This window comes from Lissotriton helveticus, chromosome 5_1 (assembly GCF_964261635.1).
Source record: "Lissotriton helveticus chromosome 5_1, aLisHel1.1, whole genome shotgun sequence".
Taxonomy (NCBI): Eukaryota; Metazoa; Chordata; class Amphibia; order Caudata; family Salamandridae; genus Lissotriton; species Lissotriton helveticus.
Genome location: NC_136065.1, coordinates 1,137,518,502 through 1,138,562,648, shown reverse-complemented (window position 1 = coordinate 1,138,562,648; position 1,044,147 = coordinate 1,137,518,502). Strand labels below are relative to the sequence as shown.

Here is a 1,044,147-nt window from a genome sequence, read left to right as displayed (position 1 = left end):
TAAGACACCAGGTCAAAGGTCAGGAGGGGGCGGGAGAGAGGGAGAAGCCGCCTGAAGTGAGTCAGCGAAAACATTACACAGCAGCACATGACCTTACACTAAAAGATGAAACACGGTAGTGTCCCCTAAATGAAAGGCAATTATGCCTTTCCCGATAAAGTCCCGTTTTAGTTGAAAGGAGGAGAGCCTCATTGTGGACGTTAAGGTGAAAACAGAGACTGAAAAAGAGTTCAGCAGAAAGAATTTTTGAGAGTGCGGTTCACAGGCAGGTGTTTTCGGGAAGCAAATTAACCCATTTTCTTGGCCCCCTCTAGTTCACGACGAGCTGAAGAGAGAGAGAGAGAAACAAGACGGAGGGCATTGCTGTGGGGAGGGGGGAGGAGAAATGCGACACAGCAGCACTTCACACGGCAGGCCGGCCGTGAAACTGAAAGCACGGCTGGCCGGCCGTGAAAGCCTTTGATGCTGCAGGGGGTGGCGGGCAGGGGAGGGGGCGGAGCGGGTAAAAAAAAAAACAAGACGGAGGGAAAGGCAGATAAGGGGAGGGGGGAGGAGAAATGCGACACGGCGGCTGGGGAGGGGGCGGAGCGGAGCGGGGAGAGGGTGTGAAAACAGCAGGGGCCTGGAGTGCGGCTGAGGGAACTGATGTGCACGAGCTTTTAAGCTCAATGCACATGCGCATTGAGCTTAAAAGTCACGGGCACTGCAAGGAATCGCCACGATTCCTTGCTTGTTAGTTAAACGTTGTTTAAGCCGCAATAGGCTCGCAAGCTCGATGCGCATCGACAGGCGAGACCTAAAAAGGGCAAGGGAATCCAACTCACTAAGGAACCTGGGTGGGTAAATTATTGTGCACCTTATTATCTATATTGGTTCTATTATTCCACAGGAACCACTGTTTCTGACAATAACACAAGACAGCAATAGCACACTGTTGCTTCATCCATTGCCGCCAGGTAATGGGGCCGCATGGCTACACGCATGCGCGTCAGAAGCCTCGCCCCTGTCTTCTTGTCAGCATACGCCTGATACAGACGGACCAAACCCGCGTCTGCTCGTCATGTTACCTCTATGACGCAGCCCCCAGGCAATTTTGTTTGGGACACCGGCTACTTAACAATGGGGGTACTTTTACCTGGCGGTGATGTATCCGCTACCACCAGGTCCCGAGCTGGTCAAACAAATGAAACACCAGCTTCAATTATACACAACGTCCAGGCAGCGCGCCTGGACACCAGATCTTGGGCAACCTAATTACGGACTAGGTGCCACTCATTAACCCATTTAAGTAATTGATCAGTTCCTATAAAAACAGCAGGCCTTCGCTCATTCCACCACCAGCGGGGAAGAGAAGAGGACGCCTTTAGGAGAATGGCGAGGGAGGCAGTCAGAGTGTGCATGGGTGTATGCTTGAGAAACCAGAGGCTTCACATGTCTGAGCCTCAGGTCAGAGTAAGTGGACATAGTGCATTTGCAATCATTTACCTCCCAATATTTTATTTTACTCTAACCTTAGAGTGTGACTACAGGGGTCCCCCCTTCCCCCTTCTTATGGGGCAACTTAATCCCTGACTTGGGGTAAGAACGTGAGCTGGTCTCAGAGAACTTGAGTAGTTCAAATGTGTATGTGCGCCCCGCTTGCAGTGAGACGTGTTCCACATCCACATTCGTAATTGTATTAATATGCATGATGTATTTGATATATCTGATTCTTTAAACATGCTTGAGCATCAGCCACTTTGACACAATGTTAACCTTTATTTTACAGGTATCAAGAAATCCCAACTTTAGGTAGAGGTTGACATAGGTCACTCTACAAGGTGGTAGTATCTTAACCAGAAGAGTTTAGATAGGAGCCCTAGCTATTTTTTCCTGATGAAAGCCACGGACCCTCCAGGCCAATATGGCAGAAACATGTTGACGACACTGGTGTGGATGGAGTATTAGCTCCCCATATCCCCACTCTTGATTTTTATTATCAAGTAAGCGCCTAATAAATACATGTATTTTGGTGTTTACATTGGTTTTTAACCTTTCACTTTATCACTTTATCACAGGCCCACACTTAGATTTTAGAAGTGCCTCCCTGTCTCCAGCTGTAAGCTCGCTCTCTACCAAACGAAGTTTCTAGAGAGCGCGGACTACAAATGATAAAGCATGACACCTGGTGGTGTGTGAGGACAGTCCTTCACAGTTTTTTAGATACCCAGCACCCCCACTTAATCAAATGTATTGTGCTGGCCTTTGTGTATAGAATCGGAGATGTATTCAGGGTGGCTTCTTTTGTGTGTGCATCTTACGTTTGGAGGCCGGCTCACTGAACACTCCATAGCCTCTAGTTCCCTCCCCTAGCAAGCTCTAGGGTTCTGTATGTGTATGTAATATCGCCCACTCACAAATTTGCCATGGCTGGATAAGGTTATAGGAAAATGTGTAGACATCAATGTATTGCTAACAGTGATTTTATTAATCTGCTAACCCAATAGCAGTCAGGGTTCTGTAGTCTGCTGTTTAGAGTCAGCCTCTCTGAAGATCCTGGAACACATTCACCTTATGTCGGATGTTCGTGCATCTTGTCTCCTGATCCATTTACACCGGTTTGCTGATTTAGACATGGTTAACCATTAGAGGCTACTTGAGATTCTGAATTCACGCATGGACATAAGTGTTTTTTTGTCCATCTTTATCAACTGTAAACAGTTGTTCAGGCTAGAGAGTTTCACTTTAAAACGCACCCCCAGTTACATGTGGTGTTCCCCAGGACTCGGTACTTACTGTTCAGTATAGATGTGGAGCTACTCAGTCTTCATGGAAGGGGCAGTTTTGGCCACTCGTTAATAAATGGATAACATATAGATCTACATGAAGATCCTGGCAGGACATAATGAGTAAAAAATTGCCTCTTAGAGCTCCAAAACTGGATTGTTGTCTAATCTATCATGGCCAAGTGGAAACAATTAAATTCATCAGGATTTGTTGTCCACAAGACTGGACGTTCAATCCAGATTGTGACCTACATAGATGTGGCTTGTCCCCCTCTCTTTCCAAGGAAGGCAAATCTTTGGACTAGTAGTTGGCTTCATATCTGTCTGTGACAGCACAGATGGAGCATGTTGCATACAAAGCCGAAGTTGTATTGCACTCTATATAAACTCAAATAATGTTTTCTTCCAAATGATTTCCACCTCACTGTCCTGGTTGTATCCAGAATTGACAATGGATATGCATTAATGGTTGATGCTCCAACTTACTCGCTTACCCCTATCAAATCTGTGCTTCATTCTGCTGCACTGTTTCTTTCATGTAAAAAAAAAAAAAAAAAAAAAAAAAAAAAAAAAAATTGGCCACATCTCTCCTGTCATTAGAGAACCACACTAGCTTCCTCTTGATGCATGGGTTTACATTTAATGTAGCCTGTGTCATTAATAAAAAAACTATGGGGCATATTATCAAGACAGGCGATAAAATTGTCGCCGCTTTAGAGGCAGAAAACTGCAGCTAAAACGGCGATAATAGGCTTGATAATATGCTCAATGGAATTCCAATGGAAGCCCATGTTAGATGTGAAGGGCATCTAACCTGAGCTTTAATTGGAATAGCATAGAGCATATTATGACGCCCATTATCGCCCTTTTAGCGGCACTTTTCTGCCGCTGAAGCGGCGATAATTTTATCGCCTGTCTTGATAATATGCCCCTATAAGTTTCAGACCTATATTGTATGGTCCTGCAAAACATGTCAGACTTTATGGTGGGAGTGAGGAAAGCATGGGGACATCATCCCGGGGCCCTTGGATGATTAAGACTGGATCAAGGCCGTTGCCGCCCCCCGGCATGCAGTGATTGTGTCTCGGATTCGCCTGATCCAACTCAAATTGCTGCATCGCACGTACCTCACCTGAGCTCAGCTGTTCAAGATAGGTCTGATCCCATTAAGCAATTGTTTAAGATACGACTACCCCAAGGGAGACTTAATGCATATATTCTGGCAATGCCCTACCCTCTATATCTTTTGGTAACCGGTACTGGTAAGCCTGGATGGGATATTGCGCTGTAAAATTCCTTGGGACCCCAAGCTAACCTTACTACGCTTCACAGAGGGCACCGAGGGGAATAGATAACAAAGGGCACTGCTTTGGTTAGGCTTAGTGATTGCTAAACGAGATAGAGCGCAGGGATGGAAAGCCACGAAAGCCTGTCTTTCGCAAAATGGGCTAAGGGCACGCACCACTTCATGGGCCTCGAACGTTCAATCTATCTGGTGTGGCGGTGCCCCCAAAATTTGGAGGGGATAGGTGGGCGTTGGAAGCATCACAGTAGAACTGTGCCCACTGCAACTCTGGTCCATGAGCGGAGAACCACACTCCCGCAGAGGAGAAGTAGAGTAAATAACTGGAGATCGAACCACGCTGGATCTCTTGCATGGGAACATGCTGTTATAATTCTTATGTATGTTTTGACATGACGTAGTAATATATGTTCCAAGGTGTGTTGTCATAACTTTGTACGATCTGCTCTGTGTACTGCACCAAATGTGGTAACGGTTTGGTTAGAACAGTTTAAGGGAAATTTACTAACAATTTGCGAAGGCATACCCATTGCAATCGCTCAAAGTGGTGTGTTGTGATTTACTTTCCAACACAAGATTTGCATTGAATAGTTGCGAAACACAATGTAAATTCTGCTGTGTGCTACTTTGAGCCAAGAGTGCGTTCCATTGGTGGTAAATGGACAGCTTTTAAGTGTGCCAAGTCTGGGGGAAAGGAAAACAGTGACAGCTAATTTTTTCTTCTCCCAGCGGAGCAGGAACCTATATGTTTAGAACCAAAAAGACTGCAAATTAAGCTTTCAGCGGCCTAACTCTGGCACTCTGTAGCTCGTTTCTAGGACTCTTCACATGTGCAGAATCCTTATTCTAGGTACCTTTTATTGTCTTGGACCTACCCACTGACAAGGCTCTCACTGTTCCCGCTCCTTTTCGGCATCTTCTGCTTTCCCTCTACTTCCACATCTCTTTTAATACTGGATCTCATTTTTCCCCTCTCCTTCGTTCCCCCGTTGCACTCCACACCATACACTTTATTTATAGCACAAAAAAGATCCCGAAGGATATCGGAGCGCTTTACATTAGGATGGAAGGAAGGACATGAATGCAAAATCGGTATCAAGTAGGAGTAAAAAAAACAGGATTGATTGCAGATACCAGGACAATTGCACCATGGAGGGTAATACAATAAACGGGTATAAGCGGGCAACTTATGAACAGTACCACATGTTAAAAGTCCAGTATGCAGCAATTAAACAATACAGTATGCTAGACATGTTTACGTGACGCTCATCCTACCATTGCTATGGCTTCAAATTTACAGTTAGGTTCACTACCTCTGCACCCTGGTTTCGAGGCTCCATCACAGATCACAGTCTAGTGTGGTCTGTGAGCTAAGGGAAGTAGGCAGCAGTGTTCAGATATGATTTGTTGATTATTAGAATTGTTACTGTTCTTTATTGTGTGTGGCTGGAGAGCTAGCCAAGAGGTTTATGTACCGAGACATACAGAGGGGCATTGCCCGAAAGAATACTGATCCCAACTGGTACCACCAGCACTTATTTGGAGGTTGAATAAGAAGACCACTTCAAGGCAATCCAAACCAGAACACTTTGACAGGAAGCATAGCCCTGGCTTAAACAGGACACAGAAAAGGAGGGAATAAGGACATACTAAAGGCAGAGATCCACACTTACAGCATGAGGAGTTTAGCACATACAGCCAATGTGATGCAAGTTCAGGGACCCGAAGCATGACAACTAGTAACATAAGGGCAGGGCCATAAGAGAGAACGCCAAGAAACAAAATTTTACACCAGACTCTGCAGTATGATGAGGACACTTTTCATCACCCTCCTCCCTTCCGAAGGGGCCTTGGAAATTGGTTGATGTCAAACCAAATTTAATTAGTTACATCCTGTTTATTTGTATGTTCTGGTTCCTTTGAATGGATTGAAAGCATCTCTCCGAGTTCTATTGTACAGTATGCTGACACCTTTGTTTATTGTTACAACAATGTAGAAATACATGTATATCTTTGCTGATTGTCCCATGTTGCTAAAGGGTGGAGGTGCAGCCTGTTTTCTACTGCTAAGAATTTTGCCATATTTTTTGACATTTCAAAAAAAAAAACAAGATAGGAACAACAACATTAATTATAACTAAACTAGCCACATTCTTGTAAATCAGCAATCAATCAGTTGATAGGAAAGGAACAGGCCAGTGTAACATAAAGGTTGTATGATGGCAAAATAACAGCACAGCAGCAGAAGACATCCCAACCCCCCATATCACACCCAGCCACAGTCCAGAGCCTGTGATTAGAATAATTATTGAATGAACCAGAGAGATCTAGTGCACCTGGGAAACAAACATTGGCAAAGCCAATAGGCTTTGCCTATGCAAGAGCTATTGGCTTTGCCAATATGTTTAAGCAATGTTTGCTGTTCAGCATGGGCTAAAAGTTAGTTGGGTAAAGGAAAGTGCTGTGGAGTGTCATAACGTGGAGTAGAATGGACTGATGTTTAGTAGAGTGGAGTGGACTAGCGTAGAGTGTTGTGGAGTGTCATAGAGTGGAAGGGCATATAGTTGAGTGGCATAGAGTCGAGTACAGTGTCAAAGTTGAGTGGAGTGGCATAGTGTGCCGTGGAGTAGCATAGAGGGTGTTGAGTAGAGTGTTGTAGAGTAGAGTGGCGTAGATTGTCATAAAGTGCAGTGGCGTGAAATGGCGTGGAGTACTGTGTCATAGAACAGAGTGCAGTAAAGTGGCATAGAGGGAGTTGCATACAGCATCGTTGAGTTGTGTTGAAGAAAGGCATAGAGTTTAGCAGAATGGAGTAGAGTGTCAGTGGGGCACAGTTTAAATGAGTAGAGCATCAGAGCGGAGTATCATGGAGTGGAGCATCGTAGAGTGAAATTTAGTAGAGAGGCCTAGAGTGAAGTTCTGTAAAGTACAGTGGTGCAGAGTAAATTGACATAAAGTGCATTGGTTTTGAGTAAAGTGGTGTAGAATGCCGTGACATAGAGTAGCATAGAGTGCAGTGGCATTGAGTATAGCAGTGCGGAGTAGATTGCAGTAGTCTAGAGTGCAATGTTGTACAGTGGAGTGGCGTAGAGTGGAGTGGCGTGGCGTAGAATGGAGTGGCATAGAGTGGCGTGGTCCAGGGAAGAGTGGCGTAGTGCAGGGTAAAGAGCAGAGGTGTAGAGTGCAGTGTCATAGAATGCAGTGGTGAGGAGTGGCATAGAATTGAAGTGGAGGCATAGAGTGCAGTCATGCAGAATAGAGTGTCAGAGTGCAGGGTCGTACAGTGTAGAGTGGTGCAGAGAGCAGTAACAAGTACAGTGGTGCTGAGTAGAATGGAGTGATGTAGAGTGCATTGACGTAGAGTGAAATGGTGTAGAGTGACATAGCGTGCAGTGGCATAGAGTAGAATGTTGTAGAGTATAGTGCCATAAAATATAGTGGTACAAAGTAGTTTGCGCAGTAGCATAGGGTGCATTGGTTTTGAGTAAAGTGGTGTATAGTGCAGTTGTTGTACAGTGGCACAGCCTAGACTGCTGAGGCATAGAGTGCAGTGGCATTAAATGGATTGTTTCAGAGTCGAGGAGTGATGGAGGGTACAGTATAGTGGTGCAGAGTAAAGCGCAGTGGCATAGAGTAGAGTGCTGCAGTGTTGATTAAAGTGGCATGGATTGGTGCCAAGTGGAGTAGAGTGTCATATTGTTCAGTGAGACAGAGTAGCTCATTGCAGAGTAGAGTGCAGTGGTGTGAGTGGAGTGGTGTAGGGTGGAGTGGTGTAGGGTAGAGTGAAGTGGAGTGGTACAGAGTAGTGGCATAGAGTGCAGTGTTGCAGAGTGGACTAGAATCGAGTGGTGTAGAGTGCAGTGGTGCATAGTAGGGTGGGGTAGAGTGCACTGGCATAGAGTATAGTGGTGCAGAGTAGAGAGGCATAGAGTGCAGTGGTGCACAGTAGATTAGAGCAGGGGCGGTCTCTCCATTAGGGCTGTGGGCCTGTTCCCCTCTGAAATTCCTACACATTCTATTGTATCTCTAAATAAATCAGTGTATTTAAGGCTGGGCTGGGCTGTTTTTTTCAGGCTGCCTCCCCCTCCTTGCTCTGAAGCAGCAGAGGTAAGCCAGGCTGTAAATCAACTTTTGGAACTTTGATGCACAACGCAGGGCTTTCTGTTGTAAAGCCCTTCATTGCCATTGTGGTCTAGGGTTGTATGCACTCTGTAGGCCAGTGACGCAATCAGCGTCATGGTTTCAGACTTCGGAGACTTCATCCCTGTGTGTCTTCAGACGTTCTTCATTCAAAGGCGTACATCCCACCCTTTCGTCTTAGGTGAGAATGGATACAAGCACATCTGATCTAGTGCTGTGTTCTCGGTAATGGTAAGTGTTTGCAAGCTAAAGTTGACTCCCCCACTTTGACAACCCAGGCCCTGACTGCATGGACCACCAGAGACGCAGATGAAAGACTCCGTCCACTTATAGAGCTAAAGACAAAGTGGATCGGAGTACACACACCACGTCCGACTTGTAAGCTTAAGACAGAGCTGAACGGATGTACACCAAACACACGCACAAATGAGAAACCCCGTCCACCCCTAAACTGATGAGAGCGGTATGAAGCTCTCAAATGGCCAGAAAGACGCGGACGAACACAAAACACAAAGAGTGCCGTCCGACTCGTAAACTGAAGACGGAGCGGAACGAGCACTAACGGAATAGACACACAAAGACTGTACTCACGAACACAATCAGACAATGCCAGGTGAAGGTGATGGAGGCAGGAACCAAGAGAGGTCGGAAACAGAACCAGCAGTAGAGCGCGGGCAAGACACCCGCCCCTCGGGGAAGGGAGAGGGAATACCAGGGAAAAGTGGTTTAGACAGCAGGACGCCACGAATCTACCGTCAACCAAATGGTCAGGGAACAATGTCAGGAACTCGAGCAGGCAGGGAATCAGAATCCTAAACTCCGGTAGCTTCACAAAAGCATGAAGAGCATAACGCTGAGTAAAGGGGCGTGGTCACGATACAATCAGTAAGCCAAGCGGGGATTCACGCGAGAGACGTCCTTTTCAGTTCGTTAGGGATCGTCTCCAAATTACAAAACAGGGCACAACAGAACACACGGAGCTCTATTAGGGGCTGAATAGAAACATGCAATTCTTTATGGAACAAAATGCTGAACACTCGTCATAAAGGGTCAGTGAATCCGACCACCCCTGACAGTTCTCCCCCCCAAAAGCCTCCCTCCGGGGCATGGTTTAGATGGATATAATCTGTGGAATTTTCTCACTAGTCTGGGAGCATGAACATTTTCTGCAGGTTCCCAAGTCCTGTCTTCAGGAGGGTAACCTGCCCAATCCACTAAGTATTGTAGCTTCCCTCTCTGTCTCCTAGAATCCAGGATTTGGTGTACTTCGAATTCTTCTTCTCTCTCTATCTCTACAGGAGGAGGAGGTTTTTCGGGTTTCAGTGGTGGTATGTATTTCTTAAGTAAGGAGCAATGAAAAACAGGATGAATCTTTAAGTGTGAGGGTAATTGCAATTTTAGAGTAACTGGAGTTATGACCTTGCTGATGGGATATGGACCTATGAAACTGGGTTGTAATTTCTTGGATCCTGGAAATCTGAGATTTTTGGTAGATAACCAAACCTTTTCCCCTATCTCATAATGTGGTTCTGCTCGACGATGCTTATCTGCCTGGTGTTTCATATTTTCTTTGGCTTTATTTAATTCTTGAATGGCACTTTCCCAAACAGCCTTTAAATGTTGATGATGTTCTTTTAAGGCAGGGATATTGTCAAGGTCATTTGGAAAGGGGATGGGGAGAAACCCTGGATGTTGTGCGTAATTAAAAAAGAAAGGGAAGACCCCTAGAGAGGAGTGTGTTGCATTATTGTATGCAAATTCTGCCAATGGGAGAGCCTTCACCCAAGTAGTAGACAGACTGGTCAGTAGACAACGTAAATATTGCTCTAAAGTCAGATTTGTTCTCTCAGTCTGCCCATCTGTTTGGGGGTGATAGGCCGTGGACAGTCTGTGATCCATTTGTAACACGGAACACACCCCTTGCCAAAACTTGGAAACGAATTGAGGGCCTCTGTCCGATACAATAACAGCTGGGACGCCATGTAATCGGATGACCTGAGCTAGGAAGATCTGTACTAACTCTTGGGAAGATGGTATCTTCTTTAAAGAGAGAAAATGGGACATTTTAGACAACATGTCCACCACTACCAGTATTGTATTATACCCTTGACTACTGGGGAGCTCTGTTATAAAATCCCTACTTATAATATGCCACGGTTTAGGAGGAGCAGGTATCACCTTTAACAATCCCGTGGGAGCACAATGGGAAGCTTTTTGTCTGGCACAGATAGAACAAGCTCTGACAAAGGTAGTTATTTCTTTATTCATGTTGTCCCACCGAAACCATCTTTGACATAAACTAGCAGTCTTGGCATTCCCTGGATGTCCGGCTAACACACTGTTATGACACCATTCTAACACTTGGGTTTGCAAGGAGGGAATGGGTATGTACATCCTATTATCATGGTAATATAACCCCTCTTTGATAGAATTCAAAGGATTCTTCTTCCATTCTTCCTCAGGGATAAGAGCATATTGTTCCCTTAATAGCTCCAAAAATGTTTTGGTATTGTGGTCTTCTGCTCCAATGATCTTATATTCAGGAATGATAGGGGTCACTTTTTCTTTGATCCGCATGAGGGCTGTTTATTCGTGATAGAGCGTCAGCTTTGCCATGTTGTGCTGAGGGTCTATAGGTGATAACAAAATCGTATTCACTGAAGAATGACACCCAACGCATCTGTCTTGGCGTGAGAGCTTTAGCAGACTTAAAGAATTACAGATTTCGGTGATCGGAAAAAATAGTGATGACATGTGGGGATCCCAACAGGTAATGCCTCCATTCTTGAAAGGACAGCTTGATGGCTAGCAACTCTCTTTCGCCTATGGTGTAGTTTTGTTCTGCAGGAAGTAGGGTCTTCGAAAAATAAGCAACGGGATGTAATTGCCCAGTACCTTGATCTCTCTGAGATAATACAGCTGCTACAGCTGACTGAGAAGCATCAGCTTCCAGAAAAAAAGGTAGAGTATTATCGGCATGACGAATTATTGGAGCAGACATAAATTTGTCTTTTAGAATACAGAAAGCTTTTTCAGCTTCTTCCGTCCATGAAAACTTGGTACCTTTCTTGAGTAATTTCGTGATAGGAGTGATGGTATCAGAGAAGTGGTCAATAAATCTCCTATAAAAATTTGCAAACCCCAGAAAGGATTGCACCTCTCTGATCGTAGTTGGACTTGGCCAATCCACTAGGGCTGCGGTTCCCAAACTGTGCGCCGCAGCACCCCGGTGCGCCGTAACGAGGAGCCAGGGGCGCCACGACCACAATGGGAAAAAGTGAAGCAGCCTCCGCCAAAACACATCCCACCTGCAAAAACCGGGGACATGGCGTACGTATATGCGTATGTGCGTTTTACAGGCATCGGAGGTAGTCTCCATTACTGGCATACGATTGCCATACGCAGCTCTGGCCATTACAGGGGAGTTTACTTGCGTCGTCTTCTGTGCCCACCGTCCTCTGAAGACCGCCGTCTTCTGTGCCCGCTGTCCTCTGCAGCTTGCAGTCTTGCCACTTAAGGTAAGTTAAAAGGGCAGTTGGTGTTCATTTGTAATGTGCTCCGTTTTGACAAAAAACACCCATACTTTTTGCTTGTGCGGCCCCAAGTATGTAATTTAGAGATGGAGGGCATCTTGCACACTTCCCTGGTGTTAGCATTTGTTTGTGTTTTACACAGGCGTGTTTTCTGGGTTCAGTGTTGTCATTTGTCTGTGCGTCTTTGCTGCGGTGAATGTGACGAGGTCACTTGATTCATTTTACCTGTTTTATCATGCTTCATGGTGTTTTGCCCAGGATAATAAAACGCATATGCTGATTTGTAAAGCTTCCCTTCTCACAATCACTGGCACAAAGCCTTTCTAAATTTGTGTCTCAGTGTCTTAGAATTTCAAATGAGCAAATTTGTAATCTTTTCTTCAATCCTGAACTTTGTGCCTCTTGATAACAGCTGTGCTCCCTCACGTTCTGGGCAGTATGAGGATGCTGTCCGTTTAATTATGTTGCTTGATATTCAGTCCATAACAACCTGATAAATGCCGTCAGCTGAGGCTGTCTCCTTACAGAAAGTGTAAGGGACAATGTCTAGAAGTCTACCCAGATGCTTCTATAACAAATGACAATAGGTACGGCTAATAACTCTATTGACAAGTAAACGTTTTTTACCGTTTTCATGTACCCATGCCTGGCGCTCAGGCCGCAAGTCAGATAAGGGCCAATAACCTGCATTGTGAGTAAGTCAGCTAAGATCATGTTTTACATTAGCTGTGTCTTTCTGTCTCCGCTGAAGTCTGAAGCCTGTGGTTTCAGACCCAGATCTTGGTTACAATTTGCCTTTATTTGTTATATGCTGGTCTCGGCTGTGTCTGGTTCAGCTTCCAGCATTTGTTCATTAGCTCTGTTCATGTACTTGGAACTCAGGGTCTGTCTGCTTTACTCTCCAAACTGAGGGCAGAAGCTCTGTATTTGATTATGTGATTTTTATGTGTTAGGATCCCCAGGTCTCTCTATTCCCAGTCTTATAAACTTTGCTTTTCAAGAACAAAGGGATCTCTCTGCCCTGTTAATTTGAAGGGTTTGTAATTAAACCCTTACATTGGTTCTAATTTAAGGAAAACAACAGGAAGTACTCCCGAGGTCGGGCTTACATCCTCCCCCACCTACCCACCGGTAAAAAAAATGGTAGGGAGCCATGGCCAACTGCCAATTATGTCAAGGGAGCCACGGGTCCAAAAGGTTTGGGAACCACTGCACTCGGGCTTTAGTCTTTTTCGGATCCATGTGTACTCCTTGGGGTGAGATTACAAAACCCAAAAAATCAATGGTATCGGTGTGAAAAGTGCTTTTGTCTAGCTTGGCAAATAAAGAATACTCTTGTAGTTTCTTTAATACTCTCTTCACATGTATCACATGTTCTTCCTCGGTTTGTGAGTAAATCAAAATATCATTGATGTAAACGATGACGAAGACATCAAGAAATTCTCGCATGACTTCATTGATAAAATATTGGAACGCAGCTGGAGCGTTACATAATCTGAAGGGCATGACACAGTACTCGTATAATCCAAATCTAGTACGAAATGCAGTTTTCCACTCATCCCCCTCTTTGATCCGGATAAGATGGTACGCTCCTCGCAAGTCTATTTTGGTGAAGATTTTTGCACCTCGCACTTGGTTGAGAAGGACCAGAATGAGTGGCAGTGGATATTTGTTTTTCACTGTTATTTTGTTCAAGGCCCGATAGTCCAGGCACGCTCTCAAGCCTCCCTCACGTTTGGGAATAAAGAATAAAGGCGAGGACACAGGGGAGGTTGAATGTCTGATAAAACCTTTTTGCAGCATTTCTTCAAGATATTTCTTCAAGTATTCCATTTCGGCCGACGTCAGAGCATATATCCTACTACTGGGAAGCTCGGCCCCTGGTAGCAAATCGATACGACAATCGTAACTACGATGTTGGGGTAATTTAGTAGCTTCTTGTTCATTGAATGCAGAGTCGAACTCGGAATAGATATCTGGTATTACCGATGTGGCTGCCACTGAGTGGACGGTACAACATAAAGGGTGTAGGCTGTCACTGGCTTCTTGATAACAGTGCATCATACAGTATTGAGATTTTAGCGTCACTGTCCGTTCTATCCAATCGATCTGAGGGTTATGGGCTTGTAACCATGGAACTCCTAAGATTGCTCCAAAGTTAGGAGTGTCAATCAAATCAAAAGTTATTTGTTCGGAATGCCCATTGCCACATACCAAGAGAAGGGGAGGTGTCTGATGAATAATCAAACCAGAAGACAGTTCGGAACCATCTACTGACTTAACTGGTTCTGGCCGACTTTTGTTCATGAAAGGGATACTCATTTTATGAGCTAACTGTAGATCAAGAAAATTTCCTGTTGCTCCTGAGTCTAAGAGTATAGACATGTTATGTCTGTCTTGATTTGAAATTATGAGGGTTACATTTAAAAAGACAATGTTTCACTGGTCTGCTTAAGGTTTTGTTCGATTTTGAGATCTGAGGAGATGATGAACTTGAAGAATCGATCTCATTATTCTTCAAGTTTTTTAGTTTTCCTGAATACTAGCAATCTTTTTAGGAGGAACTGAAGGCCGAATGGGGCATTCTCTTGCAAAATGCCCACCTTTTCCACAGTATAGGCATAGGTTATTCTTATGTCTCCTTGACTTTTCTTCCTCTGAAATAGGGCCTCTCACACCACCAATTTGCATGGGTTCGGGCATATCCTTAGATTCTTGTTTGTCGGTTCTCTGTACCACCAATTTGGGAAATCCTACTCGAGCTTTCTCTCCTCTTCTTTCTTGTAAACGATGATTGAATTTCACAGTGAGCTCAATAAAAGAAGGACAATCCTCAGGGGGATTAACAATTTGAGACAATATATCCTTTAATTCATCAGATAAACCTCTATAAAACAATGATGTCCTTTTGTCTTCAGGCCAATAGGTTTCTGCCAGTGGTCTATTAAATTGCGTGATATATGTGAGGAGATCTTTGGACCCCTGTTTTAAGTTAAGAATGGCGTTGTCACTAGCCTGCATGTATGTATGTATGTATGTTTGGCAAAGAGACTTCTCAACTTTTCCTGAAAATTATTGTAATTATACAACAAGGGATCATTAGTTTCTACAAGGGGTACTGCCCATTCGGCTGCATTTCTGGCTCGATATGAAATGACAAATGCTACCTTTGCAGCATCATCCGGGAAAGCAGCCGCTTTGCACATAAACTGGAGGTGGCATTGAGTCATGAAACTATTGAACTTAGCACTATCCCCTGTGAATCCTTCTGGCATAGCTAATGGGACTGGACTAGGTGTATGGACTGTAACCTGAACAGGAGTTACCGCACTTGCGTCACCAGAAGTGACACTTGAAGAAAAGGTTGGAGCAGAAAAATGGGCTGGCTGAATATAGTTCCTCCTTCCCTTGGGAATTGCACCCAACCCTCCAGTTACCCCTGACTCTTGTGATTTTAATTGGGTTACTTCAGCCTGTTACTTTCTGTTTTCTGCACGTAACTGAGCTACTTCCTGTTGTAATCCAGCTAACACTACAGATAGGTCTTCAATTGTAGGGGTTTGCCTAGATAGGCGGGATGCCTGGTCGGAAGGGCTGAGGGTTGTATCTATATTCATCTTCGCTCGGGTGGAATATATTTTCGTGGGCTTCGCTCTCTGTCAAGGTTCCCCCCCGATGGGGAGGAGACAAGTTCCACAGGAGCGAAGATGAAAGTCCCCCACACTTCCAATTAGCAACGACCAGAGTGGGGTTAAAACACACTCAATGCCGACTGCTCCCAAAAAGTGTGAGGGGAAAATCCAAGGAGTATACCAACTCTCCGCCAGCTGGACGTTTGTAGCTGCAGTCTCGAAGGCGGGAGAAAGTTGCAACAAACATACAATACGTCTATACTTTAAACATAACCTCCAGGATTAATAAACATGTGTTCAACATGAAGTTCCACTTACCCCATGATCGTGAGCGTCAGGTCTTGAGTGAGTAGACACAAGGGTAGCTCTGGAGAGGTCAAGTGCCAAGTGGAACAGGAGGGGCACCTGGCTAACAACAACAGACATGAAAGGCTCACTCACAACCAGGGGACGTCTTCCCAGCTATGCTAAAAAAACACAGCGCGGTAAGAACACGAAGTAGTAAAAAATTCACACAGTCCTGCTCATAAACTGAAGACAGAGCAGGGCTGGACCACCAGAGACGCAGATGACAGACTCCGTCCACTTATAGAGCTAAAGACAAAGTGGATCGGAGTACACACACCACGTCCGACTCGTAAGCTTAAGACAGAGTGGAACGGGTGTACACCAAACACACGCACAAATGAGAAACCCCGTCCGCTCCTAAACTGATGACAGAGCGGTACGAAGCTCTCAAATGGCCAGAAAGACGCGGATAAACACAAAACACAAGGAGTGCCGTCCGACTCATAAACTGAAGACGGAGCGGAACGAGCACTAACGGAACAGACACACAAAGACTGTACTCACAAACACAATCAGACAATGCCAGGTGAAGGTGATAGAGGCAGGAACCAAGAGAGGTCGGAAACAGAACCAGCAGTAGAGCGCGGGCAAGACACCCCGCCCCTCGGGGAAGGGAGAGGGAATACCGGGGAAAAGAGGTTTAGACAGCAAGATGCCACGAATCTACCGTCAACCAAATGGTCAGGGAACAATGTCAGGAACTCGAGCAGGCAGGGAATCAGAAACCTAAACTCTGGTATCTTCACAAAATCATGAAGAGCATAACGCTGAGTAAAGGGGCGGGGTCACGATACAATCAGTAAGCCAAGTGGGGATTCACGGGAAAGACGTCCTTTTCAGTTCATTAGGGATCGTCTTCAAATTACAAAACAGGGCACAACAGAACACACGGAGCTCTATTAGGGGCTGTACAGAAACATGCAATTTTTTATGAAATGGAACAAAATGCTGAACATTCGTCATAAAGGGTCAGTGAATCCGACCACCCCTGACAGACTGGTTGCAGCCAGCAGCTGTGGGTGCTTCCCAAAGCCTGGTGGTTAGAGCATTTTTTTCCAAAGTTAAACCTGCATGCAGTGAAAGACAGTGGGCAAGCATACATTTTAAAGTGCAAAAGTTGCCACGCTGTACAATCTACACATTACATGAATCACTCAACATATTAATGCAGTAAGCTCTGGGGCAGTTTTTAATGTGATTAATATTTCAAGCTATACTTTCCAGCTGTTTTATAAGCCTTGCTTTATCACTACATTACATATTAACGCTTACGGAAACGTGGTTAGGCGACAACTCCTCCCCCGACATTATAGCTGCCCTCCCAAGCAGCTACGATATGATCTGGCACAACCGTCCTGATAATGCCCGAGGCGATGGAGTAGCAATTATTTTTAAACAACATCTAACAGCGGTTAAAATTTTAGCAGAAACAATAAATTCAGCTGATACACTCGGCGTAAAATTCACCCTGAACAACTCATGTCTCATTGTCCTTGCTGTTTACCGTCCACCACATTGCACTTCAGTGTTTAATGAACTCTTTTCCCCTATGGTATCGGATATTTGTACACGTTACAAAAGAGTCCTGGTGACAGGAGACTTTAATGTCCATTGGGATAGCATAGACAAAGATCTTTTAACCCGTCAGCTACAGACTTCTATGACCTCATTGGGTCTAGAACAACTTGTGGAAGCCCCAACACATATTAAGTCATACCCTTGATTTAATCTGGACCTCTGTCTCAGAGGTAGCCCTCACGAGTATCGAACCCTGTATTTGGTCTGATCATTACCTACTTCGGTGTGATATTCCTTTGGACACCGTTCTGGTTAAACCATCTTTCAAAACCAAAAAAGTGCGTTCTTGGAAAAATGTCGATTCAAAAACCTTAACAGAGGTCCTCCCCAAACATACTCAATCTTTGAACCCCGATGGTGACCTAGACCAGGACTACAATTCTATAGTGGTAAGCCTGAAACAAGCTATCGATCAGATAGCTCCGGAAAAGGTGCAGAAAATAAAGGATGTTGGGAAAACGGCCCCGTGGTTTACCCCGCTCCTGAGAGATCATAAAAGAAAATTTCGCCATCTTGAAAGAGGTTGGAGGAAGACAAAAGATAGCACAGATCGCGAACGCTATAAAACATCGTTGAATGTTTATAAAAAACGTATAATATCAGCAAAAGGGGATTACTTTGAAGCCCGTATAAACAATGCAGCCAACGTACAGAAAGAGACTTTTAAAATTCTAAAAGAACTGAGCAAGAAAGAGGAAAAGGTGGAAATAATGATAGACTGTAATACCTTTCAAGGGTATTTCTTCGAGAAAGTGGCAACTATTCTGTCTGACATTAAGAAGAACAGTCTTAATACCTTCCCTGTACCTCAGGTCTCCCTAGCTCCTCCAAATTCTACCATCACTAGGTTCCCAGCAATCGATTCCATAACTCTTGGTCAGCTCATGAACACAACTAAGTCAGGTTCCCCTGCAGACCCCTGTCCCCCCGGAATTTTCCGTCTGGCGCTTCCTGTACTAGAGGATCATATTATCTGCCTCTTAAACAACTCGCTAGACACAGGCCTTTTACCAGCTAGTTTTAAGGAGGCCTGTGTTAAGCCCTTGTTAAAAAAAACGGGGGCGGACCCGGCCTGCCTGAAAAACTATAGGCCAATATCCCAGCTGCCTTTTCTGTCCAAAATTTTGGAACAACATGTGCTAAAGGCCCTGTCCTCATTCCTGGAGTCACATCATCTTCTCCAGGAGCGTCAGGCAGGGTTTCGTGCACATCACAGCACCGAGTTAGTAATGCTCTCGGTGCTGGACGAGCTTAGAGGCATGGCTGACAGTAAGAAACCAAGTGCCCTGATACTTTTAGATCTTTCAGCGGCATTTGATACTGTCAGCCATGCCTTGCTTTTGGACAGACTGGCGGCATTCGGGATAGAGGACGTGGCCTTTCATTGGCTGAAATCTTTTCTGTCAGGGAGGACCCAGAGAATTCAATTAGTGGACTGTATATCAGAAGTGGGTGTTCTTGAGTGTGGAGTCCCGCAGGGGTCGGCACTATCACCACTTCTTTTTAACCTCTACCTACAACCACTGATAGATTCCCTGGTAAACATGGGCTGCAGAGTTTTTAACTATGCTGACGATACCCAGCTGTTGCTGAGTATAGATAATACGGCATCGGCTCAGACCAAGGCCCAGAACATACTCAGGTTTACTGTGAGCTGGATGACATCAAATCTGCTCAAAATAAACCCTGAAAAGACGGAGGTCCTGGTAGTATCTACTACCAGCTCGCCTTGGAGCGACCTGTTCTGGCCCAAAGAACTTGGCCTCACCCCAAAACCATGCCCCAATGTAAAGAGGCTTGGTATAAAAATTGATCATGAGCTGACAATGGCTAGCCAAGTGTCCTCTGTTGTCGGAACCTGCACTAATTTGATCAGGCAACTGCGTAAGCTAGTTCCCATACTTTCCTTGAATATGCTCCGAACCATTGTTTCGGCAACAATAATTTCGAGAATTGATTATGGAAATGCGCTATACCTAGGTCTGCCAAAAAACCTGATCAACCGCCTGCAGGTTGTTCTGAACGATGCAGCACGGCTAATCTTCAGATCACCCAGACAGACCCATGCTTCCCCATTGTTACATAGATTGCACTCGCTCGCTGTAAAGCAAAGGGTGGAATTTAAAAGTCTATGCATCGCCCATAAGGCAATCCATGGGAACGTGCCTGCCTACATAAAAGAACGACTTAACATCTATAAGCCGACAAGGGTACTGAGATCTTCCAACTCCCAATTGTTGTCGTGCCCGCGTTTTAAAATGGCTACAAAGGGTGGCAGATCCTTTTCGGTTCAAGTACCACAGATGTGGAATAAATTGCCGGAGCCTCTTCGCAGAGAAACCAATCGCCTCCCTTTTAGGAAATCTTTGAAAACGCTCTTATTTAGGGAAGCCTGCTGTACCATCTAGGCCGGTGTTATGCTGGTACTTTTCTGCCCATTTACTCATTTCTTATTGTATTTGTCATAAGCGCCTAGAGACCTGCCCGTGATTTGGCGCTATATAAGACCCAAATAACAATAACAATAACATTAATTTGCTTTGAAATGTACCATTTGGCAATTTATTTTCATTTCTTTCTCGGGAGAGGGCTCACCCTGGACCCCAAGTATGTCCATTAAACCTGTTCACGTTGCTCGCTAATAAATGTCCACCACTTTCAAATGTCATAGCCGCCACGGGATTAGAGTGGTGTACAGTGCAGTAAAGTGATAGAATGCAGTGGCGTGGAGTGGCATGGAGTTCAGTAGCAGAGAGTGTAGTGGTGCAGAGTAGAGTGTTGTAGAGTCCAAAAGTTTAGAGTGGTGCAGAGTATACTGCAGTGGCATAGAGTTAAGTGGTGCAGAGTAGAGTGGTATAGAGTAGATTGGCAAAGAGGTTAGTGGCAGAGAGTGCAGTGCTTCTTAGTAGAGTGTCAAAGAATGCAGTGGTAGAACAGAGTACATTGGTGTAGAGTGCAGAGTAAAGTGACAGAGTGCAATGGTGTACAGTATATGGGCGCGGAGTGCAGTGGTATAGAATATAGTGACGTAGTGTGAAGTGCAATAGAGTGGCGTAGACTGCAGTGGCATAGAGTAGATTGTTTTAGAATAGAGTGAAGTGACTTAGAGTGCACTGGTATAGAGTAGATTAGAGTGGCTAAGAGTGGTTTGGCGTTGATTACAGTGGCATAGAGAACAGTGTTTCACATTGGAGTGACGTAGAGAGAAGTGGTGCAGAGTGAAGTGCCATAGAGTGCATTGGCATAGAGTAGAGTGTGTGGTGCAGTGGCCAGGGTGCCTGACTCCGGACCACAGGGTGCACGGTTCGATCCCCGGCAGCAGGTCAGCCCAGCACCATGTGACTGGGCAATAAGTAGCTTAATCGTCCCGAGGGCCTCTCGCGCCGGGAAACCAAATTGGAGGTAGCTGTGCACTTTACAAATTCAAGGTTATTATTATTATTATTATATCATTATTAGAGTGGAGTAGTGGCGTAGAGTGGTGCAGAGAGAAGTGACACAGAGTACAGTTGTGCAAAGTAGAACAGAGTGGCATAGAGTGCAGTTACATAGAGCTCAATGGTGTAGAGTGATGTAGTGTGCAGTGGCATAGTAGAATTGTGTAGAGTATAGCAACATAAACTGCAGTGGTGCAGAATAGTTGGTGTAGGTACAGTGGCGTAGAGTGCGTTGGGTTTGAGTAAAGTGGTGCAGAGTGAACTGATGTACACTGCAGTGGTTTAGAGTAACGTGGCGTAGCGTACAGTGCAGTGCGTTCTGTACCGTTGATTGGAGTGGCACTGAGTGGTGTAGAGTGCAGTGGTATTGAGTAGATTGTTTCAGACGAGCGGTGCAGGGTAGAGTGGCGCGCATAGAGTGGCTCAGCATTGCATGGAATGGCATAGAGTGGTATAAAGTGCAGAGGCATATAGTAGATTGTTTTAGAGTAGAGTGAAAAGCTTGGAGTGTTGCAAGGTAGATTAGAGTGGTATACAATGCATTGGTTTAGAGTGCATTGGTGTAAAGTGCAGTGTTATTGAGGGGAGTTGTGCAGATTGAATTGGCATGACTGGAGTGATGTAGAGTACAGTGGTGCATGATAGAGTGCTCTAGCATAGGGTAGAGTATTGCAGTGGTGCACAGTTGATTAGAGTACAGTAAGTAAAGTGGCATAGAGTTCAGTAGCAGAGAGTACATAGTAGAGTTTCGTAGAGTGCAGTGGATTCGAGTAGAGTGGGATGGAATGCAGTGGTGTAGAGTGCAGTGGCATACAGTGGTGCAGAGTAAAATGGCATAGTGCAATGGTGTAGAGTATAGTGGTGTACAGTGCAGTGGTTCAGAGTAGATTGGCATAAAGTGCTGTGGTTTAGAGTGTATTGGTCTTGCATAAAGTAGTGTAGAGTGCAATGGCATGCAGTGCAGTAGTGTGAAGTGGCGTAGAGTGGAAAAGAGTGGTGCAGTGTAGATTGTTTCAGAGTAGAGTGAAGTGGCGCAGAGTAGAGTGTCATGTTGTGCAGAGTAGATTACAGTGGCTTTGAGTGGATTGTTGTAGAGTTAAGTGGCATAGAGTGGAGTGAAGCAGAGTTCAGTGGTGTAGAGTGGCACAAAGTAGAGTGGCAGAGTGCAGTGTTGAAGAGCATACTGTCGTAGAGGGCAGTAGTGTATAATAGAATGGAGTGCTTTGGCGTAGAGTGCAGTGGAGCAGAGTTCATTATCATAAAGCGCAGTGGCGTAGAGTGGTGCAGAGTAGAACAGAGTGTTGTAGAGTGCAGTGACGCAGAATGAAATAGAGGACTAGAATGGCATAGAGTGCAGTGACAGAGTACAGTGGCGTAAAATGCATTGGTTTTGAGTAAAGTGCTGTGGAATGCACTGGGAGAGTAGAGTGGCGCTGAGTGTAGTGATAGAGTAGATTGCTTCAGAGTAGAGTGGCATAGTTGGTTTTGGCATAGTGTGCACTGGCGTACAGTAGAGTGGTATAGAGTAGAGTGCACTGACATAGAGTCTTGCAGAGTAGATTGACAGGGAGTCGAGTGGTGTGGAATGGTGTAAAGTGCAGTGGTGCATAGTAGAGTAGTGTGGGGAAGAGTGCATTGGCATAGAGTGGTGTTGAGTGGAGTGGTGCAGAGTGGAGTGGTGCAGAGTGGAGTGGTGCAGAGAAGAGTGCAGTGATACTGTGTGGAGTGGTTAAGAGTAGAGTGCAGTGAAGTGGAGTGGTGCAGAGTAGAGTGATGTGGAGTTGAGTGGGACAACGTGGAGTATGGATGGTGATCAATGGGCGGAATGCATATCTAGGTCAACTTTTTGAAAGTCCCCAAGATGTCTTTTGCAAACTAGACAGCTGTGCTGTTTAGTAGGCTGCGACCTAAAAAGGCAGGACAGGATCATTCAGACCTGATAAACCTTGACCGATGCATTGTAAGCAGGACTTTAAATGGACTGGGTCCTGTCACATTCTAGACCCCCGTAATCATAAAAACGAATTTGAACCGGGTCCATATCGGGCTCTGTATTCATGCCCTTAACTTTTCTGTCAATAGACTATTTTATTTCACAACATTAACCATAAAAACCCTTAAGGTATTCCATGTCAGCAACGTAATCCCCGTTGCCGTTTCACAAAATGTATTTTATCCTGGATTCCCTATGAGTATTTGCCTTTTTTTACGTTATTTTTCTGTAGTTTTTTCTTCATGTAACATATGACTCTTTTATATTGTTTACTATTAATTGAGTTGCTCCTAGGGCCCAGATTTACTAATGCTTTTCAACTAGGTTTGCGCTACTTTTGTAGCACAAAACCTGGCGCAAAGTGTTAGGGTGGAATTTACTATTTAGGATTTGCATTGGATAGTATGCCAAACTAACACAAAGTTGCACCGTGCTTTACTTTACGTTACGTTACTTTGTGTCAAGGGGACATTCCATGGTTGGCTCACGGGCACTTCCAAGCAATCACTCATGGGTTTTGATGCGAAGCCCCAGCTACAAACATTAGTAGACAAGGATTTGCTCACAAAATCGTGTGCATCTTCAAAGTAGGAGTAATGAGGAGACATGTTTTAATTTCACCTTATTTATCCAACTTTGAATGTGTGCTGCAAGGCCTACTGTCAATTCAAAAACCCTATTTCCTACACCTATCTTTTCTAGTTCAATCCGTTGGACTTCCATAGGATACAGTTTATCTGGATGACATGACCTCTTTTTAAATGTCTCAATCTTTTGTGTCTTTTGGGCACTCTGTCAGCGGCAAGAAACCTTTTATTTTTTTTATTTTTTTTATTATAAAATGTATATCTTACAGCCAATAAAGAACAACAGCAGTTGTATCGTGTCATGAATAATTGCATGAATACCTTGTACAGCATTACACAATTTAGCAAAGTGAGCACGTACCAAGGCACACAAGTAAGTAGTTGTATAGAGGTGTAAAGAAATCACAGAACTCAATAGAGGATCCAATTAGCTGCGACTTCTATTTTAGAACTGTCTGGTTAAAAAAAGCATCCTGGGGTGCCCTGTCTTTCTTTTAGTTTGCCGACTTACTAACTAGATATGTTTTCAGGGACGCCCAATTTTCCTATCACGAAGCTATGGGTAATAGTTCATTATACGTTTCTGCAGGAGTACGACAAGCGACAATATTTGTCATCTATTTTGCCATGGTAGGGTCCTTATCTCTGCATCAATGCATGGTTTCCCCGGGAAACGGCCTTTACAACGAAGCCGTTTCCACGTAATCTTTAACCACGCATGCAGTACAACGCATGCGTGGTTACCACTAATGCCTTTACCACGCATGCCTTTACTACGATGTTTGTAGTAAAGGCATATGTGGTAAAGGTAAAAAAAATAAAGGGGGGGGCTTGGGAGGGTCTCCCCCCCAAATAAAACAACTCACCATAAGTCACGTCGGCATCATAGTCGTTTAAGAGAAATCGGGGGAAAAAATGCCGTTTTCTCTTAACGACGTATGACGTCACCACGCTAACAGTCGAGGAAATGTTTATGCGTGGTAAACGAATTCCGTTGTAACGCATGCGTGGTAAAGGCATGCGTTGCAACGGAATTCGTTGTATCATCATATATTCGGTTTCCCCAACATTTATGCTACACCTACACATATCCGTTCACTCGTTGGTACCTTTTTAACATAACCCAACAATGCCAATATTGGGTCTGCTTACAGGGGAGCCTCGCCATGTCATTTAAAGATTAAAAAAGCCCCCCACCCCAGTATTCACTCATCATTAGGCAGCCCCACGCTAAATTGAAAAAATCCACCCCAGAAGCGTGATATCTTAAACATTGTGCCTTTTTATATGCACCAAATCTCACCAGTGAGACCGGTGTATAGTACATTTGGTGTAAAAACGTATAGTGAGCTAGTTCGTGCCTGCCATTAATAGATACCTCCTTAGTATGTTCACAGCAGTAAGCCCATTGTTCGTCTGATCTATAAGTTCCCAGGTACATGACCATTGTGTCCTTGTCCAGTTAGGTTCAGATAGCACGTCCTCCATCACTGCACGATACATTAGGATGATCAGCTTCCAAGAAACCTATCTTGTCCACTTTGAGTAGATGGGTACAAGCAACCATATTTGATTACGTTCCACTCCGCTCAAGGATACAAGGCCACCCTACCAGGTACCTTGAAATTAATAACGAGTGTATCAATATCATAATATAATGCAGGGTATGACATTGCATTGAGCACCTTTCACAATATAAAGAATTTCTAAACTCAGCACTGTAGGACACGGGGATGTTGAGCACAAACTTATGTGTCAAGGGCATCTCTCAGGCTCCAAAGGATCTCTCAGAGGCAGTTTGTTGGCCACATGCCTCGCACAGCATCAAAAGCACACCATACCATTGAAGATCATACAATGGCAGAGAATTTTGTGGAACCACTTGAGGTTTCAAGAGGAGTGATCAGAAAGACAATGTAGGGATTACACCACTTCACATCAATGGCACCGGTCTGATAACCCCCTCCCCGCCCCCAAGCCAGTTCAGAGACCAGACACACTAACGAAGAGTGACTATTTCCAAGCTAGCAATGGCTGAATGTTTTTTTCTCTTGTATACATTAGTAAAATGAAGAAAAAGAAAAATGTTACTTACCCTTTAAGCATCTGTTTGTAGCGTGCAGTGCTGTATCTTCACATGCTGTGCTTACTCCGGACATCTTGTGTTGGTTTCGGATATTTACAACTTGTTCTAATTCTAGGACGTTTTTCGAGTCACAAGGTAAAGTGAGTACTCCCTTAGTAGGGAATGCATATGGGCATTGACTCCAAAGTTAGATTATATTCCATACAGTGGGTGAGAGTGGTATGAACTGGAGGGTAAAGATTGTGCGATGCACATGTACACTGCATGAAAGATGAAGAAGAAATGTAAGGTTCGATCCCGATGATACACGTGTGGGATCGGCATAGTCAAACAACACTGGGTACGTAAAACACTGTGCAGCATGTTAAATACACTTGAACAGGGCATTCAGGACTTGGAAAAACAATACATGCATGACTACAACCCACTCACCCTGCGGGAACTAGGACCCAGGCATCAGTATTTGTAGAAAATATAGAACAGGTCAAACACCTACAAAAACATGCTAGGGCATACAGAGAGGCTAAAAAGACTAGGTTGAACCCTCAGGCTGGGACGGAAAATTCCTCCGCATGGTAATGGACGTGCACCCCTGCCCTGACTGCACAACTGTACTGATGTCTGGCTCCCTAATGCAGAATTTTGTTGTCAAAGGTAAAGACGGATCATACGTGTGTGCCATGATGTAGGGCTGTCTCACAGACTGAGGTCTTGTTGGACTGGGAGAGGTGCCTAAAGCACTACTCTCATAGTAGTGAAAGGCTACTGTGTTAGCTGACCCTATTTCCGTGGGTCACGAGACTTTGGCCTTCCTTCCTGACTTGTCTCTGGAGGCTTTTAACAAACTAAGCCTTAAGATCAAATCAGGTTCTCCCCTGGATCCGCTGAAGCCAGCCCTCATTAGTTTGCTCTCTCCACTGTGCCGTGGCCCGATATTGTCCCTTATTAACTTGTCTCTGTCAACCGGAATAGTCCCTTCCTCTTGGAAGCAGGCGGTGGTCACCCCAGTTCTGAAAAAGGCCAATTTAGATCCGCTCCTGCCTGAGAACTATCGCCCCATATCTCTTTTGCCCTGGACTGCTAAAGTCACCGAGGCTCATGTTAATTCCATTCTATCTGACCATCTTGCCCGTAATCAGATTCTGGACTCTAGTCAAAATGGCTTCCGTCCTGGACACAGTACCGAGACCGCCTTGCTCCACATTATCGAGCATTTACGCCTGGTGCTTGACTCCGGGCGTACGGCAGCGCTCCTTTTATTAGATCTGAGCGCTGCCTTCGATACTGTGTCCCACTGCATATTGACTCAACGCCTTGAGGAAGCCGGAGTCACGGGAAGCGCTCTTCAGTGGTTTCGATCTTTTCTATCAGATCGAACCTTCAAAGTGGCTATACCACCTTGCCAGTCCACTATCCATCCCTTGGATCTGGGAGTCCCACAGGGCTCCTCGTTGAGTCCCACTCTGTTCAACTTATATGTGAAACCGCTAGCGGTGGTCGTCAAACAGTGGGGTCTGACAATGACCTCATATGCTGACGACACACAGCTAGCGTTGACACTGAGTGGAGACCCTGATGTAGAGGCTCCCAGATTCCGAGCTGGACTCGTAGCAGTAGCCAACTGGCTTCGTACCAATTGTCTACAATTGAATGCTACTAAGACTGAAGTGATGGTCCTAGGAAAACATGCTGAGCTATGGGGAGATCAGTGGTGGCCACCAGAACTGGGTGTTACTCCCATACCAGCTACAGAGGTGAAAAATTTAGGGATCTGGCTGGATCCGGCGCTCACCTTCATTGGGCATACGAAGAAGGTTGCAGCCACATGCTACGGTTTACTGCGAGGCATAAGGCCGGTCCTTAAATATTTTGACCCCCCTACCCGGCAGCTCGTAGTCCAAGCCTCTATACTATCTCGGCTGGACTATGGAAGTGCGCTGATGCTAGGGGTTAACCAGGCCGAGGTAGCCAGACTCCAGAGGGTGCAAAATGCTGCGGCGCGGGCCATTGTTGGTCTTCCCAAATACTGCTCTGTCTCCGGCACTATCTCTTCTCTCCATTGGTTGCCGGTTAGACAGAGGATTAAGTTTAAAGCACTCTGTCTGGCTTTTAAAATTTTGAAACTTTCCTCCCCACCGGCTCTGATTAATTTACTGACTCCTTACATTCCTCTGAGATCTCTTAGATCTGAGGCCTTGCATCTGGCGATTTGCCCTCGGTTCAAACTTAGCCGAATGGGTGGTCGCTCTTTTCGGGTGTTGGCTGCGGGACTATGGAACTCGCTTCCAGTGCATGCCCGAGCCTTGAATGACTTGTCCATTTTTAGGCGTACTATTAAAACGTTCCTGTTCTCCGCTTCTGAATAGTTTTCTTTTATTCCGCATGTTATGTTACAGTACCTGTCTGAGCGCCTGGACGCCCCTTTGCTGGGGTATCAGCGCGCTATAAAAATATAAATAACATAACATAACATTTACCAGGAGTTAAGCAGCAGGAGTGTGGTGGTGGCAGAAGCATACAATATAGTGAACAATAGGAGTGAACAGGTCCTTTTTACTTGTGTCACTGGCGTGAGCCTTACAAGCTCACTCATTTAAAGATCCCCTGGTATTTGCCTAACTCACCCCCGGCCTACATCAGTTAGGTGTTGAGTGCTGCACAGCACATGAGTGGTGTACCTGCACTGGGTGTCTGTGTGCCTGGGAAGGGTACAAAACATGGATAATGCAGTGCTGTGCAATGCATGTATGTATGTTATATGCATGTCCTGGGTGTATGTGTGCGTGAGTGGTACAATACATGGAGGGTGTAGTGCTGGGCAGTATGTGCAGATTGGATACATATGTATGCTTGTAAAGGGTACAATACATGGCTGACTCTGGGATCCATTCTGGGAGACGTGGGACTGCGTAGTGAAGCATGAGGAAAGGAGGAAGAGGAATCCACCCTAGACAGATTGGTGTATTGCTGCATTCCTGTAAGCTGGGTGGGACACACTGGAGAAGGGAAAGCCAGGTACCCTGGTACACTTTAAAGGGTGCTTTTTGATTCAGAGAACGCTTACTAGGAAGGGGCCTGGACACATTCCAGGAAGGAGACAGCGTTGATAAAAGAATCATAAAACATAGAGCTGAGGCCCTGGGCTAACCTTTTGATAAACATCACTGTGGCTGACATTCAGGTGTAAACTCCAGTAACTACTACGGCCTGTGTTCTGAGGCTATGAGCTTTAGAGACACTAACTGTGACAGACTGCTTTCTGGAGGAAGAGAGGGCAGAGAAGTGGGCACTTCAAAAGGAGGCAGAGCCACAACAAACTAAAAAGACTCAAACTCTAAATCACATTTGGTGTTTGGCAATAGACTGTAAGATGGGGAGCTTGTGACCCCAAAAATGGTCAACTGTCAAGCCGCCAGTTGTGCTGGGTGAGAAGCTCTGCAAGACTTCCTCCTGAGACCAGAACTGGGGCACAGGCCTGCTACTCTCCCAGCTGGTTGAGGGGACATCACCCACGGAATCCAAGACCACCTGACCTGGAGTAGTAGCACCTGCCTTTTTGCCAAGACCAGTGTGCCCTATGAGGTAGAGGAGAGCGTCTGAGGGAGTGAGGTAAAGTGGGGAATCCTGTTGATTGGACTCCCTTTGCGAGGTGTGATTAGACGCTGCTGCACTGAATGGACTGTTGGCCGTCTGCAGGAAAAGGCCACTGTAAAGTGAGCCATGGACATTGTTTGTGCTGAATGGGTCGTCACACGTTTACAGTGAGGAGTAAGTGACCCTGTATGCGAGGAGGTGCTGCAGCAAAGTCAACTGTGATCACCGCTGTGCTTATTGGGCCGGAGTCCAGTGAGGGGATCAGAAACCCCGCATGCCAGAAGGAACTGCTGTGGATAGATTGCCATGTGGAGTGGCCTGTAGCCCTTCCACAGTGCAGAGCTGATGACCCCATATGCCAGGAGGTGAAGCCATGAAGGAATCTGCTGTGCTGCTCGGGTCCGAGCCTGGGTGCAGTAGAGAAATGGTGACCCCATATCCCAGAGGGGGTGTCCGGAACCAGCAAGAGGTGTGCCCTGATCAGGATTGGCTGAGGAGTGAGGCAGCTGCCCCCTACACCTACACCTGGGAGCAGGATCAGCATCAGGACCTTCAAACTGTTTCCCCCCACCCAGGGATGGACCAAAGACTAACCTTGCCAGGAGGAGCTGCAAAGAACTTCTCGTCAGTGCAGTTGTTTGTGAGGAACTGAAGGACAGCCAAGCGCAGCCTGCATGGGCCCTATGTAGTGAACTCACCTGGGCAAGCTGTTGCTGCTCCAGTGCCCACTGAAGGAGGGGGGTTGCCAGGAACTCTGGTCGCTGTGTCTCTGTGGTGTGGGTAAAACTGATTTTGGGCCAGTCGGCCCTGAGGGAACGTGCTTGCTAGATAGCGCTCAAGTGCTGAACACTCTAATACAGTCAGAGTGGACTCTTGAGACTTCAACTTCTATAGGGCTTACCATGGATGTTGCCTATAGTGAATTGGGAATAACCACCATTGCTAGAGCAAGGAGGGAGTGGGACACAGGGACCTTTCTATGAAACACTATAGCTCGAACTCAGGAGGACTGAGTAGTTGTTTATGCATCTCATATATCCCTTTGTGTTATTAGTTGTGAAAATAAAATACTTCTCTTTTTTCACAACAGTGAGTATTTGCCTGGACAATAATGTATTGCTGCTGCACGTATTTTGAGTTGTGAGCCTGTGTTCACCCCCCTCGAAATCCACCTCCCCCTGAGGAGCTTTAAACTGCTCAAACTATGCTATTCCGGTGAGTCAAATGTTGAAGAGGTACTTGGCCCAGTTGCTCAAGATCATTAGAATTGCAAAAAGAACAATTGATGGACAGAATGCAGAATACTGTCATACATTCACCCCAGTACAGAGATCTGGGCCTAAATCCATCGTTTTTTTGCTCACCCTGCTATTCCAGTTTGGACCCAGCCATATGCAAATCAGTCTTGACCCTGCACCCAATGGGAACAGTCCAGCCTGAACTGCCAGGCCAGGTCCTCCCTGGACTGGAAACAAGCATCCTAGTCTAGATGTACCAAAGTGTACCTAGCATGTGAGTAGGTGCGAAAGAGCTAATAAGCCTAGGAGCCAAGAATCCCGCAAGGATTTAGTCAAACCCCATTACCTGAATAATGAGAGTGTGGGATCTCGTCTTGGTCTCTAGTTGGACACCCCGCAAGGGATGTTTAGACCACTGTCAGCTGGAGTGACTGCATGCAGGAGCCTCAGCGTCTCTGGTCAGTGTGTCGGCCTTAAAGTCTTGGTTCCCTTCAACTATTGATAGCATGAGGTGCTGTATTTATAAAGTCCTTGTATGTGTGTTAGCCATTGTTTAGTATGAGGATGACGTATGGGATTAAACCTTGTGCGTAGATAGGAGAGGTGAAGTATACCCCCTGGGTAGTGTCCTCATAAATTATTCATATGTGCTAAGGATGACATCTTAGCATTATTGATTGGCAAAAACCCTCCCTCTGCATGGAACTAGGTGAATGGTTTAGTCCATAAAAGGCGTCAATCTTTATAAGCCGTTGTCCCTATAAGGCGTGCTGTCCTTATAAGGCTCATTCCTATGAAATGAAGGGGAGAAGATGTAGGGAAAGAGTACGATGTTCCCTGGACCTATATTAGGGTACCGATATGAAATATAACACTGTTTTCATTGGGTGCAGGGTCAAGACTGATTTGCATATGGCTGGGTCCAAACTGGAATGGCATGGTGAGCAAAAGAATTATAGATTTAGGCCCATATCTCTGTACTGGGGTGAATGTATGACATTGTTCTGCATTCTGTCCATCAATTGTTCTTTTTGCATTTGTCACCCAGAGTGGGACGGGTATGCCCAGACGTGGGTCCCGTGCTCTCCATGCCACAGGAGTCAAGCTATCCTGGATGATGAGGACTGAAAGCCCAAAACAGGTCCTAGGATGCTTGTTTCCAGTCCAGGGAGGACATGGCCTGGCAGTTCGGGCTGGACTGTTCCCATTTGGTGCAGGGTCAAGACTGATTTGCATATGGCTGGATCCAAACTGGAATGGCGAGCAAAAAAACAATGGATTTAGGCCCAGATCTCTGTACTGGGGTGAATGTATGACAGTGTTCTGTATTCTGTCCATCAATTGTTCTTTTTGCAAGATCATTAGAAGGCTGGGCCCTTGGACATTAGGTTTAGAAGGCTTCAGTCTCCCACGCCTGGGCCCAGTAACTCCTGCTTGCCCCTCTGAAAAGAGTTCTGACACCTTGCATTGCATCACATCTGGCAGTTAACATGACTGCATCTTCCTCCTCTTAGACAATGTTTGGTCAGGGCCCCCAGATGGCAGTCAAGTTGGTTGCAAGCACACAGCTGGCAAGAGATGGGCTGCACAAGGCATTAGTTTGTCCTATAGTGTACTCCCCCCGCCCAATCCATAACACACTTTCCAATTTCCATTTTCACTTCCATGAGAATAGCTTGCTTGAAAATACAGAACTGGGGAGTTTGATTGATGGGTGATATATTCCCTAATTAGCTATTTCTATAGTGCCCTCACAATGCAAGTTGGCCGGGATACCTCCATGTCATACAAGGTTACGCATCTCAGAATTCGGGCCCTCTGTAAAAATCAATATCCAATATTCCCACAAAAACCAATCACCTCGCAATTGCATTGACAGTAAATGTGCAATCGCCAATGCGCTTGATATTTAGTCTATACTCCACTATTCAAACAGAGGCCCCAGGGGTGATCTCAGGGGCTAGGGAAAAATGGGTGGCAAACCTGAGAAGCCGGGTCTCAGACAAGACTGGTCATAATGCTATAGCCAATTAGGGACTTTATCCTCCTAACAGCAATTTGTGTCTTCTACATTTTAACATCCTTCACCAGTCATACATGACGTCAACAAGCTATTCAAAATATACTTAAGGGACAAATCAATGTGTGTCTGATTCAAAGCACAAGATGCTGATTTTATTCATTTGGGGCAATATTTATGACCCGGTTTGCGTTGCGTTTGCACCACACAAAGTAGTACATGCGCGACGCCCCACCATAAGTAAGATTTATGAAGCCATACAACCACTTTGCGTCACTGAGTGGCTTCCTCAATCTGGAGTGAAGAAACACAAATCAAATCTCTGTGTTGCCTTACTCTGCCCTAGGAAGGCGTTCCATGGGCATTGCGTGAGTGTTCCCACGCAACCCCCATGGATTTTGACGCATTCCCAGATTTACCAGGACTGGTAAACCTGGGAATGAGCCAAAAAGATATGCCTTCCCAGGAGAGACGTAACAAGGAAAAATATTTTTATTTCTCCTCATTACTTACTCTTTCTATGTGCTGATAGAGAAACATGCCTCTCAGGATTGTTTTTGTGCAGGAAGGTGCCCGTTCCTGCACAAAAACAATCCTGCAGGCAACAGTGGCATAATGTAAAGGTGTCTGTATTGGTGCTAAGCTGCCAAAAGGGCGCTAGCGCAGGAGAAAAGGCTGGAATGCACCATATCGACCAAAATACTGCACATTATTGCCCTTTCCGTGTCGTGCAGTGCACCCCAGCAAGGTAACTTGTGCTGAACTGTGTGATAAGTTTGTAAATTTACCCCGTAATGTGGCACTGCTCACTTGACTACTCTACTGGCGTGGGTTTTTCAGACCCTCTCTGACATGATAGGTGTGACACTTGAGTCCCCTCCAAGACTGTCTTTGCTAGACTGCACCAGAACTGTACCACACTATTGTTGATAGCATTAGTGCTAGCCAAGAGACAAGTGGCCTGTGTATGGGGAAACGACCCCCCCCACACACTCAAAGCATGGTTTCTTGATTTGTTACACTGTAATGAACAGAAACATACTATTCTACAATTCCACAGGCAAACCAACCCTAAGATATATGGAGGCCTCTGCAGGCATACCTATTATCGCATGCTGTTCTTCCCTAATGGAGTTGGGATAGGTGGGGCAATCCTACATACTTTTGATTGTAAAGTCCATCTCCAAATGTAAGTGTACAGTATCGGGTATTGAACTATTTTAACCAAATAGGCCTGAGTCTTGTACTGTATATGACAGACTTAACAGACTGTACATTAGCCAGAGATATGTACATCTTTTATACCATTGATAAAATATATCTGTCACTGCAGCAGTACACGTAGGAAACTAGCATAATAATATCACTCAATTTCGCTTACATGTACACGGTTTTGTTTGTATATTTTTTTCCTATCTGTACAAGACAAAAATGATTAGTGAATAAAATTAAACAACAAACAATAAAAATTACAACAAACATATCTGTAGTACGATTGCAAAACACTTTAGGTCTCAGCTTGACAATGCCAAAACAAACCCAAAAATACTATTTGAAATCATCAAACAAGTTAACCACTCAACCAACCAACAATCTGCTCCCACGATCTCACTCCCTAGTGATGAGGATTTCTCGGCACACTTTATTGAAAAGTCAAGAAAGATTGAACATTAACGGCAACTCACTTCACAAATTGCATTATTGGACTCAACCCACTACATCGTCAGGGCAAACCTCAGAGAGTGTCCCTACCTCTTGCTCCGTAGGTTTTACTACAAAAACAATGCATTGTGGAACACCTTCACACTGCCAGACGATGTTGAGCTACTAAGAACTATAACTTCATTAAAACCTTTGAATCATTTCAACAATCCTTTGCCTGCCAAATTCTTCAAAGAGCTTAGTGTTCCGATTCTCCCACTCTGGTCCATGATTATCCATAAATCGCTCATCAGGGTAGGATAGGATTCTTGATAGTCTAAAGATAGGACAAGTCACACCCATTCCAAAAAAGACTAATGTAGACTTATCTGATCCCAACAGCTTTCGACCAATTTCCAATATCATGACTCTAGCCAAACTTCTTGAGACATTTGTGCACATATAACTATGCAATCACCTCGAAAAGTTTCAGCTCATTGACCAATAGCAATCAGGTTTTAGAACAGGTCATAGTACTGAAACAGCTCTAATTCATATTGTTGACCACGCTTTGAGACTACTTGAACAGAATGAACCGTGCCTACTTATTCTTCTTTATCTGTCCTCGGGGTTTGATACAGTCAAACACGAAAACGGGATTGATCTTGAAAATAAGGATGGAGTTATCGAGCTCTGCCTTAAATTAGCTTGCCTTATTCCTACATAATAGAACGCAAAGAATAAAAGTTAACCATTCCTTTTCTAACAGTACCCCAGCCTCAAATTGGAGTACCTCAAGGTTCCACGCTTTTCAACTTGTTCATGGAACCCCTCACCAAAATTATGAACTGTTCAAACATACAATGAATGAAATGAGAAAAGATTTGTAAAGCGCATGGCTGCCCGGGAGCGTCCCAGCGCTGGAGTGCAGAGGAGATCTGAGGGGAGCTAGGGAGGGTGACAGATGATATTATGAATCTTGTGGGAACAGGTGTGTCTTCAGGAGTTTACGAAACTTCAAGTAGGTCGGTTCGGAGCGAAGACTAATCGGCAGGGAGTTCCAGAGGGTTGCAGCGGCGACTGAAAAACGCCGCCCTCCAGTTCGGGCCTTCCTAACCCTTTGAATAGTGGCCAGGTTACCCTGGGAGGAGCGCAGGGTCCTGGTGGTTTTGTAGGGATAGAGCATTTTCCCAAAGATAGGGGGCCCTTTGCCCTGAAGGGATCTATGGGTGGTACACAGAGCCTTAAATGTAATCCTTTCCCGGACAGGCAACCAGTGAAGGGCTTTAATTGCTGGTTAGGCCGATGTTCTCCGGGAAGTACCTGTAAGCAGCCTGGCCGCTGAGTTTTGGATACGCTGAAGGATATTGATGTTAGATTCTGGAGCAGCCATAAAGAGGGCATTGCTGTAGTCCAATCTAGATAAGATAAGACCCTGGATGAGCAACTTTCTCGATTGTGTCGGGAGTAGGGGGAGAATCTTACGGGCTGAACGGAGTAAGCCCACACAGGTGCCAGCAGTCTTCTTGGCCTGTGTCTTAAAAGAGAGGTCTTGCTCCAGCCATACCCCTAGGCTTTTGAGTTCTTTCTTAGGTGGAGGGATATCCCCTAGGCACATGGGCCAGATGGAGGAGGGAAGGGATGTCATTGGCTGGCCCAGAAGCATGAGTTCTGTCTTTGTGCCATTTAATTTAAGTCGAGAATCGCACATCCATGTGTAGATTTCTGAGAGACAGTTATGCAGGTTTTTTTAATTATCCTTTTCCAGGGAGAGCGAGACAACCAATTGGGTGTCGTCAGCGTATGTGACGATTTTAATCCCAAAGGGAGTGACAACATCCTCCAGGGGGGCCATATAAATGTCAAATAAAGTAGGGCTCAATGAGGAGCCCTGCGGCACCCCACACTGGAGGGAGAAGGGCTTGGAGCGTGCATTCCCTTCCCAAACCTGGAAGGTTCTGTTCATCAGAAAGGATGTAAGCCACCGAAATGCGGTGCCTCTTACCCCTAAGTTAACAAGGCGCTGGACTAAGATCTTATGGTCCACAGTATCGAATGCTGCGCTTAGATCCAGGAGGATCAGCAAAGCCGATCCTCCCGAATCCAAGATGCACCTTGCTTCCTCGACCACTGTTAAGAGAGTGGTCTCAGTCCCCTGGCCAGGGCGAAACCCGGTTTGAGAGGTGCGAAGCAACCTGTTGGTTTCTAAAAAAGCAGAGAGTTGTTGATTTGCAGTTTTCTCTGCGATCTTGCTAAGCCCGGGCAACAGAGAAATAGGTCGGAGGTTTGCGAAGTCCTGGGGGTCAAGTTCTGGTTTCTTTAGTAGTACCTTTACCACTGCCTGTTTCCAGCCACATGTACACCGATGAAACTCAACTGTATATGAAAATTGCCTAACCGGAAGACATCAAAACTCTGAAGAGTGTACTTCTGAAAACTAACTAACAATGGTTAGCTCACAATCACCTTATTCTTGATATTCTCAAGACGGAATACATGCTCATTGCCCCCCACAACCACTCGCCACACATTCAAGTCTGGCTCAAACAACTTATGGTGCTTAACTCCGATCCGCCTGTTGTTGACTCCACAAGATCTTTAGGCATAACTCTGGACAAATAGCTGAATATGCAAGAACACATCAGTGCAACAACTATGGGAGCCAACCACCATCTCAGCACACTTTGGAAAATCAAGCCGTTCCTGCCTCCTGAGGACTTGCAGGTAGCAGTCCAATCATTAGTTATCTCCCACCTGAAATATGAAATTGTGAGCCTGGCTGGGTTACCCCACACTAGACTGGCCCCCTTAAGGGCCACTCTGAACCCTGCTGCCAGACTCCTCACAGGTTCAAGAAAACATGATCACATCACACCTGACCTAACACAGCTCAATTGACTTTCGCTCGAAGCTTGGATTCGGTACAAGATTGCCTGCTTGACGCACAAGGCTCGCCATTATACCACCCCCTTTTACCTGCCAAAAAACCTCAAAGATTCTGGTCTGAATCGGGCCCTAGGAAGCTCTAACACTCTCCTGCTAAAACCTCACAAATTCAAAAAAGAAAATAACCTAAAACCTCTCCTTCTTTGGTCGTTCCCCGAGAATATGAAACGCCCTTCCTCTCAAAATCAGATCTAACGCCTTGACCTCCTCATTCAAGAAACAAGTCAAGGGGTTACTCCTGAATAACCAGTTGCAACAATTGACCTGAAAGCACCATAACTAACTTTTATTTCTTGGTGACAACATGGGTCTCTCATTCAATGATGCAATTGTTGTTCTTTTACATGTACCACGTTTGGTTTTCTCTTTTTGTCCCTGTGCTTGTTACTTACTTTATGTTTAGTATGTACGTTTCTACCTGGAAATCTTATCTGCCTCTTTGTACAGCACTCTGATACCCTCACGGGTCATGTTCATGCTATATCAAACTTTTCAAATAAAATAAATAAAAGGATTAGTTAAAAATATATTTATATATATATATATATATATATATATATATATATATATATATATATATATATATATATTATACATACAGATGGGTCCGAAGAGGTGGGTTGGTGCTTGCGAATCTAGAGCACAACACTGTACAAACAGATGACTACAAGGTAGGTTAAATTTTTAGTTTATTGCATATGCTGCACATAGACATGCGCTGCATAAACTGTAAAGCAGAACTTCCTGATATCGTGCGGATGGCGTAGATATCTGGTATAGGACCATTTCGCCAGCCTTTGCTTCTTATTCTAACAATTACATCTCCACAATAATGTTTAGTAAATGTGTGAGCAGTTGACTAAATAGAAGCTTTACATATTGTTGTATAGTGTTTTAGGACCCTAGTGTAATTTTCCCGTTTCATGCCCTTATATAGGTATAAAATACCGTATCCTTATATAGGCATAGAAATCATAACTATATTAAGACATAGCTTAAGTAGTCCTAATACGGCTTGGCTACTTCCACTAGTTCCGAAAATCTACAACGATTTCTTGGAAAAACATGCCTTCAGCAGTCAGGGACTTCCCCCTGCATGAATATTGATTTATCCAAGAACCCATGGAGTTTTCAAAGAACTAAGTCTTTGATGACGTTATTATGTCCAACCTTATGTCAAACTCGGCACCTTCAAGGTATAAATATGCCCACACTTGCCCAGGCAAACACATGGTGGTTTGGAGCACTTCGACTATTTACTTGCCCGACGAGCCCTGCTACAGCAAGTGCCGAAGGAAGCCGACCCTCCAGCACACGCACTGAGAGAGATGCTGTCTTTTCTCTTGCCGAGAAATCCAGCTCCAGTGTTTCCAAGCTACCCTTGCGGGTTGTTGGGAAATAGAGTCCTGAGAGAGAGATACCAGACCTCCTACATTCTAAAACTAAGGTACGGAGCTGATAATATCCTTAGAGAATTCTTAGATTAAATTCTTGGCAAAAGAATACTGAAACTAGGCTACACCTCACTTACTTCTTCCCTTGTACTAGACCTAGGTTAGGTACACCGGGGTAGGTGTATTTTAGAAGCACCAGTTGAGTACTTTTTGTCTTTATTTATTAATGTATGTTTTCTATATATTTTATGGCTTAGAAACCATATCATGCTTTTACAGTCTTATTTTATAATACTCTTCGTACTGTACACATTGTACTTTACAACCAGTATTACGATTGTAGCAGTTCATTTCTCCTGCATGAGACAGAAGACTGTTCAATAAATACTTTTTATTGAAAACGCCCATCTCTCTATTTCTCTGCACCTCTGGTGAAACGAAGCATGCACGATTGACTGAGTGAAATAACTATTGTTTCCGCGACTCTAGAGATATATTTCTTATTCTTGGGAAACAAAGTTGTCATGTTTATACGGTTATCAGGAACTAATCCCTTCTTGTGTATTCGAGAAAGTTTCTAGTGATCTCTGAGCTAGCTGGCACTCACAATTAAGTCTAGTATATTCGGTAGAGACCTAGTCGACTTCAGTCCTACGTCTACACTACAGGATACACAATTCCAATGCGCAGAGCCTATTGGGAATATAGGAACTACACTACAATATGTCTGCTAATAGGATGTTACCTAAGAAGGCAATAGGTGCTGTCTTCTTTCCTTTAGAGATGTTACAGGAGAGCTCTTTTTGCCTTGTTGTAACAAGTTTGTATACTGAGAATCTATGTTGTTTACAGTACTGTAGTGGGCAAACCGTTTTCACTTGGTAGTGTAGCAAGTCAGTGTAGTTGTCTACGAGATTACCTTAGGATGTTCATACAAGCTTGGAGTAAACATAAGTCCCCAAATTCTAAGATCTCAGGTGCCAGATCGCGAAATTCAGCTGTTTGGGATATGAAAGTTTGATGTGACCTTGGGCACTGGTGAGGAGGTAGATCCTGTTGGGGAGCTTCTTGTGTTGCTGGACCTTTCTGCTTCACCCAGATAGGGGCCACTAGTATGAGGTTTGTGAAGTTTCTTGCAACTTCAGTACCACTTGTGGAAGGAGTGGGATAGGCAGAAAAGCGTAGGCAACTATTCCTGCCCAATTGATAAATAGAGCTGGGCCCAAGGAATGTGGGTACCACAAGGCCAGATTCGGGCATTTTGCATTCTCTGGGGTTGCAAAGAAATCCATGTCAGGAGTGCCCCAGTGATAGAAATATCATGGTAGGATCTGTGAGTTGAGTTCCCATTCGTGGACTTGATGATGCGTCAGGCTTAACAGGTCCGCAAAGTCATTGCCCACCCTGGGTAAGTATTCTGCCAATAGGTGAAAATGGGGGTGAATTGCCCAATGCAAAATTGTGTGTTCTGGGAGACAGAGGGAGCTAATGGTACCCCTGTTTAAATAGGCAGTACATGGCAGTCTTGATGAGGACTACTTTGTTGCAAATAAGTAGCAGGGAGGCTTATAGAGCAGGTTGGACTGTCAAAAGCTCCAAGTGGTTGATATTGTGAGCTTGCTGGGCTGAAGTCCATAAACCCTTGAATTGTGATTGCAATAAGCTTCCACCCAGCTTGGGAGGCGTCTGTGGTATTGATCATCAGCAAAATAGTCCTGAAAAGTCTTGCCTTGCAACACAATCTTGCTGTTCCACCACTGCAGACAGCGATGAGCGCTGGCGTTTCCAACACTAGATCGTCCATGTGACCTTCCGCTTGTGACCACTGTGCTGCTAGGCACTGTTGTAGGGGATGCATGGGCAGCCAGGTGTGTGGAACAATTGTGATATGAAGCCATCATGCCTTACAGGCACATTATGGCTCACACTGTGAGGCAATATTGTGGCTGAAAAAGAGGTACACGCTCTCCAAAGGCTGCAACTCTTCATGGACTGGGGTAAGCTCGGCCTACGACTGAGTTTGGAAGCACCTAAGAAAGGGTTGTATCTGGAGTAGTTGTAGCCAAGATCTGATCACATTTATGGTAAATCCCAGATGTGGAGACGTGGCATGGTCACCTAGCTCTGGTTTAAGCTGTTGGCGGCTTGGGCTCTTGCTTAGCCAGTCAAGGTAGGGACCTACATAAATTGCTCTTCTCCTTAGGTGTGCTGAGACTACCAGCAGGTACTTGGTAAAGACCCTTGGGGAATTAGTGACCCCGAATGGTAGTATTTTGAACTGCCACTTGTCATGAGCCACAGGGAGTGTCTGTGGACAGTGTGGATGGGGATGTGGAAGAAGGCTTCCTTGAGATGTAGCTCTGCCATGCAGTTGCCTTGTTGGAGTAGAGGTATTACACCATGGTGTTACCATGTGAAAGTGCTCTGACGGGATGGATCAGTTAAGTGGTCCGAGGTCCAGGATCAGTCTGAGTGAAACGTTCTTTTTGGGTATGAGGACGTAGAGAGTAAAGTCCATTGCCCCATTCAATAGTGCCCTTTTGAAGGAGCACTTGAAAGTCTTACTGTAGCAGACACGGTTGGTTGCTGCTTAGTGTGTTTGAGAGGAATTGCTAGGAGTTCAAAGCAATATCCATGCAGAATTATGCCTAGTACACAATGTCTGTCGTGATGTCCTGCCAGCAGGCTAGTAAATCTCTAAGTTTGCCCCCAACCGTTGTTAGATGATCAGGGGATGGTGACGGGAGTCACCGTTAGTGCAGGCTCCTTTTCCAGTGCCTCTTTTACCCTCTACCACTGTGGTTGGTGTTTCTATACGCCCCTCTAGAATATCGTTTTAGTGACTGTTGATGGTTTTCTGTTGCTTCCTCAGGTGGCTTTAACCTGAACTATACTGATGTCTACGAAAGGAGACCCTTGGGAGCGGCTTTTTGATGAGCCTTTGCTTTGTCCATCTATTTTTTCTTTTAACTTCTCCAATATTTGTTTACTTTGTGGTCCGAAGAGGTGTTCGGCATCGAACAGCAAGTTTTGCAAATGTTGAACTTCTGGCTTAAAGCCAGAGTGAACTTGACTTAAAGCTAGAGACCTGCAGCCAGGCATGTCGTCTTATCAGAACACTTATATTAATACCCCTTGTTGCAGTCTCAGAGGTGTCGAGGACACAAATGATAGTGGTGTTGGAAATTGTCTTCCCTTCTGCTACAAGTTTCTCACCCTTTTTCCTAAACTGTTATAGGAGATGTTTGAGGAGATTCTGTACCTCATTCCAGTGTGCCCTGTTGCATCTGGAAAGAAAACCAACAGAATTGGCAATTCTCCAATGCGTTGCTGCTTGGACTGCTATCCTCTTGCCTGCAGCATCTATCCTTTTGCTCTCATCTGGAGGGGGAGCGTCTCGTATCCCCTGTGCATTTGTACATTGTATGGACTGATAATGAATCTGGTGGCATGTGTCCTGGCTGTAAGAAAGATCATTGGTTGAAGCTTCATATTTGTTGGGTGACCATTCTATCCTTAATGGGCTCTTTATAGGTCTCTGTTGATTCACCATTGGAAGAACTGGACAGTGTGCAGTGTTCTAGTTTAAGCGAGGATGGCATCATCTTCCTCAAGGACATCCATGCCCACCTTGTGGTAGGGAGCAGCCCTTTGGAGGTTGTTTCATCTGGCAGGGATGGCTTAACTAGATACACATTGGGGTTTAGATCACTTGGTGGATCAATAATGTACTCTTGCCAAGGGTCTTCTGTTAAGCCACACTCATATGGTGCCTCATAGGGCTCTAGAGGATAGCTTGGGCTGTCCCCCTACCTAGGTGAAGACAGAGGTGACAGCTCTAGAGAGGGCATAGGTGATGGAGAAATTGATGGTGGTGTAAATGGTGGACAAAGAGGTAGAGGTGCATGAGGAGGAACAGGGTGTGTGGATGAGGTGGGGCTGGTAACTATATACTTGCATTTTCTTTGCTTTCGGGGTGGTGAAGGATCCAAAGCAATCTCCTCTTCTTTTTCTAGGTAGAATGTCCGTCAACTTTTTCCCAGAGCCTTGGTATCTATACTCTCTGTTTCTGGCTGAATAAACAAACATTTCCGCCTGGTATCAAGTTCATAGATTGTTCAAAACCGTTGTAGACCAAGCTCTTTTTGGTACTCTGAGTCGAAAGTTCTTTTGACGTCGTAGTTGATTGGGCTCCCGCAGTTGAGACATGTTTTTATGTAGAACCTGGCATCAAAGTTTATTTTGAAGACAGGCTTGGTTTAGGCATCGCTACAGTCTTTTGTTTCAGAGCTGATGCTGAAATGCCTTATGGCCTCAAAGACTTGTGAGGAAGTTTCAGACTGGACGGCTGGCTCAGTGCTGACCATGGCTCGAGGCAGTGGTGGTCTGGCTGAGTGTCTCTGAGGCCCAGGTCTAGAGGCCTGCCCTTTACGGTGGAAGCGGTAGCACGCAGCTTGAGGTAATTGAGCTGGCTCAAGATGAACCTTAATGGACACGGTACTCTAAATCAATGCCTTTGATGTTGTGTGGACAACTCCAAACTCTTCCTGCTGTTCTTCTAAGACTCCGGTGAGAACTCTGCCTTGCCATTCGTAGACAGCAGAGTAATCTTTAGTTCCTGTGGCCCAGCCTGGCTCTCCTGCTGTTCCTCGATGTCCTGCCTGGTTACTGGTGCAGCATTCTATGGGCCACCTGTACTCCCGCTGGTGCAGAAGGGTCTTTTTGGACCGAAAGGTCAGGCAGGCCGAACACGGTGTTGTCGTGTTCATGGGAGAGTCGGAGATTGCAAACATGATGTTGATGAGCCCAAGGGTATTTGGAGTGGGTCAAGGTTAATACTGAAACAACATCCTTTCCCTCACTCTTAATAGATTATCATCGAGAAAGGAGGAGCCAATAGCTCCGGAAAGTGCTCCAAACCCTGTTAGCTACTGTGTGTTGTAGGCATCTGATACTGCGATTTGCGCAAAAATTGGTTCAGTTGTCAAAGTGTTTTCTGAGGTTACAGGGGTCGAAAAGGTGCAAAGAAACGGCCCAAACAACTGCACGGTTTGCACCCAACACGGAGCCCCTCAATAGATGCCTGTACCCGATGGCGGAAAAAAAACAATTTAACAATGGAGTCAATGGCCATTTCAATGGAAGGGAGGAGTCACTATACCTAATGACTGGGAAGACTTCTTTGAAGAAAAACAAGATGCAAATGTGTAATCCCAGTACTAGATGGCAGAAGTATGTAGTGCATGTGTATCTATATAAACACATGCTATAAATGCACATTTCCACAAAGTAAAAATTAGCATGAGGGAAAAAACAAATCTGTGTGCTTCCCCATCTGCAACATTTCTGCCAGAATGCATACTTAAAGAAAACTAAAGGAAACAAGCATTTGCAATGCATAAGGTCTCGCATTAGGAAAGTTTGAGCTATTGGTATTGTAAATGACACATTTTTTATATATGTGTTGGTTTTGAAAATAGCAAAAATAATAGCTTTGTCATTTACAATGCCAATAGTTATAACTTGTGACACCTATAGCATTTGTAATGCAATATGTGTTGTATTCACGTGACTTAGATGTATTGATATTACAAATAACAATGGCTTTGAATTTTTTTAATAATTAATACTTAAATAAAAGTTATTGTAATTTATAATAGCGATAGCTTAAACTTTTGTAAATAACTTTTGTGAAGAATATGTTCAGTGTATTTTATTGTGACGAAAATCCAAGAACAGAAGTGAAATACTAACCTCTTTTTGTGACATTTGTAATAAAGCTTGAAACATTGAGAGATCATATTTGCCCCAGTTGTTGTTGAATGGTTGCACAGATTGATGCTGTGGTGGCGCTGAGTGATGTTGTGGTGGCGACTAGTGATGCTGTGGCATTCAATGATCCTGTGGTACCGCATAGTGATGTTGTTGTGCCCCTTAGTGATGCTGTGGTGGTGCTGAGTGATGCTGTGGTGATGCGATAGATAGAGTGAGTGGGATAGATAGATAGAGTGAGGGCGATAGATAGAGGGAGGGCGATAGATAGGAGTGAGGGCGATAGATAGCTAGACAGATAGATAGAGTGATGGCGATCAGTATCTAAATAAATAGATAGAATGAGGGCGATAGATAGATAGATAGATAGAGTGAGGGCGATAGGTAGATAGATAGATAGAGTGAGGGCGATAGATAGATAGCGTGAGGGCGATAGATAGATAGAGTGAGGGCAATAGATAGAGTGAGGGTGTTAGATAGAGTGAGGGTGTTAGATAGAGTGAGGGTGTTCGATAGAGTGAGGGTGTTCGATAGAGTGAGGGTGTTCGATAGAGTGAGGGTGTTCGATAGAGTGAGGGTGTTAGATAGAGTGAGGGTGTTAGATAGAGTGAGGGTGTTAGATAGAGTGAGGGTGTTAGATAGAGTGAGGGTGTTAGATAGATCGATAGATAGATAGATAGATAGATAGAGGGAGATGGATAGAGTGAGGGAGATGGATAGAGTGAGGGCGATAGATAGAGTGAGGCCGATAGATAGAGTGAGGCCGATAGATAGAGTGAGGCCGATAGATAGAGTGAGGCCGATAGATAGAGTGAGGGCGATAGATAGAGTGAGGGCGATAGATTGATAGATTGATAGATTGATAGATAGAGTGAGGGCGATTAGATAGATAGAGTGAGGGCGATTAGATAGATAGAGTTAGGGCGATACATAGATAGATAGATAGAGTTAGGGCGATACATAGATAGATAGAGTTAGGGCGATAGATAGATAGAGTGAGGGCGATAGATAGAGTGAGGGCGATAGATAGAGTGAGGGCGATAGATAGAGTGAGGGCGATAGATAGAGTGAGGGCGATAGAGTGAAGGCGATTAGATAGATAGAGTGAGGCCGATCGATAGAGTGAGGGCGATAGATAGACAGATAGAGTGAGGGCGATAGATAGATAGACAGATAGAGTGAGGGCGATAGACAGATAGAGTGAGGGCGATAGACAGATAGATAGATAGTTGTGTGTGGTTGTGGTTGTGTGTGCGTGGTTGTGTGTGTGTGGTGTGTGTTATGCTTTGTTTTGCTATGTTTTGTTATGCTATGCTATGTTTTGTTGTGTTTGGTATGCTATGCTATGTTTTACTAGGCTATGATATGTTTTGTTTTGTTATGCTATGTTTTGTTTTGTTATGCTGTGTTTGTTAAGCTATGCTATGTTTTGTTATGTTATGCTATGTTTTGTTGTGTTTTGTTAAGCTATGCTATGCTTGGTTAGGCTATGCTATGCTTGGTTAGGCTATGCTATGCTTGGTTAGGCTATGCTCTATGCTTGGTTAGGCTATGCTCTATGCTTGGTTAGGCTATGCTCTATGCTTGGTTAGGCTATGCTCTATGCTTGGTTAGGCTATGCTCTATGCTTGGTTAGGCTATGCTCTATGCTTGGTTAGGTTATGCTCTATGCTTGGTTAGGTTATGCTCAATGCTTGGTTAGGTTATGCTCAATGCTTGGTTAGGTTAGGTTATGCGCTATGCTTGGTTAGGTTAGGTTATGCGCTATGCTTGGTTAGGTTAGGTTATGCGCTATGCTTGGTTAGGTTAGGTTATGCGCTATGCTTGGTTAGGTTAGCTTATGCGCTATGCGCTATGTTATGCGCTATGTTATGCGCTATGTTATGGGCTATGTGCTATGTTATGCACTATGTTATGCGCTATGTTATGCGCTATGTTATGCGCTATGTTATGCGCTATGCGCTATGTTATGCGCTATGTTATGTGATATGCGCTATGCGCTATGTTATGTGATATGCGCTATGCGCTATGTTATGCGCTATGCGATATGCGCTATGCGCTATGTTATGCGCTGTGTTATGCGCTATGTTATGCGCTATGTTACGCGCTATGTTACGCGCTATGTTACGCGCTATGTTACGCGCTGTTATGCGCTGTTATGCGCTATGCTATGCGCTATGTTATGCGCTATGTTATGCGCTATGTTATGCGCTATGTCATGCGCTATGTCATGCGCTATGCGTTGTTATGCGCTATGTTGTGCGCTGTGTTATGCGCTGTTATGCGCTATGCTATGCGCTATGCGCTATGTTATGCGCTATGTTATGCGCTATGTTATGCGCTGTGTTATGCGCTGTTATGCGCTATGCTATGCGCTATGCGTTGTTATGCGCTATGTTATGCGCTATGTTATGCGCTATGTTTTGCGCTATGTTTTGCGCTATGTTATGCGCTATGTTATGCGCTATGTTATGCGCTATGTTATGCGCTATGTTATGCGCTATGTTATGCGCTATGCGCTATGTTATGCGCTATGTTATGCGCTATGCGTTGTTATGCGCTAGGTTGTGCGCTATGTTATGCGCTATGTTATGCGCTGTGTTATGCGCTGTTATGTGCTATGCTATGCGCTATGTTATGCGCTATGTTATGCGCTATGCGTTGTTATGCGCTAGGTTGTGCGCTATGTTATGCGCTGTGTTATGCGCTATGTTACGCGCTGTGTTATGCGCTGTTATGTGCTATGCTATGCGCTATGTTATGCGCTATGTTATGCGCTATGCGTTGTTATGCGCTATGTTGTGCGCTATGTTATGCGCTATGTTATGCGCTATGTTATGCGCTGTGTTATGCGCTGTGTTATGCGCTGTTATGCGCTATGTTATGCGCTATGCGCTATGTTATGCGCTATGTTATGCGCTATGCGTTGTTATGCGCTAGGTTGTGCGCTATGTTATGCGCTATGTTATGCGCTGTGTTATGCGCTGTTATGTGCTATGCTATGCGCTATGTTATGCGCTATGTTATGCGCTATGTTATGCGCTATGCGTTGTTATGCGCTAGGTTATGCGCTATGTTATGCGCTGTGTTATGCGCTATGTTATGCGCTATGTTATGCGCTATGTTATGCGCTATGTTATGCGCTATGTTATGCGCTATGTTACGCGCTGTGTTATGCTATGCGCTATGTTATGCGCTATGTTATGCGCTATGCGTTGTTATGCGCTATGTTGTGCGCTATGTTATGCGCTATGTTATGCGCTGTTATGCGCTATGTTATGCGCTGTGTTATGCGCTGTGTTATGCGCTGTTATGCGCTATGTTATGCGCTATGCGCTATGTTATGCGCTATGTTATGCGCTATGTTATGCGCTGTGTTATGCGCTGTGTTATGCGCTGTGTTATGCGCTGTGTTATGCGCTATGCGCTATGTTATGCGCTATGTTATGCGCTATGTTATGCGCTGTGTTATGCGCTGTGTTATGCGCTATGTTATGCGCTGTGTTATGCGCTGTGTTATGCGCTGTGTTATGCGCTATGTTATGCGCTATGTTATGCGCTATGCGCTGCGCTATGTTATGCGCTATGCTATGCGCTATGCGCTATGTTATGCGCTATGTTGTGCGCTATGCGCTATGTTATGCGCTATGCTATGCGCTATGTTATGCGCTATGCGCCATGTTATGCGCTATGCAATGCGCTATGCGCTATGTTAGGCGCTATGCGCTATGTTATGCGCTAGGCGCTATGTTATGCGATATGTTATGCGCTATGTTATGCGCTGTGTTATGCGCTGTTATGCGCTATGTTGTGCGCTATGTTATGCGATATGTTATGCGCTATGTTATGCGCTATGTTATGCGCTATGTTATGCGCTATGTTATGCGCTATGCTATGCGCTATGTTATGCGCTATGCGCTATGTTATGCGCTATGTTGTGCGCTATGCGCTATGTTATGCGTTATGCTATGCGCTATGTTATGCGCTATGCGCCATGTTATGCGCTATGCAATGCGCTATGCGCTATGCTATGCGCTGTTAGGCGCTATGCGCTATGTTATGCGCTAGGCGCTATGTTATGCGCTATGTGTTGCGCTATGTGTTGCGCTATGTTATGCGCTATGCGCTATGTTATGCGCTATGTTGTGCGCTATGCGCTATGTTATGCGCTATGCTATGCGCTATGTTATGCGCTATGCGCCATGTTATGCGCTATGCAATGCGCTATGCGCTATGCTATGCGCTATGTTAGGCGCTATGCGCTATGCTATGCGCTATGTTAGGCGCTATGCGCTATGTTATGCGCTATGCGCTGTTATGCGCTATGTTATGCGCCATGCACTATGTTATGCGCTATGTGTTGCGCTATGTTATGCGCTATGTGTTGCGCTATGTTATGCGCTATGTTATGTGCTATGCGCTATGTTATGCGCTATGTTATGCGCTATGTTATGCACTATGCAATGCGCTATGCGCTATGTTATGCGCTATGCGCTATGTTATGCGCTATGCGCTATGTTATGCGCTATGCACTATGTTATGCGCTATGCACTATGTTATGCGCTATGTTATGCGCTGTTATGCGCTATGTGTTGCGCTATGTGTTGCGCTATGTTATGCGCTATGTTATGCGCTATGCGCTATGCTATGCGCTATGTTATCGCTATGCGCTGCGCTATGCGCTGCGCTATGTTATGCGCTATGTTATGCGCTATGTTATGCGCTATGCTATGCGCTATGCTATGCGCTATGTTATGCGCTATGCTATGTGCTATGCTATGTGCTATGTTATGCGCTATGCTATGCGCTATGCTATGCGCTATGTTATGCGCTATGTTATCCGCTATGCTGTGCGCTATGCTATGCGCTATGTTATGCGCTATGCTATGCGCTATGTTATGCGCTATGCTATGCGCTATGTTATGCGCTATGTTATGCGCTATGCGCAATGTTATGCGCAATGTTATGCGCTATGTTATGCGCTATGCTATGCGCTATGCTATGCGCTATGTTACGCGCTATGTTACACGCAATGTTACACGCAATGTTACGCGCAATGTTACGCGCTATGTTATGGGCTATGTTATGCGCTATGTTATGTGCTATGCGCTGCGCTATGTTATGCGCTGTTATGCGTTATGTTATGCGCTATGCGCTATGTTATGCGCAATGCGCTATGTTATGCGCTATGCGTTGTTATGCGCTATGTTGTGCGATATGTTATGCGCTATGTTATGCGCTATGTTATGAGCTATGTTATGCGCTATGCGCTATGTTATGCGCTATGTTGTGCGCTATGCGCTATGTTATGCGCTGTTATGCGCTATGTTATGCGCTATGTTATGTGCTATGTTATGTGCTATGTTATGCGCTATGTTATGCGCTGTGTTATGCGCTGTGTTATGCGCTATGTTATGCGCTATGTTACGCGCTGTGCTATGCGCTATCTTATGCGCTATGTTATGTGCTATGTTATGCGCTATGTTATGCACTATGTTATGCGCTATGTTGTGTGCTGTGTTATGCGCTGTTATGCGCTATGCTATGCGCTATGCGCTATGTTATGCGCTATGTTATGCGCTATGTTATGCGCTATGTTATGCACTATGTTATGCGCTATGTTATGCGCTATGTTATGCGCTATGCTATGCGCTATGTTATGCGCTATGTTATGCGCTATGTTATGCGCTATGCTATGCGCTATGTTATGCGCTATGCGCTATGTTATGCGCTATGTTGTGCGCTATGCGCTATGTTATGCGTTATGCTATGCGCTATGTTATGCGGTATGCGCCATGTTATGCGCTATGCAATGCGCTATGCGCTATGCTATGCGCTGTTAGGCGCTATGCGCTATGTTATGCGCTAGGCGCTATGTTATGCGCTATGTTATGCGCTATGTGTTGCGCTATGTTATGCGCTATGTGTTGCGCTATGTGTTGCGCTATGTTATGCGCTATGCGCTATGTTATGCGCTATGTTGTGCGCTATGCGCTATGTTATGCGCTATGCTATGCGCTATGTTATGCGCTATGCGCCATGTTATGCGCTATGCAATGCGCTATGCGCTATGCTATGCGCTATGTTAGGCGCTATGCGCTATGCTATGCGCTATGTTAGGCGCTATGCGCTATGTTATGCGCTATGCGCTGTTATGCGCTATGTTATGCGCTATGCACTATGTTATGCGCTATGTGTTGCGCTATGTTATGCGCTATGTGATGCGCTATGTTATGCGCTATGTTATGTGCTATGCGCTATGTTATGCGCTATGTTATGCGCTATGTTATGCACTATGCAATGCGCTATGCGCTATGTTATGCGCTATGCGCTATGTTATGCGCTATGCGCTATGTTATGCGCTATGCACTATGTTATGCGCTATGCACTATGTTATGCGCTATGTTATGCGCTGTTATGCGCTATGTGTTGCGCTATGTGTTGCGCTATGTTATGCGCTATGTTATGCGCTATGCGCTATGCTATGCGCTATGTTATCGCTATGCGCTGCGCTATGCGCTGCGCTATGTTATGCGCTATGTTATGCGCTATGTTATGCGCTATGCTATGCGCTATGCTATGCGCTATGTTATGCGCTATGCTATGTGCTATGCTATGTGCTATGTTATGCGCTATGCTATGCGCTATGCTATGCGCTATGTTATGCGCTATGTTATCCGCTATGCTGTGCGCTATGCTATGCGCTATGTTATGCGCTATGCTATGCGCTATGTTATGCGCTATGCTATGCGCTATGTTATGCGCTATGTTATGCGCTATGCGCAATGTTATGCGCAATGTTATGCGCTATGTTATGCGCTATGCTATGCGCTATGCTATGCGCTATGTTACGCGCTATGTTACACGCAATGTTACACGCAATGTTACGCGCAATGTTACGCGCTATGTTATGGGCTATGTTATGCGCTATGTTATGTGCTATGCGCTGCGCTATGTTATGCGCTGTTATGCGTTATGTTATGCGCTATGCGCTATGTTATGCGCAATGTGCTATGTTATGCGCTATGTTATGCGCTGTGTTATGCGCTGTGTTATGCGCTATGTTATGCGCTATGTTACGCGCTGTGCTATGCGCTATCTTATGCGCTATGTTATGTGCTATGTTATGCGCTATGTTATGCACTATGTTATGCGCTATGTTGTGTGCTGTGTTATGCGCTGTTATGCGCTATGCTATGCGCTATGCGCTATGTTATGCGCTATGTTATGCGCTATGTTATGGGCTATGTTATGGGCTATGTTATGCGCTATGTTATGCGCTATGTTATGCGCTATGTTATGCACTATGTTATGCGCTATGTTATGCGCTATGTTATGCGCTATGCTATGCGCTATGTTATGCGCTATGTTATGCGCTATGTTATGCGCTATGCTATGCGCTATGTTATGCGCTATGCGCTATGTTATGCGCTATGTTGTGCGCTATGCGCTATGTTATGCGTTATGCTATGCGCTATGTTATGCGCTATGCGCCATGTTATGCGCTATGCAATGCGCTATGCGCTATGCTATGCGCTGTTAGGCGCTATGCGCTATGTTATGCGCTAGGCGCTATGTTATGCGCTATGTTATGCGCTATGTGTTGCGCTATGTTATGCGCTATGTGTTGCGCTATGTGTTGCGCTATGTTATGCGCTATGCGCTATGTTATGCGCTATGTTGTGCGCTATGCGCTATGTTATGCGCTATGCTATGCGCTATGTTATGCGCTATGCGCCATGTTATGCGCTATGCAATGCGCTATGCGCTATGCTATGCGCTATGTTAGGCGCTATGCGCTATGCTATGCGCTATGTTAGGCGCTATGCGCTATGTTATGCGCTATGCGCTGTTATGCGCTATGTTATGCGCTATGCACTATGTTATGCGCTATGTGTTGCGCTATGTTATGCGCTATGTGTTGCGCTATGTTATGCGCTATGTTATGTGCTATGCGCTATGTTATGCGCTATGTTATGCGCTATGTTATGCACTATGCAATGCGCTATGCGCTATGTTATGCGCTATGTTATGCGCTATGCGCTATGTTATGCGCTATGCACTATGTTATGCGCTATGCACTATGTTATGCGCTATGCACTATGTTATGCGCTATGTTATGCGCTGTTATGCGCTATGTGTTGCGCTATGTGTTGCGCTATGTTATGCGCTATGTTATGCGCTATGCGCTATGCTATGCGCTATGTTATCGCTATGCGCTGCGCTATGCGCTGCGCTATGTTATGCGCTATGTTATGCGCTATGTTATGCGCTATGCTATGCGCTATGCTATGCGCTATGTTATGCGCTATGCTATGTGCTATGCTATGTGCTATGTTATGCGCTATGCTATGCGCTATGCTATGCGCTATGTTATGCGCTATGTTATCCGCTATGCTGTGCGCTATGCTATGCGCTATGTTATGCGCTATGCTATGCGCTATGTTATGCGCTATGCTATGCGCTATGTTATGCGCTATGTTATGCGCTATGCGCAATGTTATGCGCAATGTTATGCGCTATGTTATGCGCTATGCTATGCGCTATGCTATGCGCTATGTTACGCGCTATGTTACACGCAATGTTACACGCAATGTTACGCGCAATGTTACGCGCTATGTTATGGGCTATGTTATGCGCTATGTTATGTGCTATGCGCTGCGCTATGTTATGCGCTGTTATGCGTTATGTTATGCGCTATGCGCTATGTTATGCGCAATGCGCTATGTTATGCGCTATGCGTTGTTATGCGCTATGTTGTGCGATATGTTATGCGCTATGTTATGCGCTATGTTATGAGCTATGTTATGCGCTATGCGCTATGTTATGCGCTATGTTGTGCGCTATGCGCTATGTTATGCGCTGTTATGCGCTATGTTATGCGCTATGTTATGTGCTATGTTATGTGCTATGTTATGCGCTATGTTATGCGCTGTGTTATGCGCTGTGTTATGCGCTATGTTATGCGCTATGTTACGCGCTGTGCTATGCGCTATCTTATGCGCTATGTTATGTGCTATGTTATGCGCTATGTTATGCACTATGTTATGCGCTATGTTGTGTGCTGTGTTATGCGCTGTTATGCGCTATGCTATGCGCTATGCGCTATGTTATGCGCTATGTTATGCGCTATGTTATGGGCTATGTTATGCGCTATGTTATGCGCTATGTTATGCGCTATGTTATGCACTATGTTATGCGCTATGCGTTGTTATGCGCTATGTTGTGCGCTGTGTTATGCGCTGTTATGCGCTATGCTATGCGCTATGCGCTATGTTATGCGCTATGTTATGGGCTATGTTATGCGCTATGTTATGCGCTATGTTATGCGCTGTGTTATGCGCTGTGTTATGCGCTATGCGTTGTTATGCGCTATGTTATGCGCTATGTTATGTGCTATGTTATGCGCTATGCGCTATGTTATGCGCTATGTTATGCGCTATGCGCTATGTTATGCGCTATGTTATGCACTATGTTATGCGCTATGTTATGCGCTATGTTATGCGCTGTGTTATGCGCTGTGTTATGCGCTGTGTTATGCGCTGTGTTATGCACTGTGTTATGCGCTATGTTATGCGCTATGTTATGCGCTATGTTATGCGCTATGTTATGCGCTATGTTATGCGCTATGTTATGCGCTATGTTATGCGCTATGCGCTATGTTGTGCGCTATGCGCTATGTTGTGCGCTATGCTATGCGCTATGTTATGTGCTATGCGCCATGTTATGCGCTATGCAATGCGCTATGCTATGCGCTATGTTATGCGCTATGCGCTATGTTATGCGCTATGCGCTATGTTATGCGCTATGCACTATGTTATGCGGTATGCGCTATGTGTTGCGCTATGTTATGCGCTATGTGTTGCGCTATGTGTTGCTCTATGTTATGCGCTATGTTATGCGCTATGTGCTATGTTATGCGCTATGCGCTATGCGCTATGCGATGCGCTATGTTATGCGCTATGTTATGCGCTATGCGCTATGTTATGCGCTATGCAATGCGCTATGCGCTATGCTATGCGCTATGTTATGCGCTATGTTATGCGCTATGTTATGCGCTATGTTATGCGCTATGTTATGCGCTATGTTATGCGCTATGCGCTATGTTATGCGCTATGCTATGCGCTATGTTATGCGCTATGCGCTGCGCTATGTTATGCGCTATGTTATGCGCTATGTTATGCGCTATGCTATGCGCTATGCTATGCGCTATGCGCTATGTTATGCGCTATGTTATGGGCTATGTTATGCGCTATGCTATGTGCTATGTTATGCGCTATTTTATGCGCTATGCTATGCGCTATGTTATGCGCTATGTTATGCGCTATGCTGTGCGCTATGCTATGCGCTATGTTATGCGCTATGCTATGCGCTATGCGCTATGTTATGCGCTATGCTATGCGCTATGTTATGCGCTATGTTATGCGCTATGTTATGCGCTATGCGCAATGTTATGCGCAATGTTATGCGCTATCTTATGGGCTATGTTATGCGCAATGTTATGCGCAATGTTATGCGCAATGTTATGCGCAATGTTATGCGCAATGTTATGCGCTTTGTTATGCGCTATGTTATGCGCTATGTTATGCGCTATGTTATGCGCTATGTTATGCGCTATGTTATGCGCAATGTTATGCGCTATGTTATGCGCTATGCTATGCGCTATGCTATGCGCTATGCTATGCGCTATGCTATGCGCTATGTTATGCGCTATGCTATGCGCTATGTTATGCGCTATGTTATGCGTTATGCTATGCGCTATGTTATGCGCTATGCGCTATGCGCTATGTTATGCGCTATGTTATGCGCTATGTTATGCGCTATGCGCTATGTTATGCGCTATGTTATGCGCTGCGCTATGTTATGCGCTATGTTATGCGCTATGTTATGCGCAATGTTATGCGCAATGTTATGCGCAATGTTATGCGCAATGTTATGCGCTTTGTTATGCGCTATGTTATGCGCTATGTTATGCGCTATGTTATGCGCTATGTTATGCGCTATGTTATGCGCTATGTTATGCGCTATGTTATGCGCTATGTTATGCGCTATGCTATGCGCTATGTTATGCGCTATGCTATGCGTTATGCTATGCGCTGTTATGCGCTATGTTATGCGCTATGTTATGCGCTATGTTATGCGCTATGTTATGCGTTATGCTATGCGCTGTTATGCGCTATGCGCTATGCGCTATGTTATGCGCTATGTTATGCGCTATGCGCTATGTTATGCGCTATGTTATGCGCTGCGCTATGTTATGCGCTATGTTATGCGCTATGTTATGCGCTATGTTATGCGCTATGTTATGCGCTATGTTATGCACTATGTTATGCGCTGTGTTATGCGCTGTGTTATGCGCTGTGTTATGCGCTATGTTATGCGCTATGTTATGCGCTATGTTATGCGCTATGTTATGCGCTATGTTATGCGCTATGTTATGCGCTATATTATGCGCTGTTATGCGCTATGTTATGCGCTATGTTATGCGCTATGCGCTATGTTATGCGCTATGTTATGCGCTATGTTATGCGCTATGTTATGCGCTATGTTATGCGCTATGCGCTATGTTATGCGCTATGTTGTGCGCTATGCGCTATGTTGTGCGCTATGCTATGCGCTATGTTATGCGCTATGCGCCATGTTATGCGCTATGCAATGCGCTATGCGCTATGCTATGCGCTATGTTATGCGCTATGCGCTATGTTATGCGCTATGTTATGCGCTATGTTATGCGCTATGTGTTGCGCTATGTTATGCGCTATGTGCTATGTTATGCGCTATGCGCTATGTTATGCGCTATGTTATGCGCTATGAGCTATGTTATGCGCTATGCAATGCGCTATGCGCTATGTGCTATGCTATGCGCTATGTTATGCGCTGTGCGCTATGTTATGCGCTATGTTATGCGCTATGCGCTATGTTATGCGCTATGCGCTATGCTATGCGCTATGTTATGCGCTATGCGCTGCGCTATGTTATGCGATATGTTATGCGCTATGTTATGCGCTATGCTATGCGCTATGCTATGCGCTATGCGCTATGTTATGCGCTATGTTATGGGCTATGTTATGCGCTATGCTATGTGCTATGTTATGCGCTATTTTATGCGCTATGCTATGCGCTATGTTATGCGCTATGTTATGCGCTATGCTGTGCGCTATGCTATGCGCTATGTTATGCGCTATGCTATGCGCTATGCGCTATGTTATGCGCTATGTTATGCGCTATGTTATGCGTTATGCGCTATGCGCAATGTTATGCGCTATGCTATGCGCTATGCTATGCGCTATGCTATGCGCTATGCTATGCGCTATCTTATGGGCTATGTTATGCGCAATGTTATGCGCAATGTTATGCGCAATGTTATGCGCAATGTTATGCGCAATGTTATGCGCTTTGTTATGCGCTATGTTATGCGCTATGTTATGCGCTATGTTATGCGCTATGTTATGCGCTATGTTATGCGCTATGTTATGCGCAATGTTATGCGCTATGCTATGCGCTATGCTATGCGCTATGCTATGCGCTATGTTATGCGCTATGCTATGCGCTATGTTATGCGCTATGTTATGCGTTATGCTATGCGCTATGTTATGCGCTATGCGCTATGTTATGCGCTATGTTATGCGCTATGTTATGCGCTATGCGCTATGTTATGCGCTATGTTATGCGCTGCGCTATGTTATGCGCTATGTTATGCGCTATGTTATGCGCAATGTTATGCGCAATGTTATGCGCAATGTTATGCGCAATGTTATGCGCAATGTTATGCGCAATGTTATGCGCAATGTTATGCGCAATGTTATGCGCTATGTTATGCGCTATGTTATGCGCTATGTTATGCGCTATGTTATGCGCTATGTTATGCGCTATGCTATGCGCTATGTTATGCGCTATGTTATGCGTTATGCTATGCGCTGTTATGCGCTATGCGCTATGCGCTATGTTATGCGCTATGTTATGCGCTATGTTATGCGCTATGTTATGCGCTATGCGCTATGTTATGCGCTATGTTATGCGCTATGTTATGCGCTATGTTATGCGCTATGTTATGCGCTATGTTATGCGCTATGTTATGCGCTATGTTATGCGCTATGTTATGCGCTATGTTATGCGCTGTGTTATGTGCTGTGTTATGCGCTGTGTTATGCGCTGTGTTATGCGCTATGTTATGCGCTATGTTATGCGCTATGTTATGCGCTATGTTATGCGCTATGTTATGCGCTATGTTATGCGCTGTTATGCGCTATGTTATGCGCTATGTTATGCGCTATGCGCTATGTTATGCGCTATGTTATGCGCTATGTTATGCGCTATGTTATGCGCTATGCGCTATGTTATGCGCTATGCGCTATGTTGTGCGCTATGCGCTATGTTGTGCGCTATGCTATGCGCTATGTTATGCGCTATGCGCCATGTTATGCGCTATGCAATGCGCTATGCGCTATGCTATGCGCTATGTTATGCGCTATGCGCTATGTTATGCGCTATGTTATGCGCTATGTTATGCGCTATGTGTTGCGCTATGTTATGCGCTATGTGCTATGTTATGCGCTATGTTATGCGCTATGTTATGCGCTATGCGCTATGTTATGCGCTATGCAATGCGCTATGCGCTATGTGCTATGCTATGCGCTATGTTATGCGCTGTGCGCTATGTTATGCGCTATGTTATGCGCTATGCGCTATGTTATGCACTATGTTATGCGCTATGTTATGCGCTATGTGTTGCGCTATGTTATGCGCTATGTTATGCGCTATGCGCTATGTGTTGCGCTATGTGTTGCGCTATGCGCTGTTATGCGCTATTTTATGCGCTATGCGTTATGCTATGCGCTATGCTATGCGCTATGTTATGCGCTATGCGCTATGCGCTGCGCTATGTTATGCGCTATGTTATGCGCTATGCTATGCGCTATGCTATGCGCTATGTTATGCGCTATGTTATGCGCTATGTTATGGGCTATGTTATGCGCTATGCTATGTGCTATGCTATGTGCTATGTTATGCGCTATTTTATGCGCTATGCTATGCGCTATGTTATGCGCTATGTTATGCGCTATGCTGTGCGCTATGCTATGCGCTATGTTATGCGCTATGCTATGCGCTATGCGCTATGTTATGCGCTATGTTATGCGCTATGCGCAATGTTATGCGCAATGCTATGCGCTATGCTATGCGCAATGTTATGCGCTATGCTATGCGCAATGTTATGCGCTATCTTATGGGCTATGTTATGCGCAATGTTATGCGCAATGTTATGCGCAATGTTATGCGCAATGTTATGCGCAATGTTATGCGCTATGTTATGCGCTATGTTATGCGCTATGTTATGCGCTATGTTATGCGCTATGTTATGCGCTATGTTATGCGCTATGCGCTATGCTATGCGCTATGCTATGCGCTATGTTATGCGCTATGCGCTATGCTATGCGCTATGCTATGCGCTATGTTATGCGCTATGCGCTATGTTATGCGCTATGTTATGCGCTATGCGCTATGTTATGCGCTGCGCTATGTTATGCGCTGCGCTATGTTATGCGCTGCGCTATGTTATGCGCTGCGCTATGTTATGCGCTGCGCTATGTTATGCGCTATGTTATGCGCTATGTTATGCGCTATGTTATGCGCTATGCTATGCGCTATGTTATGTGCTATGCGCTATGTTATGCGCTATGCTATGCGCTATGTGTTGCGCTATGTTATGCGCTATGTGTTGCGCTATGTTATGTGCTATGTTATGCGCTATGTTATGCGCTATCTAATGCGCTATGTTATGCGCTATGTTATGCGCTATGCTATGCGCTATGCTATGCGCTATGCTATGCGCTATGCTATGTGCTATGCGCTATGTTATGCGCTATGTGCTATGTTATGCGCTATGTTATGGGCTATGTTATGCGCTATGCTATGTGCTATGCGCTATGTTATGCGCTATGCTATGTGCTATGTTATGCGCTATGTTATGCGCTATGTTATGCGCTATATTATGCGCTATGTTATGCGCTATGCTATGCGTTATGCGCTATGTTATGCGCTATGTTATGCGCTATGTTATGCGCTATGCTATGCGCTATGCTATGCGCTATGCTATGCGCTATGTTATGTGCTATGCGCTATGTTATGCGCTATGCTATGCGCTATGTGTTGCGCTATGTTATGCGCTATGTGTTGCGCTATGTGTTGCGCTATGTGTTGCGCTATGTTATGCGCTATGTTATGCGCTATGTGCTATGTTATGCGCTATGCGCTATGTTATGCGCTATGCGCTATGTTATGCGCTATGCAATGCGCTATGCGCTATGCTATGCGCTATGTTATGCGCTGTGCGCTATGTTATGCGCTATGTTATGCGCTATGCGCTATGTTATGCGCTATGTGTTGCGCTATGTTATGCGCTATGTTATGCGCTATGCGCTATGTGTTGCGCTATGTTATGCGCTATGTGTTGCGCTATGCGCTATGTTATGCGCTATGTTATGCGCTATGCGCTATGCTATGCGCTGTTATGCGCTATGCGCTATGCGCTGCGCTATGTTATGCGCTATGTTATGCGCTATGTTATGCGCTATGCTATGCGCTATGCTATGCGCTATGTTATGCGCTATGTTATGCGCTATGTTATGGGCTATGTTATGCGCTATGCTATGTGCTATGCTATGTGCTATGTTATGCGCTATTTTATGCGCTATGCTATGCGCTATGTTATGCGCTATGTTATGCGCTATGCTGTGCGCTATGCTATGCGCTATGTTATGCGCTATGCTATGCGCTATGCGCTATGTTATGCGCTATGTTATGCGCTATGCGCAATGTTATGCGCAATGCTATGCGCTATGCTATGCGCAATGTTATGCGCTATGCTATGCGCAATGTTATGCGCTATCTTATGGGCTATGTTATGCGCAATGTTATGCGCAATGTTATGCGCAATGTTATGCGCAATGTTATGCGCTTTGTTATGCGCTATGTTATGCGCTATGTTATGCGCTATGTTATGCGCTATGTTATGCGCTATGTTATGCGCTATGTTATGCGCTATGTTATGCGCTATGCGCTATGCTATGCGCTATGTTATGCGCTATGTTATGCGTTATGCTATGCGCTATGTTATGCGCTATGTTATGCGCTATGCGCTATGTTATGCGCTATGTTATGCGCTGCGCTATGTTATGCGCTATGTTATGCGCTATGTTATGCGCTATGTTATGCGCTATGTTATGCGCTATGTTATGTGCTATGTTATGCGCTATGTAATGCGCTATGTTATGCGCTATGTTATGCGCTATGTTATGCGCTATGCTATGCGCTATGCTATGCGCTATGCTATGTGCTATGCGCTATGTTATGCGCTATGTGCTATGTTATGCGCTATGTTATGGGCTATGTTATGCGCTATGCTATGTGCTATGTTATGCGCTATGCGCTATGTTATGCGCTATGCTATGCGCTATGTTATGCGCTATGTTATGCGCTATGTTATGCGCTATGTTATGCGCTATGCTATGCGTTATGCGCTATGTTATGCGCTATGTTATGCGCTATGTTATGCGCTATGCTATGCGCTATGCTATGCGCTATGCTATGCGCTATGTTATGTGCTATGCGCTATGTTATGCGCTATGCTATGCGCTATGTTATGCGCTGTTATGCGCTATGCGCTGTTATGCGCTATGTTATGCGCTATGTTATGCGCTATGTTCTGCACTATGCGCTATGTTATGCGCTATGTTATGCGCAATGTTGCGCTATGTTATGCTGTGTTTTGCTATCCTATGCTTTGCTGTGTTTTGCTATCCTATGCTTTGCTGTGTTTTGCTATCCTATGCTTTGCTGTGTTTTGCTATCCTATGCTTTGCTGTGTTTTGCTATCCTATGCTTTGCTGTGTTTTGCTATCCTATGCTTTGCTGTGTTTTGTTATGCTATGTTTTGTTGTTTTACTATGATATGCTATGTTTTGCTATGCTATGTTTTGTTTTGCTATCCTATGCTTTGTTTTGCTATGTTTTCTTATGTTCTGCTGTTTTGTTCTGCTGTTTTGTTGTGTTATGTTATGCTATGCTATGTTTTGTTTTGTTATGCTATTCTATGTTTTGCTATGCTATACTATTCTATGTTTTGCTATTCTATGTTTTGTTTTAAGTTATGTTATGCTATGTTTTGCTATGCTATCCTATGCTTTGTTTTGCTATGTTTTGTTATGTTCTGCTGTTTTGTTCTGCTGTTTTGTTGTGTTATGTTATGCTATGCTATGGTTTGTTTTGTTTTACTATGCTATGTTTTGTTTTGCTATTCTTTGTTATGTTATGCTATGTTTTGTTATGCTATTCTATGTTATGCTATGGTTTGTTTTGTTATGTTATTCTATGTTTTGCTGTGTTATGCTATGTTTTGTTATGTTCTGCTGTTTTGTTATGCTATGTTTTGTTATGCTATGATTTGTTATGCTATGATTTTATATGCTAAGTTTTGTTATGCTATGTTTTGTTATGCTATGTTTTGTTGTGTTATGTTATGCTATGTTTTGTTGTTTTACTATGATATGCTATGTTTTGCTATGCTGTTTTGTTTTGCTATCATATGCTTTGTTTTGCTATGTTTTGTTATGTTCTGCTGTTTTGTTCTGCTGTTTTGTTGTGTTATGTTATGCTATGCTATGTTTTGTTTTGTTTTACTATGCTATGTTTTGTTTTGCTATTCTTTGTTATGTTATGCTATGGTTTGTTTTGTTTTACTATGCTATGTTTTGCTATTCTTTGTTATGTTATGCTATGGTTTGTTTTGTTATGCTATTCTATGTTTTGCTGTGTTATGCTGTGTTTTGTTATGCTATGTTTTGTTATGCTATGTTTTGTTATGCTATGTTTTGTTCTGCTATGTTATGCTATGTTTTGTTGTTTTACTATGATATGCTTTGTTTTGCTATGCTTTGTTTTGTTATGCTATGGTGTTTTGTTGTGTTTTGTTATGCTTTGTTGTGTTTTGCTATGCTATGTTTTGTTGTGTTTTGCTATCCTATGCTTTGTTTTGTTATGCTGTGCTTTTGCTATCCTATGCTTTTGTTTGTTATGCTATGCTATGCTGTGTTTCGTTATGCTATGCTATGTTTTGTTATGCTATGCTGGTAAGGGTATGTGAGGGTGTGTGTGTGAGTGTGTGTGAGGGTGAGTGAAGGGGGTGAGGGTGTGTGAGGGTGAGGGTGTGTGAGGGTGAGAGGGTGAGGGGGTGTGAGGGTGAGGGGGTGTGAGGGTGTGTGAGGGTGAGGGGGTGTGAGGGTGAGGGTGTGAGAGTGTGTGAGGGTGTGTGAGGGTGAGTGAGGGTGTGTGAGGGTGGGTGAGGGTGTGTGAGGGGTGTGAGGGGTGTGAGGGTGAGAGTGTGTGAGGGTGAGAGTGTGAGGGTGAGTGTGTGAGGGTGAGAGTGTGTGAGGGTGAGAGTGTGTGAGGGTGAGGGGGTGTGAGGGTGAGGGGTGTGAGGGTGAGGGGTGTGAGGGGGTGTGAGGGTGAGGCAGTGTGAGGGTGAGGGGGTGTGAGGGTGAGGGGGTGAATGAGGGTGAGGGGATGTGAAGGTGAGGGGGTGTGAGGGTGAGAGGGTGTGAGGGTGAGAGGGTGTGTGAGGGTGAGAGGGTGAGTGAGGGTGAGAGGGTGAGTGAGGGTGAGGGTGTGTGAGGGTGAGGGTGTGTGAGTGAGGGGGTGTGAGGGTGAGGAGGTGTGTGAGGGGTCAGGGGGTGTGAGGGGGTGAGGGCGAGTGAGGGGGTGAGGGCATGAGGGTGAGTGTCTCCAATGAATGTCGCTGCTTCGCCTTCTTTGAAAATGTTCAGTGCTGCAAATAGAGCATGCCGCCCTAATTATCACAGCATGAGGCCCCAAAGTGATAATAATCACAGCATGCAGAGAGGCGCCCCATGCTGCTGGAGCACTCAACTGTGCATTAATTATAGTTGAGTGCTCCAGCAGCCTGAGGCACCTGTTGACATGCTGTGATAAGTGGGTCTCATGCTGTGATAATTGTTGCGGCGCCTGAGGAAGTGGAGACTCCTGCTGGGATAATTGGTCTTGTGGGCCTCGGGAAGTAGAGTTTCATGCTGGGATAATTGGTCTGGTGGCGCTTGCGGTGCCTGACGTCCAACAAACGTGCACAAGCTGCTCAACCTTGAAGCGCGTTCACAGACCTGGGTCGGTTCGTGCCCAGGTCTGTATCGGGCTCGTTCACAGCTGTTACTCCCTTGACAGGGATGAAGGCGGCTATAAGTCTCGTTGGCGGCAGCGCTTCGCGCTGCAACGCCAGCGAGACCTAAAAAGCTGTGGAAATAAACCCTACTTGTCAAAAGATTAAAGATTTTTTTTTTCTGTCAAAACTTGTGAAAACGAGGTTTTACTTCGATTTCTTAAAAAAAAATGCAAAAGGTCACAGGACTGTGGTATTTTGTACTAAGGCAAAAAAAAGAGGAACTGCCACTGTGCCGCATGCTGAGATTGAAGATGCCAATGTGTAGCAGTATAGTGATAGAGCACTTGATCTCTCTGCTAGGTACCATTGAGAACATTTCGTAAGGCTGCTGGATGCTTTTCAGCCTCTTCTTAGAACTGGGGATTTTAATATTTTCATTGTATTTCAAAAAATATTCTAAAGCAAATTGCCTTTTGATAGACATGCATCGTTTGACTTATTTGGAGAGTGTTGTTGCTCTCTGTTTAAATGTTGCACAGTCCCACAGAACTTTTAAATATATTATGTTTTTTAGATCTAAGATGGCCGCAAGGAGGGACTGATTGGGACAAGCTCCGGACCAAGGGATCACTTTCAGTGCAAATCCCGTCCGGAGCGACCCCACCGAATCCCCACCCGGTTCTAGACATTAACCGGCACTGAACGTCCAGCTGAACGAGAGAATCTGATCGAGACATTCCATCTGCCGGGACGCCCTTCCCGTCAATGAGGACCAGGCTCACTGGCACCATAGACCCTCGTCTCCCGGAACCTCGCCCCGCTCCCCCACCCACAGCAGCAACCCTCCGGCAGTGAGCTGTCCCTTTCTCTTACCGGAGTGGCGAAAGGTGACGAGGCTTTCAGTGGCGGCTTTGCCGGAAGTCGGAGCTCGGAACATCGGGAGCAGTGCCGGGCCGTGACATGAGGAACGGGATAGCAGCGGAGGCTGAGGGTCGCCTGTTCACGACAATATATCCGGTGAGTGACTAGCTTGCCCACGAAGGGCAGGGGGCCCCGCGCCGGTCTCGACGCTCCTTTCCCCCGGAGCTGCCTGTCCCAAGATGGCCGCCAGCTCTACAAAAACAAGACTTCCTCAGAAGCGAGGGACTCACTTGGCAAATAAAGGCCCTCCGCCATCGTAGCCGGGGGAATAAAAAATAAAAATAAAATAAAAATAAAAGCAACGACTAACAAGGACGCCTCACCCAATCCCTAAACACAAGCAACATCCACTGTGTTCACGCTAAGGACCGCCTGACCCTAAGATGGCCGCCACTCGAGACACCAAATAGAAAAGGAAATCAGACTTGATTGAAGTCAACTCATCCTCAACTGCAATTCCTTGCAAAGGGGCAGAGGAGGCCCCTATTTACAACGTCTACCTCCCATTTAACTTAGCGATTTAAATTAATTTAAGGAACCAATTTCCCCTAGCGAAGGGACTCTGGAAACCACTATTTACAACATCTATCATTCAAGTATTCTGTTGATCACCCACCTTTGGGTAACTACAAATCTGCTGGACAATTATGGAGGCCCCTATTTACAACGTCTACCTCCCATTTAACTTGGCGAACTAAATTTATTTAAGGAACCAATTTCACCTAACGAAGGGACTCTGGAAACCCTATTTACAACATCTATCATTCAAGCATTCTGTTGATCACCCACCTTTGGGTAACTACAAATCTGCTAGACAATTTAAGTAGTTTCCTTTCTCTAAGCACTCCATTGCGCAAGCACGACGCCTAGACCCAAGGAGACAAACGCAGATCTTCAGGGACACCATCCCCTGCCCCCCATAACAGTTCAGCTCCCTCGCCCCTACCGAGAGCGGCCTGACCCCCTCAGGTCCGCCTCCTAGTCTTCGCATATTCCGGTACTGGACTAATAAAGAGCTTCTCCCAACCTACTACCACACCTGGGCCCTCGCTATGCCAGCTCGAAGCCACATACAGAAGAGACATACGCGGATCCGCTGAAGCACTAGACTCTGCCACTCACGTAAGCTCCAGCTCTCTCCACCCCTGCCAGGGCTGCCGGGCGTCTACCCGGCCGCCACACCTGACCTAGGAAGGTGCATTGTGGGCCCCAGACCAAACTCCCTCTCTTCCGAATCTAAAACTCAATCCTCCCCCATTGTTAACGCCGCTCTCAGTCCCCCAGCGGCCACACCCCCCCCCCAGCTCTACCACAATGCCTCCGTCCTTGCGCCTAGACATACACCCCAGCCCAGCACTCAATCATTTATCGCCTCTTGGACGGAATACCTACGCCATTACCTTCCCACACAGCATCTCCTTCAAAGCCAAAAAACGCCTCAAACAGAATTTAATTAGACAACACCCTGAAACCCTTATCGTGGACACCTACCACTGCTCAACGAGAGGGCTGAGAAAAACAGACTTCATTTTCCATACCACCCGACCAGACGCTTCGGTCTCCACCTTTAACTCACTCCTCCCAGTCTCCAAAACCACCTTATCAGAACACAACCGGAAACTAACGATCTCCCCCCTGAACCAACAGTCCCTGACCGGAGACATCTCCATCTCCATCTTCAAGAATGGCACCATTCTAATCCAGGCGAAAGATGACAACCTCGAATTCTTCGACTCCCTCCTTAACACTCTTAAGACGGCCATGGCTCTCTACCCATTACATCCACGCCCCACCACCCCCTTTGACCCTCGCCAAACTTCTATCCCACAGAGCATGCCCCATTCACCCCAACAATCCCCTCCCCTCGCTCTTAATCACGCCAACAACCATCCGTCCCTCCGAGCCCCACCCCCTCTATCCCACAGCCCCAAACGCCCGCCCCCCTCTCCCAAACATCCAGAACCCCCCCACCCCCCTCTCACCTACATCCCCAAACGTCCTCCCCCTTCTCCCAAACTTCAAGAACTCCCCCACCCCCCTACCCCTCCGACCTCCCTCCCCCCTCACCACGTCTCCCTCACCCCCACAGGTTCTCAGTCCCCTCCCCTTAGAGCTCCCAGTCCCCCCTCCGTCTATGAGTCACATCGCCCTGCGCGATCCCCCACTCCCACTGCTCACGCCATCCCCCGTAGTGAAGACATCCACCTCCCCCAAAGAGACCGCAACCTCCCTCCCTCCCTACCCCCCGCCCATCCGAACTCGAAACACCAATCAGTTCCTCCCATCCCGACTACTCCCCCCTAATAGTAACTCGCCCAGCAGCCCCTCCCACCACCCAGCCCTTGACCAAAAGTTCACGAAAGCTAACTCCGTGCCTCCCTCTCCCATCTCACTTCCTAACAGTATCTCACCCCAAACCCGCTCTCCCTCACTAGTCCTCCCACAATCGAACTCCAACCTGGACCCGGTCCCCCTGTCACAGACCCCCCCATTCGACGTCCTGCTCCACGACCTCTCCCACGCCAAACCCAACTTCACCCACTCGCCCCCCTACTCCCCAGCACCTAAACTGACACAACGCCTGGACTTTCTAGAAGCCCAGATCGCGACTCTGATCTCTGGCCTGAAAGAAACCCTATCCTCCCTAGAGAAACTCCAGCCTCCCTCCCAGAACGTTCCTTCTCCTCACCTCCAGCCGCCTCCCGCCAAGACTGACTCTCATACCCACACTGGGTCCAAGCCCCCCACAGGCTCCCAGCCTCTTCTCTCCAATCCCAGGACTGAGGCTCGAATCGACAGTCCTAGAAGAACGGCTCCCTCCCTTTCGCCACAGGAAGTGACCTCCCTCATCGCCTCCTATGAAACCCCGCCTAATCAGCCAGCTCAAACAATTCCCTCTGACCACCCTCCCTTCTCCTCAATTCAAGTCATCACTGGAGTGGGAAGGGACCCGTCCCGCCGTAAAGCTGCCAGACCACCACCCTATCTCTCCTCCTTACCAAGAGCTACCTCTGTCAATCATATCTCACAGGATGACTCCCAAATAAATTGTATGCTCATCAATTGCAGATCCGCCGTCAAACATGCAACAGAAATAGCCGAAACCATCCTCTCCCATGACCTGGACGTAGCCTTCATCACTGAAACATGGCTAAACACTCTATCCAGCCCCATCCTGGACACGCTGGTGCCGCCCGGTTTCTCAATTATACACAAAGACAGGCCCATTCACAAAGGTGGCGGAATAGCTATCATCCATAAAAGCGACCTCTCCATCACTGAATCTCCTTCCGTCATTTACAACTCCTTTGAATCCCTCTCGGTCAACATCAATTCTCCTCACCACCCTTCACTCCAATGCCTTCTCCTCTACCATCCCCCGGGCAACACTTCCGAATTTGGCGCTCAGCTGACGGATCTGATCACGCAAACCGCTCTCAACAGTGATTTCAGAATAATTCTGGGCGACCTCAACCTAAGATGGAATGTATCAAAAAACCTGCTCATTCAATCCCTCACCACCCTTATTCATGACCATGACATGACCCAGCACTGCACAGAGGAAACCCACCACAGAGGAGCAACCCTGGATGCTATCATCGCAGATAGAAAGACAATTCAATTGACCACATCATCCCAGTAGACTGGTCAGACCATCACGCCATCCTCTTTCATATCAATCACCCGGCGCTTTCCGTCCCTTCCACTCAAACCTCCCCCAAGTGGACCAGAAACTTATCGAGAGTACCTCTTGACAAACTAGAAAAGGGCCTCAGCTCACTCCTCCCGAACTCGACAGAACCCCTTTCAACCACAGAACTCACCTCGCTCTACCATTCCAATTTGGAGCTCGTCTTAGACCAGCCGGCACCGAGGAAACTAAAAAAACAAAGAAACATCCCCTCCAGATCCTGGTTCTCCACTGACATTAACGATGAAAGAAGACACCTAAGATACTTGGAAAGATCCTGGAGGTCCAACCCCTCCTCACGCAACCGGGACCAGCTCAAGGCAGCCCGCAAAAGCTACTACAACCATATCAAGAACAAAAAGTCGTCCTTCTTCTGTGCGGCCCTTGATAATGCCAAAACCGCCCCAAAGAACTTTTCAACATCATCAAGAACCAAATCTCCATTCCGGTAACAAGAGACATGGTGGCGTCCAAATCCCAATGTGACGACTTTGCCAGCTTCTTCAACGAAAAAATTGCCAAAATTGACCGTTCTCTCGGCACGTTGACCTCATACCACCCCGCTTCAACTTCCCATTTAACCAACAATCACATCCACTCGCTGGTCCTCCTTCCAACCTATCCAGGTTGAATTGATAAGTAATCTCATAGCCACCGCCAAACCCTCAACCCACTCCCTTGATCAGCTTCCCCCGAGAGTGACCAAAGACTTGAAGCTCACTCTAGTCCCTATCTGGGCCAAGATCATCAACAGCTCTCTGAGCGAGGGCTCCATCCCGGACTGCCTTAAAATAGGTCAAGTCACGCCTCTACTAAAAAAAACGGGCCTTGACCCACAGGATATGAACAACTTCAGACCAGTCTCGAACATTCCACTATTATCCAAAATCTTGGAAAGATGTGTGCTGTCGCAACTATCCCAGCACTTAGAGAACACGAAGCTTCTCGACCCATATCAATCAGGGTTCAGAAAAGCTGCAGTACTGAAACCGCAATCCTTAACGTCCTGGACGATCTTCACATGTCGCTCGACTCCAACCAATGCAGCCTTCTCATCCTCTTAGACCTATCGGCTGCATTTGACACAGTTGATCATGCCCTACTAATCAATGTCCTAAAGGAGAGAGCAGGCCTCGAAAAGACTGTCCTAAAATGGTTCTCCTCCTTTCTCAACAACCGCACACAAAGAATCAAAAATAAAAGCTGTGAATCAGACATTCTTCCCATCAGCAGAGGAGTCCCTCAAGGGTCAGTACTCTCTCCTCAACTCTTCAACATCTTCATGGAGCCCCTCACCTCAATTCTAAGGAAAGCTAACATCCCCTTCCACCTTTATGCGGACGACACGCAACTCTATCTGGAAACCACATCGATCTCGGACATCCACAGACTGAACCACACACTTACCGAAGTTCAGCTCTGGCTCTCTTCCAACCACCTCAAACTCAATGAGGAAAAAACTGAAGTGCTCCTCATCTCTAACAAAGAAGAAAACCCCCAAATTCTTGAATGGCTCAAAGCCTTAAACGCCCTGAATGTTCCTCTTGTTCCATCGAACTCCATAAAATCCCTAGGGATCACCCTTGACCCCAAACTGGATATGAAAGAACACGTCTCAAAAACTGCCAAAAGTGCCTTCCTGAACCTGAAATTGCTCTACAAACTTAAACCATTTCTCCCCACAAAAGACTTGAAACTGGCCACGCAAGCTTTGGTTCTCTCCAGAATTGACTACGGCATTGCCACTCTGACTGGAACAGCCAAATCGTACCTGCGACCTCTACCCTAAATGCCGCTGCAAGAATGATCACAGGAACAAAGAAATATGAACACATCACCCCAGCTCTTAAGGATCTGAAGTGGCTCCCTATTGACCAACGAGCTAGCTTCCGCACAGCTTGCCTCACACATAAAGCCCTGCATACGGGCAAACCGGAATACCTGGCCAACAAGCTCAAAAGGGCCGGTCAGTCTAGAAACCTCAGAAGCTCCAACACGCTCCTACTCATTCCTTTGAAATCCCAGACACTTTCAACATCTAGCAAATCCTTTGCGGGCAATGCTCCCAAGATATGGAACTCCATCCCCCCCACACATCAGAATGACCGCATCCTTCCCGAAATTCAAGAAGCTACTCAAAGTCCTCTTCCTCGAGCGTTCCGGAACCAACTAGAACTCAACCTAGACTTTATAGTTCCATGTTCTCGTTCACCCCAGAGCTGATTGACTTGCCTACGACTCTCCGCCCTGTTTCCCGCCTGGCTGCTATTGTACACACTGTACTCACTCCTGTGCTCATTGCCTTGTTTTTTTTGCCCGCATTGTCTGTCTAAACGCCTTTACTCTTGCTGTGAAGCGCTCTGATACCCTCGGGTCCAGCTAGCGCTATACAAAACTTTAATAAATAAATAAATAAATATTAATACCGATGGCAATCTCTTCATAAATCGAAACATTATAATTAATTTGAGATGGAGTGACCCTACCAAGTAGGTTACAAAATGATTCATTGAGAAAATTCTGTTCAACGCATGTTAGCTATGGGACAAGTAGCAGGCCCTTACCCAGAAACATGTGATGGGTTCAAACAGTACACAGAAACATTAAAGTTAAGAATACTGCAATAAAGAACAAGCTACTTACCTTCTGTAGCCCTTTTTCTGGAGGATATAGTATCTGCCTGTGGATTCCTCACCTTTTGAATCTACCCATGAGCAGCATTCCACAGAAACTTTTCTCCATAGCTCCCCCACGTCGACAAAGACGTCATAATGCTGCAGCTCCATACATGACTCCGCGTGACCTCATCAGAGCCATAAGAAGACCTAGTCGGCGTCCTGACATCAGTTCCCTTTTTTCCATGACATTGACGTGTAACATTTTCTTCCAGGCTCTCCATTTTCTAGGAACATTTCTTCAATTCAGTTGCTCCAACTTTGTTGCCATTAAAAATGTCTCCATCGAGGAAGTCGCACTTGAAACCGTGTAGGGAATGCAGTGGTTAGATGTCCATCACTGACCGGCATGAAGACTGTCTCTGGTGTCTGTCGTAAGGCCATGTCTTTGAAGCCTGCTCGTCGTGTCCCCAGATGAATCAGAAGGCATTGAAATAAAGGGAAGCAAAGTTGCTCATGGCAAAAGCTAAGAAGCAGAAGAGAGGTCGTTGGCGGTCTCAAACTCGTTCAGAGTCATCTTCACCACACACTTTGAGATGCAGCGCCATGGGTCTCAGAGTCATTCTTTTAAAGGTGGCTCCCCGGATCCTCCAGAACCTCCTATGCATAGAGAAGAGTTATTGCAGACTCCATCTCAGAGGATGTTTCCAGCTTCCTCTCTGGCTCAGAGGCCTATGGAATGCTGAAATTTGTGGAATGCTGCTAATGGGGTATATTCAAAACGTGAGGAATCCACAGACAGATGTATCCATCGGAAATTCCGAATTTGAAACTGGCAGAATTTTTGAAGGAAAACTATACAAAACGGTTCAAAACATGATAAGGGACCTGGCGATACAATTTTTTAAAATCTTAAGGCAAAAGGTAGACGACACCTTAGTTGTATTTTCACCGCTAAAAGGTTTTACCCTTGGACATATTGTTTTTCTGAAAGTTAAATACTCACTGGGGGGGATGGCAAGATGCTAAATCTGTTGATTGTCGCTCAAAGTCTGATATGCTATCCTTGATTCCCCTCTGCTTCAGTTTTGAGACCAAACATCTGTGAGCGAGATGATCGTGTATTTTGTAGCCCTTGATGTTGCTTTGCCACTGGATGAATTTGGCAACTCAGGTCTTGGTCTTTTTCGGTTCTCAAATTTCTCTAACTGGACAAGCCAGGAGGGTGTAGCGGATGAGGGCTCCACAGGATCCAATGAATTTTTTCAGTTGCCTTGCAGTACTTTCTAACTTCAGTGAAAAAGGTCACAGCAGGTTCAATTGGCCATATAATAGGTAAGGGGGAGCTTTTGTGTCTTGTTCCGATCATTCAGAGGCCAACAAAATATATAAACTACCATTTTTTTAAAGAAATTCATTACCTATCTTAGCGTTTCCAGGATACCAGGTAAGACTCATAGGCTCCATGTCTCTTCAGGCAAAGCTATCACAGGATCTAGTTTAGTCCACTCCTAACAAAGCAGCTGGTTCTCCTACACAGGGGAGATTTTCTTCATCCTTTTGCATCCCTAAGGAAATATAGGAGAACCATCCCACATACCGTCAGAGAGCACTTTACTTTATTGGGTTCATGTGAACAGCCGGTGACACCTCAAGCTTCATCACAAGTAAATCTAACACAATTTCTCCTTCTGACATTTCTTTTAGTTACAGGAATGTTCTGAGAAGGGGGTGGAGTGTATTTTTATCCAGTGCACTAAACATTAATTTGCAACATTCCCTGGGCTAATCTCTGATGAATTCCCACCATTCCCCCCCCCAATTTTTCACCACTTCCTGTCTTATCTTCATAGCTTGCCACTAGCCTTTACTCAAAATAACAAACTTCAGAGTCCCCTCTCAGGCGCTCCAAGTTCTTTCCTAGCTCCACCCCTAAGAAAAGGAGGAAACACCCCCTCTTACTGATCTGAGAACAATTTTCCCTTCTGCCGAAAACAGAGGGGAAAGACTTCTGACACTTGAGCTGCTTTATGGCATCTGAGCTCATGTTACAAACAAGGCTTTTGCTCAGGTCCTCCGAGATCCAATATGTTCTTTCGTTCTTCATCTGTGTCATGCTCACTCTGCATATGATTAACTAACAAAGTAATATTTATTTTTAAACAAACATGGGGCTTGGCGGCGAGGATACTCCATCGCAACAGCGACAGTGTATCCTCTCACTCAAACTCATGGTCCACCCGCCCGATTTAAATGTGTGAGGACTGAAAGTATGTAATCGACGTAGCCTACTTTGGCCTAGCCGGTGACATAGCACTCAGATGGACCGATGGAGTATGGCCAATCAGAGGCTAGCCATCCAACTGCCTGCCTAATTAGAGTGGGCTATCAGATGGCTTATCTGCTGTACGTCACCACCAACTAGTGTTGAGGGACAGTTAAATGTGTTTTTTTAAATGACCGTTGCAGAATGGGAGTCATTCGTTTTTCATTTTTCAAAAATAAACTCACTTTTTGGAGTTTGTTTTAGAAAAAATAAAATCTGTTCAAAAGTTAGAATGGCCACTGTCTTGTTTCACGGACCTGTACGTCAAATCTTAACAACACTGACGGAACCGCAGTGATGGTGGGTCCTGTCAATGTGTAGCGTTGTCCGCAGGGCTGCTGGACAACCTAGATTTTGTGAGCAGAGATCTTCTGGGATGGCAGGCACAATACCCTTTGCAATTCCAAAAGAGTACCTCCGTCCAGAAAAATAAAAATCTAAATCAGGATTGAGCTACTAAACTGCAGAATAATACACATCATGTGAACTAAAGCAACCTAAAGTGAGAGGTGCCCTTGTGGCAGTCTCTAACCCTAAAAGGATCAGCAAGCGTGCTTGATCTCCTCTCCATCTCATTTCAAACCTTACTTCCCCGACCCCTTCAGCACTGGATAATGCGTCACCTTGCTCTAGAGGTTAACCTACATTGATCATATGTTCCCGTAGGATAAGAATGAGCATGTTAGATTTTTAGCAATATTGAAGCATAGAAATGGAAAGCCACTTTTGGAGCCATTTGGACATTGCCATAGAATTCAATGCCGAAGGGTCAGACAGGGTTGCATTTGTGAAGGTTTGGTCTACCGCGGGTGATGTCCGACAGAATACTGCCTTCAAGATGTGCTTCCTAGAGGAAGAATTATACCTGTATTTATATGAAAAGTAAGGAGTAAAAAATATCAACAACTTTTTCTGAATGTGTTTTGCTATTGGTGATTGCTGAATCAATGGTTCTTTGCAATACAGGAAGAAAAATACTACAAAGTACTAGCTTTCCTTGCTTAGTTATTTACAGAATTAAGGACTGATAATGTAAACAATGCAATTTGATTAAAAAACATAAACACCATATAACTGGTACCATGGGAAACTATTATTCACTGTCGTTTATTACTGTTTTCTAGAATACGCAACAGGAATTTCCACACATATTTCAGAGCACTGTTATACATTTGGCTCCTACTTTTAGCGAGTATAGCTAATAGGACCATATTCTGAATTGGACACATGGTATCCTTTGCAGGAAGAGTAGTCTCCAGGTTTGAAGTTGATTCTAGAATAAAAGACGTGGATTCTAGAATAAAGGGGTTATTGCAGATATAACAAGTAGACGAGGGATGGATATAGCACACGAAAAGCTATAACTTATGTTATATTTAGATTCTCTATGTGTACACATTATCACCTACATTTGGAATGACCATACTATATACATTTATTAATCCACTCCTGCCGAAAAAAGACACAAACAACTCCTTTTTGCAAGTAAACTGTTTATTTCTGTACGCATTCTACTGGAACTTATTTAATTTTCCAGTTATTTTGTAGAAAAATAGATGTTCCAGCCACCATATAATCAACAATGAGATCTCTAAGATAAATCGATATGTTCTCTGGAAAGATCAATATATTTGATAAAGTCATCTTGTATTTTAAACAAATAAATGTAGTTACTCCCTAAGCACAGTATTGCAACAGCAGCAGTCAAAATTGGGTTATAGCAACTGAACTTCACCCCCTTGGTAAAGCTTTTTAATAACCAGTGATTTTACTACAAAACACTGTCCTTGAAAGGTTGGAGTGGCATTCAGACTTCAGTAAAGAACATGAAATTATTAGGTCAGAAACATATGGCACTTACAGAGGGGTAGCTTATTTAAATACACCACTGACACGTGGTTACTCTTTTCCTATTCACACACCAAATACTAACACGTTTCCTTGTTAATTGCGAATTTATAAAACTCTTTCGGAAATTCTTTGTACCCAAAACCAAGTGCCTTCACAAACATGAACCGTGCCAAGTGACGCCTCTAATTCAGATAGATAACGTCGAAAGATGAAAGAGTATTTCCCGTTTTCAGTAGCTCTCTGGTTTGAGACGACCTCCATCTCCTTCGCTTACGAAGCGCTTGCGCCCTCTGTAATTAAAAGAAAAAACATAAGAACGTTGCACAATATTCCTCTAATCTGAAATAAACAATACTAGATTCAATGTAAGCAATGTAATCATAGCAGAAACCATTTATTCTAAATTCTAAGGTGTTAGAAATGCCATAGCACTCTCAGCACACAGACTGGACAAAACAAATGCCATAACCCTTTTTTTACATTGCCGTAATGTGCACATATTGGATTATGTTATGTTATAATAATACGATGACATTGTTTTACAGCACTTTCACCACATATATGCACCTCAGTGTTTTTAAGTCAAATATTTTGAAACTGTGGTTAAGACAATGGTAAGGTAATTAGTCAATGAATGGAACATTGCTTCAAAAAGGATTCCATGTTTGTTGTCATTCACAGGCTAAACACCAGCCCCAAAAAAGATAACTGATAGGCCATGGACCAATCCATTTTCTTTTCCTATAAATCAACGCTTCATCAGGGGTAGTAAGCGTTGGTTTCTTAACTGTAATTCCAGTTCCCTTTCAGGAGAATCTTCATTGAAATCATAAGCACTGAATAGTCCCGCCCACTTGCGGGGATCTCGCAACACTTTTCCATAGTATGTCTTCTAAGTGTAGTTGCTCGCCTTTCTTCAGTAATGCCAGTAGAAACACTTAAGAACATTATGCAGCCAATAAGGAAGGCTACAATAGCCAATTTTTTTAGATTGTACATAAAAAAGGGTAAAGACACCCATATATATGTATAACTAATGCCAAATACTTTCATAGAAAGCTTAAACCTCATTCACAAACCTTTTCTGTAAAAGTAGAGAGATGAAGGATATATGGACAGTGTAGCCCTATAGGCTGCCATTGTGTACGTATAAAAACAGCGCCTGTGCCTTTAATGGCCCAGAACCCACCAGTATCCCATCATGCTCAGCAGGTGGCAGTTGCTTCAGTTATTTCTGACGAGATATAGCAGCAATAGATAGGTCCAATAGTCGCCTATGACATCTCCACCGGGGAGGCGGGAGGGTTGCTTATGACTTCAATGGAGATTCACTTGAGAGGAAACTGGGATTACAGGTAAGAAACCATGCCTTCACTCTCAGGGGATCTCCATTGATGGTCATAAGAATTAATAAGAGTGCAAAGCCCATCCCAACCAACAGCAGAAGAAAAGTCAGAGGAATGACCAAACAACCAGATCAAGCAAATACATTCCTCAGGGAGGCCTGTCCTACTTGAGCATCTGTTCTAGTGTCCAATTCCAAACAAAGGTGTTTGGGAAACATGAAAATAGATCTCCATGTAGCGGTTTTGCAAATTTGAGCTATATGGACATTTGTAAACAAAGCAGCAGCAGCTGCTTTCTACCTAGTAGAGTGAGCTTAAGGTCTAGCAGACAAATTCTTATTATCTTTTTCGTAGCGTAACAGGATGCTACATACCATCTACTGGGAGATGGACGGTTTGGATGTGGCAATACCTGTACGGACTGGGCCATAGTTTACAAATAATTGGTCCAATTCTGCAATTGTCCAGATAAAACTTTAAGTCTCACCTAACGTCTAGGGAATTTTGAGGTTTTTCAGCAGGTGTGGCAGGATGTTGAAAGAAAGTTGGTAAAGAAATCATCTGGTTGACGTAAAACTCCAAAATGACTTTAGTAAGGAATTTTGGGTAAGTCCTTTTCACTACCTTGTTGGAGTGAAAAACGGTGTATGGTCTGTGAAAACACAAAACCTGAATTTTACTAACCCTATGTGTTGATGTGATAGCTACGAGGAAAGCATTTTTCCATGAGAGATGTTGCAAGAACGATTTGTGATGGGTTGAAAACGGTCCTGCATGAGATGTGAGAGAACTATATTGAGCTCCCAGGAAGGAGAAGTACGCCTAATGTGAGGGAAAACCTTTTTCAACCCTCCAAAAAAAAAAAAAATCCTTGATAAAGGGAATTTAGGAAAAAAGAGGGCTGTGAAGGACATTTTCTGCAGGCAGTAAGAGCTGCCAGATGAACTTTTATGGAAGAGAATTTTAATCCAAATTTTGCCAAATCAAGTAAGTATGGATGAATGATCTCTTCTTGACACGTTGTTAGGTCCACGTTCTTATTAGAACACCAAGTACAACACCTCTTCTATTTGAATGAATAGGCTGAACGAGCTGACAGTCCTTTAGCCTCCTTGAGAATGTTCATGCGTTCTTGCGGAAGGTTCAGGTGTTCATACTTAACTAGCTTAAGAGCCTTGCTGCCAAATTCAAGAAGAGATTGGGCGGAATCATCTGGCCTCCGTTAGAAGATCTGGTCTGCACAGCAGCTTGAAATGTGGACGCTCTGACATGTGAAGAAGGTCTGTAAACCACCGCTGACGTGGTCACTCCGGATTAATCAAGATCATTCTGACTCCAGAATATGACAGCTTAAAGAGGACTGATGGAATCAGAAGGATCAGAGGAAAGGCACCGAGAAATTCCAGTCGATCTACAGGGCATTCCCCAGTGTCCCTCATTGGAGGAACCTCAAGGCTAAGCCTGGGCATGTTTGTTTTCTGCAGTGGTTAACAAATTAACGTGCAGAGTGCCCCACAGCCTGAGGATGTTTTGCACAACGTTGTTGTGAGGACCCTTTCGTGGTTTTCCTGCAGGACTCTGCTTAGGACATCTCCTTGAACATTCTGAACACACGGGAGATGAGTTGGCATGATCCACAGGTTTCTGGCTATCAGCCACTTCCAAATTACCTGGCCTCGTGGGATAAAGGTCTGGACCTCATTTCCCTCTGCTTGTTGAGGTAGTATATGTCTGTCATGTTGTCTGGCTGAACAAGCAGGCATTAAGTCTTGAATGACGAGAGAAAAGCTTTCAATACCAGGTGAACTGTGGGGATCTTGGTAAGACTGATGTGGTAGGTCATCTCTCTAGGAGACCATGTTCCCTAGATCTGGAGTTGATCCATGTGTGCTCCTCATCCTAGTAATGAGGCATCCGTTACTATGCTCTGATGAAATGGCATCCTTTGAAGCAGATTCATAAGAGTGCAGCACCATTTCAGAGACTGCTGCATGGGGGGAGGGAGGGGATAGTGTGGATTCCTGTCCTTGCAACTGCCCGTGAGTTGGTCCCACTGATCCTCAAGACATTCCTGAAGAGGAAACATGTGGAGTCTGGCATTCGGAGTTAGAAAGATATATGAAGCAATTGAACCAAGGAGCGATGACACTGTCCTCACTGTGGGGGGAGAGGCTTTCATGAGTGAGTGACACACTCTTGCTTGACTGATGTCGATAGAGACCGCAAATAATGCAGTGTCTGAACAGTAGAAGGCGTGGACTTCTTGCGATTGGTATGAAGCACTGATGTTTGGAATTAACTGCTTGCCCACTGCTAATGCAGATGGGCTTCCTGAGGAGTCGACACCTGAATCAGCCAATCGTCTAGGTAGGAGTAGAAGAAAACTTGATGTTTTCTGGGCAGCTACCACTGCCATACAGTTTGAAATAATCTGGGGGCTGATTTGAGGCTAAACACAAGCACTTTGTACTGGTAATGGTCATGACCCATGGCGAACCTCAAGAATCTGTGATGCCTCTTGGATATTGGTATATGAAAGTATGCAACGTGGAGGTCTGTCAAGCAAAACCAGTCTCCCTGGTGTAACCGTGGAAAGATCTTATGCAGTGCCAGCATTCAAAACTTTTCTCATCTAATCCACTTGTTGGTCAGTTTCAAATCAAGAATGAGTCTGAACTAGTTTCTGGGATTTTGCTTTTTCACCAGAAAATATTAGGAATAAATGCCGGTTTCCCGTTATTTGGGTGGAACCATCTCCACTGCATGCTTCTGCAGAAGAATGTCAACTTCTGAACACAAAATCTTTAGTTGGCGATTAGATGGTTTTGGTGAAATATTCGGTGCAGGATTGGTGAACCTGAGACAATACCCATTCTGAACAATATTTATTACAGAGGAGTCTTTTGTGATGGATTGCCACTCGGTCAGAAAATGGGAAATACTTCCCACTTCCAATGAGTAATGGAGGGGGGGGGGAGAAGGGGTGGCAGTAAAGATTCATGGCTTGGAGCCTGCTGTACGCTTTCCTTCCGGAGCAGGCTTATGAGCAGCTCTCACTCTAGGCTGCTACCACTGTTGTTGCTGGTAAGGCCTCAACTGTTGGGTTTGTTGCCGACCATGGTACCAGTGGGAGCTTGAAACCTCTGAGGAAAAAAATGCTGCTGGTACGGCTTGTAGGGACTTCGTTGTTCCTTTTGTCTTTTATTTTTTGAGGCCACTGCCTTGAGTGTCTCCATTTCGGACTTCATCCGGGCCATCTCGTTCATGTGACTGCCGAAGAGTGTGGTTCCAGGGAATGGTAAATTAAGGATCTGTTGTTGGCATTCTTGCTTGAGGGCAGTGAGACGGAGCCATGAATGTCTTCATAATGCCACGCCTTGCAGTACTCATGGGCTGCTAGCAAGGATGAATTCATTGAAGCACTGATGATCTGGTTGGAGACCATCATCCCCTCTGACAACCTCAAGGAAATCCTCTCTTTGGTCTCTGGGGAGGTCATCGGTAAATTTCTGTAAAGACTCCCTTAAGGCCCTGTTGTACCTACCCAGAACAGGAAATGCACTTTCTGCCTTCATGGTAGCAGATATACCACATACTTTGTGGCCCACTGAATCCAGCTTCTTACTCTCCCTCTCTAGTATTACAGTAGACGGAGTTGTAGAATTAGGTTTTTCAGCCGCCAGGGTGATCACAGAATCCAGAGGTGGGTCAGGTTGGAGAAAGAATAGGCCCTGCTCTGGAGGTCTATATTTGTTTTGTAGCCTCCATGGAGCAGATTTAGCTGGAGTAAGGAACAAGTCCATTGCTGGTTCCAGTGTGCCCAGAACAAAAGGAAGGAGGGGCCTGGACACTGATCGGTGGTGAACGTGTCTAATATGACCGATGTGGATGGCAGTGGAACTGACATTGGGATGTTTAACTTGGCTGTTCCTCTCACCAGGACCTCCTGGAAGGTAGTGCCTGGAAGGTAGTGACATAAACCACTGGAGAAACCTGTGGTTCCGGAGAGTCCAACAGCAGAGAGCATCTTCCTCCTCTGAAATAGGAGGTGGAATAGTAGGTGGAATGGTTTATTGCTCTTGTACCTGACCTAGATCTAGACGCACAATGGTGAAAGCATATGGAGGATGGTCGAGAAGAAGATTGCCGGGACCTGTGGCAATGTCTGGAGTTGCGTGAACAACGGAGAGTTCTCGAACATGATAGTGCCCTAAAAACTCTATGCCTCGGAAGAGGGGCTCCCATATGTTAAGGAGGAGGAATTGGTGCCCGTGGAAGTGGAGCCAGAGGAGGAGGCGGAGGAGTAGAAAGAGAATAGAGGGGGAGGAGTGATTTCCTTGATCTTTCTGCATGTCTAGATGATCTCGACGAAGACATTCCACGTCAACACACCCATCGACTTTCCTTTGTCTCGACGCGGACATTATCCTCAACTTTGAACTACTTGGGTGCCTCACAGTGTGCTCAGTTTCGACGTTGACCTATGCCATCTCGAAGTCGATCTTTGTTTCCTCTTCAATGTCGACCCGACCCTCAATGGAGAACAAGTTGAAACTGTACCTTGTCTTGATGTCGACATGGAACAACATCGTTTTTGGACTGTACTTCTCTTTTTGGATGTCCAAAGCCTGGAGTCCTCAGAGGTAGTTGGAAGAGCCCTGGCCCTCTCCTTGCTCTCCTGATGTCCCACCTTCAGACAGTGACTGCTACCATGCGTCGCTCTCCTGTGCTATGGAGGCAAATTTTCTCCCTTTTCCTCATGGTACACCTAGAAACTTTCCTGCAATGCTGGCAGTTGTCAGAACATGGCTCTCGGGAAGGCAGATGATGCAGACGTCATGTGGGTCTGCCTAGGCCTTCTTCTCCAACAGGCAGGACACTTTTCAAATAAAGAGGGTATTTTATTTGACTAAAAAATACAAATTCCTGTCAGAACAAGACAGAAAATGAAGGGACATTTGAAAACCGTGAAGTGAAACAGCGGTCACAAAAATTCTATGCAAGATTTTTGAAGAGAAAAAAGCCAAAAAAGGCTGAGCTAAGTGCTCAAAGATCCTGTCACCAGGAGCCGGAAAAAAAGAATTAAAGCAACTGCCACCGGCTGGCATTATGGGGAACTGGTGGACTCTGGGCCCTTAAAGACATAGACACTGTTTTTATACTCACATAATGGCAGCCTGTACGACTATGCTGTCTCTCTATCCTTCATCTCTCTACTTTTACAAAAAATGGTTTGCGAAAGAGATTTAAGCTTTCTAAGAAAGTATTTGGCTTTAAATATACATATGTATGGGTTTCTTTACCCTTTCTTTTAAGTACAATCTAAAAAATGTGGCCATTGAAGCCTTCCTAATAAACTGCATAATGTTCTTATCCTAAGTGTTTCTAAAGGTCTTCCAGAAGAAAGGCGAACATCTACACCTAAAGACATTCTATGAAAAAGTGCTCCGGGATCCCTGCAAGTGGGCAGAACCATTCAGTGCTAATGACTATCAATTGAGATCACAGAGAGAAATACAATTGCAATAAACATTAACAATTCACACATTTAGCAAGGCGAGCCAATAATCAGCTGTCACCTTAACAAAATACATACAAAATGTTTTAAATGTACAAGTCTCTGAACAAAACACAATAATGTAAGTTTGGGTCCACGGACTAGTCAGGGGCATTTTGACTAGAGCTCAGTCAAGCCTGGTTTCACTTATTAGGTCTACTGAATCGGCTGTTTGAGAGAACATCAATGCAGTCTGTGATGGAATCGCAGCGAATTCTGCATTTATTTCAATCACAAGAACCCTCAACTCCTGTCTGGCCTCAACAACAGCAAACCACAAAACATTGAAAAGTATACTTCAAGTTCAGCCAACACAGCTCAGATATGCCATAAAGATGGGTATCAACAAGCTTACAATACTGCACACAAAAGTGAACAACATACAAAAAAGTTCACACCTTCCAGAGATCCACCCTGATGTGCAGAGCTGTCTCCTATTGCACATCACAGTGCACACAAGTTTCAGTAGATAACAGACAGGAGAAACACACTGCTCACACATACAACACAGCTCAGATATTTTCTATTGTTGGTTATCACTGAGCGTACATCAGAACCAATCATAACAGCAATCAAAACCAGTGTCAGTTTTCTTCAACACATACCGTGTGCCTGGAAATGCTCATATCAATCATCTATGGGAAATTGGTAAAGACCTCCGGCATAACACACCAACCCACACTACGCCAAACATACTCTCTGAATACTACCTGCACCTGCGCTGCTTCCAAAACGAATAAAACCAAAAATGTATTCCGGTCAGAGGCAAAATCCTTGAGAATTGTGTATGAAGTTATCAAAAGCAGCAGCAGCATGGGAGACCATACTAATGGCACCATACGCATTCTGCTAACATAACATCCAAGGCGTCATTAGGACATCATCATGAGGGAAGGGGACACTTTGGTTAACATCACATTGTTACAGATGCAAACAGACAATTTACTAAGGCGCTTAGCCATTGGCAAACGTGCAGACTTCATTGCTGCTATTTGTCCAAATTTCTTTTTAAAAATTTTTTATTAAAATTTCGTCGATTGCAGGATACACTGTCACATGTACATGAGCGTTAGCGATACCTAAAGATCTTACATTTTTGTATGTAGCTAGTAATACAACATTTACTCTGGACCATGTCCCATTTGAACATCCATCTGGTTTACATTGGAATTAGTTCACTTAATAGTCCCTTCCCACTCCTTACTCTTAAGATTCCCCTATATTCCACCCATCTGTTCCATATTTTCCCCCATTTCTGGGGGCATCCTCTACTTTCACAGACCACCTTTTCTGTTGTGCTGCACCAATCCAGGTCTGTCATCCACTGTTCTACCCTCGGGGATACAAGCCCCCTCAGGTCTTGGCAATGTTTCTCTTTGCCACCATTGCTGCCACCATTAGCCACAGCTTCTCATACCTTTGCCATCTCTGCTCTCCCGTCACACACAAAATGTGATATCTAGCTTCCAGGGGGATTTCGTGTCCCAACACCTTGGACATAATTCATACCACCCTTTTCCAGTATTTCTGTATTGCTGGGCATCCCCAAACCTGGGGTCTCCACAACCCCTTGCAGACAGGTATGAGGAGCTACGCCCCAACTTGTACATCAGTGTCCCTGTAGCGTAGGACCGGTTTTACCCTTAATTGGACCAGTCGAAACCTTGCCCTAACCGCTACCTCCCTTGGGCTCTGTATTGCTACCATCCAATCGTCATCCTCCAACAGTTCTATATCTGTCTCCCAGGCTTTCCTTAGGACCCTCAGCGGGTAGGGTAAATTGTTGATTATTTTCTTGTACATTAAGGATATAGCCTTGTCGCAGATCGGTTCCGTTAGTAACCAGTCCTTTAAGGGATTGTATTCTGGCAGCTGCTCCCGTTCTTTAATATGTCCCTGGAGGGCATGTCGTAGTTGCATATATCTATATCTTTCTGTGTCTGCAAGCTTGTTGTATAGCTCCTATATATCCTTACATCGTGTTAAGTTAGCATGGGTACATTTGAGATTTAAACGCCATTTTTCCTTTCTTGCAACTTCTGCACACGACCCTTAATTGTTGACTTAGCTTTCAACCTAGTGGTTTGCCGTGGTGTATGTGAGAATAATATGTTATTGCTCTGATATCAGTCTTGTTTAATAAACCATGTCTGCACGGAGAGTGCTGAAGTTTCTGGAGCAACACGATATGGAATTGTTATGAGGTCTGATCTCCACGCTTTCATAGTCATAACACAAGTGCAGCCTTTGCCAACTTGGGCTTGAGGCGGGATTGATATTGCTTTGCATGAGAATCGTTAACACACTTGATGCGGTGCACATGCAGAGAGAGCTGGTGTATGCTGATGTGATTCCTTCATGCTAGGACACTAAGGTATGGGCCCGCCCTAAAACAACCCAAAGAGACCTTCTTAGCTAATAATATAATATATGTGTTAGGGAGGGTGAGATATAAGTGTTGTTAACTCTTATTCATTACAGCATGTTAACATGCTGTCACCATTCGCTTTTTATGTCTTAGTAACTATGCTGATAATTTTGCTACTGATAATAAGTATACTTGTATTATCAAAGATACTGCGCCTGAGAAGACGGCATTAGTAAATAAACATTTCAAATGCACATGTGTCTTCTTTACTCCATGTTCTGGTTTGTAATGATAATATAACGAAAGAGTGTTCATGAGTCCCACGTACCCTGAGGTACTGTAAGTTCATGTTCTGGTTTGTCTAAACATTGGGTGTTTGATATGTCCAATGAGACACTGTAGCTAGCTCGGTAAGGGGTGAGTTGGTTGCTAAGGTAAGTTTTGGGACATCCTAATTTGCCGAGGTTCCACTCCTCTGTGCACAGTTCTGTGTGAGTACAGAAACCCTGCAACATGGCGCCCAACGGTTTCGGTGGTCTTATATCATGACACTCGAGTAGTTTATCGTTCATGCCTTAACCCCTTCACGTCCGTTTCCGGAGAACGGGGTGTTGGTGAAACCTACCTATTTTTTGAAATAGGTCTTTATTCAAGCTTGAATCTTACTTAAACGGTTTCTTTGAGTTACTACCCAGTTGTGCTACAAAGTATTCTTTGTGTTTACTTGTTTCCAATTCTGTGATGGCGGCAGCGGTGGCTATTGCACAGCATAGTCGCGTAGCGGTACGCAACCATCTTCAGACGTACCAGGTCCCAGTAGATGGGATGGCTGTGATTTTCGTGGTAAGTGCAGATCCGGCGTTTCCTTACGAGTTGTTTTACTCTTGGGTTACGTTTCCGGCTGTGGACGCTAATTCTGGTTTGTACCACTCCTACACCGCCTCGGATGTCCCGGCTGAATATACGCCATACAGGGCATTGGAAATACCTATTGATCATTGGCAGCATCGAGTTTGGTTTGATGGCGCCCTCCCCCACTCTTTGTCCCGTGCGAGGTTAGGTCCACTCTCGATTCCAGGTACTAATTGGCCTGCGTTGGGTGGCTTTACCCCGCACCCGAATCACGGGGCTTGTACCCTGGCAGAAATTCGCAGGCTACATGTAGTTTCCATTTCCGTGATTCGTGCTTTAGTGCAATACATCGGTCGACATCTTCCTGGTGGTCCCCAGGGGGGTGCGGCCGCTCCCATGGAACGAGGCGGAATGCGTCTCAATCCAGTGATGGTAAATTCGGTTTTTGGTGCGCGTCCTGTTGACAACGATGACTTCCCATTCTGGCTAGCAGAGAAGTTTGATCAACTGGAGGCGGTTTTTCCGAATTCTACTCCTGCTGATAAACATAGAATGTTGACGATTACTCTACCGAAGGATATTACTCCTGAACTTGCTGACTGTGACAGCTGGGGAAAAACATTTGCGGCAGTTTATACAAGGTGCTTCGGCACCCCGTCTATGACTGCCCTGCCTGAAATCGTTAGACGTGTTCAGAATGATCACGGTCCAGAGGCAGCGGTTGAATTGGGTATGCGCCTGTGTGGTTCTTTTGAGATTGTAAGTGATCTCATTCTCTCCAATGTTAAAGGAGATGCAGTTAACTTTCAGGTGTCGAATGCTTTGGCGGCTCTGCCCGATGCCGACAAACCCCGCCAGTTAGCAAAGATTGTGGTGGCCGCTTATAAAACGATTGGCCGCACAAGTAGAGGTCTGAAATATTTTCCAGTGAAGGAGAAAAAACAACCACAGGGACAATCTGCAGTGACAGATGCCCAGCCCAAGTCCAAGAAACAGAATTGGCCTAAAAAACAGACACAGGGGAAGCAGACTACGCAGACTCAGGGTCCTTTTCCTGCAATACAAGCTCCTGCGCCACCCGAAAAAGTTTATGATTTGCGCGACCGCGCGATGATTAAATCGCCTGATCGTTTTCAGGGTTCTGATCAACGCTCTCCTCGTTCCTTTCAGGACACATCGGCCCAGAAGACCGGTGGAGGAGGAGGGGGTGGACGTGGACGTGGTGGCCAACAAGGACGTGGCCAGTCCCGCCAGACGGACGGCGCAGTGAAGCAGGAGGATTCTACGCCTAGGCGTCCGCAGTTTGCGAAAAAGAAAGTCGCAGCCTTAACAGCGCATCGATATGCCACAGATAGTGAGAACGCGGCTTCGGAATCTGACGTGGGCTCTGACCTTGCTGGACAGCGCGGCGGAGATAACCATAGTCAGAGAGGCGCTGCGTCCACTACTGAGGGTGACAGCGACTGATGTCTACGTTGTGATAGAAACAGCGGATACGAGACTTGCTCCCCCTGAAAGACTATATGAAATTGTCCTGTTAATTGAAGGTGACATACAGCGTACCGTTAAAGGTGTATTTTGGGAGAATCTGTCTTCTACATATGATATTTTACTTTCGGAGGCTGACTGGCCCCCACCTTTTGTGCTCGCGGCGCCGCGAGGGGAGGAGGTAATCCTACCCAGTTTCGCGAACACTGTCTCGAAAGAGCATGCGCAGCATTTTGCAGAAGAGTGGGCTCGGGCTCTCGCGCCGGCTCTGTACCGTAACCAATGTGGTTGGGATAAATTGTCGCCTTGCCACGAAATTCCGTTGCGGTCTCAGCCGCAGCCTCAACCTCAATATCCCATTCGGCGTGAAGCAAAATCTTCCGTCGCGGAAATCCTTGAACAATTGGAATATCAGGGAGTTATTGAAACGTGTGTGTCACCGATGAATAATCCCCTTTTTACTGTGAATAAACCTGACGGATCATATCGTTTGGTTTTGGATTACCGGCATTTAAACTCGCATTGCCGTAACTGTGCTGTACAGAATACCCACGGCTCTGCCCTAGTGGATAGTCTCGTGCGTAAGCGTTTCAAGACAACGCTTGACATATCCAATGGTTTTTATGCCCACAGATTGGACAGCTTTAGCTCCCAATGGACCAGTTTTACAAGCGCTGGAGTCCAAAAGCAATTCCGGCGTCTTCCAATGGGCTACAAGAATAGTCCTGGTGTATTTACCGCTCGAATTGTCTCTATTCTGGAGGCACTCGACCCTGATGCTTTTTCGTATGTGGATGACATATATCTCACAGACGACGATATTTGGGAGCATCTGTGTCGTGTAAATTCTCTTGTTTGCAACTTCGCAGACATGGGTTACAAATTCAACTATGCAAAATCGCACATTGCTGAACACACAGTGTTGTTTTTGGGCTATGAGCTCAACAATGAAGGTAGAGGTTTGGCTCCTCACTTCTTAGAGAAGTGCGCACATTTGCGCGCACCAACAACACTGAAAAAATTACAATCCTTACTGGGCTTTTTGAATTTCGGCAGAACTTACATTCCGGAATATGCCCAGCGTATCAAGCCTTTGTATGCTTTGATACAACCAACTTTCTCTAAATCATGCTGGCTGCCTGAGCATTCAGCCATTTTGCAATCCTTGCAGGCTGATCTGCTCGCTTCTAAATATTTACTGACTCGTGATAACCACACCAACCTGGTCATAAGGATAATTCCTGGGACGGTGGGTTTCACGTACCTCACTTTTAATGAAGGTGACACGGTACCTATTGCTTACAAGTCACACTTGTACACTTCGGCTGAGATGCGGTTTCCCACAGTGGAAAAGGTTTTAACCGCTGTACAGATGGCAATTCTAAAAGAACGTGCTCTGTCACAGGGGAAGCGCATGCTAGTGGTAACACCCTGTCCTCATTTAGAGGCAGTCACGAAAGCCAGTGTACCAAATTCAAAGGCTTTGCACCCTCGGTGGATTCAGTGGGCTGCGTCATTGTCATCCGCGGATGTCATGTTTATTTTTGACGCTTCCTTACGGTCGCAGGAGTACTTGCAGTATGAATTCGTTCATCCTGCTCCTCTGGCGATGCGACCTTTGGAGGACTTCCATTGCATCATTTACACTGATGGGTCGGCGCAGGTTGCGCATGGCTCTAAACATGCCTACGTTTCCGCATGCGCCATTGTGGTCGGTGCAATGTTGAATGATGAGTTCATTTCCAGGGAGGTTCACACGTTGCCCCTGGGCGATTGCACCGCACAATTGGCAGAGCTTCGTGCTCTCTTACTAGCTTTGGAGTACGCAGATCCAAGTGTTACTACTCTAATTGTAAGTGATTCTTACTACTGTGTCCAGTCTTACAATGAAAACTTGTTCTTTTGGATTCAAAATGATTTTCATGATTCCAAGGGTAGCACAATAAAACATAAAATGATCTGGGTTCGAGTGGCAGAGCTTAAGGCTATGTTGCCACTCGTTTATGTGATTCATACTCTCGGTCATCAGCGCGTAGGAGTTCACGCTGTTGGCAACTCGCTTGCTGATGAAGCGGCGAAATCAGCAGTATCTACATACTTAGTTGCAGCAGTTACTAGGTCTAAAACCAAGATTGATAGCGACATCTTGGCAGCGATTGCTGCCTCTGAGAAGGGAAGTAAACATCCTTCGGGATTCCCTTCGAAGTATAAATACCACTTAAGTCCCGAAAAGGTTCCTTTTGTGACAATTCCTGATGTTGGGGAACGGCTGATTCCCAACTCGGATCGCAGAGCAGACTTGATTACAGCGGCTCATGAAGGTGTGGCGTCTGCGCATGCGGGCGTCTCGGCCACTGTAACTCAATTACAATTACGTTTCTGGTGGCGGGGACTGTACAAACAGACGCGTGATTATGTCCTTCTTTGTGACATATGCCAGCAGATTAAACCTTCAACTGCTACGCGTCCGCCTCAGACTCAGTTGTACATTTCTAATAAACCGCTAGGCTGTGTTTATTTAGATCACTGCGGTCCATTTTCATCTGATACTGCGTATAAATACATCTTAGTAGCAGTTGACTCATGCACACGCTTTGTGTGGGTTTGGCCACATCGCAGCGCTGATTCACGGACTGTCATTAGAGATTTGCGTATCTTTATAGGGATTTTTGCCTGTGGTACCTTCCATTCGGATCAGGGTCCGGCTTTCGCCTCTAAGGCGTATAAGGATGCCATGACTTCGATGGGGGTCCAAGTCAAGTTTTCGTCACCCTACAGACCTGAGGGTAATAGTGTAGTTGAACGAATGAACCGTGATTTAAAGCAATCTTTGACAGCCCGAGTTATAGGCACTGGCAGAAACTGGCTGGCTCACCTCTATGGCGTGCAGCGTGCTCTTAATAATCTCCCTAGAAGGTCTCTGGGTGGGCGGACCCCATACGAAATGCTCTTTGGCATCAAGATGTTCGTCCCTGACCTTGACGGTCTAGACTCAGTGGTTCGCGCCACTTCCTTTGACGCAGATGAACATTGCAATGTTTTACAGAATCTACAAAAGACCAGAGACACTCTTGCAAAGGAACATTTGCCCTCCACATCGGATGATGCGTTGCAGATCCCGGTAGTTGGCTGGCTACCCCAAGTTGGCGAACTGGTTCGAGAGAAGATCGACAACAAGAAAGAGTTTGGTCCCTCCTATCGAGCTCCAGTCCCAGTGCTTGGAGTGAAGGGCACAAGAACAGTCATTTTACCACCACTCCCAGGTCGTAAGGAAAACAGGTTTATTTCTATTGACAATGTCAAGATACACAGAGTGGCCGATTCTTCTTAGCATGACACCGGCTGTTTCCTGTCCTTCCATTGTGAGAAATTCAATTATGCCCACTGCTTCTAATAATGAACCTGAGGTGGCCATCGAATTACCTGCTGTTTCCAGTCCATTATTGAATAATTTACCAGGAACTAACCTTGATGAGACAGACTATACATACCCCACTGATTTGTCCATGCCTGACCTGCAAGCTCGTTTAGCCACGGAATCCAGATTTTCATTTGACTCTGCTTCCCTTGCCTCGCAAAAACCCTCTAAAATTGCAGTATATGCTAGCCTGTTTAAAAAACATTTTTTGATACCTCCTTGGATATACATTTGGCTGGTCCTTTTTTCGGTTTACCTTTTTATGTCAATTGGTTTTGTGTTTTATTTTTTTCGGATTATGAATGGACACTATGTCGAGGAGAGAACTTGCATTACTCATTTAAATGGAACATTGGCCCCACTTTCCTCTTCACATTCTACACACAGATTAAAAAGAGACTTGACTTTGGTTAACATCACAGCATGGCCTGTTCTGGATGGAATCGCGTGGGATGCAGTTCGTTTTCAGATTCATGGTCCAACGGAAGTCGTTAATGTTCCTAATGTACTGAGAGTTAATATGGGGGATGTGGTAAAACAAAACATTCGTTCTGATGATTGGGATGTTAATGCTGTGGAAAGTTTGTTTTCTGATTTGAAATACTATGCTGCTTTTGATGCTGAGGATTTATATTTAGAATCTGCTAATTATGGTGAATTGTTCTGTTACCAACATTATGGCAATCACTTCTTACACAAGACATCTTCCCGAAGGGATGCGGTTAATTTTACTCAGTGGGAACATTGCCCAGCTCCTACACAAGGGAGTTCAGAAACGTTTCTTAAAAAGTATACTTATTTCACTGACTTTAACCAGTCCAATCCCGAGTCCTTTTATTTTAAATTTCGCAAACAGCCACTGTCCAAGGTTAGACTCACCGATACAAAATTGTTGTACTCGAAGGCCTTCCTAGATCAATTAGTTACTGGGGGCTATGAGTTATGGAAGGAAACAATAGACCTTAAATCAGTTTGGGGTTCAAGGGCCTGGCAGGTACGAGGCACTGAGGCTTTGCACCGTGCATGTCTCATCCCAAATCATATGTGGTTTTTAAATGAAACCATTTCCCAGACCACATGCTTTGGATTGGCTACATCTAAAAGGTTAAACACCCCGTCTTTCCCAGAGTTGGAGGAATATGAGGATTGGAGTAATTTTACTAAATTGTCCATTAGAGATATACAGGCTCTGCTTCTGAATTCCTCCTTTAACATTTCCAGTATGAATCCCAAGGGTTGGCTGCTTTGGCACCGTAGTGCTGATTCTTGCCAAAAAAGATTTTTAAATATAACTGACGGTTTTAAGACTGTTAGATCGGATCCCCGTTTTGGTTTGAGTCATACAGTCACCTCTTACTCTGTGGGAAAGTTATGTCAAGCTTGGCTGAAACATTCAACATTACCTGCGGTTAAGTATCACCTTTCCAAACTGAATGCAGACGTGGATTTGAATGATTTCATTAAAGGCCCAGCTAGTGGCAGGTCGAAAAGGTGGTTATATGGTGTTTACAATGAAATTTGGAAACTCTCACAGATTGAGGCTGCTTCACGCCTTAGAGCTATTGATCAGGCAAATCTTGAGAAAGTTCTTGCAGTTGTTGACAATAGCATTAACGTGCTTTCCTCTAGAATTTACACATTAGATAATATTGTGTCGTCTGTTGTTGATATTGTGCATGATGAAGTATCTGTATTATACCATGGTCAAAATCAATTACGTTCGATCATGCAGTTTGCATGGACACTTCAGACTCTGAAAATGGGTAAAGTTCCCTGGGGATACATGAACGTTTCCTCTTTATTTGCACCGTTTAATTTGACAGACAAACAACGCTTGCTTTCAATGCGTGATGCTTCCTTTTCTATGCTCCATATTGAAAGATTGGAATCTTTACCTTTTTCTGTGGCAGAAGCCACTGCTGCTACGTGGCTTATCCACGGTTTAATAACGCTGCCTTTTGCTTTATATAAGTTTTCAAATTGTATGAAGTATGTGCCAATAGGTCGTTTTGAACCCTTAGGTAGCGGTTTTCTTCATGAAGTCTGGTCACTCCCATACACATACAGATGTTTCAAGGATGAACAAGAGGTTTATCTAACAGGGGATGAGTGTACTGAGACGCCGGATCATTCTTTAATGTGCAGACACATACAGTTACACGGTTCATGTAACAAGGACCGACCGAATATGGCTTGCGTTTTACAGGGCACGCCAGTTCCTGCTATCATCCCCACGTTTAAATTGTTAGAGAATGGTAGTTATTTAATGCTCAATAATGAAAACTGCTGTGGTTTAATTAAAGGTATAGCTTTCATAGTAACGGTTAGTGAGCGAGTTATTTGCTGCAGAAATGTTCTTTATCCTCCCACACGTGAACATAGGGAGTCTTCCATTTGGCCACAGATACCGACCTTGGGAGCAGAATTCAGCGGCATGGCTAGAATAAGAGCTCTATTGTCCCAGAAAGAGGTGGCCTTGAGCTCGGCCCGTGAAACTTTCGTGCTTCACATTGCTAACACCCGTACGGAGGTTCAGGCTCTATTAAACACTGATTTGCCTTTGCATTTCGGAGCCATGGTCCGTTCTATCTTTAACGCATCCTCCACAACGGGCCTAGCACATTTTTTTAAAGTTGTTAGCGGTGGTCTCGTGACTTCCTTTGAGAGGATATTTGGAGTCATCCCTGCCTTCTTCCATTCTATTTTTTCATCCTTATTTGGAGGGTTCCCGTTTTTGCTTGCATTAGCGGCTGGCGCATTGGTGGTTTTCTGCCTTTTTAAATATGGATGCCCTTCCTGTGCAAGACCACGCACAGCTACTACTGACGCGGTTTCGCAACCGCATGCTTGATTACTATGGCACACTGCCGTTAGCGACTCTAAGCACGGCGTTTGGATTATCTTTTCGGTTCTCCTATTTCACCTGTGTCCAGCCTGTATTTCGCTGTCTGACCTGTGATTTCCTTTGGGCCATTGATTTGTGTCTCTGCGGACCAGCATCTTCTGACGTCGATTTTGATCAACTGATGAGTCCTATCATTGCTCACGAGTTGGTTTGTTCTGACGAAAGGATTATGGCCTTGGCGGTGGCACATGGACTAATGGGTCCCTGGGATGTGTTGTCGGCAGCGCAAAATTTCTTGGAACTAAGTTTTCTTGAGAACCCACCGAGCTGTCCTCTGATGGTTATAGAGGATCCGGTGCTGGAAGATCACGTATGTTCCTTTCATCTTTTAAATTGGATGGCTGAACTGTTTTCTGATGAGGACAGTGACTTCCTCCTGGAGGCTGTTGCAGCTTACTTTTCATATACGGTCTTATCATAGACACTGCCTCAAATTGACATGCTGATTGATAGCATTTCCTTGATTTTATTGACTTTTGGTCAAGACATTTTATTTTTGCTTGCCTATTGGCTTGAGCCACATTATATTTGTGGGCTATTTTTTTAGCATTAGTTTTTATATTTGAATCTTTATTCATGCTCGTTTATAAATGGATTCTGCTCTCATGTGATGGCACTTCTGTTACCTTATTTAGTCCGTTCTCGGATCATGGGGGGGTGTTGTATAGCTCCTATATATCCTTACATCGTGTTAAGTTAGCATGGGTACATTTGAGATTTAAACGCCATTTTTCCTTTCTTGCAACTTCTGCACACGACCCTTAATTGTTGACTTAGCTTTCAACCTAGTGGTTTGCCGTGGTGTATGTGAGAATAATATGTTATTGCTCTGATATCAGTCTTGTTTAATAAACCATGTCTGCACGGAGAGTGCTGAAGTTTCTGGAGCAACACGATATGGAATTGTTATGAGGTCTGATCTCCACGCTTTCATAGTCATAACACAAGTGCAGCCTTTGCCAACTTGGGCTTGAGGCGGGATTGATATTGCTTTGCATGAGAATCGTTAACACACTTGATGCGGTGCACATGCAGAGAGAGCTGGTGTATGCTGATGTGATTCCTTCATGCTAGGACACTAAGGTATGGGCCCGCCCTAAAACAACCCAAAGAGACCTTCTTAGCTAATAATATAATATATGTGTTAGGGAGGGTGAGATATAAGTGTTGTTAACTCTTATTCATTACAGCATGTTAACATGCTGTCACCATTCGCTTTTTATGTCTTAGTAACTATGCTGATAATTTTGCTACTGATAATAAGTATACTTGTATTATCAAAGATACTGCGCCTGAGAAGACGGCATTAGTAAATAAACATTTCAAATGCACATGTGTCTTCTTTACTCCATGTTCTGGTTTGTAATGATAATATAACGAAAGAGTGTTCATGAGTCCCACGTACCCTGAGGTACTGTAAGTTCATGTTCTGGTTTGTCTAAACATTGGGTGTTTGATATGTCCAATGAGACACTGTAGCTAGCTCGGTAAGGGGTGAGTTGGTTGCTAAGGTAAGTTTTGGGACATCCTAATTTGCCGAGGTTCCACTCCTCTGTGCACAGTTCTGTGTGAGTACAGAAACCCTGCAACAAGCTGGTATTCCTCCAGCAGGTCTTCAAATTAAATTATGGCCAATCCCCTCCACACATCACCCAAGTGTGCTATATCAATAGTTTCCATTTACTAAATCCCTCTAGATTATTCACTTCTTGTCCCAGAGTGGGGGTCATCCATAAGTCTGTTTGCCCAGCCTGGGAATTTGATGGCCCTGTCCCATGCGCTTATTGCCTGTGTGTGTGTAGGCCTGTGTTTTCCGATGCTTTTCCAGTATAATGCACTGATAACCCCTCGGCCCCATCACAGATGGTCAATCTTATACACCAGTTCGTCTCTGCCAGGGAAGAGCCAGTCGTTGATTGTTACCATTTGTGATGTCCAGTAGTATTTTTTAATGTCTGGGATTGCAAGGCCTCCTTCGTATACACTTCTTTGGAGTTCCGCCAACGCTATCCTTGAGCCACCCCAATCCGAAAGGAGTTTCCTCAATTGCTGTCTACTCTCCCCAAAAACCTGTCTGGTATCTTGTATGGAGTGTTTTGCAAGACATATAGCATGCGTGGTAGTATCATTTTAAAGAGCACAGCTCTTCCCATCAATGAGATCGGGAGGGTCCTCCAAACTGCCACATCTCTTTTCAGCCGCTCCAGTTGGGGCGTCAAGTTTGCCTCCAGAAAGTCAGTTTCTGACTTCGTGATGGTGATGCCCAAGTATTTGAATGCGTCTTTGTTCTGGAGTTTGATCTCCCTAATCGGAGGGGGCAGAGCCTTATACCAGTTAATTTGGTAGTCTGAGTGACTACTGAATAGTTGAAATATCTGCAGCAATCTATCTATTGTAAAGTGGGGCCTAGAGTAGGACATCATCTGAATATAGGTAGATCCCTATATCCCACCTCCCATTATTCCTGACCCTATGGGAGCAGCTCGTACCCATACTATATGGTTCCAGTGCTAACGCAAATGGTATGGGGGACAGTGGGCACCCCTGGCTCGCCCCCCCTATGCAAGGCAAAGGATCAGGAGACCGAGACATTCACTCGCACCCTGGCCAATGGGGCAGTGTAGAGCAGCTTGACCGATGCCTGGTATCAGGGACCAAATCTGAGCCTCTCTAGGACTACGAAGTAATGCCATTCGATGCTATCGAATGCCATACCTGCGTCTAAGGAGAGCAACACGCTTCTTTTGGATTGATGCAGTCAAATGTAATACCCCATGTAAACGTGGACTGTTTAGTCTAGTACTCCGGTGCGGCATGAACCCCGATAAGTCTGGGTGGACCAGAGACGTGATCACTCCCCTGAGACAATTCGCCAGGGCTTTAGACAGAATTTTAACCTCTGTGTTTAACAAAGAGATAGGTCTGTGTGAGCTGCATTCTTCCGGAGGTTTGCCCGACTTGGGGATCACCACTATAGTAGCTGTTCGTTGATCTATCGGTAGTTGACCTCTTTCTCTTGCTTCTTCAAACATTTTCAGCATGTGTGGTGCCACTACACTCGCTGTGCCTTTATACAGCTCCACCGGCAGACCATTAAGGCCAGATGTTTTCCCCTCCTGTAGATCCCTTATCGCCCCTGTTATCTCTTCCACTGTGATGTCCTTATCCAAGTCATCTCTGTCGACGTCAGTCAACGTTGGGATTCTCACATCTCTAAGTAGCTTTTGACAGTCCCTTTCCGTCTTTGCGGGGTAGAAAGTATATATTCCCTCACAGTAGTCTACAAATACCCTCGCTATCTCTTCTTCGGTTACCTGTGTATTTCCCCTGGAATCTTAGACAGCAACCACGCAGCTCCTCTCTCTGTCCCTCTTCTCCAGCAATGCTATCATTTTATTGGCCTTATCCTGCTGGTGCTTGTGTTTCCAGACTAAGTATGTCCCTTTCTAGGGCATCCCACTGGAATTCCTTTTCTTTCCTATGGCCCCCCAATCATTTCTTGTACATAGCCTTGTATCACAGTTTTAAATGCTTCCTATAGGGTACATGCTGAGTCCATCATTATCTAGGAAGTACTGTTTCACACTTTCTTTAATTTGTTCTACCAGGTCTTTGTTTTTAAATACCCAGGGGTCTAGTCTAGGTGGCAGTATGGCCTTCGCAATGGGCCCTGTAGGACCACTGGTGCGTGGTCTCATATGCCTCGTGGTTTAAGTGTCACCTCTCGGAACTGCCCAGCGCTTTCCGTGTGTGTCAGAATGTGATCTAGGCGGGAGTAACTGCTGTGCACAGGGGAGTAATATGTGTATTGTCTCTCCCCGAGGTGAGCCCCATGGCCTCTGCAAGTGCCTTTAGTGGTTCCATCCCTTTTCCTCTATTGGCTTTAGTTTCCCTATCCCTCTCTGGTTCATATCCCCTCCTATTATTAGGGTCCCCAATGAGAATTCGAGCAGTAGTGGGCCCAGTGCTGAAAAGGTGTGTGCGTGTAGATTTGGTGGTTTGTATATTGAGATTATATTCAGAGTTCGCCCCTCCCAGGACCCAGATAGTGCCACGTACCTTCAGTGGGTCATGCCAAATTTTCCCCGTTTTCAACAGGAGTGTGGTCTTGCCTAATATCCCAACCCCTCTCTACCCTGTTGTGCATCCTGCGTGGCTATAAGCTTGTATCCATATCTATCCAGTGCCTTGTATCTATTGCCCTTCAGGTGTATTTCTTGAAGTAAGACTACGTTGGGGGGAGGGGGCGTCTGTGTAGGTATTGCAGCTCAATTGTGCGCTTCATCCTGTTACCAAGACCATTCACGTTCCAGGACATGATTTTCAGACCATTAACTATTTTGTTCCCCCCTTGGCCCTGAGTGCTAACATCTCTTGGAATGTCGAAGTTTCTCTCAGTTGGCTGTTGTAGCTACCATCCCATATACTGGACCCATCAGTAATTCTGCAGTTTGATGCTTCTGACACAAACTATAAACAGTCCCCATATAGCGGGAACAACACTGCTTTCTCCAACTATGTAACATTCCACTCCCTGCTACCCTCCCACCTCCCCAACTTGTAGAGCACCAGTCGCCCCCTTAACCTCAGTAACTAAAACGGGGTGGGCAGGTGCCTCGTGGTGTACAAAACTATCCTCGCTCACCAGAGCATCCTATGTGTATATCCTGCTGACAGTATTCAATTTTGTTGCATGGGTATTCCGCCCTGGATTCATTTTCACCCCTAATTGCCTGTCTCCCCGCCCCCAGTAATGTTCATAAAAGGATATTGACTGGGTTTCAGTGGCTTAGCCCCGCAACTCTAACGGTCTCTTTATTAGTTAGTAGTAGTCCCGTTCATAGATAGTTCCTTGGTATCTGTATCTCTTCATTCAGTTGTGACCTTTTCTGCGTTATGTCCTGTTCATTCCGAGTTCTCTTCATGTCGGCCCTTCGGCTTACCCGGTCTTCTTTCTTGTTGCGGTTTCGTCCCACTGTGTACCATCCCTCCAGCCACTCCCAAGCCTTGTCCGCTGTATTGAAGGGCCAGGTTTACCCCTCTGCCACGACTCTCAATTTGGCTGGGAATATCATCATGTACTTGATACCTTTGCTGTGCATGTCTCGTTTGACTGCCTCAAAGGTTCTTTTCTGCCTTTGGACCTGTAACGTGAAGTCTGAAAAAAAACAAATAACTGTGTTCCCGTATTCAAGATCCCCTTTCGAGCGTGCCGCCTTCAGTATAGCATCCCTATCATAGTAGTTCATAATCCGTGCTATCATCATTCTGGGTTGCGTCCCCGGTTTTGGCTTGTGGAGTGGGGCCCTGTGCGCATGTTTAATTGTGAAGTAATTGGAGAGTCGTTTCAGGTTAAGGTGTTTAAGTATCAAGTCCTCTAGGAATAGGTCGACACTCGGCCCTTCCACACCTTCCGGAACCCCTACCACTCCAATATTGTTTCGGCGTGCTCTCCCTGCTTGGTCTGCCAGCCTGGCTGCCATGGCTTCCTGTTGCTTGGTGAGGTTTTGTACCTGTTCCTCTAGGTGTTTCGTCGCAGTTTTCATTTGGGCCACTTCCGTTTCTGCCGCGACGACTTTGTCAGAGTCTGCCCGCAGAAGATTCACATCCAGGGCCACTGCGTCCACTTTGGGTTCTATCGTCCCCTTTAGGTCCGTGATCGTGCTTAAGGAGGTTTCCGCCAATTCCTCTGGCTGTTGTTCCGGGGTTCCCACGTGGCCCAATCTCAGGGTCGGCAGGTGCCGCGGCTGTCCCTGTGTTGGCTGAGCTCGCGTGATAGATTCCCAACTGGTGGTGCACTGTATCTCCCTCTGTGACCTCATCGGTTGCCCAGTTGCTGTTGCACCCTGCCCACCACGGAGTCTCCGATAATACTTCTGGTATATGTAGGCGCAGTCAAACTCTTCTTCGTAATCAATTAGTCGGCTCTCTCAGGTGGGGGGTGTAGGCCTACCGCCCCATATCAATGCCAGGACCCTCCTTCCTTGCTCTCTCAGGGCCCCCCAGTCACACTCGCTTGTGAATCTGGGCTGCTGTCTAACATATGTGCCCTGGGTTAATAAGCTCCCTTCCTTTCTTTCTATGCTGCTTTCGTGATTTTGTGCTGTTTTACTGCGGTCTCGACAATGGCACATTCGGGTGGAGCCTTCTTGTTCCTAGGGAGATCGGGGGTCCTTTACTTGTTTCGCAGCATCTGGGCCTGCTCGCTGCGCCTTCCCCATCTGCCCGGCCTCTCACTGTCAAGGCCTCGGCTCAGCCCACACGCACTCTGGGAAGTATCTTTTACCAGGAGTGCCCGTCACGCCACCAACCACCATCGGCTTCTGCTCGGCCTCCTGACAGATGCACTCACTTCCACGAGATTATTATAGAGGGGATGGGTGCACCGCTGTCGTCCCTTCGCGGCCCACTCATCCCTCTCTTCCAATGTCGGGTGACGGCCTGTCTGCACCGGGCTGCTGGCGCTGGGCTCCGTCTGCCTCTACGTTCTCCCCCACTCACCACAGGGTCAGTCTCTTGGTTTGGCCCTTTTCTTTCTGGATGCCAGGAGGTGTTGGGGGTTCCCGGCAGCCAAGGTGTCGCAGTCGCTTACTGGCACCAGATGCTTGCTGGGTCCACCTCCGGCTGCACTCACACTCACCAGAAACCCATAGAAGGAAGGGGGGCCTGCAGTCGTCACTGTTCGACCCGCTGACCCCTCTCTTCCGATGTCAGGTGGCGGCCTGTTCCGCCCGGGCTGCCAGCGCTGGTCCCCGCCTGCCTCTATACCCACCCGCTCACCGCGAGTTCAGTTTCATTGAACAGCCCTTCACTCTCCAGGGCTAGAAGGCAGTGGAGGGGAGGGGGTGTTCCTGCAACTGGAGTGTCACCGTCACCGTCCGTCTACTGGCACCAGATACTAGCTGGCTCTGTCTTCGGCTGCTACGATGCCCAAGCCAGCCGATGCGGCACTTCTTTCCTCTACGTCGCTGCTTCGCTCCTTCCTCTTATCTTTATTTCGAGGGCAGGATGGTGTTCCATGACTCTTCATCCTACATTTAGGTCTGTGTAAAGGTCAGCTAGAATGGATGTTCATGCGGATGACAGGATATCTATCTCAGCAAGTGAGGTGCGGAGCTCCGCTAGTGAGATGCCATTGTGGTCTGCTCCTAAGCCACGCCCCCCCCCTGCTGGTACAAATTTGATATCCTTACGAAAAGGACCAGAGTGTAAACAAACATGACCAACTCTGACGCTTCGTCTATCATGAAGTACCCCAGACTATTTAAAAAACATGTATACCCAGAAGCAGCTGTTTAAGAGACATTTATTTAATTCTTAAGTGCCATCAGAATCAATTACTTTTCTAATATTCGTACAACTGTTGGCACAAACAACTGCAGAACAATCCACCGGTAAAAACAAGCTAATTTTATTCAACACATGCACCACTGACACAATGTCCAATAATTTACTCTCCAATGGGCGATTGACCCGGCAAGCCAGAGAAGCCCTGCCTAGTGGTAGAAGGATGAAACAAGTGATAGTTTACTTTTTGCAGAAATGGTCAAACGTTCAGCCCTAAAAGCTGTAACATGAGCAATATTCTAGAACAAAACAAACTGTACAACAAGGGAGTTAAAAATCCTAGGTGCACATCACGCAGCAAATAAATTAGCTTGGTTTCATCTGGTGAAAGGTTATCCTAGACTCCACGCAGGTCGTGAATTAGAAAAAACTTTAAAAAGATGAGATTCCAGAGTACAAATTGAAACAGTCTTCTGCCATACTACACCATACTTATATATTTTTTGGTTTACATAAAGCCGGAACCTCTGCGCAGCATACTGTACATTATTCCCAAGGCCTGCGTCTGAGATATTTGTCACAACACAATCATAAATCCGAATTCATTTCTAGACCGGAGGCTACCATTATGCATTATATCCTTTTAATTGCCACTCTGCAGCACCTTTAAAGAAGTATATCAATCCGAAACACTAGAAGACCACAAGAAACTTTTGTTTCATTTAGAGAGCATCTTCGACAAAGCACTTGACCGTTACCAGAAAACTGTTCAAGAGAATAACAGAAGATAAAAATAATTAGGTCAATCAAGGAAAAGAAATGAGAGAAAAAAAACAGTAGTTCACTATGTGAAGCGAGAATGAAAAGTGATTAGAGTTGAACAGAACTTTCAAGTGTTAGAAAATAAATGTGAGCTTGGGCACAAATGGGGGCTGGGTGGGTTTTGGGGTTGGGGGGCAGGAAGTGAGTAGTCTGAGGGTAGATTTCAATCAGCATTATAATAGTCATACCCCCCAAAACACGAGAACAGAGTTATGCAAGATGACAGTCCCAAAGATACCCATTAGTTGAAATATTATATAGCACAGTTTTCTCGAGTTCTTTTCCCAATCCCCAGTGCTTGGATTAGAAACTGTCCCACTGTGTATCCTAACTAAGGGTAGGAAGTAGTAGTTATATTTAAATACGTCAGCCGTTATCATATACCACATTTGCTGAAAAGAAATCGGATACTAACAAAGGCAGCCTTCTCAATGAATGAATGCTGAATGTATAAAACACTTTCATATACTCTACATTTTTTGGGGGACTAGGCTATACAGTTCACAGACCAAACTGTAGCAATAAAGCCTTATTTTAACTATTTAGGCAAAAGCATAGAATCCATAATGGTCTCAATTGCTGGAAGGAGGTTGTTCAAAGCTTTGTGGCCTAGTAAGAGAATTAACTGGGGGGAGCGGGAGGGGGCTTCCAGGGCCACTGGTGTGCACGAAGGGATGTGCCCTTGCTGGAAAAGGTATCCGGATTTCACCATTCAAAGTTTTAAGTGAAACATTATGTCAGGAAAGTACTTTGGAGAATAACTGTTTTAATGAAAGATTACATCACTAAATATTGCTCTGTATTTTAATGTCAAATTAAGACTGAAAAACGAAATGAAACATAAAAGGACTACATCCACTGCAATGACCTGGGGGCCTTACCTGAGGCATATACTTGTGTAAGGTTCTGTGCTACGTAGTTTGAGAGCTACCACAATGTGCATTTGAGCTTTAGCACCTCCTTGGGCAAACACTAAGGTCACCATCAGAGATTTATGGTCACTTTTATATTACTGAGGCAACTGTCATTCTGAGCACGAACAAAACCTTCTCAACTATTTGTATTAATCACAATATAGGCCAGATGTGCAGACGTTCTAGAGCAGTGGAACTTAACCTTTTGACTTATGTGGACCCCGCTTAAACATTACAGGAATCCGGGGACCACCACTGGGTCATTATTGGAAGCCAAGGACCCTAATCTACGTAATTTTGATGATGTGAACCACAAAAAAAATACACAAATGCTGAAATGGTTTAGTTAATGGAGAAGTTAGTTAGTGGAGAAGTGCGGCTCAATGGTTAGAGCGCAGACCCTGATGCAGAGGTCTAGCCCGGGACCAGGGTTCAATTCCCCGCTTCGGCGAGTCTTGGGCTCAAAATTCCACGGACCTGATAATTATCGCCTCAGTGCCTATTCCAATCATGGAGTCCCACTCTGCAACTCTGGGCAATAGCTTGCTTAATCTCCACAACGGCCCCCACAACGCTAAGGATGCCTGGCCTCCACCTTGGGGGTGCCCAGGAGTGGACACCTCACAGGGAAAGCCAGGATGGGTACCACAGCGGTATTCGTACAAGCGCCTTGAGACCCTTGCGGGTGAGTAGTGCGCTATACAAGTATCAATTTACAATTTACAACTTAATTCACAAATATAAAACAAATTCCTAATTTTAATCGGAAGGTTGGAGCATTTCTAAATTCAACTAAGGCAACCCATCATCCATACTGCATTCTGTTATATGCACTTGCACTGTCACACGTATAAATCTGAGGATCTCAACTTCATTTTTAGCCTTCAATTTCAAATTTCTTCATGTCTACAGAATGTTTTACAATTTCAGTGTAGCCAGTTTATTTATATCCACCTTATTAATCTGGTAATATTATTTAATTTTCTAAGCAGCTGAAGACTCCCTGTGTAGGTTTCGCGGCGGACCCTCACAGGTCCCCAGACCAAGGTTTAAGAACCACTGTTTTAGAGGGAATCGTGCCAATAAACAAATGTACCCAAAACCTACCAAGACTGTTAGAAGAACTCTGCCAGTTTTGCTCGAAGGTCAGATGTTCTTCAACCAGATATGCAAGCAACATCTTCCCCTTTGTATAATCTGCATGCCCTTTCCCAATCCAATTTTTGCATCACAATTCGTATACAATTAGCAATGAGAGTTTACACTCTGAGATAAATCAACAAACCCATCCCCAGAGCTTTCAAACAGATAACATCGAAATTCCCTACAATGCAAATGAAGAAATTCAGAAAAAAGATTGTATATACTGAGGTAAGGATCATTTTTAAAGCTTGGACAGGTGGGGAATCTGTATTCATGACTTTCCACCCTTGTTCTTAAGAAATTGCATGCAATATATCCCGAGCAAAATCAAAAAAATATGTAAAACAATTGTCAAATAAGACATCAGGTTCCAATTCAAGTGTCAATCTCCTTCTTTAATGTTCGTTACAGCATCTCTTTGATTGCTAGCCAACACGTGTTTCGTCTAATTGTAGCAGTTTATGCATTTAGACTTCACCAGGGCAGCCTGTATGTTTTCAAGACTCGTACCACCACTAGCTTCTTTTCCAAGTGGCGCAATTCGGTTGCTGTATAAATTCGAGGATAGATAGTTGATTCAACGAAGAAGTCGCACCTCAGTACACAGAAATAAGCAAAACCCTCATCAGGGCAATATCCAGTAGTAAAGTCGAGTAAGTTTGTAGTTCTCAATAGCTTGTGCTGCCATCGCTATTGAGAACTACAAACTTACTCGACTTTACTACTGGGTATTGCCCTGATGAGGGTTTCGCTTATTTCTGTGTACTGAGGTGCGACTTCTTCGTTGAATCAACTATCTATCCTCGAATTTATACAGCAACCGAATTGCGCAACTTGGAAAAGAAGCTAGTGGTGTTACGAGTCTTGAAAACATACAGGCTGCCCTGATGAAGTCTAAATGCATAAACTGCTACAATTAGACGAAACACGTGTTGGCTAGCAATCAAAGAGATGCTGTAACAAACATTAAAGAAGAAGATTGACACCTGAATTGGAACCTGATGTCTTATTTGACAATTGTTTTACATTTATTTTGATTTTGCTCGGGATATATTGCATGCAATTTGTTAATGTGGTTTTACTACATTGTTGATGACGAGTGATAGACGTCATTATTATCCCTAGTAGCAATCCTAATAAGTTCTATTTATTACTGCTGACAATAGAGCGCAAGCTTGTTACCTTCTATCAATTGCTTCTTATTGTGTTTTGTTCTTAAGAAGCAAGCAAACCAATGTAATAAGGCACAGCGTTTCTTCCCTTGTGTAAGCTAGTTGCAATCACGTACATCATGGAAACCAGGCTGCACAAGGAAGCTAGTGTGGAAAGGTTAGCAGTCCTGGGGAGCGAAGGTAAGCAGGTCATGAGCCAAGTTTCTTATGAATGTCATTTTCACATCAAAATTCCACAAATTGCTGATTATGCACAATTTAGAGCATATAAAGAGCCCAGTCAGTTTTTGTCAAACAAGCATAGAGATTGACTTTATTTCAGTTAGTCAATCCACAGATTCAATGGAGCTCAGAGGTTCAAAGGGTTATGGCAAGAAGCCTGCCTTGTAGTAGATGTTCTAATCCCAAAGTCCATGTCGAAATTATTAGGGCACTGCCAAGACCAGATCTCTCAATCTATCTTGAAATGGCATTTAATGCCTTAATAGGAAGAGTTTAACTCCACCCTTATCATGGTTGTCTAATACATCCATGCAAAGAGCAAGATTGGTTAAGGTCCAAATGCACAACATAATTAACCATTTCAGTTTTGTGGTTTAAGTCCATCTAATACAACATTTCTGAACATTTAAAGGTTTGGTAGCTGTACAAGTGAGTATCCCATATTTTCCTTAACCAAATCAGTGATTTACTGTAAAGTGTGGAGTACCCTACACTTGAAGATCAAGTAGCTAGGGGGTACCAGGGTCATCACCAAAGGGGCGACCAAACGGGGCAAGGGCAAGATCTCAATTCAGTAATTTGTCATATCTGGAAAGCCATTTTCAGTCATTGTTTCCAGCATTAAATGAATAGAAGTTCCCACTCTGCAGTTTAAAAAACCTTCATGAAATAGATATTGTGAATGGAGCAAATATGTGAAGAGATTTTTAACTTCAAGAGGCCCATTTTCTCATCCTTCAATTTCTCATCTGAAAAAAGTATATTATACCATTTATGAAAGAACATTAGGATTATATGTTACTAATAGCTCCATATTAGCAGCATGGAGCTCTGAGAGCCGTAAACCACAGTCTTAAGGATATGTGATTTCTGCATGGTAAAATCAAAAGGAATAACCAAGTCAAGTTCCTTCATAACAGATTAATAAGAGATGAGGGTATAAAACTTGGCTCAGTCTACAAGATGTAGGTCTCTTCCTAGATTTTTCCTAGCAATAGCTTTTTGCCCCATGACACACCAGAAGAGAATGCCACTTGCCAGAACCATGACAGGGAGTTAAGAACAGCCACTGATATAATGGGACTCGGCCCTGATCTGCAGAGGCAGAAAAGAGTGAGCAGCTATCTCTCCTGAAATAGTTAGATACTTATTGTACTGCATGGTGCTAGAAGCATGCCCCTGGGGTGGCAGGTGACCAATGAAGTTTTAGGTGAGACTTCCAAACTATGCTTGGTCACATTGCTTCCCAAATGCTAGAGTGCAAGAGGGAACAAATCAGCGGCAGAACAGATGAGCTGGTACGCAAAACTGGCTTTACTCAAGGGAGCTCCTTCGCAGGACTGTACTGTGTCACCACCGAATCCGGTTTAGGATGACCTGTCAGACAGGCCGGTGTCGTATTTGGAGCTTTGTACTTTTTGTCCAATCGAGGGATCACAGGCGAAACAGAGGCGGGATTCTGCATAACCTGAACCCCCTGTGTCCAAAGATACTCAATAATAGGAATTTACCTCGTTGATTTTTTGAGAGGTTCCTTGAAATCGTACAGGAAACAGTCCTGTTCCTGGGAATCCATAGTAATTTGGAAGCGCTTAGCAGCCCCTTCTACCACATTATGGAAACCGCCAATGTCAACTGGTGGAGAATCTGAAGTTGCGGGCACTGAAGATGCTGGCGAAGGTATGACGTAGTCCTCCCAGTCCTCATGGACAGATTGATCGTCCTGCAATTCACCTTCTTCTTGTTGGTCTTCTTGCTGTTCCTCTTCTTCTTCATCAGAAGTTTGAGGACGTGGCAAATCCACCTGTTCCTTATGAATGGTTAAGGGCGGGGGTCGCGGTCTTGGAGATGGAGCTGCCGTGTAAGTTGGAGGAGCCGGTGAATCTGGGAACCTCGGCTTGTAATCTTGGATGAGGTATCGCAGATCTGTCGACAGACCGTAGGTGTAGGTGGTGGATGAACTACCTCTTCCTGAGCATCCTCCTCATCTAAACTCTGGCATTTGACATTTAGTTCCGAGGGGCTAGTTGCCAACTGGAACTCATCCCCGTCATCAGAATCCTCATCTTGAAGGAGACGTGCTGATGGCAACAGCTGCACACGGCTAGGAGAAGTTAACTCCGGCGTCAGTGTCGTTCTCGTGATCGTTAGACGCACAGAAGCTGTTTGGAAGCCAGAATCAATCACCGTCGACGGTGAGATCGTCGACGGAGTAGTGTCGACAGCTGCCATAGTCGGTGAAGCTGTCGTCGACGGGGCCGTCGTCGACGGTATAGATGTTCCTGCCGTCGACTGTATCTTCGTCAGCGGTGCCTTCGTCGACGGTGCTTTCGTCGGCGGTGCTTTCGTCGACGGTGCTTTCGTCGACGGTGCCTTCGTCGGCGGTGCCTTCGACGACGAGGCCTTCGTCGACGGTGATGATCTCGCGGTCGTCGGCGAGACTATCGTCGACGGGATCTTAGGCGTCGACGATGATCTCTTGATTACTATTGTAGACGATAAAGCCTTATCCGCCGTCGACGATGGGGTCGTCGCCGTCGATGATGATGATAACAACGACGATGCCGTCGTCGTCGACGTAGACACATAAGCAGGAGACACTGCTTTCTTCGTCGCTGAAGATGTCGTCGACGATATTGTCGTCGTCGACGGTGCAGGCTTGTTGAAGGTGTGAACCTCTTTCTCAGAAGCTGTTTTTGACATGGCCTCTGAAGACTTTTTTGATGTCTTCATTTGAGGGGCGTCCAAGGGGCTAGGGGAAGCTACCCTAGGCCCTTTCAGAGATAATCTTGAGGAGACAGAAGAACCCTCACTTTCCTCAGAGGAATCCAAGTTATCTCTATCCTTAAGCCTTTGGAGCCAGTTCAAAAGGCGCCCTTCTCGATCCTCGAGGGTCTTAGTTGAAAAGGTTTGACATACCTTGCAGTCCTTGGCAGAATGATCTGGGTATAGGCAGTACAGGCAGTCCTTATGTTGATCATCAATGTGTAACCTTTTCTTACCACAAGAGCCACAGGCTCTAAAGAGACCCTTCTTTAGAGTGTCAACCATAGTGTATAGCTTTCACTTGAGCAAAAACAGGAAAATATTCCAAAAATACTGAAGAAAAAGCTGTGAAGAAACAAACCTGAGCAGAGCTCAGGGAAGACTCCCTTAGCACAACGTGCGGTAGAAAATCTGAGGGACTGAGGCTCCTGCCAGGAGGGTTCTAGAGGGAGGTGACAGCTGATTGGCTCTTTTCTAGAGTTTGGTCCTTTTTACAAAAGGACATGGATATGTTACTAATGTGAGGCCTTTAGGACATTACTTTATTTATGTACCGGGGACTTCTTGATTTTGGGCCACACTGGGAAGCCCAACCTGTGATCCTGGGTGAGATCATGTTCTTTGAGCAGATCCTTACAGCAAGTTTTTACTATTAGGACACAAGGTCGCCGCCTCTGGTCTTCTACACAGAGTCTGAGGCAGAACTCTACATTTATAGCAGGCAACCTTCCCTCCTTCACCACAGCAGAAAGGGTGGCTCTGCAGTTGCACAACTAATATTTGCTGTCAAGGTCACAGCAGGATAGGGTATTGATGCTACTTCACACATATCGCAATGCAAGGGCAAGAGTTTCTTTGGAAGTAAAAGAATCAAACCTCAAAATCTTGGGTGCCCACAGATCCATAACACTGAGCATTGGAGGGAAGACAGGACAAACATCCCTCCTCAGGGCTTTGGTGTCCTGTTGAAGAGCAGGCTTGGTGCATGAGACATGGATGTAAGAATACAAACATTACCATAAGTGGGAGAAGAAATATAAATGCCTAAAATAAACCCTCTCAGTTAACATAATCACAGTATAAAGAGCACTATGGAAACCGTGGGTCAGGGTGTTATTATCTATAATGAATGTGAGACTTAACAGAAACCCATAGGGTCAGGTGCAAAGAGTGTTACTGAAAAGAATGAAGAGCCCTCACCCATCAGTTAGCAGCATGCTTCACATAGGGCTCCATCCTTCTAACAAGGGATATCTCAATCACTAATGAAAGAGCTCTTATACCTTGATGTTCTGGAGGTAGATAAGGCCACTTGTGTATTGTAGTGATTTCAGCACCCTTCCTACTAAATATACAAATGTATTGTGGAACATACAGCATGCATTGTTTGTCACCAGTTGGTAAGATTAAACATGTTTGCAGGGGAATACTTTGACCATGCTATGAAGTAGGCCTTTCTCAGCACACAAAAGGGTCTGGTGCTCTCTTCAGAACCAAACCCACTGCTCATGTACAACCCCTATGGACTGTGCGTCACCTAGGATGTGTCAAAGGTTAGTCCAAACAATGTGAACATGTGAACATACACAAATTAGGGACAAATACAGTTGATGTATTACCGAAGGTAAGTAACCTGTTCATCTGATAGAGACTTCTAGCTGCAGATTCCTTTCCTTTGAATAGATACCCAAGCCATCCCATGCTGGCGGTGGGTTGTGGACAGATTTTCTACACTAAAAAGTCCTGCAGGGGTTAACGGTCAAAATGCCTGTCCCTGCGGACCTGACTCACCAGGCAGTAGTGCTTGGCAAAGGTGTGCAGAGATGCCCACGTTGCTGCCTGGCAGATGTCCAGGACTGGGATACCCCAAGCCAACGCAGTGGTCGCAGCCTTTACCCTGGTAAAATGGGCCCGGAAGCCCTCAAGAGGCTGCTTCCTAGCCTTGGTGTTGCAGTCCTTAATGCAGATAACAAACCAGCGTGAAATGGTCTATTTCTGCACTGCCTGCCCTTTGTAGGTCTCGGCCTGCGTAGGCTGCGCTTGCGCAGTCTCGCCGGCGAGATCTTATGTTTCTCAGTGTGGGGCTTGAACCAGCCCCTCTTCTCCATTGGCTGGCTTCCTAAACGGAGGACAGCCATTGGAGGAGAGGGGCGTCTGTCCATTTAAGGCCCGTCTTCTTGGAATTCGGGGTGTGTTTTTTAGTTTCTTTCTCTCCTCTTCCCATTGGCTGGAATTTTACATTCCAGCCAATGGGAAGAGGAGAGAAAGAAAAACACGCCCCCCCCCCCAGTCGGAAAATGACGGGGCTTTTCGTAGAGTAATTTCTGTTTGACCGCCGCCGGAGAAACAAGGGAGAACGTCCGAGTCCTCCGCCCCAGCCGGTGAGTGCTCGGGCGAGGTGCTGCAGCTGCATCCGGAATATCAGGTCGCTGTTGACACAACATTCTGAAACGTAATGTTTTCTTGTCCATAATCGGTATCATTAAACGGATTCGGTGCGTGTAGGGCTCACATCCATCCACACACCGAGGCGAGACTTCCGAAAGCGGAGCGGGCAGTCACATGCCGCGGAGCCCCTGCAAGCAGCAACTCAGATGAGGAGCGCCCATCACTGAGGGAATGGGTAAATCATTGTTCTTTTAATTTTACTAGAACAAGTTTTCTGATGTTGTCAGGCGCTTGGTCTGAGCGCTTGTTGCGGTTAGTAATGGAGGTCAATGCTTGAGTTTAGTATTTGGTGGTTAACTTAAGTTGGCAGTAATTACCACCTCGGGGCGCAGGAGGGGTGGCGAAGTCCCACACACAACTCGCTGTGCTCCGCCTCCCTCCGCGGATGCATTCATGGTTCGCTCCGGCAGTGCTGTGTGAATGGATTTTCAGACTCTGACTGGCAGGCAGCTTCTGTAGAATGTTCCATGAGTGATGCACGACGTGCTGCTCTGGGAGTTGCAGCCGTTCTCGCCTACGCAGACCTTCCTCTCAGGGCACATACTGCTTTCTAGGCTTTTATTTCATTTCGCTTGAAATTATGTTTTTGATGTGTTTGTGCAGCACAGGCAGCTCCTGGTAATTACTTCTAGAAGCGCTGTTTTTCGGAAGAATGCTATCCCCGTCTCCAGCGCTCGTGTTGGTATAAGGATAGAGGTTGGGCCACTCTCCCTTCCCCCAACTGTTCGCACCATGGGCAGGGTCCCGTGAGAGGTAGCTTATTGGGTGTCAGGACGGGAAACATTGATAGAGGACAAAGGAGTGTAGGTGCAGGAGGGCGTTGCTGAGTCGGGGGAGAGGGATTTGGGGGCACATGTTCGGGAATGTGTGCGGAGTCAGTAGGACCTTTCTGGCCAGTTAAAGCAGAGTGAACATGACTGAAATACGCACAGTACAATAAAGGCATTAATTCCAATACATGAAGTACTAATATATCCTATATCTGACAAGCTAGCGTTTGACGAAGACACACAATCGACCACAGGCACTTAAATAATTAGAAACAAGCATTTGCAAATCCAGTACATCTCGTTTTAAAGTGCTAAATGATTAGGCAATAGCACACTTGTGTGGAGACATAAGAGAAAGTAAGCAAAAGAGCTATTGTTGTAAAGTAGTCCCTCATGACGGTCCATGCAAGCACTCAAGTAGTTGTGAAAAGATGCACCCAAACAGCCACTAGCATTAGGTGACAGGTGAATATTATATTGGGCTGAGCCAAGACACAATGGATAACGTTTTGAACGTTCAAGCCGATGTCTGAAAGGGTGCTAGTCAAAGCAAGAAAATTACTGAAATGTGTAGGGTGCGAGTCCTTTTAAGCCCTGCAGTCTAATCTGTCTGTTGTGTAAACAATGTTAAATTATTGCTAATCTCTCTCTCCGAAGCAACCCAACCCAACATCAAAACCACTTCTTAGACGACATTAATATCTGAACTATAACATCAGCATTACTTTACCTGAGTATGCAACACCCTTACACTCACCTCGTCACACTAAGAGACCCGGTCACAATAACGCTCTTCCAAGTGAAGCTGAATATGCTTATAGTCATGCAAAAAGCTTGTTTATTGACTCCATGTTAGTCATTCGAGAGGCAATAACACAGTTACCTCTTAAAAAATGTAGGTGATGACTCACGCAAGTACGGTCCCCGCATTCGAAGAGACGCAGTTGTAAATATAATCTCACCGAATAATAAATGCTCTGTAATTATGACCATGTGTAAAAGCACCACAGTGCAAGTCAGAAACAAAATACCTTTCTTTCCACCCGCCACGTGAAAGACGGTGGCATGTCGCATCACCGCGGTGAAGTTTCAGATGGTAACTGCGTCATTGGTGTGGGGGGGATGGGGCAGGGTGGTGCACTCACGAGCAGGCACCATAATTCCTCGCAATGTGAAGCGGCTCATTTACCAATTTCTTTTTTTAATGTACAACAATACTAATGAGTTTGTTTTAAAGCAGAGCACGCCTCCATTAACAACCCATCTTGCGTACAATGCAACTGCCTTCCTTCCTTCAGATCCCAAGTACCCCATTTTTAAATTATTATTTTCAGATACCTCGTGACCGGACTTTCAGGAAAATATATGTATCTGCCTAGCACAGTCTTACCGGTTGATGAATATTATTTCATCAGTTATGATTGGCCATTCAATGGAAAATGCAGTATCGAAGGGATACTGTAAATGATCTCTAATATTTTTTGTCTTCCGGGTTCCGCTGCTTGTTTTATGTTCTCAGTATGCAGCACACATCATTTTGGCATTCGTTTCTTTTTGTGCGTGTGACGCCCCTCCTGTGCGTGTGACGCCCCTCCTGTGCGTGCGACGCCCCTCCTGTGAGTATGGCCCTGTCCTGTGCTTGTGAGCCCCTGTGTGTATCTCTACTACTCACTCTCTACTACTCACTCTCTACTACTCACTCTCTACTACTCTCTACTACTGTGTGTGGGGCTCGGTCTGTGTGTGTGGCTCGGTCTGTGTGTGTGTGTGTGTGGCTCTGTGCGTGTGTGTGGCTCTGTGTGCGTGTGTGTGGCTCTGTGTGCGTGTGTGTGGCTCTGTGTGTGTGTGTGTGCCTCTGTGTGTGTGGCTCTGTCTGTGTCTGGCTCTGTCTGTGTGTGTGTCTGGCTCTGTCTGTGTGTGTGTGTGTGTGTGGCTCTGTCTGTGTGTGTGCGGCTCTGTCTGTGTGTGTGTGTTAGGGTCTGTGTGCGTGTTGGGCTCTTTGTGTGTGTTGGGCTCTGTGTGTGTGTGTTGGGCTCTGTGTGTGGCTCTGTTTGGGTAGCTTTTTTGGTAGGTGGGTCTGTGTGAGGGTGGCTGTGTGTGTGTGTAGGTGGGCCTTTGTGAGGGTGGCTCTGTGTGTGTGTGTAGGTGGCTCTGTGTGGGTGGCTCTGTGTGGGTGGATCTGTATGTGAGTGTGGGTGGCTTTGGGTGTGTGGCTCTGTGTGTGGGTGCAAATGCAATAGGTTTCGCATTTGCGAGAGATTAAGCTATTGGCATTGTAAATGACAATGCCATTATTTATATGTTTTAAAACAAAAACATAAATAAAAATAATGTCATGAGCAATGCCAATAGCTCTAACTTTAACAATGCCGAGACCATTGCATTGTAAATGCTTGTTTTAGCTTCCATGTAAACGGCAAACAGTTGGATGTCCACCTGGAACTCTTCCTTGCGGTCATGGTAGAACAACAACACTCTTTTTGGGGGCAGATGGTGGAGACATTCATCTTTTTTAGAGGGATGCAGTGGAGCAAAAAAGGTGGGCACCGCGATTGATTTACCCAGATGGAATAGGGTCACCACTTTTTTAACAAATGAAGCACGGGTCAGAAGCTCCACCTTATCCACTAAAGTTCTCAAGAAGGGAGGTTTGCATGATAAGGTCTGCAAATCACTCACCCTCGGTGCAGATGTTTGCACCAGAAAGGCTGTCTTGATTGTAGCAGCTGCAGGGGACAATTATGTAACAACTCAAATTGAGCACACGAGAAATGAGAGGACAAATTAAGGTCCCTGTGCGACATGACAAAGGGCGTAGGTGGAAACATATGCACATGCTGCTTCCCGCCAGATATTAAATGCCCCCCATAGATCAGCTTCTCTCCTTCTCCTTCACCAACTACACTGGCTGCCCATACGACAACGCGGGAAATTTAAGATATGCGGTCTTACCCATGAAACAATATGAGGGCATGGACCCTCCTATCTGGCGGAGAGGCTCCACCCATATATCCCACTTCGGGCTCAACGCTCAAGTTCCAAATGCCCAGAATGAAAAAGTCAAGGACTGGAAGCAAGTCCTTCTCTCACCAAGCCCCACTCATATGGAACCAACTCCCTCTTGCCTTCAGGCAATGCCCTGACCACTGGAATTTTAGGAAAACTTTGAAAACTGCTCTGTTCTCAGCCTAGCCATGGCCACTGCTTTCACTGCACGTCCTGAGCGCTGAGATACCCTCCAGGGGGCAATTCAAGCGCTATACAAGACAATAAATCAAATCAAATTAAATCAAGCCCTTTTTAGAAACCTATTTACAATAGGGGACTTGAATAACACAGACAGAGCAGAAAGATAACCCTTAAGAGTACCCAAAGCATATACCTGTTGGGCATGAATAAAAAGAAGAATATTTGCTTACAGCTTAGTGGATGGCCACCTGACTGCCAAAATAACATTACATACTTCGGGAGGAAGGTCGAAAGCTATCAACTGTTGCTGCTCAATCTCCATGCCAGGAGGCGGAAGGTTGACAGGCTTTTGTAGAGGACCCTCCCTTGCTGCTGTGACAGAAGATTCTCCCGAAGGGGAAGCCTGATCGGAGGCTCAATGCTCATTCGAAGAAGCTGTGGATACCAAACTCTCCGTGCCCGGCCCAGAGACACAAGAATGACTTGGGGCCAGTTGTTCTTGATCTTGCTCAGAACTTTGGGCAGAAGACGTAAGGGGGAAAGGAGTACAGTAGGCCTGAGCTCCACTCTCAATGAAGAGCGTCGCTGAGCGATAGCCACCTTGCCAAACCGCTGAAATTGAGCATTCTCTTCAGAGGCAAACAGATATCTGACCAAGGTTTTCCCCACTGCTGAAAGAGAACGTGCGCCCCCTCCAACTGGAGATGCCCTTTGTGATCTGCTAGGCATCTACAGCTGTGTTTGTCCACCCTGGCATTCACAGAAGCTGCCAGGTGTCTAACCACAAGGGTTATGCCCTGCTGTTCCAACCATGTACACAGACGCAGGGCCTCTTGATAAAAGGTCCATGACCCCACCCCGCCCTACTTCTTGCAGTACCACATGTCGGTGGTGTTGTCCGTTAACACCTGAAATAACTTCCCCTTGACAGAGGGAAGAAATGCTTTCAATGCTAACTGGATCACCCAAAGCTCCAACAAATTGATGTGGAGCCCCAACTCCGGTGGAGACTAGTGTCCCTTGATCTCCTCCTCTCCCAGATGGCCACCCCATCCCAGGAGTGATGCTTCTGTCACTACTGTGAGGTCTGGAAGGGAAAGGAGTCTGCCTCTGACCCAATTGCAGTTCGCCAATCACCACTGTAGGTATTTTTGCAGTTCCCTCCGAGAGAGAATCCCCTGATGCTGCACCCACTGGAACTTCAGGTCCCACTGCGGGGCCCGCATATGCCATCTGGCGTGATTTACCAATAGGCCTCAGTCAAACTCACTGAAATCCAGGATCGAGGCTGAAACATTGGTATCATAACCTGAATATCCTACACTCGCTGCTCGGGAGGATAAGCCCAAAACTGTACTATATCCAGAACAGCTCTGATCAAAGGGAGCTTTGGCACGTTTATAGAGAACCCCAACAAATGCAGGAGTCTTGCTGTAGTCTAGACGTGGGGGACAACAGCCTGGGGAAAAGGTTCCTTCAACCGCCAGTCGTTGAGAAAGGGGAAGACTGACACCCCTGCCCTGCGCAGATGAACTGCAACCACCACCATCACCTTGGTGAACACCCGAGGGGCACTGGTAAGGCCAACTAGAAGCACAGTGAATTGAAAGTGCTCATGGCCTACTTTGAACTGCAAGTATACCTTGTACCGCAAGTAATGCGTGTGGGCGGGCAGGATGGTGATGTGACAACATGCATCCTGCAAGTCCAATACTACCAGCCAGTCTCCTTGGTCTAGGGTAGACCCGACCTGAGCCAACGTAAGCATCTCAGACTTACCCTTTTTGAGGAAGAGATTGTTGTTCCGAAGGTCCAAAATGGTCTGTCACCCTTTGTTCTTTTTTGGAATCAGAAAGTAGCGGGAGTAACAACTACTGCCTACTTCTGAAATAGGACCTTTTCTATAGCTCCCTTGACCAGGAGAGCTATTATTTCCTCTCAGAGTAACACTACATGATCCTCTGCCAGCCGTTCTTGAGTTGGCGGTAAGGGAGGAGGAAAAGAAAGAATGGGAATCAATAGCCTTCCTGAATGATCTGCAAGACCCATTTGTCCGATGTTATGGACTTCCAACTGAGAAGATGGTGTTGAATTCTCCCTTCGACTGGAGTAACGTGGCTTTGCAGAACCAAACTAGGAATGCTTTGAGGCTTCCGCTGCCAAGGGCTGGGTGGCAAACGACTTCTGGCTACCATTCTGAGGTCAGAAGGAAATGTGTCCACTTCCCTGCACAACTTGGGGAGTCTGTGCAGGACGGTAGTTGGGATATGGCTGACGTGGTCGAAAACCCCTTCCATAGTCACAAAAGGGACAAAAACTGATGAATGCCCATGAGGTGTAACAGAGAGGCCCAAGGATCTGGATGTAGCACGAGATTCCTTGAAGCGATCCAAGGCCGCGTCTGCTCTCTGACCAAAAAGACGAGTCCCGCCAAAGGGCATGTCAATGAGGTTAGCTTGGACATCACCCGAGAAGCCAGATGTTCTCAGTCAGGTGTGGTGCCGTAAGTCCACCATTTACTAAACCACTCTGCCCAGCAATTCAGACGAGTCTAAGTCACGGAATTTTGTATTTTGCATCTCTTCCATCCTTCACAGCCTGGGAGAGCAAGGCCCAGGCCTCCTCCGGGTCCTGGGCAGCACTTGCACTATCATTTCCCAAAGTGTATGCGAGAAATGGTCCAATACACATACTGTATTCACCACATCCAATGCCAGGCGAGGAAAAGAAAATATCTTTTTCCCCAAGTGCATCCAGCCTCTTGGAGCGGAATGGAATGGGTCAAGGGATGTTGAAGCCTGATTCATCAAGCTCTCAGGGGTGGGGTGTTGACTGAGGAACCTTGGATCGCCCTGTGAAAGGCGATGGCGTGCAATTGTTTTGTTCATAGGAGCCCCGGTGCTAGGCTTGGACGATGTTCCTAGAAGGACATCTATTCGTGATTTATTAAAGGGCAACAGAAGTTCAGATGTGCTCCAGGCCAAGGACCTCTGCTGCCCTCCTCACCACCATGGCCACATTAGGTGGCAAGAGCATACCAGTATCTGGAGATGTGCCCAGTCCAATGGATTCCCCTAAATGCTCATACCAGACAAATTGTTTCACAGGAACGTCTAGTTGTTGTTCTAAACCTAAAGGGTTCATAAACCCCTCCCAATCCTCACCCATGCCATGCCAGAAATGTCCTCAATATGCACAGGCAACAACGATGAACACCTGGGCTCTTCCAGTGCCAGAGGCAATATCAATACGACTCCGAGTGGTCAGATATCAGGATGGGGCTGGTGCCACTGGAAGCATCGATTTCGGGTCTGACACTAGAGAAGGCCGCGTTTGCACAAATGGTGTCAACCTGGATCCACGAGACCTCACCAGGGCTGATGCTGGTAGCGTAGAACCTGGTGGGGCCTCCTCTGAACCCGCCGGGCCCGAAGGCACACCGGAGAAATCGACCCGCTCAAATATGCAGCACATGGATTCCTTAATTTGAGTGTGGGGTCGCTCCAGCTTCCGGAAATGGGGGGAGGCATGGAGTTAAACCCGGCTCCGCGGAACCGTGCCTAGAGTGTTGATGCTCCATACCTATCTCGATGACAGACGTGGCAAAGTAGAAGTCAGTTTGGACTTTTTCTTTTTGTGCCTCTTCCCTGAGAGGCCTGAGGACCTCGAGTGAGAAGAGGACTTGGAGCTCCTGGATCAGTCCCACAACCATCTCTTCCTCGAATAGGACCGGGATCTATGACACCAGGAAGTAGAGGGAACAACACCCAGCTCCTACTTTCAATGCTGGAACCCGCTCCATGGTCCCTTTGGCCAAATGGGCCTGCACTTCCTGCTGCAAGACGGCAACCCTGAGGGCGGTGGAAGAAGTGGGGAGAAGGAAATGGGAGAGCATAGTACAGATGTATAATGTGGAGGACTCGCTTGTCTGTGGTTATGGTTTGCCATCCCTGGAGCAAATAAGAGTGGTTGTATGCAGGAAAGGTTACACTAAAGCAATTTTGTGGCAGTGGTTACAGGATATAAGGTGGGCTGAGCGGCACATTGTCCTTGATGCTATGGGTATTTCTTTGTAGGCCAGGGCCTTGGCCTCATAAAGGTTAAAGGCCGTATGGGCTCGCAGAGGAGCATGACAGTGGCAAATCTGAAAATCCATAGTATAGCCTCGGACGGTGTGAAAATGCTAGACCTAAAAAGCATACTGTGCGCCTGATATCCTTAAACTGCCTCAGGGCTTAATCAGCTTTGCCACCAAGAAGGCAAATGACAATATTAGCTGTGTCTTGGCCACCCTGGATAGTTTGTGCCAGGGACAGCCTAAAGTCGCCTGGAACTGCATGTAAAACCTAGGCTATGTGTTTTCCATAGGGAATGAGAATAGCAGCCTAGGAGTCAGAGGCATTTACAGACCACAGAGAAAGGCTCATGGATGTGGAAATGTGCTTGCCAAAGGTCTCTATCCTATTAGACTCACAATCAGTTGGGTTAGTGAGGGAGGAGTCAGGATTAACCGTACTGGTAGTATCTGGTGCGAGATGTTGAATAAGGAAGTCCGGGTCGTATAGGGCCAGGCAACAGAGCTCAGTTGCCTACATATTGACTAGAAGTCACGAGGTTGGGTCTTGCTTAAGTGCCCAAGAGTGTATCTATGAGAGCTTTGTTGAAGAGCAACAGAGGTGCTGTAGGTGCTTGACCAGGGTGGAGCACCTCTGCCACAGCATGCAGTTTCTCATATTGTTAATATTTTTATTTGCGGAGCACACAAATCATCCTCAGTGCTTGAGCAGCCCAAACACTTCACAATTCGAGGAGAATATTAAGGACTGAACAACCTAGTTTTCATACCAACTTTCTTCATCATATTGGGGAACAAAGTCATCCCCTTCATCAAAACTGTCACTGTTCACATGAGTGCAGAAAAGATTGTGTAAAGTCTGGGCCTAAATGCGTGGTAAAGGGAAGGTATAAGAATATGAAGGGTTGTCGTTTGGCTGCGCTCCACTGGGATCAGGGTTCAGGTTCAGTTAGGTCAGGGAAATTTTGCTCAGAGTAAGAGAGAAGAAAACAAGTTACTTACCTGTAACTGCAGTTATCCAGTATTGGTATCTTTCATAGATTCACATGCCTGAATCATTCTCCGTTGCCGAGGCGGGAGTCCCACGGTAAATAAAAAAGCAGTGCAAAAAGCACATTATAGTAGTAGGCCCTAGAAAAAGGCCTGAGACCTAGGTTGTAGTAGCCTATCTACCTCATTATGCTAAAAAAGACCAAAGTCTTTGCACCAACCAATCAGCTTACAGCGCCCTCTAGAACCCTCTCTGCAGAGCCAGTTCTCCTCAGATTTTTGTAGCAAAAGTGGGGAACAAGTATCCCGAATCTAGAGAACTGACTCTCCGGGGAGGAGGGTGGGTGCATGTGAATCTATGTAAGATACCAATACTGGATAACTGAAGTTACAGGTAAGTAACTTGTTTTCTTATCCAGTATTGGGGTATCTTTCATAGATTCACATGCCTGAATCAGAATAGCAAGCAGTAAGCCAGGCAAAAGGCGGTTGCGGATGGTGGGAGACTTATTGTTGTGCACCCCCATAAATTTATATGTAACAACCAACAATCACATAGTAAATGATGTATTAATAAGGCATGTCCAACTTCAAAATAGAAATCATGCAGTTTTCCACAGGAAGAAATATTAGCACGATATTAATAAACAATACGTTAACAAATACCTGTATATTATATCAACAACATACTGAATTGTATTCACAACATATGGAATAAGCAAATATTGGTACCTGAATATATCCCTTATGGAAACAGGTGACGTAAAACAGCTTGGCCCACTGCCGCATCATCCTGATTTGCTGATTGCAGGCAGTAATGTCTTGTAAACGTGTGGAGATTCTTCCATGTCGCAGCACGGCAAATGTTCTCAAGCGTCACTCCTGCAAACAAAGCTGCAGACGCTGCCTCAGCCCTTGTGGAATGAGATCGAACAGACCGTGTCAATGCTCGGTTAGCCTTGATGTGGCAGAAATGAATAGCGGAGGCTATATATCTGGAAATTGTGGCTTTAGTGACCGCTTTTCCCAATGTAGTCTGGCCATACGCCACGAATAGTTGATCTGATTTTCTCAAGTTTTTGGTTCTCTGAAGATAAAACTTTAAGCATCGCTTAATGTCTAAAGAATGCAATGTTCTTTCCGCCGGGGTTGTAGGATTTGGAAAGAAAACTTTCAGTTTTACAGGTTCATTTAGATGGAATTGAGAAGGCACTTTCGGTATGAAGGTTGGATTTGTCCGCAGAGTGACATACTCCTGGGAGAAATGTAAAAAGGGTCCCTTTATAGTGAAGGCTTGAATTTCTCCCACTCTTCTGGCGGAAGTTAGTGCTAAGAGCAAAGCAACCTTCAATGTCAAGAATTTTAGATCAGCTTTGTGAATTGGTTCGAACAGGTGTTTCATCAGCTGTGAGAGGACTGTGTTAAGCTCCCATTCTAGTGGCGAAGGCTTTACTGGAGGATAAGCCCGGAAAAGACCTCTCATGAACTGTTTTATTAGCGATGAAGAGCATAGCGATGGAGTTTTATCCACTTTCCTGTACCTGGATAAAGCCGCTAAGTGGACGTTTATTGAGGAGAAAGAAAGACCAGAGCAAGCCAAATGCAATAAATAAGGCAGTATTTTTTCTGCTTGAGCTTCAATAGGGTGTAAAGAGTTTGACGTACACCAAGCGCAGAAACGCTTCCACTTGAGACGATAAGTCTTTAATGTGCTCTGGACTCTTGCTTTTTTCAGAATGTCTCGGCAGTCTTGAGGAATTAGGAGATGTTGAAATTCTAGGAAGTTAGGAGCCATGCGTGCATTTTCAGCGAATGAGGGTCGGGGTGAAGTATCTGACCCTCATTGCGTGACAGTAGTGCCGGAGTTATCAAAAGCCTGATCTGTGGCTCTTGTGATAGTAGCATGAGCTCCTGAAACCAATACTGGCGAGGCCATCTGGGAGCAATTAGGAGAAGTCGGCAACTCTCCAACTTCATCTTGCGTAACACTCGTGGAATCAACGGGATCGGAGGCAAGGCGTAAACATAAATTCCTGACCATCGCATGGACAGGGCATTCCCCCTTGATCCCTGTTAAGGGTATCTGCTAGCGTAATACCGGCATTTCTTGTTTTGTTGTGTAGCAAATAGATCCAACATCGGCTTGCCCCACCTCTGAAACACCTTGCTCAGTTGGCCGTTGTCTAGTTCCCACTTGTGGCAATCTGACGAGGACCTGCTTAGTTTGTCCGCTAAGGTGTTGTAGAGACCTCTGACGTGCTCTGCCTTGAGAGTTATGTTGTGTACTGTTAACCATTCCCATAACTCTTGCGCCTCCTTGGACAATGTTGCTGATCTTGTCCCTCCCTGCTTGTTTATATAAAACATGCTGGTGGTATTGTCCGTTCTGACCAGGACTGAGGACCCTGCTATCCTGGGAAGGAACGCTTGAAGAGAAAGAAAAATGTCTCTCAGCTCTAGACTGTTGATGTGGCATTTTTTGTGTTCTTGAGACCATTTGCCTTGCACCTGTAAGTCATGGAGATGACCTCCCCAGCCCTCCATGGACGCATCTGTCGTCAGAATGAAATCTGGAGGAGTTTGCAAGAACGTGAGCCCTTGTTTCAGATTGCGTAATTGTGTCCACCATTGAAGGACCTCCACCATTCGGGTGGTGACTGTGATGGTGTCCTCGAAAGAGCCAGTCGCTTGCTACCATTGACGATGTAACTCTTCCTGTAAAGCCCGCATCTTGAGCCGTGCTAATGGAATGAGATTGATGGCTGAAGAGCACATCCCAGAAGAGATGCGAATAGGCGAACTGAAAGGGCCCTTTTTCTTGATAGCTTTATAGCCAAAGCTTGTAGCCGGAGTTGTCGCTCTCGAGACAAGAATGCCTTGCATCCTACTGTGTCCAGACAAGCTCCTAGGAACAGAAGGTTCTGTTTCGGAATCAATTGAGATTTGCTCTTGTTGATCGTGAGGCCTAGCGATGCAAAGAGAGTGCGGCATACTGCAATGTCGGACTTTACTTTGGCCTTCGATGGACCCTTGACTAGCCAGTCGTCCAAGTACAGGAAAACCTGGACCTTTGATAATCGAAGAGCTGCCGCTACAGGAGCCAGGCACTTTGTAAAAATCCTTGGAGACGACTTGAGGCCAAATAGAAGGACTTTGACCTGGTAATGGGCGCCAGCTACAGTGAAACGGAGATATTTTCGATGTTTTGGGTGGATTGGGATGTGAAAGTATGCATCTTCCATGTCCCAGGAAGCCATATAATCTCCCTCGTTGAGGCAGTTGAGAATGTCCGAAAGAGTGACCATTCGGAATTCCTGCTTCTTGAGATATCTGTTGAGATTGCGCAGATCTAGGATCGGTTGCCATTCCCCTGATTTCTTCTTTATGAGGAAAAAACGGGAATAGAAGCCTGTCCTTCTCTGATGGATAGGAACCTTCTCCACAGCGTTCTTGAGAAGCATTATTTGAACCTCCTTGAACAAGTGAAGACGAGGGGGAGGGGACCCCTGGGCGGAGTTTTTGGAGGTTTGTTGATAAACTCCACGGTGTGACCATGCTGGACTAAGTCCAACACTCACCGATCGGTAGTGATCTGTTGCCATTGTTGTTGGAAGGCAGATATCTTCGCGCCCACGGGAAGGTAGGGAACTGAGGTTGACGCCCAACTGACCTCACTGTTTTTTGTGAGTGTCTCGGCCTTGATTATTTGTGCGCTTTCTTCCTCCTTGGCGAGAGAAACCAGTTGAACCTGACTGGCGATAAGAGGATTGATAGTTCTGACGATATTGCTGCTGGTATTGCCTTCCTTATTGATAATAATTTCCTCTGGACGAGTAACCACGTCCTCTTGCGCCTCTGAAGGACCCTCTTTTGTACTGCAATGAGCCCAGTGATCTCGTAGTATCAGTATCTGTTTTAATTGCTTGGAGAGCCTCATCGATATGTTTCCCAAACAGGGACTCTCCGTCATTTGCCATGTCCAGTATTTTTAATTGAACCTCTGGCCAAAAGGTAGTGGCCTTCAACCACCCTTGACGTCTCAAGACCGCCGCTCCTGCCAACTGTCTGAAATTCGTGTTCGCAACATCCAATGCACAGTCAATAGATTCCGCAGCTGCGCGTTCTCCTTCCATCAGAATCTTACGCGCTTCTTTCCTCTTGTCCTCCGGAATCAGATATATGAAACCAGCCATTTCGGACCACATTTGGCGATCATAGCGCCCTATAATCGCCGAGGAATTCGCTGCTCTGATGGAAGCCGCAGCCATCGTGGAGAATTTTTTACCAATAAGGTCCAAACGGCGCCCCTCCTTATCAGGTGGTGTAGAAATAGGGGTGGCTGGGTTCTTTGACCTTTGTTGTGCGGCCTGTGAAATGACTGAATCCGAACGCGGATGACCAATGAGGCATGCAGGACTACCGAGTGGGGCACGATATTTCTTTTCAATACGTGGTAACACAGAAGGCACAGAAGCGGGATTTTTCATCACCTTGATGCCCTCTTGCCAGATGTAGTCAATAATCGGAATGGCTCTAGACACCTTCCTAGTTTCTTCCTTGAAATCATGAAGAAAACATTCCGTTTCCTCCACCGTCACCGGGAGCTTAAATCTATTTGCTGCTCTATGCATAAGATTGTGGAATCCCCCTATATCTTCACGAGGCGAGTCTGAAGGTTGAGGCGTTGGGGGGGATGGCATGGGGATAACGTAGTCATCCCACGGATCAGCTGGAGGCACGCTAGGTAACGCTCCTTCCTCTACTTCTTCATCCGAAGAAGTGTCCGGGGTGTGTGTAGGCAACTCAGGTTGCGGAGCGTCTACGACCGGAGAAAGTGGCGGAACTTGAGGCGGAGGAACCGGGGCAACAGGTTGAGGCATTTGAGGCGGAAAACGCTGTTTATAATCTGCAAGCATAGCCTGTAAGTCCTGAATAAGGTTAGGCGGTGAATGAGTGACCTCTGAAACTTTAGGCCATCTTTGCTGTTCCATAGAATGAGGCATTACAATGTCTTCCTGGCAATAGCGCCCTGAATAAGTATCGTCTTCATCCTCAGCCTGGCACATAATAACGAGTTCGGATGGATGGCGAGCTACTCCAAAAGCTCCCTCATTATCGTCGTCATTAAATTCTTCTTCCTCCTCATCAGAGTAAGATTTTAGAAGATGAGAGGGCATAAGCGGTGACATATAAGAACCTTGTTGCCTCTGGTAAGATACCAGTTGAAAGGTCTTTGTTGAAAGTGGGGTAGAAAAAGCCTGCTTCACAGCGATAGGCTTAATCAAAGCTGAATCCATTGGTCTTGATGGCACCAGTGACAATGGTGCAGTTGCTAGCTGTAAAGATGTAGTCGTCGACGGGAGGATCATCGTCGACGACGAAGGAATCGTCGTCGATGGAATTGCCTTCGACGGGACCGTCGTCGATGGGCTCGACGTCGATGGAGCCGCCGTCGACGGGACCATCGTCGTCGGGCTTGTCGTCTATGTCGTCGACGGGATACGCTTCTTCGTCAAGGAGACAGTCGTCGACGGTGGCGTCGATGACTGCGTCGACGGGATCTTCTTAGTCGACGAAAGCTTCATTGACGATGATGTCGTCGTCGACGGGTCGTCTACGAGAGCCTTCTTAGTCACAATACATATTCTCGTAGAAACACTAGGAGAAGTGATAGCTGTGGTGGAGATCATAGCCAAAGAAGAAGAGGTCGAAGTAGGGATAGTAGTCACTGGTGAGGAGACAGCAGAGCTCTTACTCACGGTTTTCTTTGAAGAATCTTTGGTGGCTGAGGCTCCAGAGACAGAATGTGGAGATCTCTGTGAAGAGCCTGAAGTGGAGTGGGAGGCTTTAGCATGCTTTTTCCCCTCACTTGAATCATCCTCTTTAGACCTCGCCCTTTTGCTGGAGATAGAGGCCTTGTCATCGTCATTCGTAGAAGAGGATTTCAGCCACAAAAGGACTCTAGCCTCCCTATCCATTAAGGTTTTAGAAGGGAAGGTGCGGCAGATTTTACAATTTTTTGCCTCATGTTTAGGGTAGAGACAATAAATACAGTCCTTATATTGGTCATCAACATGGACCCTTTTCTTTTCGCAGGTTCTACAAGGCCTTCTTGTCAGACATCCTGAAGCTCTGAAGAAAAAAATGAGTCAAGACTCAGGGAGACTCCCTTCCACGCGACGTGCGGTGAAAATCTGAGGAGAACTGGCTCTGCAGAGAGGGTTCTAGAGGGTGCTGTAAGCTGATTGGTTGGTGCAAAGACTTTGGTCTTTTTTAGCATAATGAGGTAGATAGGCTACTACAACCTAGGCCTCAGAACTTTTTCTAGGGCCTACTACTATAATGTGCTTTTTGCACTGCTTTTTTATTTACCGTGGGACTCCCGCCTCGGCGACGGGGAATGATTCAGGCATGCGAATCTATGAAAGATACCCCAATACTGGATAACAATAGGTTTCAAATCCTCTCCTGGCATTGGTGGTGGAGGCACTGGCATTAAAGCAAAGGAACCAACCACAGAACCAAAGTCTGCACCAAAGCCAGTGCTGAACCAGAGGCAGGTTAGAGGGGCACAGATGGCGCTGAGGGTGGACCCACTGATGAAGGTCCCAACTGGAGGCCTCTGCAGATCTTTGGTACTCAAAGGCACGTCAGAGGTAGCCAGTTAAGTGCCAAAAATGAACAGCAGGCCTCCACTTGCTGCAAGATGGTCTCGGGAACTTGGTGTGCTTTGGAGTAGGCTCAGATGGAGACTGGGAGCGAGATAGGTGGTACATTTATGCCTTATAAACATAAACTTTAACAAAGGGTCCAAGGAGAAGTGAGATTACCGACCCCCTAGTATCCTATCCCCCAAACCAACTGTACTAATAACAAACATGGATACTAGTGGTATAGTAGTATGAGGCTAAAAAGAAAACTACAGTGGCATGGAAGGTGTCTTATGTGTATCTTTCTATGATATGTAAGAGTGGAGAAAGAAAACCCATCAGACCACCCAATGGCGGAGCATCATCATCCGGGAATTAGTGGAAAAACTGGTATCTATTCTAGGTGTCTCACTAGTTGTTATCGTGAGACAACCTAGTCTGGATCCACCAGTGATGTGAAACAGCCAAAATAAAGATGAGTGGTACTGAAAAATAATAAGTTGTTCTTCACTTGTTTTTGCAGTAGTGTTATATAAATTTGGTCCTGAAGAAAGCCACTGGTCTACCTACCGTCCTCGCATGGCTGAAACATGTCGACCTCCTTAATCATCACAAGATAGTTATTATCTATTCATACTATCTAACACTATTTTCTAATCTTGACATTATGATGACCTCCTAATAAATTTGTTCGTGGGCATCATAATAGTTATTTTTAGCTTCACTTTTTATGTCCTTGCGCATTTTCAACACTGCAAATAATTTTTCAGTACCACTCATCTTTATTTTGGCTGTTTCACATCACTGGTGGATCCAGACTAGGTTGTCTCACGATAACAACTAGTGATATTGGTACATTTATGCCCCCATGCCCTCTCTGGAGTTTGAGAGTGCCTGGAAGGGGCTGATACCCGCACAGATGATTTTTCTGAGCTTCTTCTTAGACTTCAGGACTTCGACTGCAATGATGATCTGCTGCGGGAGCAACTTTGATAGGTGGCTCGAGCTCCGATCACCCTGTGCTCCCACGAGCCTGTTAAATAAGGGCTTGCCTAAAGTCTAGAGTGTGGAACTCTCTTTTTGCATTAATGTTAGTGTCTAAACGCATGCAACTGGAGGGTCTGATTAATGTAAAAGCTTGATACTACTTTTGGTGTGACTTCTGGGTTTGCTCGCATCACCATCATCTTTAAGTATCTGGAATTGTGTCAAGTACTTGTAGCACACTTATCCTTCTCAGTGATGTGTGTGGGGTTGTTTTCAGTGTACAGAGGTTCAAAGAGTGCTCTTCGTAATTGTATTATAACTGTGTTTCACATATTTGATGGGATACACCTTGGTGAGTATGTCTTTACCCCTGCTATTATTGCTGGCAAATGGACCTTCCGCAAAGTGTAAGCTAATTTGCGATCGTATAGATGCATTTTGTAGTGTATGATGCGATCTATGCTAGTTAGGTAATCTGTACATTTCTGCTGTTGGTTCGAACTGAGAAATCGTAACCATTTTGGGACTCTGGCTTTCATTTTTACAACTGGTTTCAGGATCCTCGAAAACTAATTTACAATATAAACACCTGCGAGCACTAACCTGCATCTTAACCAAACCTCCTTTGTTTCTCTCTGATCTTTAGAGTCTTTAGTTTAAAATGGACATAGGCCTCACTGGTCTTGGATTTATGGCCCTTCGGGAGACAGATTGCATACCTAGTAACTGTATGTGCATGCCAATTTTCAGCTGCATTTTGGGCAGAAGTTAAATGGAGTTATTTTCCATGGCCCTACTTAAAAAGTACGGAGAAGGCCCAGAAAGGAACAGACATGATGATAGGTAAATTCTCCAACCGGTTCGATGCATAGTTTGTCATCGCAAATAGTTGCTTCCAGTATATCTGTACTTCTAATTCTCAAACAGCTTCGCTCCACAATCTTCTTAGCTTCTGATCCCAACAATGGAAAAACAAAAGAATTTGAAAACGTAGGCTGCGGGAGGGTAATTGTGGGCTTATATTCCTGCCTATATTGGAGATAATGCAAAGCATGTGAATGTTACCGAGGATCATGCCTCATAACATGTATACTTCCAATTCTACAGTGTAGATTACACTGAGTTCCATGAAATGTGAATAAAAACAAACGAAATCCCAGACTGATAAATGAAGTGTTTGAGCTGTATCAAGAATTAAATAAAAAGTGAAAAGTTTCAGCTTTGTCTTCTGGAGCTCTTAAGCAATACATTTCAGATGGTGTCTCAGTGTCAGATATCAATGTTCGACCCATCAAGCATTTACTTATGGTCTCATTAGGAAGATGGAAAGCTGTATGGCTATATGACCTAAGTGATTAGTCTAGCTGGGTCATGAAACCTAAATGTGTGCATATTCAGGCTTCTCATGGTTTACGGACACTCTGTTTAGGTGCCTCACAATAGATAAACAATAGGTCATCAGCTGTTTGTGACTTCGACATTACAGCTGTCTTCAGCATACTCAATGTTTGAAGAAACCTGGACATGTAGCCATAAGGTATTTTGTTTTTCTAATGCGACCGACTAATTCTGATTAGCTAAGGGCTTCAGAGAACTCTTTTTGCTATGTATTTAATTTATGATTCATCTCAGACATTGCCAATAATAATTTGCATGATTTTCATTTTAGTATTTTACATTCAGCAGACCTCTCCGCTATTAGAACTATGGAAGTTTGGAAGGGAATATGTTTCATATTCCAATGAAGAATATGTAAATGTAATGAACTGATGCTTTCAGAATAACATTCTGGTAACAGTTACTCTTTTTATAATTGCATTTACTCTTGTATTAGTGCTCTTATCACAAGGCGAGGTACACATTTAGCAATACAAGTCTTAAGACTGTGAAGTGAACATTAATGTTGCAAAATTAATGAATCATAAGAAACCATTGTTTTTTTTATTTTATTTGTATTCTCCGAAAAGAGCTTTAGAAAGATGAAAGTTATGTGGTTCATATGACATTTATAGTCTTCATACATGAGCTTTTGACTTAAATGTAGACTAGCAAAAGGACTGACTGGCGTGGCTTTCAGATTGCAAGGTTCAAAAAGAGAGATTGAAAGCAGATTTGAGACAGATATGAAAGATTGGTGCAGGAAGCGCTAGTAGCACTCACATAAACAGGAGGGCTAGCTAGAGCACCAGTAAGGTAACTGCAACTGTTCCCTACAAACGAATTCATGTACCATAAAATGTTTGTCCACTAATATGTAATTAGTGACAACCAAGTAAAATCTTATGGGGTTATTGCAGCCCCCCCCCCGCCCCTCCGGATACAATTTCTGTCTTTGCAAGTGCATAAGTGTAGGTACGTAAATGTAAGAACAGAAGTTTAAATGTCAAGATAACACACATAAGTTAACCAACAAATGTATGGCCATGTCAAGCAACTGCAATTTTCATATTACTTGGTACATGAAGAGTAAATTAATTATACTGTAATAATCTCGCCCAAACAAACATGAAGGAGGAAGTTCCCTTAAAGGGCAATAGCCACAATATACGTGAAAACTGTGCTTGTTTAAAAGTGCACTGTGCTGCCACCACCCGTGAAAAAATATTACATTTGTTTTAATTTCACAACTTGAAGTGACTGACGTAAGTAATAAAAGAAGTGTTCAGTCATGCTCTACTTACAGTGCTGTCACAGCGCAACTACATTCACCTTTACAAATGACCAGATCCCTCATGCATTCAGCAGGCAATAGAGTTCATTAGAAAAATCACCATAGACTGTGCTGATAGTGTGCTTAACATCGCCAGCTGAGTGTAGCTAGATGTGTGCAACAATACTGTTACTGATCTACTATAACTTATTTAAAAAATATTTCTACATTGTGTTGAAAAAAAATCTTTACCGTACTTCTACACAGGATACTAAAAACTGTATACAAATGCAGTGCTGAAGGAAAATGACTCGCTGCACAGAAAGAGAAAAAAACGAATTTGAGCTTCAATTAAGAAGCAAAGAAGGAAGGCAAATACTTAATTCAGATGACATTTACTTAAATCTGAAACCACGGGCATTGGAACACATGCTTAAAAAATACATTAGAGAAAACTTACATCCAAAATGTATATGTTTTACATCAACTGATCCACAGACGTCCCATACAAGTGGAGTTTCGAGATGTCCAGAATGGGGACACCATAAAGTCCACTGCCGACACCACAACTTCAGCTTTAGGCTGTGTCCCCTCCATCTAAAACATAGATTGCTTCTTAATCCTACCCTTGCAGCATACTCTAAAGATGCAGTAAGGACGACAGGTGAAAGGCCTGGATTCTTCAAGGCGAACATAAGGCACCATAAGGTGGGTTCTCCCCACCAAAGACATTGCACATTTCTCGCTTTCCTAGAAGCACTGAATGCTCTAGATATCCAGAAAAGGATATCTAAGCCAGGGTGGAGGGAAATTAATTTTCCACAAAAGAGTTCAGTGTCAGTTTTAATGCTCTACTCAGCTATGAATCAGAGAGTGGTGAATGACCTATTGCATTTTAAAACCCACACTTTAAAATGCTACTTAAATCAACCAGAATGTCAGTTTACTAGGATAATCAGTAAAGCCTAGAACTTTTTATATTGCTATTGCATCACTGTTTCGCTCAAAAGGCATATTTTTCAATTAATGTATACTTTTTAGCTCCAAAAATTTCACCACTTTAATTAGAACTGAACTTATAAGAAAGCAACAGGTTAATTGTGATTACAGTAGCAATTTGTAAAATGTTTGCTGATACACTGCAACATATAGAGGGCTTCAAATGTCTTCTCTGACAAAATAAATTAAATGTTACTTGCCAGTAACAATAGCTTGACCATAGGGGGTATACCAGAGAATGATATGTTTAGATCAAACTACCAAGTTATTAAATAAAATGACTTAAAGGAAAGGTTCTGCACGTTTCTGAGCACTGCGTACCTTACCAGTGCATCCAAGTCTCCCATCTGCATCTAGATAACAAGGACTACAAGAGTCTGCCAGAGGAATAGTGGCTCAGAAGTACAGTTTCTCAAAAGTTAGAACGTCTTTTTGGATGTAGATTTGTGGTAGCACAGCCTTCCGTGAGAGAGAAGATGGGTGTTGTCTACTTAGGATATGATGTAGAGTCCATGGGTTCTGACGATGTCGGCCAGTGGTGTCATGTAGCTGTTGAGCAGGGTGGGGCTAAGGAGTGAGCCTTGGGAAGCGCATCAGATGATTCTCTTGGGCTCAGAGGTGAAGGGTGGTAGGCGGATTCTCTGGGTGCGTCCTGTGAGGAAAAATGCGATCCATTTAAGGGTGTCTACCTGAATGCCGACGTGGTGTTTTCTGAAGAGGGTGTGTCGGGATATGCTGTTGAACATTGCAGAGAGGTCAAAGAGGATAAGGACCACTGTTTCACCCAAACCCCGGTCAAGGAGGGTTCTGGTGTCGTTTGAGGCAGCGATCAGTGGTGCGGTCTCGGTGCTGTGGTTGGCGTGGATGCCGGACTGGAAGGTGTTGAGGAAGTTGTTTCTTTCTGGGTGTTTGGGGAGCTGGTCGTTGATGGCCTTCTTGAGAACTTTGGCGGGGAATAGGAGCAGCAAGATGGGATGGTAGTTTTTGAGTTTGCTGGGGTCGACAGAGGCTTACTTAAGGAAGGGTCTGACCACTGCGTGTTTTCATCCACCGGGAAAGGTGGCTGTGGTGAAGGATGCAATGAGAATGGAGGTGAGTTCACTGTGGATTTCTTTGTGTGCAAGGGTAAGGAAGTGGTGGGGGCAGGAGTCTGTGGGTGCTCTGGAGGAGATGGAGGTAATGATGGCTGTGGTGTTCTTTGTGGTGAGCAGATTACAGGTGGTGTGCGGGAGGCTGTGGGTGGTGTTCATTGGTGTTAGGAGATTTTCAATGTTCGTGGGTTGAGGATTGAAGTTGCTGTAGATGGCAAATATCTTGTTGTGGAACTAGTTTGCCAGTGTGTCTTTGAGTTCTTGGTAAGTGTGGACCATGTTCTCAGTGGAGGACTGGCAGCAAAATTCTCTGATGACACAGAAGAGTTCTTTGGTGTGGTTGACGCTTGCTGCGATGTGGTCTGTTATGGCATCTCTTTGTGTCCTTGAGGCTTTGGTGGTATTTATTGAGAGCTGACTTGAAGGTGGATCGGTCTGTGAGGTCCTTGTGAAGTGCCCTCGTCTTTCTAGTCGTTTGCAGTTGTGTTTGATGGTACGGAGTTCTGGTGTATACCAACTGGCTTTCTTTGTGGATCTACTGGTTTTGGCTGGCTTCATGGGGGTGACTCCGTCTGCACAGTTAGTGATCCAGGTGGAGAAGTTCTGGACAGCCTGTTCCAAGGCGGTTGTGATGTCAAGATGGGCAGTGTTGAGTGTGTCCATCCATTGGGTCTCTGTCACTTAACTCAGGGAACCTGTGATGGGGGAGTGGATGATGGTGTTGTTGGTCTAAGTGAGTTCAATGACAGGGCAGTGCTTGATTCTGTCGCTGGCTGTGAAGATCGGGTCCAACGTGTATCCTGCATTGTGTGTGGGGCAGGTGACCAGCTGGTTGAGGCTGATTTTGTTAATGCTTTCCAGGAAGTAGGTGGAGTTGGCATCTTCAAGGTCAAGGTGGAAGTTGAGGTCCCCGAGGAAGGTGTGGTGCTTTGAGTTGATAGAGGGGCGATAAATTAGAGCATGGCATGGTAGAAACCAGGGCAAGGTCGTGCGGGGTCTATAGGCAAGGGTGTCACTGATGGTTGTCTTGGCATCGGTTTGAAGTTGAAAGTTGAGATGCTACACAATCCATGTGATGTCATCTTCGGGGGTGGTGCACTGAAGAGTTTCCTTGAGGATGATGTCAATGCTTCCTTCGTGTTTATTGGTAGGGTCCCAGTGTATGGTCTTGTAGCCGGCGGGCGCTGCAGTGGTGATGTTGGGTGTCAAGCCAGGTCTTGGTGATGAAGATTACATTGAGGGCAGGGAGATGATTGTGTCAAAGATTTTGGTGGCTTGTTTGTAGAGGGACCAGGCGTTGAGCATTATACACTGGAGCAGGTTTGGGGTGCTTGTGGTTGGCAGAGTGGGTGTGGCGAGGGTTCCAGTGCGGACGGGAGGTCCTGTTTTGCATGTGAAGCTGCAGGTGAACATTCCTTTTGTTGATCAGGAGAAGTGATGCAGCATCTGGGGTCCAGGGCCAGAAGTTCGGTGGTGGAGTCTCAGTGGGTGGCCAGAGGGCCAAGGTTCTTGGCACAGGGTGCGGTCCAGCGCAGATAGGCTTGTCTTTGGTGCTCCTGCATTGCGGCCTCCTTTAAGTAGGTCTGAGCTAAGGAGGGGCACTAGACTGCAGTAGCATTGAATATGGCAAAAAGGCAGGAAGCACGTGGCGAGGCCCAAGTAGGGTTACAGCCGATCTTATGCAGTTAACAGTGAGTTCAGGCTAATGGCTAATCTAACAGGAACGAAAATGGCTGACTGGGCACAGAAATTAAAATAAATACGTACAAATAGTAGACAAGACTAAACAGAATGAAAAGGCTAACTGGGCAAAAGAAACAAAATAACAAGCACGGCACACAGATAAAGAATAAGCAACGAAGTAGCAAGCAAGGTGGGAGCAGTGAGCGAGGGATGCGTGACTCGGCTAAACAGAATGAAAAAGCTGACGAGGCACAAAACAAAGTAACAAGCAATGGGACGCTATACTTGCAGCCAAGGGGACTGCAGGCCTCATAATTCATTAGTGACAGAAGGCGTTGACGCCCGTTGAAAGGGGAAGAGGGGCCATCACCTGTTCGCGATATAAAGCGCTTGTGACATTCCCGCTGTGCGGGTCGCTAAACCTGCAGCCAGGGGAACTCCAGGCCCCATAAATGATTAGCGCCAGGAGGCACCTATGCTCACTGAGCACCAATCAGACGGGCCCTCAGTAGTTCAAAGAGACTGGCGGGGCGGGAGCGCAGCGGACACGTCCTCAGCACGCCGAAGACTCGCCTAAGACATGCCCGTCTGCGCCCGTCCGCGCCAGTTCCTCGCCACCTCGCCATGAACCCTGCCAGTACCAGGAGCGATATAATATGCAACTCCAGGGAAACACTATTAAATGTCCAGCTCACTAACGATACCTGCAGGAAGCTCCTCCTAACACGCAGGAAGGGCTGTTTGAAATGTCCTTGTGGCTTCTCCCTTCCTAAACCCTTGACACTAACGTTCCATGCTGCAGAAGCCCCCCAACCTATTAAAATTGCTCAGCTAAATAGAAGGTCCCTACAAAAACACCATCTAGAAGTCCACGATTTAATAACTAACCATGCCTTAGATATTATATTCCTCACGGAGACTTGGCTGCAAGACGACATGCATTCGGTCGTTAACCTACCACACCCATAGGTTACTCTTCCTATACGCTTAATAGACAAACTAGGGGTGGAGGAATAGCAATGATTGCTAAGTCTAAATACTCTTGCCTATTTTCCAAACTAGACATTTCAGGCTGTGAATGTGCCCGTTTTAATGCCAAAATAAATCCACAATTTACTCTTTCGGGGATCCTGATATATAGGCCCCCCGGACACGATAACATCTTCATAAAATCACTTCTTGATACAGTATGCACCTTGGTGACAGGAACAGCAAATTTTAATATTATAGGAGACCTAAATATTCACTTCGACATTATCAGTGACAAGAAGATAGATACTCTACTGGCGGATTTGGCTGCATTCCAGCTCAGCCAGTTAGTCAGAGGCCCAACACACAGTGGAGGGCACCTCCTTGACCCCATTTTTTCCAATCTACCTGCCGCGACTGTAGAATCTCCTGTCCCCATGTCCTGGACAGATCACCGATTGGTGACCATGACATTCTCCACCGGAGAAACACCCAATATTCATAATACACAACGTGTACTCAAAAGACCTTGGAGAAAGCTTCACCTCGAAGATCTACATTCCCTCCTCATAGCCGACCCTCACATAGATAATGAAGATCCGAACTTGGGATATGAAGGCTTCTGTAGCTGGATTAACCAGGCTCTAGACACCCTCATACCGGCCAGATGGACTAGGACACGCTCAGTAGTCTAGCCCATGGTACAACGAAGACCTTTTCTCCCTTAAGAAAGTATGTAAAACTGCCGAGCGTAAATGGAGGAAAGAATATGACCCAGTACTTAAAGGTTTATACTTCCAAGCACAAAAAAATTACCATCGCAATATTTGCAGAGCGCGAGCCGCATTTTATGCGAAGGAGATTAGCAGTAGTCAGAACACCTCCAAAACAATTTAAACATTTTTAAAAGAACTTAGTACCAAAAAACTGATTGAAAAGTCCAAACCCTCGCCCTCGATATGCGAGAATTTAGCCTCCTTCTTCTTGGATAAAATCCAGAAGATTTATTACTCTTTTCCAACAGTACGTACATCAAAGGACTGGACGTCAGGACAACCCCCAAGCTCAGACATACCTGCGCTTAGTCCAGAGGACTTTTGCAAACTTTGCCATAAAATCAATTCCGGTTCACCTGCAGATCCCTTAAAACCCACACAATTTAGAGCAGCAGACTGGACGGTACTAGGCCCTCTTTGTGATATCATTAACTTATCCTTCTCCTCTGCCAAGATCCCATCCAGGTGGAAACAGGCATGGGTTTCCCCAGTTCTAAAAAAACCTACACTAGACCCCACTCTGCCTGAAAACTTTAGACCTATATCACTGCTTCCATGGCCAGCCAAAGTGGCAGAGTCCCATGTTAATAGCATCTTGACTAACTTTTTGGTGACCAATTCCATTCTTGATGAATCTCAACATGGCTTTCGTGCTGGCCACAGCACCGAAACAGCTCTCCTGAGTGTGACAGAGCATCTCCGAGCCATATTAGACTCTGGCGAGACGGCAGCACTGATTTTGTTAGATCTCAGTGCTGCCTTCGATACGGTATCACACGAAGTGCTGCTGGACAGGCTAGAGGAGGTAGGAATATCGGGACAAGCCCTCAACTGGATTAAAGCATTCCTCTGTGAGAGATCCTTTAGGGTGTCCATCCCCCCATTCCTCTCTAAAGAGCGTCCCATCAGACAGGGTGTCCCCCAGGGATCAGCACTCAGCCGTACCCTATTTAATCTATATGTGCGACCACTGGCTGAGGTAGCCAGGAAAGGGGGGCTGTCGCTGGTATCCTATGCCGACAACACCCAGCTAGTGGTGACACTAAGGGACACGGGCGGTCTGAACGCACGTACCTTCAAACAGAGTCTTACCGATATTACCAGCTGGTTGACATCTACTTTCCTCCAGCTTATCGCTGGGAAGACCGAGGTAGTGGTTGTGGGGAAAGAGGCAGCAGCCTGGGGCGACACCTGGTGGCCGGAGTCACTCGGCAGATTGACTCCGGCGTCATGAGTTGGCTCAAAACGAGGTAACTTACCTTGAGAGATACGCCATGGCTAGGGTATATGTGGAAGACCAAGTGCTACTTTCGCAGCTTTGGGGAGACAGAACTGCAAGGACTATGAAGTGCTTTACATGCTAGATGAGCGGGGGAGCCTTTACAGGTGCCTGCTCAGGTTGCTGAAAGATTTCAGACTTATTATTCTGAAGTATATATAGCTCGTATTCCTCATGAGGAGCAGGCTACCGCCGATTATCTCACATATTGCCATGAAGTTGCTGCCTGACATGCATAGGGAGCGAGCTTATGTCACCTCTATGTCCCATTAAAATTATTTAAGTGGTGGCAAGGCGCTCGGCACAGATGGTCTCACAGTGGCTTTTTATAAGGCTTACTAAGACAAACTTATACCGACTCTGGTCAACCTCTTCGAGGAAATGGTGCATGATGGTTCTGTGCAGCTATGTGGGAGGCAACATTAATTACTTTGCATAAACTGGTTAAGTGAGCTGAGCATTGCTCATCATATCTACCAATGTCGAATCTTAACAAGGGTACAAAACTATTTGCCAAAGTCCTGGCTAATAGACTGGTGCCCCAGCTCCCAAATATTGGGGGCCTGAACAATCCAGATTTGTGGTGGGCTGATCAAATATTTATATCCTTCGCACCCTATTTGACGTAATTTCCCGTATAGACTCTGGTGTGTGTGCAGATGCAATTTTTTTTAGGCACGGAGAAAGCGTTTGATTCAGTTGAACGTGATTTTATGCTTGCAGTGCTGCAATGAGTGGTGGTAGGGGGATGTCTTTTGAAGCTCGTTCAGGTACTCTACAAAAATCTAACTGCAAGCGTAAGAGTAAATGGTTTGATATTGGCCAGATTAACACCTTGAGCGCTATGGGGATTTTTCTCCTGTGCTGGGAATTTGCAGATACCACTTTACATGACGAGCTGGGCTCGTCATCAGTGTAGCAGGAGGCTACTGCATGACGAGCCCAGCTCGTCATGAGCGTCGAAGGGGTTAATATTACCAAAGGGGACGAGCCAGGGATGCTCCATTTCGCCACTTTTATATGCTTTGGTGGCACAACTCTTAGAATGCGTATTACGCGAATATCAAGCAAACAGAGGCATTAGATTTCCTTATTACAATGTTATAATTTAAGTATGAACCTGAACGGAACCTTTCACCTATCCTGCAAGAGGTAGGCCACTCCAGACTACAAATTAATTGGAATAAATCACTCATCTTTCCACTTACCAATGACATTTATTTATTTATTTATTAGATTTATACAGCGCAACAGCTACCCGTAGGTTTCCTGGCGCTAGGGAACACACAAGAACTAAGAAACAGAAACTAGGGAGATCGAACAAAATAGAAAGAAATTATATATTAAATAACCAAGTTTTTACATCCTTACGGAATTTGAAATAATGTTGTTCGGTGCGTATGTGATACGCTGGGAGCGTGTTCCAGAGTGAGGGGGCTAAGCAAGGAAAAGAATGTCCACCCATTCTGACTCGTTTAATCCTTGGAACTTTAAATTGGTGCTGATTGGAGGATCGAAGTGTGCGGCAAGGGGGATATTGATGCACCAAGGCCTTAAGGTAATAAGGTGCTTTGCCAGAATTAATTTTGTGCATATAGCACAGTGCTTTAAATTTAGCACGATTGTTGATCCGCAGCTAGTGAAGATCATGCAATGAGACAGAGATTGGAGTTCTGTAGGGAAGTTTACATAGCAGTCGGGCATCAGAGTTTTGTACAATTTGTAGCCTGTGTAATACTTCTTTGCTTGCACCCAGGTATAACACATTCCCATAGTCCAATCTAGCTGATATTAGGGCATGGACTACAGTTTTCTGGGTGGGCAAAGGAAGCATCCATAAAATTTTCCTAAGCCACTTAAGAATGACAAAACAGATGGACGCTACTTTAACTGCTTGTTGCCTCATTGTCAGCTGGTCATCGACAATGAAGCCCAAGTTGCGGGCCGAATGCACTGGACGTGGGAGAGGTCCCATCTGGGAGGGCCAGTGTTGAGGGCCCCAGAGGGACTTGTTACCGAACAAAAGAAGTTTGGTTTTCCCACCGTTTAACTTAAGTTTGTTTCTATGCATCCAGTCGGCAATTCTTGTTAGCCCTACACCGAGTCCCGATGTATCATGCTTAGTTTTGGCCGATAGTGAGAAGATAATCTGGGTGTCATCGGCATAGGAATATACCGTGAGCCCAGCTTGCTCCGCTATTCTTGCCAGTGGACTTACATAAATATTGAAGAGTAGGGGACTCAGTATGGAGCCCTGCGGGACTCCATGTTGAGAGACATGGATTTTCGAGCTAGAAGTTGATGAAAAAACCTGAAAGGTTCTTTGTAGTAAGAAGCTCGAAAGCCACTTAAGTGCAGGTCCAGTACTACCATAAGATTGAAGGGTGGTTAATAGGATGGTATGAGAAACAGTGTCGAATGCGGCACTTAAATCAAGAAGAATAAGTGCCACAGTTTCTCCTCTATCTACCTATAAACAAATGTTTTCCGTAACACCCAGCAGTGTGGATTCCGTGGAGAATCCTGCCCTAAAGCCAGACTGAGATGTATGCAGGATATCATGAGTTTCCACAAAGCTGGTAAGCTGGGTGTTTATATGCTTCTCCAGGATTTTTGAAAAAATCGGGAGGACAGAGATGGGACGGAAATTAGATGGTTCCTCGGAATCCAAATTGGCTTTCTTCAGCAAGGGCACAATCATGGCATGTTTCCATGTCGCCGGAACAGTAGCTTCAACTAACGACAAATTCAATATCTCTATAATTAAATTCAGTGAGGACTGATTCAAAGTTTGAAAAACTGACGGAGGACATGGATCATTTGGAGATCCTGTTTTGATGCTACTCAGAATACTACCAAAGGTGGTGGTATCAAGTGGGGTCCATTTATCTAGGCAAATAGTGTTGTCAGTTAGTGTAGAGATTTGAGGAAGGTGTTCATTGGGAATGCTTTTGGTTACTGAGATTGTAGAAGGGATAGCAGCTTGTTTATCAAACTCGGCATAAATAGTATCAATTTTATTAATGAAAAACTCAGCCAAGTCACTGCACTGTTTGGAATCAAGACAAGGAGGTTTCGGGTGGCAGGCGGCTCCAGAGAGTTCCCTAACAACTTTAAAAAGTACTTTTGGACAGTTCTGAGCTTCAAGAATAGTTGAATTAACATGTCTAGCTCGGGCGTCATTACAAAGTGTATGATAATTACTGAGGGCAGCTTTATACGATGATTTGATTTTAGGATCATAGTATTTGCGCCATTGTCTTTCGAGATTCTTGCATTTAGTTTTTTCTAACTTAAGAGCTTCAGAGAACCATGGAGCAGGGGGATGACAATAGATGTGTTTCTTCTTAACCGGGGGAAGACAGGAATCTATGGATGAACTGAGCCAACGGTGAATAACCGTTTCTTCCTCCATCGAAGTAATAGAGGACACTGGTCTTGTATTCTCAAGGCAGAGATTCAGTTTATCAACGTCCAGATTTTTCCAATTTTTGCTGTTTCTGTAACCAGAAACAGCTGAATAATTTCCTAATGATTGCCCATGTTTAATTTGAAATTCTATCAAAAAAATGGTCAGACCAGGGAAGGGGGACAGCAGATTTGCATGACACCGTAGTCAAATTGGAGAGAATCGGATCGAGCAGATTACCTACTTTATGAGTACCCTTCCCAATAGAATTTCCACTTCAGTGGACCATGGAACCAATACGACATTTAGGCATCCAAGTCCACACTTACCCAGATATAGGGATTCGTGAAAACTATGAGAAAGTTATGGCACGTCTTTTGGAGTCAGTCGACCGCTGGATGGTTCTTCGACTCCAACTTACTGGTCGTATAGCTATTATGAAGATGCTTGTGCTTCCGCACTTTTAGTTTTTATTTGTACATATTCCGATATTATTGTCAAGGGCTATGTTCAGAACTTTACGTCTCCTAATTCTGCAGCTAGCATGGGCTGGCAAACAGCCTTGCGTACAGTGGGCCATGCTTACTCTTCAATACTCAGCAGGTGGTCAAAATGCTCCGGATTGTGAGGCGTATTACAGAGCAGCACAGACTATGTTCGCTCATTTCTGGATGCACGGTCCTATGGATTTGCCATACTTGTATCTGGAGAGGGACAGGGCATCACCAATGGCATTGCCTTTGCACCTCCTTGATAAGCTGCAGACAGATATGACATATTGTAAAATACAATCAAATAATTACTATGCACTTATGCCTCCCCGTAATTACCCGAAATATATATGGGGACCATATCAAGCATATCTGTTAAGTAGGAGTGCGACACTTGAAGGAGGTGAGACTCAAGTAGATGAGTCACAAAATATGTTGTTGGTTTGTTGTAGCCCTGATAATGACAGCATGTGCCAGATCCTTGTATTGGAAAATAATTCATTTGCCCGGTATGGGGTGGGCGTGCGTGGAATCTTTAAACACAACTTTGTATTGTTACTGCTTAATGTCAATGTTATGGGTCAAGGTTCTATTTGTACTCAAGTGTTCAACTGATCGCTCTTCTTCCACCCCTTTTTTTATTCATATTCATGCTATATTATAGTATATTGTCATTGTATACCTCCTGTTCAATCGCTTTGCGCTATGACTGTATTCCTAATAATGCTGCATGGTTTACGGATATGTAAATTGTAAAAATAAAAACTCATCAGGTCTTGGGATACAGTGTGCATCCATCTTGGTGACAGCATTGAGACCTTTATAGTCCACACAGAACTTCAGCTCTGGTTTACCACTCTTGGAATGAGGCTTGGCGACAAAGACCTCCGGGCTAGCCCAGGGATTTTCAGAGGGTTTAATCACTCCCAACTCCAGCATCTTGCTGACTTTAGTTCTGATGCTTTCCTTAAGTTGGTGAGACTGTCTGTCTATATTTTGTTTTCAACAGGTGTGCTGTCTCCGCTGTCCATATCATGGGTACACCATGATGTCTTAACAGCGGTTAGGGAAAACAGCCCATCATATTGCCTCAGAACTTATCAGGAGTCAGTTTTCTGTTGGGCAGAGACGGTGTCTGAGAAAACAACTCCTTCAACTGACCCATCTTTATGACTGGTGGAGAGGAAGTCAGGGAAAGGTTCACTCTCTTCCTGATCCCCATCAGTGACTATCAGCATGACCACATCAGTTCTGTCATGAACGAAGCTGTGAGGGCTCCTGCAAGTGCCTAGGTCATCCAAGTAGGTGACCTCACCTTTCCTCTCAAGCATAGGGTAGGGACCACTTTGTAGTAGCCAGGATGTAGTTTCAAGTGGATTTATTGAGACCAGTTACACGTAGATAAGTAGTAGATACAGCCCCACCAGAAGCAGTCTGCCTGCTGCTCAGCCCATACTCCAACTGACCACTCAAACATACAGGCACCCAAACATTCCATTCAAGACTCTCACACCAACATTCCATGCATCACATTCACACTGGCTAAGCAGCTAGAGAGTAAGTAACCAGATACATACAACAGAGGTTACTACACACTTCATTTGTCCTGGAGGGCCCTAAGAGCCCAGGGTCTAACACCCAGACCGGCTGCCCTGGCTGAAACTCCACCAGTGAATCCTTTTGGTCATACCAGAGCTTCTGGAGCTCTTGGCTTCCCTCAAGGTTTTTGGTTGCTTTATCCATGTCATTCCTGAACGAAGGCCATGCACAGAGTCCACAATATTTAGCTTGCACACAGTCCACAATATTTAGCTTGGGCTCTTTGAGAGGTCTCTCCCAGCCTTACTTCTCTAGACATAGTGACCCCTCACAAGATGACCAAACAGAAGCTCAGAGGGACCGATGTCCACTCCCTTCTATGGCACTTCTCTGCAGGCAAAAAATACAGGCATGGCAAAAGAACTTCCCATATGCTCCCACGTTTTTCAGGGATTCCCATATTCATACTTTTCATGGTCTAGCTGAATCTCTCAACTAGACAATGGATCTGGGGGTCATATGGGGTAGTAAACGTGTACATCACCCCAACACTCAGCCTACATGGCATTAGGTAGCCAGATATGACGTTACTATCTCTATCTGACACCAAAGCCTTAGGAAAGCCCACTCTAGTAAATATACTGATGAGGGCTCTGGCAACTGCTGGAGCACTGACAATCATAAGTGGAATTATTTCAGGATATCTGGTAGCATGATCCACTTCTACCAGTATAAATCTGTTTCTGGATGCTGTTGGAGGGTCAAGGGGACCAACTATGTCAATACCTAACCTTTCAAAGGGCATCCCAACCACTAAAAGTGGAATTAAGGGAGCATTTTGGACAGTTACCTGTCTTTCCACTGGCTTAACAGTAACAGACGAGTAACAACACTCCTTTACCTTTGGGGACCTATTTGGCCAGTAGAAGTGGACAACTAGCCTACTCCAAGTCTTTGCCTGGCTAAGTTGCCCAGCAAGGAGGATGTCATGGGTCAATGAGAGTAAGAACTCTCTGCATTGCTGAGGCACTAGCACTCTCCTAGTGGCACCAGATTTGGGATCTTTGGCCTCAGAATACAGGAGCCCCTCCTGCCAATGTGGGACCCATTGACATCTTCCTTTTCATGAGCAGCAGCTTGTTGTCTCAGGCTCTCAAGCGTGGGACACGGTTTCTGTCCCTGGCACAGGTCTTCCCTAGAGGGTCCCTCTGAGCTTAGGAGCTCTGCTTGGTAAGGCCCAAGTTCCTGGGGTTCACTTCCTCACGGGCTGAGAGGTCTTCTCAGGGGACCTGAGCTTGTGGCTGCTCAGAAGTTGGTTTCCCAGCATTCTTGCCTTCTTTCTTGGAAGATTGGGCCATTATTCCAGGCTCCAATTCCTCCTTTTCAGCCTGGGCTTTACCCTGTGCTCTTGTTTTTACACACACACCCATTCAGGTATTCCCAGCAAGGATGCATGGGAACTTAGCTCTACCTCAGGCCACAATGAGGTCTTCAGATCATTCCCTAGCAGGCATTCAACAGGAATTGCAGAGGACACAACTACCTTCTTTTGGCCAGTAACCCCTCCCCACTCTAAGAACACCATAGCCATGGGATGGACCTTAATATGCTTATCAGCATTGGTGACTGCATACTTTTGTCCAGCAAAAAAGAGCTCTGGGGATATCAGTTTGTCAGTGACTTCCACCTGTTTCTCTCAGTGCTATTACTCTAACCCCACTGATATGTGGCTGTTACTCACCACCCCAGTAGAAGCCTTTTTGAGATAGGATGAGTCCCCAGTTCGGTGTCCAACAGCCTTACACTAAGCCGCTTTGGGATCCCGGTTCTTACCCTGGTCCTCCCCTCCCCCACGCCCCAGGATTCTAAAGTGTCTGTGCACCCCCTGTCCACCCCCACTCCTTCTGAACAGGTTTTTCAGGGGGTTTTAGAAGACTCTTCACCTTCTTCTTTGGCCTGTCCCACATATTTCCCAGGGGGTTGGGTGGGATTAACAACCCCTTTCTTTTGGTCACTCCCACCATGAGACTTTTTGTACACACTAATCTTGACCCATTGGTTAGTCTTCTTCTCCAACTCCTTGGGGGAGATCCAACCTAGGTCCACCAAGTATTGATACAATTTTCCAGAAGCTGTTACCTAAAAGATGCTCTTTCATGAGTAAATTATAAAGCCATAGTCTAGTACCTTCCTTCCTTTTAACCAACCACCAAGTGTTTTGACTGAAAAGTCAACAAAATAAACCCAGGACTGACTTGATGTTTTTTGAGTCTACCTGAACTTAATCCTGTACTCCTCAGTGGTGAGTTCAAAGCACTCAATCGGGGTATCCTTCATGAGGTCATAAGACTCAGCGTCTTCCTTATTAAGTGTAAGGAGTATATCCCTGCACTTGTCTGAGAAAAGCTACCAGAATAGAGAGCCTCAATACTTTTGGTCGAGCTTTCTCATTTTACAAGGCCTCTCAAAGGCTGAAATCATTTTGTAATATCATCACCCTCACCATATTTGGGGACAATCCCCTTAGGGGACTTTAAGATCAAATGTTTCCTCCTTATCTCTATTTAACTTGTTGCTGCCACCATTCAAGGATGCCAGACTCCTCTCAGCCCTTTGTTTTCTATGGCCAGCATTTTAACCTCCAGATCTAATTTTCTGGATAGTCTCTCCAGTTCCTGCCCTGGATCCTCTAGTTTTTCTTGGGGCCTGAAGTGGCCTGGCCTAACTCCAGGTAGAGTTTGAGGTATGAGGTTTCTACTGTTCTTACGGTTTCTACTGTTCTTCGGGGGTACTGGGACGGGATTCATCCTCTTGAGTACTGTTAGCAATCTCATCTTCACTGACATGGTCATCATCAATGTCGCCCATGTGTTCTTCTATTTACTGGGCTCTATCAAACTCAGTAAGCAACTCCTGGAGTTGTGCTTTGGTTGGTCTAGACCCAGTTGCAATTCTGCAAGCCTTCCAGAGGTCCTTTAGCTGCTTCAGACAGAATTTGCAGGTAAGGGGTCAGGTTGAGTACCTGGACTCTATCCTCTAAGGTTGACATGTTTAATGTAGTTTGGACCTTTTTATAAAGTTAATAAAATTCGAAACACACTTTCAATGCATAATTACTAGTACACCTTTTTAATATTCAAATTAAATGGACTGGGGGACTTAATACACTGTTGATTAGCAAAATTTGGAACAAACCGAAATTCGAAACTTTTTCTAACAATGTTCGTAACCAAAGTCAATTGTGGGTTTCTTCGTAGAAGCGCCCAATGACCAAATGGTATCAGCAAATGCCTACCGCTGATCCACAAATATAGGAAACTGCGTTTTTATGCAGTGTATCAAAATGAGGTACACAATGTAGAAAATCCAGACAACCCTTACTGGCTTAAATCATTAATCCTTAATGCTCTCTTTTGTGAAAGTGTGGAGGAGCAGTTAAGGATTATCAGAGGGTAGTGGTAAGCTTTGGTTGTACACACAGTCAATAAATGAGACATGCACTCAAGTAAAAACTCGAGATCAATATAGCACAAAATAAAATGTAATTTTATAGTATTTTTAACACCAAGAACTTCGTATTCAGGTAAGTACTTTTCGAGTTATCAATTTTTACAGTTGAGCAAAAATGACACCAATGCATTTTTACACTGTAGTACTTTCTTATGTGGAAAGAAACATACTGCATTCAAGTGCCTGTAATGGTATTTCAGGGTTCCCCTTTAAGAGTTAAGGTGCTAGGGGGGTCAAGGTCACAAAATCCACCAGCAGTTCAGGTTTACCTGCCCTGGAGTGTCTGGGTGAAGAGGTGCTGCACAGGTTGGTAGCCTTGAGCGCTACCCGCTGACAAAGGAGGTAGTGGGGCACATAGAAACAGGCTGCAGAGGGGGACTTGAGGACAATTCCAGGAGCTTCCAACGAGGGGCTCAGTTCGTGAGGGTCTTGGGAGCAGGAGGGGTCACAGCTGGCGTTCCTGGATCCGGGCCAGGGAGCTCAGGTGCAGAGGGTTTTAGTCGGTTATTCTCTTGTGTCACAGGCACTCACGGCTCTTGGTCAGACCGGCAGATGGGGACAAAATCGGACACTCATCCAAGAGTGGCCCGGACACCAGGCCACTCTTGGTGATGGCCTCTGCGATGCAGATGTCCCTCGAAGGTTGGTTGTTTTTTGCAGTGTCAGAGTCTGATTGAACTTAAAACAAGCCTTGTCTGCTGCAAGCGGTTCGATACCCTGGGTATTGGTGCAGGTGGCTCCTGGGGATCTTGGTGTCTCTTAACTTGGTGGAGAGACGGATCTAACCCTTTGGAGCATGGGAACCTCCTCCCGGGTGGCAGCTGTGCTGATGGACTCGATGGCCAGCAGAAAGGTGAACCGGACGTTGCAGTCGGTGGTTGCAGAGAACTGGCTCCTCCACTTCAACAGAGATGCTGGCTGGTTAGCGAAGCACTGGCCTACGCGGCTTTTGGAGGATGCACAGTTACAGGAGGAGACAGGTTGTTGCACTTGTCAGGACAGGCGCAGGCAGGGTATGGAATCAAAAGTCCACAGTTGGTCCACAGTTTACTTCTTTGGTTCTTCTTGGTCCTTCTTCTTTAGATAGGCTAATCTGTTTTCCTGGTGTCAGGGGCACACCTAAATACTGAGCGGACATCTCCCAGGTCTAGGGGAAGCAGGTGTCACATATCAAAGGCAGCAGAAGCTTTTAAACTAATGGGCTGGTAAGTTTTCAGGGGGCACCTCTAAGGCGCCCTCTCAGTGCATTCTCTAAATAATCCACTGCTGGCATCAGTGTGTATTTATTAAGACAAAGTCTTTGAGACTAAACACCACAGGTGTCAGTAAAGCCATCATGTAGCTGGGGAACTCTTAATGACTAGCGCCAAGTAAATATACATAAGATGGCTTCCCTGCTCACTGGTACTATCAAGTAATTGAATAAGACAGCACAGGGGCATATCCGCTCATGCAAATATGTCCTCACATGTAATATAATGCCCCCTACCTTAGGGCTACAAGGCCTGCTGTAGGACTGACTTACTTATAATGCATGCAATGACTGTGGGCATGACTGTGGGCAGGATGTCTGCCATGTCGTGTTTAGACATTTGTCTGCATGTGTTTGGTGGTAGGTCCCTTAGGGTGGCACAATACATGATGCAGCCCTTAGGGACCCTCTTTAGTATCCATGCCCTAGGTACCAAAGGCACAATGTACTAGGGACTTACAGAGGTGCTGAAGGTTTTTGCTAATTGGGAAACAATTAAACAGATACCTTGTTTTAGAGAAAGAGCACTGGCACTGGGGATCTGGTTAACAGGAACCCAGTGTACTTACGCCAACATTGCATCATATACCAGGCAAAATGTGGGGTGTGACCATGTCAAAAAGGGGCACTTTCCTACAGCCCCTGACTGGTGTTAGATGGCGGAGATCTTTCTTTGTACAGTCAACTGCCAGTCCTAAGGTGGTCTAGCCTTTACCTCTTGACCATCCCTAAAAGGGCTGCCTTTGGTACTACCATGAAGTGTGAGAGCCCTGTACCATTGTTTGTTATAGAGTTTTATATAACATGAACTCAACCCGAAGGTATTGGGTATGAGAGCGCTTTACCGGAGCACCAATTTTGTTACAGATGGACACATTCATTATTTTTTTATTAGGCATGGGGAGATTAAGTGATTTGCCCGGAATCACAGGATGTTAAGAGTCGTTGCCGATACTCGAACCCAGAGTGGGGTTATGTAGTCGGTCTACAGCGTTGTAGGGTGAAAAGATCCCCTGTCTGTAAGTTTCTTTGTGGGAGTTATTCCTCTTGAAGCCTTCCTGAATTGGAAGAACCTCTTTGATTGTGTTGTAGTCTTTTTTCATTTGTTGCAGAGACGCATCCAGTGTTGAGTTGCTCAAGCTCCCCACATTAAGAGCATGTTCATTATGGAGGCTTGTACTTCTTGCTTGAAGCCTGAGACCCCAAGCAAAGTGTTATTGTGGTATCGGAGAACATTTGCAAACATGCAGTATCAGCTGCGCCCAGGCTGTTTTGAGGCATATGTTGCATATCTTCTTGCCCTCTTGGATAATACCTTTGGCTCTTTTATTCGTCTGCAGGTGTAGCATCAAATTCTCTATTTCATCCCACTGTTGATGGCCATACCTATTCAAGAGAGCACTGGAACTAACAGCTGTCTGCAGGTGAGATCTAAAAATAGGCTGTATCAACCTTTTTAATATTCGTTTATGGCCTGTGTCAGTACTTGAAAAGGGGCATTGTCTTGTTACACAAATATTTGTAGATTAAAAACAAAAGGGTACATCAGTGGCAATGTTAACCCTAGACCTTCAAAAGAAAGAAACCTCAACATCCCTGCACAGGAGAAAATTGATAGCCGGAGTGACCAGTAATGAGGCTGAGGGCAGCCTATGTCCACTGGATTCATTTTCGAAAATACTTTTTTTCAGTAAAGAAGCATGCACTTTGTATCATACTAATTAGGTAATAAAATATATAAAGATGCAGTTGAAAACAAAACATACCTGGAAGGGCAGAAGTCTCTAATTTGTTTGTTAACAATCCCAGCCTGGAAACAGTCATCAACAAATCGTTCGAGAACAGAATAAGCATGGGGCACATCCAAATTAATGTCTGGAATTTCACTGTAAATTCGGTCATAACCCTGGGAATTACAAACATAATAAGTTAAAGACTGAGACTTTTTTCCTGCAGGCTATCAACAGTTGGAATGTGTTACTAAACGTGCTATGTTGAAACTTACTGGAGGAACGAAAAAGTGACAGATTACTACAACAAAATCACAATAAGGCTGAGGTCCTCATTACTGATTACACTGCACATTACTGATTGTACTGCACAATGGCAAGCATTTCATTCCGTACAGAATCACAAAATTTAACACTGTGAAAAAATCTAGAACCAAAGGGTATATCATGGATGGTGCGCAGCAGCTACACAACCATATAAGCAAAAGAGGAATCATCAACAATTTCCAACTCTTCCTTTCAGGTGTATCAAGTCCTTAGCATGCTTCTTCTGGAGGCTCTGGAGCAGATAGAAATCACTAGGCAGCACAAGTGATTACTGCTGCCTCCCCAGCCTTCTGTTGGGAATGAGGACAGTAGATATCAATGCTCAAAACTAGCTAGTCAAGTACTCTCCTTGTAGATTGATGCATTGATGCTGTAGTAGCTGTGTAGTGTAGGCAAGGATTACTAGCTACACTATGACTCAGTTAACCAAGGACACTGCATGGTATGTGTTATTTCTTTGACATGGAAGTGTGCCTTCATACAGCAAAAATCACCCAAAAAAGCAGAAATTCACAATTTTTTTTAAGAGAAGCTATATAATCCAAGAAATGGTATTAGCAATACAACCACAGCAAAAGAACATGTTTATTACTTTTGGTAATGGTTTTTCTGGTGGCTACTCTACCACAGATTTTGCTCCTTTAGAATATTCAAGGCACCAGACTACATATACATGTTTTTCCAGCACTGCGGCTATACAGCTCTGTATCAACCAACCTCTTTCTACCATGGAAGCGATGTGCCAGAGCTGCCAAAGCTGCGTGCTGACATCAGTTTCTTGATTTACTCTTTAAACAACGTTGGACGTAGACTTCAAACTATTTTTGCAACCAGTGCGCGATCTTGAATTTGGAAAATCTTTAGATGGTAAAAAGAGACTACTCCACAAAATGGGGAGGTGGAAGGGCAGTGAGTAATCTGTTGTTAAGCTAGCATAGCCATCAGAAAGAGTGATACCACAGGTAAGTAACTTGTTTTTTTGATGGATACTTCCGAACACCGATTTCTCACCTATAGAACAGATACTAAAAAAGATCCTCCCAGGGTCGAAGGGTCTGTGGAGTGAGCTCAGATCAAACAGTCCAGCGGTCTGGTAATTGAGCGTTAGCTGGGCGGGCAACACAACAAATACTAAGCAGGCGACGATGGTGGGCAGCGTCCCTCTCGGCTGCCGCTCACTTCACCGCCACACTGCTTCGTCCTCCCACACCGTCTCGGATTGTTATGATGTGCCTAGTCCCTGGATGAATATGCATTTTTTCTGTTTTGGATTCAGTCTTTCTTGCAACGTTTCAAGAATCGGCTCCGGAAGTGTTGGGTGGAGTAGATTTATGTTTTGGTGCTGAAAATCTTAGAGCCAAACCAGGCTTTCCTTCTTGTCCTTCGGCACCGAAGGTTTAGGAGCCGATGGGGTGGTATTTCGGCTCGAGCCGGAACACTTTGCTTGTGCTTTCAGTGCTAGGCCGAGGACGGGGCATTTGAAGAAATATCTCAATGCCTACCATGGCCGAATGGCAGTGGTGGCCCAAAAGTCTTTGGTTTAGTGGTAGCGGACTTGTGTGTTCAAAGGGGTCTGGGTACTTACTGCACTTTGACCAGATGGAGCATCATGGGACTGCAGTTCGATTTAGAGTTTGGAATCGGAGTCTTGAACAGAGAAATTCTCTTCCTCTTCAGCTGCCAAGGCCTCCATGTCTTCTGGTTCGATATCTTGTTATACAAAGATATCAGGAGTGTCTTCATTACTCTGCATCTCTCTTTGTCGAGCCCGGTGGTCCCGCAAGTTCTTCTTGGATTGAAATGACTAACAGATCCTCTTCTCTGTGCTCTGGGGAGAGGCACAGATTGCAGACTTTGTGAAGGTCGGTGGGCGGATATTTAGAGCGGCACAGAGGGAAGAATTGAAACGGAGTCCGTTCCATTAGCGGATTACTCAATGGAGTTGTTGTCGAGTGGAAGATAACTCGAATGGGCCAAGCTGAAGCTCACCATTGGAGTGTTCCAATACAACTAAGGAAAGTTGTGCACCGAAGGGATCACACAAAACGGAATCGAACTGGAGCACTGCAATGCACGTCCACACTAGACGGCGGAAAGAAAACAATCTAACAACGGAGTCAATGCCCATGTGCATTATAACCGAGAGGAAGAGTCACCTTACCTCATGACTCGAAAGACTTCTTCAAAGAAAAACAACTTACAAACATTCAGACACAGCAAAGCATGTGTATCTACAGCACACATGCTTCAAACTATTACTTACTACAATAAACCACAGACCAATGTTTTCTCTGCTGCCATGCCTGGAATTAAGAAAGTTTTTTCTCATACTGAAGAAAGATGGAAACGGTGGTGATACAAGCTCCCATGCCATCAGGGGTATTAAGGGGCAGGGCATCTTCGCCACCAGGCATATTCCTACAATGGACCCAGCATGTGCAAGACCCTCATGTGAAACGGAGGTTCTTTTCGTCACTCAAGGTTGAAATTCCTCTTTGCTCAACTGCTCCACTTATCCTCTATACAAATCAAGACTGCTGAGCCTTTCTCATGCTAGCATGGTAAGATAATCCCTTCCTCTTTAATGTGTGATTCTTCACTGGTCAGGGTTTGGACTCATGCAAAGGGAGGATTAAAAAGGGGAGAAGAAAAGGTTACTTATTTGTTTTCCTGCTTCTGCATTGTAGTGATATTCACAAAGGACATAAACATTGGAATAATTTGCCAGTGCATGGAGGAATCCCTGCATGAAGTGTGGAGCTATTCTAACAATTATAACTTCAATGCCGATCATATAGTGCAGAAAGCTCGAAGCCAAATGGAAGGTTTCCACCAAAGCCCTAGTAAAAACAAGGCACGGGTCACAGCTAGCCAGTATTGTGGGGGGAACAGTAGGAACCCATGGCAATCACAATTATGCCATGTGTAAAATCAAAAGTGACTATGCTACTTACCAGTATGCACCTGTACTTGGCATGTAGGGCTGCTGACATTCATATCTATAGCATAGATCGCCGCCTAGTGTTGGGTCCGGATGATTGCACATTGTTGTCCTGGAAGAGTCTTCGAAGTATCACGAGATAGGTGGCTCCTCCCCTGGACTACAGTGCGCATGGGCATCGACTCCATCCCCAGATTGTTTTTAGCCATTGTGGCGAAGATGGAGTGTAACAGTGTGAGCGATGGCCATGCTAAGAGTAAGTGTAAAAATTCTGCAGCCGCTACAGGCGCCGGGGAGGAGGGCAGGCGATATGAATGTCAGCAGCCCTACATGCCAAGAACAGATGCATACTGGTAAGTAGCATATTCAGTTCGAGGCATGTGGGCTGCTGAATTCATATCTATAGCATAGAATACATAGCAGTCCCTCCATCATGGGCGGCCGTCTGTGCCAGCTGCAGACGTTTGAAAGAGTGTTTTAGAACAGCCTGCCCTACAGCTGCCTGCTGCTTGGAGTGCACATCTACGCAGTAATGTTTAGTAAATGTGTGTGGGGTAGACCACGTGGCTGCTCTACAAATGTCTTCCAAAGGGATATTACCAAGGAAAGCCATGGAGGCCCCCAACTTGCGGGTGGAGTGGGCTCTTGGGGGGATCGTTAAAGTGCGCTTAGCCTTGTGATAGCAGATCTGAATACACTTAACGATCCACCTGGCTATACCTGCTTTGGAAATGGGGTTGCCTTTGTGTTGGGCAGAAAAGGCAACAAAGAGTTGTTTCGTCTTCCTAAAATCTTTGGTCCTATCAATGTAGTACATTAAAGCTTGTTTAACGTCAAGAGTGTGGAGCATCCTTTCAGCCACCGTCTCTGGATTTTGAAAGAACACAGGCAGTTCGATAGTCTGATTGACATGGAACTGTGAAACCACTTTAGGAAGAAATTTAGGGTTAGTGCGCAGCACCACCCTGTTGGAGTGAACTTGTATGAATGGCTCTTGTACGGTGAGCACCTGGAGCTCACTAACACGTCGCAGTGACGTAATTGCTATAAGGAAAGCCACTTTCCATGTCAAGAACTGAATCTCGCATGAATGTAGAGGCTCAAAGGGTGGACCCATCAGTCTGGTGAGGACCACATTAAGGTTCCATACAGGAGCTGGCGGGGTCCTGGGAGGAATGAGTCGTTTTAGTCCTTCTAGAAAGGCTTTAATGGCAGGCACTCTGAAAACTGAGAGATGTTGCCTGTTTTGGAGATAAGCCGCTATGGCGGATAAGTGTATCCGAATGGAAGCATATGCTAGATTACATTTGTAAAGATGTGACAAGTAACAAATGATGTTGTGAGTAGATGCATCTAGCGGGTCGATGTTGTGTTCTGCACAGTAGATGACAAACCGCTTCCATTTCGCAGCATAGCATGCTCTGGTGGTGGGCTTTCTTGCCTCCCGTATGAAATCCATGCAGTCGGGAGGCAAGTTAAGGTAGCCAAATTCTAAGACCTCAGGAGCAAGATCGCCAGGTTGAGCTGTTGCGGATCTGGGTGCTGAATGTCGCCATGGCTCTGCGTCAAAAGTCTGGGTGTGAGGTGCAGCCTTTGATGCGGTACCACGGAGAGTTCTAGAAACGTGGTGTACCATGGTTGGCGTGCCCACGTTGGAGCAACCAGGATGAGCGTCATCGAGTGTTGCTTTAGTTTTCGCGCCACCAGCGGTATTAGAGGTGCTGGGGGAAAAGCGTACGCAAATTTGCCGGACCAGTTCATCCATATCGCATTGCCCTGCGACTGTGGGTGCGGGAACCTGGCGGCAAAGCTTTGGCATTTTGCGTTTTCCCTTGTGGCGAACAGGTCTATCTCTGGATGACCCCATTGCTGGAAGTACGGGCGGAGTACTGATGGATGTATCTCCCACTCGTGCATTTGGTGGCTGTACCTGCTGAGCAGATCCGCCATCTGATTGTCCTTGCCTGGGAGGTGTTCCGCCATGAGGAAGATGTTCCTCTGAATGGCCCACTTCCACATGCTCTGAGCCAGATGAGACAACTGTGGAGAGAGTGTTCCTCCCTGATTTTGAATGTAGTACATTCCCGTCATGTGTTCCGTCCGGATCAACACGACCTTGTTGCAGAGATGTACTTTGAATGCCTTTATTGCCATCAGTTCTAGGACGTTGATGTGCATCTTCTTTTGTTGCGTTGTCCATAATCCCTGCACTGTGTAGTGGAGTACATGAGCTCCCCAACCCTGGAGAGAAGCATCCGTCGTCAGGATGATCTGTGGAACAGGCTCCTGGAACGGTCGGCCCTTGCAAAGGTTGTGTGGATTCCACCAATGCAGAGAGCTGTATGCCCGACCGGTCACCAACACTAGGTCGTTTAACTGTCCGTGAGCCTGATTCCACTGACGTGCCAAGCACTCCTGAAGCAGACGCATATGTAGTCTGGCGTGCGGGACTATGAAGATGCAGGAGGCCATCATGCCTATCAACTGCATGAACACTCGTGCCGGGAGCGAGTGCTGCGGTCTGAATTTCTGGATCAGCGACTGAATGCCGTTGATCCTCACAGAATTTGGCTGAGCTGTGGCAGCCAGAGTATCTATCGTCGCGCCCAGATACTGCCGCATGTGGGCTGGCTGAAGGTGCGACTTTGGATAATTCAGTGAGAATCCCAGATCGTGAAGAAGGTGAATGGTGTGGGACATGTTGGTAGCGCACAGCTTGGCCAACTTTGCTTGAACAAGCCAGTCGTCCAGATAAGGGTAGACGTGTACATTTTGTCTCCTGAGGTGCGCAGCCACCGTCGCCAGGCATTTTGTGAACACCCTGGGCGCTGTGGTTACTCCGAAAGGGAGGACCTTGAATTGGTAATGCTGATCCTGAATGGTGAATCTGAGGTATTTTCTGTGTGATGTATGTAGTGGAATGTGAAAATACGCGTCTTTGAGATCTAACGTTGCGAGGAAATCCCCTTGATTGAGCCACGGAACAACCTGCTGCAGCGTGAGCATGTGAAAGTGTTCTGAGAGAATGTACTGGTTTAGGGGCCTGAGGTACAGTATGGGTCTGAGGGACCCGTCCGTTTTCGGGATTAAGAAGTACAGGGAGTACACTCCTGTGCCTCTGTCGTCCACCGGCACGAGCTCGATTGCCCTTTTTTTCAGCATGACGAGCACCTCTGGCTGCAATAAGTGCAAATGCTCTGTTGACATAGGACGGTGCCTTGGTGGGATGTTGGGTGGAGTGGACGTTAACTCCAGGCAATAACCGTACTGGATAAGTTTTCTGACCCACCTGTCTGTGGTGATGGATTTCCAGACTGGCAGGAACTGCTGGAGTCTCCCCCCGACAGGTGTTGTATGGTCGGGGGGCAGTGACAAGGCGTCACTGTTTGTTGGTGGAGGAGGAACGGGAGTTGTTGTTTCCACGACCTCTGCCCTTGGTACTGTTGCCACAATAGCCGCCTCTACTCTGCTTGTTGTAAGAGGTTTGCGCCCCACCTTTAGTGTACTGTGTTTGCTAGGACATCTGGCCTCTGGAAACACCTCTATTGCTTGAGCGACGAAAAGTACTACCCCTGAATTGTTGGGACTGGAGAGCCCCCATGAACTTTGCAGTCTCGGTGTCCTTTATTTTTTCCAGGGTGGTATCCACCTCAGGTCCAAATAAGTGATCAGGGTTTACAGGCTGATTGAGGATGGTGGTTTGTATTTCCGGTTTGAACCCGGAGATTCTGAGCCAGGCCTGACGCCGCAACATCACACTTGTGTTAACCCCTTCGACGCTGATGACGAGCTGGGCTCGTCATGAGGTAGCCTCCTCGTAAAGTGCGATTTAAAAAAACCCAGCGTACGGGCGGAATTCCGCCCGCACGCATGCGGTTAATGGCCCTGGCCGCGGTGTCCGCTGCGTCCAGTGCACACTTAATAGAAGCATTGGAGATGAGCTTCCCTTCTTGAATGAGCATCTCCGCTGCCTCCTTATACTCATCTGGTAAGTGTTGTAACAGGGTCTCAAGTGTATCATAGTGTGCCCTGTCATATCTGGCCAAGAGCGCATGAGTGTTTGAAATGCGCCAGATACTGGCCGCTTGAGCCGCCACCCTCTTCCCTGATGCTTCTAGCACTTTAGACTCCTTGTCAGGGGGAGGAGCATCACCAGTAGTTTGTGAATTTGCCCTCTTCCGGGCATTTGAAACAACTAAAGAGTCCAACGGTAACTGGCCCTTGATGTAGGTAGGGTCACCAGGAGCCGGCTTATACTTTTTCTCAATCCTGGGGTTTATAACCCTGGCACGTGTGGGCTCTTTAAAAATGTCTGCAGCATGTTTCAAAACACCCTTCAACATTGGTAGAGTTTTGACAGTCTTTTCAGAGGTGGAAAATGTATCAAAGAGAAAGTCCACTTCAATCAGGTCAGCATGCAGCTGGACGTCGTGATTTTTAGCTGCCCTCTCAATTAGAGCATTAAATGCCGCAGAATCCTCAGTAGGAGATGTTTTGACAGTATAAATTTGAGTGTCCGGGGCAGTTTGCGGATCCCCTGGGTCCCCAGCATCTGCCCATGAGTCATGATGATCCTCCGGATCAGTGTTGGCAGGGAAGTTATACTCATCATCGTCCCCCTCCCCAGCCTCCACATCTGAGTAAGTGGGTGAGGGTGTAGTAATGTCCTGAGGCCGTGGAGTGATAGGTTCCACCAGAACTGGTGAATCCGCAGAAGGCTTTTTCCTCTTTAAAGGAATTGTGTAGGACTCCATAGGCTGTGCCGGCGTAATCTTTCTCTTGTGGAAGGAAAGTTTTCCGGTGTCGGCGTCGATAAAGTGTTCCGACTGCTCCTCCAGTAGGGGTTGTCGATGTTTAGTGCTTACAACTGCAGGGGTCGGCTTCGTCCCCGAGGGCACCATTGACGACGTCTCGACGACCGTCCGGGGCGCGAACCCCTTCGGCGCCACTTTCGGCAGCAGCGTGAACTGGATCGGCGCCGTCGACTTTGGCGGTTTTGCAGCGGGCTTCGGGGTGTAAGTATCCTTCGGATCGACCGCGGAAGCCTTGTCCTTGATGCGTTGCAACGAGTCCGACACCTGCTTCGTGAAGGATGCGGATGGTTTCGTCGACCCGACAGGTGTTCTCGTTCCACCAGCATGTGCTGACTCGAGTGGAACCGAGCCTTTGGCCTTGTCTGGCCGACGTGCAGGAACGACAGCTTTCGGAGCTCCGACACCCCTGTCCGTGTCGACGGCCTTCGGCGCCGACGGTTTCGGGTCGGCGGCCTTGACAATTTGCTTCGGTGTCCCAGCCTTCGGCTCGACGCCCTTGAGCGACTTCGGCTTGACGCCCTTGAGCGACTTCGGCTCGACAGCCTTGAGCGACTTCACCGGATCGACCACCTTCTTCGGCTTCGTCTGCCCCGACATGTCTGAAGACGAGGAGGCGACCAAAGCGACAGGCGTCTTCTCTTTCGACGGCGTTTCCGTCCCTTTCGTTTTAGTCGAGACCGAAGCTTTCACTTTCGGTTTCGATTTGAGCAATGGCGGCTCCGCAGAATGGTCCGTAGCCGGGCCCGGAGGCGAGACCGTGGATACAGGTGTAAGATCTTGGGTAAGGCCATGTGGCGAACCCTCGACCTGAGCCTTAGTTAGAGTTCGAACGGGGCATAGCTCTTCACCCGAGCTATCTTCTGTGGCCCCATAGGCCTCATTGTCGTCTCCTACCTCGTCGACGACGTCTTCTGTATCGAGCATTTCGACGTCTGCGTCGTAGTCGGAGTCGATCTCTGCCGCTGGAGTGGAAATCGGCTCTCGATCCTCCTGCTCGATCGCTTCTTCCCCCTTGAAAATGTTCACTGGGTCAGGGGCCGTCTGCTGGGCCTCCTGGCGCACCACGCGCCGAAGTCGAATCGTCTTCTTGGATCGAAAACGGGAACAAGCTATACAGTTGGCTTCGTCGTGATCCGGCGACAGGCACTTGTTGCACACCGGGTGGACGTCGATGTGGGGATACTTCGAGTTGCACACGGGGCACCTCTTGAACGGGCTCCGTTCCATGGTGTGTCGTCGAATAAGTCTGGTTGCGTTGACTGGGCCTCGAGCGCCGAAGAGCCACGCGACTCCTCTGGATGTCCGACTCGGGAACAGAGTCGGAACAGAGCTGGGCACCGAACGCAAACAATACCGACGAAATAGGAAAGGCCTTCGGGCCTAAAGAAAGTTTATATCGATTCCGAACTTGAGAGATCAAATATGCATCCGAACCCAATGGCGGAAAAAAACAATCTGGGGATGGAGTCGATGCCCATGCGCACTGTAGTCCAGGGGAGGAGCCACCTATCTCGTGACACTTCAAAGACTCTTCCAGGACAACAATGTGCAATCATCCGGACCCAACACTAGGCGGCGATCTATGCTATAGATATGAATTCAGCAGCCCACATGCCTCGAACATGTGGTCACAATACTACCAGTGGTCTCTAGACATTTCTACATAAAATAGAGGAGTGCACCTACCTAATGACGCAAAACAAAGAGGCCACCCCCTCTTACCTGGATAAGTTGGATCAATGCTTTAAAATTAATATGCTGCCCAGGATATAAAAACTCCCATCCCCTACCTGTGAAGCTTTAGCCATGACCACAAAGGAAGTTACAGAAGGTAATTAACTTGTCTCCTGATGGATACCACTCAGATTCCACACCTGTAGAAAAGATACCATCGCAGTACCTCCCAAACGTGAAGGGTTTAGGGAGTGTACTTGGACCAGAAAGTCCTGCAGGACTTAGTGGACAAGGTAGCCTTTCCTTCAGACCAGACTGTTAAGGTAGTAGTTTTCATAAATGTTTGCAGAGAGACACACTTGCTGCAGTCTGGTAGATGTCTAAAACACTAACCCTTGCACCAAAGCTGTTGTAGGGTCTTTGGCTCTGATGGAAGGAGCCTGCAGGACATCTGGGAGTTTTACAAGGAAACCAGTGCAAAGCAGGTTGTCACGAAGATGGTCATCTACCATGACGGGGCTCTCTGGTGGACAGCCTTTCCCTTCTTCGCTCCTAAGAAGACTACAAAGTATTGGTTGTTCACACAATGGTCTTTAGTGCTCTGTGCCTTTACAGGGTTTAGCCGATGAAGAGTAGTGGATTGCACAACGTGAAAAGGAGTCACATGTTTGGGTAAAAAGTCTGCCCAGGCCTTCCGTAACAATTTATCTAGGGAAAAGGTGGTGTAGTGCAGTTGCACAGAAATCACCTGCAGTTAACTCAAATGCTTAAGTGACAACAATGAGGAAGAGGAAGACAGCTTTGAGCATCAGGAGTCGCACTGAGCAGCAAAGCATTGGCTCAAAAGGACTGCACATGAGAAATGCTATGGCTAGATTTAAATCCCATTGTGGAATTATGAAAGGCTTCAGGGGAAATATGCGAGTCATTCCTTCTATAAAAAAGGCATAACAGCCAGCAATCGGAATAGTGGGGTTTGATCAGCCAAATGCAAAAAGGGCATTTAAATTACTTTTTAGAAATATTCCATTCCAGGCCTTGAAAAACTATAAAAAGTTTACCAGACCTGCAGGTCTAATAACTTGAATAAGCAACTCGACCTAACTGTAATGCTCTTGACCCATAGACTGCTCTCAAATTGTGTGATCCTAGGCAAATATGTATTTTCACCGAGACTCCATTTTCTTCATTATCACATAGGAGAACACATTCAAATATGGGAGGTCAGCATGTGTGCTGTAAAAAAAGAAACCTTTGTTTTATCCAGTAGACTGAACGTTTGCTCTATACATAATAAGAAACTAACCCACATATGTGGTACACATGACCCCTGACTTGACTTTTAGTTCACTATTAGCATGGTCATCATTGCGGGAGCATGAATTTCTCTCTGTTCATGTTTAAAAGCTCTCGCCTTGAGGGACACGAGTCTATGCCTTCTTCTGGTGAGTCTGTAGAGATCCTGCCAGCCCTCTCTGTTAACCCTGAAGCCTGAAACATACCCTGCTTGTATTATTATACATGACAGAATTCCTTTTCTTGCTCCGGAGGTTCAGGAATTGTGTGTTCCATCTGTAGGTTTCAGGTCTCCTCTGTTCTTGATGTAATTCAAAAGCCCTAGAGAGCATCGTCAAATTCCTTTAGGTTTTAGCTAATGGCTGACATTTTAGCTTAAACGCTTTTTCTCAACTTCGTGTGTCTGTTGTTTGCGTCGGATGTCTTCTTCTTTATGTGTCGATATCTCCTTCCCCTTTGAGTACTTTTCCTTCTCTAGGAACCAAGTCCCTGTAGGAGCCGAGCCAGAATCTGAAGGTTTGCACACAGAACTGTCTTTGCGGCTAATTTTAATCCTGGCGGACGGATCTACCTCCATTAAGATGATAGAGTAAACTGGTCCATCGCCCTAAATGAGTGCCCGCCTGCCAAATTTTGAAATCTCCATCAGCCATTAAGGCATTTCCTGCCAATGTATTGAAACTTTGCTGTGGGGCTCTGCCAAAGATGATGAAGCTGTACGGTAAAGTTCCAAAACGTTGTATTTATTTAAAAAAATAAAAATAAAGAAGTGCGGGATGGACGGTGCATTTTTTGTTTTTTAATTCATCTTATTGCCAGGGTTTGCCTGGCAGGGATGGGCAGTAAAGAATGGCTATTTATCCACCTATCTGAATTGTGCGGGCAGATACTTAGCCAATTCTATGACGGCTTTACTCCGTAGGGCCATCAAAGAAGTTTAGTAATGGCGGAGACAGAGTAGTCTACGAAGCTGTGAAACTATGGTCTGCCTTCAGCTAAGTTCGTCGGGCGGACCATTATATTGGTGGTAAGGATAATATGTCATCATTGCGACGGAGTATGCTTACCACCAATCTAGAAAATCAGGCCGTGTGTTTTCATCCGTTGTGTTAGGATTAGGGCAAAGGGGGATCTGGTTTAGCACACAAAGTACACCCGCAGCGGCGGCTGGGTGCAGTGTGCTGTTTTGGGATTGGGTGCCCTGTTTTCAATGGGGATTTTTGTTTTTGTTTTTTAGCGGCAGGCTCGGTCCAGGACAACTTCCGGGAGGAACCAACAGCTGGGCAGGTATGTTGGAGGGCTCAGGAATGTAGGTGCACCTCAGGATCTCTTCTCCAGTGCGCAAGGAGGCTGGTTGCAGGGGTGTCTTTTGAGGTCGAATTTCACCTTATCGGGCCACTGGCAGTTAGGTGAGGGTCTCCATGCAGAGGCTGCAGGCCACATCGGGGAGTCCTGGATGGATCAACCCACGGTGGGCTCTGACTCTGGATCGCTGGGCGACCTCGCTAGGACCGGTGGGACACTCTGACTCGGGTCCTAGGCAACGGGTGCAGTGGTGGTTCCAGGCGCTGGGTTTCTTTGTTCTGAGCAAGCTCAGAGTCTGTCTTGGGAGTTTCTTTTAAACAGAGCTGCTGTTCACAGGTGACCAGGTCTATGTTGAAGGCAGTCAGTCAGTCCTCACAGGGTTCTGGAGGTCGCTAGCACCAGGACAAGGCGACTTTTGGTGCAAGATCTATGGAAACTGCAGAGGGGCCGGTAGGGCTGGGGCCAAGTCATTTCTTCTCTGCTGTCTCCTCTGCTGGGCGTCTTCTATCGTCCTTCTTCTACGTAGGTTGCGGGAATCTGTCTTCTTGGTACAGGCTGCCTCCTAAATACTGTATTTAGGGGGCGTTTTAAGGGTCTCGAGGTCCATAGCCAATGGGCTACTGACCTTAGAGTGACTACACACTTGGTATGCTCACCCCACATGGGGGAGTCAGCACAATCCCTAATCCTGATTGGGGAGTGCCTGCCATCTGCAAGATGGCGGGCACTGAAGAGTGGGCTTCACCTCGCCTCTCCCACCTGAGGGGTGGGGTTGGCAGAGGTGGGCACACCTTCTGGGATGACTAATTTTTCCCGACTGTCTTCCCGCCGAAATGGAGGGGAGACAGGAAGGGGGCCTGCTCATGTTAGCAGGAGAGGCTTGGGGTCACATTACAAAGGCTGCAAGGCCTCTGAAGCTCCCCTGCCACAGATGGCTCTTCCTGGCCTGGGGGAGGTGCAACCACCTCCTCCCAGGAAAGGCTTTGTTTCCGGGCTCAGAGAGCGAAGGCTCCCACCCAAGTGATCCAGAAACATGTTTCGTGGTGGCAGGCTGGTGTGTACCAGTCAGGGAACCCACCAGAGGCTGGTCGTTTTTCAGGGGGCATCTCTAAGATGCCCCCCGAGTGCATTTTTCATAAAATCCCACACTGGCATCAGTGTGGGTTTAATGTGCTGAGAAGTTTGATACCAAGCTTCCCAGGTTTCAGTAAAGCCATTATGGTGCTGTGGAGTTCGTAATGACAAACTCCCAGCACCATATACTCTAATGACATTACTACACTTACAAAGTCTAGGAATTAGTCTAGACACTGTAGGGGTACAGGGCTCATGCACCTGTACCCTCAACACTAGCATAGTGCACCCAGCTACAGGGTTGGCTGACCTATGTCAGGGAAGTAGGTGGTAGGCATGGCATACAGGGATGTGTGCCATGTCTACTCTTCACTTTGTTCTGCACAAAAACACGCAGCCTGCAATGGCAGAGGCCCTGTACCTTTAAACACACACACACTAAGGGAAGCACAATAAGTGCTGCAGCCCTTAGAGGCCTTCCCTGGCCACAGTGCCCTTGGTACCCATGGTACCTGTTACAAGAGACTGACATGTGGGCAGAGAGGTGCCAATTGGGGAAACATGGTACAGTTTTTGGAAAAGAACACAGGCCCTGGGAACATGATTGGCAGGGACCCTGGGCGCATCAAGTCAAAGTGCATCAGTAGTCTGGCAAAAAGTGGGGGGTTACTGCAACAGAAACACAGCTTCCGACAACTACCCTCAGATAAAGCCTCAATGCTCACCCACACTACTACAAATGGAGAGCAAGGTATTATCTACTTTTACCTCTGCCTACCTTTGGGGATCCACGGGACTCTGCACACTATACCTTACTTTGGTATAGTATATACAGAGCCAGCTTCCTACATTAAGGAGTACTCAACACCGTGGGCTAACTATTGTTCGCCCGCATTTAAAATCGCGTAGACGGACCACTATATTAGCGGGGAGGGAACACCGTCGCAATGGAATTCCCTCTCAGCCAACATATAAAGTAGGCCCTTAGTATCAGAAATTTTTCGCTCTGTCCCACCACATTCCTGGGTCACTACAAGCGTTTGTGTTCCTCAGCTTTATGTGCCTTTTTTGGCTTCTCTTCATTTTTTACATCATCATGGTCTTCGACGATCAGTCATTCTCCCTGTGCCATTTCAGTCTCTTCAAGTGTTTCTTCATCGCTCGACAGTCCCAAATCTCAGAGGGTGGATTTGGCCTGTGACAGCATCAAGGTGTAATGCTCCCACCTCTGTTTCACTCTCACTTTAGGAATCCTTGGGAGAAACTCTTTGCACACCATACATGCTTAGGACTTGTGGTCCTTGCTTAGACAAAGGTTACAATCCTTTGGTTTGTCCTTTTGGGCACATTTTTGGTGGAACTATGTGAGAGCTGGAAAATGTCCCCTTTAGATTCTGCCTAAACACTCCCATTCACCAGCTGTACTTTGACTCAAGTGGTCAAAGGCCAAATATACAAGCATTTGCAATGCAATAGGTCTCGCATTAGGAAAGTGTGAGCTATTGGTATTGTAAATGACAATTTTTTTTTAATATGTGTTGGCTTTGAAAATATATAAATTAATAGCATTGTTATTCACAAAGCCAATATCTTACACTTTCCTAATGCGAGTCCTATTGGCTATGGCAATGCTTTTTGGTAGCAAGCAAGGACAGTGCTGTTGTGGTGCTGAGTGATGATGTGGGTGGGCTGAGTGATGTGGTGGTGTCCCCAGAGTGATGTGGTGGTGTCCCCAGAGTGATGTGGTGGTGTCCCCAGAGTGATGTGGTGGTGCCCCCGAGTGATGTGGTGGTGCCCCCGAGTGATGTGGTGGTGCCCCCGAGTGTTGTGGTGGTGCCCCAGAGTGATGTGGTGGTGCCCCAGAGTGATGTGATGGTGCCCCAAAGTGATGTGATGGTGCCCCAGAGTGATGTGATGGTGCCCCTGAGTGATGTGATAGAATGAATGCTACCAACTTCGCCTTCTCTGGGGGTTTCGGCGCTTCTTTCCTGAATAAGACCTAAAAACCTTAGACCAATCTTTGGTTCTTTACATATTGGACTACTGCAACTCTCTCCTTGCTGGCCTCCCCAAATCCCACCTTTCCCCTCTAAAATCGATCCGCCACTCAGCAGCTCTCTTCGTATATGGGGCTAAAAGAAATGATCACATCACACCCATGCAGTTGTCTCTTCGCTGGCTTCCTATCGAAGCTAGGTCAATTTACAAGACTGCCTATATCCCCCACAAAGCCTTGAACCTCCACCCCTCGCTATCTGGCTAATAAACTCAAAATCTCAGGCGGCTCCAGACCTTCACACAATGTGTACAACTTACTGCTCGAACCTCCTACCTTCAAAAGGGAAAGATTTATGGCTCAATCCTTTCCTGGTAATGCATCCAGAATCTGGAACTCACTTCCTCCATCCCTACCAACCACCACCTCTTTCCAGAACTTCAAAACAGATCTTAAAACTTTCCTCCTCCAAAGTCACTTCCTGGAATAACTCAACCCTTTTCTTGACATTATGCCCATCTAGTACTCACATGAGGACAACTTTGTAAATATGTATTTTACTCCTGTTTTAACCTAACGCTGACACCTTTTAAAAAAAAGATATAGATATGCAAATAGTTGGAGCTGGAACTTGTTAGCGTGCTCAGTCTTTCTACTGTACCCTTGTAACTGTATATATGTAACATGTTAGCGTGTTTAGTGTATCTTGTGTACCTTATATAACTTACCTGGTTCTTTTGTAAAGCGCTCTGACACCTGTGGGTAAAGTTTGCGCTATATAAAACTACAGTAAATAAAATAAAGTATCTCCTGAAATACCCTTCACTCAGTAGCCCTCTAAAGTTCACCCCTCCCTGTTTTTGTCCTTGAGGTCCTTCGTGTGAGTCCCAAACATTGCCACGGTAATGTGGGTGAGAGGTATCTGCAATGGTCTATGGAACTGTAACTCAAGCCCTGGAGCCTCCATCGACCTTGAGAGTGAGGAGCAGAGGTGGCACTTTATTACAGCCCCCATCACTGTATAAAAGGCGCCGCTTGAGTCCTGATATTATCATAAATCCACAGGTTAGCCTCATGTTATATTATTATTTAATGCACACACATGGACGCGCATCCTTCCCCGACCGAGGCTCGAACCCTGGACCCTCAATTCAGAACCAACCACTGACCGAGCCAGCGCCTCTCCTCACCTGCCCCTTGACGTCTCTCCCTATGGGCGCCCGCTTCGCCGTCATCCCTGTCACCAGGCGCGTGCCCAGGTCCTCGGCGTCTTCGCGGCGCTAGAGTCTGTCGTCCATCTTTATGCCGCTCGCTGTTTCTTTCTTTGGTCCTCAGCTACCACCGGCAGCTTCTGGCACGCCGAGTGCTCGTGCGCCGCGCTCTGGCGTTACACCGGCTGCCAGCCGCGCCTACTTCCTGGAGAAAAAAAGCGACGAAGGCGGCCATCTTTGAAAGGGCAGGTTTGGGAGTTAATTGAAAACTAATGGCATTGTCCGGTATAACAAACGGGAAAAAATACATTTCTTTTTTATTTTAGTATGATTCCCGTAAATCCCGTTTAATTATTTTTTTAAAAATGTGTTGACATTTTTACGAAGACAATGCATTAGGGGAGCAATTACCTATTACTCAAAAAGTTTTTGGAGCAAGTCGCGTATTATTTTCGGGATTCTGTACATTAAGTAATACGGGTGTCGGATTACTCCGATTACACTGAAATACCGGTTTAGAAAGTCCAAAACGGCCGCCTGATGTGCTCTTTTCCCGGGCAGGATGCGTGTCCTTGAGCACCTGCCTCGTATGCCATTGGCCAATGGGATGCCGAAAGTGGTGCTAGACCCGCCCTCGAGGCTCCCTCTTATGCTAGTCTTTGGGCAGGTAAACAAACCAGCCTGAGGCCACCTTCACCCGATGAAGCCCGGGCTCTCTGCCCGTCACAGCGACCCAACTTTGGATTCGCCGGTGTTAGCTCTCTTTAGGAGCTCAACCTCCCAAGCCTGCTTCCACCTCAACGTCAGCCCCAGGAAACACCTAGGCCGCACCCGTGCACGCGCCCTGGGCGTACGGACGTCAGCGCCGTAGTAGACCAGAAGAAGAAACAAGCGTGAGGGAAGCCCCGCGTATGGTGATGCACCGAAGAAAACACCAGAGGAGTGCGGAGCCTGTAGAGCACAGCGAGGCGACCAGACAAAAGAGCACGGTGAGTGGAGGGGGGATATGTGTGTGTGTGTGTGTGTGTCTGTGTGTGTGTGTGTGTGTGTGTGTGTGTGTGTGTGTATGTGTGCGCGAGAGCCCGTGGGGGGGGGGTGTACGCGCGTGTCTGTGTGTGTTCGAGTGTGTCTGTGCGTGTGTCTGTGTGTGTGTGTCTGTCTGTGTGCGCAGGGGTCTGTTTAAGGGGGGGTGCGTGTGTGTATGCAGTGTGTGTGCCTGTGTATGCGTGTGGCTGTGTATGTGCGCATGCGTGAGTGTGGCTGTGTGAGTGTGTTTGCGCATGGGAATATGAGGCACGAGAGGGGCACGGCGCCGTGCGCGCCCACGAGGTGAAATCTGCGCTCGTGCCCCTCTCGTGTCTACATTCCCAAATACGGGCAGCAATAGGTCTCGAGCAGACTGTGTCTGCTCGACCTAAAGAAACAGAGATTTCAGTCTTTCTCTGCATTTTTTGTCAACATCCACTGTCCCTCGGGATGATTTTCTGTTTTTGTTGTTTTCCTCGAAGCTCTTCGGTACCATCCAAGTTTCCTCAGTGATCTGTGACGTTCTGGAGCTGTGGATCGTGTACTGGGCAGCCGCGCTGTGAATCACAAAGTGATATGCTGTGGTGTCATCTAGGGGCAAGTATTTACCAGGTATGGATCTAGGCTGAAGTATTCCTCATGGTCTGGGCTGTATTTTAACTAGGGGTGGGCGGAATTTGGGTGGTTAAGCTACGCAAAGCTCTGCGAAATGGTAAAAAATCTCTGCGAGCACGCAAAAGTTCCACAAACATGCAGAATTGCTTGGTCCAAGCATTTTGAAAGCCCAAACAAGCAAACAATTCTGCAAAGCTTCGGAATTTGGCAATTTTGCGTTCTCCGCGGAACGCGAAATTACCCAAATTCCACGAGCGGAATGGAATATACCACCCAGGCCTGATTTTAACTAACATTAGTTTTCACAATATAAAACAGATTCGTTTTTTTTTTTTTAAATGTCTTCATTCGTGTTTTATGCAAACACAAAAAAATAAAACCAGCATCAAACATGTACTATGCAGACAGTACAGACAAATGTGTCCTCTAAGAGCCCATGTACAAATAACAAAGGTGATATTCATAATGTATTGCAGATCAGTACATTATTACATATAGTCTTGATCCTGAAAGCGAAAAGCATTGTGCTTACACCGCCGACTGGGATCTATGTGGTATGTTCTAATAGACGACAAGGAACAAAGTTGAGTAGCATAACTGCAGGGAAGAATACAATCAGAACATAGTTTGCTTACCCATTTCCATGTAACAATACAGCCATTTCACTATTAATATTACATGCGATAGTCAACCTGACAATACCCAGCGATGCCATCTTACCAACAATCACCCATTCGTGGCCACTGCATCTGCTGAACGGAAGAGTAGATAGGTCTGAAGTGGACCCCATATATCTTTAGGCCGAGAGGCCATGTGGAGCATTTCGTCATAGTTGGACTGTTGATCTTGACAGTAAATTAAGTCTGTGATCCAATCTTTGAACTTCGGAGCCCTCCCCCGCCCCCACCTACATGCCACGCGGCGCTTGGCCATCCATAAGGCCAAGGCAGCATATCTTCGGATGGGTTTGTCTAAGAGTTCGGTATATCCTAGCAGCGCTAGCAGTGGAGACATCGCTGAGGGCAGTAACTTCTTCTGCTCGAGAGCCACAAAGACTGGACGACAATATTCGTGTACACCCACACAGTTCCACGCTAAATGTAAAAAAATCGCCCCCCTCCACTCCGTATCTGTCACATATGTGTGTATCTCTGAGCCTGTATTTATGCATTTTGGGTGGGGTATAGTATAGTTTTTGACTACATTTATAGTGCGTGATCCACAGTCTGCTAGCTGCGGACACTTGCTCTGTCTGTTGGCAGCAGCAGTACGTCCACTGTTTGTCTAATAGCTCGTAACCGAGTTCCCTGTCCCACTGTGTGCGAGCGAGGCATCGTTCTGTCACCTGCTGTGTATGTATTGTGTGATAAAGCGTCAAGGCAGCATGGGCCTCGTGTGCAGAGCGGTCAATACCTGGGACTCCCGTGGATACTCAGGGGTAACTTCGCGTATGCCCTGCCGGAGTCCGACATAAAGGAGCACATCTAATGGCGAAGTTGGGGTGTTGTGGAATAAGTGCTCTAAGGAGCGAAATGTTCCATTGTGATACAGGTCACCCCAGCATGTAACACCAGTGTTCGCTATGCTTTGCTTGAAAAATGTCACCTGAAGCAGTTGCATGCAGGGATGATTGAGTAGAGGGAGCAGTGGAGAGTAGAGCATAGGAGCTTGGAGCTGTTTCAAGATTCCTCTCAAGGCCAATACTATGCATGTGACTGTCGTGGTGTCTTTGTCTCGGGCTGAGGGATACTACATATCACACCAGCCAGTGGAATAGGGTCTGCAAGCCACTCCACCGCCGCGATTTGTGGCATGTATTTGGGAGGGTGAAACCAGAAATAGGCATAATGGGCTAGAGCACATAGGTAATATAGTTCGGAATCTCAAACCCTCCCTGCGACTATGGCCTGGTTAGTACGTCCCACTGGAGGCACGGTTGTTTGCCACCCCACATTGGTCGAATCATTTCCAAGCGTAAAGTGGTGAAGAAGTACCTCCCCGGATAATATGGAATGTTCATGAAAAGATAAAGTACTTGTGGCGAGACCACCATTTTAATTAAGGAGATACGCCCTGCCATAGATAGTGGCAAAAAGATCCAATGTGCGACTCGGCTACTGATTTGATCCACTGCCCTGCCATAATTGAGGTGTATTAGCGCCTCCCTATCTCTGAAGACATGAATGCCTAGGTATTTTACCTGTGTGTTGCACCACTCAAGTGGGTAATCCAAGGGAAACTGGGCAACTGCGGGGGTGAGGGGGGAATATTTGCGATTTACCCCAATTTATATGCATTCCCGAGAGCCTCCCAAATTTTATGAATTCTCTCAGCAGAGGATTGAGATTCTGCTCTGGATCCTCAACATATAAGGTAATGTCATCTGCATATAATGAGATGAGGACCTGGGGCACAGGGCACTATAGAGCTTTGCCTTGGTGATTATGCCGCAATCGAGCCGCAAGTGTTTCAATCGTCAGCGCGAACAGCAGGGGAGAGAGTGGGCACCCCTGCCTGGTACCTCTAGTATTTAAAAAGGCAGGCAACACATGCCCTTTTATTAAGACCTTTGCAGTTGGGGAGTGGTACAGCAAACTAATCCAAGAGAGGAATCTCATTGGCATGCCCACGTGCTGTAAAATGCAGAGCAACTAGTCCCATTCGACGGAATCAAAAGCCTTTGTGGCGTCTAAAAAAACTGCTGCAATGTCTAATTCAGGAGCTACGTTCTGTAATATGGAAAAGAGGGTACACAGGTTATGCGTGGTTACTCGGCATGGAATAAACCCGGATTGATCCGGCAAGACCAGTTTGTCCATCTGCAGATTAAGTCGATTAGCCAATACCTTAGATAGTATTTTGGCTTCATTATGGATGAGGGACAACGGCCTGAATGAGTCTCAGCGATCTGCAGGCTTCTCAGGCTTTATTAAGGAAGTGATGAGCGCCTCTCTCATCGAGGGCTGAAGAATGCAATCTGCTTGCGCTTCTTCATAAACCGTCTACAGGATGGGGGCTAGTTGATCTATATATGCTTTGTAAAAGTCTATGGGGAGCCTGTCGAGCCCAGGGGCTTTACCGGACTTAATCTGCATAATAGCCTCTTGTATTTCGTCCAGTTCGAATGGGGCAATCAAAAATTCCCTCCGCGAGTCTACCAACCACCCCAAGGCAACATCATCTAGATATGTGGCCAGGTCTAGATCGCCGCGCCTGCCAGTAGAGTACAGCCTAGAATAGTATGTAGTGAATGCGTATAGGATATCTGTAGTGTCTCTGTAGTGGGCACCGTCGGACCCTGCAAGCTCAAGAATATAACTAGAGAAACGGGGCTTGCGGGTTACTTCTGCTAGGTCTCTGCCTAGGCTCCCCCCCTCCCCATATCTGAAGGCCATCCAGCATTTGCCTCTGAATAGAGTCTCTCGTTCCACCGGCTCTATGAATTCTGAAAGTTTCTCTCGGAAGGCCTGCTGTGCCGTCCCATTTGCACTACCGGATATTGAGGCCTATAGTGTTTTGAGTTCACTTTCCACTTTTCTCAGAGTGCCTTGGATGTCATGTAGTACACCTGAACTCTTGGAAATGCAGAAACCCCGGATGGTGACTTTGAAGGCCTCCCAAAACATCACTACTCTATCAACGGACACTAAGTTTCATTAGAAGAAGTCTGTAATTTCTTGCCCTAGTTCGCTGTGAAATGCAGTGTCCAGTAGAGTGAGAGGCGATAGTCTTCAACTTCCAGTAGGGGAGTCATATCCTGGAGAATGTAGTGTCAAACAGACAGGAGAATGGTCAGAGTATGTTCTCAACAAGTGAGTAACTGATATTATCGATGGGCCAAGCCCGCGCAAAATCAGGCAGTAATCAAATCTAGCCCAAGATTCATGCAGGACTGTATAATGTGTGCCTTCAGCTGTGCATGGCTGCAAATGTTGCCACGTGTCCAATAACCCGTTGTCAGCCACGAGGTCGCGCAGTAGCTTATGCGATCTGGTACAGTGCTGTGGTGCCGGGTTTGACTTATTCATCTCTGGGTTAAGGGTAGTGTTGAAGTTCACCCCACCCCCATAATAGGTGAGTGGAGCCTATGTCAAGAAACGTCCCCCAAAGCATGGCGAAGAAGTCAGGGCCATCAACATTGGGGCCATAACAGCAATTGATTGTGACAAATTCTGTGCCTAATCATCCCCAAACCATGCAGTGGCGACCTTGTGGATCCTGCGATGACCCAGCAGGAATAAATGGAGTGCCTTTTTTTATGAGAATGGCTGTACCCCTGGAGTATGAGGAGAATGTCCCGTGGTCAGTCCATTTCAGCTCAAAGGATGATACCTGATTGGGGTTAAGGTGTGTTTCCTGGAGTAAAGTGATTTGGACGCGACGACGGTCCAAATAGGCCAAAACTTGCCTGCGTGTCCTCGTATCACCAAGCCCTCTAACATTCCACGTCAGGAGGTGCAGATTCTGCTTAGTAGTTATGTCGGCCATATAGAGTGTTGAAATCTCAAAGAGATTGCGATGTACGATCTACAGTTGCAAGCTCGGTACAATACATACAAGGAGAATGTCGTCTCTGTCTCTTTCAATACTGCATCGTGTCCCATAAACATAGCCTGTCCCAACCCCACCCAAAGTATCATCCCAATCATGCCAGAATAACTAGTCCCGCCCCCACCCACATAACCAGAAGAACAAAAAGTATCCTGCATTGTTATCTGCAGTAAGGGGGATCACCCGGAGGGAGGAACTCATGGGTACAAGCACAGTGACACCCTCCCCTCCGAGTTACAGGGCGATGGAGAAACAATCGTGGTAGGGATATGGGTGCTCGGTACTAAGTGACTTTCATCCCCAGGAGGAAACGTGTCTGGACTTAGAGCATCTGTTGTTGCTTTCCATCAGAAGGAGGTGTCCACGTTCTGTTGTCTCAGCAGCTGAATGAGGGTTGTGTCCACATCCAGAACGAGGAAAGCGAGCGTATAAGTATGTCATCCCCACAAAGTTAGGAACAGAAGGCGTGTTGAGCATTCTATGATCTATCCGGAGAGGACGATCCTTGTGCGTGCTCTTGTGAAGCACGCAGATTGTTAGACCGCTTAATGCATTTCAGGAAGTCGTCTACCTGTTGTGAGTTTGAAAAGAAATGTTGCTTTCCTTGGTAGGTCAACCTCAATCTAGCTGGATACAGGAGCGCGTAGCCAATTTGTGCCTGTCAAAGTTTCTGCTTGGCAGGAGTAAACTTCAGTCTCTTCTTGTACAGTGGCTGTGAAGTCAGGGTAGAGAGTGAATTCATTGCCCTGGAATGTGACATTCAGTTTTTCACGTGCCATTTTGACCGCCACATCCCGGTCGCGGTAGTTGAGTAACCGTGCGATTATAGGGCGCGGTGTGCCCCCAGGTAGCGGTCTAGGGCCCAAGGACCGATGTGCCCTTTCTACTATAAACTGGAAAGACAAGACATCAACGCCAATCGTTTCTCGAAGCAGCTCTTCAATGTACTCCTCCATCCGACCTGTATTGGTGCTCTCCGGGAAGCCAATCACGCGAATGTTGTAGCAGCGGCTGCGCGCTTCAAGGTCTTAATTTTTGGCAGCAATGACACAAAGAAGTTTATCCATCTGTGCCACTTGTTTTTGTAGTTGTGCTGTGCTGTCCTCTACGTCGGAAATGCGGCGCTCAGTCTCTTTTATGCGCTTCTCATGTTCGTCTAGTTTGTGGACTATTGCGTCCATTCGGGCGTTCATCACATCCATGGATGTGAGGCTCTATCGCATAGCACGGAGTAATTCCTTCATGTCCGGATCCTATGGCAGCCCGGTCTCCAGAGGTGGTTCATCCTGGGCATGATCTGGATCTTCCTGCTAAGTACGGGTGCCTTTCTTTGCCTCGAATGTTAATCTTGTCTGTTTCGCGTCCGCCTTGCCCATCTTGCAGAATGAAGTTGACTTTACAAGCAAGCGTCTTGTGGCAAGCAACACATGAATCCAATCGTTGAGGTGCAGGGAGAAGAGTGGTAAGATGAGCATACAATAGGGACTGCAGAAAAGGCACAATAAGAGCAAATACCAATGTCTTTTTGCCCCCAGCTGTGACGCAATTGGATATCGGAAGGGAACAGCAATGCGGTATTTTTATTAATTCATGTGCAGTGCCTTATGGGAAGTCCTGCCCGTGCTGAGGCAAAGTAAGTCCGGGAGTATCACAAGAACTCACCATAAAGCACCAAGAACTCCAGTGAGAGAGGGGATGCGATGTCAGCCTCTCCGCATTGATCCTGCACCCTTGAGCTTTCCGCTTTTCAGAAGATCGCGGGCAGGCCTGAGTGTCTGTTATGTTATGTTATGTTATGTTAATAACTATTTATAGAGCGCTCGTACACCCGTGGGTTTCATGGCGCGCTGTGAGAGACAAAATACAAACCCTAGGCGTAGGACTGCTTGAATAACCATGTTTTCAGGGACTTCCTAAATACCAGGAGGTTGTCACAGTTCCTAAGTGATAGAGGGAGGGAGTTCCAAAAAGTGGCCGCCAAGTAGCAGCACCCCCTTTTCTGAATCATTTTGTCCACCATAAGCGTGGAAGGGTATACTCAGATGTGAGTCCCTTGCTCATTGCACCATCAGGATTCAAGCAAGCCGGGCCGACGACGCCTGAAATGGCAGAAACCGGTCCCCGGAAGCTTGTTTCCTTCCCAGTATAAGAATTGGCTTGGTAGTTTGGTTTGCCCTGTTCCCATCATGCACTGGGACAGGAACAGACTAATTTGCATATAGCCAAGTTCTGAGCTGGGATGGTGCAGTGAGCTAAAAAGCGGTGATGGATCAAGCCCTGATCTTTGGACTGAGTAAGAGTGGTCTGCTTAATTCAGGCACTCTGTTCATCACCACCCCCTTTTCTGAATCATTTTGTCCACCATAAGCGTGGAAGGGTATACTCAGATGTGAGTCCCTTGCTCATTGCACCATCAGGATTCAAGCAAGCCGGGCCGACGACGCCTGAAATGGCAGAAACCGGTCCCCGGAAGCTTGTTTCCTTCCCAGTATAAGAATTGGCTTGGTAGTTTGGTTTGCCCTGTTCCCATCATGCACTGGGACAGGAACAGACTAATTTGCATATAGCCAAGTTCTGAGCTGGGATGGTGCAGTGAGCTAAAAAACGGTGATGGATCAAGCCCTGATCTTTGGACTGGGTAAGAGTGGTCTGCTTAATTCAGGCACTCTGTTCATCACCACCCCCTTTTCTGAATCATTTTGTCCACCATAAGCGTGGAAGGGTATACTCAGATGTGAGTCCCTTGCTCATTGCACCATCAGGATTCAAGCAAGCCGGGCCGACGACGCCTGAAATGGCAGAAACCGGTCCCCGGAAGCTTGTTTCCTTCCCAGTATAAGAATTGGCTTGGTAGTTTGGTTTGCCCTGTTCCCATCATGCACTGGGACAGGAACAGACTAATTTGCATATAGCCAAGTTCTGAGCTGGGATGGTGCAGTGAGCTAAAAAACGGTGATGGATCAAGCCCTGATCTTTGGACTGGGTAAGAGTGGTCTGCTTAATTCAGGCACTCTGTTCATCACCACCCCCTTTTCTGAATCATTTTGTCCACCATAAGCGTGGAAGGGTATACTCAGATGTGAGTCCCTTGCTCATTGCACCATCAGGATTCAAGCAAGCCGGGCCGACGACGCCTGAAATGGCAGAAACCGGTCCCCGGAAGCTTGTTTCCTTCCCAGTATAAGAATTGGCTTGGTAGTTTGGTTTGCCCTGTTCCCATCATGCACTGGGACAGGAACAGACTAATTTGCATATAGCCAAGTTCTGAGCTGGGATGGTGCAGTGAGCTAAAAAACGGTGATGGATCAAGCCCTGATCTTTGGACTGGGTAAGAGTGGTCTGCTTAATTCAGGCACTCTGTTCATCACCACCCCCTTTTCTGAATCATTTTGTCCACCATAAGCGTGGAAGGGTATACTCAGATGTGAGTCCCTTGCTCATTGCACCATCAGGATTCAAGCAAGCCGGGCCGACGATGCCTGAAATGGCAGAAACCGTTCCCCGGAAGCTTGTTTCCTTCCCAGTATAAGAATTGGCTTGGTAGTTTTGTTTGCCCTGTTCCCATCATGCACTGGGACAGGAACAGACTAATTTGCATATAGCCAAGTTCTGAGCTGGGATGGTGCAGTGAGCTAAAAAACGGTGATGGATCAAGCCCTGATCTTTGGACTGAGTAAGAGTGGTCTGCTTAATTCAGGCACTCTGTTCATCACCACCCCCTTTTCTGAATCATTTTGTCCACCATAAGCGTGGAAGGGTATACTCAGATGTGAGTCCCTTGCTCATTGCACCATCAGGATTCAAGCAAGCCGGGCCGACGACGCCTGAAATGGCAGAAACCGGTCCCCGGAAGCTTGTTTCCTTCCCAGTATAAGAATTGGCTTGGTAGTTTGGTTTGCCCTGTTCCCATCATGCACTGGGACCGGAACAGACTAATTTGCATATAGCCAAGTTCTGAGCTGGGATGGTGCAGTGAGCTAAAAAACGGTGATGGATCAAGCCCTGATCTTTGGACTGGGTAAGAGTGGTCTGCTTAATTCAGGTACTCTGTTCATCACCACCCCCTTTTCTGAATCATTTTGTCCACCATAAGCGTGGAAGGGTATACTCAGATGTGAGTCCCTTGCTCATTGCACCATCAGGATTCAAGCAAGCCGGGCCGACGACGCCTGAAATGGCAGAAACCGGTCCCCGGAAGCTTGTTTCCTTCCCAGTATAAGAATTGGCTTGGTAGTTTGGTTTGCCCTGTTCCCATCATGCACTGGGACAGGAACAGACTAATTTGCATATAGCCAAGTTCTGAGCTGGGATGGTGCAGTGAGCTAAAAAACGGTGATGGATCAAGCCCTGATCTTTGGACTGGGTAAGAGTGGTCTGCTTAATTCAGGCACTCTGCTCATCACCACCCCCTTTTCTGAATCGCCAAGTAGCAGAAGCAGCGTCCTCCTTGTCTTTTCTTTTTCAATGAAGGAATGGTAACTAAATTGAGATGGGCAGAGCGAAGGTTGCGCTGGGGTTTATAATTGGTAATCAGGTTTCTGATAAATTTAGGGCCGTTACCGTGCAATGCTTTAAAGGCGGTGCAACCCGTCTTGAAGGCAGTCCTCTGGGCCACCGGTAACCCGTGGAGTTTTTCCATGCCAGATCTGACTGATTTCCATTTGGGTTGTTTCCAGATAAGTCTGGCCGCTTGATTCTGGACCATCTGGAGTTGTTTTAGTAGTCCTACTGGGAGGCCAAGATAAAGACCGTTCGAGAAGTCCAAGCGGGAGAGTACCAGGGTTATAACTACTTGTACAAGTGCTGAGTGGGTCAGTAGGTGTGCTATTTTCCTGATTTTTCTAAGTTGAAAAAAGCTAGAGGATACAACAGCTCCCACCTGTCTTTTAAGTGATAAATCCGCGCTGAGAATGACCCCTAAGCTTTTGACCGAGTGGGACGCAGTGGGTGGAGATCCCAGGTCGGGTGGCCAGAAGTGTCGACCCCAGCTCAGCTCACTCTTCCCGGGCAGGACTAATTCTGTCTTGCCCGGGTTAAGTTTGAGATGTATGTGTGACATTGTTGCCTGGAATTCATCGACAGAATCCGGGGAGTTTAAGGGGATTATTAACTGAAGGTCGTCAGCGTAATTAAAGATAGTGATTTTACGATATTTTAAGATGTATAGCAACGGACGGAGGTACAAGTTGAATAATAGAGGTGAAAGTGAGGAGCCCTGGGGTACCCCACAGGAAGAAGGTATACTCGGGGCAGTAAAAGTTCCCAGTCTCACTGACTGTGGCCGGTTGGTGATGAAGGAAGCTATCCAACTTAGGGCAGGGCCCCTGAGGCCGGCCTGCTCGAAACGATTCATCAGTATGTTATAATCAACCGTGTCGAACGCGGCCGACAAATCAAGGAGCACCAAGGCCTGATGGATGCCCTTGTCTGCATTTGATATTAGGAATCCTGAACTGCCAGAATCACAGTTTATGTGGAGTGAGACGGACAAAAGCCTGCTTGATTTGGCTCAAGATAGTCAGAGTTTTCGATGAAGTTAAACAAGCATCTGGACACGTGAGCCTCGAGTAATTTAGACAGGAAAGGGAGAAGCGAGATGGGCCTGTAATTGGCCGGGTCCAAGGGGTCTGCTCCAGGTTTTTTCACGAGTGGGACAACCGTGGCATTTTTGAAATTGCAGGGAACCTTGCCTTGTGAGAGTGATTCGTTCAGTAGTGGGAGAATGCTCAGCGGTAGAGCCGAGCAGACCTCCTTCAAGATGTGTGGTGGACAGCTATCATTGGGCGACCCGGATTTGACACGGGAGAGGAGTTCTGAGAGTTTATTAGAGTCAATGGGGGGGGGGGAGGGCATCGAGTGTGTGAGGATTATAATAGATGTCATCCATGGGATCCAGGCTGAGCGGGTTATGGATGCTCCTCTTTATCGCAGCAACTTTGTCTATGAAAAAATAATTGAGTGAGTTACAGAGCTCCTGGGTGGGGCCTGAGAGGGGGCTGTTCTCTCGCTGTTGCATAGGTCATTCACTATTTTAAAAATATCCTTTGATTTATTCTGAGAGTTTAGTATTTTTGCTGAGAAGTAGTCCCCTTTGCTTTTTAAAATAATCTTTTGGTAGTTTCTACGAGCTGAGATAAACTCCTCCTTGTCTTGCAAGGTGTATTTTGCTCTCCACCTTCTTTCTTTCTGGCGTACCTCAAGTTTTAAATTCTTTAGGTCGGAGGTGAACCATTTATGGGCGTCCATGCTACGTGTGCGGGAGATTTTCACCGGGGGCGCGTGGGTATTAGTGGCCGCTGACAGCCAATCTGAAATCTTTCCTTCCATGAGATCTACATCTTTACAGATTGTAGGTAAGGATTAGTTACTTACCTGTAATCCTAGTTCTCTTCTAGGGGTATACTCATTAAAGTCATAAGCACTGAATAATCTCCGCCCATGAGCGGGAATCTGGAACATATAATCAAATATATATATATATATATGTGTAAATATATATAATAATAGTACATAGTACTAAACAAATTATACACATATATATGTATAACCAATAAAAATGCAGCCCAACATAACCCATAGGCTAATAAAGCCATAATTACATATTTTCTGCAGTATGAAAATAAACCATTTAAACAATGCAGTAAAAAGGCATGAGCCTCAAAAGCATTCCATAATCAGCAAAAAACCTTTTATTTTCATCAAAGAATTTGTAATAAAAGGCAATTAGCCTAAGAAGGCTGCATACAGAAAAACTATCCCTGTACAGAAAATCAGACTGACACCTCGCCTTCAAGGCCTCAGAGAATCTGAACACTTTGCCTTTAAGGCCTCCAGGGGAACTCTGTTCCCATCGTGCACCACAGGTGACAGTTAGGTCAGTTCTTTTGTACGGTACAGTAAACTTAGCAGGATTCTGCATCTAGAAACACAATATTACCATATTCAAAAAACCATAAAGCTACTGCTCACCCGGGGAGGCGGGAGGGTGCTTATGACTTTAATGAGTATACCCCTGGAAGAAAACTAGGATTACAGGTAAGTAACTAATCCTTCTATTCCAGGGGATACTCATTAGTCATAAGCACTGAATAGAGTAGCAAGCTCATACCCACAAAACGCGGGCAAACAGAGAAAATAACAACAACAGCTGTAACACACAGATCTCAGCTAGAATTAGCAAATACATTTCTAAGAGATGCTTGCCCAACTTGTGCATCTGTCTGTGTGTCTGAGTCAAGGCAATAATGGCGAGTAAAAGTATGCACTGAACGCCAAGTAGCTGCCTTACAAATTTCTGCCATAGAAACATTTCTAAGGAGAGCTATGGTAGAAGCTTTCCCTCTTGTAGAATGTGCCTTTGGTCTTCCTGACAAAGACCTATTTGACAACTGATAAGTTAGAAGGATACAAGAAACAATCCATCTAGCAATGGACCTCTTAGATGCTGCAGAGCCTGTATTAACAGGACCATAGTTAATGAACAAACGGTCTGAATGTCTCAAAGTCTTTGTTCTATCTAAATAAAACTTAAGGACTCTCTTCAGATCTAAGGAATGAAGAGCCCTTTCAGCAGGACCAGTAGGATTTGGAAAAAAGGTAGGCAAGGTTATGGCTTGATTAATATGAAAATCTGACACTACCTTGGGTAGAAAAGCAGGATGCGTCCTGAGTACCACTCTATTAGAATGAAACACAGTAAACGGTTCTTTGCAACACAGAGCCTGAATCTCCTTCACTGTACGAGCAGAAGTAATAGCCACCAGGAACGCTACCTTCCAAGGTAAGTGTTGCCAGGAAGACTTATGTATAGGCTCAAAAGGAGCACCCATTAACTTAGTGAACACCACATTAAGCTCCCACGGTGGAGAAGGAGACCTGACTGGCGGATACACCTTTCTCAAACCTTCCAGAAAATCCTTTACTACAGGCATCCTAAAGAAGGAGGCCTGAGAAGGTGATTTTCTGTAGGCTGTGATCGCAGCAAGATGGACTAATAGAATTAAATTGAAGACCAGATCTTGCTAAATGTAAGAGGTAGGGCAAAATCACCTGTTCCTGACCATGGATAGGATCAAACCCATTACTCTCACACCACAGGTAAAATCGTTTCCACTTAAATCCATAGGATTTCTTTGTAGAAGGCCGTTTCGCCTCCTTAAGGATGTGCATACAGTCAGGATTCAACTGCAAGTGTCCATACTGGATGACTTCAGGAGCCATGCTGCCAGGCGCAGGGAGGACATATTGGGGTGGAACACTCTCCCCTTCTGTTTGGACAGAAGATCCGGGCGACACGGCAATCTCCTGTGTGGTACTTCCGACAACTGAAGGAGATCTGGAAACCACCATTGGTGTGGCCACTCTGGGGCAATCAAAATCATCCTGGAGTCGGTTCTGTACATCCTGTTGATTACTGTTGGTATCAACGGGGTCGGTGGAAAAGCGTACAGTAAGTTCTGACAACAGTCTATCAAAAGGGCATTCCCCTGAGACCCGTTCTGGGGAAACCTGGACGCAAAGACGGGGCATTTTGCGTTTTCCGCGTCTGCGAACAGATCGATATCTGGTGTTCCCCATGCCTGAAAAATACTGTTTGTGACTTCCTCATTGAGAGCCCAATCGTGAGCCTCGACAAAGTCTCTGCTTAGGAAATCCGCTTGCGAGTTGAGAGCTCCCGGTAGATGTACAGCTATTATCGACAAGTCTCTCGACAGTAACCAATTCCAGATGGTCTGGGCTTCTATGGACAGAGTCCTGGACCGAGTTCCCCCTGCTTGTTTAAATAATACATTGTCGTTGTATTGTCTGTTTGCACCAGGAGGGACCGATACTGGAATGATGGAAACAGGGACTTGAGGGCTAGATGAACAGCCCGCAGCTCCAGTAGGTTGATGCGATAGCCCTTCTCGGAGTCGGACCATAGCCCTTGTACTTGCAGAGGGCCCATATGAGCACCCCAACCCTGGAGTGAAGCGTCCGTGGTCAGAGTCTGCATCGGAGGGTCTTGATGAAACGGAACACCTCTCTTCAAGTGTGATCTCTTCAACCACCGCCTGACGGAATCCTTGGCGGACTGATGAAGAAGAACTCGATCCTCCCAACATCCCGTCCTCTGACTCCACTGATCCTCTAGACACTGTTGTAGAGGACGCATGTGCAACCTTGCGATGGAACTATGAAGATGCACAATGCCATTGATCCCAGAAGAGAAGATACTTGACGAACTGTCGGATAAGTGGATTGACGAAGCAGTTGACACTTCGACCTGATTGATAACCACCTCTCCTCCGAAGGACACACGTTTTCTCTTTCTGTGTCCAGAAGAGCTCCCAGGTAGTGGATCTGCTGAGTAGGGTTCATATTTGATTTTTTTAAATTGACCTGGAGACCCAACTTGTGCATGAGATGAAGACATATGGACAGATGATCTTCCAACAGAGATGGGGACGAACTCTTTAGGAGCCAGTCATCCAATTAAGGATAAATGAAAATTCTCTGCTTTCGAAGGAAGGCAGCAACCACCGCCATACACTTGGAAAACATTCGGGGAGCTGACTTTAGCCCGAATGGAAGTACTGCATACTGGTAGTGATGAACAGACACTTGAAACCTGAGAAATCTGCGATGTCTTTTGGAGATTGGAATATGAAAATATGCATCCTTCAGGTCGATGGAACCATCCAGTCCCCTTGATGTTGTAGCAGGGATTCCGTTCTCCTACAGAACTGTGCATAGAGATTTGGAACCTCAGTGAATAAGGGTGACCCAAAACTCACCTCAGTACCCAAAACCCCCTTACCGAGCTAGCTACAGTGTCTCATTGGTCATAACAAACTCCCAATGCTTAGACAAACCAGAACATGAACTTACAATACCTCAGGTCACGTGGAACACATGAGCACTCTTTCGTTATACAATCATTTCAAACCAGAACGTGGAGTAAATGAGGACACGTGCACATTTGAAATATTTATTTACTAATGCCGTCTTCTCAAACGCAGTATCTTAGATAATACAAGGAAACATATTATCAGAAGCAAAGTTATCAGCATAGTTACTAGTTCATAGAAAGCAAAAGGTGACAGCATGCTAAAATACTGTAATGAATAAGGGTTAACAACACCTAATTCTCACCCTCCCTAACTAGCATATTATATTAATATCTAAGAAGGTCTCTTTGGGTTTTAGCAGGGCGGCCCCATACCTCAAGATCCTAGTGTGAAGAGATCACATCAGCTTCCACCAGCTCTCTGCATGCGAACTGCATCAAGTGTGTATGTGTGCTCTAAGCAAATCAATATAAAACGCGCCTAAAGCCAGAATTTGGCAGGAGCTGCACTTATGTTATGTCTATGAAGGTGCGGAGATCAGACCTCACAACAATTCTGTGTCGAGTTATCCTTGAAGCTTCAGCACTCACTGTACAGACATAGTTTACCAAGCAAAGCTGATATCAGAGCAATAACATATTATTCTCATGTAAATCACAACGCTTTTCTAGGCTGAAAGCTAAATCAACATTTGTGTCGTGTGCAGAAGCAGCAAAAAGGAAAAATGGCGTTTAAACATTTAATAAGCTCATGCTAACTTAACACGGTATATAGATAAGCAGTAACTATATGACACCCCCCCATGATCCGAGCACGGATAAGATAAGATAAGATAAGGGCCTCCTCATGAAAGCAGAGTTCAAGAACGATGAGCAATATCATAATTCTAAAATTTGATGGAAAAAATGTTCATGAATTCATTCAAAAAAAGTCCAAAATGTCAATACAGTGTTCACTTTTACTCAAGCCAATAGGTCTGGGAGGTGAAAAATTCAAAGAAAAAGGTGTCATTATCAGAAACCTAGAAAGTTTTTAGGGCAAGACTGAATATGCAAAATATGCAGCAACAGCCTCTAACATGAAGTCACCGTCTTCATACGAAAACAGTTCAGACATCCAATTTAAGAGTGGGAAAGAACATACGTGCTCTTCTAGTACCAGAGCCTCTATCACCATCAGAGGACAACTCCGTGGGTTCTCAAGAAAGCTCTGTGCCAAGAAATCTTGCGCTGCTGCGAGTATGTTCCAATGACCCATTAGTCCATGCATCGATGCCAAGGCCATAATCCGTTCGCCAGAACAAACCAACTCGTGAGTAACGACGGGACTCATCAGCTGATTAAAATCGACGTCAGGAGAAACCGCCTTGCAGAGACACAAATCAAGGGCCCAGTCAAAATTGCACGTCAGGCTGGACACATGTAAAATAGGAAAATCGAAACGATAATCCATATGCCGTGCTTAAAGTCGCAAGCGGCAGAGTGCCATAGTATTCAAGCATCCTGTTGCGAAACAGTGCCATGAGGGGCTGCGCGGCTTCTTGCACAGGAAGGGCATCCATTTTTAATAAAGCAAAATATCACCAGGACGCCTGCCGCCAGTGCTAGCAAAACCGGGAATCCACCAAACTAACTTGAAAAAATAGAATGGAAGAAAGCAGGAATGACCCCAAATATTTTTTCAAATGAAGTCACGAGACCGCTGCTAACTATCTTAAAAAAGTGCGCGAGCCCAGTTGTGGAGGACGCGTTAAACATTGAATGAACCAGTTTGCTGAAATGCAACGGCAAATCAGTATTTAAAAGGGCCTGAACCTCTGTGCGGGTGTTAGCTATGTGAAGCACAAATGTTTCTCGAGCCGAACTCAAGGCCACTTCTTTTTGGGACAAAGGAGCTCTTATTCTATTCATGCCATTGAACTCTGCCGTCAAGGTTGGGATGCGCGGCCAGATGGAAACATCCCCTTTCCCATGCGGGGGTGGGTAAAGTACATTTTTGCAGCAAGCCACACGTTCAGATACGGTCACCACATAAGCAACACCTTTAATTAACCCACAACAATCCTCATTATTTAAAAGTAAATAACTGCCGTTTGCCAGTAATGTAAAAGTGGGGATGAATGAGGGAACTGGTGTTCCTTTCAAAACACAGGCTAAATTTGGCCGGTCCTGGTTACAAGAACCGTGCAATTGCATGTGTCTACACATTAAGGAGTGATCTGGTGTCTCTGTACACTCCTCCCCATTCAGATAAACCTCTTGTCCGTCTTTTAAACATCTATAAGTAAACGGGAGGGACCAGACTTCATGAAGAAATGCATTACCTAATGGTTCATATCGACCTATAGGAACATATCGCATATCATTTGTAAATTTATATAAAGCAAATGGTAATGTTATCAAACCGTGGATAAGCCACGTTGCAGCAGTGGCCTCTGCCACAGAGAAAGGCAAGGATTCCAACCTTTCAATATGTAACATTGAAAAAGACGCATCACGCATGGAAAGCAAGCGCTGCTTGTCGGTTAAATTAAAAGGGGCAAAGAGAGAGGACACATTCATGTAGGTCCATGGCACCTTGCCAGACTTCAGCGTCTGCAGGGTCCACGCAAATTGCATGATAGAACGCAATTGATTTTGACCATGGTACAAAACAAACACTTCATCCTGCACAATATCCACTACAGAGGACACAATATTATCTAACGTGTAAATGCGGGAAGAAAGCATGTTAATACTATTATCTACCACTGCAAGCACTTTTTCTAGATTAGCTCGATCAATAGCTCTAAGGAGAGTCGCCGCCTCAATCTGTGATGTCTTCCAGATTTCATTGTAAATAGCATATATCCATCTTTTTGATCTACCACTAGCCGGGCCTTTTATGAAATCATTTAAATCTACATCTTCATTCAGCTTAGATAGATGTAATTTAACCGCAGCCAAGGTAGAATGTTTCAGCCAATTTTGACATAATTTACCTACTGAGTAAGTCGTGACAGAATGGTCAGTGTCAAAACGTGGATCAGGTCTGACCTGTTTAAAGCCATCACATAAACCCAGAAAACGGTGCTGGCATGAATCAGCACTTCTGTGCCACATCAGCCAACCTTTTGGATCCATACTGGATATGTTAAAGGATGAATTTAGCAAAAGGGTCTGCAAGTCCCTAATGGAAAACTGAGTAAAATTACTCTTGCCAGAATATTCTTCTAACTCAGGGATGGTAGGAGTATTCAATTTTTTTGAAGTAGCCAATCCAAAGCATGTTGTTTGTGAAATAGAGGAATTCAAAAACAACATATGATTCGGGATGAGACGAGCTCGGTGCAAAGCCTCAGTGCCTTGTACCTGCCAGTATTTAGATCCCCAAACAGATTTAAGGTCAATAGTTTCCTTCCACAATTCGTAGCCGCTAACAGCCAGCTGATCAAGAAAGGACTTCGAGTACAATAATTTGGTATCGGTAAGTCTAACCTTGGACATTGGCTTCTGTGCCATTTTAAAATAAAAGGACTCGGGATTAGACTGATTGAAGTCGGTAAAATAAGTGTACTTTTTCAAAAAAGTACTTGAACTGCCTCGTTCAGGAGCTGGGCAATGCTCCCATTGCGTATAATATACGGTATTCCTTCTGGAAGTAGTTTTATGTAAGAAGTGATTACCAAAATGTTGGAAGCAAAACAAATCACCATAATTAGCAGATTCTAAGTACAAATCTTCAGCATCAAAGGCAGCATAGTATTTCAAATCGGAAAACAAAGTCTCTACGGCCTGAACATCCCAATCATCACAACGTATGTTTTGTTTCACTACATCCCCAATGTTAACTCTACGATTCAGAAAAGAGGGTTAAGCACATTAGGGACATTAACAACCTCTGTAGGGCCATGAATTTGAAATCTAACGGCATCCCACACAATCCCATCTAGGACAGGCCAAGCAGTGATATTAACCAATGTCAAGTCTCTTTTCAGTCTGTGTGCAGAATGTGACGAGGAAAGGGGGGCCAAAGTTCCATTGAGATGACGGATGCATGTTCTTTCCTCGACATAGTGTCCATTGACAATTCGAAAAAATAAAACACAAAACCAATTGACATAAAAAGGTAAATTGAAAAAAGCACCAGCCAAATATATGTCCAAGGGGGAATCAAAAAATGTTTTTTAAATAAACTGGCATAAACTGCAAACCGTGAGGGCTTCTTTGAGGCATTGGAAACAGTGTCAAATGAAAATCTGGATTCTGTGGCCAAACGTATCTGCAGATCTGGCATAGATAAGTCAGTGGGGTAAGTGTAGTCAAATTCATCATGGTCTGTACCAGGCAAAGTACTTAACAAAGGACTGGAAATTGCAGGCAATTCGATGGCTACTTCAGGTTCAGGATTAGAAGCAGTGGCCAAAACAGAATTTCTCACAATGGAAGGACAGGAGACTGCCGGTGTCATGCTAAGAAGAATCGGCCACTCTGTGTATCTTGACATTGTCAATTGAGATAAACCTGTTTTCCTTACGACTTGGAAGCGGTGGTAAAATGACCGTTCTTGTGCCCTTCACTCCAAGGACTGGAACCGGAGCTCGATAGGAAGGACCAAATTCTTTCTTGTGTCATGTATTCCTATAGGTCCTGAATCGATCCCCCTATTCCTGACCCTATTCTAGTTAAACAAACCAACAAGTTAACTAGCAGTCAGCCCATGAGGCAGAAAACCCCCATGATGCAGATACCGTTATCTGACGCAGTCACACTACGGCACAGGAACGTGTTATCTGATTAGGTCATAACACTTGCGATCTAATTAGACAAGCGATATTCCTCCAGCCCCTGATAAGGCATACAGAGTTCTCATAACAAATCAAACCTATGACAACCTGGGCAAAACCCTGCGGCCATTGTTTTGATTTCACCGAGAACTTTAGTAAAAGAATGTGCTAACGAGCAAGTCGTATGACATCTTTATTGACGTATCTATGTCCATCCTTACGTCAATCTCGGCACCTTAAAGGTATAAATATTACCGATCTTGCCATATACAAACACACGCGTGGTGACGAGACGGAGCAGCCATACTTGCCGAAGCGAAGAGCAGAGCAGACCCCGCTGGCAGCAGCCCCGCCTTCCTGACGCGCTGCTTTCTCCTGCCGAGAATCCAGCACCGGCGTTTCTGGGCAGCCCTCGCAGGCAGCCTGGAATATCGAGACCAGAGAGAGAGATACCATTCCTCATTCATCCTAAATTCCAGGTACAGAACTGAATAACCCCTCACAGAGAATTCTTTAGTTATTCACTTGGCAAAAACAAACTTAACTTAAACTGTAACTTTCTATTCCCGCCCACGTATTAGACTTAGGTCAGGTACACGGGGTAGGCGTATCTAGAAACACCAGTTGAGTACGTTTAGTCAAATGTATATGTGTATGTAATATATTTTATTCATTTTAAAACATCTTATGGCTTAGAAACCATATCAATGTTTTTACAATATTATTTTATACTATTGCTTTTAATGTATGCACTTAACTATAAGTATTGCAATAATATCGATCCATTTCTCTTGTATGAGAAAAGAGACTGATCAATAAATAACACCTTTTTATTGAACACGCCCGTCTCTTCCTTTTCTCTACATTCTGATGAGACTAAGAATGCACGTACTGACTGAGTAAAATAATTTGCCTTTTGTTCACACGACTCTCGAGATTGACTCTTGATTAGGGGAGAGCAAAGTTGTCATGTTCTATGGTTGTCAGAAACTAAATCCCTTCTTGTCTAATCAGGGAAGTTAATTCCTCCTTGAACATTCGAGAAAGTTTCTAGCGAACTCTGAGCTACGCTGGCAAACCCAAAACTTTAAGTCTAGTATCGACAGTAGTAGACCTAGTTAACGTCTGGCCTAGGCCTTTACTGCTGTAGGTATTATTCCAATGCGCAGAGCCTATTGGGAAGATAGGAACTACACTACATGGCGCCCAACGCGTTTGGAAAGGGCGATAAAACTAACGTAAGACATTTAGAGTAACTCAGTCGTGCTTTCTCACTCAGACCCCTTTTCCCATAATACTCCAAAGACGTCTGGAGTGGGTGAAAGGTTATATCCGCCAGACCTCGCAGGAGGGAACTCCTATGTATGGTTCTTGGTATAGTCAACGTTGAAGGATAAACAGTTCCAAAATATTGTGCATCTATTCTTTGTTTCCATAAGAAACCTGATCTGCAAACAAACAAAATAACCATCCTGTCAGTAAAATGACAGACAGTGATGAAGAAAGAGAGGCAGTTAGATTAGCAGCTGACATAGCAGAAGCTGATACTGCACTACAAAATGCAGACCCGGATATAATACTCATCCCGGTCATTAAAAGAAAATCTATAACCTTGAAACTTATAGAAAATGGACTGACACCTAGAGGTGGCACAGTCATATTCGTAATTGAGGCACACGAATATCGGCAGACAGAGGTATATTATTCATGGATACATTTTCCAGCAGCAAATGCTGTAACAAAGTACTTCCACTATTACAAAATAGAGGAACCTCCTAATGAGTACACTCCTTTCGAGGAGGTGGAAGTACCACTCAAATTCCAAGAGCATTTGCTCTTATTTGATGGCGCCCTAAAACATAATAATCACATCACCAGGCTCGGTCCTTTAGGTAGACCAGGAGCAACGTGGCCGGTCCTAGCCGGATACACACCACATCCAGACATCAATGGGATGTCTGCAGCAGAGCTGTTAACACAGCTAAAACAATTAATAAAAATTCATAGACAATTAGTTCAGTATGTGATGCGGACTTCAACAATTCAGCCAGCGATTAAACTTCCACAGCTGACCCCTCACCAGGGGAACACAAATAAAATTACACCACAGAACATCCAATCCTGCCTAGGTAAAGTACCGGCTAAACGGGAACAAATACCATTCTGGTTGGCACAGAAAATTACCCAAATAGAGGCGGTGTTTCCTGACACCACCCCGCTAGAAAAACACAGGATTCTGACTATCTGTCTCCCAATGGGAATCGCACCACACATAGAGGACTGTGACACTTGGGGTACAGTCTTTGCTTCCATCTACACAAAAACGCACGGTGTTCCATCCATTTCGGTGATACCAGATGTGCTAAAACAAATTCAAGACGAATACGGTCCAGAACCTGCTTTAACTCTTGGTATGAAATTACTGAAAGACTTCAAACAGGTCTCGGCTATATTATTAGCCAACATAAAAGGTGAAGCAGCAAACGTGGCGATCCGCTAGAGGTTAAAAGAGACAGATATAGCAGACCAACCAGCTGAAATTGCCAGAATCAGAGAAAAATCCTATGAGGAACTAGGTAGAGATAGTTTAGGTGGAATACCAGTAAAACCGCAACTGACTGAAAGTCCAGAAAAAATATTTTTTAATAATAATTCACCAAAAAAGAACTGGGATGGAAACAAACAATCCAATCCTAAAGAAAAGAAATTCCAGTCCAGAGGAAGGTCTCCTAGGCGAAGAGAGAAATCTCCGAACCAAAGACACAGGTCACCCCAGAGTGACCCCTCTGGGAAAAGATATAACCTTAGAAATAGGGATAATATAAAAAAACCTGATAGATATCAAGACATTGATACGCGTCCCTCTCAATCTTTTCAGACTTCCTCGCAGAAATCGGAAAGAAGAGGACGATCAGAACAAAGAGAAGAGCACGCCAAGTCCAAAGACAAGGAACCTGCTCAACTAAAAAAGAAATTACAATTTCCAAAAAAGAAGGTAGCCAGTATCAAGGTAGTTAACAATGCCGAGAATACTGAGGACACAACTGAAAAACGGAGAGTGGGCTCAGACAATGCTAGACAGCGCAGCAGAAGTGAGCATAGCTCGCAAAGTCCTTATGAATCATCTGGAGACAGTGGACACGAATGAATATCTTCAAGTGGAAACTGCAGACACCAGGGTTAGCAAACCTCACAAGATATACGAGATAACATTACCTATAGAGGGAGATAAGACTAGGAAAATAAGGGGACTATTTTGGGATAACCTCTCCAAGGGTTATGACATCCTTCTAGCTGAAAAAGACTGGCCACCAGAGTTTGTCAGGGAGTGCCCTCATGGCGAAGAAGTAATTATGCCTGCCTTCTCAAATCAAATTCCAATTCATAAAAAATACACACTTGCTAGAAAGTGGGCAGTGGCTCTAGCACCTGCTTTATATAAAAATCATGTAGGATGGGATGAGGATTCTCCTCCTCACAAAATCCAGCTAAAATCACAACCTACTGCACAAAGGCAGTACCCAATTAAGCAAGAAGCTAAAAAACAGGTAAATGAAATACTAGATCAGCTAGAATACCAGGGGGTGATTGAAACTTGCACCTCACAAATGAACAATCCTTTGTTTCCGGTCTCCAAACCAGACAATTCATATCGTCTAGTTTTGGATTACCGACACCTTAACACATGTTGCAAAACTTTTGCAGTGCAAAACTCACACAGTGCTGCACTAATGAATAACATAGTGCGCAAAAAATACAAAACAACCTTAGACATCTCTAATGGAGTCTTTTGTCAAAACATAGCACCAGGGAGCAGATATTTAACTGCATTCTCAGTAAATGGCACTCAAAAACAATTCTGTCGGTTAGCCCAGGGGTACAAGAACAGTCCGGGGGTATTCTCAGCGAGAGTAACAGAATTACTACAACTATATGATGATGAAGCATTATCTTATGTCGATGACATTTACTTAACAGATGATGACTTGGAGACTCACTTGAAAAGAGTGAACACCATAATACTTGGGTTCGCTGCAGAGGGTTACAAATTCAACTTTAAAAAATCCAGAATTGCCCATCTGACAGTCCTGTTCTTAGGATATGAATTATCAAGCGAAGGCAAAAGCCTGGCTGACAATTTCCTAGAGAAATGTGCCGTACTCCAAGCACCTAGAACACTAAAAAACCTACAGTCGATTCTAGGCTTCCTAAATTTCGGAAGAACATACATTGCAAATTACGCAGAAAGGGTCAAACCCCTTTATGATCTAATTAAACCAGATTTTAAAAGATCCAATTGGACTCAAATACACACAGAAATTTTGAGATCCTTACAAACAGACATGCTAATTAAAACAAAATTAGAAACACGTGATAACACACGCAATCTTGTGATTCGAGTCATCCCAGGGAGATGCGGATTCACATACCTGACCTCTAATGAGGGGGAAAAGGTACCAATTGCATTCAAATCACACTTGTACACTAAGGCTGAAATGAAATTTAGCCCAACGGAAAAAATTCTTACAGCAACACAGACAGCTATAGCAAAAGAACGAGCCCTGGCACAAGGTAAACGAATAATAATCGTGACACCAATACCAGCCCTAGAGGCGGTAACAAAGGCAAGCATTCCAAATGCTAAAGCACTCCATCCGAGATGGATACAATGGGCTAATTCTCTTGCTGCAACAGACGTGGTGTACGAATTTGATCCTTACTTAAAAACACAAGAATTTCTCCAATATGAATTTGAATGTCCTCCGCCAACCGAAATTCTGCCTCTAGACCACTACGGCTGTATAATATATACAGACGGATCAGCACAACCCGCAGTGGGGGGTAAGCAAGCTTACAGTGCTGCGTGCGCGATCGTTAAAGGTCGCTGGCACGAAGGAAAATTTAAACCAGCAATCACTAAAACACAATCTTTAGGAGATTGTACAGCTCAGCGAGCTGAACTACTGGCGTTCAAGATGGCGCTTGAAAATACCGATCGAGAATTCCCCACACTCATAGTGTGCGATTCGTATTATTGCGTTCAGTCTTACAATGAATACTTGCAGATCTGGCTTCAGAATGGTTTCAAGGATGCGAAAGGTGGCACAATCAAGCATAAAATGCTCTGGGAACAAGTAGTTCTTTTACAAAAAGAACTACCAAAGACTCACGTGACTCACTCACTGAGTCATCAGCGTGATGGCGTTCACGTTGTAGGGAATTCATTGGCTGAAACAGCCGCAGCGGCAACCACTAAATCGGCTCCCGTAGTTCGAAAAAAGCGTACATTAAAATATATTGACGGTGAAACAGTGCTGGCAGTGAAAACGTCATCAAAAGGCGACTGCTCAGCGTTACCGATCAACTATCCACTCAATTATACATACATAATAGATGCAAACTCCGTCCCTTTTGCTCGAATCCCTGGAGTGGGGGATAGGGTGATTCCAAACATGGACAGGAGAAACTTGTTAATCGCAGACGCACATATGGGCGAGGGTCTCAGACACCTTAAACTAAAAGATTCTCTGGAAGAATTACAATCACGGTACTGGTGGCCAGGCATGAGTCTGCGTCACACCATGTTTGTAAAAAACTGCCCAAACTGCAACAGAGATCGCAGTGGGGAAAGAAACAGTTTAATACCTCGTCGTTCTACTCCAGAAAAAATCAGGAGTAAAAAGGAAGGGTTGCGATTAACATATACAGGCTAGTTCCACTTATAATGTAGATCACCAGCACTCGGCTGACGTCCGGACAGTTATACAAAGATTTGCGAGTCTAAATGGCATATACGCTAAGAGCATGCTACGTTTGACCATTGTCTCCACTTTAGCCCTCAAGCCTGAGGGGAAACATGACCAAATGAGCATAGCCCAGCGGGAATCTGCTCACTTCCTTCCTGAGGGTACGGGATGGTGTAAAGAAAAAACCAAGGCATTAAGCAATCTATAGCGGAAAGGATATTAGGTTCGGGAGCTGGGTGGGTCAAACATCTAATAAGTGTCCAACGTAGTCTCAATAACTTGCCAAGAAATTCTCTGAAGGGATTCAGTGCGTACGAATTATTATTTGGAACTAGGATGATGATCTCTGACATTGATAGTCAGACTTCAGTGGTGAAAGAAAAAGCCTTTGATATCAAAGACCGTTTGGCTATTTTGCAGGACTTAAACAAAACAAGAAAAGACCTGAGCAACATAAAGTTGAAACAACAGCCAACAACCACTGAAGAACCACCACCTGTCCCAGCAAGACCTGTCTGGATTCCAAAAGTCGGGGATCTAGTCAGGGAAAAGATCGCGGTAAAGAAGGAATTTGGGCCTTCTTACAGAAAAGCAGTTCCTGTCTTGTCTGTCAACGGGACAAGATCAGTTGTACTACCGCCACTTGCTGGTAAAAAGGAGAACCGAGTTGTATCCATCGACCTGGTAAAACCACAACATGTGGCCGATAAACAGTAGGCCAAGTGGACTCCCAATAAGTAGCAGAACACCAAGGTTCGCTACCAGTACAGAGGTTCTAACGAAGAGGCTCATCACATTCGAAACGCCTACAGAAGAACAACAAGGACTATGCAGCAATGCAATAGAACTCAGACCTCTGAAAACCCAAATAAAAACTTTTAGCAGAGACACACCAATCTATAATGAAGTACCAAGTGAAAATGCAAGAAACAGAAATCCTGAACCAATTGGAACAATTGACAGAACTGCATCCGGCTACTTCATTAACTTCGATGATTCCTCTGAGGGCTTCAGCGAATCAAAGACACAGCCATCATCAAAAACCTTTAAGGACAAAGCTAAGGAACTTTTGAGACAACTGAAAGAAACATATCAGATTTCTCCATGGATTGAATTTTGGGTGGGTTTTGGTGCATTTATCCTCATACTTTGGCTCATCATGATACTAACATTGGGACGCTTCATTGAGGGAAAATATGCTAAAATGGACACAGCAAGTCAGAAAATCAACTTGATCCTCAAACCACACACATCCTCACACGTCGAGAAAAGAGAACTTTCTTCAGCCAACTTCACAGCCAATCCGATACCTGGTGGGGTAGCCTGGGACAACACTGACGATGACATTTATGGTCCGGTCGAAATCCTGAAATATCCACACCAAATCAAGATCTCATTGAGTGACTTTGCAAAACCAAGCTCATTTGCTGATGATTGGGACTTCGAAAGCATTAATAATATGATGTCTGACTTAGTAATGTCTGCTAAATTTACCAAACATGATTATTTGCAGGGTTCTACAAATTATGATAGTATGTACTGTTATAACCATTATGGTAACCATTTTCTACATAAATCTGCACAGCCTAGAAATGTTTTAAATTATAATCAATGGGAACATTGTGCAACCCCTCCAAAAGGAAGCTCAAGGACCTTCTATGACAAATATTCATACTTTTCAGGTTTTAACACAAGTAATGCTGAAGCATTCTATTTTAAATTGTCGAACAAGACAGGAACCAAAACCATGATAACCAACTCAAAATTGTTATATTCAGACTCATTTTTTGAACAAATGAATACTTTTGGATTTGATTATTGGGACAAAAATGTTGAATTGAAAAGTGTTTGGGGTACAAAAGAATGGCAAGTACAGGGTATAGAAGCTTTGTTTAGAGCCTGCATGATCCCAGAACAAATGATATTTTTAAATGACACTGTTCAACAAACCACCTGTCTTGGCCTAGCCAAAATCAAAGATTTAAATAAACCGTCTATTCCAAAGCCAATAATGTTTAGCAATAACTCTGATACAGATGAAGAGATAGACGTAAACCATATATTAAACCAAAACAGAACACATCCTGATTGGAAACAGTGGTTGATCTGGCCCACAGATACTAATAACTGTCAAGACAGATTCCTGAACAAAACACAGGGGTTCAAAATGACCAGGCCAGACCCTAGATATCCTCAAAGACATCACCCAGGGATAATAACCACCTACAGTGTGGGCAAATTATGCCTTCAATGGCTGCAAACTTCCACACTGGCAGAAATTAAGCAACACCTAACTTTACTTACTGATGGTGCTGACTTGCGTGATTTCACTTTGGGACCACGCAAACAGCGTCAAAAGCGTTTCATAGCAGCCTCTGTATATGCAGCATACAATGAGGCCTGGAAGGTTACTCAAATTGAAACAGCAGAGAGAATACGGGAAATTGACCGTATTAATTTGGAAAAATCACTTTCTGTAGTGGACAATGGGTTAATGACTCTGTCCTCCAGAATTTTTTCTTTGGACAGCATTGTGTCGTCAGCAATCGATATATTATCGCAAGACTTACTGCTATTACAACACGGTCAGTCACAATTGCGTTCTATTGTACAGCTTGGCTGGACGTTACAAAATCTGCGTTCAGGCTATGTGCCTTGGCGTTTAATCAACACAACGTCACTATTCCAAATCTTTAACCTTACTGATAGACAAATCAGTATGGCGCAAAAGGGTGCTGATTATACAATCTTGAGCATTGAAAAACTAGAAAGATTACCAATGACAATGTCAGAACGACCTGTCAATGAATGGATAATACATGGGATAATAAATATTCCAATCTCAACCTTCAGGTTTCAATACTGCCAAAAATATATACAGGCTGGCATGTACGAGAAATTGGGAAAGGGGTACCTTAAAACAACATGGAACCTGCCCTATTCACATGCATGTGTCAGTAATAAAGGACAGAAAGTGTTTCTTAGTGGCAACAATTGTGCGATGTCACTAAGTGGCACACTTCTGTGTAACGGAATTAGTTTGCATGGAGCCTGTGAAGGGAATTCATACAACCTTTCATGTCACCAGCAAGGCGCACCTACAACAGAAATAGAACCATTCTTTCAAAGACTCTATAATGGGAGTTACATTCTTATTGTAGACCGCAGATGTTGTAGTCTTATGCCCGGGACTCCTTATCTAGTAACTACTACTGCGAAGGTCAAGTGCTGTGGACGCACATTGTTCCCCAGCTCCTTCCCAGACAGGGAGGCAAGGGCATGGCCCAGTTTGAAAATTACTTCTATTCGAATAGATACTTTAAGCAGAATGAAAACAGTCCTTCTTCAGACGCCTACCAGGCTCTCGTCATCAAAAGAAACGTATGATCTACAAGTCGCAAGGACGACTGCAGAGATACATACATTATTATCAACTAATTCCCCCGTACATTTCGTGGAAATCCTGAATGAAATCTTAAATATTTCTGATACCAATGGGGTCTCAAAGGTATTTAAGACAGTATTTTCGATGGCATTAACACCATTCAAAGCCATACTGGGTATTTTTCCAGATTTCGTCCATTCGATTTTTGGCGGACTTCCCCTGATCCTGGGACTAATTGCAGGAATCCTATTCTTAGTCCTTATTTTTCGTTATGGCAACCCATGTCACAGACAAAACTCTTGCGACAAGGGAAGAAACAATCCTAGCCATTGGATACCGGGACCGGATATCAAAAATCCTGGGACTCTCCCGGCTTAGAGACCTGAACATGACTTGGTTTCTATCATTTCGACCAATGTGGCAAAGATGTGTTTTACCTGTATTGAGGTGTCTGCTATGCGGAGAAGAATGCGTGTTAGACACCTGTCTGACGCTACAATCGGATGCGCCGATGGATGCAGAAACATTGTTGAGCCCGATCAAGGTTCATGCTTTGTGCTGCCCTCAAAGGCTACCAATCCTGATGGTGGCATTCGTGGAAGCTTCACCACTACGATTGATGGGTAGTGAAGTTCAAGATGAAAGCAGCATCGAACAGGTACGACCTTCTGTCAGTAATGCGAATCAGAATGTCAATGGAGACAATCATGCGCAAGAATGCATGATTACACCGATTTCCGAGTTAGTGGAACTTTCCCAGGAAGCTGTTGACAGTTTTTTCGAAAGCCTAAATGATATGATGTTCTCACCCGAACAGAAATAGAGACTTTTGAGCAAGCTCGCACACGGCGTTCCCTGAATTCGGCCTTCAACTTTAAAAATAAAGTCACATGAACAGATTTTCCCTCCAGTTCACGGACAGCAATTTTTCAGCAGCCCCAAATATTTTTTGCATATTTTTCGGGACACTATCTTCTGCTTAAAGTAAGAACTATTCTTAGAGAACTAAGGTTTCTAAATTTTAGATAGCTTATAGACATTAGCTGCCCGCTGGCATGTTCATAAATATTTTATTCTGTGATGGAATGGTCTCGAAACTTTTTTCTGTAAGAAACCATTTCATGTGTAATTCTCATATACCAAATAAGCAATAATGTATACAAATGCGATTGCTTTGGCATTTTTCTACAGCTTGAGTGCATACCATATATATATGTCTGCAATTTTTTTCAGTATATTTGAAAATTTCAAAATGCATTTATGTATTTTGGGGTGGTAAGGTATACACACTACTCTATAGTATGTTGTACTATGTTATACTATGCCTAGATTAGTAAATATGTCCATAGTTAGCGTGGAGTGGGTGTCATGTATTCCTATAGGTCCTGAATCGATCCCCCTATTCCTGACCCTATTCTAGTTAAACAAACCAACAAGTTAACTAGCAGTCAGCCCATGAGGCAGAAAACCCCCATGATGCAGATACCGTTATCTGACGCAGTCACACTACGGCACAGGAACGTGTTATCTGATTAGGTCATAACACTTGCGATCTAATTAGACAAGCGATATTCCTCCAGCCCCTGATAAGGCATACGGAGTTCTCATAACAAATCAAACCTATGACAACCTGGGCAAAACCCTGCGGCCATTGTTTTGATTTCACCGAGAACTTTAGTAAAAGAATGTGCTAACGAGCAAGTCGTATGACATCTTTATTGACGTATCTATGTCCATCCTTACGTCAATCTCGGCACCTTAAAGGTATAAATATTACCGATCTTGCCATATACAAACACACGCGTGGTGACGAGACGGAGCAGCCATACTTGCCGAAGCGAAGAGCAGAGCAGACCCCGCTGGCAGCAGCCCCGCCTTCCTGACGCGCTGAGAGACGCGCTGCTTTCTCCTGCCGAGAATCCAGCACCGGCGTTTCTGGGCAGCCCTCGCAGGCAGCCTGGAATATCGAGACCAGAGAGAGAGATACCATTCCTCATTCATCCTAAATTCCAGGTACAGAACTGAATAACCCCTCACAGAGAATTCTTTAGTTATTCACTTGGCAAAAACAAAAACAAACTTAACTTAAACTGTAACTTTCTATTCCCGCCCACGTATTAGACTTAGGTCAGGTACACGGGGTAGGCGTATCTAGAAACACCAGTTGAGTACGTTTAGTCAAATGTATATGTGTATGTAATATATTTTATTCATTTTAAAACATCTTATGGCTTAGAAACCATATCAATGTTTTTACAATATTATTTTATACTATTGCTTTTAATGTATGCACTTTACTTAACTATAAGTATTGCAATAATATCGATCCATTTCTCTTGTATGAGAAAAGAGACTGATCAATAAATAACACCTTTTTATTGAACACGCCCGTCTCTTCCTTTTCTCTACATTCTGATGAGACTAAGAATGCACGTACTGACTGAGTAAAATAATTTGCCTTTTGTTCACACGACTCTCGAGATTGACTCTTGATTAGGGGAGAGCAAAGATGTTCTATGGTTGTCAGAAACTAAATCCCTTCTTGTCTAATCAGGGAAGTTAATTCCTCCTTGAACATTCGAGAAAGTTTCTAGCGAACTCTGAGCTACGCTGGCAAACCCAAAACTTTAAGTCTAGTATCGACAGTAGTAGACCTAGTTAACGTCTGGCCTAGGCCTTTACTGCTGTAGGTATTATTCCAATGCGCAGAGCCTATTGGGAAGATAGGAACTACACTACACTTGTTATCGATCTTCTCTCGAACCAGTTCTCCAACTTGGGGTAGCCAGCCAACTACCGGGATCTGCAGCGCAACATCCGATGTGGAGGGCAAATGTTCCTTTGCAAGACTGTCTCTAGTCTTTTGTAGATCCTGTAAAACATTGCAATGTTCATCTACGTCAAAGGTTGTGGCGGGAGCCACGCAGTCTAGACCATTAAGGTCAGGGACGTACATCTTGATGCTAAAGAGCATTTAATTTGGGGTCCGCCCACCCAGAGACCTTCTAGGGAGATTATTAAGAGCACGCTGCATGCCATTGAGGTGGGCCAGCCAGTTTCTGCCAGTGCCTATAACCCGAGCTGTCAATGATTGCTTTAAGTCACGGTTCATTCGCTCCACTACACTATTACCCTCAGGTCTGTAGGGAGACGAAAACTTGACTTGTACCCCCATCGAAGTCATGGCATCCTTATACGCCTTAGAGGCGAAAGCCGGACCCTGATCCGAATGGAAGGTACCACAGGCAAAAATCCCTACAAAGACACGCAAATCTCTTATGACAGTCCGTGAATCAGCGCTGCGATGGGGCCATACCCACACAAAGCGTGTGCATGAATCAACTGCTACTAAGATGTACTTATACGCAGTATAAGTGGAAAAAGGACCGCAGTGATCTAAATAAACACAACCTAGAGGTTTATTAGATATGTACAACTGTGTCTGAGGCGGACACGCAGCAGTCGAAGGTTTAATCTGCTGGCAAATGTCACATTGAAGAACATAGTCTCGCGTCTGTTTGTAAAGTCCCCGCCACCAGAAACGTTGTTATAAATGAGCTAAAGTGTCCGAGACGCCCGCATGCGCCGCTGTAATCAAGCAAGCTCTGCGATCCGAGTTGGGAATCAAACGTTCTCCAACTTCAGGAATTGTCACAAAAGGAACCTTTTCGGGACTTAAGTGGTATGTGTACTTCGAAGGGAACCCCGCAGGATGTTTACCTCCCTTCTCAGTGGCAGCAACAGCCGCCAAGATGTCATCATCAATCTTACTTTTGGACCGTGTAACTGCTGCAACTAAATATGTAGACACCGCTGATTTCGCCGCTTCATCAGCAAGCGAGTTACCGACAGCGTGAACTCCCACACGCTGATGGCCGAGAGTATGAATTACAAAAACGAGTGGCAAGGTAGCCTTAAGCTCAGCCACTCGAACCCAGATCATCTTGTGTTTTATTGTGCTACCCTTGGAATCACGAAAATCATTCTGAATCCAAAAGAACAAGTTTTCATTGTAAGACTGGACACAGTAGTTAAAATTACTCACAATAAGAGTAGTCACACTAGGATCAGCGTACTCTAACGCTAGTAAGAGAGCACGAAGCTCTGCCAATTGTGCGGTGCAGTCCCCTAGAGTCTGCGTATGCACTACTCTGGACTTGAACTCATCGTTCACCATGGCACCGACCACAATGGCGCAAGCGGAAACGTAGGCGTGTTTAGAGCCATGCGTAACCTGCGCCGAACCATCAGTGTAAATGATGCAATGGAAGTCCTCCAAAGGTCGCATAGCTAGAGGAGCAGGATGAACGAATTCATACTGCAAGTACTCCTGCGACCGTAATGAGGCGTCAAAAATAAACGTGACATCCGTGGACGTCAAGGAAGCAGCCCATTGAATCCACCGAGGGTGCAAAGCTTTAGAATTTGGTACACTGGCTTTCGTAACTGCCTCCAAATGAGGACAGGGTGTAACAACCAACATGCGTTTTCCCTGTGACAGAGCACGTTCCTTAAGAATCGCCATCTGCACAGCCGTTAAAACTTTCTCCACAGTGGAAAACCGCATTTCAGCCGAAGTGTACAAGTGTACAAGTGTGACTTGTAAGCAATAGGTACTGTGTGTCTCCCTCATTAAAAGTCAGGTACGTGAAACCCACCGTCCCAGGAATGATTCTTATCACCAGGTTATTGTCAGTAAGAATTTAGAAGCGAGCAGATCAGGCTGCAAGGATTGCAAGATAGCCGAGTGCTCAGGCAGCCAGCATGATTTGGCAAAAGTTGGTTGTATCAAAGCATACAAAGGCTTGATACGCTGGGCATATTCCAGAATGTATGTCCTCCCGAAATTTAAAAAACCCAGTAAAGACTGTAATTTTTTCAGTGTTGTAGGAGCGCGCAACTGTGCGCATTTCTCCAAGAAGTGAAGAGCCAAACCTCTACCTTCGTTGTTGAGCTCATAGCCCAGGAACAACACTGTGTACTCTGCAATGTGCGACTTCGCAAAGTTAAATTTGTAACCCATGTCTGCAAAGTTACAAATTATGCTGTTTACTCGACACAGATGCTCCCAAATTTCGTCGTCTGTTAGATATAGGTCATCCACATACGAGCATGCATCAGGGTCGATCCTCTCTAAAAGAGAGACAATGCGGGCAGTAAAAATCCCAGGACTATTCTTATAGCCCATTGGGAGACGCCGAAATTGTTTTTGGACACCGCCGCAAGTAAAGCTGGTCCATTGGGAACTAAGACCATCCAAACGATGGCCATAAAAACCGTTGGAAATGTCAAGCGTGGTCTTAAAACGCTTACGCACAAGACTATCCACTAGGGCAGAGCCGTGAGTATTCTGTACTGCACAGTTACGGCAATGCGAGTTTAACTGCCGGTAATCCAACACCAAACGATATGAACCGTCAGGCTTGGTCACAGTAAAAAGACGGTTATTCATCGGTGACACACATGTTTCAATAACTCCCTGATATTCCAATTGTTCATGGATTGCCGCGACGGAAGCCTTGGCTTCACGCCGTATGGGATATTGAGGTTGAGTCTGTGGCTGTGACCGTAAAAGGATCTCGTGGCAGGGGGACAATTTATCCCAACCACATTGGTTGCGGTACAGAGCCGGCGCTAGAGCCTTAGCCCACTCTTTTGCAAACTGCAGCGCATGCTCTTTCGAGACAGTGTTCGCGAAACTGGGGAGGATTACCTCCTCCCCTCGTGGAGCAGCGAGAACAAAAGGTGGGGGACAGTCAGCCTCCGAAAGCAGAATGTCATACGTAGACGAAAGATTTTCCCAAAATACCCCTTTTTTAGTAGGTTGTATGTCACCTTCAATTAACAGGACAATTTCAAAAAGTCTATCAGGGGGAGCAACTCTTGTATCGGCTGTTTCCATCACAACATAAATATCAGTCGCTGTCACCTTCAGTAGCGGACGCAGGGCCTCTCTCACAATGGTAATCTCCGACACGCTGTCCAGCAAAGTCAGAGCCCATGTCAGATTCCGAAGCCGTGTTCTCACTATCTGTGGCATATCGATGCGCTGTTAAAGCTCAGACTTTCTTTTTGGCAAACTGCAGTCTCTTCGGCGATGAGCCGTCCTGCTTTCCTATACCGTCTGTCTGGTGGGTTGGTCACGTCCTTGCTGACCACCCCGACCCCTTCCGCCTCCTCCACCACCGGTCTTCGGGGCCGATGAGTCCTGAAAGGAACGAGGAGAGCGTTGATCAGAAACCTGAAAACGATCAGGTGATTTAATCATCGCGCAAATCATAAACACGTTCTGTTTGCGCAGGCATCGGAGCGCAGGGCGAGACTCTTGTGTCTGCTGTTGTTGCTTACCCTGTTTCTGTTTTTTAGGCCAATTTTGTTTTTTGGACTTGGGCTGAACTTCCGTTTCTGAAGTCTGCCCTTGGGGTTGCTTCTTCTCTTTGACAGAAAAAGGCTTTAGACCCTTGCTACTGCGACCTACTTTTCTATAAGCAGCCACAATAATTCTCGCTTACTGCCCGGGTTTATCGGGAATCGCCGCCAAAGCATTAGCCACTTGAAAGTTCACTGCACCCCCCTTGACATTAGCAAGAATGAGATCGCAAACTATATCAAAGGAGCCACACAAGCGCATACCCAATTCAACCGCTGCCTCCGGTCCATGATCATCTTGAACACGTTTAATGATCGAAGGCAGGACAGCCATAGATGGAGTGCAATAACATCTCGCATAGACCGCCGCAAATGTTTTTCCCCAGGTCTCACAGTCAACGAGTTCGGGGGCCAAATCCTTCGGTAAACTAATCGTTAAGATCCTATGTTTATCACCAGGAGTTGTATTAGGAAATACTGCTTCCAGCTGGTCAAATTTCTCGGCAAGCCAGAAAGGAAAATCATCCTTTTCCTGGGGACGCTTACCCATCACTGCATTGACCATCACAGGACTGAGCTTCAAACTGCCCTGTCCCGCTGGAAGAGCCGGACGCCACGGGGGCCCACCCGGGAGATGACGACTTATGTATTGCACTAATGCACGAATCACGGCAATAGAAACTACATGTAGTCTACGAACCTCCGCCAAGGTACAATTGCCGGATTGAGGATGAGGAGTAAATCCAGCCAGAACAGGCCAATGTGCGCCTGGAATGGACAAAGGACCTAATCTCGGAGCGGTTAAAGAATGGGGTAGGGCGCCACCAAACCAAACGTGATGCTGCCAATGATCAATAGGTACCTCCAGTGCCCTGTACGGAGTATATTCATTCGGCACAGGTGAGGGAGTGTAAGTGTGGAACACACCAGAATTAGCGTCCACAGCCGGAAATGTCACCCACGAATAAAAGAGTTCATATGGGTAAGCTGCTTCCGCACTCACCACCAAAATCACAGCCAAGCCGTCAACGGGAACATTGTAAGTCTGCAAATGATTGCGCACCGCAATGCGACTATGCTGCGGAATGTCCACCGGCTGGGCCATGACTGCACAGGAACTTAGAAAAACAAAGTAAACTTTGTAGCACAACTGGGTAGTAATTCAAGGAAACCGTTTTAGAAAGATTCAAGCTTGAAAATACCTATTTCAAAAATAGGTAGGTTTTGTCCGACACCACCGTTTTCCGGAAACGACAGAGAAGGGGTTAAGGTTTGAATGATATACTACTCGAGTGTCATGATATAAGATCACCAACGATCGGGCGCCATGTAGCAGGGATTCCGTTCTCCTACAGAACTGTGCATAGAGATTTGGAACCTCAGTGAATTAGGGTGACCCAAAACTCACCTCAGTACCCAAAACCCCCTTACCGAGCTAGCTACAGTGTCTCATTGGTCATAACAAACTCCCAATGCTTAGACAAACCAGAACATGAACTTACAATACCTCAGGTCACGTGGAACGCATGAGCACTCTTTCGTTATACAATCATTTCAAACCAGAACGTGGAGTAAATGAGGACACGTGCACATTTGAAATATTTATTTACTAATGCCGTCTTCTCAAACGCAGTATCTTAGATAATACAAGGAAACATATGATCAGAAGCAAAGTTATCAGCATAGTTACTAGTCCATACAAAGCAAAAGGTGACAGCATGCTAAAATACTGTAATGAATAAGGGTTAACAACACCTAATTCTCACCCTCCCTAACTAGCATATTATATTAATATCTAAGAAGGTCTCTTTGGGTTTTAGCAGGGCGGCCCCATACCTCAAGATCCTAGTGTGAAGAGATCACATCAGCTTCCACCAGCTCTCTGCATGCGAACCGCATCAAGTGTGTATGTGTGCTCTAAGCAAAGCAAAATAAAACGCGCCTAAAGCCAGAATTTGGCAGGAGCTGCACTTATGTTATGTCTATGAAGGTGCAGAGATCAGACCTCACAACAATTCTGTGTCGAGTTATCCTTGAAGCTTCAGCACTCACTGTACAGACAGTTTACCAAGCAAAGCTGATATCAGAGCAATAACATATTATTCTCATGTAAATCACAACGCTTTTCTAGGCTGAAAGCTAAATCAACAATTATGTGTCGTGTGCAGAAGCAGCAAAAAGGAAAAATGGCGTTTAAACATTTAATAAGCTCATGCTAACTTAACACGTTATATAGATAAGCAGTAACTATATGACAATGTAACTGAGGGAATATTTGATGGAGCGCTAACATTCAAAACTTTTCCTTTCGAATGAACCTGTTCAACAGTCTCAGATCCAGTATGGGCCTGAATTCTGCTTTGGGACCTTTCTTTTTCACCAGGAAAAACCGGGAGTACAGACCTTGGTTTCGCTGTGGACGGGGTACTTTCTCTATTGCTTTCTTGCACAGAAGGATGTTTGCTTATTTTTGCAAAAGCTGTAGATTGTGATGAAAAATTACCTTCGGATTGATAATGGGAGGAGGTTTCTTGAATTTTAGGAGGTAGCTATTTTGGATAATGCCGATGACCCACCTGTCCTTTGTTAATCTTCTCCACTCGTCCAAGTATGACGCAATGCTTCCTCCTACCGGAGTGAACAACGGCTGTGGAGGAAGTCTCTTCTCATTGCTTCTGAGGCTGTTTTGCAGCAGAGGACTGTTGTCTGTTTCCTCCCCGGCCTCGCCCAGGTCTGCGCTGTTGAAATTGAGACCTCTGTTGGTTCTGGCCTTGATTTTGCGACGACCAGTTCGACGATTGCCCACGTTGCTGGAACGACCTCTTGTCATAAGGACGAAAATTACGCCGGCGGAAGTCTTTCTTCTTCTCCAGGCCCACTGCCTTCAGAGTGTCCAGCTCCGACTTCATCTTGGTCCTCTCATCATCCGCATGAGATCCAAATAATGTCGACCCGTTGAAGGGTAGATTAACTATCTTTCTTTGGGCATCCAGCTTAAGACCCGTGAGACGCACCCAAGCCGATCTTCTGGAGCATATGCCGTGGGCATAAGCGTGCGCTGCCAGATCAGCCGAACCCGCAGCCGCACTTATACTTTGGTTTGCCACCAAACCACCTTCTTCCACAATCTCCAGGAAATCTTTCTGATCTTCCTTTGGAAGTTTGTCTGCAAACCTCGCCATAGAGTCCCATAGGAGGCGATCATAGCGACCCAGCAAGGCCGCAGCACTGGCCACTCTCATGACCGAACCAGCTGTGTTACACATCCTTCTGCCCAAGGAATCCATATTTTTACTGTCTTTCTCAGGTGGGGCAGACGAGACAGACGTAGCCGAATGGGCCTTCCTGGCTGCAGCCACTATGAGAGAATCTGGTGGCGGATCTGTGCGCAGGAACATGTAAACAGGTAAACAAATTTATTGTGTATGGTTAATCAAAACCTTTACAATATTGCAAGTATTAAAAACTAATTCAAACTGTTTTTAAAATAAAAAGTGTGGTTACATTCTGTGATGTCCTTGAACTTTGAAAGAAAAAGAAAAGGAAAAAAAAAGAAAAGATAAGATAAGAAGCAAGTATTGCTTAGTCTATGTTTTTGGCCGTTAATTGTGGTTCATGCCTTCTGTTTTGTGCCATTGGTCACAATTTGTTCGGTTTTCTGTATTAGAACGGTCACCTTCTGTAAAAATCTGGTGGCCCTGCAAGCTGTCTGCAACTGGTCACTGTTCAGTGCTAACATGACTGCGGGCCGACATGATCTGATTTGGGATAAACGAAATATATACAATAAGTAATGACGTCTCAGGTTGGCCAAAGATGGACAGATACACAGTATATGAGTCAATGTTTCATCTGATTGGCCACAGAGTCTACAGAGTGATGTCGGCCATGTTTGCTTCCATGCAGGGGTTTGATCTTTTGAAATGTAGGTTCCCATCCGGACTCTTAGGAGCGTTTGTTGGACAGCTGGGGTTATATGGGTGACTAAGTAAGGTTGCGGTGCGCATTTCTCATACGAACCGAGAACCGCAGGAACATGGGGTCTTGATCAGGTGCCTTATATTTTTTCGCAATCCTTGAGGGACTTGATCCTACTGTCGCTGGAGTCAAGAATGTCTTCATTGCCGGTTCCAACAAACCAGGCACCAGTGGAAGAAGAGGCCCAGCAGAGGACTTTTGATGTAAAGTCTCAAATATGACAGAAGATTTCACCTGAGGCACTGTCATAGTAATGTTGAATTTACTCGCCCCACGGCACAAAACCTCATTGAAGATTCCAAAATCATCTACAGGCGAAACCCTAGAGGGTGGTGTTGATGAAATCATGGGCGAATAGCCTCTGTAAGAAGACCTTGTTGGAGATGAAGAAGCAGGAGATCTATGTCTTCTCTCAGGAGCAGTAGATCGATGCCTACTGCGTTCCCTAGAGCGTGAACGCCTTCGCACTGGAGATCTGGATCTCCTTGGAGACCCACCAGCCGGTGGTCTCGAAGCCTCCATAGTCAGTGGTCTTTGATTAGGTCTTGGGTGCATCTTCCACTGACGGATGCTCTCTAGCCATCTTGGAGACATACCTGCAGGTGGTGGTTTACGCACCGGAGAGCCCTCCGGGGAAACCTGCACAGTCTGCATTCCCAACGAAGAAGAAGAAGCAGATGAGGAAGCACTCCCAATTGAATGTGGAGACCCAGAAGCTGGAGCCTGCCCCTCTCTGGGGACCAACTGTCTTTCTCCTGATGCTGACTTCCTTGACATCGAGTCAGAATGAGCCACCACTGAAGAATCTTGGTGTGGAGAGGCTCCGACCACTGGAGATCTGTTCACCGATGCCCTTGACTGCAGGTCGTGTGAAGCAGACCTTGGAGGGTCATCCAACACCCTTGACGCTGATTCAGACCTCGACAAAGACCTATGAGAGGTCCGAGAGGCTGATCTAGAATGCCTCGACGTCGACCGTGAGACAAGCAGCGGAGACCTCGACGTCGACTTCCTCGACGTCGGACATTTTGTCGACGCCGACTGGACCATCTCAAGCCTCGAGCCTGAGGCATGCCTCGACGTCGAACCATGTCTCGACGGCGATCTGGATCATCTTCTCTTTTCAGGTCTCGACGTCGATCTGAACTTTTCTCTCGACGTCGATCCAACTCTTTCTCTCGACGATGATCGCACTCTCTCTCTTAACGTCGAACACCTTGCTCTCGATGTCGTCCTCACAGCAATCGACACCTGATGTCTCGACGTCGATACACTTCTCGACGGCGACCTCGATCTCCGCTTCGACGCCGACTTATGCCTCACCGGCGATGTCTTCTACGTCGATGCAGTTTTCTCTGGTCTCGACATCGACGGTGATCTTGATTTCGACGCCGCACTTACTTTCTTCGATGTCGACGCTTCCTAATGTTGTTTTTTCTTGCTTTTACCTTCAGGAGAAGCAGATCTAAGACGTTTTGAATGAGAAGGGGACCTTCCAGACGACAAAACACTCCTTGCCCCCTTTTCACGACGTCCTTCTCTCTCCATAAGCCCCAAAAGCTGAACCTTTTCTCTCTCTTTCAACGTTCTGCTAGAAAGCTTGAGGCAATGGTAACATTTTTCCACATCATGTGTGGAAGGTAGACAAACCACACAAACAGAATGAGGATCTGTTTTGGACAGGAAGGACACTGATAGAATAAAGGTGGCATAACTGACTGAAAACAGTCAAATTCAGCCGAGCTCAAGTTCCAGGTTCCTCACAGAACAAGCCGGAAAAAAGACCTGACCTAACTGTCACCTGTGCATGATGGGAACAGAGTTCCCCCGGAGGCCTTAAAGGCAAAGTGTTCAGATTCTCTGAGGCCTTAAAGGCGAGGTGTCAGTCTGGTTTTCTGTACAGGGATAGTTTTTCTGTATGCAGCCTTCTTAGGCTAATTGCCTTTTATTACAAATTCGTTGATGAAAATAAAAGGTTTTTTGCTGATTATGGAATGCTTTTGAGGCTCATGCCTTTTTATTGCATTGTTTATATGGTTTATTTTCATACTGCAGAAAATATGTAATTATGGCTTTATTAGCCTATGGGTTATGTTGGGCTGCATTTTTATTGGTTATACATATATATGTGTATAATTTGTTTAGTACTATTATTATATATATTTACACATATATATATATATATTTTATTATATGTTCCGGGTTCCCCCTCATGGGCGGAGATTATTCAGTGCTTATGACTATTAATGAGTATCCCCTGGAAGAGAACGTACAATCTACAAGTGTGACATTTTAGACTGTGTCTATGTGGTCGCTCTATTTCATCCTTCTAATGCAAGGACGATGTCGAAGGGGGGGCCGAAGCACTGTGCAGTGTTCGGTTAAGTGTTCAGCAGTTGTATCCTCTCTGTTATGCCACTACCAGCTCTTAGGAGTACATGTCACCCCTATGCGTCCTCAGGTGAGCAGCCTAGCGTTGATCCGTGCGCGACAGTGGACGGTTTCCTTTCATCCAGACTTGCTGATAAGATGGCTGCCTCATCAGATGTGCCACTCAACGTGTGCATGTCATGTGCAGCAGTGCCAATGGGAGCAGGCTTGGGAATAGGAGCTGGGGTGTGGGATCCTGCAAAGCCGCACTTATTTGTACACGGAAGAGATAGACTGTGTTGTGTCCCCCTCTACCTCGACGTGAGAGCCCTGATGAAGGTGCGCCTGTACATCTAGGCTGAGCACCGAGACGCGCGTTGGCTTTACGTGTGTCTTGGATCCTGTGAATAACAACTTGGCAATTGGCCACAAAGATCTCCCAGGATCCTACTATTGATTTTGCCACTCTAGGGATTACGTTGAGGAACGTGTTATTGTTTTTTTGATGAATGTTTGGATGTGAGTGAATGAATGATTTGAGAGGATGTGGTGCGTGTGAGGTGCAGTGGGGTGACAATGTTGAATATCTGTAACTAGAATGTTTTAAACTCTATTGATTAATGTATCAGAACACTATATTCTGCTTATGAAGTCTGTTTGGATGAAATATATAAAATATATGGAAAAAAGATTTTTACACTTTTCTATAATTCCTGTTGTGTGCCGTGTGACCGCTCTTTAACCCTCAGGTGAGCTCCGTGTTGTGTGTTATCTTATTTTGTTGGGACCCATGTTGGGCCAATATTCAAATTAGTAGGGTAGGCTTCTCCCTCTAGTATAGCACGGAAGAGATAGAACCAGCGTACCTCATGTGTGTTGCATGGGCCTGCATTTGCTGAATGTGTAGTTGGCAATGTGCAGACAGTATATTCGGCCTGCTTCTGCTTACCGGTCTTTAGGTCCCGAGGGGAGCGGTATAAAGAGTCTATTTTAGACCATCAGCCTCCACCCTGCAAGGGTGCGGAGGAGCAACGAGCAGTCAGGTTGACGTTCTTGCGCTCACTCACCGCCGCCGCTTCAGGATCGTGCAGCTCGCAGTCCTCGCAGCCGCTTGGCCCGGACGCCACATGGGCGTCGCGGCTCTAGTGTTGTTCTCTCAGCCGGCAGTGAGGACCAGACGTAAACAGCCCCTTCAACGCAGGCACTGCGGGGGATTCACAGCAGCCAGCTTCCGTTGTCAGGAGCCTCCAAACTCGCTCCGCAGGATCACCGGATCCAGTGCAACACTCCGGTACAGTAGATCGGGCGGAGAGCCTCCGGGGAAGGATAATTACTCGGATTATGAGACGGTGCCACGAGAGCCTCACGGTTGTGCGGCCATTTCGCTCGTGCACCACCTAGCGCCCTCAATATAAAACAGATTTTGGCATTGACAAATCAAAGCTCCTGCACTACATAATATTCGTCATTGTGTGATGCACCAGTCTTTGCATGTAGCAGCTGCATGACATGGTATTTGAGAAAGACACCGAAGGGCGTTTATATCAAAATCATAAATCCTTTTAGAAACAAACTCTCCTTGTTGTGGCATATACAAACATAGCTGGAGGAAAGTCTTAATGGAGTAATTAATGATATGAAATGTGAAACACTATGGGAACATACTTTGAGTGCTGAATAGAGAGGTCCACTACAAAATAATGTACCCCTGGTATTATACCCCAGATAGGCTCCAACAAATGTTCACTGGGGGTAGCCATAACTGTTGGAGGGGATGTGAGCGATGAGATGACTACACATATGATGGCTGTCCCTGGCCATTATCCCCTTCTGGAAAGATATGCTAGAGGCACTTAGAAAGGTGGACTACTGTACAGTGGAAGACCTTGGAGTGTTGTTGTTGTTGGGTTGAGGCCACAAGAGTTCTGCCTTGACAAATCACACTCTAATCTGGCAGCATCTTAGTGTGGCAGAGCTTTCCACTGCAACATAGTGGAAGAAGAAAGAAGTACAGCCTCTATCAGTGTGGCATGCAAATATCTGGAACATTTTAGTTATAGAAAGACTAGTCGCCAAAATATGGAAAGAATGTGGGCACTTTCCTACAGAGGACATCTCATATTTAATAATATATTGAAATCACTTGGGTCAGTGGGCTATTTAGCAAGAACTTCAACACCCCCGCCTGAGAGGGTTCGACCTATTTACATAAATAGCTCTGTGCCCTCTTGCCCCCTACACATGGTGTATTGTATGTAAACAAAGTGTAATCTTGACAATGCTCAGGGTCCGGGTAAGATTACAGATAGTTAGTTACATGATCCCAGGCTGACACTGCACAGGTGTGTTCAGTGGGATAAAGAGAAATGTGGGACAAGTGAGTCATATTTTTCCATTTCTGTGTATTTCTTATTCTTACAAATGAAGGCTAAATTGAGATACTGCAATTGTTTTAAACAACCAGTTTTGGAGATTAACCCTATTCACATTTTTCCAACAAAAACCAATACAAATAAACCACTATAGCTTGCTAAGTTCCAATTCTGTATTCACACTGATCGTGTGTAATTAAAAACAAGGGCATTTTATTGAAATATTTACTATCTTGTGAGTAATTTCAGATCAGTATATTACTGTTATACCAGAAGATGGCAGACTTACTCTTTTCATTTGGTCCAGAGTGATGACCGCAGATTTCCAAAGTGATTCCAATAATTTGAGCATCATTTTATATGTAGTATCTCCACTTGCTTCTAAAACCATGACAACTGCCTAAAAGACAGGATTCATGTTATACTATAATGCATCAAAAATATACAACACGCATGGCGATACAAAATCTGTCTTTTATGTGCTAACAGATACAGAGGCATGCACTTTTGTATGTGCCTTTGTGTAATAGGACATAAAAGCTGCATCAATTTGCCTTGCAAATGCTAATCTCATGGTGATACTACATTTATATACAATTCATGCAATGTACACTGTTTCACTATTTGAACAATGGCATGGAACCCGCATGCAATGGTTACTTTCTCTAATTTACCCACACTAAGCTTCAGCAATACATATGTACATGAACAAGTACATGTCTTTTACTCTAGAGAATGACTCGCACTCTGTGCCTGCACATGTTGGGTCTTTTTTTTTTGGTGTGTTTTACAGAAAAAAACAAATCTTTATAAAACACCCTCCAAGCTTTCTACAACCACCATGTGTTCACAGATCAGTTGTCACATGAAAACTGATGTGCAAACAAGGGTATTAGTCTACTAAAATACTAACCATTGTGCATCTGTATTGTATCACTTACAATATTCAGTCTGTTTCTAGGGAATTCAGGCACTGGCAGATAAATATAGAGGAAAAGTCATTTACTCAGGATGACACTATGTTGGTTGAAGTAATGAGCCCGGTAATTTAACTCCCATGGTCAGTGCGCCTTGGATATAAAGAGCTCATGCAGGTCTTGATGACTGCTACCTGCCCCCAGATGTTCAGCAGGAATTCCTTATAAAGCGGAAAAGGGTAGGTCATGTGAAATAATTATTTCAAAGCCTCGTAAGCACCAACATGTAAATGAGGGAGGGAGCTTGTCTAATCTATTAAGTATCAATGAGCTTCAATTGAAGCAGAGCAGTTTTTTAGGTTGACCTGCCCTCAGATGTTCAGCAGGAATTCCTTATAAAGCGGAAAAGGGTAGGTCATGTGAAATAATTATTTCAAAGCCTCGTAAGCACCAACATGTAAATGAGGGAGGGAGCTTGTCTAATCTATTAAGTATCAATGAGCTTCAATTGAAGCAGAGCAGTTTTTTAGGTTGAGCCTGGGCAGCGCATGAGCTCCTCTGCGAGGTATACTGTACTGGAGTTTGTACTTCAAGTCCCGCCCACTGTATGCCTATATTTTTAATTGGCGTGTGTCAAATTCCTTCGTAAATGTAGACTTCTGATTCATTAGTGGGCCAGTTAGTCCCTCCTAAGTACATCCTTGTCTTCATTTGTAACCTCCCGTGGCGAGTGGTCCTTTTACTTCTGTTGCCATATGGTAGTCTTATTTAATCTGTAAGCACAATTTTGTTTAATGCGTTTCTCCTACTGCAGGCACAACGTGCTTTTCTTACATTCAGAGCGCCATACATGCTTCCACTTTCAAGCAGCTCCAGACAGTGGCGGCTGTGACTTTGACGGGAAATAGATCTCGCATTTACAAGTGTTCGAGCTATTGCCATTGTAAATGACAATAGCGTAAACTCTTGGAAGTGCAAGACCTATTGCATTGCAAATGCTTGTTATCAAGGCTATCTGGGCCCCTCCATTTCACCTCTGAGAGCTGGACTGATAAAAAGTTGAACTTCCAAGATTCCTGTGTTGTGTGTTTATGTCCATCGCCAACCCTTTTTACGTAATTTCTTTATTTCTTTTTGTCAAGGCCCGATATGGAAAAGTCATACTTTCACCACCTTTAGCTTCATCAGACAGTCATAAACAGATAATCTATGGGGGTGCACGGTGCATGAAAAAGAATAATCTCTCTCCACTGTGCGTAGTGTAGGTCAAGTATGTCTAGTCTGAGTTCTCTCAATTTCCCTTTTAGTCCTTTAGACATTGTTCTGGTTGCTCCTTCTCCTACAGCCTCTAACTACAGGGCCCACACCTTGTTTATGTCACCCATCCATCACCTTCTCCGTGGGGTGCATTCATTGATCAATTTGCATTTTGACATCAACACAGTAATTCATAGCTGTATTCGGGGGTGGTTCTTTACTGGTTTGCCTTCTTGAACCCCATTTTAAACCCCAATTTACCGTAAGAGGACACTCCTGTCATTTGCATGACGTTCCTCACCCAGAGCTGTACTGGGATTATTTTTTTATGTATTTCATGCAATGTGGTCTTCTGTTAAATAGTGCATGTCAAGCACGAAAAGGATGTCTGGTTCTTGAGGCATGATATACTTCTATATTCTCTTCCACTTGTTGAGCGTTTAGCCCCTTTACGTTACATGATAAATTTGAATGTGCATCAGACATTGTTTCAAAGGCCTGCGTACTCTGGCTCACCCCTCCTCATTGTGCTGTCATCAATCCTCACTGTCAGACTGACATATTTTTAGGGGAATCGTTTTCAGACATGCATCTGCACGCTCATAAGTGGAATAAGGTTTTGCTGATTTGGAAGTTAGGGTTGCACCTAGGAAAGTCAAAATGCTTGGTGGGTGGAGATGGAATCTGTGCAAAATGATAATGATTCCTGGACTGCTTGGCCTGATCCTGGAATGGAAAAAATGCTGTCTTCTAAACCAGTCAACTGTCGTCCAGGAATGGATAGAAATAAAATTTACACTAAGTCTGTTCGCACCACCGGTACATTTAGTTAACACCCTTAAAACTAAAAACAATGATTTGATAATGTTGGACAATCACCACTAAATTTAGGAACTGCTGATGTGGAGGATGCTTCCTGGAGAATGATCATTGCTGTAAAATCTTCTCTAGAATGGAGCATCCAAAAATATCTAAGGAGTCTAGTCCCCTCATGTTTCTCAGTGAGGAAGCACATTACTTAGCACACATCTTTACCTCGGAAGACATAGTCTATTCAAAGGCAGCCTTGCTCAACGAATCCAATGGTGTTTGTGGTTGGTATGAATGAGCAATTGCTCCAATTATATGAAACGGATGCCCTAAAGATGGGCAGGCACACAATTAAAGAGAATTTATTACATTTGTAATACAACTAACCTGCTTGCTCGATAGGTGACTTGTCAAGGAAGCAGAATGGAAGCAGAAAACAGTTGGTAACCAACATAATTCATTGCAAGAAGCAGAGAGAAGCAGAGATGGTCTCTCAAAGCCCATTCTGAAAACTTCTAAGTTTATCTTTACTGTTTTCAGCTCTTGCCTGTGCTGCAGGTAAACCCCAAACCAGAAAAAGGGGATTCAAGATGAAGGGACTCCTCTAGTATGAATGATGACAACAACAAAAGCATTCTTGATGTTTGACATCATATTGAAGACTAGCATTTCAGTGACAAAACAGCATGGGTTGAACAAGAGGGCGGGGTCAATGAATATGATCAAATCGAAACCATCTCAAAGTCTAGACTATCTGAAAGGGACTTAAAAATACCTACGGGAAGTTAAAGCATCCTTCACTTCTTACACAGGTTAAATGTGTCAGCTGCCTTAATCGTGCCTGCAATCGCAATGGAAGAGCCATGAAAGGGTCTGTTTAGGGACCCTTACTTCAAAGTGTGGATCCACACTGCCTGAATCCAGTTACTTTGTGGTTAAAGGAAACCTATCATCAGAATCTGAAACACCCATTGTCTTTATTTTAATACCTGCTTTTTTTGCAATCCAGTCAGTGTGCTGTTTCATCAGGACTCAAACTAATGCAATGACAGGTAGAATCAGTTCAGTTTCATGTCTTTACCGGGGAGAAGAACGTGAGATTGTGGATTTTTTTTAAACTAAACTGTCCTCATTGTTATTGTTAAAGTGCAAATATATTTTATTTCTGAATCATGGGATCCTTATTAAAATTCATAAATCTCGGGAGGAGGAGCCAAGATGGCGATGCGAACGGACGTGTAGGCTCCCAGCTCCGTGACCCTCCGAGCCCCGCACGACTCTCCTGTCTTTATCCTGACATTGCGCTTTAATTTGGTGTGTGGGAATGTGCGCTGAAACTGATAGCGTGTTCCCGAACTCCCTGCTGGCCTCATAACTGGAGATATTTGCGATGGCAGTCGGCGGTCCTGAGAGACTCTGGAGCCGGGGCATCTGCTTTTAAACATGGCCGGGTGCTGATGCAACAACAGCGGCCATCTGCACTGGGGCGGAGTCGGTCCACAGGAGTGCAGGATCCGGCGATCGGATTCTTACCACAGGCGTCCTGCTTGACAGGCAAAGCGGCCTTGGCGCACCCCTTGAGCGATGACCTGGTGGGAACTTAATATATATGTGGAGCGCAGATGGTGAATAATCCGACGCTGCTTGAGACTCGGCCCGGTTTTCGCGGGCCACTCCCGAATTTTCGGCTGACGCTGTGCCGGAGCACTAATGATCGCTGCAGGAGACCGTTGCTTTGGGTTCTGCCCTCCGTGTCTCTGCGAACCGGACTGTGATCGCATCGAGCTGCCCTCGCCTCTGACTGACTCCCTGTCCCCATTTAAGATGGAAACACCGGACTGCTGCCTGGATGAGATGGAGAATGCTATCCTGGCTCCCGGGGTGAAACAAGAGGTGGAGTGGGTGCAATCAAGAGGCGCTGCGGTATGTACAACAGGGGCTACGTTGTGCTGCTGTGACATACTTGCTGCTATTGATGACTTTCGACTTGCCTGGGAACACTGTTCACGTGGCTCGGGAGGAAGCTGGATGGTGTCAGCTCGCACTGGGACACTCACGGTCGGACGACTTCTTGGTACATGACGATCGGCCCCGAATTGTTTTCGAGGCGAGTACCGTGACCACCCTTGTACGCGGAGGAGTGTGGGTGCTAATGGACAATGCGTTGGACTGTGGACAACTGTCCGTGGCTTTTGACTATTCTGATGGTTCCCTCTCGCAACACCTGTTAGCGGTTCCGTATGTTGCTCCGCTACAGACGTCCTACGCTTTGTCGCAGCGACGGCTGGTGCCCGTGCCTATTTCCTCCGTCTTTGTACTCGCATCCCTGCTGTGGAATGCGGGTCCTGGGAAGGTCTTGGGGAAGATGGCCGCCTGGGCCGGAGACTCTGCTTGTTGCCAGCGACGTCCATTTTGTATGCTTGTGTTGCTCTCCGCCTTTGTTTGGCCTCTTTGTTTCCTTGTATCGGCGGATGCGGGAATCGATCGGCGGATGTGCCTTCGGGGACTCGTAAGGACAGGCCAAGGATAAGCTGTATCCCTTACAATGTTGACAATTGGGTGGCTGGCGGGGATGGGGGGCGCGTGTTATTTTACTGTGCCTTTTAATGCGAACTGTTGATGATTCTCCCCATTACTGATTGATTCGATTGATTATTGCTGTGGGTTATGTCTCTTGGGGAGGTGTATATTTTGCGGGAAGGGTCGGCTGGGAGCCCGTACTGAGGGCCCTCCCCCAGTTTTTACGAATCTACTCTTTTTCTTTCTGTGGGGCAATTCTTGGGCGACAGGCACGCTGTTAGTGGGGTGGCCGTAGCCATTAAAGTGGTGTGGGGTGGCGGGTGTGGGGGGGGATTTGTTATTTTAGTTTGTTTTGTTCTATGGTCCTTTTCTTCTTTTTTCTTCCCTTTCCTGGGCCCTTTTTTTTTATTTTGTTGGGCGATAGGCCCCTTTCCTCTCTTTTCTAAATTTCGGGTCTATACGCTGGGATCCTTTATTTCCTTCTTTAGGGTAATTCCGGGGCGACAGGCGCGTTGTTAATGGGATAGGCCATAGCCATTACGGTGATGTAGGGTGGAGGGTGTTGGGGGGGTTTTGTTATTTTAGTTTGTTTTGTTCTATGGTCCCTTTCTTTTTCCTTCTTAGTAGGGTTGGCTGTATCTTTTCCTTTCATCCTTCTCTCTGTCGGGCATCTGCACTGGCCTCTCTTTTGTGGTTTCGGACGGCTTGGTTTTTCGTATGATGCTTTCGATACATTGTTTGCCATTGTTTGACCCTTCCTCCTGGCCTGCCTTTGTCGGGCGTACTGTGTCTCATGCCGTATTGTTATCACCGATTCCTGACTGCGTGGGGGGATACTCCCCTCCCGTCTCTTCTAGTGTATCGTGCAGTGTGATGCCTTCGATGATATAGCCACAGTTACTTCTTTAAAAATATAAAAATGAAACCTCTTTTATCCTTATGCTTTGTGGAACCTACGACCACGTATTATGCCTACACCGTGATAGCTCCTTGAGCCGTAAACATGTGTACTGCTCCTGTTTGTATCTCCTGAGTTTGCGGCCAGCCCCTGTGGTTGTAGGCCTGCGCTTGTACTGCTTTGATTGACTCAAAGGTTTTAAAAAAAAAAATTTCATAAATCTCCCACGCTGTACAATCAGAAAAAGATTTTCAAGAAGAAAAAAGGAAAGATAAAAGACAAATTAAGGATTACAAATGCAGTAGAGCTGCTTCAGTTACTGAACTGGAGCCAAAAAAGCATAGAAATTAAACTTCCAGATGACCTTAATTGTTTCTAAAGCGGAGCAAGGTTTTAGCTGCAAAAAGGAACATTAAGCCTAACATAGCAAATTGTTATTCAAATACATAAAGAAAAAAACTTAAGAATGTGCATACACACACACACACACACACACACACACAACACCTAATGTGTGTACATACACCTGCATGCCCATTATGGAAGCCCATAATGCTAAGCAGACTACTGTCAGAGAACACGGAAGTAGAGCACATTCTTGAACTTCCTAAACTCTTGAGGGTTGTTGGGTATCCTTATCTCCAAGGTGAAAACAAGGCTCTCGCTGGTAGGGAATAATACATTAATATCTCAAAAGACTTGGTGGCAAATAGATAGACAGTACTGCTTCTTCTATTACAAAACTGCTATAAAATGGACCATGCAACTACAATTTATCGAAATGATCTCAGTGCAGTGCAAGGCTGATATGATTTTTTTTTTTAAACCACAGATGCTTTTGGTGTCCAGGCCCAGTCTAGCACAGATAAGAATGAGTCCCGGTTGGAGACATTCTCGAATGTAGATATGCAATTCATTTTAAATTGTGAAGGTATTATTTATACTTAAATTGTGAGAGTACTCACTTAGTTCCAGACATTATGGGAGAAGCAACAGACAACATAACATATGCATGTCTTACTTCATATACGAGTTCATGGTGAAAATGAGGCACTTCCAACTCCTGCAGGCACCTTTCGGCTTCCGTCACATCTCCAGAGAGCAGGTACTCTTTTAATAGCATGTCAATCTGCTCAGGAGAGAAGGAAAAAAGGTCTCTTTAATAACAGATGTATAAAGAAGCCAACTTAGCCAGCATTCCCTCTTACAGGCATTGTGGCTTTACATTCCAGCATGTCGTATTTGGTCATAGCAAATGGTCTGTATCAATTAAGACACAAAATGTGCAGGTAGTCGGCTCCAAACTGAGGCCTAGAACCAAGTGCCACAGCCAGAATTACACGGGGAAGAACCTGTTATTTGTAGTCTTTGGCCTGCATCATAGGAATCATCATTGAGGTTAAAAACTTTAGAAACATTCTCTTGCTGTGAGTGGTGATCCTAGAACACTTCTCAAATTCATATCCATTGATATGTATAAAGAGCATGAAGAGTCCAACTTGTCAAAATGTTAATGCACATTCTGTATAGTCAATGACTGGTAAGATTTTCTCAGTCTTCGAACGTTTGCGATACCAAAAGAAAAAACCCATCTCAAACTACATTGCAGCACCTACAATGTAAACTGCTACATAACATTTCTAAGCAAAGAGGAAAAGTTCAGCCTAATACGCACATTAGAGTTGGAAAAGCGCCCTGTCCCTTTCAAACTCCGATGTTTTCCACTACCCATAATGCCTTGTACTGGCAGTTGCCTCAAGGCTTGTTCTTTTAAAATTTATCAATAGCAGGTACTAGGAATATTATGATGTTTGTTTATACTGTAGGACCAGAATAGAAGGTTGGGGGTTGGGGCATGGGAGGGTCATTTAGTGCTTCAATAAAGATTACTATGATGCAGAAGAAAATAAGTTACGTACCTGTAACTGCAGTTCTCCAGTATTGGCAGCTATCATAGATTCACATTCTTGAATCATTCCCGGTCGAATTGGGAGTTCCGCTACGATAGTAAAGCAGTATGTACAGGGTCGTATTGGGATCACAATTCGCCCGGGCACTTACCAAAAAAGTGGCCCATATTCCCGGATCGTCCCTTTCATTGATAACCATCTGGTTAGTCTCATTAGACTACTTTTTTTTTTTTTTAATGTTTGCGAAATTAAATATTTTAAAGATTCTAGAGTCACACTGGTTCAGGAACCCCTTTCTATTGCTTCATAACATCTTTCCTGTCCGACAGCATAGGAGCCTCTGCTCATCAGATCTACGAAGCTTGCCTTTTTGCTAACGGTTTCAGGTGATGTTCATTTCATGATATAATGCTCTACTTAATTCAGCTTTATTCAGTTACCCCCAATCAGGGGCCCATATAGTTTTGCCAAATTAGTGCACTTACTTTAGGCCTCACTGACATCTTCATGTATTGAACTGTTCATTTATTTTTAAGTCTTGCTGTAAATGCTCGTTTACAGCACGGACATTGGTCCACTCAGTGCTTTCTGTACTTTCGTAGGCACATGTTTTGTGCAGCGCTGCAGGACAGACCTTTCTGTACTTTCGTAGGCACATGTTTTGTGCAGCGCTGCAGGACAGACCTTAATGTCAAATCCAATTATTTAAGCCCAGGAATCCCAACACGGCCTAAAAGACACTGGGGATGTGGTGACAACACCTGGCCGCTTCTCCTATCCCCTCCCAGGCCACCATAGCCTGAGGTGAGAATGGCACTACGGCCATAAAATCACTTCCTCCCTCAGACCCCCTCTCCCCAATGGAAGCCCCTGCATATTCACACCCTTCTCATAACCTAAAGACCATGGCCCAGCAGGGGATGACACTGCTTCTGGCCAGGCCGGCCTGTCGAGGCAGGCGGTCAATGTGAGAATGCTAGAGCCAGGCCCCCAGTCTCAGATTACAGCAAGTTAGGAGAGAGCCCGTGATGACAGGGACAGCATGTTGGCTGAAGGCCAACTGGGGACTCCTGAAATTCTGAGGGATCTGACAGCACACCAGAAGGAACCAGAGCACGTGAAAACAATTCAGAATGGACTTTTTAAAGCCTGCTATTAGCTGTGGAGTCGACGACAACCCAGGATCTTCGGGCACAGCAGGACCTGTTGTAGGTTGGATCGAAGTCAGAAGCGGTATAATCTTACAACTGATGCCCTTGCACCTTCTCTCCAGATTTAGATTGGTGCGATGGGCTGAAGTTCCCTCTTAGCTCGCTTCTGCTCATAGTATGTTTCCAACTTACCAGAAGACTTAGAGCAGGAATGGGAGATCACTTCAACTTGAAGTGGGGCCTTTATTTCGTCCATGATCTCTTGTGTTCGGTGATGCAGTTTCGAATCCTGATCGCCTTGAGTGCACGAACGTATATTTATCATACCAACTGAAACGTGACTGGAATCCAAGTAGCAGACGCAATGGGCAGACCATAACAGACATCAGTTTCCTGCAATTTTGGCACAGGATTAATCCGGTCATCTTCGGGGGAGATATCTTCCCTAGCACACTAGACAAATTTGGAAGCGGTCGGAAGACCAACAAAGTTGGAAGCAGAACTCTGGATGTGTGAAGAAAGAAAGGAACTGACATCGGCACACAGGGGTGGCCCTTATATGAGGCTCCACTCCATCATTGGGATGGTATGGAGTCTCTGCAGAGAAACTCTGTGCTGCCCATCTCACCCTTTCAATCCGTTGAGGAAATCCGGTTTGCATTACAACCTACTGTGTTGCTTCTATGACCAGTGCAGCTGGTCCAGGTACCATGACTGTGTTGGCCAATCTGAAGCAAACAGGATAATTGACAATTTCAGTTCTTTAAGAGGACTGTTTCTATCAAAGAAACCGGAAGATAAAAAGGTATAGCCCGCAATTGCTGATTCTGCCACTGCCTGCCACTCACCTACTCCTGCTATCCGGTGACTCCATTCCCCACACACCAACGCGCCAGGAGGCGCCACCGTCATTTCCTTTGCGCTGGGGGGCGCATAAAGGAGGCCTCGGTCTCCCGCAGCGAGGGACGTGCGCGGGTGTGCCCAGGCCAAGGGTGGGGCCTGTCCGCCGCAGGACAGGCTGGGCTGGGCCAACTCTCTTGGTTTTTTGATCTATTTCATCAGGATCCAATACTATAAAACTGCATGAAGGTAAAACACTTTTAGTTTTGCTTTTACCTTTTTATTGTTGTTTACCGTTAAGGCAATTTGTACCATGGGAAAACGAAAACCCACCCCCACATCAAAGACAGTGGACACAACTTTGAACGGCTATCTTCAAAAGGCAGTAGGGGCGATAACACAGGAAACAGAAATCACGGAGTGAAGCCTCTCATTGGCTCCTTGCCCAATCACACCTGTCCCAATTGATGCACCAGAATCTGTGTCTGCACAGAGACCACTACCTTCTTTATCCCCTACTGTAATTATTTCGAGTCAGGATGTAACACACACCGCCAATTAAGGAGCCGATTGTACAATTTGTCCAGCGACGAAAGCTACTGTGCCGCTATCTGCTCCCTGAGGGAAACAGAAACAAACAGATCTGTTGGGGTGATAGTAAAATAAAAGGACATTCACTGAGGGTCAAGAGTACCAAACAAACTCACCTAGTCGGAAACACATCTAGAACCCGTTAAGGTGGAGGGAGAAGCAGTGCAACAAATGCACTGTAGGATTTAGTAGGATTGTATATGAGGCCCTGACACCCATTCTTTCTAGACTAGTTTGTATCGAAGACCATCTTGCTCAAGTGTTGTAGAGACTAGGCAATAAGACGGCAACTAATAAACAGCTTGATAGCGTTTCTTGTTCAAGAAACTTACATTTTCAACAACATGAGGCAATCCCTAGTGTCTCGACGAATCACCTGACTGACCCCTTTATGATATGTTATGTTAGTATGGCTTATATAGCGCACAGCTGCCCCGGCAAAGGGGCGTCCCGGCGCTGCAGCTAAGGAGACTGAAACGTACAGAGATCAGAAAACATAGCATATCATCAACCGTAAATGGTCATGCCCCTAGTACAGAGTCCTTTCCTCATAGTGTTAGTATTAACCCTTTGGCCTCGACAGCAGCGGACTCCACTTTTGCTGGGAACCCCCACAGGAACATTGAAAACCCGTGTCAGGGGGTTACAGATCATTCAAGATCGGCCAAGATATATAGGTGTAGACCTTTACATGGAATTTCAAATGCAATTGGCCCAGTGCCAATCTAAAAACCATGAGGGTTGAAAAAGACGTTCTGAACTTACCCCGGGAATGCACACCATATAATGCGATTTTGAAGGGAGTCTTCTGTCTGGCCCCTGGCCAGCAAGAAACTTGCCAAAGCCTTATTAATAAATCGGCTCACTGGTGCTATAAGAAAATTTTGCCGAAGTTAAATTGGTCTGAAAAAATTATAATGGATAGGCGAGTGAGCTGGCTAGGTCATACGATCAAACATGGGGAAGGGGATTGTGTCGTGCTTAATTTTAGTAATGCATGGTGCGCTCGTTTTGTGCTTACACATTTTAGAGATTTTCCAGGTGAATACACAGAGATCCACCCTTTGGTTTTTTTTTATCCTCCATATCATGAATTTACTGCAAGATAACAGTCCGTATGGCTGGACTCAAATTCACATCCATTTATATAGCCACCCTCATTCATTCACCCTAACCGATTTCATGGCCTTTTTGGGTTGTCTGAAATTGACTGACTACCTGGGTGTTCTAGCCAATCAGTTGCAGTGATTGGATTGGGTTTGCACTGTAATGCTCAAGGGAGAGGAGCTTGTATAGATGAACACAGTAACAGAGGCTCGGTGGAATCACTCAAATCCCCCTCCTCTAGATTAAATACTAGTAGGGAGAGCAGAGATAAACCTGTAGTCTATTCACCACACAATAACCTGACTCCGAATGTCACTACTACTAGCCAGGAGCCGCACCGGTTTCCTACCGTAGTTGAGCAATATACGGACTGCGAACCTGTGGCATTGGTAAACCAGGGTCACATAAAGGCTCCAAATGTCACTACTAGTCAGGAGCCGCACATGTCTCCTACCGTAGTTCAACAAACTACGGACAACAAACCTGTGGTATTGGTAAACCAGGGTCACATAAAATGTATTTCATGGAACATAGCAGGAATTTGTTCCAAACTGACTGATGAGGTATGGCTAAATTATATTAGAGGCTTTAATGTTATCTGCCTACAGGAGACGTGGTATAAGGAAGATATTGTGCAGAATGGTTATTGTTATTGAGGCTCTGCGGGCAGACATTAACAAAACCTCTAAGAAATGGCAACCATTAAGTAGGTGGTTTTAATTGTTCTTCCTGCCCATGTAGCTCTAACCATGCTTGTGGGTTGCTAAACACAGAGGGGAAGCCCCTCCCGCACCTTATTCATACTCCTCAGGGTGAGGCCCTAAACTCTGTTATTATGGAGAACGATTTGGGCCTCATTAATGAGTTAGCTGGTAATTGTCTAAAACAGTGCCCCACTTTTGAGGGAGTAGGAAAATCTTAATTGATTTTATGTTTATTTCACAGAAGTTTTTACCGCTTGTTGAAGACTCTGAGGTGGAACCAAATAATGCCAGTGATCACAATCCCCTCATAGCGACTTTTAGTATAATAGCTCAGTCTGGGAAAGTTGATGACTGCCAGATTAATTTTAATCCTAATAAAGAGGTAAGACTTAACTGGAGTAAAGTAAACCGATCTGAATTTGAGGCAAAAACCGTCACAGCCAATAATGACCAAATCATGAGGGGTTTACATCATGGCTCGCCCCCAGCTGAGATCATTGCTGACTTTGAATTGATATATTCAGATATAGCAAAAAACCTAACCAAATCGACCTAGGTCAGGAATCTCCCAGAGACCAGGTGGTTTAATGCCACTTGCTGAAAAGCCCCCAAAAAAACTAACATTGGCTCTCCACGCTAACCCACGTGACTAGGCACAAATTAAAAAGGGCAGGAAGATTTATAAAACCCTAGTTAAGCAGAGGAAGGAAGAACCTAAGGCCATAAGCATGGGACAACTTGGAGAGAGCCAGCTCCCTCAAAGACTCCAAAAGCTTCTGGGATGCTATAAATCGCCATTTTTGCACCCCAGAGGTGAGAAAGATAGATTCCTTGATACTAGGGGATGTTTGGGAAACTCATTTCTCGGCTATATTTAATCCTTATGGCCGCCAACCTGAGGCTTTAAGTGGGGATTTGCCCTTAAATTTGACCTTGGCTTCCAGGCTAAGCTTATCTACCTCAGTGGCACAGGTTGAGGAAGCCTTAGCTAAAGGAGTTTGCATGAAAGCGTCAGGTCCCATGGAGTCCTTCTAGATCTTTTTAAAAGTAATCCCCAGCTAAGGGTTTCATTGTTGAATAATGTTTTTAAAGCAGCGGTGACTGGCCCTATCTCAGCATCCTGGAGAGAGACTGTTGTCCCTGTGTTCAAGAAAGGTAATCGAAGTGACCCTGCCTGCTACAGGCCAATCTCCCCTATTGACGCCACAGCAAAGCTGCTGGGGAAGGTCATCCTTCCCCGACTTGAAACCTGGGCAACATATACTGGAGTGATGGCAAGAAAACAGTATGGTTTCAGAAGAGGGAACTTGTCACTGATTATGAGCAAGGACACGAAGGCCAGGAAGGGTTCTATCCACCTGACCTTCATGGACTTGTCCAGTGCTTTTGACACTGTAAATCGGGAGAATGTGTGGGCCCTTATTGGGAACATGGGAGTGGATGAGGCTTTGATTTCTCTTCTTCGTAGGCTCCATGCATCGACCTCTGTCGTTATATGATGTGGCCCCTAAGGGGAAAAAACAAGGCCCATAGCCTCCATGGAAGGTGTCCGGCAGAGATGTATCTTGGCCCCCTTTCTTTTCTTAATTTACAGCAATGGGTTGGAGCCCTTTTTAATAGCTAAAGAAATTGATTGTCTGTGCATTCGTGGCACACAGGTCCCACCTCCAAAAACTTCGTAACACATTCACAGATTTTATGTTGGCTCTGGATCTATAAGTGAATTTTATAAAATAGTATATCATGGTGTGGCCCTAAAATGACAAAAACAAGGAAATACGTGGTGGGAGACAAAAGAATTGATAAACTGAACAATTTTAATTATTTAGGGAATGCTTTTAATAATAGGTTGAGTTGGGATCCGCTCGTTACTGTAAGGGTGCAACAAGCGGGCAGGGTAGTTGAGGGGCTTTTCACTTTGCTGGAAAGCTAGGCTTTAAGCCAGAGACTGATCTGGTTACACTTTATAAAACCAAATGTGCGCCTGTTGTAACATACGGGGCAGGCGTGTGGGGATACCATAACAGCCGTCAGCTACATGTTATGCAAAACAAATTTATTAAAAGACTATTGATGACCCCAAACAGTCCCCCACAATCTTCTGTCATCAAGAGCAGGGGCTCAACTTTGTAGAGTTAGCATAGACATTGCCCCCCCCCCCAACCTGTAATGGGCTAAAATCTGGCTGTCCAAAGAGTTCGTGTTTTCCGGAGAGGTTATTAAAGATTGTATTAATCTTGATGGAGCACTTTCTATCTCTTGACTCCGATTCCTAAAGAACAAGTTACTTACCTTCGGTAACGCTTTTTCTGGTAGATACTATATCTGCCGTGTGGATTCCTCACCTTGTGAATATCCCCTTGCGTCAGCAACATTCGGAAATTCTTTTTTCGTAGCCTCGCGCCGACGTGGAGTCCTGACGTCATAGAGACACGACCTCGCTCGCGACTCCGCTGACGTCACCGACGCCTATAATAGGCCCACGCCGGCGTGATGACATCAGTTCCCTTTTTTCCGCGTCGTCGACGCTAACGGTTATCGGGAATTTCTGTAGCCAACGGATACTTTGTTGTCTATATTGTTACCATTTTCTGCTTCTCTGTATCCTGTTTCTTCGACAATGTCTTCAAAAAAGACTGGCTTCAAGCCATGCAGAGAATGTGGCAAAATGATGTCCATTACCGACCCGCACAGCGACTGCATCTGGTGCTTGAGCTCGGACCATGATGTGGATGACTGCTCTTCGTGTAAGAAGATGAACCCGAAGGCCCTGAGGGAGAGAGAGGCGAAGCTCCTGGTAGCTAAGATGAAAGCTGGAAAGGAGAAATCGTCGAGGTCCCGTTCTCGAAGGGCGAGGTCGAAGTCAAGATCGAGGTCTAGATCTCGGGGGAGGTCATCCTCGAAGTCGGCTTCGGATCATGTTTCAAAGAAGAGAAAACATAAGAAGAGGAGACATGAATCCTGAAGTCGTTCTGGTAAGGAGTCGAGATCGAGGTCGGGGTCACCGAAGAAGGTACGTTCGAAGGTGGTGACTCTTGAAGTTTCGGATCCAGAACCTGAAGGCCCTTTTTTCCGTGCCATCGAGGCACACGGACGGACCAATGACAGTAGAAATGCACATAGTATACACAGTACACAATAGTCAAGGCAGAACACACAGTGTTAAGCAAAAGCAGGAAAGCAAATGGAACATTTCCTTGACAACAAAATATATATACATTACATTACAGTAACTCCGGCATAGAAGAGTGGACAACGGGGAGGCGGGTGGGTCAGTGAGGAATCCACAGGCAGATATAGTATCTACCAGAAAAAGCGTTACCAAAGGTAAGTAACTTGTTCTTCTGATAGATACATCTGCCGTGTGGATTCCTCACCTTGTGAATAGAGTCCCACAGCAGTCCCCACTCCCGGAGGAGGGTGTCCACTCTTCTAGACCAGGAAATCCTGAAGGACAGAGCGTGCAAAATGACCGTCCCTCCTCACTTCGGTATCCAAGCAGTAATGCTTCGCGAAAGTGTGGAGGGAAGACCAAGTTGCCACCCTACAAATGTCCTCCACAGGTACACCTCTAGCCAATGCAGAGGATGAAGACTTAGCTCTAGTAGAATGAGCCCTTATACCCTCTGGTGGTTCCTTAACGGCCAAAGAGTAGCAGATCTTTATGCAGAGGACGATCCATCTCGATAAAGTTCTCTTATGGACCGCTCTTCCTTTCTTGCAGCCAGCAAATCCAACGAAGAGCTGGTCTTCCAAGCGAAAGTCCTTGGATCTGTCCAAGTAAAAGGACACCGCCCTCTTAGGGTCCAGACGGTGCAGTCTCTCTTCCTCCTTGGAAGGGTGAGGGGGAGGATAGAAGGTAGGAAGGGTAATGGACTGTCCCAAGTGAAAGGGAGTTACCACCTTAGGCAGAAAAGCAGCCCTGGTCCTAAGAACCATTCGTTCAGCATGAATGGTCAGGAATGGGGGCTTAGAACTAAGAGCTTGAAGCTCACTAACCCTCCTTGCCGAGGTTATTGCAACTAGGAAGACTGTCTTAAGGGTAAGAAACCTCATGGGACATTTATGAAGAGGCTCAAAGGGAGCACCCATCAAAAAGGTCAATACAAGATTTAAATCCCACTGAGGCACAATAAAAGGAGAAGGAGGGAACTTATTAATGAGACCCTTCAAAAACCTTAAAACCACAGGAGACTTAAAAAGAGAAGGCTGATCAGGCAAACAGAGAAATGCCGACAGCGCTGAAAGGTAACCCTTCACCGTGGCAACCGCAAGCCCCTGCTGCGCCAGAGAAAGGGCAAACTGGAGAACATTAGACAATTGGGCTTTCAAAGGGTCAATAGACCTTTCCCCACACCACGTGACAAATTTCGACCATCTATAAGAATAGATGGACTTAGTGGAGTCACGCCTGGCTGACAAGATGACATCCACAACGTCAGGCGGGAGGGAAAAGGAATTCAGGTTGCCCCGTTCAATCTCCAGGCATGAAGGTGCAATGTCTGGAGGTGGGGGTGTAGAACCTGCCCCTCCATCTGAGAGAGGAGGTCTGCCCTGAGAGGGAGACGGAGCGGCGGGTGAGAGGAGAGGTGGAGAAGATCTGTATACCACACCCTTCTTGGCCAATCCGGGGCAACCAATATAACTTGGGCCCGGTCTTGGCGAATCTTCCTCAGAACCCGAGGAATCAAGGGTATGGGAGGAAACGCGTAAAAGAGTTGACCTCTCCAACTCAACTGAAACGCGTCCCCCAAGGCTCCTTGCATCGGATACTGGAGACTGCAGAACGACAGGCAGTGCGCATTCTCGTAAGTGGCGAACAGGTCCACCCGAGGAGTTCCCCACATCTGAAAGATGTCGTGAACCACCTCCGGGTGAAGCCTCCACTCGTGGTCGGCAGAGAACTGCCGACTGAGACTGTCTGCACGCACGTTCAACACACCAGCCAGATGATTCGCCATCAGACAAATCTGATGGTCCTGAACCCAGGACCAGAGACGCAGGGCCTCTCTGCAGAGACACCGCGACCCTACTCCTCCCTGCTTGTTGATATACCACATCGCGGTCGTGTTGTCCGTCAGGACTTGAACCGACTGACCGCGAAGGGAAGGGAGGAAGGCCTTGAGCGCTAAACGTATCGCCCGCAATTCTAGAAGGTTGATGTGAAGCAACCTTTCCTCTGGAGACCAAAGACCCTTGACCTCCAGATCCCCCAGATGAGCACCCCACCCGAGAGTGGATGCATCCATTATCACTGTGGCCACCGATGGAGGCAGTTGGAAAGGTTTTCCTTGAGGCAGGTTGCCTTCCACGCCCCACCAAGACAGATCCGCTGCAGCTTCTCTGGAGATCCTCACTGACTCCCTGAGATCTCCGTTGTGCTGATACCACTGCCTGCGGAGACACCACTGGAGCGCCCTCATGTGCCAGCGTGCATGGTTGACCAACAGAATGCATGAAGCCATCAGACCGAGCAGGCGAAGGACCTTCAGGTCTGGAACGACCGCTCCATTGTAAAATAAAGGAATCATATCCCGAATGTCGCGAATCCTTTGAGGGGGAGGGAATGCACGACATACGGTTGTGTCCAGTACGGCACCTATGAACAGGTTGCGCTGGGAGGGCACCAGGTGAGACTTGGGCACATTTATCGAAAAACCCAACCTGTACAACAACTGGGTTGTCACTTGCAGATGATGGAGCACTCTCTCTGACGACTCTGCCTTGATCAGCCAGTCGTCCAAATAAGGGAATACAGGAATCCCTGATCTCCTGAGATGCGCCGCCACCACTGCCATCACCTTGGTGAAGACTCGAGGTGCAGTAGTAAGACCAAACGGAAGGACCGCAAACTGGTAGTGCTGCGATCCCACCGTAAAACGGAGATACCTCCTGTGCGACTTCAGGATAGGGATATGAAAGTAAGCATCCTGCAAGTCGAGCGACACCATCCAGTCTTCTTCTTGCAGCGCCTGAAGAACCTAAGCAAGGGTGAGCATCTTGAATTTCTCCTGCCTCAGATAGAGATTCAAGATCCTGAGATCCAGGATTGGACGAAGTCTGCCATCCTTCTTCGGAATCAGGAAATACCGGGAGTAGCATCCCTGACCTCTCTCCTGCTCTGGGACCACCTCTATCGCACCCTTTCTTATCAGAGTCAACACTTCCTCCTGCAGAAGAGACAGATGTTCCTCTGAGCAATACCCTTGGCAAGGAGGGAAATTGGGATGGAATTCCCGAAAGGGAAGGGCATATCCATTTTCTACAAGATTGAGAACCCAAAGATCTGATGTAACCGATTCCCAATCTTGTAGAAAATGGGTAAGCCGGCCCCCAACCGGACCCACATGATCCTGAATGTCGGATCTAGGGCTGCTTCTCAGGGGCTGGAGGAAGTGGAGGAGGAAGAGGCCTGACGTCCACGAGGACGTGCTCTCTGCTTTCCCCTATATGTCCTATATAAGGAGTTCTGCTGCTGCTGTTGTTGTTGTTGATGCTGCTGGCCTTGCCGGAAATTCCGAAAGGAAGAGCGACCAAATCCTCTGAATCTTCTGCCAGTCGAAGAACCTCTCATTTGAAGACCTAAAGACTTGGCAGTCGCTCTACTATCCTTAAACCTCTCAAGGGCCGCATCAGCCTTCTTCCCAAAGAGGCCAGAACCATCGAAAGGAAGATCTAACAATGTTGCCTGAACATCCCCCGAAAAGTCAGAGGATTTCAACCAGGCGGACCTCCTAGTAACGACAGCAGTGCCCATAATGCGCGCCACAGAGTCTACAGTATCCAGGCCGCTCTGAATAACCTGACGAGCCGCCGCCTGAGCGTCAGAGATGACTTCCTCAAAGTCTTTCTTGCTGTCATCAGGAACTTTTGGAGCAAGAACACGCAAAGAATCCATAAGTGCGTGTAAATACCTCCCCATCAAACAAGTGGCATTTGATGCCTTTAATGCCATACTGGAAGAGGAGAAGATCTTCTTTGCCACCTGATCCTGCTTCTTTGCCTCCTTCTCATAAGGAACCTGAGGGAAAGCACTAACGTTCTTTTTGGAACATGTAGCCTGAATGACCAAACTCTCCGGTGAAGGGTGAGATGTTAAAAAGGCAGGGTCCTCAGGGGAAACCCTGTATCTTCTGGCTACACCTTTAGAGACAGCAGGAGCCGACAAAGGTTTTTTCCATACTTCCAAAATGGGCTCTGTCAGAGCATCATTAAAAGGAAGAAGAGGTTCCACCACTGAACTTGGAGAATGCAATACTTCAGTCAAAATATTAGATTTGAATTCTGCAGTAGGCAAAGTTAATTTAAGGAGATCGGCAGCCTTCCTCATAATTAAATGGTAGGGTTGAACATCCTTAGAGGGTGTACTAGAGCCTGAGGGTAACTCCCACTCTGGAGAGAAATCCAGACTTCCTGCGTCTGCCAACTCCTCAAAACCATCTTCATCCAATTCACCTTCTTCAATGTCAGATTGTGAATCTAAGAACCTCCTTTCCTCCAAAAGTCGTTGAGCCTCTCTTCTGGATCTCATCTTGACACGCTTTGCCACCGGATTCACCACCGGCTCCGACGGATTCTGAATCGACGTCGGAATCGAATTCGATGGCTCGGAGGGATGTGTTCGAGGCCGATTCGGAGCAGGTGAAGCCGGGATCGGCGTCGACGGCTTCGGTGGTGGTGGAAAATGCCACGGCGGCGTCGGGGCCGGCATGTAAGGCATAAATGGAGCCGGAGGATAGGAGTGAGGAACTCCTAAGTTAAAAGCTAGAGGACCCATGGGACCCGAAGGTGCACCAGAGGGATACCACGCCCTTGAAAAGACCCCATACATTGCATTGAGAAACGCAGATGGGTCTTGGCCTGGGGCAGGAAAGGGCGGTTGAAAACCCTCAGGCCTGTCTCGAGGAGTGCTCGGATTCGGCTCATTTATAGGCGCGGAATCTCCATCCTCTCTAAGCTCTTCCTCATCTCGGGCCAGGGACGGCGCCGGAGATGGATTCGGAGACGGATTCGGAGCCGGAGTCGCAATCGGAGCCGGAGACCGCGCCCGAGACTCAGATGGAGAAGCCTCACCTTCAGGTTCTGGATCCGAAACTTCAAGAGTCACCACCTTCGAACGTACCTTCTTCGGTGACCCCGACCTCGATCTCGACTCCTTACCAGAACGACTTCAGGATTCATGTCTCCTCTTCTTATGTTTTCTCTTCTTTGAAACATGATCCGAAGCCGACTTCGAGGATGACCTCCCCCGAGATCTAGACCTCGACCTCGATCTTGACTTCGACCTCGCCCTTCGAGAACGGGACCTCGACGATTTCTCCTTTCCAGCTTTCATCTTAGCTACCAGGAGCTTCGCCTCTCTCTCCCTCAGGGCCTTCGGGTTCATCTTCTTACACGAAGAGCAGTCATCCACATCATGGTCCGAGCTCAAGCACCAGATGCAGTCGCTGTGCGGGTCGGTAATGGACATCATTTTGCCACATTCTCTGCATGGCTTGAAGCCGGTCTTTTTTGAAGACATTGTCGAAGAAACAGGATACAGAGAAGCAGAAAATGGTAACAATATAGACAACAAAGTATCCGTTGGCTACAGAAATTCCCGATAACCGTTAGCGTCGACGACGCGGAAAAAAGGGAACTGATGTCATCACGCCGGCGTGGGCCTATTATAGGCGTCGGTGACGTCAGCGGAGTCGCGAGCGAGGTCGTGTCTCTATGACGTCAGGACTCCACGTCGGCGCGAGGCTACGAAAAAAGAATTTCCGAATGTTGCTGACGCAAGGGGATATTCACAAGGTGAGGAATCCACACGGCAGATGTATCTATCAGAAGGATAGCCTTTATAAGCTAGGTTTGGAACATTATTTTGATTGTCCAGCCAGCATCCCTGAAAATGCCAAAAATATCATAAAAGAGGTACATTCTACAGGGGCGAATATAACCCGCTCTCATCCTGATGTAACAGGCTGCCTTTGTTTATCCCCTGATCAGCAGCAATTTTATTTAACATTTACTATAAATGTACAGACTCAATTTTATTTAACTAGATTCCGCTTACTTACCTCACACTTTCTGGTGGCTTTCCCAAACAATCGGGGTGGGAAGATAAATTGGAGCCTTGCCCTGTGATAATTTGGCAGCTCAGAGCACTGTGCACTTTATGCTATTCTGCCCCCTCTATAAGGAACCAAGAGGAAGATTTTTAGCCCCGATTTTAAAAGAAATTAGGCCCTGTCCTTATATTGAAGGTTTTTATTATCTATATTCTTTGGCTACTTAGGATATATGCACTAGGGATTCCAACTACATTAAAGTTGAAATGGCTATTGGGGGGCGGAGCTAGCCGTGCTTGGAAATGGCCGCGCTAAAGGCGAGCTCCCGGACCACGCCACAATCCTGCAATTATCCTGGGTATTAAATTGAGGCTTTGACCACGAAAGGGAGGGACCGTGTGACTGATATCACTAGCAAAGGGGTCCGCACGCTCCGATTTGATTTGCAGAGCTCTGGGTCATTGCAGGATGAGACTGAGATCGCGAGCCTGAAGCCCCTTACGTTGCGACGCTCTCGGCACGCAAGCCCGGGGCGCGGCTGTGCGGAGCAAGCCTGAGAACGTGGCGGGTGCTGTGACCAACCTGCGGAGTGCGGGCGGCGTTTGGCTGCAGACACTGCTGGTCGCTGACGGCCGACTGCTGCTTCGCCTAACTGTGCTGGCCGTGTGACGCCCTGGTGGGTACGGGCGCCGCGTTGGAGGCGAGGTGCAGCCCTGACGTGTGATCAGAGGGGCTAAGGCCCTGGAGAGATCCGGCGCCGAAACACACGGTAAGAGGCGTCCGCTGGGCTGGCATACAAGTGCCCCCCCCATCACCCTGAAGCGCACTGCTTGTGCCGACTAGTGAGAAATAGTGGTGGCAATATTGAATAAAGCTGGCATACTCCTGGGGCGGCAGGCCCAAGAAACACAACTTCTTTGAGCCTGCACGCCAGCGCCATCTCTTTTGAGGCGAGAGGCCCAGGCAGCGACCACAGGGGGAGCAACGCCATCAGCATAGGGAGCGCAGGTGACCGTTTGAAACAGATTGCATGGTACACTGGACGTTGGGGACGTGGTGCGGTGAAAGAGCAGTCCCAATTGGAATAATCAGCCGTGCATAGCGCACCCCGCATGGAGCGCAGAGACATATGGGAAAGCATAAAACAGAAGCAGCATGCCCATGAAAGTGCGGTGGACCCTTAAACGCCCATACTGTGAGCGCTCTATCCAACGAGCAACTACAAGGCACCTTGTAGGTGGCCCTGCGTGTCTTCTCCAGTGTGCATGACATTCCATACCCTGGTCGTTGTTTTCTGTGTGAGATCGCTTTGGGATATTGAGAAGCAGCCATTGCTGGTGGGCATATAAGCAACTTCCCTGACGGGGTCACGCCTACACCACACCAGCTGCACACTTTGCGAAACCAACGGAAAAAAGGTACGGAACTGCCCCTTGCCTCCACTACTGATGCAGGGAGTGTGCTGAGGTACCAAGCTAGAGGCAGACGGCCCTTGAACACACACTGTAACATAGCCTTTGCCTTCATGCTGCGTCACGCCCTTGTGTGCTCGTAGCTGTATTGAAGCCTGTACTGCTGCAATTGAACCGACTAATTAATAAAACTACTCACAGCGAGTGATAGCGATGGGGAAACCGGATAAAACCCAGCCTAAGTTACATTTCAAACAACACCAGAAGACGGGAGACACGGGAGCTGAGGCACCGGCGCAGAGTCACGGAAACACAACTGTGTCACGATCTGAGTCAACAGTGGATTTCCAGTCAATGTTCGCCACAATGCTGTCAACTCTATCTAACATTGATGGGAAAATAGACTCCTTGACCTATCGAGTTGACCGCATGTCAGAAAGGCTGGACAAACATACAGAACGCATAGACATGGCAGAACGCCGAATATCAGAGGCAGAAGATTTGCAACATCAAATCGAACTGAAACAAACAAAAGCTGATAAAACAATACAGTCTCTTTTGGCGAAAACTGAAGACTTGGAAGCTTGATCGCGCCGCTGAAACCTGAGCATAATGGGAGTAGCGGAATCGCCACGAACAGGGAACATGGAACGGTACATTGAAACACTCTTAATCAATCTCCTTGGCAGAGAAACATTCTCTGATGTCATTGTAGAGCAAGCTCACAGATCTCTTGCTCCACTGCCGTTACCTGGAGCGCGGCTCGTCCCATTATCGCCAAGATGCTAAACTACAGATACAGGGATGCAGCCCTTTGTAAAGCTCGGGAGCTTGGAACACTAAACCATGAAGAAATTAATATTTCCATCTATTCGGACTTCACATCACAAGTACAAGAAGCACAAAATAAATTTCTTGAAGTGAAGAAAAAATTGAGAAGTATGAACATCCCCCATGCTATGTTATATCCCGCTTGTCCGAAAATCACGGAAGACGGCAAAAATACGATTTGCAACGACCCTAAGGAAGTTCTAAAATACTTGCAGCTGAAGCACCCACAGACCCTGTGTTGCAAATCTCCAAGGGGAATGAACGCTGAACAGGATCCCACTTCTGATGTAGAATGAAAGAAAAACCAAATGGACATGGTGTTTACTATCAAGTAGTGGATAGAGCGAACTCATAGACTTTCTGTAAGTTATCCTTCGAACTTCGGCATGTCACAGGAAATGTAAGTGTGGTTATATGATTACTCATGATGTACTCTACTGTTTTACTGCCATATTCCTACAACCTCCGTGACACGAATGCTTGACTTTTAGATATTGGTTGTTACATGATATCTCAAGATGTTTATTTTATTATGTGCTTGTGGCGTGGTCCCCCTTCGGATTATCGGATGGGGTAGTCAGCGGGTGGCCGCCGCCCCCGTGTGTATACCACAACCTTTGTTTTTGGATTTAGTGGATGACCTGGGGAAGGAACTGAGGGAGGGGTGAATTTGTTAGCAGATATGGGGACTTGCCTTTGCCATATTTGGGATGGCGGAGTGGGTGGGGGGAAGTAAGTGTGTGATTTTGTTACACTGACAGTTGTACGCTTGCCAGGACGCCAAGTTCATGCGCACAATTGCGTCACGTGTTCCAGGGTAGTACACATGAGCATACACTGATTATGGTCAAAGCACGCAACATTAGTACCAAAAGAAACAACTGGTAATGTCAAGCGCATATCCGAAGGCTAAAGCCACCCCCTTGCAAATCATAACGTGGAATGTAAGAAGTCTTAACAATCCCAAAAAGATTAGGCAAATCTTTGCCTATCTTGACAGGCATCATGTTGACATCGCGCTGCTACAGGAAACACATCTACTCAAGCACAAGGCAGATAAACTAGGCAACAGATGTGCAGAGATGGCAGTATCTGCTACATATTCCTCATATGCTCAAGGGGTCACTACAATTATACGTAAGGGTACAAGTTTTCTTTTACACCAGACGCTTATTGATCCTCACGGTAGATATGTCATCGTCACAGGTGTCCTAAGGGGAACAAAAATGGGCATCATTAATGTGTATGGTCCGTAAAAGGACGATCCTGACTTCTTCATGCACCTCTGGACACAGATACGCGCTCTACCAGATATGGAACTGATATGGGGAGGAGACCGGAATGTAGCAGTGGATGACATGCTGGACAGATCCCATAACACTACAGAACATCACACACGTGCAGCCTCAATTATTCTCAATGGCATGACGGAATTCCGCATGCTTGACGTATTGCGCATGAGCAACCAGACAACTCAGGATAGCACCCATTCCTCAACTACAAATAACTGTTGGTCGAGACTGGATTACTGGCTTCTCACAAGTCAAGCCTCCACATGGGCTAAAGACATAACACACTTCCCGTAAACACTCTGACCACAACCCTGTCCTACTGGCATTAACGATTCGGACTTACATACCCCCTCCATTTGTGTGGCGATTAAACGCCACTGCGCTCCTAGATCCCATCTATAAAGACAATACAAACGGCGATAGAAGATTACTTCGTTAACAATGCAAAATCAGTTGAAAGTGCAGGTACCTTATGGGAAGCTTTTAAAGCCACGCTGAGGGATGTCTGTATAAGTATGAATGCGGGTATCCTGAAGGATATCAGAACACAACTGAAGATGTGTAAGGATTGCATACGACGCCTAGAAGCAGAGTATGACAAGTCCCACAGTGCACTCATCCTTAGTGAACTACGGGAAGAACTGAATAGATATAATGCGCTAGCAGATGATGAAATAAAATACATCTCGCGACACCAGGTAGCGCGCAGACTTGGAGAGGGTGGACGGCCAGGCAGAGTACTGGCTCAAAAGGTACGTGCAGAACACAAACAGCATACGGTTACTCAGGTAAAGGATGACGGCGGACAACTACACTATGATACCCAGGGCATACTTCACACATTTGTAGAAACATACAGTGATTTTTATAAGTCGCAACACACAGCACATGAGGCCGAAATTTTAAAATACATTGAAGATATTGCCTTGGTATGGCTATCTGACACACACTGAATACCTCGCTCAACCTATTTCGGAGGAAGAGGTACTGACAACAATCAAATCGCTACCTAATGGTAAATCGCACGGCCCGACGGATATACTGCTGAATTCTATAAAGCATATCCAGATCTACTCATCCCACCTTTCTAGAGATGTATGATGAAGCTTATAATAACAACATTTCCCCCTCCCCACCCCCCAACGCTACTTGAAGCGCTTATAGTGGCTCTCTTAAAGCCAGACAAGGAGGAATCTTATAGACCCCTATTGTTGATAAGTACTGACGCTAAGATACTAGCTACAAGACTGCAGCCACTCATGCCCACAATAGTTTTACCTGACCAATCCGGCTTCATACCAGCTCGCTCAACAGCACATAACTTACGCACCATATTTGCTCTTCTACAGCAGCTGAATCCGGAATTGCAGGCTGTGGTGGTGCTTCTAGATGCAACTAAGGCCTTCGACTGTTGAACGGCCTTATCTGTTTACGCTACTACAAGAAATAGGCTTACCACCCATGCTCAACAACTGGATTGCCCTTTTATATAACAAACCCACTGCCCGCATCAAGGTAAATAGGCATATATCAGACACATTAGTAATACACCGCGCCACCAGACAGGGCTGCCCGCTGTCTCCAATACTTTTCTCCATTGCTTTGGAACCGTTGGCCTGTAAAATCCCTCAGAAATACGCACATGCAGCACTGCGGTTTAGCCTGAGACCTATTACCATATCATTATACACAGATGGTATGGTGCTATACCTACGTAACCCGGAAGAGACCCTCTCTTCTATACTACGTGAGTATATAAAGTATGGCCACATCTCGGGACTACACATCAACTGGAATAAATCGGCTGTTATACCACAAACAGCACACACTAAAGCTCCACAAATGGAATTTCCACTTGTTTGGCATGAAGATCCAGTCAAGTACCTAGGTATCTGGGTGCACCGAGATGCAGAATTAATACGAAGATATAATTATGGAACCACAGTAGACCGCATAGAAACGCAAATAACCAGATGGATCACACTGCCTTTATCATTAGCTGACAGAATATCACTAATAAAGATGGTGCTGTTACCCAAACTGCTATATCTTTTTATTAATATACCAATAAAACTACCAGCTCCAATTTTTAAACGGATATGCTCGAATTTCAGCAGGCTGATATGGTCCGGGAAGCAAGCCCGCAGAAGCCTCCAAACCATGACACTTCCGTAAGACTTGGGAGGTTTCACAGTCCCTGATATCCACTTATATTATTTATGCGCACAGGCACAATACGCATACTATTGGTACCACCCGGATAGATATCTGCCACATTTAGCAGTGGAGGATGGTGATGCAGATCCAAAACCACTATCAAGTATACTCACACATACTCGACATCACCTATCGCCGCGAGAAATAAACACGGTGCAGACGACATCGGAAGCTTGGCACAGCATTAGTTAAAAAGCAGGCAAAGCCCCGAAATATGTCCCAAATCTACCACTGGCTCATCACCCTGCGCGGTCAGTCACGCAAGATAAAAACAGCTTGAAGATCCTAGAACAAATAGGCATCACACAGATGAGTGATTTATACCCAGATGGTACCTTCATCACACTAGACTACCTGTCCTACATTAGCAACCAGACACTACTATTCAGATTTATTCATCACAGATTAAGGACAGCCATTAAGGAACTGTACCCCACATTCCCAGCGGAGCCTCCAACGCTACAGCCATTGCAAACGTTGATAGCCACACCTACTCACACTAACATACCCTCGAGACTATATAAGCTAGTTCAAGCGGAAATTGGGACACAAACACATAAGGCCCTGGACAACTGGAACAAACCTTTAGACACCCCCCCGACAGATGACTGGGCATCATGTTGTCCACTTATTACACTGCTCACACCTAATGGTAACCTCCGTATTATTCATTACAAGTATATTCATCAAGCCTACCACACTCCAGCCAAATTACATAAATATGGGCTACGGGACAATGCGCAATGTAAGAGATGCGGAGCTGATCAGGCAGACTTTGCACACCTAGCGTGGAATTGTGATCAGATAAAAAAATATTAGGAAATAGTGACTCATCATTTGGGTATATTGATCTTGTATACGTTTACAATTATATTTATTACGATTGCATATATCTGTGAAATCGATGAAAAATAAATTAACTGCCATACTTTTGCTTTTAGCAAAATGCAGGGTGGCGATGCATTGGGACCATAAGCAAACCCAAACCCTGATGAATTTGATACAAGACGCTGTATAATGCAGAGACAATTTTTTATTATATGCTGAGGAACTGCCAACTGCATCGAAACCATCAGATATTTGGAAGCCACTTAGCATACTTGCGTGACCACCTAACTTACTCCAAGCTAGCAGTTGATTTAACTCTTGTTTTGTAAATATGATGTTATATCGCTCAATCGTGTGTTATTGGGAAATGTGATTATTAGATCTTTGCATTGCATTGTCCCTGCAGGGACTGTCCTGGATGTGACGACTTATGTACGTTTATTTATTTTAAATGGCGATTAGGAAACGGTATTAGGTATTGTTACTGAACCTGAATAGTGTAACTCTCTACCACACGAACCTAAGCACTGATGTATTTTTATGGAAGGAGCCGCATGCCGTAATGGTGATAAGTGCCTCGTAATATAGATTGTATTTTTATTAAAAAGAATGTTTAAAGGTGTATATTTTTCTCCCTTTCTTCGTAATAAATTAAAGTGTATAAAATGCTTATTATGCTGTTTTGTATATAGATCACTGGAATAATAATGGGTTATGCTCATTTTATTAATTTTTATGGTCTTCTTTTGAAACCGAATAAAGTTATTTTGAATTTGGAAAATTTGGTTGTAACCAATTCATCAAAGCAGCATGGTCTACTGGACCTTGATCCAGTAGCCTGAATGCAGAGTCTTGGTAGTTTACTAGTCTGAAATGCTAGATGCAAAGAGATGAAAACAAGTTACTTACTGTAACTTCAGTTATCCAGTATTGGTATATTTCATAGATTCACATGCCTGAATCATTCCCCGTCGCCGAGGCGGGAGTCCCACGGTATATAAAAAAGCAGTGCCAAAAGTAAATTACAGTAGTAGGCCCTATGAGAAGGCCTGAGGCCTAGATTGTAGTAGCCTATCTACCTCAATATGCTAAAAAGACCAAAGTCTTTGCTCCAACCAATCAGCTCACAGCACCCTCTAGAACCCGCTCTGCAGAGCCAGTTCTCCTCCGATTTTCGTTAGCACAAGTGGGAATGAGTATCCCAAAATTACAGAATTGACTCTCCGGGGAGGAGGGTGGGTGCATGTGAATCTATGAAAGATACCAATACTGGATAACTGAAGTTAAAGGTAAGTAACTTGTTTTCTTATCCAGTATTGGGATATCTTTCATAGATTCGCATGCCTGAATCAGAATAGCAAGCAGTAGCCAGGCAAAAGTCGGTTGCGGATGGTGGGAGACTTATCGTGGTACACCCCCATAAACTTATGTTTAACAACCAACAATTGCAAAGTAAATGATCTACTAATAAAAACACATGACTAAATTCCAAAGAGTAGTCATATAGTATTCCACAGGAAAGGAATATTAGCATAACATAAACAAGTAAACTGTAATACATGTATTTCTGTTATCTTTACAAAAATATTGAATAGTAAACACTCATTATAAAATGATCCAAACATTGTTACCTGAATATGTTCTTATGGAAACAGGTGACGTAAAACCGCTTGACCAACTGCCGCATCCTCTTGATTTGCTGATTGCAGGCAGTAATGTCTTGTAAACGTGTGGACATTCTTCCATGTCGCAGCACGGCAAATGTTCTCTAGCGTCACTCCTGCAAACAATGCTGTAGACGCTGCCACAGCCCTTGTAGAGTGAGACCTTACAGGCCTTTGTAGTGGTCGGTTAGCCTTAACATGGCAGAAATGGATTGCAGAGGCTATCCATCTGGAAATTGTGGCTTTAGTAACCGCTTTTCCCAGTGTAGTTTGGCCATAAGCCACGAATACCTGATCTGACTTCCTGAAGTTCTTTGTTCTTTGAAGATAAAACTTTAAACATCATTTAATGTCCAAATAATGCAATGTTCTTTCTGCCGGGGTTGTAGGATTTGGGAAGAAAACCCGCAATTTCACTGGTTCATTCAGATGGAACTGAGAAAAATGTAAGAAAGGTTCTTTGACAGTGAAAGCCTGAATTTCTCCTATTCTCCTGGCAGAAGTTAGGTCTAAAAGTAGGGCGACCTTCCATGTCAAGAATTTGAGGTCGGCATTGTGGATCGGTTCAAACGGGTGCTTCATCAGCTGTGATAGAACCGTGTTGAGTTCCCATTCCGGTGGGGAAGGTTTAACTGGAGGATAAGTCCGGAAAAGACCCCTCATGAATTGTTTTATTAGCGATGAAGAGCATAGTGATGGACTATCAGCCACTTTCCTGAACCTGGATAAAGCCACTAAATGGACCTTTATGGACGAGAAAGAAAGACCAGAGCGAGCCAAATGTAAAAGATAAGGCAGAATTGTTTGCGTTTGAGCTTCGATAGGGTGTAAAGAGTTGCGTGACCGTAGTGTTGGAGCCGGTAGAAGTTTGACCGGAGGCTCCTGTGACAGCAACATGAGCTCCTGAAACCAATATTGACGAGGCCATCTGGGAGCAATTAGAAGGAGATAGCAGCTCTCCAATTTCATCTTGCGCAACACTCGCGGAATCAGTGGGATCACAGGAAAGGCGTAAGCATAGATCCCTGACCATCGCATGGACAGAATGATTCAGAAAAGGGGGTGGTGATGAACAGAGTGTCTGAATTAAGCAGACCACTCTTACCCAGTCCAAAGATCAGGGCTTGATCCATCACCGTTATTTAGCTCACTGCCCCATCCCAGCTCAGAACCTGGCTATATGCAAATTAGTCTGTCCCTGGCCCAGTGCATCATGGGAACAGGGCAGACCAAACTACCAAGCCAATTCTTCACCAGAAAGGAGACAAGCTTCCGGGGACCGGTTTCTGCCATTTCAGGCGTCGTCGGCGCGGCTTGCTTGAATCCTGATGGAGCAGTGAGCAAGGGACTCATGTCTGAGTATACCCTTCCACGCTTATGGTGGACAAAATGATTCAGAAAAGGGGGTGGTGATGAACAGAGTGTCTGAATTAAGCAGACCACTCTTACCCAGTCCAAAGATCAGGGCTTGATCCATCACCGTTATTTAGCTCACTGCCCCATCCCAGCTCAGAACCTGGCTATATGCAAATTAGTCTGTCCCTGGCCCAGTGCATCATGGGAACAGGGCAGACCAAACTACCAAGCCAATTCTTCACCAGAAAGGAGACAAGCTTCCGGGGACCGGTTTCTGCCATTTCAGGCGTCGTCGGCCCGGCTTGCTTGAATCCTGATGGAGCAGTGAGCAAGGGACTCATGTCTGAGTATACCCTTCCACGCTTATGGTGGACAAAATGATTCAGAAAAGGGGGTGGTGATGAACAGAGTGTCTGAATTAAGCAGACCACTCTTACCCAGTCCAAAGATCAGGGCTTGATCCATCACCGTTATTTAGCTCACTGCCCCATCCCAGCTCAGAACCTGGCTATATGCAAATTAGTCTGTCCCTGGCCCAGTGCATCATGGGAACAGGGCAGACCAAACTACCAAGCCAATTCTTCACCAGAAAGGAGACAAGCTTCCGGGGACCGGTTTCTGCCATTTCAGGCGTCGTCGGCCCGGCTTGCTTGAATCCTGATGGAGCAGTGAGCAAGGGACTCATGTCTGAGTATACCCTTCCACGCTTATGGTGGACAAAATGATTCAGAAAAGGGGGTGGTGATGAACAGAGTGTCTGAATTAAGCAGACCACTCTTACCCAGTCCAAAGATCAGGGCTTGATCCATCACCGTTATTTAGCTCACTGCCCCATCCCAGCTCAGAACCTGGCTATATGCAAATTAGTCTGTCCCTGGCCCAGTGCATCATGGGAACAGGGCAGACCAAACTACCAAGCCAATTCTTCACCAGAAAGGAGACAAGCTTCGGGGGACGGGTTTCTGCCATTTCAGGCGTCGTCGGCCCGGCTTGCTTGAATCCTGATGGAGCAGTGAGCAAGGGACTCATGTCTGAGTATACCCTTCCACGCTTATGGTGGACAAAATGATTCAGAAAAGGGGGTGGTGATGAACAGAGTGTCTGAATTAAGCAGACCACTCTTACCCAGTCCAAAGATCAGGGCTTGATCCATCACCGTTATTTAGCTCACTGCCCCATCCCAGCTCAGAACCTGGCTATATGCAAATTAGTCTGTCCCTGGCCCAGTGCATCATGGGAACAGGGCAGACCAAACTACCAAGCCAATTCTTCACCAGAAAGGAGACAAGCTTCCGGGGACCGGTTTCTGCCATTTCAGGTGTCGTCGGCCCGGCTTGCTTGAATCCTGATGGAGCAGTGAGCAAGGGACTCATGTCTGAGTATACCCTTCCACGCTTATGGTGGACAAAATGATTCAGAAAAGGGGGTGGTGATGAACAGAGTGTCTGAATTAAGCAGACCACTCTTACCAAGTCCAAAGATCAGGGCTTGATCCATCACCGTTATTTAGCTCACTGCCCCATCCCAGCTCAGAACCTGGCTATATGCAAATTAGTCTGTCCCTGGCCCAGTGCATCATGGGAACAGGGCAGACCAAACTACCAAGCCAATTCTTCACCAGAAAGGAGACAAGCTTCCGGGGACCGGTTTCTGCCATTTCAGGTGTCGTCGGCCCGGCTTGCTTGAATCCTGATGGAGCAGTGAGCAAGGGACTCATGTCTGAGTATACCCTTCCACGCTTATGGTGGACAAAATGATTCAGAAAAGGGGGTGGTGATGAACAGAGTGTCTGAATTAAGCAGACCACTCTTACCCAGTCCAAAGGCCGACGACGCCTGAAATGGCAGAAACCGGTCCCCGGAAGCTTGTTTCCTTCCCAGTGTAAGAATTGGCTTGGTAGTTTGGTTTGCCCTGTTCCCATCATGCACTGGGACAGGAACAGACTAATTTGCATATAGCCAGGTTCTGAACTGGGATGGTGCAGTGAGCTAAAAAACGGTGTTGGATCTAGCCCTGATCTCTTGACTGGGTGAGAGTATTCTGCTTAATTCAGAAATTCTGTCCATCACCACCCCTTGTTGTTAAATATTTTGTCCACCCCAAGCGTGGAAGGGTATACTCAGATGTGAGTCCCTTGCTCATTGCACCATCAGGATTCAAGCACGCCGGGCCGACGACGCCTGAAATGGCAGAAACCGGTCCTCGGAAGCTTGTTTCCTTCCCAGTGTAAGAATGGGCTTGGTAGTTTGGTTTGCCCTGTTCCCATCATGCACTGGGACAGGAACAGACTAATTTGCATATAGCCAGGTTCTGAACTGGGATGTGCAGTGAGCTAAAAAACGGTGTTGGATCTAGCCCTGATCTCTTGACTGGGTGAGAGTATTCTGCTTAATTCAGAAACTCTGTCCATCACCACCCCTTGTTGTTAAATATTTTGTCCACCCCAAGCGTGGAAGGGTATACTCAGATGTGAGTCCCTTGCTCATTGCACCATCAGGATTCAAGCAAGCCGGGCCGACGACGCCTGAAATGGCAGAAACCGGACCCCGGAAGCTTGTTTCCTTCCCAGTGTAAGAATTGGCTTGGTAGTTTGGTTTGCCCTGTTCCCATCATGCACTGGGACAGGAACAGACTAATTTGCATATAGCCAGGTTCTGAACTGGGATGGTGCAGTGAGCTAAAAAACGGTGTTGGATCTAGCCCTGATCTCTTGACTGGGTGAGAGTATTCTGCTTAATTCAGAAACTCTGTCCATCACCACCCCTTGTTGTTAAATATCGCATGGACAGGGCATTCCCTCTTGATCCCTGTTGAGGGTATCTGCTGGCATAATACCGGCATAACTTGTTCTACTGGGTCGCAAATAAGTCCAACGTTGGTTTGCCCCAAGTCTGAAACACCTTGATCAATTGCTTGTTGTCCAGCTCCCACTCGTGGCAATCCGACAAGGATCTGCTTAGTTTGTCTGCCAGGGTATTGTGCAGACCCCTGACATGATCCGCCTTGAGAGTTATGTTGTGAAGCGTCGGCCATTCCCAGAACTCTTGAGCCTCTTATGATAGTGTAGCTGACCTTGTCCCTCCCGGTTTGTTTACATAAAACATGCTGGTGGTATTGTCCGTTTGGACCAGGACTGAAGACCCCGCGATTCTGGGGAGGAATGCTTGTAGAGATCGTAAGATGGCCCTCAACTCTAGACTGTTGATGTGGCATTTCTTGTGTTTCTGAGACCATTTGCCTTGCACCTGCAAGTCTTAGAGATGGCCTACCCAGCCCTCCATGGACGCATCCGTCGTCAGGACGAAGTCTGGAGGAGTTTGCAAGAATGTGAGTCCTTGTCTTAGATTGGGTAGTTGTGTCCACCATTGAAGAGCATCCACCATGCGTGGGGTGACTTTGATAATGTCCTCGAACGAACCTGTCACTTGTTGCCATTGAAGATGTAGCTCCTCCTGTAGAGGCCGCATTTTGAGACGTGCCAGCGGAATGAGATTTATGGCTGAAGAACACATTCCCAGAAGTGAAGCGAAGAGGCGAAAAGAAAGTGACTTTCTTTTTGATAGCTTTATGGCCAATGCCTGCAGACGGAGCTGCCTTTCTTGAGACAAGAATGCCTTGCATTGTATCGTTTCCAAAGAAGCTCCTAGGAAAAGCAGGATTCTTCTCGGGACCAATAGAGACTTGTTTTCGTCGACAGTGAGACCTAGGGATGCAAAGAGATTGCGGCACACTGTTATGTCGTTCTGCACCCTGCATTTTGATGGACCTTTGACTAGCCAGTCGTCCAAGTACGGGAAAACCTTGATCCCTGATGAGCGTAGTGCTGCCGCTACCAGGGCCAGGCACTTTGTAAAAATCCTTGGAGCCGACTTGAGGCCAAATGGGAGTACTTTGAACCGATAATGGGCGCCAGCCACAGTGAAATGGAGATACTTTCGATTTTTTTGGGTGAATTGGGATGTGGAAGTATGCGTCTTCCATGTCCAAAGAAGCCATTAAATCTCCCTCATTGAGGCAATTTAAAATTTCCGAAAGAGTGACCATGCGGAAACCCTGCTTCTTGAGATATTTGTTGAGATTGCGCAGGTCTAGGATCGGTTGCCATTCCCCTGATTTATTTTTTATGAGGAAAAAACAGGAATAGAAACCTGTCAGCCTCTGGTGTACTGGAACTTTTTCTATAGCGTTCTTGAGGAGCATTGAATGAACTTCCTTGAACAATAAGTGAAGGGGAGGTGGAGGGGGACCCCTGGGCGGAGTTATTGGTGGTTTGGTGACAAACTCCAGGGTGTGACCATGTTCAACTAAGTCCAGTACCCACTGATCAGATGTAATCCGCTGCCACTGTTTGTGAAAGGCAGATATCTTCGCGCCCACAGGAAGGGAAGGAAATAAGGTTGGCGCCCGGCTGATCTCACTGTTTTCTGTGAGTGTCTCGCCCTTGATTGTTTGTGCGCTTTCGTCCGCCTTGGCGAGAGAAACTAGCTGTTCCGGACTGGCGATAAGAAGACTGATCATTTTGCCAGTACTGAGGCTGATATTGTCTGTCTTGTTGGTAGTAGCTTCCTCTAGAGGAGTATCCATGTCCTCTAGCAACTCTAAAAGATCCTCTCTTATACTGTAATGAACCTAGGGATCTTGTGGTGTTAGTATCCATCTTGATTGCCTGGAGAGCCGCGTCGATGTGTTTCCCAAATAGAGACTCTCCGTCATAAGCCATGTCCAGGATCTTTAGTTTGACTTCGGGCCTAAAGGTGGTAGCCTTTAGCCAGCCCTGTCGTCTGAGAACTGCAGCTCCTGCCAGCTGTCTAAAGTTTGTATTTGCAATATCCAAAGCGCAGTCGATGGTTTCTGCAGCTGCAAGTTCCCCCTCCATTACGATCTTGCGTGCCTCCTGCCTTTTGTCCTCTGGGATTAGATTAATCATACCAGCCATCTCGGACCACATTTGGCTATCATAGCGCCCTACAATCACCAAAGAATTTGCAGCTCTGATCAAGGCAGCAGCCATGGTGGAATTCTTTTTACCAATAAGGTCCAAACGACGCCCATCCTTATCCGGTGGTGTAGTGATGAGGGTGGCTGGGTTTTTCGATCTTTGTTGCGCGGCCTGCGAGATAACCGAATCTGGCCGCGGGTGTCCAATGAGGCATGCAGGACTATTGAGAGGAGCTTGATTTTTTTTTTTATCCATCATTGGTAACACGGCCGGCACAGAAGCAGAGTTTTTCATCACTTTGACACCTTCTTTCCAGATATATTCTATAATAGGAATGGCTCAACACCTTCCTAGTTTCTTCTTTAAAATCATGAAGAAAACATTCTGTCTGCTCCATTGTTACCGGCAACTGAAATCTAGTTGCAGCTCGCTGCATGAGATTATGGAATCCACCTATGTCTTCAGGAGGTGAGTCTGAAGGTTGTGGGGCTGGTGGAGACAGCATGGGAATAACAGTCATCCCACGGATCTAACGGAGGATTATTAGGTAACTCTCCTTCCTCTACTTCTTCATCCGAAGAAGTGTCCGGGGTCTGTGTAGGCGAAGCAGGTTGTGGAGTTTCCGTGACCGGAGACCTGGGCGGTGGAACCTCAGGTTGAGGAACGGGGACAGCAGGTTGGCCTGGAGGCACGACCTGTTGAGGTGGAAAATGTTGTTTATAGTCTGCCAGCATAGCCTGTAAATCTTGGATGAGGCTTGGTGGTAAATGACTGGCCTCTGAAACCTGAGACCGCCTCTGGTATTCTGTATGATGAGGTACTATAATGTCCTTCTGATAATAATGCCCGGAATCAGTATCCTCTTCTTCATCATCCTCCTGGCATTTAATATTCAATTCTGAGGGATGGTGAGCTATTCCGAAAGCTCCCTCATGGTCATCATCCTCAAAATCCTCCTCTTCGTCATCAGCATAAGTCTCTAGGAAATGAGAGGGCATAAGTGGCGAGATGTAAGATCCTTGCTGTCTCTGGTATGATATTAATTGAAAGGTCTTTGAAGAAAGTGGTGTAGAGAAAGCCTGTTTCGCAGTTAAAGGCTTAACTGAAGCAGTATCTATTGGTCTTGATGACACCAGTGATAATGGGGACTTTGATAGCTGTACTGTCACAGTCGTCGACGACAGGTTCATCGTCGACGGGGGGTCGATGGAATCGACGTCGATGGGACCGCCGTCGATGGACTCGACGTCGACGGGACAATCGTCGACGGGCTCGACGTACTTGTCGTCGATGGGCTCATCGTCGATGGACCTTGCTTCTTCGTTGACGAGAGTTCTTTTAGCCACAATGCAGATTCTAGTAGACAGGATAGGAGAGGTGATGGCTGTAGTAGAGATCATAGCCGTCGAAGAAGAAGTAGAAGTTGTGATGGTAGTCACAGGTGAGGAGACAGAAGAGCTCTTACTCACGGTTTTTCTTGAAGATTCCTTGAGAGCTGAGGCTCCAGAGATAGAAGTTGGAGATTTCTGTGAAGAGCCTGAAGTGGAGTGGGAGGTTTTAACATGTTTTCTCCCCTCACTTGGATAATCCTCTTGAGATTTCGCTCTCTTACTGGAGGTTGAGGTTCTGTCTTCATCATCAGTAGAAGAGGATTTTAGCCATAAAAGGACTCTGGCCTCCCTATCCCTTAGAGTCTTAGAAGGGAAGGTGCGGCAGATCTTACAATTTTTTGCCTCATTTTTAGGATAAAGGCAATAAATGCAGTCCCTATCTTGGTCAAGTTCAAGTTCAAGTTCAGGAATTTGTATAGCGCACTACTCACCCAGAGGGTCTCAAGGCGCTTGGGGGAGGGTGTGCATTATTTATCGAATAGCCAGGTTTTAAGTTCTTTTCTGAAGGAAATGTGGTTCTGTGCAAGGCGGAGGTGAGTAGGTAGAGAATTCCAGGTCTTGGCCGCCAAGTAGGAGAAGGATCTTCCTCCCATGGTGGATCTGTGGATGCGCGGAACTGCGGCGAGGGCTTGATTGGAGGATCTTAGTTGGCGGGTGGGTGTGTAAAAGGACAGTCGTGTGTTGAGGCATTCGGGTCCTAGTTTGTAGAGGGCCTTGTGTGCGTGGGTGAGGAGACGGAACGTTATTCTCTTGTTGACGGGAAGCCAGTGGAGGTCTTTCAGGTGACCGGTAATGTGAGCTTGGCGAGGGATGTCCAATATGAGTCTGGCTGAAGCGTTTTGGATGCGTTGGAGTTTTTTCTGTAATTTGGCTGTGATTCCGGCGTAGAGGGTGTTTCCATAGTCCAACCGGCTAGTGACCAGTGCGTGGGTGACAGTCTTTCTTGTTTCGGTGGTCATCCAATGGAAGATTTTTTTGAGCATACGAAGTACGTTGAGGCAAGAAGATGAGACGGTGTTGACTTGTCTGGTCATCGAGAGGGAGGAGTCTAGGATGAAGCCTAGGTTGCGTGCGTGGTCTGTGGGTATGGGCGCTGAGCCCAGGGCCGGTGGCCACCATGAGTCGTCCCAGGCAGAGGGGGATGATCCTAGGATGAGGACTTCCGTTTTGTCTGAGTTAAGTTTTAGGCGGCTGTTTTTCATCCATTCGGCTACTTCTTTCATGCCTTCGTGAAGATTGGTTTTGGCGGTGTAAGGGTCTTTGGTGAGGGAGAGGATCAGCTGGGTGTCGTCAGCGTAAGAGATGATGTTAAGGTTGTGTTGTCGCGCGATGGCTGCGAGGGGACTCATGTAAACGTTGAAGAGGGTGGGGCTGAGTGATGATCCTTGTGGTACTCCGCAGATGACTTCGGAGGCCTCTGATTTGAATGGGGGGAAGATGGACTCTTTGGGTTCTTCCGGCGAGGAACGAGATGATCCAGTCTAAGGCTTTTCCTTGTATGCCGATGTTGTTGAGGCGTTGTATGAGGGTGCTATGACAGACTGTGTCGAAGGCGGCGGAAAGGTCGAGTAGGATGAGGGCAACAGTTTCTCCGTTGTCCAGTAGTGTTCGGATGTCGTCTGTCGCTGCAATGAGGGCAGTTTCGGTGTTTGGCTCGAAAGCTGGACTGTGAGGTGTCGAGGGAGTTGTTGGATTCAAGGAAGACGGCGAGCTGGCTATTGACGGCTTTCTCGATGACTTTGGCAGGGAATGGGAGGAGGGAGATGGGGCGGTCGTTTTTAAGTTCTGAGGGGTCTGCTGTGGGTTTCTTCAGGAGGGCGCTGAGTTTGGCGTGTTTCCAGCTATCTGGGAAGGTAGCGGAGTTGAAGGAGCAGTTGATGACATCACGGAGATGGGGTGCGATGATGGAGTCTGCTTTGTTGAAGATGTGGTGGGGACAGGGGTCGGTTGGCGTACCTCAATGGATGGAGTTCATTAGGCGGATGGTGTCTTCAGTGGTGATTGGGTTCCAGGCGCTAAGGTAGTTAGAGGGCGGTTTAGGTTCGGAGGTGGGTGGAGTGGACTGTTCTTTGGAAATGTTCTCAAAGCTGTTATGTATGTCGGCAATTTTGTTGTAGAAGAAAGAAGATAACGAATCGCAGAGGTCTTGGGAGGGAGTAATGTCGTTTGAGGCTGCGGTGGAGTTGGTGAATTCTTTGACGATGTTGAATAGTTCCTTGCTGTTATGGGCGTTGTTGTCGAGTCGGTCCTTGAATGCTGATTTCTTGGTGGCTCGGATCAATTGGTGGTGTTTGCGGGTGGCTGTCTTGAAGGTGGTCAGGTTGTCCGAGGTTGGGTTTTTTCTCCATGTTTTTTCTAGGGTACGGCATAGTTTCTTGGATTTCTTAAGGTCATCGTTGAACCAGGGGGCCTTTTTGCTGCCCTGTTTGGTTTGGTGGTTTTTCAAGGGTGCTAATTCGTTAACGCTGTGAGTGATCCATTGTTTGAGTTTGGTGGCGGCTTGGTTTGGGTCTGATGAGAGGGTAGGAGGGTTTTGGTTGAGCGATGTGAGGAGTTGGTCGGTGGTGATTTTGTTCCAGTTTCTTTGCGGAATAGGTTGTGGGGGTTGTGGGTCGAAGTAGTTCTGTAGCTGAAGTGAACACAGCTGTGGTCCGTCCAATGGAGAGCTGTGGTGTGATCGAAGGAGATGTGCTTGCTGGAGGTGAAGATTGGATCTAGCGTATGTCCGGCTACATGGGTGGGGGTGTCAACAATTTGTTTGAGTCCGAGATGGTCTAGGTTGTCCAGAAGGGTGGTGGTGTTGCTGTCGTTTTTCTTTTCCAGGTGGAAGTTGAGGTCTCCCAGTAGAATGTAGTTCTCGGAGGTGAGGGCATGTGGGCTGATGAAGTCAGTGATGTTAGCGCGGGGACATGCCAGTGGCGTAACCAGGCGCTCTACAAATGCCCCAAAAAAAAAAAAAAAATGTCTTCGCTGAATTGTTTACGGGTTCCTGGTGGCCTGTAGATGAGGGTTCCTCTGAGTGTAGTCCTGGGGTCGGTGTGGATCTGGAAGTGGAGGTGTTCGGCGGTTGCAAGGTTATCGTCGAAGCTGGTAGTGATTCTGATGGTGTTCTTATGGACGATAGCGATGCCTCCTCCTGTTTGGTTGGTGCGATCTTTTCGGATGATCTTGTAGGTGTCTGGGATGGCTATAGCGATGTCTGGTGTTGATGACGCGTTCATCCAGGTTTCTGTAAGAAAGGCGATGTCCGGTGAAGCAGTGTCGAGTAGTTCCCAGAGTTCAGTGGTATGTTTGTGGACCGAGCGGGTGTTCAGCAGAATGCATTTCAGGTGGTTGGAGTCGGAGCTGTGTTTGGAGTTGCAGGATTTAGTGTGGGTCTTGATGCAGGCGAACTTGCAGGAGTGGCAGGCGAAGGGGCCGTGGGTGTGTCCTGGGGCAGCCTCGTAGCATTGAGGTGTTCTTCCGGGGTTAAGGGCTAGGAGGGTGGCGGCGTCATACGTTATGCGGGAGGAGTGCGGTTTGTGGGGGCCAGCGGGTCTGGCGCTGGGCGCGGTCCAGGCGTAGACGGGCTTACCTTTGGCGCGCATGGGGCGCGACCGCTGCGCGTAAACGCTGCACGAAAAGGCATCAGTCATATGTGGATAGTGGGAGGGGGAGGGGCGAGGGAGTATCAGCTGGGAGGCGGGACGGGCTGTAGAGGACGGGCTCCCAGGCACAACAACAACAAAATGGCAGAGAAAACGAAACTGCAGACAGGCACAAAGACAAATGAAATATTGAGACAATGTGAGCAAAAGCGCAACAATGAACGGTTTCCTAATCAATTAATACAAATATCACACAAATAGTGTTACAACAGCGTGAATTAAGCACAGTGCTAAAGTCGGCAAAAAGCGCTGAAATTAAATTCTAATTTATGCCAATGCTAATCGCGCTACAGCGTTATGGAGACAGGGGCCAGCAGACTTGAAAAGCAGCAGGACTAGGTAAGGAGCGCAACACAACGATACCAAAGAGAGCAGGGAGCTTGGGGAGCGACCGCTACCAACAGCGTTGGGACGGTCATCAACATGGACCCTTTTCATCTCGCATGTTCTGCAAGGTCCAAACAAGGCCTTCTTGTCAGACATCCTGAAGCTTAGAGAAAACTGAGTCAAGACTATGGGGCACTCCCTTCCACACGACGTGCGGTGAAAATCTGAGGAGAACTGGCTCTGCAGAGAGGGTTCTAGAGGGTGCTGTGAGCTGATTGGTTGGAGAAAAGACATTGGTCTTTTTAGCATAATGAGGTAGATAGGCTACTACAATCTAGGCCTCAGGCCTTCTCTGAGGGCCTACTACTGTAATTTACTTCTGGCGCTGCTTTTTGGGTTTCGCCTGCCGAAGGCTGCGCTCTGCGCAGCTCTTCAGCGCAGGTGAAATCCTATGTCGTCAATAAGGACTCCTGGAACGTCCCCCGGCTCTCATTGGTTAGCTCCATAAATGGAGGCTAGCCATTGAGTGCCGGATCTGTCCATCAAGGCTGGACCAGATTCGGGGGCGTTCCGGAGATTTTTTCCCAGGGCGGAGTTACGTTTTTTCCCGTTCCCTCCCCTTTCACTGAAAGTGAATTGAGATGCGCTGTCCATTCCCGCCCCCTCCGTGTGCCTTTCCGCCGCCCTTGCTGTCCTGTGCACGTTTCCCGCCGTCCGTGTCCTCTCCCGCCCCCTCCCGCCGTCCGTGTCCTCTCCCGCCCCCCTCCCGCCGTTCGTGTCCTCTCCCGCCCCCCTCCCGCCGTTCGTGTCCTCTCCCGCCCCCTCCCGCCGTCCGTGTCCTCTCACGCCACCAGCGAGTGCCCACCTCGCGATTTCTGCCCGCCTGCCTGCCTAGCGAGGGCCGCCGCGCTGCCCGCGGCGACCCGGAAGTACCTGGCCGGCCGGCCAATCCCTTCGCGGCCGGCCGGAAGTCCCGCACCCGCAGCCCGGGGGAGGGAAAGGGAAGCCTTGCTGTTTGCCGCTTCCCCCTGCCTGGGGGAAGCCTTTGTCGGTGTTGCCGGTCTCCCATGCCTGGAGGGAGACCGGAGAGGAGCCTGACTAGGGTGGAGCGGAGGGGGCGCGGGGCACATTGTGGTGCCCGCCCCCACCGCAAATCCGTACCGGCAGCAAGGAGGAGGGCAGCAGCGATCAGGTAAGGATCAGCCTGGGCCTGCCTTTAGTCACGGCGCTTCCTCGAGCACTCCGCTGCCCCTGGCCACGAGCACAGCGTGGAGTTGCTGTGGCGTGGCGCGCCGCTGACTGACTGCCTGCCAGAGCGGGGCGTGTGAGTCCGGGAGGGATTTGAACCCTGCGGTGCAGAGCGGAGACAGCATGGTTGGAGTCTGAGGTGCCTTGTGTGGAAGAGGGTCCCCTACCCCAGCATCAGATAACGTCAGGAGGGCTTCTCGCCGCTGCAGGGCTGTCGTAGGGAGCATAACCTGGTTGGGGAATCCGGAGAGCAAGGGATAGTTCCGGCCGACAGGCGGCGTCCTGTCCAGCGCGGGAGGGTGCGCCACCATGGCACCCTGGCGCCCACCGCCGCAGCGTGCCCTGCTCTGGCTCACCTTTGGGATCCTGTGCTGCGCGCCCAGACCGGTAAGGGGGCAGCTGATGGCGGGTGGCGGCCCGGGGCACTACTGTCAGGAGGTGCTTGTTTGGCGACTCTGAACTGCCTCTCCAGTGGCATCCGGGATGTACAATGTGTTGTGGGTGACTTTGAGCAAGATGTAAGGGGGGCAGAGTGGCATGTCGTGATCGTGCCCTCAGAGGTTGTCATTAAGACAGGCTCGCATCATGTGCAGAATGTAACCCTGAGTTTGGCATCATGGCCACCTGGCAGAGTTCAGAGGTGTTTAAAGGAGAGGATGGAATGTACCAAGTGCTTTCATGAGTTGTCATTAAGTTAAGATGGCATGCCCAAAGTAGGCATGGGTGTGAATGAGGGCACCATGGCATGTCCTGGGTATTCCTCTGAGGTAGGCATTACGTGCTGAATGTGTCTTTCCAGTTGCCATAAGGTAGGAAGCCACATGCTGAGTGTTACTCTGAGGTTGGCATTAACGAGGAATGGCATACGAAGAGTGTTTTCTGGGTTTGACATGAGAGTAGGCTGGCATGGGCTGAATGTCTGCGTGGCTGGCATAAGGGGCATGTGCTGATGGTGTCTTTGCGGTTGGTGTTAAGATTGTGTCACTTGGAATAGCCACAGGACCGGCTGGTATGTGATGAAGGTGACTCTGGGGCTGGCATCATGACACCGTGGCATTTGTTTAGCGTGACTTGGCATCAAAACAGGATGAAGTGAACTTTTGGAGTTGGCATAAGGGAAACCAGGCCTCTGCTGAGGATCCTTAAGGAGTTGGAATGGGCTGAGCATGTCATTGTGGTTGGCAGCTCCATGGAACAGTGTGCATTAAAATGCGTACATGGTACCTAGCATGGCATTAGAACAAAATGTCACCAAATGTTATGGTTCTGATGCTCATATCGCTGTGTTTGGCATGGAACAGACTTGGGTGTGCAACATGTTGCCCTGAGTTTCACGTCATGACATCATGTGGCGCATTATGGACTTTTAGGGAGCATTTTAACTAGGCAAGGAGGAAATGTGCCAGGTGTGTCACAGGTGTGAGCTACGTATTAAAGGTAATGTCGAGTCCTTCTCTGACGCTGGTACAAAGGTGGGATGACGAACTGAGTCAATCAGTCAAATAACTTTATTCGCATTTAGTAAATGCATAAAAGTACAAGTAGTTATCACAGTACGAATTGATCAAGGAATAATTCAAAACAGTTAAAAATTAATTGTATACATTTTTCCTTTTAAAAGATATCAACATTTATATGCATCCACATTACTGGAGCTAGCAGCTATACATTTATGAGAGGAATATTTGCAGTAATCAATTTATGATGGTAACACCCTCACGTGTGGTTTGTTCAGAATAGCCATGCACTGGAAACAAGGCTGTGCTTGCTTCCCTGCCCCCTGGCTGTGCTTTCTTCCCTGCCCCCTGGCTGTGCTTTCTTCCCTGCCCCCTGGCTGTGCTTTCTTCCCTGCCCCCTGGCTGTGCTTTCTTCCCTGCCCCCTGGCTGTGCTTTCTTCCCTGCCCCCTGGCTGTGCTTTCTTCCCTGCCCCCTGGCTGTGCTTTCTCCCCTGCCCCCTGGCTGTGCTTGCTGCCCCGCCCCCTGGTTGTGCTTGCTGCCCCGCCCCCTGGCTGTGCTTGCTTCCCCGCCCCCTGGCTCTGCTTGCTCTCCTGAGTGTGTGTGTGTGACTCTGGGTGGGTGTGTGTGGCTCTGGGTGGGTGTGTGTGGCTCTGGGTGGGTGTGTGTGGCTCTCGGTGGGTTGCTCCCCCGCCCCCTGGTTCCCCTTACCCTGGTTCCCATTCCCCTGGTTCCCCTTCCCCTGGTTGTGCTTGCTTCCCTGCCACCTGGTTGTGCTTGCTTCCCTGCCACCTGGCTGTGCTTGCTTCCCTGCCACCTGGCTGTGCTTGCTTCCCTGCCCCCTCGCTGTGCTTGCTTCCCTGCCCCCTCGCTGTGCTTGCTTCCCTGCCCCCTCGCTGTGCTTGCTCTCCTGAGTGTGGGTGAGTGTGGCTCTGGGTGGGTGTGTGTGTGTGTGGCTCTGGGTGGGTGTGTGTGTGTGTGTGTGGCTCTGGGTGTGTGTGTGTGTGTGTGGCTGGCTCTGGGTGTGTGTGTGTGTGGCTGGCTCTGGGTGTGTGTGTGTGGCTCTGGGTGTGTGTGTCTGGCTGTCTCTGGGTGTGTGTGGCTCTGGGTGTGTGTGTGTGGTAGTAATTGCTGTCTGCTGAGCTCGTCCGTAGGGTACAATAGGTCTCACATTTGCGAGAGATTAAGCTAATGGCAATGTAAATGACAATGCCATTTATTTATTTGTTTTCAAAACCAACACATAAATACAAATTTTGTCATTTACAATGCCAAAAGCTCTAACTTTTCCAAAGGCGAAACCATTGCATTGTAAATGCTTGTTTTATATACCGTGGGACTACCGCCACGGGGAATGATTCAGGCATGTGAATCTATGAAAGATATCCCAATACTGGATAACTATTGTTGCATAGCCCCATTTTGGCAAGATTTGTTGAAGAATTCCATCATCCAGAACCCATTTGTGGGTTTAGTTGCAAAATCTGCATAGGGAACATGCCAGGGATAACAGTCTTGATCTTCTGCACCCTTGAGCAAGTAGCCCACAGCTGTTGTGTTGTCTGTCTTAAGTATTTTGCTCATCAGAAATAGTAGGAAGGGCTTGAGAACCAAGTGGACTGAGCTCCAAGTAATCGATGTGATGAACTGATGTGATGACTATTCACTTTCCTTGACCAATCAACTATCACAGAAATGGCCTTCAGATGACATCGAGAACTTGAGTGGCACATCTGTCACAGTCGCTTAGTTTGGATATTTGAGCAGAAAAGCAACAACGTGTAGCAGATTATCTCTTGCACCGCCAGGTAAGAGCCTGCTACACGATTATCAAGATGTATAGTTTTCCGTCCCAGTTCTACTTTTCAGACCACGGATATTCCAGACCTTGCTGACAGGCCTACTGTAGCCATGCAAACTGGACTGCAGGAAGGTATGGAACCCAGTATGGAATAGGTGATTTGGTAGCCTGTAGGAGTGGGAGTTTTTAATGAAACTGAAATTTCTCCCGGTTTGATGACACACTCTCCTCTAGAGGAAACACTATTCTTTGTACTGTGTAAGGTTGCCCCTAGATAAAATAGAAACTGGACAGGGGATCAGATTTTTAACAGTTCTATCTGGAGCCCTAGTCTGAGTTTTAGGTTGTTTTAAAGTCCTGCCGCACTTTTCAGTTCTACACATTAGGGTTGATGAATATTCCTCAATGTCGAAGGTGGGCTGCTAATAATATTGCCGTGCATTTGAAAAAAGGCCAGATTTCAGACCAAACTAAAGCAGTGTATATTGGTAGGTTTCTCTTCCTGGTACTTTCAGTGTCATTTGCTATCAGAATGTGAAAGTCTTGTAGCTATACAGTGCACATCCGTTCCCCTTGCATGATACAGAAAAACATTTGATTGAGAGCGAGTGTATGTAATTTTTCTATTTTGATCCACTTGTTGGTCATTGTAGATTAATGCCTGGTAAAAATTCCTTCTTTGGAAATATTGAATAAGGCAGCATTACACCAAATGTTGTGTTATTTTAAAGACCAATCAAGCCATAACAATAGTTACTAATTTGAGGATTCTAAATATACATTTCGAACATAAACCATACTAAAAACTATGTCTAATGTCTGCCTACTGTAGAAATTGTGATATTTAGGACACAGAGTAAAAAAGAAATGTTCTCCAAGTTAGGATCAATGTGACCAGACCGAATTGGTGTTGCTGTAAAGTAAATCAAATGTCCATGATCCAGAATTGTTATTCCACATTATACATCATTGATTTGGGCAATATAAACAGCCCTATGATGGTCGTAGCACCTTTGGTAAATGCTGCTAAGCCATCAAGTGATATGAATGGATCAATAGCAAAGGGGGAGTTGTGGTGTATCTGGAGTGCTTTGGTGTGGATTAGTGGCAATTGTGGTGTTTTCATGTTAAACCTGTTCTCTAAGGGGAATTGGTCACAGACGAGGCGTTAGGTGACGTCAAAGTCTTTGAGCGAATGATTCAGATGGGAATTACAAGTCTTCATTTTTCACCTGTTTCCGATCTTCTTTTCCTAGGCCTCTCCCTGTGAAAGTAGTCTGGGGTTCCATCATAGTGGAAACCAAGGGTTACCTAGAGTGCTACTCTGCCTTTTTTCAACTCCTTTGCCCTCAAATATTCTAGTTTACCAAAAAGCGTTATTCCCTCCCTATCCTTAAGGGTCTTTTTAGACCTTTTGGAAAGATGGTAAGCACTTCATACATATTTTGAGTGGGTATATGGCAGCCTTCTTCCTGCCACAACACTTCACAAACAGGGAAGGCATTTGGACAGGAAAAAAACCTTGAGAATAAGAAAACCACTACTACGTTGCTGGATATCAAAGATGTCAAGTTAAAGTGAAGAGAAATTCATGAGAAAAATACAGGTGTGAAAAGAGAGCGTTCCAGATTCCCACATAATTTAATAAAAAAAAATAAAAAAAGACTAAGGCAACTGCGAATGGCAGGCATCAAAGATAGTGGAAGCCTGTGGAAAGCTTAAACAGAACCCTAAGTTTTAGAATGTAAGTCTATCATGCTACACCTTTCCGCACTACTTAAACATAAGACATGTTACAGAGTAATTTTGAGATGTAGGTACAACAACGTAGTTCTCAGATATATTTTTCTTTTGGCATTACTAAAACTCAAAAATCTTACCTTTGTAGAAGCATCTCTGCAACATTTGATCGTTCGCCTCTTCATCCTCTTATATATTCATCCTCTTATATTTCATCAAATATATATTTGATGAAAAAAGTTTCGGAGTCCCTACATGCAGTGAGGACGTACTCTAATGTTTAAGACTAGCAATCAAGATGCTATGATGCAGAACATTATCATTTAACATGCCGATTCAGGGTAGACTGCTATCCAATCCAATATAGATAAATCACAAGTTCATAACCCCTCTGGTGTAAATTCAATGTAGCATGGCATAATATTAATATAAAATAAAACATCAGCTGATATTTATGCAGTATTCAACTATTAACACTAAAGGAAAGTATGGTTCTGTTAAATTTTATTGACTTCAAACCGATCGGTGGCTGACCCAACTAATCAACTAGCTGATATCCTCAAATCCCACACCAACTCTGCGGCAGGCACATTTAAAAAGGAACTATGTGGTAGTAATGCAGAGGTAGTGGAAGCAGAAGACAAACTATGTTTAATGTGTGAAAGAGTAGTAAAGATCCTAGATGGAAAGAAAGACCAACGCAGATTAGTAATGTATTTGTTTTCTGCTGTGACAAAATACATAAACAGTTGTGTTTAAGATGTGGTTGAAAGAAAGAAATCGTAATTCTAATTTACAAATACTATGATTTACAGGTAAATACGCAACAAGAGTAAGGAATGCGCACCTGCATGCTTCACGAAGTAATGTAATTTGCCTACCAAATGATGCCATTACAGAAACGTATTCATAGCAACATTTGCTTGTAAATAATCTTCAAGAGTCTGTGATAAAACACAAACTTAAAAAACTAAATTTCATAGAAAAAAGTCTAATTTTGAAATGTACTGTCAATACATGGATGAAGCTGAAAGAGGACTCCTAAGGGAATCAGATTTAAAGTAGTTCAGGTTTATGGGCTTAGTCCAACCGGGCACTGACATTAGGAAAACGGCATGTCATTACAACTCTAAGAATCAACTGCATCTTAGAAGAGTAAATATATTAGGTGCACACTACAAAACCAGGTAAACTCTTCCAGTGCTAATAAATATCATGGTACTATTAATTCAAGCATACATTTGAGCATACTTGTTCTAAATAATTTACCTCTTTTACAAGATTTTTGACTGGTTGTTGGCCGCCTCCTGATCCCCATACATGGTCTATGCGTTTCTTTCCACCAATGGTCAAACTCAGCAACACAGTTGCCCGGTCTAAAGCAGCTCTAGTGAGAAAGGGATTTTAAAAAGGAGTTTCAGAAATGTCCACACAACATGTAAACACATTCTCCTTTGGAATAGACTGATAAAGGGGGAATTACTAAAGGAAACATTTTGTGGCACAAGTTCTGGTGTTCTCTGTACAGCAACATAAAACTAAAGCTCAGCAACTTAAAACAAAAGCACATTTATATCAACAGAACAAAATTCTCACTTTTGAAACTATTGGCTTTGTGAATTGGTCAAGCAATACAGCATTCCCAATGCTATGCAGCATGGCTTTTAAAAAAAGCATTGGCACAGCCAATAGGTCTCGCCATTGGGACCGTATAAGTGTTTGCATGCAACACTTGATGTTGTTGCACCAAGGATATTGTGCTGGATAACTAAACACTTATAAAGTCCCAAAGGTGAGATCTATTGGCTATGCCAATGCTTGTTTTGCATTTGTTACCCCAATTGGGACGGGTATGCCCAGACGTGGGTCCCGTGCTCTCCATGCCACTGGAATCAAGCTATCCTGGCTAAAGAGGGGTGAAACCCCGAAGCCGGTCCTAAGATGCTTGTTTTCGGTCCCGGGAGGACCTGGCTTGGCAGTTCGGTGTGGACTGTTGCCATGAGGCACAGGGTCAAGACTGATTTGCATATGGCTGGGTTCAAACTGGAATGGCATGGTTGGCAAAAAAAACGATGGGTTTAGGCCCAGATCTCTGTACTGGGGTGAATGTTTGACATTGTTCTGCATTCTGCCCATCAACTGTTGTTTTTGCAAGTATATATGCTCTGTTACTCTTCCTTTGGATTTTTCTTTGCAGTTTTATATAGAGCGCACTCAACCGGGAGGCAGTTGCGCGCATCACACGAGCACCTGATGATCCTTCAGTGGCAAGATGAAATGCAAAGAAGCTCTAAGGTGCCTTACCGATGGTATAGTGCCTATAACCACGACGAATAACCCAAGAAAAATACTTTGGAATGGCGAGACTTCTTGCTAAGTCATGCTAAAACATCCATCGTATATTTAGAGGATATGGCTTAGTGCAACACTGGAGTGTTTACCTAGTGTGTGAGGTGAGGAAATGCTGATTTTTGTAATATACCTTGTGTTTAAGTGCAGTAATACTGTTGTGAAAGAATCCACATTACTTTTTGGTCTTCATGTGTGGTGTCATGTCTCCTCGTGCGTCCGCGCGAGGGTTGGCGTGCGAAATGCAAGTGGAATGTGGTGATGCATGACGTGGGATGTTAGGCAGTGACTAGGAGGCTTGTCGGAGGCTCAGCACCTGTTTCGTTGTACCATGTCGTTAAATGGAATAAAGTACTTTCAATACTTTCCTGGTGAGCCCCATCTTTACAGAAATGGCGACAAGCGAGAGACACACTGGTACGGTGTACCCACGTGTATGAATCGGCTATAAACAGAAGATGAGCCGACTAACTGCGGCACCGTGGAGGACGAAAACCGCAGAGTAAGCGGAAATCTCACGAATTTAGGAGCAAAGAGGGCTACATACTGCCAAGTACTCGCCATACAGGAGGCACTGTCAAACCATGTTTGTACTTACCTTTTAATTGTCGTGGCAGCAGTTCCGGCCTACGCGCGACTAGAGCGAGCTATTCAAACTGTGCGCGAGTCCAGCACCACTCAAGGCGAAGGTGGCAACGCTCGAGGAATGGCACACGCTCAATAACGCTGGAAGCACTTGCGGCTGCATGGATTCTTGAGGCTTGTGCGGAGGCAGCTGTTTCCTCATCACGTTTACGCACCTTCTATGCGGCCATATTGTGGGAAGTCAATATAGTTTGTCAGCGATAGGCAAGCTTTAGTCACGCCTGTCTGCTATGATTTATACAGCGACGGGCACGCTCCTCAAAGTGTTTAAATTAAATAGAATACTACGTACGCTTCAGTGATAGGCACACTTTACTCAAGAATCTCAACTAATAATTATACAGAGACAGGCACGCTTTTAGAAAGAACAAGCACGAGGAATGCGCTAAAAGGAGGCAGCACGGGGAGGGGTGAGAGGAGGGGGCAAGTGCTGGATAAACAAGCGCTCGCCATGACATAGACTTATCTCTTTTTCTGCCGTCCCACTTGGACGGCCTCGCCTGCTTTCCTTCAGAAGTAAAAGCTTTATTATCTTTATGGGGCCATGTGTTTGGCCCCATAAAGATAAGAAACCTTTTACTTCAGAAGGAAAGCAGGCCAGGCAGTCCAAGTGGGACGGCAGAAAAAGAGAAAAGTCTACGTCACAGAATGCTCTTTCCCAATGGCTGGCCAAAGTTTAGCATAAACGGTGACACCGGCCAATGGGAAAGAGGGGCGTGGCTTGAAGCCCGTTACTGAAACCCCCTCTAAATCATAAAATCTCGCCAGCGAGACTGCGCATGTGCACAGCCCACGTCAGCCGAGACCTCAAAAGAAATCAAAAGTCTATGAGGCGATTAGCTGCATCATTTTGTAGACAAACACCAAGCCTGCATGAGCCTTGGGGTGGAACTAGGTAGGTGAGTGAGGGTTCTTTTTAAACATACATGGGACTCTTTTTGCTTTGCTCACAGCAATCATTCGGATTCACTCTTTCGTTGTTGATCGAGCTACAAAACGATGTAACCATTAGTTTCTTTGTGTTTGCCGATCCGTGTTGGGTCCATAATTAAAAAGAAAAAAGTAGCACACACTTGGGGATGGGGGTGGAGGAGAAGGGGGGAGCACACCTAGGGTGTGGTAGGCAGAATTACAAAGGTCTGGGAAAGCAACAGTAGGGTGGGGCGGAGTAATACATAGGGAGTAGGTGGGCAGTAGCAAACAGATAGAGGATTAATGGTGTTGCAAATGAAAGCAAGCACAACTTGGAGCTGGGGGCAGAATCACTGAGCAAAAAGCAATACGGGATTAGAACTCAAGGGTGTCACAGTGGACGGTAGGCGAGAAGCACAAAGGCAGAAAGAGCAACATGAAAGAGCTTCAGAGGGGAAGAAGTATAAGGGAGCCAATTGGAAAACACATGCACTTTTGTAAAGTGCCTAAACAAAACCAAAGAGGTAGCAGCTGAAAATGGAGCAGTGCAAGGACACAAATAATGCATCCACTCTAAGGGAGGGACAAAAACAAGGAGAGGAAGGAAATCCCACACAGGCTAATGAATAAGAAGCAAGCAAATGTGTGACAATGAAGCTAAACAATGGTAAGCAATGGCTGGCTCTAAGCTCACTGAAAGCCAACAATATGTCTAGCAACTAGTAGGACAGACCCAACAATGGCCTGAACTAAGATTACATACTGCAATTCTGATCTTCCCAAATCTGGACAAACACCACCTTGCAGAACTGGGAAGCTGAAAAAGCTAGCTTCAATGATTGATCAAAGTTGACCCTCTTCCAAGAAACCCGAGATTTAATTGCATGATTTATTATATAGAGTAAAGAGTTGAGAGTTGCAGTAGCTGGTACAATGGTCAGATCTCAGCCTCATCAACTGCCATTGTCCGTGTCATTTAACTCAAATCTTCTTAAAAAGATAAATAACACACTGAGCCAGTTGCAAAACTCCCTGGTGATATTATTGTGTGTTGTATGTCTGTATAGTTTGTATCATAGCAGAATATTAACAGCCAGCAATTGGACAGCACCATGAAACTCACGTGCCCTTTAATAAGTAAATAAAACGCAAGTGGCAAGCCATTTTGCTCTATTTCTTTGGCAAAGCAAAGTGCTGTTCTGTAGGCAATATATGAACCTTGAATTCTGACGCAGTACAAGAATTGACCAAAAAAAAAGGAGAAAAAAACAGCACCTAAACACTGACACTGTGCTAAATAGGACTTCGCAGTAGATTAGCACAGGTGAAAGAATAAATCATATCACCAAGACAGTTTAGCTAATAGAGTACTTACTTTAAAAAGTAGTTACTATTAACAAAGGTTTATTTTTCACCAGAGTACTGGCTCTCCATTACCAGTATTAAACTGTTGAGCTTTCTCCATTTCTGAAGAAAAGGTAAGCAACCATAAAAAATGTAAAACTGAAATTCCACCCAGAGGTTCGAAATCACAATATCAGTCTTACCCATTTTTGTCTCTGGAATATATTTAACTGCCTACTAGATAACCGATCATTGATCTAACTGTAAGGACATATACTGTTTAATAAACTGCTTTCATGCTCCTTCCTAATATATCGGATCTCAGAACATAATTCGAATTGTATAAAACCAAAAGGATGTGTAGAAAATACTAACCTATGAAATTAAAGGAAGAAGAAAAATACCTATATGAGTACTCTAATGCAATGCAATTCGATGACAATTTGGAGTGGATCAAAGAATTAACATGGGCAAAAACAAATTGATAATGCAATCCGCACTAGGAACCGTAGTAGATGTAGGCAGTGCCTGGAGCAGATTAAATTAGGGAACTAGAGAAATGGGTACACTAAGTCTGCCACCCATGACTAATTAAATAGGAGAAGTACATATATCAGCAGCAGTGAACAGACATGCCATTTTCAGACTTTCTTCCTCGAAGAGATAGGCCTAGTAAGACCTACAGCCTAGACGATTGGCCACAGACATTCTATTTCACCAATCACTTTCTTTGGGAGGATGATTACTAAAGATTTTTATCACACGCGAGAAGGGTGTTAGACCAGAAGATTTGGTTAAGGAGGGAAAGGCCCCCTTACATTTCCGATTTTTAGGTTTCACTCAAGAATACTGTTAGGCTGTGCAATGGTCTCAGACCGGTAGTCAAGATGTTTGAAAGTAGAAGCCTTGCACCAGATGTCACGATTTTTTAAAATAGAAGCCTTGTACCAGGTGTGACTTTCTCTATTTGCTTTGCTTCACTTTGGCCTAGTTGTTAGAAATATATAACTACTAGATTGGCGGGTAAGATTGTGTTACTGTGTTCGGGCAAGAAGAATGGAATGTAACTAATGTAGTTACAGCAAACATCAACTTCCACAGAAATGGCTTCCCAATCATTGCCACTTACCGTCCTCGTCTGTAGATCTTGCAGCTAACATGTTTTGAGCAAGTTAGGAGACTTCAAATTGGGAATAACATGGTTAGTTTGCATTAGACTAAAGCAAAGCCTGGCATTTTAGTTTTGAATCACTTTTAATTTTCCAGTTTCTATTCTTAAAACTCCCAAACAGATATTATTACACAAAAAGAAATTACCCAGTACTCTAATGACGTCTACAAAGATGCTGCTTTAAGAAAGAGAAAGCCTTTAACCAAGAATTATCAGTTGGAGGGTTATGTCTGTGGCATTTATCGGAGAGGTTACACTCTATCAGGTACCTAGATTTCTTCTTTGCCAATATCCTCTCCCAGTCCTTAAGGTAATTTGACAAAATCAGGTTAGCAATCAAAATGCCATCTAGAACACATTTTAATTATTTCATCTCCAAGACAAACTAATTGTGCTTACATTCAGATCCTTTGCCTGACTTCTTTATTACCCACTATTCACCCATATTCAACATTTACACGTTTCAAATCAACTAAGGTTCTGCCTTTTAAAATTAAAAAACAAACAACAACATGGGCCCCAAGTCACAAAGGTGAACTTAGACCTAAAGTCTAACTTTAGGCCTGAAGTCTAACTTTAGACTTCACGTTCTGAGCTCCCCTTTTTCTTCAGAACATTTAAACAAGTCTTTAACTATCACATACTCACTATCCTCTAGCAAGCTATTTATCCCCCTCCAGTTTGGTCTCTGTACACCTCACTCACTGCTCACAATTGCCTTTCTTCTATCTTCATAGTCTACATCTTTCTGACACATTTAAAAGTGCAGACCATATCTCTCTACAATCCTCCCTCAATTCACTTGGAATTGCAGGCCTGCAACAGAGATGGGTCGCTGTATACCCTTCTGGCCTGAGTGTGACTAAGACATCAGCACTCACTACACTCCCTGTGGGCATCCCTTAGGGATCTATGCTACACTCTCACCAATTCACATTCTACACCACCACATTATCACCTTGAACTTTACACTGATCACATCAAAGTCTTGTTCCTATTTCTTACTTTTTCACCAGCTTTGAGTCCAATGCATCTAACCACCTCACTGCCATCTGGAACTGCCAAAATCCTCTACAACAGAGGCACTATATGCTCTCTTCATTGGTACCCATTGCTCTCTAAAATTCAATCTGCCCCCGTGCCTCAAGTATATATCCTGTTCGAGAAACCACAGACTTCTCTTCGATCTATCCATGCTTATGGAATCCTTCACCATCAAGACAATAACTGCAGCATGTTACCAACTACTGCACATACCATCATCCATTTCAACACTGCCAAGACACTCATTAACTTACTAGTACTCAGCAGAATGTTCTTTTGCAAAGATTCCTTTGCCTAACTCTACAAGGTTTTAAGCTTTGACACCAAAACTGTATACAACCTATCCAGGCATACACTCATGTCTTGATAGTGCCACAAAACCGGTTGTAGCTCCTCAAAAATTGGCCATGTACAAGCTACTGACAATTGTATTGAAACCGAAGACATGCTGTCTATTGCAAATAGTTACAAGTGATTTCGGCATACTCCCCATTCTAAATATGTAAATATAGATGCATATAGCTAATTTCTGACTGTTCTATTGCCCACAGATAATACTAATTGTGTGCTTGTCTGCCTCTATGATATCAATACAAACGGCATAATGAATCCACACTACTCTATCTGCAATGCTCTGTGTACCGCTATCATTGCTCTATAAAGCTTTTTAGAGAAATAAAAATAAATGGAAAGCAGAAATACTTCCAACAGTGTCTGCTTGAAGATGTGTCCATGATGTGCTTATCTTCAGCTAGAGATGGATTTGCATGTTATCAGAACACACTTGAGATTGGAATTACTGTACTGCTCACCTCGAGCAGATACCAGTGTAACATTTTTAAGTATTCATGTACAAGAGCTGGGACAATTAGGCAAAAGGAGACACTGTTGCACTCAGGATAAACCAGAATCCATCACCAGCATCCCTTATGATAAACAGGACGGTATTCCATCTCTAAAAACAGAGTGAAGCCATTCACTGATTTCTACTCCCTCCTTGTACCCAGACTGTTCAGACACAGCCTATGCTGTATGCAGAGCTTTCAGAGGAGTTAAGGCTAGATACTACATCTGCAATTTCCTATCACTCATATTCATCAAGCATCCCACTTTATCTCCTCCCTAAACCAGTCTCCCAACGTCCTTAGCCGCACACCAATAAAAGACGCCCTTCAACATCATCAAAAGCCTAGGTTGACTAACATCAGACCTGATGGTGAAACGGACTGTAAGATCAAATATATTTTGACATGAACAACTGCATTTGCGACAACAAGACACCAATTCAAAATGTAGGGTTCTAACTAACACATATAAAATGCCAAGACGTCAAAAGAAGTGCCATTAAAGAGACAACAGACAGCAATACAAAAACAAAGTAATGGCAGACAGTGTGCCACGCAAAGCCATAAACAATGTAAATGCTAACTAAAGCATACTCCTGACTTCAATGAGAATGAGGCACAGATTCAGAAAGAAAACAAGTTACTTACCTGTAACTGTGGTTCCCCAGTATTGGTAACTTTCATAGATTCCCATGCTTTTGTATCATTCCCTGTCATCGGAATGGGAGTCTCGGTAACCAAAAATAACATAGCAGTAGGTACAAAAGAGAAAGAAAAGGCCTAGGCCTCAATCCCTTTTGTAGCAACACCAAGCCTTGAAAGAAAAGGCCTAGGCCTCAATCCCTTTTGTAGCAACACCAAGCCTTGACAGGCAGATAACAGTCAGGAGTCTGTGGAAGAATGAGTACAGTGAGATATACAAGAGCTGGAAGTAATGGCAGGGGCCGACAGCAATTGCGGCTGTGTGCTCTGCACTGTCTTATCCAAGTATTTGACTATTCGCGGGCTGAACTCTTGCAGGTGCTTTGTACCAAGGCATAGCTCTGCTCCCATTTACAGACAAAAATGAAGGCTTTGGTACCCTTTCCTTGGTTGCTCACATTACGGTTTGGGGAAGACTTGACCTGGCAGTTCGGGATGGACTGTTTCCATGAGAGCAGAAGTTAAACTGATTTACATATGGCTGGGTCCAAACTGAAGTGGCATGGTGTGCAAAATAACAATGGACTGGAATGCCGCTTGAGTAATTACCGGTGACTGAGATGGCTGAAAACAAGTTACTTACCTGTAACTTTGGTTCCCAGTATTAGTAACTTTCATAGATTCCCATGCTTTTGTATCATTTCCCGTCGTCGGAATGGGAGTCTCGGTAACAAAATAACATAGCAGTAGGTACAAAAGACAAAGAAAAAGGCCTAGGCCTCATTCCCTTTTGTAGCATAACCGCCCCTTTTTGTAAAAGAGACCAAACTAATCATCAGCCAATCAGAAGAGCCTCACCCCTCAGAACCCTCCTGAAGGAACCTCAGAGCCTCAGATTTTCGCAGCCGTTGTGTAACAGTATACATATCTGCTGGAGTCTGAGCTTTCCTTGGGAAGGAGGGTGGGAGCATGGGAATCTATGAAAGTTACCAGTAAGTAACTTGTTTTCTTGCCCCAGTATTGGAACTTTCATAGATTCCCATGCTTTTGTATCAGAGTAGCAAGCAGTAAGCAATACAGCACATTTTGTGGCATAAACATACATTGCAAAAGCCATCAGTATTCCAAAGATACAAAATGTGCAGAAAAAGAGGGAGGAATAGAAAGGAAAGCTCACCAATCAGTGGAAGAGGTTCCTCAGGGCTGCTTGGCCCACCACCGTGTCCTCTTGCGTCAAGGATTCCAAGCAGTAATGCTTTGTAAAGGTGTGCACGCTGCTCCATGTTGCAGCCCTGCAAATGTCTCTGATGTGTACTCCTGCGAAGAGAGCTGACGAAGAAGCAACAGATCTTGTGGAATGTGCTCTAATTCTGCTGGTCAGCGGCTTACCCGCTGTTGAGCGGCAATAGAGAATGGCACTAGAAATCCATCTCGCAATACTTTGTTTTGAAAGAGGGAGGCCCTTGCGAGGACCACCAAAAGCAATGAAAAGTTGCGAGCATTTACGAAAATTCCTTGGTGCGATCCAAATAAAATTTCAAGCACCTTTGCACGTCCAGAGAATGCAGTGACCTTTCTGCTGGTTTGGAAGGGTGAGGAAAGAAAGATTTAAGAATTACTAGTTCATTCAGGTGAAGGTCTGAAGGTACCTTAGGTATGAACCTTGGATTAGTTCGTAAGATTACAGTATTCCTCTTGAATGGGAGAAGCGGCTCCTGAATCGTGAGAGCCTGTAGCTCCCCAATGAGTCTTGCAGAAGTGAGGGCAAAAAGGAGAGCCAATTTCCATTAAAGTAATTTCATATCCGTCCGATGTATAGGTTCAAAAGGGTTCTTCATGAGTTGCTTGAGAACCAAGTTCAGTTGCCAAGTAGTAGGCGGAGGCCTCACCGGGGGATAAACTCAACAATCCCTTGAGAAATTGTTGAACTATTCTTGAAGACCAGAGAGAAGGTCTAGATGCTGAACGTCTGTATCTAGAAATTGCCGGTAAATGAACCTTTATGGATGAATGCGCCAGTCCTGTTTTAGCTAAGTTAAGGCAGAAGAAGTTGATGAGGTCGAGAAGAGAAAGGATCAACGCCTTCTTTCCTGCACCAAATGCAAAATCTTTTCCATTTCAAACGGTACGTTCTATTTGTAGAAGGAGCTCTAGCCTAGGAGAGAACCTGTCTTTTCTCATTCGAGATGGGAAGGTTCATGAATTCTCGCTGCTCAGGAGCCTTGCTGTCAGGTGCAATGAAGCTGGATCCGGATGCCAAATCTGCCCCTCGGACATTGTGAGAAGGTCCGGAATGGCTCGCAAGGGAAGAGGAGGGACCAGCGACAACAGATGTAGTTCTGTGAACCAGAACTGATTCGGCCAAGCCGGAGCTATCAAGATCATCATGCATGGCTCCACATTGATCTTCCTGATAAGTCTCGGTATCATTGGAATGGGGGGAAAGGCGTTAACAAATGTCCCTGACCAGGCTATCGAAAGCGCATTCCCCAATGATCCTCGATGATGAAGCCTGCTTGCATAAGACCGGCATTTCTTGTTGGTCGGAGTGGCAAATAGATCTATTGAGGGCTGATGATTAGTTTGGTCTCTTTTAAAAAAAGAGGCGGATATGCTACAAAAGGGAATGAGGCCTAGGCCTTTTCTTTCTCTTTTGTACCTACTGCTATGTTATTTTTGGTTACCTAGACTCCCATTCCAACGACGGGGAATGATATAAAAGCATGGGAATCTATGAAAGCTCCAATACTGGGGCAAACAGCTTATCCAACACAGCCTGCCTTTTATATTTTAGATTTCAATGAAACGAGTATCATAGTAGATTGGGAAATAATAAAAAAACACAGGTGCTGCTGGGGGGGGGGGGGGGGGGGAGGGGTGGAGAGCACGCGGTTCAATCGCTACATTGAAAATTCTCATGCTTCTATTACTCAAAACACAAGTGAAGAACACCATTGCTCAGCTTGCAACAAAACCAGCAAAGCCCAACAAGAAGCCTTCAGAGATCTTCACACCTCCTCCAGCCAATCAGAAACACCTCACACACAACATACGTTCAAAAAAACTTAGACTGACCCAGAACAGCGGCCCCCGAACACATGTATCTAAGTCACCAGCACATTGCTGTAAATGTTATTTGTTCCAGATGTAGATAGAATTCTAGGTTCCAGTGGGATAGACAACAGAGCTGTGCATTTAGAACCCAACAGGCATCATAGTGTGGTACCACAGTACTACTGCAGGTTGTAGCTTTGCTTTCTCAGCTAAGAGGCCGGAACACCAAGCCTTGACAGGCAGATAACAGTCAGGAGTCTGTGGAAGAATGAGTACAGTGAGATATACAAGAGCTGGAAGTAAAGGCAGGGGCCGACAGCAATTGCGGCTGTGTGCTCTGCACTGTCCTATCCAAGTATTTGACTATTCGCTGGCTGAGCTCTTGCAGGTGCTTTGTACCAAGGCATAGCTCTGCTCCCATTTACAGACAAAAATGAAGGCTTTGGTACCCTTTCTTTGGTTGCTCACATTCCGGTTTGGGGAAGACTTGACCTGGCAGTTCAGATGGACTGTTCCCATGAGAGCAGAAGTTAGACTGATTTACATATGGCTGGGTCCAAACTGAAGTGGCATGGTGTGCAAAATAACAATGGACTGGAATGCAGCTTGAGTAATTACCGGTGACTGAGATGGCTGAAAACAAGTTACTTACCTGTAACTTTGGTTCCCAGTATTGGTAACTTTCATAGATTCCCATGCTTTTGTATCATTCCCCGTTGTCGGAATGGGAGTCTCGGTAACAAAATAACATAGCAGTAGGTACAAAAGACAAAGAAAAAGGCCTAGGCCTCATTCCCTTTTGTAGCATATCCGACTCTTTTTGTAAAATAGACCAAACTAATCATCAGCCAATCAGAAGAGCCTCACCCCATAGAACCCTCCTGAAGGATCCTCAGAGCCTCAGATTTTCATAGCCGTTGTGTAACAGTCATCATATCTGCTGAAGGCTGAGCTTTCCTCGGGGAGGTGGGTGGGCGGATAGGAATCTATGAAAGTTACCAATACTAGGGAACCAAAGTTACAGGTAAGTAACTTGTTTTCTTGCGCCAGTATTGGAACTTTCATAGATTCCCATGCTTTTGTATCAGAGTAGCAAGCAGTCAGCAATAACAAAACACATTTTGTGGCATAAATATACATTGCAATAGCCATCAATACATGAAGATACAAAATGTGCAGAATAAAGGAAGGTGGGATAGGAAGGAAAGCTCAATTAGAGGAAGAGGTTCCTCAGGACAGCCTGGCCCACGGCCGTGTCCTCCTGTTCAAGGATTCCAAGCAGTAATGCTTTGTAAAGGTGTGCACGCTGCTCCAAGTTGCAGCTCTGCAAATGTCTTTGATGTGCACTCCCGCGAAGAGAGCTGTTGAAGAAGCCACTGATCTTGTGGAATGCGCTCTAACTCTGCTGGTCAGTGGCTTACCGGCTGCAGTATGGCAATGTAGAATGGCACTTGTAATCCACCTCGCAATACCCTGTTTTGATAGGGGGAGGCCTTTGCAAAGACCACAAAAAGCAATGAACAATTGGGAGGATTTACGGAATCCCTTGGTGCGATCTAAATAAAATTTTAAGCACCGTTGTACATCTATAGAATGCAGTGACCTCTCCGCTGGTGTAAGTAGGGTGAGGAAAGAAAGCTTTAATAATAACCAGCTCATTTAATTGGAAGTCCAAGGGCACCTTGGGTATGAACTTTGGGTTCGTTCTCAAGATTACTGTATTCCTTTTGAATTGGAGAAATGGCTCTTGGATTGTGAGAGTCTGCAACTCCCCAATGCGTCTTGCTGATGTGATGGCAAGAAGGAGAGCCAATTTCCATGAAAGAAATTTCATGTCTGATCGATGTATTGGTTCAAATGGGCCCTTCATGAGCTGTGTAAGGACCAAATTCAATTGCCAAGTTGCAGGCGGAGGCCTCACCGGGGGATAGACACGGAACAATCCTTTAATTAAGAAACTGTTTAACTATCCTGGAAGACCAAAGAGAAGGTCCAGACTCAGAATGTCTGTACCTAGAAATCGCTGCCAAATGAACTTTTATGGATGAATGGGCCAGCCCCGTCTTAGCCAATGACAAAAGATAAGGTAGAAGTTGATGAGGTTCTGAAGAAAAAGGGTCAACACCCTCTTTTCTGCACCAAATGCAAAATCTCTTCCATTTGAGACGGTAAGTCTTGTTCGTGGAAGGGGCTCTAGCCTGGGAGAGAACTTCTTTTATTTCTTTAGAGATGGAAAGATTCATAAATTCTCGCTGTTCAGGAGTCATGCTGTCATGTGCAATGACTCTGGATCCGGATGCCAAATTTGCCCCTCGGACATTGTGAGAAGGTCTGGAATGGTTCGCAAGGGAAGAGGAGGAGCCAGCGACAACAGATGGAGTTCCGTGAACCAGAACTGTCTCGGCCAAGCAGGGGCTATCAAGATCATCTTGCATGGTTCTACCTTGATCTTCCTGATAAGCCTCGGGATCAGTGGAATGGGGGAAAGACGTAGACAAATGTCCTTGATCAGGCTATCGAAAGTGCATTCCCTAATGATCCTCGGTGGTGAAGCCTGCTTGCATAAGACCGGCATTTCTTGTTGGTTGGTGTGGCAAATAGATCTATTGCAGGTTTGCCACACTGTTGAAAGACCTCGTCCAGAACCCGCTGGTTCAGTTCCCACTCGTGACTGATCGAGGATAATCTGCTTAGTCTGTCGGCATTCTCATTTAAAATCCCTGGCAGGTGTTCTGCCTGTAGTGACATCCCGTCAAGGATCGCCCATTCCCAGATTTCTAGAGCTTCCTGAGACAACGGGAGAGACCTGGTTCCCCCTTCTTTGTTTACGTAATGCATGGCCGTGGTGTTGTCCGTCCGGATGAGAACCTTTGAACCTCTTATGCGAGGGAGAAAAGCTTGAAGAGCCAGTTTGATTGCTCTGAGCTCCAAGAGATTGACGTGGAGCCGACGGTTCTGAGGAGACCAATGTCCACTGACATGCAGGTCCTCCAGTACTGCTCCCCAACCATCCAACGACGCATCTGTCGTCACCACCTGAGGAGACGGATCGCTTACGAAGGATAGACCTTGGGACAAGTTTTCCTGCTTTGTCCACCACAAGGCCGCTTTTTTCATTGCCGAGGTGATGGTCACCCTGTCATCGAACGAACCGTGAATCTGTTTCCATTGGATGCCCAGTTGCTCCTGAAGAGAACGCATCCTTAATCTGCAGTGTGGAATTAGAGGAATGCATGAAGAAATTACCCCCAGAAGAGATTTGTAGCGACGTACTGAAAGACACCTTCTTTGTAAGTCTAGCGTCATGGTCTGCCTCTCCAAGGTTGGGAAAGCTTTCTTGAGATTCGATTTCAAGATGGCCCCCAGGAAGCGTGCTCTCCTGGACGGGACTAGAGATGACTTCTCTTTGTTTAAAGTGAGACCTAGGTTCAGAAACAGGTTTGTACATGCGTCGACCGCTTGCCTCACTGCCTCCCTGGACGGAGCCTTCAGCAACCAATCGTCCAGGTAAGGGAAGACCTGAAAGTGATTCCTCCGTAGAAACGCTGCTACTGGTGTCAGCACCTTTGTGAAGATTCTCGGGGCTGAGTGAAGACCAAAGGGTAAAACCCTGAATTGAAAGTCGCTCTTGGCTACTGTAAATCATAGAAACCTTCTGTGTGCTGGGTGAATCGGCACAAGAAAGTACGGATTGATGAGAATTAGAATGTCTTGAAGAGTTACCATCCGGAAAGACAAGGAGATGAGATAGGTGTTGAGCTCCCTGAGATCTAAAATGGGGCGCCATTTCTCTAGCGTCTTCTTTACCAGGAAGAACCTGGAACAGAATCCATCTCCTCTTTGGGCGGAGGGGACCAGCTCTATAGCACCCTTCAGGAGCATTTGATGAACCTCGAGCCGCAGAAGACGCAGATGTTTTGATGGAACGGCAGCAGGGGGCTTGGATGGTGGGATTTGCGTGAATTCCAAAGTTAGGCCCTTTCAAATGATGTTTAGCACCCATCGGTCTGATGTTATCTTGGACCAATTCTGAAGGTATTGTAACACCCTGCCTCCTACTGATGATCTTGCAGAGGTGGGTACAGTAGGAAGAGCCAGGAGGCCGCTATTGTCTCTTGGACGTATCACGTCCTTGGCGAGCCTGCTTCCCTCTGTTATTAGGTCTTGAGAAATTCGAAGACTGGCCTTGCCTTTGCTGCTAAGGATGGCGGTACTCTTGCGAACCTGAGCCATATGATGAGTACCTTTGCTGCTGATAAGAGCCTCTGTAGGTGGTGCTTTTGCCTCTGGAACCTCTAAAAGGAGCTTTACGGTATTGAAGCGTACCCAGAGACTTAGCCGTCTCAGTATCCTTTTTAATATCTTGGAGAGTGTCATCTATCAATTTTCCAAATAATGTCTCTCCATCAAAAGGGAGATCCAGGATGTTATTCTGGATTTCGGGTCTAAACCAAGTCGCCTTAAGCCATCCCTGGCGACAAGGGACTGCATCCTCAGCCAAAGAACGAAAAGCCATCGTGGCAATGTCCATGGCACAGTTTATGACTTCCATTGATGTTGCCTCCCCTTCCTGCAAAACCTTTTTAGCTTCTGTCTTTGACTCTGGAGGAAGTTGATCCAAGTATGGCGAAACATCACACCATAGTTGGCGATCGTATCTGCCCAATGTCGCCAAGGCATTTGCTGCCCGCACTAGAAGACTCGCCATTGAAGAGAACCTCTTCCCGGCGTTGTCTAACCTCCTGCCCTCTTTATCTGGAGGAGTTGTCAAAGGAGCTGAGGGGTTGCGTGACTTCCTTTGTGCCGCTTGTCCGGTCTTGGGTGTCCCGTCAAAGGCGCCGGACCATCCTCAGGCGCTTTGTATTTTATGTCGAGGCGCAGTAGTACAGGGACCACCGTCGCTGGATTCTTCATTGCCTTAAGGCCTTCATCCAAAAGATGCTGGACAATAGGGATAGATCTTGTTGTCTTCTTATAAGGTTCTTTAAAATCATATAAGAAACATTTGGTGGCAACAGAAGGCATTGATAGTTTGAATCTGCCAGCCGCTCTCTCCATTAGCTTATGAAACCCCCCTATATCCGCTGGCGGGGAGTCCACCAGATCCGGACATGGAGATGCTGGGTCTGGGATGACATTCATCCCATTCTGTACCTTGATCTGTCCTGTCATCAAAATGTTGATCCTCATCTGAGGAATCATCATGGGTGTCCAATGGTATTGAAGGCTCCTGTGTAACCGGTATCTGTGGCTGAGATGACACTTGGGCCGGCGATTCTGGAGCAGCCATTACTGGAGCCGCAGGGACAGGCATGGCTTGCGCAATTGGAACAGCAGCAGGTTGTGAACATCTAGACTTGGAATCCTGCAGCATGTTGTGAAGGTCCTGCAAGAGAGATGATGGTACAGACACCGTGTCTTGTCTCGAGTACTGTTGTGGCTGGGCAGAATGAAGATGATAACCACATTCCTGGTTGTACTCTCTGTCAGAATCTGTTTCTTGGCATTTAACCAGAAGCTGGGATGGACTGTTTGCATAGCCATATGAGTCCTGATAGTCATCCTCTGATTCATCCTCATCCCCCTCTAAAAGTAGAGCTGGAGGCAAGGGGGTAACTCTCCTACGAGATGTCATGTCCGGTGTAATCCTGGTTATAGTAAATCGTAATTCTTTTCTCCGACGATAAAATAGTCGACGATCCTGTCGACACTGGTGCTGATAATACTGCCGTAGTCGGCTTCGTCGACGAAATAGGCGTCGTCGACGAAAGAACACTCGACGACAAGATGGGCGTCGTCGATCGCCGACGCTCCTGCCGCCGTCGTCGTCAATGTTGTCGTCGAAGCCCTCGATGACCACCGTCGACGAACATTTCGTCGTCGCTGTCGTCGTCATCTTTGTCGTCATTTTCATCGACGGCAGTAATAGCGTCGACGACGAAGAATTCGACGACACCGGCGACGAAAATGACGACGACGAAGATGTCGACGACGAAGTGTCCCGTCGACGTCGATTGTCCCATGGACGAGCCCATCAACGGAACCATTTTAAGCTTAGACTTCAATTCATTCGTCGACGGAGCCTTCGGCGACGACGCCTTCATGGTCGACGACGTGGAACTTCTGTCAGACTTTCCTGAAGACTGAGAAGAGGGTTTTTTGAAGGCTGGATCAGTCTTTGTACCCGAAGAAGGCGTAGATGGTCCTACCCTCTCCTTTTCACCATGGTGAGGAGATTCGACTGGACCTTGGCTCTCAGACTCTCTGGGGGTCTTTTTTGAGGTCTTAGAAGGATGCTCCACAGAAGGAGAAGGGGAACCCCTACCCCTTTTGACTGACCTTCTAGTCGATGACGCTGATGAAGAGTCCTCACTGTCACTGGAGACTGTGTCTTTTCTTGACTTCAACTACTGGAGCCATGTAAGAAGCCTACCCTCACGATCCCGGAGGGTCTTGGTTGAAAAGGTACGACAGATCTTGCAGTCCGCAGCCTTATGATCAGGATAGAGGCAGTAGATGCAATCTTTATGCTTATCCTCAACAAATAATCTTTTCATGCCACAGGTGGAACATGGCTTGAAAAGGGCCTTCTTTTCCTTATCAGACATCCTGGAAGGGACAGCTAACAATTTTGAAGAGAAATCCTGAAGAAAAACTTCTGAAAGAGTATAGATTGAGCAAAGCTCAAAGGAGACTCCCTAAGCGCAACGTGCGGTAGAAAATCTGAGGCTCTGAGGTTCCTTCAGGAGGATTATATGGGGTGAGACTCTTCTGATTGGCTGATGCCTAGTTTTGTCTCTTTAACAAAAAGAGGCGGATATGCTACAAAAGGGAATGAGGCCTAGGCCTTTATCTTTCTCTTTTGTACCTACTGCTATGTTATTTTGTTACCGAGACTCCCATTCCGACGACGGGGAATGATACAAAAGCATGGGAATCTATGAAAGTTCCAATACTGGGGCAATGATGCATTCCACTGATCACTTTTTTGTATACCTCTTTCATAGCAATTCTTGCACTCATGCTTTTGGTAACATACAAAAGTGGCAAAAACATTAGTTTTAGGGCTGGAAAGCAAAGTCTTAATATCTTCCTCCCTGTAGTCCCCAATCCCCAATCCTCTTTTAGCACAACACTGCTCATGACACCCAAGTGGAGGAGCCAATGCTAATCCCTAAAGGCAGTTACAACTTACCGTGCATGTACACAATCCACAGTTCCTTTGTAACGATCAATATAATCTCTGCTCAAAATTCCATCTCCAACAGCCCTAGCAATGAACTGGCCCACAAACTGTTGAGAAAGAAAGACAAAAAAAATCAATACTTCAATATAGTTTATTTTAATGACAAAGAAATGCATTGGATGTAACCAAATGGTGAGTGTAAAAGTAACACATAAAAGTATCCCATTAGCCATTTTAACTATTAAGAAAATGTTTTAAAGGTCAAAGGATTAATCTAGAGATTGGCATGAAGCTGACTTAATGTTAAGTCAATAAACAGACCATCCAATTAGAAAGTAATCTCTCACACACACAATACAGATATTTGACAAGAAATCTTTAGTAACTCAATGCAATATTTACAGATAAATATCTACCCTTTAACCATCTAGTACAGCTAGTGATGTTCTGTCAGCTATTTTTAGTGTGTGCCTTCAAACAAGACTTGCAAATTTCTCCTTGACCATCAAGTCTTCCCTATCCTTTTTCTTTATTTGTTAACTAGCTTACCTGTCGCACGTTGCTGCGATCTCCGAACAAAGGAAATTCAAGGAAGCTCGTTATGATAACATTCAATTTACATTGTGTCATTTTTATTGAAACTTATTCATTTTAATATGGAAAACATTTCAAAGTGTCGTTTTAATTCTATTTATTTATTTGAGTGCTTGTGGATACACGATTTTTTGTTTGCCCGTCTGGTGCGTACATCAGTATTCGAAAGATTATGAGGGCCCTGGGGGGCCGATATTTAAAAAAAATGTTATGCCAGAAACCTTCGTGGGAGTGTACTCAACAACTTCCCAAAGTTTCCTGGCGATAGGATGAATGCTGTTTTAATTCTATTTATTTATTCGAGTGCTTGTGGCAACACGATTTTTTGTTTTTCCGTCTTGCGCGTACAACAGTATTTGAAAGATTATAAGGGCCCTGGGGGGGCCGATATTTAAAAAAATGTTATGCCAGAAACCTTTGCAGGAATGTACTCAACAACTTCCCACAGTTTCCTGGCGATCGGATGAATGCTGTTTTAATTCTATTTATTTATTCGAGTACTTGTGGATACACGATTTCTTGTTTGTCCGTCTGGTGCGTACATCAGTATTCGAAAGATTATGAGGGCCCTGGGGGTCGATATTTAAAAAAATGTCATGCCAGAAACCTTTGCGGGAGTGTACTCAACAACTTCCCACAGTTTCCTGGCGATCGGATGAATGCTGTTTTAATTCTATTTCTTTATTCGAGTACTTGTGGATACACAATTTTTTGTTTTTCCGTCTTGCGCTTACATCAGTATTCGAAAGATTATGAGGGCCCTGGGGGGCCGATATTTAAAAAAATGTTATGCCAGAAACCTTCGTGGGAGTGTACTCAACAACTTCCCAAAGTTTCCTGGCGATAGGATGAATGCTGTTTTAATTCTATTTATTTATTCGAGTGCTTGTGGCTACACGATTTGTTTGTTTTTCCGTCTTGCGCGTACATCAGTATTTGAAAGATTATAAGGGCCCTGGGGGGGGCCGATATTTTAAAAAATGTTATGCCAGAAACCTTTGCGGGAGTGTACTCAACAACTTCCCAAAGTTTCATGCCGATCGGATGAATGGTATTTTAATGCATAAAGGACAAACAGACCGACAGACAGACATACATTCGTTTTTATATATATAGATAAACGACAACTTGGCCAAAGTAACAAACCTTGGGTGCTGTGGGCGTATCCAAGACCAATTCTGGAAGCTCCTGAAGTAGCTTGTCAAAAGAGGTTTCTACATCCTGTGGGCTCAGTACTGTCCCACAAAGGTCTGATAGAAGCTTTGAGGTCATCTCCCTGTGGCTCGCCTTCCCTTCTAGTGCCAAAGAAACTGCCAACATTGGTAAACCACACTTCATTTCTCCAATATTTAAATCTCTCAGCATCTCCTTTAACAGACAAAACAAAGGACAGTCACAAAGTGGAATAAAAAAAGAAGTATGCATAATTTGTTGGTTAATTTGCAAAATGGAAAAGATACTTCTCTGTAGTCCTTGTTCTCCAGAACAATCACTCTGTCTTTGCAACTAATAGCATATCTAGGCAACATTCATATCTCTTGGCTTTAATTTGACAGAAAACCCATCTGTATTCACTTCTTTTAAAGAGGGAGGAATAAAAAGGGAACTGTTAAAGGCTGCAAAGTGAAAACTGAGACTAACTATTATGTTTAAGAACTGTAGAAGTTGCTAGCATTATTAAGCAATGCAGGGTTGTACAGTTTTTGTTTCTGTGGCCACGGAGGAAGATCCCAGAACACAGAAGCCTTCAAGATACAGGACTACAAACTCTTGTGAGTGTCTTTTCCTTTGCCTCTGATATCCCTTGAAGTTTGTGCGAGAAGTTGGCCTGGTATATGATGTTCACTATTCTAGTGAACACCTTGCACCAGTCCAAACAACCCTTATGGTGATGGTTGTAAGTCAACCTTATAGACCAGCTATCCTAGTGGTAGTGTGGACAGAACAGTCTTAGGCTAAAAGACTCTTGAGGGCGTGTAAAGCCAGCTGTTTTACCATATGTAACCCCTTGAATACCAAATGAAAGGACACCACACAGGATATATATAAAATATATATGTATTTATTTACTAACACACTCCTCTGAACTCTTTATGAGATCAGAGGCCAAAGCACATAACAAGATACTTAGTCAGAATACGTTAAGTTGCACAATTTACGGTTAGACCCTGGGGCGAAGCAAACCATATATTAAGAAAGTGGTATAAGTACCACGTCACGGGAAAAGGAAAGGCCTAGGGCCTAGGGAATCGCTGGGGCTACACTATCTGAACCTTAGTTTAGATGTAGGAGGCCCACAGGCGGCGCGTGCAGTGTCTTTACACACACGCGCGAGTCAATGCAAAGTCAATTGGAACTTAGATTTAGAAGGATTTAGGACACTTCCGGTTTAGCTAGGAGGAAACAACTAAAAACCTCACCACTTGGATAGTCAATACCCTTGGGAGCACCGAAGTCCTCGCGTTACCTCACCCACGGACGGCGGGTGCATAGGTGTGAAGATGTGTCGGGTTTCGGCGTTGAGTCCTATGGAGCCGTTGAAGAAAGATGCTGCAGGCGACCAGGAGGAAGATGTCTGGGTGGATCCAAGGCTGGAACGAGGATGAAGAGGACCTGAAAGCAGAGGGGACAGAGTCTGGGTCACTAGCCAGTGACCGGGTGGAATCAGGAAGGAACCAGACGACCTCGAGGAGCAATCAGGTGCTGTCTTGAAGCTTGTCTTTGCAGCCACGTGGACCAGGAGTCCTCGTCGACGACCAGGTGCTGGAGATGAGCTGTCCCACGAAGGTTCTCGCAACAGGAGGGGTCGACTTCCGGATTGGAGTCAACGAGCCTTGGCAAAGGCAACCCAGGCAGGATACAACAAAGGCTTCTGGTGCAGACCAGCAAGGTCTGAGGTGCTTCACCTTTGCAGGGAAGCATGGGCCAGTCTGGAGCAACCAGACCAGCGATGTGGTTCAAAAAGGATTGTCGTCACAGAGGCTACTAGCCAACGGGCCAGTAACCGGACAACGCGTCGAGCAGAACACAAGCAGAAGGGCGCCACGCAGAACTCGGGGAGTGTGGAGGGCTGATCTTCGGTGCAGGTGGAGCTCGGGTTCGGGGTTTCTCAGTCCCCAGTGCACAGCTTCGAGGATGCCTCAGGAGCTGCACAGTTAGCAGTTGCAGGCTTTCCAAGATGCCCGGTCCCATGTATCTCGTCGCCTCCACGGATCTCAGCTGTGCTGCAGTCGTGAAGAGAGGGTCAGAGAGGTCTGGAAGTCTGGGTCTTGTCAGGCTATGTGCCTGGGTTCCGGCGGGAACGTCGACAAAGCAAGCCGTTGATTTGCTGAATGGTGCCTGGTTGCCCAGGGTGGTCACTCCTTGGCCACAAGGGAGATTCTTCAGTCTTCAGCTTCAGCAGAATGTCGAAGGTCCAGAGTTTCATGCCAAGTTTCGGTTCAGGATTAATCTAAAGTCTCAGGACTCAGCTCCTACCTTTATACAACTAAAAGGGTCTGGATTACTTTCTAGGTCCCTCCTATGGGTGGGACCAGGAAGGGGGGTGGTTACACCCCCTTTCCTTTGTCTAGTTTCGCGCCAGAGCTGGGGCTGGAGTGCCCCAGTAACCGGTTTGAACCGGGGTATGCATGGAGCACCTAGGGCGCTCCAGGCAGTGTCTCAATCTATTCAGCCCTCCCTGTCCCAATACACAAAGTCCTGTCTGGGGTGGTGCTCGCACCTCCCCAGGCTGGAAACCTATTGTCCAAACATCCGTGACTGGAAGGACTCCCAGCAGCAGGAGGTCAGACTTGCGTCTGTGGCAGCAGCGTCCATTTTGTGATGCTGGGGCTCTGGTTAACTTTAACCGGTATAGTCAGCAACAACATGTTGGATGGATTGGATTGCTACCCCCGTCGCCAGAATTGGCGAGGGGGTAGTATTCCAAAGCGTATGACACCTTACAAGACATGTTTGGATAAAGCCAAACCAAAGTTAGCATTAACCACGAGGATTATAATGCACTTAAGAGTATATGGTATGGCAATATCATAGAACAGCTATAAGGACATGGTTCCGAAAGCTGCAGACAGGCTCAGCTCATGCTAGAGCACCATCTCACACATAACCAAGCAATCTGCCTCCAGGATTGTTAAGGCCTGCCATAGGAGTGACTTATAGGTTACTATGTGTCTATATATAAGGTAGGTATAGGGATACTATACCTAAGCAAGGGGTGATTACACAACCTTGCCCCAGCTGAGTGAAAAGCCAGTTGTGTCAATTTAGGTGGCCAGCCAGGGGTGGCATAATATATGCTGCAGCCCCTGGTAGGCCTTGGTTGCACCTATGCCCTGGGCACCTATGGTACACTTGTACAGGGGCTGATAAGGTGAACCAATTCCCAATTGTGGATGTACCTAGAGTACATTGTGTACATTTAGAGAGAGTGCATCTGGGCTGTGGGTCTGATTAGCAGGCCCACAGCCACATCTAAGTCGAAAACCAGAGAAGCAAAAGCAAAAAGCGGGGGTGACCATAGGAAGCAGACCCTACTCTCCTACAGTTTGCTTGGTTAAGACACCTGTTTTGTGTGAAAGACAATTGCTTTCTCCCCCACTTCACCATCATTCCCTGCATTATCAGTCGATGTATTTGCTCTCCGAACCTCCTTCTCACACCATGTCGATTTTCTCCATCAGATGTCTTACTTCAGGGTAAAAAAAGTTTTTGGAAGGATGAGCATGATGTTTATGGCACAAGCCTGAAAAACATATGGACAAAATAAAAAAGCTCTTTGGAATGGTCAAGGAAAGATTCTGCCTGAAGGTGACACATAGATGCTGGCTATGTAGCTTCTGGGTACACAAGCTCGATCAAGGCAAAAGAGCAAGACCTTCATGTTTTGTAACAACACATTAGCCTGCATCCTCAAAAGAGGACTCCAGCTTCCCTAATCTCATTCTTCCTCAATGCAGAGCTAGCCAGGTGTCATTGAAACACAAATCTAGGTACTCAATGTACTGCAGTTGTTCGCTGTTGAGACTATAAGTTGAGGGGTCATACTCTAGTATCAAGTGCTAATTCGTAGACATGGTTCAGGCCTCATTAGCGGTCCTGAAAATGTAGTGCATTCAGGTGATGTGATTTTATCCATTCTGGCTTGGCAATGGGACATGGATTCTCCCCAGCAGACTGAATTGCCTTCCATTTGGGTAAGCAATGCAACAAACAGATCGTAACTTACCGTGGCAAGGTTAAATGCTAGCGCAAACCTAGAGTATTCCCAACTTAATCTAAAAAAAGCACGGTTCTCCGAAGGAAAAAGAGCGGCCAACAACACTCTCAACTTGATAAGGAAAACCTCAATAAGTTTAGATTATTGTAACCCCTAAGCAGCCAAATGTTCAAAACTGGAATATATGAGTACAAAAGTTTCTTTGTTCTTTGTTTTTTATTTTGTTTCTTCTTCACATTTCATTTGATGTTCTTAATACACTTCGTAGTCACTCTGGTAACTTCAGTAGCCAACATGTGTTTCGTCATTAGGTGCATAAACCCGACTTCATCAGGGCTACAAGATAAATATAAACCATCCGCTCATCATTATACACAAGGAGAAGTGACCCCAACACCTATAGAACCCAAGTGCTCGTTATAATGATCTCTGTGTCCATACCATATTGATCACTGTGTGACCAGTTTGCCAACGAGACCTTTAGTATGTTTGTGTTAGTTAGATATTGTGCCCATATCTGTATTAATTTCTCTATTAGGACCTCTGTACTTACAAAAGTAAGCAAAACATGAGTATATGATTCTGTCCCAAAACACACTCAGTGTGATTAGTGTGTTGGAATCTCTTGCGACCAAGCGTAATACAAGTTAATATATTGTAACAAAGTTGGCATGCCGTATCTTGTTGTTGCACCTTAGTGCTACCTTATAACCCATAGTTTAGTCCTAATGCCAGTATGTCATCACACATGGGGTTTAGCTCAGCGTGATTCCAGTCATCGGGGAAGGTGGCGGTCTCGATGGAGCAGCTGATAGTGTGGCATAGTTCAGGGGCGATGGCAGCTCTCTGGAAGATGTAGTGCGAGCATGGGTATGAGGGGGCTCCGGAGTGAGCTCTTCATTGTCTTGAGTGTGTTCCCCATGGTGAGGGGGGTCCAGTTCAGCAGGATCTGTTGGGGGCGTCGGCGTCGCGTGCAGTGCTGGAGGGAGTGATGGGTAGTTCTTAGGTGTCGAAGCGGTCTTAGATCTGTTTGATCTTGAGGTCAGAGAAGTTTGTTGCAGAGGTCTTAGGATGGTGGGACCTCTGGTTTCGCTGTTGGGTTTGGTGAACTCCTTAATAATGGCAAAGAGGAGGTGGCGTGGCCAGGCGCGATTCGGAATGGCCGCGTAGTTTCTGAGCTCCGTGCTCGGTGAGCCCAGAAATCAATCCTGAAATGCCATCCTGACTTCCGAAGTGCTTCCCCCGGGGTCGGCATGTGGCGGAGCCCGGTCCGCCGAAACCAGGAAGTTTGCAGTCCCCGCAGCGGTCCTGTAGCTGCGGCCGGCGCACAGTCGAGTGTGGGCCTCAGAGCCAAGACCCACAGTGGGCGCTCGGGCCCGTGAACCAACGACTTCCGGTTCGGCCGGAGGATCAGGCTGCGGCGCTAGAAGAATCGATCGGCGCCTGTGTCCGGCATCACAGCTATCCTGTGTGGCTTAGTGCTCCCTAATTGACCAGGCAAACTTATGTGAGTAGCGGACGCCGAGGGGGTGCTGAGTCAGCTGCGGAGGTGGCGGATGCCGCTCTGAGCGCCGAGTGCCGGCCCCGGGGTTGACTGTGTATCCACCCCCATCGCCCCTGTTGGACTGTTGTCTCCCCTCCTGTTCCCTCTTCGCCCCCCCCTGCCCTCTCCACCCCCCCCGCGGATCCTTGAGGATTACAACGAGTCGGCTGCTGTGAGAATCTACCCCCCCCCCCCTCCCTCTTTGCCTTCGGATCGGCGAGGCCACTTTTGTGTTAAAGGGACTCCTTGCCATCACGGAATTGCGGGGGGCACAGCAGCTTCCTGAGGCCCCTGCGGATCGTGCACATGGCAGTGTGAAGTTCCCCCCCTCCTTCCCTCCACATTGCTGTATAATTCATCCTGCCTGCGATACTGGTGGCATGGGCTGTGTGTCCTGGTGGCGAATGCAGCAGGTTTTGGTGGTGTGGGGTGGACGGCTCGATCCTGGGCCCTCCCCACGCCTTGTCAGTGTCCCCCTTCTCCTGGCGGGGCCCATTGGTCGCAACACAGAGGTGGAACCTAAAGTTGGCAGCACATGAAGTCCATTGCCTGTGGGTTTCAGGGGAGTGTGCTATTCTTGATGCAGGAGGGGGCTGCTTTCTTCGCTGGAGAGGTGCTACGGCTTCGGTGTGTGGTAGAGCGGTGGACCCGGACTCAGTGGCATCGTTCTGCTTAGCGGCCCTCGGGTTGTTGAAGGACCCCCCACCCCGATGTTCTCTCGCTCTGTCTGATCTTAGGGAGGCGCAGCGCTCTATTTGATCAGCCAATCGCAAGTGTGATTAACTTTTTTGTTTAAGAGGGCTGGCTGGATCAGGGACCTGAGTGACTAAGGGTACAAGGGATCGACTGAATAATATCTGTAAGCACTGCCAAGGTGCGGACTGTGGCCCTCTGTGGCAGTGAACTGGTTGCGTTTCTGATTCCCTTGCGCTGTGTGCCTCTGTGGGACCCCCTCCAACATCTACACTGTGGATGAAGTGTATTGCCTGTCCTCGACGCGGCGGTCTGTAGAGGACCCACGTCCTGAGCTGCTGGGTCGGGAGTAACATCTTGCTGCTTCTTGTGGGTGCCCCTGAGTGTGCACTGTCCATCGGGACATGGAGCGTGTTAAGGGCACCGGGGTCAGGGGGTCGAAAGCGGTACAAGCCAATAAACTTGACAGGTATACTATCACTAAGGATGTGCCGAAAGGAAGCGGTCAGAGGACTCGGGGAGGGGGGCACTGGTTGGGGAAGAACTGGAGCTCTCTCTTAAAGACGTCATGGATGCCATATCTGGGGTCAAAACCTCGTTAGAGCATAAGATGGACTCAATGGCCATAGACATCAACTTGATTTGCGCTGACATGGGGAAACTGAATGAAAAGGTTAAGCAGGTCGAACTTACCACTTCCAGTCTTGTGGCGGACGTCTCCCAGCTACAGGCCGAGGTTGGGGAGCTGTGTGACTCTCGTATGGCCTTTGACCTCAAGTTGGATGACTATGAAGGACGCCTTCGTCATAACAACCTTCACATCCTGGGGGAGCATGAGAAGTCAGAGGGTCAGGCCCCGGACCTCTTTGTCGAGGATCTCATCCTCAAACACTTACAACCGAAAGGTCTCAGCAGGTTTTTCGTCATTGAACGGGCACACAGGGTCCCGGGCGGCCGTCCCAGACCGGGCGCTCCCCCGCTCCCCCGCGGCCCATGTTGGCCCGAGTCCTCAACTACTGTGACATGGATGCTATTCTTTAAAGTTCAAGGGCCAGTGCTCCCCTCAAATATGAAAATGCCAATATTGCCTTCTTTCCTGACTTCACGAAAAAAAGAGTGCAAAAGCAACAAAAATCCTTTTTGTCAGTGAAGCGTGATCTGCGGGAGAGAGGCATGAAGGATAAGTTACTTACCTGTAATCCTAGTTCTCTTCCAGGGGTATCCTCATCAAAGTCATAAGCACTGAATATTCCCGCCCATGTGCGGGACCCCGGAAACAATATAAAAATATATATGTATAAAACACATATATCTCGCTCCACATATATGTATGTACATATATCATTTTTCTCACATCAATGCAGCCCCAAAACTGAGGCTAAACAATGCAAACACATATACATGAACTGCAATTAGTAAGGAATCAAAAAACACATTAGGTCAAAAAATCCTTGAACTTTGTGTTTTAATGAGTCAAAACCACTCATAAATCCTGAAAATTGCTTATAAATAGACATTGTTAGCCCTCAGGCTGCATTGTAAAACAATATCATAGAAAATGAAACCATTTTCACAATAACTGGCACTGTGCCTTTAAGGCAGCCATGACCCCAGGCTTCCCATCATGCCTCAGGGGTGACAGTTAGGTCAGTTGTTCTTTGCATAACCCTGAAGACAGGGCTCAACCACAAGATTGAAAACAAAACAATACCAAATCTCATTTACCTGGGGAGGCGGGTGGGTTGCTTTTGACTTTGATGAGGATACCCCTGGAAGAGAACTAGGATTACAGGTAAGTAACTTATCCTTCTCTTCCAGGGGATCCTCATCAATAGTCATAAGCACTGAATAGAATAGCAAGCCCATCAACCACCTGCAGGTAAATGAGAAGTACATGACCCAACCAATCATAACAGCCAAAAGAAATTCTAGCTGTTAAACAGATTCCTCAGGGAGGCCTGGCCCACCTGGGTATCTGCTCTCGTGTCAGAATCTAGACAGTAATGTCTGGTAAATGTATGGACAGACCTCCAGGTCGCCGCTTTACAAATCTCAGACATGGGCACATCCTGCAGGTAAGCCGCCGTGGCTGCTCTACCTCTAGTAGAATGCGCCTTAGGGGAACCCCCTAAAGTCTTCTGTGCCAATTGGTAAGCAAGCTTGATACACGAAACGATCCACCTGGAGATAGAACGTTTCGAGGCTGCATGACCAGTCCTGATCGAACCGTAGTTAACAAACAATTGATCAGAATGTCGAATAGACTTGGACCTGTCCAGATAGAACTTTAAAACCCTTTTCAGGTCCAGAGAGTGTAATGCCCTCTCAGCTGGAGTAGAGGGATTAGGAAAGAAAGTGGGTAAAGAGATAGACTGATTGACATGAAAATCTGATACCACTTTAGGCAGGAAAGAAGGATGCGTTCTAAGCACCACTCTGTTCAGATGAAAAACCGTATACGGTTCTTTAGTACATAGGGCCTGAATTTCGCTCACCCTACGGGCTGACGTAATCGCTATCAAAAAAGCCGCTTTCCAGGAAATATGCTGTAAAGAAGCTTTATGAATAGGCTCAAAAGGTGAACCCATCAATTTTGATAGGACTAGGTTCAGCTCCCAAGGCGGAGCAGGAGGCCGAACAGGAGGGTACACTTTCTTTAGACCCTGCAGGAAATCTTTTACTGCAGGAAGCTGAAAAAAAGAAGTTTGTGAAGGTGATCGCCTATAAGCTGTAATAGCGGCTAAATGCACCTTAATGGAGTTAAACTTCAAACCTGCTTTAGTCAGGTACAACAAGTATGGGAGAACTGCTTCTTCCTGACTTTTTACCGGATTGTGACCATTCTGCATGCACCACATATAGAATCTCTTCCACTTGCATGCATACGAATGTCTAGTGGAAGGGCGTCGTGCTTCTTTCAGAATGGCCATGCAGTCCTGTGGCAGCCCTAGATGGCCGTACTGTATGACCTCAGGAGCCAAGCTGCCAAGTTCAGTGACGGAAGGTTGGGATGGTGAATCCTCCCGTTCATCTTCGACAACAGGTCCTGCCTGCATGGAAGCCTCTTGTGAGGAGACACTGATAGGTGAAGTAGGTCTGTGTACCACCATTGTCTCGGCCAGTCTGGGGCAATCAGGATCATCGTTGTGCACGAGTGGTTCAGCTTGCTCACCACCTTCGGGATCAGCGGAAGGGGTGGGAAGGCGTACACAAACTGCCCCGACCAGTCCATTAACAGAGCATTCCCTCTCGTTCCTGGTCGATAGAACCTGGAGGCGAAGCTTGGGCATTTGGTGTTTTCGTCGTCTGCGAAGAGATCTATTGAAGGACGACCCCAAGACTGGAAAATGTCGTCTAGCACTTCGTCGTTGAGAACCCAGTCTTCTCTGTCTTCGAAGTGCCGACTTAGAGCGTCCGCCCTCACGTTCTGCTCTCCTGGGAGGTGGACTGCCTGAACAGACAACTTGCGAGCTAGAAGCCAATGCCAGATGCGCTGCGCTTCCAGAGACAGAGTCCTTGAGCGTGTTCCTCCCTGCTTGTTTAAATAGTACATCGTGGTGGTGTTGTCCGTCTGTACTAGAATCATTTTCTCCTGAAGCGAGGGAAGGAACGCTTTGAGAGCCAGGTGAACCGCTCTCAACTCCAGCAAGTTGATATGATAAGTGCTTTCCTTGGGAGACCACAGACCCTGCACTTGTAGGGGTCCCATGTGCGCTCCCCATCCTTGCAATGATGCATCTGTGATGATCGTTTGTGTTGGAGGCGGTTGATGGAAGAGAACCCCCATCTGCATGTTCTGTCTCTTTGTCCACCACTGGAGGGAAGATTGAGCAACCTCCGACAAAGTGATCCGATCGTCCCACTGATCTGAGTGTTGGTCCCATTTGTCCTCCAGATCCTGCTGAAGAGGACGCATCCGAAGTCTGGCGTTCGGCACTAGGAAGATGCAGGAAGCCATCGACCCCAAGAGCGAGGCTATCTTCCGCACCTTCTGGGACCTGTGGAGAAGAACTTGTTGGCACTTGAGGGCTATCGAAAACTGTCTCTCCTCCGAAGGAAACACTTTTCCTACTTCGGAGTCTAGCAGAGCTCCTAGGAAGTGGATCCTCTGAGTTGGTTGTGATACAGACTTGTTGAAATTGACATGTAGACCTAGACGTTGACAAAGTTCTATGCATGTCTTGAATTGATTCCTTACATTGCCTGGAGTTGGACCTTTCAACAGCCAATCGTCTAAGTATGGGTATACGAAGACTCCCCTGCGGCGTAGAGCTGCCGCCACCACTGCGACACACTTGGTGAACACTCTGGGAGCCGACTTCAACCCAAACGGGAGGACTTTGAACTGGTAGTGAGAGGTCCCCACCCGGAACCGAAGGAATCTTCTGTGATCTTGCCGTTTTGGAATATGGAAGTACGCATCTTGAAGGTCCATCGAACACATCCAATCCCCCTGCCTGAGATGTGGATATATCTGATGAAGCGCCAACATGCGAAACTTTTCTTTTCGTACATGCAGATTGAGTGTTCTCAAGTCCAGAATGGGCCTGTATTCTTCCTTCTGGACCTTTTTTCTGACCAGAAAATACCTCGAGTACACTCCTTTCCCCCTTTGGGACACCGGAACTCTCTCGATGGCTTCTTTCTCGAGGAGTGTAGCTACTTCTGCTTTTAACCTTTGTAGCTGGTGACTTGATGTTGACATCGGGGAAACGTGCGGAGGTAGACGATGGAAACGAAGACAGTACCCATTCTGCAGCGTAGACAACACCCATTGATCTTTGGTGATGGCCTGCCACTCTGTCCTGTGATGCGCAATGCTTCCCCCCACTGGAGTGGGTAACGGCGCTGGGGGAAGTGAAGACTCATTGCTTCTGCTGCACTTTATTGAAGTTGTTGCCTTGGCGCTGATTTCCATTTCCCTTGGAATTGCCCTTGCCTTTGTACTGTGTCTTTTGCTGGCCCTGCTGGTTCTGGCCTTTCTGCCATTGAGGGGTTTGAACCCTCTGCTTCGAATAACCCTTGTTGTTCGAACGGAATTTCTTCTTAAATTCCTTTTTCTTCTCGAGTCCCACCGCTTTGAGAGTGTCCAACTCGGTCTTCATCCGCTGCATTTCCTCATCCGCACTTGCTCCAAAGAGAGATGTGCCTGAAAAAGGAAGGTTCAGGATTCTTGCTTGAGCCTCCGGTTTTAATGCTGTGAGGCGTAACCAAGATGTTCTCCTTGCTGTAACTCCGTGCACATAGCCATGTGCCGCCAGAGTTGCCCCATCTGCTGCCGATCCTATAATCTGGTTGGAGACTTGACTGCCCTCCATCAGAACCTCCTCAAAGTCCTTTCTGTCTTCTTCAGGGAGCTTTGCGGTAAATCTCTGAAGTGAGTCCCACAGAGACCTGTCATACCTGCCGAGCAGGGCTTCCGCGTTAGAAACCTTGAGGAAAGAGGCTGAGGTGTTACACACCCTTCTCCCCCATGAGTCCTGCACCTTGCTATCCTTATCCGGAGGTACCGTGGATGAGGAAGCCACCGCATTGGATTTTCTTGCCGCCGTAATGATCACTGAATCTGGCGGGGGATCAGCTTTGAGGAACAGAGGATCCTCTTCCGGAGGACGATACTTTTTGAGAATCCTCGCTGGAACGGACTTCACCGTTGCCGGAGTGAGGAAGACTTCATTCACATGTTCCATTATACCCGGAACCAACGGCAACAACGGTTTGGGTGCTGATCTATGTTGCAGGGTTTCGAATATGACAGTCGTCTTGACTTGTGGAGCTGTCATCGGTACTCCCAGTTTCAGGGCTCCCCTGCCCAAGATATCTTGGAACGAGAAAATATCCTCAGTTGGAGACACTCTTGAGCGTGGACTGTTAGTAAGAGTCGGGGAGTAATCCCTGTGAGATCGTGTTCTCGACGAACTTGAAGAACTACTTGTCCTCCTGGACCTAGTTCTTCTGCTAGAACGCGTCTTGGAACGAGATCTCTCTCTGTGACGAGAATGTCTCTTGCTTGAGTGTTTAGAACGAGACCTTTCTCTGCGAAGAGGTTGGTCTCGATATCGCTTTAGGCGCTCCGCCGTCTCCTTGTCCTTTGCCCAGTGGTGAAGAGGTCTATTCCACCTTGGGGAAAGATGAACAGAAGGAGACTTGTGGATGGGATCCTTCTCAGGTGTACGCGACCGTTGAGGTCGTTCCGTTCGATCCTGTTGCGATCTTGCAGGGGATTCGGACCTCCCCCTATTAGATGCGCCGCCCCGACCATCCGAGGATCTGCCACTCCGAGATGATGAGGATGATGAGGAAAGACTCACCAGAGATCCAGAGGGAGACCTTGAGCGAGATCTTTCTTCTGCAAGTCTCCGTCTCTTGGCGGGGGGATCCTGCACTGGAGATTGTTCCCCCTCCGCAGCCGATGCTGAACCTGGAGAACCCAACTGTGGCTCTAGGGCATGAGTCTGGACTAACAAGTCACTTCCCTTGTCCCGAACCACCTCCTTTGATTTTGTAGGAGAAACGTTCTTTGTTTGCGAAGAACTTCTCTCCCTGGATCTTTGTTGATCCCTCGACGGTGGTTGTATCGACGCCGAGCGCCGAGCAGGAAGACGCTCCCTCGACGTCGACCGCGATTTCTCAGTCGACCTCGGGTGGCAATGGCTGTCCTTCGACGTTGAAGGCTGTCTGTTCGACGTCGATGGAGGCTGTTTCGACGCCGATCGCCGTTGACTTGATGGCGACTGGGCGTGCCTCGACTCCAAATGCCGCTCCGACGTCGAACGCTCTCGTCCAGGCGTCGACGTTGGCTGCATCGACGTCGACCGATGATGTGTCGACAGAGGCTCCCTCGACGTCGAACGACCATGGCTAGTCGTCGACCGAGGATGGCTCGACGTCGAACGTCGGTGGACCGACGTCGACGGAGAATGCCTCGACGTCACAGCATGACGATGCTGTTTCGACGTCACACGGCTCGCCGTCGAGCTCTTCCGCTTCGACGGCGACCTGTCCCTCGACGCTGACTGAAGCGGAGGTACCTTCCATGTAGACGCTGAAGACATCTTCTTCGTCGCCGTCGACTGCTTCTCCAACGCCGATCCCGACGTCGAATGTGAACCAGTCGGGGCTCCTCTCGACGTCGACCGCGTCTTCCGACTTTTCTGCTTCTTGGGAGATCTTCCTCTCTCAGAAAGCCCATAAGCTCTAATCCTCTCTCGATCCTTAAGAGTCCTGGAAGATAAAACCTGGCAGTGTTCACAGGTTTTAGAGGAATGAGAGTCTGGTAGGCACAGGATACAGACTGAATGAGAGTCAGTCTTTGCCTTTTTCCTTCCACATGAAGGACAGTTGTTGAAGAGAGAAGGCATCTTTGACAGGAAAAATACCTTTTTTAAGCACAAAAAGTGTTCAAACAGCACTCTATGTCTAAAAGACGTCGAGTGAAGTCAAAAATTCTAGTAAAAGCTGAATATTTTTTGACAGAAAGTCAAAAAGAAAAGGAGCTGTTTCACCAGGGTCCTGACTGAAGGAGCCGGAAAGAACAACTGACCTAACTGTCACCCCTGAGGCATGATGGGAAGCCTGGGGTCATGGCTGCCTTAAAGGCACAGTGCCAGTTATTGTGAAAATGGTTTCATTTTCTATGATATTGTTTTACAATGCAGCCTGAGGGCTAACAATGTCTATTTATAAGCAATTTTCAGGATTTATGAGTGGTTTTGACTCATTAAAACACAAAGTTCAAGGATTTTTTGACCTAATGTGTTTTTTGATTCCTTACTAATTGCAGTTCATGTATATGTGTTTGCATTGTTTAGCCTCAGTTTTGGGGCTGCATTGATGTGAGAAAAATGATATATGTACATACATATATGTGGAGCGAGATATATGTGTTTTATACATATATATTTTTATATTGTTTCCGGGGTCCCGCACATGGGCGGGAATATTCAGTGCTTATGACTATTGATGAGGATCCCCTGGAAGAGAAGTACTCTATGTTGTTTCCGGCCCGTCTTAGAGTTGAGGCGGATGGTCGGGCATGGTTTTTTGACCAACCGTAGACAGTGATGGAGTGGCTTGAGGTCCGGGGCTCTCCGGCTCCGGCGGACAGGGCAGGGGATGATGGCAGAGGCTCAGCCTTCCTGAATGGACGTTCAGTCGTATGTCTTGACGGTTTGGGGTGGGGGGAGGATGCGGCGGGTGGGGCGTGATGTGTCCTGGGTTTTTTGGTGGGGTGGGAGGCATAACAATTGGATAACTGTATTTCCTTCGGACTCATTATTATGACTCTCTGGGCGCTGACCGGAGCTCTTGTGCTCTATCCCCTAAGTACTTATTTTTGTTCTTTCTTTTGAATGTTTAGGGCGACAGGCACTCTGCATTTTTCAGTGGGAAGTTTTATGCCTAGTGGGCAGGGCAGCGGAGTGGGGGGGTGTTGGGGAGGGGAGTTTGTTTCACCAGTTGTGTGGATGGTTTATTGCATCAGAATATTGTACTTCATTAGCATGCAGCAGACAGAGGGTTGTCAATTCTTCTTCACGGATGACGATGGGGGGTAGGGAACTAAAGGTTTTGAGTTGGAACGTGAATGGGTTGGGGGACAAAATTAAACGCAGTGTGGTCCTTCAGTATCTTAGGCGACAAGCTCCAGATGGGGTATTGCTTCAGGAAACACACTTAGTAGGTAACTCAAGCAAGGCCATGCACAGAATGGGATATAAGTTGGTGGCCCATTCAGGGTTCACGTCGGGCTCTAGGGGAGTAGGTATCCTTGTTCGAAGGACGCTTCCCTTGGTACCAGACTCCACGTGGGAGAATGACAGGGGTCGATACGTTGGTGTTTCGGGTCGGTGGGAGGGGTGTGTTATTACCCTCTTGTCTATCTATGTCCCCCCGGGTTTGCAAAGTACTTCATTTGCTAACCTGGGAAGGCTTATGCTTGAGTTGCCGGTCGGACTTTTGATCCTGGGTGGTGACTTTAATGCAGTTGTCTCTGGAGTTATGGACAGGCATCCCCTGCGAGATACGGGGCACACTATGCGATGGCTGCCCGATGTTTATGGACGCAATAGGTCTGGTTGACTGCTGGAGGTTGCTCCACCCTGAACTGAGGCAATACACATTTCACTCTGGCGCCCATAACAGCCTCTCCCGCTTGGATTATTGTATGGTCCTGGCGGCTCAGGCATCCTACGTTACAGAGGCTACTCACCTTGCCACGGGTATCCCAGATCACTCCCCGCTGTGGTTTCAGCTGTGCGTCACCCCTCGGGACGGCGGGGAGGGTGGCCACCATTAACCCTTGGTATCTACGTAACCCTAAACTTCACAAGGACCTTATCAAGGCTTTAGATGATTATTTTACATACAATGAGGGGTCAGTGTCCTCCTCCGTGTCCCTTTGGGAGGTCTTTAACCGCTTCCGTGTGGCGCCGATTCCGCCCCTGTGCTGGACATTCCAGAACAGGGTGTGGTCGAGACGGAACCGTTCCGTCATCAGCACAGCTCAGCCGTGACTGATGACGGAACGGTTCCGTCACAAGCATCGAAGGGGTTAAGACAGTCATTAGGGGTCAAGCCCTGTCACTGACAGCGGGAGCTAAAAAGGAGAGGAACAGGGAGGTAGTTGACGCAGAGACTGAGATCAACCGGTTGGAGGGAGAAATGGAACAGGGAGTAACGCAAGCCAAACTACATCTTTTGAGCCTTAAGCAATATGATTACAAATCCCTGATCACTGATTGGGCTAAGGCTCTAGGTAGGGAGCAGCAGGGCAGGCTTTACGACCTGGGAGATAAAGCCGGGAAACTCATTGCTTGGTTGGACAAAAAGGACTGGGATGACCGCATCGTCCCAGAACTTGTCACAGAGGAGGGGGCTTCGGTTACAGACCCACAGTGTATTGTTGATAGCTTTGCGGCGCACTTCCAAACTGTATACGCTTCGGTCTCCGATCGTTCAGAGGATGATTCTCGTCTGCTGCTTCGTGATATACAGCTCCCTTGCCTGTCCCCTGAAGACCATGACTTTATGGATAGTGCTTTGACAGCCGACGAAATAGCTCAAGCTGTCCGCTCCATGAACTCGGGTAAATCGTTGGGACTTAATGGGCTCCCTATTGAGCTCTATAAACTTAGACCCGATAAACTGGCACCCTATCTTAAAGGTATATTTCTCGAGGCAAGGGAAAAAGGGACTGTTCCCGATGATCAAAGAGTGGCATCAGTGGTAGTGATTCATAAGGCGGGTAGGCCCAAAACCAACTGTGCCTCCTATAGGCCCATTTCTTTACTTAATGCCGAGCCCAAAATACTGGCTAAGCTTCTTTCTAATAGGCTGGTGAAGGTAGTAAGCAAACTGATCCACCTGGATCAGTCGGGCTTTATCCTTATTGTGCCACCCTTAGGGGCCCTGTAACCTGACACCCACACACTGCCTTGGCAGGCTGAGTGTCTAAGTACAGAACTAAACAAAGAGTCGACATGGCACACATCCTTATGTGTCATGCCCACAAGACCCACTGCCCTGGCATACCTCAGTCACCCCTCTAGCTGGGTGCCCTATGCCAGTGGTGTGGACAGAGGTGCATGAGCCCTGTGCCCCTACAGTACCCAGGGCCATTCCTGGGCACTGTAAGAGCAGTGATGCCATTAAGAGTATATGGTGCTTGGAGGTTGTCATTACTGAAGACTGAAAAGTTTGATACCAAACGTCTCAGCATATTAAACCACACTGATGCCAGTGTGGGATTTAATGTAAAATGCACCAGAGGGCATCTTAGAGATGACCCCTGAAATCCTACCCTATAATCCACGTCTGGTCTGAGAGGCTGCCTACGCTGCCACACAGCAGACATGTTGCTGGACCCCTGGACGGAGAGCCCCCCTCTCTCCTGGCCCTGCAACAATGCACATCCTGGGCGAGGTGCTAGGCCTCCTACTCCAGGAGGGGCAGGGGGAAGCTTCAAAAAGGCATGCCTCCCTTGTGAGCTTCTCCAGACCACTTGCTGTACTCAGCAACTGGCCCCCACCAGTTCTGACCCCCACTTTGGCAGGAAGACTGGCGGGAAACCATAAGTCAGGAAGGGGGGTGTGCCAGCCTGTGCTAACCCCGCCCCTCAGGTGGGAGAGGCGAGGTGAAGCACGACCCCGGGCTCCGGCCTTCTTGAAGAGGGGGAGCCCTGCCCAATCACGGTTAGGCTCCTGCCCCCTCCGACCGGAGAGGAGCAGGCTAGGGGGTGTACCCACCCCAGGACAGGGACCTATTGGTCCCTGTCTTTGTCCTACCTGTAACGCCGCTAAATTCAGTATTTAGGGGCACCCTGAACCTTCCTTCCTCAGATCCTGATAAAAAAAAGAAGAAAGAAGATCAAGAAGAAGAAGACCCGCCGTGCAGCTGCGAACAACAGGACGACACCAACCGACGTGGCCCCAGCCCCACCGGCCTGTCGATCCTGGAACCTGCTCCTGCTTAATCCCGGCGACTCCTGTGGAAAGCAACCTTGGACAACCCGGAGGACCTGCCTGCCTTGACCCTCTAACAGACAGGGACTCTCCTTAGCAGAGGCTCTGCTCTAACAGCAATACCCCTGGTGCCAGCCAGGAACCGCAAAGCCAGCCCACTGCGCACCCGCCAAGCCCAGCCCGTGCCGGAGTGATCCAAGACCACGAGGACGTCCTCCCGTCCACTGGGACCCGAAGTCCAGTGCCCAAAGACCCTCCTCGACGACCCAGACAACGCCTGTAGCCTCAGAACCAGGGACCCCCCTGCAAACCACGACCAGCTGAGGGTAAGCTTTCCCGACGCCAAAAGACACCCTTGCACCCTGCGCCCTGCGGTCCCCTTTGCCTTCCTTTGGGGTACCTACCTCTTCTCCAAGATCCCAACTTACCTCTCGAAGTGGTGGTCGCATCTGAAGAATCTCGGTCCCCGAGCCTGCAGCCTTTGTTCACTTTTTAACTTTGCCATTGGCTAACATAGAGCGCCCGACGGCTCAAAAGCACCCTGCACCCAGCCGTCCGAGTGCTGCTGGGAGTGCAACTACTACCCTACTCTACTTCCCCACTTGCCCTGAGTAAGTGACCAGGAGCTCAGCTCCCACAGCCATGTGGCTTGCTTGCTTGCTTGCAGCCACCAACCAAAGGCCCCCTACCCTCCATTGGATTGCATTGGGCCTACTCTCTCTGCACCCGGCTGCCTCTGTGCTGCTGAGGATGTAACTACTGTACCTTCCTGACCCTGGGAGACCCCTGAGTCTATGCCCATAACGTTAACATCACCAGTCGAGTACTCACCTGGAAACCGATAACTCACTTTCCTGCCATTGGATAACATTGACTGGTTTGACTCGAAAAATCTTTTAAGTGTGAAGTTTTGAAACTCTAAAATATTCCTATAAAATCAGCCAAGTAACGAATTTCGAATTACTCACCTGGAGTCAGGGGAGGAGCCAGTACTGTACCTCTCAGCCCAGTACTGAACCGCAAATGTAATTAGAACTGTACTTACCCGTAACCTGAATTTTCTTCCATAGGAAACCATTTGGCTACTTTTCTCTGAAATTTCTTTGGTCTACTTTTGAAAATTAAAAATATTCCTTAAAAATCGTACCAACTACTAAAACGTAAATACTTACTTGTCTTAGGTAGAGACCCCAGTACTGAACCTAGGAGTCCAGTCCTGGATTACACAAGTAACGAGAACCTACTTTACCTGTGACTTGAGCTTCCTTCCATTGGATAACATTGCTAGTTTTTCACTGAAAAGTTTCTAAGTGTCAACTTTTAAAATACCTTTAGATTCTTATAAAATCACTGCAATAACCAAAACGTTTTTACTAAACTGTTTTCAGCTTAGACCCCAGGACTGAATCTAGGATCCAGTCCTGGAGTTACAAAAGTAATCTATAAAGTAATCAACTGCATTTATGTAGAAAAACCCATTGAGCTCAATGTTAAATTGTGTTTAGAATTGGGTTGCCTACTGCAACCCCTGTGCCTATTGTGTTTACAAAGTTTATTACCTTTCTGCAAAGTAATTATCTGAGATCACTCATATGGAGAAAAGTATATTTTGATACCGGTTGGTTCTAAAAATAAAACAACTATATCTTTTGATATAAAACAATTGGCCTGGAGTTCAGTCCTTGAGTGTGTGAAACCTTTTGCTGACTGAGTGTGTACAACAAATGCTTTACACTGTCCTCTGGTACTGCCTTACTGCTCGACCAAGCTACCACTTTGGAGAGTAAGGTCAGCCCTGACTTTAACCTCTGTTATACCTCTTGGGGTTGTGGTCTCTATACACACACTGTACCTTACTTTGGTCCAGTATATATAGAGCCACTTTCTCACAACTCTCACTTCCTAAATACAGTGAAGAGGAAGGTAGAACTGAAGTACAGGCTACTGGAATCCAATCAATTCCTTCTTTCAGAGACGCTACCTGACTAGCGATCTCTGCATTTAAAAAAAAGCCACAGCGCCTCACATCTTTAATTCTCCCCCCTTCCCCCTCCCCAACAGCAAAGGATAACATTACTTACCCAGTAAGCATCTGTTCTTGGCATGTAGAGCTGTAGATTCACATGCTTTGCATACTCCTGTTATCTAGTGTTGGGTCCAGATGTTAGCAAGTTGTTTTTCTTCAAAGAAGTCTTTCCAGTCACGAGGTAAGGCGACTCCTCCTTTCGGTGATAGTGTGCATAGGCATTCAGTCCATTGTTAGGTTGTTTTACCGCAGAGGGTGATAATGAAGTTAGTAAGTGTAGAATAGAGCTGTCCATGCGTATGTATATAAACTGAGAAACTGCAACAACTACAGGAGACCGGGGAGGCGGGTGGGCGCATGTGAATCTACAGCTCTACAAGCCAAGAACAGATGCTTACTGGGTAAGTAACATTATCCGTTCGAGGCATGCGAGCTGTAAATCACATGATTTGCATAGACTATACAGCAGTACACTCCCAAAGTGGTGGCTAACCTGTAGTTGTTGTAGTTGTCTGTAGACCATGTTGCTGCCTTACAGCTAGGGTAATATTCCCTAAGAAGGCCATAGAAGTCCCTATTTTGCGTGTGGAATGCGCTTTAGGGGGTATTAGCCAAGTTCTTTTTGCTTTCAGCAACAAAAAGTTGCTTTGTTTTGCGAAATTCTTTTGTTCTTCCAATGTATTATAGTAGAACTCCTAACATCAAGGGTGTGTAGAGCTCGTTCTGCTACAGAATCAGGTTGAGGAAAGAACACAGGTAACTCAACCGATTAATTCATATGAAAGGCAGAAACTACTTTAGGGAGAAATTTATGATTGGTGTGAAGAACCACTTTGTCTCTACAAAGCTGAAAGAAAGGCACTTGTATAGTTAATGCCTGGAGTTCACCAACCCTCCTCAGTGAAGTTATTGCGATGAAGAAAGTAACCTTCCATGAGAGGAATTGTAATTGGAACCTATGCATTGGTTCGAATGGTGGACCCATTAGGCTTGTAAGGACTATGTTTAGGTTCCACACTGGTGCTGGTGGGACTCTTGTTGGTATGACTCTTTTTAACCCTTCCATAAAGGCTTTAATCACTGGTACTCTGAATTGAGATAAGTGTTGTGTGTTTTGTAAGTATGCAGCAGTAGATGCGTTTTCTGCTGTGGCAAACAGGTCTATCTGAATCCCCATTCCTGAAAGAGGAGAACCTGAGGATGAAGTTCCCACTCATGGATTTGCGGCTTCCGTCTGCTGAGAAGGTCTGCAATCTGATTGTTTACTTATGAAAGGTGTTCTGCCAGGAGGTAAATCTTGTGGTGTACTGCCCATTTCCAAATGGCTTGTGCTAGGTGTGACAGATGGATAGAGTGTGTCCCCCCGTTTTTGTATATAGAACATACATGTCATTAAGACAGGTTTGCCTATGAGGTGAGTTTGAAAGGCCTTGAGCACTAGAAACACTGCTAGTACCTCTAGGTAATTTATATGAAGACTTGTGTGCTTTAGACTCCATACCCCTTGGATTGTGTGAACCTCTAAGTGAGCCCCCCAACCACTGAGCGATGCGTCTGCTGTTAGGACGGTCTGTGGAAGAGGGTCGATGAAGGGCTGCCCTTTGGATACATTTTGTGGGTTCCACCACTGCAGAGTGTGATGGGTGAGGCCGTCTACCAACAGTAGATCGGTTAATAGACCCTGCAACTGGTTACACTGACTTGCTAAGCATTCTTGAAGGGGACGCATGTGAAGTCTTGCATGTGGTACGATTATGATGCAAGACGCTATCATTCCCAGCAGTTGCATGAAGACTCTGGCTGGTAATGAGTGGTTGCGCTTATACTGAGTGAGAAGAGACTGATTACTGTTAATTATGGCTGCATTGGGAGAGGATAGAGCTTTTAGAGTTCTAACAATCACTTTGTAATCGCATGCGTAGTAGCGCATGCGATGTAAGGAAAATGCTACTTGCCTAGTATGCATCTGTTCTTGGCATATAGAGCTGTAGAGTTATATGCTGTGCATAGATCGCCAACAAGTGTTGGGTCCAGATGTTTGCACTTTGTTTTTCTTCAAAGAAGTCTTTCCAATCACGAGGTAGGCGACTCCTCCTTTCGGTGATAGTGCGCATGGACATCGACTCCATTGTTAGATTGTTTTCCAGCAGAATGTGAACATGGAGTTAGAAAAAGTAGTAAAAGGAGATGTCCATGAATGCATTTATCTAAATAAGATATTACTGCAACATGTATAGGTACCCGGGGAGGCGGGTGGGTGCATGAGACCGAGCTATTTTGTCTGATGCCCGATGGAGCTACCTCGTTTAGCTATAGGGGAGATGGGCAGTGGATTCCCTCCTTGGTCGTCACCTACCCAGTCGGTCTTTAGACAGACTTCCTTTCATCTCTCCTGTTGTCCCTTCCCTTATCCCCCCTTTCTCACCTCCCCTTCCCCCTCCACTACTTTTCTCTCTCCTTTCTCTCCTCTCCTAATGTATTGCTTATTTTTTGATGTAATGTGTAATTGTTGATCTTGTTCTTTTACATTGTTGAAACTCATGTAAAGCGCTCTGATACCTTCGGGTCTATAGACGCCAGAGCTATATAAAACTCTTAAAATAAATAAATAAATAAATAAAATATGACTCTATAGCTCTATATGCCAAGAACAGATGCATACTGGGTAAGTAGCATTTTCTGTTTGAGGCATATGACAGTAGATCATATATTCCCTAAGCATGCCATATAAGCTCCCAGTTTGCATGTAGTGTGTGCTCTAGGGGGAACTGTTAAAGTTAGTTTTGCATTTGGGTAGCATATTTGAATGCACTCGACTATCCACCTTGCAATACCTGATTCTGATATGGGATTGCCTCTGGGTGGCGGAGCCAAAGTGACAAAAAGTTGATTTGTGTTACAGAAAGGGTTTTTCCTTTCTATGTAATAAAGCAATGCTCTCTTCACATCCAATGTGTGTAGGCACGTTCTACCACTGAATCTGGCTGAGGGAAGAACACCGGTAACTCAACAGATTGATTGATACGAAAAGAAGAAATGACTTTAGGTAGGATTTTAAGATTAGTTCGAAGAACCAATTTATTTTGCTGCATTTGTAACAAGCATTTGCAATGCAATAGGTCTCGCATTATTAAAGTTTGAGCCATTGGTGTTGCATTCTTTATCAATGCCAATAGCTCAAACTTTAAAAATGCGAGACCTATTGCATTGCAAATGCTTGTTATTTCTGTCTCCAATCCGGGGTGTTCAGTGGGCTTTCAGTCATCCTTGGCTGGTTAGATTGTGGGTAACTCACCAATCTTCCCCTAGGGGACAGAAAATCCATGAGACACCAGGGATTAATGTCCAAAAAAGGAATGGGGAGGAATTGGCCTGTTTTGGCATCACAGGCGGACAGTCCAGCCCCCTACAAATTCTTTTTAAAAAAAAAATATACATGTGGCTTGGCATCTAGTGGACCTTATCCCCCTCACCGCCCCCCCCCCCGTGTGGGGATCCTGGGGGTAAAGTTCCCACACTCCTAAGTGCAGCTGGTGTGCTGGGTCCCATGCTCACAAAAATCGCAATCAAGTTGTACTTCATTGATGAGGCCAAAATAGGCCAAAACCAGTCTGGGGTTGCTTGTGTTCTCATCTGGAGGCAGCCTGATCTCAAACATTGGGCTGGACCCTTACTACTGGAAGAAGATGAAGGCTGGTTTGCATTTGGCTGGGTCTCTGCCTACAGTGGCATAGATGGCAAAAAATGATGGAATAGAATGCAGCTTTGTGTAATTAGCAGCAGCTGAGATTAATTCAGTTATTCCACATATCACCTTTTTGTTTTCCTCAATGCAATTCTTTATTACAGATGGGTATATCCAGGCGTTGGGTCCCATGCTTGCTGTGCCATAGGAATCAAGCTAGGTTTTGCTGATGAGACAGAAATGTGTGTGGGGTTGTTGTGTTGCCATTTAAGGGGATATTGCCTGACAATTTGTGATGGGCTGTTCCTATCGGAGAAGGAACAATGCCGAATTCTATGTGGTTGGTCTTTAGAGTGCCACAGTAGGCACAAAAATGTGATGTGGCCCGAGTAATTACCAGTGTCTGGGAGTACAAGCATTTATCTATTCCAACTGTGACCTGCTTGTTTTCCTCAAGGTAGATAAAGCTAGCCAAAGCCAGGTAAGGTTATGATAGAAGAGAGTGGCCCGGGTCACAGAACAAAAGGTACTGCTAATTAAACCAATTTTGAATCACTTCCAGCACCCGAAGTAGGGAAAAGGTTAAATTATAAAACAATAAACATATTATGGATTTAGTTTGAAATAACACAAATCGTCAAGTCGTTTGGCACAAATGTAGTATTTGCCAATATTTCCTAATAAAGAATTGTTATGTGCTTATTGCCATGATACTTGGAATGTTGGAGTAGAATCCCTGGAGGGGTTCCGTGTGGAGGGTTCAGGGTTTCGACAGTTGAAGCTGGGACCTCTGGAGCTGAGGGCTGCATTGTAGAGTGCTTGTTGTGCGGTTTCTAATTAAAGACATAACTTCATTTACTTCAACTTCTCCGTTCATTCTTCTTCCGCTCTGGAGAACCCGCTACAAGAATATTGTGAACACCAAAAAAAATCTGGTGGGGCTGGTGAATTACTTGGATTCTGACACACTTTGATACCCAATTCTCGGAAATATTTTTTGCCCAATTACAACACTGACTACATTGGAGAACAGGCTGTAGTTTTTGGAGGAGGACTGAGCTATTGGTTACAATTTACGTAAGAACAGACCAATCATAATAAAGCACGCATTCACACAAATATAATATGTTTTCTGTCGTTTATCGTACTGCTTTGCCATATCAAGGCAGACATCGACACTGAAACGAAGACAAAAAGAGACGGGGACACCACACGAGTAAAGGAAAGACTGACGAAGATTACTGGATGATAAATGCGTCCTATGATAAATATAATCAACTTTAGACACATCGTGTAAAAAAAATGTTCTATCAGCGCCAAGAAACCACAGAAATGTCAAGCGCTGCGCTTAACAAATACCAACTGACGACAACAGATATAGTGAATTAGTTCAAAGCAGTCTTGGTATTTGTGAAAACAAATTAAGCTTTGACAGGGATTTTCTCACCTTATCTGAATTCTTGCACATACCTGAGGACTCCACGGGCTCGTAGACCCTTGCATCAAGGACACAGGGGCTGTAAAATGGATTAAAAAAAGAAACAGAGGTACGAGAGTGGTGCACGCACGCCACAGCGAGCCCTGGTTTCGGTTTCAATTATCGCGCCCGTGTCTGGGCATGATAATTGAAACCACACGGCCTATTGGTGACTATTACGCGCACCAAGCGCGTCATAGACACCAATAGGCCGTGGGTGGAGCAACGCGCCCGCCTTTGGCCTATTGCGTGCTGTATTACTGACAAATACGCACACAAAGGCCAATAGTGGGACACAACAGGAAAAGCACACGCACAAGTGTGTGCTTTTCCTAGGTCACTATCCTAAACCCCGTTTTTCACCTACTAAAAATCTCGCGCTGTGCGAGCACTGCTGCACAGTGCAACGCAGCCGCGAGACCTAAATAGTGTTCTTCTATAGTGAATGCCTGAAGCTCACCCACTCTTCTGAGTGATGTGATAGCAACAAGGAAAGCAACTTTCCATGTAAGAAATTGCAGTTCACATTTGTGCAATGGCTCAAAGGATGGACCCATTAGTCTGGTGAGAACAATGTTGAGATTCCACACTGGAGCCTGTGAACATCTCGGGGGAATGATTCTTGAGTCCGTCCATAAAGGCTTTGATAACAGGCACTCTAAAATTTAAAGAGATAAATGGTGTCTATTCTGGGGGTATGCAGCCATTGCAGCCAAATGTAAACGTATGGATGTGTACGCTAAATTGGAACATTGTAGATGTAACAGATAACATATAATGTTTTGTACAGAAGCATCAAGTGGGTTGATGTGGTTGTAATTATAGTACATCAAAAACCGCTTCCCCTTTGCTGCATAGCAGGCTCTTGTGGTAGGACGTCTAGCCTCTTTAATAATATTCATGCAGTCTGGCGGTAGATTAAGATAGCCAAACTCTAAGACTTCAGGAGCCAGATCGCCAGGTTTGATTTGACTGGGATCTGGAGGTCTTATGTCTCCATGGCTCTGTGTGAGAAGACTGGGTGTAAGAATTAGTTTCTGGTGAGGAGCTACTGAGAGTTTCAATAGGGTTGTGAACCAAGGCTGACGTGCCCACATGGGAGCAACTAGGATTAGTGTCAGGGACGCTTGGTTGAGTTTCCAAACCACTCATGGAATGAGTGGGAGAGGCGGAAAAGCATAAGCAAATATCCCTGACCGATTAATCCATAGTGCATTGCCTTTGGATAATGGGTGTGGATACGCAGATGCAAAGTTTGGGCATTTCGCGTTTTGGTATGTGGCGAACAGATCTATGTGAGGGACTCCCCAACGTTGAAAGTATGGAAGGAGGACCTGAGAGTGGAGTTCCCCTTCGTGTATATGCTGTCTCTGCCTGCTGAGGAGATCTGAAATCTGGTTGTTGACTCCTGGGAGGTGTTCCGCTAGGAGATACATTTTGTGGTGAATAGCCCACCTCCAGATGTCTTGGGCTAAGTGGGACAGTTGGAGAGAGAGAGAGTGCCCCCGCCCTGTTTTTGTATGTAATGCATGGCTGCCATGATGTCAGTACGAATTAGGACAGCTTTGCCCTCTAAGTGAGTTTGAAGTGCTTTGAATGCTAGGAATATTGCAAGCAGCTCTAGGTGATTGATGTGGAGCAACTTCTGTTGTTGAATCCACAAGCCTTGCACTGTGTGCTGTTCTAGATGAGCTCCACAACCAGTGAGGGATGTGTCGGCTGTCCTTACTATCTGTGGAACCGGGTCTAGCAATGGCCGTCCCTTTGATACATTTTGTGTGTTCCACCACTGCAGAGAGCGATGAGTAAGGCCGCTTATCAACACTAGATCGGTCAATAGACCTTGTGACTGGTTCCACTGACTGCCTAAGCATTCTTGAAGTGGACGCATATGCAGTCTGGCATTGGGAACGATCATGATGCAGGATGACATAATTCCCAGTAGCAGCATGTAAGTTCAAGCTGGAATCCAAGGGTTGGACTGAAAGCGGAGAACTATAGCCTGAATATTGCGAATTCTGACTGAGCTGGGAAAAGCAAGAGTTTTTCGAGTATCTATTGTGGCTCCTCGGTAGTCCTTTGTATAGGTTGGTTGGAGATGTGATTTTGGCAAATTGATTGTGAACCCGAATTGATGCAGTAACAGAACTGTCCTGAAAGTGTGCGGCAGGCATTGTTGGTACGTGTTGGCTTTGATAAGCCAGTCGTCTAAGTACGGGAAGACGTGAATTTGTCTTCTCAAGTGAGCAGCTACTACCGCCAGACACTTTGTGAAGACACTGGGGGCGGTGGTGACTCCGAATGGGAGTACCCTGAACTGATAGTGTTGACCTGCTACCACGAACCTGAGGATTTTTCGATGAGCAGGGTGAACCGGTTGATGGAAGTAGGCATCTTTTAGATCTAGAGTAGATAGAAATAGCCTTTCTGTAGTCGAGGAAGTACCTGTTAAAGTGTCACCATGTGGAATTGGTCTGACTGAATGTACCGGTTGAGTTCTCTGAGATCGCAATTGGTCTGAGAGAACTGTCTTTTTCAGGAATCAGGAAATAAAAGGAGTATACGCTCAACCCGTGATGTTGAGGTGGCACAGTCTCTGTAGCCCCTTTTAGAAGTAGAGACTGACCTCTTGTTTGAGGAGGTGTAGAAGGCCTGGTGATAGTTTTTGGGGCTTTGGTGGAATATTTGGACGCTTTTTGATAAACCCCAGGCAGTAACCAGAACGGATAATTTGGAGTACCCAATTGTCGGTTGTTATTGATTACTAGATTGGTAGAAAATCTGACTACCTTTCCCCGATAGGTATTGAGTGTGGGGGGGGGGGGGGGGGGGGGGGGAGGGGTGCAAGTCACTTCTTTGTGTTGGCGAAGGAGGTGCGTGTGTTTGAACCCATCCCCCTGCCCTTATTTTATTTATTTTATTTTATTTTTTGCATTTGTATGGCGCTCAGCTACCCAACAAGGGTTTCCCGGCGCCTTTGACATTGAGTTGTTCAAAGAAAAATGCTGAGTTGGTTTATTTAGCGCAGTTGTTTCTGAAACAGCCAGGTTTTTATGTGTTTCCGGAATTTGGTGTAGCTGTCCTCATTTCTGATATGGAGAGGTAGTGCGTTCCATAAGATTGGTCCTTTGACAGAGAAAGATCTCCCGCCAGTTCTTTGTAATTTAAATCTGGGGACGGCAAAGTTCGATGCCGTTTGGGAGCGGAGGTTTCTTGTTGGCAGGTAGGGAAATGCTAGAGCTTGTAGATAGGAGGGAGCAGTTTTTTTTTTTGTTTTTTTGTTTTTTTTTAAAGTTTTTATTTTTTCTTTATCAAAGCGGCACATGTTGAATTACACAGTTACTTATACACAATTTACAATACAATGCCTATTTTCACATTTTACATAACACGTTGAACCTTCTTTTAGATTTAATCCATCTAGTACATCTAAACCATAGATCAGTCGGACTCTAACCCTTGATACACAAGAAAAAAAAAACCAAAACCAAAGCATTATTAATGAGCCATTAACTGACGTGCCCCCCGGACTTTTCTCCACCCCTCACCTACTCAGTTTCTTTGTTTCTCTTTCCATTTACTTAATGGCTCCCATATTCTCTTCCCCAAACATCTTCCTCTCCTTCCTTTCCGAGCATATATCTTCTCTTCTATTTTATGGGCATACAGCGTGGTCGCCAACCAGTCTTGGAATTTAGGGGGGTTTTTATCTAACCACGCCCGGGCTATTGTCAGTCTATACACTGCCATTACTACAAACAAGAATTCTGCAAATTGTATTTGGTCCTGTTCAGCTACTCCTAACATAATCCAAGAAGGTGTAAGACGAATTGCAATCCCCAAAGATCTTTCTAGGAATCCCTCTATCTCCCCAATCAATGAGTGTAGTTGTGGGCATGTTGCAAAGATGTGAATGCTATCAGCTTCCAACTCATTACATCGGGGGCAGTTTATACCTGTATTCCCACCCCACTTTGCTATTTTCTCGGGCGTATAATAGAGAAAGTACAGTGTTTTGTAGTGCTGGGACTGCAGCGGGGCAGCGCTTAAAATTGTGCAGCCTAAGTTTAAGGATTCTAGAAACAGATTACGCTCGAACCCCATTTTCTCTGCCCATTTCATACTATATTTCTCTAGATCATCCTGCTTTTCTTCCACCAAGGCTGCATAAAAAGACCTGATTGTGCATTCCCTCGAATTCGTAATTTTCTCCATTATATCTATCTTGTGAAATCCTGCTGGCCCTCCTGATTTATTCTTTAGGTAACTTCTGATCTGTAGATACTTGAAGAAGCCCCTGTTCCCTATACCATATGCTTCTCTTAGATCTGCGAATTGCCTGAACCCTTCCTGGTCGACTAAGTCCCCTATTTGCGTAATCCCGCTCGCTGCCCAATCTAGCATGGTTTGATCAGCAAAAATTTCCCCCGGGAGTGATCTATTATTAAGCAGCAAGACATATCTATTATATCTACCCAATTTGACTTTCTTTAGGAAAGCATTCCATGTCGTAACTGCCGCCCTCACAGTTTTGAACCTGGTTCTTTTAAAATAACTATAATCTAAACATTTTAAAAAACAATTACAAGCATTTGGCCCAAGTACAACAGTATAAACCTTTGTGGACATATCTTGTACTCTTGCATCATCAGCTTTCCCCCCAATTAGCCCTTGTATATATTGCAAGACAGTCACCATATAATATAAGCGAAAATCAGGTGCACCCCATCCCCCTTTTTCCCTAGGTAGTGTCATAAACCTATAGGCCCTCCGGGTCTTGCCGTGTGCCCAAATAAACCTGTTACATATGGCTTCTATATTATTAAACCAGCTGGATTCAAATAGCAGGGGTATAGCCCTGAAAAAATATAAAAACTTAGGAAAAATCATCATCTTAATAATATTGGTGCATCCCACCAATGATAAATGCAAGTTGTTCATTTTTTCCAAGTCCCTTTTTACAGAGGTCAACAAGGGGTCGAGGTTGCTTTTAACGATGCTATCTATCTCTGCTGTGATTCGCACCCCTAGGTAAGTTGCTGCTTCTACCACTCTATCGTCATTACATATTGCCCACTGGTTTTTAACAATCTGGGTTTTAGTACTATTCAGGCTATACCCTGAGAGCTGTCCAAATCGCCCTGCTTCGGATTCGATTGTTCTAATAGCTGCTAAAGGTTGTGCAGTCAAGATAGCCACATCGTCGGCGTATGCCAACGTCTTAAATCTGGAGGGAGCAGTTTTGTTTTTAATTTTGAACATGTAGCTCAGGGTTTTAAAGCTGATCCGATGTTCTACCCTGAGCCAATGTAATTCGTTCAGGTGTCTTGACACTCTTTCAGACCTTGGGATCCTGCACAAGAGTCTTGCGGCAGAGTTTAGAATTGTCCTTAACTGCCCTTACCGTTGTTACCCCTGTAACCTCTTCTGAAATAACTCCTAGATGAAGAGGGTTGGTTATTGCCCTTATAGGTGGAGGTAGCCTCTGATGAGGTGTTCTTGAAACCTCCTCGGTAAAAGGTGTGTCGAAAGGATGCACGGCCCTGTGTGGACTGAAGGGTTCCCATAGATTTGGCTACCTCAGTGTCTTTATTCATTTTATCAAGTGAAGAATCTACCACTGGGCAAAATAGATGTTCTTTATCGAATGGGGTATTTAAAATGGAGGTTTGAACCTCAGGATTAAAAGCAGATATACTGAGCCAGGCATGCCTTCTTAGGCGGTCAGTAATGTTTATAGCTCTAGCAGCAGTGTCTGCAACATCTAAAGAGAATCTTATTTGATTTTTAGCAATAAGTTGCCCTTCATGAACCAGATCTTGTGCTTTTGATTTGTGTTCCCGGGGTAAATATTATATTAGTTGTTCCGTTTCATCACAGTGTGCACGGTCGTATCGCGCTAACAGTGCCCAAGTGTTGAAGACGTGCCAGAAATTGGCTACTTGAAAAGCTACTCTTTTCCCAGAAGCGCCAATAATCTTTGATTCCTTATCAGAAGGTCGAGCCTCTCCTGTTGTCTGGGAGTTGCCTCATTTTCCTGCATTGGAGACAACCAGGGAGTCTAGTGACAAATGTCCCCTTATATATACTGGGTCCAATGGTGCTGGCTTGTACTTCTTGTCCACTTTAGGGGTAATAATACAAGCTCTAACTGGGTCATTAAAAATGTCATCTACATGCCTGACCATCCTTTTAAGCATGGGTAGTGTATGTGATGACTTCTGTGAGGTAGTGATGGTTTCAAAGAGGATATCCTCTTCTAATGACTTCTTAAGTAGCTGCGCTCCATGGTAGTTGGCGGTTCTACCCGGTAACTCAATGTAGCCTAAACTGCCACCTGGTGGAGAGTGTTTGGTAGGGTACAGGTCGGGATCATTGCCCGTCGGCAAATTGGTGTTATAATCGTCCCATGGGTCTTGTAATGGCTGATCATCATCCCTATCCTGGTCATCATCCCCATCATCCTGGTTGTCAGGTGTATGTGGTTGTGAATGTTGAGGTGAAATTGGTTGAAGCTGAGGGGAAGGTGGTGAGGAAGGAAGAATAGGTGGAGGAAGAGGAAGGGTTAGTTACAACAAATCCCTTCTTTAGAGGGATGTGATATTCTTCTTCTGCATCAGCCCTTTTTTTGAGAGTCACTTTAGTGGATGGATATACAAAATCCTTTGTTTCTGATCCGTTTTTTCAATCAGGACATTGAAACTGGACTTTGTAGTTGTCTCTGCATTTCTGTGTTTTGGCACCAACATTTTCGGTGCCGCAGTTGAAACCGTTGACGTCTTTGGTTCCGATGTGTTTTTGGGGCCGAATCGTGGGGGTCGTGCCGGACTTGTGTTTCGATTCAGATGGTCTGGGCTCCGAACTAAGTTTGGAGGGAGTCCTTTCAGAGCCGGAATGCTTTTTGGTAGGCTTTGGTGCCGTGCCAGAGGGCGGGCGTCAGAAGCATGATCTCGGTGCCGAGTGGGGCCGGAGGGCGCAGGTTGGACCGGAGCCTTCTTTTTAATTGGAATTGTCTATTTGGACGAGGGGTGTGCTGTACTCCCGGTAAGTTGACCATGTGGGATGTCCTCCTCTTGGTCGGAGATGATTTCAGCGATGGCGACCGACTCCTGCTTTTCCTCGGTTCCCATTGCCACGCCCGCCTCTATGTAGGATTGTTGACCGAAGATGTCCGGAATGGAGCTTGTGTGCTGGCTCTGCATGTCGCAAAGTCGAGCCTGACGGTCGCAGAGTGTCTTCTTGGAGTGTAAAGCCTGGCATGCGTCGCATGCAAACCTCCGGATCCAACACTAGATGGTAGGAGTATGCAAAGCATGCGATATACAGCTCACATGCCTCGAACAAATTTGTATTGCTCATATGGAGTGGAAAATTACTTTCAATCAGTCCATCGACAAAACTATGAAATCAGCACAGCAGGCAGCCTAAGGTTGTTCTCATGTCTTTTACTTGAAAGAGACCTTCCTGGCTAGGTCGAGTGTCATTAATGCCTTTGATCAAACAGAAAATCCAAGATCATCCTTTTACAGGGCTGTCCTAGTCACCTAGTTGTGTAGCACCAACGCAAATATGAAAAATGCCTCAACCAGCTTCCCTGAACATTGCTCCAAGTGGAGTACATTTTTGATAGACTAGTGTTAGATATTAATTTATGCATTTTCCTCAGTTTCGCTTGCTGCCAAATGTTCCTGCGATACTATCACAAAGTATAATGTCTCATTCCCATTGCATCGAACTGACTGAAGTGGTGGGTTTGACCCAAACACCATCTGCTTATCCAAGTACACAGAGTTCTTCCATGCAGACTGGATCGTCCTTTAAATACAGATACATCATCATCACTGAGCTTGACCAGCTGACTAGAGTAATACACAATGCATTTACTGTTCAAGTGAGATGTAGCGGTTTTCATTTCATTTCAATCTTTATTCGGTTTAAAAAACCTTGTAAGATACAAACATTCAATCATAATACATCATAATATAATATAATACATAATGATACAGTAGCAGTGGGTAAAAATATCAACACATTTCCTTTGCAAAAAAATACCTAAAATTCAATTCATTCTTCAAGTCATCCACTTAAAATTGACTAGATCATGATTGGCCCCTCCAGTATACAGAACACTGAGTATACAAATTTGATAAAAAAATAAATTAAACATCTGTTTTTTTGTTAAAAAGAATACACATCAGGACAGTGAAGCAAACAGCATTTAGCAGCTGACAATGACTCAGAAACATGGTGAAGTAGCCTATTTCATTAGGTTTTTAGGTTTTTCATCCTCCTAATCAAGGCTACACATAAGAGAAAACGACTTAGGCTGAACACAATCGGTTGTGCAGTGTCTCCCTTAAAAATTCTAAATCCAACCTTAATTTGTCTGAAGCCTAGCCTTTTACAGATTGGTTTGAGCCATTTTTTCCTGGCTCTAAGGTATGCTGGGCATATGAATAAAACATGGGACTCATCCTCTATCAGCCTCATCTCGCATAGCTCACATATATTAGAGCCGGCGGCCCCGGCCAACCCCTTATTACAGTTCCAGCTGGTTGTCCTTTCTTTTAATTGTAAAATACCATACCGGAACTTTAAGTATAAGCTTTTGGCCAGTGGAGGGTACATTTCATCCATAAGGGGCTCTAATTGCATTGTCATTTTAATTTCGAATAATTTCGAAGTTAGAGTCCCTGTTCTGGGGTTTGATAGCACTGAGTCTCTAATGTGATCCCAGTACCTTTGCTTCAAGATCTTTTTTGAACTATTTGTGAGGGAATCAGGATCAAACCAAAAGTCACTTAACCCTAGTTTTTCAAACCATTTTTTGACGTACTCTAACCATGGCAAATGCGTTATATTCCTTATGGCCAATATCTCTTTCAATGCTTCTCTATAATCAGTCAGCTCCTCAACGGACCATAGACGGATCCAATAAAGGAGCGGACGAAGAGAAGCATAGTCATCTGTACGTCGAAAGTTAAGATCCCATAATACGGGTGTCAGTGGTGTTGACCCAGGTATCCCTAAAAGTTGCCTAATGAAGGAATTTTCCCTCACTCGAAAAGTACCCTTTGAGGCATAGGCCCAAAGGTCCGCGCCATAAAGTGAAGAAGATTGTACTTTGTATTTGAATAATTCAATGGCTGGTGAGACTGCTTTAAAATGGCTATTCTTATGCCTCTTTAAAATCGGACACTGATTTTGGGTCAGCCTTAGTTTTGAGTTCTCCAGTTGTGTCTTCCATGTAACGTGGCTGTCTAAAATAATGCCCAGGTATTTAAAATTGGGGACTTCTTCAATGGGTTCATTATTTATCTTAAAAACCTTATTAAAACCTTTATGAGGGTTGATTGTCATAACTTTTGTTTTTGAGGAATTAATTTCTAATTCCTTGTCGTGACAATACAAACTAAAAGTGTTTAAAAGGTTTTGGAGCCCCCTAGGTGTCTGAGAAATTAAAATTGTGTCGTCTGCAAACAACAATGCCGGAACGGCTTGCCCGCTCAATTTGGGAGAGTCATGCTCGCAGCCCAAAAGAGTATCGGGAATGTCATTGACGTACAAGGAGAATAAGGTTGGTGCCATTACACACCCCTGCCTTACCCCTTTTGCTATTTTTATTTTCTCACTGACTTCTCCATTTGGTCCCCATCTAACTCGTGCATAATTATTCTCATGGAGTCTAATTAAAATTTGAAGGATATTCACAGGGACGCCCATTTTACTTAGTGACTTCCATAGGGCTGCCCTAGGAACCATGTCAAAAGCTGCCTTCAAATCAACAAAAGCCACGTATATGTGGGAACTTCTTATAATCGTATATTTCCAGACTAAACATAAAAATCTAAAAACCTGGTCTACAGTGCTTATCTTTGATCTAAAGCCTGCCTGGTATTTTGTATAAATAGAATGTTCTTCAATCCAAGAGGAGAGCCGACCAAGAACTTGTCGGGCAAACATTTTTTGCAACACGTCAATTAGGCTGATAGGCCGATACTGCGAAGGATTAGACCTGTCACCCTTTTTGAACAGTGTTACAATCTCCGCCCCCTTCCAGGTTTCTGGAACAGGAGCTCCACAAGCGATTTCATTGGATAATAAATTAATATAAGGAGCCCAAATATAATTTTTGTGTTTCCAAAGATCACCTGGTATTTTATCAGGGCCTGGCGCTTTCCCAGTCTTAACTGCCTTGATTGCTAGAATTGTTTCTGTCAAAGAGAAGACAAGAGGTGTATCATGGACTATGAGAGGAGCCTGCAAACTATCCCAGCTTTCAATCTCACTTGGGCTTCCGCAAGAAAATAACGAGGTAAAATGCTCGACCCATGTTTTCTCCTCTAGAAATGTATCTTTGCATTCAGTCGCCCCCCTGGTGCCTCTAGCAATGAGGCTCCAGAAGGAGGTCTGATCTTTGCACTTACATGCGTCCAGCAGATCTGACCAAACCCTTTCGTCCCACTCTTTTTTGGCCATTAGCAAGGTTCTTTTGTACTGAACTCTCTTAGTTCTCACAATATCCACTGAATCCCCCCTGACTGCTGTGATTAGATCTGCTTTAGCTTTCCGGCATTCCTGGTTATACCAGGTAATCCCGGTTTGTTTGCTCTTTCGGGCGTTATGTGATCTTTTTACCGCCCTGGTCAGGATCTCACCAAGTTGGTTAATTAGATGTTCATGGGATTCTACCAGACGAGGATTTTGGATGACAGTACTGTTTCCTAAGAGGGCAGACATATGCCTCACAAATACATTATAGATTTGGCTAATGATTTTTGTATTGTCTAATACCACTGGCCACTTCAGGGATCTACGGTTATTTGCCACTAGAGGATCCTGTGGCAAGGATACTGTGCTACTAACGCTTTTATCGAGGGTTTTAAAGATCTGAGTCTGGACAGATAAGATCAGGGGATAATGATCACTTTCTGTGCGATCATCCACCATTAAGTCGATGGTCATGGGCCATAAATTCAAGGAAACCAACAGATAATCTAAATAGCTGCAGTTCACCCCTCTAGTAAATGTTGGTTTGCTGGGGGAGTCTGATGGCAACCGCCCATTGCAGGCACGTAGGCCTGATTCTAGAGTCAGATTCAATAGTTGTAAAGCACTCGCTGTACAGGGTGCTTTATAATTTGTGTCAACTAAAGGGATATTGTTGGCACTGTCCTCGTCCTTATAGATGTCTTCTAGACCTATGATAGGCTCAAAACCTCTGTTGAAGTCACCGCCTATAATCATTTTTGCGTTTTGATCAAACCCTGCCACAATATTACTCAGGTGGGTTACAACTGGCGATTCTCTGCATGATCGATGTGGTCTACTATAGATATTGATCACGTATATGCTACAACCCGTAATGTTTTTTAACTCAAGTAATAACAGGTCGGGATTATTTGTATCAATTTGCTTGAAGGACAGGCCTCTTGTAATTTTTACCCAGATTGTTAGGCCCCCAGAAGGTCTTCCCCCATTTATATTTACTGCGGGGATGAAAAAGGATCTATAACCAACCTTAAAATAGTTCTCAAGCCCCCAAGTTTCCTGGAACATAATTAAATCCCCACTAGCCAGATAATCATGCCAGATCTGAAAGGTTTTTTTTCAGACCTGCAATGTTCCAACAGATAATTTCTGTTAATTCCAAAACCCCTAGTTCCTCTGTTGCCTGCTGTGGAGTCATTGATCCAATTACATCTAGATGTGGTGTTCGTGCCATTGTGTCTACAGGATGCAATAACTGTTGAGGATTTTCGACAAGTACAATCTGTTTTGGTGCAATTTCAGAAAGCAAACCAGAATATGTATGATTTGCGCCACATGACATTGTCGAAACCCCTCCATCAAGTCAATCACAATCGGCTAAACCAGCTAAGGCTTCAAATCTGTTTGAGGTGCTGACTCCCCAATTATAAGATGGGGCCCCAAAACCCCAACCATTTACGGGTACATTCCATCTAGGTGCAGGAGTGATAGGAAACGGTGGATTCAGGTGGGTACCCGGCCATCCTCCATTATAGTTGCCATTACTTATGGGTGCCGGGGTGTTAGGGTACAATAGATTCTGCTGCATACCTGGCCATCCTCCGTTATAACCAACACTACCTAAAATTCCACGGTTATTTGGTGGTATACCGAGCCCTCGTCTACCCATTAAATTCAAGTTTTGTCCTGGAGTAATGTGACGAGGGGTGTTGTGTTGGTTGACTTGCCATGGGCCAGCCCTATTTTTGGAAACATGGTTCATGTCACACATTGTAGGTCCCCCACCCCATCCATTATCTCTCACTAACCAAGCTGGTTTCGGGGGCTTATAATTATTGGCTTTTTGTAATTCATTATAAAAAAATTCCAATGTAAGGGGGATTATGGAACTACTTCTTCTTTGTGGTGGAAGTATGTTGGATAGGATATCAGGGAGAGCAGCTGGGGTAACAAAATTTAGTATCACACAGTCGCCCTTCCATTTTTTTTGCTTATTTCCTATCCATCCGACCCTCCTTACCATTTTAATTTCATCAGCCAGACGTTGTTCTCCCCCCTGTGCTATCCGCATGTTATTTGACAGCCAGTATAATGCCTTGCTTGTTAGTGACGAGGCTGACTCAGTTTGACCCGGTGGTAGGATTGGTGTATTAGCTAGCACTAACACTAGTGGTGATGCTTCAACTACAAATTGTGTGGAATTATCTTCTAGAGTAGGGGGCACTATGGCATGTGATGGATCAATTAATTGAACAATTGGAGCTTCTAATGGCAGGTCATTAATAATATGGCCAGTTTGTGGGCATTCTGGAAGAGTTGGTCCTGGTGGGGTAATGTCTGATGTTGACCCAGATTCATTGTCTTCCTTTGGGCAATCGTGGCCCTTACTGACATTACTTAAAACATTTCCTATGGCATCTGCTAATACATTTTGGGTACCTCCCAATTTCTTTATCTCTGCAGAGAGTTTATCAATCTTGCTAATAAGTGGCTTAATAATTGTCTGAATTTTTATTTCTAACAGCTCCGCTATTCTTGACATTAGGTCCTCGTCCAATATTTCCCTCAGATTGTTCTCCTCATTGTTCTTGCAGGTACTTTTTGATTTTTGCGGTGATATAACCTTGCTTTTTCCTGAACGTGGCCCCCCACGTTTGCTTTGTAATCTGCGGCAGGCTCTAACTGCCCTTGAAGACCGCTTTTCAGGTGCCTCATCTTCCACTTCTTCTTTATCATCATTATCTACAACCTCAATGACAACCTGTGCATCTAAGTCGTTATCCGCATGTTGCTCAATGTCCGCCACATTCGCTGTACTGGTGTCAATATTAACATTTACTGAGGGAGCTGTTTCATGGACATCGTTGTTGGAGTCTAATAGCAGAGACTCGTTTGATTGTGAGGAAGTGGGTGGGCTCAAGGAATGGAGAATAGGTGACTGGGACAGACCCAATGATTGTCTGCGCTTACTGTTTATATTATTAACCACTTGGACAAGATAGTTTTCCATGGTGTTCTTTGGTGTTTCAGATACCATATGTTGATTTCTTTTAGGCATAATTATACAAGATGTGTGATAGTCTTACACCCACAACTCAATAAAATAACAAGGTATTGTTCTCAAGAATTAAAACAGAAGTCTTACTTCAATGCCTTGTGCAGATCTCCAACGGACTTGTTTCCTGGTTCGTAGAAGTGTTTTATCTGCTATCCGCTTTACAGCAATGACCCCTTCCTTATCCGAGCTCCTGGGCGAATCGGTATCAGCTATACGGCCGGTTTGCCGACCCCCGTCTGGATAGCTAGGATTTAGGAGGCAGTCAACCAAGAGCTTTTACACCCCCACTATCTATGAACTAATAGGAACTACTCCGTGGTGCACAAAGGTGGATTTTAGAGAGATGGCCTAGCCTGGCCTCCTCCAGCCGATGAGGGCCGTAGAGGGCCCGCCCTTTGCCCGGGCTTAGCCCCGGGCGTCCCGCTCGCGTCCCGCGACGCGGGTCTTTCCCCTGCTTTAATGGTCCTTCGCGCTCTCAAAGCGCGTCACGCAGCGCGCCGCCGCGGGTCTCGGTGGCAGGATGACTCTTGGCGGTGGTGGCTTCTCTATCTGCTGTGCGGCGTGGCGGGTAAGTCACAAGCGGTCCCCCCGCTCTGCCGGTCTTTCCCCTGCTTTAATGGTCCTTCGCGCTCTCAAAGCTCGTCACGCAGCGCGCCGCCGCGAGGCCTGCCGGGTCTTGTAGTTCCCGGAGCGGCGGCGCGGGTCTCGGTGGCAGGATGACTCTTGGCGGTGGTGGCTTCTCTATCTGCTGTGCGGCGTGGCAGGTAAGTCACAAGCGGTCCCCCCGCTCTGCCGGTCTTTCCCCTGCTTTAATGGTCCTTCGCGCTCTCAAAGTGCGTCACGCAGCGCGCCGCCACGAGGCCTGCCGGGTCTTGTAGTTCCCGGAGCGGCGGCGCGGGTCTCGGTGGCAGGATGACTCTTGGCGGTGGTGGCTTCTCTATCTGCTGTGCGGCGTGGCGGCGTGGCAGGTAAGTCACAAGCGGTCCCCCGCTCTGCCGGTCTTTCCCCTGCTTTAATGGTCCTTCGCGCTCTCAAAGCGCGTCACGCAGCGCGCTGCCGCGAGGCCTGCCGAGTCTTGTAGTTCCCGGAGCGGCGGCGCGGGTCTCGGTGGCAGGATGACTCTTGGCGGTGGTGGCTTCTCTATCTGCTGTGCGGCGTGGCAGGTAAGTCACAAGCGGTCCCCCCGCTCTGCCGGTCTTTCCCCTGCTTTAATGGTCCTTCGCGCTCTCAAAGCGCGTCACGCAGCGCGCCGCCGCGAGGCCTGCCGGGTCTTGTATTTCCCGGAGCGGCGGCGCGGGTCTCGGTGGCAGGATGACTCTTGGCGGTGGTGGCTTCTCTATCTGCTGTGCGGCGTGGCAGGTAAGTCACAAGCGGTCCCCCGCTCTGCCGGTCTTTCCCCTGCTTTAATGGTCCTTCGCGCTCTCAAAGCGCGTCACGCAGCGCGCCGCCGCGAGGCCTGCCGGGTCTTGTAGTTCCCGGAGCGGCGGCGCGGGTCTCGGTGGCAGGATGACTCTTGGCGGTGGTGGCTTCTCTATCTGCTGTGCGGCGTGGCGGCGTGGCAGGTAAGTCACAAGCGGTCCCCCCGCTCTGCCGGTCTTTCCCCTGCTTTAATGGTCCTTCGCGCTCTCAAAGCGCGTCACGCAGCGCGCCGCCGCGAGGCCTGCCGGGTCTTGTAGTTCCCGGAGCGGCGGCGCGGGTCTCGGTGGCAGGATGACTCTTGGCGGTGGTGGCTTCTCTATCTGCTGTGCGGCGTGGCAGGTAAGTCACAAGCGGTTTTCAGACAGAAGCATGAAAATCCAAAACAGCCAAGATTTCCTTTCACAAGACTGTAATATGTCTGAGTTGCTCAACTATCTAGATAAGCTTCTTTTCACCTATTAATGTCCCTGAATTTCAGTACAGCCCTCTTGAGCACCTCCTCTGCTTTGTTCCTTTTACTGTATTAGCTCAATATGAATACAGGTATACATTTCCCTATCATTTATTCCCCAGTCCACCTAGCTGGATTTCAGTTAGTGTACCTGTGCCACACTCTCCAATGTTCTACCATGAAGCTCCTTACTGGTAAACGAGCATATTCAACAACTGTCCACATTTAACCTCCCCTACCTCCAAACACCACCCTGCCATATAGCCCCTCAATTTCAAGACCTAACATAAGCCAAGCGACAAAAGAAGCGCTCCACCTACTTGGGTCTAATCTACGTAGGATGTCTACTTCATTTATTTATTTTGTCTGGCTCCACTGGCCCATTCTCAGAGATGTTGTTTACTCATGTTGTAGTTGGCCAATACCACTTGGATTCACTCAGCACAGACCTGTATGATTGCAATAAACCATGGGGTGAACTTTAGGGAAAGTCCAATGCAAGGCTGCTATAGAAATATTTGTGTTGTTACTCAGTTGGAGGGGTCTTGGCACCCTCTGGTTATATTTCCAAATTTTGTTTTTTATTTCATGGCCTACCACTGGATAAAATTCCTGTTCTTTTTGAAGGGAGACATGAGCAGTAAAAACTTGGGGCCAGATGCTCATACTCTCTGTTTGCAACAGTTACAATGCTTTTCGTATGTACTAATCCCATTTTAGGAGCCAGGAAGTTTTTACTGACCACTAAAATCGGATTCTGAATGGATACTGGTTTTGGGGAGTGTTGCGAGTGTCCCTTCTAAATACCAAATCAGCATCTTATGTATCAAGTTTCTGCAACCAATTTCTGGCTTCGCAACATTGAACATTTACTGACATCTCAAAGGAGGAGGTAAACCATTCACTCAAGAAATGTATTTTTTATAGCTGGCTGCATTTGAAAAATGTATTTAGATTATTGAAAATTTGTTACAGACATGGTGGCCTGCCTTTCTTTGCAGGCCACCAACCCTCTGATTGTGGCCAATCAGATTGCATCGCAATTTGTGATCTACTAAATGAATATTAATTAGGTAGGTCAGACTGCGACACAATCCAATTCTGTTTATTACGAACTAACCTAATTCCACATATAATGGTTTGTGAAAATACTTACTGGACTCAAAAATACTGGTTGCAAATTGTGACCAGTACTTTAAAAGTTGTAAATAGTATATCTGCCCATTGGTTCCTTATATGTCTATATGATCCCACATCAACATAAATCAGGAAGCAGTTTAATACTCAAAGGTATGTATGGAAAGTAATTTTCTCTGTTCACTTCTCCTGCTACTACATCATGTACGCCTGCAACGTCAGCAACATGTTCTGCTGACCCTTTGGAAATACACCAAACAAATAACTGCTCCTAAATGGGAGATCCTACATCTCTGTATTGTATGAAGCACTAATGTACGACTAAAGAGGGACCTTTGAGCTAACAAACCACAAAGTCGATTTGAGGTGAGAACTCCGGTGTACTGGTCGAACAAGTTACTTACCTTCGGTAATGCTCTTTCTGGTGGATACTCTATCTGATCGCTGATACCTCCATTTGTAAATATATCCCCAGCTGTCAGAGTGCACCCAGAAATTTCTAAGCAGTGCTACCGAGGGCCACCAGGTGGCGCCATGCGCCTCAGCATTAACACCATTCTTCAACCCGAAAGTAATGAACGGAGCCACATTTAAGTACCACCAACGTCAACTACATCAGCTTCTTTCATGAAAATCCACACCCTCACACGCTGTACCCATCAGCGGATTAAAAGAACCAGTGTGCAGATGCCTAGATAGAGATTTTTTTGGGGGGGACAGGTGAGCCCATACTACAGACGGCCCATACCACAGACAGCTCAGAGGGGACAGTAGTGAGGAATCTGCAATTAGATAGAGTATTCACCAGAAAGTGTTACCGAAGGTAAGTAACTTGTTCTGATGGATACTTCTAATCACGATTCCTCATCTTATGACTGGATACGAAAGCAGATTCCAAGGTGGTGCTCCTGTTGTATGGCTCAAACTAAAAAGTTCTGTAGGACCAACAGGTAAAATACCCATCACGATGGACCGGACTGTTGAGGCAGCAGTGCTTTGAGAATGTGTACAGGGATACCCATACAGTCGCCTGCCAAATATCCAGGACAGGCAAATTGCATGCCAAAGCAGCTTTAACTCTGTTCAAATAAGGCTGTAGCCCTTTGGGTGCTGCCTTTTTGCCAATGAATAGCAGATCCTAATGCAGAGATATCTATTGAAACAAGGTCAGTTTCTGCACCTACCTGCCATTCTTTTCCCCCAGAGAACCCCACAAATAGTTGATCGTCCACCCGAAGTTCCTTGGTACAATCAAAGTAAAAGCTGAGCGCTCTCTTGGGATCAGACAATGGAATGTTTCTTCCCTTTTAGAGAGAAGAGGCAAAGCAAAAAAGATCAACAGAATTACTGTTTTTCTGGAAAAAGCTGGTCCTGAATGTGATGACCAAAGTTGGTACTCTAAGATATCAAAAAACTTGTTACAGCTTGATGCCCAAGTCGAAATTAATGTAATCTGTTATGTGCAACTTTTATAAAGTTGCAACTCTGTGGAAGTGGTGTGGCGCAGCGGCCAGGGTGCCCGACTCCGGACTACGGGTTCATGGTTCGATCCCCGGTGCCAGCGGCAGGTTAGCCCAGCACCATGTGACTCACTAACGGACGAGAATCACCACGACTGTTACTACGGTGGCATCTGTATCCAGATTGCCATAAGAACGACGGATGTACCCACCCGTTGCTCCTCATTTTGACTACCATACTATTATTCTGTGTTACTGAACCCAGTGTAGCCGGGTTGGAATTATCACCGGCCACCTAAATCCGCTTTTACTTACACTGCCTACAGCCCTGAGGAGTCACGAGCGTATTGCTCGCTTGACAAAACACGTGTCGGCTGGTTGTTGTTGTTCTTTGTCTTGATGTCAACCTTCCAGAACAGGAAGGCATAATACATCGGAATAATAACTTCCCACATGTATCCCCCTTGTCTTATTACTCATGATCTTTCGCTTTTCATTCTTTCAACTCTAAGTAAAACCTATATGATCAACTCGTTATAACGTGTGCACAGGATTTGTGTTGTCTCTGGGCAATAGCTCGCTTAATCTTCCCGAGGGCCCAAAGCGCCGGGACACCTCTCCGGAGGTAGCTGGGCACTTTACAAATGCACATGTTTATGATATATTGTTTAAAGTTTCCTGCGTCGGACTTCAGTTTAACATGGGGCCTGTCCTCAAGACAGTTTTATGAGATGTGTAACCGACTTCTTGGAAAGGACACAATAGTAGCCTGCAGGATAAGAGGAGTTACCTCTCCCTGACAGGAAGCCACACTGTGTTGCCCAAACAGCGATGGGGAAGCCGCCTTTGAAGGGCAAATGGCATATACGTGAGAGTGGGGGCTGTTTTATTGTTTAGGCAGACAGGCCGACACAACTGCTGTCAAATTGGTTTCTAAGGGTGCATGTAGCCCCACTGGGAACCACACCGCTAGGCTGGGCTGAGGGGTTCTGCCATGTTGAAAGTGGGCAGGATAAAGTCTTCTGGGATAGCTAGATGATATACTTCACAGGTAGTAGTCATCAGGAGGGAGAGGACCTAGCAGCTTATTGGCTAGTGACTGCAACCTCCCCTAAGCACGTTTTTTGAGCATAAGAATGGCATCCCTGGCACTCCGATTTCATTGACTGGAAAAGAAGACTGAAGAAGAACTGCCCAACTGCACCAAGGACCAGCGAAGAGAAGGCTGCGCCGAAGTTGGAATGCACCTAGTTCACCTTGGGGCTAAAGGAAAAGACTGTGTCTGCTCTGTCCTGTTTGTGGAGAAATCAACTCCTGAGCCCAGCCAGAAACAAGAGACTCCAAGGGTCAGTTGGTTGATCTCCTGTTCGCAGCACAGGACCACAAAGGTTGAGGCAGTCTGTCTGGCGAATTGGTATTAGAGCTCTACGGATTGTGGCTATCCCCCCCCGTCCAGCCTAAAGAACCAAGACTCGAAGCTCCCAAGTAGTGCCAGAGCTTGCTGGACCCAGCTGTGTCACCTAGAAGGCAAGTTACAGCCAAAAGAAGAAAAACTCTGAAATAGCTGTATCGGGCGACTGGTAGCCCAGTATCGACTAGACTTCTGCCAAGCTCGAAAGGACTTCAAGGGATTTTAACCCGTGTGGCCAGGATCCCTCACCAGGTTAGTGGACCGAGGAGTAGTCTCTAGAAGTCTCTCGTCGACCGCAGAGCATTTTCAGCATCCTAGTGCATCTTTAGCATCCTGTATCCCTTGCATCAACAACACTTCAAGAGAGGTCCATGGCAAGGGACCACTGACACTGGAACTGAACTGAAGGCTGCTTTTCTTGTTGATGTAACTGTTCCTTCGGACCTTACTGGTTATCTTGACTGACTACCTGCCAGAGTTGGTCACCCAAAGTAACTCTAAGCATTACCACTTAGAAACTTTTTCAAGAAAAATATACGTGTCAAATTCGTTGAATTTGCCAATGCTTGTTCACCATGAAGTGACAAGTTGTGATTTACTATGCCTTGTTAAATCTATATTTCCTGAATCCTCTGGTGGATTTTTTTTTGTTTTGGCGTCTAAAAGTTCACAAAATCTTATTTAAATAAATTGGTGTTATATTTCTTCAGTGTCACTTTTCTTTCCTCTGCAACGGTTCTGGTGCTATTTAAATGTTTTACACTTGCTCCTTTGTGTAAGCCCGACTTCTCAGAATCACAGCTAACTAGGGTTGAGCTACGGTTTACCAAACAAAACCTGATTAGTCTTAAAGAGGGTTATTAGTGCATTACACTTGCGGTCACAGAACCACACCATATAATATACCCCATTTCCTCACAGGTTCCAATCAGTAAAGCCTACCATCCTCCTGCAGGGTTTGTGGCACAGAGAAGAAAGTGGGTAGCTAGACCAAATGCCTTTCTTTGGGCAGAAATTATGCCAAAGTCTGAAGCACCAGGCAGTATGGAAGAAGATGGTATACAGTGGTTGCACATTAAGAATGTAATAATCAAATTAAAGCCCCTCTGTGACAATGATTGGTCTGTATTGAAAAGATCTACTCCAGACCACCCCCCATAGGCAAAGACTTCTTTAACTACCTCCGTCTGCATATGCCACTCTCAGTCGGCTAGATGGAATCTGATAAGCTCGTCCACACTGATGTTCAGGAGCGCTGCCATATAGTCGACAGCCAAGGAAATTCCCTGAAGGTCCAGCCAGTACCACAGCTTCAGCACGTTATGGCACAGCACTTGTGACCCCGCACCACCCTGGCTGTTGGAGTATCACATGGCACCTGTGTTGTCCATCAAATCCTGCATAGGACTGGCTTCCATAGGATTGATGGTAGAAAGGCCTCCAGAGCCAGCCAGACAGTCAACACAGCTCTAGAAGATTTACTTTGTGCCTCTGCTTTGGTGGAGAAAAAATTGCAAGCTCTGGATGGTGTATGGCCAGCCTCTCATGCCGCCTGTTATCAGAAAGTCCCCATAGCTGAAATCATAGAAGGCAGAGGTTCCAATGCAAAGCCCACATGTGCCAACAGATATGGCCAGAAGGATAACCAAAGCTAGGAGACCACGAAAACTCGAAACCGTCTGGGCTTGAACACACCTTTGAGCACCACTGTGTCCAGAACTCCACTTATAAAGGTAATCCTCTGCACTTGTCAAAGGATAGTATTGGGCTTGTTGATTTGGAACCCCAAGAGAAGATTGGAGCTAGATGGTCATCCGCATGTGGTCTGCGAGTGACTGTGATGAGTCTCCCTTCAACAGCCAGTCACTGAGGTCCGGGACCAATTGTACTCCCGACCAGCGAAGATAGGGCCTGGCCCACCAGCATCGCCTTGGTAATCATCCAGCAGACTGAGGTGAGGACGGAGATCTGAAACCGTTCCTTCTCCACAACTAAGGAAACACCTGTGGAGCGGTACATAAAAGTATAGTCATGCAAGTCCATTGACAGCATCCATGTCCCAATATCAAGAGAAGACAGGACCAGTGCCACAGTCAGCATCTGGAACTGGACTTTCCATAGAAAAGCTTTCAAGGTTCACAGGTCAAAAACTGCTAAGAGCCCCCTGTCTTTTTTTAGGCGTGAAGTAATGGAAGTAGCACCTGTTGATCCTCTTCTTCTTGGAGACTCTCTTTTGCTCCTTTGGCCAGCAATGACTGACCTTTACTGGCAAGAATGGAGGTATTTTCTGCAGAGGTCCCAGTGAAAACATGGAGAACTGTAGGGGAGGAGGGGTGTTGATATAAAGGGAAGAGCATAACTATAGTGGACACCCTCCCTGGCCCAGTGGCCCAACGTAACCACACACCAGAGTGGCAGGTTGAATCTTATTCTGCCCCCTTTGGCTGTAGGTGACTCCATTGGATTGTGACAGCATGGCCAGTCCTTCTCCTACCCTGCTGTTTGTGTCCCCATACCCGATCTCCACCACAGTCCACGAAGTCTTAAAAGGGATGGGCAGATTGCTCCATCGGCTGAGATGGCTGCTTCTGAAAGTAAACCAGGCTGTAGGAATAACCACTGAAATTCTGATATTGATTAAGGAAATGACTGGTCGAAGTGAGCAAGCCCATGGAGTGGGCCCTCACACAGCTGTCTTTAAATCATTCTAAAGTGGACTCCCCCTTGCCTCCAAAGAACCTAAAATCATCAAAAGGCAAATCCATGACAGACTGCAGTGAAATGTTTGGCATGCATCCATGTGTGGTGATGAATCACCAAACTAGTGCCCACAGAACAGCCTGCACATCTGTGGTATCCCACTCACCCCTGAAAATCCAGTCTGCCATGGACTGTTTGTGCGAAGGCATTTCTAAACTTCTTAGGAAGGGTGGCAAGATATCCCTCACCATGTCCCATGGGGCATAGGTGTATCTGATCAAAAGGCAGACCGTATTCAACTACCTTAAATTCAAAATGCAGCACACAAGAACAATTTCTTGTGAAGCAGTAGGAAATGCATTGGTGTTCACTTTTCTGGCTGAAGCCTGCACTACAAGTCTTTACCATGTTGGGTGCAGTCAAGGCAGCTAGGTCTTCTGAGGATAGGTCTGAGCCGCTTATCTATAGGTGATCAAACTTTAGTGGAGAGAAGTGCTTAGCCTAAGTTGCAGCCAGAGTGTCTGTCATGGATTCAGCGAAGAGAAGCAAAGGCTCTGAAGTTGAAGGGCCAGGATACAAAATGTCAGTAAGCACATTAGCCTTAGTTTCTGCTGTTAACTACTAAAGTTCTAACATCTATGCCACCTTGCACACCACCACATCAGAAGAGGCAAGTTCCTCACTGGGGAGCCCTAATGGGAGTTCAATCACATCTCTGGTGATGCATCAAGACCACTAGAAGTTTAAATGTCTAAGTTAGTCCATTATCAGTATAGTGAAAGGGAAGTAAACTGCCTCGTCCTCATAATCTCTATTATGTGTGAGTGTCTCAACAGAGATCTGTCCTTGGACTTCACCTTATACTTACCAGAGGACAGAGATTTGGATGAGTTTGGGACTTGGAGCAAAAACACACCTGCAATTTGGAGGAGGGCCGGCCTCACTTCTTGCGTTCCGTGACTTTCAGCTTCACCTCTGGCCTTGGAATGGCCTTTGGGTGCATCAGGGAGCAGAACAACCAGACGTGGGTTGCTGTACATGCACAGTTTGAAGTCTGTAGTCTTGAGGGGAAGACATCCCTATGCACTGCAACACAAAACTGAATTTTGGAGTCTGTAAGTACAGACTGGTTCAGGACTGGAGTTTCGATGTGAGTCAAAGGGCACAGGAATAAAAAAAGAATAGCCATCAGTGCACAGGTATGGTGCCCTGTGTACGGCTCTGTGCTGTCATGTTTAGAAGTGGGATTAGGCTACAAAGCATTTGCATTCTCAGGCATACAGAAAGAAGAACTGAAAACGTTTTGCAATCCAGTCTGGTGCATGATGGAGGAATCTGTGGTTAGAATTATTCATCAGAATACAATATATATTGTGTACCTTATGTATTATGGGTCAACAATGGCATCGCAAGTCTGGTGATACTCACAAAACTCTGACCAGAACGGAAATATGAGTAAATTATTTAAGCTGCGACAAAACAATATTACAGTCAGAAGTCGATCAGTAAAATGTTCAAACCAATTTAGTAAAATGATGAATGTAACAATTAAAACAAACCGTAAATTATTGAATAGGGAAACAGAAGATACAATTTTTTAGGTCTCGTGCCTGAGTTGCGCTGCACAGCAGTGCTCCCGCAGCGCGAGACCTTTAGTCAGTGAAAAACAGGGTTTTAGCAAGGACCTAGGAGTCGCACACGCTTGTGCGATTCCTTTTGTGCTACCCCACTGGCCTTTGCGTGCGTCTTTTTGTAAAAGACTGCACGGAATTGTCCAAAGGCGGGCGCGTTGCTCTGCCCACGGCCTATTGGTGTCTATTACGCGCATGGTGCGTGTAATAGACACCAATAAGCCGTGTGGTTTCAATTATCGTGCTCAGACACGACCACGATAATTGAAACACATGGCTCGCAGTGGCGCGTGCTCGCGCTTCTTCTTTATCTTTTTCACACAGAAGCAACAAAAGCAGTTTCTTTTCCTTGCGAAATGGAGGGCTGCATATCTCGCGTTGTGCAAGAAGGCGAGATTCTTGTTTAAATCTCTCTTCATTTTTGCCCCGTTGGATAAATCTGCATGACATTTCCTAAAAGGATGCACATAATTAAGATTGTTTTTCGCACATTTTATGCACTTTATGCGTGGAGCGATTATTTATAGCGGATGTCCCTAATTTTGTATTTCCTATTCATAGTCCCTAATGACATTTCCCAAGTGCACAGCAAAAACTGTTGAAAGGATTTAAAACAATGTTGCAATGGTTAGGTTTGGAACAACTTGAAATACTTTCGTGGTTTGGTGGAAATCTTTACGATGACTGCAAAATATTCACAACAGAATATTTTAACTATATGTGAATCTGTTGATGAACTGCTTACAAGAGCAACTCACTTAAGCTCTGGTGGCCAAAATGCAGTACACAAACTGCTTCTCTCCAGGTATGGGGCCCTCTACTGTGAAAATATATGGTGGTGCCTTGTGGGTCAAAGTGAACACCTCTGTAGCAGAGGTCTTCTTTCCCTGGTTCGCAAACATGTATTCGTTTTTTTATTTTAATGATCTTTAGTCAAGTTTTACTGTAAACAATTTACAATGGTAATAATCATCAAAAACTTTGCAACTTTAGTCAATAAAATGCAATACATAAACAGTCCCCAACTACCCTCAACCCCCCTGCTCGGGTACATAGCTTCTTAGACAATTTAGAGAATCATAGCTGCATAAGGGTAAATCAGTCATTGACATCAAAGTACATTGCCATAGGGGACCCAGTACCCATCCCACCCATCACAGACGGGTCCCCAGGTGACACAACTTTTGGGGGTTCTTTCAGGTCAGACAACATGGCCACCCACACCCTTAAATCATCTTCCAGTTTTGCGGAACCCACGCTTTACTTTTAATGTTATAAGTAAAGCACGGGTGCCGCGATTATACCACAGGTAAAGAAATAGAAAAAAGCATCTATTCTTACTTTTGGTATAATCAGGGCACCTGCACTTTACTTATAACATTAAAAGTAAAGCGCGGGTGCCGCGATTATACCAAAGGTAAAGAAATAGAAAAAAGCATCTATTTCTTACTTTTGGTATAATCGCGGCACCCACGGATACTTTTAATGTTATAAGTAAAGCGCGGTGCCGCGATTATACCAAAGGTAAAGAAATAGAAAAAAGCATCTATTTCTTACTTTTGGTATAATCGCGGCACCGGCGTTTACATCTAACATTAAAAGTAAAGCACCGGTGCCGCGATTATACCAAAGGGAAACAAGAAATACATTTGTTTCTATTTCTTTACTTTTGGTATAATTGCGGCACCCGCGATTTACCTTTAATGTTATATGTAAATCGCAGGTGCTGCGATTATACCACTAGTAAAGAAATAGAAAAAAATCTATTTCTATACGTACAGCTTTTACAGACACTGGGGAGTAGGGTGCCCTCCCCCCCATTTGGTAGCAGGACACACCAGACGAAGATCAATGCCCTGGCGCTTGAAGTCAGCAGAAACCCGTCCAGTTAAGCCCTCTGCCCCTCGTCACATGCAAATGGGACACCCCCATAGGGGCCGTTTAGACACTAGTAATGTCCCAGACACCCCCTGCATGGTATGAAATGTCCAGGAATTGTTAAACAGTTGCACATGTTGTTTTTTAGTAAAAGAAATACTCCTATGGATGCTACCATGCTAGACCCTTAGAGGCAGCAAACCAATGTAACACTTGCGCTGTACCTATATAAACATAATTAATTACATAAATTTTGATGCAAGATAACAAACAATGACTGTATTAGAGCATGCACAGGTTTCTTTGTAAAAAATCTTAATGAAAACAATACAAACAAGCATTTGCAATGCAATAGGTCTCGCATTACTGAAAGTTTGAGCTATTGGCGTTGCATTATTGTTTGCAACAGCAATAGCTCAAACTTTTAGTAATGCGAGACCTATTGCATTGCAAATGCATGTTTGTTGAGCAGTTAATGAAAAAAAAACATAATAAATGAAAAACAAGGAGCAATGTAAAGACTGTGTTCATCTGTGTGGACTACCAAAAGCAAACACAGGAAGATATTCTTGCAGCAAAAACAAGTTAGTTGCCAGCAAGCTGCTTTTGGCACAAGCAGGCTGAAGAAAAAAATCAGTTACTGAGCAGCTGGTATATTCAAACACTTCCACTCTTTAAAGTTTAAGGGCCAGGGGTCATGGTGGAGGGTGTTTTAAGTTAGGGGAGGCGGTGGCTGAAATGGGAAAGAAAACAGATTACTGTGCACTTTGCTTTCAGGTCCACCACATGTCTGGTCCCCACTCTGTCCAAGTTTTGAATAGGTCCTGACTAGAGAGACCCAAAGCACTTCAATTTTCAAGAACACGGTCAGACTCCAAAGTTCAAAAAAGGTGACATCTCGTTCTACCCATACTTTCTTTGGGAAAAACTCCACTTCTAGTGGGCCTGCTGAGTCAGCATTCAACAGGTATCAATTATGGTCCTTTATGTCCCTGGAACCACACAAGGCCACCTCGTCTCAACCTCAAGAGTCATCAGGATAATCCACTTCTGATCTGCACCAAGTAAAGTTGTAACATGATCAGCTAGTGTCAGGAAACTGATCTTATACGGTCACAATCTGGGTGACTGGTTGTAAATCTTAAACTTTATCCCCTAGGAGTTCCCAAGGTCAACCCAGCTTTATTTTAGAACACTCAATCTCTATTCACTATACACAATTGTAAAAAACACTGTTATGAGGCATCTTTCTCACGCTTCTCTTTCCATTCCATCTATTGATCCACAGAAACATTTTCTAGGCCCACAGAGCCCCCTTTAGGGACAAGAAATAACTTGCCTGGGTGCAGCTCATTATCAAAGGCAAGCCTCACACCAGAGACCTGGTCTGTATAACCAAGTACTTCTGATAGTTGTCCGGGCCAATCCTTTATGCTGACCCAAGGTCACTCACCCCGCATCCCAAAACAACCACCCAGTAGGTAAGCTCCACTTGACTTGCTGTCAGAGATCTATAAATCACTAGAAGCGAGAGAGCCCAGTGTAAATGATTTAACTTATGGCAATCCTTCAGGAAGAATATTTATGAAAAGTCCTCTTAGGAGCAGAGATACAAAAAAATAAATCTATGTTCAATGTTGATTTGTTTTTAAAATAAATATTCCAACAGTGAACAGATGATCTCTGTAGCTGCTCCATAAGCGGTCCTAGGGAAAAAAAGAAAAAACTAGGCATTTACAAATAGGGAAGAGCTACCAGAGTCTATGCAGGAAAATAGCATCTTTAATCGTATGCCTGCAGGAACAGGTCATGGTCTAGATTTAACATGTTCCACTTTCACAGATTAAGAACCCGGGTGTGTGGGCTTCAAGGCACTACTTAACCTATGTTGAAAGTTGGCTTTTCCACATGTCAAACTGTATACTTTGACATGTGCAGACTTTAGTTTGCTGTCTACAGCCATTCAGGGCTGAAATGTGACACCTGTAGCCACTCCCTTAACGTTACTGATGGATAGTGGTCATGTAAAGGCTATGCTACAGCCCACATGATGCTATGTTTATGCCATGGGGGCATTTCCCTATAGGTTATTAATGTGAATTTATTGAACATTCAGGTTATGACAATCACTATTAATCAGTCTCACAACATTTAAGGGGTCGGAGAATATGCAACTGGAGAGATTTAGCAGTTTCCCAATGTCCAAAGGTGACAATACCAGCATATCTATAGAAAAATACCCACAACAAAAAGAGGGATTTTGTGAAAATGTTTTCCTCTTGTCTTAGAGGTGTCCCAGAATAACTTAAGAAAATAAAGACATTCTATATTTTTTATTATGAGACAAGTTACTGGCCTGTAACTCCAATTCCGACTTATGGAAGTCTGCGCGCAGAAACGAATATGGAGGGAAAATTTAAACATGAAAACATATAGGAACATTTGCTGAAGGAGAAAGGACAAATGGAGATACTAACTACTAAAACAACTATGAATTCCACGTCTTAAACTGAGTAACCAAGATTCAATCTCTGTCTTGTTTTAAAGAACGAAATCCACTCGAAGAATATGTCACCAGTGTTGTGTAGGCCTAGCAAAGGATTTAGCCAAATAGCTAATTTGCTTACTTTGGAATCTTAAGTAGTCAGCTTTAAACCCAGTGTTCGCATAAGACCATTAACTGAAATTCTCTGATTCTAGCCAGAGTTCTTCTACTTACCTATGCCTCAAACTCTAAATGTGAGATATAAACCTGAAATGTGAACTCAAGCTTTTAAGTCTAGTATTTTCCACAATGACAGGTATCCCATTTACTGCTCAACCTATGTTAGTTTATGTACTCTGGTTTCAAGTCAACAAAGATGATGTCTACTGACAGATATATTGAGGAACCAATTTAAGGGTCCTTACCTCCTTTAACTACAGCTTAATAGGTCTAACTCGAAGGTTTTCTGGGGTTGGGGGAAGAACCTGAATACAGAAGGCAAAGGGGACAGGAGGCATAATAAATACTTACAAGGATAAGAATTTCCTCAGACTATCACCACCAGGACTTCGTATAGGACAGCAAACCGTAACCTATGATGGTGAATCTCAAAGTAGCCACTATTTGTAAAAGTATACGGTCTGTTCAGAATGGTCTTCCATAATCTAAAGAGGGAGCTTATCTTACATGCTACAGCCTATTTACACTGTTTATCATCTTTTATACCCTACGATTAAGGGTAGGAGGATAAGAGGTTTTTGCTACAGCCCTAGAATTTCCCACAAAATGTGAAAAATATCCACATCAAACAAAAGTATTCCACAGGTTTAGTTGATGATCCATGATGGTCTGCTGTAAAAAAAACGTACAGTGAGTGGTCAGAATGAATTGAAGCAAGAGAAGGAACTTATTACATCTCCGTAGGCCACTCACCTGAATGGTCGATTTAAATTCAATCTCAGGGAGAGGAAAAAAAGCATTCTTTTGCCACACTCACCAGTATTAATCCTGACTGGAAACAGACAGGAGGACTTGGATGCACAAAAGAAAATGGGAAAAAAAGTTTGTGTAACTGTGTCTGAATCACAACATGAGGAAACATTCTCAAGCAAATAATGTGGTGCTTCTTCTAGTCAGACCGGTTGCTGAAGTAAAAAGACTTCTTTTAACCTTGAAGCCTGACTTTCATTTACTTCTCTTTTTCAATGCTTGAGGATCTGTCTCAGTCTCAGCTTACCTGTTACTTAACACACACAATGCAGTGTTTCCAGATGTAATGTTTGAAGGTATTCCAAAGTCACATGAAGGAATTAATCGGTCATCTATTACGAACTATCTCTTACGAACATTAAAATGGTTGAGGAGCCAATTTTTATAAAGCAACAAATTAAAGAACTTACAAATCTATGTTGGACGCAAAAAAACAGCACGTTAACACAATTGTCAGTATTTTAAAAATAATTGTACACGTACTGCAACTTCATTAGAGTCTCCATGCTCAAAGTATTCCTGCACAATTGGAGTTACGGTTTTTTCAAATGCTTTTTCATCCAAAGGCAACACAGTGGTCTCATAGACACAGCTTTCCTGTAAAATTAAAGACACAATAAGTACTAATGCAGATATATCACAGTTTAAGTCCTACCAGACTACTGAACTGCACTGTTTAACAGCTTGCAAACAATCAACTCCACAAAAGCACAGGATGTTGCAAACCACTTGTTACTTGAAAGAAAGATGTAAAAGGTCAGTCTATACAATAGTGTTCTGAGAATACTGTACACAAAACAAAAAGTAAGCAACTATTAATGAACAGTAGGACAAGCGTTATTTAGACTTTGCCTGGGGACAGTTAAATATAGTTTGTGAAAAACATTTCTGCCCCTTTGGCAATAAGAAAAACAAGAACAGACAATGCCAATCTGTCTGGCTGTTGTACTGTACATGCGCAAACATTCATTCTCACACTAACATAGATCACAGATATGAAGACAAGAAGTATAGACATCAATGAATACACAGAAGAAAACTTGAATATACCTTTGAACAAAGTCACCCATGTGCAGCAAAACGTGGTACACAAACACACACACAACGTCGATCACCCACAGAAGGTGGGAGCAAAGTGGTGGAGGGTCACACTCCCATGTAGATGGGAGGATAGACAGGTGAACTGACAGGTGTAGGTTACATTCAAAACCCTCATAGGGAAAGTCTGCATATGGCGTCTAGGCTTGCAGGGGGGAGAGGGAGGAGAGAGGGAGGAGAGAGAGAGAGCGCGAGAGGGAGGGAGGAGAGAGGGAGGAGGAGAGAGAGCGAGAGAGGGGGAGGCGAGAGAGCGAGAGAGGGGGAGGAGAGAGAGAGAGCGAGAGAGGGGGAGGAGAGAGAGGGGGAGGAGAGAGAGAGAGGGGGAGGAGAGAGAGAGAGGGGGAGGAGAGAGAGAGAGGGGGAGGAGAGAGAGAGAGGGAGGAGAGAGAGAGAGGGAGGAGAGAGCGAGAGAGGGAGGAGAGAGCGAGAGAGGGAGGAGAGAGCGAGAGAGAGAGGGAGGAGAGAGAGAGAGGGAGGAGAGAGCGAGCAAGAGAGGGAGGAGAGAGCGAGAGAGGGAGGAGAGAGCGAGAGAGAGAGGGAGGAGAGAGCGAGAGAGAGGGAGGAGAGAGCGAGAGAGAGGGAGGAGAGAGAGCGAGAGATGGAGGAGAGAGAGCGAGAGAGGGAGGAGCGAGAGGGAGGAGAGAGAGCGAGAGAGGGAGGCGAGAGAGCGAGAGAGTGAGGCGAGAGAGGGAGGCGAGAGAGGGAGGCGAGAGAGGGAGGCGAGAGAGTGAGGAGAGAGAGAGCGAGAGAGGGAGGAGAGAGAGCGAGAGAGGGAGGAGAGAGAGCGAGAGAGGGAGGAGAGAGAGCGAGAGAGGGAGGAGAGAGAGCGAGTGAGGGAGGAGAGAGAGCGAGAGAGTGAGGAGAGAGAGCGAGGGAGGAGAGAGAGCGAGAGAGGGAGGAGAGAGAGCGAGAGAGGGAGGAGAGAAAGCGAGAGAGGGAGGAGAGAGAGAGAGAGGGAGGAGAGAGAGAGAGAGGGAGGAGAGAGAGCGAGAGAGGGAGGAGAGAGAGCGAGAGAGGGAGGAGAGAGAGCGAGAGAGGGAGGAGAGAGAGCGAGAGAGGGAGGAGAGAGAGCGAGAGAGGGAGGAGAGAGAGCGAGGGAGGAGAGAGAGCGCGAGAGAGGGAGGAGAGAGAGCGCGAGAGAGGGAGGAGAGAGAGCGCGAGAGAGTGAGGAGAGAAAGCGAGAGAGGGAGGAGAGAGAGAGAGAGCGAGAGAGAGGGAGGAGAGAGAGGAGAGAGGGAGGAGAGAGAGCGAGAGAGAGGGAGGAGAGAGAGCGAGAGAGAGGGAGGGAGGGAGGCGAGAGAGAGGGAGGAGAGAGGGAGGCGAGAGAGAGGAGAGAGAGGGAGGCGAGAGAGAGGGAGGAGAGAGGGAGGCGAGAGAGAGGAGAGAGAGAGAGGGAGAGAGCGAGAGAGAGAGCGAGAGAGAGGGAGGAGAGCGAGCGAGGAGAGAGAAAACGAGAGAGAGGGAGGAAAGAGAGCGAGAGAGAGAGGGAGAGAGCGAGAGAGAGAGCGAGAGAGAGGGAGGAGAGAGAGCGAGGAGAGAGAGAACGAGAGAGAGGGAGGAAAGAGAGCGAGAGAGAGGGAGAGAGAGAGGGAGCGAGAGAGAGAGCGAGAGAGAGGGAGGAGAGAGCGAGAGAGAGGGAGGAGAGAGCGAGAGAGGGAGGGAGGAGAGAGCGAGAGAGGGAGGGAGGAGAGAGCAAGGAGAGAGCAAGGAGAGAGCAAGAGAGAGGGAGGAGAGAGCAAGAGAGAGGGAGGAGAGAGCGAGAGAGAGGGAGGAGAGAGAGCGAGAGAGGGGGAGGAGAGAGCGAGAGAGAGGGAGGAGAGAGAGAGAGAGGGAGGAGATAGAGAGGGAGGAGAGAGAGAGAGAGAGGGAGGAGAGAGAGAGAGAGAGGGAGGAGAGAGAGAGAGAGAGGGAGGAGAGAGCGAGGAGAGAGAGTACGAGAGAGAGGGAGGAAAGAGAGCGAGAGAGAGGGAGAGAGAGAGGGAGAGAGCGAGAGAGAGAGCGAGAGAGAGGGAGGAGAGAGGGAGGAGAGAGGGAGGAGAGAGGGAGGAGAGAGGGAGGAGAGAGGGAGGAGAGAGCGAGAGAGGGAGGGAGGAGAGAGCGAGAGAGAGGGAGGAGAGAGCGAGAGAGAGGGAGGAGAGAGCGAGAGAGAGGGAGGAGAGCGAGCAAGAGAGGGAGCAGAGAGAGCGAGAGAGAGGGAGGAGAGAGAGCGAGAGAGGGAGGAGAGAGAGCGCGGAGAGAGCGAACGAGAGAGAGGGAGGAAAGAGAGCGAGAGAGAGAGGGAGAGAGAGAGGGAGAGAGGGAGAGAGCGAGAGAGAGCGAGGAGAGAGAGAACGAGAGAGAGGGAGGAAAGAGCGAGAGAGAGGCAGAGAGAGGGAGAGAGCGAGAGAGAGCGAGAGAGCGAGAGAGAGGGAGGAGAGAGCGAGAGGGAGGGAGGAGAGAGCGAGAGAGATGGAGGGAGAAGAGAGCGAGAGAGAGGGAGGGAGAAGAGAGCGAGAGAGAGGGAGCAGAGAGAGCGAGCAAGAGAGGGAGCAGAGAGAGCGAGAGAGAGGGAGGAGAGAGAGTGAGAGAGGGGGAGGAGAGAGAGAGGGAGGAGAGAGCGAGAGAGGGAGGAGAGAGAGAGAGAGAGAGAGAGAGAGAGGGAGGAGAGAGCGAGAGAGAGGGAGGAGAGAGAGGGAGGGAGGAGAGAGGGAGGAGAGAGCGAGAGAGAGGGAGGAGAGAGCGAGAGAGAGGGAGGAGAGAGCGAGAGAGAGGGAGGAGAGAGCGAGAGAGAGAGAGGGAGGAGAGAGAGCGAGAGAGGGAGGAGAGAGAGCGCGAGAGAGAGGGAGGAGAGAGAGAGCGAGAGAGAGGGAGGAGAGAGAGAGCGAGAGAGAGAGGGAGGAGAGAGAGAGAGGGAGGAGAGAGAGAGAGAGAGAGAGAGAGAGAGAGAGAGAGAGGGGAGAGAGCGAGAGTGAGGGAGGAGAGAGAGCGAGAGTGAGGGAGGAGAGAGAGCGAGAGAGGGAGGAGAGAGATGTGGACCAAGTGAAAGACTGCCAAAAGGAGGCAGGACACTCATACCTGATGTGTCCCAGTCTCCATAAGTCTTATTTTCTCTTTTTACTACAAGCCTGATCTGGCTTGCTTTCCTTCGTGGTTCTTAAAGTCAGGAAGCTCATATTGGCACTGAAAGGCAAGAGAGAGTGTAAAAACTTCTCTCTCCGGCCATCCTCCTTTTATTGACCCAGGGCAGCAGCACAGGGTCAATAAAATCAGGGGCAAATAAGCTTGTAAGCTTTTTTTTAAAAAGGTGTGTGAAAGATTTTGTATTAAACAAGTAAATAATTTTATAATTGGCACCTCTTTATTAAATAAACAAAAAGCAAATTAACAGAATTTGGACATTCTAGCTTCTGAAAGTTTGGCCTGCTATGGATCTGTATTGCCGGTGCAACACCAGGCTACAAACGTGCATCCAGCATATACAGACTTTGTAGGACATCTAGAAGCCAGCATGACATGCACAACTCCAGGCGGAAGATGGGATGCAGTCAACTGCTGCTGCTCAATCTCCAATCATGAAGGCGCAGGTTGTGCACGTTCAGGACATTGCCCTGTTTCTGTGACAGGAAGTCATGATCAGAGGACAGATGCTCATGCTCAGATGTTCCATGAACCATACTCTCCTTGCCCAATCCGGAGCCATTAGGACCACTTTGCCCTGGTTGTTCCTGATGATCTTTAGAACTTTAGGGAAGAGAGGTAGTGGTGGAAAGGTGTAGAAGAGTCTTGTGGTGTACTCTATTTGGAATGCGCCTCTGACAGACAGCCTTCTTGGAAATTCCAACGCACAACATTTCGACATTGCTTGATGTCTTCTGTGCCAATAAAGATCTAACCAGGGTTCCACATTGTTAGAAGATACCCAGTGCCACCTTAGCGTATAACTGACATTCATGATACGCCTGGCGCTGCCGGTTGGCTGGTCTGCCATGCGGTTCAAAGATCCAACCAAGTGGTATTAGATCAGGGAAATACCCTCTACTTCCAGCCAGCACAAGAGGCAAAGTACTTCCTGGCACACGAACCAGGACCCCAGCCTGCCTTCCTTGTTACCACATGACGGTGGAATTGTGTTTTAGAACCTGAACCAGCCTCCGTTTAATGGACAGTAGGAAGGTTTTCAGTGCTAGAAAAATCACCTGCAACACCAATAGACGGGTCTCTAGTGGAGGCTCTTCTCCATATCAGAGTCCTCTGATCTCCACCTCTCCCAGAAGACCTCCCTGGGGTGAAGCGAAATGGGGCCTGCCGCACGTTCAATTGCAGCTGAGCCAACACTGCATGTCTTTTGCAGTCTTCTCCTAAACCTGGGTGGAATCAGATAGGTTGTCCTGGTGCTGGGCCCACTGACATTTCAGGTTACACTGCAAAGCCCCCATATGACACCCTGCATTATCAACTAGCAGGATGCCAAGAGGCCCAGTGGGCTTACAGCCACTCTCACCAAGACTCAAGACAGAGGGTGAAATATCGAGATCGTAGTCTGAATGTCATGGACTCATTGTGGAGGAGGAAAGGTCGGTAACTGCACCCTATCCGGAATGACTCCAATCAAGGAGACCCTCTGCAAGCGAGTCAGGTAACATTGGCACATTGATCGTAAATCCCAATGATGTCAGGAGGTTCACCATCTGGGGATTGTCCATTACTGCCTGTGATAAGTTCACCTTAAAGAGCCAGCCATCAAAGTAGGGGAACACTAGTAGCACCCCGACCTCAGGAGATGTGTTGAGATTACTGCCATCGCTTTCGTGAATACCAGAGGCACAGTGACGCCAAGCACAGCAAATTGTCTGCGGCACTGTAGGACGGGTATATGAAAGTAAGCGTCCTGCAGGTCCAAAGCCACCATCCAGCCACCTAGATCCAGGGGAGAGTGAACCTAGGCTAGCATGGTCATCTGGAGATTGACCTTCCAAATGAAGCAATTCAAAGGAAAATCTAAAATGGCACAAAGGGCTCAGTCCTTCTTCAGCAAGGGGATATTAACAGCCAGTCCAAACTTCCTGGGACGTGCCCCTCTCAAAGGCTCCTTTCATCAATGATGCGTGCCCTGCTGGATGCACAGGATGGACAAGTGCACCTCTGAAAGATGTTTGAATGTATGAGGGAGGTGCAGTGGGTTAAAAAGAAATTGCAAAGTGTATCCTCACGTGACATTCTGGAGGACAAAACTTTTGAATGTTCTATTTTGCTACCCTTCTAGGAACTTTTTGATCGCATGAGTGCCTTCAAAGAGGCAAAACTGATAAGACTACTGTTTTGTAAGGGTAGAAAGGCCTGGGGGTGTGCTATGGTCCAGCTTTATTTAAAAGCATTCCAATACCGAATCAGCCTTCTTGCCAAACAGAAACAACTATCAACTGGCATGTCCATTAAAGAGGCTTGCACATCTAGAGACATGCCTGTGGATCGCATCAAAGCATGCCATGGAAGAATCAAGCTAGTGTGACTGCTCTACCCAAGCAGACAGGGGTTTTGACCAGAGAAGATAATATATTTAGCCACATCTTGACCATCTTGAATGGTTTGCACCAAACTGCCTCGAAATTTCAAGGACTGCAGGCAAGATCTCACCAACAACGTCCCAAAAGGAATCGGTGTACCTCCCCAGCAAGCAGCTGCCACGATCCAAAGAGATCTTTAACCTGGCTGAGCAAATCATCTACCTCAAAAAAAAGTCCCAAGTTGTTACGACTCAGTCAGAAGTCTTGGGGAATGAACCACTAAACTCTGGTGTAGAGTGCTGGATGAGAAAAATAGTGACGCCTGGCGCCGGCCGTGGCATCTGTCAACCTGCTTGATCCTTCAGGACCTCCTTAAAAGGCTACAATGAGGTTTGTCCAGGCTGTAATTTGTGAAAACATTGGTTTTATCCACCATATTAGGCAGCTGAATGTTTAGATCCTCCCCATAGTGTCTCATCACCACAGCAAAGGCACACTCTCCATTGGTGGCCCAGTGAGAGAACTCAACTCAGTGTCCACCCTTCCAATTTCTGGTTGGGTTTCTTGTTCAATTGCCGATTAGCAGAGTATTTAAAGTATTGTAAAGAAATAATGTAAAGCAATGGCCTGCTTGGCAAGCACGCTGTACTTACAGTGATCCGGCCATCCAGGGCCACAGAACACATGTCACGCTGTGCCAGGCAGCAGAGATACCGGGTTACCCTCGAATGGGGTCCGAGGCAGGTCGCAGAGACAAAAACGATCTCTTCGCAGCCTGTACTATGCCCAGCTTGATTACTTACTAGCTGTGGGAATCGAGGACAACGGCAGGGGGATGGATGTCACAAGAGGCATCTCAAACAAAGATTGCTCGAATCTGAGGAGGACCAGGCCAACCCTTCTTGCATGCGATGACGCACAGAAAGAGAAAACACTGTACCACAGAAAAAGGACCAAGCCAAAAAATACCTTACATGTGGGTTACCATGACTACGCACAGTGCAAGAGAGTAACGGCAGAGATTCATTACTTGATGCTGGAAACAAAAGAGATAATATTTTGAGCTCCTCAAAAAAAGGGGGAGGATTTAAAAACAAATATAAGACACCTGAAAAATTACCTTCCACCATGTTAATGAAAATGTGTTAATAATTTTTTTTGAAAAATAATTCAAGTCCTTCTTAAAGGAGGTAGTGGAAGCAGTTTTTAATAAAAGAAAAAGGAATTATTCTACTGAAGAGGACTCAGTTATCCATTCAGAGAAGGAAAACCCTTTACCAAGGAAAGGAGGTAAGGTCTTAAAAAAAACAAAATATTAGAGTGATGAGCGTCATGGTAGCATGTGCGCTACAAAAGAACAGGATCAATCCCTGGGCTGTGTGCTACGGATGACCTGGGTGTCCACAGTGGCAAAACTGGCAAGAGCAGCCATATTAGCAAATAGCTCAGGTGTCCCTCGCGGCACAAGAAGATCGAGTGGCCTTCATGACACATAAAACCTCAGTTTTCAAACTGATAATGAAGAGTATCCTTTTTCATTGAATTTTGACCATGAGGCAGACAAATATGTTTTACCCATGAGAAAACCTAGATAACGACCTCCTTGATGAAGACTTGAACCAGCCCTGTAATCCTAAGGCTATTAAAGACCCGGCAGGCATGGAGATGTTTATTCATACCCGTATTACATACCCAAGAGGATCAGATTGGTGGTCCATGAGACAGCGTGGCAAACTTCATAAAGTTCTGGATCCGCAAACCCTTGAAAAAGACACTCGAAATGTAATGAGGACTGAATGCCCCAGACCCTTCCTAGATAACAAATCAGGGATGACGCCTAATTTAGACCCTGAATTACTGACATTTCTATTTAAAACAGGAAGGGACCCAAGAAAAGGGCTTGAGCGCTGCATTAAGCATTGCCAAAACAAAGTACTGGATACTTTAGGACCACTTGCTAAAATGTTAGACTTGGCAGAAGAAGCCTCTCCGAAGGTCTCCCCGTGGACTTTGAACTCTTCCGGGCGAGGGTGGAGTCAACGAGCCTATGCCTCCTTGGTAAAGCCAATGCAGGGCTAACCGCAGAACTTAGGGGAGCAATATTAATGAGAATAAATCCAAAACGGGGAGACCTTGCTAACAAGGATATTCAGGGTGACCCGAATTGCCCACACTTGAGAGAAAACATTATTAAGATACTAGGGAAGTATGTCTCGACCTTTTCGGGTTTTAGTAATGCCCAGACGAAAATGAGATGCATGTTTGGCAGAAGAGGTTTTGGAAGGGCTGACAGGTTAGGACTGGCTGTCAGCCCCAGACAGCAAAGGTCCCTATATAACCAACAAGGTCAAAGTGGCTAAGGAAGATACTTCAGTGGAAACAATATTTCCTTCTTCCCACAAAGAGGTTGAAACACTCACACATGAGGTGGTAGCAGAGGCAGATTCCAGGGACCTGGACATAAAGGTAAGAGTCTTCTCCCCAGTTGGTTTTTCCTGTTCAAAAGGTAGGTTAAGACTGCGATTTTCACCAAAAATTGGGCATTAATAACAAATGATTGTTGGGTGCTGGATACTATAAAAGGGTTCAAGATAGAATTCAACCAGGGGGGCGTGGCTTGGACGCCGATGGGTGAGGCGGCGTGAGCTCCGTGCCGGATCCCGGAATAATCGTGTCATACTGGTGACCCCACCCTGCAAACTTGCCCAAAAGGTGTGGGAACCGGAGAAGAACGAGTCCGGTGAGCTCCTGGAATTACCGGGACGCCTGGCCTGAAGCGGAGAGTACATACGAGCAGCACAGCTGCTGCGGACATTGGGGCCAAGATGACGGCGGCCGCCAGCGACCGGTAAACAAGCCGGCACGAAGCGGAAAGGTGGCGAGGCAGACGGCCTGCGGTGGTGAAGGCAGAGGGAGAGCTGAGCGTGTGGAGACCTCCGAGTGCCTCGGCGGGCACGGCAAAAGCGGTTCTTGAAAGCCGAGGTTTGCCCCGAGAGATCGGAGGAGGCAGAGCTAAGATGGCGGCGGCCGCATCTTCTTCGTGACCCGGACGTCAAGCAGAAGGGGAGAGCATACGGAGGACAGTGGCACCCACATGCTGGAAGTGCACTGACCGGAGGTGAGAGAAGCGTGGAAAGTACGAGGCGCACTGAGAGACAGCCCGGGCCCTGGAAAATAGCGGTTGCACTGCAAGTCGGAGCTAAGGCGATAGCTGACGACTGAAGGGGCGCTGCTGGAATTGGCCAGCTGCTAGTATCCGGGCAGTCCACGACCAGTGAGTAGAGTAAAGCAAGTGGAGCGCTGTCCATTGGTGCGGAGATGCATACCGCTCGTACTGCGGAATCTGGAGACACCGATAGATGCTGAGGGCGGCGGCTCAGTGGAGCCGTGCAACTGCTGATTGCCGCTGCGGAGGTCGCCGGGTAAGAGGCGAGGAGCAGATTGAGCCCCCATATTCTGCTGGGGCGCAGTGGAGACGAACGGCATACGCCGGAGAAGGAACGGCTCACGGAAACCGTCGACGTCACAAGCAGAGGAAGAACGGCGGGGAGTACTGGAGGCAGTGTCGGCATTATCCGGCGAACAAAGATCCCAATCACCACCAAGTGCGGAATCTGGTGGGGATAAGGCATGCTCGGACACTGAAAGGTCGGAGACGGACAGCATTCAAGGCCAGACGGTCACACCTGGAACTGCGGATGGCCTGTTGGACGAGCAGTGATGGCATGTGGAGATCGGAGGATGGTCACTGGGAAAACAAGCTGACAGGGGCACGGATATGTCCTGTAAGAGTGCGGGGAGTGGAGGGTTTTTTGATGTTTACATAAGGGATCACAGTGCACAGGGGCCAGGGGCGAGCGTAGCTGCCGGTTGGTACTGAGCAACCCCAATTGCCCATAAGGCAAGCCTGCAGTGACTACTGAGGGGCATAGTTGTGTGGTTTTGGGGTATGGTTTGGATGGGAGCTGATAGTTTGATATTGGGTCCTGTTCTTGAGCGGAGGGAGGGAGGGAGGGAGGGGGATGTTGGGATGTTGTTGGGATTGTGGGCGGGTGTATGAAGATGGGTGGAATGATTTAGCTCGGTTGCAATGGGGACATTACCTGAATTGCGATGCATTACTTGGAATGTACGGGGGCTACACACGATGACGAGACGCCATAGAGTCCATGCGTACCTGATTAGACGGGGGTCCAGATAGTACTGTTGCAGGAAACCCATCTCACTGGAGCAGAGAGCCAAGCGCTGCAGTGTAGGTGGAGGGGTCAGGTTTTTAGCACATCATACTCGGCGTTTGCTCTGGGAGCAATGATATGGGTAAGAGCTGGAGTCCTTTCCAGGCCACGAATCACATTGCAGACCCGGAGGGCAGATATGTAGCGGTAGAAGGGAGACTATATGGGAAAGATATCACACTCTGCAGTATATATGCACCAAATGTGGATCAGGCACGTTTATTTGCAAACCTCTCAGGGGCACTGGTGCAGTACTTGGCGAGTCCGGCGACGAGTCTCCGGGAGGAGACTTCAACTCAATAACAGATGTTGTATTGGATAGATCACATCCCCCGTTGGTAGACTCCCCGGTCCGCCGACTGGCCAAGAGCAGACTGGACTGGCAAGTAGGGTGGGGCCTCAGACGTATGGCGTAGTCAGCGCCCTGGGGACAGGGACTACTCCTTCTTTTCGGCTCTGCATGAGCTTCATGTCAGACTAGATGTAATTTTATGCTCCCCTACGATAGCCCCTGCGGTTGCATACTCGGAATACTTGGCCAGGACATTGTCCGATCATAACCCATTGTTACTGACTATTAATTGGCTGACTGTAAGATCCACTATACCTACATGGCGCTTACGCCGAGAAACATTGGAAGATCAGGTTTTCAGGGCAGAGATAAAGGAGGGCATAGAACGTTATTTTGTAGACAATGAAGACACGGCCTCTACCAGAGCAGTAGAATGGGACGCCTTTAAAGTGGTAATACGAGGGCTTTGTATTAGTAAATATGCAGTGTGAGGAAGGTACTGTTGAAGGAAGTAGAAGATGCAGAGAGGAAATTGAGGGTGATGGAGCAGCAAAGACCAGAACACCCAGCATTGCACACGCAGCTAGTAGAGGCGAAGGAGGCAGCGGCGGCGACGTTAGAAAGACTGCAATGTTTTGACTATAAGAATTACACCTCAAGAGTGCATGCTGAGGGGGACAAGGCAGGAACGTTACTGGCGAAGCTGGCCGATCCCGCTCCGAGAAGGTGCCCAGTCATGGCCATCGAGACAGGGGCTGGCAACGTAGTATATACCCAGAATGAAATCATGAGGCGGTTCCTAGACTACTACGACTAATTGTACAAGAGCACTCTGGCGGTGGAGGAGGCGGATCTAGACGCCTACTTCGCAGAAGTCCAACTTCCGCAGTTGGAGGAAGAGCATATGGAATTACTAGGGCGGAATGTTACGTTGGAGGAGATTCGGGGTGCGATAAAGCATATGGCTCGGAACAAGACTCCGGGAGTGGACGGTCTGCCCATTAAATTTTATGCACAATATGTGGACTTATTAGCTCCCCGATTGCTTGAGGTGTATAAGGAAGCTAGGGAACTGGGCCAATTGCCTTCATCTATGCGTGAGGCGTTGGTTGTCCCCCTCCTGAAATCGGGACGGGAGGGTGTGGATGTGACTGCCTATAGACAATTGTCCATGTTAACAATGGACTATAATATTTTGAGTCGGATATTGGCGACTCGCCTGCTACAGCATATGACCACACTAGTACATGCTGACCAGGCTGGATTTATTCCAACTAGGAACACGTCTTCGAATATACGCTGACTCATAAGGATCATGGGAGATGCTCAACATGGTCTAGACATGCCGGCGGTTTTGTCTGTAGATATAGAGAAGGCCTTCGACAGCCTGGAATGGGCATACCTCTATAAGGTGTTGGGACGATTTGGCTTGGGAGAGATGTTCGTGCATTGGACTAAGGTATTGTACTCCTCGGCGGTGGCCAGAGTACGATTGGGGACCTTGATTTCCACTTAATACCGAGTAATGAGGGGGACGAGACAGGGATGCTCATTATCCCCACTGCTATTTGCTCTGGCGATAGAGCCTCTGGCAATACGTGCGAGACAGGGACAGAGCTTTGAGGGATTATGGTAAAATGAGACACCACAGCACATATCACTATATGCGGATGACCTACTCTTGTTCTTAGGGAACACTGATTAGGCGTTACGGGGAGCGGTAGCTTTGTTGTTCAGATTTGGGGAATTCTCGGACCTCCGGGGGAACTGGCGTAAGACGTGTCTATTCCCGATACGGCTGTGTGAATCCACACCGATGCTCTCCTGGGAGGTGAAGTGGGAACCGGTATGCTTCACATACCTTGGGGTCCGAATATACCACGAGGCGACTGATATGCTAGATGGGAATATAGGGAGATGTGTGAGGGCACTGTAAGGTAACATGGCATTTTGGTCAATGCTCCCGCTGTCAGTGATGGGGGGAGTGGCGCTACTTAAAATGGTGGCCCTGCCCAGGTTGCTCTATTACTTCAGGACCTTGCCAGTGTGGATGCCACAGGTCATGTTTAAAGATCTGAGGGCAATGACTATCAGATTTCTATGGGGTAATAGCAGAAGACGAGTAGCCCTAGCAAAACTGTTGCGACCTAAAGTGGAGGGGGTACTGGCGGTGCCGGACTTTGAACTTTAGTTTCGGGGCCCTGATCATTTGCGGGGTAGAGGGATTCAAAGACATCTTCTCTCTTTCATAATCCTACAGCAAAAACCTACTCTCCGGGATTTAACACTGGAAGAGAGAACCCTGAGGTTATGTTAGAATCGTAGCCAGCGAAGGGCTGGGGTATTCCACCCATATGCTCCGGAGATTCCGTTGGGGATGTTGACGGCACTTCCGCATGGGGGCGACTGGACTTGAATGAATGAATGAATGAAATTGGATTTATAGAGCGCGACTAAACCCATAGGCATCAAGGCGCTGAAAGGTGGTACAACTGTTTGATCAGAGGAGGATAAGGGGCGGGTTACAGGTAGGCTTCTTGATAGAGCCAGGTCTTAAGTGCTTTGCGAAAGAGGGCATGGGAAGAAGACCCTTAAGGCCCTTCCGCCCCATCTACCCTTGGATATTCGGGGGACAACAAGCAGATTCTTGTTGGCGGAGCGAAGAGCCCTACCGGGAACATAGTGGGACACTAGAAAACGGATGTCTTCGGGCCCAGTCCCGTTCAGAGCACGATGCGTCCGGCATAGGGCCTTAAACTTTATCCTAGCCTGCATGGGGAGCCAGTGCAGGTTCTTCCTGACTTCTCTACTGGAGTGGGAGCAATTGGGACTCCAAATGATGGGGGATCTATATGAGGGAGGAGAGCTCTTGTCCTTCCAGGCACTACAGGAGAGGTATGATCTGCCAGGAGGCAGCTTCTTGGTTCACGCAGCGGTGACAGCTGCGATCCGAAGGCATTGGAGGGAAGGGCAGGTAGAGCCCAAAACTACAATGGCATGCCAATATGTAGTAATGACAGCAGAGACCTTCAGAGCGATTACGTGTCTCCAGTCCAGGATGTTACACGAAGGGTTGCAGCCATTAGAGGAGTTGAAGGCAAAGTGGGAATTGAGCACAGGACGGCCAATACCTGATACGGTATGGAGACATATTCTCCGGAGGACATGGAAGGGAACCAGAAACGCAAGATTTCAATTAGTGCCATTCTTTATAGTACACCGTGCATACCTGACGCCAGGGAAGATTCGGAAATATTTCCAAGTACAGGATGCAGCGTGCCCTAGATGTTTGAGGGAGGGGGTAGAACTGGTGCATATGCTCTGGGAATGCCCAGTGCTTGGGACTTACTGGAAAGAGGTAGGAGAGCTCTTGAGTGCAGTCACAGGCAGACACATAGATTATGACATAGCCACGTGCTTGCTCCATTGATTTCCACACACAGCTAGAACGAAAATAACAAGCAAATTCCTTGATCTAGGGTTAATATTAGCAAAAAGGGAAATAACAATGCACTGGAAGTCAAAAGACGGACTGACAGGCAAGCGATGGCGGGCGGAGCTTTATAAGTGGGCTAGGACTGAGAGCTCTATTAGATTTCAGCAGGCTCAAAGTTTCAAAAATGAGAACGCTCTGGAAATGGCGAAAGCCTGGGAGGCATTGGTACAATCCCGGTTAGATTACCAACGTGAAGAAGAGGGTTTGGGCGAATGAAATGTACAGGTCATCCCGTATATTTGGATTATTTGGAGAGCGCTCGAATTCCAAATGAGTAGTACGACATGATTTGATTTTGATAAGGCACCGCGTGCACACCAATTGCGGCGGGAGGGGTGTAGGCATTGGGGTTAAGTGGATTATAAAAGTGAAGATATATTGGAGGGATGATGGTAATAAGGATTGTCTTACGATATTGTATGCTGGTAAAATCATTAATAAAATATGTTTTGAAAAAAAAGATAGAATTCAACCATGCAGCTTATCAGGTGCATCAACCACAGAGTTAATCTTAGATCACGATCAGCCAGCTCTAGTAGATTCAGACGCGAGTCAGATGGTGCTCGAGGGAACTATATGCAGTGTCAAACCCAAGACAAGTTTTGTGAGCACGATCTTGGTGAAGAAAAAAGGCTAAGGCTGGAGTCCTGTAATATTTGAGAGAACTAAATAGATTTCTAGTCTACAGACATTTCAAAACAGAGGGCATCCACATTTTAAGGGACATTCTACAAAGGAAAGACTGGCTTGTAATACTAGATCTCAAAGATGCATACAGGCACATACACCAACCTTTTTGTTTTTTAGCACAAAAGGTGCGATTCGCAAAAATCTGCCATTTGCGCCCGCAAAAAGGGCTTCTGCGATGCATCAAACTGTAAGGCTCTCGCAGTGTAAGGAATCGCAATTTATTGCGATTTCTTAAATTGCGATTGCATTTAAGGAATCGCAAAATGCGATTCCTTAAATGCAATGCATGATGAAATTGCAAATAATGATTTCGCTAATAGGGGTCGCAAATTACCATCAATTTGAACTTGATGGTAATTTGCAAAAACTACACACACATTTGCCCTTGGGATATGTGTGAGCACAACATGTGTGCACAGATCAATTTCAGGGGTGCAACAGGGTGTCCGTTTGACAGCCTTCAAATTGCATGCGCGATTTGCGAGTACCTATTGGGTACTCGCAAATTGCGCATTCAATTTCCCATTCATTCCTTAATTTAGACTCGCAATTTGCGACTCGCAATTAATGAATGTTTGAGAATCGCTAATTTCATAGTGGTTCCTACATGCATTGGCATTTGCAATTCCTTAATAATCGCAATTAAGCAATCGCAAAAGCCTACATTGATGCATGTGCCCCTTACTTCACTATGCTCTTAAGCCCCTTGGTGCTTCACCAAGGTTCTAATACCAGTGCTCGCCTTTTTGAATGAAGGGGTGTACGATTAGTGATTTATCTAGACAATATGCTACTAATGTCACAAAATAAGGAAGAATTGCTAAACCACATGAAATGGTCAGTGGATCTCCAGGAAGGGTTAGGATTCATTAGCAATGCCGAAAAGTCCGTAATGACCCCTACACAAAATCTAGAATTCCTAGGGTTTCAGGTGGGTACTATCACAGCTTAACTCAGTTATCACTAAAGAAACTGTCCAAAATTAAGAAGGAGGTAGCTTATTTTTTAATCAAAAGACGTGGTGACTTTTCCGCGGCCGAGCAAGAGTGGTTGTTTTTCTGCCCTCTTCCATTCAAGTAGTTTCCCTAGGCCCACTGCATTACAGGGATTTAGAGAGACTGAAATCTTTGGGGTTGCGGAAAGTACTGTGGTACTCAGACAGAATCCCCTTGTCACAGGAGACTCGAAAAGACCTCCTATGGTGGTGGAACAACTTAGACAGATGGAGCAGCAAGGCAATATTTGGGAATACCCCGGATCATACAGTGGAGTCAGATGCAAGCAATCTGGGCTGGGGTGAGAAACAAGGACAAATAGAAGAAATCGGGGAAGTGGTCTCAGGAGGAACTCCCACTTCACAAACTATTTAGAATGAATATGCTACTTACCAGTATGCATCTGTTCTTGGCATGTAGGGCTGCTAACATTCATATCTGTAGCATAGATCGCCGCCTAGTGTTGGGTCCGGATGATTGCACATTGTTGTCCTGGAAGAGTCTTCGAAGTATCACGAGATAGGTGGCTCCTCCCCTGGACTACAGTGCGCATGGGCATCGACTCCATCCCCAGATTGTTTTTAGCCATTGTGGCAAAGATGGAGTTTAACAGTGAAAGTGATGGCCATGCTAGAGATAAAGTGTAAGAAAAAAGTCTGCAGCTGCTACGGGCGCCGGGGAGGAGGGCGGGCGATATGAATGTTAGCAGCCCTACATGCCAAGAACAGATGCATACTGGTAAGTAGCATATTCAGTTCGAGGCATGTGGGCTGCTAAATTCATATCTGTAGCATAGAATACATAGCAGTCCCTCCATTAACGGCGGCCGCCCGTGCCAGCTGCAGAAGTCTGAAAAAGTGTTTTAAGAACAGCCTGTCCTACAGCTGCCTGCTGTTTCGAATGCACATCCACACAGTAATGTTTGGTAAACGTATGTGGTGTAGACCATGTGGCTGCTCTACAAATGTCTTCCAAAGGAATGTTACCTAGGAATGCCATGGAGGCCCCCAACTTGCGTGTGGAGTGTGCCCTGGGGGGGGGACCGTTAAAGTGCGCTTAGCCTTCTGATAGCAAATCTGAATACACTTAACGATCCACCTGGCTATTCCTGCTTTGGAAATGGGGTTGCCTTTGTGCTGAGCTTGAAGGCAACAAAGAGTTGCTGTGTCTTTCTAAAGGGTTGTGTTCTGTCAATGTAGTACATAAGCGCTCTTTTGACATCAAGCGTATGGAGCATCCTTTCTGCTACCGTTTCTGGGTTGGGAAAGAATGCGGGCAGTTCGATAGTTTGATTGACATGAAACTGCGACACCACCTTAGGGAGAAATTTGGGGTTAGTGCGCAGCACCACCCTGTTGGAATGAATCTGTATAAATGGCTCTTGGATGGTGAGCGCCTGCAGCTCACTAACACGTCGTAGAGACGTTATGGCAATGAGAAAAGCCACTTTCCATGTGAGGAACTGAAGTTCACATGAATGCAGAGGTTCAAATGGGGGACCCATCAATCTGGTGAGCACCACATTGAGGTTCGACACAGGAGCCGGCGGGGTCCTGAGAGGGATGACCCGCTTCAGCCCTTCTAGGAATGCTTTAATGGCAGGCACCCTGAAGACAGAGAGATGCTGCCTGTTTTGGAGGTAAGCCGCTATGGCGGATAAGTGTATCCTAATGGAAGCGTATGCTAGATTGCATTTGTAAAGATGCAACAGATAGCAGATGATATTAGGAATGGAGGCATCGAGTGGGTTAATAGCGTGCTCGGTACAGTAGATGACAAACCGCTTCCATTTTGCTGCATAGCAAGCTCGGGTAGTGGGCTTCCTTGCCTCCCGAATGATGTCCATGCATTCAGGGGTCAAATCAAGGTAGCCAAACTCTAAGACCTCAGGAGCCAGATCGCCAGATTGAGCTGCTGCGGATCTGGGTGCTGAATGTCTCCACGGTTCTGCGTCAAGAGCCGGGGTGTGAGGTGCAGTCTTTGATGCGGTACCACAGAGAGTTCGAGGAACGTGGTGTACCACGGTTGTCGCGCCCACGTTGGAGCAACTAGGATGAGCGTCATCGAGTGTTGCCTTAGCTTTCTTGCCACCAGCGGAATGAGAGGCGCTGGGGGAAAAGCGTACGCAAATCTGCCTGACCAGTTCATCCATATCGCATTGCCCTGCGACTGTGGGTGAGGGAACCTGGCGGCAAAGCTTTGGCATTTTTCGTTTTCCTCCGTGGCAAACAGGTCTATCTCTGGATGACCCCACTGCTTGAAGTACGGGCGGAGCACTGATGGATGTAACTCCCACTCGTGCATCTGGTGGCTGTACCTGCTGAGCAGATCCGCCATCTGATTGTCCGTGCCCGGGAGGTGTTCCGCCATGAGGAAGATGTTCCTCTGAATGGCCCACTTCCACATGCTCTGAGCCAGATGAGACAACTGTGGCGAGTGCGTACCTCCCTGCTTTTGGATGTAGTACATGGCTGTCATGTTGTCCGTCCGGATCAACACGACTTTGTTGCACAGGTGTACTTTGAAGGACTTGAGTGCCATGAAGATTGCCATCAGCTCCAAGTAGTTGATGTGCATCTTCCTTTGTTGCGTTGTCCATAGCCCCTGCACCGTATAGTGAAACACATGCGCCCCCCATCCTAGGAGAGACGCGTTCGTCGTTAGAGTAATCTGTGGCACAGGCTCCTGGAACGGTCGGCCCTTGCAAAGGTTGTGTGGATTCCACCAATGCAGAGAGTTGTATGCCCGACCCGTCACCAACACTAGGTCGGTTAGTTGTCCTTGAGCCTGAGTCCACTGATGCGCTAAGCATTCTTGGAGCGGACGCATATGGAGTCGCGCGTGCGGGACTATGAAGATGCAGGAGGCCATCATGCCTATCAACTGCATGAACACTCAGCGACTGGATGTTGGCGATCCTCGCTGGGTTTGGTTGAGCTGTGGCAGCCAGAGTATTGATAGTCGCGCCTAAATACTGCCGCACATGGGCTGGCTGGAGGTGTGACTTCGGGTAGTTCAGTGTAAATCCTAGACTGTGAAGAAGGTGAATGGTGTGGGTCATGTCGGCGGCGCACTGCTGGGCTGACTTTGCGTGCACGAGCCAGTCGTCCAGATAAGGGTAGACATGTATACTCTGTCTCCGAAGGTGTGCCGCCACTGTCGCCAGACATTTTGTGAACACTCTGGGAGCAGTGGTCACTCCGAAGGGAGGCACCTTGAACTGGTAATGCCTGTTTTGGATGGTGAATCTGAGGTACTTTCTATGGGAGGGGTGGAGTGGTATGTGAAAGTAAGCATCTTTGAGGTCCAAGGTTGCGAGGAAGTCTCCTTGTTGTAACAAGGGAAGAACCTGCTGCAGTGTCAACATGTGAAAGTGTTCTGAAAGAATGTACTGGTTTAAGGGGCGGAGGTCCAGAATCGGTCTGAGCGAGCCGTCCTTCTTTGGGATTAGGAAGTACAGGGAATAAACCCCTGTGCCTTCCTCCTCCACCGGCACGAGCTCGATTGCGCCTTTTTGCAGCATCACTAGAACCTCCTGCTGCAATAAGTGCAAGTGCTCTGCTGACATAGGACGGTGTTTTGGGGGCATGGGTGGTGGGGTGGACGTCAGTTCTAAACAATAGCTGAACTGGATAAGTTTCCTGACCCACCTGTCTGTGGTGATGAACTTCCAGACGGGCAGGAACTGTTGGAGTCTCCCCCCCGACAGGTGTTGGATGGTCGGGGGGCAGTGACAGGGAGTCACTGTTTGTTGGCGGCAGAGGTACGGGAACTGTTGTTGCCTCTGCCTCTACCCTGTCCATCAACTGTGTTTTTTGCAATTTCACCCTGAGTGTGCTGGGGATGCTCAGACGTGAGTCCCAGGCTCTCCACACCACTGGAGTCAAGCTATCCAGGCTGAAGAAGGCTGATAGCCAGAAACCGGTCCTTGGATGCTTGATTCCGGTCTGGGAAAGACATGGCTTGGTAGTTCGGACTGGACTGTTCCCATGAGGCACAGGGTCAGAGCTGATTTGCATATAGCCAGTGTCTAACCCAGGGTGGTGTGGAGTGCAAAAAAACGATGGATTTAGGCCCAGATCCTTGTACTGGGGTGAATGTATGACATTGTTCTACATTCTGTCCATCAACTGTGTTTTCTGCCTCTACCCTTGGCACTGTTTCCTCTGTATCCACCTCTGCCCTGCTTGCTGTAGGAGGATTGTGCGCCACCTTTATTGAATGGCGTCTGCTGCGACATGTGCCCTTTGTTAACACCTCGAGTGCCTGAGCGACGAAAAGTGTTCCCCCTAGATTGTTGTGACTGGAGAGCTCCCATGGATTTGGCAGTCTCGGTATCTTTTTTTGATCTTCTCCAGGGTGGTGTCCACCTCTGGGCCAAACAACCTGTCAGGATTAACGGGTTGGTTGAGGATAGTAGTTTGTATCTCTGGCTTGAATCCCGAGATGCGGAGCCATGCCTGACGCCTCAACATCACACTAGTGTTGATCGCTCTCGCTGCTGTGTCTGCAACATCTAGCGCACACTTTATAGCAGCGTTGGAGATGAGCTTCCCCTCCTGGATAAGCATCTCAGCTCCCTCTTTAAACTGGTCTGGGAGGTGTTGTAACAGCTGCTCTAGGGTGTCGTAGTGTGCCCTATCGTATCTGGCCAACAGAGCCTGCGTGTTTGAGATGTGCCATATGTTGGCCGCCTGAGCTGCTACCCTCTTCCCAGATGCCTCCAGCACTTTTGACTCTTTGTCTGGGGGAGGAGCTTCACCCGTCGTCTGGGAGTTTGCCCTCTTGTGGGCATTAGAGACCACCAAAGAGTCCAAAGGCAACTGGCCCCGTACGTAGGTGGGGTCGCCAGGTGCCGGTCTGTATTTCTTCTCGATGCGTGGGTTTACCACCCGGGATCTTGTGGGTTCCTTGAAAATGTCTGCCGCATGCTTAAGGACCCCTTTCAACATGGGGAGAGTCTTGACAGTTTTTTCAGCAGTAGAGAAAGTGTCAAAAAGGAAGTCCACTTCCACGGGGTCAGCATGCATCTCCACCTTATAGTTTGTAGCTGCCCTTTCGATTAAGGCATTAAACGCCGTAGAGTCCTCTGTGGGGGACTGTTTTAGGTGAAAGACCTGTGGATCCTGGACCGTCTGCTGGTCCCCTTGATCACCAGTATCCATCCATGATTCCTGCTGCTCATCAGGCTCTGTATGAGCAGGGAAGTTGTACTCCTCATCTTGGTCCCCTCCATCCCCATCTGAGTACGTGGGTGAAGGTGTGGCACTCCGCCTATGCTGAGGAAGAATTTGTTCCACCAGAACGGGGGCGTCTGCTGCAGTCTTTTTACGTTTCAGAGGAATTGTAAAGGACTGCAAAGGTTGCGACGTAATCTTCCTGTTGTAGAGCGTGAGTTTGCCGGTGTCAGCATCGATGAAATGCTCCGAACGTTCTTCAACCAAAGGTTGTCGAGGACCCACGGTCCCAGCCGGTGGAGTGGACGTCGACACGGTGTCTTTGGGCACCGACCGTGGTGCAAAGGCCTTTGGCGCCACCTTAGGCGGTAACGTGTAGACGAGCGGTGCCGATGAGGTCTTCGGTGCGTCTTGTAGCTTCGGCGCGGAAGGAGTCTTCGGTTCCGATGCTGAAGCCTTGACCTTAAGGCGCTTGAGGGAGTCCGAGACCTGCTTCGTAAAGGAAGCTGACGGTTTCGTCGATCCGACTGATGTCCGTGGTCCGCCCCCTGGGGAAGACCCGAGCATGGCCGACTTGTGGTGGTCCGGCCGAGGAGCACTCGTGACCGGTGCGTCCGTTACACTGTCCACTACCGTAGACGTTGATGCCGATGGCTTCGGATCGATCGGTTTCCCTTTAGGGGTCACGGCCCCAGACCTCGGCTCTGCGGCCTTCACCGACTTCGAGTCGACGGGCCCCTTGGTCTTCGGCGCGACAGACTTTCCCGATGCAGGAACGGCAGTCTTCTTGGGCGTCGGCTTGTCTCCCTTGGTAGACTCCGACCCGATGGGCTTCTTCGAGCTTGGCTCGGCAACCACCTTCGGCACCTTAGCCTGGTCTGCAGCGTGCGCCTGTTTGGGGGCCCCCGAAGACGACGGCGTCGGCACCGGAGCGGACGTCTTCGGTTTCGATGGTGTGTCGGCCATCTTTGTTTTCACCGGTACCGAGGGTTTCGGTTTCGTTTTCTGTAATGCCGGCTCCGCGGAGGTGTCCGTAGCTGAGCCGGAAGGCGGGGCCGTGGATCGAGGTGTAAGGTCGTGGGTAAGGCCGCGTGGCGATCCCGTGACCTGAGCCTTCGTAAGAGTACGAACGGGGCATAGCTCATCCTCCGAGCTATCTTCCATGGCCCCATATGCTTCGTCGTCGTCCCCTACCTTCTCGGCGATTTCTTCAACGTCGGGACTGTGGTCGTCAGCTCCGTCTTCGGACTCGACCTCCATCGGGGTAGGTGAAATCTGCAGGTGACGCACTTGTTCGTCTTCCGCGGGGTCGTCAAAGATGTCCACCGGTGCTGGAGCCGATCGCTGGGCCTCAAGGCGCGCCACGCGCCGAAGCTTGATCGTTTTTTTAGATCGAAATCTGGAACAGGCCATACAGTTGGCCTCGTCGTGGTCCGGCGACAGGCACTTGTTGCACACAGGATGGACGTCGATGTGTGGGTACTTGGATCCACACACGGGACATTTCTTGAATGGACTCCGCTCCATGCCGTCGAAGTCTTGCTGCGTCGACTAGGCCCCGATCACCGAAGAGTCTCACGACCCCCCGGATATCCGACTCTACGAGCCGGAAGAGAGACGGGACCGAACGCGAACAATACCGATGGTGCCGAGAAGGCCTTTTGGCCTAGATAAAGTTCCTTTACGATTCCGAACAGGAGACGTCGAAATCACATCCGAACCCAATGGCGGAAAAAAACAATCTGGGGATGGAGTCGATGCCCATGCGCACTGTAGTCCAGGGGAGGAGCTACCTATCTCGTGATACTTCGAAGACTCTTCCAGGACAACAATGTGCAATCATCCGGACCCAACACTAGGAGGCGATCTATGCTACAGATATGAATTTAGCAGCCCACATGCCTCGAACATTATGTCGCGTTTGAACGCTTTCATGAGGTTCAAACCCACTCTAAAAAAATGTTGCCCTCATCAGACTAGACAATTTTACAGCGGTCTCTCATATCAATTGCTTTGGGGGTGCAAGGTACTTGCAGACCTGACCTAGAAGATTTGGTATTTCTGTTGGAATAAAAAAATCCTGTTGAAGGCAGTGTTTATTCCTGGGCATCAGAACATAAGAGCAGACTGGAATTCAATGTTGTTAAGGGATTCAAGCGACTGGAAGCTGATCCCAATGTTCTTTGAGAAGATTCAGAACCTGTGGGGTCCATTTCAGGTGTATCTGTTTGCCAACAGAATGACTTTTCAGGTACAGTGGTTATTACAGTTGGAGACCAGACCACAATGCCTTGGCAGTGGATGCTCTGCTCCAAACCTGGAACAAAAAAGAATTGTTATGCGTTCCTTCCATTTGTACTAATTCACATGGTATTACTGAAGGTACGGACGGAGCAATGAAGCATCGTATTGATTACTCCATTTTGGAATACCCAAGTGTGGTTTGCAGGAGGTATGGAACTAGAAGTTGACTTTCTACGTTTGATCCCGGGGAGCTTAGGTCTTCTCCTAGGACAAGAAGAGGAAAACATCCTCTTCTAACAGAATGAAACATGATCCTTCTTACTGGAGGAGATCAGGAGATCTAACAGATACTCAGGCCTTTTAGGAGAGTGTAAAAGCCTCCTGGGTGAGTTGTGGGCACCTGGAACAGGGAAGAGATACACAGGCATGTGGAGTAAGGGGTGAAGTTGGTGCCTGGTAAGGGATTTGGATCCCATGGAGGGTCCTGTAGCAGATATAACGAACTACCTCGCAGGTTTATTTAGAACAGGTTTATGTTATAGAACAGTTAACCTTTACAGATCAGGCATCTCAGCAGGCCACTCACAAAAAAAAATAATATTCAATTGATAGTGACCCTTTATTCCGCAGGGTAATGAAGGGAATAAGACTTAGACGCCCTCCCAGAGCTAGTTATGAGTCTTTATGGAATGTTAACCTTACTTTCGACCTTTTTGTTCTATGGCCTGATAATCCTCATCTTTTCAGAAAACTGCAATCTATCAAATTAGTAACTTTACAATGTCTAATATCTTTTTGAAGAGTATCAGATGTTAAGGTGTTAGAAATCTGTAATAGATACTCTTCTCCAGATGTAGTGCACTTCGAAATATGGAAAAGAACCAAAACAATGTCTGAAAATATCTTGTTCCTTATTTTACTGACCGTAAGAAACTGGAGTGTTGTAAATTGCATAAAAGCTTATGAACATAGCACGATTGATGTTAGAACAGATGGTGAGGATCAATTACTAATATCTTTTGTGAACCCTATTAGGCGGTGTCAAGATGGGTCAGAACATTTATGTTGGACGAGGGAGTAGATTTGTCCAAATTTGAGCGCACTCTTCCCGGGGTGTGATGGCCAGCAATGTGTTTTGGTCTGGAGGTTGCAAGCTTTTACCTTAGGTCTATGGAGCATGTGAGCAGTGTGGCGTTCAAAAGCTTTAAAAAGGCATAATTGTAGCCTTCCGTCTTGTACTGAAACGGCGATTTTCCAATTGACATACAGAGAGAATCTTGATTTTAAGAAAAAGGAGGCTAACATTATCCCACCCACCACTCCCAGGTGGGTTAATATATTTTATAAAATGTTTGTCATTATTTACTATATAGTTCTTGTTAGCAAATCTATGGTGACCTCACTAACTCTTTACCAGTTGGTATCACCTGATTATTTGCATTTTTTGCTGAGAATTCGTCACTTTGAAACTCTTCTCCTTGTCAAGTGCAATTAAGGTTGAGAGGTCAAATAAGTGGACTTCACGATTTTCTTCGCAGCTCTAAGAGGATGATGCCTAGTTGCAATGATGTTATTGTGGTTTTAAAGTTCTTAATGGAATGTTTTATTCATGATGTTCTTTAAAGGGCTGCATGTGGGGCAGCAATAAAAGGTTATTGCATAGTGCTAAGCCTCTGTTGTCTTTAAAGAAATCAAGATTCTCTCTGTATGCTATTCGGAGAATCGCCATTCCATCTACAGGCGTGCAGAAGCTCTTCTGTTAAATCTTCCAGATCAAGAGTTTGGCACCTGGGGATTTTCTAAAAGGTAAGAAATCTACAGTTCGAAGTACCCCTCGAAAAAAATGTAACACTGAAAAGAAGCCGACTAGTTGACCTTTTACCCTAGCCAATGTGAACAGATTTTTATTTAGGGTTCTTACCTGGTCTTCATCATAATTAGGATCTTTGATATCAACTTCCTCCACATCATAAACTTGTCCAGGTGTACCCCACACACCTTTTCCTCCAGCACCACCTGGTCAAAGGTTTCACAGGAAACATAACATCAGTGTACACAAACATTTAAACAATCCAACTTTGGAATCATCGACATCACTGCATGTATCTATTGTTTCTTTAATCAAAATCTGCCAGCCTCAAAAAATATTTCTTTGACAATTTTATACAGGGACACTCTTTCCCCTCATAAGCCCAACAATATAAAAGAGTAACTTTAAAGTTTACTAACACTAATCTTTGCCAGGTTCTAAGAAAAAATAATGAAACTGGTGAAATGCTTTAAATGAATGGTGGTTTTGATGCACAAATGGCAGAGGCCAACATTACACAGTACTTCTGCCAACTCAGCCAACAGCAACATTAAAATGAACCGAGAAAGACCTAATGTTGATGACATCAAACAAAGCAAGTTTATACACGGCAGTGCAGACAAGACTTTGCCTTCTTTCTTGTAGCTCAACTAATAGAAAGATCCTCCCCTGGGTCCTTGCATTGTTTTGCCATATTTGGTTTAATTGTGGTTTACTTAATTTGACTATGTAAAATTTAAGGTTTACTTCTGGATAATTCCCAGCTGGTTCTCAATAATGCTGCCTCTCATTTAATGATATAAAACTCCTTTTTTCCAAATGTCCTCATTGGTCTGCCCTTTTTTTCAAGGTCTGCATTCTTTGCATAAAAAAAGTTAATGAATATTCATGTGGCACCTTCACTACTCACGGCTGTGCTGCATATGCAATCTCCTACAGACCTTGCTTCTACTCTGAAGGTAGGAGACAGGCTGTTCCTTTTGAACTAAGATGGGTCTGCAGAGTCTCTGAGCCTTAGGCTCTCCAATATATTACAGCCTACAGAGTGAAGCTTTCTCGAGTACCCCTCCCCACAACTCTTTACCTTATCTTCCCTCCTGAACAAGAACTCCTGTAACCGCAGGAGGTCCAAGACCAGCGAGCCAAGGGTGTCATTTTATTTATATGGGTGTCAAGCTGTTACCCCAAAACCATAAAGTAAACAGGAGCAAAACAATTCATATGATGTTTATTGCAATAGCGTTTTTAACATATTGTTGTAAAATACAAACAGGTTGGTTTTCTTGCTTTTGGCACACAGTTAGACCTATGTGTGTTTCAAGATTAATTGTACATCCCTTCAGCAGGAAGATATGCCTTTGAAATAAACAAAAAACAAGTTAAAATCAAAATCTATCTCTACAATACCATCCTATAGTACAAAATGCCATTAAATCACTGGGTTCATGCAATATACCTTCTAAACAAATTCAATGGTCTGGCGCTGAGTTGGACCAGAGTCAGCATCGCTGTTGCTATCTAATACCTTAATAATGATTCACTTTATACGGCGTAAGCCAGAAAACAGTCTCTCTCTAAAACTCGAGAGAAGACACCTGCATCCACCAGTGGGACCGTAAAAGGCTGGATGTCTACTCCCCATTCAAAGTAGAGAGCATCTGCAGACCATGAGGTAATGTTATTGGGAAAGAAGCTGGCTTGCCAGGCCTAACCTCAAGGATGCCAACCTTATCCCTAGTTCGTTTGTTCACCAACCTGTACAGCAGTTCATCCTGAAGAGAAGACTTTAGCACTTTATCTACATTCCATTCAGCCTTTTCTCAGCCCCTTGGCTACGTTTCATGCTTGGAGCGCAACCCCTCATCTCTCAACAATATTCTCAATGAGGGATTTTGTTTGGGAGAGTCCTGCCCATACCAACCAAAGCTCGAAAAATCCGAAATATTTTGTACTAATCCTGCAGGTCTAGTACCTTGGAAAATCCCCTCGACCCAACTGCAACCTACTTGACCTCTGTCTCTGAAAACGGAGCAAAAGTGACAAAAAACAAGATTTAAAAGCATCTTTATTGCTCATTCCCTTTGTGAGCAATAAAAATGCCTTTAAATCGTGTTATCTTATCACTTTTTCTCCGTTTTCAAAGACAGAGGACAAGAGTTAGTTTGCCTTCCTACTCGCCAGAAAGGGCGTGTAGGACCTAAAAATAGCTCGTCCTCATCAATTCTCCCTCGCAAATGCGAGCGGATTTGTCGAGCCCTGCCAACCATATCTCCTTCATTCAATGGTTGGGATTTGTTGCTGCCTTCACAAAGTCGGCCATTGCTCCTTTCCAGGAGTTACAGTTCTCAATGTTTTATCGATATTGTGTTGTGCCAGAGAAGCCTGCAGGTAACCACACGCCCCCAAAAAAAATTAATAACATCCTTTCAGTAGCCCTCAGATCTCACTCACTCACTCTCTCAGGGAAATGCCTCATTGTGAGAAAATGGGGTGTATTATATGGTGTGGTTGTTTAACCTCACCATGTCATGCACTTCCTAACCCCTTTAGGATCAATAGACTTTGTCTGTCAAACCCTCAGCTCAACCCTGGGTAGCTGTGGCACTGAGCAAGGCTTACGCACAGGAACAAGTGTAAAACATTCTAACAGCACCAAAACAATTGAAGGAGAAAAATCGACAAAACACTCAAGTAATCCGACACCAATTTACAACAAGCATTGAAAATGCAATAGGTCTCGCAATAGAAGAGTTTGACATTTTTCGTTTTGCAAATGGATGAGTGGCGTTGCGTGGATGAGTGGCGTTGCGTGGATGAGTGGCGTTGCGTGGATGAGTGGCGTTGCGTGGATGAGTGGCGTGTGTGAGTGGCGTTGCATGTGTGAGTGGCGTTGCATGTGTGAGTGGCGTTGCGTGTGTGAGTGGCGTTGCGTGTGTGAGTGGCGTTGCGTGTGTGAGTGGCGTTGCGTGTGTGAGTGGCGTTGCGTGTGTGAGTGGCGTTGCGTGTGTGAGTGGCGTTGCGTGTGCGAGTGGCGTTGGAATGCAATAGGTCTCGCATTAGAAAAGTTGTAGTTATTGGTCTTGTAAATGACATATTTTATTTATTTTTTCGTTGTTAAAATTGCTAAATTGATGGCTTTGTCATTTACAATCCCAATAGTTATAACTTTCGCGAATGTGACACCGATAGCATTTGGAATGCAACATGTTTTGTATTTACGTGACTTATATGGCAGCTCTCGTCGTTATGCTACATCTCTAGAGAGCAGGAGAGTGCAGCAGGGGAGAGAAGCACAGCAATGCAATATGTCTCGTATTAGGAAAGTTTGAGCTATTGGTATTGTAAAGGACACATTTTTTATGTATGTGCTTGTTTTTAAAATAGCGAAATAATAGCTTTGTTATTTACAATGCCAATAGTTTTATCTTTCGCAAATGTGACACCTATTGTAACACAATATGTGTTGTGAGGGTGAGTGAGGGTGAGGGGTTGAGGGTGAGGGGTTGAGGGTGAGGGGTTGAGGGTGAGTGAGGGTGAGGGTGAGTGAGGGTGAGGGGGTGAGGGGTTGAGGGTGAGTGAGGGTGAGGGGGTGAGGAGTTGAGGGTGAGTGAGGGTGAGGGTGAGGGTGAGGGGTTGAGGGTGAGTGAGGGTGAGGTGTTGAGGGTGAGTGAGGGTGAGGGTGAGTGAGGGTGAGGTGTTGAGGGTGAGTGAGGGTGAGGGTGAGGGTGAGTGAGGGTGAGGGGTTGAGGGTGGGTGAGGGTGAGGGTGAATGAGGGTGAGGCTGAGGGGTTGAGGGTGAGTGAGGGTGAGTGAGAGTGAGGGTGAGTGAGGGGTTGAGGGTGAAGGGTTGAGGGTGAGTGAGGGTGAGGGTGAGGGGTTGAGGGTGAGTGAGGGTGAGGGTGAGGGGTTGAGGGTGAGTGAGGGTGAGGTGTTGAGGGTGGGTGAGGGTGAGTGAGGGTGAGTGAGGGTGAGGTGTTGAGGGTGAGTGAGGGTGAGGGTGAGTGAGGGTGAGGGGTTGAGGGTGAGTGAGGGTGAGTGAGGGTGAATGAGGGTGAGGCTGAGGGGTTGAGGGTGAGTGAGGGTGAGTGAGAGTGAGGGTGAGTGAGGGTGAGTGAGGGGTTGAGGGTGAAGGGTTGAGGGTGAGTGAGGGTGAGGGTGAGGGATTGAGGGTGAGTGAGGGTGAGGGTGAGGGGTTGAGGGTGAGTGAGGGTGAGTGAGGGTGAGGGTGAGGGTGAGTGAGGGTGAGTGAGGGTGAGTGAGGGTGAGGGTGAGTGAGGGTGAGGGGTTGAGGGTGAGTGAGGGTGAGGGTGAGTGAGTGTGAGGTGTTGAGGGTGAGTGAGGGTGAGGGTGAGGGTGAGTGAGGGTGAGGCTGAGGTGTTGAGGGTGAGTGAGGGTGAGTGAGAGTGAGGGTGAGTGAGGGGTTGAGGGTGAGGGGTTGAGGGTGAGGGGTTGAGGGTGAGTGAGGGTGAGGGTGAGGGTGAGTGAGGGTGAGGCGTTGAGGGTGAGTGAGGTTGAGGGTGAGTGAGGGTGAGGGTGAGTGTGGGTGAGGGTGAGTGAGGGTGAGTGAGGGTGAGGGTGAGTGAGGGTGAGTGAGGGTGAGGGTAGGTGAGGGGTTGAGGGTGAGTGAGGGTGAGTGAGGGTGAGGCTGAGGGGTTGAGGGTGAGTGAGGGTGAGTGAGAGTGAGGGTGAGTGAGGGGTTGAGGGTGAAGGGTTGAGGGTGAGTGAGGGTGAGGGTGAGGGGTTGAGGGTGAGTGAGGGTGAGGAGTTGAGGGTGAGTGAGGGTGAGGCGTTGAGGGTGAGTGAGGGTGAGGGTGAGTGTGGGTGAGGGTGAGTGTGGGTGAGGGTGAGTGAGGGTGAGGGTGAGTGAGGGTGAGGGTGAGTGAGGGTGAGTGAGGGTGAGGCTGAGGGGTTGAGGGTGAGTGAGGGTGAGAGAGTGAGGGTGAGTGAGGGGTTGAGGGTGAAGGGTTGAGGGTGAGTGAGGGTGAGGGTGAGGGGTTGAGGGTGGGTGAGGCGTTGAGGGTGAGTGATGGTGAGTGTGGGTGAGGGTGAGTGAGGGTGAGTGAGGGTGAGTGAGGGTGAGTGAGGGTGAGGGGTTGAGGGTGAGTGAGGGTGAGGGGGTGAGGGTGAATGAGGGTGAGGCTGAAGGGTTGAGGGTGAGTGAGGGTGAGTGAGAGTGAGGGGTTGAGGGTGAAGGGTTGAGGGTGAGTGAGGGTGAGGGTGAGGGGTTGAGGGTGAGGTGTTGAGGGTGAGTGAGGGTGAGTGTGGGTGAGGGTGAGTGAGGGTGAGGGTGAGTGAGGGTGAGGGTGAGGGTGAGTGAGGGTGAGTGAGGGTGAGGGTGAGTGAGGGTGAGGGTGAGTGAGGGTGAGGGGTTGAGGGTGAGTGAGAGTGAGGGTGAGTGAGGGGTTGAGGGTGAGTGAGAGTGAGGGTGAGTGAGTGTGAGGGGTTGAGGGTGAGTGAGGGTGAGGGTGAGTGAGGGTGAGGCTGAGGTGTTGAGGGTGAGTGAGAGTGAGGGTGAGTGAGGGGTTGAGGGTGAAGGGTTGAGGGTGTGAGGGTGAGGGGTTGAGGGTGAGTGAGGGTGAGGGGTTGAGGGTGAGTGAGGGTGAGGCGTTGAGGGTGAGTGAGGGTGAGGGTGAGTGAGGGTGAGGGTGAGTGTGGGTGAGGGTGAGTGAGGGTGAGGGGTTGAGGGTGAGGGGTTGAGGGTGAGTGAGGGTGAGGGTGAGGTGTTGAGGGTGAGTGAGGGTGAGGGGTTGAGGGTGAGTGAGGGTGAGGGCGAGTGAGGGTGAGGGGTTGAGGGTGAGTGAGGGTGAGGGGTTGAGGGTGAGTGAGGGTGAGGGTGAGTGAGGGTGAGGCTGAGGGGTTGAGGGTGAGTGAGAGTGAGGGGTTGAGGGTGAAGGGTTGAGGGTGAGTGAGGGTGAGGGGTTGAGGGTGAGTGAGGGTGAGGGGTTGAGGGTGAGTGAGGGTGAGGCGTTGAGGGTGAGTGAGGGTGAGGGTGAGTGAGGTTGAGGGTTTGAGGGTGAGTGAGGGTGAGTGAGGGTGAGTGAGGGTGAGTGAGGGTGAGTGAGGGTGAGGGTGAGTGAGTGTGAGTGAGTGTGAGTGAGGGTGAGTGAGGGTGAGTGAGGGTGAGTGAGGGTGAGGTGTTGAGGGTGAGTGAGGGTGAGGGGTTGAGGGTGAGTGAGGGTGAGGGTTTGAGGGTGAGTGAGGGTGAGGGTGAGGGTGAGTGAGGGTGAGGGTGAGGGGTTGAGGGTGAGTGAGGGTGAGGGTGATTGAGGGTGAGGGGTTGAGGGTGAGTGAGGGTGGGTGAGGGTGAGTGAGGGTGGGCGAGGGTGAGGGTGTGAGGCTTATTGAGAATGTGTGTGGGTGTGTGAGGATGTGTGAGAGTGTGTGAGGGCAGGTGTGTGTGAGGGTGGGGGTGTGAGGGTGGGGGCGTGTGAGGGTGTGTGGTTGAGGTCATGAGGGTGAATGAGGGTGTGTGAGGGTGTGAGGGTGAGTGAGGATGTGTGAGGTTGAGGGTGTGAAGGTGTGTGAGTGAGGGTGGTGGTGGGTGAGGGTGTGTGAGTGTGAGGGTGTGTGAGGGTTAGTGAGGGTGAGTGTGTTGTAAGGGTGGGGGGGTGAGGGTGGGTGTGAGTGAGGGTGTGTGAGGGTGAGGGTGTGTGAGGGTGTTTGTGTGTTGTGTATTTGTGTGATTGTGGTGTGTGTGCTTGTGTGACTGTCCCATAATTATATTAACGTATTTAAGTTATAGCGTTCTAGTTTTTATTTGGAATCCCGTACTATTTTGATTGACGTCCGTGTCAGCCAATGAGATTTCAAAATCCTCTCACGTTGCGTAACAATTTACTCGCGTCTAATTGGAAATCCCCATATTGTTGAAAGCGGGTCCCGTGTAAGGAGTGTTGGCTTCGTTGTCTGTTCCGTGCATCGTTCGACAGGTAAGTTGTTATTTGTTGTTTGTTTTGTGTGTGTATAGTGTTATGAATTATTCGATTTGTTGTTTCCTATTAGTTTTATTGGCATAGTGTCTTTGTTTTGCAACGAAGGATGTTTATTTTGAATTGTCGGCTCTTTATGTATGTAATGCATTGTATCCTATTGTTCAGATCTAATTTTTAAAATGGTTGTTTTTGGTTAGTAGTTGTGTTAATAATTAGAGAATTTTTTTGTGTGTAATTGTGTAGTATGTTGTATATCTGCGTGAATAATTTATATTGTTTCATCTTTTCCTTTATGTTATTTCAGTTATTATTAAATGTATGTTTGTATAGCTTTTTATTTTGATGTGTATGTAAATTTCGTGCTGTGGTTTGTGATACTTCCTCTTCTTTAATAATTAATGCAATGTCTCCGCTTTGTGTTACGATGTATTTTTAAAGCAATATTGTCTTGTTATATATGCTTTCTCCATGTTGCTATCAGAATTTTGACTTATGTCCACATTACTGTAGAGTAGGGAAAAACATTTTTTGGTATATTGGATGTAATTTCGTGTGAATAAATGCTCGTGTTATATGCGTACGGCTTTTTGTGTAACTCTTGACAATTGGGTTTAATCCTTCCCATTCCCCGGGTGAATAATGCTTATTTATTCCCCCAATAAAAAATAGGCTGTTTCACATTTGTGTTTGTACATCCTCGTCCTCGCTTCCTGCCACATATTTTTCTTTGTTTAGTTGGTGTAATATTGTACGAATGATTTTTGCTTTTTGGCCTGAAGCCTGATCAACATCCTTGCATGCTGTAGCTCACTTTTGGGAAGTATATTTTGTGTGTAACGTATCTGATGCACTACTCCGTAGACCCCCTTTTTTTTCCGTCCTAAAAGTTGTTTATGTCTATGAAAATGGCATAACATTCATCAATTTGCAGAGTGGGTGAATGATGCAGAGTGGGTGAATGATGCAGAGTGGGTGACTGAAGCAGAGTGGGTGACTGAAGCAGAGTGGGTGACTGAAGCAGAGTGGGTGACTGAAGCAGAGTGGGTGACTGAAGCAGAGTGGGTGACTGAAGCAGAGTGGGTGACTGAAGCAGAGTGGGTGAAAGATGCAGAGGGGGTGAAAGATGCAGAGGGGGTGAAAGATGCAGAGTGGGTGAAAGATGCAGATTGGGTGAAAGATGCAGAGTGGGTGAAAGATGCAGAGTGGGTGAAAGATGCAGAGTGGGTGAAAGATGCAGAGTGGGTGAAAGATGCAGAGTGGGCTAAAGATGCAGAGTGGGGGGGAGGAGCCTAGCTCGCGGCCGTGATGGTCGCCTTTTAGCTCGGCTCCCGCAGCCCTCCATCCTGACTGCCTATCCTGTCTTTTATCCTGTCCCGGGACGGCACACTTTTGGGGAATTGGAAACATTACGGCTTGTTTGTACTTACCATCTGACCCCGGGGTCTTGACGTGCAGTGGCTCCGGAGTTCCGGCCTCCGAGAGATCGGGGCCTCTGCGAGACTTGGACCGGGACCTGGCCGGTGGGATCCGACGGCTCTCGGCCCCGGCCGAGAGCGAGAACCAGTGTTGTGAGCCGATGTGCGAAGATCCCGGCGATCTTGACCCGGACCTGTCCTGCTGGTCGCGTGGCAGACGTGGGTGAGAAGCCCCGGGACCTGATTCTGAGAGGGGGTCTCCCCCCGCCGCTGCTTTGTCCGGCGGCCCTGGTCCTCGAGGCCCGGACTCCGCTTGTTTGGGGCACCGGTGCTGGTGCGGGCGGAGACCCGTTTTGGGCGGACATCCTTTTGGCATCGAGGCCGCCCTTGCTGGGACCCCCGGCGCTTGTAAAGTCCTACATTTGAGAACTGTTATTTCCGGGGGTCCTCGTGGGCGGCGATTGGGCTGATCACGAAATGGCGGCTGGCCCTCTGGATCGAGAGTCACCTTGTGGCGGCGGGCCCGAGTTGCCTGATTGTGTGGGGATCGGATCTGGTGGGCGTGAGCCGACAGTCGGAGATATCCTGGAAGCCCTCAGATCCCTGTACGCTTCCCTGGCCCTGGGCGTCCCGGTGGGTCCGCCACGATCCGCCGCCATTTTGGGCGGCCGTTTCTTCTTGTCGCCCTCTTGTTTCGATGCCTCCATTGCCTCACCCCCCTCGATTGACCTGAGTGTCTCCACCGCTGATCGAAGATCGTGTAATGTGCTGGTGACTTTGGGGCGCCCTGCTTTTCGAGGTTCGGACCCCGGGGACTCGGATGCTGTACTGCGACCCTGTTCGACATTGTTGCCTGGATTTATGGGTGGACTTCCTCCTGTGCCTGCTTCGATGACTTTGCCTGAGTTTAAAAATGGGACCACCTCGCCCGCTCCAGTGGCGCAACTGAACTCCTGTTTCTCATGGCTCGTGCTTCTATTGTTGATGCATCGATACTTTCAGTTTGAACTATTGCTCACTTGTCGATCTATCTACTCCCCACGTAGCTATGCTAGTCTCCATTCCACTCGATTATCTGCTGATTTCGTATTTAGTATGTGGTTGTACATTGCCATGTGGTGGGTGGGGTTTGTCGCTCGGAAGGGTTGGGGGTGAAATGTACGACTTCTGCTTGATTCCCGGTATGCGATTTCGTTGCACACTTGTCTCTGATTGTAGAGGGGTGGGAGGTCCCCTTCTATTAATATTTGGTGGCGCGTGATGGGGTGACATCCTGGTCTGTTTTTTGATTGTACTTGTCCGGTTGGGCGGAGGGCTGTGGCCTATCGTTTGTATTATAGCTCTTCTGCTCCTCCCTCCTGTTTTCTTTCTCCGCTTTTGTGGTCTTTTTGTCTCGTTTTTCATTCTTTCTTCTTGCTATATTTCGGGTTCTGGTTTAGGGCGACAGGCACGCTGTTTGAAGGGTAGGCCGTAGCCTTCTACAGGGGTGCAGGGTGGGACGGGTGGGTTGGGTTCTATTTTTTGTTTGTCTTCTGGTTCTATGGCCCTTTTGTATATCTTTTTCGTGAGGCCGCGTCTGTCCCGACCTCCTATGGTGTGTTTCGGGTGGGGGTATGGCGTCGTTACTCCTCCTGCTACATTTTGGCTGTCTTTTCATCCGATTGCCATGCCCCGCTTGGACCGTTAATCCTTTTGTCTCCTGTCCTCTCACCATGGGGCGCCGTGTCGGCGTGTCTTTTACCTTTCTTTTTTCATATTTCCCTATTCCCTTTTATTGTTTGGTTTTTCTTCCCTCCATTTTCCTTTCCCTTCCTCTTCCCCCCTCCCTACCTAGTCCCCCTTCCCTTTTTCCCTTCCTGCGTCCCAGAGGGTACTGTGACGGGCGGGTTTTCAAGCATTGTCTTCCGATCCCACTGTTCTGGCTTGGTAGTGTCCCGGGTGGCGGGCGTGTTACGAGGATAACGCTCAGGGGTTGACTGTATCTCACATATCCTGATTTCTTGAATGCATTGTGTTGTCCCCCTGATATTTTGCCCCACGCCCCCTTCTTAATGTTGAGGTTGATTACGGGATATCGGATGCCTCCGTATTGCAATTGTGCCTGTCATATGTCCTCTCCCCTTATTGTAAAATTAAGCCTTCTTTACTCCTGTGTTTTAGCCCTTTAGTTTCTGTATTTCTTTTTCCCTATTGCGATTATACGGCCTCTGCTTTGTGTTGATTGATTATGTACTATTTGCCTGATGACTCCTGACTGTTTTGTACACTGCGGCCGGCCGGTATGGTTGTGGGCCTCTATTTGTCTTCTTTTGATATCAATAAAGGTTTTAAAAAAAAAAATTTAAAAAAAAGATGCAGAGTGGGTGAAAGATGCTTATTGGTTGAAAGATGCTTAGTGGGCGAAAGATGCTTAGTGGGCGAAAGATGCTTAGTGGGCGAAAGATGCAGAGTGGGCGAAAGATGCAGAGTGGGCGAAAGATGCAGAGTGGGCGAAAGATGCAGAGTGGGCGAAAGATGCAGAGTGGTTGACTGAAGCAGAGTGGGTGACTGAAGCAGAGTGGGTGACTGAAGCAGAGTGGGTGACTGAAGCAGAGTGGGTGACTGAAGCAGAGTGGGTGACTGAAGCAGAGTGGGTGACTGAAGCAGAGTGGGTGACTGAAGCAGAGTGGGTGACTGAAGCAGAGTGGGTGACTGAAGCAGAGTGGGTGACTGAAGCAGAGTGGGTGACTGAAGCAGAGTGGGTGACTGAAGCAGAGTGGGTGACTGAAGCAGAGTGGGTGACTGAAGCAGAGTGGGTGACTGAAGCAGAGTGGGTGACTGAAGCAGAGTGGGTGACTGAAGCAGAGTGGGTGACTGAAGCAGAGTGGGTGACTGAAGCAGAGTGGGTGACTGAAGCAGAGTGGGTGACTGAAGCAGAGTGGGTGACTGAAGCTGAGTTTGTTCAATTAGCCATTAGAAATGTAAATTACTTTACTGTGTTAAGGTTTTATATTTTAATGGATGCATTTCTTTAACTTATTAAAATAAAAATTTGATAAGTAAACACACTTGAGCTTCATATTGTTTCGAAATTTACCCCCATGGATTTTCAACATCTGAAATAATTATGTCGACACATGGTATTCATCCATCTCCAAGATGCCCTCTGAATTAAATAAATTTCAAGAACAAGAAAATAATTGACACGTCATCAACCCTAAATTAAACACTTGTATAGTTTCACTACCAACTATAAAGCTCTTAATATGTTTAGAACAGATAGGGACACACATTGCTATATTTTTTATTCTTTGGTTTGGGCCTGGCATAATGATGGGTTGTTTGACTTTGGAAAGATAACATGTCGGAGGACGTCTCTACACAAAGAGTATAGTGCAGGCACACAATATAGACCCCATCAGATTTGGAACCACATGGCTTACTGCTTAAATCAAGGTCAATCATTGATCTGCTGTTGGTTGTTGGGTTGTGAGTGAGCCTATTAAAGACCATATTTTGCAGGTGCTTGAAGGAAGAAGAGGTTGTTGTTGGAGGCGGTGAAAGGGTAAACACATGTTGTTTTAGTACGAGTATAATAGTTTGATGAAGCAGAGGGAGCTGAAAGCCACCAGCATCCAATCCGAACCTGTCCATACAGCCTTCCACTTATCCTTCCATTCAGCTCTATCTTTCTGAATACCTACCGTACCACCTGCGTGTCTGTCTGTCTGTCTATCTATCTATCTATCTATCTATCTATATATATATATATATGTATATATTTATTTATCTGTCTGTCCATCCTATGTGAAGTGGCTCATCGAATTATAGCTGGCATGTTTACTCTATTGCAACAGATTGAAACCTAACATCTTTAAATGCTGATTTAACACATCAGCTGCACTTGCTGCTTAATCATCCTTGGCAGCGTTTCATTGCCTCTGAAATACCCATTCAGCAGACATCATTGCTTAATTGCTGTATAAAGACATTATCTGACATCAACGTACTGTTCCGGGACTGGATCTTCGAGTGATGAATTACTAAATTAATAGCTGTGTTCCTACTTGAAGTGAAGCTACAATGCTCAGCGATTATCCACACATTATTATTATTGTGTATTTTATATAGCGCGCAGCTACCCCAACGGGGTGTCCCGGCGCTTCTGAGTACACATGTAGTGTGAATGTTCATCAATATACATGGAGAAAATTATATTAGCAGGGAAATTGACTTTTAGAAAATGCAATAGGTCTCGCAATAGAAGAGTTTGACATTTTTCGTTTTGCAAATGGATGAGTGGCGTTGCGTGGATGAGTGGCGTTGCGTGGATGAGTGGCGTTGCGTGGATGAGTGGCGTTGCGTGGATGAGTGGCGTTGCGTGGATGAGTGGCGTGTGTGAGTGGCGTTGCGTGTGTGAGTGGTGTTGCGTGTGTGAGTGGCGTTGCGTGTGTGAGTGGCGTTGCGTGTGTGAGTGGCGTTGCGTGTGTGAGTGGCGTTGCGTGTGTGAGTGGCGTTGCGTGGATGAGTGGCGTTGCGTGGATGAGTGGGGTTGGAATGCAATAGGTCTCGCATTAGAAAAGTTGTAGTTATTGGTCTTGTAAATGACATATTTTATTTATTTTTTCGTTGTTAAAATTGCTAAATTGATGGCTTTGTCATTTACAATGCCAATAGTTATAACTTTCGCGAATGTGACACCTATAGCATTTGGAATGCAACATGTTTTGTATGTACGTGACTTATATGGCACCTCTGGTCGTTATGCTACATCTCTAGAGAGCAGGAGAGTGCAGCAGGGGAGAGAAGCACAGCAATGCAATATGTCTCGCATTAGGAAAGTTTGAGCTATTGGTATTGTAAAGGACACATTTTTAGGTCTCGCCTGTCGATGCGCATGCGCATCGAGCAAGCGAGACTATAGGGGCTCATCCAGACTTTATCTAACTTGCAAGGAATCGTGGCGATTCCTTGCAGTGCCCGTGACTTTTAAGCTCAATGCGCATGTGCATTGAGCTTAAAAGCGCGTGCACATGCCCCCAGCCGCCTGCCTTGCCTACTCTCTCTCACAGCCTCCCCCAGCTCCGCCCCCTCACTACTTGATTGCACGGCCGCTAGGCCGTGCCTCCCCTACTCTCCTCCCCCCTCCTCCTCTCCTCCCCTGCCTGCCTGCCGCTAGGCCGTGCCTCCCCTACTCTCCTCCCCCCTCCTCCTCCTACTGCCGTGTCGCACCTCTCCCCTCTCCGCCCCCTCCCCTGCCAGCCGTGTTACGGTGAAAGGCTTGTTTGTTTATTTTACCCGCCGTGTCTCTGCTGCTTCCCCCTGTCCTGTCTCTCCTCCTCTCCCTCTCTATACCCTCCCCCTCCCCCCCACCACTCCCATCAAGTCCCTCTGGCCCTTCCCTCCTCCCCGGACCCCTCCTCCCCTGCCCCCTCCTCCCCTGCCCCCTCCACCCTTTCTTGTTGTTACTACGTAAATGGTAGTCTGCCAGCACCGCCCATCCTAGGAACTCCAGCACAAGCTTCTCCTGCCTCCGCCCAGAACTGTAACCAAACACTCAGCACAAGCTTTTCCCAATTCAACTTCAGACCGCCCTCCGCTTCACTGCCCAGAACTGTGTCGGAAGTGCGGGTCGGTTTGTGGCATATTCACCTTCCACCTCTAGCAGTCGCAGCACTTCTTACAGAATTCTGCGAAGTCGCTAATGCATCCAGGCGTTTCTTTTTCTGCTCTTACCTGCACGTTTGTACAAAGTAGGCATAGGACAATTTGGTTTGTATCCAGGTGTTTATTTACGTTGACAACTTCCTGCCGCAGATCTTTCAGTACGTAAAGGAAAGCCCCTTAACCCTAGTTATCGTAAAATGCATATCTCGCCCACCCAGACCTCTCTGCTATTGGTAAGGCGCGTGTCAGGGTTCTCTTTGAGCTCTCTAAAACAAAACATGATAACATGCGCCCAACATAAACAAAGTCTACATGCTTTAACAAACAGGACTCAGGGATCCGGGGTCACACATACTCCAGCTGCCTTTTGTCTCCGGCCAGCATGTGTTTGTGGGGGCGGGGCGATAACCTCCTGTTATCTCACTGGCTGTGTCTTATAAAACATATACACGCACATTAACATTTAGAAACACCTGGTAGGGGCGTAAAACAAGGGATTTTTCATTTGCATGGACCGGCAAGCAGAGTCAGGAATAGAAGGGGTCGAATCAACAGAGAAATCGACACCATGTTTGGCTAAAAGGAATGTCTTACCTCACCATCACCCACCCTCAACCCCTCATCCTAACTCGCAATAACCCTCCCTCACCCTCACCCTCACTCACTCTCACTCTCACTCACCCTCAACACCTCACTCACCCTCAACACCTCACTCACACTCAACTCCTCACTCACCCCCACCCTCACTCACCCTCAACACCTCACCCTCACACAGTGCAATAGGTCTCGTAGGATTTTTAGTTACAGCTTTTACAATTGTTTATTGCTTTTTTGATTTGTAATTCTTTAGCATTGGCAAAAAAAAAAAAAAATGCAAAAGATTTACAACAAAAAACCCATAAACAATTCTAAATGCACTAACTCTAATGCTGCGAGACCTATTGCATTTCCAATGCTTGTTTATGTATGTGCTTGTTTTTAAAATTACGAATAGCTTTGTTATTTACAATGCCAATAGTTTTATCTTTCGCAAATGTGACACCTATTGTAACACAATATGTGTTGTGAGGGTGAGTGAGGGTGAGGGGGTGAGGGGTTGAGGGTGAGGTGTTGAGGGTGAGTGAGGGTGAGGTGTTGAGGGTGAGGTGTTGAGGGTGAGGGGTTGAGGGTGAGGGGTTGAGGGTGAGGGGTTGAGGGTGAGTGAGGGTGAGGTGTTGAGGGTGAGTGAGGGTGAGGTGTTGAGGGTGAGTGAGGGTGAGGTGTTGTGAGTGAGGGTGAGGGTGAGGAGTTGAGGGTGAGTGAGGGTGAGGGTGAGTGAGGGTGAGGGTGAGGGTGAGTGAGGGTGAGGCTGAGGGGTTGAGGGTGAGTGAGGGTGAGTGAGAGTGAGGGTGAGGCTGAGGGGTTGAGGGTGAGTGAGGGTGAGTGAGAGTGAGGGTGAGTGAGGGGTTGAGGGTGAAGGGTTGAGGGTGAGTGAGGGTGAGGGAGGGTGAGGGTGAGTGAGGGTGAGGGAGGGTGAGGGAGGGTGAGGGAGGGTGAGGGAGGGTGAGTGAAGCTGAGGGTGTGTGACGGTGTGTGAGGGTGTGTGAGCGTCAGTGAGTGTGTTTGCTGCATGTCTGATGCTTGTGGATGTCTGTTGCTTGTGGATGTCTATTGCTTGTGTATGTCTGCAGCTTGTGATGCTTGTGGATGTATGACGCTTGTGGATGCCTGATGCTTGTGGATGTCTGATGCTTGTGATGCTTGTGGATGTCTGATGCTTGTAGATGTCTGATGCTTGTGATGCTTGTGGATGTCTGACGCTTGTGTATGTCTGTTGCTTGTGTATGTCTGATGCTTGTGGATGTCTGCTGCTTGTGATGCTTGTGTATGTCTGACGCTTGTGTATGTCTGTTGCTTGTGTATGTCTGATGCTTGTGGATGTCTGATGCTTGTGGATGTCTGATGCTTGTGGATGTCTGCTGCTTGTGGATGTCTGATGCTTGTGGATGTCTGATGCTTGTGGATGTCTGTTGCTTGTGTATGTCTGCAGCTTGTGATGCTTGTGGATGTCTGATGCTTGTGATGCTTGTGGATGTCTGATGCTTGTAGATGTCTGATGCTTGTGATGCTTGTGTATGTCTGATGCTTGTGTATGTCTGATGCTTGTGTATGTCTGTTGCTTGTGGATGTCTGATGCTTGTGGATGTCTGATGCTTGTGGATGTCTGCTGCTTGTGGATGTCTGCTGCTTGTGATGCTTGTGGATGTCTGATGCTTGTGGATGTCTGCTGCTTGTGATGCTTGTGGATGTCTGATGCTTGTGGATGTCTGTTGCTTGTGATGCTTGTGGATGTCTGTTGCTTGTGGATGTCTGTTGCTTGTGGATGTCTGTTGCTTGTGGATGTCTGTTGCTTGTGGATGTCTGTTGCTTGTGGATGTCTGTTGCTTGTGGATGTCTGTTGCTTGTGGATGTCTGTTGCTTGTGGATGTCTGTTGCTTGTGGATGTCTGTTGCTTGTGGATGTCTGTTGCTTGTGGATGTCTGCTGCTTGTGGATGTCTGCTGCTTGTGATGCTTGTGGATGTCTGACGCTTGTGGATGGGTGAGTGGGTGAAAGGTACAGAGTGTGCGAAAGGTACAGAGTGTGCGAAAGGCACAGAGTAGGTGAAAGGTACAGAGTGGGTGAAAGGTACAGAGTGGGTGAAAGGTACAGAGTGGGTGAAAGGTACAGAGTGGGTGAAAGGTACAGAGTGGGCGAAAGGTGCAGAGTGGGCGAAAGGTGCAGAGTGGGCGAAAGGTGCAGAGTGGGCGAAAGGTGCAGAGTGGGCGAAAGGTACAGAGTGGGCGAAAGGTACAGAGTGGGCGAAAGGTACAGAGTGGGCGAAAGGTACAGAGTGGGCGAAAGGTACAGAGTGGGTGAAAGATGCAGAATGGGTGAAAGATGCAGAGTGGGCGAAAGGTACAGAGTGGGTGAAAGGTACAGAGTGGGCGAAAGGTACAGAGTGGGCGAAAGGTACAGAGTGGGCGAAAGGTACAGAGTGGGTGACTGAAGCAGAGTGGGTGACTGAAGCAGAGTGGGCGACTGAAGCAGAGTGGGCGACTGAAGCAGAGTGGGCGACTGAAGCAGAGTGGGCGACTGAAGCAGAGTGGGCGAAAGATGCAGAGTGGGCGAAAGATGCAGAGTGGGCGAAAGATGCAGAGTGGGCGAAAGATGCAGAGTGGGCGAAAGATGCAGAGTGGGCGAAAGGTACCGAGTGGGCGAAAGGTACCGAGTGGGCGAAAGGTACCGAGTGGGCGAAAGGTACAGAGTGTGCGAAAGGTACAGAGTGTGCGAAAGGTACAGAGTGTGCGAAAGGTGCAGAGTGTGCGAAAGGTGCAGAGTGGCCGAAAGGTGCAGAGTGGCCGAAAGGTACAGAGTGGGTGAAAGGTACAGAGTGGGTGAAAGGTACAGAGTGGGTGAAAGGTACAGAGTGGGTGAAAGGTACAGAGTGGGTGAAAGGTACAGAGTGGGTGAAAGGTGCAGAGTGGGTGAAAGGTACAGAGTGGGTGAAAGGTGCAGAGTGGGTGAAAGGTACAGAGTGGGTGAAAGGTACAGAGTGGGTGAAAGGTACAGAGTGGGTGAAAGATGCAGAGTGGTTGAAAGATGCAGAGTGGGTGAAAGGTACAGAGTGGGTGAAAGGTACAGAGTGGGTGAAAGGTACAGAGTGGGTGAAAGGTACAGAGTGGGTGAAAGGTACAGAGTGGGTGAAAGGTACAGAGTGGGTGAAAGGTACAGAGTGGGTGAAAGGTGCAGAGTGGGTGAAAGGTGCAGAGTGGGTGAAAAGTACAGAGTGGGTGAAAAGTACAGAGTGGGTGAAAGGTACAGAGTGGGTGAAAGGTACAGAGTGGGTGAAAGGTACAGAGTGGGTGAAAGATTTAGAGTGGGTGAAAGATTTAGAGTGGGTGAAAGATTTAGAGTGGGTGAAAGATTTAGAGTGGGTGAAAGATTTAGAGTGGGTGAAAGATTTAGAGTGGGTGAAAGATTTAGAGTGGGTGACTGAAGCAGAGTGGGTGACTGAAGCAGAGTGGGTGAAAGATTTATAGTGGGTGACTGAAGCAGAGTGGGTGACTGAAGCAGAGTGGGTGACTGAAGCAGAGTGGGTGACTGAAGCAGAGTGGGTGACTGAAGCAGAGTGGGTGACTGAAGCAGAGTGGGTGACTGAAGCAGAGTGGGTGACTGAAGCAGAGTGGGTGACTGAAGCAGAGTGGGTGACTGAAGCAGAGTGGGTGAATATATATGTCTGATGCTTGTGGATGTCTGATGCTTGCATGTCTGCTGGGGTGACAGCGTCAGTACAAGTCAAGCTCTAAGTTGGTGTGTGTCAGAACTGGTTGCCTCGGGGAAAAATACAAGTTCTCCCTGTAAATAAAGAAAGAGGAGGTGAGAAAGGAGGGTCCGGCTTGGAGCTGGGAAAGATGCTGAAAGGGAGGGGAGAATGCATAGAGCGCATTCCAATGAAGTCTGTTGCGAGGCGTGGGGGGCAGCCTTTGATGTGCGAGAGAGCTGCCGTGAAAGAAGTAAACAGCAGGCATGTAATTAGGGGGGAGGAGAAGTCACGCTGGGGTGAATACCTGAGGCCAAGCTGCCCGCGGGAGGGAGGCTGATGGCTGTGATGTGGACGCGCGTCGTGAACTAGCCTCTTGTTGCCTGTGGGAGGGAAGACGGAGGGAAGGCAGAGAAGGGGAGGGGGGATGAATGCAACACGACGGGCAGGGGAGGAGGCGGAGCGGGGAGAGCGGCATGAGGGTGTGAAAGCAGCAGGGGCCTGGAGTGCGGCTAAGGGAACTGAAGAAATGCGACACGGCAGGCAGGGGAGGGGGCGGAGCGGGGGTGTGGGAGGAGTGCGGCTGAGGGAAAATACATGCAAAGAGGCGGCTGGGGGCATGTGCACGCGCTTTTAAGCTCAATGCACATGCGCATTAAGCTTGAATTTCACGGGCACTGCAAGGAATCGCCACGATTCCTTGCAAGTTGGTTAAAGACTGTTTAAGCCCCTATAGTCTCGCAAGCTCGATGCGCATGCGCATCGACAGGCGAGACCTAAAAATGACTGTATTTTTTAATAAGTATTTAGACAGAGAGTGAAAATGATTCACCAGAGGATTTCGGAGGTATGGATTTTACAAGCAATCATAATTTAAAGCATTTTCCCTTAAATGTGAGCACGCCTTGGCAAATTCAACTAATTGGACACCTGGAAGCTTTTCAAGGAAAACTTAGTAGGTGTCAATACAGTTGTTTAGAAGTACTTGCGCGACCAACTCCAGGCAAGGATCTAGTCAAGGGGCCCAGCAAGGTTCTTAGAAACCATTACCTCCACAGAAGAAGCATTTCTCCAGCAGTTCCAGGCACTTTATCCGCGTTGCAATGGACTCCTAGGGAGTGGTCCTGATGGAAGGGATGAAGGATACCAAACATGCTCTATGGAGCGAGTGATGGAGGCGTGGAAAAGTGCTGAGAAGCAAATGAAGAGGGACATGAAGCAAACACAGGAAACCGCTTGATGGGAAGGTACTAGACTGGCTGAGATTAGAAAATTAAGAGGCTTTAAACAGTGGGATCGAATAGGTATATCCAAAGTAGGAGATATTCTGGAGGCGGGTTCCTTGGCTTCGTTCGCCTCCCTTCAGGCCACATACCAGCTTCACGACACCCAAGCCTATGCCTATCTTAGACTGAAACACACCTGGCAAGCGGAAGGGACTAGACACAGACACTGCCTGAGTATGCACAGGCTAGAAGGCAGACTTTTACAGGAGGAGATTCTGACTCAAGCCATCTCACCGACATATAAAACACTAATTAATAACAAACTCAACCCGCTTCGAGCCAAATGGGAACTCACTACCGGCCCACTGGAAGACATTAGGTTTGAGGCCTCCCTTGTGCACCCACACGAAGTAGCGATTAAACTGAGACAGCGGCTCATACAGTATAAAATTCTACACAGAACCTTCTTTGATAGAGCATGACAACACTCTATGGGGAGAGCAGATAACCTGGATTACCTCAGATGCCACACAGAACGCGGTATTTATATACACACCCTCTGGGAGTGCAGTAGCGTTCAAATTTACTGGAGTAGGATAGTGAAGGAACTTAACAATGCACTGGAAGCCCAACTCAGGTTAGATGTAAAATTCCTCATATTGGGCATCCCTACGTATGTAGACCTGCCACGTCAAACTCCTGCTGGCCAACCTCGGGCTGGTGGTGGCTAAGAGAGACATAGCTAAATGCTGTCGTGCCCACCGACTCCCTACATGGAGATCATGTATGGATCATGTATGGATCTCTACATGGTTGCGGAGAAGGTGACCTACAAGGCAATGGGTTCCCCCCAGAAATTCCGAAAGATATGGGTGCCACGAATAAAATATTATGGCTTGGATTTGGGTGAGGAGGAGGAGGGAGTGGATTTACTCGTGGGAAGATTGGATATGGGCCTTGATGATTGTGGTGCCTGGCCCATTGTTGATGGGTGTGGTTTAGTCAGAAGTGAACCTTCATATATGTATGCATAGAACAATGGATTCCAGCCTTATGCTCTATTTCAGAGGAACTGTTGCTATAGTTTTAGCCTTGCATCACATGCTATTGCCCAGTAATCGATCCAAACTATATTCATGATTTCTTTGAATGTAAATTTAAATCATTAAAAATCAATAATACATTTTTTTTTTTTTTAAAAGAAGATGCTCTAATGAGGCTGTGGATGCGAAGCGGTCGACGGGTGGTCTTCCTGCAGGGATTTCTTGGTCCATGAAGATGGTGATGGGGTCCTGGTTGCAGAGTGATGGCCCAAAAAATCCCCTCTAGACTGGCAGAAGTCCAGTCGCCACTGGACTACCAGCCGCTACTGGACTACCAGTTGCCCCTTGTCGCGGTCAAAAGCCAAACCTTCCCGGGTCAATAACTTGCCTTCTGAGGGTCGAAGCAACGCTCCGACATAACTCCTGGTTTCAGCGAACACAAGTGTAACTCTGCATTAGCCTTGATGCTGCACGTCAGCGGTGATAGCGACTCGAAGATTTTGGGCTTCCAACTTCAGGTTTCTTCATCTGCTTTGTCCATGTGCTGGGACCTAGAGGCCAGTCGGCAGGCCTTTGGAGTCTCTTGACTTAGCTTTGATCTCAAGACAGCTCTTCCTTCAGCAGGACACAGCAGGCACAGACCCTCTGTGTGCTAGCCAACCAAAGCAGTCTTCGACAATGCAGCCTCTCTTGCTGGTCCCTCGGTGCAGCAGGGCAGTTCTTCTTCGGTCCTTCTTCCACGTCAGTCCAGGTCTGAGTGCACCATTATGCTCGGAAAGTGCCCTTGGGGCAGGATGCGGTTGGTAGCCAAAGGCCTACCAGGTTTTCTCTCACCAGGTGACTACTTACTGAGGAGCACGGCATCTGGCTATCCTAGGATGCACCATTCTGCCCACTTCCATGATGGGAAAACCGCTCTCTCTGTGTTCAGACCTCACTAGCCCTCCCACGGGGTGTGGCTAACTCAGGACTACAAACCCGCGGAAACTAGTTTGGCAACTGGTTTTCCCTCTCTGCTTCCCGTGCCAGCCTGCCTGCCTAACCAATGGGCAGCCCTCCTCCCTAGTGTGACATCTGACCTTCAAAGGAGGCTATTCCTTTGAAGCCTGCCTTTTGAGGCTAGCACCTAAGTGGCTTCCTGCAGGAGAGAGGTAACACCTCCCTCCCTGGTCTGCAATCCTTCTTTGTTCTCCTTCCTGAGAGTCGTTAGTACGTCTCTTCAGGAGGGTAGAAAGTTGTCTGGTGGAACAGGCTCCATGTGTGTCCAGGAAGGCACAGGAGTTTTAAAGGCAACAAAGTGGTAGCTTTGTAAAATCTGCACACTGCAACACGTTACATTAATTTCGACTTGAGATACAAGTCAACCTTAATGCAACGAATTGTTGGATACCTTGTAGTGCCGATTTTGGTCGCACCGCTCTGGAGTTAGCAAAGCTGAGGAATCAGCGTGTAATCCTGTTCTTGCCTATTGGGCTACGCTACCAAGCCGTTTTACACAGTAAAACTGTGCTTTTGTGTGTTTGTCAGGACAAGTAAGAAAATAAGTTACTTACCTGTAACTGCGGTTATCCAGTATAGTTATCTTTTATAAATTCACATGCCTGAATCATTCCCGGTCGTCGAGATGGGAGTCCGACAATAAAATATTCAAGCAGTGCTATAAAAGCTTCATAGGCTATAATGGCCTTAGGCCATGTAATTAGTAGCTTATCTATGTCCTTTTAAAAAAAGGACCTAATGTTGGAACCCAGCCAATCAGCTGCCGGCACCCTCTAGGACACTCTCAGCAGAGGCAGGTTCTCTTAAGATTTTCTAAGCACAAGTGGGAAGTAAGAATCCCAAAACTTAAAGAGAACTGCCTCTACGGGGATGAGGGTGGGTTGCATATGAATCTATATAAGATACCAATACTGCATAACAGCAGTTACAGGTAAATAACTTATTTTCTTGTCCAGTATTGGGTTACCTTTCATAGATTCACATGCCTGAATCAGAATAGGAAGCAGCACCCAAATTTGTACTGTGGTTAGAGGAAGGAGGGAGACCTGTAAATCATAACCCTTCAAGATACCGAAATATAACAGTGACATTTGTAACCATGAAGATACTATTTCAAACTCTGGACAGCTGCCAAAAAGAAAATTCCTAGAAATGAAACATGTATCCTTAACGTACTATAAAATATTTAAGATGTATCCAATAAAGTGTTTAGTAGAATAAAATAGAACAATTAAGACACTGTTTAACTTCCAGAGTTATACAAACAAATCTACATAGGCAACAGAAAGAAAGTAAATTATGTATTTTAAGTAAGATATAGAATTCCTCTTTTATAGACAAAGAGGCTGACCTTAATTGAAGAGATGGCGCAGTACTGCTTGGCCAACAGCTGCATCCTCACGGTGTGTAGATTGGAGACGGTAATGCTGCGTAAAGGTGTGGACCTTCGGAGTCCGAGGGAGAGGGGGGTAGGGGTGGGAGTGGGGAGGGGGGCGTCAGGGAGTAGTGCCTTGCTAGTGACGCATGTATAATCTCGGTAATTAGCTCTGATTTCCCAATAAAGATTTGTGTTGCAATTGATACTTGTGCCCGGATGGATGGGCCCTGTTGACCTGAACGGACTATATATATGCCTGGGTTTTACTGATGCCGAGTGTGTGGGGGGGGGGGGGGGGGCTGGAATGTTTGGATGTTCTTGCATTACGTTGAAGTTTTCCATTCCAAAACAAAAAGAAAAAAGTGATGATGTACTTACACCTGGCTGTTTACACGGCGTGTTTGGCGCCTTACAAAGACTACGGAGCCCATGCTTCTATTATTATATTGCCACCCGGCCCCCGGGATGTGGGCTGAATGGCTGTGTTCTATTGGTTAACGTCCAGGTCCTCGGATCAGGGATGAGTTCCACTGTGGTTTCCTCCGATGTCTACCATTTCATCACCATAAAAATAAAGTGTTTAAAAAAAAAAAAAAAAAAAAAAGAAGGTGTGGACCATTTCCTACGTCTCAGCACGGCAAATATTTTCCAATGTTACTCCAGCAAACAGAGCTGCTGACGAAGAAACTGTCATGATGGAGTGTGCTTTAGTTCTTGTTGTTAAAGGCTGTTTAGCCTTATCATGGAAGAACTAGATCCCAGAAGAGACCCACCTGGCAACCGTGGCCTTAGTTACTGCTGTCCCTTTTCTCGCTTGTCCGTAGGCCATCAGCAGCTGATCTGCCTTTCTTATGTCTTATGTTTTATGCACGTAGAATGTTAAACACCTCTTGAAATCCAACATGTGTAAAACCCATTCTGCTGGACTAGATGGGTTTGGAAAAAAGGATTGAAGTTGCACTGGTTCGTTGAGGTGGAACTGTGTCGAGACTTTTGGGATAAAAGTCGGGTTCTTCCCCAGAGCTACATAGTTATCAGTGAAATGCAGCAAAGGTTGCTTGATAAGCTTGAATCTCAGTAACCCTCCTTGCAGAAGTGAAAGCCAGTAGGAGAGCCACCTTCCAGGTGAGAAATTGGAGCTCTGCTTTGTGAATTGGTTCAAACGGCTGCCTCATTAACTATGCAAGGAATAAGTTAAGCTTCCATCCAGGAGGAGGCACACGCACCGGGGAAAATGCATGGAAGAGGCCTCTCATGAATTGTTTTATAAGAAAAGAGACACAAAGAGAAGGAACTTGAGGAGACTTCCTATAACGGGAAATTGCAGCCAGGTGAAGCTTCACTGAAGAGAAACTGAGTCCTGACTTCGCCAAAGAGAGGAGATATGGCAAAATCTACTCAGGAGGCGCTTGAAGCAGGTGAAGGTTGTTTCTTTGGCACCAGAAACAGAATCGCTTCCATTTTAGGTGGTATGTCTCGTTAGTGCTATCCACTTGGGATTTAGCAATAACTTTCCTGCACTCATGCGAGATATCCAAGTCCCTGAATTCTAGGAACCCAGGAGCCGTGCGTGAAAATGAAGAGATTGCTGGTCTGGATGATTCACTTGGCCCTTCTCTCTCGTCAGCAGAGATGGGACTGGCTCCAGGTGATGGACTTCGACAGCAAGAGTAGTTCCGGAAACCAGTACTGCCGGGCTATCGTGGCACTATCAGGACATGATGACAGCCTTCGGTCTTCATCTTGGTCAATACCCTGGGAATTAACGGGATGGGGGAAAAAGCGTAAGCATATATCCCGGACCATCGCATTAAAAAGGGCATTCCCCCTCGACCCTGGTAGAGGGATCCTGCTGGCATAATACTGGCATTTGGCGTTCTCCGTCATTGCGAAGAGGTCAGACACTGGTTTTCCCCACCTTTGAAACACCTTGTCGAGTTGGGACTGCTCCAGCTCCCACTCGTGACAGCTGGTCTGCATTCTGCTCAACATGTCTGCCAGAGTATTGTGCAGACCTCTGACATGCTCGGCCTTTAGTGAGATTCCATGTTGCGTCGTCCATTCCCATAGCTTCTGCGCTTCCTGAGATAGCGTAATGGATTTGGTTCCACCTTGTTTGTTGACGTAATACATGCTGGCAGTATTGCCTGTATGAACCAGCACGGAGGAGCCTGCTATCCTCGGTAAGAAAGCCTGAAGAGATAGAAGATGGCTTTGAGCTCTAGCCTATTCAGGTGCTGATGTTTCTGGACATAGGACCATTTGCCCTGAATCTGTAACTCCTGCAGGTGACCTGCCCAGCCGCCATTGGAGGCGTCGGTTGTCAGCATGAAGTCTGGGATAGTTTGGAGGAAAGTAAGGCCTTTTACAAAAGTTGGTGCATGAAATCACCATCGCCGTGCCTCTACCATTCGTGTTGTAAACTGTATTACATCCTTGAAGGATCCCGAAGCCTGTTGCCATTGTTTTTGTAGCTCCTCTTGAAGAGGCCTCATTCTCAGTCTGGCTAGTGGCACCAGATCTATTGCTGAAAAACACATCCCCAGGAGCGACTTGTACATTTGCACAAAAACTGACCCTTCTCTTGATATGTTCTTCGCAAGTCTTTGCAAACGGATCTGTCATTCGTGAGACAAGAAGGCTTTGCATTGAATGGTATCTATGGACACTCCCAGGAAAGATATGACTTGACTTGGATGGAAGAAAGATTTCTCTTTGTTTACAGTGAGTCCCAAAGTCTTGAACATGTGAAGGCAGGTGCTTGTAGCTTAAGCCCCTGAGATCTCCGGGCTATTGCTACGGGCGCCAGGCACTTGGTGAAGATCCTTGGCGCCGATTTGAGACCAAATGGAAGTACTTTGTATTGGTAGTGGGTACCAGCCACCGTGAACCATAAGAATTTCTGATGTTTTGGAGGAATCAGGATATGAAAATATGCATCTTCGATGTCGAGGAAGGTCATGAGGTCTCCTTCGTTGAGGCGGCCTAGGATATCGGAAAGCGTTACCATTCTGAACGTCTGTTTACCTTTTGCGTCATGGGGACTTCCTCTATCACTCCTTTGGCGAGCATGACCCAATCCTCTTTGCGTGATAAGTGAAGCCGAGGGGGGGACCCTTGGGTGGAGTAGTCGGAAGGGCTGAATGTATTCCAGAATGTGACCATTGGTGGTGGTACAGCACCGAGAGATCGTTTTTATTTCATTCTACTGGTAGACATAGCTGGTTGGGAGGGGAGGGAAGCTGGTACCCTGGTGTGATCTTTGCTTCCTGCTTGAGTCACAACCTTGTTGAGGGATTCGTTTGCAGCCTCCCTGGCAAGAGAAACCAGCTGTAGATGATGGACGGTAAGATGGAGGATTGTAGGATGGTCAGTATTGTGACTGGTATGGCTGTTACTGTTGAGCCCTCTGGTAACCTCCCTTGTAAGGGGCAAATCATCTTCCCCTAGCACCTCTGAAGGGCACCTTTCTATATTGCAAAAAGAACAAGTGATGGACTTATTGCAGAACAATGTCAGACATACACCCCAGTACAGTTTTCATATGGCTGGGTCCAAACTGGTAGTGCAGTGGGCAAAAGAACAATGGATTTAGCCCAGATCTCTTGACTGGGGGAGAATGTTTGAATCATTCAGCATTCCGTCCATCATTTGTTGCAGTTACACTTTTCACCCTAAGTGGGATGGGTATGCCCAGACGTGGGTCCCTTGCTCACGGTGCCACTGGATTCAAGCTAGCCTGGCTGATAAAGGGTGACATAACCCAAATCCGGTACCAGGATGCTTGTTTCCGGTCCAGGGAGGACCTGGCCTGGCAGTTGGGTCTGGACTGCTCCCATGAGGCACAGGGTCAAGACTGATTTGCATATGGCTGGGTCCAAACTGGGGTGGTGCAGTAGGCAAAAGAATGGTGGATGTAACCCAGATCTCTTGACTGGGGGAGAATGTTTGAATCATTCAGCATTCCATCCATCATTTGTTGCAGTTACACTTTTCTATATTGCAATGTGCCCAACGACTTTGCGGTGTCCATTTCATGTACTTTACAAAATGGGACTCACAGTCGAAAGCCATCTACAAAACTTTCGTCTGCAACTCATGCCTAAAGGTAGTTGCTCTCAGACATCCCTGCCATCTGAGCACAGCAGCTCACGCCAGTTGTCTATATCCAGTATTGGCCACATCAAGGGCACAGTCAATGGTTTCCGAGGCTGCACGCTCCCCTTCCACTAGTATTTTTCGTGCCTCTGGTCTTCAGGTATAAGGTCTTTAAACCTGCCATGTCTGACCACATTTGGCGGTAGTATCGGTCGATAATGGCTAACACCTTCGCTGCCCAAATTGTAACTACTGCCATAGAAGAGAAACGTTTCCCTAAAATGTCCTTCCTTATTAGGAGGAGTGGTAATCGGAGTAGCAGGATTTTTGGAACGTCTTTGTGCTGCTTGCGAAATCACGGAGTCCAGCTTGGGGTGTCCAATGAGGCAAGATGGAGAATCCTCTTGCGCCCTATACTGCTTCTCAATACTTGGTAGCACCAGAGGTATGTTTGCTGGTGTCTTCATTATCTTGCTGCCTTCCTGCCACTCTATAATTGGTATGGAGCGTACCAATTTCCTTGTGTCTTCCTTAAAGTCATATAACAACAACTGTCTGTTTGACTGTAAAAGGCAAAAGAAACCTGTTGGCTGCCCTCTGCATTAGATTATGATACCCTCCAATATCCTATGGAGGAGAATCTGGTGGGAGATTCAGAGGAGGCGAGGGAGCTGGAATAGCATATTTGTCCCAAGGATCAGGAGCAAAGATTGGATTCGGCAGCCCACCTTTCTCTCTATCCTCGTCCAAAGAGGAAGCATCTAGAGCACCAAGGTCGGTTGGTCCTGTATAAGGAACACTCACAGGTGTGCTTGTCCATTGAGCGGCTGGCGTACCTGGAGGATCTATTTGAGGTATCGGTCTGTCGGACTGATCCTGTTGCGGCGAGAACCGCTGTCAGTAATCCACCAACATAGCCTGTAGATCCTGTTTCAGTGATGGTGTCAGATGGGCCATATCCTTGGGGTGCGGCTCTGTCTGAAAACCATATGAATGGTAACTGTGGTAACAGTAACGTGGAGCCATGTGCCCCTGTTGGTAGTACTGCGTCTCGTCATGGTAGTCTTCATCTTCCTCATCCTGACACTTCACGTGAAGCTCAGATAGACTGTGAGCGACACCATAAAGACTTTAATCGTCATCATCCTCTTAGTAATCTTCTACATAGACCTCCAGCAGATGCGGCAGGAGTAAGGGGTAAACTTTACTAGGTTCTTGCATGGCTGGCAGTGGAAAGTCTTGGTCACTCTGGTAACCTGAGTAATCCTCGTCGACGGTGGCGTTGAGGGTGCAGACACAGCAGGAAAAGAAAATGTCATTATCGAAGGTGTCGTCTATGATTATGGTGGCATCAACGGTAACATCAACAGTGTCGTCGTCAATGGAAAAGCAGTCAGTCGTTCTTCGCTAACGTACCTTGAGGATATATTTGAGGTACTGGTCTGTCTGACTGATCCTGTTGCAGCGAGAACCGCTGCCGGTAACCTGCCAGCATAGCCTGTACATCCTGTATCAGTGATGGTGGCAGATGGGCCATGTCCCTGGGGCACGGCTCTGTCTGAAAACCATATGAATGGTAACTGTGGTAACAGTAACGTGAAGCCATATGCCGCAGTTGGAAGTACTGCGACTCTTCATGGTAGTCTTCATCTTCCTCATCCTGACACTTCACATGAAGCTCAGATAGGCTGTGAGCGACACCATAAATACCATAATCGTCATCATCCTCTTTGTAGTCTTCTACATAGACCTCCAGCAGGAGCGACAGGAGTAAGGGGGAAACTTTACTAGGTTCTTGCATGGCTGGCGGTGGAAAGTCTTGGTCACTCTGGTAACCTGAGTAATCATAGTCGACGGTGGCGTCGAGGGTGCAGACACAGCAGGAAAAGAAAATGTCATTGTCGAAGGTGTCGTCGACGATGATGGTGGCATAGACGGTAACATCATCAACAGTGTCGTCATCACTGGAAGAGCAGTCAGTCGTTCTTCGGTAACGATAGTATCTTAGTCGACGAGGGAGCGTTGACTGTCTTCGAATATGAAGGGGTCCTTGTCGTCGACGCGGAGATTCTAGTAGACCGTATTGGAGCCTGGATTGACATTGTTGTCACTGTAGCAGTTGATGACGGCGTCGTTGTAACACTCCGTCGTCAATGAGTAAGGGAGCGTCATCGGTGATTTTTTGAGAGATGTCCACCCCACAGGATCTGAAGAGGAGACTTTAGGATGATATCTTTCATTCCTGGAAGGCGTAGAAGGTACAGATAATGCCGGCTCAGAGGAGTATTTAGTTCTCTTCTCTTTTTTAGAAGCCTTGGAGTCCAGGGAAGGCTTATGATGTTTCCTACCTTCGCCTGAGGGCCTGTCCTTAGATCTGGAGCTCTTATGGGATGTAGAGGCTTTCTTACCCAGCTCATCCGAAGAAGGCGACTGGTGTTTAGTGGTCTGAAGCCACAATAACAACCTTCCATCTCTGTCCTTGAGGGTTTTAATTGAAAAGGTGGGCAGATCTTGCATTCCCTCACCTCATGCCTTGGATAAAGGCAGTAAATACACTCCTTATGTGGATCATCCACATGGACTCTTTTCTTACCACAGGTTTTACATGGGCGGAAAAGGCTTTTTTTTTTGTCTGACATGCCAAGATTTGTGAAAGTTTTAGAAAACTAAGTAGCACTCAGACTCCCTTCCACACGACGTGCGGTGAAAATCTGAAGAAAACCTGCCTCTGCTGAGAGCGTTCTAGAGGGTGCTGGCAGCTGATTGGCTGGGTTCCAACATTAGGTCCTTTTTTAAAAAGGACATAGTGAGGCTACTATTTACATGGCCTAAGGCCATTATAGCCTATGAAGCTTTTATAGCACTGCTTGAATATTTTACCGTGGGACTCCCATCTCGACGACGGGGGATGATTCAGGTATGTGAATCTATGAAAGATACCCCAGTAATGGATAAGCTACATGTCCTTCTCGCGTCATACGTTGAAACCTGCCTTACGACTCCTTAGCTCGGCCAGAGGGGTGACTTACACAGATGCACAGGTAAAGTAGTTGGTTTGCTATTGCTTTAAATGGCAAAGTCAGACTAGCAGTGCACGACTGCTCTGCCAGTCTGCAGCGGGAGACTGGGGGACTTGTTTTACTGGGGGGGACCCTCCAGGGTGGCACAACCAGTGCTGAAAGCACTGCGGTACCCCGCTAACGTACATGCCCTTAGTATCAGGGTACCATATACTAGTGGCCGACAGGTAGGTTAGCCATCTCCAATGGGTTACACCTGATTCTACATACACTTCAGGGTTCGGGCACTGGCACAGAGATCTGATCAGCAGACCTCAGTGCACTTGCAGAGTAAAAAAACCAGCAGCAACAGTGAAAAAGTAAGACGGACTATACAAAAAGATTTCTTACACTGATATTCTGGGATTCCTCCCCTCCACCTAGTTTTAGATACAACCTAATTTCATTGAAACTTTGCATTATCACCTGCAAGGTTTTCAAGTACAGAAATTTCTCTCAATACCGACATGAATAGATTCTCTGGCGATTTTTCCACATTCAAGTCTTAATGGAAGTGAGGAGGAATTTGGTTAGGGCATAAGTGGACCTCCCAGGGGAAATCCCTTCACAACAATGACTTGGAAGCTAGCTCTAGTGCAGGAATTTCCAACCTTTTCTTTAATGAGAGCTACTTCTGATCAATAAGACTCATCCCTAGCTTCTTATAAACAGTGACCACCCTTATTCAAGACTGATAGCAGTGAACACATCAGGGCATTAGGCAAGGTTTCCCCCAATCCCTCAGGCAACAAGGTGATAATATGAGTAAACCAAGTTCTGAAAAACATACAGATTTTTGTCTCAAATATATGTCTTTTATTTTTGATATGCTTATAATATTTCAACCAAGTTAAAGCTTCTATAGTACTAGGCTGGACTGCACATAGTAGAGCTACTCACAGGTAGCGGGAGAGCTATCGGTAGCTCACAAGCTTCTCACTTGAGATGCCTGCTCTAGAGGTAGGCTTTAGTGTTGTTCTCCAACACACTGATGACAGGAACGCATTCCAAAGTACTCGTGGATACTGCAATTAACATTTGCCACTTCTGTCTGGACAAGGCCTTGCTCTCCAGGCAAACCACATTCATGACCTTCAAAACCTGATGGCCCACTGGCACTACAGTTTCCCTGAGGGCAGGCAGGCAAGATTAGGTTCCTGGGAAGGCGAACGCGGAAGGAGGACACCTTGCGAACGCCAAACGAACGCGCTATGGCGATGGAACTTATCAAGGCTCCAGATAGCATACAGTAACTTGATTATCGACACATGAATGGATCATCTACATAGAAATTATACTGACAATTCCTTGGTGCACAAAATAAAAGGCTTAAAGGACTAATGTTCAACAGGTTCTGCGATAATTATTGACTCTTACGAATACATACTGCTCACCATACAATATTTTGCCTTGAAAAAGCCCGCGGAGGGCGAAACGCGCGTCGGCTGTGACGGTGTGGCAAGAAAGGAATCAATAATAAAGAATATTGAATACGAATGAACACTGTGCATGTACATTTGTGGACGGCAAGGAGATTGGAAATATTGGATTGTCGTGGCTGGATGCCTATTGGATAAAAGTAACTAGAAGGGATGTGCACTGGTATTTTTTCATAAACAGGCAAGATTAGATGTTGGAAAGACTGTGTAGTTCTGGGACTGTGGTGACAGGGGAGAATCCAGTAATGGCCGCTACTATTTACCTTATGGTCACTGCAGGTAGTGTTTTAGTGGCAGGCTGGCCACACCCACTTGTAAACAAGAGCCGGAATACAAGGGGCATTCCAGAACTCCAACAGTGTTCGAGGGGTGGAAGGAGGATTTCGCATGAAGCAAGATGCGACTGCAGGAGGAATCCAAAGAGCGAGAATGATCGGATTGACGGAGGAAGCACGGACGACTCAACTAGCGAGAAGTGTGCAGAAGCAGGAGGAACAGAGACGCAACGAGCATGGGACTCAGGAGCAGGAAAGTAGGCCCCAGGGGCACAGAAGAGCATGGCTAAGGGCTGGCTACCATGACTCAAACTCAGAGCCGTGGCCCAAGGCAAGTACCCAGGGTCGGATGCTGCAGTGTGCACTAAGGTGGAGGTACCCTGTGGGATGGTGAGGATCACACTCAAGGATTTTAAGGAAAAGCAGTTCACTACAGGACACTAAAACCCCTTTTGCACCACTGGACATGGGGAATCTGGTGTAGTTTCTTTATTTAGTGTCATGTTGCGGGACTGGTTCTATAGCTCCTTTGAGCAAGAGAGCGGATATCTCCTCTTTGAGGAAAGATTGATGTTGTATGGATAGTTTGTGTGTGCGAGGTGGACTATTTGGAGGAATTGTGATGAGCTCCAGATAATAAACATGTTGGATATTGTCTAACACCCATGGGTCTATAGTGATAGGTTTACATGTTGGTAAAAATACTTTAAGAAGTCCCAGACACGTGTTAAATGGTGGGGGGAATGGTGAGGAAGTCATTGTTTGGTGTTTGTATTTGAAGTCCAGGTATTTCCTCGAATGCATCCTTTATAGTGTTTTCCTCTGTATACGCCCCTGTAAACGTTTTTAGCAGTGGATGATTGTCCTTGATTTTTAATAGGACCCTGTGGTATCTGTGGAGGCAGACCTAGCACCCTGTTTGAAACTGGGCTGACACTAGGACCCGCAGTAGGTGAGAGTAGGTAGGGCTCCCATTGATTTTGCAACATCATGTCCTTTTTAGGGCTCGGCCTAGCGTACACTGCGCAGCAGTGTCGCGTAGCCGAGATCCTATGTTCCCCAGTACTGGGGCTTGAACCCGCCTTCTCTTCCATTGGCTAGCTTCATAAATGAAGGCTAGCCATTGGAAGAGATGTGTGTCACTCACTTCTGTCCCAGGCTTGAGCAGATTCGTGGGCGTTTCTTGCTTTTTTTTAAACCCCGCCCCTTTTTTCGTCATTCTGAGGTGGTGTTTACTTTTTTTTTTTTTTGCGCCGCTTTTGTTTTGCCATTTCCCCCGACCGCCGCCGGAAGAAGTCGTCCTCAGGTGAGTGCTTGCTGTCCCTTCTCCCTCGTATAGTTGTGCTGCCCGCCCCCCCCCCCTTGCGCGTTCGTTGTGCTTGCTGTCCCTTCTCCCTCATTTGGTTGTGCTGCCCGCCCCCCCCCCCCGCGTTCGTTGTGCTTGGTTTTTTTTTTTAAGTCATCTTGAATCTTTGACTGCCATAAGCTGTTCAAGTAGAATTCATCAGCAGTGCTGTTGCATGGTTCATTGTATACATTACTTCATTTCTGAATGAGGTGCATTCTTTTCCCCTTGCACATAAAAATACTCCCTAAGCTTCCCCTCTTGGCATTATACGAGAAGATCCAAAGACGTGGCCAAACGTTTTGCTTTTTCCCACACTCTTATCTTTTCCCCAAGTTCCTTTTAAATCCTGTCTTCCCCACCTTCCTGGCCAGTGTTTGAACTTTGTTTTTTTGGTGGGGTTTTTTTTCTTCATGAGCTCTGGACGCGTTTTGCAGCGCCAGCTCAGTTTTTTCCACCTTCCCAAAAAATTTTTATATATATTTTTTCCCATGGGCACCTCGAAGCCACTCTTTCTTCATTTCATACCAACACTCACTTTCCTTCCTCATATATTAAATCTTTGCCTGCTCTTTCATTGGAAATTAGACCGGGGATGACAGAAATATTGAGTTTGCGTCCAAGGCGGGCCACTGCCAGACCCAAATAAAACCTACGTTTGCAGTTACTCCTTTTTGGCAAACACGCCGTAACCCTGGGGTTAGAAGAGAAGGGCTGCTCTGAATAATGGCCTCTCCTGTCGTGCTTCACGGAAGAGAGGCCTTTCTCATGCTTCTGGTCATCTGAAAGCATAAGACACTGAACGCTACCCTCGCAGGCCTGAGAAGAGCCAGATGTTTTTGCAGCCTGACCAACGCGATAAGAATTTACATTTTACTATGATATTATAATGACCTAAAATCGCCCGCCAGAGCCTTCTGATAGTTGTACCGTGCAGTTGACTGTTTGAATCATTTTAAACGTACCCGCTCCTATCCTGGCCCGACTCTTTGAGATGATAAGCAGTTGTTAGCTTAGCATTAAGTTACAGATTTACAGGGTTTGCTTTACTCTCATGAATATTTGAATAGTGATATAGTATAAATGAGGATAATCTGTGCAGCAGAGATTGTGCTTCAAAAATAACTATGTACGCAGGGGGAAAGATTATTTTAATGAGAAAAAGCCTACTGTGTAGTAAATAATTTGCTTCTTTGCATTGAGTATAGCGTGAATGGAGGGTTCAACATGCATTAAGAGAACAGTTTTACAGACCGTACTATTTTGATAAACAGATATCTGATTTGTGGCAGAAAATGTCTCGGTGCTGTCGCTGCTTTTGTTTGTTGCTGTTACCTCATGCCCTGCCACTGAGATTACCGTCTAATTGACACGCGGTTAAAACCAGTGTATTTTGTGTTTGGTTTTTGCATTGTTTCTGTCATGTTTCCATGGAGTTTGCATTTACATGGACTTCTCTTCTTCCGCATTGTTTCGTTCTCTCCATGCTGGTGATCCTCAGTTTAGAGTTGGAATTCCCTCGGGCTAAGTCTTGCCGAACAGATAGCATGAAGTCTTGCTTTGCTTTCCACGTGCGGTCCGACAACTTTAAATGGGCTTAGACTTGGAGCCAGCCCATTGCTTACCTCTGGTTGGCTTTATTGGCACTCTTGTTTACTTGCTACTCTGTGCGCGTGGGTGGCTCTGTCTGTCTGTGTGCGTGGGTGGCTCGGTCTGTGTGCGCGTGGGTGGCTCTGTCTGTCTGTGTGCGCGTAGGTGGATCTGTCTGTGTGCGCGTGGGTGGCTCTGTCTGTGCGCGCGTGGGTGGCTCTGTGTGCGCGTGGGTGGCTCTGTGTGCGCGTGGGTGGCTCTGTGTGCGCGTGGGTGGCTCTGTGTGCGCGTGGGTGGCTCTGTGTGCGCGTGGGTGGCTCTGTGTGTGCGCGTGGGTGGCTCTGTCTGTGTGCGCGTGGGTGGCTCTGTCTGTGTGCGCGTGGGTGGCTCTGTCTGTGTGCGCGTGGGTGGCTCTGTCTGTGTGCGCGTGGGTGGCTCTGTCTGTCTGTGTGCGCGTGGGTGGCTCTGTCTGTCTGTGTGCGCGTGGGTGGCTCTGTCTGTCTGTGTGTGCGTGGGTGGCTCTGTCTGTGTAGGTGGCTCTGTGTGGGTGGCTGTGTGTGTGTGGGTGGCTTTATGTGAATGACTGTGTGGGCGGCTCTGTATGTGTGTGTGTGTGTGGGTGGCTCTGTGTGGGTGCAAATGCAATAGGTCTCGCATTTGCGAGCGATAAAGCTATTGGCATTGTAAATGACTGTCATTTATTTATGTTTTCAAAACAAAAACCTAAATAAAAACAAGCATTTACAATGCAACGGTTTCGCCCTTGGAGAAGTTAGAGCTATTGGCATTGTAAATGACAAAATTTGTATTTATGTGTTGGTTTTGAAAACACATAAATAAATGGCATTGTCATTACATTGCCAATAGCTTAATCTCTCGCAAAGATTAGGTGTTCATCCAATCCTTGGCCTCTCTGCAAAGGCACTGAGCAAAGGTCACGTATACCGGCTGCAGTTGTTCAATGCAAACGCGTGGTTAGGGTGGCTATCTACGCAAACGTTAGTGTGCATGTTTAAGTCATATCCTTAATTAAATAGGCCCCGTTCCTTTCATGCTTCTCACTTTTTCCATCCCACTTAAAGCCCTGCGCACCGTAATGAATGACCGAGATTAACTACAGCAAAGGTCCTAGACAGCAGCCTGCTCTCCTGCGGAGAATGTCGTGCGAGGCGAACACTCGTCTGCAGAGAGATGCTGCCACCAGGTAAAGACCCCTTCCCACTCATTATGGTCAAAACCCACCCAACGGTGCGCAACGGCACATAAACTGATAGTTTATGAGCAAATCGATAGTAATCGTTGTGTTAATCGACAAATTTGGCGAAAATCACTTAGGTGCCTAAGTTGGAAGAGGCAGTCAAGTGATTAGCTCCGTATTTCAATAAGCATAGGAGCCGCGCTGGGAGGTGAGAATGCCTAACCAATGCAGAGCTGTGATCCAAAATGGTTTCAGTGCGAGTGCACACTTAGCAACTAATGTTAATTTTGAAGCCAAAGGGTTTGTCTTTGCATACAAGGACACTGGCCTGTGTTGCCTACTGTGTCGCACCACAATCCAGGGTTAATGGAAGCCCACAGAATTATGTTAATCAACTGCTACTGCAACCACTGGACAACTCCGATTTACAGGATAACCACTGAGAATGTAGATAATTCATGCAAATGTCTAAAATCCGGATACCCTGAAAAGCAGCCATGACTTCAGCCTTCCTGTACCAATGCTGGACACCAATTACTTTGCCAAGACACACACGAACACCAACTCACATCCAGGCTCCTCGCCCCCGAGAGTGCCCCTCATCCTCATCCACCGACCCTCACAAACGGACACCAGCCACGCAGGCACGCAGACACACAAATAGAAACCCACACCAACAACTCCTGTCACACACGCGAGTACCCAGGTATACAATTAAACAGCAGCGCCGTGCTCTGCTTTGCCCCTTTTTAGTATCAATGACAAGGATTTGCAGAATGTGGCCCACGATAGCGCGTAAAGTCAGAGGCAATTAAACGGGAATGTAAAAGCAGCGCTTGGGGAGAGGGGTGCGAGCTGTAGTGTGCTACGGGAGTGATGGGCGTATGCTAATGTCGCTCACTCGGCAGCGTCTGATATCCCTGGCCCTGTGGGCCACAGCCTTTGGTTACTTGGCACAGCCTTCTGTAACTACTGGGGCTGTTTGATCGAAGTACAGACACTGGAAGGGATCCCAACGTGACACACGGTAGCGAGAAACGACATCCAGTTCTATTTTCTTTGAATACTGGGACTTTCGTTTTTCATTTGTTTGCCAAAAAATAGCACTATAAGTACTAAAATAGAAGAAGGGAAGGTGTGTGACCCCACCTGGCATAGAACCGTATGTGTCAGGTTGTCGCTGGTTGTTGAGGTGTAGTTAGGATGTGTTTCATTTCTGACATTCTGTGTGTCTGGACTGTTGAAGAAAACAATGTTTCAGGCTTCGGGAGGTAGACAGAGTGACACCACCACCCAGCGCCTCGGCATCCCACGTTACAAGGGAAGGGGGCTCATCGCGATGTGCTCAAAATAATCCGGGCACCATCGACTGCTCAGAGTGGCGACAGTCACGTGATCTCCATGATGTCGAACTGTGTAATATTGTTGAATCTGAACTTTAACCCAAGTGATAGAAAAGCTACAATCTCGGTTCCCCCACTTCTACACATTGCGTGATCCTGAGAACATCACGAGCTCAAAAACAAACAAATGCCGATGTGTACATGTTAGGTAAACAATGGGCACTGATGTGCCGGAAAACTTCTTTAAGCTCTAAAAAAAGAAACAATGTCCACTATCAACATAAATTTATTCTATTTCACTTATTTTGGAAAGTTCCTGATTTCTTTATCCCGAAGCTGGCAAGAGAGTATGTGCTGCCTAGTGGCGTAGAGCGGGTTATGCAAACCCTGTAGTTCGAGAGCCTGAGAATCCAGTGTGTCCAACCTCCGCTGGGCCTGGGAGGAGCTGTCTGCCTCTTGAACTTTAAAACGCAAATTGGGAACCGCTGTACCCTTTGCCAGGCTGGCACCGCTCCGTCTAAAAAGTGGATCCTAAGTAGGGGGCATGAGACGAAAAACGCGGGGGGGTTGCGGGTAGTGTGGGGCTATCCTTGGTGTTGTTCGGGAGTCTCGGGACAGACATGAATCAACCCCCTGCCCCCAACCGAATGCACTACTCGTAGAGCGCAGATACACAGCTGTATTACCCAACACACTTGGGCTCGCAGAGGGCAGCACTTGCCAACAGGGACCGGCGGTCTCTGTCTGCCCCCTCGGTGGCATAGGCTGGGGTGTTTCCTGGTGGATACCTCCCCGTTCCTATACTAAAGGGTCTATGACAGATGAACCAGGGGGCGCTCTCTTGTCTATAGAATAGCAAGTATGGCGCCTGCTTATCCAGAAGTGTAAAGAAAAGCGCAACTGGAAACTCGGCTGGTGTTCGACCAAGCAAGATCTGGGTTTCATTGTAGATGTATACATCCGGGGTATGTTTCACAATTCTTATCCGTGGTTGCAGGATCAATAAAGAGCTCGGAGGTGCGCCTGCGGGCGCAAAAGAAGTGGAGGCGGAGAAAGGTAAGAGAAGAAGCAAAGAAATGTAGGGGCACGGAGGCGGGGTCCCAAGGGGCACTGGGTGGTTCCTGTGGGGGCACTGGAGGATGGCAGGAGGGATGCAAGAAGAGAAGAGGATAGAAGGGGGCGCTGGAGATACTAGGGGTGCCAGAGATGCGCACTGCGTGTTCTACAGTGGAAGTGCAATAAGACAGGAGATGACAGCAAGGGCGCAAGAGAGGCGCCGAAGAGACGCAGACGTACTACAGGAGGGCGCAAAAGAGACATACGATGGGCCATGGAGAATATCGGGGCTGTTTATGACCAGTATGGGCTCGGGACAGGCAAACGATAGATCTTAGAGGGACGCAGAGGAGCATGGGAAGCGCAGGAGAGGCGCACATGAGATGCTGCGGAGGGATACGGGAGAGAGACCAGCAGCGGTGCAGGAGAGCCCAGGCGAGACAGGATGGGCCCATGAGAGTATCGAAGGCAGGAGGAGCGCTGGTAACCGGAGAAATGAGAAAGGCGCAGAGGGGAAACAGATGCGCAGGAGAGGGGAACATGAGACACGCGACGGGGAGGGGCACGTGAGAGACGAGGAGCAGAGGGGTGTTGCAGAAAACGGCCAAGAAGGGTGGAGAAGAGACATACGAGAAGTGGTGCAAGACAGCAGAAGAGACAGACAACCGTGCTCCGGTCAGGATTTGCTCAAGAAGAGCGCAGGTTGTGCAAATGAGAGATTTTGGTGGGGTGCAGAGGGGCGGGAGGTGCACGGATAAGAGGCTCATAAGATCCGCAAGAGAGGCACCGGCCAGTAACACAAGTCAATGAGGGGTGCCGAAGCAGGGTTACATGCACTCTCAATGTGCAGGAAAGCATTGTTGGAAATTAACATTGTCCACTCACCGTCTAAAACAAGCAGTCGCCCGAGATGCAAAAATAAACACGCAGCTACCATTAACCGCATGCGTGCGGGCGGAATTCCGCTCGCACGCTGAGATTTTTAAAACCGCACTTTACATGACGAGCTGGGCTCGTCATGAGCGTGCGAGGAGGCTACCTCATGACGAGCCCAGCTCGTCATGAGCGTGGAAGGGGTTAAAAACAAGTCAGGTCCCGGGCCGGCCATCCAATCACAGCACGGCCCGGGGAATGATGTCACGGGGTGTCCCGGGCCGGCAGCCAATGACAGCGCGGCCCAGGACAAAGGGGCGGGACTTAAAAAAAAGACCGAGAAACGCCCCCGAATCCCGTTTTCACGAGAAAGCGTGATTGACAGCCTCTGTCTCCCAATGGCTAGCCTCCATTTATGGAGCTAGCCAATGGGAGACAGAGGCAGGACCAAAGCCCATATGTAGGATCATGAGATTTCGCCCTGGGCGGAGCAACTGCTACGCAGTTGCAACGCCAGGACAAAACCTAATAATGTCATTAGCAACGCCAATGGCTCTAACTTTAACAATGCCGAGACCATTGCATTGTAAATGCTTGTTTATTTTTTCAAGGGATGTGCCTACCTGATTGCCAAAGAGTTGCTCTTTGTCGAAAGGGAGTTTAAGAATTGCCTGCTGCTACTTGGGTTTAAATCCAGAGACAAGGAGCCAAGAATGTAAACGTAAAAGAAGTCTGGTGATTATGCCTCTAGCTGCAGTGTCCGGAGTCTAGTACCCATTTTATGGAGTTATTGGTGATTAACTTCCCCTCATTGACTATTTTGCAAACTCTTTTCCTGTGTTCTTCTGAGAGATGTTAGAGGAGCCCCTCCATTTCATCCCAATGAGCACTGTGTAACAAGCTAAAAGAGCTTGGCTGTTGGCAATATGCCAATGATTAGCAGACTGTGCTGTTATCCTTTTTCCGGAGGCATCAATACATTTTGACTCCTTTCCTGGGTGAGATGTGTCACTAGTTCTTAGGGAGTTTACCCTTTTCCTTGCATTAGCCACTACTAGGGATTACGGGGTTAATTGTACACTAATGTATAGATCAGATGGTGCAGTCGACCGAAAATATCAAAGGTAGTGTTGATCCCAAAGTGTCTTTTTGGAGTGGAATGATTTGCAGGCCTCAAAGGTGTCCTCTAGATGATCGGGCAAGAGGCATAGGTTCCAAATTGAATGTTGGTCAGTGTGCGGGTACTTGGAATGGCACTTCAGACAGAAACGGAACGGAGTGCGGTCCCTTAGTAGCGCATTGTCCAATAAAATCCATCGAAGAGGCCTAGCTGGGCGTAGGCCGTGGAGGCGAGCCAAAAAAAAAAAAAACAACGCACAAATTGCTTGGAACCCAAGTGTAACTATGCGATCGAGACAATACCGTCAATTAGGTGGATAATATGACGAACCGAAGAGATCCTGAAAAGGATCCTGAACCGGAGAGCAAGAGATTACATCCGAACCAGTTGCCGTAAAAAAAAAACTATCTAACATTGGAGTCAATGCCCATGCGCAGGTGGAGTCACACAATCTCATGAATCAAAGAAACTTCTTAGAACAAACAACTTGTAATCATCTGAGCCCAACACTAAATGACAGACTTACGCAAAGCACATGTATCTACAGCACACGTGCCTCAAACATTTGTTTATGAATGCTGTGCCAGAGAAAGAGAGAGGTCAGAGAGTAGTCCATGAGAACACACCGTTGCACTTGACTGTGAAGTGGTAGAAGGAACTCAGTCAGAAGGATGATTGAGGTAAGGGTGTGAGCCGATCAAGCAGCTGCAGACTGGTCAGGCTTACAGTTGGCTAAATTAACGTGATCTGATCTGTAGGTTCTGAGAACTGAGTTTACGGGGAGGCTCACTGCTGCTTGTTGCAGGGTGAACGGACTCCCCGTTGTAAAGGGGGAAAGGGGGGAGATAAATCTCTTCCAATAACGTCTTCACTATTTTAAAGTTTTTTGCTGTTATTGTGGTTTTAACTTTGCTGCTATTTGCTGGTAATTGCGCATTTGCACACTATTACACTGAGCGGAGCGCCATCTTTACTCCGCTCGTCTGGGACATTTTCAGGCGCTATCTTGGAAGGTGAGCAGTCCAGCTTTTGTGGACTGCTCCTGGGTGCCTATTTAATGCACTCTGCTATGCAGACGCGCAGCGGCTGCAGACTGTGATCAGGCTTAAAGATGGCCAAATTAGCATGATCTGACCCCTAGGTTCTGGGAACTGAGTTTATGGGGAGGCTTAGTGCTGCATGTTGCAGGGTGAGCTGACTCCTCTATAAGGGGGGAACCTGAATCAGTTCCAATACCGTCTTAACTATTCAAAAGTTTTAACTTTGCTGCTATTGAGGTTCTAACTTTGCTGCTATTTGCTGGTAATTGCGCATTTGCACACTATTAGACCAAGTGGAGCTCCATCTTTACTCCGCTCGACTGGGACATTTGCAGGGGCCTTCTTGGAAGGCGAGCAGTCCAGCTTTTGCGGACTGCTCCCGGGTGCCTATTTAATGCACTCTGCTACGCAGGCATGCGCCACTGGATTACCAAAGGAACGCTGCTGGCATACCAAAGGCACACCAAAGGCAAGCCTGTCTACGTCCCGGACAGGGCCAGCCACGCTACTTAAATTGGCAGAGGCAAATGCATCACCTGGTCGTTAAATACCCTCCTGGCCTTGACGGGAAACCGGTGCTCAGGAACCCAATGTGCGAACTTAGTTAATTCTGGCCCCCCTTACTACTGTTAAGAATACAGCTTCAATTTGGGGGCAGCAGGTAGGGCGATCGGGCAGGAGAAGGATCCCCGGATCTCAGAGGGTATCAGATGGTGGGATAGGAGCCTGTTTGATTAATTGTAGATCGCTACCCAAACATGCTGATGATATTTGTCTTTCTCTGGTGGATAACACCTGGGATATGATGTTCCTAACTGAAACATGGTTAAAGAAGGATTTTTTGACGGCATTGACACTTGCTGTCCCCCCTGGCTTCTGAATAATCTGCGCCAATAGGAGCGCCCTAGAAGGGGGAGTGGGTGGCTATTATTCTGAAGGAAACTTGGGGAGATTTCCACAATGGAATTGAACAGCCTGAGCAGCATGGAGGGCTTAAACTTCTGTATAAAGATCTCTCCATCTCTCTCCTTTGCTGGGCTACTAATTTACAGACAGCCAGATTGCTCAACAACCTTACACCAAAACTATGTAATCTTATTGTACAGAAGTCACTGTAATACGCTAATTTTACAGCTTTAAGTAATTTTAATCTCCATGTAGATAAGCCAATTTGCCCCCAGGCCTCTCAGCTAGTAATGTCTCTCAATGTAGCTAAGCTCTCACAACATGTAAATACCCCTACTCAGAGCAGGTCATACTCTGGACCTAATTTTCTTCAACATCTCAACCATAAGAATTGAGGCCCCTCAATGTATAGTCTGGACAGACTACTTCTTAGTCCCCTTTTCTTTCACTCTGGGGAAAGCACAGCCGAGCAAGGGCAAACGCACGGTGCTAAGAAGAAAGTGGAAAAAGGCTACGGCAGACAGCTTGGGCTCAGTACTTCTAGATAGGCTACCACTGTTGACTAGCAATCCCAATGATTACGCTGTCAAGTTCAACTTATGGATCTCCTCCGCCCTTGACACAGCTGCACCACTAAGATCTGTTAGGTCCCTGAGAGAGTCTCCTTCTGCCCCCTGGTTCTTGACCTGAGAGCAGGACAGAGTAGGTGTAAACGGCATGAGCGGCAGTGGAGAAAAGACCATAATCCACCTGCCAAGCAGGCCTCTAAGGAAGCCTTGAAGCAGCTCTGCAAATTGATGGTGGTGGCCAGAAGGGAATACTTCGTTAAGCATATCGAGAGTGTGGAGAACTCTGGAAAGGACATTTTCAGGATTATCGGATCCTTTACCAGTCCATCTGCAATTGAGGGAAAGATTCTGTCCTCTCCTTTTTTGTGCTCCAACTTTTCCAACTTCTTTGAGGCGAAAGTTCAGAAAGTCTATGCCTCACTCACAGTTTGAGAGGCATCAGTGAATTCACAGCCATCCGGAATTACTAATCCCATTGGCATCTTCTCAGAGTTTCGTCCTATAACCTTGCAGGAATCAATGACCGAAATCCTAAGATGCAAATGTGGTTCCTCCTTGGACCCATACCCACCCAAGCTTTTTAGGTCTCTGGCTCACTTAATCAACCCAGTACTAAAACACATTTGGAACACTTCTATCTTCTGGCACCTTTCCAGATATTTGGAAACATGCATTCTTACTACCCCTTCTGAAAAACCCGAATGATGATCCTTCGGAGCTTGGTAATTAACGCAAAAATTGTGGAAAAACTGGCACAACGTCAACTCGCCAATTCCATTGATCCACATGACATCTTGCACGACACACCGTCCAGATTCCGGTCAGAATACAGTACTGAGACTGCATTAGTGGAGGTGGCGAAATCTGGGAGAATGACTGTAGATGCAGTAGCATCAGAGATGCTGGTCCTTCTAGATTTGTCAGCTACGTTCAACACAGTTGCGCACCCAATTTTACTGGACAGACTAACAGCAGGGTTTAGACAGAGCAGTTCTCAAACAGGAGCCCCTGTGGTGTGGCGAACCTCAAGGCTCTGCCCTAAGCCCTCTGCTTTTAACACCTACTTGGTGCCACTTTTCAGTCTCATTGCTACCTGGGAAGTGAAGGCAGTCTCCCATGCAGATGACATGCAGCTAGTCTTTTCATTCAACGACCACTCTGTGGACTTGTTTGCCAGATTTGAGGGGCGTCTGAAGGACATTGCGTGCTGGATGAACAACAAAAGCCTAAAACTAAATGCGGACAAGACGGAGGTAATTTTCTTTGGTCAGGCTTCCCTCCATCGGCAGGGTTATGATGGCCAGCAGAATTGGGCTCACTACAGTCTCCAGAAAATACAGCGTGGAATCTGGGCATCAAATGAAGCCTAATGAAATTCCTGCACTTATTACCGGAGGAAAGCTGCGGGATCATAGTCCATGCTACTGTGACCTCTCAGCTAGACTATGCTAACAGTCTGTACCTAGGGCTACCTTCTTATTTGATCAACAGACTACAGATGGTACAAAATGCGGCAGCGAGATTCATCCGACGGGTCCCGTTCTGTCATCAGATCGCCCCTCATATCAGGCAACTCTATTGGCTCCAGGTAGCAAAAAGAATAGAGTTCAAGTCCCCAATACTGGCCTTTCGTGCCATGCATGATAAAGGACCTAGATATCTCAGACATGGGCGTTGCCCATATCAACATAAACGCACTCTGAGATCGAACCCCCAGCACCTGTTTTGTGTACCTTGTTATGCTAAGTCCCGAATGGGAGGCAGGTCCTTCACAGTGGGGACCGCCAGGTTGTGGAACTCCTTACCCTCTTATATGCGCTTGGTGAATCAGTTCAGGAAGATCCTGAAGGCCTGGCTATTTACACAAGACTAGCCTCCCTTGGCCCTGATCCCTTTTCTGTTTCATCCGCTCAGCGCCGGGCCACCTCTGTATGAGGTAGCTGTCACGCTCTATAATTTACACTATTATTATTATATTATCAAATTCAACAAATAAATCAAACAAGCTCCATATCAGGTTTCCAATGTGGGGATAATACTAAACAAGCATTGGCATTGCCAATAGGTCTCGCTTGTGGGACCTTATAAGTATTTAGTTTTGCAGCACAATATCCTTGTTGCACCAATGATATTGTGCTGCAAAACTAAATACTTATAAATAATAGTAAAAATTAGTGTGGACGAAGGAACATAAATTAAAACAAGACAGAATGGAAGGCAGAGAAGGGGAGGGGGGAGGAGAAATGCGACACGGCGGGCAGGGGAGGGGGCCGAGTGGGGAGAGCGGCGAAAAAAATGTCAACAAATGCGTGCGCCGGGAAACTGAGCCATGACTAATTAGGGGAGGAGAAGCCGAGAAGCCGCAGAGCACACGCTGGGCGAAGCCCTTTGATGTGCTGTGCGGCGGCCGTTAAAAAAATGCAATTGGGAGGGAGGGAGGCTGATGCGCGTGCTTGTTTGATCACGTGATTCACGTGAACTTAAACAAAACCGCAGCAGAAAGCCCTTGGTTTGACTAGGATTTTGGCTACTTGAATTCTCGCTCCGCTCGATGCGCGAGACCTAAAAAACATTCACATTGTGGAGGCTGCCCAAAGAAAGCATAACAAAGTCCCCTACTCTTGTTCGATGGCATGTAGGCGTTTGACAGTGTGGACTGGACGTTTAGGACCCGGATCCTTTTCTCACTAGTACAATGGTTTTACAAGGTGGCCCTGCATGTTACTGCTCACTAAAAGCTTTCATTACAGTTAACAGTGCTACAGCCCCAATAGAGAGAGCACAAAACAAGGCTGTCTGCTCTAGGCTCTACTCTTTCAATGGACCCTAGAACTGCTGGCTAATACCGTTAGAGAGAAAAATAAAAGAGGCTATGCGGGGCTGTTAGAAAAGACCCATTTATGCTTACGCAGTGCCATATGTAAGTTAGTATTCGCAGCACCATTTTCTTTTCCGACGCCATTTTAGGCTGTTCGGAACTGATCTTGTCAATTTCTGAGAGATGCCCCTTTTTTTTCTGAAAAGTTAGGTTCTGTTTCAGTAATGAGTAAACTGTTTGTGTCAGCGCATAGATTTCTCAGTAGATGGAGGCCTTCTCCCACTTGTTTGGGGGCGGGCCCAGGGTGAAACGACCTTGGACTGTGCTAGTTTGTGTAAGATACGAGAGCAGAAACCTTTTATTTTGTATTCAACTGTTCAGTTTCATCTGTCTGGAAAATTCCACTGAGGGCCTTTCTTTGCCCAGGTATGAAACATACATAATGTATCTCTAGGCTTGCTAATTTCAGTTCCCTCTGTAGCACTCCTAGCAACTGTACAGATAGGGCTCCACTCTGAGTGTATATGAATAAACAGTTATTGGTTTGTATTCTCTACTGTCTAACAGACACTTCATTTGGTACGGAAGGCTGAGAGATGGAAATTAGTGACCCGGACGGCCCTAAACGGGTCAATTCCTTCAGTTGGCGCCCGAACAGAAACATCTTTGGGTGTTGACCAATTTCCTTTCCGTCCGTGGAGGGGGAGAGGACATCATCAGGTCGGACGGATAGCTCAGGGGCGGGCGTACAAAGAGATTAGATTCTCGCAGCTGCGGCCTTTGTCCCACCGGAGGGTGCCTCGCCCAGTGGGCATCCCAACTGGAGTCCTGAACGGAGAAACCCTTGATCTGACTGTTTGGTCTGAACAGTCTGCAGTGGAGAATTGGTTTGTTTGTCCTTTTGATATCAGGTGAGTCTGGTTTGGTTCTCTTTGGATATGGTACCATTTTGGTTTGAGTTTGTTGTGGTTGAAGGACTGTCCTGATGGAAAGTGTTTGCAAATACTCTGCCAGGTAAAAATAACGATTTTGTTTCTCTTTTATAATGCTGGTATGAGTAAAGTTTAGAGTTTGTGCTGTCGTCGTTCTGCAGATGCCCGTTTGAAAAAAGCTCAATCTGCGCCTATTGAAGGTAGTCCTAATTTTGAAACATGGCCCTGGCCCTATTATGTTTAATACGTTATGGCACAAATATGAAGGACAACGCCGAGTTGCAGTGGCCTTTGACAGGCTTTTTGATGAACAGAAAAATGCATTTTTACAGGCACAGTTGTTTAACCGCATGCGTGCGGGCGGAATTCCGCCCGTACGCTGAGTTTTTTAAAAACGCATGTTACGTGACGAGCTGGGCTCGTCATGAGCGTGCGAGGAGGCTACCTCATGACGAGCCCAGCTCGTCATCAGCGTCGAAGGGGTTAAGAGACGAAGTAAACAATCGATGTTTGATTCTCTTTTAACTTGGCAAAAGGAGGCCAAGCAAAGGCGGTTAAAAATGGAGAAAGATGCACACAAAGGGTGGATGCAGACTCTTACACAGAAAGCTGTAAGGTATGATAGAAGAAAACAGGAGACAGGAATTGAATGTGAGTATAGGAGATTTCGAGTGCATATTGACAAGTCCTATCTGGCCCAAGAGGACAAAGATACTTTTGTAGAGGAATCGTTAAGATACTCGACCCTGCCTCCTTATGCCCCGCAGAGAATATATCCCGTTCTTCCTTTACAGTCACAGCAGCCGGTCTTGTCCGCTCCGATTGCCCCTGTATCTACGGTAGTTACCACACAGCTCTGGCTACGGAACCCCCCACTCTTTCTTCACCATCTTTGGCAACTGTGACCTCTGTTACATTTACTGTCCCAACTCCTGTGCACTCTGTTCTTTCTTCTCCTATGTAATCGTGGACTATGGATTTACCTACTACTCCTATTACTCCTCTTCCAGTGGTTATTCATCCTCCGATGTTTTTGGATGCCAATACACCGGTATGTGGTTTTGAAGATATGGATTTGGCGAGATTTATGGAACAAGTGGGTCCGTTGATGCGATCTGGAGTAGGGAAGGCTGAGAAGAGGGTAATAGCGAGTAAGGCAATGCGGTGGGCTCGTAATGCAGTTTATAGCGCTGTGCATACTTGGCAAGTTATATGTGATTTTGAGTCCTTTTTACAACAGCACGCCCTTCAACATATGTCTGCAGCATTGACCTTTGGCATAAACATATCAAAAGGGAAGCTCCTCAGGTGCTATTTGAGATTAGAGATGGTATTTATGTTACTGATTTAGCGCCAGGACAAGTGTTTGGTAATATTTCTACTATATTCTCTTATAGAGGCCGATTGCATGATGAGTCCTACTCAAATAACTCAGTTCCCTAAGTTTGAAATCCACCCGATTCATCACGCAGAAATACCTGCATTGACAGATCAGCACAGTGTGACCACTAGGCCGGCCGTGGATACCCGCTTTCAGGAGCAATGGGTTTATACTCCAAGGAAAGGAAGTGAGGTTTTAGCCCTTAAAGCTACGCTGCCTGATCCTAGGAAAAATTCCACAGCCTATTATAAGGAATTAACAGAAGCAGACTAATCTACTGTAATGACTCTAGCTGATTGTAGGAAACCGGCTATTTCTGGTAGGCTAAGGCTTATGCCAAAGCCAGGCAGAAACCACCATTCCAGTCAGGGCAAGGAAGTCACACGCCAAGATAACCCCTGCTCACCCTCTAGGTAGCATGGCGCGAGCAGTCTAGGCTAAACTCGGAGGCGATGTGTAAAGCATTTGCGTCAGCGCACGACAGCAACAACATACTAGGCACACCACAAAAGAGACTCCACACAAGGTTATATTAAAATAACTTTTGTATTGTCAAAACATATCAGATAGAAATCACACATGTACATTGTGCCAACTGGCACGGCAATATTCACAAGGGATTATTTACAAGACAGGGCCCCATGGGCCACTGTCGGAATCAACACTTTGCAGATATAGAAATACTTGTCAGAAATTAGAATAAAAGTATATAAACTTCACTGTAACACAAAGTAACAGTTATAGATCACACCCAGTAACTACTGGGAACAGGTAAGTACATACTACGCAACCCTAAACACCTTAGGAGCATGTCACGCAGGTACCCAGGACCTCACTAGGACCACCTGTACTAGAAAGAACAACCACCTAAGGATGAAATCCACTTAGGGGTATAGCTCAAAACACACTACCCATGATGCATGAATATACATTCAGAGGAGTAGTAAAGAAAGAAAACACATGATGTATAGACCTACACATTCAGCGGTGTTCAGGACAGAGCACATGATGCAATTAAAATACAGTCAGGGGTGCAGCGCAAGAAGACACATGATGACTAAACATTCAGAGGTGTAGCGCAAGAAGAGAAAGACACATAATGCATGAAACATTCAGGGGTGTCAAAAGTAGAGCAATAGCGCAAGAATCACATGATGTCTAAAAACATTCAGAGGTGTAAGATCAAGGTGCGTAATCATACTAAATGCATTACATTTCCTAGCACCACATCACAATGCGCAAAACTCACATTAGGCAAATACTATCACATGAGCCACTACCTGTGGCAGTCCCTAGGCCAACTGGCCTTGTTGGGGCTCAGACGCCCTGAGTCTCAGTGTCAGGGTGCGCTGCCATGCAGCGCCAGTCTCAAAGTACCAAAAAGCCTAAACGTAGCAGGTGCCCACTAAGTGCTGGGCACCTGGAGAACAACAGAACTGAGCCAGGGCCCTCACTGGCCCTTCGGCGCCAACTGCGCCACTGCTGGAGCCACACAGGCTCTGGGCATAACACACCTGCCCCAGACGTTGGATTCTCAAAGGCTCTAAAGCAATGATGCCAACCGTTGGAGCCACACAGGCTCTTAAAACACAGATGCCCCCATGAGCCTCACCGGACTCTAGCCCTAACACTCAGGGGCAGGAGGGGACGAGCACCGAAAATATGCCCCGAAGCCCCCCTCTCGAATATGGCCCTCTCGGGAGCCAAACGGGCTCGTAAACATAATGCGGCCCCTCTAGGCTCAGGCGCGTTGGGGCGACCCACTGCCAACTGGGGCCGCCCTTGAAGGCTTTGCAATGCGTTGGGGCGACCCACTGCCAACGGGGCCGCCCTTACTCGGCGCCTTGACCGGCACCGCACGGAGCTTTCCCCCCCGCAGCCCTTCACTCACCGGCTCTGCTGCGGGGAGGCTCCATCATCGCGCCGCTCAGCTTCCTTACTCTGCCCAGCCCTCCGCCCAGACTCACCGGGTCTCCTGCGCGGCGGGGGCAGGGCTCGGCGGCAACGGAGGAGCTCCTGCTCCTCGCAGACTCTCCTCTCTTGGCACGGTCCCCCGTCTCGGGACCGGGACGCAGAGTGGAGCCAGCCAGGCTGCCGGGCAGTCTCTTCTCCCGTTGCAGGGCTCCCTCGGCACACGGGAGCCCTGTTAACCGGCCGCCATGCGTCCCCTCAGATGCCGCCGGGCTCCCTTAGCTCACGGGAGCCCGGCCGACCCGCCAGCAGGCAGCGCCATCTTCCTTCTTCCTCGGCCCGGCCCAGCCAATCACGTCGCGGCTCCTGCGCCGAGCCCCTCATGACGCGAGGCCGCCAACCAATGGCAGCGCGGCCTCGCCGATCCACGGGCCAATCAGAGCACGGCTCTCCTCGGGTCTCGGCCAATCCGGTCGCGGCCCCTTCGCGGTTTGTTTTCCTCCGCGACAGATCGAGGTGGGCACTCGTAGATAATTATATCCATGCAGGCAGGAATCCTCAGCGCATCCAGCGCTATAAACAAGCAGGAAAAGCGCTCCTAAGCGCTAGAAAGTCCAGAAAAGGCGCTCTCAAGCGCGTGGGGGAAATTAAGCGCCCCCAGAGCTCTAGACAGCAGGCAGAGCGCTCCCAGGCGCTCAGGGGGAAGCCCAGCGCCTCCAGGCGCTAGAAATCAACTCCAGCGCTCTCCGCAGGAAAAGGCAGCTTCTCCATGCTGCCAGGGTCCCAGAACTTCCCCAGGGGCAAAGCCAAGTCCCCCCTTCAGCCCAGGCAGGCAGAAGGGTCCCCCAGGAGTCCAGGAATTCAGGTGTCCAGGGGCTGGGCAGCGCCCACCCCTCGTAGATCCAAGTCAGCCACAAGAGCTAGAACAAGAACATTTTGGAAGGAGACACCGTCCCTTCTTATACACAGAAATGCCTTTGAAGTACTTTGAAGCTTTCGTGCAAGGGGCCCTGAGTACTGGAATGTTTCTGGTTTACGTCTCCCTGACAGCTTCAGGGCCAGAGGTGACAGGGGGCCGCCAGGATGGAGAGCCAGCAGGGTGGGCGACAGGCACAGCCCGGCACCACCAGACGCTCTTTCCTCCCATCCCTGACAGCAGAGGGGCCTTTCATCTACCCCCCCCTCCGGGGCCTTGCAGACCCTGCAGACCCTGTTCTACTCAAACCAGACAGTCCATCTACCAACAGGCCCAGGCATGCCTGGGCCAGGCCCATCAGCCAATCACGTGCTAGCAGACTCACTACACAATTATGCCAACTTCTAAAAGTGGCGCTTCTAGACTACACACAGCCATGCCGCATATACCATTCTGCAGCATTCATTCTCACGAGTTCATACATATCAAACTCGCCCCTGCACTCCCCACGCATCAGGAATCTACCATGGGCATACATATTTCCCAGTCATTCCTATGGGAGGGCAGGTCACTCACCATCCATACACAGAAAGCACACGCACTTTATACTGTACCACAGTGAAAAAGTGCGCAGAGGCCTACAATCACCAATCCAGGTTCCAAAAACAGGCTAGGAAAAAGCAAAAAGTCACGGGGTAAACCTGCCCAAAGGACCGGGTCCAACACATCCCCCTTCCAGCCAAAACGCAGGGTAGACCAATCAATACACTGATGGTCTTCAATGCTTTGGGCGACAAAACCACGGAGACGGGCCTGCAGGGCAGGGCCACCTTACAGTTTTTCGCCACTCGGAACCCACAGGGATTTCCCTCAACCAAAGCTCTCTGACACAACTAGGATACCCCACTGGTACACACTAGTCATCCACAGCCAGGACCAGGCCCTAGGCCATCCAAAGATCACAGGTCCTAACCACTCCACAGAGTGGGGGCAGAAGCCCCTGGCACACAATAGCCAATCTCCACTCTCTCTCTCAGGGTAGCTACACTACCACTGATCCTACAACCTAGGGACCACACCCTCAGGCTGACTAGAGGTCACAGCAAGAATGCCCGATCCTACCTCTACTCCACCAATGTTAGAACTGGGGGTCTCCAGTTGGCAGAGGTAAGTACCTTAGACCAAGTAGGGACCCTGGCTTCCAGTCATGGTGAAGGAATAACCCTCACAGCGAAGCACTCACCAGAACACAACTCTCCTACCAGATCAGGACCTCACTCCGTCACTGGTCTATCACCTGGAAACGATTCCACTTCTGAGGTACAAAGCACACAGCACCAGTCCCTCTTCAAGCAGGTGGGGGGACACAGCACACAGCAAAGCCCCCTTTCCTCTACCTTAGTGGAAACAACAAACTGCAGGCGGGCCCCAGAACACACAGCAAGGGCAGCCCCCTCCTCAGTCTCTTCAGCTGATCCACCTTAGTAGAGACTCCTCTTGACCCAGAAGTTTCCTAATCTCCCAACCTAGGATTTACACCCTTAAGTTGCACCGGGGTCAGAAGTACACCGTCCTTCTGCACCTCCTTCCAGTTCCACTATCACAGGCACAGTATGTCTCAGGCTAGACAGAGCACACGCCAGCGGCGTAGCAGCGACACACTATCCTCCAGTACTCCCTATCACAGGGTGATTCTCAGTATGTTCCAGGCTAGACAGAGCACACGCCAGCAGCATATCAGCAACACACTTTCCTCCAGTACTCCCTATCACAGAGTGATTCTCAGTATGTTCCAGGCTAGACAGAGCACACGCCAGCGGCGTATCAGCAACACACTTTCCTCCAGTACTCCCTATCACAGAGTGATTCTCAGTATGTTCCAGGCTAGACAGAGCACACGCCAGCGGCGTATCAGCAACACACTTTCCTCCAGTACTCCCTATCACAGAGTGATTCTCAGTATGTTCCAGGCTAGACAGAGCACACGCCAGCGGCGTATCAGCAACACACTTTCCTCCCACCGGGGTCAGAAGTAAGGACACCGTCCCTCTGCACCCCCCTCCAGAGTTCTGCACCCTCCCACCTGGGAGCGGTACCCCTGGAAGCCAACAACCGGTCAGGGCACGGATTACAGATGCCCTTTCCTCCAGGTCAGGCTGAACCTGAACCTGGCCTCCCCCCTCCTTGGGGAATGACCTCCAGAGGCCCCACAAATGGTCAAGCACTCTAGGCGGTCAAATGCCCAGCGAACCAGGACTTCTGCACCCTCCACTTAGGAGCGGTACAGCCCAACACTAGGACCGCCGGAGTTCTGGTTACAGAAACTCCCCGTCCTCTTGACACAGGAAGATCCTCCTCAAATGACTTATAAGTACAGCCTAGGCCCCTGACCTGGCGCTCCCTTAGGGAACCCCCCAGGCCCTGAGACAAGGTTTCGGGCTAACGTGGGACACACCGTCCCACACTCACTCCGCCTCCACTGAGACAGGACGTGAGCCCCTACACCCCTATCATCCTAATGGGACATAGCTGGGCTACACATGAACCTCTTCACCTACACAAGATCATCAGATACACAAGCCACTACTTTTAGAATCACTTTCTAATGTCTCTGCACGACATCCAGCACACCGCCAGACATCCACCTCACGTGCGAGCTCCTTTAAAAAAAAAGAAAACTCACACCAACTCCTCCAGTTCAACACAGCACTCATCCACACACTCCCCCTCCAGACTGGTGAGACAGTTCCTCACTGCCTCTGACTCTCAACCTGTCACCCTCTTACTGAGCGCACCAGGCACCATACTCTGGGAAATGGGAATGGGAATTCGCGCACTGGACACATTCAAGCTGCCACCACTGGATCCTACCACACTGGGGAATCCAGACACACACACTACACTCAGGGAATAACCACCCTCCTGAGCAAGCAATTTCTCCTCCACCCTCCCTCTCTTCCATCTACCCACACAGGGACAGGAATAGGGATTGGACACTGGACCCAGCAAGGGATTCCTAACCTATGGGAACCTCCCCTATCTACTGGCGTCCCGCCCTGTCATTTTCTCTCATCTGCCACTTAACATAAAGCGCAGGAACACCATCTGAAAATGACACTTTTGAGGAAAAACAAAACCAAAAAAAAAAAATAATCCCAAATATGTGACTATCTGAAAAACGCAGAGTTTTTGTAATGTAGCCAGTTGTCGCTATGGCGCTGGGCAAACGCACGTCCAAATCCGCACCGCTGAAACACCAATGTAGGAAACCGGCTATTTCTGGTAGGCTAAGGCTTATGCCAAAGCCAGGCAGAAACCACCATTCCAGTCAGGGCAAGGAAGTCACACGCCAAGATAACCCCTGCTCACCCTCTAGGTAGCATGGCGCGAGCAGTCTAGGCTAAACTCGGAGGCGATGTGTAAAGCATTTGCGTCAGCGCACGACAGCAACAACATACGAGGCACACCACAAAAGAGACTCCACACAAGGTTATATTAAAATAACTTTTGTATTGTCAAAACATATCAGATAGAAATCACACATGTACATTGTGCCAACTGGCACGGCAATATTCACAAGGGATTATTTACAAGACAGGGCCCCATGGGCCACTGTCGGAATCAACACTTTGCAGATATAGAAATACTTGTCAGAAATTAGAATAAAAGTATATAAACTTCACTGTAACACAAAGTAACAGTTATAGATCACACCCAGTAACTACTGGGAACAGGTAAGTACATACTACGCAACCCTAAACACCTTAGGAGCATGTCACGCAGGTACCCAGGACCTCACTAGGACCACCTGTACTAGAAAGAACAACCACCTAAGGATGAAATCCACTTAGGGGTATAGCTCAAAACACACTACCCATGATGCATGAATATACATTCAGAGGAGTAGTAAAGAAAGAAAACACATGATGTATAGACCTACACATTTAGCGGTGTTCAGGACAGAGCACATGATGCAATTAAAATACAGTCAGGGGTGCAGCGCAAGAAGACACATGATGACTAAACATTCAGAGGTGTAGCGCAAGAAGAGAAAGACACATAATGCATGAAACATTCAGGGGTGTCAAAAGTAGAGCAATAGCGCAAGAATCACATGATGTCTAAAAACATTCAGAGGTGTAAGATCAAGGTGCGTAATCATACTAAATGCATTACATTTCCTAGCACCACATCACAATGCGCAAAACTCACATTAGGCAAATACTATCACATGAGCCACTACCTGTGGCAGTCCCTAGGCCAACTGGCCTTGTTGGGGCTCAGACGCCCTGAGTCTCAGTGTCAGGGTGCGCTGCCATGCAGCGCCAGTCTCAAAGTACCAAAAAGCCTAAACGTAGCAGGTGCCCACTAAGTGCTGGGCACCTGGAGAACAACAGAACTGAGCCAGGGCCCTCACTGGCCCTTCGGCCCCAACTGCGCCACTGCTGGAGCCACACAGGCTCTGGGCATAACACACCTGCCCCAGACGTTGGATTCTCAAAGGCTCTAAAGCAATGATGCCAACCGTTGGAGCCACACAGGCTCTTAAAACACAGATGCCCCCATGAGCCTCACCGGACTCTAGCCCTAACACTCAGGGGCAGGAGGGGACGAGCACCGAAAATATGCCCCGAAGCCCCCCTCTCGAATATGGCCCTCTCGGGAGCCAAACGGGCTCGTAAACATAATGCGGCCCCTCTGAGCCTCTCTAGGCTCAGGCGCGTTGGGGCGACCCACTGCCAACTGGGGCCGCCCTTGAAGGCTTTGCAATGCGTTGGGGCGACCCACTGCCAACGGGGCCGCCCTTACTCGGCGCCTTGACCGGCACCGCACGGAGCTTTCCCCCCCGCAGCCCTTCACTCACCGGCTCTGCTGCGGGGAGGCTCCATCATCGCGCCGCTCAGCTTCCTTACTCTGCCCAGCCCTCCGCCCAGACTCACCGGGTCTCCTGCGCGGCGGGGGCAGGGCTCGGCGGCAACGGAGGAGCTCCTGCTCCTCGCAGACTCTCCTCTCTTGGCACGGTCCCCCGTCTCGGGACCGGGACGCAGAGTGGAGCCAGCCAGGCTCCCGGGCAGTCTCTTCTCCCGTTGCAGGGCTTCCTCGGCACACGGGAGCCCTGTTAACCGGCCGCCATGCGTCCCCTCAGATGCCGCCGGGCTCCCTTAGCTCACGGGAGCCCGGCCGACCCGCCAGCAGGCAGCGCCATCTTCCTTCTTCCTCGGCCCGGCCCAGCCAATCACGTCGCGGCTCCTGCGCCGAGCCCCTCATGACGCGAGGCCGCCAACCAATGGCAGCGCGGCCTCGCCGATCCACGGGCCAATCAGAGCACGGCTCTCCTCGGGTCTCGGCCAATCCGGTCGCGGCCCCTTCGCGGTTTGTTTTCCTCCGCGACAGATCGAGGTGGGCACTCGTAGATAATTATATCCATGCAGGCAGGAATCCTCAGCGCATCCAGCGCTATAAACAAGCAGGAAAAGCGCTCCTAAGCGCTAGAAAGTCCAGAAAAGGCGCTCTCAAGCGCGTGGGGGAAATTAAGCGCCCCCAGAGCTCTAGACAGCAGGCAGAGCGCTCCCAGGCGCTCAGGGGGAAGCCCAGCGCCTCCAGGCGCTAGAAATCAACTCCAGCGCTCTCCCCAGGAAAAGGCAGCTTCTCCATGCTGCCAGGGTCCCAGAACTTCCCCAGGGGCAAAGCCAAGTCCCCCCTTCAGCCCAGGCAGGCAGAAGGGTCCCCCAGGAGTCCAGGAATTCAGGTGTCCAGGGGCTGGGCAGCGCCCACCCCTCGTAGATCCAAGTCAGCCACAAGAGCTAGAACAAGAACATTTTGGAAGGAGACACCGTCCCTTCTTATACACAGAAATGCCTTTGAAGTACTTTGAAGCTTTCGTGCAAGGGGCCCTGAGTACTGGAATGTTTCTGGTTTACGTCTCCCTGACAGCTTCAGGGCCAGAGGTGACAGGGGGCCGCCAGGATGGAGAGCCAGCAGGGTGGGCGACAGGCACAGCCCGGCACCACCAGACGCTCTTTCCTCCCATCCCTGACAGCAGAGGGGCCTTTCATCTACCCCCCCCCTCCGGGGCCTTGCAGACCCTGCAGACCCTGTTCTACTCAAACCAGACAGTCCATCTACCAACAGGCCCAGGCATGCCTGGGCCAGGCCCATCAGCCAATCACGTGCTAGCAGACTCACTACACAATTATGCCAACTTCTAAAAGTGGCGCTTCTAGACTACACACAGCCATGCCGCATATACCATTCTGCAGCATTCATTCTCACGAGTTCATACATATCAAACTCGCCCCTGCACTCCCCACGCATCAGGAATCTACCATGGGCATACATATTTCCCAGTCATTCCTATGGGAGGGCAGGTCACTCACCATCCATACACAGAAAGCACACGCACTTTATACTGTACCACAGTGAAAAAGTGCGCAGAGGCCTACAATCACCAATCCAGGTTCCAAAAACAGGCTAGGAAAAAGCAAAAAGTCACGGGGTAAACCTGCCCAAAGGACCGGGTCCAACACTGATATTGAAATATTTTTTGGTCTTCTTGTTCAGGTCGATATATTGGCGGCAGGTGCACACTCATGATCATGTTGGGTGGTACATGGGATGTGATTAAGGGATGGGATCAGGAAAGGAAGCCAGGAGATAAACCCTGTGCTGAGATACTTGCTTTGCCTTGACGTATTATTACATATATGCACACACTTATTCCACCTAAGAAAGTAAGTTGAGACACATTGACAGCCTTTCGATAATAGAAGGATGACAGTGTGTCTGATGTCTTCACTAGGTTTGAAGATACGTTTTTGGATTATATTGGGCACCATATGTCCACGGAGCCACGAAGAGAGGAGTTAGTTTGTTTGTTGACAGGTTTGTTTCTAATCTTCTTCCTTAAATAATGGCTCATCTGAAAGTACTTGGTCTACCTCTAATCCCTCTGTTATTTTTAATATAGTGCAATATTATGAGCATCGGGACCAGGAGGAAAAAGATAAAACTGAAAAAAGCATAAGGATTTAAAGACGAAGGTGTTGTTGCAGCAGGCATTTTGGGCTACCACCAGAGGACGGGGAGGTCATCTTCGACAACTCCCACGTACTAGGCAGCCTTCAATGACACCTTTAGGACAGAATCAGTGTGCATATTGTAAGGAGGAAGGACATTGGCGTAGCCAGTGCTTTTACAGAAGGTTGTGTCCCCGAGAGGACGGGGTTCTAGTGGTAGAGGCAATGGGAAAAACAGAAATCAGAATGCTGCAGCTCCTGTGGGACGCTCTGACAATTATTTTGATGACCCCAGAGATGGGCAGTATTATCATGATGACTGATATTGATGATGTGACAGCTAGGGACAGGTTGAGGGACCAGTTCAGATACCTGTAAATCAGAGTGGTCCTTATTTCACAGTGGATTTGCAAGCCTCGACCAAGGAATTTTTGGTGGACACAGGTGCCACAGAGTTCTGTTTCTCGACATACGGTCCCTGGGCCAGCCCCGTCTGGCATAAATAATGCTTCAGTAGGTTTTTCAGGTGAACCGGTTGTCAGCCCCATTTCACGACTCCTTGCACTTACTGTTGATTCTTTCACTGTGGAATCTCCATTTCTGTTAACATCTAATTGTGGTGAAACTTTGATGTGTTTGGACTTGTTGACGAATTTATACTGCTCTCTTGCTGGTGTTTATATTACCATGGGTCCAGATGAGAGTAATAGACAGTGTTTGTCTCAGGGTGCACCCCTTCCAACTGAATTTGCTCAAGTACCACCCACATTATGGGTCACAGGTGATACAGATGTGGGTCTGTTGCATATACCACCAGTTTCTATACAAGTTAAAGATAATGCTATTTTGCCCCGCATTCCTCAGTATAAAATACCGCAAGCAGGATAACGGACTCTTCTCCAGATTATTCAGGATTTGATACGAAAGGGAGTGGTTGAAGAAACGTCTGCCAACATTTGTAATAGTCCCATTCTTCCGGTCTTTAAGAGGACATCCTCGGGTTCCTCTGATGTTATTGAAGAGGTTTATCGCTTTGGGTTGGATTTGCTGAGGTTAATAAGATAGTAGTCACGCAATTTCCGGTGGTTCATGATATTACAACACTTAACAATGGTTCCATCTACTGCTTCTTTCTTTTCTGTTACTGATTTGAAAAATGCGTTTTTTAGTATTCCCATACACCCAAATAGCAGATATTTGTTTGGATTCACACTGGCCGGTAGAAGCTTTCGGTTCTGTCGCGCTCTTCAAGGCTATATAGCGAGTTCTAGTATCTATAGTCAGATGTTAAAGAGTCAGTTGGATTCACTATTGCTTTCCCCAGGTAATGTATTGGTGCAGTATGCGGATGATCTGTTGATTGCCTCAAACACGGAACAAGGTTGCAAAGACAGTACAGTGAAATTGTTCTTGCATTTGGTACATCATGGACATAAGGTTTCTCTTTTGAAATTTCAGTATTGTCGACAGGAGGTTACCTACTTAGGCCTGCTGTCGGAGGGTAGGAGGATGACCCATGAGCACATCAGTATTATTGGCAAAAAGCCCATTCCATAGACTCAGAAAGATGTACGTGCTTTTATAGTCATAACTTCCTACTGTCGCCAGAGGATCCCTAATTATTCTTTATTAAATCAAACCTTTGCTTGCATTAACAACTAAAGCAGTGCATGAGCCTTTGCCTTGGACGCCGGAATGTCAACAATCTTTTGAGCAAATAAAAACTGCGCATTGCTCGGCTCCAGTGCTTGGCACACCACCCTAAAGGAAACAGTTTGTGCTTTACGTTCATGAGATGGCTGGTGGCGCACTTTCTGTCTTAACACAGAAATTGGGGGATAAACCGAAGCCTTGTGCTTATTTTTCTGCTGTGATTGACCCCGTCGCAAGAGCCCTCCTGAGCTGTCTGAGAGCGGTCACGGCAGTGGCCACTTTAATTAGACAATCGGCTGAACTCGTACTTGATATAGACCCCACAGTTATGGTACTCCATGCTGTGGATACGCTTTTGAATACGACAAAGACACAGCACCTTAACAGTGCACGTCTTACTGGCTATGAATTCACATTGTTTGCTAAACATATTACAATCAAAAGATGTGCCACTCTGAATCCAGCCACGTTACTACTCCTCCCTTCTGAGAAAGATGCAGTTCACAAACAGGACTGTATTTTCCAGACAGAAGGAGAAACGAAAGGACGGGAAGACCTGACTGATGTTCTCCTATCTGACCCTCAAGGAGAACTATATGTCGATGGCTCCTGTTTTAAATTACCAGACGGCACAACTACTGCAGTCTACGCTATTACTACTTTGCGCACAGTGGTGGAAACATCACGAGTCCCTAATCAGTCTGCTCAAGCTGCTGAGCTTGCTATTCTTATTCGAGGTTGTGAATTGAGTGATGACCTGGCTTTCAATGTCTATACAGACAGCCAGTACGCATTCGGGGTCACACATAGGTTTCTTACTGATCATGGTACTAAAATCCAACATGGGCACCTTATATTGCGGCTTTTGTCTGCTTTAACACTCCCCAAGAAATTGGCAATATTAAAATGCAGCACCCATAGGAAGGTTACGGATGACGTGGGTAGAGGAAATGCATTTGCGGATCAGGTAGCCAAGCAAACGGCCCGAAGTAAAATGAAAAGAAGGTTTTTTTGGGGAATATTTTTATTTGCTTTTTACAGTGCATAAACACAACAGGCATGTCACAAAAGACCGTCAGCCACCACCCTTCATCCCCCCGCCCTCCTCCCCCCTCCCGCCAAATTTAACTCCCATCTTCCTCCCTGTCGGACTTTACATCGCTTCTCCAAGGGCCCCAGAATATTAAAACACAGTCCCAGTTAAACCCACCTCCCAACCAAAGCAGCCAAGCACCCCTCCCTCCCCGGTTCACAATCCTCCATCCAAGCCATGGTAGCAGCGCCATTTCCCCCATACTCTATTGAACTTGTTAGGGCACCCCCTTGCCCTTGCCTTGTACGTGACCCTCTTTGCAGCCATGTATAGGTCCATGCCCCTCCTCCACACATCCAGCCTTGGCGGGGTAGAGGCCCCCCACGCCTTCGCCACATCCCTCTTAGCCACCACCATAGCCAAAACTGTGAAGATCAGGAGTGGGCGGCTCAGGTCAATATCGTTCGTTATGCCTAACAGCACCAATTTGGTATCTAGCGGTAAGGTGATTTCTAAAACCTCCCCCGATTCCCTCAAGACCTCCGCCCAGTATGACAGGGCACAATCAAATCATGTGGTAAAAGTCCTCTCTCTCCTGACCACACCTGAGGCACTGCGTGTCGCTAGCCCTCCCCATGCGGTGTTGGCGTACCCTGTCGTAATAGACCCTGTGCAAAGTTTTATACTGGATAAGCCGTAGGCGGGACTTGATGGCAACTTCCCTCGGGTGCATCAGGGTTGTGTCCCAATCCACCGTATCCATCTCCCCACATCTTGCTCCCATGATTCTCTGAGTTTTACGAGCCCATCCGGTGTATTATTGATCAATGTTTTATATGTCAAGGAGACTGCCTTGCACGGGATATGTTCCGGCAACAGTCGCCCCTCCAGTGGTGCATATTCTGGTAAGGGCCCCCCCCAGAGCCTCCTCCGCCCGCCACGCATGTCGCAGCTGCGCATATCTAAAATACTGTGTGTGGTGCAGCCCAAATTCCGCCCTCAAAACTTGGAAGGACTTTAGCTCCCCTGTCTTCATCAGATCCCCCAGTACGGAGATACCAATGTCGTCCCATCTCTTGAACCCACGCAGCTTGTGCAGCTCCTTCAACCAAGTACAGGGCCATATTGGGGTCTGTTTCGTCAGTGCGTGCGTCCAGCCTATTGCCCTAGTCGCCCTCTCCCATATCCCCAGCGTAACCCTGGTAGCTGAATGCAGGTGTTCCTTCCCCAAGCCTCCATAAATATAGTGTAGGCAGGTGAGCCGCGCCATAGTTCTCCTCTCTAGGCAGTACGTGGGATGCATTGCCGGGGCATGCAATCATTCATTGATGGGGGGGAGGTGTTCCGCCCAGTAACAGGCTTCGATGTTCGGCAGGGAAATTCCACCATTATACTGGTTCCGTTGCAGAGTTCCCAGTGCTACCCTGGACTGGTTCCCCAGCCACAACAGGGATCGCAACTCTGCATTTATATCATTGAAAACCTGACGAGGAAGCGGGAAGTATTCATTTTTTAGGGCATACAAAAACCTCGGTCACGTAATCATTTTAAACATGGCAGCGCGGCACAAAATCGTGAGGGGGAGCGCCTTCCACCTAGCAACATCCTCGGCGAAATTATCCAACACCCGCATGACATTCCTCTGGTATGAGAGACTTCTATCCAATGTCATATACACCCCAGATACAAAAATCCCTCATCCGTAGTTCCCAGCACCCCAGGCAAATCGGACCAGTCCTCTCCCCCCCGGGGGTCGTATAGAACTGACGTATGCCAATTTATCCGATAGCCCCAGTGGGAGCCATACTGACCCAGTGCAGTGAACAACGCCGAAATTGTGGTGACAGGTTGAGTGATGTACAAGAGGACGTCATCCGCATATAACGATATTTTTTCTTCGTGCGGGTCACACCGGTCTATTCTAAAGCCCCTAATATCCTCGTTCTGTCTGATTTTGCATGCCGCTACTTCTATGGTTAGGGCAAAGAGCAACGGGGACAAGGGACACCCCTGTCGGGTCCCCCGTCTTATGGGGAAATCCTTCGATAACACCCCGTTGACTTTAAATCTGGCTCTTGGATCCGTATATAATAACTGCACCCACTACCTGAACTTAGGTCCGAAGCCGAACCTGGACAGCACTCCTTCGAGGAAGGGCCAATGTACAGCGTCAAACGCCTTTTCGGCGTCCAAGGATAAAAACAAATGTACCTCCATCAACCAGTTATGGGTTCTTCTGAGATTCAGTCTGGTTGTCCTATCCGGCAGAAAACCAGTCTGGTCCAAATGGACCAGGTCAGGGATCACCCGCAGTAATCGAAGAGCTAAGATTGTTGCCAGGAGTTTAACCGCCACGTTCAGAAGCGATATGGGGCGGTACGGCGCACAGTCCTCTGGAGGTTTATCCGCCTTATATATCGGGACAATTGTGGCCATGCGTAAAAGTCGGGCGGCAGCATACCCTCCTGTGTCGCTCCCTCAAACAGTGCCAAGAGGTGGCGAGCAAGGAGATCCGCTTTTTTTAAAGAATTCAGCGGGAAACCCGTTGGGGCCTGGGGACTTCTCCGGACGGAGTTTGGTCAAGGCCTCCTTAATCTCATCTATAGTTCTATCCCTATCCCCCTCTAAGTCCCGTTGATCATCCTCAGAAAGAACTGGGATGTCAATTTGGGCCACGTATCCCAGCGCGTCATCTAGTGTACCCAGGTTCCTAGCCGCATAAAAGGCCCCGTCATAGGCGGCAAAAGTTTGAGCTATCTGCGCGTCCGTCCACCACAATTGCCCCTGCTCGTCCCTCACCTGCTCCACCCACCGAGCGTCTCTCTCTTTCCTACTCAACCACGCCAAGAGTCTCCCTGACTTATCCCCTACGTCGTACAGCCTATGTAAAGTTGCAAGCGCATGCATTTTTGCTTCACCCGTTGCCTAATCCCTATATTGTCGCTGCGCATCCAAATGAAAAGGTTTGATGCAGGTCCAGCTAGGTGGATTCCTGAGGTTGCTATGTTTGAAAATACAGTTGAGAGTGTAAAGGAGATACAAAGCGAAGCCACAATAGAGGAATTAGCGAATTGGCAGGAAAGTACAACACAGTTAAATGAGGAATGATGTTGGATTGATAAATCTGGACGAAATAAATGGATGTTGCCCGATACATATATACCTCCTGTGGTTACTATGGCCCATGGTCCTTCATATATCAGTGCGAAAGGCATTTGTAAATTGTTAGCCCCTGTATGGCATAACAATAACATCTCTAAGACAGCTGCACATTTGGTGAAACAGTGTATGAATCATAATCCAGGGAAAGGTACCCCTACACCACCTGGTGATTTTGCACCTCCTACTTTTCCATTTGAAGTCATCCAAATGGATTATATGGAGTTAGAACGATGCAATAATCTTAAGTATGTTTTAGTGGTCATATGTGCGTTCAGCCAATGGGTTGAGGCTTACCCCATTAAAGATAATACGGCCATTACAAGCATGCGAAGGGTACTCCTTAAAGAGTACTTTCTTCGATTCGGCTTGTCCCAAATTATCTGAAGTGACAACGGCTCTCATTTTAATGGGAAAGTGATTACATTCATTTGTGAAGGTTTACATATTGAACAGAAATTTCATGCTGCCAATCATCCGCAGTCAGCGGGCTTGGTTGAGAAGTACAAGGGTACTCTCAAACTGAAATTGGCAAGAATCCAAGAGACGACGGGGTTGAAATGGCCAGATGCTCTACCATTAGCTCTTCAGTCAACAAGAACTACAGCTCATTCTAGAACTGTATTGTCACCTTATATGGTCGTGTTTGGACGCCCGGCAAATGTATGGGGTGTCCACTGTCCATGTAAATATTCCGATATTGAATATACTGTGTTGCTTGATTATCCTGGCCAGTTAACAGAAAGTTTACGTTCTATTCACCAACAGGTACAGGAATCCAGACCTCCTATACGTGAGGGGCCCGGCCATGACATTCACCCTGATGATTTTGTGTGGGTGCATAACTTCCAGAGGAAGAAAAGTCTGGAGCCCCACTGGAAGGGTCCAGAGTAGGTTCTGTTGGTGACACGGGCGGCTGAAAAGGTTGCTGGTCAGGAAAACTGGGTGCATGCCACCCATTGCCAGAGGATTCCTTTGCCATTGCCATATGACCAGTGGGTCGAGGAGGGTATGGGCACTGAATGTGAGCAAGTGCCCAGGTTTGTCCCCTTTAGTGATGCTCAACTGACCTGGACACAAACAGGCAAGGAGAATGGCGGTGTTTTGAACGAGGCTGTCCCACCAGAATACGAGCTAATCAGGAGCCTTTGTTAATTGATCACACAGTGCCGGGGGCTGCCAGGTACAATTTGCGTCCTCGGCTGAGGGCTACTGAATCGAAGGAGAAAAAAGATTTGGAACTCCCTGGGTAAGATAGGTAGTACTGAATGACCGTACCAAAGAATAAATAAAATAAATGAAAAATTCTGTATTTACTTTGCCTTTGTTCTTTGAACATTAGTTAGGGAAAAGGTATATTGTCAAAGTATACCACTTCTATCGATGTGGGATAGATTAGGAAAAGAGCTTAGGACAGAGCGAGCGCCACCGCTGGTGCTCAAGAGTGCCAACTTATTGATAGACAATAGGAGCCTGTGCCAGTGAGGCTCTAACGGACACTGGGGAACTTTTATATTTTCTTGCATTTTCCTTCTTTTGAATTCACTATACATCTCTTTTGTAGATAGGTTGCTGAGGAGGAGCAGTCAATGGTTACTGTACAACGTAACGTGATGTGGTCAAGGAAAAGTAAAATAAAATGTGTTGTTCCTTTGATTCTGATGATAATAATATTGTATGGGTTGTGGAAGACGCCCAAAGCATGTCTTTACGTAGTCAGGGTCAGGCCATATCCCAGAGACAAAATAAAAGAACTGCCCGAGTAATGTATTCTTGGAAACGCATAAGAGGTTCTACGTTGAGGGGACTGCATGTTACCCCACCCAATTTGTCACCAGTCTATGGACTGCATATCCATTGTCACTCGTAATTTATACATATACTCGGCCACCTCAGTTTACAGAAGTGAAAGGAGTATTTGGTTTTGGTTATCCGGGGCCATGTCTATAACATAGAAAGCCACTGGGAGTGGGTTTTCCAGATTGTGATAACAATAGACATTGTGATAATTTTTATATGGAAGAACAGAACTTCACATTGGTGGGTTGGCATTACAAGGAATTGACAGTCCCCCGAGAGGCTGGTTATTACTCTGCTTGTTGCCCTATAGTGAACAGTATGGATACTTAATTGTATATAAATTGCTCAGGAATAGTGTTGTACAAACATACGGTCCCATTAGTGAATAACAAGCATTTACAACGCAACGGTTTCGCCTTTGGAAAAGTTTGAGCTATTGGCATTGTAAATGACAAAATTTGTATTTATGTGTTGGTTTTGAAAACAGATAAATAAATGGCATTGTCATTTACATTGCCAATAGCTCTAAATTTTCCAAAGGCGAAACCGTTGCATTGTAAATGCTTGTTTTTTTATTTCAAAGAGGTTGCACTTCTATAAGATAGCTAGATGATGGATTCCATAAGGTGCAGGGTTCTTCTGCTAGCAGAGGAATCTGAGGGTGATTCAACCCGATTTGAGCTGGTTTTGACTGAAAATGGTAGCCAACAGAGGATGTACAAAGGTGCTGTGTGATTAAATAGGCTTATTTGGGCCTGTGACAAAAGGCATTTCTTTTCTCAAGAAAGTTTCAAGAGCATCCAGTGCAGAAATAACACATTTTCTGAGGTAAGGAAAACCGGGCTTAGAAACCCCCTGAAATGTTCGGAGATTCTCTCAGCACAAGCTGGAAAAAAGAACTACTGGGCTTCAGAAATTGCCAGTCCCAAGCATGATGGGATAGGGTAGACTGTTGGATTTATAAAGGGGCAGTCTTCTAATTCTAATTCCTTAAATTGACAGATATGCGGACTATCTGGCTACATGTTTTTCTGCTATGTTAGTACAGCAGGTAGAAGTAATGCTGCAAAGAGATGATCATTTCTACAAGGGTTATGTCCGTGTGTTTAGTATTCTAAATAAATGAGATAGGAAAACATTTTAAATGTGATAGACTGTAGTCATTTCTACATCACTGATAGCACTTTTTCAGTTCAACAATCAGTGGTTAATGGTTCTATGTATTAGCAAATTATATCATTATGTATGCATATTGTGGGGGTGAATCTTTACTCATGTAACTAGTATGCCTTGCATGTATGCGCGAGAGACATGCCTACAAATCCATAATCTGTGTGGCTGCTGGTTGGAATGTTGGCTGTGGACAACTGATCATGCGCAGCTGGCTGCGCTTGTGCCCTCCCCCCTGCGTGTGTCCTAGGATATATTCCTCGCCATTTTGCGCTGAATCAAACTCCTGCCCACCAGGGAGCCAATCCACAACATACCTGGGCTGTGCGATTTTGTGTTGTAACATTGCTCTGATGATTGCAACAAACAGGGGCAGCCCTGTAACCCGAACCTGGGGCTAATGAACAGTATAAACGCTACAATGGTTCAGGTTTCTAGTTTTAAGAAAATAGACATTTATGACTTCAAGAGAAATATTTTGAACAATCACATGACAAAAGAACAAAAAAAAACACAAACAATTGTCAACAAATATATAGTTTTTCTTTAGTTTAAATATACAAAATTACACGCGGTGCTCACAGGCTTACACAAACACATGACATTAACAAGGGACAAACTATAGTGTAAACAAAAATGGCAAAAAAGGAAAATTATACACAAGTTTTGTGGGATCACAAAGACACAATACACTTAATGCTTCCTCTTATTTTTTTGCCAAGAAGGCGTCAACGACATTTATACTTTATTAATTTGACAAGTCATCATCAGGACAAAGACAATTAAAGAGCAACCATCAAAGGTTCGGGCAGAAACAATAACATCCTAAACGTCAATGGCCGTACGCCATGCGCACGCTCTGTTCCAAAATCGCTCTGTTCCAAAATATCCTACAATTTGCTCAAGACCACAAATAATTTAATGTGGCTTGAGGGTTAACACGATCGCCAATTACTTAGTACCGTCCGAATTCAATCCACGAGTTATTTACGATAGCTGTGTCCCAGTCCATGCTTCTCGCCAGTACACTCCAAATGACGTGAGGCAGAGAGACAGTGGCACATCAGGTGTGGCAGGGAGGGTTGAGCAGAGCCGCAGAGTCCCAGGAACCCTTTAATGGGTAAATAAATGGATTTTTGAAACAGATTCTGAAATTTCACTATTTCTACCTCAATTGAGAACCTAACTGGGGGTCATTCGCTACAAGTGCTTGCAAGAGCGTACAACCTTGTGAACCAGCAAACTAGCGAACCAGCTAATGGAAGAGACTGGGAACAACGTTTGAGTAATTCATCCACTCAAGCTGCTGGGAATTAATCACCAGCTATGCTAATCTACAAATAATATATGCAATTATTCAACTGCCTGCCACCATTTGTACAGGCAGATCATTCATAATCGAATTGGACACCCTCAAGTAAATATAAAGTTGCTTGCATGCAGTAAACTGCCACCATAAAAGTAATGTAGAAAGCCTCAAAACGGCCGACAATATGTCATGGGGCATATCCCATGCATAATAAAAGGGTATGCCAAAAAGAGTGAGCAGGGGAAACGTACAAGCAGAGGACAAGCTACGCAACACAAATGAGACACTGTGCAAAAAACCATGTACATTCCTTATTTAACCTGTTCAAGCTATAAAAAGTGTACAAGGCCATGGCCCCACATACTCAGTCTCACAAGAGCCCAAGTGTTGATGCACTTAGTCTTCAAACGAGAAATGCGAGGTTATTTGACAACCAATTTAAATGAAACTACAAGCACCAGTTACCCGAGATTTTATCTTCACCACCTGCAAATCATAATGATGGAGTATGTTCAAGGGGACTCGAAGAAAATGCTCATCTTCAACTTTCTAACCAGAGTTTTGACTCCATGTACATAACGGGTAACAGATGAGGACCTTCTAGAATCTTGTACTCTAGATTTTCTGCAAGCACTAGAAGACGACATTAATACCGAAAACGACAAAGTTCAAAATGAATCGGGGAATAGGTATGAGGTCTCCGAAGCAGTAAACACGATGATACCTGCACTTTGTAGACAAAACCCTTATTTTCGAAAAACAACTAACAGTACACTAAAAGTGGAAACTTCACTGGCAGCCATAGATGGAAAGTACAAAATGAAATACATATATACATCGTGAGCAATAAGAGGACAACATGATCACTGCTGTATGCCCATGTTCACTGATAGAAAGTTTGCAACCTGCAATTATTCTGCAAAGAATGGCACACAACTGTGGGCAGAATTCGAAGATCAACCAATCCTTCTGCAATCCAGTGAATCCGTATAAATCAACATTACTCCCATAGCAAAAAAAACCCGCACCCAAGACCCAGCGCGAGGCCACTCACCACCAGATGGGGTACCCGGCCAGCACCCGGGTGCCGCCCACCGCGCACGAGACCAGTATGCCCAGCAGGTACAGGATATCCATCAGCCCTGGAGAGGGGGGGGGATAGGAATTCAGGGAGCACACGAGCCGTGCCACGTTAGCCGACAGTGTGCCAGGCAAACAGCGCACGCATCAGTCCAAGGGCTGCCTTAATACGAAAGGACGAGCCCTTTCTTCGGGAAATGGGAGAGAGCAATAAGGGAAGGACAGGGACTGGAAAAGCAATCACTCTGCCCCAGCGCAGAGTCGCGGGTCGAGTTATTAGACATGCGACATGCTGTCATTATTCGGTCATTTAGAGGCCCAGCCTGGGCTCGTCAGCACACGATCCAGACCAGAGTGTGGGCTCGGATCTGAAGGGCAGAGCAGCACGCTGTCACCAACAGCAAAACAAGCATTTACGGACGGAGGGGCGGTAACGGGCAAATGGGGGGCGGGAAGGGCCACACGGACAGCGGGAGGGGGGGGGGGGCGGAATAAAAAGCACTCACCTGGAACTGGACTTCCTCCGGCGGCTGCGGTCGGCCGCGGAATGAGCTGGATGCCGAGACAAAAAAAAAAAAAAACCAACCCCGCCCACCTCCCGATGACTACACAGAGGGAACGCCCAGGGAAAAAATCTCGGGAACGCCCCCGAATCTGGTCCGTGAATGAAAGACAGATCTCTGTTCCAATGGCTAGCCTCCATTTATGGAGCTAGCCAATGGAACAGAGGGCGGATTCAAGTGTCCCTTACTGAAGACTACAGATTTCTCTGGAGGCGGAGCTAAAGCTCCGTGCTCCAGTCGAAACCTAAAAAGGATCCAAGTACTTTTGGAATGAACTCCAGGTATGATGCAGTGGATTACGAGGGGCCGATTTATGCACACCCAGTGTTTTTATTCCTGTCTAATGGGACTTTTTCCAATGTCTAAAATGGTACCGACGATGTAGCCCTTGGGTGTGCCCTGTAAATAATGCAAGCCTCAAATAAGACGGGTTAAAAGTGAGGAAGTACCGACATAGAGGTAAAAAATTACAGTAATGGTATCACCTCTGGACACATCCTTTATTCTATTTTCACATTAGGTGGTACTTCCATTACAAGGGGTTAGAAAGCTAGAGAATACTTTGGATGTAAGCTGCAAATTCTATCTAATGCTACAGTGGCAGCGTTGCACCACATCATCACTCAGGTGGAGAGTATGCGGATATATTCGGAACAGACTAGATATGCAGTGGAGTTTATTCTAGCTAAGAGTGATGGTGTATGCGCAGTAGTTGGCGATCAGTGTGAGGTCGGGATCAAGAATATGGAAACGAATATTACCAAACACATTTTAACCATTCTTGAAAGGGAATGGAAAGTGGGAATTGGAGTTGGGCCCTTTTTGGCAGTTGGGGCTGGGTTCTTGAAAAAGTGATTTATCTTATTGTGGTATTGATGCTATGCTGTGTTCTCGATCAGGGTCTTCCCTTTTGCTGTTCCTATTGTATCACTGTTTTCACACCCAAAAAGAAGATATCAATTCATGATGCCGCTATAATGCTTCAGAAAGATGTTCATGATCCAATAAATATTGATGAGGGTATCTTTGAGAATTCCTTCCTCCTTGTTGTTTCAGTTTCTGATGCTGATGATATGGAGTGCTCATAACTTTACCCTAATGTGCTATTTTATCATCTCTTGCAATGTTATTTTTCTTTGCTATTGTTGAAAATGTTTCATCTCATGCCAAAAGGAGAGTCTGTTAGAATAGATCCGTTTATGCTTATGCAGTGCCCCCCCTATATATATATATATAGCATTCGCAGCACCTTTTTTTTTTAGGCGCCATTTTAGGCTGTTCGAAACTGATCTCATCCATTTCTGAGAAATGCCCCCTTCTAACTTTCATTTCTGAAATGTTCGGTTCTGTTTCAGTAATGAGTACACTTGGCTGGTGGCGGGCCCAGGGTGAAACAATCTTGGACTGTGCTAGTTTGTGTAAAATACGAGAGCTGAAACCTTTTTTTGTATTCCAGTGTTTAGTTGCATCTGTCTGGAAAATTCCACTATGGGAGTGTTTTTGCATGGGTATGAAATGTACATAATGTATCTCTATGCTTGCTGATTTCAGTTCCCTCTGTAGCACTCCTAGCGACTGTACAGATGGGTCTCGACTCAGTGTATGTGAATAAACAGTTACTGGTTTATATTCAACGGTTCTTCATTTGATATGAAAGGTTCAGAGGTGGTCATTAGTGACCCGGTGGTCCTAAACAGGTCACTTCCTTCAGCACAAAGAAACTGTTAAACTCACAAAGTTTGTGGAAGGCATGATGGGTTCTATGGTGGACCCACTGGCATCTCTGCCATCCTTGTTGTAGAGCAAGAAAAGTACAGGGCTATTGCTGCCTTTAGGATTAATATTGCGAACTCTGAGGCCCTTCTCCTTAATCCACTTGATCAGAAAATTGTCCTCCTAAAGAAGGTGATTAACTTGGCGTGAAGGCAACTATTAACTATCGAATATAGTTAAGCACACTATATTACAGATCTTAACACTTAATTATACTCGGATTCTGAATAAAATAAAACAAGATTTAAGGTAATGGCAGATGAAATACTTTTCATTAATAGGCAAAGTGTCTATAAAAAAATTACAATCTTACCCAATATTTTATATTTATTTAAAACTATATCCTTAGCTGTTACAGGAATACTACTGCAAATCCTTAAATACTTAATATACAATTTCAAATGGCAGGGGAAGACTCAGGCCAGCAAAGATGATTTTATACCAGCCGATAATATAGGAAGGGCTTACAGTTTCAGATATGCTGGGTTATTAACAAGCTACTCATCTTCAATATTTGTGGAATGGGAGAAACTAGAGAAAGATCAAGGAGCACTGTTACATACATTTCTTTAGAGGAGCTACTCTTCTGTGGCCAGTCCCCATGTTGAGTTTTAATTAAGTCTTCCTTAAAGTAGCTGGGGATTATATTTTTCCAGGGTGACGTTGGCAGTGTGGGCCACGTTACGCAAGAGCCTGAACAAGTTACACAAGAGCCTGAACCTAACATCCCACACATTTCAGTTTACTCCCATATTCTTTAACACCAACTTCTCCTAAGATATGGTGATGCAAAATTACCTAAATTCGGAGGGAGAAAAGCTGTGTTATAGTGAGCTTGGTTTCAAAATAGCCACATAAAATCACTTGAAGTTTTTATGATTGTAGGTAGAGCACTGAAGTCCCCACCCAACGATGAAAAATATAGCTGCCCACCCACTTACGTCTTTCAAAAACATTGTTGAAGGACAGGGCTCATGAATGTATAGTAACAATATAAACAACTATTAGGCCCAGTCTCCACAGAGAAAACACCAGGAAAGAGACGAGGAGGGTGTGTGGGGGTGGGGAGGAGAGGAGACAGGGAACTTGGTATAGATATTTTCCTAGAATTTGGGAATGCTTCTATGACAAAGTCCACATCTTTGCCTATTTTTGAATCTACATGTGCAGAGGAAAAAGCACACAGAAACTGCAATGCACTTTAAATACATGCAACACTTGTGATTGTGCAGTTATGAAACTACGTATCCTTATGAAGCATAATAGATTACAAATGCAACAGTTGACACTAGTTCATCTAACTAGCATGGAAAATTACCATTTCGAAATGTGGTTAAAATGTCATACAGTAACCATGCATTAGCTAGTAGTCATTTTCTAGACGTGTACTTTAAATTAAGTAATATCTTCTACTAAGTATGCCATTATTAGAAAGAAATCGACATTAAGAATTCAAATAGCACCCCCCCCCCCCCCCCCCCATAACCTCGTCTCTTTAAAACCAGGAAGGGCATTCGCAGAGGTGAGTTCTTGGAAATGTATTTAGAACGAGTCTGTGAAATATAGATACTGAAGCGTCTTCGCATTGTATTGCGCAGTCCATCCCCATGCATGATTGCTCACCACTACCCATAAAAGAAATAGGGATCTATTAAGGTTTTTCTGATGTACCCAATAACTGTAGAGGTGGGGACAGAACTCTAAAATTGCGAAGGCTGAAATCCCGTTATTTAATTGACTTACAAACAAAATTCCCACAAGGCGTGAATAGTAGTGAGGAACTATCGGTTCACATGGGGGATTAATATAGATCGACGTATTTTCTTGCCAGAACTTGACATTATTTTAGGTCTCCTTAACCTGTATTTGTATTCATTTTTACGGACATTTTTTTTGTTTCAAGTATGATTATTACCATTGAATTCATAACCTGTGGTAACTATAGCCCATTGAGGGTGTGATCCTATATGAAGCTACAATGCACATAACCTATTTACATTAGCACAGTGCACAGTATATAGCCCATTCAGGGCCCAATCATTTATTTATTTATTCAGCAGTGGCGAGCAATCTTGCTTGTGGATGCACTGAACAATAGTATAGCATTATGCTTAGATGCTTCACTCCCATTCAGGGCATGACAACATACAAAGCCACGCTCCATATGAACTATGGAATTATTCTCACAATAGCACAGTGCACTTTAATAGTGCCAATTTAGGGCGCAATCATTTATTTTATGGGTAGTGATGAGCAATCATGCTAGGGTATGGACTGCGCGATACAAATGAATTATGCGAAGACGCTTCATTATTTTAATAAACATTTAAATAAAATGTAGGACTGATACATGAGGCAGCTTACCTTTCTTTGGCAGTCCTCGTCCTTTTCCAGAGCGGGACTTTCTATCTAAGAGCTTCTGCTTTGGACTGGTCGGTGTTCCTGCTCCAAGTCGGACGCCATCTCCAGTGTCACTGACTGAGTCACCTCTACCAGAATCCCGGGAGGAATTCTTTCTTAAACGTCTTTTTGCTTTGGCATGAAGTCGAGCTTCTGTTAATGAAGATACTGGCCAATTGCCATTGATTTCATTCTTTATTTCCTCTGCTCCAGCATGTTCCTCGTCCCCAGAAAAAAGCGAGTCACTCAGATTATCGGGTTCTATATGAAAAAAAGTGAAAAATGCAAGTAAAAAAGGAATTCATTTTGGTGGAACTATTAACACGCTTTAAAAAAAAAACCCTTAGACAAAAACTATAGGTTTCAACAAGGCCAATAATTCTTGCATAGGAGAGACCCACTGACTTTGCCAATGCTTTTTCTTTTTTATTGGTAGTGTAAGGACAGAGCAGCAGGAAAGATGCAGGACGGGGAGAAAGTCAAGATAGAGGGCGAATGGGAGGTGAAAACGCGTTATGATGCGGCCAGCAGTGTACTCGCCATAGCGTTTTTTGGGCCGGTCCTAGTTGCAATGCGAACGAGTAGGGGCAAAGCAACACAGACAGCTGGATGGGACATGATGGCAAAGCAACACAGACAGCAGGCAGGGAGGGTGGGGAAAATCAAAACAACACTGGGAGGTTGACTAGGCAAAACAACAACTCAGACAAGAAACAATGCGGAGTGGGATGGGGCAGGCACTGGAGCGGGATGGCGGGCTTGGCAGGGAGAGAGACAGTCTGGAAAAAAACACTCTTATGGAGTGCTGCAACTATGATAAAAAAGTAGTTCCAAAACCGTAAGCAGTGGAAGGACTCTAAGCAATGAATAAGTACTTAGGCCGTGCTCCAGGTGAGGGACAAACACACAAAGAAGTGGAGCCAGCACACATGGACTAAAGAGAAGGAAGGAAATTAGATTGATAATGTAGCCAACCATTGTTTTTTTTTTTTAAATCTCTTTATTTGCATCAGATTGGTCCACAGAAGCTTACAAGCACATGGCATGAAAATAACATCAGAAACTTCATTAGCAAGCATACAAAATAAACATCTGCAAGGCATGACCAATAATATGACGAACAGTGTTACGCATTCTAGAAACTCAATTTTCCGTTTTCTAGTTCTGTCAGTGATTCGCACACATGCGAGGATGATGCCAAGAGATAAACATAATTCAAAACACATCAAAAAGAAAGATGCCAACGAAAGAGAGAGAGCGACGAGCAACACATCAATCATGACAAGGTGGCAATAGCGGTTGCATAGGCGATCATAGGACACCGGTGTAACATATGAGGGAGTGCAAGCGGAACAGTCTGGGCACTCTGGGACCAGTGACCAACAAGACAGGGGACCACACATCTCGTCGCCAGGCATCCCCAGCAACGGTGTGTGTAGCACCCCTCTACATTCCTGCCGCAGCGCAGCAATACTGCAAAACAGCCCGACTCAGCAAACAGTGCACCCATGTCGGGCGAAGAGCATCTATCCCACCCCCTCTGGAACAATAGAGCTCGCAGCCGAAGACTGCGCAGCTTGTGTTAACTTGCTGATGTACTGTTTGTATGGGCCCCAGATATCGACAGGGCGCGAGGCCGTTGGGATCTGTGCGGAGTACTCCACGCTGTTAATATTACACTGGGTCAGGCTGCGGAGCCATGCTTTGGAGGTGGGAAGTCGTCTGGAACCCCAGAGTATAGCAATTTCCCGCTTTGCGAGCAGAAAACCAATGGCAGCAAGCTTCCGCGTGGTGCGGGGAAGCTCAACAACATATCCCAACAGCGCAATCTCAGGTATGGGACGTAGGACACATTCTAGAATGTCACCCAACACTCGGTGCACCTGCAGCCAGTAGTCCTGTAGTTTGGGACACGTCCAGGTAAGGTGTGCAAAGTCAGCATGTGGGGCCCTGCATTTGGGACAGCAATGTGGCCTCGATGGGTCAAGCCTGTGAGCCAAGGCTGGTGTGAAATACAGCCGCCGCAAGAACTTGAAATGTATCAGTTTGTGTCTGCTGTTGACAGAGACGCTTTTGGTGGCCTGGCAGCAGGCGGACCATTGGTCATCAGTGATAGGGCCGCCCAGGTCAGCCTCCCACGCTGCTCGAACTCGTGCGTCCGAAGCAGGAAGAGCTGCCACACAGATTCTGTACAGCCTAGAGACCGCATGCGCACCATTCGGGGACTGTATCAAGAAAGTAAGGGCCTCCATCTCGTCCGGTGGAAGCGGGAAAGAGGGGAACTGTGCTTTGAGCATGGATCTCAACCGGGTCAAAACAAATGAGTCCATGAACGTCCGATCGGTAAATCGGTGGTCGTCCGTCACCCAAAAAAGTGCCCTTCCGGGAACAAATCCCCTATTGTGGTAAGTTGGTATTTGGATAGAGTGTTACAAACTACCTTTTCAGCAGTGATAGGGAGCCAGTGGGGGTTCGGCAGCGGGAGAGCTGGTGAATATAGCACGTCCCGTCGGAGCAGTCTACGCAGCTGCATCCAAGCCCAAGACGTGGTGGAGGCGGTCTGAATGTCCTGAGGATCACGGTGTAGTCCTCTCGGCAGCAACGCCCGGAGGGCAACAGGCCATGCCAAGTCCGCCTCCGGTCTCAGATGAGGGATCCGAGCGTCAGGGTGGAACCAGGGGTGTGCGTAAGCGCACTGAGCGACGAGGTAGTAAAGATAAAAATCCGGCACACCGAAGCCACCCCGGTCATAGGGCAGAGTCATGGTCCGCCAGGAAACTCTCGGATTCTTGTCCCCCCACATCAACCGCAGCAACAACGAGCGCAGCTGGGTGAAGAAGACCTTAGTGAGCGGGATCGGCATATTGTTAAATAAGTATAGGAAACGGGGAAGCACTATCATCTTTATGATGGCGATGCGGCCAGCCATGGAAAGTGGTAGACGAAGCCAATGGGTGAGGTTATCCTCCAGAAAGTCCAATGCCCGGCCATAGTTCAGACGAACCATAGAGACCGTGTCCAAGTGTATGTGTATACCTAGATATTTCACTGAGTCTGTATTCCATTCAAGTGGGAATGGACAGTCCCAGGGTACTGTGGAGGGCGTAAGCGGGAAAATATCAGACTTGCGCCAGTTAATTCGAAGGCCCGAATATTCCCCAAACCGGGCTATTTCCAGAAGGAGAGGTTCCAGATTGGTCTCAGGGGACCGGACGTATAGAATGGTATCGTCTGCATATAGAGAGACCAGGAGCGGGCCAGTACGAAACTGGAGGCCCCGGTGCATATGACTCTCCTGAAAGTGGCGAACCAGTGGGTCCATGGCTAGAATATACAGCAGTGGGGAAAGAGGGCATCCCTGTCGGGTGCCCCTCGAGAGCGGGAAGCTATCCGAGATAGTGCCATTAAGGCGCAGCCGCGCCCTAGGGGCGGAGTAGAGAAGCTCTACAGTGGCGACAAACATTGCGGGCATGCCCATTCGTCGCATGACGGACAGAAAGAAAGGCCACTCTAAAGAGTCAAACGCCTTCTCGGCGTCCAAAAATACTGCTGCCGCCGGGGTGTCTGGGTCTACTCTGTGTATGACAGAAAACAGTGTCCTGAGATTAAAGGAGGTGGAGCAGTGGGGGACAAATCCGGACTGGACCGGAGAAACAATCTCCTCCATTAGAAGCGATAACCGGATTGCGAGGACCTTGGCCAAAATCTTGTAGTCGAGATTGAGTAGCGAAAGGGGCCTGTAAGAGCCACAGAGGGATGGGTCACGACCAGGCTTGGGAAGTAGCACAATCACCGCTTCTCGAAGTGTGGGTGGCAAAACCCCAGTCTCCAGTGCCTCCGCGTACACCTCCATCAAGCGGGGCACCAGTTCGTCTTTGTACTCCTTATAGAAGTCGGCCGAGAAGCCGTCAAGCCCCCGAGCTGAAGAGCCCTTCAGTGCGTCAATGGCCTCAATAACATACTCGGGAGTGATAGGATCAGCCAGGAAATCCTGCATGCCTTTCTCCAGGTATACCATGGCTATCTCGTTGATGTAGGGGCCAGGGTCACGACGATCGTCAGCCAGGGAGGAGGTGTATAATGTTTTATAATAAGATAGGAAGGCATCACAAATGGCAGGGGTGGTCTGGTGGCGGACGCCAGAGTCATCAACTAAGTCAGTAATATAGGAAGCTTGGCTGTCGTAATTTAGCAGCGATTAGATTAAGCATTAGCAGAAGACATCCTGTATTTAGAGACTATCTTGTCTTTTTATGGAATCCATTTTGTATTTGGCAGCCATTTTAGATGGCCATGTGCTCACCATGTACTCAGTCCTATCTTGCTGTTCTCTGCTCGGTATATTTAGCCTCTTCCTCCTACTTTGCACATGCTCAGTTGTGCTTGCAGCTGCTAATATTCTGTAACTGTCAGGATGTGCTTGCTAGCATTGGCAAAACTGTTAGCTCCTCCTACTTGTCGACTGTGCATTTTCTGTATGACCATCTATGTGTGTAACTCTTCTTATGTGCACTTGTACTGCCCTTTTTTAGCCCCTGTGAGGGTATATAAGAGATACTGTGGCCTTCAGTCCTCAGACCATCTCATACAGAGTGCTGCGGCTTCTGTGTGACATGGCCTCACTTGTTGTAATTTAATAAATATGTTTCTCTTGATTACAGATTCTGTGCCAACTTTTTCATGCTGCTTTAAAGGATCAGGTGTTAGTGCAAACCCCTGAGATGGGATTTTTGATTTCCATCATTTGGCGCGCCAACTTGGGGCTCATCAGAGCGGTGACTATCTGAAGGAGCGGTCAGGAGACAGAAGTTTACTGAGGAAGACAAGGCAGGATTCTACTAAAGGAGGTACCACTTCTGGGGGTTCTTAGTCTCTGTAGCCCAGTCTACTTCTGATCTTACTGATTTTTGATCCTCCACATGATGGCACCCCTGACTGAGAACATTTCTGGCGTGAATATTTTAAAAGAAAAGACTGTTAGGTCATTCAAAACTTGGCAGATAGAACCTGGACGCTCGTGTTTGGTAAGAACCATTGTATGGTAATTACTGTGAGCTTATGGTAGCCAGTGACTCGCAAGGCAGTTTTAGGATACGCTTGCTGTGGCTTATGGATATGGATATGGATATGTATGGATGATCGATCATATTTATGATATGGATTATGTGATATATGCGTTGCAACACATGTAGGCAGGTAATGTGGAGATGTTTCTCCATTTATGGTTATGAGCGGCGCAATGATTAAGTGCCATTTTAGATTATGATAATGCATATTTTGCATTATGTTTGTTTGCATGCCTGTTCCAAACTCACATGTAAAATGTGTAGTTTTATGAGAGGTACCATAGTGAGATATGAATTGAATTAGCCGGCTTCCCCTAGAGGGAAAACTTAAAATAGGTTTTAGGTATGAAAACATATTTCTTCCTTGGTGAAATTTTTCCCCAGGGAATATAAATATGCCCATAATACACATGAGGATCCTTTGTTCTCTGCAATTTTATGTATGAAGATATGCAGAGTGGTTTTTGGTGTTCTGCCAGCCTGAATTAGTGAATTGAGAGTATTTCTACTTCAGTTTTTAGAATACTGTTGAGAATAGGGTTTTTCCTTGTAAATATGACTTACAACTGGAATTTACATAGGTGGTTTGGATGCAGTCTGCGGGCTGTCTTTTGTTTCTGGCTTTAGTGTTGACCCATGGTTTAAAAGGTGTGTTTAAATGTCTAGCTGGTTTGTGGGTTTTTTTCCATTCATGTAACTTTTGCTTGTACATTGCGTCGTCGCTATTTACGAAACATGGCTAAAGCGCGCTGTATTGTGTGTCTTTTGTGTTTTACCCCTTTTCTGTTTATGTCTGTACTGAGCTCAAATGTATTTTTGTGGGTATTTTTGATGTTTTCAGTCTGTTAAACATAATGTTAGATTAATTAATATTAGGGAAAAATTCGATAGAAATTCAGGAATGACCTATGTGATGTGCTAAACATAACTATATGTTTCTCCTTAAAGTTATAGGGTAAGGAATAGCGCACATGTACAATTGTTAAATGTTTAAGGGATAAACTTAAAATTCTTATTCACTAGGAATATTAAAGGCCTACAGCAGAAAAATGAAATGGTGTGTTTTTGTAGACGACACTCTCATAACATGTTTACTCCTATACATCGCATTAGATGTTAACGGACAAAACAGTTTAGCTGGAGTGAATTTTTCTGAACTCGAAATGTGTATTCTTGCACACGCATTTCAAAGCTTGGAATGTCTGTTTTTAGTAAGGCTGCCTCCAGGAAATTTAACACTGGGTAGGGCCTGCCGTCAAGGACACAGCTGTTGTTTTCGCAGGCCATGTTTATTTAGCCAGGATTTCTTCCTTAGTTAAACGTGCAACTTTGCATTTCAGAGTGTTATTTTGAAAGCAAGGTTTACAAAAATAAGGTTAATTATTTGAATCAGAGACATACATTTCAATTGGGGTTTCCCTTCTCTTTTAGCACATTTATGGCTCTGTTGCTAAAATCATTGTCCTTTTCAAACAAAAGTAGCACGAAGTTGACGAGCTTATGTACTTAGGCTTGTGAATAGGTGCTCTAAAAACATAAGCAAGGGGCAGATTTAGAATAGGGATGCAGCTTGGTTTTAAATATAGGATTATTACAAAAACGAAATATGGAGAGTAATTTTTTAATTATGACATAAAAAAAATATTTTGAAAAAAAATAAGTGCTTTTTAAAATCGTTTTTTGATATTCATAAAGCTTAATACTCATACTGTGACCTCCTAGCATTATAATTTAATTTAAGTTGTGCAGTACTGCATAATGAGGACATTTATGTATGGGACCTTCACTTGGCGCAGGCGTAAGAAGTCATTTTTTTTTTTTAAAGATTTACATGAGATATGTCTAAGTCCGATTTCTGCAATCTCTAAAGAACATTTTGAGGATGATTAATATGTAACACAATTGTAGGTTATTTATTTCTAAGTACCTCAAATTGCAAAAACGATATTGAGTTAAATAGACCATTTTAAAAGGCTTTCTTGCCATTTAAACTAGTTTTATAATGCCTTAGGCTTCAGTGAATGCATACATTCAAGTATAATACAAATGTGCACGTTTGCTTTTCCATAGCTTAGTGAGTTAATGTGCCCAGCGCAGAGGCTTATGTTTAATATCAGGGTTGAAAGTTTTTGACTTCAGCGGGGCCTACTGAGCCATTTATTTATTTAAGGTTGATACAATATTGCATGGGATAGTGACACACATTTATTATGAAGCTGGTATGGTGTGTTGTTATGTTCCATAAATTATTCACAGGCTCTGAGAATAAATACATTGTAGTTCTCTAAAAGAAGTAATATATTTAAAATGTCTTTTTTAAATAGGGTTGATTATTGCACAGACTTGCAGAGACTTATTGTCTTTGTCAGTTTCACAGGGGGGTTACAAGAAAGCTTGGTGCTCCAGCCAGATTTTGACCTTTACGTCAGTGTGGTGGGGGCTTAGGAGTATGTGACAACAAATGGTGAAGTGATTGCTTGGAAAAGCGTCACGCAAAGGAGCCATTCACGTCGACATTTGAAGAGTGCATTCCTGACACGGCTTTTTATAAACAGCAGGGCCTAAACTGGGGGGTTGGTGTAAGGGACACGCAGAGGCTGTGAAAGAGTTTTTGCTTAAGAGATTTTGTACATTTACAAAAGCTGGGTGGTTCCACTTGAGATTTTGCGTGTTATGTGAAGTATTGGCTGTATGATGAAACAAAGATGTGTTTTTATGACTTCTTTGAAATGAATTATTTGTGCATTTTCATGTTTTTTGCATTTCTTCTATGAATTTTCCCTGCTTTTTCTGTGTGTCTGACGCGACACAGTAAGTTATATTTGACAAGCTGATCTTCACTGACTGCTTGATCTGCTGTCAAAAGGGTGAGGATGGATTAAAAGAAGGTGTTATTTAGGTATAAGTCTGACAAAATTAAAATGGGCCCGAATGTTTTTTTTTTAATGTTATTGGAGTGTTTATTGTGCAGAAAGTGCATGAAATGGTGTTGCATGCTATTGTGTTTTTTCTGTGCTTCGGTATATAGCAAAGTATATCTGATGGCTTGGCATGAAATGTCCTATATTATGTATGTTTGTGATCCATGTTGGTGCTTTTGTAAGTTTTGCTGTGTTGTAAAGGGATGACATGACCATGTATATCCTTTGAGCAACAGTGGTTAAAACTTGTTAAGTGGTAAAACTTGCTGATACTAAATTATGATATATGATATTGTTATATTGTGAGCAAGAACAGACAGCACTTCACCAAGTGCATGCCTGTGTGGTTATAATATATACAGCAAAGTGTGTCACCTTTACTCACGTTACTGCTCTTTTCCCTTAAGGAAAAGGCAGCCTCACATTTATATTTCCTTGATTGGACCTAAGGAAGCAATTATAGATCTGTGACTCTTATGCAAGGTGACCTAATTTCTATATAGTATTAGTTAAATGATGTTCTGTCTTAAAAGGAAACCAGGTTTCATTTTCCCCGAGAAAGGAAGGAATGGGATCACTAGCTGAGATTACCGTAGATGGTGTAGTGGCCAGCGGTAGAGTTATAATATGTGTACTATTTTTGACTTTTTTGTATCACCCATGCTCTTGGCATTATGTCACAAACTTGATTATCACCCAAGTCAATTTTTGTCCTTCCTATAGATTTTTCTTTTGCTGCTTCTCCACTGATTGATGTCACATTGTGCCTAGTTTTTGGGGATTTTAGCTGTGTTCTAGTCCTATTTTCTTTTTCGTTTTTCTTTCACCATTTAGAGGTTTACATTTCCAGACTACAGTGATGTATCAGGTTCCTCTATAATATGTGTAATTCCCTTTTGTATGACCAAACTGGTTTTCAAAATTTCTTCAGGCCTACTCTGATGTTTTCTAGTCTGACTGTTAGGGTAGTGATAGATTATAGTAAGATCAGTTGTCCACCTCAATAGGAGATACTTTCACGAGTATTTAGTATGACAAATTCAAATGCCTATTCTAATTTGGTTTTAGTTCTTTTTCCCTGCTGCTTTAATTTTTGGTGGGATCAGATGTGTCCTAATCATAGAAATACCAGACCTCTAGTTCTTGTCTGTTGTTTCTACATTGCTATTAGCTTTTGTATTGTATAGTCCACCTGACGTACAATTAGTCTACATGTCCCTGATAATCTGTATTATGTGATTTCTCTTTTTGAGGTGTTCTAGATAAGGAATTTAGGAACACCTGCACTTAATAATTGAGGAAAGTGTGCTTACCCCCTTAGACAATGCCACTATGTGTGAAGACATCCATTATGTAGCTGTCTACCTTTAGATGGTAGAGGGTATGCTCTCACATGGAAACCCAATTGAAGAGGCTAGAGGTGCTGTTTTACCTACTACCTTTTGTCTTTGTACTCTATGACAATGACAGTATTTTGTTTTAGATCACTATAGTCCCCTGGTGTATGGCCACTCCTTTGAAGATTGCAGGCCACCTGCTTGCAAATCCCCTGCAATGAATTGTTTTTTGTATACTTGCCAATAGGTCCAGCCTGTGTTTTTCTTTACTCTCACATAGATAGATGGAAGTGGTTCTTGGGTGCCTTGCTAATATATGGGGCATCCCAAGACTAGGAAGTATTTTCTAACACTCTGTTGATAGACTGTTTCTGTGCCTTGTCTAAAGACAATTTGTTCTGTCCACCGATAGATATTTTTCTGCTGTACAAACCACTACCAGAGGGGCCCGGACATCAGATTCAGCCTGGGGAGTCAGCGTCAGCACCAGTGCAGCTTGAAACCAAAGTGAAGGTAACCAGCACAGGCATTGCTGGCAACTAGGACCTCAGTGAAGGCGGAAGCCCTGTGATTAAGTGTGTACCCCTGCCACTGTTTTGAGCGAAAGACGGGGTCACAAATCAGAAAGGAGAAATCGTGGATCATGCCCAGCTGAGAGTCACAGACCGACCAGAATGGCAAGGAGGTTTTGCTTGAGGTGACCCCTTCTGAAACAAGGGTTGCTTCAGAGATCCTAGAATCAGGCCTCTGATTTCTGGTCCTAAAGTGAATACAAGTTTGCACCTTTGTTTGTTGGTTAAGAGATACCTGGGTACACTGGATGGAAATGTGTAGCCCCAACGAATGAGCAGTGCGCCAGCAGAGCAATATAGGAGATAGGGAAGGACTTGAGATTAGGGTTCAAGTGCTGTGTCTCTGGTGCCTGTTATATTGAAGTGAAGAAAAGTGGTGCACTGTTTGAGACACTGGACAGGATCGCTAAGAGCATTTGCCTGTTGGGTGACTGCCCTATCCTGAAAGAAGAGACTTTTTTCCTTAAAACTGGACTGTGATTCTTGAGTTGCGAGTTGTGCAGCTCCACCGTGGAAACAACAAAGAGCCTGCCTGTGAGGCTCAAACGGACACAGGGAGAAGACTCCCCCTCTGGTTGGTTGTACAACGGCTTCAATTTCCCCAAGGACTTCCTCTTTTTTGTCAATAATGTATCCCTTTAGTTGTCCCATTTTTGAAGAGCAGCCCTTTACAGCTCTTGGCCCTAATTCCTATGGCCCTGTGTGGTCCTCCTGGTCCCAGATATGCTTGATGTTCTAGCCCTCATAAAAGGAAAATGTAACAGTCAATTGGAAAATGTTTTTATTAGATATGAGCTGTTAGCTATTCTGAAATTTAAAATGAATAGTCACTGAAATGCATAGGAGCCCTGAAAATGTCTACTAGATGATTTTAGGATTTGCTTTAGCTTAGGCCAAGAAAAATGATAATTCTGTTTATAATAGTGGCCATTGCTTTTTCCTACTGTCTGTATGTTTATTATGATCCAATGCCCGTTTTTCTTGGATTCCTGCTGATACCCTTAGTGAAATGTTTAGACTGGAAAATGCTCCTCTAGCAATGAATTAAGATATTGAAAAATGTGAAAATGAATGTACAAATATTTTCTATGTTCTTACTGGATCATGGGAATGTCTTCAGCTAATGCTGAAAGGGTCGTCTGTCGTAATTTAGCAGCGATTAGATTAAGCATTAGCAGAAGACATCCTGTATTTAGAGACTATCTTGTCTTTTTATGGAATCCATTTTGTATTTGGCAGCCATTTTAGATGGCCATGTGCTCACCATGTACTCAGTCCTATCTTGCTGTTCTCTGCTCGGTATATTTAGCCTCTTCCTCCTACTTTGCACATGCTCAGTTGTGCTTGCAGCTGCTAATATTCTGTAACTGTCAGGATGTGCTTGCTAGCATTGGCAAAACTGTTAGCTCCTCCTACTTGTCGACTGTGCATTTTCTGTATGACCATCTATGTGTGTAACTCTTCTTATGTGCACTTGTACTGCCCTTTTTTAGCCCCTGTGAGGGTATATAAGAGATACTGTGGCCTTCAGTCCTCAGACCATCTCATACAGAGTGCTGCGGCTTCTGTGTGACATGGCCTCACTTGTTGTAATTTAATAAATATGTTTCTCTTGATTACAGATTCTGTGCCAACTTTTTCATGCTGCTTTAAAGGATCAGGTGTTAGTGCAAACCCCTGAGATGGGATTTTTGATTTCCATCATGGCGGGGCGGGCGCAGCAACTGTGCTAGGAGCCTCCCGGGTCTGCCACCTTCTCCGTGTTGTCTGGCCGAGTGTTGCGTGTGCAAATAATTCAATTCCCTGTCTGCGGCATCCCTGAATTCCTGTAACAATCCCAGTCATTTCGCCTCTGAGGCGCCATCGGAGTCAGGAAGCCCGCCACTGTCCAGTACGGCAATGTCATTCTCAATACGTGTCATAGTGGCTCGGATCTCGCGTAAGGCTCCGACATATTTCGTGATGCACACCCCCCGAATAGTAGCCTTGAAACCCTCCCACAGTGTGGCCCAAGTGTCAACCGTGCCTGTGTTGAGTTCAAAGTAGTCCTCTATCGCCGTACGAATATCCTCCTTAAAAACTGGGTCAGCTAACGCCCTGCCAGGGAAGCGCCACTGCCTCTCGTACCCACCCAGCCGAGGGACCAGCAGCGTCAGAAGTAAAGGAGAGTGGTCTGACAATGTACGTGGGAGCGTAGAATGTGCATCCATCCAACCAGCCACTCCCGGGGAAAGGAGCCAATAGTCGATCCTGGTGCTAGTATTGTGATACCCAGAGTGATGTGTGTAAGCGGGCGAGTGAGGGTGAAGACGAGCCTCGATGTCAATAAGGGGGTAGTGTGCGCACATTTCTGCCAGTACTGCGCGAGAGCGGGGCTTGCAATCTGGGGATGTCGAAGTGCTGTCCCGTACCGGATCCATCAATAAATTAAAATCCCCACCCACCACCAACATATCAGTGTCAATGCGCAGTAAAACGTCATGGAGACCCTGGAACAAGGCGGGGGAATCAACATTGGGGCCATACACCCCAACAAATGTAATCCTAAAGCCAAGAAGCGCCCCAGTGATGACCACATATCTACCCTCCTCATCAAGTACGCTGTTCGAGAACACAAAGGGGACCCGCCGGTGCACCAAAACAGCCACCCCTCGCGCATATCTACTGTAGTTGGAGAAATACCTATGCGCGCCCCAGCCCTTGGCAAACGAAGTGGAATCAGCTCGCCCCAGGTGTGTCTCCTGGAGGAACAACACATCAACCCCGTGTCGCGCTGCATAATTCAGGACCCGTCTCCTCTTTCTGGTGTCATTTAGCCCCCGAACATTCCACGACATCAAAGTCAGTCTGGAAGGACCAGACCGTTGACCTACCCCAGCCATTCAAAACCGCATATAACATAGGTAAACAATCGCGCATGCATCCGCCGCCGCCCTCCCGCAAAATAGGCATCTCTCAAAATGAAAAACAGTGCAAGTACAAGAACATTAGAACTGTTGCATGAAACGATCCCCCCCACCCACCCACCACCCAGCCTCTCGTCAGCTCCCAGGAGGCACCACCCAACCCCAAGAACAACACCAACATTAGCAAACAAGAGCAATCGTCCAATGCTATTCCTGAATAAGAAAAGTACTCCGAGGAAAAGGCACCAAGCGGCTCGTGCCATGGGGGGAGGCAACGCACCGCCGTGCGGACGACTCATCCAGGTCGACATTCCAATCATTACCAACTATAAAAACACTGCAAGGAGACCCATGTCTTTAGCTGCACAATGTTAAAGTGAGTGGTCTAGAGGGCGGGAGACACGAGTCCGCCTTGTCCGCTCTCAGTGAAAAGGTCGGCGCTAGCTTGTGAGTCCATGTTCGGTGGGGACGGCTGCGATTTTCCCGAGGCCCGCGGTGACCCTTTGTTTTTATAGGCGTGGCAGAATTCTTGCGCCTCAGTGGGGGAGTCGAATATGCGGAACCCGCCATCAACGTCTACTCTCAGTCTGGCAGGGTACAGCATTCCGTAGCGCAACCCCAGTTTACGCAGCAAGGCCTTGACACCTGTGTATTTACGGCGGGCATCCTGCACCATCACCGTGAAGTCTGGAAAGAAAGATAACACCCCGCCCTGCCATTTCACTTCGCCAGCCTCACGAGCAGCCTTCAGAGCAGCGTCCCTGTCCCTAAAGTTCATGAGTCTGGCAATGATGGGTCGGGGCAGTAACCCCGGGGGGGGGGGTCGAGGCCCCAAGGATCTATGTGCTCGTTCCACCACGAAGCCAGCCGTGAAAGTGTCCCTGCCGAATAATTCAATCAAGAGCTGTTCCACAAACGTGTCAAAGCGGCCAGTGGCCGTCGTCTCCGCCACACCAAGTATGCGAATGTTATTGCGCCGACTGCGCGCTTCCAAATCCTCGTTCTTAATAGCCACATCCTTGAGGATCTTCTCCACCCGTTCCAGCCTTTTCAGCGTGGATGCAGCGCCATCCTCCAGGTCGGAGACTCGTGATTCAGCCACATCCAGGCGCCTATCGTGCGTTTGGATTTTCGCGCCCATCTCGGCCATTTTCTGATCAAGGGCGTCAAAGCGGGAATCGATGGCCTTGAACCCCGCTCGCATCTCGCCCAGCATTTCAGCCACCATACCAGCCATATCTCCCGCTGGCGCGGGGCTAACAGATGTCGTGGGCCGGACAGGCAAGCCGTCAGTAGAGCGGGGGGGAGGTTTGTCAAAGCTGAGCTTCTTCTGCGCAGTGTCTCTCCGCTTCATGGTGGAAGATAGGCCCACAGAGTACGCAGCCGGCCGTGGAGGCGAGGGATCGGTGTCGGCACCGTCGTTGCGACCAATGCTGGGGACAGGCGTGTGCCGAGATTAGAAGGCAGTGGTGGGGGCGAGGATGTGGTGCCCCCACCCGACGCAGAGCCGCCTAGAAGAACCCCCAGAGTCCCCCCCGGCGCACCCCCGTCCCACCCCCCCCCGAGCACCCAGGGCCAGCCGTCCGCCGCCCCAGCCCGCCACCACCCAGCCCAGGCAGGTCCAAAAATCGAGGCCCCGGCTCCCGAGGCCAGACCAGGCCCAAAGGGTCGGATCAGCACCGGGGGCCGAAACCCCCACCAACGGAGCCCACCCGGGACAAGCAACGGACCAGGGAAGGCACAATAGCGACCCCAATGCCAAGGGGGGGGACGCAGGGGCCCCAAAGACGACTCACCAGGCGCTCCGGCGCAACAGGGCACACGTCCGGCGAGTCCCGATGGGCCTCACCGCCCCTCCGCAATCTCAGGCGTCCACGCCGTCCCCCGGCCTCAGACCGCAGCCATGGTCACACTATGGTCTCCGGGGACGGAGGCAGGCATTTTCGGGCTCCGGGCAGCGTCGGATCGCCTGGGAATGTCGTCTGTCTCAGCCTGCCCGGCGGAGCTCTACTTTCAGGCGGCCATTGCGTTCGCCTGCGTAGCCACGCCCCCATGTAGCCAACCATTGTTAAGTCCCCTGTAAGAAAACAAAATGTTTTGCTAGCAACAGCGCATGCAAGGCCTAAAAAAATGGGCTAGGTCAAGTTTTATAATATGGAGCTGTGTTTTTATTTGCCTATATGGGCTTGCTTTCAAGGTGTTTAAAACTTGGCCACATCAAAATTTCAGTTACGTCAGTGTAATCTTTCATATTTTCAAGTTACGCGAAATTCCAGAAATCACAGTATTACACCACATAATTCTATGCCATTTGCAGCAAAAATGTAGGTCGAGTGCGCAATAACAATATAAAATGACCCGAACCGGAGTGGCTACTGTTTGTAGCACTGGAGTTTTTTCTGCATTTACTTTTGGCACAAAATGCATTCTTGCGTTCAAAATGGAGGAGAGTATGCATTTCGCTAAGAAATATAGCACCAAACTGCTGGTTTTGCATTTCGCATAATTTGCAATAAGCGTTATGATGATTGTGTTATTTATCAAGGGAGGGAAAAATGATGAATAGATTCCTTGACTTAACTTCAGCCACTGATATTTACTCAGGATAGCAATTCATTCCTTTATTTTTTTTCGTCCACCATGCCACCTCAGACAGGAAGCAACCATACGCAAATTAATCTTGGTCCTGCTCAAATAGAATAGTCGAACTTGAATTTCCAGGCCACGGAACCTCCGAGCAGGAACAAGCAGACAGGTATTTGCCTAACCGAGTCTCATTCACAGTGTACAGCTTGAGTCCTATGGCACAGTAAGCATGGACCCACTATAGATATTAACCTACTAAGAGCAGATCGCGTAAAGTGGCGGACAAAGTGACCGCAGCCGAGGGAGGACATACTAAGTCTAAAAGATGAGGTGGCCTCACTGAAGTAGCAGGTGGCACAGATGGCCACGAGAGCCCTGGAGCACCGGGCTGAAGAGGCAGAGGGCTGTACGTGACGTAGCAATATCAGAGTCCTTGAGATCCCCGAGAGCGCCGAGGAGGGCAAGCCTGAAATATTCCTGCAATGTTGAATGGCACCAAGCCATGCCCAAAGGGCCTCTCTGACATATTCGTAGTGGAGAGAGCGAATAGATCCTTGGTCCCCCCTCAGCCCCTGGGGGCTCCCCCCCAGCCCGGGCAATAATCGCTAAAATTCGAAATGATCAAGACCGGGACTGTATCCTGCGAGCAGCGAGGGAGACACCAAACTTGTGCTATGAGAATAATAAAGTTGCTATATGCCCTGACTAGACCAGACAGGTTTAGGAGCAGAGAAAAACCTTCTTAGGAGGTAAGCAGAAGCTCCATGACATGTTGCTTTACCCTGCCAAGCTTAAGGTAATCGCACTAGGGAAGGCCCACTTCTTTGAAACCACCGAGGAGGCCTGGGAGTGGCTGGAGATCCGAGAAGACGCCTTTACCCCCACCAGGAGCGACATGTTGGTCGGAGGGGTTGGGGAACCCAACCGGATGAAGGTCCTCGAAGCAACAGATGCAGGGACCAGCTCACTGACAGAGACCCACCAAATCAACAGAGGATCATGGTGGGGAAAGATGGTACCATGCAAGTGGAATCCATAGACCAGGGTGTCCCCTACCTTTATACGGCATAACCTAGGATTGACCCATAGAATGTCCCTGAAACACTCACTCTGATGAGTGAAGTGGTCTCAAAACCATCCTGGATTAAGCCCTGCTCACAGAGGATGCCGGATGAAAACAAAAACCTTGGGTGGACACTGTCTAACTATTGGGGGCAGTCTTGAACAAACTCACCTCTGTCCACTCAATTATTGAAACACCGAGTGATCAGCGATGTGCTTAGGTGTGGGAAGGGGATAGGGGTGGGGGGAGGAGCATCTGTGGGCGGGGTCAGGAGCCCGTGTTGACCTATCAGTGGAATGGTGAAATCGCTGAACTAAGAATTGAAACAGAGTGCTTCGAAATTCTGAGGAGCGTAGGTCTCAAACATTGGGGCTCTTGCTGGATATCTTACATTGTTGCAATGGCTGGGCTAGGCAGGGTGGCCTGCCTCACTCGGAAGTTCAATTGCCCTGGTTGGGCTTCAGGGGATGCTGTGAACATCCAGGCACAAGTGTGGGGAGGGCATAGCCCTATACACTGTTGCACGTCAATGCTTGTGGGAGGGGGTTCAGGGGGCTGTTTTCATTATACGTAGTCAGTTGTTTTACGCAGCATCTGATGGGTATGATTGGTGTGCACGACAAAGGGTCTGAAAGTAAATTGGCAGAGCATTACCACGACAATGGGGACCAAGTTCATCAGCTGGAATGTAATGGGGTTGGGCACATGCACCAAACGCTACAGGGTACTGTTGTTCCTCTGGAGTCACCACGTAACTATGGCCTGCCTACAAGAAACCCATCTTGACGACTTGGGGGCTCATACATAAGAGAGAAAGTGGAGGGGTCAGATATCTCATTCCTCCTACTCTACGTAGGCAAGGGGCTTGCTGACACGGGTAGCCCCGGGTATGTAGTTTGCATTGCAATACATGGAAGCAGACATCAATGGTTGCTTAGGGTTAAACTAGATGGTCGAGACATAGTTATCCTCAACATATATGCTTAGAATGTGGATGACCCGGACTTTTACCAGTCCGTACAAGAAGTATGAACCTTGGACCTAGATGCCCCGATTCTCTGCATGGGAGACTTCAGTTGTATATTAGACCCTAACCTAGGCAGGCACCCTCCTCGACCAGGCACTAAGCCATGAACGACTGAGACTCCATGAGATAATGGGGAACCTAGGAGTACAAGCCATAGGGAAGGTCAGACACCAGACTCAGAAGTTGTACACTTGCTATTCCTCAACACATAACACACATAGTAGGCTGGACAGGGTTGTGGTTTCGGCAGCGGAGACAGACCTAAGCATTGAGGTGAACTATCAGACCGATTCCTCTCCAACCACTCGATGGTTAGTTGCATGGTCTGCTGGAGGTCCCCCGCACACCTCCCTAGAACGTGGTGGATGCAGTCAGACATCTTAGAAGACCCGGTTGGAAGGGAGAACATATTGCGTGTCTTAAATGACCCTGTGATAATTAACTAGGAAGAGGCGAGCATTTCTAGAGCCACGAAATAGAAGGCACTGAAAGCTGTGACGCGAGGGGCCTGTGTGGGTCTGACATGCGGGGTCCACAGGCAACTACAATGGGACCTTGAGGTAGAGGACGCGGCACTAGCCAAGCCTCAGGCCCAGGACACGGGCCGAAAATGGGGAATACGAGCGTGCATAAGCGACATTTGGGACAGGCAAGACAAGTATACAATTGGTCAGTATCGACAGCACTTACATAGAGAGGGTGACAGGTGTGGACGATTCCTGATGTGGATCCTCCGTAGGGAACAGACACCTGCCCCGATTATTGTACTTCATATGCCTACAGGGGAGGTAGAACACACCAAGGCTGAAATCCTGCAAGAGATGCAGCGGCATCTCCAGACAGTGTACACTGCGCACCCGGCAGTGAAGGAAGACAGATACATCTCATACATGCGAGCCATGAACTTGACGCACCTCCATGCGCAGGCCTCAGAGGAGCCTGAAGCTCAATTGACAATGGAGGAAACTTGAGCAGCATTATTACTGTTGCCATGGGCCAAGGCCCTAGGGGGCAATGGGTTCCTGCCTCAGTTCTACAGGCATGCTCCGACGCTGACCCATGCACTGATGCAGGTTTAAGAGGCCTTTGATGAAGGAATCCTCCCTCCCACCATGAGGAAAGGCGAAATCTGTATGGTGCGGATACCGGGTGTGGACAGCTGCAATCCTTCCTCCTACTGCCCAATTATAATGATCAACAGGGACAAGAACATATAGTGCAAACTACTGGATTCTCGCCTTGGACCGCATATGCCACACCTTATACACAAAGACCAATGTGGCTTTATTCCTGGCCGCCACACTGGCATGAACCTCCATCGACTAACCCACATTATGCAAGAAGTGAAACACCAAGACGAAGAACTTTCACTCATGTCAATAGACCTGGCAAAGGCCTTTGATACAGTGGACTGAGGTTACCTGCTGGAGATCCTTGAAGCAATAGGGTTTGAGCTCCACTTACGCCGCTGGGTGAAAATATTGTACACAGAACCACAAGTATGTGTGGGAAAGGCTCGCTCTGAAGAATGTGTCTTGGTGCGAGGCACGCATCAGTGATGCCCGCTCTCACCCCTCCTCTTTGCTGTGGCCAAGGAGCCCCAGGCGGAGATGGGGCGTGGGGTATCCGGGTGGGAGACACGACTCATGTGATATCCATCTATGCAGATAATATATTTAGCGTCCCCACAGGAGGCCATACCCAGGCTCCTGGAGCATATGGAACAATTCGGTGAGGTCTTTGGACTGCAACTTAACCAACATAAATCCCTGATTTTCCTATAGGCGCGCATGGCCACATTGCCATTATAAGGTCTCCTAAACCTGGAAATGAGATGAGAGCGAGCACATTTCCGGTACCTTGGCATTCAGATAGCACTAGACAATGCCCAGTTAATAGCGCTGAATGTGGACAGGGTCATAGATGCCCTGAGATGCTCTGTGACCTTCTGGAATACTCTACTGTTTTCCTTAATGGCCAGACTCGCAGTATCAAAAATGGTGATGCATCCTCGATGCCTCATGCACTCCAGAATTCACTTTGTCCGATCCCAACTCGAATCTTCAAACAAATGAACACTGTTCTGGTCTCTTTACAATGGGAGCAAAGATGCAGTAGGGTAGCGCTGAACAAGCTGATACGCAGATATTGTGAGGGGGTATGAAGCCCCACGCTTTGACCTATACGACTTTGCCACCCAGCTTCAATATGGTTCCCGATGGATGTAAAAAAGAGACAATTTGGAAAGATGACTCCTTGCTGGCCGAGTGCACTCAGATAAACTACCAGTTAGGCTAATGCAGGGTAAAGAGGTCAGTGAGGACTAGCCATATATAGTACGCTAAAATGAATATACGGTAAGAGTATGTGGAAAAAGTACTGAGACATGCGCCATTTCACAGGGAACACCCCATATGGACATTAGCCCCCATTAGAGACATAAGCGCACACGAGTCTTTCCAGTCTTCGAAGGACGGGGGATGCGATGTCCTGGTGGGCCTCTACCTGAGCAAAATGTTTATAATACATGAACAAGCCTGTGACAACTTCGCTCTAGGTAAGGGTCACTGCCTATACTATATGGGATTTTGGAGATTGCCAGAATCACTTGGCCCGAGTACCCTGATATCCCACAACCGGCACACATACTGGACCTGTTGCTTACATGTGGATCTGGGCACAGGATGATATCTCTCCTATACAAAGTCATGAGGCTAGATTCAACTGCCCCGATCTTGCGGTCAAGAGTGGCATGGGAGGGGGACCTAAATGAACAGATACATGACAAGGCTTTGACAGTCATATGCACGCTTACACAAGCAGTCTGCTACTCCAAGCTGTGGCAAATATGCGCGCAAGCACAGGCCTCCCCTTAAGACAGGAGCCAATACATTGCCTGTTGGGCTATATACGAAAACCCAAGAAACAGAAAATAGCCCACAGACTGCTGCAGCTGATGATGGTCCTGGCTAGACGCATAGTGGCCATAACATTACATCGTAAAGATGATAAGCTTCAGGCTGAATGGTGGGAACTCTGTAACTCTTCCCTCAATTCTGATAATTCAGAGTGATCTGAATGATACTGAGCTGAGCGAGAGTTGAATGGAAGGAGCTGAGATCAGAGACAGTAATGGTTGTGTGCGGAATTGATGTACGGCCCCCCACCTACATGTAAAAATCGTAATTTTTTTTACCATTCCTCATTGTCACTTGCAATATTACATCTAGCAGTGTGTTGGACTTAAGACACCGAGTGTTGTGCATATGATGTTTACGTACCAATGTCTGCTGCATTGTTTGTTAAGAAAAACAAAAAACATAAAACTTAAACAAAATAATAATAATATTTTTATTATTATTATTATTATTGTTATTATTTTTATTATTAATATTAATACAAACAGGTCTGGCATTGGCTGCCAGCTTTTTGGCTTTCTAATACTGGTTTTGGCATGTTTTTTGCAAATCTTTATACCTGGGGAAGCTGTTGGGCCCTCGTAATTCTGACATTTAAAAAAAAAGGCTAAAAGCAAAAGGATTATGTTACTTGCCCAGTAAGTATCTGTTTGTTGCATCCAATGCTGTATATTCACATGTTCTGCATACTCCTGAGGTCTAGCGTTGGGCTTGCACAGTTGCAACTTGTTTTGTTCAAAGAAGTCTATTGAGTTACGAGGTCTTGATGACGGCTCCTCCTCTGATTGCGAATGTGCAGGGGCACTGAATAAATTGTTAGATAGTTTTTCGCACAGCAGGTGCGTAGGTATGGAGTAGTGAGTAGGATAGAACTGTGGCCATGCATGTAGTATAAACAATTCTGAAGGTTAAAGATATCTGTAGCAAACACTGGCGGCAACGTAAGAGTGTGGCATCAAGTGAATCTACAGCACTACATGCAACAAACCGAGGACTACAGGGTCAGTAACAATCAGTTCATAGCATGTGCGGCTGTAGATGCACATGTTCTACCTCAATGTAAAGCAGTAGTACTCCCCTATGTGGTGGCTAAACGAGTGGATGGTGCAGAGGTCTGAAACAGTTCTCAGGATAGTTTGACTAACTAACGTGTTGCTTTGCAAGGATATCCACACAATAATACTTTCTGAAGGTATGTGGCGTGGAACATGTGGCAGTTGTACTGATCTCAGCTAGGGGTATGTCCCAAAAAAGACCACATTGACACCCTGCTGGCAGTGTAGTGTGGGCCGTTGCGGAAACCTAGGTACCTTTTGACCTTGAGGTAACAGATCTGTATACATTTAACAACCCACCTGGCCACACCTGCTTTAGACATGGGGTGTCCTTTTTGAGGATGAGCAAAGGCAACAAAAATTAGCTGTGCTTTAAGGAAAGGTTTGGTCCTGTTTATACAATACAAGAGACCACGCTTGACATCAAGTGTGTATAGTGCTCTCTTAGCTACTGAGTCAGACTGCGGAAAGAAGACAGGGAGCTCAATTGTTTGTATAAGGTGAAATGGGGAGACTACCTTAGGCAGGAACCCGGGGCTGGTCCTAAGAACCATCCTATTATTATGAACCTGGAAGAAAGGTTCTTGTAGTTTGAAGGCCTGTTGCTCACTAATAGGCCTAAGTGATGTTATGGCTACCAGAAAGGCGGCCTTCCAGGAAAGAAACTGTAAAGAACAAGAATGCAGTGGTTCGAAGGGGGGTTCCATGAGTCTGGTGAGGGTCATACTGATATTCTAGACTGAGGCAGATGGTACCCTAGGTGGGACACAGGTGTAAGGTCTTCCATAAAGAGGTGTTTAAGAGTGAGGACTGCTCTCTGTTCTGCATGTATGTAGCAATAGCAGCTAGGTGCAGTTGAATGGTGGTGTAGGCTAAACCAGACTTTTGCAAATGTAGATGGTAGCAAATGATGTCTTGTACTGTAGGCTTAGGAGGGTTTGTGTCTCTCAGGGTACAGTAGTGGAAAAACCATTTCCACTTAGCTGCATAGAAGGTGTGTGTGATAGATCTATGGGCTTCCTTGAGTATGTTCATGCACTCTTGAGGTAAGCTAAGGTAACCTAACTCTAGGTCCTCAGTAGCCAGATTGCTAGGTTGAGCTGCAGGGCGTCCCGGTGTCTGACCCTGCATTGGCTTTGTGTTAAAAGGTCCAGTCTGTTGGAGAGCTTCTGGTGTGGGACGATGGATATCTCTAAAAGAGTCGAGTACCATGGTTGCCAGACCCAAGTGGGAGCAACCAAGATGAAGGAGAGGGATGTTTGCATCACTTTTCTTCCTCTGTGAACAAGATTCCTGACCAGTTCATCCACAGAGCATTACCCATAAACTCGAGGCATGGAAACCTGATGGCAAGCTTGGGCATTTTGCAATTTCACATGTGGTAAAAAAGTCTACGTCTGGGGTGCCTGACCAATAAAATTAAGGGAGAAGGACTTGTGGGTGGCGTTACCATTCGTGGACTTCTTACTGCATCCTGCTCGGAATATCTGCAAAGTCATTGTCCATCCTGGAATATAATCTAACAGGAGGAGTACTTGGTGGTGGACTGCTCAATGCCAAATTTGTTGCGCTAGTGCTGACAACTGAAGGGAGAATGTGCCGTCTTGCTCTTGTAGGTATAACATGGTAGTCAAGCTGTCGGTCCGAACTAGAACCACCTTGCCTGAATATTCAGGAGAGAAGCTTTGAGGGTTCGATGAATGGCTAAAGGTTCTAGGTGGTTGATGGGGAGACCACATTGATGAGGTGGCCACTGTTCTGTTATTGAGGTGTGCCACAACTTAGCAAGTGACGCATCCATTGTGATGGCCCCCTCTGGACATGGGTTCGTGAAGGGCCTGCCCCGCAACTCACGACTGCAGCGAGAGATGGGTGCTGGTCCTTGTAGGAAGGTAGATCCCTGACTATGGTTGCCCCCAACTTTTTGCCTGGTGTTTTGCTGGTTTTCTGACTTAGTTGACCTGGGGCCCTGCTATTCAGGACCCCAGGCCTACTGCTCTCTCTGTAAAATGGATTCCATGTACCTTAGGTACATATCTAAATTGGATACTGAGTCACCTTATCAGTCCCTGTACAGTGTACCTTAGGTACCCAGGGCATAGGTGTACCCAGGGCCTACCAGGGGCTGCAGCATGTATTATGCCACCCCTGGCTGGCCATCCAAATCTGACACAACTGGCTGCTTGACAGCTGGGGCAAGGTGGTGTAATCACCCTTTGCTTTAGATATAGTATACCTATATCTAACCCTAAAAATGGACACACAGATCTCCTATCAGTCACTCCTATGGCAGGCCTTAACAATCCTGAAGGCAGAGTGCTTGGAATCGTGTGAGATGGTGCTCTGGCATGAGCTGAGCCTGTCTGCGGCTTTCGGGATCCATCCCTTAGCCGTTTCCATGATATCGCATACCATATACTCTTAAGTGCATTATAATCCTCGCGGTTATATGCCAACTCTGGTATCGCTTTATCAAAACATGTCGAGTAAGGTGTCATACGAATTGGAATACTAACCCCTCGCCAATTCTGGCGACGGGGTTAGCATTCCACCCTTCTAGAGGGACACGACATGTATGTAACCTGTAACCCCGGTTAAAGTCAGACATAGCCTCAGCTCCACAAAATGGATGCTGCCACCGAGACACAAGTCTGCCCTCCTGCTGCTGGGAGTCCTCCCAGAGCAGGAGGCAAGGACAAAGGGTTTCCTGCCAGGGGCGGTGCCAGCACCGTCCCAGACAGGGTTTTGTGTATTGTAGGTAGGCAGGGCTTTAGAGGAAGGTGACTGCACGTGGCACCCCGGTGCTCACTGTGCATAGGCTGGCTGGAACCAGTTCCAGGGTCACTCCAGACCCTGTGCTGGGGAAAAGCCCGCCAAGGAAGTGGGTGTAACCACCCCCCTCCTAGTCCCACCCCTAGGGCAGGACTTAGTCGCGTGCCAGCCCCTTTTTACAGGATAAAGGTAGGAACTGGCCCCCTTCCAAATCAGATCATCTTTGAATCCTGAAACTACTTTCCACGAAAGGAACTCAAGACTTCTTCCTAAGATTTCTCCCTTGTGACTAAGGAGTAGTCACCCTGCATCCGCAGGCACCATCTTAAGAACACTGCGGTCTGCTGCAAGTCTCTCCTCCGGATCAAGACTGCCCAGCTCGACGAGAACCGGCTTCCCTGGCACCTCTGACCTCTACCTGCATCATCAGTCACGCTGAGATTCGTGGGTGTGACGAGACCTCGAGGGACCGGCCATCTTCAAGACTGCACGACTTCTTTCCAGCAAGCCCGCCGAGTAATTTCCTGGTGAGTGCTTTGGGGTCCGAGAAGCCCCCACCCTGAGCAGCTCCAGCACCGAAGAGCAGCCCCCCAGCATCTCCACGATCTGCGTGGGGCCCTTCTGCTTTTTACTGCTCACCGCGTTGTTTGGCTACTAGCCCGCTGGCTTGTGGCCTTCTGAACGGCGCCCGACGACATTTCTGCTGCTAGTCTGGTTGCTCCAGGCTGGCCCTTGCTCCCTTCCAAAAGAGGAGCACCCCGGACCCTCCTGGTCCACTCAAGACGCCATTTTGAGTCCACCGCGTGGGCTCGAATTAGCCAAGGCTTGTTGCCCAATCCTGGGTAACTTCGACGCCGACAGCTTCATCCATCGTGGGACAGCTCGCCTCTCCATCCTGGTCGCCGACAACGCCTCCTGGTCCGTGAGATCTGCAGAGCCAGCGTCGCCCACTCACCTAGTCGAGGTGACTTCGCCCGGTGCCATCCTGGTGCCCACTTAATCACTGGCTAGTGATTCAAGAACTTGGTCCCCTCTGCTTTCAGGTTTTCTTCTTCCTTGATCCAGGCTTGGATCCAACGAACTTTCCTTCACTGGTCGCCTGCCAGCAACTTCCTTCTTCCAGGCTCCTGGTCCGGCAACGAGATCCCCGACGTCTTTTCAGACCTATGCAGCTGCAGCCCCTGGGCTAGGTAACTTCGGCACTTCGGTGTCCCAGCATAGCCTCACTATCCTAGGGTCAGGATCCACTGTCGTTTTCTTCCTACCAGGTCGGGTTCGCCCGTGAACACTAACTTTGCCTTTACTAGCCTCCATAGACTTTGTCCCGCATCCCGCGTGAGAGTGCACACTCTGCACCCGAGTCCCCTAGGTCCCCTAGAAGTAATCTAACGATTCTATAGTCAAGTCCTAGCGATTCCAAAGCCTATTAGTACTGTACTTACCTGCTAGTAATTTCGCATTCCACTTTTTAAGTATATGGTTTTTCGTGCCCCTCGGGCATTTGTGTATAACGTGCTAACTTAAGTATTTTCGTAAGAGTTTTGTTGTGTGCCTAGCACCCTGTCCTCATAAAGAGTACAGGGTTGTTGTGATTCTAATAAATACACTGTTTATTTTCATAACACTTGTGTGGTGTCCTTTCACTGGGTGTTCAAGGGGTAATGTGATGGTAAAACAGCTGGCTTAACGCGCCCTCTAGAGTCTTAGTCTTAGACTGCTCGTATCCATGCTACTAGGATAGCTGGTCTATAAGGTTGACTTACAACCAATCATCAATAAGGGTTGTTTTGGACTGATATATAGTGATCACTAGAATAGTGAACACTGCACATCAGGCCAACTCCTCACATTGGTGAGCAGCGGTTGGGATTTGAGCTTGCTGTTGTTTTACCACACATGCCCTAAGAATATCTTGTGAAAGATCACATAAGTACTAAAGGTACATATAACTTAGCTTAGAATACTCTGAGTTCTACTGAACCAGCTGTTGTAGCTCCTAGGGCCTAGCACACCCTAAACTACAACTCTAGCAAGGGATCAGTAGGCAAACACATAGTGTAGGTAAGTGCACCACTTACACCTCACTAGAAAAGCATGTCTACCCAGGGAGAATCTACTGAGACTCCCCTGGTCAGTGTTGACCCTCCACAGGTCACTTCAAGATATGCAGCTCTCAGTTTTCAGGAGATGAGACAAATCTGTGTCTCCAGAAAACTGAAGCAGGGGTCTAACCCCACCATTCCCTTTTTAATAGGTCTCTTAGAGACTTATGATGCGAGAAAGCTTTCTCAGCTAGATGGGAATATGCCAGCCTTAGAGGGAACCTCTGGGGATCCAGACCTCCCCAACACTGCTACTGCAGTTGAGGAGGAGGAGGATCAGGAGGAACTCTCTGGGGATGAGGTAGACAAAGGTCTTGAGGTAGTCAGAAGGCTAACCAGGGCCAACTTAGACTTACTTGGGCTAGGATCTGGGGGACCCCCAGTAATAACCCGAAGTGGGCCTAACCTTGGAGTTAGGAGAGATAGATCTCTTTCTAGGGACTCCAATAGATCTCTGCACTCTAATGCCTCTTCTCAGGGGAGAAGGAATCCTCCACAGAGGAGATTTACTTCCCCTCAGAGAAGGGAGCATGAAGCTAGGATGAGACAAGCTGAACTGAGGATTGAAAGGGAAGAAATTGCCCTGGCCAAAGAGAAGCTTGCCCTGGCAAGAGAGCAGCAGATGAGTGGGTTAGCTCCCACTGGTGGCAGCAATCTCCCAAGAGAAAAAGAGAAGGGTTTAGATACTAAACACCTGACTAAGATAGTGCCCCCCTTTAAACAAGGGGATGACATCCAGAAATGGATGGCTGCTTTGGAGAGGGCCTGCACTGTGCAGTGCATTCCCCAGAGTCAGTGGGCAGCTATACTGTGGCTCTCCTTTGATGGTAAAGGTAGAGATAAGCTCCTCACTACAAGAGTGGAGGATGCTAATGATTACCAGGTCCTGAAAAATGCACTGGTTGATGGGTTTGGCTTAACCACTGAGCAGTACAGGTTGCTGTTCAGAGACACCCAGAAAACTCAGTCTCAGGACTGGTCTGACTTTGTTGATTGTGCCACTAAGGCTTTGGAAGGCTGGCTACTGGGTAGTAAGGTTACTGATTTCAAGGGGTTGTATAATCTAATTATGAGAGAGCAAGTCTTAAATAATTGTCAGAACCAGTTATTACACCAGCACCTGGTAGACTCTGATCTGACCTCTCCACAAGAATTGGGTAAGAGGGCAGACAAATGGGTCAGAACCAGGATTAGGCCCAAGAACCAAGGTGGTGACCAGAAAAAGGAATCAACCAAGCCTCAAGAGAAGGGTGGGAATAAATCTACAGATCAAACCACATCAGGGCCCCAAAAATCCTCTGAGGGGGGTGGGTCCCAGAATCCTTCCAACAACCAGAAGAAACCTTATTGTTATCCCTGTAAACAGGTGGGTCATTTAAAAACTGACAGCAGTTGCCCAAAGAATAACAATAAGGAAAACATACCCCCAAGTAACATTCCCAAACCTCCTGTTACTACTAGTAGTAATCCCCCAGGTGGTGGGAGTGCCCCCAAGAATTTGGGTGCATTTACTTTGGGAGTTCCTGGGGACTCTGGCCTAACCAGGTCCCCTGACTTAGATACTCTTGTCTGTGAGACTGGCATGGGGTTTGCCAACTTCACAACTTGTCCCAACACTTTGGGCAAGTACAGACAGGAGCCCCTCATCAATGGTATAAAAGTTGAGGCCTATAGAGATACAGGGGCTAGCATCACTATGGTGACTGAGAGTCTAGTCCCCTCAAGGCAACTTTTACCTGGTGCCACATACCAGGTGACCAATATTGATGGAGGACAGAGAGATCATCCCATGGCAGTGGTCAATCTCAGCTGGGGAGGTGTCACTGGCCACAAGAGAGTGGCAGTGTCACCAAACTTGCCTGTAGATTGCCTACTAGGGAATGATTTAGAGCTCTCAGCCTGGGCTGAAGTTGAGCAAGAAACCCATTCTAAAATGGTAAACACCCATGGTAAGGTTAGTGGGGCAGTGATAGCCACAGCCCCAGTCCAAGATGTCCTCCCTGAACAGGTCAGGAGGGTTGTGCCAGTCACAACCCAATCTCAGACAACTTCCTTCCCAGAACAGGTTGTCAAGGCTGTCATGGTAACAGCCCACACCCAAACTGAGCCCCCTCCTGAAAAGGTTGGGAGAGTTGTGATGGCCACAGCTCAAACTCAGACAGATGATAGTGTTGTGAAGCCTGAAACTATGGATCACTCCACTCAGACAGAGAGTATTGAGGAGGAAGAGAAATCTCCCTCCCACCAGACTTTAGGAAAGGATCAGCCTCCTCAGGGAACTGATCTGACCCCTTGTGAAGAAACTGCCACAGAGGTAGTCAGGCCTAGCCTGGCAGAACCCCTGATGTCAGTGGACCCTTCCAAGGTGGGACCCAGTCTGGAGCAGGTAACCTGCCCCTCTCTACCCTGCCCCAGTCAGCCCAGGGCTGTAGAGGTCAGGGAGGCCAGTGTTGGACCCCAAAGGGCCCCCTGTCCAAAAGAACCCCCCAATCAGCAGATTAAGGGCACTGAAGCTAGTAGTCCTAGCCAAGTGAAAATAAAACAAACTCCTGAGGGATCCCCCTTAAATTTAGTTAGGGACCTCCCACAGATGGACACTGTTGGACACAGCCAAACTTGGGACCTGAGGGCCCCAGACCTGACCTGTCCCTCCAGTAAGCCAAACAGAGGGACCCAACCTCCAGCTGTAGGTAGCCAGAGGTTGACCCTGAGAGCCCAAAACAACTCAGTCTTGGAAAGAAAGGCTTCTATGGTGGATAGTGATTGGAGGAAGCTGAGCCCAAAATTAGTGGAGCCTCACTTCAGTACTCCATTTCAGCACCAGCCTTTTACTTTGCCAAAACACACCACAGGTAGAGATTCCCTATGGTGGAGACCCTCAGACACCCTTAGGGTGAGGGATTGCTTAGTGGACCATGAGATAGGGGGTAACCATGCCAGTGCTGGTACTTCCTTATATGGCCACTCAGGCAATATAGGCTTACCTGGCAAGGCTAGCCTTATCTCCTTTCGTTTGGGGGGGGGTTATGTAGGAAGGTAGATCCCTGACTATGGTTGCCCCCAACATTTTGCCTGGTGTTTTGCTGGTTTTCTGACTTAGTTGACCTGGGGCCCTGCTATTCAGGACCCCAGGCCTACTGCTCTCTCTGTAAAATGGATTCCATGTACCTTAGGTACATATCTAAATTGGATACTGAGTCACCTTATCAGTCCCTGTACAGTGTACCTTAGGTACCCAGGGCATAGGTGTACCCAGGGCCTACCAGGGGCTGCAGCATGTATTATGCCACCCCTGGCTGGCCATCCAAATCTGACACAACTGGCTGCTTGACAGCTGGGGCAAGGTGGTGTAATCACCCTTTGCTTTAGATATAGTATACCTATATCTAACCCTAAAAATGGACACACAGATCTCCTATCAGTCACTCCTATGGCAGGCCTTAACAATCCTGAAGGCAGAGTGCTTGGAATCGTGTGAGATGGTGCTCTGGCATGAGCTGAGCCTGTCTGCGGCTTTCGGGATCCATCCCTTAGCCGTTTCCATGATATCGCATACCATATACTCTTAAGTGCATTATAATCCTCGCGGTTATATGCCAACTCTGGTATCGCTTTATCAAAACATGTCGAGTAAGGTGTCATACGAATTGAATTACTAACCCCTCGCCAATTCTGGCGACGGGGTTAGCATTCCACCCTTCTAGAGGGACACGACATGTATGTAACCTGTAACCCCGGTTAAAGTCAGACATAGCCTCAGCTCCACAAAATGGATGCTGCCACCGAGACACAAGTCTGCCCTCCTGCTGCTGGGAGTCCTCCCAGAGCAGGAGGCAAGGACAAAGGGTTTCCTGCCAGGGGCGGTGCCAGCACCGTCCCAGACAGGGTTTTGTGTATTGTAGGTAGGCAGGGCTTTAGAGGAAGGTGACTGCACGTGGCACCCCGGTGCTCACTGTGCATAGGCTGGCTGGAACCAGTTCCAGGGTCACTCCAGACCCTGTGCTGGGGAAAAGCCCGCCAAGGAAGTGGGTGTAACCACCCCCCTCCTAGTCCCACCCCTAGGGCAGGACTTAGTCGCGTGCCAGCCCCTTTTTACAGGATAAAGGTAGGAACTGGCCCCCTTCCAAATCAGATCATCTTTGAATCCTGAAACTACTTTCCACGAAAGGAACTCAAGACTTCTTCCTAAGATTTCTCCCTTGTGACTAAGGAGTAGTCACCCTGCATCCGCAGGCACCATCTTAAGAACACTGCGGTCTGCTGCAAGTCTCTCCTCCGGATCAAGACTGCCCAGCTCGACGAGAACCGGCTTCCCTGGCACCTCTGACCTCTACCTGCATCATCAGTCACGCTGAGATTCGTGGGTGTGACGAGACCTCGAGGGACCGGCCATCTTCAAGACTGCACGACTTCTTTCCAGCAAGCCCGCCGAGTAATTTCCTGGTGAGTGCTTTGGGGTCCGAGAAGCCCCCACCCTGAGCAGCTCCAGCACCGAAGAGCAGCCCCCCAGCATCTCCACGATCTGCGTGGGGCCCTTCTGCTTTTTACTGCTCACCGCGTTGTTTGGCTACTAGCCCGCTGGCTTGTGGCCTTCTGAACGACGCCCGACGACATTTCTGCTGCTAGTCTGGTTGCTCCAGGCTGGCCCTTGCTCCCTTCCAAAAGAGGAGCACCCCGGACCCTCCTGGTCCACTCAAGACGCCATTTTGAGTCCACCGCGTGGGCTCGAATTAGCCAAGGCTTGTTGCCCAATCCTGGGTAACTTCGACGCCGACAGCTTCATCCATCGTGGGACAGCTCGCCTCTCCATCCTGGTCGCCGACAACGCCTCCTGGTCCGTGAGATCTGCAGAGCCAGCGTCGCCCACTCACCTAGTCGAGGTGACTTCGCCCGGTGCCATCCTGGTGCCCACTTAATCACTGGCTAGTGATTCAAGAACTTGGTCCCCTCTGCTTTCAGGTTTTCTTCTTCCTTGATCCAGGCTTGGATCCAACGAACTTTCCTTCACTGGTCGCCTGCCAGCAACTTCCTTCTTCCAGGCTCCTGGTCCGGCAACGAGATCCCCGACGTCTTTTCAGACCTATGCAGCTGCAGCCCCTGGGCTAGGTAACTTCGGCACTTCGGTGTCCCAGCATAGCCTCACTATCCTAGGGTCAGGATCCACTGTCGTTTTCTTCCTACCAGGTCGGGTTCGCCCGTGAACACTAACTTTGCCTTTACTAGCCTCCATAGACTTTGTCCCGCATCCCGCGTGAGAGTGCACACTCTGCACCCGAGTCCCCTAGGTCCCCTAGAAGTAATCTAACGATTCTATAGTCAAGTCCTAGCGATTCCAAAGCCTATTAGTACTGTACTTACCTGCTAGTAATTTCGCATTCCACTTTTTAAGTATATGGTTTTTCGTGCCCCTCGGGCATTTGTGTATAACGTGCTAACTTAAGTATTTTCGTAAGAGTTTTGTTGTGTGCCTAGCACCCTGTCCTCATAAAGAGTACAGGGTTGTTGTGATTCTAATAAATACACTGTTTATTTTCATAACACTTGTGTGGTGTCCTTTCACTGGGTGTTCAAGGGGTAATGTGATGGTAAAACAGCTGGCTTAACGCGCCCTCTAGAGTCTTAGCCTTAGACTGCTCGTATCCATGCTACTAGGATAGCTGGTCTATAAGGTTGACTTACAACCAATCATCAATAAGGGTTGTTTTGGACTGATATATAGTGATCACTAGAATAGTGAACACTGCACATCAGGCCAACTCCTCACAGTCCTTATCAACACTAGATCTACCAGTGGCCCTCTGTTTGTGACCATTGACCTGAAAGATACTTGTCACAGGTGCATATGAATCCTTGTCTGAAGGACCATGGCTATGCATGAGGCCATAATATCCAGGAGGCAAATTACAGTTTGAACTGTGAGAGGACGTAGTCACTGAAAAAGTAGCAGTTGTTGCTCAAATGCTGCCACATTTTTGTTGCTCAGGTAAGCTTTGCCTAAGACTGCGTTTACAACTGACCCCAGGAAGGTTTGGACCTGAAGTGGCTCGAGGTGGGGCTTTGTGGCGTTGACTGTAAACACCAACGTGTGTAAAAGATTGGGTGTGGGATAAGTAGTCTTGCATGCTTGCACTCTTGATCAATGCCAGCACCTTCATCCGCCTCAGAGACCTTAACATTCACCTAGAAAGTCACACTGATCCAAACTCTATGGCCTTTATAGAAAATGTCAACTTCCTTGGCCTCACCCAGCACATTACCAAACCCACCACCACCGCCGCCAGATACCAATTGGACCCAATTTTCTCCTCAATCAGCAAAATCACAGTCGACAAGCCAGAAACTATGACGTGGACAGACAACGCCATAGTCATTGTCAACATACCCAATCCCGCACCACCACAGACCTACCACCAAACCATCCGCTGCTCCTGGATATCATCAAAAAGAGGATTGAAGTTCCTTATCCTCTGTGACCCGGCCGAAGCACACCAGCTACTTGCCGAATACCATCAAGAACAGCTGGATCACCGTCACCGCATGCACTGACACACTGACTACCCATAAGCTCACCTCAACCCTAAGACCCCGATCACAGGTCACTTGCTAGAGAGAGGAACTAAGGCTGACCAAATGCCACAGCCAACAATACGAAAAACCACTGCAAGCAACTTGGGACAAATGGAGAACAAGTCAAGACAGCAGAGATTAAGACATCTTCAAATCAGTCCTAAGATGCTACCACCAGAGGATATGGAAACACAAGACCACACAGATCTTGCAGATTTCATCGATGCCAGCACTAACAGCAGCAAGAAAATCTTTGCCATCATCCAAGATTTCACTGTGCCTCCTGATGCCTTCAGTAAAATCACCCCCTCACAAGACCATTGCATCAAGCTCCCGGAATGTATCTGTAACAAAATCACCTCCATTCACAGCAACCGGACCCCATCACCGTTACATCTCAACTTCCTATTGTGGCCAGAAAATGAACCCTGACCTCATGGCTCGCCATCAACACAGTCAAAATCACTGCTACCATGAAGACCATCCACTCGGGTGGCCCAGAATCATTCTGATCAACGAAGCACTAACTCCCATCCTCCACAACTCCATCGATTCAGCCACATTCCAGAACACCTGAAAATATGGCACAGTCCTGCACCTGCTCAATAAACCATTCGTAGACCCAGTCACACTTTCTAACTACAGCCCCCATCTCTAATCTTCGTCCTACCAACCCCGGCAAGGGTCTTAACGAAATTAATCAACCAACACCTCATAACTACCTCAGCAACCACCAGTTCCTCTGCGATACTCAGTCCAGGCTCTGACTCAACCACATTATTTAAAAAAAAAAAAAAACAGCACTACTCGCCGCCACAGACACCATCTGCACGATCCTTGACAGAGTAAATATGGCAGCCCTCATTATCCTGAACCTCTCATCAGCATTTGACACCATCTTGCAACCCATCCTCATCAGGCACCTGCCCAAGATTGGCATCAAAGAAACTGTTCTCCACTGGATCCGCTCCTTAGAACACAAGCGGTCAGCCTGGCACCTTACTCCTCAGAAATCTGCAAATTATTCTGCGGAGTGCCTCAAGGTTCATCACTCAAACCCACTGTCTGCAACACATACATGATCACTTTGGCCAATGTCAACCATGCACAGGATATCAACATCCTCTCCTATGCCAATGACACCAAACCCATAATCTCCTGCTCGGACAAGACGCCCAACACAAGAAACAAGTTCAGCACATGTATGATGGGAGTCACTAACTGGATGAAAAACAACTGTCTCAAGCTCAACACCAAGACAGAAGTAGTGATCTTCGACAAAAAAAAAAAAAAAACTCCCCATGGGACTCAAACTGGTGACCAGCCGAACTCTGACCCTTACCCACACCCAAGCCAGAAACCTTAGAATAATCATCATCAACAGCAGACAAGACATGACCGCAGAAGTCAACATGGTAACTGAATCCTGCTTCCACATCCTGAGGATGCTGAGGAAGATCTTCAAATGGCTCCCATGCAACACTAAAAGAAACGGTCACTCGCCCCCTAGTCACCAGCAAGTTTGACTACAGGAAGACCCTTTAAGCCAGGATCACCAAGCGACTCACTAGAAGACTACAAAGCACCCAGAACTCGGCAGCCAGACTCATCCTCAACCGCCCACGCAAAACTCACATCACACTACCCATCCGGAACTCAATTGGCTCCAGACACACAAAAGCACTCAATTCAAATTCCTAACACACACCTTGAAGGAACTAAAAAAAATTGCGGCGTTGACGTCTCCAGGAGCGGCGTCAAAGGCGGGTCCGTAACAGCAAACTGCATCGAACGAATCCGTGAAGAAGGCACGCCAGATGGAGCAGGGGACTGCCCATATGGCATCGACAACCTTGGCGCCGGAATTTGCCATGACTGCGTAATCGGCATATATGGCACAAAGGGGGCCTGAGGGTAATGTAGAGGCACACCCAAATTAAACACCAATGGACCCATGGGACCCAAAGGTGCACCAGACTGGCATGAGGCCCTGGCAAACACGCCATACATCGCATTAAAAAAATGTAATGGATCCGACCCGGAGCCGGGAACGAAGGATACTGCGCCGGTTTGACTTCCCATCAAGGAACATTCGGTGTCGGAACCACTGGGGTCACAGGCAGAGCCACAGTAGCAGCAAGCGTATCCTCATTGACCGGATTCGATGAACCATCTGGAGCCAGAGAGCCTCCAGACACCGGAGACTGCGCCAGAGTAGCCATATAAGGTGAACGGTCCGGAATCGCCTGCAGAGACTCTGATGGTGAAGGTGAGACAAAATCCTTAAAACAACGCTGAGGAGCAAGAGAAGGTGACTTCGAAGCTCGAGGCTTCGACGAACGGCGTCGAGTCCCATGTCTCTTCATCTTGTTGTATCCTCTCTTTGAGCCATGCGAAGTCGACGACCTCGACTTTGATCGCTTTCGACCCCTTTTCTCCTTTCTTCTCTACTCTTCCTCTTCTCTTTCCTTCAATGCCTTCGGGTTCATTTTCCTGCAGGAAGAACAACCCTGGACGTCGCGATCTGATGATAAACACCAAAGACAGTCATCATGCGGGTCAGTGATCGACATATGACCTCCGTATTCCTTTCAGGGCTTGAAACCAGACTTCCTCTTAACAGACATGGCAAAATCACAATCACTAACGCACTAGAAACAAAGTTTCAAGCAGAAAGTATGGAGAGTCCCAGAAAATCAGTTAGCGTTGACAGCGAGGAAAAAAGGGAATGGACGTCATCACGCCGACGTGGTCTTCTTATGGCTCTGGTGACATCATGCGGAGTCGCGTGCGGAGCCATGGCATTGTGATGACCTCGTCGGCGCGGAGAGCTAGGAAATATTTACGTGGAATGCTGGCGCTGGGGATATTCATAAGTTGAGGAATCCACAGGCAGATGTATCCATCAGAAAAAACATCTCAGGCTCCACTTCCTGAACAGTCACATCTCCTACCACCAACCACCCAGACACTGCCTCTCCACATGACTCATACTTGTACACATCCCACTCATATACAGAACCAGATCAAAAGATCGAGCATTCTCTTACATTACTCTTAAAGCGTGGAATGGCTTCCCACTCCACATAAGAGCCTCCTGCTCCCTTCTGGAGTTCCACAAGAAGCTGAACACCTGGCATTTCAATTAACCAACCTACCATAGGGTGATCTAGGCACCCACTCCTGATCAGCGCCAGGATACCCTAGCGGGGGATTGTGCGCTTTATACATAACACAACATCAGCCAGTTGTTTGGGTAGGGGAAGACACTAGTTCCTCCCCTTCTGAGATGGACAGCTACCAATGCTAGATATTTGGTTAAAATTCTTAGGACCGTGATGACTCAGAAGGGTAACACTTTTAATTGGTAGTGCTGACCTCTTACCATGACGAAAACAAAAAAAGGAGAAGGCCCGTTATCCAAGTCGAGACCCGGGTAATTGTATATAAACAAAAAAACAATGTCTCAGCCAGTGATTATTTAGTGAGGCAGATGTAAATAAGAGAAACAAATCAATATTATATCAGCACTACATTACAATGTATGCATTGTTAACCCAACTGTAGGTGTCATACGTGCTTGTGAAGGTGAACAGCGCAGTGACACAAGGCGGGGTGAAGAAACAGCGTAAACGGCATACCACAATTAAGTTGGAGGTCACGAAAACAGATAGCAGATAATTTTACAGAAAGGGATTCAACTGTTTAAGGAGACCACAGTAACGCCGACAATTGCGCTGAAGGTTCGACGGCATTTTGACCTGTACAATTTCAGGTCATCATCAGGACCAGGTTATGTGAATAAGCTAAGTGCTGTATAAGGGGGTGAAAGGAGAAAGAGGAGAGGTAAGAGCCAAGAGTACCAGTAAAAGTAAACGTTTAAGGTCAGTAAAAAAAGGAGACGGGACTACCTGGGAGGTTGAATAGAGCCCGTCAGAGAAGAGCTAATCAGGTAAGGAGAATCCGGGCTGGGTCTGTGGGGGAGGAGTAACAGTAATGAGGGTCCATCAACAGTGCACAGCAGTCGCATGAAATAAGGCAAATTTGTAAAGGGCAATAAATGTTAATCGTCCCTTTCCGATCTCTCATCTTGCCCAAGTATCGACCTGTTCCCCATTCCCCTTGTTATCTCCCGGGGGCACTGGGCTGCTCTTTATCGCACCAGCCTATTCTCTCACATAACACTTGACCCCTGCCCACCAAACCACGCAAAGACGCACTCCGGGCGCTGGTTTCGCCCAAGCATACCTCGACCGTTCTCACAGCACTGTAACGTAGTGCTGCTATAACTACTTGCATCCCAATTAAGATTTACCTCTTCTTTACATTTTCTTTTATGGTCTCCCTTTTGTTACCCTCTCTCTCATATTGATTTGACCTCTTACCATGAAGCACAAGTAGCGCAGATGAACTGGGATGTGAAAGTGGGCATTATTTAGGTCTAGTGTGGCCATAAGGTCATGTTGCGGCAAGGGGGTGACATCCTGTACGGCGGCCATGTGAAATGTTCCCACAGAATGCATCTGGTGAGAGGCCAGAGATTGAGGACTGATCTGAAGTAGTTGTCCATATTGGGGATAAGGAATATTAGAGCATGGATGCATTTGTCCCAGTGTTAAGGGGATCTTTTGAGTAGGAGCCCCACCTCCTCTAGCAATAGGGCTAGGTATTTGTATTTGCTAGGTATTTTGGGCTGGGCGTATGCGCGGGTGGGATGTTTGGTGAGGCCGAAGCAAGCTTCAGGCAGTAGCCATGCTCAAGGATGGATAGAGCTCACTGGTCTGTGGTCATCTCCTCCCTGCAGCTAAGATATCCCTGCATCTTCCAGACAGGTGTAGTGTGATTGAGGGGAGGGGAGAAGGGAAAGTCAGTTCTTGGAGATAGAGGTTTCTCTTAGTTGTAGTGCATCTGCCTGACCTTCAGCGCAGTTACCTCTCAAGGCGGCTCATGTATAACCGCTACCGTCCTGTTGATGGTTACCTTGTTGTTGTCATTGATAGTATTGTGCTGGTTCTGAGGGAGTGGTGTTGGACCCTCCCTCGTTTGCTGCCTTTGAAGGAGCTCCTGGAGGAAGGAGCATGAAGGGCACCCATGGCCTTAGCTGTGTTGGTGCTCTTTATTTTTTCCAACATCTCATCAACTTGAGGGCCGAACAGGCATTCCTGTTAAAGGGCAGCTTGACTAGAGTTTGTTGGACCTCCAGCTTGCAGCCAGAAACATGCAGCCAGGAGTATTGGCAAAAGAATCACTTACCTGAATCCAAGGTACACCTGATGGTGGCGTTGGAAATGGCTTTTCCTTCATACACCATTTCCTCCCACCCTCTTATGGTATTGGTCGGTGAGAGCTTGGAGTAGGCCTCCTTCTCTTCCCACTGTTCCATGAGACAGGAGGCCTACTAAATTGGCGTTGCTCCAGTGTATGGCAGCACCGATTGCTACACTCATGCCAGCAGCGTAGCTATGCTCGCATACACTCCTTGTCAGTAGGAGGGGCCTGTGGTCTGGGCTGACGCTATTTTCCAGATGGTTGAAACAGCCGGAGAGTCCAGTGGGACATGGGCCACGATATAGAGTGAATCTGAAGATGTTGAACTGGTTTTCAATTGAGGTTGTTACTACCCAGGATTTCATGGACTCTTTAAAGATCTCAGGGGCAGATGTTACCATCTCTTGCAGCATGGCAAACACTGGAGGGAGTACTGGGTTCTGGAGAGCGTCTTCACAGTAAAGTCATCACCCTCTGGGGTGAAGTACATATCAACCTTGTGCTACATATTGGATAATTTTACGGTATGCTATGGAGTAATTTGGGCTAACAAGGACATGGTCAAAGTCAGGGTCTCCCAGAGGATCAATGTTATAGTCCTCTCAACGATCATCAGTGGGGTGTGAGAAGACTGGGGCGCCAAAGTCCTCTGATGGAGAGTGGGGCTCAGACTACCTGTGTCTGAGTACAATGACCACTGGGAGGGCGGGGGCAGCGCAGAGGTGGAGGAGGAAGAGGGCGAGGAGTAGTGGGAGGGGGTCAACAGACTTGTCCTTATGCCTTTTGTGGGAGCATTCTCAGAGGAGAGTCTGGGCTTTTTAGGCAAAGCCTCTCCTTGAAGTTGTTTGCAGAAGGCCTTGGAGTCAACGGCGTTTTGGGTGCAGATGGTGGTTTTGGCCTCGTTGGTGTCAGCATTGAGACTTCAACGCTGACATGGTCTTGGACTTGTGATCCGCTAGGGGTTTTAGGCTTGTAGCTGTGTCCCTCTCAGCTCAGATGCCTAGCTTTAGTGCCAACCGGAGCACAAGGGCTGTGGTGCACCCGAGCATGGAGATGGCCTATGCATGGGACTCGACATACGAACCCAGGAGGGGCAGTGCTCTGCTTCAACGTGCAGCTGCTTATGTGTCATAGAAGAGGTTTGGGTGTCGACCGTACTCGCATGTCTCGACATGGTCCTCAGATGAGGCCCGGAGTTGGCGGATGTAGATGGGACATTTTTGGAAGTCTTTCTCCTCTTGAACTTCTTCCTTAGACTCCAAGGAGTCTGATACAACAATCTGAGGACTGGGTAGGAGGGCCAAAATGTCAGGTGCCAAATTCTTCTTCTTCGACACAGAGCGGGTCCGCCTCGCCAAAGATGATGGGCATCTCAGAGGATGAGCTGTACATTTTGTTGTGGGTCATCACCGGTCTCACTACTGCTGAAGGGTCTTTTTTCTCCTTAAGGCTGAGCAATAGTCGCAGCGGATCTCATCATGTGCTGGAGAGAGGCAAACGTTAAAGACGGCATGGAGGTCTGCTCAACTGTACAGTGCAATGAGGGCATCTTTTGAAAGCCATGTGTCCCATTACCTTCTGCACGTCATCATTTTCCAGTGTAGGTAAGGAGGATTCGTTGCCCTGAAAGGTGGGGGCGCACCGAGGCCCAGGATGCTGCTTGATGACTATGTTCTTGGCAGTTGGGGCAGAGAAAGTCAAAGGAACGGTAAACGTCTTCTTGGCATCGAAAAGTAAAGGCAACAACCTCCTTGCCACAAAAGTCAGCTTCAAACGTGTCAAGGCCAGAAGAAGCATTAATAAACATCCACATCCAATGGTGAAGAAAAACATTTTACCAATGGAGTTTGTGTCCGAGCATATTCATGACCAGAGAGGTGTCACCGGGACCTTGTGACTCAAAAGACTTCTTCGTACAAAAACAAGCTGAAACAGTCAGCGCTCTAAACTAGACGGCAAGAGTATACAGAGCATGTTTATCTACAGCTACATATGCTCCGAACAGATTTTTGGTTTCAAAAAGCACACACTGCCTTATTAGTCCTTTTCACTGAAGAACACGCATTTGCAATGCAATAGGTCTTGCATTTGTTAAAGTTACAGCTGTTGGTGTTGAAAATGCCAATGTTTTTTACTTTTTAATTTTTTATTTGCAGTTGAGTAATTACATTTGCATAGTGCTTAACTCCAATAGCTCTAACTTTAACAAATGCGAGATCTATTGCATTGCAAATGCTTCTTTTTCAAGCCGTGCTGCAGGGTGCAGAACCATATGTGGCTAAAAGATTCATATGGATTTGCAACATAAATATGGTATAGGAATTAAAGTGTAAAAATAATGTAACTGACTTAGTACTGGGTGCTATAAAAGACAAACCGCATATTACAGAACAATTACATTATACAGCACGCCCAACAATTGAGTAGAATATATATATATATATATATATATATATATATATATATATATATATATATATATATATATTCACTGAAAAAACCATAGGTTTCAGGCCTTATATAGTTAGGAATTAGCATTTAAAAAACCTTTAAAATTCACTCAATAAAATATACGTTTTAGGGGTGTTATAGTTAGCTGGACATTTCACTCATACAAAACCATTGAAATTGCGCCTATATAGTTAGTTGTACTAACTATATTTCGCGCACCCGCAATCCACTGCTGATGATGTCACATATTACATCATTCATGACATGGTCAGTGACATCACTGATGGCATCTCAAATGACATCACTGATGACATCATCCAGTGAATGTGGTTTGCTTCGTTATTTAAATATTCATTATATATATAGCAATTTGTATTGAAGAATGAGTGGATATATAAAAATAAATATTTGGATGGAGGATTTAGTAGCAGTGTAATTGACTGTTTACTTGACCAATTTATAGTGTCTCACTAAATATAGTGGATAGTGACTAAACTGTGTGAATATCTGTATCACTTTGTCAGTTGTTGTGTAAACTGGTTCTCCAGTTGGTTACTAGCTATGTGAAAGTCTATATTAGTTATTGATCAGTGAACTGAGTATTTGTATGGGAGAGTAAATGTGTGTGTGGTTCGGTGGAGGGGGTGTGACTGCGCAAAGATGTGTGAATAGTTGATTCACTAGATATATGAAGTTAAAACTACATGTTCTAACAGTTGTTTGGGTGAGTGAATATCTTTATGGGGGTGGTGATGAGCAAATATATTTCTCAATGGTACATGTCCAACAAACTAGAAGAATAAAAGGCAGTGTATGTGTCAGTTGTTGTATATAAATAAGTATACATAAGACTCAATGATTGTGTGAGTGACTGTATGGATAACTGTATACTTGTAATAATGATTTTATAATTCACTAAGTATGACTTACTATCTAAATGAATAGATGAAGTTGTGTGTGTATAGGTGTGTAGCTAAGTAAATATTTAAGTATGATCCATTGTTTGCATAAGTGAGTAGGATGACTTCATATGTGAATAGGATGTGTGCTGGTGTGTAATGTCGATATAGGTGTACAAGTATTTTTGATAGGGTTCTATTGTTCATTGACAGCATGTATGAGTGAATCTACAGGTAAGTGATTAGATGTGTGTATACATCTATGAATCACTGAGTGGGTTTTTAGATACTTGTATTGCTGTGACAATGGATTCAAATATGATACTCTGTGTTTTACAAAGAGTGATGAAAGATTTTACTAGTGTATGAAAAGGTGTATGTGATTGTCACGTGGATGATGTCATCAGTGATGTCATTTGAGATGTCATCAGTGATGTCACTGACCAGGTCATGAATGATGTAATATGTGACATCATCAGCAGTGCATTGCGGGTGCACAAAATATAGTTAGTACAACTAACTATAGAGGAGCAATTTAAATGGTTTTGTATGAGTGAAATGTCCAGCTAACTATAACACCCCTAAAACTTATAGTTTTTTGAGTGAATTTTAAATGCTAATTCCTAACTATATAAGGCCTGAAACCTATGGTTTTTTCAGTGAATTTGCAAGGTTTTTTTAAATGCTAATTCCTAACTATATAATGCCTGAAACCTATGGTTTTTTCAGTGAATTTCAAAGTTTTTTTAATGCTAATTCCTAACTATATAAGACCTGAAAGCCCACCAGGAATCTCCAGTATGCGCCAGGGGACTGCTTTGCAGAGAGGTGTAATGAAGCCACTCCCCTTTTTTCACCTCTCTGCAACGCAGCCCCCGGGCGTGTTTGCAGAGGGGGGAATTAATTCCCCTTGCATAATGGGGGTCCCTGGGGGCCAACTAGCCCACTGTGAACCTGCAGTATGCGCCAGGGGGCTGCATTGCAGAGCGGTGTAATGAGGCCACACCCTTTTTTACACCTCTCTGCAACGCAGCCCCCGTGCATGTTTGGAGAGGGGGAACTAATTCCCCTTGCATACTGGGGGCCCCTGGGGGCCAACTAGCCCACCTGGAACCTCCAGTATGCGCCAGGGGGCTGCATTGAACAGAGGTGTAATGAGGCTATGCCCCTTGTTACAACTTTCTGCAACGCAGCCCCCTGGCGCGTTTGCAGAGGGGGAACTAATTCCCCTTGCATACTGGGGGTCCCTGGGGGCCAACTAGCCCACCAGGATCCTCCAGTATGCGCCAGGGGGCTGCATTGCAGAGAGGTGTAACGAGGCCACACCCTTTTTTACACCTCTCTGCAGCGAAGCCCCCGTGCATGTTTGAAGAGGGGGAACTAATTCCCCTTGCATACTGGGGGTCCCTGGGGGCCAACTAGCCCACCTGGAACCTCCAGTATGCGCCAGGGGGCTGCATTGCACAGAGGTGTAATGAGGCTATGCCCCTTTTTACACCTCTCTGCAACGCAGCCCACTGGCGCGTTTGCAGAGGGGGTACTAATTCCCCTTGCATACTGGGGGTCCCTGGGGGCCAACTAGCCCACCAGGAGCCTCCAGTATGCGCCAGGGGGCTGTGTTGCTTTGCCCCGGAGGCCGGCAGTCCCCGGGGCAGTGTGGGGGGGGATTGGGCACCCCCCCCACACTTCTTTATCACTATGCCCCCGCGATTTGGTCCCCCTGGGGGGTGATTTTTAAAAAAACATACCGGGTTTAAAAAAATATATATTTGGCCTTGGGGGTCCTTGTGGGACCACCTTAGCAGGCCTAAGGGGTCAGAGTGTTTCTACCCTGCCCCCTTTTTGTGTTCTACACATTTGTTTTTCTGCTTTCTTTTGCCTCAGTCTAATGAGCACAATATGGCTGCCAACACTTCCTGGTTTGGAGTGTTGACAGCCAATAAGCATGCAGCTTTCTCGGAAAGGTACGCGCACCGTCCGCATACCGTACGCGGACCCGTGCGCGCACGGTACGCGCACCCCGTGATTTTTCGAAAAAAACATTTATTTTTTTTGCCTTGGGGGGTCCTAGTGGGACCCCCTGAGCAGGCCTAGGGGGTCAGGGTGCTTCTACCCTGCCCCCTTTTTGAGTTCTACACGTTTGTTTTTCTGCTTTCTTGTGCCTCAGTCTACCGAGGCACAAGATGGCTGCCAACAATTTCTGTTTTGGAGTGTTGACAGACATTGGCAGCCAATCAGCATGCAGCTAGCGCCCGCGAAGGTCCGCGCACGTATATATAACTATATATATTATAGTTAGCTGGACCTTTTACTCATACAAAACCATTGAACTTCCCCCGTTATAGTTAGTTGTACTCACTATAACTCGCGCGCCCGCAATCCACTGCTGATGATGTCACATATTACATCATTCATGACATGGTCAGTGACATCACTGATGACATCATCCAGTGAATGTGGTTTGCTTTGATATTTAAATATGTATTATAAATACACTACTTTGCATTGAAGAATGAGTGGATATATAAATATAAATGTGTGGATGGTGGATTTAGTAACAGTGTCATTGATTGTTTCCTTAACTAATTTGTAGAGTCTCACTGTATATAATGTGTAGTTACTAAACTGTGTGAAAGTCTTTATTACTTTGTCTTAATTGCTATGTTAACGACTATATTTGTTATTGGTTTCTTAACTGAGTATTTGTATGGGTAAATGAATGTCTATGCGGTTTGGTGGGGGGGTGTGATTGCTAAAAAATGTGTGAATAGTTAATTCAGTAGGTACACGAGGTTAAGACTACATGTTATAACAGTTGTTTCAGTGAGAGTATATGTTTATGGGTGTGGTGGTGATGAAATATTTCTCTCAATGGTACATCTCCATTAAACTTGAAAAAAAGGCAGTGTATGTGACAGTTATATCTAATTAAGTGTGTCTAAGACTTGATTGTATGAGTCACTATATGGATAACTGTATACTTGTAATAGTGATTTTATAACACACTAAGTGTGAGTTACTATCTATATAAATAGATGAACTGGTGTTTGTATAAGTGTGTAGGTGAGTAAATGTAAGTATAATCAATTGTTTGCATAAGTCAGAAGGATGTCTTTATAAGTGAATACAATGTGTGCTGGTGTGTAATGTTGAAATAGGTGTATAAGTATATTTGATAGTGTTCGGTTGATTATTCACTGCATACAACACTGAATCTATAGGTAAGAGTTTAGATGTGTGTATAGTTCTATGAATAACTGAGTGGGTGTTTAGAAATTTCTATTGGTGTGTCAATGGTTTCAAATATGGCACTTTCTATTTTACAGTGAGTGATGAAAGATTATACTAGTGTGTGATGAGGTGTATTTGATTGTCACATGGATGATGTCATCAGTGATGTCATTTGAGATGTCATCAGTGATGTCACTGACCATGTCATGAATGATGCACTTTTTGTGACGTTCCGGTGGCGCAGAAGACTGAGTGATATTTATCAGGCAGGACTAAGCCACTTTTTGTGGCGTAATCCTGCCTGATTAATATCAGTCCCTTTAACGCAGTGTCCTGCGTTATAGGGGTGTGCAATGGGTGTTGCTGGGGGCGTTCCCAGCAGCATCCATGGACTTGAGTAATTTATAGCATCCTCAAAGTCAGTCTTTCAAAAATTCCAAAGTATAGGACATGATAATCCAAATCCAAATGTTTCTCAAGAAAAGTCATAAACCGTATCCGTGGGTCATATCTGCCCAAATGCCGATATTCCGAACGATTGAAAATGACCTTTCTTGAGAAACATTTGGATTTGGATTATCATGTCCTATACTTTGGAATTTGTGCCCGAATTGTGTGGGTAAAATTGATACCTAGTCACTTTGAATAAGAATGTACTTACGTCTCGTCTAACATTTGGAAGAAATATCTAGTTATATGACAACAGGATACCAACATAACTTGAAGGAAATAAGAACGCCCTGAAGAAGTTCTGTTGTACAGAACGAAACTCGTCGGCTGGCTGTGGTACATAAACTTAAGGAAATTAACCGCATGCGTGCGGGCGGAATTCCGCCCGTACGCTGGGTTTTTTAAAATCGCACTTTACGTGACGAGCTGGGCTCGTCATGAGCGTGCGAGGAGGCTACCTCATGACGAGCCCAGCTCGTCATCAGCGCGAAGGAGTTAAAAGCATTTGAATATACGCCAAGATTCAGTGCTTTAATAAGGACTCTAAGTATTATGATTTGATTGGACTTGTTGTGCAAGTGGTGCTGTGCCAAACTTTGGAATATTCTCACTACTCTCTACTACTCACTCTCTACTACTCCACTACTCTCTAATACTCACTCTGTACTACTCATTCTCTACTACTCTACTACTCTCTCGACTCTCTCTCTACAACTCACTCCCTACTCCTCACTATCTACTACTCTCTACTACTCACTCTCTACTACTCACTCTCTACTACACACTCTCTACTACACACTCTCTACTACTCTCTACTACTCTCTCTCTGCTACTCACTCTCTACTACTCACTCTCTACTACTCACTCTCTACTACTCACTCTCTACTACTCACTCTACTATTCACTCTACTACTCACTCTCTGCTACTCTCTCTACGGCTCCCTACTACTCTCTACTACTCACTCTCTACTATCTATTACTCACTCTCTACTTCTCTACCTCTCTCTACTTCTCTACCTCTACACCTCCACCTCTCTCTACACGCACACATATACACATATATATATATATATATATATATATATATATATATATGCATATGCATTTATATATATGTATGTTTATATATATATATATATATACATACATATATAAACATATATAATCTGCATATCTATATAAATACAAATATAAATGCATGCATGCATACATATACATATATGCATACATATGCATGTTATTTACATGAAAGTTTGAAAAACACTAATAAAAGCAAAGCTAAAAAGCCACCTCATTACAAACAGAATGGCTTTAACTTAAACAAGGGCGAGATCTATTGCATTTTCAATGCGTGTTTACTTTGGTTCCATCAAGAAGGTATTCAGATGTGTCACACATTTGCCATAAATTCTGAATGTTAGCACTGTAGTTGCTCATTAGATCACTGTAGTAAAGCTACTGCTCACCAGGGAAGTCTGCTGCTGGTATGGTAGAGGATATGAGAAGTCACTCAAAATGTGCCCTAATTTTTCTTTCTGAAGCACTAATCATATTTTCTATGGCAAAATGAACCCCCTCATTTTGTTCCTTTTTAAATTAAATGTTTTAAGAGTTACCACTTTATTCCAATCAAGATGTCTTCAGGTGTGCCATATCTTTGTAATAAGTAGGACTGTTAGCGCTCTAGTTGTTCTTTAGAACACTCTAGGAGGCTGCAGTAGAACACAAAGGAATCCACTGACAGTCTCTGTCCTTGTTGGATGTACATGTTTTACTGAGAATGTCAGACTTCATTCGCACATGACTGAGAAAGATAATGTGAATTTACAGAAAATATGCTTTCAGTTTAGCTTATAGATCCCCTTACAAACCACTGTGGGAAAAGCATGAGATAATAGTTTTCTTTCAAACATGATTCATGATATCCCAGCAGAAGGTTTTTTCACATGGTAAAATCACCTTAGAACACACCACAATTCCTAAAATGAGTATGGTACCATCAACAAATGGTTTATAATGTAACTAAAGTCCTAAAACCTTCTATTAACTGCAATGCTTTTTAATGAGGTGCCATCATGTATATTGGTCCAAAGATGGCTGCCAACACTTCTTGGATGAAGTGCTGACAGCCAATCAGATCTCACGATGAGATGTGTGGTTAGGCTCCGCCCAGATATATGTTTTTCCTTTTAATTTTCTCAGGAACTATTGGAGGGATTTACACCATTTAAGCAAAAGCGTGATCTGCGAATCAGACTCTATCATTTTACCAAGTTTCTAGTAATTCCGTTCAGCCGTTCGGGCTGTAGCCGTGTCTAATCGTCCTATGGTAAATAACATGGGGAAAACACGTTTTGGGACCCCCCTTTTTTCTCAGCCCCCACTTGACGAATCCCCCCCAAAACTTTCAGGAAAGGAGCGGGCCATCTTCTTTAAGAAATTCGCGAAGATTCATCAACCGGCGCCAAAGTTATTCCCAATAGAATGTGGCGGATTTCCTATGGAAACTAGGTCCTAACTATATATACCTACAGGCGACCGCCAGTAGGTAATATATATATATGTTCTCACGTGTACTTGTGGGCCCAGATATGTGGGCAGCACTAAGAAACAGGTGCACGTGAGAATATTGCAGCATATAAGAGCCATCCTTAACTGTGATCCAAATTACCCGGTGGCACGGCATGTTAAGTCCGTGCACAATAAGGACATTAACTGTTTAAAGTACTTCGTGATTGATCATGTTCCTATGCCTAAAAAGGGAGGTAATAGGGAAACTCTTTTAAGACAGTTAGAGACCAAATACATCCTGAATCTCAACTGCAAGTTTCCCCAAGGTCTTAATAACACGGAGGATCTACATACATTTCTTTAGATCAACCTGATTATTTCTATTTCCCCCCTTTTTTAGAAACTTCTGAAGATATGATAAAATAGGAACAACGATCTAGAAGAAATACATGTACACAGCGCCCTGCAATTGGATGGACAAACTTGGCAATTTTGTGCATTGGGTGGATCAACATAGAATGATGACATTGTCCACATGAGAGCAAATGGAACAGAAGAAATATACTCCCTGCGAATAATGTAACTGATCCACACATAACATTGTCTTATACCGTTTTATTGACAGATCATTATTATTTATAATGAAACTGACAACTTTGCATATAGCTCCACTGTAAATATCACATTATTTTTTGCATTTGCTCATTTTTTTATACAGCACTTAGCACTTTGTTTGTATATAAAATCTTGAGTGAGCTCTTTGTGACAACTGGGCTCAGTTGTCATAAGTTAAATATGAATTCTATTCAGTAAAGTTTATTGCACTTGGATTAATGATAATAGATCAATTTTGCACAACAAGCGTAGTTGCACATAGGCGTCTGCATTTAGGCAGATAATTTGCACAATGGCTTTTAACTAAGTATTTAATAACATGGGAGCTGGTAAAGAGAGAGTATTCAAGTTTACATAGTGGCATAGTTTTGAACATATGAGCAGCATTCAAGCTGCAAGAACATGTTTTTTATTCTCTATTTTGTACTATATGTAGATATATATTGCAAATAATGGATGATGGAGTTGTGTATACATATATATATATATATATATATGTACATAGATATTTTTGTACAATTATGTTATGTGTAGATAATGAATAATTTATTGTATATTATTTAAATTATTTAAATTGTATATAATGAAAGAACACATGCCACAATAATTTATTCTTGCAAATTTGCACAAATCCAGTCCATGTTTACCGTATATGCATTTATGCAGTTATATTGTATGCGAATAACCAGTGTATATTGATCACAAAATTTAATTATCCATATGTGCTGTCTTCACAAAAATGAAAGAGCCACTCGACTTATATGTTTAAAGTATATCTTCACTTTTCATGAACCACGTGGTGTGCTTAGTAAAGAGGGAGAAAAAAATGAGTACTTAAAGGTCTCTTAAATCATTGTACCGTTATGTGATCAAGGGTAGTCCATACCCGAAACGCGTCATGCCAGAGGGAGAACTAAGGCGATAATAAACTGACCTGTTGTACTGGATGAGCTGTGTGGTGGTCTTTGGGTCCTGTGTGCCGTGCCTGCAGAAGCAGGAAGGAGTGGAATATATATATCTCCACACAACGGTTCAAGCTCCCCAGACCATTCAGCGCTCGTCGCGGGTGCGTTTCCCTACGGCAGAACCACGCCGTTACATATTCCACATTTCTTTCGATTTCACTCAAGAACTTGGACGCACACCTTCTGGATTCCCACAATCAATTTTATTCCGATCTTTTTAGCATGAAAGGCAGGTGATCTACGCGTTTCGATGCCACAAGCATCTTGCTCACGATCAACTTCATACATTTTTTTCAAACCATTTAAAGCATTCAAAACCGGAGGAAGTTCGTGTTGCATCACTTCCTGTGTTTTGGGTACATTGCATTGTGGATTTTGTAGTTTTTGTAAAAAAGTCAACAAATTGGGTTGGTACCAATTATTTTCCATTGGTAATGACTCTTTGTTTATAATGTTGTCCATTCACTTTGAAATCCCACTTTTATTTTAAATCTTGGGCCACTGTTTCCTGTTCCATACCCTCTGGTGGGTTTATTTAATTTTTTCCTTTTTTTACTCTCTTTTTTCCTTTCTAATCCCTCCAGTGGGAATTGATTTTCTTCATTTGCATAGAGTCAAGAACCATGATATTGTTCATATTTCTTTTTATCTCTTTGAACAATTTCTGATAATCTTCATTATTTACTTCTTGTGTTTATTGGTATATGTCCTTCCCATATTTTCGATCAGATTTCATATTTTATCCTGAATATGCAGTTTTCTAGAGATGAATGTATAACTCCTCCGATTGGTTAAGGCCGTACGGACTGACAAGGTTCTGAAATTAAGGATGTGACGTGACTCCTTCTGTCTTAACATTTTCTCTCGGTCACCACCTCGAATGTTCTTCGGTATTGTCTCAATGCCAAAGAATTTCAATTTTTGCCAGTCTCCATTGTGTTTTTGCTCCATGTGTTTAGCAACAGCGTTTGCTCTATCCTTGTGAGTTGTTGCTCTTGCATGCTCCATAATTCGTTTTTTTAATTCGCGTTTCGTGCTTCCCACATACATTAGTGGGCAGGGACCCTCTATCCCATATATGGTGAACTCTGTTTTGCAGGTGATCAATTGGCGTATTTCCCATTTTTTGTTGTTTGGCATTTGTATTTCCTTTATTTGTTTCGCAATTTGGCACATTTTACATCCATAGCATTTGACAAAACCAGTTGTTTTCAACCAGTCCTTTTTCTTTTCTTGTTTCATTTTACAATGACTGTGGATTAATTGATCCTTCAAATTTGGTGCTCTCCGATAAGTTACGGTTGGATGTTTACCAACTTTTTTAACAACTGTGTCATCCAGGTGTAGGATTTTCCAGTTTTTTCTCAGGATGTTCATGATCCCCTGCTGTTTTCGGAATAATCCGTGATCGGTTCCTGTTCATCAGTTTTGTCTTGAGTTGAGCGTTTTAGACAGTCATTTCTTGGTTTTTCGTTCGCCCTTTTCCAGCAACTTTCCACATTTCCTTGATTGTATTTCCGATTCTTAAATCTTCTTTTTGTTGTGGTGCTGTGTTTTTGCCACTCAATTTCTTCGCTACATATTCTTCTAATGCGAAGAAATTCCCCATAAGGGATACTTGAGATTATTGATGCTTGGTGGAAGCTCGTGGCTTCCAACGTTGCATTGGTAGCAGTTGTCTTTCTGTGTAAAGTGGTCTGAATTTGGTTGTCCTTGATGTAAATGCGTGTATCCAGGAAAATTACTTCCTGATTACTGATTTCATATGTGAAATTCAGACCGGTCATGCTTCCGTTGATGATCTTGTAATAATTTTCGAACTCATTTGGAGATCCATCCCAAATGATGAACAAGTCATCTATGAATCTTATCCAACTAATGATTTTGTTGGTCATGTGATCATTTTCAGTTGCCCAAGCAATTTCTTTTTCCCAGTAGCCCATTGTGAGGCATGCGTAGTTGGGGCTAAAAGAAAAACCCATCGCGGTTCCATTATTTTGGCGATACAGCTCATCCCCAAACAAAAAGATATTTTGTGTCAAACACAGAGAGATCATGTCCGATAGCATCTGGCTATGATTTTTATATTGGATGTTCCGCTCCTGTAAAAAATAGTTGCATGCCTTTATCCCTACATCATTATTTATGTTTGTATATAGGGATACCACATCCATCGTGATGAGTTGGTAATTTTCCTGCCATGGAGTGCTCTCTAATCTTCTCAGCAAGTCATTGGTGTCTTGGATGTATGAGGTCAGTTGCGTCACATATGGTTTCAGGAAATAATCTATGTAGTTTGAAATGGGTTCTAATAAGGAGCCCTTTGCTGATAGAATTGGTCTTCCTGGAGGTTTCTGCTGGTCTTTGTGTACCTTGGGTAGGAAATAAATTGTGGCTGTTATTGGGTGATTGACTGTTAAATATTTTTGTTCATCATCATCGATTAGATTGTTCAATTTCCATTGTCTTAATTTTTCATCCAGTTTGTTTTTGATCTCCAGGGTTGGGTTAGTTTTTAATTTTTCATAGTGTTTTATGTCTTTTAACTGGCGATGTGCTTCAATGATGTATGCACTTTTCTCCCAGATCACTAAGTTTCCCCCTTTGTCCGCCATTTTTATCTCAATCTGATCGTCATTTGATAAATTTTTGAGGGCCTCTCTTTCTTGCGATGTTAAATTATCCTTGTAGGTTGAGCCTTTAATTTCGTACAGGTCCTGAATCACCGCTTCTTGAAATATATCCACTTTATTTCCCGGTGGTAGTTGGGGATAGAATTTAGATTTTGGTTTTTTCTTGCTTAAGCCAGCTCCAGTTTGTGTTATTGCTTGGCTAACCGTTATTTCATCTTCCTCCAATGTGTCCAGATTAAGTAAAGTTGTATAGGCGTTAGCATCCTTTGCTGTTATGTTTGGAGTAGTTTCCTCTCCCGATTTGTGTTTTTTGTTTTTCATTTTGTTTTCTTCAAAGAATTTGGCCAATTTAATTTTTCTTGTATACAAGTAGAAGCCTATCCTCACTTGAGCCATATTCATTTTTTTCTTTGGGCAGACGTTTATGCCTCTCTTGAGTAACGAGGTTTCTATTTCTGATATTGGTCTTTTTGAGAGATTGATAATTTGTAACTCGTCAGTTATTTCCCCCTCTTCTGGCGCATGCTCTGTGTTTCTGTTCCTACTTTTTCGGTTGTTTCGTTTGTTCCTTTTCCCCCTTCTTGTCTCTTTTTGGTTGCCACCCAATGTCGTCCGCGTCCTCTTCCTCTGTTTTGTGCGCCCCGTGTCTGTTCCCACTGTCTTTGTTGCAACACAAGGCGCATATCCTCTAAAAAAGGTGTTTTTCGGGATTTACCGATGTACTTGGTTCGCCATCACTTGCTTCGGTTGATATCAGTGATGAGGATATGGATGAGGCACTGTTTGACATATTTCCTGCTCGATTGATTGGGGATAATTGTTTAAAATAGTCATATTTTCTCGAGAAGGTGAATATCCCTTCCTCATAGTCCACAGTGTCACGTATGAATTTATTATGCTTGCGTTCTCTCACGGTTTCCTCGTGTTTTTCAATTTGGCTTTCCAAATCTTCTTTGAATTTGGTCATCTCATTATTTAATTTTAATTGTGCGACTTCCTTCTCCATTTCATTTAGTTCTTCCTGTATTTTTTGTAAACATTTCATTTAGTTCTTCCTGTATTTTACTCAATCCGATTTCAATGTGTTTAACAAGGATTTCTATTAGTCCCAATGATGATTTTAGGATGAATTCTGCCCATTCTTCCAGTAATTCATTTGATGTATCCTGATGACTTGGCATCAACATTATCCTTAGGCCTCTAGGCACCCTTTGTACCTCCAAATATTTTTTCAGTGTTATTAATTCCCACGATTTATTCATTTCCTTTCGGCTCAATTTTTCCCATGCTCTTAATTTGCTTTTTGCATCGGATTTTACCGTTTCAGATTTTGTACTTTTTTCAGTCCTTCCTTTGCCCGTATTGCTCTTTACAAACATTGTTGTTAACAAATCATTCCTTTTTGCTGCTCTTTGTTCCATTATGCCTTCCTTTATTTTTGCTTATATGTGCTGTATTTTTCTGTGCTATCTTTTTCGTGTTTGTGGGATTATCTAGAAGCCGTACTTTGCAAACGCTATACTCATTGGTTTCTCACGCGCGTTTCCTTCCTCAATGAAGCTTAATCGCGCTTTTCTTTACCACAGCGTCTTGCATTTCTGGCAACAAAGCTGACTTTCACTCGTTAATGCGAAAAACAATTCAAGCGGGGGAAAAGGAACAAACGAAACAACCGAAAAAGTAGGAACAGAAACACGGAGCATGCGCCAGAAGAGGGGGAAATAACTGACGAGTTACAAATTATCAATCTCTCAAAAAGACCAATATCAGAAATAGAAACCTCGTTACTCAAGAGAGGCATAAACTTCTGCCCAAAGAAAAAAATGAATATGGCTCAAGTGAGGATAGACTTCTACTTGTATACAAGAAAAATTAAATTGGCCAAATTCTTTGAAGAAAACAAAATGAAAAACAAAAAATACAAAATCGGGAGAGGAAACTACTCCAAACATAACAGCAAAGGATGCTAACGCCTATACAACTTTACTTAATCTGGACACAATGGAGGAAGATGAAATAACGGTTAGCCAAGCAATAACACAAACTGGAGCTGGCTTAAGCAAGAAAAAAACAAAATCAAAATTCTATCTCCAACTACCACCGGGAAATAAAGTGGATATATTTCAAGAAGCGGTGATTCAGGACCTGTACAAAATTAAAGGCTCAACCTACAAGGATAATTTGACATCGCAAGAAAGAGAGGCCCTCAAAAATTTATCAAATGACGATCAGATTGAGATAAAAATGGCGGACAAAGGGGGAAACGTAGTGATCTGGGAGAAAAGTGCATACATCATTGAAGCACATCGCCAGTTAAAAGACATAAAACACTATGAAAAATTAAAAACTAACCCAACCCCGGAGATCAAAAACAAACTGGATGAAAAATTAAGACAATGGAAATTGAACAATCTAATCGATGATGATGAACAAAAATATTTAACAGTCAATCACCCAATAACAGCCACAATTTATTTCCTACCCAAGGTACACAAAGACCAGCAGAAACCTCCAGGAAGACCAATTCTATCAGCAAAGGGCTCCTTATTAGAACCCATTTCAAACTACATAGATTATTTCCTGAAACCATATGTGACGCAACTGAGCTCATACATCCAAGACACCAATGACTTGCTGAGAAGATTAGAGAGCACTCCATGGCAAGAAAATTACCAACTCATCACGATGGATGTGGTATCCCTATATACAAACATAAATAATGATGTAGGGATAAAGGCATGCAACTATTTTTTGCCAGTCAGTCATAAGCTTTTATTCGATATGCAAGATATCTTATAAGCACACTTACAATACAATCATTTTCAATTACAAAAAGCATCACTTAAAGAAGTCAGTATAAAAAGACATTTAAAAGGGATAAAAGGACAAAGGTGTCCGATAATAAATTAGCTAAAACAGAATTAAATCGCTACTGACAATCTCTTACAACGAATAAGCCAAAACTGTTTTAAAAATGTTGCTGTTCCGCATACAATAGGGGGGGATGTGTCCGTGGTTAGGATGCGTAAAGCTGCTAAATGGCTACGTGTACCCATATTTCGGCAAAGAGGTTTCAACCAGATACTCCTGGGCCTTACATAGTCCGGGCATTCAAACAGGACATGTGCAACGGACTCTATCTTGCTCGGGCAACAAGCACAATTGGGGGACATACGGGCCGCTGAACTCCAGTTTGATACCAGAGCACCAAGAGGAAGGGATCCAACTCTAAATTTAAAATAAAGCGCTCGGTCAAAGGGAAGAGTAATTAAATCCAAATAGGGCTCAAATACCACAATGTCTTTAAATAGTAAAAAGGCGGCAGTAGACTTGCAGTGGTTCGAGTTTGTAATTCGGTGCTCAGCAGCCCATTTCCAGAAACTGGCCTTTACAACCTCTTTCGGGGGGGGCTGAGCGTGATGACCAGTAGTCCCCCAGACCAATTTTCTCCATACGTTTTTTAGTGTCTCTTAGCCATCTTATTTTTGCCCAGCCCCCCAGGCTCATTATTTCCCCCAGGCCATCAGCGTAAGATTTTAACTCTTCACCCCTCCAAATTCGTGTCCATAAAAGGAGAGGGCGAAGCAGAGCTTGATCTTTGATGCTTTTGCAGCCTGTGTCCAACAACACTGGTACTGATGGAGTGCTCAGGGGGATGGCAATAATTGATTTCAATAGCTTACTCTCCGCTGTCGCCAGAGCATCCAATTGGCAGTGGCCCCACAGTTCTGCCCCGTACAAGGCTGATGACACTACCTTGGCCTTGTAAATTTCGATTACAGGGGTGAGCGATCTCCTCGGTGAGGCCCGGAACTCCCTCATAAGAGCTCCTCCTACTCTCTTATGGTTGAGGACCATTTTGTCTATATGATTTGCCCAGGACATTCTATCCGTTATCCGAATTCCGAGGTAATCGAATTCGGATACTTTCTCTAGGGCAACAGAGTTAAGCGTAGGTGGACGGCCCAGTTTCCTTGGTGGATTTAAGACTAAATATTTGGTTTTGTCCACATTTATTATTAGCCCTTTTGCAGCACAAAAGTCCTGGAAGCGCGTTAGCAGTTTCTGGAGGCCTTGGGGAGTCTTCGAGATCAAGAGCGTGTCATCCGCAAAAAGCAGAGTGGGGATCCGGACTCCTCCAAGACAGGGGGCGTCGGCTGGTTCTTGTTGGAGATGTTCTACCACCCCGTTCACATAAAGTGAAAATAGCGTGGGCGCCAGGACGCAGCCCTGTCTTACACCCCTAGACACCGGTATTTTCTCAGTGACCTCTCCATTTTTACCCCAGCGGACCTGTGCAAAGGTATTGGCATGGAGGATAGTGAGGAGGGACAAGATATAAGGGGGTAATCCCAACTCATAAAGTACCCTCCATAGTTCTTCCCGGGGGACTAGGTCAAAGGCAGTCTTCAGGTCTATAAAGGCCAAATAAAGACTACCCTTGCCTAGTTCCACCACCTTCCACCCCAAAAGTGCCAACCTGAACACCTGCTCTATAGTCCCCATTCCTGCCCGAAAACCTGCCTGAAAGTCCGATAGGATTTTATTCTCCTCCACCCAATGGAGGATCCTTCCGAGTATAGCTTTACCAGCTATCTTTTGGGTGGAGTCTATCAGACTTATTGGGCGGTAGTTCCCCGGGGTTTCCCTACACCCTTTTTTATAAATCGGGACCACCACCGCCCCTTTCCACGATTCTGGCACTGCTCCTCCCATCATGATGTCGTTGAGGAGAGCAGCAATCACCCTTCCCCATTCCACTGGGTATGCCCTCATGAGATCCCCCGGGAGGCCGTCTGGACCCGCTGCCTTGCGGGGAGCTACCCACCCAATAACCCCTTCAATTTCTAAGGGAGTGAAGAGATCGTAAGCGTGAGGTTCGGTTACTAGTGTGAGGTTCAACCCAGCATTCAGATCTCCTTCTGGAGGGAGGTATAAAGCCCCAAAATGTTTTACCCAGTTTTGAGGCGGAATGTGGCAGGGTCTCATAGCTGCAGCGGGTTTATTCCGTGAACCTATAAGGTTCCAGAAAGCCCTGGTGTCCCTACTTTTACTAGCTTGGAGCAGGTCTTCCCAGAACTTGTCTTCCCACTCCCTCCTAGCAATTTTGAGAGATTTGTTGTAGGCCTTCCTTGCATCCTGTATATCACTAGGGGATTTATGCTTTACTGCCTCAACTAAATTTGCCTTATGAACCCTACATGATTGGGTATACCAGCCATCGTCTAATTTTTTAGATCTTTTATTACCCGACTTACTAGAGTGTAAAGTGAACACATTAGTCAGGGCCTCTACCAGGGAGACATAGAGCCCGCTCGCTCTACCCACCCCTTCTAGAGGGGACCCAAGGGTTGTCACTGCCTGGTTTAAGAGAGATGAAATTTCCCCTACCCTTGCCTCAGAGAGGACCAATTTCGCCCACTTTATTCTTCTACCGCAGAGGGAGACTTCAGACTCATCGGGGGGTGCAGGTACCGGGATAATATTTTCCTTCCCTCTAGGACGCCACCACTGGTCCATGCTTAGGGAAAGCGAGTTGTGGTCGCTTTCCGTCGCAGGGACCACCAGCATGTCCCTTACATGGGTCCATAAGCATACATCTATTAGCAGATAATCGATCCTAGAGGTGTGTCCCGGTCTATTATACGTGTGGGCCCCCCCCCCCTGTCCGCGGTTGTCCTCCCGTTGGCTGCCCTTAAATTAAATTCGAGACTCAGGGAATATAACCGGAGCGCCACTTCTGACCACCTCCTGATCGGAGAAATTTCCAATACAGGGATCCCCAACCTAGCATCCTCCTCGTCTTGGTCAAGGGCAACGTCCGAGCCCAAAGGCTCGAAAGTACAATTCATGTCGCCTGCAACCAAGGTGCACATCTTGTGTGGGGTATTTTTTAGGATGGTCTCAAGTAAAGAAATTACAGGAGACTTTCTCCCACCCTTGGTCCCACGGGCATAAACGTTATAGATGTTTAAAACCAGTCTCCCCCTGAGATCTGTTAAGGTAATGTTTTGGATATCCGGGCAGGCTGTAGGAAACTCCTCTACTCTGCAGTCTAGAGAAGCAGCAACCCAAATGAGAAGGCCGCCCGAAGGGCGCCCTCTCCCTGTTTCCGAAATTTGGGCGGAGACAGAATAAGAGGAGTATCCCACCCTATGGGCCGGCACCAAGCTCCATGTCTCTTGAAAAATACATACAGAGTGCTCATCAACCCAAGCAGTAAAATCTGGTAGAGCCAGCTTTCTTGCAATCCCTGCGACATTCCAGCTGAAAACCTTAAAAGCTAGGTCCGTCACAGCTGGAATGTCACTGGGTGCAAGAATATCCCCGTCTGTGGTCCTCATCAAAGATATCTGAGGGGAGCAAGGACCTTGGAGACTAACTTTAGAGGCTAGCATCCCGCTAGTTGAGAGGATTGGGGTGGGCAAATCTCCTGGTGGGTCAACTCTACTCCAAAATTCCAGTCAGTGGCACCTTGGTGCCCACAAGTAATTCACCCTTGTGCCTCCCATTGTCCCTGTCCAATGTGTCTCCCCATTTTGACAGAAATCAGGGGAGATTACGCTTTCTCCAGTTAAGCTAACAGGTTGCCTGGGGTAAAAATAGGATAAGTCTACCACTTTAGCCCCTGGTGCCCCCATATTTTTAATGGGAGTACAGATAGAGGGCACTACTCTAGGGTCTTGGAAATTTATAATTATGCAATCCCCTTCCTGAGTTTTTTTTCCCTGCCCTACCCACCCCACTCTACGGACACTTAAAATAATCCCATCTACGTCCAAGGGAATAGGCTTGTTTGCCTTCAGCCAATGGATACACTTGTTCTTAAGTGATTGGTGGTTTTCCATCTGGCCTTCCTTTAGAGGGGGGACATTTACCATGACTGCAACAAAGGGTTGACAGTCTGGCGGGAGGTTTACTGGAGGAATCCGACGCACTGGATTTCTAGGGACCGATAGAGTGGAAGCTGGAGCTGTAGGTTGGGATATAGGTCTGAAGGTTTTCCCTATCACTAAACCTTGAGATTTAGAGCATGTACCAGCTGTTTGGGTTTCTTTCGCTTTGCCGCTAACTGTCTGTGGCTGCTTTTGTGGGATAGGCTTGGGCTTATTTATAGCAGGCTCCAAGTGTACCGGTGACCCCTTATGATTTGGCCCTGCTTTGGGATGGGGGGGAAGGTTTAGGGGCTGGAATTAATATACTGTTAGAGCCAACCTTGTTTAAACAGTTTGGGTGCTTAAGGTCTCTCTGTGGTGGTGGTTCATTCCCCTTTGCACCCTTGTCCTGGTTTTCACTCGCTCTAGCTAGTTGCTTAATTGTAGTTTTGAGTGAGTGGAACCCGTCAAGGGTAGATTGCTCTAGTTTGTCTATCCTCGCTCCCAGACCTTTAACCTGTGTTAATAGGGGCCTCAAGAGATTGTTTACCTTCTCAAGGATGTTTTCAATGGTAGCAGAGTCAGTGAGGTTAGAAACATTAGTGGTATTGTCGTCTGTGCGTGGGCCCACAGGGGAGGTCACATCAACCCCTTCTATGTCAACTTCACTCTCTGGAAACCGGGCCCTTGTGTTTCTCATACCTTGTCCAGAGTGCCTTCTTGCTCTTTGGTAAAGAGCAGCCTGCCTAACAAGCCTACCCTTTTTGCGTTTTCTTGCCTTTTTATTTGTAAGCCTATTGTCCTGCCTAGTTTCGGGAGTTTGGGTGGTTGGAGACACTCCGTCTGGGACCCCTTGTGATGTAACTATTATGGGGATAGGTGATTTTGGAGAAGGAGGGACGCTTATGGCTGCACTTAGGGATTTAGATGTTGCAGATGGAAACAAGGTACTAAGCCCACCATCTTCTACAGAGGCAGTAGGGAGTAACGTGGCCAGGTTTTCCAACCTGACTATATTTTGCCCCATTTCAACCAACTGGGGCGGGTCTATAGAGACGCCAGAAACACCAGGTAAGGGAGCGGAATGAACCTTCTCACTAGCCGGTGTAAGCGACTGGCCAGCAACCCCCAAGGATGAACGTCTTGAAGGGAGGTAAACCTCAGATAGGCGCCGCTCAGACATCGCTATCTCCTTTTCTATCACCGCCGCTACCCGGGTAATGAAGCGGTCCATTGTTCCAATCACAGGGCTCCCCGCAATAGACCCCCTTTCACCTTCACTCCTAAGGAGTTTACCTGAGCGGGTAGACATGATTTCAAAATCACCACGAGGCCTCACACAGGCCGTGTGTATGCACCGGCGTTGGGGAGAAAGGGGACGTGGCCCAGCCCAGCCTTGACAGCCCCGGACTGCCACAGACTGCCCGCCCTTTGCTCGGGCTTCGCTCGGCGTCCCGCTCGCGTCCCGCCGAGCGTTAGGCAGAGCGTAAAATAGGTACGTTGCAGGCGGGGGGCGTGGCTGTTGGTGGGCGCGTCCGCTAGGGAAACAGGGACTCCTGGACTTGCGAGTCCCTGTTAAGCGCCGTCTTGTGGGTCCTTCACGCACCTCCCAGAACCCAGGGCCTGCAGATGTCTCTCCCAAGGGCTTGTGCCATGAAGCGGCACCCGCAGGAGCGGGTGCGGCGAGGAGCTGCGGCAGGCCAACACAACAGATGGTTCCGATGAGATAGGAACAAGCAGCAAACTCCACACTCAAACGCTCCCAGGTGTGTCCCAATGAGGGGGGGAACATCCAATATAAAAATCATAACCAGATGCTATCGGACATGATCTCTCTGTGTTTGACACAAAATATCTTTTTGTTTGGGGATGAGCTGTATCGCCAAAATAATGGAACCGCGATGGGTTTTTCTTTTAGCCCCAACTACGCATGCCTCACAATGGGCTACTGGGAAAAAGAAATTGCTTGGGCAACTGAAAATGATCACATGACCAACAAAATCATTAGTTGGATAAGATTCATAGATGACTTGTTCATCATTTGGGATGGATCTCCAAATGAGTTCGAAAATTACTACAAGATCATCAACGGAAGCATGACAGGTCTGAATTTCACATATGAAATCAGTAATCAGGAAGTAATTTTCCTGGATACACGCATTTACATCAAGGACAACCAAATTCAGACCACTTTACACAGAAAGACAACTGCTACCAATGCAACGTTGGAAGCCACGAGCTTCCACCAAGCATCACTAATCTCAAGTATCCCTTATGGGGAATTTCTTCGCATTAGAAGAATATGTAGCGAAGAAATTGAGTGGCAAAAACACAGCACCACAACAAAAAGAAGATTTAAGAATCGGAAATACAATCAAGGAAATGTGGAAAGTTGCTGGAAAAGGGCGAACGAAAAACCAAGAAATGACTGTCTAAAACGCTCAACTCAAGACAAAACTGATGAACAGGAACCGATAAGATTTATCACGGATTATTCCGAAAACAGCAGGGAGATCATGAACATCCTGAGAAAAAACTGGAAAATCCTACACCTGGATGACACAGTTGGAAAAATAGTTGGTAAACATCCAACCGTAACTCATCGGAGAGCACCAAATTTGAAGGATCAATGAATCCACAGTCATTGTAAAATGAAACAAGAAAAGAAAAAGGACTGGTTGAAAACAACTGGTTTTGTCAAATGCTATGGATGTAAAATGTGCCAAACTGCGAAACAAATAAAGGAAGTACAAATGCCAAACAACAAAAAAATGGGAAATACGCCAATTGATCACCTGCAAAACAGAGTTCACCATATATGGGATAGAGTGTCCCTGCCCACTAATGTATGTGGGAAGCACGAAAGGCGAATTAAACAAGCATTGGAAATGCAATAGGTCTCGCAGCATTAGAGTTAGTGCATTTAGAATTGTTTATGGGTTTTTTGTTGTAAATCTTTTGCATTTTTATTTTTTGTAGCCAATGCTAAAGAATTACAAATCAAAAAAGCAATAAACATTTGTAAAAGCTTTAACTAAAAATCCTGTGAGACCTATTGCACTGTGTGAGGGTGAGGTGTTGAGGGTGAGTGAGGGTGGGGGTGAGTGAGGAGTTGAGTGTGAGTGAGGTGTTGAGGGTGAGTGAGGTGTTGAGGGTGAGTGAGAGTGAGAGTGAGTGAGGGTGAGGGTGAGGGAGGGTTATTGTGAGTTAGGGTGAGGGGTTGAGGGTGGGTGAGGGTGAGGTGTTGAGGGTGAGTGAGGATGAGTGAGGGTGAGTGAGGGGTTGAGGGTGAGTGAGGGTGAGTGAGGGGTTGAGGATGAGTGAGGGTGAGTGAGGGGTTGAGGGTGAGTGAGGGTGAGTGAGGGTGAGTGAGGGTGACTGAGTGTGAGTGAGAGTGACTGAGTGTGAGTGAGTGTGAGTGAGGGTGAGTGAGTTATGAGACGCCTCACGCCTGTATCATAGTGAGGTGCAAAAGGAGACGCACGGTGCGAGAACCTTACAAATATGAAAAGCTTGCAGCATGCCAGATGCTAGGATGCGCGGGCGTGTGTGAGATACAGGTACACGCGCGAGAAGCCCTGATGTGGAGCGGGAAATGCACAATGATGAGCATAGTTCGATATACAGAACGAGGTGGCTGTGTGTGGGTGGTACTCAGAAGTGTGGTGTTTGCGATGAACACAGCACGAGAGCCCGAGGGAGATACTTGAAAACTGTGAGAAACATTTCCAAGCGAGTACACCGCACGAGGTCACAAAAGAGCAGTGCATGAGATGCTCACAACACAAGCACAACAAACTCAAGTATGTGGGAGACAAACACATGAAGCATTTTGTATGTAATGCGTGGGGCTCCTCACACACGGGAAGGTGGAGAAGGAATAGAAACACAGAAGTGTGAGGTGGGAAAAGATCGTTTAACATGGGAAACTGGTGTGAGGTGCCAACAAACGAGCCCTGTGTGTGATTTTACCACACAGGGTAACCCTGGTGTGAGAATACGAGCGTGTACAGTGCGTGTGAACCGCTCAGAGCGCGAGAGGCTCACACACACGGGTGTGAGATAGACGCCGAGTATGGGCGAGTCTGACGCTCTCGAGACGCCTGGTGTGTGCCTGTGATGCCCCTGTAAAGCGCTCTGACACCTTGGATAATATTCGCGCTATATAAAATCGCATTAAATAAAATAAATGAAAAAAATAACATGGAAGATGCTCACAGACGCAGGAATAGTGTGAGATACTCGGAAACATAAGCGTGTTGTGTGTGACTCTCAAAAACAAAGTGTGTGAGGTGAACACCGGTACCATGCCTGTACGAGATTCAGGGTGCGTGAGATATACTCAAACACGTGGCGCCCGGTGCGTGAAATGTGTAGAGCTGCGACAAGCATTGTGTAGAGCTGCGACAAGCATAGTGCGTGCGACGCTCACAGGCAGGAGAACCGAGCTGCCCAGCCCACCCCCTCCCCCAGGTAGAGACTGAGGCCGGAGTCGTACACAGAAGCCGAATGCACGTGCGACACAACTGCAAAGACCACGAACAGTACTAGGGTCTTATGGAGAAATAACCCCCTGGGGACTGTAACTGGTAGTCAGACCGTGGGAGTTGCACCGATTTTATGGTATACGCCAAAATAATGCAGTTTAATAGGGCATTCTCGAAATCATGTACTCCTCCTGCCTAGACGTGTAGCCATATGCGATAGTTCTTGTATTGAAGGTGCAAAATGCGTTGTACGAGGCAAATAGAAAAGAATAAAAACAATAAGGTTCGGAGGTGGTAATACACGTTTAATCTCATTTCCATACAACACAAGGGCTTCTGTATAAATATGCTCAGATTCAAAAAAACATTTGTGTACGCGAAATGAGTGTCATTTCTCCCACCGAAGCCTAACAAATACTGCAGGAATAAAATATATCAAGCGTGTACAAACAGAGGAATCCGGGGTGAGGCGTTCAGGCTGGCTACTTGCATATCTTGTTCGAAGCAACAAAAGACTTGCGCTTCGTGTTGCCGCCACCCGTGGTGACTGGAAAGCCATTTTAAGTGAGCGAGAAGGAAGGCGAAAGATAATGGCCGATGCACAGGCTTCAAAGCGTGAGGCGGCTTTCTCTGCAGTGCTGACTCAGGGGAGGGGGCGGAGCGGGGCAGAGCGGCATGTGGGTGTGAAGAAGCCGGGCCTTTGAAGTGAAGCTAAGCTTCACTTCAAAGGTGTCGGAGGAATGCGGGCGGCTGTGCACGCGCTTTTAAGCTCAATGCACATGCGCATTGAGCTTAAAAGTCACGGGCACTGCAAGGAATCGCCACGATTCCTTGCAAGTTAGATAAAGAGTCGATGAGCCCCTATAGTCTCGCTTGCTCGATGCGCATGCGCATCGACAGGCGAGACCTAAAAAACGAATTATGGAGCATGCAAGAGCAACAACTCACAAGGATAGAGCAAACGCTGTTGCTAAACACATGGAGCAAAAACACAATGGAGACTGGCAAAAATTGAAATTCTTTGGCATTGAGACAATACCGAAGGACATTAGAGGTGGTGACAGAGAGAAAATTTTAAGACAGAAGGAGTCACGTCAGATCCTTAATTTCAGAACCTCGAGTCCGTACGGCCGTAACCAATCAGAGGAGTTATACATTCATCTCTAGAAAACTGCATATTCAGGATAAAATATGAAATCTGATCGAAAATATGGGAAGGACATATACCAATAAACACAAGAAGTAAATAATGAAGATTATCAGAAATTGTTCAAAGAGATAAAAAGAAATAAAATGAAATCAAGAATGAAATATGAACAATATCATGGTTCTTGACTCTATGCAAATGAAGAAAATCAATTCCCACTGGAGGGATTAGAAAGAAAAAAGAGAGAAAAAAAGGAAAAAATTAAATAAACCCACCAGAGGGGATGGAACAGGAAACAGTGGCCCAAGATTTAAAATAAAAGTGGGATTTCAAAGTGAATGGACAAAATTATAAACAAAGAGTCATTACCAATGGAAAATAATTGGTACCAACCCAATTTGTTGACTTTTTTACAAAAACTACAAAATCCACAATGCAATGTACCCAAAACACAGGAAGTGATGCAACACGAACTTCCTCCGGTTTTGAATGCTTTAAATGGTTTGAAAAAAATGTATGAAGTTGATCGTGAGCAAGATGCTTGTGGCATCGAAACGCGTAGATCATCTGCCTTTCATGCTAAAAAGATCGGAATAAAATTGATTGTGGGAATCAAGAAGGTGTGCGTCCAAGTTCTTGAGTGAAAACGAAAGAAATGTGGAATATATATATATATGTATATATATATATATACACATATACACACACACACACACACACACACACATACACACATATACACACACACAAAATAAATAAGTTTTATTTCAGCAAATAAACAGTATATACATAACTAGGACGAAAATAACTGTGGCAAAAATAAAGGGAGAAAGATGGCAACTTTGAAGCTGGGGATTAGTTCGAGTATTGCTGTGGCCCCAATATCCTGTGATCCTGGGCAAATAAATGAGTTTCCTTATATGTAAAACATATGTTATGGCCTTAACTGCTGCTATTTGAACCCACTCTACTATGTATGGGTGATTTTTTAGCTATAAAAGCAGGTGTTAATAATTAATTGCTGTGGTGTGCACCACAAAACCCCGGTTCAAATTGAGCACTAATTTAAAGGCTAAAATTGTTTAAAACAAACTGCATGTTACACAGCTCTAAATATAAAAAAAATATCTACTCTGCAGCGTCACGGGTTACATAAGCAAAACACATGTTGTGCAGCCTACAACAACAAACGTGGCGTGGCCTAACAGCATGTGTGTTTGGGGAAATCCTGTAATTTATTTGTATGTATGAAAATGTATTTTGTCCTTAAGTGAGGTTTAAAAAGAGTGTAAATCTCTGGGTTAATAAACATATTTGCAGTATGAATGGTACAAACATTTTGCAGAAACCTATAGTAAAGTGCAATTGTGTTTTGAAAGCAGGATGTTAACACCTTCGCTGCGGCGGCTATTCCGCCGCAGCGCTAACGGTCGCGGGAGGGCGCGCAGCTCACCTGCGCGGGTGACAGAACCGTTCCGTCACGGCTCGCGGGTGAGCAGTGCTTGCGACGGAACGGTTCCGTCACGGCCCCGCCCGCTTAATGAAACACGCCGCGCAGGCGCGGTGAGCGGGCCGTGACGGAACCGTTCCGTCATGAGCACAGCCCCACACGAGGGGCGTGACGGAACGGTTCCGTCAATAGCGTCGAAGGAGTTAATGTATCCAGCAAGTAAATAATTTAGCCCATCGGCTGAAAGTTCACAACAAACTGAAATGAAACAGCACGTGGTAAAGTACATGTTCTTTTTACTGTCTGGGTGCAAAATATCCATATAGAAAAGATGGCGATGCTGAAATTTATCAAAAGGACTTCGAATGCAAGTGGGAAACAGGATGCTTAATGGCTCGGGTTTTGAAAACAAAAAAGAATGCCATGTGTGCACTGTTGACTTAAAAGGCCATACAAGTTGTACATTAAATATGAAAGAAAACGTTATTTAAGCGAAGAGACAGAATCTTTATTTATTTTGTGTGTAAGAAAATGTATTATAGTATTAAGTGGTTTTATTTAAAATTACTTTCAATACTTTTGCATGATTTTTTCGGTATGAAGTGTCGCGGTGTGCACTGGAAAACCCAGGCTAAAATTAAGGACTAATTTAAATACAGTTAATTTCATTGTGAAATGTGACCTAGGGAGAGGGGTGTAAGAGAGGTAGGGCGTAAAACAGATGAGAAGGGAAGAGGACGATAATGGGAGAAGGCGAGAAAGTGTGGAGAGACGAAATAGGAGTAAGTGTGGGCTAGAGTGGGGAGAAATTAGGATAGGTATGGAAGAGAGAAGGAGAACATGTTAAAAGGAAAAAAGTGTGAAGGGGTAAGAGCAGAAAAGAAGGAAGGGATGAGGTGAGATAGGTAAATAAATGTTCTGTAAATAGGGAACAGAATGTGTGAATGAAAGGTTATTGTGGAGTGCATGTGGCGTGAGGGAGAAAGGTGCAGAATTTGAGGTTGGGGATTCAAATTTAGTTTTGCTGTGGCCCCAATATACTGTGATCCTGGGCAAATATTTTATTTACTTTGTGTGTACGTAAATGTATTATGGATTTAAGTGGTGTTATTTAAAAGCACTTCAATCAATACTTTTGGATGTTTTTTGCATTATAAGAGCATGTGTTATTAAGTGCTGTGGTGTGTACAGGAAAACCCCAGCTGAAATTAAGCAGAAGTTTTAAGACTAAAACTGTTTATATAAATAAGTGAGCGCACATTTACACTCAGTACGTAGTTTTAAAAAAAAAAACACTTAAGGCAGATATACAGCGTGGGTGGCAAAAAATACACGCAACACAAATTTGTTTTAGGTATTAAAGTGTCAAAATTGTCAGCAGCACCTGTGTCCCCTTTGCCTGCCGCCAGAAAACTGCCGCCAGAAAACTGCTTGCGGCCCCCACTTCGCGGGAGCCGCTCGCAGCAGTGAACTCGCCTGGGACCTGCCCATGAATCAGAGGCCGTGTGGGGAGTGTCAGCGGGACTCCAACTCCCAGGAGCCCCGCAATCAGCAGCACCTGTGCCCCCTTTGCTTGCCGCTCACAGCCTATATCTTTGTGTACGCCCCCTGCTACGCGGGACGTCCCGTGCGCGGGCGTACCCCGGGGCGAAGCCCGGGCCAAGGGCGGGCCCATTTGAGCCCGTTAGAGAACGTTTGAGGACGAGACGGTGCCCCCTCCTTTCATCTGTAATCAAAGGTTAGTACACATGTTGTAGACTGGCAGTTGTCACAGAAGCAGTACCTATACGTAATAACTATTGGAAGTGAGTACTGTAATAGCCGCTTCCCAGCCCACTATTGTAATGACTACCTCCAAGGCGGGGAAGGGTAGGAAGTCTATCAATGGCGGGTCAATAGTTGGTACTCTGGACCAATTTCTCACGAGGGCATCATCCGTGTTGGCCCACGAAATTGAACTGACCGAAAGGAGGCTATCTATGGACCCTGCCTTCGACAAACGGTCATCTATGGGTATACTGGTACATGCACTGTCACCAAATTATCAACAAGGGTCAGATTCTGCTATGCCAGGCGCTATTGGAGAGGGGAGCAACTTATCACAAGCCGTTGGAGGCTCCTCTATTGCCCTTGCTCTCACGGACGCTACTTTAGCCACCCAATGTACATCTAATCACAATCATGAGCATTCAGGATCATCGACTTCGAAACCAAAAACACGATCTAACTATAGCTCTAAACCGGGGGTTTTAAATTTGGCAGCTGATCGGATTTTAAAAAGTAAGCGAGGAGGTGCCCCTCTGAAAAACTGCAAGACGAAAATTCCGAAACGCAATATTGCAAGGGAGAGTCAAATTATAAGATCACCTAACAGCACTGCGCATGTCTGCCCATTGCACAAGCGACTACGCCTACAACGAGCTTCAGTGAGGTGGGCCTTACTGAGTTGGGAGCAGACTTTTAGACTAAATTAGAACTTATTTTTATAAAGACTTGTCTCCCTATCTACGATAGACTCACTATGATAGAAACCAGACTCGCACATCTTGAATCATTGGTTGACCCTGCCAAGGTTCAGGGTGGATTACGGGACACAGGGATGAATGGAAACCAAGATAAGCTGCAACCTAACGGTGATGGTCATCACCCTGTCCTGTCTACTACGACCAATTTATCTGATCCATCTCTTTCTGCTGCAGTAGCAAATGACCCCTTACCCCAATCAAGTAACATTGCAATTAATAATAAAGTAATGACTAGTAGCGGGGAGACTGGGGTTGGGAGCGGAACTAAGATTCAACAAGCTCGACCAAATAGTAATATGCCCCATGATGCGCCAACAAAAGCTTTATCATGCATAGATCTCCCCCCGAGTCTTTACCGTATGTGGTGGTGCTTGCAGGGGTTCCAGTTTTGAGCCAGGGAAAAAAGGAGGTTTATAGTGAACTTAAAAATAAATGTATCCAGTGGCTTAATCACAATTGGCCACTTCCTTTGCAGGTATCTGGCGAAATTTTGTTCGCCAGACGAGTGGACTGGGTGGGGTCACGGGAAATAACTATTTCGGGAGATTGCGTTATAATTAATTTTAGGAACAGACGCGCTGTGGAACATATTCTCAACTGGGTCCCAGCTCGTTCAGTAACGCAAATTCAACCCTTACACCTATCCTACTTTTACCCCGTTTCTCACAATAATCTCAGTAGTTTCAGAGGAGGACAGCTCTGTGGGGCCCAGCATACTCTTTGCCGTAGTCCTCAAGTGGGGGAGACAAACTGGAAGGGAGTTAATACCTATATCCCCATTTTGGCTAGCTTTCCCCAATTTAATAGATTCAGCACCTTGGATCAAATAGACTGATGGCGTAGTAGCCGACCGTCTATACTTCCATCGATTGACGGTCAGGGCTCACCAGAAGCTAGAGAAGGATTTGGTGTAAACGATTGTAACATTCCTACAACTACTCAACAGGAGGGTGTATGTGCATGGGAGGAAACCAGGGCTAATGAGGGGCGTGTTATGGGGAGCAACTATGAGGCTACACTGTGTGGAGCTTTATCTCCAGCTACACGGGTGGGTGTCGGCTGTGCCCAAACTTTGTTGTCAAAGGGAAGGGTCCAGGAAGGAGACCAAGGGGGTAAGTGGCCATCTCGTGATAGTGGGGGAGAATATTTTGAAGTACCACCCGTTGGGGAAACCAGTTGTCCGAGGGTGCAAGGTGAATCAATGGTTGGTGCGAGTACTGGACACATTAAAATTCTCTCCTGGAATTTGGCTGGGATTAAAAACAAACTAGCTTCCCCTGATTGGGGCTTGTTCGTAGGAAATTGTGATATCTGTTTATTACAGGAGACGTGGGCGCTGGAAGAGATCTCGATGGGCGGTTTCGCCACCTTTAGTATACCGGCTGTAACAAAGGGTAGAGGTAGACCATTGGGTGGTTTAAGCACCTGGGTGGGCACACATTTGGGTGCTAAAGCAGTCCACATACCAACTAACTCACCCGATGTTCAATGTGTCCTCCTAACGCTTCCAGATTCCACACAAATTGCCCTACTTAATATTTATTCGAGGTCTATTGGGCAGGAATCTGGAACTATTTATTCGAGGCCAGAGTGGGCAGGAATCTGGAACTATTGACGAACTGAGGCAGTTCATTGATCCAGCAGTTATCCTAATATTAGGCGGCAACTTTAATTGCCAATTTGAGCCCCTTACCAACGCAGGCTTAGGTGGATTAGATGGATTGGCTGATGAGGATCAGCACTGGGGTATCCCTGATCCACAGATTGCACCAGTTAGAGCATGGACGCCGCTAGGTCTTCAAATAAACTCCCTTACCCTTTCAGCGTCCTGGAGGGCTTGTAATGGGAGGACAAACTCAGATAGACCTGGTTCCTCAACATTTAATAGAGAGGCGGAAAACTCCCTAATTGACTATATTTTGGTCGAACTTAGAACCTGGGATAGGGTTTTGGATTCCCAGGTTTATGCGAGGAAAGACAGTGACCACAATGCCCTGGTTTTGACATTGAAATCAGGAAGTCTGGACTTGTCAAACCCCGTACCACAACTCAACCCTGTCCAACATCCTCTCTTGCTAACTAACAACAGGCGGAGAGTTAAATGGCCACAAATACAGGGCTACCCAAATAAACTTGCAGGAATATACCAACAGGCCTTGCCTCAGTTGACAGAAATGGGAGAGATTGGGGATCCGGACATGCTTCCAGGATTATTGGACAGGCCCCAGGAAATCCATAAACAGCTGGCGGCCAAATTATTCGATGTGTTCTACCCAGAAGGAAACAAAAAGGCAAGGCTGGCTATCACCCACCCCTGGTATAATGCTAACTGTCGGAAAGCAAAAACTGATCTGCTAATCGCTGTCAAAGCGAAGGATAAGCTAAACATTAAGCAATGTCGCCTCAAATACAAGCAGGTTACTAAAAGAGAAAAGAAAGAATGGGAAGCTAATATATGGGAGGCTCTTAGATTAGCACTTAAGTGCAAGGACTCTAAATCTTTATGGGCAATTGTCAACTCGGGGGTGAGAGAGGGTAGATCAGCGATCAAACCGAATATAGCTGCTGCTGTCTGGGAATCACATTTTGGAGCCCTGTACGCACACTTTGGTGATGAGGGTCCTTTGATCCTAATCCCAGACCTCCTCCATGAGTATCGATTGGAGGGGGCCTGGGATATTACGCCCTGTGAGGTTGAAGCTGCAATAATTAAACTTTTACCCAATAAGGCCCCTGGTCTGGATAAGCTTCCGGGGGATCTATTTCGGTTAGAACCGAAAATATGGGCACCTTACTTGGGTGTTCTCTTTACTGCCATACTATAGGGAATGGATCCTCCAGACACCTGGCACGGTGCAGAGATCGTCCCTATCCAGAAAAAAGGTTGTCCCCTCCTGCCGTCTAACTATAGGCCCATCAGTCTGATAGACATCACTCAAAAACTGATGGGAAGGATTATTTTAGACAGAGTCCAGGGCTGGATAGAGGAAAATGAGATCTTGAATACTCTGCAGGCAGGCTTTAGAATGAGTATTTCGACCCTCGACCAGATATTTAGACTCCAGGTACTGTTCTGGAAAACGGTGAGTGTGGAGGGTGTCAGCCTCTACCTCCTCTTTGGTGACCTGCGGTCAGCATTTGATCTGGTGCCGAGGGATAAGTTGTGGAGTGTATTGTTTGATCTGGGCCTACCAACTTACTTACTGGATGTGCTAATTAGACTCCATTCGGATAACTTTGCTCAAGTTAGGTGTGGGAAGCATGGTGAACTTTCAGCCCGCTTCCCAATGAAAAAGGGGGTGCGCCAAGGGTGTGTCCTGGCACCCACCTTGTTCTGTCTTTATATAAATGGGCTTATAGACCACCTTCTTGGAGTTAAGGACAATGATGCCCCCAGGTTGGTCTCAGGTCGGGTGCCCGCGTTGATGTTTGCAGACAACACTTTGTTATTGTCCAAAATATCAACGGGCATTCAACGTACCTTGGATGGCTTTGCTGCTTTTTGTGCACTAAGAGGGCTAGAGATAAATTTAGCCAAGACGAAATGTATGATTTTTAATCCCCCCAGGCAGACTCGCCCAAATCCACTTTTGAATGGAATTCCACTGGAGCGAGTAAAGACCTTCGAGTACCTAGGCATTATTCAATGAGAACATTTTGACTGGGGTACTCAGTCAGCCAAGGCTGCTCTTAGGTTAACCCAAGTGGCGGGGGGGGTGATCTCAAAAGTGCACAGGATGTCCGAATTTAAGCCAGCGGCCCCGGTTATAGAAATTTGCAAACTACAGGCTAGAGCGGCCTCTATGTATGGGGCGGAACTTTGGGGACATCAAAGTTCATCTAACCTCATGAAGGTAGAACATACCTTCATGAGGAATTTACTGGGCCTTCCAGTTAGTACACCGCTTGTGCCTCTACGTATGGACTTGGGGTTAGTCCCTATCGAGGAGGAAGTAGCTTACGGCCACTGACGTTTTGGAGAAGATTATGGTCAGTACCAAAATTAGCGTCCTATAAAAATGAATTTTTGGAGGTCTGGGCAACACTGAGAATAAAGAAAACCCCATGGCTCTCACATATTAAGGCTGTCAGCACTAAGATCGGCCTACCCGAGCTCTGGGATACTCCCGAAGTGATTGCCCAGTGCTTTCAAGGGCAGAACTGGTTCATAGTTTTAGGCACTATAATTTACTGTCTCTTCACAGGTGCCCAACAGTGGGAAGACTAACGGCAGAGTTTCTCCAAGTAAAAATGGAACCAAAAAAGGAGGATTTTTTAGATCGGATTTATCCCCCATTGGCAAGGAAACTCTATATGCAATTTAGGATTGGTAGTCTCCCGCTTAGGGCATTTACTAATAAATTAACATTAACAAAGGCAGAATCGTCAACGATCCAATATTCTTCACCAGAAAAACAGCTAAATGGCGCACAGTCATTACAGAGAATCTCAACATAAAAACGATTAACAGGATACCACACGGCACAAAACTAGTGAGCATTCCATCGCCGAGACTGAGAGCTAACCTATGCATAACGCTATACAAGACTGGAATAGTGCTTATACAAGCAACCAATAACGAGCTAAAGAAATTTGACGATATATTCCCCACATTAAAAAAAGGGATAGTGAACCCAAGGGATCAACCACAACTTCAACGTCCTCCGACCGCAAATGTAGATAGTCTAGAAGTCTCCAATGCTAACAATACAGACAACAAAGAACCTATGCTAACACAAGACCCACCTACCCGAACGCCACAAGTTGAAATAGATGCCATTAGGCGATCTAGAGAGCCTCCACAGTTCCATCAACGAAAGCAACTAAATGACATAACGGAGACAGGAGACGGCCGGAACAACGAAACTTCAGAGGGGTCAGAAATAGTAGATCTACCTGTTAACACTATGAATGCACAGACACAGAATGAAGAAAAAACGTGGCCACATCAGGCTGCTACGCCAGCAATTCTAGCAAACGCTGAAAAGAAAATGGCAAAAGACTCTACAGAGAGGAAAGATCTAGCGAGAACTCAGGAGAATTCGACACTGCAACAAGAAGACAGAGAAGAACTAACGTTGATTGCACAGAAGAACATGCTCCCACTGGAGATGCCCTTGCATGGTAACTTGGCAAAAAAGAGGATTATTATGTCAAAGGATGTAGAAGATAGCATACAGGCAACACCATCCCGGAACGATACACAAAGGCTAACCAGGAATACACTTAACGTGAGCCACGACTACCTGAACGATAAAGTCGAAACTAGGAGACTGAACACCGTGAATACACCAAACCAGAACATGAGAGGAACTATACAGATCCAGACACAAATTAACAGCATGGCACGGGATATCCGGATCACTATGAAAACAATAGCAAAAATCCTAGAAATCACGATAGGTACACAATCGAAAGTTGATTGTATCCAATAATTAATGCTGGAAACACCAGGAATAAGGAAGGAGAAGTCCATGCCTATGACAGATCGATGTAACAGACCAGAAAGAAATCGAAAAAGGAAGGAGAAGTCCATGCCACTGACAGCCCGGCATAACAGACCAGAAAGAAACCTTAAGTACATAACAGAAGAAGAAACACTTGCATTATTAAAGACCTACGAGTCGACAGATCAAGATGGAGGAGAAAAAATCAAAACAGTCCCGATCAACATGAATAGAACCTCGAAACAGAAATTTAGGAAACCAAACCCCAACAACCTACAACAAATCCAGTTCTCCACCAACATGAGTGATAGAGAACAAAGCTCTACAAAAAAATCACTTGAAATGCTTACTGCTCAACTGCCGCTCCGCAGTAAAACACGCGTCAAACATCGCTGCATTTATTATGAACAAGGAAATTGATCTAGCAATCCTAACAGAAACATGGCTGGCGGAATCATCCTCCCCTTGCATAGATCTACTAGTGCCCCCACACTGCAACATAGTGAGGCTAGATAGACCAAAGAAGAGAGGGGGCGGAATAGCCTGCATCCACCGATCAGAAATTGAAATAAAACAAATACAATCAGATCCTCAGGAATCTTATGAATATCTAGGTCTTAATATAAAGTCAATAAACAATGAAAGATGCACCCTGCACGCTATGTACCACCCTCCAGGAAAGAATGAGATCTTCATTGATCAACTGATGGAAATTATAACTGAGAACAATAACATTCACTCTAATAACATATTCTTGGGCGACTTCAACTTGCACTGGGAAGACATGAAAGATAAACAGATCATCGCTCTAAAAGACTTCCTAAATGAACTAAACCTTTCCCAAGTCTGCACACAGCCAACGCACGCAAAAGGAGCCATACTGGACTGGATATTATCTAAAAAAAGAACATAAGTGTCCAAGCAGTCACGCCATGTGATTGGTCGGATCACCATGCCATTATCTTCCTGATTCCTACACAGGAGAGGAAAAAGAAACCACAGCCCATCATACGCAAAAAGTGGACACGAAATACGAAAGAACCAAACATGGAGCAATTAGTTGAATATTGTGAGAAAGATCTGAAGCCACCTAACAACCTGAGGAATGTGAATGAACTAACGGAGCATTACACTAAAACTGTAGCCAACATAGTTAACACCAACATGCCACTAAAACTGAAAAGAATCTCGGAAAAAGACAGGAACCCATGGTTTAACGAATCACTGAACGAGGATAGAAGGAAACTAAGAATGGCCGAAAGAAAATGGAGAGACCACCCTTCAAATAATGATCTGAATTCACTCAGAAAAATCAGAAACGAATACAACAAAAAGATCCTTAGGGTCAAAAAAGAATTCATTAGATCGGAACTGGACAACGCCAAAAATAGACCACGGAAACTATTTGAAATTCTAAAGCAACAATCTAATAAATTAGCAAAATCAGCTCAAGAAACCACTAAAACACAGCTAAGCTGTGAAGAATTCTCAAAGTTCTTCACCGAGAAGGCCTCCAAGCTGGAAATAGAGCTTAAAACGGCAGCAGACCAATTGCACGGAAAACCACAAGATATGACCATTGCCTCAACTTCACTCAACCACAATGAAGCGAAAAATAAAGCGCATTGGGATACCTTCGAGAGTTATGATCAATCAGTCATCGCCAAAACTCTGGCGGATATCAAACCGAATACCCACTACAATGACCCACTCCCCGCCAAATGTCTACAAAAAGTAAACCACGTCATCGTCCCAATTTGGACTAAAATAATAAACGCCTCCCTATCGCAAGGGATTCTTCCAGACTGCTTGAAAACGGGCCAAGTTGTCCCGATCATCAAGAAACCTACAATGGATCCGGCAGACCCTAACAATTTCCGCCCGGTTACCAATATCCCACTACTGGCCAAACTAATTGAGAAATGCGTACAGAACCAATTGAGCCAACACATCACAAAGTTTAGGTTGCTGGACGACTGTCAATCGGGATTCAGAGCAGGTCACGGCACGGAAACAGCGATCCTGCACATTGTGGACGACGCAGTACAGGCCCTTGACTGCAATAGGACGTGTTTACTAGTCCTCCTTGACCTGTCAGCGGCGTTCGACACCGTAAATCATGAAAAATTACTGGAAAGACTTCACAACAGGATGGGAATGACAGGTACTGTTTTGAAATGGTTTGAATCATTCCTGCATAACAGATCACAAAGATTTTGGGTCAACCAGATGCTATCCTCGTCATGCCCGAATTCAATCGGAGTGCCCCAAGGATCGACACTATCACCTTCACTTTTCAACTTGTACGTCGAACCTCTGGCAGAAATCCTACGAAACGCTAACATAGCCTATCACATGTACGCGGACGACACGCAAGTATACTTAAAGATAGAATCCCTGGAAGACGTCAAGTTAATGAATGGAGCACTGAAAATGACATTAAGCTGGCTGACAAGTAATCACCTGAAGCTCAATGCACAAAAAACTGAATTCCTTTTAATTGCTTCCGCAAAGAAGTATCTAGAGGCAAAAGAATGGACCAGTCTGATCACAGCACTAAACTGCACCCCTACGTTGGTGGATTCAGCGAAATCGTTAGGGATCACATTAGACAAGAACCTAGACATGAAAGCTCACAGCAACTCAATGGCAAAGCGCGCTCGCTTTCACTTGAACTACCTAAAGAAAGTGAAACCATTCATCGCATCGGCAGACCTCAAACTAGCAATACAATCGTTAGTAATATCTAGGATTGAATACGGCTGCACAGCCCTAGCAGGCCTACCAAAAATCTCTACAGCCCAGCTGAAAGCATGCCTCAATGTGGCAGCTAGACTCATTACCGGATCGAAGAAATTTGACCACATCTCCCCGCATCTGAAAGCATTAAACTGGCTACCATACGAAGCCAGAATCCATTTCAAAATGGCATGTGTCACCCACAAAGCTCTTCACTACAAAACACCTAAATACCTGGCCCAGAAGATTGAGCTGTCTGGTCTGGAGGAGACAGACCAGTAAGGAGCGCTAATCTGCTGATGCTGAAACCACCTATCTTCAGGAAAAAGAAAACGTATGACAGAGCGTTCACAGGGGCAGCCCCCAGAATATGGAATTTGCTCCCTCCAACTGTCAGAATAATTACAGACACGACAAGGTTCAAAAGGGAAACGAAGATCTGCCTAATGAGCAAGTTCCTGACATAAGTAAGATCTGACCTAGCCGTCACCAAGAAACTGGAGGAGATTCAGGTCCCTGAGCCGGGAAGAAGAGTACACTAATAAAGAGCGATGTTGAACACGCTGTACAGGAATACTGACTATCACATACAAATCTTTACTCATATGCCAGGAGTTTCTATTGACTTATGCCGATACTACCTCACCTCAACGAGAAATGTTGCTATTTAGATTGACACTTTCTTACAATATGTATATCGTAACTTCTTGTTAGACGACACTTATATACCTCGTCCAATATATCATTGATAATGTTTATGTTATTCTAGTATATGACACCCTAGACTTCGCTACCTCTTAATTTAGTAGCTGGAATGGTTCCTTGTGTGAATTGCATATGTACAGAATGTATAATTGTATGTGAAGCGCTCTGATACCCACGGGTCACGTTCGCGCTATATAAAACTCTCCAAATAAAATAAAATAAATAAAATAAATGAAACACTACTGAGAACACTGTGTGCCCAGCATGTAAATATAATATTGAAGATGTACTCCATGTCCTTTTTTTCTGCCCGTCTATCAGGCCACACAGAAATGATGGTTGATACCAATCTGTAGAAATTTAGGGTTCAGACAGTGCGTTCAAGACTCTAGAGTTTTAAAGCATGATACCCATCCCCCCATTGTTTTAGCGGTTTCACGGTTCTTAATTGGCATGTGGCATAGACGTAGAAAATGTATCTAAAGTCTTATTGTCAAATAGGATTCTGTAATAATTGTAATGTCTTGATAACCAATCATTGTTTAATTTGTTTTTACATAATTGATCTTCTGCTGTATATATGGTATTGAATTTTTTAATTGCTGTGCGTTGAATTTATTTTATTTGCTTGTATGGTCCTTTGTGACCGAAATAAAGTTATCGATGAAGATGGCAAAAATTATGTAACTGCATATTTATGACTCCACGAAGGAAAGCAATATAGGGTAACTTAAATAGTCAATATAACACAGAAGACTTTTAGTACTGGGTGTTCTAAAAGACAAACAGCATATTACAGAACACACACCTTATACAGCACGCACAAACTAACATTGTGCAGAAGAATCTTATTAAGGAGGAGTGAGACGATATTCCCCTTGAGAAGCAAAGAGCGTGCCTGACGCTGCTACACGACGCGTTTGAGTCGGAGGACACACGCGGCGAGCTGCGGCATTGCATGTAGGAGACGCCAGGAGATTTCGGGAAGCAGGTAAGTCAGTTACTATTTTGGACTCGAAGTATTTATTCTTGAAAATACTGGTGGTTGCTGGCTGGGAACTTTGTTCCGAGATTACATGAGCAAATTATGTCAGCTCTAGAACTTAAAGAACGGGAGGAAGCTGCACTCTCCATCTTTGATGATACAGCTCCGGCTGTAAGTAAAACAACAGTACGTGAAACCAACGAAAAGGTGACAGATACTATGGCGCGATTGAAATGCCTAGAAAAGCTCAAACGAGAAAAGCTTTCTAAATGTGGGAACTGAGATCTTTACAGCGTTATTTGGAAGTAAAGAGGATCCCACGAGGTTTAAGAATTCTGGTTGTCCCAACGTATGAAGAGCCTGATCCGAATATGCTTCGCGAATGGGCTGCGAATAGTCACGATTCTTCCTGCAGAATGCTTGTCATTTTGATTAAGTATGCAGAATCAGACAGACAGACAATGTTGGCAGAAACCGGGCAAATAGGGGAAATGCTGGAAAAAGAAACTGACCAGGAGCTGGTAACGAAATTTACTAAAGAAATGAAGGAACGTCTGAAAAAACTAGAAGCAACAATAAAAAAGAGAAAAGCACAGAAATTTTTACGCAACAAGAATGACTACGAACGTGGCCAGATTTACACTTTTGCAAAAAAGTTTGATACATTAAGAAAGCACAGGATGAATCCAAAAAGAACCAGGTCTGAACCTCAATCAGATATCAGCAGTATACAGTGCTCGGAAGTTGACACAGACCTGGATGTAGACCACAGTAGAATAAATAACAAGCATTTACAATGCAATGGTTACGCCTTTGGAAAAGTTAGAGCTATTGGCATTGTAAATGCCAAAATTTGTATTTATGTGTTGGTTTTAAAAACAGATAAATAAATGGCATTGTCATTTACATTGCCATTAGCTTAATCTCTCGCAAATGTGAGACCTATTGTACCCTACGAACGAGCTCAGCAGACAGCAATTACTACCACACACACACACCCAGAGCCAGCCACACACACCCAGAGACACACACCCAGATCCACACACACACACACACACCCAGATCCACACACACACACACACACCCAGAGCCACACACACACACACACACCCAGAGCCACACACACACACACACACCCACCCACCCAGAGCCACACACACCCACCCAGAGCCACACACACACACCCAGAGCCACACACACACACCCAGAGCCACACACACACACACACCCACCCAGAGCCACACACACCCAGAGCCACACACACACCCACCCAGAGCCACACACACACACACCCAGAGCCACACACACACACACACCCAGAGCCACACACACACACACACACACCCAGAGCCACACACACACACACCCAGAGCCACACACACCCACCCAGAGCCACACACACACACTCAGCAGAGCAAGCACAGCGAGGGGGCAGGGAAGCAAGCACAGCGAGGGGGCAGGGAACAAAGTAAAATACTAAAAATAAAATATTCCATGTCGCAATTAAAGTTACCATCACCCAGTCACTGGTTAATGACTGTAAAACATCATAATCACCTATATACCGAAGGGAGGAGTAAAGAACCTCAGGATTCCACAAACAATTTAGCTGCACCTCTTCAGTGGGTGATTAGGAATGCAGAAATGGGAAAAAGACCTTCAAGCATTGGTACCAAAAATCTTGCTAAATTAGAGGCTTTGTACTATCTCAAATCATAAAGACCTGCATGCTCGGGGCTAAAGTTACTTGTTCATTAAGACATACCTTATCTTTTCTGAAACCATACTTTACAAACCTTTTGTGGTAGTGCAGCCCTCCCTGTTCCCCGACTGTTGTTTCCGAGCTGTTTAGCTCCAGAAAGAGCTTCTTGACAACCTTTCATCCTCCTTTACCTAGATTCGGGTTATCTGTTATATTACCCACAATTAACAGGCTCCCATAGAGCCTCTGATGGCCTTTCCTGAAGTAAGCTCTTCATATGATAACAGGTGTATCATCAGAGTGCACGGCGCCCGGGTGTTTATTGTTAACTATCCTCATTTCGTGGACCTCTGAAGAAAGAAAAACGGACTGTCCCCTCTAGGGTTTGAACCTGTGGCCATGGGTCAAACACACACCCCTCCGGTGGATGCATCAGTCCTCGGAGCCTCCAGCCCATGCACTTTCGTCTTTTGATGAGGTCTCGAGCTTGTCAGTTCGTGCTCCTAAGAAGACGAAGAGAGATGGATACAAGGTGGTGTTTTTACCTTCACAGATACTTTTCTGTGGTTTTGTGTGTTATTTTTCGTTTCTTTGCACTCCGGCCTCCTTTCCACCGGTAACATTTTTGACACGTGTTGTTGCAGACGGGCCTGGCGGGCAGCGCCTCGCTTTCCTCTCTTACCCCGTTCCTGACTTGCTGCTCTGTGATGTGCTGGCTGCGGGTGCAGCTGACAAACACAATGCTGTCCCTGCTGCAGGACATTGGGCCCTGCTCCAGTGCTGCGTCGCAGCCACGAATCGTGGTTCAAGTAGGGCTAGTTGTAGAAATGTAAATACGAGGCTGTGAGTAACATTCGCATATGGACGTCCTGCCCCAGTGCAGTCACTTAACATTAGCCCCCTCAGTGCGGGAGGGGGGGGGTGTCTCCCTCGAGGTACTGAAGCTGGTAGCACGCCCCGCTACAGGGCGCAGCTAGTTTACTTGACTTACGAGGGTGAGGTGGCTTTGGGTCGTGTCTTTCCCGCGGAGCCCCTTCAACCTCCAATGAGTGCAATTATCCCCAGCTGTTGACTTTGAATTAGTGGTTTGGTTTTTAAAGGCATTTTAGACAATTCCACTACGTTGGGGCGGGTTACCCTAGCAAGTCACGTTACACTGCAAGCCAACGCTAAACGCTCCGATGGCTAATGGGCTACTTTCAAATTTGACCTGGCTCTCACATAAATGCCTTTTTTATGACATGGCTAGAGGAACTTTAGTGCCGTAGGAGGAACTAACTACTCGACGACCATTTCAAGCCACCCCTCCCGTTCACACTCGGAAACATCTTTTCAGTATACAAAAGCTACATTTGTGCTTCCTTTAACTTGACAGAGTGGCCGAGGCGGTTATAATATTGTAGTCGAAGTGTGCATCTCATTACAATGTTATTGAGATGGTTAGAAATTCTGAATACAGGCTCGGGCGCTTGTGGCACACTGTGGTGCTGTGAATATACACAGACTGTTTAATACTAAACACCGCATGCGCAGCATTTTGGATGTGATTTTGTGATGCGGACCCACGTTACCGCATCCGCAGTCCTGTGAATTAGTAACTTAACCAAATGTGCTTAATTACAAAAAATCACACTTTTTTTTTTGTTAAGGAAACCGGTCATGACGCGGAATTCAAAATTAAAACTGGGGTTTACCTAGAGCTCAAGGCGGAAATGGTCAAGCGATTTGTTTAAATGTTGACTCGTAGCGGGAGTCGTAGCTACGGCGGGGCCCGTGGAAGCTGGGCCAGCCTGCTTGTTTGCAACCCTGCCCCATCAGCGGCGGCAGACTGGCAGAAATCTGTTAAAACAGTTCATTTACCTTTTAAATAATCCCCTGTGCGGGTATTTTATAGGAAGGTTTCTATAATTCCAAATTAGTCCTTATTCTAGTTAACTGTACAAAACTCTTCTGTCTCCGAGTAGAGCAGCGCGTTATCTCCGAGCCCCTGAACATTGAAGTTTGTATAAAGTTGACTGATTCGCATAGTTTCGAGCTTGACCCGCTTTTTGTGAACTTAGGAGGCCCGCAGATAAATCTACCGCATTCTGTACTACAGGCACACGGACAGCGGGAGGGGGCGGGCAGGCACACGGACAGCGGGAGGGGGTGGGCAGGCACACGGACAGCGGGAGGCACACGGAGAGCGGGAGGGGGGCAGGCAGGCACACGGACAGCGGGAGGGGGGCGGGCAGGCACACGGACAGCGGGAGGGGGGCGGGCAGCGGGAGGGGGCGGGCAGGCACACGGACAGCGGGAGGGGGGGCAGGAACGGGAAGACGGAAAGCGGGAGGGGGGTGCGGGAACGAACGGGCACACGGAAAGCACTCACCTGGACCTGGACTTCCTCCGGCGGCGGTCGGCTGCTGAATGACGAAAAGAAACCTCGGCGAACAAAAAAATAAACCCCGCCCACCGCCACACTGACGTCCTAAAAGGGGCCGGATGAGAAAAATTCTCAGAAAGGCCCACGAGTCGCCTCGCAGAATGACGGACGCCTCTGTTTCCCAATGGCTAGAGTCCATTTATGGATGGAGCTAGCCAAAGGGAAACAGAGGCGGGACGAACATCCATACTGGTAAACAAACGTTTTCGCCTGCGCGAACCGCTGCTTGCGCAGCTTTTCGCCAGGCGAAACCTAAAAATGCAGTGCCCTCGGTGATAGAAGAGTTGAGTTTTTTAGAAGAGAGGAGGTTCAACCTCCGGCCCAGAGAACAAGTGATGTACGAAGGCAAGCAAAAAGGAAGAGGCAGAGGAGCAACAACAACGTGGCCTCAAGGAAAGGGAGCAAATGACTGCAGCAAAGGCTGCAGAAGACACTACAATCATCAATTTAACCAATGTTACCCTAACTGACAAAGAAAAACTGATCCTTAAACTTGGTTTATCATTCTGCGGACATATTCAAATTCGTGAGAGCGTTAAAACTGAAAAAGTTTTTTGCGCAAAATCAACATCGAAAGAGGACAGTTCCAAATGTAAATCCGGCAAACACCAATCAAAATGATAACTTGTCCGTGGCGGACATGGACTTACTTCTAGACCTGAAAGAAGGATTAGTTACTTACCTGTAATCCTAGTTCTCTTCCAGGGGTATACTCATTAAAGTCATAAGCACTGAATTATCTCCGCCCATGAGCGGGAACCCGGAACACATAACAATATACATATATATGTGTAAATATATCAAAAAGTACATAGTACTAAACTAATTATACACATATAAATGTATAATAACCATAATATGCAGCCTAACATATATACATAGGCTAATAAAGCCAACATTACACACGTTCTGAAGCATGAAAATATGCTGTATATAATGCAATAAACAGGCATGAGCCCAAAATGCATTTCATAACCATGAAAAACTTTTATTTTCATCAAAGAACCTGTTGTAAACAGTTATTAGCCTAAAAGGCTGCATATGAAAAATTGTCTGTGTACAGAAAATCAGACTGGCACACTGCCTTTAAGGCCCCAGAGAATCTGCACACTTTGCCTTTAAGGCCTCTAGGAGAACTCTGTTCCCATCATGCACCACAGGTGACAGTTACGTCAGTTCTTTTGTACGGTACAGTAAACTTTTAGCAGGAATCTGCACATAAAAACTTCACAATACATAGTGAAAAAACTTCAATGCCACTGCTCGCCCGGGGAGGCGGGAGGGTGCTTATGACTTTAATGAGTATACCCCTGGAAGAGAACTAGGATTACAGGTAAGTAACTAATCCTTCTCTTCCAGGGGATACTCATTAATAGTCATAAGCACTGAATAGAGTAGCAAGCTCATACCCACTAGAAGCGGGCGAACAGAGAAATGCATAGCTGCACTTTTAAAAATACAGTGTTTAACTAGAAACAGCAAACAAATTTCTGAGTGATGCTTGACCCACTTGTGCATCAGTCTGCGCATCAGAATCCAAGCAGTAATGGCGTGTAAACGTATGCACTGAACGCCAAGTAGCTGCTTTACATATCTCTGACATAGCCACATTCCTAAGGAGAGCTGTGGTAGCAGCTTTCCCTCTCGTAGAATGAGCCCTAGGTCTACCTGATAAAGACTTGTGAGCTAGCTGATAAGCCAGTAAGATACATGACACTATCCATCTAGAGATGGATCTCTTGGATGCAGCCAAACCAGTATTCGTAGGACCATAGTTCACAAACAAACGGTCCGTGTGTCTCAACGACTTCGTTTTATCTAAGTAAAATTTCAAAACCCTCTTTAGATCTAATGAATGCAAAGTCCGCTCAGCGGGACTCAAAGGGTTTGGAAAGAAAGTAGGCAATGTTATGGATTGGTTAACATGAAAATCCGACACCACCTTTGGCAGAAAAGCAGGATGAGTCCTAAGCACCACTCTGTTTCCATGAAAAACTGTGTACGGTTCCTTGCAACACAGAGCCTGAATTTCGCTCACTCTACGAGCAGAAGTGATGGCCACCAGGAATGCTACTTTCCAAGATAAGTGTTGCAAAGACGCTTTATGTATGGGCTCAAATGGTGGACCCATCAACTTAGTCAACACCACATTAAGCTCCCAAGGTGGAGAAGGAGACCTGACTGGAGGAAACACCTTCCTTAACCCCTCTAGAAAATCCTTCACCACAGGCATCCGAAAAAACGATATCTGTGTTGGCGATTTTCTATAAGCAGTTATTGCAGCAAGATGGACTTTAATAGAACTAAACTGCAAACCAGACTCAGCAAGGTAAAGAAGATAAGGCAAGATCACCTGTTCTTGACCATGAATGGGGTCAAGACCCTTACTCTGACACCAAAGGTAAAAGCGTTTCCACTTAAATCATACACTCCGGATTCAGCTGTAAATGCCCGTACTGGATGACTTCAGGAGCCATGCTGCCAAGCGCAGGGAGGGCAGATTGGGGTGAAACACTCGCCCCTCCTGTTTGGACAGAAGATCCGGGCGACAAGGCAATCTCCTGTGTGGCCTGATTGACAACTGAAGGAGATCTGGGAACCACCACTGGCGTGGCCACTCCGGACAAATCAGTATCATTCTGGAGTTGGTCTTGTACATCCGGTTGATCACTGCTGGTATCAACGGTGTCGGTGGAAAGGCGTACAGCAAATTTTGACACCAGTCTATCAAAAGGGCATTCCCTTGAGACCCTTTCTGGGAGAACCTGGACGTGAAGACGGGGCATTTTGTGTTTGCCGCGTCTGTGAACAGATCGATGTCTGGTGTTCCCCAAGCCTGGAAAATGCTGTGCACGACGTCTTCGTTGAGAACCCAGTCGTGCGCTTCGACGAAGTCTCTGCTGAGGCCGTCCGCCTGTGAGTTGAGACTCCCTGGTAGGTGAACTGCTGTTATGGATAGGTCTCGTGCAAGTAACCAATGCCAGATGGTCTGGGCTTCTATGGACAGAGTCCTGGACCTGGTCCCCCCCTGCTTGTTTAAGTAATACATAGTAGTTGTATTGTCTGTTTGCACCAGGAGGGACCGATTCTGTAGAGATGGAGCCAGGGACTTGAGAGCAAGATGGACCGCTCTGAGTTCGAGTAGATTGATGTGATATCCTTTCTCGAAGTCTGACCATAGCCCTTGTACCTGTAGAGGGCCCATATGTGCCCCCCAACCTAGGAGAGAGGCATCTGTGATTAGAGTCTGCGTTGGAGGGTCCTGATGAAAAGGAACTCCCTTCATTAAGTGTGCCTTCTTCATCCACCACCGAATGGAATCTCTTGCCGACTGTTGGAGATGAATTCGATCCTCCCAGCATCCCGTCCTCTGTTTCCACTGATCTTCCAGACACTGCTGCAGAGGACGCATCTGCAAACGTGCGTTTGGCACGATGAATATGCACGATGCCATGGACCCCAGGAGAGAGGATACTTGCCGAACTGTCGGACGTGCATACTGGAGGAGAAGCACGCACTTCGCCTTGATAGATGACCATCTCTCCTCCGAAGGACACACGTTTTCTTTTTCTGTGTCCAGTTGTGCACCCAGGTAGTGGATCTTCTGGGTGGGATTCATTATGGACTTCTTGTAGTTGACTTGCAGACCCAACTTGCACATGAGTTGGAGGCATACCGCTAGATGCTCTTCTAGTAGCGATGGGGATGAACTCTTCAGAAGCCAGTCGTCTAAGTACGGATATATGAAAATCCGTCTCTTTCGAAGCCAAGCCGCAACTACCGCCATACATTTTGAAAATGTTCTGGGAGCTGATCTCAGGCCAAAAGGGAGTACTGAGTACTGGTAATGATGAGCCCCTACTTGGAACCTGAGGAACTTGCGATGTTTTCTGGATACCGGAATATGAAAGTAGGCATCTTTCAGATCGATGGAGCACATCCAATCCCTTTGGTGTAATTGAGGGAAGATCTGATGAAGAGCCAGCATTCGAAATTTCTCCTTCCGAATGAATTTGTTCAATCGTCTCAGATCCAGAATGGGTCTGAAGTCCGTAGCTGGACCTTTTTTCTGTACGAGAAAAAAAAAATCGAGAGTACAGGCCTTGACATCTCTGATGAGATGGTACTGGTTCTATGGCGTTCTTCTTCAGAAGGACATTCGCTTCCTGTTGCAAGCGCTTTATATTCCACTGAACCATCTTTAGAGGACGCATGACAGGCGGTGGCTTCTTGAATCTCAAATGTACCCGCTCTGAATAATAATCAGCACCCATCTGTCCTTTGTGATTTGCTTCCACTCGTCCAGATACCACACAATACTTCCTCCAACCGGAGTGGCACACGGTTGTGGAGGAAGCATCCGTTCATTGTTTTTGAGGCTGCTTGGTAGCTGAGGATTGCTGCCTGTTTTCATTGCCTCTGCCTCGTCCAGGTCGTCGCTGTTGGTATTGCGACCTCTGTTGATTCTGGCCTTGATTTTGCGAGGACCAATTCGTCTGTTGGCCCCTCTGCTGAAAAGATCTTTTGTCAAAGGGACGAAAATTACCCCGACGTCTAAATTATTTTTTCTTTTCAAGACCGACGGCCTTCAGAGTGTCCAACTCCACTTTCATTTTAGACATTTCGTCGTCAGCATAAGAGCCAAACAGAGTCGAACCATTAAAAGGTAAATTTACCATTTTCCTCTGAGCCTCTGGCTTTAGTCCCGTAAGGCGAAGCCAAGCAGTACGTCTAGCACAAACACCATGTGCATAGCCATGAGCTGACAGATCCGCCGCATCAGCAGCCGCACTTATACTCTGGTTAGCCACCACTCCTCCTTCTTCCACTATTTCTAGGAAGTCTTTCTGATCCTCCTTAGGAAGTTTATCTGCAAAACGAGCCACTGAGTCCCAGAGCAGACGATCATAGCGGCCCAATAAGGCTGACGCACTGGCCACTCTCATGACCGAACCTGAGGTGTTGCACATTCTTTTCCCCAAGGAATCCATACTCTTACTATCCTTTTCAGGTGGAGCAGAAGAGGTAGATGCCGCCGAATGTGCTTTTCTGACTGCCGCCACAATAAGTGAATCTGGAGGCGGGTCAGAACGCAAAAATAAAGGATCTTCTGCTGGAGCCCTGTACTTCTTAGCAATCCTAGAAGGACCAGAACCCACCGTGGCCGGAGTTAATGATGTTCTCATTGCTGGTTCTATCAACCCGGGCACTAACGGCAGAAGAGGCCTACCAGTCGTCTTATGATGCAGGGTTTCAAAGATGACTGACGTTGCTATTTGAGGAACTGCCATCTTGATCTTGAACTTATTCGCCCCACGACACAACACATCATTAAATGTGCCCAAATCATCCACTGGAGACACTCTGGATGGAGGAGTAGATGAGATTGTGGGAGAATAGTCTCTATATGAAGATCTTAAAGAAGACTTAGACGACGTAGAAGATGGTGAAGGAGTTCTACTCCGCCTCTGAGGAGTTGCCGATCGCTGCCTCCTTCGTTCCCTTGAACGCGATTTCTCTCTCACTAAGGATCTCGAGCGTGATCTTCTATGCAGCTCCATCTGAGGGACCGGAGCCCTCATCCCCATCAGTCCTGCATCTGGACGCATCTTCCAATGTCTCAGGCTTACCAGCCACCTCGGAGACAAGTTAATAGGCCGCCCTACACGCTCAGGTGAAGCCTCAGGTGACACCTGCACAATATTCAGTCCAGTAGAAGACTTGGAGGCTCTGGAAACTACACTGTGCTCAGAAACCAATGAGCAAGATGGAGTCCGTTGTCTGGGCACCAATTGTCTGTCATCCGACACCTGCCCTGAGGTTGAGCCCGAATGAGCCACCACAGACGAGTCCTGGTGCACTACCTCTTGCCCCACCGCAGACCTGTCGTCTTACTGGTCTCGCGAGAAGACGTATGTTCTGGACTGATGTCTGACCTCGGCAAAGACCTAATTGAGGTCCGAGAGGCCGGTCTGGATAGTCTCGACGCCGACCCGTGTTCAGGTGGGGGAGACCTAGACACTCTATGCTTCGAGCCCGAAGCAAACTTCGACATCGACTTATGTCGCGATGGAGACCTTGATCTTCTCTTTTTAGGTCTCGACGTCGACTCCTTCGAAGCCGTCCTCTCTCGACGTCGATCTCTTCTTCGACGACGTCGTAAGTCTCTCTCTCGACCTCGGTCTATCCTTCGACGTCGACACTTTCCTCGACGTCGACACACCATCCTTCGACGTCGACACACCTTCCTTCGACGTCGACACACCTTCCTTCGAGGTCGGACGCCTCTCTTCCCTCGACGTAGACTTCGCACGAGTCTTCGACGTCGACCGTGGCGCCCCCGATGTCGTCTTTACAGCAATCGACACCAGATGTCTCGACGTCGAGAAGGATTTCGACGGCGACTGTCTAGACGCTGAACCTTGCCTCACCGGCGAAGTTCTCGACGTCGACGGAGCCCTCTTCGACGTCGACAATGCTGACGGCGATCTGGATCTCGACGTCGACCGCACCTTTTTTGACGGCGACGCTCCCTGGAGTAGATTTTTCTTAGTTCTACCTTCTGGAGACGCTGATCTTCGACGTTTAGGATAAGAAGATGGCTTAGCAGATGATAATAAACCCTTGGAACTCTTCTCACCACTTCTCTCTCCAGAAGGCCCAGCAACCTCATTTTCTCCCTTTCTCTTAAAGTTCTACTAGAAAGGTTGAGGCAGTGATAACCATCTTCCACCTTATGAGAAGCTGGAAGACACACCACACAAACAGAGTGTGGATCCGTTTTTGACATCTTCTTCCCACAGGAAGGACATTTGTAAAATAAAGGTGGCATTCTGACTAAAAAAATCACCAACAGTTAGTCAGAACAAGATATAAAACACCACCAAAATACTCTTTTGTCAAAAAAAAGGTAAGAAAAAACCAACTTCTGACAGAAAAATACTACAAATGAGCAGAGCTCAAGTTCCAGGTTCCTCACAGAACAAGCCGGAAAAAAGAACTAACCTAACTGTCACCTGTGGTGCATGATGGGAACAGAGTTCTCCTAGAGGCCTTAAAGGCAAAGTGTGCAGATTCTATGGGGCCTTAAAGGCAGGGTGCCAGTCTGATTTTCTGTACACAGACAATTTTTCATATGCAGCCTTTTAGGCTAATAACTGTTTACAACAGGTTCTTTGATGAAAATAAAAGTTTTTCATGGTTATGAAATGCATTTTGGGCTCATGCCTGTTTATTGCATTATATACAGCATATTTTCATGCTTCAGAACGTGTCTAATGTTGGCTTTATTAGCCTATGTATATATGTTGGGCTGCATATTATGGTTATTATACATTTATATGTGTATAATTAGTTTAGTACTATGTACTTTTTGATATATTTACACATATATATGTATATTGTTATGTGTTATGGGGTCCCGCTCATGGGCGGAGATAATTCAGTGACTATGACTATTAATGAGTATCCCCTGGAAGAGAAATCGACTGTCTGGCAATCAATGAAATGGACAATTCATTGCAAAGTGCTAACTTTATATGTGATGAAGAAATGGCGACAACGAGCAGCCAAGCCATGCAGTTGACAAGAGAACAAGAGGTGGAAATTAGGGGTAGTGCACCCACGGACTTTAGACCTAGTATGCCCTTGAATGTACGAGATGCGGTTGATGTGTTTCACAAATTAATCACCAATGATCTAAACAATTTAGAAAAATGCACAAGTGTCCAACATAAAATTTTCACTAAGCAAGAAAAAGAGTTTGCGGCATTGATTACTAAACTCAAAACAGAACAAAATTGCATAGTGAGGGACGCAGATAAAGATGAGAACATCGTCCTCTGGGACAGAGAGAAATACTTAAATGAGGCATATAAACAACTTAACCGTAGCAACTATATTAAAATATCAGAAACAGTGATGAAGAGCAATTATGATCAGTACAATAGCCAATTGCAAGAATGGTATAGACAATGTCTCATCACACGTGAAGAGTTGCAATTCCTAAAAGTCTCTAACCCGGTGATCCCAGTTTTCTACATTATTCCTAAGGTACATAAAAATGCAGACAACGCACCAGGGCGGCCTATCATCTCCACCATAGGTGGGGCTTTAGAAAACACATCCAAATATATTGATTCTTTCCTATGTCCTATAGTGAAACAGCTTCCATCATACATTCAAGATTCAGGTGATTTCCTACAGAAAATATATGATCTTCCCTGGGAAAGTGACCTCCTCCTGGTGACCATTGACGTTACAACATTGTATACCAGCATAAAACATGAGGATGGCCTTCGTGCTATCAAGCAATTTTTGAAAGATCGTCCTATTAACCTATGGTCACATACACAGATGCTAATATCAATGGTATCTGTTTGTTTAAAAAACAACTATTTTTTATTTAACACTGATCTGTACAATCAAATATGTGGAACCGCGATGGGCACCTGCTTCGGCCCCAGCTATGCTAATTTGCATATGGGCTGGTGGGAGGAGCAGGTGGACCTAGAGGAGTTCCAAAACAAATGGGAAACAAATATACTTCATTGGAGTCGCTATATTGATGACCTTTCTATGGTCTGGAAGGGGTCTGAGGAAGCAGCTAGAGACTTTATAAAGAGGCTTCAGAATAATACTCTTAATCTGAAGTTTACCAGCAATATTAGCGCCACCTCGATTAACTTTTTGGATTTGACCGTGTTCATCAAAGACTTTAAACTCCATTTGAATTTGTACAGGAAGCCCACGGCAGGCAACAGTGGCGGCATGTAACGGTGCCAATAAAGTTTTCGAAATAGTAAAAGATGAAAACATTAATCGAGTGGAACCGGATATGGTGCTTAAATTAAGCTATGTCTAAGTAACTCGTAAACATGTATTAATTTCATCTTGTGGTGGCGATACTAGCAAATGTAAAGAAAACGTTAATCATTTAAAAAAAATGTGATATGTTTAATAGCTGGTTAGCCTATCGAACTACGAGTCTGTTCTCCATTACACTCACTTTGTCACGTGATATTTTTTAATGTGCACAGCGGTTTAAAATGGCTACTATAGATACGGGCAGTGGCGATCCGCCCGCTAAAGTAATCACCCCCTTAATATACATAACTTCCCTCCTATTTTTTTTTTTTTCAAAAGACTCCTTTTCGAGGAAATCTCAATTAGGATTTTATTCACAATTATGTATTTGTGTTAACATGCTGTTTGCTAAACTAAAATGTATTTCTGTTGTAGTTTTCATACATTTTCTTTATTTTGCGCACTTTTTTGAGACTGTGCTTTGTAACGGACGTGTTATGTAATATGCTTTTTGTCTTCTATAACATGCAGAATTGAAAGTTATCTGCGTTATATTTTTGTAAATATTTTCCACAATCTTGATTTTGTGCGAGATGTGGAATAAATCTGTTGTGAATTGATTTTTTTCATTGTACTGGGTGTCAGTGTATTGTGGCTAAAATTAACTTTTGACCGTGTGCAATTTGTTTTTCAACTATGTACAGTTGAAGGTACTTGAATTTTGATCCCTAGCTTCAAAGTCAGCACCTTTCTCCCTTTATTTTGCCGGTGTTTTTTTCATCCTAGTTCTATCGTATACGGTTTCTTTGCTAAAATAAAACGTATTTCTACTCTCATATATATATATATACACATGCATACATTCCAGCTCGCTCACGCAGCAGAAGCAACACGAGTTGAACACCTTGTGCTGGCCAAAATTGTTTATTTAAGTCAGCCCTTCGGACGCGTTTCGCCTGACCCGCAGGCTTGTTCACCAAAGTTTTACGTATGGCGGTGGCGACCCGCCCGCAAAAAAAGTCTCAGCCCGCAACCCATTTCCCCCCGCCATATTACTATGGTGGGGGGGGACCACGGCGGACGGGAAGACCGCCCACCGGTTTTCCGCCAGTAGGCAATCCGCCCGATTGCCTACCTTGCGGAAAAGCACACCAATATGTTGGCGGTGCTTTGCAGGCACCGCCTTCCATATTACCATAATGGCGGAGATGTGCCTTTCCATGGCGGAGACTCCGCCATGGAAAGGCATGCAGTTTTTTATTTGGGGGCCCCCAGGGTGTTGGGGGTGTGGGGGGTGCACATGGGGGGTACCTATGTTATCCCCCTGCATTTGCATTCACAAGGTGATCACTGCACTTTATACTTGTATAGAACATGAGGACGGTATACGTGCAGTGCAATACTATTTAGACCAAAGAAATATTGGCATGTACCAGCACAACAAAATGTTGGTTGAAATGATTAGACGATGTCTCAATAATAATGTGTTTTTATTTGACACCAAGATCTATAGACAAAAACGTGGTGTGGCAATGGGGGCATGCTTCTCTCCCAGCTATGCATGTTTACATGTAGGCTGGTGGGAGGAGCATGTCCTCAGAAGTCAACACAAGGCCCTGTATGATGTCCATGTAGCCCACATGTGGCGATATATTGATGATGTTTTCATTGTGTGGAAAGGCAATAGAGAACAAGCTTTGGATTTTGTCCGCAGTATTAACGACAATGAGCTTAATTTAGCCTTTACTAGCGACATCAGTGCACACACGGTGAACTTCTTAGACATCAAAGTCACACTACAGGAAGGGGTCATTACCACTAGTCTATACCAAAAACCAACAGCTGGCAACACGCTCCTGCACGCGACCAGCTTTCACCCACGCCATACCATCGACAGCTTACCCTACGGTGAATTTTTAAGAATAAGGCGCGCGTGCAGTACAGAACAAGCTTGGACAGAGTCACAAGAAATTGCAAAAAAGAGACTGTTAGCTAGAGGCTATAGAAAGCACATCTTGGATGTAGCATTGCTAAAAGTTAACTCCATAGATAGAAATAGTCTGCTTCAATCAGACCCCCCAGCTGTTAGTGAAGGGGGAGCCATGGGGTCTTGTACATCTACCTCAGCAGAAAATCTTGCAGTGGAAGCCTCACGTAGATTCATCACTACATATAGCAAACAGTCACAAGCAATTAGAAAAATCTTGAATTCCCAGTGGCCCATAGCTCTGACTGACGGTGTGCTGAAAGAAGTCTTGCCCGTCAAACCAGTAATCACCTACCGCAAAGCTTACTCTATGAGGTCTGATTTAGTCATCAATAGCCCAGAGGTAATTAATAAAGACTTCTGGGTATCTTCTAAATATGGCTTTTTCAAATGCAGTAGTTGCAGAGCCTGTAAATTCGGTGCCAATACTAAAACATACCGCAGTGCCTTTAATGACAATGAGATCAGAATCAAAGGCAATTTCAACTGTAGAACGGAGTTTGCAGTTTATGTTTTAACTTGCATATGCGGACTCCGTTATGTAGGGAGCACCAAACTGCCAGTTCAGGCTCGCATTCTCCAACACCTGAGAGCCACTGTCAATTCAGACCAATCATATCCAGTGGCAAGACATGTCAAGACAGAGCATGGAGGCAATCTCAATGTCTTGACTTATTTTGTAATTGACAGTGTGCCAGTCAATAAAAGGGGCGGCGATAGAGAAAAGTCCCTCAGGCGGTTGGAGACAAAGTACATTTTAGAATTAGATACCAAGAGTCCTAAAGGTCTTAACATCTGTGAAGACCTGCATCACTATCTATGACTACAATATTTCAGACATTGGTTTAAGTGACTTTATATGCTTTGCGATGATTGGATATATGTATATACATGAAATCTTTTACAATACGTTAGAAATGGTTATTGATATTAAGGTCGTTTAATGTTGGTGTTTTGTGAATGTGGATTTTAGCATGAATTTATTATGAATTTATGGTTTTATCTGATTTTACCAAACGGCCGTTATTTATTATGACATGACCTACAATGTATCTATATTTTCCTTATACATGTATTTAAAGACATTTTCTGACATCAGGTAATCAGTATGCATTAGTCACTTTATCCGTTTGTACGGGGTTATGATGTTTGCACAATCTCTGTAATGTATTTTGGTCCTTAAAATCTGCTTGTCCTTTCCCGTATCAGATTCCCCGGCTGGGGAAATTATTATTCAATGATTGAATTTTGCACATAGAAGTTTTACACTTCACACTTTGCACTTTACAGGCACTGCAGCACTTTTTTTCTGTTTTTAACCAGTGACCAATAAGGATTAGTTACTTACCTGTAATCCTAGTTCTCTTCCAGGGGTATCCTCATCAAAGTCATAAGCATTAGAATATTCCCGCCCATGTGCGGGACCCCGGAAACACTATATTATATGTGCCCCACATATATATACTCATATATATATAAATACATATATATATATATATATAACATGCAATAGCAGCCAATAAAAACAGAGCTGAAATATGCTGTGTAGAATTTCCACCATACATGCAATAATAATAAGCATTAGAAACATGAGAAACAACACAAAGTTTGTTTTAGAAACTGTTTTAATGCTCAGAAAGCAGTAGAAATTCTTATAACTCACTGGAAGCATAGAAAGCTCCCAGGCTGCATTGCAAACACACAGTCTAAAAAGACTGAAAAGCTAACCTGTAGCTACATTGCAATAAACTGACACCGTGCCTTTAAGGCACTCATGACCCCCAGTATCCCATCATGCCTCAGGGGTGACAGTTAGGTCAGTTGTTCTTTTCGGAGACTGAAAATAAACCCAATAACAAATAGGTTAACCATATCTCCTTATTAAAGAATGTCCTTTGCCCGGGGAGGCGGGAGGGTTGCTTATGACTTTGATGAGGATACCCCTGGAAGAGAACTAGGATTACAGGTAAGTAACTAATCCTTCTCTTCCAGGGGATCCTCATCAATAGTCATAAGCATTAGAATAGAATAGCGAGCCTCACCTCATCTCCCTGCGGGCAAAGGAGTAACAATACAATAATAAACCATATTAAGCCTAGTATTCACTAAGCTTGTACAGGCCGTAGGCTACCCAAATAGATTCCTCAAAGAGGCTTGTCCTACTTGAGTATCGGCCCTGGAATCAGACTCGAGACAGTAATGTCTCGTAAAGGTATGAACTGATTTCCAAGTCGCAGCCTTGCATATCTCTGACATTGGGATGTCGTGCAAGAAGGCTACTGTAGCGGCCTTCCCTCTAGTGGAATGCGCTTTGGGCGACTGCAACAAAGGCTTGCCTGCAAGCTGATAAGCCAATTTAATGCAAGAGACAATCCATCTCGCGATGGACCTCTTGGCCGCTGGAAAACCTGTTCGCATTGAACCATAGTTCACAAACAGTTGATCCGTTTTCCTAATCCCTTTGGTCATTTCCAAATAGAACTTGAGCACTCTCTTAAGATCTAAGGAGTGAAGTGACCGCTCGGCTGGGGTCGTAGGATTTGGAAAAAATGAAGGGAGGGAAATGGACTGATTTATATGAAAATCAGAGATGACTTTAGGTAGGAAAGCCGGATGAGCCCTTAGGACTACCCTATTGTGATGAAAGATAGTGTATGGTTCTTTAGCACAGAGAGCTTGAATCTCGCTGACTCTGCGAGCAGAGGTAATCGCCACCAAAAAGGCCGCCTTCCCAGAGAGATGTTGCAAAGAGGCCTTGTGGATGGGCTCAAAAGGTGGTGACATTAACCTGGATAGCACCAGGATTAATTCCCATGGAGGAGAAGGATTTCGCACAGGGGGATACACTTTCTTCAACCCCTGGAGGAAGTCCTTAACCACTGGAACCTGAAAGAAAGACACCTGATCTGGTGATTTTCTGTATGCTACTATGGCTGACAAATGCACCCTAATAGAAGCGTATTTCAAACCAGCAGTAGCTAGGGAAAGGAGGTATGGCAAAATGACGTCCTCCTGTCCTTTAGTCGGATCAAGGTGATGATCCCTACACCATAGGAAAAACCGCTTCCACTTAAACGCATAAGACGTTCTGGTGGAAGGTCTCTTAGCCTCCTTTAAAATGTTCATGCACTCAGGAGGCAAGTTCAAATGTCCATATTGCAGGACCTCAGGAGCCATGCTGTTAGGTTCAATGATGGGAGGTTGGGATGCATTATCCTCCCGTTCATTTTGCTCAACAGGTCCGGCCTGCAAGGGAGTCGTCTGTGTGGACACACAGACAGATGTAGAAGGTCCGGGTACCACCACTGCCGCGGCCAATCCGGAGCTATCAGGATCATTTCCATGTTCGACCTGCAGAGCTTGGAAACTACTCTCGGAATCAGAGCCAGGGGAGGAAACGCGTAAGCGAACGTCCCTGACCAATCCATCAGCAGAGCATTCCCCTGAGTTCCAGGCCGGTGGAACCTGGACGCGAAGGCGTGGCATTTGGAGTTTTCGTCGTCTGCAAACAAATCTATGGCTGGACGACCCCAGCAACGAAAAAGCTCTTCCACCACATCGTCGTTTAGCACCCAGTCTGGCTGATCTTCGAAGTGCCTGCTGAGTGCGTCTGCTTTTACGTTCAACTCGCCTGGCAGGTGCACCGCCACTATCGTGAGGCCTCGAGAGAGGAGCCAATGCCAAATTGCCTGAGCCTCTCGAGACAGAGGGCGAGATCTTGTGCCTCCTTGTTTGTTCAGATAGAACATGGTGGTCGTGTTGTCTGTCTGAACTAGGACTGAGTTGGACTCTATCGCTGGTAAAAACGCTTTGAGAGCCAGGAATACCGCTCTGAGTTCCAGCATATTGATGTGGTAGGTCTGCTCCTGCGCAGACCACAGGCCTTGAATCTGAAGCGGACCCATATGCGCTCTCCAACCTTGTAGAGAGGCATCCGTCACTATCGACTGGTTTGGAAGAGGCTGGTGAAACCGAACCCCCACCAGCAGATTCTTTCTCCGTGTCCACCATTTGATGGCGTCTTTCGTCGCTTGGGAGAGCTTGATGCGATCCTCCCAAAGTCCTGTCGCCTGGTCCCATTGATCCTCCAGGGCCTGCTGTAGAGGCCGCATTCTCAGCCTTGCGTTTGGGATGAGAAAGATGCAGGATGCCATGGAACCCAGCAGGGATGCGACTTGTCGGGCTGTTGGAAGCCGAGAGTCTATCAGAATTCCACATTTCTGGTTCAGGGAAAAAAGTCTCTCCTCCGAAGGAAACGCTTTTCCCACTTTTGTGTCCAGAACGGAGCCTAGGTAGTGAATTGACTGTGTAGGCCGCTGGACTGACTTGTCCAGATTCACATGGAGACCGAGCCTGTGCAATTGGAGAAGACACAGATGTAGATCGTGCTTCACCCGCACTGGAGACGGACCTTTTAGGAGCCAGTCGTCCAAGTATGGGTATAGGAAGAGTCCCTTCTTGTGCAGAAAAGCCGCCACCACCGCCATGCATTTGGTGAAGACTCGTGGTGCGGACTTGAGACCGAAGGGTAGCACCGTGTACTGATAGTGTTTGTTCCCTACGACAAACCTCAAGTACTTGCGATGTTGTTGAGCAATTGGGATGTGAAAGTACGCATCTTGCAAGTCCACCGAACACATCCAATCTCCGGCTTGAAGATGTGGGCATATTTGGTGAAGAGCCAGCATGCGGAACTTTTCTCTGATGATGATCTTGTTTAGAAGTCGTAGATCGAGTATTGGTCTGAACTTGTCCTCCTGATCTTTTTTGGGGACAAGAAAGTACCTGGAGTAAACTCCCTTTCCTCTTTGAGCGAGAGGAACCTCCTCTATCGCTCGCTTTTGTAGTAGAACTGTTACCTCTCTTTGGAGCAAGCTTAGATGGTGAGGGGAAGCGCTCTTTGGAGGTATGTTCTTTGGAGGAGCCAGGAAACGTAGTTTGTATCCATTGCGCAGTATATTCAGCACCCACTGATCCTTGGTGATGCTGACCCACTCTGCCAGGTGTTGTGAAGCACTTCCTCCCACTGGAGTGGGCAACGGCGCCAGAGGAAGCCACTGATCAGGCTTTTCCTCCTCTTGTAGTGGTAGAGGATTGTTGATGACCCCCTCTACCTCTGCCAGGTTTACCTCGAAACTGGGGTTTTCCTTGGGCTTTGCTTTGGGACCATTGAGGGGTTTGAACCCTCTGTTGAGCCCCTCTCCCCCTGTTGGGCTTGAAACGACGCTTGAACTCTTTCTTCTTTTCCAAGCCCACCGCTTTCACTGTGTCTAGTTCCGTCTTCATTCGGGTCATTTCTTCGTCCTCATGCTCACCGAAAAGAGCGGAACACGAAAAGGGGAGATTAAGGATGCGATGTTGAGCATCCGGCTTCAGGCCTGTCAATCGTAACCATGCCGATCTCCTGGCACAAACCCCATGAGAATAGGAATGCGCCGACAGGACAGCACCATCCGCAGCCGTGCTTATCATCTGATTCGCCACCAGACATCCTTCAGTCACGGTCTCTTCAAAGTCCTGCTGGTCTTCTTTTGGCAGCTTGGCTTTGAACCTTTCCATAGAGTCCCATAAGGCTCTGTTGTACCGACCCAGAAGTGCAGCCGCACTAGAAACCTTAAGAGTCGACGCAGCTGAGTTGCAAACTTTGCGACCCCAGGAGTCTTGCGTCTTGCTGTCCTTGTCTGGGGGGACGGAAGAAGAACCTGCCACTGCGTGTGTCTTCCTCGCCGCCGCCACAATAACAGAGTCTGCTGGCGGGTCCGATCTTACAAAAACCGGGTCAGAAGAGGCCGGTTTGTATTTCTTTTGGATGCGGGCTGGTAGCCGCCGGAGTTAGGAATACCTCCTTGACAGGATCTATAATCCCCAGAACTAATGGCAGTAGAGGCCGGGTGATCGCCTTTTTGTGTAGAGTCTCAAAAATGACTGTCGTGGTAACCTGAGGGACAGACATTTCAATGTTCAGCTTCTGAGCTCCTCTTTGCAAGACGTCCAGATACGTGCCAATGTCATCCACTGGGGAGGATCGGGACGTAGGACTGTCCGTCAAAGTAGGGGAGTAGTCCCTTTTGGAAGACCTGGTAGAAGAGGTCGAGGAAGTAGACGGAGTTCGTCGACGTCTACGGTGGACACTGTGCCTCCTCTCCTTGGATCGTTTCGAACGCACTTCACGTCTAGGAGAGCGAGACCTGACCCGCTCCTCTGGGTCTTTTCTGGGAGATCGGGTCCTTCTGGGAGATCTAGTTGGTGTTCTCACCGGAGATTTGCGCCTGGGAGGGCTATGATTGTCCATCTCCTCCACTAGATCCTGAAGAGGAGACCTGTGCTGTGAGCTGGCATAGTCTTGCATACGTTTTGCAGCTCCAGAATCTCTCCAATGATCCAAAGACTTATACCATCTAGGTGAAAGTCTGACTTTATCCGCCCAAGGGTCCGTCCGACGCTCAGGTGACTTGCGTACTGGACTTCTGGACTTCGAAGATGTAGTTGAGGAGCCAGAGGACCTTGAGGTGGAATGACGGGAAGCTGACTCCGTTACCATCACCACATCTGAACCTCTCGACGCCGAGCGATCCTCCCTCGTGGTCGAGTGCTTTCGGGGAGTCGGCGGATCAAACAATCTTGTTTTAGATTGTCTATGCGAGGATGTATGGTCTCTCGACGTCGAGCGGCGATGAGCCGCCGCCGACGGAGTTCCACGTCTCGACGTCGAACGGTGAGTACCGGCCTTCGACGGATACCTCTCCCTCGACGTCGAACGACGATGCCCAGTCGTCGACGGAAGTCTCGACGTAGTCGACGAAGAACCCTGCCTCGACGTCGATTGACGATGTCTAATCGTCGACGGAGGTCTTTCACTCGACGTCGAACGGTGATAATCAGCCGTCGACGGAGATTTCTGCATCGACGTCGAATGTCTGTGCGACGACGGTGGAGGGGTATTGGACACCCTCGACGCCGAGAGCTGACGAGACACCGACGGAGACTGCATCCTCGACGCCGATCGACTCTTCCCTGTCGACGGCGGAGGGGTCTTGGTCCTCGACGCCGAACGTCGCTTCTTCGACGACGGCGGAGGAGTCACACTTCGACGCCGGTCGACGTCTGGATGACGACGGCGGAGGGGTGACCTCCCTCGACGCCGGTCGTCGCCTGGTTGACGACGGCGGAGGGGTCCTGGGTCTCGACGCCGACCGTCGCCCGGTTGACGGCGGCGGAGTTCCCTTCCTCGACGTCGGACGTCGCCCGGTTGACGCCGACGGAGGGGATTTCGACGATGGAACTGGATCCTTCGACGTCGTCGACGTACCTGGTCTTCTCTTCGACGGCGAGCCCGCCGTCGACGGTAGTTTAGACGATGAATGATCCACCGGTGGTTCTTTTCTCAGCGCCGAGCCCGACGCTGAGGGTGAGGGGTATGAAGACTTCTTTCTGGAAGATGAATGAGTCTTCTTGGAGCCCTTCTTCACCGGAGATCTTCCTCTTGATGACCTATGAGCTAGGCCATAAATGCGAACCCTCTCCCTGTCTTTTAAAGTTCTTCCTGACAGGTGTTCACAATGAGGACAGGTGCCTGGATCATGTTCCTCAGGCAGACACAGGATACAGACGTCGTGGTTGCCTGACTTGGCCTTCTTGTTGCCACAAGAAGGGCATTTGTCAAAGAGTGAAGGCATTTTCAGGAGAAAATGCTCACCAAATTGACTGAAAAAGACAGTATCTTACTTGACTAGATGTTAAATGTCGAGTAAGAACAAAAATTTGTCAAAAGTGAAGTTTTTCTGTCAAAAAACAGGAAAATTAGTGGAGCTGTGTAACCAGGGTCCTTCTCTGAAGGAGCCGGAAAGAACAACTGACCTAACTGTCACCCCTGAGGCATGATGGGATACTGGGGGTCATGAGTGCCTTAAAGGCACGGTGTCAGTTTATTGCAATGTAGCTACAGGTTAGCTTTTCAGTCTTTTTAGACTGTGTGTTTGCAATGCAGCCTGGGAGCTTTCTATGCTTCCAGTGAGTTATAAGAATTTCTACTGCTTTCTGAGCATTAAAACAGTTTCTAAAACAAACTTTGTGTTGTTGCTCATGTTTCTAATGCTTATTATTATTGCATGTATGGTGGAAATTCTACACAGCATATTTCAGCTCTGTTTTTATTGGCTGCTATTGCATGTTATATATATATATATATATATATATGTATTTATATATATATATATATATATATATATATATATATATATATATATATATATATATATATATATATATATATATATATGTGGGGCACATATAATATAGAGTTTCCGGGGTCCCGCACATGGGCGGGAATATTCTAATGCTTATGACTATTGATGAGGATCCCCTGGAAGAGAATATATGCTTATTTTAAATACAGTTGACAGGGACTATTGCTCTTTACTATAGGTACGCTTTCGGTGACCATTATTTTTATTACGACTTACAATTGCATCATGCGCAGAAACAGGCTTAGATGTTTGCTATGGCACTATATTTTGACAAATTTTAGTGCACAAATATCTCTTAGTTTTCATAGTACACTGAATAGTTTGATGCAATCTAACGTATTTGTACAGTTATAATTTGTGTTCGCACAATGTTATTCGCATATACAATGGTCAGACCATGCGAGTTTTTTGATGATGAATATCCGTTTGTAATTATAAAACTATTTGCACAGATAATATATTTTACAAATACTTTGTCATATATGAAAAATCACTATGCTGTATGATAGTCTGTTAGTCATTTCCATTGATTTTTACAAAATGGTCACATGGTACAGAACAAAGTGCTGTGATTGGTGGTTTGCCGTTTTTAAAAAAAAGTTTAGTGTGCAATGGCAAACACTTTGTATTCCGGTGAACAAGGCGACCGGGTCGCCGAAACGCGTCCGGTCCATGGCACTCCCGCTGCACATGAAAGAATTACAATAAAATAGAAGATACTGCACTTGCTACCTGAGTTTGTGTCCGTTTTTCTCTGCGAGGGTGCTGCAGTTTGTGGCACTCTTTGGAGCGTTTCTACATATATATATATATATACACACATATATATATACATATATATATATATATACACACATACATACATTCCAGCTCGCTCACGCAGCAGAAGCAACACGAGTTGAACACCTTGTGCTGGCCAAAATTGTTTATTTAAGTCAGCCCTTCGGACGCGTTTCGCCTGACCCGCAGGCTTGTTCACCAAAGTTTTACGTATGGCGGTGGCGACCCGCCCGCAAAAAAAGTCTCCGCCCGCAACCCATTTCCCCCCGCCATATTACTATGGTGGGGGGGACCACGGCGGACGGGAAGACCGCCCACCGGTTTTCCGCCAGTAGGCAATCCGCCCGATTGCCTACCTTGCGGAAAAGCACACCAATATGGTGGCGGTGCTTTGCAGGCACCGCCTTCCATATTACCATAATGGCGGAGATGTGCCTTTCCATGGCGGAGACTCCGCCATGGAAAGGCATGCAGTTTTTTATTTAGGGGCCCCCAGGGTGGTGTGGGGGGTGCACATGGGGGGTAGCTATGTTATCCCCCTGCATTTGCATTCACAAGGTGGCAGGCACCACGTGGTGCCTGCCACGTTGTGCATGCAAATGCACAACATGCATTCCTGACATTGCGGAGGGTGCTACTGAAAGCACCGCCTGCCGCAATGTCAGGAATGCGGGAATGCCTCCCGCCAGTATGGCGAGGGGATCCTAATGCCTAATGCGGGGGAGGTGCAATAGGAGGCAGGGAGGTACTAATGAGGGACTAACAAGCCCATTAACAAATGAAAAGCCAACATTTACAAAGGACAGTGACAGCAGCCAATTTAAAAGAAGGGCGGGAAGTGTGTGGAGCTTCTAGTACATACCTCAAAACAGCTTGCCTCAAAGAGAGAGCACAAGCACGGTCTATCTGTGACCTAAAAATACTTTGTGTGGATTACTCAAAGTGAGGTTAGCCAATGGGTTAACTGGGATGTTTAGTAGGATGACCCACTGCCCCATGATGTAATGGGCCAAAGAAAAGTGCAACAATAACACACCAATGGGTGTAGAGGGCTGGCTGAAGGGCCCTGTAAGTATATTAAACATATTTTTAGAAAAATCAAAAGTCTTGGCTAACACCGATGGGGCAGAGGATGTGGCGACCAGAGCTGCAGACTTGTCAGCTAAACATCCTGGCCAAATTACTTAATCTCCCAATGCCTAAAAAAACAAAAACTAATTAATGTGTCCTTTTAGAATGCAACTGGTGCGCTTGTAAAGTGCTCCAAAATTAAATATGAACAGATAAATACATTTTTTATAAAAAAGCTAAATTGAAATGTGAAATATTCTGAACATTTTTTAAATATGTAATCATTTGAAATAGGATGTTAAAAATTGAGTTTGTTACTGTGAGAAAATTGGGTGTATTATAGGGTGTGGTTGTGCAACTTCATCGTATATTACACTTAACTTCCTCTTCAGGACCCTTGGGTTTCATTTCACAAAACTTCAGCTCCACCCTGGGTAGCTGCGGCTCTAAGCAGCAAGGCTTACACAAAGGGTGCAATCATAAAGCATTTTTTTAAATATCTTTTTATTAAATAAGGAACAAACAAAACAATATAAAAGCATCAGGTGAGCAAATATGACATCATTGCAAGGTTAGAACTGTCATTCATACAGAATCATAAATACAATATACAAAGTTTTCGGGATCACGAGGATTCCAGAGTCTCAACTTCTACCTGCCTCGTCGGGGGTGTACACAAATCACCACGGTGACTATTCCAGGCCCCCCAAATCTTCCCCCATTTCTCCGGACAACCCCTAGCCACATACACCACCCTCTCCCTAAACATACACCAGTCTAAGACTTGGGTCCACTTGGTAGGCTGAGGTGACTGGCTAGCTCCCTATAATTGAGCAATGTTACGCTTCGCCACCATACACGCCAAAGTCACCCACTGTTTCTGATATCCAGTCACGTCAGTGGGTTCCCATACATTCAATATACATCTGCGGACCTCCGGTCGTATCTCCTCCCCCAGCCGAATTCCAGTAAAGATAAAGTGGGAGATGACAGTCCATAGAAGACAATAGTTTAAGCATCACTGTTCTAGACAAAAGGGAGAGGATGGCAGGGATGAGGTTGCGGGTGGGGGGGTCTGAAACATGGGTTAAACGCCAGCACTTAAGCAACGCTACACAATAGCAGCCTTGAACTTGAAAGTCACAAATCTTAAAAAATGCTAAATGTTAATCTGACAGACAGCAGAGACTGGCTGCCTCCAGTGTGATTCTATTTTAAAAACTTCATGTAGTAATGTGGCCTGGCACAAGGTAACAAGGTTCCCATTGATGCCAATAGTAAGCAAACCTCGCTGCTTTAGCCATGTCCACAGACAGTCCACTAAAAGCAGTCTAAAATAACCACGGAAGGATGAAACGCTCATTCAGTTCAAAATCCTTTGAGATCGTAGTTGCAGGTGGGGCCGACCAGCACTCATTTTTTGGGACCAATACTTATTTCTTCTTATCATATTTTGATCGAGAGTGAGTGAGAGACCAAATGAATGTCGAAGCAAGACTGTCTCTAGTAACGGCATACAAAAAAAAGTATTCTAGGCGACCTCAGGTTTCTTAAAGCACTTAAACACCCGGATATAGACGTGCTGCAGAGAAAACAGGTGTTTCTGTCACTAAACACACTGGTACTTGTTATGTAGTTGGAAAGGATGCAGGGCAGTATTTGGAAATTGGGGAATATCCCAGTGCAAACATGTCCCACTTATATAAGTGAATGAAACCGTAGGAAAGTGTGTGTTTGCGCGTTTCATTTATTTTGTTGGGGGGGGGGAAGGCGGACAATTGGGTATGTTCATTTTTTTTAAACATCTTTTTATTGAAAGAAAAACAGTTCCACCATAATATACATCCTTAGAGCAGAATTAGCTTACAGTGCCAAAATCACAGCATTTCAATCATTGACGGTTATTGGGATGATCCACCTCTAGTCCAGTGTGCCCTCTAGCCCAACTCAGGCCTTCAGACCGTCCCCTGCCCCTCTTACCATCCTCCCTCCAGACCCCCCACCTCCCCCTACCCCCCTTTCAGAATTGCAGACCGCAGCTGAACCCAAAACCATAGTCTCCCTAGAAGGAGGGAACACAGACTTGTCCCGGGTGATGTCCGACCAGGCAGGACCCCGCTACTCATCCTCCGAGGCATCCATCCACTCTCCCCTATACCTTCTCCAGGCCTGCCAGATCTTTTCCCATTTTCTGGGGCATAAGGGAGACCGGGAGGGTGCGCCAGTGTTGCACGTCGCCGTGCAGACGGTCAATTTGTGGCTGTACATTAAGCCGGAGGAACTTCGAGACCGTCGACGTAATCCATATCCCTAGGTAGCGGAACGCCTCCTGCCACACCAGACCTTCACATCCCACTACCACGGGCGGTTGGGATCCCGCCAAAACATAGCCAAGGGATTTACTCCAGTTGATCTGGTATCCGGAATATGGGTATGTTCATTTTTATTCCCGCCTGCCATGGAATAAAGACTATATATTTTTTGCTTTGCAGAACATCTGCACAGTCACACTACTTTAAGTGAATATGGCACTTGGTTTTAACATGAGAGTGATAACACGACAAAATATAAATCCTTAACTACTAAAGGCACACATTTTAAATAGTTTCAACTATACAACTCACACAGTTACAGAAATGAAAGCCATTGGTTGCCAATGGCACTGCTTCGAGAAGTTAATGTTACCTCCCCACTAAAGCAATAGTAATTGCCGGATAGAAAGTTTGCTCACATTTGCTCGTGCTGCCCCCCATTTATCGGGCTATGTATACACAGCCATTAAAGGCATTCTTCAGACATGGGTGTTTTAAGGGTGGCTCGGCGGATTGAGATCTTCTGACTTTAGGCAAAACTGAGTTTTTCACAGACACGCTGTTAACAGCGGTACTTTTTGCCATTTGACAGATGTACACATTGGTCTTTTATTAATAATCGTATTATTATCTACACTGACAAATGTGAACAAGCATTTGCAATGCAATAGGTCTCGCAACTGCGAGTTTTGGAGCTATTGGTATTGTAAATGACAATGCCTTTAATTTATGTTGTACATACCAAAACATAAGTAAAAGGCATTGTCATTTACAATGCCAATAGTTTAAACTTGCGTAAATGCGAGACCTATTGCATTGCAAATGCTTGTTACTGGAAGTAACTTAAAGCAACATTCTTTGGAGGTAGCCTTTTTATTGCTATGTGTTCACTTGAGACCAATAATGCACTGAATGCATATGCTACTAACCGTCATTCCTCTACAGAACATCCTTCAGACCACTGCTCTAGACTCCCACACGCGTGCATACAGATTGAAAAAAACATCCCAAACGCATCCCATCGCTCATCTCAATGTGATCTAAATCACTTGATTACTATAGTGTGATTTCCCCTAGACTAATGCCCCAGAGAAGCTACACTCCCCTTCCTTAATTCGTGTGTCTCAGTACTGAAGCTCAACAGAGAGCTCTTGTCCAGTTGATGTGTGAACAGTTTAAAAGCACGCTGGTTAAATCACTTTTCAAGAAGTAAATGTTTATACTACAGACCTATCCCAAACCTGCTCCCTCTAGACAAATTCCTCCTAACATCTACAGCCATCTCGAACTCAATGTTCAATCCATGCTACATATTCAAAGAAGAATGATTTAGATTTACAGGTAAGTAAATACATTTGACTTACCAACTGCCCGTTCAGAACAACTGACAAACCACCTACCTCGGCAAGGGGGAAATTGTGCTACGAAGGCCACATTTACCTAGTCCTACTGAAAGTCCCGTTGCTGATGGCCCCAAAAAATATGTCCTTCTCGGTATTCAATCCGGTATGTCTGAGAACGATCTCACCCTAAACCCACAAAAATGAAACTCTCATATAGTCTTCAAACTAGCAAATATGGGATACATAATCTCTTAAAATTAATGTGTGATGACTGGCATCTTGGCAAGAATAATAATGTTACAGCAATCCAGTCCTCTTCCTTTGACTGTCTAAAAATCTATGCACTTTACTAGCAGGATCGAGAACCTGGGAACTGAGGACAACACCCTTGCCTGGGTGAACTATTTCCTGTTTGATAGTGTAACGGGCCGGGACTGTCCATAAAACAAGGGAATATACAAAGAGAGACTAAACAGAACTCTGGTACCATAGCTCATCACTTATACTCCCCACAGAACGTCGATGACGAGCTGGAACGACAAGAAGAGGAGACGGGTCAATGGCCCTTTAACTTTGACTGGAATAACGAGTGGGAGTAGTCACGTCAGGACGCGGAGGCGTCTTATACGGAGAGAGACGAATCAACGGTGTGTTTATTCACCCGGAGGGAGCGAGTAGGAGGCCTGAGCGGAGAGGAAGGAGACGACAACGCAGAGACGTGTCCGGAGGAGTTCAGCAAGAGGGAGAAAAGACGCCGAGAAGAAGACGAGAAACGGGAGACGCCAGGAGGCCAACGACCCCGCGACTCGCCCAGCCATACACCCGCGGGAGGTGTATGGCTAGCACAGGTACGAGACAAGATCAGGGGCTGGGTCCGTGATAAGGGGAAGCCCGCGGAATAACCTGCGCACTCCCACATCCTTGGCATTGGGTCCCCGCCCTGAGCACTTACACCTCACTTCGTCAGTTTTGCTAGATGTGTGGCACGGGTTATTAGGTCCTCACTCCCTACCCTTTAAAGCATCGTATGAAAAGTGAACATCCAACTTATACGCTGTATTCTCCTTTTTGTTTGCCTTGAGCCACAAGACGGATCCGGACAAATCCCTGTATCGACGGACAACCGAAAGAGGCCGTCGAACAGAAACTACATATGCAGAAATAAAAAGAGTCATACTAGACCATCTAGGACTAGATCCGGAGGCATACCGGCTGCGGTTTCGTAAGGAGAGAGGCACTGTGGGAGAAAACCCCAAAACCTTGTTTGTAAGGTTAAAAATGGCCGCGGATAAGTGGCTTACCCCATCCACTAGTAGCAAGGAAAAAATACTTGACAGAATATACCTGGAGCAGTTTCTGGAGGCACTCCCACATGCTACACAAAAGTGGCATAGACAACACCATGGCCTAACCACCGCCCAAGCCGTAGAGATTATTTACAACAAGGGGTGGTGATGGACAGAGTCTCTGAATTAAGCAGAGTACTCTCACCCAGTCAAAAGATCAGGGCTAGATCCAACACCGTTTTTTAGCTCATTGCACCATCCCAGTTTCAGAACCCGGCTGTATGCAAATTAGTCTGTCCCTGGCCCAGTGCATCATGGGAACAGGGCAGGGGACAGACTAATTTGCAGAAACCGGTCCCCGGAAGCTTGTTTCCTTTCCAGTAAAGAATTGGCTTGGTAGTTTGGTCTGCCCTGTTCCCATGATGCACTGGGCCAGGGACAGACTAATTTGCATGTAGCCAGGTTCTGAACTGGGATGGTGCAGTGAGCTAAAAAACGGTGATGGATCAAGCCCTGATCTTTTGACTGGGTAGGAGTGTTCTGCTTAATTCAGATGCTCTGTCCATCACCACCCCCTTTATGAATCGTTTTGGCCACTATAGGAGTGGAAGGGTATGCTCAGACATGAGTCCCTTGCTCACTGCACCATCAGGATTCAAGCAAGCCGGGCCGAAGACGGCTGTAATGCCAGAAACCGGTCCCCGGAAGCTTGTTTCCTTTCCAGTAAAGAATTGGCTTGGTAGTTTGGTCTGCCCTGTTGCCATGATGCACTGGGCCAGGGACAGACTAATTTGCATGTAGCCAGGTTCTGAACTGGGATGGTGCAGTGAGCTAAAAAACGGTGATGGATCAAGCCCTGATCTTTTGACTGGGTAGGAGTGTTCTGCTTAATTCAGATGCTCTGTCCATCACCACCCCCTTTATGAATCAAGCCGTAGAGATGGCATCATCCTTTTCCAGAGCACAGCCGAAAAACGTCCCGTTTGAACTGGAGAGAGAAAAAAAAATGCTTACACGACCCGAAAGAAATTTTCCTAAAGGAAAAGAACCAGTACGAACTCGTACATGGCGGACAGAAACCACGGGGACATTCGGACCACAATGTTTCGATTGTGGACAGTGGGGTCATATCGCCCGCTTGTGTCCAAAAAAAAGACTGGATGAGGAACCTATGGAGGTTGGGTACCTACCCAAAACAGTCCTCTACTCAGCGGAGCTTGGCGGTTCATTCCGAGTAAGTGTGAAAGTTAATGGAAATTCACTGTTAGCATTATTAGACTCCGGCTGCCGTCAGTCGGTTATACAATCTCAATATGTGACCTCAAAGCAATACATTCCCCGGGGTACTGTTAATATTAAGTGTGTTCACGGGGATATCAAATTATATCCTATAGCTAACATTGAAATAGTACCTACAGTAGGGACTCCCCAGACAGTGAGGGTGGGAGTGATGTCCAAATTGCCTGAAGACAATCATTGGGACAGATAATCCCAGCTTCTTGAACATGTTTAAAAAAAAGTTGGAAGATAATCCCAAGCAATTGATAAACGACTACAAACATACCGGGGAGGGAAGCAAAGAACCAGGTGTAGAACCGCGGGAGGTTTGTCTTAACTTTGTAAAATTATCTGATCACGCAACATCCCCCACCAAGGGTTCGACCAAAGCAGCCGGATACGATTTGTATAGTGCCTATGCATATGAAATACCAGCCAAAGAAAAAGCCTTGGTTAAAACCGACCTGCAAATTGCAGTTCCGCCCGGCTGCTATGGCAGGATCGCTCCACGTTCTGGAATAGCCGCTAAATATTTCATAGACGTAGGGGCGGGCGTGATTGACGAGGATTACAGGGGCAATGTAATTATTCTCCTGTTTAACTTCGGGACGGAGACTTTTGTTGTACGTAAAGGGGACAGAGTGGCACAACTAATATGTGAACATATAGCATCCCCTACAATACATGAAGTGGATAAACTAAACGACACGGGTCGCGGAGAGAAGGGGTTTGGGTCCTCTGGACAACATAGCGATCCGATACATGCGGTTCTGGCAAAGGACCCCTGGGTTCTCGATAAAAGCTTTAAGTTTGCACAAATAAGTGACACTACTCTTTTCAATGCATGGGAACAGGCACACCTGAGGCCCAAGGATGCTAATTCATATCCCGGATTTTTTTTTCAAGACGGGCTACTGTATAGAATAGGTAAACGGGGTGACTCCCCTCAACTCCTGGTGCCTGTTTCCTTTAGGGAACAAGTCCTTTTTTTCGGTCATAGCCATCTGATTGCCGGTCACACTGGCGCCGAAAAAACGACTCAAAATATACTCAGAAATTTTTTTGGGCCAGGGATTTATAAGGACACTGATTCCTATTGTAGAAAGTGCGAGATCTGCCAACGGTTGAATATGACCAAGCCCGGCTGTCCCTCTTCAGCCGTTGCCCATAATTGGGAAGCTATTCGAACGCGTCGGAATGGACCTTATTGGGCCATTACCTAAGACTCGAAAAGGCTTCCAACACATTTTGGTCGTAGTCGACTATGCAACAAGATTTCCTGAGGCTTTTCCCTTATCAGCGGCGAATTCTAAACAGGTTGGGGATAAGATGATTGAATTGTTTAGTAGGGTTGGTTTTCCCAAAGAAATTTTGACGGACCAGGGTACTCCGTTCATTTCAAAACTCATGAAGGAGATATGCCACACGTTGGACATCCACCAGATCCGTACCTCTGTTTACCACCCCCAGACCGACGGACTGGTGGAACGTTACAACCGCACCCTAAAGGCCACCCTCCGCAAAATGATGGAAGTCAGCGGAGCGGATTGGGATAGGATGTTACCTCTAGCGCTGTACGCTATAAGAGCTCAAAGACAATCCAGCATGGGGACATCACCATTTGAGTTGCTATATGGGCGTCAACCCCGCTCCCTTTTAGAAATGACTAGAGATGCATGGGTTAATGAAACTCCTGAGGAAACTTCGGCCACACTAGACTATGCTAGAGATCTGAAATCTAAACTGGGCAAATTAAGGGATCTTGCCTTTACCAATTTGGAGACTAGCCAGCATAGACAAAAAATTGCATATGACAGGGGAAAAAAATGGAGACAGCTCCGGATCAATGACTGGGCCTTAGTTCTGTTGCCTTCCTCTTCTCACAAATTTAAAGCAGAGTGGATGGGTCCCTATAAGGTGGTGGAAGTGATTGGCCGCACTAGTTATAAGTTACAAATTAATCGCGACAAACAACAATCATACCACATCAACCTTTTAAAAAAGTGGCTAGGCCCTCCTCCATCTCAGGTAACCTTGGCTGATGCCTCCCACCCCAGTGAATCTACTTTTGAATTGCTTACACATAATGAGGAGCTGACAGCAGTCCAACAAAGAGAACTAATGGGTACTCTGAAAGGATACGAGAGTGTCTTTTCCAGTCAACCGGGACGTACGTCCCTGGCGGAACACTGTATTGTGACCCCTCCGGACAAGAAAATTAGAATTAGACCATACCGAGTCCCTGAGGCAAGGAGGGCTGCCATTAAAAATGAGGTGGACGAAATGCTTCGCCTAGGAGGAATACGTCCTTCTGAGAGTGACTGGTCTAGCCCCATAGTAATGGTGCCCAAACCTGACGGTAGTAGGAGATTTTGTATGGATTTCCGAGCTTTGAATGAAATCTCACTCTTTGACGCCTACCCTATCCCCAGAGTGGACGAGTTGATTGAAAAACTTGGCAGCTCGAAATACATCACTACCCTGGATTTGACTAAGGGATATTGGCAAGTTCCACTAAAACCGGAGAATGCCAAAAAAACTGCCTTTTCCACACATGAAGGACATTTTGAATTTACGGTGCTCCCCTTCGGACTTCATGGGGCGCCGGCAACGTTCCAGTGCTTAATGAACACTGTCCTGGCTGGGTTGTCCGATTTCACGTCGGCATATCTGGACGGCATTGTGATATACAGTCCGGATTGGCAAACGCATCTAGGTCATCTAAACAAAGTGTTGAGTGCTCTCCGGAACGCAGGGCTCACTGTTAACGCCAGAAAATGTAAGATGGCCTTTCAGAAGGTCAAATATCTTGGCTATGTTCTGGGACACAGACTAATTGAACCACAGATTGAAAAGGTTCGGGCAAATGCCGACACACCTTTTCCGTCCACTCGAAAGGAAGTGAGATCTTTTTTGGGGCTCGTCGGTTATTACCGACGGTTTATTCCGCAATTTGCTGACATAGCTGCCCCCCTTACGGACGCACTGAAGGAAGCAGGGAAATCGTCCGCACCGGTACGACCTTCCGCTAAAATGCTGGAAGCCTTTAGAGTGTTAAAGGCCATTATAACATCCACGCCAGTGCTCTCTACCCCAGACTTTTCTCGGACATTTTCTTTGCATACGGATGCTTCTGATTATGGTATTGGTGCAGTACTCTCCCAAGTGGGTACTGACGGTCACGACCATCCGATACTTTATGTCAGCAGGAAGTTGTTCTCGCGCGAATTGAAATATGCCACAATTGAGAAGGAGTGCCTCGCGATTAAATGGGCTATTGACAAACTTGCCTATTATCTCGAGGGAAGGAGGTTTGACCTCTTTACGGATCATGCTCCGCTACTGTGCATGGCTCGCAACAAAGCCAATAATGCTAGAGTACTACGCTGGTTCCTGTCGCTGCAGCCGTACGTATTTTCTATACATCACAGGAAAGGCACTAAGAACGTAGGCGCTGACTTTTTGTCCCGTCATCCACTCACCGATCGTGAGTGTCCTGAGGGGGAGGTATGTAACGTGCCGGGACTGTCCATAAAACAAGGGAATATACAAAGAGAGACTAAACAGAACTCTGGTACCATAGCTCATCACTTATACTCCCCACAGAACGTCGATGACGAGCTGGAACGACAAGAAGTGGAGACGGGTCAATGGCCCTTTAAGTTTGACTGGAATAACGAGTGGGAGGAGTCACGTCAGGACGCGGAGGCGTCTTATACGGAGAGAGACGAATCAACGGTGTGTTTATTCACCCGGAGGGAGCGAGTAGGAGGCCGGAGCGGAGAGGAAGGAGACGACAACGCGGAGACGAGTTCGGAGGAGTTCAGCAAGAGGGAGAAAAGACGCCGAGAAGAAGACGAGAAATGGGAGACGCCAGGAGGCCAACGACCCCGCGACTCGCCCAGCCATACACCCGCGGGAGGTGTATGGCTAGCACAGGTACAAGACAAGATCAGGGGCTAGGTCCGTGATAAGGGGAAGCCCGCGGAATAACCTGCGCACTCCCACATCCTTGGCATTGGGTCCCCGCCCTGAGCACTTATACCTCACTTCGTCAGTTTTGCTAGATGTGTGGCACGGGTTATTAGGTCCTCACTCCCTACCCTTTAAAGCATCGTATGAAAAGTGAACATCCAACTTATACGCTGTATTCTCCTTTTTGTTTGCCTTGAGCCACAAGACGGATCCGGACAAATCCCTGTATCGACGGACAACCGAAAGAGGCCGTCGAACAGAAACCCCAGAATCAAGCCATAGAAGAACAGCCAGAAGCCGTTCGCCACGTGGGACTATACTTAAGGGAAAGAAAAGCTCGGACGTGTTGTTCCATAAAATAAAAGATAAGAAAACAAGAATACATTTGTTGCCTATTCATCCCGCACCTGTAACAGATAGCTTACAAACCATGTACCTGGCTTCTTAATACTCAGACACTACAGATCACATGTGGAGTCTCGTAAAGCCCGGCATAGTCCCCTCGTTTTAATACATAAATCACCAGTAATTTCATTGATGCCCCTCTTGGGGCCTTACCTTCTTTAACTGTACAGATTACTCATCAAATAATTTTCACTTGAAACAGACTGCCACTGACGCCCCAGATCTACTTCTATACATTCAAGTAAAAATGCTCCCTGGAGCATGGGGACATGGAGACACCAGGGATCTAAGGCAGAAGTAGACACGGGAACAGGGAGAGGAAGAGCGCCTGGACATGGGCAGGCATCCCAGTACTCCGAGAATACATCAACACAGAGGGGCGACGTGGAAAGGAGGACAGGAAGGAACAACATGGGACAATTGGAATATGGCAGCAAGTATTTGGTGATAGGAAAGCACAGACCTGCACACAACTGTGCAGACAGACACAGAGACACAAATGTGGAAACCTGGAGGTACATACTTAACAACAAGTAGTACAGAGGCAGGGATGAACAAACATTGTAAAGGGAAACAGATACGTGGATAGTGTGACAGCAAGGGGGTAGGACCAATCAGACATAGAAATATGTAGAAACAGGCAGGGAGATGTAACCAGTGTTCCCTCGAGCGTGCGCGCCTGTGCACGCGCACACCTCAGTGCCCTCGAGCGCACAGTGCTTTGTGATTGGCGCGCACACATCCCTGAGAGCATTCGTGCCACCACAGCAGCGTGAAACAAGCAGGCATGTCCTAAGCCAATCACTAGCCCCTGTATTTTTTCTGTAGAGCAACATCCAATGGACATTCGGAAGAACTCTTCTAACCAATAAATGCTACCCCCAATTCATGGTCATCGGGATGACGGACTTTCTCTACGGTAAATAAGATACGTTTCCTGGCTGTTACCCGGTTATTCGAGAGAACCGTTAGAGTAGAATTTTAACAACGTATTTCCGAATCTTTCTAAGAACTCACTTTCCGAAGACTTTCTGAGCAATTATTTTTAAATACAACTTACTATTTTCCATACACATCCCAGTCAGCTTTTCAACACAAGCCGTGAGCGTGCACATTCCGAAACCAGAAGTTCGGGAGCGTCACGCCTGACGTGGGGCGGGACTTCCGTCTTCTGCGAGAAGCCCGCGCCCACGGAGTGGATGGCCCAGAGGAGCAGTGGTGGCACGGGGCTCCCATGCCTGAGGGAGAGCCCTGCGGTGGCAGCAGAAGTCAGAAGTGGCGGCTGAGGCCGCTGATGCGGTAAGTGGGGCTTAGTTGTGGGAGGGAGGGGGCGTGGGGGGGCCGCGGCGGTGTGTGTGTATGTCTGTCTGTCTGTCTGTCTGTCTGTGTGTGTGTGTGTGCACGTCTGTCTGTGTGTGTATGCGCGTGTGTGTGTGCCTTCGGCCGGCCTAACGCTGTGTGTGTGTGTGCGCGCGTAAGCACGTTCACAGACCCTACTAAGCTCGTGAACCGGTGTGTACCACTTGGGAGGCTAAACAACAACAATAGGTCTCGCTGGCGACAGCACATTCGTGCTGCAACGCCAGGCGAGACCTAAAAAAGGGATGTGGAGAGCAGCTCTGGTGCAAATGTGCAGCGTCTGAGCCCGATAATGAAAAGCAGGGAAGGTGGAACGTTGCAGCTCCAGAAGTGTGCCTCACATCCATTTGCAGAAAGAAGCTCAGTCTATTATTCCGCCACCTGCCAAAGAGATTAGGCGCTGAAAGGGGCAGAGGTAGGTATTCCATCATACTTCTAAATCATTAAGCAATACTAGCAGCCAGACAGAGAGGGTGCACAGGACAAACAGCACAATACCAATGAAAGGATACATGCTATCCAATCAAAACAACGGTAAAGAAGTAATGCTCCACGGAGAGGTATACACAAGAAATGGAACATAAGCTACTGAATAAGCAAGAAAATGAATGACAATAAAGCCACCCAAAAGTAAGCTATGGACAGTGTTTAAAGCCCACTTTAAGTTTTGGTATGGTCCTCAAGAGGTTTTCCTCAAACAGACAGGTAAAACCTTTCAGTAGGCGAGATCTAAAAAGAAAGCTCCCCAATTACAAGCAACACCTGCAGTGAAAAGTAGCAAGTCAGCCAATCAGAATACTGAGACTGAAATGCTCCTTTGCAGGATAAACAAGAACAGGGTAGACAGCCACCAGATAAGAAACAAGGGGCCACATGTACAACCTTTTTTTAGCAGGCGCAAAGGGAGATCTGGGCCGTTTGTGACTGCTAAAAAGGGTTGTTGCCTGTATCACCCCTATTTTGCAAGTCAGTAACCTTTTACGGGCTCACAAAATAGGGTTTGCGAGGCTCTATTAGGAAGGGGCGTCCCTTTTTAATAGTGAGTCGCAAGGCCATGTACGATTGATTTGCGACCGGAATCCGGTCACAAAACAATCACAGTTTACCACCTACTTCAAGTAGGTGGTTAGTCAGTCGCAAACTGGGAAGGGGTCTCCAGGAAATCTGTTCTCCTTTGTGACTGGCAGTGAAAACGTTTTTCAAGAGCAGGCATTGGTCCTACGGACCTCTGCCTACTCTTAAACAAGCATTGGCATAGCCAATAGGTCGCGCCTTTGGACCTTATAAGTGTTTAGCTATGCAACACTTGATGTTGTTTCACCAAGGATATTGTGCTGGATAACTAAACATTTATAAGGTCCCACGTCTCTCTTGCTCTCTGCTGGTGAAGACTGAAGAAGCATTTAGACAAAGCCATAGCTTGAGCTATACAGAGAGTTTTTCTATAGACGAGGCTGGGCAAAAAGTAGACAATAGAGTCAATGAAAGATTGCTATACTAAGATCAAAATAAAAAAAGATGGAGCTTATCATTTCAGAGTTGTGTCATATATAAATAAAATCAGCATTTTGGTGGAAATAACGTTTTGCAAAAAGAACTCCGAGAATGGTAATGTGTTTTAAATTCTTTAGCTGAACTCCATCAACAATATATCACTGTTGTAGAGCCACTTCTAACCCAATCACCTCCTTGATTTAATCTTGGCTCATCTTTTGGTAGTGCAGACCGGAATCAAGACTAATCTCAAGGCAATGTCATCTCAGAGCCTATGCTGGGCGGTAGCATAGATCTAAAAAATTAGGTGCACCTGCTACTATAGTGATGAAAAAGTAGAAATATCTGGGCAGCAATTGCCTGTTTATCAATTAATTTACAGGCAATAAATTATTTTTCAATCGTTCCCTGTGAAAAGACAATAAGGTATTTCAATTGTAAAAGAGGGGATACTACGTGCAAAAAAACTTACTGGAATCTTGCGACATATTTGGCTAAAACTCGATAAGTGATGTCATATATATATCACAATGAGTCGAGGAATTAGGCATCAAGGACGGTGTAGGGTTTCGTTGTGCACTGGCAGGGCTTTGATTTGCAACTGAAGTTGTGGACGACACAGAACAAAACTCGTGACTGGAGGTAGTCCCACTGATGATGTATCACAATGATTTTTTGCATTACATTTTAAGATGCTTCATGTTCTTTCTATATGGATTGTTATTTTGAAGCATGCTCTGGGACCGAATGTCCACAAAGATCTGTTGCCTATGCAATTAACCATTTTTATTAATGACATTTTTAAGCAAAGTGTTATGAGAATAGATTTTCCACGGGCGGACTATGTGACTGAGTCATGTGCGACAATAGAAAACAAGTCTTTCTGGAACTTCCTCTAATACAGTTAAAACAAGGGGTGGGAGTACAGTACAGCCTCCGTGTAGTTTCGAAACGGCCATAGTGGCAGCTGGCATGGTATGGGAATAGTCACACATAAATGGAGAAAGCAGGTCCAATGCAAACTCTCGCGAGTGCAGAGAGACTTGCTCTGTGTGGTAAATCACAAACGGTTAGTGGGGTGTAGCTCAGTGATAGAGCGCATGATTCAGAGGTCTGAGGCCCAGGGTTGAATCCCCCGCATTGCCAGGCTACGACAGGTTTTAAAATGATTGTACAGCGGGAGAGAGGTGGAGGGAGTTGTGCGCGCGATAAAATTAAATAAATAAAAGCACGCGAGTGGTGGCAGGGAGAGAGGCGGAGGGAGTTGTGTGCGTGCGCGCTAAAAAATTTTAAAAAGCACCCGAGTGGTGGCAGGGAGAGAGTTGGAGGGAGTTGTGTGCGCAGGCGCTAAAATAAAATTATTTAAAAAGCACGCGAGTGGTGGCGGGAAAAAGTGAAAGTGATCGCGCTGGAAGGGAGGCAGATGGCGGCTGCGCGCATGCACGCACGCATGACCGCAAGCTTGAGGCCAGCAAAGCCTCTGGGGTAGCACTTTGAAAACCCCAATACTAAACGTCTCGCAGAGCAGCATATGCGCTGGCTCAGTGAGACCTAAAAATCAAACAGCGAGACATAATTTTCCTTTTTTAAATGCATCCCGTGTTCCTTTTAAGAAAAACAGGATGCATTTTTAAAAAAAACTGCTTTATTTAAAAAGACATGATGGTCTGAAGACTCCAGCAGGCCATCATCCCTACAAGTGCTGTCCATTCCCAATGGGCCGCAAATTGTGACCTGCCTCATGAATAAAAGCAATATATGAATGAGAAGACCTGATAAGCATTAAATAACTAGATACTTACCTTCAGCAACGCCTTATCTGGTAGAGAGTCTATCCAGCCACATATTTCTTACCTTATCCCTAGACATCAGACTGTACGTGGAAATTCTTGAGCAGTACCCCTACAAGCCGGTAGGCGTCGTCGTTCAACTCAGAGTCAGCCGTGCCAGAAGTGACATGCGCAGTGTTATGTAGGCGCAACCCCAGCACGCTGACATCAGTTTCTTTTCACATCCTCTCCACGCTAGAAGTGCAGAGACACAAAGAATGCAGATGGACTGGTGTGCATCACTACGGGCCTCAAGAGAGAAGCCCTGTGAAGAAATCAGAGTGAGGAGGATAGGAGGGTCGGTGAGGAGTCAGCAGCTAGACAGAGTCTCTACCAGACAATACCAGATAAGGCATTATCTAAGGTAAGCAACATGTTCAGCTTATACCAGCTTCTAGCCACAGATTCCTTACCTTAGAATAGATACCCAAGCAATATCCGTGGAGCCAGAGGTGGGTCTGCAAATTGATTAGATCAAAAAAGTCCTGCAGGACCAAATTACCAAACTGTCCATCTCGACGGACCTGACCATTGAGGCAGTAGTGCTTAGTGATCTATGTAACAATGCCCACTTTGCCTGGGATAGATCTAGGACAAGGAATTCACAAGATAAAACAGTGGTCACAGCCTTGGCTCTGGTGTAATGAATGCACAAGCCCTCAGGGAAGTTGGTTCCTGGCCAATGCACAGCAGATTTTTACGCAGAGCACAGTCCATCGTGAGATGGTCTGTTTCTGCACATCCTTGAATTTCTTTTCCCCAACATACCCAATGAACACTTGATCATCCACCCAGAACTTCTGGTTCAATCAATGTATAACAACAATTCTTTTTGGGTCCAGACAATGGAGTCCCTACTCTTCTTTAGAAGGATAAGGCAGAGCAAAGAATTAGGCAAGGTGAAATTATGGCCAATATGAAAGGGGGTTACCACCTTCTGAAAGAAGGAGGCCTGGGTTCTCAGAATCAGTTTATCTGGATAGAATGTGATATAAAGAAAGTACACAAGAGGGCCAGCAGTTTGCCGATGCGAAGGCCACCAGATAAGCAGGTTTGATGGTTAGTAATCAAAGTGGGCAATCGTGCAGTGGCTTGAAGGGGCCATACATGACGACAGTTAAGAACAGATTAAAGTCCCAATGAAGTACGATTAATGGTCTTGGGGGAAAACACATTTTGGTAATCCCTTAAGAAATCAAGTCATAACAGCTGACTTGAACAAAGCAAGATGGTCCAGCAACAGCAAGAAAGCAGAGATGGATGTCAAGTACATTTTAACAGTGCACAGAACAGAGCCCTGCTGGGTCCGAGAAAGAACTAAAGGGTGCAGAAAGAGTGTCAATGTTCATGGATGCACAGCATGTTACAAAAATATCCCAAATGGCAGGCTTATAGAATCTTAGTGGTGGGACATCTGGCTGCCAGAATGAAGTCACAGACTTCGGGAGAATGGTAGAAGGCTGTCAACTGCCGCTGCTCAATCTCCACGCATAAAGGAGAAGGGTGCACAGGTTCGAAGGGGCCACCTGATTGGAGGACCGATGCATAAGCTCAGGAGTTCGAGATACCAAACTCTCCGTGCCAATCCACTACTACAAGAATTACTTGGGCCCAGTCGTACCTGATCTTCCTGAGAAAACAGGGCAGGAGTAGTATCAGCAGAAAGGCGTACAGGAGGCCTGAGCTCCACTCAAGACAGAAAGCTTCTGAGCGAGAGACACCTTGAAAACTCCAGCATGCAGAGCTGCTGACCTTGACTGTTCTCTGCAGGGGTGAACGGATCTGACCAAGATTCTCCCTAATCTCAGAGGAGGCCTTGTACCACCTTCGGATATAGCCACCATTCGTGATCGGTTAGGAATTGAAAGCGGAGTTTCTCCGCTCTGGAGTTTGGAAAGTCTGCCAGGTGATGAACCACCAGGAAATTGCCCTGGCGTTCAAGCCATGTTGAGAGATGCAGGGCCTCTTGGCACAGAGTCGGCGACCCCGTCACGCCCCGTTTGTTGCAGTACCACATGGCAGCGGTGTTGTCCGTAATCACCTGAACTAGTCTTCCCTCTATCGAAGTAAGAAAGGCTTTTAAAGCCAGTTGGATCGACGCAGCTCCAGCAGGTTGATGTGGAGCTGGGACTATGCCAGAGACCAGCCGTTTGATCTCCACCTCTTCCAGATGTCCGCAAAACCCATGAGTGGCACATCTATAACTACAGTCATCTCTGGGTTGGGAAGGGACATGGGTCTGCTGCTGACCCAATCGCGGTTCATCAGTCACCACTGAAGGCCTTTTGCAAATCCCTTCAGCATCTGGACCATGTCCGAGATATTTCCCTGATGCTGTAGCCAATGGGACTTCGGTCCCACTGCAGAGCCTGCATATGCCAATAGGCATGTGTTATCAGCAGGATGCAGGAGGCCATGCATCCCAACTGCCTCAGCGTCACTCTCACTGAAATCCAGGATAGAGCCTGAAACAATGGAATCAAAGCCTGAATATCCTGGTCTCGCCATTTGGGAGGCTAGGCCTGGAACAGCACTGTGTCCACCACAGCTCCGATCTGAGAAGGAGTCAGGTGTGAATTTGGCGCGCTGAAAGTGAACCCAAGAGAGTGCAGGAGGTACAAAGTAGCCTGGAGATGGAAGACGACCTGATGGGGCGAGCACGCCTTCAGCCAATCGTCGAAGGAAGGGTAGACTGAAACCCCAGACTTCCACAGATGTGCTGAAACCATGGACATCACCTTGGCTATTACCGAGTGGTGCTTGCAAGGCCAAGGGGGAGCACAGCAAACAAAGTGCTCGTGGCCCACCAAGAACTGCAAGTAATGTCTGTGGGCAGGCAAGACAAGGATGTAAAAATAGGCGTCTTGCAAGTCCAGCACTGCCGTCCAGTCTCCCGGGTTGAGGGCACACAGGACCTGAACTAGTGTGAGCATCTTGAACATCTCCTCCAGCAAGAAGGTGAGATGGCGCAGGTCTCGAACAGGATGGAAGCCTTTGTCGGCACCAAAAAGTAGCAGGAATAGCAACCACAACCGACTTCTGATGCTGGTACCCTCTCAATGGCGCCTTTGGTCAAAACAACCAGTACTTCCTGGCAGAGCAAGAAGAGATGGTCCTCCCTCGGCCAGCCATGAGGAGGAGGCATGGGTGTGGGGGTCTCCAGAAAGGGGATGGAGTAACCCCTCTGGATGATTTGAAGAACCCAATTGTCTGTGGCTATGAACTGCCAATGGGGTAGGTGATGGGGAATCCTGCCTCCCACTTGGTGGCCATGCTGGTATGAGGGCAAACTAAAGAGGTTTGGGAGAGACAGACGTCGGGAAGGAAGTAGACTAGGTCAACCTCTGGCTGGTGGTCCCACGTGGTTTGTAGGAACAGCACCTGCAGCCACAGAAAGTCTGGGAAGCCTGGTGGCCGTGGTGGCTGGGTGGGAAAGGACATGCCCAAAATGACTGTCCGAAGCCCTGCTGTCTACAAATCACTCCAGCGCTGAGCCTGCCTTTCGATAAAATGTCGAGAGCCATCAAAGGGCATGTCCATAAGGGAAGACTGGACATCCACTGAAAAGCCAGTGATTCTCAACCAGAGGTGGCGTCAGAGTGCCACAGACAACGCCATCGCTCTGCCTTGTAACTCAGCCCTCACCCAATGGTGAATTTTGCTACATCTCGCCCATCTGCAACAGTTCTAGAGAGTTTTAGAGAGTATGCTCGATCGAGCCCCCTCAGAGACCAGGGGCAGCACTTGTGCAACAGAGTCCAAAACAGTGTGGGTGTATCTTCCCAAAAGGCACACGTGTTAACCGCCCACAGTGCTAGCCTGGTGGAAGAGAAGATTCGCTTATCAAAAGGTGCCCAGCCTTTTAGATTCCCTAACCAGTGGAGGAGTAGGGAACATGCCTGGGCTGATTTCAGGAGGTCGATGCTTGGACCACCAAGCTCTCTGGGGTGGGATGCTGGTTGTAGCAAATGAGATCCCCAGGTACGAGTAGTAGCAGCAGGCTTTTGGCCTGTGCACAGAAGCCCCTGTGCAGGGTTTGGGTCAAACCCAGAGTGAGACATTCATAAGGGCTTCATTTAAAGAGAGTAGAGGTTTGGAGGGGCAACTCCCTTCTGAAGCATCTCCGTCAAGACGTTTGTCTTGACTGCCACAGGGGGCAACTGAACGCTCAGCACCTCAGCTGTCCTCTGCAACATCATTGCAAAGGAGGCTCCTTCCCTCAGTAGGAGGTGAGACCAAGCCAGTGAATGGCGAGGTGCCTGACTCACTAGCATTCGCCAATTCCTTACACCCGTTGTCCTCTGGTTCATCTAGAGGGGAGTGGAATGCATTAGAGCCCTCATACCTTGATGTATGTTTCCCTCAACAGGCCATTCAAAAGAAAAAGGCATCGGCTCTGCCTCTGAAGGCATGGTACTGGCCACCGGCAGAGTTGACGTTGGGCGACACCAATCCAGCTCCATAATGGAATCAGGAATAATGATGGCATCAGCATTGCTGGGAACGACAACACTGGAGCAGGCTCTGTGAAAGGTCGCAGTTTCACATGCGGAGTCACTCCAGATCCAACACCGGATCCATGTGGCCCGACTGGTGCCAATGGGGAACCTGCCAGGGGAATCCAGAAGGGTCCCCTTCCACACCCGCGGGGCCCGAAGGTGCTCAAGAGGTCAGACTGCCCAAATATGAGATGCATGACTTCATAATACTCCTTGAGATGGGGGGTTGACATTAAGGGGCCTCAAGCACAGGCTTCGCTGAAGAGTGAGGTCTCCAGCAGTGCTGTTGCAGCTCCTCATCCATGAACTTAGGCTGGTGCAGAGAAGTCAAAGAATGCTTTGGCTTCTCGCGCGGTTGTGAGTTTCCTGCATTGCCCATTGTAGTTTTCTCTAGGTTAGCCTAACTGTGATCATTGTAGGCTTCATTTTCCTTTGCACACAATACTATATAAAGCACATTTTGCTTCTATGACGCATTGTACATTCACACGGAACCTGCATATGTTTTCGCGTTTTGTTCTTTTCCTGGGAATTAGTCTGAAGATCATAGACAAGGTCAAACAACAATGTCCCTTGTTATTCTTTCTGGCCAGACACTTCCACATAGACATAACACAAGAATGCAGCTGTTGTTTATGAGCAAACAGGTCCTATCATATAGATGAGCGCATGATCAGAGAGAATACACATGGAACGAGAGTTCGGAGATTAGAGCACTGCGTCTGCTTAGATGTAGAGCATTCACCTATGTATGCTAGGTACGGGGTCCGCCAGTAATCTCAGAGTTCTTAAATCTATAATCATTTAGCCTCATTAGCAAGGGAGGGGAGGCATACGTTACTCTGTCCTATAAAATGACAGTGCTTTTCAAGTTATATGGATTATATAACAGTATTTATAGTTTAAATAATTAATCTAAACTTCCTTCATGTCTCCTGGTTATCTTATTGTGGTCAAGTACAAGTTAGAGAGCAAAAGGGTGTGTCCCGTTACCTCGATTTCTCAGAGGGTCGAGAGTGTTGTGTTCTGGGGTGCATATAGCTAGTCGGATTCGGACCCATATGGACTGAGGTGGTATGGTGACCCAGTCCTTACATACTGATGTTCTATGGTTCCAAGTTTTGTGCAGTTCTAGGAGCAGAATCATTGCACCATTGCTTTTGGGACTTACCCGATGATTGACTGGGACGACGATCATCGGGAGTGGCTCCACGAACGGTCCCGTGACCTTCCGCCTGAGAGATCTGTGGCGTTCTAAGGTGGCGAGGGCCTTTACGAAACTTTCTCAGGGCCTTCCGGCCATGGAGAAGCAGTCCCAGGAGGCCTTAAAGTTGTGTCCTGCTCTAAGCACCATAAACAAAGCATGTGTGGGTCTGTCAAAGACATATGCCTGTGAAAGGCACCATATGGTTTAAAAACATTGTTGTTTTTTGGGTGACATACTTCTGCACACTAGGAGAAAGGATTTCTTAAAAAGTCTTTGACAAAACATTTGAATAAAGCACAGTCAAAAAGTGACTGGGTTAGCTCTTCTAGATCTGTGCTGACTGGCGCAAAAATAAAACTGATGTCAGCATGCTGGGGTGGTACCTAATCCCCCCCGCCCCCAATCACTTTCAGCGTGAATGCCGCCAACACAGAGCCAAATGATGTCACCTACCGATGCAAAGTGGTACTACTCAATAATTCAGACTGACGCTTGGGGATAATTCTAAGGGGAGGAATCTACAGATAGAAATCTCTAACAGATCTTTGTGATAATTACTAAAAATAACTTGGCTATAGATTTGTTATGGAAATACAGCAATGCCTCTACTACTGTATGTTGTGTAACATATAAACAGTAGTATTAATTAGCATCTTGATGCACCAGGCGGTATTTCTTACTACCAATTATTCTAAACTTACTGAAATTATGCCCATTCTACAACCATAAAATTGTGGTACTGACCTGATTCTTCACACCGTGGGATTTTTAAATTACATTGTACTGAGTAATTAAGCAGTATAATAACGGGTCACCATGCTCCACCCCAACAAAACATACATGAAAACATACTACAGTTTGTTTAAATTCGAATACTCATGATAGGCTGTTTATAAAAAGTGGAATGATGAGGTTCATCAAGTAGAGAACACAACACATACTCAGAAATTAAGTATGTCATTACAACCTTAGTAATGAGAAATGAAAATATGGAGTTGAATGTTAACTTTCCAGGTATGAACATATTCTCTGCATTTAATTTGCAAAGTAGTAAGACCTAAAATAGGCTTAAGGAGGTTGTCGTCATCTTGTGCCACCTATGATATTGAACTCTACGAGTCAATTTCAATATATTATCAAAGCAAGCAAATCCAGCTTAACACGGTTATGATACCCCACAAATTACTTGTAATTCATTCAGTTATTCAAGAAAGAAAATTACATATTCTTCAACAGTTCTAATCATCAGCACACCCGGATATTCAGTATTGGGGTCAACTTGCCTGTTTGTCAGTGCTTCACAGTTAAGATTTAAATGGTGAAAGAAAATTACAAACTGCAATGCCAAAATGGAAACTTTACGTACGTATCAAGCAGAACACAGGCATCTACTTCATGTTTTCCATTCAATACTCAAAATTCTATTTTAATTATCACATTAACCATGGCTCGTGTTACATTTAGCCATGGTAACCCTCTCTCTGTCCAAGACATTCTTGCACTGTGATGTACTAATGAGCAATCTAGTAGCAATTCTCTCATCTTAATGCCTCAAGAAGGCAGCCAAATAATCTGGAGGTGAAGAGAGGAAACGTTTTGGTCAGGAGGAAATCTGGTCTAGTTAGTGATACTAGCATAAAAAGGCATGGTGTGGAAGAACAAGTTACTTACCTTCGGTAACGCTTTTTCTGGTAGATACAATATCTGCCTGTGGACTCCTCACCTTGTGAATATCCCCTTGCGTCAGCAACATTCGGAAATTCTTTTTGTAGCCTCGCGCCGACGTGGACTCGGACGTCATAGAGACACGACATCGCTCGCGACTCCGCTGACGTCACCGACGCCTATAACAGGCCCACGCCGGCGTGATGACATCAGTTCCGCCCTTTTTTCCGTGCCATCGAGGCACACGGACGGACCAATGACAGTAGATATATACAAAGTATACACAGTACACAATAGTCAAGGCAAAACACACAGTGTAAAGCAAATGCAGGAAAGCAATTGAAACATTTCACTGACAACAAAATATATATACACATTACATTACAGTAACTCTGGTATAGAAGAGTGGACAACGGGGAGGCGGGTGGGTCAGTGAGGAATCCACAGGCAGATATTGTATCTACCAGAAAAAGCGTTACCGAAGGTAAGTAACTTGTTCTTCTGATAGATATATCTGCCGTGTGGATTCCTCACCTTGTAAATAGAGTCCCACAGCAGTCCCCACTCCCGGAGGAGGGTGTCCACTCTTCTAAACCAGGAAATCCTGAAGGACAGAGCGCGCAAAGTGGCCGTTACTCCTCACTTCGGAATCCAAGCAGTAATGCTTCGCGAAAGTGTGGAGGGAAGACCAAGTTGCCGCTCTACAAATATCCTCTACAGGAACACCTCTAGCCAACGCTGAGCTCGAAGACTTAGCTCTTGTAGAGTGAGCCCTTATACCCTCTGGTGGTTCCTTACCGGCCAAAGAGTAGCAGATCTTAATGCAGAGGACGATCCATCTCGACAAGGTTCTTTTATGGACCGCTCTTCCTTTCTTGCAGCCAGCAAACCCAATAAAGAGCTGGTCATCCAAACGAAAGTCTTTAGATCTGTCCAAGTAAAAAGACACCGCCCTTTTGGGGTCCAGACGGTGCAGTCTCTCTTCCTCCTTAGAAGGGTGAGGGGGAGGGGGAGGATAGAAGGTAGGTAGGGTAATGGACTGACCAAGGTGGAAGGGAGTCACCACCTTAGGCAGAAAAGCAGCCCTGGTCCTAAGAACCATTCGATCAGCATGAATGGTCAAGAAAGGGCGCTTGAGACTAAGAGCTTGAAGCTCACTTACCCTCCTTGCCGAGGATATTGCAACGAGGAAGACTGTTTTAAGAGTAAGAAGACTCATGGGACATTTGTGAAGAGGCTCAAAGGGAGCACCCATCAGAAAGGTCAAGACAAGATTTAAGTCCCACTGAGGCACAATAAAAGGAGTAGGAGGGAACTTATTTGTGAGGCCCTTCAAAAATCTTATAACCACAGGAGACTTAAAAAGAGATGGCTGATCAGGCAAGCAGAGAAAAGCCGACAGCGCAGAAAGATAGCCCTTAACTGTGGCAACCGCAAGCCCCTGTTGCGCCAGAGAAAGGGCAAACTTGAGAACATCAGACAAATGGGCTCTCAAAGGGTCAATAGACTTTTCCCAACACCACGTGACAAATTTTGACCATCTATAAGAATAGATGACCTAGTGGAGTCACGCCTGGCTGACAAGATGACATCCACAACGTCAGGCGGGAGGGAAAAGGAATTCAGGTTGCCCCGTTCAATCTCCAGGCATGAAGGTGTAATGTCTGGAGGTGGGGGTGTAGAACCTGCCCCTCCATCTGAGAGAGGAGGTCTGCCCTGAGAGGGAGACGGAGCGGCGGGTGAGAGGAGAGGTGGAGAAGATCTGTATACCACACCCTTCTTGGCCAGTCCGGGGCGACCAATATGACTTGGGCCCGGTCTTGGCGAATCTTCCTCAAAACCCGAGGAATCAAAGGTATGGGAGGAAACGCGTAAAGGAGTTGATTTTCCCAACTCATCTGAAACGCGTCCCCCAAGGCTCCTTGCATCGTAAACTGGAGACTGCAGAACGACAGGCAGTGAGCATTCTCGCGAGTGGCGAACAGGTCCACCCGAGGAGTCCCCCACATCCGAAAGATGTCGTGAACCACCTCCGGGTGAAGCCTCCACTCGTGGTCGGCAGAGAACTGCCGACTGAGACTGTCTGCAAGAACGTTCAGAACCCCAGCCAGATGATTTGCCATCAGACAAATCTGATGGTCCTGAACCCAGGACCAGGGACGCAGAGCCTCTCTGCAGAGACACCGCGACCCCACTCCTCCCTGTTTGTTAATGTACCACATCGCGGTTGTGTTGTCCGTCAGGACCTGGATCGAACGACCGCGAAGGGAAGGGAGGAAGGCCTTGAGCGCCAAACGTATCGCCCGCAATTCTAGAAGGTTGATGTGAAGCAACCTTTCCTCTGGAGACCAAAGACCCTTGACCTCCAGATCCCCCAGATGAGCACCCTACCCTAGAGTGGATGCATCCGTTATCACTGTGGTCACCGGGGGAGGCAACTGAAAAGGCTTCCCCTGAGACAGGTTGCCTTCTACGCCCCACCAAGACAGATCCGCAGCAGCTTCTCTGGAGATCCTCACTGACTCCCCGAGATCTCCGTTGTGCTGATACCACTGCCTGCGGAGGCACCACTGGAGTGCCCTCATGTGCCAGCGTGCATGGTTGACCAACAGAATGCAAGAAGCCATCAGACCGAGCAGGCGAAGGACCTTCAGGACAGGAACGACCGCTCCATTGAAAAATAAAGGAATCATCTCCTGTATGTCGCGAATCCTTTGAGGGGGAGGGAATGCACGACATACAGTTGTGTCCAGTACAGCACCTATGAACAGGTTGCGCTGGGAGGGCACCAGGTGAGACTTGGGTACGTTTATCGAAAAACCCAACCTGTACAACAACTGGGTTGTCTCCTGCAGATGATGGAGCACTCTCTCTGACAACTCTGCTTTGATCAGCCAGTCGTCCAAATAAGGGAATACAGGAATCCCTGATCTTCTGAGATGCACCGCCACCACTGCCATCACCATGGTGAAGACTCGAGGCGCAGTAGTAAGACCAAACGGAAGGACCGCAAACTGATAGTGCTGCGATCCCACCGTAAAACGGAGATACTTCTTGTGTGACTTCAGGATTGGAATATGAAAATACGCATCCTGTAAGTCGAGCGACACCATCCAGTCTTCTTCCAGCAGAGCCTGAAGAACCTGAGCAAGGGTGAGCATCTTGAATTTCTCCTGCTTCAGATATCAGGAAATACCGGGAGTAGCATCCCTGACCCCTTTCCTGCTCCGGGACCACCTCTATCGCACCTTTTCTCAATAGAGTTTGAACTTCCTCCTGAAGGAGTAACAGATGTTCCTCTGAGCAATATCCCTGACAAGGAGGGTAATTTGGAGGGAATTCCCGAAAGGGAAGGGCATACCCATTTTCTACGAGATTGAGAACCCAAAGATCTGATGTAACCGATTCCCAATCCCGTAGAAAGTGGGTAAACCGACCCCCCCACCGGACCTACATGATCCTGAATGGCGGATCTAGGGCTGCTTTTCCGTGGCTGGGCGGTTGGAGGAGGTGGAGGAGGAAGAGGCCTGACGTCCTCGAGGACGTGCTCTCTGCTTTCCCCTGTATGACCTATACAAGGTATTTTGCTGCTGCTGCTGTTGTTGCTGCTGCTGACCTTGCCTATATGAACGAAAGGAAGAGCGACCAAACCCTCTGAATTTCCTGGTTGTAGAACCTCTGACCTGAAGGCCAAGAGATCTAGCAGTTGCTCTGCTATCCTTGAATCTCTCTAAGGCCGTGTCTGCTTTCTTTCCAAAGAGTCCTTCACCATCGAAAGGCAAATCCAATAAAGCAGACTGCACATCAGCCGAAAAATCAGAGGATTTCAACCAAGCCGAACGCCTTGTGGCAACCGCCGTGCCCATGATTCTTGCAACAGAATCAGCAATATCGAGGCCGCTTTGGATGACCTGACGGGCTGCCGCTTGAGAGTCAGATAAAACTTCCTCAAAGTCTTTTCTGCTATCCTCTGGAACCTTAGGGATCAATGAACGCATAGAGTCCATAAGTGCATGTACATATCTACCCATAAGGCAAGTGGCATTAGATGATTTTAATGCCATACTAGCAGAAGAAAAAGTCTTTTTGGCGACTTGATCCTGTTTCCTGGCCTCTTTGTCGCCAGGCACCTGCGGAAAAGCACCAACCGACTTCTTAGAACATGCGGCCTGAATCACCAAACTCTCAGGAGAAGGGTGAGATGACAAGAAGGCAGGATCTTCAGGAGCCACTCTATACCTCCTAGCCACACTTTTCGAAACTGCAGGAGCAGAAAAAGGCTTCTTCCATACTTCCATAATGGGCTCCGTTAAAGCATCATTAAATGGTAGCAAAGGTTCCACCGCTGAGTTCGGAGAATGAAGAACCTCAGTCAGTAAATTTGACTTAAATTCGACAGTAGGTAAAGTTAAACCTAAAAGTCCTGCTGCCTTTTTCATAACAACATGATATGGCTGAACATCTCTAGAGGGTGTATCAGGTCCCGAAGGTAAAGCCCATTCTGGAGAAAATTCAAGACCACTCGCCTCCGCCAGGTCCTCGAAATAACTCCCATCCAGCTCACCTTCTTCCAAGTCTGACTGAGACTCACAAATTCTCTGTTCATCTAGGAGACGTTGAGCCTCTCTCCTAGACCTCAGCTTAACTCGAAGTGCAGCCGGATCCAATGTCGAATCCGACAGCGCCGGAGCCGACGTCGGAATCGAATCCGAAGGCTTGGAAGGATGTTCCATAGACTTGCTTGGAGCCGGCGACGCCGGAGCCGGAGTCGTCGACTTCGGTCGAGCCGGCGTCGATATCGGCGTCGACCTCGGTGGAGCCTGGTACTGCCACAGCGGGGTCGGGCTGGCATATACGGCATGAAAGGTGCCGGAGCATATGAGTGAGGTACACCCAAATTAAAAGCCATTGGACCCATGGGACCCGAAGGTGCTCCAGAGGGGTGCCATGATCTTGAGAAAACACCATACATAGCGTTTAGAAACGCAGAAGGGTCCTGACCTGGAGCTGGAAATGGTGGATGCTCAGGTTGACCTCGAGGCAGATTTGAATCTGTTTCATTAACAGGATTCGAAGTCTCCTCCTCAACAGGAACTCCATCGGCGTCCTCCGGAGTCAAAGATGGAGCCGGAGCCGGAGTCGGATCCCGAACCGGAGTCGGAGAATGGACTAGCAACTCCGAAGGTGAGGCCTCACCTTCCTGATCCGACACTTGTGGAGGAATTACCTTCGACTTCATCCTCTTGGGAGATTTTGATCTTGAGCCAGATTTATCATCCGAATGATGTTGGGACTCATGTCTCCTCTTCTTATGTTTTTTACGAGAGCTGGAAGCGTGATCAGATGAAGACTTCGAGACCGATGCCTCACGAGATCTCGACTTCGATCTCTTCGAGTGTTTTGAAGATCTTCTAACTTTACTCGCCTTTAGCTTAGCCACAAGAAGTTTTGACTCTCTTTCTCGTAGAGCCTTCGGATTCATCTTCTGACACGACGAACACCCATCCACGTCGTGGTCAGAGCTCAGACACCAAATGCAGTCTTGGTGTGGGTCCGTAACGGACATCATCTTCCCACATTCTCTACAAGGCTTAAAACCTGTTTTCTTTGTCGACATGACAATCGAGTAAAAAGGTCAGAGAATGGAGAATCTAAGAAATATAGTAACAAAGTACCAGAAGCTACAGAGTATCCCGAAACCGTTAGCGTCGACGACGCGGAAAAAAGGGAACTCATGTCATCACGCCGGCGTGGGCCTGTTATAGGCGTCGGTGACGTCAGCGGAGTCGCGAGCGATGTCGTGTCTCTATGACGTCCGAGTCCACGTCGGCGCGAGGCTACAAAAAGAATTTCCGAATGTTGCTGACGCAAGGGGACATTCACAAGGTGAGGAATTCACACGGCAGATGTATCTATCAGAATTCGAAGGCAGCCAGTGGAGATAAGATGGGGGTAGAGCAGTGTTTCCCAAACTGTGGTCCACGGACCAGGGGTCCGTGACACATTCCCAGGGGTCCGCTCTGCAAAGTTCCTTGTATAATTAGCAGTTTTCCGGGCAACAAATAAAGTGTAAAGATAACACCAGTGATTAACGTCCCCTGCTGGAGAGAGATTAGAGTTTTGTCCAAAGGCAGATTTGAGTGATCTAAGGTAGCGCAGAGGGTTAATATGCCTACTGCAAAGAACGTGTAGCATGCATCTAAAAAAAACTGTATTTTATGTGCATAGCTCAGTGGGTTACTGCTTTTCTCATCGAGATTCTTTTGTTACTGCGCAGTTCAATAGTTACAATCGTAATCTAGCACAGTGACCTATAAACTGTCATCAAAGAGCTGCTTGCAAACTGCATGGTACAAGTTAGTAACTTATGTTTTTCTCACTCTTTCATTATCCTGATGCTGCTAAAAAGGTTTATTTGAATAGAAATACATTTTTATTATTAAAGTCAATGCTAACCACTTTATGTTCTGTATCCTGGGTTTGCGGTTCTCCAGAACAAGCACACTTTAAAAACGCCTACCAGTATGGGTGACATGTGAATCCTACACCCTGTAGCCTCCTTTGCCTTATGTAACATTTTCTATACACTGATTTACACATATGCCTAATTGTCTCTATATGTATGTGATGTAAAGTGCTCTGACATCCTACACTGGTATGAGAGGTGCTATAAAACTATTGAAATACATGTGACAGTGGGGCTATGGAGAGATGAAAGGCACTGTTGGAGGGTGATAGTGAGGGAATCAGTGAAGAACCACAATAAAGATTGTCATATCCTGGTGCATAGTAAATTCATCATTTACTATTCTTTAAAAGCTAATACAATTCAATGTATAATGATAAATGTGTTGTAGAATGCACCCTTGTTTCCTAAATTTTCTTGGGGGGGGAGAGAGACTCCCAAAGCCCCCTTTGTAGTGGTCAGGCTCACTCACTGCACTTGCTGTGCACCCTATGGGTACTGGTCTGAAAACATCTGCCGGTGCTGCATTGGGTTTCCAATCCGCCCCTGGCAGAAGCAGGAGCCTCCTACTGCGAAATAAAACCAACCATTTAAAAGTCAGGCAGGGAGTTGCAGCACCAATCTTCGATTTTTGCAATTCTTTCATTATAAAATACTAAAATCCTCAGTAATTCGAGTATTTGTTTAGTGTGCACACGCGTGTTTATTTTTTTCAAATTACTGTTTTAATTACATTTAAATAATACAAATTGCTTAGGGGTCCCAGGCTTCCAGTGGTGACTCAATGGGGGTCCTCAGGAGTCAAAGGTTTGGGAACCACTTCAGTAGAGAATAGGAAATGTGTACTGAATGGTAGTCAGCAGATAGCCACATAAACAGCAGAAGATGGTATATAGTGAGTAAAGATGTTAAAATAAGCCGGAGGAAAAGAAGGAGGCAGCAAATATGAATGTTGAGGAGAACATAGAGAACATGTTGAGACATGGAGCTGTTTGTGGAGATGTTAAAATTGGGGCAACAGAGGACAGTGTTGGATGGGTGATAAACTGCAGAGATACTGAAACTGGTCTTCTAGAAGCTCAAAGAGAGGTGTGTTGATGTGTGCAGATGGGGTGCAGCACTGGGCAGATGGCGAGAAAGGCGTAGATAGGAGGGGAGGGGGGGAGAGGAATGAGAAGACTAAGGGAAGAGCGGAGTGGAGGGAGTATGTGCACATGGGGTGCAGTCCAGGAAAATTGTAAGAGTGAGACAGAGAGAACGAGAAGTATGGCCTTCTAGGGAGATAGTAAGGTTAGGGGAGAGAGCAAGTGTGAGATGCGGCTCTGTGAGGATTTGTTAGATTGGGGTCAGAGAGGAGAGTCTGGCAAGAAGCCTCCTCTAGAATAGTTTGTCCATTCCAGAGGCACTGGCAACTGATTTGTGCTGTGGTATACTCGTTGAGATTCTGGGCTTATTTCAAACAAATTAAGTACTGCTCCTGACCCATGGTATTCAAACAATACATAGGAATGTTTTTTTATATAAACTGCCTCTAGTTCAGGTTTTGAATTTCGAAAAATTAAATATATGCATAGACAAAAAGCAAGAGTTAAATAGCAAAATTAGAATACATTCAGCAATGCATAAAAAATAATTAAAATATTTCCTAAGCAGAGGTGGAACCTCGAGAAAGACGTCAAAGGATCAATATAGGCAATTTACAAAGTGTTCACGAGTATACGTACCTACAGAATTAGTTGTAGTCTGACTTTCTATTTCCATTGTTTGAGAAATTCAAGTATGTCAGGATTTGGTCCACGCCACGCCTTTGAAGTCTACAAAAAATATATATTACAATTAAATACACAATTCACAAAGACAGGCACAATTATGTACCACAAATGTATCAAAGTGGGAGCCTTAAGCAATAGTATGTATTCACATACTCTTCCCTTATTGTTTCGCCTTGTCCCTGGTCGGATCATTCTTTCCTTACCTTCTCCATGGACCTGAACCTCAACACTCTGCCCCCAGCTCCTAAAAATATCCGGGCTAGGAACTGGAACAAGGTTGACATCACCTCCCTCTGCAACTCACTTTCAGCCTCCTGCCCTGATATCATGGGATTAGACCCCCTCTCCCAGACCGCCGCACTTGATCACTGGCTTATCACCGCCTGTGATCCGGTGGCCCCCCTGAAGCGCATGGTTATTAACCGTTCCCATCAGGCCAACAAATGGTTCAGCCCGGACCTCAAAGCCATGAAATTGAAGGTCAGACAGGCCGAACGTGCCTGGCGCCGTGCCTACTCACCCTCTAGCCGGCAACACTTCATCACGGCACTCAAAGAATATAAAACCTCCATACTCACGGCAAAAACTGACTATTTCTCTGGACGCATCTTAGCGGCCGACTGCCAATCCCGGGTAATCTTCTCCACTGTGCACGAGCTGGCTGCCTCGGACAGAACCTCACCCAAAATCCCTCCTTCCCAGGCTCTATGCGACTTACTCAATGACTTTTTCATTGATAAAATAACTCTCATTAAAGCCAACATTCCGCCCCCCCTCCCTTCTTTCACCTTTCCTCAACCTCCCGATAACCTTAGTTTTCTCACTTCCATTCCCTCACTCACCAGAGAACTGTTGCTTCCCCTACTCAGCCGAGTCAAATCGGGCTCCCCTGCCGACATTGCCCCGGCACGCATCCTTAGCCAGCTTTTTCTGGCGTGCCCCTCTCCGGTTTTGGCCCTTCTGAATAATTGCTTTGCATCAGGCTCTGTCCCGGCTCCCTTTAAGTCAGCCACAATCCTCCCAATACTGAAAAAACCTGGAGTGGATCCCTCCTGCCCCGCAAACTATCGTCCCATATCCCTCCTCCCCTATTTGGGAAAAAAAGCAGAGTCCCATGCCACCCAGGTGCTCAGCTCCTTTATCGAAAGTAGTAGCTATCTTGCACCGTGCCAGGCGGGCTTTTGCCCCCGGCATTCCACAGAAAAGGTAGTCATTTCAGTAATGGACCAACTTAGGGAGGGCCTAGATACCAACATCCCCCAAGCCCTGGTCCTATTAGACCTATCCGCCGCCTTTGACACGGTTGACCATTCTATTCTTCTGTCCCGTGTCAAGGCGGCGGGCATAAGGGGCCAGGCTCTCGCCTGGATAGGCTCTTTCTTGAAGGGACGCACTCAGGCGGTCCACCTGGCCGAATTTTCAGCCTCTCCCAGGAAAGTGGACTGTGGGGTTCCCCAGGGCTCTTCCCTATCCCCCCTCCTGTTCAACCTTTATATTTTTCCTCTTATTTTTGCACTCCAACAAATGGAGGTCACAGTATATAACTATGCTGATGACCTCCAGTTTATTTTTAATTTTTCCTCCCCCTCTTCTGCTGCTCTTAACTTCCAGACGGTCCTTCGGTTTATCCGTGGTTGGATGAACGCAAATCACCTCAGACTCAACCCGGACAAGACAGAACTGATCTTGACCGGGGGCAGCGACAACCCTTGGACACACTTTTTTTGGCCTGTTTCTTTTGGTCCCGCCCCCACCCCCTCCCATTCGGTAAAAACCCTTGGGATTATGCTTAACCATCAGCTGACACTTCACACCCACATTAGTTCTGTTGTTTCTTCCTCCTTTTTTACGTTACGCATCATTAGGAAAGTCTCTCGGTTCTTCTCATCCTCCGCCTTGAAATTGATTGTTATGGCCATGATTTTATCCAAAATCGACTATGGTAACATCATTTATAATGGCGCACCGGCCTATGCACTCCATCGCCTCCAGCTGGTGCAGAACCAGGCGGCTCGCCTGGTACACGGCCTACCTAAATTTCATCATTCCTCTCCGTTGCTTATCGCCCTTCACTGGCTTCCAATAAAACAGAGAGCCCTTTTTAAACTCGGCCGCCTTACTTTTCAGGCTCGGGCTGGCACTGCCCCTGCTTTTATTAACGCAGCCATCACTAACTACACCCCCACCAGAGACCTGCGCTCCTCTTCTAAATCTCTTTTAGTCATTCCCCGGTTTAAGAAGAAGCGCTCTGGTGGCCAGAAATTTTCGGTGCTCGCTCCCACTTTTTGGAACTCCCTTCCGCTCACCCTAAGATCGCTGTCTTCCTATACAGAATTTCGCAGCAACCTCAAGACTTTTTTGTTTCAGCAAGCATTTAGTTCATAACTTTCACTCCTTTTTTTCCTCAGTTGAATTCCTACAGCGCCATGAAACTGCCAAGTGAACGCGCGCTTACAAATAGCTCAAAATTCAAATTCAAATTCACAACAAGTGCCTTTCGAAAGCCTACATTCGATTAACAAAATCATCACTGAATTCACTCCGTAAGTATTTTAAGGGATTTTAGGGCGAAGTGGGTCCCTAAAGTGGTACAAAAAAAAGACTAACCTTGCTTATGAAATGCCTGAGCCTGTATAATCTGCTCTGTGGTGGGAACCCTTTCCTTCAGTTAATCAAAGGCCTACATGTTATAACTTCAGTTCATACTGATGGATGGCGCTTCATAAATTTGTGGCATCTCTTTAGGACACATGCAATCTTCTTAGGTGTTAACTTTATTGTGAAGGCAATCTAAACAGAGCTAGTCATTTGTCCTTGACAGGAGGTAGGATTATATCCTTCAATAAGTGACTTGATATCCAATGCAAAGAGCATACCCAACGGGCAAGATGGTGTCCGCTGGGTCGGACGAGTGAGCAGCTAACTCCTGGCTCCCCCCTCCTGGTTAGCACCGGAACAAATAATTGGAAAGATGGTGGCAAAGGAGCGCAATAACTCAGTGGTGGCGTCTGAGGAAGGTTTTTTGAAGGTGATGCGGCGTTTGGAGTAAGGCTGTGTTTTCAGCGGCGGCTTCAGAGAAAATAATTAGCGGCGTTGCACTAAGAGGAACATATCAGAGGCGGTGAGCCCGGCTCTGGTGAGAAGTGGGGCTGTCCAGGCTCAGATGAAGCAGAATGCCTCCCAAATCAGTAAGACGAGGGAAGACCCGCGTAATGGCTTCTGTGAGCAGATGTGCTGCTACTGGGAGCAGTATGCAGCGCAGGACATCAGATGGACATCAGATGGAGTACCGGGCAGTATGGAAAATTTACCCCAAGGAGGAGCAGGGAATAGAGAATAAAAAATGTCACCAGATATTTTGGGGTAAAAAGAAGGTTATTGCTCCACATCTCTCTAAAGAGGGTGATGGGAAAATGCCAGAAGGAACATTAGCTAATCTGGACAGAGCTGTAGCAGATATTATATTCCAGGGGCAGCAGATGTTGGAGGACTATGTCAAAAGCAATTCAGAAGCTGCACAGGACATGGTACAAAGCGGGGTGGATGCTAAAGAGTTGGGGGCAGCAGCAGAATGTAATCAGACACGAATAGGTATAAATGAGAGAGCGGAAGAAAAATTTGCGGAAAGTGCTGACTTTATGGGTGCTATGGCAGTTGGAGTCTTGGATATGGTTGACCCTGGAGGAGCCTATAGGGGGTCAGGTAAAGAGATTGACTCGAGAGAATTTTTTTCCATGTCGGATCCCTGAGACACTTCAGATGAAGAAGGCAGGTGAGGCTCCAAGTCGCGATCTTATGATGGATCAATATGGAGTACTGGTAGTGACCAGAATAGTGTAAATCTGGACTATGAAAAAACTGAACTACTGACGGTGCGCAAAAAAAGTGTGATTAAGGAAAAAGGGCAGCAATTAGTTGAATGGAATAGGGCATTGTGGGACTTTTCTTCTTCGTTAGAGCGGTCACCTGAAGGAGAAAGAGTTACCAGTCATACCATGGGAGAGGTACTAGAAAAGCAGGATGAAGAAATCTCGCTGGGATCCATCTATCAAAGTATTTTAGAACATAGGGTCAAGACTCGAACAGAGAATTTAAAAAGGCACACTGCCAGACTAAACCTACAGAATATTGTATGGAGGATTGCTAAAGCCTGCAGTGAGTTTACAGATAGAATTAATGAAGCAGAGGCGTGGATTTCGACACTTGAGGATGAAATGGTGGCCCAAAATGCGACTACAGAAGCTATCTGTATGCATAAGGAAGATATGCAACTAAAGCTTGTTGATTTAAAGAATAGATTACAGCGGAACAATTTGAGAATATTAGGGATCCCCGAGGGAATTGAGGGCCAGGATGTCCGTAAATTTGTGGTGGAACTCTTTTCAGAGGCCTTCCCTTAACTTTCGATGTGGAACTGGGCCAGTGAAGTACAAAGGGCACATAGCCTTCCATTTAAACAACAGACACCCAAAGTGGGACAGACAACCCTTCGGCCAAGGGCGATTTTGATTTGTTTGAATAACTTCCTTGCCCATCAGGCTGTTTATGATCTTGCACAGCCTGATAGGAAGAGGGCAGGGAAGGGCAAACAATTTTTTGTCAGGCCTGACATTTTCGACTACACGGTAGAAAGAAGGTGGCAATTGCGCCAATTAATTTCTCCATTTATAGGCAGGGGGTGCAAGCGTTTCTGTTGAATCCGGCCACATTGAAAATAATGTGTAAGGGGCAAACACGGTTCTTCATATCAGAGGGACAAGCTAAAGAATTCCTCTTGTCTATTAAAGTTTAAATGTTAGTAGGGGCTCTATAGGTTATGCCAGCTTGATTTCCTTATGTTGGTTTTATGATTGCAATGGCGAAGGGTGGGTGAGTGAAATCATGGTGAATTAGGGGCACTATGAGGGTTTTTATATCCCTATTTCTTCTTCTTCTGGAGGGAGATATAAAGAGAGTATTTAGTTGAGGGAGTGACAAGGGATAGCAGGATTTGGTATGTTTTCAATAATGTATTTAATTTCTCTGACTGTGTTGGTCTTCTGTATGATGAAAATAAGAATTTTTGTTTAAGGGGGGGTCACAACGGGTAGAAAGCCAACTCCCCATCGCAAGGGCCATTGGCCTTATTGCCAGAGTATTGGGGGAAGGGAAGTGGTTGGGTGGAGTGGGGGGGTCGGGTGGCCCAAGGTTTGGGGTGTTTGGGGTGTGTGGGGTCCTTGGGGAAGGGGCAGGTGGCGGTGTGGGGAGGAGGTGTTAAACAAATTCGATCCAGAAAGAGGGCAATATGGTCATTATGACCATTATAGATTTTTTTTGAAGAAATGACATGTAGGTGGTTAGGTAGTTTCGTAAGGTATGACAGGTAAAAAGATAACTTGTGGGCTACGTATCTGTTCGTTCAATGTGTGTGGCCTGAATAATATTAATAAAAAGCAACGGGTAGCCGCTGACTTACGATTAATGAAACCAGATATCTTGTGTCTACAGGAGACACTTATAACCTGGGGCAAACGTATGTTATTAAAACAGCTTGGATTTACATTAATTGCGGCATCCCGACAGACTACTACAAATAGGGGTGTGGCTATTTTGCTCCGACAAGGAATCTGTGGCACTGGGAGGAATTTGTCAGACAATTTTTGTAGGTGGGCTATCGCAGAATGTTTAGTAGGGGGCACCAAGGTGGCAATATGCACAGTATATGGATCAAATTTCGATGAAGCAGCAATATTGGAAGGGTTAAATGTTGAATTGGCCTTGTGGGCTACCCTGTTGGTTCTATGTGGGGATTTTAACATCCATGTGGAAGGTCAGTAGTGGGAGTCAAACAATAAATATGAGGGTCGGAAACCCAGGGTGTTTAAAGCATTACAACAGTTTATAGGTGATCACAGATTGGTAAATGTGTGGTCAATCTTAAATTATCTGGACCCTGGGTATACTTTCTATTCGTATCCTCAACGCAAATTAGTTAGGCTTGATTTTGTCTTTATGTCTAAGCTACTCATTGCAGGGGCAAAAATGCAGGTGTGGCCCAGGATTACGGCGGATCACGGTCCACTGTTATTGGATGTTTTTACTATCAGTCTTAAGAAGTTGGGCAGGGCCTTTACTTTCAATAGGAAACTCCTATTGGACAGCCTGCTTGGTGATCACATGAAAACATGGGTTAAGCAATTTTTTATAATAATAGAGGGTCCACCTCTAGTGCCATGGTATGGGATGCTCTGAAGGCCAGATTGAAAGGCGAGACGCTCGGTTATGAATTGGTTATGCAGAAGCAACAACAGATTGTGATACAGGGGCTTTTGGATGATCTAAGGCAAGCGGAGCAGGAACTTATGCAGGGAATAAGGAGGGGAATAGAAGTTAAGGAAATACAAACTAAAATAGCCTGCTGTAAAGCTAAAATTAATAGGGTGTGGAGTAAGGAAATCGCTAACCAATATAAGGTTTATAAGGAGAAAAGGTATGAATATGGTGAAGCTACAGGGCACTGCCTGGCACAGAGGTTACGAGCCAAACAATCTCTACAGAAAATAACTGTATTGGTTGATCCTGCTGGGAATATAACAGAAACTATGGAGGGCATTTTGGGAGTATTTCATGCTTTTTATAATGAGCTGTATACGCAGAATGAAAGCAATGAGCAAGCTATCAATGTATTTTTTGAACAACTAGAAGTTGTAGGCTTGAGGCAAGAGGAGCAGGAAATACTTGATGCCCCGATAATTACGGAAGAGCTAGAGGAGGCAATAGGGTCGTTGGCTAGGGGAAAAGCAGCAGGACCAGATAAATTACCACTTGAGGTCTATCAAATCTTGTATTAAGTGCTTAAGGAGGACATGCTGGTTACACTCCAAGAGGCTCAGTCTGGGAACCCGCCACCATCATGGGATGCGGCAACCATAGTAGTTTTTAGAAAGAAAGAAAGATAAACCTTCGAACTTGTCAGGGTCCTATAGAACAATTTCTTTGGTAAATGCGATGGGAAAGTATATGCAAAAATTGCAGCAACTAGACTGGCACGTGTGATCACGCCCCTGGTATCCATCTATCAGCATGGATTTATACCTGGCAGGAGCACAGTCAATGACATAAATATAGTGGCTTTGACAGATTGTGCTAACAAACAAAAAAGTAGGCTAGGGTTGATTTTTCTCTACACCAAAAAAAGCGTTTGACCGTTCTTCTGGCCTTTTTATGGGCTGTCATGCGTTAAGATTGGGTTTGGCCCAGGTTATATCAGGGCTATTTAAACTATGTATAAATGCCCGACAGCTAGGATTTGTGTAATGGGCAAGGAATCGGAGCCTGTGTATACAAGTAAGGGGACAAGACAGGGGTGTCCCTGCTGCCTGTTATTTGCCCTGTATATTAACCAGTTTCCGGTAATGTTGGAAAAGAGTAATAAGATCAGCTCTATGACCTGTGGGCAATACCAAGTGCGTTTTTTAGCCTATGCAGATGACAATGCAGTTGCAACTTCAGACCCAGAGCAAGTGCTTTTAGAGATAGAGTGCTTGGCTTATTTATTTGGAGAGGTATCAGGGTATAAATTAAACCCAAAGAAAACTCAGATTGTCTGCACAAAAGAGGAATGCCCCTGAGATGCTCGGGTAACTGAGGAAGCTATGTATTTAGGTATTAAAATTAGGATGTCTTTGCAGGAATTAATTGAGGTTAATTGGGGAGGTATAGTTGCAGGGATTCAACAACAACTGGATCGGTTGGAGTGCTTGCATTTCTCACTGGTGGGGAGGTGCAATGTACTCAAGATGAGTATCCTCCCCAAAGTTATGTATTATTTTAGGGCAGTACCATTAGAGTTGACTCGAATACAACTACAGAAATTACAATCTATAGGTGATAGGTTTTTGTGGGGGCAAAGGAAAGCTCGACGGGCCTTTAACTTTATGATGTTACCACGTGATAAGGGTAGAGGGGGGGCGACGGGTTGGGCCGTACCTAATCTCACATTTTACTATTATGTGCGTCTCCTTCAAAATATGAGGATATTACTAACAGGGGAGGAAGTGGGCACACTGGCGGAAACACCATCAATATATCAGATGCTGTTAGGGTTAGCTGCTAGAAATAGTTTATTTAAGTTTTTGCAGCCAAGATACTTTAAAAAAAACATGATTTAAGGCAGTGCTGGAAAATTTGGGTGTCAGCCAACTTGAATGCCCAACATTTCAAGACATTGTTTAATTTGTATTATACACCTGTGAGGGTGAGGGTGAGGATGAGGAAATGGGGGAGGGGGGTCAAAAGATGGCAAGTGCTTTAGGTGTGCGATGGAGAAGGCTGATTTCAAGCATATTTTTTATGATTGTACTTATCTAACTCAATGGATGGGCAATATTGAGGAGTTTTTGTATCAAATCACAGGGGTCGACATTCATATAACAAAGGATGTAATGTTAACAGGGGTTGGTGATACTCTCAAGAAGGGACAATCCGGCTATCCATTTAGATATTTAATATTTATTGTCGTGGCGGTAGCACAGTTGTGTGTTGCGTCAGTTTGGTTGCAGCAGAAAGCTCCCCCCCCCCGTTTGAGATGTGGCGTGCCACATTTTATAATATTTTAAATTTAGAATTTAGCCTTTAATTTCTGAAATCAATGAAAAAACTAAAATTGGGTATTCAGATATGGGGGCACATGATAGAGCATATGCAGAGAGAGCCTCTTCTAGTAAGCCTCTAGTATACTTTGGTATGTTTTCTACATGTGTATGGTTTTTCTCTTTTCTATGTGTTTTCTTTGTAATTGATTGCCCTCATATTGCAATTATATTATGTTGTGTATGATTTTATTTGCGAATGTTAAAATATCCATGTAATTATGATTGTCATTTGTTACAGATTGAATAAAAAAAATAAAAAAAAATTTTAAGTATACCCAGAAGAAAGGAAAACAAAATACTTACCTGTAGCTACAGTTCTCAAAGGCTGGTCATCTTTCATAAAATCGCACGCTTCTATGATCCCCCATCGTCCAGTTAGCAGCCCCACAGTACTTCACAATAGCATTAACACTTTTGAAAAGGTGCAGAATGTAATCTGTTGAGGTACATTCCCCCATATATATATCTCATAGTACAATTTTTGGATCACAATATATGGATATTAATGAAAAAAGAATAAGATTATTTCATAGATGCTGGTTGTTGAAAGGCATACACTACAAAAATATATCCCCCCCTCCCCCCGAGTTAAAAAAAGAAAAATATATAGCCATTTAGCCACTCCGCTACTCCCCAGTGAGGAATCTTTTTTGTGATTTGAGCACTTTTGCAACTTCTCCGCTTTCCACAAAAAGGTACAAAGGCCAAACTTGTGTCTTGTCAAAGATTTTAGAAAGGTACCCAGCTTTTGGGAGTTTCCCTAGAGCGAAATGAGAAAATAGCAAAAATATATCAAAGTACACACACACACACACACACACACACACACTTGTATGCATTTTCTTTTTTTTTTTATATAAAAATGCCAACAACAAAAAGTTTGGTGTGCTAAGACAGTCTTGTTGCCAGCTTTCTGCTGTGGGAGGAAAAAAAGAAAAGATTTTGAAGTACTGCAAAAGGTAATTTGTGTAGATCGTTCATGGTTTTAAGAAAATAAATTACTGAAAAAATAATGTAAACATAAAAATAAGTGAAAATGCTTGCATACGCAACTTTTTCACCTCGATGGCCGATTTACAAAAGTGACACTTTTACTTCCATCAGACTCTTTTGGTTACAAGGATAAATAGTATTTTTGGTTGTCAAAAAATGTGCGATAATCAGAGCCAACAACTGAGCTGCAGCTTATGATATTTCATTGTGTACTGATCATGTAGCAATTAATAATTAAATTCCAAATTAAATGAACGAAATATGAACATTTCTGACTTGTGCCTAAAATGACTGCTCTTAGGAATAGCGTTGTGTATAGTGCCAAATGTGGTTACCCATATCTTCAGGTGATTCAGAGGGCATTTTGCAAAATAATGTTTTCTTGCACAAAGGCTTACATTTACGAGCCAAAAAGGGAGAGATATATCTTGTAATATTATTTGCCCCCAAGCTTCTACGGAAACACCCTCTACGCAGGTACTACCGTAAAACTCCAGAAGAAACTCCAACGAATCCAAAACGCCTCAGCCAGGATCATATTAGACATCCCGCGCAACGTACACATCTCTGGTCACCTTAAAGACCTCCACTGGCTACCCGTCAATAAGAGGATCACCTTCCGACTACTTACCCACGCACACAAATCACTCTACGACATCGGACCAGACTGCCTCAACTCACGACTGTCCTTCTACACCCCCCCCGCCAACTACGGTCTTCCAGCCAAGCCCTCGCCACTGTACCTCGCATCAACAGAACCACCATGGGAGGCAGATCCTTTTCATACCTGGCTGCTAAAACATGGAACTCACTCCCCGCTTACCTTCGCCTTACCCAGAACCACCTAGCATTCAGAAAGCAACTTAAAACGTGGATATTTGACAAGTAATCCTCCTCCCCTTCCTAAGCGCCTTGAAACCCCCTGGGTATGTAGTGCGCTATACAAATTATATGACTTGACTTGACTTGACTACTGATAAAGGCATAGTTCCCCTCGTGTGACTGGGCCCATTGCCCTTGAAAAGCACCAAAACGCAATGTGGAAACATCAAGTTTCATGATGAAAATAGACTGATTTTGGAGATGTGGGTAACTGCGGTGTTTGGGCCTGGTCTCAGATCCCACCCAGGCAAACCAGCTAAACCAAGCATAGTCTGAATTACATGGATCACACTATTTTTCTTAGTCAAAGTTTAATGCTTGCAGGACATTCTGGGTAGTTTCCTCCTTTTCTGCATGGGAATATTCTGAAATCTGCTGGGATCCAAAGAAATTCCCAATACCCATGATCATTACATGATGTCCTCCAATCGTGTTCCAATTAGCAGACTTTTATTTCGGCCTATGCTAGCTCATGGAAATACAATGGAACAAGTTTCAAAAAAGTTAGATCTCTGGGGCATACTGGTCATCTGCTGTCAATAACTAATTTAGAAAAAGCCAACATTGAGACTCAACTGAATTCTGTTTACAACTAATCTCCTTGAGAAAAATCAGTCACTTCAGAAATGTTGACTTTATTCTCTTCACAACAAGGGATCCTACTTCTGTTGGAAGTCCATTTTTTCTCAAGTAATAACCACAATCTAATAAGCTGGTGGCCAGACCAAGAACAATGAGAAACAGAATTGCTTAATGACACATTAGAAAACAAAACATGATCTAAAAAGACTACATTACCTCCCTCCACTAAAAATAGTTCAGCACCTCTGATGGCACTCAAAGGTTGAACAGTAAAAATAATACTTTCGCTCAGTAGGTTACCTACCCCACCTCCCATTGTATTGTCTAAACCGTTTTGATAATAAAGTTGAAAATCTTGTGGAGTCATCTAAACATCCACATCTAAAGTGTCAATAAGACAGGTTTCTGACAATAGCAAAACATTACTATCACTACTTCTTCAGTTTAGTTTAATTAATAAAAACCATAACCATAGAAACACCCAGTATAATAAATTACCAAAGTAGTAGATTAAAAAGTATAAAAGCACATTACGGGCACAAACTCAGTGCACCAATCAGGCCATAGCAGCGAGTAAAATGCAATCCCATTGTAACCTCTTAAAGGGGAGAAACCCAGCGCTTAAAGGGATAGTACTGTTCCGCTAATATTACAGCAGATTTCGAGTAGTGTGCCACATCACCTCAAATAGAGCAAAATCATCTGAGATATTGCCACAAGTGGGTTGAGCAATAAAGTGTACTATAGAATAGGACACTACTAATACCCACAGAAATTGTAAGTGCTACCAGTTCTTCAGCATGAACAACAAACCCATGTCCTTTTTAATTTCATTATCAAGACGTAAAACAAATAAATTAGAATAATCAGGCCAGAGCGTGGACTAAAGTGCATCAATCAGACCACAGCAGCTGGTCATAAGCAAAAGGCATAGATTCCATTGAGACTTGTCTCAGAATGGGGAGATGTGTAGAACAGTGATGCTACCTCTCCCCTAATACAACAACAAGCATTTGCAATGCAATAGGTCTCGCATTTACGCGAGTTTGAGCTATTGACATTGCAAATGACAATGCCTTTAATTTTTATTTTTGAAACATAAATAAAAGGCATTGTCATTTACAATGCCAATCGCTAGGTGTCAGTGCAGTGCAGGTTTGCGAGGAGAGGCGAGTGAGAAGCAGGCGAGAAGGCTGTTGCCGCCCTCGGGCCGCCCTCGATCCCCCCCCCCCCAGGATCCAGGACCGCGGAGAGTCGGTAAATCGCGGCAGAGACCCGGTTTTCCACACGGCCTGCACCCAGAAGACTACAACCTGCAACCTGCTGACCGGTGCCACTGCACCCAGTCACAACAACACAGGCAGCCTGCGGTAAGGAGCAAGTAAGGAGCAAGTAACCAGCAAGGAGCCTGCGTCCACATCCGGGCGCAGCGAGCGCAGGGTCTGGAGCGCGGCCTCAGCTTTCAGAGGCTGCAGAGTGTTGTGCCAGGGTGCGCCGCGTAAAGCGGCTCAACTAGGTTGGGTGCGGCTGCGGTGTCCCAGTGTGCCCTGCTCCCGACTGCCCTGTTATCTCTCTTCAGTCCCCAACACAGGCCCCAGGCCTCCTATCCAGCCCCCCTTAAAAGCTTCACTCACCATTGGGACAGGTAGGCTGGACGAGTGGAGTTGTTTAGCCCTCTTTAAACCACACACTGTCTTATCCCACAAGGGAAGTAAAACGAGTGGGGATAGTGTCCCTGTGCTTGCTGACACCGCGACCAATCCAGACCAGACCAGTACAAACGCGCTCGAGTGCTTGAGCTTGAGCCTTAAGGCTGTGTGCCGTGGTGTGCTGCCTATTGGGAGGTACCTGGAGGCGTCTGGACCATAGGGCGACTATCGGGCAACTTTGGAACATATCTGGAACATATCTGGAGCCAGGAGCCGGAGCATTCGGAGAGCCTGGAGTCTGGAGGCCCCCCGAGCAGCCAGTGCGGGAGGTAAGTGGCAGTGGCGATCGCGGCAGCCATTAGAGGCGGTCGCAAAGCAAGAGCCGAGGGTGCGGACCAAGGGGCTGCTTGACTAGGTCTCCCAGCCCGCGGCCCCCCTGTGTGCACCGTTTGCCGCCTTCCTCTCCTCTCCCGTCCAGTACAGTACAGCTCATGTGGAGTGCTAGACTCACATAAGAAATATAAGGCCCCCACAGGAGAGACACCCCTGCAACTAGGCACACAAGTAAACAAACTCCACCACTTCACCACTTCACCACGTAGAGCCCCAGTTCATGGTGCTCAAAGGATGAGGCTCAAAAAGATCAAGTCCAGCACGAAGGAGGAGGAGGTGGGGGTGGAGGCGAAGCCTGAAAACACGGCACACAGAAGAGTAACTAGAAGTACTAGAAGTACCTGCACCCAAAATTCTCAGGACTCAGTCCCGGGCAATTCTCTCCCACAGGGCCTCATTACTCAATTCTTCCAGGCCCTCTGTGGGTCGATAGCCACGGACGTGAGTCAACCAGGACCCGAGGGCAGTGCTAAACCGGGGTCGCCAAAGCCCAACCAAGATCAAAACGGCTGTCACTCCAGCGAGCCTGCCTACACCGAAAAAGTCCGAAGCCCGGAAGCACGACCCCATCTTGCTGCTAGAGTGAAGAGCCCGTTAAGGATCTTAGCAGACGTTCACATGAGACCCATTGTGGGTGCACAGGAGGAGTCAGGCATTGCAAAGCAAAACACGACTACTGCACCCTCTCCCCCAACGAGCACTGGGATGCACCCGTGCACAACGGTGTCACCCTGGTCAATAACGAAGTCGACCACTCCGGGCATGGTCGCGCTAACGGCATCGTTCCTACAAAAACTAGAACAGTCAATAGAACGCACACTTTAAGACACACCCATAAACTCAGGTAGAATCAATGCCAGGAGATCATCGCAGACGGAGGCATGGAGCCCCTTGGGCCTGACACAACACCAAGGGCTAGATGTAGGTAATCTGAATTTACCGATTCATAAATACCGAATTTTACCGATTCGGTATTTATGAATCGGTAAATATGAAGGTGTGACATGTAGGTAAAATCGGTAATTCAATTACTGATTCTGTAAAATCGGTATTTACCGAATCAGTAAATACAGATTCGGTAATGCCCATTGATTCCTATGGGCATTGAAGCCCATAGGAATCAATGGGCATTACCGAATCGGTATTTACCGATTCGGTAAATACCGATTCCAGCAAGGGTGCAGGGGGTGTCACTGTGACACCCTCTAGCACCCCAAATACTGGCATGTGTGCCATGTGGCAGACAGACATTGCCTAAGGGCATGTCTGTCTGTCACATGGCATAGGTGTGCATGCACACCTGGATTCGGTATTTTACCATCCAATTGGATTGGGTGGTAAAATACCGAATCTGTAAGGCCTTAGGGACTCTGAAGAGTCCCACCTACATCCCGAAGTTACCGAATCGGTAAAATTACAGATTCGGTATTTTACCGATTCGGTAAATTTACCGAATCGGTAAAATTTAGCCCCCTACATACCAAAAACCCATTTACCGGTCGGTAACGGAAATGGACTGTAGTGAGCCACCCGGCTCTGCATGATGCCCTGCTGATCCCAACAAAATCCGATAGGATATAAAAACAAGCATTGGCACCAACCAGTCGATCAGAACCAGGCCAAATTGAGAGGTATTATTTATAATCCAGACTATCTCACAGTGACTGGGGACTGTCATTAAACACCCACTTCATCCAATAGACATAAGTGGTGTTAGTTGTTAAACACGCATTCCACAACACTTGGGGGCGTCTGCAAACATCCGACTCATCTTATAAACAAAATCCAAGCAGAAACAACTCCAGTCCCATCCTGCCTTCTGCCGAAGACAATCCGCTGCAGTAACAGTTACAAAAGGTGCCCCATTTCTTTTCATCTTGAGCACACCTTCTTTAGTTTTAAGGAGGCACGGAGTTTTCGAAACTATTTTACAGCTCAGCCCTTCCCAACAATTGCATACCACCCCACCATGCCATCCAAGCCTAATTTATTAATAGCGACTGCTAAATCCAGACTATGGCAATGCTAGCAAGAGGGCACTGAACACAACATCTGGGGCTTGCTGAAAACAACCTATTGGGTGTGAGGGCTCTTCCTCCTACTGGAGGGTATCCCCCATCTAACAAACTGTTCCTAGACACACTATTTTCACAATGAACGGCATACAATCTTCATGCCGATGGCATGTGAGCCGCGCCTGCTGCGAGAGAGCGCAGTATTCTGGCGTGTGCCCAACATGAGAGAAGGAGACATGTCTGCAGACCATGGGGCAGGCTGACTGAGGCAGGACAGACAGAGCGTCTGCGAAGAAAGGACGGGAAATAACGTTTTTTTCTGCAGATGAAGGGACCTGATAAAACAGTTTATAAATAATACGCACACGGTCGATCTCACACTGCCTGACAGATAGCTGGGAGGGTTCGGAGTAAACCGTCAGAGACACGCTACCACAACCAGAGAAAATATATAGTGATATACCCAGAGTCACACTATCATGAAAGATGGAGCCCGACAGATGAACATACAGGAAAACCCACACCACAAAGGAGCAAACTTTCTGATAGATGGGAGTAGCCTGTAAAAGATTGCCACAGACAGAAAGAGAGACAAGTTATAAACAAGCGGTCGCGTAAACTTTTGCTCGGACTGACTTCCTGCTGGCGTAAAAGGTTTAATATCTTCTTTTGGGGCCATCTGTTTGGACCCATAAAGATGATAAGAAACCTTTTACGCCAGCAGTAAGTCGGGAAAGTCCGTCCGGATGGGACGGACTACAAAGCGAAAAGTGTACGTGAGAGGATGCTCTTTTCCAATGGCTGGCGACCGTTTACCCTAAACGGTGACACCAGCCAATGGAAAAGAGGGGCGGGGCTTAAAGCCCACTAGTGTAACCCACCTAAAAACATAAAATCTCGTGAGCTCGACTGCGCATGTGCACAGTACGCCACGAGACCTAAAAAATGGTAAATACAGTGCCTCAACACCACGATGTGGCAACATCACCCAAAGTGAGGCCACTTGTGGGTTGTGCAATAAAGTGCATGATGCGGCGGAACAATGTTAACATCCACAAAATGTACAAAGTGCTGCCAGTTTCCCAACCTGGACCCCAGCAGACCCATACCATTTTAGACTTCACAATCAGGACATAAAGTGATAAAATACCAGTATCAAGTATCGTGATCCATCAACCTATATGATCTGAAAGTCATTGTTCTACAGTTTCCTTGGAACTCTTTTGACATTGCCAGCCGGGATACAATGCGTAAAACTTCACCCACTCTCGCACATAGTACGCCCTCTAGCAGCCTGGCTGGCAGAGGCCATTCACGCAGACCAGCACTATCCCGTTTGCAACAATTCCGGTCTTGAACAGTTCAATAACCCTGTTCAGGAAGTTCCTTTGCCTTTCTCAGGTTTTTGAAAATGTCAAAGGTATTGCGTGCGGGTTTAGGGACTCTATGACTGCAGTCCTACAGGTTCTTATTCCTAAAGAGATAAACTTCTGTGCGTAGCAGGGCCCTCAGGTGAACAAGTAAATGCGGGTAAAGGACATCAACCTGCTATTTAGGTATATAATCCAGGGTGGGAAGCAGCCCTAATCTCCATTAACTTTCTCTTGATGTTAACAGAGTACGCTGCTTCAAAATAAAGCTGCTCATGTTGGACGTCATAGGAGTTTTGCACCAGCCACCCATGCTCACTTGGCTAAGGCCATTTTGTCCTCCACTGACTTTTCAGCTGAATGCATTTGTTCGCTGTTTTCTTAAAAACTTCACTTGTACCCAATCACCATAGCTCACGAGGCCCAACTTTTGCTACCATCCTGCAAATACTTTTTGTACTATCCTTTCACTCTTTGTAGATTTATTTCAGATCATACATGAGCCATAGTGTCTTTAGTGGCATTCCTCATTTTGTGGCAACATTTTAAGAAGGCCCTTGTCTGATTAAGGATTGCTTTGCAAAGGACAATTCAAGTCTAACTTGACCAGGCGTTGCGGACTTTGGGAGGCAAAGGATTTGTTTAGAAGTCTGCACTATAAGTTTATCCCGGAAGGTTGCATCATGGCCTAAAATTATATTGCTTCCATGCGATAGGGTTGAGGTCAGTTTTGGTCATCGTAATAAGTGGTTTAAGATTATGTCCCCCTAGGGTTTTGGCTATGGTTAGGAAGGCAAAGCTTAGGGCAATTACTTTCCCTTTTATGGCCTCCTTTTGTGGGGCATAGAACGCCCTTGAATCCAACTTGATGCCTACATATGTATATGTGGCTGTTTTTTCTATCAGAGACCCTTTTGGCAGCCATTTGCCCAGCTCAATGATGCACCGGTTTAGGGAGATTACTTTGGTCTTCTTAAGATTGATCTCGAGCAGGTGATCATCCATATACTCAGCGAGCCGATTAAACAATCTTTAAAATCCTACTTGCATGTTACTTAATAAAAGTAGATCATATGCAGAAAGATGTTAAAAATAGGCAGACGTAGGCAATCCACCAAGGCTTGTGGTATGGGACACCACCTCATCATGAGCAGGTGATAGATCTGAGATGTATAGATTAAACAAGAGTGATACACGCACACCTCACACCCCCCGCAACCCACCCAATTCAGACCTACTGAAGTTCACACTTCCAAAGACAGGGGACTCCCAACCCTGCTCCTAACAAGTCTCTGTGTATAGCAGCCTTTATTGCCTTCAACATGTTTTGCAGAATCCCCCAGCACTGTAGTTTTCCCCACGGTTTTCAAGGTGGCACAAGGTCAAAGGCCACCTTAAAGTACACAAAACACAAACAATTGCATGGGGACGTCACTTGCTATTTCACTATCAGTCCCACTACCGTTAGAATGAATAGAGTCCCTTGATTCTTTGTGAATCCAGTCTGAATCAGGGCAGTCTTCAGTCATCTAATGGCCACTTGGGTATATCATGTAGCAACAGGGTTGAAAAGTATTTTGAGATCTAATTCAAGCAAATCTATCAACCGGTAGATGCTTGGTGATGATGCTGACCCGCCACCTTAAAAACAGGATGTATAATCAAGCCTCGTCAGCTTTTTGGTATACTCCTGGAGGCCAAGATTGTATTAATCATCGCCATATGTTTCGCCCGGGTTGATAGTTTTTCAAAAATAATGCTTGGGGAATACCGTTTGGGCTAGGTGTACAATTGGAACGGAAGTTCAAGAACTTTAATTACGGTCGCTGTAGAATATTACAATGGATCTGTTTCAGCAAGGATGTCATAGAGTTTCACCTAAAGTTGACACAGTAGGAATTGGGCTATCTGTGCTCTCTGAAAGTGTCTCTTGAGGTACGTCACCCAGGCATCCTCACTTCTGTTCACATGGTTTGCTGCCCTCGGGCCCATTTCGATCTCGTTCATGCGCTTCGTTCATTTTGCTTTTAGGAACTTGACCTATAAGGATTCATGCTTTCTTTTCTTGTTATGTTATGTTATGTTAAGGCCGTACTTTTAGAGCGCACGGCTACCCGAAGGGGTGTCCCGGCGCTTTGGCAAAGAGACCTGAAACCTAAAAACACAAAGGCAGCAACACCGCAGTCACAGTGATTACGCGGAGAAGAGCATAGTCTTCAGCTCTTTCCTAAAAGCCAAAAGACTCTTAACGGATCATATCTCTATTTTAAACCTTCTCTGTTCATCACGTAATTTATTTTTCTTTTTTTTTTAAGTAAAGGTGGGTTGTGTGAACAGTGTTGCAGATGCTGTTGTGTTCTATAAATCCGAGAACTAATAAGGTGAATCACCCTTGGTGTATAGAGGTTTCGTTTTAAGTTTATCCTTGCACTTTTATATAGGGTTAACTGTAAAATTTCCCAGGCCTTTATTGGGTTTAGCTTGCAAACTGAGGGGCTACAAAGGCCACAGCAGCAGCCACCAATTTTTGGATGCGGTCTGCATTCCACTTGAGACGTTTTAGATTTTCTGTATGCGCTTCTACTAGCAGAGTTCTAGCTGGGCCAAGTGTACTCAGATTGGCTCTGATCCAGATGTTTTGATGCTGATGGTCACTCTCAATATATTGGTTAAAGTCTCATGATTTGGCTACATAGACAGTCATTTACCATGATATAAATAAGTAGGAAACGGTTTTCCGCCGACTTGTTCACATTGAGGAATATCGCCCAAGAGTCTGCCATTCAGTGTTATTAGGCCTGCCAGATCATAAGCTCTCAGCAATTTTTTCCCCAATTTTACTTGTCGTCATAAAGTGGAACACTTTGATCAGGTAAATCTCGTAAGGGGCCATAAACATATACTCAACTGTCATCAAGATCCTCAACTGGGAGCTGAAATAGATTTGAATTGAACTCCCCTGCAATTAAAAGGTTAGCTGCCATGCAAGCCTTTTTTAGCTACAAGAGGTGAGTCAGTCAATTTGTCCACTACCATAGATTAGTCTCTTGAATTGACAGATGTTTACTAGTATCGCACAAGTTGCTTACCTTCGGCAACTATATATCTGTAAGAAACATTACTTAGTTATAGATGCCTTACCTTAGAATTACCCCCAGGCGTCAGACTGGATACGAATGTTTTTTCGTCTGCAGTATCTCTGCGAGTCGGAAGGTGGCGTTGGTCAGCTCCGCATCAGTCGTCGTGGTCGCCAGGATGACGTCCGGCAGCTACTTAGACGCCGCCCTTGCGTGCTGACGACAGTTCTGTTCACTATTTTCCACGCCAAAAACACAGAGCCATGCAAACACTGACCACTGGTGCACAAAACTAGGGCCCTGAAAGGATGTCCTTAACCCTAGAAATTAGTTTGCAGACGGGGAGGATGGGTGAGGCGGTAAGGAATCTATAACTAACTAATGTTTCTTACAGATATATCGTTACCGAAGGTCTGAAAGAAACATGTTAGTTATAGATTCCTTACCTTAGAATAGATACCCCTGCAATACCAACCCCAGTGGTGGGTAGGCAAACCAAGATCACACCAGAAAATCCTGGAGAACAGAACGGCCAAAGAAGCCGTCTCTCCAGACTTGGCTGTCCAGGCAGTAGTGTTTGGTGAACGTGTGCCGCGATACCCACGTGGCTGCCTGAAAGATGTCATTTAGAGGCACTCCCCTTCCCAAGGCAGTAATGGCTGCTGTCGCCCTGGTGGAATGAGCGCGTAGCCCGACTGAAGGCTCCTTTTTAGCTAGAGAAAGAAGCCTTAATACACAAGACAACCCACCTAGAAATGGTGCATTTGTGTACGGCCCGACCCTTCTTTGCACCCAAGTAACCAACAAAAAGTAGTTCCTCCACCCGGAACTGCTTTGTGCGGTCTAGATAGAAGGAGAGTGCACGTTTTAGGTCCAGACGGTGGAGCCTCTCTTCTTTCTTTGAAGGATGCAGAGGCGGAAAGAAGGTAAGTAATGGTCTGACCGATGTGAAAGGCAGGGACCACTTTAGGAAGAAAGGATGGACAGGTCCTGAGAACCAACAAGAAAGGAGGTTTCGAAGAAGGGTCCTGGAGCTCACTCACCCTTCTAGCAGAGGTGATGGCTACCAGAAAAGCAGTCTTAAGAGTTAAGAGACGTAAAGGACAGTTGTGAAGCGGCTCAAACGGAGCACATATCAAATAAGTGAGCACAAGATTCTATTCCCACTGAGGCATAACGAAAGGGATTGGAGGAAAAAGAAGTGTTTAGCCTTTTAAGAAACGGTTAACTACCAGAGACTTGAAACGAGAAGGCTGATCTGGCAGCTGAAGGAAGGGAGATATGGTTGAAAGGTAGCCTTTGGTAGTGCCCAGAGCAGTGCCCTGCTGGGCTAAAGAGAGAAGGAACAAAAGTACTTCAGAGAGAGGAGAAGAAAGGGGATCCACAGACTTTGCTGTGCACCATGCCACAAATGTATTCCAACTGCAGGCCCATATCGTCTTTGTGGAGGGACGTCTGTCTGCCAAGATTACGTCACAGACTTCGGGAGGCAGGTTGAAAGACGTCAACTGCCGCAGCTCAATCTCCACGCAAGGAGGTGTAGACTGGACAGGTTCGGGTGGAGGATCGTCCCCTGCTGCTGCGACAGAAGATTCTCCTGAAGAGGCAGTCTGATCGGAGGATCGATGGCCATGTTGAGCAGCTCAGTATAGCAGACTCTTCGTGCCCAATCCAGGGCCACAAGATTGACTTGGGCCCATTCGCGCTTGATCTTCTTCAGCACTCTGGGCAGAAGTCTTATAGGCAGAAAAGCGTACAACAGACCGCAACCCCACTCACGACAAAAAGTATCGCCGAGCGAGTGCTGCCTTGGAAATTCCAACGCGCAGAATTGCTGACGTGTGTTTTTTTCGGTGGTGAATGGATCTAACCAAGGCTCTCCCCACTGTTGAAAGAAATGCTCTCCTCACTGTTGAAAGAGACCTTCCACCACCTCCGAGTGAAGACGCCATTTGTGATCCATCATGCACCTGCAGCTGAATTGGTCTGACCTGGTGTTCAGAGAACCTCCCAAGTGTTGAACCACCAAGGAAATGTTCCTTGCATCGATATTGTCAATAGGCGAAATTGAGGCAATGGATTTTCACATTCCTTCCCCAAGTGTCATTGAGGTGGCAAAGATCTCACTTCGGTTAAAGAAGCAGCTCCAGTAAGTAATTATAATTAACATATACATTCGCCCCAAACACAAACAAAAAGGTGCGGAAGACCTGGCCAAATTGGTGAAAAAAATAATGGAAGAAAGAGTGTCTGACTCATTCATCCTGGCTGGCGACTTTAATATGCTTCTTATCAATAAAGAGCAAGTGAGCGACCTCACCCAAGATTTGAATGCAGCATGGGGCGTGCCGACACAAGGCCAAATAAAAAAAAAGAATCCAACGAAGCATTAAAAAAAAACGTACTCCGACATCTGGAACAACTTAACCTAAGGGCCCTGAACGGTCGCTACGCTGACGATGACCTGACAGTTGCCACCTTCCACTCCAATAAACAATCTTCCTATCTTGACTACGTTTACATCTTTAAACATGTTTTGCTGGGTAAATTCCTTCAGAATAGGGACGAGGGACCTCAGCGACCACCTGCCTCAAGAGGCCGAAATAAGATCTACTTCCCATCTGGAAACTGAACCCTTTACAGGCTTCGATACAGATACCAGCTCAAATTTAAAGCGGCTTCGTTGCAACGCCGGAAACATTGACTCCATTAGCTCCGTGGCGAAAATTCTTTTCTCCCAAGTTGCCAGCTACGTAACCAAGGTCCCGGATGTCTGGGATATCTTCATCAAAGCCATCAGGGAGAAAATGGAAAAAAACACACCCAGCAATTTACGTCAACGGCAGACGCCTTTCCATGGGAAATACTCATGCCCAGAAATAAAAACACAAAAACGATTAATAAATCAAACATTGAGATGGTTGCGAAAGGACCCAACAAATTATAGCTTGCAAGCTGCCCTACGGGAAGCTAAAAAACAGCTGAAACTGACAAAATGGGGAAATCAGAAGCGAAGTAATGAAGATCTATGGGTGAAGCTAGTTTACGAAGGGAAGCAGAAAAATAGATCCAGATTCTGGCAAATGGTTAAAAGAATACAGAATCCTGACCTCAAGGTCAAAATTCTCACATAACAGAGGAGGTATGGTCAAAATACCTATTGATGCATTTCAACAACGATAGGACCTCAAACGAGGCCGCTACAAATAAATTCCGCTTAAAAGCCACAAGGCACAAAATAGAAGGAAACTCCAACCATTACACCGGCACAAATCCCCTCGAAACGGGGGACCACAAGGCCCCAAACTTACTAAAACCCGACAAATCAAAAACTGAAAAAAGCCCAGCGAAGGCTCTTGAGTCAGGGCTAAAGATAATTTTCCCATCTGACATCCAACGACAAATAATAAGGGGGAGACCAACCGGAGCTCCTGGGCCGAACGGCATACCACCTATGCTTTTCAAATCAGACGTCGAATTTTTGAGCGCATCCCTAGCACCAGTGTTTAATAGTATAATGCTCACCCAGACCCTTCTCGAGTCCTGGCACGGGTCAGTCATCAGCCCGATCTACAAACAAGGTAACAAGAGGCATCCAAACAGCTATCGGCTTATTGCCCTACTAGACGTGGAGGCAAAATACTTTGCTGGCCTTATCCTGGAGGAGTTAACATCATGGGCAACTGAAAACTCCATCATCCAATCAACCAAACTGGTTTCTGTAAAGGCCAAGGGACCACAACTAATCTCATGGCATTATCATTGCTGACGGAAGCAGCTAAAGAAACTAAGTCATCTTTATTCTTCTCGTTCATCGACTACACTGCTGCATTCCCAAATGCCTACTAGACGTCCTAATACTGCTCCACTAAAACACCTGGATTAAAATCAAACTTGGGGCTGGAACACACCTCTCAAAGCCAATCAGGACAACAAAAGGATTAAAACAGGGGTGCCTACACGCGCCCATTTTATTCGACCTCTTTCTAGCCGTCTACCAGGGCAACTCGATAAATGTCCCAATCATGCACCGAAATTAGGGAAAATTACCCTTTCCAACCTGTTATATGCGGATGACCTGTTGCTGATAAGTCGGACCCCAACGGGCCTCCAAAACCTTCTGAACAACTCATGCTTTTTCAGCAAAGAATGCACTACAAATAAACTTTAATAAGTCAAAGGTTATGGCTGTGATTTATAGGGAAAAAAAAGAATCACCGCTGGCACTTGAATGGAGAAAAGCTCAACCGGGTTACCACATATAAGTACCTGGGAGTAATCCTTGACTCAAATAATACCTCTAGGGCGCAGTTCAACTCCTTGCGAGGGAAGGCAACAATGACCTATTTGGTACTAAAATCACTAAAGACCAAGCTACCTGACCTTACACTCAAACCTCTCCTTGAAATTTTGCGTGCCAAACTACAACCGACCTTTACCTATGGAAGTGAATCACACCACAGTAAGGATGTGGCATTGCTGGACACACTTATAGCCAACTCATACAGGGCTATTTTTAATCTTCCCAAATATGTCTCCCCTGCTCAGATTCGATTAGAATTCGGCATCCTGAAACAAACTTTAGAAAGGCGGAGTGTGTATGCAACAAGCTGGCATAAGATTCGCAATGCAGAGACTGGATCTTTATGTGCCAATGTATGGGAAGAGTTACTTCGGCATCGCAACTTCCCGCCGAGAGCCTACTTATATGAATCACTCAAAGTTCTAGGCTTGACCGACACCTGGGAAACATCAATAGATCTCTTGTCTTTTAAAAAAGTAGCCAAAAAATCAGCACGTATCATCTCAGCGATTGTAGACAAGAAGGACCTAGCAAATAGAGCACATGGATGGCTAACGCTGGGTGTTTATGATAAAATGCGGCCGCAAGCATACCTCAACATCGGCATGAAAATAAAAGTTAAAGAAAAATTCTTAAAACTACGCCTCAGCGTAATTCCCATACTCCCACATCTTCCCCCTTGGGAGAGAAACTACCCTTCACAACAGTGTTGCATGTGCAAAACTGGCAAGGAGGACATTGTTCATGTGATTTGCATCTGTCCTAGCCTAAAGGACTTGAGATACAACCTCCTACGTCCATCCTTCAATCTACACACCATTCGGACCTGTAGGCAGGCAGTCAAACTGTGCTTTTCCACCAGCGACACCAAATTGAACTGCAAAGTCGTGAAGTTCTTCGACTTAACAAGAAAGAGACTCAACAACGCCGGATGAACTTTTAAATCCCTTGAGGATAATCATGAACTGTATCCAACAAATCTGTAATTTTACTATTCCAATTTGTCAAGTTCAAGTACAAATGGCTTCTTTTAACAATGATTTTATCGGAGGTTTTACAATTTTGTAAAGATTTTAATTAATCAAGTACAAATAAAAACATTACTTACTTACTTACTGCCTTGATGTTCCAGCCATGTCCAGAGGCGGAGGGCTTCCTGGTATAGGGTTCACGTCCCCAACGTGCCCTGTTTGTTGCAATACCACATGGCGGTGGTGTTGTCCATGAACACCTGTACTACTCTTCCCCGGACAGAGGGAAGGAATGCCTTCAGTGCAAGACGAATCACCCGGAGCTCCAGAAGGTTGATGTGAAGCCCAGACTCCGCCGGACACCAGAGGCCTCTGATCTCCGCCTCTCCCATGTGGCCGCCCCATCCCAGAAGGGAGGCATCCGTCACCACAGTGTGGTCTGGTTGGGGAAGGGAGAGAGATCTGCCATTGACCTAATCCTGGTTCGTAAGCCACCACTGCAGTTGTCGAGCAGTGCCCTCTGAGATTTGGATGCAGTCGGACAGATTCCCCTGATGCTGCACCCACTGGAACTTCAGGTCCCACAGCAGAGTCCGCATATGCCATCAGGCATGATCTAAAAAAAAAATTAAAAAAAAATAAAAATCAGTTGCCCTGAGGCGTCCAGGCGCTAGAAATCAGGAAGCATAACTTCCGGTGAGGTGGAACCGGCAGGGGATAAGATTAATCAAAAAGAAAAAAGTTTTAAGTTGTTTCCGGAAGGTGGGCAGATTAGGATTGGATCTGAGATGCAAGGGAAGTGAGTTCCATAGTTTGGACGCATTGTGTGAGAATGAACGGCCTCCTGCTCTGGATCTCTTAATCCTGGGAACCATTGCAAAGAAGGCTTGAGAGGAGCAAAGTTCTTTTTTTGGAAGGTAAGGGGTGATCAGGGCGTGATTAATTATAGGGCCAGCTTTCCAGTAGGCCTGATGAGCGATGCACATGGATTTAAACTTAATTCTCTCTCTAACGGGGAGCCAGTGCAAGGTTCTCAGCCCAGACTCTATTCGGGTTCTGCGGGGGATTCCAAGAAGAGTGCGCGCAGCGCAGTTCTGGATCCGCTGTAATTTATTTAGGCAGTACTCAGGTGCCCCTAGATATAGGGCATTGCAAAAATCAATGCGGGACTGAATTAGGCCTTGGATGACTACCTGTTTGGCCTCAAAAGGTAGCAGTGGAAGGATCTTTTTCAACATCCTAATGAGGCCAAAACAGGTTGCTGACGTTTTAGTGGCCTGAGTGTTAAAAGTCAGGGACTTGTCCAACCATACGCCCAGGCTTTTTATGTTTTCTCTGGGTGCAGGAGGGTCACCTAAACTGGCTGGCCAAGTCTGTCCCAGATTGGAGGGGGTCGATGGTCCGAGAATCAATAGCTCCGTTTTATCTCCGTTGAGCTTCAGGCATGATTCCGTCATCCAATTCTTCACATGCTCTAAGCAAATTGTAAGGTTACTCTGTTGTTGGTGGCAGTTTTTGTGGGCGAGCGAGACCACCAGCTTGGTGTCGTCTGCATAGGTAATGATCTTAATACCATGCGGACGAACAATCCCAGCCAGTGGTTTCATGTATGCATTGAAAAGCGTGGGGTTAGGGAGGAGCCCTGTGGGACCTCACAGCCCAATGGCTTACTGTCAGAGACAGAAGCTCCCTCGAACACCTGAAAGGTTCGTTCACTCAAAAAAGACCCAAGCCAGGCTAATGCTTGACCAGATATTCCTAGGTCGCGGAGGCGGCGTAGCAGGATCCCATGATTCACTGTGTCGAAGGCGGCGCTCAGATCAAGAAGGATCACTGCCACTGATACTCCCTGATCCAAGACCCGCCCTGCTTCCTCAGTGACTGCTATCAGCGCCGTCTCGGTTCCATGCCTGGGCCGGAAACCCGTCTGAGTGGGGTCGAGTAGTTGATTACTCTCAAGGAAGCTGATTAGGGAGGCGTTAATATGCTTTTCTAGTACTTTGCTTGCCCAAGGTAGCAGTGAGATTGGACGGTAACTACCAAGGTCGCTAGGGTCGAGGGTGGGCTTTTTCAGAAGAGCTCGTACCCTAGCATGTTTCCAGTTAAGAGGAACAATGCCCGTCGTAATAGAGGAGTTCAACAGCTCCATTAACATGGGAAGGATAACCTGGTTAGCCAGGACCAGCGTGTTTGGAGGAGCAGGGTCACATGGAGACCCCGATTTCATTTGAAACATCAATGACTTCAGTGTTTCTGGGTCTAACAGGGGATAGTGATCCAAGGTGTACAGAGGAGACCCCCTCTGCTTCACCCGCTAGATGCCGTCCTTCGGAGGGGGGATCAGAGTCAGACCCAGAAAAGGATAGATAGATTTTGTTGACTTTATGAAAAAAGAATTCAGCTAGATTATTGCAGTGGGCAAGTGGGTTGTGATTAGCTGCCGGGGGAGATTGGAGCTTGATCAGACTTTTTACTGTCTGATACATTTCTTTTGGCTTAGATTTAGCCGACATTATTCTGTCATTATAATAGTCTGCTTGGGTTATTTTTATTGCTGCTTTATAAGCTTTAATAGCTTCCCTATAGGTCGCTTTGCCCGTGATTTCGTAATTCAAGCGCCACTTTCGTTCCAGCCTCTTGCATAAACGTTTTTTTTTCTCTGAGCTCTTCCGAATACCAGGGCGCCGTCTTGCGGTGTCTTTTAGGGTTAGAAGTGCGAAGGGGTAGTATGGAATCTAATGAGTTTGTGATCCAATTATCATATTCGTTATTGTCTGAAGAAGGGTCACCTGTGAGCGTAGGTCAGGTAGTTGTAAGAGCATTGATCCATTGATTCAGACATAATTTCGGCCAGTTTCTCATTTTGCGCGGGGTAGGGGAAGAGGAAGCAGATTTGTGAATGGTCCAGGTAAAGAGGATCTAAAAATGATCGGACCAAGGAAGGGGACTTACCGTGCCTACCTTAATATGTTTACAGTTAGTGAATATCGGGTCTAACAAATGGCCTTTGATGTTTGTGGTAGAGGAGACCAGTTGTTGAAGTTCAAGGGCCGCTAAGCTTGCCGTCATCTCTGTGGCGACACTATCAAGAGTGTTATCAAAATGTATGTTTAGGTCGCCTAGTAGTGTAAAGTTTGCCGGGGAAGTAATCAATTCAGCCACGGCGGAGGGAAGTGCTGTTTGGAATTGGTTAATAGTCCCAGGTGGACGGTAGATAAGAATGCCAGAAAAACTATCATTCGGTGACAATTCAATGATGAATCGTAGGCTTTCACAGTCAGCGATAGTTTCCGGGGGGCGACGGCAGTTGAAACTATCTTTGTAGATAATAGCAAGCCCTCCGCCTTTCCCGAGAGCACGGTCCAGGCGGGCTGATAGCCTGGTATAAGTGCCTGAACCAGATCCGGGTCAGAGTCTTGGGTCAGCCATGTTTCGGTTAGGAAAACAATGTCTGGCCTATGTTCCTCTAACAGCATTGATATTTCTAAGCTGTGTTTAGGTAGTGATCTGCAATTTAGGAGGAACATATGATAGTTTTGATATTCGATGAAATTGGGAGGGTTAATGAGCTCTATGTTACAAGGGCAGACACGGGGGGCCTCCAGGGGATGGAACTGATGGCAGCAGCTGGCAGTTACAGAGGGCCTTAGATGATGCAGTGACTCTGCACTGTAGTGTTTCCTAGGCCCCGCAAGTGATAGAGGGGGGGTGGCCCCTGGCCCCGTTCTGGCGCGGACGGGCGCAGACGGGCTCGCCTTCGGCGCGCCCCCGGCGCGCCCGCTGCGCCCGCCCGCTGCGCGGTTGGGGGAAGTGTGTCATAATATAAGGCAGAGCAGGGAGAGCGAGGCAGCCAACAGCTAGAGCGCTGTCCTCGGCGTACCCCCAAGATGGCGTCCACCCCTGTCTCCTACCGCGTCAGCACCTAATCGACTGCGCGGGGAGCGGGGTTCAAGGTTGCAGGTAGGTAGATAGCACAATTAGCAGCAAAACGATTCAAAAGCTCGTAATCAGTTTCAAATACAATTTTCAACAGCAATGTGCAAATATTGAATAAAGTGCAGCAAAACGTTTAAAAAACTCGTAATCAGTTTTTAAAACTATTTAGTGCAAATAGAGGTTAAAATAGGTGCAATCTAAACCCCCGGCTTTCCGCCTCAGGGGAAGTGCGCTAATGATTCAGGAGGCCAAGAGGCCCAGCAGCCTCAGAGTCATTCTGACTCTGAAACCCGAGACTGAGGCTGAAAGATCGGAATCATAGCCAGAATATCCTGGACTCACAGTTCGGGAGGATAGACCCAGAACCGCGTCATGTCCAGAACCGCTCCGATGAAGAGGACCTTCTGAGAGGGAATCAGGTGCGACTTTGGCACATTGATGGAGAACCCCAGCATATGGAGGAGGTTGGCCTTAGTCTGAAGGTGGGAGACGACTGCTTGGGGCAAACCCGCCTTCAACAGCCAGTCGTCGAGATAGGGGGAAGACTGGCACCCCTGATCTGGGCAGATGAGCTGCGACCACCGTCGTCACTTTCGAGAACACCCAAGGGGCGCTGGTAAGGCCAAAGGGGAGCACGGTAAACTGAAAATGCTCGGGCCTACCATGAACCGCAGGTAACGCCAGAGGGCCAGCATGACGGGGATGTGAAAATAAGCGTCCTGCAAGTCCAACACTACCATCCAGTCTTGCAGGTAAAGGGCGGACAAGACCTGAGCAAGCGTCAACATTTTGAACTTCTCCTTCCGGAGGAAGCGATTGACATCCCTGAGATCCAAGATAGGGCGCAGGACCTTGTCCTTCTTGGGAACCAGAAAGTAGTGGGAAGGACAACCAAGACCTACTTCTGGGACAGGAACGCGCTCAATGGCTGGCTTGGCCAAGAGAGCCCTAACTTCCTGCTGGAGAGGGGCCAGATGATCCTCCGACATGCGGTGGTATTGCGGTGGCATCGCGGTGGCATGGGTGGAGGGGTAGTCTTGAAGGGGAGGGAGTAGCCCCTTTGGACTATTTGCACAACCCACCTGGCCGAAGTGATGGTGCGCCAGTGGGGGAGGTGATGGTGAATCCTGCCGCCAACTGGCGTTTGATGGGCCTGAAAGTGCAGACTAGGAGGGTTTGGAGGCTGCTGCAGAGGCGGCGGGTTGGTGGACTGGCCCGCCCACTGGCCCCCAGAACCTCACCGGTCGTTTCCACATCCCCGGCCGCGTGAATGTTGGGTAACTTGCTGCGGCCTGTGGCCCTGGGTGGGACGTGGCGAGGCACCCCTTCCGTTGCCCCGAAAGGGGCAAAAAGCATACTGTGCCGGACAGGTGGAGAGGCCCAAGGACTTGGCCGTAGCCTGTGAGTCCTGGAAGCGCTCTAGGGCATTGGATGCTTTGTCGCCAAAAAGGCAACGGCCATCAAAGAGCATGTCCATCACGGTGTTCTGGACAGCCCCCGAACAGCCAGTGGACCTCATCCAGGCGTAGCGGTGAAGCGCTACCGACTTTGAAATGGTCCTGCCCAGAGAGTCGGCGGTGTCCAGCCCACAACGTATTGTAAACTTTGCTGCCTCTCTCTAGGCGACAGCCTGGGAGAGCACTATCCGGGCCTCCTCCGGACACAGAGGCAGCACTTGTGCCACCATATCCCACACAGAGTGGGAATAATGGCCCAAGAGACAGGCGGTGTTTATGGACCGCAGTCCTAAGCTGGCGGAAGAGAAAATGTTCATGCCAAGATGGTCCAGCTTCTTAGATTCCCTTTCCGGTGGAGCGGTAGGGAAGGCGCTTTTGGAGGTGGAGGCTTGGACCACCAAGCTCTCCGGGGTGGGGTGTTGGGAGAGGAAAGTGGGGTCACCCGGACCCGGCGGTGGTGCCGGGCGATCATCCTGTCCACGGGAGCCCCTGTGTTGGGCCTGGACCACGTGCCCAAAAGGACGTCTGTGAGGGTCTCATTAAACGGCAACCGGGGCTCCGAAGAGCTCGCCGCCAGTTGAAGCACCTCAGTAAGGAGGTTAGTCCTGACCGCCACCGTAGGAAGCTCGAGGTTGTGAGCCTCGGCTGCCCTACGCAACACTACAGTGTATGACGCTCCCTCCTCCGTAGTCACAGTAGGAGGAGACAACATGCCAAGGTCAGGTGTAGTGTCAAGACCACTGGCATCCCCAAGGTCCTCACTCCAGTCCTGCTCAGTATCTAGCTGGTCAGTTAAAGGGTCACCTAACCCCTCCCGGTCCTCCTCACCCTCCTCTGGCTGCCAATCAGGCTGAAAAGGGCCACAGTGGAACACAGGGACAAAGGTACCCATCGGCGTCGGATCCGGCATCGGCCAACGCCGGTCCGGCTCCGTGTCCGTGTCCATGTCGGGATGGAGGCCGGGGTTGACGTCAGCCGGGGAGCAGACCGGCGCCGAACGCGGTAGTGGTGCCAGAGGAAGCGGCTCCGGTGGAGGTGTAATGGGGTTAACCAGCGCCACCGATCCGAATCCAGGCCTGCGGCGCCGAGGCCGGAGCTGCCGGCGGCAAAGAACTAGGCCCCCCCAACCAAGTTCATGGGGCCCGAGGCACGCCGGCGCAGTCGGTCAGCCCAAAGAACGTACAAAGCTGGGCGGGGGTCGCTCCGGGTCCCGGAAAGGGAGTGAAGCTTGAAGTCGACCCGTCGGGCTCTGAACACGGAGCCGCACCACCCGCAGGCCTCGTCGGATCGGCCGACCGACAAGGAGAAGTCGAAGAGTGACGATGCTTCTTCGACTTCCTCTTATGCTTCGACTTACCCGACCCCGAGTGCGAAGAATTTGATGACTTGTCTGAATGGCTCTGCGACCTCCCACCCGATCGGGACCTCGAACGGCACGGAGCAGACTGTCGACGTTCAAACAGCTTTCGGTACTGCTCCCAGCAAAGCCTTCGGCGTCAACAACTGACAGTCAGAGCACGACTTGGGGTCGTGGTTGCGCTCCAGGCACAAGAAGCACACGCGGTGCAGATCCATAACCAACATCAGCTGGTTACAGGAACTGCAGGCCTTAAACAAGGGAATACCTCGTGCACCTGCTCGAAGTCAAAGACTCGAAAGAAGAATTCGAAAAAAGTCCAGAAAAACGTAGTAAAAGAATGACTGAGGTACCACTCTTCCCGGATCTGCGCTGGCTGGCGCGAAAAAAAAAAGAAAAAAAAGAACTGACGTCAGCGTGCGAGGGCGGCGTCTAAGTACCTGCTGCGACCACGACGACAGACGCGGAGCAGAGTTACTGCTGACGAAAATACTTTCCGGATCCAGTCTGATGCCTGAGGATAATTCTAAGGTAAGAAATCTATAACCAACGTGTTTTTTTCAGATAATAGATTCAACACATGCTGTGACCAGCCATCCAAGGGTAATGCCATTAGCCATGGTTCCTGTTAATCCATTACTATGACCTTTCCAGTTAGATTGGAGCTCACATAAAAGGATCTGCCGTTTGCTCTCTCATAGGCGCTACTTTTGTGTGCTAGTCTGCTATATTGCACAGAGTCTAGATTAGTGGTATACTGGATAGTGCTTACATCTCCTGAACAGCCATTGCAATAAAGTTTTTCCAAGTATTCCATCAAGGGGACGTCCTCACTGTTTGCAGATAATCCCCCCAGATTCCAGGAGCAAATACTCTTTTCTCTCTGCTCGCCTGTACATATCGTGAGTCCCTTCAATTTTCAATCTTTTGGTTACTTTGTTACAAGGGCTGACAAAATACAGCTCCAGCTTTCAATCTCACATTGCTTGGTCACAGTTCTTCTTTGTGGTTCAGCAGTTTGATCACTTGTTGATTTAATCATCAACCTTAGACGCCTGGATAGAGTTGACCTACCCACTGCACATTTCAATACTAAAGTTGATGTTCCTTTCAACTTTATTAAGTTGTCTTGCTGTGATAAAGAGGGGTAACGATCTTCCTGAAAGGTTACTACCTTTAAGCACCATCTTTAAAACAATTCTTTTTTTTGATAGTATTTCTGTTTGAAGACATGAATGTGACCTGGGTAGGTTCCAAAGCTTCTTTGCCTCAAGTGGGCAGGAATTTTATGGGGGGAAAAATTATGTGACTCCACCAACGTCAATTTCGGGAAGATCAAGTTAAGAACGTTTGCTCAGTTTAAAGTATCCTGACTTACCCTGGATTTAAATTCTGGGATCCATAGTAGAATTGGCTTATGTCCATTCTTTTCCGAGAGATCAATATGCATGATTTTGTTGTGTTGCTCTGGCAGAACGCTTTCTTTTCCTATCATGGATAACGGTAGGGTGACTAGGGCAGGCTTTTCATCAACATAGGTTCTGAACTGACAGCTCTAAATTTTGACTGCCATGCACGGACCGACTTTCTCCTTAGATGACTCCCACTTCAGGGCTCACTAATGATACTACAAGCCAGCTTTGATTACTTCCGCCTAGCTTCAGTAGAGTTGTTTTTTACCATAAAAATAATGTATTAAGCCTTGACTAATGTTATGGCCACAATGTTGGCATGTGCAGGGCTGCTTTTGCGGACCTCTGTCCCAGACAGCCAAAGGGGGGGCACTGCTACTTCCTCTGGCGTCTTTAACAGCCTGCATTCTACTGGATGTACTAATAGTATCATACTTCTCTCAAGTGAGTAACTGCTGACCGTAGCAGATGCAACCACAGGATTTGTACGTTTTCAGAGTGGAACTACTCCTATTCTGAATGCTATTCATTTGAACATGCAAATAAGTAGGTCTCTTGGCTGGGTCTCTACTTCTGCGTTCCTGGTACGCTTTCTTTCCTGCTTCTTCATATGAAGGGCAACCGGACACTGGCACTTTCCAGCACTTCAGTGCTGATTTCTGTGTTAATCTCAAACAGTTCCACTCATCTACTCGTGGGGAGACCTCAGCCCCTCAATGGACTCCTCTGGACTTCCTGGTGCAGATATACTGTCCAAGTCATTAAGTGTGTTTGATTGAAGATACTTTTAATTCTCCCAGAATTTCTTCTAGGACTGTTGGTAACATCATCAGTTTGTCAACCACTTATTTACACAAGCACATCGTGAAATTTGTTTCGTTCTTAAATTGAATTCACATTATGAGGTAGTTTAGTTTCTCTAACTTTTCATCGATGCCTGAAACAAAGACCACTAAGGTGTTGAGTAGGTCTACTTGAATATCCATTGTGCTTGTGTGATGGTTTACTGACATCACTGTTGCTCGCATGGAGTTTAAGATGGCCCCCTAGAGTTTTAGTCTATCAATGTCGTCTCTACCTGGCACACTCGTGGAGTTCAAGTCCTGGGTTCAGAGTCTGGGCTCTGGAATGCACTGTCCTCCCAGGATCCTGGAACGAGTCTTGGGATATCCTTGTTGTTGAATTTGCCCTTTCTTTACCGCAAGCTTGTGCAGGGGGTGTTAAACAGCTGGCGGGTGCATCCCTCACTGAAAGCTTCTGGTTACTGGTGTTACAGAGGAATTGACAAAAGGTTTGATTGCTGATAAACAAAATCCCACGCATGTACATCCTTGACCTGCCTCCCCCGGGTCCACTTGATCCTGGATGGGAGATGTGATTATCGGTCTTTTTAAAAACAGTACTGCTGGAGACAATGGAGTTGGCTGAAATCCTAGCATGGGTTTTGTTGCAGTCTCCTCATGGTCCTCTCTGCTTTGGGTTGCCCCTTGGGACTGCCTTTATCCTTGCCAGTATTATAATCAGGGTGTTTTACATTGTCCCCAGTTAATGTTGCAAAGACGTCAGATATTGTTGAGGATATAAAGGAGTTGTCTAACCCTTTGGGCCCATTGTTCCTGTCCAGCAACACAAGGCCCCTTTGCTCCCACCGCTCCCTTTAGGTATTGGGGGCTTTTGATGGTTGACAGTATTTGTTTACCATTTTACGATTTACGTTTCTTCTCAAATATACCACCTACCCATGCACAGCCTCATGCTTTTTTTAGGGTCAGCTTGTGCACAGCTCCTGATCCTTCCCCATCTCATCATTAGGGTGTAATGTAACCTCAGGAGGCCGTGATAAAAAACATAACCCTGGGTGAGCTTATTACAGCTAGGTTTATCACTAGTCTGTCTGCCCTATAATCCAGGACTGACTAGGTGCAATCTTGAGTCTCCACTGTGTTCCTTTTCGCAAAGTTACCTTTCACAGCCTCACTGATCCGCAGTTTGTCTACTGCTGCTGTATGAAATTAAATATTTGATGCTAAGTACTTGGTGCTGAGCCTCAAATGGAGGGGGCAGAGAGATGGAAGCTGAGGGGACACAGCAAGTCGCACCCCTACAGCTCTCCCACACGGACTCTGCAGCCCAGGAATTCCTGCCTTACTTGTCCTATTATGCATTGTAGCCCCTTCTGCTGCTCCTGCTTCACTACATGGGTTTGTTTGTGGTGCACTCACCACCCCAGGCAACCGAACTCCCAGCCCTGCTCCAGAGCCCCACTTCTAGCTCCTGCAGGGCAGACAAGCGGGCAAACGAGGCAAGTGAAATCGACTGGGTGCGGGGGCAGTGCTTCAGGTTCAACTGTCTATGGGCTGCCTGTGAATTTGAGCTGTCCACGGCCTAGCCCGACCCCTGCCATGGGCCACAGCCCACTAGCCCGGAACCCAGTGTGCAGACGGCAATGGCTGTGCTCGGTAGCAGCAACCTCGCAGAATTACCTCAGGCCCCCCCTGAAAGCACGGCCTTGGGATGCAGCCATGGCTGCTCCTTCTCTGTTGTCTCAGCGTCGGTGTCCCCTCTGCACATTGGTTAAACACTCTACGGAGGGAGAATGAAGGGCAAAGGACAGCCAGCAGCGGGTAAGAGGTAGAACGCCAGAGCCGCAAGCCGCACCAAGCTCTAGTTTGGCCACTTTCGCTGTACACTGACACCCCAGTTAACTGCATGCCGAATGCGGTAGACCTTACCATGTAGCTTGCTGCGGGGGAACGAGGTGCTGAGATATTCCCCCGAGATCAGAATTCCGCACGCGTGCTGCCTAGAGCCATGGGGCACTCTGGCCGCGCCACTACCTCTGCCTTGGAAGGCTCCGCCGGCGAGCCTCCTCATGTTCCTCCTCGAGGCAGCAGCCAAAGTGAATGCTTGTCTGAGAAGTAGGCAGAGGGACACAAGTAATGCCATGCTCCATGGGAGGGACAAGCATTCCACATAATGCATCAAACACTACGCTTCCTTATTCCCACTGCACAGTAATTAAATGTACAATACTATAAAATAAGTTTATGCAAATGTCAATCCACCCAGCGAGCTCTTGCCCTAGGGTTCACAGCAACATCCTAACATACAGTTCTTTTTTCAAAGCTCAAGAATTGATTCCTATAGATAAGGTTGAAGGGTCAATAGACCGCTATAGGCGGCATGTAAATGTTTCTTAATCTTTGCTATGACTTAGCTTTACTTGATAACTAGATTCACAGTTTCAGGCAAGAATAAGTTATTCAAGAGTAAACAAAAAGTAAACATACGCCACAACAATCAGGTAATGAGTTGAAATAGTGGTTAAAAATGAAGAGCTGGGGATACTTCGGCCTGACGCTAACTACAATGGCTGCACAGTAGCGGAGCTCCGGTGAGCCAGCGGCCTGCGACAGACACCATCCTTCTCCACATCCTGCTCCATAAGAACTCAGAGGTGACCCCACATTCAGCTGGCCCACCACGGCCAAGATTGATCCGGCCTGGGTCTTTTGGATGCCGCACAGAGGCCCGAACGGACTTGGCGAGGTGAGATCGAGCCTAAGGCAGGCCCGCTCATGGAGGAGATCCCTGAGGGCCCGGAAAAGTTGACAGCACTGAGAAGGTGAGTGCGCCCGCTGCATCAATTGCAAACTCCTGTGCTGGTGGACGAGGGGACGACAACACACAGGGGAAAACCACCACTTCCAAAACCAATCCGATTCCGTGCCTCTCTGCAGCCATGCGAGCGCACGATCAGACTCTGCAGGGCAGGAGCAGGCATGCGGTATCGGCCATCTTCGAGACAGGCCTGCTTGTGGATGAGCTCCCATTGGGCCATGACAAGTCGGCAGCAACGGGTGGGTGAATATGCCCGCCGCATCGCTTACATTCTCTGGAACCGGTTGATGAGGGGGGTCATGAGTAGGCGCGGACGACCCCGGCGGCACACCAACACTCGCCCCCCCCTTGGCTGCAGGAGGGCAAGCAGCCACTGGGCTTTTAGGCCCGACACTTACTCCCACAAGGGGGAAATCTCAGCAGCAGGAAGGAATAGTCCTGATCGCCATACGGGAGCCAGGTCATACATAAGGAGGCGGAAGTGAAACTGCGGCGGAGACACCCTATGGTGTGGGCACACTACAGGGCCAAATCCCTAATGGCCTGTCTCCTAGCGGCAAAGCATGGAGGTTAAGCCCGTCCACCGCGCTGCTGGACCACTCCGGTGCCTGAGGACATGGGGGGCCCGAGCCAGAACAAGTGACTCCAGTATAGCCGCAACATTCGTCCCCCAGGCTGTAAGAGGGCAAGAAGCCATAGGGAATTGCAACAGAGGACTGAGGTGACGGGGCTTACTCGGCAGGGAACTGGGATTGAGTCCTGCGCCGGACAACCAGGAGCTCCTGGGTGACCTCCCTTGTGGCCCTCAACTACCCGGGGGCACTTTTGTGGACCACGAACTCATTGCTGCACCGATTTACCAGTCAGAGAGAACATAGGGAGTGGTGACGTCTGATGATGGTGGGAATCGATCCACAATCCAAACAGCAGCAGAAGACTGAAGGACATGGTGAAACCTAAGGGAAACTTACCGCAGCAAGCAAACAAGATGGATAAGTACGCGGTCCCCAGACCTTACCAAGAGGAGGAGACCCTGCCCGCAGATCCAGCAGCCTCGGGGAAGTCCTCCCAGGGACGATCATGGCAGCGATACAAAGCCTTCAATCGTCCCTGTAATCCAAAATAGACTCGGTCAACTTCGGAGTGGGGCTCCTTAGAGCAGATTTCCAGAAGATGTCCGACAAGGTACAAACAGCGGAAACCAACATCTGAGAGCTTCAAACCTCTTTAGGTCCCTAGAGGAACAAGTGTGCAAACAAACAAAGTAGCAAGAGGCACTGGAAGCAGGAGTCGAAGACCAGGAAGGGAGGTCCAGGCACAGTAACATATGCATAATAGGGGTGCCCGAAAGAGTGGAAGCCCAAAGAGTTGACCTATTCGTGGAAGACCCAAATGCCTATCGAAGTTCATCTCAGTCGAAAGGGCACAGAGAGCGTCGATCCCGCTGCCGAGACCAGGGGACCCACGTGCATCATCAAAGCCCAGATGTTCAACTTCCGCGACGTCATCCTGAAGGCAACCCGGGCGCAAGAAGACCTTGAATATGAAATTCCACAATTTGTTTCTTCCCTAACTTTACCTACCAGGTTCAGAAACAGAGGAGGAGCTCTGAGGAAGTCAAGAGATCCCTCAGAGAAAAGGACTTAAAATACATAATGCCATTCCCCCGCCAAACTAAAAGTCCTTGCGGAAGGGAAATCCTGGTTCTTTCACTACCCAGCGGAGGCCTGGGACTGGCTGGACGTATGTCGCATCCAAGAACCCAGACACCCAAAGGGTCCGAAGAGATCACATCTTCGTAGAATGCAGGACGGCGACTCCTTGGGCGAAGATAACGACGGACGAAACCTGGAGCTGTCCCAGACGGCCTCATAACTCCAGGATGGGTGAAGGACACCTCCAGAGACTTCAAGACTTGCAAACAATCTCTCCTGCCTGGCAATAAACTAAAGATAAAGAGACAATCGGTGAGGTGCACATGGGGTGGGGGCTGTAGATGGCTGGTGCTGGGCTGAGCGGCACTCGGACTGCAAGGTACTGCACGATGAGCATGAGCATTCTTAAAAATTGTTAACCAGCAGCCTCTAGGCAAAGGGAAGAGAGTGAAATGATCCAAGAAGGGTCGACGAGTGGGCCACAGCCCCTCCGGGCAAAGGAGGGTGTCTGCGGGTCTAATAAGCACACAGAGACGAAATGTAAAGGCAGCCAACCCCCTAATATGGTCACTTTACAGTTAAGGGCGACAGGCACTCTGCAAATTGGGGTGTTGGGAAGTTCTAGTCCCTCAGTGCAGGCTTGTAGGGTGAAGGGAGTAGAGGGAAATGTTTTATTTGTTAGCAGCAGTTGTACAAGACACAGTGCTTTAGAGGGAGGGTGGAAAATTCCTGTACAGCCATCAGCCAATCCAAGCTGAATCAGATACAACACATGCCAAATTGGTAGATAGGAGCATATAAACAAAACATGCTTAAAATCATATCCTGGAATGTCAATGGCTTGGGCTCCAAGATAAAGCACACGTTGTTTATTAAAAGACACAAGCCTGACCTAGTCCTTCTGCAGGAAACCCACATGCAGGGACACAACTATAAGGCCCTAGACAGATGGGGTTTCACCTTCGTGACACACGCAGGATACACCTCAGGGTCTCGGGGAGTAGGGATCCTCCTCCAATCAGCTGCAGCATATATTCCAAGTAAAACATGGAGGGACCTGCTAGGCAGATTCGTATTTTAGACGGGGAAATGGGATGGGCAAACACCGACTCTGGGTTCAGTATACACCCTGCCAGGATTACAAGGATTCGTTGCTCCTCGAGCTGCCGATGGGATCCCTGATCCTTAGAGGTGATACGAAATACGTCATCTCCATGTCTTGAGAATAGATGGCTGTTGAAGGTAGATACGAAGAGAGGAACTCCCCTAAGTAACTTTGTGGAGGTGCAAGGGTGGAATGACCTATGGAGAACCCAGACACACACCTGTACACACACCTATCGGCTCGCCATGGCAGCCTGTGCAGACTCGACTATCTATTTACTTTCAGGAGAGATGTGGGGGCGCTTCCAAGACACTCACCACCTGGCAAGGGTGTATCCGACCACTCTCCGCTGGCCACTTGGTTCAAGGGGCAGATAGTAGGAAATGTCCTGCCGCACCGGCTGGCGGAATGTCATTTAACAGACAGACATTTTGCGGAACAACTGATAGAAGGCACTGAGAGGTTCTTCCAGCAAAATGGGGGGGGTCAGTGGACTCCCGCTGCACCCTTGGGAAGCTTATAAACCAGTCATACGCATGTAGAACCAAGCCCAAATTGGGGTAAAGAAGGAGACAGACAGATACCAAGCACTAGAACAGAAGGTAGAGGCCATGGAGACTAAGAGAGTAACAGAGAGGAGGGGGGGGAGAACAGGTGAGGAACTTGGTTCACCAACTACGCATTGGACAGCAGGTACTGCGGGATATCACAGAAAAAGCTGCAAGGGTTCATACTTGGTGGTCCAGAGGAGGCTTTATGAAGTAGGAGACAAGGCCACAAAACGTATTACCTGGCTTGCTAAGAGGGACAACGAAAGAGGGTGGGTGACAGAGTCTTGACCAAAAGGGTGTGCGCACACGGGAGGTAGTGAAATTGCTGAGGCGTTGGCACCCTTTTACAAGAACATGTATGCTTCTAAATCCAACAGATCCAGCTCAGACTGCATAGAACTCCTAGAAACTATGACTCTAAATACATTGACGAATGACGATAGATAGGCTTTAGAAAGTGACTGGACGTAGAGGAGATAGTGGGTGCTCTTCAGGGACTGCATTCCGGGACTACCCCTTGAACTGTTCAAACGGATGGCTCTGGAAATAGCGCCCCACCTCCTGAACATGTTTCTGGAGGCCAAGGACCAGGGATGTGGGACTCCTATAGCCCGATGCCCAGGACATAATGTTTGGGGTCATGGGCAACAAGTTTTAATGTGCATTTTGTCCTTGGGACAAGTAGGCCCAACCCACTGCAGCACAAACCCTTTGGCTGCCAGTTTGCAGTACCACATTAAGGGTCAGGGAAGGGCACTGCCTGCAGTTAAGTTAATATGTGTGTGCATATGTTAATGCTGTTCAAATTTGTATTAATGGTTCACTATTTTAAGCCTTTATTACTAGGGTGAGCGCTCTAAGTAAATGCAAATTCTGACTGCACTACTGACAGTGGTTCCAGTATAAAAATAGGTACACACAGTTTCAAAGTTTAGCAATATGGGCCCCACAAAATGCTGCCAGAATGCAAATATTTGCAGAAGCATGAAAGTAAGATTATTGATTCTTTGCTTTCAATATAAAATGTTCCTAAAATTAAAGTGGGGAAAAAACATTTTGCTAAACTACTGTAACATTTCAGGTTGATGCATGCTAGTATTTCCCAAAAATATTAATATTGGAAAAACAATGTAACCAGTTTCAATAAGCTTATGGGAAACAAAGATAAACAAGCATTGGCAAAGCCACTAGGTCTGAAATTGCTGGTCAGCTTTTTAGTTTTGGCAATGTGGGACTTGTTTTGGCATGGTTTTTGTAAAACCTTATTGATGCGAGAGCTGTCGGGCCCTCGCCATTATAACAAATATTGGCAAAAGCAAAAATTGTTTTTGGTCTCAAAAAAGCATACACTGCAACATTAGTTATTGGCACTGAACAAAACTACTTTGAGCGCTGATATGCTCCTTGTGAAACAGCAGAATGCTGTCACTCTCAGTGAAGCCAGCCGATACAGAGAGAGAATTTTAATAAACCCAAAAGGTCAGCGTTAACGCCAGTTCAAATTAGGAGCCCAATTATTAAAGAAAGTCTCAAAAGTGCACCCTTGGTATATGTCCTTGCATTAAGTGCAGCTATATGGCTTTCATACATTCACATGAATTTACAGAAGTAGAGCAAGAAATTGTAATCCTAGAAAATATTTGTGAACTACATTTTAGCATGAGTAAATATGCATGTGTAGATTTGCTCATGCGAAAACCTGAGTGTTTGCAAGTTCATTTTCCCTCCAACAACTTTTTTCATAACTCTGAATCTCTTTGGTGAAACTGCAGCGTGGCATCTATGGCTGCGGTCTGGCAGTCCCAGATCTACAAGCCTACAACTAGGCCTTCCAGCTGGTGGTGGTGAACAACTGGGTATTCGGGGAATGGACTGAACCGGCATTTAGGGTGGCCCGCCTAGCCACGGGAATCAGGGATAACCCGGCTCTCCTATATGGCAGAGCCGGGAGGGATTCGTCCCACCCCACACCCAGGCGGGACTGCGGGTGTGGAAAGCAGGGCTCGACAAATCCGAAAAATGGTACTAGTCCTGCAGGTCTAGTACCATGGAAAATCCCCTCGACCTGACTCCAACCCACTTGATCTCCGTCTCTGAAAACGGAGCAAAAGTGACAAGATAACAAGATTTAAAGGCATGTTTATTGCTCATTTCCTTTGTGAGCAATACAAATGCCTTTAAATCGTGTTATCTTGTCACTTTTGCTCTGTTTTTAAAGACAGAAGACAAAAGTTAGTTTGATTTCCTACTCGCCAGAAAGGGCGAGTAGGACCTAAAAATAGCTCGTCCTCACCCATTCTCCCTCGCAAATGCGAGCGGGCGAGTGGATTTGTCGAGCCCTGGAAAGCATCCAATAAATGTCTGGAATGGAGTAATAAAATGACAGCGAAGATCCCAATCTAGGAGAGCGATAGCCTGGGGGAGGTTAAAAAGTTGTGCACCCACACACAATGGCACACAATAGGGATAGGTAAACTGGGGATGTCTGGAGAGAAGGCCCACTGGTAGCATTCGATGTGCCGCAATCAGAATACGAGCTGGCCAAGGGCGAGATTTTCTGGTGCGGACAGCTACAGCATGCCCTGAAATGCCATTTACAAGTGGGGGAGCTCATCTCAGATTCCTCCCCCATGGAAGGCTGGCTGATTCTAGACCCTATGCCCACCAACTCAGTCTCCCTAAAATACAGAAAGATAATAAACATTATGCCGGACTGTCTTGCCTCGCTTAGAAAGGCCTGGAAGGCTTATGTGGGTCTCCGAGACGATAAGGAGAGGAATGAGGCACTACAGAGCCCCAGAGAGATTGCCATACGAGCACGGTTCTGCCTGGTTCAGCTTCGGATACTACATAGGTCCTACCTTTCTAGGTCCAGGTTATATAAGATGGGCCACAGTGACTCAGCCAAGTGCCCCAGGAGTTGTAGCAGTGTGGGCACGTTCTACCACACACTCTGGACCTGTCCACTGATCCAAAGGTTCTGGGCAGGAAATAACAGAGGTAAGAGGAGAGGAATTGGCCTAATGGCTATGGTCGTCGACCTCGAATCTGAGGAACTGGGTTCAAGTCTCAGCAATGATGCTGAATATCCTGTGATTCTGGGAAAAATCACGTAATCTTCCCGTGCCTAACAAAAAAATGAATGTGTCCTCATGTTATGCAACTGGTGCTATGTAAAGCGCTCTTATACCCGATTTGGGTCAAGTTCCCAGTATATAAAACTCTATAAAATAAAAATTAAAGATGAGGGAAGTGACAGCCTCACCTGTCCCGCTCGAGGCAGATGGCTGCTACTGGGTGTATCAGGGAAGGAGAAGTGGCCATGACACGTGCATACCTTGCTCAACATGGCTGCAGGGGTGGCGAAGCGCAATTTATGTTTAAACCAAAGGGAGAGTAAGGGTATTTTGTAGGTACCTACTCCTTGGGCCCCTAAAGAATATATCAATAAACAAAGAAAGGAGTAGTCACCAGGACAGAAAGTCCTTGTAGTCAGGAACGGAGACGAGTGAAGAAAAAGAAAAAAAGATTTTTTCTTTTATAAGAAACCCCTCACTCACCGACCTGGTCGGTGACATGCTTCATCATCGGGGCCCACCCAAGTGGCCGAGTGCCACTTAGGTGTGCTGCGACGCCTGCAACTGCAGCGGAGCTGGTTTTTTCAGTGAGTGTGTGAACAAATGAAATGGTGAAAGTGTTAAAAGGTGTACAACAAGTGTTCCTTAAACAAATTTATTCTGGAGCCAGTGTAACGCCATTAAAAACAAGTGGGATACTTCTCATGGTTCTATTGGCCAAGTAGTATCAAAATGTGATTTAAAAAGTGGTCGACATGTTTCAACCCTTTCTGATTGTGGGTTTTCTTCAGGACCAAGTGTGGCAAGGACGGGAGGTCTGCATGCGCTAAGGTGCACCCTTCCCAGTCCCTCCAATGTGACTACCGCGTACTCATGATTTTTTCTTTTTTCTCTTACAGCGTTCTGTGTAAGGACCTGTAACAAGATAACATAACTTAATGACAGTAATACTCTGTTTGGGTAATTATATATCTCCGTTGAAATGCGCCGTAATCAGCATACATTTTCCGTGGCCGACATTGGCGTTGTGACACGAGTAGAAACTTGTAATCGGGTGCTAATTACATTCATATGTTATCAACAGTGGATCTCAAGCATACCTTGACTATTTGTAAGGACACTTATGTGACTGGTATTAGTCATTGTATATATGCTGTCACTCGTATCTTCAGACTCATATATACTACCGTTTTTTCATAAAATATGGTGAGAGATCAAAAGGTCTGTCAATCGTGGCTGCCGTTCATGCAAAAGTATCCGTTTAGCTCAAAGGATACAGAAGCTGATAACAGACTTACTTGTGCAAGATATTTTTAAAGCCTCATGGATACCGTGGGGGGGCAGCCTACGAGCGTTCTATGGAAAGTAAACAAACGCCCGAATTAGTGCCGAGAGTACATGGTTAAAGGCGATCGTTTTCTAAAAATATACATTCGCACAAGCGTCAGTATTCGCTCCTCTAGAGCACTTACTTGTCGATAGGCATCAGCCCGAGGATACTGCCACCGCGACTTCCATGGATGTATGACAATACAACGCATGCTTTTACATCGCATGCCTTTACAACGCGGTTTTTACAACGCATACCATTACAACGCATAGCGCTTTGGGGTGCTGGATAGTGAATAGTTTAATATACTATTCCAACTCCAGTCCCCGTGGATAGTAGGGAAGGTGTTGGATAGTAAATTAAATCTATTCCCTATCCTAGAGCGCCCCCCAGCGCAATGCGTTGTAATGGTTTGCGTTGTAAAAGTTGCGTCGTAAAGGCACTGCGTGGTAAAAGTTGCGTTGTAAAGGATGTTTCCCGACTTCTGTGTTTAACAAAACGTTAGATCATTGGGCAGCTCTAGGACACGCGCTACTCGAGCACATGACTATTTTTTAAGGGAATGTGTGCAAAAAGGAGTTTGTTCATGCTATTAGGGATACCGGATGTAGTGAGCAAAACAACTTTATTGACATCATGTCAATTGACAACAACGGAAGAGGATTTTGTCTACAAGATTTTGGGAAATAGGGATTGTCAGTGTTTAACCAAAAAGAGAGAAAGATTCATATTATGGTGTTGAAGTTAATATGTTCACATGACATTCTTTTTGAAAGGACATTATTTTTAAAGGACCCCGGTATGATCCTAAGTCCTGAATCTAATCAATATTCATAATCAAGGTAGAATATTCATGGGTTTAGGAAAACGATATCGTAGCTGTATTGGCTCAGTGGAAATTATGCTCAGTGCATTAGGTTATTTTGACATTTGAACACGAGAGCATATTAGGCAATTGTGATGACCCACGTTATCTATTTCTTACAGTGGACCAAGGTATATTGTCGTTTAATCCAGATATATGAGTTGATAGACGGTATATCCAGCGTTGCTCTTTTTCGAAGAGACGATGGGTTATGTTATCCCCTGATTGGATTTGCTCAATCATTGTCCACTTTAGGTCGTTCGTGGTATGGTTAGCTGGCAAAAAATGTTCTGTAACTTTTGTTGCGATTTTTTTACATCTAATTGAGCTTCTATGCTCACAAATACGTTGCTTGACCTTCCTTCCAGTCATGCCAACGTACTGTAGCCCACACGGGCAACTAATCAGATACACCACATTTGCACTGTTGCAGTTTGTATGTATGCACTGTGTCCCAATTTCTCCATTGGCCAGATGCAGTGTTTTAGTTGTTGTCGTCAAGTGGCAGACACTACAATTTCCGCAGGGATAGTGACCGGTCACTCCAGGGAGGCCCCACGCACTCAATACATTCGGTTGCTCTGTTGTGTTGCTTTTTCTCGGTCGGGTATGCACCAGAGTGTCCCTAATACTGCGGGCTCTTTTAAAAGAGAACATAGGTTTTTCCCAATGAAGATTGCCTGTATTTAAAATTTTCCAATGTTTATTTATTGATTTCGTCACTTTATTCGATAAGCTGTTAAATGTGGTGACACATGTTAGTAGCAATGATGTGTTCTCTTTGATTTTGTCTTCCAGAATAGCATCCCTGGGCTGGTTACGGGCTCTCTTCTGTCCTTTCTTCAAGATATGTTTGGGATAGCCACGGTCGGATAGTTTTTCTGTTAACTCCTTCGCCTGGCATTTGTAGTCCTCTAGTTTGCTACAATTACGTCTGAGACGGAGGTACTGGCCATAGGGCAGGTTTTCCTTAAGGGTCCGAGGGTGGAAACTTTCATATCTCAAGGCATTGTTCTTCGCAGTTGGCTTGTGATGTGTTTTAGTATGTAGTATCCCATCCTCCTTAGTTATTTCCAGATCCAGAAAGACCATTGTTCTTCTATCCACTACATGAGTGAATTTTAAATGGTTATCACAGGTGTTTAGCCAAGTGATGAAATCAATTAGTGTTTGCTCCGGTCCTTGCCAAATGGCAAGGACGTCATCGATATATCTTTTCCAGAATATGATATATTCACCATATGGATTTGATTCACCCAATATGAATTGTTTCTCAAAATCGAAGACGTAGAGGCCCGCCACACTTGGAGCAAAAGTGCTTCCCATTGAGGTCCCCCCAATCTGTAAGAAGAGGGTTCCCTCAAATTCAAAATAGTTCTTTTTTAGTGCAAGGGCAGCACATTCTAGCACAAATTGTTTTGGGACATGGTACGGCCAGGTCGTTTCCTCCAACGTTCTAGCAAGTACTTCCAGCGTTTTATTCTGTGGGATACTGGTATAGAGACTTTCGATGTCCAAACTCAATAGTATAGTTGTTTCATCCACTCTGATGTCTTTTAGAAGTTGTAGTAGGCTTTTGGTATCTTGGAGGTGAAGTGAAGTGAAGTGAAGTGAAGGAGTTTTGTAAAGCGCGGCTGCTGCCCGAGGGCGTCCAAGCGCTGAGTAGAGGTAACAGAACTCTGAGGGAAGAGGGGAGAGATCCAGGTGGAGAGCTAATTTCTGAAGAGATATGTTTTTAGCTCTTTACGGAAGGACGAGAGAATAGAGTTGGACCTAAGTGAGAAGGGAAGGGAGTTCCATAATTTAGCAGCGTTGAGCGTGAAGGACGGTACGTCTCAGTTCCCTGTACCATCTTCTTGAAAAAACAGTCACAGTATCGTGAAAGCGCTTCAAGGAGGGATCCTATGCCGGAAACAATGGGTCTTCCAGGCAGTGGCATTCTGTTTTTATGCATCTTCGGTAAGATGTAAAAATATGGAATTTTTCCTTTGCTGCTTTTTAGAAAATCAGCCTCTTGCTTGGTTATATAGTCGCCTGTATCGGCCAGATTGACCAAAGTTTTAATTTCCTGCTGTGTCGGGTCAGTGGACAATTTTAAATAGTTGTTACTGTCAGATAGCAAACGGAGGCATTCGGTTTGATAGTCTGATTTATCCAGTACCACAATGCCTCCCCCTTTGTCGGCGGGCTTTATTATGATCTCCCCACTGTTTCTTAGGTTTTCTAAAGCTAGTCTTTCATTGTTATTTAAGTTACAGAAAGGTTTTTTTTTCATCCTGCATTTGTTCTATATCATTAAAGACTGCTTGGTCGAACGTGGATATTTCCACTGGAGTCATGTGGGGGGGTGGTTAGAAGGTAGACTTTTTCCACAATGAAGTGTCGGGTCAGACACAGTGTCCGGTTTTTCAGGATTCTTTTCAAAAAACGCCTTTAGCTTAAGTTTTCTGAAAAACTCTGGCAGTTCGCAATGCAGAACAAACTTATCAATTTTAGCTGTTGGGACAAAGCCAAGACCTTTGTTCAATGTTTTCAGCTCGATTTGTTAGGGGTCTCGAGGATAAATTAGTCACTAGGTTTTGCTTGTTGACGCCTGCGGGGTCTGTGTTTTGCTCCTCGTGTAGTTGCCCACGTTGTCTTGTTCCTCCCAATGTACCTGGTTGTTTCCCTTGCGTCTTCCTCTGCCTCTTCGTCCTGTTCCTAAAAAAGGAGGGTGAAAAGTATTGTGGTGAAACATTGGTTGTGGAAATGGGGGCCATCCATATCCATATGATTATGCGGGTCGAAAGGCCCTCCAAAACTTCCCATTTGGGCTGTGTCAAACTGTTTTCAACGAGGTTGTCCTCTTCCTCTGCCTCTCGGTCTGTTTCTGCCGCTTCCAGTACTTGATCCACTGCGAGCTGAGGCATCATCACTTGATGCTTCAGATTTCCTGTCTCCTCTCTGTGGTGGCTGATAGTCAGGGTCAGAGTAAGGATAGGTCTTCACAAAAGAGAATTTTTTTAAATCCTTCTGTAATTTTTGTGCTTTCTGCTGGGCTAGATTGTCTTTATACTCTGTTAATTCTTTCTAGAAGCGCAATTTAGTCAGGCTGTGGGGTGAAAACTTGCCCCTAATGGCCAAAGACTGGAGGGAGGACCTGGATTCGTTCCAACTAGCGTAACATGCAACATACCGCTCTCAGGGCTGCTCACGCAAATTTGAAAAAATCTGGGTGGGGTCCATGGAAACAACTCAGGGGCACCAACGATCAAGCAGAGGAGGGGGGGTATTACTAGATCAAAAGGCTCGGACGGCGGGACCGTAACCCACCCCAATAGGTCAGGGATCACTCCAAGGGAATAGGGCCCGGGTCACACAGTGTATTCTGTTGTCGTGTAGGCCTCCTGCGAGGGGTCCTTCAGCATATATCTCATTGCTTAGGATTGATCTGTGGCTCTTAACCAACTGCTTAATAAAAAAACTTTTTTTTAAAAAATGAAGAGCTGCTACAGGAATTGACAGTCCTTTTGAGCTAAAGGATGGCAGTGATTAGGGTAAGGAAGTGACCGACGGTAGTGCTGGCGAGGGTGGTGAATAGTGGTAATGATGGGATGATGGGTAAGGCTGTGTGAGGATGGTGGTGAAGGCAGTGTTTAGGGTAGGGAAGGGTGGTGGAAGAGTAATGTAGGCTCCTTAGAGCGGTGTTGGTGGTTAGGGTGGTGGTTAGAGTAGTTGTAAGGAGGTGATGAAAGGGTGGTGGTAGAGAAGGGTGGGAGTTATGGTAGGTGTTGGTTAGGACAGGATGGTGGTGTTGGTCGTGGTCCACATACTGACGAAAGAGTGGGGACAGCAACAACTAGAACAAAACCAAAAAACTACATTCTAGCAGGAGCAGCACAAGGATAATAATCTGAAAGAAGCAATCAGTATCTGGTCCATGATTCATGGAAGGGAGAATAGAAGGACGAGAAAGTGAATCCAGCAAGTGCTGGCCAATCTGGAGTCAGCAAATAAAAAGTGATAATTAAGCCAATGAATGGTAAGCTAAGGGCGGACTCCAAGCACTTTGTAGTTAAAAATGTCTTGCGAGCAACAGCGCATGTCTCAGGAGTGACCTAAAACTGATACACTTCTCTCTGCATTGTGTTTTCAGGCACTTCCAATTAACCTGTTGCGTGCTCATGACGAGCTCAGATCGTCATGAGGCACGGTTGAGCTGCACTCATGACGAGCTCAGCTCGTCATGACAGTTGGAACGTTCACACGCGGGGATAATTTCCCCGCTGTGCTGAACGTTCCAAAACGGGTGTGGTCGTGACAAGCTCAGCTCGTCATGAGTGCAGCTCCACTGTGCCTCATGACGAGCTGAGCTCTTCAAAAGCACGGCGGTGCCGTGTGCGGCCCCCCTCCCGCCCCCCGCACAGGAGGTAAAAACGCCCCGCAGCCAAGGGGTTAAGCTTTTTTAAGGGGCTAAACCAAGCTATATTAAGTACTGTGTGAAAAAAGGCTTGTATGATAGTATGTTTGCGATTATTACAGCAGCCAAAGGTGGTCAAGCATTCTCCAACTTTCAACACTATTATACTGCTCAGCTGCAAATAATTGTTGAGCAGTCTAAGATAAAAACAAACAAGATATAGATTCATGTAGAAATGGCATTAACCAGGGAGGGGTGTTGCACGTGGAATGAGAAAACGTTTTGACTTAAAAAACGTTGGTTTCAGCAGTTCAATAAATACAGTGCTGACAAATAGACCACAGCTCGGAACTCATGATTTTTCCTGGGACCCAACGTGGACATTTGGATGACTGATTTACATTCTGGGCACGGGCTAACAAAAGGGTGCTGCAGAGGTTGGAAGCAAGGGGTGCCTCTCGCAAACCTATTGCACAGCTCTGGAGGGAAGTGGTTGATGAATGGGAATGCCCTAGGGCTGCAGTTGACTTGGTGGAGGATCGAAATGAGGGGAAGGCTGTGGAGTCAAGTCCTGACCATGAAGGTGAGCCGGAGCTTGAGGGTGCACAGACCCTGGAGCTGAAGGTCGAATGTGCCATGGGACGAGGGGTGTTCCAAGCAGGCTGACCTGGACCAAAAGTGCCTAAATGTTTTCTTACTTCCTGCATGGCTTCCCCAGTCCCACCCACCCCACGGGATTTGGCCCTCTTCGCTTTCCTGCAACTGATATTGCTCATATACTTTATATCAAGACTTAGGCATGCAAGGTCAAGGTTATAGTTTCTATCAAAAATGTTTATTATTATCTTGTGGTATCTAGACCACCCGAAAGTGAACAACCATAACCCCATCCATTGTGGGAGATCATTTGCTCCTGTTTGCACTGTGAGCCCCATACTGTGGGCTGATAAATGTAAACTAGGATACTGATTCAGTGTTACTATTGTGCTGTATTGTTGTAATCTTTAAAAGGCCAATAAACAAAAGTGTTAATAACATTCAGATTCACTTAAATGCAGACTAATTCATGCCACAGGACCAAATGACAAATGCAGGAGGGGAGATGTCCTGGATGATTTTCAACATGTACCAGGTAACAGAGAACAAGCATTTGCAATGCAATAGGTCTCGCATTTACGAGAGTTAGAGCTATTGACATTGTAAATGAAAATGCCTTCTATTTTTATTTTCGTTTTTAAACATAAATAAAAGGCATATTCATTTACAATGCCATTAGCTTAAATTTGCGAAATTGCGAGACCTATTGCATTGCAAATGATTGTTAGTTTGCTCGACTTTCCAGAGAGAGACCCCTCCCTCTCTATCTTTCTCCCTCATGCACCATCTAGCCACGGAAATCCATTTTCCATATCTATACACATATATATTTACACAGCTACAGATAAGTAGGCAGCTTTTGTATCTGATCGGTATCACAGTGATAAGGCCTCCTTGCAGTGTCGGGTGTTATAACGTATGAACAGTGAACAGAAGGTATGTCGTCCTCGCGTGGAGTGACCTTTAGTATAGGAGCATGAAATGCAAAGCTGTTTCGGCACCTCCAACAGAACAATGACACAAGTCAGAGACAGCAGAATTCTTATGCTACGCTCAAAGAAAACCCAACGGATATAACAAAACTCCACTAAGCATTTAGATTTTCGAAACATGAAATATTTTAAATATTGTTTATAAAATATTTACTGCCATTTGAGGGAACCCAATCAAATGATTAGAGTGAGCATAAATAGTCCAAAGTCCACTGCCTTATGAACTACGTTTGTTTCTACTCGGAATTCTAGCAACATCACAAAATAAAATTATAGAATCCATCGTCATTTTGCTCGCCGTGCCACCCCAGTTTAGACCTAGCAATTTGCAAATCACTCTGCGAGCTAGAGACCCACGTCTGGGCATACCCTTAGGGCTTACATAGCAACATTACAAAATGTGACTGGGGGGGAAGGGGAGTGTTTGAAAAGTTTCAACACTCCGCCCATCATTTTATTTTGTGATGATACAAGTGCGCCCTAAGTGGCTATGGGTACGCCCAGACCTGGGTCCCTTGCTCGCTGCCCCATTGGATTCAAGCAACCCTGGCTGATGGGGATGGTACCCCGAAACTGGTCCCAGGCTGCTTGTTTCTGGCCCATGGGGAGCAGGGTCAAGAATGATTAGCATATGGCTGGGTCCAAACTGGGGTGACGTGGTGTGCAAAATAATGATGTATTTAACCCAAATCTGTGACTGGGGGTGAGTGTTTGAAAAGTTTCAACACTCCGTCCATCATTTTATTTTGAGATGTTCCTACTGGAATGAGTCCCACACATTAAATTTCAGTGCACTCTAAAATATCAAAGCAGTGCCGATGCTGCCAAAATTATATTTACGTTTACTTTTAAATAAAGCAAAATCTAGATAGTGATCTGGTTGGCTTTGGTCAGCACACTTGTTTGCGAATCTACTTACGGAGGGATGGACAGTTATGCGAATCAATCTACGTGCGATTGGATGGCCAGTTATTTGAATCTACTTATGGATGGGATGGCCAGTTATGCGAATCTCCTTATGGATGGGATGGCCAGTTATGCAAATCTACATGCAGATAGGATGGCCAGTAATGCAAATCTACATTCGGATAGGATGACCAGCTATGTGAATCTACATGCGGATAGGATGGCCAGTTATGCGAATCTACGTGCGGATGGGATGAGATGGCCACTGAAGGAGCGCAAGTGCTGTGCTGAATTATCACGAGGCCCTCCAATTAGTACTATGCAAAGGCCACACACCTTACTGTTTACTGTTATGGGATGCAGTTTTTGTGAACTGCCACGTTAAACAATTACCTGGCCTATTGGTGCTTCAGAAGGGAACCCCTTGGATCTGCACTGAAGACAGTGGAACCGGATGTGGTGTTCTGTGAAGGGTCGGTCTTGTGACTAGCTAGCCATCCCTTGCGGACACGGTGTGCGCGTGCACTACGCCTGTCTTGTGATGGTAAACCTCGCGCCAGGTCACAGCTCTTCTAGCGGGCGTGCAGAATGTGCACACGACAGATACCACATACTCTGGCCCGCCCCTTGGAGGGCAGATGCATGCGTGCAGCACTATTGGCACAAAGCATCCCATTTTGCTCATGCCCAGACTATATTGTGAATTTGCGCAAACAAATATTGCGCTTTTTTCCCGCCCTGCTCTAGAGCTTCCGAATCTTGAGTGAAAAACCCTTGCTTTCCGTATCCCTCGTACTGCATTTAGTACTGCAAGGAACCAAGCTGCTGCCACGCTGCTGGCCTCCACAGTAATCACCCGTCTGTTCTCATTTATCGGGTCTTAAGAGATTTGTTGGACGGCGTAAATACCCTTCGCTCTACGTGACACATCTGTTGTTTGCGACATGTCACAGGCAGAGCTACAGCAAGTGCCTTCACTTGTGACCGTAGCAAAAAAATAACAACAAGCAGGCATGTCCTAAGCCAATCACTAGCCCCTGTATTTTTTCTGTAAAGCAACATCCAATAGACATTCGGAAGAACTCTTCTAACCAATAAATGCTCCCCCCAATTCATGGTCATCAGGATGACGGACTTTCTCTACGGTAAATAAGATACGTTTCCTGGCTGTTACCCTGTTATTCGAGAGAACCGTTAGAGTAGAATTTTAACAACGTATTTCAGAATGTTTCTAAGAACTGACTTTCTGAGCAATTATTTTTAAATGCAACTTACTATTTTCCATACACATCCCAGTCAGCTTTTCAACACAAGCCGTGAGCGTGCACATCCCGAAACCCGGAAGTTCGGGAGCGTCACGCCTGTCGTGGGGCGGGACTTCAGTCTTCTGCGAGAAGCCCGCGCCCACAGAGTGGATGGTCCAGAGTACCAGTGGTGACGCGGGGCTCCCATGCCTGAGGGAGAGCCTCGTGGTTGCAGCAGAAGTCAGGAGTGGTGCCTGAGGCCGCTGATGCGGTAAGTGGGGGCTTAGTTGTGGGAGGGAGGGAGGGGGGGGGGGTGTGTGTGTGTCTGTGTGTCTGTGTGTCTGTGTGTCTGTGTGTGTGTCTGTGTCTGTGTGCGTCTGTCTGTGTGTGTATGCGTCTGTCTGTGTGTGTGTATGCGCGTGTGTTCGCCGGCCTAAGTAACGCTGTGTGTGCACGCGTAAGTGCGTCCACAGACCCTAATCGGCTCGTGCACCGGTGTGTACCACTTGGGAGGCTAAATAGCTGAAACGCCAGGCGAGACCTAAGAAGCACTCTGTTAGATACAAGATACAATTTAAGTGGGACACAAAGGGAGCAAGTGGCTAAGCTATGTAGAACTTTCCCTGGGTTTCACAAAAAACACTGAAAAAATTGGCATCAAAAGGATTAAAACGATTTTGAAAAATGTCAATTTGCCACGGATGGTACCAAGGAGATTATTTCCAGGATGCACATAAACTTCTCAAAGGTACAGTAGCTGCGTACCTGTTGAATATATGATTAAGTGAGAAAGAGTGCTGGTTAAGATACTGGGAAACCAAGACTGAAAATGGGTATGAAGTGTTGTTAAAAAAGAAATGTTAAAGTGTATTCATAACAGATAAGTACATTATGAGATTTGGGACTAGCACTAAACCCACTCGTGATTACACAATGTAGGCCAATAATCCAAATTGCAGGAGAGGATATGGTCAAAAAGGAAGGGATGGAGATATGTTCCATGTTTGATGGAGAATCCCATGTCCGCTTTTTTCTGAAGAAAAAGAAAAAAAAAAAAAGGTTTTCAACACCAAAAAGAAAGTTGTGGATTACTCCATATTGAAATATCCTAGAACCATCACTCTGAGTGGACCCAGACAGCACAAGTCATTTTCAAACATTGCTTGAGAGCAGAAAAGATGGCTATCGCCTTTAACTGGAGGAAGGTTGAACCTTCTGATATCGAGACTGAAAATAATGGCTATGCAAAATCTGATCACTGACATGAAGGGAAAATACCCAACTACTAATGGGATTTGGAGACATTTATTAGACCTCTTCTCAATAGGTCTTCCTAGCATAGCCCGTAAAGATTGAAGGCCTTGAATTTGTTTTGTTAAAATTGTCATCCACATGGGGAAAATTCATGTACGATGGTAGAAGGGTCTTGTGAATGCTGTACAATGACAGAAACAGAAACATGATTCGAATGTCAGCTGCAAGTAGGGTTTACCATGAGAACACAGGACAAAGTGTCTTGTATGCAGGATGGGATGTCTCTTAGGGAAAGGGGCAGGTTTCAATTTAAGTGGCGGACTATTGGAAAACCTGTAGCTACATGGTAAGATTGTTAATTTAAAAAAATGGCTACTTCATTCAACAACCTCTGTAGGCTACCTAGGTTGCTTTAAATAAGACAAGATTGTCAGCATACACCAACATGCTGACTGGGTTACTCCCTTTCACCCCAATGTAAGCAAAAAACTGCACTTTCTCCAATTTCCTAGTTAAGACATGTACAAAATAAATAGTTAGTCTTGGAAGTGTCCATTGTTAGTAAGGAAGATTTTTACAGTTTAGATGCTATCTAATTAAATTATTGGTATGGAATCCTACCACAGTCTATGTAATGACATAAACACAAACCTTTCATAGTTAGTGTTTTTTGATGCCAGTAATGTTGTTGCCTTTACATATACCTTTAGAATTTACTCTCTCCCAAATCACCAAAGAAACTAGCCTGTGGTCAATTAACAGGTTACATTCAATAATGTAATCGGTTTGCTGTTACAACTTGCCTTCCATCATGAGATTGCACAGGAATTTCTTTCCCCCCTTCTTCAGGTCCTGCCTACAGACGGTGGTGACATTGCCACAGGAATCTGTCCTGAGCACTCTGAGAAGTATTGAACCGGAGAGCAGATCCCTACACCAGCTGGAGATCTCGTCTTTTTCCCCGGCAGAGGGACAAACCTGCCTGACTTGTAAAAAAAATTGTAACTTCGTAACCCAGTCAGGCAGGGTAGACCTCCCCAAATCTGATGGGCTTCTTTCTGGACACTTTAAGAGACGGAAGGTCAGAGAAAAGACCCCAATGCCGGGGGCTACCACCCCAGCGGGCTGGAGTTCTCAAGAGCCTGGTCAGAGCTTCGCAAATTAGACACGCTCTCAGGGGACGGAAACACAGAGGACTACAGAAGGAAGCTGAGATCAGGGGCCAACAGGAATTAGATGGTGCAAACACTAGAGATGTGCAGGTCATCAACCTCTCTAAAATAAACCTTACTCCAGATATGGTTTCCCTTTTAAGTAAAGGTCTTAGTTTTAACCCGTTTGCAAAGGGGGATATTTGCAAATTGAAAATTGATCTGTTTAAATTTATAAGGAACCTTAAACTCAAAAAGCATTTCTATGGTTTGGAGAAAAAGGGTAGAGGGGCTGTCAATCCACCTGTTACTAGCACCACTGAATCCTTAACAATAAATGATGTGCATGCAACTCATCTTCTCTTATCATTGACTGACATGGAGGATTCTCCTCTAGAGATGGACAGACTGCTAGAGGAGTTGGATATAGAATCTGACTTTAGCATTGTCAGTGGACTAAAGTCCAAATCTAAATGGATCCCTACACTACCTGGTGGCAACGCCATAGACAATTTTCATAAGCGTGTGGTAGAGGATCTCGACAAACTGAACCATCTACACAAGGACAGAATGTTCAAATATAAGGACAACCTCAGTAAGGGACAAAGAATAGCACTCAATACACTTATGAGCGATAATACTATCATCATACGAGAGGCAGACAAGGGAGGGAACGTAGTGATTATGGATCGCACAGACTACCAATCAGAAATTAGTCAACAATTACAGGATGAAGTATGCTACGAACGCCTCACATATAACCCCATTGGTCCCTTAACAATAGAAATTAACTCACATTTGTTAAAGTGGAAGCAATCAGGTTTATTAAACGAGGAGGAATACTTATATTTGAAAGTTTTTAGACCCACCTATCCATGGCTGTACACCTTGCCTAAAATTCACAAGGAACTCCCATTTCCACCAGGGAGACCCATTGTTTCGGGCATAGGGGGCCCAACAGAGAGGCTAGCGGAATACGTGGATCTGTATCTGGGTCCGCTAGTTAAAAACTTGCCGTCCTACATACAGGATTCCAAACACATCCTTAGTACACTAGCGGATATGGAATGGCAAGATGATTTTCTTTTGGTAACACTGGACGTGGTGTCCCTTTACACCAGCATCGACACACAGCTGGGTATAGAGGCCATTAACAAAATCCTATGTAACAGATCAGCCACACTATGGAAACATACCGAGATGCTATCGGTAATGATAGAATTGGTCCTTAAGAATAACTTCTTTATGTGTGACAAAAACTGGTACCGACAGAAACAAGGTGTAGCCATGGGCTCTAAAATATCACCCTCGTTTGCAAATCTATTTATGGGGGCACTGGAAGCAGATCTGATTTGGGGTACAAAGGGTGCTCAATATATCGACTCCATAATTTTTTGGGGTCGATATATTGACGACTGCATCCTCATTTGGGCAGGCTCAGAGGAGCTTTTACATAATTTCTTCAAATACTTGAATGACAACACATGGAAGATCAACTTCACCATGAAGTGGAGCAAAACGAATATAGAATTCTTAGATATCGAGTTCTATATCTCTTCCAACTGTCTGCACAGTAGATTGTTCAGAAAGTCGACAGCGTGCAATGCAATCTTGCATGCTTCAAGCTCACACCCCTCACACCAGATTAACGCCATACCCTTTGGCGAATTTATTCGGGCAAGAAGGAACTGTAGTGAGGACTGTGAATTCAGGAGATGCATTGAAAGCATGAAAGAAAGATTCCTTACAAGGGGTTATGCCTACAACTCCATTAGGAAAGCTGAAAAAAGGATTAAAAGAGTGAGGAGAATAGACACTCTCACCACCAAACAAAAGCCTAACTCAGACAATAAAGAACACATAAGAATGGTCACGGATTTCAACTCACTCCATCTAGACTTAAGAAAAAGTTTAACTAAACATTGGAGCCTATTGAAATCCGAAAAAACACTGACTAAGTACATCACAGAGAGGCCACAGATCTCATTTAGAAGAGGTAACACATTAAGAAACAAGTTGAGTCCCACAGTACCCCGTGACATGAGAAGTACTAATTGGTTGACACAACGAGGTCTGGGTTTTCATAAATGCGGGTTCTGCAGTATGTGCAAATGGGCCAAACATGGAACTACAAATTTCACAGGCCCTGATGACGTTTGTTATACCATCAAGAGCAACATTAATTGTACTACGAAATTTGTTATCTACATTATTGAATGTGAATGTGGCAAGCACTACGTAGGTAGCACAATCAGGCCATTGAAAGAAAGAATGCTGGAACATATAAGAGCGATTGTAAACTGTGACCCTAAATATCCAGTGGCTTTGCATGTAGCCTCGTGCCAAAAAGATCAACAGAACAAAAATGTACAATTTTTTGGAATTGAAACCATACCAGTGGCAATAAGAGGCGGTAACCGGGAATTGAAATTAAGACGCACTGAGGCAACTTGGATTATGCGTTTGCAATCGGTACAGTCAGGATTTAATTACGACCAGGAGATGCAATTTTTTCTGGGTGACTAATAATATATACTGCTTGAACTGCATAATCTGAATTATGTCTAAGATATAAGAACACTGTAACTTACTGTAGACCTGTAAGATTTCGTCGATATCTCAATCTCTCCAAATGCTGAGATGTTTTTCTCCTGTACAATTGAGTAATGTTATGAGATCTCGAAGCTAAAACTTAGGTAAAGAATAAATGCCAAACAGCTAATATGTTAGAAAGTAAATAGTCACAGTATGACTGGGTTTCTCACGGATTTAATTAGTTTGAATCATTCACGGTGTGCACTCCACCATCACTAATCATTTTGAGACTTATGTCATGTTATATACGGACATTAGTCAAAAAATATGGGATTTTCGAACTTTTCCAGAGATCATACGCATTCTCATATGTGAGTGTCTATTCACACTCTTGTTCACATACTGGATGGTCATATTTTTCGTTTTTTCATTGCGATCCTCTCATCGCGATTGGTGTTTTTTTCGTTTCTTTTCTACTTTTCTAGAGATCGCAACAAATAACGTCACTATTAATCTACACGAATAATTATGCATACAAGAGACCGTGCAACATGGTCGGCATAGACTAGCACCGAACGCGCTCTAGTCTTTGCACTACGTCATATGGAAGTACCCATATACGTCGCTTCGCACTCAATCACGTGTCCAAACAGGAACTGAGCGCGAAGGAGGTGAACCCGCCACACCCGCAGAGGACGCCAAACACGGGTGAGTTAGGGGCGCGATGGTCTTCGGATTCAAAGATACGAGTTGTAGTTTTAAAACTAAGAATCTCATTACTCGTTCCCCTTTAGCATGAAACACACCACAATTTTGGAACCGCAACAGGTATCCGTGAAGGTAAAGAAAGAGGTAAATCTTGTATCAACACTGGCATAACGATGAATAACGTTTGGATGACTTGTGTGAGATAGTAACATATCTGTTATTGTTATTCCTTTAACAGTAATATCATTTGATATCGACAACCGCAAACCAGAACAACTATATCGGGTCACCTCCGAGCCCATTATTTTGTATATTAATCTTCACACATGTAAGTGGACTAACAATAGGTGAATTTTGCGCACAACGCTAGACGATGATAGCGCGTAGGATCAAATGTTTTGGAGTAGTAATATAGAATCAAATCTCGAATAACAAATACCAGAACTCCAGTGAGAATGCAGTTGACAGCTGAGTGAACAAAAATTGACAATTTTCCCTACTATGAATAAAACATAAATTATTTCACTTGATTATAGATACAGAAATATTGATCGCTGCTGGACGAACCACCGCCAGCAGTATTAGTCACGGGCCCGGCTGGGTCGGAATTATCACCAGCTGAGCGGTAAGCTGGCGTGCAATTAGTGGCTTACAGTCTCATTTGGTGACCTTTTGCCTGAATATTACCGGAATCGCAGATAGTGATGAGATTTTTCGGTTTTTTCTTTCTTTTCTTGGATATATATAGACCTTCTGACATCGATACGGCCTTCTAGGTATGTTTTTGGAAATGACACTTGTCTCTCACGACTTTCACAAAAGAACCAGCATGGATGATGCAAGAGCCGTTCACGATTAGGACACTTTAGCCATCAATATAGAGCATGTGTCATTGTTTGTTTTTCAGAGAAACAATGGTGATCTCGTCGCCGCACATGTCCAAATACCATCACTATCACATATAGGCACGTCATTATGTATAGTCGGTAGCATACACCGGAATTCCGACACGGATGTGTTGTGGTAGCACGAGGGAGTCAATACTTGTGAAATGATGCACTCACTATATGCCCACTGCAGGAGGAAGTTGTAGTGCATGTAACATAACGGCCAGATATTATGGCCCTGTATATAAATGTTTTTTGCTCACAGATTATGCTAGACGCTACTCATTTGTTTGTTTCAGCCCTGATGAATCGCGAAGGCGATGAAACACGTGTCGGCTGGCTGTAATCTCCATTAAAGACTCCAAGATTTACTCATCTTCTGGATATCTTGTCACTTCTGTCATACTTGGTGTTTGTAATTTTGTTAAATTGTAACTGGACATTGATTACTCACATGAGAGTGCTTCGGCAATCCGCAAAGCAATTAGCAGTAGTTTGTTCTACTCTATAGAGTGGTTTAGGTTTGTCCACTCGCCGTGAAGCACCGTAGACATCCTAATGATCATAAGTAAATGCGTATAAACTGGCAGTGCACCCAACTACAACTGTTTAAAAACCTTCCTGTTGTTTCAATTAGACACGCTCTCAGGCCTGCAAGATTGGGTCTTGGGCTCTCAGTTACATGGTGAACCAGAGAACGTAGCCCACGGTCAGGTGCTTCCACCCCAGTGCCAGCTACAGCACTGACCCAGAGCCTGGTCAAAGCTTTTCCATTGTGGAAAGTGCTAACTCAGGCCACTGCTCAACGCAACAAAGTTTGAATACCATCTCTGGACCCAATACAGGCTTTGATGGGCATAGGGTCTGCCCGTTTCTCACAGCTTCACTGCTATCTTGTCCATATCTGTTCCATGTTCCCGAATTAATGGCTTTCCTCTCCATAGAGCATTTTGGACTCGTGTTTTGATGGATAAATTACATACTTGGCCCATAAAATGAGACAATGTAGTCCATCTAAGACTGTTCATTCATGCTGATGTCTGCGGGGAGTCCAGATCATCCATCTGTTTTTGCAATTCTAGACCAGAACGTTAGGCACCTCAAACTTTTACAAGCCACAAAGAGTTTGTGCCATTTTTTTGCCCTGTTATTCACACCCTGAATTACAAATATACCTCCCAAGATTACAAAAGGCTTCACTCAAATCCTGTCGTAAGTGAATGTTTTTACGAGCTTTACTGAAAGCGTGCAAAGCATCTTTTTAACAGCCTATGCTGAATTTACATTATACCACACAATTTATTTCAGGAGAAACGGGTAGCAATTTTCTTTTAATCAAACACGTCCCTTATTTTTGGATGACTGGTTTACAAAGAATATACCAAAATGATAGAGAATCAAAATTCTTCAATGCATTTAAAACAAACACTTCACAACATTTTTTACATTCCTACTAATTCTTACCAGTAAAAGCCTTTAATGAGCCCCAACCTGCACTCACACAGGCACATCTCGCCACCACTACACAGCTACTACAGAAGACATGTTCCAGTGGTAGTGACCGGTACTTTGGGATGGGAGAGATTAGTACTGGAGATAGCAGTAGTTGAAGGTGGTAGGAGGATTTTCCATGGCACACTGCAGAAAAGCGGTTTGTATTCTAGCGGTACAGTACTGGCGCGATGGACCGTAGATTTGCATTCCACCACTTGTTTCCCAGGGCAGTAGACGCTTTTAGTTTTTAGCCTCCACTTTGTGAACTCTTAAACCATTGCATTAAGGTCTCAATTCAATATATCTACTTCAGAAAAATGTTAAAGAGCTGGCTTTTTTCAGTTCATTATTAGCTAATCCTTTAATTTTATCCAGCAGGAATGCTTAGCGCTATGACGCCTCTTGCAACTGCTTGCTTTTCAAAATTATAAACTGAAATGAAAATGAAATGGAGAGAGGGACTTGAGGGCTCTGGCAGCTTGAATGAGTCATGAGACATCCTCTTCAGGTACAGCTGTGGCCCATAGCCGGCCAGCCCAACTGAGTAGGTCCCAGGTTTACATTGATGTCTGAAAGGAGACATGTATACTTAGGCAACAGAGCTGCAGCTCAAGTTGTAGTGCATTCTTTGGCTCCTGGTGCTGCTGCTCCACAGAATCAGCCTCTCTCCCAAACAATCCTCTCATTTTATTTTTAACATAGATTACATTTGTGTGAACTGAAATCATACATTCATATGATGCAGCGGTCTTGCCGCTACTGCCAAGAGTGCCTACCATGAGTAGAAGAGAAGAGGCACTTCCACCAATAAGCACACTACAATAACAATAGGAGGGTCACTGGGCACCCAAGTAAATAGCACCTCACTATCAGGGGTAAGGGTGTTTGTGGCTTTGTGCAGCCAAAGTGTTTTCTTTAAGTTCCGCAGCCACCTCCTGTGGGTACAGAGCTATGAATCAGCCACCTCATTTTTAGGTCTCGCCTGTCGATGCGCATGCGCATCGAGCAAGCGAGACTATAGGGGCTCATCCACACTTTATCTAACTTGCAAGGAATCGTGGCGATTCCTTGCAGTGCCCGTGACTTTTAAGCTCAATGCGCATGTGCATTGAGCTTAAAAGCGCGTGCACAGCCGCCCGCATTCCTCCGACACCTTTGAAGTGAAGCTTAGCTTCACTTCAAAGGCCTGGCTTGTTCACACCCACATGCCGCTCTGCCCCGCTCCGCCCCCTCCCCTGAGTCATCCTGCCTGCCCCTTCCCGCCGTGTCGCATTTCTCCTCCCCCCTCCCCTCTCTTCCCTCCGTCTTGTTTTGCTACTTTTCCTTATGCTGCCTCAGCAAGTGTCTGAGTTTGTTTGCGCCGTTATGCCGAGAAAAAGGTTTTCTTTTCGTGATCAAGCTTATTTCCGACCAAGACTTTCTTTTTTAGGGGTTGCTTTGCATTTGAGAGTGTTAGTTATAAAAAGTCGCTTAATAACGTTTGTTTGCTCCGTTATGCCGAGAAAAAGGTTTTCTTTTCGTGATCAAGCTTATTTCCGACCAAGACTTTCTTTTTTAGGGGTTGCTTTGCATTTGAGAGTGTTAGTTATAAAAAGTCGCTTAATAACGTATCGTTAAGTCCAGCCCGCTCCGCCCCCTCCCCTGAGTCATCCTGCCTGCCCCTTCCCGCCGTGTCGCATTTCTCCTCCCCCCTCCCCTCTCTTCCCTCCGTCTTGTTTTGCTACTTTTCCTTATGCTGCCTCAGCAAGTGTCTGAGTTTGTTTGCTCCGTTATGCCGAGAAAAAGGTTTTCTTTTCGTGATCAAGCTTATTTCCGACCAAGACTTTCTTTTTTAGGGGTTGCTTTGCATTTGAGAGTGTTAGTTATAAAAAGTCGCTTAATAACGTATCGTTAAGTCCAGGTCAGTGTGCTACAGTCTTTTTAGGCAGTTGATTCTTGAAGTCAAGCTGGATCGATCTGCACAGTTTTGGGTGTGTGCTACTCTACTGAGAGAACTCTACTGTAGTTGGTAGCAGTTAATATCTGAAGTTTCGATGGGAGACGCAGGAGGGCACGTTTTGTTATATGCAAACTCCTTTGCCACTCTTCCCCATGTCCCATCTGTTTATTTATGGCTTGTAATTGGCATCAATTCTGTACACCTTATTTACGGTTCCTGCAAAATGTGTAGCGCCTGACTATCCTGTGATTAGTTGCACAGCCCAATCTTGATTCACCAGCGGTTTCCGTGACACAGGGCTGACACTTAAAGTAAAGGCTTGTTTGGTGTTTAATTTAATAACTTATTTACAAGTGTGTTGTCCATCACATACACGTGAGGGCACATCATCTTGGGCTTACTCCTAGTATCGAATTAGCGTGTCTGCCTGTACCCAATTGGAAGTAATTGGCATTACACGTACATGTGTTCCAAAATGTCTCCCACCGTTAGAGCTTTTAGAAATGTTTATGGCTTTTTTTTTTTTATTCTTTAGCATTGGCTACAGGAAACAAAAATGCTAAAGATTTACAAAAAAACCCATAAACAATTCTAAAAGCACTAACTCTAATGCTGCGAGACCTATTGCATTTCCAATGCTTGTTTCTGTGGTGAGGGAGGGGAAGCAAGGGACACCCAGCTTGAACTGAAAAGGCCCTGGCTCTCGGTGTGCAGCAGCTGGAGTGGCATAGGCTGCCCAGGCACGTACCAGCTAAGCAGCTATAGGCTGTGTGCATACGCCCACATAGACCATGAGAGCAACTGAGCGGATTCTGTCAAAGCCCGCACCAGCCATGATATCCAGTCCCTCTAGTATACAGAGGCAAGCTACTGAAAAAGGACACAATAAATTAGTGAGCCGGTTACAAAGAAGCGGTCATCTTAGCTCAAGGAAAACTCCTCGAAGCTAATAGACTGCTGCATTACTGAGGGTCAACTTAAATGTTAATGTGGTGGACATTTTTATAGGAGAAGAAACCCTTGAGGAGCTAATAGGAGTGCAACACAAGCACTATTTTAGCAAAAGTGCACAACTATGCCCAATGAAATGCTGTACTTGGTGGAATCAATATGTAGGCAGGGCCCAACCATTCTCTCAATAGTCATTCTTGAATATCTGCCGATACCATATTGTTAGACAACAGCTTTGATGTCCAGCCAGACCAAAAAAAGGAAAAAGGAAAAAAAAGCAATGAAACTGGTGGTCCTGGTTATGTCTCAAGTTTACTGATCTTAAGCAAATATCCATTCAGCATTTTAATGCATGGGTAGCATGATCTACCTCCACCTCTCACATATTTTATTCTGTGAAATGTAATCCGTTGCAGAGGATAGACATGGAATATTTGATATCCCCATGTTTTTATTGCTCCAAAGTGTTCTTGCATCCAGAACGTAAGGTCCTTAGTGGTACTGCTCACATAGATTCTGTACAGCAGTGTATAAATAAGTGTACAAACATATGGTTACAATTAAATCCATAATTTCACATCTTTGTCAGCACTACAACCAAATTCCTTGCATTTATCCACATAAACTGACGGGTTCCAACTACCATTTTTGGAACATGATAGAGGAAAGTACGAGCCAGCAAATTTTGAGCATTCCAGAAGGCAGAATGCAGGGATCGACAATATCCCCAATATAGCTTTTTTTTATTGTAACCCCCTAACTACAGCCCCACCCCCCTCAATGCGGAGACTCTTTTAGGTCTCGCAAGCCATGCGCTGCTCACCTTGGCGAGACCTACGGTTGTTGGTTTGGTGGGGGCGAAGGGGGACAGGACATGTGAACTTGCCTGGACAGCCGGTGTGCACGCTCATGGTGTCTCCTCTCTGGTGATCTTAGCTTTCATGCGCTCCCACCGCACGCTCACTTTCGCGCGCTCGATTTTAGCTTTCACTGTGGCGCTGCGAATTCACACAAGGCAGACACATGCCGGACAAAAGATGTGCACACGCACCACAAGGGCAGACAAATGCCCAGGAGATGTGCACACGCAGGGAGTCTCTGCGGCTTCACACAAGGCAGACACATGCTGGACAGGAGATGTGCACACGCAGGGCGTCTCTGCGGCGCTGCGAATTCGCAGAGGGCAAAGTTACCAGCGCCGTAAGTTTAATTGGAGCTCATGTCGATAAGCGTGGCGCCCGCTTCTGGGACAAAGAACTCCCTTATTTTTATGTTGGTCAGCTGCCATATTTAACTGGAGCCTTCTCTCCTCGATGTGTGTAACAGGCACAAGTGTTCCTATTAATTCTACAAAAAGGCAGACCAGTATAAAACTAGCCTGTGTTGTACTCTTCTTTCCTATGTTCTGCATTCCTAAATTCAATGCTAAAACGAACTTGAACACTAGTGGAGCATGGGATACATTTCAGAGCGCAAGCATATTAAGATTTTTTTTCCAAGCGTATTCTTTTCACATTTCAGATTTTTGCATGCTCTACGCGCATACAAACGACACCATATTACCTCCACATGAAAACATGTACCCTAGTCGGTAGTCTATATCTCTAGACATGCTTTCTTTGCTTGTCGACAAGGGAAAATTTTGTGTTCACCAATCACAAATGGATTCCAATTGATATAGTTCCTGGCATATGGAATTTGGGACAGGTAATAAAGTGCTATCGAGACTATTTCAGTTCATTCAAGCTCCACCCTGGAAATTGGATGGTATATTCATTTAAGAAGCAGAATTCACCTTGTTTTCGGTTACCTGTATATGATCTAACGTACAAATTCTACTTGGCACAACTGGCTCTACAACACCATATACCAACTGACTCCTGTAATTTACTTACGCTCCTGATTCAATTTCTCTGGTCTCCTCTAACAGGCCCTTCTAGGGTGTTCTCCCATCTATTAGCTATGTAGGGCTCCAGGGTAACCATAATCTTAAATCTCTCTGGGATAGGCTGCGATTTCAAATCTTGCGTTTAAAGATCAGACTGACCCCCCTCGGTACCTGTGCTGCCTTGTGAACCTTGTTCTTCGCGTTTAAAGATCAGTCTGACCCCCTCGGTACCTGTGCTGCCTTGTGAACCTTGTTCTTATTGTTGGGCTGGTAGATGAAAACTGTGCATAACCGCCCATCTCGCAGCAGTGCCGGGTGGATGAAGAGGCGGGGGGGGGGGGGGGGGGGGAGTGGAAGATATCAAGGTCCAAGAGAGCTCCTGCCGGGTGCAGCCTCAAAAAGCACTACTCTCTGCGCCCATCGCCCCATAAGAGCTCGCTGCGGTACAAGGTGTTGCCACCTCTGTCAACAGGAAATGCTGGAGCCCAGGAAAGCAACTTCAGCCTATCGGGCCTGGGGATGTGTCTGATGGTGACGGCCATGTCAGTTGTGGCTGAATCGCAAGGGGGAGTTTCATTATCCGGTGTTAGCGTAGGTTCGTGGTCTCTACATGCCAGCTGCCATATTAAATGTGGACAAAAACCTTACTTGAAAGAGGACGCTAGAAAGCTTCTTTCTCATACAACAACAAACTTACTCTTAATCAGGATGTATTTTATTCGTAGTTTATCAACTTATTTGTTATTGGGGTAGGGGAAAAAGGTACAGCACCAAGATTGATAATAAGTGACGGCGAGATCAACACATTATGTCTGCAGTTGGCAAATCATTTTTCTTACTCATTTCAAATTAACATTTTACGAAAACAGGACACCCTTAAAGATCCCAAGACTGTTTTAGTAACATTTACATATTTAAACTGAATTTCTGCTCACAGCTACGTCGCAGTTACATTTTTAATATGGCCGCTTGCTCCCGACGCACGGTAGAGCCACCGTCACTCAGTGTAATGTTCGGCAGTTTGCAAACGCCTCTGTGCTCTGTGGTGAAGTTCAAGACTCAATCCAACGTGCCCACTGATGACTGAAAGTGGAACTAGCGAGTGTAGCAGGGGATACAAGACTCTCGTATTCGGGGAAACTTTATGCTCTTTGGTTCTTAAAGAGGCAGATATGGCCGTGGACATCACCCTGCTCTTTAAAGCTAGTGTCAAAACAGTGAAGACAAGAAACAAGGCCCTGGACAACAGCAGTAAAGACGAACTCTTCAGGAAGAGGCTAAGGGGGACTTCAATGTTCGAGCCAAGGAGGTGGTGAGTGAATTGACAAGATGCATACTTGAGTTGATTGATGACAAGATTCCCCCCGCCCCCTAAGATACCATTTGTTTTTATTAGTGAGCATTTGTAAAGACTTCGAGCTCTCTTGGCAGCCTAAATGTTGTCTCACGGCTAGAATGCCAACTTTGGAGCTGGGAAACCAAGTTTGGAGCCTCGGGTCGACTCCACATCCTGTGATTCTGGGCACATCACTTAATCTCCCCGTGAGTACCAAAACAAGCATTTGCAATGCAATAGGTCTCGCATTTACGCGAGTTTGAGCTATGGCATTGTAAATGACAATGTCTTTTTTAAGTTTTGGGTTTTAAAACATACATAAAAGGCATTGTCATTTACAATGGCAATAGCTTAAACTCGGGTAAATGCAAGACCTATTGCATTGCAAATGCTTGTTTATTTGGGGTAACTGTCGCATAGGACTCCTTCACTTTTTTCTACACAAGGTACCCATGCCAAATTAATTTGAGTCCTTTTTCCAACATCCTCAGGAAGGGACTGAGAAAATAAGCAAAGTACAGCTAAATTATGAGCTTTGGGAGAAAAATAGCAAAAAAGTGTTGCAGATAAAAGTGTCTGGTTTTTTTACCTAAACAAATGGCACCAATGAACAGTTTTTAAAAACGACTTTTTGACCACAATTTTCGCATTTTGCCTCTTGTTTTGTGGCCTCAACCTCCCTTAAGTTTGAGGTGGAACCTAGTGTGAAATCCATGGGTGATCCAAGAAAGCTATAGATTTCTGTAAAGTAGACACAATTCTGAATTCAGCCAGGGCTCATAAGTGTATATCCCTCAAGGCGTTTCCAAAGAAATAAAGAAAAAGTAGAGTTCAGTGGCACACAACGGACAAGCGAAGAGTGATGCAGAGGGCAGTGGCGCGGCGTAGAGTCGAGTGGCTTAGAGTGCAGCGGCTTTGAGTAGAGTGTAGTGCCGAAGATTGCAGTAGCGCAGAGTAGTGTAGCAGAGAGAGCAGTGGCGCAGAGTACCATGATTCAGAGTAGAGAGCAGTGGCATACAGTGCAGTTGTGTAGAGCGCATTGGCATAGAGTGAAGTGGTTAAGAGTAGAGTGGCAGAGCAGTGGCATTCAGTAGATAGGTTCTTTTAGAGTGAAGTGGCAGAGAGAGGAGTGGTGCAGGATTGAGTGCAATACCGTAGAGGCATAGAGTGTAATGGCATACAGAAAAGTGGTGTAAAGTGCCGTGGCATAGAGTGCAGTGGTGTAAAGTAGATTAGAGTAGAGTAGCATACAGTGGATTGGAGCACAGTGTTGAGTGTTACAGAGTAAAGTGCATTGGCGTAGAGTGCATTGGAGTAGAGTGCAGTCTTGCAGAGTGGCATAGAGTACAGTGGCGTAGAGTGGAGCGGTGCAGAGTATATTGGTGTGGACTACAGTGGAGTGGTGTAGAGTGAAGTGGCGAAGAGTCCACTGGTGTAGAATAGAGTGGCAAAGAGTGCACTGGCATAGAGTAAAGTGGTACAGAGTAGAGAGGCATAGTGTGAATCGGCATAGAGTGCAGTGGCTTAGAGTGAAATGGCGTGAGTTATGCAGTGGCGTGGAGTGGTCTAAAGTGGACTGATGCAGAGTAAAGAGCAGTGGTGTGGATTGGTGCAGTGTAGGGTGGAGTGGCGTAGAGCGGAGTGCACATGGTATGGTAGCGCACTGCCATTATAGACAAGACATTTTCGATTGAAATGATTACTACATTTGCACAGGCATACAGTTTTACTAATAAAACTATACAATGCTCCAACGTAAATCTGTGGAAATTGCGTCACCTGGTGTAATGATTTGTTTTGATCATATTAAAGTATTTATTTCCAATACATTTCAGAAGTAATTTAAAATGTGCTTCATTTGTGCTACTAATTCTGATATATTCAGAAATACTTATACAGTTTATTTAACTGTTGTTGTGTGCTAGAAAAAACCTCTTTCCTACACCCAGCATCCACCAAGATGGTCACATAAATCTTTTCACTATGAAGTCAGAGAAAGAAAAGTAAATAGGTGCCCTCTGAAGAATGCACCTGACATTTGACCTCGGTCTTTGAATGCATAGCAAATGTACAAGATAAAAACAAGATTTAAAGGCCTGTTTTCTGAAAGGGCATTTACAAGAAAAATACAGTAAACATGCTTTAGGCATTAGGAGGGATGAACTGAACCTGGAGAGCCTAAAGCAAATAAAGCCTGCAAATAGAGTGCCACAAAATGTGAGTTACAAAAATGAGTAGGAAAAACAGCAATTTGTTACAATATTTTCATCTGTAAATTTTTGTCCAGATAGCCCATTCACATAAGCAATATACCATTATGTCTGCTAGACTCTTCTGGTTGTAGAGTTGTATACTATTTGTAGGTTCTCCAAGAGCCCAAGGTGCCCAGAACTAACAATGTTTTTTCATGGGGTACTGAGCATAGACAAATTCATATAGTGAAATATGTAAAGTGAAAAATGGGTATCAAGGAAAACCTATGTATTTCTGAAATGGGCACAAGATTTGGAATTCAGGATCAGTGGTTATTTGAAGATCTCTGAATTTATGAGTAAAATTACTATCATATGATTTAGAGGATATTTTTCGAAATGTCTTTTTTTTCTTACTGGCTTGAATTTAGGAGGCACAAATGGAGCGAAAGCCAAATGATAATAACAAATGTTCCACTAGGTTATGCTCCCACAGGTCTTCCGATAAAAATGGCACCTCACTTGTGTGGGTAGGCAAAGTGCCCCTACATTATACCACTCAAAACACTTTTCCGTAAAATGGGTAGCTATGGATTTTGAAACCCATCAAACTTGCACATTTTTGTAAAACTAGACACATGGGGGAATCCAAGGTGGGGGAATCCAGGGTGTGGGAACTTGAGAGGCTCTCACCAGGTTTTTGATTACCTCAAATCCCTTGCAAACCTCATACTTTGACCCAAAAAAAAGCACACAAACAACACACACACTCATTTTCCTCACATTTCTGTGATTGAAAGTTCTGGAATCTGTTGGGAGCCTCAACCGTTCTTCCCCCCAGCATTCCATCAGGTCTCCCAATAATAATGGCACCTTAGGTGGGGAGATAGTGTAGGTGTCAGCCACTGGCTGAAACCCTTACCCAAGGGGTTAAGAGAAACATGGTTTTCAAAGTAACATACACGTTAAGCCTAGTTTAAGTGCGATGTTGACTAAATATTTTATTAAATAACATTTCTGCCGATCTGTTGCAGTTACAGACAAAAGTGTTTTGATCATCTTATAACTTTTTACATCACTGATTCTACTGCAAGCCTTGTTCAAAGTCATTTCTTGATATGGGAAGGAATTAAAACAGAGGATTAGTAGCACGTAAAAGTGAATTGTTTGCTATATGTTCTAATCTTGATCCAGTCATTTTCTGTACAGAGTTCCACATACATGAACCGCAACCTCTGGCTGTAACTTGTACAGAACTGTATATTGTCAGATAGGACGGGAAAATCCTGGCCACCATAGCAGTACCCTCTGTTTGGAAACTCCATGTACCACTGTGAATAAATGACACTGTTGAGAAGTATAATGTTCCAAGTAGTTTGCTATCCCTGTACTACAGATGTTGCCTATTGCTAGCTGTACAAACTCAGTCTTGATTCCTATATATATGCTTCAAATGTATAATGTAACAAATGTTAATTCTGGTTCAAATATAAAATCACTTGTCTTGATCTTCCGTGTGTCTTACGAAAGAGGTTAAATCACGTGCCAGCAGTTTTTCATATAAATGTTCCCTTGTAGACCCAATCCCTCAAAGTACTGACCTCTCCAATGAAACAGGGTTTTTTATGTGGACCATAAGAGAATAGAAGTACGAAGGTATCTAGGATGAACATTCTGCAAGTATCCGACTATTAAGTCAGAGATGAAGCACTTACCGTCTTTCACAAGAAAGGTAGGCTTTTGTTGGTCTTGGTAACAACTGTTTGGGATGCAATTAAATTTATCAAAGCACAATGTATATGATAGTTGACAAATAATTTCATCTCCTCAATCATAATGCTTGTTTAGCACGACAATGGTCTGTTGCCAGGTTCTCTTATCACTAGATTATTTGTTATTTTTTAGACTATCGGTTTCTTGTACTTCTGTTAATTTAAGCATTTAGCAGAAAGCTTATTTCCAAACAAGTAACATCCTTCGTCATTTTTATCAATAATTATCATTATTGTTACCCAATGCAAGATGGAAATTAATCTAGACTTCCGTTTTAGGCCACTGTTTCACTCAAATCCCCAATTATCTCCAAATCAGACAAAAGAGAAGTAACCTCTGATGGGCTCATCACTTTCTTGTTTAGAAGACAGTAAACCTCAAGTCAGCATGCCCTAACTATTTCCTACAATGATTTCAAGAAAGTATCTTTCATGTTAACAAAATAGGTTTCAGCATTTTTTCGAAACTCAAACTCGTATAAATCAATATGGAAGTAAACTCACAAGATGGTCTGAGATAAAAAATACTAAAAACTTCTGCTAAGTACATTGGTTTCATTTAGGTTTCTTAGGACAAACCTTTGCAATGTTTTTTTTGTTGGGCTTAGTATGTATTTGTTTCTAAATCAATCTTGTTAACTTATGCCAATTTCAGAAGTATTGAGACCCAATGCAGTGGCCTTCCTTTTCTCATGATGTGGTTTAAACACGGACGCCTTTTTTTTTATGCTCTTGAGAAGCAAAGGAGCGGGTGGGAGGGGCACAACAAAGAGCAGGCACAGGGGGCCAATGGCCCAATGGACTGGGGGGCGGGTGTGATTCAAGATTTTAATTTAGACCTCAACTGAGGTCAACAAATACAGAACACATTAATTTAAAAAACAACTATAATACACTTTAGAAAACTCTTTAAGATTTTGTACAAGTTGTAACAAACAAATTCATCAGGTGGCGATTTGCATATAATACTTAAACCTTGTGCAGAGGAGACATTATATCTAAAGCAAATTGGCTTTATATACCGGCTCTGGGCCTCTACCAGGATCGGATTTGGACAAACTAACAATATGTGAAGTAGATCCTGCACTCCTTTGCACAAATCACAGATTCCGGTTGTATTTTTCTGGTTATTCCATTTGGATGTATGTACTTTTAATGGAAGGATTCCTAACTGCAATAAAAGAATAGAGTAATATTTTAGTTTGGAGCAGTGTTCCACAGCCAGATTGAAGCTTATTCTTGGAGTCAAATTCTTCAAGAAAAGCTTCAAATGTGCTGGAGTCCAAGATTCTAAGAGTGGTAATGTGCGGTGAGACAATTTAAGAGCTATACTAAGATTCTTGTTAAAAGTGTACTGCGACGACCAACCTCTAAAAACCTCCTATTTTAAAATGTTCCTTAAAGATCTAGAGTCGGCATAAACAAGATTATATGGCCATCTTACATTAGATATAGCTCTAGCGTAAGAACTAACTAAAGAGAACTCGAGGGGAGGGGTTGAGCGTGCACCAAGTAATGAAGTCCAGAAAGTCAATAGTACGTTTTAAAATAAGCTTACTTTAAAACGCAATGTTGACTTTCTGGACATCATTACTTGGCGCAAGCCCAACCCCTCCCCTCCTTAGGATCTGATCTACAGAGGCATCACTTGACGGCTGGTGCCAGGGCTGGTTGCGCAAAGACCCCTGCTACAATTGAAACTAGCGCGAGGTGCACAAACAGTAGTCCGCCATCAAAGTATCTTTGTTTATTAAAGATAACTCGAGGCGAAGTGCTTGGACTGGGACAGCTGGATTACTTTTTAGCAATTTACATAAAAGATTCCCTTCTCTCACTTCTACTGGATGCCAAGTTTTAATCCATATATATATTCGAGGGCGTAGGATAAAATAGGAGGAATTTTCATGCGAATAACCTCTAATAAGGGTTGGAAATGTCTATTCCCAGTGGAAGAGTATAGTCTCTGCAGTGCACCAGCATGGGGCATCTGCATTACGCCCAACATACTGAAAGTGAGGGGAATTTTGTAGAGTTAACTTATGACAATTTCAGAAGTATTGAGACCCAATGCAGTGGTCTTCCCTTTCTCTTGATGTGGTTTAAACACTGATGCCTTTTTGTTTTTATTCTCTTCAGAAAAGCAAAGTAGCGGGTGGGAGGGGCACAACAAAGAGCAGGCATAGGGGGTCACTGGCACAATAGACTGGTGGGGCGGAGGTTTATAAAAATATGAAGAAAGCCAAGTAGGACGAAGCAAAGAAGGGCTGGGGAGAGTAGGGAGCAACATGAAGTATTATGTGGTGGGGGCAGGTGGTAAAAAGCAACACATGAAGGAGCAAGCAGCAAGTGGAGGGAGCAACTCAGAGATGGGGTGTGGGTATTTGGTGGCGAGGAAGCTGCATGAGGGAGAGATGCTGAAATAACATGCACTCTCATGGCATGCATATAGAACAAATATAACACCCAAAATGTGAGCGGTGGAAGGATACAAGTCGCCAATTAAATGGATGGTAAAGAGACTATTCTCTAGGGGAAGGGCAAATGCAAAACAAGGAAGGCAAACCAACTCTGAAGCAAGCAAATAAGTGACAATAAAGCCAACCAACGGTAAGCAGTGGGTGGGGTCTTAGCCCACTATAGGTTTTTGGTACGGGCCACAAACAGCTTTTGCCTATTAGATAGTTAAAAGCTGTCTAGTTGGGGAGACTAAAAAATGAAGCTCACCACCCTTGGTAGTTCCAACACATGCTAGAGAACAAGTCCTAGGTAGCATGTGCTATGTCACCCAAGAGAGACTCCATCACAGGGCCCAATGAACACAACCATGCTCTAGTCACAACCTCTTTGATGCATGAGACGAAAACCAACCTCCCACTTCCTGGAGTGCACAGATGGTATGCCTATAGTGTCTAGCCAACAAACCACAAATGTACACACTAGAGCATGGCTCAGAAACATACAATCATGCAAGTGGAAAACGACATTAGACCAAATAACTGAATAACATATCCACTACTCAAATTACTTCATTCTTTTTTTTTACTATACTAATTTTCAACAGTAATCCTTTTTGGGTTCCCGAGTGGCGTGCTACTCGCCAGAAAAGCGATTTAACACCCATCAGGGGTAACAAGTGCTATATGAATGCAAATATTTCTTCCCCTTTTATCCCTCCGCTATCCTTCTCACTCCAAGTAACTGACTAATATCCACCACTGAAATTACTTCATATTTCACCATATTAGTTCACCAATAATCCTTTGTAGGCTTCCTGAATAGCGTGCGTCAATAAGCGCTATATAAATACAAACCTTTGTCCTCCTCTATCCTTCTGCTATCGTTCCAAATCCAAATAACTGACTAATCTATCCACCACTTAAAATGTACTTGATTGTTTCACTATACTAATTCAACACTAATCCTCTATGGGTCCCGGAGTAGCGTGCTACTCGCCGAAAAAGCGCTTCGATGCCTCGTCAGGGGTAGTAAGTGCGATATAAATGCAATTACAATAGTGAGTTTCTGTTATAGCATGGTGAGAACTGACATTGCAAATACAATTTCCTAAAAAAAGTCATATCATGCTACAACATGGCCACCGTCAAGTGGCAGCGCAAAAAATATATAAAAAATTATAATAAAGTTAAACGTTTTATGGTTAGTTTAACGGCTGCTTAACTCAGGTGTGGCAAACATGTATCTCATATCCAAGTAATCAACTTCCGCACAAAGCTCCCTTTTAGCTTCCTGCAAAGAGGGACATCATGTGGCCCACAGTGGGTCACACAATTGGTCTCAACTAGTAATTATAAAGGAGTATGTAAACCGTATAGCACTACACTATCACTTAAATGGCAAGACAAAGACACATGACTACAGAAACACTGTTGCATTTGCTTCAAATCAGAGGTCTGATCATCTTTTGCTATTTTGCAAACTTTCCCTTAAACTTACATGTGCTATCATTCATACCAATCCACTTCAGTTTGAGAAACCCTTATTCAAGACTTGAAAAATACCTACATAGACATGTCCAGCGTAACCGAACACAATTAAAGGAAACACAATTCCAATTCTGACAACAGTCACATTGTGACATCTCAAGATAACCACAGTGAGATGATAAAGTGCCTCCAATAAGCTACCTCACAACAAGCATTGGGAACGCCAATAGGTCTGACCCATGTGCTCTTGGCTTTGCCATGGTCTTTTAGGTGGTCTTCATGTTGTAGAGCATCATGGTAATATATTATTTTAAAAGAAAAAGTTATTGCTATGATGCAGGAAGATAAAAAAAAGTGTTTTACTCATGGTGAGCATGTGTGGGGAGCAACACAGAGAGAAGGGTAAGGGAGGGAAAACACATGGACAACAGGAGGGAAAAGGCAAGATGGACCATGGGCCAAAAATGACAACAGGGAAGGAAAAGCAACAAAGACATGGTGGTGTGGGTGTGAAGAAAAAAATAAAATAGTACTTCAATCACAGCTCCAGCCAACATGGTAAATATTAGCCAGGCTCCAAGCCTCTTGATGCATTCAATATCTCTAGCAAGCGAGAGCGCTTGCACGGTCGCAAGTGAGATCTAATAAGAGGTGGCATCAGAGCTGCTGTCTAATGCTTAAAGCAAGGCACTAGACCAGTTACCTTTGTTTTAGCTGCAGATGTGTGCTTACAGCAAAACAACTTTTAGAATCAATCAATCAAAAAGAAAAACACACAAACCCAGAGACACACACACACCAACAAAACAATTGCTAAAATGTTGGTTATGAAAGATCTGTGAAAATCACCTCCAAGATGTGTACAGTCCAAGCAGAACATTTCTCAGATACATCCTCGACTGTTCCCTTTTATTTTAATCGTTGTGTGATATATATTGAGATATGTGTAGACTGAGAAACAGCTTGGCATATATTTACGATACATCATTTTTATTTTCCCCACTTTGTAACTAAATGCGATCAGGTGGGTTATTGGGTGTCCCTCCACACCTAATAAACCCATTCTCAACTTCGATGTCTGATCGGTGTGTCTTAATTGGGTGTAGAATGCAAGTGTCACATTTCAGATGTTAACAGCAGTTATGCTAGTGGAGACAAGACTAACTGAAAGTTTAATTTAGCCCGAACTCTCGGAGGATAACACACAAAACAACTAACAAATATGGAGACTCAATAGTTCTGAACAGCGGATGCCCAGACCCTTGCCTGTTTTAAAAGTACGCTACTCACCCACCGTGTATGGACTAGACTAGAGTAAGACACAGACATGCACGATTGAAAGTACCTTTTCTGTCAAGTGAAATGGGGGGGGGAGGTGGCATCACACTACCCTTCACCACAGCACCTCCTTTGCTCTTTACGTGAAGGTAAAGAATGTGGGAAAGGTTAAGAATTTGCGGTGACACAATGTAAAAGTAGACTTCACACCTTGTATTTTATGTGTTCATAGATGAATCGAACAGCAAGCTTCCCCTCTTCAGCAATACAATCCTAATTTTCAGACCTCATTATAGCAAATATTTAAGTTTCAGTGCTTTTTTGTTCATCTAATTCAGTTCTGCAAAATGCTGAAAGGCGCGTTTTCTCTTGTTGTAGAGTGGACCGGAGCTTGGAACAATTAGCATGTTAATTGCCTATGAGCTCCTGCATCCTACCGCCAATTTGATAAACAGTTTTTATTATTACCACAACCAAATATGTTCATTTTGACCGTACAACTTGCGGACCTGCTTTCCTATACAGGTTTCATCATCTGATCAAAATCATTATATTGTGGACAAATTGTTGCAAGTCGTCGTACCTCAAATTGTAAATGTGTTAATGTAAAAATAAAATAACTACATTCTGCTGTCAAGCAGTAAGTACCATGTTATCCCTCTCCTCATAATATTCAGACTTTCTTCTGCGTTTTCAAACACATCACTTGCAGACAGTAAAGTTCTGGTTACAGCACCTAGAGACCAAGACACTCCGGATAACATACAAACCTTAACACATAACTTTGATGGGAAAAGATACTTGTGTCAACCCATCAAGTTATCTTGTTTCCACTTGAACTGCAGGATACATGCTGCTGGAGAAAACAGACAGAGCTGGGTTTTTTTAAATATTGAAGGCTTGAACCTGAACGGGACGGCTTCTTCGGCAAATGTTCCTCGCCAATATTTCTGACAGTCGTTCTCAAGCTCTTTTATACACGTCAATGTTCTACCAGACTTGAAAGACATCTATAATAGTCAGGGAATTAAGTGGGCCGAGTCTCAAGGGGTCTGAGCACCGGCAGTTTTTTAAAGGGGGCCTCGAAACGGGTGTCTATCCGGCTCGGTTTTGTGCCCAGGCACAGGCGGTCAGTTTTCTTCTGGACTGCAGCGACAGCTGGCACATGTGCGCATGCTCACACTGCTCACTAGTGGAGAAGTTACGGCATGACGTCATGCCAGATGAGCGTTGTAGGGGAAGGAAAATCCTTTAAAGAGGGTCATTTTCTCTCTGGGTTTCCCTTCTCTTTTTAAAACTCAGGAGCAGCAACATTGCTGTGGTGTCACCAGGGCTTTAAGTGGAAGCTTTTTCAATATTATATACAAGACTTGTTGTAGGTATGTTACTTGTTGTATTATATATCTCGATGTAATGACAGAAACAGTAAAATACCAGACCGGTGACCCACTATGCTAAGCACAGATTTTTAGCTTAGGTGTTTAAGCCACGCCCTTAATTACATTGGCCACACCCTCTGAGAGACCGACCAGTTTTTTCCTCCCACTTAAAGCCCTGATAATAGTCATTATTTTGCAGAATACCATGCGCCAGTCTACCCACTCCCCTAAAACTCTGAGCCCCCACTCACTCCAACTCCCCCCCCAAACACACACACACACACACACACACACACACACACACACACACACACACACACACAGGGCTTTAAGTGGGATAAAAAAGGGGGTCTCTCAAAGGGGCCTGGCCAATATATTTAAGGGCATGGCTTAAAAACACATGAGCTAAAAATCTGTGTTTAGCATAGTCTGCTGCCTGACAGGTATTTTGCTGTTTCTCTCATTGCATCCAGATGTAGGATACAACAAGTAACATCATACCTACCACAAGTCAGGACTATTGCCTTTGTCAGTGGTTATTAGTTGCATAAGATAAATAAGCAGCAACTATGGCTTGTATATAATATTGAAGAAGCTTCGATTTAAAGGCCTGGCGACACCACGATAATGTTGCGGCACCTGAGTTTCAAAAAGAGAAGGGAAATCTAGCGAAAATGCCTCTTTAGGGATTTCCCTTCCCCTACAACCCTCACCTGGCAGACCTAACTTCTCCACCAGTGAGAAGTGAGCACGCACACATCGATGTGCCTGCTGTCACTGCAGTCCATGAAAAAAAAAAACGGATTGCCTGTGCCAGGCACAAAATAGAGCCCGATAGAGACCTGTTTTGAAGGCCCCCTTTATGAAACTGCCGGTGCTCAGCACAGGTGAGACCCGGCCCACTTAAAGCCCTGCACTAAGATACCATCCCTAGAGGGATACACTGCATGCTTGTTGGGAAATCTCAACCTAGTGCCAGACCACCGCCCCCAAAACTCGTGCTGCTCGGGGTGGAACCTCCCATAAAATCCCACTCCCACTCCCGTAACAGCACTGCCCAGCACACTGCCTCGCCGGGGTATCTCCCAGCCCCAATAAATCTCACACACTAAAATACCCTAGTTATAAACAGTGTTATTAGCAGTTAAAAAACGCTTAATTTGTTATTCATTTCTGGCACCTAAATGTGTTTAAGAAACTTGCCACGGGCTTACAGGATCAGACTGCACATCGACAAACCTAGTACTCAGATGATGCCAAAAGGGAGTCCAGTCTGGGAATAAACATAGGGTAACACATACTGACAAATTTAAAATTCACATACTTATAAATTGTATGCTCGGGAGCAGAAGCCTTACAAGTTCGAGGACAGAGGACTCCAACTGCACAGGCTCAAAGGCCGCAGGATTACTGACTTGATTACACTCTAACTGGGCAAAATCTAGGAAACCGCAGTGTTGAGGACTGTACATTCAGAGGCTGTGATTCACAAGTTCAGTCACCGCAGACACAGAGTCCAGACGCAATCATATTTTGTTCTTAAATGTAAAACAATGAGACTACAGCCTAAAGGGCCACTAATCACAGGCAGGTGATAGTAGGCCCGTAGACAACACACATAACAAAAGACTCCTAGCTATATGAATCCATTTCATTACCTCGGATGCAGCACGTGCATCACCTTCCCTCATACGAACTTAGAAGAGGTCTAGTAAACAACCATAACCTGGACATTGCACGTTAATCGTGCCACTGAACTCCAGCGTTTCCTACACCAAATTTTAGATCAGGAAGATTCCATTTTTGGGACGCGTGTGGCTCCACCACTATGTTCACTAACATCGGAGTACATAGGACCAGTGTATAAAATGTGCAGGTACCATGTATCTGCACTTCTTTGATTAGAAAGGGAGAGTACCGGTACCTCTCTGAACGGGTGCAATACTTTTAATAAGAGTGTGGCACTTCTTAGTAGCAATCAGGTACTCTTTGATGCCGAGTACCTGCACTTTTTATTTTTTCATTTCAACCACAGCATAGCACATGTATTTGTATAGCACACATTTACCCCTTGGGGTAGCTTGCCACTGAATAACAGATGTTTCTTGTTACCCAACTCAGCAGTACTAATTGTATCAATCTCGGAAGGACGAAAGGCTCTTTGATCCTGCAGGAATTTGAGTCTGATCTATCTCGAAAGGTTCTGTGATCTTGCAGGAATTTGAGTGTGTGACCTCTCTTAGTCAAACAGGTTGTAAGTGGATGCATGCATTAGCCAACTGAGTCCAGAGGTGGAAGTGGGTTGGTTCTGAGGAGCTTAACAGGCCCATACATTTTTTTTAATTATTTGACCAAAACTGTTTGCCAAATTAATGTTCAAAGACAGCCAATCCAGGGAAGTTAATTTCAAAAGTTGAGATGCAATGTAAATAAGTACTTTGCTGTAGGATTACTTAAAACCATTAAAAGTGTGCAAACAGTACAGGATAAGTACATGGTTGTTATAAAAACATATTCGAAATAAGTTAATTCCTAGCAAAAACTATTAAGATGATAACAGTTCTCAGTGCTGCAAACAGTTTTCTTAATATTTTCTTTTTTTAAATCAGTTAGTTCATAAAGTGGTAAAAGGAATAAAAACTTCCCATGCAGCAACACAGGGTATTTCAAAGCACAAACATTTTTAAGTGTGAGGATCAAAGTGTTCCAATCTGCAGCCAGAGCCTTAAGACTGATATGGCTGGAGCAAAGTCAATTGTACATTCGACTTACTGCGCCTTGCTACCGGCCAGTGTAATAGCCAGCCGTTGGGCGGGGCCTCGACTGCTTGCCCGTTAACAATAGACGGGCTTGGTATATAAATTTCCCGAGTTTGCCCATCTCCGCCCTTCTTTCAGGGAGGATAAGTGTTGTGCATCATTAACCATGCAGGTGCCAAGCTGAAGAAAAAGAGGTCTCGCAAGTGTGCAGCGGGCAAAGTGCAGTGCCGGGCAACAAAATATTATATAAGCCAGCGATTCCCTTCTGTAATCACACAGTCTGCAACGTGTAATATTTTAAAGAGATTTCTAGGCCGGGTTCAGTTCCTTGATTTGAAGTGTCACCAGTCTGGCCCATAGTATGTGTTTTTAACCACATTTTCCTAATGCCTAGTGTAAAGGTGTGGTTTGCATGGCTGATTTATTTGGGGAACCATTAGGGAAGTGTGTAGGTTCCTCGCTTATAGCGTTTTAAGGCCCCTTTCATGTGCACAGAGTTGCAGTTGCTTTTTTTATCGCCAATGTGATAGCTGTGTATGAGGTTGTATCTGGGGCCCAGTTCTCCACTGAGAGGTGCAGGGTTTCCACTGCGGCTTTAAGATCAATGGACCAGGGATTGTTCTTGCTTTCAAAGTTTGACTTATTACTGCCTTCATCGTATTCTCGAGTGAAGCAGTTGTCTGCTAAAAGTGTTAATCTAAGGCAGCCATGCACTTGATTTTTTGATTTAGGAGGTCAAATTAGAGTCTAATCAAAATGTTTCTTGTGTAGGAGGGGGTTTCAACACTCACTTGTACCCCGTGCATTGGAGCTCATCATGTTCAGCAGCCAGCATACCTAATAAGGCTTGTTGTGCGTAGTTTACAGATGGCAGAAGTTTATCCCTGAGCACGCTACTGATGGCCATGATCATTAGACTGTCAAGGGTGTTATTTAGTTTACAGAGGGCATGTGTGACCATCTTTCCTTTGTTCTTCATATTTTGTAGATGCATGTTCGGTTTGCCAGCTTCACTCAATCATACCCCAAGATAGTTGAAGTTTAGTACACAGTCGAGCCTCTGTGAACCCAGCCTCCATTTCTTAACCCTTTCTTTTGGGTAGTGCCCATGCATCACAGATTATGAGTGACAGCCAAATGGGCGAGATAAGAAAGGGTGACAATGGTGTCCGCTGTTGATCCTCCTTAACGGAATCTTTTGGTAAAAAGGCAACATGCCCTCAGCGGAGGCCCAGTTTGCTTCTGCAGGAGTATTCTAGCGTGGGCTTTCCCCTCTATGTCAAGCAGTGCTATAAGCCTGTCGTTTTTGGGGTTGGTGTTGTCTTACTTAAAGACGTGCTGCAAGAGGGAAACCTTCCAGGAGTCCAGGACATCTTCGTGTTGTCTGCATTTGCCATACAACGGGCAAGCAGTGTGGCCCAGAACTGTGTGTCTTTTCTAAATAATGACACTGGGACCTGGTACTTTATGATCTTTTTCAAGACCATATCGACCGTTGAGATGCCTCAGCTGAAGTGGAAGGGAGGAAATCTCCTGTGCTATGAAGCAGAGGGAGGGAAAGGCACCTAAACAGGAAACAAGCCTACTTGCCAGGGTGCCTGAAAGAAAAGTAGATGTGCACAATTGGTTAATCTGCAAATGAAGCTTTGTGATGGAAAAGACGTATTCTTTTTGAGAGGGAATAGTAATTTGACCAGCTGAGATGTGGAGTGCATGCTTTTAATGGACAGTTCTAAAAAAAAAAAAAAAAGTGTCCACTAGGTACAGTCTGGATATTACCAAGAACTATATTTAGGGAGCACTTTTTAAAAATCTTAAACTCAGATAAGGTTGCCCTTTTTGTGCAGGTCATCTTATACTGGGTAAACCGTGTTTACAACAAATCTTTTACCCCGTAGGGAATCACAACGCAGCCGTTATAACGACCGCGTTGTGATTCCGCATAACATTACTCCGCAAGTAAGAACAACGACTTGTGGAGGGGGAGGGTGGGAGGTGTTGGATTTAAAATCCAACACCTTCCCTAGTGTCCGCACAGACTGGAGTTGGAATAGTAAATTATACTATTCAACTTCCAGCGCCCCCCCCCTCCGCAAGTCGTTGCTACGACTTGCGGAGTAATGGTATGCGGAATCACAAGGTCGTTGTAACAACTGCGTTGTGATTCCCTGCAGGGTAAAAGGATGCAGGATTTAATGGTATATTCCTTATACTGCGCGTAATGACTTGCAAGTTCACAGTGCTTTCTGTCACAGGCTGGGACCTCATAACACTAAAATGACTCCAGCCAATATTTGCGACTGCACCAACCAGAATTTAATTCTGTGACTCTGTTACACATGTGCGCTGATCACATTATCCAATTAAGGGTTTGTTAGGTAAATGAGTACATCTCTCCCCGAGTAGTTTAACTTCCTCTTCTTTTAAAGTATGCAATCTTTTATATGCAGTTACCTGAAGGTGAACGACCAACAAAATAGATTATTTAGTTGCTACTGTGATCCGGACCCACACTCACTGACCTTGTCCCCACTGCACTCAGGGTTACAGTTCCCATACTTTTTTTAATGCACCTCTACCACCAAACCAGACCACTGACATCTACCCGTGCTTAGAGTCTACTTTCAGAGAGATCTGAAGACCGCGAGTCCTCTCAATAACGACAAACTCCTTGAACTAAGACTCAGAGAGCACAGATCAGATGCAACTAAATCACAGGCTACGTGGTTACAGTTAATACCAAAAAGTTAATACCAAAATCTCCTGCCTCCAAGCACCCATTCAGAGATTCAGTAATCAGGTGCACAAGATAAACTCAAGTGCCACAGACATGGAGGGAGCCAAGGAGCTCGCAGATGCTTTGACAGTTCAAATGCGGTTCAAGTTCTCATTAGTAATGCCAAAACACTGCGCAGGCTGCACGCTCTAGTCCACGCTGAGGCGCTGCAGCCATTTCCTGAGTGCGCAACTGCTGCTCCCTCACGACTTACCCCCAGTTCTCACCCCAACCGCAGGATTCTAGAATATTCGCATAGAATCCGGCTCCCGTCCCCTCCTCTCATAGCACCCCCAACCCTCAGCACTTACCGCTCTCGCCCGGTCCACACTCTCAGCCTGCGTCTCTCCTCCCTTCCGCTTGGTTTGTTTTTGTTTTGAAGGCCGTATTTATTTTGTCCAGCTTCCACCCTGTAACGCTGCCGAGCCACCCGGGGATTGGGTGAGAGGATGTGTGGGAGGGTGAGAGTAGTCCAATCGGGAAGGGGGCAGCGAGGGTGGCGAGGAGGGGCCTAGGGTCGGTGTGCGGCTCGACTCCCAGGGCCCTCCCTCTGAGGCGACTGCGTGAGCGCGGCCGCCGCTGCGACAGTGACGTGCGCGCGTATGTGACACGGCGGTGGCATTTCTTCGGTTTGTTTCAAGCATGCGCATAGTTCATTGCGTGCGCCTGCGCAGCCTTAGCATTGTGCGTCGTATGTGAGCTTTATGTGCTCATAGCGGCCAGGTTCTTAGTTTCCATTTGTGTGACAGTTTCATATGTTCAGGGTGCTTATGTGAGAAACTGCAAGGCCTTGTGAGTGACACGTATTCAGAAGTAGAACATAACATTTATTTACCTGTAATAACAAAGCTTACAGAAATTACCCCTATATGCAACATAATGGTCTAGAAATTGCCATTATCCCCTTTTGTGTATTGTTGGTTTACAAACGGCCTTTAAAAGACTCACTATGTGAAGTACACAATACTGAAAAGCCAAGATGAACTGAAAGAGATGTACAAAGAACACAAGAATGCTTCTCAGCTATTTCGTGACTTAGCACTTATCTTGCCTCCCCTTTTATCCCCCAACACGCACACCTCTTTCTGTCTCATAGAAGGAATTACAATGTTATAAATTATGCTTGTTTTATTGACCTCATGACCTATAATGGTGTGGGTGCGCTGAACCCTAAAAATTTAAATGGCACCTGTGACCTCCAGATTTTGGGTGGATTGGTGACTGTGTTAACCTCGAATCATGAGGCAATGTGTCCCAGAGACAAGTTTCAAAACAGCATCTCAAAATGCAGTCAATAAGGAAAGGACCGACTCCCACAGTAAGCTGTAGAGCGAAATGTAGAAAACCATGAAGATTTATTACACAAATTGAAAAGTAGAATACAGAAATAGTAAAATGCAAATTCAGCAATAATCTCAATTAAATGCTTAAAGTCACTGCTATAAAGGATCTCAGGAAGAAGAACAATGTAGAATAATAGGGAAAATCGGAATCAGACTAAGTTTCAAATACACAGCAAAATCAGTGTAAAATCTGACAGCATCCCTAGGACTCTGGAAAACGCCTCTGGCGAAGGTTTTTATAGTTTTCTTTCACCATAAAGTGCAAACTCTTTTAAGTCAGCATGGTATGATCATTGCTCCAACAAATCACAATTTTTATGAGTTAAACAAATGCTCAGCCCTATGCCCTTAGCCAGGGGAATAGTCAACCCCCCGTTTTAGCAGGGATAGTGTTCTTGATGGGCCTCTTCTGTCCGCAGCTCGGCAGCCAATTACACATAATTAATGATAAAGGGTGGGAGGGTGAGGCAGTGAATGGATGGATAGATCCATGGAAGAATGAATGAAAGGATGGGTGAGTAAAAGGGTGAGTGGATGATGAGAGAAAGGGTGATGGATCCAGCCCTGATCTCTTGACTGGGTATGAGTGTTCTGTTTAATTCAGATGCTCTGTCCATCGCCACCCTCCTTTTTTGAATCGTTTTGGCCACTATAGGAGTGGCAGGGTATGCTCAGACATGAGTCCCTTGCTCACTGCACCATCAGGATTCAAGCAAGCCGGGCCGAAGACGGCTGCAATGCCAGAAACCGGTCCCCGGAAGCTTGTTTCCTTTCCAGTAAAGAATTGGCTTGGTAGTTTGGTCTGCCCTGTTCCCATGATGCACTGGGCCAGGGTCAGACTAATTTGCATATAGCCAGGTTCTGAGCTGGGATGGTGTAGTGAGCTAAAAAACGGTGATGGATCAAGCCCTGATCTCTTGACTGGGTATGAGTGTTCTGTTTAATTCAGATGCTCTGTCCATCGCCACCCCCCTTTTCTGAATCGTTTTGGCCACTATAGGAGTGGCAGGGTATGCTCAGACATGAGTCCCTTGCTCACTGCACCATCAGGATTCAAGCAAGCCGGGCCGAAGACGGCTGTAATGCCAGAAGCCGGTCCCCGGAAGCTTGTTTCTTTTCCAGTAAAGAATTGGCTTGGTAGTTTGGTCTGCCCTGTTCCCATGATGCACTGGGCCAGGGTCAGACTAATTTGCATGTAGCCAGGTTCTGAACTGGGATGGTGCAGTGAGCTAAAAAAACGGTGATGGATCAAGCCCTGATCTCTTGACTGGGTATGAGTGTTCTGTTTAATTCAGATGCTCTGTATATCCCCACCCCCTTTTCTGAATCGTTTTGGCCACTATAGGAGTGGCAGGGTATGCTCAGACATGAGTCCCTTGCTCACTGCACTATCAGGATTCAAGCAAGCCGGGCCGAAGACGGCTGCAATGCCAGAAACCGGTCCCCGGAAGCTTGTTTCCTTTCCAGTAAAGAATTGGCTTGGTAGTTTGGTCTGCCCTGTTCCCATGAGGCACTGGGCCAGCGTCAGACTAATTTGCATGTAGCCAGGTTCTGAACTGGGAAGGTGCAGTGAGCTAAAAAACGGTGATGGATCAAGCCCTGATCTTTTGACTGGGTAGGAGTGTTCTGCTTAATTCAGATACTCTGTCCATCACCACCCCCCTTTTTGAATCGTTTTGGCCACCACAAGTGTGGAAGGGTATGCTCAGATGTGAGTCCCTTGCTCACTGCACCATCAGGATTCAAGCAAGCCGGGCCGAAGACGGCTGTAATGCCAGAAACCGGTCCCCGGAAGCTTGTTTCCATTCCAGTAAAGAATTGGCTTGGTAGTTTGGTCTGCCCTGTTCCCATGAGGCACTGAGCCAGCGTCAGACTAATTTGCATGTAGCCAGGTTCTGAACTGGGATGGTGCAGTGAGCTAAAAAACGGTGATGGATCAAGCCCTGATCTTTTGACTGGGTAGGAGTGTTCTGCTTAATTCAGATACTCTGTCCTTCACCACCCCCCTTTTTGAATCGTTTTGCCACCACAAGTGTGGAAGGGTATGCTCAGATGTGAGTCCCTTGCTCACTGCACCATCAGGATTCAAGCAAGCCGGGCCGAAGACGGCTGTAATGCCAGAAACCGGTCCCCGGAAGCTTGTTTCCTTTCCAGTAAAGAATTGGCTTGGTAGTTTGGTCTGCCCTGTTCCCACGATGCACTGGGCCAGGGTCAGACTAATTTGCATGTAGCCAGGTTCTGAACTGGGATGGTGCAGTGAGCTAAAAAACGGTGATGGATCAAGCCCTGATCTTTTGACTGGGTAGGAGTGTTCTGCTTAATTCAGATACTCTGTCCATCACCACCCCCCTTTTTGAATCGTAATACATACAGAACATAAGGTAGGGCCACATTGAATACACAAACAAAGGAAAAAGAGTATTCCAATAATCATACACAGGATAGTCAGTAATTTCCAACCCCAGGTACTAAGTAAAGTCCAGAGCCAATTAGAGAACGTCCAGGTACCATTTTCGGGATGGATCTCGGCAGCAATTTTGTGCAATTTAGAAATGGCATCATACACAGAAGGCGAATTATCTGGGACGTAAACACAACAACTACTTCCGATAATGCGGCATGCACCCCCACGATCAGCTAGTACTACATCTAGAACCATTCGGTTCTGAAGCGTTACAATTCTAGTAATTTGGAGTTCCTCAGTTAAGTTCCCTAAAGCAGAGGCAGTTTTATTAGCAACAGCTTCCACAACACGTGTTAGCCGTCTTATTTTTCTGCTGTTTAAGGCAGCACCAACAAAGGAAAATAGGCCTAAATTAAAATCTACATATTGTTGTAAGGAGGTGTCGGTTTGATCTACATCTTCAATCTCTAATGTTCTCTTAACCCTATTTAATATAAAATCATGATATAATACAAAATCATTATGGTACATAGGCGGGGCAATAAATACAGGGGGTAGTACAAAAGATATATAGCAAGTTCCTAACCATCCAATGGGAAGACGATGATATCCTTTATTTCCACAAATAAAGTAAGTATTTCGCAAGGCTACAAAAGCAATACCACTTGGTGTGTCAAATGTGAGAGTAGTATTACATTCACTTTTCCCTACCGGAATTGTACCTCTATTCCTTACACATAGGTCAGCCTTGGTATCAATAACCGTAATCACATGTAAACTGGACATATTTATAAGTCTTTGATTAGTAAAAATACGAGATGTAGATGCATTGTCCGGTCGATATTCTTCCCACTCAAATTTAGTTCCTTCTGCCTGTGGGTAACCATCTCTATCATTGTAGCAGACTTTGTTGAGTCGAAAAAGTAGTCCACCTTTGGTTGGCCATCTCAGGGTAAAAAGAAGAGTGTACCACGCATTACAAGAACCATTATGAGAGAAAGGAAGATGAATAAGTGGAGTTCCTCCTTTCTTTTGATGTCCAGGCAACATTCCACATACCCAACAGTTCGAAGTGTTCGTCATATTATGAGTATGATGCAGAATTTGAATGAAGCTGTTATTTAAGTAAGTCTGTCTATGCCTCTCTTCATGATAAGGCAGAGTAAAATGGAAATGTTCAGATGGGATTGGAGTGGTAGGCAGTAAATATTCTCGTGCAGGAAGCAATCGTTCTATAGTCCAAGCTATTACCGCTATTACCACTATAGTCGTAACAAAAAGTACTGCACCCAGAATTCTTCTGTTTCTCATCATAGTAGGTGCCATAGTTCGAGGGTTGAGAAGACGCCAAACGACTACTCTCCACTGTAACAGAACCAAAGGGAGATAGGATCTCGCTCACCAATGGGGGCTACATTCCTGTTTTAATATTCCTCTTGGCTGGTATGAGAGGCAAGGCTAACTGAAGGCACACAAAAGCTCAGTGTCTTTTGCAGTGGCATTCAATTGAGTTGCCCTGAGGAAATTGCCTGATAGAAACCAAGGCAATGAAACATGTCGGCTGTAAGTAGGGTGTGAATCGATGGGTAGTATTCACATCCTCCCTTTTAATGTTTATGTGTGTACTGTTTGCAACAAAGAAAGGAACATGAGTAAAGTTGTTTGTCCTGGTTGCACAGTAGCTTGTATGTTAAATGTTTAATGTTGTAAGTTTCTTGTCACATATAAGTTGTGTCCACTGCACCACTCACTGTCCTTTTACTTTGGGTTTAAGACATGTTTCCGTTAAAGCTTGATGGCACCAATGATGAGAACAGGGCCATCCTGGTGAGTACCAACCAGGGGTCCCATTGGTGGTGCGCCCGTGAGGTGCCATCTCGCTCTCCACACTTTTTTGTTGTCTTCTAAGGTGATTGTGAGTTTTTGTGTTGTTCTGAATGTGTAGATCAGAGCCGGGCTGCTTTTTATAGAGGCAATAAACTGAGACAATTTGACAATCTCTATAATAAGAGATGTCCTGGGGTGATTGGTTCTTAACCAGTGTTGTCTATAGATTGATAGACGAGAATTGCCTTGAAAACTAGGACCTTTGTTGATTGATGGCCATAGTGCAAGGAACAAAAGTTTCAAAACCAACTAAAACATAAAAATTGAGTGCTAAGATCCGAGGTAGCCGCTGGTTTCTTCTCCGAGATTCAAGACGGGTGTCGCTACACTGGACAGAACTGATCCCCCCCCCTTGATATTCTCGGCTTCTGTTTTCGCAAACCTCAGAACGGGAGCTCAACCAGTCTCGCACAAAACAACTGCTTTCCTTGGCCGCAGGTTGTATCTCACTCCACCAGAAACAGTGTGGTCCGGGAAGGCTCCCTCCGACTCGTGAGGCGTAACAGCTGGGCTCTTCTCTGCATCTAAGATGTCTCGATAATCAGACAGCACCGCAGGATTCACCAGATCCGGAGAGACACGACGGCAGTGAGTGGAATGTATCCACCGCTTCTTATTCGTGACTCGCACAGCCGTCCGAGTTGCCAGCAATACTTTTTCAGGGCCACGCCACCTCGGCTCCAAACTGCTGGCTCTCTCGAACGCATGGACCATAACGTGATCCCCAGGACGGAGATCGTGAGCCTCTCCAATGGAATTGTCGGGGAGCGCTTCTCGAACCTGTTGATGAATAGAAAGTAAATCATTTGTTAATCGTGCCAAATAATCGTTCATCATTATACAAGGCACATCATGTATTAAACGAGGCTTTGGAACGCCCCAGATATTCATAGGCCATCCAAACACTACTTCATAGGGTGTGAGGCCAGATCGGGAATGTGGCACTGATCTAATAGACAGTAATGCCAAAGGCAAAGCGTCCGGCCATTTCAAAGACGTGGATGCCACGATCTTTGCTAGCTTCAGCTTCAGAGTTGCATTATACCTTTCTACTAGACCTGCTGACTGCGGGTGGAATACAGCGTGGAACTTTTGTTTAATTCCCAATCCTTTCAGGACATGCTCCACTATTTTCCCAACAAAATGAGGACCATTGTCATTCCACAAAAATTTACAAACACCATAGCGTGGGAAGTACTCTTTGAGTAACACCTTAGCTGTTGTCAATGCAGTATTATCCTTCGTGGGGTAGGCCTCAATCCATTTACTAAAAGTACACACCACCACTAGGACATACTTGAGGTTATTACAGCGCTCAAGCTGGATATAATCCATTTGCAGTACTTCGAATGGTGCAGTAGGTGGAACGAACCCTCCTTTAGGAGTATAAGTCCCTTTGGCAGGATTGTACTGTAGGCATATCAGACAGGTCTGCACTACTCTCTTGGCAGTGCTGGCAATCTCAGGATGCTCCCAAACTCATGTAAGCAAATTAGTAATTGCAAGAGCTCCAACATGTGCCAGCCCATGTGTCATTTGAACCATTGTTTGCAAATAAGCGGCAGGCAATTTCCATCTCTCCATATCTTTGCTACGCCAACAACCCTCATCATCCAACACTCCCTCTGTTGCCCAGGTTGCAAGTTCTGCTTCAGATGCTGATTTTTGTATGTCCAATATTTCCTCTCTAGCATCTTGCCATCGCTCAGCCTGTGATTTCACCACATACGTGGGAGAGACATTTTGTAACATGGCAGTCTCTCTTGCTATGCGATCTGCAAAAGCGTTTCCTTGTCCTATTTTGTCTGTCACCTTCTTATGTGCACTACATTTGATTATCGCTACTTTCTTTGGACATAATAGTGCATTCAGGAGGTCACAAACTAATTCTCCATGCATGATATGTACTCCATGCGAGGTCAGGAACCCTCGTTCCTTCCAGAGTAGGCCAAAATCATGCACTACTCCAAAAGCGTAACGGCTATCAGTGTAGATATTCACACATAAACCAGCACTTAACTCACATGCTTTCGTTAAGGCTATCAATTCAGCTGCTTGGGCCGATTTCTGTGGTATTCGTGCTGTTTCTATCACTGTCTTAAGTGTCGTGATCGCATAGGCTGCGGAAGTCGTACCATCTGGCAGCTTTAAGCACGATCCATCAACCCACAGTTCCCCATCTACATCTAGAAGTGGCGTATCCTGTAAATTGATACGACCCTTTGTAGGTTCTTCAGTCAGAAAAACACAATCATGATGTTCTTCCTTCTGGGTCTCAGCAACAGGATATGGCAATAAAGTAGCAGGGTTCAAAGTGGCACACCTCTTCAGTGTAATATGTGGCGCCAACAGTGAGGCTCGTATCCTGTTAAACGAGCGCTAGTTAGATGCTGTGTTTTCGTTTGGTTAAATAAAGCATCTACCGCATGGGGAACTAACACCAACAATTTGTGTGACAAAACTATTCCCTCACTCTGTTGTATGGCTACTGCTGTTGCTGCAACTGCTCGAAAACATCCAGGCAATCCTCGAGCCACAGGATCGAGTACTGCTGAGAAGTACGCACAAGGTCTCTGTTTATCTCCGTGTGTCTGTACTAAGACTGACAATGCACACTCATCCTTCTCGTGTGCATATAGTGTAAAGATCTTTGTATAATCTGGTGTACCTAACACTGGTGCAGAACAAAGAGCTTGTCTCAATTGTTCAAAAGCATTCTGACATTCATCTGTCCATTCAAGGGGAATTGGTGTAGTTTTGGACAACAATGCTAACAAAGGTTTTATAATGTGCGAAAATCCTAGTATCCATTGCCTACAAAAGGACGTCAAACCTATGAAGGGACGAACATCTTTCTGAGTGCAAGGGACTGGCGTATCTAAAATTGCTTGAATACGGTCTGATGTCAATGCACGCCCCTCCTTAGACAAAAGATGACCGAGGTAGGTCACCTTTGGTCTACAACATTGCAACTTTTTCCTCGAGACCTTGTGATTATTTTTGGCAAGAAAAGAAAGTAGGGAGAGAGTACTCTCCTCACATTGTTCTTGCGTGTCTGCTGCAAGTAAAATGTCATCAACATATTGAATAAGAGCCACCCCAGACTGTAAGTCGAAAGAATCAAGCTGTCTTTTTAGAGCCTGGTTGTAAATGCTAGGGCTTTCTGTGTAACCTTGAGGAACTCGACAAAATCTATGTGATTTGTTATTTAATGTGAAGCCGAACAAATATCGGCTATCAGGATGAATGGGAATCGAGAAGAAAGCATTCTTCAAGTCAATAACAGTGAATGTAGTGGATGTAGGTGGAATCAAAGTAAGTAAGGTGGTAATGTCAGACACCACCGGATACTGGGGTACAACTATCTTATTAATTTCCCTCAAATCAATAATGAAACGGTAGATCTTAGTATCTGTGTCTTTCTTTAGGATCGGAAGAATCGGACTGTTACAAACATTATAGGGGACTTCCTCCACCACCCCTGCCAAAATCAAGTCATTTACAATATGTGTCAAGGCCATTTCGCCTTCTCTGGAGATCTTGTACTGTGGTACATGAGGCAAAGACACTCCCTCCTTTACAGTAATATGTACAGGAGGAATAATCATTTGACCCACATCAGTATCAGAAGTGGCCCATAAAGTGCTTGGGAGAGAAGCTAACACATCGGCCTCCTGCATGAGGCACGATCTCTCAACCTCTGGATAGTTCTCATTCAAAATAACCTGCACCCCTTCTGGGGCACAGCGTATTGTTGCTCGAAAATGTTTTAGCATATCAAGTCCCACAATATTATCTGGCGTGTTTGGAGATAACAAAAACGGACATGGGGCAGTAAATTTGTCAATGTGAAATATAAGGGGTTGAGATAATGGGCTAAGAGAAGGTGTTCCATCAAACCCTATTGATGTAATCGTTTCGCCAGACAGGGGAGCCCTTGGAACCAAGTGTTTGGACAGAGCGCTACGAGTAGCTCCTGTATCGACCAGAAACTGATAAGTAGAACCCAAAACATGTGCTGATATATATGGACCCCTTTGATCGACTGGTACTTCAACCGATTCCACACCCCATCCTACGCAATCCTATGCATAATTATTATCCTGAGACTCAGTAAACTCTCCTTCAGCTATCTGATACTGATTCCGTCGATCAAAAGTATTATGATCAGCCTGACCACGACCCCTTGCTTCAAACCTACCACGATCATTCGCTCCACCATCTCGGTCCTGAATAACTATTCCGTGACCTTCCACACCCTCGACCACGCTGATTACGCTGTTCTCGAAGCACCGGACAATCTGAAGCCCAATGTCCAAACTGTTTACAGTATACACACTGATCCTCAGAAATATCAGTACGAGTAGAAGACGCACCATACGATCCTCGTCTACCCCTATCGTTCCCTCTCGACTGCGTAGCATAAACCTGAGCCAACATCACCTTCGTCTTCAAATCCTTCGCTTTCTTATCACTACTTTCCTTAGCCTCCAATTCCTGTCGTTCATAATACTGAGCCATAGTTAATAAAGAAGCGGGGGTTGCCATGGTCCATGAACTTTCACTAGTTTTTAAAAGTTTCGCAATCTCCGGTAGGAGATTAGCCACGTACTTATCAACGAACAAATGCCTGCCCGTATCCTCTGTTAATGATTGCCCACTGTAATCATGGAATGCTTCCTCGAAACGTGAAAACAAGTCAGAGACCGATTCATCCGGCTTCTGTTTGCAAGAAGCCAACATCGTCCAATCAATTTTCTTAGGAGGAACAAGCGTTTTTAATTTATTCAAAATAGCCGCCGGGAGGTCTAAATCAGCTCGGGCTAATTCCTTCCAATCTGCACCTAGAATCGTTCGATCATCAAATTTACGAATCGCCCTCCACATATCAGGAGGCAGTATCAACCCAAAGAAAAGATCAATATCAACTAATGTCATAACACACGAAGAAATAGCACCTTCCACACCTTCATAGAAAGCTGCTGGATTTTTACGGGGGTCAGGCAAAGCATTCTTGAGTGCCATAACGTCCATTCTATTCCATGGCGTATAAACCCAATTATATACAAAATAACCCTTCGCATCTTTAGACCTCTTATCCTCATCTGTACCTTGCCCTTTAGGAGGGACATACCAAGGCGCAGCTTCTCGTATAGGCATAACATTAACTGCAGCGCTCTTATCTGTTCCCGAGATAGGGTACTCTTTGGATACTTCCATTGATCCAGGCGCAGAGGAATCCGATGCCTTTTTCGCCGCTCGTAGCCGTGTCGCCTCATCCCGTAGCTTAACCAAACGCTGGAAAAACTCATCCGCATCTGCAAGAACAAAAATACCTTTACGAAAATTCTCACGACCAACTGATATATCTTTAGGTTCCAACTCAGGTGAATACCGTCTAAACCGTTCGACAACTTCATCTCCAAAATGATCTAGAAAATACAATTGTTCTCGATCGCTCCACTTACTCATAAGGCCATCAATCTCCGAAACAGTTATAGAATTTGCATTAAGTTTACGAGCAAACCCGCGCAATTCCATAGCTCGATCAGCAGTTAACTTGTACGCTGATTGTCCTGATCATCCTCGTCCGAGTCCTCATCCGGGGCCGTAGGCAGAACATACGGAGGCGGGCAACGATCTAGTAATGAAAAATCATCTGACTCATTAGTAAGGACAGGATAAAGAGAACGTCGAATAGGAAACTGACAATTAACTTGCAAATTACGTTCTCGAATCTCCCTCTCTTTCTGTTCCTTTAACTCTCTTTATCACGAGCAGCCTTTCGCTGCTCTTTGTCCGCCAAGGCTTGTTCACGCTTCATTCGTTCACGCACCGCTTTCTCCCACATACGCACACAATCAAACATATCCTGTCTAGACCTGCGCTGAAACAAACACTGCTCCACATATTGAACCTTTGGCAGATCAAACGACCCATGTAGTGGCCATTGCAATTCACGATCAGTTTTTGTATATTTATGCCATAATGTACTATACACAATGGGGGGAAGGCCAAATTTTATGTACATTTCACAATTAGGTGTCCCCTCTGGGGGAGCCGGCTGAGATTCATTTAATCGATAACTGGTACCATTTCCAAAACAGCACATTCCTCGAAGTGTGCTTAGAAAAGGCATGTCAAAATATCACGAAAACGCGATATTACATAAAATGGCACTTAAATATGTTTTAACACACGGTGCGCCGTGCAAACAAATACAAAGTCAGAGAAATATCTCTACGTGCCTGTCTATGTGAGGTGCACTCCACATATAACTCAAATCATAGGTCCAAATGTTAGCTAACTCAAACAAATCCAAAAAGCCACAGTGAGTGTCAGTAGACTACCTTACCAATCACAAGCTTACCAAATATTTTCAAACGTCCAGGTTCCAACTGCCAAGTTTCGTAATCGAATCAGCCAAACGGGCACTGCACGACAACCCAACCGATCAGGATCTCAGTCGAGGACCGGCGCCACCTGGAAGGTCAGGTCAGAAGGAAAGGAAGAAACACCGTGGGTGCCAAGACTCGGGTCACTCAGTGGCAGCGTACGCGTCCATGGCGAGTTTCCAATCCTTCGTCGCGACCACTCCTTCGGGCATCCGAGTCGCCGATGAGTCTCTTCGTGGTCGCCAATTTGTGGTATCGGGTTTCGTCAGGTCTACATACTCTGCAAAAACTCTCAAACACCATAGAATAGAAGTTGGCACGGAAACTGGAAAATGCAAAAGACAGGTTTATTAAGACCCCATGGAGTGGTGGTACATTCCTATAGCACCCTTCGGCAATGCAAGAAGTATCACACCGAACATCGGTGCGCGACCTCTTTTATACAAGTTTAACAGTAATAAAAAGGTAGGCGGTATACTCTTTGCACAGTTTAGGTACATATAAGGGCATTTTTGGAACACAGCCAACATGTGGGAGGAGTTTAGTACCACTGGTCAGTTGTAGAGAACATTCCTAAGAGGTGACCACTCATTAATCTAAATGTTCAAATACGCATGCGTGAGCTTGACCAGTGCTAAAAATAGCCTGTTGCCGGGCAAGATAAATGGTCATTGGTACAGAGAAAGGACAAAAGGGCATGCTGACCACGAGGCCGCATGTTCATACAAAATGGAAGCCAGGAAATACAAAATGGCTCCCGCACGTTTGGTCAAGTTAACGGTGAAAGTTCGTGTAGCTGAGCTAAATGCTAACTCAGTTGCTGCCAAATTACGACAATCAGATCCGCCAAAAGAGCCTCCTTCAAAGACGGCCTAGACAACAATGCACACAACAGCAAAGAGCTTTTCAACATCATGAAGGAAGTCTCCAACCCCAGGTCCAACACCAACGACATTACACCCTTGCGAGACCTCTGCGACTCCCTTGCCATCTTCTTCCATCGCAATATTGCAGACATCCATGACAGCTCCAACGCCACGACTACCCCGACAACCACCAAGACCTCCACCCCCACGGCCACCAGCCGCAACGACCCCCTGCTCTCCTGGACCAACATAAACGACGACAACACCATCAAAATCAGGAACACCATCCACTCCGGATCTCCGTCAGACCTTCCCACACCACATCTTTAACAAAGCCAGCACCACCATCGCACCCCGTCTCCGAAAAGCCATCAACATCTCCTTTGAGACAGCAACCTTCCCGGAGAGCTGGAAGCACACCGAGATCAACGCCTTACTCAAGAAACCCAAGGCTGACCCCAAGGACTCAAGAACTACCGGCCCATCTCCCTGCTTCCGTTCCCTGCCAAGGTCATCGAGAGTACCATCAACAGACAACTAACCCGCTACCTCAAGGAAAACAGTATCCTTAACCCATCCTAGTCCGTGTTCCGTAGTAACCACAGCACCGAAACTGCCCTCATCGCCGCCACCGATGACATCAGAGTCCTGCTAGACAATGTAGAAACCGTGGCCCTCATCCTCCTGGACCTGTCAGCCGCTTTCGACACGGTCTGCCACTGCACCCTACACACACGCCTTCATGATGCTGGGATCCAAGAGAAGGCCCTGGACTGGACCACCTCCTTCCTACCCGGCAGAACCCAAAGCGTCTGCCTCCACCCTTTCCGCTCCAAAGCCACAGAGATCATCTGCGGCGTACCCCAGGGCTCATCCATCAGCCCAACACTGTTCAACATCTACATGGCACCGCTCGCCCACGTCGCCCGACTACACGATCTGAACATCCTCGCCTATGCCGACGACACCCAGCTGATCCTCTCCCTCACCAAGGACTCCCACACCGCCAAAACCAACCTCTACGAAGGAATGAAAGCCGTCGCCGAGTGGATGAAGACCAGCAGACTGAGGCTGAACTCGGACAAGTCGGAAGTCCTCATCCTCGGATCCACCCCCTCGGTCTGGGACGACTCCTGGTGGCCGACCGCACTGGGAACAGCTCCAACACCCACTGACCACGCTTGCAACTTAGGGTTCATCCTCGATTCTACCCTCTCCATGACAAATCAGGTCAAAGCTGTCTCTTCCTCCTGCTTCAACACCCTCCGCATGTTCCGCAAGATCTTCAGGTGGATCCCCACAGAGACAAGAAGAACAGTCACCCAGGCCCTCGTCAGCAGCAGGCTGGACTATGGAAACGCCCTTTACGCAGGAGCCCCGGCCAAACTGCTGAAACAACTCCAACTCATTCAGAAGGCCTCTGCACGCCTGATCCTCGACAACCCTCGCCGCAGCCACATCACACCCCACCTGAGAGACCTGCACTGGCTCCCCGTCAACAAGAGGATCACCTTCAAGCTCCTCATCCACGCACACAAGGTGCTCCATGACACCGGACCAGCATACTTTAACTGACAACTCAGCATCTACACCCCCAACGGCCAGGTCCGCTCCGTCGACCTCGCCCTCGCCAGAGTCCCCCTCATCCGAAGAGCGAACTCCGGCGGCAGATCGTTCTCCCACCTTGCCGCCAAGACCTGGAACACCCTACCCATCCCCCTAAGGCAGACCCAGGACCTGCTAACCTTCAGAAGACTCCTCAGAGCCTGGCTCTTTGAGTAGTAGTGGCACTTCCTCCCTGCCCCACGCCTTGAGACCCTCACGGGAAAGTAGTGCGCTTTACAAATGTCCTGATTGATTGATTGATTGATTGATTGCTGGAACCAACGCTGGAACTAACAACCCCTGAATTTCTAATTGTGAATGGAATTGTGAAATCCTGTGTGGAAGCTGTATCAGTCTAGCTGGAGGATGTCCTGTCAGAGCGTGTGATGTACTTCGTAGAATTTGCCAAGGGCTGAGGTGCAAGAAGTGCCAGAGAGCAAGAAGTGCTGGGGTGTTTCCTTCAGAAGATTAGCAAAGTGTCACACGTGTACTAGCAACGGAGCAGAAGTGCTACGATCGTGCCGGCACGAATTATGTATCCTTCAAGAGTGGTACAGTTAGCATATTGAAGCTGCAAGGGTCCACTGGATTCAGTGAAGTGGGAAGCAGCAGTGGTGGTGAGTAGCTGCGCCATTGTTATCTTTCAAACGTACTCACTGTCTATCTGTTGCCGTCTTTTTGTCCGGTGTTTCACGTGGCAACTGTGTGTGCTGGGACCCTGGACCGCGACCTCCCATTGTTGTAGTGGAGCGCAGGATTAGCATTGCAAAGTCTTTGTGAGGCAGCAGGAATCAGCGTCATGGCAATGTCGCGCACTTGATGACTTGTGCACACTGAGCACAGAAATGCGGAAGAGTTGAGGTGCAGCAACGGCAGAGGAAGGCATCGCAAGCAACATATTGCTAGTAACGCGCAGTACAGTGTGAGACACACCGCTCAAGGCGGAAAGGGGAACGGAGACACATATATGCACGGTAACGGTGATCGTGTGCACCTCTGACTTAACAAGAGAACTCGAGCCTGGACAGTGTCTGCAACTTATGACTACGGTGACAATTTAATTAATTTTAACTTGTCATTTGGACATAATTATACACTGTGTAATGTAATTATGTGTCTGAAAAACAACAATAAGTGTTGAGGGTGTTGGGCACTAGTCAGGAGTATCACTCAAAGGCAGTAGTAGTACTTGTGAGTGTGTTTTTTTATTTTCTTCTCTAGCGATGGATTTATCAACCATTGTAGCTCCACCTAAATTCCTACAAAATCCAAGTGAACCCATAATGCCTTGGGAAGATTGGTTGGAATCATTTGCGACTTATCTTTAGGTAATTGGTGGAGAGGATTTTGTAGATTCCCGTAAGGTAGCTTTGCTGAAACACAATCTAGGGATTGAGGGCAGGAAAGTGCTGAAAACATTACCAATACATACCAGAGTTCCTATCAATCACGAGGGTGGAGAAGGTGATACAGTTGAGGAAACATGTGAGGACAGTTCAGATGAATATGTAGAGGCGGTAAAAGCTTTGGAGGAAAACTTTGGTAAGAAGGTTAGTATAGTGGTTGAGAGACACACACTTTTCTCTAGAGCACAACAGCCTTGCGAATTTGTTCAACAATATATTTTGGTTCTTAGAACATTTGCATCAACATGTAGGTTCAAAGACTCACAGGAAGAATTATTTAGGGAACAATTTATCAATAGAACAAGCAGCATTAAAATTCAAGAAAGGTTGTTTGAATTTAAAGATCCATCTTTACAAAAAACAATAGAAATAGCTAGGCGCATAGAAAACACATCGAGATATGTTAAATAATTAATATCAGACCATGTTATGGAAAAAGGTGGTAAGGGTGAGTCTGCCAAGGTTAGTGTGGTGGAAAAAAACACTATTAGGAAAAGTGACAAGAGCGTTAAGAATTATTCCAAGCACAAGCGTATTTGTTTTAGTTGTGGTAGCACAAGAAATACTTCTGATTTTGACAAATGTGTAGCGTCCAAGGAGAAATGTTATAAATGCAAAAAGGTGGGTCATTTTGCACACATGTGCAAAGCAGGTTTGTCAAACAATTAAAAATCGTCAGTATATGCAATAACGGAACACAGTGAAGAGGGCTCATCTGATGAAGTTGAAATGTTAGTCTGGGTGTGGATACCATTAATGAAGTTAAGGAAGGTTACAACCTACCAAGGTGTACACTAGGTATTAATGGTATTAAGATCTTGGTCTGGGCTGATTCATGCTCTCCTTATACCATCATTGTAGGAGAGTAGGGTCTGCTTCGTATGGTCACCCCAACTTTTTGCTGTGATTCTCTGGTTTTTCGACTTTAGTGTAAGGGGACCCCTGTGTCTGGTGAAGGAGGGATGCGAGTTACCTCTCAAACCTCCCAAACAGGACATTGTGGATTATGTACTTGGTCTCCGCTCCAGGATGGCTGAGTACATCAAAAAGGCATCCAAAAACCTTGAGGCTAGTCAGGAAATGCAAAAGGTCTGGCATGACCAAAAGGCTGTGCTGACTGTTTACCAGCCAGGACAGAAAGTGCGGGTGTTGGAGCCTGTGGCCCCAGCAGCTCTCCAAGACAAGTGGAGTGGACCCCCACACTATTGTTGAGCGGAAGGGAGAAGTCACCAATTTGGTTGACCTTGGAACTCCCAGGAGCCCCCACAGGGTGCTTCATGTCAACAGATTGAAACCATATGTTGACAGGGCAGACATGGGCTTGCTCATGGCTACAGATGAGGGACAGGAGGAGGAGAATGACCCTCTCCCAGACCTGCTTTCTCAGAACCCTGATGATGATTCAGTTGATGGTGTAGCCTTGGGAGGCAGCCTCACTGACCAACAGCAGCAGGACTGCAGACAAGTTCTACAGTCCTATAGACATATGTTTTCTCTGACTCCAAGTCAGACTACCTGGTGCACTCATGAAGTGGACACTGGTGACAGTCTGACTGTTAAAAGTAAGATTTACAGGCAACCTGATCATGTCATGGACTGTATCAGGACAGAGGTCCAAAAGATGTTGGAGTTGGGAGTCATCGAGCCCTCAGGCCAGTCCAGTAGTCCTGGTGCCTAAACCTCACACCCAAGATGGTAAGAGAGAGATGAGGTTTTGCGTGGATTACAGATGCCTCAATGCTGTCACTAGGACAGATGCCCACCCAATACCAAGGGCAGATGAACTCATTGACAGATTGGCATCTGCCAAGTTTTTGAGTACATTTGACTTGACAGCTGGCTGCTGGCAAATCAGACTAGCTGATGATGCAAAAGCCAAAACAGCATTTTCAACCCCAGGATGACATTATCAGTTTGTGGTAGTGCCCTTTGGTCTGAAAAATGCACCTGCCACATTCCAAAGGTTGGTGAAGTCCTCTCAGGTCTGGATGACTACTGTGCAGCCTATCTAGATGATATTGCTGTCTTTAGCTCCACTTGGGAAGATCACCTGATCCACCTGAAGAATGTTTTGGAGGCCCTGCAAAAGGCAGGCCTAACTATCAAGGCTACCAAGTGCCAGATAGGGCAGAGTCAGGTTGTATACCTGGGTCATCTTGTAGGTGGGGGTCAGGTTCAACCATTAGAGAGCAAGATCCAGACCATAAAGGACTGGACTGCTCCCACCACCCAGACACAGGTCAGAGCTTTCTTGGGCCTGACTGGGTACTACAGGAAATTCGTCCAGGGGTATGGTTCCATAGTGACACCCCTTAATGACTTAACTTCCAAGAAAATGGCAAAGAAAGTTCAGCGGACAGTAAGCTGTCAAAAGGCATTTGATTACCTGAAGCAGGCCATGTGCACTGCTCCTATTCTGCAATGTCCAGACTACTCCAAGGAATTCATTGTTCAAACAGATGCTTCTGAGTTGGGGGTAGGTGCTGTTCTTTCACAACTGAATAAAGATAGTCAAGACCAGCCAGTAGCTTTTATTAGCAGAAGGCTGACCCCCTAGAGAGAAACATTGGTCAGCTATTGAGAGGGAGGCCTTTGCTGTGGTTTGGGCACTGAAGAAGCTGAGGCCATACTTGTTTGGTACTCACTTCAGGATTCAGACAGACCACAAGCCCCTCTTGTGGCTAAATCAGATGAAGGGTGAAAATCCCAAACTGCTTAGGTGGTACATTTCCCTACAGGGGATGAACTTTACAGTGGAACATAGACCTGGGACTGACCATGCCAATGCAGATGGACTCTCCAGATATTTCCACTTAGAACATGAATACTCAACTGGTCAAGGTTAGTTTAATGTCCCTGCATTTGAAGGGTGTTGTGTAGGAGAGTAGGGTCTGCTCCCTATGGTCACCCCCACTTTTTGCTGTGATTCTCTGGTTTTTCGACTTTAGTGTGGCTGTGGGCCTGCTAATCAGACCCACAGCCCAGCTGTTCTCTCTCTAAATTGATACCATGTACTTTAGGTACATACCAGATTGGTTACTGGGTCACTCTTGTGAGCCCCTGTATAGTGTACCCTAGGTACCCAGGACATAGGTGTACCCTATGCCTACCAGGTGCTGCAGCATGTATTGTGCCACCCCTGGTTTGCCTACCGAACTGACACCACAGGTCTGTTCACACAGCCTGAGTAAGGTGGTGTAATCATCCCTTACTTAGATATAGTATACCTATATATACCTTTATATATAGACACATATAAACCTATAAGCCACTCCTATGGTAGGCCTCAACAATCCTGGAGGCAGAGTGCTTGGTTTTATGTGAGAGGGTGCCCTAGCATGAGCTGAGGCCCTCTGCAGCTTTCGGAACCATCTCCTTATAGCTGTTCTGCTGTTCTATGATATAGCCATACCATATACTCTTAAGTGCATTATAATCCTCGCGGTTAATGCTAAGTTTGGTTTGGCTTTATCAAAACATGTCGTGTAAAGTGTAAAACACTTTGGAATACTACCCCCCCCCCGCCAATTCTGACGGAGGGGGTACGATTCCGCCCTTCTAGAGGGAAAAGACATGTATGTTACTGCTTTACCCGGTTAAAGTTAAACAGAGCCTCAGCATCACAAAATGGATGCTGCTGCCACAGACCTGAGTCTGACCTCATAGTTTGACAATAGTTTTCCTGTCCACAGAGGTGCCAGCACCTCCCCAGACAGGGGTTTTGTGTATTGGGGCAGGGAGGGCTGCATTCAGTGAATGCATCTAGACACTGCCTGGGGCACACAAGGTGCTCCATGCATAGCCCGGTTCAAACCAGTTGCTGGGGAACTCCAGCCCCAACTCTGGTGCGAAACTGGACAAAGGGAAAGGGGTGTAACCATCCCCTTCTCATGTCCACCCATAGGAGGGACCTAGGCAGGTAATCCAGCCCCTTAGCTTAGTATAAGTGTAAGAGCTGTGTCCCCAGGACTTTAGATTATCCTGGAACAAAACTTTGATACAGAACTCTTGGACCTTCGACATTCTATTGTGACTAGAAGACGGAAGACATCTCCCTTGTGGTCAAGGAGTGACCACCCTGTTCAAACAGGCACCAACAGCAACTTTGCCAGTCTGCAGTTTCAAGGCTCTCGCTGGAACCCGGAGACTCTGTGACTCAAAAACTGGACTTCCAGACTTCTCTGACCCTGACCCACATCCACAGCAAAGCTGAGACCTGTGGCAGACACGAGAGACGTGGGACCAGACATCTTGGACATCCTACATTTTGCTACCTGCACTCCTTTTCTGAAGACTCAGTAAGTTGTGCATTGGTGTACAAGAAGCCCCAGCCCCGAGCATCGTTTGATCTGAAGCCCAGGCCCCCACACTTCACGAGTGTCCCATGGGCCCCCCTTTACAATTGTGCTTGATGCGTCTTCCCGGTTTCTTTCCCGTTAGCTAGTGAGCCCCCTGAAGACACCATCTTGAATCTAACTTATGATCCTGGTTGCTCCAGGCTTGCCCCAGCTTCCCTGCAAAGGAGAAGCACCACAGACCTTGCTGGTCTGCAACAGAGCCAATCTCGACATCCTGCGTGGGTTATGGTTGCCAAGGCTTGTTGGGTCCAATCCAGATACCGACACTGCAGTCATCTAGATCTATCATGGGACAGCTCGACTCCAGCTCCTGGTCATCGTTGATGCCTCCTGGACCTCGTGGCTGAAGAGACAAACTCCCCTTCTTCACCTTCAAGCACGCAACATAGCCTGGTTCCTTCCTGGATCCTTCCTGGTCACTGGCTAATGACCCAGACTCTGTCCCCTCTGCTTTCAGGTTCTTCACATCTCCGATCCACCCTTGGACACTTTTCCTCTGGTCGCCTGCAGCACTTCTATGCAGCTCTCCATAGAAAACGATGCCAAAACCCGACATCAAAAGACACCTATGCACCCGGCTTCCGTGGGTGAGGTAACACGAGTACTCTGGTAGTCTCGAGGGCATTGGCCCTGCTTGTGTCTAAGTCTAAAAGGGTTCCGTCCTAGTCCATCCGGAAGTGTCCTTAACTTGTAACTTTCTAACTTTTACAAACTCCAGCGAAAGTCAACGGGAGCCTGCGCCTGTGTTTAGACACTGCACGCGACTCCCGAGCGTCTCCTACTTCTTAACCTTTGGTTACTTAGTGTAGCCCCAGCGATTCTACAGGCCCTAGGCCTGCTTTCTAACTCTCACGTGGTACTTATACCACTTTCTTAGTATATGGTTAGTGCGGCCCCTAGGGCATAACGTATACTGTGCAACTTACAGTGTATTAACTGTGTGACTTGTATTGTATTTTTACCTCTGACCTCATAAAGAGTGCAGAGGGGTTGTGTTTAGATTAAATACATATATATTTGATATATAGCTTGTGTGGGGTCCTTTCATTTGGTATTCAAGGGATTATATATGGTAAAACAACTTGCTTAATTCGCCTACTGAAGTCTTAGCCTGAAGACTGCTGGTTCATGCTACCACTAGGATAGCTTTCTATAAGGTTGACTTTCCAACCACCCTCAATAAGGGCCGATTAGACTGGTACAAGGTGCCCACTAGAACTAGTGGACATCATATGCCAGGCTTACTTCTCACAATCATTGATAAAGATGTGTGGGTGAAAGTTGGCAAATGCAAATTAGATCAACCCGACATTCAACCTGTGCTTTATTGTGGAGTCAAATTGCCCTTGTTAGGATTCTTTAATTGCAAATTATCGCTTAAGGACAAAGAATAATGTGCAAGGTGTATGTAGTGGAGAAGGGCACATCTTTGTTGGGGTTGGAGTGAACAGAAAATGTTAGGCATTGTGTTAGACCCTAATCATCCCCAACAAGTGCTAGTAACTGAGGATGCTGAGAAAGCCAAATGGAATGACAAATATCCTAAATTGTTCAGAAAGGAACTTGGTTGGTTGACCAAATTTGAACATCCCATTGTCTTGAAAGCCAATAATGTTCCATGTGTACACAAAGCAAGGAATGTTCCATTTGCACTTAGAGAGCAATTAAGGAAGGAGGCTCAGAGGTAATGAGAAGCGCAAGTTATTGATCCGATTGAGTCATCGAAATGGATTAGGCCCATCATTTTGGTGCGCAAATCTGATGGAAATTTGCGCATGTACATTGATTTAAGAGATCTTAATCGTAATATTTTAGTTGATCCTTACCCCCTGCCACTAATCAATGAAATGGTGTCATCTGTCACCAACGCAGCATATTTGTCTATGATTGATCTTTCAAGTGCATACAACCAAATCCGTTTACACCTTACCTCTTTCATAATACCAGAAGGTGCATTCCGATTTGAACAAATGCCTTTCGAATGTTTTCAAGAGGGTGATGTGTAAGATATTGAAGAACTTGTCTAAAGTTTTGGTGTTTCAGGACTATGGGCCATATGTATCATCAACAAGATTTGCGATTCTGAAATAGCGATTTTTTAGAAATCGCTATTTCAGAAACGCAAATGGATGTATGTACAAATTCGCAATTATTTTGCGAATTCTTAGTATTCCTTAAATGCGATTAGCAAATTGCGAATTGCAATTAAAGAATACTTTCCCATTCATTTCTAAGGGCCAGGAGGCCCATAGGAATGAATGGGAAGTTATTCTCAATTTGCGATTCGCAATTTGAGAATCGCAAATTGAGAATAATTTCAAGAGTGCAGGGGTGTCCAAAGGACACCCTGTTGCACCCCTGAAATAAGCATGGGTGCACATGTGGCGCACATACATGCCCTAAGGGCATGTATGTGCGTCACATGGCACTTTGAAAAATGCTAAAATGTGCATTTTTCAAGCAATTCGCAAATTACCACCAACTTGAAGTTGGTGGTAATTTGCGATTCCTTGAGGACAATTTGCATTTTTTTTTCTTCATACCTTGCATTTAAGGAATCGCAAAATTTGCGATTCCTTAAATGCCATTGCAAAATAAGGAATTGCAAATTTTGCGATTCCTTGTTTTGCACCAGATTTTCCTTTTACATACCATTTGGCAAATTCGCATTCGCAAACGCCAAAATTCTGCGAATTTCGGCGTTTCCGAATGCGAATTTGCTTGATACATATCTAAGTGCTTTTGTGGGGTTCAAACCAGGGTTCAAACCAGGATGAACATGACATGTTATCAGATGAAACATTAAGTAAATTGTAACATGCAGGTCTAACAGTGGGGGTCCACAAATGTAAATTTGGTGCGGAACAAATAGACTATCTAGGACACACATTGTCAAAGGCAGGTGTTAAACCTAAAAAGAAATTGTTGGACGCTATTGCTGATGCACCATCACCTTAAGACAAGGAGTAATTGTGATTGTTTCTGGGGCTGGCGGAATTTTATTCTAAATTTGCCCAACATTTTGCTGACAAGGTGCACAGTTTAAGAGTTTTAATGAAGAAAGGAAGTAAATTCGTTTGGTCAGATGAGTGCCAGATAGCTTTTGAGGCCATCAAAGAGCAAATTGTGAAAGTAGTTGCACTGAGACCCTTCAACCCATGTGACCAAACTATAGTGGTAGTGGATGCAAGTGCATACGGGTTAGGGGCTGTTTTAATGCAAAAACATCTGGGTCAAGAACGTGTGGTAGCATTTGCATCTCGCACATTGAAAGGTGCTGAATCTATATATTCTGTTATTGAGAAGAAGGCTCTAGCGTGCTGGTGGGGCATTGACCATTTTACGACGTATGTCTGGGGTACTAATTTTGAGGTCAGATCAGATTATAGACCCCATATAGATTTATTCACCACCAAGGGTGCCGGGAAAGCTACACCCAGGATTCGCAAGTGGTTGTACAGGGTACAAGGATATGACTTTACTTTGAATTATGTGCCAAGTATCCGCAATATTAATGCTGACTGCTTGTTGCGGTTGCCATAACAGTGTGTAGATGATGAGGACAAAACCAACGATGAATGTGTAGTGGCCAGTGTTTCTGAGTCGTGGGAGGGAGCCATCTCAGTGGATGAGCGGAAGTCAGCGGTAAGGGAAGATACCACCATGAAGGAGTTATTACATAAATTATACCATTCATCTCAACCCAATATAATTTAAAAAAGAAAATTTGGTGAATTCTTGACTGTGTGGACAGAGCTTTTTGTTGAGGATGGGATGGTGCTCAGGGGTGACAGATTAGAGGTGCCTGAAAGCTCACGGTCCAGGTTGCTCAAGTTATTACATGAAGGGCATAATGGGATGTCAGGGATGAAGAGAAGAGCGAAGGTGACCTTTGGTAGGCTAGTATGGACAAAGAAGTAGAGGAGTGTGTACGTGGTTGCATAGATTTTATGTGTAGCGACAAGTCCCATCGAGTTGAATCTACCATTGCTTCTACTGAGTTTCCCAGTAAAAGAATGGGAAAGAGTAGCCATGGATATTTGCGGAGCTTTTTCTGCTAAAGTAATATCGAACAAGTTTGCCATTGTGGTAATTGTTATTATTCTAAGTGGCCTGAAGTAGCGTTTTCCGGTGAAGTAAAGCCAACCAATGTCATTGAGTTTTGTGATCAAATTTTTCGTAGGGAAGCATGTCCTGATACGTTAGTAACTGACAATGGGTCCCAATTTATGGCGGAGGATTTTAAAACGTTTTCATCCAAGATGGGCATGATGCACCATACCACAGCAGTTTATAACCCCAGGGAGAATGGCCTGGTTGAGAGGTTCAACCAGGTGTTGAAGGAGTGCGTTCAATTGAGTGAGAGTAGTGGGGTTGATTGCAAGGAGGCTGTAAAAGAAATGTTGTGGAGTTACCGCATGACACCGCACTCTGTCACCATGGAAACTCCATTCATACTTTTGAAGGGTAGGCAGCCAGGAACAAGAGTTTCTCCAGTATGGATGCTCAAGGGACGCATACATCAAGTGGTCAAGGATAATTTGGTGGACAGGGTTCTAAAACATCAAGCCAAATATGAAAGGAGGCACAATAACAAATTAAAAAAGGGAAGGAGAGTATTTGTGGGGGGTGATTGGGTAAGGATCAATAGTTTGCGTACTCAGAAGGTGTCAAAATGGTCGGTGCCTAAGTGTGTAACTAAGGTAGCAGGCAACAATGTGTGGCTGTCTGATGGAAAAAGGTGGAATATCTGCAGGGTGACTTTATACAATGCACTTGAACGTGACTTGTGGATAAAGGAATCGAGGGCTAGTTTAAGGGAAGGGGTGGTTGGTGGTAATGAAAAGTATATTGTGAAAGAGGTTGGTGGTAATGGAAAGTACATTGTGAAAGAGTTGGATTCTCGGGTCAGGAGGAGGCCCATGTGGAATAATGACTATGTGTGTTATTAACTTTTGTTTAGTTGGTTTCTTATGAAGCCTCAGTTCATTTTCTAACATGTCTGTTCTATTATCTTCTTATTGAATACTATTTATAGGTTTGTTTTGTTTTGCATTTATTTTTATCTTGTGCACTTTTTTTACTGTTTCCATATTGTTTTGTTATTAGAAAAGGGAGATGTGTTGTATCTTAGCAACCATGCAGGCCAATGTGTTCTGTAACCTAGTGATGGTTAGGAGGTTTCTAATGTTCTGGAAGCTTGGCGACAGATGCTGGGTCGATTGCTACTAGATGAGCAGGTGTTCAGGGGTTGTTCCTGTATACTTAATAAACCTTCACACAAATGTATTAATGTGTCTGCACTCTTTAAAAGAGTGAAAGGGTGGATGGATGATGATTGAAACGATGAATGGATGGATGAAAGTGGGGATGGATAAGTGACAGGATGGATGACAATAAAATGGTATCTGGATGGATAGGTTTAATGGATAGGTTTGAAGATGGATGGACAGGTTTGGATATGGATTGGCAGACGGATGGGCGGACAGACAGAATGGTGACAGAATGTCAGTAGGAACATGTGAATTCAAGTGTAGTTTAATTGCTCTGCACACTATTACTAGTGCACATTTTTATTTGAAACACAACATGCACAAGCTCTTACTATTGATAAAAGGCAGAGTAGGTCCTACTAGATTTTGAAACTGACACCTCCAGTTTATAAGCTACTCTCTACAGCAAGGGATCAAACAACTGTGCTACTGCATCATAAATAGGTACCATGATGGCATACCATTCAACCTGCCAGTCAACAAGTATACGACCCGCAAACATCATTCAAATGAAGAGCATTACAAATATTTTTAAACAGGCTTTCATTTATTTGGAAGAATGAACAAATTCAGGAATGAACTGCAATGTAAATCCCATACCAATCCTGTATTAAGTGAAATCTGCTTTAAAACGTGCTCGGTCAGTTTTTAAAGTAATGAAAAATCAATCTGCTTTACGTGATTTGAGCCCCCACCTCAAGTGTAATACTAACCAGTCCTAACTTTTTTACCAACAGCGCTTACCCTTATGGAACAGATAGTTGTGCTTATCTCAGTAATGGTATGTTGTACGCTGTCCCAGCATGCAAAGTGTTTTTGGATTAAAAGTCAGCAATACTAGTTGGTGTCACACTTTCAAACCTGAAAACATGGAAGTGGTTTAATGACAAAAACCACCAAGCATGCTGCTCTTTGAAAGATGATACAGCAGTTGTAGAATACAATATTGAACATCTGTAATTGCACACAAATAAATATTTTGCTAGCTAAAAATGGAAATGCACTCATCAAGGGTCGCTCTGAGCTCTGTGCTGCTTGTCTGTTTTGACCTCCTGGCTCTGCTTTACATGACTGCTGCTGTGCTCACATGCCCAATATAGGAGAAAATAACCCCTGCTGTCATGTCTCTGCTCAGGACTAACTGCACACCGCAGGCTGCTTTAGTCTGCTGCACATATAGGCACATTTGTTCACATGAATAAGCTTTTCCTCTGAAACTTTAGCAGAAAGGGAATAAATGCAGGCTAGTAGTGAAGTGAGAGCAAGCTATGTCTCTTTACCCATTTGCAAGGAACAGGAAAGAGATTTTGTATGCGGGTAGAGGAAGAATTCAAGAGTAAGATTTGAGTGACTAGAAGACAAGTCCAATTTTTATCCATATCCATGGCAGTGTAGCCTCTCCTTGACCCAGGGGCCTCTCTGCCTGAGCACATAATAGCAGTATGATAGCTCTCAATGGGAAATACACTCCTACGCAGAGAGCATTTTCAGCATTTCCATCGGGTGCAGAGAAGAGCTGCAAATGTGAGACTGTGCATTTGAGGGCAGTGATGTGGTTACCAGCAATAAAATGCATTATCCTAACTCCAGATGCGTGGCACTTGGCAGGGCTGTGTGCTACGTTATCATGGCTAGTTCCCATAAGAGGAACGCACCTTTGGTTGTTGGATGATTTTATCATTGTTGGAGAAATCCCTCTCCCGTCAGAGGAATGGGCATCTAAGTTAATAGACAGGGATACCTGTTAACTTTTCAAGACACAAATGAGATGATGTTTGTGCAGCGTTGAGAACTCACACAGCCGATCATGATGATTTTGGTGTTTGAATACCCATGAAGCAACTTTAGGAACACTACTGCCCTGTAAGATACAATAGACCAGTAATGTTGGCCAGAAATAGATATAAAGAGCACTTTACAAGGTAGTTGAGAGAGGTATTCCCCAAATTTCTGTTACTACTCTTTATCTAGCATTTTCTCTCTGCCTTCCTCCCACCAGGTTCGCGCTGGGACACTCTTCTGAGTAGCCGTGCGCTTTACAAATCCCATAAACAGTGTAGTAATCTAAAGCCAGACATACCAACTTTCATTGTGCTACTGTGTGTCACATAATATACACTCTCTTCGTATGGTATCTGGGAGCACAGTCGATACACAGTGTACAGAAAGTGCCCACATCCATCAGGGTTTTATACCCCCAACCTCCCTAGGACATTGGTGATGGCCTCAGAAGCCTTTTATACTTGTTTTGGGGGGAGGGTCTGCTCATGCAGTGCAGTATTATAAGCCTTGCATGTCCACGTTGGCTTGCTGGTGATGGGATCAAAGGCCTGTCACTCCAAGCCCCTGCTCCCTTGCTCATGGTAAAAAAAAAATACGTTGGTTGGTTTGTACAGCGTCACTGGCCAATACATTAGCCAGAAATGACATGACTTAAAGATGGCTTTAGAAGGGCAGCATGTGGAGCTCTTTCTGGCAAATCACTAAATTTGAAACACGTGCAGCCAGCAACTTTAAACATAGCAGATGTGGGATGAAATCTAATTTGCCTTAAGCTTGGCGGATTGCCTTTAAGAAATCTTACACACAAAACACAGAAAACAGCAATGTTAACTTTCTTATACATAGAAGAGGTACATCACACTCAATATTGGTGCTATCATTCCATCATTCCTTATACACAGGCCATGTTCACCACAGTAATTGGAAGCTCTCCTCTCACACACAAGCATGGACCAGACATAATACTGCTGTAGCAAAGGGCACTGTACTCAGAGATGTGCAACCACAGTGCAAGTCTCAGTCTCCTACAGAAAAAGGCACATTCTAGCAGCAGTGGTACAAGGCAATATATGCCTTCCTTGTAATCAAAGAACAGATGCAGCACAGGTATCAACGTTCATTTGTTATTCAGAAAGAGCCAGTACTGCCTCTGTAGCAGAGCTGACTACCCTCACATGTGTAGCATATGCAAGAGCAGAGCATAATTCCACCGATTTAGAACTTGCCTCTGAAACGCAAGCCTTCCGGGCATATAGTACAGGCAGTAGCAAGTTGCTTTAACATACATAGGTACAAGGTACAAGGAGAATTGAAACAGATAAAACACAAGCATTTGCAATGCAATAGGTCTCGCATTTGCGAGAGTTTAAGCTATTTGCATTGTAAATGGCAATGTCTTTTATTTATGTTTTAAAACCAAAACATAAATAAAAGACTCATTTACAATGCCAACAGCTCAAACTCTCGCAAATGCGAGACCAATTGCATTGAAAATGCTTGTTTCATGTTATGATTGCAACTAGCAGTACGTTTTTTTTCTGTCGTGAGTATTGTTGGATCAACACAACCCACAGTTCTAATGTGAGAGGCAAATTAGGCCAACTTTTTTGATGTTTTGCCTTGTGCGTTAAACTTTTGCGTTTTTTGCTTCAGAATATCATGCAATGGCATTTGCATATTTCAATACAGTAAGAACTATGATGACATTGGCAAAAGCGCTTTATATCCCCGCTCGCGTGTGTGAGGCGCTATATTAACGCTACAATTAAGGCGGCAGTGCTAAAACAAAAGACTATAGAAAACCAGTCACACGTTAATCTCTATTGGAAAAAGAAACGAAAAAAAAAAGCATGAACTTTGTATTTGTCATGGAGCATGAAATGTGACACTATCAAGTATTTAAACAATACAGGACGAAAGAAAAGTATTTCTTAATTTCAAGGTTGCTACATCATATTAAAATGATTACAAAGTATACTCATGTGTACGTAGTGCTTGGTTTTGTAGCCCTTCAACATCAGGTGTTACTTTTACCGACTCTTCGGGGCGCATTGTATCACCCCTAGAGAGATGGGAGGCTGAAAAAGACGGAATTCAAAACCCCTCACCTGATGGGGGCGCGCAGGCATATCTGCATCAGGCGCCTTAGCCCACTGAGCTAGCGCAGATTTTCACATTGACATTTTATCCCACTAATGAAAGCCATAGGTAGGCAAGATACGCCTTCTTCGTTCAAAGTCATTTGGGGAATGGGAGTGGGTACGATGTTTGGAATCACCAGCCTAATGTCAAGCGGCTGGCTCACGTCCTCCCGTTCTACTAATATGGCGGACCCCCGATTATTTATTTATTTTCCTCTTAGCACGTTCACTTATTAATTCCTTCCTCCGGCAGTCGAGATTACAACAAATATGAATTGCACCATAAGTGCTATACTATAATCCGAAAACTGCACACCTTCTGCAGAAAAAAAGAGTAGTGATTGGTTTGTGGCGGGTCTGTCCCTCAAGCTCAGCCTGTGTACATGTGTTCCATGTTGGTTTTAACCCTCACAAGTTATTTTTATACGTTTTGAGTTGCGCTGCTGACCAGTGCAGCCTGATCACTGTGAATCACCCGAGGGGCTTTCCTGGTGTTCAAAGAGACCATGTCACACCGTCATATTTGGGGATATGCTAGCCTGCTTGCGAGATTGCAGCCCCATTACCCAGCCCTCTGCAGAGACTGTGGGGCCTAAACCGGTGAGATTGCCAGTGGGTTAGGGCATGGTGTGAAGGGCCGTCCAGATTTGAGTCAGGGATGAGGCTGCCTTTTATCCTTGTAAGGTCGATGGCAGGAGTACCTGTGGCGTGTGTTACCAACGTCCCTGTCTCCAACTCATTTTTTCAGGGTGTGCATGCCATACAAATCCTTCAGTGTATACATGTTATGTAGCATATCCTAAGGAACCCATAAGCCATGATGAAAATAAAACAAGGGGCTTATTTACAAGCCCCTTGCGCCACCTTTACGTCACTTTTCCCACGTTAAAAATTACGCAAAAGTGGGGCATTGGGTTGTAAATCTGCCCCAAAGTTGTGAACATTTCAAAGATGTTTTCTGTGTCTGAATGGGGTTTACCTTTCATTGTCGCGAAATTCTGACACATCTCCTACAACATTCATGGAATATTTTTCCCACGTGCCCAAAGGTACTACCTCATCCCGCGTGCAACAGCAACCAGAAAACTCCCTAAGAAGTGCGTGCTTCAATATTCCGTATTAAATGTGCAGCTTTATCGCCGCTCCAATTCTGAAAGGCTAATTGCTTTCTCTGACATTCCAGTGATCTATATTTCTTGAGAAGAGTGATCGACGTCTCTTAATTTCCCTGTCGGAGATCTGGTTGGACGGGTTGGTTTCAATAGGAGAATTAAACAAGCAACAAACACAACGTCCCCAGGGCAAAGAACATCAAAGATCAGCAAAGAAATCAGCACACTGAATTTGTGTCAAAATAAAATGATTCCGGCCTACTCAATTATGGCCGGCGTCTTACGCTTTCGCGTAAACCAATGGACTTAATGTATCATCACGTTACCCAGGTTGTTGTCTGGTGGTGAGGCCCTGAGCGCAAAGTGATTTATCTCCATTCTTGACGTGTGACACCACTATTGCAAGTAGCACGTGGTGCAACACCTGCACGTAACCCCATGGCAAGCTGTCACCATAAGCGGAGTATTACGGATGCCAATTTGCAGAGCAGTGATCAAAATGTTCAACTTTCAGTACTCTAGTGCGAAGCCCGCCTGTTCGGCTTTCAGTATTCTAGTGCAAAGCCCGCCTATTTCAAATATTAGAGAATCATGCAAAGAATTGGGGACAGTCAGAACCCAAGAAATTAACAGATCCAGGCTACAGACGGCTTGGAAGACCCTCAATTTACAGCTGTCGTCACAGACCACAACAACAACACCCAATCGAACACAATTGTGCCAGGTTTGGTGTCTCGATGGACTACTGCATCTACTCCGGGAATTACCTAATGGTCACAGATTCGAATCCTGGGGCATCCACTTAGTTTTCATCATTCAAGGGTCGATAAAATAAGTACAACCAAGTTGAATCACAATAAACGTCTGTTATTAAGTGAACGTGCGTTTACAAATACATGATAGGTTAAGTTACATAATTCGGCAATAAGAAGATATGTTTTTAATTCGCCTCCAGTTCTAGAATTTGTAATACCCAACTGTACAACATTTCAAAATAACAGAAAGTAAAGAACCAGAGAATACAGGTAAATTGCGCACGCTGCCAAACACACTGCCCATGTGCGGCAAAATTCTTTCACGCTCAGTCCGCATGTGTTGTTAAAACAAGAGCGTCGCCGTCGATTTGTTCTACGAAAGGATGGCTACAGGACATTAAACTGAGAGCACGAACTGGCGCGTGCGACTAATAGTATCACTTACATTTTGAAGACCATTTTGAAGAGTTGCGACAAAAGAGCCAGGTGAGTGGGTGGTGGGGGGGAGGGTGGCTGTGTGCGTGCGTGTGTGTGAGCGCGTGTGTGTGTATGCAGTGTGTGTATGCAGTGTGCGTGTGTGTATGCTGTGTGTGTGTGTATGCAGTGTGTGTATGCTGTGTGTGCGCGCGTGATTGGGAGAGGTTGACGCTGTGAATGTGGAGTAAGAGATGTGCACGGCGCCGGGCTGGACGTGCGCGTCCACAGACCAGAATCACCGCGCGACGACAATAGGTCTCGAGAGCGAGACCTAACAAGTGAGATGTCTTTATTGTATGTCATGCCCCCCACCATACACTTGTTAAGTTTCCTTTCCGTTTTGATTGGGCAGTTACCACAAGCTCAAAGTAAGTGGTCTGTGCCCAGGGAAACTCAGTGCCTGCAGAATTTTTGCTTAGCTTCAAATACACCGTAGTACTAAAACTGGTGAGTGTGATACTTAAATTTGATAGTTATACAATCATTTTTTCCAGCTGTTTCAGACGATTTATTTGATGCAGGAGGTCTACCTTTAAATAATGCACAGAAAGAGTTTTCTGTAATTGTCACTGTCCCATTGTATATAATTACCTATCCATACTGCGGAAAAAGGGTAGGGGAGTCCTCAGCCGTATGCACACGATCTAGCTATTATGTGAAAGTTTGGGAGAAATAAGAATAATTAATGCAACTTCAAAGGATCAAAGGATCAAAATAAGCTTTATTCGGCTTTTTAGTTTAAAAACCATAAAAGCAGCAAAATGAAATGCATTTCATACAAAAATATCTCAACAATACATTTCATAGTTAAAATATGAATTGATTTAAACCCAACTAAAATAGATTAACATAAACTACTATTCAAAGAAAAAACTCAAGATACACAGAATCCCCCCTGTTTCACCCGATGTTATGGTGATTCGGTACTCGGGGACCAGGATAGAAATCGTGCAGGTCCCAGATACAGATGGAACCATCTCCAAGTTTGGGTTTGGTAGATCTCAAATAGGGGGCAATGTTCCTATATTTAAATTTAATTAAGATCAGGTCCCCCGTAACATTTTTGGTTAGATGACCAAGCCACCCCACTCTTCTGACGCTCATTATCCCGCCGTCTAGTGTAGATGGTAATGATCTATTATTTTTGAGCCAAAAAATGGCTTTGTTCAGTAGGTCCTGGTGTAGCTCGCGTTTGCCCGGACTGAGAGGGGGGACCCCAGAGAGAACAGTGACGTATGGGGCAGCTTCGGGGGGTAGATCAATGCGATGTCTTCTCTCTAGGGGGATCATATGAGCTCTATGTGGGGCATGTTCAGAATTACAAGTCGCTTTTTTTCCAGTATGAGTGGGTGGTATCAGAGGGGAGTTGCAAGTTTCAATTATCCTGGGAACATTGTTAGACCTTTCACGGGTGTTATGATGGATATTAGAGGGGGTAACAGTATTACCAGTTGATGGGTATGACCCAATTACAGTTTTTTCGATTCTGGCCAACCTGTCTCCCAAGTCATTTATTTTTGCTACCAATGGAGATAGAGCAGTGATGAGCAGTCGCTCTATTTGGGCCAGGAGGGTCACTTGAAGGGGGGATGCAGAATCATTTGGTCGAGTCTCTGCTTTATCCAACGTAAATGAGACTGGGTTGGGAGCGAGTAGAGAGGAGCTGCATTTATTGGATGGAGAGAAGGTTATAACGGGAGATGCCTGGGGAGAGAAATATACTAAATCAGTGTCTCTGGCCGCTATGGGGGGGGTTATTGCATCTGGGATATAGTTTGTGCCACAGAGGTCGTTCAGCTCTTCCCAGATGGACATTATAGTTTGTAGTCTGGATCCGGACGACAACAGTAATTTGTTCGAAGCGATAGAGGTTAAATGGATGGAACCTGACTGTACCTTATACTATGATGGAACCAAGGGTGGTGGCCCGTCCCGTCCTCTTTGTGCCTCTGAGGGCCACAGAGGGCCCGCCCTTTGCCCGGGCTTAGCCCGGCGCGGCCCCGCGCGCTCCCGCGACGCGGGAGGGGCAGCTGGGATATAAGCGCCTCCAGGCGCGGAAGTCCGGGGACCACGGAAGTCGGCGTCCCAGGGGATCCTGGGTAGTGTAGTTCTACCCAGCGGCCGCGTTTGCCTGCGGCGGCTGGGGACCACACGCGCTGTCACCCGGTAAGTGGAGAGTGGAAAGTGCCCCCAAGGTCTGCTGAGTGCCCCGCTCCACCGGAGGGGCAGCTGGGATATAAGCGCCTCCAGGCGCGGAAGTCCGGGGACCACGGAAGTCGGCGTCCCAGGGGATCCTGGGTAGTGTAGTTCTACCCAGCGGCCGCGTTTGCCTGCGGCGGCTGGGGACCACACGCGCTGTCACCCGGTAAGTGGAGAGTGGAAAGTGCCCCCAAGGTCTGCTGAGTGCCCCGCTCCACCGGAGGGGCAGCTGGGATATAAGCGCCTCCAGGCGCGGAAGTCCGGGGACCACGGAAGTCGGCGTCCCAGGGGATCCTGGGTAGTGTAGTTCTACCCAGCGGCCGCGTTTGCCTGCGGCGGCTGGGGACCACACGCGCTGTCACCCGGTAAGTGGAGAGTGGAAAGTGCCCCCAAGGTCTGCTGAGTGCCCCGCTCCACCGGAGGGGCAGCTGGGATATAAGCGCCTCCAGGCGCGGAAGTCCGGGGACCACGGAAGTCGGCGTCCCAGGGGATCCTGGGTAGTGTAGTTCTACCCAGCGGCCGCGTTTGCCTGCGGCGGCTGGGGACCACACGCGCTGTCACCCGGTAAGTGGAGAGTGGAAAGTGCCCCCAAGGTCTGCTGAGTGCCCCGCTCCACCGGAGGGGCAGCTGGGATATAAGCGCCTCCAGGCGCGGAAGTCCGGGGACCACGGAAGTCGGCGTCCCAGGGGATCCTGGGTAGTGTAGTTCTACCCAGCGGCCGCGTTTGCCTGCGGCGGCTGGGGACCACACGCGCTGTCACCCGGTAAGTGGAGAGTGGAAAGTGCCCCCAAGGTCTGCTGAGTGCCCCTTCAATATCTTATCTATTAAATTCTTTTTTATTACTAATTAATGCACAGGCCAGTAGTAAATGAGTCATCTCTTGCAAAGACATTGGTAAATACACTGTGCTCCTCAACATGCAAGTGATTCCACGTACCACAGCATCTGGATTCTTTGTACATAGCTGTGTGGTCTAGATTTCAGCAAAACATGAGTGATCTTGATACTGGAGTCATATTAAGTGAAACATGCTTGCAGTTTAATACAACATTACTCTAGTCACCCCTTTCCCCCCCACTAATTAAGTTTTAGTCAGCCACCATTCTTACCTTCTGTTTACCGGAGCAGCTGACTTTTCTCTGGTTCTGCAGGCCACGATGTGGCATTGAACTTCAGAACACAGAGGCTCCATCCCGGAGCCAAGAGCAAGTGGGTATGAGGTTCTGGCATACAAGAGCCCAGTCAACACTGCAGTTTTGGCCCAATCTGAGATTATTTCTCCCTTATAATGTTCTCATGTTGAGCCAATGGGCGTCTCTTCAAGAAGGGTGCGCTGAAATGGCTGATATCTTTTTTGACCAACCGCACGTTTCAAATTCTTTCTGCTGATGCCACATCAGAACTTTACTCATCTGACTGTGGAGTCCCTCAGGGATCTATTCTTAGCCCAATACTTTTTAATATTTATGTTAAACCATTGGTGACTATTGTAGAAGGGGCTGGGCTATCTCTCTTCTCTTATGCAGATAATACCCAGATCATCGCTTCTCTTTCTTCTGAGAGGATGGCCGGTCCGTCAGCTCATCAAGACGGCTTAAGGAAAGTGGCAACATGGATGCAAACAAACATGCTTAAACTTAATGGCGACAAGACCAAGGTCCTTGTCTTTGGAAATAACAAAGAACTATGGGCCCCCCGTCACTGGCCCACTGAATTGGGTATTGTACCTCAGCCCTCTCCGTCCGTAACTTGGGCTTCATTGTTGATGATCAGCTGTCCATGAGACGGCAAGTAGTAAAAGTGGCAGCTACCTGCTTCACTATGTTGAAGTGGCTGAGAAAAGTTGTCTGGATGCTTCCTTGCTCCACCCAGAAAATGGTGGTCCAGGCACTTGTGACCTCGAGAATGGGTTATGGCAAAGTTATCTATCTAGGGACCAACAAAGATATAGTACAGAAGCTACAGGCAGTACAAAACGCGGCAGCAAGATTATTATGCCGAATTCCCGAATTCACCTCCACCACCAGCTACTTACGCGAGCTCCACTGGCTGAAAGTGGAAAATCGTGTTAAGTTTAAAACATTGAGCCTTTTATTTAAGATCAAAGCCGGCACAGCTCCCTTGTACCTTCAGGCCATGGCCCAACCTTATTATCCTTCACGGCAACCGCGTTCCGTCGGTCAGGGAACATTTTTGGTTCCCAGAATTAGGCTCTCGCGGATGGGAGGCAGCTCCTTTGCCTTTCTCGGTCCAACCTTGTGTAATATTATGCCTGTATCTCTTCACTTAGAAACAAATTACGTACGTTTTCGCAAGAATTAAAAACAGGGCTATTTAACCAATAATTCGATGCTCTGTCTCATCCTCTGGCTGGCGCTGGGAAACCCTTTTTGGGTAGCTGTGCGCCTTATAAAAGCAATTTAACATAACATAACATAACAAGGGAAAGGGAAAGGGCCAAGGAAAGAGTGGTATATCTGTTTATATAAGATATTGTGTTTTTGTAGTTATTTTCATGCAATATATTACTCTTGTGTGCTGTACTGCAAGAAGAGATGCCTCCGTATCTGTGTTTGTACAGGTCATGCACAGGTGTTTATACCAAGACACAGTTGAGATCTGTGCCTTTCAGGCCTAAGACAAAGCAAACTTTTTATGCTATTTATCAGTGTGTCATAAATGGGTACAGAAAACAGGCTCATCCAATCCTCAGACTGTCTCTGCAGAGCACATAGAGAGCAATGATCAGGTATGTCAAATAAGTGTGCTTCTCTGTGAAAGTGTGTGGATGAGAAATACAACTGCTGAAATATTGCTACGATAAGAGATATATGTATATGTGTGTATGTGAATGTGTGTATGTATATATTTTACCGTTGCACTTAAAAAAAACAAAAAAAGCAGAAATGCTTGTCTTGTATCCTTATTTATCACCACTAGAATATGCTGCTGTCCTGCATTAGTTTGGTTTTCTGGTATTATTTTCTTGCACAGTTGATTACTGTTGCTTGGTGACCTAGGGCCCGATGTAGGTAATTAGTATTTACCGATTCGTAAATACCGATTTTACCGATTCGGTATTTACAAATCGGTAAATGCTATGTAGGTATTTTTTCAGATTTTTTTACCGAATCTGTGTGATTCGGTAATTACTGAATCGGTATTTACCAATTTGGTAATTGCCATTGATTCCTATAGGAATCAATGTCAATTACCGAATCGTAAATACCGATTCGGTAAAATTACCGATTTTGCAAGGGGGACAGGGTGTCACTTTGACACCCTGTTGCACCCCTGATTCTGGCTTGTGTGCCATGTGACACACATACATGCCCTTAGGGCATGTATTAGTGCCACATGGCACAGGTGTACATGCACAGATGTGCATGTACACAGGAATTCGTTATTTACCATGACATAGTATGTCATGGTAAATAACAAATTCTTAGGGGCCTGTGGCACTGTTTCAAGTGCCACCTACATATAGATTTCCCAATTCGGTAAATTTACAGAATCGGTATTTTACACAATCGGTAAATTTACCGAATCGGTAAATTTACCGATTCTGTAAAATGTAGGCCCCCTACATCTCAATCACCAAATACCAGTCGGTAACGGCCGAAATCGGCCATTACAGACCGGTATTTGGTGACCTACATCTGGCCCCTTGTGAATTAAAGAAAAAGAAAATCTTCAAAAAGGGACCTTCGACCCACCAATTAATTACCATTCGTTGGCATCTTTATCACTGATTTTTGCTGCATTACAATTTTATGCTGCGTTTGCTGCTTTCACTTCTGTGATGGGCGTCAAAACTAGATGTACCTTTTAGCAATCAAACTGTGATACCTGGCAAGTTGCAATCATAATTGCAAAAATGTGTTTCTAAACCATGCTTCTCTGGAAATGTGTTAGCAATTACATGTTTAACTGCAATGTGCTTACCTCACTTTTTACACATCACTTTGTATGTGTAAACAAATAACATTACTTTGGCGTTGCTCACAGAAGTCTGTAGCAAAATGGGTTGTTGGTCCTTTTGTTGTGAGCTGAGGTGCCAGTTCTTTTGTTGTGAGACATTATCGGTCCTTCGGTCGTGAGGCTGTGTTGGTCCATCGGTCGTGAGACAGTATTGGTCCATCAGCTGTGAGGCGGTGTCGGTCCATAGGTCATGAGGCAGAAAATCTAACTCTTGGTCCTTGTTACTTATTGCACAGTAACAAACTAGCGGCAGAGCTCCACAAAGGCCTACAGTCCAGTTAGCAAGCCTTCCAAGCAACCAAATCCATACAGAGTGAACACAGGGCATTCCAGGCAGCATGGTAAGAAGTCTACTTGTTGGTTGAATGTCCAAAAAAGAAAGCCACCTCTTTGTAAATGTTCTTAAGAAACATAACCTAAAATGGAACTACAGAATTCGACTCCCAGGATATATAGAGAACTACCATTTGCATTCAAAACTGAGTTCTGCAACAGTGGTATCATTGAAGTAATACTTCTTTCCCAGCAGAAGCTCTTCCTTTGCCAGATGAAGGAATTTGAGGCTGTTACAGAAGCATTGTTCGAAATAGGCGACTTGCTTGCCCATCATAAGAAACAATTAACTGAGACAGAGCTGGTAAAGAAATGTTTCCTATAAGAAGCAGAAATTATATTTGAAAACTATAGTAATAATGCCAGCATGTTATGGGGAAATTGGCGGCATTACAGCTATCGGACTCCACTTGTGCACTCAGAATAGAGGCAGTGGGAAAAAATGTCCGGAAGAAGGTGATCAGAGCAGTCAGCGAGTCATCATTCTTCAGCATTGCCCTGGATGAGTCCTCAAATATATGCCCAGTTATTAGTTGGGTGAAGTATTTGAACCAATTGCTTTAGCCCAATGAAGAGGTGCGGTGTATTCTATCACTGCAAGGGGACACAAGAGGAAAAGATATACTGGACAGCAGCTACAACTACTTTGAAACGCATCACGTACCATTAAACACTTTTGTCAGTATCACAACAGATGGGGCTCCTGCCATGGTAGACCATGATAGAGGGTTTGTATCTCTGCTTAAAAAGAAGCTGCCCGGACAGACTGTGATAGACTACCACTGTATTATTCACCAAGAAGTTTTGTGAGTAAAATTAAAGCACTGAGAAGTGAATAATGTCCTACAACTTACAGTGAAAATTGTAATTCACGCAAAAGCCCTTAACCATAGACTTTTTAATGCAATGCTGCAGGATTCGAAGCTGAATATACAGACCCCTTGATGCACATTGACGTGTGATGGCTAAACAAAGGGAGAGTTCTGGAGTGGTTTATTGCTTTGCTTCCTGAAAGTTATCACTTTATAAACAGTAAAGGTCTATCATTCCCAGAACTAAAGGATGTGAAATGGCTTATAATGCTCCATTTTCTCTCAGATCTATACACATACTTCAGTGCTCTCAATTTGATGCTGCAAGGCAAACAATAGCTTCTGTGGTTCATGATGACTGTTATTTACTTATTTGAAAGTAAGCTTGTGCCAGTCAAAGATCAAATGGATGATGCTGACTTCACCCACTTCCCAACACTGTTGGCTGTTACTCAAAGATTTCCAAATGCACAATAAATGCTGTCAATGCTAAACCTCAGGGCATGTCGAGGAAGTTATTGGGACATAAAAAGGTGATTTTCTCAATTCAGAGCCCTGGATGGTGAGTGCACGAAATCTTGAAGTTGTTGAACTTATTGGAATGAAAAAGGCATATGCGAAATAGAGCTGATACAAATGCAGCATAATTCAGCTGTCGAATCCTCATTGTTTGGGTGGGCACCAGAAGAATTCTGGAAAATTGTGCCTTTTGACACATTCCCTCTTCTTTTTACAGCCTGAGGTGTTGGCAATTCACCTGCTATCAATACTGACTCACTAGAAACTGGGGGCTGATGTATCAAGGGTTTTTACATATTCTCCGTGTGTAAATATGATGGCCAATATTGGGAAAGATTCTTATGAAGCCAGCCATTTCACCAATCAGTGAAAGAATCAAATTTAGCCAAAATATCAAATATGATTTTGATATTTCCTGATTCTCTGCAGTTTATAAAATAATGAAACAAGACCTAAAGCATGCTTCTAAACCCTGCATCTTTAGACCAAAGACCACAAAACTGAAGGAAAAAAACAAAAGGAAGAAGAAACAATATTTTAGTGGCATCCCTAAACAACAAAACTCAAGCAGAATAATGTTAGCCCAGTCTTTCTTGCTGCTAGCTTGAATAACATTGTATTGGCCCCTTCCGGAAGTAAAAAATGACTCTTTCACTTGTCTTTTCCTTTCTTTGAATGGCATTTAGTTTGTGGTTATAAAGGTGATTTTTCAGTGTTCATATGTTTACACTGGTGGGGGCTATTTCCCTTTCGGTGGGGTTTTATCAGTTATTATAGGTTTAAACCCTAAACCGGAGAGCCTATATATATTGCGTTTGAATATATATATATATATATATATATATATATATATATATATATAGAGAGATGTCATATTCCTAGATGTGGAGGTGTTCGTTAAATACCAGAGAATGTGCTTTAAGATACATTGGAAGCCCACTGCATGTAATAGTATACTTCGCTCTAATAGGGGGCTCCACGCAAAAGGTGCACTTAATCTGTTTGTACTTGGTGGTGTATTCTGTACCGACGGTTTTTATAGCTGGGATCACAGCTATGGCCTTGGCTTTGAATGTGACTTCTTGTGGTAGATGATCATTCAGTTCGATTTCACCCAGGTGTTAGGAAGAGATTTTGTGGAACAAGGGTAGTGGGACAAATGTACAAATGTATAATCAAGGTGTGAGGTAGTTGTTGATGAGTAAAATGTAGGTGCTGGGGGGGGTTGTCCTTTTGGAAGCGTCTGATCAGTTCCCGCAAGTTGAGATGTTCAAGTTCCCATAGAAGGTGTGTGGATAGCCTGGTTTGTTTGTTTAGTTGACTTGGGCCTTGGTTGGAGCTTTCCAATCCTCAGTTAGGTAGCATAGCAGGTCATCATGGCTTGTTGTGCACAAAAGGTGAAGATTAAGATCCCCAGCTAATATAATGTTGTCTGTATGACCTTCTTCTGAGATACTCAATAGTTCTCTGATCAGTTGCTTGAGGCCCTTGATTTTGTGCCTCAGGTGTCGATAAACCTTTATGATTATGATTGGCCATTCTTATTCATTAAACCTGATTGTTGTACTCATTGCTTGTATTTCGCTACGTGCCGTTATGTTTATCTTTAGTGTTTTGATGATTCCCATATATTATCAACCCTCCCAATCAGTGGCCGTATCTGGCCCGTTCTGCACTGGGACCTGTTGGGCCGTGAACCCCTGTAACTCTATAGCTTGCTCCTCCCAGGATTCTTGGAGAAGTATAATATCGAAAGACTGAAGGTAATCTAGGAGCTGTGGGTCTGTTGCTTTGCTGGTCAGGCCATTGATGTTCCAGATGCACATGCAAATGAGTCTGGGCCCTTTCGGATTGGAGCAAATGTGGTAGTTTGCTCCAATCCAGTCATTGTAGGTTGTCAGCATTGATTGTTCGTGTTAATCAACTTCATTTCTTCCCTGCTGCTTCTTCCTTTGGTTCATTTGGTTCATTTCCCATATTACACCGAATCTTGAGTGCCAGGAGTTCTTGAACATTTTCTCCCAAAACAATATGCAACAATTGGGAGCATGGAGCTAGACAAATATCTCATTCTGCAGGTCCACACCGTTTGCTCAAGCTCAAGATTCGTATGCTCACCTTTGGTGATAGCACTTAACTACTCCAGTCCATAACCACTGCATTCTTTCACATGTGAAGACAATCAATTGTCTTGTGGAGCTGTGTACATTCTTCTTTTTTAGGTCTGAAGTGTATACCATACATTATTTATGGTAGAGCATCTACATTATTTATGAGACATTGTAGTCATTGGACCATGTAGTGATCTACCACGCCGTGCATCCTATACAACATCTTCATGGAGTTTGAAGCACAACTGGTCTGTCTTACAAGGCGGGCACAGGAATCCAACATTGGTGCAAGGCAAAGCCCAGGAAACTGATGTTTCCCGTCCTAGGCAGTCCACATGTCTTTCAACCCTCATGAAGTGGTGAACTCTGTGAGTTACCACCCCGACGAAACCTGCCATTGGTAAGGATGCTACCGATGGGTGGCTGTAACTGTGGACAGTCACGGACTACCAATCCATCCGTAGAGGCACCATAGCCAAATTATTCAAAATGTGGTTTCTGCACATGAGGCCTTTCTCTATGCCTACCACTAAAGGGCCAGAGGCAGAAACACGCTGATAAAACGGATATTAGCTCTATACATCACTTTCCATAAGATCACCTTATAACATTGGTCTGCCTTTTGAATGTAGACAGTGAAACAAGTCTCACTACTTTCATGTACACGCTACACTCTTGCCAAACCATTTCTGAGCAAGCTCGAGAAGACTTGACCGGAGGTGGTCAAAAGGAAATGGTATGAAGGATCAAGGAAGCATGGCCGCTATTACAGATAGTGAAAAAATTTGAGATTAACACATGACATGGTTGTCAGGACGACAGCGTACACCACCCTCAGCCAGCTCACATCAGGCTGCCAACAATTAACTATCACCAGTGTTCTAACCATTTAACTCTGCCATCAGTGCTTGCCTCTTGTCAATGATGAATGTAAACAAATGGGTGTGAAGCTGCATGGCTTAGGCAGGCAGCATGAATGGCACACAAAAAACATCTAATCAGAGGACCACTTGAAGCAGGATTACAGGAATGTATGACGTTACAACGCATACTTTTACAACACATACCTTTACAACGCAACATCCATTACAACGCATTCCATTACAACGCATGCCATTACAACAAATTTTTAAAAACTACCTTTACAACGCATTCCATTACAACGCATACTACCTTTACAACGCATACCCTTACAACGCATAACATTACATTGCATGTATGGCAAGTATTGGATAGTGTAGGGGTTAAAATTACTATTCTAACTTCAGGGGGGTGCAACAGTAGGGTAAGTGTTGGATAGTGTAGGGGTAAAAATTACTATTCTAACTCCAGGGGGTGCAACAGTAGGGTAAGTGTTGGATAGTGTAAGGGTACTATGCGTTGTAATGTTATGCGTTGTAATGGTATGCGTTGTAATGACATGCGTTGTAGTGGTATGCGTTGTAGTGTCATGCGTTGTAATGGTTGCGTTGTAATGGCATGCGATGTAATGGATGTTGCGTTGTAAAAGTTTTGTTGTAATGGTAGTGCGTTGTAAAAGTTGCGTTGTAAAGGTTGTTTCCCAGATTACAGCCACACATGTACAACACATGTATGTACAGAGTCAGCAATAAAGGTCCTCGGTTCAGGTCTTTGTGCAGCACTGTGGGTCTCTCTCTTGGATGTTTTGGAGGGGGGTTGGGGGTAGGAGTTTGACTACAATTGTAATGCACTGTGGTGGATGACAAGATATGTATTTTGCTAGCGCCGCAGTTGCTTACCCGTGCACACAGAAATGACCTTCCAGAAATGGTGAGAGCTTGATGGGTGATAGTGGTTGGCCAGGGGGCAAGGGGGATGCCGATGAGGAGAAAAGAGACTAACGGTGCTATTAAGGATGCTGTGGGCTTAGTTAGTCGACACTGTGCAAGGGATCAGCAATTGGGGAGTTATGTGTGGAAACCAGAGTGGGATAGGATTTTGAGACTAAAGAATGGCACTTTTTCCCTTGGTGATGCTCGAAAATAAATGATTTCCCTGTACTTTTTTGCTAAAGTCATCCCCAGAATCGTTCTGTTGCCATGCTGTCCACATCCAGCCTGATACACCTTGTATGAACTGTCTTAACATCGGCATAGGAACCATGGGGGGCAGGCTGCATTTATCCTCCGCAGATTGTGGAGCCGGGGACGTAGGGGGAAATATCCCCACATATTTTGAAGTAGCAACTGAAGAATAAACAGTTGAAGACAGAAGCAGTCTCCCTAACTCATGTTATTGTTTTCCACTGGTTTTTCTCCTATGTTATACATGGCTCCTGTAACTGATGTAATTGTTTTGTAACTTGTAATTCACTGATCCTCATGTAAAGCGCTCTGATACCTCCGGGTCTACCCAGCACTATATAAAACTCTGCAAATAAATAAATACATACATAAATAGGACCATGCTGCACACCGCCTGTCTCCTTGACGTGCTGTAACCTGAGGAACAAACTCTGTGGGGGGTTGTTTTACCTCTTTAATTTGTTAATTATTGTGGTCACTAAGGTGTTAAACCGCTCCAAAAATCATTCTTATTTTGCAAGCCAGGAGAACGAGCAGAGTAAAGGAAGGCAGGAGATACTAGTTAATACTAATGTTACTGCTGATTCACCTGGCTTGAAAAAGAACTATTCTGGTAGAGAATCAACACTTCAATGACTGCAATTAAATAATTAGCAAAACAAAGAGGTCTCACAGCCCCCGAGGAGTTTGCTCCTTAGGTTACAGCTCTTGAAAGGAGATGCTTGTGAAGTGCAGCTTGTTTTCAGACAGCCATGTTCTGTCATGATGTTTGATCTTCAGTATTTGTGGAAACATTCAAAACAGAAAAGCACCCCTTTAAATCGTATGGCTAGGCACATGTATATGTTTGTTTATCGTGCCACTTTGATTTAAGGTGTGATAAGTATATTTATTGAACTACATATACAGTAACTGAACACAAAGCACCAACCTTTGGTGTTAAACGGAAGGGAGAAGGTTGTTACCCTGCAGTCTATGAACTGCACAATAGGCATTCATGAATTCAAATCCCCCTTCCCCACACAACATGGGGCCCGATTTCGATATCAGGCAGAAAGCCATCCAACAGCTTGTTGGAGGCTGTCCGCACGACATCGATGGTTTCCCTCCGACCGCCGAATTACAATGGCGGCAGTCAGAGGGAAACCAGTGGGGGGATTCCGCTGTGCCTTTGACGGACTCATGGAGCCTGTTGGAGCTTCGGAAGCCATCATATTCCCATAATGAGTCAGCCTTGCTCTGCTGTCTGGATTATGATGGCACTTTGCAGCAGCCTTTCCATGTCGGCCTATCCATTTTACAACGGCAGCTTGTGCTGCTGGCCTTTTTCGCTCGCCGCACAAGCTGCGGTCGCATCGAAATTGTGCGGTTGAAACTGTCGACCCTTAGGTCGGGAAGTTCCAGTCCGCTACGGTGTCCGGGGAACGTAAGTCCGCTTGACATCGTAATGATGCCCTAAATTGTGTGATCTCATGGTCCATAGCTTTTCTTCACTATGTATCAGTTTCCTAAACTATCTAGTTTGAGAGCACATCAAAGTAATTCAGTACAGAATTGTGCTCTTCAATAACATCAGATAAATGGGCAATATCAAATAATTTTGCTTTACATCTGTAGGAAAGGACAATTTTTTTCTATGATCACTCCCACATGATTTTGGACTGATGCTGCTGCTTTTCGACCCTGTAATGCACTGGGCCCTGCTGTTTCCTTTGTAGCAAGACTGGTGGTCCCATCAGCTAAGATGGAGTTTCAATAACCACTGTGCTAAGTGCTAACTTCCATATCAGACCACCCAAGATATTACTCCAAGGTATCAAATTAATTGTTACATTAACCCTGGTTCATTGCTGAGATCAGATTTAAGATAACTTTTAATAGAAAGGTGACTTTAGAAAGTCACCACTTTTCTGCCCAGTCCTTCGATAGACTTTCCTGACTACCTGCAGGACTAATCACCCAAGACAACATGCTTCTCACATGATAGTAAGTGTAAGACACACCCAGGAACAGGGCAAAAAGCTAATTTCTGAAGGGAGGTAGTCTGACCTTCTCCAGCAAGAGGACTACCGGGTGACAACGGTCACAGAGACCACAGATGGCCCAGCTTCAAAGAGGCTACAGCTTGAGTGAAGCGAATGGCGATCACATCCTTGTCTGCCCGAACATTTGTGTAGGCAGACAAAGAGAGGCTGCACCCAAGGGGCCCACATATAGAACTGCGCCTCCTGTGCGCACTCATGGAAAAGGATGGAAGAAGTTACTCCAAGGGCGAGGAAGCTAGCCTTCTGTCACACTTCACGGCCAACAAAAAATAAAGAAACCTGCACCTGCAGAATGCCAAACTGCCAGGAAAACCTACCTGCCGCCAGATGACATAGTGCTTGCTGGGTGACGGATTCCAGATCTTCCCAAGGTAACCTCAAGCCTGTGGGACCCATAGCTGAAGTTGAAGTTGATTCTGCTTCCCCAAAGTAAAGGATTTGCTTACTTGTAAGCAACCCTTGAACCTGTTATAACTGGGATATAAGTTGACCAGTGGCTACTGACATGCACTGGACTCCTCTGCTGCAACATGGACATCGAGCCTGAGGTTGGAGACATCCCCTGAAGTTTGTGAACCCCAGGGTGGACACAGGAGAACTCACTTTTCCCCTTCAGCATCTTCAACATTACAGCATCCTCAGCTTCCTTCATCCCCAGCATCAGGACCACTTCTTGTCTGTATCACTTTAAGGGAGAAATGCGCACTGAGGACCCTAGGACTGCTGAATTTGGTAATAAAGGTAAACTGCCCACTTGGACCTGAGCGATCCATGTAACTGGCCCCAACCCTGTGATGCTAGTCCAAGAAGATTCTGACAGGCATTTTAGCCCATTGGCTACTTACTATATGCAACAATTGAGTGCATCCAATAGATAAAGTTAAAGTATTTTACATGCCTTTGAAAAATCAAATCTTTGCTTCCTCTCAAAAAAAAATTGTCGCTTTAGTGTATAAATTAAGATAAAAATACACTCTAATTATTAAATTAGCTTCTAATTTTTAGTTTGTTGTATCTCTTACCTACTTACTGTTTTGGTACTTCCAAACTAAATGAAGCTGATACAGAGTCTGACTTTATTACATGGCGGGATCTATCAACTACACGACACGATAAACCACTTTTGTGCAACATTTCATAATAATAGAGGCAATATAAACAGAGAACACATCAACTTGACGCACGTGGGTAAATCGTAGCAAAGTTGTTAGGACATGGGCAATTCTTGAATGTTTCATGTAAAAAGCAATATTACTTTCAATAAATGCCACTCCATTATTTAGATGAATTTTTTTAGACACTGGGAAATGTTTACAAAAATGATTTTTTACATTTTAAAGACTGTATCATTTTTTTCATGAACTGTGTTGGTTGATTTAAGTTGTTTATTAGCTCTGGTCGTGCTTTAGCTCTTAGAGCCATGTCAGAACCCTGGCTCAGCTCTCCCCAAGGCTGCACGAGTCCACCACCCAGAAATGTAGGGCCTCATTTATGAGAAATGACGCATCGCTGCGTGAAAGCAGCAATGCGTCACTTCTCAGTGCGCACTCCTTGCGTCATGATTGATGCTTCATATTTATAATATGATGCATCATGTCGCAAGGAGTTACAGATACGTCAGTATTTCTGACGTATCTGTAGGCGCAAAAGTGACGCATTGCTGGAGTGTGTCACAAAAGTTACGCAACTTCAGCAATGTGTACTTTCACATGGGCAATTCCCATGTTGTTAGTGTCTGCGTCAGCCTTACGCCTGCCATGAAGCAGGCGTAATTTGACGCATTAGCGGTGAAGAAATGGCGCAGTGAAATCTTATAGATTTCACTGCGTCACTTCTATGACCCTTTCTTGCGTCAAAACGCCCCCCTTGCATACATTATACCTGGCGCAGGTATAATGTGGCGCAGGGGTTTACAAAGTGATGCATCTACCTAGATGCGTCACTTTGTAAATATGGCGCAACAAGGCGCATTTTTTACGCCACTGGTGCGTCACAAAAAGTGACGCTCCGGTGGCGTAAAAGTGACGCACAGCCTCATAAATGAGGCCCGTAGTGTCTCCTATGCCCTTGGCTGTATATTGGTCACATGGACCGGGGACTAGCCAAAAGCCGACCTTCGATACATGGGGGCATTTTACAGGTGTACCTGAGGGCCCTAGCAGAACTGTGACTGAAAGGCAAAAAGGGAAATTCGCTAGGTGCAGCAAGAGTGAAGTGCAATCTAGCAGCGTCTTACGGGCATTAAAACCCTGGATAATCAGGTCTCTGGAGCAAATTGTTAAAGACCAAGCAGAATCCACTGAAGTCACAATGGTTCCATGTTGTAAATTACAAGTGCACAAATATAAGGACATCACTGTGTCTGAACGACAATGACTAAATTAACTAGAGTAAAAATGAAATCCAGCACGAGCAAAGAATGTTTGCACATTTGAGGGGTAACCTCAAAATGTTACCCATCAACCACACGAATCATGATGCATTTTTTAAACAGTATTTTTGATTTCTTTACTTCAGTCCGTTTTTTTGTAAATAGCAAAGGTGTTTGGATAAACGATGCACGGGGCTGCACTTAATTGGCATGGAAAATGCAAACTAATTTTGTTTTTTCATTATGTTTAGTCTTTTTGAATAGCGTTTGCTTTGTTGGGAAGAGCAGGAGTTATGGACAACAATAAAAACATATGGACAAAAACTGTATGGCTCGATCCTGCCAAATCTTGGCCATATTCTCCGCGGAAGAGTTAAGTCTTCATGCCTTCCAGGCCTTTTCCAAAGTTCACCCATCGGAAAAGCTGAGATGCAAATGGAGGGAGTTGAAACGTGTTGAGACCAGTGAGCCCAGGGACCGCTCCCACAGCTTGTATCTTCCAAGCAGAGCAGAGGTCGGTTGTGGGTGGATCCCCGCCGATAACGGACCGACAGAGAATGATGTTTTTTGCGAATATTTCCATCATGAGATAAAGTCTATTTTGTCTCCTGGCAGTGGTATGACAACAACCCGAGCCATGGCTCTCCTTTATCTGCGCCTCGACGGCGGATGCTGTTATGATGTGACTGAAATCCAGCGAGCCAGAGGTCGTGTGATCCTGTCTCCTGCATGGCTGGCTCCATTGTTGCAGCTTGTGCTTGTGCTTGCTGTCCTCCATGCAGATGTTGACCCTGCAGGACACATCGCTTCTTTCACTTGCTTGTTTGAGTAGCTTTAGGTGTGTGGCTGGTTGCCTTCTCAGTGGATAGTTTCCAAGCTGAAGCTGTGCACCAGGCTGCCGTCCCTCATTGGCCATGTTTTCAACAGATTGCTTCTTATTCACTCAACATAAGCTGAGCAAGTGAACTCCCAGCGAGATACTCCATGCCAAGGAAAAACGTTTCACAATGTAAGGCTGTCACGTGGTCCAAAGTAGGTCATGCAGAACTAACTTGACTTGTCATTTCAACATCCCGGTGGAATTAAAAGGCTTTTTGGCATTACAATATAATCCCCAGACAATAGTCCCCTTGCTGTTTCTCCTGCTAGACACACATGCCCCTAGAGAACATAGTAAGCACCGCAGATATAAACCTGAATGCATATCTCTGTTTTTTTTAATCCAAAATGATGCAGTTGAAAACATAGTTGACATTCAGTGCATAACGTTATCAGTTTAATAAATACCAGGGGCATTATTATTTAGAGGTTATGTTTATTATTTTTACATTTCTTTGACATTATTTGAGAGACACCGCGCACGGCAGAACATCTGGTGCATGGCGTTTGTGTGGGTACGCTTCGAAGTGATGCTGAAGCATGAGGGGGGCAAATGAGACAAAGATGCCAACATTCATTATCCACACATTTACACATTTACAATGTGGTGCTGGCAGAGGCCAGAAGGTCAAGTGGAACGTTTGGGGTGGGGGTGCATGGGAGGATTCTCAACTGCGCTGAGAGTCTACTTGGTGCAGGGGGACCCAGATATTAGAGAGCGAGAAAGTTGGCCACAGTTCTCCAGGGAGGGTGTTCCAGTTTTGTTAAGCATCCCCAATGTTAATGTAGGTACTGGAGTGGTTCACAGCATCAGTGAACGTGTTAAGACTTTTTCAGTGAATAGGACTATTCGGAAAGAACGGTGAGCTCAGCTCACAGATCTAGACATACAGTGCAATAGGCGATGAGCACTGGTTATGTTATTGCATTTTCTTCTACTATTTGCTCCCAGTGAAGGTATCCCCTGGGTTCTCTTTCTTCATAAATGTTCTTGCGTATACAGGGTGCGGAAGAATTCAACCCGTGGAGCGGTGGTAATTCACGATGAGAGCCTGATTGTGTATATTTCTCATCATCCCCTCCATATCTCGCCAATGTTCCCATGACCCTCTGGTTGCTGCCTACTGCACTCTTTTCCTTCGTCGTTAGGCTGGTAGATTAGAAGTAGCAAAATATTAACAGTTTATTCTCCCCTGCTCTTTGGCCAGTTTAAAAATGAATTTCCTTTAGACTGGGATTGAAGCTTACCCCACATCCCCAATGCACACACTTATTGTGTTATGCCCATCTGAATGCTGACCTTGAGGGTTGACACCAACTCACAGGTGGCACAGTTCATCTTTGGAGCCACCATTGTTTAAACAAACTGACCTGTTCCCCAACTGGGTTTCTTTCAAATAAAACAATAATAAATCTACAGTTTAGCTGGTCTGGTTGTCACAACCTCAATGTTGTTCAAATCTCATAGAAATTGTATGGGTCTCAGTTAAGTTTTTTTAGCTATTACATTCTGAACTCTCTTCCCTGCAGTTTCCAACTCAATTCATTTTCAATCACTACACACAAAAGGGTTCAGCACTATTCAACAAATGTAACAACCAATATCAGTATTATAGAAGCTGTGAGTACACAAGAAGATGTCCAGATTCCAGATGTTGATTTCTTAAAAGGATTTTTTTATTGAGTTCATTTAAAAATCAGAAGACCATAGCCGACGCGTTTCGCCTCACGAAGAGACTTCTTCAGGGCTTTATGGAATGGCAGAAAAATTTATTCAAAGGACGTTGTAGATTTCAACCAATTGTCAGAAAATCAAAGTTTCAATCATGTTCTAAATCTTTTGTTTTGTTAATTTCAGCTCAACTCTTCTATTGCTGTTTAGTGGGTTTCGAAATAGTTTCTCTTACAAAGTACCCCTCTTACTGTTTTCAGTGGGACCTCAGGCACTATAACATGCACTTTACTTTATAATTTCTGGATTTCTGAAATAGATCTCTGGTAATTAACTTTAAGATTTCTCTGTGTTCTGCTGGGTTACACAGCTTTGAATAATGGCAATGCGAAACATCCGTCTACCTTTACAAGATTTATAAACTAATTACTGTTGAGGTGGGTAATATTAATATCTATTATGTAAGCACCTATAAACAATTTCAATTGTGGCATGAACTATATAAATAATATTAATATTATGGTTGTTGTTGTTATTTTTATTATAATTATCATCATTTTCACTAACGTGGTACTGTTAGACATTCCCTTCCTAATTTCAGAAATCAAACAACTTTTAACAATGTCCTTCTAAGCATGCAACTGGTATTTACGCAATGATAATTAAAATCTGCTTTCTTTTTGCTATGGTCCATTTATTCATCCTACAGTTTTTTCCTAGTTTATCGTTGCTTTTGCAGTGACTGCGCCCAGGTATTTTTACATAAATGATAGTGGTTTCCTAGAAAAACTCCTTCTCCAATCAAGCATAAAACTATTTCTTCCTCCCCACTGAGTCCATTCTCCGTCCCAAAGGCTGCACAGCTCTCATACTCTATACAGACAAAAGAATCATACATCTAGAATTTGAGGAAGATCTCATCCGCTTTGGTCCGACACGGACTCATCTTCTTCACATTCGAAGCAGTATTGCAATCCATCTTTTTGTCCTGGTTCTCCGGAGAGTCTCTCCAGTCGATGATGTTCCATGAGGTTTTGGCTCAATATCCTGTAAGAAGTTCCACACATTAGCTCCATGCTGATTTTCAATACTCTGAAATCAAAGCCACAAATTACTTTAGTGTCATGTCCCTTAGAATCTGTCATGGAATTTTTTCAGAATATGTCCACATCAAAAACTACTATAAAAAGCCACTTGGTGCAAGGCCCCACATCAGGCCCCCAATATTCTGAAGTTGCACAGACCTTCAGATTCAGTTATAGTGAGGATAGTTAAGGAAAGATTTCTTTACATGTCTGCTGCCACTGTTCATCCAGACAAAGAGAGAGGGAAATGGATGTAGTGGGAAAAATATTTTTTATGGGATGTCAGCTAAGAAATTTAATGCAGCAAGTTTGTCACCACTCCTGTCTAGAGATGTGTAGAATGAAGTGGGAAAGGGTCATGGGGCATATGCTCAAGTTGGGACCAGTCGAAACCCTCTCATAAACATTCCCCTCATCATTGCGGAAACCACTGCATCAACCTTAGAATTACCTGGTTCAGACAGGGAAGGAAGGGGTTGGAAACTCTGGTAGACTGTGAAAGTGGGAATACCTTAACTGCTCACTACGGCATCTGTGGGAACGTCCTAGATCAGGAACCCACTTCCACATTAGTGGTAGAGCATATTTAAAACCATTACACTCAGGTGTCTTTGACAGGCAATGATTCTCAGTTGTATTGGTTCTCTGCTGGTGGATAGTTCATGTACCTGCTTTCCCATTCCCTGTATCCTTTGGGTTAGCTCATACCTACCACCTCTGGTTTGTCCTTGTTCCCTGTTGTTACTATATGTTTGCTGCTGTTCATGAGTCTCCTTCTTGTATGTGTTCTGGGAACCAGTTCTGGTATCCTCGTATCCGCCACCCTCGCCCGGTACGCATTATGAACCCATTGTGTGCAACGCCTCACTGTACCTGATATAATATGGCGTTCCTATCCACTGACCTGCTTCTCATACTTTCACAACAGATTCCACCTGGGAATGAGTTAACGTACCAGACTACAAGCAGGCGCCATTCCATCCTGGGTTTTTTGATGCTGCCTTATGATAGCATCTCTCTACATTCTCTGTTTTCCTCTTCTTTCTCCTTCTCTTGAAATTAATTGAGTCACCCAACCCCCCCCCCCGTCCCCCCCAGGGAAGCTCAGAGACAGCTGGGACTCTCAGTTCAGTGGGTCTATGTCTTCATTGGAATCTTGACAGTGGGATACAGTGGACAGATGGCCTTCCAATGAAAGACAGACATGAATTCCTGTAACTAGTGAATGAAGGAGCACTGCTGTTAAGCCAAGTTACCAGTGCTGACTGATCTCACCGCTCATGGACGCTGCCATGGACTGTGATGAAGCATGCCTCTTGGACTAGGCTATCTGTTCTGAAACCAGATACTCATTAGAAAATAATCCGTCTTCCTTGTTCTGGCCCACCTCTCTTTGGATGCCACATCGACCACAATAAAATAAGAAAAGAAATGGGATTTTTATCTTACCTGCTACAAGCATGCAAATAAAAGATACCAGTACATTCCCATTACCAGATACCCAACTGCACTGTCTTATTTATTTATTTCAAAAGTTTTATATAGCGCTACTGGATCCAAGAGTATCAGAGCGCTTTACAAGGATGGTGAACATAATGAGATAAAATTAACAATTAAGCGAAAAAGAGTTACAGAATGATAATGCATTCAACAGGGCTAAGGGAGCAAGAAACAGAGAGATACAATTAAGTGGAAAATGAATATTAAAAGTTAGGAGAGAGAGGGGGTGAAGAGAGGGGGAGTGAGAAAATGAAGGGATTGAGAGGGGGTGGGAAGAGGAGTGGACAAGGGAAGAGAAAGGAGTGAACATGGTCAGAGTCAGTAAACATTAGATACCCCAATACTTGTTGAGAAGAAATACTTTGAGTTCCTTTTTGAAGAGAGGGTAAGAGGGGTTGCAGCGAAGATCCTTAGGGAGAGAGTTCCAAATTGTAGGAGCGTTACCAGAGAACGCACGGGATTGGGTCTTTTGACATTTGAGTCTGGGTGGGATCAAGACAAGGGAGTTTGTGCTCCTCAGGGACCTGGAGCAACCTGCTTTGTGTAGTTTTGTTGTAAGGTAAGAAGGTGTGTTTTGGTGAAGAGCTTTGTGAGTGATGCAGGCAATCTTGTAGGGGGATCTTCCTTCTATTGGGAGCCAATTGAGATTTTTGAGGACGGGGGAGATGTGATCAAATTTTTTACAATCAGAGATGAGTCTCGCAGCTAGATTGAGGACAGATTTCATCGGTGCAAGATGGATTTTAGGGGTGCCAGCCAAAGTGGCGTTGCCATAGTCAATCCTGGAAAGGACAAGCGTTTGGACGACAAGTTTGAAATCGTCTGCTGGAATAAATGGTTTAAGTTTCTTGAGGAGGAGAAGGTTGAAAAGCACACTTTTGGATGCATTTTTAATGTGGGAGATGAGATTTAGATTCTGGTCGATACTGATGCCTAGGGATTTGACAGAATTGGAGGTGGAGAGTGTGCAGTTAAGAGCTTTGATGTCATTTATCCAGAGTTGAATGGGAAGGGGGTTGTTTTTGGGGGAGAAAAGGATGATTTCAGTTTTATTCGGGTTCAGTTTGAGATGGTTCCGATGGAACCAGGTTTGAATTCTGGTCACGGTCTCATTGAGGTGGAGAATGTCTTTGTGGGATTTGATCTTGTAATATAATTGGGTGTCATCGGCATAGAGGTGGTAATTGATATTAGCTTGTTTGAGGATGAGGGTGAGTGGTTCCATGAACAGATTGAATAGGGTTGGGGAGAGGATGGATCCTTGAGGGACGCCGAGTGAGACAGGTTGAGGTTTAGAGAGAAAGTAGCTGAGCTTGATTTGCTGTGATCTGTTTTGAAGGAATGAGGAGAACCATTTGAATACGTTGCCATCCAAGCCGACCAGTCTTTGAGAGTGTTGAGAAGGGTGGTGTGGTGGACGGTATCAAATGCAGCTGAGAGGTCGAGGAGGATTAGTAATGAGGATTCCCCTTTGTCTAGGGAGCGGTGAATGTCGTCAGTGATATTTAGCATAGCAGTTTCTCTACTGCATCCCTTTCTAAAGCCGGATTGGAAAACATCAAGGAGGTTGAAGGAGGCGATATGTTTCTCTAATTGCAATAGGACACATTTTTCTAGGGCTTAAGAGAGGAATGGAAGGTTAGAGATAGGGCGAAGGTTGTTAAGGTCATTGGGGTCAGCAGTGGTGTTTTTGAGAATGGGTGAGATTTGACCAAGCTGAAGGGAGGTGGGGACACAGCCAGTGGAAAGAGAGGAGTTGATGATTTTGGTCCATATAGGTGCAATGATAAATTTAAGTTCTTGAACCAAAAGGGCGGGAAGAGGACCTTTGGAGTGGGAGGAAGGTTTTAGTTTGGTAATGATATTAGTGATCGTAGATTCAGATACTGGACTAAAATCACTCCATGAAGCATTGTTTTTAGCAGGGGTGGCTTATTTTCGGAAAGGTATCTTGTTGGGGGAGAGCAGGGAGGGGATGAGAAGGATCGAGAGGTGTGGAAAAAGTGGACGGAGGTGAGTTAGGAGTGTTGGGGAGGGTGTATAGGATGGGAGTAGGTTGAATTGAGAGTGGGAGGGAAGAGAAGGATAGTTCGATCTTGTTGATTTTGTTCGTAAAGAAACTGGCAATTTCTTCGCATCTGTCAATAGAGGCTAATATTTTAGGAGGCCCAGTGGAGGTTTGTTTTTTAACAATGTTAAAGAGTTCTCTAGGGCGGTTTCTGGCTTGATCAAGTTGTGATCGTAGAAAGGAGGCTTTCTCATTAAAGATATGTTTTTGTACTGGGCTCTAGCAGTTCTAAGGAGAGCCAGATTGTAAATGGTTGGATGATTCCTTCAAACCCGTTCAGAATGTCTAAGGGTCCGTCTTTATTTATTAAGTTCAGAATTGAACCAAGACTTAGGAGGGTTGCTTTTTTGTTGTTTGAGTTTGATTGGAGCAATTTGGTCGAGGGCTTCAAGAATAGAATTGTTATAATGGTTAGTTAGGTCGGTGGTGCTGTCAGAGAGAGGGGGGAGAAGTAAGTGGGCCTTAATTGTGGATTCCAATTCGCCAGGAGGAATAAGGTGAAGGTTGCGTGTGGATTTCTTAGGTAAAGAGCTGATGGGGGTGGGGCGAGTCATAGATCTATTCATGGTGAAGAGGATAAGGTAGTGGTCAGACCAGTCTACCGGAAGTATATTTGAGAGGGAGGCCAGATCGTTGCTAGTCACAATAGCATCAAGGATGGCACCTTTGTTATGGGTGGCAGAATGGCAGAGTTGGGTCATATTGGTGATGTCCATGGTATCATTAAATAGGATGACAGCAGGATCATCACTTTTGTTCCAATGGATGTTGTAGTCACAGAGGAAGAGATTTTTTGAATGTGAGAGCGATGATTGTATAATAAGATCAGTCAACTCTTCCATAAAGGGGATGTTATTTCCAGGGGGATGGTATATAGTGTGCAACCGGGTGGTGGGGGAGTCAGGCATAATGAGATCAGCGCAAAGGTATTCAAAGGATGAAGGGTCTAGGCACCACTGACACTGACATTTCCCAGAAGAAACAGTTCCGATGTGGCTGGAACAAAGGGAAACTCTTTAGGAAAAGAAGGGGCAGGGAACGAAATCTGCACAAGGACACAAAAAGTGTGAGTGATTAAAAACCAATGTCTCACAATTGTTATTTATTTCATACATTATTTAGCAATTATCGTATTGTTCTACTTTCTTAACTTCTTGTCACTGCTGGATGAAGAGCAGGATGGGTTTTGGCCCTGCTCTTCACAGCACCCAGCAGAAAGAAACCACAAACATCGCTTAACGCTATATGAAAGTATTTCTCTGCCTCATCTGCTACCTTCTCAACGCGCTCTTCTTCAAAAGATAGGTTTCTTCTGCAGCAGTGATTTTCGTCATGCCTTTTATAGCCCTGGAGTGTAGAGTTCTTTCAACTCAGACCTTGCTTTTCTGAATTTACTAAGCAGCGCATCAAGTTCTATTCACTCCACATTTTTTCCAAAGAGAATCTGGAAAGTTAACTAAATGCACAGTCAGCACTCCTACTCTGTTTGATCTGAGGTGAAATCAAGGACCCGCCAGCTTTCCTGGGTGCTTGGGTGCTGACGCCCTCAGAGAAAACTACAGACTGCGACCAGGCCTCACTAGATGAATCAGGGTGACCCCAAGGCATATGTCCGCTCCGCTGAACTGTTCTGAAACAAAAAGTGCGTGCAGCCAGGTATGGCATGTATTTAGCTTTAGTACCGCCCAAGATGGATGCTGCACTAGGAATACTGGGAATGTAAGTATTTAGTAGAATTGCGGACCTCGAGCGCACCATTGCACTTGTCCACGCTGCCTCCAAAATATATGACCGTGATTCTTTAGATAGAAGCCTCAACCACGGAGACAACAGTTTGCACTGCAGCGTGGTAACTATTTTGCGAGGTTTCTGGGCCTATCTCCGTCTACCCAGTGGGGTTCTTCTGATGTACGACCAGGTCATGGGCATAAAATCAGCATCGGGACATCACTGGTCATCCGTGCGCTAAATTGTGTTAAGATGGAGCTGCTTGCATCAGAAACGTGAACCGGGGATAGCCTATGAGCATGATTTATTTATCTAATGCACTTTTATATAGGGCAAACTTTATCCAAAGGAGTCACAGTGCTTTACAAAAGAACCAGGTAAGTTACATACGTACACAAGATACACTAAGCACGCTAACGAGTTACAAATATTCAGTTTCAAAGGTACACAAGAAAGACTGACCACACTAACGGTACACAGACAAAATATCGAAAATAAAATATCGGAAAGACAATATATCGAAGTTAAAATATCGAAGGTCCAAAATATTGGGAAGCAAATATATCGGATACAAAAATATCGTAATAGGTAAGTAAGTAGAAATATCGAAAAAAATATTATCGTATGACAAAATATCGACAATACAAAATATCGTGTAGTAATGGAAAAAATAAATAGTGTAGGAAAAAATATAATAATTGTAAATAAAAATTTGATAAAAAGGTCTATATTAAAAAATTACAATATATTTAATATAAAAATATTTTTAAAAAACATATATAGTTTTAGGAGCGGGTTATTGGGTTTATAGGGGATAAGGGTGGGAAGTAATTTAAAAATAAATAATAAATTAATATATATTTGTAAAAAACTTTTTATTAATAATTAATTGGTAAATAATTAATATTAATTAGTTAATTAATTAATATAATTTAGTACATTATTTTATATAATAATTAATTGGTAATTAATGAATATTAATTAGTTAATTAATTAATATAATATAGTACATAATAGTACAAAATTAATAACTGGTAATTAATTATTATTAATTAGTAAATTAATTAATATAATTTTGGACATAATTTTAAATAATAAATAATTGGTAATTAAATAATAATAATTAATTGGTAATTAATTAATATTAACTAGTTAATTAATTAATATAATTTTGTATATATTTTTAAATAATAAATAATTGTTAATTAATTATTATTAATTAGTTAATTAATTAATATAATTTTTTACATATTTTTAAATAATAATTAATTGGTAATTAATTAATATAAATTAGTTAATTATATTAATTAGCTTCATTTAGTTTAATATATATATTTTACTTGTAAATTAATTTGGAAAAAATAATATTAATAATTAAATTTATTTCTTTACAGCTAATGTGCTAATATATTAACTTTATTGTTATTGTTAATTAATAATTATTTTGTAATTACATAATAATAATTATTTTTGGGTAAAGGAGTATTGTTAGAGTTCAGGGTCAGTTTTCAGTTCTTGGTTAAAGGGGTATTTTTAGGGTTCATGGTCAGTTTTCAGTTTTTGGGTAAAGGGGTATTTCTTGGGTTCAGGGTTAGTTTACAGTTTTTGGGTAAAGGTGTAGTTTTTGGGTTCAGGGTCAGTTTTCAGTTTTTGGGTAAAGGGGTATTTCTTGGGTTCAGGGTCAGTTTTCAGTTTTTGGGTAAAGGGGTATTTCTTGGGTTCAGGGTCAGTTTTCAGTTTTTGGGTAAAGGGGTATTTCTTGGGTTAAGGGTCAGTTTTCAGTTTTTGGGTAAAGGGGTATTTTTAGGGTTCAGGGTCAGTTTTCAGTTTTTGGGTAAAGGGGTATTTCTTGGGTTCAGGGTCAGTTTTCAGTTTTTGGGTAAAGGGGTATTTTTAGGGTTCAGGGTCAGTTTTCAGTTTTTGGGTAAAGGGGTATTTTTGGGGTTCTGGGTCAGTTTTTAGTTTTTGGGTAAAGGGGTATTTTTAGGGGTCAGGGTCCGTTTTCAGTTTTTGGGTAAAGGGGTATTTTTTGGGTTCAGGGTCAGTTTTCAGTTTTTGGGTTAAGGGGTATTTTTAGGGTTCAGGGTCAGTTTTGGGTTTTTGGGTAAAGGGGTATTTGTAGGGTTCAGGGTCAGTTTTCAGTTTTTGGGTAAAGGGGTATTTTTAGGGTTCAGGGTCAGTTTTCAGTTTTTGGGTAAAGGGGTATTTTTAGGGTTCAGGGTCAGTTTTGGGTTTTTGGGTAAAGGGGTATTTTTTGGGTTCAGGGTCAGTTTTCAGTTTTTGGGTAAAGGGGTATTTTTAGAGTTCAGGGTCAGTTTGGGGTTTTTGGGTAAAAGGGGTATTTTTAGGGTTCAGGGTCAGTTTTCAGTTTTTGGGTAAAGGGGTATTTTTAGGGTTCAGGGTCAGTTTTGGGTTTTTGGGTAAAGGGGTATTTTTTGGGTTCAGGGTCAGTTTTAATTTAATGTACGCTGGATTTGGTATAGTAATTATTAAATTATTAGAGACCAACATATACTCACATTTAATATACAGTGCAACATTTCTGATAAGATTGTTACATTATAGTAAGATAATGATACAAATAGTTCAACATGATTGTAGAAACATTATTTTTATTTATGTTTCACAAATAAAATGTTATTTTATTACAAAATTCTTTTTATTACATTTGGTTTTATAAACATATTTTATAAACACAATGATAAGCAACTATACAGAAGCATTATTATTTTCATACTTTTTGTACAAAAATGAATATTATTTATTATCTCTTTTACAGATTGTAATTTCATAAAGAAATGTAGAAATAACAAAAGTATTTTTTACACTTTATTTCAATACATAAAATATTTATTATGTAAGTCACATATTTTTAACACATTTTTCTATTATTATCATTTTTGACAATGTAGTTATATTTCTAGACATTGTTAATATAAATATTATTCTTTTCATAATATGTATTTATTACATTCATTTACATATTTGTTAATCAAATCATTGTAGGATTAAAGTAAATATTTCTTTACAATAATAGAAACTTAATGTTCATTTTTGCATATTTAGTGAAGTATATATATTATATTTTATACTTGGGACTATTTTATTGCATTTGGGTGCTTTATTTTGTAACCGGGTTAGGTCGTTTTGGGTTATTTGGAAGAAGGGCTGATCGCGGTTGGGAGACACTTCACGTCGCTTCAGGTAAGGTTTATTTTATATGTTTTATGTGTATTTTAATGATGTTTTGAGATTAGTGACCTTATATTTTGTGTTGTTGAATGTGAGGGAGGTATGTTTTAGATTTCGAAAACAGATAATTACTTATGGTATATACACGTAGTGTTAGTTAGTTAACTCATTATATATAGAGTGAATTTTAGTCTTTTACGGTATATCTACAAGTGAAATAATCTATTTTAATATGTTTGTACCTAATTACTAGCTAATTAATGTGGGTGGGAATGTCTGTTTTCTATGTTTTTGTCATAGGTGTACGCTACATCGGAAGTTCCGTTTTTTTTTTAAAGGAAGTGTTTGTTTGTTTAATTCAACACTGCTTTACAAACACTTCTTTACATTTTTCGGTTTTGCTGGAGCGATTCTTTCTATTTTTCAATTTTTTCGGGTTTTTTATGCTTATTCGATGGCTCTGGATAACGTGGATGTCTTAATTTTGGAACAGTTGTATTTTTACATTTTTTGGGGGGTTAATTTGGCACTACCTGGATTACTTTGGTGGACAAGGAGGTTATTGGATTGACAACATGATTGGTAAGTCCTTGCTTTCTTATTTTGTGTGGGTGGGTAATGTTATTTTTATTATGGAATAGTTTTTTACTTGTTATTTAGTTTTAATGTGTGCATATATTATAATAATATCTCTATATATTGCATACATTAAATACTTTAGAAGCTCACGTTACATATTTTTCCATACTTAGGTGATACTTTTAGTGTTTTATAACATTTTGGGAATTAATTAGAGTAGTGTTTTGGCAATGATATTTAGGTATTCTATGCCTTTTGTACTAGGGTAAAGTTTAACTTGTTCTTCCAGGTACTTGTGCATTTGTTTATTTTGCTTTGATGTTTTAGGGACAAGTTCAGTTACAGATTGGTCCATTCTAAATTCCTGGTAGCTCTGTTCTTTCTGTAGGCATTTAATGAAATGTTCTAGAGTAGGTTTGGTTCTGCCAGTTGATTGTACAAATGCATTGTGCCAACCTTCCACTGCATTGTTAGTTTTTGAATCTCCGTTAAGGGTACTTCTGTAAACGTTCCACCAGGGTATGAGGAATTTGGGATTTCGTCTGTGGCCAGATCTGTGGAGTCTGCCTACCCAGGTGTCTTCAAAGTAGTCCAGAAATGGACTTAATTTAGCTTCATTTTGTTTGTAGAAGGGGCTGTCTATAAGAATGTTGTAGTGTTCAGCTACGTCTGTTTCAGGTACATAAGCAAGTGCAATGAGTTTTTTAATTTGGAAAGCAAAAGATGAGTTTGTAGCATATTCGACACTTAGGGTAGTTTTTTGAAGGTGTCTCCATAAACACTGGTTTAAATGATAATAGCAGCCTTGAAGGCAGGTATGGGGGTGGATTTTTATGATAGTTGAGAGCATTGCTTGCTCAAAATCAAGAATGATACTTTCAGGAGAAAAATCATTAGTTTTTTGTTTAATTATATTTATTAACTCCATATATGTGGAATTATTTTTGTTTGGTAATAGTGCATATAGCAAAGGTATGTTGCAGTTGTGGTAGAGGCCATGTATTGTGTATAATTGGAAAAATGGTTTGGGACAGATGTTAAATGTTCCATCCATCATCCAATATTGGCTTTGCTGCAGTTTAACTAAATTCATACTGGTACCAAAAATGATAAGCCTTTTGTCATTGTTTTCGTTGTCGTAAACTATAAATGGTTGTTTATTTAAAGTTATTATTTGGTTAACAGTTAAATTTATATCCTGATATGTTCTGGGAGATGGTGTTGTAGAAGTAGTAGCTTTTTTAGTTCGTGCTATAGTTCTTTTTAAGGAGAGGATATTTGGCATTTGAGTTGTGGCAGTTTTTGGGATTTTAGGAATGGCTTCTTTTAAAATGACATTTGTTTGCTTTTGGGAACCTGTACTAGCTTCTTTTATATTTTCCAAAGCTGTTCTAACTTCTATTTCAGTAACATTAGGTGGATGATTGTGTTCCCTAGTATACAGTACTGTAGCTTCTTTAGTTGTTGCTCTGCCATAGCACTTGTTAGAATAATATTTACAACATTTCCAATTAACTTGCATGCCATATTGCTTTTCTTGTGTATAAGTGTAACCCATGTAGCATAGTAATAGTTTTCCTTTCTGGCTGGTCACAAATTCGGCTCCTTCGATCATTTTGTACTTTGTATATCTATAAAATGTATATATAATAGTTAATGTCAAATTAAATGTGATAAATAATCTATGTTAGTGATAAGTAGGAATGTTTATACTTACGTGTTTTTGAATTTACAGCAACATTAGGAGCTGCTTGCTTCTTTAGTTGGGGATAATTGTTTGTGATGTTGTTGTAGCTGTTATGAAAAACATGAAAGTAGTATATTATTAATTAATGTTTCGGTACATTTGCAATGTTAGAGCTCATTTCTACTACAAAAGTGTATCTTCATGATTCACATTGTGAAGATACTTACATATTTTTTTAGGTTGGTCTTTGCCAGTATAGTTGTTTCTTCAGCTTCTGGAGAGTAGTTTGTAGTGTTATCTTAAATAAAAAAGGAACATATGTATTAGAATAATCACCATGTTGGTATGTTTTTTAATAGATTATCTGGTAATTATGTTCTTTAATATACTTACTTTGTGATTATTATCTGTATTATTCAGAATGTGGAGTTCTGTATTATGTCTGTATATCTATTCGTTGTGTTTGCTCTGTAAATAAACAATATATAATAGAACATAATTAGAACAGTTCTAAAAGTTAGTATTGTTTTTCCACATTTATTTCAGTTGCATAATACTTAAGTAGTAAAATGTATTGGAGAAATAGTACTGATGTCCTTAGTTCATTAGTAGTGCAGTTTTCAGTAGTAGAATCTACAGAAAAAAAGAAATATGTGGGGCAAAAGTCATTATTTCTGTGTGTTTAGATTTATGTGCACATAATGAATCAATGTGAAATTACTTACATAGTTATTAGAATCTGTATTCCTAGGGTTTGTTCACAGTTATTTTGAGTAGAATATTCAGTACTCGTTGTATCTAAAAAAAATAGTTTCATATAATTATTTAGCATGTTAAGTAGTATGAATAGCAAAGGGGCACTGGGTATTTAGCAGGTAAGTAAGTAGTATTAGCAAATAATGCACTTTCTATTTTATTTACTTAGAAGATGTGATAGTAGGTTGATAGTCTGGTTCTTCTAGTTGTTGTGCAGCAATTCGGATAGAGATGAATCTCCTTCAGTGACTTTTGGCAAGTAGTTTGTGCTTAGATTTTAATTGTTTAAATAGGGGAGTGTCAGTAGTAATTACTTTGCTATTGGTTTATTAAAAAAATTAGGTTTGTGATTGGTTAGTTAGTATATTTGAATTTCAGTTGTGATTACTTTGTAATAGAAGTGAAAAACAAAAACAAATTATAAAATTATACAAAGTAGTATAGAATATTTTTATATGTGTAGGTGATATAATTATACCAATAGGATATTTTTGACAAATTAATAGTGTGTCTATAGTATTAATTTAAGTATTGTGTGTTTATTTAGATGTGAACACATATAAAACGTTAATTAATTATGCAAACAGATGCATATAAAAAGTCGATATAGCTGATAATCCGATATTGAAGTGCACGATATTTTTGATGTCGATATTATAGTTAATGTCATTATTTTTTGTAGATAGCGATATTTTTGTTTTCCGATGTTAATGTAGTCGATATAAAAGTAAACGATGTTTTTGTATCTCGATATTAAAAAATCGATATTTGTGTATATATCTAGTTAAGTATAGGAACCCGATATTTTTGATTTCGATATTTTTGCTCCGATATTTTTGTACGTCGATATTGTGAATCTCGATATTTTGTCAGACATTCCACACTAACAAGTTACACATATGCAGTTCCAAATCTAACTATTTGCATATTTATATTGTAAAAAATAAAAGGTGTCAGTGTTAGGTAAAAAGCAGGAGTAAAACACATATTTACAAAGTCGGCCTAATGTGAGTGCTAGATGACCAAAAGGGTCAAGAAATGGGGTGATTTAATCCCTGAAGTGCCTTTGGACGAGGAGAGCTTTAAGATCAGTTTTGAAGGTCCAAAAATAGGTGGTGGTTCGAAGCGATGGAGGAAGTGAGTTTCAGATTCTGGTTGCATTACCAGAGAAGGATTGAGTAATAAATCTTTCCCTTTTGAAGGTAGGAGGTACGAGCAGTAAGCTTTCCGCAGTGTGTGAAGGTCGAGAGCCTCCAGAGAATTTGAGTGTATTAGCCAGATAGTGTGGGGTGGAGGTGTGCAAGACTTTGTGGGTGTCACAGACAGTCTTGGAAATTGACCTTGCTTCGATAGGAAGCCAGCGAACAGACAACCGTAAGAGTGTGATCCAGTGCTCTTGCTCACTCGCCCCCAGGCATCTTCCACCCCAGCGCTGCCTCCCATCTGTCTCGGAGACGTGTTTGGACCGGTCGCGTCTGTAGGAGTGTGATTTATAAAGCCAAGAGATGACCGTGCAACCCCCCAAAATGTCAAGATGATATGCAGAACTTCATGTGCCATGGGTTCAGCTTGACCACTCTGCAATAAGACCTATATCTCCCCCATCACTTTGGCACATGTAAGGAACTGAGAGGGGGGCAGCCCCTAAGTCACCACCATGCCGTCCAGAGTTCTAAGTCTGCCCTCCTCATAGCTGTCCTCCACAGTAAGGATGTCTGCTTCTGTCCAAACACGTAGCATATGGGCCGTAAGTAAGCCCCTCCCCGGTCTCAGGAGCGCCACTAGCAGTAGGACAAGAGAATAGGGAAGCACAAGACCTGAGACCCTAGTGAGCTTTGCCCTACATAGCAACGCAATCCGTAGTAGTTTCATGGGAGGTCCCCAACTGGGATGCGCCCCCAGCATGAGTGGTATCAGCCAGCCTCCACCTGGGCCCACCTGTAGGGCCCCAAAGCCACTCTATGGCTACCCGCGAGCCAGCGGGTCCGTCATTGTAATTTGTGCCACCTTATTATAAAACTCAAGTTTAGAGACCCCCCCAGTCCGCTTTCCCTCGTCGTGTACTAGATGGTAAATATCGACACCCTACATCGCCCCGTCCCTGACTAGTTTCCTTATCAGGGTATTTAAGGAGCGAAACCAAGAATGTGGTATCCAGAGGGGAAGATTCATGAAAAAATTAAGCAGTCTGGGTAAGATAATGATTTTTGTGAGTGCCACTCACGCCATCAAGGAGAGTCTTAATGTGAGCCAGAACGCTATGCTGCCCTTCAGTGATCTGAATGCCCCTCCCAAATAACTCTCCAAGCTCTCAGCATCCCTGTGGAATATCTGAATCCCTAGGTATTGGAACTGTTGGGGCTCCCGGGGTATACCACTGTCCCAGACCATCTGTATGGGAACCATGGTATTCTCACTAACCAGGAAGATGACTTCTCCCAGCTGGTACATAATCCGTTGCCTCTCCCAGCCGTCGGAGCATCGAGACCACCAATGGATTCTGGTGTGGGCCTCTTTCAGAAAGAGTAGCATAATGTTCGCATGTAGGAGATGTTATGCTCCCCATCATGGAGTTGGATGCCTTTACCCCATCCCTGCTGTTGGACGGCTCACAAAAATGGCTCGATAGCTAAAGCAAAAAATAAGGGGGAAGGGGGCACCCCTGCAGCAAGCCCTTGCAGATCTCAAGGGGATCCAAGTTGTTCAGCCCAGGTTTCACTTGGGCTCTGGTATACAGCAGTCTGACCCACCCGGCCCAATCAGGCCCCATGTTCATGCAGCACATTACTGTCTGCATGTATATTCACTGTAGGGTGTCAAAAGTCTTGCGAAAGTCTACCGACAACACCTCCGCACTTGCTGCAACATCCCTAGGAGTCTCGTTCAGCAACCTGTCCAAGTGTCTAATGTTAAAGGAGGTATCACGGTGGGGGGATAAAGCCATTTTGATCACCGTGAACCAGTCAGTACAAGTGGGGTTGCAGACAGGTGGCCAGGACCTTACTACGGATTTTGTAGTCGATGGTGAGCATCAACAAGGGGTGTTATGAGTAAGTGTTCTCCAGGTTCTTCACTGGTTTCAACAGGGAGATCAGAAGAGCCTCCAGGAAGGTGGGCAGCAGAGTGGCCTCCTCCCATGCAGCCTTGTAAAGGGTTGCCAACTTGGACACCAATAATGTGCTAAATGTCTGGTAAGACTCAGCAGAGAGACCATGCACTCGGGAGTCTTCCCCATAGCCAGGCCATTCATTCCTTGCCCAATCTCAGGTTCCATGAGAGGCCGGTCCAAGTCCTGTTGGCCAAGTTAGGTAGATGGGGCAGGGTCACTACAGCAAGAAACCCATCAATTGCGTCATCAGATGCAAAGTCTAAGTTCTCATATAGGGACTTATAATGTTTCCCAAACTCCTGTTGAATGTCCGATTGGGTGTGCAGTAAAGTGCCATCTGTAGACCACAGTGCGTATGTGGCCGGTGAGCGCTGGTCCGAGGAGACAAGCCAGGCCAGCAACCTCTCATCTTTGACTCCCTCTGCATGTGATTGAACCATGTACTCCCTGTAACAGAGGAGGCCTAGCCTGCATGTGGTGTCTGCATGAGACGCCCTACTGTTTTTAGATTAACATACCTTTATTATGTGATTAGTAAGATTATATTGTGATATATGTTTTGTTTCTATACAGGCACATATTATATTGCTTTACCGTTGAGAGGGACATTAAGATTTTTGTTGTCCTGAAGAAGGTGTTTCTACAATATTTCTTCCACCGAAATGCATCAATGCTTCCTTTGTTGTGCATCGTTAAATTAGAGGAACTTTAAAGTATATGTATTACAAAGTTTACAGGCTTATGTGACATTGATTCAGTCGAATTAACATAACAGTGATGATAAATATCACGTTTATTGTCTCTCTTTTTATCGCCTTTGTAATAATATTCTAAATGAATTTGAGAAGAACTTTAGGATTATTTTTAATATAAAAGAAAAAAATAGGTTTTTATATGAATAGTATTTTATACAATTGTACAACTGTTTTCATTAAATGTGTTATTAAACAGACTTTTACAATTGATTGATGGGTCCCATTTTAAGAATATCATGAGGATGCGTGTTAAGTGTATGAACAGCATATTTTGAGATGTTGTGAATGAGCGAATTTATTCAAGAAAATTTGTTTCATGATACATCTGTTAGGGGTGTTACAGAAGTAAGTTGTAACGTCAGAGGCAATCTTGAGATGAGCTGGGAACACTAACATATACTCTAGGCCCAAGCCGCAGAGTGAACGCTTCACCTTCAAGTAGGAGGCCCTCCATCTCTTAACCACCAAAATGTAAACTGGAAAGAGGGCGATTTCAGCATTGTGTGGGAGGGTATACTCAGACGTGAGTCCCTTGCTCATTGCACCATCAGGATTCAAGCAAGCCGGGCCGAAGAAGGCTGTGATGCCAGAAACCGGTCCCCGGAAGCTTGTTTCCTTCCCAGTATAAGAATTGGCTTGGTAGTCTGGTTTGCCCTGTTCCCATCATGCACTGGGACAGGAACAGACTAATTTGCATATAGCCAGGTTCTGAGCTGGGATGGTGCAGTGAGCTAAAAAACGGTGATGGATTAAAACCATGATCTATTGACTTGGTAAGAGTATTCTGCATCATTCAGAAACTCTGTCCATCACCACCCCCCTTTTCCAAAATCGGCGATTTCAGCATTGTCATTGCAAAAGGAGCCATCTGAGCAGGCTGCCCTCAGCGAAGCATCTCTGTCCCTGTAGATGTGTAGGCACCCCACCACCAGGTGAGCTTGCTCCCTGCGAGGGTTGGTGGGGTGGTGGTTACACCAGTATCCGTTGGGTCCTCTCTACCACAATGAATTGAGAAAGGCTCTGGGGCGCCACCACAGTGCAGAGCTAGTGTTCCAAAAACGCCACCATATCAGATCCTTCTGAGCCCTCGGCCAGTCCCACTATTCTCATGTTATGACCTGCCGCATCTTGTGCTCTTTGATACAGCAACGCAACTTTTGTGGTGATGGTTGCTGTAGGATAGTAGGATCTGCTTACTATGGTTCCCCCACTTTTTGCTGTGTTTCACTGATTTATCGACTTTAGTCTGGCTGGGGACCTGCTATCCAGGACCCCAGACTAGCTGCTTCCTCTCTAAATTGAATGCATGTACTTTAGATACACTCCAGATTGGTTACTGGTTACCCTTGTGAGTCCCTAGTATATGGTACCTTAGGTACCAAAGGCATAGGTACCTCAGAGGCCTACCCGGGCTTGAAGCATGTATTATGCCACCTCTGGGAAGCATTCCAAAATGGCACCAGAGATCTGCTACTGCAGCCTGGGTAAGGTGGTGCTTGCACCCCTTACTAAGATATAGTATACCTATATCTACCTGTATATATACAGACACATATAAACCTATAAGTCACTCCTATGGCAGGCCTTGACAATCCTGTAGGCAGAGTGCTTGGTTCTGTGTGAGAGGGTGCCCAAGCATGAGCTAAGCCCCTCTGCAGCTTTCGGAATTACCTTTCTGTAGCTGTTCTGTGATACATCCATACCATATACTCTTAAGTGCATTATAACCTCGCGGTAAATGCTAACTTTGGAATGGCTGCATCAAAACATGTCGTGTTTGGTGTCAAACACTTTGGAATCCTACCCCCTCTCCCGCCAGTCCTGGCAGCGGGGGTAGAATTCCACCCTTCTAGAGGGAGAACACTTACCTGACCGGCAATAGTTTAAAAGAGCCTCAGCATCACAAAATGGATGCTGCTGCCACAGACACAAGTCTGACCTCCTGCTGCTGGACCAAACTCCAGCAGGGATGGCCTGGACAATAGGTTTCCTGTCACAGGGAGGTGTAACCACCTCCCCAGACAGGCTTTAGTGTATTGGGGCAGGGTGGGTGTATTCAGTGAATGGTTTTCAGAAAGGTCTGGGGCACACAAGGTGTCCCTGTGCATACCCCAGTTCAAACTGGTTGCTGGGGTACTCAGCCCCAGCTCTGGCGCGAAACTGGACAAACGGGAAGGGGTGTAACCCCCCCTCCCCAGGTCCTCCCATAAGTGGGACCTTAGAGTTAGTCCATCCCCTAAACTTAGTATAAGTATATGAACCCAGTCCTTAGGACTTTAGATTACCCTGGACGAAACTCTGCAACATATATCCTGGAACTTCGACATGCTATTTTGACTAGAAGACAGAAGGAACTCCCTTGGGGTCAAGGAGTGACTCCCCTGTTCAAACAGGAACCAAAGTAGCATCTTGCCAGTCTGTATTTTCAAGGCTCCTGCCAAATCCTGAAGAATCTGCGACACAGGATATGGACTTCCAGACATCTCCGAGGCTGATATGAGATCTCAGCAAAGCTGGGACCTGTAGCCATCACGAGAGACGTGGGACCAGAACTCCTGGACACCATGAATATTTGCTAGTGCATCTACTTCCCAAGCTTTTTCCGAAGTTGTGCATTGGACTGCTCGTAGTCCAAGCCCTGAGCATCTTTTGCACTGAAGATTGTGGGACTACACTCCGCGAGTGTTCCGTGGGCCCACTTCTAGCATTTCTGCTCGAGGCCCCTTCACGATCCCTGGTCTGTCGACTGGTGGGTCCCCACAAAGGTAACTCTTTTGTTTCTTGGGCTTCCCTGATTGCTCCAGACGTGCCCTGACTCCCCTCCAAAGGGTGAGTCCCTCAGACCTTGCTGGTCTGCTCCTAAACCAATCTTTGCATTCTGGGTGGGTTGCTGTTGCCAAGGCTTGTTGGGTCCAATCCGGATACTGATGCTGCAGCACTCGACATCCAACGTGGGATAGCTAGAATCCAGCTCCTGGTTGTCGTCAACACCTCCTGGTCCTCGTGGCTGAAGAGTCAAGCTTCACCTCCTGCACCTGAAATCACCTGACATCGGTGGGCATCTTCTTACTGCCTCCCTGGTCACTGGCAAGTGACCCAGACTCTGTCCTCTCTGCGTTCAGGTTCTTCAGATCTTCAATCCATCCTCGGATCCATCTGGACACTTTTCATCTGGTCGCCTCCAGCACTTCTTTGCAGCTCTCCATAGGAAACGATGACGAAACCCGACACGAAAAGACACCTATGCACCCGGCTTCCCTGGGTGAGGTAACACGAGTACTTCGGTGCTCCCGTGGGTCTTGACTCTCGAACTGTCCAGTACTGAAGGAGTTTGTTCCTTGTCCACTCCTAAGTGTCCTTAATCTTTAAAAATCTAATCGCAACTTTCTCTATAGAAGTCAATAGTGATTTGCGGCTGTGTTTAGACACTGCACGCGTCCCCCATGGGTCTCCTGCGTCCCTACCTTGGGTGGTTCCTGGTTGCCCCAGCAGTTCTACAGGCCGTAGGCCTTGTCTCTATGTTCACAGCGGTACTTATACGATTTTCTTAGTATATGGATTGTGAGGACCCTAGAGCAAAACGTATACTGTGCTAATTTACTGTGTGCTAAATAAGTTTACTTTGTGTACTTTTGCCTCTAGCCTCATAAAGAGACTAGAGGGATATGCTTAGAATAAATACATATATATTTTCTATATACCTGGTGTGGTTCTCCTTTCATTTGGTCATTCATGAGATTATATACTGGTAAAACAAGCTGCTTTACATTCCTTCAAGACTTAGCCTGAAGGCTGCTCTCCACAGCTACCACTAGGATAGCTTTCTATAAAGGTTGTCTTTAAACCTACCATCAATAAGGGTCTTTTGGACTGGTGCAAGGTGCCCACTAGAATAGTGGACAGCATATGCCAGGCCAACTTCTCACAGTTGCCATCTGCTTCTGGCGCTCAGTCACCATGGAGTGCACTTCCTGAAGGGTAACCTCATTGGATTTGACCTTTTCTGTTGATTTGTGGTGATCGTCTCACAGAATTTTCATTTTGATTGCCACACTGTCGATTTCACATGTAGTTGCAACGGTTTCCAGGATGGGGTCCAACTTGTCAGGCACTTCACTGGGGGCATGAGGTTCTTCGCCCTCAAGCTGAGTTTCCTCCATGTAGAGTGGCGTGATTTCAGTGCCAGACTAGGTACTCCGGCCGGATACCTGGACAATTTGGTGCAGCCCATTTTCTAACCCCAGGGATTCCCCATGAACAAGAAGAGAGAGAGGGCAGTAGGAGTGAGGGGATGCAAAAAGTGCAATGGCACCCCCAGCCCAGTAAAAAAATATACCTCTATTGCTCCACAGCCAGGCCTTAGTATTGTCGAATAGTGGCTCAGGTGTCCCAGCAGCAAGCGTGGTGCAACCCCGTCCTGCTTGGCCAGAACACACGCCCATCCGAGCATCCCGTTCGGCACACCCTGATGGCTGTCTTGCTGGGGACGTGGAACTTGGTTGAGTTGCAGGAGGATATACTTTTCTAATCACCCTCAGCAGTGCGGTGTGTCCCCTCCTATCCCCAAGGGCTTTACTTAAGCTGGGGTGCAACAGTGCAGCAAAGAGTGCCTGTGCTAGTGGTGGGCCCAACTCAGGGCTCTGAGGTGGGGATTCCCCCTTGTCAGCAGCAGAGGTGCCCAGTCTCCACTGTTCTCAAGGAGGTTACGTCATCTAGGCTGGATTTGCACTGGGCCCACCGCCAGTGTAATTGCGATGGTCTCTTTGTGGCCTCCAGCCGCTCTTCCGTCAGTGCCTCACTTATCTAACCGCTACTGCCATGTTTGGCAGACAACTCATACCTGCTTCTCCTTCTCCCCCTTGGGGGAGGGGTGGTAATGGTGCTAGTTTCGGGCCACAAGGTGACACATGGCGGTGAACAACCAGTGGCTCCATGCCGCGGTGTTGCGGGGCCTAGATCACGTCCCCAGGTATTCAGCTTTCTCGGCCTGATGGCCACGGCAAGGGGTCCAGCCCCAAATAATGTCCATTAGCAGCCCTGGTCGCAAGGGGAATCATTCTTGATGCCTTGCACGGCTCGCGGTGTTCGGCCCAATGCTCTTGGCCAAACCTGTGGCTGCCATTTCACCAGCGCATTTTGAGATTCATGTTGCTGCCACCTCTCCAAGAGTGCTCAAGGCAGCGTCCAAACTGTCCCCATTGCCTCCCTCAGTGTGCAGCCACCCAGCCGGGCCATCCGCAGGCTTCACAGGAACTCAATGTAGCCAGATTCATTATAAAAGCGGCAGTCAGAGCGAATTTAGGATGTTGCCATCTTCATTCACGCATTATCCACGCCCCCCTCTCAAGATATTTCCTGATAATTAAAAGAGGCATAAAGTTACAGTTCAGGCTCTTTGGGGACATAATAACTATAAGGAAATTAATAAAGGAAGAAATGTTCAGGATGCTATCATTGCATCAGATGTATCCCCATATTAGTCAATGGAACTGTATGTAGTCCATAGATCTCCAGATGCCTACCTTCATGCCCCAGTTGCTCAAAGGCATAGGATATAGCTGAGGTATATAGTGATCAATGAATCGTTCCAGTTCAAAGTATTACTGCTTGGCTTGAAAGCAGCCCCATGGATGTTGTCAACGTATATGGCAGTGATAGTGGCTCATCTACCGAAGAAAGGCATCTGTTTCTTCTCATACCTGGATGGCTAGTTCTTGAAAGTCAATTCTTCAGGATTAAAAAATGACAATGGAATTTGTGTCTAAACTATAACTTTACAGCGGTATAGAGAAGTCCAAATAAGTCCCAATGCAAATATTTTAATATGTGGAGCCACAATAGACCTATATGTTCCTAAAGTGCATCCTTCACAGGAGAGGGGATTAGCCATAAAGAGGAAATTCAAAACGTTACATTCTATTAAGAGGCCATCCATGAGTAAGACATTGTCCCTTCTCGGATGGTGTCCTGCATCCTAGTTGTTCTGTTGTAAGGCTCCACATGGGGCATCTATAAGAATGTCTGGAAGACTAATGGATTCAATGCCCAGGAAACTGGGAAGAGAAGCTGATGTTGTCGGTGTAAGCATTGCAATCCTTCCAATGGTGGACACATTGGATCAATTGCATTAACCCTTTAGGTGCTGCCGTCGGCCAACGGTCGTCACATGCACTACCTCCCCAGTGCTGCGTGCGACCGCTGGACGTCCAGTTCAGCACTGGATAATGGACAGCGCAGCACTGGGGAGGTATGTTTACAAGCTCCCAAGGTGATAAATGTGTTTCTCTGCAGCTGCCTCTTTCCAAACAAAGTGTTGTCACAGATGCATCTTTACCTGACTTCCTGATTCATGATACATTGCCTTGGAAGGAGAAGGGCTATCATATAAACATGCTAGAGCTCATAGCAGTGCATCCAGCTTTAATAGCTTTCATTCCCACTCTGAGAATTGAAATCCCCACCCAAATGGACAGTTCCACAACAATGTAATACCTCAACAATCTGTGGCGATCCAGGTAAAGAGTTACCCAGAAAATATGGCATTAGTTCACTACCAGGAACCTCAGCAACAGAGTGGTACTCTTACCAGGTTTCCAAAATCAACAGGTGGATGCACTAGGTGAGTGCATGTCCAAAGATAGAAAAAGAGTTCTCAATGATGATATGCTTGTATGCATATTCAGATGTTGGAGTTGGCCAAGCATACGCATCTTTCCCACAGAAGACACTTTATGCTTTTTCTCTGATACCCCTCATTGAGGAGGAAGAAGGAGCTAGCATGATTTTAATAGCCCATTTGTGGGCAAGGCAGAGGTAATTCATAAATCTTTATCAGCTGACACAGGAACCAACTTGAAGCTGCAGTGCTGACAGTTCCTGTTGGCCAGGTCCAAAGGCATGATCTTGTTTCATGACCTCACACCACCAACCTTAACCACTTGGCTCCTAAATGCATCAACTATGGCATCTGATTTTTCTTCCTGACTGCACGGTGATTGTGAAAAAAGTCAAACAACCCTTCATAAGGTCTCCCTATGCCTTTACAAGGAGGATATTTTACCTAAGCAACAGTATGGAAAGTGTTAGACTTTGCAGTGGGTATATTATTTATTCACACCCCAATCTAGGCAACAGTGAAGAAAGTATGGGATATTGGAGTGGGAATAGTATATCTGACCACTCCAATATAAGCAACAGTAGGGAAAGTGCTGGATGTTGGAGGGGTAAGATTTACTATTTCCCATTATAAGCAACAGTAGGGATTTCTTAAGAGATCAGGTTTACTAGTCCGACTCTACCCTCACTTTGAGGGTTCAGATTTACTATTCCTAATCCCCCCAAAATTGTATTTCAATAAACATATTAAAATAGTTACTATTTTTAAATTATATCACAAGTAATATAAACAACAGAATATTTTACATAAATACTAATCTAATTAACCAATTGTAATGTATCAAATAAACTATTTATAAACAATTATAAAATATATAATAAAATACTTCCAGTCCTACACCCTTATAAACCCAACAATACACTTACACTACACCCTGCCCACAGGGGTACCTTAGGCCTACCTTAGGGGTGGCTCATATGTAATAAAAGGGGCAGGTTAGGGCCTGGCAAGCGGGTGCACTTGCCAGGTCAACATGGCAGTACAAAACTGCGCACAGACACTGCAGGGGCAGATCTGAGAACCAATTGCAATGGCGCTAGTGTGGGTGGCAAAATCAGTGCTACAGGCCCACTACCAGCATTTGACTCACAGGCTCTGGGCACATACAGGGCACTAATCTAGGGACTTAGTAGTAAGTCAAATAAGCCAACCATGGAAACATCAATCCATAATAACAATTTACACAGAGAGCATATGCACTGTAGCACTGATCAGCAGTGGTAAAGTGCCCAGAGCCATAAAACCAACAAAAACGGCCTAAAAAACAGGAGGCCCAAAAGCAAAAAGTCTGGGGATAAACCCGCTGAAAAGCCAGGTCTAAGGGGAAGGTGGAAAACGTGGCAAAGGAGACACAGATCACATACTGTGAATTAAAATAAAGAGACCAAAAGACCAGTAACACTTGGAAATATTGTTCATAGACGTTCCTTTAAGAATGGGGAATGCTGCTCATTTCAGTTCTTTCAAGAATTAAATGTAGCAGGTGTTACTGAACGTCACAGTAAAGGTTCTCTGACAGGCTGATTAGAAGTTGCAAAAACTGAATGCCACGGCGAAGGGCCCAAGCAAAAATAAAACAATTTGAGAAACCATCACTGAATAAAAACACCTTGCTACCCAGTGTCATATACAATTTCTGTGCAGACCCATTTCAATATTCACCTTCATTAACTAATACTAATGACATAGATTGTCAGGAGATTATTGGATTCAGTGGATATTACATTGAATGTGTGATACCCACCTAGGGACCAAATGTGTTTTTTCCTTCCATGGAGGTTCTTCAACAGAAACTTTTCCTGATCGCTGGATAAATCCTAGATACCTAATTTAGCTCATCCTAGCTAAAGCAACTTATAATGGCTATGGCATACCATGCAATTCATAATAAGGCCTCCAAAAGTCTAAATGAAAGTTGACAAAATAACACATATTCTAACACACACATATGCAACCTGCAAGCGTAGAATGGTAATGCAGAGACACACTCTGTGTTACCTGAAGGTGCATCATCACGATTCTGGACATAAAAACCACATTGACATATAGAAGTAAGCAAAGGCGGCATGCCCATAAAGGCACAGTGGGAAGTCACCCACAAAAGGCTAACAGGTCTGCACACACGGAAAGTCCTTCGTGGTTAGTCTGTTGACACAATGCATAGCAGAAGACACAGTGAAATACATGGTGTGCACCAAAGCAAAATGAGGTTTTCACTATATGGCCTTTAAGCAGGAGAAAGCCCCAGAGCAGACACAATTCCACCACTGAATACCAAACTAAAGCAGTTAATGTAGCTATTGATCCAGCCGTCCAAACATGGCACATAACTGAACTTACAATTGGGGCTGGTGACAGTGGGACACTAGTTCCTGTATCCTCGTCACGTGTGAAGATGTGGATACCAGACAAGTAAAATCTGAGCATAGTTTCATTTGAAGGCTACGTTACTACAAAATAACCAGCAAAATCATACTTCCTACCTCCTTATCATCCACATACAGGTGCCCAGCTGTCACTAATCCACGTGGCAACTATTAAACAAATGTTCACACATGTACATGCTGCTGACTAGACCACATTCACTCATTAATGCACTTATACAACTTGAACATCATACACTAAATGCTACCATAATAACAAAATATTTATATGTTTTTCTTCTTTCATTTGGGAGCCATGAAAGCCCCACGATGTTGGGTTCTTAAAATCCAGAATGCCAGGATAGGTCATTGGCTCTGTTTGGCAGCACAAGTTTCAAGCCCACCTATACACAACAATATATTTATAGGTCATACTTTGGATCACCTCGTTGATTTATTAGCTTGAAACTGTGTCAATCAAGTCTTCGCTCATCCCAGTGGAATACTAATCTCTTATCTACTGCTATTGGTTGGTAGGGTGTATCTTCCGCTGCTTGAATTGAACTGCTTGAGGAATACTTTACATCTATGGCCCTTAAGTTCACTCCTGCTGGCTCCTTCCTATTTTTCCACTTTTAGATGTTTGGTGGCCATTTCAAAAACGAATGTCGGTGCTGAGCAACATAAATGGTGTAATTTGGGTTAAGAATTTTATTCAACCATAGCAATTTTACATGTGTTTTGTTTCTCTGGGGATGTATCCAAAACTCCTTGGGCCTCATTTATGAGAAATGACGCATCGCTGCGTGAATGCAGCGATGCATCACTTCTCGGTGGGCACTCCTTGCCACATGATTGATGCGTCATATTAATAATATGACGCATCATGTCGCAAGGAGTTACAGATACATCAGTATTTCTGACATATCTGTAGGCGCAAAAGTGACGCATTGCTGGAGTGTGTCACAAAAGTGACGCAACTCCAGCAGCTGTGTACTTTCACATGGGCAAGTCCCATTTGTTTGTGCCTGCGTCAGCCTTACGCCTGCCATGAAGCAGGTGTAAGATTTTGACGCAATAGTGACCAAGAAATGGCGCAGTGAAATTTTATAGATTTCACTGCGTCACTTCCATGACCCTTTCTTGCGTCAAAACGCCCCCCCTTGCATACATTATACCTTCCTCAGGTATAATGTGGCGCAGGGGTTTACAAAGTGACGCATCTACCTAGATGCGTCACTTTGTAAATATGGCGCAACAAGGCGCATTTTTTACGCCACTGGTGCGTCACGGAAAGTGACACACCGGCGGCGTAAAAGTGACGCACAGCCTCATAAATGAGGCCCCTTGTATTATTGTGGACAAATGTACCAAGCACGATTTATTTGGGGGGTTTGTTAAAGGAATCATTTGCGTTTCAACGATTTACTGTCTTTCCATCAAAATATTTCTTAACTTTACAGTTTAATATTATGCATCTATATTGACAATTACTATGTACAGTTCACATTTGAATGTGGCCTCGTTCCATTTCGAGCTGCCCAGCTCCTCGTCAGGCCTCGCTTTGGTGCCTGGTTGTGCTCGCGCTCGCACATCGCCTCTTCGCTCTCCATCCCGACGTGAGACTCTCGTATTCGAACGTAAACTGTTTTTTCAATCCCCGTTAATGTATGTTGCTGTAAAGCTCAGTCGGAGCTCTCTTTCCCTATTCCTCTCCTAACACTCGAAGCTCGTCTGTTTCGTGGCTTACAGGAATGGCCAGCTGTTGTTCTTACAGATGAATGCTGCCCCCGCATGGCACAAGTGCCAAGGGGATATGAACTGCCCGGGCCACTGCCCTGCAAACATTTGGTTCCGTTCACAATGAACACCGCTTGCTCAGTGACTTCCTTTCCCGGCACAGCCAGCCATGCCGGTTCGTGTTCAGACAGGTTTGGTCCCGCGTGTGCCTTGTGTGATGCGTTTGTTTTCATTTCCCTCTCAGTTGTCACCTTTTATCACGTTGCTTCCTGCGCAACATTAAAAAACAAGCATTTGCAATGCAACAGGTCTCGCATTATTAAAAGTTGAAACTTTTTGGCATTGTAAATGACACTGTTTTCTAATTATATTTATTGTTTGCACTGGAGTGATAATTTGACATATATGCAATTACACCACTGCAGGAGACAATCGGAAGAGCACATATGGAAGAACTACCTGAATATTATATGCACGCTAAAATTGAGAGCATAATGTTTACAGGCAGCTAGCTAGACAGGGTGCTGCGAAAGAGTCTTGATAGGCAATAGTCAGCCAACTGAGAGCTCTTGCACTCAAAACACCAGGCCAACACATGACCATGTGAGCCCCACCGGAAGCGGCCTTTCAGCGATGTGAGCATCTGCACCCATAGACTTGTGTGTCCCTTAGGAAGGAGGTTTGTCCTGGCGAAGGTTTGCTGTAGTTGAGCTTAACCGAGGCCAACACAAAGAAAAACTTCCAAGCTTAACACAAGTGGTTATCTAAAAGTTAGTCACCATAAGGATTCTGCCTATAATGCAGCACAAATGGTTGACTTTTATGGGACCGAATGACATGCAGATCACTTTGCTATTAAAGGTTGTAATTAGTGCATTACGGGGAAATACAAAATATACACTTATGCTGCATCTATAAAATAAACAAAGCATTAGCAAAATAAAAAAAGTCGGTGTGTTGCCTTAATGACTGTATAAAAAATAGGAAATATATAAGTAACAACACAAAATCAGGCTGCAGTCTAACTCCTAAAAACTGTAGCTGAAATAATGACAATGTTTTTGATGTAAAAACTTTTTTTTTAAATTATTTATTAGAGTTTTATATAGCGCAAACTAGACCGGAGACATCGGGTATCAGAGTGCTTTACATGAGCACTAGTTTTGTTACAGAAGGACACATTCATTTTGATAGGCACGGGGAGATTAAGTGATTTGCCCAGAATCACAGGATGTTGAGCGTTGTTGCGGAGACTCAAACACGGTTCCCCAGCTTCGAGGTCAACCCTCTAGCCGTAAGGCTACATCCTCTCTACAACATCTACAATTGATAAACAGTTGGCATTAGTATTAAAACAACTATGTTGCAGAGCCATTTAAGTCATCAACAATGTAAATAAACACCACGTCTGAACTTTATTACATGCTGATTAAAGACAGCAGGAAAGGAACAAAATTGCCTCGTGGTTTTAATTACTCACTGAGACTGCTATGTTACGATTATAATAATGCAGTTAGTTAATAGATTTTACTATATTTTAGATATTTATGGGGTGATAAACAAAGAAAACCGACATTTCATGCTAAGACTGGAATTATGAGGCACAGAGACTCAGAAGAGCTGTATCCTTTAAGGGCTGATAGATATAATGTTGACATGAAAAAACTTAAATCACTGGTTACTTGGATCTGTCCTTGAATGCACTACCATAAAATTGCCTTTAAAGCAAATAATTGAGGAACTTTCTTGTGACCAATTAAGCATGGTATTAATATTTTTTATCTTCGAAGGAAAGAGTGGAAAAGTGCTGTGTCAACACCTCAATATTGGTAGAGATTGTATTGTATTGTATTGTATTGTATTGTATTGTAATTGCATTTATATAGCGCTTACTACCCCTGACGAGGCGTCGAAGCGCTTTTTCGGCAGGTAGCACGCTACTCCGGGACCCATAGAGGATTAGTGTTGAATTAGTATAGTGAAACATGCAAGTACATTTTAAGTGGTGGATAGGTTAATCAGTTATTTGGATTTGGAATGATAGCAGAAGGATAGAGGAGTACAAAGGTTTGTATTTATTTATCGCTCGCTTGTTGACGCATGCTATTCAGGAAGCCTATAAAGGATTAGTGGTGAATTAATATGGTCAAATGTGAGGTAATTTCAGTGGTGGGTATTAGTCTGTTAATTGGAGTGAGAAGGATAGCGGATGGATAAAAGGGGAAGAAAGATTTGCATTCATATAGCACTTGTTACCCCTGATGGGTGTTGAAGCGCTTTTCTGGCGAGTAGCATGCCACTCCGGAACCCATAAAGGATTAGTGTTGAAAATTAGTATAGTATAAATATGAAGTAATTTGAGTAGTAGATATGTTATTCAGTTATTTGGGCAGTATATTATTATAGTTGAATATGGAATATGGAATTTGAGAAGTGAACATGTTAGTCTCTTAATTTTGATTGAAAAGGATAGTGCAGGGATAAAAGAGTGAAGGATTTTTTTTAAGGTCTTAGCAGTAGGAAGAGACTTTTGGATGAGTAAAAAGGAGTTTTGGAGGGAAGGAGTCAGAGGGGAGAGTTTAAAAAGGTTTGTTTTAGGGGATCGGTGTGGTAAAAAGAGGTGTCAGATGATGCAAGGAGGGGTAGAGCAGGAGAGAGTCTAGAAAGGGTTATTTTGGCGATCATAGTAGTGGTATGGGGTTTGGGATAAATGAGAGAGTGGATGTAGAGGATATATTGAAATATGTATAGGATGAGAGATAGGGTAGTGCATTAGAAGGAGTAGTAGAAAGAAGTTTGAGATGAGTCAGAAGGTTGGGCTAGAAGATATATAGAGTGAAGTATAGGTTGAGAAATAGGCTAGTGCATTGAAAATGCTAAATTAGAAGAAAGTGATAAATATATAGATCCATAAGTACATTGAAAGTATATAGATACATAAAGGAAGTAAGTATATTTAGATTAAATATATTGATAGAGGCACAGGATGAGAAATAGGATAGTGCATTGGATATGCTTTGTCAGGAGAAAAGTAACAGACACACAGATCCAAGTACATGGAAGGTACATAGATACACAATGTAAGTATGTACATGTAGACCAAAGATGATTTTTATTTATTGATGAACATTATTATTATTATTATTTTATTTTTTATTTTCTCTTAACAACATAATTGTTTTACATGTTTTATAAAGTAATACACTAAGATAGGTACATATCCATAGTGAAAACAAATGCTTATATACAGAGGGATATGCTGTAAATTTATTTTTCCGTATGGTGCTTATGTGGGGACGAGCCAGATCTTGAGGTAGACTTGGGGAAGCAAAGTTGTGAGGTGTGGCATGTTGCTTATATTTTTTGCGTGTGTTAAAGGCGGAAGGTGTATGAGTCAGGGGAGGTGGTGCAGCATGTGGGTCATGTCGTAATGTTCTAAATTGTCCAATAGATGAGAGGCGGTTAGAAGAGAGGTGCTGTATTGCTGTATCTGTGGTAGGTGTGTTGGAAGAGTGAAAGCTTGGCATTGGAGTTTGTTCCTTTGTGTGCTTTGAAAGATGGGTAGATGTATGTATTTTTTGATGGTAAGTATTATGAGGTGTTGCGCTCTGAAGATCTTGTGCTGGTGTGTGTGATATGTTTTGCTTTTGAGGTGCGGTGAAAAGGGGTGCTGATGTATATGTTTCATGCACCTGATTTGGTTGTGCAGTATTGTTTGTGAGAGGAGGTTGTGACGTAGAGGGGGTGGTGATGTGTTTATGAGTAGAGTGTATGTTGTGTGTAGGAGGGAATGAAGTAGAGGTGAGAGTGTTTATCTTAGACTGGTTTGTTTCTAGAGTTACAAAGTGTGGTGGTGTGCAGTGTGTGTGTTGTGTGTTAGTGTTATTGTGGTAGAAGGGAGAGGGTGTGTAGATGTGGTTTGGTTGGGTTGGTGGTGCATGCTGGTATATTAATCTGTGCATAGTGTTGTGCGTGGTGTATATTTGGTGTGAGTGTGTTGCTCTGTTTGTGGTTGTGGATGGTGTGGGCTGGGTATTGTTAAATGAGAAAAAGGGCAGCATTTCTGGCCCTAGTCCTGACCAGTCTCGCACAGGCTCAAACAGGCAACTACCCTTGTCCTCTCCGCCCTTAGACACGACGCCCGGGCTGAGACGCCCTAAGCCTGGCCTTTTTTGTAGCCCTAGTAATCAGGTGACCCCTTCAGCCAATGGGAACCCTAGCCCTAACACTATCCAATCACAACACTAGCCCTAACATCTAGAACCAATATGAGACCAGGACCTTGGAGCCAATCTTAGCCCTAGTCCAAGCACCCAATCAGTTAAAAAAAACCTGATCTCTGTGTCCAATGAAGGCCTTAGCCCTACCACTAGTCCCAACCCAAGTCCAAGCAGCCAATGGTACAGGTAGCCCTAGTCCCTACTTCCATTAGAAAGCCTAACCCTACTCTTAGTCCCACAACTGGTCCAACAACCAATCACACCAGATGCCCTAAATAGCTACTTCCAATTAAAAGTCTAACCCTAGCCCTAGTCCCACCCTACTCCCAACAACCAATAACATAGGAAGCCCTAGTCCCTACTTCCAATAGAAATCCTAACCCTAGCCCTAGTCCCAACCCTACAATGATTGAATCACAGACGGAGAAATCAATCACAACCCTCAAATACCCAACCAATGAGGACAATAACCCTAACCCAATAGAAACACCAGGTACAACCACCAATCAGTGTACACATGTGCCAACCGCTAGCAGACCATATATGGTCCCAGCGACCTCAGGCAAGGTTTGCTGGCCAGGGAGTTGGAAGCTGCTTCTCCTGTGCAGAATCTCCTAGGAGACAGACAGGCTCAATCCACAACTTTGGACTTCTGCAGGTAAAGGCTTCACTAACTCGAAATCTAACAATACTGTTTGAATAAAGCTTTACTCCACCTGCTGGCCAAAAAACGAAGTGCACAGGCCCCAGTAAATACAGTTTAACCCCTTCGCTGCTAGGCCTTTTCCCCTCCTGTGCTAAGGCTTTTTTTGGCGTTTTGGGGTAGTGCGCGCTTAGGCCCTTGTAACTTTTTGACCACATAAGGTATCCACGCCAAATTTGCGTCCTTTTCTTCCAACATCATGTGGATTCTAAAGGCGTCCAGGGTTTGTGGATTCCCTTGAAGGGGCCCCAGAAATTAACCAAAATATAGTGACATTTTAGTTTTTTTCAGAAAAATGGGAAAAACGGGCTGCAAATGAAAGCCTCTGGGTTTTTCCCTGAAAATGTTATCAAAAAAGGGTTTGTGGGGCTGAAATCTCCATTATCTCAGCTTTTAGGGAATGACAGTATTTTGTCAGAGAACCGACATTTTTCACACAGTTTTGGCATTTTTCTGGGACATAGCCTATTTTTGCTATTTTTAGAGCTTTCCACCTCCTTCCAGTTAATGGTAGAAATGAGTTTAAAAGCAATAATGGATCCTGGAAAGCTGTACATTTTCGAAAAGTAGACATAATTCGAAATTCAGAAAGGGGTCATTTGTCTAAATCCATGAATGTTTCTTTATAGAAACTAACAGTTAAATATTGGAATAATTGAAAATTTGTTGAAAAAAACAGCCTTTTGTCTCAACGTTTTCACCTATAACTTTTTCTAATTTTGACAGCTCTTGGAAAGCAATATACCGTTACATCCGTTAGACCTTCCTGGTTGTGGGGATATATAGGAATTGTAGTTTCACCAAGAACCCGACGAACCCAGATCCAAAAGCTGAGCAGCAACTTGCAATGGTATTTTTTCATTTACTGGGTATACAGCACTTTGTCTTGGAAAATGTATACATGGAGAAATCTGTATGAAAGACACCTATGTATTTCTGAATTGGGTACAAATTATAGCGTTCAGAAACAGTATATAATTGCACATTTTCAAAATTGGGAATACTCATACTAGCATGAGAATTATTGGTCATTTTTCAAAAAGATTTTTTTTTTACACAATGTCTTTCATTGAAAGGGAGAAATGCATGAAAGCTCAATTGGTAATAACAGTTGATTTACAAATCTGAATTACCCCAAGTCTCCCAAAAAAAACGGTACCTCACTTGTGTGGGTCGGCCTTGTGCCTGCGACAGGAAACGGCGCAAAATGCAACGTGGTCGCACCTCAATTTCCCAGTGAAATCTTGCGCTCTTTGGGCAAAGAGACTACCTTTTGTTTTTGAGCCCTAGCTCTGCCAGCACCTAGGGAAACCTAGCAAACCTATACATTTTTGTAAAGTAGACACCCAGGGAAATTCAGAATGGGGTGACTCGACTGCCTACCACCAGGTTTAGTTATCCAGAATCCCTTGCAAAGTTAAGAATTTGACAAAAAAAACAAATTTTCCTCACATTTCTGTGGTGGAAAGTTCTGGAATCTGCGTGGATCAACAAATTTCCACCCACCCAGCGTTCCCCCAGGTCTCCCAAAAGAAATGGTACCTCACTTGCGTGGGTAGGTATAGTGGTTGCGACATGAAACAGCGCAAAACGCAACGTGGTCGCACCTCAATTTCCCAGTGAAATTTTGCACTTTTCGGACAAAAAGACTACCTTTTGTTTTTGCACCCTAGCTCTGCCAGCACCTAGGGAAACCTAGCAAACCTATACATTTTTTAAAACTAGACACCCAGGGAAATTCAGGATGGGGTGACTCGTCTGTCTACCCCCAGTTTTTGTTACCCAGAATCCCTTGCAAACCTAAAAATTTGACAAAAAAAACACATTTTCCTCACATTTCTGTGGTGGAAAGTTCTGGAATCTGCGTGGATCAACAAATTTCCACCCACCCGGTGTTCCCCCAGGTCTCCCAAAAACAATGGTACCTCACTTGCGTGGGTAGGCATAGTGGCTGCGACATGAAACAGCGCAAAACGCAACATGGTCGCACCTCAATTTCCCAGTGAAATCTAGCACTTTTTGGACAAAAAGACTACCTTTTGGTTTTGCGCCGTAGCTCTGCCAGCACCTAGGGAAACCTAGCAAACCTATACATTTTTGAAAACTAGACACCCAGGGAAATTCAGGATGGGGTGACTCGTCTGCCTACCCCCAGGTTTTGTTACCCAGAATCCCTTGCAAACCTAAAAATTTGACCAAAAAAACACATTTTCCTCACATTTCTGTGGTGGAAAGTTCTGGAATCTGCGTGGATCAACAAATTTCCACCCACCCAGCGTTCCCCCAGGTCTCCTGAAAAAAATGGTACCTCACTTGCGTGGGTAGGCATAGTGGCTGCGACATGAAACAGCACAAAACGCAACATGGTTGCACCTCAATTTCCCAGTGAAATCTTGCACTTTTCGGACAAAAAGACTACCTTTTGTTTTTGCGCCCTAGCAAGGCCAGCACCTAGGGAAACCTAGCAAACCTATACATTTTTGAAAACTAGACACCCAGGGAAATTCACGATGGGGTGACTCGTCTGCCTACCCCCAGGTTTTGTTACCCAGAATCCCTTGCAAACCTAAATATTTGACAAAAAAAACACATTTTCCGCACATTTCTGTGGTGGAAAGTTCTGGAATCTGCATTGATCAACAAATTTCCACCCACCCAGCGTTCCCCCAGGTCTCCCGAAAAAAATGGTACCTCACTTGCGTGGGTAGGCATAGTGGCTGCGACATGAAACAGCACAAAACGCAACATGGTTTCACCTCAATTTCCCAGTGAAATCTAGCACTTTTTGGACAAAAAGACTACCTTTTGTTTTTGCGCCGTAGCTCTGCCAGCACCTAGGGAAACCTAGCAAACCTATACATTTTTGAAAACTAGACACCCAGGGGAATTTAGGATGGGGTGTTTCGTCTGCCTACCCCCAGGTTTTGTTACCCAGAATCCCTTGCAAACCTAAAAATGTGACCAAAAAAAACACATTTTCCGCACATTTCTGTGGTGGAAAGTTCTGGAATCTGCGTGGATCAACAAATTTCCACCCACCCAGCGTTCCCCCAGGTCTCCGGAAAAAAATGGTACCTCACTTGCGTGGGTAGGCATAGTGGCTGCGACATGAAACAGCGCAAAACGCAACATGGTCGCACCTCAATTTCCCAGTGAAATCTAGCACTTTCTGGACAAAAAGACTACCTTTTGTTTTTGCACCGTAGCTCTGCAAGCACCTAGGGAAACCTAGCAAACCTATACATATTTGAAACCTAGACACCCAGGGGAATTCAGGATGGGGTGACTCGCCTGCCTACCCCCAGGTTTTGTTACCCAGAATCCTTTGCAAACCTAAAAATTTGACCAAAAAAAACACATTTTCCTCGCATTTCTGTGGTGGAAAGTTCTGGAATCTGCGTGGATCAACAAATTTCCACCCACCCAGCGTTTCCCCAGGTCTCCCGAAAAAAAGGTACCTCACTTGCGTGGGTAGGCATAGTGGCTGCGACATGAAACAGCGCAAAACGCAACATGGTCGCACCTCAATTTCCCAGTGAAATCTAGCACTTTTTGGACAAAAAGACTACCTTTTGTTTTTGCGCTGTAGCTCTGCCAGCACCTAGGAAAACCTAGCAAACCTATACATTTTTGAAATCCAGACACCCAGGGGAATTCAGGATGGGGTGACTTGTCTGCCTACCCCCAGGTTTTGTTACCCAGAATCCCTTGCAAACCTAAAAATGTGACCAAAAAAACACATTTTCCTCACATTTCTGTGGTGGAAAGTTCTGGAATCTGCGTGGATCAACACATTTCCACACACCCAGCGTTCCCCCAGGTCTCCCAAAAAAAATTGTCCCTCACTTGCATGGATAGGCATAGTGGCTGCAACAGGAAACGGTTCAAATCGTACGGTGGTGAATTTACAATACCCTATTGCAAAACTACCTTGATTTTGGGGGGGGGCACCTGAGTTTTTGGCCCGGGGCTCGGTGGCCATCTTTGGAAACTACCAAACCCAAACAGTTCTGAAAACTAGACACCCGGGGGAGTCCAGGGAGGTATGGCATGCGTGGGTCCCCCAATGTTTTCCTACCCAGAATTCCTTGCAAACCTTAACATTAGGTAAAAATATCACTTTTCCAAACATTTTTGCATGGGATCTCCGTGCCGGCAAAAATGTCCTACCACCCAGCGTTCCCCTTGTTCTCCCGAGTAAAAGGATACCTCACTTGTGTGGGTGCCCCAAAGCAGAACAGGCTAAAAATGAATTTGAAAAAAGTAGTATTTAAGTTTTACAAATTAAGCCCCCCTACCTTAGTCACAGGCCTTTGGCGCACCCACACAAGTGAGGTATCATTTTACTCGGGAGAACAAGGGGATCGCTGGGTGGTAGAACATTTGTGCCGGCAGCGAGATCCCACCCAAAAAAGTAAGGAAAAGTGGTTTTTTTAACCTAAATTTAAGGTTTGCAGGGGTTTCTGGGTAGGAAAACATTGGGGGACCCACGCATGCCATACCTCCCTGGACTCCCCTGGGTGTCTACTTTTCAGAACTGTTTGGGTTTGGTAGTTTCCAAAGATGCCTGCCAAGCCCCGGGCCAAAAGCTCAGGTGAGCCCCTCAAAAAATAAGATAGTTTTGCTAAAGGTAATTTTTAGGTCTCCACCGTACGAATTGGGCCTTTTCCTGTTGCAGCCACTATGCCTACCCACGCAAGTGAGGTACCATTTTTATCGGGAGATCGGGGGGAACGCTGGGTGGGAGGTAATTTGTGTGAGCCCAGTGATGCCACGCTTTCCCACACAAAAAAGTGTGAAAAAACTGTTTTTTCCCAGCTAAAATTGAGGTTTGCAAGGGATTCTGGGTAAAGGAACGTTGGGGGATCCACGCAAGCCATACCTCCTTGGAAGCCCCCGGGTGTCTACTTTTCAGAAATGTGTGGGTTTGGTAGGTTTCCCTAGATGGCCGTCTAGCACGGGGCCAAAAACCCAGGTAACCCCCCTTGCAAAAGCTGGTGGATTTGAAATGTCAAGTCCACCAGCTGTTGCAAGAGGGGTTACCTGGGTTTTTGGCCCCGTGCTAGACGGCCATCTAGGGAAACCTACCAAACCCACACATTTCTGAACAGTAGACACCCGGGGGCTTCCAAGGAGGTATGGCTTGCGTGGATCCTCCAACGTTCCTTTACCCAGAATCCCTTGCAAACCTCAATTTTCGCTGAAAAAAATCAGTTTTTTCACACTTTTTTGTGTGGGAAAGCGTGGCATCACTGGGCTCACACAAATTATCTCCCACCCAGCGTTCCCCCAGGTCTCCCGATAAAAACGGTACCTCACTTGCGTGGGTAGGCATAGTGGCTGCAACAGGAAAAGGTCCAAATCGTACAGTGGTGAATTTAAAATACCCTGAAGCAAAATAACCTTGATTTTAGGGGGGGGGGCACCTGAGTTTTTGGCCCGGGGCTCGGTGGTATTCTTTGGAAAGTACCAAACCCAAACAGTTCTGAAAACTAGACACCCGGGGGAGTCCAGGGAGGTATGGCATGCGTGGGTCCCCCAATGTTTTCCTACCCAGAACACCTTGCAAACCTTAAAATTAGGTAAAAATATCACTTTTCCAAACTTTTTTGCGTGGGATCTCCGTGCCGGCAAAAATGTCCTACCACCCAGCATTCCCCTTGTTCTCCCGAGTAAAAGGATACCTCAGTTGTGTGGGTGCCCCAAAGCAGAACAGGCCAAAAATGAATTTTGAAAAAAGTAGTATTTAAGTTTTACAAATTAAGCCCCCCTGCCTTAGTCACAGGCCTTTGGCCCACCCACACAAGTGAGGTATCATTTTACTCGGGAGAACAAGGGGAACGCTGGGTGGTAGAACATTTGTGCCGGCAGCGAGACTCCACCCAAAAAAGTACGGAAAAGTGGGTTTTTAACCTAAATTTAAGGTTTGCAGGGGTTTCTGGGTAGGAAAACATAGGGAGACCCACGCATAACATACCTCCCTGGACTCCCCCGGGTGTCTAGTTCTCAGAACTGTTTGGGTTTGGCAGTTTCCAAAGATGCCCGCCAAGCCCCGGGCCAAAAACCCATGGGAACCCCCTTGCAAAACCAAATTGTTTTGAATGAATTAAGTTTTCAGATGGAGAACGTGCGATTCAGGGGACAATATCGCATGAAAATTGTGACAGACAATTTCAAGTTTGCAAGAGATTGTGGACAAAAAACAACAATAGAATTCACCAGAAAGACATGACAATATACTACCATGAATTACCAATAATATCTAAATTTAGAAAGTTATTTATAGCTATAATATACACCATAACTGAGTTACTCAAAAGACAAAGAATCAAGCACGGCTATCTATTCCTCAAAGACACACACATACAGGTTGGATTTGGCACGAGGGCGAGTGATGGTTCAGTACATAACATTTTATTAACATGATATTTCAAAAAAATGAAATGCTCTGTTAATAAATAAATGCATAAAAACCGAACCAGTGACTCGCAACTCGTGAGCTGTAAAGCCACGACAAGGCACCAACCGTTTTACAGGCCATTCACGCACCTTTCATACCTGATACAAACCAGACCACTGACACCATCTGGAAGGAAAAGCAACACATTACAACAATCACAATAAGGGACAAGGTACATCCTACTGCAGAAAGAGAAAAAAAAATGTACTGCACAGCCATCTAATCCGCAAGCACACACACATACTGGTTGGATTTGGCACGAGGGTGAGTGATGATTCAGTACATACAATTGTATTCGCAAGTAATTTCACAAAAAATGAAATACACTGCGTATAATTGAAAGTATGATTAACTTAACCACTGACTCACAGCTCGTGAGCTGTAAAGCCACGTCAAGGCACCAACCTCTTTACAGGCCATTCATACACCTTTCGTATGTGTGACACATTCAAAACATTCACACCGCCAGCCGCGGACCCATCACATTTCAACACTCACACCAGCAAACAGCGCCATTCAAGGGCCCATCACTTTCACACGCCCACATTTCTGACACTGCAACTACACAAAATGATGAACTGCGTGGAGTGTCACTCAACTAGCAGTGTGTGTAGTGACCAACAGAAAGTAACTACTCACACACCGCCAGCCGAGCGCCAGTCCAACAAACACCACCATCCAAGCACCAGACCATGCACACCGCCAGCCAAACACCACTCAGCGCACACCGCCAGCCAAGCACAACTCCGTGCACAGACAGCCAAGTACCACTCCACACACACCACCAGCCAAGCGCCACTCCACACACACCGCCAGCCAAGCACCACTCCGTGCACAGACAGCTAAGCACCGCTCCACCCACACCATCCAGCCAAGTGCCACTCCACACACACACCGCCAGCCAAACACCACTCCACACACACCACCAGCCAAACACCATTCCATGCACAGACAGCCAAGTACCACTCCACGAACACCACCAGCCAAGCGCCACTCCACACACACTGCCAGCCAAGCACCACTCCGTGCACAGACAGCCAAGTACTACTCCACAAACACCACCAGCCAAGCGCAACTCCACACACACCGCCAGCCAAGCACCACTCCACACACACCACTAGCCAAACACCACTCCATGCACAGACAGCCAAGTACCACTCCACGAACACCACCAGCCAAGCGCCACTCCACACACACCGCCAACCAAGCACCACTCCGTGCACAGACAGCCAAGTACCACTCCACGCACACCACCAGCCAAGCGCAACTCCACACACACCGCCAGCCAAGCACCAGCCAGCACACACCACAAACACATTTAGAATTCTTTTTTTGAAAATAACACTAAACAAATGGAAATACCTACAAATCAGCTAACACAAATTTATAAAATAAAAACTTTGCACTAATGCCAATCCTTGAAACAAACAAACATTTTTTTACAGAATGCAGACCAGGCAATTCACTTTACAGCTCATTAAAACTCCCAAAACTTCTTTTGCGTGTGGTACGATTTAAAACAAGCTGACAGACACAATGCAGGCTTAGAAGGACAGTATATAGGAGACTCCTTCCGCACGCCTCTTCGCCAACAGACTCTGCATCTTCTAGTCGGAAAGTCTCTTGCGGTAGTGGAATGAATAGATTCAGGAAAGTGGCGATCTTTCAATCTAGCCACTTCCTCCACCATTCCAAATCTAGGAACACTTGCCTGCTCCACAAGTACAAGGCTGCCTATTATAGACTCCTGAAACTTAACAAAAGACATCTTCTTCTCAGGACAAGACTTCTGGTACACAACGAAAGCATTAAAGGATGCCAAGTGGAACAGATGGATAGCCAACTTCTTGTACCAAACGTAAGCCTTTCGAAGAGCAGCATAAGGTTCCAACCTCTGATCTACTCTGTCAACACCACCCATGAACTTATTGTAAGCTAAAATGCACACAGGTTTGCACACTTCAGCACCCTGACCCCAAACAGGCACAGGTTCTGTACTTTCATCGTGGATAGTAGTCAGCATGTACACATCTCGACCTCCAGCTCGTCTTCGATCTATCTTCCCCCACTCACTCACTTCCCAAGCTCAGGTCGACTCTTGTCTTTATTTCCCAGTGGATGAGCTTCAATCATTTGAAGCTCAACCCTGACAAGACAGAGCTTGTCCTAACTGGTGGTCCCTCCAATCCCTGGTCCTCTGTCCATTGGCCCCTCTCTTTTGGTCCTCCACCTTCCCCGGTTTCCTCTGTTCGGACCTTGGGCATCAAGGTCAGCAATGATCTTTCGATGCATGCGCACATTAGTTCTGTTGTATCCTCTTGTTTTCTTTCCCTCCGCCTCATCCGTAAGATCTCCCGGTTTTTTTCTGTTGACGCCCTTAAAGTTATTATCACTGCCCTCATTACATCTCGCCTGGATTATGGTAATGGCCTGTACGTAGGCATCCCTGCCTACGAGACTCGTCGTCTCCAGGCCATCCAGAACCAGGCGGCCCGTCTTGTCCTTCGTCTTCCTAAGTTCTCCCACATCACTCCCGCCCTTAAAACCCTTCACTGGCTCCCCGTTCAGTTCAGGTCCCAGTTTAAACTTGCCTGCCTGGCCTTTCGGGCGCAAGCCCGCTCCGCTCCTTTCTTTATCAACTCTCTGATCTCCTCTCATGCCCCTCCCCGCTCCCTCCGTTCTTCCTCCCTCTCTCTCCTTCACGTTCCCCGCTTCCGTAAGTCCCGCACAGGGGGCACTCGCTTCTCTGTGCGTGCCCCGCAGATCTGGAATTCTCTTCCCCTTTTTATTCGCTCCATCCCCATCTTTTCTCACTTTCGGAAAGCCCTCAAAACTTTTTTCTTTCTTCAGGCTTTCCCGGGCTAATTCCTCCCCGCACCTGTTAGGCAGTTGTTGATGTGTTCCTCAGCGCCAGGAAGCCGCTTGGCCACAGAGCGCTTTATAAATCTCTTTTTCATTTCATTTCATTTCATTTCACATCTCTCTTGTCTGCAAACTTCACAGCTAGAAGCTCCCCACATCGCAATGCCGTAGAATGTCCCCGCACAAGCCTTTTGCAAACAAGTTCCTTTGGGAAACCTTTACGGTTACTGCGCATTGTGCCACAAGCAACAGTGCCCACTTTGGCCAACTCCTGGAACAACCGCACACCAGTGTAGAAGTTATCTACATATAAATGATGGCCTTTGTTAAATAATCCTCTACCTAGTTCCCACACAATTTTCTCAGTCACTCCAAAAGTAGAAGGACAACCAGGAGGGTTAATGCTGGACTCCTTACCAGTGTACACCCTGAAATTGTAGACATATCCAGTCTCACTGTCACACAGCATATACAGTTTGATTCCATAGCGTGCCCTCTTACTAGGAATGTATTGCCTAAAAACCAAGCGGCCCTTGAACAACAGCAAAGACTCATCCACTGCAATTTCTTTACCAGGGACAAAGATCTCAGAAAAACGATCAACAAAGTGATCAAGGACAGGCCGAATTTTAAACAAACGGTCACAATCAGGGTGATCGCGTGACAACGCTAAACTATTATCAACAAAATGCATCATCCGAAGGAGAAGCATATACCGATCACGACTTATGACTGCTGGAAATATAGCTGTTGCCATCAAGGGACTAGTGGACCAATATGAAGTCATTGATGGCTTCCTTAGCAAGCCCATCAAAAAAGTTAATCCCCAAAACTTCTTCATCTCTTCAACATTTGTGGGAGTCCACCGGATTGCTCTAGAATAGGGCTTAAGGCTGGCACTGTTGGCCCTCAAAAATTGTTCTGCATAGAAATTGGTTTGCTCAACAATCTCTTGCAAAAACACATCGTCAAAAAACAACTGAAAAAAAATTATTGGCAGAAAATTCTCAGTATTCACTCTACACCCAGGAACACCAGTGAACTCTGGCAATGCCGGCTGCACCAAGCCAGGGGGAACCCAGAGGCCATCCCTATCAACGGGGGGGAGCAGCCACCCCAGCCTGCAGCCCAGAAGCCTCTTGCTGCTGTTCACCAATGGGAAGCCTAACAGCAACAGATACTTCTGGCTGCACAACACCAACAGAAGACATAGCATCCCCAGAGGGCTCTTCCTGCACTGCACCAACGGGAAGCCCAGCAGCCTGAGATGCTTCTTGCTGCACTACACCACCGGGAAACCAAGCAGGCCCAGATGCCTCTTGCCGCTCTACACCAATGGGAAGCCTAACAGCCCCAGATGCCTCTTGCTGCACTACACCAGCAGGAAGACGAAAAGCACCAGATGCCTCTTTGCGCACCACAGCAATGTGAAGCCTTTTGGGCGCAGGCTCCAGCCCACATGCCTCTTGCCGACGTAAAAAGAAAAGAAACCTTGCGCACCTAGGCAGCAGCACAGGTGCCTCTTGGCCCACTACCGGCACCTCAATGTCCTCCTCTAACATAGGCCCTTCATCAGCACTAGAAGAATCATCATCATCCGATGATGATGATACCATGCGAAGAGAAAACTCACTGCCTGAATCTTCTGCCCCTACCTGGGAGTCCGAATCGGACTCAGTCTCTGAACCATGGTCAGAGGAAGACTCAAAAAGCAAACCAAGAACCTGCTGAGCAGTAATCCTGCGACTAGCCATTATCCTTACAAAGCATGAAGACTGCACACACAAGTGAACAACAACCTACACTGTGCAAAGTAAGAAGTAAACAAGGTAAGGCTTTCACAAAAAGATAAATACAATCCAAAACAATTTCACTCTTACCAAATATAGCTACACTCACCAGCACCTACTCTGCTGAGACACAGCAAAAAGAAATGATATCCCACTAGAAAGATAAAAAGAAATGACAGATTAGAAAACAAAGTGCACATCAAACACTAATGCTGAAAAAAAAAACGAAAAAAAAACACAGAGCCACACAAACTGCTAGAAGTACAACCTTTTTCAAAAAGACAAACATCAAGGGAAAGTAGTACAAAATACATTCACTTACCAAGCACAAGCAACTACACAAGCTGCAAACAGACACGCAACCTACAACAATCCAAACAGCAAAAGCCTGGAACAAGACAAAAATAGAGAATAAAAAAAAATTACTACCACATTTCACAAACAATATAACAATTAAAACAACAACACACAAATTTGCCCCCCAAATTTAAATTCGGCAAGATGGGCCATCAAATAGGGCTTAGACCAATTGGGATCAGATGAGGTTTAACATCAAGACACTGGTTAATATTTTGAATTTGTTTTACTGCCTGACCCCTTTGGTGCCAGTAAGTCTTTTGCTCCTACCAGTGCCCCCATCACACAGGGGCAGTAAGGACATTCATACACCTTTTGTACGTGTGACACATACAAAACATTCACACCGCCAGCCGCCAGCGCCATTCAAGGGCCCATCACTTTCACATGCCCACAAATCTGACACAGTAACTTCAGAAAATGATGGACTGCGTAGAGTGTCACTCAACTAGCAGTGTGTGTAGTGACCAACAGAAAGTAACTACTCACACACCACCAGCCGAGTGCCAGTCCACCCACACCACCATCCAAGCACCAGACCACGCACACCGCCAGCCAAACACCACTCAGCGCACACCGACAGCCAAGTACCACTCCACGCACACCATCCAGCCAAGCGCCACTCCACACACACCGCCAGCCAAGCACCACTCCGTGCACAGACAGCCAAGTACCACTCCACGCACACCACCAGCCAAGCGCCACTCCACGCACACCGCCAGCCAAGCACCACTCCGTGCACAGACAGCAAAGTAGCACTCCACGCACACCACCAGCCAAGCGCCACTCCACACACACCGCAAGCCAAGCAGCACTCCGTGCACAGACAGCAAATTACCACTCCACACACACCACCAGCCAAGCGCCACTCCACACACACCGCCAGCCAAGCACCACTCCGTGCATAGATAGCCAAGTACCCCTCCACGCACACCGCCAGCCAAACACCACTCAGCGCACACCGACAGCCAAGTACCACTGCACACACACCGCCAGCCAAGCACGACTCCTCGCACACCGCAAGCCAAGCGCCACTCACCACCAGCCAAGCACCGCTCCACGCACACCATCCAGCCAAGTACCACTCCACACACACCGCCAGCCAAACACCACTCCACACACACCACCAGCCAAACACCACTCCGTGCACAGACAACCAAGTACCACTCCACGCACACCACCAGCCAAGCGCCACTCCACACACACCACCAGCCAAGCACCACTCCGTGCACAGACAGCAAAGTAGCACTCCACGCACACCACCAGCCAAGCGCCACTCCACACACACTGCCAGCCAAGCAGCACTCCATGCACAGACAGCAAATGACCATTCCACACACACCACCAGCCAAGCGCCACTCCACACACACCGCCAGCCAAGCACCACTCCGTGCATAGATAGCCAAGTACCCCTCCACGCACACCGCCAGCCAAACACCACTCAGCGCACACCGACAGCCAAGTACCACTCCACACACACCGCCAGCCAAGCACCACTCCACGCACACCGCAAGCCAAGCGCCACTCACCGCCAGCCAAGCACCGCTCCACGCACACCATCCAGCCAAGTACCACTCCACACACACCGCCAGCCAAACACCACTCCACACACACCACCAGCCAAACACCACTCCGTGCACAGACAACCAAGTACCACTCCACGCACACCACCAGCCAAGCACCACTCCACACACACCGCCAGCCAAGCAGCACTCCGTGCACAGACAGCAAAGTAGCACTCCACGCACACCACCAGCCAAGCGCCACTCCACACACACCGCCAGCCAAGCACCACTCCGTGCACAGACAGCAAAGTAGCACTCCACGCACACCACCAGCCAATCGCCACTCCACAAACACCACCAGCCAAGCACCACTCCGCACACCGACAGCCAAGTACCACTCCACACACACCGCCAGCCAAGCACCACTCCACGCACACCGCAAGCCAAGCGCCACTCACCGCCAGCCAAGCACCGCTCCACGCACACCATCCAGCCAAGTACCACTCCACACACACCGCCAGCCAAACACCACTCCACACACACCACCAGCCAAACACCACTCCGTGCACAGACAACCAAGTACCACTCCACGCACACCACCAGCCAAGCACCACTCCACACACACCGCCAGCCAAGCAGCACTCCGTGCACAGACAGCAAAGTAGCACTCCACGCACACCACCAGCCAAGCGCCACTCCACACACACCGCCAGCCAAGCACCACTCCGTGCACAGACAGCAAAGTAGCACTCCACGCACACCACCAGCCAATCGCCACTCCACAAACACCACCAGCCAAGCACCACTCCGTGCACAGACAGCCAAGTACCACTCCACACACACCACCAGCCAAGCGCCACTCCACACACACCGCCAGCCAAGCACCACTCCGTGCATAGATAGCCAAGTACCCCTCCACGCACACCGCCAGCCAAACACCACTCAGCGCACACCGACAGCCAAGTACCACTCCACACACACCGCCAGCCAAGCACCACTCCACGCACACCGCAAGCCAAGCGCCACTCACCGCCAGCCAAGCACCGCTCCACGCACACCATCCAGCCAAGTACCACTCCACACACAACGTCAGCCAAACACCACTCCACACACACCACCAGCCAAACACCACTCCGTGCACAGACAACCAAGTACCACTCCACGCACACCATCCAGCCAAGCACCACTCCACACACACCGCCAGCAAAGCAGCACTCCGTGCACAGACAGCCAAGTACCACTGCACGCACACCATCCAGCCAAGCGCCACTCCACACACACCGCCAGCCAAGCACTACTCCTTGCCCAAGGGGTCGCTTCCTAAAAACTAAATTTAAATTCCCTGGTGCTAGTGGGCATTTTCTGCCCCCCCTGGGGGCAAAGCGGCAAAAAAAAGGGCCGATTTGCCCCCAGGGGGGACAGAAAAACAAAAACACAATCATGGCCACCTGGAAGCGACCCTTTCCCAAGGGGTCGCTTCCCAAAACAAACACAGTGCCCCAACAAAAATCCCTGGTGCTAGTGGGAAATTTCTGCCCCCCCTGGGGGCAAAACGGCCGAAAAATGGGCTGATTTTCCCCCAGGGGGGGCCGAAATACAAAAAGTTAAGTGTGAGGCCACCTGGAAGCGACCCTTGCCCAAGGGGTCGCTTCCTAAAAGCTAAAAACAAAATCCCTGGTGCTAGTGGGCATTTTCTGTCCCCCCTGGGGGCAAAACGGCAAAAAAAAACGGCCTGATTTGCCCCCAGGGGGGACAGAAAAACGTAAACAAAAAACATGTCCGCCATCTTGGCTCAAAAAAACAACCCTGGTGATAGTGGGGAATTTCTGCCCCCTGGGGGCAAAACGGCCGAAAAAACGGGCCGATTTGCCCCCAGGGGGGGCAGAAAATCGAAAATGTTATGGCTGCCCACCTGGAAGCGACCCTTGCCCAAGGGGTCGCTTCCGAAAAGCTAAATAAACAATCCCTGGTGCTAGTGGGGGCATTTCCGCCGCACGATCGCGACGCTGTGCGCGATCGTGAGGCAGAAATGCCCTGCAAAGAGACATCAGTGGAGAGGAAAATCTCTTTCCTCTCCCTTGATGCCTCTTCGCTGCCCCCAAACCCCCGCCAGCCACGAGAAACCCACCTTCTTCCGAAGCGCGCAGAAAGCAAATGGCTTCCCGAGCGCTGGGAATCCCTGATGATGTCAGCGCCCAATGGGATTCCCATGGGGGGGGCGGGGGCGGCCGCCCCCAGCAAAACAACAAAGATCGGAGACCCTCGGGGGAGCGCCAGCGCTTCCCCCGAGGGTGGGGCTGATGACGAGCTGGCCTTGTCATCCGCGCACGACCGGTGCGCGCCATGACGAGCCCAGCTCGTCATTAGCCCAGAAGGGGTTAAACAGCTCACAGAAGCCCCCTCTGATGTAGAAAATACCTGTTGCTGGGGGGGGGGTAGGGGTGGCTGGCCTCACTGGCTTGTGAACACAAAATGGTGGCTGGGGGTGCACTGTTTTAGCACACAGGTCTAAGCACAGAGGAAAGGAGAAATTTGGAGGGAAAACAGGTTTGTCACCAAGGAATGAGAGGGACAAACTACAGAGGTTGGACTGCAAATCCCACAATTCAACACACTAAATGGAGGCAATCATGGGCAGGGAAACCCACATATTTAAAACACAACACTGGTGATAAAAAATGCAATTACAGGCAGGCTAAAACTACAATTTCTAACTGTAACAACCACAGGCATAGACAGTCTAACTCAAAACAATGCCCTGTCAGCTGTAGGGGTAAAAGGCTTTCTCCATTTTGTCCTGTTATTCCATGAGGCTATTACATTTGAGTGGTTCAACCCATGAATATCTCTGGATTGCAAAGAAGAGGATTAGCTGCTCTGCAGACACAATTATATAATGGGCTGCTGCAGTGAGGTCATTGGCACAATAGAGTATTGACGTCAGACTCTATGTTATAGCATTTTTCTTCATCAGTGTTGTAAATGTTCTTCACTTTTTCCTGCTAGAATTCACAGTAAAGGAGAATATTCATAATCCTTGCCTCCATGTCTTTAATAGAATCCAAACTTATAGCCACGTTAGTAGGCGAGATTTTCATTGTTGTGGAATTTACTTTTACAAATTGCTGTTTTTCCCACATTTCCAGATCTATGTGAAACTTGAGCGGAAAGCTAACATCTTTGTGTATTGGACCCTACTGAAGTAACTTCCTGACTTTTAAAACTTGGGTGTTATAATCAGGCCCTTAATATTTTCCATGAGTTAGCAAATGTTTTGAGAAAGGACCCACAAGTGGATACAACTTTAACCATTCCAGGTAAAGCAAGCTGGAAGTTGTGATGGCAGAAATATTCACCTAATTCCCAAGCAACTTTGGTTTGGCTAAGCACACTGCAAGGATTGTAAATGTATAGGCAATGTTTGGTGGTCAAATCAAAAGCTTTTTTACAGCATTCACACATCTTTGTTTGAAATTCCTGTACTAATTAAATAGAAACCCAGCAGTGTCTGCAGAAACTATCAGCATATCACTCAGTTACTATTAATTGGCAAGATCGTTGAAAAAACAGTCTATGTTCAACTCAAAGACCACATCAGTGCTAACCATCTCCTGCACAACTACCAGTCTGGCTTCATATCATTCTGCAGAATGGAGACAATGACCTTCTGACCAGAGATTGTGATGATGACTCCTGCCTCATGGAAAGGTTAAGATTCCTCAGGGCTTACTTGTAAACCCATCTCTTTTATACATGCCCTTCTTTTCTTAACACAATTGCAAGTTCAATTGCCCTAGAAGCCTGGTTCTTCAGAGAGAAGGTGGACGGGAGACTGGGTGAATGGAATGTGCAGTCATTATTAACTATTTGTAAACAGACTTTATAGTTTCTATAATATAATTGAGTTACATGAAGTGGAAAATGCTTGCCTTCTTTGTACTTTGCTCTTTTGCATATATGTATCTTTAATGGAATATCTTACCACGTCTAAACCTCTACACAGAGAACAGCTTGAATGAGCAACCTCAAAACCACAAAAATTGCTTTTTCTCAATTTCACATATTTAAAATGTTTGCAAGAAACACAACCTTTAGATGGATGCCCTTTTGAGCACTGCGATTCCTTAAGGAATTACTTTAAACTGAGAACAGCTTCATAACCTGTGAATTCATAGGGACATCCAACCTTGTAGAAGAACTGTTATGTAAGAATGAAAAAATATGTTCTCTTTTGAAGTAGTTCAAGAAAGAGAGAGAGGCCCTATTACACCAAAGGAGTAGGGCACTAAATAGACCAAGGTCATAAAAACAACACCACATTCATAAACAAAGAAGAATATTTTATCACCAAAACATAGACAGTGTGTAGCCCGCAATTCTCAAAACAAATCAACAGTCTCTAATATCGGGAGAATTAGCCCTCTAGAACAACAGCTAATCGAAAAACAGATGGGAGGCAAAGAGGTGGCTTGTTGGTACTGGTCTATACATGAGGAGATAGATGGGGACTTTCATCTGCCAAAACAGCTATGGGGGAGAGAAATTGCGGCAATAGAAGAGGACAGTTGGACAGAATCTTTTACCCTTCTATATAAATTGGTAAAACCCGCTTGGCTTAGACGAAACCATCTGTTCACCCTGCATCGGGCATATTTTACTCCCTCACGTCTATCCAAATTTCAAGAGGGGAAATGTTGTAACAAATGCCAACTGCCCTCAGCATCTGACATTCACATGTTCTGGGATTGCCCCCATCTAGTTACTTTCTGGACAGAGATTAAAGCTACTTTGGACTCAATTATCAAAACTGACATCTCCTTATCTTTACCACTTGTCATTCTTGGTGTAGACCAGAACATAACTGGGATAGCAAGATCTTTTCTGTTCTACGCTATTCTGCTGGCAAGACGGCAGATATGTATGCACTGGGTGGACACCACCCCTCCCACCCATTCAGCATGGTTAAACTCATTATACGAAACCTCAAAGGTAGATTTGAGAAGATCATGTAGAGCCCAGAACCTCATATTTTGGAAACTTTTGACAGAGTGGAAGTGAGGTCCATTTGGGTTTTTTTTTTTTTTTTTTTTTTCCCCCCCAATATCCGATGATTAAGCCCACCCACTCAATATTTCAGTATTGTGGTCTGCCCAGATTTCGATTTCGACATATATATATACTGAATATTTGGCAAGAAGTTGCGTTGAGACATCGTCATAAGATGTATGGTTGTTCCTATCAACTCATAAAATTCTCTGCCAAGTTGTGAAGTGGCTCAATCTTCAGGGCCTTGCTCCCAGAGGCAGTGAGAGGGTTGGTCGGTTCCTTCCGCATCTAAGGGACGTGTGTCGGGCAGATGAGGATAATAAAAAAAAAATAAAAAATATGTATATATATATATATATTTTTATGTTGGCAAAATGTGTGGATAAGCAATATGACTGAATGAGTGATTGTGTTTACTACCTTCTGTGAACTGAAATGCTTCAAAGTGCTTGTGGGGATCTAAGGTCTGATGTTGATGCTGGGGAAAGATGCGAGGTCGAAAGCGCCGATATCTTACAGCAGGGTAAGTTCCGGGCAACACGGGTAAAACACTTGGTTTATAGAATAGTTTATGCACCCAGGATCTGGAACTACATCCCCGTATCCATCAGGACTGCCCCAACGCTGCCCCAATTTGAGAAAGAGTTGAAGACTCGCCTTGTTAAAGAATACTATATCACAGTGCATTAATCGTCCACAACTCAGCTAGCTCTCCGATCACTTACTGATTTATTGCTTGTTTTTGACCACATACAGTGCTCCGCTGCCTTTTGGCTAGGTTTGTGGTATAGAAATACCAAATATATGAACACATTGAAATCGCAAAGCTTTCCGGCATTTCCGAGGTACAGGGAAGACTTCTCACTCACTCTACTATCGCCCTACTGGCCTCTCAGAGGGCAATTCGTAAATAAAATTAAAAAAAACAAAAACAAATCAACAATGGGACAGTTGAACATTACAAATATATTATCCATACATTAAAAAACATATAAATGTTATACAGCAGAATTATTTCGACAATTTCTAAAAGACAGGGCAACAAATCAAGCAAACCCTAGATGAGCAGCTACAATTCATATAAAAACAATTCTTAAAAACATACATTGAGGAAAGACCTAATAATATATTGTGGGAGAACAAGCAAGAACATTAGTTCTAGTCTTGAAAGCACCACACCAATCAGACATAGATCACTTATTACACGTAAAAATAACTGTTCCTTTTATCCTTTGTTCAGTGTAGCTATTGTCCTTATGGATCTAGAGTGGCCTTTATCATCAAAGCATCGATGCGTTTTGTTGGGTACTATAATTCGACCGCCACCTTCATCTGGACAAAACAATATCTCCCCAAGTTCAAATCCTGACATAGGATTTCAACCCACTTACTAGTGGGCGTAGGAAACAATCAACGTACTTGCTCGGGGGCTCTAGCAGGGAGTTAATACTGCTAACTATTTGCAATGAAATAGGTTGCGCATTTATGAGAGTTTGAACTATTGGCATTGTAAATGCCAATGCCTTTTATTTATGTGTTGTTTTAAAAAAAGATAAATAAAGGGCAATAGCTTAAACGCTCGCAAATGCAAGACCTATTGTATTGCAAATGCTTTCTATAATTATTTAAAAAAACAATTTTAAGCGTTAGGAATGAGCGTGCCATGCCTGCAATAGCAGGCAGGACAAAGCTATTTGAGAAAATAGTGCTCGGAGGCTGTAATTAAAGCCTACGGAGTAACAACACATGTAACAGCGTGTGTCGCCATGGAAGGTTACAAACTGAGACAATGCGGTACTAAGGAGGGACCACTAAGCCTTTTGAGCAATGAACAACCACAGTTTACAGTGGACAATTACACTAGCCTATGAAAAATAAATGTAGGCGGAGAGTGGGCAGAGCTTCAAGTTCCTACCTCAATGCAGCATGCCTCGCAAAACAGCGCATGCGCTGCCCATGCTCGACCTAAACAAGCATTTTCAATGCAATACATCTCGCATTTGCGAGAATTTAAGCTATTGGAATTGTAAATGACAATGCCTTTTATTTATCTGTTTTGATAATTAACACATAGATAAAAGGCATTGTCATTTACAATGCCAATAGCTCAAACTCTTATAAATGCGAGACCTATTTAATTTCAAAGAAGCAGCAGCCATTTTCCCGGGCTGCTTGGAAAGTGAATGTTGCAGGAAAGCATGCTGTGCCTGCAGTAGAAGAAACTCATTAAAGAAAATAGTGCTTACAGTCTAAGTAAGGCATACTGTGTAACAATCGAAGTAAAAGGGACAGTCCTCATGGGAGGTTACAAATGAAGACAAGGCGGTACTAAGGAGGGACTAACAAGCCTATTAACTAATCAGAAGACAGCATTTAAAAAGGACAATGACACAAGCAAATGAAAAATATGGACAGGTGGAGCTTCACATCTTTATTCAAATACAGCCTGCCTCGCAGAGCAGCGCATGCGCTGCACAGGCTCGACCTAAAAAGGACTATGATGCATCCAACTCTAATGCACTTTAAGAATAAGTGCATTAGTCCTGGCTGCATCATAGTGATTTTTTAAATTTGTATTTGCACTGCAAAGCATCTGCTCTGCTGTGCAGCATGAATGGACGTCATTTAGGGGCCACCAGGGGGCGCAACTGCCCCCTCTAGACTGCAGCTTGCGGCCCTTGCAGGCTGCTTGCAACTTCTAGCAAGAGAGAGGACCTTGTTTGGGTGTCTCACTCAGGATGCAGCCCTGCCAAGCATTAAGAGTTAACGTAATGCATTTGCACGGTTTCTGCGCATTACCACAAGCTCCCCATATTATCATGCAATTAAACTGATTGCATGGAAGTGAACGTTCAGTGCGCTTCAGTGCAGGCTGTGCCATTATCTCACCATGCAGTGACACACAGGAGCGCTCCAGGAGCTTTCACCGACATTACAGGTGGTGTCCTGATTATTGGCGAGACACTCTCATTGCAAAACATGTGTTTTTGTCTGCACCTAGAGGCCGGCTGGTCTGGACCTTCGGGTCTCCCTCTAATAGGTTTAATGTAGAGGTAAACTACACAGCCGCCCAAAATAATCCTTAGAGTCTGACACTGCTCTAGTGAGGGAAAATGTTGCCCAGACTGAACAGGAGTAGAGCTTCTGAGTGTCCCTATCAGAGTGCAGCAATGAAATCACCAATTAAAGCCCTGTGTTCTGAGTTTGTTTTATGCCACTGGCACTCAAATGAACCAGGTGACCACCACAGGGTATTCACTATGGGGCATATCAACAAGGGCCTTATCTCTGCTTTTTTGGCTTTAAAAGCCAAAAAAGCGGAGATAATACTATTGCTCTATTTACAAGTGGGTGCTAACATGCATTAGCGCATGTTAGTACCTGTTTTCCTCGCTTTGCATCTCTAGTGAGATGCAAAGTGGGTGTCACTGGACAGTACTGCTTGTAAATTATCGCTGATGTGCACATCGCAATATTTACAAGGAGGCCCACGCATTTAAGCAGATTTTAGTTTTTGGCGAAAACCGCAGTTTTCGCCAAAAACTAACATGTTCTAAAATGCTGACTTACCTATACTTTACATTGGGGGTGGATTATGCTGATACGACCACAGGGCCTTATCAGCAAGGTTATCGCCGTTTTCCATGGAACATCGCTCCATGGAACATCGCTGAAAAACCAGCGATGTTCCATGGAAAACATCGATATCGCTGGAATAATTATTGCCATTGCACTATGCGTTGTTAATACTGCGCTAGCATGGTGATAATTTCCAGCGATAGCCAGCGATGAAAAATCTCACGCTAAGCGCGGACAGCGATAATTATGACTGCCACTTGATAATATGCCCCCATGTTCTCAAGAAGTAAGAGGAAACACCCCTACCTTCCCCATTGGTGTATTCAGTACTGAATTAAAAGAATTAATTTAAAGTGACACACAACATACTTGAACAGCAGACCTGGGTACCCACAGCAGCCAGCAGCGGTACCCGACATGGCACCAGCGCTGCTCCGCATTGACATGGCACGTGAGCACCCGTGACGCTGCCGCACAGATTAACTCTGTCGCGCAGTGATAAAAATCTGTCAAATATTATGGACCATTTTATGTGCTTATTAGAGGGCAAGCGGATAGTTAGCAACTGCTGCTGCAAGGGAAACACTCATGTCAACATCTTGCAAGGAAATGTGAAAGGAAATAATGCAGCATGATTTCCTAGTTGGATCTAACTGACTTAAGCATATGGTTTATGTTATGTATTTATAAAACAGTTTGACAAGTTGCTCATAACAGTTTGTTCGTTCGGAGGTTTGGAAGCTCCTTTTCTCTGTGCCAGTCCGAAAAGTTGAGTTTTGAGAATCCGAGGTGCTAGAATTGTCAATGTATTTGCTAAATCTCAGTCCTAAAAGCTCTTCTACAGTGGAAATTTAGGCCTTTGCTTCAACAAACTTCAATTTTTATTGTTTCGGACTAAACAATCACTGTAATTAACAAGGACCCCCTGCAAAAGTTTGAAATTCCTAGGGCAGGGCAAATTTGCAACTAGAAGAAAAAACCCATGGCAACTAAAGGTCTATGACGTTTAACAGAACTATATTGAATTAAAGATATGAATTTTTAACTACTAGCTATGTCTACACCAAGTGCACTGTATCAGTGTGTTAGTTAATATGGTCTGTTAAACGTCATAGACCTTTAGTTGCCTAGGGTTTTTTCTTCTATTTTCAGACTAAATGATGCCACATCAAATTATTTGCTACTGATGCAAAATATGCTGTTTTAATGTCTTGGCAATTATAAAGTTTCAACAATAAGATAATATTAATTCAGTAACTTTTTAACTATGAAAAATTGGCTAGTTTTTTATTTCTATAATTCTAAAACCTTTGTTAGGCTACCCACGTAAAAAAACAAGCATTGGCATAGCCAATAGGTCTTGCCTTTGGGACCTTATAAGTGTTTACCCATGCAACAGTTAATGTTATTGCACCAATGATAATAAAGGCAAGACCTATTGGCTATGATAATGCTTGGCGTAGCATAGCATAGCGATATTGTCATTCGTATGATTTCGCAGCGCTGGAAAAACAGAAAATGTGAACTAAGTTATGACGCTGGCCTTTCACCGGGCCAAACTGGTGTGGGTTCAGACTTTTTCCCAAAGTAAAAGGGTGGAAGGTGGCTGCCAAGACTGAAGCAGGCGATGGATCGACAGCAGCTTCCAAAAGGCAGTTCATACAGCCAGGAGTCAGTCTTGCCACAAGAACTATCCAAGGGGTCCCCACTCAGGAGAAGATATGTTGCACAGTGCATAAACTCTATGCCAATCAAGGCCAACAAACCTTATGCAGAGTACATACACAGAGCAAAGTGATGGAGAATACTGAAGCATGTCATGTGTGAATTCATATGGTGTGAGCTGCTTCATAGAGAGTTGTAGAAGTCATCCTACAATGCCAAAGATGTGGGCTCCAGAGCAGTGAGTTGTGGCTAGTTATATATGGCCCTTCAGGGACAGATGCATAGAAAGACAGATGTACAATAGGTGATTGGTCACCAAAGGTCAGACAGTGTTTCATTAGATTCAACAAGCAGTGCCCGGTCATATTCCATCATACCACATGCATACAACAGGGCCTCTCTCAAATCCTTTAGCAAAAAAGTGGAGGTTTGAAAACTTAGCCCTGTCTCCTTAGAGCGAGTCTCTGTACCATACTGCTGAATGACCACCATTTCAGAATGCATATCCTGGTTCTTCAGGCTGTTAAGGTAGTTATCTCCTGGTCGTGCAGTGAATTGCTTCTGCTTTTTTTTTCAGTTTTATATAGCGCAAACTCGACCTGAAGATATTGGAGCACTTTACATGACCACCAGTTACGTCACACAAGGACACATTCATTTTCAGTAGGATTGGAGAGCTTAAGTGATTTGACCAGAATCAGAGGATGTTGAGCAGACGCTGAAACGCGAACTTGTTCCCCAAATCCAAAATCGGCAACTCTAGCCGGTATGCCACGTCCTTGTTTTTCATTAGTCAAATTGGGTTTGAACCGACCTGTGTGTGGGTCTTAGCTTGGAAGGCACAGTGGAAGTATTGTGGTCACTGGACAGAGAAGGACATCGTAGTGGTGCCGGAAGTAGTGCTGGTTCTGTACCACACCGATGTGCTTCTAAGGAAAGCAGAGCCCCATGGATAGGAAGGAAGCCATTCATAGCGTGCAATGGCTAATTAGCTCCAAACTTAGAATGGTCTTTTCCACTCATGGCCAAGCTCAGCGTCTCATCCATTTACGTCAGGGAAAAGAGAACCCCAGTTACACTATATTCTGGGATTCTATACAAGGAGGCCTATATTAGTCTTCCCTGGGAAACTACTATATTTTTCTGCCAGCCAGAGTTCAAGGTTTTGCAGGGGGACACTGAAGCCAGTGCCTGAATACAGGGGTGTAGCTTAATGGGTTAGGGTGGCCGCGTCCCAGTCCCCGAATAAATCAATGTTCATGTTTAAAGTCGGGTCGAGGGAGCCCCAGTCGTCTGCTTGTGTCTTCCAGGTTTCACATGGGATGAGAAGCAGGCCGTAGCTTCCCCATCATTGGCCCATGCTCGGATGCCAATTAAAACTTCCTTGGGTTCCTACAGAAGGAAACATATTCTTTGACCCCGGTTTATGGCGCTGCTGTTGTGTATTTTATTATACAACATGCTCAAAATATGGAGAAGCTAGGAGCATGTCTGCAGGGTTGTGCATGCGGAAGGTCAGAGTGTGCAACTTGGTCATGAAGATAGTGAAGAAACAAGGCATGTTTTGTGACTGTATATACATATACATATTTAAAACACACTGATGAACAGAGATTCTAGATACGTACTAACCTCTCCCCAATGAGAAGAGGAATCTTGTAACTAATGTTAGTACAATTATGTATTTTTGAAATCTGAAGATTAGTGACTTTTTCACATTGTTATACCACACAATTTGATTTCAAAAGATAAGGAAAGTGAAAACGTTACTGCATCCCTGCCTGTTTTTCCTATGCGTGCTCAAGATACAAATGAAGCTTTGCTTGCATTAGGGACCGGGAAGCATTATCACACTAAACAAGGATATATCTGCAGGAAAAGTAAGGAAACATTCCAGCACGGGGTGGCACCCGCCAGCGAAGGTAGACGAAGAATTTCCTCTAAAAAAAGTTCCAGATGCTCATGCAGAAACACAAATACACCTACAATGCAGGCAGGGTGCGTTGGGAACGAGAGCTGGGGAGAAACCTAACACACAAGGAGTGGGAGGGAGTCTACTATAGAGCGCGCCACTCAGCCTATCATATGGGACTTACAGATACCCTCACGAAAGTCGCGTCCTACTGGTATTACACCCCCGAACGCCTGTACGAAATGGATAGCGAACAGGATCCTTGGTGCTGGCGCGGCTGCGGTCAGATTGGCACGTTAGTGCATGTACTCTGGGACTGCCCACTTTTACAGGAATACTGGAGCCAGATATTGGGGGATGTAGACACACACTTCGAAACAGAAATTCCCCGCTTCCCCGCTTAGGTGCTCCTTGGGTTGCCTAACGCACTGACTTATCCGCTGAGATCACGAAGAGGACGACTGATAGCGATCGCGTTGGGGTCAGCAGTGCAGAACATAGTGGCGCCATGGCGATCCAAACACATCCCCACATATCAGGGGTGGCTACATCGCCTCTGGATGGTTCTGGGCATGGAGAAACTGTCATTGTCCAGGGCGGGGGATGGAGCGAAATATGCGGAGTTGTGGAAGCCATTCCTGTCCCTGCTGGCGTCTGAGTTCACGAAGGTAACCTGTCCTAAGTACCTCCGGCTGTTAAGATTGACAGACACCGACACGGATCCCAAATCACATTGACTTACCAGTGTAGATTGGGTGGCCCCTAGGCTGTGGCAACTGCGGACCATGGACCAAAGGGAGGGGGGGGCGGGGGGAGTTTGGGAGGGGGGTGAGGGCTGGCGGGGGGGTTGGGGGATTGGGGTTTGGGAGAAGTTGAGACTGTTTAGGAGAGGTCCTCCCTTCTTTTCCTTTCCGTTTTGTTCTGGGTTGGTTACTGAACTCCTAAGGATGGGGGTCTTACAGTAAGCCGTAGAAGCACAGGAAGGAGCTCGAAGAGGGACTGTTGGACATTCAGCGGCCGTAAAGCAGAGATCGGGGATACTGGCCTTTAAGCAGACGGGGAAGTAGTAAGGGCTCAGAGATGCTCTCCATCCACATTATGTTTATGACGCGGCCGGCCCTGGTTGGGGTGTAGGCGGCTTGCTGTGTATAAGACTGCTTGCTCATAACGTGATCAGGAGTTTGTACCTTCCTTCACACTGCTCGGCGGGTCTGTCCTCGGACGGATCGACCACTCTTCAATGACAACACTGTTTTGCCACCTGTTGTACCCTCAATAAACATATGTAATACTAAAAAAAGTTCCAGCCGATTCCAGGGCTACCTTGTTGCGAAAGGGAAAGCTGGTATTTCTAGTCTTGACACATGTGAAGTCATATTACATGCTGCTGGCAGGAAGGAAAGTAAAGTAAAAAGATGCAGTGCCGATTCTGCATACTTAACGATGAGAAGAGGAATCTTATAACTAATGTTAGTGCAATGATGTATTTTTGAAATCTGAAGATTAGTGACATTTTCACATTGTTATACCACACAACTTGGTTTCAAAAGATAAGGAAAGTAAAAACGTTACTGCATCCTTGTCTGTTTTTCCTATGCGTGTTCAAGATACAAATGAGGCTTTGTATGCATTAGGGACCAGGAAGCATTACCACACTAAACAAGGATATATCTGCAGGAAAAGCAGGGAAACATTCCAGCATGGGGTGGCACCCACCAGCGAAGGTAGACGAAGAACTCCTTCCTCAAAAAAATAATTCCAGCCGATTCCAGGACTACCTTGTTGCGAAAGGGAAAGCTGGTATTTCTAGTCATGACACATGTGAAGCCATATTACATGCTGCTGGCAGGAGGGAAAGTAAATTAAAAAGATGCAGTGTCGATTCTGCATACTTAATGAGCACTGGGAGGAGGGAGGGTTGGGGGAAGGAGGGCGGAGCGGGGTATAGAGGAAGTAGGGGGAAAAAACGAGGTTCAACCTAAATAAGCCCGGGAGTGGTGCGTGCATGCGCGCTCAGTCTGCTCATTGCTAATTTTCAAGCACTGCCCTCGTGCTTGTGGCGCGCCCCTGCTCGCTCCTGTAAGGTGGATGCTGCCACAAGTACGAGTGTGTGCTTGAAAATTAGCAAAGTGACGGCTAAAGGCCCTCCTATGCAGCGCATGTGCGCTCTGTAGGCGAAACCTAAAAAACTGGAAAGTTCTCCCTGCATGGTCGCCACCACAAAAAGTTAAAGTGTGACAGCATCTCCAAAACTAGCACTTACAAATACAATAGGCTTGACCTTGACTGACCCTTTCTTTGGAAACCAGGCATCAGGAAAGACATCCATTTTGAGTTCAAGACAGGAATGGCTAAAACATGTATGTTGTTTTTCTTCACAAAGAACAAATTAGGCTACCCCAGCCAGCCAGTCAGTCATCACCTGGTCACATGTTTTGTATTGTATTCTGGCACTTTAAGTTTCGCTAATTTCATTGTGAAAACCGAACGACATATACCACCATTAAAATGTTTTAACCTGCATAGTTTTGTGTTCAATAGCCTGTGATATAGTGTCCCTCAACGTGTCACACACATAGTATGCAAATGTCACACATATTTATACTGAAATCTTGGCAGCTGGTATAGCTGTCAAACTGTGAGCGTGTACCTATGTGTTTTTTAACGTGTGCTTTGCTAAAATGCTTAATAAATGTGTTGGTTGTACCTATGTTATAATGTATTTGTGTGGGTGGATGTGCATTAGGAATGTGTGCCAGGTTGTATGCATTAGGCAAATGTGAATAACTGTGACTATGTTAGGCACTCATATCTAACATGGTCACAGACAAGAACACATTGTTAACACACAAAAGTAGTCACACGTTCCTAAAACACATAGGCACAAAAACATATTCTATCATAGGTAGAACAATATTAATTCCTTAAACACACAGCAAAGTACACATTTAAAAACACTCATTTACACACTCACTATTAGGCAGAAATACCATTTGGCGTGAGACACAAAAACAAGGTCACTCTCTCCAGAAGTTGCAAGCAGCCTGCCAGGGGATGCAAGCTGCAGTCTAGGTGCTATACAGAATATGTGTAAAATGTGAGTGGGGTTGAGTGTCCAAAGTTGAGGAAGGACTGCAGGGCACAGGTATGAGGATGCTTTCCCCCTACCTATTAAGGAGCAATAGGTGCATAATTGTGGCTGGGGACATGTGTGCCTGCGTGTGGGAGGCGGGTAGATGCACCTAGTCGTAGGCCTTGTATGCAAATAGATGAGGGGGCATATGCTGGAGTGGTAGGTGCAAACTGGTCAGAGAAACATTGGTCCGTACAAGTTATATGGCTATAAGCACAGAGATAAGAATGGTTAAAAGCCCACATATGAGAGGGGTTATGTGCGCAGAGATGAAAGGGAACTACAGGCATACAGGGTTTCCCCCAAATTGCAAGCTGTCCAGTTTAAGTCTGAGAAGCTGGGGTGGTTCTGTTGAAAGGCATGGTGCACACAGTTGAAGTGATACAGACGCAACAAAATTAGAGGCTCTTGAATGCACACAGATTATCGATACTACGTGGATGCAGGCGATATGAATGTTTGCATACTGGTAAAAGGGGCAAGATGCACAAAGGGGAGATGTGTCTAGGTGCACACAGGCAAGATGTGGCTAGGTGCACACAGGTGAGTGGTTCCTATGCCCACACATGAGATTTAGGAAGAACATGCACACAGGTGACTTAATCAAAAAAGTACTAAAGCACTAGCTGCACTCCAGTGCGACATGTCTACCTGCACACACTGTGGTGTCACTGGTTTACATTTTTAAAAATGGGTTCTGTCATGTACTACCTATTAAAAAAGTTCCAAGAGACAATTTAGTTTAAGACATCAACTGTATATAAGGCTAACATGATTCATGTATGAGATGGATGTCCAAAGTAGGCCCAGGAAGGCCCACTCTGTGCCTGTTTTTTAATATGCACATAAAATAAAGTGATTATCCTGAAAATATCAACTTATGTTTAAAATACATTTTTGGGATTCAAAGGTAAAGTTATTGTACACAAATAAGAGATTAAGCTAAAATCTAATCCCAGAAAAGGCACACACATTTCTTGTTCACAAAGTCAGATTTGACTGGAGAAAAGCCAAATGATTCGAAACTATGTGTGAACAGAGTGACTGCGGTTTTTGGTGGGTATATTTGCTCTTTAGGCTCAGCGAAGGCATTCTGTGTGCAGATTAGCTCCTATCAGGAGAGCGTATCATTATGTACCAACCAGGTTCAGCCTTTGATTAATGGTTATGTTATTATGAGTTAGCACAGGCACATTGATTCTTCCTGGGCCTTTGAGCCTGTATTTTGGTATTTAAGAATATGTCTAGGCTTGTTATGGTATGCCAAGGCAAATGACATGACATATGAAGACGGAGGCCAGAGTTCGAGCCAATGTCTGCGCATTTGATGCTATTGATAAGAGAATGATTGTTGAAACAATTCTAGGATTGCTCTTCTCTTGGTCTATTACGATTGTTCTCCTGGTCTATGATAGCTGTTCTCCTAGTCTACGCTGCTGGCTTTTTGTGGGAGCGCTGTTAGAACATCATCACAACACCCTAGTGAATTTTGCTGATAACTAAAGCACACTTTTATCTACTTTAATAGACTTTTTTTGTTTTTCAATATCACATTTTGTAGGATTCATTTTTATCAAGTTCTGTGATGTCACTTTTGTTAATGACACCAGGGTCAATAATTGAGTAACATTAATTTCCATTTTTCTCTTGGTGAGGTCATAAGTGCTCTATCCTCCTCAAAAACCGGGAAAGCTCCTGGTCCTGATGGAGTTCCACTCGACATATTTGTCACCAATATCGATCTATGGTCCCCAATTGTCACCCAGGTGATGGCGGCAGTTTTAAATACTGGCCTTTTGGACTCATGGTCCTCCTCCATACTCCTCCCCATTTTCAAAAAGGGTGAAAGAAACAACCCTGCCTGCTACAGGCCCATTTCCCTCCTGGATTCTCTGGGGAAGGTCGCGGGTCGCCTAATCCTGGAACGTCTCCAGGATTGGGCGACAGAGAAGAACATCATCACCGACCTCCAGTATGGTTTCCGGGAGGGACTGGGTACAGTGGAACAGGCCTTAAATTTAACCCTGTTAATGGGAAAGTATGTGGGAGCCAAGCAGGGTAATCTATTCTTGGTTTACGTCGACCTCAGTGCGGCGTTTGACTGTGTGATCCACGCCAAGCTGTGGTCCATCTTGGAGGAGCTGGGTGTTGATCCTCCGCTCATCAAGTTTCTGCGCGAGCTTTATTCTGACGCCTCGGCTTGCGTAAGATACGGGTTGGGCGGTGAATTAACATCCTCTTTTCCTATAACTCGTGGAGTCAGACAGGGCTGCGTCTTGGCTCCCTTCCTGTTCAACTTATACACCAACGGCTTGGAAGCAGCAATGCTAGAAGGGAGCCAAGATTTACCGACCATCAACCATCGCCCTATTCCAGCACTACTTTATGCTGATGACTCCGTTATCCTTGCCAGAACCCTAGTACAGCTACAAAAACAGTTGGACAAATATTGTAATTTTATGCTTTCGTTAGGGCTAAAAGTGAACAAGAGTAAGACTTTCGTCATGCATACAGGGCCCAAGATAAAAAATTCCAAACATCTAGTTATCAAGCAAATTAAGCTTGAGCGAGTAAGGGAATATCCCTACTTAGGTATCTTAATTGATGACCACCTAACCTGGAAAAGGGCGATGGTATGCAGAAAACTGCTCTACCAGAGAGCGACTTCTGCCCTTGTTTCTTTTTCCAGAAAATTGGGCAAACCAACACCATCAGTGTTGCTTAAAATTTACCTAGCGAAATGCCATAGTATTGCAACATATGGAGCAGGTGTATGGGGCTATATAAATACTGATGACTTGCAAAAAGTCCAAAACCGCTTTGCTAAATATCTATTGGCACTCCCACAGAGCGCCCCTATATACGGTTGCCATATTGAGCTTGGTATTGACTATCTGGCAGATAATATTAAATGTCAACCAATTCTCTTATGGCACCGTATTTGGACAAAGCCACAATGCCATATAACTCGTGCCCTGATCTCCGAATGTATGGAATTGACATTCTGGGAAAGAATTCCATGGCTAAAGTATGTCACCAATTTTTTAAAGGACCTGGACCTTACTCACTACTTTACTGAGCCATCTTCTATAACAGAGATAAGCAGAAAAGCTTTGAAACACCAGTGTCTTAATCACTTAAGTGATTTGCGTCTCTCTGGCGAAGTAGCCAAACAATCAAATGTGCAAGTACTGATGATCCAAGTGTCCCGAGGTATCCAGCCCTACCTTACATTTTATATATCAAACCATGAAAGATACCTACTAACCAGGTTCCGTTTTAACTTGTTTTTTCGTTTGGTCACATTCCCAACAGTGTTAAATTGGTCTCATGACCTAGTAAAATGTCCCTGTGATCAGGTCTCCCCTCAAACGACTATTCATGTTGTGTTGTTTTGTCGTTATTATGATCAAGTACGTAAACGTTGGATCATCCCACTGCTGCGCCAGTTGGGGTTGAGGACCTGTCGCCCGGCATTTTTAGCACTGCAACATCTAGAAACACAGTATGTGGCAAAGAATGTAGCGATGTTTCTGAAATCTTGCTTAGCAATCCGTAAAGCTATAGGAACAACCTCAAACTGAATTCATGATTAACTGTATTAATTTTTTGTACATGGAACTAACTGTATTAATTTTGCACACGGATTTAAAAGATCAATCTTTTCTTTTTAAATTTTTAACTCGTTGTGTTATAACGTGATTTTATGACGATGTATATAACTTTTATGATGTACTTTTTATGATTATCAAAATGAATAATCGAATAAAAGATTTGAACTGAACTGAGTAACATTACTTTCTGTGAAACTGACAGGATCACGAGTCAAGTGATGTCACTTCCTGCTAGGTCAATAGGTCAAAAGACATGTGATGCAACTTTCGCTACCCCTGACATTTTGGTGAATCGACGTCCATGACAGCATGGCTACAAAACATTACCAAAGCCAATAACTCTCATGGGCAGGAGCCATTGGCTTTGCCAATGCTTCTTCTTCTTTTTCTTCTTTTCTAACAGGGGTATGTACCTCACCCGTTCCTCCTTCTCCTTGCAGACGTACCAGTTCTCCTCTCTCATTCATCATATTGCTGTGTTTTGAATGTGAATTATAGATAGACATGTTATCGGTGGCTGGGGAAAAGAATGCTTAGGCAGAGTTATCAAGTGGTCCATGCCACCGCAAGCGCCCTCAATCCTATCTTATTTTTATCTACCAGTCATTTGCATGCGTGGGCTTTTAGGCCCATTCTTGCACTTGCAAGAGAGAAATAAGTCCCAGCAGGCAACGAGCGATTGATTAGAACAGTCAGTAATGCTTAAAGATGGCAGCATGGGATCAGTTGGCAGCTATTCTCATCGATTTTAGCATCTGTCTTCTTAATACTATTATTTTTATATTTGATAGCCAATTTTCAACTGTCAGAGCAAGCTGCGAAATCGTTAAAGTTGCAGATATGTGACATTTGAACTAAAGAATTTTAGCAGAAGGTCACACGGTGCAGTAGAAGCAATTTTATAATGGTTTAACAATCTTGTGTGAAACCATGTTAACACGACAATGATAGTACGTTGCTGCTTTGTAACGAAGGGTTCCATTATCTGGTGTTAATTCAATATAGTAACATCATTTCTTCATGAAGAATGTATGACCTTGGCTCTATTGATGCCTGTTCCCAGCAAGGTTACAGTGTTTTTTTTTATTTATCGCTATTGTTTTTATGCTTTTATAAATGTTGTTTGACAAAACTGCAGGTCACTTACTGCTCAAAGTTTTCAAATCAGTGTTTTTTTTCTCTACTGACTAAGCTTATTTCTTTTTCTTTTTAAATGCGCATTTTTTATATGTAGACATGTAGTGCAGTGTAGTTTTACTTTTTGTGAGCTACCAATCATTCTTCAGAAATTTGGAGACCTGTAATGCTTCTAGTGAACATAGGTGGTGCGCGAAATTAGAAAGACAAAAAACGTACAGCTACGCTATTTTTAAAAAAATGACCTTTGGAACCTGGAAAGTTTGCAAAGATTGTTTTAAAGATAAACAGCTTCACCGGGCAGTCTGGCAGTGGTGGACTGGCACTACTTGGTAGTAGCTGTCTGTCCCCCGTGAGAATCGCACCGCTAGTACCTTGCCTGCCCGGCTGCCCCACACTCTGCCCCTATTACCGTCCCAATCCTTGATAACCCATATCGCGAGCGCCTCTGCACACGATTATCGGGGTTCTAGACCGCTCCCACACCCCAGTACCTGTCCCCATCACTTGCGTCCCATGACATACCATACCTTTTCCCAGCCTCCGCATGTCCTGCCTCACACTGGGGCATGCAGCGGCCAGAAAGCAGTCCAGTTATGCATGCTGCTTGTGGGTGAAGTTGGGAAAATTACCCAGCTTTGCCGAATCAAAGTTCCTGAATTCTAGCGATTTTGCAGATAAAGGTTTTATTTCACCAACCTCTAGAGGAAGTCAAATGTCCATGTGTTGTTATACCCAGGCCACCAGATAAGTTCCACACTGGCTCGTTTGAGTGCAGTGTGCAGTGGCGTAGAATGCAGTGTCCTGGAGTAGAGTGGTTTGGGCATAAAATTAATTGGCATCGAGTACAATGATATAGAGTAGAGTGGTGCAGTGTTCAGCCACGGCCGGTGGTAGGTGTAACTGCAGGGCGGTGACGTAGGGAGGGGGAGGGGCAGGGGCAGGGGCAGGGTGGGGCGTTGTAATGTATGGATTACGGACTTTAACAGGTAAGTAAACATATATATGAATAAAACGAATTTCGTTGCGCGCACTGCATCGCATTTGGGGATGCAGTGCACACAACGAAATTCGTTTTATTAATTTATATGTTTACTTACCTGTTAAAGTCCGTAATCCATACATACAACTCCCCACCCTGCCCCTCCCCCTCCCTATGTCACCGCACTGCAGTTACACCTACCACCGGCCATGGCTGGCAGTGTTGAGTGTTGTAGGGGGCAGTGGAATTAAGTGCAGTGGCATGGAGTGGTGTAAAGTAGAGTGCAGTGGCCTAGAGTAGAGTGGTGCAGAGTAGAGTGTAGTGGCATAGAGTAGAGTGTAGCAAAGTGCAGCACATAAAGTGCAGTGGCGTAGAGTGCAATGGCGTGCAGTGATGCAGAGTAGAGTGCAGTTCAATGGCATACAGTGGTGCAGAGTAGAGTGCAGTGATGTACTGTGCAGTGGTGTAGAGTGCAGTGGCATAGTGCAGAGCAGAGTGCAGTAGTGTAGAGTGCAATGGCATAGAGTGCAGTGGCTTAGAGTGGTGCAAAGTACAGTAGAGTTGTTTAGACTGTAGTGGCATAGAGCAGAGTAGTACAGCGTAGATTAGAGTGCCATAGAGTGCAGTGGTGTAGAGTGCAGCTGCATAGAGCTCTGTGGTACAGAGTAGAGTGGTGTACAGTGCAGTGGTGTGTAGGTCAGTGATGTAGAGTAGAATGCAGTGGTGTAGAGTACAGTGATGGAGAGTGCAGTGACGTAGAGTGCAGTGGCACGGAGTAGAGTGGTGCAGAGTAGAGTGGCGTAAAGTGCAGTGACATAGAGTAAAGTGCAGTGACATAGAGTAGAGCAACATAGAGTGCAGTGGCGTAGAGTGCAGTGGCATAGAGTGCACTGGTGTCGAATGGGTTAGAGTGCAGTGGCATCAAGTGCAGCGGTGTAGAGTGCAGTGGCGTAGAGCGCAGTGGCGTAGAGTAGCGTCATGCAGAGTAAAGTAGAGTGGGGTACAGTGTAATGGCATAGAGTGGTGCAGAGTAGAGTGCAGTGACATACAGTGCAGTGGTGTAGTGCAGAGTAGAGTGGTATAGTGTGCAGTAGTGTAGATTGGTGTAGAGTACAGAAGATTGGCGTAGACTGGACTGGCATAGAGGAGAGTAGTACAGAGTAGATTAGCCGCTTAACAGCGGCGGGAACTCTGCCGCAGTGCGGCAGTTTAGTGCAGTGGGCGGGGCCGCGTCGGCCAACGGACGTGCGCAGCACTACAAAGGTAGTGCGCGCGACGGCCGTTGGCCGACAGTAGCATGGAAGGGGATATATATATATATATTACCTACTGTCGGTCACCAGTAGGTAGTTATAGTTAGGACCTAGTTTCCATAGGAAATCCGCAACATTCGATTTGGAATACCTTTGGCGCCGGTCGACGAATCTTCTCGAAATTATCAAAGACGATGACCTGCTCCGCTCCTTCCCTGAAAGTTTCGGGGTGATTTGTCAAGTGGGGCCAAGAAAAAAGGGGGTCCCAAAATGTGTTTTCCCCATGCAATTTTCCATAGGGACCTTTAAGTGAGGCTACAGCCCGAACTGCTGAACGGAATTACACCAAATTTGGCCAAAAGGTAGAGTTTGTTTCGCAGATTACGCTATTTGTTAAATGGTGTAAATCCGTTAAGTAGTTACTTAGAAAATCAGAAGTAAAATCATAAATATATTTGCGAAGTTGTACCGTACGCGTACCGTCCGAGGACAGTACGCGTACCATAAGAGCACGAGCTGCATGCTAATTGGCTGAAAACTGTCTGTCAACACTCCAAACCAGGAAGTGTTGGCAGCTATCTTGTGTCTCGGTAGAACTGAGGCACAAGAAAAGTGATAAACAAGTGCGCAAAAGACGCAAAGGGGGCAGGGTAGAAAGACCCTGACCCCCTAGGCCTGCTCAGGGGGTCTGACAAGGACCCCCAAGTCCCCCCCCAAATTTTTTGGGGGAGAAAAATCTCGGGATACACGTAGGATCCACCCAAAAAAATGAAGGCACCACTCTGCCCACCAGGAACCTCCAGTATGCGCCAGGGGGCTGCCTTGCAGAGACGTGTAAAGAGGCCATGCCCCTTTTTACACCTCTCTGCAACGCAGCCCCCTGGCACATACTGGAGGTTCCTGGTGGGCTAGAGGGCCCCCAGGGACCCCCGGTACTCAAGGGAAATTAGTTCCCCCTCGCAAACGTGCCAGGGGGCTGCCTTGCAGAGATGTGTAAAGAGGCCACGCCCCTTTTTACACCTCTCTGCAACGCAGCCCCCTGGCACATACTGGAGGTTCCTGGTGGGCTAGTTGGCCCCCAGGGACCCCCAGTATTCAAGGGGAATTAGTTCCCCCTCTGCAAACGCGCCAGGGGGCTGCCTTGCAGAGACGTGTAAAGAGGCCACGCCCCTTTTTACACCTCTCTGCAACACAACCCCCTGGCGCATACTGGAGGTTCCTGGTGAGCTAGTTGGCCCCCAGGGACCCCCAATATTCAAGGGGAATTAGTTCCCCCTCTGCAAACGCGCCAGGGGGCTGCCTTGCAGAGATGTGTAAAGAGGCCACGCCCCTTTTTACACCTCTCTGCAACGCAGCCCCCTGTCGCATATTGGAGGTTCCTGGTGGGCTAGTTGGCCCCCAGGGACCCCCAGTATTCAAGGGAATTAGTTCCCCCTCTGCAAACGCACCAGGTGGCTGCCTTGCAGAGACATGTAAAGAGGCCACGCCCCTTTTTACACCTCTCTGCAGCGCAGCCCCTTGGCACATACTGGAGGTTCATGGTGGACTAGTTGGCCCCCAGGGACCCCCAGTTTTCAAGGGGAATTAGTTCCCCCTCTGCAAATGCGGTAGGGGGCTGCCTTGCAGAGACGTGTAAAGAGGCCACGCCCATTTTTACACCTCTCTGCAACGCAGCCCCCTGGCGCATACTGGGGGTTCCTGGTGGGCTAGTTGGCCCCCAGGGACCCCCAGTATTCAAGGGGAATTAGTTCCCCCTCTGCAAACGCCCCACGGGGCTGCGTTGCAGAGAGGTGTAATGAGGCCATGCCCCTTTTTACACCTCTCTGCAAGGCAGCCCCCTGGTGCATACTGGAGGTTTTTGACCCCCTAGGCCTGCTCAGGGGGTCCCACAAGGACCCCCAAGGCCCAAAAAAAAATCATGGGATGCGTGTAGGGTACGCTTACCCTGCCCATCCCCAACAAAATGAAGGCACCACTCTGCAAACGCGCCCCCTGGCGCGTTTGAAGAGGGGGAACTAATTGCAGAGATGTGTAATGAGGCCACGCCCCTTTTTACACCTCTCTGCAACACAGCCCCCTGGCACATACTAGAGGTTCCTGGTGGGCTAGTTGGCCCCCAGGGACCCCCAGTATGCAAGGGGACTTAATCCCCCAACTAAGAACGCGCTACGAGGTGCGTTTGCACAGTGGTGAGGGAAGGGGGCGGGGCTTGAGGTGACATGTGTGCAAACATGCCCTGTGGCACGTTTTAAGTTGGGGAATTAATTCCTCTCCAATCCAGAGGTCCCCTAAGGGCGAACTAGCCCACCAGGTTCCTCCAGTAAGCGCCACGGAGCTGCATTGCGGAGTGTTGTAAAAAGGGGGCTTTGCTTCTGAACACCTCTCTGCAACTTAGCTCCCTGGCGCATACTGGAGGTACCTGGTGGGCTAGTTGGCCCACAGGGGACCTCAGGATTGAAGAGGAATGAATTCCCCAACTTAAAACGCGCCACAGGGCGTGTTTGCATACATGTCACCTCAGGCCCTCCCCCTTCCTTCACTATTGAGCAAAATATTCCTTTAAAATCAGCCGAACGCCGAATTCCGATTTACTCACCTGTTATCAGGAGAGACCTCAGTGCTGCATCTTTCAGCCCACTACTGATGCTGAAAAGTAATTCTAACCATATATACAGTAACTTGAATTTCCTTCCATAGGCTAACATAGACTGGTTTCACTTGGAAATTCTTCTAAGTGTGGAATTTTGGAACTTTAAAAAATTCCTCTAAAATCAGCCGAACTACGAATTCCGATTTACTCACCTGTTATCAGGAGGGACCTCAGTGCTGCATCTTTCAGCCCTGTACTGATCCTGAAAAGTAATTTTAACCGTACTTACCAGTAACTTGAATTTTCTTCCATAGGATATGATTGCCTGCTACATAAAATATATATAAATTAAAAGATAAATAGAATAAAAAAAAAATTTAAAATGTTATTATTTTTAAACACATTTCTTTTCAATTTATATTACAAATATGTAATGTAATTTAAAAATAAATATCTAAAAATAAATAGTTTAAAACAATGTAGTAAATCAGTATAAAAAAATATAACAATTAATACATTTAAAAATTATCATTTACAAAACCTTTGAAATTCACTGAAAAAACCATAGGTTTCAGCCACGTTATAGTTAGGAACTAGCATTTAAAAAAACCTTAGAAATTCACTGAAAAAACCGAAGGTTTCACACATGTTATAGTTAGGAATTAGCATTTAAATAACCTTAGAAATTAATTGAGAAAAACATAGGTTTCACACATGTTATAGTTAGGAATAAGCATTTAAAAAACCTTGGAAATTAATTGAAAAAACCATAGGTTTCATACATGTTATAGTTAGCTGGACATTTCACTCATACGAAACCATTGAAATTCCTCCGTTGTAGTTAGTTCAGCTAACTATAACTCGCACACCCACAATGCACTGCTGATGACGTCACATATTACATCACTCATGACATGGTCAGTGACATCCCTCATGACATCACTGATGACATCTCAAATGACATCACTGATGACATCATCCTTGTGAAAGAGTGGCAGACCTCCTCTCACCCTAATATAACCTTTGATACACACATTCAAAAAGAGAAACTAACATTTTCAAAAAATGGAGATACCAATACCAGTTACAACAACCTATTCAGTAATTCCAACATCTACATACACATCCACTCATTCACCAACAGTTCTATATAGCCACTCATACATGTACTCACTCATCATATGTACTCATACACCTATACATCCTGTTACACACCGACACTCATCCATAGAGTTACTCACACATGCAAATAATCCATTTACTTGCATATACAGCTATACACACACCACTAAACTTACTTCTACAGAAACGTACACATACTTACTCTCTTAAACAATCACTTATAGAAGGGGGGCGCTAGAGGGCGCACAAGCGAAATGGCTGCTTAGACAAGTAGCTCCCGCTCCTTGGTCATTTATCCGTTAAAAATCCTATGCCACAGGGTGAGAAATCATTGGTTTCACCCCTCATCTGCTGCTAGAGGGTGCCCCCTGCACTCGACCCGAGTCTGAGGCCGCTGTGTGGCCTGAATCCGACGGCGGCGCCGTTTGAACTTTCACCGTCAATCCGCGCGGTGACCGAGTGCGGAGGCGCCCGGCTGCAGAGGACTACGCGACCCCGCGGCTGGCCACGAGGAGCTAGGCCAGACTCGCGAATGCCTGCTCGGAGCGTGGACGGCCTCTACTTGTGACTTTGCGGACGGCGTGTGGTCCCATTATCCTATCGTCCGCCTCGCCCCTAGCTAGGGGGCTGACTCGGGACCCCGCTGAACGGTGGTGGGACGTTGAAGAGAGCGGAGGAGCTTGAAGCGGCGTGGCGGCCCCTGAGGCAGTGACGGACCATCGGACTCGAGCGGTGCCACCCGCGGAGCGGCGCGACCTGTGAGGTACCCGGGCTGGGAGGGGAGGCCGCTTCGGCGATCCCTGTGGTCGGCGGGGGAGCTAGGAGCAGCCGTGACTGCCGATCCTCCGGACTGCGTGTGGGCCTTCTGCCGGCCGGCTCTCCCGTGCGCTCCCCACATTGCACTGAGGGAGGCTCTGTCCCCCGGGGGCCTCGTGACCTGCTCTGCCCCACCGTGGGGATCAGGGGAGCCTGACTGCATCCTGTTCTTGTGCTGTGGTGAGGGCTATAACTTTGCTCTGCTCACAGTGGGCGCTGCCTCACACCCTTGCCTAGTGCTGGCGGCCTTTGCATCTACCCTCCCGGTCTGGGCTTCACTTTGAGTCTTGCTTCTTCCACAGGGTGCCGGTCCCTACATCACTGCAGCTGCTGGGCCTCGTGCACCACCCCCACCGCAGTAACCACTGGCGCGGCAGTTGTCGGGTGAACTGTAGTGTCCTTGAGCTGTGCACGCCGTGCCATAGGGGACCCTCGGCTGACACATACTGCGTGGCACTGTCGCTGTCCATTTACACAACTGCTCTTTGAGATTGTATCATCTCCCCCTCGGCGGACATCTGGCTGCAAGAAAACGTTTGTGCGTACGGCGGCGGAGAGGTCGTGTCCAGCCACCAACATGGTGCGACCAGAAAATCGTCAGTCGAAACTGAGCTTCGATGGCCCTAAAAAGGGTGCAAAATCAGTACCTGCCGACCCTGGGACCAGCGACACGTCCTCAAAAGCCGCTACTGTGTCTACTAAAGAACTTGACCTCCATAGCCTATTCCAGGAGATGAGACAGGGGTTTGCCACTGTGGTGGAAAAGGTCGACGGTGTCACTGCCCGGCTAGATGCCCTGGTTCATAAGGTAGACCGTCACGAGGAGCGGCTGACAGCTACGGAGCAACGCATATCCGATAATGACGACATCACTTCGACTCACACAACTGGCCAGGATGGACAATCTGCTTAGAGTCATAGCGGCCAAGAACGAGGACTTGGAAGCCCGCAGCCGACGCAACAACATACGCGTCACGGGCATTCCGGAGTCCACGGACACGGGCAGGATGGTGCTCTATGTCGAAAAGCTATTGAAAGGCTCGATCGGAGAGGACGCCTTCTCTCCTCAGTTCATCATCGAGAGAGCACACCGATCATTGGCACCTGTTCCCAAGCCTGGACTGCCGCCTAGGCCGATCATTGCTAAATTGTTAAATTATCGAGATCGTGATGTCGCGCTCAGAGCGGCCCGCTCTAAACAGACCCTACAATACAATGGCGTCAGCTTCTCCATATATCCGGACTTCACACCCATGGTGCAGGAGGAGCGACGTAAGTTCATCCCTGTGAAAAAGAAGCTGCGAGAGGCTCAACTGGACTATGCCCTGCTCTACCCGGCGAAGCTGCGGATCACACATCAGGGGAAGCAACGATTCTTTACAAACCCTCAAAAAGTTGAAGATTTCCTGAAATCGATCCGCACAGCTCGTAGGGAGGAACGCAGAGAAGCGGCAGACCTGGAGGACGGAAGCCTGTCTCCAGCAGCGGGCGGCCATTGAACACTTGTTTCTATTGAACTCTTTGGTCTACCTGAACTATTGTACACTGACCCTTGCTCTGATTGCACGGACACAGATACGACCACACATGATGGACCTCACGCTGCCTCATCACTCCTGTGGTAATGTACTCCAAGGACCACTCTCCTGACCCCGGCTTCCACCATGGGCGGTACAGAATCGGAGGCCGTGGACGGGGGACGTGGCTGTGCGTCCTTTATGATGTTTCCCTGCAGGGTGTTCCCCATGCAAATCTTTATGTTGTTGATGTTGTTGCAGAAGTTGGGGGGAGGGGGGAGGAGGGAGGGGAAAGGTGGCTACTGGGATGATTGGGATGCTGGGGTGGGAGGGGGGTTGGTTGGGTTCCGAAAGAGGCTTCTATCGCTTGAAATGTTTGTTCGCTTATTGCATTGGCATGACTATTTATATCGGCCACCTGGCGTAGGCTCTGTCTTGTCGCGCAGGTTAGGACTGGTACGACTGCTATTCATCTATCTATGGCTGTCTTAAATACTGACGCGCAATTGTACTGTTTGTCTTGGAATGTTAGAGGTCTCAATGATGCCAGGAAGTGTCGCAGTGTCATCGCTTATCTCAATAGACACCATGTCTAAGTAGCTATGTTGCAGGAAACCCACCTGCCGCCACGAGGGGCAAGCACATTTCCGAGTAAGTGGGCTGGGGCCCGCACCTTCTCCTCATACTCCACCTATGCAAGAGGAGTTGCCATCCTTTTAGCACGTAACGTGCCGTTTCATAAGTGCGGTGAACTAGTGGATGGCGAGGGACGCTATGCTTTGTTGTGGGGCAGACTGGGTCGAGACACCTTTACATTTGTTGTCAGCTATGCCTCTAACGTAGATACACCCGCTTTCTTTACCACCTTATGGGGACGGATCATGGATGTGGGTTCGCGCCACGTTGTCTGGGGTGGAGATTTCAACCTAGCGTTGGTACCACATCTGGATAGAGCGGATGGGGTGTGCAACTATAAGCCCAGAGCGCGCGAGGCACTAGAGGGAGTGATCAAGGAGGGCGCGCTGATAGACATTTGGCGGCACTTACATCCTCATAGGAGGGAAGGCACACACTTTACCTCACACACGGGCAAATGGGCACGACTGGACTATTTTCTCCTTACCAGAGGGATTACCGCAGAAGTGCTAAAGGCGACACACTTGCCAAGAACCTACTCTGACCACAGTCCTGTATTAATACACCTTCGCGTACCGGGGTGGGATAGCCCCAGACCACACTGGAGACTCCGGCCTGAGGTCCTGCTAGATAGTGTGTTCCGAACTGAGTTGGGTGAAGAGATAACTGCCTTTTTCCCCAGGAATAAGGGTTCAGTGGACTCTGTCGAGCACATTTGGGAGGCCTTCAAGGTGACCGTTAGAGGATATTGCATCTCTAAGAGCTTTGGAGTCCTGCGAGATATCAAAAACACGATTTACAAACTAGGGAGGGAGCTGCGCACACTGGAACTCCGTATGGTGGAGAACGATAGCCCTGACATACACGCTGCTTTTAGAACAACATTGACACAATATGAGGAGGAGGCGGCTAGGGAAGCTAAGTTTCGTGGAAAACACTGGCAGGCCAGAAAGTACTGCGAGGGGGATAGGCCTGGTAAAGTCCTTGCTACACTCACACGAACCTCACGGGAACGCAACACCATACTTGAAATCACTGACACGCACGGGTCCATGGTCAGGGACTCGGATGAGCTACTTACTGCCTTTACATCTCACTATCACACACTCTATACCTCTGACACTATGCCCGATACATCTTATGCTACCTATTTGAGAGATGTGGCGCTCTGCTGGCTCAGTGATGGGGATAGGGCGTTCCTGGCAGCTCCCTTTGAGCTGGATGAAATCCGCGACGCCATTATGTCCCTAAAGAACGGCAAGGCCCCCGGCCTCGATGGCATCCCTGCTGAATTTTATAAGGCATACATAGACATTATGGCCCCTGTCCTCCGAGAGGTTTACGAAGAGTCGCTGTGCGATGGCTTCCTCCCTGGCTTCATGCAGGAAGTGGTTATTACTTCCCTCTTGAAACCCGACAAAGATCCCAGCTCTTGCAATTCTTATCGCCCGCTCTACCTCCTAAATTGCGGCGTCAAAATACTCGCTAAGGTCCTGGCTACCCGCCTCTCATTACTCATGACGCGGATTGTATTGCCCGATCAACCTGGGTTTGTGGCTGGTCGCTCCACCTCCCATAACCTCCGTACTCTTTTCTCCCTACTCCGCACTGTACATCCCGACATGCCGGTAGCAGCTGTTTTTCTCGACGCTTCCAAGGCATTCGACTCGGTCGAATGGCCTTACTTATTCTCTGTGTTAACTAGCATGGGGTTCCCGAACCTCTTCATATCCTGGGTGCGCTTACTCTAGACTAGACCCACGGCGAGAGTGCTGATCAATGGCCGCCTATCGCAGCCGATCGACATTACAAGAGGTACGCGCCAGGGATGCCCCTTATCTCCCCTCTTATTTGCTATAGCCATTGAACCTCTTGCCTGTCGCCTACGTCAACTACACCGTGAGGGGGCGATACAATACTTGCAGCGGCAAATAGATGTGTCCCTTTACGCAGATGACATCACACTTTATGTTAAGCACCCTGAGGTGCACCTTAACCCCCTACTCCGAGAATTTATTGTCTTCGGCGGAATGTCGGGTGTACACATTAATTGGTCCAAGTCGCAATTTTTCCCTTTAACGGAGGCGGTTTCAGATTTCCCCCTTGACTATCCACTGGAGTGGTGTCGGACTGAGCTACGATACCTGTGGATACAAATTTCCCGAGATAGGAGTGAAACTCTATGATCCAATTACGGAGTGGCGATCACCAAATTGGCCTCCACAGTTGATCGTTGGATCACCCTGCCGCTTTCCATGGCCGGTAGAGCATCCCTTATAAAAATGGTGATGCTTCCCCGCTTCCTATATCTTTTCCTCAATATCCCCTATTATCCAGGGGCTTTCTTTTTTAAAACCTTGAGGTCGGAACTGCGCCGGCTGTTCTGGGGGGGGTAAGAACCCACGGTTGAAATGGTCCACGCTCACTCTACCATATGAAAAGGGAGGCTTTGATGTCCCTGACTTCGAGGCTTACTATCAATGCTCACAGGCACAATTTACATACCACTGGCTGGCCCCTACCCCTATAATGCCTCACATCGCGGTGAAAGATTGGATTGTACATCCTATTCCGCTCAGTGGGTTGCTTCACTGCCCGGAGTCGTCCATACCTACATCGAACACCTCGGTATCGTGTACGCTTGACGCATGGTGGCGTATCGCCAAAAACTTGTCCTGCCACCTGCCGTATTCACCCAAATTACCGCTGACTTTTCATCCTGACCTTGCCCTGCTACAGGAACAGGGTTTTCGCACTCTTTGTGCGAAGGTGCGAATTACTTGCTGGGGTGACCTATTCTCGAAAGGCCGTTTCAAATCCTCAGAGCTGTTTTTTGCATCCCATAGCCGTACTCCACTTGACGCTTTCTACTATATGCGCCTACGCGCAGGGATGAAGGACATCTTACCTGATTTCCCCAGTGAACCCGATACACTGCTCCCACTCCATTTCCTACTCTGCTCGCAAGATGGGACACATTTGGTCTCTGGCCTGTATCGTCAACTCAGGGCTGAGGCTCCCATGCCTGCGTCTGGTGCCCGAGAGCATTGGAGTGCTGAGCTGCCTGCTGAACTAACTGATGAGCAATGGCAATATTGCTGTACCCTCACGTCTCGTATCTCAGCAAGCAGCAGACTGAAAATCATACATTACAAATTCCTCCAATGGATATATTACACGCCTGTACGGAAACATAGATTCGGACTAGCGGACAATGATCGATGAGGGCGTTGCCGCGCCCAGCACGCGGACTTCCTACACTTGGCATGGGGATGTCCCCAGGTGCTGCAGTACTGGCAACAAGTAACGGACGCCCTCACGACAATGACGAAGGGCGCTGTGCCCATGGATCCCCTACTGGCACTCCTTGGGCATACTCCGCACATTCCTAAGTCTTGTCGGAAATTTGTCGATACTGCATTGCTCTTGGCTAAAAGACGGGTGGCATGCCGTTGGAGCCATGGTAGAGCGCCTACATTTAAGGATTGGCTAGCGGATCTGACCTATTGTCAGGAACAGTACACTACCTTCGCTGAGCTATTACCAGTCATGAGTCGGCCTAGGGATATCTGGGACCCCCTGGTGGGCTACTTACTTGCACAAATAGATGATGATGATGCCCCTGAGGGGAGCCAGATTAGTACTTAGCGGTTCCACGGGAAGTCCAGGCCTAATCATGAGACTCGTTCATACACATTCATATCCCCTCTGTGCCGATGGGTGGCATCTCCCTGCTCCCCTGTTGTCGACTCCCACCTTACCTAGTACATTCCATGTGTTGCCCACAGCCACTGACCTCCCCAACGGTGCTGCCTGCTCCCGTTGCTCTATCTCGGACACTTCCGTGCTACTTATGACATATGCTCCCTCCTTACATCTTCCCTGGCATTTCGTGATACCTTGCATGTTGTTCTATATAACGCTGATTCTATACTGCCAGATCTCTTGTTCAATGACTGCTGAGATACGTATAACATTGCCTATTTATAATGCCCTACTGGTTCATGCCTTCATATCCGAACATGTCTGCAATGCCTCTTAATTCGTTTGAATGTTGGGAAGTTTTATCAACCTTAACCATTTGTACCTGAAAACACTGTTCTGCTGCACGATATCCTCAAGTACCTAGCAATACCGGCTGTGTTGCTGCTATCACTTGATCTTATACTACGCTACCAGGCCTCCGGGATGCCGGTCAACAGTCTGTGTTCTAGTTCTTTGGTACGCTGCCAGAAACCGGTCCCCGGAAGCTTGTTTCCTTCCCAGTGTAAGAATTGGCTTTTGTAGTCTGGTCTGCCCTGTTCCCATGATGCACTGGGCCAGGGACAGACTAATTTGCATGTAGCCAGGTTCTGAACTGGGATGGTGCAGTGAGCTAAAAAACGGTGATGGATCAAGCCCTGATCTGTTGACTCGGTAGGAGTGTTCTGATTAACTCAGATACTCTGTCCATCACCACCCCCTTTTTGAATCGTTGAAGCCTCCGGGTTGTAGGCACATGAAGCTGTGTACTGTCTGTTTTTCTATGCAATAAAGCAGATTTGAACTCCCAAAAAAACAAAAAAAACAATCACTTATAGAAACACATACTTATTTATACAGGAACTCTTCCAATCTCCCACTCTCACATATACTCACTTATATACATCAATACTCACATATACTAGATTAAAACATATGTAGTTACTCATAAAAATACTACGACAGTCATTCACTCACTAACACACCCATACACACACTCATCCACCTATACAGTCCTGCATACATGCTGTCTTCAAAACACATACAAACAGCGAGTCACTCATTCATGCATCTGTGCGCTAAGTAATACCCCCCTCCTAGCCATACAGACACTCATTCTGATACTCAAAAAAACAACTAATAACCCATATACACACTCATGTAACTACTCACCAACCCATGCAGCCATTTATACACAAAGTGAGACACTGATACAGATATTTAAATATTTAAACATTACTCGCTAATACATGTATTCAGTAAGAAACACTTAATAAGTCAGTTATACAATCAATTTTACAGAAAAACCCATCAATTTAGACACTTATTTAACCGTTTATTCTTCCATCGACGTTTAGGTATACATATATAAAAAATATTTATTTTTCAGAAAGACACACATTCACGGGATTATGTCATCAGTGATGTCATTTGAGATATCATCAGTGATGTCATGAGTGATGTCACTGACCATGTCATGAGTGATGTAATATGTGACTTCATCATGCATTGAGGGCGCGCGAGTTATAGTTTGCTGAACCAACTATAACAGGGGAACTTCAATGGTTTTGTATGAGTGAAATGTCCAGCTAACTATAACATGTATGAAACCTATGTTTTTTTCAATTAATTTCTAAGGTTTTTTAAATGCTAATTCCTAACTATAACGTGGCTGAAACCTATGGTTTTTTCAGTGAAAAAAATAAATACAAATAAAGAAAATAATATATATATTTATTTATATATATATATATATATCCTACTGGCAGCCTCCAGTAGGTGGTTATAGTTAAGACATAGTTTCCATAGGGAAATCATTATTTGACTTGCCAATAACTTTGGCATAGTTTGACCAATTTTTATGAAAGTTTCCAAAAAAAGAGTCAAAGTAGGTTATATGTCTTATGGAAAGTTTGGGGGTGATCCGAGCAGTGGGGACTGAGAAATACGAGCGCAAAAAAGAGGTGTGTTTTAATGTTAATTCCCATAGGAACGTGTTGTCAAACCTACAGCCGAAACTGCTGGACGGAATTTGACCAAATTTGGCAGAAAGGTAGATGTTGTTTCACAGATTGTGCTTTTTGGTGTAAATCTGTTCAGTAGTTTTTCATAAATTTAAGAAGACTTCGTGAAAAAAGACCAGCTTGTGCAGAGAAATGCACCACTCTGATTGGCTGCCAGCCGCTCAACCAGAAAGTGTTGGCAGCCATCTTGGGACTCGGCTTCACGAGTCCCAAAAAAATAAAAAGTGAAAATAAAAAAGGGGGCAGTGTAGGAATACCCTGACCCCCAAATCATGGTCAAAAAGCATTAAAAAAAACAATCGCCACCAAATTGCGATATTTGTGAGTTCGTTGCAAAAAAACACAAAACATGCATGGGCTTCCACGCTTGCTTTTAAATAACCCCTGGGTGGGCCAGGTCCCAGGGGAATATAATAAATATAGGAAGGGGGCACACAGGGCCCCTTCGTCAGGGTAGTCAAATCTCCAGGGACCGGCACCTCCCATGGGCAGTTTTTGTTATGAATGCGCTGCCCCGGGGACCGCCTCTTCCCAGGGGCTGATTCCAATTATGCAGAGGGGCCTCGTGGGCACCCGTTCCCCATGGACTGCCACCTCCCTGGGGCTAATTGAAAACAATATGGGGGGGCCTTGTGGACCCCCCCTGCCCCGAGGACAGCCACCTCCCGGGCACACTTGTTTTTTTAGTAATGTTGGGGGAGGCTGTAGGGCCTCCCCATCTGCCCCGCGGATCACCACCCTCACCAGGGATAAAATAAAAAACTAAGTGTGGGGGGGGGCTCCGGCCCCCCCATGCAGCCCCGGGACCGCCTACTCCCCAGTGCACACACACAATAATTAAGGAGCCCTACATGGCCCTGAGTACCGCCACGCCCCAGGGTCGGCTTCAGCAATGTCTCGGGGTGGCCACCACCAGGACATTGCAGTTTGCTATGGCTTGGCAGGAGCACTGTTAGTTAGAGGGGGTGAGCTTAGGACATCAGGGGCCATTTATAGGTGATGACATGTGAGAAACAACATCAGACAAGGCTATCAGAGGAGGCGTTTACAAGAGGTGCAGAGTGAGAAACATTAGACGCAGTTATCAAAGAGGGACATTGTCAGCTATCATTTATTAGGCTACTCTGTAAACAAGGTGCTTTGTCGCTGCTGCAAAAGTGCGCTGTCATAGGTGCCAGTTTATAAGAACTCTGTTAAATATGGAACATCCTGTGCAGCTTATTTGAACAGGAACATCAATGAAATGTTAAGCAAACTACTGAGAGCAAACAAACAGAAACTTAACGTTTGTAATACTTTTTTCTTAAAACATGTACTCACTGTCTTATAGGAGTTTTGTCTTTCTTTGTTTGCAATAGGTTTTATTTTCCCATTCTGAATTTAAAAAAAGGCAAAATAGGCTACAGTTTTTGGAGCTTTATTTAGCATACCCTCCCAGTCACGATCTCAGTTGAAATTTGGGACATTTGGAGAGGGTGGGGAGATGCATTTCTTCATGCAGATAGGTGTTTGGTGTGAAAAAACAACAGAACTACCTACATTGCCACACCAGAAGCGTGCTCTCAATTCCTTAGCCAGTTCCATGTAGCTTATCTGGCTTGTTGTTAACTTTAGTGACGATAATGCACCCACAAAAAGGCTTCTCTTGTGCCTCTTCTCTACCACCAGCTATAAGAGACAGATCTGCAAACTCCCCTCTCTTCGTCTTCCCGTATAGTACTTTCGAGAGGACATCCAAAATGACACTTTCTCGCAATTAAGATACAAATTATTGTCAGGAAGAGTAAAACAAAAACAAATTACAATGCGGCCTTGGGACATTGTGTAGAGAAAAGGGACATTGGGAGATGCTTGCCCATAGACACAACAGGTTGAGCAGCAAACAAAAAAGGCAAGCCACCAAGCAATTCAAGGAGTTGGATGGGATCTCAAATGTCCAAAACTATGCCTTGAGTTGGTTTCCCTGCCACACCTTATATAACAAGCATTTGCAATGCAATAGGTCTCACACTTGCGAGATTTTGATTGTCAATGACAATGCCTTTTATTATTGCAAGTTATTTAAACACATAAATAAAAGGCATTATTATTTACAATGCCAATAGCTCAAAATCGGGCAAATGTGAGACCTATTGCATTGGAAATGCTTGCTTGCCTATACAATTTTGGGTGATCTATGAGTAGGATTTAAGATTATACGGGAAAAAGTCAGCATAAATCTGCTGCAGAACCCATCTCAGTGCCACTAGGTTTGGAGATAAGATGAAAGCAGAAACTGGTGGTCCGCTTTTTAGGTATCTTATATACTCCTCTTAAAACTTGAATTCGCCAAGTAGAGGTTTCTGTTTTTTTGTTGTTTATTGTGAAGGCCTGGCTACAGTCTGGCCTGGCCGAATATATGACGTTACAACGAATTCCGTTGCAACGCATGCCTTTACCACGCATGCGTTACAACGGAATTCGTTTTCTACGCATAACCTTTACCACTAATATTCCTTTACCACGCATAGATTAACAACGTTTTTCGTTGTTAATTTATGCATGGTGAGGGCATATTCTTGTTAAAGGTTACACCTGTCCTCTTTCACGTCCCCAGCCTCTACTCCTTTCCATTACCCCTGCCATTAACCCTTATTTAAAAAAAAAAATCATTTTCCCTTACCTTTTCAACTCGTCTCCTGTCCATCTTCTTTGTTACGTCTTTCTTCTTGATTACGTCGGCCGTACGTCCTAAAGAGGAAGCGGAAGTTTAATTCCGTTTCCTCTTTTATGACGCTGATCGCTTGATGTTCGTCACTTCAGGTATTTATTTATTTTTGGGGGGAAGCCCCACCAACCCCCCTTTTTTGATCCCTCGATTTTTTCGTTTTTGGGGGAAGACCCCCCAAACCCCCCCTTTTTTTTCATTTACCACACATACCTTTACTACGTATTTCGTAGTAAAGATATGCGTGGTAAATCCTCTCGTTGTTACCACGCATGCGTTGTAATGCATGCGTGGTAAAGGTTTTCGTGGAAACGGCTTCGTTGTAGAGGCCGTTTCCCGGCCTGGCCTGTGGAAAGTCAGCATTCTATCAGCACGTGAGCGGGATGTGGTCTCCTAGCCCAGAGCTATGGCCGAGGCACATGGACTGTCCCAGCCAAGCCATTGACAGCATTTCTCAGGCTTGTGTGCTGTGTACATAAATGCTGGAATTGTTAACCACACGGGCGTAAAACAGGCCCCTGCAGCCCCCGCAGTGCGGGGGGCCCTCACCCTCCAGAGGGCCCTGTCAGCACCGCACTTCTGCTCGGGAGCTCTAGATTGAGTCCGGAGGGGGCCCCTTCACGTACCCTGCAGGGGGCCCCCTCAAGGTTCGTTACGCTTCGAGAACAGACAAGTACCGTCCCCCTGTCCTCACCGTGCCCAGAACCCATGCACAATGTGCGTAAACAAGCCGGTGGTCACACCTACATATGTGAAACCCTCCAGCAGTATGATAAACACATTAAACAAATAGTGCTTACAGAATAAATAAGAGGTACCATGTAACAACTGAATTAAAAGGGCCAGTCCTCATGAAAGGTTACAAATGAAGACAAGGCGATACTAAGGAGGGACTAACGAGGCAATTAAGGAATTGGAAGCCGGCATTTACAAAGAACAACAACACAAGCCAATGAAAAATATGGGTGGAAAGTGGCGAAGATTCAAATCAATACCCCAATACAGCATTCCTCTCAGAGCAGCACATGTGCTGCCCAGTCTTGACCTAAAAGCTAAATTGTGGAAGGGGTCGAAGCACGTAAAAGGCTTTGGAGGCAGACCTCCTGTATACGTCACTGAAGAAACGTTTTAAATAAGTTATGATCAAACTTACCTTTTATTTAACCTTTATAGAAATCCCATTTCCAATTCAATGCACATTTTACAAACAAATTGGCAACAATTATACTGGTTTTCAAACACACTTGTAAAGAATGCGAGGAAAACTCTGTCCTCATTATTATGAAGGCCACACTAGCCACTTCCTTGTGGTGTAGCAGCAATGTTAAGTGAATGTGGCTGAGTGACTGAAAGCCTGAGACAGAGACTGAGCTTTCGAGTGGCTTCTGCCAGCAAACCCTTGCTCTAACCTCAAGCACCAAGAATTTAAGGAGACATCAATCTCCTGGGTCCATTGAAATGCCCTCCCACCCCTTTAACATTATTTTATCACAACCCTGCGCGCGGGCGTGCGCACACACACACACACACACACACACACACATATATAAATATATACTGGCCCTGGAATGTACCAATTATAGGAAAAGGTTTAGCGATAATCTGACGTTAATGGTGGGCCCCGGGGGAAGCGAAGTCGTAGACTAGTCTTCCCCCGGGGTCTTTCGCGCAGGGAGGGCCAGGCTGGGGTCAGGGGGTGGGGTTTGGGGGTGGGTGTAAGAATGCAGGGGAGGAAGGTGACTTCCTCTTCCTGCATTCTGGCATGATTGGGAAGGACAAGTTAGGAAAGGGAGTAAGGGAAGGTGTAGGGTCTAGGTAGTTTCGGGTCATGAATTCGAAAGACGTTTGCGGAGGGCCCACTGATTGGTGGTGCTTTTGGAGCGGGAGCGTGCGATGGTTCGAGCTGTGGGCACGATGTCGGACGTCACGGGGGAGCAGGTGAGGGAGGCCTTGAGGGTGCTGGGACGCGCAGGCCGGGAGGACCTCCTCTGGCCTGGCGTTCTGGCGGAGGCGTGGGTGAGTTTAGCTCGGGCCCCGAGGGCGGCCTCTGTGGGCGTTGTGGCGGCAGTCGTGGTGTGTATGGTGGAGCCACCACCGCCCAGGAGAGGCGCGTCTGGAAGGGGGCGGGGCACAGTGAAAAAAGAAGCGGTGCACGGAGGCTGGCGCAAGAGCCTGCCTCTGCGTCTGGATGTGAGCGAGCAGGAGGTGGGAGGGCTTGTAGAGGCGGAGGTGGCCCAGGGACTCGCTGTTGTGCTGGGTGCCAGGCCTGAGTTCGTTGCAGGGGAGAGGGGGAGGGAGCGGGGCCTCTGCCAGGCATGGAGGCTGCATGTAGGACAACGCAGCAGGAGGAAGGGGGGAGGAGGGAGGGGGAGGGGAAGTTGGGCCCCAGGGGCGATTCGCAAGTAGAAGGCAGTGATGTGGGGTATTTTGGTCCTGCGGAGATAAGGGGTAAATGAGAGGACGCTCCCATTGTCCTTTCCAGGGGGTCCCGTACGAGCACCCCAGCGCAGGTGGGGGCGCTATTGAATTTCCCAGGGCAGTTGAGGAGGTTGGGGGAGGGGGCACCAGTCACTTGGTTGGGGTGGCCCCCTGGGTGCACATGCAGGGAGTGGGAGCAAAGGGGTATTGCCCACCCCTACTTCCCAGGGGGGAGGCCATGCCGTTGAAGGATAGGATCCGGGAACAGCGCCTTCTGGTGCAGGAGACGGAGGTGCGCTGGGCGGAATTGAATGCGGCCAGAGGTGGGGCGGTTTGGGAAGAGGAGGCAGTGGGGCCCCCAATGCCCACCTCGGAGGAGGAACGGTTGCAGAACAGGAGGAGAGGGAGAAAGTGGCTAAGGGCAGGTGGAGTGGGTAGGTAGCAAGGTGGGTCCACAGCAAAAGACAGGTACAGCCAGGATGGCTTTGAGGCCTGATAATGCTGGAGCCCGCCCAGGTCGGAGCGACCTGAGGGTTAGGGGGATCCAAGCTGACGGAGGTCAGCAGAGCTGTGGGTGGCACGGTGGGGTGCAAGACGGCCTTAGGACCCCAGCTTGAAGCAGCGGGGGTTCAGCGGCGGCCTTCCCTCCAGTGCGGGAGCGGGCAACGGCATCGTGTGTGGCAAAGGGGTGCGGTGTGGGTGTGAAGTCAAGTAAGGGTGTGAAGAGAGCGGTGCGAGAGGTACTGTGGATGCCTGTGGAGGATGAGCTTGTGGTGGATTTGGACTATAACACAGAGAGTGAGAAGTTGGAAGAAGGGGAGGTAAGGGATGACGACGACAGGACGGGGGTGAAGAGCAACAGTGGAGTTGGTGTTTTACAGGGGGCAAAGACGACGAAGGGAAAGGTGAAAGCTGAAACTACCAAAGCCAGCAGCTCTAAAGGACGGTCGGGAGAGGCGCAGACGGCTTTGACAGGTGAGGAGGCCTGATGGGTAGCTTGGGACGGTGGGCCAAAAGAAGGGAAGAATAAGGCCTGCCGGTCGGTGGGTGTGGGTGATGTGTCTGTGAGGGATGTGGTGGTACTACCTCAGGGTGGCTCCTGTGGGGGTGACAAGCTGAAAGGGCAGGTAAGACTATGTCGACGGCAGGGGTTCAGACTGACAAGACAGAAGGGAAGGAGGACAAAGGTGAAAAGGCAGAGGACAAACACGAAAAGAAATTGCCTTAAATGGGGTTGGCAATGCCACTGGGGTCACATTTGTTGGAGAAGACTAGGAACAGAATTTGGAAACACGAATATATGAACGTGTTTAAATTATTGCACAGGGAGGTACAAGCATAGGAGGGCTCTAATGAGGAGGAATGGGAACTAACGAGGAGACCCAGGGTTCCAGTGAAAATGGAAAACTGGACTTCAGCATTTCTCATTTAAGCTAGCATTTATTGCGAGAAACACCTGGACAGGGCTATAGCACTCTTGAAGTATATGGATATCATCAGAAAAGCCCAGATGCATTTTGGGGGCTTTGCTTGGTTGAGCTATGATGAGGAGTTCCAGGCCCAGATTAGCCTAAATCCTGACAAGCCTTGGGGGGAGGTTGATCAAGAGTTGTGGATGGCGTCCATGCATTCATCGGCATCTACGCACACAGCCAGCGGTCTGCCAGTCACTTACCAGTCCTTTCCGCCACGGCCTACCCATAGTGGGGCAGGAGGGTCTCCCCGCCAGTACAGGAAGCACAGGTCCGCCTGCTAAGCCGGGCTCCGGCACTACAGGTGCGTGTTGGATTTACAACAGGGGCTATTGCTCCTGGTACCCCTGCAAGTTCAAGCATGAGTGCTGCAAGTGTGGGGGACAGCATGCACTTACCCAATGTTTTACCTTGTCCACGCCTTCAGAGCAGTGGTGGGCCACGAAGGGAAGGGGACAGCCTGGGCAGAAGGGCGCCTACACCAGTTAAGGTGGAGCCGATGGCCCAGTGGCTCTCGTGTTACCCAGACAGGGAGGCGGTTTTGAAGATTCAGTGGGGTTTCACAGAAGGGTTTCAGGTAGGCTATCAGGGTCCTAGGGTGCGGAGATAGGTGGACAATCTAAAAGCAGCCAAGGAATTGCCGGGGTGGTGGCGATCATAATGCAGAAGGAGGTGGATGAGGCAGGATTGTAGGCCCATTTGTCGACTGGCCAGTTGGCGACTTGATCATCTCCCCACTGGGAGTGGTGCCCAAGAAGGAACAGGGTGAGTTTTGCATGATCCATCACCTCTCATGGCCGGAAGGGCATTCTGTGAATGATTTCATCGCTGAAGCAGACTCGAGGTTGCTTTATGCCTCGGTGGACGACACGATCTGCCTAGTGAGGGTGTGTGGACCGGGGGCTGAAATGGTGAAGTGTGATGTGAAATCTGCCTTCCGCCGATACACCCTGTGGATTTCGCCTCACTGGGGATGCAGTTTGCGGGGGCTAAGGTTTTGCCCATGGGGTGTGTGATTTCCTGCACGCTGTTCGAGATGTTTAGCACATTCTTGCAGTAGGCCTTTACACAGATCAGCGGGCATCGGGATGTTACTCACTACCTGGATGACTTTCTCTTTTGGGGAAGGCACGTTCTGGGGATTGTGGCAGGGCTTTGTTGCAATTTTAGGAGATGTCGCAGCAGGTTCAGAGTCCCCTTGGCACCTGAGTAAACGGTTCGGAGTCCCTTTGGCACCTGAGTAAACGAATGGGCCCAGCTGTAGGCTGACATTCCTGGAATTGAGCTGGATTCTTTTCAATGGATAGCTAGACTCCCTGACGTGAAAGTGACGGAAATACAGGCGTTCCTTTTGTGGGCGATTGGGGAAAAGAGGATTGCATTGAGGGCTGTGCAACAGCTGCTGGGTTTCCTGAACTTTGCATGCAGGGTGGTGAGGCCTGGACGAACGTTCTGCTGATGGCTCGGCATGGTCATGTCGGGTGCAGTTTTACCACACCACTGGGCGGATTTGAGGACATGGCTGACTTTCTTGACTGATTTCAATGATGATTTGGCAAGTGCAAATTTACTCTGTCGCAGGTGAGGCAGCGGGTTTTGGGATCTTTTGGGATGGCAGGTGGTGCGCTGAGATCTGGCCAGCTCATTGGGTGAAGCAGGGGTGGAGCATTGCGTTTCTGGAATTTTTTCCGTTGCTGGTGGAACTGGAGGTGTGTGGATCCATGTTTCAGAATAGGTCAGTGCTGTTCCATGTGGACAACATGTCCGTGGTCGAGTTGGTCAACCGACAGAGGGCAAGGGGTTTGAGGGTGCTGCGTTTGTTGCGGAGCTTCATGCTGAAATGTCTGAGATTGAATGTGGTTTTTCGAGCCAAGCATGTACCTGGGGCGACTAATGACATTGCGGATGGTCTGTCTCGTTCGCAGTGGCAACGGTTCCGGCGATTGGCACCAGGAGCAGGTTAGTTCAAGACCGAGCTGCCGGACGGCATCTGGGCCTTAGGGGAGTGAGGGTGATAGGTCTGGTGGAGATCCATAGCTGATACCACAAGACGGACCTACAGACTAGCATGGGCGGAGTTTGGATCCTTTATGGGATGGCTTGGGGAGTCGTCGTTTGGAGACCGCTCAATTGTGGAACGAGGAGTGTTGCAGTTTGTATTAGATTGCATTGACAAAGGGCTGTCGTCCGTGACGATTGTGGGGAAATTGGTGGGAGTGTCCTTTTACTGTTGTTTTTGTTTTTTGGATTTGACCCTACAAAAGATGTGATTATAGGTAGGGTACTCAGAGGTTGGGAGCAGGGAGAGGGGGGGAGGAGCGTTAAGGGAAGCAATTACATTTTACTTACTGATAAGACTGGTTGAGACTTTGCCGCTGTGCTGTTACGACAGTTTTGAGGTTGTGGTTTCCGTTTATGCATGGTATTGATGTTCTTTGGGGCCTTTCGGGTCTCTGAGTTGTTGGGGACGAAGAAGGGGAGTGGCAGGAGGAACGAGGAGATCAGGTTGGATGCGGGTCACCTGAGGATTTGGTTGGGGCAGTCTAAGACGGATCAGCTGGGGAGAGGAAAGTGGGTTTGGTTGTGTGAGAATGGTTGTGGGGGTGTGTGTCCGGTGGCTTAATGGCAGAATTTTCTACTACCCACAAGGGTCACGAGTGGGGACATTTTTTGTAATGCGTCTGGGGCGATGGTGACGGCGGCGCAGTTATTGGCGGTTTTGCTCATGGCATTGAAGCGGTTGGGTTTGAACCCGGCGGGTTTTGGGGCGCATTCCTTCTCTATTGGGGCGGCGACGGCGGCAGCATGTCTGGGATGGTCTTGGGACAGGATTCGGCAGATTGAAAGGTGAAAATCTAGGTGTTGTGAGTGATATGTCCGTAGATAAAGGTGCTTGGTAACATCTAGGTGTTGTGAGTGATATGTCCGTAGATAAAGGTGCTTGGCTTGGCGCGTTGCCTGCAGGGGGGCAGTGGGAGAATGGGTGTGAGGCGTTTCTGGATGTGTTACTAATGCCTTTTTCTCACCGTAGTTTGCGTGGGTGGCCCGGGGGCCAAGACGGTCACATGGATCGTGGAGCATTTGTTTGTGATTGGGCCTCCAAGTATGCAGAGCAACAGGAGTGCGGCCGTAACCTGGGACCAAAGGATAACATCATGAGGTACATTGGTGGGGAAAAGGGGGGATGCGATGGGAGGCACTATTGCTCTGGCTCGCGAAGATGGTCCCCTAGAAAGGATGACCTGATTTGTTAATAATTCATTTGGGTGAGAACGATTTAATTCGGCTGTCTGGTTTGGCGCTCTTACAGCTGATGCAAAAACACTTGGAGGTATTGAAACAAAGACTGGCTGGGACCTGCATTGCATGGGCGTAATTTGTTCCTCGAAGAATCTGGAAGGGGGCAATCAATCACGGGGCTACTGAAAAGGCACAAAGAAAGCTAAACAGAGCAATGAGGATTTTTTGCGGGGAAAAGGACATCAAAGTGATTGCTCGTACTGGACTGCGACTGGAGGAAGCACTGCTTTTTAGGGATGACGATGTGCATCTTTTGAGGCTGGGGAATGCATACTACATGATGGAGATGAGAGTCGTGGTCAGTAAGTTGTGGAACAAGGCTATTTGGTGTCACAGGAATGCTTGAGTAGGTTGGGCGAAAGAAGCACAGTTTGACCCCGGGGAGGTAACCGCCCTAAAGTGGGTTCCCTGGTTGGCGGTACTTGGGATGAGTGGGGGAGTCACTAGCGGGCGCACCCATCCTTTAGGGGGGGGGAAGAGTGAATGATGGGGGGCTGGAGGCATGAGTGTAATGCCAGGTGATACTAGGGAGGATGCTAGGAGAGATCTGAAGAAATAGATGAAGAACGGAACGGGTCATGGAGTGGAATGAAAGGTGTGTTTGGAGTGGGTGAAGGGAGTGAATGGATGAAGAGTTGATGTTGGGGTTTGTTGTTGGTTATTTGTTGTTGTTTGGTTATTGATCATGTTGTGCAGCTTGGTCCTAATAAATGGCCTTTTAAGCTTAAGACATCAGTGTGGTCTGTTTATTGCGCGATGGTAGGCCCGCGGGGAAGCGAAGTCGCATACTAGTCTTCCCCCCGGGTCTTTCACGCAGGGAGGGCCAGGCTGGGGTCAGGGGGTGGGGTTCGGGGGTAGGTTTAAGAATGCAGGGGAGGAAGGTGACTTCCTCTTCCTGCATTCTGGCATCATCGGGAGGGACAAGTTAGGAAAGGCCACCCACCCACCTTACAGTTACTAGGGTTCGGGAGTAGGGTTGGCGGAGCGTGCCAGTTTAAGACGGGCTGCATGGTTGGCGGTACTTGGGAGGGGTGGGGGAGTCACTAGCGGGCGCACCCATCCCTCGGGTGGGGAAGAGTGAATGATGGGGGGCTGGAGGCATGAGTGTAATGCCAGGTGATATCGGGGAGGATGCTAGGAGTGATCTGAAGAAATGGATGAAGAACAGAACGGGTCATGGAGTGGAATGAGAGGTGAGTTTGGAGTGGGTGAAGGGAGTGAATGGATGAAGAGTTGATGTTGGGGTTTGTTATTGGTAATTTGTTGTTATTTGATTATTGATCATGTTGTGCAGTCTGGTCCTAATAAATGGCCTTTTACGCTTAAGTCATCAGCCTGGTCTGTTTGTTGCGCGATAGTCCATTGCTGCAGAAAGCCCTGCGGACACAGAAGGCAGCTACCTTTCACAGTGTAGCTGAAATAATTCCCAAAAGAAGTAAATGTGAATAAATGTACAAACATCCACCACAAAGGTTCCATTTGCTCGTCACGTAACCCAACTACCACAGCAACAGTAAATGGCAGTCTCCTACCCGATGCAGAGAAGGTGAGGGCGTTGAAGCCTTGATTGGATGGATGCCATGAAAGCTACTCTGTGATTGGGTATGGAAGGCAAGGGGGATGGTCCTCTCTATAATTAGTCAGCCATTCACACCTTCGGATTGGTTGATGGTAGTCTAATATTCTGTGGATATTTTGGAGAACGTTTTGTCAAAAATAGTTTTAGGTGAGAAAGAAAAGCTCTAATGAGCGCTAGTTCATGAACAATAAAGACACCGCTTTAGTCAAGGGGGCGGGGAAGAAACAATCAGGAAGGCGGGGGAGTCAGATGAAGCAGGGATGGGGCGGGTGAGGGAGCAAGATGAAGCTGGGTGACACGAGGGCAGTGCTTTTAAAAATTGTGATACAGAATGCTGCTAAGAGCTAGCCAGCAACATTTTATTTGTCATTCATTAGTAAGCTGATTCTGACATCGAACAGGGTTCAGAAGCCTGCCCAATGATCACAGGATAGATTAGTGCTAATCCCAGCAGCGGGTGATGCATAGACACTGGTTCTGCTGTCAGCTCTTCTCTTCCGACTTATCACAAGGCACTAACATTGTGAAATAAACCAAGGGAGCAGAGCGTACCATCAGAGATTAAATGCTCACTTCCCTCTCACTGCATCTGTGAAGTGTGTGAAACAACAAACACTTGAGGGAAGTACTTGATTTCATTTAACCGTGGCAGCCGTGATTCGGGTGCCGCGCTAAGTGGGAACTACTTGGTCTGAATGTCAAAAAAGTTCCAAAGATACAAAATACTATGACACAAGTCGAAGAGGTCAAGTCCTGTGGCAATACTCAATGGGAGTCAACAATTGAGAAAAAGGTGGGACAAGCATGAGCCATTATCCACTAAGAAGCAACGTTTTTCAGAGGACACTGACATAAGCCAATCAAAAGTTAGAGGCGGCTGTAAGCCCACACACAGAATATAGCATGTCTTGAGAGACAGCGTATTTGCTACCTAGGGTCGACCTAAAAAGAGAACAACTTTGTATATAATTTGTGCCACCAACCACAGAAAGAGCAGTCTGTGGACTGTAGAGGAAGATCAGCCGCAACCTGTGTCTCTCACTGTAGGAGGATTGGTAATGCTTGCAGGCACACGTTCCGTTTCCATGTAAATCATATTTTCACTATGGACTCGGGCTGCTGATAATTTTCTTCCCCAACAGTTTACAGCCAGTTTGACTCTTGACTTAAGCCCTCAGCCCTGTGTGCTCTGTGTTGTCGTTATGGCCTGACATATGGCTTGCAGCCTACATAAACTGGTTTGCTGTAGACGCTTTCAGGAATGCAAGCAATAAAATAGAATAAAATGTTGTTTACTTGCTGTCTTATTGTATCCAGTCTGAAAAATCACAATGACGTGTATTTCTTCAGTAGAGTTAATTTATAAAGATATATCAATAAATAAAGAAATCTGTGAGGTACTCAGAATTGTTATCTCACAGTCAGTTATGAAGTTCTGCAGTTATACTAAATAAGAAGCTATCATATGAACTCTCTTTATTAATGTCATAACTACACTTTCATAATTGCTTTATTAACCTTCGTGCTTTCTCAAATTTGCTTGAAAAGGAACCATTTACCCACTCTTTTTCAAACTTTTCTTGGGTGAGAAAACCACCCCCGAACCTCCCTTATGGCAGTTGGGCTCGCTTGTTATACTCGCTCACCACCAGGCACTCATCCAGAACTTTTACGGCCACTACTCTTAAAAGTCAAGAACCGACACTGCATTTGGAGAGAAGAATGGCAAAGCATGTATGCTACCGTATAAAAATTAAGCAAGTTCCCGTGTACCAGTCACTCTTTCAGGGTTCCTCTCTTTCAGTCTGTTAGACTTTCTCTCAGCACAGAGGCAGAGTAGGACATGTGAATACACAGCATGAGTCCATATCATCAGACTATAGACAACATCTCTCTCCCCAGACAGTACAGGCTGGGAGATGACTATCTCTCCCTGATGGACTCCGAAATCCGCCTAGTGACCTGTGAGTGACTTCTTGTATATGTAGGTGAGGTGTATGAGACTGACAACACATTTGGATGAGGTTGCGCTTCAATCAAAGGGTTCTCTGAGTGCAAATGCCCTGATCTGGAGTCGGGTCAGCAACACAAGTGCAGCAAGGAACATCAGGGAGCAGCTAGTTAGTGTTGGAAGTGGGTTCATGTTAGCCAAGGTTGGGCTGGTACTGGAATTATTGATATCAGGCACCCCTTCACCTTTCCCTCCTTCATGTGCTGCAGTTGCCACCTTCGGGTAATAGAGTGCCTCAGTGTGACATATGGCATACAGGTGATACCTCAGGTTACTAGGAGACCTGGTCTTTGTAACAGATTGTGCATTGTTGAGATGCATGGATGAATGAGAGCAACTAGGACTACTAGGGTACCAGAAATAGTTAAAACATTTTAGCTCCATCTGCCTCGTTGTCCAGAGACATGCCATGTGATTACTGGGAAATTCAAATTACACAGGATGCCCCCAAACTGCCACACCGACTCTATGACACACCAAGTGGTCATGATAACTACTTGACCCCAGAAACAACTTCAGTGTTTACATCTACTTATGACCATCCAAACTAAGGAACTGACAATGTTGCACACTTTTGTTCTTCTAACCAATGCCACATGAAGCAATGTACCAAATATTGACTGCACAACTGTTTTGTTCAGGAGCACTATGTTGGACCTGGGCCTTTCTGCAGGGTCACCCCAGATTTTTGCTTTCTTTTGCTGAAGTTGGTTTGGTTGACTTTTAGGAATCTGTGTATTTTTTCCCTGCTAACAAGGTTTAAAGTGAGTGTACTCTCCTTTGAAGACCGGGTAGAATTGGCCTACACCTCATTGATACACTTAATTATTATGTTAATCCCTGGTATATGGTACTACATCTATCAAGGGACTAGAAATTAAATGCTAATAGTGGGTATCAGCGTTCATTGTGCCAACCAACTAAAGTAGCCTTTTTAAAACATGTCTCAGGCCTGCCACTGCAGCCTGTAGTGCAGTTATAATCTGCCCTTTTGACTTGGCAAAATAAACCTGTTGCCAGGCCTAAACCTTTCTTTTTAATACTTATAAACAACCTTAAGTTATGCCCTAAAGACTCATAGGGTGCAAGGCATTTAAAAAGAAGGGCATGCGTGTTTAAGTTTTACACGTCCTGACAATAAAAAACGTCTAAAGTCATATTTACTATTGTAAGGCCGATCACTCCCATAGGCTAACACAGGGTTACATTATACAAATTAATATGTGCTAACTTCAGAATAGGAGCAGATACATAAATTATGTTTATACTTAAATGAACTGTTATTTAAAATCCTCTTTAATGGTAAAGTCGGATTTTAGATTAATAAGTTGAAAATGCCACTTTTAAAAAGTTGGTATGTTCCTGCCTAAAGTATCTGAGGCATTACGGGGAGTTTCTATCTTCCTGTGCCTGTTAATGCTTCACACATCAGGAATGTGTATTAAACCCAGACAGTGAACAATGAATCCTGGGTGCAGCTGGGAGAGGGTCTTCTTGGCGGGATAGAGTGGGAGGACCTATACCCTGCCCTGATTATGATAGAATGAGAGAAAAGGCTGGTGTCTGCAACAAACAAGCTTGACGCAAACTCGAATCTGCACAATAAGCCACTGGGATTGACCTTTATCTTGAACTGAGGCTAAAATCATACATTCAGCAATACATCAATGACAGTCATGAAGAATCTGCCCCGTAGGAACGCCAGAGAAGGGAACTTTTGCAAACCATGAAGGTTTATTGACAAATTGGTAAAGTTGCAAATTGAATCAATTTAACATAAATCAGTAGTCACCTGAATACAGCATGTATTAATATAATCCAGGATATTCAAATCAGCAAATGCACATAAATGTTATTAAAGACAGCATATGAAAAATAAGATAAATTCCGTTCCCATGAAGGTAAACTCTGTAATGCTAAACTAAGGTTGTGAGTACGTAGGGAAATTTGGAAGCTGCTAGTGTCAGCAAATAGAAAATCGCACATAGAACCAATTTAAGTTTCCAATCAAGAAAAAAACAAATGAACTTGCTGTCGAAAGTACGTCTGTGAGCAGAAATATACTGATCATAGTGTCTCAAAATAGAAGAAAGAGACGTCCACCTACAGAGGTGGACAGGCCAAGCGTTCTAACTAACTAACTCACCTTCACACAATTAAAACATGAAATTATGTCAAAGTGAAACATTGCATACGTTCCCACTAACTGAGAACCAATAACAAATCAATGTTGTTGCTGTACTTGGTGTTGGCCTCCTTCTCACGCATAATACAATGCAAGTTTCTTCCATCATAGTGTCCACCACATAAAAGAGTTTTCAATTCCTCTCTCTCCCATCCCATGCTGGCACTGAGAATCATCTTCCAACCAATTCATTGCAAGAAACATGAACTTCACACAGTAAGCTAACAAAAAATAGTACATTTGATTGAAAAACGGTTTGAGGCACTTGGTGTGCCTGAAATAAAAAAGAGCGCTATGCTCAAAAAACAGCAATGCAACGTTTTATTTTCAAGATGGAATAAAACAAATTTGGGCTGACACATCAATAATTTTCAATTCTATTAAGGACATGGAGGCGAGGATTATGCTTCTCTTTTTTTTACTGAAGCAAAAACAGCAGCAACTTAAACTTTAAACAACATAAACCCCGAAAGGACTGCCCCTCTGTGTATGTACCAATCACATTACCCCCATGGGTATAATTGTCCAGGAAACCATCGTCCATCTTCTTTCTTTGTGAACCATTAACTAAGTCCATCGACTTGAACCATTGAACTTAAACTCCGTCGACTAACTCCATCGACCCAAACCATAACTTCAACAAAGATCTTCTTTCACTTGACTATGACAAATTTTCTTCCCGACTCTTCAAGTCACCTTGTTCTGATGTCCCGAAAAGAGAACATAAGACGTAACATATCTGAATACACTTCAATGAATTCCAACGGCCGGGAAAACCCAACATTATTTTAGACCAGAGGTCTTCAAACTTTTGAAGGTTGAGCCCCCCCAGCTGAATTTTTTTAAATGTCGGGTCCCCCCACCACCTGACAGAAATTTCTGGTATCTGGTACACTACATAATCGACCGCCACCCACATATCCCGGGCCATATTCGGTAAATAATGTTCAAAACAATTAGTGTTTCCTCCTCCATGAATTCCCTCAGTACCACTCACCAACAATGCACCTCATCTCTCTATAGCACCTTTCTGGCAAACATATAATTTTTTTGTAGTGCTACTCATAGTTTCATCATGTACAAGCCCCTATAGACACCACACTGTCACTTTTTACGACATTGTTGTGGCGATAGGGGCATTGCCGTATTTACAAGGCAGAGTTAAGCCACTTAACTTGGCTTAACTCTACCTTGTAAATAGGGCCCCCTTTCATGCTATGCTTAGCGTGAAAGGGTGGGCAGTGGTGGGCGTTCCACTGCAACAGGCACTGATTTTGATGTTGCGCCCTATTTACAAGGGCAGCGTAAAAGTGAAGCAGCATTAAAATTAAGAACAGGGAAAACCTGGTCTTCAGCTGGCGAAACTAGGAGAAATGCATTATTTCTCCTCATTGTTGCTTCATCCATGTGTGCTGCCTTGTGCAGCACACATGGAAAAAGCAAAATGCCTTTTATTTGTAATGTTTAAAAAAAATCCATTTTGTGATTTCTGTGTGTGCTGCATTAAGCAGCACACATGGAAGTGGGACAAATGGCATTTAAAGATTGTTTATGTACAGGAAGGTCCCGCTCCTGTACATAAACAATCTTTTCCCTGCACCCAGACACCCTTGCACTATGGTGCAATGCTGTCTGCGTTGGCGCTACACTGCTAAGTGTAGTGCCAGCGCAGGGGAAACGCAAGGCTGCACCATATTGTTGTAAATATGGTGCAGCCTTCTTTTTCTGAAGTGGCGGAGAGAGGCCTTAACCCATGATTGCTAACGCCTCGCTCCGCAACTTCCTTGAACATATGCCCCTCAGTCCTTTGATCTGCATGGTACACCTTCTTTGTAGCAGGCACATTAACCCTCTGTGCTGTGAGGGTGGCAGGAGTGCTCATGTGAGTGCACAGTGAGGTATGAGACAGTGTGAGAGTAGGGTAAGTGGAGTGACTGCAGGGTGAGTGAGGTGACCATATGAATTTGGGTGTGCATGTTGGTGCAGAGTGGGACTAATGAATGCATGGTTAGTGATGGGCTTGTTTAAGTGAGATTGCAGATTGAGCAGTGAGGGGGACAGGTGAGTGAAGTGTCACATGAGTTCAGGGTTGGTAGTGTGCTTGTGTGGTTGCAGGTTGAGGTTCAGGGGAAACCGTGTAAGTGCATTGTGAGAGCAGAGTGATCACTGAGTGCAGGGTGAATGGTGTGAGTGCATGGGGGTCAGTGTGAGGGAATTGTGATCGCTGTGAGCGCAGGATGAGCATGAAAGTGAAGGGCAAGAATGAGGAGCAAGTTGTCCGAATGCAGGGTGCATTCCCAGACACTTGCAGTAACTCAGCATGCTATTGAAGGCAGCACAGGGTTTCAGATATGTTAAACTATTGCTATTGCAATTATGGCAGTAACCAGGGATCAAGGGTGGAGGAAATAAATACTGGGCTGATCTTGCAACAAAATTCCAGTTTTATGAATAGGGTTGCCAGCTAATTATTTTGATGTCCCACGTGGTACAAAAAAAGCAGTCACCTAAAGCTCTATTTTCAGCACTTATCTGTGCATACTCTGAACAGCAAATATAAATAGAAAGCACTTTAAATTGTGTTTTAGGGCTGCTTGAATGATATGACTGATAATAAAAGGGAATAAAGACAGAAAAGTAACATCATAAATGAATACATACTTCTTTATAACTCATATTTAGTGTCAAGAGAAGCAATTTGCAGGCTGTTTAAACACCTGACTGGGATTTGTTTTTTGGCAACTTAAAACCCTTTTGGCCCTATGATCATTGCGCTTCTGCTGGTGTAATTTAAAAAGCAACATTGTCGCCTTTCTGGGAAATTCCGAGAGTTGAAATGCTTCAGCTGCAGTGGGAGGCAGGAAGCCTTCCCTGCTAAAACTGAATGCAAGTAACAGACATTCATTTCATCTGCAGTGTGAGGCAAGGAGTCTCCTCTGCTATGAAATCGTCGCTTTCAGTTTTAGCCAAGGGGGCTCCTTGCCTCCCACTGCAGCTAAAGCATTTCAGCTGTAGGAATTAACCAGGATAGCCCCCCCCAAACCCCGTATGTGGCAGCATGATGAGACAGCTTTCCAGTGCGCACACAGCCCACCCGAGTATTTCACAGGTCTTTAAAAGACCTTTTTCTTGTTAATGAGGCTTTGATGGCTTTCACCCCTTCTTAGGTTCTTAGGGCCCCTGCAGCTCCACTCTGCCATTTGTTCGAATCAGTAGAGGACAAAGGTGAGATTTTAGTGTGGAGTGCGCGCCCCCCCCCCCCGAGACGGTGTCGCGCCCCCCCAGGGGGGCCCGCCCCACAGATTGAAGAACTATGTTCTAGACATATCTTAAACCATATATCATTTGTAGTTATGAATAACCATTAACACATGTTTTGCAATTCAATTCTAGGGTGGGATACTCCTCGCCTTCGTGTCCTCAATAGAATTGAAAATTTTTGATGCGTCAGTTAGAATTTCTTTGATTCTATGTCAGTCCACGGAGGCTTCAGATTATGCGAGTTTAAAGTTGAGCCACCACTGTAGATGCCACATCATCAATCGGCTTGTGATAAAACGTCTTAAAAGTTGAATCAGAAGACCAATCCACCGCAGTCATAATGTTCTCTAAACGAGAACCAGTAGAAAATGCTTTAGAAGCTATAGCTCCCTTTACAGAATGAGCTCCAAAGGCATCCGTATTGATACCTGCCTGACTTAACATCCAAGTAACCCACCTGGTCAAAGTTGCTGAAGTGACTGGGCGAAAAGGTGCAACGATATTATTACTTGTCCTGCCACATCATTTCTGAATTCTCTAGTACAGACTTCGTAAGACTTTAAGCATTGCACCACACATACTTTGGTGTGGTGTGGGAAAGCAGGATATGAAACCCATTTTGAGTTTGTTTTGGTTCTTTTAGAAATTGTAAAGGATACTCCTGAGGGAGTAAATACTCTGCCTGCTATATCCAGTGTCCGTACGTCAGAAACACTTCTGCTGGAGATTAAACATAGCAGCAATGTAAGTTTTGCCTACAATTGTTTGCGAGATAGGCCTTCATTCGCTGGCCAGTCCCTGATAAAACGAAGTACCACATCTACATCCCACAACATGGAGTATCTAGATTTTGGAGGATTCACCAACCTGATGCCCCTGACTATCTTACATACAAGAGGGTATTCCTCCACTGATTTACCATCCACATGGGGGTGTCCAGCCGATATCGCAGGTCGGAAAACATTGCTAGTCCGATAGGCATTACCTTGATTCCCCATTCCAAAAGGAAGTTAATAATCATATGGATTCTGGATCCCACGGGATCCCCCTGTCGTTCAGAACACCAACCAACCCACCTACACCAAGCTGATTCATATCGTTTGTGCATAGAGGGTGCCTAAGACTGTGATAGGAAAAACATCGCCTCTTGCGAAACTCCTGGCATGTGCCGACGTCTCCTGAAAGTCTCCACGCCATGAGGGACCACTGTTCCTGTATTACTAGCGGATGAGGCAGACTCAGAGGGTCCAAAAGTATCCCTGGGAACGAGATCAGAAGTATTGGAGGAGCACATGCCAAGGTTAACACCACTGGGAACCATGCTTGTGCCCTCCCACACGGGAAGATCAAAATCAATTCCGCTTTCTGTCTGTGGACCTGTGCAAATACTATCTGGATCATGATGAACGGGGAAAGGCATAGTAGTATACCCGTCATCCATGATTGAAGGAATGCGTCCGAGTTGAGCGCATGAGGATTCGGACACCAGCTGTAAAATTGTGGAAGTTGGGTGTTTAGTCTGGATGCACACAGGTCTATCGAGCATGGACCCCACTTTTTGTCCAAGTGTTGGAATATTCTGGGATGTAATCTCTAATCACTGGAATCGTGTAGAAATCGTGAGTCCCAGTCTGCCACCACATTGGAGCTGACTGGAATGTACTCGGCGGTCACTGAGATGTGGTGTAATAGACAATAGTGCCAGAAATCCTTGGCTATTCCCACCAACATGAGAGACCTTGTGCCACCCAGACGGTTGATGTATCTCACTGCTGAGACATTGTCCATCCGCACTAGAATACAACAACTCACCTTGTGTGGAGAGAGTGTGCATAGCGCAAAATAATCTGCTAGCAGTTCTAGGCAATTTATATGTCAGTTCCTCCGGGGACCATTTCCCCCTGGCCACACCGGGCTCCCCAACCCTATCAACTGGCGTGATTCTATCACCACCTCCGGGACTGATGTGAAGATGGCCCTGCTATTCCATGCGTCCATGTGATTCAACCACCAGGATATTTCTGCCCTGGCCTCAGTGGATAGCGGAATCTGCTCGACGTAGCTCAACCCTTTGCGCAAGTGCATGATCTTCAGCCTCTGAAGCGCTCGGCAGTGGAGGGGACCCGGACAAATCGCCTGAATGGATGATGTTTTTAGGATCAAATAGTAGGTTTTTATTAAGGGTTTTAGTGCTCACATTGTGAGTTTTGCATCTGTGCTTTGTTGCTCTATTAGGCACCTCAGTGTCTTGATCAGACAGCCGTTATCGCAGGTCGGAAATTATTGATAGTCCGATAGACATTACCTTGATTCCCCATTACAAAAGGAAGTTAATAATCATATGGATTCCGGATCCCATGGGATTCCCTGTCGTTCAGAACACCAACCAACCCACCTTCATCAAGCTGATTCATATCGTTTGTGCATAGAGGGTGCCTAAGACTGTGATAGGAAAAACATCGGCTCTTGCGAAACTCCTGGCATTTGCCAACGTCTCCTGAAAGTCACCACGCCATGAGGGGCCACTGTTCCTGTATCACTAGCAGATGAGGTAGACTCAGAGGGTCCAGAAGTATCCCTGGGAACGAGATCAGAAGTATTGGAGGAGCACATGCCAAGGTTAACGCCACTTGGAACCATGCTTGTGCCCTCCTTCTGCACGGGGAGATCAAAATCAATTCCGCTTTCTGTCTGTGGACCTGTGCAAATACTATCTGGATCATGATGAATGGGGAAAGGCATAAAGTATACCCGTCATCCATGATTGAAGTAATGCGTCCGAGTTGATCGCATGAGGATTCGGACACCAACTGTAAAATTGTGGAAGTTGGGTGTTTAGTCTGGATGCAAACAGGTCTATCGAGCACGGGCCCCACATTTTGTCCAAGTGTTGGAATATTCTGGGATGTAATCTTTAATCGCTGGAATCGCGCAGAAATTGTGAGTTCCAGTCTGCCACCACATTGGAGCTGACTGGAATGTACTCGGCAGTCACTGAGATGTGGTGTAATAGACAATAGTGCCAGAAATCCTTGGCTATTCCCACCAACATGAGAGACCTTGTGCCACCCAGACGGTTGATGTATCTCACTGCTGAGACATTGTCCATCCGCAGTAGAATACAACAACTCGCCTTGTGTGGAGAGAGTGTGCATAGCGCAAAAGAACCTGCTAGCAGTTCTAGGCAATTTACATGTCAGTTCCTCCGGGGACCATCTTACCCCGTCTCCACCGAGCCACACCGGACTCCCCAACCCTATCAACTGGCGTGATTCTATCACCACCTCCGGACTGATGCGAAGATGGCCCTGCTATTTCATGTGTCCTGGTGACCCAACCACCAGGATATTTCTGCCCTGGCCTCAGTGGATAGCAAAATCTGTTCGACGTAGCTCAACTCTTTGCGCAAGTGCATGATCTTCAGCCTCTGAAGCGCTCGGCAGTAGAGGGGACCCGGACAAATCACCTGAATGGATGATGTTTTTAGGATCAAATAGTAGGTTTTTATTAAGGGTTTTAGTGCTCACATTGTGAGTTTTGCATTTGCTCTTTGTTGCTCTATTAGGCACCTCAGTGTCTTGATCAGACTCAGATGTGTCTCATGCAGCAGGAGAAGACTCCACCACCTCCCCTGGGTTTGAGAGGGAAGAATTACCAGAAGGTCCAGAAGGGAGGGAGCCACCATAGACCTGGACCGTGAGGACAGTAGATGCCACTTGGGATAAGATTTCAGCAGAAGAATGGAATATGGATTCACCCAATGAGGCATTAAAAGCATGTTTCCCATAACACTTTAAGGGTTTAGTAAAGGTTTGCAAGGCTTTTATCAAGGCCCTGTTAACTGATCCCTGAACATGGGTATTCAGGGAGGGAAAATGCTGATCCGGCTGCTCGTGCATGAGCTCAGACTGTAGCAATAGAAAGAGGACTGCTTCCTCAAGTGCACAGATCACATCTGTCCCACTCCACAGATAGCCACCGATGCTAGTAAGTAATTAATATACTGCCGCGCCCGGTGTGAAAGACTTTCAATAAGCATGCAAATAATTGTCATAACCAAAAAAACAAAAAGGGGAGAGAGAGTATAGATGGATTCGTTCTCCCTAGTCAGTCGTATATAAACAAAAAGAATCCATTCAGGAAGGGTTTCCCTACTCAGGTTGGGAGCACCCTGTGTTTGTAAAATAGCCCTCACACACCAAAAGGACCCTTGGTGTCATGCTTCATCATTCCATATTCTGCACGTTTTTAATAGCGCCAGCCCGGGTGCTGATTAAAATTGTTTCTTTACCCCACGAGCCAGGCTCTTTTTAGAACATCACTCGCTGTATAACTCCACCACTCATGCACATAAATAAACCCTCACACACACCACACATAGTCATCAGCTGAAAGTGCTCCCGCGTAGTTGCTGGTTGAAGCACACCGCATCCCGTAGAGTGGTGCGAAGACCCCAATGATGAAGCATGACACCAAGGGTCCTTTTGGTGTGTGAGGGGTATTTTACAAACATAGGGTGCTCCCAACCTGAGTAGGGAAACCCTTCCTGAATGGATTTTTTTTGTTAATAATTGTCATAAAGCATTAACAATAACTCAATAACAATACCCATAAGCAATTAAATGAAAGCAATGTCGCATGTACTTAACTCGCTGCTGCAGCAGCAAAGAAAGAGGATGGTCAATGGTTTCCTGAACATTTATACCTATGGGGGGTAATGTGATTGGTGCATACATGGAGGGGCAGTTCTTCCGGGGTTATGCTGTTTAAAGTTTATTTGGCTGCTGTTTTCGCTTCAGTAAAGAAAGAGAGGCATAATCTGAAGCCCCTGTGGACTGACATATAATCCAGCATGTAGGCCCATGTCGACTCACGTCAAAAGTTTAAAATACACATTCTGAATATTAACACATTATAGTTAATAGAAAACACTTGGATCACTCATTTCACTAAATCTGAGATAACACGCGGACACATATAAATAATGATTATGCGAATTACAGGTTTACATATTATTAAGCCCAAATATATGATTGTGACACTGTATCAGTAATTGCATTTTAAAAGACCATGAACACAGCACAGACAAAGGAACCAGGTTTTCCTCACCTGTTCTTCGTTTGGTCTGCAGTAGGAGCTTCGGACTGTGAGCACGCAGGAGCTGCTCTTCACATAATCTCCTTTGCTAACTGCTCGCGGTACCCGCTCCGCGGGTCCCGCTTCGCTTTGGGTGTTTCCAGCGCTGCTGAAAGGGCGCTGTGCCTTTGAAGACCGCCTACAACTGAGCCTCTGAGGTGTGGTGTGTGCAGGGCTGCGAGCGTGGTCAGGCGCGGACTTCTAGTCCCAGGAGCGCCTGACACTCGGCATCACCAGCAGCTGACCCGCTCTCCCTGCTGGCTCCTCCCCCACCTCAGCGCGGCTATAATTCAGCTTGTTAGTTTCTCTGGCTGTTTCCTCACCTGTTCTTCGTTTGGTCTGCAGTAGGAGCTTCGGACTGTGAGCACGCAGGAGCTGCTCTTCACATAATCTCCTTTGCTAACTGCTCGCGGTACCCGCTCCGCGGGTCCCGCTTCGCTTTGGGTGTTTCCAGCGCTGCTGAAAGGGCGCTGTGCCTTTGAAGACCGCCTACAACTGAGCCTCTGAGGTGTGGTGTGTGCAGGGCTGCGAGCGTGGTCAGGCGCGGACTTCTAGTCCCAGGAGCGCCTGACACTCGGCATCACCAGCAGCTGACCCGCTCTCCCTGCTGGCTCCTCCCCCACCTCAGCGCGGCTATAATTCAGCTTGTTAGTTTCTCTGGCTGTTTCCTCACCTGTTCTTCGTTTGGTCTGCAGTAGGAGCTTCGGACTGTGAGCACGCAGGAGCTGCTCTTCACATAATCTCCTTTGCTAACTGCTCGCGGTACCCGCTCCGCGGGTCCCGCTTCGCTTTGGGTGTTTCCAGCGCTGCTGAAAGGGCGCTGTGCCTTTGAAGACCGCCTACAACTGAGCCTCTGAGGTGTGGTGTGTGCAGGGCTGCGAGCGTGGTCAGGCGCGGACTTCTAGTCCCAGGAGCGCCTGACACTCGGCATCACCAGCAGCTGACCCGCTCTCCCTGCTGGCTCCTCCCCCACCTCAGCGCGGCTATAATTCAGCTTGTTAGTTTCTCTGGCTGTTTCCTCACCTGTTCTTCGTTTGGTCTGCAGTAGGAGCTTCGGACTGTGAGCACGCAGGAGCTGCTCTTCACATAATCTCCTTTGCTAACTGCTCGCGGTACCCGCTCCGCGGGTCCCGCTTCGCTTTGGGTGTTTCCAGCGCTGCTGAAAGGGCGCTGTGCCTTTGAAGACCGCCTACAACTGAGCCTCTGAGGTGTGGTGTGTGCAGGGCTGCGAGCGTGGTCAGGCGCGGACTTCTAGTCCCAGGAGCGCCTGACACTCGGCATCACCAGCAGCTGACCCGCTCTCCCTGCTGGCTCCTCCCCCACCTCAGCGCGGCTATAATTCAGCTTGTTAGTTTCTCTGGCTGTTTCCTCACCTGTTCTTCGTTTGGTCTGCAGTAGGAGCTTCGGACTGTGAGCACGCAGGAGCTGCTCTTCACATAATCTCCTTTGCTAACTGCTCGCGGTACCCGCTCCGCGGGTCCCGCTTCGCTTTGGGTGTTTCCAGCGCTGCTGAAAGGGCGCTGTGCCTTTGAAGACCGCCTACAACTGAGCCTCTGAGGTGTGGTGTGTGCAGGGCTGCGAGCGTGGTCAGGCGCGGACTTCTAGTCCCAGGAGCGCCTGACACTCGGCATCACCAGCAGCTGACCCGCTCTCCCTGCTGGCTCCTCCCCCACCTCAGCGCGGCTATAATTCTTTTCAATTACACCGCAACGCGGGAGCGCGCGGGAGTGCGCCGGGAGAAGCCCGGGACAAGGGCGGGACCGTCTGAGGCCGTCAGAGGCTGGGCTGGGCCCTCTCCCTTGGTTCTCCAGTTGTAATTTAAGTTGTTTTGTTGCATCCATAGGCTGATTTTGTATTTTTATGCTCTGTCAATTTGGTATTATATTTTACAATCGTTATTCTCTTAACTTTCCTCCCTTTTTTAATATAGTCTCATGACGGCTAAAAAATTACGCTCTGGACGAGTGATTGTGGGGAGATCTGGGTCGAAAACTAAATCAAATCCCCTACGAAACAAAATAGCGTCTACTATGCAATTGAAGGGTCAATGCCAGCTTTTTAATCTTTGGGATAAAGGGAAAGACAAACCCACTGATTCACAGTCCACGACCGAAACTCCAGGTTTTAATGTTGCGGTGCCTGTTAATGGGGTCATTGATGCTTCCTCTAGTTTAAGCTTGGTGGCCAGTCAATCTCTGCCAATTTCAGTTAGTTCGGAAGAACTAAGGGGTTCACCTTTGACGCTAAATAATGTACTTCTGAATCAGAATAGTCACCTTAATTCTTCGGGCAATATGCCCGCAAAATCTGAAGATAATGCTCCTTCCAAAGCTACATTAATGGATGCACCTAAAGTTTCTATGAATACTGATTTTTTACTAGCTTCGTCAGTTACATCCCCTGTAGTAGGAAATGAATTCACTCTGCCTGATATTGATTTAACAGCTCATAGGGCGCGGGTGGAATTGGTTCAGGGGAATTCAAAAGGTGTGCCTTTGGAGGAAGTTATAACGATTTCAAGTACTGGTCCCCTAAGTAGCACTCCTTCTAATAAATTAGATTTCTCCCTCCCACAATTAAATTTTACAACCTGCTCAGGGCCAGTGTTGAACAATTTAGCCGAGGGTTCCCCAAATATTAACGGGAGGCTAATTTCTAACTCTTTGTCCTCTTTGGAATCTATCTTGTCTTCGATCTTAAGATTGCTGGAAAAGTTTGTGGGAGGTTCGGAATGTATTTTTGATACCGTAACACAGATTTTGCAAGTTCTCCTGTTAAATAAAATCGAGTTAGTATCAGATCCTCCTATTCCAGTGGCTTCCCTGTTGATGCCTCAGAAAATAAGCGCTCCTGCCTCTTCAGCAGATTTGGATTTAGCGCCTTCTTCTCCCCTGATAGAAAGTCAAAAGGAAAGGCAGCCTATAGTACTTACAGCTATCTCTAAACCCCCCAAAGTGGTTTCGGCTGGCGCTAATTGTATAGCCCCACATAGTGATAAGATAGAGGTAATAGCAACTCCCCCTCTTAATTCTAAATCCGATTTGCCTTCCCTCTTTCCGATATTTTCCTTGCCATTAAATAAGGAAGAGGAAATTTCTAAAGGAAAAACGGGATTGATGGGAAATACGAGTCCCCTGAAACATAAAAAGATTAGAATGAAGAAGAGGAAACCTATCCGTAGGTTTGCCAAAAAAAGACAGAGGAAACTTCTTTTTGAAAAAAATGTGGAAGTAAATATAGATGATTCTCCGCAGGTGGAGCAGTCTCTCACCCCTAAGGTTGAATTTAGGGTGGCATCGCCCAAGGATGACGCCCCCTCCTCTGATCTAGGTCCAGTAAATTTAACTAATCCTTTTCTTCCTAAGGTTTTTCTCCCATCTACTAATCCCTTTTCCTATTGTAAGGTTAATCCAGGTTCTTGCCAAGTTTTATCTAAGGTTACCTCTCCATTTACTATTCCGCCTCTGTCTAATTTAAATCCTATAGCAACACCCTTTCAGGCTCCATCTTTAACGACAGTTGTCCTCCCAAAAGAAAAAACAATTGTGGATACGTTATATCTTGATTTTTCTCCCCTTTTTGAACCAGATTTAATTTTGAATAGATCTGCCCTATTGATCTGTTTTAAAGAGATCGAAGGCTTGAAATTAGTTCAAACATCCGATTTAGATCTTGTACGTCTCCTTAAATCTTATGCGGGGAAACCTTTAAGATCAACAAGGGTGAAATTTTATTCAAAAGTGGTGTTAAACCTGGTTTTACAATGGGCTGAGGAATTACAAATTAGAGGGATAGATGTGATGCCCCACTTTGGGGAAAAATGTATTTTAAATAATGCTGCTAATCCCTCATTAACATTTTCCTCAAATTCAGATGTGCGATTGTCAGATTGGTCTAATCTTGGTTCTGAGAACCTAAAAGTTTGTGTGGCTAGAAATGAAAGGCTGGTTTCTTACAAAAACCCTCCCCTTAAGCAAACGGTGAAGGATGACCAATCCAAATGGAGTTGGCTTCCTGGAGTTCTTGCGAGTAAATCTGCTCCCCGTTCCATTCAGGATTCCAATTTTTAACAGGGAACTGAAATTTTTCTCATGGAACACTGAGCGATTCAAAGATTATAAGGAGAAATTAGGTTTCCTTCATGCTCAAAAGGCAGATATAATCTGCTTGCAAGAAACCTGGGTCGATGGAAGTTTCGTTTTGGATAAAGATTATTTTGTTTTGGATTTTAACGCAACCAGCACTAGAAGAGGTCATGCTAGGGGAGGCCTAGCATGTTTATTATCTAATAGATTGCAATGGAACTATTCACACTATTTGGATCCAGGAAAACTGTTTCATGCAATAACTCTGAAAGATGTATTTGAAGATTGCCCGAATAGATTGCTGATTGTGGTAAACATTTATATTCCCCCCAACTGTAGTTTTAATAATGGTTTAAAAACTTTCTTCACTTTTTTAACTAAAGTCTTGGAGATCTCTCCAACTCCGCATGTGTTAATGTTTGGGGATTTAAATTGTAATGTATCTAACTGCGGGTTGGAGTTGTTTAGAAATATTCCATTGGAAGAGTCTCTGAATATACCTTCAGCCCAGTTTCCCCCCAACATAAAAACTAACAAAAGAGGTAAACTTATTTTAGATGGTTTACTTAAAGCGGATTGCTTACTTGTAAATGGGAGGCTTCCGTCTGATATCCCGGCAGCTTTTACTCGTAAATCTAATAAGGGAAAATCTATTATTGATTTTATCATGATAGATTATGCCGGTTTCCACCTATTAAAGGATATGAAGGTCATTGAATCGAATCTTAGTGACCATAATGTATTGACGCTTTCTGTTTCCATTAGTCTTCAGAAAGTGGTTCCATGGAGGCTGGATATAGATTCTGTGAATTTTGATTCCAGCTCAGGGAAATGTTTTTGGAACCTCAGTACTGTGGAAAACCTGGCGCCTTTTTTGTGTGTTACTGTCGAGAATCTTCCTCTCTGGGAGGGGAGAGAGCTGTCTTGTTTTATTAATTTTTTAGATTCTGTAACCGCTTGTGCAAAGGAGAAATCAGGTGTGAATCAGTCCTTTGTTGCCCCTTACCCTTTGCGGGCTATAAATAGAGAAATAAATAAAGTTGTAAGGGGGCAATTTTTATGTTTTACCCAAGAAGCTAAGTCTAAGTTGTCCATCCTGAAAAGAAGGAGAGTTAGGCTTAAGGCTCGTTTAAAACGCTCTAAGGAAGACGCCCTCTGGATTCAATTGAGGGAAGCCTCTTTTAACCACCAAACTAAGACCTTTTGGTCCTTAATTGGCAAAGGCTGCGGTACTAGAGCCAGTCCTACGCCCATTGCCATTGAGGAACAGGTGTGGGTTCACTATATTGAGAAGTTGTACAGTAATAATAATTCTCATGGTATTAATGTTGGATTCGATAATGCTGCTGTTACACTTGACTGTCCAACAGAAAAGGAAATTGAATGTGCCATTAAGAACATGCGTTCCTCTGGTGCGATGGGTCCTGATAAAATCCCAATTTTAGTATTAAAAAACCAGAGTGAACTTTGGAGTAAAATACTCTTTCCAGTGTTTAAATTCTGTTTTTTAAGTGGAATAGTCCCCCCCTCCTGGAAAGGAAGCATCATTGTCCCTTTGTATAAAAAAGGGGCAAGAGATCTACCACAAAACTATCGCCAAATTGCCTTGCTTGACGCCATTGGTAAGGTGTTTGCAAAGTGTGTGCTTTCTTTAATTAACGATTGGGTATCTGAACATAATATCCTTCCTCTGGAGCAAACAGGTTTCAGACAAAATCATGGAACCTTAGATAACCTGACCGCATTGCAAGTCATCAATGAAAAATATGTGAAAGTTCGGGGTGGTCAGGTATATGGCGCCTTTATTGACTTCTCCACCGCTTTTGACAAAGTAGATAGAAATTTGTTGTGGAGAAAGTTAGTTAACCTTGGTATGCCTGCTTCCCTTATTAAGTTAATTCGTGCCCTATATTCTGACACTTGGTGCAGAGTTTTACTTGGAGGTGATCGCGGCGTATCCAAATTAATCCCAACATCTAATGGGTTGAAGCAAGGTTGCCTTTTGGCTCCGTTGCTGTTTTCATTATATATTGTTGATTTACCCATCACTCTTTCTGCCTGCGCCGGTATTGCCCCATCCTTGGGGGGTGTTCCAGTTGCATGCCTTATGTATGCAGACGACATCCTAATTTTGGACCTCACCCCAAAGGGCTTAAACAATCGGTTGCATGCACTTTTTGAATACGCGGAAAGTCATTTTTTATCAATAAATACGGCAAAACGCAAGGTGATTTGTTTTTCTGGTAGAAAGAAGCCTAAATGTTCTAACTTTTCATGGGTTGTGGGGGGGGAAAAACTAGAATGTGTGAAATCTTATACCTTTTTAGGTAAAATTGTCACTCACAATCTAAGTGACAAATCACACATAGATAATAATTCCCGGAAGGCTATTTCTCAGGGAAAGAGCTTAGTTTCCCTATATAAAGCAACAGGTAGAAGGCATTTTTCTATTCTCTTAGATGTTTTTAGAGCGAAAGTTCCAGCCTCCCTGTTATATGGAATTGAATTAGTTGATCTAAAAAAATGGAGTTTTCTAAACTCTGCAGAAGGAAAAATTCTTCGGAGTTTAATGTCTGTAGGCACTGCAAACTCGACTGCTTCCTTGCGACAGGAATTGGGTTTACGTAGCAGCAGGGTTCAAGGTCTTGCTAGTATTATACGCTGGGTAGTAGCTTTATCTAAAGGTGAACCCAATACCTTAAGAGACCTTATAAAAAATGAATTACTAGGATCTTTTAATGACTTCTCATCAATTGTAAAAAATTTTAGACTTGCTGTGTTACAATTGAAATTGGATGAGGAGACTTTATTTTTACTGTCCTCTCATCAATTAAAAACAGTTTTGAAGTCAGCCTCGTGGGAATTGGGGTTTTGCCTGGATAGAGACTTCTGTCTAGCGAAAAAAGGTTGTACGCCTGTTATTGAATCTTATACCCTGCGGAAAGCACAACCATATATGTACTGGAACATCGCCCATGGCGTGAGACGCCTGGTGTACTTATTAAGACATAATTTGCTTCCGCTAAAAGTTTTACAAGCCAGCTGGTTTGGTTGTTCGGCACGCTGTGATCTTTGCCAATTACATGATCAGGATCTAGATCACGTGATGTTCATCTGCCCTACACTGATGCCTTGCAGGCGTAGATGGTTAAGATCAATCTGCCTACAACTTAACATATTATCAGCATCTTCGTTTAAGGCAGCCTTGATTAACCCTCCTAATGAAATGTTTGTTTTTAAACTGTACAACTTTTTTAAATGTTTTTTGGACCTGTATTAAGATATCTCATGTGATTGTGATGAAAATATCTTCTTTTTCTTTTCTTTTTAAGTATTTGTGTTTTGTATGTATATGTTGTTTTATGTGGACCTCATAAAGAGTTCCTTATCATAATAAATAAACTTTGAAATACTTTGAACCAGGCCTGCCCTGTCTTTTGTCACTCTAGACAGTTTTGTAGCCAAACCCTTGGGAAGGTAAAGAACTGACCATAGTCTGTTTTGGGGGTCGGCCAGGCACTAAGCACACAGACTTGGAACTCCCTCCCCATCCACCTCCGTCTTACCCAAGACCACCTCTCCTTCAGGAAGCAACTCAAGACCTGGCTGTTCGAGAAGTAGCGGACCCCTCTCCCCCAAGCTCCTTGAGACCCTCCGGGTGAGTAGCGCGCTATACAAATTTCTTGATTGATTGATTGATTGAAAAGCTGGCGCCAGATATAAATGTAGGTTCTTCAGAACCACTCTTTGGAACACTACGGGACCACTGGATGATTCAGAAGAATGACTGTCCTGCTGCTTGAACAACTGCCCTGCTGCATGAGGGACAGCCCTGTTATTTGAAGAAGATTGACTGGACCTGCTTGCCTTGATCCCAGGCTATCCAGAGTGACTCAAATGGTCAGCTCGCCAGCACCAACTGGACCTGCCTAGACGTGCCTGAGCACTGCTGCTGACCTCTGCTGGAGTGAGTCCAGATTCCCAAGAGGTGCCCCCCAAGGTCTTTAACCGTTACTTGGCATGAGAGCTCCTCTTGAAGAGGCAATTGAAAATCCTGAAGTATGGGCTCCTCAGGACTGCAAACAGGCCAGTTTGCATTAAGACTCTACCGCTCGTGATGACCGCCAACGCAAAGTTTCAGTGAGGTCTGCTCTGACTGACTGACTGACTGACTGAAGTGCTTATAAAGCGCACGAATGCCGCGGCGTCTTGGCGCTGTAGTACAGAGAAATGCAATGGAGCAGTTAGGTCTGGGTGAAGAGTCAGGTTTTTAAGGCCTTCCTGAAGCTCAGTTTAGATTTTTGAGCGCGTAACGTGGGGGGCAGCGAGTTCCATAGTTTTGCCGCATGATGGGAAAATGATTTACCTCCCCATCGGCTCTGCTAGTTCTAGGCTGACACACTAGGTCCTGGTTGGCTGATCTCAGAGTTCGAGATGGTACGTAACGAGGCAGAAGTTTGATGAAGTCATCAGGTCCCTTTCCATGTAAGGACCTATGTACCAGACAAAGAGCCTTAAATTGAATACGGCGCCTGACCGGGAGCCAGTGAAGCTCCCGAATGGCTTTGGACGTGGGGTGACATTTGGGGAGGTTCAGCAGAACCCTAGCCGCTGCATTCTGAATTGCCTGCAGTTTGGTTAGTTGTTTCTCTCCTGTTCCCAGGTAGAGTGAGTTACAATAGTCTACCCGGGACATTACAAGGGCTCCCATCACCGTCTTTCTTAACGTGATCGGGATGTAGGGTAAGACTTTTCTGAGCACCTTGATACTGTAGAAGCAGGCCGATGTCACCTGATTAATCTGAGCCTTACATGAGAGATCCTTATCTAGTAGAAAACCAAGGTTCCTGACCTTATCTACAGGGGTAGGGCAAGACCCTGCCTCAGGAGGCCACCATAAATCACTCCAGATAGACGGTTTATGACCGAACTCTATAATTTTGGTTTTATCCGCGTTTAATCTGAGAAAGTTGTGGCTCATCCAATTTTTCACCCCAGCGAGGCAGTTCTTGAAACGTTCTGCCGTGGCTTCGATGGATTGAGAAATTGACACTACAATTTGAGTGTCGTCGGCGTAAGACACCAAATGCAGGCCATAAGATCTAATCAAGGCTGCTAAGGGAGTAACATATAAGTTGAATAACGTAGGTGACAGTGCCGAGCCCTGCGGGACCCCACCAGGAAGGGAGAATTTGGTTGATTGTAAACCATTCCAGAGCACTTGTTGAGTTCGGGTGTCTAAAAAAGAGGTGACAAGGGCCAGAGCAGTGCCGGTGAATCCTAAGGTAGTTAATCTTTTTAGCAGGACAGAGTGGTTTACAGTGTCGAAGGCCGCTGTAAGGTCTAATAAAATCAGGGCCGTTCGACCACCCTCGTCCATAGTCTTGCGTATTTTTTCCGTGGCCATGATGAGAGTGGATTCTGTGGAATGAAGGGGGTCTAAAACCGTGTTGTGATGGATCTAACAACTTCTTTTCAGCTACATGTCTCATAATTTCCTGATTCATGGCCTTTTCCAAGATCTTAGCTGGTAGAGGCAGGCAGGATATGGGACGGTAGTGCTTAGGTTCAGAAGGATCTGTGGGGCAATAGTGACTGCCTGCTCGGACTGAGAACGCAAGACCTGCACTTTGCACTGCAGCAGCAACAGCCTGCAGAGACCACCAATGCAAAGCTCCTGCGATGCCTGGCTCTTCATGTCATAGCCGCAACGGTCTATGATACTGGACCTCCTCTTTGCGCCTAAAGCCTCCTGTCAGAGGCCTTCTCCTATGCGTAAAGAAATGTTTGTACTTGGACCTGAGAAGGGAACTTTTCAGCTGGACTAACATGGTCCCTGTATCCAGACTGCCTGTAGGGGTGGGTGTAGTGGGCGTAGCGGGGCAATGCGGAGTGCCATGGAGACAGAACCAATCTCTGCACACTCCGCAGAGCTCTGCTACGCGCCACCCATCTCCCGCCCGCACTATTAAAACATTATAAATAAGAATTTATAACACCTTACCTTATCGGCAGTGTCCCCGGGCTTCCCTCCTTCTCCATCGCGCCTTCTTCTGGAAAACTGTGCATGCGCGGTCACCCGTGCATTCCTCGTGATAAAATGCGCATGCGTGGGCGCCTGCACATGCGCAGTTTTCAAGAAGAAGTCACAATAATGTAAATGTGTGCTGGACTTGTAAAGCGCACAGCTGCCCGTAAGCGTCCCGGCGCTTGCAGGGAACCCATCCTGGTATTCCCCTGTGAGAAACCCCGGCAGGGTGTCCACAAGGTGAAAGCCAGGCATCCCGCCGCAATAGAAAAGGAGGGAAGCCCAGGGACACTGCTGATAAGGTAAGGTGTTTTAAATTCTTATTTATAAGGTTGTAATAGTGCGGGCGGGAGGCCAACTCCGCTCCGCTCTGAGTGTGTGGCAATTTGCCTGTTCCGCCTAATTCGCCAACGGGCAAAACTCTGCACATTCCGTGGGTGGAACGGAGTTGTCCACCCACCCCTACTGCACTGCATCACAGTAAGCTTGAATTTGTAATTTTACCCCAGTCCAGAGCAACCACATAACCGTGAGTGGTGCTTTATGCTTGACTAACAACCTGAAATTGCTTATCTATAAATTCTTCCATTGTCTTGAGGTCTGATGGGCACCTGCATGGGCCATTCATGTGAAGAAGGTAGTAACCTGAGCAGAGATAGCAGTAGAGCTACGACTTTGCACTCCACCTGCCAGTTAACATCCGCTGATGAGGAATGGTACAGTTGCAAGAATAAAGGAGGGCACAGGGCTGTAAATATTTTTGATTACAGGGTAGTTTTATGATACATAGCTAAGCTGCGCACATATTTATAGAAACTTACATCATTTCCCTGCATACATTTCTGTTTCTACAGAGGATTGTGTAATTAGATTGTAACATATTGTTGAGTGTGGCGGCCAAGTCTTAAAAAAACTGTTTTAATTTGTGGAAGAGTTTGCATAAATCTGTCATAGTAGTATATATGAAAAGGGAAGCCATCCTAGGACTTTATCTATTGACAAGCCAATGTTTTGAGTTGCAAAATTAGGGATTCGGTTATCCGTGAAAATATCAACTGATGTACAACGGAGGATGCAGTTTTATTGATACATCACAAAACATGCCTGCTGTGAATATTCATCAATAGTGAATGACAGTGCAAAGAGACACAAATGAAAGCAGACTGAGAAACAGTGAACAGTGTTTGTTGATGAGATCACTGCCTTCATGAAAACTAGCAAAACCTACTGCAAGGTCATTGAATTGAAACGAAGCCAGGCCACCAGTATCCAGTATTGATATAGCACAAGCACTAAGTTGAATGAAGTGCCTCAAATATATTTCCAGGTCACAAATCTTTTAAGTCAGGAAAAGAGAACAGAATTCCCATGGCTGGAACAGAGGAAATACACAGTTCAGAATGGAAACTAATTATTCTGAAGGACTAGGTATAGACCCAGGCATGCTATTGGAAGCACTCAAAGCAACTATAAGGGGAGTACTAATAGAAATAAAGGCGAGAACAGACAAAGAGATAAGAGTGCAGCTAGCACAACTAGAAGTAGACATAAAACTACTAGAAACACAACACATGAGGGACACCACCAAACAGAACGCACTGACGGAACTCACTAAGAAGAAATATGAATTCAATAGAATACTCAGCGAACGCGCGGGCCTCTGGATAAAGAAATACAAGGAGATTAACCTCTGCGAAGCAAACAAGGCTGGCAAATCATTAGCGTCCTACCTCAAACGCAAACAAAGACAGCACAACACCAGATCGATCACTGACACCTTAAACAAATCGCACACTCGCCACGAAGACATTGTAAGAACCTTCAGAGAATTCTATGTTGAGCTATACAAGAAAGATGATGGATTAGACACTGAACGAACAAAAGCCTACCTAGACAACCTGAAGCTACCAAAAATGACAGAAGAGGAAGCAAAAGCTCTAGGCCACGACTTCAAGCCGCTAGAGATTAGGACAGCCATCAAGTCACTTAAAGATAACAAAGGCCCAGGACCTGATGGCTACACAGCAACATTCTATAAATCGTTCCAAGAGCAGCTAATACCAACCTTAACAAAAACATTCAACTTATGCTGGAAAACGGGGGAAGTCACTTCCACAATGGCACAGGCAAACATTATAGTCATCCCAAAGGAGGATAAAGACCCACAATGGCCAAAGAACTACCGCCCAATTTCACTCATTAACCTAGACTGCAAACTGTACGCCAAAATACTAGTCACTAGACTAAGCAGCCTGCTACCACAGCTGATAGGCAATACACAAGTATGGTACATGGTAGGACGGATGCCCAGTGACAACACCAGACTACTCTGCCAAGTCATAGAACATTGCACACAAACACAGAAGCCAGCAGTCACAATTGCGCTTGATGCAGAGAAAGCGTTTGACAGGGTGTCGTGGCACTTCTTAAAAGAATGCTGTTGGAAATGGGATCCCTGGCTGGCCAGGGCTTTCGCCAAAGTCAGTCAGAGACCACCACTCCCAAGTCAGGGCAAGGGAGTTACACGCCAAGATAACCCCTGCTCACCCTCTAGGTAACGTGGCGCGAGGAGCAAGGCTAAACTTGGAGGCGATGTAAGTTAAGTATTTGCGCACGTACCCCAGCAACAACACCCAAAGGCCCACCACAAAGGAAACTCCACACAAGGTTATATAAAGATAGCCTTTGTATTACACCAAAACACATTAGATAAAACACACTTTACAATGTGCCAGAGGCACGGGCAGAATTTACAAGGGATTATTTACAAGACAGGGCCACCTGGACCACTGTCAGTAATCAGAAGTAACACTCCCAGAAATAGCACTTAGAATGTAAAACATAGAACGTAAAATCACTTTTAGCACACTACCAGTAATCACTGGTAACCAGGACCTCACTAGCACCACCTGTACTAGGGAGAAAACAACCACCTACATATCACAATACCTGTAGGGGTGTAAGAACATAACACATGATGCAATGCATAACATTCATTCAGAGGTGTAAAGGCACATGACGCATAAAAACACATTCAGAGGTGCAGCAAAAGGAACAATAGCGCCAAACTCACGTAAGTCACCACCTGTGACTGTCCCTAGGCCCTCTGGCCTTGTTGGGGCTAGGACGCCCGGTGTCCAGTGTCAGGGTCCTAAACGTGGCAGCTGCCCACGAAGTGCTGGGCAGCTGGAGATGAGGATGGGGCCAACGCTGGAGCCTCGCAGGCTCTGGCCAAAAGAATTGCCCCTAGAGCCTCTCTGGGCTCTTAATTAACAATCTGGCACTTCGAGCCTCTCAGGGCTCTAAATACAACTGTGGCGCCTTTCTTGTGGGAGTCCCCCCCTCTGGGGGACTCAAGAACACTGGCCCGTCGTTGGAGCCCCCCTCCTGGGGACTCAAAGTGAAAATGGGGCGCTTAGAGCCTCTCAGGGCTCGTGAAATAATAGCCCCCTTGAGCCTCTCGGGCTCAACTACCAAATTATGCCCCCGGAGCCTCGGGGCTCGCAAAGAAGATGTGGGCGGGAGCCTCTCTGGCCTCTACACAAACGTGGCGCCGTGAGCCTCGCACTGGAGGGGAGGGGCGGGCACCGTCAATGTGCCCCGACGCCCCCCTCTCCCTGAGCAGTCACTCACCGGCTTCTTTAGATGCTCCCTCGGTCTGGGGAGTAGCGCGTCTCCTCTGCCCGGCGGTTCTTCTTCTCCCCGGGGCTCTCCCTTCACAAGGGAGCCCCGGCAGGCAGCAGCTTCCGCCTGCCTCTCTCCTGCCCCCGGCCTGCTTGATTTCCGGGTCACGGCTGTGGGGGCGGGACTTCTGTCGGGCCGCGCTCGGATTGGCTGGCCGGCAGAACACTTCCGGGTCGTCGCGGGCAGCGCGGCGGCCCGTCTCCGGAAGTCCTTAGGTTGGGGAATAGTTAACCGAGGAGTGGGCTCCCTCGAGTTAAATAAATCGAACCAATATGCGGCGTGGGCAGCCGCTCGAACAGCGAAATGCAGGGTGGGCACCTGCCTTACAGAAAGCGCTCCCAAGCGCTCTAAGACGATGCACAGCGCCCCTGGACAATACAGCGCTCCCAAGCGCTGTGGGCACAAACTACAGCGCCAGGACAAAATAAAGCGCTCTTAAGCGCTAGAGGCCAAAACAAAGCGCTCCCAGGCGCTGGGGGCCAACAAGCCCAGCAAAAGTCGTCCTAGGCAGGCAGGGGGGGCAAGGCTGGGCCAGGGGTCAGCTCACTGGCCCTCCAGGCAGGGAGGCAGTCCAAGTGGCGGTTCCTCCTGGCCCCAGCAGCAGCAACAGCCCCCCTCAAGTAGGATCAGGAAAGAACCACTTCTGTGGGGACACAGCCCCATTTTTATACACCATATTCCTTTGTCTGAGGGCAGGGTGGGGGCGGAACCAGTCACAGCTGGTTCTTGAGTACTCTGTTTACCTCAACCACCCTCTCTATTCACTGGCAGGGCTTGGGTCCTTAGACACACCACAGGGGGGCGGAGCCAGCATTGTGTGGGGAAAACCCAGCCCATCCAGGACACAGGTACACTCCTCCCACACATCACTCATGCTAATCTCCCACTCACCACCGGGCAGACCCATCCAGACTTCCTGGAGCCTGGCATGCCAGCCAGCTCCAGCCAATCACACTCCAGCACCCTCACTGCACACGTACAGCCATGTCTAGAAATGGCGCTTCCCTACTAGACACATACATGCTGCATACACCATCTCGCAGCATTCACTCTCACGAGTTCACACATACCAGACTCAAGCCTGTACACCCCACGCATCAGGAACTACCAGGGGCACATACATTCCCCATGCATTCCTATGGGCGGGCAGGCCTAGCTCAGCACATGCACTCAGAGTGCGCACGCACTTTCCACTGGGACACAGTGAAAGTGCGCAGAACCCAAAAATCACCATCACCAGGGCACCATTTAAAGGCAAAAAGTCTAGGGGTGAACCTGCCCTAAGGGCCAAAGTCCAACACAACCCCCTTCCAGCCAAAACGCAGGGGAGACCAATCACCACCGTGATGGACTTCCCTGCTTGGGGCGATAGAACACGGACGCGGGCCCGCAACTGCAGGGACACCCTCCTGTTCTACGCCACGGTGAACCCATGGGATTCCTTCTCAACACACTGTCTGGACCAACTGGGCTACCCCACTGGTACTCCCAAGTTGTCCGCGGCCAGGACCAGGCCCTGGGCCACCCAGGTGCCACTGGTCCATGCCTATTCGCAGAGCGGGGGGTAGTAACCCCTGGCACATAGGAGCCATCCTCCACTCTCCCTGTCTGCAAGACAGGACTAGACTGCCACTGGTTCTCCAGCCTAGGGCCTACAACCTCAGGCGGACCAGGAGTCTCGGGGAAGGCTCTCCTCCCCCTACCTCTTCTTCTAGGGTTCCTCCTCCTCCGGCGAGGGGTACCCCTAGAACGCCATTCCAACCCAGGGCTTATCCACTCAGGTTGCACCGGGGTCAGAGGTGGGCTCTCCCACCCTCTGCACCCCCTTCCAGAGGTCTGCCCTCTCCCACCTGGAGAAGTTCCTCTGGAAGAAGATCCGGTCAGGACACTGGTTACAGTCGTCCTACCCTTCAGGTCAGGCTGATCCTGAACCTGGCCTTCCAACCTCTGGTCTAAAACCTTCGGTGGAACAATTGCCTGGCACTCCAGGACTTCTGGGGACTCACACACAATCCCCCTGAGGCTAACAAATGACACATCTGTTGTGTGACTGTCTGTCTGGCGCAGATCTCCCGCCCTCTGTCCACCTGACAGTGCGTGACGATCCCCCAGACCAGAAATGGCGCCACCTGGGTCCCCCCAAGAAGATCTAGCCCAACTGGCTAGTCCCTGGTCCACTGGTGCATCCACTGGGAAACTCATCCCCCAATCACTCCTCACGCTGGACTCCTGTACCCTCCCTACCGGAGCGGTACTGCCAGCCTCTAGAACCACAGGAGCTCTCGTTACAGATGCTCCAGGTCCTCTACTCACTGGGAGATCTTCCTCAAATGGACTAACAGGACAGCCTAGGTCCCCAACCTGGTGTTCCCTACAGAAACCATCCAAGTCCTGAGGCAGGGCTTCGGGCGTCTGGGGAACCTCGGTCTCCCCCTCACTCCTGCTCCACTGAGCCAGGCAGTGAGCCCCTACACCCTCCTTGCTATCCTGGGACCTAGCTGGGCTACACTGAGCCTCTTCCACCACGCTGGGCTGGAAGATACCTGAACCACTACTTTTGGAGTCACTCCCTAATGACTCTAGAGAACCTCTAGCACTTTCCCAGCGCTCTGCTTCCTTAGCAAGCTCCCAAGGGCAAAAGTGCTCAGACATCAACAGGTGCTGGCGCAACTCTAGACAACAAACACTGAGCAACTGCTCTTTGAGAAACATATTTACTACTCCGTCCCTCTCATCGTCCGGGTTAGCCGCCAGCCAATCCTCCATTGCATCAGAACAGCCATCCACAAAATACCCCCACTTCTGGTGAGGCGGTTTCCTATGGTTCCTGAACTTCAACCTGTTCTCCTCCTCTTGGGAAACAGGTACCAGACTGGGGGAACTGGGACTGGGATTTCCTATACTGGAATCTAAATAGCTGCCACCACTGGACCCAACCCTCCCTGGGGGATCCAGAAACTCAATACTGCGCACAGGGGATAGTCTACCCTCCAGAGCTACTTTGCCTCTGGTGGCGGCCCTCTCAGCCTCCTCTATCCTTTCCTGCGCTAAAACCCTCTCGGTCTCTAGCTGTTGCTTTCTAACGCCCAGCTGTGCCATAGCCTGGGAATGCTCCAACCTGAGCTTCTCTAAAGCCAGCTGGTGCTCCCTTTCTCTCCTCCTATCTTCCAGCTCCTCTGGGGACAGGGAAAGGGATGAGGCGCTGCCTCCTAAACTGGACCCAGCAAGGGACTCCCTATCTATGGGGTCCTCCCTCTCTACTGGCATCCAGCTGCTGACATCTTCTCCCTCCTCTCCTGAATCTTCAGGGCTCCCCACAGACCCACCACCCTCCTGGTGTGAAGCCCGGGCCCTTCCCTCACTGCGCTCAAGATCCCACTGACCCTTTTGCCATAGGATCAGGCTGCTCCTAAGTTCGGACTGAGTGTCTGACTCATCCACCCCTATGTCTCTCTCTTCACAGAACCTTACCAACTCTCCCATACTGTATCTAAACAGAACACAGAAATCAAAAGCAGGCTCCATTCTGGCGGACGTTCTAGTGAAAAGATCACACAGGGAACCTAGGGGTCTGAGCTAACACAGGAGTACACAATTCACAAAGGTATCAGCAAGCTCTCTACCCCAGAGAACTCACACTCACTTGCCTAGTGCCACACACCATTCATCCACACACAACCCTCCCCTCGGACTGGTAAGGCAGTTTCTACCACCCCTGACTTCTCAACCTGACCACACGTGACACAGGTACCGACTCTGGGCGCAGGGTGGGGGACAAATGCACTGGACACAATTGCACAATGATACCTTCAGGAGAAGAAAATATGAAACTTCAAAAAAAAACAATCCCCTAAAATGTGGTCATCTAAAATGCAGAGCTTTGTAGTGTGGCCAGTTACTACTGTGGTACAACGCAAACACAAATCCTTATCCTCACCGCTTGCCGCCAATGTTGGAAATGGGATCCCTGGCTGGCCAGGGCTTTCGCCAAAGTCAGTCAGAGACCACCACTCCCAAGTCAGGGCAAGGGAGTTACACGCCAAGATAACCCCTGCTCACCCTCTAGGTAACGTGGCGCGAGCAGCAAGGCTAAACTTGGAGGCAATGTAAGTTAAGTATTTGCGCACGTACCCCAGCAACAACACCCAAAGGCCCACCACAAAGGAAACTCCACACAAGGTTATATAAAAATAGCCTTTGTATTACACCAAAACACATTAGATAAAACACACTTTACAATGTGCCAGAGACACGGGCAGAATTTACAAGGGATTATTTACAAGACAGGGCCACCTGGACCACTGTCAGTAATCAGAAGTAACACTCCCAGAAATAGCACTTAGAATGTAAAACATAGAACGTAAAATCACTTTTAGCACACTACCAGTAATCACTGGTAACCAGGACCTCACTAGCACCACCTGTACTAGGGAGAAAACAACCACCTACATATCACAATACCTGTAGGGGTGTAAGAACATAACACATGATGCAATGCATAACATTCATTCAGAGGTGTAAAGGCACATGACGCATAAAAACACATTCAGAGGTGCAGCAAAAGGAACAATAGCGCCAAACTCACGTAAGTCACCACCTGTGACTGTCCCTAGGCCCTCTGGCCTTGTTGGGGCTAGGACGCCCGGTGTCCAGTGTCAGGGTCCTAAACGTGGCAGCTGCCCACGAAGTGCTGGGCAGCTGGAGATGAGGATGGGGCCAACGCTGGAGCCTCGCAGGCTCTGGCCAAAAGAATTGCCCCTAGAGCCTCTCTGGGCTCTTCATTAACAATCTGGCACTTCGAGCCTCTCAGGGCTCTAAATACAACTGTGGCGCCTTTCTTGTGGGAGTCCCCCCCTCTGGGGGACTCAAGAACACTGGCCCGTCGTTGGAGCCCCCCTCTTGGGGACTCGAAGTGAAAATGGGGCGCTTAGAGCCTCTCAGGGCTCGTGAAATAATAGCCCCCTTGAGCCTCTCGGGCTCAACTACCAAATTATGCCCCTGGAGCCTCGGGGCTCGCAAAGAAGATGTGGGCGGGAGCCTCTCTGGCCTCTACACAAACGTGGCGCCGTGAGCCTCGCACTGGAGGGGAGGGGCGGGCACCGTCAATGTGCCCCGACGCCCCCCTCTCCCTGAGCAGTCACTCACCGGCTTCTTTAGATACTCCCTCGGTCTGGGGAGTAGCGCGTCTCCTCTGCCCGGCGGTTCTTCTTCTCCCCGGGGCTCTCCCTTCACATGGGAGCCCCGGCAGGCAGCAGCTTCCGCCTGCCTCTCTCCTGCCCCCGGCCTGCCTGACTTCCGGGTCACGGCTGTGGGGGCGGGACTTCTGTCGGGCCGTGCTCGGATTGGCCGGCCGGCAGAACACTTCCGGGTCGTCGCGGGCAGCGCGGCGGCCCGTCTCCGGAAGTCCTTAGGTTGGGGAATAGTTAACCGAGGAGTGGGCTCCCTCGAGTTAAATAAATCGAACCAATATGCGGCGTGGGCAGCCGCTCGAACAGCGAAATGCAGGGTGGGCACCTGCCTTACAGAAAGCGCTCCCAAGCGCTCTAAAACGATGCACAGCGCCCCTGGACAATACAGCGCTCCCAAGCGCTGTGGGCACAAACTACAGCGCCAGGACAAAATAAAGCGCTCTTAAGCGCTAGAGGCCAAAACAAAGCGCTCCCAGGCGCTGGGGGCCAACAAGCCCAGCAAAAGTCGTCCTAGGCAGGCAGGGGGGGCAAGGCTGGGCCAGGGGCCAGCTCACTGGCCCTCCAGGCAGGGAGGCAGTCCAAGTGGCGGTTCCTCCTGGCCCCAGCAGCAGCAACAGCCCCCCTCAAGTAGGATCAGGAAAGAACCACTTCTGTGGGGACACAGCCCCATTTTTATACACCATATTCCTTTGTCTGAGGGCAGGGTGGGGGCGGAACCAGTCGCAGCTGGTTCTTGAGTACTCTGTTTACCTCAACCACCCTCTCTATTCACTGGCAGGGCTTGGGTCATTAGACACACCACAGGGGGGCGGAGCCAGCATTGTGTTGGGAAAACCCAGCCCATCCAGGACACAGGTACACTCCTCCCACACATCACTCATGCTAATCTCCCACTCACCACCGGGCAGACCCATCCAGACTTCCTGGAGCCTGGCATGCCAGCCAGCTCCAGCCAATCACACTCCAGCACCCTCACTGCACACGTACAGCCATGTCTAGAAATGGCGCTTCCCTACTAGACACATACATGCTGCATACACCATCTCGCAGCATTCACTCTCACGAGTTCACACATACCAGACTCAAGCCTGTACACCCCACGCATCAGGAACTACCAGGGACACATACATTCCCCATGCATTCCTATGGGCGGGCAGGCCTAGCTCAGCACATGCACTCAGAGTGCGCACGCACTTTCCACTGGGACACAGTGAAAGTGCGCAGAACCCAAAAATCACCATCACCAGGTCACCATTTAAAGGCAAAAAGTCTAGGGGTGAACCTGCCCTAAGGGCCAAAGTCCAACAAATGCCTACATGCATACAACCTAGGAGAAACGTTTGCTAGGAGAGTCATGGCCATGTACAATAGCCCGAAAGCACAGATCGCAATTAACGGCACAATCTCAGCCCCTTTTGACCTTCAAAGAGGGACCGGTCAAGGGTGCCCCCTATCCCCACTGCTATTCCTACTTGTTCTAGAACCCTTGATCAAAGATATTATCAACAACGACAGCATAACAGGCATCTCCATCAACAAAGCCACAGCCATACTAGCGGCCTATGCAGACGACCTACTGATAATAACAGAGGATCCCACAGCATCCATACCCGCACTCATGACCACCATTGGCACCTACTCCTCTCACTCAGGTTACAAACTAAACCGAGACAAATCAGAATGCATGCCCATGAACATATACACGACCAAAGATGTACTAGGGAATTCAGGGATGGTATGGCAAACACAATCTATTAAATATCTAGGTATCAACTTTGGTAGAGACCTAAAGATCACCCTAGACCTTAACGAAAAAAGGACACTTACAAAAACAAGAGACATGCTACAAAACTGGTCACCCAAATTTATTACCTGGTGGGGAAGGATAGAAACAGTCAAGATGATGGTTACTCCTATAGCTAACTATTTGGCTAGCATGCTCCCCCTAACAATGACCGACGAATTCCCCAAGAAGATAGATCAAGCAATAAACAGATTCATCTGGAGAGGTAAAAAGCCCAGAATTGCACTACCAAAACTTAGACTGAGAAAAGAACTAGGAGGCCTGAACCTAGCGGATCTAAAGACATTTCAGACGGCCTGCATAGCCAGACAAGGGTTGCACTGGGCTTCCCAAAAACAGAAATATACACCAACCTGGCTGGTCCTAGAAAAAGCTATTCTAGACAACTCAGACCCTCTAACCATCCTCAGAGCCAACAAACTGGCACTGAAGAGTAACCCAATATTCAAGGCATCCAGATCGGCCCTTCTCAGACTAGATCAGAAACTAGACGTAAGCGTTAAGAACTCGAAATGGATAGCACTATGGAATAACCAGAAAATAAGATACAGAGGGAAAACCCTAGAAATAAAATCATGGAGAGCTCTAGGCATCTCACACCCAGCACACCAAGATGAAGCTGGCAGTCCCCTCACTTTCAACACCTTAAAGGGAAGGTTCGAACTCTCGGAAGCGGAGCTATACAACTTTCTGACCATTAAGACAGCGATCACAAAGGCGAACCTCAGCAGCCTAACCCCCTCAATTTTCAAATTCACAGAAAACCTAAACAAAACGGGGCACCACATGTCTCACATATACAAACTCCTTCGACCAACTACCTCAAAACTCAACGACAAAAACATAAAGTACTGGGAAACCCAGATAGGCAGAACCCTCACAGAACAAGAACTAATATACTTGTGGACCTCCCCCTCGCATAATATAATTTCACCAGTACTCACACAAAGCAAATCCTGGCTACTGCACCAGGCACACTGGACTCCAACAAAGCTGGCAAAACTTAACCGCAGAGAAAACAGCCAATGTTGGAACTGCAATAAGGCAACAGGGGACCTGGCCAATCTAATATTCCAGTGTAGCAAGGTCAAATAATTCTGGGATAGAGTCTTCGTTTTTATCAACCAAACACTAGGCTGCAACCTTAAGAGAGAGTTCCATACTCTGACAACAGCCCTCTTTAACACCGGGATCACCACACAGCAAGACAGGAACCTTCTAGACTTTCTTCTAACTAGCGCCATAAAGGTTATACTGTCCAAATGGAAGAACACCGCCAAAGCGACTTTTAAGGGGTGGATAAACTGGGTGACATTCCTGAGAGGGGCAGACAACACGGCTCTGAGAAATACTCCATGGAGGAAACCAACCAGACAGATGTGGGAATCCCTAGACAAAGCGCTAGACCCTTTCAAACCGCCTTAGATAACGTGTAAAGCAGAGAAAGTACCAGGCAGGATGTCGTACGCCGATCACCAACAAACTGCCAACACCTATATGTTACATGTGTTTATGTTATATGTGTATGAACAAGCATAGCGCCGCCAGAGGTATACCAGGAGTATGTTTACAACGATAACCAGCACACTGGACTTGAACCAAACACCAAGAATAATGAAGAGCAACCTTGTATAATAAGCTATGCAACTTACAGGCGCAGTGCCCTAGTAATGCTATTTATGTTCATACTTCTGTGTACACCGTGTCTATGTAAAAATCAATAAAAATATTTTTCAAAAAAGAACTTTATATATCCATGTGGGTGGTATGTTAATGCTAATAACGCTGACATGGACAATCCTCACAATATTTAAGTCACCTATTGGCGATTTGTGATCTAATATAGATAAACATTTTGGGGCACATTTACAAGCCCCTTGCGTCATTTTTGCGCTGCAATTGCATCACTTTTTGTGACGCAGAGGTGGCGTAAAAATGCGGTCCATTTACAATGTGACGCATCTAGGGAGATGCGTCACGTTGTAAAGCCCTGCATCTCATTATACCTGCGTGAGGTATAATGTATGCAGGGTGGGCGTTCCCACGTAGGAAAACCTCGTAAAAGTGACGCAGTGAAATATGCAAGATTCCACTGCGCCACTACTAGGATGCCACTGTTTCAAAACCTTACGCCTGCTTGAAGCAGGCGTAAGGAGTGACGCAGCACAATGAGGATAGGCCTCAACATGCATTGCTGAAGTTGCGTTGTGCTTGCAACACAACTCCAGCAATGAGTGACTTTTGCGCCAGCAGATGCGTCAACATTTCTGAAGTATCTGTCAATCCTTGCACCATGGTGCGCCGTATTGTAAATATGGCGCATCCATGGTGGTGCAAGGGTTTCTCAGGATGGCGCAGGGAAAGTGATGCATCTCTACAGATGTGTCACTTTCTTGTAAATCTGCCTCTTTCTATTGCCTAAAAGGTCTAGACCGTCTTGTCGTTGCAAATACTCTGGTACGGCAGTTTTTAATGCAGAATGCTTTCCAAAATATGGACTTGTTCTTAAAGTGATAGCATATACTTTTTATGGTTAAAATATTAAAAGAGGCTTGATTGAAAGTAAGAAACATAAAAATGTTGTAATACAATCAAATAATGGAGTAGCTCGTGCTAACTGTGGGGCATATTATCAAGATGTGCGTTAAAAAACGCACATCGCACATTTCCCTATCGCCGGATTTTATCGCCGTGATAGTGCGTTATTATCAATGCGCAACACGTAGGCGATATTAAATCTGGCGATAGTCGGCAATAGGGAACATTAGTGCGTGAAAACGAGGGTTTTTGTCACGCGCTAATGTGTGTCTTAATAATATGGGGGGGGTGGATTCAGCTTTATGATCCACACCCCCATGTTAACAATGCCTAACACCTGATCAAAGCAGGCGTTGGGAGACCTGCGATAAACGAGTTTTCGCAGGTCTCCTTCTCCCAACACCTGCCTTGATAATAGGGTGTTACCACCTCCAACCACATTCTACATGTGGTTGGGCGTGGGAACACCCACCCTGCATCCCATTAGCGTTATCTATCGCCCCCAGCGTGAGGGCGATAGATGAAGTCAAGAATACGTCTCTAACTCCGGTTAGAGACGTATTGAGAATAGTGCGATAATAAAAAAAAAGTCGCTGCCGCTTTTATCGTGGGCTTGATAATATGCCCATGTGTTATTTAAAAGTTATTATTATCTACTGACCATACAGTCTCCTAGACCTAAAGAAGCGTGGTTCCTCAAAAATCTAGCCACACACAGATCCCTGCACTCTTACTTTGTGCCTGTGTCATTACACTGCCTGAAAATCAATGTGTTGTCCTTTTCACAGATGTCACAAGCGTTCTTCAGGTTAGTACTTCTTAAAAAAGTGGTACCAAAGGGCTCCTCCAGTTCAGGACTAAGTTGATACTCTATTGACTGCACTACCGGAGGAAGTGATGTTGCTTTGTACCAAAAATAGTAAATGGTTTAGAAAATATATGGTTGCACAGACTTCTAAAATATATGAAAAGAGGTGAGAGAATGCTTCACCTGCAATCAACTTGTCTACAGAGACTTACAAAAGTGTACCAAGGGAGCAGTCTCTCCAAGTGTCACTAGGCCTTGAGCCAGGACCCGAAATGTAGGCCACTGGTACCACTTGGGGGGATGGGTTCTAACCAGTGCTTAATTTGAGCCGGTGGTTTACGGTGCTCGGCACTGGCACTTAATTGCCGAAACCTGCACTTATGACAGCTGCCACATGGTGGTGCTGTTTGTGCAATTTAAAGATGAGCAGAAAAAAGTTGCTTGTTAATTCAATATACATTAATAACAACTAATACCTGCCACCCGAGCCATTTTTTTTTGGTTTAAATTATTTTTATTGTTTCTTGTTGCATCGTACACAAAACAAGTCGGCAAATGCAAAATTTGCAAATCTCTCCCGTCCTCTGCACAGCCCATTCTCCCATCCCACTTAAGGCAAACCCGTTTATGGGTTATTATGATGTGTCCATGAGAGTGGGTAAGGGCACGATGCCGCCTGACAATGCGTTCAACAACCCCAACTGTCAACATTCCCGTCCCCTCTCCCCCACCCCGCCCCAGAGCCTCCCGAGTCCCCCCCTCTGGTGTGGCTATTGTAGCTACTAGCCGTTGCCGTGTGCGTGCGCTACTGTGGGCTCTAATCTGGAGAGTCTGCTTTCCCGGTGAATTCATCAGCCAGTCGCAATACCCTAAGGTATTTCGAGCAGGTGAGCTCGTTAAATTCCTCGGTCAAAAGAGAGACTAAGTGTTGCCACGTGTCAAGGAAAGCGTCCACTGTCTGGGTGAGGGAGGCCTGTATCCGTTCCATGCCCATTGTATACCAAAGCCTATGGAGCCACCCCGTGTGTGTGGGTTCTCTCTTGGTGCCCTAAAGTGATAGGATATGATGTGTCGCCGCCCCTATCGCTAACCCCATCTGTTTCCCCCTGGGTGACTTGAGTGGAAACGTGAGTTTGTTGGGGAGGCCCAGTATTGCGTAGGCAGGGAATCGGGGAATCTCTGTTTCAAAGTGTGTGTCTATGTCTCGAAGCATATGCTCCCAGTACTCTTGCACCTCGACACATTCCCACAGCAGATGCGTCAGGGATCCCATCTGTCCACACCCCCTCCAACATGCCGGGTCACGACGCGGGTTACTTTGGTGGAGCCTTACCGGAGTTAGGTGCCAGTAGTATGTTAACTTAACGGCCGATTCTCTACTCGCCACATTTCTAGCAGTGTGGTGGGCTCTGTAGTAGATGTCTTGCCATTCCCTGTCTGTAAAGGAGAGTCTCATTTCCCGCTCCCAGTGTTTCTGACCCGCAGAGCGCGTGGTAGGGGGAGGAGGACTCAGCATTTTGTAAAGGTCTGTGATCACCTGTTTGTCTGTCTGTTTCGCATGGAGCCATCTCTCATATGTCGTTAGGTGCCGGCTCGCTTGTGGCAGCATATCCCCGCTGGTAAGCCAATGCCGAATCTGAAAGGATCGGAAACGCTGAATCTGTGGTAGTGTGTAGGTCTCCTGCAGGGTGTGCATTTGCAGAAAGCCCTCTAGGTCAAAGAGGTGGCCAGCCAACCTGCATTCCGACAACCGCCACTGAGGGAACGACCCCAGAACTGTCCCCGGCGTGAAGGCCGGATTATCAAACAGGGGTGTCATCGGCGATGGGAAAGTAGTGAGGCCTCTGCTGACCGCCACCTTGTCCCACACCTGGAGTACCGTTCGGGTGATAGGCGATGTCTTGATGTAGGAAGGCCTGTCAGGGCGCTTCAAGAAGGGGATCTTCCACAGTGACATTTGGGCCATTGCACGATCTTGGAACAACCATCGTTTCTCTGATTCTGGGTGGTTTCATTCCAGAAGATACCGGAGCTGCGACGCCTGGAAATATCTAAGGAGGTCGGGAATACCCAGGCCGCCTTCCGATGTGGCTCGTCTAGCCAAGTCTCTGCAGAGTCGTGGGCGTTTACCGGCCCAGACAAAATGTCGTATTGCGTCCTGCAATTTCTTAAGCATCCCTATCGGTGGCGTTACAGGTATGGTCTGGAATAAATACAGGACTTTTGGCAACAGGGACATTTTTATCGCTGCCACCCGCCCCAACCAGTAGAGTGGTTGCTGGCGTCACCACGTCAGGTCCCCCTGAAGCTGAGTGAGCAGTTCTGCATAATTCTGCTCGACCGTTTGCGCAGTATTGGGTGTCAACGTGATGCCCAAGTAAGGCAGAGACATGCGGGAGGATAGTCCCCCGAATCGTCGAGGGTTTCCGTTGGTATTGCGAGTGTTGCGCCCCAACGGTAAAATCAGAGATTTCCCAACATTCATCTTGAAACCCGACACTTTTCCAAACGTCTCCATTTCTGCCAGGAACTCCGGTATCGACCTCGTTGGGTCTTCTACGGCCGCGAGGATGTCATCTGCGTAGAGACTTATGGTCTGCGGTTCTCCGCCGAATTATATTCTGGTAATAGCCGGGTTGTCCCTGATCTTCTGCGCAAAAGGCTCTATCTAGAGAGCAAACAGCAGGGGCGAGAGTGGGCACCCCTGCCTAGTGCCCCGTTGGATGTCAAACGGCCGGGAACTCACCCCATTAACTCGAATTATCGCCTGAGGGGCAGCATAACAACTTTCAACCCATGTGCGGAAACGTTCCCCCCACCGAACCGCGCTAGGGTTTTGTCTAAATACCTCCAGTCTACCCTGTCAAACGCTTTTTCGGCGTCGACCGATAGTAGGGCCGCGTCCGAGTCATTAAAATAGGCCTTGTCGATGACGTGGAGTAGGCGCTTGGTGTTATCTGCACATTGCCTGTTTGGAATAAAGATTGCCTGGTCAGGCTCAATGATGCCCGGAAGGCAGGGACCCAGTCTCGCTGCCAAAATCCCAGTGAATAATTTGAGGTCTAGGTTGAGCAATGAAATGGGTCTGTAGGCCGCACACTGGGATGCGTCTTTGCCCGGCTTGGGCAAGACAATGATGTCTGCCGCTAGCATGTCTTGGGGGATAGAGCCCGGTCTTCGGAAGGAGTTGAACAGTCTGGCCAGTATTGGTGCAAGCAGTGGGCAAAATGCTTTATAAAAGCCAGCGAGAAGCCGTCGGGCCCTGGTGCTTTGAGCGGTTTAAGGCGCGCTATCGCTGAGACCACCTCTTCCGTCCTTATCAGGTCGTCCAGTGAGCGTGCATGGGCCTCGTTAAGGGCAGTGATCGCCGCCATCTCGAGGTATGCTTCTGCGACCCCCGGGTCGGGGCCGGTCTCCGCCGCATATAGTGAGGCGTAAAACGCCCGGAACGCCTCCGCAATCTGCTCATCCCCTTGGAGTGTATGCCCCCCTTGGTCTTGAATAGAAGAGATTTTAGAGCGAAGGACTTTGGCTTTAAGTCTGCTTGCCAGCATGCGCCCCATTCTGTCGCCGCCCACGTAGTAAGTGTGGCGGAGGCGTAATGCCGCATATTCAGCGCAGTCCAGGTCCAGGCTCGCCAATTGGGCCCTAGCTGCTTTGAGCTTGCGCCAAATTCTGGGGGCCCCCGTTCTGCTATGGACTCGTTCTAGTTCAAGCACCTGTTCTGAGAGCGTCTTTCGTCTATCCCTCCGTTCTCTGGCTTCTGTGGCTGCCACCGCGATTAGTTCCCCGCGCACTACCGCTTTAAGCACCCCCCATACCGCCGTCATTGGAAAGTCTGTTGTATCATTCGGGCTCAGATATTCTGTGATGCGCGTGGTGAGCTGTGTGTGACCCCTTTGCGCTGTAAGAGGGTTTCTCGTAGGCACCATCTGCCCTTTTGTATTGTGGTGCGTGGGACCTGTAGGTGTATCTTAAGTGCGTCATGGTCGGAGAGTGCTGCCGGGACAACCTCAATGTCTGTGACCAAGGGTGCCAGCTCAGTAGACCCAAAGAAGCGATATATCCGGGCATATGTGCGATGTACGTGGGAGTAGAATGTATACCCCGGGGTGTTAGGATAAGTCCCCTTCCAGAGATCTAAAAACCCTCTGCTGGCCAGCCATTGTCCCCATTCCTTGGAAATCGCCCCGTAAAGCCAAACTGACCTGTCCTTATCGGGGTCCATCACCAAGTTAGTGTCGCCTCCCACCAGTGTGTACTTCGTGTGGGATGCTAGAACGTCTGCCAGAGCTCCTGTGAGAAAGGGTTCCTGTTTACAATTGGGAGCATAAATTGACCCTATAACCACCGATATCCCTCCTATCTGGATGTTGTACGCTAGGAGCCTCCCCTTAGTTTCTGCTACCTTGTCCACCACCTGGCCCCTTAAGTGCCGTGCAAAAAGAAGGGCGACCCCAGCTTTTTCTCTATTGTGGAAGAGTAGTATTGTAGTGGGAAAGCCTTAGAGCGCATGCGGTGCCAGTCCTTGGAGAGCAAGTGTGTTTCCTGAAGCAGGCATACCGCTGCCCCAGAGTTCTCCAAGTAGGACAAGACGGCCCTGCGTTTGATGGGGTTGTTAAGCCCCTTTACGTTTAAGGTGAGGACCTGTAACATGGATTCCGCCATAAGTGGAGTAAGTGTGAGCCTCGCCGTGCCCTGAGTAGCCACCGTGCTTCACTGTCTCACTCACGCTGCCTTTGGTGCACCACACCGGAGCTCCCCCCATTCCTTGAGCCCTTCCCCCCAGGACCCCCTTGTTCCCCCAACCCCCTCCCGAAACCCCGACAACAACAACCAACCCCTCATTCCCTTTCCCTACCCCAACACCCCAACTTCGACAAACAAGCATTGTCCCAGTCCTGCCCATCATGCGCAGGACTGTGGTATTGGTACCTGGTGGAGCAATCTCCTGTGGCGACCTCCGTGGCCCCCCGCCCGCACCTCCGGGCCTAGAATGCATTTGTGCTAAGTTGTCCCCCCCATGTTATTAACTCATTCGGAGGATTATGTTTCTCTGGCAACCTCCCGGATGGCGGTGGCCCTTTCTTGTGTGATGATGTGGGCCTCTGGTTTCGCGTGCACCACCGGGGAACGCCGTCAGCCGACCCTCTGGCAGCCTCCCTGGGACATGCCCTGGGATAGCTTCGTTGGTGTTGACTCCTCCGTCAGTTCTATGTCCAGCAGTGCACAGGTGTCCTTGAGCGATCTTAGCTGCTGCAGAGGCCCGTTCCATTTAAATATCAGGCGAAATGGGTGGCCCCAGGAATAGGGGTCTCCTTCTTGCGCAGGAGGTCCGTGGCCACCTTAAATGCTTTCCGTTTTTGTAGGGTAACAGCGGAGAGGTCCTGGTATAGGGCTACGGGATGGCCTCGGAATCGAAGGGGCTGCTTCCGCCGAGCTTCTCTGAGAATCCGTTCTTTGAGCGGAAAGTCGGGCAGGAAGGCCAGAATGTCTGGGGGGGGCATGTGAGCGTCTCGGGAGCCCCACTCTGTGAGCCCTGTCGATTCTGATCTCAAAGTCCGCTGATTCCCTCAGGACGTCTCGAAACAGGGCCTGTAGGTAGCCTGTGATGTCCGCCCCCTCCTCCTTGAGGGGAACCCCCCCCGGTCCAGTTGTGGGCCTTCAAACGTATGACCTCTTGTTGTAACTGTTTGATCTCGTCGCTCCTGGCCTGGTCTGCTTCTTCGCTAGCGACCACACGCTCTCCTAGGCCGTCCATTTCTCGCCTAATCTCCCTGACCTCCCCGGCCACTTCTTGTTTCAGCGTCTGGAAATCTTCTCGGAGGGAGTTAAACAAGGACTCCAGGAAGGACTTGGTAATGGGCACTTCGTCTCCTGTGGGGTCCGTGTTTGGTTTCGTGACCCCGGGAGAGGGCGGCCCTTTGTCGTTTTTTGGCGGGCCCTTAGTTAGCATCTCGGGGAGGGTACGGTCCCCCTTCTTCCTTAGGTCGGCCATTTTGTGCTCTCCGACGTCTTGGGTTCGACCCGTATTTCAGCCCCAATCTGTCCGGGTCGCTCTTATGAGCTGGCGTTGTCGTCAATCTCGGTCCCTTTTCCGTGGTCACGGGGGCCGTGTCGCTATTCTGGCCCGGGGGCTCCCGCAGCAGCCCCCCCCTGTTTGCTCTCCTATCTGGGACCCAACAGCTCATCCGTCTTGTGCCGCGCGGTGAGGTCTGTGGGCGCTGTGGGCAGCTCTGCTCGAACCCCCTAGCCGGGCCCCAGCGGGAGAGTTACGCAAGGCGGGCCCCCTCGAGTCGCGTTGACCACCTGTCCTGCTGTGCCTCCGCGACCACTACTTTCGCTGCTCCTGTCGTCCCTGCGCTGGTGCGTCTGTGGCCCTTTACGTGCCTGCGCTGCCTGGACTTGGTGGATGCCGGTCAAATGCCCGTGGGGCCCCCAGAGATGACGCCTGGCTGCTGGAGTCTGTCTTAGGCTCAGGGCCCTCACGGGCTCTCCCCGGTCCTGCTCCGCACCTTTCCCACAAAATGGCACCACACACCGTGTCCGGGGTCTCCTCCCGTCCACTGACGCCCCCGCCGCTCCTCACCTCTTCTCTGGCGTCTTCTTACCGCCTTGTTGGGGTGCTGTACTTCGTAGTCGAGCCACCGGGGGACTGTGCCTCCGGTGTAGGCCTCTCGACCCCGAGCTAGATTGACCCGTTCACTGCCTCGAGGCTGGGGGGGAGGATGTGCATCCCCCAAAGTGTGGCTCGGAGCCCTCCCGATCTCCACCGAGGAGGCACAAGGGCCACTCTCTGCCCACCGTCCCTGGCGATGTGCTCAGCTTGCCTCGGGCACTCGCGGTGAGTCGTCTCCGCCGCCTAAGGGGTTGCGCGCCTCCGGCGTCCATGGCGCGATCTGGATTGGCGGGTTGCTCTGCTCGCTAAAGGCGCCGGACCGCTCTCTCTCGGGCACCACCTCGTCCTCGTTGTCTCGGCTGCTCTCCCGGTCCCGGTAATGCCCCTTGGGGGGGACACTGCGCCTAAAACCGGCCTCGGGAGGTGACGGGTCGGGGAGCTCACGGGACTTGTGACCGTCTAAGCCGCCATCTTGGCCACACCCCCCCACCCGAGCCATTTTTAAAGCTTTAGTGGCCTTGAGCAGTCTGAATTGTCACACTTGTAGCAGCATGGTCTCTAGCAGTTGTGTGTAAGTGGCAATATGTGGTGCAGACTGTGATGGCCTCCTGACGAGGGCCAGGCACTTTTTTTTTTATAAACTAAGCACTGGTTTTTTCAAGGTATGGAAGCTTAGAGATGAAAAATATGTGATAGCAAGTAATCACTCTCTGCCTTTTGTCTGATTAGCAACCATAGTCGAAAAAAAATTAAGTTTTCGTTTTTTTGATAAATAGCATACAAATTCATCATAATATGTGGAAAATAAATCTAATTGCACCAGATTGGTTGAATTCAATATTATTTAAAATGATTGTGATTATTAATTGTAATAATAATAATGTAGTCCTTAAAGTAATAACAATAAAACTTCCTTGCATTTCCCATTTATTAATATAGATTATGTGCATATATTCCAATTACAATTTCAAATAATAGTTGTTACATCTTACATAGGCAATGTATGTCATGAGTGAACGTAAACACAATTTTAGCATTCACATTCACTGTCATCATCATCTTCTTCTGAATAGGTGTAATCATTCTCTGCGGCTGTTTGATTTTCACAGATTTGAAGTCTGCACATCAGTTCACTTGAAGTCATTCAGACAGCAGGCAAATGTCAGTTTGCAGGTCCTAATGCAGTTGCAAATTAGAAGATCTAACACACTTTGAGGTGCTAGCTGTATCTCCATCCATTCCACTAACATTCGTGTTTTCCAACTTCCACCCTCTCCCAATTGTACTAGGTGTCTGTGGATCATTCAGAAGACATATCTTACTTTAGCTGCTTGATAATTCGCAAGCTTCAACTGGGAGACACATTCTAGCATGACTTTTGTACTTGTCATCAATGGCTGAGGACCAACTCGTTGACAGGAAACATACATGAACAATTCTTCAGTGTTTGTGGTGGTCAATGTTCTTTGCTTTCGTCTTCTCAAAGCTTGAGAGAGGAACTCTAAAAGGTTGTAGTCCAAACAACTTGGGCTACACAGCTATACCGTTGATTCGATGAGTTGTCCTCTTACCAGTAAACGTCTCTACCAGCCTATCAATGTTATCCCTTGCTAAGTTAGTGAAGACATGAGGCTGAATATCGGCTACAATGTGCTCATTTAAGGTAGCAGCAAGTTTCAGAAGACATGAGGCGGTATCATTTCTTACAGTTGTGAGTATGAAGTCCCATGACCAAGTCTGTTTATAGTGCGATTGATTTCAACATTGCCTGTTTTTACTGTGTATGGGAGCAACAATTGCTTGGGGGCATTATGCTGGCCATTTGTTACTGCATATATATTGTCCTGACTGAACGATTGCATAAGTAAAGGGACACTTTTGGACAGCTTTGTGTTTTCTGGATCTCCAGTCAGAAGTCCTAATAGGAACCATTTATGGTAATTAGGCACTGTAAATGAATCTTTATCAACATCTGATGGATGATATGTCCATGGTGTTGGTGTCAAGTTTGCATTAATCATTGTTCTTATGCATGATGATATTTGATCAGTGATCTTGTTCATGTCTGTTGCCTTAATCTTTTAAACTGATAATTCTCTTTTCAAACTGTTTTTGTCTTACAACGTCCCGTAGCATGACACTATCAGGTTGGGCCAATCATTTTCCTTGGTTTTCTGGGAATAAGTGGAGGCTGTCACCAAACTCGGAGTCAAGTTTTGTTCTATTATGCTTCTTGGTTGATTCGTCTATTCCCTGTATTCCTCTAAATGTGAAAAGGGTTTCAATCCTTTCAATGAGAGTCGCCACACATATTACATCTTTGTTCGCAGTTCTAATGTATTGAAATAGTTCATCATATGCTTCATCTCTCATATTTTTGTTGTGATTATCGGTGTGAATGCTAGCTGCATGATCTTCCTCCTTTGCTTCAACCCTTGTATAGTTTCTATAACAAGATGCATGATAATAGGCTTCTCCAGCCACTGTGTCCCTACTACAAACTGCAAAGATATTTGAATCACAAGTCATGGTTTCACACTCTCAAAGCCTTTTATCAACTCTAAAGTCCGTGCCCATGATTAATTTCTCACATGTTTATGTTCCCTTGATCTTCTGTTTCAGCGTTTATTCATGCACTTTCTTGTTCCAGCATCATCACTGACACTTGTTTCAGCTTTTCGCTTAATAGTCTGTAAATCTCTCTTCATAGTAAACAGGCTCCTGCACTTCCTGTGGTAAAATACTTGGGGAACCGTGTTGCCTTCCTCATTTATCACAATGTCTAACAGTGGAATGTGACTCCTTACTTGAGCTGCCTCTAACACAGTTTTCCATGATGAGTAGTCCTGTGGGCTTGTCAGCATAACTCCCTTTTGGACTTTTGACCATAAATGACAGAAGTCCTGAATCAATCAAACATTATTTATTTATTTATTTTATTTAAAAGGTTTTATATAGTGCTACTGGACCCAAGAGTATCAGAGGGCTATGTGACTCACATTGCATTCAGAGTTGAGATCCGATTTACGCATGCTTGAGGAGGAGGCGGAGTTTGTGCCGTGGAGTTTGTGCCGTGCCATGCCGAACTGTGTACCAAGAGCCGCCGCCACCACCACCGCTGAGTGCCGCCGCCCTGGAAAGTCGACCCTGAGAGCTACACCGTGGAGAAACTCATAGGCACTGCCCCGGTCGCCCCCGGTTGCCACTGACGTATGTTGGTTGTCAGACCGCGAAAGTGTGTAAAGTGCGGACTCCCAGCAGAGGCAGCGACTGCGGTGGTTGTAGCCGGTCATTTGAGGCAGCAGGGCGGGTCGGGTAGGGCTGGCAGGGCTGATAGCGGAGAAGACACTCGAGACACTCGGTTCTCGATTCCGCACGCAGCACGCAGAGGTTGGGGCCGCTGAAAAACCTTTCTCAGTGCGGCCAGAGCTGGACATTTTTCTTTTCCGGCGCAGCAGAGGTGCTTCCGGGTGCTTCTCGGTGCGGACAGTTGCCAGACCCCTGAGCTACACGCAGCGGTGTGACGCAGCCGGAGCCGCTAAATGCCAAACTTGGCTTGGCCCAGACGCCACTGATCGTGTGCAGGAGAGAGTGGGGCAAAGAGGAGTACGGCGACGGAGCAGGGCGTTCTCTCCTGTGAGTAGCGGGATACATTGGTGCGACGAGGGAGTAATAGCGGAGTGCTGAGGGTGACGGCGGTGAGGTGGTATCTTGTGAGAGCCACTAGGCACGAGTCTCGGGGGCCTCCCAGTGCAGGAACCATAGGGCATTATGGAGCGTGGCAGTGGGTGTTACTCTCCGGTGCCTCAGGCGCAGTGTTGTGTGGTGTAGTGGCCACATTTACATTATGCTCAGTGCAGCAACAGAGTGGGGAGAACGCGGTCCGAGGATACAAATCTTGGGAGAGAGGCAAGAGAATAAATAAGTACAGTGGCTACCAAGTGCTTCCCCAAGCTGGTCCTGCGATCCATTAGTAGAACACTAACCTTTCTACTTCGTCATCCCATTCCATCTACTATCTTTCCACAAAAGGAAGAGCAGCACAGCAGCAAACAGTAAGAGTCTTTTACGTATTGGTAATGCCATCTAGGTGTTTGCATTCAAATATAATAGCAAAAACAGTAGTAGGCTCAGAAAGTTGTAATTTGAGCGAAAGGAGTACCGTTAAGCTCCATAAAACCATCTGTCGCCGGAGAAACAGGGTTCACCTCTCACATCTGAAAACGTACCCATCTGTGATGTCAATGTTCACAAAAGGGGTAAGGTGCTCAAAGCGTGGAAAGGGGCTAAAAGAGGAGGAAATAAAGGAGGTTTCGGGAGAAGAAATGATGGACACCCATGTAACAGCAGGGAATAGGGTGGAGAGTCGGTGTATCAACTCAGAAGTTCTTTAGCCCGCTGTAATCATACACCAGCATAATGGGGGAAAATTTGTACAGTCCCCAGGTGAAATTGATGTTTTACAGCCTCAATGCGAAATTGATGCACGACAAGGTGAAAGGGAGGGTAGCATTCCGGAAATGGAAATTGATTTGTCGATGGGAAAAGTAGAAGGCCCCCTGGAGAAGAACGTTGAAAAAAAGGTAGCCACTCCATTATCTCCACTGGCAGGATTGGTATCCCTCCTGGATAACTCAAGAGGTACGCAGAGATCTGTGCCTGGTTTTCTGTCGACTAAATCAAGTGATCTCTCTTTTAAAGTGCAACAGCGGATTGAATCCAGCTTCAGATCTGGGCAGGTAAAAATGGAGGATTACCTCTTACCGGACATTGCTAAGCAAATGGAAAAAACGCAGAACTAATGACGCAATTGAAAAAGACTGGCACTTTGGAGATGGATCCAGAATTGTACCCGGACTCAGAATTGTATCCGGCTCCAACAGGAGCTCAAACACATATGCCTTCTATGTACAGTAGTACACCTACTAATCTATCCCAAGCTGCTGATTTATTAGATCTTTCTGTTGAAAGGATATCAGGAGTCTCAGTGGTTAAGGGGGTAGATAAAGGGGCAGGGAATATTACGAACGCAAGTGAGAATCGTTGGACGCGGGAACTATGGAGATTTTCTATACATTAGAAAGAATGCTCTCCGCAATTCTATCTTTGTTGGAAAAAAGCACATTAAATACTGATCACATATTGGCAGTTCTCTCGTCCATATTTGTAGGGGTTCAAGACCTTAAGCAGATTAAGCAAGCTCTAAATAACTCAGAAAAGGCCCCTGTAGTACCCAGTCGGATATGTCAAATATGCAATGGGATGCAGAATAGTGGTACAAAATCAGTGGAGGGGGAAATAAAAGAAAAGGTCGTGGGAATTGAATGCGCTTCTCTGAAAGGAAATCCAATGATAAGCTCGCCCGAGCTAAACATCATGAGAGTGCACAGGTCACTACCACTGGGGAAAATTTAGAATTAAAGGTATCCTCAGTTCCTAACCCTTTACGTGTTTACCCAATTTAAAAAAAAAGTAATTTAAAAAACTCAAGTATTCAGTTACCTGAAGAATTAGCCAACATCTCAGTTAGTGCACCCTTGGGAGAGGTCTCAATAGTGAGTAAAGGTAACGCTAGAAGTGGTCATAGGGGGAAGAAGAAGATGAAGAATCGCAGTTTCCCGAAACGTAAACAGAAAAAATTGCGGTTCCATTCTGTTACTGAAGTAGTAAATAGTTCAATATCCCCTTCTAGTAAAGAGAATACAAGGTCTTTGGGCCAAACTACACTGAATATAAGTCAAAAAACATGAGCAAGAAAAGGATAATCAGCTAAACAGCTTGAATTTAGTGTTGATCGCTCCATCGAGCCAAGAGGGTCAGGAAGAAAGTGGGATAAATCATGACACAAGCAGTGACCTTATATTAAGAAGTGTACTGGATAATTTAGGTGATCCTGTAATAGATCAAAATATAGCTCCAGGAGGTGCCGCACTGCACCCCTGTGGGCAGGATTTGTCATCAATGAGGTCTGAGTCTAGCCAGGGGATAGTTGGGGGGGGAGTGACTACGGCTGTTAACAGTAAAGGGGGTAAGCTAGAAAGAGATTTAATCTTAGGGCAACCTGGTATCAAACAAATAAGGAATACTGGACCAGGAGCCGGGCAAGTGAGTAGGTTTTTAACTTTTAGCTCCCTGTTCGAAGCTGAACCAATGTTATAGAATAGAAGTGCCCTCCGACAGATTTTGACTGAAATGAGGATCTGGGGGTAATAACTAGCAAAGATATTGAATTTGTATATTTAGACTGTAGGAGTGCACCCCCTAGTACTAAAGCTACATTTTCATCAGGGGTAGTGTTATCACTGGTTTTAGCTAATGCAGACGGTTTTAGGAAAAGAGGCATAGATGTGATTCCCAGCATTGCCCCTTGCCGAGTACCATCTGAAAGCCTTGGAAAAATTCATCAGGTGCAAGGGTATGGCTCCCCTGATTTCTATTATTGGCAAATGTGTATCTTCCCCCCCGGGAGGGCGTCTAATTCATTGGTCGACTCCATTTGCACTTTTGTGCAAAGTTTAGGTAACACTGAAGAATGCACACGCATAATGATGGTACGTGATTTTAATGCTAAGTTATGTAATAGCGCAGTCTTGTCTTTCTCTAATCCGGACCTGGAGGAGGTTTGGGCTATCCCAGAGTCTGTATTTCCGGCCCAATTAAAATCTGACAAACGTGGCCTATTACTTTTGCAAAATCTTAGGAATCTAGACCTTGTACTATTAAATGGTAAATTCTCGGAGGACTCCCCCGCAGCTTATACTTTTAACGGGACATATGGCCACTCTTTAATTGATTATATGGCAGTCTCCTTTCAATTATTTAGTGCATGTATACAGTTCAAGGTATTCGCCACAAAGTTGAGCGACCATAACATTTTAGGGGCAAGCATGGTCATAAAAATTGAGAAGCCTTTTTAAACTTACTCTCTCTCCAAATTTTAGTCTCTCAGGGATACTTATGTATCGACCCCCAGACCAGAGGGCTAATTGGATTCCTGTCTTAATGGAAGAAATCTCATTCCAGATAACTAATAAGGCAAATTTCACTGTTCTCGGAGACCTAAATCTCCATTTAGAAGATGATACTTGTACAAATAATACTAGACTCATTTTGGACATGGCTGCACAAAACCTTAAGAAGGTTAATGCAGGACCAACGCATAGAGCCGGGCATTTTCTAGATCCCATTTTCTCTAATCTAGACACTATTACCTGCTTACTAGCCGCACCAGTGATCTGGTCCGATCATTACCAGATAAACTTCTCTCTGACGTCACCTCATGACAGAAATACATTAAGCACTACTAATAGCGCCAAGAATCCACAAAGAAATTGGTAGAGGTTAGACATAGAAAAATTGAACACATATCTGGAGGATCGTATACCATCCTCTGAGTTAGAGTTAGATCCCCTTGCAAATGCAATACAACGCTGGCTCATGGAAGCTGTGGATGTCTGTCTCCTCACCTCAAAATTCAAAAGAACTTTACATCATCCACCAGCACCATGGTATAATGATTCCCTGAAGAACTCCAAAACTAGTTGTAAAATCTTAGAGAGAAACTGGAGGAGAAAGTATGACCATACAGACAAACTAGCCTATAAAACAGCTTTGAGCAAATACCACAAGGAATGCAGACAGGCACGTGCCTTTTTTGTGAACCTAACTATCTCCAAAGCATCAAATTGTGCAAAAACATTATTTAATACAGTGAAAACCTTGGCAGGCTCGGACGCAATAGCCAAACTTCCTATCCTGTCCCAAACCAAATGCGAAGACTTAGCAACCTTCTTCATAGAGAAAGTGGAAGGTATCTATCAAGAAATCTTCTCTCAAAACTCCTACCATGGAAACCCCTCGAACCTGAATACATCCAGGCCCGAGGTCTCACTACCATATGTGGTACAGGAACCCAGTCAAATAAAGGCCGTAAATGCACTAAGGGATTGGCCCCTGTTAACAACGGATAATGTTGGACAGCTACTAGAATCTATTAAATCAGGATCCCAGCAAATATCCTTAAACAACTTAATCACCCAGTCATGTCAATCATAACCCATGTACTAAATGCATCCATTAAAGAGTCCAAAATTCCATCTTCGTGGAAACATGCTATGATTCACCCACTTTTAAAAAAAACTAATGCAGACACATCTGATGTTAAAAACTATCGACCTATTTCACTGCTCCCAATTCTATCAAAGATCCTAGAAAAACACATTCACAAACATCTGACACAATATGTTACAATACATCAACTGCTTCATCCCTAACAGTCAGGCTTTAGGGCGGGTTTCTCAACGGAAACCACTCTCCTAGGGGTGACCGAAGCTATCCGCCAGAAATTAGATCAAGGGAAAACGGTGGCGCTCATCCTATTGGATTTGAGTGCTGCCTTTGATACTATATCACACATGGTGCTTCTCAACACACTGAGTGACATAGGAATGGGCGGAGAAGCTCTCAAATGGATTCAGGCCTTTCTTTCTAACAGAACTTTTCAAGTTTTTCCCCAAAATGCCAGTTCAAAAATCCACTCTTTTACACATGGTGTTCCACAGGGGTCTATCCTGAGTCCACTTCTTTTCAACCTCTATGTCAAACCTTTGGCAGAGCTGGCAGAAGAATCTGGACTCTCGGTTTATTCTTATGCTCATGATTCACAAATTATGTTTCCACTCACGGCTCAAAATCCCAATGACACTTCTATGCTCAAATTAGGACTAACTAACATTGCAACTTGGATGAAAGTAAATGTCCTAAAATTAAACGGAGAAAAAAACAGAGATAATAATTCTAGGAAAACAGAAACATCTGTGGAACCCACAACACTGGCCAGAAAAAATGGGCAACCTCCCTGTTGTCAGAACTCAAATACCTGTGGTCTTGCTGATTCTTGCACAGGAGCAGAGATGCTAGAACCCAAATCCCTCTCAGCAATGCTGGTAGGTCTTTGTTTAGAACCTCCCATCATTACCAGAAGGGACGGGGGAATTGGATAAAATAAAAAGAACAGAGAAGAGACTTGTCCAGCATTGCTTCCTTCAATCCGCTACTCTTGGATTACTGGCTTTTTTGGAAACCTAAAACAACAACACAACATTAAAGTCTACCCTATTATTTACTATCTTGTCTTTTTATTACTATTCCTTTGTTAACTCTCACCCACCCATGCGCTGCTGGACCTGAGCTCCTCTTCTGGTTTTTTTTGGATATTAATTTTCTTCACCTCTAGCTAGTTGTGACTGTATTAAGAGATAAAAGAATTTATTAATTTCACTTTCTAGTAAATTGGGGAAAAGACTTATTTATTTAAAACTAGATAATGCACTTACTTCACTAATTAGGGTGATTGTTTTCCAAATGGGGGTCTGTTATTAGTTGTGGTTTTAAACTGTTCTTGAAGGGAGTTATTCTGACTTCCCCTTGTTGTTTTTTTCAGGTTAACCCCTTCTCTCAGAAGTTGTTTTCTGGGTAAGTATTATTCCATACGTAGTATTAATCTTTTCTTGCAAGACTGAGGATTATTTTAATATGTCTCATAGGATATATTTTCACACTCTATTTTCTGTTACAGGATTCAGCGTTCTCAAGAATGAATTACTTTATGCCAGGTAAGTTGTCAAGATACTTTGTCAATATTGTGAAAGTTCACTTAGCTCTTGTGTGCTTTGTCTGTGTTCCAGCGCTGCTTTTCACCTCAGGTTCGATACTCAGCCTCCTCTCAGAATGCACTGCTCCTTCAGTGCGACTTCAGCTCTAGCGATAAGGTCCTTGGACTGACAGCTACAGTTCAGGAAAAACTCACGCTTGACTCGCGCGCCGAGTTTTCCGTTCCGCCACAAGTTTTGTGTAAACTAGCGGAAGGTTCACTTAATTATTCTACAGTTTCTCTTTTAAAATTCTGAAGCACCGCGAATGAAACAACCACCTCAGGCAGGGCTCTTGGTGAAGTGCGCAGTTTCTCGGGCGCTCGCGCTTGACGTTGATTCCTCAGTCGTGGCGGTCAGAAAGACTAGAACGTCTTCTGCCCACTGCTCTGGCGTTGACGGCGGCCATCTTTAGTCTCCACGCCAGTACTCTACTAGACCAAGTGTTTTTGATAGGTTGAGACTCAGAATGCTCCGCAGTTGGCCAGGTAAGTATGGAACCTACAGATCGGGTTCTGACAGTACCCCCCAACAAGGCAGGTTCCTCCTTACCAGGTGTGGTAGGAAATCGTTGATGAAAGGATTTAATTAATCTTGGCGCATGTACATCTTTTTCTTGCTCCCAGGATCGTTCTTCTGGGCCATAGCCCTTCCAATCTATCAGGTAAAATAACTTGCCTCTGGATCTTTTTGAGTCCAAAATTTCTTTTACTACATACTCAGTTCCTGTGTCCAATTGGATGGGCTTCGGGGGTAATTGATTCCTTAGATTAGTAGAAGCCTTCTTTAACAGTGATACATGGAACACTGGGTGTATTTTTAACTTAGCTGGCAGTTTTAGTCGAAAGGTAACCTGATTAATTTTTTCCTCAATAGGATATGGACCAATAAACCTGGGTTGGAACTTTCTGTTTCCTTTTAGTCTTAAGTTCTTGGTGCTTAACCAGACCTTATCTCCTATAGTCATGGGTGGACCTACTCGTCTCTTTCGATCAGCGTATTTCTTGTACTTTTCTTTTGCTGCTTGTAGGTTCTCTTGGGTTCTTTGTTGGATTTCGAGCAGATGTGACATGACTTCCTTAACAGCTGGAACTGCTGTATCCATTTGTCGTATAGTAGCATTCGGGTGTCTGCCATAGTTTACAAAGAAGGGGGAAAACCCTGTCGAGCTATTTTTTGCATTATTGTGAGCAAATTCCGCTGTCCATAGATAATCTGACCAATTCCCTTCTTCTTTTAGAAGGAACAACCGCAAATACTGTTCCAACTCTTGGTTCACTCTCTCTGTCTGCCCATCGGTCTCAGGATGATAGCTAGTGGAAAACCTAACCTCTGTTCCCAAACCCTCCATAAAGGCCTTCCAGAAACGGGACACAAATTGGGAACCCCGGTCTGAAATGACAATTTTAGGAATTCCGTGTATTTTCACAATTTGGGAACTGAAGTGGTCTGCCAACTGTTTAGCAGAAGGAACCCCTTTTAAAGTGGTGAAGTGAGCCATCTTTGAAAAGGCATCCACCACTACTAGAATGGTGTTGTGTCCTTGACTGTTGGGTAAATCAGTGATAAGATCTAAGGTAACTGTGTGCCATGGGTGGGGAGGTGTGGGTAGAGGTTGTAATAGCCCTTTTGGAGCCTGCCGTTCTGACTTCCCCTGCGCGCAAATCTCACAAGACTTGACATACCTCTCAATATCAGATGCCATCTTTGGCCACCAATAGTGTCTTTTGATCAACTCCTCGGTTTTGGCTTCTCCTTTGTGACCAGCTAATTTATCGTCATGACACTCTTGCATAACTTGCAGTTGCAATTCCGTTGTCGGTAGATACAGGGCATTTCGATTGTAGGGTAGTTTTTGAATTATCTTCCTGTTCGCATCCTCCTCTGCCCATTTCTGCATGTCCTCAGAACTCATTACATCTGCTATTGATTCCTGTAGTTGAACAACTGTTGTGGCTCCTATGATCTTATCACTGGGAATGATAGGCTGAGTGTCTGTGGTGCTTCGTTGAAGCTCTGTTCCAATCCTGGATAGAGCATCTGCTTTCCCATTTTGAGCTCCCGGGCGAAAGGTAATCACGAAGTCATAATCTGCAAAATACAGAGACCACCTCAATTGTCATGGCGTAAGGGTCCGGGCTGTCTTTAAGAACTTCAAGTTCCGATGATCCGTGAACACTGTCACTTGATGTTGGGCTCCCATTAAATAGTGTCGCCACTCCTTAAAGGCGTCCTTGATCGCCAACAGTTCCTTCTCGGTGATCGTGTAGTTCACTTCCGCTTGAGATAGCTTTCTTGACCGATAGGCAACTGGGTGCAACTGGCCAGTGGTCTTGTGTCGCTGCGATAACACCCCTCCTACTGCTTGATCTGACGCGTCGGTTTCTACGAAGAAGGATTCCGAGGGATCTGCATGTAACAAAACTGGCGCTGTGGTGAAGTCTTCTTTTAACGATTGGAAGGCCTCCTCCGCCTCCCTAGACCACTCGAACTTAATTCCTTTCCTCAGAATCTTGGTAAGGGGGAGTATCTTTCTGGAGAATTCACTGATAAATCTTCGATAAAAATTAGCGAAGCCAATGAAGCTTTGAACTTCCTTCACGCACTTTGGAGATTCCCAGTTCTTAACCGCTTCCACCTTGCGTTGATCCATCAAAATTCCAGAAGGTGATAGAACGAAGCCTAAGAATTCCACTTGTGAGACATCAAAGGCGCATTTTTCTAGCTTCACAAACAGTTTATTCTCCTGTAATTTCCGCAACACTCCTTTCACTTGTTCATGATGCCTTGCCACGTCAGAGGAGTAAATTAGGATATCATCTATGTACACAATTGCACATTGGTCAATAAACTCCTTCAGGACATCGTTGATGAAGTGTTGGAAGGCTGCTGGGGCATTACACAACCCATAGGGCATCACCTGATATTCAAAAAGTCCAAATCTAGTCCGAAATGCCGTCTTCCACTCATCCCCTTCACGCATTCGAACTAGATGATAGGCCCCCCTCAAATCGAGCTTGGTATAGATTTGAGCCCCCTTCACTTGGTCCAGGAGCACCGAAATCAAGGGTAAAGGATAACGGTTCTTCTTAGTTATTTTATTGATGGCTCTGTAGTCGATGCACGTCCGCAAGTCTCCTTCCTTCTTCGGTACGAAAAATAAGGGAGATGAAACAGGTGACTGGGATGGGCGGATGAATTCATTGGCCAGGTATTTATCTAAATATTCTTTTAGGTGTTGGTGCTCCTTCTCTGTTAGGGCATAGACTCGGCTGCATGGCAAATTTGCCCCTGGCTCTAACTCTATCTTACAGTCATAGACTCGATGTGGTGGTAGGTGTTCAGCTTCCACTTCATTGAACACTTCCATAAATTCCTTATATTCTTCAGGAACTTCTTGGACGTTGATTACACACATGGAGTGCTCGATGGTACACAAAGTTTGGGCCGGATTGTTCTTCACTAGTCTAGCCTCGGCACCAAAACAATGCTCGTGAAAATAACCTGACTCCATACTGATAGTTCTGGAACTCCAATCGATCGTAGGGTTGTGCTCTGTAAGCCACGGAAGACCAAGGATTAGTTGAAACTGGGGGGCATCGATCAAATTAAACTGAAGTCTCTCTTGATGTCCTTCAATGGACGTCAATTGGATCATTTCAGTGTGACTCACAATTGGTCCTGAGGATAGGTTTGTCCCATCCACCGCCCGAACCGGCTCACTCTTTGTCTTACGTATGGCCTGTATTCCAGCTTGGGCGGCAAACTTTAGATCGCAAAAATTCCCAGTGGCTCCTGAATCGATCATCACTGATACTTCCGTTAGGGTAGTCTGTCTGAATTTCACTTCCATAGTCTGAATCAAATGCGGAGCCGCTGATTGTAGCGTATTCGCCACTCGATGCTCATGTGGAGTTATCCCTTGAGTCGCACTCACCCGCTCAACTCCTCCCACAGGTGGTGCCGTTAGTTTTCCTTCGGCTTGAATGGACCCTTAGGTTTCTTCGGACAATCTCGAACGAAATGACTTCCGGATCCACAATACATACATTGGTTATTTGCTCTTCTTTTCTCCTTTTCTTCCTTGGTCAACGGGCCTCTTATCGCACCAATCTGCATAGGCTCGGTTCCGGCGTGAGTCTCCGAAGTTCTTGCACCATCTGATCGGGCCCGGTCAAAACGCGGAGGTATCGTCTTGAAGTCTTTCTTCTTTTCTCCACGCCTCTCTCCTTGACGAAAATCAATCTCTAGCACCAGGTCTATGAGAGCCGAAATCTCAGTTGGGCGATTGGGGATCTGAGCCAGTGTGTCTTTTAATTCGTCCCTCAATCCTCGGTAAAATACTGCAGCTCTCTTGCTCTCTGGCCAATCAGTTTCCACCACCAACTTATTGAATTGGGCCAGATACGCAATTAAGTCTCGATTTCCTTGTCTTAGGTCCAGCAGTTCGTTATCCACCACTTGAGATATTCTCTGTCTGTCAAATATCCGTAAGAACTCCCTTTTGAAATCGTCAAAGTTCCTCAGTAACGGGTCGTCTCTTGAGACTAAGGGCATGGACCATGAAGCTGCGTCCCCACTTAGATATGAGAGCATGAAGGCCACTCTAGATTGCGCGTCTGGGAAGATAGAAGGGCGGCACATGAAATGTAACGAGCACTGAGAGAGGAAGATCTGTGCCTTCTGTGGGTCCCCATTAAATCTTTCTGGTGCAGCTAATGGTATGACTGGTGAAAGGGAGTGTATCACTTGTGTGGTAGCTCTATTAGTAGTTTCTAGTACTGGATTCATAGCCTCCCTCTCTAAACTACTAGGTGGGCGAATCTTAGTGCTAATTCTGCGGTTTCCTTCCTGGCACTAATTACTTCTTGTCTTAGATTTTGATTTTCTTCTCTAACCGCTCCCAATTCTTTCTGAATAGCATCTAGGATAGTTCCTAAAGATTGGACGTCAATTCCCTCTGCCATCTCTGCTCGGGTGCGAAGGCAACGTGGGCACTTCACTCTGTCAGAACTCAAATACCTGTGGTCTTGCTGATTCTTGCACAGGAGCAGAGATGCTAGAACCCAAATCCCTCTCAGCAATGCTGGTAGGTCTTTATTTAGAACCTCCCATCATTACCAGAAGGGACGGGGGAATTGGATAAAATAAAAAAGAACAGAGAAGAGACTTGTCCAGCGTTGCTTCCTTCAATCCGCTACTCTTGGATTACTGGCTTTTTTGGAAACCTAATACAACAACACAACATTAAAGTCTACCCTATTATTTACTATCTTGTCTTTTTATTACTATTCCTTTGTTAACTCTCACCCACCCATGCGCTGCTGGACCTGAGCTCCTCTTCTGGTTTTTTTTGGATATTAATTTTCTTCACCTCTAGCTAGTTGTGACTGTATTAAGAGATACAAGAATTTATTAATTTCACTTCCTAGTAAATTGGGGAAAAGACTTATTTATTTAAAACTAGATAATGCACTTACTTCACTAATTAGGGTGATTGTTTTCCAAATGGGGGTCTGTTATTAGTTGTGGTTTTAAACTGTTCTTGAAGGGAGTTATTCTGACTTCCCCTTGTTGTTTTTTTCAGGTTAACCCCTTCTCTCAGAAGTTGTTTTCTGGGTAAGTATTATTCCATACGTAGTATTAATCTTTTCTTGCAAGACTGAGGATTATTTTAATATGTCTCATAGGATATCTTTTCACACTCTATTTTCTGTTACAGGATTCAGCGTTCTCAAGAATGAATTACTTTATGCCAGGTAAGTTGTCAAGATACTTTGTCAATATTGTGAAAGTTCACTTAGCTCTTGTGTGCTTTGTCTGTGTTCCAGCGCTGCTTTTCATCTCAGGTTCGATACTCAGCCTCCTCTCAGAATGCACCGCTCCTTCAGTGCGACTTCAGCTCTAGCGATAAGGTCCTTGGACTGACAGCTACAGTTCAGGAAAAACTCGCGCTTGACTCGCGCGCCGAGTTTTCCGTTCCGCCACAAGTTTTGTGTAAACTAGCGGAAGGTTCACTTAATTATTCTACAGTTTCTCTTTTAAAATTCTGAAGCACCGCGAATGAAACAACCACCTCAGGCAGGGCTCTTGGTGAAGTGCGCAGTTTCTCGGGCGCTCGCGCTTGACGTTGATTCCTCAGTCGTGGCGGTCAGAAAGACTAGAACGTCTTCTGCCCACTGCTCTGGCGTTGACGGCGGCCATCTTTAGTCTCCACGCCAGTACTCTACTAGACCAAGTGTTTTTGATAGGTTGAGACTCAGAATGCTCCGCAGTTGGCCAGGTAAGTATGGAACCTACAGATCGGGTTCTGACAGTACCCCCCAACAAGGCAGGTTCCTCCTTACCAGGTTTGGTAGGAAATCGTTGATGAAAGGATTTAATTAATCTTGGCGCATGTACATCTTTTTCTTGCTCCCAGGATCGTTCTTCTGGGCCATAGCCCTTCCAATCTATCAGGTAAAACAACTTGCCTCTGGATCTTTTTGAGTCCAAAATTTCTTTTACTACATACTCAGTTCCTGTGTCCAATTGGATGGGCTTCGGGGGTAATTGATTCCTTAGATTAGTAGAAGCCTTCTTTAACAGTGATACATGGAACACTGGGTGTATTTTTAACTTAGCTGGCAGTTTTAGTCGAAAGGTAACCTGATTAATTTTTTCCTCAATAGGATATGGACCAATAAACCTGGGTTGGAACTTTCTGTTTCCTTTTAGTCTTAAGTTCTTGGTGCTTAACCAGACCTTATCTCCTATAGTCATGGGTGGACCTACTCGTCTCTTTCGATCAGCGTATTTCTTGTACTTTTCTTTTGCTGCTTGTAGGTTCTCTTGGGTTCTTTGTTGGATTTCGAGCAGATGTGACATGACTTCCTTAACAGCTGGAACTGCTGTATCCATTTGTCGTATAGTAGCATTCGGGTGTCTGCCATAGTTTACAAAGAAGGGGGAAAACCCTGTCGAGCTATTTTTTGCATTATTGTGAGCAAATTCCGCTGTCCATAGATAATCTGACCAATTCCCTTCTTCTTTTAGAAGGAACAACCGCAAATACTGTTCCAACTCTTGGTTCACTCTCTCTGTCTGCCCATCGGTCTCAGGATGATAGCTAGTGGAAAACCTAACCTCTGTTCCCAAACCCTCCATAAAGACCTTCCAGAAACGGGACACAAATTGGGAACCCCGGTCTGAAATGACAATTTTAGGAATTCCGTGTATTTTCACAATTTGGGAACTGAAGTGGTCTGCCAACTGTTTAGCAGAAGGAACCCCTTTTAAAGCGGTGAAGTGAGCCATCTTTGAAAAGGCATCCACCACTACTAGAATGGTGTTGTGTCCTTGACTGTTGGGTAAATCAGTGATAAGATCTAAGGTAACTGTGTGCCATGGGTAGGGAGGTGTGGGTAGAGGTTGTAATAGCCCTTTTGGAGCCTGCCGTTCTGACTTCCCCTGCGCGCAAATCTCACAAGACTTGACATACCTCTCAATATCAGATGCCATCTTTGGCCACCAATAGTGTCTTTTGATCAACTCCTCGGTTTTGGCTTCTCCTTTGTGACCAGCTAATTTATCGTCATGACACTCTTGCATAACTTGCAGTTGCAATTCCGTTGTCGGTAGATACAGGGCATTTCGATTGTAGGGTAGTTTTTGAATTATCTTCCTGTTCGCATCCTCCTCTGCCCATTTCTGCATGTCCTCAGAACTCATTACATCTGCTATTGATTCCTGTAGTTGAACAACTGTTGTGGCTCCTATGATCTTATCACTGGGAATGATAGGCTGAGTGTCTGTGGTGCTTCGTTGAAGCTCTGTTCCAATCCTGGATAGAGCATCTGCTTTCCCATTTTGAGCTCCCGGGCGAAAGGTAATCACGAAGTCATAATCTGCAAAATACAGAGACCACCTCAATTGTCGTGGCGTAAGGGTCCGGGCTGTCTTTAAGAACTTCAAGTTCCGATGATCCGTGAACACTGTCACTTGATGTTGGGCTCCCATTAAATAGTGTCGCCACTCCTTAAAGGCGTCCTTGATCGCCAACAGTTCCTTCTCGGTGATCGTGTAGTTCACTTCCGCTTGAGATAGCTTTCTTGACCGATAGGCAACTGGGTGCAACTGGCCAGTGGTCTTGTGTCGCTGCGATAACACCCCTCCTACTGCTTGAACTGACGCGTCGGTTTCTACGAAGAAGGATTCCGAGGGATCTGCATGTAACAAAACTGGCGCTGTGGTGAAGTCTTCTTTTAACGATTGGAAGGCCTCCTCCGCCTCCCTAGACCACTCGAACTTAATTCCTTTCCTCAGAATCTTGGTAAGGGGGAGTATCTTTCTGGAGAATTCACTGATAAATCTTCGATAAAAATTAGCGAAGCCAATGAAGCTTTGAACTTCCTTCACGCACTTCGGAGATTCCCAGTTCTTAACCGCTTCCACCTTGCGTTGATCCATCAAAATTCCAGAAGGTGATAGAACGAAGCCTAAGAATTCCACTTGTGAGACATCAAAGGCGCATTTTTCTAGCTTCACAAACAGTTTATTCTCCTGTAATTTCCGCAACACTCCTTTCACTTGTTCATGATGCCTTGCCACGTCAGAGGAGTAAATTAGGATATCATCTATGTACACAATTGCACATTGGTCAATAAACTCCTTCAGGACATCGTTGATGAAGTGTTGGAAGGCTGCTGGGGCATTACACAACCCATAGGGCATCACCTGATATTCAAAAAGTCCAAATCTAGTCCGAAATGCCGTCTTCCACTCATCCCCTTCACGCATTCGAACTAGATGATAGGCCCCCCTCAAATCGAGCTTGGTATAGATTTGAGCCCCCTTCACTTGGTCCAGGAGCACCGAAATCAAGGGTAAAGGATAACGGTTCTTCTTAGTTATTTTATTGATGGCTCTGTAGTCGATGCACGTCCGCAAGTCTCCTTCCTTCTTCGGTACGAAAAATAAGGGAGATGAAACAGGTGACTGGGATGGGCGGATGAATTCAATGGCCAGGTATTTATCTAAATATTCTTTTAGGTGTTGGTGCTCCTTCTCTGTTAGGGCATAGACTCGGCTGCATGGCAAATTTGCCCCTGGCTCTAACTCTATCTTACAGTCATAGACTCGATGTGGTGGTAGGTGTTCAGCTTCCACTTCATTGAACACTTCCATAAATTCCTTATATTCTTCAGGAACTTCTTGGACGTTGATTACACACATGGAGTGCTCGATGGTACACAAAGTTTGGGCCGGATTGTTCTTCACTAGTCTAGCCTCGGCACCAAAACAATGCTCGTGACAATAACCTGACTCCATACTGATAGTTCTGGAACTCCAATCGATCGTAGGGTTGTGCTCTGTAAGCCACGGAAGACCAAGGATTAGTTGAAACTGGGGGGCATCGATCAAATTAAACTGAAGTCTCTCTTGATGTCCTTCAATGGACGTCAATTGGATCATTTCAGTGTGACTCACAATTGGTCCTGAGGATAGGTTTGTCCCATCCACCGCCCGAACCGGCTCACTCTTTGTCTTACGTATGGCCTGTATGCCAGCTTGGGCGGCAAACTTTAGATCGCAAAAATTCCCAGTGGCTCCTGAATCGATCATCACTGATACTTCCGTTAGGGTAGTCTGTCTGAATTTCACTTCCATAGTCTGAATCAAATGCGGAGCCGCTGATTGTAGCGTATTCGCCACTCAATGCTCGTGTGGAGTTATCCCTTGAGTCGCACTCACCCGCTCAACTCCTCCCACAGGTGGTGCCGTTAGTTTTCCTTCGGCTTGAATGGACCCTTAGGTTTCTTCGGACAATCTCGAACGAAATGACTTCCGGATCCACAATACATACATTGGTTATTTGCTCTTCTTTTCTCCTTTTCTTCCTTGGTCAACGGGCCTCTTATCGCACCAATCTGCATAGGCTCGGTTCCGGCGTGAGTCTCCGAAGTTCTTGCACCATCTGATCGGGCCCGGTCAAAACGCGGAGGTATCGTCTTGAAGTCTTTCTTCTTTTCTCCACGCCTCTCTCCTTGACGAAAATCAATCTCTAGCACCAGGTCTATGAGAGCCGAAATCTCAGTTGGGCGATTGGGGATCTGAGCCAGTGTGTCTTTTAATTCGTCCCTCAATCCTCGGTAAAATACTGCAGCTCTCTTGCTCTCTGGCCAATCAGTTTCCACCACCAACTTATTGAATTGGGCCAGATACGCAATTAAGTCTCGATTTCCTTGTCTTAGGTCCAGCAGTTCGTTATCCACCACTTGAGATATTCTCCGTCTGTCAAATATCCGTAAGAACTCCCTTTTGAAATCGTCAAAGTTCCTCAGTAACGGGTCGTCTCTTGAGACTAAGGGCATGGACCATGAAGCTGCGTCCCCACTTAGATATGAGAGCATGAAGGCCACTCTAGATTGCGCGTCTGGGAAGATAGAAGGGCGGCACATGAAATGTAACGAGCACTGAGAGAGGAAGATCTGTGCCTTCTGTGGGTCCCCATTAAATCTTTCTGGTGCAGCTAATGGTATGACTGGTGAAAGGGAGTGTATCACTTGTGTGGTAGCTCTATTAGTAGTTTCTAGTACTGGATTCATAGCCTCCCTCTCTAAACTACTAGGTTGGCGGAATCATAGTGCTAATTCTGTGGTTTCCTTCCTGGCACTAATTACTTCTTGTCTTAGATTTTGATTTTCTTCTCTAACCGCTCCCAATTCTTTCTGAATAGCATCTAGGATAGTTCCTAAAGATTGGACGTCAATTCCCTCTGCCATCTCTGCTCGGGTGCGAAGGCAACGTGGGCACTTCACTCTGTCAGAACTCAAATACCTGTGGTCTTGCTGATTCTTGCACAGGAGCAGAGATGCTAGAACCCAAATCCCTCTCAGCAATGCTGGTAGGTCTTTATTTAGAACCTCCCATCATTGCCAGAAGGGACGGGGGAATTGGATAAAATAAAAAAGAACAGAGAAGAGACTTGTCCAGCGTTGCTTCCTTCAATCCGCTACTCTTGGATTACTGGCTTTTTTGGAAACCTAAAACAACAACACAACATTAAAGTCTACCCTATTATTTACTATCTTGTCTTTTTATTACTATTCCTTTGTTAACTCTCACCCACCCATGCGCTGCTGGACCTGAGCTCCTCTTCTGGTTTTTTTTGGATATTAATTTTCTTCACCTCTAGCTAGTTGTGACTGTATTAAGAGATAAAAGAATTTATTAATTTCACTTTCTAGTAAATTGGGGAAAAGACTTATTTATTTAAAACTAGATAATGCACTTACTTCACTAATTAGGGTGATTGTTTTCCAAATGGGGGTCTGTTATTAGTTGTGGTTTTAAACTGTTCTTGAAGGGAGTTATTCTGACTTCCCCTTGTTGTTTTTTTCAGGTTAACCCCTTCTCTCAGAAGTTGTTTTCTGGGTAAGTATTATTCCATACGTAGTATTAATCTTTTCTTGCAAGACTGAGGATTATTTTAATATGTCTCATAGGATATCTTTTCACACTCTATTTTCTGTTACAGGATTCAGCGTTCTCAAGAATGAATTACTTTATGCCAGGTAAGTTGTCAAGATACTTTGTCAATATTGTGAAAGTTCACTTAGCTCTTGTGTGCTTTGTCTGTGTTCCAGCGCTGCTTTTCACCTCAGGTTCGATACTCAGCCTCCTCTCAGAATGCACCGCTCCTTCAGTGCGACTTCAGCTCTAGCGATAAGGTCCTTGGACTGACAGCTACAGTTCAGGAAAAACTCGCGCTTGACTCGCGCGCCGAGTTTTCCGTTCCGCCACAAGTTTTGTGTAAACTAGCGGAAGGTTCACTTAATTATTCTACAGTTTCTCTTTTAAAATTCTGAAGCACCGCGAATGAAACAACCACCTCAGGCAGGGCTCTTGGTGAAGTGCGCAGTTTCTCGGGCGCTCGCGCTTGACGTTGATTCCTCAGTCGTGGCGGTCAGAAAGACTAGAACGTCTTCTGCCCACTGCTCTGGCGTTGACGGCGGCCATCTTTAGTCTCCACGCCAGTACTCTACTAGACCAAGTGTTTTTGATAGGTTGAGACTCAGAATGCTCCGCAGTTGGCCAGGTAAGTATGGAACCTACAGATCGGGTTCTGACAGTACCCCCCAACAAGGCAGGTTCCTCCTTACCAGGTTTGGTAGGAAATCGTTGATGAAAGGATTTAATTAATCTTGGCGCATGTACATCTTTTTCTTGCTCCCAGGATCGTTCTTCTGGGCCATAGCCCTTCCAATCTATCAGGTAAAATAACTTGCCTCTGGATCTTTTTGAGTCCAAAATTTCTTTTACTACATACTCAGTTCCTGTGTCCAATTGGATGGGCTTCGGGGGTAATTGATTCCTTAGATTAGTAGAAGCCTTCTTTAACAGTGATACATGGAACACTGGGTGTATTTTTAACTTAGCTGGCAGTTTTAGTCGAAAGGTAACCTGATTAATTTTTTCCTCAATAGGATATGGACCAATAAACCTGGGTTGGAACTTTCTGTTTCCTTTTAGTCTTAAGTTCTTGGTGCTCAACCAGACCTTATCTCCTATAGTCATGGGTGGACCTACTCGTCTCTTTCGATCAGCGTATTTCTTGTACTTTTCTTTTGCTGCTTGTAGGTTCTCTTGGGTTCTTTGTTGGATTTCGAGCAGATGTGACATGACTTCCTTAACAGCTGGAACTGCTGTATCCATTTGTCGTATAGTAGCATTCGGGTGTCTGCCATAGTTTACAAAGAAGGGGGAAAACCCTGTCGAGCTATTTTTTGCATTATTGTGAGCAAATTCCGCTGTCCATAGATAATCTGACCAATTCCCTTCTTCTTTTAGAAGGAACAACCGCAAATACTGTTCCAACTCTTGGTTCACTCTCTCTGTCTGCCCATCGGTCTCAGGATGATAGCTAGTGGAAAACCTAACCTCTGTTCCCAAACCCTCCATAAAGGCCTTCCAGAAACGGGACACAAATTGGGAACCCCGGTCTGAAATGACAATTTTAGGAATTCCGTGTATTTTCACAATTTGGGAACTGAAGTGGTCTGCCAACTGTTTAGCAGAAGGAACCCCTTTTAAAGCGGTGAAGTGAGCCATCTTTGAAAAGGCATCCACCACTACTAGAATGGTGTTGTGTCCTTGACTGTTGGGTAAATCAGTGATAAGATCTAAGGTAACTGTGTGCCATGGGTGGGGAGGTGTGGGTAGAGGTTGTAATAGCCCTTTTGGAGCCTGCCGTTCTGACTTCCCCTGCGCGCAAATCTCACAAGACTTGACATACCTCTCAATATCAGATGCCATCTTTGGCCACCAATAGTGTCTTTTGATCAACTCCTCGGTTTTGGCTCCTCCTTTGTGACCAGCTAATTTATCGTCATGACACTCTTGCATAACTTGCAGTTGCAATTCCGTTGTCGGTAGATACAGGGCATTTCGATTGTAGGGTAGTTTTTGAATTATCTTCCTGTTCGCATCCTCCTCTGCCCATTTCTGCATGTCCTCAGAACTCATTACATCTGCTATTGATTCCTGTAGTTGAACAACTGTTGTGGCTCCTATGATCTTATCACTGGGAATGATAGGCTGAGTGTCTGTGGTGCTTCGTTGAAGCTCTGTTCCAATCCTGGATAGAGCATCTGCTTTCCCATTTTGAGCTCCCGGGCGAAAGGTAATCACGAAGTCATAATCTGCAAAATACAGAGACCACCTCAATTGTCGTGGCGTAAGGGTCCGGGCTGTCTTTAAGAACTTCAAGTTCCGATGATCCGTGAACACTGTCACTTGATGTTGGGCTCCCATTAAATAGTGTCGCCACTCCTTAAAGGCGTCCTTGATCGCCAACAGTTCCTTCTCGGTGATCGTGTAGTTCACTTCCGCTTGAGATAGCTTTCTTGACCGATAGGCAACTGGGTGCAACTGGCCAGTGGTCTTGTGTCGCTGCGATAACACCCCTCCTACTGCTTGATCTGACGCGTCGGTTTCTACGAAGAAGGATTCCGAGGGATCTGCATGTAACAAAACTGGCGCTGTGGTGAAGTCTTCTTTTAACGATTGGAAGGCCTCCTCCGCCTCCCTAGACCACTCGAACTTAATTCCTTTCCTCAGAATCTTGGTAAGGGGGAGTATCTTTCTGGAGAATTCACTGATAAATCTTCGATAAAAATTAGCGAAGCCAATGAAGCTTTGAACTTCCTTCACGCACTTCGGAGATTCCCAGTTCTTAACCGCTTCCACCTTGCGTTGATCCATCAAAATTCCAGAAGGTGATAGAACGAAGCCTAAGAATTCCACTTGTGAGACATCAAAGGCGCATTTTTCTAGCTTCACAAACAGTTTATTCTCCTGTAATTTCCGCAACACTCCTTTCACTTGTTCATGATGCCTTGCCACGTCAGAGGAGTAAATTAGGATATCATCTATGTACACAATTGCACATTGGTCAATAAACTCCTTCAGGACATCGTTGATGAAGTGTTGGAAGGCTGCTGGGGCATTACACAACCCATAGGGCATCACCTGATATTCAAAAAGTCCAAATCTAGTCCGAAATGCCGTCTTCCACTCATCCCCTTCACGCATTCGAACTAGATGATAGGCCCCCCTCAAATCGAGCTTGGTATAGATTTGAGCCCCCTTCACTTGGTCCAGGAGCACCGAAATCAAGGGTAAAGGATAACGGTTCTTCTTAGTTATTTTATTGATGGCTCTGTAGTCGATGCACGTCCGCAAGTCTCCTTCCTTCTTCGGTACGAAAAATAAGGGAGATGAAACAGGTGACTGGGATGGGCGGATGAATTCATTGGCCAGGTATTTATCTAAATATTCTTTTAGGTGTTGGTGCTCCTTCTCTGTTAGGGCATAGACTCGGCTGCATGGCAAATTTGCCCCTGGCTCTAACTCTATCTTACAGTCATAGACTCGATGTGGTGGTAGGTGTTCAGCTTCCACTTCATTGAACACTTCCATAAATTCCTTATATTCTTCAGGAACTTCTTGGACGTTGATTACACACATGGAGTGCTCGATGGTACACAAAGTTTGGGCCGGATTGTTCTTCACTAGTCTAGCCTCGGCACCAAAACAATGCTCGTGACAATAACCTGACTCCATACTGATAGTTCTGGAACTCCAATCGATCGTAGGGTTGTGCTCTGTAAGCCACGGAAGACCAAGGATTAGTTGAAACTGGGGGGCATCGATCAAATTAAACTGAAGTCTCTCTTGATGTCCTTCAATGGACGTCAATTGGATCATTTCAGTGTGACTCACAATTGGTCCTGAGGATAGGTTTGTCCCATCCACCGCCCGAACCGGCTCACTCTTTGTCTTACGTATGGCCTGTATGCCAGCTTGGGCGGCAAACTTTAGATCGCAAAAATTCCCAGTGGCTCCTGAATCGATCATCACTGATACTTCCGTTAGGGTAGTCTGTCTGAATTTCACTTCCATAGTCTGAATCAAATGCGGAGCCGCTGATTGTAGCGTATTCGCCACTCGATGCTCGTGTGGAGTTATCCCTTGAGTCGCACTCACCCGCTCAACTCCTCCCACAGGTGGTGCCGTTAGTTTTCCTTCGGCTTGAATGGACCCTTAGGTTTCTTCGGACAATCTCGAACGAAATGACTTCCGGATCCACAATACATACCTTGGTTATTTGCTCTTCTTTTCTCCTTTTCTTCCTTGGTCAACGGGCCTCTTATCGCACCAATCTGCATAGGCTCGGTTCCGGCGTGAGTCTCCGAAGTTCTTGCACCATCTGATCGGGCCCGGTCAAAACGCGGAGGTATCGTCTTGAAGTCTTTCTTCTTTTCTCCACGCCTCTCTCCTTGACGAAAATCAATCTCTAGCACCAGGTCTATGAGAGCCGAAATCTCAGTTGGGCGATTGGGGATCTGAGCCAGTGTGTCTTTTAATTCGTCCCTCAATCCTCGGTAAAATACTGCAGCTCTCTTGCTCTCTGGCCAATCAGTTTCCACCACCAACTTATTGAATTGGGCCAGATACGCAATTAAGTCTCGATTTCCTTGTCTTAGGTCCAGCAGTTCGTTATCCACCACTTGAGATATTCTCCGTCTGTCAAATATCCGTAAGAACTCCCTTTTGAAATCGTCAAAGTTCCTCAGTAACGGGTCATCTCTTGAGACTAAGGGCATGGACCATGAAGCTGCGTCCCCACTTAGATATGAGAGCATGAAGGCCACTCTAGATTGCGCGTCTGGGAAGATAGAAGGGCGGCACATGAAATGTAACGAGCACTGAGAGAGGAAGATCTGTGCCTTCTGTGGGTCCCCATTAAATCTTTCTGGTGCAGCTAATGGTATGACTGGTGAAAGGGAGTGTATCACTTGTGTGGTAGCTCTATTAGTAGTTTCTAGTACTGGATTCATAGCCTCCCTCTCTAAACTACTAGGTTGGCGGAATCTTAGTGCTAATTCTGCGGTTTCCTTCCTGGCACTAATTACTTCTTGTCTTAGATTTTGATTTTCTTCTCTAACCGCTCCCAATTCTTTCTGAATAGCATCTAGGATAGTTCCTAAAGATTGGACGTCAATTCCCTCTGCCATCTCTGCTCGGGTGCGAAGGCAACGTGGGCACTTCACTCTGTCAGAACTCAAATACCTGTGGTCTTGCTGATTCTTGCACAGGAGCAGAGATGCTAGAACCCAAATCCCTCTCAGCAATGCTGGTAGGTCTTTATTTAGAACCTCCCATCATTACCAGAAGGGACGGGGGAATTGGATAAAATAAAAAAGAACAGAGAAGAGACTTGTCCAGCGTTGCTTCCTTCAATCCGCTACTCTTGGATTACTGGCTTTTTTGGAAACCTAAAACAACAACACAACATTAAAGTCTACCCTATTATTTACTATCTTGTCTTTTTATTACTATTCCTTTGTTAACTCTCACCCACCCATGCGCTGCTGGACCTGAGCTCCTCTTCTGGTTTTTTTTGGATATTAATTTTCTTCACCTCTAGCTAGTTGTGACTGTATTAAGAGATAAAAGAATTTATTAATTTCACTTCCTAGTAAATTGGGGAAAAGACTTATTTATTTAAAACTAGATAATGCACTTACTTCACTAATTAGGGTGATTGTTTTCCAAATGGGGGTCTGTTATTAGTTGTGGTTTTAAACTGTTCTTGAAGGGAGTTATTCTGACTTCCCCTTGTTGTTTTTTTCAGGTTAACCCCTTCTCTCAGAAGTTGTTTTCTGGGTAAGTATTATTCCATACGTAGTATTAATCTTTTCTTGCAAGACTGAGGATTATTTTAATATGTCTCATAGGATATCTTTTCACACTCTATTTTCTGTTACAGGATTCAGCGTTCTCAAGAATGAATTACTTTATGCCAGGTAAGTTGTCAAGATACTTTGTCAATATTGTGAAAGTTCCCTTAGCTCTTGTGTGCTTTGTCTGTGTTCCAGCGCTGCTTTTCACCTCAGGTTCGATACTCAGCCTCCTCTCAGAATGCACCGCTTCTTCAGTGCGACTTCAGCTCCAGCGATAAGGTCCTTGGACTGACAGCTACAGTTCAGGAAAAACTCGCGCTTGACTCGCGCGCCGAGTTTTCCGTTCCGCCACAAGTTTTGTGTAAACTAGCGGAAGGTTCACTTAATTATTCTACAGTTTCTCTTTTAAAATTCTGAAGCACCGCGAATGAAACAACCACCTCAGGCAGGGCTCTTGGTGAAGTGCGCAGTTTCTCGGGCGCTCGCGCTTGACGTTGATTCCTCAGTCGTGGCGGTCAGAAAGACTAGAACGTCTTCTGCCCACTGCTCTGGCGTTGACGGCGGCCATCTTTAGTCTCCACGCCAGTACTCTACTAGACCAAGTGTTTTTGATAGGTTGAGACTCAGAATGCTCCGCAGTTGGCCAGGTAAGTATGGAACCTACAGATCGGGTTCTGACAGTACCCCCCAACAAGGCAGGTTCCTCCTTACCAGGTTTGGTAGGAAATCGTTGATGAAAGGATTTAATTAATCTTGGCGCATGTACATCTTTTTCTTGCTCCCAGGATCGTTCTTCTGGGCCATAGCCCTTCCAATCTATCAGGTAAAATAACTTGCCTCTGGATCTTTTTGAGTCCAAAATTTCTTTTACTACATACTCAGTTCCTGTGTCCAATTGGATGGGCTTCGGGGGTAATTGATTCCTTAGATTAGTAGAAACCTTCTTTAACAGTGATACATGGAACACTGGGTGTATTTTTAACTTAGCTGGCAGTTTTAGTCGAAAGGTAACCTGATTAATTTTTTCCTCAATAGGATATGGACCAATAAACCTGGGTTGGAACTTTCTGTTTCCTTTTAGTCTTAAGTTCTTGGTGCTTAACCAGACCTTATCTCCTATAGTCATGGGTGGACCTACTCGTCTCTTTCGATCAGCGTATTTCTTGTACTTTTCTTTTGCTGCTTGTAGGTTCTCTTGGGTTCTTTGTTGGATTTTGAGCAGATGTGACATGACTTCCTTAACAGCTGGAACTGCTGTATCCATTTGTCGTATAGTAGCATTCGGGTGTCTGCCATAGTTTACAAAGAAGGGGGAAAACCCCGTCGAGCTATTTTTTGCATTATTGTGAGCAAATTCCGCTGTCCATAGATAATCTGACCAATTCCCTTCTTCTTTTAGAAGGAACAACCGCAAATACTGTTCCAACTCTTGGTTCACTCTCTCTGTCTGCCCATCGGTCTCAGGATGATAGCTAGTGGAAAACCTAACCTCTGTTCCCAAACCCTCCATAAAGGCCTTCCAGAAACGGGACACAAATTGGGAACCCCGGTCTGAAATGACAATTTTAGGAATTCCGTGTATTTTCACAATTTGGGAACTGAAGTGGTCTGCCAACTGTTTAGCAGAAGGAACCCCTTTTAAAGCGGTGAAGTGAGCCATCTTTGAAAAGGCATCCACCACTACTAGAATGGTGTTGTGTCCTTGACTGTTGGGTAAATCAGTGATAAGATCTAAGGTAACTGTGTGCCATGGGTGGGGAGGTGTGGGTAGAGGTTGTAATAGCCCTTTTGGAGCCTGCCGTTCTGACTTCCCCTGCGCGCAAATCTCACAAGACTTGACATACCTCTCAATATCAGATGCCATCTTTGGCCACCAATAGTGTCTTTTGATCAACTCCTCGGTTTTGGCTTCTCCTTTGTGACCAGCTAATTTATCGTCATGACACTCTTGCATAACTTGCAGTTGCAATTCCGTTGTCGGTAGATACAGGGCATTTCGATTGTAGGGTAGTTTTTGAATTATCTTCCTGTTCGCATCCTCCTCTGCCCATTTCTGCATGTCCTCAGAACTCATTACATCTGCTATTGATTCCTGTAGTTGAACAACTGTTGTGGCTCCTATGATCTTATCACTGGGAATGATAGGCTGAGTGTCTGTGGTGCTTCGTTGAAGCTCTGTTCCAATCCTGGATAGAGCATCTGCTTTCCCATTTTGAGCTCCCGGGCGAAAGGTAATCACGAAGTCATAATCTGCAAAATACAGAGACCACCTCAATTGTCGTGGCGTAAGGGTCCGGGCTGTCTTTAAGAACTTCAAGTTCCGATGATCCGTGAACACTGTCACTTGATGTTGGGCTCCCATTAAATAGTGTCGCCACTCCTTAAAGGCGTCCTTGATCGCCAACAGTTCCTTCTCGGTGATCGTGTAGTTCACTTCCGCTTGAGATAGCTTTCTTGACCGATAGGCAACTGGGTGCAACTGGCCAGTGGTCTTGTGTCGCTGCGATAACACCCCTCCTACTGCTTGATCTGACGCGTCGGTTTCTACGAAGAAGGATTCCGAGGGATCTGCATGTAACAAAACTGGCGCTGTGGTGAAGTCTTCTTTTAACGATTGGAAGGCCTCCTCCGCCTCCCTAGACCACTCGAACTTAATTCCTTTCCTCAGAATCTTGGTAAGGGGGAGTATCTTTCTGGAGAATTCACTGATAAATCTTCGATAAAAATTAGCGAAGCCAATGAAGCTTTGAACTTCCTTCACGCACTTCGGAGATTCCCAGTTCTTAACCGCTTCCACCTTGCGTTGATCCATCAAAATTCCAGAAGGTGATAGAACGAAGCCTAAGAATTCCACTTGTGAGACATCAAAGGCGCATTTTTCTAGCTTCACAAACAGTTTATTCTCCTGTAATTTCCGCAACACTCCTTTCACTTGTTCATGATGCCTTGCCACGTCAGAGGAGTAAATTAGGATATCATCTATGTACACAATTGCACATTGGTCAATAAACTCCTTCAGGACATCGTTGATGAAGTGTTGGAAGGCTGCTGGGGCATTACACAACCCATAGGGCATCACCTGATATTCCAAAAGTCCAAATCTAGTCCGAAATGCCGTCTTCCACTCATCCCCTTCACGCATTCGAACTAGATGATAGGCCCCCCTCAAATCGAGCTTGGTATAGATTTGAGCCCCCTTCACTTGGTCCAGGAGCACCGAAATCAAGGGTAAAGGATAACGGTTCTTCTTAGTTATTTTATTGATGGCTCTGTAGTCGATGCACGTCCGCAAGTCTCCTTCCTTCTTCGGTACGAAAAATAAGGGAGATGAAACAGGTGACTGGGATGGGCGGATGAATTCATTGGCCAGGTATTTATCTAAATATTCTTTTAGGTGTTGGTGCTCCTTCTCTGTTAGGGCATAGACTCGGCTGCATGGCAAATTTGCCCCTGGCTCTAACTCTATCTTACAGTCATAGACTCGATGTGGTGGTAGGTGTTCAGCTTCCACTTCATTGAACACTTCCATAAATTCCTTATATTCTTCAGGAACTTCTTGGACGTTGATTACACACATGGAGTGCTCGATGGTACACAAAGTTTGGGCCGGATTGTTCTTCACTAGTCTAGCCTCGGCACCAAAACAATGCTCGTGACAATAACCTGACTCCATACTGATAGTTCTGGAACTCCAATCGATCGTAGGGTTGTGCTCTGTAAGCCACGGAAGACCAAGGATTAGTTGAAACTGGGGGGCATCGATCAAATTAAACTGAAGTCTCTCTTGATGTCCTTCAATGGACGTCAATTGGATCATTTCAGTGTGACTCACAATTGGTCCTGAGGATAGGTTTGTCCCATCCACCGCCCGAACCGGCTCACTCTTTGTCTTACGTATGGCCTGTATGCCAGCTTGGGCGGCAAACTTTAGATCGCAAAAATTCCCAGTGGCTCCTGAATCGATCATCACTGATACTTCCGTTAGGGTAGTCTGTCTGAATTTCACTTCCATAGTCTGAATCAAATGCGGAGCAGCTGATTGTAGCGTATTCGCCACTCGATGCTCGTGTGGAGTTATCCCTTGAGTCGCACTCACCCGCTCAACTCCTCCCACAGGTGGTGCCGTTAGTTTTCCTTCGGCTTGAATGGACCCTTAGGTTTCTTCGGACAATCTCGAACGAAATGACTTCCGGATCCACAATACATACATTGGTTATTTGCTCTTCTTTTCTCCTTTTCTTCCTTGGTCAACGGGCCTCTTATCGCACCAATCTGCATAGGCTCGGTTCCGGCGTAAGTCTCCGAAGTTCTTGCACCATCTGATCGGGCCCGGTCAAAATGCGGAGGTATCGTCTTGAAGTCTTTCTTCTTTTCTCCACGCCTCTCTCCTTGACGAAAATCAATCTCTAGCACCAGGTCTATGAGAGCCGAAATCTCAGTTGGGCGATTGGGGATCTGAGCCAGTGTGTCTTTTAATTCGTCCCTCAATCCTCGGTAAAATACTGCAGCTCTCTTGCTCTCTGGCCAATCAGTTTCCACCACCAACTTATTGAATTGGGCCAGATACGCAATTAAGTCTCGATTTCCTTGTCTTAGGTCCAGCAGTTCGTTATCCACCACTTGAGATATTCTCCGTCTGTCAAATATCCGTAAGAACTCCCTTTTGAAATCGTCAAAGTTCCTCAGTAACGGGTCGTCTCTTGAGACTAAGGGCATGGACCATGAAGCTGCATCCCCACTTAGATATGAGAGCATGAAGGCCACTCTAGATTGCGCGTCTGGGAAGATAGAAGGGCGGCACATGAAATGTAACGAGCACTGAGAGAGGAAGATCTGTGCCTTCTGTGGGTCCCCATTAAATCTTTCTGGTGCAGCTAATGGTATGACTGGTGAAAGGGAGTGTATCACTTGTGTGGTAGCTCTATTAGTAGTTTCTAGTACTGGATTCATAGCCTCCCTCTCTAAACTACTAGGTTGGCGGAATCTTAGTGCTAATTCTGCGGTTTCCTTCCTGGCACTAATTACTTCTTGTCTTAGATTTTGATTTTCTTCTCTAACCGCTCCCAATTCTTTCTGAATAGCATCTAGGATAGTTCCTAAAGATTGGACGTCAATTCCCTCTGCCATCTCTGCTCGGGTGCGAAGGCAACGTGGGCACTTCACTCTGTCAGAACTCAAATACCTGTGGTCTTGCTGATTCTTGCACAGGAGCAGAGATGCTAGAACCCAAATCCCTCTCAGCAATGCTGGTAGGTCTTTATTTAGAACCTCCCATCATTACCAGAAGGGACGGGGGAATTGGATAAAATAAAAAAGAACAGAGAAGAGACTTGTCCAGCGTTGCTTCCTTCAATCCGCTACTCTTGGATTACTGGCTTTTTTGGAAACCTAAAACAACAACACAACATTAAAGTCTACCCTATTATTTACTATCTTGTCTTTTTATTACTATTCCTTTGTTAACTCTCACCCACCCATGCGCTGCTGGACCTGAGCTCCTCTTCTGGTTTTTTTTGGATATTAATTTTCTTCACCTCTAGCTAGTTGTGACTGTATTAAGAGATAAAAGAATTTATTAATTTCACTTCCTAGTAAATTGGGGAAAAGACTTATTTATTTAAAACTAGATAATGCACTTACTTCACTAATTAGGGTGATTGTTTTCCAAATGGGGGTCTGTTATTAGTTGTGGTTTTAAACTGTTCTTGAAGGGAGTTATTCTGACTTCCCCTTGTTGTTTTTTTCAGGTTAACCCCTTCTCTCAGAAGTTGTTTTCTGGGTAAGTATTATTCCATACGTAGTATTAATCTTTTCTTGCAAGACTGAGGATTATTTTAATATGTCTCATAGGATATCTTTTCACACTCTATTTTCTGTTACAGGATTCAGCGTTCTCAAGAATGAATTACTTTATGCCAGGTAAGTTGTCAAGATACTTTGTCAATATTGTCAAAGTTCATTTAGCTCTTGTGTGCTTTGTCTGTGTTCCAGCGCTGCTTTTCACCTCAGGTTCGATACTCAGCCTCCTCTCAGAATGCACCGCTCCTTCAGTGCGACTTCAGCTCTAGCGATAAGGTCCTTGGACTGACAGCTACAGTTCAGGAAAAACTCGCGCTTGACTCGCGCGCCGAGTTTTCCGTTCCGCCACAAGTTTTGTGTAAACTAGCGGAAGGTTCACTTAATTATTCTACAGTTTCTCTTTTAAAATTCTGAAGCACCGCGAATGAAACAACCACCTCAGGCAGGGCTCTTGGTGAAGTGCGCAGTTTCTCGGGCGCTCGCGCTTGACGTTGATTCCTCAGTCGTGGCGGTCAGAAAGACTAGAACGTCTTCTGCCCACTGCTCTGGCGTTGACGGCGGCCATCTTTAGTCTCCACGCCAGTACTCTACTAGACCAAGTGTTTTTGATAGGTTGAGACTCAGAATGCTCCGCAGTTGGCCAGGTAAGTATGGAACCTACAGATCGGGTTCTGACAGTACCCCCCAACAAGGCAGGTTCCTCCTTACCAGGTTTGGTAGGAAATCGTTGATGAAAGGATTTAATTAATCTTGGCGCATGTACATCTTTTTCTTGCTCCCAGGATCGTTCTTCTGGGCCATAGCCCTTCCAATCTATCAGGTAAAATAACTTGCCTCTGGATCTTTTTGAGTCCAAAATTTCTTTTACTACATACTCAGTTCCTGTGTCCAATTGGATGGGCTTCGGGGGTAATTGATTCCTTAGATTAGTAGAAGCCTTCTTTAACAGTGATACATGGAACACTGGGTGTATTTTTAACTTAGCTGGCAGTTTTAGTCGAAAGGTAACCTGATTAATTTTTTCCTCAATAGGATATGGACCAATAAACCTGGGTTGGAACTTTCTGTTTCCTTTTAGTCTTAAGTTCTTGGTGCTTAACCAGACCTTATCTCCTATAGTCATGGGTGGACCTACTCGTCTCTTTCGATCAGCGTATTTCTTGTACTTTTCTTTTGCTGCTTGTAGGTTCTCTTGGGTTCTTTGTTGGATTTCGAGCAGATGTGACATGACTTCCTTAACAGCTGGAACTGCTGTATCCATTTGTCGTATAGTAGCATTCGGGTGTCTGCCATAGTTTACAAAGAAGGGGGAAAACCCTGTCGAGCTATTTTTTGCATTATTGTGAGCAAATTCCGCTGTCCATAGATAATCTGACCAATTCCCTTCTTCTTTTAGAAGGAACAACCGCAAATACTGTTCCAACTCTTGGTTCACTCTCTCTGTCTGCCCATCGGTCTCAGGATGATAGCTAGTGGAAAACCTAACCTCTGTTCCCAAACCCTCCATAAAGGCCTTCCAGAAACGGGACACAAATTGGGAACCCCGGTCTGAAATGACAATTTTAAGAATTCCGTGTATTTTCACAATTTGGGAACTGAAGTGGTCTGCCAACTGTTTAGCAGAAGGAACCCCTTTTAAAGCGGTGAAGTGAGCCATCTTTGAAAAGGCATCCACCACTACTAGAATGGTGTTGTGTCCTTGACTGTTGGGTAAATCAGTGATAAGATCTAAGGTAACTGTGTGCCATGGGTGGGGAGGTGTGGGTAGAGGTTGTAATAGCCCTTTTGGAGCCTGCCGTTCTGACTTCCCCTGCGCGCAAATCTCACAAGACTTGACATACCTCTCAATATCAGATGCCATCTTTGGCCACCAATAGTGTCTTTTGATCAACTCCTCGGTTTTGGCTTCTCCTTTGTGACCAGCTAATTTATCGTCATGACACTCTTGCATAACTTGCAGTTGCAATTCCGTTGTCGGTAGATACAGGGCATTTCGATTGTAGGGTAGTTTTTGAATTATCTTCCTGTTCGCATCCTCCTCTGCCCATTTCTGCATGTCCTCAGAACTCATTACATCTGCTATTGATTCCTGTAGTTGAACAACTGTTGTGGCTCCTATGATCTTATCACTGGGAATGATAGGCTGAGTGTCTGTGGTGCTTCGTTGAAGCTCTGTTCCAATCCTGGATAGAGCATCTGCTTTCCCATTTTGAGCTCCCGGGCGAAAGGTAATCACAAAGTCATAATCTGCAAAATACAGAGACCACCTCAATTGTCGTGGCGTAAGGGTCCGGGCTGTCTTTAAGAACTTCAAGTTCCGATGATCCGTGAACACTGTCACTTGATGTTGGGCTCCCATTAAATAGTGTCGCCACTCCTTAAAGGCGTCCTTGATCGCCAACAGTTCCTTCTCGGTGATCGTGTAGTTCACTTCCGCTTGAGATAGCTTTCTTGACCGATAGGCAACTGGGTGCAACTGGCCAGTGGTCTTGTGTCGCTGCGATAACACCCCTCCTACTGCTTGATCTGACGCGTCGGTTTCTACGAAGAAGGATTCCGAGGGATCTGCATGTAACAAAACTGGCGCTGTGGTGAAGTCTTCTTTTAACGATTGGAAGGCCTCCTCCGCCTCCCTAGACCACTCGAACTTAATTCCTTTCCTCAGAATCTTGGTAAGGGGGAGTATCTTTCTGGAGAATTCACTGATAAATCTTCGATAAAAATTAGCGAAGCCAATGAAGCTTTGAACTTCCTTCACGCACTTCGGAGATTCCCAGTTCTTAACCGCTTCCACCTTGCGTTGATCCATCAAAATTCCAGAAGGTGATAGAACGAAGCCTAAGAATTCCACTTGTGAGACATCAAAGGCGCATTTTTCTAGCTTCACAAACAGTTTATTCTCCTGTAATTTCCGCAACACTCCTTTCACTTGTTCATGATGCCTTGCCACGTCAGAGGAGTAAATTAGGATATCATCTATGTACACAATTGCACATTGGTCAATAAACTCCTTCAGGACATCGTTGATGAAGTGTTGGAAGGCTGCTGGGGCATTACACAACCCATAGGGCATCACCTGATATTCAAAAAGTCCAAATCTAGTCCGAAATGCCGTCTTCCACTCATCCCCTTCACGCATTCGAACTAGATGATAGGCCCCCCTCAAATCGAGCTTGGTATAGATTTGAGCCCCCTTCACTTGGTCCAGGAGCACCGAAATCAAGGGTAAAGGATAACGGTTCTTCTTAGTTATTTTATTGATGGCTCTGTAGTCGATGCACGTCCGCAAGTCTCCTTCCTTCTTCGGTACGAAAAATAAGGGAGATGAAACAGGTGACTGGGATGGGCGGATGAATTCATTGGCCAGGTATTTATCTAAATATTCTTTTAGGTGTTGGTGCTCCTTCTCTGTTAGGGCATAGACTCGGCTGCATGGCAAATTTGCCCCTGGCTCTAACTCTATCTTACAGTCATAGACTCGATGTGGTGGTAGGTGTTCAGCTTCCACTTCATTGAACACTTCCATAAATTCCTTATATTCTTCAGGAACTTCTTGGACGTTGATTACACACATGGAGTGCTCGATGGTACACAAAGTTTGGGCCGGATTGTTCTTCACTAGTCTAGCCTCGGCACCAAAACAATGCTCGTGACAATAACCTGACTCCATACTGATAGTTCTGGAACTCCAATCGATCGTAGGGTTGTGCTCTGTAAGCCACGGAAGACCAAGGATTAGTTGAAACTGGGGGGCATCGATCAAATTAAACTGAAGTCTCTCTTGATGTCCTTCAATGGACGTCAATTGGATCATTTCAGTGTGACTCACAATTGGTCCTGAGGATAGGTTTGTCCCATCCACCGCCCGAACCGGCTCACTCTTTGTCTTACGTATGGCCTGTATGCCAGCTTGGGCGGCAAACTTTAGATCGCAAAAATTCCCAGTGGCTCCTGAATCGATCATCACTGATACTTCCGTTAGGGTAGTCTGTCTGAATTTCACTTCCATAGTCTGAATCAAATGCGGAGCCGCTGATTGTAGCGTATTCGCCACTCGATGCTCGTGTGGAGTTATCCCTTGAGTCGCACTCACCCGCTCAACTCCTCCCACAGGTGGTGCCGTTAGTTTTCCTTCGGCTTGAATGGACCCTTAGGTTTCTTCGGACAATCTCGAACTAAATGACTTCCGGATCCACAATACATACCTTGGTTATTTGCTCTTCTTTTCTCCTTTTCTTCCTTGGTCAACGGGCCTCTTATCGCACCAATCTGCATAGGCTCGGTTCCGGCGTGAGTCTCCGAAGTTCTTGCACCATCTGATCGGGCCCGGTCAAAACGCGGAGGTATCGTCTTGAAGTCTTTCTTCTTTTCTCCACGCCTCTCTCCTTGACGAAAATCAATCTCTAGCACCAGGTCTATGAGAGCCGAAATCTCAGTTGGGCGATTGGGGATCTGAGCCAGTGTGTCTTTTAATTCGTCCCTCAATCCTCGGTAAAATACTGCAGCTCTCTTGCTCTCTGGCCAATCAGTTTCCACCACCAACTTATTGAATTGGGCCAGATACGCAATTAAGTCTCGATTTCCTTGTCTTAGGTCCAGCAGTTCGTTATCCACCACTTGAGATATTCTCCGTCTGTCAAATATCCGTAAGAACTCCCTTTTGAAATCGTCAAAGTTCCTCAGTAACGGGTCATCTCTTGAGACTAAGGGCATGGACCATGAAGCTGCGTCCCCACTTAGATATGAGAGCATGAAGGCCACTCTAGATTGCGCGTCTGGGAAGATAGAAGGGCGGCACATGAAATGTAACGAGCACTGAGAGAGGAAGATCTGTGCCTTCTGTGGGTCCCCATTAAATCTTTCTGGTGCAGCTAATGGTATGACTGGTGAAAGGGAGTGTATCACTTGTGTGGTAGCTCTATTAGTAGTTTCTAGTACTGGATTCATAGCCTCCCTCTCTAAACTACTAGGTTGGCGGAATCTTAGTGCTAATTCTGCGGTTTCCTTCCTGGCACTAATTACTTCTTGTCTTAGATTTTGATTTTCTTCTCTAACCGCTCCCAATTCTTTCTGAATAGCATCTAGGATAGTTCCTAAAGATTGGACGTCAATTCCCTCTGCCATCTCTGCTCGGGTGCGAAGGCAACGTGGGCACTTCACTCTGTCAGAACTCAAATACCTGTGGTCTTGCTGATTCTTGCACAGGAGCAGAGATGCTAGAACCCAAATCCCTCTCAGCAATGCTGGTAGGTCTTTATTTAGAACCTCCCATCATTACCAGAAGGGACGGGGGAATTGGATAAAATAAAAAAGAACAGAGAAGAGACTTGTCCAGCGTTGCTTCCTTCAATCCGCTACTCTTGGATTACTGGCTTTTTTGGAAACCTAAAACAACAACACAACATTAAAGTCTACCCTATTATTTACTATCTTGTCTTTTTATTACTATTCCTTTGTTAACTCTCACCCACCCATGCGCTGCTGGACCTGAGCTCCTCTTCTGGTTTTTTTTGGATATTAATTTTCTTCACCTCTAGCTAGTTGTGACTGTATTAAGAGATAAAAGAATTTATTAATTTCACTTCCTAGTAAATTGGGGAAAAGACTTATTTATTTAAAACTAGATAATGCACTTACTTCACTAATTAGGGTGATTGTTTTCCAAATGGGGGTCTGTTATTAGTTGTGGTTTTAAACTGTTCTTGAAGGGAGTTATTCTGACTTCCCCTTGTTGTTTTTTTCAGGTTAACCCCTTCTCTCAGAAGTTGTTTTCTGGGTAAGTATTATTCCATACGTAGTATTAATCTTTTCTTGCAAGACTGAGGATTATTTTAATATGTCTCATAGGATATCTTTTCACACTCTATTTTCTGTTACAGGATTCAGCGTTCTCAAGAATGAATTACTTTATGCCAGGTAAGTTGTCAAGATACTTTGTCAATATTGTGAAAGTTCACTTAGCTCTTGTGTGCTTTGTCTGTGTTCCAGCGCTGCTTTTCACCTCAGGTTCGATACTCAGCCTCCTCTCAGAATGCACCGCTTCTTCAGTGCGACTTCAGCTCCAGCGATAAGGTCCTTGGACTGACAGCTACAGTTCAGGAAAAACTCGCGCTTGACTCGCGCGCCGAGTTTTCCGTTCCGCCACAAGTTTTGTGTAAACTAGCGGAAGGTTCACTTAATTATTCTACAGTTTCTCTTTTAAAATTCTGAAGCACCGCGAATGAAACAACCACCTCAGGCAGGGCTCTTGGTGAAGTGCGCAGTTTCTCGGGCGCTCGCGCTTGACGTTGATTCCTCAGTCGTGGCGGTCAGAAAGACTAGAACGTCTTCTGCCCACTGCTCTGGCGTTGACGGCGGCCATCTTTAGTCTCCACGCCAGTACTCTACTAGACCAAGTGTTTTTGATAGGTTGAGACTCAGAATGCTCCGCAGTTGGCCAGGTAAGTATGGAACCTACAGATCGGGTTCTGACAGTACCCCCCAACAAGGCAGGTTCCTCCTTACCAGGTTTGGTAGGAAATCGTTGATGAAAGGATTTAATTAATCTTGGCGCATGTACATCTTTTTCTTGCTCCCAGGATCGTTCTTCTGGGCCATAGCCCTTCCAATCTATCAGGTAAAATAACTTGCCTCTGGATCTTTTTGAGTCCAAAATTTCTTTTACTACATACTCAGTTCCTGTGTCCAATTGGATGGGCTTCGGGGGTAATTGATTCCTTAGATTAGTAGAAACCTTCTTTAACAGTGATACATGGAACACTGGGTGTATTTTTAACTTAGCTGGCAGTTTTAGTCGAAAGGTAACCTGATTAATTTTTTCCTCAATAGGATATGGACCAATAAACCTGGGTTGGAACTTTCTGTTTCCTTTTAGTCTTAAGTTCTTGGTGCTTAACCAGACCTTATCTCCTATAGTCATGGGTGGACCTACTCGTCTCTTTCGATCAGCGTATTTCTTGTACTTTTCTTTTGCTGCTTGTAGGTTCTCTTGGGTTCTTTGTTGGATTTTGAGCAGATGTGACATGACTTCCTTAACAGCTGGAACTGCTGTATCCATTTGTCGTATAGTAGCATTTGGGTGTCTGCCATAGTTTACAAAGAAGGGGGAAAACCCCGTCGAGCTATTTTTTGCATTATTGTGAGCAAATTCCGCTGTCCATAGATAATCTGACCAATTCCCTTCTTCTTTTAGAAGGAACAACCGCAAATACTGTTCCAACTCTTGGTTCACTCTCTCTGTCTGCCCATCGGTCTCAGGATGATAGCTAGTGGAAAACCTAACCTCTGTTCCCAAACCCTCCATAAAGGCCTTCCAGAAACGGGACACAAATTGGGAACCCTGGTCTGAAATGACAATTTTAGGAATTCCGTGTATTTTCACAATTTGGGAACTGAAGTGGTCTGCCAACTGTTTAGCAGAAGGAACCCCTTTTAAAGCGGTGAAGTGAGCCATCTTTGAAAAGGCATCCACCACTACTAGAATGGTGTTGTGTCCTTGACTGTTGGGTAAATCAGTGATAAGATCTAAGGTAACTGTGTGCCATGGGTGGGGAGGTGTGGGTAGAGGTTGTAATAGCCCTTTTGGAGCCTGCCGTTCTGACTTCCCCTGCGCGCAAATCTCACAAGACTTGACATACCTCTCAATATCAGATGCCATCTTTGGCCACCAATAGTGTCTTTTGATCAACTCCTCGGTTTTGGCTTCTCCTTTGTGACCAGCTAATTTATCGTCATGACACTCTTGCATAACTTGCAGTTGCAATTCCGTTGTCGGTAGATACAGGGCATTTCGATTGTAGGGTAGTTTTTGAATTATCTTCCTGTTCGCATCCTCCTCTGCCCATTTCTGCATGTCCTCAGAACTCATTACATCTGCTATTGATTCCTGTAGTTGAACAACTGTTGTGGCTCCTATGATCTTATCACTGGGAATGATAGGCTGAGTGTCTGTGGTGCTTCGTTGAAGCTCTGTTCCAATCCTGGATAGAGCATCTGCTTTCCCATTTTGAGCTCCCGGGCGAAAGGTAATCACGAAGTCATAATCTGCAAAATACAGAGACCACCTCAATTGTCGTGGCGTAAGGGTCCGGGCTGTCTTTAAGAACTTCAAGTTCCGATGATCCGTGAACACTGTCACTTGATGTTGGGCTCCCATTAAATAGTGTCGCCACTCCTTAAAGGCGTCCTTGATCGCCAACAGTTCCTTCTCGGTGATCGTGTAGTTCACTTCCGCTTGAGATAGCTTTCTTGACCGATAGGCAACTGGGTGCAACTGGCCAGTGGTCTTGTGTCGCTGCGATAACACCCCTCCTACTGCTTGATCTGACGCGTCGGTTTCTACGAAGAAGGATTCCGAGGGATCTGCATGTAACAAAACTGGCGCTGTGGTGAAGTCTTCTTTTAACGATTGGAAGGCCTCCTCCGCCTCCCTAGACCACTCGAACTTAATTCCTTTCCTCAGAATCTTGGTAAGGGGGAGTATCTTTCTGGAGAATTCACTGATAAATCTTCGATAAAAATTAGCGAAGCCAATGAAGCTTTGAACTTCCTTCACGCACTTCGGAGATTCCCAGTTCTTAACCGCTTCCACCTTGCGTTGATCCATCAAAATTCCAGAAGGTGATAGAACGAAGCCTAAGAATTCCACTTGTGAGACATCAAAGGCGCATTTTTCTAGCTTCACAAACAGTTTATTCTCCTGTAATTTCCGCAACACTCCTTTCACTTGTTCATGATGCCTTGCCACGTCAGAGGAGTAAATTAGGATATCATCTATGTACACAATTGCACATTGGTCAATAAACTCCTTCAGGACATCGTTGATGAAGTGTTGGAAGGCTGCTGGGGCATTACACAACCCATAGGGCATCACCTGATATTCAAAAAGTCCAAATCTAGTCCGAAATGCCGTCTTCCACTCATCCCCTTCACGCATTCGAACTAGATGATAGGCCCCCCTCAAATCGAGCTTGGTATAGATTTGAGCCCCCTTCACTTGGTCCAGGAGCACCGAAATCAAGGGTAAAGGATAACGGTTCTTCTTAGTTATTTTATTGATGGCTCTGTAGTCGATGCACGTCCGCAAGTCTCCTTCCTTCTTCGGTACGAAAAATAAGGGAGATGAAACAGGTGACTGGGATGGGCGGATGAATTCATTGGCCAGGTATTTATCTAAATATTCTTTTAGGTGTTGGTGCTCCTTCTCTGTTAGGGCATAGACTCGGCTGCATGGCAAATTTGCCCCTGGCTCTAACTCTATCTTACAGTCATAGACTCGATGTGGTGGTAGGTGTTCAGCTTCCACTTCATTGAACACTTCCATAAATTCCTTATATTCTTCAGGAACTTCTTGGACGTTGATTACACACATGGAGTGCTCGATGGTACACAAAGTTTGGGCCGGATTGTTCTTCACTAGTCTAGCCTCGGCACCAAAACAATGCTCGTGACAATAACCTGACTCCATACTGATAGTTCTGGAACTCCAATCGATCGTAGGGTTGTGCTCTGTAAGCCACGGAAGACCAAGGATTAGTTGAAACTGGGGGGCATCGATCAAATTAAACTGAAGTCTCTCTTGATGTCCTTCAATGGACGTCAATTGGATCATTTCAGTGTGACTCACAATTGGTCCTGAGGATAGGTTTGTCCCATCCACCGCCCGAACCGGCTCACTCTTTGTCTTACGTATGGCCTGTATGCCAGCTTGGGCGGCAAACTTTAGATCGCAAAAATTCCCAGTGGCTCCTGAATCGATCATCACTGATACTTCCGTTAGGGTAGTCTGTCTGAATTTCACTTCCATAGTCTGAATCAAATGCGGAGCAGCTGATTGTAGCGTATTCGCCACTCGATGCTCGTGTGGAGTTATCCCTTGAGTCGCACTCACCCGCTCAACTCCTCCCACAGGTGGTGCCGTTAGTTTTCCTTCGGCTTGAATGGACCCTTAGGTTTCTTCGGACAATCTCGAACGAAATGACTTCCGGATCCACAATACATACATTGGTTATTTGCTCTTCTTTTCTCCTTTTCTTCCTTGGTCAACGGGCCTCTTATCGCACCAATCTGCATAGGCTCGGTTCCGGCGTAAGTCTCCGAAGTTCTTGCACCATCTGATCGGGCCCGGTCAAAATGCGGAGGTATCGTCTTGAAGTCTTTCTTCTTTTCTCCACGCCTCTCTCCTTGACGAAAATCAATCTCTAGCACCAGGTCTATGAGAGCCGAAATCTCAGTTGGGCGATTGGGGATCTGAGCCAGTGTGTCTTTTAATTCGTCCCTCAATCCTCGGTAAAATACTGCAGCTCTCTTGCTCTCTGGCCAATCAGTTTCCACCACCAACTTATTGAATTGGGCCAGATACGCAATTAAGTCTCGATTTCCTTGTCTTAGGTCCAGCAGTTCGTTATCCACCACTTGAGATATTCTCCGTCTGTCAAATATCCGTAAGAACTCCCTTTTGAAATCGTCAAAGTTCCTCAGTAACGGGTCGTCTCTTGAGACTAAGGGCATGGACCATGAAGCTGCATCCCCACTTAGATATGAGAGCATGAAGGCCACTCTAGATTGCGCGTCTGGGAAGATAGAAGGGCGGCACATGAAATGTAACGAGCACTGAGAGAGGAAGATCTGTGCCTTCTGTGGGTCCCCATTAAATCTTTCTGGTGCAGCTAATGGTATGACTGGTGAAAGGGAGTGTATCACTTGTGTGGTAGCTCTATTAGTAGTTTCTAGTACTGGATTCATAGCCTCCCTCTCTAAACTACTAGGTTGGCGGAATCTTAGTGCTAATTCTGCGGTTTCCTTCCTGGCACTAATTACTTCTTGTCTTAGATTTTGATTTTCTTCTCTATCCGCTCCCAATTCTTTCTGAATAGCATCTAGGATAGTTCCTAAAGATTGGACGTCAATTCCCTCTGCCATCTCTGCTCGGGTGCGAAGGCAACGTGGGCACTTCACTCTGTCAGAACTCAAATACCTGTGGTCTTGCTGATTCTTGCACAGGAGCAGAGATGCTAGAACCCAAATCCCTCTCAGCAATGCTGGTAGGTCTTTATTTAGAACCTCCCATCATTACCAGAAGGGACGGGGGAATTGGATAAAATAAAAAAGAACAGAGAAGAGACTTGTCCAGCGTTGCTTCCTTCAATCCGCTACTCTTGGATTACTGGCTTTTTTGGAAACCTAAAACAACAACACAACATTAAAGTCTACCCTATTATTTACTATCTTGTCTTTTTATTACTATTCCTTTGTTAACTCTCACCCACCCATGCGCTGCTGGACCTGAGCTCCTCTTCTGGTTTTTTTTGGATATTAATTTTCTTCACCTCTAGCTAGTTGTGACTGTATTAAGAGATAAAAGAATTTATTAATTTCACTTCCTAGTAAATTGGGGAAAAGACTTATTTATTTAAAACTAGATAATGCACTTACTTCACTAATTAGGGTGATTGTTTTCCAAATGGGGGTCTGTTATTAGTTGTGGTTTTAAACTGTTCTTGAAGGGAGTTATTCTGACTTCCCCTTGTTGTTTTTTTCAGGTTAACCCCTTCTCTCAGAAGTTGTTTTCTGGGTAAGTATTATTCCATACGTAGTATTAATCTTTTCTTGCAAGACTGAGGATTATTTTAATATGTCTCATAGGATATCTTTTCACACTCTATTTTCTGTTACAGGATTCAGCGTTCTCAAGAATGAATTACTTTATGCCAGGTAAGTTGTCAAGATACTTTGTCAATATTGTCAAAGTTCACTTAGCTCTTGTGTGCTTTGTCTGTGTTCCAGCGCTGCTTTTCACCTCAGGTTCGATACTCAGCCTCCTCTCAGAATGCACCGCTCCTTCAGTGCGACTTCAGCTCTAGCGATAAGGTCCTTGGACTGACAGCTACAGTTCAGGAAAAACTCGCGCTTGACTCGCGCGCCGAGTTTTCCGTTCCGCCACAAGTTTTGTGTAAACTAGCGGAAGGTTCACTTAATTATTCTACAGTTTCTCTTTTAAAATTCCGAAGCACCGCGAATGAAACAACCACCTCAGGCAGGGCTCTTGGTGAAGTGCGCAGTTTCTCGGGCGCTCGCGCTTGACGTTGATTCCTCAGTCGTGGCGGTCAGAAAGACTAGAACGTCTTCTGCCCACTGCTCTGGCGTTGACGGCGGCCATCTTTAGTCTCCACGCCAGTACTCTACTAGACCAAGTGTTTTTGATAGGTTGAGACTCAGAATGCTCCGCAGTTGGCCAGGTAAGTATGGAACCTACAGATCGGGTTCTGACAGTACCCCCCAACAAGGCAGGTTCCTCCTTACCAGGTTTGGTAGGAAATCGTTGATGAAAGGATTTAATTAATCTTGGCGCATGTACATCTTTTTCTTGCTCCCAGGATCGTTCTTCTGGGCCATAGCCCTTCCAATCTATCAGGTAAAATAACTTGCCTCTGGATCTTTTTGAGTCCAAAATTTCTTTTACTACATACTCAGTTCCTGTGTCCAATTGGATGGGCTTCGGGGGTAATTGATTCCTTAGATTAGTAGAAGCCTTCTTTAACAGTGATACATGGAACACTGGGTGTATTTTTAACTTAGCTGGCAGTTTTAGTCGAAAGGTAACCTGATTAATTTTTTCCTCAATAGGATATGGACCAATAAACCTGGGTTGAAACTTTCTGTTTCCTTTTAGTCTTAAGTTCTTGGTGCTTAACCAGACCTTATCTCCTATAGTCATGGGTGGACCTACTCGTCTCTTTCGATCAGCGTATTTCTTGTACTTTTCTTTTGCTGCTTGTAGGTTCTCTTGGGTTCTTTGTTGGATTTCGAGCAGATGTGACATGACTTCCTTAACAGCTGTAACTGCTGTATCCATTTGTCGTATAGTAGCATTCGGGTGTCTGCCATAGTTTACAAAGAAGGGGGAAAACCCTGTCGAGCTATTTTTTGCATTATTGTGAGCAAATTCCGCTGTCCATAGATAATCTGACCAATTCCCTTCTTCTTTTAGAAGGAACAACCGCAAATACTGTTCCAACTCTTGGTTCACTCTCTCTGTCTGCCCATCGGTCTCAGGATGATAGCTAGTGGAAAACCTAACCTCTGTTCCCAAACCCTCCATAAAGGCCTTCCAGAAACGGGACACAAATTGGGAACCCCGGTCTGAAATGACAATTTTAAGAATTCCGTGTATTTTCACAATTTGGGAACTGAAGTGGTCTGCCAACTGTTTAGCAGAAGGAACCCCTTTTAAAGCGGTGAAGTGAGCCATCTTTGAAAAGGCATCCACCACTACTAGAATGGTGTTGTGTCCTTGACTGTTGGGTAAATCAGTGATAAGATCTAAGGTAACTGTGTGCCATGGGTGGGGAGGTGTGGGTAGAGGTTGTAATAGCCCTTTTGGAGCCTGCCGTTCTGACTTCCCCTGCGCGCAAATCTCACAAGACTTGACATACCTCTCAATATCAGATGCCATCTTTGGCCACCAATAGTGTCTTTTGATCAACTCCTCGGTTTTGGCTTCTCCTTTGTGACCAGCTAATTTATCGTCATGACACTCTTGCATAACTTGCAGTTGCAATTCCGTTGTCGGTAGATACAGGGCATTTCGATTGTAGGGTAGTTTTTGAATTATCTTCCTGTTCGCATCCTCCTCTGCCCATTTCTGCATGTCCTCAGAACTCATTACATCTGCTATTGATTCCTGTAGTTGAACAACTGTTGTGGCTCCTATGATCTTATCACTGGGAATGATAGGCTGAGTGTCTGTGGTGCTTCGTTGAAGCTCTGTTCCAATCCTGGATAGAGCATCTGCTTTCCCATTTTGAGCTCCCGGGCGAAAGGTAATCACAAAGTCATAATCTGCAAAATACAGAGACCACCTCAATTGTCGTGGCGTAAGGGTCCGGGCTGTCTTTAAGAACTTCAAGTTCCGATGATCCGTGAACACTGTCACTTGATGTTGGGCTCCCATTAAATAGTGTCGCCACTCCTTAAAGGCGTCCTTGATCGCCAACAGTTCCTTCTCGGTGATCGTGTAGTTCACTTCCGCTTGAGATAGCTTTCTTGACCGATAGGCAACTGGGTGCAACTGGCCAGTGGTCTTGTGTCGCTGCGATAACACCCCTCCTACTGCTTGATCTGACGCGTCGGTTTCTACGAAGAAGGATTCCGAGGGATCTGCATGTAACAAAACTGGCGCTGTGGTGAAGTCTTCTTTTAACGATTGGAAGGCCTCCTCCGCCTCCCTAGACCACTCGAACTTAATTCCTTTCCTCAGAATCTTGGTAAGGGGGAGTATCTTTCTGGAGAATTCACTGATAAATCTTCGATAAAAATTAGCGAAGCCAATGAAGCTTTGAACTTCCTTCACGCACTTCGGAGATTCCCAGTTCTTAACCGCTTCCACCTTGCGTTGATCCATCAAAATTCCAGAAGGTGATAGAACGAAGCCTAAGAATTCCACTTGTGAGACATCAAAGGCGCATTTTTCTAGCTTCACAAACAGTTTATTCTCCTGTAATTTCCGCAACACTCCTTTCACTTGTTCATGATGCCTTGCCACATCAGAGGAGTAAATTAGGATATCATCTATGTACACAATTGCACATTGGTCAATAAACTCCTTCAGGACATCGTTGATGAAGTGTTGGAAGGCTGCTGGGGCATTACACAACCCATAGGGCATCACCTGATATTCAAAAAGTCAAAATCTAGTCCGAAATGCCGTCTTCCACTCATCCCCTTCACGCATTCGAACTAGATGATAGGCCCCCCTCAAATCGAGCTTGGTATAGATTTGAGCCCCCTTCACTTGGTCCAGGAGCACCGAAATCAAGGGTAAAGGATAACGGTTCTTCTTAGTTATTTTATTGATGGCTCTGTAGTCGATGCACGTCCGCAAGTCTCCTTCCTTCTTCGGTACGAAAAATAAGGGAGATGAAACAGGTGACTGGGATGGGCGGATGAATTCATTGGCCAGGTATTTATCTAAATATTCTTTTAGGTGTTGGTGCTCCTTCTCTGTTAGGGCATAGACTCGGCTGCATGGCAAATTTGCCCCTGGCTCTAACTCTATCTTACAGTCATAGACTCGATGTGGTGGTAGGTGTTCAGCTTCCACTTCATTGAACACTTCCATAAATTCCTTATATTCTTCAGGAACTTCTTGGACGTTGATTACACACATGGAGTGCTCGATGGTACACAAAGTTTGGGCCGGATTGTTCTTCACTAGTCTAGCCTCGGCACCAAAACAATGCTCGTGACAATAACCTGACTCCATACTGATAGTTCTGGAACTCCAATCGATCGTAGGGTTGTGCTCTGTAAGCCACGGAAGACCAAGGATTAGTTGAAACTGGGGGGCATCGATCAAATTAAACTGAAGTCTCTCTTGATGTCCTTCAATGGACGTCAATTGGATCATTTCAGTGTGACTCACAATTGGTCCTGAGGATAGGTTTGTCCCATCCACCGCCCGAACCGGCTCACTCTTTGTCTTACGTATGGCCTGTATGCCAGCTTGGGCGGCAAACTTTAGATCGCAAAAATTCCCAGTGGCTCCTGAATCGATCATCACTGATACTTCCGTTAGGGTAGTCTGTCTGAATTTCACTTCCATAGTCTGAATCAAATGCGGAGCAGCTGATTGTAGCGTATTCGCCACTCGATGCTCGTGTGGAGTTATCCCTTGAGTCGCACTCACCCGCTCAACTCCTCCCACAGGTGGTGCCGTTAGTTTTCCTTCGGCTTGAATGGACCCTTAGGTTTCTTCGGACAATCTCGAACGAAATGACTTCCGGATCCACAATACATACATTGGTTATTTGCTCTTCTTTTCTCCTTTTCTTCCTTGGTCAACGGGCCTCTTATCGCACCAATCTGCATAGGCTCGGTTCCGGCGTAAGTCTCCGAAGTTCTTGCACCATCTGATCGGGCCCGGTCAAAATGCGGAGGTATCGTCTTGAAGTCTTTCTTCTTTTCTCCACGCCTCTCTCCTTGACGAAAATCAATCTCTAGCACCAGGTCTATGAGAGCCGAAATCTCAGTTGGGCGATTGGGGATCTGAGCCAGTGTGTCTTTTAATTCGTCCCTCAATCCTCGGTAAAATACTGCAGCTCTCTTGCTCTCTGGCCAATCAGTTTCCACCACCAACTTATTGAATTGGGCCAGATACGCAATTAAGTCTCGATTTCCTTGTCTTAGGTCCAGCAGTTCGTTATCCACCACTTGAGATATTCTCCGTCTGTCAAATATCCGTAAGAACTCCCTTTTGAAATCGTCAAAGTTCCTCAGTAACGGGTCGTCTCTTGAGACTAAGGGCATGGACCATGAAGCTGCATCCCCACTTAGATATGAGAGCATGAAGGCCACTCTAGATTGCGCGTCTGGGAAGATAGAAGGGCGGCACATGAAATGTAACGAGCACTGAGAGAGGAAGATCTGTGCCTTCTGTGGGTCCCCATTAAATCTTTCTGGTGCAGCTAATGGTATGACTGGTGAAAGGGAGTGTATCACTTGTGTGGTAGCTCTATTAGTAGTTTCTAGTACTGGATTCATAGCCTCCCTCTCTAAACTACTAGGTTGGCGGAATCTTAGTGCTAATTCTGCGGTTTCCTTCCTGGCACTAATTACTTCTTGTCTTAGATTTTGATTTTCTTCTCTATCCGCTCCCAATTCTTTCTGAATAGCATCTAGGATAGTTCCTAAAGATTGGACGTCAATTCCCTCTGCCATCTCTGCTCGGGTGCGAAGGCAACGTGGGCACTTCACTCTGTCAGAACTCAAATACCTGTGGTCTTGCTGATTCTTGCACAGGAGCAGAGATGCTAGAACCCAAATCCCTCTCAGCAATGCTGGTAGGTCTTTATTTAGAACCTCCCATCATTACCAGAAGGGACGGGGGAATTGGATAAAATAAAAAAGAACAGAGAAGAGACTTGTCCAGCGTTGCTTCCTTCAATCCGCTACTCTTGGATTACTGGCTTTTTTGGAAACCTAAAACAACAACACAACATTAAAGTCTACCCTATTATTTACTATCTTGTCTTTTTATTACTATTCCTTTGTTAACTCTCACCCACCCATGCGCTGCTGGACCTGAGCTCCTCTTCTGGTTTTTTTTGGATATTAATTTTCTTCACCTCTAGCTAGTTGTGACTGTATTAAGAGATAAAAGAATTTATTAATTTCACTTCCTAGTAAATTGGGGAAAAGACTTATTTATTTAAAACTAGATAATGCACTTACTTCACTAATTAGGGTGATTGTTTTCCAAATGGGGGTCTGTTATTAGTTGTGGTTTTAAACTGTTCTTGAAGGGAGTTATTCTGACTTCCCCTTGTTGTTTTTTTCAGGTTAACCCCTTCTCTCAGAAGTTGTTTTCTGGGTAAGTATTATTCCATACGTAGTATTAATCTTTTCTTGCAAGACTGAGGATTATTTTAATATGTCTCATAGGATATCTTTTCACACTCTATTTTCTGTTACAGGATTCAGCGTTCTCAAGAATGAATTACTTTATGCCAGGTAAGTTGTCAAGATACTTTGTCAATATTGTCAAAGTTCACTTAGCTCTTGTGTGCTTTGTCTGTGTTCCAGCGCTGCTTTTCACCACAGGTTCGATACTCAGCCTCCTCTCAGAATGCACCGCTCCTTCAGTGCGACTTCAGCTCTAGCGATAAGGTCCTTGGACTGACAGCTACAGTTCAGGAAAAACTCGCGCTTGACTCGCGCGCCGAGTTTTCCGTTCCGCCACAAGTTTTGTGTAAACTAGCGGAAGGTTCACTTAATTATTCTACAGTTTCTCTTTTAAAATTCTGAAGCACCGCGAATGAAACAACCACCTCAGGCAGGGCTCTTGGTGAAGTGCGCAGTTTCTCGGGCGCTCGCGCTTGACGTTGATTCCTCAGTCGTGGCGGTCAGAAAGACTAGAACGTCTTCTGCCCACTGCTCTGGCGTTGACGGCGGCCATCTTTAGTCTCCACGCCAGTACTCTACTAGACCAAGTGTTTTTGATAGGTTGAGACTCAGAATGCTCCGCAGTTGGCCAGGTAAGTATGGAACCTACAGATCGGGTTCTGACAGTACCCCCCAACAAGGCAGGTTCCTCCTTACCAGGTTTGGTAGGAAATCGTTGATGAAAGGATTTAATTAATCTTGGCGCATGTACATCTTTTTCTTGCTCCCAGGATCGTTCTTCTGGGCCATAGCCCTTCCAATCTATCAGGTAAAATAACTTGCCTCTGGATCTTTTTGAGTCCAAAATTTCTTTTACTACATACTCAGTTCCTGTGTCCAATTGGATGGGCTTCGGGGGTAATTGATTCCTTAGATTAGTAGAAGCCTTCTTTAACAGTGATACATGGAACACTGGGTGTATTTTTAACTTAGCTGGCAGTTTTAGTCGAAAGGTAACCTGATTAATTTTTTCCTCAATAGGATATGGACCAATAAACCTGGGTTGGAACTTTCTGTTTCCTTTTAGTCTTAAGTTCTTGGTGCTTAACCAGACCTTATCTCCTATAGTCATGGGTGGACCTACTCGTCTCTTTCGATCAGCGTATTTCTTGTACTTTTCTTTTGCTGCTTGTAGGTTCTCTTGGGTTCTTTGTTGGATTTCGAGCAGATGTGACATGACTTCCTTAACAGCTGTAACTGCTGTATCCATTTGTCGTATAGTAGCATTCGGGTGTCTGCCATAGTTTACAAAGAAGGGGGAAAACCCTGTCGAGCTATTTTTTGCATTATTGTGAGCAAATTCCGCTGTCCATAGATAATCTGACCAATTCCCTTCTTCTTTTAGAAGGAACAACCGCAAATACTGTTCCAACTCTTGGTTCACTCTCTCTGTCTGCCCATCGGTCTCAGGATGATAGCTAGTGGAAAACCTAACCTCTGTTCCCAAACCCTCCATAAAGGCCTTCCAGAAACGGGACACAAATTGGGAACCCCGGTCTGAAATGACAATTTTAAGAATTCCGTGTATTTTCACAATTTGGGAACTGAAGTGGTCTGCCAACTGTTTAGCAGAAGGAACCCCTTTTAAAGCGGTGAAGTGAGCCATCTTTGAAAAGGCATCCACCACTACTAGAATGGTGTTGTGTCCTTGACTGTTGGGTAAATCAGTGATAAGATCTAAGGTAACTGTGTGCCATGGGTGGGGAGGTGTGGGTAGAGGTTGTAATAGCCCTTTTGGAGCCTGCCGTTCTGACTTCCCCTGCGCGCAAATCTCACAAGACTTGACATACCTCTCAATATCAGATGCCATCTTTGGCCACCAATAGTGTCTTTTGATCAACTCCTCGGTTTTGGCTTCTCCTTTGTGACCAGCTAATTTATCGTCATGACACTCTTGCATAACTTGCAGTTGCAATTCCGTTGTCGGTAGATACAGGGCATTTCGATTGTAGGGTAGTTTTTGAATTATCTTCCTGTTCGCATCCTCCTCTGCCCATTTCTGCATGTCCTCAGAACTCATTACATCTGCTATTGATTCCTGTAGTTGAACAACTGTTGTGGCTCCTATGATCTTATCACTGGGAATGATAGGCTGAGTGTCTGTGGTGCTTCGTTGAAGCTCTGTTCCAATCCTGGATAGAGCATCTGCTTTCCCATTTTGAGCTCCCGGGCGAAAGGTAATCACAAAGTCATAATCTGCAAAATACAGAGACCACCTCAATTGTCGTGGCGTAAGGGTCCGGGCTGTCTTTAAGAACTTCAAGTTCCGATGATCCGTGAACACTGTCACTTGATGTTGGGCTCCCATTAAATAGTGTCGCCACTCCTTAAAGGCGTCCTTGATCGCCAACAGTTCCTTCTCGGTGATCGTGTAGTTCACTTCCGCTTGAGATAGCTTTCTTGACCGATAGGCAACTGGGTGCAACTGGCCAGTGGTCTTGTGTCGCTGCGATAACACCCCTCCTACTGCTTGATCTGACGCGTCGGTTTCTACGAAGAAGGATTCCGAGGGATCTGCATGTAACAAAACTGGCGCTGTGGTGAAGTCTTCTTTTAACGATTGGAAGGCCTCCTCCGCCTCCCTAGACCACTCGAACTTAATTCCTTTCCTCAGAATCTTGGTAAGGGGGAGTATCTTTCTGGAGAATTCACTGATAAATCTTCGATAAAAATTAGCGAAGCCAATGAAGCTTTGAACTTCCTTCACGCACTTCGGAGATTCCCAGTTCTTAACCGCTTCCACCTTGCGTTGATCCATCAAAATTCCAGAAGGTGATAGAACGAAGCCTAAGAATTCCACTTGTGAGACATCAAAGGCGCATTTTTCTAGCTTCACAAACAGTTTATTCTCCTGTAATTTCCGCAACACTCCTTTCACTTGTTCATGATGCCTTGCCACATCAGAGGAGTAAATTAGGATATCATCTATGTACACAATTGCACATTGGTCAATAAACTCCTTCAGGACATCGTTGATGAAGTGTTGGAAGGCTGCTGGGGCATTACACAACCCATAGGGCATCACCTGATATTCAAAAAGTCCAAATCTAGTCCGAAATGCCGTCTTCCACTCATCCACTTCACGCATTCGAACTAGATGATAGGCCCCCCTCAAATCGAGCTTGGTATAGATTTGAGCCCCCTTCACTTGGTCCAGGAGCACCGAAATCAAGGGTAAAGGATAACGGTTCTTCTTAGTTATTTTATTGATGGCTCTGTAGTCGATGCACGTCCGCAAGTCTCCTTCCTTCTTCGGTACGAAAAATAAGGGAGATGAAACAGGTGACTGGGATGGGCGGATGAATTCATTGGCCAGGTATTTATCTAAATATTCTTTTAGGTGTTGGTGCTCCTTCTCTGTTAGGGCATAGACTCGGCTGCATGGCAAATTTGCCCCTGGCTCTAACTCTATCTTACAGTCATAGACTCGATGTGGTGGTAGGTGTTCAGCTTCCACTTCATTGAACACTTCCATAAATTCCTTATATTCTTCAGGAACTTCTTGGACGTTGATTACACACATGGAGTGCTCGATGGTACACAAAGTTTGGGCCGGATTGTTCTTCACTAGTCTAGCCTCGGCACCAAAACAATGCTCGTGACAATAACCTGACTCCATACTGATAGTTCTGGAACTCCAATCGATCGTAGGGTTGTGCTCTGTAAGCCACGGAAAACCAAGGATTAGTTGAAACTGGGGGGCATCGATCAAATTAAACTGAAGTCTCTCTTGATGTCCTTCAATGGACGTCAATTGGATCATTTCAGTGTGACTCACAATTGGTCCTGAGGATAGGTTTGTCCCATCCACCGCCCGAACCGGCTCACTCTTTGTCTTACGTATGGCCTGTATGCCAGCTTGGGCGGCAAACTTTAGATCGCAAAAATTCCCAGTGGCTCCTGAATCGATCATCACTGATACTTCCGTTAGGGTAGTCTGTCTGAATTTCACTTCCATAGTCTGAATCAAATGCGGAGCCGCTGATTGTAGCGTATTCGCCACTCGATGCTCGTGTGGAGTTATCCCTTGAGTCGCACTCACCCGCTCAACTCCTCCCACAGGTGGTGCCGTTAGTTTTCCTTCGGCTTGAATGGACCCTTAGGTTTCTTCGGACAATCTCGAACTAAATGACTTCCGGATCCACAATACATACATTGGTTATTTGCTCTTCTTTTCTCCTTTTCTTCCTTGGTCAACGGGCCTCTTATCGCACCAATCTGCATAGGCTCGGTTCCGGCGTGAGTCTCCGAAGTTCTTGCACCATCTGATCGGGCCCGGTCAAAACGCGGAGGTATCGTCTTGAAGTCTTTCTTCTTTTCTCCACGCCTCTCTCCTTGACGAAAATCAATCTCTAGCACCAGGTCTATGAGAGCCGAAATCTCAGTTGGGCGATTGGGGATCTGAGCCAGTGTGTCTTTTAATTCGTCCCTCAATCCTCGGTAAAATACTGCAGCTCTCTTGCTCTCTGGCCAATCAGTTTCCACCACCAACTTATTGAATTGGGCCAGATACGCAATTAAGTCTCGATTTCCTTGTCTTAGGTCCAGCAGTTCGTTATCCACCACTTGAGATATTCTCCGTCTGTCAAATATCCGTAAGAACTCCCTTTTGAAATCGTCAAAGTTCCTCAGTAACGGGTCGTCTCTTGAGACTAAGGGCATGGACCATGAAGCTGCGTCCCCACTTAGATATGAGAGCATGAAGGCCACTCTAGATTGCGCGTCTGGGAAGATAGAAGGGCGGCACATGAAATGTAACGAGCACTGAGAGAGGAAGATCTGTGCCTTCTGTGGGTCCCCATTAAATCTTTCTGGTGCAGCTAATGGTATGACTGGTGAAAGGGAGTGTATCACTTGTGTGGTAGCTCTATTAGTAGTTTCTAGTACTGGATTCATAGCCTCCCTCTCTAAACTACTAGGTTGGCGGAATCTTAGTGCTAATTCTGCGGTTTCCTTCCTGGCACTAATTACTTCTTGTCTTAGATTTTGATTTTCTTCTCTAACCGCTCCCAATTCTTTCTGAATAGCATCTAGGATAGTTCCTAAAGATTGGACGTCAATTCCCTCTGCCATCTCTGCTCGGGTGCGAAGGCAACGTGGGCACTTCACTCTGTCAGAACTCAAATACCTGTGGTCTTGCTGATTCTTGCACAGGAGCAGAGATGCTAGAACCCAAATCCCTCTCAGCAATGCTGGTAGGTCTTTATTTAGAACCTCCCATCATTACCAGAAGGGACGGGGGAATTGGATAAAATAAAAAAGAACAGAGAAGAGACATGTCCAGCGTTGCTTCCTTCAATCCGCTACTCTTGGATTACTGGCTTTTTTGGAAACCTAAAACAACAACACAACATTAAAGTCTACCCTATTATTTACTATCTTGTCTTTTTATTACTATTCCTTTGTTAACTCTCACCCACCCATGCGCTGCTGGACCTGAGCTCCTCTTCTGTTTTATTTTGGATATTAATTTTCTTCACCTCTAGCTAGTTGTGACTGTATTAAGAGATAAAAGAATTTATTAATTTCACTTCCTAGTAAATTGGGGAAAAGACTTATTTATTTAAAACTAGATAATGCACTTACTTCACTAATTAGGTTGATTGTTTTCCAAATGGGGGTCTGTTATTAGTTGTGGTTTTAAACTGTTCTTGAAGGGAGTTATTCTGACTTCCCCTTGTTGTTTTTTTCAGGTTAACCCCTTCTCTCAGAAGTTGTTTTCTGGGTAAGTATTATTCCATACGTAGTATTAATCTTTTCTTGCAAGACTGAGGATTATTTTAATATGTCTCATAGGATATCTTTTCACACTCTATTTTCTGTTACAGGATTCAGCGTTCTCAAGAATGAATTACTTTATGCCAGGTAAGTTGTCAAGATACTTTGTCAATATTGTGAAAGTTTACTTAGCTCTTGTGTGCTTTGTCTGTGTTCCAGCGCTACTTTTCACCTCAGGTTCGATACTCAGCCTCCTCTCAGAATGCACCGCTTCTTCAGTGCGACTTCAGCTCTAGCGATAAGGTCCTTGGACTGACAGCTACAGTTCAGGAAAAACCCTCGCTTGACTCGCGCGCCGAGTTATCCGTTCCGCCACAAGTTTTGTGTAAACTAGCGGAAGGTTCACTTAATTATTCTACAGTTTCTCTTTTAAAATTCTGAAGCACCGCGAATGAAACAACCACCTCAGGCAGGGCTCTTGGTGAAGTGCGCAGTTTCTCGGGCGCTCGCGCTTGACGTTGATTCCTCAGTCGTGACGGTGAGAAAGACTAGAACGTCTTCTGCCCACTGCTCTGGCGTTGACGGCGGCCATCTTTAGTCTCCACGCCAGTACTCTACTAGACCAAGTGTTTTTGATAGGTTGAGACTCAGAATGCTCCGCAGTTGGCCAGGTAAGTATGGAACCTACAGATCGGGTTCTGACACCTGTCCCGGTATCTCAAGTACGCAATCTAGGCATACTCCTTGATGATAATCTAAGAATGCATGCAGCCACCTGTTTTTCTATCATTAGGTGGCTGAGGAAAATCTGCTGGATGCTCCCGGAGTCTACAAAGAAAACGGTAGTCAATGCTTTGATTACGTCCTGTTTAGACTACGGTAATGTCCTATATATAGGATCAAATAAAGCAAATCTCCATCGTCTACAGATGGCCCGAAATGCGGCAATAAGACTACTATGCAAAGTACCAAAGAGGGAATCTGTTTCTGCTTTTTTACGCAAATTACATTGGCTAAACATAGAAAACCGAATTAAATTGAAAGCACTTACTTATATGTATAAAATAAAAGCCAACACAGCCCCCAAGTAACTTTGCACTCTGGCCAAAGCACACATTCCATCTAGAAATCTTAGATCAGCTACCCATGGCCGTTTCATGATCCCCAAAGTTAAGCGAGCACGCATTGGAGACAAATCTTTTGCCTACCTAGGCCCGTTGTACTGGAACTCTCTCCCGATCTCATTGAGAAATGAAACAAGCTACTCCAGTTTTCGCAAGTTGCTAAAAACCTGGCTGTTTGACAAATAAGACGTTCCTTTTCCATCTTATCAACTGACTGCTCTGCACCGGGAAACCCTTTCTGGGTAGCTGTTGCGCAATATAAATACAAAAAATTATAATAATAACAATAAGCCTGAACTTTGGAATCAGAGGAATGAAAATGTTTCTTATTCTCGAAATATTGGCCGTACATGCTGGTCATATAAGTAGCTCCCAAATTTTAAGAGGGTTTTTAAGAATATCGCTGTTAGCTCAAGTCCAGTTGCGAGAGTTCCAATAGTAATAACATCATGGGAAATTAAAAAATTTAACCAGGAAATTAATGGTTTATTTAGAGACCAATTTAGAGAACCCAGGGTACAAAGGCAGAGAGAGATACATAGGCTAAAACAGGTACGGAAAAGGAAAATAGCATCAGAACGAAGGAGTGCTGAAGATGACAAATGAGTTAGTTTACGAGAAGTGGCTTTATCTGGGGATACTAGGAAGTATTGGGCATTAATAGCAAAGTTCTGTGATGGGAGAGAAAAATCAAAACCCATTTTAATCCCAGAAGCCGAATGGTTTAATTATATTTCTCAGTTTTATGCTCTAAATCACTCAGTTGAACAGATTGAAGAAGCTATTAATGTTCCACCAACGGGGGGTGATTTGGGAGCACCGACATGTATGGAGATTGAAGGCTACATCAAAGGGGCAAGATACTCTAGCGCAATGGGCCCAGATGATGTACCTGTAGCCATAATAAAACAGGACTGTGAAGAATGGACAACATTTTTACATCCGTTGTTTGTCCACTGCTATAATTATGGGGATATCCCACAATCTTGGAAGGGAAGTATACTAGTTCCGTTATATAAGAAGGGCCCTAACAATTCCCTGGCCAGTTTTAGACAAATTTCCCTTTTAGATGCAACTGGGAAACTGTTTGCAAAGAGTATCCTTAGCCATCTTCAAGAATGAGCATTCGGAAATTACTATATTCCTCTGGAACAAACAGGATTCCGTAAGAATAGTGGCACACTGGATAACATTTCCATTTTGCAAACCTTAACCGAAAAATATCCAGTAGGTCGGGGGGTCCCGTTATACTCAGCCTTTATAGATTTCTCCACAGCTTTCGATCGGGTAGACCGGGGGAAGCTGTGGAGGAAATTGGTTACTATGGGGATACCAGGGAATCTCCTAAGATTAATAATTGCTCTCCATTCTTCGACCTGGACAAAGGTTTTATTGGGGGGGACACAAGGTCTCTCAAAGAATATAAGAACATATAATGGGTTGAAGCAGGGGTGCCTCCTGGCCCCTTTACTCTTTTCCATTTATATCAATGATCTGCCGAGTAAAGTGGGGCAGAGAAAGGGGACCCCCCTCAACTAGGTAACTTAAAACTGAGTTGTCTGTTATATGCGGATGGTGCAATAATAATCGATTTAACCCCAATTGGGTTGCAAAGACGACTGTCCGAGCTAGATAGGTACACAGAAGAGTATCATTTAAAAATAAATATTTCAAAAAGCAAATATATGATTTTTAGTTATCAAGGTTGTACGGTCAGAAAAAATTTACATTGGTTTTTGGGAAAAGAAAAACTGGAAGTAGTAACCTTTTATCCATATTTAGGAAAAATATTTACAAATAGGTGTTCAGCCAATAGACACATGGATCATTGCAAAGGTAAAGCGATTTCAAAAGCCTTTGCAATTAATTGTCTTTACACACATTGTGGGAAAAGACATTTCTCACATATTATTTCGGTTTATAAAATAAAGATCCCACCAACTCTGAGCTATGCTAGTGAAACAATAGATGCACAAGAGTGGGCCAAATACGAGAAAGTGGAAGGAAAGATCTGGCGCCAAATATGTAATCTAAATCGCGCAGCACCGATTGCAGCGCTTAGACTCGAATTTGGTCTCCTTTCTACATATGTGTTATCAATGGCCGCGTGCTTAAGGTGGTGTAATGCCCTGATAAATGGTTCTGACAATTTGCTAGGGGCAGCGTTGCACAGGAAATATTTGTAAATATGATGGGAAAAAGTGCTATTTTTAGGAATTATTTAAAAGCATTAACAATATTTGGTTTAGACATGGATGGGGCAGCGGTTCTTTGTAAAACAGCCCTAAAGAAGATAATTAAGAAAACAATATATGTGGTCTCTCATGAAAGAGATTTTAAAATGTGCTCAGCGAACAGAAGCATTGATTGTATTGTGGGGAGTAGTATTGTTAAAAATCCCCAACCTCATGTCTTATGGAACCTGAAACATGGAGTACGTAGGGTGATCTTGTTATTGAGACTGAATTTGCTACCCCTAAGAATTGTAACAGGTTCTTGGGAGGGTATTCCTAAAAATGAAAGGTATTGTCAGCTATGTAATTTTTGTATACAAGATTTGAATCATGTTTTATTTGTGTGCCCTGCACTACACTCAATACGACGTAGACATTTAAGGATTTGCTTTTTAAAGTATAACATTACTACAGCAGAACAGGCCAGAAATTGCCTCCTGTCCACTCCATCCGAACTGATGTGTTTTAAACATTTTCGGTTTTTTAAAGAATTTTTAAATATTTATTAAGATCGTAAAAATCGCTCGAGATTTGAAAGTTTATAGCACTTGCACTTTCCCCTGGGGCTTTGGCCATTTTGTACGAGTAGTTAAGTTTACAACTGCGTATGTGCACTTTACAAGAAATTATTTGCTGCTAGTTATTGGTTGGTAAAGATCGTTCTATAAAGATGCTCAGAGCACTTGCACTTTATCGCATACTTTATAGAAACTTTTTGCTGCTAGTATTGGTTGGGAAGGATTTTCCCAAAAAAGATGCACAGAGCACTTGCACTTTTTTCGACTTTTCAGTCCTCATTTCCAAGTTCTTATGTGCACTTTTCAGGAAATGTTTTGCTGCTAGTCATTGGTTGTTAAAGAGCGTTCTATAAAGGATGCTCAGAGCATTTGCACTTTATTGCGCATTTTGTAAAAACTGTTTGCTGCTAGTATTGGTTGGGATAGATTTTCCAAAAAAGATGCACAGAGCACTCGCACTTTTTTTCGACTTTCAGTCCTCTTGTCCAAGTTCTTATGTTTATAACTAAGCATGTGCACTTTTTCAAATGCTTTTGCTGCTAGTTATTTATTTCCTAAAGCTCATGTTTTTTAAATGAAAATGATAATTTGTAATTCTACTTGAAATTACTGGTGTATGGAATTGTGTTTTAATAATGTATTTTATGTGGAATTCTTCGGAATTCTAAATCATAATAAATAAATTGAATTGAATTGAATTGAGCGCTTTACAGGATAAATTACACATCAAGAACAGATCAACATATGGCAATTTGTTAACATAGGACAAGGCATTAGAGACTTACAAGAGTAAAAGGAAAAATATTAATTCAGAGATCAAGTAAAGGAAAAGAGGACTGTTGAATGAGTAGATAGAGAGGGGTAGAGTTATTAGATTGAGAATGAAAGAAGGAGAGAGAAAATAGGAAAGGTAGTAGGAAGGAGTGAATAGAGGAAACGCAGAGAGTAAATGGACAGAAAGTTCAATATAATTAAGGACCCCAATATTTGTTGAGAAGAAGCAGCTTGAGGCTTTTTTTGAAAAGGGGATAGGAAGGGTTGCAACGAAGGTCTTTGGGAAGATAATTTCAAATAGAGGGGGCATTCCCTTAGAATGAACGTGATTGGGTCTTTTTATTTTTGAGCTGATGGGGGATTTGGACAAGGGCGTTAGTGCTCCTCAGAGATGTAGTACATCCTGCTTTTTGGAGTTTATCAGAAAGGTATGAAGGGGGTTTTGGTGAAGGGCTTTGTGAGTGATACAGGCAATCTTGTAGGTGGATCTACCTTTAATTGGAAGCCATTTGAGGTTTTTGAGGACAGGGGAGATGTGATCATATTGCTTACAGTCAGAGATAAGCCTGGCCGCCAGGTTGAGAACAGATTTATTCGGGGCAAGTTGTACTTTGGGGGTACCAGCAAGGGTGGAGCTGCCATAGTCAATTCTGGAAAGGACAAGTGATTGTACAATGGTTTTAAAGTCGTCAGCTGGAATAAAGTTTTTTTTTTTTTAAGGTGATGTAGAGTGAAGAGGGCACCTTTAGCCGCGTTTTATTATGAGGGATGAGATTGAGATTCTGGTCGATGCTGATGCCGAGGGGTTTGACAGAGTTGGAAGTGGTGAGAGAGCAGTTGAGTGCTTTGATAACAGTAATCCAGTGTTGGATGGGCAGAAAGTTGTTTTCGGGAGCGAATAGGATGATTTAAGTTTTTTTGGGATTTAGTTTGAGGTGGTTAAGATGAAACCAGGCTTGGTTTCATCACATTCACCCCCAGTCAAGAGATCTGGGTTAATTCTATCGTTCTTTTGCTCTATACGCCACCCCACTTTGGACCTAGCCATATACAAATCCGTCTTGACCCTGCTCCTCATGGGAACAGTCCAGCCTAACTGCCAAGCCAAGTCCTCCCTGGACTGGAAACAAGCATCCTGGGACTAGATTAAGGGTATTACCCCTCATCTGCCAGGCTAGCTTGAATCCAGTGTCACAGCGAGCAAGGGACTCACGTTTGGGCATACCCATCCCACGTAAGGCAAAAAGTGCTGGTTCACTGACAAAATATCAAAGTCAAAAATATAGAAGTAAAACATATTGATGTAAAAATATGGAATGCACAAATATCGACTCCCTATGCTTTAACAAGTAATACAAAAATATCAACAACAAAATATCGATGTAAGAAATATAGTTGTACAAAATATCAAATTTTAAATATATACATATAATGGTTTTTGAAATGGTGAACAGTTGTATGAAGAGGCAAGTGATATGATCACAGGAGGTGTGGTTAGTGCAAATTATGAAGGTGGAGGCAGCAGATCTCACAGGATGCTGTGTGGCAGCTGCTGCATGAAATCTAAGGATAGAAATTGAAACCTATAAAATGATGTCTGCAAGATCACAATAAGACAGAGAACTGTGCAGTGGCTTTTTGTTCTCTTGGACAGCAAAAAAACCATGTTTGGCATTCTGAAGTTGTGTCAAGATTCTAACACTGTTCTGTTCTGACTTTATCAATATGTAACTGAGTACATATTAACTTTCAACATGGAATCACAGAAAGCCCACATAACCTCTTAGTAAGGTAAATTAGGGGTTTAAGTGTGTTAGCTGCTTCAAAGGGTTGAATCACCCCCCTTTGTCTTTAACTATACCATATAGGGATGTGTATAAGACATTTTTTTGTTCACCACAAGGTATTTTTAACTTCTTCCTTTCTCTATATTTGAGGTAGTACAGAGACTTTCTCCTCCATTAACTTGTTTGGTAATCCCCACCACACTCATTCATCATAGACCCTCAATTTTCCGAATATCTTTAGGAACTCCACAGTCATGTAGGATTATAGTCTACTCCGGTGACTGCTGTCATTGACGTGAGGAACAGCCCTATGATAAAGCATGGCACCAATTGGTGTGCGAGGGCTTTCCTTCACTCCACTAGTTACAAGATTAACAACTAAAGAGGGATGTGGCTGCAGTAATTTAGGAATCTTCTCTAATCCTAATGCAGTGCTCGACATGTTTCTGCCTCACAAGTAGGTGTCAGACAGTCAGGGGGCATTCCTCAGGATCAAGGGGACTCTATTCTCACTTACTTTATGTCATCCTTGTAGGTGTATTGAATGTGGGATAGTGACAGAACAATAAGGGGGAGGGAAGCTGTTACCAGGTTTCAAGGGGTTACTCCTGTACATGATAGTCCTGTATGGATTGGCCATTGAAATATCATTAAAATAGACTCTCACACAGGACGCTTCTTTATGTGTACCTTCATTATAATACAGTTATATGTTTAGAGACAAGGCTCTTATAAAATTAACAAATTAATAACTTTATCGACCAGCAGAGCTAACCGTCTATGGTTTCCATTGCAAACTTATATGTGGTGTGTAGTGATTTTAAAGTGTTCCTGCTGCAAATTCAATATACCATAGCTTAATGCTACTAGTTTTGTGGCAAATTGTATTAGGGAGGCAAAAACAATGTGTCAGTATTGTGAAGAACAAGCCAATTATGTGCACATAACAGATAGGTTTCAAAACTAAATCATTGTTAAACTCATAGGTTATCATGGCTATGCAATCAATCAATCAATCAAATAGCTTTATTTTGCATTTAGTAAATGCATAAAAGTACAAATAAATAGCACAATACAAATTGATTAAAGGATCATTCGAGACAGGTACTAATTGATATTATTCATTTTCCTTTTAAAAATAATGTAAGTACATCTGCATTTCGGGAGCTGGCAGCTATATGTTATAAAAGGAATATTTACAATAATCAATTTATAAGCAATTCGCCCTGGCGTAGGCATTTCATTTTTCTTTAACAGTTTCTTTTTAGCATATATGATACATAGCAGCAGTTTAATTAAAAGAAGTATTCAAAATTTAGGATGATTGATAAAAATATTCACATAAAACAACACCCCTATCTGTAAACCTTCTCTTAGTCCGAAGGACTGAATATAAGAAATTTGCTATCATGAAACAAATATGGGGTGTTTCCAAGGAATAAATAACTGTAAGAGCTGAGGAATAAGAGCGTAGGTTCAGTTTTTTTTAACAGAGGGAGGAATGTACTGTTTCCTTTCCGTCTTATAAAAGCAACAAAAGAATAGAACGTGTGGCATTGATTGGGGGAACAGGCCATCACAGGTACAATGTACAGGTACAATGTGTTAGGTTGCTTAGTGAATGTTCCATTGCTGGGTATCGTACCATGAGGGGGGAACATTTTAACCTCATCCTTGTTAATAAATATTGATGCATATTGTTGGTCACAAAAGAGAGATATGAATCGTGGCCCGTGCCTACCCTGAGCATCGTTTGGTAATGTAGAACAGTAATTTTGCTTTGGTTCCGTAACCATCTTTCTGACTCACATTTGGTCAAAAAAGCCTCTCTTAACTTATTCTTAGCAGAGATCATACACTTACTAGGTGAGCCAAACCCAGATCTTTAAAGGACTTCCTAACATATACAAGCCAGGGAATACTATTGGCTCGGTCAAGGTTGGTAATATCTCTAATTATAGCTTGATTCAACCCAATTGAGTACCTTTTCCATATGCTCAACCGTAAAATCAGCGGGCCAGTTTAACTACATCTTTGATAAAAGGGAGGCCTAGTTCATTGTGAGCACTCTTATTTGAGCAGCCTGGGTTAACTGAAAGCAGCTTTTTAACAAACTTATCCTCCACTTTCTGAAAAGTGCCCACTTCAGCTGTGCCCCAGATTTCTGTGCCATAAGTAGCTATGGTGACAGAATTTGCCTGGTATATTTCTACCATTTCCCTAATTGATTTTGTACCTAGTTTGGAGGCAAATTTCCACAGTACTACTATGCTTTTTGCAGCATATTTATTCTATAGGCAACCATGGCGGACCAGTTAAGTTAAGAGTCAAAGAAGAGGCCTAAATACATAATGGACTCTACGTGTTCCAGAGAACCTCCATCTACGTTTAATAAAATAAACGTTTTCTGTCCCATTCCTGCTGTTCATATAAAAGTTTTTGATCTATTGACCAACAGACCCAATTCGGCCATAAAAGATGAATGGGAGTTAATTAGGTGCTGTAGGGCCATAGGTGTCCTGGCCATCAAGACCGCATCTCTGCTTAGAATAAAGCTTGCAGCGAAGTGCCGCATGTTGATGGAACATCCACGCACCGTGCAGTCAAGACTTTGTTGCATTTGTTGGTATATAGGGAGAACAGAAAGGGTGCCGCAGCCCTGTCGCACCCCCTTTTCAATTTTGAAAGTCTCTGTACATTCCCCCTGTTTTCCAAATCGAACTACCACTCGGCCTCTCTGTATAGTTCCCTGATAAAAAGAATTATGGATTTATCCATGCCCATCGACTCCAAAAGAACCCATACATTTGAATGGCCCACACAGTCGAAGGACATGGACAAATCCACAAAAGCCATATAGAACTGGCCCTGGACAAACTTTGCTGTGTGTAAGGCCAAATTGAGCCCTTGGTCAATCATTCCCTTCCCCTCCCCTTTCTAAAACTGTATTGTGTCTCTGCTAAGATATTGTTGGAGGATGCCCATTTCTCCAACCAATTTAGGAGCAATCTGCCCATTAATTTGGCAATGCAATCCAGCAGAGAAATTGGGAGATAATTTGCTGGATTCATGGGGTCTCCTTTCTTATATATAGGAATGATCACCGATTGTTTCCACGATACTGAAGCTCCCATTTTAGAAACTGCATTAAAAACTTGTGTCAAAAGCGGGATCCATAAATCTTTATGTTTAAAAACAATATATCCAGAGTGAGACCATCCGGCCCTGCAGCCTTTAGGGCTGGCAATTGGGAGAGTGCAAGATCAAATTTCTCTATGGAGAATTCCATTCCTTCGTCCGTTCATCCAGGTGGATTGTAGCTGTGCCCCTATCTACATTAAAGATACTCTGAAAGTGAGAGATTCAGGAAGATTCATCTATGTTATGTTATGTTATGTTAATGTCAGTTTGTATAGCGCCAAATCACCGGCAGGTCTCAGGGCGCTTTTGACCACAAAACACAACAACCTAGTCAGCAACAGGAGAACGAGTAGAAACTATACTGCGCTCAACGCTGCTCTGAATAAGATAGTCTTTAGGGCTTTCCTAAAGCGGAGCAGGTTTCCGTCTTTGCGAAGAGCCTCAGGCAATTCATTCCAGATCTTAGGCAGCAAGACCGAAAAAGATCTCCCACCTTTTGTAGCTAATCTGAACCGGGGGCACACGAGCAGTTGAGCCTCAGAGGACCTTAGGCTTCTTTCAGGCCGATAAATCTCCAACCTTTCTTTAATATAGGCAGGGGCTTGCCCATAGATGGACTTATGGGCTATGCAGAGACTTTTAAAAACAGACCTTTGCGTCACTGGCAACCAATGAAGGCTCTGCAGCAGCGGGGAGGCATGTGATCTTCTTGGGAGTTTGAAGATGAGTCTTGCCGCGTCGTTCAAGACCACCTGTAGTCTGTTAGTTAATACTTTTGGTAAGCCCAAGTAGAGCGCATTTCCATAGTCCAGCCTCGACAGTATGGTGGCAGAAACTACAGTACGAAGCATGGACTGGGAAAGGAGCGGAACTAATTTGCGCAGTTGTCTTATGAGGCCGTTACAGGTTCCCACTACCGTAGAGATCTGGCTGACCATTGAGAGGGCACTATCTATCTTAATGCCGAGACTTTTGACCGAGTCAGCTGGCTTAGGAGTGGGACCTAATTCCTGGGGCCAATACAGGTCACTCCAGGGGGAACAGGTAGATGAACCTATTAACACCTCGGTTTTTTCGGGGTTAATCTTCAGGAGGGTGTCAACAGAGGGCCGCCCTCTTCCAGTAGGAATGGGGCATTTACTACCCGCCAGAATGTCTTACTATCTTTACTTCTCGATGCCTGTCCCAGTTTTTCCCCATGCTTCATCTCATAACTCCCTTTTCCTCACTGATCTAGTTATGTTATAGTCAGTTCGGAGTGACCTCATTAAATATTTATTTCTAGGATTTGGTTTTAGTGCTGTATGAAGGGCTCTAGAGGATTTCAAACAGTTTGACTCAAACCACCTTTTCGTAGATGGAGTAATGCTCTTCGGTGAACATGTAAGATTGGATTTTATAGTTGGTAACATTTTGTTAAATGATATTACTACCTGTTCATTATCAGTGTTAGGGTCTAAACATGCTTCAATCTCAACTAAAACCTCCTATACGACCTTTGGGAGGAAGTGGGTTGTATCAATTTTGTTCCATTTAAGTGCAAATCCATTTTTCTTGCTTAATCTCGGTTTTGGGGTGCATAGAGGTCTTATCTTAGCATGAGAATACCATACAAAATTAAAGGTAAGGAAAGCATGGTCGCTAAACTCTGTCGTCTCTACCGTAGCAGACTTAATACTACTCATATTGTTGGACTGAGTGATTATAAAGTCAATTGTTGAAGTGGCTCCATTGCGTTGGAAAGTAGGGAGGAGTTGACCTGTTGTTTGGTGACATAGATGTTTTATTTTTCAGTCCCAGCTCAGTAAAAAACTGTTTAAAATATTCCCATAATTATGATGCACAAAGTGAGTAAGCAGCAAATTGTTTAAGTCAGTAAAACGCAAATACGCTGATCCACTTTGAGACAACAGTGTGCATTAAAGTCCCCAGCCCAGATTAAACAAAGGGTTCTTGGATGATGTGTTAATAGTGCTTCCAATATTTCACCTAACCCATCTATCACATGTGTAGGATTCTTAAAATTGTTATTATAAAAATGAATCAATAACAGATCAACTTTCCTAGGGGATTTAGCCAAGATTACATTAAAGTGAAGTGAATTGTTAATGACCTTCACTTTGCCTAAGGTGAGTGTGTTTGCATTAAGGGTAAGTAAACCCCCCTTAGATCTGCCAGCAATTGACGGGACTGCTGGGGTAACATATGAATGATAACCGTCTACAAACACAGGCTGTTCTGCCCAAGTTTCCTGAAAACAAACTATATCTGAAGTTAGGAACACTTTATGCCAGTTTGGATTATCTTTTTTTGTATTTGTATCCCGCTAAATTCCACTATAGAAACTTTATGTCCCTGCTGGAGTCATGTGAGAGGTGGGCCGTCATTACCGGAGAGATAGAATATCATTAGGTTGTATTGGGGCGTTGCTATTTACTAAATCAGGACCAGCAAAATAAGCCCATTCTACAGAAACCTGCCCAGAGACCATTTGTTCAGGGGGCAGCAAATACAGGCCTCCATATGTTCCAACGTTGAGTACCTGTTAGATAAGGCAAGCAGAGCGGGAGCCACCTTTGTGTGCCTAAGACTGGAAACCCTTATTTGCGCATGCTAGGGCGGGCCTGTAAAAGAAACCAAGAGAAACTGCATAGACCTGAGAATGGAGAGAGGGGGCGGCCGGTAGGCTTCTAAGTAAAACCCCTACCAGGCGTTCATTATAAAAGATTTTAGTTACACAGTCGTTGTTAATTGATTTTATATCAGTGCCTAACCATTGTATTATTCTGGCCATTATATATATTTTTTTTAAGTTTCAAAAACCTTTATTCGTTGGTACAAGTAAATACACCGCTATTTAGCCAACAACCCGGGGGCAGGCAGCATTATAAGGATTATCAGGACCACAATGTGTGGTTGCGCATTTACACACTTGTGCATTGCTTCTGTGTTGAAATCAGTAATGAACTAAATAACCAAACTAGAAGCGCTGTGCACACCAAATCGGTCATTCCCTTATCTCGTAAGTATCAGTATTGCCACAATTTTGTCGTAAGGTACCTGTCTAAGGGGGTACTCAAACCAACTCACACACATGAGTTGCGTAGCTCATTCAGTCACCTACATCCAATCAAACAATGAGTGCCCATTTTCGCATATCGTCTAGCCTCCCAGTTACCAACCCGTCAACACATATCCCCCCCCAAGTTCGAGCTTCTGCGTAGGCCACGTACACTCTAGTCCTGGTTACCCACCCCACACATCTCTGGCTTCATGTGTCCATCCCTGCCCCATTCAACCAGGTTGTCAAGGGCTGCCAGATATCAGCAGGCCGAGACCTCTGTGGCAGTAGTTCCCAATAAGTTGTCAATTGGTCCCTACAGTACAATGCAGAATTCAACCATCCTGACGCCGCCGGTGGGGCCTTTTGTTTCCAGTGTATTGCAATCTGCCTTTTTGCTAGCAGGAGTAAGAGGGCAACCAATTTCCTAGAAGCACTCGGTATGTTCGCTACGAAGCCTAGTAGGGCTACAAGCGGGTCTGGTCCTATCTGTTCCCCCACTATTTGTCCAATCTTTGCAAAGACTTCTGTCCAGTATTGATTTACAGTCGCGCATTCCCACGTTAAGTGGTAGAAATTAGCATCCCACATCTCCAGCAGGTAGCATCAGCCAATAGGCCCATTTTAAATAGTTGCGTGGGCATGCGGTACGTCCTATGTAGGAAATTAAAATGGATCAATCTCAGCCTGTAATTAGGCGACAGGTTCTCAAGCTGGGTGCAGCAGAACGGCCATTGCCTGTCAGTTATGTTGATTACCGCCTCCGCCTCCCATTGCAATCTTGAGTCAGGTTTTAAAACCGGAGCCGTGTCTTGCGTGTTTTTATATATCCGAGTAATCAGTTTGCTTGACGAGCTATTAGCTAATACGTCCTCCAGCGCGATAATGTCGGCGGCACAGCAGGAAACATCGGGTACCGGGCCTTACATGCCGCTCGTAATTGGTAATAAAGGAGTAATTCAGAAGCTGTGGGCACCTCGGACTCGCAGATTTCCTCTAACGTCACGAATGTGTCATCCGGGTAGAGGTCGCCTGCCACCGATAGACCGCATTTGCGTGCCCTTTACGATATTGCAGTGTCCTGCAATGGTTCTAGTAGCGGGTTACCACTCAGCGGCATGGATGGGGCGTATAGCTCAGCCAGTCCTGCTCGCTTCGCTATATTCAGCCAGGCCCACCTTACCGTCTCCACCGTGTCTATGTCCTCCGGTGATCGTTTATATTTACGATAAAGTGTCGTCGCTAATGGGGTGGGTGCCGACACGCCTTTCTCGATCGCCACGTGTGGCTGATATGGTATCGGATGTTGCCAATAGTGTAAGTATTGGGCCTGCGCACTGTATGCATATAGCTCAAAGTCCGGGGCCGCTAGCCCACCTTGACGGAAAGGAAGTGTCAGCAATTTCCATGTAACTCTGGGCTGTTTACCGGCCCAGACCAGCCCCAGAATCGCGGAACGTATTAGCTTGAAGAAGGAGAGCGTAAGCGGCAGAGGTATGTTCGCGAAGAGGTACAGAAATTTTGGTAATATTACCATTTTTGTTATGGCTATACGACCCGTTAGGGACAAAGGTAGGGTCTTCCACTTTTTGACTTTGCCTTCAAGCCATTCCACCGCTACTCCGTAGTTCGATAGCCATATGCCCTGTATCGAGCGACTAATTCGTACGCCTAGATATTTAACCTCATCTGTCACCCACTCAATAGGGAATTCGGTGTGGCATTTGGTCGTGCCATCTGTCAGTGGCAGCATTGTGGACTTTGCCCAATTAATGTTTATGCCGGTTAGGCCGCTATATCTCACTAGTTCTCGCATCAGAGGGTCAAAGTTGTCTGCTGGGTTCTGCATGTAGATTGTTATGTCGTCCGCATACATGGACACAAGTAGCCCCCTAGAGGTAAAGCCAATGCTGCGTTGGGTATGAAGTTGCCGCAGCCGTGCCGCGAGCGGTTCCGTGGCGATGGCGAACAACAGTGGAGACAGGGGGCATCCTTGCCTGGTCCCCCTTGTGATTCTTATAGGATTCGAAATTTGTCCATTCACCTTCACTCTCGCTGTTGGGCTATTATATAGGATGCTAATCTTCTGTGTGAATAACCGGCTGAAGCCCATGCGGGTGAATAGTGCCAGTAAGAACTTCCATTCGAGAGAATCGAATGCCTTAGTAGCATCTAACAGGGCAGCCGTGGCTTGTACCTTGGGGTCCAGGTAATGGAGTAGGCCAAACAACGTACGCAAGTTATGGGAGGTTGACCTGCCCGTCACCAAACCCGACTGATCCGACAACGCTATCTGGGGTAACATGGGTTTTAATCTTTCAGCCAGAAGCTTAGCGTAGATCTTGGCGTCAAGATTTATCAGTGAGAGCGGCCGGTACGAGTCCGGGCTTGTTGGGTCTTTATCGGGCTTTAGGAGTGTGATTATCATGGCTTCCCGAAGCGATGGGGGAAGACTCCCGGTCTCAATCGCTTCCATATACATCTTGTGAAGCCTGGGTACAAGTATGTCGGCATATTCCTTGTAAAATGCCGCAGTTAGACCATCCGGGCCTGTCGCTTTTCCCGAGGGCAAGCTTGCTATGGCCACCCGTATGTCCTCTGTCGTTATCGGTAGATCCATGTACTCTCGTGCCCCATTATTGAACCATGCCAGAGCTATCGTGTCAAGATAGTCAGTAATCACCTGTTCTTCCGGTTGCACCTTGGAAGTGTACAGTGTCTCGTAATAGTCTGCCATTGTATGCAATATGTCTGGTGGTGTTGTGACTAGGCTCCCAGTCTCGTGTCTCAACTCCATGATATACTCCGTACCTCTAGGTTTCCGGAGCATGTTGGCTAATGATCTTCCAGGGCGGTCCCCTTCCCCATAACGCCTAGCCTGCACATACTTATTTAAGAATTTCACTTCCCTTTCAGCTTCTTCCTGATATTGGGTGAGTTTCGTCCTAAGGTCAGCTCGGGATCTGTCAGTGGGTGATGCAGTTAGAGTGACCTCCAGGGCTGCTAGTTCCTTTCCTAGTTCCTTTTCCAGCCTATCCAGCCTATCCAGTGTGTCCCTAATGGACCGCAGCACTCCCGTTTTGAGCGCCATGCAGTGTCTCCTAGTGACCACCTTACAAGCCTCCCAGAGTGTACCAGGCCATTCCACAGATCCTTCGTTTAGTTCAAAATATTCCACTATTTTATCTCGTAATTCCTCTCTAAATACTTGATCTAGCAGTGCATGAGAGGGGAATCTCCTGCTAAACGGCTGTATGTATTGTGTTGGGGTGGCAAGCATCACACTCACAGGCGCATGGTCGGACAGAGATCTCGGTAGGTGTGTAGCTGCCAATACCGAAGCATGAAGATCTCTAGACATTAACCAATAATCCAGTCTTGACCAAGCGGCCCTATGCGCTGTGATACAAGTGCCCGCCCGTGTATCTGGATGTAGCAGCCTCCAGGAGTCCACCAGTGCCGCCTCCGTAATAATGTCTCCCAGCGCCTCAGCTGCCCTCGGGTGGTGTTCACGGGCAGTACCTTGCCTGTCCATAGCATTGTAATCACCCCCCCCACAGTATCGCTGTTGGGCCAAACGTCTGTATCGTATGCCACAATCCCTCGGAAAATTCAGGATTATCATTATTTGGACCGTAAACATTTATCAGCAACACTTGCATTCCACACAACATCCCCAGGATCAGTATGTACCTCCCCTCTGTATCTGTCAATACCTTATGTGTTTTCCAGTGTAGGCCTCTCCGGATTAAGATTGCCACCCCTCTTGCATAATTCGAGTAGGGGGCATGGACTATCTCCCCCCATCTAGTGTGTTTGAGCAGTGACGTGCCAGTGGTAGGCAAATGAGTTTCCTGCAGCAGGCAGATATCTACTTGCTTCCGCATCAAATAGGAGTGTAAAAGCCTCGCTTTCCTCTTGTCATTCATGCCCCTCACATTCCAAGATAAGCACTGTATCGACGTCAAACTGCATCATCTCGTGGGGTCGTAGGCTCACCAGTAACAAATCTCTCTCTAAACGCCATATAGCCATTAACGCAAGGAGATTATGTAGCATGTGGTTCACCAGAGTGTATGACGTGTGCGGTTGGTTGTACAGGGGTCCTCTCATACTAGCCATTAGCAAGACCTCCATCAACCACCCCCCGGTCAGGTACTCCAAATGTCGGTCGTATACATCAACAGTGGCAGTGTTCTCAGTCCAAGCGAGTATTGGTAACCTTTGTAGTGAAGCGCCTCTACAGATTAACATTGACAAACAAATTAACCAAATCCCAGTCCCTCCCCGCCCTCCCGCTCCAACCCCCCAATCAGGTTGTGCATACTCCCCCCCTCTTCCCGTCCAACCAATACCAATTAACATCAATAGCAGTTGAGTCATCCAGAACATGGGAGTCATCCCGTGGGGTACGCAGGTAGGCGCCACCTAGCCCTGTACTTATGACAGGGTGATCGAGCGCTGATCTGACATTGCCTGCTCCAGGAGCCCCAGCACCCCTTAACAAATCAACGTACACCTGTGCTCGGGGAGAACTGACATACCCAGTATGGATCGCAAGCCCCTCAGTCTATCAGGGGGTTCACGACTATGTTAATAACCCAATCATAACCAATAGCACATAGTGTCATTCAACGTCACTTAGCTGCTCAGTTGCATCACGTTCTTCTGTTGTCGTCTGTCCTTTTTGCTCCTTAGCAAGTTGTTTGGCATATTTCAAGGCAGCCTTCGCATCTACAAAAAAGGTGGGCTTCCCTGGACCTTGCACCCTCAGTTTTGCTGGGTAAATTAAAGAGTACTTCGTGCCAATCTTCTTCGCTGGCAGGAATTCTCGCCGGGCAGCCTGTACCTGGAGAGTGAAATCAGGATACATGGCAATCCGGTTCCCCTTGTATTGCAAATCTTCCATTCCGCGCGCCAAACGTAGGATTGTGTCTCTGTCTCTGTAATTGAGGATACGAGCCAGTATGGGCCGCGGTGGGGCACCTGGTTTGGGCGTGAGTCCCAGAGTCCGATGAGCCCTTTCCACAAGAAACATCGACGACAGTCCATCGCCAAAGAGGTCCTTCATCATTTGTTCGATGTAGCGTTGCATATTGGCTATGTCCGTGGATTCTGCCACGCCTGTGATGCGGACGTTGTTTCGTCGCTACCTCGCTTCCAAATACTCGTTCTTCTGTTGAATCAGGGTTAGCACTTTATCCATACCCCGTATTCTTTTGTCCAATTCCGTTTGGCTTTCTTCCGTTTCGGTCACGCGGGTCTCCAGCACTCCGACTCTGCCCTCCTGCTTGTCCATCCTTCTCGTCATGCTGTCCATGCGTGCAGCCAGGGCGTCCATTTTGGTATCTATGCCTTGCAGACTCGTTTTTAGATCCTGGAACATGGCTCTGATGTCATCTGCCGGCAATACAAGCCGAGCCTCTCCCGATATTTCCTGCTCCGGTGGGTCCAGGCTTGGCGGTTTCTGTTTCGACCTGTCGAACGTGATTTTGAGTTGTCTTGTGTCAGGTTTTCCCATGGGAAATCTCAGCCACGTGTCATTTGGGAGGCTGTTGCACGCGACCGATTCCCTCGTGGGCACTCCGTGACCAAGTGTTCCGATGATCCTCTGATCGCAGTGGTATCACCTAGGGTCGCACTTTATGTCCGCTGTTGTTGGTGAGAGACCGGGGCACCACCACCATCCACCACGAGCAGCAAGCGTGTCGTTGTTTGGTCGGTACAGCTACAGTAAGGGTAACTTTACACGCCCAGGAGAAAGTTCACAGTCTCACTTTATATCGATAAAAACAAGCTTTACCATAAATATCCACGATCTCCTCCGATGTTGTATGGGCGGACAGGCGGAGGTGGAGTAGGGGCTATGCAGGTCCAGTGCCCGGGCCTCACGTCTAGCGTTCTCACACTCCGCTCGCTATATCCAGACCTCAACCAAAATGGCGGTTCGCGCCTCTTTACTCCCTTGTGCCCACGTTGGCTCCCTACGCGGCTTGTAGTGACCAGCTCAGTCTAGCTTCTGCATTGTTTAAAGTCTGTTTAGCGTTAGTAAGGGCTTACTTGGAGCTCACAGGTGGAAACGGTGTGTCCTTCCCGCCACCGCGACACGCTTATGCCGGTGGCCGCTTATCTCTCCGAGCACCCGCCGCTCTCTCAGCGGTTGCTCCGTGTGGAAAGGTGGTTATTGGGCAGTTGCCACCGCGGTCCTCCAGTCGAGCCGTGAGGCGCCTCCGACAGTGTGTACGCAGCTGTTTACCCCCGCCAAGGACACAAGCGGCTCGAGTCTGTTGCTCGCACCGGGGCGGCCGCGCACTTCTGGCCGGCTGGTCCCAACGCGAGTCCCCGGCTTCCAGCGATGCACCAGGCCTCCTTTCGGCTGCAGTCCGGGCTTTCTCGTATTGCCGATAAACGGGTGTTCCTTGCACCGAAATCAGCACAGGATCAAGCGGGTGTCTTCCGCAGTCTGTAGGGATCGTGGGGTCTGAGTCCCAGTGTCCCAGTGTCAGGATATACGGATTAGTGCCGGATTAATTAGCTCGATCGGCGGAGCTGCGGAGTTAGGCAGCCATTCCGCTCGGCAGCCAAGCCACGCCCCCTCTTCTGGCCATTATCAAATGATTTTGTATCAAATAGCCCATTTCTGTGTTTTAGTTCAGCCAATGTCGGGCGTTGTCCATCAGTTGGATGGGAGATTCATTTAAATGTGGGCGCAATAAAGGCACGTTCACTAAAATTACAACAAAAGGGCAAGCAGCAGGAGGAAGATTCATATGTTATTGGTTTGGCCTGTTATGTACCTGCGTTAATGGTTCATTTGTCTTGACATGTGTACTAAGTATGTGTTGTGATTACCCTTTATTCCTTGAGTCTTGTACGGTCGCCTGCGGTTAACTACAGTTAGGATCAAGACTTACATGTGTAGCCCTGCTAGATGACATCTCATTGACTACACCAAGGTGACCCATCGAGATTGAGATAGGCATAAAATTTGCTTGCGCACAACCTTGAATAGTATTATAACAACTAGAACTCAGACAATTGATTTCACGGTTATTAATATTGGGAGTTGTACAAACTTCAGAAATAACAATGGGTTGGGGCAAAGCGCTAGAGGTGGCTGAAATAACCCCATGGTCTACCTCCAGTTGCTGAACCAGCTTAGTTTGAGATAAACCTTGTAAAATACAATCTCTAGAATCTAAATGTGCATAAATAGGTTGCAAGAGTTGTTTAAAGTTTTCCAGGAGTGCATCCCAATTTGGGGGAAGAGCAAAGTCTGTGGTTTGCTGACTGTTCGAGCAGGATGAATTCAGAGGTGTGGCGACCTTTCTGATCTTTTTAGCTGGACATTTAGAAGGTAATGTCGGGTTGCCTCTTTTTCCTTTCCCAATAACAGAGGAAGGGACTATTAGTTTCCCCCTATGTGTAGTAGCAAGCTCTCTGTGTTCCGTGGGTGATCTTTCAGCCGCAGAAGGTTCTATAGGGGCACCTCCAACTGTGGTGGTTGCATCCCCCTGGTTAGTTTGATTGCACAACACCTAAGTCCAACAAGAGTCTCCTTTCTGTAAGGGCAATTTCTTTCTCTAAAACTGAGGTTGCTCTGGCCAAACAGGTATCTAAAGTAGTCACAGTGACCTCTTCATTTGCTGAAGACTTTCTCTTCCTCATTATGGTTCAACAGCTAGCATCCGTAGGTTATGGATGTTAAGTGGGCGACCCAGCCCAGCCTACTCCGGGGCCTGAACTGCATTTGAGCGGGTGAAGATCGTGGGCGGTTCCTACCACAATGCCTGTGGCCCTAAGTAAGAGTGTTGTACTGGCAGCAATAACGGGCTCCAGAGCGTGAGTGGGAGCCAAAGGGGGTCGCCCAGACACATCTGTCTGCGAGAGCCCTGATTGGCTTTTAAGCGACTCTTGGCGCATGAAGCTGATGATGGCGGCATGTGTTCAAGTCACTTTGCAAGGTGGGTCTTTGTGTCCTGGACCTCCGCGGCGATGAAAAGCACAGAAGACTGCTATGCCATCCTAGAAAACTCCTCCGTGCTCCTTGAGTGGGTGGCATAGTGCTCTATTGCATATGCCATCCTACAGGAGCCGTCTTGTGAGCCAGCTTTTGTGGTAGTTACTGTGTATAGGGCATACTCATTGTAATTGGGACAAAAAAGTATTTATGGATGGGTCTTCTTAAAATCCAATACAATTGTTTTTGATACTGCACCAGATGCAATCATTCTTTGCTGTTATGCAGTGTATTTAGAAGAAAAAGGGGGGGTTTTGGCCCTATGGGAAAGAGGGTAGGTTGGGCCTCTATAATTGCAAAAAGGGGGGGTTTTACCTATGCCTCTGAGCTTCTTTATGCCATTTATTCAAAAGGAAAAACTAAAACTCAATTAGTTATCCTGACATATTTATGTCTTTTTATTTGAATATTATTAGTATTTTTTCTGGTTAATCGAAGAAAGAACAATATCAACTGTACGTATTGCCATACAATTAAACACAAAATTTAGACATTACAGTGAGATACAAACAAACATACTGAATATTTACAGATTATGAACAAGAAAAATCAATCAAAATTTGATACAGTTGCCAAGGGAAAATAAACAAATCAGCGTGCATTGGCAAATCAATACCTAATAGCTATTAGTTATTTAAGGGGCATAAAACACTTTTCGACCATGTACCAAATGCCCCTGAGCTCTGAGCAATGTCACAATCAATTCAAAATGAACAGAGATGCCGAATAAATCAAAGCGTAAATGCCGACGCGTTTCAAATCCTGCGTGATGAATCACAGGATTCTCATCAGGGCTGGATGAATCGATTCCATAGGGAACTGTTTCTAACAAAAACAAGGAAGAAAACCTTTAGAAAATAATTCCTCTATCCATTCATATTCATTTTGCTCCAAACATAAAAGCATCTGACGATGCAGCATAACTTCATACGTCACAGTAGGCGTCGGCGACAATAGGCTGACAACCACCATATACAAAAAAGAAACAGACCGTAATACCATCCTCCATTATAGGAGTGCCCACACACAGTGCCTAAAAGAGAATCTTCCTTACGGACAACTTTTGCGAATGAGGCGAAACTGTACAGATGTAGCTGATTTTGAATCTTATGGGAAGACCTTTTGTGAAGAAATGGCCAGCAGGGGCTACCCCAAGAAACTGTTGAAATATTCGTTAAGGCGGGCTAGATTTACCCCCAGAGAAAATCTCCTTCAGATTAAAGAAAAGACTGAGCTGGACAAATTGGTTTGTGTGACCACCTTTGGGTCTCACACCAATCAATTTAAACGAATCATTCTAAAGAACTGGCATCTCTTGGAAACACTTGAGCATCCTATTCCCAAGCCCATTTTCGCTATGCGAAAAAATCCTAGCATAGGGCAGCAAATTGTTAGAGCCGACAGCTACATCCCGAAACAAAAAGGTGACCTGTTAGCACAATGGAACCTTAAACTAATTTGTGGGCATCACAAATGTGGTAACTGTGTCTCATGCACAACCACATTAGAAGGAAATGTTTTTGAACATGACGGGGTAAAATGGAAGCACGACATGTTTACAAATTGTAAAACTAAAAATGTCGTCTATGCCGTGGTGTGTCCATGCGACAGAATATACATTGGCAAGACTTGCCAATCTGTGAATGTCAGAATCACTCAACATCGTTACCGAATAAAGAAAAAAGTTTCGACTGCACCGATGGTTGAACACTTTTTAAGTAAAAACCATAGCGAAAACGACTTCAAATGGACTGTATTGACATGGGTTGATCCCAAGCACCAATCTCCAAGTGTAGAGAGCGCGCTACTACGCAAAGAAGCCTATCTGATAATGAAATTCGATAGCGTAAATAAAGGATTAAATTCCATGAGTGAAGTCAATAGACTTTAATAGCTTACTCTGTTTCAGAAAAAATTCTGTAAACCTCGCAGAAAGTGAATTGTAATGTGGTTAAAACCACAAATCCCAGAATGCATTATAATAAACCAACAGCACTCGATTGGTTGATATTAGAACATGTGACATCTATATGGTTGAGTAGATCACCTCGCCATTTCGAACTTGTTGTCTCAAACAATTGCGCGAGTGAAACGGACCCCCCCTTTTTGCTGCGAGTCATAGAAAAAATGACGGTGAGAGCCGTAGATAGCGGCTGCCGTTTGTTTCGGTTTATTTAAGATGCACAAATGCGAGCGAGTAACTATATTTCGCCGATTGCAGGTCCAGAGACCACGGCAGAAGTGAGGATTAGCAGAATCTAACAGCGGAAAATAACACTGCTTTCTCCAACCCATCGGTTGAAGTAAGTCCCTTTTTTTAATGTCTTTTTGGGTCCGCTAGACAGTCGGCGCGCCCGATTATCAGGAACTTATACCCTTTCTCTTTCTGCATTGTTACAGAATACGCTTTTGTAAGGAATAAATAAATTGAAGTCTACTTGAGCACGCGACGGTTTAATGACAAGCCGCTGGTACAAAAACGCACAGGTACAGAATTTTTGTGGCCTATTGGTGCTAGGGCTCAATCCATTTAATCAACATTGGGACAAAAACATCAAAACATTTGATTTGTTGTCTTTTGCAGAGTGACACCCACCGCGTACACGGCATTTTTAAAGACAAGAGCAACCTTGATATTAAATAAGGTATGCTGCATCGTCAGATGCTTTTATGTTTGGAGCAAAATGAATATGAATGGATAGAGGAATTATTTTCTAAAGGTTTTCTTCCTTGTTTTTGTTAGAAACAGTTCCCTATGGAATCGATTCATCCAGCCCTGATGAGAATCCTGTGATTCATCACGCAGGATTTGAAACGCGTCGGCATTTACGCTTTGATTTATTCGGCATCTCTGTTCATTTTGAATTGATTGTGACATTGCTCAGAGCTCAGGGGCATTTGGTACATGGTCGAAAAGTGTTTTATGCCCCTTAAATAACTAATAGCTAATGGGTATTGATTTGCCAATGCACGCTGATTTGTTTATTTTCCCTTGGCAACTGTATCAAATTTTGATTGATTTTTCTTGTTCATAATCTGTAAATATTCAGTATGTTTGTTTGTATCTCACTGTAATGTCTAAATTGTGTGTTTAATTGTATGGCAATACGTACAGTTGATATTGTTCTTTCTTCGATTAACCAGAAAAAATACTAATAATATTCAAATAAAAAGACATAAATATGTCAGGATAACTAATTGAGTTTTAGTTTTTCCTTTTGAATAAATGGCATAAAGAAGCTCAGAGGCATAGGTAAAACCCCCCCTTTTTGCAGTTATGCAGTGTATGGCATTTTGTTGGTGGAGGGAACCACCGCCCTACCACTTGCTTCTACGGCACTCCTTTGCGCACTGTTTTTTTTTCTTCCTTCTATGTAGCATTTGCCGCACCTCTTTCACTGTGATTGACTGTCAGACATTTCCAAAATTATTTCATAGCACATAGTTCTAATGCTGAAATGGTCACTTTGGGATCAATCAGTCGACTAAACAGAGTTTGGACTCGTACCTTGAATTTGCGAATATGCACTTATGAAGTACTCTGCAGTACGTCATCACAGCTGTCATGTATCCCAATTTGAGCTGTAACACCCTCAACAAATTCTGACTAGGGGTATGAGAAATTCTTGTCATTTTCTTTTGCGTAATTATGTTGATTTTCAGAAAGTTGGCGTGAAATTGCGAGAAATACAAATTTGACATTTAGTGCTATATTTTAGCGAAGCAGGGACCTATTTTGTGTTACAAAATAGTGCAAACTACAGCAGCTTGTGTTATGGTAGTTTGGGCTGTTCCCGTGCTCCTGTTCATAATTATTTAATGACTTGGTGTAATGGTTTAATTTCGGAAACTTCATGTAACAAGTGTAATGTGAAATTCCCCAAATTACGAGAAAAACTTAGGCATAATTAAAAGTTTACCTGGGCCTAAACTTGACCTTTTGGACAACAGTGCCTAGCTTGTTGGGATTTAGGAGTACATACTCAAAATTGGAAAATGAAAACTACAGGCCATATACGACACAGTGCTGCTGGCTGCGGTACCTACACACATGTAGGACAGGGCAATATGGCAGCCAGTTCTTCTCTGTAAGACTACCATATTCCTGACTGAAGCAGATGGCTGAGGTCTGACTCTCAGCTGTCCTAGTCTCAGGTATGATTGCGCATGCGTACTCAGACTGCCAGCGCACACAGATCTGGCACCCTCTGACTGACACACCACATAGAGAGCAGCATCAGCTGACCACGCGCAGCAATTACTCAGGTTCAAGTTATGCAGAACACTCTAATTGGATATTTGGCACTGCATTCAGACACGTGCAGCTTCAGTCATCAGTTATTTGATCGCTGTCATTAACTGGTGCAACTGGTGAAAGAAATGTGTTCTCCAGTTTCAGAGTTCAAAGTGTGTTCAATCTCCAGAAATCTCATCTCTGCGGGCTAATTGGGCACTTGGCCTGGCAAAGACGACTTTTTAAAACGGAGCCAGCATTCCATCCATAAATAACATAAAAAGAATGGAAGTCAGGCGCGTGATTAATCTTTGTTAACATACATAGCTTTATTTAAACATTGAATAAGGGGTGGCTGGTTCGGGAGCCATTGACTTCACATAGGACAGCGGAGTCATGGACACATACATGGACACATTGAATGTTTCATTGAATTCATCCCGACAAGAAACTGGCATATCCATGCAAACTGCTCTTGTTGACCCAGAGTAGCAACATGGTTTCCAGATTTACACTGCTTTTCAATCACTGGCTTTTGGACAAAAACTCATAAATACTTGTGCAAAATGCAAAAAGAATAGTATCCACATCTTTCTGTAATATAGCCAATTATGTACGTCACGCGCTAGACACATCTATTGATCCTATTTCATTGAAAGCTGTAAGAAACCTATACAAATGAACCAAGTGTTTACTCTCTTTTAATGTACCAAATTCTTATGTAAATATATATGTTCATATTTACTCATGGGGGTGAAAATCCTAAGACACCAACGGGGGCTGCTCACAAAAGTAACTTCACATGTGGGTAAATATATACATGTAAATGTTCTCTTACACTTTGTGGTAGAATAATATGACGGTCAGGAAGCAGTGTTGAAATGAGGGGACCCATGGGTACCCCCAAGGGCCCGATTCGGGAGGCCCCGGTCCCCATAGTCAGATTCCGCCAGCCGATCCGAGTTAGAACAACCGATATAGAAAGGCTGTCCGAATCTGATATCATAATCGCTCGATCAGCAACGCGGTCCATACACATGTATGAGTCGGCTCTGAATGACTCGGTTCCTCCAAATGCCATCCAGAACCGAGTCGGAACCTACTCGGCAAGTCTGAACGCTTAACAAGCATCATAATCATCGTTCTGAGCTTTTCTGAATGGCATCGTAATCGAACCCTTTGTAGTAAATTTACTGCTTTGGGCTATTCAGCATTTATGAGTATACATTTACTAGAAAGTGTAGGCATACTTTTCTACATCCCTGGTACCAGGAGGAGGAGTCAAAAGTATGAGTATAAAGTTAGTACTTGTAACTTTTCACATGTAGGTGGAGCGCTCTGCCATTGGGGCACAGACTTCCCTATGCTAAAGTATAGGGAAATTGCTAAAAGCTTATTAAGGTAAATAAAAATAATTTTATGTTAAAAATTAATGCAAATGAATTGTATGTATTTAGCTGAAAAGTCGAACAAAAACGTAATTACAAATTAAATATGTAATTAATTTAAATATGTATTAATTTAATCTAAAAGTATTTTTATGTTTTTATTTTGAAAAAGCCTCCTAAAATAAAATGTTTGTATTGATTTATTATGTAGTATAAACTAGGACGAGGTATGTATAGATTGCTAATTGAATCTTTTTTTAGATTAAATTGATTTATTTTTAATTGAGAATTTATTAAAATATTGTATATGAAAATGATATATATTTATATATATCATTTTGTTTTAACATTTTTTGCTATTTTAAGTCCATGTCTCCATTATTTTCTATTGAAGGGTATGGCAGTACCAAAGGTTGCCCATATGTGGAGCTGGACTTACTCTAGGTAAGGGCTGGAGAACATTTACTATTGGTTTTGGTCTTTTTGGCTCTAGTAACTTTTGAGCCCCTCCTTACTCCTCTCGAAGCCTCTCCCAGGTAGTAGTATGTATTCGTTATCAACAGGAGGGAGAGGGAACATTATTTAAGGAGCACTCTTGGTCCCCAAGTCAAGGTAATGAAAACAACGAAAGAGTGTGCCTTCTTACGAGAAGAGCAGGCATCAAAAATCTTACTAGATTCTTTTGAAAGCCCTTACTCACCAACCTAGTTGGTGACATGCTTCATCATTGGGTCCCACCAGGAGAGGCCGAGTCCCTCCCCGGTGTGCTTCAATGCCAGAATTAATGCGGAGCAGGATCGATTGATTGGGAGACAGTGAAAGTGTAAGTGTAGTGATTAAAATGTGGTGGTTGAAAATGTTTAGATTGTGTCCAAGAAAACCTTTTATTAGCTGGCCAATAAGACACGCTAAAAACAAAGTGTGGGGTGCGAAAACTGGATAGATTTTTCAGTTATGCCCCATTGTGTAAGGTCAACATTTTTCTGCCTAAGTGGTGCTATTTATCAGGCATTCTTCAGGAGCAAAGACCTGTACCTCAGCGGTATGAGCACGCTACGGCCCACCCAAACCAGAGGACGTGAAAGTGAAAAATAAAAAGGTTGCTTTATTTAGAGAAACTAGATTGCACCTGTAATAGGAAAAAAGAAACATGACAAACACACAGAGAGAAAATAAATAATTATTAGTCATTAGGCACGTTTGTTGTCACAGGATCATCACGTTATCAACAAAAAGAAATACAGAGTTCCCCGGTTGCAGTCAGCTAAAGGACTGTCATTGGTCTCTCTCTTGTCGGGTCAAACAGTAAAAAGGTGAGTGTAGTGAACCCTCTCTTGGAATTTTTGGGGTACCTCACACAAGTCGCCGGTTGGACTACACTTGTAATCCCACCCGGTGATCGTTCAGCGTCATCATCGGTACCCTGCCCCTGCGCCAGGCTGGCAGTGCAATGCCTGTCGGGCAACAATACTTGTTGCTCTTTGGCGGGGATCTTCTATTCCTTCGCCAAAGGGTGTGTGGATGTAAGGGGACCATGCAAGGAGGTAATATGTGAGTGTGCAAAAGTGAGCGTGGGTGAAATAAAAGGAGTCAGTGGAGTCCAAAAATTGGGATTTTAATGATATGGCTCACTGCTCTATTAAAAATACAAGGGGTATAGAGGCAGAACTATCAAGGTAGTAAGCCTCATTCAACCCTTGGTGAGTGGATGGTCAACATGTTTCTTGCTTATAGAGCAATTCGTCAGGACCAAGGGGTGCTCATATGATTTGCAAGGGCTCCCCCGTGATCAGGGGGCCCAGTATACGACCTGGTAGGTGTCGTATGGCAGTCCTTTCCTCAGGACCCTTCCCAGGACCGTTTGTTACACTACGGAGGCTTCCTCGAGCTGACCGGGTGGGGCCAGGACTTGGTGGAGACCACCTCGGAGTTCCTGGCGTAGGGCGTCTAGTCACCTACCCTTCCCACTGCGGACGTTGCCGCAGATCAGCCGGTGAAAAACAGGATCATCACGCTCAGGTGCTCTTCATAGTGCACTTACTGCGTAGCTCAGTGTGCAAATGTATTTTGAGGTGACTGGTAACATGCCCTTGCATTATAGTTAGCAGTCTAGCCAGCTTTAGTTGTATAGGTACCTCAGATATAGCGCTATTTTACCTGCACGCTTACTAGGGCGTTTAGCGCTATCATTTATATTGTGGACAATGCTAATCAAATATTAACAAGTGAGCCTGTACAGCTTTGCATGTGTCCCACACACAACACACAAAACACTATGTTTAAAATATCTCACATGCGGTGTAATCTTTTATCACACAATGAGTCTCGAAGGGGGGTGGTGGCAAAAATGGCACACCCTGTAAGTAAAAAGAAAACAGGGAACTCAAAGCTGTGTCCCCCTAACTCAAAAGGTTGCTTATATTATTTAGGCACTTGATGCTCACTCACGCCTTCACTGTCTGGCACCCGCTCTGTACCTGCTTCTGCCCTTTGGAACCGGACCCCGATGATAACCAGTCCGGTTGCCTTGCGGTCTAATAAAGGAGCAAGGCAGCCCCGGTGAGGCCATAGGCATGTCAATACGCGTCATTGCTTCTTATTGTAAGACGCTGTAATAGACGTGACCAATGACGGGACGTGTATTGAAGCTTTGAGAAAGGTACACCATTTGGTGTAACCGGTTGTTTCTAGTACTCAGCCTGCGGCCGGAAAAAGCTAGACCGTACATTTTCTGTGTCTAGTTCGAATGCAACTTTATTGATGCGCGGTGGCAAGCACACATCAGGGATTTACGTGTAATTTAACTGCTCGAAGAGATCATCAAACAGTAGTATTAGCTAAACAGCTAGAGATTAAGGGAAAACAGAAGGGAGGCATGCAACAGTTGTAAATGCCTCAGGGTGATGGATGCACCACGCATCTTTCTGGAGGATTCCACCTTCCGGAAAGAATGGGCCATGATCGCATGGCATTGCACACGCGACTGGCTAGTGCTGATTATTAAAACAGCCCTGCGATTGTCAGAAGCTCTCATGATTGAGATACAACAGACAGAAATGCACTTCAAGACAACATTAACAGGTTTCAAGAAGAAACTAGATGAGATTAATAAAGATATCACAGAATACAAGGATAGCCTGACTTAATCAAAAGTGACTAAGTTCCAGAAAGATCTAAAAAAGTTTTCCTTTAATAAAGTCTACCCTTATGCGGACCCTACCTTCATACCACCTGTTAGAAACAACACTAACTCTGACAGTTCAGATGACAACACCTCCTCCTGCAGTGGGTCAAGCAGTGGGAGCTACAGCCAGAGACAAAGGGGAGGAACCAGGGGATTTCACAGGCCTAACTACTCATAACCAATATGGCCACCCTGTCCCACACCTGGAGGTGGGGTGCTGCCCATGCATTTACAACAACCACAATTCCCAATGAAGGGCTGGAATCCGACCTACATGCATCCCCCACAATTCCATCAAAACTGATATCGGCCGTCTTTTTTAGAGGGATGCCGGAGAGGAAGGGGCAAGTGAAGAGGGAAAAATCAATCAATCAATCAATCATACCATTTGTATAGCGCACTACTCACCCGGGAGGGTCTCAAGGCGCTTGAGGGAAGGGGTATGCTACTGCTCGAACAGCCAGGTCTTGAGTTGTTTCCTGAAGGCGAGATGGTCCTGGGTCAGCCGAAGGTGGATGGGGAGGGAGTTCCATGTCTTGGCAGCCAGGTAAGAGAAGGATCTTCCTCCGGCAGTGACTCTTCGGATGCGTGGTACGGCTGCGAGGGCGAGGCTGGTGGACCGTAGCTGGTGGGTGGGCGTGTAGAAGGTTAGGCGGTCGTTGAGGTACTTGGGGCCCAGGTCGTGGAGAGACTTGTGTGCGTGGGTGAGGAGCCGGAACGTGATCCTCTTGTCGACGGGGAGCCAGTGCAGGTTCCTCAGGTGGCTGGAGATGTGGCTGCGTCGGGGGACATCCAGAATGAGTCGGGCGGAGGCGTTCTGGATGCGCTGGAGTCTTTTCTGTAGCTTGGCTGTGGTTCCGGCATAGAGGGCGTTTCCGTAGTCCAGTCGGCTGGTGACGAGTGCCTGGGTGACAGTCTTCCTGGTCTCGGTCGGGATCCAGCGGAAGATCTTGCGAAGCATACGTAGGGTGTTGAAGCACGATGAGGAGACGGCGTTGACTTGTCTGGTCATCGAGAGGGAGGAGTCCAGGATGAAGCCCAGGTTTGCGTGCGTGGTCGGTTTGCTTGGGTGCGGTGCCAAGGGCTGGGTGCCACCAGGAGTCGTCCCAGGCAGAGGGCGAAGATCCCAGGATGAGGACTTCCGTCTTGTCCGAGTTTAGTTTCAGGCGGCTGTCCTTCATCCACTCGGCGACGTCTTTCATCCCTTCGTGTAGGCAGGTTCTGGCGGCGTCGGGGTCTCTGGTGAGGGAGAGGATCAGCTGGGTGTCGTTGGCGTAAGAGATGACGTTGAGGTTGTGCTGGCGTGCGATGGCTGCAAGAGGTCTCATGTAGACGTTGAAGAGGGTGGGGCTGAGTGAAGATATTTGCGGGACGCCGCAGATGACTTCGGTGGCCTTGGAGCGAAACGGGGGGAGGCGGACTCTTTGTGTTCTTCCGGCGAGGAACGAGATGATCCACTCCAGTGCCTTCTCTTGGATACCGATGTTGCTGAGGCGCTGGGCTAGGGTGCGGTGGCAGACAGTGTTGAACGCAGCGGAGAGGTCCAGGAGGATGAGGGCCACTGTTTCCCCCTTGTCGAGCAGGGTCCGGATGTCGTCGGTGGCTGCGATGAGGGCGGTCTCGGTGCTGTGGTTGGCTCTGAAGCCGGACTGCGAGGGGTCGAGGGATCCGTTCGTCTCGAGGAAGGCGGTCAGCTGTCTGTTGACGATCTTCTCGATGACTTTAGCAGGAAAAGGGAGGAGCGAGATGGGGCGAAAGTTTTTGAGGTCGGTGGGGTCCGCTGTAGGTTTCTTCAGGAGGGCGCTGAGCTCGGCGTGCTTCCAGCTCTCCGGGAAGGTGGCGGTGTTGAAGGAGGTGTTGATGATGTTCCGGAGTTGGGGTGCGATGGTGGAGTCGGCCTTGTTGAAGACGTGGTGTGGGCAGGGGTCGGTTGGTGATCCGGAGTGGATGGTGTTCATCGTGCGGGTTGTGTCTTCGGTGGTCACCGTGGTCCAGGTGCGAAGGGTGGCGGTGGGGGGCGTGGGTTCGACGGTAGGGTGCGTGGGTGGTGCGCCGAAGCTGTTGTGGATGTCGGTGATCTTGCGGTGGAAGAACGAGGCAAGAGAGTCGCAGAGGTCTTGTGACGGAGTCATGTCGTTGGTGCCGGTGCTGGGGTTGGAGAACTCCTTGACGATGGTGAAGAGTTCCTTGCTGTCGTGGGCGTTGTTGTCCAGTCGTTCCTTCAGGGATTTCTTCTTGGTGGTGCGGATGAGCTGGTGGTGCTTGCGGGTAGCGTGTTTGAGGGCGGTCATGTTGTCGGGGGTCCGGTTGAGGAGCCAGGCTTTCTCGAGGGTGCGGCAGGTCTTCTTGGAGTCCTTGAGTTCGTCGGTGAGCCAGGATGCCTTCTTGCTTCTGGGTCTGCTGGGAGGGTTCTTTAGTGGCGCGAGGTCGTCTGCGCAGGCGGTCAGCCACTGTGTGAAGTTGCGGGCTGCTTCGTTGGGGTCCGTTGTGTTGGCGCGTGGACTTTGGCTGAGGGAGGTGGTGAGCTGGTCCGCGGTGATCTTGCTCCAATTCCTGTGAGGTACCTGTTGCGGGTGGTGGTGGGTCGTGGTTCTTTTGAAGCTGAAGTGGACGCAGCTGTGGTCGGTCCAGTGGAGTCCGGTGGCATGGCTGAAGGTGATGTACTTGCTGGAAGAGAAGACGGGATCAAGCGTGTGGCCGGCGTAGTGGGTGGGGGTGTTGACCAGTTGCTTGAGTCCGAGGTTGGCGAGGTTTTCCAGCAGGGCGGTGGTGTTGGGGTCCTTGTTGTTCTCCAGGTGGAAGTTGAGGTCCCCTAGGAGGATGTAGTCAGCGGAGGGCGTGTGGGCTGATGAAGTCTGTGATGTCTTCGCTGAATTGTGTGCGTGGTCCCGGGAGTCTGTAGACGAGGGTGCCTCTGAGGGTCGTCTTTGGGTCGGTGTGAATCTGGAAGTGGAGATGTTCGGCTGCGGCGAAGGAGTCGTTGGCGTCGGTCGTGATGCGGATGGTGTTCTTGTGGACGATGGCGATGCCTCCTCCGGTCTGGTTGATGCGGTCCCTCCTGATGATCTTGTACCCGTCCGGGATGGCGATGGCGATGTCGGGTGCAGAGGAGGCGTTCATCCAGGTTTCCGTGAGGAAGGCGATGTCCGGTGATGTAGCGTCGAGGAGGTTCCAGAGTTCCACGGCGTGTCTGTGGACGGAGCGGGTGTTGAGCAGGATGCACTTGAGGTGGTTGCTGCTGGTGCTTGTCTTGGCGGGTGCGGGGCAGGTTCGGAGGCAGGTGAACTTGCAGGTGCAGCAGGTGAAGGGTCCGTGGGTGCGTCTCGGGGTGGCTCGGCAGCAGGCGTGGGACCGGCCGGCATTGAGTGCGTTGAGAGTGGCGGCGTCGTAGGTCAGTCGGGTTGTCTTGCATCGGCGGGGAGGGCCAGGGGTCCTGGCGCTGGGCGCGGTCCAGGCGCGGACGGGCGCAGACGGGCTTGCCTTTGGCGCACCTTCGGCGCTCAATCGGTACTCCCGCTGCGCGCGTCCACTGCGCGGTCGCTCAGGGGGCGTCATAAGTAAGGAGCCGGGAGGTCGGGTCAGCTGGGTGGCGGGAGCGGGGCGGCCAATGGGCAGGAGGGGGGCGGAGTCGGCGGAGGTCTGTGGCGGGAAGGAGGTCGGAGGGCGGCTCAGCGGCGGCTGGGTCATCCGGCGGAAGGGAGCAGCACACAAGGAAGGGGGAGGGCAGCAGAAGGGGGGAAAGGGGTACACTGAAGGAAAAAAGGCAAAACAGAAGGGAAAAACGAATGCAGCAGCAGAGGGGAAAAAGAATACAACGAGGCAGCAGAAGGGGGGAAAAGTTAGCAGAAGGCAATAACGAGGCAGCAGGAGGCGGGAAGAGTGAACAGGCGGCAGCAACGAGGCAGCAGAGCAGAGCTCAGGCAGTCAGGCAGTCAGCGGGCAGGAGCAGCGGAGTGGGGGCAACCTCGCCTGGGCAGGCTCAGCGGTCGCTCCCTGTCCCTGCACTCGGTCCCCTTAAGTAAGGAGCCGGGAGGTCGGGTCAGCTGGGTGGCGGGAGCGGGGCGGCCAATGGGCAGGAGGGGGGCGGAGTCGGCGGAGGTCTGTGGCGGGAAGGAGGTCTGAGGGCGGCTCAGCGGCGGCTGGGTCGTCCGGCGGAAGGGAGCAGCACACAAGGAAGGGGGAGGGCAGCAGAAGGGGGAAAGGGGTACACTGAAGGAAAAAAGGCAAAACAGAAGGGAAAAACGAATGCAGCAGCAGAGGGGAAAAAGAATACACCGAGGCAACAACGAGGCAGCAGAAGGGGGGAAAAGTTAGCAGAAGGCAATAACGAAGCAGCAGGAGGGGGGAAGAGTGAACAGGCGGCAGCAACGAGGCAGCAGAGCCGAGCTCAGGCAGTCAGGCAGTCAGCGGGCAGGAGCAGCGGAGTGGGGGCGACCTCGCCTGGGCAGGCTCAGCGGTCGGCAGGTCAGGTTCGGTGGGAGCAGGAGGACCCGGTGGCAAATAATACACTCAGCAAAGCTCAACAGGCGGGCACAAGTGCTCAGGGAGTCTAATCACAAGTCTCTCGGATATAACCCTGTCCCCTATTGAAACACAAGTCCTCGAAAAGGGCCTTGCTTTTGTACCAACTGCCCAGCTAGAAAAGTTCAGGCTCACTGTGAGTTGGCTGATTTCTTTAAAAAACTCTAATCGAAAGCCTACTTTGAGGGTAAGGAAGCCACTCAATGACAGACCATCAAAGGAGACACTGGCCTGAGGCTAAAATCTTCCTTTACCCCTCCACCTTATTTAGTGCCAGCTGAAATCATAGACTTTGAGCAGGCTGTCACACATAAAATAGAGTCCTATGAAGAGCCCGCCACTTTCAAAAATTTGAGTGCCCAGGAATTCAGGGCCCTTCAAGGTTCTTCAGACCAACAATGCAATCACCATCAAACCAGCGGACAAAAGGGGGGGGTATAGTTATCCAGAACACAGTTGACTATGACAGGGTTAGCATGAGCCTCCTGGTAGACAAGAAAAACTATACCCCTTTGACTAAAGACCCGTCTCCTGAATTTAAGACTCAGATTTCGAACATGGTAAAGCGGCTGAAGAAAAGGGCCATATCACAAAACACGAAGCAGATTTCTTGACAGTGGGTGAGAACGTGATACCATATACGTTACCCAAAATGCACAAAAATAAAACACCCCCTCCCGGACGGCCAATCGTTTCAGGGAGTGTGTCTCTACTCGAGCCCCTGTCATGCTTCTGTGACCACTTCCTGAAACCGATAATTCAACAGACAACAAAATACCTGAAGGACACTAAGAGCCTACTACAACTTCTCTAGGAAGTTACCTTTGAGGAGGATTCTACTATCCTTGTGACCCTCGACATTGAGAGTCTTTACACAAGCAGACCCCAGGATGATACCATCATGGTCCTGGGGGAGGCTTTAGACGGTATCGACTGGGAATATCATACACCTAAGGATTTCATTTTTGAGTGTGCCATGTTGGCCCTTAAACACAATTTTTTTGAGTACAAAGGCAATCAGTTCCTCCAATCAACTGGAACTTTGATGGGCAGCACCTTCACCCCTAGTGTGGGGGGACTTTACGTGTATGATTTCGAACGGAAATGTATTCTATCTGCTGACAATCCATGTACCTCTTCCATAGGCTTTTGGAAGAGGTACATTGACGATATCCTCCTGCTTTGGAGAGGCCCAGAAAACATCCTGAATGATTTCCTACTCTGGATTTACACTCTTGATGTGAATCTTAAAGTCACCCATGCTTGTAACAAGCAGGAGGTGTTTTTTCCTGACGTGGTGTTTTCTAAAATAAATGGTAACCTCACAACTAAAACTAACTACAAGCCAACAGCAAAGAATAATCTTATGGAATTTTCTAGTTTTCATTCTCGACCCCTATGGGAGAACCTACTATGTGGACAGTACCCAAGGGTCAGAAGGAATTGCAGCAAACTGGAGGATTTCTGGAGGCAAGCAGCAGACCTGACCACTAGACTCAAAGATCGGGGTTACCCAGACAAAGTTCTGAATAAGAGTTATTAGAGGGCACGTAATCAACCTAGGGAGGCACTGCTAGAAGACAGCCTCAGGGAGCCTAATACAACCCCTCTCACCTGTGTCACTACTTACAGAGATGTATCCAACAGTGTTAAAAAAACATCAATAAACACTGGATGATACTGACCAGCAATAACAGAACATGGGAAAAACCACTGTTCTCTTTCAAAAAGAGACGGAGCCTTAGGGACACCCTGGTACACACACACCCGAGAGAGAAACCAGGCATGGACACCTGATCTATCACAGACACATGGGGTCTACCGAAGGTTGTGGGCCATTTTCCATGGACAAATTGCAGCATTTGCCACCTAATAACACACACCAAGGTCCTCAATCTGGAACCAGGTTAAACAAGAACACAGCGTGCCCACACTAACTACAACTCCACTAATGTGGTATATCTTATCACATGTACAACCAAGATGGATCGCACACCGCTAGCCTCTCCTCCGGGTCGCCCCTTAGCACACTGGTACATGTAGTGCATGTAGATGGACGAGTAAAAAGTAGTTCACCACAGTTGGTGCGAGTGGTTACTCGTTATCCCCAAGATCTCTGGACCCGAGACATGGCCCGGGTTTCGGGACAGTTTCCCTCATCAGCAGAGCAGTGTTTGGGGTGGATGAGAAGGCCGCCAAGTAACCGTCACAGGCCCTGATGCTTCTCCGGCACGCAGGTGCGTCTCCAAGAGCTCGTCAGCTCAAGGCTCACGGGAGCCGTTTAAGTACAACCAAGATGGATCACACACCGCTAGCCTCTCCTCCGGGTCGCCCCTTAGCACTCTGGTACATGTAGTGCATGTAGATGGACGAGTAAAAAGTAGTTCACCACAGTTGGTGCGAGTGGTTACTCGTTATCCCCAAGATCTCTAGACCCGAGACATGGCCCGGGTTTCGGGACAGTTTCCCTCGTCAGCAGAGCAGTGTTTGGGGTGGATGAGAAGGCCGCCAAGTAACCGTCACAGGCCCTGATGCCTCTCCGGCACGCAGGTGCGTCTCCAAGAGCTCGTCAGCTCAAGGCTCACGGGAGCCGTTTAAGTACAACCAAGATGGATTGCACACCGCTAGCCTCTCCTCCGGGTCGCCCCTTAGCACTCTGGTACATGTAGTGCATGTAGATGGACGAGTAAAAAGTAGTTCACCACAGTTGGTGCGAGTGGTTACTCGTTATCCCCAAGATCTCTGGACCCGAGACATGGCCCGGGTTTCGGGACAGTTTCCCTCGTCAGCAGAGCAGTGTTTGGGGTGGATGAGAAGGCTGCCAAGTAACCGTCACAGGCCCTGATGCCTCTCCGGCACGCAGGTGCGTCTCCAAGAGCTCATCAGCTCAAGGCTCACGGGAGCCGTTTAAGTACAACCAAGATGGATCGCACACTGCTAGCCTCTCCTCCGGGTTGCCCCTTAGCACTCTGGTACATGTAGTGCATGTAGATGGACGAGTAAAAAGTAGTTCACCACAGTTGGTGCAAGTGGTTACTCGTTATCCCCAAGATCTCTGGACCCGAGACATGGCCCGGGTTTCGGGACAGTTTCCCTCGTCAGCAGAGCAGTGTTTGGGGTGGATGAGAAGGCCGCCAAGTAACCGTCACAGGCCCTGATGCCTCTCCGGCACGCAGGTGCGTCTCCAAGAGCTCGTCAGCTCAAGGCTCACGGGAGCCCTTTAAGTACAACCAAGATGGATCGCACACCGCTAGCCTCTCCTCCGGGTCGCCCCTTAGCACTCTGGTACATGTAGTGCATTTAGATGGACGAGTAAAAAGTAGTTCACCACAGTTGGTGCGAGTGGTTACTCGTTATCCCCAAGATCTCTGGACCCGAGACATGGCCCGGGTTTCGGGACAGTTTCCCTCGTCAGCAGAGCAGTGTTTGGGGTGGATGAGAAGGCCGCCAAGTAACCGTCACAGGCCCTGATGCCTCTCCGGCACGCAGGTGCGTCTCCAAGAGCTCGTCAGCTCAAGGCTCACGGGAGTCGTTTAAGTACAACCAAGATGGATCGCACACCGCTAGCCTCTCCTCCGGTTCGCCCCTTAGCACTCTGGTACATGTAGTGCATGTAGATGGACGAGTAAAAAGTAGTTCACCACAGTTGGTGCGAGTGGTTACTCGTTATCCCCAAGATCTCTGGACCCGAGACATGGCCCAGGTTTCGGGACAGTTTCCCTCGTCAGCAGAGCAGTGTTTGGGGTGGATGAGAAGGCCGCCAAGTAACCGTCACAGGCCCTGATGCCTCTCCGGCATGCAGGTGCGTCTCCAAGAGCTCGTCAGCTCAAGGCTCACGGGAGCGGTTTAAGTACAACCAAGATGGATCGCACACCGCTAGCCTCTCCTCCGGGTCGCCCCTTAGCACTCTGGTACATGTAGTGCATGTAGATGGACGAGTAAAAAGTAGTTCACCACAGTTGGTGCGAGTGGTTACTCGTTATCCCCAAGATCTCTGGACCCGAGACATGGCCCGGGTTTCGGGACAGTTTCATCCGTCAGCAGAGCAGTGTTTGGGGTGGATGAGAAGGCCGCCAAGTAACCGTCACAGGCCCTGATGCCTCTCCGGCACGCAGGTGCGTCTCCAAGAGCTCGTCAGCTCAAGGCTCATGGGAGCCGTTTAAGTACAACCAAGATGGATCGCACACCGCTAGCCTCTCCTCCGGGTCGCCCCTTAGCACTCTGGTACATGTAGTGCATGTAGATGGACGAGTAAAAAGTAGTTCACCACAGTTGGTGCGAGTGGTTACTCGTTATCCCCAAGATCTCTGGACCCGAGACATGGCCCGGGTTTCGGGACAGTTTCCCTCGTCAGCAGAGCAGTGTTTGGGGTGGATGAGAAGGCCGCCAAGTAACCGTCACAGGCCCTGATGCCTCTCCGGCATGCAGGTGCGTCTCCAAGAGCTCGTCAGCTCAAGGCTCACGGGAGCCGTTTAAGTACAACCAAGATGGATCGCACACCGCTAGCCTCTCCTCCGGGTCGCCCCTTAGCACTCTGGTACATGTAGTGCATGTAGATGGACGAGTAAAAAGTAGTTCACCACAGTTGGTGCGAGTGGTTACTCGTTATCCCCAAGATCTCTGGACCCGAGACATGGCCCGGGTTTCGGGACAGTTTCATCCGTCAGCAGAGCAGTGTTTGGGGTGGATGAGAAGGCCGCCAAGTAACCGTCACAGGCCCTGATGCCTCTCCGGCACGCAGGTGCGTCTCCAAGAGCTCGTCAGCTCAAGGCTCATGGGAGCCGTTTAAGTACAACCAAGATGGATCGCACACCGCTAGCCTCTCCTCCGGGTCGCCCCTTAGCACTCTGGTACATGTAGTGCATGTAGATGGACGAGTAAAAAGTAGTTCACCACAGTTGGTGCGAGTGGTTACTCGTTATCCCCAAGATCTCTGGACCCGAGACATGGCCCGGGTTTCGGGACAGTTTCCCTCGTCAGCAGAGCAGTGTTTGGGGTGGATGAGAAGGCCGGGCATGTCTCGGGTCCAGAGATCTTGGGGATAACGAGTGAGCCTTGAGCTGACGAGCTCTTGGAGACGCACCTGCGCACCGGAGAGGCATCAGGGCCTGTGACGGTTACTTGGCGGCCTTCTCATCCACCCCAAACACTGCTCTGCTGACGGATGAAACTGTCCCGTTACTTCACTGCTAAGAGTAACATTTACACCCCCTATTTGGCATAACACCTGGGAACAGTTTATTGACTGAATTATACATATATGAGACAGTACTTCCTATGACTTAATGGGCCATCCCCTTCTGCATTGACAGCCTTCTCCTTATTTTATTTTATTTTATTTTATCTGCTCTGTATCCACTCCCTGTAGGCATTCACAATTTATGCGTGCCTCGCATTTGCCCTTTAACCACGGTAACTACTGACAAAATGTGTTATCCTTGTAACTCTAACCCATTCTGCTTTGACAGCTTTCCCTTTATCCATCACCCAGAGGCATTTACAACAGTTGCATGCCTCCCTTCTGTTTTCCCTTAATTTCTAGCTGTTTAGCTAATACTACTGCTTGATGATTTCTCCGAGCAGTTAAATTACACGTATACCCCTGATGTGTGCTTGATGCCGTGCATCAATAAAGTTGCATTCGAGCTAGACACAGAAAATGTACAGTCTAGCTTTTTCCGGCCGCAGGCTGAGCACTAGAAACAACCAGTTACACCAATTGGTTTACCTTTCTCAAAGCTTCAATACACACCCCGTGATTGGTCGCGTCTGTTACAGCGTCTTACACTAAGATGCGATTACGCGCATTGACATGCCTATGGCCTCACCGGGGCTGCCTTGCTCCTTTATTAGACCGCGAGTCAACCGGACTGGTTATCATCGGGGTCCGGTTCCAAAGGGCAGAAGCAGGTACCGAGCGGGTGCCAGGCAGTGAAGGCGTGAGTGAACATCGTGTTCCTACATAAGATAAGCAACCTTTTGAGTTAGGGGGACACAGCTTTGAGTTCCCTGTTTTCTATCTACTTACAGGGTATGCCATTTTAGCCACCACCCCCCTTCCGAGACCCATGGTATGATAAAAGATTACACTGCATGTGAGATATTTTAAACATGGTGTTTTGAGTGTTGTGTGTGGGACACTTGCAAAGCCGTACCAGCTCACTCGTTAATATTCGATTAGCATTGTATTGTACAGACCGCCTAATGCTAGAAACTCCCTATCTCAAACTCTAGGCCCTGCCCTTGAATCTAGTCTCACAGGGGCCGACTATACCATTCTGGGAGACTTTAATATTCATCTCGAAAAAGTCACAGACAATAACACAGCACCTATTTCAGAGACTATGGCTGGCTGTGGTCTATCCCAACTGGTACGTCAAGGAACACATTCCGCTGGCCATATTTTAGATGGGATCTTTTCCTCTAACCCCAATATCGTGATAAACGATGTTATCCCGGTACCCTGGTCGGACCATAAAGTTGTCCACTTCACCTTAACCATCGACCAGACTAACACCACCAGGGCCCCCCAGTGCAAAGAATTCTCCTTCCAAGAATGGGATAAAATCGATATTGCCAAACTTCAAGCACACCTTGACGTGACAATTTCAGGGCTAGCCTATGACAGTAATCATACCACGGAGCAAGTAAATAATTGGGTTAAAGCTGCTGTGCTGTCTGTCGCACCTCTTAAAACGAAGCTTGCCAAAAGGAGAAAGACCTTGGTTCTCAGAGAGGCTTAGACTGCAAAAGCAGAACTGTAGGCGGGCTGAAAGGAGATGGAGGGTTAACTATGAGGACAGGGAGAAAGTTACCTATTGCAAGACACTAGCTACCTACAAGAAACTTATAACTGAAGAAAAATTGTCCTCCTTTACTAAAAACATCAAAGAGGCCAAAAACTCCAGTAAAGAGCTTTTTGCCACGGTCAAAAAGCTTACCAAAACTGCGGCTAAGCAGATAGAAGGCAGCATAGGGCTTTGTAATAAATTGGGCCAATTTTTCACATATAAAGTAAAACTCATATACGACTCGATCCCTACCCCCAATTATGACACACGGACTCTGGGAGAGCCTCAGCTTGCTATAGGAAAACACACAGAGTCAGTGAAGGCAGAGTTTCAGTTCTCTACCCCTTCAGTGGATCAGGTGCTCCAACTTATATTAATCACCAAGTCAGGGGGTCCCCTGGATCAGTGTCCTCCCAAAGTCATGCACATGTTCCCAGACCAGCTCAGTAAGCAACTTCAGCTGCTCATCACTAGGATTATTGAGTCGTCCTGGTTTCCGAAGGTCTGGAAAGACGCTTCTGTTCTCCCACTCCTCAAAAAACCGAACCTTGACCCTTCGATCCCAGCCAACTACAGACCAATCTCGAGAATTCCCTTCCCGGCGAAAATTTTAGAAAAACACCTGAATAGCCAACTGTCAAAATTTATTAAGGACTCCCAGGTTCTCGACATCTCACAACATGGGTTCCGGGAAGAACATGGGACGGAAACCGCTCTGATTACGGCGGCGAAGGAGATTAGGAGGATCCTGGACGGTGGTGGGAAGGCTGCCTTAATTTTATTAGATCTGTCGGCAGCCTTCAACATTGTCAATCAAGAGCTACTCCTGTCCCGTCTTAAAGAAATAGGGCTGCACGCTTCCGCTACTACACTTTTGGCCTCCTCTCTGGGAGAAAGATCCTTCACTGTGCAGCTTGGGGATTTTTCTTCAAAACCATTCAAATCCCCTTGGGGGGTCCCCCAGGGCTCTTCCCTAAGCCCCACCCTTTTTAATGTTTATACAGCCCCGTTAGCAAACATTATTAGGGATCACGGTTTCCTACCTATTTCCTAGGCAGATGACACACAAATAGTGGTGGACATATCCAATAACATCTCAGAGACGGCCGGTAAATTCCGGCTTTGTATGAATCAGGTCAGCCTCTGGATACAAGGTAACTGCTTGAAATTAAATGGAGAGAAGTCTGAGGTCATGCTGCTGGGAGCCGACACTAAGATCTGGTCACCTAATTGGTGGCCTGACGGCTTGGGCAACTGTCCATTACATGTGGACAGCGTAAGGAACCTTGGATTCATGTTCGATTCCAAACTCACGTTTAAGGCCCAAATTAACAAACTCGCCTCCTCGCTCTGGTTCACCTTGAGGCTAATTCGAAAACTACTGCCATACATCCCTCCTGACGCCTGTAAAACACTGGTAACCATGCTGGCCCTTTCCAAAATGGATTATGGGAACGCCTTATATGCTGGGCTCCAAAAACAGCTCCTCTTAAAACTTCAGCGGCTGCAGAATGCGGCGGCCCGTCTGATACTGAACATCCCCAGGTTTGAGCCGGTGGCATCTAAACTTAGAAGTTTACACTGGCTACCGGTTGAGAAAAGAATCCAATTTAAGCTAGCATGCCTGGCATATAAATCTATGCATGGGTCAGGCTCGCATTTTTTTTAAAACAAACATGGCACCATACATCCCAGCTGGGACGCTGAGATCCAGCAGTGCTAACCTCCTCTGTACCCCCGATTTATTCAAACAACTAAGATGGGGGGGGAGAGGCTTTTTACTGCACTCAGCGATAACCTGGAACAAACTTCCTGCAGAAATAAAAAACAGCTCATCTCTGCTAGCTTTTAGAAAGAGCTTAAAGACCTGGCTCTTCTCTGGGTAGCTTGGCCCAGATTTCCGCACAATACCCCCCGATGCCCTCCGCTCAAACAGTCTCAGTCATTTCAGCGCCAAGACGCCCGCGGGCATTCGTGCGCTCTACAAATCCGATAATCAAATCAAATCAAATCATCATTGTCCACAATATAAATGATAGCGCTAAACGCCCTAGTAGGCGTGCAGGTGAAATAGCGCTATATCTGAGGTACCTATACAACTAAAGCTGCTCCATAGCTGCCAGGTCTTCCACATGACCTACATAGTGAATAGGGGAAGAAGTATTGTTGTGTCATCTGTGTAGGTGCACTGTACCCCTAAAATCTTATACCTCAAAAGTACAACCAACGGCTGGGTGGATCTGCGATGATATTAGCCTCAGTTTCATGACACAATGTGTCACAGAGACAAGGTCCAAATCAGCATATCAAAATACAGTCAATCAAGCAAAAACTGACTCAATTAGTGAGTTCTAGAGTGGAATTTAGAAGACCATTAAAGTTTATTACAAAAATCCAGAAGGTACAATGAAAATATTAGAATGCAAAATGTGTTGTTAAATATAATTTAGCTGCCATAAAGGCCATCAATTCAGAGATATACAGACGAGGGACAATATCAGAGCAATGCTAAATCCCACATGTGCATCAGAATCAGTAAGAAATTGGACAGCATACCTAGTAGAAACCCAAAAGATCTGACTCACCCCAAATTCAAGGATTTATATTGCATATTTGTCCATAGAGAAGTATTATACTGTAGAGTTATTGTAGTGTGAGCAAAGAAATACATTTTCAACAAATTAAAATACAGATTTTAAAATTGCCATACATCCCTACCACCTAAGCACTGTGGTAGCATTTTCCTGGGGATATAGTTTTAATAAAAAATAATATTGATTAATGAAGATGTTTATGTTGGATAAAATATGCAAATGCTGATATAATATGGTTGCAGTTAAAACAAGTTTATTGTGACAAACAGAAGTGTGTTTAATAACATAATTTAGCAAAGCCACATTTTTATGAAAACTCCCTTTCGGATAAAATGGATGCTGTTTTGATGCTGCTCTGTCATTTGCTCACACCATTATGTACCCCTCCCGTGTGGTCTCCCTGCCTATCTTCTCTCTTTGCAAAGCTCTGCAGAATGAAGACAAGCGGATATCTTGGAGTTTTACCACCATGCTCTGCATAAACTTTCTAGTGTTCCTATGAGTTTGAACACCTACGTGTGGAAATAAACATGGAGGACCTGGAAACCTTCCTAGTAAAGTGACATAGAACATTTTAATTTGCCAGGAGAGTTGTTACTTGTGACGCTGCCATGATGAATGCACACTTCTACTTTGTTATGCAAGAATTGTGTAAAAGAACCCCTTTATTTTGAAGGTGAGCCAGAACTTTACGATTTCGTTCAAGGGATGTTGCTCAATTTTCTTATGATTTTTTTTTGCAGAGTTTTATATAGCGCAAACTTGACCCGAAGGTACCAGGTATCAGAGCACTTTACATGAGCACCAGTTGCGTTACACAAGGACACATTCCTTTTTGCTAGGCACGGGGAGATGAAGTGATTTGCCCAGAATCATAGGATGTTGAGCGTCATTGCCGAGACTTGAAACTGGATCTCCAGATTTGAGATCCATTGCCCTAGCCGTTAGGCCACATCCTCTCCACAGAGGATTTTTCTGCTTATTTAATTGAATAATGCATAAAAACTCCCCCAACTGAATGCTAAATAACACTCATAACTGATACTGGGCTTTGCTTAGAATTTGTTAGGTCGCGAGAACTTCCGTAAATCAGCGGTTTTCATACCATGCCAAACTTGCTGTTCCCCCACCTCATTTACAGGTGGGGAAATCACCAACATTTCTAAGGTAGAGCTTCAGCCATCCTCTTCTGGTAGGTAGTTTACCACAGGACAACTGGCTTCAGACCATCAGAAGGCCAACCATACTTGGATACCTAGTGGTTTCGAGTTGGAAAGAGAACTGGACTAGGACATGAATCCTCAACAAGGTACCTTTATGCAAATGAATACATAATGTTTCTCTTTTCGTCTCTCATAAGCTTCAAAACTTTATTTCCTCATTTGTTTATGCATTACTACCTCCCTTCTCCATCTTCCAGGTTAAACCTAAAGGTGATTGTCCTTACCTTGCTTTTCCTGACCATTTCTTTTTTTTTGCACTAGGCATCTGTTGCCAAGGTGCATTAACCTTATATACGGAATCCAGTGACCACACACACAGGGTTATAAGGACCAATCGTAGGAACAGACAAATAGTAATGGAATGTAGAGCGAAAACACCGACATCGGAGATCATCCTTCTGACTCCTCACACGTGTTGATCAAGGATGTTTTCAGGATGCAGTTGATATCTACAAGGCAACAAGATACCTTAAGTAACTTGCCATAGTATTTTCTGTGCTTAAAAGTCTTTGGGAATGGATATACCTTAGCAACAGTTCTCCGTAACAGTCTCTCTATACATTTATATTTAACTTGTACATTCTGAAAAGTAAACACACAAAGAATGAGTGCCTAAACTAAAATGTATATTCACTAGCACTTGTCCCTATAATTTGAATACCTACCTCAAGCTTTGCCACTAAGCACACTGTTGAATCTTATGGGGTTCACTCTTCAGCTCAACTCATTGTAGATGGTGGAAAAATTGCATCATCTCGCATTTGTAGGACTCTGAAATTGATCAATCTGTGCTTTGTGGAGTATGGGACAACTAGTTAATTGCATAATTTAATCTATCAAAACATGAAGGCATATCTCTTACAGCTCAACCTGAATCAACTAACGTCATAGGAGTTCTAGTTATAAACATTCCGTTTTAGAGTTCTGCCACAGGGTGCGTGGTATACAAATTATGATCATCAGAAATTAGGAGTAGCCTATCGTTTTCACTAAGTCACCTACCCCCACAGTGGTTCAAATTAGCGGCTAATACTTCTTAATGCAATAATCTGGAGGAGAAAACCGTAATCACCTACAAAGTAGAAGTCTCACCGAAATAATCACAGGAGGGCGGGATTGGGTTAGCTCCCCTTAAACTGGCCCAGGAGACCAAAGGTAGAGAAAATGTATTGAACCTTTTTTTGTTGTTGTGGCACAATAGATTAAACCTCGTCTACCAAGACTCTCAGACAAAATAGGTGTCAATGAACATAATAAAAAACATTTTTGTTTTTGTTTTTTCTTCCTGCCAACTTCTTAGTTTTTCCTTTTCTCTATATTGTGCCCTAAATGTCTTTTCTGTGTAACTCTAGGTTTCCATAGGAATAACAAACTCCCTCTCTAGGCTTTCTTGTCTTTTTGTGGTTTTCTTTACTTTCTCAACTCATTCCTTAATTATTCCACTGTTTCTTTCTGTCACATTTCTTTTCTTTCTCCTTTTATGGTTACCTTCATAGTTCCCCCACCTCCCTCGCCCCTTTCCTCTCAGAGGATAGGTTTTTTTTAAACCTAGGATTAGAGGCTCCCTGTTATCCTCCGCATCTGAGGTTACATAGGGTAAGAAGGGGTTCTAGCCACAGAAAATATTACTTGTGGGATGTGATTGCCCTACCCACCCCTTTTTAGGTCTCGTCCTAGCGATGGCTGCGCTTGTGCAGTCTCGCTGGTGAGATTTTATGTTTTTAGGTATGGGGGCTTGAACCCGCCCCTCTTCTCCATTGGCTGGCTTCCTAAACGGAGGCCAGCCATTGGAGGAGAGGGGCATCACTCCGTTCAAGCCCAGATTTGGGGGGTGTTTTTGGTGTTCTTTCTCTCCCTGACGTCATCGGCAGAGAGCACGCCCCTCATCACGCTGCCTGCATGCCCAAGTCAGCTCTCTGATTGGTGTTCCTTATTAACCAATCAGAGGGCCGACTGGCGCGTGCAGGCAGTGTGAGCAGACTCTGCCTACTCTCCGCACAGCGCAGCCCGACCACATACTTGTTCAACGTGAAAAGTGTTTTTAAAGTTATCAAAATAAAAGAACTCTGCAAATTAAAACGGGGCAGGTGAAAAAAATGAATGGGTGTTAATAACTCCCCCTCTCAGAAATGGAAAAAAAAAGCTCGAGGGAACGCATTCTGCGCACGCTCTTTACACGAAACCAGAGGGCATTTCTGATTGTGCCTAATAAATGTGCGGGAAAAAACATATTCTCTGTCCTTAAACACCGTTGTTGCTATATCCGCGTGAATTCGGGAGACCTGAAAGATAGTCTTCACTCGGTGTTCACTACCCGGCTGAAACAGGCGAGTCCAAATGAGCACAGAAATGCCTATCATATGAGGCCACATAAAGTGACCAGAGGGCGTGGGCGCGGACTCGCTTCCCACACACGGGAGCTCAGTCCGGGCTGCTCCTGCTCGCTCCTCATCCCTCGCTGTCCGACCGGAAGTGACGCGCCTTCACCTGCTGCTGCCGCATCAGGCTATCCTGTTGTTGGAGTTGGCAGTGGCCGCTTGGGAGCGAGTACGCTAATCCGTCACCTGCCTGCCCCTGCTTCTCATTCCAGCCGCCGCCTGTAGAATGGGGATCCGAGCACCTCTGCTGCCCTTGGCGGCTTTGCTGCCGGTTGGAGTCGGTGAGTCCGAGGGCTCATGGGGTGACCTGGGAGGAGCCACGGGCGGTTGGTGCTGGTGGGGGACCCCACACAAAGCGAGTGCTGCTGCCGACAAGGAGAGTGGTCAAACTCCAGACCATTTCACCGATGTGGTGTCCCACAGTTAAAGCTGCCCATAACTTTTTTTTTTTCCTGCACCCATCCCTCGCTGCACCCGGCCATGAAGGCGGCTGCAAAGTTTAATGTCTCTGTTCCCTCGCCCCATCCGCCACGCTTTCCTCCGAGAGAGAGCGCTTCCACTCCCGCTCGCCCTCCCTCGATCCTCAATACCCAGAGCCGATCCCCACGGCACAGGGCTGCGCCACTCCCAGGTGTAGTGCTGATAGGGTAGTTTACATGTTTAATGCACAAATGCAAAGATCAGCGTGTAATGTGCTAGTCAAAGTGCCGAATCCCCCCTCTCCACCTCTGCTCTCACCACCACCTCCACTCCCCCCTCCATCCCTGCACCTTTACTCCCACCTCCACTGCCACACCCTCCTTCCTCCCTACACCTCCTCTCCCCCTCCACCCACTTCCACTCCGACCTCCACTCCCTCTACCCCCTCCACCTCCACTCCTGTTTCCCTTCCCTCCACCTCCACTCCCACCACCAACTCCACTCCCCCTCTCTCCCTGACCCTTTACTCCCACCTCCACTCCCTCCTCCTTCCCTGCACCTCCTCACCCCTCCCTCTACTTCCACGCCCACCGCCCTCCACTTCCACTCCCACCTCCCTCCACTTCCACTCCCACCTCCCTCCACCTCCCTCCCTCCTACCTCAACCTCCAATCTCCCACCTTCACTTCCTCCTCAATCCCTCCACCTCACTCACCCCCACCCTCTACCTGCGGAGTACCCTCCCTCCCTGCACCTCCACTCCCCCTCCTCCCATCCCCATCTTCCCTGCACCTCCACTCCCCTCCTACCCCACCACTCCCTATACCTCCACTCCCCTCTCCCCCCACTGCCCCCTTCCTTACATTAACAATAAAACTAGAACACATTTTTGGTATTAATTATGGTTTTTATTAGGATACGTCAAATGTATATAATGTTTTCTAGGTTATATATAAAGTGACAAATGGTTATAACACTTTCTTAATTATAACTTATAACTTTTAAACATGCTGCACAACATTCACAATGCTCTGCAACACATTAACACCACAACCACATCCACCACCACCACATCCACCACCACCACCACATCCACCACATCCAACACCACCACCACATTCAACACCACCACATCCACCACTGCCACATCCACTACCGCCACATCCACCACCACATCCACCACCACCACACCCACCACATCCAGCACCACATCCACCAGCACCACATCCACCACCACATCCACCACCACCATATCCACCACCACCACCACATCCAACACCACCCCATCCACCACATCCACCAGATACACCACCACCACATCCGTGTGTGTGTGTGTGTGTGTGGCTCTGTGTGTGTGTTGGGCTCTGTGTGTGTGTTGGGCTCTGTGTGTGTGTTGGGCTCTGTGTGTGTGTTGGGCTCTGTGTGTGTGTGGCTCTGTGTGTGTGTGTGGCTGTGTGTGTGTGTGGCTCTGTGTGTGGGTGGCTTTGTGTGTGGGTGGCTCTGTGTGGGTGGCTCTGTATGTGTGTGTGGGTGGCTTTGTGTGTGTGGCTCTGTGTGTGGGTGCAAATGCAATAGGTCTCGCATTTGCGAGCGATTAAGCTATTGGCATTGTAAATGACAATGCCATTTATTTATATGTTTTAAAAACAAAAACATAAATAAAAATAATGTCATGAGCAATGCCAATAGCTCTAACTTTAACAATGACGAGACCATTGCATTGTAAATGCTTGTTTGTCTTCCCTTCTACTGTCAGGCCCAAAGACTCTGGCTGGGTCGGTATGCTTTGAGGCGGGATCATGCCTTTTCCCTCGTGCTTGTCTCGGTGGAAAGTGGGGTCTTCCAGACACTATTCTGTCCTACTTTCTGCCCTGGTGAGTGGTGCTTGGTATTTGTCTGCATTCCTCCGATGTGTGGCACTCTGGGTGTCCTGTGGCTGTCTTTCCCTCTGCTTCCTGTTTAAAAGAATACCTATTAGCCAATCATGAGCTAACAAGACAAACTGATAACTTACAGGTGCAATTAGAATTGGGTGCAGTTCCTGGCTTGCTAGAAGAAACGATTATTGGTACGGATACTCGTCAATTTCAGTTTGTTTCTTACTAGACAGTTAACCGAGGATGATCTGTAATTGTTTGAAAGTGTCCCATATGCTCAAGAAGAGTTGAGTGGGAGAGAACCGAAAATAGATAAAAGTAGGAAGAGACCAAAGAACGAAAGTAGGAATGAGTATAAGAGTTTCTTAATTGTCTAACTTAAGATACTTAAAGAAAATGTAAGGAGTTTAAGCTGGCTCCAAGGAACAATTTGGATCTACAAATCACCTGTTATGACATATTTTGATACTTAACCTTTTGGGTATTTATAGGGTGCAGCTATCACCAAAAAAGGATATCTTGGTGCCTGTGAAGGGGGGGGGGACTGGCCTTTCAGGGGCCTAGTGGAAGAGCCAGGCCTTTAGTTTCTTCCTGAATTCAAGGATGGGGTTGGAGGCTCTGATGTGATGGGGGAGTTCATTCCAGGCTTTGGGAGCAAGGTAGGAAAAGGCTCAGCAGTTTGGCCGGTGACTAGAGCTGGATGCTTCTGTTAAGGTAAGCAGGGCCTTGGTTGTGAGCGGCCTTTGAACAAGCTAAAGAAGACGAAACAGGTACAGAGGTAGGACCATATTTTATTAATAAAGGTTGGGCTCTTCTATCGTAAAGCTGGTTTTAAGACATCTCGGCAATTATTTTCTCCCATGCCCTTTCAGGGACAAGTTCTTTTCCTTGCACATACACACCTGTTAAGTAGGCATTTTTGGGCCGAGAAGACTGAAAAAGCCATTTCAGATCACTTTTAATGGCCCAGAATGTTTGGGCACGTAACAAAAATATTGCCTGGAATGTCCCACCTCTCAAATGGTTGATCCTTATCCCCCTCTGGAAGTTCCTTGACACCAAATGTATTACATTGACGGTCCATATATGAGAGTTGCAATGGACCTCGTTGGATCTTTACTGCCTTCCAGTAAAAGCTTTGTTAAGCCCCATAGTATATTGAGGTTGTTCCGCTCAATCAAACAGGAACCAAGTAAATAGTTACTGCCATCATTGAGATCTTTCCCAGAATAAGATTTCATAATGAAATATTTACCACTCAAGGCACCCCCTTTGCTTCTAGGTTGATGAAACAAGTTTATCAAGAACTAGGGATTAAACTGTAATGTCCCTCCGCTTATCATTTGAGGACGGACGGCTTTGTGGACCACTACTTCACTCTGAAGGGGACACTAAAAAGTATATGAAACTGGGGGAAGAAAAAGGGATGTGATGCATCCCTTGCCACTATTTGCTATTAATTGCAAAATGCAAACTAGCTTGGGGTTTCAAATTACTTTTTGGTCAGAAACCTGGAACTTTGCTATAAATGAATAAAGAAGCCTGGGACGAACAGAAAGATGAAAATAAACATTATTAGAGAACGTATCATAGTTACCACGTAAACTTGGGACGCTAAAAGAACTAGTAAGAGAAAACTTAGAAAAATCCCAAACCAGGCAACAGACCAGTGGCAGATCCTCCGCTAAGGCAGAGGAGCGTCGCCTCACTGCTCAATGACTGATCAATTAAAAATGAAAAATAAAATGATAATACCTTAAAGTTATTATGATTTTATTTAAAAGTACTGGCTCAGTTGTTTGGGGGTGGGGCGGGCTGGTCTTTTTAGATGCTGGGGGAGGAGCGGTTTGCACTTCTTGGTGCGCATGACATTTTGGCTAGCCGTCTCGAGCCGGCCAAAATGTCATGTGTGCTTTGCATGTTCTCCACCCAGGCTGCATAACAGCCTGGGTGGAGAACATGTCCAGGGTCCCATCCATGTCTGAGCGCTGAATCACAGTGCTCAGACCAATCACAATGCTGCATTGTAGCGTGGTGATTGGCTCAGGGGAGCCTGGGTACTTCCTGCTTCCCCAGAAGCCAGGAAGAGGATAGCGAGGATGGAGGAAAGTCAGCAGGCAGCCGCATCCAGGTAAGTGCTTTTATTAAATACATTTTTAATTCCCTCTGCTGCACCCCCTAGCACCCGTTCAATAGCAGCCACTACTGCAACAGATCTGTTATGTTCACAAAACTAAATTCGTAGAATTTCAACCCAGAGATTGTGTTGTCCAACTTTTACCCTTGAGTGGTTCGAAATTATTAGTCAGGTGGCAGGGTCCCTATAAAATAAATAAAATGATAAATGCAGTCAATGATCAACGTGGAGTTTCAGGGAGAAGGAAAACGACCCAATTATTCAATATCAACCGTTAAAAAGAATTGGAAGGCTCAACCCCTTCAGGCCCCCCTGCTGCCTAACAAGGGTCTCCTACAAATATCATATATGGATTGACCCTAGACCACAACCTTACTTACCGCAAGCAAATCAACTTAAAGAAACTCTAAAACCTTGTTGAGAGATTTCTTGCCAAAGAACTTGGGTGCGATCACCTTTTTAAATACTATATCCACAACGACACCAGCCAGGTGGTTAAACAAAAACCTTATAGCATACCCAAAGGGCAATACCAGACCATTGAGGAGGAGGCAGAGAAAATGTTACAGTTAGGGATCAATGAACCCCCTAATGGTAATTGATGTTCTCCCATTCTGATTGTTCCAAAACAAGATGAGACTCTTCGTTTTTGCATAGAATGTCTACAATGAACTAAATATCAAATTTCAATGCTTTTCCATTGCCCAAATTGATGAGATAAGGGAGCAGCTAGGAGAGTCCAAATTTATCATCACCTTGGACCTTATCAAATCCCCTTAATCCTTTCTAATAAAGAAAATCCAGCTTCTTCTGCTCCTGGCAGGCTACACCACTTTACCATTGTCCATTTTGGCTTACATGGAGCCCAGCTACTTTTCAATGGTTGAATAATTATTTACTCTAAAAGAGAGAGAGTTTTCCCAACAAAACCCAGAAAGGACCGGGAAGCAGTACAGTACAAAAAGAATTTCCTTTCTGTGTGTTTTAGACTCCTACATGTACATTAGTTACACCAAACCATTTGTTTAGACCCCTTTCACAGTTTTACAAAGCCCTATCTAAGAATTTAATCATACCTTAAACATGTGTGTATCTTAGTAATTATTTATTTTACATTTTACATTAAAACAAACTTTAAAATAAATGCATGTTCATTAATCAAACAAAAAAAATGATTACATTCATTGTTTATACCAACATTGCATACAAGTACATATTTCACAGTATACATCAATTAAAAACTTTGTTTTCGCTCCGTTTTTATACATAAAAATAGTCCGTTTGTCGACGCATTTCGGTGCTTCATTTATTAGGGTACACCTTCCTCAGGACTGAATTATTTAAAAACATAGAATCTTCATTCTAAAAAACATACACATAATTAATATCACAATACAGTATTTTTATCAATCTAGCGGGCTAATCAAGTGAAAGGTCATAAACAGATCTTACTTTGGTTGAATTCAAAATTATGGGTACCAGATGAGTATCCCTGGCGTCACATTTGACGAAGAACACAGTTTTCGTTATCTATTTCATCAGAAAATCTGTGTAAAAATATTGTTCGGTTTTAGTCTAACAGTTTATCATATTATTAACTGATTAAATTATGAATCCATAGATCCAGATATACACTTACTGGATGCATGGGCTGCAGTGCCTTCCTATAGTTTGCACCGATCACTGGACTCACAGGCTTCGTAAATTGCCTCCTTTGTTGACAGGGGGATATTGCCTCCTCTGTCTTGTCCAAGTTCGGATCCCTTTTGTAACCTTTCTTGGATCCTGTGTGCCTCGGTCGTAGAAATACACAGTGTCACTGCGACTATGTCTACCCCTTATGGTACAAATATAAATTACAGTTCTCTGTATTCCTACAGAGAAAGATCTTATCAACACTGACAGGGATATATGTCAAACTTCTGTGTCCATATACTGATCCTTCATTATATCAAGGTTTGCAAGCAATTAAGTCAGTATCAACTGTTATATTCATCGAATCGACAAATATAACAGGCATAACCATACTACATTCTGACGTTTCCGTTATGCATTATGCGTAACAAATACCGGCTAGGTCTGCACGCTATCATTATTCAAGGTTGTAATGGTCTCAATACAGACTCATTTATGTGAGTAACAACCGTCCAAGTTAATATTATATGAGCGGGACATCAAGTATATATTTCTAGTTGTTGCTCGTTATACAGCTACCCCTTAGCGAGGCGAAGAAACCAGAGTATCCCCGGCATCTAGTAATCCTGGCATGTGAATCTTAATTCCCGTTAACGGCATGAATTGACCCATCATGATCGTCTCACCTTTAGAAAATAAAGCCGTGGTTCCCCGTCCCGGTCTCTCTGGTTCCCGGAGTACGATAAACCGCTCTGGAGCCACTGCGTTTATATACCCCATTCTCCTCTCAGTAATTATATTAATAGGATACAGTTGACTACTCAATAGCGTCTATGCTTTTATTGAACGCCATTTTTGTAGTTTTTAGCGGTGGTCTTCGCTATGTAGTTTAAATCGAAGACGGACTACATCATCGGGTTGAAAAGTTCGATATGGCTCACTCCGTTGTTAAATCAAATTATTCTTATATAGTATTGTTCAACCTAATATTATCTAATTTAAAACATAATGTCAAACATCTCACATGACATATTAGTTTGATTATATAGTTTGTCAAATATTGTTTTATATCAGACCGCCGCCATATTTGTAGTTTTTACTCTGCGAACTGTCTCATATTTTGTTGTTTCCTGCCGTTAAGTCGTATTACGACACTAGAAAATTCTGTATCAAAAGCATACCATACCTATTCATGCAACATTTATATTATTTGTAAACCACAGAATGTAGTGCTCCTCTTGTGTTCAGTGAAAATTCTTCTATTTATTTTAACCGAAAATTAATCGATCTCAACCCTTGATTGAGCATAATGGTATTATTGTATAAACAGTAAGTCTGCTAATTAGTAATCCTCTTCCATATTTCTTTATACCATAATTCGAATATATCACGATCAAATGCAATTTTTTGAGTAAGCAAATATTGGTCTATATATCTATACAGTTCAAGTCACATAATGTAATTTGGTATACAGGTTTTTTTTTTGCTCATATTCTATCTTTAACATGTTTCTTACACCAATAATTGTCTGACATCACATTTAATATGTGTCTCAAAACACATGCAAAACACATATTTGTCCTGTAAGCAGATATTTAATTATCACTTAAAATAACAAGCAGATGAATCCTATCTACATACAGTTTTTTGTCTATACTACAAAATATATATGGCCTGAGCTGTACATTATCTTTTTCCTTATATACATTTAGGCCCAATATTGTATAGTCAGCTTGTCCTGTGCGCAGTCTTACCGTTCACATAAACTCATTTGTCTAAATGATCATACCCATAGAGAGAGAATCACCATACATATGTTTATCTAATAATCCTTTCCCACTCCTCTCTGCTATTTAGCCCATGAGTGAAGGTTCTGAATTTAGACATAAAGAATTGCTCTCTCGGTTTACGTCTTTTTGCGGAATCCCCACCTCTCTGGGATATCTTAATTTTTTCTAGGATAAACCACCTAAGTTCTTCCACTTTGTGATTTTCGACCATCCAATGTTCCACTAACGGGGCATTCTTTTTATGATTCTTTAGAGACGATCTATGCTCTGTTAAACGCAATCGCATCTCTCGACCAGTTTCACCGACGTAGCCCTTCTGGCAAGGGCATATTAACAGATAAACAACATTCGATGTTCTGCAGTTCACATGTTCATTCATCCAATGTGAAATGCCTCCCAAATCGATTCTGTCTGTTTTGATGATTGAACTACAGTGGGTTCATGTACCACATGGTAAGTTACCACGGATAGGTCTCCCATGGTCAATACTCAACTGGGGCCTTATTTTTGGTTCTCTATATGACTGAACCAAACAATTCCGGATTGTTTTGTTCCGCCTATATGAAAAAATAGGTTTTGGTAAGGGGTTCTCTCCTGTTTTATTCAGATGGACCAATTCTTATTGATAAGGTTTTTCAGTTTAAAGCTCATGCCGTTGTAATCAGATACCATTACAATACCTAGTTCATGTTGTTGTCCCTTGGGTTTTTGTTCAAATAAAGTTTCCCTATTCTGGTATTTTGCTCTTTTGTAGCTTTCCCTGATTAACCTTTTTGGGTAGCCCCTCTGCAGTAACTTATCTTTTAGATTTTGTGCATGTTGTTCAAATGTTTTTTTATCTGTACAGTTTCGTCGGATCCTAATGAATTGGCTATAGGGGATGCCGTCCTTTTGACATTTTGGGTGGTAACTGGTGTGATGGAGCAGCGTATTTCTGTCCGATGGTTTTACAAATAACTCAACACACAGTTTCCCTTCCATTGCCTTAATCTTAATGTCCAAGAAGTCAACTGCCACTTGACTCTTGTTAGCTGTAAACTTAAGGTTAAGGTCCCCACAATTTAACCATTCAAGGAAAGCATTTAAATCGTTTTCACTTCCCTCCCAAATAAAAAACACATCGTCTATAAATCTAGACCTGTGTTTGATGTTCTCATAGAAGGGACTGACTTCATTATAGACGTGTTGTTTTTCAAAATTTCCTACATACAGGCATGCTAAGCTGGGAGCACATGTGGCTCCCATGCTCGTGCCCTTGATTTGGCAAAACAGGTCTTTATTGAATAAAAAAATATTGTTCATCAGGACAATTTCAATACATTCAAGAATGAAGACATTGTGGGCTGAGAGGTCACCCTCATCATCGCTCAAAATGTCACTCATCATGGTAATTGTGTCCTGCTGTGGTATATTCGTGTACAAGGACTCAATGTCCAAGCACACTAACCACTCAGTTTCCTTATTAAAATCAATGCCTTCCACTTTTGAGATCATGTCCGTGGTGTCTTTTATGTAAGATGGTAATTTTTCTACCAACGGACGAATGAAGTGATCAACATATTTACTTAGCGGCTCTGTAATAGAATCTATTCCTGAGACAATTGGCCGCATAGGGGGGTCCATCATATCCTTGTGGACTTTTGGCAGTCCATACAAAGCAGGTATTTTAGGATGATCGTTTACCAAAAATCTAAATTCATCCTCGCATATGATCGAGTCTTCCTTAGCTAGGGTGACCACATCTTTCACTTTCTTTTTTAATCTATTCCATTCTCCCAAATTGGAGTTTCGATAATGTAGTTTGTGGCCAAGCAAAGACTGCATCTTGGTGTTGTAATCTTTGGTATTAAGGATTACTACACTGCCACCCTTATCTCCGGGTTTTATTGTTATTTCCTCACACTTGGAGAGGTTATTTAGAGCATCCCTTTCTCCTCTTGTCAAATTATTTTGAGTCCAATGTTTTTCTTCCAATAATTTCTCTAAACCTATGGATACTACTTTTTCAAAAGTGTCAACTTCTTGACCGACCATTGCAATGTTGGGATTCCAGGTAGATGGAGGTTTAAGGCCGGATTTGTTATTAGAGGGCCTGTTTTCCTTGTTCTCAAAGAATTTCCTAATTCTAACTTTGCGGAACAAATCCCGAACATCCCTCTCCATGGAATACCTACATCCAGAGGTACTTGGGGCAAAGCCCAAACCTTTTTCTAACACTAAAACCTCTTCCTTGGTAAGTACCTTACCCGATAAGTTTATTATAGGTGCCTTCTGAATATTATTCTCTAATCCCAGTCCTTCTGACTGCGGGTTCTCATGTAGGGCCTTCTCATTATGCCTTCCTTTTGATGATAGCCCTGACGGCCCCTCCCCCGCGTCCTGAAGCCACGGGTCTGCCTCCTCTGTTGGCCTAAAAAAAACTGATAATCATGAAAGTCTTCAGAGGTTCCTTCTCTTGCCTCATTTCGTTTTGTATTTTCAGGTACCCTCTCAGTCTCTGACTCACTAGTGTTGTATGAGGTATCAGAGAACGTAAATAAACAAAGTGGAATCCACTGGGGATTAGGAAAGTGGTCCCAACTTGAGGTGGGGAGCACTCCGTGTTGTTAAAATACCCCTCACACACCAAAAGGGCCCTTGGTGTCATTCTTCCATCATTGGGGTCTTCGCACCCCTCTACGGGATGCGGCGTGCTGCGACCAAACGATTGCGCGGGAGCACTTAATCATGTTGACTATGTGTGGTGGTGTGTGGGGTACTTAATGTGAGTAGTGAGGTGAGGGTGATGTTAAAAAATACCTGGCCCAGGGTAGAGATTTTTTTTTTAATTTAAGCCCTGGCTGGTATTATTAAAAACGTGCTAGGCGAGGTAGTGGCTGTTAGATTATGTACAGTTACCTCTTAAGTGCGTCGACATGGACATGTTTCGGAGTATCCAACTCCTTCTTCAGGACGGGAAAGCACTCTAATTCCCTCCTTACTCACATGAAATGTTTATTTGAAAGTGTATTATACAAAAAATAAAAATATATATAAATTAGGTGTATGTGTGCCTAATATGTATATAGGTGAAAAAGTCCTATCGCCCAATTGGCGAAGAAATTCAGACCTGGAGGAGAAACAAAGTGTTGAATCAGTATCTACAATTGTAGGAGGCGTAGATATCCAGGTCAGTAGCAATAACCTAGATAGGAAAATATGCTAACACATATTAAAACAAGGAGGGATAAATATGAGCCTCCATTCCTGTAAAAAAATTGAAAATGACATACAGAACACACACAACACTAATGTGACAATGGACATTGAGATGGTGATGGTAAACATAACCTGAATGTAAAAGGGTTGTCTTACTTATTGTTATAGGTTACTTTGCCTCATGAGCTTTTGCGCATAAAAATATATATTGGGGCGTCCCATCTGGCTAAGAATCAGCAATCTGTAGGTATGAGGAGAGTCAGGTTTTAGTATCCATTCCATACCTTCAGACAGATTTTGGTCATCTACTGCCCCCATAGTAAAACTCACGGTCTCTGGAGAAACTGTTCACCTCCTGCCCCTCAGCGCTGCTCCGACGATAGTGAGGGCCCTTGAGGTGTTCGCGCTTATATACCAATCCTAATTGGTTAAAAGCGCAGAAAACGATCAATTACCGGTCAGAAAAGCCCAAATATGGGTGTGCCGATCTGGTGAGTCGTAAGTGGTATTATCTCTCTCTTAGCGCATGCTCATTAGTGCAGATAGGCAATGCGCATGCGCGAAAGAGATGTGTTCCGCTCGCGCCTGCGCAGTGAATGGAAGGAAAGACACTGCGCTCTATATGGAGCGATGTCGAGCCAATGATGAAGTACAGGTGTCTTAGTCTGCCTGGACACCCTGTAAACCACAAGTTAGCGATTATAACTGGGAGATCAGGGGTTATTAAAGGTAGTTTGTACAGGGATTAAGGTTTAACAGTAATTTCAATAAAACTCAGGCATGGTGCTAGTACATTTATCTACCAGACTGATGGAGCGAGATAGAAAATAAAATGTTGTTTAAACTCGCGAAGTCACACTTCCATAAAATAAATTAATAATATTAATGATTTGTGATGTGTTATTCTAACCCAACCTAGATTAAACTTTATACATGGGGACATTAACATGTGTGCTCATAAACGTGCATCATTGTTGCATCTTTTGTTCGTGTAAAAATAATTAATTAATTTGTCGTTTTCATTTTTGTCATTACTAACTGCTGCAGATTTTAAAGTGGCATGTGCTTATTTTGCTTTCCTTGTCTATGTGATGTCATTTCTACTATTATAGGTGCATATAAGATTTCATGGATTCTTGAAGACTGGTAGATATAAAATGCTGCTTTATTTGTTTGCTTCTTGCTAGGTAACACTAGACTAATAGGGTGGGTTAATGAATTAGTAAACGAAGGGTGGAAACAGAATAAAATAGGATTTCTTACATTAATACTTATCTTGTGTTTGTTTTATACTAGAAAAATAAGTTGCCTGCTTTTGGGCCTAGTTTGCTCAAGTTTGCTAAAAGATGAATTCAATTTCTGCCTGAAGCACGATGTCCATCATAAAGTTTTCCATGAAAGTTACATTCACTAAACAATGAAGAAGCGCTGTCATTATTTTTGTCAGACGTGGCCAAGGTCAGAAACCGGCAGAAAGAAAGTCTGATAACTTGGCATCTGAGGAAGTAAAATGAGGTCAGTGAGAACTCTTGTTCAAATTGTTGCAAACTAAGGAAGCTTTGGAACACGTACAATAAAGACAATGGTCTCAAAGAATATGACAGAATGGAAGTTTTGAAATATGGGGTGACATGTCACTTGTCACTTTCGGACCAATGGGACATCGACTTTTGCAGAAAATTTTCCTTTACTTATATTAGCTAGCTTAGAAAGGTATAAAAAAACCCTAGCCCTATGGTTAGGGCTGGCTGCTGCTTTTCAACTTTCGGATGAGGGTGTCGTGCCGACAGACTTTAGCGTGGAGCACGTAAGAACCCTTAGAGACTTTACTTTATTTCCATTTATTAAGCTTAGCTAGGGACTTAGGATTTTAGAAATGCTAAAATTATAATTTCTTGCTAAAACTGTAATTTTCTATAATGTTTTCAAACATGCTTACTATGATTCTAATAAAACTACATTTATAAAATTATATTCACAACAATCTATAATTAGTTATTAAAATCTTACTTATGAAAACAAGCTGGTCTTGGTTATTCAGAAGTGTGGGGTACTATTAGCTAGATGCCATCGCCATGGTGTTCATATAAATAGTTAGGTTTGTTTAAAATGATGATATCTTTTACCGCGGTTGTATATAAATTGTAAATAAGTTGTATATACGTTTAATTTGACCACCTGATTCAGTAGGTCAAAATATGTCATATTTGATTAATGGGTCCATGAGTTAGAGTAGTGTTTAATGAAATAGTTTATAGAGTTAGGTAGCGTTGTTTATGACATATTTCCTATAGGCCGCTGGATCAATTCTTCTGGTAGCAGAGGATGGTTGCTAAAGGTAACAAGTTTGTTATGGTATAGATATAGGATCGATGTTTAACACTTGTTAAGTTCGTTTTTGTGCTATATGTGAGTAGTACCGGTACAGATTGTGTGATGAGGAGGCAGTCACACAGGGCATTTGATCTGTTTCAGAGTAGTGATATCGCCGTGTTACACACGTGTTGTGGCCGTGCAACACACGTTAGGTGTAGGTGTGAATGTTGTATAGTGAGGATTATCTAAGAAATTTGAACAGCATGAGTATAGGGACAATGTGCCCGTTCTAAAACTCACTGTGATTAAAGTATTAGTATGTATTCGAGCTTGAGTGAAGGGTAGGGTAACGTCGGTGCATGATTATCTATAAACAGGTGAGAGTCCTGTAGGGGTACATGTTTTATATCTATAAACAGGTGAGAGTCCTGTACGGATAACTTCGTTATTCTACTAACGGTGCATGATTTCTATAAACAGGTGAGAGTCCTGTACGGATTTCATGTGTGATTGAATTTAGGGACTTTTTTCCGTGTGAAAGTGCGAGGTTGTTTTGTAAATTATGTTCAAGTGGAACTTTCGAACAGTCACTTAGTTGTGCGTTCTGAGGAAAATGAGTTCATAAATTACTTGTTTGAAGGGTAGAGTAAAAAGATTACTGTACTAGCAATTGTATATTCTATGGGAATAGCGCCTTATATTCCGAGAAAGAGAATACTTGAGTGATTGCAATTCTATCACTTATTAGAGAAACAGACAGATGAGTCTTTCTTGTCGTTGTTAAAATTAATTTTCACTGAAAGAGCGTTTTTAAAATGGCGCTGTGAAAAGATTTTGTGAAGGAGGGGTGAGCGCTGAGGGAGAGACGCGAGAAGCCGCAGCTACCGTGTACGTCACAGAGCCGCGCTGTGATAGGGTGACATACATCACTAGCTGTGTTCTGATTGGTTCTTGAGTTTCTGACAAACTGTTAGCTGATTGGCTTTTCAGAAAAACTTCACATCTATTGGTTGAGCAAAATAGTGACGTAACTTAACTCTCATTGGCTTGTTAGTGTGTTTCGCGCACGGATTGGTTGGCTTTGCGGAACATCCCGGAAATATTTCACGAACAAATTTGTTAATTGAATTTAACTTTTAAAAATGAGTTATCATTTTAAACACGTTGAGAAAAAGCCAACGTTGTTCCAGAAATTTAAAATTTTTATCTCACCTGACAAGAAAATCGAAACGCGAGGTGGTAAATTACTTCATAAGTATAAAACACCTGCAGCGTACATGGAAGGTGAATATGGTTATCATACAGTTTTGTGGTTTGATATTTGGAAACACTACACTAAAGATGATGGTGTTTTGTCTTGGCCTGATGATGGTTCGTTTAACGTAAATGTTTTGAGAAATTTGAGAGAGAAAATGAATGCTCTTATTCCAAAGCCGAGACCTACTCAATTCGAAGCATTAGTCGAATGGGAGGATGAGATGTTTCAATTACAAAGAGAAGCAAGTGGAATTAAAAGACCTCCTAAAACTCCAATTTATAGGAGAGAGACACATGAAGACAGGATGCGAATGTGGAGACAAGGAAGTATGAGTGAAGGACTCTATTTAATTAGAGAGATGGTTTTAGGTTCTCCTAGTGAAAAAAGAACTGAAAAGAAAAATAATGCTCCTGTAGAGAGTGAAACTGAAGATACAGTTTTAGAAGAAATTTACACTTCTAATAAAAAGAATGAGCCTTTGAGACCTCCTAGGTCATGGTCTACTCCGATGACTTCTACAGAAGTCACACCGAGTGCACCTCCAATTAGTGATTCTTCTAAGATGTATCCAAATAATTCTGAATCTTTTGAAACTCCTAGAAAATTAGAAACTGAAACAAATGCAGATGTTTGTATTGAAGGTAGACATTTTTCATTAATTCCAAGAGAAAGGGAAGCTCCAAAAAATTATGTGAGAGAAGTCAGAAATATGGAGGCTGTAAATTCTTCTGAGTATTTACGATCAAAAGAAGAATTAATTCGACAAATAACAAAAGGCATGGAAGCTGTGACAGTTCCAGTAACGATTGGTCCTGTTCAGTCTGTCTTTGAGCAAAGAGAAATTAATAAACCAGGTTTGACTATTCCTTTAAATGCAGAAATTCAAAAGGTTGCTGAAAAATTTTATTCAGACATTTCTGAAATTAATTCTTCAAAAACGAGAATGCCTAATTTAACTTTTAATGAGGATTCATTTCCTAAATCACCGATGGGTGCAGAATCTGATGCTGAGTGTTCTGAAGTCAGAGTGACAAAACCTAAACTTGATGTTGCAAAATTAAAAGCAAATTTGGAAGAATTAATAATTGGTACAATAGGTCCTGATAGTTTAAAATTTTGTCGAGATGATGAACTACTGTTCATTTGCAAGAGTATTCAGAGGAAAACAAAAAATAAATATGATCAATTGGATGAACTGGCAGCAGAACTTGAAATTGATTTGAGCAGGCAAAAGAATTTTGCAAAACATTACAGATTAGATTTTTCAGAGAATGACATTGAGAATTTGAACTCCATGGGAAGAATAATGCACATAAAAGATTTAATTGTTTATATTAAAAAACTGGGAGAATTGAGTAAGTGGAGAGTTAAATGGACAAGAAAGAAGGAAGATGAGAAATTGGAAAAATTGTCAAAACAATTTCCAATGAGAGAGATTGCTGGTGGAGGGTATGTTCATGTCCCTTGGTCAAGACAGGACATATTACTTTTTACAAATGATTTTCCGAGGCTGAGAGAAAAACCTGTTGAGTGGTATAGACAGGTAGACAGGTTCATCAAAGTCTCAAAAGTTCTGTGGATTGATCTGGATGGATTTTTTGATATTGTTGTCCCATCGGATCTTTGGACAGAATGTAAAATATCCATAAGTTGGCCTAAAGCAGAACCTGATAGAATAAAGGAAACAGGTGCTCCTAATCCGATTGTAATGGATTTTTATGAAAAAGTGATGTACTGGTTAAAACAAAAAATTCCACCTAAAGAGGTTGATTGGGTTAAAATAGAAAGAACAAACCAGGAACCAAAGGAATCAGTTCATTCATTTTATGGAAGGTTACTGTTAATTTTTAAACAATACAGTGGCTACGAAAAATTAGATGAAAAAGATATGAGTCATTTCGTCTATAGATTTGTTTATGGTTTGAAACCAGAAATTGCTGATATGATTCGGAACAGTATTGTCGGATGGCAAGCACTTTCTGTTGATGACATTTTGAGAAAGGCAAAATACTGTAGTGATGAATTAGAAGTGAGACAGAAGAAGCTCAAAGAAAAGGCAATGTGGGCTCAAGTAAAAGTGGCTGAGCAACAAATTGCTAATCTTGGAAATAAAAACACAAATTTTGTTCAGACTTCAAGTTCAAATCTTGGTCAAGGAAAATTTAAGAGTAATAATATTATTAGAAAATTTAATCCCAAGATTGAAGAAATGAAGCAGAAATTACCTTGTTTTAATTGTGGCGAGATTGGACATTGGAGAGATGAATGTAAGAAACCTCCTAGAAATTAAAAAAATCCATTGTTAAATCCACAGATGCAGAATGATGTTGATCTGCAGCGACAGCTACAGTTACAACAGAGCATTAATGAATTAAATCTTCAGCGACAGCTGCAGCATCAGGTGAATCACCAACAGAATCAATTGCCACAGGCTCCTTTTCCTAATTCTGGGGGAATACAAAAATATAATTCTGGTGTGGGATTTCAAGGAGATGAACAGGTAATAAAATCCCAAAGGCAAACTGTGCAAAATGCTTCGCAACAGTTTTTATTAACTGAAGGACAGGGAAGTGACTCTGATGATTACTTCTGACGGTGCCCGAGAGAGGGGGAAGAGTGTGTTATTGGAGCCACTCTTGAGGTTGACCAGTCTGGTCCTTTTGTAAATGGGAAAGTTAATGATGTAGACATCACTTTTCTAGTGGACACTGGTGCTACCCGTTCTACTGTTAGATCAGTGGAAATTGAAAACCTACCTCTCTCTGGGGAAACCATCCAAGTTGTCGGAGTAAGTAATCAACAGATCAGAACCGATTTAACTGATCCAGTACCGGTCGAAATTGGAAATTTTAAAGACAAACACAGGTTTGTAGTTTGTAACAGTAGTCCAGTAAATCTATTGGGCAGGGATATATTGTGCAAAATGAATTGCAGAATATATTGTTCTCCTGATGGAGTTGAATTGCAAACAATAGAAGAAGATGGCTTATACAGAATGACAATGATGTTGATGGAATCAGAGGAATCAAAGTTATTTCCCACATTTGAAAAAGAGATTTTGCCAGATGAGCTAAAAAGTACAGTAAAAACTGAAATTTGGGATTTGACTGGAAATGAGATGGGTCTGATGAAACATGTCGATCCAGTCAAAATTACATTGAAGCAGGGAATAGAATTTCCTAATATTCCTCAGTACAAAATGAAAGCTGAGACAATTGAGGGAGTTATACCTGTGATTGAAAAATTCATTAAACAAGGTGTTTTAAAGGAAATTACCGATCATGGGAATTAAGAAATCGAACGGAACGTACAGAATAGTTCAAGATTTGAGAAAAATTAATCAGATTGTAGTTCCATGTTGCCCTGTAGTTCCAAACCCAGCAGTTATTTTGTATCAAATTCCACATGATGCTGAATGGTACACAGTCATTGATCTTTGCAATGCGTTCTTTACAGTTCCTTTACATCCAGAGAGTCAGGAAATGTTCGCTTTCAGATTCCAGAGTAGGACCCTCGCATGGTGTAGAATCCCTCAGGGGTATACAGAGAGTCCTTCAATCTTTAATGAGCTGTTAAAAAGATCTTTGGAAGATTTAGATTTACCTGGCAGGTCAACGTTGGTGCAGTATATTGACGACTTGTTGATTGCTGCTAAAACAAGAGAAAATTGTGTGACTGACACCATAACACTTTTGAACCATCTTGCAGATGAGGGACATAAAGTGTCTCCAGCAAAATTGCAGTTTTGTAAACAAGAAGTGAAATATCTTGGTCATAGAATTGCTAAAGGAAAAAGACAGGTGACAGTTGAGAGAATAAAAATGATTCAAGCAATGCAGCCTCCGAGAACACAGAGACAGGTTAGGATGTTTCTGGGAATGGTTGGATACTGTCGACAATGGATAAGTGGATTTTCAGTAATTGCAAAACCACTACAAAGACTTACTAAGTTTGATGTAAAAGATCCTATTATTCTTAATGAAGCTGAGTTGGAGTGTTTTGAGAATTTGAAAAAGAGCTTATGTCAAGCTCCTGCTTTAGGCATGCCAAATTATGAGAAAGGTTTTGAACTGTATTGCAGTGAAAGAGAAGGATGTGCATTGTCTGTGTTAATTCAGAGACATGGGAATTTGAAGAAACCCATTGCATATTTCTCTGCAGTTCTTGATCCTGTAGCAAAAGCCTTACCAGGTTGTTTAAAAGCAGTTGCAGCTACTAGTGTTAGTCTGGAACAAAGTGAAGGAATCATAATGGGATTTCCTGTGAAAGTTTTTGTGCCTCATTCAGTTGAAATATTACTGACAAGAGGTAAAACTCAACATTTAACCAGCAGAAGGTTGACGAAGTATGAGAAAATCAATGTTTCCATTTCGAGATGCCTGAATTTGAATCCATCTACGTTATTACCTGATTCAGAAATCATTGATGAGAATGAAGTGGAACATGAGTGTTTGGATGTCATGGAATTTTGCACCAAACCAAGGAAGGATATTAAAGATGTACCCTTACCTGAATCAGATGTCGTTTACTTTGTGGATGGCTCCTGTCTGAGGACAGAAGGAGGTGTTTTGAAAGCAGCTTACTCAGTTTGTACAGTTGCAGATGTTGAAGAAGCATCATGTCTTGAGGGAATTCGTTCAGCACAAGTGGCTGAATTGATTGCTTTAATTAGTGCTTGTGAAGTATCAAAAGATAAAAGAGTTACCATCATTACTGATAGTCAATATGGGTATGGAGTTGTGCATGATTATGGACAGCTCTGGTCCCAGAGAGGCTATTTAACTTCGGCAGGGTCACCAATTAAAAATGCAGTTTTTATTAAGAGATTAATTGACGCTATACAATTGCCAAAAGAGATTGCAATTGTAAAGTGTGCAGCACATACTAAAGGAGTTGATTATATTTCAAAAGGCAATGCCTATGCTGATGAAACAGCAACATTTTGTGCGAAAAATTGTCGTGCATATAATCGGGAAAAAAGTAAAGAATGTGATTCAAATTCATTTATGCTAACAACAACAGTAGAGACATGGCAGGAAATCAGGGATTTACAAAATGAAGCAGATGATGAGGAAAAAGATTTGTGGTTGAGAGCAGAATGTAGACCACGTGATGAGGATGGAGTGTGGACTTACAAAGATGGCAGAATAGTTTTACCAAATTGTTTAATTGCTGACATGGCTAGATTATATCATGGTCCAGCTCACCTTGGAAGAGATGCTATGATCAGACTTTTCCGAGAGACTTGGTTTAACACAAAATTTAGAACGATTGCAGAGTCTTTTTGTCAAAGGTGTTTGTCATGCCAACAAATGAACCCCAACAGAAAATCAGTTGTAGGGACAGGGGTAATTGGTTGAGAGGGTGGTCCTTTTACCAGGTTGCAAATGGATTTCATTGAAATGCCTCTGCACAATTGTTTGAAATATGTTCTTGTGATTGTTTGTTTGTTTTCAAGATGGGTGGAAGCTTTTCCTACACGACATTGTGATTCAATTACAGTAGCAAAACTGCTGCTCAGAGAAATTATCCCAAGGTACGGTTTTCCAGTCACTATTGAAAGTGATGGTGGAAGCCATTTTGATAACAAACTTATGAAACTGATATGTGAGGCATTGAACATTGAGCAGAAGATACACTGTGCATACAGACCAGAGGCATCTGGGGTGGTTGAGCAGATAAATGGGACAATAAAAAACAGAATTGGAAAAATGTGTCTGGAAACTGGTGTAAAGTGGACTGATGCTCTTCCACTTGTCTTAATGTCATTAAGAAGTACACCTGATAGAAAGACAGGTTTGAGTCCTCATGAAATTCTCATGGGCAGAGTTATGAGACAAGCTTTTGTACCTGTAGGCAAATTGTTAAGCATAAATGACAGTGCTATTTTGGATTACTGTAAGAGGTTATCTGATATAGTAACTTCTGTGTCTAATCAGGTGGGAACTGAAGCACAATCAAATGAAAAAGTTCAGACACATGATTTGAAACCTGGTGATTGGGTCAGAACAAAAGTACATCGAAGAAGAAATTGTCTGGTTCCTAGGTGGCAGAAGCCTAGACAAATTATTCTTGTCACTACTAATGCAGTAAAGTGCAGAGGATTGAAAAGGTGGATCCATCCTAGTCATACTATTCCAGTGCCTACTCCTGAAAATTCTGATGATGAGAGTGATACTACGGAAGATTCTGATTCCGAAGTAGAAAGTGAAACAAATCCAGATTCTGAAGATCGACAGGGAGGTCGACATCTGGAACATGTACCTGTGAATAAAGAGTTGAGAAGAAAAGACTTGGAAATTATTGAAATAGATTCTGGGGAAGAGGAGAATCTATTGAAAGGAAAAACAACTGAGGATTCAGTTAAGAAGATAAATGGAGTAAATTCTGTTGAAGACAGAGAAGCTGAACCAATTGAAATTTCTGACCAGGAGAGTATCGAAAAGCAGAAATCAAGCTCTGAAGTAAGGAACGGAAGACCAGAAACTGGGAAGTTGGAGGTAATTGAAGAAGAGGAGGAGGACGAATTACCGAGTACCAGTGATGGAAGACAAAGCATAGTTCCTGACAGAGTGAAACTGCCGATTAGAAAAGTTCCTGAGTCAATCATTGAAGTTTCAGACTACGATACTGGAGAAAGTGACGTTGAAGGTGAAAGCAGAAATGCAAAGAAAAGATCCTGGAAGTCAGAAGTAAATGTTTCTGAACCAAAAAGAAAATTCTTGAGAAAAACAGATTTTTGGCCAGGTGGAAGATTGAGAGTCAGAATGATCAAAAAACCGAAGGAGCAGGTGGGAGGAATAAGTAGTCAAAAGGATGGTGAAAAGGAAGTTGGAGTTGGAAGAAAAATTGAAGTAGTGACAAGAAAGACAAGGAGGATTATAAAGCCAAATCAAAAATATAAATCTCCTGAGTGGTCTTATTTAGTGATTCCCCCTGTTATTGATATTTACGATAGCAGTCAAGAAGAAGAAGAAATTGAAGAAATTAGTGACAATGATTGAAGTATAGAGATTTTTATTGGAATTTAGGGTTTTTAATTTTTGGCAAAAGGCCGAAGAAATCTTGTTAGGTGACATAAGGTCGAAGAAAATTTGTTTAGCTGTGAAAATGTATTTGTGACATAAGGTCGAAGAAATACTGTTAGGGTTTGAAAAAAAAAAAAATCTTTTAAAAAGGGAGGTGTAAAATAATTAATTAAATCATTTTTAAAATAATTTTTGTTTTCTTTTAAGGCAAAGCTAATAAAAGATGCCTTACGTCAAGGAACAGAGTACTTCAAGGTGTTCCATTTTTAAGAGATGCTGTAAGATGACTCTGGTGTGTGTGCTCATTTTGATTCTGCTCTGGTTAATTTTAGCTGTTGTTATTCCTTTTGAAATTAACAAAGATTTTTATAAAGTAAACATGACAAGCAAAGCTTCAGTTAGTCAAAACAAAACATAGTGTAATAGGCAAAGTTATTGATCATCGACCTGACATTCATCAGGACAAATCTATTAGTGATTTTTCAAGCAATACATTTACAAGGCTTTTGAGCGAATATGTCAAGGTAATGAATACTAAAGACTGTTATGTTTGTGTTAAATTACCTGCTTCTGTTTCTGAGGGAGTGACATACAATATGCTTCCTCTTACATATGGTGTAACATGTAGTGTGTTAGCTAGTCTGTTCTATCAAACTGGACGCTTAGAATATTATTATTCGAATTATGATGAAATCTTCGCGAATTTAAAAATTGAGGCTACTTTGAATAAGCATAAAAAGGCTAAACAGATGAGGGAATTTTTCCTTGTTACTAATGAACTCACATATGAGTATGCTTACAAAAACAATCTAACCTGCAAATTAAGGGGTCGATTAGGATGGAGGATTTTCCGCCTCCTCCGGGCCGGCGGAAGCCACCTCCGGCCCGGAGGAGGCGGAAAATCCTCTGCGGAGGCTCCAAAGACCCACCGCCAAATTAGGATGGCTGGTGGGTCTGGAATTCCGTCCGCCGCTTTTCCGCCGCGGTCGGCTTCCGACCGCGGCGGAAAAGCTATAACATGGCAGGCGGTGTCTATGAGACACCGTCCGCCATATTATGATGGATGTGTAAAACTGCTTTTCCACGGCGGCTTTTCCGCCATGGAAAAGCATACGGACATTCACTTTGGGGGCCCGTTGCGGGCCCCCTGGGTGAATGGGGGGTGGGGGGTGCACATGGGGGGTACCTATGGTACCCCCCTGCATTTGCGTGCACAAAGCAGCAGGCACCGTGCGGTGCCTGCCGCTTTGTGCATGTAAGTGTAACACATGCTTTTTTAACATTGCGGCGGGTGCAGCTTGTAGCTGCACCCGCCGCAATGTTAAATATAGAGGATGTGACCGCCACCCTGGCGGTCACATCCTAATCAGCACGGAGGGAACGCCGCAGCCCCTGCGGACGTTCCCTCCTCCTCAAGGGTGGCGGACGGACGCAAGTCCGTCCGCCATCCTAATCGGCCCCTAAGTGTTGAAGGAAAGAAATTTTTGAACCTAGTTGAAGAGAGGAGAGCAATTTACAAGAGAAATGAAATAGTCAAGCAGACTAAGTCTAGGTTCTGGCAAAAAGAGGATGAGAAGTTAAATGGTAAAACACTTGATAACGCTGCAATTCACATAGATAAACCAATTAGTGGTAAGCTTTGCATTAGAAGGGACAATACACTTTTTGATAATTACTTTGTGGGTGCAAGCAATTGTGAAGATACATATCAGATTATGGGAGGTTGGGGATTCAAAGGTGGAAAAGATCCAATCTTCCCTGGGATATATTTTGTTTGTGGTGACAAAGCTTACTACAACCTTCCTGACCATTGGTATGGGACTTGTTATGTTGGGATTGTTTTTCCTAAAATCTTTCATGTTGATAGAAATACAGAAGGGTTGTTCAAAATTAACAATTATGTAAATAGGGCTAAAAGAGAAACTTTTACAGAAATTTTGGGAGATATTTTTGAAGCAGTGATACCTTTAGTAGGTATAACCCTGAATTCAGGGAGAATCAGAAAATTATCCACAATTGTTGATAGATTGTCAACCGATACAGCTGGTGGTTTCCAATTAGTGAACGTTGAGGTCATTGCAATCAGATCTATGGTGATTCAAGATCGCCTTGCTTTAGACATACTCCTTGCAAAAGAGGGAGGAGTCTGCGGCATTTTACATGTGCAACATTGTTGCACATACATTCCTGATGAGAGTAAGAATATTGAGATGTATATTAAGAACATTACTGAAATGCATTCAGAGATAATTCCTTTGGAAGAAGAAGATTTTTCAGAAAAACTTTCAAATAGATTTCAAACTATAAAAAACTGGTTCCATGATATTGGAAGTTCAATTCTTGGCAAGATGTTGGCACCTTTGATTGTAATAATATTCATATTTGTTCTGACAAAAATTGGTTGTTTGTTGCATAAGAGAAAGAAGCAAATGAAAGAAAAGAGAAGCATTTATAAAATTCAAAAAGAAGAAGAAAGGGAGATTGAGTTACAAGAATTTCACAGAGCACAGTATGACAATTGCAAGGATTTTGCAGAAACAAATTTCTAGAAATACTAACTCCAATGAATTTGAATCATTTTCCAGGAAGTCTAAATTTTCTCAAATTTCGGGTTATGGTGTGGTGATTTGTTAATCACCAGATGAGGGAGTTGATGGAGCGAGATAGAAAATAAAATTTTGTTTAAACTCGCGAAGTCACACTTCCATAAAATAAATTAATAATATTAATGATTTGTGATGTGTTATTCTAACCCAACCTAGATTAAACTTTATACATGGGGACATTAACATGTGTGCTCATAAACGTGCATCATTGTTGCATCTTTTGTTCGTGTAAAAATAATTAATTAATTTGTCGTTTTCATTTTTGTCATTACTAACTGCTGCAGATTTTAAAGTGGCATGTGCTTATTTTGCTTTCCTTGTCTATGTGATGTCATTTCTACTATTATAGGTGCATATAAGATTTCATGGATTCTTGAAGACTGGTAGATATAAAATGCTGCTTTATTTGTTTGCTTCTTGCTAGGTAACACTAGACTAATAGGGTGGGTTAATGAATTAGTAAACGAAGGGTGGAAACAGAATAAAATAAGATTTCTTACATTAATACTTTTCTTGTGTTTGTTTTATACTAGAAAAATAAGTTGCCTGCTTTTGGGCCTAGTTTGCTCGAGTTTGCTAAAAGATGAATTCAATTTCTGCCTGAAGCACGATGTCCATCATAAAGTTTTCCATGAAAGTTACATTCACTAAACAATGAAGAAGCGCTGTCATTATTTTTGTCGGACGTGGCCAAGGTCAGAAACCGGCAGAAAGAAAGTCTGATAACTTGGCATCTGAGGAAGTAAAATTAAGTCAGTGAGAACTCTTGTTCAAATTGTTGCAAACTAAGGAAGCTTTGGAACACGTACAATAAAGACAATGGTCTCAAAGAATATGACAGAATGGAAGTTTTGAAATATGGGGTGACATGTCACTTGTCACTTTCGGACCAATGGGACATCGACTTTTGCAGAAAATTTTCCTTTACTTAGATTAGCTAGCTTAGAAAGGTATAAAAAAACCCTTGCCCTATGGTTAGGGCTGGCTGCTGCTTTTCAACTTTCGGATGAGGGTGTCGTGCCGACAGACTTTAGCGTGGAGCACGTAAGAACCCTTAGAGACTTTACTTTATTTCCATTTATTAAGCTTAGCTAGGGACTTAGGATTTTAGAAATGCTAAAATTATAATTTCTTGCTAAAACTGTAATTTTCTATAATGTTTTCAAACATGCTTACTATGATTCTAATAAAACTACATTTATAAAATTATATTCACAACAATCTATAATTAGTTAATAAAATCTTACTTATGAAAACAAGCTGGTCTTGGTTATTCAGAAGTGTGGGTTACTATTAGCTAGATGCCATCGCCATGGTGGTCATATAAATAGTTAGGTTTGTTTAAAATGATGATATCTTTTACCGCGGTTGTATATAAATTGTAAATAAGTTGTATATAAGTTTAATTTGACCACCTGATTCAGTAGGTCAAAATATGTCATATTTGATTAATGGGTCCATGAGTTAGAGTAGTGTTTAATGAAATAGTTTATAGAGTTAGGTAGCGTTGTTTATGACATATTTCCTATAGGCCGCTGGATAAACTGTTAGACTAAAACCGAACAATATTTTTACACAGATTTTCTGATGAAATAGATAACGAAAACTGTGTTCTTCGTCAAATGTGACGCCAGGGATACTCATCTGGTACCCATAATTTTGAATTCAACCAAAGTAAGATCTGTTTATGACCTTTCACTTGATTAGCCCGCTAGATTGATAAAAATTATCAAAATACTGTATTGTGATATTAATTATGTGTATCTTTTTTAGAATGAAGATTCTATGTTTTTAAATAATTCAGTCCTGAGGAAGGCGTACCCTAATAAATGAAGCACCGAAACGCGTCGACAAACGGACTATTTTTATGTATAAGAACGGAGCGAAAACAAAGTTTTTAATTGATGTATACTGTGAAATATGTACTTGTATGTACTTGAATGCAATGTTGGTATAAACAATGAATGTAATCATTTTTTTTGTTTGATTAATGAACATGCATTTATTTTAAAGTTTGTTTTAATGTAAAATGTAAAATAAATAATTACTAAGATACACACATGTTTAAGGTATGATTAAATTCTTAGATAGGGCTTTGTAAAACTGTGAAAGGGGTCTAAACAAATGGTTTGGTGTAACTAATGTGCATGTAGGAGTCTAAAACACACAGAAAGGAAATTCTTTTTGTACTGAATAATTATGTACTACAGAAATATCAAAAGTATGAATCAGCCTATCTCGAAGACAATATTACCTAAAGCCGGACTGGAAAGAGCATCTAACTGAACTAAGTGCTGTAGTTGTACTTTTAAAACGGCTGGTTTACAAGACAATCTGAACAAAAGTAAAGTAGCAGCCAAATATTCGTGAAGTATTTAGGATATCTATTAGGCAATGGAGAAATAAAACCTCAGGAGGAAATGCTAAACCATAAAACGAATCCCTTTCTCTAAGACAAAAAAAGGTCCCATATAGGTTTTTTATTTAATACCCGGGATTAGATGCTCCCTATTATCCTCCCTATCAGATGTTAAATAAAGATTCAACAGCTCCATGCCAAGCAAAATGTTGTTTTTTTAAAAATCTTTTTATTGTACAAATAAGCAATCCACTCATACATACAGATGAATCGGGTGAACGGACTAAAAGCAATAAGTGGAACACTATCCAATAATCAAAGATTCGCACTGCGGGATTGCAAACTTCTCGTATGACACATTGCAGTTGTACAATTTTGTTTGTGATGAAACCATAATGACAATAATCATACAGCAACAGAAAAAAATTAAGAACACACAAAAAACAAATCATAGCAATAAGTTTGCGAGAACGGTAGAGCAGATCGATCAGCACAATAACAGTCTCAATCTCAGTATGGCGTATCAAGAAATGCATACAACAATACATCTTGCAACAGGCCAGTTTTCATGGAACCGCATTGGAGTAGGAGTGGGGTTAATCAGTGACATAGGTACAGCATAAGGCTGCCCATTGGACCCCCATGCCAACAGCCAATACACCAAACAGCTACAGTCCGCTGCGTAGAGTTTGCGTGACGTACATTGAAATTTTTTTTGAAGTCGGCCACATTACCGACACTGAGTCCACCCTAACCCACCCCCTCCGGTACAATGGAATTAATTGATTGGGATTGTGTCTCCTGAGTGAGCTTCGCAACATACTTCCGGTACGGCCCCCAAATGTCTGCTGGGCGGGAGGCAGTCGGAATCTGTTCTGAATATTCAACACTGTTAACATTGTTACAACGCCTGCCTTTACAACGCGGTTTTTACATCGCAGTCCATTACAACGCTGTCACGGGGCCAGCAGGCCGGAGCCGGGTACCCCTAAAGGCTGGTGGTCCGCCACCCCCCTCTTACCGTGCACCTTCTCCCCACAGCCGCAAGCCTGCACGTGGTACGAGAACCCCGAAGACCCCGAAAGCGAGTGGCCAGATGACGATGTCGTGGACGGCTCCTTTAAGGAACGGGCTCCGGACTACGAGACTCCGCCCCCCACCAGGATGATGACGCCAAAAGGCGGAAGTTACAGGAGACGGAGGAACGGCGATTCCCCGGAGGAGACGAACCCCGAGGAGGAAGGAGGACGGTGTCGAGAGGAGAGAGAAAGCGAGGACGACAAGCCAGGAGGCCAACGGTCGGACGCTTCGCCCAGCCACGCGCCCACGGGAGGAGCGTGGCTTCGAGAGGTACGGGGCCGGGTCGCGGGTTGGGTTGGGAGGTGGAGGCAGCCCCCGGAGTGAACCCTGTAGGCGACTTGCCCTCTGTGAGCACGAGCACTCCTCAGCACGCCCGTTTGTAATTTGAGCACGTTACACGGTCTCTGTATCCTCACTCCCGGCCCCTTATCCCTGGTGCCAGAGTTTTGAGCTGACCCGTGTTTCTCCTTTGCTTTATGGTAACCGACGAGAGTTCCCCGGTGAGCAGACGTCCCATCGGGAAAGAAGACCTCCAGGCCCACGGAGATTCCTGAAGTTCTTCTCCTTCTACAGACTGAGTTCACCCCCTTCTTTTGTGAATGAAAAATACGTACATCCCAATAAAACCTTCCCTAACACCCTTCTTGAAAGCACCAGTGTTTCTGTTCACTCCACCCACTCCAGTTCAGGTGGTTGAGAAACCGTCCAACCCGGCACCCCCGGGACAACTGGTGTCAGAAGTGGGATCTCCACCATCATCCGTCTGCCAGGACAAGATGGAGGCCCTTATCGACCACCTCATTAAAGGACAAGAGAAACTGGAATGGGCAGTGGAAAGCCAGCTGACCATGGCCCAGGCGGACAGGGAACTGTTTTCCAAAACCATAACTGCCCACGTGGAAGGCCTCAAATCACAACCTCTGGGCTTCCAACCCCCTACCGGCGAGGTCCGCCTACACAGTCCCCACCCCCATGGAATGGCACTTCAGAAATATGTGCCCGGGGAGGATCCCGACGCATTTCTTTTGAACTTTGAGAGGGCGGCCCGAGCAATGAGCTGGCCCGAAGAGAAATGGCCGTTTTTTCTGGCTCCCCTTCTTACGGCTGAAGCCCAGTCCGCGTATCAAGCCGCTAACCCCCTGGGAACTACCCCTATGTGACCATTAAAATGGTCATTTTGGACCACCTGGGACTAGACCAGGAGGCCTATCGGGTCCGCTTTAGAAAGGAAAGGGGGGTGCAAGGGGAGAACCCTAAGACATTGTTTTTTCGTTTAAGAATGGCAGCCGACAAATGGCTGCGCCCCGATGTCTGTATGAAAGAGGATATACTGAATAAAATCTACCTCGAACAATTCATGGAGGCCTTGCCCTATGCCACCCAACGATGGCTGCGTCAACATGTGGGGATTACGGTAGAACAAGCCATAGAAATGGCTTCGCAGTACGCCCGTGCCCAACCCAAGACCACTCCTTGGGAGCCAGAGAAGACATCCAAGACCCTGCCTTCCACGAAGCAGGACAAAAGACCGAAAGCCGGGCCTGAAGCCCCTAGACTCTTTAAGCCCCCAGGGTTGATGACTGCTATGAACAGAGGCCCCCAATGCTTTGAATGCGGGGAATGGGGCCACATAGCGAGAATGTGCTCGAAAAGGAAGACCCTAGATGAACCCATGGAAGTCGGCTACCTTCCGCGGACAGTGATGTACTCAGCGGAAATGGGCAGCACGTTCTATGTGAGTATGTGGATGAATGGTTGTAAATTGAAGGCCCTATTAGATTCTGGGTGTAGACAGTCAGTCATACAGACGCGTTTTGTCACGCCCGAACAGATGTATCTCCCGAGTCCTGTCTACATTAGGTGCGTCCACAGGGATGTGAAACCCTACCCCGTTGCCTCTATCACCATAACCCTACCGGATAGGGATCCATGTACAGTCAGGGTGGGGGTGGTGGATTCCCTTCCAGAAGACATGATCCTAGGGACAGACAATCCCGACTTCCTTTCCCTCTTTCGGGAACACCTGTCCGGACCTGTGAATAGAGAGAACCTTCCGTCTTATTTATCCCCTGAGCCCTGGGTCATAGACCGTAGTTTTCGCTTTGCCCAGGGGGAAGACAGAACCCTGTACCAGGCCTGGGAGCACGCACACAACTCTGGTGGAGTCTCTTCCCCGACTTACCCCCGTTTCCTGATACGGAACGACTTGCTATACCGACAGGCCAGATCTGAGGGAGAACTACAGCTGCTGGTGCCCCGGTCCTTTAGGGAACAGGTGCTTTTTTTTGCCCATGCGCATTTGACGGCCGGCCACGCCGGCAAGGAGAAAACCACCGATAGCATCCTCAGAAATTTCTTTTGGCCAGGGATCTACAAAGACGTACAGGTCTTTTGTGTTCAATGCGAAATATGCCAACGGCAAAATAGCCAGCGACCCCCGGCTGCGCCTTTACAAAGGATGCCCCTCATAGGAGCCCCGTTCGAGAGAGTCGGTATGGATATAATTGGGCCCCTACCGAAGACAGGACGCGGACATCTGTATGCGTTGGTGATTGTCCACTACGCAACCCGGTTCGTAGAAGCCTTTCCTTTGCAAACCACCACAACAGCAGCCATAGCCGAGAAATTCGTAGAAATGTTTTCTCGTGTTGGGTTCCCCAAAGAAGTGCTGAAGGATCAGGGGACCCCCTTCACATCAAAGCTAATGAAAGAAGTCTGTGCCTCTTTGGATATCAAACACCTAAAGATGTCAGTGTACCATCCCCAGACCGACGGCCTCGTGGAGAGGTACAACCAGACCCTTAAGCATACCCTGAAGAAAATGCTGACGGCCGAGGGCCCCTCCTGGGACCGCCTCCTGCCCATTGCCCTATACGTCATCAGGGCCCAGAAACAAAGCAGTTTGGGATGTTCTTCCTTCGAGCTTTTGTATGGGAGACTGCCCCGGTCCCTCCTAGACATTACGAAAGAAATGTGGGAAAACAAGGAAACCCAAGAACAGAGGAGCACGCTGGAATATACCACCCAACTAAGAACCAGACTAGGAAAGCTCCGAGAACTCGCCTACTCCTCTATGGACCGCCAACATGAGAGATATAAAAGAACGTACGACAAGGGAAAGAGGTTGAGAACCCTAGCCGTGGGAAAATGGGCTCTAGTGTTGTTGCCATCCCTCAGTAACAAGAACAAAAACGAGTGGCAAGGCCCCTTTCGGGTTGTCGAATCCATTGGAAGAACCACCTACCGGCTATGCCTTTCACCCACCAAAACACAAACCTACCACGTCAACCTCTTGAAGGAATGGCTGGGACCGGTACCCCGTGCGGACCATTTCATGGGACAGACCAACATCACCAACTCCTCGACCTTGGAACACCTGGTAGTGAACCCGGAGTTGACCCTCATAGAGAAAAACGAATTAACAGCGACCCTGTAACCGTTTGCCGACGTCTTCTCAGACCTCCCCGGAAGAACCACACTTGCAGAACACCGCATCGAAACCCTACCGGGGGAGGTGGTGAAACAGAGACCCTACAGGATCCCAGCAGCCCGGAAAGAGGCAGTGCGTCAGGAAGTACAGGACATGCTCAAGTTGGGGGTCATCCGGCCCTCACAAAGCCATTGGTCCTCACCTATTGTAATGATCCCTAAACCCGATGGATCAAAAAGGTTCTGTATGGACTTTCGTGCCCTGAACGCAGTCTCTCACTTTGATACCTACCCTATCCCTAGGGTAGATGATTTGATCGAGAAAATCGGCGATGCCACCTACATCACGACCATCGACCTCACGAAGGGGTATTGGCAGGTGCCTCTTCGTGAGGAGGACAGGAAGAAAACAGCCTTCGTAACGGACGAAGGGGCATATGAGTTCACAGTCCTTCCGTTCGGCCTACATGGGGCCCCCGCGACGTTTCAAAGCCTGATGAACCGGGTCCTACAGCCGTACACCCTTTAGCTCCGCCTACTTAGATGACATTGTTATTTACAGTCGGGAGTGGGAGGAGCATCTTCGGCATTTGCGAACGATACTGACAGCACTCCGGCGGGCGGGACTCCATATCAACGCAAAAAAGTCACGAGCCGCTTTCCAGAGTGTGAACTACTTGGGGTATGTTTTAGGAGAGGGAACCATTGCGCCCCAGAGCGAGGAGGTGAGAGCGATAGCGGCTGTCCGGTTTCCTAGTACCAAAAGAGACCTACGAGCCTTCCTTGGATTAGTAGGGTATTATCGCCGCTTTATTCCCTGTTTCTCAGAGATGGCTGCCCCCTTAACAGACATGCTTAGACAAACCACCAAAACCCAGGAATTTAGTCATCCCTCTCCTGAGGCCTTGAGTGCATTCCACAACCTGAAAACCACCATGACAACAGCCCCGGTGCTAGTGTCCCCGGATCATGCAAAGCCCTTCACGTTAGCCACCGACGCCTCAAATCAGGGGATAGGGGCAGTGTTGTCTCAAGTCAATAGCGAGGGGGTTGAACATCCGATTCTGTATGTGAGCAGGTTATTCCCCAGGGAGTGTAGGTACTCCACCATTGAGAGAGAGGCCCTGGCTATAAAGTGGGCCATAGAGAAATTACGGTACTACTTAGAGGGCAAACCATTCATCCTACATACTGACCATGCCCCTCTGAAATGGATGCATCAAAACAGCAGTCACAACCCCCGAGTGTTGAGGTGGTTTCTATCCTTGCAGCCCTACTCCTTTACTGTACACCACCGTAAAGGGAAGGACAATGGCAATGCGGACTTCCTTTCCCGGGTCTTTCCTCTCCGCGAACGGGTGAAGCCAGGGGGGGAGGTCTGTCACGGGGCCAGCAGGCCGGAGCCGGGTACCCCTAAAGACTGGTGGTCCGCCACCCCCCTCTTACCGCGCACCTTCTCCCCACAGCCGCAAGCCTGCACGTGGTACGAGAACCCCGAAGACTCCGAAAGCGAGTGGCCAGATGACGATGTCGTGGACGGCTCCTTTAAGGAACGGGCTCCGGACTACGAGACTCTGCCCCCCACCAGGATGATGACGCCAAAAGGCGAAAGTTACAGGAGACGGAGGAACGGCGATTCCCCGGAGGAGACGAAGCCCGAGGAGGAAGGAGGACGGTGTCGAGAGGAGAGAGAAAGCGAGGACGACAAGCCAGGAGGCCAACGGTCGGACGCTTCGCCCAGCCACGCGCCCACGGGAGGAGCGTGGCTTCGAGAGGTACGGGGCCGGGTCGCGGGTTGGGTTGGGAGGCGGAGGCAGCCCCCGGAGTGAACCCTGTAGGCGACTTGCCCTCTGTGAGCACGAGCACTCCTCAGCACGCCCGTTTGTAATTTGAGCACGTTACACGGTCTCTGTATCCTCACTCCCGGCCCCTTATCCCTGGTCCCAGAGTTTTGAGCTGACCCGTGTTCCTCCTTTGCTTTATGGTAACCGACGAGAGTTCCCCGGTGAGCAGACGTCCCATCCGGAAAGAAGACCTCCAGGCCCACGGAGATTCCTGAAGTTCTTCTCCTTCTACAGACTGAGTTCACCCCCTTCTTTTGTGAATGAAAAAAACGTACATCCCAATAAAACCTTCCCTAACACCCTTCTTGAAAGCACCAGTGTTTCTGTTCACTCCACCCACTCCAGTTCAGGTGGTTGAGAAACCGTCCAACCCGGCACCCCCGGGACAAACGCATAGTGCTTTTGGGTGTTGGATAGTGAATAGTTTAATTTACTATTCCAACTCCAGTCCCCGTGGACACTAGGGAAGGTTATTGGATAGTAAATTAACCTATTCCCTATCCTAGAGCGCCCCCCAGCGCAATGCGTTGTAATAGTTTGCGTTGTAAAAGTTGCGTTGTAATGGTAGTTCGTTGTAAAGGTTGTATACCTTAACATTGCAGTAGGCCACACTACGGAGCCAAGCGCGGACAGTTGGAGCGCGTCGTGCACACCAGAGTAGCGCTATCTCCCTTTTGGCCAAAAGAAAGCTGATGGACGCCAGTTTGCGGAGAGAGCGCGGAAAATTTGCAACGTAGCCAAGCAACGCAATTTCGGGGGTGGGATGCAACTCCATGCCCAATATGTCCCCCAAAACCTGGTGCACCCCTAGCCAGTATGCATGCAACCGCGGGCATGTCCAGGAAAGATGGGCGAAGTCAGCCTGCGGGGCTCCGCACTTAGGGCAGCAGTGCGGCCTGCTGGAGTCAATTTTGTGAGCAAGTGCAGGAGTGTAATACATCCTCCTCAGGAATATAAAGTGTATAAGTTTGTGCCTGCTGTTTATGGACACGTCTCTAGTGGTAGCGCAGCACGCCGCCCATTGATCGTCTGTATTCTGAATGCCCAGATCGCCCTCCCATGCGGCACGCACCGCTGCGTCTGAGGTAGGAAGCGAGGCCAGGCATAGTTTGTAGAGCTTCGAGACAACGTGCGTCCCCGTCTGGTTCTGCACTATAAATGTGAGTGCGGGGGCATCATCAGGAGGGAGCGGGAATGTGGGGAATTCAGCACGGAGCATGGATCGGAGTCTAGTCAGAGTGAAAGAATCCATAAATGTACGATCAGTAAAGCGGTGATCTTCCATCAGGGAGAAAGCATGACCGTCCGGGAAAAGATCCCCGACTGTGTGTAGCTGGTATTTGGATAATGTGCGCTGAACCACCGATTCGCCTGTGATGGGGAGCCAATGAGGGTTAGGTAGTGGCAATGCCGAGGAGTACAACTTCTCAATGCGAAGCAGTCTTCGTAGTTTATCCCAAGCCCAACAGGTAGTGGACATCGGCTGTATGTCCTGTGGGTCTCGGGGGAGCCCTCTAGGAAAGATGGAGTTAAGGGGCACCGGGAGCGTCATATCGGCCTCAGGTCTCAGATAAGGAATTCTGGCATCTGGGTGAAACCAGGGATGCGCATACGAACACTGTGCCACTAAGTAATAAAGGAAAAAATTCGGGACTCCGAACCCTCCTCTTTCGTAGGGAAGCGTCAATGTGCGCCAGGCCACTCGCGGGTTTTTACCGGCCCACACCAAGCGCAATAATGAGGAACGAAGTTGCCAAAAAAAGATCTTGGTGAGAGGGATCGGGATATTGTTGAATAAATACAAAAACCGAGGGAGGACAATAATTTTTATGATAGCCATCCGGCCGGCCATGGACAAGGAGAGATGGAGACAGCGCTCCGTATGGTCCTCCAAGAAGTCAAGGGCATGTCCGTAGTTCAAATGGATAATGGACACCGTGTCAAGGTGGACGTGGATTCCCAGATATTTCACGGAGTCCGCGCTCCGTTCTAAAGGAAAAGCACAAGTCCATTGCGTGGTGGAGGGGGTTAGCGGAAAGATGACCGATTTATGCCAGTTTATTCTAAGGCCTGAATATTTGCCAAAGCGGGCTATCTCCGATAACAGTGGCTCCAAGTTGGTACGAGGAGTCCGAACATACAAGACCGTGTCGTCTCCGTACAGAGAGACGAGGAGTGGACCGGTGCGAAACTGAAGCCCTCTGTGGAGGTGCTTCTCTTGAAAATGACGCACCAAGGGGTCCATCGCAAGGATGAACAGGAGCGGAGACAAGGGGCAACCCTGCCGGGTTCCTCTAGAAAGTGTAAAGCTTTCAGTAATGGTGCCATTTAAACGTATATGGGCGGTGGGCGCCGAGTACAGTAACTCCACTGTCGCCACAAACATTGCGGGCATGCCCATTCTCCTCATGATAGATAAAAAGAAAGACCACTCCAGGGTGTCCAACGCTTTCTCCGCATCCAGAAACACCGCCGCAGCTGGGGTGGAGGGGTCAATTCTTTTGATTGAGGGAGGTAGACCTATGTGGGACAAATCCGGACTGAGCTGGCGAGACGATGGTCTCCACGAGTAGCGCCAGGCGGATTGCAAGAACTTTGGCCAAAATTTTGTAATCAAGGTTCAAGAGGGACAAGGGCCTGTAAGAGCTACATAAGGAGGGGTCCCGACCTGCTTTAGGTAGTAGAACAATTACCGCTTCCCAGAGTGTGGGCGGGAGAACACCTGACTCCAGCGCCTCCGCATAAACCTCGACTAGCCTCGGTACAAGTTCCTCTTTGTATTCTTTATAAAAGTCGGCCGAGTTCCCATCAAAGCCCGGCGCCGAGGAACCCTTCAATGAATCAATTGCCTCAATTATAAAATCCGGCGTTATGGGCTCGGCCAGAAACTCCTGCATGTTTTTCTCTAGGTAAACCATGGCAATCTCATTCAGATAAGACCCGGGGTCCCCGCGTTCCCCTGAAAGTGTAGAAGTGTAAAGAGTTCTGTAGTATGACAAAAAGGTGTTACATATATCGGGAGTGGAGTAATGCCGTGTGCCCTGCGAGTCAACTATATCAGTGATGTAAGCTGCCTGGTGTGGCGGACGGAGCATTTGCGCCAGTATCTTACCTGGCCTGTCACCCTCACCATACCGACGCGCCGTATGGTATTTGCCCATGAACCGCAGCTCCCTGTCCGCAGCGTCCCGAAATTCTAGAAGTAACTCAAGGCATTTGGCTTCTCGGGCTGCCGAGGGATCCCCAAGTATCTCCCCCTCTACCGTAGAGATATCTGCTTCAATGCGGGTCAAGGTAGTGCGAATCTCACGCAGGGTCCCCACATGTTTGGCAATACAAACCCTGCGGATGGTGGCCTTGAAACCCTCCCATAACGTGGCCCAGGAAGCCACAGAGCCGGTGTTAATATCAAAATAGTCGTCGATGGCAGTGCGGATCTCCTCTTTAAAGACCGGGTCAAGCAGGGCCTTACCAGGGAAACGCCACTGTTTCTCGTAGCCACCCAGCCTCGGGATCGCTAAAGTCAACACTATAGGAGAGTGGTCTGATAGCGTGCGTGGAAGAGTGGAAAGGCCATCCACCCACCCTGCAACGCCTGGGGAGAGGAGCCAATAGTCAATTCTAGTGCTAGTGTTGTGAAAACCTGAGTGGTGTGTGTAATCAGGTGCGTTTGGGTGCAGTCGAGCCTCAACGTCTTTTAAGGAAAAGTGGGAGCAAATTTCCGCCATCACCGATCGGGCCAGCGGTTTGCAGTCCGGAGAGTGAGAAGTGCTGTCTCTACCGGGATTCATTAATAAATTAAAGTCCCCTCCCATTGCTAACAAATCGACGTCAGAGTGAAGCAGCGTAAGCTGCAGGTCTTGAAAAAAAGCCGGGGAATCTACATTGGGGCCGTATACTCCTACCAGTGCGATCCTGTACCCAAACAACACTCCAGTGAGCAGCACATATCTGCCCTCCCCATCAGTTTTACTACCAGTCAACACGAAGGGAACTCGCTTGTACACAAGAATCGCAACACCTCTTGCGTATCTGCTATAATTCGAGAATACTCTGCGTGTACCCCAACCCCTAGCCAAGGTGATTGTGTCCGCCTGCACCAGGTGAGTTTCCTGTAGGAAAAGGACATCCACCTTATGACCTGCTGCATAGTTCAGTACCTGTTTACGTTTCCGCGTGGTGTTCAAGCCACGAACATTCCAATACATCAAAGTGAGTCTGGACGGGCCAGACTGCAGACCTATCCTGGCCACAACACCACACCAAAGACAATCACCAACAGGCGTGCATCCGTCAATCTACTCCCATTAGTCTCGCAATTACTCACAAACATAAATGACCATACAAACGATACGCGTCCCATCCCCCACCCAGCCTCCCAGCTTCCCCAGAGAGGCAATCCCCAAACAAGTGCTGAACAACAGTGCAAATTACAAAGAATAATACCCATTCAATGAAACAGTGTCGCTGCGAAAAAAATATTGATAAACCCCCAAAGAAAGTAGACAAGTAGGCATTCGCCATAGGGGGTAGCAACGCCACACCATGCAGGGGTCCCAGCAAAGCGACCCCTGAGTTAATGGACATTCAACAAACGCTGGAAAGGCCACATCCAATAAGCAACACAACGAGTAGGGCCCAAAGATTAGGTAACACCGAACATTCAGCCCTGGCCGGTTTCAGCAAAAAGGTCAGCGCTGGACTGTGTGTCATTGCGGGGCGGAGATCGAGGCGCGGAACCCGAAGCAGATGGTGAGCCTTGTTTCTTATAACCATGACAAAAGTCCTGTGCGTCCGCGGGAGAGTCAAAAATGCGGAATCTGCCGTTCACATCGACCTTCAGTCTGGCCGGATAGAGCATACCATACTTTAAGCCAAGATTGCGGAGGGTGGATTTGACGCCAGAATATTTGCGACGCGCCTCTTGAACCATCAGCGCAAAATCTGGGAAGAAGGACAACTTGCTGCCCTGCCACTGCACCTCTCCGGCCTCTCGTGCAGCGCGAAGTGCGGCGTCTCGGTCGCGGAAGTTCATGATCCTGGCTATTATAGGCCGAGGTGGCTGCCCAGGGCAAGGTTTAGGTCCCAGTGACCTGTGTGCTCGTTTGACAACAAAGCCAGCAGTGAAGGTGTCTTTTCCGAATAGTTCGATGAGGAGGTGTTCAACGAAGGTGTCAAAACGGCCCGTGGCAGTTGTCTCCGCCACACCAAGGATAGGAATGTTGTTGCGCCCACTCCGCGCTTCCAAGTCCTCATTCTTTATGGCAGCTTCTTTAAGAATTTTCTCAACACGCTCCAGTCATTTCAGCGTTTTTGTGGCACCATCCTCAACATCCGATATCCTGGATTCCGCCACGTCGAGTCATCGGTCATGGGCCTGCACTTTGGTGCCCATGTCAGAAAGTTTTTGTTCGAGGCTGTCAAAGCGGGTGTCCAGTGCCTTAAAGCCAGCACGCATTTCCCCCATCAGGGTGGCGACCATGGACGCGGCGTCCCCCATGTCTGCAGAGCTGGCAGTCCCAGTGGCCGACCCAGGCGGAGGGTCCGTAGTGAGGAGGGGAGTCTTATCAAAGCTTAGCTTCCTCTGATTCGGGTCCCTTTTCCCCATCGCCGAGATTGTGTGGGGAGTGCAGTCGTAGTGTTATAGAACGTGTCGCCAAGTAGCGAGGGGGGAACGCGGCAGGGCAATGTGCAGCACCAGTCAGTCCCGCGACCAGGCAGGCCTCAGCGATAGTCGCAAGACCGGACGACTTATGGTGAGTACTAGAATGTCCAGCCTCTCATGCGAAGAACAATGGCGTTCAGCAGCCTCGACGGCCAAGGTCCAGAGTACTGTGTGGGCCAGACTCTGTTAATGGAGTGTCACTCGCTGTGGTCCGCAGGGTGGGGAGCGACCCTCTCCTGTCGCCCAGCACAGGAGGAAGGGAGGGAATCAAGTGTCCCCCCGGGTGTGTCTGAGGCGGGGCCGCCGTTGATCACTGGGGTGCGCCCCCCGGCTCCTCAACCGCCGAAAACCCCCACCCCCGCCGTCCCCTATCGAGCGCTCCCGCCCACCGCCCGAGATCCACGCAGGCCCACAAATCAAGGCCCCGGTCGCAGCACGCACCTAGGCCGGCAGGCCGCGGTCGCTTCCCAGGAACCAGGCGCCCCCACCCGGGAGCCCACGAAGGACGGGCAACGCGGGAGAAAGCCCGCAGGCGACGCGCGAAAGGGTGAAAGGCTCGGAAGCCGAGCACCGCGTAGCACTCACCCAGCGATCCGGCGTAGAAGAGAAGATGGCGCCGAGGTCCGAAGGCCTCGGTTCTCCTCCGCCGTGCACACCTCCGCAGGACGCTCCCAAGGTCTCCTGAGTCACCCAGATGGACGGGGCGGCATCAGCAAGCGGATCAGCAAGGATGTGGGAGACAGGGGCAGCGGATTACATCTCACTCGTCGCCGCTGGTAGCCCGCATGGAGGAGCTTCACGGAAAGGCAGCCATTCGGATCGCCGCCGTGGCCACCATGCTAAGCAAAATGTTACTTATTGGATGTAGCTGTTCCCCGCACCCCATTTTATTCTTCCCCTATGCTGTCTGGCCGAGGTCTACCTGGGTTCACACATGGCGATCCACAACCCTCCTGTACACATGATTCTTCCCTCATGCCCTTCTCATGGCAAGCGGACACTTCCAGGCGCTCTTCTAGCCTCAGGTTCACTGTGGTGGGTGGTACTTGCCGTTTGTCTGCAAGGTCCTTTGGAGGGTGGCTCTCTGTGCCTTGATTCAGTGTCTGCTGGAGAGTAATCGCAGTAGTGCTTTTATAGCCTTTTCCCTTTCTTTGTCTTCTACTCTGTCCATCCTTACCTTGAAACCTATGACTCATTACTCCTTTGTAACTCCCATTGTCTTTGTTTCTCCACAGACTTAGTCAAGGATGGGGAGCTGATGTGGTGCCATGGGACCTCTATGGGGCTTGCATGTACGTTTTTCTGACTAGAAGCTAGTTACCAAATGTGCCTGTAAAAAATGAGAAAAAACATTATGTACAGATGATTTGTGCATATTGTGCAGTCATCACTCAGCGTATAGTTGTACACTGACACCAATGCATCGGTGATCTTTACATTCGAACTATATAGTGATTTTGATTTTGGAACTGCACCAATCCATTCCTTTGAATGTAGTGAGAAACAGATGTGAGTTGTTTATCAATTTCCTTTTGTGCAAACAACATACTTTGTGTCAGAGAGAAAAATATGGCCTTGCAGGCATGAAGCAGGTTGCTCTTGTTTTCATATGTTGTCATAAGTAGTCAGCTGGTCTTGTTACCAAGGAGCACCCGACATGTCTGCTCGGTTTTTAAGGTGTAGTCAATCCCAAGCATTAATTAATATTGCTGAGCATAATTATCACCTGCATATCCTGTTCTGCCGGTTCTCAAAGAATGAGATCTGACACAGCAGTAATCAGATAGATTGCCTGTCTCGGGGGAAACCCGCCATGTTTGAACACATAGAGCCTCAAGCGTTACTTTTCTACAGTAAAACGTGATCCTTTTCTGGATTGTCAGTAGCAAAGGAATAATGACTTTACATATAAGTAAACAATAAGCTGTGCTTTTCAGTTTCTTGTTTCACAGTCAAAGGTTACAGCCAATTTTGACAGCAGGATCTCAGCGTGAGCATTGGCTGCTGCTAAGATATTGCAGCTCAATGAACTAATGTATTCAATGAAGAAGCAACAGTGTAACACAACATGACAGCGGTAACCTGCAAAAGGTGTGGTGGGTCGATGCGCGAGTTTGCGTCTTTCAAAGTGTTTTAACATGGAGGACATTTATTGTAGGTATGTTCAAGGTCTCAAAAGAATGGAACAAATTCTCTGCAACTCTTTATTGGACCAAATGCCAAGGTGGGAATGGACAATCTTCTTCGACTGTCAGTGGTCCTTTTCCTTTATAACTAAGATGTTCTTAAAGAGATCTTTTTTGGGCCCACTTGGTCTCAGTTGGTCTTTATCCCTTTCTTCTTGAAGGCCTTTGATCATCACTTTTTCTTCCACTTTCCAGGGCTACAGTATGGCCATTTTAGATGCAGCACATACACAGGAGGTAGTGTACAACCTCTCTGTTGCATTCCATAACTGCTCCTGTGTCGCTGCAAAAGACAATTGCCGATGAGACTCCCCTATCTCATTTCTTTTTCCCAACTCCCTGCGATCGTTCTGGGCTGTGTATATTGTCTGCTCGGACCACTGTCTATCCCCTGCCCACTCTGGTTGGATATCATTTGATCTGTTATTTTTTGCGCTGTTTTAAATGGTGATTATTGCATTTCTCACTCTACACTTTAAATCCTGGGGGATAATATTCATGGACTATCATCTTTCTTTAACTACCCTACTTTCCTCGGATTGATTCAGAGTCCCTCCCTCTGACAGCTTCATGAGTCCATTGCCTTGTCCTCTGTTCCTCCTGAAAGGAGTGTAATGTTGAGGCCACCGGCCCAGGCAGGGAAAAATTAGAGTTATACCTCTGACCAACCCGAGTACATCATTACACTATTTGGTGTCCCCTGACAATAGGGCAAGTAAGCGTTCTGTGGCAGTGATGCAAAGATGCCCCACCATGCTGAACCCTATGCTTCACTGAAACCCCACTGCTAGCACCCGAGTCAGCATCCTCCAGGCTTTTGAAACTGCAGCTGACGGAACAGTCGCTCTTATTACAGGAGATCAGTGCTGACCAGAGTCGGCCACTTTGGCCACTGTTGGGAGGCAGCAGCAAGGTATTGAGGACTGGTTGGACCCAAATCTGCCTACTTTCCAACTGTGGTCACAGTCGTGTGCAACCGCCACCCCCTCAGATGTTAACTGCCCAACTCCAACCAAATGATTGGTTGTTAGTAGTCCACATGTAAAGACGATTTAGGAGAATATCAACACTGCTGTGTCAATACATTTTTAGTACCTGCTTTAATGTGGCTATCAATGTTTGAAGCAACACTTTTTGGTCATGTCTATTCTTGTCTAATCATGTAAAGAAAATTGAATCATATGTAGATCTTTTCGCTATAAATGTATTTTACATAATGTGCCTGATTCAAAGAACTATTTTCACTGGAAAATGTATGTTTATGGCTAAACATATCTCTATTCCCGCCTGCCGGAAATTCACAAAAGGATTCCTGTCAGGCATAAATTGATTCAGTACTCCAGCCTTTTCCACCATGTAAGAGAAGAGAATCTGCAGTAGTAAGTCACCTTGAAGGGGTGGCTAGGGGGCTTCACAAGACTTAGTTAGTCTTGCAAGTTCAGCAATACGCAGACATTTATATTTTTAGTCATTCGCTTATCTGTTCTGATCTGCCTGGAAATGATCGTAAATGTAGTGCAACCAAGGGCTGGAGTAACTTCCCTTCACAATAGAAAGGAGAAGAGATCGCCCCCTTATTTCTCTATAGGGGAAAGGTTTTCCATGTACAGATGAAATATAATAGAATTGGATTTACAGACTCAATTCTCCTTGCTTAAACCTACACTTTGTAAATTTCCAGATATGGGGATTAGGAATTTATGAGATATGTTGGTACAGGACATTCCATGAAGTACACCTGTAAACCTGCATCTGGCACGGCTTTCCAGGTGTACTGCTGGGAATGTGGGTGAGTTCAAAATGTAATGTAAAAGTACTTTTACATCATTTATGTGACTCAGGACCATTATCTGTACCCCCTACCAACATTTGTTAAGCCTTGGACATTTTCACAACTCATGACATACATTTTAGGCATCTTTTATGAATTTTGGACACGCCTCAAATTCTACTTCATAGAACACGTGAGTAAATAAAACATTTAACTTTTAAAGAGAATAATAATATCTATAAATCAATTTAAAGAATACTTTGAATAGTATTTGACAATTTGGCATGATTATCTAGTAAACATATACTTATTTGTAGGTCATTTTATAACATAATAAAGAAATATATATTTATATGAATAGGCGTGATAATGACACACAAACGCTTTTGATTTGATTGTATGCATAGGAAGGTCTAAAAGGATATGAAAAATGATAACATTAAAGGTTATTGAGATATTACTTGTAATAATGCTTGAATCATTATAGGCGAATTTATTAAATATAATTTATGGATATTGCATCTTTGATATGTTTAATAATTGGTACTGAGAGTTAGCACTTGCCTAATCATGTATTACAATTTACAAAGCAAAGTAACATATATTCCCAATCTAGATATAGGCTATGCCAGCCTCAGTTGCCTGCTGCTAGGCCCATTTTAGTCAGTCTATGCATGGCACTGAATTATCTTGCTTCTAAGTGGCAGCCATTCAGCTCAGTTGTTTATGACACTTTATTGAGGCTGATAATATCGACCTATAAAAAGCAGCATAACCTACGTCACCTACCACTACATTTTAATGGTAAATATATTTTTATTATTCATAACGTTTCATCTGAATATCTAGTCTTACCCTGCGATGTAGTGGTTAGGTTGATGTGGTGGATGCAACATTTTTGTACTGCAGTATAAGGTATGCGCTATAGTGACTCTGTACCATCTCCACATGGTAATGGAACTGTGGAATCAATCCAGCTTGTACGGAGTGTACTTGCTGTCAGTGGGCCGAGAGATCTGGCGAAGGTAACTTAACCCTACTCCTCTTAGGAAACAGGGACGGATGGCTATATTTAATGCTGGGCCTGCCTACACACACAAAAGGGTCAAGGCCATCATGGCCCAGTCTATGGCTAGGATGTACCAGGCCACCTTATTATCGCCGAGCTTGCTCTTGCCATTCCCTGTCGTAACCTCCCAGGAAGTCAGTGATTAACTATGGCAACAATAATCGCCACCACTCCTTGCCTAAGTATCTCAAAGTATGTCCAACATTGTCTTCCTATGTGTTCAGAAAGGAGTCCCACGCAAGTAATAAGAGGGCTATCAACCCTGCTGTGAGCTAGGTGACCTAAGTGATAAGGAACTGATGAATTGGATACCTGAAACCTGATATCTACTGGGTGACACACATTGCAGGAATCGGGAGAACTGGGGAAGGCTACACTGGAACTGGGTACAAAGGACATAGGAGGGTCTTCTATGACTGCAGGATGGGTGCTCAGAGTGACTAAGACTCACAACATAGACTACAACATTGCAAACTGCACACACCAAACCAAACACTAAGACTGTGTAAGAATCGTAAGACTGGTCCTAACTTCCAGACCCTGGATAAGAAATTCAAACCACGAGACCAGAATGCCTCTCACTCAACCATGACAGTAGAAGATCAGGAGTACCTGCCAGAGCAGCACTCCTAAAGAGCATCTGTGATTGTCTAGCAAACAGGCAAGAATTTATAGCTGTTTTGTCAGGTTGAGAGCGTACAACACAAATTTCTATTCCAACAACCCAGCAGTGGCACTCAACAATGTACATTCACCCTGAAAGGGTGCAATCCCTATGGAGCACCAATGTGTGGAAAACCTGGGCCCTTCAGACTACATCCTCCACAATAACAGGAGTCAGGAGAATGCAATGGGCTACCCTTGGAGCAACATCCAGAGGGAAACACTTTTACCACAGACCATAGTTTTCATGCCACTGAGCAAAAATACAAAGTAGTAGTAGTTGTATCCTGACCTCTGTCCCTCTGGGCCGGTCACCCGATGCACCTCGCTCACTCCTCCGTGTGTGAGTCCAGGCTGCCCCTTTCCCGCCGAGTGCCGCCGCTGCCCGCAGCTGTGCTCCTGGTCCTGCGCTGCTGCTGGATTTGCCCTGTTGCACTGTGTGTGTATTCTTTCCCGTCTGTGCCCTGCCTTAGCTATACTGTGTGTGTCATTTCCCGGTTTTGCTCTGCCTTAGTTCTGCCTTAATTGTTTTCTCCCTCTGTGCCCCTTGTTGTGCCCAGCCCCTGCTGCATTCCCGCCACCTCCCCGCTCCCCGCCGCTGCCCCCCTGCGGCCCCGCCCCCTTTCCCCGGTCGCCCTTCCCCATTCGCCGCCCCGCTCCCGCCTCCCAGCTGCTCCTCCCTCGCTCCGCCCCCCCACCCTCCACATATGGCAGAGTGGCAAACGCGCAGCGTTGACGCGCAGCAGGCGCACCGATTGTGCGCCGAAGGCGCGCCAAAGGTAAGCCCGTCTGCGCCCGTCCGCGCCTGGCCCGCGCCCAGCGCCCGGACCCCTGGCCCCCGCAGACACCAGCCCACCCGCCGGACCTACAACGCCACCGAACTCAACGCACTCAACACCGGCCGGATCCCGGGATGCTTCCGAGCCGCCCGAGACGCTCCCACGGACCCTTCAGCTGCCACTCCTGCAAGTTCTCCTGCATCCGGACCTGCATCGCACCCGCCCCCACCAAGCCGAGAACCAGCAGCAACAACCTGAAGTGCAACACCCGCTCCGTCCACAGACACGCCGTGGAGCTCTGGAACCTCCTCGACACAACATCACCAGACGTCGCCTTCCTCACGGAAACCTGGATGAACGCCTCCTCAGCGCCCGACATCGCCATCGCCATCCCAGACGGTTACAAGATCACCCGGAGGGACCGCGGCAACCAGACCGGAGGAGGCATCGCCATCATCCACAGGAACACCATCCGCATCACGTCCAACTCCGACGACACCCTCACAGCCTCCGAACATCTGCACTTCCAGATCCACACCGACCCCAAGACCACCCTCAGAGGCACCCTCATCTACAGACCCCCGGGACCACGCACACAATTCAGCGAAGACATCACCGACTTCATCAGCCCGCACGCCCTCCCCTCCGCTGACTACATCCTCCTCGGGGACCTCAACTTCCACCCGGAGAACAACAACGACTGCAACACCGCCACCCTGCTGGACAACCTCGCCACCCTCTGCCTCAAGCAGCTGGTGACCACCCCCACCCACTACGCCGGACACACACTCGACCCCGTCTTCTCCTCCAGCAAGGACATCACCTTCAGCCATGCCACCGGACTCCACTGGACGGACCACAGTTGCGTCCACTTCAACTACAGAAAGAACACGATCCACCACCACCAGCAACAGGTTGCACGCAGAAGCTGGAACAAGATCACAGCCGACCAGCTCGCCGCATCCTTAAGCCAGGACCCCCCCGCCAGCTCAGCTAACCCCAGCCACGCCGCCAACAACCTCACGAAGTGGATCAGCAACTGCGCAGACAACCTCGCCCCACTGAGGACCCCGCCCAGCTAGTAAGAAAGCACCATGGTTCACCGACGAACTCAAGAGCTCCAAGAAAAACTGCAGAACCCTCGAGAGAGCCTGGCACAGAGACCCTACACCAGACAACATGACCACCCTCAAGCTCGCCACTCGAAAACACCACCAACTGATCCACACCACCAAGAAAACTGCATTCAAGGAACAACTGGACAACAACGCCCACAACAGTAAGGAACTCTTCAACATCGTCAAAGAGCTCTCCAACCCCAGCGCCGGAAACAACGACATCATCCCATCACAAGTCCTCTGCAACTCCCTCGCCGCCTACTTCCACAACAAGATCGCCGACATACACAACAGCTTCAGCACACAGCCAACGCACCCCATGACAGCACCGGCACCCCCCACCACCACCCTCCGCGCCTGGACCCCGATCAACATAGAGGAAACCCTTCGAACGATGAACTCCATCCACTCCGGATCTCCAACCGACCCCTGCCCTCACCACGTCTTCAACAAGGCCGACTCCGTCATCGCGCCCCACCTACGGGATATCATCAACACCTCCTTCGACACCGCTACCTTCCCGGAGAGCTGGAAGAATGCCGAACTCAGCGCTCTACTGAAGAAATCATCAGCGGACCCCACCGAACTCAAAAACTACCGCCCCATCTCGCTCCTCCCGTTCCCGGCCAAAGTCATCGAGAAGACCGTCAACAAGCAGCTGGCCGCCTTCCTCGAGACGAATGGATCCCTCGACCACTCGCAGTCTGGCTTCCGGGCCAACCACAGCACCGAGACCGCCCTCATCGCAGCCACCGATGACATCCGAGCCCTGCTCGACAACGGGGAAACAGCGGCCCTCATCCTCCTGGACCTCTCCGCGGCATTCGACACTGTCTGCCACCGCACCCTAGTGCAGCGCCTCAGCAACGTCGGAATCCAAGAGAAGGCACTAGAATGGATCATCTCCTTCCTCGCCGGAAGGACACAGAGAGTCCACCTCCCCTCGTTCAGATCAGAAGCCACTGAAGTCATCTGCGGCGTTCCCCAAGGCTCCTCGCTCAGCCCCACCCTCTTCAATGTCTACATGAGCCCCCTCGCGGCCATCGCACGCCAACACAACCTCAACATAATCTCTTACGCCGACGACACCCAGCTGATCCTCTCCCTCACCAACGACCCCGCCACCGCCAGAGCCAACCTACATGAAGGGATGAAAGACGTAGCCGAGTGGATGATGAACAGCCGCCTGAAACTGAACTCAGACAAGACGGAAGTCCTCATCCTGGGAGCTTCACCCTCCGCCTGGGATGACTCCTGGTGGCCCCCTGCCCTGGGCAGCGCACCCAAACCAACAGACCACGCACGCAACCTGGGCTTCATCCTGGACTCCTCCCTCTCCATGACCAGACAAGTCAACGCCGTCTCCTCGTCGTGCTTCAACATCCTGCGCATGCTACGTAAGATCTTCCGGTGGATCCCCACCGAGACCAGGAAGACGGTCACCCAGGCCCTCGTCACCAGCCGACTGGACTACGGCAACTCCCTCTACGCCGGAACCACTGCCAAACTCCAGATAAGACTGCAGCGAATCCAGAACGCCTCAGCAAGACTCGTCCTGGACATCCCCCGACATAGCCACATATCCAGACACCTGAGAGACCTGCACTGGCTCCCGGTCAACAAGAGAATCACGTTCCGACTCCTCACCCACGCACACAAAGCCCTACACAACCAAGGCCCAGGATACCTCAAAAATCGCCTCAACTTCTACACTCCCACCCGCCAGCTTCGATCAACCAACCACGCCCTCGCCGCCGTCCCCTGCATCCGAAGAGCCACCACAGAAGGAAGGTCCTTCTCCTACCTAGCCGCCAAGACGTGGAACTCCCTCCCGACCCACCTCCGCCTGACCCAAGACCACCTCGCCTTCAGGAAGCAGCTCAAGACCTGGCTGTTCGAGCAGTAGCGGACCTCCCCTCCCCTAGCGCCTTGAGACCCTTCGGGTGAGTAGCGCGCTTTATAAATGCTTTGATTGATTGATTGATTGATCTTTCTAGTAATCAGTAAAATATCATAATAAATGGTCTTTGGTGACTTTCTCACAAACAACGTTCACACAAAGACTTGGATAGGACACCAGATCTAGCTTAGTTGGCTTTTATGCTTTCCCCCATTGTTTAATTTGTAAAAGAATAAGTGCCAGCACCCAAAGGTTTGCTCCGAAGCCGGTGCTATTGACTGTGGAGGGGAGGTAAATACCAAGACTGTGTAGCCTGGATTCCAACTCATTCCTCTTTCACCCACCACCTGGCACTCCCTGTCCCTTATATCACACTTTCAGGTTTTGTTCCATGCCTGCTTTCTTTCTTTGTCACTGTTTTTCCATATTTCTCTTCCCCCTTTTGTGGGTCAAAGTCTGATAAAGAAAAAGAAGTGCTGGTTGCCACGACTGCCCGAGGAAATAGTTAAACATGAAGTTGTCATATTTGCCTGCTGAGGGATGGTAGTGGGCATTTGCGGTGTTCACCACTCTTACAGTAGGGGCCATTAAAAATCATGTCAGCTTCCTTTTTTTGTTCTTTTTTAGATATAAATATAAAGAACAAGAAGGCGTATGCAAATGTTACATTAAGTTACCTTCAGCCTGATCTACAGCTCAACATTAATACAATAATTAGGAACATTTTGAGTATCTGCAGTAAGAGTAGTCTAATAAAGGGGTAGTAGACAGTGAGAAAAATTAAAAGTGGAAGATATCAATAGCAAAGTATAAAATTGTGAAATAATTCATTTACATCCAAAGGTTGTTTTAAACTTTGTGGAATTATTGGTCTTACATTGCAGGTTGTATGTCAATCTTTTGCATGGGTTATCATGCCTGAAAGCAAGCTTTCTATGGACAGCTTGTCCCTGGATTTCCAGATTTTCTGAATTCTATTTTTTGCAATGGTGAGAATTTTTGAGAGCTTGACAGCTGGTAAATTGTTGGGGGGATTTGGTGAGGTGGGGAAAACCATTGAGGATGATGGCCACCATTTGCAAATTAAGAGGAATTTGTGATCAAATCTAGTTTAGATTTAATTTCTACCCAACAATCCGGGCAAGGGGCATTAGACAAAAGAATATAGCCAGCGTTGTATCAACAATATCTCCAACAATCCAATTGTCTTAAGATTGAGATCATGACATTTGAGTGGAATCAGTTAATACCTTATGGCCATTTTTGAGAACAGAAGAGGAATTTGAAGGCTGGGGCTAACTCTTCACTAATTCTTAGAATAATTGTGCACAATTCAGACTATAAGTTTACATTGGACTCTTTTTCCCATGCCTCGAATATTTTATAATTGCATGTCTAGACATTAATTAGCGGAGGAAATCACAGCCTTGAAAAGATCAAAAGGTACTGGAGCATGGAAAGTCAAGGCTGACAATCTTACGACAAGCGGTTTTGAGTTCAGGAATATTCTGACATCACTGGTAATGTGTTTGCTTAGCTTTTTTAGGGGAATGATTACGTAATCTAGTTACATAAATGACTCCTTGACTAATTCTGTTTTTCGAGAGAATTTCCTTCATCCAAATTTTGCTAGCTGGGCTGTTCCAGGGCTGGGCTGTTCCAGACAGTGTCAAATTCATGGTTGCAGATTTCAAAATGTTTGTATTTATTTTTATTCTGTAAGGTTTCCTGCCTGTCATAACTGCAGTTAAGAAAGTAATGGTGTTTTAAAATTATTACTAAATTATTACTGTGATTTTAATTGAATTATCGAAGTGTATTACCATATGTTTTAAGAAAATGTCCTCTTAATTTAGGAGACTCTGGAAAGTTGAATCCATCCACTGCATACTATTTTTTGTCTGCATAAAAATATTTTAATTTTACAATAATGGATAGTGAGTAATAGACTGGCTGATACTGCTGGATGTTACTTTCTACATCCATGTTGCAATATATTATTACAAAAACACACAACGCTCTGTAGACACATTAAAAGATCATCAAAATTATTCTAGAGATAGAAAAAGTATTTTCAATCCTTCTTTGAGACATCCATTTTAATGTAGAAAACATTCCTTTTGACTTACTTCAGCACATTTAGCATTATTCGGTTGTTTAAACTTCCACATCAGACACATGTTTTGAAGTTGAGCTGCTATATCAAGGCTAAAATTACCTCTTCAGAATGACAATCTATTACTGCTATTCTTCCTAGAAGAAATGTGGTCAGGAGGAACATGGGGCTGATTATGATGGAGGTTGGACTAGCGTACGACTGCCATCATTCCGGGAATAGGACCGGCAACAGATATTCGGTAGTACTGCCCACCAAATTATGATCTGACTGCTGTGGAGCCGGTTGGAAACATGCCTCTTACCATTGAGGCATGTGCGGTGGCCTGGAAAAGGGCCATAGCATACACCCCAATGCCAAAAGGCATGTTTGTAAACATTCCTGCACCCGATGACAGGCACCATGCGGTGCCTGCCACACCATGCAGGGATGTTTAGGGGGCCATCACAGGTGGAGTTACAGGGGTCTGACTATGGGCCCCAAAAATGCCTTTCCGCCTGCCTTTTCATGCCGGAAGAACTGATGTGAAATGGCTGTCAGAAAGGTGGATCTTAATCACCACAGCGTTGTCTGGGAAAGCACCACCTCCATTATGGGGAATGCGATCTGACCGACTTCAGAAGCTGTCGATCGGTCCCTGGGGTAGCACAGTCTGACTGACTGCATCGTAATGCAGCGGTCTGACCACCATTGTAGATGTCGGTGAAACTGACTCCGATAGCACGTTGGTGTCTGTCCCATCGACATTGTAATTGGCCCCCATGGTCATTACTTTGCTCACAAGCTGTGTTCTCAACATTCCTCAATACTGCTCGGTCAGGTGTTTGGTTCCTTGGTTTTGCCAGCTCTGAAGTGATGTCTCCATTTGCAGATTTGGTATCTTGTGGGTTGTGCTTGACTTTGACTGGCCAGATTTCTCCAATGCCTTGAGACAGCTTCCAGCATAGGAACTGGACTGAATATGTAAACGTTTGTTGCCTTACTCTAGTTTCTCTTGGTTTTGTTAGATATATTGATGAATATATAATCCTGATCCTTGCTATTTATATTTTAGTAATCTTTGCTGGGTATTTTTTTTGTGGAAAACGTTTCTTTTCTGAGAAATGTAAGTTGTTTAGTAATTCCCTACCCATCCTGGATAAATACTACTTCTGGTTATTAACTACTTCCTGCTCTAGATGAACTATCTTTGAAGTGTATTAAAGGAGACTGGTTAGCTCACATGTCAATGTTGCTCTAATGCTAGATGCTTGCTCCTGCAGGTTTCATGTGACCCCTCTTTTCTTCTATGTTATTATTTTTTCCTGCTACCATCTGGTAAGTTCTAGTTGTTCGTTTTACTCAGTGAAAAATCTTAAATGTTTTTATTTGCTTGTTGGCATTTTACCTCTAAAATCTGACGTTTTCCAGAGGTGAAATTAGCAGGCAGCAGGCAATTTCTATAGGTAAAAAGCCATCTACCAGAGTTCAACAGAAGACCAGTATGTGACAAATATGTTATTTATTAATGTAATAATATATTACCATATTCTCTAGAATCCCTTCATGTAGTACAAGGATAGCAGGACACCTCTTTCCCCCCTATTTTCTTCAACAGTATTGATTAATTTATATTTCAAGTAGCATTTGTGTTTATGTTTTCTAAACAATTTCTCGATCATTTTGTTTTTTTTAATGATGGTATGTTAGGGCTCCAAATCCGTTCATTGGTGAACTCTTCAAGAGAATGGATCTGTAACCGTATCATTTCCCAAATTCTGTTCCACAATTGTTTATAGCACACTAGAAAAGAGAATGGATCATCATTTTTAAAACTTATAGCACTGCTAAGTTTAACTGGTTCTGAAAATAATCAGCTCCATCAAGAGAAAAGAGAGTCTTTGATAAAAATGTGATTAAGTGATAACAGCTAGTAAACTAAACCTGATATGAATGGTACAGTAATGAATTCTTAATTTTTTTCATTCTGATATCACTTCCCTTCTACGCAGCATCATAAATAAGCCTTTTCCACTATGGATCAGTCACAAATAATCGTCGTCCACAAAGATGACAAAGATCTGAATGCTGTGTCAGACTTCCAGCATATCTCATTAATAAATACTGCCTGTAAAATGTTAACTAAAATTTAGGGGAAAATATTGCAATATATAGTTACAAAGCTAGTTGATATAGAATTTGAAGAAACGAGACATGCCAAGAGAAACCCGTTGTGAGAGTATTTTGTATATGCTCTGAAAACATTGTATAGTGGGATGTGACAACAAGTGTCATTTTGTTAAAACAAAATCACCAACAAATCATAAAAAATAATTTTACAAAAAGATGACAAATCTGCCTTGTGTAAAGATAAGATAAAATAGGTTTATAAAGTGTGTGGGGGGGCTGCTCCGTTAGATCCTGCAACTTAGTTGGAAGGGAACAACCAGGATTTAAGCGAGGGGTCGCGTAAATAGTTAGCATGGAGTCTCATACCTGAATGGTCATCAATACATATGATCTTGGTTTCAAACAAATGTAACTTGGAAAACATTACTGTCTAAACATAAAATAAAAATGAAGTTTCTTTGGTTTAGTATGTTTCCAGCTAAAGATCTAGCACCATCTTGGATTGGACTACCGGATACCACTCAATGTAGGCCTTGTGACTATCCATGAGAGTCCACCTCACACACATTATGCATTTGCCCTGTGCTTATTGATGAATGCAAACGGATGATTCTGGATCCCTTAAACCAACTAAAAATGTGCACATGTGGGCAAACCCTTATTCATTGCTTGAACTGTGAACACCCAATAGTTAAACACCAGATTTATCAAGTTTATTAGTCTTGTTGAGTCAAAGATTCAAGAAAAAGATACCAAGTGAAAATCAGTTATAACAACTGGTCACACCTTTTGACTTAATTTTAGTGGGGCCAATACATTCTACAAAGTGAGGGCTGAGCAGTGATCAGCTGAACATATGCACTATTTATACTTAATGAACCATTACCTTTTCTATTGACAAACTGACTGTTTTTATCAACCATTTGAGATGGTTTTAACCATGCAGATCTTATTATCTGTTTGTGTTTTTATTGAATGAATTACAACTGTATCAATTTTAAATAACTATGCAATACTCTACTACTAGTGACAGTTACATTTAAAGAGTAACATTTTACAAGCTCACTTTTCACATATGGAATGATTTTAATTTCTCCCCGAATCCTCGGTCCCATCCCTCCTAGTATTTGTCACTACATTCGGAACGTACGCATATTACAATTCCAGTGGAACTAAAGTAAACCTAAATTTCTTGCAATTTGATGGTACAACATTTATTAAATGATCCATAAGGGTCCTAATTTAGAGTGTATGGTCAAAGAAATCTACCAATTTCTAGGGGAAGCTTTACAGTATAATTTAGCCTGTGAATACAGCTTCATAATAGGCCCATAGGTGGCAAACTGATACATTAATAGGTAGCCAGTTATTATCTCTAAACATAGTGCAGGGCTACCAGGAGTCAAAGCTGAATTAAAGTTAAAACACAGTTGGGGAGTCCTTGTCTCCCTAGCAGTTTCTTTTCACTTAATTTTGTGATGGCCGATGTTTCCTATTACATTTGTTATGTGGATTTTAAACATGTTTTCTATTGCTCTCCTGTTGTTAAACCCATTGTTTCACCAGTGATACACAATTATAGATGTGGTATCATTCCAGAGGTGTTAATCAATATGGAATCTGTTTCTCTTTAAAATCTTAGACCCGGTTCCTTATTTACAGAAAAGGTCTTAGTGCTACCTCTTCAAGATATACTTCTTGTACTTCTCAAATTGTGCATATATTTTGCACTGGAATGATCCTCTTGATATCTGTGGGTCAAATATCATTAATCTGGACTGACATTGTAACTTGGCTTTGAGTTTGTCTTTCAGAAAAATTTAACCTTCTGGTTGAGGGTGTAGTACCTCAACCATAATTAATTGCAGAATTACTCCTGGGCCATTGTCCACAGGTTTTCAGTGCAAGGGTCAGTACCATTCAAGCTCTTGCATGTTACACTCTCTTGATGAGACATTGAGGATTCTGATAGTGATCCCGCTGAGCCTTGTGGTGTGGTTGGAATGACCAACCAGAAAGAACAGTTCCCCTCCCCTTGGAGAAGAAAGACGTTTCTGTCTAGTATTAGTTGTAGGAAGATGCCTCTGTATATACTATACCAAAAAGAGGTATAATGTGCACAGATTCCAGTGAGTCCCCAAAGTTCTGGCAGAGGTTAAAGTAGAGAATACCTTACTCTCAATATAGTGGCAACTGGGCTAAGCAGTTAAGCTTATCAGAGGGTAGTGTGAATGGATTAGGTGTGCATTTCCATACAAGGCAGGAACACACACTCAATGACCGACTCTAGGCCAATGTTTGTAGACAAATATTACTTTAGTTACTTTTTATTTCTAGCAACCATGTTTAACTTAGTTACAAGTAAATACTTTTATGTAATACTTTCAAGTTCCTGCCAGTAGATTTGTATAGCATCAATCAATGTTTTACACATGCATGAAATGCTTTTCAATACAGAAAAAGATACTTTGTATATAGGATCACACTTTGTACAGTACAGTGAGAGACCAATGCAGTCCTATGGGGAAAAGACAGGTCAGGAACTTACAGGTAAGTCAGCGGCTCTGGAGTTCAGTCTACGGGGGTTTGGGTCAACACTGGGCCAGGGTCTGACCAAGGTAGGTACTGCACCACCAGTGACACTGGAGGGGCCGAGTGCAGAGGTCACTGGTCCCAAAGTTATCCTATTGAGGCTGGGTGCACCTTGAAGAGGCACCGGTTACATGTAAGTACCTGTGGTTCAGGGACTCAGGCCCTGGGGGTTAAGATCAGCACTGGAGGAGCCACCAAACAGCACAGGAACTACCCCACCAGCAGCACAGAGGCGGCGGGGTGCAGAGTGCAAAGGAGGTGTTAGGAGCCCCGTTGAAGCCAATGGAGTTCCTCGGTTGGACAAAAGGACTGCAGGCTTGATTCTGAAGTTTGGCTGAATTAATCCCATGACTGGAGAGGTAAGTTGGATAGTAGGGGGATGCCGGGACACTGTTGCTTTGGCACGCCTAGGTAGGGAGGCTGCAGGTGTAGGGGTGTGGATTTTGTATTGACAAACTCCCAATCCATGTACTCAAAATGGCTTCACTACACTTACAATGTCTGTGAATGGCATAGACACTGCAGGGGCATATTGCTCATGCAGCTATGCCCTCACCTGTGGTATGGTGCAACCTGTCTTACGGGTGTGAGGCCTACTAGAGGGGTGACTTTCCCATGCCACAGGGAGTGTTGGTGGACATGGCACACAGGGATGTGTGCCATGTCAACTCTTCACTTTGGCCTGCACCAAAACAGGCACCCAGCAATGGCAGTATGTGTGTGTTAAGGTGAGGGGTCTCTGAGGATGCATAATAATTGCTGCATCCATTAGATACCTTCGCTGGTCACAAGGCCCTTTGGTAACAGGGTTACTTTTTACAAGGGACTTACATGTGGCCCAAAGGTATGCCAATTGTGGAAACAAAGGTACAGTTTTGGGAAAGAACACAGGCCCTGGGAACCTGATTGGCAGGGACCCAGCGAACACTAAGTCAAGTTAGCATCAAGTATCTGGCAAAAAGTTAGGGGGTAACCATGCAAAGAAGCACACTTTCCTACATTAGTTATCTTGAGGGTGAAATTGCGTTTATTTAACCCAAAATTACAAAAATGTGTGCTAGGGTGACTTGGAAACCCATACTGGGATTTCATAGGTATCCAGGAGAGAGATTTGGTTACTGCTACCTGAATGGTACCCTGACTCCTATTGTAAAATTCACAATTTCACAGGCATAGCTGAACGCAGATAGGATAATAATCCCCGCTCTGGTATGTACTTCCACTTTATATATAGTTTTTGAAGTTGGCTCTTAATTTAGCAAAAATTGATATTTTCACCATCAACTGAGATTTTTAAATATCCTGGGAGCCCAAATCTTAGCTGTGAGGCGTGATATTCCCAAATGTGTATTCACACCAACATTGTTTTTATTCTTTTCAGAGCTTCTCTCTTGTAAAGGGAGGAAGTGAAACTGCAATGTCAGCAGAGCGGTTAACGTTTTTGGTGCCACAAAATATTACAAAAGTGTATTTCTGCAATTCAAACGTAACATCAACTACATTAATAATAGAATCCCTATATGTTGAAATCAGACATACCACTCCTTGTGAACTTCCTGTCCGATTTAAGAGGTAGGCTGCCTTTCTCCTTAAATATAAATTCAGAGGAAATGAAAATGTTAACAATAAAAAATATCCATATATTTAACAAAATTATACGCTATATTCCTATGTGTAATCTCGCTATGTTTCTCTCCTATGACTGATGACTGTACCTTGGTTTGCTGCTGTATAATGTCCAGTTGCTGCGGTCAAACCACCGACTCGTGGCATTTTCATGTCAGTGCCCGCAGAGGGCGAGAGTTTGAGGCATCAGGGTTTGGCCCTGAATTGATTAAGGCATATATTAGATGAGGAAAGAACAGAGATAATTGCATGGGAGGGAAATATTCTTAAAGCTGTTCCTAGTGTGTCTATATAAGCCAAGGCTACAGGTGGGATTACTGGTTGTGGGAATGTCTGACATGATTTTACTGACCATAAAATTCCCTCAGGTACAATCCCATGTGGACCAGGCAGAAACTAGGGGGATAAGCGCTTTCTGCCCTTCTCCTGGGGCACAGGGGGAGCGTGGGAGCATGGTGGGCACAGCCTACGCTGACTCCAGTCACTCTGCTCATTGCCTGCCCCCACTTATGCCTCGCATAGATCCCAGTTCCCATTTACACCTGCTGTGAACAGAATTATACCCAGAATCCGGAGTTCACATGTGGAAAATTCCTATATATTACTGTGTTTAAAATTACTTTACTTTAAAAATGCATATCCCCGGTTCCCTTTATTATTTTTTATTATTTTGGTGTAGTAGAGTTTATTACATTTTACTCTATTTTTCTATTTCAGTTTGAGATTTTTATTGTGCCACGTTTTGACATATTATTTTGATACTGCATAAAAAATCTACACATTGCCCTAAGTTAAGTCTGGCTGCTCTGTGCCATAGCTTCTAGGGAGTTGAGCTCACGTTAATTCAGTGACTTTGACTGTTCACCCTGACAAGTGTTGTGATTGTTCCTTCAGGTGGATAGACACCAACCCACCTCAAATAATAATCAGGGGGCATATTGCCAAGGGTGGCGATAGGCAATTATCGCCGGTTTAGCGGCCGTTTTTTAAAATTCTATCGCTCTATTAGCAAGCTGCCGCTAACTGATGTTAGCGACAGCTTTTAGGCGATGGCGAGCGGTTTGGGGCCCGCTTAGCATGTCAGCGATATTTATCGCTAATGACATGCAAAGTGGGCGTACCCAAACTGTTAGCGACTGAAAGCAGTGGCTAACGTCGCTATCGCCTATTAGCAAGGCAGGCGTAGCGATGGAAATATTCCTGCTATCGCCAAAAAAACAAAGCCTGCTCAGACCAGTTCTTAGCCATGTTATCCAATAGGAGGTGGATAACATGGCTAAGAGCATTTCGTCGCTAATGTGTGAATATCACTGTATTCTTAGCGATATTCACGCATTCTGCCGCTATCGCTGGATATTTTAGCACAATGAAGAAAAACTTTGCTAATAGCATGTTTTCTCTGCTAAAATATCCAGCGATAGGCAGCGATTAAAAAATCATCGCTAAGACTATTTAGCGATAAATATCGCTACTTGTTGGTAATATGCCCCCCAATTTCTTACACTGGAGACACCACACCCAGGGAAGTATTATGAGTATTGTAGAATTTGGTGTTTGGATACAAGAGAGGCAGCATTTGTTATTCCAGCTGGTATCCCCACACCAAATTCTGGCAGTTATGAGTTTCTCTCCAAGAAAGGGGGATAATTGCTATAGCTTTGTAATATCAGATCCTTTTCTGGGCAGTTTTCCCAGATTTTGAGGGAAAATGCAAACATTTTCTGCTAAAGGGTCAGTGGGAGGGCCAGTGGGGGTTGCAGCAGCGGGGCACGGGAAACCGGGCAGCAGGCATGTGCATGTCTTGGGACAGCATTGTTAGCTCTGCCTATACTGCTGCAGGGGTCAGACAGAGGCCATGCTATGATGCTGCCCATTCGCCTGCAGCAGTGCAGACAGGGTAGGAGTCTCCGGTTTTGGAGTTTTCGAGTCTAGAGACACCCAGAATTGTGAGATGCAGAAATTCAGCTGGATTTATTGCTCTAAGCGAAATACTACATCTTGAGGAGTGCTTCAGTGTTTTTTCGCCTGCACATTTTTTCCAACATTCCAACATTGACAGATGTGCTGGTAGAAATGCTGTTATCATAGTCTGAGAATTGTTTGTGATTGTTGCAGTTGTTGCCACAGAAGATTTTGAGGAAATGGACCCAGGTTGTATGACTGGCCTATTGGAGGCTTTGGGTCGGAGTCACAGGTGAAGTATCTTCAGCTTGTGGTATTAGCTTTACAGTTCTTGGTGTGTGTGACTGGATTAATATCTTCGAAGTATGGATGACTTATCCTCTCCTACTTGCTAAAGGGAGGACTGGTTTCTTCATTTTTCTCTTAAATCATCCTGTAGAGCTGCTATCACTTTTTGGGGGATTCACCAAGTCATCATATGTTGATTGGCGTGAGTACGTAGATGAGAGGGGAATTCAAAGTACATCTTCACTACCCATCTAAAGCAGAACTATTCCATCTGTAACCCCCTCAGCATTCTCGGATTGCTTTCGCAGAATGGGTAGCCGCACAAGATTGTTGCGCATTCTATCCTTGAGGTTTAATGACTTCTTAATTGCAGCCCTCCCTTCTCACACATGGGATTTCCCTGAGCTGTAAAGTCTCCTCAAGACGCTAGTGGGCAGTGCTCTGCTTTTTGTCCTCATTTCTTCCTTTTCCAGTCCTGTCCTCCTTGTCAAACTCCTCTAAGTGATTGACGTGACTGGCGAAAAAAAAGTAAATCTCATGCGACTCACATTCTTGAAGAATACACTCTAGGTTGCTGTGTGAGTTATACTCTGCTTGATACTGTGGTGTGAGGATTTTTTAAATATGTATGGCTCCTGTTAAGATGGAGCCACTGTATGGGACCCATTTAAAGGTTCAGAGTAAGCTGAAGGCTATACATAAGCTGGAAGCAGAGATTTAAAGTAAGTTGGACTAACCTGTGACATTCACATCTTAACTGGAATAATGCGTAGAGTGGAGTGGTGCAGGGTAGAATGAAGTTGAATAGAGTGGCATCAAGTTTAATTGCATAGAGTAAAGTAGTGGAGTACAGTGGCATAGAGTGCAGTGGTGCAGAGTAGATTTGAGTGGCATACAGTGGATTGGCATAGAGTGCAGGGGCATAGAGTTGAGTAGTGCAGAGTAAAGTGCATTGGCGTAGAGTGTATTTGCATAGAGTGTAGTGGTGTGGAGTGCAGTGTTGCAGTGTTGCAGAGTGGCACAGAGTACAGTGCCATTGAGTGGAGTTGTGCAGATTAGATTGGTATAGCCTAGACTGCAGTGGTGTCGATCGCAGCTGCAAAGAGTGCAGCGGTGTAGAGTAGAGTGGTACAAGGTAGAGTAGAGAAGTGTAGCATGGAGTGGCATAGAGTGAAGTAGAGTGGAGTGGTGGAGAGTGCAGTGGCGTGGAGTGGTGTAAAGTGGAGTGGTGCAAAATAGAGTGGAGTAGAGTAGAGCAGGGTACACATTGTATGGTAGCGCACTGCCATTACAGACAACACATTTTCAATTGAAATGGCCATTACAATTGCACAGACATACAGTTTTACTAATAAAACTGTACAGTGCACAAACGAAAGTATGTGGAAATTGCATCACCTAGTGTAATGATTTGTTTTGATGATATTAAAGTATTTGTTTCCAAAACACTTCAGAAATAACAAAAATGTGCTTCATTTGCATTCCTAATTCTGATATAATCTGAAATACTTACACAGTTCATTTAAACGTTGACTGCTAGAAAAAAACTCTTTCCTACTCCCAGTATACAGCAAGATTGTCACATAAATCCTCTCACTTTGAAGTCAGAGAAAAAAAAAGTAAACAAGTGCCCTCTGAAACAGCACCTGACATTTGACCTCAGTCTTTGAATACACAGCAAATGAGAGAAGATAAGAACTGGATTCAAAGACCTGTTTACAGAAAGGGAGTTTGTGAAAGAATACAGTAAACACGGTTTAGGCAACGGGAGGGACAAACTGAACCAGGAGAACCTAAAGCAAATAAAGCCAGCAAATAGAAAGGAAGAAAATGGGAGTTACAAATCACTAAGCCATCGGTAATCAACGGGTGGAATGCATTCCTAGGTCAACTTCCTGAAAGTCCACAAGATGTCGTTAGCAAACCAGACAGCTGTTTAGTAGGCTTCGACCTAAAAATAGAGCAGGGGGCCCGCAGTTTTAATTAGGTACCTGCACCGCCGCTGCGGAACACAGAGCCTGCCGATTACCAAGGCCGCTCAGTACTGATTCCACCTCTTGGCTGTCTTCGAACTTGTCACACAACCTGTGTATCTCACTCTTGCAGGTCTTCTTCAATCCTGCTTTCTTACATTTGCCACTTTTTTACCTTTGTTTCTCTTCTTCCATACTCCTTCTTCTCTCATTCTCTCTCTTGCTCTGGGTCACAGTCTGATCATTATTATTATTTACCATTTGTAAAGTGCGCAGTTGCCCATCGGGTTTCCCGGCGCTAAGCACTACAGAGGCAAGCTAAACAACCCTGCATTAAAAAAGCCATATTTTTAGGAATTTGTAGAACTGCATCAGTGATGTGCACCCCCTCATGTGCTGAGGCAAGGCATTCTACAGTTTAGGACCTAGATACGAGAATGAGCGGCCACCCTCTTGTGCCCTGCGAATTCTAGGTGTCCAGAATTGTCCGTGGCTAGGGGATCTCAAGTTTTGAGAAGGAATATACAAGGAAATAAGGTAGTGTTATATATTTAGGGCCATACCCTGCCTTGGTTTTAAACATGAAGACTAGGGTTTTGAATTGTATTCTTTTTTCTATCGATTTGCCAATGTAGCTCCCGCAGAATGAGGGAGGCCGTGGTCCTTCTTGAGGAGCGAGTAAGGAACCTAGCCGCAGCGTTTTATAAAACTTGAAGGCGGCGGATAGCTGCCTTATCTGCAGCCAGATACAAGACGTTACCATAGCCCAGGCTGGAAAGAATGAGCGCCTGAATAAGCGCCCAAATTGTTAAATGAGGAATGATCCATCTGATTTATTTCATCCACTTCATTACTACAAAGCAGGATAAAGCAACTGCAGCTGCTTGGGGACGCATAGACAAGTCTTCATCTAGCTAGAAGCCTAGGCTTTTTAATTTTGTAGAAGGGTCGGGGAAAGAACCTAAGGAGAGCGGCGAGTGCGCCCGGCCCCAAAGATGTGGATTTTTCCCCATGATCAGGACCTCTGTTTTGTCTATGTTCAGTTTAACCAGCTTGCCATCCATCCAAGCGGTTATCCGCTGGAGACCGTATTTGATTGATTTAGCCTGGTGTAACTGATGGGAAGTCAGTTAAAAAGTAATTTGAGTGTCATCAGCATCCGAATAGAGTGTAAGATCACAAGTCTTCATAACGTCTGACAATGGACGCACCTAAAGATTGAATAATAAGGCGCTTAGTGTAGAATCTTGCGGAACTCCTGAAAGGATGGTATGAATCTCTGACTGAGAATGGGCCGAAAAGACCAGAAAAGATCTATTTTTTTAAAAAGAGGCTAGCCATTCAAAGTAGGTACCCTTCAGGCTGATTGAGCATGAAAAACTAGTTTCCTTTCCAAAATGGAGTGTTAGTACTCATCCCCAGTAACCAGTGTCGTACTGGCCTATAAGGCAATCAGGCTTTACCTGATGTGCGCGTCTGATATATATGTGTGTGGGCCGTTTTTAGGTCGAGCCTTCGCAGCGCATGCACTGCACAGGAAAACGACCTTTTCCTAGCGTTTAGGCTTTTCAGCCAAGCATGTGCACGCGTTGCCATTGCCTTCAATGGCAAACGTGTGCACGTCAGGAGATCCACTCGCGGGAGCGCGTGGCCCGCCTGGTCGCAATTATCGCTCACGCGAGTGAATTCCTACCCCATGTTGCAGCGCGACGTTGTATGAAAAGTTAAAGCGCTCCTCGCTGTCACGGAGAGCGGGGTTGGGGGCAGGGCCCGGCAGCGCCGATAAATACAAATAAGGTTGAGTAAAGCTTTCTTATTAACTTCTTCTTGTTCCGTCCCTTGGGCTGCGGGGCGCGCACGTGTGCGTGGCAAGGGGTATATGTGGCAAAGCTGTGGCATGGCGCGTCTTTGGTGTGTGTGTGTGTGCCGTGGGGGCTGTGCCATGTGACGTGCCGTCAGCAGTGTCGAGCTATGCCCGTGGGCAGCGTTGGCACCCCTGCATGGAGCTCTGCATGATTGTGTCTTTGCCTTCCTGGCTTCTTAGACTTGTGAGTCTGTGAGCTGTGCCACACACAGCACTGTCATCCGTATCACTAGCAGCCAGGAGCTGTAGTCGGATGGGTCTCGTGAGCAGAACTGACATCTCTGCCACTCTAAGGCATACTGTTGGGCCTGGATATGCACAAGTGGCATCGATGCCTGTAGCAGCATGCGGGGAGCTTTGGCTTGCTTTGTGGCGCTATGCCTACACGCGGCACTTGCTGTCTTGTAGTGCATGCAGGCATGCCACGGAGTGTTAGCAGTTCTTATTTTGTGTTCATCGTGACGAGGTGGGTAAATTGTAGTGTTATAAGCGATTGGTGGCTGTTACATCTGAAAAGATAGACCTCAAACTCTTGGCTGTGTTACATTTATTAGCAGTAATCTCGTTGATTTGTGGTCCAGTTAGTAAATCATTTGCTGGTTTTGGAGACAGAAGACTAGAGTTTTAGTTCTGTTCTTTTTTTTATTCGCGTAACAGTGTGATCCTGTGCAAATCATTTCTATCCTGTTTGTATGTCTGCGAAATTGGGGTGCTTGGGAGCAGTCTTTTGCTGAATTTTGATTTATAATCTAGCAAGTAGCCTATTCCAACCCGTATCGATGTTGAAAAACAAACTTCGCTTTAACTTTTGGAGAAGGGAGTGCCCAGGACTGCTCGCGCACACTGGATTGTGCATTTGCCGTATCCTTTTGCATGTGGTGTTTAAGAGACAGAGGGGTATATTACCAACAACTAGCGATAGTTTTTGTCTCTAACTTGTTTAGAGACAAAAATTATCGCCGCAAACCGGCGATTTTTATCGCAGATAAACCTTGCTATTAGCAAGGTTTATCGCAAATGCGATAAAAAACGGCCGCAATGCATGAATATCGCTGAAAAGTCAGCGATATTCATGCATTATCGAGCAAATGCTCTTAGCCATGTTATCCACCTCCCATTGGATAACATGGCTAAGAACTGCTCAGGGCAGGTGTTAGCTTATGGAGATATTCGCGCTTAGCGCGAATATCTCCAAAAGTTGGTAATAGGAGATAGCGATGTTAGCGACTGTTTCCAGTCGCTAACATCTTGGCACGCCCACTTTGCATGTCATTAGTGATAAATATCACTGACATGCAAAGTGGGGCCCATGATGGTCGCTATCTCTTATTAGCTGTCGCTAACTGGTGTTAGCGACAGCTTGGTAATAGGGAGATAATTTTATCTCCGCTTTCTTGGCTTTTAAAGCCAAAAAAGCGGAGATAAAACCCCTTGATAATATACCCCAGAATTTGTATATAAAGACTGATAATTACGTCTGCTCCTAGGGGTTCTTTTAAACAAAACGGTCTGTGGCGATTAGGAACCTCCTTGGGGCAAACATATGCCTGCACTTCCTCCTGTTTGAAGTAATTTGACACTTTGGAAGGACGCTGGTTGTCTTGCAATAAAACCCTCCCGTTAAAGGGAAGCATTTGAAGTCTCACGGGCTCGGACTGCCACGGAGTGGGACTTGTTTGTTGGCAGAAAGTTTGTGCAGTTGCCTTTTATGCCTGCCTGTGCTCGCCGTTTCCCCGGGTGTTTGTTCCTTTCTACCTTCTTAGCAGACAGATCTGGGGAAGAGAGCTCAGAGGGTTAGTGCAACTGCTGCAGGTGCTTGCGGCAATCTGGAGTGGATTTACCACCGGTCGGTAATGGCCGAAATTACCGAATTTCGGGCTAGATGTAGGTAAATAGGATTTAACGATTCTAAAATACCGAATTTTACCGATTTGGTATTTTAGAATCGGTAAATGCTATGTAGGTAATAATTCGGTAAAAATTACCGAATCGTTAAGATTCGGTATTTACCGAATCGGTATTTACCAATTCGGTAATTGCCATTCATTCCTATAGGCCTGGAGGCCCATAGGAATGAATGTCAATTACCGAATCTGTAATTACCGATTCGGTAAAATAGGGAAGGAGTCAAGGGTGGCAGGGTGGCACTTTGACACCCTGTTGCGCCTCTGAATAGTACTTGTGTGCACATGTGGCACACATACATGCCCTAAGGATATGCATGTCTGTCACATGGCACAGGTGTAAATGCACAGATTTGCATTTACAGAGGTTTTCGTTATTTACCACCAACTAATAGTTGGTGGTAAATAACGAATCCTTAAAGCACAGAAGCACTCTTCAAAGTGCTTCCTACATGTCATTTACCGATAAGGTAAATACCGAATCGGTAAATGATGATTCAATAAATACAGAATCGGTAAATACCGATTAGTTATTTACCGAATCCGCCCCTACATCCCAATTGCCCAATACCGGTCGGTAACGGCCGAAATTCGGTAATTTCGGCCTTTACCGACCGGTATTGGGCCACCTGCATCTGGCCCTTCGGCCGCTACCGACCGGTTTTGTTGTTCGTGAAGAAGGGCCGATGGAAGAATGACAGGCCGCAGCTTCGAGAGAATGACAGACAATAGGGAGAGCCGCAAGTTAATCATAGATTGCTTTATTGTGCGCCCAGGACAAAAGAGCTGTCTTCCCAAAAGGAGCGCACTACAGCACTACGGGCCTCATTTATGAGGCTGTGCATCACTTTTACGCCGCCGCACCAGTGGCGTAAAAAATCCGCCTTGTTGCGCCATATTTACAAAGTGACGCATCTAGGTAGATGCGTCACTTTGTAAACCCCTGCGCCACATTATACCTGCGCCAGGTATAATGTATGCAAGGGGGGCGTTTTGACGCAAGAAAGGGTCATGGAAGTGACGCAGTGAAATCTATAAGATTTCACTGCGCCATTTCTTGGCCGCTAATGCGTCAAAATCTTACGCCTGCTTCATGGTAGCCGTAAGACTGACACAGGCACTAACAACATGGGACTTGCCCATGTGAAAGTACACATTGCTGGAGTTGCGTCACTTTTGTGACACACTCCAGCAATGCGTCACTTTTGCGCCTACAGATACGTCAGAAATACTGACGTTTCTGTAACTCCTTGCGACATGATGCGTCATATTATAAATATGACGCATCAATCATGATGCAAGCAGTGTGCACTGAGAAGTGACGCATTGCTGCTTTCATGCAGCGATGCGTCATGTCTCATAAATGAGGCCCTACTTGTCTCTCCGCCATGCCATCCTCTCGCAAAGAGCTTCCGGCCCGGACGAATGCATGGAAGGAAACAGGGGGAGGGGGAGTACTTTAAAGGGTGATGACATGAGTCCCGGTTGACCGCTTGCTCCAGTATTTAAAGAACGGCGGCATGATGGCTAACCTGTCCACCCTGGAGACAGTGATACCCGAGTGTATTGTCGCGATAAGTGACGACTCCGTCACGCCACGACGTGCGGGTCATGTGACCCTGAAATAATAAAAGGACGGGGCGTGCTCACGTCGGTCAGTTGGTGACGGAGACAACACCTGATAGTTGCACACCATACATGCCTCCTGTAATTAATAAGTAATAGGCCCCCAGCCCTTAAACACTCACTTGTGGCCATCAAGTGTCGGCGCTGCCCATCGCGCCCGACACAACACCAGAGTTATCTTCAACTTGCCCTCAACAAACTGTGTCACCCTGGGCAAACCACCATAAAAGAATCTCATTGCTTGTTGCTGGCAAACCTTTAGAACAGCATAATCTCATTTTTAGCGCTATGCACACAAACAAAGCACACTAGGGTGACCAACTGGCATTGGTGCAAATTCAGGACGGTGAGTGTAAAAATTCAGGACAAAGGGTCAAAATTCAGGACACAAATTCAGGACAGGAGGTCAAAATTCAGCACAAAACTTCAGGACAAATGGATATGTTTTACAGACACATCAGAGGCCGCACAATAGTATATAAGTAAGCCCAGCCATATCCAAACATATTCAACCATTTGTAAACCTAGCCATCATGTATCCTTTCATCTATCATTCCACTCATCCATCTCTTTATCCATCCTTTCACTCATCCATCCATTATTCATCCATCCACCCTTCCACCCTATCCATCTGTACCCTCATCCATCCACTCTTCTTCCCATCCATCCATTCACTCATCTATCCAACCATTTACCCTTTCACCCATCCAGCCATCCTTTCACTTACTCATCCATCCACCCAGTCACTCATCCTTCCGCCCATCCACCCTTTCAGTCATCCATCCATCCTCCCTTTCTGTCTCCATCGACCCTTTCACTTAGCAATCCTTCCTTCCATCCATCCACCCACCCATCCATCCATCCATCTACTCATCCACTCATGAATCCATCCATTGTCCCTATCGCTCATCCATCCTTTCTCTCATCCATTTATCCTTTCACTCCTTCACTCATCTATTCATCCTTTTGTCCATCTACCTTCCCTTTCACTCACTCATCCATCCTTACATCCACCCTTTCACTCATCCGCCATCCGTTCGCCCTTGCACTTATCAATTCATCAATCCATCCATCATTTCACTCATCCATCCACCCACTCACTCACTCATCATCCACATTTTCACTCATCCATCCTTTCACTCATCCATCCACCCTTTTACCCACCCAGCTCCCCTTCCACCCATACATCCAGCTATTTACCTTTTCTGTCTTTCATCCTTCCACTCATTCATCAATCCATCCATCCTCTCTCATTTTCCATTTATTAAATCTTCCATTCATCTATTCACCCTTTCACTAATTCATCCAGGCATCCCCCATCCCTTTACTTACTCACTCGCCCACCTTTTCATAATAATTTTGAGCTGAGCCTTTTTGAGAAGAGGCCCATCAAGAACTTCACCCTCGCTGCAGGAGCCATTCCAGGACTGGCACAGAAGCCACCGAGGGCGGAAACATGATCCACCACAGGAGACAGGAGCCACCACAGGTGGGACAGGGGGGCAGGAGCCACCACCTGGGGGGACAGAGCCATAACTGGGGAGGGGAGCAGTAGCCATCACAGGAGGGGGAACAGGATCCACCAGGGCGGGCACAGGGGTGGGCATGCAGTATTCTAGTATTATCTTAGTCTCTTCTAGGATGGGGTAAGGCTCCTCACCCCCTCCTGGACAAGACAACGAGAAGACAGGCTCTCTTTCCAAAATGTTAGTTTTGCCATCCCCACTGTGATGTACAGTACTTAAAAGACATACTCCAAGAGAACTGATTTAACTGATTGTCCTCAATACATTGTTAATCAGTGTGGGTGCGATTGTGCCATTTCTTTATTTTCTTACATTGTAGACTGCATGTTTGAAGAACCGAGGTTTGCTTACAATTTAGTGATAGTAATTAAGCTCTGTGAAGAGAACCACCTGCTGCCTTGATGTAATCAGGGCCTGTTCTAGGATGTTTGGGGCCCTGGGCAGAAATAGAATGTGTGAGACCCCTCTAAATTGCAAAGACATGACACATTGAGGGCTGTTTGCATCTGAATACATGCCCCTGCTTCTGAAGCTGCCACCCCCCGCCCTCTCAGTCACCTTCAAGCACCTCTTTAACAGCTCTTCAAGGGCTGGAGGTGTGAGGGTTGCCATCCCGCTGTGCCTCTCCAATGCTGTGGGGTAGCTGAGCTTTGGTACAGCATTGGAGTCAAGAAGGGAAGCTGTGCCGGTTAAAATTACGGACAAATGGTGTCCGTTAAAGAATCCTTCACGGACAACGGAGAGACTGCCGAAATTACGGACTGTCCGTGAAATTTACGGACGGTTGGTCACCCTAACGCACACGTGTTTCTCCAAAGATATACATAATACGACACGGACGTCTGAAAGAATGACATAAGGCATCACTGGTAACCAGTACGGCCGACGGAGGAGATTTTTTATTCCCTAAATTAGGCTGATAAAATCCAACAGGTGTGTGTTACAACCTCTTGCTACTCACCGAGACGTGGTTGACTCAAGACTCAGCCCCAGATATCGTCTCGGCTTTACCACCAAATTACCGCATCATCCACTCTGACCGTGGATCTGGTAAACCTGGTGGGGGAGTGGCAGCAATCTTTCGCTGCGATCTGAGTGTCATTGCCTTGACTAGTCTGAATCTGTCAGATTCCGAAAACTTGGTTTTAAAAATTGATACGTCCTACACCACTATAGCATGCGTCCTTCTTTATAGACCCCCTAATAACATGCCGTCCTTTCCTTTAACGCTCAGCGAACAAATTGCTAACCTTGCTATTGAACATGCCAGGATTCTACTAGTTGGGGACTTTAACTATTGGTTTAATGACCCTATGGAAAGTCCTCAGTCACGTGAACTCACTGAGCTCCTTACCAACTTAAACTTTGATCAACATGTACATTCACCAACCCACAGCAAAGGCCACATCCTGGATCAGGTCTGGACCAACTCTCTTTTAGTGACAACCCCGGCTATCTCCCCATGCCTATGGTCTGATCACTTCCTTCTCAAATTTAATCTCGTCTATCCTCCTAAAAAGACCACTGCGACAGCTACGGGTGGACGTGCCAGGAAATGGAACTCCTTAGCCAGGCCAGACTTTCTACAAACCCTGGCCACCTCCATTCCCCCCCACGATCCTGACATCAATACAGCAGAAAATAACCTCTCTCTCTGGCTGCAAACAGCCAGCGATGTGCATGCCCCATATAAGATGATCAAACTAGCTCGACGGGCCGATGCCCAAAAATGGTTTCCCCCAGATTTAAAGGGAAAAAAACTAGCCCTTCGTCAACTTGAGCGACTTTGGCGCCGTAACTATGCCCCTGACGCTAAAACTCGATACACTATTGCCAGGAATGACTACATGAAATCTATCTTAGCGGCAAAAACTGCCTACTTTTCTGCCCGTATCACCAACTGAACCAACAAATCCAAAGATATCTTTTCTATTCTCAATGAATTAACCAACCTGGACAATGCCCGTCCTAGTCTGCCCCCGACCCAGGCTCTTTGCGACTCACTGAACACCTTCTTTATAGAGAAAATTGTTACCATCAAATCCAGTATTCCTCAAAGCTCAAGTCCCTCTCTTCCAGATTTACAGCCTTATTCATCAACGGGCCGTTTTGCGAGCACCTAATAGCGATTCATAGCGAATCGCTATTAAGGACTCGCAAAACGGTATTCATGTAGGAATTGCTAAATAAATAGCGATTCCTACACATTCCTTATTTGCGCGTAGCAAATTGCTAATCGCAAATAAGGAATAACTCCCCATTCATTCCTATGGGCCAAAAGGCCCATAGGAATGAATGGGGAGTATTCTTTATTTGCGATTAGCAATTAGCTAATCGCAAATAAGATAGCGATTGAAAGGGTGCCAGGGGTGTCCAAAGGACACCCTGTAGCACCCCTTAAATATAAATTGAAACAGGTGTTGCGCACACACATGTCCAAAGGACATGTGTGTGTGCAACATGCAACTTAGAAAAATGCTTTTAAAAGCATTTTTCTAAGTTTTTGCTATTTACCGAGAGGTCTGACCTCTCGGTAAATAGCGGCCCAAAATTGCATTTTCGCAATTTTAAAATGCTTCATGAATTGCATTTAAGGAATCTCAAATAGAGATTCCTTAAATTCAATTCTTCGCAAATGTGCAAATTCTTAAATAGCGACTTTTGCATTTGGGATGATGAATCCCAAATGCAAAAATTGCACTCGCAAAAGGCAAGATTCTGAGAATCTTGCCCTTTGCGAGTGCAATTTAGCTTGATGAATCAGGCGGTTAGGCCCCAAAGCTACCGGCTCACTAAGTAATTTCACTCCTATCACCCCAGAACTATTCCAGGAACTACTGATAAGAGTGAAATAAGGTGCCCCTTCCGACAGATGCCCTCCTTACATTCTAAAAGATGGCTTATCAGTCATCCCGGCTCCCGCTTGCACCCTTCTGAATAGCTCACTGGCCAGTGGACAAGTTCCACTCGCATTCAAAGAAGCTACAGTAATACCCCTCCTGAAGAAACCAGGCGCAGACCCTACCTGTAATGCAAACTACCGCCCAATTTCCCTTCTCCCCTTCTTAGCGAAGGTGTTGGAGGCGCATGTTGCCAACTGCCTGTCTAACTTTATAGAGACATCAAACTGCCTAGACCCTCATCAAGCGGGCTTTCGCCCAGCCCATTCAACGGAGGCTGTGGTAGTGGCAGTCATGGACACCCTCAGGGACTGTGCAGACAATCGCATCCCGCAGGCTTTAGTGCTCCTGGATCTGTCAGCCGCATTTGACACGGTCGATCACACCATCTTGATCGACCGTGTCGCCCAGGCTGGCATCCAGAGCACGGCAGCCTGTTGGCTGAAGTCCTTCTTAGCTGACCGCTCTCAGGCAGTTCGCCTGGGCAATCTAGTGGGCACCAAGCAAGCCATCACATGCGGTGTACCCCAGGGCTCGTCCCTATCACCACACCTGTTTAACCTCTACATCTCCCCTCTAATCCAGGCTCTTAGAAAGAAACAGGTTACGGTGTTGAACTACGCGGACGACTTACAGCTCCTATTTACAATCGACAACTCTGAAACGTCCATCTCCTTCTTCCAGTCAACAATGAGGTTCATCCAAGCTTGGATGAACCAGAATCATTTGAAACTGAACCCAGGGAAGACCGAGCTGGTCCTGACTGGGGACAGTGTTAAATACTGGGGCCCACACTATTGGCCAACAGACATGGGTCAAGCGCCGACTCCCTCATCATCGGCAAAGACGCTTGGCATCACCTTAAACAGCGACCTCTCACTTAAAACGCAAGTAGGTCAGGTAGTTTCCAAATGTCTTTTCCAATTGAGGAAAATCCGGAAGGTTTGTCGCCTTCTGACCTGCGAAGCCCTGACACAGGTTGTGATCGCTACAGTGATCTCCCACATAGATTACGCCAATTCGATCTATTTGGGTTTCCCTCAGTTCCTCTTGAAACGACTCCAGATGGTGCAGAATCATGCAGCAAGACTGATTCTTAGCCAGCCTAGATGGCACCCAGCCACCCCTCTTCTGAAAACACTTCACTGGTTCCCGGTGGCCCAGCGCTGCACCTTCAAGGTCAGCTGCATGATCTTTAAAGCACTCTATTGTAAAAGTCCCAAATTCATTTCAAAACTTATCATAAAATATGCCCCGTCCCGAAGCCTACGTTCGGCACATCACTGTCTCCTACAAACACCCTCCTTCAAACGTAAGCGCACGGGCGGATGCAGATTTGGCACCCTGGCACCCCGCTTATGGAATGCCCTTCCCCTCGAGATCAGGCTATGCCCTGACCTCATGTCATTCAGGAAATCCTTAAAGACCTGGCTTTACCAACAAGCATACCACTAATTCCATTAGCTTCCAACTCTGACCACCCTCTGTCTTTTACAGCGCCAGGAAACCAACCGGTGACAGTGCGCTATACAAATCATTGTTAACATAACATAACATAACAACCAATAGCCAATCAAACTCCATTGTGGACTCACTGCAGAGACATCGATGTAACCCAGATGGACACAGGTTCATATCCCATTGTGCAAAGTTTCTAAATTTTTCCTTTAAATTTCAAAGAAACGCAGAAAAAGTAAAACTGGTTTACAATACATTTCTCAGTGTACAAGTGAATTCTTAATTATTAGGGGCCCTGAAATTGGCGAATGTGTTGAAATAGGTGCACCCTACACATTTTCTAGTGCGTGTGTTTATGCCTTCACTGCGAGACACAAGGGGGCGCCAGAACCCACTTTTTATACGTTTTTCTGTGCGTCTGCAGGGTCCCATTATTCAATGAGCACAACACTACAAGTTAAATATCAAATGGTAAACTAATGAAACAAGCATTGGCATAGCCAATAGGTCTCGTCTTTGGGACCTTATAAGTGTTTAGGCATGCAACAGTTGATGTTGTTGCACCAAGGATATTGTGCTGGATAACCAAACACTTATAAGGTCCCAAAGGCGAGACCTATTGGCTATGCCAATGCTTGTTTTACTAGTTTGTGGGCCTATTCTATGGTCAGGTTGGATTCTTTTTCTGTTGATTTCGAAAAACAACTTGGAGAGGTAGGACTACAAGACAGCCGTCTGTGTCCCAGTTAATGTATTCAAAAACAAAAGAAGACGGCCAGGAACAAAAAATATATATTGTCTGACAAAATGTGAAATAGCACCTCTAAGGTTTGTTAATAAAACCCTCACACACCAACCTGGTTGGTGTCATGCTTCATCATCGGGTTCCAGACAGGCGGCCAAATGCCACCTGGCTGTGCTTCAACACCTGAATTACAGTAGAGCAGGTTTTTTGAGGTGATGTGATGAGTAACTAAGTGTGTGAATTTATCGTTAAAAATACCTACAGAATACTGCCATTTGTTTTATTCTTGGAATTATGGGGTATGGTTAAAATAAGAGTGGATGATTTCTTACAGTCACTATGTGTAGCTGTATGTATCATCAGGTGGTCGACATGTTTCAGCCCTTGGGAAAAATATCGGGCTTTCTTCAGGACCTCTCAAAAACAGTGTGAAAAAGTGAATATAAAGTGAGTGCTAAAAAATTATTACGTGTATTGCATATTTACATTCACGCTAAGGAATGTGTGTCATGCAGAGAGGACCGCCAGTTTTGTTGTCCTTTCAAAAAAGAAGTTACCTGTAAAGGAAAATACAGTATGGAATACTGGTATTAGGTATATGTCTCCAGTGTAGGCTGCACTTATGCCTATGTTTCGCCAGTGCTGGCTAGTGATATCCAGTGTGCAATATCAATCATGCTGTGGATATCGACAGTACTGGTGAATACTACGTGGTGCTAAGTACTTGTCGGGTGGTCAAATGAATGAATAAAGCTTGCTTTGCCATGCACAAAACACACAACAAAAACATTCAAATCACAACATGGGATTGGTGCCTGTATTATTGATGAATACCTTGTGGCGTGGGTAACAATGTGTGCCTATTGTTGTAAAAGACAACACATGTGATTGGTCAGAAATAATAATATAAATCAATTGATTATGTGCGAACTGGTCATGCACGTGTTTACTTGAAATAACATACAGACATTCATAAATCATGCATTTCTTTCAACAACTAGGATATTTACTTTTATCCAGAATTAGAGTTTCTAATCTTTGTCCCAGGTTGCGGGGGTATTTAGTGTTGCCTCTCTCAGATTAGTATCTGAAAGTGTACAGAAATACAGGAAATGGGAAGCTGGTTTTAACGATTATCGAAGAGAAATGTGGTGGCATTCTCAATGAAAAAGAGCGTGGTGGTAAAAGACCACCGCGCTCTTGGTTTGTTCTTACTTGGTAAATCTGAGTTTTCCGCCGTTTCACCTGATATGCGTGTCCCCGGGACGAAGGCTGGCGGTGGAATACCGTCTTGAGGCTGTATATACGGGAGGCTGAAGCCACCAGCGTTTCCGGGTCTCACAAACCCGTCATCATGTTTGGACGTGTCCGCAGTAACGTGGGGGCGTGCCCGGGTCTGCGTGAGGGCTAAAGCGGCATGAATGACCTGACAGATGTGTTTTAGCGGCCATATTGAAGTGGGTTTCTGTAGGTATTAGAAAAACCTTATGTGGAACTCAAATCACTAAACACTACTTATATGAAGCACTTGGGCTGTGTTAAAAATAAGATAAATTATTATTAGCGAAGACTGGCAGTAATGAAGTCAAGGTTTTTGCCATCTAAAAGTGCGTTCAGATTTAGTATATTAAACCAACCTGGCTCATAAAAGCACTTATCGCTAGGTCAAATAATAGATCTTTGTGGCGAAAGTGGCCCTATTAAGCAGAAGTGTGAGGATTGGGTACAGAAAGGGTGGGTACGTGGCCCTGCTATTCAGAAGTTCAGTATCAAGTGCAGAAAGGATGGAATGGGGTATTCAGTAAGATATATACTGTTTTGAGCAGAACTATGATGTAACTGCCTGACAGTGGGGGACAGTGACAGGGAAGCATCAGTAGAGTATATTTGCGATATAGGAGTATGAGTCACATTTTTGCAGACATTGTAATACGTCAAAATCTTGGAATTGTGTTAAGTCTTATCTACCATTAAGGGAATTCCAAGGAATATTATCATTTAGCCCGGTGATTATGCGTTGACAAACGGTATATCCACCTTTGTTCTTTGTCCAGCAAGGCTTGTTGGATATTGTTGGTATTGCGAGGTAATTGTTCAATGACAACCCACTGCATGTCGTTAGGGGTGTGACTCAGTTCCAGGTAGTGATTTGTCATGCGAGAAATGTTGCGCTTACATCGGATGTTACTTCTGTGTTCTACAATCCTCGTCTTGACTTTGCGGCTCGTCATGCCCACATACCTTAGGTCGCACGGGCAGGTGATTAGGTAAACCACATTCTGGGAGTTGCAATTAGTGTGATTGCGTATCTCCCAGACTTTACAAATCTCCAAGTTCAGTGTTTTCGTGGTAGTGGTCAAATGGCACACACTGCAGTCTCCACAGTGATGATGTCCTGTAATCTTTGGTAGACCCCATGTGTTGGTTATTGTGTTGACTTCATGCTGGGGTTGTGGCGGTCTAGTATGGACCTTTACGATATGAGAACAGGGGTTTTTCCCAATTAAGTTTCCCAGAGTTGAGTATTGACCAGCGTTTTTGGACTATGTTGGCTATCTGGTTGGACACAGGATTGTAAGTTGTTACACAAGTTAGTGGAACCATTTCAGTTCCAGGTGTTTTGGGTTCCAAGATGCCTTCACGGTTTTGATTCCTTGCTCTTTTCTCCGCTTTTCTGGTGATTTTCTCCGGGTAACCACGATGGCTGAGTTTAGTGGAAAGTGCTTGTGCTTGGTCTTTATAGTCCTGTAGAGGAGGTCTCTCTTGATGAGCGGGGGTGAAAACTTGTGTAATGGAGTAATGAATTTTTTGCAGTCGGCTTGAAATGTGTTTTTGTAGTTAGTTTCCCATTCTCATGGGTAATGTCCAAATCCAGGATGGTCATTGTGCTCTTGCTGATGGAGTTTGTAAATTTCAAATTGGGATCACACCCGTTAATCCAGTCAAGAAAGGTTTGCAACGATTCCTGGTTCCTTCCCAGATAAAGAAAACCTCGTCAATATATTGTTTGTAAAATTGGATTTTGTTCATGATGTGATGATTGGAAAGTAGGAATCTTTTTTCAAAGCTGTAGACATATAGGCCGGCCACGCTAGGAGCGAATGTGCTTCCCATTGAGGTACCGAAGGTTTGTTGGTACTGTTGGCCTTCGAATTCAAAGTAATTTTGTTTTAGCGCGAGTTCAGCGAACTTCAGTATGAGGGTCTTAGGTGTATTATGGGTCCAGTCACTGTTATCCAGAGCTTCTCTCAAAACCCCTAGTGTGTCATCCTGTGGGAGACTCGTGTATAGCTTTCTATATCCAGACTCACTAGAAAGCATTTGCTGGGATCAAATGTGAGATCTTGGATGTGCCCTAGGAGGTCGGTGGTGTCCCTCAAGTATGTACTTGTACCCTGAACCAAGGGTTTCAGATAGAAGTCACAGAAATTAGATAGAGGTTCTAAAACAGAGCCGATCCCTGAAACAATGGGACGACCGGGTGGTGGAATCCGGTTCTTGTGCACCTTGGGAATTGTGTAAAAGTATGGTACTTTTTCTTGTGTTGTAGTTAGATATTGTGATTCTTTTTTACTGATGTGTCCTCGACTTTCTGCTTCTAGGACAAGCTCTTGTATAGTTTCTTTCAGTTTAGATGTTAGATCCTCAGAAATTGGCTTATAGTTACGTCAGTCTGCTAAAAGACGGAGACATTCCTGTCTGTATGCTTCTTTGTCTTGTAGGACTATGCCTCCGCCTTTGTCAGCTGGTTTTATCACTATTGCGTCATTCTCTTTTAGAGTTGTGAGACTCCTTTTTTCCTCTCTCGTCATATTTTGAAAGATGTTCTTTTCAGGTAGTGCTTCAATGTCTCTGAACACTGCTTGCACAAAGGTGATGATTTCCACCGGAATGCTAGATGGTGGTGGTGTAAATGTACATTTTAACTTGAGATTTGTATCTCCAGTGTGCTGCTGGATCTCGTCATCGTTTTCTTGTTTGGAAAAGAAGGCTTTGAGTTTTATTTTTCTGAAGAATTCCGACATCTCGCAATGGAGGCGAAATTTATCCAGACGTGGTGTGGGGACAAAGCCTAGTCCCTTGTTCAGGAGATCCATTTCTGTTTGATCGATAACGTGTTGGGAGTAGTTAGTCACTAGGTTTTGTTGTTGCTTGGTCCCGCCCGTTGTTCCGTGGACTTGCTTCTGGTTTGTGCTCCCACTCGTGTGTCGTCTTCCCAGTGTACCTGGGCTTGTCTTCTTTGTTTCCCTCTTCCTCTCCAGCCATTCCCTAAAAAATGGAACCTTTGGTTCGGGTTTGCGAAAGGGATATGTGGAGGTTGGAAGGGTGGAGTCCACCCGTGCATCATTTGTGGTGGAATTTGGTATTGGGAAAAGGGCATTTGGTTGATAGGTTGTCCCTGATTCCAGCCATGTTGCCATTTATTTGCTCTCCCTCTCCCTCTTGATCTCTGTGAGCCGCTCCCTGTACTAGACCCGCTGCTATTGGAGGCAGTCTCATCAGAGCTATTGCTCTGGTCTTGGTTCTTTTTAGGTACAAACTCTAGTTCAGAATAAGGGTATACTTTGGCATACGAAAATTTCTTCAGATCTTTTTGAAAGTTTTGAATCTGGGATTGTGTAAAATTTTCTTTGTAATCATGTATTTCTTTGTTCACCTCGTCGAGTTTCTTTTTATACGCAGTTAGCGTAGCTTTAAAATGATTTTCCGTGGTCTGGATTTCCACTAGGTATGCATCTCCTAGTCTTTTTGATGTTTGGATAATGAGTACAATCCAATCCATTGTGCATTTCCATGCTATTTTGACCCAATCTCTTCTGAAGGCAGCATCATCAAGGAATATTCTCGGTGCGTTGGTCACTATCAGACCTCTTGGTGCAGTATTGGCTCTCAGGTATTCTGAAAGTATGACCCCGTGCAAGATCGTTCTGATATGGTTTCGTTTCTTTTCTGTCAATGAATCCCAATCTGTACTCTGTGCTATAGTTCTTGCTATGTTCAGATCAGCCAATAATGGTGGCGCAGAGAGAATGTCACTGATTATTTCCTCCGGAAAAGTTAGACCCAAGTTTTCTGCCATTGTGTGTATACTGTAAAAAAGTTCTGAGGCAATCAAATCAGACTCTCGCAGCTGTGCGCTGCAAAGGATTTTGAAAAACAACTTGGAGAGGTAGGACTACAAGACAGCCGTCTGTGTCCCAGTTAATGTGTTGAAAAACAAAAGAAGACGGCCAGGAACAAAAAATATATATTGTCTGACAAAATGTGAAATAGCACCTCTAAGGTTTGTTAATAAAACCCTCACACACCAACCTGGTTGGTGTCATGCTTCATCATCGGGTTCCAGCCAGGCGGCCGAATGCCACCTGGCTGGGCTTCAACACCTGTATTACAGTGGAGCAGGTTTTTTGAGGTGATGTGATGAGTGACTAAGTGTGTGAATTTATCATTAAAAATACCTCCAGAATACTGCCATTTGTTTTATTCTTGGAGTTATGAGGTATGGTTAAAATTAATAGAGAGTGGATGATTTCTTACAGTCACTATGTGTAGCTGTATGTATCATCAGGTGGTCGACATGTTTCAGCCCTTGGGAAAAATATCGGGCTTTCTTCAGGACCTCTCAAAAGCAGTGTGAAAAAGTGAAAATAAAGTGAGTGATAAAAAATGATCATGTGTATTGCATATTTACATTCACGCTAAGGAATGTGTGTCATGCAGAGAGGACCGCCAGTTTTGTTGTCCTCTCAAAAAAGAAGTTACCTGTAAAGGAAAATACAGTATGGAATACTGGTATTAGGTATATGTCTCCAGTGTAGGCTGTACTTATGCCTATGTTTCGCCAGTGCTGGCTAGTGATATCCAGTGTGCAATATCAATCATGCTGTGGATATCGACAGTACTGGTGAATACTAAGTGGTGCTAAGTACTTGCAGGGTGGTCAAATGAACGAATAAAGCACATTGTTACCCACGCCACAAGGTATTCATCAATAATAGAGGCACCAATCCCATGTTGTGATTTGAATGTTTTTGTCGTGTGTTTTTGTGCATGGCAAAGCAAGCTTTATTCGTTCATTTGACCACCTGACAAGTACTTAGCACCACATAGTATTCACCAGTACTGTCGATATCCACAGCATGACTGATATTGCACACTGGATATCACTAGCCAGCACTGACGAAACATAGGCATAAGTACAGCCTACACTGGAGACATATACCTAATACCAGTATTCCATACTGGATTACCTTTACAGGTAACTTCTTTTTTGAGAGGACAACAAAACGGGCGGTCCTCTCTGCATGACACACATTCCTTAGCGAAATATGTAAATATGCAATACACGTGATCATTTTTTATCACTCACTTTATTTTCACTTATTCACACTGTTTTTGAGAGGTCCTGAAGAAAGCCCGATATTTTTCCCAAGGGCTGAAACATGTCGACCACCTGATGATACATACAGCTACACATAGTGACTGTAAGAAATCATCCACTCTCTATTAATTTTAACCATACCCCAGAACTCCAAGAATAAAACAAATGGCAGTATTCTGGAGGTATTTTTAACGATAAATTCACACACTTAGTCACTCATCACATCACCTCAAACAAGCATTGGAAATGCAATAGGTCTCGCAATAGAATAGTTAGACTTTTTTCTTTTTGCAAATGGAAGAGTGGCGTTGCGTGGATGAGTGGCGTTGCGTGGATGAGTGGCGTTGCATGGATGAGTGGCGTTGCGTGGATGAGTGGCATTGCGTGGATGAGTGGCGTGTGTGAGTGGCGTTGCGTGTGTGAGTGGCGTAGCGTGTGTGAGTGGCGTAGCGTGTGTGAGTGGCGTAGCGTGTGTGAGTGGCGTTGCGTGTGTGACTGGCGTTGCGTGTGTGAGTGGCGTTGCATGTGTGAGTGGCGTTGCATGTGTGAGTGGCGTTGCATGTGTGAGTGGCGTTGCATGTGTGAGTGGCGTTGCATGTGTGAGTGGCGTTGCATGTGTGAGTGGCGTTGCATGTGTGAGTGGCTAAATGTAGCACAGGGAGACCTCCAGCGGTAAGACAATCAAAAACAACTTAGAAAACATTTCACAGTATGAAAAGATCAAACTCATGAACGAGCGTGATACACCTCAGCTAAACATCATGATAAATAACAACACACATTAGAAGTGAAACTGCAAGTACAGAAGGACCAGCTTTGCTTGTTTAAAACTCAGAGGCAAAAGAAGAGGACATATGTACTTATGACATATGCTCTCCCACTTCAGGCAGATGAGTGTAATGTGTAAAGCGTCTTGTGGAGCAACCATGTCACATGAGCAGATCGTGGAGTCTGAGAATGGCAGCCGAAGCAAATACAAACAAGCAGCAATTGGCCAGGCCTGCCTGCGAGGCTCAAAGTGTTAGAAGGCAGGTCTTGGGCAGAGGCAGAGTACTGACTTAGGAATGACTGTGAGGCGCATTGGTGTGAAGCACATCAAAGGGCTTCTCCTCCCCTAATTAGGTGAGGAGAAGCCGTTTCGGGAAACTGAAAGTACGGCCGGCCTGTGGCCGGCCATGAATAATTAGGGGAGGAGAAGCCCTTTGATGTGCTGGGCTCTGAAAAGATCCATGCCTTCAGAGCAGGATAAGTTGCGGCCAGGCCTCATCGGAGAGCTGTTTGGCAGCAAAGGGCCATATCCCAGCACTCGTGCTGACGTTGCATACTTGGCGAGGCACAGATTTGCTGGCTCTGTTTTGGGTGGGGAAGGACCCAACCCGGCTGATGACACATCAAGCTGCAAGAGCCAGAAGATTCCAGCACACAAGAATGAAGTTGGCAAAAATCAATTATCAAAGGAAAAGAGTCTTTCAGTCTTTAAAGCGGTAAATCACACAAATGCGTGGAATAAGCCCAATTACGCACTCCGTAAAAAAAATGAAATAAAATAAAATAACACTCCCTTTTCAGAATGCAGCTCCGCTCATAAACACAGCTAGTTCCGCCCTTCACGGGAAACATATTGTTTTCAGGCTTAAAGATCAATCCAGGAAAAGCACGTGAATTAAAGGTTTACAAGCTCCATGCTCGGTAAACAGTACTTACATCAGGAAGCGCACCCTGATGCAGATGAAGTGAGGGGCTCCCAGTGGGGGGGGGGGGAGGGGGGGTTGAGGCGGGGGCAGGGGCAGGGCAAAAACTAACGCCGGCTGATGACGCATCAAGCTGCAAGAGCCAGAAGATTCCAGCACACAAGAATGAAGTTGGCAAAAATCAATTATCAAAGGAAAAGAGTCTTTCAGTCTTTAAAGCGGTAAATCACACAAATGCGTGGAATAAGCCCAATTACGCACTCCGTAAAAAAAATGAAATAAAATAAAATAACACTCCCTTTTCTGAATGCAGCTCCGCTCATAAACACAGCTAGTTCCGCCCTTCACGGGAAACATATTGTTTTCAGGCTTAAAGAGCAATCCAGGAAAAGCACGTGAATTAAAGGTTTACAAGCTCCATGCTCGGTAAACAGTACTTACATCAGGAAGCGCACCCTGATGCAGATGAAGTGATGGGCTCCCAGTGGGGGGGGGGGGTTGAGGCGGGGGCAGGGGCAGGGCAAAAACTAACGGAAGGGCCGAAACACAGCACCATTTGCACTACTAAGTTACAGAGTGAAAAGACTTGGCAGACTGCTGCATCCTTTCAAACTGTCTTTGAAGGAGGAGGCAGGTTCTTTCCCATCATGCCACCCTTCACAAGCACAGGAATTCTCTGCACAGGTGAAAGTGCGAGTGAATTCTGTGGAAGAGCAATCTCAAGCTAAGACGGCTATTGTGGCAATGTTTAACTGAGAAGAACAGGTACGCTGTAAGAACAGCCTCGGCAGAGATATGGTTGAAAATATATTTTAAAGGCGAGGCCCTGCAAAGCATTATGGGGAGAGTTTGCAGCAAGCAGTGAATTTTATTGTAGCTTCTCTCCCGCTGTACCAAAGAGTCGCAGTGATATTTCCTTGGCTTTTTTTGAGAATGCAGCCTCCGTGTACCTAGGCAGTCAACGCTAGTTCTGTAATAGGAAGAACACCATGGCAGGCACACTCATTGCAATCTACGCCGACTTTTTAGAAATCTGCACAGGTGAAAGTGCGAGTGAATTCTGTGGAAGAGCAATCTCAAGCTAAGACGGCTATTGTGGCCGAGGTCACACGGCGGGCAGGGGAGGGGGCGGAGCGGGGAGAGCGAGAGCGGCATGTGGGTGTGAAGAAGCCGGGCCTTTGAAGTGAAGCTAAGCTTCACTTCAAAGGTGTCGGAGGAATGCGGGCGGCTGTGCACGCGCTTTTAAGCTCAATGCACATGCGCATTGAGCTTAAAAGTCCCGGGCACTGCAAGGAATCGCCACGATTCCTTGCTTGCTAGTTAAAGGTTGTTTAAGCCGCAATAGGCTCGCAAGCTCGATGCGCATGCGCATCGACAGGCGAGACCTAAAAACCTGCTCCACTGTAATTCAGGTGTTGAAGCACAGCCAGGTGGCATTCGGCCGCCTGGCTGGAACCCAATTTTCTGTTGATTTCCCAGATATTACCACAAACATTGCCAGCAGCAAACGCATATGCATGGTGTCACACATACTCTGTATAATAGCAATGCAGCGTATGTTTGTTTCCAAGATCAAAAGTAGCCTGATTTCCAAATGTGGCCCGCATTTTTCGCTATTTGACCTGCTAATGGTGGCCTCTTTTATTGTGGTGCCTGTGCCAATTTTTTGTCCCACTCCGATACTGCCAGTAGCCACTGCAACAAATTAAGCAATGGAAATGTAACACTACCATTGAAAGTAGAGAGCTCTGCATTGGGCCACACTGGTCAAAAGACATTCAGAAACTCGTTACTTTTACAACAATAAATCTTTTTGGTGGGGCTTGCAGTGTAAGTTAGCATTTCTTTGAAGTCGGATTGTGTTTTTTTAATGAAACTTTGTCTCTACCAGTAAGAGACTTTCTGACGGGCGCCGCTGGTTTTGTTGAACGTCTTTGCCAGCTGTAGATGTATTGGATTGTACAGTACCACTGAGCTTGACCCTACCAGAGAATAAGATTTTGATATCACGAACAATCTACGGCATAAACTTTAAGTAGCCTGAAGAAAACATCAGTAAGTTTCACATTGTTGGTGTGTAAAAAGCACCAGACGGCGTTGTACTACTAACTCACTCAATGACACCGTTTCATGGCAGCACTGTGACTCTGCCTGTTTACGCTGCGTGCTGAAAGTAATAATTAAACATGTAATGGGCACCCTCTACTGTATATATACATGAACTACACCAATTGTAACATATTGAGTGAGTTTTCAGTTGGATTATTGTAATTCCGTAATAGGTCTGTATTATTGATTAAGGCCCTGATAAAGCGTTGCAGCTCACAAGTCACAAACCTTTTGCCCACTTCGCCTAAAAGTTGAATAAAACACAAAAAAATGCAGCTGCCTGATGATGGAAAGCATGTGCTTGTAATTTATAGAAAGAAGTTACAATTCTCATGTAAGCAACTGGTGCTATGTAAAGCGCTCTGATAGCCGAATCGGGTCAAGTTCGCGTTATATAAAACTCTGTAAAAAAAAAAAGTGAAGAATTAAACATAGCATCTGCCGGCTATCTTCGAGTGGTATTGTGGATAGTGTATACACAGTGTAATAACAATTTACCCTATAAAGTCTATTGGGTTGAACATATGCATTTCACAATAAATATGTCAGCCCTACTGCCTCTGGCATAACCTTTCATAACAAACAGATCAGACCTGACATCTTAGTTCGTCAAAGATCCAATCAGACCTATATCTTCAATCATACAGTCATCACCATTAACAACTCCCACAAGGCAACCATCTGGCATACAGCCATAAAACTCGCCCTTTTAGGCCTATTGCCTTTACATATGCTTTTCACAATGGCATCGAATATAACTTTCTCAATGAACCTATCAGGAATATATTAAGCTGTAAACTTTGCACTGATGCAAGAAACAGAGGAACTCATTTTGCAACATTTATGCTACTTTTACAATTGGACAATTGTAGCAACCATATATCTCCCCATTCCAGTTTGCAAAAAGTTTTGGGCCAATTCAAAAGTATTTGATCTTTAATAGCATCTAAACAAATCGTCACGTGTTATTTCGTGGTTTTAATAATGAAACCCTGGCCAATGAAAAACATTTCTTGATGTAAAATAAAGTAAACTGGTTTTGCACTATTTGTTGTTTTAAATATACAAACCATTTTTTTCTTAGTCTGTGTCACTTTTTTCAAATATCAAGAGTGGTGCGGGAAGCATTTGCTCCTTTTTTTATACAAATACAAGACAAACAGGGTAAGATCAGTTGGGATAGTTTTTGCCCTAATGTAAAATTGTTGACTGTTACGCAAGTAGTGAAAATGAATTCCTTCACATTTTTGCAGGAGTATGTCTGTTTTTTCCTAAACTGTGTGCGAAGGTCTATATTCAATGGTTCATTCATTAAGTGTTTTTCTGTTTTGTTGCAATAGGATCTAGGATTTGAATGCTTAGAGATATTCACAACAAAATGTCGAAGTGCGATGTTACAAAAACACAGTGCACCCCTGTATTTACCCTAGTGCTGGTGCTAATAAAGCCTTGTAAAAAGTTTTGTAGGACTTGCCAGCAGTGACCCCTGATCAAGGTCCAGGGGACTGAAACACGTTGGGTGCATTTTCTGGGGTTTTATATAGTGCGAACTTGAACCGAAGGTACAGAGAACTTTACATGAGCACCAGTTGCTGTTACCACTTCTATTTGTTAGTGTGACTCAGTTCTTCCGTTATACTAATAACGGAATTCTGAGTTATATATATTAAGGCAAACTGTATCTTGAAGAATGGCACATGTAAAGTAGTGTTTTGTTTCTTCTTTTTTTTCTTATTCATTACTATTTCAGTATTTCACTATTATTCAAGGGTGTTTTCTGAATGTGTATTCTTGGGACAATATCATGGGATGAAAAATACCCTTTTAGAGTGCACTAGATTAGGTATCAGCCACAGGCGTGGTGATGTTACCATTTGGGTCATGCCACCTGACATCGTCTTAGGGGTGTTGTCATATACATATACATGCACATGCAGAGAGAGGTTTGATTACCAATTGAGCGTATCTAATTTGACATTTAGGAAATATACAGATTGGTCGTGTTTGGATGCATACTTCAGTTGCCATAGGGACTAGAAGAGCATGAATACGAATTGGCACTGGCAGTAACTGCAAATGTGGTTATTTCGGCAGAGATGTGTGGACACGATTCCATCCACTGTACTGGTCAGGGGGTATTTGAATGTACTAATATGTTTGGTACATAAATGAAATGATAAAATGTCAAAATGACACAATGTCTTTAAATATAAATTGTGTATTGCAAATCAAACCTTTATAATGAACAGACCTAAAATCAGTCTTTTTTCCTTTGTGTAAATCCCTTTCATTGTTTGAGTTCCCACAAATCTGTTTTCCATGTTTATCTGTGTCACTGACTTGTCGTTTACAGAAAATAGGGCACTTTCACTGCTGGTACTATGGCTTTGACAAAGACCTGGCAGGTCTAAAAGCGTCAACATAATAAACTTCATTGAAAAATCTGTTGGTGTGCAGGCGTCTTCTTGCGCACCAGCGCGAATATATATATATATATATATATATATATATATATTGCTGAACATCCTTTCCGCGGAAAAGATCAGAGGCCACAAAGAGGAATTTCGGGCAAAACACCACTTTATTTCTTAGAACCCCAGCGGCGGCGAATGCATTTCAGCATGACTGCCTTCTTCAGCGCCCTTCGCTGCTAAGAACGCCCAAATTGACTCCTCCTGTTAAAGTCCAAATGTGAGCACCTGAGTCTCCTCCCCCTCAAGCAATTGGCTCACCAGCTGAAGTTCACGGTGAATTCAGGTAAACTTCATTTCCCAGCAAGCACCATGTTGGCAAAGTCAGGTTGGTGGCGTGGGGGAGTGAGCATCGTCGTGGGACGGGTGCGCACAGCAGGTGAGTCTGGAGGTGCACAGGTCCGCTGAAACAAGGGCGTCAGCCCTAGGTCCCCTTTGTATTACTGCAGTAGCCTGTTGCCCCAAGGTACACAATGAAAGTCGGGCTGTCAAATGCGAGACTGTGTGCCCTCACGAGATCAAATATCTCTGCGCAGTCAAAGCTTCCTTGAAGTTCCAGGCGGACACCGGAATTACCGATCCCTCGGTCTCGGAAAACGCTGCTCACAGCGTGGCGCCAGTTGTATTCCGTGTCTCTTGTCACTGCAGGGCCATCCGTGCTGTGCTTCTGGCTGGCACAGTAAACATTGCTGAACATCCTTTCCGCGGAAAAGCTCAGAGGCCACAAAGAGGAATTTCGGGCAAAACACCACTTTATTTCTTAGAACCCCAGCGGCGGCGAATGCATTTCAGCATGACTGCCTTCTTCAGCGCCCTTCGCTGCTAAGAACGCCCAAATTGACTCCTCCTGTTAAAGTCCAAATGTGAGCACCTGAGTCTCCTCCCCCTCAAGCAATTGGCTCACCAGCTGAAGTTCACGGTGAATTCAGGTAAACTTCATTTCCCAGCAAGCACCGTGTAAATCCCGACCCCCTCTTGCTTGAAGCATGGGCTGTTCACATTGCCTCATCATGCAAAGGCATGCTTGAGATCCTGGTACAATTTGCCTGGAGTGACCGGGACAAGACGATCAAGGAAATTGAGGCATTAGAGGATGAATTGTCAAAAAACCTCGACAAGAATGAACAAGAACAACTTCGAACAGCCATGAAGAAGAGATTACAAAGATATGATCTGAAAATTAAAACAAGGAAGCAGGAGAAATTCGAACGGGATGAGCGCGATTATGCGATGGGCAGAGTACTTACCTTTGCTAAGAAATATGATCAGCCCCGGAAAGATTAGGCAAAGCAAGACCAGAAACCAGGGGCAACACCTGAATCAAGAGTCGAGACGTCTGAATCAGATCTGAATGCAAGTGAAAACTCCGGAGATGAAACGACAAATTCCTCAGTTCCACAAAGGAAGACTCCTTTTCATCAGTAATTCAATGTCATCAGACGCAGCTGGCTAAGGGATGGAAAAAACAAGCCACCGGAGGATGCAGACAAACAAGACGAGGCGGCTGGAAGAGGAAGGGGAAAAGGAAAGGCCAATACAGCCTCACGAACAACAAGAAGCAGGAGAGGACAAAGATGGTGACTCAAGGGGATTCCTTAACAATTGTCAATCTGTCGAATAGAGTTCTGTCCCCGAGTGAAGAATCCGTTTTAAAACTAGGACTCACTTTTTGCCCAAATACACAGATGGAATATACTCAAACCAGAATCGACCTCTATAAATTTGTGAGAAAAATCAAGCTACACAAATATTTCAAAGTAAAACCCACAGCAAAAGAGATGAAACTTCTGCGGGGCAATACAAAGGGAACTGATTTGCTAAGTGTAAATGATCTAACTACATGTGAACTCTTGGAAAATCTCAGACAAGGCAGTGAATGCGATAGCAGTGTCTCTAACAATACCCTCACACAGAGATTAGTGAATGCTGACGTTGAACAAGAGGCTCCAACCAGTGGTTTTAAACTTTCATCCAAGTTTGTACCCCAAACCCCTATGGATGCCATTGACACATTTTCTGACGCGGTCACCAGGGATCTGATGGCCATAAGGACAGTAAACACAAGATTAAAGAACTTCAACATCACTAAGGATCAAAGAATGGCAATAAAAACCCTGGCAGATGATAAATCGATTATCTGCAAACCCTCCGACAAAGGGGGTAACATTGTAATCATGTCACGCGAGAGCTATGTTGAGGAAGCGACACGCCAATTGCAAGATACTCACTGCTATACACGGATTGACAAAAAGGAATACCTATCTAGCATTGCAAACCTTCATGAACTTTTTAAAAAATGGCATGGTAAACAGATGCTAGAATTGGAAGAATATTTATTCTTGAAAACCACCAACCCTACCATACCCACTTCTTACCATCTTCCCAAAGTTCATAAGAACATTGACAAACCCCCAGGGAGACCCATAATCTCCTCAATAGGAGGTCTGACTGAAAATCTCTCCAAATTCCTCACTCACTATCTCTTCAAATTTGTGTTAGAACTCAAGTCTTATATCCGAGACACGACAGACTTTATTGAGAAAATCGAAAGTCTGACTTGGAAACCCTCTTATGTAATGGTCACACTAGACATTACAAGTTTATACACCTGTATTGAACATGGTCAAGGAATAAATGCAATTGACTATTTCTTGAGGAAAAAACAATTGAAATTTGCAATGCATAACAAAATGATACTTGAATTGGTAGACTTTTGTTTGAATAACAACATTTTCCTTTTCCAGGATACCCTATACAGGCAAAGGTCGGGTACAGCGATGGGTTCCTGCTTCGCCCCCAGCTACGCGAATTTATTCGTGGGCTGGTGGGAGGAGCAGGAAGCCTGGAGCCCTAGAAACATTGCATGGAATAACAAAGTGGTGATTTGGTACAAGTATATTGATGACCTGTTCCTAGTATGGGATGGGTCCATAAAAGAAGTACAGGAATATATCGAGGTGTTGAATCACAATGACCACAATTTGAGATTTACGGGGGAAAGCAGTGAAACCCAGGTGAATTATTTAGACCTACAGGTATCAATAAAGGGGGGGAGACTCTCAACATCCCTTTATCGGAAGCCAACAGCTGGAAACAGTGTACTGTTTGCCACCAGCAGTCACCCACGCAAACTCATTAACAGCATCCCTTATGGGGAGTTTCTTAGGTTAAAACGAAATTGTACCCATGAGGAAGATTTCCTTCTAGCGGTCAAGGAAAGCATGGACAGATTTGAAGAAAGGGGATATAAACCTAAGGTTCTACTTGACGCCTTTAATTGGGCAAATAAACTGCCACACAATGTATTGTTCGAGAAAAAGGAAAGACCAAATGTAGAAGGGCAATTTCGCATGATAACGACTTACTCGGCGAATTCCCACAAACTCAGAGCAATCATGGCCAAACACTGGCACATTTTAAAAACGGACCATATTGTGGGATCAGACATACCTATATCCCCACAACTGACCTTTAGAAAAGCGAGGTCTGTAAGAGATCACCTGGTCCATAGCCATCTAGAACCTATGCGTAATACGAAAGGCACATTAAAGGAGGCAAAAGGCTTTTTCCCATGTGGGAAATGTAAGGCCTGCGCCTTCAGCAAACGTACACTAACTTATGAGGTGCGAGGTTGCCGAAGTGGAAGAAGGATTGAGAAATTTATGACCTGTCAGACAGACTACGCAGTTTACTGCTTACAGTGTCCTTGCCAATTGAAATATATTGGCAGCACGATAAATTCTGTAAAACTGAGAATATTGGAACACATGAGGGCTATCAGGAATAAAGATTTTACCTACCCAGTCGCCCGACATTTTGCGATCAAGCATAACAGCAACAGAGACCTACTTAGGTTTTTCTGTTTGGATTGTGTCCCAGATAACCCAAGGGGAGGGAACAGATTGCAGACTCTTAGGAGACTTGAGTCTCGTTACATAATTGATCTGGAAACCAAGGCACCGGGGGGCCTCAATATGGGGGAGGAGATGTCAACTCACCTAGGTTAACAATCTATATAGACATTAAGATGTTCTGATTCAGAAAAATTACTATAATGTTGGAATGTATTAGATGCTTGTAATATGAGAAACTAGAGAAACAAACTTCTGAAAATGAAGGAATGATGTACTGATAAATATGAAATGTTGAATCAATGTGGTGGGAGGTGGTTTGTAAGATCAAAAGTTTTTAACTCAGTAGTGGTTTGGTTTATTATAATTGGGTTGGGAGATGTTCTTAGAGAGGGACAGCGTGCACATAGACATATGCAGCCAAACTGGCTGCCACTGCCGATCCACGGCAATATTAGATTTGAAGTGAACTTCAATATAATTTATCTATTGGTCGCTTTGACCTTGATTGTCATTATGACTATAACTCAGTCTACAGCACTATGTCCCACAATGAGAACAGACCCCAACAGAACATGTGTATATACACATAAACATATAGGCAATTGTTGGTTGTGACGACAAAATATAGTCACACTAGCCGATACACGGCATGAAGCTTTTGCACAATCAAATATGGTAACATATTACGTTAAAATGGACTAACACCACTCCAAAATGGCGCGACGATAGTATGGACGGACCAGTCCGCTTTTCATGTCTATGTTAGGCATTGGCGCCACTGTTTAAAAACATGAAACTGCCTTGCTCGCTGTTGAAATCACTGACGAAGGGACGCTGTCCCGAAACGCGTTTGCTTTAATAAACATCTTCGCTGTTTGAATTGGAACCCGGTAGTGCCGTGTCTTTATTCCTGGCCCGGCTGGGCATGGGTGAAAGGGACTGGAGCTGTGATATTTAAAACGCGAGACACCGACGCGTTTTTCGGCACCCGACGCAAAGAGTGACCCTCGAGTTCGGTGCAAATTGGAGCCAGAATATATATGTATATATATATATATATATATATATATATATATATATATATATATATATATATATATCCTACTGGTGGTCAAGAGTTAGAATGCAGTTTACATAGGAAGAGCGTTTTTTCATTTGCCAATAAGCTTGGCGTCTTTTTGATGGACCCCAACTGGATTTGCCCCCCACCACAATTTCATGGCGGGGGGTACCGCGGCGGACTGATAGCCGACCAGGTGGAGCTGGGGCATAATATGGTGGCGGTGCCTTCCAGAAATCGCCATCCATATTATGATGCCTGGTTTGAAAGGCCTTTCCATGGCGGCGATGCCGCCATGGAAAGGCCGACGGGTATGTGCTTTGCGGGCCCCCGGGGGGTAGGGGTGGTGGGGGCTGCACTTGGGGGGGACCTATGGTACCTCCCTTCATTGCCATGCACAAGGTGGCAGGCACTGTGCGGTGCCTGCCACTTTGTGCATGGCAATACACAACATGCCTCTTTGGCATTGCGGCAGGTGCTGCTTACAGCAGCACCAGCCGCAATGTCAAAGATGCGTAATGCGACCGCTAGGGTGGCGTTCGCATCCCAATTGGCAATGCGGGACCACCCCACTGCTGGCGGCGGGTCCCAGCACCGCTTGAGTGGCGGGCGGAATTTGCCAGTCATGTCAGCTGCTGTCTTGAAAATTTTGTGGGGATCCGTCAAGCCAGGCCAAGAAAAAGGAGGGGCCCCAAAATGCTTTTTCTCCATGGTGTATTCCATAGGAAAAAGTTGACACAGTTACAACCCGAACTGCTGAACGGAATTACACCAAATTTGACAGAAAGGTAACTGTTTGTCCAGAAAGTGCACTGTTTTTTAGAAGGTGTAAATATGTTCAGTAGTTGGGGAGTTATGTAAATGTTTTTCAGATATACAACTGGGGACGCGGTGGATCCCCGACCCCTCCCGATCCCGTGCCTGAGATCTGATTGGTTGCCAACATTTTAAAGCAGGAAGTGTTGACAGACATCTTGCCACTTGGTTAAACAGAGTCACATGAAAAAAGCTTTAAAAAAAAAAGGGGGCAGGGTAGATACACCCTGACCCCCTCAGCCTCTTAGGGGGAGTATCCCACAGAGACCTTCTAGGCCAAAAACGCATAAAAAAAAGAAATATGGCAGGAGTTGCGCTGGTTCCACGACTCCTGCCGAAAAAAAACCGAAGCACGGTCTCCTGCGCTTTATTAAATATAGGCCCCGGGTGGGCCAGGTCACGGGGCTAGTTTATATAGTAATGCCCATGCATCCCTGTAACCTTTCATTTTTTCTATGAACTTCTAAGGTTTTTTTTATTCCATTTTCCAACTATAACATCCCTTTAACCTCTGTTTTTTCAGTGAATTGCTAAGGATTTTTAAGGGATAATTCCTAACTATAACGTCCTTGTAACCTTTGTTTTTTTCAGTGAGTTTGTGAGGTTTTTAAGTGCTAATTTCTAACTATAACATCCTTGTACCCTTTGGTTTTTTTCAGTGAATGTCTATGTTTTTTTTACCTAGTAGCCTCTGACCAACTCTCAGGAATCTTGCTGTGTAGGACTTACAGGAGGTACCAAGAAGGCTTCTTGGCCCCCAAGATCCCTCAGGGATAAAGTGGACTTCATCTCCCAACAAGTAGTGCACTAAGAGCCGTGTTTGCAGAGTGGTGGAGAAAGGGGACGTGGCCTTCAAAGACCTCTTAGCAATCCCGCTGTGTGGGGCTTATTAGAAATAACAGGAAGGGTAGTTGGCCCCCAAGGACATCCTTGGGGGCCAACTACCCCTCCTGTTACCTCCAGGAAGTCCCACACAGCAGGATTGCTGAGACCTGGTAGGAGGCCACACCCCCTTTCTGCACCACTCTACAAACTCGCCTCCTGGCGCACTACTAGTAGGGGGGGTGAAGTCTCCTTGGCTATCGATGGTGCTTAGGGGCCCATCTGTTACCCCCAGCAAGTCCCACCAGTAGGTTTGCTGAGAGGGATTTGGTGGCCATGCCCCCTTTCTCCACTGCACTGCATTTTCAATGTTGGGGACCAAGGGGGGAGCCTGAAGGCCCGGGGTCCCTGCTCCCTCCCCGCCTCCCGTGGGAGCCAGCATTGCTTTGAGACCCTGGGAGCTGCTGACATGCAGCTCCCTGGATCCGAAAGCAATATGTCTGTTTCCCTACTCACTTGACAGTGGGCAGGGAAACAGACATTCTCTGCTTTCAGCAAGTGAGAACATTTTCTTCTGTCACCTGCTGAAAGCATAGTGTTTCCTATGGCTTGGCGAGAGTGGTGCTCCTTCCAAGCCATAGCAAACTGCAGTGTCCTGGGGTGGGCACCCCAGGAAATTGCTGGAGCCAGCTCTGGGGGTTGGTGGCCCCCAGGGCCATCTACGGCTCCCCAGGGAGGTGATAGTCCCCGGGGCTGCGGGGGACATGCGGCACCTGTATTTAATTTGAAAATGTGTCCAGGGGAGGTGGTGGTGCCCAAGGCAGAGTGGGGGGACTGGAACCCCCAATGCATTATTATTTAATTTAGCCCAGGGGAAATAGCGGGCCCGAAGCTGAGGGGGGGGTGCATGGCCCCCACATTTGTCTCAATTAGCTCTGGGGTGGTGGCTGCCCCCAGGACTGTGGGGGAGGCCATAGTGCCTTCATGCCCTTATTTAATAATTAGCTCCCAGGGCCAGAAGCGGTGTAAAGGCCCCCGTATCTCTTTCAATATGTTTGCCCTGAGGAGGTGGCGGTCCGCAGGGCGCAGGGGTGCTGTATGGGCAACCCCCGCATTACTAAATAAACTTGTACCCGGGACATGGCCCACCCTATTTTTAATGAAGTGCGGGAAACTGCATTTCATTTTTTTTAAAGAATTTGAGCAGGAGTTGTGGAGTCGTGAATCCAGAGCAAACTCCCGCCAAATTATTTTTTTTCAAATGCTTTTTTGCCCGTGGGGCGGGGGGTCCTAGAGACCTAGGGAGTCAGGGTGTTTCTACCATGCCCCCTTTTCCCCCCCCAAAACCTGTTTTTTTGAGGCTTGGTTCAACTGACACCTGATTTGAAGTGTTGGCAGCCAATCAGATCTCAGGCACGGGATTGGGAGGGGTCGCAGATCCATCACGTCCCCAGTTGTATATCTGAAAAACCTTTAAATAACTCCACAACTACTGAACTGATTTACACCATTTAGAAACAATTGAGCTTTCTGGAACAACAGCTTGCTTTCTGCCAAAATTGGCATAATTCCGTTCAGCAGTTCGGGCTGTAGCTGTGTCTAAAGTTTCCTATGGAAATTAACGTAGAGACAAAGCATTTTGGGAACTCCCTTTTTTTCTTGGCCCGCTTGACAAATCACCATAAAATTTTCAAGACATCAGCTGAAGCGACTGGCAAATTAGTTTTGAATATTTCGTGAGGATTCGTCAAACGATGCTAAACTTCTTGCCAAATGAAAAAACGCTGTCCCTTTGGAAACTACATCCTAACTATAACTACCAACTGGTGAACGCCAGTAGGTAATATTTATCCTATATAAAGGGAAACATACACACCTATCTACCTATATAAGTGTGTGTGTATACATATATATGTGTACGCTGATATATATGTATATATATTAATATTAATAAAACCTTAATAAAGTAACAATTTAATTACAAAATATTAAATAAATAAAAAATATATGAAAAATGTAATACACAATTCCCAAAAATATTATCAACTTTTTTTAAAAACTATAAATGTACAACAAATAATATAGCATTAAAAAATAAACAATTAAAAAATATATATAACTAATAAATATAAAAATAAACACATGAAAAATATATATAACTAATAACGGGAAAAGTATGGGAGGCTGGGACTAGTAGATATACTATTTCCACTCCAGTCCAAGCAACAGTACAGAAAGCCTTAAACTTTGGAGGGTTTATATTTACTGTTCATACTTCAGTCAGCACAGTAGGGAAATGTTTGGACTTCGGAGGGGTTACATTTATTATTCACTCTCCAAATAACAACAGTACAGAAAGTTTTGGATCTCGGATGGGTTAGATTTACTATTCCCACTCCAGTCTAACCAACAAAAGTGAAAGTGTTGACTTCAGAGGGGTTACATTTGGTATTCCCATTCCAGTGTAAGCAATAGAAGGGAAAGCTTTATATTTTGGAGGGTTCAAATGTACTCTTCCCACACTAGCCTAGGCAAACGTAGGGAATACGCTAGATTTTTGATGGGTTACATTTACTACTTCCACTCCAGTCTGTGCAGCAGTAGAGAAAGTGTTAACTTCTGAGGGATTACATTTATTATTCCCACTCTAGTCTTAGCAACTGTAGGGAAAGTGTTCGTTTTTGGGGGGTAAATGTACTATTCCCTCTCCATGTATAGGTAACAGTAGGGAAAGTGCTAGATTTAGAAGTTGCATTTACTATTCCTACACCAGTTTGTGCAACAGTAGGGAAAGTGTTTGGTGTCTGAGGGGTTACATTTACTATTCCCACTCCAGCAACAGTAGGGAAAGTACTTCTCTTCAAACACATTCCATATTTGATTAACCCTAGTAATTTAGAAAAATATTAAACTCTTAATATAGTCGTTATTAAACAAGCTTAAAACAATATAAATATTTATTTAAAAAAATAAAAAGCAAACAATCAAGCTAATTTATAATCAATAAAAAAATTATCAATTACAAATCATGATTTACTATTTTAATAATATTTACTATTTAAAAAATAGTTTTGATAATTATTTTTAAAAAGTATTATAATAATGATATAATTATTACTTAAATATCATCCAACCATATGCACCTACAAACCTAGCAGCCTACACCTAAAATAAAACAAAAATAAATAAGTGTAGAACAATTTACATAATTGATAATCAAATAATTATTTAACAATGAATAGTAACTGTGAATTATTTATTGCCTAAGTAACTTCCCAACCCATAGCCCTTCAAACCCAGCAGCCTGCACCTAAAATATGACTAAAATATATAAGTAATACACTATTAGCATTATTAATAATCAATTAAATAATTAACTAACAATTAATATTCAGTTGTTAATTAAATATTACTTAACTTCCCACCCTATAGCCCTACAAACCTAGTAGCCTGCACCTAAAATATAACTAAAATAAATCAGTATTACATAATTATTATCAATCACATAATTATTTAAAATTATTAATTTATTGTTAATGAATTATTACTTACTTAACTTCTCAACCTATTGCCTTGCAAAGCCAACAACACGCTACCAAGCTATAAGTTAGTATTAATAATTAAATAAAAATTCTAAATCACTTACATTTACAAACTATATTAAAAAAATAACAATTATACAAATATTAGTAACATAAAATTAGTAAAGCATATTAAAATAATTTTAAAATGATATCTTTTACACTTATATTACTGGAAACAATATTTAAAACAATTATATTCATTTTTGTATAACACATTTTATTGGTTTTATGTCTAAAAACAAAATAATAAGTAACACAACTATGGGCCACATGGCCCATATCCAAGTACAAGGCAAAATACAAGATATCATTCCATGCCACATACGCACTAATACAGTCCCCCAACTGATTACGGGCAATCACATATACAACATACAGGTTTCAAGTTTCGGGCCCCCAAGGAACCCAGCATCACCAGCATTACATGGGCCCTTTAAATCTAGACCGCGGCCCCCAAATTTGCACATACTTCTGCTGAACCTCCTGGGCCTTAAACACCAATTTTCTCATTGCTGCACAGTTGTCCGTGCCCCAGATCCTTTATGTATCGGTGACGCAGGCTTGTTCCTCTAGTGCCTGGCCAGGTCCCTATTGGCCACTAAATATGTTGTGTCGACAAGGGCTCGCGTGGCTCATGTCTCCCACAGCGTGTCCATAATTTCCAGCAGTAAAACCCTGGGGTCCAGAGCCAACGGCAAGCTCACACCCTGTCCAATCCGATCATTAACCTCCCTCCAATACCCTTGAGCTACAGCGCAATGCCACAGTACATGATATAGAGAAGCTGGGAAGCGTTGGCACTGCAGACACCACGGCCCCTGAGCCCATCCCATGTGCCATAGATACACCAGGGCATAATAAATTATTTGAAAGTAATTGAACTGTATTAGGCAGAAGAACATAAATATTGCTGGCATCCTAGGTGCCGTCTTAGCCTCAGCCCATTCCTCATCATCAAGAGCATCCACATCCTTTTCCCACCTTGTCCTCAGGGTCTTCAAGGGATCTAGCAGGCTTACTACCAAGGATTTGTATAGCCTTGAGATATCCCCTGCTCAACTCATCAATCACCAGCTTACATGCTAACGGTTTGAATTTAGGAGGCTAACTAGCCTTCCTTTATAGATCTCTAGAGTATGACGGCACTGCAGGTATCAATACCACTGCAAGGAATGCAGCCGGAACCCAGCCACCAGATCCTGAAATGATCGCATGTGCCCTTGCCTCCTCATATCTCCTCAGTGGAGACGCTTATGAGGTCCCACAAGCAAAACCCAGTAAGGCCTGCCTTCTCCGATAACCACATCCCATGCCAAAGAGGAGTCAACCCGGTGAGGGTGCCATACCACCTCATATGATGGAGGGCCGCATCTGCAACTGCTGCGGACTTGTGTGACCTGAGGCAATGAGTTGGAGGAAGACCTTCCATATAGCAATGGGAGTAAACCATGGGGACGTACCAGGTCCAGTTCCAGCCTGTGGGTGGGATCACTCCTGTCCACTGTGAACCAGTCATTGATGTTAATCAAATGTGAGGCCCAATAATACAGTTGAATATCTTCCCACCCTAAGGTGTCTTTCCGTCCACAAGAAACTGGTGGTATGTGCATGTCGGTCAGTGAAGAAACTAGGTAGGATCGTGGGGGGAGGGGGTAATGCTGTAGGACGTACATGACATGGAGGAGAGACACCATCTTAAAGAGCGTGCCGTAGCCTGATATTGAGAGCAGTAACCTAGCCCATTCCTCCATGTCCCACGGAATCCTGGTCAGCAGCGGCCAAATAGAGTTCCCAGTACCTCAATGGGGTAAGGCCCACCGTCATTCCTAAATAACGAAAACTGTCCTTCACTAAGCATAACCGGTGGTCCAGCCGCCCTGATCTATCTTCCTCTGCACAGGTACCAACGTTGACCGCCCCCAGTTAACTCTGAGCCCTGATGCCTCCCCATATAACTCCAGGATCTCCATGTGCCGCGGTATCGTATCCCTAGGTCTTTGGAGAAAAAAGGAGCATAATATCCACATACAGCAACACAGGGTCCTCTGCTGCTCCCCTTCACTCAAGGCTACCAGCCTTTCATCACTCCTAATAAGCTCTGCAAGGGGTTCCATCATCAGGGTGAATAATAGTGGGGTAAGGGAACAGCTCTGCCTAGTGCCCCTCTCTATTGGGAATTTGGGTAAGAGAGATCCATTTAGGTGAACCTGGGCCCACAGATCTCCATATAGTAGGGATACCAAAAGCCTGAACTGGGGTCCAAATCGCATTCTCTGAAGGACAGCCAAAAGATAGGGCCCATGCATCGCATTGAAGGCCCTTTTAACATAGATCAGGAGTGCAGCTCCTCATCCCCTTTCTCACCTTGCTCCCCATTTCATACACCCGACGCTGAGAATGGAGCCTGTTCAAATTCGCTGAATCCAAGCACTTCTGACAAAAGGTCAGGCAAGCCTGGTCCATCCGTTGCTGCATAGAAGCGGACGGGGAGACCTGCATTGTCCGCTCGAGGCACTCGATCTTGGCTCTGGGAGGAGTAGCTCCTTCTCCCCCTTCCTGTACTCAGGGCACCCACCTATGAATGAATGAAAGACCCGCATTGAACACTTCCCAGAGAAAAGTGGGGAAGTAGGAAGTTTCTTTATTAAGGTCAAAATAGTCAGAGATGGTTGCCCGGATTTCATCTGTGAAACATCCATCCTGGAATCACCAAGCTTTTAATCACAACAAAACTCCGCTCGTCCTGACATCTACCCCAACTGCCAGCAATATCAGAGAGTGATCCCAGAAACTCTGTGTGAGGATACTAATAAAGTTGATCTTATCTATGAAAATTTCACTACACTTCCAGGTACTACATACACTGTCCCTGACACAGTCCAGGAATTGGAAAATACCAACATTAATACAGTAGTCACTACCTGGCAGCCCTTAGATGCCATTTCCTTCCTCTCCTGTTTAAATAGTGTGAGATCGGGCTCCCCACAGGACGCTCTCCCGGCTAAAATACTAAAACAATTAGATCCCCTCACTCATCCCCCTATCATTAAATTACTCAACGCTTCTCTGAGCGAGGCCCATGTCCCACAACCTTGGAAACACGCCATGGTTGTACCGTTATTGAAAAAACTGGGTGCAGATCCTCTAAATCCTGCTAACTTTCGCCCTATATCTTTGCTGCCAATCTTCTCAAAAATACTGGAGAGACATATAAATTCTCAGCTCTCCAAACTGGTTGAAAACACTGGTTTTCTCCATCCTTCTCAGTCGGGCTTTCGGCCTAGGCACTCAACTGAGACAGCCCTCCTGGGGGTGACAGAGAGTCTTAGGCACGGTGTCGATCAGGGAAACACCATGGCGCTCATCCTGCTGGATTTGAGCGCAGCCTTCGACACCGTGTCACATTCCATTCTCACTGACTCTCTGAAATCTCTAGGTGTGGCAGGCCAGGCTTTGGCCTGGCTGGTGTCTTTCCTTAGCGATCGAAGCTTCCAAGTGTTTTCTTCTAAAGCAGCCTCCGCCATCTGTCCATCCACCCACGGCGTCCCCCAGGGCTCAATTCTTAGCCCTTTATTATTTAACATTTACGTTAAACCCTTGGCAACCATAGTCGAACAAGCTGGGTTAACCCTGTTTTCCTACGCAGATGACACCCAGATCGTCTTCTCCTTATCAGGGAGATACGTAAACAACATCTCCGCACTCAGGTCGGGCCTCACTCTTGTGGCCGATTGGATGCGGAAAAATTGTCTCAAACTGAATGGGGAGAAGACCGAGGTGGTCATTCTGGGACAGAACAAACATCTATGGGGTCCCCGCCACTGGCCCATCGAACTGGGAAATGCGCCTACACCTTCTACTGCAGTTCGTAACCTGGGTGTCATTATTGACGACAGGCTAACTATGAGACAACAGGCTACTAAGGTTTCAGCCATCTGCTTTTCAACCTTGCGGTGGCTTCACAAGATTTTGTGGATGCTCCCCCTTTCCTCTCGCAGAACTGTGGTCCAGGCACTTGTAACATCACGCCTGGACTATGGCAACATTCTTTACTTGGGTGCAGATAAAGCCACTATACACATGCTGCAGGTGGTGCAAAATGCGGCCGCGCGCCTGCTATAGAACGTCCCCAGACGTTCCTCAGCCACTGCCGCCTTGCGCGACCTCCATTGGCTGAGCATCCCAGAACGTGTTAAATTCAAGGCACTCTGCTACATGTTCAAGGCTAAGCAGGGTAGCGCCCCAGTATATGTTCAGGGGCTGGTAAAGCCCTACAGACCCCTGCGCTCACTAAGGTCATCGGACACTGGCAATTTCACAGTACCAAGATGGAAGCTGACAAAAATGGGAGGCCGCTCCTTTTCCACTCTGGGTCCTAAATACTGGAACTCCCTCCCATTGGCATTAAAATCTGAGACCAACCTATTCCGCTTCCGTAAGGCTCTGAAGACCCTGCTCTTTACTAAGCGTGACCAATAGTCGGCTGAGGCCTCAAGTCAAGGTGACACTCCTTCTTTCTTCTACACTCTATCCCTGGCGCCGGGAAACCCATTGTGGGTAGCTGTGCGCGATACAAGCTTAAATAAATAAAATAAAATACAGGACCAAACCAAAGTCGGAGGATGGGAGAAGAAAATAATCTAGATGGGAGGAGGAGCCATGAGGATGGAAGTATTATGTGAATTGTGGCTCTGCCCTGTGCTGCAGCTGCCAAGCATCCGCCAACCCCAGCGCCTCAACCCAAGCCCGAAGGCGCATACAACGAACTATAACCAGGGCAGAAGTGATGGCCATCTCAGGGTCCATTATCACATTAAAATCTCCCCCCCCAGCAATGCAAATCCAGGGGTAGTCACCTCACAACATCTAAGGGGGTACATAGACCCTCCCCAACATCCAAGCGAGACCCTCCAGAGTCCCCAGTGGGTCAATATGCACCTCTTGCACTATTAGTAGAAATTTTCAGTAAAATTGACACACCCCTGACCCTCTTGTGTAATCTGAATGATAGATCCTTACAAAGCCAAACTGCCCCAGAAAGGAGCAGTTTATCTCCAGAAGGTGTATTTCTTTAAGCATGAGAACCCACGGGCGGTATCCCCATGGCGTATGCGATCACCGCCCCCTCTTAATCATGTTGTCAAGGCCATTTACATTCCAAGTGATGATCGTATTGTCGACTGATGGACCTGCCACTGTCTCTACCACCATCGTAGTTGACACTGAGCCCTGGGTGAGGTCCAGAATCTCAATCATGTGAAACAAGATTACACATTTGCGAATCAAACAACAACTCTTTGGGTCCCAGCAACCAGCAAGAGCCAAACACCCACCTTACACTTCCCCTCTGTGAAGCATCTTTTGCCCTTGTAAACGCATAACTAAAGCTCCCCAAACAACCAAACACATTTAGGGGTGAGTCTCCTATGGCCCCCAGTTGGTTACGATTGTTCAGCACACTGTGTTCGCCATATCTGCCCTGACTGTGCTTCAAGTTGTCCTACTGTTCCCAGTCTCTGTCAGGTCCTTTAGAGCCCTCCACAGATGCCAATCTCATGTGCTATGGGTAGTAGGGAGTCACCTCCTCCGATCTATTCCGCCATCTGTTTCTCCTTGTGCGCTGTGGCTTTTGCCTCCAGGGGCTGTCAACCGGGACCCTACTGGGGTAGAGGGCGACCCATGCTCTAGGAGGACCGGGCACTCCTCCACCCATGCCTAGGCGCTCTGTGGGGTGCAATAGAATAGTGTGCTGTTGTTGTGGATCATCTTGAGGCTTGTCAAAACTGCAGCATATACGTGCTCTGCATGGCCCGAAGTTTATCCTTCACAGTCAGAAAAGTGCAGTGCTGCTGCTGGACCTTAAGAGTATAGTCAGGCATGACCTTGGCAACTCCATAGTACAACTCACCCAGCTTCCGGGCTTCCCGGAGAACAACATCCCTGTCCACAAAGTTTAGTATCCAAGCAATGATGTTTTTCTGGGGGCCCCGGGGGCGGGCTGGCAGCCATGGACCGATGTGCATGCTCCACCACAAAACAGTTTGGTAACATTTCTGTTAAGATCCAAGAGCGGATCCAGTCTGCGATAAAGGTGATGGGTCGAGGCCCAAGACATGTCTTCATCGTCCCCAGCTCTGGTCCCCACGAGGCCTACTCTGCGCTGAAGGGCCGTCAGTGAGGCCTGGAATGTCTTGGTAGCGTCCTCCACATTAGATAGCCTCCCCTCTGCCTCTAAAGCTCTCTCCCATGTGTTTTACCTGCATCACGCTTCCGAGCCAATTTTGCCACCTCTGGGGGATCACCGCTTGGTCCTCATCTCTAGGGCTGACACCCTCAAAAAGTACCACTCTTCACCGTTGTACCTAGGGCCCCCCTCAGCCACTCTGGGCCCCTGAATTATGGCCCTCGCCCCTGCTCCGCCTCTCAGCCCCTCAATCGGGGGACAGCACAATTGTGCTGCTATGTAGATCCTCTCCACTTGGGCCTCGGGCCCAGGGATGAACCACTGCCTGCCCCCAGCATCACTGTGGCTGCCACGCTTCACACAGCCTTGTCAATGCCGCTGACTCCTCCGCCTTGACCTCACCAGCTCAGCTCTCTCAATCTATGTCTCGATCCGTGGGGATCTCTCCATGCCTAGCCAGGCCAGACCATTCAGGGGGTGCCCACAGGGACCTCTGCTCCCTGCTGCTACAATGCTTGGCTGCTGCTGTCTCCTGGCCCTCTCCTCCATGATGGCCTTCGTCAACAGTGCAATACCTCCTCTCATGGCCTCTGGATTGCCGAGTTGGTCGCTGTCTGGCACGCGCCCATGTTCCCCTGTCGCTCTCTGCCTCAGCCCTCATGACTGAGTCAACAAGGCCTGGATACTCGACAAGCAGGTACTCCAGAAAAGGGATCCGTGGGGACGCGTATATATTGGCACAGCCCAAAGAAGAACAGGGATCAGCACCACTGTCTCTACCGTTATGGGCGGGTTCACAGTATCAGATGGTGTTGGAATATACAGGGGCCAGTGCCAGAGCTCAAATCTATGTGGCTGCCATCTTGTCCGCTTGCCATGCCCCTAAAAAAAAATGAAGAAAACATTATATTACTTACATAAAAAACAATATTTTGCGTCACAATATTTTTGTATCACAATATTTTATTTCTGATATTTCTGTCTCCCGATATTTACAACTCAAATTTCCTCCAAACTTTGCAGTACTACTCAAACCCAAACCTGGATGAAAAAGAATGCCTCACTTTTACGCCAGAAAAGACTGAAGTCATTCTATTCTCCCTAAAATAAAAAAAATAAAAACATTCAACCCACATTTCTGGATCTCATCCCTACTTTGGCATCATTAGTATCCTCTTCTGCGAAAACATTAGACCCATCTCCAACCATTGCCTCCACGCATAAATAAAGTTATAGAAAGTGCTAATTTCCATCTTTAGATGTTAAAACAGTTGCAGATCCTTATGGTAGGAAAGCTGTCTTTTATGCTGCAGCTAAAACCTCTGCCAATAAATTCAACCACATCTCCTCAGTACTCATAGGTGAGCACTGTCTTCCTGTTGTTGCATGCTAAGTTTCTCGGCCTTCAAAGCAAATGATTCGAAATCCACCTTGACTAACCTACTCAAGACCTTAGGTGGAACTAGGAAACTTACAGGTATATTTACAAGCCCCTATCACCAAAGGAAGGTCACTTTTTACGACGTTCTTGTGGTGATAGGGCTTCGCTTTATTTAAAAGGCAGCGTTAAGCCACGTAATGTGGCTTAACGCTGCCTTGTAAATAAGGCTCCCTTTCACACTTTGCTTTGCTAGAAAGGGGAGGTTAATGGGTGTTGCTGTGGGCATTCCACTTCAAGACCCATTGATTTTCACGCTTCCTCCTATTTACAAGGGAGGTGTAAATAGAAGGCAGATCCAGAATTACGACCAGGGAAAACCTGGTCTCAACCAGGAGCAACGAGGAGAAATGTTCAATTTCTTCTCGTTTTCATGTGTGCTGCATTGTGCAGCACACATGGAAACAGCAAAAGGACAATGACTGTTTATGCACAGGAAGGTCCCGCTTCCTCTACATAAACAATAATTTTTTTTAAATGCCATTTTACAACTTCTCAGTGTGCTGCATTAGGCAGCACACATAGAAGTTACCAAACAGCATTTAAAGATTGTTTATGTGAAGGAAGGGACACCTTGTACATAAACAATCTTCCCCTGAACGCAGATACCCTTGCACTATGGTACAAGGATGCCTGCATTGGTGCTAGGCTGCTAAATGTAGCGCCAGCGCAGGGGGAAACGCAGGGCTGCACCATATTCTTGTAAATATGGTCCAGCCCTGCGTTTCTAAAGTGGTGGAGTGAGGCATTTAGCAAGGAAGGCTAACGCCTCACCCCGCCACTTCCCTTGTAAATATGCCCCTTAGACCTAAAGAAAACCTAGCCCTAGAAATGCCCTTATTCTGAACTTCCCATACTCTCCAGCAGTCTTTCTCAGGAGCAGCCTCAGCCTTCTGAAACGTCCTGCCTACTGAAATCAAGATTCCCCAAACCCTTCTATCCTTCCTGTTTAGACAGTACCTGAACCAATAATTCTGCATTGAACAAAGACATCCGGTTTCCACTGGCGGACTTGACCTTTCTGAAATGTGCTATTTGTCCATTTTCGTCCATTATTTCCACTCATATCCTCTCTTCCTCACTTTTTTCTGTTTATTTCTTCCTTCCTCTTCTATGCTTCCCTGGCTCAATTCCATCTCCCCTTCCTCCTTCCTATATCCATACTCTCCCTACTATAACACCTCCCCTTCCTACGATCGGCCCTTGACCTGATTACATCTCATTGTTCACTCACCTATTTATATGGCTTCTCTTCACCCCTCGTACTTGCCTTCCTACTCCTTGTTTGCTAATTCCAGTTTTATGTAAGGTCTTCAGTCATAATTATTGATGCCATTTAAAGCACACCCATGTCTTTGGTGATCATGTGCTATATAAATATGTGAAATAAATAAATCCCTTTCGTGACCATAACCCTTCTCCTTTTGTTAAAAGACCTTTTGGGATTTGCTATAAAAATCCACTTAATGAGTCAGCAAGAGTACATCACAAAAAGGCTAAATGCCCAGAAATGTACGCTCTTCCATTACCTTAAGATATAACACATCATAACCCATACATTCTATTTTTGCTTTACAACATAGATTGGAAGATGCATGTAAACTATTGAAGGCTGATGAATGGCGTGTAGGAAAGATTTAGGACTCACAACTACGCATGGAGATATACTGCTTACAGGGCAATAACTCAGCTTTGTGGTCAGTGAAAACTATGGAAGTCCAAATCTTCCTGTTACATACTCTTCCTTGCCCGTCTAAAGATATTGCCAGTTTCCTCCACAAATCATAGGATTTCCCTTTACCACCTTAGGGGCCAATTACAATCTTTTCCAGAAAGCATTTCAACTGAATCAGTCCCAGAATGCTCGGGTGAGTCCGAACGAACGAGTTGGATGTATCCAGATACAAATAGGTCAGACTCCCATTGACTTCAAAGGGAGCCTGTATTCTGGAGGAGAACACAGGCTCCCATTGAAGTAATGGGTGGCTCTGGATAACCTTGCACCCTGTGGCAGGCACCCCATGGTGCCTGCCACACTGTGCATGGTTGTAAAGGAGGGTCCATTGGGTACCCCTACGGGCCCGATTCGGAGGGCCCTGGGTGAAGGGGCCATCGTAATCGCTCGCTTGGAAAACGAGTTCATAGAGCTGTACGATTCGGTACTGAAAGACTTGACCTATCCGAATGCCTTTCAGAATCGTATTTGGCAAACCCGAATCTGATTGCGTGCCCTTCCGAATGGGATAGTAATCGACCCCTTAGTCTAAATCCGGCCCTAACCATTTCCCTCAGCCTAGCCCTATACTGTACCTTGAACTTAACCCCTACTATAAACCTGACTCACACTCTGAAACATAACCTTTAACTTTTCCTTGTAGTAAGTCCTCCCAATAGGCTTTTGGTGTTTTAATCTCTTTATTTTAAACCCTCTAATCTTGAAATAATATGTTTGATTTATTTTTTATTGTCCCCACATAAAATACTTGTGGAAAATGTTATCTGTCATAGGTTTTTCTGTAAATGTATTCCTCTGGTCAGCTTTCTTTACAATTAAGGATGAGCCTGCAAGGGTGAGCTTGTCCGGTGTGCTGATTGTTTGTCTAAGAGAAGAACTGTCATTGTGAAAGTGTTTTCTTTTATTTTTACAAGCACTAGAAGAAAAACAAATTGCTGTGTTTAACTTTTTGGTTCAGGAAGATAAATATCCTGCAAATTCAGCATTGTGAATTATGGGAAACAAGTCACAGACCTCTGTTTGTCAAACACAAGCTTTGCAAGCACTGGAGAAATTCAATAAGAAGACATATTTAGGTGATTCAAATGAAAAAGCACTAACATTTTAAAACTGAAAAACCACTGAAATTCACCAGTTAAGTTTAGTGAACTAGGATAACTTGTGCCTCCATCCTACGCTGCTTTTAACCTCACATATTATATCCCTCATGACATGCTAAATGACCTAATTGATGACATCATTGACATCGCAAATGACATCACTGATGACATCATCCAGTCACAGAGGCAGCGCACTAAAGGTTACCAAGTTTCCACTGGAAGTGCACGCTTGGCCTTGGCATAGCAAGCCTGGATACACTTAACTATCTACTTAGCAATATGAAACTTTAGTGAAGGCTACAAAAAGTTTGGTAGACTTTATATAAACCTTGGGTCTATCAATGTTGTACATAAGAGCTCTTTTAACATCCAGAGTGGGAAAGGCCCTTTCTGCTACCGCGTTTGGTTGTGGGAAGTAGACAGGCAGAGCAAAACCAAAGGGGATGATGGAGGGAGTGTTGAACATTGCAAGCACTCACCCCCAGTCAACTGATCTGTGTTTAATCCATCATCAATATTTATCTCACTCCGCCACCCCAGTTCAGACATGGCCATGTGCAAATCAGTCTGACCCTGTGCCTCATGGGAACCGTCCAGCCCGAACTGCCAAGCCATATCTTCCCTGGCAGTTCGGGCTGGACTGTTCCCATTGGGCGCAGGGTCATGACTGATTTGCATATGGCTGGGTCCAAACTGGAATGGCATGGTGAGCAAAAACACTATGGATTTAGGCCCAGATCTCTGTACTGGGGTGAATGTATGACATTGTTCTGCATTATGTCCATGAATTGTTGTTTTTGCAAGTAGACAGGCAGCTCAAAGGTCTGATTTACGGGGAAGGGTGAAACAACTTAGAGCAGAAGTTTGTGGTTGGACCTACCATATCTTTGTGAACCTGGATGGT

At 45.8% G+C, this 1,044,147-nt stretch overlaps 1 protein-coding gene across 3 annotated transcripts; it reads right to left on the bottom strand.

Moving 5' to 3' along the window:
* Nucleotides 1–74,204: 74,204 nt before the first annotated feature.
* Nucleotides 74,205–649,520, bottom strand: PDCD4 (programmed cell death 4). 3 transcript variants are annotated; one of them, XM_078643769.1, is made up of 13 exons: nucleotides 649,249–649,520; nucleotides 565,275–565,364; nucleotides 431,106–431,402; nucleotides 357,508–357,602; nucleotides 332,360–332,473; nucleotides 277,811–278,032; nucleotides 276,080–276,177; nucleotides 258,148–258,265; nucleotides 216,396–216,503; nucleotides 209,262–209,372; nucleotides 147,363–147,502; nucleotides 128,851–128,912; nucleotides 74,205–74,869 (listed from the first exon to the last, which is right to left on the bottom strand). In XM_078643769.1, exons 2-12 carry the CDS (start codon nucleotides 565,309–565,311, stop codon nucleotides 128,870–128,872), a joined length of 1,383 nt encoding a protein of 460 aa, XP_078499895.1. In that variant the 5' UTR covers nucleotides 565,312–565,364; nucleotides 649,249–649,520; the 3' UTR covers nucleotides 74,205–74,869; nucleotides 128,851–128,869. The 3 variants fall into 3 exon arrangements, with proteins under 3 accessions (XP_078499895.1, XP_078499894.1, XP_078499893.1); XM_078643768.1 differs by having other exon boundaries at nucleotides 128,856–128,912; XM_078643767.1 differs by lacking the exon at nucleotides 128,851–128,912 and having other exon boundaries at nucleotides 649,249–649,518.
* Nucleotides 649,521–1,044,147: the final 394,627 nt, after the last annotated feature.

Bases quoted from the DNA above. Each gene is read 5' to 3' on its own strand.
- PDCD4 (XM_078643767.1), bottom strand. From the start codon at position 565,311: ATGGAAATAGAAAGTCAGACTACAACTAATTCTGTAG. The intron at 278,033-332,359 runs GTACGTGTACAA...TGTCTGTTAAAG, and splicing joins GAGACTCTAATGAAGTTGCA to GAGATGCTGAGAGATTTAAA. The intron at 74,870-147,362 runs GTATGTTTTGTT...TTTTAATTACAG, and splicing joins AGAGACTTCTGCCCTTCCAG to AGGGCGCAAGCGCTTCGTAA.